At 38.4% G+C, this 1,153,433-nt stretch overlaps 1 protein-coding gene across 1 annotated transcript; it reads right to left on the reverse strand.

Annotated features, from left to right (window-relative positions):
• Positions 1-93,799: 93,799 nt before the first annotated feature.
• Positions 93,800-835,927, reverse strand: CNTN5 (contactin 5). Its single transcript, XM_075140101.1, has 25 exons — positions 834,040-835,927; positions 635,562-635,701; positions 529,694-529,823; positions 427,348-427,566; positions 353,458-353,581; positions 348,001-348,176; positions 298,104-298,199; positions 277,163-277,366; positions 255,079-255,181; positions 239,767-239,948; positions 232,585-232,721; positions 230,495-230,624; positions 226,958-227,108; positions 167,758-167,885; positions 166,637-166,812; positions 148,983-149,103; positions 134,127-134,285; positions 133,553-133,702; positions 121,700-121,770; positions 118,300-118,534; positions 106,186-106,295; positions 97,673-97,859; positions 97,104-97,216; positions 95,533-95,701; positions 93,800-93,903 (listed from the first exon to the last, which is right to left on the reverse strand). Exons 3-25 carry the CDS (start codon positions 529,749-529,751, stop codon positions 93,800-93,802), a joined length of 3,303 nt encoding a protein of 1,100 aa, XP_074996202.1. The 5' UTR covers positions 529,752-529,823; positions 635,562-635,701; positions 834,040-835,927.
• Positions 835,928-1,153,433: the final 317,506 nt, after the last annotated feature.

Genomic DNA, 1,153,433 nt, shown 5'->3' on the forward strand with positions numbered 1-1,153,433 from the left:
AAACTGGGGAGAAGCCTAGACGTACTAAAAAACGTCTTTCTTGAAAACTAACAGTATGCTAGAAGAGGGTGGACTGCACTGAATGACAACTCATTTAGACACCTAAGTAGGTAGAAGCACCAGTTCCTTAAGTAGAAGGCTCTAGTAAATGAGTTAGTCTGATGTTATCACTATCTGTGAAGAGATGAATGAAAAGTGAGATACTTTTTTTTCTGAACCCTGGGGAGCTTTGTCCTGTTTTATCCACGTCTATGTTTGTTATTCTAAGCTTATCTTAAAATCTTACATGTTAATGAGGTCAGATCAATTATTGTAGATTTCTCCTTCATCTTAAATGTAAACCCTGAACTATAATTTCCAATCAATGGCCCTACTCTGACTCTAGAGAATGCCTGGGTCATATTCTTATCACAGTCCTATCAGCTAGGTTGCCTGGGAAGAGGAAAGGAAAGGTGTGTATTGGTACTGCTTATTGCAGTGCACATCCCTACTCTTCACTGAGGAGATGGCTATACCTGCAGTCCTCAACGTCATGGCTCTACCTAGCTCTGTTAGATGCTGTTAATTCAGCAGTTAATGCAGACAAGGACCATGAGTGTCCCTTATCTAGAGGGGAATATTTTAGAATAAAGACTCTGCCAACTTCCTTGTTATTTCTTCTGCCTAATGTACACAATTATGGGAAAATTACTTACGGAGCTGTGTGGCATTGCTCTGTCTTCTGAAAACTGCTGCTTTCCCTTGAGAGAGTGTGGGATTATAGGCAAAAGAATGCAACAACACTGATGCTTGTAAGTCCACTTGAACTGCTCAAGGGTACAAGATTAGCTCTGTACCTATATAGCACAGAAAATATTAATAGCATAGAAAACCCCACTTAAGCAAGTATTTACAGAGTTATTTGAATTTGTTTTAGCTTCTCTAAAGATCTTGTTGTATCTAAGTTTCCCATTGGTTTATTCATGGGAATTGTCAAGATTCCCAGTAACTTGCTAGGATAAATGCTATTAAAAGTTTTCAGTTTCTCCTTATTAAATTAAGATTCTAGATGCTAAGTTTATATTGGCTAGCAGTGATAAATTCAAAAAAAAATAAAAATAAATAAAAATGAACCAGGAAAGTAAGTCTAAGTTTCATAATTCCTTGTATGTATAAACTGAAAGTGATACTACTCTCTCTGTCTGGAATACAATCTCTGTGTTGTTAAATGATTGTTAAATGATATAGCTGCCAATGCATTCTGTTTGTTTTGTTGTTTTGTTTTTTTTTACTGCAAGTTAACATTGTCAGAGGAGGAGAGTAGCTAGCCAAAATCATAGTTTAGAAGTCAAACCATGTAATTTAGTATGTACAGATCATATTATCCTGAGATATCGGTCTCTGTGCACAGTCTACTCACATGTGCATTCCTATCAGTGTTTCAGACTGTAATCAATAATAACAGATCAATAATATTTCTTGAAAAAACTGTAGTCTTTTTAGTACATGGGCAAGCTCCAAGTGGTTTGGAGAAGCTTCAAACAGCAAAGTTCAAAGCTGAAATTAAAAATCATGTTTAGTAACTCTTACGCTGTGTTTCATTAAGCCTCCTGGGTACTTCTCTGTGGAATCTGAATATTCCCTAACTGGCTGTGGTTCTGCCTTCTGGTATGCTCAAAATAGCATTTACCTGAAGAAGTAGGTGCCTAAAACCACGTGAGTGACAGACGCTTAGACAAGCAGCTCCCAAGTCCCATATGGGATTGATACAGTCTACATGAAGCAGTAGATGTGACAGCTTAAAAAGCACAGCAGGGTAATGAGGACTGCCCGTTTCATTTATATATCTTAGTAGCTAAAGCATTTGCCTACAGAGTGGGAGAACTAGATGTTAGGTACTTACAGTCTTGATTCACAGTGCCCATCTCTAGAAGGGTGAAACTTCAGACAATGCCTTGCCTCACATTTCTTCTTGACAGCTTTAGGGAGCTCCACTCAGCATGAAAAGCCTTTGGATCACTCTCTTGTGTCTGTGTACTATACTGAAGTACCCCCATGCTTTAGTTTTCCCTCTGGAAGCAAAGCATCTGAGAGGTAGTAGGTGTAACATCTTAACTGAGATTTGATTCACGTATTCTTTGCTGGGATTCTGTTATAGCCTATTATCTGTATTATCCTGTAAGTAACTTAGATACTTTATTTACTGTAGTTTATTGGATATAAGTAAGTAAACAATGGGACTCTAAAAATCATCATCAAGATGGAAAGCAAGAAACTCAGTTTTAACATCGGTATCCAAAATTATTCTTTCACATCCAGAATCTGGTTCCGTAAGTGGATGCTGTCCTTACTAGCCTTGTCACTTGTATCACTTTGAACATGAAAGAAGAAAAAGGCTATAGGCAGATGTAAGCAAATTTTGGTCCTGCCCTTAATCAACTGGCTGCAAGTTTGCACGAGGTAAGAACGGGGTGATTACGTGGTTCTAGATGAGCTAAAAGGCAGGTTATATTCAGCTCAGCTCTGTGCTAACACCATTGCACAATGTTTGGGTCACAGTGGATTTCTCTGGTTACTGCGGACTGTATAGACCTTGAGAGACAAGAATAACAGAAGATACCTGAAGGAAGCTCAGTCACTTTGGAACATCATGGTAGAAGGGATGCCACAGAAAGCTTAACAAGAGGGGGAAAGTGGACAGACATCTCTGCTGTCTTCATCGTGTGTCCCTCCACTGTATGTAAACAGACAGAGAGCAATTGCAGCCATACTGTGTAGGGGTAACAGACATCAGGAGATGGCAACTGGTAGAGGATCACGCATAAAGTCTTTGCTATGCTTCTTGGTTTTCAGGAGCAAAACCAAATCTACGAATACAGGGCAGGGGGATGGCATAATTTTCTCCAGCTAGTATGTATGATTCATAATATGATTTGCAGGTACGTAAGATCTTTAAAGGAAAGGTCTTTATTAATTTCTGACTAATCTTCATACCTCACTATTTGTAAATTTGAGGTAGTAATTGTAACCTGCATTCTGTTTAACTCAATGGAAAAAGGGACTATTTTATCCTTGCTATGTCTGTCAGTAAGATACGACACAAAAGTCAGTAGGGCCAAGAGCTCCTGGGTATATCACATTAGTTGCCATTCACTGAAAGATTTAAGTCCTCAGCATTCAGTACTCTAAAACATAATTTGCATTTAGATTGGCTCAGCAGATAACTGGAAAAAAGAGATCAGGAAGTCTTTTTACGGTGCAGTGTCATGTAGTTTTTCCTGGGAGCGTTAAGATCTGCTAGGTCCACCCTTGCAGAACAAGTGTGAGAAACAAGCTGACTCCAGTGACAACTCTCGATAGTGGGCACTTGTAACAAGCAGGGTAGGGCCATTGCTAGTACTTCCCTGTGCGGAGAGAATACAGTTGAAATGCCCATCCAAAGGGCAAGTCTTACTAGCTCTTGGCAGTCAAAGCAGTGAAAGCATTTTGCCAAGTAAAAGGCTGGACTCAGTTCCAAAAGATAAATCTGGACTTGGCCAGTTTAAACACTGTGATAGAAATGTTAAGGATGACACATGAACTACCGGTTTACCAAAAGTGATCTCTCCCCTGAAAACTAACTTTAGTTACAGAGAAGTTTACTTAGGAAGTAATGTAATTCAAGATGCCATTTTGAAGTAAATCTTTAAATATTTTTTTCATTGATCTAAATATGTGTTTATGGAGGTAGATAAACTAGAAACTAAATCAATAATTTGCTTACCTGAATGCCTTTCTAACTCTCTACGTTACCTAAAGCTGTGCTTTTGTGCATGTGTGGAAGTGCCTAGGCCTTGATAGGGCTAAGTAGTTTTGGGTTTATGAGTTCTGCTTGAATCCAGGAAAAAGGTATTCTTTATGGCATATAAGGATAGAATCATTTCTGTGCCTAGTGATTAAAGCCTACAAGGATGTGTTCTGGTTCCTTCCTTTGCTAAAAACTAGTCAAGCAATTTATGTGAAAGCCATTGAGTAGTAGTCCTAGGGTGAAAGACACAGACTATGACTCTGGGTGTCTAGGGTCAGGTTTAAAACAAAATACATGCAGTGAAATATATTTTTCTTCTTACAGGTAGGGAAACTGAGACAGATTAATGGGCCAGAAGCAAGTTACTTCCATAAACTTGTCTACACTTGGAAGTTTACTAAAATGCCTATCATAGAATAGCAGTGTCCCCTTGAGGATTTACAGCAAAATGATCGCACTAGAATAAATTAGGGATAACTATTTCAGTAAATCTCAAAATGCATAAAAGATATATAGTGCAACATTAAACTCCCCAAAACTATTTCAGCTAAACATATTCTTATTCTTTCTTTATATGGGAACTCAGTTTTTAGCATTTTTTTCCATTTACTGTATAATTGATAACTGCTGTGACGTGGGTTTTTCCCTTCTTCCTCTGAAATATGTGAGTTACATTATAATTTCCAAAATATTGAAATGTTTACTGCCAAAAGTAGGAAAGTGCTTCTTGTTTTAGTATAAAACCAAATCAAATAGTAAGCGAAGTCTGTTTTTCATGGCTTCATCTATGAATGCACAATAGATCTTCATGTGAACAAGGGAAATGTGCACTTTCTTTGAACTCTATCCTCTTCTCATCAGTGTTTCATTTTTTGTTCAATTCATAATGTTTTCATTACATTAAGGGAACAACAGGGTAGCCCTCCTGTAGTTAGTGGAATAGCTATGTTTCCTTGTACTATAATCTACAGGGTAACTTGGTTTTTTTGAGTTAAAGTCCTGTTGGTTTTGCATTTCTTTAAAAAAAACCTACACATTTTTTTGTTGTAACTGCTTTTTCTTAGTAACAGTTTCATAGAGTGTATAACCAGAAATGTATTCATAGTCATGTCAAATATATTACAAATATATTTAAAAATAAACAAGTCACACATCTAAAAAACTATTAAATTAGACTATTATAGCTGATGGTTAATTCTTCATGTAACTGATAAAGACTCAGAATGGAAAGCAGTGTGAAAGCATTGAAATTAAGTTTGCTATGATGTAAAACAATCCAAATTTCATTTTTCATATCAGTAACTTAAAATGGAGCATTACTCAATGATAAACCCATATTTGGGAGGAGAGGGAGAGAAGATACCTCTTTAAATGTCCTCAATCTGTTGTACACATGGCCCACAAAATTATCTGGTATAGCTCAGAGCCATGGGAAATTAAGTTGCGATTGAAGTTGCTGCTAGTCTCTGTTGCTATTCAATGTAGAGTCGCTTGCATGTGGTCCTTGTCTAGCATTGTAATTATGCAAATGATACTGACTGAAGACAGCTACCTTAGAGAGCAGATGCTCCTAATCTGGAATTCTAAAATTAAATTAGATGTTGATAAAGATTATGTATTTTGTTGCTCTTTCCTCCTAGTATTGGAAAAGGAATATTGTGTAATTTGTCTATTGTAATGACTCTCCCTTCCTCCTCTTCCCCATGTTTTTAATACAGTATGTTTTCCTGTAAAAATATAGAAATTTAAGGCTAGAGAGGATCAAAGGGAGCATGCAGTATAAATTTCCTCTCCAAGGCCCAATAAAGTGTACCTAAACCATCCCTGAGAAAGAACTCAACTGCCTATTAGTATTCTCAGTAAGGATATATTCTTAGTTTCTTCAGATAGTATCTTCTGGTGTTTCACCACTCTGTCGAAAAGCTTCTCCAACCTTAATCTTTGCTGTCAATAGTATTTCTGCTTTTTCTTCGCCCTTAGACATGAAGAACAGTTGGTATTTTTCCGACATTTTTACCATGTCTCCTCCATCTCCCTTTCTGGATCAAACAATCTCACTGCCTTTTTTCTTTTTTCAAAAACTCATCTTCTTTTTAAAAACTCTTGCTCTCTTTTTAAAAAATCAGAATTCTCTCTAGTTTCTTGCTAGACATGGAGTTCCTAAACCAGACACAGAATTTCCTGTGAGGACTCACCAAAGCCGAATTTGTAGGATTAGTTATCATTCCGATTATTGCATCCTAGAAGGAGATGGCTCTTTGGAAGGACATCACTATATAAACCATAGTAACCCTAGCCCATTTCTGTTCCCACCATCTAGCTAAATATTTCTCATTATGTATTTTGTGTATTCTGTGTTTTATTTTCTCACAATTGCACGTTATTTTGTTCTTCTATTTGGTCCAAACCCTGTAAGATGAAGCTAGTTATCTTACTGATTTGTCAAAATAATTTTAAATTCTGATCCTTTCACCAACAGTATTTTCTATTTCATCATGACTGGTTTTGATAAATGAAAATTGGAATTTGGAAAGATCTCTTTGGGAGTTGTGCAATGTTCTCCCAGCATGACAGGGGGCTACTGAAAACTACTTGTTTGAAAATGAGTTTTTCCGACTGCTTGTATACCCCTCTGATGCTAAGACTCATTAGCCTTGTGCTTTAGGATGCCAGGGCAGGCCAACATTTAAAAATTATGCTAATGTCAAAGTTTATTGCACCTTGTTATTTATTAGGCCACTTATTCTGTCAAAAGAGGAAACTGAACAGGCTGAGTATCTTCCGCGCTTGACAAGTCCATGCCAGTGGTTTAGTATTCCATCTTCTAGCTATTTTCACTTTCTCAGCATCTTTTGTTTTTCAGTAATGTCCTCACTATTCCCTTTGTCTTCCTGTTACTTCTTACTTCTAAAACTTTTTAATATAACCCTTTATGCCACATTCCATCCCCTCACATTTTAGCTTTTATCGATATGTCCTTGGTCTCTTATGTTCATCCAGGCTTTCAGTTTTTGTACGATTCATTCTTCACTGTTTCAAGTTACTGAAGAGCTCTCAATGCAGCCGTAATGGTCTCTGCTACTCCCACTATCTGTCTTTTGCTGTGGAATAGTTTGGTTTACAAAATAATCTTTCAGTAATCCTACCTGTACTCCTTTCTTCATCAAATTCTTTCAGAAAATTACTTTACTTACCATCTCCCTGTTTGCTGAAATCTGCTTTTCTGAAGACTCTTGCTCTATTCAACTACTTTTGCAATCTTTGTTTCATTAGAATAATAACATTTGTCCTTTAATGATCACCCCCTAAAGATAATTCTTTATTCTTTCCCAGGAGTCAGAACCGTATTTAAAAGAAATACTGCTATGAAGGAAAAGACTACTCTCTAAAATAAAACTTGTCCTTTATATGTTCAAAGGACTTAACAGATTTATCATCCAGTTTACGAAAATAATCCACATTTTTAATACCCTTTTAAGCAAAAGATATTTCTATTAAATTTGTGGGTGAAACTAAGGTGCAAGGTTCTGCAGGTGTATTGAGAACTGGTCTGTAGTTCTAATGAAGAAGTGGCCTGGGGAAAAAAAGGCCTGAAAAAAGTTATTTATTCAATAAATATAAGTGCAATATTCTACACTTATGTGCAAATACAGGATAAGGAGCAACTGTTTAAATAGAAGTTTTGTATAAATCTTGAGGTTATAGCAGATTCACAAGCTGAACTTGAATTAACAATGTTATATCGTTGCAAAAAGGCACATTTTGTAGCAACTCCGTTATAACAATAAGCTCTGGGTTGGACTACTTTGTCCTCTTCTCAGGTATGGTGTTTCAAGAAGGATGTGGACTAGGTGGAGAGGGATAAGCAGGGAGCAGTGATAATGATCAGAGATCTAGGAAACAAGAGGAAATGTTGAAAGAAGGTAGCGTGTGTTGTATAAAGAGAGACTATTGAGGGATGATACAAGACTACTTCAAAGAGGAGGGAGTATCTGTTTGACATGTTCCGTTTAGATATACCAAAAGTAATTGGTTTAAATTGCAGCACGAGAGATTCAGGTTAGACTAGGAAAAATGGCTAGTGATAAGGATACTTAAATGTTGGAATAGTCTCATTTATTCTTAAAAGCTATAAATAATAGAGCACTTGCATTTTTTCGTAGAAAATTGTCTAGTCCATCTTGGTCCCTAAGTAATATCAATTGTGTGTAAAGTAGAAAATCTCTCAAGGTTCTCCCTATCTCCTGTTTTTCAGGCTATGATATCTCTGGATTACATCATCTCTCTGAATTGTCCCATTTTCCCTTCTACTGATAGCTCCTAGCCATGAGGAATTTATCAGATTCCCTGAGAACTGAAAACATAATTGAAATCCTAACATTTGTGTTGTAAGGCTGTGAAGTCTTGGCCATCCACATTTTTATCTATCTTTTCAAAGAGTAAGCTTAATTAGGGCTAATTGAAAGCCTATTGAAAAAAAGGGAAGTTCTGAGTGTTTTCAGTGGGCTTTGAATCTAATCATTTTAGTTTTGTTAAACATCTGTTACTTTGGTCTTGTCATTCTAACACCAAATACTCATTGTCCAAAGATGACTTAGTTTGGCATTTTTTGATGAAATCACTGGGTTACTGGAATAAAAAGTGTATTTTCCCCACATATTAAGATTTTTTCAATATTTCTTTCAAGCATTTAAGTTTCTCTTGAGAAAATACCTCAGACTCTTTCATCCAAGTATTTAAGTTGCTGTAGATGAAGAATTTCTGTGGCTTGAAACTCTGTAAGGGCGGTTGGTTGCTGTGGCAGAGAGAGGTTTTCACTGATTTCCCAAAGTGAGCGTTTAACCTTGTGTATCTAGAACAAACGAGTATGTTTCCTCTTCCTACACCCTTGCCGCTTCAAAGAGAGGTCTTACTCAGTGTGCTTGAAGAAAATGCTGTTTGTTTTTTCTCACTCAGTTTCTGCATCTCAATCTGATGCAAAGGAGAGGGAACCCTGATTTGGAAGAAATCCTGGTGAGCTTTGAGTTGTGTTCATGGCTCATGAGAAGAGTGGTAGGATTTCATGCAGCCAGGGAGTTTCACAATAGGAAATTATGTCTGTCCTTTCAAGAAAACAATTTGAAATATTACCATTATCTATGTATTTAAAAGGTTGGGAAAATGTAACTGAACCCTTCCCTATTGTGCATGTATCTAGCAGTAAAGTTTTTTAATAGTTTTAATAATTTAATTTTTTATTCTGTACATTTGCAAGCTTGTAGTGTAATTACTAGTGTGTCTTTGACTTACACAACACAAATACTTTTAACGGCTCTTTTATCCTAGGCTTATGTATGCAAATCTCTCAGAAGCTACTGTGTAATAAGTCCAGATGTCTCTTGTGAGGATCAGACAGTTTTAGAGGCTCTATTTTGAAAGCAGGACTGCTGTGCTTTGATAATATCTGTCATGCAGGATATTAGAAAAAAGCAGAGTGACTGTAGTAGGTAGTCAGCCTACACAGACACAGCTGTGCCTTATGAACGCTGTGAGAAAGTAAGGTACCATTCTGAAATAGAGCTGAGGCAAGTGACTTAAATGACTTCTTCAAGGTCTTATTGGAAGCCTGTGACAGAGCATGGAGCTAACTCACATCTTTGGAGTTCAGGTTTAGAGCTACAGCTTCACAATTGTGATTTTCTCTTGTTCTGATGGGCAGTTCAGTAAAGTTAGTGATTGTGTGAACATGATTCTGTGTTAAGAGATTAGTATTAGGGATAAATTGTACAATTCTCACTCATCTGCTTAAATAAACTGATGTAATTCCCTTTTAATGGAGAACAGGTTCTATTTTATGAAAAACATGATTGCATAAAGCAAATGAAAAGAACCATAATCATACAGTATTGTGATAACAGAAACATGGAAAACCAGTTTGAGGTCTGAGTGAAACAGTAATGCCCATGATGAAACAACATCCTCCAAGCAGTAGCAGAATCTTCCAACCACATAATTTAGATCTTCTCAAAAAAAAGGGTAGCCTTATGGCTTCAGATTGTTGAGGCAGAGAGACAGGACAGAGTCCAAACAGAACCAGAGATGGACATACGTCAAAGGAACAATATTTCTTATCCAAAAATCAAGAGGAAATGTGCCAATCTGCAGTGCTTCTGCCAACAGGCTGTCTTCCTCACTTAGTCCAAAGAGAAGGCCTGTCTGTGGGTTCTAACAGTAAGGAGATGCCCTGGTCTTGGTCTCTGGTGCTATGTGATGTAGAACAGAAAATGTTGATTGGGAATTTTGTAGGCAGAAGTAGGTCACATCATCTACCTATTTAACAGGAAAGTCATTAAAGGTAAGTTACTTCATGTTGGAAATCTTTCCTCCCCTCCCACAAACAGCTGGTTTTGTTATACTTAAACATCTTTGCCTGAGGTGTGATCTCTATCATGCCATAGGTTTTGTTAGGATTCACTCTCTGGATTGGAGGCCTTAAGTGTGGGGGAGCAGAGTGCTGAGTCAGCAGTATCGTCACACACCTCCAGATCTCTTGCTTTCTAGCTATTACCTTTCTCATCTTATCCCACTTCTTCATATATCCCTGCCCTCTCTACTATTAATTTCATTTCACAATTAGATCTTTAGCTTTGGTGGATATTTTTTTTTCCATGTGGATTTGTGCCTTAACAGTGGTTTAATTCACATCTAGAATATTTGGAGTGATGGTAGTAGATCTTCAACTCTCCTTAGGCAAACTAAACAACATAGACTTCTGTTTCCATATCTGTTTATGTCACTTGCCTATAATCTCTTTATTTTCACTTCTCCCATTTAACGTTAGCTGTTTCAGTCAAGGATTGTCTCCTTGTTGCGAATGTGCGTGGGATGTTTATTACAAGAGAATGGTTGTAAGTGCTACAACAATACAAGCAAACAACAACCCTGGATCTAACTCATCTGCTTTATCGTATATTTACAAAACAACTCATTCTCTTGGAATTGGTTTAATCATGCTAGTGTTCATCCCATGAAGGATAAATTTTGTGCTGATTCAAACTGCAACTAGCGTTTAAAATTCAGAAATGCCTACTTGTGTTCTGGTTAGCATTTTCTATAAAAATTCTGAAGAGTAAGTGGACACAAATGTCCCCATACCACTTTTCTAAAGCTTTCATACTGAAGAAAAAACCTCGGACTTCCCTGGGGTAAAGCGAGCAACTGAGCGATTAAAGTATTCATCCTATATGAAGTTTACAGACTGCCTTTCAGAATGCTTCATGCATCACGTGTTAAATACAAGAAAAAAAATGCTGCAGTGGCCCTGAAAGCAACGTACAGAACACGACGGAGCGCAGGTCAAAATCAGATCCCCTTGTGCGGGATGTCTGGAGCTGTGTGTGTGCTGCGGGGTCGTAACAGCTTCAGGAAGATGGGAGAGTTGCGTTAGGGAGAGAGGGGTTTAAAAGTTTAAAGCTCTTTTAAGTTGAGGAGGGCTCGGAAGTCTGGATACCCTTTTTTCAGAAAATACTCTGTCAGTTTGAACTGACATTGCCTAAGAAATGCAAAAAAAAATTTAGTCTTATTTTCTTTTATGAAAGGACTAGTTTTACTGTATCGGTACAGCGCTTGATTTGGTCTGTATCTGTTACAGAAGTTACACTACACAAGCACAGCTGATGTGGCACCTAAGCTGAACCGCAGCTGGCTGCACAGAAGGCCGGAGTTCAGTGCTCTCCCCTGCCCACAGCTGCATGATTCTGCCCTTTCCTTTGCCCTCGCCTTTGTCTGACCCCAGGGGATCAGGGAAGACACACTAGCACAGAAGTAACTCTACAGAAATGTTACCAGTGCCAGGAAACAGGGGGAAGTGAAATAAAGTTGGACTACTCTAATGCATTAGCCTTGCTGAACCATCGATCTGTGTTGTTAAAAAACACATGACTGATTATTTCCATAAGGGTTAGCACAAAAACAGCTATAGGCTGCTTTGCCATGCCAACTGATAGTCTGGGTATGTGCAGAAGCTAAACCAGAGTGCCGCGGGAAATTTTACGGAAAGAAACTTCAGCACTAATTTAGGCAAGAGTTTCGAAGACTGCGTTATAGGATTTGTACGTCAAAATACTGGGTTGGGCGTCTTCTAGTTTAGGACCATGGGGAACTTCACTGGTAAAATGTAGGTGCTTCCTGCATTAAGGATCATCTAAGCTTTTAGATTAGGTTTCCTAAAATGGCATATATAGGTACCTAAATTTTTATCCTGCTACTTGCAGTTTCTAGGGTAGTGAGCTCTCCTTTCATTGTAGGTGACAACACACACAATCGTTTGCCCTAATTTTTCAGGCAGTTTTAGAAAAGCTTACTTAAAATGTCTTCATGGTTTTAATGTTTGTAATTCACTTGATGTGTCCTAAACCCATGTGATTTAGGTCAGATACTATATTGCTTTTTGTTGTTTTTAAAAAAAACATGGAAAAGATGACAAATACATACCATGTTGAAAAAAGAATAGATTACATGGAAAAGTAAAGTCAAGTTGGTTTTGGCGTCTGTTATGTAAAAAATAATGCTTTAGTAAAAACTGTATGCTGCTTTTGAAGAATCATGTGATTTTTATAACTTTGGGGAGTTTGCTGCTTCTTTGCCATAACAATCAGGCATAACTATAAAAAATCGCTGTGCCTGAAACTAGTTTTAGTACCATTGCTATTTTGACAGTTATCTGTGAAATTCAGGGGGGAAAAACAACTCTGTTAAATTAGATTCAGTGTTTCAGGTAGTCCCTTTCTTAAAGCTGTTGGCATTTTCTCACTTCCTTAAATTAAATGAGATGGTAGTTCTGAAAGTGAATCAGCTTGGCCAGCATGTATCAAACCAGTGATCACCAGTAGAAAAATGTAGCACGTGAATACAGACAACAGTTCACACTAATTGGAAAGAAAATCATTATTTTTTGACACAAGGAAATATAAAAGATGACCCTTGGGCAAGATAAACTAGGAACATGACTGCTTCTACTGCTGCATTAAGGAAGCTTGTTGGTTTGAGCGTTACATATATCAACTGCAATGATGTGTTATTTCTTTTGGTATGAATGCAAAACCATAACATCTGAAGCTGCTTAGCTATAGCTAAATTCAAGCTTGTTTTTTGTTTTTCTGGTGTTTTGCTTTGGTTTGGTTTGGTTTTTTAAATTTATTACAGGCTGGAATCTCCAGTTTCTGATTGATTTATTTTTAATTTTACATTAAAACCCCTGCAATTTCATGTTAATTAATTTGAACATATATTCTCTGGCTTATTCAGAGAAAGTTTATGAATAAGTAATAGCTTACATTGAGGAGAAAATTTTTCTTTGTCTACTAGTAAGAATTCTCTGGTTTTTATAATAAGAAATTACAGTATTTATTTTTTTTTATGGACATTTATAAATGTTTTGTAATATTACCTACAAGAAGAACTACAGTAATGTAGTGAATGTCACACCTTCTTGGGATGTTAACAATGTGATTTTTCCATGGAGGTATACACCAACTACCAGAAAAATACATGTTTTTCCCGTTTTCTGAAAAATATCAGGTGATTCAGGAAAAAGGGGCCACCACAATAAAGAAAGAAGCTTTCTTAGTGTACTGCTCTTGTGATCTTTACCATGGAAAACCAAAAAGTTAGAACCATAAAATTAAAGCACACCATAAAACAAAACCCTATGTCTAACATCATGTCTTTCAGATGTCTTCACTAACAGATTTTTGTAGCTCTAGAAAATAAGCAGTACGGGATAGCAAATAAGCTTTACGCAGATTTTCATTTCATGTGTCTCCATTCTGAAAGCTCTGCTGATTCAGCTACCAAACCTGTAATATGCTACAGTAATTGTATATAAAATTGCTGCTGTGCTGGCATGATTTTGCTGCTTTTGGTTTACATGCTTAATATTTTCTGTTTTCTTTGGTATCCCAATGCTATGTTTAATATAAAGAAGTATTCCTACACGTGGAGAAACAGAGTCCAAGTAGAGTTCTGTGCATGCTTACAGACCTGAAGTACCGCTGCCAGTTTGGTCACACTCTCCGTCCTTGAACCTCTGTGTACTCAGTGTCTGCGTGGGCTATTTGCCTTATATTGTCATCACACTGAGCCTGGCTGCTTTTGACTGTCCCTTGCTGCCACCTCATGCTGGGCGTTTTATATCTTTAATCGTCACTTACGCAGTCTTATCTGCTTGCTGTCTTATGAGGTAAACAGTCTTGGGCCTCACCACTTACATGGGAGGCTGCCAAGAAGTCTGACTCATTTAAGAAATATAAGACTTTTTAGCTTGTTGTTTATGGCCTCTATTACTGTAATATCTTCAGACTTTCCAGTTTTTATTTCCAATTTATGTATTTCCCCTCAACAAGCAAGGAGTGGAGATTCTTCATGTGCTTTGTTCCTCTGCCTCCTTGGCATGGTAGAGGGAAATGTTGGTGGATCAAAGTAGGATGGTTTGAATTTCCTCTTGAAGTAGATGGTGACTGCATTCTCTGCTGAAAGTGTTAGAATTATGAGCCTCATGGTAAGAAACCTTTATTATTCATTCCTGAGAAATAGGATCTCATTGATTCATCTGAATGCACCCTCTTAGGGGACACAACCTTTACACAAAGTTATTTGGCATCTTGGGTGATTTTAAGTTTTCGCCTTGTATTGCGTTTTGTTTTATTAGATACATTTTACATCAAAATTAAGTATCTTCTGCAGTCCAGCTCCCAAAGGATTTGGATGCACAGCTGTATAAAAGTGCCCTGACAGCCGTCCAATGTCCAAAGTTCATCCCACATCTCCCAACACCCCCTGCAGAGTTGGGCAGCCATGTGAATCTAAGGCCTCCAGCTCCAATTATTCTTGCCACATGTCCCTAGTGACTGCTTCCCCTCCTCCTTACATATAGTCAAAGCAAGAGCCTGGTGTCCACTTCCCTTACATCCCCTGACCTTTGAGCTGACGGGAAGACATACCTCTCCTCTCACGCCAAAGCACTCTGAAGGCTGATAGGAAGCTCAAGTCCTGTAATTGCAAAGCCAGGAAGGATGACCCTGACTGCCAAGAGGACCACAGACACCAGTAGGCAGTCTGTGAAGAAAGTTAGCGTGTTGTTAGAGGAGTAAGCTATGAGACATTTGGAACAAAATGCAGATGTGATCTAAATGGGAGTAGCTTGATCTTTTCCATTCAGATGTAGGTGAAAGAAGGGGTGTCATCCAGCTGGAGGCTGTGCTGGATTTCTAGCAGGAAGTGATGGTCTGATTTCCCTGAGAACATGCTTTGTGGGTAGATACCTGTCCCTTCCCTGTATTCCTGTACACCCAGGTTATGATAAAATCTCTATCCAAGACTAGGCACTTGTGAGGATCCAAACTGCCAAGGAAGGCAGATGCCTGCTGGCAGAACTGGTACATCCTGGGATTAAAGCATTTACATCAACAATATTAACAACTCAATTGCATCCTGAGGTGCGTCAGGTGATTTGGCAGGACTCAGCACCTCTCTGGCCCCACAGCTTGAAAAAAGAATTATGTCCCTGGTTTGGTGATTGAAAACTCAGGAGCTGGATAGGTGCCAGTCTCCAACAGGGACACAAAGTGCCTGCTTGCTTTATTCTCAAGTTTCAGTCATTCTCCCTCTCTATAGTAAGATGCTGGAGGAAAAGCAACGAGAAAATGGATCTTTGGTCAAATTCTTGTATCTATCCCTAGCTTAGTCACTGCTATACCCAGCATACTGATTGCTGTGAATGCCTTTCAAAAACCTATACATGCCCTATCCATTACATGGAGTGAATTAGACACCCAACTTAGAATAGTTGCTGCCATTTTAAGAGTAAAGTCCCTTGAAGCTGAAGTTGTATCCATGACAGGCCTTGCACTCTTTATACCTCCCTTTTCATCCCTCTGGAAATTGTCCTTAACTCATTTTTTTCTTGGAGGTTCATGGTTCCTAGTCTCCCTCCTGAAGTTGTTTGACTGAAAATTAAGAACCAGTGAAATGCAATGTAAGCCTGTCTATGAATTTCCAAACCCCTCTGTTCTTCTACCTTTAGGCTGTTTTCCTCAAAAATTTTACTTATATCTGAAAATCTTAATGGTAGTCCAGTTGTTTGTTCCCTTCTCAGATTAGAACTTCTTCTCTTCCCCTCAACACAAACACAGGCAGACACACACATGCACCCTCCCAGAAGAGCTTTACTCCATGAAGTCCTCTGCCTGCACTGGTTTGAACTCCTGCTTTTATGGCAATTACTCAGATCCTCTCAAGCAATCTCATATTCTTCAGGTTTAACAAAGCAGGTCTGAATAACAGGTCTGTTATTCTTTTACTAACCATGGGGTAAAGGACAGCTGTAAATGCCTCATCACATTTTCCAACCACTGACGTGAGACACCAATGCACAATTCCAGTTGGCAAGATCTGCCAGCAGATAAGAGGACATAAATCAGTGCGTATTGCCATTATTTCCCTAATGTATCATTGCCTGAAACCTGAGTGGGAGGGAGTCAGGGTATCAATATTAGCTACTGTTTTCAGCAATAGGAGGCTAGGATAAGCTCATCAATTTAGTGCTTTAAATGATATTTTAATTTATAAATCAAAAGTGTATTTGGCGCATACACTGAAGAGACTAGAGCCAAATAACCTGTCCTTATAATTGTCCTTGCAATTGTTCCTAGTGATTGTGCAGCCTTCTTTAGTACTTCATTTTTCCATGATGCAAACGTCAGTGCCTTAACTGCCCTGAGACCTGGGCACCTTCACCCATAGTTGCAGTCCGTTGGTCTAGGAGCTCCTCTTAAGCTCATGGCTGGGCAGCCAGTTCTTGCCTGAGTTGTGTTGTGGTCTTGTCTCCTGAGCAGATTCAGACCTATGTTTGACGTTTGTCTCCAGTGCTGTCTTCTTTGTGGACTTCAGACCTACCTTTTAGTCTTGTCTCCACTCTGGTGCTGTCTCTGCTGCTTCTGACTGGGCTGTCTGGATGGACCATGCTGTTTGTGAGACTGCTATGCAGGCGCAGCAGGACTATGCCCTGGTTGGTAAGGACACTGACCGTACTATGGTCACCCTTGGCTCCTGCTTATCTTCTCTCATGGGGCTGCCTGTTCTTGCTGCTGCCTGCCAGTGAGGGGTGGCTGCAGCTCATCCTTTGGCATCGTGGTCACCAGACCAGACGTGAGGGAAGCATAGCCAGTGTGGGCAGGAGAGTGGGACAGTCTCGCTCACATGCAGGAGTTAAGCTGCATTGGATGTGAGGTGAGCTTACGCCTGAGAGATCTTTCTCCCACTGCAATCACTTTTCTAGGGTTTAGCTTCAGAAAACCATTTCATCCAGTGCTTTGAACTTCAGGTCTCTTGTCACTTGAAGTGACTGAAAATCCATATTGAGTTTCCTGTGCTGGTGATTTAAGGACACAGTGTAGGCATGCCTTTGAAAATGTTGGCAAGTGTTTAGGTGGAGTTTGGAGGTGACCTTAAGTGTGTCCCTCATTTAGTCAGATCACCCTGAGAGAAAAGCCTGATTGATTTTTTTTTTTTTTGTACTTTTTCTCCCCCTCTTTTCACCTCTTCCCCAAAGTCAGGCATGTATACATTTGAGAGCCATTTGACTTTTTTCTATTTTTTTTTTTCTCTGTCATTGTTATAGTTTTCTTTTCATTAGATCAGTATCACTCTGCTCATTTGACTGGGAATTTCCCCCAGGAGCGTGCCTTGCCAAAAGTAGTATTATTTCATGACAGATTTACATGAGAACAAGTTTTTCAGGTTCTTGGTGATAAACTGTATGGAAATATGTAGATTGGAAAACTGCACTTTTCTGTAGAAAACTCAGCAACGTCACAAACTTTTCTTTTTTTTTTTATATAGCTACTTTTACCTCACCAAATAATTGCCAGCCAGCAGTGCAACCAAGGACTGTGGCCAGCATATAGTTGTTATGGTTCCAGAGCCTTTTATCTCCCCGGAGGGGCCCTGCACATCTGATATTAAATGGTTGTTTAAATTACTAGTATGGTGAGAACTTGAAATATTTTGTTGTTTCTCTTCCAAAAAATAGATGGGGAGTGGGGGGGGAAACCCAACAGTTTTATCGACTTAAGGAAGGTTTGCAACTTGAATTCTGTTCTTCCCCAAAATAATACTTTGCGTGTGGGAATTCATGTTTAGTACCATTGCTTAAAGTGTGAATGATCCTGAATATGTGCTTCTGTCAGGGTGGCTTGTCATGCAGTAGAAGATGAATGCCACAGAGAAGTAGGTCATATTACAATTTCTGTGTTTTAGATGGCTAAAGAAGGGATACGATGAATACCTTCTTCCATGGCTAAACCCTGTCCCAGGGCCTAGTAGACAACATCCTTGGATACGGAGAGCACATATATCACTTTACTAGCGAAGTCCCTCCTCTGTCCTCAGTCTGAGCTTGTGGAAACTGCAGTGGAAGGTCTGTCATTCACCCTTAGAAACGAAAACTCTGTAACCTGAGGAAGCAGTTAATTAGGGCACAGTTGTGGCTGACTCTGCTGAGTCTGTAGCTTGAGACTCCAAACAGACTGTATAAAGTTGCACAAGCACCATTAGTAGAACTATAAGCTGAAATCAAGGCATTTAACTGAATATCCACATTTGAAAAGCCCAGCTGGTGTAATTGAGCATGTAGTTAGGCAAACAGATTTGGGTGTACACCTTTTAAAATCATCCAGTAAGGCTGCACTTTTAGCACTTGTTCCCATTTGTGCTAACTTGTAGGAATCGGGGAATTAAACATTATCATATTTATTCAATTTAGATTTTCAAGTGATTTTGAAGAACCACATCTGAAACTCACAAGGTTTTACTGAAGAACTGTATCATTTAAGAAAATATCATTTAACTGTATCATTAAGAAACCACATTATGATGTGGTTTTAATCAGCCAATATGTAAAACCAGTTTTAACCTGATGTATAAATCATGTCACAATTTAATTAAAGAACATGTAAGTAAATGGTTAATATTGCTGAAATAAACATTTTGCTTGCTAAAATGAAATCTTTCAGCCATTGACTTCTGTGCAGATTTTGTCCCCTGCTTTGTAAGTGTATTCTAGATAAAGTTTTAATGTGCCTATGCATTTAACTTCTAAATGTCTTTTTTGCAGTAGCTCAATGTATGCACAATAAATGAGTACAAGTTTGAAAGTATAGCTCTTAACAAAATAAATGTCGCATATGACATTTTACTTAAATACTATGGATCTGATACTTATGTTGAAAACACTACAATTTATACTCAAATATTTATTAAGCTTCTCAAACATACACTCCTCCAATTTGAGCGAACTACTGTTTGTGATAGAAATGCTCGTCTTTTCATTTTGTATTCACATAACTCAGTCCTAAAATGCCCTCTTCTGGTCACAGTCAGCAGGCATGCAGCAAAGCAAAAGTGTTTTAAGGTTGGGAAAACTGATGTGATAGTGTAAGTTACATCATCCAGCACAGTTTCTGGATTTTGAAGGAATTCCTTACTAAAGTTATTTAAAGTTTATGACTGTGTAATATGGCACAATTTAAAAGGGAAAAAATTAACTAGTGCTAGTTAGACTTAGATGTTTCTAAAGAAAAAACATATTTTCTTGTACTGGAATTAAAACACTTCTGGTTGACATCATCTCTTTTTTCCCCACTCCAGGACACAAACAACATTATGTTACTGAAGCTAATAGGTGTGCTGGGAAAAAATGACAAGTTCTACCATATTGATATTCTAAAATCATGGAGCAAGGAGAAGCCAAATGTGTAACATAAAATTGTAGTTAGGGGAGAGTAAAGAGTTTCACCACTAGTGTTCGCTGCTCTGTCAGAGTTGCCTTCTGTCCTATTTAGCTGCCTGCCGGGTTAAAGCACACCACCTTCCCTCACCCAATCTGATTATAATGTGTAAGTAGAAGGGGGAGATCTAAATTGCTTTGTGTTGTACTGATGGAGTAACGGGCCCAGAGAGTGAAAGATGTTAATGCGATCAGGTCACTGTGAGATAGACAGTTTCTGGAGTACGCACACAGTGATGGTATACTGCGTAGTAGTGTGAAAAGACATCACCATGAAAATCTTTCTGAACTTTTTTTAAGCCTTAAACATAGAAAGTCATTAATATATTTGAAGTGTAAAATATTACGGCTTTTATTTTCTTAGAGCCTTTCTGTTTAAAATATATGAACACGTATATACATGAATCTTTTCCTTGATAGTCTTACAGATAATCAGGACAAGGTTATAACTTTCCATGTTAAAGAGAATATTGGCACAGGCTAAAGATACTTTGGTAATTCTTACCATTAGAGTAAGAGCCTGCTTCTTTTAAGACAACACAAAATTATTCAAAAAATAAACGTTATATTTGGAAATTTCCCATTTCTGTTGTTCACACCAGCAACCATGGCTCTGGGAAAGCGTGGACACTTTTTAGCAGTACTGCGACCAGACAAACTTGTAGTATCATCAGATTTTTAAAATATTGCCTTTAGGTACATTTCTGGTTCATGGAAGTGTGTTTGTGTGATGACTTCATCTGACTTTTTATATGTCAATTTTGTAAGCCTCACTGATGTTTGTAGAACTATAACTGGTCTTTGTACTGCAATGTAGCACCAATTTAGTTTCAACTTCTGACTGTGGCAGTGTCAAGTAAGTCTCTTAGTGTTTTGTTTTGGGAATTTTTTTGTCACAACGGTACCCATCTTTGAGGATGGTGACACGGTGGTCGCGATGACAGAAACCACATCTTTTAGGTCCCTTAATGACATGGTGAAAATCATGGATCTAAAAGAACTAATAGATAGCTGTATCGGTAGTATTCCATTCTCACATGAAGTTGTCCACCAGTTGAGTCTCATTTCCAGCATACCAATTCTAGTGATTTATTCCAGTCTCATGCGCTCCATTGTATGCTCTTAATATGTGGTTATTATCTGGTTATAGGCATTTTTGGAGGGATAAATTCTGTTGTTCAAATTTGACAGCATCTATAAACACTGGAACTTAAGAGACTTAAGTTATAGTTCTGTTACTGTGGACAACTAATAACACAAATTTCTGTACACAGGTGTAAACACTGGCCTTGTCTGAATCTCCAGAGCTTTCAGGATCCAAACTATTGATTGGCTACCACACTTTGTATTTTCTTGAAAGAATATGTACTTCTCTTATGGTTCAATTTGAAGGAAATCAATAGGGCTAAAACTTCAGGAGTGCTAAAATACTACTTTGTGAAGTTGAGAAGAGAGGAATACTAATGTGGCATTTTCAGAATGGTTAAAAAATGGCTGGGGGGAGGCACTTAACTTTTGCCATTTAGGCAGAAGCTGTTTAGAAGCCGTAGAAAACGGAGTACAAAGTCTTTCTCTTGTTAATAAATTTCCTATTTTAATGCACAAAAAATGACTGATATGTTAATAATGTTTTGGAAAATTTGCTGGTTTTTGCATAGCTGTAAGTCAGCAATAAGTGTGGAAATATGGAAAATTAGGAAAATGTACAGCAGATGGTGTATGCTGATCTTCTTTCTATGAAATATTTCCTCCAATTTATCCACTTTAATGTATGCAAAATAAGAAAATACTCAATGTAGCATGACACCACTTCTCTTGTGGAAGGATATCTTACAACACTGATTCCAATAATGAACCTGATGGAAACATGTCCTATATATTACGTACCACTATTCTTTTGTTTCTTAGTTGCTAATGCTTTGCTGAGAGAGATTAAGCTGAAATTCATGCTGTCATTGTTATACAGTTTATTTAATAGCACAAATAGCTTCTTTGCTTCTGTCACAAGGCAAAAAGCAAAGAAGCTCATTTCCGCCACTTGTGACTTTCTAAAATTAATAAGGACTGTCCTTTGTGACAACAAATTTGACATGACTATGCCTTTATCATAGCATCACATAATTACAGACTGTCGTAGAACACTACTGGGAACAGTCTGAATCGGTCTTGTTTGCTCTCCCCCAATCGGGTATTTATACACACTGATAAGATTCCCTTGAGCCTTCTCTTCTCCAGGCTGAACAGTCCCAGCTCTCTCAGCCTCTCCTCGTACAACAGGTGCTCCAAGCCCTTAATCACCTTTGCTAGACTCTCTCCGGTATGTCCATGTCTCTCTCGTACTGGGGAGCACAGCGCTGGACACAGCACTCCAGACATGTCTCTCCTGCTGAGCAGTGGGGAAGGATCATCTCCCTCAACCTGCTGCAATGCTCTTCGTAATGCAGCCCAGGAGGCTGTTGGTGTCTTTGCCATGAGGGCACGTTGCTGGCTCATGGTCAACGTGCTGTCCACAGGATCCCCAGGTCTTTTTCTTCCAAGCTGCTTTCCAGCTGGTCAGCCCTGGTGCCTGGGGTTATTCCTCCCCAGGGGAGGACTTGGCATTTCCCTGTGTTGAACTTCAGCAAGGTTCCTTTCAGCACACTTCTCCAGCTTTTTGCGGTCCCCCTGAATGGCAGCACACACATCTAGTCTATCAGTCACTCCTCACAGTTTTGTATCATCTGCAAATGTGCTGAGGCTGCATTCTGTCTCATCATCCGGGTCACCAATGAAGATATTAGACAGTATTGGCCCCAGTATTGACCCCTGGGCCACACCAGTAGTGATTACCCTCCAGCTGGACTTCATCCTGCTGATCACAACTCTGTGAGTCCAGCAGTTCAGCCTGTCCACTTATCTAGTCTACTTCATCAGTTTGCCAATTTATCTTTAGTCCTAGATCATGCCAGCCGTGGAATAACAACCTCTAGGAAGTTGTGTTACTTTTATAGTGTGGTTTCTAAGTTTTCTCAATGATACCGTCATTGGCTGGGGACTCCTTCTTGTTCCTGAAACATAAGCAGAAGAATCTCATACTGCTTTTCTCTTTTTTTTTTTTGTATTTATTCAAGACTGTTCACAGCCTGAGTTCATCAAATAAATTCTACTTCTGGTAACCTGCATTTTAAAGAAGATGAATAATGAGCCCATTCTAGAAAACTGATGTCCTGCAGGAGTAGCTTTGCTGTGGGGAATAGAGGGACATTCTCCATCCTCATTACCACGACTTGCTGCAGCATGACCAGTCCAGGTAAACTGACAGAGGAACTACCCTGTGCTTGTACACCCTTTACCACTATTTAGATGGCTTTGGGACCTCTTCTGTATTTCAATAACAGGTTTTGCTAAAATACTGCCCTGTTGGTAAGTCATCAGGAGATATTTTACTATGGAGACATGCCTTACTCTGACACATAAAATCCCTGTGATGGCAACAGCCTCTTGTGCAGCACAGCCCGTAGCTGTTGTCCTTTTTAACTCTCTTTATATGGGTTGTCTTTAAGTGAAAGTTCTCATATTAGTGTCTGCCACATGGACTTGTTTTGCAAATTCCTGTCCTTTTTTGAAAAGATCTGTTAATATTTTCAACAATTCTTTGCATATTTGAACTTTAAAAACCAAGGACTCTAAAGTTAGGAAATCGTCCTTATTATTTCAGAAGTAGTGTTTGTCTCTGTAAAGGCAAACCCACTTTTTTTCCTTGAATGGATTTCATCTATTACTGGCAGCTGATTTCTTCTTTGAATGGTCTTCCGTTTTTTTTTTTTTTTATATATAATCTATATGCTTTTTGCTTTATACATTGGAATCCTGCCTCATCCTTAAGTGGCACATTTAATAACAAGTTTGTGGTGTTTTTTCTTTTTTTTAATCAGAATTAGTTCTCTTCCCTTGGATTCTTCAGTGGAGGTCTAAAAGCAATAGATAGTTCTTCCATTGCATCTGTCTTTTTGCAAGTTTGGAGACCTAGACATCTAATTTTCAACTTGATTTATAAGCTATGCAGCTGGTAGTGAATTTATGGACATTGCCTCTTTTAGACAATGTATTCTTGGATTCATCTTGCAAAGTTCTCAATTTCAGAAACAGTGCTTTTTTTCAAGATCCTTCATGTTGCAAAGAAAGTTAACACTTTCCTCCCAAAGCAAGATGTTTAGGAAGAAATTAATCCTGTACTTTCAGTGAAAGTACCAGTGATCAATACTTTGATATGTTGTTTTGCTTTTTGTTTTTTTTTCTGCACTTTTCCACTCAATTCTTATGCCTGAGGAAAGACCTTATTATTTGAAAGTTCTCTGACTTTTTTTTTTTCAGGCCTATTATCAGTACTGAGTTTGTATTCCTCAAAATTAACTTTTTCATTGGGTTTTTCTTTGATGAAGTCAAGATTTTGTTTGTTTTCTTGATCTACAACCTCATTTTTATTTACCGACTTGCTAAGAAAAGGCTGGGCTTAATGCTGGCCTAAAATTCTCTCTAGTTCCCGTCTCTTCCTCGGTGTTTGGGGAGACCAGTGTTGATGTTTTCTTCTCTCTGATGCTGGAATATCTGCCATAAATCTGTTGGTAGATTAGTGGATATTCCCCTGACAGTTAGAGAAGAGCATCTCTTTCGCCCCCTTCCCCCCGCCCGAAACAGCAAGTTATTGTTTCCAAAAACTTCAGAACATAAAATAAATCAGTGAAACAAGATTTTTTTTTTCAATATAAAAACGTCAGATAAATCCCAGTAGAACTGGAGCAAATGAAGGGATTAACTGTTAGGGATTAGCTATTTGCTAATTAGCTGTTAATAAGTGATAAATTTTCTCTGCCAGCATATATATCATCCGCTTTGATAGTTTAGGGAGCACACTGGAACAAGTTATTCAACCTGAACGATGTCATTGCTGAATAGTACTTGTATTGCAGCTGAGCTAGTTGAAGATTTTCAGGTGTAATTCTTTTCATTGAACAATGTACCCAGGTCTTACAAACATTAAAATTTTTAGTCAGAAGTAAAAATTTTGAAATCTCTTGGGGGAAAAAAAAAACCCAAAACCAAAACATCCCACAAAAAAACCAAAAACCAAAAAAACCCCAAAACCACCTGACCAAACTAAAGTGGGGAGAACTATAATTGTAATGATTTTATTATTTTATTTTTTTCTTCTTTTCATTGAAATATACCTGTTGCATAACATGCTGTATTGATGATCTCTGCATCTCAATCTTTGAAATAATTAAGAATGTATCAGGTCTCTCTCCTATATAATTGAAAGAGCTGGTAGGAAAGTTGCTATTATAATGATTAAGAATTATGGAAATACAGCTCAAGAACAAGCTTGCTTCTTAATTTAAAATTAAATTTGTGCATTTCAAACATATTTGGGAGCATTTTCAATACATTGAGACTAAAACAACTTACACAAAGAGTGGATTGCACTCTGGGGGATCTAGCCATTAAATCAGTGCTCAGTATTGTGGGAGAGGATGGATGGAAGTGGAAGTTGATTGCTTACTCAACCAAAGTTCTTCTGGTGGTAATGTCCTCCTGGTACAGGGCAAATTATCTTTTAAAAGAAGTAAATTAAAAGCTATGGTATGCTTTTATATGCATCCTCTTAGGATGCAGAATTAATCATTTCAAATAATTTTGCCTAAGTTCAAATGGTAAATATTGTAGGGACTGTCAATACAGGGCGCTGTATCAGTTATGGAATAACTTGAATGAAACTAAGTACTACAGTCTGTTTTTTTAAAAGTTCGGACCAATTCAGGGAGAACTGTAAGCACATACACTGACTTGGCTCCTGGTTGACCCACCTTTCTACAATCTCCAGTTCTTCCTGCACGTGAGGAAAGCAAGGAAGGAAGTTTCACTCGTGGGCTCTGTGTACACCATGGACATGTTGATCAATGCAGCTAATAATGAGATACCCAATAAACCTATTTTGTCACTACTGACATTAATTTCCTAGTCCAAGGTTCATATTTTTCCCTTCTCATATGAGTTTTGGCAGAAATTTTTCCATCTAACAGCATATAAGTTTATAAATTAAAAATTCCTCAGTCCTAGTCTGCTGTTTTGCTCTGAGCAACAGGGCAGTCAAATAAACAGGCAAAGCACTGGAAAACTGACAGACATGAGATTCATAAGGGCAAGTTTAAGTGCTCATCTAAAACCAGTTTGAAAGCATCATTAATCATGCTGGGCGCTGAGCCAGTATAAGCAGCTAGTTACAGTTGTATTACTCATTTTAACAGAAAAGATGAACTTTTCTCTGCTTTCCTCTGCATGGTTCTTTGCACTGAAAGTACATCCAGCCTCAGCTAGAGGTCTTCCTTAGTAGGTTAGAAAAAGGAGACAGCAAGAGGCTTTAAAATGATAAAATGAACATATTTCAGTTGTTCCACCCCCGCCCCCTCATAATCTTCGGTTTGCAAAGGTATTCTTTTATTAGAAATATATCCCTTGCTTCAGTTGTAAAACTAATGGCAAGTCCTTCTTCTGCTAAGGAATACTCTTCACACTATGCAACAGGCAAAACAGGCAAAAGAAAACCAAAGTAGATCTCCAGATTATCCATTCCTCTTCAGCAGGTTACTGAAAGGACACACTGCCTCACCAAAACTAAATTTAGAAGCATTTCTGCAGACCACTTGCATTGTCTCCTCATGTTAATTTATCAACACTTTAAAGATCTCACCAATCAGAATTACACTGAACACTTACAAAATAAAATTGCCAATAGAAACTCTTTGTGTGGTCTTATTGTTTCTCCCTTGCTCACTATAGAACTGGGGAGCAATAGTTTTTTCCAGCTATAATTTATTGCAGTCATCTGGGGACTAATTTATGCTAACCAAGTCCTTTGAAGATGAAAAATGCAATTCTTCAATTTTATGGATGTAGATTTCAGCTTTATGGATGTAAGTTTAGAGGCCTTCACTTCTCAAGGACTTGCACATCACAAAATTCAGGAAGGATATACTTTGGCCTTTACCTAAACGCTTGTTTTATGCTATATTCATTAAAAGTAAAGATTATTTTTGAAGACTTGTATTTCAGTGCGTAAATTTAAATAAACTTGGGATTAAACCTGGAATTCTAGGAGGACCATGTATGTCATCTTCATTTCTATTGGTTCTGAGTCTTGCTATTGCATGCTTCTTTATTTAGTTCTTCAAGTACAGACAAGAAAAAAAGTATTCAGATTTGGTCTTGAAATAAATACATTATGATCCCAATAAGAAAGGCACTCAGGCTCTGTAAGGTGTCATTTAAAAAGCTATTTATTAGAGTTAACACTGCAAGAAGAGAATAACATAGGTAATCTTATGTCCCTTTAGATGCTTGAAACCCCAAGTTTGGGGTTTCGAATGGGCCTCCAGGCCCTGCGTAGCGCGCCGTGCAGACCCCATCCATAGAAGAGATTATTCCCTTTTGGTCCTTTGAGCTACTCCTTGTTTTCTTACAAGGAAACAACTTTATTTATCATTTCTACTGTCAGACCGGAGGGATGTTCGCATGAGAACTTGTTGCTGCACAGTTAGATAAAAGCAAGACCAGGCAGGTGGTGTAATTGCCGGTACGGAGCGGGCGCTGCCTGCAGGCTCCTCTGTTAAAATCAGCCAGTTGTGTTTGTCCTGCAGCCAAAAATTGTGCAGCGCAGGCCTGAAGGCTGTGCTGGTCGTGCGTGTACGTGACCGTGCCATGCACAATGTTCGAGCAGTCAGGACGACTACACCACTCCGTAATGATATTTTACTAAGTAAGTTATGTTTTAAATTTGAGTAAGGATGTGTTGATACCTCTGAACTTCAAGAGGCTTTTATTTTTCTCTGTTTCAGGGATAATAGGATAAATCAGGTTCCAAATGGGAAACCCCAGGGAAGCTGCTTGAATTCCTTATTAAGTCCACAAGCAATTTGTTAGGTAAATAAACCGTAAGTGTTCTTAAATCATTTATGCAAATACAAGGTGATTTGTAAAGTTAAAGACTGCTAATAAATTGGTATCACAGAACTGGTAAAACACACAAGTATGACCAACTTTGGTCTAACTCCCGTGACATGAATGCAATTTACTTTACATTTCAAAAGCAAAAGAGAAAGAACCAGGCAGAGAAAGCAACTAAAATGAAATAAATGAAATATAGTTAGAATTGATTATTGAATTTTCATTTTTTCCGGCTTTTAAAATTGCAGCAATGGGGGCTCCTTCTTCGCCCTCCAATAACAAAACATCGGAAGTAAAATTGTAGTAATTAATGAAAAACAGTGGGTATGAACATATAATGGAGAGTTAATGGAATATTTAGGAAATAAGGAGGAGAATGCAAAAGTAGTGGTGCAATGAACACTTCCCATTTCAGAAAGAGTGTGGGCTGAACACTGTGAAGATGCACTTTAATTATGCAAAGTACATTTCATTAGTTGTTTCTTCTCTAATAAAAACACATACCAGTGTGCATATCTATCTGTCTAAAATCACAGTTTATCTTAGGATGAGACCCTCTCACCGGGCCTTCTAGTACTGTGAGTTTCCCCCTAAATTCTGTGAATTCTTATATAAAATTTATTGAATGCACAAGATGTTGTTCTTTATTGTATAGAAATAATTCATATCATGTTCTCTCTCTCCATCATTTCACTCGTGCAGAAGAAAGAGGTCTGGGGGGGGCTATTAATGCTTTGTTGTTTTCCACACTACTCACTGTAAGTAAATTACATTCACTTGTTATGTATTCTGCATAGAATTCTGTATTGTGCTCTGTAAACCCAAAAGAAGACCACTTGTGACTAGTCCAAACACTTGATGTGGACATGGTGAACATTTCTTTATTTTCTCTTCCCTTTATTCTGTATATAGCACATAAGCAAATAACTGTTTTTCCTTTTCATTTCTGTAGTATTTGAGCACTGATCAATACAAAATAATCTTTCTAAAAGCTCTATATACTGAAAATAGGACTGGATAGTTCTTCATTTTTTTTCCCATAGCAAATTGCTAAACTGTATTGTAATGAAGCTACACTACAGTGTGAGAAAACACATCAAAATGAAACTGTGCATGCCTGATAGAGCTTTTTCCTGGGTAGAAGACAGAATAATAAACCTTTCATAACTGATACTAGTGATTTTGCTGAATACTTTCTAGCATGCATGAGGCTAAAATCTGGTTGAAAACAGAGTAAACACCTACAAAGAACGGAATATATTAGAATATAGTAGTCTTCTATGCTCATACTTGGCTTTATGGGAAAAAGAATTGACAACATGTTCAAGATCAAATATGAAATAAAGGAATGAAAAAAGCGTAAGCTCACAATATATTTAGACTTTAAATGTGTATAATCTGAAGTATTTTTTTCCTCTTTACTTACATTTAGGAAAAAAATAATTCATCTTCAATTGGTCTTGATCTGAATTTCTATGTTTGTGTTGAGAGACAGCATCAAAAACCCATTAATCCAGCCAGTTCTAATCATAATATTTGGAAGACTTCAATGATAGCACTGTAGAGATTCACCTCAGCCAGCTTTAAATAGAAGAAATGGTGTTTAAAGAAATAGAAAGATGGTGTTTAAATCTGAGCTTGTCACCCTAGTTGCCTTTGCAGTCAGTGGAAACCAATAGGTGCCTCCAGAGAATGTCTCATCTGGTCTATCGAGACCAGAGAGAGGTGTCTTACATTGTGAATCATCCTCTGGAAGTGCCTGTTTCTTTCTGTGGCCCACAGAAGAGCCTGCAGCTACTAGTTGAGATGTAAACCTCCAAGTTAGAGTGAATGGATCTTTCCATGTTGCCTATCACTGCAGGAGTATGATGTTGAAGCTTTCTGTGGAGTTCACAAGCTATTTAGAAATCAAAGAGTTGTGGACACAATGACAGAGTTTGGGTTTTTAGTAGATACAGAAGGGGAAGGAGAAAAACAGAGCTTTCTGCCTCCTGTATCCACCTTCCTTCCCAATTGTACAGGACTGAAGCGTATTAGTCATAGAGATTCCCTCCTGAACAAATCATCTCCCTTATTTCAGTGGTCAAGAAGGAGATAAAAGTGGAAACTTTGATCTTTTATACCCTGTAAGCAGCTGGCAGCCTCAGGAGGCAGTCTTTGTCTCCAACATGATATTTGGTAAAGTTTGATGTGGGTAATACATACTGCCTACAATATGAACCAGTAAGAATTTTTTATATATATGTAATATAGATACATATATTACATTAAAAACCTATTTTAAACTTTAACATTAACATCTTGGTGTGTGGAATTTTAAATTCTTTTATGCAGAACAAGAAAATATTATATTTCTGTCAAAAGTATCACAAATAAAACTGGATGTGTGAGAAAATTTAATGAGGAAAATCTCCAAATATAGTTTCGCCTGGCTAATTTTGTATTTTGGAATTGTTTGTTAGGTTATATAAATACTCTGGCCAGGATAGCTTCAGGTCTGTATGTAGGAAAGAATAGTTCAACATTTCTGACCTTGTTTACTATTTATGTGATAAAGCTAGAAGTAGAAATAGTTTCCAAAGGTAAAATGCTTTGGTGTATATTCTGCGTTTAAGATTCTATTTATAAATAGCATATAAAAGATTGATAGATATATAATGATTGTTTTAATTCATGGTACCATGATGTTGGCGAGGCCATCTGTTTAACAGTTGCCTTTAAACCTCCAAATATCAGTGTCATACCTGTCCATAAAATTGTGTTGCCCATGATTAGCAACCCTTCTGAACCATTTTCAAATGGAGCTCTATGTACAGCTTCCTTGTTAACAGCAGAATACCAGTGTAACAAACTCATGCTAACTAATAAATAAATTCCTTCAGATTAAATTCTGGATTAGCAATGCTGAAAAGCTTAAAGTTATGGTGAACTTAATGAACTGCAAAGAGAAAAATCTGCGTACTCCATTAACTACTTTCAGAACAGAATTCTTCCCAAAACACCAGAAGTAACATGGGCACAAAGAAAGCTCTAATGTCCTTAGATTACTTTTGTGTTTTTTTGTGCTGTTAAAGTCACTCTGCCTGAAATTTCCAGCACTTTAGTATTATCCAATACCTATCACAGAAGGTGATTTGGCTTTACCTGCGTCCAATCTTCTCATGTTTCTGTCTTCTTTGAATTTTAGAATGAGGTGGAGGAGTCTGGGAAAATTCTGTATTTATTAGATTTATATCTACAAATTTTCTCAGATACTTTCTTTCAGAGGCTTTTAGGCACCTGTCTATTCTTCTGGAAGATTTTCAGCTTTCAAATCTATATGCTAAGAGCAAAAATAAAATTTGAATTAAAGATATGGAATTTGGTCTTTAAGTTGAAGATTTTTTGAAGCAAAACTGTTATTAACTATTGAGATTTAATGTAACTTCCTTGATGATGTCCCCATATGCTTGCATGTTACAGCCAAAATAAGTAAATTCACTTAGTTCTCATGTTCCTTATCTTCTAAGGTTATGTTGAGTTTTGATTTGAAGAAGTCCTCGTTAGACTTTTGTGTTTCAATTTTGTTTTGGGATGGTCTACTATTTTTGTTCCTTGCTTGCATGTTGGTTAAGCTGTTACTTCCAAGAGCTATTTTATTAGCCACAGTTACCTCTTCTGTGCTCCTCCTATGGAGCAACACAATGCTGTTGTTGTGTCTAAGTAGGATTTTTCTTAAAATTGAGTGGCAATGTCAAGCAGGAAAGATGTGTTCTTGACACCACTTGACATTGTGTTGAACCATTTGCTTAACCCTGGGCTTAGTTCGAGTGTGCGATCCTAACTGGGTGTAAGATCTAAAGTCTTAATGTTGTTAATTATTTATTGGCATATTATCATATTTCACTGTGTTCTGCAATGAATTACAATGAAGGCAATGGCATACATATTGTCAAAATTTAATAAGTTTATGGTAAGAGCTTTTTGCTGTTTGCTTCACTCTTTGGTAATTATGCTTAGGATTGATTTCTGGTAAGCGTATGGTCTTCTGGGTAGGAACACTAGCTGCTATTTCAGCTCCTGCAGCTTTGACCTGACTTTTTTTTTTATTTCTGTAAGATAAAATGTCAGTACACTTCATCAGTCAAACTCATTGTTAATGTTTATTACATTATCACTGTTTGGTTTGCTTTTAATTGTTTTTTTTTTTTAAATTAAATGGTATATTATTCATTACTGAGTCAAACTTTCTTCCTTCAAATTTATTGAAAAATATGGTTTTTAAGAGGGGTTTTGTCATACTTAATATATGCAGTGACCATGTTTTCATCTGCAAATATCCTTTGTGTTAGGTTTGCAATTATGCTGTCACTTTGTATTATGCTGGTTATTCTAGTGTCATGTTTGTGCAATTCATTTATGATTTTTAGCTTTTTTTATAACTGTAGTCTTTCCAAAACTTGTTAAGAGTTCTTCAATGCTACTGTTTTTATTCTTTTTTATCTGAGTTGAAGAAAGCTTTTCAAGGTTTTGGTGAAAAGAGTTTTTGAGCCATGACTTAAGCTTGTTTTTTGATGCATTCTTATATCACATTGTTTTTATAGCTTTTTCATTTCCCTATTATTTCTCAAAATTAAGTTAAAAAGAAAAAAAAAACAGATGCTTGACAAGTTTCTGTCTTCTCTTATTTATGCAAGTTTTAGATCTTTATGTTGGGAACCCTATTACAATTGTTGTAATCTATGATAACGTCATGCAGAAAATAATCCATATCATGTTAACGGTGATTTCTTTGAATTCAAATGCTGTAGCTCTCTGAATTATGCTTTAGTTTTTTGAAAATTACTTTTGCTTTATGTCAGCTTTCTATTATAGTGGAAAATTTATTTTTCTTGAGTTAGGTTTTTAATCATATTGCACATAAATTAATATCACCTCCAGATGTTCTGAGGGCCAGATTTAAGTTTCCTTTGAGTGTCTAGAGCATTATTGCTTTTCTTGAGACTCCTGGTTATTTTGGGGTGAACGTGTGGGAAGAATGCTCTTTCAACTGTAAGCCTGATGCCAGCCACAATTTCATTAGTGCTCTACTATTTTGATTTTGAAAATGTGTGTCCATTTTTCCTTCTCTTTATATTTATATATCTTGTCAAAAGTCCCTCATTGCTGGCCTTAATGTTCTTGGGAATTTTGTCAGTCCAAGTTTGTAGGCAATTATAGGATTAACCTTTGATCTCAAATTCGTGTCATCTCTTACTGTATAACATTGTAAAATTACTGTTTTCATGTAGTGTGTTTAAAACCTGGCTCAGAGCAATTGCTGTTAATTGACGTTTGGTCTATCAGCAAATTTTTCTGCTTTAGAAGTCATAATTAATGCTACTTGCTTTGAGTGCTAATCCTCTGGCCTCCTTGAATATTTTATGACTCTGTTTTTATTCTTAAATTGCTTTTTGTCTGCTCCTGGCCATTGACATGTGCTTATTACAGTGATTTAAAATTACATCCATCCAATTCTTTTAGCAGCAGCATTGTATTGTTGCAGCTAGGGTTGCTGTTCCAGAGATCTACTCTCACAGTTTGTTACACCTTCATAAAGAGCTTTTTGGAGCTCTGGCATTCCAATCAGCAATGCTTGCCAAGAAGAGTAGGTTGCTTGGTATGCATTATTTTTAAGGGGTACCTTAAAAATTATATTTCTGTAACTTCATTTTTATTTTTTTTTACATATAGCGTGTAGCACAACTCCAATTTGGATGGTCAATGCATTATTTTTAACTTTACCTTAAGATCTGTTCAGCCCTATCATGAGATAGGACTCCTATAGGCAGAACTTAAAGTGTTGTTAGGATTCTCACCAGAGTACGTCCAGAGAAGAAATGCACTATTATATTTTGAATTCTTTTTGAAAGGTCATGACAATTTTTTCTTTTCTTATTTCTACTCTTTACTGTCTTGTAATTTTGTTTGTGTTTTACATCTTAAACTCTCAAAGTCAGTGCCCACTGCAGCTGCACAGCCTTTTCAGCTCCCCAGCCCTGCTGCCAGCTAGGTACCTGTTTGTTATCTAGCTCAACTGCTCTAACGTTCATGCTGTTATCCACCAAGTAGTGGGGTCGTGACTTCTTTGCTTCAGACTTGTCCCATACATTCTCAGAATTCCCTATTGCTGGAATTCCTACTACACTGAGAAAAAAAATTAATTGCAAAAATAAGTGATGGTTCTGGTTTTCTACGGTATTACAGAGCAACTGGGGGGATTGAATGCCAATCTATATCTGTTAGCCCTCATATGTGACTAGTTAAATGATGAACATTACAAGTCCATAATTTTTTGTAACACGGTGAAGAAGTATGGCTGATCGTGGTCATCAAATCACCTGAGCCAACACACCAACTCAGACATTTCTCTTACCAGTATCATCTGAAGTGATTATCTCACTTAACAGGGAAAGGCTGTAAAGACAGAAATTGATAGAAAACTGAAGACGTTCTATATAAATAAGTACTTTAGATATCAGATATCTTGAATTTTCTGTAAAAATGAAATTGTTTGTTTATAGTGAGTGTCTTAAAGTTACCTACTATTCCATACTAAATTTCATACTGGAGGCCTGGAAAATTTTTAAACAAATTCTTCCCAAACCGTGCTGCAGCAAAGGTCTATCTTCTGACACAATTTTATAATAAAGTGGGTGTTAATAATTTTACAATACTTTTTCACTGTTGACCAAACTGAATATTTGGATACTCTTTCTAATTAATATTCCTCAACTAGCATATTTAAGAAGGATTAAAAGCACAAATAACTTGTCAAATACAGTGAGTTATAAAGACTTTAACTTCCATTCTGATATAAGTTGCACCTCTTCTAGTCCCTAATGATGTCATATTTATGCATTTTGTGACAAGCTCTATGAGAAAAAAATGATGAGTATGTTTAAATGAAGTGCAGATGAAAAGATCAACAGAAAGGTTTTGAATAATCAAATTGAAATATAATATGTAACATTTTGTCCAACTTTAATGTCCCATTTTGCCTGCTGGATCTGCATGCTAAGCACAGTAATCTGGGACAGGCCTCTCTTTAACGTATGAGTGGAAGTGTACATCTTAAATTTGTTAATTTAATTGGATTTACCACTTTTTAATGTTTGAGTGGTAGCAAAGTCATACCCTGACACTTTGAAAATAATGTAAAATGGGAGTTTAATAAAGGCTTTTTCCTCTTGGCCACCAGCCTTTATAGGAACCCTGTTTCTCAAGTGTTTTCGATTTTGCTTGTTCATGTCTCAGATTAGACAACCCCAATGGTGAAACAGAAATAAAAATGTCAACATTTTAAAAGCCTGAGTCCTTATGAGATACATAGGTTTATATTTTGTGGTGCTAAAATGTTCAGACCAGCCAGGTAGTTTTATTGCTCTCTTTTTGGGGACAAATAAATCAATAAGGAGAGCACTTATAAAAGCACTTCAAAGCAGGTAAGATCATAAAAAAGTGGATAGCTAGTTTTAGCATTTTATTTATTTTACGATAACTTTTAATGGTTTCTGTTGGTTTAAGTTGTTTTGAAAAACACCCATTTCACTCATTTCCCTCTTTGTTATTTTAGTTTAGTGACCTGATCATATGAAGAATGGAAATAAGAACTACCAATTTAACAATTTTAAGAAGAAATATGACTCAGAAAGACTAAGCATGTAGCATTTGCATGTGCACACAAACAAAAAGAAATAAAAGAAGAGAACCTTGTGAAGGAGAGAGCCCTCCATCTATTTTATAATAAATTATATCTTTCCTGAAAAACTTTGCAATCTGCAGCAATTAGATGGGTTAATCACTTCTGATCTAGGGGCATCTACTGACATGATTAATTTGACTGTGTATTAGCAGTGCTAGAAAATGCACCATGAATAAAGTATATACATTCTGAGCGGTGTTGACTTAGGCTGTTTACCATTTTAATCCATTAGTAGTTGGTTTTCCTAATTATCTTGTGCATTATATTAAATACTCTAATTACTTGCTGAAATAGCTAGCTGAACTTTACTTCATAAATTCTAATATATGCAGTGTCCAATGTATATAACTATCTTGAAGACTTAATTGTATATTTCTAGAGAAGTAGAAGTGGATATTGTATTTAAATATGGAAAGAGTAATAATAATTTGTGTGTGTTCCAAACAAATCTTCTTGCTTATGAAAAGATAGGACAGTTGTGGTGTGAGGAGCCATAACTTAGTGTGTTGCAAACCTGCTTCTTCTAGGTAGGCTCCTCAAATCTATCCATGCTGTAAGAGTTTTGAGAAGATTCTCTGTGCTGTGTCATGTCTTTCTAGTTATTTTGTATTCGATGTCAAGAAGACAAGTCTGATGTTACAGTAGAAGTCTTCATGACAAGGCAAATTAAAAAGACAGCTCTCATCAGAGATTCTTGTAGAGACCCAAGGTCCTCATCAGTTCACAGGTTTTGAAAGCTTTGTTTAAGTAGTGACTGACCTGAATCCTTTTCTCTGTTCAGCAGACTCTGATACCCTTGAAGAAACAAATTCTGACAACTAAATTGTCAAGACATAGGACAGTAGTCTCTAACAGTCAGATTTCTTGCACGGTATCCCAATTACCATTAACAAAAATAGAGATTCAGTTTGCGTAGTTGTTTTTTAACACTAAAAGAAGATCTTCATTGCAGGTGAAACAGGAATAGTTCATACAAAATACCACAATTCACTGGTACTTGTGGAATCATAGAATCATAGAATAGGTTGGAAAAGACCTCTAAGATCATCAAGTCCAACCGTCAACCCAACACCACCATGCCCACTACACCATGTCCCTAAGCGCCTCATCTACACGTCTTTTAAATACTTCCAGGGATGGTGACTCAACCACTTCCCTGGGCAGCCTGTTCCAAGGCCTGACCACTCTTTGAGTAAAGAAATTTCTCCTAATGTCCAGCCTAAACCTCCCTTGGCGCAACCTGAGGCCATTTCCTCTCGTCCTATCGCTAGTTACTTGGCAGAAGAGACCAACACCACCTCGCTACAACCTCCTTTCAGGTAGTTGTAGAGCGCGATGAGGTCTCCCCTCAACCTCCTCTTCTCCAGGCTAAACAACCCCAGTTCCCTCAGCCGCTCCTCATAAGGCTTGTGCTCCAGGCCCTGCACCAGCTTCGTTGCCCTCCTCTGGACACGCTCCAGCACCTCCATGTCCTTCTTGTAGTGAGGGGCCCAAAACTGAACACAGTATTCGAGGTGCGGCCTCACCAGTGCCGAGTACAGGGGCACGATCACCTCCCTACTCCTGCTGGCCACACTATTTCTAATACAGGCCAGGATGCCATTGGCCTTCTTGGCCACCTGGGCACACTGCCGGCTCATGTTCAGCCGGCTGTCAACCAGCACCCCTAGGTCCTTTTCCTCCGGGCAGCTTTCCAGCCACTCTTCCCCAAGCCTGTAGCGTTGCCTGGGGTTGTTGTGGCCGAAGTGCAGGACCCGGCACTTGGCCTTGTTGAACCTCATACAGTTGGCCTCGGCCCATTGATCCAGCCTTGTAGTTAAAGAACTTTAGTATTCACTGCCAACAACTGAACAGCAGAACATAGACCTTCAAAAGCTCTTTCCTTTCAAAAATCTGTGTTCTTTCTCAAAGGCAGATAAGCCTCAAGATATCTGTAAGCATAGCCTACAGACAGAGTCAATTCCTAAAATTTGACTTGCTATGAACTTACTGCTTGCTGTATGGTTGAAGAAACATATAGATCTCATTTAGCAGTATAATACTCAAAGACAAGACTGAGGACCATCAAGATTCACTAAGAACTAATTTGGTCCTGATTAGTGTAAATATCCTGAGATGGAGTAAATCAGCAAATTCATAGAAATAATTGTTCAGGATCTGATCTTCCTCCTTTTAGCTTTGCCATTATGCTATGACCTAATTATTTTTTGGTTTGTGTCCTAGTGGATGGGATAACTTAATGGTACCTTGCTTGGACATAATGTTATTCATACAGAAGTCCAGATTCCTCCTAGTTATTTTGATTAAGTTAGCAAAAACTGTAAAGAGCAAATCATTGTTCTCACTCTGCAGTCATGTTCCATTAAAGGTTAAGGGAATCAGAACCCATGGAATGATTACTACCAAGATATTTACTCTCACGATGCATATACCTGCAGTGCATACTTCCACAACAAACCAGAAATAGAAGTGACCTTTTTATTAGTGTTGCCAGGGGTAACATTTCAAAACACTCACAGCAGGAACCTAAATGATCACATACTGCATTATTGGGGAATTCAAATATTATGGTCCAACTCCCTACAACATGAAGTTAGTCTTTATCGAATGAATCAGTTTCCTCTTTCTTTTTTAAAACTCTCTCTCTCCTTTTGCCTAGCAGTCTGCCAAGTTCTGAACACTAAAAATTACTATACCCTTTGCTGAAAATGTTTTTTCCTGCCTTTCCAATATTAATCAGAATGAATAGTTCATCCTAATTTAGCCTTAGTTAGCCTTATTTTCCTATGTTTAATTGGATAACACTCACTGTTTCATTCGATATTACAGCCTTCAAACCTGCATTAAACTGTGGTTTAGAAATTCCTTCAGGATGAGTTCTGATGGCATAAAAATCGGATTGTCCAAATATCTTTGCCCTGTACTTTAGATTTGTGTGTCCTAGGAAGAGTGCCGATGTGTGCCAGAGCTGTTTGCCAGTATGTGTTGCCCTGTATTTGAAGTAAACATGTTTTTTGGCTAGCTTATAAACAACTATTTTCAAAAATAAGAATATACTCACTGTTCTAAGATTATACAAGGTTTGTATCTATAGTCTTGCTTCTTGCATGTATAGAATGACGATAAACAAGCATGAAGAAACTGTAAAAGTCAATCTGATTGATTGCCTTCTGTATTGGACTGATCTTTTGAACCTCACTTTCCTCCATTAAAAAAGGAGAATATCAATAGTTAAGGAAAGAAGGTACAGGCAATGCTCCCATAAATGTTGCAAACTGTTCCCACCTGCTTTACATGCCTCCCTTTTTTTAGACTGAGTTGAATGGGATCACAACTGGTATATTTAAAAGAAAATTGTGATCAGGGATTTGATTAGCAAGAGAGTTGTGTTTCTGAGGATTTTTTTCCCAGAAAAAAGAAGCCTTTACATGATACATAGACCTTTTCTGGAAAACAGATGTGGGGCCTAGAGAGGTAACCCGGGAAAAAAACAAAGTAGATGTGAATAGCTGCCTCAAGATCATGCCTGTGTTGCCTGTAGAGGTGCAAACCAGCTCTTCTTCTGTCCCTAAATCTGGTCTTCCCAGTTTTGGTAGCCTGTTGCCGCATTCTGAGACAGAACTGAATTTATATGATGGATAAATGGCACTGGTGAGATTTGTTTGGGCTTGAGAACTGAGATCCCTTGTGAGTAATAATCAATTGTACATAGAAGTGTGAGTGCAGGGCCTCATCATTATTATTCCAGTGATCTTTGTGTTTCCTAGTTATGTAGTCAGGAGTGATTTATTTCAAAATAATTGCTGAAAATGTTCTATAGAATTTGGATAAACAAAACCCATCTTGTGCTCTACCACAAAATTTTCCATTCCCTTTCAATTTAACATTTCAAATAGTTTTTGAAGTGTGACAGTTAGTTTTTAATATATATATAATCCATGTTTTAATAAAATTGTGTTTACCAATACTGTAAGTATTCTGCTAATTTTTTAAAGCAGGATAGCACATACGAAGTCAAATACTTTCTAAATGTCTATTATGTTCTACAAAACTATGTTTATGAACCAACCTTGTAATTGCACGTAAGGATGAAATCAGTTTTGGTTGAGAAGTTCTTTCTTCCATAAAATCATGCTGACAGGCATTAGAGATATCTTTGTCCTTCAGCTGGATTCTAAATCTGATTTCCATCAAGTTGCTAGGCTTGGCAGAGGAATAACTGGTCTTTGACTACTTAGGCCATCCTGTTCACCTTCTTCTGTTAGCAGTTTCTTCATTAACATCAGAGATTGTATTTTGTTTGGTTTTGTTTTTTTTTTTAACTTTCCAAGAATTCATTGGTTTAATAAAACACAATATTTTTGATAATTAACAGTCACTGTCTAGATATCTCCTTGAACAATTATGGCAAATAATATTTTAGGCAAATAACATTATATTAGGCAAATAACACAAAACAGCTGATTAAAAAGGGGCTATTCCTAATGTATGTGTTTAACAATCTTCTTGGTTAGCATCCGTTGAATCTGAATATTCTTTCTGTGTTATTATTTACTATTTTCTTATTTCCATGGAGAATCATAGAATCATAGAATGGCGTAACTTAACACCAAATTGTTAATGAAATACAAAACACCCCTAAAATAAAAAAGTAAGTCTTATCTTGGATTGTCGTTTGGCTTATCTAAGCGTTTTTATTTTACTTTATAATGAGCTTTAATCTCATCTGATGTTTCAAATAAATAGTAGAATAGCATAAAGTAGCTGTTATCACGATAGAAATGCAAACTTGAGAGTGTGATAAGAAATGTATGGTAATTATTATGCTACAGTAACATAAACTTGAATTTTAGGATTCTTTTTTTTATCATTCTTAGGTGATATCCTGATTAAACAGCAAGTATTAGTGAAATAGCTCCATTGGTTTAATGAATCTTCATAAATATGAAGTAAGGCCTGTACCAAGTTGACATCTTTTATACTTAGCTGACATTTTGTGTTAGGAATGAAAGAAATCACTTTTTTAAATCTCCGTAGATAAATGGCAGTGAAAGGGAATGAGAAACGGACATAATTTCTTTTGCTTCACTCTGTCCTCGTTTTGGCTGGGATAGAGTTAAGTTTCTTCCTAGTGCTGTGTTTTGGATTTAGAATGAGAAGAATGTTGATAGCACACTGATGTTTTTAGTTGTTGCTAAGTACCCTGCTAGTCAAGGACATTCAGCTTCCATGCTCTGCCAAGTGCACAAGAGGCTGGGAGGGAGCATAGCGGGACAGCTGGCCCAACTGGCCAACGGGGTATTCCATACCATGTGACATCCTGCTCAGTATATGAATGGTAGGCGTGTCGCTGTTTATTGGGCATTGCTCGGCAGGTGGAGAGCAATTGCATTGTGCATCGCTCATTTTGTATATTCTATCATTATATTATTGTTGTTGTTGTTGCTGTTGTTGTTGTTGTTATTATTATTATTATTACTATTATTATTATTATTATTATTATTTTCCCTTCCTTTTCTGTTCTATTAAACTGTCTTTATCTCAACCCATGAGTTTTCTCACTTTTACCCTTCTGATTCTCTCCCCGTCCCACTGAGGGGGGGGGCTGTGTGGTATTTGGCTGCCTGCTGGGTTAAACCATGCCACACTTTTAATCTGACAAGTAACATGTTCTGGCAGCTTCCTCAAGGATGTACTTGAAGCAAGAAAAGTTTACATTGTATCAGGTGCTGTGCATAAAAAAAAGTTGACCAAATTCCTTTTAGCTTTATAGCTATACTTTTCTCCTTGTAAAGAAAACAAACCAATTTTAATTGTGTGCATTAGCATGTCTCTATTCTTATTATATTTTATATTTCTAATGGATTGTCATATTTATCACTTCATTGAAAGGTCGAGATCATTGCTTAAAATAGAAAGGGAACCTGAATGACTGATTCAGGCATCCAGTGCTGAACAGGCTTCTGCTAGATAGAGATTTTACAGTGTTTGCTTAAATCTATCTATGGTAGCTGAGATGGAGCATGCCCAATCAACGTTGCCTAGCCTTTACCAAATCAGAAGAGAATTAAGATATATTCCTCAGTTTTCCTGATGTCCTTCTTTTTCTTGGGCATCGGCTGCAGCAGGAATTTATAAGAGAAACCCTTTGGAAAGAATGGGATTGCATTTTATAAATTGCAAAAGTGAGGATGCAGTGGGGACGTACTGTATTTCCTCAGAGACGGTGGCTGCTCTTTGGGAGAGGTCTTGGTTCGATGCTCTAAGAAGCCCAGTGTCCTGCACAGACCTTAGGCCTGTGGCACAGGTATTCAGTCTGCAGCCCCGTTTGTTGCATGGACCTAGCATGTATGTCATAGCCTTGTCTCTAGGTCTTTCTCTGGCCCGGTCTGCTGCTTTTTCTCACTGGATTTTCGGGATGAACCCTGGAGCACATCTAGTGCTTGACCATGTCTGAAGTGCGCTGCATTGATGAAGAAACTTCTTATTATCACCATGTGGCCCTGCTCAGGTCTGGTGGGACTGTGTCGTGGTCAGTGAGAGCACAGCTCTGACCCTCAGATCCTGGGTTGCTCTCCTTCACGGAGCAGCCCTGCTCTTGCTTTCCTGTGCCACCACCATCCACCAAATCCGTATCTGGGGGACAGACATCTGACACCACGGCTAGCACTTCGGCAATATAAAGCACTTTTAACAGAGCTCTGTTAGTCTACGGCATTAGTGCATAAAGGAACGTTATAAGACATAAAAAGAAAATGGATATTCCATGGAAAGGCAGTGTCCTTCATAGCTGAGATTCAAAACAGAAAAGAAATTGTGTGGATATCTTTGATATTTGATTACTGATATATTTGATTTCCACAGTTAGGTGTGGTTGTCCATGCCACTGCGTTGGCTGATAATGGTTATGTTCTCTCCCCGCATACAAAAGAAACCCACTGAAGAGATCTAGGTGTTGGTGTAATTATCATTATTTTCTTATTTCTAGCACAGCAGTGGTGTCTAGAATCCCTCGTTGGGGACACAAACATAAAGTTCTAGGCACAGACATGGAAATGCTCCCTGTATCAAAGTGTTTATCATCTGTATACAGAAGGTACAGAAGTGTCCAATGTATAAGCAATGAAAGCTGCTTCCTCACGGTCACCTCAGATTAAAGTCAGATGAAAAATCTACAGAATTCGTTAAAGTTGTGCTTTATCTGCTGGGCCATGTTGCTTCCCTTGGAAAAGTATAGTACGACAACAGTGTGGGAAACAAGAAAATTAAGTTATTCAGCTAATGGATACTTTAGAAGTATTTGAAATACATTAGTGACAGAATTGGGTTTAAAAACATCAGTTTCTGTTTTACGTGCAGCATTTGCACAATCAGTGCTTGACTGCCTGGATAATTAAAGAAGTCTTAATGGTACCAATTAAGAAGTGAGAATGTGATTTATTGCCCTTTGTTACTTTCCAGGTCAGAGGAGATGCAATAGGAAAATACATATCCAGTAATCTAAAGACAGTTTAAACTGAAATAGTTCTTTGCAATTTAGGCATTTAATTAAAAGCTTTAAAGTTTAATTAAAAAGTTAAATCATTTGTCTATTTCTGTGAAAAAACCCAGTGCTTTTGTGTTTGGATCAATTATATAACATAAAGCACAGTGAGATAAGTATACTATTTTCTTCAGTCTGAAGTTATAGCATTTTTCATGCATAACAGCTCAACACATAAAAATGTATTCAGGGTACTAGAAGCAAATAGATATATTGTTCTATTAAGCATAACGTGAGAGTAAGTTTTAATCTAAAGGATATTTTTTCTTTATTTTTCGGGATGGGACAAAGACAAAAAGCCTTTTTTAACACAGTGAAAATAATGAAGAGGAAAAACTAAGTCTTTTCTACTTTAAACTTTCAAAATAACAACTATTTGCATTTATATAATGGTAATAAACATTCAGCCAAACATCAGAGAAGAATACTAAAGAATGAGATGTCAATGGGAATTGTTCAATTCGCAGTGTTTCTGGGGTCATATTTTAAACAATATTAAGTAGTAGGATTTAATATTCAGAAATATGTGATTTCATCTCATAACTTACTCCTACCTTTTCAAAAGGACTGGCAAATAGAGTAACAGACTTGTGAATGTTTCAGAAATTCAAAAATGCTCAGAACAAATACAGTTGGGAGTAGAGGTAAATAAATTGTGGCTAGAAGTAAATAAATGTCTACTCAACACTCCCCTTTGAAAATAACAGGACCTGCTAGATATTATTAAAAATAATTATGTTCTTTAGGCATATAAATAAGAATGAAGTTCTTATAAACTTTTTTTTTCTGTGTCAATGAGGAACTGTTCATTTTGATAAATACCCTTGCTGATGCCACCTGGTCTTGGAGATTGGACTCTTAACCTAAGCAGTGTAGATAAGAAGTCCGATAGAGTGCCTAGTCATAGAAACTGTCTATGCTAGGGACCGCTCCTGGCAGGCAACATGGACGTGACTGATCCAGATTTAGTTCCTTCTACTCTATGTAATGCTCCAGTACTATCCCATCAGGATCTTGCAAGAAAAATTCTGGAATGCTGTCCTAAAGATTTACGTCTGATTCCTGCTGTTTCCACAGTCTTTTCTACATGATATTAGAAGTTACTTCATTCACTTCTTTCTCTACTTGCATTCTTTATTTTCTGGCTTCCCAGCTAGAGTACCTTAGAACTATTTGAAAAAACTGTCATACCCGAAAGTAGACAACTGTTCCTTGAGCATCTTAAACTCAGTCTAATGTGTTTTTTGCTAATAGATGAGGCGTGTGATAAAGTTCCCAAAGTAGGGCCTTCTTCATTTGTCTATGCCAAGTTTCTCCATTTATAAAATAAGATTATTCCCTTTTACCCTCTTCAAAAGACATTATGAAAATTGTAGTTTTATTAATAAAGTACTCTATGTAGTATCATTAAGAACTGTAGAAGCATTTGAAAATAAATAAGTTTTTTTTCAGAGCAAGGCTACAGTAATATGGCAAGGCCGTATATATACACAAATTATTCAAGATCAATTCATTAAGTAATCACTGATAAAGGTTGGGAGAAAAAAAGTGATGTGTAGAAGTTGGTGCCAAAATGATGCATGTACATAAATTGGCTGAATTAGGACTGCTAACAACGACATTGTGGCATATCCTAATTTTTAAATAAAGGTTGTTAACCATTATAACATTTACAAATGTAGTTTTGAGAACATAAAAAATATGTGCCTCCTACTTTTGCTGGAGAGTAGCACAGGTATTTTTCCATGGACTTGTTATTTTTTGCATCGCTCAGGCTCAGTGTAGAAGAATCATATAAATTGCTTTGAGTGTGCATACCTCAACTTGTAGAATATAATTATTAGGCTGTACTTCAAAAGAATGATAGTCCTATACTAGTGAAAATAAAGAGTAGAGTAATCAATGCCAATGATGACGTTTATATGGAAAAGAATAGAATCTACTCAGATATAGTTGACTGTGAAATGCCATGAATAGATTGTGAAATGTATATTGTAGGTGCTGTGACAATAGTTCTCTTATCTGAAGGTAGTTGTAAAAATCTGAAACAAGTCTTAGTATGTGTAAACTATAAGAATGAGATTGGATTTATATAGCAGTTCAAGAGTGTGTACATTTTATAGATGTTATAACAGAAACATGTATGAGGTAAAAATGAATCACCTGCTTAATTTTATCTACTGTCAACATCAAGATTAAAGTGTTGTTTTAAAATATTCATGTTCCCTGTGACTAAATGACTGGAGTTATGTTTTATATATGCCTAATCCTAATTTCTCTGCCTTTTTCAGGCAGGTTAATTATATTCATGGACCTTTGTCTCATTATTCACTTGGAAGGCCTTGATTATGCATTACACATCAGCATTCATAACTCAACATCCAAGATAAGCATTGTACTCAAATGTGAGATGACATTATTAAGTCTTAAAGCTCTGAAAATATATGTGAATCATAGTATAAGGGTTTTCTTAGTTAGAAATAATTTATCCAGTGTCGAGGTAGACTTTGTGTTCTATTGCATAGTTCAAAAATTGTTTTGCATAAAGAGTGCTCATGGCAGAGCTGATAATGAAAACAATGCTGGGGATATAAATATACAGATTATTTTCCTAGGAGTTAAATTTAAAAGGACCTTTCTCAATTTATCACTTAACAATAACCCAAGCTAAATGTGTTTGGACACAATCACGTAGAGCATTCTACAGGTTCAACACTTTCTTTTTCTGCATGGCATTCCACAGACTTTGGTATACACAAATTTAGTCCAGGGAAGTTGAGAGTTCCATTCTGTGAGATAATAGCTAGACAAAAAAATGACCATGCCTGGATCTCTGTGTAGAAAATAGGCTGCCAGTTTTCCCATTCCATATAACAGTTTATGGACTTGTCAGGCTATATGCTAAGTGCTGGGGAAAAAAAAAGCTGGCATGCAATAAGCAACTCACTGAACTTCTGGCTACCAGATTGGACACAATAATTTCTTTACTGTCATCATCTGTGTGAAATTTTGCTGATGTTTCATCATTTCTGTTGATCTCATGTCTTTATGTTCAGACAGTAGTATGGATATATTTCTCCAGTTTCTCCTCTAAAGAGCAGAAGCCTTGAACTCTGCTGCTGCACTGAAAGAAGTCAGAAATATGTGGATATTGGCACTTTAATTTATTTATTCCAGGGTTGGCCCTAGAATAGTTTACCTACTATTCAATATTATATTGATTGCTCCGAAGTTAAAATTGCTCATTTAACTTTAACCATGGAATTCAAGATTAGCTTTGTAACGGGTATCCCTTTATTGGATGTAAACAGCAAGTAATTAATATAAGACTGTTGTACTAATGCTGTCATATTGTGGGCCTACTTGGTGAGTAGCCCAGACTAAAACACTCCAAATCCGAGACATATCTAATCTGACCGTGTAGCATTTTTCTCTTGCTTATTATCTTCTGTCACATCTTCATCACTTGCTTTTAAGGGCTGATTACTTTACCCATATGCGAAGTACCTTCAAATTCCAACATTACCTGTATTTTCAATTAATGTGATGATACATTCTGATGAACCTGTAACTGGATGTTTCCATGTCTGCAATGCTACAGGTGTCTTGTGTGGACCTTCATTAGTCCTTTGATGGCAAAAGAACTCCTGCTCAGTGGCCTGTTGTTTATCTGCTGATCAAGTTACTTGGTTTAACCCAGCAGGCAGCCAAACACCATACAGCCGCTTGCTCACTCCCCCGCCCTGCAGTAGGATGGGGGAGAGAGTCAGGAAAAAAAGTAAAATTCGTGGATTGAGATAAAGAGGGTTTAATAGATCAGAAAAGGAAGGGAAAAATAATAATAATAATAATGATGATGATGGAATATACAAAATGAGTGATGCACAATGCAATTGCTTACCACCCACCGACCAATGCCCAGCCAGTCCCCTAGCGGCGATCGCTGCTCCCAGGCCAACCCCCCAACTTATATACTGAGCATGACATCATATGGTATGGAATACCCCATTGGCCAGTTGAGTCAGCTGTCCTGGCTATGCTCCCTCCCAGCTTCTTGTGCACCTGGCAGAGCATGGGAAGCTGAAAAGTCCTTAACCATAGACTACTTAGCAACAACTAAAAACATCAGTGTGTTAACATTCTTCACATACTAAATCCAAAACACAGCACTATATCAGCTACTAGGAAGAAAATTGACTCTATCCCAGCCAAAACCAGGACACTCGGGTACATCATTTTTTCCACTGCACAGTCACAATAGCTAGGCTGCTTTTCTAGCAGGACTGCTACTGCTGTTGTCTGCAACTGAGACTCAGGCTTTTAACTGATGAAAGCAATAGACATTGCACTTGGTCTAGAAGTAGATGCCAAAGAGAGAGAAACACCTAAGTTAGGCAGACTGGATTACCTCCTACTGGTTTTCAGAAAAATCTTTAAATTCTATGCATTATCAGTAAAGCTATTTTCAGTAGACTGCATTGCCCTGCTGGGGCAAAGCTATTAAAATTTTCATTTAAAAAAGTACCTAAGTTAGAATGAAAGCCATACAAATGCTCTTTTTCTAACCAAATCCAATATATAAAATCATTATTAGCATATAGTAGAGTAGCATATCTTCCTATTAAAACAGAAATAAGAAATAACTTCCTTTTGGAAAGATAAGCTCCAGGGTTTACATGCATCTTGTGAATTGTTTTTTGTTGTTGTTGGTATTTGCTTTTTTCTGCATTGTGACTCTCAGTTAGAATAAATATATGTTTTGCATGCTGTGTTCTTGATTGCGCACTCAGCTTCCTAATAATAGACGGTATACCAGGATAATAACGGTAATGTACCAACACTCTAACACATTCTGTGTAGGTGCAATTAACCATCTACGCAGATGGGCTATCAAATTGCTGTTCTTCATGACTGTTGTATAATCAGATATCTTATAGGCTAACATAGCCTTAGCTCAGGTTAACAGTGACAAAGCAATCTTCTTAGCCATTGGGTCTCATAACAACGTTTGGGCATGGGGAGCAAACAGTAAAACGGGTTGTGTTATTAAGGGCTAGAACAGCATGAAAGGAAGAATACAGTGGGTTTCAGGGAATTGTAGGACAAATTATGGGAAGTTCTTTTGTGCATTCAACACTTAGGATGCCTCCAGGAGGCGACAAGATAGACAAAGGATGGTAGGATGGGTAAGAGCAGAGAAGAGAAACGTGCCTTTGTCCTTGCTGATATTAGTGTTCCCAGTAACTGGCCTATCTCCTTCATATTTCATAGGATGAAATAGATGATTAAATTGCATGAAATTTCTCCTATCTTGGGTTCAAACAGACATTCACATAAAGAATATGTGCCATTTGTAATGGTTCTTGCCTTTATGTTGTTGGTTGTGCAAGTTTTTTTGCTGTATTTTTGATGGCCATTTTTGAAAGCTGATGCATATAGTCATCATCAGTCTGTTAAACTGTATTTTGAAATAAATAGAAGAAAACATGAAGGGAATAAGTTCAAAAGACTTTTTCTTTTTGAATTTTGAATTTATAACTTTTCCCGCATAAAAATTTGGTGACAGGGAAATGAAGGTAAGGTTTAAGAATTTATTGGCAAACATAAATAAAACAGCAAAGAGTCTGCTAACAGACTGAGTAGAGCATTCAGCACTAAGCTTAACTGGTAAATTAGTGACAGCAGCAGCAGAAAGTTGCTGCTTTGTGCCACAATGAACTGAAGTATTAGGTATCTTTAATATGTGTACCACTTCTTAAGTACATCTGGTGTAGAGACAGAAAGTTCTGTAATGGATAGCTTTCTCATAATCAGGTTATGTTCCCTCCCATCTTGTGCACCTAGCTCAGTCAGTAGGCATGGACGCTGTCCTTGGACTAGGAGGGCACTTAGCAACAACTGAAAACATCAGTGTGTTATCAACATTCTCCTCATACTAAATCCAAAACACAGCACTAGGAAGAAATTTAACCCTATCCCAGCCGAAACCAGGACATCAAGAATTCAGTAATTGCTTAATAAAGAAAATTTTGTTACGGATTTACCTGTGAAATTACAATACTGTTATGTGCTGGAGTTAGAATACCAGATTAGAGGGATCATTTCTTTAATTCAGCATACTACTGCTTCTGCTCTCTGAGAAGGCCTACACATCTTTGTTACATCTGTAAATCATTTAATAAATCTTATGGCTTCTTTTTACCCTCAAGAATATGCGTGAATTTTTTATATCAAGTTCAACCTCAAACACTCTATACAGATGTTACATAGTTACTTCAAGCTGAAATGTGTTCTCATATCCCTGAGGTATAGAGTGAAAAAGTCAGAATCTGCAGATCTCTTTCTTTTCTAGAGAGAACTTCTCACCACCACCTTCCTGGACTTTGTGTCCATGAATAAGGTCAGTTGATGCTAGAGTGTTAGCAGAATACATTTAACAGGAAGTGTCCTGATGGATTTCATCGTCTTTTTTTATTCAAAAGTTGTGACTCAGTGAGCTTCTTGTGACTGTGTCTGTAGTAGCTATTTTAACCTCAGTTTTTCCTTTTTAATTAAAATAATGAAAAAGAATCATAAATAATACTTTAAATAAGAGTTTTAAAATATGTGTGTATATATATATTATAATACTTTACTAATAATTCTAATCAAGAATACACTGGGATTTCAATTCAATGGAAATATATGTCACCCTTCAGTATTACTTCTCTGTTTTCAGTAATACCAGATACAGAGTTACAGCAGCCTTTGTCAGACAGGAGAGAACAGAAATGCGGTATTGTATCCTGACCCCAAAATAGACCTTAATATTGCTTTAATATTAATAAAAGTAAATAGCATTGTGAATACTTTTGCTCAGATATTCCTAGAAAACCCCAATAAGGCTTAATGTGGTTTAACCCCAGTAGGTAGCTAACCCCCACACAGCCACTTGCTCACACTCCCCCACTGAGAGAATCGGAAGGGCAAAAGGGAGAAACTTGTGAGATGAGATAAAGACAGTTTAATAGGGAAAGCAAAAGCCACGCACGCAAGCAAAGCAAAACAAGGAATTCACTCACTACTTCCCATCGGCAGGCAGGTGTTCAGCCATCTCCAGGAAAGCAGGGCTCCATCACGTGTAACGGTGACTTGGGAAGACAAACGTCATCACTCCGAACGTCCCCCCTTCCTTCTTCTTCCCCCAGCTTTATGTGCTGAGCATGACGTCATATGGTATGGAATATCCCTTTGGTCAGTTGGGGTCAGCTGTCCCAGCTGTGTCACCTCCCAACTCTTTGTGCACCCCCAGCCTACTCGCTGGTGGGGTGGGGTGAGGAGCAGAAAAGGCCTTGACTCTGTGTAAGCACTGCTCAGCAGGAACGAAAACATCCCTGTGTTATCAACACTGTTTCCAGCACAAATCCAAAACAGAGCCCCATGCGAATTGCTATGAAGAATATTAACTCCATCCCAACCAAAACCAGTACAATTCTGTATGTGAAAAATAGCAAAATACCTTCTCCTCGTCTCAGGCCATAGCTTGCTGTCTTTCTTTCCTGATGCTATTCTTTGTAACATACAGATGATGGATGCCTTCTGCCGTAGTGCTGCTAAAAGGTCAGGCAGTGCCTCATGGCCTCCTTGAGGGGCCTGGTCAGTCAGGGGTTGGTAGTCTTTGCTAGATGTAGATAAAATGTTAAGCCTGTAGTATATACTGTGCTTTGTACTTTTAAGTTCTTCTGGGGAGGAAGCTGTGTTCACCTGGGGTGTACGTACAACTCTCAGAATAAGCAGCCATATTAGTTAGGTTTCTTAATGACGGTATAGGTTGTAATCACTACATATAAAATGGCCTCAAAACTTTTGCTCTTCCTGAAAAAACACATTTCTGCACCCTGTTCTGGAATGACTTCTTCCTTTTCCTTCCTGATTTCCCTGAAAATGATAAGGATTCCCTTTCAAATTACCTGGAGGGGGAAAAAAAAAGGATTGTCTATTACAACAGTTAACAGCCTAGTTCCCAGGGAAACCTATGATTGTGTTTCTGACAGGTGCTGAGCTTCTCTTTGCATGTTTATAATGTGATGATTGGTGTGGAGAATTGTGTTCATAATGGTTGATTCACTGTTTATATTTATAATTTTTTTACAAAATTCAGCAGTCATTCTAGGAAAGCATCATTGTTAAAAAAAGTATTTAAGTGCCTGATAAACATTAAATTATACCTTTGCCTCTTTAAGTTCTTGAAGGAAAAGTTAAAATGTACTTGATAACCTATAAATAAATATGTGGGAAAAAAAGAAAAAGATTTCTGTCAGTGGTAGTCTCTTTAATCTGTAAACCAGAATTGTTACAAAATCCCACAGCTGGAAGCTAGGTAGAGACAATTCCTGACTTGAAATGAGTAAGGATGATTAATCATTGAAACACCTAGGGATGAGGGAGTACTCTGTCACTTGTAGTCTTCAGATCATTATTGGATAACTTTCTAAAGCAAAAGCTTGAGTTTAGCTGAAAACTCTGGGCTTGATGCAAGAAATTCAGTAGTGGTCAGGCTATTTTGTATTTTCCTTTTTTCCTTAATTTTATGAATTTAAAGGATGTAATCAAAGCTAAATGGGTGCTAAGTATCTTTTTTGGGGGGTATGGAAGGAGCTAAGCATAAATGTTTGAGTAGTTCTTCTGAATAAAGTCTTGTTCTTCTGGTATGGACAAATAATTGTCTTTATACTGTTGTACAGTTGTCAAGATAACCTTTTGAATTGTATATTGATGCTGACACTACTGTCACCAGTACTCTAATGAATTTTCCTTTTGACTTTATTAGCTGTGCTGTTTTGCTTCTCAGACACAGGGACTGTAGCTGTAGCTAGTTTTATTACAAAAGAGCCAAGCTCAGGCATGATTCAGTAAAGCTTAGCATAGTCTTTCCACCTTTCACTAAGTTGTTTACTCCTTTCAATATTTTTTCATTTGTTTTTAAATTATATATTGAACACAATTTATAAAGATCCATCAGACAGCTAGAAACTCATGCTGGCTACTTCCCATTATTATTTTTTTTATTTCTCAGTGCTCTGTACCTTTGATTTGCATCAGAGCAACTGTGTTGTTTTTCTCCTCCTTTCAACACAGGATTTCTCTGTGGATAATGTGTCCACATTGGAAGTCTCTGATATTCTTTGCAAGCTGTTAACAGGATCTGCAAAGTTTGGGTGTTCTTATCCTTTGTGCCAGTGGCACTTGTTTCAAAGTCAGGGATATTTGCTCTTCATTTATTACAAGCACAGAATTTTTTTTTATAAGCCAGGTTTGGAAGGGGAGAATACATCTACACTGCAGTGGTCTCATGATCAAATTGAATAGTGGGGAGAAAAGAAGTAACTGAAGTTACTAAGAAATAATCATAGAAAAGAGAGAGACAGGAATCTGAGAAAAAAAAGAAAATAAATGAGACACTGACAGCAAAATCTGATAGTAAACGAGACACCTGGAAATGGAAGAGACCTATCAATACCATATTATTTCATTCCCCTGCTTGTAATGTGATATTTTTCTGAATATATAACCTAACATCCTCTCCAATATAATTTTAAACATAAAATTATGCTTCCACCTTTTACTGAAAATATTTGTACATTATGCCCTAAACATAGGAGTCATTTTTGCCATTTAATGATCTGATCATTTAATGATTAATGATGTTTATAAACCATTTCATAACAGGATTCATAGCGGAGTGTTTCTTGCTTGCAATCATTCTGTAGTAATTCTTCTCACAGAACCTCCATCTTTATGTCAACATGAAGCCAAAGGCAAAACAAAAAGATATCTGTGAAAGCTGCTCTGAACTAGGTGTGGTCCAGTAAGTTACATGTTTTGAATTGAGCTCTACTTTTGCATATGTCTGCCTGTTCCTCTGTAAAATGTGGTAACAGTATTGTCTGAGCTCATAAAGTGAACACTGATACACGAAAGACTCTTACATGCTCAGATGTAGCAATAATGAGAGCCAGATAAACGGGTAGGCTCTGATTGTATGGGCTTGTGCGCTTGTATAGAGTCAGAGGATGCACGGTGTGTTAGTGACTTCAATGGGATGCGCCTGAGTGCGCGGCTGCCTTTGGACATCAGCTTTGAACCCATCATAGTGACAGTTCGACAAGCTGCTTTGGATAATCTCTGTAGATAGTCAGCCATTGCAGGGCTTTTTCCTTTTTCAGCTGGTTGCATTTACCGTGAAAGTTACTAAATATATTAAAAATATGAACTTGAGAGTTTAAAACAAATTGTAACTTTTCTATCCTTTTTATATCAGTTTATTGCAAACTTGAATAATGAATTCATTGACAATTTAATTTTATACAAGCTTCTAAATATCTGAATGTTGATGCTTCAGGTATGGCCTTTTGTTTGTGATATTCATAAAGTTACAGTTCTGCAGAAAGTCAGACTTTAATTGCTAAACAACGTGAAAGTACCATTTTAAAGGATATTTTAGAAGTACAGAGGACAAGTTTACATAAAAATGTTGCTTATAAAGTGAATTGTTGCAACTCTACTTGAAAGGAAGTTGTTTGGGGGAAAAAAAAGCCAGTACTTCGATCATACTGATGATTTAATGTTTACTGTCTCCTATCCTACTTTTCTAGTACTAAAACTAGAAAATAATTTTAGTTTGACTTATAGCAACCAGTTCCATTCTAAGGGTATTTGTGTGTTGCTACCCTGAACATCACTATATGAAGGACAGAACAGAAAGACTTTCCCTTGACGTAAAAAGTGATTTCCCTTTGCTGAAAGACACGTTGTTTGAGTAGTCCCAGATCACGTTCAGAGACTGTTTGCAACATTACATATTATTCTATAATAATTTTGGTGGAAGATTCATGATAAATATTCCCAAGTCACTTAAAATTATTTGAAAGTGTGTTATACTTGATTTGCCTATGAACAGTGAAAAGCATTTCTTGAAACTGGGAATATTCAGGTTCAGTGTTAGGAATTCATTACTCATATATGAGCCAAGGAACCAGCCTAAGTTTAAGGGAGTGAGCACTAGCATGGCCCATTTATTTCAGCTGTAGTAACTCTTAAACTAAGGGCAAAGTTCTACTAACATGAATTAGCTTCTATTAGGAAGCTACACTATACATTACTGATGCTCTGATTTTACCTGAATGTCAGACATCAGATCTTCACCTCCTTTTCACCTTTAACTTCTTCTTTTGTTATTTAATCACAAATCATTCATTCGTTTCCTTGCAGAGAAAATCCTATTATCTTTCACTTGAATTGTAATTTTAACAAATGGTTAGTGAAGTCTGAAACTAAGGTATTGTTTTTGGAAGAAGAGTCACAGAGTGGGGTTCATACCACTAAGCTCAACACAAACATTTAGACATCTAAAGTCTAAACATCTGTATCTGAATTAGTTGTCAAGACATTCCTTATATTGAAAAGAAGAATATAAGCATCTTTAAAGAGACAAACCACCTGGCTAATTTTATTCATCTACTGTAGCAGGAGATCATATCCTCCTTTTTTTTCTCCATTGACTGTAAGGGGAGTCTAGAAAATTCTCATAGCTTTAAATGTCTACAATATGGAAGTACAAAGTTTGGTGACATGAATTTTGATCGTTGTATCTGAGAAATGTTACTTTCAGATGCGTATAGTTTCTTACAGATAGGGTTTTAAAATCAGATCTTTATAGATGATAATATTGTTTGATAGTGTTTTGTAACCAAAGAAAATGATGAATATTCTTCAGTTGCTTGCTATTTTATTAAATATTGTGGTATTTTGGGTTAAATAGTATCTCCTCACCTAAATATTGTTCTAGTTTTTAGCTATGCCTTTGCTAATTTTTCGGAGTAATGAGAATCAAAAGCTTAGGAGGGCAAATTAGGAAAATGCATAAACATTATTTTTAAGAATAAACAGAAAGAAGAGGACATATTCTGTTCAATATCTTCATCAATGATCTGGACGAGGGGATCGAGTGCTCCCTCAGTAAGTTTGCAGACGACACCAAGTTGGGCGGGAGTGTTGATCTGCTGGAGGGTAGGAAGGCTCTGCAGAGGGACCTGGACAGGCTGGATCGATGGGCCGAGGCCAACTGTATGAGGTTCAACAAGGCCAAGTGCCGGGTCCTGCACTTTGGCCACAACAACCCCAGGCAACGCTACAGGCTTGGGGAAGAGTGGCTGGAAAGCTGCCCAGAGGAAAAGGACCTGGGGGTGCTGGTTGACAGCCGGCTGAACATGAGCCGGCAGTGTGCCCAGGTGGCCAAGAAGGCCAACGGCATCCTGGCCTGTATCAGAACTAGTGTGGCCAGCAGGAGTAGGGAGGTGATCGTGCCCCTGTACTCGGCACTGGTGAGGCCGCACCTCGAATACTGTGTTCAGTTCTGGGCCCCTCACTACAAGAAGGACATGGAGGTGCTGGAGCGTGTCCAGAGGAGGGCAACGAAGCTGGTGCAGGGCCTGGAGCACAAGCCTTATGAGGAGCGGCTGAGGGAACTGGGGTTGTTTAGCCTGGAGAAGAGGAGGCTGAGGGGAGACCTCATCGCACTCTACAACTACCTGAAAGGAGGTTGTAGCGAGGCGGGTGTTGGTCTCTTCTGCCAAGTAACTAGCGATAGGACAAGAGGAAATGGCCTCAAGTTGCGCCAGGGGAGGTTTAGATTGAACATTAGGAGAAATTTCTTTACTGAAAGAGTGGTCAGGCCTTGGAACAGGCTGCCCAGGGAAGTGGTTGAGTCACCATCCCTGGAGGTATTTAAAAGACGTGTAGATGAGGCCCTTAGGGACATGGTGTAGTGGGCATGGTGGTGTTGGGTTGACGGTTGGACACGATGATCTTAGAGGTCTTTTCCAACCTGTATGATTCTATGATTCTATGATTCTATGATTCTATAGTGTCTCAGCGGGCAGGTTACTGAGCCAGTGACAGTGAGTTAACTATTAGCTAAACACCTCGATATAGATTCAGGATTTTAAGCTGAAGCATAGGAAATGTTGGCTTACATTCTTCAACCAAGATGTAGTAATTTTGAAATGTAATAGAAATTTTTGTAGCACAGTAAATATTTCAAAACAGGTTTTGAGTCGCTAGAATTAGGTGCATGACTCATTAAGAACAAAAAAAGTTACTGCTCAATTGCTATACCAGATCAGTCTAGGTGTTCCTCAGAATAACTATACCAGGTGTCCATGGCATGGTGCTGGGAGCGAGGGGCTGCAGGGGCCTCTGTGAGGAGAGCTGGTTCCATCTGGCTCCAACAGCCCCACTGCAGGACACAGCGGGGCCCCTCAGCCAAGGTGGTGGTGCCTCGGGGAAAATGTATATAAGAAAGGGCAAAACACTGCATGGCAGTATGAGGGGCGAGAAAAAATGGGAGAGAAACAACTCTGCAGACACCAAGATCAGTGAAGAAGGAGAGGGTGAAGGTGCTCCAGGTGCCAGAGCAGAGATTCCCCTGCAGCTTGTGGTGAAGGCCATGGTGGCACAGATATCCACACTGCAGCCCCTGGAGGACCCCATGCTGGAGCAGGGGAAAAGTATGAAGAGGATGGAGCGGCAGAGAGGAGCTATTATGGACTGACCATAACCCCCCATTCCCCATCCCTCTGTGCTGCTCGGGGGAGGGGGGGTTGAGGAGACAGGAGTGAAGGAGTAAAGTTGAGCCTGGGAAAAAGAAGTGGGGAAAGGTGTTTTAATTTCATCTTTGTTTCTCACTACCCAAATCTATTTTAATTGGCAATAAATAACATTAATTTTTCCCAAGTTGAGTGTGTTTTGCCTGTGTTGGTAGCTGATAAGCAATCCCGTGTCTTTATCTCCACCCCTGAGCTTTTTCATCCCACTTCGTCCCCCTGTCCTTTGAGGAGGGGAAGTGAGTCAGCAGCTGGGTGGACGTTTGGCCCTTAGCCAAGATTAACCCACCACAGAGGAGACATGACTATCTCTTTGAATATGATATAACAATTAAACAGGAGAGATTTTGTGGATGAACCCAAGGAAGCAATCTGTTTGATGCAAGGTTCATGTTGTATTCTGGGCATAGGAGACACAGAACCTGTGCTAAGGTTTGAGCATGTTCAAAATTCTGCAAGAGGAAAGAACAATATTGATTGTGACAAAACAGAAGATTACTTCTCTTGTTATGTCAAAAGATGAGATACTGGATAGGAAGACGTTGCTAACAAAAACGGAGGAAAAGATACAACCCTGAAAAAGCCAAAGTATAAAATTGCACTGAATTTAACAGAAAAGAACAGACTCTGATGAAAATAATGCCATGCTGTGAACGAGATTGTTTGCTTAAAACAGCTGAAACAACTTATTTGTATCACAGGATTTGTTGAGCGTGAGCAGCAGTTCTGACCAGTCCTGGCTGCCCTCTAAACTATTGATACTACCTTATTTTTGTCAGTCTACCACAGAAGGTTCATTTCAAATTGTTTCCCCATCCTTCACAATGTCTTTTTCCTCCATTGATTTGAGATCAATTTGGCACTTGGTCTGCTGATTCTTACAAGGCCAAATCTATGGCAAAAAACAATTTAATTATCTCTTTCTAATCAGTGAACTGGCAGGAGGTTGTTCAACTTGTCTTCTCATTTCTGTTAGTCATCCATCTTTACTTTCCAAAGGACTGGTGTAAGCCTCTTGAGACACCTAGTCTCAAATCAGTCAATATACTGCATCATTGCTTTCTTAAATCTACCATACACTCTGTACCTATCAACAAGATTGATAGGGCATGAGCATGGTAGTTTTGGACTTTGGCTGTTCTTGAGGGCTATAAATAAAGGAAGCAACAACCTATTATGTTCACATCTTCTGTGTGTAAATACAAAGAAGCAGAAAAAACCAAGTGTCTACAATGCAAATGCATATATCTATTTCTATGTGTGGGTGGAAAGATGACTATGCAGTGACTTCATTTGTAAGACCTAGATATTTACCCTGTGGGCTGCAGCAGATTAGATTGTCTTCTATTTAAAGATAAGCATTTGAAAACATGGGCTTACTCTTTGCCCTACTGTGAATTTTCTAGGTGATCTTAGTTAAATAACTCTTGGTCCAAATTCTTGGGTATAAATAGCTAAATAGAAGGCTGACTTTGAGATGTATTTGTTGCTCCCAAATTCAGTGGGAGATTTGATAATATAAATGAAGACTACTTAAATGATGCCTAAATATGCATATGGGTGTCAGTTTTAAATTATTAGCTTTACATCTCTGTGCTTCGCTTTTGTTAGCTGAAAAATGACATAATAATAATAATAATAATACAATATAAACATGAGGCTTGTTTTCAGTAATATTTCTAAACTGCTTTGAATCATATAGAACAGATACGTAAAAATAGATAAACAGGGAGCCATATCCTACAAATCATACTGATCCCTTTGCCCTGGTACTGGTTACCACCCTGGTCCCTGTCCCACTGGCCTCGTCCTGGTTATCCCACCTACTTGGTCATGATTACCTTTTCTAGAACAGACTGTTGAGCAAAAAATGGAGTAGCACTGGAATAGGCCTGACCAACTTTATTGCTCTGAAACATAGCTGGCTATCATTCTAAGAGCAATTTTGGATTTTGTAATTTTAGGATATTAATCGGTTTACCTCCATGAAAACTCATAAGAGGACTGTGAACAATGAAGTGACCCAAAGTGTGTAATACATCCACAAAATAAGTCTGATGTTCCAATCACTTAAGTGGAACCATAATATACATCCACATGACTTTCTGATGAAAAGCATATTTTAAAGTTTTTATTAAAGCAAAAATATCTGCTGCAGTTCTTCAGGCCAAATGGCAATGTTATTTTAGGAAGCTACTGTCTGGTAACTGGCCTTGTTGACTTAAAAGACAGCTCCCAGCCTCATCACCACTTGGTTCTTAATGACACTCTTACTCTGCTTTCTCACACATAGTTGATTTCCCAGGAACAATTAAGTAATTATTTTAATACTCTGTACTATCCCTTCTGTGCTGTGGTAATGGACAACAGGCTTCCCCTTTCTCCTCAGTGTATGGGTTTGTGTCTCGCATATTATGCAGTCCAACAAGTAAGGAACTACGGATAGATTTGACTGTGAAAATAAGATCCAGGATCTCTCCCTGGGATCATCAAGGTTTCAGACTCTCGTCTTTAAAACTCAGTATGTTCCCATATGTTCCCACAGGTTCCTACACAGTTGCCATTGAATTATGGCAACTCAAGTGCTCCTATTCATGTAGTCTTTAAAATAGCTTTCTGGTCTTTGCCTCCTTGCTCAACAATATCTCCTCTCTGCTTTGCCACCTGTTTTGTAGGTCCCCTATACAGTAGGAATTGTCCATCAGACTTTCCTTCAGATCTCCTATTTCATTGCAAGTCAGAGCTTGAGATCCTTGCCTCAAATGCCATGAGAAAAACCAACATCAGTTTGGCTTTGTGGAAGAGTAAAAGTGACATGATCAGTGACAACAAACCATTAAGGCCTAATTTATCTGTGAAGCTCTAGGATTCCTGGCAGGAAGCCATCTCATGCACTGCCTTCAGTGGAGATGTAGCAGGCATAAATTTGGTACTCCAGGAGCACTTTTGTGTTTGGGATGCTAAAATAGTAACGTTTCCAGTATGAGTTCTTAAGGTCTACTAAGCACCATAATTGAACCACCCTAGTTTGACAATTAGGCTCAGTAAACTATTAAAACAGTAAAACTATTATTTAAAGATAGTGAAAAAAATAATGATATCTTAGATTTCATGCAGTAATATAGCTATGCTTACAATGAACTTCAAAAGCATTGCAAATAATGAGCTACTACACCCTCTTATTTCTGGGCAATGAAACCAAGATAAATGTATTAATTTTCATTGCCAGTGCCTCCAAACTCAAGCATAGACAAATTATCTTTAAATCTCTCTCCAAGTACATTCTGGATACTCTAATTTTTTTACAGTATGATTGATTCATAACTTTCAAGCAATAAAATATAAAATGAACTCTTTCTGAAGGAGTCGTCTGACAGACCGAACTGCAGCAGATTATGAGCCAGCAGATGTGGGCTCACAGGCAGGTCTGCATCAAACAGTTCTTATATTCTTGCTTTTGTGTCCTCGTTTGAAGCTAGATTCACAGGGAGACAACAGGTGTCATTCCTAATTAATCATGTTGATTTACTTAGAAGAAGGAGATTGTTCAGAAAGATGATTAACCACATTGACAAGATCAGTACAAAAAGCCCTCTTGCTATACAGAGAAATCTCTCTGAGCTGTCATAATATGTGGCCAAATTGTGAAATTTACTTGTTTTGATGGTACAGCGGATGTTTGCATGACCTGCATATTGGCATACTTTACTGATTTTCTCTCATATATTGCAAAAATCTGTGAAAGTCTGCATTGACCTATTGGCTATCTCACAGCATCAAACCTGTTGGGGGGGCCTTCAACAAGGATCTGGATTAGGAAAATGAACTTCTGTTGAAAACACAAAGTTAACTTCAAAAACATGGTTAACACACAAACAGATTTGAGGAGCTGCTGATACACTTAAGCATGTCATATATAGTAGTACACTGTGGCAGACATGATGTAATCCTGCTGCCTGAAAGCTACATATTTTTCATATCTTTTTCACAACATAATTTCTCACACCATGCATCATTTTTTAATGTAAAGGAAGTGTCATCACATGTTTCACATGTAAAGCCTGCAACAATACAAAGACTTGTCATTCAGCAGCAACGTGAGTCTTTTTATGCCCAGACATTATAAGGCAAAGTTCATTCTGGGGTGCCCTTATCCATAGTCTGCATGCCTGTGATTTTCCAGGTCTCTAATTCTTATTTGCGGTGGTTAACTGTCAATTAAGAATTAAGAAGGCTTAATTTTCAGTATATTTGTGAACAAAACTTTTTTTTAATTTATGTATTTTGGACTCATAAGAAAGGAAGCCTAGTACCATGTGCACATTTAATAAGTCTCTGTTTAAGTAAGTGGCTATAACTTGATCATCTCCAAGTGTGTTGCTACTTTGGAGTAATTTATACTTAAAAATTCAGGAATAGCAACTCCTATGTCTCATTCTTGCATTTATGTGACTTTTAACATTTCTTTTTAACTCTAGAAGGCAAAGAGAAAGTAAAAAAAAAAAAAATTGCCATTTATTCTTTATAGGTCTTGCCATAAAAACTTTAGCTTTTTATAGTGGAAGAGTATTTGTTGATATTGTTGGATTGTTCAAGTTTGAGATCTATGATTACTTTTCTGATGGAAATATAGATTGTAGTCCAGGGCATGCAATAGTATAAATTAATTTAAGTTTATATTCAGTATGTATTAAAGCTTTTATTCAATATGTATTAAAGCTTTGGCTGCTCTACTATTGAAAGTCACAATTTTAGCTTAAAATCCAATTATTGCTAAGGAATTTTTTCCTTAAGTAACAAGTTTTAATTGCGGTAAACTTATGCTGTGATATTTCTATTTTAATAGAAACTTATTTTGGAAAATACCACATTGGTATGGTTTTCCTATTCTGGGATGCATTCTATCACGTGGCAGATGACTCAGTGAGGTTTGTGGAGTCTTATAAGACATACCCAAATACTTAGACTTCTCAGGAATGTGGTGAACTGACCTAGTTGTAACTGGAATCCTAGTAAACCCAGCTTGTTTGCAAATGTTAAACTAATGTGAACCCTGACATTTTCATATCATGTACTTTCATTTCATCTGGAAAAGCCTGTGAGTGATGTGTTCAGTCTGAAGGCTGTTCTCTGGTATACAAAGATTTTATCACGGTCAGGAAGAGAAAATATTACTTTCTCACTTTTAATTTCAACAGCAGGAGAATTTTATACAAGAGATACAGTGTGCATAGCTGTAAGGCATACTTCATTATTCCTTCTATACTTACATTTCTCCCTCTACCCCAATTAAAAATGCAGGGCCTGCCAGTGCGCACATTCCTTTGTGAGCACCTGTGCCTTTCACAGCATCACAGAAAAGACTCTGTGCTCCCTAGAACTTAGCAGAAAACAACTAGCTCTCTGCAGAAAACAACCGTCTTGCGTCATCGTTTCATTATATCCTGATGCAACAGGAAAAGAATCAAAATTTTCCTCTCGAGTTTTGGCTTTTGCAAAACTAAGTAGTTGGGTAATGCCCACACAGATGGTGGTATTTCTTGGCAAAGCGCAGTCTGCATATCTGTGAGGATGTCAGAGTTGTGAGAGCTGAGTATTGCATTTTATTTGGAAATCTGTGGGCTGATTCCCCATATATTTGTCTGTGTGGCTCTTGGAAAATAGCTTGTTCTGGAAGACCGTGCTTTTCTCGTAGTGATTTTTCTTTTGGAAAAGTTGTTTTGCAGTTGATGCAAATGTATATCAATGTATATCACTGAAACTGAGATGCCTGCCTGGATGTATGTCTGGATGTGGCACATGAAAGGTTTTATTTGTACTTGCATATTTTTGTGAAGTGGAGAATATGGATGGAGGTCTCATGGAAAAACCTGTTACAATCTTCACACTCTGTTCAGTGGGGTAGAGAAGCTGTTCCTTTTATGTGTCAGGAGGCAGAGGAGCTTGGAGGCACTAGTGCCTGTGGAGAATACCAGAGATCACTTTTTCCTCTTTTGCAAACAAGTTTGAAGAAAAAGCGTGCTTCCCTGAAATGTAATCTCTTCCAGTCCCTGAGGCGATAGAGGTTTGCTGCACCTTCATATGGGTTGCTGTCTAAAGAGTACAGTATTATTTTAAACATAAAGAAGCTGATTTTTGTTTGTTTAGTTTTCAAAACACTGAAACAAATTCACCTTAGTGTTAACAGACTAGAGTAGGCAAAGCTCCAGGCATTTTCATCAAGGCTGTATTTAGCTTCGTGGAAAATTCTCAAAAATTGTTCAGAGGAACACAGCGGGTGTGTAGTACTTATCTCTCACTGGCACTGGCTTTCCCTGGCTTTACTCAGAAAGTCATCTTTCTTGTCTGAAAGTAGCCCTCAGAAAACTTCATGTATGAAGTGTGAGTGTGGTATATTGTGATCGTGGTATATTCCTTTCTCTTTTCTGAATGCCCATCAGCTGTTTTGGGCCATAAAGTGTAACTCTTGTTAGAACTACTTCAAAATGAATGGCAATTATTTTTCATCAAACATGTAAGAAATACTAAGACATACATACCAGCATGGGGGTAAAGAGAGAGGAAAGGTTGGCTAGTAAAGTATTCTAAGTTGACCAGTCATGAGCGGGACCTCACAAATGGAGGCGAGTATTAGCAAAGCTACAATGCTACAAAACGTGATTGGAATTAGGGCATCAGCCTCACTGACAACTTCCCATGATTTACATTTCAAAGAACTTCAGCTTTTCAGTTCTCTATTCAGAGTATGTAACTATCAGCAGACAGCACTTATTTATAACATGTAAATGGGCTTTCTATAGAAAATAGGAAAAATGAGGTTTAAAGTCAGGTGCAGAAGAGATTATGGGAACTACTTTAAATCAGTGTAATAGGTGGGATGGAGCCTAATCTAACCAAACTTAATAAAAAGAAAGCTGAGGGCAAGGGTATGACGACCCTATTCTGATTTTAAGCACCTCCTGCAGCGCTGTCATCAGTCATTCCCATCTACTGTGGGAGTCAGTGCTCAGTGGCTATTGCAGTCACTCACAACATAGCAAAATTGTGGTTCAAACAAATTAGGCTCTTATTAGCCGCAACGCTAATAGTCTTTGCGGGAAAATGATGAAAATTCTGCTCTTCATCAGTGAATTTGCTGCACTTAATGGAAAAAAAAATCATCCTCTCTCCCTCCCTGGCAATATTCTGGTCCTGAACTTGCAGAACTCCACTCCCCCGTGCCGTTCTTTCTGGGATGTAATGAGTCTTTGGCTCTTCTGAAGAGCTGAGTCACTCGAATAACACTGATGGATTCATGGCGTCTACTTTATGTGTTTAGCTGTATATATTTAACTTTGGAACATAATCATTCTGTACAGGCTCCTCTAGAGATTGTTCAGAATTAGAGTCCTTTTCTGTGTCCTGATCGAGCACATATAAGAAAATTGAGGGAAAACATTCAACCTCAGTGATACTAAGGTGCTTTGGAGTGTGTGCCCTCTTAGCAGAATTTTCAAACTTGTAAAACTGGAGTCCTAATCACAGAATGTTTATGTCAAAAACCGAGCTATATCTAACTTTAAATGTTTGATTTTCAATGAAAATTGCAATTTTTTTTTTTTTCACTTGCACTGGTTTTGTACTGGTATAACAGCACTGTGGTGGGTTGATCTTGGCTGGCCGCTAGGTAGGTGCCCGCCACGCTGCTCTATCACTCCCTCTCCTCAACAGCACAGGGGGAGAGAATATGATGGAAAAGCTCTGGGGTTGAGATAAGGACAGGAAGATCACTTACCAATTACAGTTGTGGGCAAAACACACTTGACTTTGGGGAAATTAATTTAATTTATTGTCAATTAATAATAGAGTAGGATAGTGAGAAATAAAACAAAACTAAAAGCAGCTTCCCCCCACCCACCTACATCTTCCCAGGCTCAACTTCACTCCTGACTCTTCTACCTCCTCCTCCTGAGCGGCACAGGGGGATGGGGGTTGGGAGTTCTGGTCAGTTCATAATGCTTCGTCTCTGCTGCTCCTTCTGACTTGCGGAAACCGGACTCCACAATCTATGAGATTGTAAAGTAGGTATGTTTATTCAGCGCTGGGCAGCACGGGGGGTAGTCCCACCAAAGTTGTGCGCACCTCAACGCGGCACTTACCATAAATATATACAGTAAAATATTACATATTCGTAGAGTTTTGTATTATGCCTATACATATGCATGACCTGTCCCCGCTTTGTATTCAAATGAGTTCCAAGAAGTCATTTCCATAGACCCCTCCTATATGCGCTTGCGCATTGCCTCCTAGTGGTGGTCGTCGGGGGTCGTGGGGATGAAGGCTGATAGTTCCTCTTCGTCACCGCTAGTAACCTTTTGTTCTTGCTCAGGCTCAGTTGTCGTCTTACTTTTGTCCATACCGCAGGGTCAGTTTTAGCTGGCTTCTTGAGACAAGTTTTTAGTCTTTATCAGGAATTGTCCTTGTGAGGCGCCTCAGTTAATTTACACCATCGCTAAGTTGGCCTTATCCGGCTGAGCCGGCCTTGTGAGGAACAAAGTATCAAGCCCCTACCTACTGATTCAATCTTCTACCTACTATTAATCATTCAACTACTAAAATTCCTTAATCCCTTCTCTCACTTCCTCCTCACGCTCTTCCCCTACTCCAGCATGGGGTCCCTACAACAGGACACAGTCCTTCATGAACTTCTCCAATGTGGTTCCTTCCCACAGGCTGCAGTTCTTCAAGAACTGCTCCAGTGTGGGTCCTTTCCGTGGGGTGCAGTCCTTCAGGAACAGACTGCTCCTGCATGGACTCCTCTCTGTGGGCCACAGTTCCTGCCAGAAAAATTGCTCCAGAGTGGGCTTTCCATGGGCTGCAGCTTCCTTCAGGGCATCTCCACCTGCTCCATTGTGGGGTCCTCCACAGGCTGCAGGTGGATATCTGCTCCACCATGGACCTCCATGGGCTGCAGGGGGACAGCCTGTCTCACCATGGTCTTCACCATGAGCTGCAGGGGAATCTCTGCTCTGGCGCCTGGAGCACCTCCTCCCCTCCTTCTTCACTGACCTTAGTGTCTGCAGGGCTGTTTCTCTCACATATTCTCACTCCTCTCTCACAGCTGCTGCACATCATTTTTTTACCCTTTCTTAAATATGTTATCACAGAAGCACCACCAGCGTGGCTGATGGGCTCAGCTTTGGGTGGTGACGGGTCCGGCTTGGAGCTGGCTGGAACTGTCTCTGTCTGACATGGGGGCAGCTCCGCGTGTCTTCTCACAGAGGCCACCCCTGAAGACCCCTGACAGCAAAATCTTGCCACATAAACCCAATACACAGCACTTACTTTCATACAATTTAATCAGGTCAGAAACAAAGATACAGAAGATGAGAAACAAGTCATAAATATTTTTATGATAAAGCTCCCAATTTTTAACCTCCATTAAACCCTTGACATTTTATTTTGTAAAATTGTTTTATGATTGCTAATGTCTTTAATGGCTATTTGCCATTTTTCTGGAGTCTGACTTGTCCAAATTTATTTCCCTGTCCATAACTTTAACTGCTAGTTACTTAGAGCAAATGCTGTGAAACATAGAAGGTGATTTTATAGATCCACTGTGCAGTTTGTGAACGTGATTGGCCTGGTTACGACTGAGAAGTAGGAAATTGCTCTCCTGATGTAAAGTGTTATCAAATGATGATTTACAAGTTGTGTGAATATACATTTTTATTTAATTTTCTAATGATAATCATGAATGATCAAGGGAAACCTTGATTCATTTTACAAGTGCACAAATGTTAAGTGGGTGAGAAATGTTCAGAAAATGTGTTTAAGGGACATACATAAATTATAAACAAAAGGATTAAAATTATATGGGGGTGATATCACTATATTTGTTGCTGGGCTTTACTTAGTGGGTGATTTATTTCTCAAATGCTGTAGTGCCTATATGCTTATGCATGGGGAAAAATGGGGAGAGAAGAGGTACTCAGATGAATTAATTAGAGGTACTGTATTCATCTTCACTGGTGATTCAAATCAGTCTGGGAATGCCTGTTTGAGATGAATGCTCAGGTCACGTTATTGTGAGCTTTCTAACCTGCCAGGTGCGTGCATTTTGTTCTGGCACTGATAATTAAAATAGACTGCAACCTCTGAAATTCTGGCTACAGAAACAAGCTACTGTAAGATAAGCTATTGAGTAGATACAGCTATTAGACGTTGACTCCTATGCATGGTTTTATCGCATAGAACCGTATGACCTATGGTAACATAACTCCCTTTTATTTATGCACAAGCTATCTGGCAGCTCATATTCGGCAGCAGAGCTCATGTGAGTAATTCTCACTCAGTGGCTAATGTCCTGTAAGTTTCCAGCTTAGCTGATGTCATAGTAATGTCCTCATACAACCACAGTAATTTCTTTGTATAGCCAAATCAATGTTTCTTCTCCAGCCTCCTTTAGGTTCAATTACCTCTTTCTCTCTTCACAGTGACATTGTTGTGTCCTTCGTTTACATCTTCTATTTTTGTCCCACACTACACATGTACATGCCCCCTCTCTCCCTTTCTAAAAAAATCTTTTTTCATTATTGCATCATTAATTGTGTCTGGTAATAGTTCATACTCTTCTAGGATGTTGAGCATACAACACTTTCCAGAAGAGAACGCAGAACAATACAGTAAGAAACTCAAATCTGAAAGAAACAGGAAAATAGTTAATCTTAACTGGCTGTTTTGGGGTTATTCTCCAGTGAACTCCACCCTGCCTGTAACCCTCACCCAGGCTGTAGTATCCATTCATTAGAGAATCTGTCATGCTGAGTCCTCATTAAGATAATTTTTTAATAGGATTTTTTCTGGAACAGTGTTGCTGAGTATCTCACTTGCAGTGGAGTTATGCTTGCTGCCCTGATGATCTGACCAAAAATCATGTCTCTGATGTTAAAAGTAAACAAGAAGTTGCTTTCCAAATTACATGAGAGAGACAGGGAAGGGATAAAGTGCCTGGTAGACTTCTCTGACAACTTGAGTGTCTAGGGCAGACAGTACATGCTGGGATTACCATTAGCAGACGAACCCAAACCCAGACTGATGAGTTTACTCACCTTTTCCAGGTGTCTGAAAAACTTAGAAAAAAAAATTGGGTGTGTGATCATCTTATCTGCCACAATTACTAAAGGTTTCCTGAGCAAGAACAGATTGGAGTTCTATGGTCACACAACGTGGGGAGCTGAGCATAAATGTGATGGGTCTAAAGTTTCTACGTGTTATATCTCTCTCCAGATTCCAGTAGGAGCTATGACAATATGCTATGAGTATACGTAGAATCACGAGTGTAAAATCATTTAATCTCTGCTCAAGTCTATATTTTGCCCCTACCGGAGATAAAGACGGATAGGAGTTCATGTATTTACAATTCTGTGCAGTACAATATGCCATATAAAACAGCATGTTTCTTAAATGTTTCCTCATATTTGCTTGTTCTGGGCCTGAGATTTACATGAAGTTTTGGGTACAGTGTGGTTGACTGGTAATTCTTAATTTCTGCTTTAAGCATAATTATGTTGGGTACTCTGTTAAAAGTGTGACAGTCTTGTATTCCAGTTTCCACCTCTCCTATCCTTGCCTTTTTCTTTTTCTTTTTCTTTTTCTTTTTCTTTTTCTTTTTCTTTTTCTTTTTCTTTTTCTTTTTCTTTTTCTTTTTCTTTTTCTTTTTCTTTTTCTTTTTCTTTTTCTTTTTCTTTTTCTTTTTCTTTTTCTTTTTCTTTTCTTTTTTCTTTTCCTTTTCCTTTTCCTTTTCCTTTTCCTTTTTTTTTTCTTCACCATGTATGTGGTGTTGTATGTTATTATGTATGTTATTATGTTTCTGTTGTGGGGTTTTGAGTAACAACTGTGTCTGTAGCCGCCCCCGAGACTCGCCGCTCCGCCCGCCCCGATGAGGCACCACTGCTTGCCCTCCCTCTTTTCTTGTTCCTGAGGGTTGATCTCTGGACAGTATTCCTGAATAGTTGTTTAACCCTAAACAAGGCCTGAACCACATTCAGGAGACATAGCAATATGAACATGCTTGTTTGAACATCCCAAGGATATTCAAAATTCTCAGGGAATATTGTAGACATCTTTGTGAAGAGGATAGAAGAAAAAGGAGTTTCTGACGATATGGAAGGGAAGATGAACAAGTGGGAGAGAGTGTCCCATCCCGTCTCCCCCTTAAATTCATTCTCCGAGGAGGAACAAGTGCAATTACCAATAATTTCTAAGAGGTGGTTCCCGAGGTACAGAAATGACGGCAGTGCCGAGTACAGATACCAGATTAGACTTACGACCAATGATTTTATCACCTCATAAAACAGCAACAAAATGATAATCTTGGCCCAGTTCCGACTGATGATAAACAGCACAAAAGGGAACACATACTGCAAGCAAGGTATTACATGACCCAACATTGAGAGCCAGCCCCACAACTTTGACAGCCAATACATCAACATTGTGACCAATCAATATAATGGATGCTTATAACAATTTTGCCTTAACACACTTTGATCAGATCTATCGTTATCTCAACCCTTTGAGCCCCACGTTGGGCGCCAAAAAGGACTGTCGTGATTTAACCTGGCAGGCAGCCAAAATACCACGCAGCCGCTCGCTCACTCCCCCCGCCCCCCCAGCGGGACACGGAGAGAATCGGAAGGGTAAGAGTGAGAAAAACTCGTGGGTTGAGATAAAGACAGTTTAATAGAACAGAAAAGGGAAAATAATGATAATAAATAATGATAGAATATACAAAATGAGTGATGCACAATGCAATTGCTCACCACCCGCGCTGACCGATAACCAAGTAGCGATCGGTACTTCCTGGATCACGCCTACCATTTATATACTGAGCATGACGTCACATGGTATGGAATACCCCATTGGCCAGCTGGGCTGGCTGTCCTGATTATGTTCCCTCCCATCTTGTGTACCTAGCTCAGTCAGTAGGCACGGGAGCTGTCCTTGGACTAGGAGAGCACTTAGCAACAACTGAAAACATCGGTGTGTTATCAAAATTCTTCTCATACTAAATCCAAAACACAGCACTAGGAAGAAATTTAACCCTATCCCAGCCGAAACCAAGACAATGGGTAATAATTGTGTAAATGCTGTGTTAAAAAATCTTATGAAAAAACATTGCTGCATATAATGGCCTTTGACATCTGAACAACAACTGATTAAATCTGTGATGTAGAACTAAGGTTAAAGATTCAATTATTTTACCCATGAATAACTGAAGCATTCATGTGATAGTTATTAATTAGAACTGAACCTAGACCTTCAGTTAAAAAATGGCAGGTTCAAATATTAGAATAAAAAAGCCAACTTATCTGTAAGATGGTAACCCACGGGGATCACACTTTCAAAGGACACACACCAGGACTTCACAAACATCAATGTATTAAAAGGACATCCTGGCTTTAAATATGAAACAACAGCTTTTCGCTCGTGTGTGTGTGTGTGTATAAAAGTCTCTTTTCACTGTCACATATTTATCTTTGTCTAGCTGATCTGTTTCAATTCTTCGGTGTTTCAACTGCATAAGGCTGTACCCTGTATGCATGTCTACATGGCAGATGCTTTTTTTGATACTTTCTTCCAGAGCCTACTAAGTCAATGTCTTTCATTTCACACTCCTGTGTGCTAGCTAGTCCCCCTGGACGCTTCTGCATGCCCTTTTGACTTTATTTTAGGACTTACTCTTTCAGCTCTTGTTTCATCTTTTTCCGCTCCCCAGAGAGGCTTGGTTTCTTTTCTCTCTCTCAGTATCTTTGTACTCATCAGCTCTAGTCCCTGTGGCACTTGCTACATCTGATAAGGCATTATTTCCATGGAGCTGTTATATGGGATTTGGAAATGTATCATCACAAAGCACAGTAATGAAGCTGAATGTTTAATGCTCTTTACACTGACAGCAGTTGGCTTCATGTTGTTTTCTACAAAATTAAACAACAAAATATTGTCATAGAAAACAGGAAAATACAGCAGAGGACTATCAGAATAACACAGAACCAGCTGAATTTTAGATCTGTATTCCTGGTGTTGGAAAGATTAATTGAAAGGTGATTATAGGTAATTATATATGTTGTTCATATGTGTGGGAATTAGATCTTCTCTCTTTAATTATGAGTACAATAACAGCCTAGTGACATATCTGTTTTCCCTGTTTTCCCTTACATATCCACTTAAATACCTCTTCAAAACTTATACAGCATGGACCAACTATTGCCCCCACAGCCTTGCAAATGAAACACACTACATTTCATCATATTTCTGTATTGACTGTTTTCCAGACCTTTGTACTGTGGACTGGCTCTAGTCCTTTGTCTTAAATTGTGAGAACAATCTTACAGTCTACCTGAAACCCATAAAAACCCGAAAAGTTGTCAGACTGTAGTTGAAAATGATCCCAATTGACACTGAGCATGCTTGCTTGGAAAAGGGAAGGGCTTTGGTTCATCCTGAATAGAGAAGAACCTGACTCTAATTCAATGGGATGTAGCAAATAATAGTTCGTTGTGCCTCTTGAAATAGCCACATAACCAGGAGTGAGAGTTCTGGAAGCCTGATGACATACCCTTAGACTCCTAAATAGGGTGGTCTGGGTTGTCATGCTGGTGGCTAATTTCTGTGGGTTATAGTGCACGTATTATGCATGAGATATAGATGATCTGGATCTGAAGATATGACACCTCACCGTTATCTAAATATATATGACTATCTTCCAGGTGGAATCTCCTTAATTTAGCTTTATATACATTTTAAATTATTTTTCTAGGACAGAGACCACTTGGTCAATAATTGCTGGGTGACCTTTCTAACCTTAATTTTAGGCACTATTTTGTTGCTGTCATTTTGTAAGGAAACAGTTTTTCTATGATGAAGGGTGGAAATGCATAAGTTCAAATACATAGGCAGATTTTGTCTCTAATCCTTCTTGAGTAAACTCTTTGCTAGAATTTTTCACATCTAAAGATAGGTGCAATAATGCCTCCAAAATAGGGACATTTCAATGGTTGTTTAAAATGATCAAATATTTAACATTTTATTTAATATCAATAATTAAACATTTAAGACCTCCTTATTAGTATTTATTTGTCTGTAATATTTTCACATTTTCAAATTATTATTTATAAATATCTACAGTCTGTGTGTAGAAGCAATATGTTTAATCTCTTATCCTCTGTAAGAAGACTACTTTAAAAGAAGAATTGCTTTTTTATAGGTGTAAATATGAGAAATGATGTCAACAGGTAGCAGTTTAGAGTATGCAGTGTCACTAATAGGGTTCACAGGATTCATTAAAAATGTTATGCCTTGAATGTGATTTTAACTCCAGTAAAATTAAAGCCTCTGGCGTGATATTCTGCAGCTGTTTAACAATATTCAGCAAGACTATAAAAGTTTAAGATTGTAAAGAAAAGAGAATGTTATGCCAATAACTGATTTTTATATTTGTTAGCTGAAAAAAAAATCTTTTGGGGCCTGTGCAGAATTCATTTTTTACCTTCCTTAATGAAATGAGAGATTGAAGTGAGTTTTTTTGATGAAAAATAATTCTGTTTAATCTTTCCCCAACTCCACAGATATTAATTTAAAAACTGATTTTCAAACTCCTGTAATGAAAAAGTGAATTATTATATTTAAAAAGTGCTGAAATTAAACGTCTTCATTCTTTGTTGTATATGTCTATTTTGCTGAATGTGTGAAGTTTTTGTAGGTCTGTGGTTTAACCCCAGTAGACAGGTAAGACCCCCACAGCCACTCACTCACTTTGCCCCAGTGGGATGGGGGAAGGGGAAAAGTGAGAAATTTGTGGGTTGAGATAAAAACAGTTTAATAGGTAAAGCAAAAGCCGCACACACAAGCAGAGCAAAACAAGGAATTCATTCACTATTTCCCATCGGCAGGCAGGTGTTCAGCCATCTCCAGGAAAGCAGGGCTCCATCACGTGTAACGGTGACTTGGGAAGACAAACGCCATCACTCCGAACGTCCCCCCTTCTCCTTTTTCCTCCAGCTTTTATTGCTGAGCCGGACGTCATATGATATTGTGCTGGTCTGGGCAAGGATAGAGTTAATTTTCTTATAGTGTGTAGTATGGAGCTACGTTTTGGATTTGTGCTGGAAACAGTGTTGATAACACAGAGATGTTTTCGTTACTGCTGAGCAGTGCTTACACAGAGTCAAGGCACCCACCAGCGAGTAGGCTGGGGGTGCACAAGGAGTTGGGAGGTGACACAGCTGGGACCTAGAATCATAGAATCATAAATGGTTTGGGTTGGAAGGGACTTAAAGATCATCTAGTTCCACCCCCCCTGCCATGAGCAGGGACACCATCCCTGTGTTATCAACAGTTTTCAGCAGAAAGCCAAAACATAGCACTATACAAGTTGCTATGAAGAAATTTAACTCCGTTCCAGCCCAAACCAGTACAGTAGGCACAACAACCATTTTTCACTACGCTCAAGACTTTGTGACTGTCCTCACGTTTGTGCCTTTCTCCAATCCGAACCTTGTGCAGGGTATGCAAAGCACTTAAAAACAGTTTGTTTCATTGGATCTGTGCCCTGTCACTTTGTTCCTAGAAGTTTCAGCAATAGAAGTGACTGATAGAATAGACCAGAATGCAGTTCTTTTCCACTGTTGCATACTAGGGTGGCTGTTGATTAGAAGGCCGTGGGCTGGCCAGTCTTAACTTAAACACAGTGTATGTGGTGTAATGGGACAGGTGACTGCTGGTCAGCCCCTCCCAGCTCTTTCAATGGTGCAATTCAAGTGTGTGGCATCTTCTGTGCCTGTGACACTCTAGAATTTATCTAGCAATCTGTGTGCTATCACGTTCCTTGTCAGTGATAATAAAACCTGTCTTGCCTATAGAGGATTTCCTAATGAAGCATGGAAGGCAATACAAGCAAAGCCTCTGTGCATTGGTGATCATTCAATAAATCACAATCATAAAAGGCGAGGAGATAGCTCGATTTAAACATAGAGAATTCAAGACTTTTATTCTGCTGTCATTAATGCAGTAATTCCATGTGCACGCAAAGGTCCCATGATGTTTCATGCTGTTAATTTCATGCTAACATTTAATGAATAATGGAATAGTATTGTACAAAACAGTGTAAATTGTGACAATGTCAGGCAAATTGCTTCAGGCTGATCTGGTTTACACACGGCAAACTTAATGAAATGCTTTTTTCCCCCCATCCTTAAACTTCATATATTTATGCATAGATAGATTATTCCTCATATTGTGCTTTTTGTGATATTTTAGTGGGGTTTTTTTTGCGTTGTTTCCCTCACTCCAACCTACTTCATAGAAATATCTCAGAACAAACTGTAAATATGGAGGTACGTGCATAATGCTCCTCCTGATGTCTTATGTACGGAGGCAGAGGTCTTATAATTCCTGGCAGGATTTATAAAACTTAAGCAAACCCATTTCCAACACATAAGCTGAGGACTAGTTATGTCATTCCTATCTTTCAGTGAAATTGGAAGTATTTTCCAAAGTCTGATGGAGTATTCTGCACAGTGCAAGCAAAACATAGTGTAGGGATGCTACAAACAATCATTTTCCTTTCTGACAGTTCCATAGTAGTCTGCTCTGATAGATGTGCAGGCTTTTTTTTTCTTTAGACTTTCATGCCCATTAAAAGTGAAGGGGAAGGATTACTAATTGCACTAAAATATGATGAAAAGACTTTAAGAACAGCAATTTCATTTAGTTTTTATATGAAAAATAAATTGAAGTCCCAAATGAATAGAGCAAGATTGATCCTGACAGGAGATTGTTTCTGGAGAGTACTTCTCACAAGTGCATTTTGGATCCCAAAACTTCCTCCTTACATTTTTCCAGAAAGGCAAATAATAATGGAGGAATTTTGTATATGCTGTATATTTTCCGTTGTTACTCAAACTCTTGTTTCAGGAAACCTGTTCAGGACTCCAACGTAGCGTTAGCAGAAATTGAGAACTTGCAGTGTGAATAAAGGTCTCAGGATTTGGCCCATGGTCTGAAAGAAACCTTGTAGCTTTGTGTACTTTAGCTGAAGGAAATCTTTCTAAGAACCCAGCTTACCTTTGGGTATATTGACACCATTTAGCTACTAGGTTGTCTTGGGCCTGCTGCAAAATTTTCTTTGTAGAGCTTAGGAAAGGACAGAGGGATTTAGAGAGAAAATGAGTAGTACAGGCTGCTTTGTATCAGCTTCAGTGCATTTTTGTATGCTGTACAGTGTAGGAGAAGAGCAATGGATGTAATCTTTGCTTGTGACAACTCTTTCCTGAAACAAAATGACTAGGAGACACCAGTGCACTGTGGACACTCACCCTGCTGGGTTTAGTTTATCCACATGGTTTGTCTGGGCTCTTGTTCTCCCTGGCAGATGCAGGCAGCCACTTTTTCAAGAGGGAAATTCTCCTCTGCAGTGATTTCTGTGAGCCATTATGAACCATGCTTTTACCTAGTTTACTCATCAGAACAAATGCTTATAGGAGCTACTTTGAGGGGTAATCCTCACTGCCTGTTGGGATGCCAAGTCCCAAGGAAAAGATGTAAAGGATCCAGAGAAGAGATTTCACGTCTTCTAATTTACTTCAAGACTTCCAGCCTGCTAGGAGCGGAAAGAAAAGGACATTGTCTGAACATTCTTTAAAATGTGTTTTCTGTCTTGAGGCATAACTTTTCTGCTTAACAACAGTGGGACATGTAGGAGGTTTGACTCTCTTTCCCACTGATGTATGGCTGGCAAGCTCATCCTTCAAAGGCTTAGTTTTCATGTTAGTCTGGGCTGCCTTTTGAATGTGTGCTGATTTGCAAAACTTGTCTAGGTGAAATGCTTTCTTTAACAAAAAGGAAACTGTATTCCCTAGCAATGGCCTAACACGTAGCAGTGTTTGCAGCTGATCATATTTGTAGAAAAGGTTGAGAACTCTTTGAGAATATTCTCATACATTTTCTGTAAGAGACAGATGAGAAAATTTGGTACTTAAATAAAACGCAAGCTGTTTAAACTCCTTTGAGATTATGCCACCTACCCCTCACCCCTGAGCTTCTGTATGCTCACACATAGATGTATATTTTGCTCATTTATTTAGATCTAATGTTACTTTTTTGCAGACTTATCTCTTGCAGAGCAGTATTCTAGTTCTGATAACACTTGAAATAAATGAAGGCTGTTCCCTTAGCAACTGCCAGCTGAATAACCTTAAAATGCAAGTGGGAATAAATAGAGTAACTGATATTTGTTGATTGTCTGAAGTTTGTGAAATATTCCTTTTCATAAATCTAGTAAATGGGCTTCTGCTGAATAAAGGGTGCATTTTAAAATGATCTGTTATTATTCTGATGTGCTGTGTAATTTGTTTACTTGGATTGGGGTGTCCTGCCACTTTGCAGCTGGGTATACTGAGAAAAATTCTGAAAGCCAATTTAATTTTTTCTCCCATTTATTTGTGATTTATGTTTGTTTTTTAAACAGCTCCTTATACCTGAAACCATTCACTTTAGAGATAACTGCTTATATTACACTTATATGCTAGCTTCATTCTCTTTCCTCACTTTCTATTAATTTACATGAAAATGGTATTTACATTACTTGGAGGCCAGATCCAAAAGAAAATACCTCCACCTTTTGAAGCACGGCAATGTGAACTCTTATTTGATTTCCAAACTCTTTGGACATGTAATGAATCTTAGTCTATTGTTTGCACAAAGTCCTTGTAAAATGAAACCTTGTTTTTCGTTTTTCTTTGACACTTGCGTAATAAAAATAAATAATTATGAAACAGTTCGGTTTAGTGGGGCGGTTTCCTCTGACTCCCAGACTGCTGGTCAGGTGGATGTTGCTTGCCTTTCTGCCTCCTGGAAGGGCAACCAAGTCTTTCTGTTGCTGTGTTCTAGTTAAACATGGCCAAGGCAATCATTGGCATGTTTATTCCTCTGTCAAATAACCCTGCTAAATTCCGACTGGAGGAAGAAATATGATCAAAACATCATGACGCGATACAATAACTGCCACTAATTAATTTTTAATATTAAACAATTTTTACAAAATAGGTGTGAGCTACAAAATGCTTGAAAAACCTTACAGATGGAACTTCTTGGGGAATCTTTTTTGGGTAGCTGAAAGACTGCTGAAAGGACAACGGTGGTACTATTGTGCTATAAAACTAATGCCAGTAGTTATTATACATCAGTATGTTGCATTCCCTGGGAATAGAATACGAGGAAAAATATGGTAAGCTGACACTTTAGAGTGATAAAAGTTGGTATATACCAAGCTGCTCTGAGTTTATTCTTGTGAAAACAGGTAAGAAATGTGCAATTAGAACTGAGATGATGAGGCTACCTGTGCTCTAGTTCTTGTAAAATTTCAATCGCTGTTTCAAAAAATTCTCAGAGGATGTCTGTCATGAACAACGAGCTCTGCTTTTATAGCAGAAAGGGTTTTTTGGGATTGTGTTTTTTTTTTCCTCCTGAGAAATAAAGCTGTTCACTACTATTTTTCCTCAGAAGTGTTGGATGACTTTTTTAATATAAATATATACAGGTACACAGTGGACCCAGGTGTTCAATCATCTTGAAAATAAAGACCAAAAGCATTAAAGTGAACCTGAGATTCTAGGGATACCTAGTATAAAAGTGTAAGAACAGTTCAGGTGTGTTCGCCAAAGGGTTGAGGGTTTCATGCCTATGTATATTGCTTCATTTCAGTCTAGGTGGAATATTACAAAGCCAGGACCTGGAGGAGACAGAGGCTCCCAGCCAGCTTAGAATGGAAATTGCTGTGTGAGAGTCTATCTCCTGGCAAAGAAAGCTAATACTCTGATGGGTCCAGATTACCTTAAGTGATATTAAATTGGGAGTTTCACAACAATAAGTACTAGTATTATGTTGCTGGTAGGTCTGAGTTACATGACATGAATGTAAGCAAAAGCTGTTTTATAGAAACAGACGTAAGAGTTAATTTCTTGTACTCTGAAAAATCTTTATCTTAATTAGGCTGCAGAACTCACTCCCAGTTAGAATAATTTTTAGTTATTAAATGAAAAAGCAGAAAACATTCATCTGTTTGAATGACAAAATTTAAAAGCAGAGTAATACTCTCTTTAGTAAAGCGTTGCTGCTGAATACCAACTGTACTGTGTCCATAACAATCATCTGCACTACTGATCATTAACTTCACAATGAGTAACAGTGCTGATTTATTTAATGAACCTGCAGGTAATTGTTGTTTCCTTTACTAATTACATCAGGGAAATGAGACCTGTTAGCACTGAAATGGCTTGAAATGCTTAAGCAAACCTTTCTGAAGGGTAAAATGTCTGGCTATTTTTCTCTTACTTTCTGCCCTAATATAAGTTTTTTATTATTCCCCTGCTGTTCTAATTAGTGAGAAACCTCTTTTTCATCCCTCAAATAGTGAACCTTGGGCATATCATATCCTTTAGTATTCTGGGAAATTCCCCCACATAATTAGAACATACTGCTTCTAATAACTAGAACACTTCTACTGTGTTTACAAGGTAAAGTTGTATAGGAAAACGTTTAAAGTCAGTCTTAAATGCTGAAATTGTTGAAGCTATATTTTCAAAAGCTTGGCCTAGTGCAGTACAGCTCTGCTGTTCCTGCTGGTGAGGCAGGTCTGTGGTGAGACCTGCTGGGCTTCTCTCTCACCTCAGAGCTCTGCACATGGAAATAGGGCTCTTGCAACTTTTCTTGGCTTGCAGAGATTACAGGTTATCATAATAGATGAGAATACCATGTCCACTTAATCTTAACTTTCTGAGAAGAACAGGTCATAATGTTTGATCCAGAATTTCCTGCGCAGAAACCTTAACTTCTGGCTGTACCTGAGTACTTACTGGTAGGCTCCTAAGCAAGCTTCTTCTCTCTGGTGGACAGTCCATGAGACAGCAATGGTTCTAGTGTTTATTCTTGCTGCTAGAAATGTATATCTTGCTCATAATCTGATTTTGTTTAACTTCAGCTTCCAACCACTGAATCTTTTTATGCTCTTGCCTGTTTTATTGAACAACACAAATTGCATTTCCTCTCAGGTCCCCTAGTACTTAACCTGCTAAAGTGCCAATGAGGATACAACCAATTTTTACCTCATCCTTGTTTAGGCATAACTTGCTATGAGGATGGGCTCTTCTGTTATAGTGCCTACACCAAAAATTCATTAGGTCAAAGAGAGGTGACCTAATTGCCAGGGAGCAGGAATGACTGTGAGTTGAAATGCTTAGATTATCTGGGGTATCGGTTTCAGTTCCTGCAATCTCAAATACTTGATTTAATTGATTGTTGATTATTGGCAGGACCTAACATCAGGACTTAATTCTTCCTGCCTGAGCTGTTAGCATTGAGAGTTATGCAACAATAGCTTAATTCCTTTGTAAAAATGAGTCATGGATAGTACGCTTTATGCAGAGGGGCTTTTTCAGCAAATGCCAGCCTGTCCTGCCTAGATGATCAGAAGGGAAAAAAGTCCTTGCAAAATTACATCTCCTCACGATTTGAATTTGTTAACTTCCCAAAGATGAGGAAGTTCACAAGAAAAGGGTGGAAATACAAGAATCAGAATGTGTGTTTGAGGGTAGGGAAAATCAATAGAAGAAATTTCCAGAAGGTCTCTAAGTTCAGTTACCATCCATATCAGGGCAAATGGCAGGATCCTACTTTCTGGGGAAGCGTCTCATGATAAAGTCTGTATTCCCTGATATCATTGTGCTGTAGCTCGAAAGCCAAACAACAAAAAAATGTCCAAGCACTTATTTTACAACTGTGAAATACCTGACAGCAGAGAGGAGAGTAGAAGTCATCTTCCCAAGGCAGAGTTTAATTATGCAGGAGGGTATTCTGCCACATAATGAGGGCCACATCTTGAAAAAAGAGCACTGACCACAAAGGTCTTAGCAACCTGCGGTTGGTATTATAATTGAAACAGAGCAAGCTTCTTTTCCACATTAGTGATAACTTTGATGTGAAAGGACAGAACGATCTTAACGTTCTCTTGCAATTTATAAAGATTTTAAGTTGAATGAACAGGGCATCTGTTAGTCTTTTCATTTGTCCCCTCTTGTCTTTCCAGGCTCTGAAAAAACAATCATTTTAATTGAGTTGTTGGCTCTCACAGCTCCTTCTTCTAACCCAAGCGAACACTTTCACCTTGCCTTGGTCTAAAACTGCTACATTTTGCCAATGATTTTCTTAAGGACTATAATACATCTCTTCATTTCATTATATCAGGTGTCTGGAATGCAATTTAACTTTAAAATAGGATCATTATTGAATCTAGTTTACTTTGAGCTGTGAATTGACCTAACTGTAAGTTTTAAAGAGTTATGTTTTCAAAAAAACTTATCTTTGTACTAAATTGAACTAAAATATTTTTAACTTGAAAAGAAAAGTAATTGCAGCAGAAATGAAATAAAAGATTTGAATAAGCATAAAGCTATGGAATTAAAAAATTGAAAATATATCTGACTGCACATCTAAATTAAACAGCATGAGACTGGCGTGACTCATTTCAAGGCATCTAAGATCTAATGAGCATCAGGTTCTGAGGTGAATATTAACAACTCAGCAATACCTGTGGGAATGAATAAATGTACATTATACTTTTAATCTAAAACTCTCAACTGTATTACAAATAAATACTTCCTCTTTTGAAAAAGTGATACACAAAAAATTATATATATTTTTAAGTAGACCATTATTTAATCAGTCAATATTGTCTCTGAGATTCCTAAGAATAGATTGTGATCCTGATATCTTAGAGTCTTACAAGGTAAAATACCTGTCTTTTACACAGACTATGCTAGTTCCTGGATAAGATGCTATTTTCTGCCCCATTTTCATGACAGAATTCTGGAGGAATGGTTTTATATTGTGCTGTGACTACCTGGAAATATTTCCTTCCCCCATCCTCTGCCCTTGTGTGTGTTTTTGTGGAGAATATTACTATAACAGTTCCGCCTTATATGGAAACAGCTGAGGGTAAGCTCGTCTGACTCTCTCAACATGGACCTGGTCACTTCTCTCAAGGGGAAGACATAAGTTCTAAATCATCGAAATGATACTCATTTAGAAATAGAGAGCTATACCAACCAAGGACATCCCAGCATGAATTTCTCATAATCTTTCATAAAATTACAATCTCATGTGCTTTATACAGTAAATATAATTTCTACACTCCATACCTTCTCCATGTGCCACCAGAATTTGATGTTACAGGAAGCCTTATGTTCAAAGAAGAGGTGGAAAGTTAAAAAAGGCTGGGAAATAAATCCCTGTGCGTTGAATATCCAGGCTTCTGCCTTAAGCAGAATCATTTTTTTCTCATCATCACAGGTAACTCCCTTCCCTCTCTTAAACCTCCCAGCAATAAAACAAAACAAGAGAGCTTGAATAATTAGGAAAGAAGAGGAATCTTTTTTTTTTTTTAAATGGAAATGAACTTTACCCTGATATGTAAAACCAGAAAATTTCCTCTTGAACAGATTTTAAATGCTAGAAACCTGTTTCCTGTTACCTATGTATCAGAAGGTTTTTGCACCCAATATATACTTAGATATATACTTGTGAACTTCCTCATCATATATACTTAGAATCTTTGTAAGGTCAGTGTGAAAGATGCTCTAAGTATAAGACAGATAATTTAAAGTTTTCTTCTGCATGAAAAATCATCTCTGCCTAAAATGGGTTCGTTGTTACTTAGAATTGGGCCTTACTTGAAAACTTTACAGAGCTCACTGACATTTCCTTTAAAGTAGAACTATTTTTCAAGTTAATAACACAATGCAGTGATACACAAATCACAGCTTATTTTACATATCTTTTTGAATATTTCACTTTTCCAGCAGAATTGCCTCTCTATACCTGGAGTGCACTTATAATAGGTATTCTTATAAATGATGCTGAGTATATTGCCTTATAAATTTTGTCACATTCAGCAAAATCATTAATATTTTACAAGGATTATACCATTAAAAACATACTTTCATGGAATGAAAAGGTTATGAAAATGAAATGTCACACACTATGATTTTGCCTTAAAGAGCCTAATCGTTTACACAGCACTCTAGAATGGTAGTATAAAAGAGAACAATCTTTCTTTTTGATAGGTTTCATTCAGGAGCCGGAGTTTCACATTTCGTGCAGCATGTTATGTATGGAAATCACTTGGAAAAGGTCACCATCTATCCTAGTCACTTCTTGCTTAATTAGGCACTGTAATATCATGCATTAAGCAATGCTGTTTTAAAGGAATTCAAGGAGACATAAGAAACCCTAATGACAATGTCAACTGATATTTATTTAGGTACATCAGACACGTGCACAGCCTGCATGTGTGCTTGACAATGAATGCGAATTTTATATGCAACCACTACATCACAGAAAAAGGAGTTTTAAACTCCTACTTCTTTGCTGGTGTAATATATGGGGGAACCCTTGGCCTGAAACACAGACTCTACAAAACTGAATGGAAAACTTGTTTTAGCTAGATATGTCCAGATCTTAACTGAAAAATACAATGGCAAATATGCCCACTTTGAACTTGAGTACCAGAGAGAAGCATCAGTCTGAAGGTGTGAGACATTATTACTGAGTATTGGAGCAGAAAAATTATTTCAGCTTAATGTTTCAGTCGATGAGTGCTATAAAAGCTACAGGTTCATACAAGTTAAGGACAAAAGAGGCCACAAGTATTTTAGACTCTATTCTGTAACTTCACTTTGGAAAATTTCTTTGACCTGAAACATGCCAAATTATTCAGAAAACTACACAGAATACTTTTAGAAAGCCTGAAGAGAAGGGGTCTTCTTTTTTTGCAGTGGAAAATTATATTTCTTTGAATTTTGGACATTAAGAATTTTTATTCTTTGCTTTGCTTTTATTGTCTTTTCAGTCTGTTGGGTTTTATACATAACTGTATGGGCTTCACACTGTCGGCTTTCTGTGATGTTGCAATACAGTTTATTTATTTTTTTAATATAATTTCAAATGTTTCCTGGTATGGGAAGGCCACTTTGGAAGACAGTTTTATGACTCATTGATTTCATTGTCTGAATGATTATTCTGGTATGTAGTCTTTTTCATGGCTTTGCCCTTAGTGTACTGACTTTTCCCTTTAAGGTAACTATCTCACTGGTGGATTCTTCCACTCTCCAGGTATAATTAACTCTTTTCCATCTCTGCTTCTGCTGAGTTCCTTACAAGCCAAAAGGTATCATTTAGGTACATGAGTAAAACTGTAGAATCAATTTTAAACTTAAACCTGGCCCATTTTTTTTTGTAGTTTCAGCTCTTTAAAATATACTAACATCTCAAATGTAGTGAATGCCTTTGTGCATATATGGAGAGGTTTTTTTATTCAGTTGTGGCTTCTCACTGTTTTGGACAATTTTATAAATGTTGGCTAAGTGAGGAACAGTGTAACACATCTCTCTTTTGCATGTCTGCATAATGTAAACACGAATGTAGGTTGCACATGGACCATTCTGAGATATTCAATGGACAGTCAGGGAAGCTGCTGTTCAAGCAACACATCTGAAGCTATGTTCCAGGGTTCTGATGAAGGTAAAACCTTCTAAGATATTTATCCTTAATTATGAAAATGGAACCCTTAAAAACAAGTTCAGTATTCACAAGCCTTTGAAGCCCACCTCTACAGTGTGCTTTAAGGTGGGGTGGGCATTTTTATTCCCAAAGCAGGTCATGCAAGGCTATGCAGGAGCTATACAGCTAAAATGGAAGCAGCTGCTCCTCAGCAGTTGCTCAGGTTAGTACTGTTATTGAGGGTCACAATGAAGGTCAGGGTTGTGTCTTCAGTCAGTTCAGAGTTACTGCTGGGTGAAGAAGTCTTCACCCTTCAGGCATGGAAGAGGTCATGAGCAGAGGGAGCCTTTTATTGACATCTCCTTCTTACGATCAACAGTTTAGAGTGAGATGGACAGGCAACAAGGGCAGAAGAGCTGGCAGGCAGGATCCCATAGGAATCCTGTGTGTCCTCCATTAATATTTAATAATGGAAGAATGGCCAAGAAACATTTCAAATCCACCAGATAGATAGGAAATTTAAGTTAATTCCTTCTTTGCTGGAACTTTTTTTTTTCAGTTAGTATTATGCAGTTTCTGAGATTTAAAATTATGTGCTTTGGAAGAGTGTTTTTTTTTTTAAGTTTCTTTTATTATACTTTCCTGCATTCATTTCTCACTCTTGTTTCCACCATATTTGTGATCAGTGAGATCCCAGTTTCCTATCTGGGTTCCTTGAATTGACAATTTGCATTTATATTTAGGTGCTGCTGTGGAGATGGCCCAGTTTTTGAAAACACTGAATGCAGTGTTTTTATTTCCATAGGGTGCTTCCTGGGAATGATAGCTCAGTGCCTGTCCTTAGGAGCTCAAGGAACAGGTCAAACACTTTTTTTTTTTTTAATCTTTCTGCATCTATGCTAGCTTGAGAGGCTATTTCTCTCCTTCCTGGTTTCCATTGTGCCTCGCTGGAAGCTGTGCCTCCTTTAAATTTATAGAATAAGTTTAATATATGAGTTGCTTGTTTTTCCTAATCAGTTAATGCAAGATTTTCATATTAACTTGCACAATTTAAATAGAATTTATTTGCAACTCAACTCTTTTGGACTGAAGCGAACCCGTACATATGCAAGACGGAAGAAACACTCGATGCAGCTCTATTGATGTCTGAGATGGTGACCCAAGATCCTGCAGTAGAGGAGGAGCTTTGCCCACAGTTCAGTCAATTCTGTGACAGGCACGGCAGCCTCCTGCAAAGCCTCCCAGATTTATTTTGTATCTGAAGGGGATTTTGTCTGATATTGAACAAGCTAATATCTTAAAAATACGGACCAACAGACTAAAGCACAATCCTAACTGGAACTGAAACTAAGGAACTAAAAAGAGTAGCTGAATTGCCCATTTTTCAAATGTAGATATTCTGTGTAGTAGCATTTCAAATTACCTCAAGTATAAACAAAATATCATCCATTTTTTTAATGCAGGGGATCATCTGATGTATTTAGTTTCTGGACGTTTCTACAGCCCAGTTAGTTGAAGTATATAATGGCTCTAAAAAATTCCAGAGTAGAGCACACAGCCTCCAAAGTCACTAGGTTGCTTAAGTGAGACAGCAACAGCTTTACTGAGGCTATTTAGCTCAGCTATAATACTTGAAGCATCTGGGACCACTGAATATAAATTTGGGATTTTTTAATGGAATAAGCCAAACATACGTTTTATGTGAAAACATCCGCAACAGTTTGAAAAATATGATTCATTTTCTTATAAACAGAAATGTAAAAGTTTAAAATGGAAATGTCAGTCATCAGATCTAGAAAGATGTCGTCCTATTTAAATAAGCTGCAAGTCCAATGCAAAGCACACCAAAACTTGCATGAATCCTTAAAAAGCGCTAGTGAGAGCTGAATACCAAATAGCTTCTCAGGAGGTATGTTATGCTAATCTCTATGGCAATCAGTTATTTATCATTCTTGCAGACATGTATTTTCCATTTACGCTAACAGGGTGGTTGATTGGATTTTGTTCATTAAATAGTCAGAGTCAAAACTGGTCTTATAAACTGCTGTTCAAGTTAATTAGTGAGTATGTGTGTAAACTAAGTTTAAAAATTATAACCTACATCAATCGAGCATCTTTTCTATATGTTGTGGTTTAACCCCAGCTGGCAACTAAGCCCCACACAGCCGCTCGCTCACTCCCCCACAGTGGGATGGGGGAGAGAATCAGAAGGGTAAAAGTGAGAAAACTCGTGGGTTGAGATAAAGGCAGTGTAATAGGGAAAGCAAAAGCTGCGCACGCAAGCAAAGCAAAACAAGGAATTAATTCCCTACTTCCCATCGGCAGGCAGGTGTTCAGCCATCTCCAGGAAAGCAGGGCTCCATCACGCGTAACGGTGACTTGGGAAGACAAACGCCATCACTCTGAACGTCCCCCCTTCCTTCTTCTTCCCCCAGCTTTATGTGCTGAGCATGATGTCATATGGTATGGAATATCCCTTTGGACAGTTGGGGTCAGCTGTCCCGGCTATGTCCCCTCCCAACTCCTTGTGCACCCCCAGCCTCCTCGCTGGTGGGGTGGGGTGAGGAGCAGAAAAGGCCTTGACTCTGTGTAAGCACTGCTCAGCAGTAACAAAAACATCCCTGTGTTATCAACACTGTTTCCAGCACAAATCCAAAACACAGCCCCATACTAGCTACTATGAAGAAAATTAACTCTATCCCAGCCAAACCCACCACGCTACATTATACCAAAATCATTCCACTTAGTGTATTCAGCATAAAAGAGAAAGTAAAAATGCTGCATTTTCATTTCCCCCATTCTCTGATGGTCTGGCAGTAAATGCGATGTTGTTATTTATAAAAGAGTAAGAACAGATATTTGCTTTTGCTCTGCTGTCTTACCTAAAACTCTCCCAGGCTTTGTGTTTAGCTTAAGAGACAGAGCAGGGATAGGAAGATCCTTAGTAGAGTTTTGTGTTCGTTCTTTTACAGTCTTTAGTTGATTAGTCATTAACAGGTAACAAAGATGGCCTGCAAGCACTACCATGAGGTCACAACCAAACAGTAATAATTAAAACAATAACAATAAGGATTTAAAGGCAATCAGTGGTGGAAATGCTGGACTTTGATTCTGGACATCCAGTTTCAGCTCCTACCTTTTATGTCCATGTGGGAGGTGCGGTTTCATTATCCTGCGTTCACAAGTTTCCTATGCACGTTTGTGAGTGTCCCTTTGTAAAACAGAGGCAGACATGTTTTTTCTTCTGTCTACCACAAATGATTTAAAGATTCAGCTGAGGATTTCACAGATCTCAAATGCCTTTTCTTTCTGACTTGTATCATGTGTCTGGGAGTAGACTTGATTGGGAATAGAGGGTATTCTGAAATAGCATCTTTTCAATATTGGAGTTTTTTGTGTGAATAGTTCAAAATTCATTGGAGAGATAAAGTAGAATCTTTAACGTTGAATGTAAAGCACATGGGTTCCACAGTTTCCAAACAGAAAGATGAGGTTTGGGAGTCAGTCTTTCAAAGACCTTTTTAGTGCTTTGACCATTGCACAGGGGAGAGCAACAGGAAAGTTGGGGTGCGATAGCTTCTTATCCATTGCCCACTTGTCTCCAAAAGGAGTCCTAGTCCTTTTAGCCTCTCCCCAGGTTCTAGATGATACCCTTGATCATTTTAGTTGTCTTTCTCTTTGCTATCTCTGTTATGTCCTTTTTGAGCTGTGGAGACCTCAAGTGCACACAAGTACCAGTACTGTGATAAAACCGAAGTTTTGTTTTGCAGAAAAGTGTTGTTTCATCTTGCTCTCAATAACCTTCCTGATGATACCCAACTTTTACTGCATTCTAGCAACTGGTATATGGTGAACCATGAGTTTCTGACTCCTTTTGAGATTATACCGAGTCCCCTTTCCTGAGTTTCACTTGTCAGTTCCACACTCAGCATGATGTAACCACAGTTTAGATTTTTGTCACCTCACATTTATTGGCATTGAAACATATTTGCCACCTTTTTCCTCCCTCACTCTGTTTTGTGCAGTCCTTCTGGAGTGCTTCAGCATTATCTGGTATTTAATTACCTGAAAGGGCTTACTATCATAATTTTGAGATTTAGGTGTCCAAAGGAGATACAAGATGGCCAGACGTCTGTCACCTTACTTCTGAGCTCTGTAAAATTGGCAGCATCAACCACAAAACAGACAGAAGGCTTGTTGCTCCCTTTTCCTGGCTGGCACTCCTCTATAGCATCTTGCCAAGAGCCTTGTAAAAAGTTGTTATGGCACTACAGATCCTACTCTACTGAAATTCAACAAATTAAGGTGGGGGTGCAGGGGAACGGACCTCCCACCCTCCCCATCATCTGGATGGAGAGGGTTATGTGAGGCACAGTTTCATTTTGGGTTTGGCTTGTTTGCTGGTCTATATAAGAAGACCTTCTGGCTTTGGGGGCTTTTTCCTCCATATTTTTCTCATGTTTCTTAGATGTTTACAGTATTTTAACATCTGTACTCTTTGACTAGAAGTAAGAAAGAGTTCAGCAGCCATTTAAGAACAGAAATGCTTCACCACCTTACTGTAGGTAAATATTTTCTTGGTGGAAGGAAGAGTTAATACTTGTGGGAGTAGCTATGCCTTGTGCAAACAGAGTATTTTTGCCAATATGCTATCACACCAAGGTTTAAGGTGCTGCAGATCTATTGTGCTGAAGGACTTTCAGTGTCCTAGCTCTTAGTAAATCAGAAACTTTCAAGAAATGTTTGGGTCTAATAACAAATGATCCAAAAAGAAAGACTCTACCATTCTGCAAAGCAAACTTGCAGAGATCCAGCAATATTCAAGCCATTTATGATCTAGAAACTAATGAAATTTTTGCCACTGTAAGCCTGTTTCTCATGCTACAATAATACATTCAGTCAGCAACCTGCCAGCTTTATTTCCTGCATTTAATGGCCAAAGCTTTTGTGAAGAGCATTAAAGACTGATATTTTCTTTTGTGGGTACTCTGGGTACTAAAATGTCTTTTTATGAGAAATTTGTAGTGATGAAATTCCTTTCACGTCCCATTCAAAAGCTGTGGGATTAGCTTCTATTCCCTGAGAAAGTCAAAAAGTGTTGACAGGTAGCACCCCAACACAGTGGAAACCTAGCTTAATTTTTTGGGTAGTCTAGTGCAATCATTCTCAGATGGGAAAAATGCTTCCTCTCCTGTATGTTTGGAAGGGTAAAGGCTTACCCTTTCAGAGGGCTTGTTGGATGGCAAACACTGCTAGGTCAAGAGGCTGGGTGAACTCCAGGTCATCCTCGTGGGGAACTGTGCCCATGGATTTCCTCCTCCTTTTGTCTCTCCTCGCCCCCCACTCGGTACACACATGCACCCTTTTGCACTTTGTCGCAGGACAGGGCAGGGGGAGGAAGAAGGGGCTGCCCAGGGACTTTTAGGGCAGGGTGAAGTGCTACTTTTTTATCTCTGTAATGCAGAGGGGGGCAGGAGAGACACTCAGTGTACCCTGGATTATTTCTTTTTTCCTAATAGAACTTAAAATAAATGTAGTATAACCAGAAAACATCAACAATTACCTTTTGAGTCTTCTCCATGTTAGAAAAGAACTAACACCAGGCTTACGCATTACCTCCACTGATCATCTGACAGCCAATGTGTTATAAATTCACGGTCACAGCATTCTTTTTTTTCACTTAAAGCACACGTGAAAATTCTTAATTTGAACAAACATACATATAAAATGTTGTCATCACCTAGAATGACTCTCTTCAAAGTAATGATAGATTTGGATGTATATATTACTCAAAAATAAGGGATTGAATTATACAAAACTAAGCAATTGAATGGAGGCTTCTTTTCTAAATCAGCCAGTTGCTCCACATGGTGAAGTTTTAAAGGAATATCAGAAGGACTACCCTGTTTTACTATCCTGTCTTAAAAAGTTCCTTTTGTAGAATATAAGAGATGGTGTCATTATGAAATGGAAATGCTTGTGCAGCCAGGCATCAGACCAATGCAGCTCAGAGTAAAATTGTACTTGCCAAAGCTTTGACCCAGATATGTTTCACATAATTCCAGTATCTCTTTATTGACATGTTTTCTGTTACTGAAAGGAAATTGATGCATTTTCCCATCTTACTTTCTGTACAAAAATCAAAATATGCTGAATACCTTTATTTGTGGTTAACTCATATAGCACCTGCCTTTGCTATTCATCTTGATAACTGTACCTTTGAGAAAGACTCTCTTATGTTTTTATTCTATATTTTTTTAAAATTGATGAGTTTGAGCTTAAAAGTGGGGAAAAAAACCCATACCAAAAAGGAGGGTATTTTTCTTTAGCCAGACATATCTATTTCATCATAGTAAAAGACGAACCAAGATGTGTCACAGATTTCTTTATCAGTTTCTTCTGATGACTAGGTAGGTTTCTTATACAAGCTGGGGTGCTTAGTTAATAGTCCGACAGCAGAAAAGGAGCACAAAAAGGAAGAATAGCTATGCATCTAAACACCTGTGCCAGTTTGCTTAAGCAGCTGACCCCTCTAATAAGTAATGTGAATACTGAAATTGCTAATGTACAATTTTCCATAGATTTTTCTTCTAGGCTTGTGAGTCTTTAATATATATATACACTATCTTTATTTTGTTTAAAGTATTAAAAAGATGTACCACAATAAAGGCCAAGTCAGTGCTCAGGTCTGTCTTTACCAGAATTGAGAGAAAAGTCTTAGAGCAAACTCAGGGCCTGTATTTTGGGAAACAGCCTGGGTGTAGGCATGGTAATAGCCTGAGGCCAACTAACCTATTGTAATAAAATGCTGTTCATTTTCTCTTATCCCTGACATTGTTTTGCTCAAAACCATAGGAAGTAATTAAGATGGAAATGTCTTTCATCTTCAGATGAACTGGGATGATGGCCACAAAAGGGCGAGAGTGGTTGCAGTTTGGTACAAGTTCTGATAGGATATGGATTTTCAATACGCACAGTTCTCCGTGTCAGCAAAAACAGGTCATTACAGTTTTCTGTGACGTTCATAACTAATTTAATGGAAGTCCTGATATAATATGCTATTTAAGCCATACCCATTTTGTAATTGAAGTCTCAGCTCAAATGGTGACTGTGGCAATCTGTTTTTATTTCCAAAATGGGCTTTTTGACTTCGTACTGCATTGCAAAGTCATTTACCCCTATAAATATGCATTTCATAAAGAAGCGATTGGGGATTATTAAAAACTGAAATAAAACTATGAAAAAAGAAAAATATTTGCTATAATTGGGTCATCCATTTTTACATTTTTTCCTCCAAAAGGGGATGTATATTTTTGAAAGCTTTTTTGTTGTGATTTAATACACAGTATTTCGAGTATAAGGCAAAGCAACTAAACTTTTAAATTGAACATGAATGGCCATGCTGTGCTTTTGTGCCTGCATGGTCATGGGGTATCGGTGACACCTGAAAGAACGTTATACATGCCAGAGGGGTCCCAGAAACTATATAGAGGATTGCCCTTGGTGGCTTCCTTATAAAGCACTTCTTTTCATGATTCTTTTTTTAAAATGCAGCGAGCTTTTATCTCTGAAGCTAATCTGCAGACTTATTTTGCAATTTTTGTAAGGTATAGTTTCATGTTAAAAGTTCTAGCCTTCTTTCATCTTTCAGTTATTTAATTATAAAAGTAATATCTACCCAGGGAAACCAACACATATATGAAATTAGAAAGATGCCAAAAAATTATTTGATTCTAATGGCTGCATTGTCCACATTCACTATTGCAGATTCATCATTTTCTTCTTGAAAGTCATGTAATTCAAAGGCTGTTGCTGTTGGAATCCAAAATGTTTGTGTCACCCTGTCCTTTAAGAATACAATTCAGGAGTTGACAGGAGATAAGATAAAAGTCAATAAAAAGAGAATTATTTATTAAAAAGGTCTAATGTTACAAGAACAGTACACAGGAACTATTATATTACTGTGTCTTCCACATCATATATACCATTATATATAGCATATATACAGATTGTATACAATATATCTAACATTTTGATATGGGCCATGACAGTACCTTTCTTTTGGTCTGCAAAACAAAGTTTCTTTCTAATTATTTTTTTCCAAACAGGTCTTGTGGCATTATACAAAAATACAGTCTCCTCAGTGATGCTAGACTGCACTATTACAATCTTTTACATGAAAAAGGAAAGTCCTCTCCATTGCAACTAAAAAATAATATGTCATGATAAGGAAACATCTTCTTCTACAAAGTAACAAATAGGTAATACATAAGTACTTAAACATTTAAAACATGTTATTAATATATTTATGTTATGTTATTAAAACATTATTAGTATATTTAAGATGCAAAATACGTAGTCTGTTCATGTTGAATATAAAACATACCCCTTTTTGTCCCTGCAATACAACTACATTACCTGATGGTATGTTCAGTATTTCTATCTGTATCTTGACACTAGAGATTGAGATATAACTAGATGCAGCTCTATCTCCTTATCAGACTTTCATTCTTCTTATAAAGCATAGCCATTTATTGTATTCAGAAAGTTGTTTGATCAAAACGCCACCAGCAGTGACTGTAGCCTTTCTGAATACTCTGAAATAAACTGCATTGGCAAGCAGCTGTATAAAAAATAGAGGAAATTATGCTTAACTAATTTATAAAATAGCCATTTTGCTTTTTGGTTCATCACTTTATTCTTGTTTATTTTAACCTTTTTAAAAACGATGGTTTACTAATACAAGTTCTTTGCACAGTAGCAATGCTGCTGTTTTACAAATGACAGCAGGTAGTTATTTTCTATGAGTTTGCTCTATCAGCAAGGTATATGCCACCTTCCTTTCTTTGATCTCAAAGGCTTTTACAGAAGCAAAGATATAGAAGGCCTCCTTCTGTCTGTAGCTACAGTCTATGCTCGTCTAGCTATCCTGCCTTTGTTTTCCTAGCAACATAGTGACTAAGTAAATTTAAAATCTATTTTTTAGAAAATTATTTAAAATATTAGTGGGTAATAAAGATTTTAGTTGAACCCCTCTGAAAAATTTTACCGATAAAATATTCAAAAGAAAAAAAATTAGTCATCAGGCAGCTTTTTACCTATCAAGCATCTGATCTGTGTTGTGCTTTCTTGGCTTCTATTTTAAAGCTGCTAAGGGCGGGCACAGTTAGAGTGTACTAGCTAAATGCCAAGTATTATTTTGCTAGTGAGCAGAACCCATCAACCAAAATAGATTTGCATCAAAAATTTTAGAGGGATGGACAGCTAGAAGAACTATGCTATTAAGAGTTGCCTGTTAAACTCTTTTGACTTGATTTTTCCTGAGCAAGGGAATGTTCATCTTGGATGAGATCCCTAGACACAAGGTGGTAAAACGCTCTCCCTCATAACACCGTGCACACCGTAATTGTACAAACACGCACACCATATACACTGGGAATCATTTTGATTTAGGGGCCAATGTGCAGAAAGGCTTTCCAATGTAGAAAAATTGTCCAAATTGTCTATTGAGTGAAAAATTGTTTGGTACAGCAAAAAGTGGGTATTAAAACTGATAACACAGTCCTACAAGAATAATCTTGTGAGCTACAGAAATAGAGCCAATTAGCTAAATAACTGGAATGATGCTCAGTATCACTTATCCAAGTATTTTTTTTCCGACACAGCATTCTCCAAAATATATCCTACTGGAGTCTGTATATATGTGAATGATTATATTCCAAAAAATGTTAATATTCTCTCCATAATATGCTTTCATATATACTTTAACTTGATTACCAAATATATAAAGCACTGAATGTTACTAAAAAATGGACCCAGAGGAAAAAAAAGTTACAACTGAGAAGTCGTTGGAAAAAATAGGTTTATCTCCTTGCATTGCTTTATTTGTTCACTTAGCAGCCTAATGTATGTCATGTTTAAATGCCCAGTGGAGTTTTCATTGTCATATGCATTAGGAATTGATTTTTTATTTGCTATTGAAAATCAATATTTGATTCATTTGACATTAAATTGTATGGTATTTGATGAAAAACAAACTTGTTTCCTTTAAGTTTGTGTTTAATCATTTTCCGTTTACCTTGCAATAAAATAAATGGCTTCTTTTCTGCTCCATTTTGCCACTTTGAGTGTGCTGTCTGGTATTGACAATTCTTTTTGCTAATTAAATACATATGCATACATTTTCAGAACAAATTCTCTGTACTTTTGCAGTGGGCTGTATATCTAAACTATATTTTTCTCTCTTGTCAGTTGGAACAGCCAGCCATAGCCATAGGGGATGCAAGAAAAGTATTTGACAATGTTGTATCAAAATTTGTTCTATATTTAAAAAAAATTTTTTTTCCAAACCAAACAGATGTACTGTACTAGACACCACTGTTTAAACACCTAATGATACATGACTGGGGTCACCAAAATTAAACATATTAAAAAAGTAAAATACATTTGACAGAAATTACGTTTCCTTACAAAAGTTTATTACATACAATCTGCATATTTTTGGGTCAAGAAGTGTCCCCTCCCCAGAGGACTTTTACAAAAAATGAAGAGGAAAAAAACCTGATGAATTATTAACTGTGTCTCCAACACTCCTCTAAGTGCACCACAGGCATTTCTATGGATCTTTAAGCATTAGCGTGGATTTCCAGTTTCTCCACAGACATAAAACTCCATCCCTTGGTGTCATCAAGCTAAAGCAAACAAATAACAACAACAACAAAGTCTGCAGTCTTCACCATGAGGTTGAAGGAACCACCAGTGCCAAAAGCAATGTTACAGAGGACGAGGAAGTGGACAACACATGTAAGGTGGATTGAGCACTTGTTACTTTCCCTCCTGAAATGAAAAGCAAAGTAATTAAGGAACAAATGATGCAAACAGTTCTCAATACACTTCGGTACTAGATTTTGCCCAAAACTTGTATTCTACTACACTCAGCAAAAGCCTAACTTTTAGGCAATGGATTACTTTGTGAGAACTGCAATCATAAAATAGGGTCCCTACACAGACATGAGGAAATTGGTGATTTTATGACGATATCCACAGAAACTCACATGCTGAATCCTCATATTCAGTCTGCAAATGAATATTCCAAATTCCAAAAGGGTATGTGTTTTTATGCCTTAATCCCCAAAAAGAATTAAGCTGCAGAAGATGCCCTGAATCACAATCACAAATGTTCTTCCTGAAACAAGGAATGAAAGCTAGCCCTTGATCTTGTTGTTTGTCCAAAGGAAAAAGTGGTCTTTTGCCCAGTAGCCCAGTGATGGTTTTAGATCACAGCAGTCCCTTAAAAAGCCTTGCCAAAGGGAAATATGCTATGGCTGGCAGTGGCAACAGATCACAGGATAGGAAGGGAACCAGACTGAGTTTCTTTGGACCACAGTTGTCCTAAGTAGAACTGATCTGTGGTAATAAAAAATACCAGGTTAGAGAGAATGAAAGGTTTTGTGGCCTAGAGTTATGACTGAAAAGATACATGAAACAAATATTCCATGGAGTAGAGGTTGGTGTCTTCTGCATTCTGATGACAGCACTGTAGTTTGTGACTAGATTAGAGCTGAAATTTTAGGTCTAGATTGAAGTTTCAGGCTCACATCTTTTGAATAATACTCCTTAAGGACTAAAAAGCAATGTTGTGTTTAGGCAAAAGACAATGTTATTTTCTGGTTGTTCTTGCCACTAATCCTTCCATCCCTTTCTTACCTGTGTAATATTGATACTTTAAATTCTTTCAACCTATTGCAGTAACTGAGGAAATAGAAGCTAGACATCATAATTTACTTCATGATAATACATTAATACTGTAATACGATAATAATTTAATGAAGTAATATCTACTCAAGGGAGCCAATGGAACCTACAGAGAAATTCAGCTTATTCTAAAGCAGGCACATATACAGGGTTCAGCTACCTAAATGCATGCCATTTTAGCTGTGTTAGATAGTACCTCTGGCTGGTGGTCCAGAATGATGTGCATATCCTCTAAGTCCCCCATCATATCTGCCAGCTCTGTGCAAATGTTTGGGATACCTTAGGACATCTCAGATGTCCTTATGTGCCTATATCTAAATATTTAAATTCAGAAGATTGGCTGAATTGCTGTCTAAGCTCCACTGTTGGTCTGTATGGATTACATCTCAGCTGACTATAATGCTATTTGAGACACCTAGTGCACATGTAGACATCTACAGCTCAGTTAGGTTCTCAAATGTTAACTTAGAAAGGGAGATGTTTCCTGTAAATCCTCTGTTTTGTTCATCAGTCCCACATGGATGCCTCAGATACTCTTGAGCATCTCAAATGGCACTAGATACCTTTATTTCAGCATAGAACGAAGACTCCAGTTAATGATTTTATCTAATAGCTAGAGAATTGTGAGAACATTTTTTTCAGATAGAGAATAATAAGAGTTAATGAGCACTGCTATAATCACCACTCTTCCAAATATAAGTGTAACCTTACCTGAAAAAGATGGAACTCTGATCTGGGGACTTGCAGTCCCATCCCCTCCTTCACTGACTGCACAGACCTCAATGATGTAGACACCAACATCAGGAAGAAGTACCACCGCAGAGGTTTTCTGTGTTTCTATAACTTGACTGTTGCTCTGGCCTTCTTGCCTAAATAATACCTATGGTCAATAAAGTAGATAGTGGTTATAGTGGTCATTCAAGTCATATACCAGACATTTTGTGTAACTAATGCAGTCACTGAAATATTAACTGTTTCATGCTTTCATTAAGGAATTCTTGATGTTACATTTGAACAGTCATCTGTTTTTACTCTCCCCTTCCCCCAATAGCTTCAAAACATTAATAGCAAAGTATATTAGCAATTAATGAATGTTAAAGGACATTGATTACGATCCAGAGAGAAGATATAGCATTTGCCCGGTCCAGCATTAGATGTTACACAATTTTTTCCCCAAACTTTCTTCTAAATGCATTTTGGGTTCCATTTGATTCAAATTCTTACCCCCAAATTCATGTAGATATTCAAATTTTTGGCTCAAGAACCCAACTTCAAATGTAAAGAAAATGCCCTAAATAATGTCCTTAGTGTGTTTACATTAGCTGGCTTAATCAACTGAGAATAGCTCAGATTTGTCCCTGCATCTCCTGTGAAACTCAGTACAAGCTTATGGCGCATGGGAGGAAAGCAAGTAAGTACATAGCTGTCTTTTCTGTGTAAGTTTCTGTTCCCAGACAAAATTGAAAAGGTTAGAGAGGTATAAAAAAGCAAAGCAGTCAACTGAACTTTTTCAGAATCTCAGCTATTCTGATAAAGTTTAGAGCAGTTTCTGGTTTATTTGAAACATTTTACACTTTCTTGGTGATAATTCCTGATGTATCAGAGGGAATATCAGATTGTAGTTTATAGAAATGGTCATCTATAGGAATGATATATGTGTCAAAAAAACCCCAACCACACCTCTGTAAAAACATTGAAATAATTCTGTTTTGATTTAAAAGATTGCAGTGAATTCCACTGCTTTTTATGACTGGTTATTTAAGAGTTAATCTGGATTTTACACTTTAAAACTTCAAAACTTCAAATGCCAGATGTTACTGTCACTGATTGTTGAACATCACCAACATGATCACAAAACAAACCAAAGTATTTGTGTTTCTGCTCCATAAAAATAGTAATTCTAATGTCATTTTAAGAGGCTTCATTCTTCTGCATTTCTCTAAATCCTACTGCAAACACAGTTAAATTGAAGTCTTAGTAGGAATTTCATTGCAGGCTGGTCTTATTAATAGCCACTTCTGAGTCAGATATGATGAACTGATCCCCTCAGATAGAGCTTACTCATTTTATAATCAGTAGTTGAAAATCACAACACAGAAAATATTGGGACATTTTGCTCTTTTCAATATTATTTATTGCTTTTCATGGTGAAAACTGATTGCAGATAGTCTGTATAGCGTATTTTACCTACACAGAAAAACAAGAAAGGGAAAAAAGCCAACAGGGAAGAGGAATAGTCATTTGGAAAAGAGAAAGGTGAGCAAGGAAGGGGAAGCACTGACCTTGTATCCCATTACATCAGATTCATTAGCTAGAGGTCTAACTGGCTCCCACCCAAGAGACACATGAGAGCCGTCCTGTATCCATATAATATTGCTTGGTGCTTGGCTGGGAGCTGAGGAGAAAAAATAACATCATGTACATAAATACAGTTTATAGCTAGTTTCTTTAAAATCAAAAGAAAAGTATTTCAATCTTTTATTACATTTATAACTGTTGTGTTAGCAGGCTCCCAACACTACCTGGAATTTTAAAAGATTTTTTTTTCACCAGAATTGTCATTTAATAGATTGTGGTGTATTTACTCAGCCTACCCCATAAACTCCACAGAGGTTCTGAACTTGAATTCTTTTCTGTCCCTTCTTTGTCAAAAATGCCTTGTTTTCTGAGAAGATAACCTTTGTTATGAATGCAAAGTCATATGAATTCATGTTTAAATATCAAAGCAAAACCATGAATCAAAACTATACGTGATTCCTGATTATTATACACTCTTATTAAATGAAAACCCAAGAAGGCAGAGGTTGCTCCCTGACTTCTCCCTTTGAGCAAAGGTACTGAGATCACTTACGGGACTTCTTGGTTGCTGCACGCACAGCAGTGCTAGGTGGTCCATACCCTGCAGCGTTGTACGCCCTCACCGTTAGGTGATATAATGTGTTTCCTTCTAACCCTGTCAGGAGGATGGATGACTCATTTCCCTCAGTTTTGACCTTTGCTGCTGCTTCTTCCTGCTCCATGTCCTTCCAGTAACCAACCTGCCAACAAGCAACCAAGTGAAGGATTAATATAGGCATCTGGGAAGCTCATGCTTCCAGATGCACATACTTGTTATCCTGTGGAGGGTCTTTTTGCCACTTCTGCCTTTTGTCTGATCATCAAGCCCTTTTAAACACGTGGGATTTGCAGCCTAACCTCAGAGCCAAGCAATGCTCACTTCTCCAAAATGGCGAGACTCAGAATATCACAGTATTACTTGAAGCACTTTGAATTACTGTGTACTGGCATGAGAAAATGTAACTACAAGATGGAAGAGCAGAGGATGAACATGGGCAGGAAGTCAAAAGTACTTCAGAGAATTCGAGGAGAGCTCATCCTCTGGTGGGTCATCAGAATATCTACCTTCACCCTGGAAAGCTCTGACCACATCAGTTAAGAATTGTTGTGAGCAATATTCCCTTCCTGGCCCTGTGCAACTCAGAGCCATGAGATTTCTTGGCAGTGTAATGAATAGGAAATGACAGAACACCAAAGAAAATCTTTCATTCACCTGAAAAATCTTATCTGAAGAAAAAGAAGGAAGTGGATTCCATTTTAGTTCTTGGATATAAACAGATTTTTGGTAAATGTAAATGCAGTTTGGATAGTATGTTTATGCCCTTCCTTTTCAGACATAAAAACCCTAAATGATCTTTGGTGGTTCTTAGTCCCTACTTCTGGTATCTGCAACTGAGTTTATCATATATAATCTCAATAAAGTTATAGAGCTGAGCTAGGAATTTGACTAGTATCTTTCCTCAGGGACCAGGTATTTGCAGGGCATAATTGGAAAAAAGCAGTACCCGCTCTTTTAAATGTATCTAGGTGACCTACACAAGTAATCTCATGGGACCCTATTTTCCCTAACAGGAGATGTCACTAATGTGCCATTCAAAGACCTATATACAGCTTACTGTTATTCATGCTGAGACCTACTTGCATTTATTCCACATTTTGACCTTTTCTGTGAAGTTGGTTATTTCATAATAAGTTATTCATATTATATCCGGATAACTTCTCCTCTGAGAAAAAGGTCATGGACAATACAGCACTCTTGTGCATGTATCCCAGAAAATGGCGAACCAAAAAAACCAAGGGGTTCATAGGAAAATAAGACCAATGAGTACAATGCTGACCTTTTATAATTGCACTAGGACTGCCATTTAAAAAAAATAAATCTAGAAAGACCTGGCTGCAAAAGATACATTTGAGGTCATATCTTCACTTGAGTAAAGTGGCTCTGTTAACTTTGATTATATCACTTTGTGCCAACTCCAAGTCTATTCTTTCAATTGTAAAATTCATGTAAATATCTTTTTTGTGTGCCTGCATTATCTCATGTTAAAATGCTGTTGCTTTAATTCTTAGGTTAATTACAGCTCAGATAGCAAATCTAGCTGTAGTCACCACTTGTTGAAATAAGTGTGATTCACTGAGGTATTTTGCTAGCTGAATGCTTGACCAACCCTGTTGGTATCTGAACTAACATCTAGTCACATCTTTCTTGGAAAGAAAAAAGAATCCACAACCATTTATTCACACCCTAGGATTGAACCTCCAATGCTTATTATCTCTTGGGCAGTCAGATTCCCTTCATTTTACTTGCAATGTATCTTTACAAACTCGACACTACAGTGATGAGAGCCACATAGTATTAAGCACTGTACGAACAAGTAGTGAGAGGCAGCACATGTCCTCGAGACCCTATCATCTAGTTAGTGAAGTCTGCTGAGGATCCAACAGGAAAATGGTCAGAAAGGAAAAGTGACTTGCCCAAGGTTACGCAGGTGGACAGTAGCAGCGGTGGAAATGCAACTGAAGTAGTGAAATCCTGGTTCTAGAAAGCCAGAAGCAAAAATATAACTAGCTCAATAGGTCTCATTGTGGTAGTTTATGCACAGGGCACACCACGTCTCGTGTGAATGCAATACACAAGACAGTAGATAGCCCCCAGCTTTTGCACTGAAGCTTTTTCTTAGTATAAAGAAGTTGTGAAAACCTGATTTTCCAAATATTGGTGTTAGGACTATGTAGATATTAAAACCTGATGAGTGTGGAGGAAAGTTGGGAGCATAACTCAGCCCTTTTGATATTTTTCATGTGTTTCGAAATGCTCTCCACCACTGCTTATATGGCATTATCAATTTGGATACTAATTATATTTTGCACATGTTGGGTCTGCAAAAATAACTCGGCATGTTCCCTACCAGTTCTGCTGCACCACATGACAAAGGTGTTCTCCCTTGGCAAAGGAGTATTCTTGCGGAATTAATATACTGTATTAAGCAGCAAAAGCATGAACTGCAATTTGGCAGTGCTTCTATTTCAGTTTCTCCTGTACTTCAAAGCCCTTAAGTGTTTTGTCCCTGCTTTTAAAATTCCCCTTAAAGTTTTGCCATGTGAGTTTGGACTTTGATCTCAAAATACATTTTTCTCTTTCTTTCTTAATGCACACATCCATTTGCTGATGGCCAAATGAACTAAAGGAAAAAATGGTTATAAAAAAAGAGAACTCCAATGATTGTTGACTGAGGTCAGTGGTGGGGGAACTTACATCAATTTGTACTGAAATGAAGATACTGCTGATGTTTAAAAGTGCTGGACATATTTCTTAAAACAGAGGGTTTGTTTATTTACACTTCTATGTGTCTGGGTTTTTTAAAAATCTTGCTATTTTCTGTAATCTTAATTTATACTGCTCAGAAGGGATTTACCACACTTAGAGTAGGTTTTCATTAATGATAACTTTGAACATTGATATAGTATGAAGCATAAATCACAAAAGAGTGGCCTATATTTTAAAAATAAAAGAAAAAGTGGGGAGAAAAAGCATTTGGGCTGTTTAATGCATTATTGTTTGTGAGGTTTTAAGCTTTTGCTTGGCTTTCTGTTGTTTTTCATCTGATTCCTAGAAATCCATCTCTTTGAGCTGGACAGAAAGCAATAATGCTATTTAAACAACTGAATAGAGGAGATGCAGGAACATACAAGCTGCTTTGTCCTGATCGTGGGTTAAGCAATCATGCAAAGTAAACCGTCACATTAAAAATATGTTTCCATCTAAAATTTTTCTATCTGTAATACTTACAGACTACTTCCTTAAAGTTTCATGTTAAAAGGTATCTTAAATAATATTACTCTTTTTCCCAAATTGGTTTCTAGGGTATGCATAATAGCACCTTGGTATAAATTCATGGATCTAGTTGCAGGACCTCTTCTCTAAATTCAGTAAAGTCAGAGTTATTGTCTGGATACTCTTTCTGTTGACCACAGAGAATTAAAGCTACAAATCAGGCATTTCAAGTAAGAGCCTAAATTAGGTAGGACAAATTGAAGTGGACAAACACACAAACTTTCCTGCGTTCTCTGATTGAGTCTGTACCAGCATCAGCAGTACTGACATAACTGAAAATGAACTTGAAGAAATATCAGAGTACAGAAATTGCCTGGGGAGAAAGAGCAGTGAGCTGAAAGAACTGCTGCTAGCCCTAAAAAAATGATTCAGATTTCATAAAAACTGTTTTAATTATCATTATCAGAAAATCTATCAGCTCCTTGAACTGACACACTGCAGTCATGCAAATGTTAGCGCTGGCACAACTGCAACGGTAGAACCAAGCACTTAGGACAGGAGAAGAGGTGCTTTTTGTATCATCTGCTGCTGCTTTTTGTACCATCTCTTGTATCATCTCAAGATACTCATGTGACTGTCCTTCAGAAGAAGATGAGAGGTTCCTGCAAAAAGGTGGATCAACCTCTGTCCCTTCCCTCTCACCAAAACAATTGCTGACCGAAAAGAAGAAAAAAAACACTGTTCAGTACTCCTAGGTTCTGCGGTCTTCTCTGGAGTAGCTTGCATCCTCCACCTCTTTTCTCAGGTACTCTCTTCTCCCACATAGTCCTGCATGCACATGGGACGAAGACTGATATTGTACCTCAACCTTGAGGACTATCATAATGTATCGAGTCATGTTTTCTTATGAAAAATCAATAATTGCCTAGGTTTCTGATTTTAGGTAATAGAAAGCTAGTAATCTTGTAACAAACTATTCATGATACAGACATTGCAAAGGGTATGGCTCTCTTGAGGCCCTCAGAGAGGTCTAGAGTGTGGTCCATACCTTAAGGACTTGAAAAACAGTAGTACTGTTGTGCTATAAAATCCTGCTTATAGTCTTCAGGATTTTAAAGGTGTTTGAATTAGCATACGAGTAACTTTGTAGGCAAAATTGACTCATATAAAACTATTCAACTGCTAATTTTGTGTTTGAGAAAATTCATTCATTCCAAAAGTGAAGTCTGGTAAATCGGTATTCAGGCTAATGAAGCACCAATTCCTCTTTTTTCTGTCTTGCTTTACCAGCCTCTGGTAGAAACCTCCATACATTCTTTCTACATTGCTTCAAGGTATACTTCACTAAATTAAAAAAAAAAACCACCTTCCAGTACCTTGTAGACGTAATTTTCTCTTCCACTGTAAAAACAGATAAAGTACATCCAAGAAACAGCAAGAACTCTTGAATATTTCTCTTTCAAAAGACAGAATATGACATAAACAAGTTATTATGTCAAGTAATCCTCTCTGAAAATGGCATTCAATGGCAATCTTGAATCTATTTTTTATACTTTTTTTTGGTTGCAAGTTGATCTTTTGATTAGGTTAGTCAAGCTCCTATCCCTTGGGGGAATTCCAATGAAAAAGACATGAGCTTTGTGATCTATACTTAAGTATGAGCCTTGGCTTTCTGGAAAATAAAAAAGAACAAAAAAAAATCTGTTATTCCAGCCAGTAATCCTTTCCCTTTCCTTTCCCTACCAGTAGTGAGTGACAAAGAAAATACTGCCTAGGGCTAAAACAGATTTTATAACCTTCAGGTTGTGGATTCTAAACAATAAGTGTGAACCACACACTGTATTGTTCTGCAATTCTGACAAAGTTTTCAAGCTACTTCTACTTTATTAGAGTGTAGCTGATATATATTTAGTAAGGTCGGGCGGACAGCTGACAAATCTGTACTGAAGTCAGGAATAGTATGTGCTTTGGAAGATGCAAATGAGTACAGCAAACCTTGCATAAAACTCATGTGACATAACAGTTAACACTGTCTTTCAGGGATGACATTGGACAAGTTACTTTGCCTTTCATTACTCCTTAGTACAAAGTGCAAACAGGGCTGGAGTGAAACAGGGTCACTGCAAACTTGTCCATATGTAGTAAATATTCTGTCACTTTTGTTGATTAGAGCCCAAACATAAAAAAATAGCCCCTCCTTTTATGATGCTGTTACTAAAAGGCCAGGAAATGTGAAGACCATGTAAGTGGTTGTCAGTGCTGCGGTGACCACAGGCAGAATACAAACTGAGACATGAAAACAGAGTGGCTAGTCAGATTATTTTCCATTCAATTTGAATTGAAGGCAACATTTTACTTGTGGTACACAGTAATTCTACATTAGGAAAAAATTGTTAAAAAAAAAGATCAATCATTCATCTTTTTATGAAAGTCACTGGGTCACTGGATTTCCGTACATTATCCATTTACTATTTGTGGATTAAGGGACTACTACAGGCTATGTTCTGTACTGTACTACATATGATAAAACTTTCAAAAAGTTTTTAAATAAAATAGTGTTCACAGAAGCTGAAGAAAGTGAATCATATGGAAAGCATAAAGCTGCTCCACACTTTTTTTTGGGGGGAGGGAGTTTAGCTGCAATATCGTGCTATACAGAGTCCTTCTTTTTTGCATTGAGGGGATGCTTTAAAGAGAAACTGTCAGGATGTTAGCAAAATTGGGCTGATAGTGTGGACTTAGTGTTCCTAAGTGAATACTGTAATGCACTGACTCACTATACTGATCCTATAAGTTATTATTTCCTTTTTGATGAAATCCTTCTCAAAAATGGAACTGAAAAGATCTAGTAATACCGTCCTCAGACTGCATTCTGTCCTGTTGAATCATGCAGGAGAGCAGCATTTACTCTTCTGTTTATTGAGTAAGGGCTGCTCTGATCATAATTCTTCCTGGGAATGGGGACAGAAAAGAGCAAACTACTCCATGAAAGATTGGTCTGTCAGAAAGCAGGCAGAGAAATTCTGGCTAAATGAACAAAGAGGGAAAAGGTGTGTGTAGGGGTGGGGGAGGCAGAGAAAAAAAGCACCTTCTTCTCCCCAGGTAAAAGTACCTCAGAAGGCTTCTCTAAGTCCCTCATGGGATGAGGTAGAAAGGAGCAGTGAAGTATTTTTATTTTTGTATTTCATTTTTTCATTCTGTCAACTGCAGGTCCCTGGCTTGAAATATTTACCCTTTAATCTTCACACCAGAATCCTAAAATTGGTGTACAGCACAGTGAGGAGCCAAATTATTAATAAGGTTCAATATTAATTGTATTAACAACAATTTCCAGATTCATTTCTAAGAAGTCCATGAGAGAAGCAGAACAGGTGAGTATTACAGTTGGGGTCAGAGTATGTTGAACTTTGGGGTCTAAACACTTTCCAAGACAGGAAGACCACCTCTGATATGAAAAGACCCCACTGTCCTACCTGTAACAGCCACCTGGGACACATCTGTAGAGCTAAGGGAAATGTTATGTGACAAGCAGGTAAATGCAAAATACATTCAAGTTATGAAAGAATAAGTTTCTAGAGAAATAATTTTCACTTTTAGAAAGAAAATCTATTTTTTATTTTAAAAATATGTAAAACAAAGTTATTAGAACATTTTGAGAATCAATGTGATCAATGGAATGAGGATAAGAGTAAAAATAGTAGGTGTAATTTAAAAGACATCAAGGTATCTGAGAGGGTGTAACAAAACAGCCACCTTTCTGAAGAGAAACAGACAGGGTGCAGCGAGTAAGTTATTTCAGAGGATAGAAGACTGGCCTGGAAATTGAAGACAAATGTTAGTAGCAAGTGGAACAGGGATAGCATTTGCAAGGTGAATATCATCTTTATCAGATAGATACAGTTTTGTTCTCTTTATATATAGCAATTGTAAAGGTAAAACGGTTAGATATCACTTTTGCTGCATGAAGCAAGCCATGTGCAAAGACGTAAAAACATGTTTAATGTAAGGAAGAAGTGGGGATAAAGTACAAGAGAGTTTGCAGAGTTCAGCATGGAGATGTGTATGGGAAAGAGACCTGGACAAATGAGAGCCCTGAGGGGACACATCATGGTCACAGCCTGCTTGGACTACACTGGAGAGCAATACAGGAGTATCTAAGCATCAAGCAGCTACAGAAAATCAGGTAAAAAAATACTAACTGACTGTGTCTAAGCTGTGGGGTAAACATGCTGTCCTGGTGAAGACCATCCAGTCTGAGGCTGTGCTGGAGAGTGTGGTGGCTCTGGTGCTGCTTGGGCATCTACGTTTCCTTCCTAAGGCCATCAGTGATGATCACCAGCACCCAAGTCTTGTCCAGACATGTTGCCAGGGAAACACTCTGTGCTAGTAGGTCACAAGATGTCTGTAGACATCCATATCATTGGTATCTGCCTCAGATCTACATGTTTACCCTCTTTTCATTGTTACTGTAGAGAATCAGGAAAGCGTCAACACTCTCCAAAGGACTAAAGAAGGTCAAATAACCTGCACCCCAAAATCAGTAAATTGAGTGTAGCTGAGCTATTTCATGAGGAGCAGCATAGCCTGAACCATAAGGTCAGGATGGGTCGTGGTGGCCCCAAAGGATAGGTTTAGTTCTAGATCTGATCAGTTCCTGGAGGTTTGGATTGTAAACTGGATCCAAAGCTACAACTGGATCCAAAAGTGCGAGAAGGTCCGTTGCCAGGGCCAGTTCTCTTTCCCAAGTCAGGAAGGGCTGTCTCTTAGCAGAGCTTTATTTGTGGACGGTGCGGCTGCTGCTTCCCCTCCTGACATCCAACCTTTTATGATCTGCCCAGCAGATGTCCCCCGGCCACTGTGGGATGAGAGCACATGGATGGCAGAGGCTCTTTCCTTTCTCTGTGTTGATTGCTCTCAGTAAATAACAAGTTTGAACTGGTCACTTAGAGCTGGAAACAGTCAATACCTAATCTTCCCCAGCCTGTGAAAGAGGCATGCTGGGTCACTTGCAGTTCTTTCAGCTCTTTTTGAAGTGTCAAAGAGATGTTATAAGAACTGGTTTTGAACAGTTTTCAAGCACAAATAAATAAAAGATGTTCTGGTGCTGCAGCTGTGACCGTTGTTCTACAGCTAGTCATATGTATGCTAAACCGAGCATAATTTCTATTGAAGTTTCTCTACTGCACATGTTAACAGAATGCAACACTAGCAAAAGCAACGAGACTTCTCATTATGATATTCTGTGTTCATACCTCAAATCCCTGTGGTCTTCCTAGACTTTCTTTAATATGTTTCCACGCAACAAGAATCTCTGATACAGACAAACTCGTAGCTTTGACATCGATGGGAGCAGCAGTAGGTTCTGTATTAAGAAAAATTGAAACAATAAACCTCCACTGTAACAGCTTGTATTTGTCAAAAACACTCCATTTGAAACTGTCATTTACTTCCTTTATTCTACCTTAATACTCACAAGAAGGTACGACACTTATGGGGAACATGAAAAACTGAACAAGATGAAGAGATTATTATTGTTGTGTTTCTTTATTTGTGTCATGCTACATCAATATCTCATCACTGATGATAGGCACAGCAAACTGTGACAGAATCTCTTGTCTTTTTTAAAAAAAAAACTTTAATAGTTGTAAATGCCCCCCCCTCCACACACCCCTTTCATAGCCCTTGATCAGCCTGACTTCAGCAGCAAATGGAGCCTTCATTCTCTTCCTGGCTTTTTAGTGCCATTCTGTCAGCTCAGGATGAGAGATACTTTGCCAAGGTGCTCAGTCAGCCCTGCTCTGGGGTTATACCGAGTAAGAAGTGATACCCAGAGCTGTGGTGAAATGCTACGTAAAAGAAATTTTTAGGACTATGTTATTAGGTCCTTGAAGTCACAGGCAGCAGTGTTTGGGGCATGCCGTCTTCCCTCTGCTGTGAAGCATTTACTGTTTTAGGCCTGGGATGCACACTTTTCTAAAGAAGGCATCAAGACGTAGGATTTGTCCCTGATTACTTATGTGTTGTTACCGTTGGCCCTATGTCCGTGCTTCTATTTCCATGCTATTCATAGGACACTCTGCAGTCCTGACCTCCTGGTTATCTGGAGCAGAGGACCCTCCCTGCCCTCCAACCAGGGCAGGTGTCCTTCAGTGCTGCTGGGGTATGGCCAGGGTGCACACTGGAGGCTTGGGGCTGCAGGATGCTTTACATATCACACCCGCCCCACAGTGTTGCCACAGGCATGTTTTACCTTGCACTTTCATATCATTGGACACTTTACAGAGGTCCAACTTCTTCTGGTGATTGGGAAGTAATCTGGATAAATGTACACAGAAATCTGCCATGACAGGCTGTTGAGCATACCACCGATTTGTATTACCAGTTAGTGCGTTGCCAGTGAAGAGCGTCCAAAAATTGTCACATATCAAACCGAGACATGAGTTAAGGAATCTTTTGGATCTTTTGCTTTATTACCTAAATGTTACTGAGAATTTGCTTTAGACAGGCTGTGGAGACAAGCCTTGAACACAGACCGCGAAGCACACAGTGACATTTCTCCACCATTCTGGTGTAGGTCACTTGCTCAGCAAAAACATGAATTCACATTCCCCTGCAGTCGCAGAGCCTGTGATTTCTTCCTTGGCCTAACGTTCCTCATTACATTTCTAATGTGTTGACCTGCTCTCGAAGGGCCGGCAGAGGTCCTGGCTTTTATGTTATAGGGAGGCACAACAAGGAGTGCCTAAAAAATATTTTTTTGGGGCTCATTTAACAGGGTTACAGAAAAGGAGTTTCCTTATGGAACAACCGGTGTTAAAGTGATACATTTTTCTCAGTGATCAAACTGCTTTAGTAAGATGCCTAATACCAGTCTTAACTCATTAGCTACCCTCCTGTCTCTGATCATATTGCAGGCATTGTTCTGGCACTGCTGCCAGAACTTTTTCTGTGACATGGCTTGTACAAATTTTTCATCCATTTTGATGTCAGATTTTTAATGTTTGCAGCTCTTTTTGATCTTCTTTTTATTTACTTCTAAAGAAAAGAAGCATTTCTGATGTGATGTAAAATGGTGTTCACCAACAATGAGTATTATTAGTAAGTGTAAAATATACATGGAACTTTTTCGGTAACAAAGAATAAAAAAAAAATCTCCAGGAATAAGTGAAATGATTTCTGAATTCAATACAGAAAGAATTGCTATGAAGAAATATATTCCTCATAATATGATTTCCTCTTCAATAGTTACACCCTGCTTTCTATTTTATGTACTACTAAGATTTGTGTGGCAAAAGCTATTTTCTAGTTTTTGCATTATTGAAGCAATTACCTTGTTGTCAGAAAAGATTGCAGTGGGATAAATAATTTGAGATGTACACAAAATGTTGGTTGGCAGCCTTTACACTTTCTATAAATGTAGAAATCATTTCCTCTTCATTCACTAAGGGTGGTTTATGTATTGCTCAGAATAGAAACACAGAGTATTTTCTGATATTTTTAAAAATGGTTTTCAACAAATGGAGTAGAAATAGTTTTGATTTTTTTATGTGAAGAAAATGCATTTTTTACATATTCAGAAATTATTCATTGCAGTTTCAATGATATTAGACATTGAGAATATAAGTGTTCAGCAAAAGAGCAGAAATTATATATTTAGGAATTAGGTATATTATGACTGTCTGAAAGTTTATAGAGACTAAATAGCATTTTTTATTGATTTAGATAAGATGAGGGCCATATAATTTCTGATCATATAATACAGACCATGGTTCACTCCAGTGTCATGCTTTATTCTGTGTGTCTAAAACTAATGATAAGTTTGACAGGTTCATTAGGTTTTTCTAAAATGGTCACTGATGTTATAATCATATTCTTTTCTTAATATCTTGGCACTATGCTAAACCTATTGGTGTCTGCCTGAGGTCATACTGATTGAAAAATAAAAGGCCAACGTCTTTAATGGTCCTCTTAATGTACCCTGATTGAGTTAAAGATGCAGCACGGCAAGTTCTCAAAAGGCTGTGTGCAATGTCCATGAAACATTGTCTTTCCATGTGCTGCAATCACACTTTAAGGAAACGTGTTCAATCGGTAGGTCTTTGGGATGGTTATAATAAAGCAGGACAAGGAATTACACTAATTGCATTGATCTGATGTTCAGAGAGGGAATCCTGAATTTTGATACTGCCAAGTGAGAGAAAAAAGAGTTAGTTACTAGCCCTCATTGTGTTCTCTCTATTTATGACCGTAAACTGATTTTCTGAAATATTCATCCTTAAAGATTTCCACATGATCTAACTTAGAAAACAAGTTCGAGACCCTATTCATGTTTATGTTGTTTTAACTCTCCTGTGGAACAGAGCCTCAGTCAGGACTCCTCGTTCAATCACTTAATATCCATTCACTTCACATTTTGACTCCAGAAAGGATTTTTACACACTTCCCTAATTCAAAATCTGATTTCTCATTTGAAGCTAAGAACCTCAGCCTGGATAATTGCATTATGACTCCAGGCAGTTCCACATAGTTGAGATTTTGGGACTTCAGCCAGGACCCATGACCGCGATAATTCCTTTCTGTGGAAAAATCCACAAAAGAGATCTATCAGAAGGAAAATCACGAGAAGTCATCCCTCTTGTGTCAACTTGTAGGTGAAGAAAGTGGTAGCATTTGCTCCCTTGCTGGAAATAGCCACAGGGCGTATCTTCCAAATCAGGGGCCTCTAGTGAACTGTTTCCATTCCTGAGAAAAGCCAAGAGACATCATGCTCAGCTCCACCTCTCAGCCTGTTTGATGTGTGTCCCTGGTTTGGGGACTCCACCAGATCTGCGGTGATATGGCTGCCTACGGGATAAGATTATCTCCAGAATCTTGCTAGAAAGGGAAAAGTTGTCTGATTTCCAAAACACCAAAAATGAGATGATTGATTGTTTCCTGGACAGGCCCTTGGATTTCTCACTTTTACTCAAGTCCTTTTTATTTTCACCTTCTCTCTGACCAGTGTCTTTGCAGAGGACTTTAAATCAGAGAAAAATTAGAAGGGTGAGGAAATGAGCTAGCAGTGAAGCAGTGATCAGGCCTGCAGTGCTGACCTCTGCCCTGGACCTCTTTTATTTAGTGGTGAAACATCCTTACTTGTCAGGTAGAGCTTCTGAAGCCTACTCCTGTAATGCTGCTCTCCTGCACACTTGCTCATGGTATACATCCTGCTGCGGCTCTCCCTTCTCCATGGAATAACCAGGATTTATTACACAGTGGAGTGTCACGTGGGAATAAGGAGCTGCCTTATTCCACGAAGGCTTTACCTACACGTTACCTACACATGGCTCGCTCACCTTGGCACGCGAGTAGAAGTTGGACAAGCAGACTGATAAAATTCAGGCTTTGTTAGATTAAAAGTTCAGCCATCTTCATGAGCATAAATGGTTCATTTCCACCAAGTGACGTGGCAGCCAGAGTTATCCCCAGCACGTGAATAGGGGATGTGCCTATTATATTTATTGCACACCTGACTTCCCGTGGGGGCTAGTGGCATTAATCAAAGGAATGCTTAATAAACTTACATGTCAGGATTGTGATTTTGTTCTTTAAAAAATCAGCGGACACAGCTCTAGCTGAACTTTTACAGGATCTAATCCAGATGGATCAGCTGGCAGAAACAGGAAATAATCCACTGTAGTTTACAGCTAATATGCCGATTTATTAATTTTCAGGTTCACCTAAACATCAAGGAGCTCAGCTTTAACTATGAAATGAACCACAGGACTTCATGAATGTAAGATTTTAATTAAAGACATGGAGGCTGTATTTAAAAGTGTGTAATTGCATGTTCTTTCCTCTAAATGAAAAGGAAAAGGTAATTTATTTGTTTGTTTAAATAAGGGCTCAGGGTGAAAAGCGAGAGGAGATGGGCCTAACCAGAACAATCCTTCACTCTGCAGTGTCCTGATTAATATCACATCATCCACTAGCTGGCCTGATGCAAAACTTCTCAAAGTTATGAAGGAACAAAATTGCAAAGGACCTTTGCCTTTCAGATAACTGAGAGCTTCGGTTCTCCATGGGCTCAATGAATTAGTACACATCCATACAAAGCAAGAACAAAACCTCTGTGCACTATCATTACATCTTGTATGTATTACAGAAGTGCATCTGGGGTCCCTCAGGAGGTTTTAAACAGCAAGACGGAGAGTCTTCAGGTTTTACCTTGTACTGCTCAGGGCTCTCTTTTTCATATCTAGAAGTTTTTAGTAGTATTCAACTACGCTGTTTATCAAAATTATAGAACTTTCAATTTTTGTGAAGATAATTTCATCAGGTGCCTGAAGGACAAGATAGATGCTGAAACTAACAGAACTGATTCTGTATCTCCCATTGTGGCAATCATTAAAAAAAAAACTTTATAAAAGACCTTACTCATCTTGAAACCAGTTGGGTTCCCTCTTTCTCCCAGAAGCTTATTTCCTATTTCCTCTTATATTCTCACCTATTTCTATATTACATGTATTCCAATTCGTATTTATTCTTGTACTGATAGGCTGTGTCTACACTTGTAAACTAATCGGGGATGGGGAGACAAGGCAGCAGCCTGAGCATGGACATACCATTGTCCATAGCATGAAATAGTTAGCATGATCCGTGGTGAAGTATTGACTCTGGCCAATTAGTGCTGCCCCTAAATATGCCCAGGAATACGCTGGTGCCTGGGATGGTTCCCAGGAGGTGTATGGATGCAGCCACAGTCTGCAGAGTGACAGTATTCAAGTGTACAGCTGTGAACTCTTTTTGGACAGTTGGCTTCAAGGATAAAGAATGGCTGGCTTGTTTTATTTGCTAAAAAAAAAGATGTAGCATCATTGTCCTTTACCTTTAAAATCTCTTCACCATCCCTAATAATTTCCCTGATTTGCAGACAGCATCTTATCCAAACTCAGCCTTTTTTTACTAGGACAAAAGAAGGAAGCTCTTCCAGTTTCAACTCATTTCCTGATGATCCTGTTAGTCCTTTGAACCTGTATCCTCTTGAGCATGAGCACCCAGAACTGTAGATAAGATTTTAGCAAAGCTTTTTGATAGTTTTATTAGAATGATGCCCTGATACAAATTAAAACATTTGAGTTTTTCTTGTGGGTAGGTTCTAGCTATTAGGTTCTCATTTTGTAATGGCCTGGTTTGTTACTATTCCTTAAGTACGTGACCTAGCACTTGTATGTTATTCATGTTCCTTTTCCTCTAGTCCTCTAATTCATATTTTTCCTATGTATTTTTCAGATCCTTCCCTGTATTGACAGTGCATCCTGAAGTTGTAATAACAACAATATCATAACCAGCTCTTCTATTAGCATCATGAATACAAAATATATATGATCTAAGATAGATCCTTAAGAAATTCTGCCAGTAGCCTTCCAAGCCTTTCGCAAGTCTGGTGGTAAAGGTATTTTTTTTCTGCACTTATAAAGAAATATTCTTATTTTTTTCTTGATAGATTAACTAAAATCTATTTTTGCAAGCTGTTATTTGTTTTCATTATTTTGGGATGGAACAGATCTTGCCCCAGGTCCTTAGGAATATAAAGGGCACTAGCTCTCACCACGGCAGTCATGAATAGAAAAACAGACTAAATTTCATTTATGGTACATTTGAACAGCAAATTCTGCATTGCTCAAATTGGAAAGGGTTGAATTTCTGAGCACTTGACAATACCAGAAGTTTTCACTACAGATGTAAAAATTTGCAGACTTTCACATTCTTATTAGCTATCCTGTCTATATTATCTTATTTATTAAAAATAAATCATAGAGTATTTCATTACTGTTGGTCCATTCCTTGATTATCTTTAATATCAATGCCTTATTTACTTCACATTTTTTTCCTGCTTTATATACTTTCCTAACTTTTAAAAAATCTTTTTTCACCTTAATTTTTTGCAATACTTGTGTTATTCTTATCCTTTTCATTATTTGGATTTTATTATGTATGCTTTTAACTTATTCTGAATATCTTTTAGTGGGTATATCTCTAGATCCCCAGATGTAATGTACTGTCTTAGAAATGTACCATTTCTTACAGTATAAACTTCAGGTAGTTTTTACACTTTTGGCTCAGAGACATTCCAAAACACTTTCATTTCTAGTCTCAACTGTTAATTCCAACTTATTAAATATTTTCCTGCTATTTAATGATGACTTGTTCCACTGTTATTTGTTATGATCAGCTTTTCTACAGTGGCTTATTTATTCATCAGAACAAGACTATATTACCATTATTTCTTCTCTGTTAGTCAGTACTGGATAAAGAATCTGCTAATTATCACAGCCGGAACACAAGGTCATTAGTTGTATTTATTATCCAAACTACTCTGAGCAGCTAAATTCTCTCATATATAACAGTGTCCTGTAATATTTGTCTAAAATTAGAAAGGTCTTTCTCAGCATCCAAATTTATCAGGGCCATCAGCAACTGACCTCTAGTTTGACTCCCAGTTTCTTTAATTGCCCTTTTCTGAAATGACATGAAACCCAAGGATATTCTGTTTTATCCAAACGCTGGTTTTGTGTTTCCTGATATGTTATCACATCATCAGCATGTTATGACATCCAACCATTTTTACTTTTATTTTGCCTTTCCTATGTAGCTCATGCTCTGTCTAGTCATGCTTGCTAAAGCAAGCCTACCTGGCCATCACTCTTATCAGTACAACCTTTTCCATCTTCTTGCAATTATAACTTTGCGCTCTTGTATTTCCTTCTCCATTGCTATACTTCTGATTTTCCCAGTTTTCCTCTTCCAGTGAATTAAAACCACACATAGAGATTGCATATGATTTCCCTGATACTGAAAGCTTGTATTAGTAGTCTTGGCATTCTTAGCCCCTCAGTATTTAAGTGGAATGTAGTCATCAAGAAAAATCTTCAAAGAATATATAAATGTTAAAAAACCCAGTGCTTAACACTGCTTTTGTTCATTGTTTTATTTCCAATATCTCGTGCCTTTTCAATTTTTATTCTCTATGGATCAAAATCATCTGTGCCTGCACTGAAGTTCAGTGCTTTGTTTCAGTATATTCTAGCATGAATCTGATACCATTATTTTCCTGGCAGAAAGTACAGTCAGAAGATTTATCCCTGCTCTGTTCATGCGCAGGCCTGCACATTGCAACCTTTCTTCTGGCAGGCAGCCTACCTTGCTGTGCTCTCCATGTGCGCTGGTGTCTCTTTCTCTTGTTAAAGGGTTCCTTTAGGAAAGGTTCAGGCCTGTCTTTCCCTCGTGCTAGAACATGTCTATTGTGTCCTTCTGGTCTGCCTTCTTGTTGAAGATAATTGTGCATCTTTTTTTCTATCCTGCATCTTCTGTGTATCATCCTTATTTCCTCTTCAGAACTGGTCCCTGGCTCTCATCATCTCTTTTACTTCACTAAAACATCTGACCTCTCTTTTCCTTCTTCTCTCCTTGATTGTTTGCTTTCTTCCTTTCCTAAGGTCTCCAGGAAAGACTCCTCTTTCAAACTTCTCTACTGCATTAAGCCATCTTTTCCAGAGGGTCACTTGTGCTTTTTTTCCTCCTGGGTTATCCAGCTAGTTTTGTACAACCTTTTTATCTGCTTCTCCATTCTATTCTTTATTCCTCCATTACATTCATCTGCATCTTTAGCTCCTGGATAGTCTTTCCCATGAGCTGTATCCTGGTGATGTTTCCTATGAAGTCAAAAGGCCAATGAAGGAGAAGAAATGTCTTAAAACATCTATAACCAGTCAGGCTTTTCCCCCCCCTTCAACTTTGGGTTATCACCATCATTGATCCCTCAGTAACCATTGGTATCATGTTATCTTCTAAATATCTGACTTAGAGATAGAGATAAAAGGATTAGCCTCTCTATTTACTTATGAAAAAGCACTCAGTGTTTTGCTTGTGTTTTTCTGAGATTCTTTACTCACTGGAAGGTCATTTTTTTAAGCCTGCTGCCTCAGTCAGAGAAACTTTATGTAATCAGAGGGCAGTCAGTTGTGCTCACGGAGGGGAACATCTTACTCAACACCACCTGCCAAGCTGCTTGCCTAGGCACAACTCAGAGCCACCACAAACGGGCTCTGAGTGTAGAACAGAGAGCACACAATATGCAGTTACCGTCATACAGAAAAGAGAGATGCATTCATTCTTAATAAATGAGAAATTTCTTCCTTGTTGTCCTGTTTCAGCTGGGATAGAGTTAAATTTCTTCATAGTGCTGTGTTTTGGATTTAGTATGAGAAGAATGTTGATAACACACTGATGTTTTTAGTTGTTGCTAAGTACCCTGCTAGTCAAGGACATTCAGCTTAAGAAAACAAAACAAAACAAAAAAAAACATTGGGAGGGAGCACAGCCAGGACAGCTGGCCCAGCTGATCAATGGGGTATTCCATACCATGTGATGTCATGCTCAGTATATGAATGGTAGGTGTGTTCCAGAAAGTAGCAATCGCTACTTGATTATCGGTCAGCGTGGATGGTGAGCAATTGCATTGTGCATCACTCATTTTGTATATTCTATCATTGTCATTATTATTTTTCCTTTTCTGTTCTATTAAACTGTCTTTATCTCAACCCACGAGTTTTTCTCACTCTTACCCTTCCGATTCTCCCCCCGTCCCACTGCGGGGGGGAGGGGGGGAGGGGTGAGCGAGCGGCTGCGTGGTATTTGGCTGCCTGCCAGGTTAAACCACGACACTTGTCCAGAATCTGTCCTATGCAAATTCTTGGTTTTTTCCTGTGTGCTTAGCAGAGGCAACAGGTTTTAGACTTCCTTAGACAAATTTGTTATGCCAGTAAACAATTGTAGCTCCATCTGTAGATGTGGGGAATCTTTTACTATATAACATAAAGTTTCCTTAACTTTTAATAATTTTATCCTAGGCCTTTATTTTAGATGTTTGCAGAGCAGTGAATTGAGTGTGTGATGAAAAGCAACTAAGATAAGGGTTTGTTGGATCAGCCCTACGACCATAATATATTGTACTGTCAATCTTTATTTAATATCTCCTCTTCAACAGAAATCCTTGAGAAAATGTGTCTTTAGTTGTTTAGCTCCTTAAATGTGAAAGTCCATGCTTCTTTCAAAACCAGTTCCCCCTTTTTCATAGCAAGCTGAAATGTCTATTGTCCTCAGTCTCCATATTGCCCAGAACTTAGCTGTAATAAACGGTTTCATTATTCCTTTAAATTTTCAGTATATCACCCAGGGTCATTTTAGAGAAAAGCTTTTTATAAATTAATTTTGCCCTGTATTGTCACAGCATCCCATATTTTTTCCTTAAATATAAGCCTTATAAAGTATTTAGCCCCATAGAATTCCTCTTACCAAAGGAAAGTCTAATGCACAGAGACATACAGAGACTGAATTAGCAAAGCTATGATGGGCAGGTACTTTCAAGTAACTGAATTATAATCAGAAAAGTTGGTTTCTAGAGATAGTCTCTGGGAGCATAGAGAGAAAGTTAATTTTAATAATTCTATTAAGATAATTTGTAAAGTTTGTATTTTAAAAGAAATGTTAGAAATATTGATTTATATATTACTGATTATTCCATTTCCAGTCTTACCCGAATAAGCAAAGGACTACTTATTACAATTCAGCATTCAGCTTTCATTAGAATAGCTTTTGCTATTTAAAAAAAAAAAATCCATTAAGGTTTTGCCTCCCTTCCCTTGAAAACTCTATTTTTATTGAACTTTCTGATTAGCGTATGAAATTGTTAAATAATAAAAACATCACCATCCGTCTCACAGTATCATTTTCCATTGAAGAACAGAGAAGTCAACTGTAAAAATGTCCAAGTTGTACTGGGCAATTTTCACATTTTAAAATGTAATTGTTTTTATAATAATATGAATACTTGGTAATGCTGATCCAAACAGTGGAACACAAACAAATTACTGGAACTGCTTTTAGCAAAAACAGCTTTCCCAACCTCTGTAATTACTGTGGGAGAATAGTAGTAGATAATCTGTGCTACATCATGGCTCCAAAATTATACATTTATTGTGGGCTACTATGGAATAACATTTAATGTTTTCCAACTTCACGTGAAATACCATTATCTTCACACTACATTTTTGTAGAGATAGTATGAAATTCCTCCCATCTGTACTAGGACGGTACTTATTTTATTCTCTTAACAGGAGACAGGGATAACTCAAAGATAGTCTAGTAAAGAAGAACTGAAGTACATGACTTCCCGTAATCGAACTGCTCAAAATATTCCTGTGGATAACATTTATTTATCTTTTGTGTGTATGGAAATTTCTATACACTGGCTCCTGTCTATACAGAACTTCTTTTACTAGTACAAATTAGTCTTTTTTTTTTTTCCCCCACAAAATACTGTTGAGAGTTGTATCAAGTTGACAGAAATTTTCAAGAAATATTTTTCATTGTTCTTCTGAATTATTCCTATAATTCATATTGAATATTTGGACATTAACATAAATCCATTTATACTAATGAACTAAAAAAGAGAGAAAACAATAGAAAAAATGTAATAAAATTACGTTCTGTGCACTTTTAGTATACATTAACCAGGAAATGAACATTCATAAGTGAATTTATTTAGTCTTTGAGCTGTTGTCTGATTAACCCATCAAAAAAAGTATCATGAACCTCAGAAACATTAAAAAATATCAGCCTTTCTTTACTCATTGTTAGAGCAGCCCAGCTTAAAGTTAAGACTACAGATTTCATTTAGGGATGAACCTTCATTAAAAGAGATTTTTTTTGGTTAGGACTGATGTGGCTTGAAGTCTATTCCTAAACTTTGTCACTTGCTTTCTGGGTAACCTTGGCAAGTTAGATCACCTCCTTCTTAGTCTGGAGAAGAGGAGGCTGAGGGGAGACCTCATCGCGCTCTGCAACTACCTGAAGGGAGGTTGTAGCGAGGTGGGTGTTGGTCTCTTCTCCCAAGTAACAAGAGATGGGACAAGAGGAAATGGCCTCAAGTTGCGCCAAGGGAGGTTTAGATTGGACATTAGGAGAAATTTCTTTACTGAAAGAGTGATCAGGCCTTGGAACAGGCTGCCCAGGGAAGTGGTTGAGTCACCATCCCTGGAAGTATTTAAAAGACGTGTAGATGAGGCGCTTAGGGACATGGTGTAGTGGGCATGGTGTGTTGGGTTGACGATTGGACACGATGATCTTAGAGGTCTTTTCCAACCTTAATGATTCTATGATTCTATGATTCTATGATTCTCTGTAAAAGATGTTTAATGTTACTTAGCACTTCTGCAAAGAATTTTGAAATTTGAGATTGAAAAAGCATGGTATAATAGGACACATTACATAAAAATAGCTTAATATAGTTCATAATATACAAGTTAACTTCATGTTGAACTGACCTCCTTCAGCTGAACATATGACCACAATAGGGCTAAAGGGACCATCTCCTTTATTGTTGTAAACTCCAACTTTCACCTCAAAAGGAGTCAGAGGTGGCACACTTTCATCTCTGTAGATAAACTTTGAAGCATCTGAAGATGTCACCATTTTTTCCTTCCAGCCACGTGTTCCATTGGGTCTGAAGGCTACAATATATCCAAATCCTTCTCCATTCTGAAACTCTTCTGACACTGGCTAAAAAATAAAGTTCAGGTAATGATCAGACGTGGGTTTACTAATTTAGAAAGCAGTCACTCAGTGGCTGATCATAATCTGGCTGCTTGTGTGTGAGGGTGATCCCTTACAGTTGCCCTATAGGATTTTAGTTATCATGCCTGGGAACATATAGGGACAATTGCTTCTGAAGAGGAACCTTGTAAGAGAATTTCTTCACCTAATCACCATAACTAGGTCACTGTCCTAGGATTAAATAAGCTCCTGGGTTCAGAAAGATGTTTTCTTCTATATCTCCCAATTTGTGGTTAATGCTTTAACCAGTGGTCTATTAGTGGAATAGCCCCTTCCAGTGACATTTTTAAAAAGATAGAGCAACATATTGTTGCGGGCTCCTAAAATATGATGTGAGTGACACTTACTGCAGTGGGACTTTCTTAGGTTTTAGGTGCCAACCTGTCTAATTTCTGTATCCAAATGGGGGGTCAAGTCTTAGGGATTTAAGTCTAGGGTTCAATTTGAGACTTCGGATATAATGTTCTAACTCTCAAATTGAGTCTTGGTGAAAAAAAAATCTCATTTGCTTTTCTCTTCTCAGAGGATCTGTGAAATTAGCCACTTAAATTGGGACACATCTGCCATAAGCAGGCAGTCAGCAAAGGGATTTATCTGTTGAGAGGCTGAGCACTGCAAAAGCTAAACCTTACATGTCCAGCTCAAGGAATGGAATTTTTCATGCTAATTTACTGCCTACATTTCTTCTAAAGTTAATGGACTAGTTTAGGAATCAGGTTATGTTTAACAGCTGTCAGTGTATTAGGCCTATGGGAAATGCCAAAAAAAAGGGTGTCTAAACTCCTTCTCTTGAAGTGCCCACCCTAGATCCACAGCTAATGAACATGTGAATCAGAGCAGGGGCACAGGGGACACCAAATCCTCTCCCCTCCACATTGCAAGTGCATATCTCATCACCAGGCATCTCACTTGCAGACACCATTTCCTACCCATCCTTCTGAAGCTGTGCACTGCGCATCAAAGAAAAAAAGTCATGACTCCAAAGGCAGAGGAGGCAAAAACAAGACAGACTTTGTAATCTAGTGGTCTGAGTTAGAAATGAGGAGCTTTGCATCTCTTTGCAATGCTTATGGAGTTGGTAGTAGACAGTCACCATAAAAAAAGCCAGAAATACAAGAGAAGTAGCAGAACCCTTGGATTTCACTACAAAGGCTAAATACACAGTCTGTGAATTAAAGTTTTGTGAATAAAATTTTGTTTGAACCTGCTGAGCATAATTCAGGAGCCTAGGTACGTTAGTCTTTTCCTGAATTCCCAGACACCCATATACCATCTCAGTATCTCTTCAGACTTCAGAGGTTTCAACTTTGTTGAACTCCTATTGCCTGTGTAAGTCCAATAAGACTTTTCTGGATCCTGCAAAAGCACAGACTGACTACGCTGGAGCTATGCTAACTTACACTGTGGTTGTGCCTTATGGAAATGCAGTGGCTACACCAGACAGCACAGTAGTCTGTAGTGAGTTGTTGGAGTGTTATCCAATGTGTTAGGATTAGTTCTTTAGCAGAAATTTCAACACTTACTTTAATTGCATGTTTTTGTGTGTTTTGTTCTATCTTTTTACCATTTCTTGAAGAGACAATGACTATAATTAGAAATGGTAGCAAACTTTCAAACAATTAAAAAATGTAAATATGCCCACTTCACAATTTATATTCGACACAAAGGAAATGCCATGTTGTTTTTTGTAATCTTAATTTGATTACACCAGCTTAAGAGGTATGTGAAACAATAGTGTGCTGAAAGTATTAACATCAGGAAGAACAGCACTAGGTGTTGATGGAAACAACAAGTTAATCAGAAACAAAGGGGAAGGATCGACACCTTCTGCCTTAATGGCAGTTTGCACTCCTTAGCTATACGTGAAGAAGCATCAGCTGTCTTTTGTGGAAAAAAAGTCAATGTATATTGAAAGTTATGTGATGGCAATTGCTAATTCTTAACTGTCTGTTGTATCTGTACTGCAGGATGGGACACCCATGGGTCTCTGGTTTCTTTTGGAAGAAAACTTTGACCCTTGACAGAGAGGGAGGTATAACACGCTCCAGTAGTCCCCCACTCCAGTCACCTGGGGAACATTATAAACACACTTAATATGAATACTACATACTAATATATCATATTAGGGACTGGGATTAGGCCAGTTTACATCAGATACAGTTCTAACCACCTGATGTTTTTGTTTGGGATTCAGCAAATTCTCTCCCAATAGGAGAGATGCTGCTGGTTAAGTTATAGACTATAAAGCAAACTGAAATCAGCTCTGTCTCAGCTGTCTCAGATAGCTGGTGTCAGAGAAGGCAGACACGCCAACAGAAGACAGCCTTTTCAAATGTCCTGAAATTTGCATTTTAAGCAGTTAGTCAGAATTCTGTGTGTCTCTTACCATCTGAATCTCTCCTCAAGTTGACTAAGCTAAAACTTTTTTCATTAAAACCCCATGTCTTTATTAGATGGAATTTTTCTTGGTTTTATATATATATGTGTGTGTGTGTATATTTTCTGAATCTGAAACTCTTCATGATGAATCTACAAGTTTTGAAAACTCTTCAAGAAAAGTCTCTGTTCTACTGTGTTATTTATGATTAGCAGAGAAAGCAACTCCCACTCCTCCAGTTGCCCACTGGCACGGTCATACATCTGTGTGGCATCTTGCATCACAAATATCTTCTCAAAATAAAGGTCTATTTCAGGTCTTTAGTTTTATATTTTTATGAAATACTTAAACAAAAATAATTCTTTCTTAATTTAAGATTAAAAAAAGTTACAAGGTTTTCCTTTTTTTCCCTTAGCTATTATTTCACCTCATGTAGCATTTACATAAGATCCAGAAAAGTCAAATCAACCCAAGCAGTGATCAGGAAGAAAAGACTGACGAATTAGGACAACTTTAGAGCTGCTGCTAGGTAGGTTAGGTTCACCATAAAGCCCTCTACTCAAACCACATGAAAATGCACATTACTTTGAAACTTTAGAACATATTTAAAGAACAGTATTTTGTGATCATGTCTTGCCAAGATTTGCTGTAAGGAAACCCCAATACAGTACTCTTTACTTTGCCCTCAAAGAAGTAAACATGAAACAAAACCTTTAATAAGAAAAGTCCCTTACCTCCCATGCTATTACTAATTCATGTCGCCTTCCACTTCTGCCACTTACATTAGCTGGGGGTGTCTTTGGAACTGTGAGCAAAAAGGAAAAAAAAGAAAAATCAAACCAGAATGTCTAAGTTATTGAAGTTTTCCCCATAGTAATAAATTGCTGCAGAAGACATGAGGCTGTTAAATCAGAACAGAAATAACAAACATAGCACTCTGTGGTAAAGAAAATTTGCTCAAGTTTCATTTCAGAGAATTCCGCAGTCAAGCTGGTAAACTCAAACAAAGCATAAGATGAGAAGAAAAATAATATTGGAATAAAAAGCTGCTTTAGCACTATGTCTTCTGCAGATTAGTCAAAATTTCAATGTAGAGATCATCTAAGAGATAAAACAGGAATTATCTTGTTAACATTTGTATTTTTCAAATAGACAACTCAAAATAAAATGACACATTTCAGACTTCGGGTAAAATCTTAGGACGTAAATAACATGTCTCTACTATTTCCTAGATGGTTAGTGATTTAGAATGTTTTAGTTCTTGTAAATCTATTCTTGTATGCTTTACCAGGGAGCCAATTTTCAGAAATTTTAAAGTAACCATCCTTGAACACCCCTTATCATTTCTTGCAAAATGCTGGAAGCAGTACTACCCACAGTTCTTTAAAAATTGAGACCACCATTATGGCTTTAAAAGCACATACGAGCCACAGATGCAATTCTTTAAAAGGAATTATAACTATCATCATCAGTGTGAATTGGTGTGCTGGTTTTGGCTGGGATAGAGTTAACTTCTTCACAGTAGCTAGTATGGGGCTGTGTTTTGGATTTGTGCTGGAAGCAGTGTTGATAACACAGGGATGTTTTCGTTACTGCTGAGCAGTGCTTACACAGAGTCAAGGCCTTTTCTGCTCCTCACCCCACCCCACCAGCGAGTAGGCTGGGGGTGCACAAGGAGTTGGGAGGTGACACAGCTGGGACAGCTGACCCCAACTGACCAAAGGGATATTCCATACCATATGACATCATGCTCAGCACATAAAGCTGGGGGAAGACGAAGGAAGGGGGAACGTTCGGAGTGATGGGAAGCAGGGAATGTTTTACTTTGCTTGTACATGCGGGTTTTGCTTTACCTATTAAACTGTCTTTATCTCAACCCACGAGTTTTCTCACTTTTACTCTTCTGATTCTCTCCCCCATCCCATTGGTGGGGGAGGGAGTGAACGAGCGGCTGTGTGGGGCTTAGTTGCCGGCTGGGGTTAAACCACAACAGTTGGGTTGTCATCTTTTGTAAAACTTCAGAAATCTTAATTGTTCCATTGGAATTGTATAATTTTTAAATCTTACTTAGTACCTCTAATGAAGCTCCTAAAATGACTAATGTCTTGAGTTTATTTACTGTGAGCAGGTAATGCTTGCATTCTTTATTTGATTAAATATGTCCCAAGATATAAACTTGCTCTTTTCTTTCTTACCGCAGTACATAGGTCATTGGTAGAAATGTACTGTGAGGCATTAACTGTTAAGGCCTTATGGCATGCTGTTTAGCTTATTTATTGAGTAGCACTGTACTTTTGAACTATACAAAGAAAAATACATCTAAGTAAATGTACACAGTCCTCTCTATTTCCTGTGTTGATCATTAACAGCTTAAGTTCAATGAAACTGCAGTTCTTACTAGATCCTGGAAGTTCACATAAAATTTCAGCATTCATTTGTGTAGTGTCTTTTTGAACTCTAAACTCCTCTTTAAAGAACATAAGCCCAATTCTGTTTTTTTCTCATAAATGATGCAAACCCACAAAGCTTATGAATTGCTTCTGATTTATACTGTCATAAACGAGGTAAGAGTCCTTTTATCTGTGGTTCTTACCAGACAGATAGGGGAGATTTCTAATGTGTGAAACATCCCTCTCCAATAAATCTGGGTTCATCTGGCAAACATGATACCTTCAACTTTTTCCTTTCTTCCTTCCTTCCTTCTTTCCTTCCTTCCTTCGTTCGTTCGTTCGTTCGTTCGTTCGTTCCTTCCTTCCTTCCTCCCCCCTACACACATGCTAAATGATATCTTTCATAGTTACTCTCTGCTGAAAGCACTTGACTTCTGCATAATCAGATGATCGAATTGCTTTACAGCTTAACTTTAGCTGGTGGGAAACCAGGTATCCAGGCCAAGCTTGTAGTCCAGGCTCCTTCTCCAATGAATGCAGAGCTTTGGGGTGGTTCATCCCATCCAAAGATAAATGTCTAAACAATGGGGAGGATTGTTTAGACTCTACTGCCTGGAGACAGGAACCAGTTTAAACTAAGACCTAACCTTTACATGGCAAAAAGTTACTAAAATTTTCCTTTCAGAAACAGAATTATACAATACTGAATGGTGAGGAATTTCCCTCTGGTTAAAAAAAAAAAAAAAAAAGAATAAAAACAATCAGTGTGTAACACTGGGATGAATGTTCTGCAGTGAAAAGATGCAGATGAATAATCATCTGCCAGTTAATTAACATGCAAAAATTATGATGCCATCTCTAATGGAGCATATTTAAACCTTGTTTAGCACCCATTTTTCTCTTGCCTTTCTAAGATATTTTTTGGTTAAGTTATAAAGATAAATGAAGTTTTTATGTAAGTGCCACGTTAGTGACGAGAGAGTATGCTGTACTCCTTTGAAGCATACAACATGATGGACTTATTTAACCAGCAATGTCCTCTTTTGAGAGTTTTCTTGTTAACAGCTTTGCAGACTGAAGCCCTATTTAAATGAATAAATGTTAAAAGAATAAAACTGTCAAAACAATGAATTTCTTTTGCACCAAACTAAAATGTACATTCACACAGTGAAACTCTCTCAAATGAATAACCATTAAAAGAATAATTGTGTCAAAGGAATAAATTTCCTTTGCACTGCACCAAAGCAGAGCATACACAGTTAGAGGAGGGCATTTTGAAATGGGTAACTGTTAAGTGAAGAAAACTATTAAAATAAAACATTTTTTTGCCAGGCACCGAGGTTATATATTAGCAACCCTTTCAGCAGCATCACCTTTTTATCAGTGTTATATCTGAATTTACTCACTCATAGCCTAAGTTTATTGCTATGCAATTAGTGACTTCCCAATCTTTAAGTTGTTAATTCTTGGCAGTGACACTCATGGAGATGCACTTGCACCAAATACGCAAGTGTGATGACTAAACCTGGCTTCCAGACACAGGATCCATGTGCCTGGGGGACAAGGGCATTGGGACCTTTTTTCTTTAGTGTTTATCAAAGCTGAGAAATTCAGTATTGTTTCTTCCAAAAAATACACCCCAACCAGTAGCAAAGAGCTCTTTGCTGTGTAATACGTCTCATTTAACAAGAAGATGAGAGAATGTCACCTACTGGAAAATGAATCACTCCTTGGCTTAACACTAGTCCTTAGGATCATAAAATGTGACTATGCTTAGCTTGATCATAAGTCTGTAATTCTGATCAAAGCCTTCTCATTAGCCCCTTTGCCAGCTACCTATTCTCACTTGTCTCCTGGTTTATTCTTAGACATAAGCTCTTTGGGATCAAGTCAACTCTTCCTTTCTTTTGTTTCTCCAGCCACTGGTAAGGTTGGGAGTTAAAAGCCAGGTCTCTCCATCGTTCTGGTAATGTGAACAACAAATAGTACTTGTCGTGGTTTAACCTGGCAGCAGCCAAATACCACGCAGCCGCTCGCTCACCCCCCCCGCCGGGTGGGATGGGGGAGAGAATCAGAAGGGTAAAAGTGAGAAAAACTCGTGGGTTGAGATAAAGACAGTTTAATAGGGAAAGCAAAAGCCGCGCATGCAAGCAAAGCAAAACAAGGAATTCATTCACCACTTCCCATCGGCAGGCAGGTGTTCAGCCATCGCCAGGAAAGCAGGGCTCCATCATGCGTAACGGTTACTTGGGAAGACACACGCCATCACTCCGAGCGCCCCCCTCCTTCTTCTTCACCCAGCCTTATATGCTGAGCATGACGTCATATGGTATGGAATAGCCTATTGGCCAGCTGGGCCAGCCGCCCTGGCCACACTCCCTCCCAGCCCCCTGCACATCTGGCAGGACATGGGAAGATGAAAAGTCCTTGACTAGCGTAAACAATACCTAGCAACAACCAAAACATCAGCGTGTCATCAACATTATTCTCACACTACATCCAAAACACAGCACTATACCAGTTAATAGGAAGAAAATCAACTCCATCCCAGCCAAAACCAGGACAGTACTAAAAAACTGAAAGACATGATGACTAGATGTGGGTCACAGTAAATAATGGGTGTATGATGACACACGTTGATGTTGAAACCTCCACTTAAGGCAAACAAACAGAAATCTTGAAAAGACTTTTCCAGGAATTTGATTTGAACAGAAACAGCAGGATTTGTTTCTTATTGTTTTCCATTTTCATGGAAGTACTGTGATATGCTGAAAATGAAAATGAAATTAAACACTATTAAAAGTCATCTCCCCTAAACCAAACAAAAAAACCTTTAACATTTTCTCTAAGAGCAGGCTCGAAGAACGTAGCCCTCAGCAGCCCTATGAAGCATTTGACAATATGCTTAAAATATAAATGAAGAAAAGGTGATATGGAAAGGTAAAGCTTATACATGAAGCCACGGCCAACTATTTAATAATTCGAGTGTATCTTTTAATTACAAGCTAAATATGCATGAAAAGCAGTGGTTTTTGTTTAGGACAAAATGTATGCACAGAACTGATGTTGCTGAGGGCTTTGTGTATGGGAGCAGTGGTTAGAAAGTGCTGAAAAGTGCCGACAATGCCACCTATATATTTTAAATCTGTATTTAAATGTTAAGTTTGGAGAGCCTTTGGAAGTGGTAGGTAATACCATCGCTATGAAACCATGAACATTTGGGGTAGATGTTAACTTTCCTTCCAGAGTTCCACTGTGTCCAACATTTTGAAAACTGCTCTGTGCTTTAGGGTGCTTAAGTAAGGTTTTTGGTTCAGAGTTTTAACAATTCTTCTCTCTTCACTCTGCATGTCTGACGGATTTCCTGTTTTTTTTAAATGAAAACTCTGGATTCTGGTAGACTGTAAAGATGAGCCCATTCAGAGATTTTGGTTACTCACTTTTGGGTAAAATATAGAAAATTATTAAATATTTCATTTTGACATTATAATAAATGAAACATAGCCATTTGTATTTTAAAAAGAGGTATAATTTGAATTTTACTTCAGTTTTATTTGAAAATAGAAAAAATAAAACTGGAAAGACAAATAGGAGAGAATATTTTGTTTTGACTTGACAGACATTTTAAATTTTTATCCAAAATTATTATTTTACTTCTAATTTGCTAAAGAAAATAAAGAAAATCTACATTCTGTTTAAAATCAGTTTTATTTTCCCTATTTTTACTTCAGTGAGTGAACTGAAAAAATCTTTTAAACTGCTCTAGCTCTAGATCCCTTTCCTTAGAGAAAGGAAAATAAAATGTTACATTGAACCTGGAAAAACTGAAAACACTTGAAAAACTGTTCATCCTCTTTTTAACATTCCAATCTTGTAAAGAAATTTTAAAAAAATATTATTGAATGAATAATTAGTAATTTTAAAGCGTTTCTGTTTTGTCTTTTTTTTCAAGGAAATGTCGAGTGGCTTTTTCCAATTCTGTGTGCTTTGTTTATTACGAAGAGAAATGACAGATTCTTAATTTTGTGGTGTGTCTTAATTTTGTGAAGAACAAAAGTATTTAGCAGCCAAGATTATAATTGATTATAATATTGCTCTAGAAACAGGTAGCTGGATTTAGTCCCTATTCTTCAGTTTTGCAATCTGAATAGGTGAGATAAAGGGAAGACAAAGAGAAGCAAGAGACTTACTAACATCCGGTTTTTAGAGTAAGAAATGCTAACACGAGCTGCCCCAAATTTACAGAGAGCTTTCTGATAAGTAATTGAGTCCGGATTTCCCAAATCTCAATTCTATACTTTAATCACAAGGTCTTTCTTACTCTGCTTGAATCTTGTATCCATGAAGATATTTTCCACATGGATGTTTTTTGTATAAATTCTGAAACTTCTTATCAAATAAAGCAAAATGAAACAAAATGTTGATATTGTTACACTTTTTGGGGAGATGAATTATTAAGCTTGCCTTTAGTCCTTAAGAAAATGTTTGTTCAAGGTAAAGTTGCATTTATTTATTTATTTTAGAGCTTTTTATATCTTTTACGATACAGATGTAGTTTGAAAACCAACTGTTCTTAGCTGTGAAAAGGTATGGGTGGGGGGAAAGAGTTTGTCACCAGACCGGCAGAACTTCCTAATGTGAGGACCAAAGCAACAACACATTCAGCACTTTTTTCTTCTCAGTTGTTTTCCTTTATCTACCTATCCATCTATCTATCATTCTACCTATCTACCTATCTATATCTCCTGCAGTACACATCTGGGAAACAGAGGGATGTTAAATGAAAACCCTTTCACTGTGTCAAAGGCCAGCCCTCAAGTTCTCGCCCTCCCAGGAAAAAATTTCACATCTCATCTGTTCAGGAATGAAATGTAAAATGTGCCAGCATCTCAGAGCGGATGATACACTGCATTCAACTATTGGAAAACAAGGATGCCCCAAGTGTTCTCAGGATCTGCATTGCTGTTCTCGTTTCCTCTGTATTTTTATTATTCGTAATTTAGTAGGACATAGAATTTACTATTCACTGATAATAGCGTCATGCGTGGCTGCGGGACTCAGCGTGAATAGCCTCCAAATCACCACATATAGGACTGAAGCCTCAAATGCTGTGGCATATATGCCAGAGAACCATTTCCTTAGCTTTCCTGTTATGTTTTTTAGTAGCACACACATTTGGATTCTTTGTCAATATATACTGCATATTAGTTTGAGCCTGCAATATGTGTTAGTAGCCTATTTGTTCTAAATATACTCATGCAGTCAATGATTACCGTCTACTTTCTCTTCTCCTTTTGTTTTTCCCTATGGAAAAGCACATTTTCTACAAAGGCTTTAGTAGTCCAGGTAATCATCTCCAAATATCACAGGTACAGCATTTTATTCATTTTTTCTAGAGCAAAAATAGTTATGAAAATGGGAAAAGCTGAAAGTTCTTTTATACGGGTCACAAACAAAACACCACCCCAACAACAAAAAAAAAAAAAAAGAAAACAAAGTCAGTCTAAAACAGGTAACTTTTTTCCTGGGACAGAGGCATTTCTTGTTATGCTATGAAGAAATTCTAGCTGAGAATAAGGACGACTTAATGGAAAATAAGGAGTTATTAAAAGTAAAGCCTGTGTACAATCTGCTACTAATAGAGTGCATTACATTGTTACCTCATAAAATCAAGTTTGCATGCATGATTAGCAGGTTAAACTTTGATTCTACTCAATTTCTCTCTCCCCATGTTTCCCCATGAATAGATAATGTAATTGATGCTTTGCCCCCAGGCTTCAAATGCTCGACTGCCTTAGTGGAATGCCAAACATGTTTAAATTCACGTTATTGGCTCTTTTCACCTTGTGGACCTGTAAAATATGTATCAAGGCTAGAACTGACAGAAATGCAGCAGCTGGCTATAAGTTAGATGTGCCAGAAAATTGCGGTATTATCCATTCTGATGAAAGTCGCTATGAAAAACCGTCATGTTAACTAAATATGAACTAAGTAACAAGATTAGGGTTTAATTAGAAAATTGAAGCAAGTGAAACCTGTTTATTATTCTGTTGATTTCCTTACACCATCCCAAGTATTGCTTCCATGGGTATTTTTAGATAATAGACTAATATAAAATGTTGTTACTATCTTGGGGAAGAGGTGATAAAATAAGTGAGGTGTGGGGAGAGAAAAAGGCTTTAGTCTCCAGTCAAATTAACTTGTGCTATTAAATTACAGATGCCGATTTCCATTTAAGTATAAAATAATGGAAGCAGAATCACACATTTGCTGCCTCTGTGGGTTGTCCACACAGCTATCATTCAAGTCTTGTGGACCTCAACTCTCATCTGATCATGAGCCACAGTCACCTTCTCTGCTGGGAGACTGATATTTCGGGAGTTTTACCCAGTGCAGGGGCAGCCTGCCTGTTTTCACCTGTGGGGCACATCTAACACCACTGCAAATAGCCTGGTTACTCTGCCTGGGTCATGAGTAGAGAGGCTGATGCCATGTTCTTTCTGAAATATAATGTCCTTTCACATATATGTCTTTTAAGAATTGAGATCTGTCATATTAGAACTGGAACCCATGTGGATTTTACCTTGTTTTTACCTTGAAGCTTTCAGATAAAAAATTAGTAATAGAGAGATTAAAGAATAGATCACTGGGTAATACACTGAGATAGATGTTAATATGCTGATTTGGAAAACCATCTATGAAACCCAATGAAAACTATTACTAGCTTTCCTGTCTCTTTGAATTTGGCGTCTGAAAACCATACCAAGGGTGATAATTCACACGGTCACTGAAAGAGCTGTGTCAGAGGACAGAGCTAAACAGGCTCTGGACTTCAGGAATATCTGGAGACCAGGAAAAAATGGCTGCCTGAGTGAAGCAGATCATGAAGTCTCTGGCATTTCAAGAGTGCCACAGAAATTATAAGCAGCGTGCTATTTTGCAAAGAATTATATGTGTAACAGGTTTTTTTTGCTTGATTGTTTATTTGTTTAAAGCAGAGTCCGTTGTGTTATTGTTCCGACAACTCTGCAGGTTCTAACAAATTGGGAAGTTATATCTTATTGTAACTCCTCTCTTCTCACTCCCACTATAGAATAAAAAAAAGAGACTGCATCTGTCTTTTTTTATTTAGAAAAAACACATAAACCCCAAAACCGTTCACAACTGAAACAGAAACCAAACATTGTCTTCAAGAAAGGTCTTTGGAAATGGAGACAATGACAACAGACTTCTGCTGTACCATGCCGTGTTAAGCAGGCACACCAAATAAATTCAGCTTCAATTTCTCTGAAGGCTGTTAAGTTGTTTTACTGGCACCTGTCTGGATTTCACTGTCATGCTACAAAACACTCCCTTCTAACACGACATTTGTGCAGCTGTAACTCTGGTAGCAAAAAGGTATTCCTACCTGGGAAGCTGAAAGTGCAAGTAAACATATAGTGTGGCCTTTTTCCTATTTGAACTAATATGTTACTGATTTATCATTCAAGACGACGTGCATTATTATCAACTACAGCACTGTTTATCAGGAGAAGCCCCATGTACTGGAGTACAGATCATTGCTACTTGAATTAAAGAGACTGTTCCTTCCGATAGCAGCAATAGTGGAGTATTACCCAGAAATGAATACCAATCACAGGTGAAAATACGCCGTACACTGCATGCTTTGTCTGTCCCATAATTTTTTTTTCCTCATCATTACTGTGATTTATCAATTCATTTTTACGGAGGTAAAATTGCAATGATTGCCCAAAGGAATATTGAAAATGGATGTGCATGAAGACGACTTGCACTAGAGTTGTAGGAATATATTTTAGTAAATACAGCCCTTGTTTGGTAAATACTGGGAAACAAGAAGGAGGAACCTAAAAAACACAACAGCTAGATGAAATCTAACATTTTAAAAGTTCAGTTTGTGAGAAAAAGATTCTCCCACAGCTTAAATATATCTGGTCGATTGAAATCCTGAACCATCCTTTCAAAAACAGAGAATATATACATAAATCTGAAAGAACATAATCCCAGGGGTGCAATCTATTACAGGATAAACTTTTTCCAGACTGTTTGTGTCCTCTCTGATATCTACAACTTGAATAAATAGAGAAGTCATTCAAACATTTGGGTCCAGCAGAATTTTCACTGCCAATGAAATATGGTACAAAATCAAGGAAAGAATAATGGTGGTGAAATAAGTTTTTTTTGAAAATCATTTGAGATCAAAGTAGCTCATGTTTTTTTATTTCATTTTCCTTTCCTCCTTTTCTTAATGGAAAAAAGTATGTAGCATCTGAAGTTTCTGATATAAAGTTATCAAGTTTCACATTGTGGGGATCTTGCAGGAGATGAGGGGAGAGTTGGAAAGGAAGCATCCTTCCACATGCGTGAAGGGGAATCAAATCACTTCAATGCAGTTCTGTGATTGCACGCTGAAATTTAATATCAGCTAGCAACTACACAGTTATTTAAAGCAGAAAAAAAATACGTATGTGTTATTACAACTGAAGATAGGCTTGTTAGACTTCATCTGAAATAGTGCATCCAATTTTGGGTGCCACAATGAGAAAGACATTGATCAACTAGAGCAAGTTCAGGGGAGGCCACTGGGATGGTGGGGCTGGAGCACTTGCCTTGTGAGGAGAATCTGGGGGAGCTGGGCTTGTTCAGCCTGGAGCAGAGATGGCTTTGGGGACCTAACAGCAGCCCCCAGTGCCTACGGGGAGGTTTCTGAGGAGACAGACATGGGCTCTTCATAGTGGTGCAGGGTGGGAGGGCAAGAGACAGTGGTCATAAGCTGAAATAGGGGGAGCTCTGACTGGATGTATTGAAAGAAATATCACGGTGAGGTTAGTTAACTGCTGGCACAGGTTGCCCAGAGAGGATATGCGATCTCCCTTCTTGGAGGTTTCGAAAACTCAACTGGACAAAACTCTGAGCAACCTGCCCTGAAGTCAGTTTACCCAGCTTTGAGCAGGAGACTGGACTAGAGACCTCCCGAGATCCCCTCCAGCCCCAACTATTCAGTTGCTTCTGTGGTTCTGTCTAAGAAAATCAGCTTGAATGTTCTGCTGTAAATGTTTGTGGGTGGCATATACACAGACTGGTGAACTATGGACCTAAGGCACAAGATTAACATATCTTGAAAGATAAGAATTTTATTTCAGAATGAGAGAGGTGGACACATTTTGGCATTGCCACTCGTAATTCTTACAATTTCCCTTAATGAGAAGACAGAGTGCAACAGAACTGCTGTATTCATCCAGAGTATTTGCAACTACAAAATCAGTTACACTTTCAAATTCAAGTGGAATCTTTGAATTTGGCACTATTCTATTCTGTATGATTAAGAAACTACTTACAAATTATTCAGCTGAAGAAACATGAAAACAAAATCAAAACTCTCTAGGCCTCCTAAACAACGAAGAACGAAGAATAATCTGAAAGTGTTCTGAGATGCAGTTCTCTTCTAAGGCTGTGTTCAAACCCTATCTCTATCTCTTTCTGCCGCTTAAAACATGTCTCTCTACCTGCTAGGGATTTTTCTCAGATTCCCAATCCTTCTTTATCTCCCTTCATTCTGGCAATGATTCCAAACTTTGTGAGACCACTGCAATTTTCAAGAGACCCAAATAGGATATACAGCCTTTTTCCTAGGTTGCACAGTATCATCCCAGTCAGAAATATAATGAAATTTCTTTAAATGCACCAACAGTTCATGGTAGAGTGTGCATGACAAAGAAAGACTCAGAGCACAAGATATTTCAAATTAAGCAGCTTCCCATGGCTTCCCTATCTTGCTGAAAAAATTCCTCTGCACTTTCAAAGAGAGACGTTACGAAGAATAAGGGTGAAAAGGCTGCTTGGGAGCAGTTGTGTGAAGAGACTGAGAAGCACCCTACAATCGAAGAGCAGTAGAAGTCTGCCAGAGGGCAGGCAGCAATGGCTTGTAGGATGAAGAGTAAGGCAGCCCAGATGGAATAAGACAGCAGGGAATGGGTTTATTTGAAATTTCTGTAAATTAAACCATATTCCTGTAACTAAAAAAAGACTGGCTCCCCATTACAAAGAATATCACCCTAGAACAGTGATGACTGAACACACAGATGTGTACCAGGGAGAAGGGAACAGTTCTATTATTATATTAAGATAGTTCTTGTTTCTGGTAGTCCTGAAAAATTAACCTTTTTATCCTCTTCTTACCTGCTTCGTTGGTTCTGATCACTCGTGATGGTGCACTTGGGTCTCCGGTCCCAATTTTGTTGGTTGCTACAACTCTGAACTCATACTCCACCCAAGGGTTCAGTTCAACAGCCATAGCAGACTCCATGTCACCACTTATCACATCTGGAACTGCAGGCAGTAAAGAAATGTGTAGGTCACTCAGAAATCTGAAGCTCACATGCAGTGTCTCAATGGCAAGTGGACTTTGTGATACAATACGGCCATTAGGAATGACAGACATCAAGGATCTAATATGTCAGAAATCACAGCTAGGTTTTTGGCACTGTGGTACTCCTGAAAAGACACAGATTGAAGGATATAGGGGAGAGCTTTCTGCTTTTTCACAGATGCAAGATGACAGGTGTCTTTGTGTTGTCCTTTCAGAGCTGCTGCTAAGTAATGTGAAAGGAATGAAAAAAGAAAAAGAAAATCAGTGCTTTTAATTTATCATTGTTCTCTTAAGAGTGTCTGTTCCTGCAGTTGCTGGTGGTTATTATTGTGATGAGAAGGAGTTTTGAACAGTCTACTTGTGCTCTTTGAAAGTTTTTCTCACCTGTTTTTACGGTCTGCCAGCCAAGAGAAAATGGACTGCGTGCTTGCAGGTTGTAGAGGGAGATAGGGCTGTGATTGTCTGCCCCAGGACTCCAGGAGAGTGTTGCTGTGATGTCTGTAATTTCCTCCACTATTACAACCCCTGGGGGACCAGGAGGACCTAGAAATAAAGTGGAATAATCAAACAGACCACACCATCATCAGGGATGAGCAGCAATAATACAGGAGACGCGTTCTGTAGGGACCCGGTGGAGTTCAATATCCATGAAATACAAGGGTTAAAATGCACACTACTACATCACGGAGATACCTCATTTCCATGATTTCTGCTGGTAAATTGTGATTGTTTCTACTATTTAAATGCTGCATGGGTAAGTATCAATTAACTTGTCAGAGTGACAGCGGAAGAACTAGAAATAGAAACAGATTTAAAAAAAGAAATCCTCTGTTATAATTGTTCTGAACCTAAAATTAAAGGAAAAAAAGAGCAACTTTAAGAAGTATCCAGGCTAGATGAGACTTGTCAGCAGGAAAGACAAACAGTGATCAAAAGGAAGCACAGATGCATGTGCTTCTTGAAGAACAATAATATTACTAATAACTGAACCAAGAATGCAGCATTCATTCTTTTTCTCAAATTCACTCATTCAGGGAAACCGCCTGGATTACTATCCTGCTGGAAGTCCATTAACTGTATGATTGAAAGCTATTAAAAACAAAACCCAAACCCAAATATTTTGAAGGCTGATAATTACTATGGTTCCATAAAAAACAAACAAAAACCCCACAACTTCTCACTTGAGAAATGAAAGGATTATTTATTCCACTTAGCTGCACCAAATGAGAATAGGCTAATCACCGTTTGTACAGGCCATGCGCCTGATCCAATAAGTGAGGTCTCTGGTAGTAAACATGACTGCAAAGAAAAATGTGGCTGTAACGTCCCACTCCCACACCCAATTTTCTTCTTTAATCTTTCCTGCTATTGATATTACTGGTGTTTGAAAACATTGTCCATTTGCACTTGCCAAACTAAATTGGAGGCAAGGTTCTCCTGTTTCAGGATCCTCTTCCACAGTTGCTGTAAGCAGATGTTTAGGGGAAAATGTGCATCTCTGTCAGGGGTAAATGCAGAATGAACATCTCTTTTGTGGTTTCTTATACTAAAAGCTTATATAAGTCCTGAAGAACAGGACTTAATACTTCTGTAAAATATTAATATTATTAATAGCTATAATTATTTATGACAAATCTGGATTTTCTTGGCATCCAAGACCCTTCTGATTCTTTTCCATCCTCCTGTTGTTGAAGGCTGAAGTTTTGCTTCTGCTCGTCCACAGGTGGAAGACTGTGAAATTGGAAATGCACTACTGGACACTTTCTTCCAAAATGAAACTGCAGGAAGGGTGATGATGGAAACAACTTTATTAATAAAAAGCAGTTGCTGCTACACTTTTGCAGGAGCCCAATGCTGTTTGCATGTATCATGAGCCGTAGTGGAGCAGGTCCTTTGGATACCTCCATTCCCATGAGCTGTGGTGAGTGGTGCGGTCCCACTTGCTAAACTGTCAGAGCTCAGCATTTGCAGACCAGGGTGGCAAACACTCGGGTCTGGTGCCTGCCTTTGAAGTGGAAGTTGTAGCCAGGATTTCTGCATTACTGAGCTCAGCCTTATTATATTTTAGTGCTATTTCATGCAATCAAATATTTTGCTGGCCAGAATCCTTAGTCCATGAGTAGAAACAAATTTATCTGAATATCAAAGGCTAAAAAAAGCCATTAACTGAAATACTTTTAGTTGCTGGGATTTTTTGTCATTTGCAGCTGCAAACAGCTTTATATTTCCTCTGATATGCCTTCAACAAAAGCATGTTTACATGAACTATGACAACAGTATGATCAGAGTTTTGTAATAGTTGGGCTCAAAAGCTTCAGAGTGAAAGAGATTGAATCCCTTAAATGAGAAAGCAATTTACACTAGTCACTTGCCTCTGTTTGCTTGGCAGTGATCTACAAGCAACTAACTGACATTAAAATGTTGGAAATATATGGCGTTTAGAAATAATAGCAACAAAAAAAGACAAATTAGTGTTTCAAATTCAAGCGATTCAATTCAGTAAAGTTTGGTATTATGGATGTATGACGGAAGTCCTCTTCACAGGAGCCTATGGTACAGCTCTGGGCTATAGGAAGGACAAGGTTTTCCACTTCCTTGGGTGGTGAGCAGCTTCAGTGCTGGGAGTCCCTCCTCTTCCCTTGCTCTGTCTGCTCAGCAGGCTTGACTTCGCTGTTGTCAGCGCCTTTCATCAAGTCACAAACAGTGCTGGGATAAGATGGTGCCCCCCCTTGGACACCTGTGACTCTTGGCCTTCTGGAGTCCCATCTTCATTTGCAGTTGAAAGGTCTTCCTTTTCTTCCTGGGAGAAAACATGGCAGAAGGATGTGTCCTCTGCACTCCTGCCTTTCTGCCAAGTGTTTGCTGTTCTTTGATGGGAAGCACCAGGTCAGGCTTTCGTCTCAGAATAGCAAGTCCTGGGGCTAATTTAATAATAGGGTGATCTTCAATCTCCATCATCTATTGTTTCAGGCTATCTGTTGATGTAGGAAAATATTAGTGAAATTTTTATTTGTAGCCATGAGGGAAAGTTTAAAGGAAAGCTGGGATCTTGATACAATCGTATGCTTTTACTGGGTTGGAGCCCTAGGCCCAGAATTATATCATGGTCCCAAGCACAAACAAAATTAAAGGGAAATATTTTAGTACTTTTCCTCTATGACAATATTTCTCCCGTGCACACCAAATGTTGTTAAAGAGTTTCTAGCCACTATATTATAGGCAAAAGAACAAGTGTCTTGCTTATATAAGAATATGTAAAATATATTTATGCAGATGTCTCCTGCTAAATTCTCAATATATTTTGTTGTCGGAGTTCTCTCGTGTTTTTTAAACCTTTTAAATGCATTCCTAGTCATGACAATGTGTCATTATGCTTTCTGAGATGTGTGCTCTTACACAGTCTGCAGGATGACTGCTAAAAAGCATTTCCATTTCCAACAGCAGGCATTCTTGAAAGCGGATTAATAAAGGACAAAAGCCTCAGTGATGACAAATGTATGACAGTTAGCCAGGACCTGAGTGCTATGCAGATGTCACTCATTTTTGTAGAAATCTCATTAAATTTTATGCTTGGATGGAATCATTCATGGTGTCAGCTGGATGTCTAATGCAGAGAAGCTTTTCTCCCAAGGGCTGTGTTATTGTTCAGGATCTCTAAAACAATTTTTAAGTTGAGAATAGCCAATTGAGGAAAAAATGCACGGTCTGCTCAAATGCTTCTCTGGAAACTATACAGAAAATGACTGGTCATAAATGCACTACAGTGCAGTCGACCTTCATAGAGAAGACATTTGGGGCTGCGATAGGCTCTTATGTGGCTCTAGGAGCACTGGAAACCCAGCGTCAAGGATATTAGTCAGTTATCTTCTTTCAGAGCAATTCCATAGATTGATACTTCATTTCAGGACATGCATGACTGCATTTTGGCAAACTTGTTTTATGTGTCTTTTTATTGTTGGAATGATCATCCTGAGAGGTCCTTTAGATTACTTGCCATGGTACAATGTTAATGTGAGAGTTCTTGAAAGACTATTACCAATAATAGCTGTAGCCATTCAGTGAGGCAGTGCCCTTTCCCTGTACCCCAGAATGCGTGCTGATTTACTCCACTGCAGCCTGATCAGGATAATTCTTACTTTTACCAAACAACTAAGAAACCTGATATGTAGCGGTTCATGAACACAGATTTCTTGACCTGAAAATTTTGCTTTCTGAACAACACGGTGTACTGGCTTGTCATCAAGAATATGAGAGGTCAAGAAAAAGAGGAAAAGAGGGAGGCAGTAACTATATCATGATGGAAAAGGTGCTTGAGAAAACAGGAGCTTGACTGTTTCTTGTAGTGTAAGTCCCTTTTGCTGTGCCCACCTACGGCCGATGAAGTGTTTGCACGTGGTGGGGCACAAGAGGATGGAGAGATTTCGACATATAGTGAACGCAATAGCTACCATAGCTTTAGTGGATACATCCCTATCCCCATTCCCTCCACATGTCGTGTACCCAAGTGGTTTCTATAAGGTAGTTACATAAGGGCCCTGGGCAGATGGAAAAGTTATACCCCAACCAGCAGCAGGACAGATAAGGAGGTTAGACTCAGAGTTGGAAGGTAAGAAAGAGAAGACATTGATGTTCCAGCCTGAATAATCTTAACTCGTTTCAGGGATGAGGGTCAGGAGAAATCCCTGGTGTCCCGCCTGAGAAGGCCTTTGGTGGTACATATGTAATTTTGTGCTCCTTTGTCCTGTTGACTTCTCTGCTTTGTACAAACCTAAAAATAGGGGATTTGGGCAAGACAACCTTGAGAGCTGCTGAGCATTGTGAGCTTGGGTGCCAGGCTACAGTCCAGAACCTCTGAGCTGGATTTTTGTGTAGTGGTAGTTGTGACAACACAAAATGTATGGACAGTGCAGGGAACATGAAATGAAAATTCACCTTAGGAGGAAAAGCACCAGTAACTTATGAATTGCATTGTGAATGCCATAACTAGCAGAATAGAATAAGAAACTGAGTTTTAGACATGCCTCTTTCATAGTGGGCATGGTAGTGTTGGGTTGACGGTTGGACCCGATGATCTTAGAGGTCTTTTCCAACCTTAATGATTCTATGATTCTATGATTCTACTGACTACCTTTACCCCTTAGTAGGGCATCACTTGTCAGCTGTCCAAATTCTGGTCCACGCTGCCTCCTTCACTCTCTGCAATCACATTGTGGGCACCAGCACTCCCAGAACTGCATGGGTCTCTTTCAGGCACTGAGTTCATGAACATCACCACATCTGATTTGTATTTTTGTACTTGTTTCTAGGCACTTTTTTGACTGAAGTTATACATATGAGTTAAGTTGACATTTGTAAGAAAGTTTCTTAGGCAGAACAAAGGGTCTTTTTTAAACTCTTAAAAAAAACCTTTTTAAAGATATGAATTTCTTTCCCTTTCACACCACTGAAGATATTTTAACAAAGGTCCTGTTACAAGATCAGATTACTGGAAGTGTTTTGGTCTGGAATCTGTGGGTTAGAAGGCTGATGCTCCATCTACAGTAATATACTATCTTCTAATATTGTAAATGTTTCAGCTACATTGATATACCGAAAAGGGCCAAAGCACAGATCTGAACTCTAGCACTGATCTTATGCGCTATTATGTTGTCAGCCAGTCCCTATCATAATTTCAACCCTGTGCAATTATGACTTTCCTATCCAATGCCTTGGCACAATTAATGGATTACCACGGGCAAGGGCAGATCCCAACAGGCAGTTTGTTGTGTCCATCCTGTTTTGAGAGGGGAGAGGGACCAGGAATGTAGCTGTGTGGATGGCAACTGTGCTGTACCCATTGGCCTCAGGGAGCAGTTTACTATTATGGACATATTCTGTGAGTCCAATTAATGGGGTCTGTGCTTAGGGCATCTTCCTGGCCTTTGCTACAGCTCAAATGTAATTTCAAGGACCAGCAAGAATCTGCTGACCTTGTTTACGTTCCATTTAATAATGTTGTGTCTGATGGCCTTTAAACCCAAGTGCTTGTCTTTAAATTTTATTGGCAATATCACAACTGAAAGAAGCAGTGTGGTCAACCGGCAGTTCCTGCATTATATTTGCTCCAGGTCAGTGGAGTTCAGAGGGAACATTACTTCTCCAAAAATATACTGTAAGAGTGGATTTCTTGCTTAGATTGGTAGTTTTGCCAGTCTACAAGATGAATAGCTTTAACCTCTTTTTTATTTTTAGACCACAAAATGTGTATTCTTAAGCCACAGTTTGTAGTCACAAAGGCTTTCATCCCTTCACACTACAGGATTGCTCTCTGCTCCATTTCAAGATCTTACAGCTTCCAGGTAGCTGTTTGATCTTAAAGCTCATTTTACTTACAGTAGGCATGCACAGTGCATTTGGTTAGCTTTCAGTGCACAGTCTTACAATACATGTTATACATTGTAGAAGAAAGCTGATTTTCATCTTATTTTTAAGGAATCTTCCTGCCATGAATGTTGCACTAATATTTGTATAGTTCAAAGGATTTTAATTAGTTTTGTATATGCTAATAAGTTTCCAAAGGTGTACAGCATTGACACAGAGAATTAGGAAGACTGGACATTATTTTTTTCTTCCTTTAGAAAAGCACAATGTCCATTGACATCCATAACAACAGAAAACACATTTTGAGTAGAAGGGTGAAAAGGATATTAAAAATAAACAACAGTGAACAAACTATTATTAAAACACCCAGAAAATATCTGGCATCTAAATCTACTAAAATCCTTAAGTGTAGACCAATGAGATAGTACTGGAAACAAATTAACTGTATTAACGCTTAGAGAGCACAGGTCTATTTGTAACAGAACTGAGACCAATAAATTATTGCCCTTTGAGTCTCTCCTAAAACAGATTTTATAATATATATGTAATATATAAAATATTTTTATATAAATATATAAAAAATTAAAACTATTAGATGTGCTGAAACAATCTTTTACGTGATCATTGATGAATACAAGGAAACACGCAGAAATATTTTCTCTGCATTTTATTTATTTGACCTCTTTTTGTTACAGAAGATGGCACTTTTTGTTAGTTAGCACCTCAAATTAGAAAAATGAGCAAACTTGCCTGGCTACTGCATTACTGTAGTTCCCTTCCAATGGTCTTTTTCTTTGCTGAGCTCTCCCAAACTTAATTACCTCGTCGTGTCAATCTTTGCTACAGGTTACAGTTTACACTGTTTACATTGCAGGAAGTCAAACATTGAATAGATCATTTTGGGAGTAGTACCCTTTGCTCCTTTGCAAAACCAGAGATCAGGCTGCACGATATCTAGAACAAGGAAGTGGAGCAATCTGAAAGAAAGTTTGGTGATTTGGAGATGCGCTGGCTGCTCCGTACTGTTGTAAGGCAGTGTGTAATGCAGCATCCAGCATCTGTCTGAGTAGTTTGCAATCAATGCTACTTACTCTTTTGGGTATAACTTATTGTAAACCAGCTTTGCAAGAGTAATTTGCAAATAGGACTTAAGTGACGGAATTTATGTGACAACTTAAAGTTACTGAACCCAGTAATTTATTATGATAAAAAGCTTTCATTTATTAAGTAAATATTAAAATACTGGAGACTTGGTACCATTGATTAGGCACTGAAGCTTTCACAGATGTAAGAAAATCCTTTAACTTCACAACCTTGTATTCCTAACTCAGTCATGATGATCCTACAAAGAAATGTGATGCAAGAAAGGGATAACTGTGAAAAATAACCTACAGTCACAGATAGTGACACCTGTTTGTGGTGTCACTATCATGCCTAACAATATAGAGGTTTATGTGGGAAAAATCACTCACTCAGTTCTAAATGTCTGATGGACTGTCCCCATCCACATCAGATAATAGTATCATGGTAAATTTTGCAGTGATCCTCTAATTTGCAAGAAACTCCCTGGTGTTCTTGGAAACTGCTGCTGCACCAGGAATATCACTCACCTTGGTGCAGGCAAAAGGGATCTCTACTCTTAACAGACTATAGGGAGCCTTGTGCTGATCTTTGTGAAAGCATGTTAGACTTCTGTGTGACATCCCCGACTCCCACTGTTTTGCTTTGCTGAACTATACAGATGCTTTTCTAAGCCAACCCTCCAAACTTGCAGGAGAAAGAGCAAGGAATATACTGGTTTTGGTAGGGGATTTTTTACTCAAGCTTTTCTTTATTGCAGCCTATGGCAAAGCGATGCTTCAAATGAGTTCATTAGAAACTGTGTTTCAAGAGCAAAGGGATACTTTTTGCCAAAAGTGAATGTAAGAAGTAGCCTTCTGCTCTTAGCTATGGGTTCTGCTGGTGTTCTTCAAAACCTCCCTGCCTCAGTAACAGATTTTGTACTGATGAATTAAATAAACACAAAGTGAAAAACACTGTTGACCTTTTTTAATGTAGTTGATTGGACCAACGTAATGTAATAAAGGTTAGCCCTTTCACGGTGTCAACCTTTTTAATGACAGAAGTATTTGGTGTTTTAAATGTCTCTACAGTGAAACACGGTGGAAGTACAGGATCATGAAGATATCCTTTGTAATGAAAATATAAATGCACAGATTGCTTCAAATTTCTACAGCATAATAGGGAAATAAGAATATAATAAGCCCTTTTTGGAAGACAGGCTTTAAAAACCAAATTCACTTACCAAGCAGGCCTTGTCTTGAGGAAACCTGACACACTGCTGGCTACAAGATCACCTGAGACATCTGTGAGATGCAAGTCTCCTGACTGGTACTTGGGTGTTTGGTAACCATGTTTGTGATCATATCATTAGTGTCAGAACATGACATGCATATTTATCCTGTATTAGAGCCTTCTGCTTTGGTAATCACTTCTTTGTGGAAAATCAGTAGACAGCTCGACTACTGATGTGCCAATGATAGATGGAAAACCAGCCAAGCCGAAACATTCTGCTATTCTGCTTCTCTGCTACTACTTAATATTCAGTGAAAGTTGAAGATCTGGGTGGATAAATAAAGGCTGGTAGCCAGACAAAGCACGTGACATAGGAAAACTATTCTTGGACTGATGTGAAGAACAGGATTGACATTCATAAAAATCATAAATCACTTTTGCTTCTTAAGTGGCTGATGACTTTATATGCTGGGGCAAACATTCGTTGACTGTGTAGTAAATATCTATATTCTCCAGTGAACATCCTTGTTTGCATGGCAAACAGCTATTCTGCACATATTTTCCTTGGGAGAGCAAACAACACAAGGCATAAATGAAGGAAATCAGGCAATAACTTAGGTGTCATTGGAATGTAAGTCCATAGCTGTGATTTTTGTTGTATTCATTCACTCCACTAAAATTATTTCTTTGACCATCACATACATAATTCCTGTTATGGGATTCTTCTGAAGTAGCACATTTGTGCAGGCCTGTGTCCTGGTTTTGGCTGGGATAAAGTTAAATTTCTTCCTAGTGCTGTGTTTTGGATTTAGTATGAGAAGAATGTTGATACACAGTGATGTTTTCAGTTGCTGCTAAGTACCCTGCTAGTCAAGGACAGCTCCTATGCCCTACCAAGCACAGGCGGGAGGGACCATAGCCAGGACAGCTCTCCCAGCTGGCCAATGGGGTATTCCATACCATGTGATGTCATGTTCAGTATATGAATGGTAGGCATGTTCCAGGAAGTAGCAATTGCTACTTGGTTATTGGTCAGCATGGGTGGTGAGCAATTGCATTGTGCATCACTCATTTTGTATATTTTATCATTATCATAATTATTATTATTATTATTATTAATTTATTTTTTCCCTTTTCTGTTCTATTAAACTGTCTTTATATCAACCCATGAGTTTTTCTCACTCTTAGCATTCTGATTTTCTCTGCGTCCCACTGGGGGTGGGAGGGGGGTGAGCGAGTGGCTGTGTGGTATTTGGCTGCCTGCCAGGTTAAACCATGACAGCCTGGTGCCAGAATAGTTACTACCCTATGTGAAAAGCTGTTTTCTCTTCTGGATGTCCTTGAGCTGTATCAACCTGCCCTATATGCCTTCTTCTGCTGCCACCATCTTCCAGAAAATCTTGCAGCGGTATTTAAGGCTTTATCACTATCTGCCTCATTGCCCTGCTGCAGGGCAAACCTGGTGCAGAGGGTGCATGCCTGTTATTTAGCTTTTCCCTTTCCCAATACACACTTCAATGTATTGGCTTAAGCTGTTGACAATGGTTCCCCTCAGGACTATGTTCATTTTCTGGGCAGTAGTCAACTCAATGAAAGAAGCAAGTATTTGTGTTGTTGGATGTGCCCTAAATTGTGCCCTACACAGTCAGGCTTTCATTTGTTTGACTTCTGTGTTTGTCCTGGTTTCGGCTGGGATAGGGTTTAATTTCTTCCTAGTGCTGTGTTTTGGATTTAGTATGAGGAGAATGTTGATAACACACTGATGTTTTCAGTTGTTGCTAAGTGCCCTCCTAGTCCAAGGACAGCTCCCATGCCTACTGACTGAGCTAGGTAACAAGGTGGGAGGGAACATAATCAGGACAGCCAGCCCAGCTGGCCAACAGGGTATTCCATACCATGTGACGTCATGCTCAGTATATGAATGGAAGGCGTCATCCAGGAAGTAGCAATCGCTACTTGATTATCGGTCAGTGCAGATGGTGAGCAATTGCATTGTGCATCACTCATTTTGTATATTCTATCATTATTATTATTATTTTCTCTTTTCTGTTCTATTAAACTGTCTTTATCTCAGCCCATGAGTTTTTCTCACTCTCACCCTTCTGATTCTCTCCCCATCCCACCGGGGAGGGGGAGTGAGCGAGCGGCTGTGTGGAGTTTGGCTGCCTGCCAAGTTAAACCACGACAGTGTTCCTGGCTACTCTGCCTCAGAAAGGGGTTTGAACACATCTTGATCCCACCTAATCTACTGTCTGCACGTATGGCATGGTCTTGAGGAGAGGCAAGTATGATTTTGAGGCTGGGTCTGAGGCAGCTAAAAAGAAATATCCTACCTCGTAGGTGAGCGCTGCAGTTACTGAACTAAGCTGCACATGGTTGGCATTGCCTTTTCTGCCTTAAATCAATCCTGGCCTTTGAGCTGAATCCTCTCTCTCATCCTCCCCATACTCAGAGAGAAAAGGACCTCTCTGGGGACTGCCACAGAGTTAAAGTGTCTACAGTGGATGGTGGATCTTAGATGGATAAATAAAAGATCATGACTTATTTCTTCAGGTACCTAACCATAAGGACAACTTGTGATGATGAATTGCAGAGAATTTTGTAGAACCTTATTTTGGAAAGGAAATGCTTTTGCAAGTTAGGTAGTAGCCTACCTGAATATAAACAAATTATGTCAGGTACATCAGGACAACAGTCCTCTGAAGGTCACTGTTGACTAGCATGAGACTACTGAAATAATTCTCATTCATAATTCATTCCAAGACTAAAATGCAAGACACTTAAGTTGGAAAGCTAATGTACTGCCTGACAGGTCCAGCTGCCAGCAGAACATCTCTTCCTAATGAAATCCGCATTATTAATATCATTAGAAAAATTAAACAGAAAGGGAAAAATTAATAACTTGGGCTGGAAAAACAGCATTTCAATACACATAATTTAATCACATTTTCAAAGCACTTAGAAAAGTATTTAAGTTTTTTTTTGAGTAGTTGGTGCTGATGGAATTTGAATCTTGGTTTTGTCCAAACATGGTCTACAATATCTTTTCATATATAGTTTTGAAGTGTTCCTGGAAGAGGTTCACTAGATAACAATCATTATGGAAATAACATTAGACAGGTATTTCACTGCAACTTACATAAAATCAAGAACTGTGAAGTAGTGAACTTGAAAATGGTTTGAAAATGGTTTTAAAAAAATCTATAAACCATTGTAGAAAGTTGCAGAACAGAATCTTGCTGCTGTGTTAATTTCTTTTGTTGTTCAGACACACACATATACGTATATAGTCAATTCACAAATCTTCTTACACCATTAATTACCTCCTTGTAAGTAATTAGACTCAAAAGAATTGAGATTTATTTGGCACTATTAATTCTCTGTTCTTCAGATTGTCTTTCATTGGTGACATTTTTGAAATTTAACTTCTACTGTATAATGCAGGGCAAAGAAGAACAAGGGTTAAAATAATGACACAATTAGTTCCCTGGGCTATATTCAAGGGATCTTCCAATAGAGCAACTAGCAAGTATGGTTTCAAAAAAGATAAATATTGTTTCGGGATGCTCCATGCCTTCTCCACAATAAATGATACTGACATATTGCAATTGCCTGAAAATGCAGCGGTGAATGTCTGTTGAAGATCAGCATGTTAGTTATGAGCAGTAGGAGTCTGCAAAGAGTTTGTTTCTCTTTCCTTCATCTGAAGAGGCTGCAGCAAGGTATAGTTGTCTTCCAAGTCCCTTGTAATAAAGTTCTAGAAAACTGTCCTTTGACTTAAAAATAATTCACCAGTTGAATACACAATTCAGTATAAATTTAGGCAGTTTGCTAATAGCAATAATTCTGTTATTCATGAATATCTAAAGGAGGGAGAATTAGATTATTTTAATACAATTTATTCTGTATGTCCAATTTATGCCCTGTAGAAATAGTGTAAACAGAATGATTTTTGAGTAAAAATTACAATGATATATTAAAAATACCAGATGAATCTTACAATATAACTAATGATTGAAATGCTGTTGTATGCTGGTACAATATTATCAGCATTCAAGACTTGCGTTTTCTGCAGAGGCAAAGGGAGAGAGAGTAAGGTCAAGACAAGGATGTGCTGGAACTTTGCTCATATCAGTACTTCTAAGAATTCATAATAAAGCTTCTGCTGTACCAGTTTGACCATGGGCTGTAACATTTAAAACACAAGGATGTTCTGTAATATGAGTAAAATTAAATTATTTAACTGAGAAACTATACTGGAAATAAAGAGTAATATAGCTTTGGATTTCAGACTTTACTGCATAGTGGCAATGGGTTTTCTTCATAGATGATGACTTCCTCTGTCAGGTGGAATTCTTCAGAGTTTACTGAAATATTTATTGAAATATCTGCTGCTGCAGGTCTCTTCTCCTAAGCAATGTCCGGTATCTCCAAAAGCTAAACCTAAAAAAGTTTGAAAGGTGCTGCAATCTGGGATCATCAGACAGTGTCAGATTGCAGACCACTGAGTGCACTCTATAAACTGAGATAGGTGGAGAAAAAAGAATTAGAGATACTGAAATGAAAATTAAATGCCTGTAACAGTATAGGGAGAGATAAATTAGATTCTCCTAAATATTTTGGATTTTTGAAATGCTGAGGTCTATAGAAGAGTAATCATTAACAACTTTGTACTGAATGTGCTTTAAACATTTTCTGCAATACAAAAAATAAACCATCCTACATTTTTTGGTGAAAGCAATACTGACACTGTAGGATGTTATTGCCCTCATTTGCGTAAGTTTTACATATATCTCAAGGAAATTAACTACTTCAGCAAACCAAACATATCCTATAATTTCATGAAAACTGAATTTTACATCAGGACAAAAGCAGTCACACAGTATAAAGCATTTTGTGAAAGCGATGCAAACATTTCTTACTGTAACTTATAATTATCCAATCATAGAAACAAGAAAAGGAGAACATTGTAAGCAAAGTATATTTGAATTTAAATCCCATTATAAAGCAGTAATAGTTTTCATTTCATCAGCAAGGTGGCATGGGAATGAGACACCCACATACATACATTCTGATACTGCTTACAATACCCTTTTTTTTCATCTCGAACCTCTTCCTCAGAGAAGCATTTATTTTCTACATCAAATTCAATAAACTCATTTACATAACTGCTATTCTTAAAAAAATAATTTTGTAGCCGGTCTGCAGTATCCTAGATAGTAGTAAGCTAAGAGATTTTTTGTCACTTAGTAAGTTCAATGGCATTGAAGTTGAGATTGCCTTGCCTATCCATAGAGCCTCCAGCTCCTGTCTGAGAGAGAGGTAAAGGTAACACATAAGGTCTTGCGTAACCCACAAGAATGACTCAGATTTCATAAGGCAGCTAAAATGGCATTATACGTGTTGAGGCAACTGAATACCACCATCCCAATAGTGCCATAGCTCATAGAAATGATGGTCCTCAAAGTGACTTTATGGAAATATTTAACAGCTACTTTCATCAAAATCTGAATAGCCCTGCAGTCAGCCAGAAACATTCTTTACCATTTAAAACATATATTTGTCCTAAAAGTGATGGATATGAACATATCAAATCTAAAGAAGTGGTGGAATGTGGTAGAATAAGTATTTTTGAAAGATTATAATCTCTAAATAGCTTTGATTTTTTTTTTATCTGGAGTTTTTCAAATACTAATAAAATATCTACCTTGATTTATTCCTTCAAAAATTGTATAATCCACAGTGAGGCTACCCAGCTGTGCTACCTAGCAGGGATCCATCTATTTTGACATAGCAGCACCCACTGGTTGCCAGAAAGTGGACTGTAAGTCCTCACCTCCCATCAGCCGCTGAACACGCATGTGCGTGCACACATAGAGAAGTAGTGTAGAATGCAGAAATACTCTGCTTAATGGAATGCACATGTAGTGCTAATGCCCTGCTGTAAGCTAATTGGTGTCGTGATAGAATCTGGGATCCTGCAGGACAATGATTCTGTGTTCCTGTGCATGATCAGGAACATTGAATGACAGGTAAAGCAACTCAACAGGTTACAGGACTGGGCCTAAAAATGCAGTAAAAATTTGGTGGTCACAATTCCATGCGAGAAAAACAAATTCCTGTCATATTAGGGGGCTTTTGGTTCATTGTTCATAGCTATTATTTTACAAAATGCGGCATGGTCCCTCCTCATAGGAAGGAAATGAATATTCCTAAACCATCACACCTGAGAGAATGGCTTGGCCATAAGATAAAATTAAAGCATCATATAAAAAAGCACAGAACCCATCATACCTGCCTTAGACAGGTCTGTCTACCTTTTAACTAATCTGGAATACCTTTTGGGCTATTACCTCTCTTAAGACTGAACGCCCATTAACCAACTGTCTTCATTGCCATGTCTGCAGATCAGTTTATCGTGAAACTGCTTTCAAAGACAAGTAGGTTAATCACAAATATTTTCAATAGTATAAAATCTGAAGAATAATGCATAGCACAGCTGTCCCTAAAGCCCACACATTTAAATTCCCTGGTACAATAATTTCTGGTGATTGTGTTTTCAGGTGGCACCATGAGCGTACTCACCCCTAACAAGCAGCTCTGTCTCATCTGACACGGTGTCTGCTGCGGTCTGAACCCTGCAGCCATATCTCCCGGCGTGCATCAGCAGGATGTTCCTGATCATTAAATCTGCAGAGGACGCTTGCTGAAACAGGGAGGAAGTGCCAGTTTAAAATTCAGTAAATCTGTGTTCAAAGTAGTTCACGAGGGTGTTTTGTACAGTGTGAGAAACTCATGATTGCAGCTTTCATCTTACAACATTTATGTGCCCTAATACCCTCTTTTGAGGATTACCAGAACACTGCATTTATACAATTATTAATAGGGATTAAAGAAGAGGATTTCAGGTTTTTAATAACTTTGGCTTTGCTTAAAGCACACTGTGCATATTTGCCTGCTCAAAGAAAATGATTCCAAACTAGCACAAAGAAATTCATTAGGGAGATGAACGGAAATATTTTGGATGCAATCCTTGGTATTAAAAAAGTCCTCTTAGAAATTAAAGGCTCTTTCTTCTTCTTCCTCTTCCTCTTCTATACAGTGCAGTGACATTTGGAGTATGTGTCTCTATCATAATGAAATTAAGATAACTTAAAAGATAATGTTGATTGATTTTTATTGACATAGGGGAAATTAATACTAAATATAATTGAGGAAATATGAACAGATTCTCATTTTTACTGTTGAAAACTGTATATATTTAAATCTGAAACATGCAATCCCTGGATGTGTGCACACAGAGAACGAGTTCAAATTTTTATTTTTTAATATTCTAGCCAACAGTAATTACAATGTCCCAAAATTATGAGCAGAAAAGAGAAAATTTGAAAGTAGAACAGCCTTTTGGAGGATAAATGGCTTTTGCTAAGAATCTCTGTATTATTTCATAAATTCAAGCGATAATATTAGATTTTGCATGTACAAAATCATTCTTGTATCTAAAACTTACTGGAGTCAATAAATGTTGCTCCATCAGATTTAGTGAGCCCAAGTCTATAGATACTATTGTTTTAATATAGTCACTACTCAGGGAAAGAACAGATAAGTGCGAACAAAAGTCACCCTGACCACATGGTGTAGCAATTGCAGTTTACTTTCTCAATTCTATGTCCTAAAAATGCTTGCAACTTTTGATTTAATGTAAGCACCAACAATTTTAGCAAATTACTGTAAGTATTTTTGTTCATTTCAGAGCATTTTTTTCCTCTTAAGAGTCAAATGGAAATAATTTTAACATAACCCAAGATTGACAAAAGGTCCTGCAAATATCTCTAAACATCCTTATCATTGCTATTTTGTACTATATGTGAACCTAACGTTAAGTTTTTTCAATATTAATGTGGAGTTTGTATAACATTGTATTATAGGTTACATATAATTAATAATTTGGATATAATTTTGTGATATATAATATATAATTATTACACTTATACAATCTATAATATATAATACATCATTTTAATAATTACACAAGCAATAATCTAGAATTTCTAATATATAATAATATAACATATTGTTTTATTATATAAACCACTATTATATTATTCTACTATTCACTGTTATATTAAGTTTATATAATCTATTTATATCTATTTATTTATATCTATTTATTTATATCTAAGTTTATATAATACTATATCTATATAAAATATATCATGTATAAATTTGATACAATAATATAATATGAGATAATGTAATGTAATATATATAAAATACAATATGCTATATAACATATTATATATTTATTATATTAAATTATGTTTTCCATATACCATGTATTGTATATTATATACTACATATTATTAATAATTGATTGTTATATAGTTAATATAATAGAATAGAATAGAATATATATTACTGTATATTATATATTATATACAAGTGTTTATATGCACTTCCTCAGTGTTTCACCTTAAGAAATATTTATTGGGTATAGGCATTTCCTGTCTCAGATTTTATTTACTTTGTTAACCAAGCAAAGATTGACAGTCTTTCCTTGAATGACATGTTTCCTGAGTCATAATATTCCTGTGCAGTGCTTCTAATTTGAGTTGTTTTGATCCTGAATGACTAGAATTGTACCCTGCATTCAAAATAAAGTCTTACTAGGGGTGTACATGTTGCTACTTCTCTAGCTGGGCTGGAAATATGTCACTGACTCCACCTAGATTCATATTTGCCTGTTTTTTTGGCACATGCTTATTCTGTGCTCAGGTAGTTGCACTCAGATCTTTATCCTTCTCAATCATTTGCAAGTTATGAGCTCCCGCTTTATAACCAGTAGTCCATATGTGCATGACCTTGTGCTTTGAAGTATTTCTTGTCTGTTCCCATGTGTTATTTTCATCATCTGCTGTATTGGTAATATGTCCAAATTTGTACCATACAATTGCCATTTATCTTTTATGCCAAGGTCATTAAAGACAAGATGAAATAGGATTGGTTCCAAGATCCAATCTTCTATAATTTAGTTTTTTCATTCTAGGCAGAAGAATTCCTTTTCAGCACATCTTGGCACACCTTCTTCAGCCAATCTTCTCTTTATTTGCATTTTTGGAACAGAACTTGTCATAATATTCTATGTGGCACCAAGGCAAAATCTTTACCAAAGCATATTCACATGCAAAGACGAAAAAGAGAGGTGGGACATCAAGGTTGCCACTGTGACCAAAGTGAATGTGGGCAGGATCTATAGCTTAATAACCCTGTAGATCTATGAGTGTGAATATAATGGTAGTGTTTTGTCTTCTGAAGTGACCTTGTTAATGATGTTGCTGGAGGGAAGATACTCAGACCAGTTAGGCCATAATGCAATTCCTATATCCTTGCTCTGGCATATCAGAAATCACAGCAACAGAAAAGAATATCTGAGCACTCTGCAGCTCTAAATGCAAAAGAAGAGCTCACACTCCTACCAGGAGTCAACTTCAGGATACAAATTTTTTAAGTTGTCTAGGACAGCAGCATTTATTAGCCATTGAAACATGGGTTGCTCAAGATGATTAGTGATTCTGGTACAAAGCCTTAACTGTTAGAAGGATAAAACCAGAATCAGTCCACATTTGTCCTCTCTTGAGGGTAATTTACATTTAATGTGTGTTTTGTTGTTAAGTGGAAGGAAAAACATGATGAATAGCAACTGTCTGGTTTCATTGCTCAGGAGCTGTTAAAGATCTTGGCTGTCACTATAACTTCCAGAGGGTTCATGACTGTGTGAATCCTAATATTCTTATCAGGAAAAATATATGTATTTCATCTGCACACCTGTGTAACTGGGCAGACAAGCAGCAATTGAAAGAATCATTGCTCTAAGAGGAGAGCTGTGCAGTACAATAGATCCCCATGAAACACTTACATTTATTACAGCATAACAGGATGTGCAGCCAGCATTGATCAGGATGTGTAAGTGGAAAGAAATTAAACTCCTGTGTTTAATACAGATGGATATGCTCAGACATTAGATTGTTGATCATGGGAAATAATGAGACATTTTTGCTTCCATTTAGATAAGTAGGAGCTATGTTTGACCAGGACCTCTAAAAAATACCGTATTATTTGCTGTTCAGTGGTATTTATAAAGTGGTCTGTATGAATTTTACAGGCTCTTCCAAGTCTTGGAAGACAGATTATTTTGTTGATCAGTTTATTCTGTAATAGAATCATAGAATCATAGAATCATTAACGTTGGAAAAGACCTCTAAGATCACCGAGTCCAACCATCAACCCAACACCACCATGCCCTCTACACCATGTCCCTAAGTGCCTCATCTACACGTCTTTTAAATACCTCCAGGGATGGTGACTCCACCACTACCCTGGGCAGCCTGTTCCAAGGCCTGACCACTCTTTCAGTAAAGAAATTTCTCCTAATGTCCAATCTAAACCTCCCTTGGCGCAACTTGAGGCCATTTCCTCTTGTCCCATCGCTTGTTACTTGGCAGAAGAGACCAACACCCACCTCGCTACAACCTCCTTTCAGGTAGTTGTAGAGCACCATGAGGTCTCCCCTCAGCCTCCTCTTCTCCAGGCTAAACGACCCCACTTCCCTCAGCCGCTCCTCATAGGGCTTGTTCTCCAGACCCTTCACCAGCTTCGTTGCCCTTCTCTGGACATGCTCCAACACCTCCATGTCTTTCTTATAGTGAGGGGCCCAAAACTGAACACAGTATTTGAGGTGCGGCCTCACCAGTGCCGAGTACAGCATGAACACTTTATTGAGTATAAGCATTTCCTGTCTCAGATTTTATTTACTTTGTTAACCAAGCAAAGATCACGATCAGGATCACTTCCCTACTCGTCCTGGCCACACTATTTCTGATACAGGCCAGGATGCCATTGGCCTTCTTGGCCACCTGGGCACACTGCCAGCTGTCAACCAGCACCCCCAGGTCCTTTTCCTCTGGGCAGCTTTCCAGCCACTCTTCCCCAAGCCTGTAGCGTTGCCTGGGGTTGTTGTGGCTGAAGTGCAGGACCCAGCACTTGGCCTTGTTGAACCTCATACAGTTGGCCTCAGCCCATCGATCCAGCCTGTCCAGGTCCCTCTGCAGAGCCTTCCTACCCTCGAGCAGATCAATGCTCCCGCCCAACTTGGTGTCATCTGCAAACTTACTGAGGGAGCACTCAATCCCCTCATCCAGATCATTGATAAAGATATTGAACAGGACTGGCCCCAAAACTGAGCCCTGGGGAACACTGCTCGTGACCAGTCGCCAACTGGATTTAACTCCGTTCACCACAACTCTCTGGGCTCAGCCGTCCAGCCAGTTTTTTACGCAGCGAAGAGTACACCTGCCTAAGCCGTAAGCTGCCAGCTTCTCTAGGAGAATGCTGTGGGAGACAGTGTCAAAGGCTTTACTGAAGTCCAGGTAGACCACATCCACAGCCTTTCCCTCACCTACTAGGTGGGTCACCTGGTCATAGAAGGAGATCAGGTTGGTCAAGCAGGACCTGCCTTCCATGAACCTGTGCTGGCTGGGCCTGATCCCCTGGTTGTCCCGGACATGGCTCGTGAGCGCCCTCAAAACGAACCGCTCCATAGTCTTCCCTAGCACTGAGGTCAGGCTGACCAGCCTGTAGTTCCCCAGATCCTCCTTCCGGCCCTTCTTGTAGATGGGCGTCACATTGGCAAGCCTCCAGTTGTCCGGGACCTCCCCTGTTAACCAGGACTGCTGGTAAATGATGGAGAGTGGCTCGGCAAGCTCCTCCGCTAGCTCCCTCAGTACCCTCGGGTGGATGCCATCCGGGCCCATAGACTTGTGAGCGTCCAGGTGGCGTAGCAGGTCGTTAACTGCTTCCTCCTGGATTATGGGGGGTTTATCCTGCTCACCGTCCCTGTCTTCCAGCTCAGGGGGCTGCGTACCCTGAGGATAACTGGTCTGACTATTAAAGACTGAGGCAAAGAAGGCATTAAGTACCTCAGCCTTTTCCTCATCCTTGGTGGCAATGTTCCTCTCCGCATCCAATAAAGGATGGAGATTCTCCTTGGTTCTCTTTTTGTCATTAATATATTTGTAAAAACATTTTTTGTTGTCTCTCACGACAGCAGCCAGGTTGAGTTCTAGGCGGGCTTTTGCCTTTCTAATTTCCTCTCTGCACGACCTAACGAGATCCCTGTACTCTTCTTGAGTTGCCTGCCCCTTCTTCCAAAAGTGTTAAACTCTCATTTTTTTCCTGAGTCCCAGCAAGAGCTCCCTGTTCAGCCAGGCCGGTCGTCTTCCCCGCCCATTCTTCTTATGGCACATGGGGACAGCCTGCTCCTGCGCCTTTAAGACTTCCTTCTTGAAAAACATCCAGCCTTTGTGGACCCCTTTGCCCTTCAGGACTGTCTCCCAAAGGACTCTCTCAACCTGAGCAGTGTCCTGAGCAGGCCAAAGTCTGCCCTCCGGAAGTCCATAGTAGCAGTTTTGCTGGCCCCCCTCCTTACTTCACCAAGAATCAAGAAATCTATCATTTCATGGTCGCTAAGCCCAAGACGGCCTCTGACCACCACATTTTTGGGCCCCTCACTACAAGAAGGACATGGAGGTGCTGGAGCGTGTCCAGAGAAGGGCAACGAAGCTGGTGAAGGGCCTGGAGCACAAGTCTTATGAGGAGCGGCTGAGGGAACTGGGGTTGTTTAGCCTGGAGAAGAGGAGGCTGAGGGGAGACCTCATCGCGCTCTACAACTGCCTGAAAGAAGGTTGTAGTGAGGTGAGTGTTGGTCTCTTCTGCCAAGTAACTAGCGATAGGACAAGAGGAAATGGCCTCAAGTTGCACCAAGGGAGGTTTAGATTGAACATTAGGAGAAATTTCTTTACTGAAAGAGTGGTCAGGCCTTGGAACAGGCTGCCCAGGGAAGTGGTGGAGTCACCATCCCTGGAGGTATTTAAAAGACGTGTAGATGAGGCACTTAGGGACATGGTGTAGAGGGCATGGTGGTGTTGGGTTGACGGTTGGACACGATGATCTTAGAGGTCTTTTCCAACCTGTATGATTCTATGATTCTATGATTCTATGATTTCCCACCAGTCCTTCTCTGTTTGTAAACAGCAGGTCAAGTGAGGTCAACCTCCCCTGGTAGACTCACTTACCAGCTGTGCGAGGAAGTTATCTTCCACACACTCCAGGAACCTCCTCGACTCTTTCCTCTCTGCCGTGTTGTATTTTCAGCAGACATCTGGAAAGTTGAAGTCCCCCACGAGAACAAGGTCTAGCGATTGTGAGACTTCTGCCAGGCTCTTGTAGAATGCTTCATCTAATGAGAGGTTCAAGGTCACGACAGGGTCTGGGGGAGTCAAACTGATGTGCTGGCCTTCCAAGTCTCTTTGCTGGGTAAAAAACTGGCTGGATGGCCAAGATCAGAGAGTTGTGGTGAATGGAGTTAAATCCAGTTGGTGGCTGGTCATGAACAGCGTTCCCCAGGGCTCAGTTTTGGGGCTGGTCTTGTTCAATATCTTTATCGATAATCTGGATGAGGGGATTGAGTGCTCCCTCAGTAAGTTTGCAGATGACACCAAGTTGGGTGGGAGCATTGATCTGCTGGAGGGTAGGAATGCTCTGCAGAGGGACCTGGACAGGCTGGATCGATGGGCTGAGGCCAACTGTATGAGGTTCAACAAGGCCAAGTGCCGGGTCCTGCACTTGGATCAGAACAACGCCAGGCAACGCTACAGGCTTGGGGAAGAGTGGCTGGAAAGCTGCCCAGAGGAAAAGGTCCTGGGGGTGCTGGTTGACAGCCGGCTAAATATGAGCTGCCAGTGTGCCCAGGTGGCCAAGAAGGCCAATAGCACCCTGGCCTGTATCTGAAACAGTATGTCCAGGAGGAGTAGGGAAGTGATCACGCTCCTCTACTTGGCACTGGTGAGGCCGCACCTCGAATACTGTGTTCAGTTTTGGGCCCCTCACTACAAGGAAGACATTGAGGAGTGTCTCCAAAGAAGAACAATGAAGCTGATGAAGGATCTAGAGCACAAGTCCTATGAGGAGTGGCTGAGGGAACTGGGACTGTTTAGCCTGGAGAAGAGGAGGCTGAGGGGAGACCTTATCATGCTCTACAACTACCTGAAAGGAGGTTGTAGCGAGGTGGGTATTAGTCTCTTCTCCCAAGTAACTAGCGATAGGACGAGAGGAAATGGCCTCAAGTTGTGCCAAGGGAGGTTTAGACTGGACATTAGGAGAAATTTCATTACTGAAAGAGTGATCAGGCCTTGGAACAGGCTGCCCAGGGAAGTGGCAGAGTCAACATCCCTGGAAGTATTTAAAAGACGTGTAGATGAGGCCCTTAGGGACATGGTTTAGTGGGCATGGTTTAGTGTTGGGTTGATGGTTGGACTCGGTGATCTTAGAGGTCTTTTCCAACCTTAATGATTCTATGATTCTATGAAAATCTCCACACCATGTCATTGCAGCTGCTGCTTAAATTTGAGCAATTACAATCCAGTTTAAAAAAAATGCTAAGCAGGAATACAGCAGAAGCTCCATTAAGAAAAGTATCTAAGGTCAGAAACTTTGGCTTCTGCTTTTAGTCTTCTCTCAATGGAAAAAGACATAATGCGTTAGCAAAAGCAGAGACATACCCTCCCTTTTGGGGAAGAAAAAAACTGGGTGACATGGATGCAAACAGTGTAGAAAGTTCTCTCATCTAGACTAACATGAATTAGAACAGCCTGCTGTATCAGCAGCCATGTGGTCCCAATATTATTCAAAGCTGAAATTAGTGGTATTTAAATTTCTTTTTCTAAATCTAAATTTCGACTTTATTAAGTGTATGTTTTTAAAAACTGCTTTTGATTCCACTAATTTTATGCTCTTCTGTGACAGGACATATTTTGTCATAAGTGCACTATTTCAAAGTAGCATTTTGTTAGAAAAATCTATATTCCTTGGTGTTCTGAATATTATATATTGCCCATTTAGCCAAGTATCAAAAGTATTTATATTTGTTCAGTATAAGCTTTTACTGTGTGGAATATATCTTGTACTTGACTGAAGCTAAGGCTTAAAAAAACCCAAACCAAAACAGATAGGTTTAACAGCCAACTTCTAATGATTTTAAGGAAAGCTAAATGTAACCTTCAAGGCCAGCATCAGCTATGGACCTACTGTAACACCGAACACACTCCTGGTCCTCATTAAGCAGTGAATAAATAATAATACAGCTATCAGTGCTATCTGTCATGACTAATGGTTCTCTCTAGGACAACAAGTTATTGTATAATTCATATTATGCTCCCGAGTATCCCATTCATCAGGTCCTGGGCAGCTCCAGTGCTGAGTGCTGTGTCAATCTATTGTTCTTTCTGCTCCAGCGTGGCATGTTATCTGAGGTCATAGTTGTGTCTGCAATGTAGCTAATTAGCTTTACCTGTATTGCTTGAAATAATTTTTCACAAGAATTGGAGTCACCTATAGATAGCATTTGCTTTTGATATGGAGATAATGCCCCAAACTCAAAAAGGCTCCCAGGAGCATGTAATATGCATACTTTGCTCAATGAGAATCACCTTGTTGGATTTGCCTTTTGCACCTATTACCCTACTGCTGGGGATTTGAAGAAGTAAAAAAAAAAAGGCCAACTTGCAGAGAACTTACTGTTGGTGAATTAATACTTCTTCAGGTATCCCACATCCCCACAAAGAGGAAGTTGTATGTGGATTTTTTCCTTTCCATTTCATAAATCCTAAGAGGTTGTGAGTTGCTTTGCAGTAAAGGAACTTTTACGTGTGGTTCTTCATGTGAAGAGAATTACACTTCATGTGAGAGCAAGTTCATTATCTTGAGCCAGTTGCTAGGAAACCTCCCTGTTAATCTGTCCATTCATTTGCAGAGTTTTTATCTCTAAACCAAGGTGCTTCATTCAGTATCCAACCTTTTCTTTTGAAGGCTTTGCACAAGAACAATCTATAATCTGCCTACATTTGAAATGGAGCTCACAGTTACACTGTAGAGCACTTTTTTAACATCTAGTAAGTCTCTTGTTTACTTCCCCCTACCTCTTCCATGGAAGAATTAACGTTGGTTTGATTATTACACAGTTTATCACATACGTTCAAACTACAGAATCATATGTGAAAAATATATATGAAACCTAGGAACCTTAAATCATTCTCTTGTCATCAATCCTACTTTTCATTTTATCTGTTACTAATGCTGCTCATTTTCCACATTGATCGTCATACTTCCCTTCCACACTCCAACTGCAGTTCTGTGAACGTAGCTCTGATTTATCTTGGAAAGAGGGACAAAAAGGCGAGGAAGTTCAAAATACTGGGTAGTCAATAGAGATGATGTGGCAGCTCGCCGCTCTCAGCTTCTGCACTGCAAAGTTCTGGGGTCTAGAAAGGCTGCCTATTATTGTACCGAGGATTCAGGTTGGGAACTCAGCCCGGACAACATGCAGTGAAAATTGTCTCTCTGCTTGGGAAGAATATGTCTAAAAAGGGTAGTGAGACTATTATAAATGATCATGACTCAACAAAAGCTGAAAACAATGGGAAAAAAGAGTGACTGCCATTGCAGGAAAACTTTTATGATGAAAGCCTAAGGGGTGTTTGAGTCATTTCCTTACTATGCCTACAGGGGTTTACTGAGGCTTGCTGGCTGTCATCTAAATCTGTTGGCAGTGAGAGGTGAAGATGCTTTCCTACAAAGTGGTTTCTATACAGAAGAGAATTCTTTTTGTAAAAGCATTGAAAAAACCTTGAAAAGTACCTAAACATTTTGTAAGGTCATATTCTGGAAAAACTGAGAACAGTAAAACAATGGTCTATAATTAAATGGGACTGAGATTTGATCCTAAACAAGCATGACCTGTGTTGTTAATGCTATCTTATTCAGCTTAAATGATTATTTAAAATATTTGGATGTTTTTACAGATAACACACAAGTTAGGTGAATTCCTGACTCATACATTATTTGATTTAGCAAAATAACCTTTATTAATGAAATTCAGTCAGATTAAATCGAAAAATTATTTGAATCTTTATTGTTTGACATATTTGATTAGCAATGAAGTTTATTTTTGGTGAATTTATCTGAACCAAACTAATAACCTCAAGGCAATGTTAGCTTTGTACCATCAACAGTAAGTGAAAAATAGCAATACAATAAAGTTCTTTTAAATTATGCTGTCAATTTATATGTGCATTATGATGGATTGTTGGCTTCAAGCCAACTTCTGTTCATAATACATTTAGGACAATTTAAGTGCCATTTCATGCAAATTCTCAGGTTTGCACACATCAACCACTTGCCTGTTTACTGCTTATAATGTTTACAAACTGCAAATATTTAATCTGTTAAAAAGCAGCAGATTTCTCTGTTGATATAGTGATAACAGAAAATTATATTCTGAGTTCTGCCTTTTAATCATATAAGCACATTTGGAACAAAGAAGATGAAATTATTGTTACTGGTTTTGTCATGATTAATGGTATGTGGTAGTATATTAATGGTAGTATAGTAGTATCCAGGCCGATACAGGTTGACTGAGGGATACCCGATAGTACACAAGTTGCATTTTCCCCATCTATAAGAAGTAAAAAAGATGGTTTTCAAAGTTTTCAGGTCTGTGGATCCATAAGAATTATTCAAGGGAGGTGTGGACCCTTCCAGTGGCAGTATTTTTGAGCAGTTTGCATAAAGCAAGCAAGAATAATGAAAACAGTTGTTTTGGGTGAGCACTGGGTTGGCAGCAGATGCCAGAGAGCGTTGGGGTGTTGGGAATGGATAGGGAGAACTTTAAAGTGCAGCTTGAATTGCTGCAAATGAGTTTGATTCATTTTATTGAGAGAAGGCAGAGGAAGAGATGAAGTTAAATGAGTATCAGATATCAGGTAGTATGTCATGTACTGGGGTAGTTTTGTGAAATCGGGGGTTAAAGAAAACACAGGAAAAGTATTGAAAATGGGAAGGAATGAGAAAAAAGATGGGATACGAAATGGCAAGCTTCGGGACAGAGAGGCCCACTACACTCATGTTGCTAAATTAATGGTCTGTATCTGAGTTGTTATTATCAGGAGAAAAAAGGAGGAAAAGACTGAATAATATAGAGTACCTGTGCTCCTGTTTAAAGATGCAGAAAGAGGGAAAAAGCGAGCATGGAGCTACACATATGATTTGCATGGGAGGGCGGTAATAGTGATGGATGAAGGTGACAGAAATGAAAGCAAAACCCGTCTGGGACAAGTGTATCATTTTGAGAAGACATTAAAACAGGAAGCATGAAGAGCAGACACGTGATTGGGATTTCATTAGTGTGCTGCATGAAGAATATTGTGATAGCCTCACATGAACAGAGATTATTAGCAGGGTCCATAGATGATAGCCCACATCAACTCTAGCAAAGAAAGCTACCTAGGTGAGAAATAAAAAAAGGCAATGAGGAGAGAGAGAGAAAAGGAAAATGGAAAACTCTTCCTGATGGCCAGCCTCCTCTTGAGGCTCTCTCCAGTGCAGTAGATAGCGATGAAGAAGATGGTGATGAGGATTATTTTTTGCCTTTATTTTCCCTAGAGTTGTAACCTTCTCTTTGGGACCTACTCAAACTTCTTATATGTTAATGTTGATTGGAATATGTTAATTAAGAGCATTTGTTGCACAGTGATTGATTGTTAAGCTTCTGAACACATATATTGTTGGATAATATTTATTAAGTATTTACATGACCATTATCTACTTTGCTGCACACTGTGGTTTGGTTTACAAAACAAGAGACAAAGAAAGGGGGCAGGAGGGAGGGGTGAGTTTCAGGCCTGTGGGAGCTTCTTCCCATGAGACCCCACCATAACAACATGAATGGGGTTTGCAGGTGCAAGGCCATGAGAACAAAACCAGGAGATCAGCAGTGCAAGGGAGAAATACTGCCAGGAAGGCTCTGGAAAGCACTGCCACAACAGCTCAGGAGAAAGGTTGCAGAGCTGCAAGTGAAAAATAGAGAGCAGAGCTGCAAACGGAAGGCCTTAGTGTTAGGAAGGCTGGTATTCATCAGGTGTTCAAACAATCAGCTGTGCTGTTATAACCCAGATTAAGACTGTGCCAAGCAGTTAAGTGATCCATCAGTGGCAAGTAAACAGGGGAAAGAACGGACTCTCATGAAATATCTCTTATTTACCCGAAGGTTTTTCTCTTTAGAATATTTCTTGTAAACAAAGGAAGGTACAAAACACCTTAATAGAATAAACCAGTGTAAAAATTATCTGTATTTCATGACTTTTTTAGTACAATCTTTTTTTTATAGTAATTGGTATTCAGAAATGTTAAGAGACATTTTCCAAAATGCTCAGTTACCTCCCTCCTCCAAAGTAAAATTAAATAGAGGAGATGTTACTTATCAATCTCCTTTACTCTCTATCCATAGCCAAAGGCACAAGCACTTGGGCACACCAGTTTATGTACTTGTTTGATTCTAGGAAATGTTCGGAGAGTCCTGTTCTAACGCAGCATGCAGGTATGTCTACAAATTCAATCAGTTCACTGGGACCGTTTACATCCTGGAAGCAACACATAATAAAGCGCATTATTAGACCGTGGTCTTCACTGTGTTCAGATTTTTGTTTGTAGTTACCAGTCATAAATCACACATTTCAAAGTTTTTTAACCAGAAATCCTTCTTCCATTTTGTACCCTTACTAGTTTACAAGAAACTTGTGTTACCAAAAGAAAAGATAATTTTTTATTTTGAAACTGCTTCTGATCACTCAAGTATTTAACTGCTGTAGCATGACAAATGGGCAAAACCTGGTAATGAGCACAGGGCTGAAATATCTGGAGATTTGAGTTGACAGTAATGGTTGTGTTCATCCTCTCCCATCAGCAGGAAAATATTGCAACACATAGTGAAACAAGTTGATAGCAAAGAGGTTGATATAGCAGCGTTACCCTGAACAGAAATTCTCTGTGCATAGAGCACAGGTCTACAAGACTTTTGACAACTATTGCTGTTTTCCTCAGTGTGGGGAGGGAGGGAGAGTGTTAAATAAGACCTCTATTTAATTAGCCTTGTTTGGTTTTATGTCCAATAAAGAGGAAAGACATTATTATTAACAGCCTGCTGTTTTAATTGATTCCATGTGGTGTAGAACTTAGTGCTGCCTGTTTAAAAAATGCTTAGGAAATTCTGATCTTAACTTCTAAAATATGATTAAAGTACTACAACAAAATAAGGAGAGACTGAAAATGTACGGAAAGGTGCAAAGATATGCTGTTTCACAGATTCTAAGTTATCAGATTGAAGTCTCCAGTGCTAGACAGTAGTTAATGTATTATCCGGTCTGTATCGACTGGCCTTTTCTAAGTGAAACAGTAGATTTCAATTCACTTCCATGTGAACAAATGACCACTGTAAAATATAAAATGACAAGTTGTGCTTATTGCTTCCCATGGTGGCAGTTTTAGTTAAGATCAAAGACCAAGAAGATATTGAGACTAAATCACTTTCCTGAGTCTGAAAGGTACTCATGCAGGTCAAGGTGAGGGACACTGAGAGCAACGCTGCTGCTTACCAGTCTGTGGATAACCACAATAAATCATTTTGCTTGGCTACCATAAAAACCAGTATCGGCTTTCAAACACAGAGTTGGAATGCAAATAGCTGGATGAAAATCTACTTGCAAAATCAGATCTTTAGCTAGAAAAGGGATACCTCCAGGATAAAATCAAGGTCAGTAGAGATATAGAAAAGAAAATTCTGAATAGAATTTTGAAAAGTACTTCTGGATTTGGCACAAAGGACAGAAAATCAAAGTTACTCTAATAAAAGCAAGCAGGTCTGTGCTCAAGTGCTCACTGGTGTTGCTAGAAGAAAATCTTGGCAATTCAGACTTCCATGCAAAATTGTTTCTATTAATTACAGAGATTACCCCTCACAGACCCTAAAATGTTATCCAGTCTTTCGATAGACAAAGTAAAACTTTTCTAACTGTCCTGGTTTCGGCTGGGATAGAGTTAAATTTCTTCCTAGTGCTGTGTTTTGGATTTAGTATGAGAAAAATGTTGATAACACACTGATGTTTTTAGTTGTTGCTAAGTACCCTGCTAGTCAAGGACTTTTCAGCTTCCCATGCTCTGCCAGGTGCACAAGAAGCTGGGAGGGAGCACAGCCAGGACAGCTACCCCAACTGGCCAACAGGGTATTCCATACCATATGACGTCATGCTCAGTTTATAAATAAGAGGTGTGGTTCAGGAAGTAGCGATTGCTGTTTGGGCATTGCTTGGCAAGTGGTGACCAATTGCATTGTGCATCACTCATTTTGTATATTCTTCTATTATTATTATTATTATTATTATTATTATTATTATTATTATTATTATTATTATTATTATTTTCCCTTCCTTTTCTATTCTATTAAACTGTCTTTATCTGAATCCACGAATTTTACTTTTTTTTTTCCGATTCTCTCCCCTATCCCACTGTGGGGGGCGGAAGGAGTGAGCGAGCGGCTGTGTGGTGTTTGGCTGCCTGCCGGGTTAAACCACAACACTAACACCAAAAGATTCTGGGTATATGTAACCCTTTACGTTATTGTACCAAGTGTACTGTGGAGCTATGCATACACAACATCTGCGATGTTTTCCTTTCCTAGAGTGCAGTCTGCAGCTGTCACTCCAGTGGAGTTCGGTCTCTTTTCCTTAACATTCCCTTCATGCACAGCTTTGTTCAACTTGACACCTTTACCACACTTACCTTCTTGCCAGGCAAGTCTCTGAAGTACCTAAATTGCTATAGGTACTAAATCCTTGATAGCTCAGTAAATAACAGCAAAACCATGTTCAATTTATATAAAAATTAGTTCTCAGTATGAAAAATGATAACACTTATTTTTTTGGTACAAAAGCTACAGATATAATTTAAAAACAAACAAAGCAATATGTATTATTAAAAGCAGCTTTTCTTTTTCCTTTTAATTGTAATTGCTAGGGAGTATGCAATTTTAGCAAGTGGAAATTTATTTACAGCCCAAATAAATGTTACTTTGGTGATAGCTTTTACAACATTGCATTAAGCATCAGAATGCTCATCACACTTAACACCTGGGTCTGCCACAGTGAAAGTATGAGCAATGCAACCAGTGGTGGGAGGTTGACAGTAGTTTTGTTATTTTTAGCCCCCTTCCAGTGATCCAAGCCTACCTTTTCATTCTTTCTTTAGAGTGAAAACCAGAAAAGAAATGTCTTGACATTTAAATGAGTTAGGAATGCAAGTAAATGTAGCATGGCCTGACCATCTCTAGTGTGAGCAATTTTGTAAAGGCAAATGAAGATAGTCCAGTCTAAAAATATCAGGGTCTGATGCTTCATTTTGGTATTTCTTTAATTTGCATAGTATTTCACTATTTCAACACTGGTTTAACAGCGACAAGGTAGGATCTAATTTTGTAATATTTCACAAAATATGCAATGCCTTCTTTTCAGCCTGATTTTATTTTTTGATCAGCTAAGTTTGCTGTTTGTAAAAAAGTATGGTTTAGGGAAAAAAAAATTACTTGTGTGCCTCTGAAGAGAAAGATGCCAGATTTTTACTTAATAAACAACATTTTTTTTTTAATCCTCTTAGTCATTTAGACATTGAGCATTGACTCCTTTATGAGTGATTAATTCTATTTTCACTTAGTAAAGTAGCAGTGACTCTTTAGCAACACAGTGAGAAGGAAGTCATAAACTCATACTAAAGTAGCTTGTTAAATCTACTAAGTTTTACCAAAATTTTAGTCATGTCAGGACAATAAAAGGAATGAGTATTTTCAGTGAATTTTGCATGAATATTTGTCTGAAAATATGTCATCTACCAGGTTCTCATTTTGAATGAGCCTTACTTCTATCAAATTGAGGACTTTCTTTCGCAGAAATGAAATTAATGAAGAATTCTTGTTGAAAGAGCTACAAAATCCGGTTTTCATTAAACAAATGAAATTACATTAAATTAGCTTCACTTGGATAGGAGAAATGACTTTGGAAATTTCCTAGCCTGAGGACTTTTCCCAGTGATTAAAAATTCCCTTCAGCACAGAAGATGCTGAAACGCACTGTAGGAACCATGTAACACATTTTAGATTTCAAATTTTTGGAAATGACTTGAAGTTAAATTGTAATCATAGGATGTTTTCTTGAATCAAAGAATGTTTTAATCATGAAGTTAAAAAAAAAGAATGATAGTTTTTCTTCCTATATATTTAGTCCTGGATTTTGAGTATTGGACTTCCTCAGATGAAGATAAGTATGCTAAGAACCTTCACACTAAGATATACCTTACTAATGTTTTTCAATTAAAAAGCTTATTGAAGTAAAACCAAATTAAAAAAAAAAAACACACCACAAAGTGACTTCCATAAAGGCAAGCAGAATAATAAATTGATTGCAGCTGACAAGATTTTTAATGCAAAGTTAACTTCGCTACATTGTACTCAAATTACATACATTAACGTTTAAAATTTCCTGACCTTTGTGAGCTTCATTTTTCTCTGTTAACATAACATGGGCATTTGATTTACATTTCAATAGTGGGAAGATTGAGTTAAATGACTGTAGATTCTATTTCCAAACTTGTTCACATTAAGAGTTTTCTTTCTACTAAGAAAAGTTCAAACCATTTTACATGGGACACGTTTTAATTACTTTATCATACTGTTTGATCATATTAAATTGTTTTTGAATAGAAGGGTAATATTTGAAATTGGTATGCATATTTTTTCCATATGATTCTTATTGACTTAAATAACGATTGCACAGCTAGAACCTACCTCATGCAAAGGAGTTGGAAAATAAAGTATACTCCTTGCTATTCAGATATTAAAATATATGCTAGGCAAGTAAAAGCATTAGGAGGTGGGGGCATTCCAACAGCTATGTTATCTGTGAGAAAGACATCAGTGTTTATAGCAGCATCCTTTCTATATTAAAATCAGCAGAAGAATGTAAGGAGGATTTGATTCAAATTGCTTTCTGTTCCCTCACAAAGATCATCAGATGCCTCACTAATAATAGGATGTTTGAGTTTACATTTAATATCTTCTTGATTAAAACTACTTGAAGTAATTCTAGTGACCTGCAGTTTACATCTCCTCTAGCTAACATTTTTTTTCCAACATTAGTGAAACCAGTTATGTCTCAATTTGGTCAGAATTTGGTAAATGGGAGACATGTAAAAGCATGCAAATTTCTATCAGTTCACAGAACACAGATGACAAATGCATGGTCACTTACTGCCTTGATGCTTTCAAAGTGTCCACCTTCTTTTTCAAAGTCAATTGGCTGCCCATTGAGTGTCCAATAGAAAGTGACATCTAGTGTACTGTCATGAAGGGCTTTGCAACTGAGGACAATGCTTTCTCCAACCGTTAACTCTATCTTCTTGGGAGTCAGCTCTATTCTTGTAGGTTCTTGAAATATAGAAGGATTAGGAACATTTAGATGGAAGTCTAGTTATAGTGCAAGGCCAAAATAATATGATTGAGTTCTGTTTAGTCTACTCAGAGCTTACATTTACTGTTTGAAACTGTAAATGTTTCAAATAGTCAAATACTGAAATATATTTATAATGCACACTAAGACATGACAGTGATAAACAAAAGGTACAGCCGGTTTCATGGAAGAAACAAGGCAGGATCCTAAACAACAATCAATAGAACTTCTGAGAGGGATTAATTAATTAATTTTATTAGTCTTGGAAAAAGGTATTTTTTTTTTTTTTTAAGGCTGCAGCACCTGGAATCTTGTGATTGCATTAAAATCTCAGTTTTGTCACTTAAAATAAAAAAGGATGTTTTCAGGCATACTAAATATAGGAAGAAGCTTGAAAAAAAGAAGTCAAAAGACTTGAACACCTGAAAACAAAAACCATGATCATATAAGAATTCAGCTGAAAAGTGACAAAAATGGGGTTTAGAAATTAATTGCAACTCAGTGATTTGATTATTATTACTGTTCTAAGGAACTATTTTTCCTTAGATTTTATGTTGATACAATTATTAATTTAATCATAAGCTTTTTTCCCATGCAGAAAGAGGTAGGGCTAAGTGAGTTCCCAAAGCTAAAATATGTTAAAAGGGATATTGATTCTTTTACTTATAGAATTATTTATAATATGAGTGATTTAATATATATACTAATTCTTCTGACATATATCTACAATATAACAGCTGGAGTATGCAATCTGATGCAGGAATATGATGCTTGACCAGATGGAGGTTAGCCCCCCTAGCTTGTTGGAAATGCTTTTTTATTCTGCCTGTACAATGCTGGTGTGTGGTTGGCTGGGGATTTTAAGCAATAATGAAATATTAGTAAAGAGAAATCATCATTATCACCAAAGTATTTTTTCATACCTTTAACAGATACTGACGCAATGATCTCCGCAGATCCAAATACATTTACACCTTGGCATAAGTACCGACCTTCATCAGACTTGGAAGCATTCAGGATTCGCAGGCTCCCATGTGGAAGAATAGTTATCCTGAAAAGGATAAATACATAAATATATAAATATATCTCCTGTCCTAGCAACCAAATTCCATGATGATATCTTTTAGAGCTAATAAATAGGATTAAGGACTGCTGCCTCTGTAGCAAAGGATGATGAAGATGATAATTGAATTCTCTTCTGTTTCAAAAAGGTTGTAATAAACCCATTTTACTCCTTCTCCTTCCTTAATTCAAAAAGTTTCAGGGAGGCATCAGTGGATTAGTATCCTTTGACACTTATCAGCGGTGAATTTTAATGAACCTTCTGTAAAAAGTAAAAAAGATGATTCTTCATAATTTGTCTTTAAAGTTTCACTGCTATACTATTGTCAAATCACATTTCAATATCAAGTACAGGCTATTCCATTTAGAAAAAACTCAAATCTGGGAGAATGGGAAGTAAAATGTAAAAGAGGACTAGAAAAAATATAAAATTAATTTATATCAAAATGTGGTCAAAATATGATTTATGACATCACTACACAGTGTAGCATGGGGACGTAAATAATCTCTGCTTTTTTGTAGCTCAGCTTTTATTATTTTTTCCTTGAGTCTCGTATGATTGCAGCTCCACTACATCTCTAGGTAAGTAACCCCACTGAAACATACTCGTGAGAAATGTTGTTCAACCATTTAAATTTAGGAGTTTCAAATTTTGGCTTTGCTTACACAGTATTAATCAAAGTCCGTGAAGCTACATAGAGGTGAAAATTAAGACGTTTTTGCTGTTCTAAAATGACGAAGCCCCTGAATTTATTATATGTTAAAGCTGCAGCCCTGGAAGAGCAGTAAATAATCATTGCTGCTTTCCTGACAGAGAAGAACTAGAAGCCTAAATGGAACTCTTAGATGCTATTTAAGCCAAGTCCCGCTTGCAGATGTTGCATATCCTTTCCCAGGTTGGATGGTGGTTATGGCTCTCTCAAAGGACATGGGAGATATAGGTTGGAAGCCTTCCAGCAGGCATGAACACTGGAAACAGATAATCCTCAGCAAGTGCTTGCAGGTATCTCGTAGAAGTGGAGGAGGAGGTGAAGGAGTGTTTCCTTCTCCTGTATTGTGAAAGTAAGGTAAGACCTCTCTCTGTGTTAGAGAAAGAGTCTAAGTAGGTGGGTGGCTCTTCCCCAGCGATGGTTGGATTTCTATATATACCTCTCCAGAGAGGGCTTTCTATCTGTTAATGTGGTAACTAGCACTCCTTCTGCTGGGAGTCCCCTACTGAGGCTATGATCAGAAATCATGAGGGTACAATGTTGTGGTTTACTCTTGAGAAGTATTTAACCAGGAGTAAGGTGCTTTGATCATCCTGATTAACAGGTTTGGGTTGGGCTCTCAGCAGCCAAAAAAGGGAAGGAATTTGCTTTCTAGGTTGGATGTGTTAAAATGCAAAGCTGAATTCCCTTTGATTTAAATTAGGAGTGATTTACCAAAGGTTTAAGATTCAATAATGTGCTCAAACTAAATCACTAATATGAGACTGCATATCTTTTTTTTTTTTTCTGGAAAAAGAATAATACCCCCTATTCTCTGACTCTGTTTGTGAAAAATGGTGTTTTATTATCTAAGGTTTATAAACATTGTGGTGGAGAAAACAGAATTTCATTCCAGTGAAAAATGTACTTCTATTCACTTCAGATTGAAACCACTCACTGCTCTCAGCAGAGAGAGAAAAAAATAATAACTTCAAAAGTGAATGGGGCAGAGGAAGGACATGTCAACTCTCAAATTCCCTAGTGCAATCTGACGAGGTATGTCCCATCTTGCTCTAAACAAATATGTATCAGTATTTGAGTCATATAATTTGTCTAAAGGTAATTTTATAGAAAACATAATTATATTAAGCAAATGCCTCTGTATCAGAATTTTGAGGTTTTGGTTTTTTTTCCAACAAATAAGAAAGCGTGAAATTTTGTTATAATATGTCACACCTTTGAAGAAACAATCTGCTTTAAGAACTGACAGGGATGTAAGCTTCCTTCCTTTCCTCTTGGTGTAAGTTTTGTTTTCCTATGAGATGCTCTGTGATCAATGCTCTGAGGACATCGTATCATTATTATGACAATAGCCTTTGTAGAACAGTAATAGTTTTCATCAATATACTGTCAGCATCAGACAAAAGAAAGGACACTCCTACAGTGTTTACAAATTATAAAAGCTTATACGCAACGTAAGTCCTGATATAAAACTGTTTTTCATTCTGAGCTCAAAGGAAAAGAAAGTTAGATGCATATGGAAGATTATCTAATGAATCTTATACATATTATCAGCTACGTTTCTATTTAGCTAAAAGCTCTTGCTATCCATGAGGAAAAGAGTAATTGCTCAATCAAAGGAATTGCAAACACATTTGCCAGTGAATTATTTGGCTCAGAAATTAATACTTTCCTTAAAATGCCTAGCATTCATCTGTTCTCCCTTTTTTGTGTTTGGGAAAAAAGCCAGAGGCTGGTTATGATGGAAACTGAAATGCTTTATTTATTCACATAACACTTGCTGCACACAGCAGGAACATAGACTTCTCCTCCCTCCCTGCCAGTATCTCTCAGTCACGGAGAGACCACCTGCATAGTATGTCTACATATTTTAGTAAGAAAATACCATAGTAAAAGGTTTTTTAACTTCATAAATAAAAGGGAAGCAAAGAGAGAAGAAATGGGGTTGGGGTAGAGTTAAGGATAATTCAGGGAATTAAGGGGATAATAAGGGATCATAAGGGAAAAATTATTAATTTATTAGAAACTGAGGGAAAGATGATGATAGATGAACGGATAGAGAAAGGATGGATGAGAGATCAAGGTGGTAGTTTGGAGATTATTGTATTTAAGTATAAGAAAAACTCATTGTAATCACATAAAGGCGATAGATGTTGTCCATCCAAGGACTCTGAAAAATTGTCACATGAGCTTAGTGTCTCTGTAGAAAAGAGTTTTCATCATGGAGAAAAAGAGCATTAATGTCTTGGAGTCAATAAGCATGTTGGTTTAAGATCAATAGCAACAAAGATTTTAGCAGGAATTATTAAGGAAGAATAATCAAGATGTGACAGCAAACGGACAGGAGATAAAATTCAACATGATTTAACTAAAGTACACTGAATGAGACTAAATTGTTATAATATTTAATAAGAAGAAACATTTTCTAGGGAAAATAAATACAGATTTGATCTTTCATGGGTTTCAAGCATGATTTTCATGCTGAAATTCACATGACTGGTTAAACAGGTTTAATACAGAAATTTAAGATGGTTAAGAAACTGGTTGAACAGAAGAAAAAAATTAACTTTTTTGAAACAGAAATAGTTCTTTGTACTATTATCTTATTTTTCATAATGACCAGGATACAAAAAGAAGGTTGCTAGAAATTTGATGAAATAAACAGTTCATTGACACAGCAAGATCAGCATATCAAACAGGAGGGCTTTGATGACTCTGAGCACCAAACTCATAGAAAAGTAGTGAATGTGGATGTGAACTAACAGTACTGTGCAGCAAAGGCAAATGCAACCCTACAATATATCAGATACCAACCTGCAGCTCGTTATGGAAGTATTAATACATAAGGTGCTGAAGAAATACAATATGGAATATAGGACAATTTTGATCATCAGTATTCAGAAAGATTAATTCTAATAGAGCTGGCACTTAAGAGGATCATCAGGATGACCAGGGAGGAAAGAAAGTCTTTTGTTCTAGAGGCTGTTTGTAAAATGAAAGCTAAAGTGTCTGCATGTGAGATGAGTTTCAATTTTACATGTTAATTCATGGATCTCGTCAGTAGTTACTGGAACAGTTTAGATGTCTCATTCACATTGTAGATATCTACACTCAGATATCTCAACCTGGAACTGAATCTCACCCTCAAATCTTGATTTAGTTCCCCAGAGATAAGTGCCTGTTATGACCTGACATCATTTGAGGGACAAAATCCCAGCTGCTGTTCACATGAAGAGCGTCACTTGGAAATTAATTTCCCCATTGTCCCCACTTGCTGTGGCTTTGGTTTGTAAAATGAAGCAGTCTGAGCACAAGAACTTCAGCTGATACTAAACTGGGAGAGATGCTTGATGAGTGCATTGTTCTTCAGCTGCAAATATGCATCCAGTCTATGGAATGGGACTAGAACTATTCCAAAGAGAAACTCAGAATTAGGCAGTATGGACAGTGTCATCTTTTTGCTGCTCCTATTGATCCGTACTACCTGCTTATATAGAAATAGCCATAAGGTATCCAAGACACCTACACAGGGCTGACAAATGTAACACAAGACCTATGAGAGAACTTAACTGTTTACAGAACAAACACAGACGTTTACAGCAAGTGTCAGTGTGTCTTTTTGAAGTCTAGGTGTGAGTCAGGATGACACTGTAGGACTCTCAAAGGGCAGCAGGAGTTTGTGTGGGGGTAGCTGACTCAAGCCCATAGTGTAATGTTAGAGACAGTCTAAAGAATTAAGGGATATAAAGTCTGCTAATGGTGGTGGTGGTGAGCACCAAGTGTGATGCTGGTCTTTGAACTTAAACATCTGCTTTCTCATAAATCAATTAACCACAAGCTTCACTGCATACTGTATGCCCATGAACCTAAAAAACCCAACAAATTAATAATGAAAAGACCTAAATTGAAATTGAATGTGAATTTCTAAGTGTATTTGGTATCTGCGTGTATATATTTTCCCACTATGATTTTATCTGAAATAGTGCAGCTGTTGGATGCCCAGCTTGCAGTGCCTGTGGTTTTCTTCTCTAGAATATCAGCAAGTTTGAAAATACATATTAGTAGCATTTCTATAATGTCAATTTTGCTAATGGCAGCATAACCCAGTAAACCAGAAGCATGAATGAGAGTGTAAATTTTCTTCTTTAAGGCTTCAGGATTGGACTTAGATTGACATTGGAAAGCTGCAAAATACTTAGTAATCACAGTTTTTGGACAATATTTCCAAGTTATTATTTTCACTACGTAAAAATATTTGCAATCTATTCAAAGCTATTGTTCAGCAGTAACAATTAAGATTGGAAACATTCTTATTACATTTGTTTAGACAAAAATTCATTAGCTCGCACAGATCAGTCATTTCATCAATTTTGTTCTTTTACCAATAAAGTATGTACCAGGGAGAGTGAGATCCCTGATAAAGAATGTGCTGTTTTATCTAGAAGGATGAAAGTTCATACTTTGAACTTTCTGCTGATGTGAACAGAAAGGTCTTCTCTGAGACCAAGTGTCTGTTGAGATGCTGATGGATGGAAATTAGCCTCATAGGAAATGCTGGATCTTTGCTTGTAGATGGTGCCTTCTCTTAATCAGTGTTGACTGACAGGTAAGGAAAAGTGCTGGTGGAGATGAACAGGGTGGAAGATCCCAACAAATGTGAGGTTCCTTTAGGCTCCATGGGATTTAGAGGAGAGGACTGAGTAGAATACGATATTTAAGAGTTGCTCATATGGGGAGTTTGGCAGGATTTTAAGGAAGTATCCTTTATTTTACAGTATTTTGATTAAAAAGTAGCAAGCTTTTTCCTTCCTGCTGTTTCATGCACAGAGAATTTCTGACAGTGGCCGTAATCTTTGACCTTATTTTGAGGGGAAGGATAAAGAAGTAGGAAGTACAGTCATCATTGTTTTGGTATAAAAAAGGGAGGTCTTCTGCCTGCCATGTTGTTGTGATTATTTTCCCTTTGATTAATTCTTAAGGATAAATGAAGTGTATTAGTAGTCCAGATACTTTTACTGCTCCACTGTCTTATTATATTAATATCTGGTACCACCCACCATGGAAGTTCTCAGGTATTATTTACAGCCAGTAGAGGACATACTGGTTTAGATGGTGGAAATTCTTAGCTCTCTTTATCACCAGGGACAGTTTTACCTTGACCCACTAGGGCCAGGATGTGCATTTGTTCTTCCTATTATGTAAAATCAGTGAGCAGAGACTTCCATCAAGATTAAGGTAATGAGAAGGGGAAACTGATTTTCATTCTGTTGCATCATTCATAGCGAATTCTCACAAACAGATGTCTTGATGCTGTGGCTAGAAATTAAAAATTCTGCGACGGACACTGGAGTCTGGATGCTGATGGAGCTGAGCAGTTGAGGCAGCAAAAGTTACAATTGCTACACAACCTTCGGGATTTTACTGAGGACTTGTAGCAGAGATCTTAATAGAAATGAATGCCAGACAGCTTACACTTGGAGCTTTATGTTCTTTAAATAACAATGACAGAGTAAGAAAAAATAGAAGTCAATTGTGTGGCCATTTTTGGTGGGGAGGAAGAATTAGCAATGAGTACTTTGGTTGGGCTATACACACTTTTATCTTTCTCTGTTTTCAATTCATATTTTTAATAAAGTCAGTTTTGATAGGACTTTAGAAAAATAATCACAGCAATCAGGAAGCATTACAGTTAGTTAAAAGCTTTGTAAACTTTAACACCTAGTAACTGGGTAAAAGAAAAGTGTAAGTTATTGGAGTGGTTAAAAATATTTCCCCTGCTTTTCTCATTGGGGTCTATAACTAGGTGTATGAAATTGGTTTGTGTGCATGTTGGAAATAAGAACTTTAAAGATGCAAACGGAGAGAAACTGCACTAACTCATTTAGCCTGTGGCCACTCACAGTGTTCTGATCTGAGCAATCTGTCATTTCACATTATCTTGGGTATAGGATTTGTCAGTACAAGGAATCGGGACAAGTATTGGTAAATAGTTGAAACCTTTATTTCTCCTTGATTGTCTGTGGTCTCTCTCATTTCCCCTTGCTTTCTCTTGTTCCTTCATAATAGATGTACAAGCCTCTAACTCTCACAGAAAATGGATATGAGTTATTGTTATAGTAAAGTCACTTAAGTAAGCAGAATGCCATCTACTTTATATACATTTTTTGTATTATCACCCTAGACAGAGTCCTTTTTTTAAAATGTTGTTGACCTAATTAGAAACAAGACTATGTTTGGCCCAGTCTCTTGGCAAAACACAAAATTCTTTGGATTTTCTTCACTTCAGATTTTCGAACATTTATAATGGTGCAATTCCTGCGTGTGATATCTCAGGTCATCGGAATATGTTAAGATTTATCATTAATGCACTGCAAACTACTTCCAGCTCTATTTAAGCTAATCTATGCAAACTGTCTTAGGGCAGTTTTTTTCAAAGGAGCCACAACCAGGCCTCTCATTTTGTCCTTGCTGTTTGCTGCACAGTAACATTTGTGCATGAAAATACACAGCTCTCACTGGTGCAAATGGTGCCCACACATGTAAATATAATTTCAAGTGACACTAAAAGTCAGTTTTTGCTAACAAATGTAGCTTCTTTTCTACGCACAGGGAATAAATATGATTTCTGCAGTGTTGCTGAGCAGCAAAGGCTGGAAACTACCGATATTTCAGAATTAACATGGTCTCTTGGAGTGCTTTTTTCTTTGTACGAGTAGGCTGGTCATTATTGGTTTTAACAGTGCTTTGTATTAATGACTTTATTCAGACTATACTTAAGCACATAGTTTGCTTTAAAGACTCCGTTAATAACATTAATGTCAATGATGATATAAAGGATCTAAAATTTAAGCATCTGCTAAGGTATTAAACTGAATCAGAGCCTAACTGTAAATGGAATAGAGATTCAAATCAATAATCTATTACCTACAGAAATTAAACAAACAAGAAGACTTTAAAATTATTTTAGATTTTCACTGGAACACTCAAGTAAGAGAGATCAGTTGGTACATTTTGAAAATTTAACATCACTTTGCTAATTGGTACTTTGCCATTCTGCTCAAATATTTTGTCCCAAAATGTGTTTGGTCTTGTGTAAAGAAGAAAAACTGGAAGAATTCCTCAGAAGATATCTCAGGGTAAGTGTCCTGGAGGGTAGGAAAGGCCATTTAAGGTCTTTTCTACTCTGCATTTTAGTCCAAAAGTTCTTTTAAAAGCTTTTATAAAATATATTTGGTTTAGGACAATATATCTCTAAACAAGCTGAAATGACTCTAAAATGATTAAAATATACTTTTATATTTTTTACAATCCATATTGTACTCGATCCATTTAAAATTGAAATCTATTTTAAGATTTTAATATTTTTAATAATTAAATTTATTTCCTCTTTTTTACACACTATTTCAATGTCAGAAATATTCTGCTACTTAGAAAAGGTTCCTACATTTCAAGCAGAAGACTTTTATCGCAATAATTTTTTCCATGTTCCTAAGTGACAGCAATGAATTATTAACTTAGTCTATTTTCCTCAGAAGCTTTAGAAATAATAAAGTGCTTGTAGGACTTCATAATTCCCTCAGGAAAAGAAAAATACATGGGAATACTTTAGTTACTTTAAGATATTTCCATGTTTACTTATTAGCTAGAAAAGCAACTTTAGTACTTGAAGGCAGACTTGGTATGTAAGAGGTAAAATTCAAATAGACCAGGTGCTCAAGGGGGCAGATCTTTAGCCAGTGTAAAATGACATAATTTCATTCAACTACATGGATCTATTTTGATTGATACTAGGTGAAGACACAGCTCAAAACAGTCAAACTATGTATGCTTGAAGTGTTAACATTAACTTCAGCAATATAATATGAACAGCAGAAACTTTAATTTCATTGAAATGAGATTCTTGTAAATTTAAGACTGTTAATTAGATGTTTACATGGGAAGTTTTCATATGCTCAGGGCAGCAGTCACCTAGCTAAAGCATTATTATTGTAAGCTCTGTAATGAAGTCCAGTCAGATGGAACCTGCTTTCCAACGTTGATTCATGTTCTATAGCAACACTACTAGAATATTAACTGCAAGTGGTATTTCCATGTAACATAGTAATGAACTTTAATCTTTTCCACCTCTCTGAAAAATTATTTTGTTAGAGATACTGTTAGTGCTTTCACGTGAATAGAGGAGTTGGTAGATGAGGACAATTGACCACTTTTGCATTAGACCCCTGCTCTCAGAACAAAAAAAAAAAAAAGAGAAGAAAACAATGTAGTTTGTAATAAATTAATATGCATTGTTTAAGACCACCCTGATGGATCTGTTTTCTGCTTTTTAGTGCTCTCTCCCTTGCATACATAGACAGTCAGTTATTTAAGTGTCACTGGGAGCTGAATGCCATAATTCCAAGCAAGATGGCAAGGTACCAGCAGCCAAAGTAGCTGCCAACTGCTTGCAAGGGAGGCTGACAGCTGAGAGTCAAATCAGCAAGAGGACTGTGAATCTGTCCAAATTAGCCAGCATGGAGGTCTGAAAAGGATTCAGGCTTAAATACATGCTTTCTATGTCCCATTGATATAACGCATCAAAGAAACCCAAAAATATGCATTTTCTTGTCTGTCATTTCTAGAAATAGATGCTAGAAGGAGATGAATCTGCTCACAGTATGTGAGGGCTGAGATCATTGTAATGATCTACTGATACATGCTGTTAGTGTATCGTTCTGTTAATTTCTTACTGAATGTCTTTGAATTTGAGTGCGTTTTGCAAAACTCTGGTTTCAACCATCTCATATGTGTAATCTTAGTGTAGTTCAAAGATGGGACAGATGAAGGTGGTAACAGCTGCCACACCCTCAAGATCAAACTGACTCTGTTGTCAACTGGAGAAACTCTAATTATATTTGTATCATACGGTAGGTACTACTAGATCCTGAAAGAATGAAGACTGATTGCTTTCATCAATCCCCTGCCTCTGGAAGAGTGTGCAAAGTCTGCACTTACTGCATGTTTGCCCAGATAGAAACTCTTTGAGGGTTACTGCATTAGAACGATGAACATTTTGCTTAGATCAAGAGCTACAAGTTCTTCGTTCGTTGTTTAGAAATTTCTTTATAAGATGCAATGGTCCACAGATCTGCTGACCTTCTAACCACTTTTGTTGTGAAATGGCCCCTATTTTCTCCCCTTCTAATAACTGAAAGGTCTCAGTTGGAGTACAGCCTAGTTTGACACACTGTTTTTATGAAAGATACAGATCTAGAGGGGATAGAGTAAAGAGAGAGAGTAAAAGAGTTTTTTAGCACAAAATGACTTCTGAAAATGGGAAAGGAATAATTTGATCATGTTAGGTTTAGATTATTTTAGCTGTTGAAATAAATTTCCTGAGATGTTTGTGGAATTGTCAACATTGAGAAGCTTGGTAGACTATATGTAACAAAAACGGCATAGATTAGTATAGCGATATAAATGATAGAATAGTATAATTGGTCCTGCTTTGTAGTAAGAGGTCCCTGCCAGCTCTCTGGTTATTCAAATCAGAGATCACCATGCTGTGAGCAATAAGGGGCAGTCCTTACTTGTTTTCTCAGTTCTGCAATAATTCTGAGTTTACCCTTGGAAACTCCAGCACTTCTTTTTTCTACCATCTTAATTGACAGTTAGATCCAGCGGGAAAGATCTAAATAATCTGTCACTACGTCCAGAAAGAAAAAAAAGGATAGAGGCAAAAAGCTGTCTCATGGCTCCATTTTCACTCCAGACTACTTCACACCTTTAGTCAGGAACTTCTAAGTGGAGAAATCTCTGTGATAGAACAAACTTCACAAAAAAAGTGAGAAGTGGATGTGCACACCTGACAAGCAAGCTTCCCTCTCTAGTCCCATGATGCTGCCCTAGTCTAAGTCTGTGATATAGTGACCTTAGCTATAGATTTCTACATCGTTTGCAACCAAACACTTCCTGAACACACCCCAACAAGTGGTTTGCTTAAAAGTCAGTGCCCCTTGTGAACAAGAGGTTGTTTATTAAGATATTGGTGTAAGCTGAGGATTCAGAAACCTCCATTATGAATAGCGGTGCAGGCTAACGGCTGTACTGTTTCTGCAGCACATACAAAATTGTCACAGGAACATTTGATCTGTAAGACAGCTTTTCTAGAATACTACCTTGTTTCTTATCATTGACAATTCTTTCTAATTATGTTTCTCTTTTGATAGTAAACCCATAGGTTAATGATTATGCTGACAGGGTCTTGCAATGTTTAAACTTTTACGAGGAGTTAGAAAAATGTATCTAACTAAACTGTAAAGCTGACTGAGCTACATCAGCTTTCTTACATTTTGTGAAAGAACCAGTCTGACCTGTGGATGCAGACATCTTGCAGGAAGGAGAGACAATCAGTTCCGTGGAGATGCAGTTTAAAAACATTGGCTCAGCTCATTCTAGACTGTAGGAATTGTAAATGGGATTTTGACCATAATGGACTAGGATCTTATTGACACCAGTTTTCAGGTCAGTTGAGTTAATTTTGTGTTCTGGAAGAGAATCCGGTACTATGGCTGGAAAACTAGGTAAAACAAGATTTTTTTTTTTTTCTGGTGTCACAAGGTGAAATAGTCTTTTAACTGGGAAAAGGCAGTTAAAGAGACACGTGTTCCCTTCAGAGAACTGTATTGCCACTAATACTAAGGGTGAAAAGGGTACAAAGTTCTTACTGACAAACAATCTATTGGTTAGGGTTGTTTGAACCTTAAAAGCTTTAGTTTACTTTGGAATACCTTACACTTTAGCCACTACTCAAAAGATTTTTATTACAAGTTGTAATAACAGTTCAGTAGGAGGTGCTTCTCTTTAAAACTGACATATCTATCTACAGCTGTATCACTATGCATGAAAGAGAACAGATGGAATTACCCCGGTGACATAAATTATGTGCAATAGAGCATAAGAGACAATAATAATGATAGAAGGAAAAAAATTCAGTGACTGTATCTGTGCTACTCTGCCAGGCTGCTCCCAAAGACGGTTCTTGTTTTAGACTGGGGTGCCCCATCATGCAGAATGAGATTGTCATACAGGTCTTTGGGAGAAACATTCTATGTGAAAAATAGGGTGCCCTCAGGCTCAGCCCATTTTGCTTTATGTACAAACCATCCATGCACAGCCTCTACCTCCTGTCTCTCAATGTCTGTATTGCTTTTGCAATGATGGCAAGTTGTGATAGTCACACACTCTGGAGAGGACTAGGGAGCCAGCAAGAACCAGTGAGAAGCACTTAGGGACAAGATGCAATTGCTAATGTGATGCTGGATGCCCACATCATTTCAAGGATTTGTATTGCTCTTGCATTGCTCTTGCTGCTGCCAGCCACAAGCTCTCTAATGGATGCGATGTAGTGTCCCTGAGCTCATATTTATTTATCATGGTAAGTCTGGGTACACATCATTACATCCCACTGGTGAGACCATATACTCCCAGATGATATAGATGATCAGTTGTGGATTGCTAATTTCAAGATATAAACTGTCATGGTTGAGGTGCCACACTACCACGTTGGAGAGGATCCCATATTGGTCTAGAGGCAGCAGTAAATTGTTCTGTGGTATCAGCTGTGTCACACCTACAGACTGGTGGCACAGCAGCTGTGTGATCATTCTAAGGTCTCTGCTGCTGTAATTGTAATGGAAAACTCTAATGCCGAAAACTGGCTTTGGTTTGCTATTTGAGAGAGTCTCAAAGCAGCCTTGGGGCATTCATGTGGCACACGGCTCCAAGACTTCCTGGCTCTCTTCACACCAATAAAAAAAAAAAGCCTCAATAAATATACATCTTCTCTCACCAGCACTGAAACAAGAACATGATACTTCTTCAGTGACATAATCTTCCCTATTTTCCTAAATTTTATTTGCTTTCTTCAACCTTTTTTTTCTCCTCAATCTTTCTTCCCTAAATCTCTTTTCCTGTACAAAACAGCATGCTATGGCCTTCTTAACTGTTGCCCCACCTCTCTTTTTCCCTAACCTTACCTATGAAGTATATTATCAATGACATTGGCATGGAGCTAGGAACATAGACTATAGAAAATAGGATGAAAAAGTTACTGTGTCGCTGGGGATAACCCACTGCCAGATATGCAGTTGTGTCATATAATTATACAGATAGACTAATCACAAAAACCTATTTTATAAGTTTACATAACTGTAGCAAGCTTCCTTCTCAGGATGGCAGAGAGGAGTACTGAATCAACAGAGACCTCTCTGTTCACTATATAACCACAGCTCACTTTTGCACACAGAATTATTTTCTATAGCCATTCAAAATTACTTTGTAATGACTTTACTTGTATAGTCTGAATCTATTAGACCAGGTGACTACTTCCCAGGGACCTGGCAAGACTAAACTAAGTATCTAAAGCCAGTAGTGTGAATATATCCTTAAAGCAGATAGTGACAGATGGTATCAGTTTTGCCTGTCATTTTGTAGTCACTATGTCGGTATGTCTCTTTCACTGTCTTCTAAGGTCTGGGAACAGACACAGTCGGGGATCAGAGGCGATGAAAAGAAAGCTTTTTTTCCTAGGGATACAGAGAGGACTACATACAGAGTTACTTGAAACCTGATGAAAGATTGCTGAACTAAGAGCAAACCTGAACGGAAGGATGAGCCTTCCAAGGACAGAGTGGATGGGGATAATCTGTTTACAGCTTCACTTTTCTGTTATCAAGTTTGCTTAATTTAAAAAATGTTCCTTGATTTTATTGGACTTCTAAGAAAACATAGCTCCTGTGCTTCAAAGATTTTTGGTGCTTTAGGGATGCTCACTTTGATGAAAAGTTGCAGACAAATCCTTAAAACTCTGGTTGACTCATGCTCCTGTCACACCTATGTGCATTCCTGCTGAACCAAGATTACACTTGTAACCTCATCCATCATTTTTTCCCTAATTTTTGAGTGTTTGAACTTGGAACCTTTGCAGTGCTCTTCACATAGTTGCTTGGATATGTTTATAGCATTATTTATGAACTGCACAAAAGTAGAAGAATGTAAACAAAGAAAGCAAATGATCTTTCTTTTAATTCAAGATTTCATAGCTTCTTCCAGGGACAATCAGCAAAAGCAAAGACCTTTTTTGTAAGATGATTTTATTTACTGCTTTTATTGAAAGTGGAAACCTAAGCTGCAATTAGAAGCAGGGATGCAGAAAGGAACACATTAAGATGGAGTCTTTGCTACAAGGATCAAGTGAAAATGTCCCTTTGAGAATGGGATGTAGTTTAGAACCTGAGAAAAAAGGGGGGATTGACCTTGATAAAGCTTAACATGTGATACCCAGAAATATCTGTATATTCCAGGTGCTGCTTGACAGGTTCCAAGATCAAATATGGACTTTTATTTATGGACATTTATAAAGCACTCTAACCTCTGGGCTTATCTTTATTGTGGAGGTATTTGGATTTATAACTGCAAATATTGAATCTAATGAGATTCCTACTCAAATACAAACTGTTAATATGAATTGAGAGATATTTGAGCTAAAGCAAATTAGCTCAATTCAGCATTTTTTTATAACTCAGTAACATTACCTTTTTGAAGTCCTCTACCACTAATCTTCTACAGCTATCCCTCATACTCAAAAAAGCGGCCTTTCAATACTTAAAGGGGGCTTATAAGAAAAATGGGGACAGACTTTTTATTTTAATACGGCTTGTAGTGATAGGACAAGGGGTAATAGTTTTAAACTAAAAGAGGATAGATTCAGACTAGATATAAGGAAATTTTTTACAATGAGGGAGGTGAAACACTGGAACAGGTTACCCAGAGATGTGGTAGATGCCCCACCCCTGGAAACATTCAAGGTCAGGTTGGTTGGGGCTCTGAGCAACCTGATTTAGTTGAAGATAGAATCATAGAATCATTTAGGTTGGAAAAGACCTTTAAGATCATCGAGTCCAATGGTAAACAATAGTTGGATGATGTCCCTGTTCATTGCAGGGGGGTTGGACTAGATGACCTTTAAAGGTCCCTTCCAACCCAAACCATTCTATGATTCTATGATTCTATGAAAATAGGAATAATTAGTGGAAAATAAGAAAAGACACTTAATTTAATGAAAATGTAAAGGGCCATGGGTTTTGTCTCACACAAAAGGAGACGCAACAAATGCAGAATCAATGCTCAGCAATTTGAGTGTAGCTACTTTTGTAATCCAAGCAGGGAAGACACGTTCTATGTCTATAGTCTGTAGCAGAACAAATGGACAGCCTGCCTCTTCAGTTGTTCAGCAGTGACACAAGCAGTAGATAAATCATTTTGTTAATCAGATGGACCTACTGCTAAACATGAAATAAGTATGGATTTGCAGTAATTATCCTTGCAAAGGGGACATAAATTATCACTGTACTTGTGTGAAGAGTTTGGGACCTCTGAGTCGTTTATGAACCATTGACTGCTCTTTCACAGATTACTATTTCTACCTAATTGGCATTTGCATCTAAAAGCTTTTCTTGGTCAGGCTGGAATTAGTTGTATTTATAATTTGTCTCTCCACATTTGATATTTATTTAATCAAAAAACTAGCAATTGTCTAAATTACTAAGCATGTCTTACCTCAAGGCTTGATGACTGTTAAACAAAGGAATTCATTGAGAGGGAGATTATTGCCATCCTTGCAAAGATATGCAAATAGCAGTGAAGGCACAAGAAAACTTTCTTATTACTTTCTAAGCAGTTTATTGCAAGGACCAGGCACTTTCATGAGTTTTGCATGGGGAGGACAGCAGATATTAGAAATAATGGAGAAGAACAATTTGGGATGGAGAAGGTGACAGAGATTTGTCTGCATCCTGTGCTTCCTCAGGAGGAATTCCAGCTCTTTTCTGAACTACTGTAAAATTTGGGCACTGTGATTCAAAAGTCACAATCAGGTTGTCAACTAAGAAGAGTATGAATGGCTAAGTAGTGTTGAAATTGTCAAAGAATAAAGTACTACACACTGAAGCCCTTAGGCAATGTTATAACAAAAAAAAAAAACAAAACACAAAGGGTGAGGTGAAAGGTTCGTGTTCACTTTGACTATAAAAGAACCTTATAGCTGCAAGCTAATATCACATCTTCTACAATTATTTTCATCTCAAAGTGAGAATGTTTATGTTGTTGATATTATACATCATTATAAACTCAAAGCCCAAAGTTCACCAGAAAGCAAGTTTTTTTGAATCAAGATATAGGTTTAATCCCATCAGACATTTTTCTGATCTCGTTTCACATCTGACAGTTTGAAGATACAGTGTTTGAGATCTTGATCAGGCTCAGCTATGCTTTAATTCTTATAATTGTGTGATCACTCGAGTGTTTTATTTCCTCTTCTTTTTTAGGTTGGCTTTAATGCAATTCTATTTTTTCCTTTTAAAGATGAAATCATCTAACTCTAAGAATACTTACAGAAGGCTAGTCTTTCCTGGAACACACATTAATGACAAACCTTTGCTTCTGCTTTGCCTATAGAAATCTAACCAGGCTGTAGGCAGCACAGAAGCCTAACAGACCACTGGAGACATTCATTTCCATGTTCGTCTTTTGGGGTAGATACATTGTGAAGGAAATTTTTGGCTGATGCTCTGCCTGAATTTCAAACTCAATCAGAATTCAGTAGCCCACTACTTGCTTGTTCGTTATCACAAGAAAAATGTAGACCAACAAGAAATTCTTGGATGCAACATGGCCTTGCACCATATTCTTAGCTGTGACGGTACAAGTGTGTGTTTAAAATATGAATTATACTGGTTTTCTTTCCATGTGTGTGACAATTTGCATGACAGAAAAAGAGACAATATTCTAGGATAATATTAATATTCTGGTACTGGATAATTAAGGTTTAGATGATATTCAAGTATTGTAGAGATAGTATTCTCGTAGCTAACTCCATAGGATTAGCCACGGTTGTGGAAGGTTCAAATTTGCTACAGGATGTTATTTTTTTTCCCCCCAGATTTCCAGAATTCCATTGGTTTTGAAAAAATTTTGAGCATATTTCAAGCTGAATATGTCAAAAAACAGTTTTAATATTCAACTTTCTACATAACTAAACATATAAAAAATGTAAAATATCTATGTTCTGGAACACTCTAAGACCTAAAGTACAGTTTGTGCATTCAGTCAAAGTACTCACTGTGAGAACAACATGAATGGAAAAGAATAAAGTTTGTGATCAAAGATAGGGACTGTAAAAATTAATTTGATAGGTTTTATCTGACCAAGCTTTATAGCAAATCACAAAATCGACTTACAAATAAATAATGCCAAACATCACCTCCTCCCCTTTATAACTTATTTTACAGATCAATATTCCTATGTACGGAAATTTGTTTGAATAATTCATAGCTGCTTGAACAGAAATGTTTAAGTGTTATTGGAGTATTATTTTCATGTTCAAAAGGTTGCCTATTGGGCAAAAATCACCATCTTCATCAGAAAATATCAAATATTAGAAATTTAAAAGGATTCCATTTAGATTAAGTCTGTGTTCATCGAGATTTACAGATTGAGTCTTGTTTCATACAAGGCAATATGCCTTTCTCTGAGTACTTTATTACAGAATTACCATTTTCATCTTTGTAAATGCCCAATGAATTAATCACTATGTCTAAACAATTAATATCTTGGCAATTAAATAATGACTTGCATTTCACTGTATGTTACACTAGTTCTTGGTCTTCATGTTGGGACACTAGCCATGAGATTTCATTTCATTTGATTTAATTAGTAGGAAACTGTTAAAATGAAATTCACAAATGCAGAAATTCAATTTAAAGGTTCATATGCCTGACTGAAGACAGCTAAGACATAGATAACTGCACTTGAAAACAGATCTGCTTAAAATGGAAACAGGGGGAATTGCTAAAAATACCTCACAAAGCAGGGGTATATTTAATCCAAATTTACTATTTTCAGCTCTGGAACTTACAGAGGAACTGTGTATTTTTTTTAACAGATGAAACAACTGTTTCTAATTCCTAGTGTCACTGGAGCTTACTCTGTCATTCCACAATCACTCTGGATAATTTTCCACCATAATTTTGAACGAGATGAAGAATGGGCATTTCCATCCAATTAGCCAAAACTCAATATTAAGAGTTTATAACAGTCCTATGTTTTTATTGGCTTTCCAATGGCATGGGAGGACAGACTACTTAATTCACACAAAGTTTACTGAGACTTCAATTTTTTTTTTTAAACAATTCTGAATCAGCAGGTTGCTTTTGTGCTGGCTTCAGTGTTTTCTTACATAGCCTTCACGTGTTTGATTTCAGAACAAGCAATATAAAAATGGATTTACTTTCTTGTAAGTCACAGCCACAGGAGGAGCTTCTGCAAAGCCACAAAATTTCACCAGTGTAGGGGACAATGCTTCCACAGTGTAGGCTCTATCACTTTCCTGTGCATTTGACAGACCTTCTAATCTTAACAGAATAGGTTTGAACTCTCTGCATATAAGGAGTGAAATTACTCATGTATCACAGCACAGACATTTGGATATATACATGTATTATTTAAAATCGATATGTTAACATAAAACAAAAAATATTTAATTTTAACATACTAATAGAATTTTTCCCTAATGCATGCTTTTCAGATTTGATGTAAGATTAAGAGGGAAGTCTTCTCAATAATAGCTGAAATATCTTAATTCATGAATGTAATAACTACTTCCAATTTTTCTTTTATCTACCTGTCTTTGACACAGACACTTTCTCAGTTTCAAACTGGTAAAACACTGACAGTTAAACCACTGGCATAACATCACTTTTTCATCACTACAACAACAAGTTCAATATTATAGTTCTGTTATAAGAGAGCTTGATATGCAAGACGTCTGCAAGATGTACAATGAAGATGCAGTCAAAATGAAGCACTGTGGGTAGCACAGTGGTAACACATTTACCTGAATGCTATAGACTGCTCTGTGGCTCTCTCTGGAACTGGACAATCTATGAATATAAAAATCTAATTCTGTGTTGTTGTCATAGACACTTGATTACTTTTGATATTACAGAAAACTCTGCTTCCTGCCCCCATAGAATTTCTTTTTTAATTTCTAACTAAGAGAATTCCTTAACGTTACTTGTAGGAGGAAATGTAAAATATTTCCCCTTTGACCTTGCCCATTCTCTCAACGCTGATACCATTACACCTATAGTTCAACCAGACCACATGCATGGCATCCTGCTTCCATTTAATCGTCTTGATATTAGAACTTGAACTCAGTGCATATGCCCTGGAAAAACTACTGATGGAAAAACATGATCTTCGTGTTCTTTATTGTCTTTCTATCAAATAGATAGCCCTGTGAATGTAGCTCAAATATTTTTTGTAATCCATCATGTGGTAACTATGGCAGCACCTGGTTCTATTTAACCATGGCTTCTTGTAATAACTATTAATCTTAAACAATTCAACAGCTGATCAACATGCAGAGACCCATGAATTTGGAAAACAAAAAAGACAAAACTCTTGTAGTAGCTGGCTGTAGATTTAGAACATCTGAAGAAAGTAATCCCAAAACTTTATTTGATTTTCAACTGTATTCGTTGCTAACAAAAGATAGTTCTTTTTGTTTCCCTTGCCTTATTTCTATTCTTAAACCTTCATTGTGCAGCAGCTCTGGATTAAGAATTCAGTCATGCAATAACTAAGAATGTCCCACAATACTTTCATAAGTAGCTGTTAAAAATATATTGGTTTTTCTTAGTTTTCTTTTAATTAGTGTGTTATAGTAACATAAAAAGCCATCCATTTTCTCATTTAAACAAACAAAACCTTATGCACGTGATTATAAAAAGAAGGAAGATAGAGATGGGGTTTACTGTCATTTCTAGTTTTAAATATTTGTGATTAATGCACATATATGAGGTGTCTTCATATAAATAGAAATAAATTTCTACATTTATTAAACATATATTTTATCTCTATAAAGCATGGAAGCATTTTGATTCCAAAGCAGCTGTCTAGTTCAAGCTCAAAATAAGAGGAAAAGAAAAAGTTGCCTCCAGCATTCCAATGTCTTCAGTGCACAGATGAATAAGAGCTGTAACTGTACTATTGCATACGAAATAAAAAAATGCCACTGTAAGAAACTGATGAAGCCTACGCTCAAACACAAAACTAGAAGTGTCATCTTCATCTATTATTTTGAATAAAAAGAAGTAATGTTCAAAGACTAAGCAACCTAATTCAAATTTCCAACAGTGGTATATAGATGATTTTGCCAGATCCAGCTGAGTAAACTGAATAAACTGTTTCTATAAAGTTAACTCAGTAACAGAGAAATCTGTGGGTACAGAACAGTGTATTTGTAACTGCACAGATAATGGTGACAAATAAGTCACATACTGAAATCAAATAAATCACGAGCAGTAATGAACAAAGGACTAAATCTTATAGAACATTAAGGAACATATTGAACAAAGTGGATGAGATGCCATTATGTTAGAAACAATTGAACTAAACCCAAACAAATGACCGTGAACCCAAAAGGTCAAAGCTAATAACAACATGCTATGAAAAGAAAAGGTGCAGAAACATCAGGAAAAGGTACCTATCACTTCTAGATTGGATCTTTACAAAACATTCATTAGCAAATGTGAGTTGTTCTCTTTCTTTTCCTCACTTTCTGTAATTTCTAAATCTAGACATGTATTTAAGTATCACAGAGCTCTTAAAAAAGAGAATCTTTCTCAAAATTTGACAATTAATGAAAACTATTATTATTCATTATCAAAAACCAAGACCCAAAGCTGGGTATGTGATTATTTATTTATGTCTATAAAATACACAAGATTACCTATATTATTGTTTGTTCTGAAGTCCAAGAAATTAGAACATGTATATTACATTCCTCCTGATATATAAAGTTAAATCCCACCTTGCTGGAGTTGGCTGGATTTTTTCTAATAGCCACGTAAAAAAAAGGGGGGGAAAAAAAAAGTAAAAGGAAAAGGAAAAAAAAAAGGAAAAACAAAAAAGAAAGAAGAAAAAAGAAAAAAAAAACCTTCATGTGCAGATTTCCATACATTTCTCAGTGAAGATAAACTGCCCTGAGTGTGGCTGGATTTAGACAAGACTGGGCAATGTCAGTGACAGCCTTACTTGGAAATCCAAGGCTGCCTTTGGTCCTTCATCAGCTTTCAACAATTTATCTCCTCTTGAAGTTTTGGGAACTCATGTTCCCATCTCAGTGGTGCAGGTTGTCCACACTTTTTCAACACCACACAGGTGGCAGGGACCCAGAAAAAGCATGAGAATATTACACACAGCCAGCAATGGCTTGCTTTTCCCTTGCTGCCACCTGAATTCAAGGGAATTATCATGCAGAAGACAGGTGGCCCAAAAATCCCGTGAACCAGCAAGTAATGGCTACATTCACGGAACAGCAAATACCGTAATAATCCTATGATACTTCACGTTATTTTTTGTTTTATAAGTTACTTTTATTAGTTTACCTTTTGCATTTTTCTTGTCTCCATTAATAAAAGGTGATAGAAGAAATCTAAAACCTGAAGTCCAGGTGTTATTTGTTCTGTACTTAATGGGAATGACCTGTCAACTAACTTAATGTCAATGACCTGTCATCACCTGTGCAAGCTGGTGATGATGTATCATTTGAAAACCACTCCCTTAAAACTAACACTAGTATTCTTAAACTTTAATATGGAAAAAAAAAAAAAAGTACAACTTAGCCACGTTTGAGTGCAGCTTTGTGTTTTCATGTCCTAACACAGCAGCAGGACAGCTGGGACAGCAGTGGAGTATATCCGGAAGATGAAGGAGAGAAGCCTCAGTCAAATTTGTGTTTTTCTCCTGACTGCTTTCTTGTTTGCCTCCCTTCCCCTTTTGAAACTTATTTCATGTTTGACTGTCAGGGAAGGGGTGCAACTGTTCCTCTGAATTCACGCGTACTGCCTTTTTAAACACAAAGGGCAGGTTGAAAAACATTTCAGAAGGGAAAGAAATGGACAGTTTGAAGTCCAGGAAGGAGTGGTGGGCTGAAATGAAGAATTTTTCAGCAAGCCAAAGACTACTCACAGGTAGCTAGACAGACAGATGGGCAGATTGGCATTTATACTGTGCTATAGGTACCTGTAAACATGAAGAAGGAAAAAAAGATTGGGGCCCTCTATGAGAAGTTTGAGAACAGCTATCCAAACTTGGTACTCATTCAAGCAAGTAATATGACTGCCTCAGTGCTGGCATATCTTGAAGCTTTCTCTGACTTCTAACACTAAAAAAGATAAAGAGAAAACACACTGTGTTATTACCTCCCTCACCAGTCAGTGATGTTTGCATGAATGTTGCACCATCTAGGTGTGAATCCTCACCTAAAAAAAAAAAAAATTAAATATTTTGTACTATTCTAAAACCCTGACTTGGACTTTCTGCCCCTTGCCATCCCCAAAAAAGAAAAGATTGCATAAAACACTAAATTCAGCTCTTTTTCTTTTCACAGTGTGCTTACATGTTACAGAAGTCTGTAACTTTGTCAGAGCTATCTTTATACCATGTTGCTAGAAACAGCACATGCTGTACAAAAGCAAACTGGGAAGAACTTCATTTCTTAACTTGAGACTTGGGGGAAATACCTTCTTTTGGTGAGTTCCACTGAGTTTACGGAGTCTTTTCCCATGACAAATCAACGAAACATGAAAAAGAGCATAGCCTCAGGCTCCAGAAAAACATGTCAGAATCTCAGCCTGTAAAATTTTGAAGTTATTTTTGAGCTGTATACATAGAATATAACCTAATAGGGGGAAAAAAAAAAAAGTAGTTTCAACCTAACTTATTTGCAGTAACTTTAAAAAGTACCATCTACATTTGGGCTAGGATTAGAGGTAGATAATATTTATTTAAGGTAAGATTTTTGAAAAAAAAAGAATCTTATGAAATAATTAAACACTCCTCACAGAAAAACCTGAATAATCCACACAATTTGGCACTATCAGTAATAACAATGGGAGTATGATACCCCTAGTACTCATATACCTCTCAGTCCAATTGACAAGGGAAAGATTACTTCTCTTCTAATATGTCTAAATCCTTGATGAACAGCAGATAATATCACAAGAAGTTCAATGCTGTTTGACTGTAAATAGTTCCTTGTTATTCCAGTCAGAAGGGTTGAAGGAGGGGGGCTCGGCACATACGGGATAATGCTGCTGACTCCATTGCTTTAAGGAGATAGAAACTGGTAGATGAGACCACAGGCCCGTCTAGAGCAATAGTTCATCTCTAATGGCAGTGTTCAATAAATGCTTCAGAAGAAAAGCAAAGAAATCTATCACAGTCTATTTCTAAGCTCTTTTAAAAGTTAATAAATATAATATGTTCTTACAATTCAGATATTATAATTCAATTAAATGTTTAATCCTTCGCTGAATCCTGTCAAAACCTTAGTTTCTGTGATAGTCTATTATGATAAACTCTACAGTGAGAATATCTCGAATGGAACTACCATAATTTACCACAGATGACAATGGGCATGATTATGAACTGCTCTTTCAACACTAAAGATAACTATACCAGACTGCATTCTGAACACAGCTGAACAGCTTGGACCGGAACATTTTGACTCCACTTTTGTACATACAACCAGAATTAGAAAAAGAATGCTGACTCTGTAGGAATCTCAAGAATTACATTGCCAGTAAATTCATCTATATCTGTTTATCTAGACACATTTGTATGCGTGGGTATATTTTTTATAAAATTACCTTTTGAATAAAAGAGAAATCAAATCGTTCAGTGTTTTTGGTAACAAATCAAAGGCAAGGACAATAGCCAGGTGGTCATGCTTATAGTTCTCTTAATCCTTTCTTGAATGACAGTTTAGTGCACATTCATTGTTGGCAAGACATTTCATGCAGAGAAAATCTACATCCCAACATAGCCAACTGGACAGCTGAAGTGAAAAATGATAGACGTTCAGCTAAACGTTTAATGACTTCATGAGTACCTACTTATTTAATTCAGTCAAGTAATCTTTGCCCAGCATCTTTCAAGTCAAAATCATTGCAGAAGTCTGCCTGGGTTTTAACTTTGCTACAATATAGTAATGTCCATGTGAGGAAAACAAGTAGATCATCCAGGATTTTAAGGAAAAAAGGTGAGAGCTAAAGTGTCTAAAAAGATAGCTCCAATTTAGATGCTGCAAACATATGCCCAACATCAATCCTGATTTTCTGAGATGACAGAGTTAAACAGCTAGGCTTCCCATACTACCATGTCAACAATTTTTTAGCCAATATTTTATGTCAACCCATTAAGAACCCAATAATACCTCACTTCATATTATAAAGGGTGGGAGAGGGAATGGGGAAAAAAAAACCCGACCAAACCCAAAATGTTTTACCTTAGTCTCTCAGATTGATGCTTTGGCTTACACAGTAAGAAATCCTACCCTACCAAATCAGTGGAGACAGCTTTGGTCGGCAACCAAAAGAGCCTACAAGAAGTACAGTGACCCACAGATAGCCAATAAAAAATACTAGCTAGGGAATTTTATTAGAAAGCTGTCAAAGTCTTGGCACCTAACTCAGGTCTATGTTATTACTTTTCATATTCAGCAAAATACTAGAAGTTAAAAAAGTTGAATTAAAAAAAAAAAGAATTTTCATATAAATTCATATGAAAACTTTTTTTCTTTAAGGTTAGGTACAAAACCAGAAGGTGTCTCTTTAACAATTAGTTTCGTAAACTCACCCAACAAGCAAAGTTTTTGTTCTAATCCTGCTTGACCCTAATGGTGTTCATATTTCTGATACCTCTATAAGTGCAAGTCTCCAGAAAAAAAAAAAGAGTTGGTCGGCTCTGTAGTCTTCCCTGGAAGTCAAGGGAGAGAAGAAATAATAGATATTAACACTGTAGCCTCAATTCTGGCATTCTTAGCTAGTGAAATTTTGTTCTATATTCTGTGAAAAAAAGTTGTTTAGGACTGTTGAATCAATATCTCAACAGCCGATGTGTTTCATCGTTTCATCATGTCAGACTCAACATTAAGTGTGTGAAGAGGACCTCTCAGCTTCTCTGTAGGTTCCAGAGCCTCTATTTCATGCTGAAGCTTGATTTATAGATCTTCAGTGTGGGGCAGCTCAGAAACAGTATCTCCAAGTAAATTCTACCCACACTCAGAAGGGACTAATGAGATTTCTTTAGCTCAGTCAATCTAGGTTTTTGAGATTGTTTCCTTCGGCTTGGTTGCTTAGATTCTTATAGTTACTTATATTCCTATCAGTGAGGCACAAAACCTATACTCCCAGTATGAACTTCAGGGCTATGGTAACTCAGCTCCATAGTTTTTGAAAGGTCTGGACCAAGGCAAACACAGCTTCATCTGTCTGTTATGTAGATGAACCCTTGCTTTTGTTTCGTTTGGCCCTGTTAAACACAGGACATGAGTGTTTCAGGTCTTCTGAAACTCTCAGCCTGAGTGTGCTGGCTAGCATCTATTTTTTAGTTCTACACAAACCTTCTTTTGAGACCCTTCTACTGAGCTTGGTTCCTTTATGACTGTTTTTTTCCCTTTATCACCAATATTTTATTCTGAGATCATTTTTTATTTGCTTATCTAATTGCTTCCCTTGTTTCATTTAACTATGGTTATGACTTAGGCTTTCAAATATAACCTAATGGATTCTATTAAATAAAACAAAATCTTTTATTATGCATTGTTCATTTTGACCCCACTGTCTGCAGTACACTGCTTCGTTTTTTAATCTCTAAGATTCACATTCCTGTTAAGTGATGTAGCAAAAATCAGTGAAGAATATAGTAATTATCTTCATTTGAATGCGTACATTAATGACTGACAATTTATTCTTGTTCAGTAGTAGTAAATGAGTATAGCTGACATTAAAACACTGCATTATTGCATTAAATCTGTGATTTTTCACAGAAACTCATTATGTTCCTGTGTATTCCACCTAGAAGGTTTAGATTTATTATTTATGAATTTGATTCCTCCTTCAGCATAAAATATTAAGAGTAGTTCTATAAGCCACTGAGGGAAAAAATTAATTTTCATCCAAGATGTATACAACAGTAAAAAAAAAAAAAGAAAAGTAAAATAAAACTTGGCAAAATCTACTTTTTGCTTTGAGGGCTGAAAACCTTCCTTATTTCTCAGCAAGAACTTTAAAAAGAAACATATTTAGTTAGTTTTATCTAGCCACTAAATTATTAAATTGCTAAAACAGACTGATAGCTAAAAGCAGCATTTTTCAAGGTTTCTCTGTTCTCTCACTTCCATTATCAAGGTCATGAGTGGATTTTGCTTCTGTTTGTCATGCTTCAGAAACACAGCAATTGCCTGATGAATAAAATCAGAAGAATGATAGGTGCATGGAGTCGGACCATCGGAAAGACGTATGTACTTCATTTAGTAAGGATATCATCTACTCCCAAGGCTCAGATGACTGCAATGGAATTTGTCTTTGATCCAAAGTAAAGAATTGAGAGGACTTAAAAGCAGCATGCTTCAGTGCTGTCTTGCTGTCTGAAACTGCCACTCTTCCACATTCACACTAATTGACAAAGATTGTGCAATATTTGACTAGCGTCTCCTTTCCAGTCTACAAAGAAGAGAATTGAACAACACTTTCAGTTAAATACCTCCTGGTAAAAAGTAAGGCACATTATGGGAAAAGAAGCTCCGACTCCTTCGTAGTCTGTGCTATGTGTCTAGCGGCTCCATTTTTGCTTTATCAAAATTAATTCATCTGCTCACTGAGGTACAAAGGGGCAAACCTTGTAAAAGGATTAACATAATCATATTCAAATGGAACTCAATTATGGACTTTGGCATTTACAACTGAGTAAGTTCAAGGAAAACAAAAGTGAACAGTTAAGACTGGAGATAGCAGCACTACGTAGTATCTTCCACTTCTGTCAGTATCGGTTTACATTCGCCTCACTGGCTGCATCAGCTTAACAGGTAGTGAAGAACCAGTGAAGGCTTTGAACCTCCGGTTATTTCTTAGACTAATTCTTTTAACTAGTCTCAGTGCCAGCCTGATGCCCATTGTGCCCATGTAGGCAGCCTGAGCTCACTCCGCCCCTGTGACACCAAGCTATTCCACTCTGTGGCAAAATCAGTGTCACATATTGTCATGCACCGTCGGTAGGTTCCGTGCCAGTTGCTACAGTTCTTGAAACAAACACCACTACTGCATGTGCAAACAGTTTTGAAAGTAATTGTACATCTTTGCCTTTGCATGGAAGGGCTCAAAGTAGAAGACACTTAAGAGGTCCCGCCTGATCTCGCCCTCCTTTTCACATGCCTACAGTTCTGCGGATTCGTAGGGTACCACACCGACATCTCCTTATCTGCACTGTGTCAGAGGGCTATTGATCTAAACAGTATCAATTATGTCAAAAGTAATTATGCACTTATGTAATTACGCAAGGACAGATGCAAGAAAAAAGTTGCAATTAGAAATAAGCTTGTAATAATCTCTATCTATCATTATAACAGATTTATTAGTATATATTGGCATTATTAGTATACATTTTGCCATACCAAGACTAACCCTCTCTAGTCACAGAAATCAGTGGCTTAATTACCCTTAATATACTTAGAAGGCCGAGATTTCACTTTTTATAACACATTTGATTGCTCGTTGCCTAAAACTTCCTTTCAGGAACATTTAAATAAAGGGTTTATAGGACTATAATTTCAATTATAGTCATAAAATACTGAGACAAGATGGGTCTGAGAAAATACCTAATGCCAAAATCTGTTATGAACTCTCTTCAGAAGAATAAATTAATAAGAATTTTTATTTTCATTGTATCACCTCTCATAATGCATTTCAAAAAGACAGAAACAAGCTGTTTTATCTAGAGCTCCTCAACTGCTGTCAGGTAATTTTGAAAGTGATAAAATATGACATTAATGTGATTAATGCATGCATTTTGTAAACAAAACAATTAAAAATAAAGCTGAGTATTAGTTAAAATTCATAGTAATTGCAAACCTTCATTAACACTGCACAGCTGCGGACATTAGATAAAAGTCTTAAGAACTGCTTGCTTTTCAATCAAGCCCCTGCTATTGAATGTTTTGTAAATAGTAATGTATTATCAACTCGCAGGATAGTTCCTAATGTCCTTAAATCACTTAAAATTTTAATCTAGGCTGTTTTCCTTAGTTTGTTTTTCTGTTAAATGTAAGAACAGCAGAGGTGCTGGCTGTTGAGAAGTGTTATATTTCAACGGCGAAAGAGAAATCTGAAACGGTTATGATTCCTAAGAAAACTGATAACATCAAAACAGAAGCAATTGTGTTGCCACACTACTTTAGCATAATGAAAACTGGCAGAGCAGCATCTGTTGTGTTTTAGAGCCTGAGTGGAGATATTTCCCTGCTACCTCTGATTGATACTGGAGATCCATCACTCAGTACAGAGGCTGAGCATGGCTAATGTATTTTACTGGTATCTTATTCCACCCTTATTTGACAAGGGGTAAGGCAAACACAGCGACATATGAACACAGTACAAAACTTGAAAGTATGCTTTGTGGTTTTTAAGAGTTTGTGTTCATTTGTCTGTCTTGTCTTTTTTTTTTTTTTTAATTTCCCTAAGAGGGCATGATTATTTAAGGAAAAGAAAATAGGACAATTAAATAATTTTGAATGGATAGTTTAGCCCTAATCTGTTAGTATCACCCCACCAGTGTATGGTGTTATCTCCTACATCATACGACAAGGTACAGCTTCACATGTCCCTCCATTCTCATTTGGACAGCAGTCATCTGTAGCACTATGTTACAACCCTTAAAGAGTATCTAGGAGTCTGCTAGAGAAGTTGGAAGTACAAGCATTTCCCAGTCTTGAACAAAACAAGTCTGAATTTGGATAGTACTGCTGCTGCAGAATGCAGACATCCTCCAAAATGATGGTTAATTCTTTACTTACTTCTGAATTTTGCTAACTCTTTTTGGACTCACAGGATATTTAGGTAGAGAAAGACAAGAGTGGTGATTTTACTTTGACAGGTCACACTTATGAGAATGACACTGTAGGACTGCATAAATTTTATGTTTCTACATTATACTGTAAAAAGAGAAATAATTTTTTGAAATAATTCAGAAAAAAAAAATCACGTGAATGAAGAGCTAGGGAAAGCATTATAGATTGAAAAACTTCCATCTACTTGGTTATTTTAAATGACTTGTTTCATAAATCTTTTTGGGGCAAGTAAATGCTAGGTCCCAAAGGGCTTCATAACCTAGAAGGGAAAGGGATTAAAAGTGCAAATAGCAGGAAGCTACAGACAAACAAATTAAAATTAGAAGAATACATTTCAAACTGTAAAAGGGATTAGTTGCTGGAAGAAAATCCCCAAAAATACCAAGGGAAGAGCTGGTTCACCATCTTTTTGTGTATTTGCATTAAATCTATGTTCCTTTCTAAAAGAAGACATCTTGTAGTCAAACATGCTATTTGGCAGGGAATTAGGAGGATCTGAGGTGTAAAGCAATTAAGACTAGATTATCTAGCTGCCCATTACAGTTCCAACCTCTATAAAACTAAGAAATATTCAGTTACTGTGTTATTTTTGGCTCTTCTCGCTAGCATTGACAAAGGAGCATATGCTTGGCTGCTGTTAGATGTTACACTGCATCCAGCAACACACTTCATGACAGAAGAAACTTAAGACCATTTAGTCTTAAGGGGTCATCATTCCAACTATGCAGCTTCTTGTTTGAAACGGATCATCCCCTGGAAGTGATATGAAGCATGTGAAAGACAAGTTGCTTCTTTCACGTTTCCATGAATGCGGAAGATCCCTCTTGTCTGTCTATTGCCACTGGATTTACGATACAGAACACATCGAGCTATTGTAGAACCTGTCCTGAGGTAGCAGAAATTATAATTCCTTGGATCTGATAGTTGCTATCTACCTGTATAGGAAATAGCTCCTTTGATATATTACAAAGTAGAGTACAGCAAGATTTGTTCGATGTTTTGAATTACCAGAAAAGCAGATCTGGCCTGAGCTGGTAAAAGCTCTTTGTTCTGTTTCTCTTTGCAGTAAATCATAATACAATACTCAACATAGTAACTATATTTAATGTCAGCATGTTTTGCCTTCTTTCATAAATGTATAGTACACTAAAATTTGCTGAATATGCTAATTTGGTCTGTCTAATATTTGGTTATATAGAAAAACCAAATACATCTAATAAAAAAATACAAAAAGAAAATAGTGTTTGATAACTAACACAGCCATTTCACAACAACACAACAACAACAACATCAACAACAAATCAGAAGGCTAAACTCAGCCTTACGCTGGTTTGGAGTGAGGTAACTGAAGACATTGGAGCTGTACTTATACCAGCCCTGGACATGGACATTAATGTCTGATACTACATGATAAAGCATTTGCAGGTTTTCTGACTGATAGAAGGATAATACAGTTGTGCCTATTCCTGTTTCTTACAGACATTGTGGAAGGTTCTTATATTTAGGTAGTGAGAACATATACAACATTTAAAGGAAAGGCAAGATACATTCAGGTATTCATGGAACATATTTCGTTCTCATCTCATTCTCATTTCGTTCTCAACTGTTTATCTACTGACTGAAACAAAAATGTGTACAGGCAGGAGATGTTTCAGCTATTTAACTGAATGTGGCCTTGCTACCTACGTTTTCTTTGCCTTTCAAAGGGAATTTAACAGTTTATGAGTAAAATAAGATAAAAAGAAAAGACCCTAACCTTGTTGACCATCCAAGCCAACAAGAAGTTAATATATGTTATTGCAAGTTACTGACATTTAGAAAAAAAACAAACGCCTTTAAAAAGTACTATGTTTACTTGGCAAGAAGGATTCCATTGGTAAGAACCAGTTGGCAGCATTTCTGTTTTGTTCAACAAGGAACCTTAAGCTATGGAGAAATTGATAGTTTTCAGGATATACATGTCCTCTATCTCTATTTAATATACATAGTTTGATTGGATCCAGTGTCTGGTAGTATCCATCATGTGCTATATATACCTTTTCTAAGAGTATGTATCACTGCTATCTTGGGCACAAATCATCACTGATACAAGAGGAAAAGCAGAAAGTAAAAAGCAGGAAGGGAAATCTAGAATGTATAGCATGCACTGTGTTCTCAGTTGTTGGCTTGAAAACAACTTTAGAAGATGAGGAAGATACTAGCAACACTAAGAGGAAGAAGGCACTAAAAATTTCTATTCTTTTAAGGTAAAAAACTTATAATCAAAGTGAAACTCTATTTGTACACAGAACTTTAGATAAATTCTGATTTTTTAAATAAAGTAAAATTAACCTATGCATTAAAATACTATTTTAATTTAATTGTAGGCAACATACCGATAGGAGAAAGTTAGTAGATCACTGTGGTATTCTCTCTTTTGAGGTATGACTTCTATTGGTGACAGCAGTATGACCAGTATTGATATGATATAATTTTTTTGGGGGGGAAAGACATAGAAACAATGAAAGCTTCCAACATTTATGGTACAGTTTCCATTTAGCATGATGTTTATCAGAACATGAGTTTGAATCACATTTTATCTATAACTGTAATCAGATTTGTTTGCTGATGATACCAAACTGAGTGGGGAAGTAGACACTTCGGAAGGGAGAGCCACTCTGCAGGAAGACCTGGATAGGCTGGAAGAGTGGGCTAACAAGAACCTTATGAAGTTCAGCAAGGACAAGCGTAAGGTCTCACACCTGGGAAAACATAATCCAGGAGCGCAGCACAGGCTGGGACCTACCCGTCTGGGGAGCAGCTCTATGGAAAGGGACCTGCGGGTCCTGGTGGACAACAAGCTCAATATGAGCGAACAATGTGCTGCTGCGGCAAAGAAAGCCAACAGGACGCTGGGTTCCATCAACAAGGGTGTCACCAGCAGAGATAAAGAAGTCATTATCCCACTCTACTCAGCGCTTCTCAGGTCACACCTGGAATACTGTGTTCAGTTTTGGTCCCCGCTATGCGAAAAGGGTGTGGACGGGCTGGAGGGGGTCCAAAGAAGCTGCACAAAGATGATCAAAGGACTGGGAAGCCTGTCATACGAGGAAAGGCTGAGAGAATGGGGTTTGTTCAGCCTTGAGAAAAGAAGGCTTAGGGGAGACCTTATCACCATGTTCCAGTATTCAAAAGGTGGCTACAAAGAAGATGGAGACTCCCTTTTTATAAGGAGTCACATGGAAAAAATGAGGCGTAATGGGTACAAGTTACTCCTGGGGAGATTCCGATTGGACACAGGAGGAAAATTTGTCACTATGAGAACAATCAGCCATTGGAATAATCTCCCCAGGGAAGTGGTGGATTCCCCGACATTGGACACTTCTAAGATTCAGCTGGACAGGGTGCTGGGCCATCTTATCTAGACCGTGTTTTTGCCATGAAAGGTTGGACCAGATGATCCTTGAGGTCCCTTCCAACCTGGTATTCTATGATTCTATGATAGATTTTATTTTAAAGTTAATTGGGATCAGTACTCTTTTAAAGCAGTTGGTGCATACTCTCACTTTTTTGCAAGCACCGAGAGCTACTGAACAGTCTATTGCCTTTATGCGTATTTGCATCCATGCCATTTGCGACAATACAAGTACTTATCTGAAAAGGTAAAATTTTCTCTTGAGCATACATGATGGGCCATGATAGGTTCAGATGACACTGAGCACTCCACCTCCTCTGTCACAGAACTGTGCCATTCAGGAGCAAAGTATTTTTCTTGACACTTGAAAACATTTTTTTGCAGAGATTATTAAGATATCTGTACACTGTAAGAAAGGAAGAGGCAAGGTTCGCAGATATATGTGGCTTCTCTCAGTATAAGCTGAAGTGAAGCATCAAATGCATGAAGATTAGTGCAGTTTTCCATGTTTGTAAGAGTAAGAACTGCCTGCAGGCTCGTCACACACGGGAAATCCCCCGTCAGTCAAAGGAACCAGAGGAGATAATGAACCATGAGAAAACCATCCGGGCAAAACTTAAGACTTAACTTGCTCACTTGCCCTGAGAAATGTGCTGAAGGGGCACAAGTGTGCTGCTCTGGAACATGCTGTGCAATGGCCTTTTACAAGCAGGTGAGAAGACAAACAAGAAATTTTGGTCATGTTATTTCCAGGAGAGGAAATAGAGAAAAAGATAATCAGGAAAAAAAAGCATCAACTTGTAACCATAACAAAATTACACTTGGAAGGCAATGCCAGTGGTTTGCCAACAATATAAAAAATAGAAAATGTAAGGATTATTGCCTCAAGAATGCTGCTACTTAGAATTCCCAATTTTGTTTTCTAATAAAGTTGTTGTAATAATTCGTAACAGTCCAGGGCCCACAAGCTACAGAAGGAAATTGTGTCCTTTGTAGAAGATAAATGAGTGTACAGATTTTGGGCTAATACATCACAAAGCTCTCCATTTCCTCAGTATCCCACATGATTTCAGGATAGACAATTTTTAAATCAGCTCAGATATAATTTTTTTTCTGCAACAGTTTAAAAAAATAATTAGAAACAGACTCATCTTATAGTTCAGGAAAATGGGAACTTTCTGCCACATATTCTGATATAAGGTTGCACTAGAAACACTTGAATCACTTGAAAATAAATACCTGTAAGTTGAAAATAAATACTTTTAATTTTTTTTTTTAATTAAAGTAATGAAAAATACAAAGATTCAATAGTTTTTATCTGGCTCAAAACACTATAATGCCGTAGTCTTTTTAATCATATTTTGTCCAATACAAAATAAAACTAATCTGTCCTGTGCTAGGTGGCTGTAACTTCTTGTTTGTACTACATGTAGGGACATAACAAAATTCTGCAAATATGATCTCAAGACTAATGTTTATATTGATGATGCTCCCTCCCAAATTCATTTTATTCCATTTTGGCAATATGAAGCCATACTTCTTTCCCCCAAAATATTTGCTATTAATTTTATTATTTATTGAAAAGTAATTTTCAAAAGTACATCAAAGTACTGTGATGACCTGGTCTGATTCAGTGTTTACTCCACTTTGATCAGGAGTGACTAGAACTAGTGACCTTCCAGGGTCCCTTCCAAGGTGAATGATGCTCTGATTTTATGAGTGATTAATCCTGAAAGCCTCTACAGAGTAAATTAGAAACATTATTCCCATCTCACTAGTCAAGATGAGGAATCCCAAGAGTTAAGTGACTTAAGGTAATAGCAGTCCTTGTCAAAGTCAGGTTTTAGTCCCCAAAGTTCCTCTCTGTTCTGATCTCTACTGAACTGAAGCTTTGGAATATGATATGTATTGAACAAAAAGCAATGATAAAAGACCCTTGCAAGGTCAAGGTTCCAAAACAATATCTAAAAATATTCAGAGAGACATGGAAACACAGCAAGTTGACATCTGTCCCTTGCTGGAGTTCTGTTCCTAAATTTAGGTTGACTTTCTGTGGCAGAATACCTGAAAGTAGAAGAAAGGTACATACCTCCTCCCCTCCCTTATGAGATTATCAAACAATCTCAGTGATTCTTGCCATACGAAGATGCTTTCTGCCTGGCACAGGGCATTTCAGCAATACCTAATCTAGTGTATATTTGTTTTATTAACCTTTTTTTTTGTTTCAGTTTAAGAGCTGTTCTCTATGATCAGTGTAAAATAAACCATGAGGACACATAACGGGACATGGGCTTGCCTGAAATAGGTAGTTATTCTGTATCTGCAGTGTATTGCTCGTTCAACTACACAGAAAAAAAGGAAAAAAGAAATCTTGATGGTATTTACCAAAAACAGTACGTGCATCTCCTCTATTATAATAGCAAGAAATAAAAGCCCATAATTAGATGCATAGAATAACTTAAGTATATATAAAATTAAAATATGCATAGATTAATATGCCTATTTATTATACATATTATTGTATAAATATGTTAAAGTTTATAAATATATATATAGTATAGTGTAAATATAGTACATATATAAATAATATATATCCCATAATAAATATGCACCTCAGTATTTGCCCCAGAGCATACAGAAAACATTCTTTGTTATTAACATACATTCATTGCAGGTATTTCATGTTGTAATACACATGGATGAGGATTTCTTATCTCTTAAATTTTTTAATGCAAATACTTTTGCTTCCTGTATTCCTGTATATACCATGTAAGAGGAGATTCTCTGTAGTTTAAGGGTTAAGCTCCTTGCGAGACAGTTTTGTGGCACTTCTAATTAGTTCTATATTTTTTGGTCGTTCTCCTGAATGTGGTTGACAGAGGTACCAGATGATTTCTGCTATGTGCTCCTTCAGTAACTGTCGAAGTCAGTGATCTTACAGAGACTTTATCCTCATTACTCCAAATGGGGGTCACATTACTGTTTTTCTATCCTAAAGATCAGTACTGTACAGCTCAACATCTTAGAAATACTTCTATCCTATTCTAATTAGAAAATTGAGGAAATCGAACATATTGAGCCTGAATCTGGTATCATAAGAGGGAACTTGAAGATAATTGGGAGAAGGTAGCAGTGCCACCAAAATATTCTCATTTTAACAAATGCCAATAAAAATCAAAGATATTATTAGCCTAAAGATATTTTTTCTTTAAAGTCCAGCAGCCTATAATTCTTTGTTGATGAACTTGGCTCAGTACCTAGAAGAAAAACAATCTCCAAATTACAATAAACATATTCTGAACCCTTAAATAAACATATTTACACTCTGTTTTAGTTTATAGCTATTCAATCCCCACTTAACTATGGTTGTGCACATTTTTAGCACAATTTTATCTTGTGGTTATATGCAGTTCTTAACATTAACAGAAGGAAGGCATTATAAAAAAAAATCAAGCTAAAACAACAACAAAATCCATTAATTCCATACTAAGGCATGTCTCCATATCCAAAGGAGAAGTTGAGTATGATTGAAAGCAGTGTAATAGCTGGATTGGAGTCAGGAAATTTATATCAGTGCCAAATCAATTACAGGTTGCAGGTGTCCAGAATTAATTAAAATAAATTGCTATAAATCAGGCGTTAGCTATCTGCCATGAGTGAAGAAAAGCAGAAAAGAAAGTAAAAATAAAAAAGTATTTTGTTTATGATGAAATGTTGAAAAATATCAGAAAATAAATCTCAGAAAGAAATTTGTACATCATTTGGCAGTGTTTTCATTCTAAAATCTAAAATCTGTTTGAAGGTCTCTTCTCAAACTACATGAAAGTGTGCTTAATTTTTATAAAGGGATTTATACCAAATGACTTTGTTGTATTTGATGTTTGTACTTTCTGTGTTTAAGATTAGAAATAATACTGCTAACAGACACTAAAATAACCTGAATTCTGTATTGTACAGACAGAAGCTTCAGTGCAGGTAAGTAAATATTGATTTACACTTGCAAGTACATAGAATAAAAATTTTATATGAACAAATACTTAAGCATCCTAAATGTTAGAAACTGTATATATAATATACTATGTGATACTATGTAAATATGTATGAACATTTTTCAATATTTTTCTTTTTTGTAATTAAAAATTGTTAATTTGTGAAATCATATCAAACAGTTCAAAGGTCAGAAAAATTGCTGTCCTATAAAAATTCCATAGAAGTCCAATAATGAAAACAATGTGGTGTGTTTTCCTAAATCTTAGAAAAAGGATTGGACAAAGTCAACTTCTACATCCACAAAGTTCCAAGGAGAATGAAGTTGCAACACACATGACACAAGTCACAGCAATGTTGTTTTCACTGTAATGGGAGACTTTCCAAATTAAAAATGTTGGTGAAATATATCAGTTTCCAGTGGTTCAGAGATCTGTTTGAACATCCAATACATCAGAGCCTTGCTTCTTCCTTTCTCTGAAGCTAAATTAAAACTTAAACTGTAACTAAAAAAAGATAAAAGAAGAGCAGATAAAATTCCAGGAAGACGGAAGAGAAAAAGAGAGAAAAAGCAGAACTCCAGACAAGTGTACACACTCTGCTAAAAATACAGTGGGATGAAGAATGTTGTATTAGGGAGTAAATAAATCTGATTCTGTAAGCTTGCAGCCTTGAAAATGAAGGTCTGTTTGAGTAATTGGGGCAGGAAAGTCACTATAATTCGGAATGCCTTTCAAATAGAAAGATCTTAGGTCTGTGCCCAAGACTCTATGTGGATTTATTCTCACAGAAAACTGCATTTGGTGGTGAGGTCTTGAAGACGGGATTTGTCCTATCTCAGCTACCTAAGAGTGTTGGGTCTTGTCTAAACTATGTGTCTGATTCTCTCTCCCTATGGTGAGCAGACAGAAACAAACATATCAGGGGACAATTCACATCACTAGTCTTGGATGGGTATTTTGGGCTGAGTGCAGCACTCTGACCAGCTCTTGCTTTACTGCTTACCAAAAGACCAAATGACAGGCTTAGAAAAGGAACCCATCTTCTGGATTGCTAAAGCCTGCTGTGACTCAAACCCTCAGTCTCTGCTGAGAAAAGGAAAGTAAAACCTGTTTTGCCCAAAGTGGATTGTGAGGTAACACAATAGTCAAGAGACATGGCAGTCCCTGCTGACAAGGTCACACCTGCAGGAGTCGTGGTGACCATTAAGCTCATGAGGTTCCTGCTCAATATAGCTGTTCCTCCACGGACACTCTCCTGCAGTGTGGGCAGAGACTGAGGGGGATGCAATCAAGAAGCTGCTGCTGCTGAATTCTTGCGTAAAACACATGAAGACACTTAAGTCTTTATGATAGGGCCACATGAATGAAAAGCTTGGCTGACAGTGGATATCAAAATGAATCCAGTGCACTTTTTGGTTTTCATAGACTTTTGGTTCTGATTCTTGCTAATATTTAAACCAGGAAATGGGAAAAGTATGTATGTATACACACACACAAACACACGCATTTTTATATTTATCAGATATTTTGGTTCTGATCCTTACTAGTATTTAAATCAGGAAATGGAAAAAAGTGTGTGTATGTATATATATATAAACATATAATAAGTATAAGTTTATATATAATATACCTAGCATTTTTGATTAAAAAAATTGTTGTGCTGTATTTTAGTCTTGATTATACATTACTCAGATGGGTAATCGTAAATTTTTACTTCATAGTAAAAACTATTTTTTTTTTTACATCCTCTGATATGTGGTGAAATGTGGTTTTTTAGTTGATAGTGTTTATGAATGCAAAAGGGACACCTACTAGACAGGGCATTTATTCCAAGATAACTGAAATGGAGAAAAACAAAAGAATTTGGTGGAGAGGAGAGGAGGGAAATTTGTGTTGTGCACAGGAGCAGAGGGTGAGAGAAAAAGACACTGGAGTCAAGGAAAATGAGGTGACACTAGCTACAACACCCCCAATGCTCACGAAAGCATCTTAAAAACACAGTGTGGAAACTTGATGTGTTTCTGAACTGCATGCAGGGATGGCTCAGGTCTGTAAACTCCCTCTGGCTTTTCCTGTGTGATACATTATACATGCAGTCCCATCCACCTGACAGAAGTGTCAATAAATTTAGTTACCTATGTTATCTTGAAGAGGAGAAGGGGTGAGAAGAACACATTGTAAAAAGACAGCTACTGAAAGCAGTGATTCTAGTCAAGAAGCTATTAGCAACGAACCTCTTTAGTTACCTGTGCTACACAAATCAAGAGCCCAGCTTTTGACCTGGCTTTTCAAGTAACTTAACCAAAAACACATACACTTGTAAAACAAGAGGATGATAGCTGAGAATGTGAGAAATCTGTAAAAGAGATGAGGAAGGGAAGACTAACAACTCAACATTATAAAACGCCAGCTAGTAGACAGTCTCACTGAATCGGTTTAGTGGAGACACAAAATACTAGAAACCTTGTGACCGGGAACATGACTCTGGCCAATTTGGGGGTTTGTGTACTGTAAAACATCTGTGAGTTTCATTTGCTTCTAGGTTTCTGGTTTGAAAAAGGAAACGTTATATGAGTCAGTCCTGGGTACCACACAGTCTGAGTTACAGCCTCATTTTTCTGCTAGCTTGTTTCACACAGCTCCCATTCACACACCATCTGTTTCTCAGGGCATAATTTGGCCTCAGATCTCGTCCACCAAATCAAAGCTTCTTATTGTTTTTTAGAAGCAACACACACAGAGGCGGATAGATAATAAACCTGCATTGTAGTTACAACCTGCGCCTGAAGATTTTTAATAAAATGTTGCAGACTAAAATGACTGTTCTCATATATCACCCTTAATGTGGTAAATGGCTCCCATGACCCTTTGCCTGTCTATAAATCACAAACTATGAAGATTTACCAGGGCGATTAGATCAGTCAGTGGACGTTTAATTAAGTGCACAGTTTTTCAAGCTGCTATTTATAAATAAGCAGAAGTAATCTTTCTCCTGTAGTAGAAAATTAAAGTCTAGATGAAGGTTTACAAATTAGATTAAGATATACTTTTTCTGGATTATACGAAGAAATGCACTTACATTATCTCACTGAAAAAGCGCATCTCCAATCCTGCTCTCTTTTATGGACAGTGTTTAGCATTTAAAGAGGATCTGGTGAGAGCTTCAGCATGTGTCAGAGAAAATATTTCTATTGTTTTCATGTGTCATATTGAATATCAATCTCACTAATACCACTAATAATACTTCAAAGTCTTTTTTTATGCTGTGTTTGTGTCTCATGACAAGCAACGTGTCCTGGGAGAAACTGCCAGTGCCAACTTTTCTACACAGAAAACATAAGCTTTTCATCTTGACTTCTGGAATTTAAATAATGAATTGCATTTCTTCCACAAAGAATGAAACCTGCTTACATAGCATCATTCTTTGTACCAACTTGCATCTTCATCTAGGAACTGCATGTGCTTCAGCGGTGCCTAGCACAATGGACGCTAAGACAACATTCATATCAAGTGTGTTATTTGCATGTTTTTGGTAGCTGAATTGTTACAACAAAAAATTTTTCTTGGGAAAGAACAAATGCAATTTTATTTGTTCCTTTCCATTCAATTTTCTGCCTTTGTTTGGATTATGAAATAGCCTTTTGTGAAATTGTTGATCTCAATTCAGATGTTAGTAGACGAAGTTAAAGGACTATATATAGATCAGTCAGGTTATGTTCTGATACCTTTTGACTAAAAATTAATGAACACATGAAATGACAATCAAGGTGGCTGTTCAACATTTGTGATCCTCTGATTCTACCTGAATTCAATTTTTCACCTCCTTTGATCTTTTTCTCTCGACTTTGAATAATTTGCATTCATTGAAATATAACATTTTTTTTCTCTATAGACCTGCAATAGAAATCCCCTGGGACAGTTTTAAATGCTAAAAATAATCAGCTTGGATAATATTCAGTCAGACATTTCAGTTTCTTCGTCATGTTTTGGGCTCAGCCTGTGAATCTTTTAATGCGAAACTGATATTTCCTACAAAATGAAAAAGGTGTCAGTATGCAGTGCTTTAACAGTTTCTTGTTTTGGCCTTCTCTGATGGCAGTTCTTTGCTCACGGTCAGTTTACTGCTAAGAATGTGACAAGAGCAGCAGCTTGTAATTTGTCAAGACTCCTTGAGACTTCTTTTAGTTGCTTCAGTAAGTTTAATGCCTATCCACAGAGTCCCTTGTGTAGAATCTTTCCTATTGATCAAAATCCTCCGCTTGCTAAGTGCAAAATCTAACTTAACAGTACATGGATAATAATGCCGCAAAGCAATCTACCGCAGAGCTCCACGGAGTGCTGTTAAGAACCTGGGGCATCGATACGCATTTTTTCAATCACCCTGCTATGAGAATGATAGCAGCTGCAGAGAAATTTCTAAGTTTCCAGAATTAAAAGCATGGCAGGTGTTTCTTTTTTCCTAGCGAGGTTTCAACATTATACTAAAGAACATTAAGCCACAACATAGAAGTTCCTGTCCTCAACATTTAAGGAAAAAGGAAACTGCTTCTGAAGCCCAGAATCAAGAGCTTTAAAGCAGAGTATATTTTCTATAGTTTGTGTTCACTGAAGAGCCACTTCTTTTGTTGGATGAGCTATTCTTGATCAATCTCAACATTCTTTTACTTTTTCTTGAATTTTTTGCTTGAAATGTGTATTGTGGAAATGTGAATGCAAACTTTGCTCTTTGCAATATTACCAGTGAAATGCTTCAGTTGCTTCCATAAGTAAATTGTTAATTTTGTACTATAGTGAAGGCTCAGCTAGTTCAATAGATGCTGGCAATTTTGTCATCAAATATTGCCTTTTTCAGATGCTTTTAAGGCACAATTAATTATATAGTTTTGATACTTTCCTCTGCCTTAGGAAAGTATCTGCCTGATTTGCTTTTGGCTTCCGCATAAAAGTTAAGCAGAATTGTAATGTAATTATCTGTGCCCAGAGTATCCTCCCCTTCAAATCCTTCTCCTGTCTACCCTCCAGTCGTTCTCTTACCCAAGCACTTTCCAGGTGGGGCTGATGGGGCAGTCTGTCTGTCTGCAGCCTCCTTGCTGTAGTAAGGCCTGACCCTTCGTTACTGTGCTCACAACATAGTGCAGACTGGTACTTTAAGAACTACTGGGGAGCCCCAAACAAAGAGAAATGTAATTGTCAATGTTATGTTCTGTTAATGCTTAAGTACTGAAAATATTAGACATGACTTTAAAAATAATAAACTTCTCAGAGCTCATTTCTTTCAGTTTGATCAATTAAGGAAGTCTGTAAGTCTGAAACAGTTGCAGGAAGAATCAGATCTGGTTTTGGGCAGACATCTTCGAAGTATTAGCAAACAAGCAAATGCCTCCTAAAATCATGTCACAGCTGGAGACTATAGTGTGGATCGAATAATACATACTAATTATGGTTAATGCAGTTATTCCTGAACATGATAGACAACTGACACTTTTTTCAACATTTTTTTTCGCTGTCTTGATCATTCTGGATACAGGACCTGGGAGCAAAGGCAGAAGCTCAGTGACTTGATTACAGATGAAACCTTGGGAAGCTACTCACTGGACAGGAGCTGAATGTAGAGAAAACTGATTTTTATTAAGTCAAAGGTGCAAAAATTATAAGGAATTTGTATCTCAAGCAAAGGAAAAAATTTACTTGTGGGAAAGGGCTCTGGATAAATAAACAGTTTGAAAATTATCACAGAAATTGGAAAAGAGGCTATGATGGAGGGAAAAGAAAATATACAGAAAGGTAAACTACTTTTTGCTACACACTGAAAACCAAATGATGTATTGCATAGGGAATTAAAGCAGGGAGAAAGAACAGCTGTTTGGGTCATTTGAAAGGAAGACAAAATCAAGTCTCTAAACTACAGTACTTTCTCACTTAATGTCCTTAAATTCATGTTGAAGGGAATGAATCAAAGTATAAAAACGAGTGTAACTCTGAATAAAAAAGCCTTCGGCGTATAGGAGATAATACCCAAAGTTATTCTTTGGCTTTCTCAGCTGACCTCACATCACTGAGAAGTTAACCATATGTACTACTAAGGAACATGCCTGGCTCTGAAGTGAAACATATTGTCCATGGAAAGAAAAGTAACTGGAGACTGGTCCTGTGAAAATGAAATCAGATGATACATCGAGGTAAACAGAAACACCTTTTTTGTGTATTTGCAAAACTGATGAGCTGAAAAGGGGAATAGGACTTCCTCTCTGCAGTAACCTGGAGAGGAGCTACCAGCAAGATAGAGCTACCTATTGCTAGGCCATTTGTGCAATCAAGCATTCTGAGACCAAACGGATGACAGGGTGAGAATATGGTGCCACAAGTTCAAGACTTTTGAATATAGGCAATATGCTTTTTATGTATTCACAAAACTGTGTGAATGGTAGTACAGTAAATGCCACATAACTGTCATAAAAAAAAAGGGCCGCAATAATTCCCATGTGTGAGTTTAATTTCAGTGACTTGGTAGAAGTCTTTTTTTTTTAATTTTATGTCTTATTTCCTAAAATGATACTCCATTCCTGAAAGCAAACTATCTACATTTAAAAAAGCCCACAAAAATCAATACACACTCACAAGCAAAAAGTAACAGACAGATAGGGGTTAAATTAAAATGGCCTAATTACAGAATTAAAAGTTAAAAAATTGAGGATATGATCTACAAATGAACAGTGTTCCCAGCTTTATTATCTGACCTATGTACGGTCAGTTTTATTACACAGTTCTCTACACGCTGAGGTCCTGTCGGAAGTGTCTGAATTAGTTCATTTCATTATTATGTTTATGAAGTGACAATTTTTTCATTAATATTATAGGGCAAATTACATTCAACAGAACAGGAAACCCCTTGCTAAGGAATAAATGAATTTTAGTAAATAAGGATTCATTTACTGCTGTAGTTGCAGGTATATCTCTTTACAGGAGTTTGTATTAGACACAAGGGATTCTCTTCGATACAAAATCTGGATTATACTTTCTGGTATATGCTTTTATCTGAGTGTCACATGAAAGTGCAGTTGAGCCATAATGCAGAAGTCAAACATCAAGCAGGAATCACATCTTAAAGGAAAAAGCACATGTGCTTAAATTCAACAGTCTGAATTGCATGAGTCTTTTAAGCTGACATGAGAGTTTAGAAACCGCTGTGTATTAATGGAATATCAAAGACGATGTACGATATCCCTGAGTGGGTATTCAGTGGACAACAAAGAACTATTGTATGGGCCTTGATCCTGAAAAGGGGCACAGAATGAAAACCCCAAACAAAACACAACTACAATAATACTCTGTGCCCTGCATGCGAAAGTGAGGAAGTGTTGAAAAACCGATTCAAGACAAAATGAATCACCCCTAAGGGGAATATGGTATTAAAAACTTCAACTGATATACCTTCCTGAATGCTGCATATAGATCTTGAAGTAGTAGGAATTTTAAGTCCCTACAAATACTACTTTTCATCTGGAGGATATTCAGTACAGAGATATGGTGCCGTTTATGGCTAATTGCCATTAAAATCAAGAACTCACAGTGAAAAACAGCATCTCTGTTGTCATATAACCCAGGCAATGTAAACACAGAGGGTCTTTTAATTCCCTTGTTTTTACCTAGAAAAAAATGTAATAAGTATTATAATTCCCATTACAAGGTTGTCAGAGCAAAATTAGTGCATGGTGTGCTCCAAGACACGGATTGTTCAGACCTTACTGACGCATGAAATCAGAATGAGGAGAAATGCTAGAACGAGGAGATAGGCTGAGAAAGATTGGTCTGCAGCTACAGAGATGTAAGTCATAAAGTCTGAACTGTTTAGCATAATTTCTCCTGAATCCACTTAAGGTTTAAGGTAAATTAAGGGTACATTAATGTTAATAATTTTTTTAGCTTTATTTATTGGAAAGTTTGCTTAAAATATAAGCGATGTCAGTTTCTGAGTTGTAAAAGATTCTGTGTATCTCTGTGTTAAATAGCACGCTATTTTCAATACACTTGTTAGCAGCTTACAAACACATGGCTTTGGCACCTTGTTTTACTTTTCTATGAGAATGTAGGTTGCCTGTCTTTTGTAAAGAAAATTAGAGTTATCCATTACAGATTCTAAAATAAGACTTTTAACATCTAAATTATGTTTATTATTTAGATTGTTAAAACAATGACAATAGGGTTTGTGCTGCAGAGAAAATAAAGTCCTTCAAAGAAATACCCTGTTTTCTTCAGTTCAATGCCTTTAAGATCCAGAAATGCTATTCATCAAAAGGTAAACTTTATGCAGAAAGAAAAATTTTAGGATGGAGGAGAACAACCAGACCCACACCTCAACTACAAGTGAGTCACTGATTATTAAACCATATATGAAGAAAGAAATCCAGGGTGATGCATGTCACTGTTGTTGCAGTGCAGGGTTTCGAGTCTTCATGTCCTACAATCGTTTGGCTCTTCCATCAGCCTGTTGTAGAGCAGCCACTACTCTGCACAAACCTTAGCCCAAGTCCATATGCTGCCTGATGCAGATTCAAGCTTCAGGTCAAACATTTACCAAAGGTGGTAAACCCTCTCAGCGCTGAGCTATTGCTCACTTTACAGTAAAGGGATTTCTTTCCTCTCTTCCCTGATGAAAGAATTACTTAGTTTAGCTTGGATTTATAATATGGGGTAATTATAAAAGGTCTTTTTTTTTTTTTTTTTAAACTTATCCTTTCTCTAGAATTATGAGGTGGACATGAAATGAAGTGATCAGGAAAGTGCTAAGAAAAAAGTAAGTTGAGAGTATGTTCCAGCCCAGAAGAGAAAAATACAAACCGACAATGAACAAATGAGCTATAGAACAAATACCATTCCCAAAGCACAGCAAGTGGGAACTAGCTGTTATTGCTATGGTTCCCATCTTCTTTCTGGCATCTTCCGGTGGCTTGCCATTGGTGATGAGCATTGTCTTCTGGACACTTTTTCTTCTATCAGCTAACAGGAGGCTTCTGTTGGCTGTTTTCTGTTAGGGGCAGTCTGTGCTTTCTGTTTTCAGCTGACTGCTGTCAAGAAGTGACCCGAGCACCTCTTCAGCTGGTGCTTGAGGGGCAGCTGTGTAACTGTCAGGCTGGAGTGCCACTAGCAGAGACCTGGCAGTTGTTAGTGCAGCAATGCATGCAGACTGTGAGACATCAGTGAGGACAGACAGGAGATTGACGGGGTTGTCTCAGAGACCCTGAAGAGACAAAAGCCCAAGCTATGTGAAACAAGAAATGAGGGTCAGCTGGAGACTACACTCAAAGGAACAGTAGATGGAAACTCTCAAGATGGGGGAAACTGGAAAAGCGTGACTTCAGGCATCAGAAGTCTTCCTATATCTTGACCTGTAGATCATTTACACCTGTAGATCTGCAGCTTCAGGACAGGCATAGTGCCCTGGGAGTAGTTATGCGCTCAGGATCTTTAGTAAAGTTCTAAATCTATAAAGAATAACTCTATGCACAAATACAGACTCAGCATGACTAGATAAAAGCAGGCCTGCAGTTGACACCAAGCTGAATACAGGTCACCAACGTGTCCTTTCAGTAAAGATGGTCAACCACCTTCTGAGTAGTAAAAATGCAGCTGGCAGGTTGAGAGAAGCAATTCTTCCCCTCTATTTGGCACTTTTTCTTTTGGGATTGTATCTGGGGCACCGAGTATAAGGAGGACATTGACATACTGGAGTGAGTCCAGAAGAGAGCCACAGAGATGGTCATGGGGTGGAAGCACATGTCATATGACTAGAGGCTGAGAAATGTTTTTTGTTTCAGCCTGGAGAAAAGAAGGCTAAGGGTAGATCTTTTTTTCTGTCTATATCCACCTATTGGAGAGTATCAGGAAGACAGAGATGGGCTTGAAGATGCATAGAATAAGAGGTAACAAATTAGAATATCTGACTAAATATAAGGAACAAAAATACCGTGAAGGTGTCCAAATACTGGAACAAGTTGACCAGAGAGGTTGTAGAATCTCCATCCATGGAGATATTTGAGACTGGACTGGACAAAGTCCTGAGAAACCTGATGCAGTTAGTCCTGTTTTGAATGGAGTGTTGGACTAGATGGTTTCTAGAAATCCTGTTCAATCTCAGTTATTCTATAACAGTCATGCTTTCCAGGAGCACTGCAATGTAACAGAACAATAAAAAATAGAAGAAAGGAAAGGAAAATAAAGAAAAGATCAATGAAAAAAAAAGTGATATTTTGTTTATAATAAGTCTTTACTAACTAGCTCCTCATGGATACACATTTTACTTTGGACAGATGACTGTGAAAGACTTGGATTTGGCATTGTTAGTAAAGGATATAAAGATCCATTCACAGCAAAGAGGTACCAGAGATGTAGAAAGGAAGTTTTAAAAAATTGTTGATAAAAAAAGAGTAAAAAAAAAAAGGTGTTTCAAAGTTGTGTGTTACTATATCAGGAAAATAGAAGTTGTCAATGAGTCAAAGAAACTTGTGGATGTTCGTTCCTGTACATAGAGGGATAAAGAATTATCAAGATAAGCTGACATTATTTGTAGAATTGTTTGGGCTTTTTCTAGTCTGGAACCTATTTTTGCATTTTTTGGTGGGGGGAGAACTGTCTTTTAATTTTTACTAGACAAGAAGCTTTAAGGAAAGACTCATTACTTTTTGGATTATGATAACTTTTCAGCCAAGCTGCAGAAAACCTTTTCAGTTCTAAACTCAAAAACATGAAGAGTTAATGTTCCGTGGGTGAAAGGGTTTCTTTAAAAAACCAAATATATATTATCACTAAGTATATGTCTAGTAGTGACGAACTACACCAGAGGATGTTCTTGGGGTTATGTAGCTACTGTACGCATTGAACAGTAAAGAAAATTTTGAAGAAGAAAGGGAAGATAATATGAAATAGCAAAAATACAATGATAAAAATATAAGATTAATAAACAGTCACTAAACAGTCAAAAAGTCTAAAAGAGATTCCTTTGAATAGTGGTAGTTGTTCTTGCCAAACAATCAGTAATGCATAGATCCGAGAATGTTGAAAGAGGTTGTTCGTACAAGAATAACAAAAAAGGAGAAGTGAAAGGTCTTTCTGCTCTATGGTTTGAGAACTTTGTAAAACTGAAAGGCTTATGGAAGCTACATCAAACACTTAGCAGCTTCAGAAGGTGCATTTGCTGATCCCTGCATAATCATACTTCTATCATACCATATCACCTTTTTATATTGGTACAATACCATATCACAATTTCCAACAATATTAGACTATGTAATGAGGGGATTTTATGCATTGTGACCTTAAGTCACACATATGAAAATAACATACTTTTCTCATAGGTCTTCCCAAGTTTTTAACTAGAAACTGTAAATTTTTAATCCTTTAAGGATGTTTCAATGGCTTTGCACAGTTAATTTAATGACACTGTCGTAAAATTTAAATTATACATTTCCCAGCTTTAGGCTGATTATGTCTGCTGTGAACATAGGCAAAGAGATAATAACCAATGAGCATAATACAAAAAGCATATTAGTGACTGTGTACAGAGACGACAGTCTATGGCGGCAGGGGAAGAAAAAAAGTATAGTATTATATTAGGTCCAGTGAAGTGCTACAGATATTAATGTTGGTGCTAGATTTACTTAATATTTTTTAAATAATCTGATAAAAATGGCATATTAATTAACTTGGAAGCTATTACTTGTTAAAGTTTAAAAACAGAAACTACAGAAATAATTTTTAAAAAGGATTTAGAAAGAGGAAAGCAGAAGGGAAGGGCGAGGTTGAGGAATGCTCGTTGAAAGTCTTCACAAATATCAAACGCCTCCATTGTTTGCTCTTACTACAATGTTTTCTCTTTTTTCAAGGCTAGCCTACTAAACAGAAGTCTTGGTACATTTTTAACCTTCCTGTGTGTATTTGACTTATGATTCTTTTCCCTCTGACTCTTTTCATTTAGTTGTTATAAGGACAGTAGGTTTTACAGCCCCTGAAAAGAAAATGAGAAATACAGGAATCTCAGGTATGTATGTAGAAAATCTGCTTCCATGGAAGTCACTAACACCAGAGTAATCTGATTTTCACTGGTGCTAGTAATTTGCCCTTGCAAAATTGGTGTTATACACAACTAGATCATATTAGAAACAGTTTCTTTCAGAGTGGTAAATGGGTTTACAATTTACAAGCAATGATGGAAGATTCATGTTGCTGCTTTTCATAAATATTTTGAAATTCTTGCATCCTTTCTATCCTTTATTAAGGAGAAACATTTAATTTAAAGTTCTTTTAAATTAACCCCTTGCCCAAGGGAGAACATGAGATTGATGGTGTTAGACAAGGAATGTAACTCGTAATCAGTAATAATGTGATACTGATTTGTGATACTAATTGCCGTATTACTTAAATAAAGGAATACCTTGGCTTTCCTTATAGATATGGTATAAAAATTGGTATAAAATTTTCATGAGGAAATATGATGTCTATTTTTGTGAAGCAAATCTGAATCTTGACAACTGCAAAGACTGATGTTCTACATTACTTGAAAATATGCAAAAGTGCAAACATGACAGATATCCCTTGTTCTGACCTAAGGTGTCTTTTTTGCTGGGTAAGATGTAGTTTCATTGCCATGCTTAGAAATACACCATTGAGACTGCTGATTGGATAGTAAGTTTATGGTCATTTACGTATTGAAATCTGTTCATAGAGTTAGATAGAGGCCTGAAAATCATTGATCTTGACAGAGTAATTTTTTTTTTATCATGACAATGTGGATTAATTTTAGCTTGTTTTTTTCTAGACTAATATCATTCTTTTTTATTATTAATCCCATTAAGAAGCCAATTTCCACCATACTTTTTTTCTAGATATCAAATCACTTATTTAAGCTTTCGTATACAATTTAATTTTCTGCAAAGCATATCTAACTTTTTAAAAATATGCATAGACTTATTCTTCTTCTCTGGGAGCAATTAGCGTATAATACTGACAGTCCGTAGATTTTCAAGACTGACAGACTGGAGGATGTCAGAATATAATGTGAGAGAAGATGCCAAATACATCACAAATTCCCTTTAAATTTTGAAATTTAATAATAAATTTCATAATATAGCTACAAAAATCACGAAATCTTGATGCAATAGGTGATAATCTGTTGAAAAGCCACCCTAACTAATTTAGATTTATGACAGAGAAGGTGGCTTTCTAGTGCAAAATTAATTTTAGCAGCCCATGTGTAGATGATCCTTGTAGTCTCCACACAGATCATGGATGCTGACTAGTAGATCTAACAAAACATTGAGCATCACTTAAAATGTAGTTTAGCTCTTTATGGTGCTATAAATTTAAAGATACACTCAGAGTATATGCTCGTATTTAGGAGTTCGACAAGATTTCTCAATCCAAACAATCCGAGTTCATTTCACAGATTTCCCACAATGCCTTGGGAATTTCTTCTTTAACATTCTGTTTCTTCCAAATTTAAAAATAGACTTGGTGCCTACAGACTTTAAAAATTTTATTGCTATGTTGTAACATGGCACTGAGCAACAGTAATTATCATTTATCATGTCATTATTTCAGTGTGACTAATTCAGTGATAATGCCCAGAGATTCTGGCTGAGGTAAGACTCTCATGTGCTGCACAACTTAAACAGTGATTATTTCTCTATCAGGAAAATAAATAGGCATACTCCTTCCATATATTGAAGCCAGCTATCACACAACTGTTTCCATCTTATTAAATGCTGTTAGCCTTTAAAACATGGTGGCAGCACGCAGACAGGCTAGCAGGAATGGCTTTTGGCATGCACAAACTCTTAAGATGCCTAAGAACTACTTGGGGACAGCTACTTGATGCAGGCTAAAATCCAGCCAGGGACTAACTGCCTAATAGCATAGCTGATTGCTTCCCACCGCAATCCCAGGCAACATTACAAGGCAGCTTTTAATTTACTTGTGTAGGTAAATCATCTGCCCTAACTGGTGTGCAGCATATATAGGAAGGAAAATGTGAGACTTGCGTTGTGTGCTGTCCTGGACACACCTCTGCTGTGAGCACCCGTCTTGGACCATGGCCAGTCGCTCCAATCCTTCCTGGGCTGCTCTGGCACACGCATGTCTGCATCTGTGTGAGCAGCTGACAAGGGAAATGGTCTAGCAAAAAAGTACCCCAGGTGAAATAAAGGGTCTATTTTTCACCTGAATCAGATCTCTAAATCTTTTCATTGTAAAGCAAGAGGCCTGAGACGAGGGAAGGAAATTTCAGCAATTTAACTTTGTCACTGAAACGAGACTTGACTGCACCCGTAGCTACAGAAAAGCGAATCTCTTGCCTAAGGTCCACAAAGCAGGAAACATTTCGGGCATGATGGGTACTGGACTGTTTCTTTAATCATGTTCTCTGTAAGAGAACATGAGTAAAGAGTAAGAGTTGTTTAGGAGTGTGGCCAAAATCATTGTGTTGTCAAAACTTTTGTTGTGTAATACAATCAATTAGTAAAACAGTGCTGCTTTTGAACAAAGGTCCTTTTTGTGAAGGGATGATCTTGCCATTTGTTTTTACTATTTAGTCAAGGTTATAATTGTTTCCCTTTTCTACTTTATAACCAGATCTCTAATTCCCATTATGAGCCTGCCACAGCCAAATTAGACCATGATTTATGCAAAAATTGAAAAGAAGTGACTTGCAGAACTCTCTTGGGAAGATAAGAGTTTCTGTCCTGAGGTTTCTCTTTCTTAATGTCCTCAGCATTTTCTCTCTTCACTACTTTTTGATCGTTAAAGTGCCACTTGGGAATCTGGGGATCAGCTGGTGGCATGAAATGAAGTGTTTAAATTCCCAAGAATTTTAGATAAAGTTTCTGTTAAGCACAAATTATGCTGAAAGTCATAGTCTGAAGAGCTTTAAGCAAAGAAAAACCTTTAGGCGATGGATGACTTGTCATATTCTGCCTGTGTGGTGCACAAACAGGCAGCCATTTATAACAACAGCAGAGAAATGAATCATAGTTAGAATCAGAATTCATGAAATGTTTGCTCAGCTGATAATTAATTGAGTTGTGTAAGCAGATATTCAAGGCATATACAGCAGATCAAATATCTTGTGGTTGTTAACAACTTAAAAAGGCTGAGCTCTTCAGCTTTTTCTTTTCAGTAGGGTTATGGGATATATATATGGGATACTTACAGTTCAGTAACTGAGGAAAAAATCAAGAAATGCAATTGTATGGAAATACTAAAAAGCAAGGTCATACAGGGTGGGACTCAGCTCCCTAAATATTAGTTACTAGTCTGTAGGTGCCTGAAGAGGTCCAAAACATCCACATGTGCTTGATAGATACTACAGAGTAACTATGTGAGTCTTGCACTCTGCTGACAAAGCAGCTGGAGACCGGGGGGGTATTGCAGGGAACTGCATATCTGTCTTTACACAATTAAATCCTATTTGAATTGAAAATTGGTAAGATATGGGGGAACACTTCTTCAGACATCAACCCAATGAGTGAAGAACAGAATGTTTTTCTAAAATAATGTATAGTTCAATGCACTGTTACCTAAACATACACTTCTGTGTTAGAATCAAGCATTATTTCCCTAAAAAGAGGGACTGTGAGTGCCTAAATAGCTGTATAGCAATATATGAAGTACTGTATTAAGGACAAATAATAGAAAGTATTGTCCTGAATACTATTCCTGAGAAGAAAGACTCGGATGTTTCAGTTCAGAGAAGTAATTTAGGATCTCGTAGATAACAATTTCCTTGAATATAACCACAAAATTCATTTGGTAGCCTGTGGGAAATGCTATTTGTTAAAGTAATTGCAACTCATGAGTGGCCATTTTCTTTGGATGTTTAACTGGGGTCACAAAGTAAAACCTTCAAACTGCTAAATAATCTGCTCCTATTGTTGGATTAATTCTGAAGATCTTTCTTTATTATGAGGAAAAAAAATTTTGGTGTTTTCACCAAAAAGTGGAAGGGTAGTAGACTGAGCTACTATGCTGTCTGTATAGCTGATCACACAGGTGCAGAAAAGCTTGTGCCAGATACAAGTTGAGCCTGGTGCAACTTAGGAATCAACAGACAAACTGAAAATTACAGTTCAGATTCATTTTCCATCCATTTTACATATATACTTTCTTTTGCCTTCACAGTGCACAGTTTTCAGTTTAAACAAACGTTACATACCACAGTTAAATGGAACTGAAATTCTTTTGGAAAGCTACCGCCATGATTATGAAGAAAATATAGAATATGTACCTCCATTACATGCAAATACATGTTCATATTTAAAAACATAACACAACACGTACTTACCAAAACACTTTATAAAATTGAATACAAATTTTCCCTGCAAACTCAAATAACTTCTTTTTCTTGTTTCTGCTCTGAAACACCCTTCTTTTTCTTTTTTCATTTGATTTTTTTTTCATAGCAATTGAGCTATAAAACCATTAAAATAGGAACTTACAATGGAAACACTGACAGATCCTTAAATATAGTAGAGTGAAAACTGTAATAAGAACCTGTCGAAACTGAAAATGAAGGAGTCTGAGAGACCAGAAGACTATAAAAACATGTCCATTTCTAAGTTTTTGAATGATGATATTTTTAGATTTAAGTGCTCTATGTGTTTCCACTAATTGCATAGCAAAGTGTGGATGAAATATCTAGGCACACAGGACAAATACTTCTGTAGTTCAAAGATTTCAGTATGAACCTGAAGGTAGGTAAAAGGCAATAGTCTCAGACTTCCCTGTGTCTCTGTCCAGCAACACTGTAGCAATCCTATATTAGAATTTAATGTCCCCATACAGATCTCTTTTTTTCTCTTTCTTTTCTCTGATTTCTTTCACAGCTGTTGAATGTTAGAGAAGCATAACTGAAAGAATACAAAATGATGCAAACTTAGGTAAAGGCAAAATTTCAGCACCCTCAATTCACTCCCTCGTGTATTATGTTACACACAGCTTGAACACTTTGTCCCCTCCAGTGGATTTATTCTTCATTTAGTACCTATAGACAATGATTCTCATTCAATGGGTACTGTTTAGTGTTTTCCTGTTCTTCATAGGTCAATGTGTGGCTTGAAATTTTATATCGACATGACTATGAAGACAGAATTTCCTTCTTAATATTTCTCCATCTTTTTAATGCCTGATAGCTTTGCAAATATTCATGTCTCTCTGTTTTCAGCATCCACTAATTTTATTTGTGATATTTAAAGACTGACTGTCAGAGCACTTGCTATTAATATCCAGTACTTTGTTGTTCAATGTACAGCTTCTACAGGCTTTTCTACAGCTGCAAATCAGTTCCAATGATCTCAGGGGAGGCACACAGTAAATAAAGTACATGTCAAGCAGACAGTAACTTTGCTACATGGCAATACACAGTGGGCAGGTTTTGTATGAGTAAGTGACACCTCCATTCTATGAATTTTGGTGGCCAAGCAGGTCTGGGGCAGATCTGAATGGAGAATTTCATGTGTCATGGAAGAAGCATTGACACTAATTCATTGTTTGGCCAAATTTATTATAGATCTGAGCCTCCCAGCTGATCAACACACTGATCAACAGATACACACATTGATGGGAGGGAGTAAGCAGACAGAGCCAGACTCTTCTCAGTGGTGCCCAGTGACAGGACAAGAGGCAATGCGCACAAATTAAAATATAGGCAATTCCATTTAAATATAAGAATATCTTTCTTTTTTACTGTAGGAGTGATTAACTGGAATAGGAACAAGTTTCCCAGATAGGCTGCGTGTCTCCATCCTTGGAGATACTCAAAACCTGACTGGACATATCTTTGAGCAACCTGGTCTAGCTGACCCTGCTCTGATCAGGGGGGTTGGTCCAGATGATATCCAGAGGTCCCTGCCACTCTCAGCTGTTCTGTGATTCCTTGATATCATTCAGAGAAAATAGAATAAGAAGTTTTTACCTGTTTGCAATCAATAAAAAATCCACCATGATGTCTACTGCAGGAATAGGCATGTTGAAGTTTGTGTCCTGGTCAAACCCAGGCCAGGCTATTGCATTCAAACTATCTAAAATTCCCTCTGCTGCTTAAGCTGCCAAAAGTTTTCTTCACCTTATCTCCAGAACTCCTTCAAACAGAAGTGGAATGTAGGAAACTAATTGCTCCATAGGAAAATTGGCTGAATTGAAGTGGCAGGTGGAGTATTGTTGCCATTTATTTTCCTCACAGAAATGCTTAATAAATTTAGGTCCTCAGGCAAAATTAACCTTGGACCTAGGTGGATGAAGATGAGCAATTATACAATGGCCACAGAGAGACTGGCACTGTTGTTTGGCTCATGGTGATCTGTTGTGAATCTGACCTTCAGAGACTGTTAATGTTTTTCTGCAAAACTTGTTTTGTCATGTGAAGGAGAAAGCTTAGACTGTGCCATACGAAAGAGGAGCAGTCAATAAACACAGAACTATATTACCAATACATACATATATGTTTAGACATCACTGTATTTAGATTTTTTTTAGATTAATTATTAATCTGCACACAAATTGAGATATACAAGAAACATTGATAAAATAAACATTATTATTCGAGACGCTTCAAAAGGAAAAGGAACAAAAGCAAAATAAAGCAGCACAAAATTGGCACTATGAAAATCCTGCTTCCTCAGTTACCCATTTGTTGGTTAAATTGTGCTATTTTTTTATTTCTTGGTGGTCTGAATGGAGAAGAAAAAACAGGGACTGAATAGAACTCTGCACTGTTAGAGTGCTTTTGAATTATTTTATTTTAACTATAATTAATGGATATGTAATGGAAATAATAAGCTAGAAAATTCAATATAAGTTTAATGAGAAGAATATTTTAGATGTAGGAGAAAGAACAAAAACAGATGAACAACAACTTATAATGCTTTTTAATACCTATGACTCCTCAAGCATATCTGTTTAAACATCAGCTGTAGTCACTACTGCAGGGCAATCTAGACAAGAAAGGTAGATGACTTTAAGAAAGTGATGAAACAGAGATTACAGCTCATGGAGTAATGGCTCACAAAAATTTGTGCAGTAGTAAATCATTAGGAAATACCTGTAATTTACAGAAGCTTGAACACAGGAACTGAAAGAATTTATAAAAAGTGTTTGTCTAGAATTTAAGCATTCACTTTATTAGCATTCACTTTATTGATTTATATTGATGTAACTGGCAGCAGATTCCAGTCTATTCTACTGTGTATTATAAAGTTTACTGTCTACATAAAATAATGTTATTAAATATCACTTTTGTTGCTTTCTTTTAGCTTGATATATACGTTTTAAAAAATGCTTAACTAGAAACAGGCTCCTGACTAGCTTTCTGATCTGAATAGTTTGGGTCTGGATCTTGTTTAGAAGCTGATGCTAAAATAGTAAATGAGGGTTTGATTACAGATTAGGAAGTATCTAACTGGAATATTTCAGAAACTTCACAAAACTGTTTGTTGATCACCGTACTCTTGCCCAAGGGCCCAATGCTTCCTGTTTAGGACCTAAATCAAAGTTCCAGACAAACATTTTATTACAGATCGAAGCATAAACTTATTTTTTCAGACTTGGATCCCAATATAATCCACTTTTCTATAAAAACAAAACTACATATGAACTAAAAGATTCAAAAGTTCTTTACAAAATTCTTATGGACTAAAAAAATCAATGTTCAAATCAATAAGCAGAGTACACATTATCACAGGCTGCCATAAATAACACACAGTCATCTATGAGCCTATGAGACAATAGAGTCCAGAGACAAGTGGTTAGTAAAGATAGTTAACAATTTTAATTATTGTGAGATGACTAATGAAAATATGCAGCTTAAATGTGTTTCTCTGCCTATGCAACTCCCATTGCTGTTGTGCTCAGGTGTGTTCCCGTTCCAAAATAGAAGTATAACAATAGCTTTTTTTTCCCCTCCTCTTAACTTTTAGGTGAAAATGCTGATGAACTTATGTTTGTTTGAACGTATTAATGACTCACTGAGGTACTGATATATGAAAGAGATTTGAATTTTACATGTAGTTCCTTTCAAATGCTGATAGAGATCATTAGATGTCCTGTATCAGTAAGCTTCACAAACTACACCTTGTTCTTTGGAAGTTTTAACCTTCTGCATAGTAGATCTCCAATACCATATATTTTATTTTACTAAAATGTGGCTTTTGCAGCAGGTCTTGATCTTTACATCTGGTTAATAGAATGAATTGTGAATACTTTGGAATCTTAAATAAATATGTTTCTATAGGAGTAATTTCATCACATTTAAAACATTTATGAGATTGTAACACTCAGAATGATACTTTTTGTCAGCAAATAGTTGTGAATATCCCACTTTTTTTGCTCTTATAGACTTGCCACTCATTCAGAACCCAGTTTAAAAGAGCTGTTATATCATACAGATGCTTTCCAAGTGGAATCAACTGATCTGACTGCTCAGAATAATGGTTGCTCACCAGGGAGAGCAAACCTATCATAGACAGACTGGGAATATGAAGACCTTGAGTTAGACAATTCGTTCATAGGTAAAAACAGACCGAGAGATGGAGCTCATGAAGATTATTTCCACAGTTATGTTGCCAAGTGAGTGGCTTTAGCCTTTTGAATGAATCTGAAACATTTGAGGCTTTCAGACTGTGTTAAATTCCAGGAGCTAGAGTCAAGGTCTGACTGCAGTGAGAACTGTACCCAGCCACGAGTCCCACAGGAACAAACTCAGCCTTCTGCTCAGTTACAAATGGAAACGTCACTTGAGGTGTTTCTGTCAACCAGCTTTTGGTTGTATGGAGAAACACGTAAAGAGGCAACACAGCTTGGAAGAGGTGGACTAGATGATAACAGACACACTAGTCAAGTGGAATTTCTTCTCTGTAGAGGGAAAGGTCTCTTTTGTATTGAGACTTTTCTAATAGGTGTGGCTAAATAGAGTGAATTCCTTTTCTGGGCTAGCAGACAGTAAAAATAAAATACAACGTGCACTTTGTACAAGTACTCTAGAAGAGGAATAAGCTGTAGTAGAAAAGAAAAATATATTCTGCTGTTTTATCCTTGCTCTTCCTTATTATTTAATCAGAATGCTTTTTTTTTTTTTTGAATCTTTGATGGTTTAACATTCTACGCAAACTCATCACATGACAGTTCCTAATTGTTTTTTGCTGGGATTTTTACCAACACTCTATGATGAAAGCCCATTTTTAAAGTATATAGATGTGCTCATCATGTCAGATTATTCCTTTTTAAAATGTTTTATAGAGTTCTCTTCCAATGATTCCTTCTCATAGTGCCCAAAACGTGGAAACATACACACTACCTCAATTGATTTACACTTCCTTTCCCAAAATAACGATAGGCTTCCTCATCTCCTCTTCAAACTGACTCTGTTATTGTTGTTTAAAGCATACTGTATGTAGAGGCAGAACTGAATTCCCTTGCAACTGATATTCCCCTCACCCCCACCCCTCTGTAAACAGTCAATGCAGGGGAACTGCTCTGAATGACACAAGATACTCCCTGAACAGCTGACTAAAAATCAAGTTGAACACAACCCAAGTCTTTCAAAGATTTGAAATAGTTCAACCAGATTTTTATCTTCCATGTTTCATCATTTCCTGTTCCAGCCTCTGTCAAAATAAGCAAGTATCAAAAGCTGCAAATACCAAAAATGTAGCTCCAGATCTTATTTTATGAGATTTTAACTTCAGAGTTAGGTTATGTTTGGACAGACATCAAGTAATTACCAAAATGCTTTACTGCCCTTGGATTAAAATGTGATTTACATGTGGTGATCAGAGAACCCATAGTGATTTTTGTGGAGATTAGAGGAAAAGGTCATGTGGTGAAAACAGTTAACTGTGTAGCTACAGCATAGAGGCATCAGTCTCAAAATATTTGATGTTATCAGCATCTTTGTAATATCGTTCTATCTTGTCAATATGTACTATACAACTAATACCTGTTAGTAAAATGTTGTATATAATGCTATTTTGCTCTGCCCGGCTCCAAGAGCCAATACGGCATGAAAAGTTACCCATTTTTCCTTCTCAGAACAAAACAAATGACATGAGATGAAAATAAAACTCACCTGAATGAAATGGCTTTTGCAGTTAACAAAGACAGATGTGCTCTACTACTTTCATCAGTATTGCACAAATGAACAAAAAGCCCTTGCTTTTATCTTTTTGACTAATGCCACACAAGTCAGTTTAAGAGGTTCATTCACATACATTACCAAAAAGAAGATAAGACTGCTCTGTGCACTTAAAGACCATGTGCAGGATGGCAAAACTATTCTAGTGTATAGACATGCAATCTTGTAAAGTGCAATTACAGCTGGCATTTAACCTGCAGTGCTTAAACTATGTTTAATGTACAGAGCTGGACAGAACTTATTTAATCAAACATATTCTGTTAAACAGATGTGCTGCTGAGTACAGAAATTACTTGTTTAATTAAATCCTATAATTGAATCGTATTTTTCTTCTCTGAATAATTTTAAATCTATTCTTAGACAGACTTCCATTGTGATCAAGCTGCAAATCTGCCTTATTAAAATTATTTCAAATGAATAAGCACATTTGATATTTTATGTGATCTTGACTACTTCAGCCTCTATGCTTTTAATACTCTCATACACTAAATTTGTAGTATCGCTACAGTGTAACTGAAGCTTTTTTGAAACAAGTGACAGAAAATAGAGAAAAAAACAAAATAATAACTTATTTTCATCTGTCTGCATCTCCAAACAATTTTAAGAATTTTTGTTTCAATATTGTGGAAACAATAAAGTCACTACTGTCAGACAAATCAGCTTGACAAAAAAATTGTGCCATATCCATGCTAACATATACATGTTCTTGTCACTTGCTGTATTGTCATATCATATCACAGAATCAAACATGCAAACACAATATTTAGTTTACCGAACAGGCTTCTGACCTCTTACTCTCTCTTAATGCTTTGTCTCCTTTCTTCCAAGTGATAGTTGGCTTTGGAGAGGCTTGTGGCTTGCACTCAATGACAACTTCTTGGCCCTTGGTAATAATTATTGTTTTCCTCATCTGATTTAGTGGGAAAGTGGGAGCTGAAGCTGTTAAAAATAAGTACATTAACTCTACAGAGAACAATCATAGCTTCCTGTTTCATTACATTCTAATAGAAGATTAGAATAATAGATTCAGTTTTGGAGATAGAATCTCCATTTTTGGCTTGGAAATTATTATACCACAGATTAGATGGAATTTAACAAAATATTTGAAATCAGCAGCCAAGACTAGATGGCAGGTCTATAACTTAATCCACTTATGAATTAGTGAGATGTCCTTCACATCAGCATACTAAAATAAGATTGCTTGTGAAATCCAACAGCTTTAGAAATTAAATACTACAGTTGATTTAGCTGTACCTTTTCCAAAATTTTTGGAATTCATAGATAACTTGTTAGAAGTAACTAGTTAAAAATGAAAAGAAGATTAAATTCCACAACTATCCAAAATGCACTCTCTAGAGTTAATTCTCACAAAATTTCCTGCCTGACCAACCTGATCTCCTTCTATGACCAGGTGATCCACCTCGTGGATGAGGAAAAGGCTGTGGATGTTGTCTACCTGGACTTCAGTAAGGCCTTTGACACTGTCTCCCACAGCATTCTCCTAGAGAAGCTGGCGGCTCACGGCCTAGACAGGTACACTCTTTGCCGGGTAAAAAACTGGCTGGATGGCCAAGCCCAGAGAGTTGTGGTGAACGGAGTTAAATCCAGTGGGCGGCCGGTCACGAGCGGTGTTCCCCAGGGCTCAGTACTGGGGCCGGTCCTGTTCAATATCTTTATCAATGATCTGGATGAGGGGATCGAGTGCTCCCTCAGTAAGTTTGCAGATGACACCAAGTTGGGTGGGAGTGTGGATCTGCTCGAGGGTAGGAAGGCTCTGCAGAGGGACCTGGACAGGCTGGATTGATGGGCCGAGGACAACTGTATGAGGTTCAACTTCAGCCACAACAACCCCAGGCAACGCTACAGGCTTGGGGAAGAGTGGCTGGAAAGCTGCCCAGAGGAAAAGGACCTGGGGGTGCTGGTTGACAGCTGGCTGAACATGAGCCAGCAGTGTGCCCAGGTGGCCAAGAAGGCCAATGGCATCCTGGCCTGTATTAGGAATAGTGTGGCCAGCAGGAGCAGGGAGGTGATCGTGCCCCTGTACTCGGCACTGGTGAGGCCGCACCTCGAATCCTTGTGTTCAGTTTTGGGCCCCTCACTACAAGAAGGACATGGAGGTGCTGGAGCGTGTCCAGAGAAGGGCAACGAAGCTGGTGAAGGGCCTGGAGCACAAGTCTTATGAGGAGCGGCTGAGGGAACTGGGGTTGTTTAGCCTGGAGCAGAGGAGGCTGAGGGGAGACCTCATCGCGCTCTACAACTACCTGAAAGGAGGTTGTAGTGAGGTGGGTGTTGGTCTCTTCTGCCAAGTAACTAGCGATAGGGCGAGAGGAAATGGCCTCAAGTTGCGCCAAGGGAGGTTTAGATTGGACATTAGGAGAAATTTCATTACTGAAAGAGTGATCAGGCCTTGGAACAGGCTGCCCAGGGAAGTGGTGGAGTCACCATCCCTGGAAGTATTTAAAAGACGTGTAGATGAGGCCCTTAGGGACATGGTTTAGTGGACATGGTGTGTTGGGTTGACGGTTGGACATGATGATCTTAGAGGTCTTTTCCAACCTTAATGATTCTATGATTCTATGAAAAAGTATTACTGTTAGAGAAATTTTATTGCTTTCCCTTTTTATAGTTGTCTGAACACTGGGAATTGAAAAGTAAGAACTTCTTAATAGAAGATATTTAACCATGTCTTGTTCTTAGTATTTCATTTTTCAGGAAGTCCCATTGATTACAATACATCAGCTAAGGTAATAAATGTATCACAAAGTGACACTAATTACTGTAATTTCACACCAAGAAAGGGCAGTTGTTCTCAAGTAATCTCATTTGTTTGTGTTTTTCTTAAACTAGTTTTGCAAAACCAAAGCCCCCGCTGCAACTATCTCAGCTACACATATAGGAACGTATTACACTCCATTGCCTCAAATATGTAGGAATTTCCTACCATTATTTTGAGTAATTTTCATACCAGAGCTATTTATATGGACATCTTATTCTGTTCTTTTCCCTTTAATAATCCAGAAAATTAAACACAACTGTTTCTTTAATGCAACATTATGGTTAAAATTTAACATAATTTAAAATGAAAGGCTGATTTTACTGCAGCAACATATAATGGCCATTTCCGATATTAGAGAACATCAAAGAAAGTATACAACTACCTGATATAATAAGTATACCTATTTTATAATAGATATGAAAAACAAAGCAAGAGAACATTGTAACCAACAGGGATCTCTTTGCTGACTGAATCACAAATGACAAAGGAAAGTGATGGAAAGACAGCAACCACTGACTGTGGGTTTTAATTTATGGCTAGACAGAAATATGTTGAAGAGCTATCAGTGAAATTCTAATGTTGGCCAGCTAGGAAATAGTGGAAATGTACTTAGATAGGTTATTCTTCAGAAGACCAAATCTTAGCTCAAATGTGGTATATTATTTCAGTAACTTCAGCTTTATTATTCATTTGACTGGGAGTTTACAAGAATGATTCCCAGGTGCAGGTTTTGAAATTTGCAAGGTTTGAGCAGTGCAGAGACATCCAATCACTGATATGGCCATTGAATTACTTTGACAGACACCTGTCTTCCAACTATGCCATACTCTAATAAAGATCATGAGAGTCTTACAAGTCTGTCTCACTCAACCCTGTGGAAGTCCTCTTATCACTATTGTCCCATTGTGTGTTACCACAGTTTGCTTTAAGGAAAACTAGAGTGTTGGAAAGACACGATTCAAGTTTTTGTTCATTAAGTCCCCACTTCAACTTTTGAATAATGAATTTTTTATTATATTTCTGGGTAACATAATGTAGAGTATTTGCTTTACTATGGGATTATATTAGCTCAAGTATGTAATTGCCACTATTCAATCAGTTCTGGTGACTTCATAGGAAATTTTTACACTTTTAAAACATGCTTAATTACCTTTCAATAATGGCCTTGGTAGAAATAATAATTTAATTTTAACAGAGACTAAAATCTATTTACTTTCTCTAAGTTTCTTTTCCTGCACTTAATTTTAAAGGAGTAAAAAATATTTTTCCATGTATTTGAACTGAAATAGCCTTATATCAGAAATAGTCACAAAATGTAACTGAGTCAGTAATTTATGAAAGAAAATTTTCAGTTAACAGAAGGACCTGTGCTCTCTCAGACAAAAAGGACACACTCACACATAAATAACAAGAAGAAAAAGGGACCCACTTTTATCTGCTCTGCTAAGTTTGGACTGGCAGAAGCTGTTCCTTATCATAACAGACCAAGAACAATGTAATTATCAAAGGGAAAAAAAGGAACAGTCTATTCTTTTTTTATAATACTCACCTAAAATCTTCAGTTCAGCACTGGCATAAATGGTGCCATACTTATTTTCTGCTAAGCACTGATACATTCCAGCATCTGAGAGATTCACACTGTGGATCATCAGAACACCATTAACCATCTCAATCCTGCTCTGTAATGGAATTAAAAAAAAAAAAATCTATAAAAGCAAACAGGCACTGGAAATTTGCTGTGCTATTAGCTTAAGGCAAAGGGACAAAAGACATTATTAAGCTAAAATAATACCGAGCAGCAAATTTCCTTGGGTTTACTTTTTTCTTGTTATATAAGGAATGACAAGAATAAAGCAGATGGGGAGGGCAGAAGAAACTCCAAAATTATTTAAAGGAAAATATTTTTCAGTGCAAGTTCACTATCTTCAAGGCTTACTTTTGTCTGTTTGCTTGTTTGTCTGCTATTACCCTTACATGATTTTTAAAAGCAGTTCATCCTGGGAACTTTAATGAGTCAAGAAGCCAGTTGTGGGTATAACATACCTGATGACCCTCACATCTCTAGCAAATGTTTGGTTTCGGTCAGGGTGTTATTTTCATAAAAGTAGATATAAAAGATTTCTTGCATGAGTAAGAGTGAAAGGGTCTAATTGCTGTCATCATTAGTGCAGATTTTTTATTTGAAAGGTCCACTAGTAGAAAATAATTACCATAGCTGGAAGAGAAAGGGTATTAATAGCTGTTTATGGAAATGTGTACTTCATGGAGCTGTAAAATGAATAATTTAAACTGTTATAAGACATCTCTAAGTTTCATTATTACAGTTGTTGTAGGTTTAATTAAAAATTGATAAAGAACGGAGTATTTAGGAATGCAGAGGAAACTGTGATAAAAGTTCTCTCTGTTGTAAACCCCCAGTTTAAACTGAAATTTAATTTGAAATTTCAGAGCCTGATGCAACTAATGGTTTGGAAAATCAGAAAACCAAAAAGATATTTAAATTGCTTCAATTTCAGGACTAATAGCTCCATCTAAAAAGGCAGAAATGGATAAAGTAAAGGCATATAACCTTATTTTCAATGCCTCACAGCTTCAAAAGTAAACTGTGTTTATGTTTCCTTTCTCATTGTTTGCATAATTGGATGATGTTCACAGATAGAAGCGACATTCACTGAAAAGAAAGACATTACATCTTTTATATTCATAAATCCATTCTGTGAATTCACTTACAAATGGAGACATTTTCTCCCAGAATTGAACAGCTTTATTTTAATCTGGAAAAATGCATGAAATAAATTTACAAATCTTTTCTTTACTCTAAATAATTTGAGACCATAAAAATGGAAAGGTGCTAGGCAAAACCCACATGATGTGGGCTGACGTGTTGAAGATTCAGTGAGAGAAACAGAACAAAGTGAAATAAAAGGCAGGCCATGCCATGAGTGGTCTTTTAAAAGGAAGAGAATTTTATCTAGCTCTAATTCTGAAATATATCAGGTGAGTGTAGTTAAGGACTTTACATTCTAGGATTCTTACATGGAGCATTTTAATGGCCTTGATAATGAGTTCTGTTACTTGCAGAGAATTAATGGAGTTGAAAACTGATGAAAATATAATAGTCATTGTGCCTCTTACATTAGCCTGCTAGTTTTTTGAAGGGTATGATTATGTATAAACAAAATATGGTAAATAGCGTAACATAACATAACATTGGGGGAAATATGAAGGAATCTGATTCAGCAAATACAGCACTTCTCTGAGTTGTTACTATCTTTTTATACAGGGAAAAAAAGTTACAAATAGCATAAAACCACTATGTAAAAGAAAAAATAATTAAACATACTGAAGATTTCTTAGATGTACATTATAGTACAATGGCAGATGCTGTGCAGACACAGCTCAGAAGGTCCCATCTGTCAAATATTTCTGAACTATAGAGAATTACTGATGAATGCAATTTTACATTGCTTGAGATTGTTCGGAGGGAACATGCATAGAAAACCTGTCTGTACACTAACACTTAAGAAACTAACACAGAAAACAGTATTTCTGAAGTACTTTTCAGTACTTTCTTTAACTGACTTTATCTGAATGAAAGGAGGAACATGCAACATACTGGTGACTCCTCGTCTATTGTACCTGTGGCCAGAGAGGAACTCCATTTTTCAACCAACGATATGTGGGCCTTGGCTTTCCAGTGGCTTTACATTCCCATCGGAGCTGATCTCCACTGTCTAATTGGGTATCATTAAGTTTCTCCACCCAATGTGGGTAGGCTGCAAGAAAAAAATACCATGCTATATACAAAGCGTATAAACTGGTAAGTCTCTATATGTAAAGACCCAATCAAATAAAGAGCTTAAATTATGGCCTTTACAAAGCTTAACTTACTCTCAGGAAGAAGCGCCTTTAAACAAACAACTAAAACCAAAAGAGAAAGTAATAAAATTAACAAAACTCCATAACTTTATAAGAAATGCTGTAATGGCACCAGGCAGTGAGTAGTATCATGACCAGGAATAGAAATCTGCCTGATTTAATAAAGTCCAATGGATTAAATTACAGTACTATATATTAATGCATTCATTGTTACTGAATTTAAGAACATTTGCTTGCTAGTCACAATAGAATATTTAGTAACTTTACAAGACCTAAGCTATTTAAATTTTGGTAAGGAGGTCATCAGAGACTCTGTTTCATGTAGCTTTCTCAGTTTACTAGGAAATCATGATTTATTCAGCTAGGAATGACTGGGCATTTGATAAGGTATTTGAATATATTTTTGTTAAAGTGTCTTGGGTTTAATTCATATTTCAAGGGAGAAAATGCTTTTAATGTTTTTAAGCACAGAACCCATGAGATTTCCAGCATTCATCAGGAACATAAATTACATGGTAAGTCAATGTTAAAACAGTCTTTTTTTAAAGGTAGACAGTTGTTCGGTGTATATGTGATCATTCGTACTTACATTTCATGTAATAATCTGTTAAAAAGCAGGGAACATTTTTTTGCAGAGAAGCAGATCTTTAATGCAGCAGTCAATCAGATAGTTATTTGTAGGATCTTATAATTTGGAAAACTTTGTATGACTCGGTGAGGAATTGAGCATTCATATGCAGAAATAAAAACGTATGTTTAAAAGCCAGCTTTTGGGTTTTCATACTGTAGCCATATCAATTTGTGTAGCAAAGAGGATGGTAGATGAAATTAATTAACTTAATGATATTAAATGTTGTTTGTTTGGGGTTTTTTTAAATAGTAGAGAATAAGTAGCTAAAATGCCTTCATTGCTAAAGGAATGTAAAATTCTTCTGCTTGGTATGAATAGAAATCCAGATCTGTCACAACAGAGTCTCTGCTTCAAACATCGGATAATTGATAACGTACTTAAACATGGGGAACCGAGTTTAAAAATAAATCTTTGAATTAGCTGGCGTTTGACAGGTCACTAATCAAAGACGTGAGAAGATATGAAAAGGCATGACAGGTGACTAACTGCTCCTAGCTTACATCTTGTGCATGGATGATAAAGAAAGTGAACGAGGTGTCTATCATTCCTAAGCAGAGAATAGTCTGCTTCAGAGTCCCTGACCAGATAGTTGGCAGAAGCTGGAAACATATCAGGAAAAGAATCACTCTTTTCCCTTTTAGTAGAGGAAAATAGAGATAAGATTGACCCAACCTCACTCCCAAACCCAAGACCAAAAACCTCTGCTCTTCTTATTACAGTCAAGGCAATGCATGACATGCTCCCTATGTGCTCCTCTGCGCTGAATCATTTGATTCTTAAGTTATATCAAAGGGTCCCATTAAATCCTCAGAAGCAGTTTGCGGGAATCCCTGCTCACTTGTTGTCTACTAATTGTCCTAAAAATATAAATTGATTGCATTGTACAGTTGATGTTGTTGTTTTCTTTTTGAGTGTTTTGGTATGCACAAAGGAAGCACGCTGAGAAGCAGCTGTTTCCTTTGAAAATGAGTACACTAATATGATTTTGGAAGATGTGACAGTTAAATGTGTAACTAAAAATTCATAAAAGTTAGCCAGTGGTGCCATAAAATCATGCAGTTTCAAAGAGGCACTAAACTGTTCCTATTTGTATTTCATCCTTTTTATTATTCTGCTTTTCTGAAAATTGTACTGTATGACCCAAAGCATATCTAGTCTCATTTTTCTACGTTGAATTTGATCTCATCATGAACCAGAGCGTTCAGAATTAGAGTGTGCACCTGTTTACACTGAAATAAAACTGTCTCCCCAACCTAGCTGCAGAGGTGTCTCAGTACGCAAGTGCCATTCCCTACCTTCTCTCTGTGGCTGTCTTGATAGCATGGTCATGGCACAGGTTTTCCTCTGTAACCACAAACTTGCAAATTGCAGTGGTATGATCAATTGGTATTACAACCTTTTTTCATTAGTTGGGGTATTTCTACCCTAAATTTTCTCCTCATAGCCTAAATGGCCTTTGTATTCATAATTTTCAAGCTGTTGAACTCGCCATCAGCCAAGGCAATGACTCAGGTTCCCACCCCTTCGAGAACAAGGTAGCAAACCAACAGGGAGATGTAACAGGAATAGAGCTAAATGCATGCTTGAGAGAAATATTTACATCACTTTTTCCCTTCCTTTCCTCTCTGTGTGTACTCCTTACTTTGCCACAGAGAGGCAATGACCCTCTCAGATCATTAGCAAGGGTCACTCTCCGTAATATCATAACACTTGTTCTTAAACCCTGTCAATAATTTAAAAAATGAAACGTTTAACTGGATATACAACCTTTGACTCAATGTATTATTTTCTTTTTTTTAACAAAAATGTGTTAACATCATCCTGATGTACATGCGGGCAAAGAAAACTTCATGCCATAATTGCACTTAATTTTAATTAGAAAATATAAATTCTAAGAAGCATTTAAACAGATTTCAAAAGTAACAGGTTCTTTTTTCTTTTTATAAATGCAACATTCATCTTGGGGGAAAATGGGTGTTTGCCTGGTCTTTATCTGTCCAGTGAAGAGTTTTGGGGTGAATGTAAGAATAGAAGGACATGTTTTATTATTCAGTAGTCTTTATGGATATTGTGCCATAGTTTATACAGTGCTCCTGAGATTTTAAAATCACTGTCCAATCTCTGATTTATTTTATGCTGCATTTCTGCACTTGCTTATTCAAGGATGTTAAAATGCAAGCTTACAGGCCAGTTTTTATACTCTCTGTGCAAAATGAAATTCAGATGCAGAAAACTCAGCCTACTTTCTCAAATTATTAAACAACATCTTGACTGAAAGGAAATTAAGGACAAAATTTTGCACAGACAAATGACTTTGGTTAGTGTCCTAAAATGTGAATGAGAACAGAGTTTGGGGTGAATAAAATTCATTTTCTGGACACGAGGCCAATTGGGAAGTATACAGTAGGAGAAGAATAGGTAGCTATCACAGTGAGAAAATAAGATAGCAAATTTCAACTGAAGCTGCAATTCTGACTACAAAAATCTCTTCCTGTCTAGCCAGTTTTACTACATGTATCTGGGGATAACCTGTAGTGGCAGCAGTGAATTTTCTTCCATTCAGTTTTTATAAGTTATTAAAATTTTTTTTTTTTTTTTAAATCAGGATGGTCCGTTACACTGCATTACAGAAAGTTCCTGCCCTCAGCTGCTTGTTCCACTCCAAACCTCCCCTCCTGCTGTGGCAGCAGTGCTGCTCGTGGGGCATTGCTGTGAGCAGGATCAGGGAACTGATCCAGCCGAAAGAAAAATGGCCCAGAAAGCATTTTTGTGGTCTGGTTCACACCACCACCCTCTGCTGAACTGACACTAGTGAGTAGGTAAAACAGAAGCAAACCTAAGAGGTTCAGAGTAAGAAAGGAGCAGGAATTACAATAAACAGCGCTTACCATTGGGAAGATGTTGCTAGTCAGCATTTGTGGAAGAACTGTGATTACAAAAGGTTAGTGGCCAATTTCTCCACCCAAATTTTAATTTTGTGTTGTATTCTGTTAATGAATTTGAGCTTGAATAAAATTTCATGGAAACTTATAGGATGAGCAGATCACTTGGCGAAAAATCACACCTCTCAAAATAGGTTGCAATGCATATGAGGATGTCTTGTATTATCAAAATTTTATTTTTATTGCCTTTGACACGTTTACAGCTGAATTTCCACTAAGTGCTGAGACTACAACAATCTGAAATAGTCAGCATCCAAAATACTGCTTTCTGAACAACATCCGAAGTGTCAGCTGCATCAGATGGTCATTGGATTGCAGTACCAGGTAAAAAATGAAAAATCACTAGTTTGTGATTAAATGTGACCAGACAGGCAGACTGGGCGTCCTGGGCTTTCTCCAAAATACTCTGTGGTGACCCAGATCAATGCAACTGATGAAATGAGGAACGTTCAAACAGATAGCGAGTGAGTTCCTACAGAGATATGCAAATTGTGAGACTGCAGTATGACACAGCCGGTACTACAGCCTGCTCTGAAATTTTACAGGAAACCCCTGGTAAAAGAATGGTGGCCTACATCTAAATTTCTGAGCCAAAATATTTGTTTTCTCCTGGAGGAATAAGATGTCAGTGAAAAGACAATGAGCTTAAAGGTAAATAATTCATGTTGACTGTTGTTATGAATAAGAGGTACAGCAGTAAATGCTGTTTCAAGTAATGCCCCAAATCCTGCCATATCAGCTGTCAGCGAAGGAAATTGAGAATTTTGTAAAGAAACATTTGGCTACACTTTGCGCTGTTAAAAACCGTCTTACCCAAACCCTCTTATATCCCTGGAAAGGGTTGACAAGGTTTGTAGGCCAATGAGACACTAATGCTGTCTTCAAGAGCACTGAAGGCTGCGAAAGGCTCACTGGGGAGTACTTCATCTCGAGGTCAAGAAAAGGCACTTGTAGGGGGCTAGTAACAGTTTGTGTTTCTTGTTCTGCTGTACTGGAGGTCACTGCTGGTCTCCTCCATCTGGAAGCCCTCTGTTACCTGCTCTGACCCCGCTCCCTGCTAATGCAGATAGGTGAAACTCTGACTCAGATCTGGTTTTGACTTATCAGTAAGGTCTAACGTATAATAATAGACTTAAAAGAAACTTAATGATATACCAGTCTTACTTATCTGTTAATCAGAGGAATGAGACAATCTGAAGTGGACCTCCTTTCTACAATGTTAAAGAAGTTGTTCTAATATTATTGCAAAAAAATGCCAATTAGCACAAATGGTGCACTATCCATAAAGGCAGTGACTGTAAAACATATAATTTTGACAACGGTGGAGAACTAAAAATTCATATTTCTATCTGCACAGAGTAGAACAAAATGTTTTCTATGGACTCCTAGATTTGAGTACCATCTTTGTTTCTGTTCAAAACAAAAACATGTCCAGGCTAATGAGAGAGGCAAAGTTGTGTAGAACACTAGATCGCGCTTGCTGTGATTTTATGCTACAGGTCTGCAGGGTACTCTTGAGGAAATAATTTCATTTTCCAGCATCTTAGTTTCTCTCTTGAAAAGCACCTTTTATATTCCTTTAACTCTGAAAGAGGGAGGCAGAGATAATTGTAACTCCTTTATAAGGTGATGTGGTATCTTGTAGTTTCACAGCTCTAGAAACAGCCAGTAAGTGCATAAGCTGGGGTGCACCTTATAACTCAAATTAAATTTTTTTGAATTTCACACATTTTAAGAAATGTTGTTGAAAAAGACCAGGCATGCTGCTGAACGCCCCTGGCCCCCAAGTCCCTAGCAGGAGCTGCTATACTTTCATGGAGGTAATTGACAGTAAGAATTTGTAATACCAGAGAAGTATCGCTGGGATATTGGCATAGTAGGAGACATCAAGTAGTTCCTGGGCTTTGGCTGCTGTTTTCAGTAAAAGCCTTATAAAACCTTTGCTGCAAGTGCAGTATGGATGGCATGTCCAAAATGAAAGGTGCAAACTACCACCTTTGCCATCACATATTTTTTCCAGCATATACCAAAAAAATTGAAAACAAAAACCTGCCCTTGGCTCTAGATGGATGAGAACGAAAGGCAAGGAGAGAAGCATCATCCAGAGATGTGCTGATACTCACCAAAAACAACGGAGCTAAGATAAAGACATTGGAAAGCTGGAGGAGACAGGAAAATTGATTATGGACCTGGAAATATTGACATATGTGGAAAATAAATTAAATATATGATGCCAGTCTACGGTTATTTGATGAAAGTGTGTAACAAAGACAGAGAATTGTGTAGAGTTAGTAATGGGGACAAAGCACTAGGAGCCATGGCTGAAATCAGGAGAAGAAAAATAAAATTGATTAACAGGAGAGACTCCTTCTTAAAGATATCTATTAGCCTGAGGACCTGTCTAAAGTGCAGCAGTTGGAATTCCACTGACTGCGATATTTGAAGACTGAAAACAATTCAGAGTCTGAAAGATCTGTTGCATGATGTCCTGCAGCAGACCTTTCCTGCTAAGTATTTAAGTTTGTAGGATTCATGGAATGATAGCAAGTGATGTAGCCTTAATTGACAAGAAGTAGGTGGGACTTAGGCATACATTCAATCTAAGGAAAACTTTGACTTGTAAATATTCAGAGCATGTCTTATATAAGCTTTTGTTTCTAGCCTTTAGGATGCAGCAACAATATTACATAAAATTCATGGGTTTTACTAAATATTTTTAATTTCCTGTTGTGTTTTTTCTTTTCAATGGGATGCATGATTCAATTTTTTTATGCTCACTCAAAAAGCTTAGAAAGACCAATCCTTGAGAGAAAATGTTCAGCACTTTCTGAAAATCCGAACCTTCAGAAATTGTGCATGCCTAGATTGAGATTTTTTTACAAAAAGAGAAGCACTTCTCCAGCTCTGATTCCTGTACAATGAATTTGACAAAACTCAGCACCCAAGCATGGCAAGGGTGAAACATTAATAAAACTGTGATAAAAACCCTAAAATATTTCTAATATTGTTTTCTGACAGATACATCACGCTTGGGTTGCATGCCATATATCATATTATTATATATCATATCAGGAGAAAAAAACCAGACTTTTAAAATTGTAGCGATACCCTTTTAAAAACCCCAAAACCCCCGTAAACATCAATTATGAAATTGTATTTAAGCCAGTTCGTTGAGGAAGTCAACTTTATTTCTATTTCAGACTTTAATGCATTACTAAGGAATAAAAATATACAGCTTAATTCAATACTAATTGTATTTCAGAAGAAAAACATTTCATTTCTACTGGACCTTAGCATCCTTCATATGTGGTTAAAGCCTTAAGTGCGGACAAAGCATTGCTGGATAATACTGTGTGCAGTTACACTTACTGTACACTTGTAGTTGTCCTCTGAAGACATTTCTTCCACGAGAGTTTTCAGCCTTACATTCGTACATCCCTGCATCCTCTAGCTGCACATTAGGTATTTCAAGAACAGCTTGGGATTTTCTCAGGCGGGCTTTACTTGGATTATGACCATTAACTTTCCTCCAAGAGATTGTTGGAACAGGGCTGAAATATTTAGTAAAATTACTGTTAGTACTCTTCCACTATTGAGAATATAGATTCTGTTATCTGGTAGTTTAAACACTTAATAATCTAAGTAGCAATAAAATATAACCACAATTAACATTCATATAATGCTTGATATACCTCACTTTCTGTAGGGAATCCTTAATAAATGGTTTGTTACGTGGAATGTGTCTCTTTCACCCACAAGGGAGGCCAAGTTTTTATTGAGATCAAGTAAATCACTTGAAATACTCTCTCTAGAGCTTCTTTAGCACTCTATGCTTTAATCCTGGACACTTTCACTCAGTAGGTAAAAGAAGATAATGACTTCAAAACCTGGATGAATTTAGCAAATTCCAACACATCCCAATTTTCCTGCGATGAAACTGCAGTTCAGGAGATCAGTAAGTGATATGTCCATCTAGGAGGGGGATTTCAGTACCACTGTATCTTGAATAAATTAAGTTGACCAACGTTTTGGAGACCTTTTCTGTTGCAATATTCTTTAAGTTACAAAACTGGTTGTGCAAGAAATATTTATTAATGGCCCTACCACTTCTGACTCACAGCACTACATGACTGCTCACAGGAGTGGAAGGGCTTTTCACTGTAGCTTGCTATTCCACACAGTGCGGAAACTGTCATTTACATTCATGGTGAGGGAAGAAATAGATTAGATAGTGTTTGGACTCATTCAATTTTCTTTTTAGCCCAAACACTCATCAGTCGTTGTGCACCCACTGGGCTTTTTGGTACAGACATACATTTGTCTAAATATGGCAGTTGATGCTTAGGGGGGAAGAAAAGAAAAAAGAGAAAGAGAACTATAGTTATAAAATGTTTGATTGTGAGCTGAAAACTAAACTGCTTCAGGTATTCAAAAAGAATCTTGGAGGACATCATAAAAGAAAATGTAACAGTTACATGCTGATACTTTTTCAAAAAATATTTTGTATTGATTTGAATTGCTTTCAAGTCTGAACTTTGATATAAACACAGTTGGATCGTGTGGTAGTTTAGATGGGGAAAAGTACTTCATAGCACAGATTCAAATTCAAAGCTTCTATTAACTTCTGCCATCATTTGCTAACTTCCAATTGCTGTAACTATATGAAGTTGCATTAAAAAAACCACATTTCCCTCAGTATTTCAGGGTGTCCAATTTGAGACACAACAAATACAGACATGGCAACCAACCACGGGTAAAGCTGTAGCTATTCTTCAGCCAGTTAAAATCAGGCTGTGAGTTACTGCAGTTGTACTCAAACTTCCAGGCAAGATGCTCCAAATTCTAGTACTTTATAGAGATTCAGAATATTCCCAGACTTGTAGTTGGAGGTCAGAAGGTTTCTCTAATCTTATCTCCTGAATGTCACAAATCACTGAATTTCACTGAGCCTATTAACATAATTACCTTCACAAAGTTTGTTTCTTGGCCAACATATAGTCCCATATGGAATGGTATCCACTATTTGTCTGAATATATCAGAAAGAGACAATCATCGTTTCCCTTATCAGTTTGCTGCACTGATTACTTAACCTGACAAAAGATACTTTATTCTGAGCGTGTGTGGATTCATCTCTGAGACATAGTCCCTACAATACCTTTCTATTCTTTATCACTGTCCCCCACGGAAGAAATACATGTATGGAAATCAAATCACCTTTTTTTTTCCCTTACTAAACAAAACAGACTGATCTCTTTTTCTTCAGCACTCCAATCATGTATATGTTTTTTTTTTTAATAGATGGTTGTGGATCATATGATGGGTGTGGATCATAAGAGTTCTTTTTTTTTCCCATAGAAGCTTGATACCCTGCTCATTATTAATCTTAAATTACTTTCTTGCTGACTGATTTCAAAAGTTGGTGTCCTGTAGGTTTGGTTTGAGGACTCTTCTGTGTGGCTTGTATGGGTCCAATTGATAAAGTTTGCTTCCTATTAGAAGTTATTTTACATACTTGTCAATTAGAAGATTAAAAGAACTTCCCATTCTTATCTGACACAAGTACTTCAACCTGTTCAATTCTAAATACAAACAAACAGGATTTTCTGTCTCTGATGCACTAATAAACCTTACAGTCTTTAGCGCTACCACTTATGATATTCCTTTCACATCCTTAGCTACATATTTTAATTTGCTATACTTTGATATAACTATTTGTATATGTTAGAAGTAGTACAAATAATGATATTAGTTTCTTTTTTTTCCCCATTTGTTAGCTCTGATATTTTATTTCTAATTGCACACTTCACTTTGATATTCAAATTTATACTCTTTCTTGAGTGACTTTCTGGAGATTTTGTAACTCTCTTGTTGTTTTGGGTTCAGCTTTAAGTGTAAACTCCTTATATGCTTGTCCTCTTTCTATATGGAATACAATTACGTCATGATTGCTGGCTGCAAAACAACCACTGTGGCTAGGCAAGTGTTTCATTAATCATTATTGATCACAACACAGGTCCACAGTAGGAATACTTTATGTTGTTACAGTGCAATACTACTTAGCAACTGCTGTTTTATGAATGAGATAGGTGTACAGGTACACTTTCTTTGGCACCATAAGGGTGCCATGCTTGTTGCCCATTATTGCTTATTTGCCCTTCAGCCCTACTTCCAGTAAAATCAGTGAAAAGATGCTTTTGCTCTATTGTCATGGAAGAAAGCTGGTTCTGCTGAATAGAACGGATTGATTGATAAGTGGAATTTTTTCATCAGTATATTTCTGAGAAACAATGAAGATATTATAAACCGTGAAAGTTGTCTCATTTAGCTGCTATGAGATTACTCTGAAATTCATGCATTTAGAAAATTTCCTTTAAATCACATGTAACTAATTTTTTTGAAATTTGTTTTTGTGTATGCTACAGAAAGTAAACGTGTATAACATGGCAAATACAGAGGAAACATGTTGTTCTCTGGGTCATTAGGAAACTTATTTTAAAAAACCTCACTTTTTTCTTCATCATTATGAGGTAGTAAGTGGAGTTTTTCAAGGAGATAAAATTACTTTAGCTGCGTAGATTTAATGATTTCAAAGGAAAGTACTCCCAAACTGCAAATCACTATTCACAGACAACTTGTAGTTCTGTTTAATGAAGCTTCTTATTTTCCTTGCGTAACTTACAAGTGAGGTATGAATTTTACATCTGAAGTAAAAATATATCTATACCTATTTCTCCTCTGTGACCTGTGTGAAAATGAAATGAAAGAATGAAATATATGAGTGAGGATGTGAAAGAATGAAATTGTGTGACTGTTTTAGAAAACTCATAAAATCCACCATAAAAGCTAACTAACATATGCACATATTGTTCATGTTCTCAAGTGATCCACAGCTTTTTAAAAAATAGAGCAACAGCAGAAGTATCTCTAACATTAATATGAGTTTAATGTAATATACATAATTGTTAAATCTTATAATCATTATAATCCATTTTTATTTTGGTCTCAGCAGACATGTATGGGAATACAGTTTCATTGTTTATTATAATCCTGTTCACATTCAACTCCTATGAGTAACTTCATTCAAGTTTCAATTGAGTCCAAAGATAAGATTTCTCCTTACTTTTGGAAATAATCTGTTGAATACTACCGGTAAATCTTAGCACCACTGAGAAAAAACATCCTACTCGATTTCAGAAATACCATCATTAAACTTCTCATTCATCTGAGCTGAAATAAAAGTTCTAAGAGGTCACTGGTGACTGTGGTAGACATTACTGTGGGTTTATTCATTTTGAATTTGAAGAAAATATGAGTTATAGTTTTACATTTACATCTAGAAGAGATTATAAGAGTCAATTTTCAGCAGTATATTATTCGGACAAGTGCTCTTGAATTTGTTGAGAATTCTTCACGAGTTTTATTGGAAATAAAAAAGTTTTGAAAAAAATATTGGAAACAATTTAATACTTTTTTTTTTTTGCAATTTTATCTGAAAAATAATTTAATTAGATCTATAAAGCATATGTTTATTTCTGAAAAGGGGTAAGGTGGAAATGAGCGTAATGTCTGAATTTTAAAATGACTTTTCCATGGATCTGAGCTCTTATTTTTTCAGCAATATCTTAAATAAGAACGCATAGGTTACTTTTTCTCTTTTTGGTTGGTACAAATTGATGTGCTCTTTTGCAATACTTTACCTTCTACTGTAATTTCAATTCCTCTCCACACTATTTCTCTTTACCATGCCTCACTGTTCTGAGCTGTGCCTTCGAACCCACAGGTTCACATCATAATATGTCTTGAAAACCTCTGCATGCCTGTGCGTTTGAGACTAGAAAAAATCTTTCTCCTTATACCCTCCAGCCTTGTAACTATGTTAAATATTTTCTAAATATTACAGGATAATTATGTAGGATTAAAATGTTGAGGAGTATCATGAAATTCTCTCCATCAGATACTTTGCAGAAATACCCATCAACAATTCACACGATTCTACCTTTAGAATGTCCTATATAAATCTATTCTGGTCAGATGCAGAGATTTAGGGGAAAAGATAATAAGTTTTCTTTTCATTTGGTTATTAAAAGTTAGTTAGTACTCATGAAATATAACAGCTGTGAGTACTGGTGATTTAAGAATAGAAATATAATAGAAGGGAATGATGATGAGTTTGAAGCCTGTGTGCAGGAACAAGTCCAGGTCTGCAAGTCACATCAACACACATCCATGACTGTACTAAAAAGGTCTGATGCATGTATCAGTGTTGTATACTGATGTGGATGCACTTTCCCACAACCGCTGGCTTGTTCTTTATGGCACAGAGCAAGGACAGCATGTCTTTGCTTGGCTGCATGTCCAGCTCCATGTCATTTTCTTCACACTTCAAGTCCTAACATGTTAGAGCATCTCTAACATCTGAAATAGTGCTATGGAAAATGATTCACTATCTCTAATGATTCATTATTCATATTGGATTATACTCCAGAGGCTTTTCTCTACTCATTGATCAGAGCCTAAACTGTGAGCTCAGACTTCATCCTTAATGGTTCAATAGCTGAAGTTAGATAACATAACTGACACTTCTGGTGATTTCAAAGATTTTTCCAAATTCTTAAGTTCGAGTTAATTGTGAACTCAAGAGTCATCTGATTAAGATGTAATCAAACAAGAGAACAGAATATCCAGAATAGGCGAGGTATTGGTTTCACAACTAGTGAGTAAAGGGGAAAAGCTATTGTGCAACTTTTTGTTTCTCCATTTAAAAGTTAGATAATGGTACTTACTCTTAATGAAATCACAACAGCACAGCTAGATGATGAAAAAATTAATAGAAAAGAGCTGAACATCTCCTCCTGTGAATTCAGTGTTGGACACATTGTAAAATTCCATATTATATTTTTGTTATCATAGTATAGCAGATGCTATATTGTGGGATGGAGGAGGTGTTGAGCTACTACAACTGCTAAATAAGGACAGAAGTAAGCTCTGTTTTTTCCTCAGCCATCCAGTGACCTTTTCTTTCAAGAGTCTGTATCATACCCTACCTCAGCTTGCTGGCTGGGGGCACTCTGAAATAAGTCGACATTCTTCCAAAAAGTATTAAAGACATAACAACAGATAAATTGCCACCAGCCTGTGACTTGATCAAGGCTGTTAAGAAGAGAATTTGAAGCAACTTGAAAAGCAAAATACATATATGACATCTGCTGTGTTAGTATGGGGGATAATACATGAAGAATCCACAAGTTTAAGTTAGAGGAAACAAATGCTTTGAAGCAGAAAATTTGCCTGAAAAGGTGACATGTTTTTGGCAGGTGTTCATACGGATTCTCAGAGCCACAGTATACTACAACAGCACTGTGTTTACTTGCCCTGTGTAAAGCTATTTTATAACGGGACTTTCTCTTATGTCATTTTTTTCTGTTCCAAACTTTGTCCAGGCAGAACTTCTGTAGCTGGCACATTAATCCAGGATTTCCTAACTCTGCTCTACAGATATGGCCAGCGTGTGTGCACAGATCAGTTCCAGAAGACTAGTTACAATGAGTCCAGGACTTCCAGAAACAACAGGTCTACTGCCAGTCATGATGCAAATGAGCACCACATGTAAATACGGTCTGTCTGGGGTGCACAAGATGGTTTTGAACCTGCTGATCAGCTACAGAGTTTGAAGATAGTGAGCGTGACTATTTCTGGAAGTGCTGGATTTAAGGCTCTTGTACCACACAGTATTATATGCATTTATTTCTTTGTGCGAAATCCTGAAGAGAAATACAACAACGGTAACTCTGAAGACCTACTATTGACAATTGCCAGAATTTGTTTCCTTCTGATCTTCTCAACAGAAAGAAAGCCTACATACGTGCTTCTGGGTAGTAAGTTTGGAATGCAAAAAAATGCTCCTCCATCTTTAAACCTATCGCAAAGCTGTGTAAATTACGGAACAGAGTTTTTAGTAGCATTTACAAGTTTTCTTTGATGGCAGTGAGAGAGAAAGGGAAGGGATTGGTAATATTGCTTCTTCAAGAATGACGTTCTACTGATGGGGACTTGCAGTTTGGTGGTTTTTTCCCCCAGTTTCCCTATGCCATATGGTAAAAGCAATTAACTGTAAATTTTTAGATGTAAGTATGAAGCAATTAACCAGAGTGAGGCGGAATGAGCCCTGGGAGTGCTACTTGAGATTTACCAAAGAATCTTTATTACATTACTATGAATGATCGCAATATTTATAACAGCATTATAAAGTCTATGCAAGAACAAGTCCACTTAAAGGAAGGCAGAAATCAATCCAGCCTGAAAAATAGGAACAAAATCCAATCCTGGTCTAACACCTTATGACATAAATTCTTATTCAGTATGAGCTAAAAATGAACTTTAGATTGATGAAAGTCTTAGAAAGATTTATTTGACATAAATAATATATGCTATCAAAGGAAAAAAATCCTGGATCTATTCCTGTCTATATAAACAAACTCAGCTTGAAGATGCCATGTTCACGTTTAAAAAGGTTCCTTCCTCTCATCACAAGTTTATCTCCAGGGGAAAGGATATCCCTACTTATAATACTGACAAATGCTGTTCTACTGAGAGCGATCAGTTCCCTCTTGGTATTGTTTTATTATCAGTAAACTTTAACAGTATCTTCCACAGATTCCAGGTTTAACATCTGATAGAATTAACAAAATCTTTTTCCTAAAGTGAGAAGTGGTGTGATGGAAGAACATGATTTTTTGTCCCATGGGACTTAGAAACATATATTTCTATACCAGTTTTTGTCTCTATCCTGCAGTTTGATTTTGGGCAAATCATTCCATTTTAATACCCTATGCCATGGTTTCCCTGTTTTAAAAAGAGAAAACATCCATTTTATGTCTCTGTGACCTGTAGATGAAAAATAGAATATCATGATAAGAATTGTTTTTGAGGGTGAAGGCAAATTACTACCTGTGGACTTCTACACTTGCTTAATACTCGAAGATTCTGAGGTCCTAGCACTCCTTGTTCCCCTAGTAATTCTTTTATATGTAGGAAAAACACTGAATATTTGAATCCCTAGTTCCAACAAGGAGTTGGATGTATAGCATTTAGAATGATTTGCTCCATTTAATGCAAGCCAGGGATCTTGGCATGTCGTTAAATTGTGAATACCATAATACATTTCTTGGCATGTCGTTAAATTGTGAATACCATAATACATTTAAAAGACAAGTCAAAATTAGCTTCCTCTTTGCCTGCAAATTGTATATTAAATCTGGTTAGAATTCCTCAAACCTCCAACCTTCATTTATCAACACAGTGATTCATCATGTCCTTTCATACTTTGTTTTGACCAGCAGTTCCTGTGTAGGGGATAAAAATGTATGTGCTACTGTCACAGGATTCAGTGGAAATAAGGGTTGTTAATGTGCTCTGAATGTCCTTGGTATAGAATCAGGTTATCTGTAATATCAAAGGTGTTTCTGTGTGTCACCATTATTGTGGGAATAGGCAAGAACTGTTTTGTGTTCATGGAAAAGTACAAGGAAGCTTAATTATTTCCGAAAGACTATACCTAGAAAGGAGCAGCTGCTGGGGCTGAATGGCCATTCCATAAGCTATGTCCTTTGACTGCCACCACACTGCGAAGATCTGCTGACATATCCCAAAGATATGGCCAACTGAACTGTCATACTTGGCCCTAAAAACAGTGGAGCCTGTTTTATATCACAGATGTTAGTATCATTTTATACTCATGTTATATTCCAATGTTTATACCCAATAATACTCAGCTGCTGCTTGCCACCTTGACCCCTCACTCATCTCAATGCCCCTGGGATGCAGTGTAGTGCAGGTAAAAGAGGTTAACTTTAAGTTTGTTTTAAACTGTGATCAGTGCATTAGGTTTGCTACTCTTTAGGACAATACCAGGGCTGGAGTGAGAGGTGGATTCATGGATTTGTATTAAGAAGATTTATGTCAGAAAAGAATTTGATCTCAGTATAGAAATCCTCATGAGACCTTTTTTGACACTGGATTAGTGGGAAGGAGTCAGGTTATGGGAAAGTCTTGTCTGCTTCTTTTGACAGTTTATACCAGGAGATGCCTCCTGCCAGGTCTGAAGCCAGGAAGAATCTTGCTGTCTACAGCCAACATTAAATATAACAGTTCTGAAACATTCTGGCCCAGTATAAAATAGGTAATATTGGATTTGCCAAGATCAGCCAACAAAAGAATAAAAGTCAGGGATAAAGATATGGAAGACCTGGGGCATAGTTTTAACTGGTGGACTGAAAGGAAAAGCCATATTTTACAAATCTGAAGAGCAGAGAGGATCAAGTTTTGTCCTTTGCAGTTAAGAAACAATATGGTGCAATGCTGGAAACTTCTATTCACCCATGCTGAGGGACCAGATGGATAACTGCATGTGTTAGAGAAGTGTGCAACCTGGATCTGTGACTCATTACAGGATTATTGTTTGTGAATTTTGTGTTCCTGGCAAAAATCACATATAGCTAAAGTTCAGAGAAAGAAAAGAAAGGAACCAGGTACTATAAAACCTTTGACCAAAGATGCACTTCTTGGGTGCCTTTAACCTTTCTTTTCTGAAATTACTCTCTTCCTCATTACATTGTTTGCCAAACACTGACCAGACCTCACAGAAATATCCTTTTAACATGTGGACTTGCAAAGCCTATTACACCTGCAAAAAGATTTGCAATATCTAGAAGCCTTCTTTATAGCCATTACCCTATGTCATTGTCTTAATGAGCAACACCAACAAAAATAACTTCTTCAGATACGTCGTGCAATTCTCCACAGTTAGTGTTAAATGCCCTTCACCGGATCATAAAGATTTTTTGTATCACCACCCTGACCTTTGCTTAGATATCATATTCACTTATACAAACACTTTTTGCTTTTATTTCTGCATACTGAAAAATCTTCAGTAAGTTCTCTCTACATGTACATAGTCTGCAATCAAAATATTGATAGTGACATAAAATAAATAATAGCATTTTAAATAAAAGCTTGAAGAACAATTAGAAATATCTATTAAAAGAAAATCAGGTCAAGGAGATAAAATAAAATCCTATATTCCATGGATTTAAAACTTTGAGATATTTATTAGTCAGAATTGATTCAGAGTTCATTGTTTCAATAGAACATTTTAGAATGTTTCCTAGATAACAAGTCACTAAATTTCATTCACTTATGTGAGTTAAATATATGTAACTTCACCTTATTTTTATTTGATTTTATTTTATGTAGAAAGCAAGATTTTAAAATGGACTATCAGCTGAGTTCTTGCAAGCCATATTACAGTTGGGATGAATGTTTATGACTGAGCTATAAATCTCTTCAAAACAAAGTTTACAATAGAATTATTAAAGCAACATTAAATATAACAGCATGAACAATGCTTCTATCATAACAGCCTCATCATAATTCAGTAATGAAAGGAAGTTAATATCTCTATTTTATTCTTATCTTTAACTAAGAATATTTCACAATAAAAACATAGTCTTGACATTACTAAGATGATGTAAACTAGCATTTAAAAAGAATATTGATATACTGTGTAGATGTTACTATAGTACAGAAATAGCACAAGCGTCAAAGAGTCCTCAAAAATATAGAAAAACAAGCATATGCGTTGTAAGAAAAATTGTCTGTCGGCACTGTTCTCTGTTGATTCTTTTGATTAAAATCTCTATGTGTTGATCTATGTGGTTAAAAAATAACCATAGTGAAAAAAAAGATGCATAAAACTTATTTTTTTCAGCAAAACAATCCTTTTAGCAGTCTGCATAGCTCAGGGATCTTATTTTAAAAGCAAAGATTGTAAACTTTGGTAACCTACAAGTACAGCAATAACCCACATCCTCTAGTTTGTTCTAATGAGAAATAAAACATGATTACTCACTCAAAATTGGCTGTTGGCACTATCATAATACAAACTGTATTTTTTTTTTTCTGGCGGGAGCCAGAAAACCAATGAAGTATGATGTTTATATGGAGAATAAAATAGAAACTGCCGTACAGCGTGATGCACAACCGAAAATGCAGTGAGGAAAAGGCTGAAGTGTGAGGGTCAGGTAGAGTGTGTGCATTATACACAACTTGACATTAAAAAATCTGTGTGAAAGAGGGGGTGTAGAAGAGTAATTTGAAGGGAAAAAAAGAAGTCAACCTAGAGTTATATGCCAGGAAAAAAAAAAAAAAAAGAAAAAAAAAAGAAAAAAAAGAGCAATATATTTCTGACACTTCATTTTTCTTGCTTTCCTCTGAGGGCAAGGGTCTGTGCTCATTGAGGAGGGTTGTAACTTACAGCTTTTCATGTGAGCTTGGACAAATCAGTCCTATATCATTGTTCGAATTATGAAAACCATTTTGAAATGAAACCATACATATGAAAACCCATATATTTCCATCTACACCTGCTTTTATGTCCCATATTAAAATAATAGTATTAAAATAACTTGTGAGATAACTATACTCCAAATTCAGGAAGTGTTAAAGAACGCTCCGGTGGCAGTCACTGAAAGTGAATATGAATGTGTCACATGGTGGGGACAGAACTTAAAGTCCTTTTACCTATCAGCACCATTACTTTCATATCTTTTTAATAGGGAGCTAAATGAAGACATCAGAATTCTTCCTTTTAAAAAAGTACATGAAAAAAGAAATGAAAGAATTAACCATTTGCCTCCAGATGTTCTTGGAAACAAAGTCAGTAATATTTGAGAGAAAATGCAAATGGCAACCTGCTGTGGCAGAAGGCAATGCCCGAGAAATTGCTTTTCTAGAGCAGGAAAAGCCAGGAATGCTGTGATCTGTGCAAGAGTGCCAGCTGGGAAAATCATGGCTTCTTCACCAGAACTTACCCAAAGAACAAGGTCATGATCCGTCTTCCTGATTTACATAATAAACTTAAGTTCTGACATTGAAATGGTGGATTGGCATTGAAATCTTGTTAGAAAACCAGGGTTATCTGGACTACAAACAACCACCTCATTACCAATAAGCTCATATATTCGTTTTACAAAAAATTAGCTTGTCTTTTTAAATAACAGACGACACAAGCAGTGAAAATTGTATTACTCAAAAGCAAATATTAACATACTGATGGTTAGATTTATTTTTTTTAATGTAGATGTTTTGAATTCTTCCATTCAGTAAGCTTTAAAGGAGATTTTTTTCTTTTTTAAATTATTATTTTATTATTTTAACAATGCTTAATGTAAATCTTAATCAGGATTTAGCAATTATGTAAATAAAAAAGATGTAGTTCTGTTCTTATGAAAAGTTCAAAAAATAAAAGATGTTAATACTTTGTTATTGCCAGTGGTTTTTTTAATGATTCTTTTTTAAAAAAAAAGATCCTCTGTCTTGTTAGGAAACAAACAAAAATCCAAGTGTTCCTAATAAAAATGACATAATTAAATGGGTGGCAGAAAACATATCTGTATGCTATAGATGCCGCTATATATGGAACATAGATGTAATCAAAACACAGGTTGTTGTGTGGATGTGGCAGTGAATATGGCTATAAACACAACCTTTCAACAAAAGCGGGCCAGCATAAATATCCAACACAAATCACAAAACATTAGTAGCTGTAAATGCACACTGATATATAGTACAGTAAATTTTATTTGACTCCTCTGTCTGCCATGTCTTATGTTATACCTCAGAAGTAAATCATGGATACATGCAGTGATTTCTTAGCCAATGACTGATGCTCATTATGAGCAGCATTATCTAATACAAATAACATCATTTTGAGGTATTTCACTCCTGCATTACTTTGAATCCTTTAGCAACAACAAGGTCTATTTATAAGTGGCATCAGTAACATAATGTTTTCACTTGTAACTGGACCAGCTACATATTGCTTGGGTCAGAATAAAATCCTTCTCAGAGAATTTCTGTCTGTCAAGCAATTCAGACATTTGATTTTAGACTGGAGACAAAAGCTGCACAGCTTTTGTCCAATTTATTTAATTCCTACAGCCATAGTGACTGACAGTTCTAAATAAATACTATTAATAAATCATTAATCTGTAACTAAAGACTAGTCTCTTTCTAGAATATTTGCCAAATGCCTACTTCAGGAAATCTCACTGGAACATCTGTCATTCTCACAATTACAGCAGAGAGAGAAGAGCAAGTGTTTCAGACAGCTAAATTAAAGCATGAGAAAAACAGCAGCACATTGGTTTTGAGACTGTAATAACTTCTGTGTTATTTAGAATAAGAATTCAAAACACCAAATCTCAAAATGCTAAATAAAGAAGGAACAAATTAGTTGCTGATTCAGTTTGGTAATGGGGATCCATGGCAGTGCAACAAGAAAAGAGCCTTACAAGCTATCAGGAATAAGAGATGGGGACAAAAAATGAAAACGATGAAAATGAATAGGAAATCTGATGCATTTCTACCTCCCACCTCAGCCTCCAGGTTTCAAATGAGGCCTGAAATGTCATTCATGTAATTATTACCATATCAGGTTAAAAGCAATTTCAACTCAACTGATTTGATTGTGCATTAATGGCTGCGAAAAGAAGATAAGGAATGTGCATGGTAAAAATAGCTGCCTATTACAATAGCAGCAAATGGGGTCAACTTATTAGATAATCTTAAATTCCTTGATGGTTCAGGTGTTTTTGGTTTTTTGTTTATTAAAGGTTAATGCCAAATATGAATGTGGAAATAAGCTAACTGAAGCCTTTCCTGTAAACCTTCACCTTCCTTATGTGGCTGTTTGAATAATGACTGACTCTTTTTGAGAGGTTACTAAATCTCAGGGTGCTGATGATGGAAGGTATCAGTAGCTGCATTTCTTGCCTGTCCGTGATGGTTGCAAAGGACAACACGTGGCATACCTCCTCGTCGCCAGAAAGTGACAGTTGACTTGTAATCTGTCAGCAACAGCAATTTAATTCCAGCAAAATGAAGAAAGCAGAAACTAACATGTTGGTTACTGCTTCAGCCATAGCCAAGAGTCTAAAAGGACCTTGTTGCCAACTATTAACCTGGCAGAAAATTGGTTAGTGTTGCTGACAGGAGAGAGCCTGTAGCCACCAGCCTCTGCAGGACAGCTCTTTTCTTCCTATATTTCAGCATTTCAGAGAATGTCTCCATTTATTGCTTTTCTGTCCTCTCTCATGTACCTGTTTCCTTATCTTTACTATATAAAACATAAGACTTGTGTTTTACCCTACAGAAGTTCTTCCCTCACATTTGCTTTCTAAACTACTGCTTACATTTATGTTGGGAATGAATTTGCAAAAGCCACTGTCACTGTCTAATGGCTCCCTGTATGTGGGCTATGGTCTCCCACATTTTGTTTGGACTGGTTTGGCTATGTCCTGTTTGTCTTTCAACTTCACTGGGACTAAATAGATACAATTAAAATACTTTGTCAGAATTTCTCTGTAATTATTTATGAATACTTGCTGCTGACCTGCTCACTGAGAGTATCTGGATGTTGGTCAAGCAGGAAAAACAGGCAAGAAGGGAAGCAAGTTTAAGACATATCTTATCCAACCAGTAAATAGGGACTGTTAAGAGAAAAATCTGAACAAAAAAATCCAGTGACCAGTGACACATAAAGGTCAAAATTACTATTAAAACATATAAAAGTCCTCTCAGGTAGTAGAGACAGGCTTTGAAAAGTAGCTCTGGAAAACCAGACCTGCCAAGCAAGCTGGAGTGGTGATCCTCAGGAAAATAGACTATTGTCTTAAAACTCCTTTCCTTTTATGTTTTGTTCCTACTCAAGTAAATAAGTAAGAAGAATTGGTATGGAAGATACAGTACTCCTCAGACTAATTGATTTGTGAAGTCCCTCCACAGGAGTTACAAAGAAATATCCTTCCACTATTTCTTAATCAAAGCCAGACTGTAAGGAACCTGTATGTGCCTTGATAAGCTATGAACTAGAAAACCAAGCAGGATATATGATATTGAGCAGCATGACTTCGGGGGGTCAACAATAATAATAGTAACTGCCACAACAAAATTGAAATGTTATCAATTTCATCCTATATTCTGTAATCTGAATAGGGTATAGAAGTAATTTCACTTCTTATTTAATTTGTATGAAATAGCAAAGAGGTATTTCTAAAACCTTTCTTTCCCTAAACTCATTTACCAATAAACATATAAAAACCCCCTTGACATGAATACTAAACACCTGTTCTCTAGTAGTGCTATTAGGTCAGGTAGAAACTAGAGAATTGGCACTGACACAAAGTGCGTTAGGACATGTTTAAAACATTATGCTCTTAGCTTCATATATAAATTATGCATTTGGGGTAAAAAAAAGCTACTAATCTTGTTTATTCTCTAACTATGATATTTTGGCAGAATAAAGCCTAATTTACTGATTTATAGTATCACAGTAAATAAATAGGTGAGTCTGGTAATATTTTCAATAAAAAATTTTTCTTTTTTTTGTTTACAAGAACATTACTTTTTATTTTGACAGAGAGTCTTTTAACTTGAATGAATTACTGTCCACAGAAATGGCTGAGCAGGGAATTCATAATTGGCTACTTAGTCAATTGGTTACTTCGAGTGTGCAGTAAGGACTGTCTGTGAAAATGAAATCCAGCAAAATAATGAAACCACAAATTAGGCATGTCACATCTTAATAAACAATGATGTCTAATTATGGAAGAATCTGTACTTACTTGCCAAGTGCAAAACACTCCATCTTAACAGTGGTTCCCCTTGCAGCTGTAACTGTGTAAGGAAAATGGACTTCAATTTTTGGTTCATATTCCCCCATCACACCTGGAAAATAAGGAATGTTTAAAATATGAATTATCATCAGGTTTTTTTAAGATTATCACAGAAAAACCCTGTGGCTTGCTTTTTGAACCTGCCCAGCAGTAAAGCTAGTAATTGATGGAGATAGCCTCGTTTGATCTGATATGCTGTGCTCAGGTCCAGTACGTATGCTAAAATGCTCTTCAGGGTTTCCAGCAGCACAACAGTGAGCTTAAGAAAAAGGATGTATTTTCTCAAACAGGGGTTAATATTTACATTTTGAAAGACTAAAGCAGGTAATCAGTTTTAGAAAGGTGAGAATTTTCGTAGGCCAAAGCTTTGTTTATCAATGCAGTGACAATTATGACAAATAAATCAACATATCATGCTGTGTTCGACTGAGGACTTTCTAAGCTCAGCAAGAATAACTCAAATGATGTAAAAGCATTTGTGCATGCAGATACAAACAAAGATGCAGACACATACATAGATCAGTAATTTCATTTTCAGTGATCCTTTTAATTTGGGAGATGATTAATTTTATCAGGACAACACGCTTAGTACTGTAAGATACAACTAGAAAAACATTCAGGAATGTGAAAAATATAAACACTGAAATCAGAGTTATCTGGAATTTGCTGTGGAGTTACTGACAGCTTTGGAGAATCGCAAGAGTTTAGGAAATGAGAAATGAGCAGGGAAGGGAGACAGGTTTTATAAGGTGAGGTGAGAGGTTTGTATTTGATGCGACTTAGAGGAAATGTCGTAATCAGAATGGCAGGAGAACAATATGACTCTAACAGCTGCGTTCAGTTAGACAGAAGATGGGCTACTGGGGTAAACAATACTCAGGAACTAAAAGCTATATTAAACAAAGTAAGAATTGTTCAGATTTTTAGATGAGGAAAACTGAATAAAATCTGACTTGTGGACACAGTAGCAACAAGACAAGTCTAGTCTAAATCTATAAAGATCCATCAAGAGTCTCCAAAGAATTTTAAAACAAGTAAATAAGAACAAGAGAGGAAAAGAAAGGAGAGAAAAGAGGTATCTTATGCAAGACAGAGAAAAGAAAGGAGCATAAGGAGGAACATGGAAGTAGAGGAATATGAGATTGCAGCTGAGAGAAGACCAGCTGGCAGAGAGAGAAGGAAAAGCAACCCACAACCTATTAGAGCAAAAAAAATATATAAGGCTGAAATGGTAAAACATATACTTCTAGCCCTTCAAATGTTCCTCATGGGACTCAGGAGTTTCCAGTAGGGCTGTGCTCTCTTCCTCCTGTTGTCCCACAGTTTCCTGCAGCTTGGTTCTGAGAGGAAGTTTAAACATATATGCATTTAAACATGTTTTTGGGGGCTTAAGTTTGGTTAGAAAATTTAAATGTGTTTGATATGTGAATCAAATAACAGAAGTAGAAAGCATAAAATGCTTTTAATTCAAACAATGTAATCCCATAAATAATGTGGCTTTATAAGTAGCAGTAGATTTCTTTTTAAAAAACATAATCATGCAGGTATTAAATGTACTAGCAATTGTGACCTATTTTCCTCAAAAACATGACTAAATCAATGTTTTGACATTGCTTTATGAACTTGTGGAGAAAAACTGCCCCTTGTATGAAAAAGCAAATTCTGAACTAGTTCTGTCATTAAAGCTTAAAAGGTATTTTTTTGTAGAAAAAAAAAAAATTAACCTTTGTCCTGGGTATTAAAATAAAGTCAGGGCATCAACCAAATTGTAATCAATTAAAATTTTTCCCAGCCTAGACTGAAATCATTCCTAGTCTAATCTGTCATATAAAACATATTCCCACTGGCTTGTACTATGTCAATAAATTTCATAATTTAATTACATTCCTTGTGACTTCTTTTACTGTTTTCTGGCTTTTTGTTGTGATTATGAATACCAGTTCATCTGATTCATCTCAGTTGAGTCATTTATGATTTTATAAGATATCTGTCATATCCCCTTTTAGCTGTCTTTTACAGACTGAAAAATTCCAGACTATTAATCCTTCCTTACAGTGAATCTTTAATAAACTTGTGATCATTCCTAGTGCCCATGTTGCACCATTTCAAATTCCACTCTATCATTTTGAGATGGGAAGATGAGAACCGCACAGCAATATTGAAGCTGTAGATCTTTCTATCACAGGTTTTTTCTTGGGGTTTTTTTTTTTGGCTCTGTTTGTTCCTTATTGTTTTCCTCATGATTCAGTTCCATTTGCCTTTTTGCAGTTAAGCTGATGTTCATCCATAATGGCACCCTAATCTCTTTACTGATAATATCTAATAAAGGTATTATATTTTTTTGGTTTAGGTATTATATAAATTTGTACTGGGTGACATTATTTATTACCTATCCTTAATAATTTTTTATCAACAAGCTTTTCTACCTCCATGTTCATTTCCTTTCCAGATGGTTTATATGTTGAATTGTGAAGTCCCAGAAAAGTATTCTGTGGCTTCACTGGCAATCTCCCAGTTCTCCAAACTGATGAGATACTCCTACAACAGGTGGATTTTTTTTTTATCTGTTGTTAATTCAAAATGGTGCTGTCCTTCAACTCCTCTCAGAATTTAATTTCTTTGACAGCCTTTGACGAGTGACCCTGTCAAGAGCTGTTTGAAATGAAAGTACACAGTGTTACCTTGACCATTCCTACTCAGACTCTTCAGGAAAGTTGTACGCAGATTGAAGCATGACTTCCCTCTTTAAAAGCTGTGCTCATGATATGTGACTGTATGATAAAGTGATAAATACAATCCTACTAATTGTACTTTTCTATGCATTTTCTATCAAAACACTTGACACAGAAGTCAGACTTACTGGTCTGTAGTTCTTCAGATGTTCCTAGGAGTCCCTTTTTTAAAAAAAACCACCTTTTCTACTTACACTCCTTCTAGGCCTGAGGCCCGGTGAAGGAAAATGGTACATAATGCTTCCTTCCATATATGAGTTTGGCCTTGGGGATTTGTTAGTAATTGTAATGTCAATATTTCTTTGTCATGGTTTAACCTGGCAGGCAGCCAAATACCATGCAGCCACTCACTCACTCCCCCCACCCCCAGCGGGACGGGGAGAGAATCGGAAGGGTAAGAGTGAGAAAAACTCGTGGGCTGAGATAAAGACAGTTTAATAAAACAGGGGGAAAAAAAAGGGAAAATAATAATGATAATGATAAAATATACAAAATGAGTGATGCACAATGCAATTGCTCACCACCCGCGCTGACCGATAACCGATAACCAAGTAGCGATCGGTACTTCCTGGATCACGCCTACCCTTCATATACTGAGCATGACGTCACATGGTATGGAATACCCCATTAGCCAGCTGGGCTGGCTGTCCTGATTATGTTCCCTCCCATCTCATGTACCTAGCTCAGTCAGTAGGCACAGGAGCTGTCCTTGGACTAGGAGGGCACTTAGCAACAACTGAAAACATCAGTGTGTTATCAACATTCTTCTCATACTAAATCCGAAACACAGCACTAGGAAGAAATTTAACCCTATCCCAGCCGAAACCAGGACAGTATCCACCCCTTATTCCATACCATTTACGTCGTGCTTAGGTCTCACATCTTTTTTTAATACATTTCAATTAACCACCACTATCTTTCTTTATATATACACACATATATATATATGCACGCACAGATATCATTCCCTCGGTCTATGGACTATCCCTCTAAAATGTCCACTGAGTTCATTTAGTCCATGACTTTGGGCTCCATCTGTTATAACAGTCTTTCAGGGCCGAAGAGATGGTGTGCGGTGTTGGGCCGTTGCATCCTGAAGCTAGTTCTCATTTCGGTACTGCTGCGCTCGTCCAGTTCTATCATCGTTGCACTTTGCTCGGTTTCATCGGAGTTAGTTCATTCTTCACTAATCTGGGTGATTTTCACTGATATACCACTGCTATATCATAGAAATAATGATATACAATATCATGTAACAGTTGACATCAAAATTCAGTTCATTGGCTATTTTCACCCAAAATCAAATCCCCTTGAGGTACACACCGGACCTCCCCATCCTTTCGCATCACCCACCAAGTGAACCCAGGTCCTTGAGCAAAAGCAATCCCACGGATGGGTTTTCCCTTGCCAGAGGCAGGATTAACCCAGACTGTCTTCCCCAGCATATTTCTCATATGCACGACAGGGACTTTATCTCCATCTACAGTACGTAAGAGTCCTGATTGGGCAGGGCCAGCTCGATTGGCCGATCCCCTGGTATTGACTAACCAGGTGGCCTTTGCTAAATGTGTGTCCCAATGCTTGAATGTCCCACCACCCATTGCTCTCAGCGTAGTCTTTAGCAGTCCATTGTATCGTTCGATTTTCCCGGAGGCTGGTGCATGGTAGGGGATGTGATAGACCCACTCAATGCCATGCTCTTTGGCCCAGGTGTCTATGAGGGCGTTTCGGAAGTGAGTCCTGTTGTCTGACTCAATTCTTTCTGGGGTGCCATGTCGCCACAGGACTTGCTTTTCAAGGCCCAGGATGGTGTTCTGGGCGGTGGCATGGGGCACAGGGTATGTTTCCAGCCAGCCGGTGGTTGCTTCCACCATGGTGAGCACATAGCGCTTGCCGTGGCGGGTTTGTGGGAGTGTGATATAATCAATCTGCCAGGCCTCCCCATATTTATACTTCAACCATCGTCCTCCATACCAAAGAGGCTTTACTCGCTTGGCTTGTTTGATTGCAGCGCACGTTTCACATTCGTGGATAACCTGTGCAATAGTGTCCATGGTTAAGTCCACCCCTCGATCACGAGCCCATCTATATGTTGCATCTCTTCCTTGATGGCCTGACGCGTCATGGGCCCACCGAGCTATAAATAATTCACCCTTCTGTTGCCAGTCCAGATCCACCTGAGCCACTTCAATCTTAGCAGCCTGGTCCACCTGCTGGTTGTTTTGATGTTCTTCAGTGGCCCGACTCTTGGGTACGTGAGCATCTACGTGACGTACTTTTACAACCAGGTTCTCTACCCGGGCAGCAATATCTTGCCACAATGCAGCAGCCCAGATGGGTTTACCTCTGCGCTGCCAGTTGTTCTGCTTCCACTGCTGCAGCCACCCCCACAGGGCATTCGCCACCATCCATGAGTCAGTATAGAGATAAAGTACTGGCCATTTTTCTCGTTCAGCAATGTCCAAGGCCAGCTGGATGGCTTTCACCTCTGCAAACTGGCTCGATTCACCTTCTCCTTCAGCAGTTTCTGCAACTTGGCGTATAGGACTCCATACAGCAGCTTTCCATCTCCGATGTTTTCCCACAAGGCGACAGGACCCATCCGTGAACAGGGCATATTGCTTCTCGTTTTCTGGTAGTTTATTATACAGTGGGGCTTCTTCAGCACGTGTCACCTCCTCCTCTGTGGATATGTCAAAATCTTTGCCTTCTGGCCAGTTTGTGATCACCTCCAAGATTCCTGGGCGACTGGGGTTTCCTATTCGGGCCCGTTGTGTGATCAGTGCGACCCACTTACTCCACGTAGCATCGGTTGCATGATGTGTAGAGGGGACCCTTCCTTTGAACATCCAGCCCAGCACCGGCAGTCGGGGTGCCAGGAGGAGCTGTGCTTCAGTACCAACCACTTCCGAAGCAGCTTGAACCCCTTCATATGCTGCCAATATCTCCTTCTCAGTTGGAGTGTAGCGGGCCTCGGATCCTCTGTATCCCTGACTCCAGAACCCTAAGGGTCTGTCGTGGTTTAACCTGGCAGGCAGCCAAATACCACGCAGCCACTCACTCACTCCCCCTGCCCCCCCAGTGGGACGGGGAGAGAATCGGAAGGGTAAGAGTGAGAAAAACTCGTGGGTTGAGATAAAGACAGTTTAATAGAACAGAAAAGGGAGAATAATGATAATAAATAATGATAGAATATACAAAATGAGTGATGTACAATGCAATTGCTCACCACCCGCGCTGACCGATAACCAAGTAGCGATCGGCCCTTCCTGGATCACGCCTACCCTTCATATACTGAGCATGACGTCACATGGTATGGAATACCCCATTGGCCAGCTGGGCTGGCTGTCCTGATTATGTTCCCTCCCATCTCGTGTACCTAGCTCAGTCAGTAGGCATGGGAGCTGTCCTTGGACTAGGAGGGCACTTAGCAACAACTGAAAACATCAGTGTGTTATCAACATTCTTCTCATACTAAATCCAAAACACAGCACTAGGAAGAAATTTAACCCTATCCCAGCCGAAACCAGGACAGGGTCGACCTCGAGTCTCCCCTGGTGCTTTCTGCCAGAGGCTCCAGGTAGGACCATTTTCCCCGGCTGCGGTGTAGAGCACATTCTTCACATCTTGTCCTGCCCGGACTGGCCCAAGGGCTACTGCATGAACTATCTCCTGTTTAATTTGTTCAAAGGCTTGTCGTTGCTCAGGGCCCCATCTGAAGTCGTTCTTCTTCCTGGTCACTTGATAGAGAGGGCTTACGATCTGACTGTAATTTGGAATATGCATTCTCCAAAAGCCCACAACGTCTAAGAAAGCTTGTGTTTCCTTTTTGTTAGTTGGTGGGGACATGGCTGTTATTTTGTTGATCACATCTGTTGGGATCTGACGACGTCCATCTTGCCATTTTATTCCTAAAAACTGGATCTCCTGTGCAGGTCCCTTGACCTTACTTTGTTTTATGGCAAAACCAGATTTCAGAAGGATTTGAATTATTTTCTTCCCTTTCTCAAAAACTTCTTCTGCTGTGTTGCCCCATACGATGATGTCATCAATGTACTGCAGGTGTTCTGGAGCCTCACCCTGTTCCAGTGCGGTGTGGATCAGTCCATGGCAAATGGTAGGGCTGTGTTTCCACCCCTGGGGCAGTCGGTTCCAGGTGTACTGGACGCCCCTCCAAGTGAAAGTAAACTGTGGCCTGCACTCTGCCGCCAAAGGGATGATGAAGAACGCATTAGCAATGTCAATGGTGGCGTACCACTTGGCTGCCTTCGACTCCAGTTCGTATTGAAGTCCTAGCATGTCCGGCACGGCAGCACTCAGTGGCGGCGTGACTTCGTTCAGGCCACGATAGTCTACTGTTAGTCTCCACTCTCCATTAGACTTTCGCACTGGCCATATGGGACTGTTAAAGGGTGAGCGAGTCTTGCTGATCACTCCTTGGCTCTCCAGTCGACGAATCAGCTCATGGATGGGGATCAGAGAGTCTCGGTTGGTGCGGTATTGCCGCCGGTGCACTGTTGTGGTAGCGATTGGTACTTGTTGTTCTTCAACCCTCAGCAACCCCACAACAGAAGGGTCCTCCGAGAGACCAGGCAAGGTAGACAGCTGTTTAATTTCCTCCGTTTCCAGGGCAGCTATACCAAAAGCCCACCGATACCCTTTTGGGTCCTTAAAATACCCTCTCCTGAGGTAGTCTATGCCAAGGATGCACGGAGCCTCTGGGCCAGTCACAATGGGGTGCTTCTGCCACTCATTCCCGGTCAGGCTCACTTCGGCCTCCAATACAGTTAACTCTTGGGATCCCCCTGTCACTCCAGAAATACAAATGGGTTCTGCCCCTTTATAGCTTGATGGCATTAGGGTGCACTGTGCACCGGTGTCTACGAGAGCCTTATACTCCTGTGGGTCTGATGTGCCAGGCCATCGAATCCACACAGTCCAGTAAACCCGGTTGTCCCTTTCCTCCACCTGGCTGGAGGCAGGGCCCCTCTAGTTCTGGTCATAGTATCCATCTCTCACTTCTTGCAAACGTGAGTCAAGAATTTCTTCATTGCAATTACAATCCAAAGTAAGATCAGCCCTTCTACTCTGTCTGGGGAACTGTTCACTGGAAACTGGACCGTCGTGAGACAGGTTTTTCCTGACAACTGGAGCAGCATTTTTCCTGGGAGAACCCCCTTGTGTGATTGTTTTTCCTTGCAACTCACGTACACGTGCCTCTAGGATGAAGGTAGGTTTTCCATCCCACTGCCTCATGCCCTCTCCGTGGTCACGCAGGTAAAACCACAGGGTGCCCCGTGGTGTGTACTTTCTATATCCTCTCTCTTGAGGAGAAAAACGCTGACTCCTAATGGCTGAGATACTGGTCCATACAGGTGGAGAATAGGACATACCCTCTTTGAGTTGCTGGACCTCCCGGGATAGTTTCTCCACAGCCGAGACAAGGGAAGAGGAGATAGTTTCTTCAAAATCCTGAAGTCTGCTAACCACCTCATCCACCGTTGGTGCTTCTTCCTCTTTCCAGCACAGTACTGCCAACGAACTGGCATACGATGCTGGTGCGCTCCGTACCAACTTCCGCCACATGGGTCGGGTGCCCTGGACGTCATCTGGATCTTTGGGTGTTCGGCCGTCGTCCAGGTCACTATAAACCACGTCCGGCACGCCTAGTTCTCTCAGGTACTGGACACCTCTCTCCATAGTGGTCCATTTGCCTAGGCAATATATAACATCTTCCTTGAAGGGATACCTTTCCTTTACGCCTGACAGCAGTCGCCTCCAGAGGCTGAGGACCTGTGTCCCTTTTCCGATTGTTTTGTCAATACCTGCTTCCCTAGCAAGGGATCCCAGCTGTTTGGCCTCCTTCCCCTCTAATTCCAGGCTACTGGCCCCATTATCCCAGCATCGGAGCAGCCAGGTAACAATATGCTCGCCTGGACGACGGCCGAAATCTTTCCGCATATCTCGCAACTCATTCAGGGATAAGGATCGGGTGGTTTCCGTCTCATTTATGAGTTCTTCCTCTTCCTCCTCCCCTCCTCGTGATGTCCCTGCTTTTCCATCATCCTTTTCTACACGACCTGACTTCCGCTTCAAAGATTTCTTCTTCTGTACAGGGGCGACGGATACCAGAGACGGTTGGTCCTCTGGTTCAGCTGTAGTACCCGTCGCGAGGGTTTGGGTAGCTGCAGTGCCTGTCGCGGGGGTTGGAGTATTTGTAGTGACTGTTGCCGGGGTTTGAGTGGCTGCAGTGCTTGTCGCACTGGTTGGAGTAACTGCAGTGACTGTTGGCGGAGTTTAAGTAGCTGCAGTGCCTGTTGCGGGGGTTGGAGTAACTGTAGTGACTGTTGCCGGGGTCTGAGTAGCCATAGTGGTTGTTGTGGGGGTTGAAGTAGCCACGGTGGTTGTCGTGCGGGTTGAAGTAGCTACAGTGCCTGTTGTGGGGGTTTGAGTAGTCACTGTATCTGTTGCTGGGATTGATCTCTGGACAGTATTCCTGAATAGTTGTTTAACTCTAAACAAGGCCTGAACCACATTCAGGAGACATAGCAATATGATCATGCTTGTTTGAACATCCCAAGGATATTCAAAATTCTCAGGGAATATTGTGGACGTCTTCATGAAGAGGATAGAAGAAAAAGGAGTTTCTGAAGATATGGAGGGGAAGGTGAACAAGTGGGAGAAAGTGTTCCATCCTGTCTCCCCCCTAAATTCATCTTCTGAGGTGAAGACGTAAGAAGTGTAATTATTAATAGTTTCCAAAAGATAGCTCCCAAAGAACAGGAATGATGGCAGTGCTGAGTACAGGCTCGTGACCAATAATTTTATCATAACATAAAGCCAGGTCACACAGTATAGCAAAGCAATGACCTTAATCCATTTCCCAGAGATGACCAACCCCACATACAAACTGATAATCAGCAGTATAGACAGCCAGTAAGGTGCTATATACCACAACTGCAAGAACAGATCCAAAAACTCTGAGAGCAAATAAATCAACATTGTGAACATCAAGTACTAAACTGATATAATGAATGCTTATAACAAATTTGTTTTAACCCGTTCGGGTCAGATGTGTCGTTATCTCAACCCTTCGAGCCCCACGTTGGGCGCCAAAAAGGACTGTCGTGGTTTAACCTGGCAGGCAGCCAAATACCACGCAGCCGCTCACTCACTCTCCCCACCCCCAGCGGGACGGGGAGAGAATCGGAAGGGTAAGAGTGAGAAAAACTCGTGGGCTGAGATAAAGACAGTTTAATAGAACAGGGGAAAAAAAAAGGGAAAATAATAATGATAATGATAAAATATACAAAATGAGTGATGCACAATGCAATTGCTCACCACCCGCACTGACCGATAACCAAGTAGCGATCGGCCCTTCCTGGATCACGCCTACCCTTCATATACTGAGCATGACGTCACATGGTATGGAATACCCCATTAGCCAGCTGGGCTGGCTGTCCTGATTATGTTCCCTCCCATCTCGCGTACCTAGCTCAGTCAGTAGGCACGGGAGCTGTCCTTGGACTAGGAGGGCACCTAGCAACAACTGAAAACATCAGTGTGTTATCAACATTCTTCTCATACTAAATCCAAAACACAGCACTAGGAAGAAATTTAACCCTATCCCAGCCGAAACCAGGACATTTTTCTAAAATTTCTTCTACTGAAACTTCAAATAAGAGAACTTCAGCCTTGATAGGAGATCCTCCCTACGTTCCCTTGTAGTGAACACTACTGAAAATAGTTCATTTAGGTTTTATGGTACAGTCTTATACTCCTGAGGTGTTCCTTTTGAATCTCTGGCATCTGTTGACTGTGCAGACTCGCTGACAGGTTTTGTGATTCAATGAATTTAAAAAAGCTTTTTTTTTCCCTTTTGTGTAAGATTTTGTTCCTGAAAATCATTGTGTTGAATTGTCATATACTATCAAACATTTGCCTTTTTTAGCCCTAAAAAGAATGCAACTTAAAACAGGTTTAAATTATTCTTGCCTTTAAAATAACACAGTACTTATGAACATATCTAGGGGACGATATTATCTTTCAGATCTTATGTTTTTAACCTACATCAACTCCCTTTAATAGGTGCAATCTGTACAAGTATTGAATGCTTTTTGTGAGTCATGCCATCATGTCATATTCCTAATGAAACGCTGATCTACTAATGCTTTATATCACGTCCTGCTCTTCTGGGTTATTGTTGCACTAGCAAGTGACATGCCTGCAGCAACTGGCAGAAAAATGTGGAAAAATTACTGAGCAATTGCTTGGTGTCCCTATGAAAATTAGGAAACAAAAGTCTACTATTGAAGAGGGATATTTTTCATCCTTATTATTTATGATCTTTGAGACCAAGGAGGCCACTACAGTTGCATAGACATCAAGGGAATTATCGAGGCCTTACCTTTCCACTTTACACTATAATTGCATTGCTATGGCTGTTGTACCTCCAGGCTCTTTATCTTTTCCAGTTTCTGTTTTGGTCAATATGAGTCAGTAATAGTAAAACAACTACCATCTGCATTTTCATCAAGACTTCTGTTCATTTGTATCAGGTGCTAAAAGGAACCTGAACTTTTAAGAAGTATCGAGGCCTTGAGTTATGTGCATTAGAATTAATCTCTCTCAGACTTATATACATGAATCTCTTTCAGAGGTTTGGTTAAGGCTATAAAAAATTCTCTCAGTCATTTTTTATTTCCAGTTATCAAACATGAAATATAACAATAAATAAAATTGATCAGCACAGAATAAAAACATAATATATGATTTTCAAGTGGCTAACAAATCACAGAGCACACGTGGTCTGAGCGCTACAGAGGAACGGGAAACCGTTCTCAATGCTCCCATGCTCTGCCTTCCCATGAAAATACTTCTTTTCGCACAATGTTCCCAGAGACAACCCCCATGATTGAGTCTTCCTTAGGCTAGCTAGTTAGTTAGTTTACCACACTCCCTACTTCGCAAGCCGGGCTTTTCAGCTGAGTTCAGATCTGGGTATGAAAGTGCTGAATTTTTGATTGGTATGAAACACACTGCTTCAAAATAAATCTAATTTACCAGATCTTGAAATTTAGTCCGGGATTAAAAAAGGGGTTAAAAGCCAAACTTTCCTGTTTGTTTAAGTAAATCTTACCCCTGGGCTTTATTCTAAAACAAGTCATCCCACCTTACATTTCCCAGTCTCTGGGTCTCTGCCCTTTCAGTGTGTATGAGGAGAGCTCTCCACATTTCTGTCCAGCCAGGGTCTTCCCTGGGTGAAGTTGAAGTTGAACTGAGATGAAACACAAATAACCCTTCTGTTATATCTCTGATTACTGAAAAAGGCACTGATTCAAATGACTGAACATATCCCAGGACTAACCCCAGCTTGACCTTGTTAGAATTAATGGCTTGTTAGTCACACAGGCAGAAATCGACCTCAATATTTATAAAAGAGATGATTTCTCTATTCCCTCCTTCAGGTATTTTTTTACAACAATGCAATTATCACAGAACAATTATTACATATTCTCCAGCTCAGGTAAGGAAAATCTTAAAATCAGGTTTAATATTAATAAGTGATGTAATTTAATAAGTTGTTCCTCTGACTTGGCTGCAAAGCTGTGACTTGAGTTCAAATCTCCGCTACCCAAAGTGTCCTATGAATCCTTAGCTATATTGTTGTCTGCGTTTTAGTTTTCCATCAAAAAATAGAGATGTCACAGTTCACTAAATCACAATAATGTGATAAACACTGATTGTGAAGTGCTCACATACAACAGGAATAGATGTAATAGAATTTCAAACATTTACAGATATTACTACAGCTAAAACTGTTTACATTATCCCCTGTGGGACATTTAATGGAAATGGGGAATGGAATAAAGTAGCAAGATCAGTTTCTGATTGTCAGTCCTTTCAGCTAAGCACAACTGAAAGAGCTACAGACAGGATATCAGTCATTATCACTTTGAAAAGGATTGCTCTACCTCTTCATTTAGCCTGCCACTCCATGACTTTTACAACCTCAAATGAAGAGTGTAGAAAAATTGTGACTTTGACTGTATCCACACAAGAACATTTTTTGCCTTCATCGGAAAAAAAAAAAGAATCAGACTGCTGAGAAATCATGACACATCATCTTACTCCAGCTATGTGGAGGCTAATGCTTCTGATCCATTAGACTTCCAGATATTAACTACCCTCTCGAATCTCCCAGAACATAAGCTTCCATGATGGCTCCTTAAATCCTTTCAGCTAAAATGATTTGGGTTTGTTTCAAACTGTTTAAGTAATAGCTCTTTAACATACTTCAGAAACTAATTTTGAATGGAACAGGGAATACCTGAGTAAGTGGCTGACAAGCTTTTAAGATATTAGCTAGAAAAGAATATAAGATTCCTGGCTAAACATCATCAGAATGCTAGGGAGAAAATGAAAACCAAAGATTTCCTATACTCAGGAGAAAGATTAGGCACAGATTTATACTTGCCATTATTTTATTAGCAAAAGATACAACCCCCATAGTTTAGTGATTAAGAGTGTTTGCCTGAGAGCTTTGGGTGAAGTCCTTGATCTTAATCAGATGGTGTAGAATGTTAATCCGGTTCTCTTACAGCCTGGATAGTGCTCTAATCACAAAATTATGGACAATTCTTATTGGTTTGGATGTGCCTCTCAATTTCTGGGAAACCTCCTGAGGAGTGATGAACTTGCCCTGCTGCATAAGAATTTTCTAATAATCTTACAGATAAGAAATTGTGTTTCCTACCACATTTTAATTATGATCTGTTGTATGAATATGTATCCAAACCCAAGAAAATTTTGACTAAGAAACTATGGCAGGAAAGTTCATGTATAATTTCTTCTCCTGTCAATAATCTGTGATGCAAGCTAGGATCGTCTGTTGGGTGGGTCTTTTTGTGATGAATGAATAATTGGCATTTTCCCTGAAGATCTGCAACATTAAATGTCCCCAAATATTTGTTTGGAAGAGCGAGCCCTGAATACAAACATTTACAATGACATTAAATTCACAGCGTAAATTGAATTAATTCAAATATAATGATACCCACTATTACATCCTGACTGCAGCAGAAATTTTCAATGCATTGGGAAGAATTTATTGACTCACCTGCCATTAATCTTATTTTAAATGGAAGGACCAGTTCCTGCTTTAAGTCTCTAAAAATTTACTGTGGGAATGGTTGTTTTATGATAACTGTTCACAATATTCTTTCCACTTAGAGATCTCTTAGCCAAGTTTTGAGCTATAAATTTATCCTTTGAGAAGCCCTAAAGATGCTCATTTGAAATTGCATTCTGCAATGCACTGAACACTAAAGTACCAACAATGTTTTCATATGTTATTCAGAGAGCAAATCCTATCACATAACACTGTATGGAAAGAAGTCTTTACTAGAATCTATCCTAATATCAAAGAAAATGTAGTAATTCAGTTTCTGGGAAAAAATATCTTAATGAATACAGCACAAGAAGGGAACAAATTCTTCTTTAGTTCACAACTAAGAGATAAGATGTTCATGTATTTCTAATTATGGAGGTATAAATGTAGATGAAGGTCACATTTAACCAAAACAAAGTGTTTAACTAAAGCTTAAACAAACCTTTCCTTTTCCCACTTTAAAACCTGTCTTTGTATTATATTCCATTTCACTAGTCCAGCAGTTACTCTCTGAACTCTGTCTAGAAAGCTCTTTCTAGAAATATTCTTATCTTGAAATATTTTTAAAATTAGTTGTTTATAACTAATAAAATTATACCTAATAACTAAAAGCTTTCTACCTCTCTTAAAGAGTGAATATAACTAAAAGCACTTCATTTTCATTTCTACGTGGGTGTGTTATGACTGAAGTAAAGGGAACTGGGGCCAGACCCTAAGGACACAAAATGAGGTAAGCTCAGAATAAGCAATGAGGGGAGCAGTGGTATTTTCTCCAGTTCTTCAAACGAGAGGCCAAAAGTTCTAGTCTACAGTTTGGGCTGCAGAGATCTCTGTTTACCTGTGTTTGAAAACACCAAGCAGTAACTATAAGTAAGATTGCTGTCTCTCTCTATGTAGAGGTGTATTTACTGAGTCATAACCTAGACTTCAATCCATCAAATTTCTCAAATATATGTAATTTAGCATCTAAGTTCTTCGGCTAAACCCAGCACATCTGGCATTGGATGAAACCAAACTTCACCCTTTGGACATTCAGAGATGAGTGAGGGCATCTGAATGGCTTGTATACAACATTTCAGTACAAAGATTTGTGCATATATAGTTGTATGGAAACATGATAATGTGAACATTTTCACGGACTATGTATATAGATAATACGCAGCCATACACACCAAGAAAAATCAGGATTCCACTACACTAGACAACACGCCGTCTTGTTGAGAGACCTAAGAATATGAGTCAACAAAATACCAAAAGAACTATCATTGCTTTTTTTGTTCCATTTTGGTTTTACAGGGGAGGAGATTGTGCTGAACCTGGCACAAGAAATCTGTGGCAGATTTCTTTTAGGCGTCACTGGCCAAAGTTTATTGTTCCTCCTTTCCAACTGCCTGCTGTTCATCCAGGTCAGACTCACAAAAGCTATTCAGGAACCTGGAAAATATTATTTAATCTAAATGATGAGGAGGAGGATCTAATTTTCACAGGGTTTCTAATTATCTTCCTGATGGCATGTTCACAGTTCTCGAAGAACCTAATTTCTCCTATAGTAAATGACATCATAATTGTTTGTACTTTAAATATGACCTTAAGCTCCATTTTTCTTGCAACCTGCACTGTTATTTTACAGGATGAAAATAAAATATCCCCTTTCCAGTTAGTTACCAAAAGTGTCAAAATTGTTGCAGTGTCCAGAGAGGAATTTTTCATTTGGTTCTGATCAATTAGGACACAAAGTAGTGTTGCTCTAATATTCATTGTTATCTAATTAACTGGAAAGCGTTTCCTAAATGGGAAATGTTTTTCAGTTGAGACTCCTCATATAACCATACAAATACAAGTACCTATTATTTCCTCAATAAGAAAGATCAAACTAATACTAACATTTCTCATCCATTAGCAACAGCTATTGAAATACGCATTGTTTTACACCCAACAGCAACAAATCATCCTTATTATAAACTTACTGCAGTCCTAACCTCAAGCAAAATTCCTGCTGTTCACAATCAAATTTCACTATGTTGAGAAGAACATCAAATCAACAAGTCATTCTTATTTGAACATTATGCTATATTCCATGATTGCAAAGCAAGCAGTCACTTGTGAATTTGTACCTAAGAACCTGAGACAGTAAGATACATAACATTAGGTATGACCATTCTTAATAATCTGAAACCATTCGCAACGATAAAGGTTATTTTTGTTATCAATTTGCACAAATTTTCATTTAGTCACCATTAATTAAAATATTACCAACACACTTCTGTCTGAAATCTTAATAGCTACAGTTCGATGCAACATCATTCCTAATCCTGAGTTGAATTTAAAGGAACATTTTTTCTCCAGTTCATTTATTTTATGCTTTGTATACTCTGTATATGGATCGGTTAACTCTTTCCTTTGTGTAACAGTTTAATAAATCATCAGGAGGAGAAGCAAAACAAGAAAACATGAGTGCAGAAGATGTGCAAGATGATACATGTCTAGAATCTTAAATTACCTTAGCTAATTAAAAAAAGCAACAACTTCTTTTCCAGCAGATAGTGTTTCTATAAACTAGTGGGAAAACTTAGCAATTAAAACTGCTTGAAAGAGGCTATCTTAACGGAGCTCAGAGTAAACTAAACTCAAAACAAATTGTTTCACAGTGTGAGAGGAGTTCTTCTACATTGAATCCTGGAACCTAATCTTTTCCAAACCTTTCCCAGTTTTCCTCCTGAAATACTCAGCCCTTTTATATTGTCAAAAGAGCATTCCAGGATGTTTTCTCTGTACTTTTTGTAGGCTAAATCTTTTACAAATAGTGTCTTTGAACTTTTGTGTGCTGTTTGATAGTGCACTTGAGCCATGCTACAATCCCTATAAAACACTCTGTAAAGGGTTATTATATAGGAGCCCTCCATAAAACTTCCTACTTATAGATTTTCACTGAGAATTTTAGGTGGAAAGACCACTGGTGCTGACTGTAACAGATTTTCTAAATGGAAAGAAACATTACTATTTCGGGGGGAAAAACAAAAAAAAAGCAAAACCAACACCCACCCCCCTCCCCGTCCTATTGTATATATGTTCTCTTTTCTTTTTAAATTAAAATAAGATTACAGTGGGTTTTTTTAATCCTGACTTTCATCCTATTATTTTTTACAACCTTGCAGTGGGATCTAGGCACAAAAGCCAGAATGAAACAGACAAAAAGTGTTTCTTCAAAATACCTGTAACCCATGAAGGATGTATTTTTACTAGAGAAAAGTGGAGATTATGGGAAGTCTTTTATTTTCAGTTTCATAATGACCCATCATTAAAATATCTCACTACAGTTTTAGGGGAGAAACAACATGTTTACTACAGGAGTAATGGCTGTCCAGGGACATAGCTATTTTATCAGCCTTCCCCCGGAGCAGATCTTGCGTACTTTGATGTCTCTGACAGTGTTATCAGTCTTTGTATACTGCTAGAGATCAAATTTGATTTTGCCCAGACAGTTTGGCTCTGCTTGAAAAAGGTCAAACTAGGATTATTTCAGGTTTGAGTTCTGTCCTGGAGCACTAGGACAAGTTCCCACAGTTTCCACCCAGTCTTGCATTGTTTTTATGGACTTGCACAATTCAAATATGAGATGTGACTGGACACTTAAAAATGTAGGTTAATGATCTTGCAATATAACCCACACGAAAGAGACAGCCTACAAGGTCAGAAACACCAGAAAACCTGGCAAGATTAAGTCACAGCTGGATAAGTATTTTCAACCCCCAGTACAATCTAGGTATGCTTTGTGTCTTCTAGAATTCAGCTCCATATGAATAAACACATTAGAAGACAAAACTAGTAATGTAAGTAGCAAAAAAAAACCCCAAAACTGTGATCATAAACATTAGGGTTAATCTTTAAGCAAATATTTTTAATGCTAATTATCAGTTAATTAAGCACTATCAGCATTCTTCAGTGATGGAAATAGTCTATGTCTGTGAAACTGTTGATTTTGTTCTATCTTTATTTTTATGTATTATTTATTACCTTACTATCCTATACTGGCCCTTTTTATTGCTTAATTTCCACCATCGAGAAAATTATTATGGCTTCTTCCAAACTTTTCTTAATTTTAAGAAAGACATCTTTAGATAACCCAGTGATGTTCAAACAGCATAACCCAGAGTTCAACCTGAATAAGCACATGCAGAACACATTCCATCATGGAAAAGTAGAAATGAACTTCCTTAATACCTTGCTAACTATACGTTTTATCATTATGTGAGACTATTAATCACATAGAATTAATCAATAGAATTAGGACAGACAAGAATCAGTTCACAGAACTATGATCACATGGAAAGAAAATTTGAAGGTCAAGTTTTGAATTCAGTTACATGAGAATATGTCTGGTCAGACACATCGACCTCTGTTGAGGTATAAACTAATTTGCTTTAATGGAACAAAGTAGAAACATCAGTATCCTCTGATGTCTGAAATTGTACAGGTTCTCTTTTCTTCTGGAAATTTCACTGTAGCAAAGCCATTAAACAGTATCTACACAGAGATAAAATGAAGATTTACTTAATTGTCTCCTGTACAGTAATAATGTTAAAGTTAACATCTTTTCAAGATAAATAAAAAAGATAAAAAAGGAAGAAAAACTGGAATGAAAATGTGTGAACTTGAAATAACCACTTTATGCTATCAAGCATCAAATGTTTTATACTCCCTAGGTTTCTATTTCCTAAATTTGAAGAGGCTTTCTGTTGTTTTTATTAGTCAAGATAATTTACTGCTCCAAATCAGCACCCAAGCCTGCAAAGATCCGTTTTAACAACCCTGTTTATTATTGGTAAACCGTTATTAAATAACTCCTCAAAGTTTCTAAAGCATTATAAAGGCAGTTAATGAAATGGTGCACAATTTTTCTTTCCTGTTAAAAATTTTTATCTCCTCAGATAGAATTTTAGAGTGTTTTTATAACCCAGCTTGAAGTGAAATTGAATTGTATGAAATGACTGATTGTCAAGGACATCTGAACAAACGAGGTATTCATTTTATTCAGAATCCATTGAAGGATTTCTTGATGTTTTTATTTAATTTGCTTAATATCAAGGAGCTAAGTTCCCCTTTGAGACACATCACGAAAGAAATAAAAGATTAATAAAAGCCCAGGAAGTTCCTACATTCTTGCAGAGTTTGACAGAAAGCCTTAATGTTATTGAATTTCTTCTACATAGACAAAGAGACCAATGTTGTCATAGGAGTGTTTTTTGTCACAAGCTGTCCAGTCCCCTGGGTACAGGTACTGTTTATACATCAAAATCCGAGAAAGATGATAGAATATTTTTGAGTTAATGATACATATGTCCAGAGAATACAGACTATATAAATTGTTCTATTGATATAGTGCCAGTTGTAAAAGCTGTTTAAAACCATAAGCTCTTCCTGTTGTTTCTGACAAGTGTGCTGACTGAGTAGGATAATGTCAGTTGTGATGCCAAACACCAGAACTCAGAAAGCTGTATGATTTTTAAACTTAAGCGAATATTTGAAAAGTTGAAAGTGATTCAATTCATTTTATAATCAAAAAGCTTAAAAAGGCATATTCAAAATCATATAACAGAACTCAGCAACATAGTGTCAAGTTAATTTTCAGGTACTTAGATGTTTTAATGCCATTCTTAATTTCTCACTTCCTTATTAGAGTCCATCCTCAGTTGTTTGTTTCTCCACAAATTACTCTAATTTTCTTTAGCTCTAATGAGCACCTCTTTTCAGCATCTATATTATCCCATATTTTGGAGTCTTCACTCTTTAATATTTGTCAATGGACAAGTCAATATAACCTAAAGCAATTTCTATCAAAAAGAAAAAGTACAGTACCATTAATGGAATATTTTAATTGTGAACCCAGATAGTTTTTAAAAGGTCCATATTACTGCATCCTGTGGAGGAGGTAGAACAAAGCAGATGTCCTAAATAATAAATATGATTTAGCAACCAGAATTTTCCTGAATATTTTTTCAAAGTAGGTTTATGGAGATTGCAACGTTAGGTAGAAAGTCTGGGTCTCTTCACTGAGAAACTTGCTCAGTCATATAGAAAAGCAAGCAATTTACTAAGAAATACTAAAGAACTCCACTAAAATAAACGGGCTTTTCAGAAATCCCAACAGATAAAAATGAAGGCATGGAAACCTGGTAGAAATTCATGCCTGTGAAAAAATGAATTGGGAAATTGTTGAGGAGCAGTTCATCTATGTGCAAATGCCTCCCCAATACTCCAGCACAGTTCAGAAGTTTGGATTATCACAGTTGTATGTCAGCCAGCCATGAAACACAAATTTGCTTGAGGCTGGTATACACTACCCACCTGACATTTAAGAAAATCTGCGCAGTTTTTCTTCACAGATTTTGTTTCTTAGCTCAGTGATGTAGACTGCTGCATTTATCTTTATTTACTCTCTCAATTTCTTATACTGTATTGGGTGCCTATATACTGTTAGTACAATATGGACAATTAATCTGTTGAATTTCTGCACAAAACTGGAACCCAATAAAAGCATGAAGAAATGTCATAAAGAAACAATAGAGCAAGATATGAATAATAAATATGACAATAAAATTCTATCATTTTTTCTCTATATCTAATTCAAACAGATTAAAAAGACAGTCAATATTTGGGGTTTTTAATTTTCAAAGGTTGATATTGAAAAGATCAGGTCTGCTATGTTAATTCAATAAAACTAAATACCTGCAATGCAATAATTAACATAGGTACTAACCCAGCAAAAGAAAATAGGAAATGATACAGTAACACATGCAGCTTTTTGTTGCAGAGGCTGTATGCTGTGCAGACAGAAATTTCAACTTGTTACGATGAATAAACATTAACTTAATTCCATTCTAATCTGTGAATGCATTTTTTACTTACTCTGTTAAACTATGTCATCTGTGTTTAAGACCAGCTTTTGTAATGCTTCTACAACACAGGACTAGTCAGTTCTAGAAAAAGCTATAAGCAAGACAAAAGCCTCAGAATCTCTTTCTCTCTCTCTCTTTCTCTCTCTCTGATTTATCTAAGTATGGATTCACATATGCTGAATTGCTGAAATGTATTTCTGAAGAACTAGAAAGCATCATTACATGTGGAATATCTTGGAAAAAAGGAAAATATATGCACTTATAGAATCATTAAATATTATTCTCAAAAATAACATTATTTTGACAGAAAACAAAACAAAAAGCAATTATAATGTAATAAATATGAATCTTTTTTGCTGCAAAAGAGCAAATAACACAGTTGTCTCTATAGGCAGATATTCCAACAGAATCAGAGTTACATATCATTTATATTGAAATGTCATACTACTCCACAAGAAATATTATTGGAAAGTGTTTTCTTTTGATTTTTGGGAAAAAGTCCTAAGCCACTTTTTGATAATAAGATTTAGGTAATTATTTACAGAAAAATACTGCAGTTATATGCCTTGATGAAATTCAAAACTACCTACGTAACTAACTATCATTGCAATCAAAGCTATTGTAGTGTTCGTGGTGGTACTTAATCAGTGCATTGAATTGGAGCCTGGAAGTGTTACAGCTCTTTAGTACAGCAACAGGTAAAGTTTTAAGCAATAGGACGTCTGTTCAGTTGTTTAACCATGTGTGCCTTGTGTAATCTGCGATGCACGAATGCATATCTCCTGGCACCCTGCTGCTGGTCTGTATGCCCTATGTGATATTTGCCAGTCCCCTGTGGATGTCTCAGATGCCTGAGGGTATCTCAGTGTGGCAGTGGCCAGTTGCATTGAGGCAACTGAATTAAGCCCTAAAGAAACAGACATTACTGAGAAAGGAGATTTGCTGCTTTCTGTCAGTGACAGAGCACCAGAATAGCAAGAAGGAGTAACTGTTCTAAACAAAATACATCAGGAGGTGTCAGATTGCACCTCAGCCTTCGGAGGTCTAAATATTCTCACAACTGTGTGATGTTTTAAAAGAAGCTGTCTCCTTGAATAACTTTCCTTTGGTGATTGCCGAAGTAAATGCATGCATATATTGAAAAACAATAAAATCATGGTTCTTAAATTAACTAGAGTATTTTTGGCTTAGTATTTTTGCTTCCATGTGGTGCCCAGAAATAATGCCTTTCTTACCATCGTTTCTCAGTGTCAGAGGTGTAGGAGGACTCAAAACTCTGGCATTTGTCACTGTGTTTTTTACCAGGCATATATAGCTGCCAACATCAGATGTTTGCACCTTGGAGATGTAGAGATTGCCTGTCTCCTGAGAGATGAAGCGTCTGCTATCTTCTGCCACAAAAGATGGGAATTCATTAAATACCCAGCTATAGATGATCTCTGAAAGAAAATAGAAGAAATAAGAGAAGGCAATTATGGAAACGATATTGTGCAATGTTAATGGTTACACTCAATAAATGTTCATTACCTTTATTTAAATAATCTAGAAAAAAAGAAAAGCTGAATGCTTTTAAACTTTTTGGTTTTTTGTTTGTTTTAGAACTGAAGAGAAGAATTTTTTTCTCTCCTTGGAATTTTGGAAACAACATAAGCACTGAATGCACTGGACAGATTTAGTTCAAGAAAATGAATTAAATTATTCAACAGGCCCAAAAATCACCTATAAAATATTAGATAATTCCCTTTTCTAATCTTTCAGGTCAAGCCAGAAATAATATATACAGCATTCTTTTCTCTACTTGTTCAAAATTTCAGTGAACTATTATAGCAAGATGCATCCTACAGAGCTAGGGATGACTTTACCATTTGTGTGTATAAACAGTTTTTAATTCTGAACATCTGTTTTTAAAATCAACAGATCCTAGTAACTGTTCAACCTACCTTGCAGGTAGTATTACCACACTACACTTCTACCTCCTTCTACATCTGCTTCACTGAAGAATCTCAGAACCCTTCCTATATGCAGCTTAAATCCCTATGATCAATGAATAATTCCTCAAACCAAAGCTACCAATTGCTTTGCCTCATAATCTGATGGATCAAAGACTAATCAAAGTGATTTTTAAAAAAGGTAATTAAAGCCAGTGCCTTGGTTCACATTTTTATCCCACAAATCACTATGTTCACCTGAAAAGTATATACTTTTCCCTTTATAATCATAATAATTGGTTGAGAAAAAAGATTATTTCCTATTATTCTGTATGAGATTATATATTCTGTATGAGATTATATCATGACTTATTAAAAACTTAGATGCATTAATGTCTCTGCATTAGAAGTTTCAGTAAAGAAAATGAGATTCCGATTTAGCAGGGAACTCCTTGCAGAGAATTATTCATGTGGAGTTCCACCAACTGAGACTTTAAAGCCTTAACTTTATGTATACTTTTTTTACATGTTGTTCTCCTTTCAATCCTATCTTCCACTGCTTCATTTTGTCTTCACACTTTAAAAAAATATTCTTCACTACTTAAACTGGCACATTAACTGTAAGACAATTTCTTCTATAATCTTCCCCCATGACAGACTTTAAATAACTGACTCCAAAATCAGAAAAGCCAAAGCTAGTTCAGGTATATAAAATCTCTGCTACTGCTCCAAGATGCAAACTGCTCCATTAGTATAGCAAGTTCCAGGTTTTTAGACTCAAATTTCTTAGGTGACTACTCTCAGCTTCAGCAGCATATGAAGACAGTAATTGCACGTATGTCAGTCTGGTTCTCTCATACTTTTATCCCCACTACAGTCAAAATGTTTTCTTGACAAAGTTAGCTGGGACAGAGGGGTGAGAAGAAATGCATCAAAATTCAAATTTTTCTGTGTGCTTTTCTGCTAATGATGGGAGAGGAACTGTGTAGCTCTTCATGGTACAAGAAGTGTGAAACACATTAGCATCCTACCTAAATATATGCCACAGCCAGGTGTGCAATTTGAATTGAACTGTATAGAAGGCATTAGAAATTCCAACTGATCTGTCCTTTCTATCCCTGTGTTGTACCATTCCCTGACACGGTAGTCAGAAAGGAACGGAAAAACTTAATGACTAGTTTTTTAACCAATATAAGCCAACAGTGCAAGCAGTGATGTAGAGATGCAGGATGTTCTGGATTAATTTTGAAGAAGTTCTGTATAGTTTTGAAGTCAGATGAAAATTTTGTTATGAAAAAGCAATGGTATTAGTACAAAAATGCTATTTTAAAGGACTGAAGAGAATATACCTGTCAGTAGGGGAAGAATTCTCCAAAACAGGGAATTAAGCTGCACATATTGATGTTTTGCTTGAAACCTTTTTCAGATCTAATTGTAATTCTGAGTGGTTACACAGGACCCTGAGGAGTTCAGGACTTACAGAGGGCTCTCCGAGCGTTCAAAATTTCCCTCCTCTTCTGTTATGTTTCAGGCAAAATACTAATTAGCCCAAAATATTTCCCTCTGAAAATTTCATTGCCACATTTTGCTGTGATATCTTATCTGGCAGAAATGATTCATGGCAGCATAAAATTCTACGAAGTGATGATGAACATACAAGTTCAAGGAAAATGCATAGGCTTTAATTGAAGACACCTGTTACCAATTCAAATGGAAAGCAATCAGTCTTACTAATTGCTCTGGCTTAAAAGTAGTTGAAACCAAATGTAAAGTAGTCATCATTGTGGCTTCATTGGTGGTTCATGTAGAATAGAATTTTCCCCATTTGTACCCTAAAAACACACACAGTTAATTCTAAGTTAATTAGAACTACTCCTAAGGAACGGATTTCAGGCAATAAATATTGGTGCCTCTAAGGAAATAGAGTACTTAGTCTTTGTTGGTGCTGAATTTGGGGGGGATACTGTCATTTTGTCACCTTTTAAATGATTTTTGCTGTTAAAAATGGAGTGATGGATGAATGGGTACTGGGGTCGGGTACTGAGAAAAAAGTAACAGAACTTCTGCCAAATCTAAAACTCAAATCATTTATGCTATTGAGCTGCAGTTAATGCTTTTATTTGTGCATACTTACAGCATCTGTATTCCAGCCAGGAGCCCGAACTCCAAAGCACAGACAAAAGTGCTAACAGTTTACTTCTTGGTCATTGTCAGCCTATTGACGTTGAAGGAATTACTCCCATTTTTCATTTCTAAAAAGCAAAACCCTGGGAATACACTTTCAAATACCTAAAGACTTTACACCTGAATGCTCAGATCTGGAATTGATCTGGAATTCTGAACCTTCTTTGAAGGTGAAAAGCCCCTTACACACTTTATGAAGTTTCTTTCCTATTAGACCTGGTTAATGATCTCAGCAGATTCTTAAATATAATTTTGAGGGCTATGTCCATAGAGTATGCATAGGCTTCAGTGGAAATATCTCAGGGAAACTCTGCAATTTCCAATGCATGCTATGCAGAACAGTCAGAAACAACCACAGCTGGCTTGGGATCTGGGGACCCAACAGTTTTTAGCTGACAGAAATAGATGAATGATCTTGCAGAAGTGCTTTTACAAAAGGGTGTTAAGAGAATGACTGCAATTATGGGAAAATGGGTGTACCTTGACACTGATCCATTGTACAAAGGTCTCACACTTCTAAATTTGCAGCCATGGTAGAGGATGAAACACGCATTGGTGTTCATATTCTGGGGCTCTGAATGTTCCCAGTTTGTATGCCAGCAAAATTAAAATTTAGGGTTTTTAAATCACAGAATTGCATATGAAGGCTGTCCAAGTACAAAACCTGGGGTTTTGTTTTCTTTTGTTTTGTTTTTTTTTCTTCTTGCAGTATCATGTATAAAAGAATACTCAAATGATTGCAATCACGTATAAAAATAACTAATAAAGAGAGCATGATGGAGAATCGACATTTAAAGCATTGCTGTCTATCTATAGACAAGGCTGTCATCTATAGTACATGCACAGTAAAATATTTTAAAACAATAGTGAATATAGTTACATGCCACAAGTCCCACAGCAGTTCAGCACAGGAGCACATGTAAACTACAAGAAAAGAGGTTTACGTTTAAATATTATCTGAAATCCCACTCATAGAAAATGGTAAAGTGCTGAGTGAACTTTTTGAATTTCAGAACAAGAAGCCTAAGACCAAACAGATGACACTAGGCCTATTTGTACACAGCTCACTGCAGTTGTTAGTGAACTTCAGGCCTGTATTTTCCTATAATGGTTTAGGTTAAAAGATTTTAGAACCAGTGTCATTTGGCTAAGCACAAAGGACAAGTGTCATTGTATTAACTTTTTAGTAGGATACTAAACTCCAGAGATGCATCTCAAGCCTGACAGGTAAATAATGATGAGCTTCAAGAGATTTTAAAGGTAAAAGTCAGTGTGCCACCAAAATCTAAATAAACCAAGCTACAGCTGTAAAATCAGGAAGCCTAGATATAAGCATTCTGAAGTCATCTCCTTTTGAGAAAAGACTGAGCAAATGGTTTCTCCATGCTGTACTCAGTTTGCTTTCAACAGGGAAAAGAGTTTAAGTGAAAATAGGAAACTGTGAATACTGCAGTATACAGAAGTTCAGAGTATTTTTACAGAATATATTCTGAGCTTATTTTTTATTTTTATGCCCATCTTTTTTATTTTTAATGTGACACCTATGCCAAAACCACAAAGATGATGCAAAGCCCTTCCTGGAAATTACAGTTGACTGTCAACACAAAATAAACTTTTACGTAGCTATTATTCATCAACACAAACGGAAACAGAGAGTAAAAAGACAGAGAAATTATGAATTATAGAGGCAGTTGTAAATTGACATTCTCCTATGGCTTGGGCTGGAGAACTATTCTGCTGGTAAGTTCTGTTATATGCAAAGTCTTGGTGTGAAAATTATTTAAGTCATTTTGGTAATGCAAAATCGGTATTTCCTTTTATGAATGACCAGCCTTGTTTACAGAAAAATGTCTCTAAGCAGTTTTGTATCTGTTTTCTGAAGGTCATTTGGAAAGCCTTCCAAATGTCCGATTTGTTTCTGTGTTTTATTAAGTACTTTTTAATGGGCTATGTAGGTGAATATCTGGGTCACTTGGTGATAAAGTAGTGAGAAGAGAGCATCTATCTCCTGCCAAAAGGAATTTATGGTGTGAAATTTTGTTTACTGTAATTTCTTAAATGATCTTTGTAGATCTATTTTCTCCGTTTCACAATACTAATTCCTAAACTATCACAACACGACGTACTTCCCATAATGGATGAAGCTAGAATACTGACATATCAGCATTTATGTTAGTGCTGTATTGTGCTTTTGGAGATATCATTCTGATGCAGAAAATGTCAGTACTATGGTAATGCAAAAGTCTTTCTGTCATCATGGATCAGTAAGAAATAACCCTTTAAGTATTGGAACGAGAGCTGTGCTGGAGGCATTCAGATAACACCACATATTCACTCCTGTGTGTGTTAGTGCCTGAAGATTTGCTTCAAGGCTTTTCTCCTGAGAAATTGCTTGTTTCATCCTTTTAACATGCAGTTTCTGGACAGCCTTGTCATTAGTCCTGTCAGCTAAGTGGTATATCGGGTGGCAAGTGAAGATGTAACAAGAAAGTCGCCATTCAGACTCCACAAAGGCCACCTAAAACCTAAATGTACAGTCCATACAATGTTTAAATATTGCATCTTCAAGGGCAAAGCATGCAAACACGCACCCCATAATTGCACTTCTGTGGAGTTACAGTGTTTGTACAAGAAATAAGTCTGTTTTGTGTCTTCTTTCTGTGATGCAGTGGGAGATATAGTACTTCATCTCCTGCAGTATCCTGTTGGGAAAATATGTTTCTCTTCATCTATTTAGGATTTCCTCTGATTACCCCAATTCCACAAGATGGCAGTACTTGATGAATAAATGGGACTGATGTCTGATGGCAGCCAAAATCTGAGATAATCTGGGAGTTTTAGCAACTCTGGAGGAGTTGCTGCTCCTTTTTTTTTTTTAATTGATAAAAAAAGCAGCAAAAAGTGCACTCAAGATTACAGGCTGAATTTACTATACATACCTATAAACCATGAAATTTGCATGGTGGCTTTGCTTTACCATTCAGAAATATTTCATTTAAACAAAATAAAGTATCAGGAAAAATATATGCCTAAATCTCCCCTGATAAAAATAGGAAACTTTATTTTATCTCAAGCCCAGTTTTAACCTTTATCATTACACTTGCTGTTTGGATATTCTGTGTACCAACCACAGAATAAGCGTGCAATATGCAGCACTCTCTAACAGTGGGGAACATTTCATATTCAGAAGGGGGAAGGCTTCTTTTTAGCAAAGATGAGTGATAACAACAGGTTGTTCCTCCAGCCTCCCACCAGAACCAGAAAAATAATGGTGCATTTCTTTGTGCTGCTGTGGCTTATTATCAGTGCTCATTAATCCTCCAAGAAAATATTTAATCAAGGTAATTTATTTGTTGCATTGTAATGCACCCACATACAGCACACAGATATTGTTGACTTATCAGCTAGCAATGAAATTGCTTCTTTTCTGATCTGGGTGGTCTGTATCTACTGCTTGCTTACCTGAAACACAATTCTACCTATCACATATTTGTCTTTGTTCAGATTTAATTACAGTGACAAATCTTCAGATATTTTCTTTCTTATAACTATTCACACAGCCACTAACTATAACTATGGTAGAAAAGGTAAGTGTACTGTCAGGACTGACCTTGTATTGCAGGATACAAATATTATATTCTCATTACCAGTGTACATAGCCAATATAGTCTCATTTGTACTTTTGACATGTATGAAATGTAGCCAGTCATTGAAATGTGTAAAGACCAATGAAATCTTTTTCTCATACATATGCTCTTTAAAGAGACCACATAGCATACAACAAAAATATGGCTTCTAGGAAAGGATGCTAGATTATTATGTGTATTTGATTGTCATTGGCATGATTTTCATATTAAAAAAAAAAAATCTTTTCCAGAAAGAATCAAAATATTGTGATCAAAAGGAACTCAAGAACACATGTCCTTCAGGCTCTTCTTTAGCCCTCAGACAAGATCAGATACTATCAGTCCAGTCTTTAAAAATGTCCAGGGAGTTAAATTCCTAAATTTAGATCTTCAGAATAACCTATTTCATTGATCAGTTAATAACGAGACAATTTTCCTTAATATTTGTGTATATTTCCTTTTTTTTGTAATACCATTTATTACTTATTCAACTTACCATATTGAAAGTATTGAAAACACTTTACTGATGACCCATATTAAACTTTTACAGCTACAATGGAAGACCATTATCCTCGTCTGTATCAGGCTTCTGTTCTTGAGGCTAGATCAACCAAATCTCTTCAACTTTTCCTTAAAAGTCATGGTTTTGAACCCTCTACTTAGTTTTATTGTTGTCATCTCTATTGCTTTTCTACATCTTATAATGTAGGACCCAAAACTGGACATGGTATTCTATTTGAGACGTTAACACTACTGATAATTGGAATAAGTGTTTCACGTACTCTATAGGTATCAGTTTTCTTAGTATGTCTTAGAATTGAAGTATGCAATTTTCTGTTCTACTAAGTATTCCATTTTCTGTAATAGCAGTATTTTTCTAAGGAAGAAGGCTGTTTAATCACTTATTTCTATTTATTCTACCTGTAAATTTGATCCTTGGTAAGTTTAGTGCATTTTGCTGAATTTTGCATTATTAATTGCAAGCCATTTCTCCAATGTACTGATCCTTTTGGATTCTTATTCTGTGCTCTGCACAGCATTCACAAATGCTAAATATGCCTTTCTTTCCACTAGGCCACCCACACTTTCAAAGAAAAAAAATTAAATTTTATATGATTTGTTCTTGACAAATCTGTATTGGCTCTTTCTTAACACTCATTATCATCTTATTGCCTAAAAATTCAGTGTTTAATATTATGTCACAGTAACTTTGCAGAACTCAAACTCAGCCTGATTATGGGCCCTCCTTTATTAAAAAAAAAAAAACACACACAAAATGACATTTGATTTTCTTGACATGTTTTGAAATAATTTTTGAGATACCATATTCTCAGTAACCTTTTCATGTAAAGGAATATTTAGACATGCTATTATTTCAGAATTTAAGGCCATTTTATCAATATATATTGTTGTCTTATGTAAGTAAAGAAAATGTGAAAATAACGTAAATCTATGGAAAAAAAGCTGATGGTGGAAACAAATTTGTGGTTAGGACCGAAAGAAGTTTTTTAAGGAAGAAAAACACTGGGAAGAGAAAACTCTGATCACAAGGCAGACGAACTACAAATAGGAAGTTTTAAAAATCTTTTGAAAGCAAATAAAATAATTCTAACAGCTCTACTATTGATACTCATCTATGTTTTTTAACATACCAAGTAATGCAGATGTCACTGTATAATGCTATTTTCTGTGAAAAGCAGAAAAAAAGTGGATGGTAAAAAGCAATAAAGTTGAAGTCTAAATAAGTAATACTTCATTCAGAATTTAAGCATTAGCATTGCAGCTCTTTTAATCAATACTATTGACTTTATAGAACTATTGAAACATCTATGGCCAGCAGGTGTAGGGAGGTGATCGTGCCCCTGTACTCGGCACTGGTGAGGCTGCACCTCAAATACTGTGTTCAGTTCTGGGCCCCTCACTACAAGAAGGACATGGAGGTGCTGGAGCGTGTCCAGAGAAGGGCAAGGAAGCTGGTGAAGGGCCTGGAGCACAAGTCCTATGAGGAGCGGCTGAGGGAACTGGGGTTGTTTAGCCTGGAGAAGAGGAGACTGAGGGGAGACCTCATCGCGCTCTACAACTACCTGAAAGGAGGTTGTAGCGAGGTGGGTGTTGGTCTCTTCTCCCAAGTAACAAGTGACAGGGTAAGAGGAAACGGCCTCAAGTTGTGCCAAGGGAGGTTTAGACTGGATATTAGGAAAATTTTCTTTACTGAAAGAGTGGTTAACATTGGAACAGGCTGCCCAGGGAAGTGGTTGAGTCACCATCCCTGGAGGTAGAATCATAGAATCATACAGGTTGGAAAAGACCTCTAAGATCATCGTGTCCAACCGTCAACCCAACACACCATGCCCACTACACCATGTCCCTAAGGGCCTCATCTACACGTCTTTTAAATACCTCCAGGGATGGTGACTGGAGGTATTTAGAAGACGTGTAGATGTGGTGCTTAGGGACTTGGACTTGATGATCTTGAGGGTATTCTCCAACATAAATTATTCTATGATTCTATGATTAGTAATTTCCAAAGACAAGAATCAGAGATATTTTTGTTCCAACATTAGAAAGGGTAATCAGGAAGATCCACATCATTATAAGTTCATCAGCTTCAATCTTAGATGAAATAATTCAGTGACTAATATGAGACTTGATTAATATCCAATTTAAAAAGTGAGATATAATTAACAATATTGCAAGAAAATAAATCTAGTGAAACTAACTCAGTATATTTTTATTGTTCTTTTTATTGACAATGATAGCAAAGTTTCTGTAATATACCTAGAAATCATATTTTATAAAAGCACATGCTGATTAACAAGAATTGGAATAACTTCAAAACTAACTTTTTGTGCATTGAAAGGATTAAAAACAGACTGCAAAGCATGATCAAAAGGATCAGTTCTGGAATTCTTTGTCCTCTGTTGCTGAACATTTTAACAGTTAAAAACAAACTTATGCAGTTGTAATCACTGATCTACAGGAAATATAAAACTTGGCAGTTACAAATGTGCAAGGCAAGTCACTGGTAAACTCTAATTTGGATAGCTTATTATTATTAGAACCTTTTTTTATGATGGAAATGTGTTGAATGTATAGTAACACAAGTTGATTATTTCTTAATAACCTGAATGAACAAGAATTCTGTGGTAATGACTAACTATTGTACTCGTATGAAAAGTGTGGCATTGGAAAATAACAAGGATATTGTTTAATGCTCAGGAAAACACATCACTGTATAGAATATTTATATACAGAAATTGTTTTCTCTGGCAAAACATTCAACAGAATTTAAAATAATTTTTTTTTCCTCCTTTTTTCTTTTTCACACTTTAAATCTCCCTTGTTCTCTGATCATGCTATGATACTTGATTTTCTCTACATTTTAATGGCACTGGTGTGATAATTACTCTGGCACAGTCTGCTTCTTCTTAGCTAAGTCTGCTGCAGGGGTGAGCACAATGAAAAGTCATACTTCAGATTAGTGTTACCTGCAGTGAACCCCAGAATCCTGCACTCAAGTGGGCTGCTGCATTACATGGAAATTTCATTTTATGACTACTGCAACGACACCAATAGATGAATGCATTTTGAAGGCATAACTAGGACATTCATCAAAACAAAAAAAACCCAAAATAATGACAGGATGATGATAATCCAGATTTGTGGAGTATCACTGTGTCAAGTGCAAGAGTGACATTATCTCTTTTTCAGCTGAGAGATGCAAAATCTCTGTATCCCTAGCGTTCCTCTACTCATCATTTAGCAACAGAAGCTCTGTTAAGCAAATTCTGCTATTTGGCTAAAAATACTTACTAGTATTCCAGTTATCAGAGTATCAGTCTCTCAAGGAGTTTATAAGTATGTTTCAGTTTGGCTTTTTGTACTTCTAAGAAAGAAAACAACTTAAATTTGTCACTTTACCGCTCATTCACCTTGATTCCTAATGCCAGGAAAGATTAATAATAGCGCAAAGATTTATTTAACAAGATTTAATTTCAGGCTTCTGGGTGTAGAAATGAAAATAAAAGGTTACTATAGTTCTAGTTTATAGTTCAAAAGAGCCTTTTCTAACATATATTTTCTAAATACTTTTCTAACAACCTTCACCACTCTTTACATGCAGTTGTTGTCATAGGAATTGTATTGGCAAAAACTGAGTATTTGGAGTCCTAGAGTCGCCTTTGTATGGCTGCACATATTGAACTTAAGATACACCCCACTGCCTCTCTGTTTTTTATTCTCTTGGTGTTAGGTGTTTTAATATAAATTTAAAGGCTTTTGCTGGGTCTATCTGCAGGTCAGTGTTTGGTGAATTCCACCATGGCCATGGCACGATATGATTGATGAATCTTCCTTGGGCCTGCTCCTTTGCTCCTATGGTATTTATTATCCTGAGATCTCAAATCAAGGGCAGTACCATTATCATCACTTTTACATGGGAAAACTGGAAGAAAGTGACTTCCCAGCAGTCATGAATCAGGCCATAGTCAAAGTGAAATCTCCATTAATATATAATTCTTTTCATTTTTAATATGCTTTCCTCTCCTCATCAGCTCTTTGTACATCTACAAGAAATGTCAAAACACATAAAAAAAAGTTATAGTCAATGAATCCTTAGCAACTGTGTAGATGAACATCAGAGGTGGGTAGCTACCCCCTCATCCTCCCTCTGAATTTGATTTTCAAATGTTAAAAAAAAAATTAGCAGTATAAATCACATAATCCCCCAGATGCTCAAGCTTTACTGCTTAGGTCCTTCTTGGTATATTTTCTAGCCTTAAATGTAGCAAGGAATGGATCCTCCATTACATCTTTCTGAACACAATGGAACACGTGAACATATGTTTCAGAGAATAACATAAAACCAAATTTATAGTCCCCAAAAGACAATTTTTAAGTGTTAAGAATGACAGTGACAGATTATTTTTTTCACCTTAATTAAAAAATAACTCAAAGTGCAGATGAAGAGGAAGACACGTGTCACATTAGCAAACTGCCCTAGAATGCTGATAATGCTGTTCAACCATGTTGTACAAATAAATCCCTACAAATAACTTCAGCAACAATCAATCATTTAAAATTTAACAATGTAGAAACTGTAACTCTTACCCGTTTCTACATACAGACAATAAACTGCTGAGTCCCTGTGCACATTGTTCTGCACTACTGGAAATCCAGTGAACTGCTTCCATCCATCTTTTGCTTGTCACATAATTATTATTTAGAGATAATACATAGCCTTCTGTTGTCTTCCTTTCAGCCTAGGTCAGTGTCCCATGATTATAATCTCTCCTCAACCCCTTAGCAATAGCATATATACATATCACATGGAAAAAGAAGATATTTGTCCAACACTCCCTAATTTTTTTTCTAAAAGAAATATCATTACTAAAGTAATGCAAACAACAGGCAATTCTGCTCCCTCCTGTGCTGCGTACGTGCATAGTTTTCAGAAGACTAATTATGTTTTTCAAAGCCTTTTTCCTTTTAGGGATGAAGCTTGATGTTGTAAAGTCACAAGATCTGGACTGTAAATCAGTGCAATTTTAGTCTATTCTTGAAATTTTCTCTCTCGATCATCCTCTGTTATCCTCTGTAAAATGGATAGTCCTCCTTCCTTCCATGTTGCATTTGGCAGATCTGAAAATAAACTCTTCAGGATTGAAACTATATGGAAGTTTGCTAAACTCCTAAAGGACCTTGTGGTACTGCAGGAAAAGGCAAACTGAGACAAACCCTTCATCAGTATTATCTATATCCTTCTTTCCATTCTCCCTTCTTCTTTCTGAATTTTTATCCCTGTAGTCTCTGAAAGACTTTCTTAATTATTGAAAGAGGAAAATACCATGAAAATTAACGCTTCAATAAACCAACAAATGAAGTGAAATTTTCCAGTTACAGATTCTCTGCTCTAGGGTAATAACATCAACGCAACAGGAATTGTATTAGCTGTGTAATGAAGTCATCAACAATGATTTTAACAATATTGGAACATAGCATGAGAACACGGGAGACAGAAGTGAGCAATGAAATTATCAGAATTAAGTGTGGTATTAATTATTACATTGTTAAAAAGATGGCGTGATCAAAAAGAAGTCACTTTTCCACTGTTATTGCTCTGGAAAACTTCTTTTGTTGTCAGAAGTTAAACGATGCACATGTGCTGCTGCACAGGGTTTAGATTTGGCTGTAATCATTCAGATTTTTGTCTGAACTCTATGATATTATGCTTATATCTATTCAGTCATTTTCTCCTTGAAAAATCCAAGCAATTGCCTTTAATGTATTTACTGTTAAGTTATAACTACCTTGATGCCAGTTACAATTGTATTGGGTAGGAAAAAAGAACATAAATACACCCAGATATATATTTCAAAACAGTTTCTAGTTTCACCTTAGGAAAAGAAAAATGAAAACTAGATATCCCAACTAGAATTGTTTTCATATCACTTCATTTATTTGGAACAATCTTCCTGAACTGATTAAATAAGGCTATATGAAAATTTATGTCTCATTAAGCATTGTATCACCTCAAATGGTTGTATGTTCACTTTCATATCGTACTTACAAAATAAGGGATAACTGACTTTATTATATAGGGAAACTTGTTAATGGCATCTTATAAAACTCAGATCGTTCAGTCCAAAGTTTTCTCCTTCTCAATCAAGACTGACCTCCTAACATCTTCAGTAGTCATCTCTACCAGAATCACCGTTGAATTCATTTAATCATGCCTAGTTTGGGAAGACTTGCATTTTCTGAAAACTCCATTGTTTTCATCCTTTTTTCAATCCTTTAAGATTTCCCCACAATGGTAATGAAGAGAAAAGGCTAGACTCCAGACCCTTAGAAATGAATCATTTCTCATCTCGTCCTCCTTCTTATGTTTCCTCTTGTTTCAGCTGTCTGATCAACATCGTATTTCTGGCTTCTTCTCCTCAGTTACATTGATTAACACGTGCACTCTCACTCTATTCTTTTCCTTGATATGAAGTGGAGAGGTAATTGGGATTAATCAGGAATTTTCTATTTTAATGGCTTTCTGACATTTAACTAACTAACTGACATATTTGTAAAATGGTATTGTACCAGACACCAGCTTAGTAAAACATCAGAACTAAATAGTGAATAGATCCTAATAGGAAGGTTATTATGAGAGGGTCAATTTTGTGAGAGCCCTGTACCTCTGTGACTGTAACTGCTGTGTGTTACTGCAATCTTAAATCTATTAATGTTGGGCTTCTGCTATTTTAGTAGATATATAGCTTGTGCCACAGAAAAAGCTTTTGCAACACCGTTTCCTACTTTAATTTGTACATTTACAATGCTAGTTGCAGAAATGTGGTTGTGATACCATGAACATACATTTCTGTTAAACCTTGCAGGGCAATGCTGTCTTGTTTAATCACTAGACTGAGGGGTTCCTGATAGTTATGTCTAATTTGTTGGGACATCTCAGTAACAGTAACTTGTCTCTAAGGAAGAGGAGCTTGCCCACTACAGAAACTTTTCATCATTATTGTCCCATTTGTCAAGCTGTAGAGAAATAGCCAGATACGGCTGGTGCCTGAAAGGCAATGGAGCACAAGCCTGAGGGCCAACATACTCAATGCATTTTTTAAATTAATTAATCTCCCATGCTTCCTCCCTCTTCTCTTGGCATCTCCTTTCACTTTGATTCTCCTGAACTGGCAGCTGGGGTAATATTTGTTGACAATAGTGTGGCTGTGAAACTACAGCACATGTCCCTTAAGCAGAGCCCTGTCAGGGCTGCCCTTCATCCAACGTTGCACGCTGCCTTAATTGGCCAAGGTCAACCAGCTTTCTCTCACTAAATTTTCATAGTCCCTGAGGGGAAGAACAGCTCCAGTGAGTGACCCAGTGGGTCTGGGGACATTAAACTTTCAGTTTCTAGTGTAGCTTAGCATATTTTTTGAAAGAATTATTAATGTCTTTAAGGGGATGGGGATGATTTATCAACAGTGATAACATTTGAAAAAAATTTTTTAAAAAAATACCAAATTACAAGTTCCTTGGGAGAATTTACTACAGTTGGACAAGTAATGCATTTCTGCTCATTTATTACTTTTCCAATTATTGGGGCGGGAGGGGGGGGGAAGAGAAAACCTAGACCTCTATGTCAAGGAAGTTTAAATCGATAATAATTATTTATCTATATGCTTACTATAAACACATTGCCTAGAATTTGGGGCACATGCAGATCATTAAAATGTAATTAAAATCTAATAACAACACATTGCCAACAGACTGGGAGTAACTCTTCATTGGCAAACATAGCTTGTTACAATGCTACCTTACAGAAAATTCTACAATTCCCAAACTCTTAAATTTCATATCCTCAGATGCATGCCTTCAACAAGATTGAGGGAGGAAACCCTATAAAGTGCTCTAGGGAAGTCAGCAGCAAAATTACTGGTCATGTATTGAGTAATGAAAAGACCATAGAAGAAAAAAAAAACGGAGAAATTAATTGTGTTTGTTCATTCCATAATGAAAACTACAGACATAGTCATCAATCAGTTGCACAGACGAAGAATACAGATTCCTATATTGAGCCATGTCAAGGGCCATGGACATTCACTTTAATGATAACACACACAGGAATTAGCATTACTAGACAAGAAAGTTTCAAAAGCAGTCTAGTAAAAGTGATAAAGTAGGGGATGCAAGAGGAAAACATCTTTATGATTCTTCCAGGGAAAAATGTGGGTGAAGAGATGAGATGACCCTATGGAATTAACCCAGAATTAGGACAGGAATATAGACGTTAAAGGATTGTGAACCTGTTTTCTAACTCTTTTTTTTTCTTCCATTATCGAAAAGCAAAGTTCAAGCTTTGTTAACATACAGTTAAAGTCAAATAAACAGAAAAATATAGGAAAGCCTAAGAGGGAAGTGCAGGAACCCTTCAACTCATGATAGTTAACTCATTCAGTTGATACATGTGGCTCTCAAAACAGTGTTTTTAAAACATTTTATATGTACATTATGATCATTTATATGTTATGGACATGTAAAGAAGTGATAGAGAAGTTGTGCCATCTTGTCTTCTATATATGACATATTAAGGGTTTATTAAAGAAACTTTTCTGTCCTGTACAATTAGCAATCATTTTCTAATACTGCTACTTCAGTGGCCTGTTTCTGTTATTCAGCGTCATGCTCCCACAATGAATTAAAATGAGTGAAGAACAAACTATGGCATGCAATTACGAGAGAATCAAAACAGAGTTGAGATGGGTGTCCTGTATGTCTTCATACAGATTCCCTTACTACAGGTCAACAGTTCGTTAAGTCTAGGGCACATATTTAGCTTCCATTTTAACATTAATATAAGTCTTAAGGAAAAAAAAAACCCAACCCCCAAACTTCAGTGTTCCTCTAAGTCTCACTTTTGCTAGTAGAAGGAGAAGGATCAGGGTATTGGACAGTTCTCAGCAAGCTTAGCAGTTAGGAGGATATGATAATTATGCCCAGTGAATGTCAAATGTTCTATTTGCCATCACCAGTTTCATACATATTCACCTCTACAAACTACTAATAGAAGGTACTGACTGATGAATAAGTTCTGCATAGCTTAAGGGAGAGTCATGGTTGGAGGCATAACCTGTCCAGCTGTTGTTTTGGGAATACTGCAAGTGGCCAGTGCTTTGACAGGAACCGGCAAAACAGTCCTCCTTGTTCTCAAGGTGAGAGGAGAAATGTGACTTTCATCTACACATTGGTCTCTCCTGGAAGCAAATAATATAGCTTTCTATAGGTTGATTTGAAAGATCAGATTTGAAAAAATATATCATAGAAAGAAACTGGATGTTACTTTACTGTTTAATACATACAGAACTATATTGGTATCAGAAATCATGGTCAGGAAGAAATCTCACCTGTAGTGACAGGTTAACATGATGAAGTAGTATCCAGTCATGTCTAAAGAGAGATGGAGATTCAGAGATCTAAGTTCATGCAGGCTTCCTATGATTTTGAAGAAACCGGTAATGGCTAGATCCAGATAAATACACAAGTTCTGTAATGCCACTGTTAGGTGCCTGGATCCTGGGACTGAATCCACAGCCTTAAGATAACCTTGTGACCTTCATATATATAAAGTTAGACATCTGTGAATTGCATTCATAAAAGCCAGCTTAGTAAACAGAGAGACAGAGAGTATATGGATGCCTTCAAAACAGAACTCGTCGTGTCCTGCATGCAGGTACCAGAGCCAATTGCCTGTAAACAAACTAATGAGCATACTGAGGGTAGTCCAGCCCAAATGTAACAATCTTGTTATCATAACTAATTTGCCTGGAGAAGTCTACTCCTAACAATTCTGTACCTGAATGAGGTCATTTAGAGCCTGCCTCATTATTTCTACATATAATTTGTGCAGTGTGGGCCTAACCAGGGGAGTTCTGACTAGAGAGCTATTGCACTTCAGTTGTATTTAGTTTCCTAGTTGTAGCGGAGCTGCAGTCCAAAGCTGCAGTTTTAATGCAAACGCAGCTTTTAGATTCCTTTTGCAGACCCTGAGCAGTGAGAATTGATTGCTTTGTGTTTACTTCCAAAGTACTTTTCCGTCTATGTCCAAAGTACACAGAAACAGGAGCACAGAACAACTCAAAAAAAATTATTTGACGTGACTTTCTCCAGCTAATATGAGGACCAGGACAGCTGTGTAGGAAATAGAAGAACAGGCCAAAACCTCCTGGACCTTGGTAGAAAGAGTTTTGTTTTAGTAGCTTGCCAGTTTAGCAATACACTATGAAGGCATAAGAAGATGCATGGGAAGGACTATGATCCCCATAGCACTGGCATTAATCATCTTTGGTGAAGCATTTCTCACGAAAACTACAGTTTTATAACACTAAAGGGGAGGCATAAAAGATGCAGCCTATAACACAGTTTCCAAACTGGGTAAGATCAGCTTTGTCCGTTAGAAAGAGATAAAAAAAAGTAATAGTTTAACATCTGTACAGATGTTACATGCTGTGGAAAGATTATGTAGCAGGGCTCCCTCCAGACAGCAGCATCCCTCTGAGGCGGGAGGGAGCACGCATCTGCCTTCCCTGTGCACGTCAGCGCTGTTCTCATTCTGACAATGGGAATCGTCGTTCTCTATTAAGCTCATAGTGAAAGCTTTGAATAACAGCCTTAAAAAGCTCAGCTGAAAGTATTAATTCTGAGTGAAACATGTAAATCTGGTTGAAATCTTCCATTCATTTTTAATCTCGCTATGGTAAACCTTGTCATTAAGATGATTAAATGATAAAACCCTATATTTACTTCCTTTAGAATATCACAATGAAAAGTCATAATCTGTTTATGGAAGAAAGCTGTAGAGGCCTTTTAAAATGGAGACATCAAACAAAGCTTGTTATTTAAGCAGTTGGTAATTAATGAACCTCTCACTTAGCAAGGGTACCTAAGAGTTTACTGTCTAGGTGTGCTGGGTTTGGCTGGGATAGAGTTAATTTTCTTCACAGTAGCTAGTATGGGGCTGTGTTTTGGATTTGTGCTGAAAACAGTGTTGATAACACAGGGATGTTTTTGTTACTGCTGAGCAGTGCTTACACAGAGTCAAGACCTTTTCTGCTTCCCACCCCACCCCACCAGCGAGTAGGCTGAGGGTGCACAAGAAGCTGGGAGGGGACACAGCCGGGACAGCTGACCCCAACTGACCAAAGGGGTCTTCCATACCATATGACGTCATGCTCAGCATATAAAGCTGGGGGAAGAAGAAGGAAGGGGGGGACATTAGGAGTGATGGCGTTTGTCTTCCCAAGTAACCGTTACGCGTGATGGAGCCCTGCTTTCCTGGAGATGGCTGAACACCTGCCTGCCGATGGGAAGTAGGGAATGAATTCCTTGTTTTGCTTTGCTTGCATGCGTGGCTTTTGCTTTCCCTATTAAACTGTCTTTATCTCAACCCACGAGTTTTCTCACTTTTACCCTTCCGATTCTCTCCCCCATCCCATCAGTGGGGGAGTGAGCGAGTGGCTGTGTGAGGCTTAGTTGTCAGCTGGGGTTAAACCACGACATTAGGAAACCCATCTTGGAGAAAAAACTAATGGGTGTGAGGAAGAATCAAACATTATGTTTATGGAAGAAAAAAAAAAAGGATATAATGTTATGTTTATGGATGATCAAGTTATCCACGATTAATATATTTCATAAGGGACAACTTAAGGATTTGCAACAAAAAAAGTATTAGTGGAAAAGCTTCTAGAGTAGACACATTAAAATGATACAGGATTCCCAATGAAGTCAGAGGCAGCATTTTTTTGGAGTGATGGTCCAGGAAAAGTGGGAGGTGAGAATCTTGATGGCTGTTTGTCACAAGGAATCTGCACAAAATCTTTTTTGTTGAATGTATTTTCCTTCACCATACTGAAAGAGGGGATAGTGTCTCTCCCAAAAAACTCCCTCATTTTGCTGTTCAGATATTTCTCAGCAAAGATGACAATAATTTAACAAACTCATTTATTAAAACCAAGACATAATTGTCTATCTGAATCTGCACTGCAAATATTCTGAATATATTTCAGGTGCGCTTTTTTTTTTCTTGTTTCCTCTGTAAAATATTTGGACAAAAATCTAATGAAAACCTAGATGAATAATCTATACATATCACAAGTTTGTGTTTGTTTGTTTGTTTATTGCATTACCTCTTGATAATATATCACAGCATTAATAAACAGAAATCAAGTCTGTATACATATGAAACATGTTTTCTGATTAAATTCTTGTCAAAAGAAATTAGTGTAGTATTTTTTCAGTCAGTGGTGCTTTTTGAAGACTTTCAGATTTTTCTAGAATTGTGTTCTGTAAGAGTGGAATGTAGGTATTTTTCAATCAAAAGTATTTACTTTATCTTCCATTTGAAAACATGTTAATAAACCTGTATCTCTTTTAATATAGTGTTCTTTCACTAAGTCATCTTACTTTTCCCACAATGATATTGTTATTTTCTAAAAGGGCTCAATCCTGAAATTCTTAGGCAAATTTATAAGTAGTTATTGACTTTAGAGATTGAGGAATGGGATTCTGTTGAAGGACGAATTGCTTACGAGGTTGTGGAGAATCATTAGGTTTGATATTGTATCATGGATTTATCTCCTGGGATAAGAAAGTGGAAATTATTTCTAAAGGTGCTGATCAATGTGAATAAATCTGTCTAAACATAAGTTTAAAAGCATAATTTTAGGGAAAAATTTATAAAGAGTTTGATGACATATAAGGTGCATTTTGTGGAATGACAGCTGTTACAAGGCATATGACTACTTCAGTATCGATGCCCATCTATCCTTACACTCTAAGTTTGTTTGGGGAAATCAAATTCAGCTATGGTGTTGAAACCATCTCTCACTTTTTCTGCCTACATCTTTTCCCTCCCAGTTTACTTATCATAATCAAGACTTAACATCATGCACTCAATTCCATCACATAGACACAGTAGTGTCAACCTCAGAAATAGATTATAAAGGCAACCATAACAAGAGAATGTACTCAGAAAAGAAAAAAGCATAGAGACTGCCAGAAGATAACAAGCATTAATTACGTTGATAATTATAATACAGTAATAACAATCATTCCGGAATAAATAGAAACTGAACACATTTTTCTAACAGAAACTCAGAGGAGATTTTCTTTTCTGCATCTCTTCCCCCTGAAATGTGACTTTTTCCAGGGCTCAGATTTGGATGAAGAAAAAATCCCCTCAGTACACACCTCATTTCCCAAAGCCGAAAAGGATAGGCTATACTGCATCTATTGAAAAACAAGATATTCTGTCTAGCATCGTGTCTCCGGGTGTTACATGGTATGCAAATATAAAGATGTACTTAGCTATCCGCAGACATTGCAGGAGTGCCATTTGAAAAGCAAAAAATGTAACCTCTCTGGAATATCTACACTTTCATTTGGGAATCCACAGGCATGTCATGAGATTTATGATATTTCCGACTTCTCGCAATAGATGCAGTTGTACTGGAAACTAAGCTATACAGCAAGAGGAAGCAACCAAAATCATGGCTGTACTATTGAAAACAAAAGACAAGTTGTATTCAATAACTGTATCTTGACACTGACATTTGGAACAATTTCTGAAGGCTTCTAAACTTTAAAAGAAATCTTCTGTGACCTCAAGGCAGCATATTCACCACTGGTGGCACGGAGACTATTGTTGTTGCATTCAAGTTTTATACTGGGAATAAGGCAATCTTGTGACAGAAATTCTGCTGCTATTCAGTGGCATTTGCAGTATATGAGCTTTAATTACTCCTTTGGTACTGCAAAAACTGTCAGCAGAAGGCTGGGTATTTCATTTTTGAAGTTCCGCAATCAATACACTTTGCATCTAAAATACTGAGCCTCCAATCATGAGCATACTGTAAAGGACCAGTGTGCAAACAAGCCTACTGTACCTGGTGAATGAAGTGGAGGGGAGCACATCAGAACAACTCCTTGACCTTCACGTACAGAGACAGCACTTCTTGTCCGACCGCTAAAATTCCCAAGATCTATCAAAAGAACAGAGCATTTTAGTTACATACCAAAGATTTTAAATTTTGTGGCTACTGTAACTTACATTTTATTTCCTCTTGTAAAGCTGACACTTCCTTTTTGCATATCTTGATCTATAACAGGAGGGTCTTTAAAAAGATATCTATTTCCATTACAAAATATTCCATGTTGCATCAGCACTTTATTACACTTTTTAGTGCACTTGGATACAGTATCAAAGGAAAAGCAGCAGAAAATATATATACCATTTACAAAAACATTTAATAGTGCTTTTATTTCTTTTTGCCATGTTCTGTTTGGTTTTTTTCACCAATAGAAGTGATTCATGCACAGTGAAAAAAAGACGTAAAAGTGGAGAGAACATCTTGGCTAACATCCAGACCGATGATGTTGCTAACGTCATCTGGACAGTGCATGGCACATTGTGATGAGAAGAAAGGAAAATCAGCTGGTTTGATTCTAAAACCAAATCTGGTCTATAGCACATTTACTGTTTTTAAATACTTTCCTTCTGATTTCTCTGGTGTTATAAACACAATCCAGTTGTGAGTAAATATATTTTCCCTCCACAATTTTCCCTCCAGCAGGGGAAAAAGGAACATTTCACTTTTTGTTCAAAACCTTTTGAATGAGGCTGTAAGGTGCTACGAACAGTTCATTGTGTTTATTTAAAGCCTCTCAACCAGAAGATCCAATTACTCCATTTACCACAGGGAACACTGGACCTGGATTCACATTTGAGGTGGATAGCTATGCTCTAACATGCGTATCTGTAGCAGAACAGACGTGACAGCTCAGTTCTGACATCAGCCTTCATCCATTCCTCAGTGCCAGCGACGCCATCTAAAGCCTCTATTCACTCAGGGTTTTTCTAGAGACATTTCTCTCCGACGTGGATCAGGGGGACGAGAGCTGCAATAAGGGTACCCAAAGATATCTTTGAAAAGGACACTGAAGCTTCAGCAGGCACTAAATGAGGATCTGAAATATGAACAGATGGGGCCAGTGGGAGCATCTCTCATCGACATTCAATGACCTATAGCTGTACCTGTTCGTTTCTGCCTACAGACCAAGGTGCTGGTATGAGCCAGACAGCACTGAACAGGTTGAATAGCTTGAGTAGAATTAATACTTTCTTAACTGCACTCAGCTGACAGCTCTCTGTCAGATGCTGAAGCTCCACATCTTGCTCCCTGCCTAGTAGTGCATAAAACCAAGGTTCAATGACTTTCAAAAGTAATGTGAGTTGATCTTGGATGGATTTCATAACGGGTTTAGGTGCACTTTTTTAAGTAGAAAGAGACTTATAAGCTTTCCAAATGCTTTTTCACATTTCTAAAATATGTCTTGGGCATAGGCAGAAGCCTAAAATTTAAATGTATCTAAATTTGCACTGTCTTTAGCCAAAATAAATCAGTGTTCTCATTTCAACAATAGATATCATGTTTGAACAGAGAAAAGGTGGATGGGCTTCAGTAGAATTTTAACAAATAATAGAGCAATATTCCCAAATTATAGAAAATTTTCTTAGGCAGTAGTTAATGGAATATTATATTGCATTTTAAAATAAACCTACCATGTGTTATAATACAATCTGGTGTAATTTCACTTAAAGGTGTCACCTAATGAATGTCACCTGATAGTATATTCTGCAGCAATGTAATTATTATTATTTTATGTCTTACTTATTTTAAGTAGCAGGCTGGTATATCCCTGCATAATCAGTTATTTTGGATGGGAGAACAACTTGTAATGAAAAGTTTTCTTAGTTAGGAATGTCTGGATTTCACTTGCATGCAACTTTGGGTCTGCAGCTTTATGAATCTTTGTGTTAAGTCCTGTATTTTTCTAAATGGAAGCTGATAGATCAACCAATATTGTCTGCAGTCTATTAAGAAACCAATGCTTAGCTTTCATTTTAATGCACAATTTAGGAATACAATCATCTTGTTTAGTGCATTATTGCTGAGTCCTTCTGAAAACAGTGTGTGTCCTTAAGGATTTTTTTCAAGGTTAATTTTTCAGACAAGAATGACACTGAATTTCCATAAAATTGTTCTTGTAGCCTTCCTTCTCAAGAAAATATGATGAATCTTCTCTGTATGGGTGTCCTAAAACAGGCAGTTTAGCTTACTACTAAAATGCCTTCAAAGCTCCAGACTGTATGCACGAACAAACCTCAGTGAATTTAAAATGTGGACAGAACTTGAACTGTGTGCCATGGGTTCAACATGTTTTGAGAAGATGTTCTGAAACCAGAATAGCTGCTCTGTGAGAAATACATAGGCCATTTCTCTGTGTATTGGAATAAATGTTATCATAGCAGTACTTCCTTACCCAGCATTTGGAGGGAAAAACCAACCTATGTTGCAGTCATCAGAAAAAGAGCTTTAATACTACTGACTGCCTGAAACCCATACTGTAAGTCTGCTATATGCATTATAATTTTTTTTTTTTGAAAACATTTGGATCAGGGAATCAAATAGCTGAATAAATGAAAATATTCTAAGTTCAATAGTAAAAATACATGCCAGTGTGAGGAGAGATTCTCTGCAATTTATATAGAGAGCAGGACAAGGAAGCAATATTTTCTACTTCTAAAAAAAGTTTCTGAGATTTGTTTTCACAAACTGTTTCTGTAATTTCTTGTAAGCCTGAAAATAAGTAATCAGAATTTTCAGAAATGTTTTTATTTTTTAAAAAATTAAGAAATTCAGTATTTGATTTGAATTCCAAACTAAATTTGAAATATTGAATTATTTTTAAAAAAATCTTTAATTTTGGAAAATATTTTTTATTTCCTTGAAAAAACTTATAATTTACATCTCTCTCCTGGAGGATAAAATATTTTAATTTTAATGTAGAGTCCTGTGTCTCCTAGGGTTATATGTTTTCATCCTTGACATTAAGTTTTTACTCTCTGTGATACACAACCTGGAAGCCGGTCAACACAAAATAAGAGAAATTTGTGACATCTAAATTGTAACCTCTCTAAGTAGAAGTAAATGTTTTATAATTTTTGCTATTTTTTTCCTCAGGTGAATAAATGCTATTTTCCAATTAGCTATAGCAACCTCAATATTTTTTTTTTCAATTTCCTGTTTTGTATGTGCACTGTGATGGACAAATATTCTTTTTTTTCTCCAAATAAAAACCAAGGATCTTCTTTCTTAGTTAAAAATAAAAGTACTATTTGTTTCTATTTGTTCAAACTAATTTATTTCAAACTAAAGAAGGAAGGTAACAAAAAGCTTTGAAATTTCAGCTCTTTTTGGCTATCTGTTAGTTCTGAATTGGATTTCTTGTTAGCATATAGTGAAAAAAAGGATTAACAGGTACAAAAGCAGGGATTTAGCTGTAAAACAAATAAATGTAGGAAAGTTTAAAAAGAAGGAAAGGTGAACGATCATGCTTGCAGTTCCCCCACATTAAAATAATAAGTCCAACATGGAAGAATCAAATGAAAGGGAAATTTAATTAATTTCCTGCAAATCTCAGCCATTTCATATCTAGCCATACTGAAAAAAGAAGACAGACAGCTACTAAAAAAGTACTCAAAACACTATCATTTTACTTTAAAAACTCTAAAAAAAAAGATAATAAAAGAAAGGGTGGACAGAATACAGCTCTAGAGGTGGGGACTGTAACCTCTCACACAGCAGTGCTGGCCATTGGTTCAGTATTCTTGCTGCAGTACAAACTCATAACATGTGTGACATGTCAGACAGCCCCACACAGAATGAGTCTATCCTTCATGTTGTGATGATGTATATGGTTGATGAATAAGAAAATGCTTTTTTGTGCTCCATATGTGTTCATCTTATGCCCTGAAAGATTAGATTTATTTACCCTTATCTCAGTGCTAGCAGTAAAGATGGTAACCTATTATATTATTTTCAAAGCAGTTGCTGGGGTTTTAGCTACATGACTTCCATACTCTTTAACATAAGGCACAGCCTTGATCACTTTGAAAATGTATAGTTAAGTGTCACCATTTCTAATGTAAACATAGTATTAGCAATATATATGTAAAACATGCAAAGAACATTTAGGATGGAGTTGTGGGGCAGGAGTAGCACAATTGTCTTTATTGCTAAAAAAATATTCAACAAATATTATACAGGGTCACTAGAGAACAACCTGTGACACAGGAGTGGTCTCCACTATGAAAGGGAAATCATAGAGAAATTCCAGAGCTAGTGAAGACGCAAGACATTAAATCCGATGGGTTTGGTGCAATGTTTCTGGATGTCCTACTTATACTTCAGGAGTAATTAGCTCAGTGTAGTACTCGATCTTTGACAGAAGTTATAAACTTGGGAAAAGCATTCAGATCTCTGATTCAAAGCAGCTGTCAGGTAGTATCGCTGTCCCCGCAGTGGCTATCCCCATTCTTCTGAAAGGAACTGAAGTATGGGTTTCTCTCAGCACACATATGTACGTATTGATGTGCATTGTGGAAGAATGACACTCACCACCACAAGAGTATCAGTTTAAATAAGACCCAAAAGAAAACAAAACACTTCTGCAGAAGGTGAAAGGAGTAATGGAAAATAAATGAGAAAAATCTCAAGGCAGTCAAAGCAACAGAAAAGCTTTGCAGGACTAGCAACAAAATAAACAACTAAATAAAGGGGGAAATACTCTGCCATTGATAGAAGGACTTGTACAAAAGTTGGAGCAGTTTTTACCGCTTAATAGCCTTCCAATTTGCCTTCACTGTAGTTTGCCTTTTAGGCATGCATAGGAGCGATCATTCATTCTCTGTGTTCATCAGTTGGTTGCAGCTGATGGGGGCAACAGTGAAGGGGCAGGTTTTCGTGACCCAGACAACAGTCCACTGATGATTGCTATGAAATTAGGATCAAATTAAAAATGAAAAACAGATCTTATTTTTATTTTAGGCAATTACTGCTTGGTAACCTAGCATGGAAGCTGTGGAAGTCTCTGTTGTTCATTATCAGTGACTTAAACCAGTCCACTTTTAAAGTAGAAATTAGACTAGTGCAGAACATCTTCTGCCAGCCCAATTCTGTGAGTTTAAACAATTTTATGTGCAAATTTATTGTGGAGTTTAAAATGGACATCATATGATATGTATTAAAATGTTTAGAGACGTATGCTGAAGATATCTAAAGTATAAAGCAGGCGATATTCTTTCTAATAAGGTAAAAATAGCTCTACACAAGGTAAAATTCTTCTGGCAGGCCAAGGACAAACTTATTCATTGCATTGTCACTACAGAGAGGGCAGCCTTCCTTTCCTTGTATTTGAAAGACAGGACTAAGAAATAGACCTTGAGCTGGAATTATAGTTCATTAAAAAAGGTAAGATTTACAGGGAAAATAATTCCATTAAAAGCATGTTTTTCAAAATTCCGTTATAACCTAAATCAAAAACATGGTTTGACTGTACACTCTAAACAATGGGAAATATAAATGTTGTGTTTAATAGCCCATGAACACAGGCTATAGAAGAATGAAAGGTAGGTATTAAAAATAAATGACATGTATGATTGTATAGGGAACTTTTAAGTTGGATGAATTAAATACAATACTCGCCGAATATCAAGAGGTCCAAAGAAATTAATAGATCATTTTGTATCGACATACACCTATTTTCTAGAAATGCCAGATTAAATAGGCAGAGTCATATTATCAGAGTCACTCATTGGACCTAAGAGTAACTTTTAATACCAAAGACATTAACCAGAAAAGGTGTGAAAGGAAGCTCAGACAAAAAGATTTCTGCCATGACAGAAACATCATCTCACCGTATTTAATGGGAAAAACATACATCCTGAACTTTTAAAAATCACATTGCCATATGACTTTTAGGTGACAAAATAAGGGCAAGACCCAAGTACTTAAGAATGTATCATGCTCATTGTCGTTGCTGCTGTTATTATTTATTACCAGAAAGCTTTTGAATCCTTCATGGATCATCAGTCTGACATGACCTGGAAAAGATATTTTTTCTCAAAGAAGTTACTATGCAAGTATATAACAAGACACAACAGAAAGAGAGACAGTACAGAGAAACAATGATATATTTTAAGCCTGTATGCCAGCCACCCTGTGTCTCTGTACATCTGCAGACCCACTGAAGAGTTTTAAGGAAAGAGGAGGTTATACAGATGTTTTCAGGGAGTGCCAACAAAAGATGACGAGGAGCACAGGAGAAAGCTTAAAAACTCCTGTCTGAAAATGTAAAAGATGAAGAAAAGAAGACACAAGATACTGTATTTTCTTATATTTAGATCAACATCTTCCAGAATCTTTGTCAGATACTACAATGCAGTTTTTTTCTCAGAAAAAAAAAAAAAAGTCATTAAGGAATCTTTGAACAATGGTGGTCCTTGAGCGTGTTCCTGTAAAAAGAAAAGAATTGTCTTTCTACCATGCTGTCAGTATGAACCGTAATGTATACACTATTGATTCATTAGCCCTGAACTAAATTTTCACTAGAGGAGTAGTTAACTAAAGGAACATTGTTTTTTCTGTCCTTAATGACATATTTTTATTTATATCATTTTTATATATTATAACAATTCAAAAATACCTGGTCCACTGCAGTCAGTAATTGTCCATCTTCATCCAGCTGTCTATGTCTAGCTGTTTTATTTTGTAAGTAGATGTCCTGGTTTCAGCTGGGATAGAGTTAAATTTTTTCCTAGTGCTGTGTTTTGGATTTAGTATGAGAAGAATGTTGATAACACACTGATGGTTTTAGTTGTGGCTAAGCAGTCCATAGTCAAGGACTTTTCAGCCTCCCATGCTCTGCCAGGTGCACAAGAAGGTGGGAGGAAGCATAGCCAGGACAACTAACCCAACTGGCCAATGGTATTCCATACCATACGATGTCATGATCAGTATATAAATAGGGGGCGTGGTCCAGGAAGTAGCGATCGTTTTTTGCGTATTGGTGGTCGGGTGGTGGGCAATTGCATTGTGCATTACTTATTTTGTATATTCTATCACAATTATTATTATTATTATTGTTGCTGTTGTTGTTGTTATTATTATTATTTTCCCTTCCTTTTCTGTTCTATTAAAATGTCTTATCTCAATCCACAAATTTTACTTTTCTTTTTTCCAATTCTCTCCCTGTCCTACTGCGGGGGGGGTACGGGGGGGGAGGGACTGAGTGAGCGGCTGTGTGGTGTTTGGCTGCCTGCCGGGTTAAACCACAACAATAAAGAACATTTTTTTGTATTTTCTACATTTCCTATCACAGAGAAGTCACGAATCCATAAATGGATGGCTAATACATGCTACCATAATACAATTTATTATAGTAATAATGAACTATTCTGGTGAAGATAAGAAATATATAGAACTAATTCCTAAAATGATTTAGTTTCTTGTATGAAATATAGTATAACTTTTTTTTTCCTTTTTCATTTCCTTCACAAATTAGATTATTATTTATAATTAATCAATTATTATTAATTAGAAAATCAGAACTTTTTAAAAAAGGTAAAAAATAGAAAAGGGAATACTACTTTTCAATTAAAATATTCACTACCTGTGATCCTACATAGATTTTATAAAAAATGTAAATTGATATGCTTCTTCCACAGTTTTCTCTTGACCAGCTACTCATTTTTTTATGTAATCTAACCGTTCATGGAAGGGTACCCCAGGAGTCTTATGTATATTGGGAACTTTGAAGAAGTCTTTTATTTTGTTACACTTAGTTTCAATAGCATCAATGAATACCATCAGTATCATCAATAAAGCTTAATTCTTCCCAGAGCCTTGAAGTTCAAGAAAGTGAATTTGTAGATACCAAAATCTCCCTGAACTTCAGTAGGATTTCTGCACTCATAAATCCTGAAGTACTGGATCAAAGTGAATTAGAAGAAGAAATATTTACATGCAGAATAAAATAACAAGATTATGTTGAAAATTATAGAGCTGCTATATGATTCAGCTTGCCATGTTAATTGCATGATATCTGGGATGTTTGCGGTTACAGTTGTTGATGGTTATGATTAATTAACTACAATCATTCTGTGTCTGTCAGGTTTCATCTATTCTCACACGAATTATTTCAGCATGCTTCTCAGCTGTCTTTCATATCTGCATACTGCAATAGGAAGGCAAAACACAGAACCAAGTGGAAATATTATAGTTAAGACTTTTTCATCCTTTCATTCCATTCATGATCTGTCATTTAGGAGCAACAGCTAAAACCAAACAAATAAACAACCAACCTAAAGTAACAAATGAAAGGAAAGATTTTCAAATATAGTTGCCAACATTTAATCACCAAAAAAAAGTGGGTCAATAAATGGTACTATTTCCAGAGCTTCTGAGCAAATAGATTTTCATTTGAGTAATACATGCAATGTATTTTTTTGTAAACACATTGTTTTACATAATGTTATCTGCATCTTGAGAAACACATATTTCTATTTGCATCCTTTTTAATACACCTTCCTAGCACTGAGTGGTATACTAACCTGTATAAATTCTGCATACATGATACTTTCTTACTTTTTTCCTTTGTGCTTATAAGTGCTTCTTCCCTTTTTCTTGTTTGCTCTTTTAGTCACTTTTTTTCAGTTAAATTAACTCCAAACATTCAAGGATATATTGCAAACACCATCTCATTTGTTGTAACATTCTTCAACTAGATGTGACTTTTCCTTCCTTTAATTAGTGACTAAAGATAGCAATGCCAGTTAGGATTTTGCATGTAAGTACAGAATGTCTAGCACAGTACAGTTGATGTCATATAGAATTGACAGTGACTAATCTCCTCCCTGTAGTTTATTGGAAAATCGCTATATAGGTGTAGTGGTTCATAGGAGGCTGATCTGTAACAGTGTTAGTAATACAGAGAAAAAAACTTTCTGACCACTCTGTGTGAACAAGTCATTAAGGATAAGATATTCTGTATTTCATTGAGCTAATTCATATCAGAGAGTAAAACATTGCTTATATGTATTTAATACTTTTATTTCATGGGTTTTGGTCCCAGAGATAACATAATGGCTTCAATTCCAAATGTACAAGACAATGTTGCAAACCTTTAGCCTCAAGGATCCTTTCTCCTACATCTCTTAAGTTCCAAATCTGGTTTTGCCAAAGCTGGAATTTATCAGAAGAAAGGGTATAAAACAGTTAAGAAGTGAAATTATTCTCATCGGGGAAAGGAGGCAAAGGAAGTAAGCTTTCCCAGGTTCAGAAGAAATGGTGCTGGGCTCACCTAAATTAAAATCTTTACAACTTCCACAGCTCCTGCATTCAAGGCTATCTTGCTTCTTTTATACCACACTGACAGAATCCCACTGTATTTCCATGACTTGTTTCATCTGACCTAGTTTAGATCTCTAATTTAAGAAGAGATTAATCCTACCCAAGAATTGATTATTTCTCTTTACTGACTACAAAGGGGACCTAGATTTACAAATTCAGGCAAAGACTCTTTAACTTTATGGATATTTTTATTCAGTGGAATAAATCCAGCAAAGGTAGTAGAGACAAAGACTGCAGAAAATAAAAGAAAAGCCTGCCCTACCAGGGTACCTGTTCTGAGGATAACAATGTAGAGATGTTTGATAATGTTTTGATTGTTATTCTTTTTTTCCTGACTAAATTATATTTTGCATAAATGGAATTTTTTTTTTCAGAATTGCATGTTATACGTGTGTGAACTAGGACAAATATAAGATCTGAGAACTGCTGTTCAGATCTAAGGCTTGGAGAATGGCATGGCTGTCCAGATTCCAGTAACAGCTGGAGGCTTGCAGACACCATTTCCGTGAGGTATGACATATCCAATTCTGACTCCACTCTAGACAAGTCATTTCACAGTGCTGACTTTTCACTAGACTAATGTGTATAAATGTCTCCATACTTCACTTCTGGTCTGTCATAAAGAAAAGAAGAAGGTCATAATCTCCCAGAAATTATTTATTTGCTCTTCTTTAAGAGTTGTGGTGCCCAATATGACCTACAAGTCAATTGTGACAAGATAACTAAGTGCTTGGACACATCCAGGGAGTAAATCTGGAAGACCTTGGTCTTAGTTGAATAGCTCAAGTGGAAACGAAGACCTTACAAACACAAAGTGTTTGCTAGGTAGCAGCTGGTTGTTACATATGATGCCAGGTAATGTTTTTAATAAGGCAGTTTGTACTGGAGCATGTTATTCTGCTTAATATCAAGGTGATACGAGTCACTGCAAATCACAGTTTAGGATATGAGCATGTAATTGAACAAGTAAGAGTCATCGAAGATAAATAAATTGTCACCAGTCAACTGAGCTACTATAAATTACTGTCTATGTACTTTAACCTTTTCAATCTGTAACCTAGAACACATCAATTAAAAGCCCTGTGAAGGTGGTTTGACCATTCATTTAATGATCTAATGTGTGGCCAATGAATGGCACACTATTTATTTATTTGTCATATCAGTAAAGTTAAACCTTCGTAGAAGGTTTCATAATTTCATGAGATCTTGGCTAAAGCTGTTTCATATGCTCTCTAAAGGGCATTTACTTCTGCCACCTCTCTCTTTGTATTCTAATGTTATTCTTTTATGCCACTTATTTTCTAATTCTGCCACATGCTAGTGTCAGAGAGCTTGTTTAGCATGCAGTATCTCCTCTCCTCTCCTCTCCTCTCTCTTTTTTCTCGATACTATTATGCTTCTTATCAAAATTATATCCTACCTAAGATATCTATATAAGAAACTGAATTAACACACAGATACATCAGTAGTACTATGCAGGCTGCCATGCAGTGACAAGGTTGCCCAAAGAAGTAATCACAGGCTTTGTTTTAAGAATGTACATCAGGCAGCAATCCCTCAGTAGTTCATCTGATCATTTAAACTCCTTTATCATTTGTCACAATTATATATTATTGCTCGTTGATCAATAGAAATAAAAATAAAACATGTTTCATGAACTAACTCAGTTAGATGCTCCACAATATGGATTGATTTCTTTAAGCAATCTAATAATTGCTTCTCTTTTTAACTGACCTTCCTAGGGCAAAGCAAATTACCGCCAAGAATGTCCCAGCTATAATAGTGGCACAGACTTCTGTTACTGAAACTGTGCACAATCAAAGCTGTGAAGGCTGGTGGTTTGGAAGTTATGGGTAATTGGGTAGTATTACTAATGCAGCAGGGAAGAATAGCAGGACAGCTTCTCTTCTCATATGGACTGCTGACCATATAACATATGAGAGAGAATCAAATGTTAGACCATGCTGTCTAAGCCTGCAGCCATACCTAACCATAGTAGTATGCAATCCTTTAAAAAAAAAAAAGTCCTGAAAGGCAGATATTTCCATTTAAGTCAACTGAACTTGCTCACAGGACAGGTTTGGGTGTCCTACCAAAGAACTATACTTCCTCCTACATTACTACTAATGAATTACACGGCACTTGTAAGTCTTAAAGCCGTGATTGACCATTGATCACAGGCTTACATTTAGACAAAGATTTGCCACAAGAAAACCCTGGGCTCTGTGATGCAGGTATTGAGTAGTGTGGGCAAAATCAACCCCTGAGTTAAAAAAAATAAATTTCAGGCTGGAAAAGTTTTGAGCACTGAATACATGAATTCTCCATGTAATAGGAAAACTTCTGTTAGAGGAACCAGACCTGTTAGGAACTGCCCTTGTAGTAAGCTACCATAAAGCAGTTGCAACAGTTTTCAGAGAGTCACACATGAAGAGGACATGAGGGAAAAATGTTAAAAAGAAGTCTAGCCATTTCAAACATATGATGTGCATTTGGTAGAGCAGACTAAATAATACATAATATGTTTTTACCAGCAAGAAGAGAATCCAAGCTTCTGTAGTGAATATGCTGTATGAAAGAATTGAAAATCCACTTCAGAAAAAGAAAAGTATCAATGTGTTGAAAATAGTATCTAGATTTTATACTGAAGTGGACCAAATAATTAAAGACTGTGAAATGAAGACTATGAAGATGGCTGGTCAGATTTTATTACTATTAAATGATGCAAAAAATTATTTGGATATTAATGAATATCAAAGGAAAAATCAGAAAAAAATGTACAGATGAAGTACTTACAGAAAAAGTTTCTGCAGCAATATTGCCAGATGATCACCAAATGGCTTAGAACAAGCAGATCAGTAACCTCAGTGGTGCTGAGGATTGTTCCCAAATGTAAGGTATTAATTTACAAAGGACCTGACACAGCTGAAGAACCTTACTAACAAAAAATAATAGGTGAAATTCTACATATATTTCAGGAGGAATATCTTATTCATACCTGTCGGGTTCTACATGGTTAACATTATATATTACAAAAGTAGTTTGTTTTCCCCCGCTCCAGTGAGAGTTATTGTTGTTTTTACCAAAAAGGGCTGAGTTTTTGCTGTCTGAAAATCAGGCCCTTTGAAAATCTCTCTGTCACGTAAGTGTGATATGTTGTTCTGATGCCATACCTGTAAAAACAGGTTGACAAATCTGAAAGGCTTTAGAGAAAAGTTATGAGATTAATTTGCATTACAGAAAACATCTTACAGTGGTAAATGCCTAAGTCTAAGAAAAAAAAATTCTGATGAAGTTAAAAGGTGAGAAAAGGAAAAAGACTTTTCCATCATTTCCTTTTCTTAAAAGAAAATATCTGAGCTTCTGAATCAATCTCTCAGTAAGTCTAGCTGATCCTACAAATAAACATTATGTGATTAAGTTGAATCCTAGAAATGATCACTTTGAACTCAGTGGGTATACTCAACTGATTTAAATATGTGCATAAATGTTTGTATACATTGGAATATGATTTTTAATGTAGATTTCATGCATAAATTGTTTATACAAAAAATAATAGCAAACTAAGAGATATCTTAGAAAAGATAAAGAAGAAAAAATAGTGAAGATTTTTCAGTGATGTGTGGGAAAGAATAGAAAAATGATACCAGATTATTGCAGTGTTATCACTTTAATAATGATTGAAGAAATCTCATTTGAAGGACTGACGTTTAAGGAGATGGTACCTAAATACCTGAGGAGAATTGCATCCATGCTATCAATGTAATTTAATATAAACTATTTTGTTTAATTCATTGTAACCTATTTTACATGTTTCGTACTCTAAGGAGATAAAATGGGATTTTTATCAGCGTAATTGCAAATTATTGACAAGAACAACTACAGTGGTAGCATACATTCATTTTATCCAAGTCAATTACTACTAAATATTACATGTTTCCAGTTAACAATACAAGCATGGATTGTAGGTTAAAATTAACTGTGATTAAGCTCATACTCATGTTAGAGTATTTACACTTCCTGATTCATATAAAGTCATATCATAAATGTCTATGGCCTACCAAATATGAATCAAATGTAAGTAAATCTAAAATGAATGGTAGTGTGACTAAATAATAGTGACTAGTTATTGAGGAGATTCATGTGTGATTATACTTTAAGGTAACAGTATAAGGTTGATGCTGAGAAAGCCTTTTTTAATTGATCTTTATGCAAATTATTTTGAATGTAATAAAACAACATTTCAAATTGTTATCCCTATTATTCAGGATTTTTTTTTTGCTTGAAACATAAATGAGTTCTTTCCTTCTAACACGTCACCACAAAAGCAATATTTGTGTGCTGGATTTTATTCTCGGTGTGGGGTTCTGTTGCCTGATAGCTACATCTGAGCCAGTCATCCTAATCTGCCTTTAAAGACAATGCAAAGAAATAGACATTTCAAAGGCCTGATTCATTTGACCTATTTTAGATGTCAACTTGACATGAATGAGTTGCATCCTAGTAGTGCAATAGATTAAGTAGGGAATCTAAACAATTAGATCAGTTGCAGCTGCCTGTAGTGTAGATATCTGACATTGAAGGAGAATGAATAAAGTGCATTTAGAGGCACTTTACTATTTCCTTGATCTTCAGATTGTTTTCTCAATATCATTATTTTGTCTACAATGCCCTGATAAAACTGAATAGAAGACGGCAAAGGATTCCTCTGATACATGTAAGAAAAGTAATAAAAGGTAAGTATAAAATCCCTTAACTGTGTTGGCCGTTCATTAGTAAAAGTTGAAGCAACAGTTTTTTACTCTTATCAGTACAGCAGTGGACTAACTAATTTTTTAAAAGGTACACAGGAGATTAGGATACAAGTTTAGTACTTTTACAAGCAATTTCCAAATAAAGGCAAATTCAGCCTTTAACCTCATAGACTTTCTTATTGTGGCACTAATTGTATTGTAAGATACTGTTCCAGAAGGACAAAGTTGATTGATAGCTTTAAATTTAAAACAACTTGGGTATAGACATTTAATTTTACACCTAATGTGTTTCTTATTGTTCTGCAGTATAGAAAATCTAAAAGTTACATGTATTAAAGAATTTTACATTGGCTTTTAAAAGAACTTTACAACGTGGTGAACTCCATCTTTTGGTTACCTATTTGGTGATTAATGTACATATGCAGGAAAAACTCCAGCTCAGTCTGCTGAGCCTGAGTGATACTTAGACAACCTAATCTTCTGTGTCTTGGGAAGACACTTATTGGAGAAAAAAGGGTGGCAGAAATGCCACCATCATAGTGCTGCATTAAATGTCCAGCTTTAGATGACTAGCAGACTGAATCCAGCATGCAGAAAAGCAGCTAGCATTTCATATTTATTGCTTGTAATTTCAGTGGGAACAAAGGCTTTCAAAATAATGAGGAAGGAACGGAAGTGCCTTTGTTATGCATCTACTTTACTGCATTGACTTTTATAAAGAGTGTAGGAAACTATTTCCCTCTCTAGAAACACCTGTAATGTCAGAGAAGCAATGCCTTTGGGTAGGTATTGATTTTAAGTAGACAACACAAAAGAGGATTGCTACCATGTAAACCTGCTCCTCAGCCTCACAAATGCAGCTTGAGTATTTCTGCCTGTTAAATACTTCCTTTGAAATGACACCATTATTTAAACACTTCCAAGTTATTTGAGTGCTTCTTAGTTCTTTTAAGTCAGAGTTGAAAAGGAACTTAATAGATACATATGTTGGGATATATGTACAAAGGCTGGAAAAGCTTCCTAATTAAAAGTGGAAGGAGGATCGATATTTTTTTCTTGTAACACTAATTTCTAATGTACAAATAGTGGGAGTGATGGAAGAAACGAACAAGTCATAAACTCTCAAAATAATTTTTCATAGTCATGCTCTATTGAATTGCAATTCTATCAGTAATTTTTTGCACATATCCTAGAAAATTTAAATACCCTCGTATATTTCAGTGTCAATAATCAAATTACACAAACAGCAGCTGTTGATACATACCTATCATAAATAAATAAATAATGCAAAATCTATTGCATGTGAAAGATCTCATTTGTGTTTCATCACTTCACTTAACTCAACTATCTTCTTATTTAATACATGAGGTTGCACTGCAGTATTGTTTATGTTCCCGATGTCTTGTTAGGCAGTATTAAATCTCTACTCCTTCGAAGACACTCTTATTACTGGGCCTTTAGAAAGAAACAGTTTTGCTCCCCTGTCTGCACTTGTCCTCTTTTAAAATAATAGGTGAATGGGACTATGATATAATCAATATGATAAAGAAAATCCAAACTGTTGAACAAATACTTACACATTTGCCAAGTAAAGCAGTAAAACAGTGATTTCTGACCAACAGTCCTGAAATCCTCAGTGGGTCATAAAGAGATGTTACAGAAATATGTAGCTGGTCAATAGAAGCCTATTGCTTCTAGAAGGATTTGAATTAAATGTTTGAGGCTGAAGATGCAAGGTGGTCTATAACAACCTCTGAGACATGGCACAAATTAATGCTCTGAAGTTTGGAAATAACTATTATAGAAAAAAACCAAACAGATTCAAGAGGTCAAAGGCAAAGGAAGTAGATACAATGTAAAATAATGTGACAATGGAAAATAATGTAATACAGTGACCTCTTATCAGAGAACAGAAATCAGTTCTTTCAAAAAGTTTAGTTTGAAAATGATTAATCTTATTACAACATAAATAAGGTTAAGTCCATCAGCAGAGCACACAGAACACATTCACTGAAAATAAAACTACACCCATTTATGCCAAAAATCTATTTTTTTGTTCATTAGTTTGACATTACTTTTGTTTATGCCAGCTTTGATTTAGGTCCATTGTTTTCTAGTTAACTTAATGGTTGTGTTCTTGGTCATTGGGATCACTGGAAACATAAATTAAATTCCAGATTTATTTTCTCTACAGTTTTTCTTAAGTGTCATTTTTTCTTCTTATATTACTGCAGTGAAATTCTCCAGAAGACTTGTGACCCTTTCCTGAAGCATTTTGTAGGCAAAGACAATGATTGGTCAGTCTTTTTAGATCTTACAGACACTGCCTTTCAGTAGAGCTGGCATAGGTGTTCATGGCACAGTGCCTGTAGAGGAGGCAAGTCCAACATATCAGCCATGAAGGGGATGCAAATTCTGTTTGCCTCTAGCAGACTGCTCAATAGCTGTTTGGCAAAATAGCTGTTGTCCTGCCTTTTTCTTATATAATGTGAAATGTGATCTCCAGAATCATTAACTTTATGTAAGAAAAGAAAAAAAAAAAAAAAAGAAAAAAAGAAGAAAGTGTTTAAATGTTTAATTAGATTTTGGTTAAAGGCAAGTGTCTATTGCTCAGCTAGCCTCATCCTAAGCATCCACCTTAACGTATCTCAGGTATGAAAAGTCTCAGTGAAGGTTCACAGATCTTACTGTGTCGTTGTTTTTTATCTTCATGTGTAAATAAGAAAAAGCAAAAAAGTGATGCGTTCAAGGATATACATATGTATGTTTTGAGGATATATTCTAAGGTTGTTTTGCACTGAGAGTCTACATAGTCAATTATATCAACAACGAGAAAATGCACACAGTTTTTGCAAGCATTCTGAGAAGAGCTCTGGTACACTTGCAGTGCATAAGTGGTCAGGACACATCTTTACTATGGAATGATGGCTTGTCATTCAGAAAGCACAGAGCCAAACAACCTTTCAGGAGCTGTCATTCAGACAGATTCTGAAACTGGGTTCTTTCTCATTTGGTTATGCAATATGAATATTTTCATGTGGCAGCAGATTCCAGCAAGCTTTCACAAGAATCTTAAAAATGTAAGCTTTCTACAGATGAATTCTAGCTCATATATGGCCTCAAATTGCTTAGGTAGATGTGGAAGGTCAGCCTTAGTATGTCTTCAGATCTGAGAGAAAGGTTTCAAGTATGGCTCACAACACTAAAAACTGGCAGAACCATATAGGACATTCCTCTTCTCTCCAGAAGGAAGACCAGGACGTCCTCTCTAGGTGCAACTCACAACCTTATGGTTAACATACAAATGTAAATTTGACATGCAGTTTAACTACACTGGACTAAAATAATTTCCATTTTCTCCATACTGTCTCTTACAGTAAAGAAATTTGCCTACACTTTCTGTATGTGTGATTTTTCCACAAGGTATGCCTATTCTTACTGATTGAATCACAGAAACACTATCAAAAGGGGGACATTTGCAATTCCTTTGCTATTCTTACCATTAAGTAACTTGTGAAAGAACAAATGCAATAGACAAATACTGTTTATTAGGTTCCCCTGTATGTTCTCATATCCCCCAAACCTTGTCTGTGGCATTAATCTGTTCTTTCATAAGTGAAGGATGGCATGTGCAGGAGGAGATAGATCTGAATCTTATGATCCAGACAATATGTAGCAATGATGGTCAGGTGCTAAGCAGGGGAGAACATGTGCTCCCTAGATGACAGACATCAAGGTTCAGAAGGAGAAAGTCAGGAGGAATCTGACTGCTTTTTGTTTGAGCCTGGGTGTCCTTCAATATCTCCACTGGTAAGCAGAGCGTTTGTGCCAGATCCACGGATGGAGTGGCGGAGCTGCTTTCATCTTTTGTCCCCCTACAAGGAATTGTGGCTGATGGAGCCAGAGCTTTCATTGTAATTTGACCTTCAAATGCCACAGAGCCACACAATCAGATGATGCAAGTCCCAGTTTGTAGCTGTTTCTTTCCTCTTGCATCATATAAGCTTATAAATCCGTCTTTCATTTTTTCGGGACACATGTAAAACCACTATTTTAAAATTAAAGCTGATATTTCTTGAGGATACTTTATGTCTTCTACCCATTAACTATACATTCAGCCGAATTCTGTGAACGTCAAGAGACAGCTTGTCATTTAGATACTCTGTCATATCAACAAGCTCACAGTACTGGGGGAAAAATCTCTTACTGTTCTCATGTTTTATTTTGACTTTTTCCCCTAAACAAATATCAGTTGCTGAAATTCCTAAACTAACAGTAAAACTCCCTTCGTAATAAGTTCAAAAATCTAAAGCTAGATGTTTAATATTCTATTTTATGTTCTTCCTACAGTGGCTCAAGTCATCCTTAAAAGAATTTTCTATATTTAAATCAATGCAAAGAATTATTTTTTTTTTCTTCCAGTTTGTCTGTGTAATCCAAATTGGTGTCAAAGGGCTTTCTGTCAGTCCTGTCTCTCAGAACATGGAAATACATGTCTTTGCTTGCCTTCTGAATAAACTGAAAATACTGCTCTTCATAGCCCTACCCTGCAATAAATTTCACTTAAGTGCAACAGTAGAAACACGTGGTGCTTATTGCAATACCAAAGTCAAAGTTATTTAACTGATGGAGGGACATATAGAAGCTAGAAGTCAGAGAAATCATAGAATCAGAGGATAATTCAGAGTGGAGGGGACTTCAGGAGGTTGCTGGTCCAATCACCTGTTTAAGCAAGGTCATCCAGAGGGTTGGACTAGGTTGCTTGGGAGTTTCATCTTGTTGGGTCTTGAAAATCTCCAAGGATGGACACTGCACAATCTCTCTGGGGAACCTGTGCTACTGCCTAGCTGTCCTCATGGGGAAAATGTTTCTCCTTGTAACTCCCACCCCAGCTTGTGCCTATTTTCTCTTTTCCTCCTGGCAGTCACCACTTTGAAAAGTCTGGATCCATCTCCATGTTAACCTTCCTATAGGCACTGAGGAGATGCTGTTAGATCCCATGAAGCTGTCTCTGCTCCAGGATGAACAAATCCAGCTCCCCCAGCCCCTCCTTACAGGGCAAGTGCTCCAGTCCCCACCACCCTGGTGAACCCCCTCTGAACTCTCTCTAGTTTATCAACATTTTTTCTCTACTAGTGGGCCTGAAACTGGGCGCAGTATCAATTCCTCATCTCATGGAATAAATGGATCTCATCAGCAGGGACTGTTTTCTGCTAAGTGCCCAAGTCCTTAATTTTAATCTCTTAAACTTTACCCTATTACCGCTGCACTTACTTAAAGAACTTTTAAAATAATTTGAAATTATTATTAAAATAATTGAAATAGAAGTACTTCCTTGCCTCAATATTTATAAAGAGACTGCAATTTAGGTACTGGGACAGTCAGTCAGAATCTCTTAGTGCTAAAAGCATGAGCCTCTACAACTTGAGTAAATGGGCACCCTTTAAAGTTGAGAAATATAAGGATCTCAGGGGACAGCTGTGACATTCAACGCACTCTGGTGACAAGTTTCATTTCTATCAGACGAATTATCTAACATAGTCACTATGTGGTCCCTGTTAGAGGCAGGAAGACACTATTTATCTTTGTAAGTTTAGATTTTCTCTCATTTACATCAGCGAGGATTTTATCAATATTATCTCCTCAGAAATCAAGCTTTGAGTAGTCCATTTATTTTGTTGTCATATTTTTGTCTAAATCCTTTCTGGACATTCAACTCTTTCTACTGAATTAGTACCAAGAAATTAAAAACCCCAGGTACAGTAATACCAGAATGACACAGGCCCTCCACATGGACTGTCTTTCTAAAAAGGTTCTGACAGTTCCATAGGTAATTACATTGTCCTTCATGTACCAGGTCTCTATGAGCTGATTCTCTCTTATACTTTGTGCCACTGAAATAAGTGGAGTTATGCAAATATAACCCTGCATGCAGATCAGTTTCCTTATGCCTTTGTTATCTAAATAGCCAAAGCCTAGAGGCACATATGGTTAACATGGGATATAAATATTTTCCAACAGCCTAATGCTGTGTAAAACACAGTGTATAAGATAGATAAAAATGTATTTAATTAAAAGTGCTGGTGATAAAGAAAATAAACTACAATTATTAATCTGTTGAAACTGTAGATGAAAGGGATCAAATTAATCCCTTATATCATTCCATTAAATTCACAGAGTATCACAAAGGGTAAATTTAGCAATTGTATATTCAGCTGAGAAGTGAATGATATCTAATTTATCACTTTGTGACTCTGCTTTTGTACCAGAATCAGTATTACTGAAGAGCAGCAAGAGAGTATAAAACACCCATTTGTGAATGATGCATATATATGCAACCCTTGTAAGAGGAAAAATATTTTCAGAGAATAATAATTCACCAAAAAATACCTTCTGGGTTTCAGATCCGAGTGCCAGCCAGACAAGTTACTGTGAAGGGACTTAGCTGATCATCAGTATCTGAAGTCTGTTCCGAGTTAGCTACTGTTCTTAAACACATGTAAAATAACCTTACTTTTTACAGCATGCAATGTACAGGAACAAGTAGGCCTACAACATACACAGGCTTTGTGCAGGGGGCTTAAAAGGTTTTCTATGGGCATCCTGGCTGGAGAGCAGTTCTGCTTTTTCCATTGGGTAGAAGTATACTGACAAGAAGATCATGAGTCATTTTGTGAAATAACTTGTTTGTGTATTCAAACACTCTCTCACCAAAAACAATGTTTAAAATATGTAGGTATGTAAAGGTATGCAATCAGCATTAGCACTACAGAGGAAAACAGCTCAGGAGCTGCTGCTCTGCAGTATGCACCTGTGAGACACAGCAGCTCCAGATTTTGACCTCCCTCAGAGGCTGAAAATGAAGAAGAGCTTTACTTTGTACAGAGGCATGGCTCCAGCTTCTCTCTGCACATGGCAGCACCTTCCATACCTGCATACTCTACTTACAGAAATAATATACCACCAACCAGTATCGTCCATCCACCTCGGAAAGAGGAATTATACCCACATTTTTCCCTGGCTTTGACCACTATATGTGTGTGTACAATTCTCAGAGGGAGCTCAAGCATTTCCATCTTTTATTGTTTCATCCTCATAGAATAGAAAAATGGCAGCTTATGCTGCAGCCAGATCTTTTGCATTGTTTTTCTGTTTGAAGTACAGTGAGTGTGGATAGCCAAATTTGAGACATGGGTAGCCAGCCTACTATTCATAGCAAATTAATTTGAATTCAGACTGTTGGAACTGAAGTCTGACTTTGGCCAAGAAACTTTTCCTTTCTCTTCCATAAAACTGTCATAGAACAGTTTAGGTTGGAAGGGACCTCTGGAGATCATTACAACCCTCTGCTAAAGGCAAGACTAGCTTTGATCAGGCTGCCCTGTCTGATCAAGTTTTGAATCTCTCCAAGGAACCTCTCTGCCAGAAAAGTAGAGTTAGCTACCTCCCTCTTGGGGCCAGACAATTTAGGACTAAAATACAGGGAAAATAAAAATATATTATTAATAATTTTGGTTGCATTAATGGCCACTTACTTCATGTCTAAATGTCTGAATTTTTTTTACATGGCACGGTAAGTACAATGATTGTCACAGAGAATAAATCAGGTATCTCATATGTAGTTGACTGGAGAAGAGAAAAAGCGCGAAAGTAAATTACAGAGATCCCATGAGTAAAAAAATGGTATGTCAAAGTCAAACAGCTAATCAGACTACATACCCTAAGGTATACCAATAAATCAAGTTGTCATGAGTGTTCCTAATGAAGGACCATTTGTGAAAGTTTTACCTTTACTGTCTTCAGCTAGTATTCAGCAAGTGAATAACCTCCATGTTGCTCCCAACAGAAAGTGCAAGAGAGACAAAAATATAGAATGCAATTTTAAACATCTCTAGATACATTAAGAAATGATAAATACAGAAATGACCATTGCAATCGTCTACTGTAACTCCTGTGTAACACGAACTACAGGATTTCTCTAAATTAACTGCTGTTTAAGACAGACATCTCTTCCAAGAAAAAAAAAAAAGAAATTGCACTAATTTCCTAGTTAAGTTCTTCCAGTAGTTATTTTTTCTCCCTGTGAAGTTGCAGTTTATTCCCAATAAAAAAATTTAGCTTTAAGTTTCAAATGCTGAATTTTGTTACTACTTCACCTGTTAGAGTGCAGAGGTCACTGTAATTGTATTTTTATTGCCTAGGTATCAGTGCATCAGTAGCCTTCCATATTTTTAGAAAAAAAATCTTGTTTTCTACTCAATCCTCCAAATCCTCTCCCATTCATCAACATCCTTTTTAACTTGCAGACTGCAGAAGGTAGAATAGAGAGAGAGGGTAGGCCCCAGAAGTGACGGGGTGGAGAGGAACACCAGGAATCTTCATACTGTCATATGGAAAGAATAACATATTGATTTTTGACTAAAAGAGCTCCAATAAAATGGAGCCTGGAATAACTCAAAATAGCCATTCCCTTAGATGAGAAGTGCCATGGTCAAGGAGAGGCACATTGACATCAGGGGCTGATCCATAGGGTAATGTGAACCATGAAGGAACAACAAAGAACATCACCCCAGGAAACCTTGTACCACATCCTAAAGCTAATGAGTGCCAATAATATAAGATCTCTTTCATCCTATTAGACAAAGGAGCTCAAAAGTCCTGATCCTGCTATGACTCAGATGGGAAATCCTACAGCTAGACAGAGAAAAGAAAATAAACTGCTGCTGAAAACTTCCAATCAATTTTTTCTTGTGACCATTTTTTTTTTTTTAATCCAGAGGCCCTCTATGTGAGCAATTGAACTCCATGGGAAGATCTGTGTTCTGGTCACAGCATATCTGTCAACTTCATGCAAGGTGGCAGAAGCTATGTGTCAGTCCAGTTCCTTGGTAATTTCTATAGTTTTCCAGCAGACTTAAGAAAAGCAGTTGTGATGACAGGCACAGAGTAAGCAGATTGCTGTATAGCAGGAATAGGTGAATTTTTCTTGATACTGCTCTTACAGGAATAGAAAGAAGAATTTGCATCCATTAACTCCTGGGACATTTTTAATATTATTCTCATTAAAATCTTCATAAGAATTGCAGCTATTTAACTCATCTAGCTGAACTGGCAGGAGACAGTCTACTAAATTCAACATTTTCTATCTGTTCTTAAGTCTAGATTCTAAAAGAGTCAACGGCTCATTTTCTGACAGTAAAAGAAGTTTGTGGTCAAATTTGTGTAGAAGGAACCAGTCCCTTGGAAGTTCAGAGTAACCTCAAGATGCAATCGCAAACAATTTCTTATGAGTTTTGCTTGTGAATTTCTTGAGGAGGACAAATCATTTAAGTTCACAAAAACAAATCTGGAGGCTAACAGTAGGCAATGACTGTTACAAGACTTTGCACATTCTGTGGTTCAAATCTCCCTCACGTTACACGGTCTTCTACCAAAAGATCTTGATGTGCTTCTCAGCCTGGGAATCTGCCCCTATTATCTGGCTCAACTGCTGCTTTATAAAACCTTTATAAAACATGGTCCAATGGACAGAGCAGGACAGTCAACAGCATAAAGAGATGGCAAATAAACCAGTCCTATATAGAGTGGCATTAAGTACAAAAGTCTGGGAATAATGATTGACTCAGAAGTTTAAAATCTATACATATATGTAGACATATATATATGTACATGTGTGTGTCTATATGCATATTTATCAGCTAGATAAATATAAAGCATATGATTGTATATTAAGTACACATGTATGCATATATATGGCTTTTGTGACATTTAATTAGTTGATTAGCGACAATTTCAACAGGGAGACTGTTCACACTAATCTGAGCTCACACTTTGAGATCCAGGCCTACTTGCATACAATATGATGTAGAAAAGAAAGGCAGTAAATTGCCAATTTTAGGCTATCTAATAAATTATAGCAGAGCTGAAAAAGTTGTGTTACACCATTGCACAAATATCTGTTACAGGTAGTCTGAAAAATCCAAGTTCAGACTCCGAGGAGCTGCAGGGAAGAGAATAAAATTATACATATGCTATGGCTACTACAGAGACGTGAATTATCAGCTGCTTGCGTTCCTTTAAGGAAGAATTTGTGAGATATGGAGCTCAAGATCAGGGAAAAAAAACCTCACTGGTATAAACCCAGGAAACATTAAGTTGTGCAAATTCATGCAAATGGAATGAGGGTTCACACTGCTTATGACTAGCAGAGCTTTCTTTCTCATGATAGTTATGACAACAACGCATAGCAGTTCAGGATGAAAGGAAAATTATTGCAAAATACATTAAGAGACTGCCTAGTGTTACTTTAATGCTCCCAATACTGCTATATTTATTTAATACTTGGGGAAAAGCGCAGTATGAACTGAAATTGCTTGAAGGAATGAACAGCTGAAAAGTATATAAGAATAGTGCTTTTGTTGTTAATTGGAGTTATTAGAAACATTTTTGCCTCAAGCTTCCTTTAATATTTTCTGGTGCTTCTGAATATGAAGGGAAAGAGAGATAGAAGAGGTGGGAAAGAATTGTAATGTGGTGAAGAAATGATGTAACTTTTTCTCTCTAGTCATATTTGCAAGGGTATGTGGAAGAAGTCTGCTTCTTTAAGGGTATCTTAGGACCTTTTTCAATGCAAAAAGGGATAATAAGAAAAGGAGTAAGCCATAAACAAAACACAGGGCAGTGATAAGAACCAAACCTGGTCAGTCACACTAATTGATGAGGGCAAGTGAGATTTATTCCAGCAAGGTTATCTGATGGGGGACGTTGTCAACTGGGAAACTAAAGAAAAAGGGGGAAACCAAAACCAACAACATCTACAGAGACACAGACCTGACCAAACAAATGTGGAGACAGTGACAGGAAACAAACCTCACCAGTTACACTAATTGATGGGCTATCAAGAAACCACAGGCATCACTTCCAGGAAGATCAACCTGGATTTTGCAACTGATAAGATTGTAAACCATGGGGACCCAGACAGGGAGGGGTGCAGGAATGAATAGAACTGTACAAACCCATGGGGAGTGTGCAGGGGAACGGGGAACAAGGAGGAACAAAGAGGAAGTAGACAGAAAAGGGTATAAAAGAGGTTGGTCACACATAAAATGGGGCTGGCCAGTATGCTTGTCTGGATGAGCCCTGTGCCTGATCACTGCAGTCTCTCCTATCTTCTTATAGCTTCTTATCAAACTTTTTCTTAATTATCATCTCTCTGCGTAATCTCACTCTCTCTCTCATGCATATGTGTGCTGCAAGGACTAAGCGCCAGCTACTGATGAGACCTCTGTGTGTGTGAGTGAAAACTGGTGACAGCTACTGGAGCCAGTGGGGTCTTTAACTTCCAGCCACTGGGGCAGCAATGGTGTTTGTTCCCAAAAACAGCTACTGGGGGGACTGGGGCGAGTGAGGTGAGTGAGCGGCTCTGTGCCGGCAGCTGGAGCGGGACCGTGGGTCCTAGGTGCCAGCTGCTGGGGGGGCAAGTGTCTGTATCTTCCTCACACCTGGTGTGTGTGGGATGCGCATGTGTATTCACTAGCAAAATTAAAGTTGGGTCCAGACTGGGGGTATCAGGCAGGTAGGGGGTCCGTCCTGGTTCGCTCACGGGGACATGCAAATGTGCAGTGCCTGAGGGATGAGTGTATGAGTGCTGCATGTTTGCCAGCGAGAATCAAGCTGGGCCATAGTAGGGGACCCATGAAGTGGGAAAGGGGGCCTGCGATCTGGGCAGGGGTGGCGGGTGGACAGAGGCCATGCTGGTGCTTAAGGGATCTGAAAATGTGAGTGTGCTTGTGAACCTGGAGAATGTCGTGTGTGTGACTGCACTAGTGAACTTGTATCTCTACCAGCTGAAGAGGAGGAGGAGACTTGCCTGTCTGTATTTGCTTTATGTGAGTCTTGTGTGTAGGTGCTGTTGAAGGCAGGGCCTTGTCTGTGGCAACCTGTGTGACCAGCTGTGTCCGTGACCTGTGTGTGTCTGGGCACCAGGCTGGCCCCCAGCAGCTGGGCAGGAAGGTCCTGGGCTGGAGCGGCTGGAGGAGGTGGCCACATTCTTAACATCTCTTAACAATATTCTTTTCTCTATTCCTACTCTTGATGCCAAAAATACGAATAGGATTGCAATTTTGCAAAGCTTTCAACTCCTGGGAATGAGATGTTAGGTAATAGTTTGAGCAGAAGTCATGTAGATTAAAACTTGGGACAGCACTAATATGAGCACAACACTCTTTTAAATGTGCCTTAGCTTTGCAAATATAGAAAAAGAAGCCAGAATAATCAAGGAAGAAGTCACTTCTCTTACTTGTGTTTGCTATGGCTACAATGCGGAATGCTGGGTATCATATCACTAACAGGCTAGTTCAAACAGCTCAGAGTTCGCACACATTGCAAATCATGTTCAAGGTGATGGATAAATATTGGTCAGTACTTTCCACTGAGCTATTTGCTCCCACAGTCTACAGCATAGAAACACTTGGATGTGGGGCACTTTGCACAAACTCTGTATGTAAGCCGAGGAATGTGACCTCCTATTAGAAGCCTCTGCTCACTCTGCAGATGTTTGCTGCTTGCTAGGTCAATTCAACCATTTTTCCATATTTTCTCTAAAGCCCACACAAATTCCACTCCCCATTACATTGCCTATCTTCACATTTTGGCTTTATGTCCATTTCTGTTGAGTTTTTTTCAAAACATTCCATAGTGTTCTAGTGACCCAGAATATCTATCACTTAAAGCACTAATCCCTAACCTTTGCATGCTGTCTTCCTGAGATTTTTATTGCCCTATTATCTCTTAGCTTTAATTTGTTTTGTAAATCTTTCGGTTGTTAACCACGTTGTTAACCCAATATCTGTTGGAGGGACAATGTGGCAGCGCATAAGCAATCCGAGAGGTTCCTGGAATGCGTCAACGATAACTTCCTTCTCCAAGTGGTACAGGAGCTAACAAGGAGAGGTGCTATGCTGGACCTTGTTCTCACCAACAAGGAGGGGCTGGTGGGGAATGTGAAGCTCAAGGACAGCCTTGGCTGCAGTGACCATGAAATGGTGGAGTTCGAGATCCTTAGGGCACCGAGGAGAGCGTGCAGCAAGCTCACTACCCTGGACTTCAGGAGAGCAGACTTTGGCCTCTGCAGGGATCTGCTTGGTAGAGTGCCATGGGACAAAACCCTGGAGGGAATAGGGGCCCAAGAAAGCTGGTTAATATTCAAGGATCACCTCCTCCAATCTCAGGAGCAATGCTTTCTGGGCTGCAAGCGCACATTGCCGGCTCATGCCCTATTTTTCATCCACCAATCAGTTTTACTGATGATACCAAACTGGCAGGCACTGTTGACTCTCTCAATGGACAAGATAGGTTGGAGTATTGGGCAATCATCAATGGTGTGAAATTTATCAAGGCCAAATGCCAGATTCTGCATGTGGGATGCAGTAATGCCAGGCACAAGTATAAATTGGGAGAGCAGCCCTGCAGAAAGGGATCCAGGGGTGCTGGTTGACAGCAGGCTCAATATAAGTCAGCAGTGTGCCCTGGCAGCCAAGAGGGCAAACTGCATCCTGGGGTGCATCAAACACAGTATAACCAGCCGGTCAAAAGAGGTGATTATGACACTGTATTCAGCGTTGGTGCGGCCTCACCTTAAATACTGTATGCAGTTCTGGGCCCCACAATTTAAGAAGGATGTGAAGGTCCTTAAATGCATCCAGAGGAGGGCAACAAAGCTGGTGAAAGGGCTGGAAGGTATGTCCTATGAGGAGCAGCTAAGGACTTTGGGTTTGTCTAGTTTGGAGAAAAGGAGGCTGCAGGATGACCTCATTGCTCTCTACAGCTTCCTGAGGAGGGGAAGTGGAGAAGGAGGTGCTGATCTCTTCTCCCTGGGATCCAGTGACAGGATGTGGGGGAATGGCTCAAAGCTGCACCAGGGGAGGTTCAGACTGGTCATTAGGAAACATTTCTTTACCAAGAGGGTAGTTAAACACTGGAGCAGGGTTCCTAGAGAGGTGGTCGATGCCCCATGCCTGTCAGTGTTAAGAAGCATTTGGACAATGCCCTTAATAACTTGCTTTAACTTTTGGTCAGGCAGTTGGACTAGGTGATCGTTGTAGGTCCCTTCCAACTGAAATAGTCTAGTCTATTCTATTCTATTCTATTCTATTCTACTCTACTCTACTCTACTCTACTCTACTCTACTCTACTTTATTCTACTTTATTCTATTCTATTCTCCTGTGATGGGTGGGACTTCATTCCCCCAGTCCCTGCTTTGAGAGTCAGGGACTCAAGAGATGTGAGAAGAGCAACTGACAGTGAAAAACCAAGGCAAAAAAGTTGTTGAGTACCTCAGCGTCCTCCTTGTCAATTGTCACCAGATCCCCTGTCTCATTTATCATGTTTACACAGTATCTCAAACAATTGGCCCTCAGTTTGCTGTGTCTGGCCTCTTCATTATTACAGAAAAGGTAGTAGTGTAAAATAATATTCTCCCGTCTCCCCCAGATCTAGAACATGCTAGAATTTGGGAACACTTACATAAGTAGTAATCAGTTTTCTGCTTATACTTCAGTTATAAATGCTACAGACCTTCGGTGTCTTACTCAAAGTTCTTGTGGGTAACAATCACTGGAAATCTAGATGACAGTTAAGAAGCTGTCCTAGGTTCTACTTTAGCACTATTTTCTTTAACAATGTGTATACAGAAGATAGAAAAACAACCTAGCAAGAAGCTTATCATGAATATCCTGAAAGTGCCAGATAAGACCAAACACACTGTTTCAAAGAGGAACCTATTTTTTTGCCAGTCTTACATTCCTCCAGGCAACTCCAGCTTCTGCACTTAATTTTAAAATGTTTCCACTATTTTTCTTTAAATAAAATATATTGCAGTGCAATCTACTTATTGAGTCTGAGATTACCACAGTTCTTTCACACCTTCAACCCCTTTTTGTCTTAATATGCATTCTTGAGATGAGAATAATGAGGTAACATCCACAAGAGTTTCCATGAAAAAGGAAAAGAAAAACATAATTTATGTAAACTAGAAGTGTTCTACTTTTACCAAGTAAACTATGCAAAGAACCTGCATAAAAGTAAATAGAAGTTTTATAAATCAAACCTTAAGTGCCAAAATGCATTCCCATTTCCAGCAGTAATTTAAAGAGTTGAAGCAGAAACATCGTTTTTGCAGCCATTATAATTCAAACACTGAAACTTGTAAACCTTTTATTATAGCCCTTTTTCAAAATGCCTATGCTTAATTTAAGAAAGGTATTTCTACTTCTGGTAATTTGTGCTATCAGAGAGGTACAAACAGTGAATGTAATGTTACTCCGTATAGGTACTTTACTTGTAGGCTATGTCTACAAAATATAGAAAAAATGCTATTTTTGTAATTACTTCAAACTTAATTTCAGGTGTCACATCATGTAAGTCTTTCCCAGCCTGAGTGTTTATCCACAAACTGATGTGCACCTCAGATAACTTATATGAAGTCAGTGAATGAGACCCTCCTAATGGCAAAACAATCCATGGATACAAATTCCAGATTGCATGTCCCATAGATGTGATAACGCAGATCACATTGAGATGTGACATGCTCACTAATGATTTAGTTTGGGAACCAAGTCTCAAGATGTCACCTGTTGGCTTCCATCTTCAAAATCAATGTCACTGGTTTCAGCTGTCTCCTTCGCACAGAGACAATGATTATTATCACTTAAGAGAGTGAAATGTCTTTAATATACAAATTACCTGTGTTTAAATCTCTGCCTATTTATTTATTTTTACTAGAGTATTCTCAGGAATTTGTGTCAGCAAATGACTTAAATGAAAAAAAAAAATCAAATTAAGAGAATATGGATGTACAGGTAACCATAGTGAGAAGATATTTGGAAAAAGTTTTTCAAAAATCCACGTCACTGATGGAAAAAAGTCTCTGTAATATCTGTTTTCCCCTTCTTGAGTTTACAACAATTTTTTTTTCAGTTCAGGATCAAAGACTGATACTCACTGGTTTATAAGAAAGCACTTTCCAGCTACTTTGCGACGTTGTTATAGTATTGGCCCATGTGTGCCAATATCGTGGTGCTCACAATGAGCAATATATAAAAACCTCATATGAGTTTGCAGCTCACAAATAGTTAATTCCCCAAAAGGTGACCCAATTTGTCAAACAAAATGACTGCCTGATTGAACTAACTCCAGTATAAATATTTCATCCCAGTATTAAGGTAGATTTGAGCAAAACCAGAAGCAGAATCCTCTGGAATCTAAAACATTTACAAAATGAAGACTTATCTTCCAGCATACTGCAGCACTGACCTAGTTTGCATGCATTTTCATAGCAACAACAGACATATCATTAGTCTTTGCTTAGAAGATATCAATCATAATTACAATCTGGAAACAGTATCTGCTAAAGTGGGTGAAAGCATTGTAAGACCATTAATAGTGAAAGCATGGAGCTATATGACAGAGATAATTTACAGATTTTTCAGCTGCTAAATCACAGCTTTTAGAAAGCTTTTGGTTTGCGTTTTTTACATCAGTGACTGATTCACTTACCTTGACTGTTTTTCATAAACTGAGATGAGAATAAACAAGAATATATATGCAATGTACTAGAAAACCCATCATATTTCAGGATACTCAATAACTTTAAAATAAAAAAAAAAATGAAGCCCTGACTCACTAAAGTAGACTGCTGAACACTGTCTTCATTACAATGCATTGTCACAGAGTGCTAGGCTCTAAATTAATAAAGTCTGAGGACAAGAATTCTTTGCAACTGATCTAGAAAGGCTGGCTAATTAGAAATAGAAACCATTATGTATTTTACTGATCTCCAAACATTTTTGTAGGAAGTGAAAGGACTGCAAAGCAAGCTTATTAGATAGGGTTGCGACCAATTTATTGGATGTACAAAACAACTGATGTGAGGATTCATTATTATTTTCAAATAGAATGTCTCCTAAAAAGATGAGATGAGCAATTTTAGGCACTGGTATTTGTCTAAATGTATTACCTAGAAAAACACATGTACTCTCCAAAAAATAATCTGTCTGGTAGGGATCTCTCCATCTTTCTCTGTATACCATGTAATTTCTTTACACGAACACTATGTTAGTTTAGAAGATAATATATGACTGCTTTGAAAATGAATGATAGGAGACCTACAGGAAAGACAGGGAGGGACTCTTTATCAGGGAATGTAGTAATAGGACGAGGGGTAATGGTTTTAAACTGAAAGAGGGTAGATTTAGATTAGATATTACAAAGAAATTCTTTACTGTGAGGGTGGTGAGACACTGGAACAAGTTGCCCAGAGAAGTTGTGGGTGCCCCCTCCTGGAAGTGTTCAAAGCCAGGTTGGATGAGGCTTTGAGCAACCTGATCTAGTGGAAGGTGTCCCTGACCATGGCAGGGGGGGTGGACTAGATGATCTTTAATGTCCCTTCCAACTCAAACTGTTCTATGATCCTATGCGATGATTGTATCAAGTCTTTAAAATACGCAATTTTCATTATTCTTATTACCTCAATTCATAGAATCATAGAATATCTCGAGTTGGAAGGTACCCATAAGGATCATTGAGTCCAACTCCCAGGATTTATTTTATTTAAATTTATTTCAGTAAACATTTTTTTTTAAATCAGGTAAGGTACCTGTGATGCTATGAAAGTAAACATTTTAATTTAATTCCCTTTCCTTCAAGTTTGAAAAAATTTTACACATGCTTTAGATCTATGTCACTTTAAAATACTCAGTTGAGTTTGCTCCCAAATAATGTGGAAATAATTTTATATGCTAATTTACTGTCTGTCTTAAAAGGTCTTTGTAAAGCATGTTTCTTTTCATGTTATTGATCTGATACAAAGTTCATTTAGAGCAGTCAGAGAATCCACAGATTTTAGGTCTGGATAGTTTTTCCATTGTCTCTTCCATTTCTAGTCTCTTTACTCTACCCTCTTTTATGTAAATATTTTCCCCGGGGAAAAATATGTATATGTGTTACGGTCACACATTTAGGAACGTATATGAAATAACAGCAAATAAAGGTAAGCTTCTGGGCTGCGAGTAAGTCTCACTTTAGGTCTAGGTGACTAGGCAGAATGTGCATGCCTTTGTCATCGGTAGGTACACTGAACAAGGATGATTTATTGGCTGTGCATCAGGTAGTTTAAGGAGAAGCTGTATGGAAGAGCTTGGGATGGAAGAAAGGGAGGAAGTTTAGACAAAATAGCACTGCAATAGTGGCAGTTTCACTACAACTTCATCTGTGGCCTTACCTTCCTCATCAGATTATTTTCTAATAACTCCACTTCAATAATTGAATAACAATAACAGAATATTAAAGACTTAGTGACATAGTTTTCAGAAAAAAATAGTAAGATCATTATAATGGCATTTCACTCTCGGTATTGTAAGTGTTTTGTAATTTTGCAAATTTATCAGTATAGAAATATTTTGTAAAAACAGCCTTATGCATAAAAATAGTCATTTAGACTTTTTGTTTCAGCAATGCTGAGTCAAGTTTTACCATGTCTAAGCCCATATTACATATACATATGAATTGCACATATTTTCAGTATAATACAAAGCCAAACTTGAAGTACTCAAAATGCTGTGGTAAAAATTGTTTTACTTCACTATGATAGGATTTTCTTAACCAAGGTATACAAAACAATTTGACATTATTAAAAAAAACATATTTCATTGACTCCAAAACATATTGCTTTGGAATTTTATTGTGAAAGAAATAATAAAAAAGATCAAATTTGTATTAAAAAAAATTGAAGTGTTTAAATTGCCTGTGGAACTAGTATCCCGGTTTTTAAACATCCTTTGTTCACATAGTACACACCTCTGTACCTTTCAGAGAACTTTGACCAAAATACGCAGCAAAGATCTTTATCCTGAATGCAATCCCAGTGACTTAAAGTGAACTGCTGGCGATTGTGTTTTGCAGGATAAAGTACTTAAAGGATTGGCTCCTCTGTTGAGGTTGCCACAAGGCAATCTCGAATTGAGAATACTTAGTGTCTTTTGTTCAGCTAGCTATGATTTTCTCATCAATATTCCAGGTCAACTTTTACATTCACTGGCAGATCTTATCTATGATGCTTCCACTTTTTTTAGCAGATATGATTTTAATGAGCTAAGAATAGTTTTAAGAGTTAATTAAAAATTAAAAGAGGTGTCACTTCCCAATATCACTTTAGTACACATTATATAAACAGCAGTGAAAAGAAGAAAAATCTTAAAAGAGTTCTTATCCATATTTGCAGTTTGTCATGGCTAGTGATGATCATAAATTAAGATTTTCTGTATGTCTTATTCTCCAGTTTAGATGGAGCAATAGCCTTTCATTTGTAAACTGTAAAGAAACATAGTAGGCAAGGGCAGGAAATGGAGAAGACTAGCACAGTAAAACGGCAGTGGAATTCAGAGGACATGACTGAATAAAAGCTGTCTTAAAAACTCAAAATCTTGCATTCACCAACCAAAACACAGGCCACAGTTAATCGCTGTTATATTAATGAGGAGTGAGGGACATGGTTACCTCATAGTAAAGAAAATGTTGATAAATGGCAAGTATTTAAGTAGAAATGCCTTTCCAGGCAGAAATTTATCCAAAGAGCACCTGTTTCATTATAATGTGTTCTGCAGTAATGATTTAATAATTTAAAAGAGAAAGTACCAGCTACTGAATTATCAGTAGAACTTCCTACTCAACGTACTGTAACAGTTTGCCATTCAAAGCCTTGACCCACTTTGCTTACAAGAGCTAATGGAGTAGCAATTTAAGTTATTTAGGCTGAAGATATATAGAATTTTTCTAATTAAAAAAAATTCATTCTGCCAATGGGTATTTGTACTGTCAAGAAATCCATCCATTATTATAAACACAACATGTAGCAACTACTGTGATTAAGATGGCCAACACTTTCCATTAGAAGATCCTGTTTCAGTTACTCCCAGTTATAGTTAAAAAACCCCTAAATGTTCATTTACTCTCTTAAGGATGCAGAAGGTTATGGATGGAAAAAGCATGCTATAGAAGGTATTGAATAAGGACAGGGAAGGAAAATGAGCTTAGGAGCCTGGAAGTGGGAAATATGAGATAGAGGAACTGCAGGCAATGAAACAAAATGAGCACATGGAGACTAAAAGAGAGCTAGAAAGATGTTACCATCCTTTTTTGTCAAACAGATGTTTTCAGTAAGTAAGGAAACCACAAATGGGATCAGCGGCCTAATCGATAGTAGGAGAGAGATCAGAAACCAGATGCAGGATTGAGATATGACTGATACAAAGGCTGAGAAAACGATTGGTCAGAGTGATGAATAGGAAAGTGATCGGTTCTGGCTCTGCTAAGCACTTGAGAAAAGCAGCTTCTCCTGAGCTCACATACAGCTCCCCAAATTACTGGATATTTTACATTAATCTCTCATGTCTTAGTTTTCCATTTATAAAAAGGAGATAGTAATAACTACTCACTTCACAGGGACATTGTAAAAATAAATGTATTAATGTTCATGAAGCACTTGGATACTGTAATGATGAGCACCATAAAAAGCTTCTGAGGAAATTAATTTTGTCTTCAGAGTAGGTTTTGAATAGTCTGAATTAATGAAGGTGGGGGCCTGTGCACTGAACAATAGAAAATAGAACACTGTTCAGTAAGTGAGCAGTAATTTTTCTGTGACCTGAAAGAGTCTAGGGGGTCTAATGTAAAAAAAAAAAAAAAGTGATTGTGTGACAAATCTATATTGTAGGTCTCTTGCATGTAAGGTAGAATTCAGTTTGCATAGACAACGAGAAATCCCTCATCCTGTAGCTTGGATGTTTGACCTTGCAACTCTAATAAAATTCAGTGTAATATTTAATGTGTAGTTAGACACACAGTATATAAGTTTCTGACTTAATGCATTGTCTTTTAATTAGTGTGGTGTATGGAGTGGGTAGGTGGGTGGGCTCAGGATTTACATATTTATAGAATCCTGAGGGCATTTTTGCATATTTCCATGCTTGATGAGATATAGGGCTGAAACCTAATTAAAGGTTTTGTTTTGGTTTTTTTATTGTTTAGTTTTGTGTGTGTGTTTGTATATGGAGACAGGTTACAATGTGTTTTACAGAGAGCGTTTGCTCCTTTTTATATTTGTACCATGTTCTATGAAAACAGCTTCTGATATCTGACTTTTAAAACCGGTACAGAAGAAATTATGAACTACTGGGTCCTGGTGTGCAGATGTAACACATCTACCCAATCTCACTGAATTTAAGACTATCATGTTTGGGGACTTGACATTATCATCACATGGTGGTCATCAGAGGATGCTTTTGATGTTATCATTGACACTGGTGAGAAATTATTCTTGAAGCTTGTTTTGATTTTATCCTCAAAATAATTATAAGAAATGTTCTGCAAAATAACAGGGATATTACCATGTTCATGACTCTGAGTGCAAAACATTACAAATAAAATGTATAATTATTACACTTGAGAATAGAACTTCTATGTTGACAATACTTTCCATCTTTGTAGCATTAGGTAAGTTAATTAATTTTATCATTGTGCTCTGAACACTAGTGAAAATATCAAGAAGAACAAAGGACAAATTGGCCCTGGAACTGTACAGTGTTCTGAATTTATATCACTGATGTACTAAACTTTATTTATAGAACTCATGGATGTTGTAGGAGCCTCAGCTTTTATCTACTAGTACATTTTAAGTGTGGATTTACTGTTACCATTCTTGTCTTCTCCCATCCTCAAACTGAACGCATATCTTTCTGTTTCTGGTATCTCATGCTTCATATGGAATCAGCTGTATATAAGCTATTCTGTCCTTATAGAAAGAAAAAGACCAAAGAAAGGGGTCATATGCAGATTACCTTTAATTCTATCCCATCATCTTTTCTTATTAATTTTTATTAAGCTAGCTAAAAATCTTATCTGTATTTCTTTTCATTTCCTTTGTAAGTATAACTCAGCTTGACTTCTGCTAATTCTCACTTTATCCATATGTTTCACAACCTTCCAGATGTTGTTTTCTTTGATGATCAATCTCCTTCATTCATTGCAGGCTTTTCTTAAACTTAATACCTCCTCTGCAGTGTTATTAACTCAGCTAGAATTGAACTCTTTCCTAGTAGTTTTCCTCCCTGAGTTCCAAAAGTATTATCAAAAGTGACTCCACTGCTTTGATATGCAATGCTGTTCCTGAGCAGATCAGTTTAAATGCCCTGTCCAGTTCTCTCTTCCCTCCCAGCTGCTCTCTCCCTTGTGCTATCACAAGTACCTGTGCACCTGCATTTATGAATGGAAGAATAACCTGTCAGACAAGTTTATTTCTCAACCAGATCAGGAGCCTGATCTGCTTCTCAGGAAAGCCACAATACAGCTGTGCCAGGACAATGGGGGGAGCATAGTGAGGGCAGGAATACCATGGTAGCACTACAAATGCCATGCAAGAAGTTTCAAGTAAACCTACACCTTTAATTTGAAAGAAGGTAGAATACTGCTCACCACAATCTGCAACACCTGGAAGGCTGTAAGTAGAGAGATGACATGATAATTGCCAAAAGTCAATCTGAGTTAGAACTTGCAAAGGAAATCTAGAAACTGTTGCCTGGTCTTGGCACAGAATTCTCCTTCAGCCTTTTAAAATTTCTCCTATTTAGAAATGCTACTCTTAATTATTGTCATCTATTTTTAAATGCCAAGACTAATGGTTCATTAGCATGACAGATTAGATTGTGAAAGACAGGTAAGTAGGTTATAGGCAGGTTAAACACCAGCCTTCCAGTCCTGCAGAGAAATGCACAATGCTAAAATGAGAAGTCAGTAGATGTACTATGCATCTTTAAATGATTGTTGTAATTACATTTCAAACTGCGTCTCCCTACATGACTGATTTCTATCAATGCTTCCACAGAACACAAAATATAAAATGTATTGTTTAAAGTACATTTTCAGAGTTAAAGACTGAGCAGAACTTAAACCTCAGAATACTTTTGTCCTGGTTTCGGCTGGGATAGAGTTAAATCTCTTCCTAGTGCTGTGTTTTGGATATAGTATGAGAAGAATGTTGATAACACACCGATAACACACTGATGTTTTGAGTTGTTGCTAAGTGCCCTGTCAAGGACAGCTTCCATGCTCTACCAAACGCAGAGACTGGGAGGAGGGAGCACAGCCAGGACAGCTGGCCCAGCTGGCCAACAGGGTATTCCATACCATGTGACGTCATGCTCAGTATATGAATGGTAGGCGTGATCCAGGAAGTACCGATCGCTACTTGGTTATCGGTCAGCACGGGTGGTGAGCAATTGCATTGTGCATCACTCATTTTGTATATTCTATCATCATTATTTTCCCTTTTCTGTTCTATTAAACTGTCTTTATCTCAACCCACAAATTTTTCTCACTCTTACCCTTCCGATTCTCTCCCCGTCGCAGTGGGGAAGGGGGGCTGTGTGGTATTTGGCTGCCTGCCAAGTTAAACCACGAAACTTTTTTGGCATCAAGACTTATGTAGCAATAAATGAACTTGACAAGATTCAGGAGACAGTCCTGAAGGGCAAAGCGGTCCAGGAAGGCTGGACGTTCTTCAAGAAGGAAGTCTTAAAGGCGCAGGAGCGGGCTGTCCCTGTGTGCCGTAAGAAGAACGGGCAGGGAAGACGACCGGCCTGGCTGAACGGGGAGCTCTGGCTGGGACTCAGGGAAAAAAGGAGAGTTTATCACCTTTGGAAGAAGGGGCAGGCAACTCAAGAAGAGTACAGGGATCTCGTTAGGTCGTGCAGAGTGGAAATTAGAAAGGCAAAAGCCCGGCTAGAAGTCAACCTGGCCACTGTCGTGAGAGACAACAAAACATGCTTTTCTAAGTATGTTAATGACAAAAGGAGAGCCAAGGAGAATCTCCATCCTTTATTGGATACAGGGGGGAACGTTGCCACTAAGGACGAGGATAAGGCTGAGGTACTTAATGCCGTCTTTGCTTCAGTCTTTAATAATCAGAGCAGTTATCCTCAGGGTACTCAGCCCCTGAGCTGGAAGACAGGGACGGCGAGCAGGATAAACCCCCCGTAATCCAAGAGGAAGAAGTTAATGACCTGCTACACCACCTGGACGTTCACAAGTCTATGGGGCCGGATGGGATCCACCCAAGGGTACTAAGGGAGCTGGCGGAGGAGCTTGCTGAGCCACTCTCCATCATTTACCAGCAGTCCTGGTTAACTGGGGAGGTCCCGGACGACTGGAGGCTTGCCAATGTGACACCCATCTACAAGAAGGGCCAGAAGGAGGATCCGGGGAACTACAGGCCGGTCAGCCTGACCTCGGTGCCAGGGAAGATTATGGAGCGGTTCGTTTTGAGGGTGCTCACGAGGCATGTGCAGGACAAACAGGGGATCAGGCCCAGCCAGCATGGGTTCATGGAAGGCAGGTCCTGCTTGACCAACCTGATCTCCTTCTATGACCGGGTGACCCACCTAGTGGATGAGGGAAAGGCTGTGGATGTGGTGTACCTGGACTTCAGTAAAGCCTTTGACACTGTCTCCCATGGCATTCTCCTAGAGAAGCTGGCGGCTCATGGCCTAGACAAGTACACTCTTCGCTGGGTAAAAAACTGGCTGGATGGCCCAGCCCAGAGAGTTGTGGTGAATGGAGTTAAATACAGTTGGCGGCCGGTCACGAGTGGTGTTCCCCAGGGCTCAGTTTTGGGGCCAATCCTGTTCAATATCTTTATCGATGATCTGGATGAGGGGATCGAGTGCTCCCTCAGTAAGTTTGCAGATGACACCAAGTTGGGTGGGAGTGTTGATCTGCTAGAGGGTAGGAAGGCTCTGCAGAGGGACCTGGACAGGCTGGATCGATGGACTGAGGCCAACTGTATGAGGTTCAACAAGGCCAAGTGCACTTTGGCCAAAACAACTCCATGCAACAGTACCAGCTTGGGGAAGAGTGGCTGGAAAGCTGCCCGGAGGAAAAGGACCTGGGGGTGCTGATTGACAGCCGGCTGACCATGAGCCGGCAGTGTGCCCAGGTGGCCAAGAAGGCCAATGGCATCCTGGCCTGTATCAGAAATAGTGTGGCCAGCAGGAGCAGGGAGGTGATCGTGCCCCTGTACTCGGCACTGGTGAGGCCACACCTCGAATACTGTGTTCAGTTTTGGGCCCCTCACTACAAGAAGGACATGGAGGTGCTGGAGCGTGTCCAGAGAAGGGCAAGGAAGCTGGTGAAGGGTCTGGAGCACAAGTTTTATGAGGAGTGGCTGAGGGAACTGGGGTTGTTAGCCTGGAGAAGAGGAGGCTGAGGGGAGACCTCATGGCGCTCTACAACTACCTGAAAGGAGGTTGTAGTGAGGTGGGTGTTGGTCTCTTCTCCCAAGTAACTAGCGATAGGATGAGAGGAAATGGCCTCAAGTTGCACCAAGGGAGGTTTAGATTGGACATTAGGAAAAATTTCTTTATGAAAGAGTGGTCAGACCTTGGAACAGGCTGCCCAGGGAAGTAGTTGAGTCACCATCCCTGGAAATATTTAAAAGATGTGTAGATGAGGCGCTTAAGGACATGGTTTAGTGGACATGGTGGTGTTGGATTGACGGTTGGACTTGATGATCTTAGAGGTCTCTTCCAACCTGTATGATTCTATGATTCTATGATCCTAAGATTTATAAATCTCAGTTTCCATTTGCATACTTTGAAATAATCATAACTTTTTTAGTTTTTGATGGATATGGGATCAATGAGGTTGAAGTTATGCCTATGTGCAATTCAAATGGAATGAGATAATAAATTTTGCTCAGTGGAGTACATCCAGAATTGATACCCTTTTCTGAAGCTAGTAACTTATAATGAGAATCAAATTTGCACTGTATTGATGTATAATCCCTAATTAGGGATCTGACCTCAACTTTTCAAGCTGCCTTCATTCTAATATTACCATGCAAAAGAATAAATGCTTCTGGGTTGCTGCTTTAGAGCTTCGTGAGTTTTGTCTCTCAGCTTTGTCAAAATGCCCCTCTCAGGCTGAGGTAATGTGTGACTTCACCACAGAAAAGTCAAATGGATTAAGTGAAGGAATGAGTTAGTTGCTTGTAAGGACACATACAGAGTAACTGGCTTCTTTCAGGAGAACAAGGAAAGTCTAACATTTTTGCTTTACAGAATATCTCTGGAACACAGTGCTAGTTAGTACAGTCTTCTCATGTTCCTGAGTGTCACCCTACAGAAAGACTTCATGTGTAGCTGGGATTCTTCAGACTTAATCTCCTATCTTAAGATGTCTATCCCAAGTATTTTATAACTGAAACATCAAGATGAAGACCGAGAGTTAAGGAAGGATGGACAAAGACTAGACCAAAATTTGAGTAGCTTTGTTTAGTGCTTTTTAGCATTAAAATTTTTCATAATTTTCTTCACATAGTAAAAGTCATAAAATTACATTATTTCATACAACTATGGCATGTCTGATTCATATATGAAAGATGCAGTGTATGCATTTCCCCTAGTATGCTGAAGACTCTTGATTCAAGATACTCAGACTTTGTCCATACTAGTATAGTGAAAAGTATCAAGAAACACTCTCCTGCACTGGACTTTCATCACAGACACTGTCACAGTGTTAGAAGCATCCACGGGATTCTTTGGTGGGACCACAGCCTTCTTCAAGACAGTTCTTGTCACATTTTGGGTATTAGCAGGAGTGACTAGGGGCCATTCCCAAAAGACAGTTTAGAAGTACTCTGTGTCTTGAAAGATAAGAGTTTAGAAGTATGGGTGTGGACCTTTCCATATGATTTGTTCTCAGTGCTAGGGGATGTTTAATTTACTGCCATAGACACAGAACCCCTTTTAGAACTGACAAGATACTGATTCAAGGCAGCAGAGAGAAGACAAAAAGAGAATTTCCCCAGCGTCCTCTTGTCTTCAAGGAAAGAAAGCATTTGCTTTTGTAGATAGGAAAGAATTGGGTTTCCTCTGCTCTTTAAAGTGATCTAAAACAGGGGCAAGGCAGTTGGTCTTTAAATGCCGATGTAGCAATGGAAAAATAGAAACTTACTGCCATTCTCAGACAGCTTCAAAAGCAGAACTAAAGGGACAGAAGCACACAGAGCAAGTCTACCAGAGCTCTTAGCTGGTCTTATGCTATTATAGGCAAGTCACTGTAGATAGGGTCAGGAGACTATTTTGAAGACATGCTGCATGCTTTGTGTGGAAGGGGAGTTCCAGAAGACAAGGTGTGTATTTTTTTCCCTGAAGCTTTCCGTGGTTATCACTCCTGAATACAGTTGAGCTCCCACAAGGTTTACTGTCTGGCAATAGTAATTAATGTTCTGTTGGGAAATTTGAACAATGGATAAATATTAATTCATTTTGACATTCTTGTCAGAAAGAGTGGATGCTGTCTTCACAGTTTTAAGTGACCTCTCAAGTGCTGATTTTATTTAATTCTCCAGACTTGCTTTCGGACTTGGATGAAAGATTCACCTATGTAAAGCAAGGTCAAAAGGCAGATTTTCATCAAAGATTCACCATCACCACAATGATGGACCCAGATCTATCTTTTCCAACAGGAAAGCTTCTTTGAAAAGAGCTGGATAAAAAGAGTTGTAATGAGTTCTGCTATTTTTAAGGCATGAATTTTATTATTCTAGGCTATTTATTCACTTTAAGAAAGAAAGGATCAAGAAATGAATGGCAGAAGACTTAATTAAACCTATTATGTGTCTGTCATGATGACATTACGGTAACAAATCTCTACAGACTGTTTCAACTCTTGCTTTAGAAATTCTCATGTTTAACAACAACAAAGAGTTTAAGCATGTGCTTAATTTTAAGCACATACATCATCCCATCAACTTCAAAAAGATCACGCAAATATTTTAAGATTAAATACTTTTTTAGACAAGGGCCAAAGTTCTTAGCATCTTGCACCATTGAACTTAGTTGTATAAGCTGAATGTTTCTATAAACAACAAAGTAAATATCACTACAGGTAAAATTCAAATAACTTGGTTTCCCAAAGCTGAAATTAAACAAAAAGTTCTAATTTGACTCAAATCTTCATATTTTCACCATTTTTATATGAAAAAATACATATCTCTCAGTTTAAAATTCTGATTCTCTTAACACAAGAAAGAGCTAGATTTGCAGAATTGTAAAGTAGGTATATGCAAGTGGTTTGAACATTTATGTGGAAAACTGTGGCCTGGGGGTTTGCTCTGAGTCCTACAGTCACTGAAGACCTTAGCCTTGAAATCTCGTTTTGTAAGAAAGATGTCACAATCTTTCCTTGTGAAATTGCCCTACCTTGCACAAATAAATAATGGAAGAGAGAGGAAGCAGAGTCTCCACATCTGAACTAGAAGTCAGATCCCTTCCTTCAGTAAGATAACACAATTTCCTCAGTCTTCATTTAGCTGAAACCCTTTGTGACACAAATTCATATTAATCTCAGGTTCGCTGAATTATATTCTTCAATTAATAAAATATTTATGAATAAAATGCAACCAGTACTATTTACAATTAACTTTTTCTGTCATGTACACCTGGTCTGCAAGTATATCTTAAGCATGTATTTCCTAAAAACAGCAACTTGAAATTATGCAGAAAAATCCAAAGGTTTTATAGTGCAAGTCACTACTGTAGACGTAGCTATTCTTAACCAACAGAGTAATATTTTTCACATTGCTGTGATGGTTTCAGAGCAAAGCAATGCGCAACTTAGGTGGTATTACAGGTCATCAGGCACATTTTTAAAAATGGAAGTATGACTAGTTGCATTCTGATTTCTTTTCCCAGTTCAGCTTGTTATCATCTGTCTTTTATAGTGTTTAAGCTGTTTAGCTTTGTATGGTTTAGAAGAAATTGTTGATATTGTAATGCCATGAAACATTTTGTTACATTGCATATTCTGGAATTAACATGAGAAATCAAGGTTTTTCTCACGTCTAGAGGGTTGTAATTAAATCAACTCTTTACAAATTAACACTAGGAAATTATGAAGTAAACGCAAAAAGTTGTCCAGGGAGCATGATGGCAAGAAAGAAAACATGGATCATTAAGCTCATTTCTCAGGACATGAACTTGCTAACAGGCTGTCAGAAGTGTGCCATGATGGAATGGGCAGTACACAGGCTGTCTCCCCAGAAAACTATCGATTTATATGTCTGCATCATGGCTGACTTCTTATTCTGTACATCACTGGACAGTCGTGGTAGCTCATCAATTGGAAAAGGACATTTAAATGGTATCTAATCAATACCCTTCTCTGTAGATTAAATGAGAAAATAGATTCAATAAAAGAAAAGGAAAATGATACAAAGAAGCCACTGACAATCAGATTAATAAAACTGCAGTGAGGAGTTCCATAAATGACAGGTGAGAAGTTATTTCCCTCTACCACTTCTCTATATTTTTTAGCCCAGGCTGTAAATATCACAGAGATGGTAGGCTTGTGAAAGGTTGAATAATCCACAGATAGAGAAAAGCAATTTTGTTTTGTGACCTAATGGAATACAGAGATTGTACATGTGGCAAAGGTAAGCACAAAATACATCCACTGTTGTAGCCAAAGTTGTAGCACACTGTTCCAAAGAGAGGCTGTGGAACCTAGCACAAAAATATGCAGCTGTTGTGCAGCAAGGCAGGTAGATTTAGTCAATTTGGAATCTCTCTAGTTTTTTCAATTTCCCATCAGATTCAAGTCACTTATTCTTTTTTAGCTCATGTACAGATGCTGAAAGTAGCCAACATTGAGAAATTAATATTAAAGTTTAATTTTTAAATCCTCCCTTTAGGTTACAGAAACTTCTAACAACAGAAATGAGAGGAGATAAGAGACCAAACTAAAACCTTCTAACAATGGATGTGTGCTTAGTGTGTAAGTTACTTCATAAAACTTTTACACTTTCTTATTAAGTTTCATATCCTCAAAACACTTCTGATGTTGCTCACTTCTTTAAAATTACTAGGTGTTCGACAAAGTTAGGTTTCTGCTTGTAGCAACTATAAGTTTAGGACGAGAAGAAATGGCCTCAAGTTGCGCCAAGGGAGGTTTAGATTGGACATTAGGAAAAACTTTTTTACTGAAAAAGTGGTCAGGCCTTGGAACAGGCTGCCCAGGGAAGTGGTTGAGTCACAATTGCTGGAAGTATTTAAAAGATGTGTAGGTGAGGAGCTTAAGGACATGGTTTAGTGGGCATGGTGGTGTTGAGTTGATGGCTGGACTTGATGATCTTAGAGGTCTTTTCCAACCTTAATGATTCTATGATTCTAAGTTTCCTATGGTTTCTTTATTTGGCTGATGCTTTTGCCTTCATATATACACATTTTTTCTTAATGCAGTAAAAACTTAAGCTAGAATAACTATGTTTCCCTTTTCTATTTCCATTGACTGCAGAATCTTTAAAGATGTGTTTGGGACTTGAATAACTCTTCCATAGAGCTAGCCACACCCAGAACTACAGAATTCATTAACGTTAAGATGGGCTAAAGGAATTCAGTAATTATTCCTCTAATGCTCTTACATTTTAATGAGCTGATTAGAATCTTGTTAAGAAAACAATATACTTCATATATGAACTATTCCTTGTGATTGTGAAGTATAAATGACATTTGAAGCTGTAGCAAACTGATAGCTTTTTATCTTTTTAGCAACCTGCTATGAGCAAACTTATGAAATGTGACTTTAAATATATTGTTTTTGTGATCAAGAATTCTGATTTGCTTGACATTTTGTCAGTGTTATCTTTGGGCTTTTTCCCCCCAACTTTTCTGCATAAAATTCTATTGAAGACAAAAGAAATTCCTGGCAAATATTTGCTTTTATTGAAAAATAACTTTCTCCTTAATTTCTGTTACAGCATGGGGCTTTTTCTCTTTTTTTTTTTCCTTACTTTCTTAGAATAGCATAAAAACAGCATGACGTTAGGCATGAGAGATCATAGGAAATGCAAAGAAGAGAAAAAAAGAGGAGAACTTTTTCTGTGTTTAAATCATCATAAATATTTGCTATGATAGTTGAAAATTTCAAGCAGACCTTTAACTGCATATAACTGGTCTTTCAACTTCGCTCCAGTGATACAGGAGGCTATTTCAAATGTTATCTCTCTAAATAATAGAGAGATATATATATAAATATACATATAAAATAATGTTCATTTAATATCTCTTTCTCTTTCAAATCCAAAGACAGCGTATAAGCATTTCAAAGTCCTATTTTAATTATGCACACATATGCAAATAATATAGTACATAAACATTTATATAAACTGGTAATGCATCACCAGTGCTGAACTACATGATAATAAACGAGGCAACTGGGCTTTTAGCCATGCAATTGTAAGAAAACTAAGAGCCAATGCAATAAACATCCTCTCCTTTTTCAAGTTTTGTGATATTTTGCATAGGCATATTACAGCACATGCTTTTCCCTGTAAGACAGTGTCAAAGACCTTGTCTAATGGTCCCTGTTGTTTCCTTTTGAGCTATATGCCATTTGTCTCTAATTAGAACAGATCTTCAAGTTGCAAAGATGTAACTATTTTCTGCAGCAGTACAAACCATGTGTCCTAGTTTCGGCTGGGATAGGGTTAAATTTCTTCCTAGTGCTGTGTTTTTGGATTTAGTATGAGGAGAATGTTGATAACACACTGATGTTTTCAGTTGTTGCTAAGTGCCCTCCTAGTCCAAGGACAGCTCCCGTGCCTACTGACTGAGCTAGGTACACGAGATGGGAGGGAACATAATCAGGACAGCCAGCCCAGCTGGCCAATGGGGTATTCCATACCATGTGACGTCATGCTCAGTATATGAACGGTAGGCGTGATCCAGGAAGTAGCGATCGCTACTTGGTTATCGGTCAGCGCGGGTGGTGAGCAATTGCATTGTGCATCACTCATTTTGTATATTCTATCATTATTTATTATCATTATTCTCCCTTTTCTGTTTTATTAAACTGTCTTTATCTCAACCCATGAGTTTTTCTCACTCTTACCCTTCCGATTCTCTCCCCGTCCCACTGGGGGGGTGGGGGGAGTGAGTGAGCGGCTGCGTGGTATTTGGCTGCCTGTCAGGTTAAACCACGACACCATGCATTCAAGCAAGTCCATGAACTTAATTTTTAAAATCTTTCTGTGAAAGTGGTAAGTTTCTAAGCTTCTGGAATCCATGGCTTTCAGTGAAAAAAGGGAAACTGAATGCCATTATGTGTAGCTCTGTATCTCATAATCAGAAATGCCTTGGTTTATCCTTGGGATTACAAATTACCCTTCAAACCATTAGAACCCAGTAAAATTACAGCACAACAATTACTTTAATTACTTTAAGGTTAGGACCTTTCCTTACAAAAATCTTTTTCAATGCTTTACTTTCTGTTTTACTGAAAATAATTGCAGACATGCAAGCCTACTGTTAACAAGCACTACTATAAAATGTTCTACTTCAACTATACTGAAATTTTATCTCACAGTATTTCATCACAAGCATGACATTTTTAAATTTCTTATATTTAGTTCAGGGTAATGTAAGCTAATTTTAGTCTAGTCCATCTCTACCTATCTATAATAATGCTTTAGAGCTCAATGCTAATTACTCAATGAACATAGTCTAAACTAAAGACCGTTTAATTGTATATTACTTCACCCAAGGTTGTTTTCAGGTAAGTAATGAATTTAAATGCAAGAAAAAGAGTTATTAATCAATGAGATGTTATATATTACTTGGTTAAAATATCTTAATATGGAGAATTTCCTAATTTATTTCAGAAAGATTGTGATTATACTAAAGTTTTTCTAGATATGAAGTAAGAGGTCTCAAAAATATTATGTTTTAAATCATAAAACCATCCTTCATGCTGTAAAGTAAAGATCTTCCCTTTAAGCATGTGAAAAGAACGTTTCAGTTTCTTAAAGGAAACAAAGAGTATTAGCACTTTGGGAACCAGTGTAAACTTTTGTTGTAGTTTAACCCGACAGGCAGCCAAACACCACACAGCTGCTCACTCATTCCCCTTTCCCCCCACAGTGGGATGAGGGAGAGAATCGAAAAAAAAAATAAAATTTGTGGATTGAGATAAAGACAGTTTAATAGATCAGAAAAGGAAGGGAATAATAATAATGATGATGATGATAGAATATGCAAAATAAGTGACGCACAATGCAATTGCTCACCACCCGCTGACCAATGCCCAGCCAGTCTCCGAGCAGCAATCGCTGCTCCCTGGGCAACTCCTAGTTTATATACTGAGCATGATGACATATGGTATGGAATATCCCGATGGTCAATTCGGTTAGCTGTCCTGGCTATCCTCCCTCCCAGATTCTCATGCACCTGGCAGAGCATGGGAAGCTGAAAAGTCCTTCACTATGTAAGCACTATGCAGCAACAACTAAAACATCAGCGTGTTATCAACATTCTTCTCATACTAAATCCAAAACACAGCACTATACCAGCTACTAGGAAGAAAATTAACTCTATCCGAGACAAAACCAGGACAACTTTATATCACCCAAGATATCAGGATGAAAGTATTCCATTCTTTGCTTCAAGAAAATTTTTCTGAACCTTCTGGTCAAATTCAAGACAGTGTCTTAGAATTTTAAAGCTGAAATCACAATGAAAATCTTTATTTTAAATTTACTTTGGATCTGAATTACTAAAACATTTCTGTAATATAAGATTCTGATAGGTTGTTATGAGTTCCAGTATGGTGACAACAATTTATACTGTGAGTTGCTGCATGATGCAAATATTGTTTCAATAGGAATACATCAGCCATTTAAGATCAGGGATTTGAAGAAGCATTAAATCAAGAGCGGAAGAGAGAGTGTCATGCTACAAAGAAGTTGAACTACAAATACACATTGAACTTGAAATCAGTCTTGCAAAGGGGTTGCTCACGAACTTCTAAAAGAATTTCAACCAGTTATGACTCTCTATTCTTTTTTAAAGATTTCTGTGTGCTTATAACAGCCTGTTCTCTCTCGCAAGTTCTGCAGCATGGTTTGCTACACTTCAGCACTTCCAGCTAGCATTCCTCCATTAGCCTTGACTGAGAAACTTTCATTACAATTCCCAGGTAAATACTTTAATGAACAGAAATCACATTCAAGCCATTGCAGTATAAAAACTTTGATATCTACAAAAACAGGTGTGCAAGCTAATAGTAATTTAAAAATCCAATAAAAATAAACCCACCAAACCCAACTTCTTCTTCCTTATTTTTTTTTTTTTTTTTTTTACAACCTCATCTAAATTTGTTTTATTGGAGGAGATAATATTGTAACTAGAAGTACATGGGGTCCTGAATGAACTGTGGATGTAGCTACTGAAACTCGTAGGCCTTCTGTTGTTTGAGCTCCAGCTCTCACTTTCTCCATATTTTTTTTCAGCTGGAGGTCAAATGGCCACCTGTTAGCCATGCTCCTGAAATGGGAACAGAAATCTGAGGTTCAGAGCCCTGGAACTATCTATATTTACCAGTTGTCAGGTTCTCTAACCAGGTGATTTGTTTTATGATAGTTTTCCTGTCTAAAAGATAAAATTTTTAGCAGAATTTTCTCAGAGCTACATTTAAGATTGAGGTCCAATAATACTGTGATAAGACCACTGTTGCAATGTTTAGAGTTTTAAATGTACTGCCCTGGCATGAGGAAACTGACAAATGTCAGTATTGCTCCCAGCTCAGAAGTAGGTGGATAGTGCCATGATCTTGCTAACAAATTCCTTGACAGGATCTGCAGCAGATAAGACTAAAGCTATAGATTTGAGAGGTCTGACTTTACCAGGGAGGGGGGGATTAAGGGAGAATCTCAGGCATCACACTATCTCTGCTGAGTTAGTGGACATGCAGGTAGGCAACTTGTCCTTAACCCCACTGTTTTCCAGTTGTGGTTATATGAAGATCTGCCTCATGTTTCATGGTAATGTCCTATTTTCAGCAGGATTTGAGAAATTAGGATGGAGTTCTTTTTTCATCCCTGCCTCTTAAAAACCCCTCAAGGTAGGATTTACCTAGATAAAACACTAAAATGATGTTGGTTGCCTTCCTGTAAAGTGCTGAAGGGAAGTCAGGGTTGGAGGTGGGAATATCTGAAATTCTGGGCCTGTTTTTCCTGATAGTATGTTTGAAAGAGAGCATGCTATAGATAGACCATAACATTTACTTGGGATCATGAATTGTTGATAGCTTCTGGGAAGTATATTGTAGTGAATGATTTCAAAAGTTTCAGTTTCCATTAACAACTACAAAAAAAAAATCTCAGTCTCAAAATGTATGAATGTATGCATGATATGTATGCATAAACATGGACAAAAAACCATGCATATTTTTATATATATATACATACAAAACTATGCTCACACACATAGTTATAGGTGCAGACTATCCTACAGATATATAGGCAGTTTATCTCACTCCATTCCTAAGTTTACAGTTCTTTCTCTCCTGCTCAGATAGTGTGGCAAAATGATACATGTTTCAGGAAACTAGCAATGAGTGAAATATATCGTTGCAGAGTAAGTACGTCATTAACAGATAGCATTTGGAATCATGTACTAGAGTTATTTTCCCTGATAGTTGGTTCTATTTTCAAGGTTAAAAGTCCACAGAAAACCACTCTTTCCCACTAAGCATTTTATTTCTAATTTTGAGATTGTAGCCCAACAAAGTCAGTGGACAGTGGAACTTGTGTAATGTATTCAAATTACAACTTAAAGCCTTATCAAGCAATGTAAAGATCTGATTTATCCATGTTAAAAAAATTGTTACTCACATGCAAACTGAAGAACAGCCTCTCTGCTTAAAATACTGCCAAACATGTTGGTGGTTAAACACTGATATTGTCCAGAATCCTTCATTTCACTGGGATTGTTGATGATCAAACTTCCTTCTATTAAACTGTAGCGATAATCACTTTCAATATCGATTTCAGTTCCATTTCGAAGCCATCTTAGGAAAAAAGAAAGAAACTACTTGAGCATTTTATGGCCAAAGGAAGGCATCAAGCTTGGTGTACAGAACCTGACAGCCCCAGTTGTTACAAGGGTGACAGCCACTCCAAGATACCCTGTGCAGCAACCCATTACTTTGGTAAAGCTTTGGATGGAGACATTCCACAACACGTGCCTGACAAAAGGTAAGTTTTTTTCTGAAAAAAACACAAGTAAAAACAGATCTTCAACATCTGAAGAGAAAGCATATTCTTTGTTTTACGTATGCGGAATCAAATTAGTAACCTCTTTTTTTTTTCTTTTTTTTCCCCCCCAAAATACTATCATCCACAAAGGTTTCAGAATTGAAACCTGTATAGCACCCTTTACGTCAAAAATAGGACTTTTACCGTCCTTATGATAATCAAAGTTTGAATTCATGTTCTACCATTAAAGCCTTAGGCCCAGATGAGCTTAGAGTTAGCAGAGCTGAGTCTGCACCGCGTGAGAGCAAGGAACCTTTCTTTTCCATTCTTTTAGCATTTGATCTTCTGGGCCCAAGAAATAGAAAAACCTGATTTAAATACAGAAAGCAGGAGAGCAAAACCTGTGAAGAGGAGGGAGGTAGATTGATGTATGCAGGTTGTTGTGAAACAAAAGATGTTGACAATGGACAAAGGCAAAATATTATCAGCTGGATCAGTATACACAAAATTCAGAGAAGACTGGGACTGAGACTGAATTAGCTGGCAGCTGGTCAAGGGTAATGCCTGGCAGCTACCAGGTAAATGGAAACTAAGATCAAATGAGGAGTTGGCAGAGGGAATGTTAAGTTTGGGAGGTGTTTGGGAGTGAAATGAGAAGCCTGAACAAAGTAAAGACAGGGATGGGAGTTAAGATAAGGTGGAAAAAGCCAGGCTGTAAGACACATGTTAGAAAGTTATCACACCTAAGCCAAAGCATTGAATAATTCCCGAATGAACACTTCTTCTTCTGTGGTTTCAGAAGTAACCTAAAAGTCTCATAATTTTTCTGTTGTGTGAGTGGGTTTTGGGGTTGGTTCTTTTTTCCCCTGGATATTCTCTGTCAAAAAGCCTCACTCCTCTCATTCATCTCCAAAGACTGAAACAACAAACCCTGCAATAGTCCACTGGCTGCAAGAGAAAAGATTTTGTGTGGTAGATTAATAGACTCCAACACTCTGGAATAACCTCGGGGGTGGGGTGTGTGTGCAGTGTCTCAATTAGAGAATAATCCACATAAGAATTTTTAGATTTGCTTTTGTGTTAAACTGTGTAGAACATGAAATTTTTAAAAGAATGCAAAGAAGAGATAAGCAGTGTAAACAGGTATGATGCACAGATATTTCCTTCATTGCTAGTTTGCAGTCATTCTGCAATTTCAAAGTTGCCTCAGGAAATTGCCAGGCACTTCCAAGCTTTGCCGGAGCTCAGCAAAGACTGCAAGAACTTGGCAACATCTAGACTCCAGAGGCAACTTTAATGAAGCAAAATGATTATCAGTTCACTCTATCTTGTTAACATTCATGGTGAGTGAGGTACAGACAGCAGAATTAAGCCGAAGTAGCTCTGAATTTTTCTTAATCCAAAGGTCAGAATTGCCAGAATTAAGATGAACTATGAAACTATTATTTGCCCCTTTTTTTCATGATTGGACTTTTGATCACAGAGGACTCCTGCTTCATTTAATGTAAGAATGAAACAGTGTTCACAATATCTTTATATTGCAAAGGATATTAGGGAAATGTCTGTAGGATTCACTACATTTTTAAAGAGATTCATACATAGCAGAGCTAAAAAGAAGAGGAACTTTTCATCTTGAACAATTTATTAATGTTTAAGATTTTGAATGAAATCATAATGAAAGTTAACTTTTACATATATGTATATTCATATATATATATAAGTGAAATGAAAATGCAAAAATTAATTGATCCAGAAATGCTGGGAGATTTAGAAAAGGAAAAAGTCAAAATTACATATTTTGGTATTTCCAAATGGGAACTGACACAAAATTCAGTTTGCTTTAATTAGCTTTCTTCACTTAGTTTCATTTTCAGTTAAATTCAATGCAAAAATATGTTTTTGTAATGCTACCCCAAAACTTTGGATCTTGATGGCTGCCTGCCTGTATATCTTGGGGTCCATCCTGAATGATTGTATTCCCCTCATATAATCCAAGCACATTAGAGGAAAAGCAACACTGAATTGTGTGACATGTTTTGCTCTAGGTACCCTGACTGATCTGGGAGGACAGAAACCCAAATATAATACTTAAAAGGTAACGAGCTGATAGGGAAAATCAGCTACATTTTTTCTTGCAGACAAGTCACAGATAACGTTTCAAAATATTCTAATTTGGCTTAAGCAGACAGAAAGTAATTTTAAAAAATTTTTTTCAACTGCCTTTTCTATCAGTAAATGATACTGACAAAAAATTTCTAACCAGCTTATATGTGCCCTAAGTAAAATAGGAAACACAGTGTTTCACAAGCAGTGAAAGAGGCGTAGTGAAGTGGCATCTCAGGGAATTCTATGCCTGCCTTTAACTCAGTAACACCTGTGAGATCCCGCAGGAAGCTTGTGAATGTCTGTATTTCTTATCGAAGGTGTCTTAGTTATGTTCTTCATTGTATGGGTCCTGACTTGTGACACTAGTTTCTGCGAATCAGAAACGCTGAGCAAATGGAATCAGTTTATCTCAGGGAGTTATTCCCTAAATCAATGCATCTAGATACCTTAATGACCAGAACTCAAGAAATTAAAAATTGTTATTTCAGGGTAGAGCTTGAACAAGGGAGAAAAAGCTCTTTGCAAGGAAGAAGAAAATCTGAAATGATGTGAGCATTCTCCATTCTGTTAAAATGAAGTAATGTCCTAGCAAAAAAGAGAATTTGTAAACAGGTTATAAACACCGTGTCATAAATTATACAGACTACGGAAATGAATTAAAATGGCAGAGACAACTTAATTTTGGAATTTTTGAGTGCTTTAAATGTTCTTTTAATGTAGCTTTTAAAAAAAAAAAAAAAAGTTGTTCTGTGGTTTGATTTTGGCTGAAAATAATTCTTAGCAGCATGGGTCTCACAGCCCATGTAAATAAAGATCTCTATTGTCCAGTACTTGTAAATAATAGGACAGGGTCTCTGGTGATATGGAAATATCCCTTTTCCTCACTATTTCATATGCAAAGGTTGGGCAGTGACATACAACAAACCTTTGCCTATCATCTATAGCCTTTTTTAAGGCTAAATTCCCTCTGCACCTGCCCTGGAGAACAATATATTCCTCACAAAGTAATTTGTATCTTTTTTCCCTTCTCCTGAATGGTAGTGTGTATTGCATATGCTGTACAGACAAGTGGCAGCAACAGAAGGAGGAGAAGTTAAACTGTGCTGTTAGAATTAGGCCTTTCGGGTCAAAGCTTTCATTGCATGAACAGCAGTCAGGAAAGTTTGTTTACAAGGCTACTGACACCTATTAAGCTCTGGAGAACTGAAGGAATGGATATCACAAAATCATAAACCAGCCCAGGTTGGAAGGGACCTTGAAAGATCATTTGGTCCAATCTTTCATGGGAGAGGGAGCCCTGATGAGATTATCTAGCACCTTATTCAATTGCATCTTGAAAACCTCCAGTGATGGGGACTCTGCCACACCCCTGAGGAGGTTGTTCCAGTGAATGATTGTTCTCACAGTGAAAAATTTCTTTCTTATATTGAGATAAAAACTCTCTTGTATGAAACCTCTCTTGTTGCCCCTTGCCTTCTCCATGTGGCTCCTTGTGAAGAAAGAGCCTCTATCCTCTTTGTAGCCACCCTTTAAGGTATGCTGACAGTCTGTATTTGTTGACTGCATACCACTGGGAAAATGCAAAAAACGGTTGGACCAAGAAAGAAAGGAGATGACAGGTTCTCCAAAGAAAAAATCTCCACAAGAATAATGAGGTTGTCTGGGAAGGCTGAACATAGGATTCCCCTCTTTTGGTGGGAATTTGTGCCTTTTCCCCATGGTCACATGCTATGTTTAATGGACTGATAGCACTTTAACAGTGTGTGGAACTAATACACATATTTTTTTATCAACAAAGCAACAAATATTTAATAGAAATTACACAAGGAATATCAATAAGGAAGAATGCAACATAGCTTTCATCCCACACGGTGAGGAGTTCATGCAATTCCAGTTTGAAGAATTTCTGGCCACTCATTCCTAATCCTATGTTAAATGTTTTAGTTATGCCTGTGCTGTTTGGGAAGGTTGTGCCATGCATCAGATCCATTTAATGGCCCACATCTGTTGCGAAGAGGCAGATTTAGTGCTGCTGTGATGGAGGTATCTAAAGATGGTACTGCCTCTGAATTTCTTCCAGCCGTAGAAATGCAAGTTTTGTGATTCAAATAAGTCTAAGGACAATTCATCCAGAATGCTAAAGAATCCATAAGTGAAATAAGTGTAACAGGTAAAAAATAAAATGCAGAATTGATGATTGTCACCTATGACAAAACACAAGGATAAGAGTCCTTATGTTCCCTTTGTAAGTGAAGAATGACTCTATGACAAAAGATAAAGGGTATATGGGAAAAATAATCAACCATATGTTCCCCTAGCCTTTCTACATCACTTGTAATTTGTATAAAATATGAGCAAAGTCAGATAAAGCAAATGGATAACATACTGTTCCCACTTGTAAGTGGGTACCATTAACAAACTGAACTCTCAGACTCACAGGTGTGTCATAACAGATCTGTATAGTAGGTATCTGTGGCATAATAGTCTGTATGGAAAAATAGGCAACAGACAATTGCAAGGTTGCAAAGGAATAAAATGATGGACTTGTGAGTGAAAAGACACCAGATTTGGCTCAGCCATGTATTGCATAGCCATGTCCTTTAATGTATCTGTTCTTTACTGCTTTCCCTACAAAATGGGACTGTATTTCACAGCTTTATAGATGTTTAGAAAAAAAATCAATTAAAGATTTTGATCTTGTCACCTGTTACAGACACAAGTCAAAAAACTGGACAAAAGGAGTCCCTCCACATGGATAGATATGATACACAGAGAACATAATTTGAAACTTCACATATCGTTTTGCCTTTATTCACTACCACTTATGCGTCTTGTTTATTCACAATCATAAAAAGCATTCAAACACAAAAGCCATTTGTGTCACAGAGCTGTTTCTGTTTTGTTGTTCTCCAAAGCACACTGACTCTCAGAGTGGGATTGCAGTGGCTAATATTCTGAAAACTAAAAAAAAATTTCTAAAACAGGTACCTGTATGTGGGAGTAGGATTTCCACGAGCTTGACAATTCAGAGATACTTTCTTCTCCTCAGAATCAGTTGGAAAAATCACATCATCTGGCTCTTGAACAAACACCGGCCCATAATCAACACTTTCTGTGGAAATAGAAGTGCTATAGTTTAGGAAGTCTGAAAAAATGTAAGTGTATTATAGATTTATAAAGTGAGATTAAATTACACAAAATTATGTTTGTTTTCCAGAGGTTCATATCACATTAATTCAGATGTTATATTAACAAGCAATAGTTGAAAAAAAAAAGATAAGGAAGAAATACTACTAAGTTAACAATAAAATATATAGTATGATTTAAATGTTCATCATGCCTTAAAATGGCTTTCTCATCAGACATATTTTGGCCTGCAGTCTAAAGAGCAGCTCGAGAGAATTAAGCCAGCAAGAGGCGTTAACTCTGCTTATAGAGAGCAAGGTAAACAAAAATTTTCCTGCTGCTTGCAGCAACTTATCTCACAAAGAACTAAGACAGAGTTTTCCCCTTTATGTCAAGGAGTTGCTAAGAAAAATCACTTGTAAAATTAATGGCAGCAACCGGTGGCTACTATTAAATAATATATAGCAAAATCTGACATTTCATTTTCCTCCACTGACTTCTCTAATTTTGGTATGTATCTGTATCTTCATATGAATTTAGATTTCTGAACAAGAAAAGCCAAATAGATCCATAGATACATCCGTGACTCCAATTCATTCATATTGTGAAGAGGGAAGTGTAACCTTTAGAAAAGTAAAAGGTTCCTGATCACGTAGGTCTGAATAACTAAAATGCTTACTGTGCACTAGAAGACTGTGGAATTTTAATCAACTCAGACTTGCTCCAAACTCTTGAATGATTTAGTCCCATAATACCCTTCCAATTTAGAGTACTAGCCTAATGATTTGGGTGAGGGGAGATAGTTCCAATGTCCTATTACTTGTAAAGAAACATATGGGAGCAGGGTTTTCTCTGTCAGTTTTATCATTTCATATGTTCATGTCATAAAAGTCCTCCAACTGGAACTGAGGACAGCATGACACCTTAAGCAGTTTACAAGCTCCTGATATATTTGTCATATCAATACCAGCTTGAAGTAAGAAAGGTGCACCTGAAGACTTTGGGTTTAGGTCATTGACTTATAAAAATTATTTACTGCATTGTTCTACCAAGTCCACACAACTTCAACCACAGTTTTGGGAACTGTAATCTTTTTCATTACTGCTAATAGTTTCAGAAAGTTTGGGTGGACAGGAAAAGGCGCATGGGACTACGAGTCTTGGCACAGAGAAGAAAGTCTTGAAGTCTGAAAAAGGATGGGAAACATGGGAGACATAGGTCATAGTATGCTAGTTCTGAGATGCAAATTTCCATGTCCTTAAATTCTGTGACATTCTGGGTTTCTCAATTCTATTGTTATCATATGTTGAAAAGACCACATGAAAACCCATTATGCTATTCAACCTTCCTTTTTAGTGACTATACAATTATTACACACTTAGTTTTTTGTCTTTTTACACTGTTATTCAAATGCAGATTTTGAAAATACCTTTATTTTCAGGTATGTATGCTTCTACTGAAATAGATTCAGATAATTACCCTGTCACTTTGTAAAGGCAACAAATAAGAGCAGTAGCAATTACTGGTTTCTGTTTTGCATCATTTTCAAGTTTATTAGTCCTTTTTGTAGGACTGTGTAAAGGAGTGTGGATTGCTGTTCTGCATATTTACATTACCTCCATGCTTAGGTACATTACTTCAGTTGAGTGTATTGGCAGAAATATATTTTCTGGGACAGATATCTGCATTATTTAAAAAAACCCAACCACAATAAGTGATTTCCAATATGTGCTTGTATTATTGAAGTTAAAATAACTCCAGTACTAAGTTTTGAGCACTACAGCTGAGGCTGCCACAGGGGCAATGAAATCAGCTGACAAAACTTATTTTAAGAACGGAAAATGTGGGTACAAAAACATTGTATGGATTGTTTCTTATAATTTGGTTACCTGCTTTTTACATTGTACAAGAGAAAATACTAATGAATGTAGGCGTAAATAATCAGAGATCTCATCAAGCTAGAATCTAGAAAAAACAAGAATTAATTACTGAATGCAAAACTAAATCATGGGTTTAGATTTAGGTGTTATTCCATATAGATTAGTAGGTATATGAATAGGGAGTATATTAATGAAGATTAATGATTTTATCTTCTCCCTAAGAGTGACTCTGTAGATAAAACATAATATCACAGTCTAGGATTGCTGGAAAGAAAATAAAAAGATGCAATGCTAGGTAGGTACTGGTGTCACTAGCACTAGAAAGGAGTTCTTTCTACCTGTACTGTTTGCAACAGTAATACTGAAATATTGTGTTGCACTTTCCTTTTGGAAAAATAGCCTGAACTCTTTAGGTAGAGGCTGGTATTCTTAATGATAGTGGCTAAATGGATACTTGTGCTATGTGGAATAGGAAGAACAGGGTTTACTTCTGCCTGTGGTGAAGACAAAGGTAAAAGAGAAAGTTCAGTGCATGCAAGTCATGTTCCTAAAAGATGAAAAGAGGTAGTTAGCTGCTTATCTGCATTTCAGATGGAGTGTGGAGTACTGGCAGAGATTATTTGGAGACTCAGAAGCAAAATAATAATGAATGAGAATGTTCATCAGCTGATAGCTAAATTGACTAAATGAATTCTTCGTTAGATCATCTGGACTTCAACGGAATAATTGGAGAAAAAGGTCTATTCTGAAGAGACCAAAGCACTTGCTGAAAAGACAAGACTATATGTTTATAAATTATTAGGCTTAATAAAGGGGTGATTAAATAAAATGCACTGGGGTGTAATATGTGATATGCTAGAAATCATAACAGCTCACCTAATGATACTACCTTCATTTAAACTCCAGTGACAGACTTGAAACTGAAGATCTTAAGTGTTCTATGCCTCATAGAATCATAGAATCATTAAGGTTGGAAAAGACCTCTAAGATCATCGAGTCCAACCGTCAACCCAACACTACCATACCCACTACACCATGTCCCTAAGCACCTCATCTACACGTCTTTTAAATACTTCCAGGGATGGTGACTCAACCACTTCCCTGGGCAGCCTGTTCCAAGGCCTGACCACTCTCTTAGTAAAGAAATTTCTCCTAATATCCAATCTAAACCTCCCTTGGCGCAACTTGAGGCCATTTCCTCTTGTCCTATCGCTGGTTACTTGGGAGAAGAGACCAACACCCACCTCACTACAACCTCCTTTCAGGTAGTTGTAGAGCGCGATGAGGTCTCCCGTCAGCCTCCTCTGCTCCAGGCTAAACAGCTCCAGTTCCCTCAACCACTCCTCATAAGACTTGTGCTCCAGGCCCTTCACCAGCTTCCTTGCCCTTCTCTGGACACGCTCCAGCACCTCCATGTCCTTCTTGTAGTGAGGGGCCCAAAACTGAACACAGGATTCGAGGTGTGGCCTCACCAGTGCCGAGTACAGGGGCACGATCACCTCCCTGCTCCTGCTGGCCACACTATTTCTGATACAGGCCAGGATGCAATTGGCCTTCTTGGCCACCTGGGCATGCTGCTGGCTCACATTCAGCCGGCTGTCAACCAGCACCCCCAGGTCCTTTTCCTCCGGACAGCCTTCCAGCCTGTAGCGTTGCCTGGGGTTGTTGAGGCCGAAGTGCAGGACCCGGCACTTGGCCTTGTTGAACCTCATACAATTGGCCTCAGCCCATCGATCCAGCCTGTCCAGGTCCCTCTGCAGAGCTTTCCTTCCCCCGAGTCTCCTCTCTTTATTTCAAAAGCAATGAAGGAAATGCACTGCAGGGGCAAATATTTCATATAAATATTTAAAAAATAATATTTTAAAACTATTTTTTCAAATGAAAACACAGGCTGGCTTATAATTAAAGGGAAAACTTTTAATTTTCTTACACATAAAGCTAATAAAAGCTCAAATAAAATGAAGTCTTGCGAAGGTTTCAGTAGTTTATCAGTGATGGGCACATAGTTTAGCTAGCACTTAACATCCTGTTAGAGGTAATGGAAAGACCTGGACTCTTCGAAAATTGACCTGGAATACCACTAGAAGCTTACTGTATTCTCTCTTCTATGTAGGGACTTTAAAGCTACATTGAAACTGTGGGACTTAAGAACATTTCCCAGAAGCAAGCACACACTATGCTAATGTTGCTGTTTCATGTGGGATGAGACTCAAGGATACAGACCTCATTTGCCTTCCCCTAATGCATATAATGGAGGTAAAGCCAGGTTGCGAGAGATGCAGAGAGTCATAGTGTGGGGCTGCAGATCTGCAAGACTAGTCAGTCATGGAGCCGGGACTGACGAGTAAATAGGACTGAATGGTGACTCCACAGTCTGAAATCACTGAAACTGAGCAATGTGACAGCGGGCTCTCCGTGTCTGCCACTTTCCCCATGGGCCTGAGTTATGAGTTTTGTCCATCCCACTGCGTTTGAACAAGGCTGAGGAGCGACAGCCCTTTTTCCCCAGGCAGCCGAGGGCTGGGCCTTCCCTCAGCTCTGGAACCCCTGGTGATGTGGTGGCCGTGTCACAGCGGGCAGAACGTTGGTGGTGGCCCTGTCACAGGGGGTTGCTGGCACGGCCGCCCGGGATGGCTAGAGGAAGGGCTGCGCGGTGAGCCGGCCCAGACTGGAGACGAGCAGGCGGGTGAGCGAGGGCTGAGGCGAGAGGGCGGGGAGGAGGGCAGGGAGGAGAGGGCAGGGCTGCTGGGCCCGGGCAGGGAGGCAGGGCTTGCCCGTGGCGCGACAGATGGCGGCTGCTCCTCCTTTGTCTTCCAGAGCCGGAGGCTCACACGAGGACAGGACCAGACCATGGCGCTCTCCCCTCCTCGGCCACACAGCCAGAGGGATTTGCTCTCTTCTACAAGGACGCTGACACCAAGTTAAGGCATCAAGAGTCTCGCAGAGCCCTGGGCAGGGGTTGCCCACGGTGAGCCAGGGTGGCTGCTCCCTTGGTTTTTATCCTGCCTTTTGCAGCCACCGGCCCAGACAGGGACAGGACCAGACCCTGGCGCACTCCCCTCCTCGGCCATAGAGACAGAGAGATTCGCTCCCTTCTCCAAGGACACCAAGTTAAGGCATCAAGAGTGTGGCACAGCCCTGGGCACGGGTTGCCCTTGGTAAGCCAAGGTGGCTGCTCCCTTTGTTATCCTGCCTTTTGCAGCTACAGGCCCAGACAGGGACAGGACCAGACCATGGCGCACTCCCCTCCTCGGCCACACAGCCAGAGAGATTCGCTTCCTTCTCCAAGGACACTAAGTTAAGGCATCATTAGTTTGGCACAGCCCTGGGCAGGGGTTACCCATGGTGAGCCAGGGTGGCTGCTCCCTTTGTTTGTTATCCTGCCTTTTGCAGCCGCCGGCCCACACAGAAACAGGACCAGACCATGGCGCACTCCCTTCCTCGGCCACACAGCCAGAGAGATTCGCTACCTTCTCCAAGGACGCTGACACCAAGTTAAGGCATCAAGAGTCTCGCAGAGCTCTGGGCACGGGTTGCCCGTGGGAAGCCAAGGTGGCTGCTCCCTTTGTTATCCTGCCTTTTGCAGCTACAGGCCCAGACAGGGACAGGACCAGACCATGGCGCACTCCCCTCCTTGGCCACACAGCCAGAGAGATTTGCTCCCGTCTACAAGGACACCAAGTTAAGGCATCAAGAGTCTCGCAGAGCCCTGGGCACGGGTTGCCCGTGGGAAGCCAAGGTGGCTGCTCCCTTTGTTTGTTATCCTGCCTTTTGCAGCTACAGGCCCAGACAGAGACAGGACCAGACCATGGCGCACTCCCGGCCCCTCTCTCCGCAGCCACGCGGACCGAGATTTCTGCTGCAGCTTTCGACAAAGCCATTGACCTCCAGACAAGCAAGCACACACAGCCCCAGTCTGCACCGCGCCATGGTCCCACAGGCAGCTGGAGGCTCCCCACAGCCGTGGACAAGGGGAGCTCCGCGCCACCCGCCCTCTCCCTCTGAAACTCACCTTGAAATACAATTTTCTGGTTCATGAACCATTGACTGGTTCTTCTGCTTTGTGTGGTCTTTTGGGGGAAACCTCCTGGGCCTCTTCCTTATTGTCCTATTGCGCTATGTGCTCACCATGGTGGAAGCAACCACCGGATGGTTGGAAACATATCCCATGCCCCATGCCACCGCCCAGAACACCATCCTGGGCCTTGAAAAGCAAGTCTTATGGTGACATGGCACCCCAGAAAGAGTTGAATCAGACAACGGGACTCATTTCCGAAACACCCTCATAGACACCTGGGCCAAAGAGCATGGCATTGAGGGCGTATATCACATCCCCTACCATGCACCAGCCTCTGGGAAAATCGAACGATACAACGGACTGCTAAAGACTGCGCTGAGAACAATGGGTGGTGGGACATTCAAGCATTGGGATACACATTTAGCAAAAGCCACCCGGTTAGTCAACACCAGGGGATCTCTCAATCGAGCAGGCCCTGCCCGATCAAAACTTCTGCGTACTGTAGATGAAGTCCCTGTCGTGCACATAAAAAATATGCTGGGGAAGACAGTCTGGGTTACTCCTGCCTCGGGCAAGGGAAAACCCATTCGTGGGATTGCTTTTGCTCAAGGACCTGGGTGCACTTGGTGGGTAATACGAAAGGATGGGGAACTCCAATGTGTACCTCAAGGGGATTTGATTTTGGGTGAAAATAGCCAATCAACTGAACTGTATGATGTTAATTGTTATATGATATTGTATATCATCATTTCTATGGTTGCTATCAATGGTATTGCAGTAAAAATCACCCGGATGAGTGAAGAATGAACTCCGATGAAACCGAGCAAAGTGCAACGATGATAGAACCGGACGAGCGCAGCGATAATGGAATCGGAACTGGCTTCAGGATGCAACAATGCAACACCACACACCACCTCTCCCGCCTTGAAAGACTGTTATGAGAGATGGAGCCCAAAGTCATGGACTAAATGAACTCAGTGGACATTTGAGAGGGATGGCCCGTAGACTAAGGGAATGATATCTGTGTGTATATATATCAAAAGACAAGAAAGGTGGTGGTGATTAACTGGAATGTATGAGAAAATGTGAGACCCAGGCATGATGTAGATGGTATAGAATAAGGGGTGGATACTGTCCTGGCTTCGGCTGGGATAGAGTTAAATTTCTTCCCAGTGCTGTGTTTTGGATTTAGTATGAGGAGAATGTTGATAACACACTGATGGTTTTAGTTGTTGCTAAGTACCCTGCTAGTCAAGGATTCACTGCATGCTCTGCCAAGTGCACAAGAGGCTGGCAGGGAGCATAGTCGCAACAGCTGGCCCAGCTGCCAACGGGGTATTCCATACCATGTGTCGTCATGCCCAGTATATGAATGGTAGGCATTCCAGGAAGTGGATCGCTGGTTTTGTTTTTTTTTTCTCTGGGGCATTGTTCGGTGGGTGGTGAGCAATGGCATTGTGCATCACTCGTTTTATACATTCTATCATTATTATTATTATTATTATTATTATTATTATTATTACATTATTATTTCCCCTCCCTTTTCTGTTCTATTAAACTGTCTTTATCTCAACCCACAAGTTTTTCTCACACTTACCCTTCTCTCCCCGTCCCACTGGGGGCGGGGGGAGTGAGCGAGCGGCTGTGTGGTGTTTGGCTGCCTGCCGGCTTAAACCACGACACTGAGCAATGTGAATAGTCACACTAAATTTATATAATTAATCCATTTTCCTAGAACAAATTTAAAAAAACCAACTGTGTATGTGCATGGCACTCGTAATACAGAGATTTCTAACATTGCGGGATAAAAGTTTGCACTTTCAGGAAAATGTTTAATAGAATTTTGGCTGTCTTTTACCATCTTACCAACTTATCAGCTGTTATTTTAAGTAACAACTACTTATTAGCAGTTCTCAACATTTTCATATCAAAGGAACCATAATCTTAATTTGTAATTTAAAGCATTCATTTCCGTGGTAAATGACTTGTTGATATCCAGCATTCAGATAAATGGCTTCAAATTTCTCCTGGAAATTCTCTAATCACCAGACTGCTTCACAATTTTCAATTTGTCAAAATTGATTCTTGACTAACACCATGTCTTCTTCACCCTTTATTCTCTCGGAAGCAGACATGCCCGCTGAGAGAATAACGTGCAGACTAGAACCTGAAGTGCTTGGAGAAAACATGGATCTAATGATCAGGATGGGATTTAACCAGCCTTCTGAGGAATATGTCATTCTCATCTACCACTGCTTTTAGGGACTGGAGATTTTAAGGAGGTGGCAAAGAAGTTCAACAGTTGAAAAGCAGACATGGGTTAAAAGTTCACTTTTCAACAACTTTGGTGTCCTTGCCAACCTTGGTGCATGACTTGATTCAGCGATTCCAAGCTCTATCTTTGTTAATAATAGCAGCGAATGCTTAGGAGAGCTTGACGTCATTCTGTTTGAGGATTCCCAGTCCAAAGTGGGTGACCACATGAATTCCACCTCATTACAACTGGGAATTTCTTAACTTCTCTTTTCAGAGTATTGCGTCCCTTATTAAACACGTATTTAGTCACCATCAAAAATCTAGATGCAATTTCTTCAGCGTACAGCATAACTGCACATTGATTAATATTTACAGAGATTGTTCATGTGTCCTTTTACAAACTAGACTGGAGGACTGCTCAATTACGCTCAAGAAAGCCAACACCAGGATGAATAACCTCTGGTTATTAGTCCCAGGCCCAATCAACTGCATTAGTCTGCGCTTTCTGATGAGAGTCTTCCTTGAAGAATGAAACTCTGGGTCTTACCACAGTTGGGTCATGAGCAGTTGTAGCAGTATGTTCTTTGAGACCTTACGCTAGTCTCACGAGTAACCAAGGTGAGGGTTACATTTTTAGATGACACTAGATGTGGATGATTGCCGAGGAAAAAGAGAAAAAAAGGGCCGGCTTGTTAAATCCACTTGAGCAGCTTTACACATATGAACTACTCTACAGAAGCAAATAGGCTTATGTATGTGTTCAAATTTTTACAGGATTAGAAACACTAACCATTTGAGAACCATATAGCAGAAGAGTTCACAAGCTAAAATGACCACTCGCCCCCTATATCTACAGTACATACACTCCAAGCAGCGTTACTGCAGTACATTACCTACTGGGGCAGGTCCACCTTGGCCGCCTGCCAGGCGCCCACCAGCCGCTCACTCACTCCCCCAGGGGAGAAAATAGGATGAAAAAGCTCCTGGGTCGAGATAAAGACAGGGAGGTCCCTTACAAGTTACTGTCATGGGCAAAACAGGCTCAACTTGGGAGAACTTATTTCCAGTTAAAATAGACTCGGGTAGTGAGAAACAAAGACAAAAATTAAAGCAACACCTTCCCCCCACCCCACCACCTTTTTCCAGGCTCAACCTCCTCCCCCCTGACTCCTCCCGGCCATAGAGCTGATGTGTGTGACACAGGATCTACGGGAGGTCTCTGAAGTGGCTTCTTGGGATCAGGCCAGACACCCCAGGGTGTCTGAAATGCACTGGAGACCTAACTTCAAGCACAAGAATTAATCTGTACAGGGTGTTCAGTTCCTAACAACAGATAAATACCCAGTGCCATTTGGGAGGGCGGGGGGTGCCTGAGACCCCCAGGCAGAGCAGACCGGGACACCAGACCAGGACGGTGCTTCGCACCAGCCCTGCCCTGTCCTGGTGGAGCGGCTACGGCCGGGTGAGGCTCCTCGCAGCACCTGCAGTGACGCCGCGGAGCCTGTTTCCAGACACCTGAACCCTGCTCTCTGCAGCCAGGTGGGAGCTGGCTGTCCATGCACGGACCCGGCGGACTTCTGGGTGTTACACCCGGGATTAAAATAAGCACTGAGTGCATTTTCCCCAGGTCCCGTGTCCTATCTGCCAGTTTCATGTATATCCATAGGATGTTGGGCTGTGAGACAGCCCAAGTGGCGCTAGGTCAGTATGGTAAACACCTGAATTGCTCCCCGGTGTTTAGACACCACATTTATTTGTCTGCGCCCTCATGCTGAGCTCCACCTCGCTCTGCCCCAGCCCTGGCAGCAAGGAGGAGGCGCAGGGGAGGTGGGGTGGGGCAGGATGGTGAGGGACTGTAAGGTGACCGCAGACTCAGGTCAAGAGGCTGTCCCCACACAGACAGCGGTGACAGCGGGCTCTCCGTGTCTGCCACTTTCCCCATGGGCCTGAGTTATGAGTTTTGTCCATCCCACTGCGTTTGAACAAGGCTGAGGAGCGACAGCCCTTTTTCCCCAGGCAGCCGAGGGCTGGGCCTTCCCTCAGCTCTGGAACCCCTGGTGATGTGGTGGCCGTGTCACAGCGGGCAGAACGTTGGTGGTGGCCCTGTCACAGGGGGTTGCTGGCACGGCCGCCCGGGACGGCTAGAGGAAGGGCTGCGCGGTGAGCCGGCCCAGACTGGAGGCGAGCAGGCGGGTGAGCGAGGGCTGAGGCGAGAGGGCGGGGAGGAGGGCAGGGAGGAGAGGGCAGGGCTGCTGGGCCCGGGCAGGGAGGCAGGGCTTGCCCGTGGCGCGACAGATGGCGGCTGCTCCTCCTTTGTCTTCCAGAGCCGGAGGCTCACACGAGGACAGGACCAGACCATGGCGCTCTCCCCTCCTCGGCCACACAGCCAGAGGGATTTGCTCTCTTCTACAAGGACGCTGACACCAAGTTAAGGCATCAAGAGTCTCGCAGAGCCCTGGGCAGGGGTTGCCCGTGGGAAGCCAAGGTGGCTGCTCCCTTTGTTATCCTGCCTTTTGCAGCTACAGGCCCAGACAGGGACAGGACCAGACCATGGCGCACTCCCCTCCTTGGCCACACAGCCAGAGAGATTTGCTCCCGTCTACAAGGACACCAAGTTAAGGCATCAAGAGTCTCGCAGAGCCCTGGGCACGGGTTGCCCGTGGGAAGCCAAGGTGGCTGCTCCCTTTGTTTGTTATCCTGCCTTTTGCAGCTACAGGCCCAGACAGAGACAGGACCAGACCATGGCGCACTCCCGGCCCCTCTCTCCGCAGCCACGCGGACCGAGATTTCTGCTGCAGCTTTCGACAAAGCCATTGACCTCCAGACAAGCAAGCACACACAGCCCCAGTCTGCACCGCGCCATGGTCCCACAGGCAGATGGAGGCTCCCCACAGCCGTGGACAAGGGGAGCTCCGCGCCACCCGCCCTCTCCCTCTGAAACTCACCTTGAAATACAATTTTCTGGTTCATGAACCATTGACTGGTTCTTCTGCTTTGTGTGGTCTTTTGGGGGAAACCTCCTGGGCCTCTTCCTTATTGTCCTATTGCGCTATGTGCTCACCATGGTGGAAGCAACCACCGGATGGTTGGAAACATATCCCATGCCCCATGCCACCGCCCAGAACACCATCCTGGGCCTTGAAAAGCAAGTCTTATGGTGACGTGGCACCCCAGAAAGAGTTGAATCAGACAACGGGACTCATTTCCGAAACACCCTCATAGACACCTGGGCCAAAGAGCATGGCATTGAGGGCGTATATCACATCCCCTACCATGCACCAGCCTCTGGGAAAATCGAACGATACAACGGACTGCTAAAGACTGCGCTGAGAACAATGGGTGGTGGGACATTCAAGCATTGGGATACACATTTAGCAAAAGCCACCCGGTTAGTCAACACCAGGGGATCTCTCAATCGAGCAGGCCCTGCCCGATCAAAACTTCTGCGTACTGTAGATGAAGTCCCTGTCGTGCACATAAAAAATATGCTGGGGAAGACAGTCTGGGTTACTCCTGCCTCGGGCAAGGGAAAACCCATTCGTGGGATTGCTTTTGCTCAAGGACCTGGGTGCACTTGGTGGGTAATACGAAAGGATGGGGAACTCCAATGTGTACCTCAAGGGGATTTGATTTTGGGTGAAAATAGCCAATCAACTGAACTGTATGATGTTAATTGTTATATGATATTGTATATCATCATTTCTATGGTTGCTATCAATGGTATTGCAGTAAAAATCACCCGGATGAGTGAAGAATGAACTCCGATGAAACCGAGCAAAGTGCAACGATGATAGAACCGGACGAGCGCAGCGATAATGGAATCGGAACTGGCTTCAGGATGCAACAATGCAACACCACACACCACCTCTCCCGCCTTGAAAGACTGTTATGAGAGATGGAGCCCAAAGTCATGGACTAAATGAACTCAGTGGACATTTGAGAGGGATGGCCCGTAGACTAAGGGAATGATATCTGTGTGTATATATATCAAAAGACAAGAAAGGTGGTGGTGATTAACTGGAATGTATGAGAAAATGTGAGACCCAGGCATGATGTAGATGGTATAGAATAAGGGGTGGATACTGTCCTGGCTTCGGCTGGGATAGAGTTAAATTTCTTCCCAGTGCTGTGTTTTGGATTTAGTATGAGGAGAATGTTGATAACACACTGATGGTTTTAGTTGTTGCTAAGTACCCTGCTAGTCAAGGATTCACTGCATGCTCTGCCAAGTGCACAAGAGGCTGGCAGGGAGCATAGTCGCAACAGCTGGCCCAGCTGCCAACGGGGTATTCCATACCATGTGTCGTCATGCCCAGTATATGAATGGTAGGCATTCCAGGAAGTGGATCGCTGGTTTTGTTTTTTTTTTCTCTGGGGCATTGTTCGGTGGGTGGTGAGCAATGGCATTGTGCATCACTCGTTTTATACATTCTATCATTATTATTATTATTATTATTATTATTATTATTATTATTACATTATTATTTCCCCTCCCTTTTCTGTTCTATTAAACTGTCTTTATCTCAACCCACAAGTTTTTCTCACACTTACCCTTCTCTCCCCGTCCCACTGGGGGCGGGGGGAGTGAGCGAGCGGCTGTGTGGTGTTTGGCTGCCTGCCGGCTTAAACCACGACACTGAGCAATGTGAATAGTCACACTAAATTTATATAATTAATCCATTTTCCTAGAACAAATTTAAAAAAACCAACTGTGTATGTGCATGGCACTCGTAATACAGAGATTTCTAACATTGCGGGATAAAAGTTTGCACTTTCAGGAAAATGTTTAATAGAATTTTGGCTGTCTTTTACCATCTTACCAACTTATCAGCTGTTATTTTAAGTAACAACTACTTATTAGCAGTTCTCAACATTTTCATATCAAAGGAACCATAATCTTAATTTGTAATTTAAAGCATTCATTTCCGTGGTAAATGACTCGTTGATATCCAGCATTCAGATAAATGGCTTCAAATTTCTCCTGGAAATTCTCTAATCACCAGACTGCTTCACAATTTTCAATTTGTCAAAATTGATTCTTGACTAACACCATGTCTTCTTCACCCTTTATTCTCTCGGAAGCAGACATGCCCGCTGAGAGAATAACGTGCAGACTAGAACCTGAAGTGCTTGGAGAAAACATGGATCTAATGATCAGGATGGGATTTAACCAGCCTTCTGAGGAATATGTCATTCTCATCTACCACTGCTTTTAGGGACTGGAGATTTTAAGGAGGTGGCAAAGAAGTTCAACAGTTGAAAAGCAGACATGGGTTAAAAGTTCACTTTTCAACAACTTTGGTGTCCTTGCCAACCTTGGTGCATGACTTGATTCAGCGATTCCAAGCTCTATCTTTGTTAATAATAGCAGCGAATGCTTAGGAGAGCTTGACGTCATTCTGTTTGAGGATTCCCAGTCCAAAGTGGGTGACCACATGAATTCCACCTCATTACAACTGGGAATTTCTTAACTTCTCTTTTCAGAGTATTGCGTCCCTTATTAAACACGTATTTAGTCACCATCAAAAATCTAGATGCAATTTCTTCAGCGTACAGCATAACTGCACATTGATTAATATTTACAGAGATTGTTCATGTGTCCTTTTACAAACTAGACTGGAGGACTGCTCAATTACGCTCAAGAAAGCCAACACCAGGATGAATAACCTCTGGTTATTAGTCCCAGGCCCAATCAACTGCATTAGTCTGCGCTTTCTGATGAGAGTCTTCCTTGAAGAATGAAACTCTGGGTCTTACCACAGTTGGGTCATGAGCAGTTGTAGCAGTATGTTCTTTGAGACCTTACGCTAGTCTCACGAGTAACCAAGGTGAGGGTTACATTTTTAGATGACACTAGATGTGGATGATTGCCGAGGAAAAAGAGAAAAAAAGGGCCGGCTTGTTAAATCCACTTGAGCAGCTTTACACATATGAACTACTCTACAGAAGCAAATAGGCTTATGTATGTGTTCAAATTTTTACAGGATTAGAAACACTAACCATTTGAGAACCATATAGCAGAAGAGTTCACAAGCTAAAATGACCACTCGCCCCCTATATCTACAGTACATACACTCCAAGCAGCGTTACTGCAGTACATTACCTACTGGGGCAGGTCCACCTTGGCCGCCTGCCAGGCGCCCACCAGCCGCTCACTCACTCCCCCAGGGGAGAAAATAGGATGAAAAAGCTCCTGGGTCGAGATAAAGACAGGGAGGTCCCTTACAAGTTACTGTCATGGGCAAAACAGGCTCAACTTGGGAGAACTTATTTCCAGTTAAAATAGACTCGGGTAGTGAGAAACAAAGACAAAAATTAAAGCAACACCTTCCCCCCACCCCACCACCTTTTTCCAGGCTCAACCTCCTCCCCCCTGACTCCTCCCGGCCATAGAGCTGATGTGTGTGACACAGGATCTACGGGAGGTCTCTGAAGTGGCTTCTTGGGATCAGGCCAGACACCCCAGGGTGTCTGAAATGCACTGGAGACCTAACTTCAAGCACAAGAATTAATCTGTACAGGGTGTTCAGTTCCTAACAACAGATAAATACCCAGTGCCATTTGGGAGTGCGGGGGGTGCCTGAGACCCCCAGGCAGAGCAGACCGGGACACCAGACCAGGACGGTGCTTCGCACCAGCCCTGCCCTGTCCTGGTGGAGCGGCTACGGCCGGGTGAGGCTCCTCGCAGCACCTGCAGTGACGCCGCGGAGCCTGTTTCCAGACACCTGAACCCTGCTCTCTGCAGCCAGGTGGGAGCTGGCTGTCCATGCACGGACCCGGCGGACTTCTGGGTGTTACACCCGGGATTAAAATAAGCACTGAGTGCATTTTCCCCAGGTCCCGTGTCCTATCTGCCAGTTTCATGTATATCCATAGGATGTTGGGCTGTGAGACAGCCCAAGTGGCGCTAGGTCAGTATGGTAAACACCTGAATTGCTCCCCGGTGTTTAGACACCACATTTATTTGTCTGCGCCCTCATGCTGAGCTCCACCTCGCTCTGCCCCAGCCCTGGCAGCAAGGAGGAGGCGCAGGGGAGGTGGGGTGGGGCAGGATGGTGAGGGACTGTAAGGTGACCGCAGACTCAGGTCAAGAGGCTGTCCCCACACAGACAGCGGTGACAGCGGGCTCTCCGTGTCTGCCACTTTCCCCATGGGCCTGAGTTATGAGTTTTGTCCATCCCACTGCGTTTGAACAAGGCTGAGGAGCGACAGCCCTTTTTCCCCAGGCAGCCGAGGGCTGGGCCTTCCCTCAGCTCTGGAACCCCTGGTGATGTGGTGGCCGTGTCACAGCGGGCAGAACGTTGGTGGTGGCCCTGTCACAGGGGGTTGCTGGCACGGCCGCCCGGGACGGCTAGAGGAAGGGCTGCGCGGTGAGCCGGCCCAGACTGGAGGCGAGCAGGCGGGTGAGCGAGGGCTGAGGCGAGAGGGCGGGGAGGAGGGCAGGGAGGAGAGGGCAGGGCTGCTGGGCCCGGGCAGGGAGGCAGGGCTTGCCCGTGGCGCGACAGATGGCGGCTGCTCCTCCTTTGTCTTCCAGAGCCGGAGGCTCACACGAGGACAGGACCAGACCATGGCGCTCTCCCCTCCTCGGCCACACAGCCAGAGGGATTTGCTCTCTTCTACAAGGACGCTGACACCAAGTTAAGGCATCAAGAGTCTCGCAGAGCCCTGGGCAGGGGTTGCCCACGGTGAGCCAGGGTGGCTGCTCCCTTGGTTTTTATCCTGCCTTTTGCAGCCACCGGCCCAGACAGGGACAGGACCAGACCCTGGCGCACTCCCCTCCTCGGCCATAGAGACAGAGAGATTCGCTCCCTTCTCCAAGGACACCAAGTTAAGGCATCAAGAGTGTGGCACAGCCCTGGGCACGGGTTGCCCTTGGTAAGCCAAGGTGGCTGCTCCCTTTGTTATCCTGCCTTTTGCAGCTACAGGCCCAGACAGGGACAGGACCAGACCATGGCGCACTCCCCTCCTCGGCCACACAGCCAGAGAGATTCGCTTCCTTCTCCAAGGACACTAAGTTAAGGCATCATTAGTTTGGCACAGCCCTGGGCAGGGGTTACCCATGGTGAGCCAGGGTGGCTGCTCCCTTTGTTATCCTGCCTTTTGCAGCCGCCGGCCCACACAGAGACAGGACCAGACCATGGCGCACTCCCTTCCTCGGCCACAAAGCCAGAGAGATTCGCTACCTTCTCCAAGGACGCTGACACCAAGTTAAGGCATCAAGAGTCTCGCAGAGCTCTGGGCACGGGTTGCCCGTGGGAAGCCAAGGTGGCTGCTCCCTTTGTTATCCTGCCTTTTGCAGCTACAGGCCCAGACAGGGACAGGACCAGACCATGGCGCACTCCCCTCCTTGGCCACACAGCCAGAGAGATTTGCTCCCGTCTACAAGGACACCAAGTTAAGGCATCAAGAGTCTCGCAGAGCCCTGGGCACGGGTTGCCCGTGGGAAGCCAAGGTGGCTGCTCCCTTTGTTTGTTATCCTGCCTTTTGCAGCTACAGGCCCAGACAGAGACAGGACCAGACCATGGCGCACTCCCGGCCCCTCTCTCCGCAGCCACGCGGACCGAGATTTCTGCTGCAGCTTTCGACAAAGCCATTGACCTCCAGACAAGCAAGCACACACAGCCCCAGTCTGCACCGCGCCATGGTCCCACAGGCAGCTGGAGGCTCCCCACAGCCGTGGACAAGGGGAGCTCCGCGCCACCCGCCCTCTCCCTCTGAAACTCACCTTGAAATACAATTTTCTGGTTCATGAACCATTGACTGGTTCTTCTGCTTTGTGTGGTCTTTTGGGGGAAACCTCCTGGGCCTCTTCCTTATTGTCCTATTGCGCTATGTGCTCACCATGGTGGAAGCAACCACCGGATGGTTGGAAACATATCCCATGCCCCATGCCACCGCCCAGAACACCATCCTGGGCCTTGAAAAGCAAGTCTTATGGTGACGTGGCACCCCAGAAAGAGTTGAATCAGACAACGGGACTCATTTCCGAAACACCCTCATAGACACCTGGGCCAAAGAGCATGGCATTGAGGGCGTATATCACATCCCCTACCATGCACCAGCCTCTGGGAAAATCGAACGATACAACGGACTGCTAAAGACTGCGCTGAGAACAATGGGTGGTGGGACATTCAAGCATTGGGATACACATTTAGCAAAAGCCACCCGGTTAGTCAACACCAGGGGATCTCTCAATCGAGCAGGCCCTGCCCGATCAAAACTTCTGCGTACTGTAGATGAAGTCCCTGTCGTGCACATAAAAAATATGCTGGGGAAGACAGTCTGGGTTACTCCTGCCTCGGGCAAGGGAAAACCCATTCGTGGGATTGCTTTTGCTCAAGGACCTGGGTGCACTTGGTGGGTAATACGAAAGGATGGGGAACTCCAATGTGTACCTCAAGGGGATTTGATTTTGGGTGAAAATAGCCAATCAACTGAACTGTATGATGTTAATTGTTATATGATATTGTATATCATCATTTCTATGGTTGCTATCAATGGTATTGCAGTAAAAATCACCCGGATGAGTGAAGAATGAACTCCGATGAAACCGAGCAAAGTGCAACGATGATAGAACCGGACGAGCGCAGCGATAATGGAATCGGAACTGGCTTCAGGATGCAACAATGCAACACCACACACCACCTCTCCCGCCTTGAAAGACTGTTATGAGAGATGGAGCCCAAAGTCATGGACTAAATGAACTCAGTGGACATTTGAGAGGGATGGCCCGTAGACTAAGGGAATGATATCTGTGTGTATATATATCAAAAGACAAGAAAGGTGGTGGTGATTAACTGGAATGTATGAGAAAATGTGAGACCCAGGCATGATGTAGATGGTATAGAATAAGGGGTGGATACTGTCTTGGCTTCGGCTGGGATAGAGTTAAATTTCTTCCCAGTGCTGTGTTTTGGATTTAGTATGAGGAGAATGTTGATAACACACTGATGGTTTTAGTTATTGCTAAGTACCCTGCTAGTCAAGGATTCACTGCATGCTCTGCCAAGTGCACAAGAGGCTGGCAGGGAGCATAGTCGCAACAGCTGGCCCAGCTGCCAACGGGGTATTCCATACCATGTGTCGTCATGCCCAGTATATGAATGGTAGGCATTCCAGGAAGTGGATCGCTGGTTTTTTTTTTTTTTCTCTGGGGCATTGTTCGGTGGGTGGTGAGCAATGGCATTGTGCATCACTCGTTTTATACATTCTATCATTATTATTATTATTATTATTATTATTATTATTATTATTATTATTATTATTATTACATTATTATTTCCCCTCCCTTTTCTGTTCTATTAAACTGTCTTTATCTCAACCCACAAGTTTTTCTCACACTTACCCTTCTCTCCCCGTCCCACTGGGGGCGGGGGGAGTGAGCGAGCGGCTGTGTGGTGTTTGGCTGCCTGCCGGCTTAAACCACGACACTGAGCAATGTGAATAGTCACACTAAATTTATATAATTAATCCATTTTCCTAGAACAAATTTAAAAAAACCAACTGTGTATGTGCATGGCACTCGTAATACAGAGATTTCTAACATTGCGGGATAAAAGTTTGCACTTTCAGGAAAATGTTTAATAGAATTTTGGCTGTCTTTTACCATCTTACCAACTTATCAGCTGTTATTTTAAGTAACAACTACTTATTAGCAGTTCTCAACATTTTCATATCAAAGGAACCATAATCTTAATTTGTAATTTAAAGCATTCATTTCCGTGGTAAATGACTTGTTGATATCCAGCATTCAGATAAATGGCTTCAAATTTCTCCTGGAAATTCTCTAATCACCAGACTGCTTCACAATTTTCAATTTGTCAGAATTGATTCTTGACTAACACCATGTCTTCTTCACCCTTTATTCTCTCGGAAGCAGACATGCCCGCTGAGAGAATAACGTGCAGACTAGAACCTGAAGTGCTTGGAGAAAACATGGATCTAATGATCAGGATGGGATTTAACCAGCCTTCTGAGGAATATGTCATTCTCATCTACCACTGCTTTTAGGGACTGGAGATTTTAAGGAGGTGGCAAAGAAGTTCAACAGTTGAAAAGCAGACATGGGTTAAAAGTTCACTTTTCAACAACTTTGGTGTCCTTGCCAACCTTGGTGCATGACTTGATTCAGCGATTCCAAGCTCTATCTTTGTTAATAATAGCAGCGAATGCTTAGGAGAGCTTGACGTCATTCTGTTTGAGGATTCCCAGTCCAAAGTGGGTGACCACATGAATTCCACCTCATTACAACTGGGAATTTCTTAACTTCTCTTTTCAGAGTATTGCGTCCCTTATTAAACACGTATTTAGTCACCATCAAAAATCTAGATGCAATTTCTTCAGCGTACAGCATAACTGCACATTGATTAATATTTACAGAGATTGTTCATGTGTCCTTTTACAAACTAGACTGGAGGACTGCTCAATTACGCTCAAGAAAGCCAACACCAGGATGAATAACCTCTGGTTATTAGTCCCAGGCCCAATCAACTGCATTAGTCTGCGCTTTCTGATGAGAGTCTTCCTTGAAGAATGAAACTCTGGGTCTTACCACAGTTGGGTCATGAGCAGTTGTAGCAGTATGTTCTTTGAGACCTTACGCTAGTCTCACGAGTAACCAAGGTGAGGGTTACATTTTTAGATGACACTAGATGTGGATGATTGCCGAGGAAAAAGAGAAAAAAAGGGCCGGCTTGTTAAATCCACTTGAGCAGCTTTACACATATGAACTACTCTACAGAAGCAAATAGGCTTATGTATGTGTTCAAATTTTTACAGGATTAGAAACACTAACCATTTGAGAACCATATAGCAGAAGAGTTCACAAGCTAAAATGACCACTCGCCCCCTATATCTACAGTACATACACTCCAAGCAGCGTTACTGCAGTACATTACCTACTGGGGCAGGTCCACCTTGGCCGCCTGCCAGGCGCCCACCAGCCGCTCACTCACTCCCCCAGGGGAGAAAATAGGATGAAAAAGCTCCTGGGTCGAGATAAAGACAGGGAGGTCCCTTACAAGTTACTGTCATGGGCAAAACAGGCTCAACTTGGGAGAACTTATTTCCAGTTAAAATAGACTCGGGTAGTGAGAAACAAAGACAAAAATTAAAGCAACACCTTCCCCCCACCCCACCACCTTTTTCCAGGCTCAACCTCCTCCCCCCTGACTCCTCCCGGCCATAGAGCTGATGTGTGTGACACAGGATCTACGGGAGGTCTCTGAAGTGGCTTCTTGGGATCAGGCCAGACACCCCAGGGTGTCTGAAATGCACTGGAGACCTAACTTCAAGCACAAGAATTAATCTGTACAGGGTGTTCAGTTCCTAACAACAGATAAATACCCAGTGCCATTTGGGAGTGCGGGGGGTGCCTGAGACCCCCAGGCAGAGCAGACCGGGACACCAGACCAGGACGGTGCTTCGCACCAGCCCTGCCCTGTCCTGGTGGAGCGGCTACGGCCGGGTGAGGCTCCTCGCAGCACCTGCAGTGACGCTGCGGAGCCTGTTTCCAGACACCTGAACCCTGCTCTCTGCAGCCAGGTGGGAGCTGGCTGTCCATGCACGGACCCGGCGGACTTCTGGGTGTTACACCCGGGATTAAAATAAGCACTGAGTGCATTTTCCCCAGGTCCCGTGTCCTATCTGCCAGTTTCATGTATATCCATAGGATGTTGGGCTGTGAGACAGCCCAAGTGGCGCTAGGTCAGTATGGTAAACACCTGAATTGCTCCCCGGTGTTTAGACACCACATTTATTTGTCTGCGCCCTCATGCTGAGCTCCACCTCGCTCTGCCCCAGCCCTGGCAGCAAGGAGGAGGCGCAGGGGAGGTGGGGTGGGGCAGGATGGTGAGGGACTGTAAGGTGACCGCAGACTCAGGTCAAGAGGCTGTCCCCACACAGACAGCGGTGACAGCGGGCTCTCCGTGTCTGCCACTTTCCCCATGGGCCTGAGTTATGAGTTTTGTCCATCCCACTGCGTTTGAACAAGGCTGAGGAGCGACAGCCCTTTTTCCCCAGGCAGCCGAGGGCTGGGCCTTCCCTCAGCTCTGGAACCCCTGGTGATGTGGTGGCCGTGTCACAGCGGGCAGAACGTTGGTGGTGGCCCTGTCACAGGGGGTTGCTGGCACGGCCGCCCGGGACGGCTAGAGGAAGGGCTGCGCGGTGAGCCGGCCCAGACTGGAGGCGAGCAGGCGGGTGAGCGAGGGCTGAGGCGAGAGGGCGGGGAGGAGGGCAGGGAGGAGAGGGCAGGGCTGCTGGGCCCGGGCAGGGAGGCAGGGCTTGCCCGTGGCGCGACAGATGGCGGCTGCTCCTCCTTTGTCTTCCAGAGCCGGAGGCTCACACGAGGACAGGACCAGACCATGGCGCTCTCCCCTCCTCGGCCACACAGCCAGAGGGATTTGCTCTCTTCTACAAGGACGCTGACACCAAGTTAAGGCATCAAGAGTCTCGCAGAGCCCTGGGCAGGGGTTGCCCACGGTGAGCCAGGGTGGCTGCTCCCTTGGTTTTTATCCTGCCTTTTGCAGCCACCGGCCCAGACAGGGACAGGACCAGACCCTGGCGCGCTCCCCTCCTCGGCCATAGAGACAGAGAGATTCGCTCCCTTCTCCAAGGACACCAAGTTAAGGCATCAAGAGTGTGGCACAGCCCTGGGCACAGGTTGCCCTTGGTAAGCCAAGGTGGCTGCTCCCTTTGTTATCCTGCCTTTTGCAGCTACAGGCCCAGACAGGGACAGGACCTGACCATGGCGCACTCCCCTCCTCGGCCACACAGCCAGAGAGATTCGCTTCCTTCTCCAAGGACACTAAGTTAAGGCATCATTAGTTTGGCACAGCCCTGGGCAGGGGTTACCCATGGTGAGCCAGGGTGGCTGCTCCCTTTGTTTGTTATCCTGCCTTTTGCAGCTACAGGCCCAGACAGAGACAGGACCAGACCATGGCGCACTCCCGGCCCCTCTCTCCGCAGCCACGCGGACCGAGATTTCTGCTGCAGCTTTCGACAAAGCCATTGACCTCCAGACAAGCAAGCACACACAGCCCCAGTCTGCACCGCGCCATGGTCCCACAGGCAGCTGGAGGCTCCCCACAGCCGTGGACAAGGGGAGCTCCGCGCCACCCGCCCTCTCCCTCTGAAACTCACCTTGAAATACAATTTTCTGGTTCATGAACCATTGACTGGTTCTTCTGCTTTGTGTGGTCTTTTGGGGGAAACCTCCTGGGCCTCTTCCTTATTGTCCTATTGCGCTATGTGCTCACCATGGTGGAAGCAACCACCGGATGGTTGGAAACATATCCCATGCCCCATGCCACTGCCCAGAACACCATCCTGGGCCTTGAAAAGCAAGTCTTATGGTGACGTGGCACCCCAGAAAGAGTTGAATCAGACAACGGGACTCATTTCCGAAACACCCTCATAGACACCTGGGCCAAAGAGCATGGCATTGAGGGCGTATATCACATCCCCTACCATGCACCAGCCTCTGGGAAAATCGAACGATACAACGGACTGCTAAAGACTGCGCTGAGAACAATGGGTGGTGGGACATTCAAGCATTGGGATACACATTTAGCAAAAGCCACCCGGTTAGTCAACACCAGGGGATCTCTCAATCGAGCAGGCCCTGCCCGATCAAAACTTCTGCGTACTGTAGATGAAGTCCCTGTCGTGCACATAAAAAATATGCTGGGGAAGACAGTCTGGGTTACTCCTGCCTCGGGCAAGGGAAAACCCATTCGTGGGATTGCTTTTGCTCAAGGACCTGGGTGCACTTGGTGGGTAATACGAAAGGACGGGGAAGTCCAATGTGTACCTCAAGGGGATTTGATTTTGGGTGAAAATAGCCAATCAACTGAACTGTATGATGTTAATTGTTATATGATATTGTATATCATCATTTCTATGGTTGCTATCAATGGTATTGCAGTAAAAATCACCCGGATTAGTGAAGAATGAACTCCGATGAAACTGAGCAAAGTGCAACGATGATAGAACCGGACGAGCGCAGCGATAATGGAATCGGAACTGGCTTCAGGATGCAACAATGCAACACCACACACCACCTCTCCCGCCTTGAAAGACTGTTATGAGAGATGGAGCCCAAAGTCATGGACTAAATGAACTCAGTGGACATTTGAGAGGGATGGCCCGTAGACTAAGGGAATGATATCTGTGTGTATATATATCAAAAGACAAGAAAGGTGGTGGTGATTAACTGGAATGTATGAGAAAATGTGAGACCCAGGCATGATGTAGATGGTATAGAATAAGGGGTGGATACTGTCCTGGCTTCGGCTGGGATAGAGTTAAATTTCTTCCCAGTGCTGTGTTTTGGATTTAGTATGAGGAGAATGTTGATAACACACTGATGGTTTTAGTTGTTGCTAAGTACCCTGCTAGTCAAGGATTCACTGCATGCTCTGCCAAGTGCACAAGAGGCTGGCAGGGAGCATAGTCGCAACAGCTGGCCCAGCTGCCAACGGGGTATTCCATACCATGTGTCGTCATGCCCAGTATATGAATGGTAGGCATTCCAGGAAGTGGATCGCTGGTTTTGTTTTTTTTTTCTCTGGGGCATTGTTCGGTGGGTGGTGAGCAATGGCATTGTGCATCACTCGTTTTATACATTCTATCATTATTATTATTATTATTATTATTATTATTATTATTATTATTATTACATTATTATTTCCCCTCCCTTTTCTGTTCTATTAAACTGTCTTTATCTCAACCCACAAGTTTTTCTCACACTTACCCTTCTCTCCCCGTCCCACTGGGGGCGGGGGGAGTGAGCGAGCGGCTGTGTGGTGTTTGGCTGCCTGCCGGCTTAAACCACGACACTGAGCAATGTGAATAGTCACACTAAATTTATATAATTAATCCATTTTCCTAGAACAAATTTAAAAAAACCAACTGTGTATGTGCATGGCACTCGTAATACAGAGATTTCTAACATTGCGGGATAAAAGTTTGCACTTTCAGGAAAATGTTTAATAGAATTTTGGCTGTCTTTTACCATCTTACCAACTTATCAGCTGTTATTTTAAGTAACAACTACTTATTAGCAGTTCTCAACATTTTCATATCAAAGGAACCATAATCTTAATTTGTAATTTAAAGCATTCATTTCCGTGGTAAATGACTTGTTGATATCCAGCATTCAGATAAATGGCTTCAAATTTCTCCTGGAAATTCTCTAATCACCAGACTGCTTCACAATTTTCAATTTGTCAAAATTGATTCTTGACTAACACCATGTCTTCTTCACCCTTTATTCTCTCGGAAGCAGACATGCCCGCTGAGAGAATAACGTGCAGACTAGAACCTGAAGTGCTTGGAGAAAACATGGATCTAATGATCAGGATGGGATTTAACCAGCCTTCTGAGGAATATGTCATTCTCATCTACCACTGCTTTTAGGGACTGGAGATTTTAAGGAGGTGGCAAAGAAGTTCAACAGTTGAAAAGCAGACATGGGTTAAAAGTTCACTTTTCAACAACTTTGGTGTCCTTGCCAACCTTGGTGCATGACTTGATTCAGCGATTCCAAGCTCTATCTTTGTTAATAATAGCAGCGAATGCTTAGGAGAGCTTGACGTCATTCTGTTTGAGGATTCCCAGTCCAAAGTGGGTGACCACATGAATTCCACCTCATTACAACTGGGAATTTCTTAACTTCTCTTTTCAGAGTATTGCGTCCCTTATTAAACACGTATTTAGTCACCATCAAAAATCTAGATGCAATTTCTTCAGCGTACAGCATAACTGCACATTGATTAATATTTACAGAGATTGTTCATGTGTCCTTTTACAAACTAGACTGGAGGACTGCTCAATTACGCTCAAGAAAGCCAACACCAGGATGAATAACCTCTGGTTATTAGTCCCAGGCCCAATCAACTGCATTAGTCTGCGCTTTCTGATGAGAGTCTTCCTTGAAGAATGAAACTCTGGGTCTTACCACAGTTGGGTCATGAGCAGTTGTAGCAGTATGTTCTTTGAGACCTTACGCTAGTCTCACGAGTAACCAAGGTGAGGGTTACATTTTTAGATGACACTAGATGTGGATGATTGCCGAGGAAAAAGAGAAAAAAAGGGCCGGCTTGTTAAATCCACTTGAGCAGCTTTACACATATGAACTACTCTACAGAAGCAAATAGGCTTATGTATGTGTTCAAATTTTTACAGGATTAGAAACACTAACCATTTGAGAACCATATAGCAGAAGAGTTCACAAGCTAAAATGACCACTCGCCCCCTATATCTACAGTACATACACTCCAAGCAGCGTTACTGCAGTACATTACCTACTGGGGCAGGTCCACCTTGGCCGCCTGCCAGGCGCCCACCAGCCGCTCACTCACTCCCCCAGGGGAGAAAATAGGATGAAAAAGCTCCTGGGTCGAGATAAAGACAGGGAGGTCCCTTACAAGTTACTGTCATGGGCAAAACAGGCTCAACTTGGGAGAACTTATTTCCAGTTAAAATAGACTCGGGTAGTGAGAAACAAAGACAAAAATTAAAGCAACACCTTCCCCCCACCCCACCACCTTTTTCCAGGCTCAACCTCCTCCCCCCTGACTCCTCCCGGCCATAGAGCTGATGTGTGTGACACAGGATCTACGGGAGGTCTCTGAAGTGGCTTCTTGGGATCAGGCCAGACACCCCAGGGTGTCTGAAATGCACTGGAGACCTAACTTCAAGCACAAGAATTAATCTGTACAGGGTGTTCAGTTCCTAACAACAGATAAATACCCAGTGCCATTTGGGAGGGCGGGGGGTGCCTGAGACCCCCAGGCAGAGCAGACCGGGACACCAGACCAGGACGGTGCTTCGCACCAGCCCTGCCCTGTCCTGGTGGAGCGGCTACGGGCCGGGTGAGGCTCCTCGCAGCACCTGCAGTGACGCTGCGGAGCCTGTTTCCAGACACCTGAACCCTGCTCTCTGCAGCCAGGTGGGAGCTGGCTGTCCATGCACGGACCCGGCGGACTTCTGGGTGTTACACCCGGGATTAAAATAAGCACTGAGTGCATTTTCCCCAGGTCCCGTGTCCTATCTGCCAGTTTCATGTATATCCATAGGATGTTGGGCTGTGAGACAGCCCAAGTGGCGCTAGGTCAGTATGGTAAACACCTGAATTGCTCCCCGGTGTTTAGACACCACATTTATTTGTCTGCGCCCTCATGCTGAGCTCCACCTCGCTCTGCCCCAGCCCTGGCAGCAAGGAGGAGGCGCAGGGGAGGTGGGGTGGGGCAGGATGGTGAGGGACTGTAAGGTGACCGCAGACTCAGGTCAAGAGGCTGTCCCCACACAGACAGCGGTGACAGCGGGCTCTCCGTGTCTGCCACTTTCCCCATGGGCCTGAGTTATGAGTTTTGTCCATCCCACTGCGTTTGAACAAGGCTGAGGAGCGACAGCCCTTTTTCCCCAGGCAGCCGAGGGCTGGGCCTTCCCTCAGCTCTGGAACCCCTGGTGATGTGGTGGCCGTGTCACAGCGGGCAGAACGTTGGTGGTGGCCCTGTCACAGGGGGTTGCTGGCACGGCCGCCCGGGACGGCTAGAGGAAGGGCTGCGCGGTGAGCCGGCCCAGACTGGAGGCGAGCAGGCGGGTGAGCGAGGGCTGAGGCGAGAGGGCGGGGAGGAGGGCAGGGAGGAGAGGGCAGGGCTGCTGGGCCCGGGCAGGGAGGCAGGGCTTGCCCGTGGCGCGACAGATGGCGGCTGCTCCTCCTTTGTCTTCCAGAGCCGGAGGCTCACACGAGGACAGGACCAGACCATGGCGCTCTCCCCTCCTCGGCCACACAGCCAGAGGGATTTGCTCTCTTCTACAAGGACGCTGACACCAAGTTAAGGCATCAAGAGTCTCGCAGAGCCCTGGGCAGGGGTTGCCCACGGTGAGCCAGGGTGGCTGCTCCCTTGGTTTTTATCCTGCCTTTTGCAGCCACCGGCCCAGACAGGGACAGGACCAGACCCTGGCGCGCTCCCCTCCTCGGCCATAGAGACAGAGAGATTCGCTCCCTTCTCCAAGGACACCAAGTTAAGGCATCAAGAGTGTGGCACAGCCCTGGGCACGGGTTGCCCTTGGTAAGCCAAGGTGGCTGCTCCCTTTGTTATCCTGCCTTTTGCAGCTACAGGCCCAGACAGGGACAGGACCAGACCCTGGCGCACTCCCCTCCTCGGCCACACAGGCAGAGAGATTCGCTTCCTTCTCCAAGGACACTAAGTTAAGGCATCATTAGTTTGGCACAGCCCTGGGCAGGGGTTACCCATGGTGAGCCAGGGTGGCTGCTCCCTTTGTTTGTTATCCTGCCTTTTGCAGCCGCCGGCCCACACAGAGACAGGACCAGACCATGGCGCACTCCCTTCCTCGGCCACAAAGCCAGAGAGATTCGCTACCTTCTCCAAGGACGCTGACACCAAGTTAAGGCATCAAGAGTCTCGCAGAGCCCTGGGCACGGGTTGCCCGTGGGAAGCCAAGGTGGCTGCTCCCTTTGTTATCCTGCCTTTTGCAGCCACTGGCCCAGACAGGGACAGGACCAGACCCTGGCGCACTCCCCTCCTTGGCCACACAGCCAGAGAGATTTGCTCCCGTCTACAAGGACACCAAGTTAAGGCATCAAGAGTCTCGCAGAGCCCTGGGCACGGGTTGCCCGTGGGAAGCCAAGGTGGCTGCTCCCTTTGTTTGTTATCCTGCCTTTTGCAGCTACAGGCCCAGACAGAGACAGGACCAGACCATGGCGCACTCCCGGCTCCTCTCTCCGCAGCCACGCGGACCGAGATTTCTGCTGCAGCTTTCGACAAAGCCATTGACCTCCAGACAAGCAAGCACACACAGCCCCAGTCTGCACCGCGCCATGGTCCCACAGGCAGCTGGAGGCTCCCCACAGCCGTGGACAAGGGGAGCTCCGCGCCACCCGCCCTCTCCCTCTGAAACTCACCTTGAAATACAATTTTCTGGTTCATGAACCATTGACTGGTTCTTCTGCTTTGTGTGGTCTTTTGGGGGAAACCTCCTGGGCCTCTTCCTTATTGTCCTATTGCGCTATGTGCTCACCATGGTGGAAGCAACCACCGGATGGTTGGAAACATATCCCATGCCCCATGCCACCGCCCAGAACACCATCCTGGGCCTTGAAAAGCAAGTCTTATGGTGACGTGGCACCCCAGAAAGAGTTGAATCAGACAACGGGACTCATTTCCGAAACACCCTCATAGACACCTGGGCCAAAGAGCATGGCATTGAGGGCGTATATCACATCCCCTACCATGCACCAGCCTCTGGGAAAATCGAACGATACAACGGACTGCTAAAGACTGCGCTGAGAACAATGGGTGGTGGGACATTCAAGCATTGGGATACACATTTAGCAAAAGCCACCCGGTTAGTCAACACCAGGGGATCTCTCAATCGAGCAGGCCCTGCCCGATCAAAACTTCTGCGTACTGTAGATGAAGTCCCTGTCGTGCACATAAAAAATATGCTGGGGAAGACAGTCTGGGTTACTCCTGCCTCGGGCAAGGGAAAACCCATTCGTGGGATTGCTTTTGCTCAAGGACCTGGGTGCACTTGGTGGGTAATACGAAAGGATGGGGAACTCCAATGTGTACCTCAAGGGGATTTGATTTTGGGTGAAAATAGCCAATCAACTGAACTGTATGATGTTAATTGTTATATGATATTGTATATCATCATTTCTATGGTTGCTATCAATGGTATTGCAGTAAAAATCACCCGGATGAGTGAAGAATGAACTCCGATGAAACTGAGCAAAGTGCAACGATGATAGAACCGGACGAGCGCAGCGATAATGGAATCGGAACTGGCTTCAGGATGCAACAATGCAACACCACACACCACCTCTCCCGCCTTGAAAGACTGTTATGAGAGATGGAGCCCAAAGTCATGGACTAAATGAACTCAGTGGACATTTGAGAGGGATGGCCCGTAGACTAAGGGAATGATATCTGTGTGTATATATATCAAAAGACAAGAAAGGTGGTGGTGATTAACTGGAATGTATGAGAAAATGTGAGACCCAGGCATGATGTAGATGGTATAGAATAAGGGGTGGATACTGTCCTGGCTTCGGCTGGGATAGAGTTAAATTTCTTCCCAGTGCTGTGTTTTGGATTTAGTATGAGGAGAATGTTGATAACACACTGATGGTTTTAGTTGTTGCTAAGTACCCTGCTAGTCAAGGATTCACTGCATGCTCTGCCAAGTGCACAAGAGGCTGGCAGGGAGCATAGCCGCAACAGCTGGCCCAGCTGCCAACGGGGTATTCCATACCATGTGTCGTCATGCCCAGTATATGAATGGTAGGCATTCCAGGAAGTGGATCGCTGGGTTTTTTTTTTCCTCTGGGGCATTGTTCGGCGGGTGGTGAGCAATGGCATTGTGCATCACTCGTTTTATACATTCTATCATTATTATTATTATTATTATTATTACTATTGCTATTATTATTATTATTATTATTATTATTATTATTACTATTGCTATTATTATTATTATTATTATTATTTTTATTACATTATTATTTCCCCTCCCTTTTCTGTTCTATTAAACTGTCTTTATCTCAACTCACAAGTTTTTCTCACACTTACCCTTCTCTCCCCGTCCCACTGGGGGCGGGGGGAGTGAGCGAGCGGCTGTGTGGTGTTTGGCTGCCTGCCGGCTTAAACCACGACACTGAGCAATGTGAATAGTCACACTAAATTTATATAATTAATCCATTTTCCTAGAACAAATTTAAAAAAACCAACTGTGTATGTGCATGGCACTCGTAATACAGAGATTTCTAACATTGCGGGATAAAAGTTTGCACTTTCAGGAAAATGTTTAATAGAATTTTGGCTGTCTTTTACCATCTTACCAACTTATCAGCTGTTATTTTAAGTAACAACTACTTATTAGCAGTTCTCAACATTTTCATATCAAAGGAACCATAATCTTAATTTGTAATTTAAAGCATTCATTTCCGTGGTAAATGACTTGTTGATATCCAGCATTCAGATAAATGGCTTCAAATTTCTCCTGGAAATTCTCTAATCACCAGACTGCTTCACAATTTTCAATTTGTCAAAATTGATTCTTGACTAACACCATGTCTTCTTCACCCTTTATTCTCTCGGAAGCAGACATGCCCGCTGAGAGAATAACGTGCAGACTAGAACCTGAAGTGCTTGGAGAAAACATGGATCTAATGATCAGGATGGGATTTAACCAGCCTTCTGAGGAATATGTCATTCTCATCTACCACTGCTTTTAGGGACTGGAGATTTTAAGGAGGTGGCAAAGAAGTTCAACAGTTGAAAAGCAGACATGGGTTAAAAGTTCACTTTTCAACAACTTTGGTGTCCTTGCCAACCTTGGTGCATGACTTGATTCAGCGATTCCAAGCTCTATCTTTGTTAATAATAGCAGCGAATGCTTAGGAGAGCTTGACGTCATTCTGTTTGAGGATTCCCAGTCCAAAGTGGGTGACCACATGAATTCCACCTCATTACAACTGGGAATTTCTTAACTTCTCTTTTCAGAGTATTGCGTCCCTTATTAAACACGTATTTAGTCACCATCAAAAATCTAGATGCAATTTCTTCAGCGTACAGCATAACTGCACATTGATTAATATTTACAGAGATTGTTCATGTGTCCTTTTACAAACTAGACTGGAGGACTGCTCAATTACGCTCAAGAAAGCCAACACCAGGATGAATAACCTCTGGTTATTAGTCCCAGGCCCAATCAACTGCATTAGTCTGCGCTTTCTGATGAGAGTCTTCCTTGAAGAATGAAACTCTGGGTCTTACCACAGTTGGGTCATGAGCAGTTGTAGCAGTATGTTCTTTGAGACCTTACGCTAGTCTCACGAGTAACCAAGGTGAGGGTTACATTTTTAGATGACACTAGATGTGGATGATTGCCGAGGAAAAAGAGAAAAAAAGGGCCGGCTTGTTAAATCCACTTGAGCAGCTTTACACATATGAACTACTCTACAGAAGCAAATAGGCTTATGTATGTGTTCAAATTTTTACAGGATTAGAAACACTAACCATTTGAGAACCATATAGCAGAAGAGTTCACAAGCTAAAATGACCACTCGCCCCCTATATCTACAGTACATACACTCCAAGCAGCGTTACTGCAGTACATTACCTACTGGGGCAGGTCCACCTTGGCCGCCTGCCAGGCGCCCACCAGCCGCTCACTCACTCCCCCAGGGGAGAAAATAGGATGAAAAAGCTCCTGGGTCGAGATAAAGACAGGGAGGTCCCTTACAAGTTACTGTCATGGGCAAAACAGGCTCAACTTGGGAGAACTTATTTCCAGTTAAAATAGACTCGGGTAGTGAGAAACAAAGACAAAAATTAAAGCAACACCTTCCCCCCACCCCACCACCTTTTTCCAGGCTCAACCTCCTCCCCCCTGACTCCTCCCGGCCATAGAGCTGATGTGTGTGACACAGGATCTACGGGAGGTCTCTGAAGTGGCTTCTTGGGATCAGGCCAGACACCCCAGGGTGTCTGAAATGCACTGGAGACCTAACTTCAAGCACAAGAATTAATCTGTACAGGGTGTTCAGTTCCTAACAACAGATAAATACCCAGTGCCATTTGGGAGGGCGGGGGGTGCCTGAGACCCCCAGGCAGAGCAGACCGGGACACCAGACCAGGACGGTGCTTCGCACCAGCCCTGCCCTGTCCTGGTGGAGCGGCTACGGGCCGGGTGAGGCTCCTCGCAGCACCTGCAGTGACGCTGCGGAGCCTGTTTCCAGACACCTGAACCCTGCTCTCTGCAGCCAGGTGGGAGCTGGCTGTCCATGCACGGACCCGGCGGACTTCTGGGTGTTACACCCGGGATTAAAATAAGCACTGAGTGCATTTTCCCCAGGTCCCGTGTCCTATCTGCCAGTTTCATGTATATCCATAGGATGTTGGGCTGTGAGACAGCCCAAGTGGCGCTAGGTCAGTATGGTAAACACCTGAATTGCTCCCCGGTGTTTAGACACCACATTTATTTGTCTGCGCCCTCATGCTGAGCTCCACCTCGCTCTGCCCCAGCCCTGGCAGCAAGGAGGAGGCGCAGGGGAGGTGGGGTGGGGCAGGATGGTGAGGGACTGTAAGGTGACCGCAGACTCAGGTCAAGAGGCTGTCCCCACACAGACAGCGGTGACAGCGGGCTCTCCGTGTCTGCCACTTTCCCCATGGGCCTGAGTTATGAGTTTTGTCCATCCCACTGCGTTTGAACAAGGCTGAGGAGCGACAGCCCTTTTTCCCCAGGCAGCCGAGGGCTGGGCCTTCCCTCAGCTCTGGAACCCCTGGTGATGTGGTGGCCGTGTCACAGCGGGCAGAACGTTGGTGGTGGCCCTGTCACAGGGGGTTGCTGGCACGGCCGCCCGGGACGGCTAGAGGAAGGGCTGCGCGGTGAGCCGGCCCAGACTGGAGGCGAGCAGGCGGGTGAGCGAGGGCTGAGGCGAGAGGGCGGGGAGGAGGGCAGGGAGGAGAGGGCAGGGCTGCTGGGCCCGGGCAGGGAGGCAGGGCTTGCCCGTGGCGCGACAGATGGCGGCTGCTCCTCCTTTGTCTTCCAGAGCCGGAGGCTCACACGAGGACAGGACCAGACCATGGCGCTCTCCCCTCCTCGGCCACACAGCCAGAGGGATTTGCTCTCTTCTACAAGGACGCTGACACCAAGTTAAGGCATCAAGAGTCTCGCAGAGCCCTGGGCAGGGGTTGCCCACGGTGAGCCAGGGTGGCTGCTCCCTTGGTTTTTATCCTGCCTTTTGCAGCCACCGGCCCAGACAGGGACAGGACCAGACCCTGGCGCGCTCCCCTCCTCGGCCATAGAGACAGAGAGATTCGCTCCCTTCTCCAAGGACACCAAGTTAAGGCATCAAGAGTGTGGCACAGCCCTGGGCACGGGTTGCCCTTGGTAAGCCAAGGTGGCTGCTCCCTTTGTTATCCTGCCTTTTGCAGCTACAGGCCCAGACAGGGACAGGACCAGACCCTGGCGCACTCCCCTCCTCGGCCACACAGCCAGAGAGATTCGCTTCCTTCTCCAAGGACACTAAGTTAAGGCATCATTAGTTTGGCACAGCCCTGGGCAGGGGTTACCCATGGTGAGCCAGGGTGGCTGCTCCCTTTGTTTGTTATCCTGCCTTTTGCAGCCGCCGGCCCACACAGAGACAGGACCAGACCATGGCGCACTCCCTTCCTCGGCCACAAAGCCAGAGAGATTCGCTACCTTCTCCAAGGACGCTGACACCAAGTTAAGGCATCAAGAGTCTCGCAGAGCCCTGGGCACGGGTTGCCCGTGGGAAGCCAAGGTGGCTGCTCCCTTTGTTATCCTGCCTTTTGCAGCCACTGGCCCAGACAGGGACAGGACCAGACCCTGGCGCACTCCCCTCCTCGGCCACACAGGCAGAGAGATTCGCTTCCTTCTCCAAGGACACTAAGTTAAGGCATCATTAGTTTGGCACAGCCCTGGGCAGGGGTTACCCATGGTGAGCCAGGGTGGCTGCTCCCTTTGTTTGTTATCCTGCCTTTTGCAGCTACAGGCCCAGACAGAGACAGGACCAGACCATGGCGCACTCCCGGCCCCTCTCTCCGCAGCCACGCGGACCGAGATTTCTGCTGCAGCTTTCGACAAAGCCATTGACCTCCAGACAAGCAAGCACACACAGCCCCAGTCTGCACCGCGCCATGGTCCCACAGGCAGCTGGAGGCTCCCCACAGCCGTGGACAAGGGGAGCTCCGCGCCACCCGCCCTCTCCCTCTGAAACTCACCTTGAAATACAATTTTCTGGTTCATGAACCATTGACTGGTTCTTCTGCTTTGTGTGGTCTTTTGGGGGAAACCTCCTGGGCCTCTTCCTTATTGTCCTATTGCGCTATGTGCTCACCATGGTGGAAGCAACCACCGGATGGTTGGAAACATATCCCATGCCCCATGCCACCGCCCAGAACACCATCCTGGGCCTTGAAAAGCAAGTCTTATGGTGACGTGGCACCCCAGAAAGAGTTGAATCAGACAACGGGACTCATTTCCGAAACACCCTCATAGACACCTGGGCCAAAGAGCATGGCATTGAGGGCGTATATCACATCCCCTACCATGCACCAGCCTCTGGGAAAATCGAACGATACAACGGACTGCTAAAGACTGCGCTGAGAACAATGGGTGGTGGGACATTCAAGCATTGGGATACACATTTAGCAAAAGCCACCCGGTTAGTCAACACCAGGGGATCTCTCAATCGAGCAGGCCCTGCCCGATCAAAACTTCTGCGTACTGTAGATGAAGTCCCTGTCGTGCACATAAAAAATATGCTGGGGAAGACAGTCTGGGTTACTCCTGCCTCGGGCAAGGGAAAACCCATTCGTGGGATTGCTTTTGCTCAAGGACCTGGGTGCACTTGGTGGGTAATACGAAAGGACGGGGAAGTCCAATGTGTACCTCAAGGGGATTTGATTTTGGGTGAAAATAGCCAATCAACTGAACTGTATGATGTTAATTGTTATATGATATTGTATATCATCATTTCTATGGTTGCTATCAATGGTATTGCAGTAAAAATCACCCGGATTAGTGAAGAATGAACTCCGATGAAACCGAGCAAAGTGCAACGATGATAGAACCGGACGAGCGCAGCGATAATGGAATCGGAACTGGCTTCAGGATGCAACAATGCAACACCACACACCACCTCTCCCGCCTTGAAAGACTGTTATGAGAGATGGAGCCCAAAGTCATGGACTAAATGAACTCAGTGGACATTTGAGAGGGATGGCCCGTAGACTAAGGGAATGATATCTGTGTGTATATATATCAAAAGACAAGAAAGGTGGTGGTGATTAACTGGAATGTATGAGAAAATGTGAGACCCAGGCATGATGTAGATGGTATAGAATAAGGGGTGGATACTGTCCTGGCTTCGGCTGGGATAGAGTTAAATTTCTTCCCAGTGCTGTGTTTTGGATTTAGTATGAGGAGAATGTTGATAACACACTGATGGTTTTAGTTGTTGCTAAGTACCCTGCTAGTCAAGGATTCACTGCATGCTCTGCCAAGTGCACAAGAGGCTGGCAGGGAGCATAGTCGCAACAGCTGGCCCAGCTGCCAACGGGGTATTCCATACCATGTGTCGTCATGCCCAGTATATGAATGGTAGGCATTCCAGGAAGTGGATCGCTGGTTTTGTTTTTTTTTTCTCTGGGGCATTGTTCGGTGGGTGGTGAGCAATGGCATTGTGCATCACTCGTTTTATACATTCTATCATTATTATTATTATTATTATTATTATTATTATTATTATTATTATTATTATTATTACATTATTATTTCCCCTCCCTTTTCTGTTCTATTAAACTGTCTTTATCTCAACCCACAAGTTTTTCTCACACTTACCCTTCTCTCCCCGTCCCACTGGGGGCGGGGGGAGTGAGCGAGCGGCTGTGTGGTGTTTGGCTGCCTGCCGGCTTAAACCACGACACTGAGCAATGTGAATAGTCACACTAAATTTATATAATTAATCCATTTTCCTAGAACAAATTTAAAAAAACCAACTGTGTATGTGCATGGCACTCGTAATACAGAGATTTCTAACATTGCGGGATAAAAGTTTGCACTTTCAGGAAAATGTTTAATAGAATTTTGGCTGTCTTTTACCATCTTACCAACTTATCAGCTGTTATTTTAAGTAACAACTACTTATTAGCAGTTCTCAACATTTTCATATCAAAGGAACCATAATCTTAATTTGTAATTTAAAGCATTCATTTCCGTGGTAAATGACTTGTTGATATCCAGCATTCAGATAAATGGCTTCAAATTTCTCCTGGAAATTCTCTAATCACCAGACTGCTTCACAATTTTCAATTTGTCAAAATTGATTCTTGACTAACACCATGTCTTCTTCACCCTTTATTCTCTCGGAAGCAGACATGCCCGCTGAGAGAATAACGTGCAGACTAGAACCTGAAGTGCTTGGAGAAAACATGGATCTAATGATCAGGATGGGATTTAACCAGCCTTCTGAGGAATATGTCATTCTCATCTACCACTGCTTTTAGGGACTGGAGATTTTAAGGAGGTGGCAAAGAAGTTCAACAGTTGAAAAGCAGACATGGGTTAAAAGTTCACTTTTCAACAACTTTGGTGTCCTTGCCAACCTTGGTGCATGACTTGATTCAGCGATTCCAAGCTCTATCTTTGTTAATAATAGCAGCGAATGCTTAGGAGAGCTTGACGTCATTCTGTTTGAGGATTCCCAGTCCAAAGTGGGTGACCACATGAATTCCACCTCATTACAACTGGGAATTTCTTAACTTCTCTTTTCAGAGTATTGCGTCCCTTATTAAACACGTATTTAGTCACCATCAAAAATCTAGATGCAATTTCTTCAGCGTACAGCATAACTGCACATTGATTAATATTTACAGAGATTGTTCATGTGTCCTTTTACAAACTAGACTGGAGGACTGCTCAATTACGCTCAAGAAAGCCAACACCAGGATGAATAACCTCTGGTTATTAGTCCCAGGCCCAATCAACTGCATTAGTCTGCGCTTTCTGATGAGAGTCTTCCTTGAAGAATGAAACTCTGGGTCTTACCACAGTTGGGTCATGAGCAGTTGTAGCAGTATGTTCTTTGAGACCTTACGCTAGTCTCACGAGTAACCAAGGTGAGGGTTACATTTTTAGATGACACTAGATGTGGATGATTGCCGAGGAAAAAGAGAAAAAAAGGGCCGGCTTGTTAAATCCACTTGAGCAGCTTTACACATATGAACTACTCTACAGAAGCAAATAGGCTTATGTATGTGTTCAAATTTTTACAGGATTAGAAACACTAACCATTTGAGAACCATATAGCAGAAGAGTTCACAAGCTAAAATGACCACTCGCCCCCTATATCTACAGTACATACACTCCAAGCAGCGTTACTGCAGTACATTACCTACTGGGGCAGGTCCACCTTGGCCGCCTGCCAGGCGCCCACCAGCCGCTCACTCACTCCCCCAGGGGAGAAAATAGGATGAAAAAGCTCCTGGGTCGAGATAAAGACAGGGAGGTCCCTTACAAGTTACTGTCATGGGCAAAACAGGCTCAACTTGGGAGAACTTATTTCCAGTTAAAATAGACTCGGGTAGTGAGAAACAAAGACAAAAATTAAAGCAACACCTTCCCCCCACCCCACCACCTTTTTCCAGGCTCAACCTCCTCCCCCCTGACTCCTCCCGGCCATAGAGCTGATGTGTGTGACACAGGATCTACGGGAGGTCTCTGAAGTGGCTTCTTGGGATCAGGCCAGACACCCCAGGGTGTCTGAAATGCACTGGAGACCTAACTTCAAGCACAAGAATTAATCTGTACAGGGTGTTCAGTTCCTAACAACAGATAAATACCCAGTGCCATTTGGGAGGGCGGGGGGTGCCTGAGACCCCCAGGCAGAGCAGACCGGGACACCAGACCAGGACGGTGCTTCGCACCAGCCCTGCCCTGTCCTGGTGGAGCGGCTACGGGCCGGGTGAGGCTCCTCGCAGCACCTGCAGTGACGCTGCGGAGCCTGTTTCCAGACACCTGAACCCTGCTCTCTGCAGCCAGGTGGGAGCTGGCTGTCCATGCACGGACCCGGCGGACTTCTGGGTGTTACACCCGGGATTAAAATAAGCACTGAGTGCATTTTCCCCAGGTCCCGTGTCCTATCTGCCAGTTTCATGTATATCCATAGGATGTTGGGCTGTGAGACAGCCCAAGTGGCGCTAGGTCAGTATGGTAAACACCTGAATTGCTCCCCGGTGTTTAGACACCACATTTATTTGTCTGCGCCCTCATGCTGAGCTCCACCTCGCTCTGCCCCAGCCCTGGCAGCAAGGAGGAGGCGCAGGGGAGGTGGGGTGGGGCAGGATGGTGAGGGACTGTAAGGTGACCGCAGACTCAGGTCAAGAGGCTGTCCCCACACAGACAGCGGTGACAGCGGGCTCTCCGTGTCTGCCACTTTCCCCATGGGCCTGAGTTATGAGTTTTGTCCATCCCACTGCGTTTGAACAAGGCTGAGGAGCGACAGCCCTTTTTCCCCAGGCAGCCGAGGGCTGGGCCTTCCCTCAGCTCTGGAACCCCTGGTGATGTGGTGGCCGTGTCACAGCGGGCAGAACGTTGGTGGTGGCCCTGTCACAGGGGGTTGCTGGCACGGCCGCCCGGGACGGCTAGAGGAAGGGCTGCGCGGTGAGCCGGCCCAGACTGGAGGCGAGCAGGCGGGTGAGCGAGGGCTGAGGCGAGAGGGCGGGGAGGAGGGCAGGGAGGAGAGGGCAGGGCTGCTGGGCCCGGGCAGGGAGGCAGGGCTTGCCCGTGGCGCGACAGATGGCGGCTGCTCCTCCTTTGTCTTCCAGAGCCGGAGGCTCACACGAGGACAGGACCAGACCATGGCGCTCTCCCCTCCTCGGCCACACAGCCAGAGGGATTTGCTCTCTTCTACAAGGACGCTGACACCAAGTTAAGGCATCAAGAGTCTCGCAGAGCCCTGGGCAGGGGTTGCCCACGGTGAGCCAGGGTGGCTGCTCCCTTGGTTTTTATCCTGCCTTTTGCAGCCACCGGCCCAGACAGGGACAGGACCAGACCCTGGCGCGCTCCCCTCCTCGGCCATAGAGACAGAGAGATTCGCTCCCTTCTCCAAGGACACCAAGTTAAGGCATCAAGAGTGTGGCACAGCCCTGGGCACGGGTTGCCCTTGGTAAGCCAAGGTGGCTGCTCCCTTTGTTATCCTGCCTTTTGCAGCTACAGGCCCAGACAGGGACAGGACCAGACCCTGGCGCACTCCCCTCCTCGGCCACACAGGCAGAGAGATTCGCTTCCTTCTCCAAGGACACTAAGTTAAGGCATCATTAGTTTGGCACAGCCCTGGGCAGGGGTTACCCATGGTGAGCCAGGGTGGCTGCTCCCTTTGTTTGTTATCCTGCCTTTTGCAGCCGCCGGCCCACACAGAGACAGGACCAGACCATGGCGCACTCCCTTCCTCGGCCACAAAGCCAGAGAGATTCGCTACCTTCTCCAAGGACGCTGACACCAAGTTAAGGCATCAAGAGTCTCGCAGAGCCCTGGGCACGGGTTGCCCGTGGGAAGCCAAGGTGGCTGCTCCCTTTGTTATCCTGCCTTTTGCAGCCACTGGCCCAGACAGGGACAGGACCAGACCCTGGCGCACTCCCCTCCTTGGCCACACAGCCAGAGAGATTTGCTCCCGTCTACAAGGACACCAAGTTAAGGCATCAAGAGTCTCGCAGAGCCCTGGGCACGGGTTGCCCGTGGGAAGCCAAGGTGGCTGCTCCCTTTGTTTGTTATCCTGCCTTTTGCAGCTACAGGCCCAGACAGAGACAGGACCAGACCATGGCGCACTCCCGGCTCCTCTCTCCGCAGCCACGCGGACCGAGATTTCTGCTGCAGCTTTCGACAAAGCCATTGACCTCCAGACAAGCAAGCACACACAGCCCCAGTCTGCACCGCGCCATGGTCCCACAGGCAGCTGGAGGCTCCCCACAGCCGTGGACAAGGGGAGCTCCGCGCCACCCGCCCTCTCCCTCTGAAACTCACCTTGAAATACAATTTTCTGGTTCATGAACCATTGACTGGTTCTTCTGCTTTGTGTGGTCTTTTGGGGGAAACCTCCTGGGCCTCTTCCTTATTGTCCTATTGCGCTATGTGCTCACCATGGTGGAAGCAACCACCGGATGGTTGGAAACATATCCCATGCCCCATGCCACCGCCCAGAACACCATCCTGGGCCTTGAAAAGCAAGTCTTATGGTGACGTGGCACCCCAGAAAGAGTTGAATCAGACAACGGGACTCATTTCCGAAACACCCTCATAGACACCTGGGCCAAAGAGCATGGCATTGAGGGCGTATATCACATCCCCTACCATGCACCAGCCTCTGGGAAAATCGAACGATACAACGGACTGCTAAAGACTGCGCTGAGAACAATGGGTGGTGGGACATTCAAGCATTGGGATACACATTTAGCAAAAGCCACCCGGTTAGTCAACACCAGGGGATCTCTCAATCGAGCAGGCCCTGCCCGATCAAAACTTCTGCGTACTGTAGATGAAGTCCCTGTCGTGCACATAAAAAATATGCTGGGGAAGACAGTCTGGGTTACTCCTGCCTCGGGCAAGGGAAAACCCATTCGTGGGATTGCTTTTGCTCAAGGACCTGGGTGCACTTGGTGGGTAATACGAAAGGATGGGGAACTCCAATGTGTACCTCAAGGGGATTTGATTTTGGGTGAAAATAGCCAATCAACTGAACTGTATGATGTTAATTGTTATATGATATTGTATATCATCATTTCTATGGTTGCTATCAATGGTATTGCAGTAAAAATCACCCGGATGAGTGAAGAATGAACTCCGATGAAACCGAGCAAAGTGCAACGATGATAGAACCGGACGAGCGCAGCGATAATGGAATCGGAACTGGCTTCAGGATGCAACAATGCAACACCACACACCACCTCTCCCGCCTTGAAAGACTGTTATGAGAGATGGAGCCCAAAGTCATGGACTAAATGAACTCAGTGGACATTTGAGAGGGATGGCCCGTAGACTAAGGGAATGATATCTGTGTGTATATATATCAAAAGACAAGAAAGGTGGTGGTGATTAACTGGAATGTATGAGAAAATGTGAGACCCAGGCATGATGTAGATGGTATAGAATAAGGGGTGGATACTGTCCTGGCTTCGGCTGGGATAGAGTTAAATTTCTTCCCAGTGCTGTGTTTTGGATTTAGTATGAGGAGAATGTTGATAACACACTGATGGTTTTAGTTGTTGCTAAGTACCCTGCTAGTCAAGGATTCACTGCATGCTCTGCCAAGTGCACAAGAGGCTGGCAGGGAGCATAGCCGCAACAGCTGGCCCAGCTGCCAACGGGGTATTCCATACCATGTGTCGTCATGCCCAGTATATGAATGGTAGGCATTCCAGGAAGTGGATCGCTGGGTTTTTTTTTTCCTCTGGGGCATTGTTCGGTGGGTGGTGAGCAATGGCATTGTGCATCACTCGTTTTATACATTCTATCATTATTATTATTATTATTATTATTATTATTATTATTATTATTATTATTATTACTATTGCTATTATTATTATTATTATTATTATTTTTATTACATTATTATTTCCCCTCCCTTTTCTGTTCTATTAAACTGTCTTTATCTCAACCCACAAGTTTTTCTCACACTTACCCTTCTCTCCCCGTCCCACTGGGGGCGGGGGGAGTGAGCGAGCGGCTGTGTGGTGTTTGGCTGCCTGCCGGCTTAAACCACGACACTGAGCAATGTGAATAGTCACACTAAATTTATATAATTAATCCATTTTCCTAGAACAAATTTAAAAAAACCAACTGTGTATGTGCATGGCACTCGTAATACAGAGATTTCTAACATTGCGGGATAAAAGTTTGCACTTTCAGGAAAATGTTTAATAGAATTTTGGCTGTCTTTTACCATCTTACCAACTTATCAGCTGTTATTTTAAGTAACAACTACTTATTAGCAGTTCTCAACATTTTCATATCAAAGGAACCATAATCTTAATTTGTAATTTAAAGCATTCATTTCCGTGGTAAATGACTTGTTGATATCCAGCATTCAGATAAATGGCTTCAAATTTCTCCTGGAAATTCTCTAATCACCAGACTGCTTCACAATTTTCAATTTGTCAAAATTGATTCTTGACTAACACCATGTCTTCTTCACCCTTTATTCTCTCGGAAGCAGACATGCCCGCTGAGAGAATAACGTGCAGACTAGAACCTGAAGTGCTTGGAGAAAACATGGATCTAATGATCAGGATGGGATTTAACCAGCCTTCTGAGGAATATGTCATTCTCATCTACCACTGCTTTTAGGGACTGGAGATTTTAAGGAGGTGGCAAAGAAGTTCAACAGTTGAAAAGCAGACATGGGTTAAAAGTTCACTTTTCAACAACTTTGGTGTCCTTGCCAACCTTGGTGCATGACTTGATTCAGCGATTCCAAGCTCTATCTTTGTTAATAATAGCAGCGAATGCTTAGGAGAGCTTGACGTCATTCTGTTTGAGGATTCCCAGTCCAAAGTGGGTGACCACATGAATTCCACCTCATTACAACTGGGAATTTCTTAACTTCTCTTTTCAGAGTATTGCGTCCCTTATTAAACACGTATTTAGTCACCATCAAAAATCTAGATGCAATTTCTTCAGCGTACAGCATAACTGCACATTGATTAATATTTACAGAGATTGTTCATGTGTCCTTTTACAAACTAGACTGGAGGACTGCTCAATTACGCTCAAGAAAGCCAACACCAGGATGAATAACCTCTGGTTATTAGTCCCAGGCCCAATCAACTGCATTAGTCTGCGCTTTCTGATGAGAGTCTTCCTTGAAGAATGAAACTCTGGGTCTTACCACAGTTGGGTCATGAGCAGTTGTAGCAGTATGTTCTTTGAGACCTTACGCTAGTCTCACGAGTAACCAAGGTGAGGGTTACATTTTTAGATGACACTAGATGTGGATGATTGCCGAGGAAAAAGAGAAAAAAAGGGCCGGCTTGTTAAATCCACTTGAGCAGCTTTACACATATGAACTACTCTACAGAAGCAAATAGGCTTATGTATGTGTTCAAATTTTTACAGGATTAGAAACACTAACCATTTGAGAACCATATAGCAGAAGAGTTCACAAGCTAAAATGACCACTCGCCCCCTATATCTACAGTACATACACTCCAAGCAGCGTTACTGCAGTACATTACCTACTGGGGCAGGTCCACCTTGGCCGCCTGCCAGGCGCCCACCAGCCGCTCACTCACTCCCCCAGGGGAGAAAATAGGATGAAAAAGCTCCTGGGTCGAGATAAAGACAGGGAGGTCCCTTACAAGTTACTGTCATGGGCAAAACAGGCTCAACTTGGGAGAACTTATTTCCAGTTAAAATAGACTCGGGTAGTGAGAAACAAAGACAAAAATTAAAGCAACACCTTCCCCCCACCCCACCACCTTTTTCCAGGCTCAACCTCCTCCCCCCTGACTCCTCCCGGCCATAGAGCTGATGTGTGTGACACAGGATCTACGGGAGGTCTCTGAAGTGGCTTCTTGGGATCAGGCCAGACACCCCAGGGTGTCTGAAATGCACTGGAGACCTAACTTCAAGCACAAGAATTAATCTGTACAGGGTGTTCAGTTCCTAACAACAGATAAATACCCAGTGCCATTTGGGAGGGCGGGGGGTGCCTGAGACCCCCAGGCAGAGCAGACCGGGACACCAGACCAGGACGGTGCTTCGCACCAGCCCTGCCCTGTCCTGGTGGAGCGGCTACGGGCCGGGTGAGGCTCCTCGCAGCACCTGCAGTGACGCTGCGGAGCCTGTTTCCAGACACCTGAACCCTGCTCTCTGCAGCCAGGTGGGAGCTGGCTGTCCATGCACGGACCCGGCGGACTTCTGGGTGTTACACCCGGGATTAAAATAAGCACTGAGTGCATTTTCCCCAGGTCCCGTGTCCTATCTGCCAGTTTCATGTATATCCATAGGATGTTGGGCTGTGAGACAGCCCAAGTGGCGCTAGGTCAGTATGGTAAACACCTGAATTGCTCCCCGGTGTTTAGACACCACATTTATTTGTCTGCGCCCTCATGCTGAGCTCCACCTCGCTCTGCCCCAGCCCTGGCAGCAAGGAGGAGGCGCAGGGGAGGTGGGGTGGGGCAGGATGGTGAGGGACTGTAAGGTGACCGCAGACTCAGGTCAAGAGGCTGTCCCCACACAGACAGCGGTGACAGCGGGCTCTCCGTGTCTGCCACTTTCCCCATGGGCCTGAGTTATGAGTTTTGTCCATCCCACTGCGTTTGAACAAGGCTGAGGAGCGACAGCCCTTTTTCCCCAGGCAGCCGAGGGCTGGGCCTTCCCTCAGCTCTGGAACCCCTGGTGATGTGGTGGCCGTGTCACAGCGGGCAGAACGTTGGTGGTGGCCCTGTCACAGGGGGTTGCTGGCACGGCCGCCCGGGACGGCTAGAGGAAGGGCTGCGCGGTGAGCCGGCCCAGACTGGAGGCGAGCAGGCGGGTGAGCGAGGGCTGAGGCGAGAGGGCGGGGAGGAGGGCAGGGAGGAGAGGGCAGGGCTGCTGGGCCCGGGCAGGGAGGCAGGGCTTGCCCGTGGCGCGACAGATGGCGGCTGCTCCTCCTTTGTCTTCCAGAGCCGGAGGCTCACACAAGGACAGGACCAGACCATGGCGCTCTCCCCTCCTCGGCCACACAGCCAGAGGGATTTGCTCTCTTCTACAAGGACGCTGACACCAAGTTAAGGTATCAAGAGTCTCGCAGAGCCCTGGGCAGGGGTTGCCCACGGTGAGCCAGGGTGGCTGCTCCCTTGGTTTTTATCCTGCCTTTTGCAGCCACCGGCCCAGACAGGGACAGGACCAGACCCTGGCGCACTCCCTTCCTCGGCCATAGAGACAGAGAGATTCGCTCCCTTCTCCAAGGACACCAAGTTAAGGCATCAAGAGTGTGGCACAGCCCTGGGCACAGGTTGCCCTTGGTAAGCCAAGGTGGCTGCTCCCTTTGTTATCCTGCCTTTTGCAGCTACAGGCCCAGACAGGGACAGGACCTGACCATGGCGCACTCCCCTCCTCGGCCACACAGGCAGAGAGATTCGCTTCCTTCTCCAAGGACACTAAGTTAAGGCATCATTAGTTTGGCACAGCCCTGGGCAGGGGTTACCCATGGTGAGCCAGGGTGGCTGCTCCCTTTGTTTGTTATCCTGCCTTTTGCAGCTACAGGCCCAGACAGAGACAGGACCAGACCATGGCGCACTCCCGGCCCCTCTCTCCGCAGCCACGCGGACCGAGATTTCTGCTGCAGCTTTCGACAAAGCCATTGACCTCCAGACAAGCAAGCACACACAGCCCCAGTCTGCACCGCGCCATGGTCCCACAGGCAGCTGGAGGCTCCCCACAGCCGTGGACAAGGGGAGCTCCGCGCCACCCGCCCTCTCCCTCTGAAACTCACCTTGAAATACAATTTTCTGGTTCATGAACCATTGACTGGTTCTTCTGCTTTGTGTGGTCTTTTGGGGGAAACCTCCTGGGCCTCTTCCTTATTGTCCTATTGCGCTATGTGCTCACCATGGTGGAAGCAACCACCGGATGGTTGGAAACATATCCCATGCCCCATGCCACCGCCCAGAACACCATCCTGGGCCTTGAAAAGCAAGTCTTATGGTGACGTGGCACCCCAGAAAGAGTTGAATCAGACAACGGGACTCATTTCCGAAACACCCTCATAGACACCTGGGCCAAAGAGCATGGCATTGAGGGCGTATATCACATCCCCTACCATGCACCAGCCTCTGGGAAAATCGAACGATACAACGGACTGCTAAAGACTGCGCTGAGAACAATGGGTGGTGGGACATTCAAGCATTGGGATACACATTTAGCAAAAGCCACCCGGTTAGTCAACACCAGGGGATCTCTCAATCGAGCAGGCCCTGCCCGATCAAAACTTCTGCGTACTGTAGATGAAGTCCCTGTCGTGCACATAAAAAATATGCTGGGGAAGACAGTCTGGGTTACTCCTGCCTCGGGCAAGGGAAAACCCATTCGTGGGATTGCTTTTGCTCAAGGACCTGGGTGCACTTGGTGGGTAATACGAAAGGACGGGGAAGTCCAATGTGTACCTCAAGGGGATTTGATTTTGGGTGAAAATAGCCAATCAACTGAACTGTATGATGTTAATTGTTATATGATATTGTATATCATCATTTCTATGGTTGCTATCAATGGTATTGCAGTAAAAATCACCCGGATTAGTGAAGAATGAACTCCGATGAAACCGAGCAAAGTGCAACGATGATAGAACCGGACGAGCGCAGCGATAATGGAATCGGAACTGGCTTCAGGATGCAACAATGCAACACCACACACCACCTCTCCCGCCTTGAAAGACTGTTATGAGAGATGGAGCCCAAAGTCATGGACTAAATGAACTCAGTGGACATTTGAGAGGGATGGCCCGTAGACTAAGGGAATGATATCTGTGTGTATATATATCAAAAGACAAGAAAGGTGGTGGTGATTAACTGGAATGTATGAGAAAATGTGAGACCCAGGCATGATGTAGATGGTATAGAATAAGGGGTGGATACTGTCCTGGCTTCGGCTGGGATAGAGTTAAATTTCTTCCCAGTGCTGTGTTTTGGATTTAGTATGAGGAGAATGTTGATAACACACTGATGGTTTTAGTTGTTGCTAAGTACCCTGCTAGTCAAGGATTCACTGCATGCTCTGCCAAGTGCACAAGAGGCTGGCAGGGAGCATAGTCGCAACAGCTGGCCCAGCTGCCAACGGGGTATTCCATACCATGTGTCGTCATGCCCAGTATATGAATGGTAGGCATTCCAGGAAGTGGATCGCTGGTTTTGTTTTTTTTTTCTCTGGGGCATTGTTCGGTGGGTGGTGAGCAATGGCATTGTGCATCACTCGTTTTATACATTCTATCATTATTATTATTATTATTATTATTATTATTATTATTATTATTATTATTATTATTACATTATTATTTCCCCTCCCTTTTCTGTTCTATTAAACTGTCTTTATCTCAACCCACAAGTTTTTCTCACACTTACCCTTCTCTCCCCGTCCCACTGGGGGCGGGGGGAGTGAGCGAGCGGCTGTGTGGTGTTTGGCTGCCTGCCGGCTTAAACCACGACACTGAGCAATGTGAATAGTCACACTAAATTTATATAATTAATCCATTTTCCTAGAACAAATTTAAAAAAACCAACTGTGTATGTGCATGGCACTCGTAATACAGAGATTTCTAACATTGCGGGATAAAAGTTTGCACTTTCAGGAAAATGTTTAATAGAATTTTGGCTGTCTTTTACCATCTTACCAACTTATCAGCTGTTATTTTAAGTAACAACTACTTATTAGCAGTTCTCAACATTTTCATATCAAAGGAACCATAATCTTAATTTGTAATTTAAAGCATTCATTTCCGTGGTAAATGACTTGTTGATATCCAGCATTCAGATAAATGGCTTCAAATTTCTCCTGGAAATTCTCTAATCACCAGACTGCTTCACAATTTTCAATTTGTCAAAATTGATTCTTGACTAACACCATGTCTTCTTCACCCTTTATTCTCTCGGAAGCAGACATGCCCGCTGAGAGAATAACGTGCAGACTAGAACCTGAAGTGCTTGGAGAAAACATGGATCTAATGATCAGGATGGGATTTAACCAGCCTTCTGAGGAATATGTCATTCTCATCTACCACTGCTTTTAGGGACTGGAGATTTTAAGGAGGTGGCAAAGAAGTTCAACAGTTGAAAAGCAGACATGGGTTAAAAGTTCACTTTTCAACAACTTTGGTGTCCTTGCCAACCTTGGTGCATGACTTGATTCAGCGATTCCAAGCTCTATCTTTGTTAATAATAGCAGCGAATGCTTAGGAGAGCTTGACGTCATTCTGTTTGAGGATTCCCAGTCCAAAGTGGGTGACCACATGAATTCCACCTCATTACAACTGGGAATTTCTTAACTTCTCTTTTCAGAGTATTGCGTCCCTTATTAAACACGTATTTAGTCACCATCAAAAATCTAGATGCAATTTCTTCAGCGTACAGCATAACTGCACATTGATTAATATTTACAGAGATTGTTCATGTGTCCTTTTACAAACTAGACTGGAGGACTGCTCAATTACGCTCAAGAAAGCCAACACCAGGATGAATAACCTCTGGTTATTAGTCCCAGGCCCAATCAACTGCATTAGTCTGCGCTTTCTGATGAGAGTCTTCCTTGAAGAATGAAACTCTGGGTCTTACCACAGTTGGGTCATGAGCAGTTGTAGCAGTATGTTCTTTGAGACCTTACGCTAGTCTCACGAGTAACCAAGGTGAGGGTTACATTTTTAGATGACACTAGATGTGGATGATTGCCGAGGAAAAAGAGAAAAAAAGGGCCGGCTTGTTAAATCCACTTGAGCAGCTTTACACATATGAACTACTCTACAGAAGCAAATAGGCTTATGTATGTGTTCAAATTTTTACAGGATTAGAAACACTAACCATTTGAGAACCATATAGCAGAAGAGTTCACAAGCTAAAATGACCACTCGCCCCCTATATCTACAGTACATACACTCCAAGCAGCGTTACTGCAGTACATTACCTACTGGGGCAGGTCCACCTTGGCCGCCTGCCAGGCGCCCACCAGCCGCTCACTCACTCCCCCAGGGGAGAAAATAGGATGAAAAAGCTCCTGGGTCGAGATAAAGACAGGGAGGTCCCTTACAAGTTACTGTCATGGGCAAAACAGGCTCAACTTGGGAGAACTTATTTCCAGTTAAAATAGACTCGGGTAGTGAGAAACAAAGACAAAAATTAAAGCAACACCTTCCCCCCACCCCACCACCTTTTTCCAGGCTCAACCTCCTCCCCCCTGACTCCTCCCGGCCATAGAGCTGATGTGTGTGACACAGGATCTACGGGAGGTCTCTGAAGTGGCTTCTTGGGATCAGGCCAGACACCCCAGGGTGTCTGAAATGCACTGGAGACCTAACTTCAAGCACAAGAATTAATCTGTACAGGGTGTTCAGTTCCTAACAACAGATAAATACCCAGTGCCATTTGGGAGGGCGGGGGGTGCCTGAGACCCCCAGGCAGAGCAGACCGGGACACCAGACCAGGACGGTGCTTCGCACCAGCCCTGCCCTGTCCTGGTGGAGCGGCTACGGGCCGGGTGAGGCTCCTCGCAGCACCTGCAGTGACGCTGCGGAGCCTGTTTCCAGACACCTGAACCCTGCTCTCTGCAGCCAGGTGGGAGCTGGCTGTCCATGCACGGACCCGGCGGACTTCTGGGTGTTACACCCGGGATTAAAATAAGCACTGAGTGCATTTTCCCCAGGTCCCGTGTCCTATCTGCCAGTTTCATGTATATCCATAGGATGTTGGGCTGTGAGACAGCCCAAGTGGCGCTAGGTCAGTATGGTAAACACCTGAATTGCTCCCCGGTGTTTAGACACCACATTTATTTGTCTGCGCCCTCATGCTGAGCTCCACCTCGCTCTGCCCCAGCCCTGGCAGCAAGGAGGAGGCGCAGGGGAGGTGGGGTGGGGCAGGATGGTGAGGGACTGTAAGGTGACCGCAGACTCAGGTCAAGAGGCTGTCCCCACACAGACAGCGGTGACAGCGGGCTCTCCATGTCTGCCACTTTCCCCATGGGCCTGAGTTATGAGTTTTGTCCATCCCACTGCGTTTGAACAAGGCTGAGGAGCGACAGCCCTTTTTCCCCAGGCAGCCGAGGGCTGGGCCTTCCCTCAGCTCTGGAACCCCTGGTGATGTGGTGGCCGTGTCACAGCGGGCAGAACGTTGGTGGTGGCCCTGTCACAGGGGGTTGCTGGCACGGCCGCCCGGGACGGCTAGAGGAAGGGCTGCGCGGTGAGCCGGCCCAGACTGGAGGCGAGCAGGCGGGTGAGCGAGGGCTGAGGCGAGAGGGCGGGGAGGAGGGCAGGGAGGAGAGGGCAGGGCTGCTGGGCCCGGGCAGGGAGGCAGGGCTTGCCCGTGGCGCGACAGATGGCGGCTGCTCCTCCTTTGTCTTCCAGAGCCGGAGGCTCACACGAGGACAGGACCAGACCATGGCGCTCTCCCCTCCTCGGCCACACAGCCAGAGGGATTTGCTCTCTTCTACAAGGACGCTGACACCAAGTTAAGGCATCAAGAGTCTCGCAGAGCCCTGGGCAGGGGTTGCCCACGGTGAGCCAGGGTGGCTGCTCCCTTGGTTTTTATCCTGCCTTTTGCAGCCACCGGCCCAGACAGGGACAGGACCAGACCCTGGCGCGCTCCCCTCCTCGGCCATAGAGACAGAGAGATTCGCTCCCTTCTCCAAGGACACCAAGTTAAGGCATCAAGAGTGTGGCACAGCCCTGGGCACGGGTTGCCCTTGGTAAGCCAAGGTGGCTGCTCCCTTTGTTATCCTGCCTTTTGCAGCTACAGGCCCAGACAGGGACAGGACCAGACCCTGGCGCACTCCCCTCCTCGGCCACACAGGCAGAGAGATTCGCTTCCTTCTCCAAGGACACTAAGTTAAGGCATCATTAGTTTGGCACAGCCCTGGGCAGGGGTTACCCATGGTGAGCCAGGGTGGCTGCTCCCTTTGTTTGTTATCCTGCCTTTTGCAGCCGCCGGCCCACACAGAGACAGGACCAGACCATGGCGCACTCCCTTCCTCGGCCACAAAGCCAGAGAGATTCGCTACCTTCTCCAAGGACGCTGACACCAAGTTAAGGCATCAAGAGTCTCGCAGAGCCCTGGGCACGGGTTGCCCGTGGGAAGCCAAGGTGGCTGCTCCCTTTGTTATCCTGCCTTTTGCAGCCACTGGCCCAGACAGGGACAGGACCAGACCCTGGCGCACTCCCCTCCTTGGCCACACAGCCAGAGAGATTTGCTCCCGTCTACAAGGACACCAAGTTAAGGCATCAAGAGTCTCGCAGAGCCCTGGGCACGGGTTGCCCGTGGGAAGCCAAGGTGGCTGCTCCCTTTGTTTGTTATCCTGCCTTTTGCAGCTACAGGCCCAGACAGAGACAGGACCAGACCATGGCGCACTCCCGGCTCCTCTCTCCGCAGCCACGCGGACCGAGATTTCTGCTGCAGCTTTCGACAAAGCCATTGACCTCCAGACAAGCAAGCACACACAGCCCCAGTCTGCACCGCGCCATGGTCCCACAGGCAGCTGGAGGCTCCCCACAGCCGTGGACAAGGGGAGCTCCGCGCCACCCGCCCTCTCCCTCTGAAACTCACCTTGAAATACAATTTTCTGGTTCATGAACCATTGACTGGTTCTTCTGCTTTGTGTGGTCTTTTGGGGGAAACCTCCTGGGCCTCTTCCTTATTGTCCTATTGCGCTATGTGCTCACCATGGTGGAAGCAACCACCGGATGGTTGGAAACATATCCCATGCCCCATGCCACCGCCCAGAACACCATCCTGGGCCTTGAAAAGCAAGTCTTATGGTGACGTGGCACCCCAGAAAGAGTTGAATCAGACAACGGGACTCATTTCCGAAACACCCTCATAGACACCTGGGCCAAAGAGCATGGCATTGAGGGCGTATATCACATCCCCTACCATGCACCAGCCTCTGGGAAAATCGAACGATACAACGGACTGCTAAAGACTGCGCTGAGAACAATGGGTGGTGGGACATTCAAGCATTGGGATACACATTTAGCAAAAGCCACCCGGTTAGTCAACACCAGGGGATCTCTCAATCGAGCAGGCCCTGCCCGATCAAAACTTCTGCGTACTGTAGATGAAGTCCCTGTCGTGCACATAAAAAATATGCTGGGGAAGACAGTCTGGGTTACTCCTGCCTCGGGCAAGGGAAAACCCATTCGTGGGATTGCTTTTGCTCAAGGACCTGGGTGCACTTGGTGGGTAATACGAAAGGATGGGGAACTCCAATGTGTACCTCAAGGGGATTTGATTTTGGGTGAAAATAGCCAATCAACTGAACTGTATGATGTTAATTGTTATATGATATTGTATATCATCATTTCTATGGTTGCTATCAATGGTATTGCAGTAAAAATCACCCGGATGAGTGAAGAATGAACTCCGATGAAACCGAGCAAAGTGCAACGATGATAGAACCGGACGAGCGCAGCGATAATGGAATCGGAACTGGCTTCAGGATGCAACAATGCAACACCACACACCACCTCTCCCGCCTTGAAAGACTGTTATGAGAGATGGAGCCCAAAGTCATGGACTAAATGAACTCAGTGGACATTTGAGAGGGATGGCCCGTAGACTAAGGGAATGATATCTGTGTGTATATATATCAAAAGACAAGAAAGGTGGTGGTGATTAACTGGAATGTATGAGAAAATGTGAGACCCAGGCATGATGTAGATGGTATAGAATAAGGGGTGGATACTGTCCTGGCTTCGGCTGGGATAGAGTTAAATTTCTTCCCAGTGCTGTGTTTTGGATTTAGTATGAGGAGAATGTTGATAACACACTGATGGTTTTAGTTGTTGCTAAGTACCCTGCTAGTCAAGGATTCACTGCATGCTCTGCCAAGTGCACAAGAGGCTGGCAGGGAGCATAGCCGCAACAGCTGGCCCAGCTGCCAACGGGGTATTCCATACCATGTGTCGTCATGCCCAGTATATGAATGGTAGGCATTCCAGGAAGTGGATCGCTGGGTTTTTTTTTTCCTCTGGGGCATTGTTCGGCGGGTGGTGAGCAATGGCATTGTGCATCACTCGTTTTATACATTCTATCATTATTATTATTATTATTATTATTATTATTATTATTATTATTATTATTATTATTATTACTATTGCTATTATTATTATTATTATTATTATTTTTATTACATTATTATTTCCCCTCCCTTTTCTGTTCTATTAAACTGTCTTTATCTCAACCCACAAGTTTTTCTCACACTTACCCTTCTCTCCCCGTCCCACTGGGGGCGGGGGGAGTGAGCGAGCGGCTGTGTGGTGTTTGGCTGCCTGCCGGCTTAAACCACGACACTGAGCAATGTGAATAGTCACACTAAATTTATATAATTAATCCATTTTCCTAGAACAAATTTAAAAAAACCAACTGTGTATGTGCATGGCACTCGTAATACAGAGATTTCTAACATTGCGGGATAAAAGTTTGCACTTTCAGGAAAATGTTTAATAGAATTTTGGCTGTCTTTTACCATCTTACCAACTTATCAGCTGTTATTTTAAGTAACAACTACTTATTAGCAGTTCTCAACATTTTCATATCAAAGGAACCATAATCTTAATTTGTAATTTAAAGCATTCATTTCCGTGGTAAATGACTTGTTGATATCCAGCATTCAGATAAATGGCTTCAAATTTCTCCTGGAAATTCTCTAATCACCAGACTGCTTCACAATTTTCAATTTGTCAAAATTGATTCTTGACTAACACCATGTCTTCTTCACCCTTTATTCTCTCGGAAGCAGACATGCCCGCTGAGAGAATAACGTGCAGACTAGAACCTGAAGTGCTTGGAGAAAACATGGATCTAATGATCAGGATGGGATTTAACCAGCCTTCTGAGGAATATGTCATTCTCATCTACCACTGCTTTTAGGGACTGGAGATTTTAAGGAGGTGGCAAAGAAGTTCAACAGTTGAAAAGCAGACATGGGTTAAAAGTTCACTTTTCAACAACTTTGGTGTCCTTGCCAACCTTGGTGCATGACTTGATTCAGCGATTCCAAGCTCTATCTTTGTTAATAATAGCAGCGAATGCTTAGGAGAGCTTGACGTCATTCTGTTTGAGGATTCCCAGTCCAAAGTGGGTGACCACATGAATTCCACCTCATTACAACTGGGAATTTCTTAACTTCTCTTTTCAGAGTATTGCGTCCCTTATTAAACACGTATTTAGTCACCATCAAAAATCTAGATGCAATTTCTTCAGCGTACAGCATAACTGCACATTGATTAATATTTACAGAGATTGTTCATGTGTCCTTTTACAAACTAGACTGGAGGACTGCTCAATTACGCTCAAGAAAGCCAACACCAGGATGAATAACCTCTGGTTATTAGTCCCAGGCCCAATCAACTGCATTAGTCTGCGCTTTCTGATGAGAGTCTTCCTTGAAGAATGAAACTCTGGGTCTTACCACAGTTGGGTCATGAGCAGTTGTAGCAGTATGTTCTTTGAGACCTTACGCTAGTCTCACGAGTAACCAAGGTGAGGGTTACATTTTTAGATGACACTAGATGTGGATGATTGCCGAGGAAAAAGAGAAAAAAAGGGCCGGCTTGTTAAATCCACTTGAGCAGCTTTACACATATGAACTACTCTACAGAAGCAAATAGGCTTATGTATGTGTTCAAATTTTTACAGGATTAGAAACACTAACCATTTGAGAACCATATAGCAGAAGAGTTCACAAGCTAAAATGACCACTCGCCCCCTATATCTACAGTACATACACTCCAAGCAGCGTTACTGCAGTACATTACCTACTGGGGCAGGTCCACCTTGGCCGCCTGCCAGGCGCCCACCAGCCGCTCACTCACTCCCCCAGGGGAGAAAATAGGATGAAAAAGCTCCTGGGTCGAGATAAAGACAGGGAGGTCCCTTACAAGTTACTGTCATGGGCAAAACAGGCTCAACTTGGGAGAACTTATTTCCAGTTAAAATAGACTCGGGTAGTGAGAAACAAAGACAAAAATTAAAGCAACACCTTCCCCCCACCCCACCACCTTTTTCCAGGCTCAACCTCCTCCCCCCTGACTCCTCCCGGCCATAGAGCTGATGTGTGTGACACAGGATCTACGGGAGGTCTCTGAAGTGGCTTCTTGGGATCAGGCCAGACACCCCAGGGTGTCTGAAATGCACTGGAGACCTAACTTCAAGCACAAGAATTAATCTGTACAGGGTGTTCAGTTCCTAACAACAGATAAATACCCAGTGCCATTTGGGAGGGCGGGGGGTGCCTGAGACCCCCAGGCAGAGCAGACCGGGACACCAGACCAGGACGGTGCTTCGCACCAGCCCTGCCCTGTCCTGGTGGAGCGGCTACGGGCCGGGTGAGGCTCCTCGCAGCACCTGCAGTGACGCTGCGGAGCCTGTTTCCAGACACCTGAACCCTGCTCTCTGCAGCCAGGTGGGAGCTGGCTGTCCATGCACGGACCCGGCGGACTTCTGGGTGTTACACCCGGGATTAAAATAAGCACTGAGTGCATTTTCCCCAGGTCCCGTGTCCTATCTGCCAGTTTCATGTATATCCATAGGATGTTGGGCTGTGAGACAGCCCAAGTGGCGCTAGGTCAGTATGGTAAACACCTGAATTGCTCCCCGGTGTTTAGACACCACATTTATTTGTCTGCGCCCTCATGCTGAGCTCCACCTCGCTCTGCCCCAGCCCTGGCAGCAAGGAGGAGGCGCAGGGGAGGTGGGGTGGGGCAGGATGGTGAGGGACTGTAAGGTGACCGCAGACTCAGGTCAAGAGGCTGTCCCCACACAGACAGCGGTGACAGCGGGCTCTCCGTGTCTGCCACTTTCCCCATGGGCCTGAGTTATGAGTTTTGTCCATCCCACTGCGTTTGAACAAGGCTGAGGAGCGACAGCCCTTTTTCCCCAGGCAGCCGAGGGCTGGGCCTTCCCTCAGCTCTGGAACCCCTGGTGATGTGGTGGCCGTGTCACAGCGGGCAGAACGTTGGTGGTGGCCCTGTCACAGGGGGTTGCTGGCACGGCCGCCCGGGACGGCTAGAGGAAGGGCTGCGCGGTGAGCCGGCCCAGACTGGAGGCGAGCAGGCGGGTGAGCGAGGGCTGAGGCGAGAGGGCGGGGAGGAGGGCAGGGAGGAGAGGGCAGGGCTGCTGGGCCCGGGCAGGGAGGCAGGGCTTGCCCGTGGCGCGACAGATGGCGGCTGCTCCTCCTTTGTCTTCCAGAGCCGGAGGCTCACACGAGGACAGGACCAGACCATGGCGCTCTCCCCTCCTCGGCCACACAGCCAGAGGGATTTGCTCTCTTCTACAAGGACGCTGACACCAAGTTAAGGCATCAAGAGTCTCGCAGAGCCCTGGGCAGGGGTTGCCCACGGTGAGCCAGGGTGGCTGCTCCCTTGGTTTTTATCCTGCCTTTTGCAGCCACCGGCCCAGACAGGGACAGGACCAGACCCTGGCGCGCTCCCCTCCTCGGCCATAGAGACAGAGAGATTCGCTCCCTTCTCCAAGGACACCAAGTTAAGGCATCAAGAGTGTGGCACAGCCCTGGGCACGGGTTGCCCTTGGTAAGCCAAGGTGGCTGCTCCCTTTGTTATCCTGCCTTTTGCAGCTACAGGCCCAGACAGGGACAGGACCAGACCCTGGCGCACTCCTCTCCTCGGCCACACAGCCAGAGAGATTCGCTTCCTTCTCCAAGGACACTAAGTTAAGGCATCATTAGTTTGGCACAGCCCTGGGCAGGGGTTACCCATGGTGAGCCAGGGTGGCTGCTCCCTTTGTTTGTTATCCTGCCTTTTGCAGCCGCCGGCCCACACAGAGACAGGACCAGACCATGGCGCACTCCCTTCCTCGGCCACAAAGCCAGAGAGATTCGCTACCTTCTCCAAGGACGCTGACACCAAGTTAAGGCATCAAGAGTCTCGCAGAGCCCTGGGCACGGGTTGCCCGTGGGAAGCCAAGGTGGCTGCTCCCTTTGTTATCCTGCCTTTTGCAGCCACTGGCCCAGACAGGGACAGGACCAGACCCTGGCGCACTCCCCTCCTTGGCCACACAGCCAGAGAGATTTGCTCCCGTCTACAAGGACACCAAGTTAAGGCATCAAGAGTCTCGCAGAGCCCTGGGCACGGGTTGCCCGTGGGAAGCCAAGGTGGCTGCTCCCTTTGTTTGTTATCCTGCCTTTTGCAGCTACAGGCCCAGACAGAGACAGGACCAGACCATGGCGCACTCCCGGCTCCTCTCTCCGCAGCCACGCGGACCGAGATTTCTGCTGCAGCTTTCGACAAAGCCATTGACCTCCAGACAAGCAAGCACACACAGCCCCAGTCTGCACCGCGCCATGGTCCCACAGGCAGCTGGAGGCTCCCCACAGCCGTGGACAAGGGGAGCTCCGCGCCACCCGCCCTCTCCCTCTGAAACTCACCTTGAAATACAATTTTCTGGTTCATGAACCATTGACTGGTTCTTCTGCTTTGTGTGGTCTTTTGGGGGAAACCTCCTGGGCCTCTTCCTTATTGTCCTATTGCGCTATGTGCTCACCATGGTGGAAGCAACCACCGGATGGTTGGAAACATATCCCATGCCCCATGCCACCGCCCAGAACACCATCCTGGGCCTTGAAAAGCAAGTCTTATGGTGACGTGGCACCCCAGAAAGAGTTGAATCAGACAACGGGACTCATTTCCGAAACACCCTCATAGACACCTGGGCCAAAGAGCATGGCATTGAGGGCGTATATCACATCCCCTACCATGCACCAGCCTCTGGGAAAATCGAACGATACAACGGACTGCTAAAGACTGCGCTGAGAACAATGGGTGGTGGGACATTCAAGCATTGGGATACACATTTAGCAAAAGCCACCCGGTTAGTCAACACCAGGGGATCTCTCAATCGAGCAGGCCCTGCCCGATCAAAACTTCTGCGTACTGTAGATGAAGTCCCTGTCGTGCACATAAAAAATATGCTGGGGAAGACAGTCTGGGTTACTCCTGCCTCGGGCAAGGGAAAACCCATTCGTGGGATTGCTTTTGCTCAAGGACCTGGGTGCACTTGGTGGGTAATACGAAAGGACGGGGAAGTCCAATGTGTACCTCAAGGGGATTTGATTTTGGGTGAAAATAGCCAATCAACTGAACTGTATGATGTTAATTGTTATATGATATTGTATATCATCATTTCTATGGTTGCTATCAATGGTATTGCAGTAAAAATCACCCGGATTAGTGAAGAATGAACTCCGATGAAACCGAGCAAAGTGCAACGATGATAGAACCGGACGAGCGCAGCGATAATGGAATCGGAACTGGCTTCAGGATGCAACAATGCAACACCACACACCACCTCTCCCGCCTTGAAAGACTGTTATGAGAGATGGAGCCCAAAGTCATGGACTAAATGAACTCAGTGGACATTTGAGAGGGATGGCCCGTAGACTAAGGGAATGATATCTGTGTGTATATATATCAAAAGACAAGAAAGGTGGTGGTGATTAACTGGAATGTATGAGAAAATGTGAGACCCAGGCATGATGTAGATGGTATAGAATAAGGGGTGGATACTGTCCTGGCTTCGGCTGGGATAGAGTTAAATTTCTTCCCAGTGCTGTGTTTTGGATTTAGTATGAGGAGAATGTTGATAACACACTGATGGTTTTAGTTGTTGCTAAGTACCCTGCTAGTCAAGGATTCACTGCATGCTCTGCCAAGTGCACAAGAGGCTGGCAGGGAGCATAGTCGCAACAGCTGGCCCAGCTGCCAACGGGGTATTCCATACCATGTGTCGTCATGCCCAGTATATGAATGGTAGGCATTCCAGGAAGTGGATCGCTGGTTTTGTTTTTTTTTTCTCTGGGGCATTGTTCGGTGGGTGGTGAGCAATGGCATTGTGCATCACTCGTTTTATACATTCTATCATTATTATTATTATTATTATTATTATTATTATTATTATTATTATTATTATTACATTATTATTTCCCCTCCCTTTTCTGTTCTATTAAACTGTCTTTATCTCAACCCACAAGTTTTTCTCACACTTACCCTTCTCTCCCCGTCCCACTGGGGGCGGGGGGAGTGAGCGAGCGGCTGTGTGGTGTTTGGCTGCCTGCCGGCTTAAACCACGACACTGAGCAATGTGAATAGTCACACTAAATTTATATAATTAATCCATTTTCCTAGAACAAATTTAAAAAAACCAACTGTGTATGTGCATGGCACTCGTAATACAGAGATTTCTAACATTGCGGGATAAAAGTTTGCACTTTCAGGAAAATGTTTAATAGAATTTTGGCTGTCTTTTACCATCTTACCAACTTATCAGCTGTTATTTTAAGTAACAACTACTTATTAGCAGTTCTCAACATTTTCATATCAAAGGAACCATAATCTTAATTTGTAATTTAAAGCATTCATTTCCGTGGTAAATGACTTGTTGATATCCAGCATTCAGATAAATGGCTTCAAATTTCTCCTGGAAATTCTCTAATCACCAGACTGCTTCACAATTTTCAATTTGTCAAAATTGATTCTTGACTAACACCATGTCTTCTTCACCCTTTATTCTCTCGGAAGCAGACATGCCCGCTGAGAGAATAACGTGCAGACTAGAACCTGAAGTGCTTGGAGAAAACATGGATCTAATGATCAGGATGGGATTTAACCAGCCTTCTGAGGAATATGTCATTCTCATCTACCACTGCTTTTAGGGACTGGAGATTTTAAGGAGGTGGCAAAGAAGTTCAACAGTTGAAAAGCAGACATGGGTTAAAAGTTCACTTTTCAACAACTTTGGTGTCCTTGCCAACCTTGGTGCATGACTTGATTCAGCGATTCCAAGCTCTATCTTTGTTAATAATAGCAGCGAATGCTTAGGAGAGCTTGACGTCATTCTGTTTGAGGATTCCCAGTCCAAAGTGGGTGACCACATGAATTCCACCTCATTACAACTGGGAATTTCTTAACTTCTCTTTTCAGAGTATTGCGTCCCTTATTAAACACGTATTTAGTCACCATCAAAAATCTAGATGCAATTTCTTCAGCGTACAGCATAACTGCACATTGATTAATATTTACAGAGATTGTTCATGTGTCCTTTTACAAACTAGACTGGAGGACTGCTCAATTACGCTCAAGAAAGCCAACACCAGGATGAATAACCTCTGGTTATTAGTCCCAGGCCCAATCAACTGCATTAGTCTGCGCTTTCTGATGAGAGTCTTCCTTGAAGAATGAAACTCTGGGTCTTACCACAGTTGGGTCATGAGCAGTTGTAGCAGTATGTTCTTTGAGACCTTACGCTAGTCTCACGAGTAACCAAGGTGAGGGTTACATTTTTAGATGACACTAGATGTGGATGATTGCCGAGGAAAAAGAGAAAAAAAGGGCCGGCTTGTTAAATCCACTTGAGCAGCTTTACACATATGAACTACTCTACAGAAGCAAATAGGCTTATGTATGTGTTCAAATTTTTACAGGATTAGAAACACTAACCATTTGAGAACCATATAGCAGAAGAGTTCACAAGCTAAAATGACCACTCGCCCCCTATATCTACAGTACATACACTCCAAGCAGCGTTACTGCAGTACATTACCTACTGGGGCAGGTCCACCTTGGCCGCCTGCCAGGCGCCCACCAGCCGCTCACTCACTCCCCCAGGGGAGAAAATAGGATGAAAAAGCTCCTGGGTCGAGATAAAGACAGGGAGGTCCCTTACAAGTTACTGTCATGGGCAAAACAGGCTCAACTTGGGAGAACTTATTTCCAGTTAAAATAGACTCGGGTAGTGAGAAACAAAGACAAAAATTAAAGCAACACCTTCCCCCCACCCCACCACCTTTTTCCAGGCTCAACCTCCTCCCCCCTGACTCCTCCCGGCCATAGAGCTGATGTGTGTGACACAGGATCTACGGGAGGTCTCTGAAGTGGCTTCTTGGGATCAGGCCAGACACCCCAGGGTGTCTGAAATGCACTGGAGACCTAACTTCAAGCACAAGAATTAATCTGTACAGGGTGTTCAGTTCCTAACAACAGATAAATACCCAGTGCCATTTGGGAGGGCGGGGGGTGCCTGAGACCCCCAGGCAGAGCAGACCGGGACACCAGACCAGGACGGTGCTTCGCACCAGCCCTGCCCTGTCCTGGTGGAGCGGCTACGGGCCGGGTGAGGCTCCTCGCAGCACCTGCAGTGACGCTGCGGAGCCTGTTTCCAGACACCTGAACCCTGCTCTCTGCAGCCAGGTGGGAGCTGGCTGTCCATGCACGGACCCGGCGGACTTCTGGGTGTTACACCCGGGATTAAAATAAGCACTGAGTGCATTTTCCCCAGGTCCCGTGTCCTATCTGCCAGTTTCATGTATATCCATAGGATGTTGGGCTGTGAGACAGCCCAAGTGGCGCTAGGTCAGTATGGTAAACACCTGAATTGCTCCCCGGTGTTTAGACACCACATTTATTTGTCTGCGCCCTCATGCTGAGCTCCACCTCGCTCTGCCCCAGCCCTGGCAGCAAGGAGGAGGCGCAGGGGAGGTGGGGTGGGGCAGGATGGTGAGGGACTGTAAGGTGACCGCAGACTCAGGTCAAGAGGCTGTCCCCACACAGACAGCGGTGACAGCGGGCTCTCCGTGTCTGCCACTTTCCCCATGGGCCTGAGTTATGAGTTTTGTCCATCCCACTGCGTTTGAACAAGGCTGAGGAGCGACAGCCCTTTTTCCCCAGGCAGCCGAGGGCTGGGCCTTCCCTCAGCTCTGGAACCCCTGGTGATGTGGTGGCCGTGTCACAGCGGGCAGAACGTTGGTGGTGGCCCTGTCACAGGGGGTTGCTGGCACGGCCGCCCGGGACGGCTAGAGGAAGGGCTGCGCGGTGAGCCGGCCCAGACTGGAGGCGAGCAGGCGGGTGAGCGAGGGCTGAGGCGAGAGGGCGGGGAGGAGGGCAGGGAGGAGAGGGCAGGGCTGCTGGGCCCGGGCAGGGAGGCAGGGCTTGCCCGTGGCGCGACAGATGGCGGCTGCTCCTCCTTTGTCTTCCAGAGCCGGAGGCTCACACGAGGACAGGACCAGACCATGGCGCTCTCCCCTCCTCGGCCACACAGCCAGAGGGATTTGCTCTCTTCTACAAGGACGCTGACACCAAGTTAAGGCATCAAGAGTCTCGCAGAGCCCTGGGCAGGGGTTGCCCACGGTGAGCCAGGGTGGCTGCTCCCTTGGTTTTTATCCTGCCTTTTGCAGCCACCGGCCCAGACAGGGACAGGACCAGACCCTGGCGCGCTCCCCTCCTCGGCCATAGAGACAGAGAGATTCGCTCCCTTCTCCAAGGACACCAAGTTAAGGCATCAAGAGTGTGGCACAGCCCTGGGCACGGGTTGCCCTTGGTAAGCCAAGGTGGCTGCTCCCTTTGTTATCCTGCCTTTTGCAGCTACAGGCCCAGACAGGGACAGGACCAGACCCTGGCGCACTCCCCTCCTCGGCCACACAGCCAGAGAGATTCGCTTCCTTCTCCAAGGACACTAAGTTAAGGCATCATTAGTTTGGCACAGCCCTGGGCAGGGGTTACCCATGGTGAGCCAGGGTGGCTGCTCCCTTTGTTTGTTATCCTGCCTTTTGCAGCCGCCGGCCCACACAGAGACAGGACCAGACCATGGCGCACTCCCTTCCTCGGCCACAAAGCCAGAGAGATTCGCTACCTTCTCCAAGGACGCTGACACCAAGTTAAGGCATCAAGAGTCTCGCAGAGCCCTGGGCACGGGTTGCCCGTGGGAAGCCAAGGTGGCTGCTCCCTTTGTTATCCTGCCTTTTGCAGCCACTGGCCCAGACAGGGACAGGACCAGACCCTGGCGCACTCCCCTCCTTGGCCACACAGCCAGAGAGATTTGCTCCCGTCTACAAGGACACCAAGTTAAGGCATCAAGAGTCTCGCAGAGCCCTGGGCACGGGTTGCCCGTGGGAAGCCAAGGTGGCTGCTCCCTTTGTTTGTTATCCTGCCTTTTGCAGCTACAGGCCCAGACAGAGACAGGACCAGACCATGGCGCACTCCCGGCTCCTCTCTCCGCAGCCACGCGGACCGAGATTTCTGCTGCAGCTTTCGACAAAGCCATTGACCTCCAGACAAGCAAGCACACACAGCCCCAGTCTGCACCGCGCCATGGTCCCACAGGCAGCTGGAGGCTCCCCACAGCCGTGGACAAGGGGAGCTCCGCGCCACCCGCCCTCTCCCTCTGAAACTCACCTTGAAATACAATTTTCTGGTTCATGAACCATTGACTGGTTCTTCTGCTTTGTGTGGTCTTTTGGGGGAAACCTCCTGGGCCTCTTCCTTATTGTCCTATTGCGCTATGTGCTCACCATGGTGGAAGCAACCACCGGATGGTTGGAAACATATCCCATGCCCCATGCCACCGCCCAGAACACCATCCTGGGCCTTGAAAAGCAAGTCTTATGGTGACGTGGCACCCCAGAAAGAGTTGAATCAGACAACGGGACTCATTTCCGAAACACCCTCATAGACACCTGGGCCAAAGAGCATGGCATTGAGGGCGTATATCACATCCCCTACCATGCACCAGCCTCTGGGAAAATCGAACGATACAACGGACTGCTAAAGACTGCGCTGAGAACAATGGGTGGTGGGACATTCAAGCATTGGGATACACATTTAGCAAAAGCCACCCGGTTAGTCAACACCAGGGGATCTCTCAATCGAGCAGGCCCTGCCCGATCAAAACTTCTGCGTACTGTAGATGAAGTCCCTGTCGTGCACATAAAAAATATGCTGGGGAAGACAGTCTGGGTTACTCCTGCCTCGGGCAAGGGAAAACCCATTCGTGGGATTGCTTTTGCTCAAGGACCTGGGTGCACTTGGTGGGTAATACGAAAGGATGGGGAACTCCAATGTGTACCTCAAGGGGATTTGATTTTGGGTGAAAATAGCCAATCAACTGAACTGTATGATGTTAATTGTTATATGATATTGTATATCATCATTTCTATGGTTGCTATCAATGGTATTGCAGTAAAAATCACCCGGATGAGTGAAGAATGAACTCCGATGAAACCGAGCAAAGTGCAACGATGATAGAACCGGACGAGCGCAGCGATAATGGAATCGGAACTGGCTTCAGGATGCAACAATGCAACACCACACACCACCTCTCCCGCCTTGAAAGACTGTTATGAGAGATGGAGCCCAAAGTCATGGACTAAATGAACTCAGTGGACATTTGAGAGGGATGGCCCGTAGACTAAGGGAATGATATCTGTGTGTATATATATCAAAAGACAAGAAAGGTGGTGGTGATTAACTGGAATGTATGAGAAAATGTGAGACCCAGGCATGATGTAGATGGTATAGAATAAGGGGTGGATACTGTCCTGGCTTCGGCTGGGATAGAGTTAAATTTCTTCCCAGTGCTGTGTTTTGGATTTAGTATGAGGAGAATGTTGATAACACACTGATGGTTTTAGTTGTTGCTAAGTACCCTGCTAGTCAAGGATTCACTGCATGCTCTGCCAAGTGCACAAGAGGCTGGCAGGGAGCATAGTCGCAACAGCTGGCCCAGCTGCCAACGGGGTATTCCATACCATGTGTCGTCATGCCCAGTATATGAATGGTAGGCATTCCAGGAAGTGGATCGCTGGTTTTGTTTTTTTTTTCTCTGGGGCATTGTTCGGTGGGTGGTGAGCAATGGCATTGTGCATCACTCGTTTTATACATTCTATCATTATTATTATTATTATTATTATTATTATTATTATTATTATTATTACATTATTATTTCCCCTCCCTTTTCTGTTCTATTAAACTGTCTTTATCTCAACCCACAAGTTTTTCTCACACTTACCCTTCTCTCCCCGTCCCACTGGGGGCGGGGGGAGTGAGCGAGCGGCTGTGTGGTGTTTGGCTGCCTGCCGGCTTAAACCACGACACTGAGCAATGTGAATAGTCACACTAAATTTATATAATTAATCCATTTTCCTAGAACAAATTTAAAAAAACCAACTGTGTATGTGCATGGCACTCGTAATACAGAGATTTCTAACATTGCGGGATAAAAGTTTGCACTTTCAGGAAAATGTTTAATAGAATTTTGGCTGTCTTTTACCATCTTACCAACTTATCAGCTGTTATTTTAAGTAACAACTACTTATTAGCAGTTCTCAACATTTTCATATCAAAGGAACCATAATCTTAATTTGTAATTTAAAGCATTCATTTCCGTGGTAAATGACTTGTTGATATCCAGCATTCAGATAAATGGCTTCAAATTTCTCCTGGAAATTCTCTAATCACCAGACTGCTTCACAATTTTCAATTTGTCAAAATTGATTCTTGACTAACACCATGTCTTCTTCACCCTTTATTCTCTCGGAAGCAGACATGCCCGCTGAGAGAATAACGTGCAGACTAGAACCTGAAGTGCTTGGAGAAAACATGGATCTAATGATCAGGATGGGATTTAACCAGCCTTCTGAGGAATATGTCATTCTCATCTACCACTGCTTTTAGGGACTGGAGATTTTAAGGAGGTGGCAAAGAAGTTCAACAGTTGAAAAGCAGACATGGGTTAAAAGTTCACTTTTCAACAACTTTGGTGTCCTTGCCAACCTTGGTGCATGACTTGATTCAGCGATTCCAAGCTCTATCTTTGTTAATAATAGCAGCGAATGCTTAGGAGAGCTTGACGTCATTCTGTTTGAGGATTCCCAGTCCAAAGTGGGTGACCACATGAATTCCACCTCATTACAACTGGGAATTTCTTAACTTCTCTTTTCAGAGTATTGCGTCCCTTATTAAACACGTATTTAGTCACCATCAAAAATCTAGATGCAATTTCTTCAGCGTACAGCATAACTGCACATTGATTAATATTTACAGAGATTGTTCATGTGTCCTTTTACAAACTAGACTGGAGGACTGCTCAATTACGCTCAAGAAAGCCAACACCAGGATGAATAACCTCTGGTTGTTAGTCCCAGGCCCAATCAACTGCATTAGTCTGCGCTTTCTGATGAGAGTCTTCCTTGAAGAATGAAACTCTGGGTCTTACCACAGTTGGGTCATGAGCAGTTGTAGCAGTATGTTCTTTGAGACCTTACGCTAGTCTCACGAGTAACCAAGGTGAGGGTTACATTTTTAGATGACACTAGATGTGGATGATTGCCGAGGAAAAAGAGAAAAAAAGGGCCGGCTTGTTAAATCCACTTGAGCAGCTTTACACATATGAACTACTCTACAGAAGCAAATAGGCTTATGTATGTGTTCAAATTTTTACAGGATTAGAAACACTAACCATTTGAGAACCATATAGCAGAAGAGTTCACAAGCTAAAATGACCACTCGCCCCCTATATCTACAGTACATACACTCCAAGCAGCGTTACTGCAGTACATTACCTACTGGGGCAGGTCCACCTTGGCCGCCTGCCAGGCGCCCACCAGCCGCTCACTCACTCCCCCAGGGGAGAAAATAGGATGAAAAAGCTCCTGGGTCGAGATAAAGACAGGGAGGTCCCTTACAAGTTACTGTCATGGGCAAAACAGGCTCAACTTGGGAGAACTTATTTCCAGTTAAAATAGACTCGGGTAGTGAGAAACAAAGACAAAAATTAAAGCAACACCTTCCCCCCACCCCACCACCTTTTTCCAGGCTCAACCTCCTCCCCCCTGACTCCTCCCGGCCATAGAGCTGATGTGTGTGACACAGGATCTACGGGAGGTCTCTGAAGTGGCTTCTTGGGATCAGGCCAGACACCCCAGGGTGTCTGAAATGCACTGGAGACCTAACTTCAAGCACAAGAATTAATCTGTACAGGGTGTTCAGTTCCTAACAACAGATAAATACCCAGTGCCATTTAGGAGGGCGGGGGTGCCTGAGACCCCCAGGCAGAGCAGACCGGGACACCAGACCAGGACGGTGCTTCGCACCAGCCCTGCCCTGTCCTGGTGGAGCGGCTACGGCCGGGTGAGGCTCCTCGCAGCACCTGCAGTGACGCTGCGGAGCCTGTTTCCAGACACCTGAACCCTGCTCTCTGCAGCCAGGTGGGAGCTGGCTGTCCATGCACGGACCCGGCGGACTTCTGGGTGTTACACCCGGGATTAAAATAAGCACTGAGTGCATTTTCCCCAGGTCCCGTGTCCTATCTGCCAGTTTCATGTATATCCATAGGATGTTGGGCTGTGAGACAGCCCAAGTGGCGCCAGGTCAGTATGGTAAACACCTGAATTGCTCCCCGGTGTTTAGACACCACATTTATTTGTCTGCGCCCTCATGCTGAGCTCCACCTCGCTCTGCCCCAGCCCTGGCAGCAAGGAGGAGGCGCAGGGGAGGTGGGGTGGGGCAGGATGGTGAGGGACTGTAAGGTGACCGCAGACTCAGGTCAAGAGGCTGTCCCCACACAGACAGCGGTGACAGCGGGCTCTCCATGTCTGCCACTTTCCCCATGGGCCTGAGTTATGAGTTTTGTCCATCCCACTGCGTTTGAACAAGGCTGAGGAGCGACAGCCCTTTTTCCCCAGGCAGCCGAGGGCTGGGCCTTCCCTCAGCTCTGGAACCCCTGGTGATGTGGTGGCCGTGTCACAGCGGGCAGAACGTTGGTGGTGGCCCTGTCACAGGGGGTTGCTGGCACGGCCGCCCGGGACGGCTAGAGGAAGGGCTGCGCGGTGAGCCGGCCCAGACTGGAGGCGAGCAGGCGGGTGAGCGAGGGCTGAGGCGAGAGGGCGGGGAGGAGGGCAGGGAGGAGAGGGCAGGGCTGCTGGGCCCGGGCAGGGAGGCAGGGCTTGCCCGTGGCGCGACAGATGGCGGCTGCTCCTCCTTTGTCTTCCAGAGCCGGAGGCTCACACGAGGACAGGACCAGACCATGGCGCTCTCCCCTCCTCGGCCACACAGCCAGAGGGATTTGCTCTCTTCTACAAGCACACTAAGTTAAGGCATCATTAGTTTGGCACAGCCCTGGGCAGGGGTTACCCATGGTGAGCCAGGGTGGCTGCTCCCTTTGTTTGTTATCCTGCCTTTTGCAGCCACCGGCCCAGACAGGGACAGGACCAGACCCTGGCGCACTCCCCTCCTCGGCCACACAGCCAGAGAGATTCGCTACCTTCTCCAAGGACGCTGACACCAAGTTAAGGCATCAAGATTCTCACAGAACCCTGGGCACGGGTTGCCCGTGGGAATCCAAGGTGGCTGCTCCCTTTGTTATCCTGCCTTTTGCAGCTACAGGCCCAGACAGGGACAGGACCAGACCATGGCGCACTCCCCTCCTTGGCCACACAGCCAGAGAGATTTGCTCCCGTCTACAAGGACACCAAGTTAAGGCATCAAGAGTCTCGCAGAGCTCTGGGCACGGGTTGCCCGTGGGAAGCCAGGGTGGCTGCTCCCTTTGTTTGTTATCCTGCCTTTTGCAGCTACAGGCCCAGACAGAGACAGGACCAGACCATGGCGCACTCCCGGCCCCTCTCTCCGCAGCCACGCGGACCGAGATTTCTGCTGCAGCTTTCGACAAAGCCATTGACCTCCGGACAAGGAAGCACACACAGCCCCATTCTGCACCGCACCATGGTCCCACAGGCAGCTGGAGGCTCCCCACAGCCGTGGACAAGGGGAGCTCCGCGCCACCCGCCCTCTCCCTCTGAAACTCACCTTGAAATACAATTTTCTGGTTCATGAACCATTGACTGGTTCTTCTGCTTTGTGTGGTCTTTTGGGGGAAACCTCCTGGGCCTCTTCCTTATTGTCCTTATTGTCTCATTATATTTAATTTATATATCTTTGTATATGTGCATATATATACACATTTTTACACACATGTATTTTTTCTGATCCCTTCAGGGGTCCAAAAGCATCAGGTTTTTTTGCACCCATGTTTTAACTGACAGTGACCCATACTTTTAAACAGGACAGTCCTGTTTTAGCGTGCACCAGAGGATTTGAACTCCACACCTTATTTTGTCTTTCTGAGTTAAGCAAGAGCATAAAAAGAGATGAATCTTTAAGATACATATTAAGCATATGTGTGTTTCACTTTACTATTTTATTTTCTCAAGGAAAATATTTCTTTTTCTCACACAGGCTTTTATTAAAACAACCAGTTTTCTGTATCTTATTTAAGTGCTATGAGACTGGTGATTTATTATAGAGTGGCACATATATCTTGGGATTACAGTTATGCATTGCAATCAAGCAATGTAACAGCTAGTTTGTGGTCCCTTTACAAATTTTAAGTTGCCATTTTCAGTCTAGGCAATTAAAAGCACTAAGCACTCTCATTAGGATTTGCTATTTAAACTGGTATTGCCCAGAAAAGCAAGGATATGGAAAACATTCTAAATATTAGTAAAATCCCTTTTTAAAAATTATTTAATATTCTTGAGAGCAGTACTCGAATATTCTTTGAATTCCAAGGTTCTCCTTGCAGCACACTTGCACTTACAAAATACTGGAGTATATGAGTTCTTAGTAACAAGTATTTAAATCCTCATGGGAATGGAAACTGGAATCTGTGTATCCTGCACCTCAGACAGTAGCCGAAATGTGGTTTCTTTCTCTTAAATACAGAGACACTTTAATTCTCTCCCTCAATTACTGATGAAAAAAAATCAGATGTTCTTTTGTTCTTCTTGCTGAGCAATGCAAATACCGACTGCAGATGAGAATTAAGTTTCCTGTACTTTCTGTTCTGTAGTAACTGAAATGGTGTCATTCCTCAACACTCAGCTTTCTTGCCACCATCCTTGATATAATTCCAGGTCAATAAATACACCATGAAAAAGAATGAATTCCTGGAACCGTGGGAACACAGAGGTGGACAGGAAGGAAATATGACCCTGTTCAAAGACCTGCATTGAGAAGCTGCATTGGCAATACTACCTTTAGCATCTGATAATCCTGTGTGCTGTACTTTTAAAGAATAAAAGAAATAAGATTATTTCAAATATTTTCTTAAATTATATTTTTAAAATATAATTGTCTGCAAAGGAGAAGGTGTAGCAAGTTCTACACTGCACTGGTCACTTGCATCAAATGTCATTAGTGTAGTTTGACCACTGTCTGCAATGTTACAGTACCATTCAAGCTATATGACTGGCATAGTCTTCTTGGTGCCATCTTCTCCGTCTGAGGTACTGGTGGGAGGAAACAGCTCTTTTCACTCTTGTTATTTTTCACCCAGTAGACAAAGTATCTCAGGGGATATGCTCAGGCAGCATGTGAATATGGGGGAAGAAGGTATTCCTTCAGGTCTTCTCCCCTTCGTCTGCTCATATCCCTTTAGAAGCACTTTTTTACTGCAGGTGATACTGGTGGATGACTTTGCTAATCCCTCTGAAGGTGGACTAGAGGGATCTTCAGACAAACCACTTGTTTTCAGCTGTGTTATTCTGGCACATTGACAAAATTTGTCCAAATGGCAGTTGGAAAAAGGGTGATGGCAGTTCTCCTTTGAAAGCAGAGTAACTCAGCAAAATTTAAAAAACACAAGTTTTTACAGGACCGGTAAAACAATGTTTTCTTGTCTCACTACTTTTTTTTTTCCCCATTTTTCAAAGGCCTGTTGAACCCATGTGGAGATGGAGGAATTTTCTAAAGAAAAACTACAAGATACTGTAAAGTGATAGCACTTCTAAAGCAGCCTAAAAGGAGGGGTCACTAACAGATCTTCCATCCTAAAATACACACTGGACTCTGCATACAGACCCTACCCAGAAAATAACTACTTGACATAACATGGACCAAACCATATCCCAATGATCTGCCAGTCCTGGGTATTAAAATGTTCAGGATACATTAGGAAAGTTGTGGGAGTTGCTGATAAGGCTATATATGTTGTTGAAATGTGCATATAATCAGAATTTATTAAAATAATACAAAGGTGTTTCATTTCAAATTGGTTCTACAAAGTGAAAGACACTTTTTGGTAAAGGTGGATCAGGTTTTAGTGCTACTTATTATCAAACTCGCTTTTGAATTTCTTTCTTTCCTGGTTTGTTTTCAGTTTGTGCTTGTTGTATGCACTTGAGGTGATAACTCTAAAGGATATTCAGATTAACCTTTGTTACCATGGAAGCAAACGGTTTAACCTATTTAGTATCTTCAGAAAATATTTTAGATCTATGATCACTCTGCTTTCAAGGAAAACATATCGCTTTCTTTCACTAAAAGTTAGAAACCCTCTTTTTTCAGCTTAAACACTGAAAAATGTGTTAACTTCAGTGTTAATACTGATTTTGCAAGTAGGTTCTATAATATAAACTTTCACTTAACACCTAAGAAATAAATAATGACTATCTATTTTAATATCCCTATAATCTGTCAAAATATAAAAATTTCCTATAATATGATGAAAAAAAAGCCCACTAATTCATCACAGCAAAATATGTTCCAATGATTAAATCTATGTGTAACAGATTTTAACATTAACAAAGGTAGCTGCAATTTACAATAATTATTTTGCGTATATAGAAGCAGACACATATATATATGTATGTATAACACATGTATTTGTAAAATACATTTAATCTTAAAACTACGTATCAGTTAACTTAAAAGTCAAGAAACCTTGAGGAGACTTTCTTTTTGACTGGTAAGTTCAGGCAGATACACGTGCCCTGAGGTATGTACGTTGATTCTAGTATGCTGCATGCTGGAACAGTGCACAGTACACGCATGATTGAGTTTACACTTCAAAGGAGATAAAATTATTTTCTCATATTTTCAGATTTATCTTTTCTGAAGCGGATATGTTTATTTGCTTATTAGGCAAGATAAGACAAGTTTTTCCTGTTGCTTGAAAATGCCTTGTCTGTTCTGTGGCTTGAAACAAACATGTCTGTTCTAAATTTAGTTTATACTATCTAAACTGTATGCCACCTTAATCAATATTGCCCAATATTTTTTAGCAATGAAAAAATTTTTAGTAGTTTGTGTCTTTATTTCAAACTTGTAAATGCTGAATCTAGCAAATCGTGTGGAATCAGGAATTCTCATTCAATAAAAATTAGATTCAGATCTTGCACATCTTGAGGTTCATTGATTCAAACACTTTCGGTTGTGAACTGGACCCTGTTCTTCATTTTCTTCTAAAAGATATCAAACCAAAGATGGAAGGATAAAAAGAGCCTTTATTCAAAGTTAAGTTCAATTACCTTTACCGCAGCATTTCCAAAAGTTTTTTGAACAGTAAAAAAGTATAAGAGCTTGCAGTTCTATGATTCTTCAAGAGTATTTAATGAATAATTCACACTTTCTATGCACATTTTTTAGTCGTGACTTTACACATTGATATGTAGGTTGAAGAGAAGGACTGTATTGCCTTAACTGCATGTTTATGCTAAGTAATTCCATATAGTTTAAATTGAGCAGTGAGCTACAGCACAGTTCTTTTAATTTGAGATATCCAGAAACACATGCTGAATTGAGAGTGCAAATTAAATGGCATAAAGTCAGTATAAAAGGACCTTTATTAGAAGCCATAGCAGGCCTCTGAGCATGTCTGTTGGGAAATCAACTAAGAAGTCGCGTGAGAACCTGTGTACTTAGGCAGTTAATAAAAGTATTTTGTTTTTTTCTTAGGGCAAACCTGGCTCCTGAACATATGCCATATATTAGATGTTTGAATTATGCAAGTTCTCAATTGTAATAACATAAAATATGTTCCCCCCCCGCCTTAATAACATCCTCTCACTTGTAGCAGTGGTCACTCACAACACACACTGTAGCATTTCCTCATTTAGGAGGCCCTGGCTAATAAACACAACCACTTAATTCTATCATGTATCACATACCAGTTGTAGGAAGGTAACTAAAATATTTTTCCTTCAAGACCCCTAAAAACTGAAAAAAAAAAAAGCCTTGAGGTCAAATCAAAATCAAGAAATTTACTAATTTGAGTAAGTGGAATGCCAACTGATTGAGATAGTGAACCTATTTCTGGTTTCTAAATATCACAGATATTATGTCAAACATAAAGTTATTAACAGAACTGAGAGAGGTTTAGAAAATCAGTTGCATTCAGCTGCCATAGAAGATGTGTTCTTGTTCTCTTAGATGATGCAGTTTATTCTACCTGGTCTCCTGCCCCAGAGTCCTCAATCCTGCTACACCAGAAGTATGCCGGTCTTTTCCAAGTCCTCTTTCATACCTGTGCTTGTGCCATGCAGGTGTTTCAGATAATCAAGAGCTTTTAAAATATTGCTCAGGTGCTTCAGATTTACCTGTTTCTACAACTATCTACACAGCTGGCTGTACAACGTCCTGTAAGTGGCGGAGTAACTCCCCTAGGACTGTTTTATGCAGTCCTTGCAAGAAAGAGTTGAAGTCCATCTTTTCTGAGTCAAGTGCTCTGTTCATTGGGGCTTATGAGTTATGGCCCTTTTAAAATTTTGTCTCCAGTTAGCGATTCTTCACTTCTTGCTGCAAAATAGAAGCAGCTCAACTGCAGAGTTGGAATATGGCCCCTATGTTTGAGAAGATTCGTGGTTGCTGATCTATATCAGGTATGATCTCAGCATACCTCCTGGAAATGCCAAGGATTTAGGTGGTGGAATGCTTTCCAGGTACTTTCCAGGGGGAAAAAAAGACTTTACTGAGAGGAGCAGTAATCCTGTAATCACAGTCATTATATTGCATGAATGCGAGGTATTAATCATGTTTCTTTCCTGTTACTTCCTTAGACTATTATGTTTAAATATCCTCTAACCTCTTCCTCCCTCCCTCTTCTTCCTTCCTCCTTTTCTTTCTGTTTTTCTTTTTACCTTTCTTTGAATGTAATTCAGATAAATAAAGAAATGGTATCAGAAATGTGACTTCTTTAAATGTAACCAAATATGAGAAAATGTGTATCGTTACTATGAATTATTGCATTTAAAAGTAGGTGACACCATATCGCACCAGTATGTCTATCCATGCATGCACATGTGTGCACATGTGTGCATGCATGACAGAGTTGACTACACAGAGTAGGTAATTTAGAGAAAAAGTAGTTTTATAAGACTTACTATTCATGTTTAATTTACATTACTATCATTCACAATTAAATTAGAAAAATTCCAAAGAGAAAAAATATATATAAAAGAGGGACTGACATTTTACTACTGGATGAAATTGTGCTGTAATGGAATTTCAAAGCACTAGTTTGCTATTTTCATGTAGCAAAAAATGTATAAAACTATTCTGCATAGGAATCTTTAAGAAAGAATGTTTTAACTGGTGACTTTAAGGCTAATCTGAAGAATCTAAAGGGAAAGAGGCCTGTTTCTACTTTGTGATGTTCAATACAATTCAAAATTATGTCTGAGAAATACTGAAGTAAGCTGATAAAAATGTACTGCTTTTGAAAAATGTTTCAAAGATTCAGAGAGGGAAACTAGACTTACCATCATGTTTGAAGGCCTCTGAAAAGTGGTAGAGGTTTGTTGGGGAGTGATAATGTTGTGCAGCTCCTCTCCAGCCTGATGAAGATACACTTCCTAATGAAGGACTGCTTAATCGTGGTCTGTTCTTTGAATTAAATGAGGCTACAGATGAACTACCAGATTTGATTCTTAAGATAGCAGCATATGAAGTGGGGAGACCAGGAACAGCTTCCGAATATTCTGAAAAAAAACCAAGAAGTGAACACTGAATAAAGATAAAATCTATCACTTTTCAAAAGATTATTTAGTTATGCAGTAGAAAAGTAGAAAAGTTTTATCTGTAAAAGGAGTGTCAGAGACACCCCAGACTCCACGACGGACTCAGCTTCTAGACAGAAATGGGTAGCAGCATAGAGCTCTAAGACAGAAAATTCCCCTGCAGTTTCAACACATAAAAATCAGATGGTTATTAAATTTCTTACTTATGGTAACATGAGTTTTCAGTATTTTTGATTCTATTTCTATGACCCTAAGTTGCTAGTAGAAAAGTGTATGCCAAGCCACCACCTTTCTTTCACAGCCTTATGTTACTTTGAATGTGCAGTGCAGAAACATCGGCTGAAGCTAAATATGCTCCACATTTCAACACTACTCTGCAAATCCAGTGGGCTAGCTAAAAAGCCCAAGAGCCCATATATGCACAAATATCTCTCCCAAAAACATGCGCATGCCAAAGTCACCTCCTTTTCTGTCTCTGCAACTTCCCTTTTTTTCCTTTTCTGCCTGTACTTAAAATTTCAGTGTCTACAAATAAAGAATAGTGCCCAAGTTTTTGGTCCCTGTATAATGCCAAATATAAGAGAAATAAATAAATTATATTATTATAATAGATTAAAAATATCACTCAGGAGCTGCTGGAAAAAAGCAAGCAGAATTATTGAAATCAATAGTCCCTAACGTGCAACAGCTTCAAGGAGGTGAGAAGAACATTTAAAAGTATGTTCATATAGATGAGCAAAGGGACTCAGACTGCGTATCAAGTGCCTATGGAGGAACTGATTTTTTTGGGGACAGTGGAAGTGGCTAGCAGGAAAAAAGATCATTATTCTGTCATATCCTCTGATGATAAATATTTATAAATTAGACATTCTTCACATTGGCATGACATGAACAATAAAAAACTATGAGTGTTCAAAAGCTTTGAATAGCAGCACACTCAATTGAAATAAAATCTCTTTAAAATACTAGGTCACGGCCTTGCTGGAGAGCTTTTGGAAAAATATTCTAAGCATAAATATAGTTTGAACTATTTTATATTTCAAATGGTTTAAGATTAGAGAAATATGCATTTTACTTTATGAAGATTGTGACAGAGAACACTTAGAGTATTTCAGGTTTTGGAAAAGGTCATTTCAGTACAGTATTTATTGTCTCTGATCAGATGATAAAAATGCACCTCTTCTGCCTTTTAGAAGAAGCTGGAATTCAGCAAAAGCAGATAACCAGTATTTTAAAATTATCATTTTCATCTATGCGAACTCTAAATACACAGATTATTTGATGATGCTGTATCTCATTTAAAATTTGGATTTAAATACAATTTTTGGCAATCAGATAGGAAAGGCACAAATACGGAGAGCTCTGCTTTAATTTGTTTTTCATCCTGGTCTCACAAACGATCTACTTTGTAATGTGCATCATGCTGTTTTGTATATCATAAACATAATATCACCCTTCCTGGCCCACAAAGAGAGGGGAAATAAAACATCATCATGATACGTTAAAATGTAGTATGAAGATATATCTTATAGGACCTCTTGAAACATTATCATTGGAATATAAATGAGATTTCACAAAAGATATCTTTGATTGTCTTTCACCACGTTCCTTCAACATTTTGCAATATTGATGTATTTTAGTTCTTTTAAAGTAAAATTTTTCCATAGGGGGAAAGTAAAGTAAAATCTTTCCAGTTTCAGGGGAATATTGAAAAAAAAATCTTTAAAAATTCATATTAAAATCTATCCCATTAAAATAACTTATTTTCATTCTGATTGTCCTGAGGTCAGAATCTCAAGGTCATTGAGATTTCTTGAAGAAATGTTTATATTTTTAACTTATTTTGGTCTCACCAAATGCTAATTTATCTTATGAACAAAAATATTTTTAGCCTTACGAATATAAATTATTTCAGATAAATGAGCTACAGTAGAAATGTGCATGGTTAAACTTATCACATTATATGCTTAATGCAGAATGGACAGCTTCCTCGTGAGCAGAGAAGGAAGACACTCCCTGGGGAATATGGATACAGGAAAGGGCTAAGGCTCTCTCTAACACAGTCTGGATCAGAGGATGGAAATGCTTGGTGGTGAACGTAGCAGTCCTGTGGCAGGAGAGCTAATTAGCTGGGCACTGTGGAGCTCCTCAGATCCTCACAGCTCAGATCCTCCGATAATCCCAGGGTTGCTGATACCCTCCATGGAAATGCCACAGGAAATCTGGAAATGGGCAGGTTGGGACACAGTCCTGTTTTTCTCACGTGGAGCTGGGATGTGGCCAGATTGTAGTTGGTAACAAGGATGCAAGGCACCACGCAAAGGATTCTTGCTTTGAAAAGACACCACTTCTCTCTGTCTTTTAAATATACACATACCCTTCTGCTTCTAACCCAAGGTGAACAAATGATCTGTAATCTACATGAGATGGACAAGGAAGCAGGAAGAAAATGCTAAATTAAAAAGTGTGGTGTTACAGAACTATTCCTGTGTATATTTTTATACATAAGTAAATTATTATATAATTCTAGCAGTGATACGTATTCTGTTTTACAGGATCCATTTCTACAGGGTTTTTTGGGAAAAAAAAAAAAGTGGAAACAGTGGTGATTACTGTTGGGAAGACATTCCTCCAGTGTGCACACAGATGTAGAAGAAATACACACTGGAAGGAATTTTACTTTATAATAAAAAAAATGCAGACCTGCCTTTGGTCCAAACTTTACAACACAGCATAATAAACCTTAATAAGATTTCCAAAGAAAACATGATTGCAATCACATATATAAGGAATATAGTGTTCCTTGAGCATTTTCTGCAAATACAGGCACTTTTCTATTTTCAGCATGGTGTTTTAGCTCTATGCTATTTGCCCTATGGCAAAGGACATGGATTTGGGAAAACTTTATGTCAGTACTTTTTCAGCAAATAGTAAATACTTCATGTGACTGAAATACGGTATTATTAGGCTGTTAAATGTACTATATGCCATACATATGTCAGTAGTAAAACTCTAATATCTGAAGACCTTTTAAACTATGTAGTCCATTTGTTGACAACAGAAGATAGTTGATGATCCTGAGTATATCAGCTGTTCTAGCTTGAGGAGATTCAAATAATTATTCTTTTGTCATTTCATTAGGAAAATTATGAAACAGTCTTCCTTGATGGGGAGACAGAAAGGCTTCCTGTGCAAGCTAGAGAGCCTGAGCTGTGTATTGCTTCTTTTGCAAAGAAATGGAGGTTAGCAATCAGAAATTAAATACTAATAATCCTGATTCTTAGACAGACCATTTAATACAGCTTCTGTGTTCCTATTGCCCTGTATTGTCAGCTTGGAAAGTGGGTGGAGCAAGCACACAACTCTTCATGTTTCTACATAAACGTACTATATTATAATTCTTCCTTTTATTTTCAATATTAAATTTTTCAGCTCAATGACACACTGAGAACAAAATGCAGCCAGGCCTCTGCTACTCTAGCGAGTCTGCCACTTAGCTCTTCTCCTTGCTGTGTCTCTCATTCTCTGCCATCTCCACCTGCTTCCATAAAAGTCTCTCAGATGATCTTGCTCACAGGAGAGGAACATCCTTCTACTGGGTTCTGCCAGATCTCTCATCCAGCAAACAATTTAAGACAAATAAGCAGCCTTCCTCCCTGCTGCCGAGGCACACAAGAGAAACAAAAAGTAGTACGCATATATAAAGCTATAAACAAACACATCAAAAACCGTATCCTCCATTACACTTAATTCATTTACCACCAGGCTGAATTGCAGATTATACACACATGGGAGAGCAAAATAACCATTAAACCTTTCAAAATTGTACTATGAAATACTTTTTCTTTTTACTCTTTTTAATTGGAAGAGCATGCCAACTTATGAGACGAGGCATACTACAGTTCCTAGTAAGCTTGAGCTAGTTAGTACTCTTGACCTAATTAGTTTGGGATCAGCCTTTATGTCATTAGGGCAAGTGCCTGGAACAGCTTCCAGGCAGAGGAACGCATCCAGAGGGGAAGGAGGTTTGAGGAGGTGCAGGAGCCAGACAAACGTGGAGGGCTAACAGTAAGTGGGACTGGAAAAAGAAGAAAGTACATTAATGAGACTCGGTCCAGGCTGCCTAAGTTTTGCCAACATATCATGTTGCTAAACAAAAGTAAATAGAAGCCATACTGAAATCTCCAGTGGTATGCAGCCTCCCTTTCTGCAGAAGTTTGAATCAAAGTGCAATTTTTATTAATGTAACAGTTCTCATTTTTAGGCTATGACACTCCTGTTTCTTTGCATACGTAACACAAGCTACTCCAGTAAAGAGGATTCAACAACCCTGAAATAGTTTTGACAACTTCTTTGTGCTGAAATAGTATGTGTAGACAGCTTGGTGAAATGAACTTGTTCTGTGCTGCCTCATCAAGTCAAGACTGTAATTCTTTTCCCACTTAAAAAGAAAAAAATTTTTAAATTCTTTGTTATTTAGTTGAATGGGGAACACTTGTTCTGCAGTGGTAAATCCAGGGTTTGAAAGAACAAAAGAATCAACATGATCTCAGATGGCATGAATGCAAAGTATCATGGGTAGAAAGAGAAGGAAAGGATACAAAAGTCACTCTACATGGTGAAAAGGTCCTGCAGTAATGGCAGTATTACGCAAGCTGGTTTCTGACCTTTCATGGTATAATTGATTTGTTTGGCTGGGATTAGTGATCAATGTGAAATTTGACCCTGACTCTGGTTGCTCTGTCATGCTCATGGGGATGCTGTATCTGAGTAAAGTTTCTCTTGTAAGACATAACTGGAAATGGTTAATAAATTATACATAAGCAAATATTTCTTGTTTTGTTTACTGAAAGTCTGTAGCCTGTGATCATTACTGACAACTAGAGCAGAAATCACGCTTACCTGAAAACAAAACCTACTTCCTAATCTGAACATTCGCCTCCAGAGATTTAGACTTCTGAACTGCCTCGTTGCAGTGGCTTAATTAGAATATATTTTTTATTGGAGTACTATATACAATAAAATTATTCCTTTAATTTGGTTTGGATTAGATTTCTGAGATTTGGGAGAATAAATTTGTTTTCCATTATTTAAGTACATAGTTAAACTGCTGGAGAGTAGATGTTACTCTCTAATGTGTTTTTTTAGCTTTACCAGTCTACCCTTAAGATCCTTGAGAAATTCCATCCAAGACCTATGGGTAGCTCTCAAAACTCTGCTGCACTTGAGCTTCACAATGAAATTATGTTTTCCCTAACCTCATTCTTAGGAATAACCTAAGTATTTGGGATGAAACATGCAAAGGTTTTTCAGCTGCAAGCAGACACAGATAAGGAATATATGGCCCAAATGGTAAAGATATTAAGCAACTAGAAACCAGACACAATAAAATCAGCAGCTTGGATTAGCCTTCATAGTTCTTTGCACTAAAACTATTAGATTTATAGTCATTTTAACAACAATATGACAGTTTTAAGATAGACTATATTTTTTTATTCCAAGTGCACATTTTCTTAAATGTGATTTCCAACAGCAAACTATGATTTGAATTAGTTTTGGTAACTTTTTAATGAATCTGTGTCAACTCATTAAATTATTCATGCATCTTTTATTATTTCCAGCACATGCCGCTTTTCAGCCTTTCTTTGGTCACATTTAACACAATGAGGAAAAACAGCACCACAGGTAATAGAGAAACTGCCTTCTACTGATTACTAAGTTTTTTTTCTGTTAGAAAAAGCCAAAATATGAATTTCAAGATCATTTGAAAGAAGTTTACTTCTATAATTTGTAATAGCTATGTCAGGTTAAATTCGACTTCATTTCATGTGTGCTGTGGGAGAACTAAGCTGACTCTGAGAGAAAGGGTATCTTTTCCCACAGGTTGGCATATACTTATACACGTTCCTTAGGTACAGTCCATGGGTACAAATATACATCGCAAATACTGTCCTGTTATATTTTCTCTGACAGACTTGTTTCAAAAGGCACAACATATGTCAACATAGCTCCAACAATGGTACTATGTAATTTGACCAAAATACATTCTTTCTTCAAACAGAGAAAGATGACAAGGCAAATTCACTGAATCTATCCCCAAAACTTCTTTGAAAACTGTCTTTGTAGTGTTTGAAATCTATGGAGGGTAAAGGATTCTGACTCTTGGGGTGATGTTTTGTTTTCCTTCATTCCTTTTTTTTTTAAAGTGACTCCTGGTCAGTTACTAACTCATTGACATTTCTCAACTATCTAATTAAAATGTAGTCTATCTTATAATACTTGCAAATGTGACCTTCATTTGTGTATTTTCGCTAGATAGCGTGTTTAATCAAATGTCACTAAGAATGCTAACCCATTTTTTTCATTGTAACTTTTAATTACATTGTTTCAGTGGAAGTGTTCAGTCTTCTAAGCTTATGAAAATATGTGCTTTCATTCTGTAAAATGGATTGTATCACTGTTGCTCCTCAATTTTTTAAACAGAAATATATTTTCTGTCTTGTTCTGTGCACACACATCAGTTTCCTTTTAGACTGTTCAACGACATATTGCTTGACAATAACCTGAGAGAGAGATGCAAGAATAGTAGCAAACTGTGTTGATAAGGTGTCTACCCAGGGCATCTCCTTATGAGAACTAGGATTACTACTAAAACATAGCAAAATGTCAATAAATTATGTTTTTCTGATGAAATGATATTAACTGCAACAAAAAAACCCCAAACAAACCCAAACAGAACAAAATTAAGAAAAAAGTGGAAGCCAGCAGATTTTCTCGAGAACTGGTTAGTGTATCTGATCCTCCCCTGCACACTTCTCACTGTGTGTCATTTAGTTTATGTGTCAGAGATTTCATTTTAAAGATGCTATTATAACCCAATTATTACTCAAAGCAACAGCCAATGCAACAACATATGCAGACAATCATCAAAACCAAACCAAAACAAACAAAAAGACTGAAACCTGTACTGGGAACCTCATTTTAAACATCTGGAGTCTGGATGTCTACATGTGAGCTAGTGAGGCTGGGTTCACTTTACAGGTAGTGAAAAGGAAAAGGAACATGGCATGTGATGTGATGGACGTGCTCAGTAACTGGCTACTTTTTGCCACAGACTTTAGAAGGAAAGTGAGTAGCTGAGATGTCAACATTTCAACTTGTTCAGGTGCCCATTGTCTTAGTCCTCTCATGATAAATCAGTCAAGCTTCATTTGTGTCTCTTCCGCTCAAAATGTCCAGTTGTTCTGCGGAGGAGCGAAGATCAAGAGATTTGAATTGTTTTCCAAAGCAGCAGTGGGGGATGATTTAGAGGCTGGAAGTTCTCAAGGAAAATACGCTGGTGGTCTTCATCAACCTTTCTCACCACAGATTTGATAATATAAGAAAGGGAGAAAATTAATCTATTTAGAATGGTCTTTCCTTGTGGGAAAAAAAAATATTTTTGCCAGGACTTTGGCCAAAATAAGTAACCTTTCAATCCAAAAATTGTTCTGTTGAACTTTTCAGTATTCCAGTGTTCAAGGAAGATACACAATAATTTAATCTAAAAATCCAAAATAGCCTCTCACTTTATAGAATTTGCTTTTCTCTTAGAAATCTGATCATACAAGGCAGCAAATTTGAGAGCATAGAATACTATGGACAGATATAGGAAAAAAAAAATTAGGGATGTATTTTGTTTTCTTTTAAAGTAACAAAGGGAAAGTGCTTTGAAGACTTAAAGCATTGACTGAAAGATAGTAAAGAGTATTTCCAGCAGCTATTAGCAAATGAATCAGCATCTTTGGAATATTATACTTTTAGAGCTAATTTAAATGTCATGAATTTTTATGAGGAATTATTTTGAATAATATAAATATGCTTTTGTAGAGTTAGTCATTGTTTCCCTTCCTACTGAAAAACCAATCTATTTTCCATCCTACTTCCACTTCATACTCATAATGCAGCAAATAGATGACTTAATATACGCCCAATTATTCCCACTTTGCATCCAACATACAACATCCACAAGATCAAGCAAAATATACTTTAAAATAGAACACTTTCAGCTACAGAATTCTTACAACTGCAGTAACAAAAATAATAAAAGTAATAATATATACCAATTATGGAAGAACATTCGACCAAACTGAAGTAATTTTAAATTGAGAAAAGTGTTTTGAGATTATTGTCATATTATTTCTATCAAAACACTTAATACTTTCTCTTTCAAAACATGCTAATATAATAATATAGCTATAATAATATAGCATAAGCTTCAAGCACAGTGATTATGTTCAGTAAGTGCTTTGCACCTTTTTCAAATTCACTGAAGTCATGTAATGAAAAGTGCTTTTCAGATGTAAAAAATATAAAACTCTTCTTTGAAAACTCTTCTCATGAACTTATTGAAGGAAAATTTAACTCCAAATAATATCAACAAAACTTTATAATTTAGCATATTCCATCTAGCTCACTATTACTTCTGTTTTGTGCACTCTTTAAGACCACAGATGTGTCTAACACTTTACCAATGTGTGGAATTTTTCTGCCTGCTTGTCTTATAAAAAGGAGTTTTAGGTCAGCTTTGGCTGAAAAATAACACTTAGAGCAGACAGTGTAGATAGCTGAGGGCATTGCTACTCTCATGCAACCCAAGAAAGAGAATATAGAAATTCGCTGCTTCTACATATCTTGTAATCTTTGACCTGAAGGAGTAGTGCTACTTACTAGGTGTAATTTGTAGGCATATATGAAGAAGTGCCCTAAGACTCCTAAGTGGTCTTTGTTTGATATACTTTAGATATACTTCATTGTCCTACTTCTTCAGGTACATTTCATACAATATTTTTCAGCTCAAACGTGACGTGTTCTCTAGCAGGAAAGTATGGAGCATTACTAATGCGAGATCCATAGATTAGCCTACACTGCATCCTTTTAATTGAAATCTTAACTTATTTTCCTTGTGGCTGATGATCATCAGAGTGAGTTGTCAATTCTGAATGTGAAGGGAGAACCAAGTACCAAAGGTCAACTATTTCAGCACAAATCAATTAAAGTAATTAGATGGATAGAAATCCTTATTTGTAGCCCTTCCTTCCTACAACAATATGCATATCCATGTTAGGTGGATAATAATAGATCAATCCACAGCGAAGGAGAAATTTGTAATTGACATTGTTAATATAAAATGCTTGATTAAATTATTAATACCATCATGAAAACTGAAGCAGTCAAAATCTTAATAATCAGCATGTAAAGGAAGCTACCTGATTTTCTTGGCAATGGAAATGTGTTTACATTTGTAAAACCATGTTTTTTTAAGAGATCAAATAGCTACTTGGCCAGAAAAACATAATCTAGGATGTTGCTCACTTTTCAGAAAGGTTTTGAAACACATCCTGAACTAACTTGAAAATACCAGTTTCTCTGCTGCTGCTCATACAAAGCTTTGGTATTGCCTTAAAACTACCAGATGTCACTTTCAAAAGCCACATTTGTGCTTCCTCCTATGTCCTTCAAACAAGGAATTAGCTGCCTATAAACATCTTTGTTGCTATCTTATTGCATTCCTCCAAAATTACACCTGAAAACTTGCTTTTTTGGTGATGCCAGTGCATCCAGAGTTGTTACTGCTTCATATTTTCTCGTGTGCTCATCAGACTTCTGCTTTGGTCTGTTTTACACAGTAACCTTGCTAGGACTATGTCTCTTTGCTTGCACTTCTACCTGTCAGTAAAACAGGACCCCATGCAACCATGGATCATATCCCAGCAGAAGCAGCACTGACTCCAGACTGGTGTCCCATGGTGTCGCTGGGGCAGCGACTGGGCCTGAAATGGGGCCCTGGGCCGTGGACAGGGTGGGGGAAAACCACAGGGTTGCTCAAGCCTAGCAGAGCCCCCAGGGCCCCAACAGCAGCCTCCCTTCCCAGCAAGGAGCGCCTCATGCCCTGCAGAGACCTCAGCAAGGACCTGCTGTGGAGTGGTTTAGTTGCTGTGGGTCGGCACAGGGCTATTTTAAGGGACAAAGAGCCAGAGCAGGGACAGGGACTGATACAGGGACATGGCACAAGAGGCTTGGGTCTGGGGGGGGGGATTCAGGCCACCCATGAGGAGTCCTGCCAGGCTGGGGGGGAGGATTGGGAAGCTGGGTCCAAGCCTGAGCCATGACTCCTGTGGTTTATATGTTACAAACAGAAGCACAGTTCAGCCTATGATCTTCACCATTAAAATGCAGATTTACTAACAAAATATTGAAAACGAAAAATGTTATTAGAGTATATATATATGAATGAAAACTGTGTTCATCTGAAAAGAAAGGAGGCTACTGCTTCAGGCAGAGCTTTCATCAAGGCATACGCACACTTTACTATTCAAACAGCTTCCCTGTCTTCAAACCTACATGGACGGAAGAAACTGAAAGTTAAGAGAAATTAGCCACTTATTTAAGAGAAACTGTTGGAAATAATTTTAAGAGCATATTATTACTTTTTATACATCTTTTCATCTTTCAATGAAAGAATCAGTGGCATTTTTATCAAAGAATGGAAGTACCAGGAACCATAAAGTCATAAGGGTTTCCTGAAGTAATGAAAGACGAATATAGCTTTCTGAGAAGAGACCATGTATTAATAAGACAGAAAAACTAGAATTTGACAGGTTTATGTAATCTACAAATCAAGATTAGTTTGGAGAGGTAACAGCTGTACAGTGTATGACTTGTTTAAAGAATTTTGCAAAATTTCCTTTTTTTATAAAGGAATGTCAACAGTTTGGAAACTGTGCAAGTAAACAGAGATCAAATTAACATTCAATGCAATGAGTACAAGAGCAAGAAATTCTAACATTGCTTAATTAAAACAATAAAATACTCCACTAAAAGTTTGTCAATTAACGTTTAGTTGTTGAGAAGGATCGATTTTACTTTGACATAGGAATTTGTGCATAAGCTTTTGATTAGCACAGAGACATTTATGATTCACAGCTAAAGTAAAGCTTTCTTTAAATTGCAAAGTTAATTAAAGGTTACCTACGATAATGTAAATTTTTCTGTTCCCTGTGGTACACATTCTTACATATTATCCCAATTATGTGTGTGTGTGTGTCCAGTGGAAGCAGACAGTCTTTCATCCCCTTTAAAATATCTATCTCCTGGTTCACAGCATTTATTTATTTTTGAGGCAGCTAATGTATTCTTCCCTACCCTTGAGTCCTTCTCTAGTTCTCTGTGGTTCGCTTTAGTGTTCACTAAATATTTTACAGTGCACTCTTCGCCTTGGCTTGCATCTTTGAGACCTTTATGTGGCTTAGTCTTCCCTTGGGAATCCTATGAATTAATCACTGGATGTATTGTCAGTGTAAACAGCTATTGCTAGCAATTAAACAATCCACACACATAGAGTGAAATTCATTCTGGTGCTCTGGATAAATACACTGGCAGAGCACTTCTTAAGCATTTTTGAGTATTTCAAGTGGCACATAGGTCTACAGACTGTTAAGGGGGGTAAGATTTTAGGTTGCTTCTGAAGTGTTATCAAAAATAAAAAGCAAATTAAAAAAAACCCAAAACTTGTTATGATGGACATTATTCCACCGCCCTTCTGCATGGAAACAACAGTTCTATGAAAAGATACATGCCAAAGCTTGTCTCTTGTCTTCTTTGTCTGAGATGTACTAATAGAGGAATACACAAACCTTTCAAACCATCCAAAATTCTTCCAGTCTTGGCAATGAAATAAATTAGAGTGCACTCTGCAGGGATTTGTATTCACATAGGGTAAATCCATAAAACACATCTGCACGCTATTTTCCTAAATTGCAAATAACTTTGTTGTACTAAACCCTTAATATTCCACAGTCTTTTCAGGCGATTCTTAATTCTTCTCCTCTGTGTTCATAGGGGTTGTTTTTAATCACAGGATCTGGTGCCTGCTTGTGTGCATTTCCAACCATAAGCCTATTCTGATGGTGAGCCTGGCACCCTCAATGAAATATTTGCAAATTCAAAGGAAAGCCATTAAAAGGATGCAGCCATTGAGACAGACTAGCAGCTCCTTGAAGGACACAGACTTGAGCTATTCATACAGTTCTTTATAATGGAAAAAAGAGAAGCTGTACAGCTGATCTCCAACAAAGTGCAAATTATTTAAAAATAATAATAGGAATACTGAGATAATTCCCTAACACAACTGTTTTGTAACCCAGACAAAGCAAAAAGTGCAGTTTAACAAGGAGCTACCTAGTGGTTTACTAAACTTTAGAAAGATGATGATTTTAATTTTCAAGTTCAGCAATAGATTTTATGGATTTGGGGAAAAAAAATCAAATTATCAAAGTTTATGTCACTTAGAACTTCAGCAAACTAGTCCTAAATAGTGCTTCCATCAAATGCTTGTAGAAGCTACAGTCTGAAAAGACCTAACTTTGGCAAATGATGCCATATAAAGGTGAAAAAAAGGACTTTTAAGTTATGACAAGATGAAATATTAAGGCAATATTTATGGTTCTGTTTGCATGCAGAGAGATAACTTTTGAAGTTTGGTTAATTACTACAGGTAAGAAAGAGCAGAAAATTGACTATAAACTCAAAATAATATTTTAAAATATTTGATAAGATTTTTAAAGGAATATAGATGTCCAGGATTTAGTCCCGTTTTCAAAAAATTATTTAAGCACACAGAATCTCATCTTAAAGTGCTGCTGTATATAGTGGGGTTGAGACTCAGGGGATTTCTCCATCCTGTCCCCTGGAGCCAGGGTGCTGTTGTCCTATGACACCAGGTCCAGGCACTAGCAAGGCTGAGCATTTATCCCCAGTACAGACAAACACACATATACAAACTACACAGTCAACGCTGGACTGTTGATCAGTAGATCAACACAAACAGGGTAGTGCCTTTACGGGCAGCACCTACACACCAGCAGAACAGATGTTACCCTCACCTAGCAAAACAGTTTGGAATAGGGTTTAATGGGAAGGCAAGACAGAATGAGACAAGCAGGGACAGTGCACGGCAAGATGAGTGTATCAACCAGCAGTTTATCTGTACCCAGCTGCTCCTTTTAGCACAGAATCACAGAATGGTTGAAGTTTGAAGGTCTGGAGGTCATCTAGTCCAACCCCTATGCTACAGCAGGGCCACCTAGAGCTAGTTGCTCAGGACCATGTCCAGATGGCTTTTCAATGTCTCCAAGGAGGGAGACTGGGGAACCTGTCCTTGGTCACCCTCACAGTAAAAAAGTGTTTCCTGATGTTCAGAAGGAACCTTCTGTGTTTCAGTTTGCGCCCATTGCCTCTGGTCCTGCCACTGGGCACCACTGAAGAGAGCCTGGTTCTGTCCTCTTTGCACCCTCCCATCAGGTATTTATGGACATTGGTAAGATCCCCCTGAACCTTCCCTTCTCCAGGCTGAACAGTCCCAGCCCTCTCAGCCTTCCTTATAAGAGAGATGCTTCAGTTCTTTCACCATCTTTGCGGCCCTTCATAGGCCCTTCTCTCCAACATGTCCATATCTCTCTCGTACTGGGGAGCCCAGAACTGGACACAGTTCTCCAGCTGTGGCCTCACCAGTGCTGAGCAGAGGGGAAGGATCGCCTCCCTCCACCTGCTGGCAATGCTTTGCCTAGTGCAGCCCAGGATACCATTGGCCTTCTTTGTGGTAAGGGCCCATTGCTGGCTCACGTTCAACCTGGTGTCCACCAGGACCCCCCAGGTCCTTTTCTTCCACGCTGCTTTCTAGCTGGGTGCCCCCCCAGCATATAGAGTAATGGTAACTTAATTGAAAGTCTACATTTCTCAGATCTTCTGAGAATTCAGTAAGAACATGGAGATAGATATTAAACACATGTATACAGAATGCTTTGCTGTCAAAGACCACAAGCATCAGTGTTTTGTGTAATGGAATTTAACATAGGGCAGAAAGGATTTTTTCACTGTGGTAGTAATATTAATTAAGATTAGAAGCTTAATTAGCTGCTTAATTAATATTAGCTGCTTTTCAGCTGGATGGCCCCCAACATATACTGATGCCTGGGGTTGTTCCTCCCCGAGTGCAGGACTTTGCACTTCCCTTTGTTGAGGTTCCTGTCAGCCCATTTCTCCAGCCTGTCGAGGTCCCTCTGCATGGCAAGATGACCCTCTGGCATTACCAGCCACTCCTCCTGGTTTTGTGTCATCTGCAAACTTGCTGACGGTACACTCTGCCCCATCATCCAGATCATTAAAGAAGATATAAAACAGGACTGGAACCAGTATTGATTGGAACAGTAAAACACTGCTGTTTACTGGCCTCCAACTAAACTCTGTGCTGCTGATCACCACCCTCTGGGCCCAGCTATTCAGCCAGTTTTCAACCCACCTCACTGTCTGTTTATCCAGACCATGCATCAACAGCTTCTCTAGGAGGATCTTATGGGACACAGTGTCAAAGTATTTCTGAAATCCAGACAGACAATAGCCACTGCTCTTTTCTCATCTACCAGCCATGATCCCTGGCATAATCTCTTGTCCTCTCTATTTTCCCAGGTTTGTTCCTCTGCAACCTATCTCCATCCCTTCCTTTCTCTGCATTTGGCCCTTCTCAGAAACACCTTGTAACAGCTATATCTCCAATCCTGCTCAAATATCCCATAGGTTTGCTCTTTCCCATGAGACCCATGATCTTGTTTTGCTCCTTATCAGTTACAGTGTTCTGGCTGAGCCTCTCCATGGATACACCTGAGAGGTTCCTTCAGTGGCCCATCAGTCAGTGACTTGAGACCTTGGGTCTTTGATGTTCCTTCTGTTATCTCCTCTTCATTAAGGTTTGTGTATCTAGGTGTTTAATTTTATACTTTTCCTGCCTCTTGTCCTAGTGTTTTCAAGATAGACCAGATAGCCTTACATTCCACGTGTCATTACAGCTGATGTAAGTGCAGTGTATTTCCATGGAAAGCATCTGAGAGTAATAGCCCAAACAATGTTCTTCTGTTTTCTCTTTTTGGATGGGTTTCTTTTCTTCATTCACTATAGTGGGGCCTAGGGAGACCAGGCTTCTTAAATGTAGCCTTTGGGAATATTACCTTTATTCTCAGTGAAAGTCAATGGCACGTATGTACCTCAGTCAGGTTTAGAAGTTGGACTTAGATAAGCCTCAGGCTATTTGTAATCATTTAACTTTCCAATAACTTTCAGAAAACTGAAGGATCCATTTTATAGGTGTCATAAACGTCAATAGCAAATAGGTGCCATATATTTATGGTAATTTATCATTATTATTGTTATTAAAAATATATATATTGACAGTATAAAGAGGTTAGCCTCTCTGAGCAAACTGGACAAGGTATTGTATAGATTTCCAGTGACTGAGAATAATAGTTAACAGGTGAGAAGGCAAATATTAAATAAATTACACAAAAAAGTTGGCAGATTATAACTGCTTTGCATATTACACATAAAAGTTAAAGCTCTCAGCATTACAAGTAGAACTCACAATTTTATCCTACAGAGTGTTTGAACGAGGATGGAGGTCTGAAGTTTCAAATAAAGACTCACAGTCAAAATGATTTGACAATTAATATCATAATGCAGCCCAACAAAATGCCCTGTCACATCATCCCATCCAGCAGTAGGCAGTCACACGCCTCTTTGTAGACTAGTCAACGACATTAGAGCCCCAAAGAAATTATCCCGAGTGCTTTGCCTAGCCTTTTCATAAAGTCATTGGGAAGAATTCCTATTAGGAATTAAAAAGAAGAAATCCATGATATGATAATTATAAAGTTAGAACCAAAGCATGTTTTCTTATTACTAACAGCAACAAGTCTAAAGAGAAAATTATACTAGCAAGCAACGCTATTATAAATTTGCACACAGGATTCTAATAAAATGTGTAAATTCATTAAAGCTATCTATGTGGGAAACAAATAATTTGCAAGCATTGGCACTGTAACAGATGTAATGGGATTACAGTTGGAACCAGCACTGAAACACCATCACAAACTTAGTCCCCATATGTACATCAAGTGAATAAGCAATGAAAATGTAAAATACAGCAGAGAAAAATCAGCACAATTGATTTTAGAAGTCACCACAAAGGACTTTTCTAAGGCAATCAGAAACATCTATTACATTTCAAAGTAGCATTAGTTTGCCAAGCACTTAGGGGAGTACACATGGGCAGCAATAAGAAAAGACTTGTCATGTCTTGAATTGTTTTTGCTTTATTGCTGACTTCCATTTCAAAAAGTAGTTGCCATTTTATAGACATGGAATATAGCAGGAATTTTTAAGTAAGGAGGATTTTGGAATCAATTACGGCTATTTAAAATGTAGATACTTTTCCAGGAGAATTTATAATAGTTCTTTTTGCTACAATGTAATTTAGTGCTTTCATATAAGTACATTTTTAAGTATGAATAGCACAGAACAGAAAGACTTATTCTAAATCATCTAGTTGGTATATAGAACTTCACTGTAAACACAGTTAGTGTGACTGTTTTGAAGCCTGAGGTTATAGCTTTCATTTCAAAAACCTCACTACAAAGAAAAGATACTGAATCAATAAGCCTTGTCATTTCAAGGGAATTTGCATTCTGTGGGTTTTATGTTCCCATCTATGGTTTTGCATTACTAAATGATGATGAACGTCAATCATTATAATAGAGAAAATATCTTTGCTTACCTGAAATTTCCCTTACTTTGAAATAATAAAGCCCATAGAACTGTTATTCTGGGAGGTTTCAGCCAGTGTAGCACAGAGTCAGACAAGACCTATCAGTCGCCAGTATGAAAGGCATATTTTGGGATACACTTCCAGGTACATGGCTTCCAGACCCAAAATATTTCTACCCAGTTTTGATGGAAAATAGCTTGAGGGAAAAAGGCTACAATATCTACTGTATGTAGAAATGGGAAATTCAGCTTTGCAATAACATATGAAAATCTTTTTATGTCAGTGCTCATCTCAATTTGTCTCCAAAGCAGGTTGGATTTGTGGACCTCATTAGTCAAGAAAGTCAACTTCATGTAATTCTATTTCATTCGCCTTCCGACCGGAGTCCACAGATCTATGACGATGGAGCTTCCACCGTACTGCACACACTGGTCACCTAGGGCACCATTCTGAAACTTTGGCCTCCTAATTTTAGCAAGAAAAACCTATATTTCTATTACATAGTTCTTGCATGGGCGTACTTTAGAACTGGTGTTGTCTTCAGACAGAGATTTCTGGTTTGAGACCTTTGAACATTTACACAGCCCATAGATAAATTTCAGAATTGTCACCATCGCTCTGTGTATTCAGATTTCAAAATTTTGCAAACTCTCCTAGAGCAAGGTTTTCACTCAAAGGTCAAGCAATGTTTTAAATTACTAAGTTGGCTTGTGTAAGGCATACAGAGACTTCCTAGGCACACTTTAAAATTTTTACTTTTGTTCGAAGGAAGTTTACTTTTTTGATAGTTACTATTTTAATATTTGATTCTTAAACTCTATGTGAGCTGCTGGCCCTCCTATACTACAGGGAAATACCATAAAGGCACATCTGGAAGGATTAGAGTATATTTTTGGCCTGGTCTCTTTTGTATTAATTTCACATCCCTTCTGTATAAAGGGGCAGAGTTAGGTCCTGAGGATTGTCTCCCTACAGCCTTCCATGAGGATGAACAACAAAAACATTGAAATTTTATTATTCGTTTACATTTTTATAATCTCCTCTAGAGGGAGCGAACTTGAGCAGAGAAATGGCTCTAAAAATATTTTAGAGCATGCAGCCCTCCCATTGCTCCCAAGGCTGAACTTTTTTATCTCCCTTCTAATTTAGCACCAACAGTCTCTCTCAAAGGAGGAAGGGTCTTCCCAAAAGCTCTGATCCTTGTTGCTGTATGAGATCTGTGTGGATCAGATATTTCTATGCTTCTGCTTTTAGCTGTCAGTATGGAATAAAAATTGAGTTTCTGAAAGCTATAGCAAGTGACAGCAGGGAAGGGCTGTGTCTTTCAAATGTCTTTTGAGAACAACTGATGTTGGATTTCTCCATTCTCCATTCTTTGTCTTCTGACAGTGAGTTTCTGGGAAGTAGAAAGTTAGTGAGAATAAACTTTGTGGGCTGATGTTGTGAGCAGCAGAATCAAGGAGGCTCATCCATTTCATGTGCTGTTTAATGAGGTTTACATTTACCCAACTTTTGCAATCTCCATTACTTCTTCAAAGGAAAAAGCAAGAAGGCCCTCTGAAATTGAAAATTTTTCTTGACTCTGCCTAAGCTCTGAGGTTTGAAAATTCAGCTTTTTAAAAAGGGAGAGTTTCTTGCATTTATGTTCATTATTAGCCAGTGGAGCCACATTTGAAGGCAAATTCTCTGCAGAAAGTGTGGAATTTTAAACTACAGTATTACTTTCTTTTTTTTATCCACATACATTCTCCATAGATGACTGACACCTAACAGAACCAGGAAAAGAAAGAGAATAAATAAACATAGGAGAGAAACTGTCAAATTTCAGGTTATGGAAGATACATAGACTTAAGCAGAAAATGAAAGTGAGTCAGTTGTGTCTCTTCCCTCTGCTCTTCATGATCCCTTTGTTCCTGGCAATGGGGTAGAGCAGAAGAGAATATGGAAGGTGCAAAGAGAATCACAAAGTCTGATATAGTGAAACCAGAGAAGTTAAAAGAATCACAGTGTTTTGCTGATAGTAGCAATAAGCATTAAAATCTGCCTGGTTCCATTTGGAATTTTGCTATCACTTGTAACAACAGAAACAGGAAAAAATGCAGAGTCACCAGCATAATATTCCTGGAGCTAGTAAACGATAATATAGACAAGATTGCAGCCAGACCAAAAATAAAGGTGAGATGAAGAATTATAAAAAGGATCAAAACTCTACACCAGCAGGTACACTGCATGGTATTTGGTCAAAACACCTGTTTTTTTCTGGAATTAGAACTGCCCATTACATTATTGACAAGCACTCACTAACACAGCTAAAACAAATATCAGCTGCTGCTATTACTTTAACCTCTAGAAAAAGATGGTTCAGACTAAAAAAATAGCACCAACTCTCTTGTGCTTAGTCATTTAAAACATTGCTTGACCTTTGAGTGAAAACCTTGCTTTAGGAGAGTTTGCAAAATTTTGAAATCTGAATACACAGAGCGATGGTGACAATTCTGAAATTTACCTATGGGCTGTGTAAATGTTCAAAGGTCTCAAAACAGAAATCTCTGTCTGTTTGGAAGACAACACCAATTCTTCTGTATAAAGATTGCAGAAGAAAAGAAAGGTTTCTTACTTATGTACTTATGTACTTATGGTATGTTTGTAGTAAGATATTCCATCACTTTCTTAGGCAATTCTCTTTGCAAAGATTTCTGCACCAGGTTATTTATACAGTTACTCTGAGATAGCTGTGATTATGGCCACCACGTGGCTACTGGGTTGATTGAGAACACAAATGACCAGCGATGACCTTTACAATCTCTGGGAACTTACTTCTGTAGAGCCTATAGATTAAAACTCTGTTCATCTCTTCACTTCTTGCCCAGCTGTGTCCTTTCCCCACACCCAATCACTCTCTGTGAAACCCTGTGGCAGGGGGGTGGAACTAGATGATCTTTAAAGGTCCCTCCCAACCCAAACCATTCTATGCTTCTAGAAGCAGAAGATAGTCAAAGAAGATTCAAGGATTCTTAATCAAATGGGCAGATTCCAAAGAAAAATCACACAGGGCACTTTTGACTGTCTCAGACTTTCAGAAGAACCAATAATCAGTGTTAATTTTGCTGGAGATTTTGGCATATATACTAGTTTCTTCTAGAGACTACACCGATCCCAGACAAAAACTGAAGGCCAGGATGACATGGAAGGAGTCCGTAGAAAGCCATCCCATTTTTATCAGAAGTTATTTGAAGGCATCATTAATTGCTCTGAAATTACAAGCTTTTGAGTTCATTAATACCAGCTGATAGCTCTTGGGAAAAACTTTCTGCCAAAAGGACAACATAACTAAAATCCTTACACTGTTAGTGTCAGTTTATTCTAGCTTAATTTTCCATAGCTACAGGAGAAGAGATTTTTTTTTTTACTGTTCAAATGCAATCAGAGATTGTCTTCCACAATTATGCTGTAGGTCTTCAGTTCTATCCGTAGTAATCCGCATTGCTCATGGTTTAGTAAGTTATGTGTTTGTCAGTAGTACCGATGCTTGTGAAGAGTAACAGCCCAATAGATCACAGGACATGGTTTTTCATTTCCTCTGCACTGTTCCTGCAAGTCAGGTTTTAGATGCTGTAAAGAGAATGTTAAGAACTTGCTGTGGCAATAAAGTTTCAAGCTTGGAAAGATAAAATAAAAAAAAAATAGTTTGAAGTAAATAAATCTTAAAACTTTCCCTTTCAGGGTATCAATTTTAGCAGGTAGGTCTGTCATCATGTAAGGAGCTGTTCATAAAAAACTGAGGTCAACTTTTCTGTAGAAAATGTTCCTAAGAAAGGATATAACAGATTCCATCTAGAAGAAAAAGGTTTCCTTTTATATCATATAACTCAGCTTTCCACTAAAAGTTCACCTGTTTTTACTGTTTTTTTTTTGATTTCTTTAAAAGTATTGTTCTATCAGAAAATATTTATTTATCAAAGTGAAAAAAGATTGCAAGAACATATCAATTTGGACAGATGTTTTACTGAAATAACTTCTTAAATACTGATATAATCAGAGAGTGGAAAGCATCCTAGAATACCCAGAAGCTTAGCTATATGCGGCATTCATATAAGATGTGGGAGATACATATTCATGCCCCTGTTCTTTTCAATTTTCAGATAAATATTTACCAAGCATAAAAGAAAGACTGATTCTAGAAGTCAACAGTGAGAGCACTCCCTTGTGCTGTAAAAGTCACTGGTTAAAGGCCCTGCTCCAATTTGCATTTTGTTATTTACAGAGGTGGAAGAGGTAATGGGAACATCAAGACTACTGAGAGTCCACTTGTAAACTACCCTGGTGTTTAGAAAACTCACCTGTGATTGGGAAGATTGAGAATCAGACTCCGGAAAAGCATAAATTCAATCTAAGCGAGACAACCTTGATAAGCATTTTAAACACTAAGTAACCGAATACTACCAAGGCGGACTTCCCGCTTGGTTTTGTTCTCAGATTGCTTTTCATAGACATAGTCAGGCAGTACATGTCCTCATCTTAATATCAAAGAAATGCTAAGAAATGCTTAATTCTATTCGTTCTAAAATGAGGATGTCTAAAAGCATTTATTCCGCTCAGACCTTTATTTTAAGATGAAAATAATAATAACAATATAAATAGAGAGTAATCCATTGCACTCAACAGCATTTATTTATACCGAGGAAAAATATATTTCTTCTAGATTTTGTGACTTTCAATTATTTCATTTAGTAAACTTTTAATCTGTTTTAACAGTATTGTTACTAGTAATTTATATTAGAAAGACTATACTCCAAGTTTAGCTCCAGTGTAGACCATATACTCCAGTCTGCCTATATAAAAAAATTAATGAGGAAAATTCACTGAAACGCCAGGTAAAAACTCTGTGAATTACTTTTTTCCCTCCTCACAGAAGATCAGTAAAACTACTTGGAAAGACTGATGTCTATTTATAAGAAATAGACATAAAGGAAAATAAATGAAAGAGTGAACAGAAAATTGAGCTGACTGTTCAAACTCCAGTGTTTTACTTGTAAATGCTTTCTTCTCTGGGTACCACAGTAAAAAGAGTAATAAAAATATCCAGAGACAGAAGAAGCTGGACCGACTGCTGAAGACCACACCTGTACTGCCTGTTGGTGAGTGCCTTGTGAAAGATATGATTCCATATTCAATATTTTGAAACTAATAACCAGGATTAAAGCTGTCAAAGAGATTTTTAAAGGCTTGTAGGACATGGCATGCTACTGCTGTTTATACATTTGCAGACCCTCCCCATCCCACATATCATCAAAATATATATGTGTATGATTTAATATAGTACACATTTTATAAATGTTAAGACCAAGAGAAATCTTGATCACTCTCTGGCCTGACTTCCTATATAATTTCCATCAAAGATCTTCATTGAATGAGTCCTACTTAAGCTCCTGAACATCATACAAAACAAAACCAAAACATACTCAAAAGTTTTCATTGTTTTCATCTTACTGTTCAACTTTTACATATTTCTACGGTTTCAGCTCCCAACAAGTAATCCTCATTACGGATATTTCTAGTAAACTAAAATGACCATCCACTACTGGAAAATTTTCCAATGTAGCTGTATAGAGATAATATTCAAGCATTTTTTATACTTTACTTTAGAACAAAATTTTGTTGTTTTTTTTTTTAATTTATTATTCTCAAATAAGAATGTTATGCAGATAAGAGGTTTTTTATAAACATTTTCTTTGATAACACAAATTTCCCTTAAAAATTTCTTCATATTCACATTTCAAAAGCATTTTTAATCGAAAAAATATTGAAAGAATGCATAGTGTACTAATTTAAAACTACTATATGGGTACATATAATTGTGAGAAAGCAAGACAGGTCTGCAATCTCTTCCAATTTGGTCTTTGCTATGAGTTTGTGATTGTGCCCAATGCAGAAAGGCTCACAAACTAATTTGTTCACTCTCAAAGAGCCCAAAGCAGTCTTTTGTTGCACGTTTGCAATAACTGGTGAAATTGGGGTTCCTGAAAGTGGACGTTTATTTGAGAATATACACTCCATGAATGGGGGGTCGTGAAGGGATTGCTTCAGGCTAACTGAGAGAAGGTGTAGCAAGGTGCAAAAACTAAGCCAGAAAACCTTTAGAAAAAGTATGGTGCAGCTGGTGCCTGACTGAAGTAGCAGACGATAAGATAATAATGGTCTGAACAAGATTTTGAAGTAGAAAGATTGTTTGGATTTTTTTGTTTTTTTTTTTTTTTTTGTTTTTTAATATATATTCTTTGACTCAAGAAGGATATCAGAGTGTATTTACAGTGTTCTTAATTTAAGTGCAAGTCATTCCTATGTATGTTAGAATGTATGTATGTATTATAGAACACAGTGCAGAACTAACTGAAGATAATGCTAGAGGCAAGAATCTGAAGGACTGGCTTTGGTTAATGTTTTGTCTTTGGTTAAGCACTAAGAGGTATTCCATCTGTGTTTTGTACAGCAAAAGGATATGCTCTATGTAGAGAGACAACAGTCAACAGCAGGGAACGGCATCCCCAGAGAGAATGCTGAGGGGCAAACTAGAACAAGAAAAACATGCATTTCCCTTGCCTCCATCTTCCTCTTAGTTTTCTTCTGCACCTGTCTGGCAGTGACTGACTGGCCTAGCAGTCATTCGCATTCACTGGTGCAGGTAATGGGCTGCAAGCTCCCCAAACTCCACAGAAATGCCTGAACTCTGCTGATTTACACAGGCAAAGTTTTTTTGTTTGGTTTTTTTTTCATGTCACCCTACTCATTAAGCTAGGAACTTCATGATTCTCATGGACGTCAAATTTTTACAACAGCAAAATCAATGAAAAATGAAGCAATAGGAAAAGGTAATCACGGAGTCAACCATTTTTAAAACATAGAAGCCTCATTTTTTGCCACTTTTGTCCCCCCAGGTGATGGATCTCACGTATGCACACACAAACAACTCCTCCACACACTTCTCCCACACAGAGACAAACAGACCACCATAAAAAAATCCCTTCTTTCTGCAGGCTGGGAAGTCTATTATTGTTCTTTCTGATTTTGACTACTTTGTAAGTGTCCACATAATGAGCATACAGAAAGTTTCTGAAAGAACCTAGGATGCCACAAAAACCTGACCTAATACAGTCTAATATACTGGCATGGGTTCTCTGTTACCTATTCTGTTTCTGTGTCTCAAAAGTCGTGCATATACAATGATTTGTGTTATTTTCTGGACACAAAATGATACGCTGCCCTCAGCCTGTGCAGCCTAACCTCTCTGAGGAGGGAGCACGATACTTCCAACAGTGATGGCTCTCGTGTTCACTGTCATGTTATAAACTTAGGAAAAGCCAAATGCAGTGAACCAGGCTGAATGCTAGTTCATCTGAACCAGCTCTTCTATCCACATTGAAATGTGAATTTCTGTGTTGTAATCCTTCCTGAAGGAGGAAGAGAAGGAGGTAAGATAACTCCCGGCTCTGTGTGCCAGCTTGCAATACGGAGCAGTTGTCTATCGGTGGGTTTACGTCATGCTTGGTTTTCAGGTCATGATTCAGGTGGTCTGTCTCCATGTTAGAAATTATTTCTCTTTTATAACAGTATCCTTCATATTGAAAGATCCTATAACATTTCTGACAAATGCAATGAAAAATCTTGCTTCAAAAATGCTGAACGGAGATTGTCTCTGAAGTGGACTGTGACGACAGCCGAGCAGCATAAACCAGGACTAATGTCAAAATGTTAGGGCAGGAAGAAAAAGATGTATTGGTTCTTTGCGTAAGCATAGTTCTCTGTATCGGAAACATTGCACAGAGACGGGCAACCTTCCAGAGACTGGCTTTTCATCCCTGAAAGAAAATTCCTCATGTAAATTTGACAAAGGCTGGCATTTCAGAGAAGAAGCTTTCCATAAAAAAATAACCTTTCATAACTATTTTCAGAGCACTTGATTATGCCAAAAAGAATATTTTGGCTAGACAGGCAAGTAAAGAGATATGGAAGTTTAAAATATGATGATTTTAAAATTATTACAGCTGTTCATCAGGTGATAGTTTGCTCCCTGACAATTTAAAATTGATCAGTGCTTATTTTAAGAAGAAAAATATATCTGCAAGAAATCTATCAAGAAAACATTTTGAGAGCCTGTATTTTGCTTGCAAGTCCATTTTATGTGAAAAATTTTTCATTAATTTTACAGTGAATAAAAATGCAAAACCAGATAAATTTAGATATAGGGACTACTCGAAACCTACTCTCAAGTCTAACACTGTTCTCTTTTTGTGACACTAAGTCCCTCGACATACTTCTACCTCAATCTACAAAACAAAACAATGTTTTTTTTAGGATCTTTGCCTATGTGCTTACACCGAAAATATCAAAAGAGGTTTAGTCAGAGGATTAAGTAAATAAATCTTACTAATTTCCATGGTCAAGTGGCAACTACACTTCTTTGGACGCCAATAAACACACCACTCCATACAATTTCTGTTTAACAAACTCTTGATAAATTGCATGCAAGCAGACTGGATATTCAACACTGCAGAGCTTTGTTTCTCATTCAAGGCAAATTCTGATATTTGATGCAGACAAAAATCCAAAAATGTAATTTACTTCAAAGAAAGATGTATTATTCTTTAATAACTCCTGTAGAGTAGTGTCTTCTTACTGTGTGACTAGCTTGTGTTCAAACTCTTACTGTACTTTTTGACTAAGAATCTGTAAAATAAATATTCCATAAGTGTGAAATATTGCATGTATTTGTGGGTTCTTCATGGGCCACTACTGCTGCACTAGGTTTACAAGATTTTCCAGCAGGTAAAATGGAGAAAGTTGGATTGGTCTTCATGAAATCTGGCTGCACTCGATGTCATATTTAACATCTAATATTACAGGTAGGTATAGAAATTTATCCTAGGTCACTACTAAACTCAATTTAGTGAGATCAGAGAAATTCCAGTTGAAGACCAGATAACAGATACAGGACATTACCAGCAGAAGAAACAAAACTTGAGCTGTCTAGGTCAGTCCTAAAGTTCATGGGCTAAAGGAAAAAAGGTTTGAGATTTTTTTGTCTGAAGTCTGATGTGCTGTAAAGGGCATTAACAATCTGCCATGTTGTATGTATTAAAAGTAGACATGTAATTAGAATGAGACTATGTTTTCATTCTTCAAGCTTCTGTTTTTTAATTATTTTATCTTCTTTTAGAATATACAGTTTTTAAAACAGATTTTAAAAACTTTTAAATCTTTTTCATTCAAACCTACACTGAGATCATTATGAGTAATTATTTTATAATCACATTTCACTGAAAACTGTAGACCTGACAGAAATTCCTGGTTATTAAAGGAAGGAGTGGCATACTGTACATCATCTGTAGTTAGTGCTCAGCAAATACTTTATTTGAACAACACAACTTCTGTTTTTGGCTTGGAAAACCTCTGCAAGCAAAGATTGATTTCCTTATGTTTATTTTTCAGGTTTTGTGTTTTATGGATATGATTAAGAGAAGGCTATTTTTTACATTCAGTCTTGGGGTTTGGGAGGTTCAGTGAGATGCTTAAGCTGGGACTGACCAGGTGAGTCATGCATACATGTTTCTTTTCCCTGGCTGGATCCAGGAATAGATGATTTCAGAAGTTTGTCAGTGCTGCATGGAGCTAGAATTCTGCTTTCTGGACTATTCAGCATGTAGCATTTTGACTTTTACTCTGGGCAAATTTCTAGGCTAGTAACAGACACTTAACTCTTCACCAGATGGGCACAGCAAAAGACAGTGTTAGTGCAGCTTGTAAATCTCCACCTTTTGGAAATTACACGGTTAGATTTTCATCATACAAAATTCTTTTTTCATTAAGAGCATATTTAATAATAAGCCAATGGACAAACAGAGATTCATACGATTCCTTCTCATGTACTGATTGTATTATCTGCAAGAAGTTATGACAAAAGCACAGAGGAGAAAATAAGCAGCTTTATGAGAAGAACTAATTAATTTTCATTTCTTATAGATTTGTATCTTGTGTTTGATTGGTGTTGACACATAAACTCTGACTGCCTGTTGATGCAGGTGTGTCCTCTACTCTCTCATAAATATGACCTCAGATCCCAACACTTTTTTTCTGTCGGTACATGTTTGCAGCCCTTCTTGAAATTCTGCCTGTGCATCTACTATCATAGATCTTGGAGGAACTCAGTGGTCTTTGAGACTTCTCTTTCTCTGTCCAACCTGGCAGAAATCAGTCAATTGGTGAATGTGCTATTAAGGAAAGAGCTAAAATGATGATAAATTAAATCACCAAATGATAAAAAAAGAAATTGTGACAAAATGATTTCTTTGCTTTGTTCCTTAGGGGGCCATGCCTTAAATCCACACACTATTTTACTTCCAGCAGGGGCACATTGGAGTTTTACAACACCTAACTCTAGAAGAGGTAACTATACTTTTAAAAAAGAAGGAAAAAAACTATGATTATGAACTTGTTAAAGGTGGGGTTTTTTAATTTTAAAAATCTGCTTTAAAATCTGTTTTAAAAGGACTCTTTCCCCTGCTTACACCACTTAAAGTTTTTGTATTACTTTGTTATGACATGTATGAGGTGAGTAAAAATCTTATTAGACCGTCTGAATAATCCAAGTACAAAACAATTTGCATAAATTGAACAAATTCAAAATTGACAGCAAGCAGATAAAATGAGAAATGATATATTCTTGTGAAGGTCATATGCTCAGTAGTAACACAGAAATTTAGGTATCTTTATTAAATTGCCTGCTGTAAATTATAGAAATAAAACAGAATAAAGATCAGAGAGAGGCCTCAAGAGACCTTATCATCCAATCATATGCTTGATATGTTTGTATTACCTACCACTTATATAACACATGAGCTACAGCACAATATTGTTTTAAGGTAAAATAAGCAATCTGGAATAAAAGCTTTAACCTTACAGCTATTTAAATAAAACAACACAAAATAACATCTGTCTTGCCTATCCACTCTCTTTATATAACAAGAGCTCCGCTTTGTAAAATTATGCCAGAAATACAGCAAATTTTCAATGTAAATTTCCAGAGTTCACCTCTCTAATCATCCTCCTGAAGAAGAGGTGCCCCAGGTGTCTAAAAAAGTGTCACCCATTTCATCGCACTGATATGCCAGTTGGTTTTGGGTTTTGGTTTTGTTTTTTGTTTTGTTTTGGTTTGTATTTTTTTTGGGGGGAAGCTAATTATAATTATATTTATTAAATCATGATCCTTGCCTTGGAAGGAATTTGCAATACAATGAAAGGTTTATACCTCAATATGGGATGATCTGTGGAAAGAAGTACAGAGGGGTAGAAAGGATTTCTGTGATGTTATAGTGCTTGGACTTCAGAAAATGAGGATTACTGATACATCAGCAGGCGTAAAGATAACTTCTAATATAACCCATAAGCCCCTGAGGAAATGAGTAAAAAGGGGTATATCTCCTTTAAAAAGGAGTAAATGTCCCTTGTGTGGGATATCTGAATGAAGGCATCTTGCAGAAGACAAAAGGACTTCAGAGAGAAGAGAAAAAAGACACCAACAGCATAGATGTCTCACCTGTGAAAACACGAAAATTGTCCTTACTAGTATTCACAAGCCTGAACCTCCTATGTTTGGGAAAAATTTCTTATGGATTTCACTTTTAGGAAGAAGGGTGCAATGAATCTACTTTCCTTCAGTGATGGCAGTATTAGATTGTGGTGGGCAGAGGAAAGGAGGAGAGCATTGTCATCATCATTGCTCAAATGCAGACCTAAGACCGTAGGAGTTTAGGCTGCACATTTTATACAGTGAAGAAGTAATAATTTCAGGTTCTCTCCTGTGTACATATTCTCTCCTGTGTGTAGGACAGGTGAAATGAAGAGTGTAAGAAGAATGAGTTTTTCAAGACTACTTAGAGCAGAATGTTCAAGGAATCCAGGATGACACTTCAATATTTCATTTAGATAATAAGTATTACGCATTGATTCTTGTCACATTTTAAAAACCAAAAGGGTCTTTTGAAGTAACCACAAAAGTCATTATCATCATAATTGCACTGAAAAGTTTGAGTATTTCTTGTATTATATATTATGCAAGCTATGTACCCTGAGGCTGTGCAAATGCATTTATAAAATAGTTATTGTTTCCTATTATTTTATTACGATTGGAACGTAGAGATCCATGACCGTTCTCAGGAATTCTGTGTTTTATAAGAAGCTCACTGCTTACTTTTACTTGTGAGTTATGTAGTATGTAGGCAAAAACAGTCTCCAAAAGTCTAGAACATCTCATTAAATCTCTAACTGCGTAGAATAAGAGTGTTTGCTGCTCTGAGGTGTGATTCAGTGATGAATAGTGTAGAAATTTCTAGAGGAATGCAGTTCAGAAAGTGCATCCCCCCCCAGCTCCTGTGATTTTCAAAAGATCTCTTTGCGAGTAACCAACCTATCTGGATTTTTAGTGCTAATAAAGGAAACTGGACAAGAGAAGTGAGAATGTCATTAAACCTGAGCTCACACAGTATGTGAGATCCAACTTTATTACTTCATGCAGTTTTTTTTTCATTACAGTATTTTTTTCAACTACTGTGAATTGCAAAACAAATGTAGTAATTTTGTACTTTAGAGGAAGTAACAGTAGCAACTACATTTTTAAGTCATGTAATTTTTTTCAAGGTTTTTTGTTTAAAATCCTTTTATTTTTTCAAAAGTAAACTTGCCCTGAGACAGCCTTTTTTATTAGGCTAATGTCATCCCAATTATTTAAAATGTTACACTGACTACAACTGTGACTAAGTATTTATTCAGATGCCTATTACCAGTACTTATGGGCATCAATAACCTACTGTCTAAAATTTTATTCAGTCAACAAATATCCTTCTATATTTAAAGCTAGTAACTTTAAGTATGCGTGTATAGAAGGTGTTGATTCTTTGAAATTACCCTTATAGCTGGCCTTCAATTTTTCAATATCATTTTTTATTGAATAATGAAGTATTTTATTGAATAACTCAAGTATCTATGTCATATTAAATTAGTATCACTATGTGCTGCAGTCTCTTAACGTTATGCATGAAATAACATTTCTGATTTACAAAGACACAGTAACCTGGACTGCTTAATAAAAAAGAAAAGAGGCTTAACTCCAAACATACCGCTTTCTTACCTAAGCATGCAACCCCTTTTTCGTCAAACTCTAGACATTTGGCAAGATGGATAAACCTTACTAGACTAATTTTAGAGATTAAGCAGCATAAATGGTCTTTGAAATATTCATCACTTCTCCATATTCAATGAATTGAATATCCAGGGACCTCAAGGAGACCAGAGGCCACTGCTAGTGCCAAATATTCATACTTTTAGTGGCTATTGAATGAAAAGCTTGAGAAAGGAGCAAAACCAATACTAATCCAACAACCAAGCAAGAAATAACACAGATCTACCAGTAAGAAACAAAACTGGTTTCAAAGTTTTTAAGATTAGTCACACTGCATTAAAGCCTTCCTTCTTTAGTTTTCCTTTTTTTGGGGGGAAAGATGTTAGCTCAATATTACTAAACTATTTAAGTATGGTCAAGAAACAACATAAAAGACTACAACCTCACTTACTGGAGGAACTAAAAAGAAGAAAGTACAATAAGCTTCAGAGTGGTATTGTACTTTTTCTTAAGAATTGCCCACTGCTACTATAAAAACATTGTCCTTGGTGTCCTAGCTTTGCCTTGTAGAAATTTTCATGGCTTTTTTTCCAATTTTCAGGACTAACAGTTTCTGTAAAAAAGTGTTTAAATGCCCTCTATGATCAGCATTGAATACTGGAAAAATGACTAGGTTTTATGGCTAATTCTAGGGACAGGAAAATCCATTAGTCCGTCTCTGCTTCAGCTTCATCATTTGTAATACTGGGATAATCTTCAAATTTTTCACAAGAAAATGTTTTAACCTCCATTAGACTCCAAGGAAAAACAAATAAAATATGTCTTCCACATTTAGAATAAATGTATGCTTAATCCTTGTACCAAATATCACTAACAGACCAATGTCGCTTAGTCTGGTTTGGGTTCTGCTGAGACCAGTTTAAACACTGAGTGAAATACAATCTTTTGATTTCAACTATAAATACAGCAGTTCTTAAATATTTGTTTCTCCATTTTTAGCTTCACAAATCTTTAAGGTAAACTGACAGACTACACTAAATGAGGTGCTAAGGGTGCCATCTATATCACAGGTGGGATTTTTTAATGTTTTTGACCCAATGTGTGTATTCTTAGAATAGAATAGAATAGAATAGAATAGAATAGAATAGAATAGAATAGAATAGGACTAGACTATTTCAGTTGGAAGGGACCTACAAAGATCATCCAGTCCAACTGCCTGACCACTTCAGGGCTGACCAAAAGTTAAAGCATGTTATTAAGGGCATTGTCCAAATGCCTCTTAAACACTGACAGGCATCGAGCATTGACCACCTCTCTAGGAAGCTTGTTCCAGTGTTTGACCATCCTCTTGGTAAAGAAATGCTTCCTAATGTCCAGTCTGAACCTCCTCTGGCGCAGCTTTGAACCATTCCCCTGTGTCCTATCACTGGATCCCAGGGAGAAGAGATCAGCACCTCCTTCTCCACTTCGCCTCCTCAGGAAGCTGTAGAGAGCAATGAGGTCGCCCCTCAGCCTCCTTTTCTCCAAACTAGACAAGCCCAAAGTCCTTAGCCACTCCTCATAGGACATGCCTTCCAGCCCTTTCACCAGTTTTGTTGCCCTCCTCTGGACACATTCAAGGACCTTCACTCCAGCCACTCCTCTCCCAATTTATACTTGTGCCCAGCATTACTCCGTCCTAGGTTCAGAATCTGGCATTTGTACTTGTTAAATTTCATCCCATTAATCTGGAAGGCATCTTGTCCCTCAAGAGAGTCAACAGCACCTCCCAGTTCGGTATCATCAGCAAACTTGCTAATGGTGCATTGAACTCCTGTATCCAGATCATTGATAAATGTATTGAATAGAACTGGCCCTAGAATTGAACCCTGAGGAACACCGCTGGTGACCGGTCGCCAGCCAAATGTAGTCCCATTCACTACAACACTTTGAGCTCTGCCCTTCAGCCAGTTCTTCACCCAGTGCACCGTGAATGCCCTCATCCCGCAGTGGGACAACTTGTCCAAAAGGAAGCTGTGAGAGCTGTATCAAAAGCCTTTCTAAAATCCAGAAAAACTACATCCACCGCCTTTCCTTCATCCACTAAGTGGGTGACCTTAACATAGAAGGATATCAAATTAGTTAAACAGGACTTTCCCTTTGTGAACCCATGTTCCGTATTCCATGGATATCAAAGAGTTATAGTGGATTTTGTTGTGGAAGTATGCTTACTTTCATTGCACCAGCTTTAAAGACCTGATCAGCAAAATTATTATAGGCATTAGAATAACTTATGGCCTATGGGAAGAGTCTGGCCTTGTCCTACAGTAGGATGTTTTCCTCTCACAAAGAAATTGTAGAACTCTGCTCCAGTAAACTATAGTCATGCTCAGCCATCTGTCCCTGTGGTGTTGAGTTTGGGGGTCCAAACAGGAAAATTAAAATTAAAATCTTGGGAGTTCAAGGGATAATGATTTACACCCTTAGACGTCCTAAAGCAGGTGTGCAGCCTGCTGTTGAAGTTAATTACCAACCATTATCAGTGAAGCTGGCATATTGCCATTTTTCTAAAAGTAATTTTTTCTCCTAGTGTAAGCTGAAAATACTCTTCCTTTTCATTTTAGCCTTCCTCCCATTTATGTAAGTATGTCCCAGATTTCACCTTCAAATTAATCACCTTCAAATAACAATAAACTCTAGATAATTACCAGTTCAGAAAGCATTTAGAAACACCAAATGGGGCAAAAAAAACCCAGTACCCTACAGCTTAATTCATTTACTCATCATCAGTGAGTATGATGAACTGAATGGGTAACTAAAATATTCAATTTAAGTATTGCTATTTGTAAAGTCTGTTAACAATTTTGCATACATATGTATACATGAAATGTAGCAATAATATTCAGAAATCAATATTTAGATTTGTTTAGTTTTTTGTTCCAGGCCCTGTTACTGTGACAGTGTAACTAGCTGGCATACCACAGTTTGAACAGAAATATGATATTTCCAGATCAGAAATGTGCTATCACACAGTGCACAGTGGACGGATTTGGGATTTTCTATGGCATCATGGCAGATCTGGTACTAATAAATCTTGTCCCACTTACACAAATATCAGAGAAATGTACAAAACTCTGAAATTTCACCATGAAAAAATTTCAGGGAGGAAGAAAAAAAAAAATGTCACTGAAACATGGTTACACCATAAGGCTTTCTTACAGTCATGGTCAGAAAACAGATAGCTAAAATTAGCTGATCAACTGAAAAATCTAATAGCTAATTAGCTATTTTAATTTTAAATCCATTAAAGGACTCCAAAAGGGGAAGTGAAAAACTCTTTTGCATTACCATTTTCTTTGATCAAAATTCTACCCTCAAATGCATCTTCCTGTCTCTGTTTACTTTTGAGGGAACTGTAAATGGTGGGAATTATAGATAAGTGTGGAATACAGAAAACTGCATTTCATGATAAACAGTGCATCCCCTGTAATATTAAAAACACTTGATCTGACAACACATCACTCCTATAGTAAAAAAGTAATAGGATGGGATTCACACAACCAGATGCAGGTGCCTACATTAAACAAGTCATTCAGAGGCATTTTATAGTGAGTGAAGAAAAATAAATACATCTCGGGTGAAGAGCATAATTAATCTCCCACCAAAGTGGATGAATTCTATTCTTAAAGTGCCTTTCTTTCCCAATATTATGAGCGGAATGGAAGGTGATTAGTCCAGAAGTGGAAACCTAAGGATGGGTAAAATATATCCCACATAATATATCTAGTTCTGAAGTCAGAAGAAAAACATGACTTCAGTCTTTTTTTTTAAAACATGAATTGTGCTTAAAAATGGTATCTAAGCTAAGATTCTGTTTATCATGATTTTGTAAAATATTTTGATTTCTTCATTCTTTGTAAACTAGCATCAGATTATGTATAATTTAATAAAGGGATTCTTGCCAGTGACAAGTTTATGGAGTTCTGATTATATGATTTTAGCCATGATAGTAAAAGGAAACCGGTTCTGTAGTTGCCTCTCCATCAGATTTAAAAATGCTTTAAAGCATTTTTGGTATCCATCAGACCAGACCATTTTAGAGAAAAATATGTTCTCATTTTTTTTATGTTTCCAGAGAAAATAGCATTAGGATGGTAATATAAACCAGTAATAACTGATACAATGCATATTAATAATAGAAAAATTTAAAAATAGTGTTGGGATAACTTGTTAAGATACTCTTGGTGAACTTTATGTTCTTTTTAAAAACAAAGGGAAAGCTTAGTGGGTAATGCAAATTTTATTAAAGCCAATGGAACAGCAAGACTAATATAATACTACAACATTTTTTCAGGTCCTGAAAGACCAAGAAAAATCTACATAGAAAAATATTTAAAGATGGTCTTTGGGGGTTCAGAAATGTCTATAGCATAATACTTTCAAAATATAGTTCCCTGAAGCACACAGCAGAACTTATTTCTTCATCAGTACTAAATATATAAACCATGTTACTTCATACTACTCTGATTAATGTATATGTAATATACATAAAGCCAAATAATGTCTTCAATGTTCATAACAAAATACAGAGTGTACGGGTATGTGGAAGTTGAGAAGATCTGCTTCATTAGGGTCATCCGATAAAGGATCTTTGCAATGCAGAAGGGGATAATATGTAAAGGGGGAGGCAATGAACAAGAGTTTCACAGTGCTGCTGGGTGGAAGGGCGAGACACAGTGGACAGTGGACGTAAATTGGTGAGACAGAAGTTCAGACTGGATATAGGGAGAAACTTTTTCCAGCAGTGACATCGGTTGCCCAAAAATGCTGTGCAGTCTCTGTCCTTGGAGGTTGTCAAGACCTGACTGGGTAAAATGTCCTGAGTAACCTGGTTTGTCCCTATAGCTGACCCTGCTGTGAGCAGTAGGTTGGACTGGAGACCTCCTGAGATCCCTTCCAGCCTGAATGATTCTGTGATTCTGTGATGATATTTAACTCTCTGTTGTTTGCAGCATCAGTCATGCTTTTAACCAGAGAAGCACCATACTGGCTTACTCTTCTCATTCATTTACAACCACTGATGAAATTACATATGGACATTCCTTGTGCAGTCATTCCAACCTTTTTTTCAAATCATCAAGTTGATTAAAGGTGTTGGAGAAAATAATGATTCTACTTTGTATGGGGATTTTTTGGGGGTTTTGGTTTTGTTTTTTCCTAATGATTTTTTTAAAAAATATAGTCTGTTATTTCTGCTGGCATGTCCAAAGTTGACCCTCACTGAGATCAGTAGGAAATTCTTTCATGATCTCAAAGAGTAGGATCAAGTATGAAATTGTTTATGATACAACAATAACTTGTAAAAGCAGCTGTTTGGATTCACTGACTTTGAATATTCATTTTCTTCTCCTCAACTAAAGCATAACATTTAAAGCTGTATGTAGCCGACAGTACTTTCACTAATGGTGACCACACAGGTTTTGCTACTGCTGTGAGAAAAGACAGCAGAGTACCAGGACAAGCAGGTGAGTGAACAAAAATACAGGTGCATGCTTTGTCACCTCAGCTTTTATTAAAATAACATAGCATTGGACATTTTAATCCCAGGATGGGAGAACAACTGGCACAGCAGATCAACAGCGGGAATAATGCAGGTGTGAGTTCTGTGGACTCAGCTTTTTGAACAGCGTTAGTGGTTAACAGGCTGACACGGAAAGGACAACAGATAACATGATTACAGAAAATACTGCATTACCTTTTATTATGTGGTGACGTAAAGAAACGCACAGAGCTGGTGGCATGCTTTAATAAAAATTTTTAGGCAGGCAGTATTTTGGGGTTGAAGAGAAGCCAAAGCTACCTGTGAATATGATGAATAATTTCAAATTTCCGGGCTTTCTGATTCAGATTCAAGTCCGGAAATTGATCCTCCTATTTGGCGAGACAGCCTAAACATGAGGCCCATATTGTTCTCGGGACTGGTTCCCTCAGGTTTTCTGGTCAATTCTTCTCTAGCTAATTAATTGAGAATTCTTCAGGCAGAGGAGAGAATACAAGAGAGCTTCATGATAATGGCATTAATGTGGAAATGCAGGAGTCGAGATTCTTTTCAGTACCTAGTTAAATACAAAGATTTGGTTGTGTAGCTCAGTTTCTCACTTATTCAGGGAATGCTGAGATTATTTGTGTTTTCTCACATTCACATAATGTTCTTCATAGAAATTAACAGTTTAAGAGCAAAATTTAGCACTCCTTTATTCTCTCTGCAAGCTCCCTGCTGATGGACAGTCTACAGACTATTTTTCTGTACAGATCTGAGTGGTAATTTCCGAGCATGCTGTAGGTGGTTTGGGGGTCTAAACCTACCATTCTTTCTGCTTGCTTGTTGTAAGCCTTCAGGTTCCTTTAGTACACCAAATCCTCTTTCCTCTATCTCCAGCTAAAGCCAGATGATCTGTATTTTGAAAGTCCAAAGTAAAACTGTTACCTGAAAGTGGTTTATAAGGCATTAGAAAGATACTGTGGGTAAAAACATTTTGCTGCTGAAGAAAAAGTCTTTGAATTGATCACTTTCATTCCAAAGATTTTCCACAGGCAATAGTATCCCCTTTTATATCTGACTCTGCTTGCTTGACAATTAAACAGTATATATTTAGAATTATAATTGTTCTGCAAATTGCTTAGTTTGGTTAAGCTGCCTTATATGTAATTTGAAGCAAATGAATGCAATAAATTGAAGGAAGTGCTAGAAGTCTTCACATTTTTCATGCAAATTAAGGCAGTCAATGTATGAAAAGACCCTTAATAATTAAAACTCTTCAAATTTAAAACTTTTAAACCTTTTTTTTCCCTGCTTCCAACAGTGGTTAACACTGAATTGATACTAAAAACAAAATTTATGACGCTCTGCGGGTAGAGTGATGTCAAACCAGAGGAAGGATTTCCGTGGTCAGCTCTCAGTAACCAAACAGCCAAAAGACATTAGAGAAGAAAACAAAATTACCTTTATGTGCAGATAAACACTGTCATTAAAGACAGTTAAACTTAAGATTAAGAATGTGTTTAGTCACAATATCAGTCTAGCTCTTTATGCAAATATCACCACATGCACCTAACTAGTTGGGGGTGCCCAACTACTTTGCTGTGATCTGTTCAGTCTGAAACCTAACACTGGTCAGAGACCTGACAGCTCTTAACATCACCATGGATTATTTCAGTTTTTAAATACCCAAAAGTAATCAAATATAAATTTGATGGATATAGTATGGATAAATGGAGAGGGCTGGCTAGCTGACTGGGGGGGACATAAAATCCATATTCCGTAGTAATTTGTATAAAAATTATAAAGTTGTGGTTTCACTTATCTATGACCAGATCCGAAGACCCTGTGTAGTTGTCATTCTTTATTACATTAGGCAGTTGTTCTGCTCTTCTGCTGGCTATGGGTGATAAAGTCCTTGCAGGAGTTATTTGTTCTGAATTTGTAAAATGCCCAGCATAACAGGCTCCTAGGCACTGCTATATTATTGACAAACAAACACAGTATTATAACCCTTCTGGTATTTTATGTCAGTGAATGCATAGAGTGGATGGCTTTTGCTGTTTTTTGGTTTCCTTATTCCTATTGCCTAAGAGAAATTAAACTCTCAAAGCAGCACTTCTCTAGGGGATTAATGTACTTCTTAGGTAAAGCATTTGACCTCAGGACTTACAGCATATTTCTTATTCTCGTTTGTGTGTCTCTGGAGGGTGTTCAGCAGTTACCCAGCTGTATGGTGTCTGATTTGTCTTGATGCATTTTGCCTCTTTCTGTGATATACGTTGAAGCATTAACAGCAATTTGTGACTGATAATGGGATATATTTCATATGAAGGTTTGCAAAAGATAAGCAACAATAAATCCAAACAATGCCCTCAGACTGTGATGGACTTGTAATGTAAAAATAAAATAGTGTTTAAGAAAATTTAAAAATGGACCACTACTGTTATACAGAATACAGTGTATCAGGGAGCACACATTATGAAATTGCAACTTGAAAATTGTATCAGTCACATTTGCAATATATGGCACAATCAGCTGCTTTTTTTTGACTAAGGCATATGTAATGCATAAGCAAGTGTCATTTTCCAACAGATTTTTCTTTATGTCCATCATTTTTTATATTTAAACTGTACCCTTGAAATTATGCTGCTGCATGTATACATAATCATCAACTGGCACTAAATTTTTAAACATGCATTTATTTTTCTGCTCTCTTGCAATAATCTCATTCTTATCTCTATAATTTTAAACCCTTAAACCAAATTTATTTTAACATAATTAGACCTGAAGGAGACATAGACCTGAAGGACAATTGGAAATTCTGAAAGCAGAAGCATTCGGACTACATTTTCTGTCAGTCTGCACATTTGGATGAGAGAGATTTTTAAAGGAAAATTGTGCATAAATATGATGGTTTGAAGAAGCTGTTTATACAGCCTATGTTTTTTATGTAAAGTTATGAATTCACTATATAGTCCTTAACAAAACTCCAGATTACGCTTGGAGCATCTAGCCCCTCTCCTTCTCCACTGTCTCCCTACCTCCTTCCAGCACCAAAATTCCAAGAAGCACACACCAACGCTAAAAGGTTAACGAAGATGCCACTGAAATGTAGCTGTTCTAAAACACAGGCTTTGCTCATTAGAAAGGATTGAGCAATCAGGCTGTAAATCACCAGAACAGCAGTTTTATCTGTCAAGAGACTGTGAGCACCGAACAGGGACTTTTCAGGCGTTCACCTGACAGAAAGCCTGGAAAGTTGTGAAAGGGCAGGGACTGTGCCCATCAATCCCACCAGTCAGCTGGAGCTGCCTCTACCAGACGGCTATGAGACAAACGCTGCTTGTCTGAATGCAGATAGACCTGGACGCACTCCCATGGGAATGAAGAGTTAGATTAAGGAGCAGCGCATTAGGAAAATAATAAACATGCTAATTTCTTGTACTTCCTTTAAGGAAAGCATCATCACATTTAGCAATTCTGTGCAAAGCCTATTTGCTTGCAGCTGTACACTTTTAACTCTTCTGATGGCCTGTTAAACCAAAGGCGTCTTTTAAGTGAGGTTCTGAGAAAAAAGTCTGCTTGGTCTTTACTGTGAATCCAAGGCATTAGTGCAGCGATTGTATTGCGGGCTACAGAGAATTAAGCAGAAATTCTGCCTTGTAAAAGTATGGGACATGAACTGCAGCATCAGTTGCCTTTCCAGACTCGAGAGACTTGGAACTCTGAGATTCAGTGTCTGGATCTTCTGCTAATAGTCTACTGATCAGATGGAAAGTGTTTTATCTTAGGATGTAATTAGTAAAATGACAATGCTAAGGCAATTTCTAGGCCAACTAAGCTTACTCGAACTACTCCAGATTTAAAAAGTTTCACTGTAAAACGGAATTTAGCCCTTAATGTATGACTAATGGTATGAATCTAAATTAATGCAGGTTTTCTCACTTAAGTTTTTACTTGAAATGATAAAAAATGAATAAAGTTAATATAATCATATTCTTCTATCAATCCTTCCAGGATATATCATTTAACAAGTTCTGTCTTCATTACATTCTGTGCTTTATAGATTTTCAGGTATATCAGAACAAAGAAAAGGACCCGAGAAAAAATCTCTTGCCCATAAAAAGAAATGTAAACTAGTTTTGAATGCACATCATGCTTTTTCATCTTTGACAGCAGCAGTATTTCAGAAGATACCAGATACGAGGTATTTATGGCAGGTGCATTACTACTTAGAAACTAATCTCACACACATGGCTGTTAACGTGAAATATGGATTTTAATAATCCAGCTTGGTGAGATATGTGAGCCTGCCTGGTGGGGATGTGATTAGCCACAGTCTGCAAGATTAATTGAGATACACAGCGCAAGATTACATTTAGTCAACTCCAAGCCAGTCTGATTATGCAAGAGACCACTTATTAAGGCTGTATCTTTACAGATATAAAAACAGATAAATCACAAACTCTACTGTGACAGGAGAGTCAGAATGGAGACTGTTTAAGTCAGTGAGGCCAATGATCATCAAAGTAAAATATCAGGATATTTTGTAGCAGGAAAAATAAACCACCAAAACAAAAAAAAAATCCCATGTAGTTCAAACCGAGCACAAAACATATAAGGAATGAGATTTAAAATTCCTTCCATCATCATTATTTTAAATTGATGGTATGAAATTTAGTTTTTGTTTAAACATGGTAATACTCATTCAGGAGAGTACTGTTTTTAAATGGTAATTTTCTTTTTAGTTTACAGCGGAGTCTGAAATTGCACCAAGATCAGAACTATGTGAGATACCAGCTTGAAGGATTAGATAACTTCAGAATCGCACTATCAGGAAAACTTTAAGTAGTTTCAATCCATTATTCTTCCATAATGAGTATATCTTCCAACCCTCCGCATTTGTAGTACAGAAGCATAAAGTACAGGGTGGCACTTGCAGAAACCAGTGCATCCTGGGTTCAATGCCTTTCTCCACAGACTATCAGTAGTTTGGATAATTTACCTACTCGGTCCTTGCCTCAGTTTTCCTGTCTGTGAACTCATTAGTAGCTGACAGAGATACTGAAGAGTATTCAGATACTATTGTTTTACTTTTAAAGCCATATGAGTACCAAATGGGGAGAGTACTTGCAGAGAAAATTCATTCTTACATTTGGTAATAACTTCAGCGGACCGAAATCCTGAGCAAAACACAATCATTCATGTAAAAGCATAGATTTCCTTTACATGCCATTAATTCTTCTAATCAGTGCATGGGCTGCTAGCTGCAAAACTAGTAACTTTTGGAGTAATCTAACAGATATTTTTGCTCATGCTCTCAGCGAGCAGAGATTAGTCAGTCTTCTGAATTAGAGATGAAGTAAACACACACAATAAGAAATGCCAGAATAAGGCATTGTGAATTGTACTTCATTCGTTTACTTTGACAGGTATGGTTTAGCTTAAATTATTCATGGGAATACTTTGCACTTACTAGTAAATCTCATATCTTATACGTAAAAATACTCAGCTTTTAGTAATGTGAACATCAGCCAGTAACTTTGCTACTAAAGGATTTTCTGAATGAGAAAAAACTTCTATGTGTGTATGTACACGTCCCATGTGTTACAGCAGTAACATGCGGAGTAAACAGGCACTGAACTCACTTTTACTCCAGTTCACCAACCACATCATGCCAACCTTAGATTTAGCAATCCTCTACAGTGCCACAGTCTGATATTCAGGTCTTCAGGATACTTTCTCCTCACTTCAGGTCACTAAATAAGCTGATATAAGCAAAACAGGAGAAGTGATAACCACAGATAACACTGGGGAAAGGATGAAGGAGAATGATCAAATTTCAGATCTTGTCATTTGATTTCCAGCTGATGACTGGCCATCAGGAGGAAAAAGCAGAACCCTGAAACACCCAGAAACAGTTGTACACCAACCCATAGTGCAGAAGGGCATCCCAGTCAAATGGCACTAGACTATGCCAGTTTTGGTAAGGTTTTAATGTTCACAATATATTAAGTTATAGAATCATAGAATATCTCAAGTTGGAAGGGACCCATAAGGATCATCGAGTCCAACTCCAAGTCCTTCAGGGATTCTGTTACTGCCATAGATTTTTCCAGTAAAAACATTTATTAATTTGTGTGATGTACAGGAAGTTGCACTGTTCAGACAAAAAGAAGCTTGATAATCTACTAGAAATGGATATTATCGTTGGTTTTTGATGCAATTGAGAAAAAAAAATGCGCGCAGTAGAATCAGGGTAGAAACTTTAATATTACTACCACGGTGAAAAAATCCTTTCTGCCCTATGTTAAATTCCATTACACAAAACACTGATGCTTTTGGTCTTTGATAGCAAAGCATTCTGTATACATGTGTTTATTCTAGGACTAAGTTTTAATATCTGTATGTTCTTACTGAACTCTCAGAAGATCTGAGAAATGTAGACTTTCAATTAAGATACCGTTACCCTATATGCTGAGGGGCACCCAGCTGGAAAGCAGCGTGGAAGAAAAGGACCTGGGGGGTCCTGGTGGACACCAGGTTGAACATGAGCCAGCAACGGGCCCTTACCACAAAGAAGGCCAATGGTATCCTGGGCTGCGCTAGGATGCTAGCTGCATTGCCAGCATGTGGAGGGAGGCGATCCTTCCCCTCCGCTCAGCACTGGTGAGACTACAGCTGGAGAACTGTGTCCAGTTCTGGGCTCCCCAGTACGAGAGAGACATGGCTATATTGGAAAGAATTCTACAAAGTGCCATGAAGATGATGAAAGGTCTGGGGCATCTCTCCTATGAGGAAAGGCTGAGAGAGCTGGGACTGTTTAGCCTGGAGAAAAGAAAGTTCAGGGGGATCCCATCAATGTCTATAAACACCTGAAGGGAGGGTGCAAAGGGGACAGAGCCAGGCTCTCTTCAGCGGTGCCCAGTGACAGGACCAGAGGCAATGGGCACAAACTGAAACACAGGAGGTTCCTTCTGAACATCAGGAAACACTTTTTTACCGAGGGTGACTGAGCAGTGGCATAGGTTGCCCAGAGACATTGTAGAGTCTCCATCCTTGGAGATATTCAAAAGCCTCTTGGACATGGTCCTGGGCAACCAGCTCTAGATGTCCATGCTGTAGCAGGGGAGTTGGACCAGATGACCTCCAGAGGTCCCTTCCAACCTCAACTCTTCTGTGATTCTGTGAAGGTCTTACTGTTACTTGAAGAAAGTGACAGTATGAGTATGAATCCTTTAATCAAAGTAATAGCTGCTGTACAGATGAGGTAGATTCTAACATTCCATGCAAGTGTTTGCTTTTGGCTTCTATTAAAAAGGTCAGACAAAGTAATTTTGTCAAATGCATCTTTGCTTTACATTGGAGGACAGGATTCTCGGAAACATCTCAGTAACTTAGGAGTAAAAGTTTCATGGACAGATAATTAACACTTTTTTTTTTTTCTTTTCATATATCACCACAATTCTTTAAAGCTATGAAAAACACTTAAATAGTGATGCCTGTAACAAAGCCACTATCTTTGAAACTATCTGAATGTAGAACCAGTTTACAAAATAAAAGTAAGCCTATGTAAATACACCCACTATGTGATTTGAATAATGAAGGTGATATGTTGCCCATGAAGTAATATCCTTGGGAGTATGGTGGGGGTGCCTTCCCAATTATGGCTTTTGGTACTGCTGACATAAGAACTGTGCATAAAATAATGCAAAAAAAATGATGAAACAGTGGCAAAGTGTCTGGTTTATTTCCCTCTCATGTCTAAATCAAATCTTTTCTCCCACCCATTCCTTTTAAAGCGGTGTAAGAGTCCAAGTTCTAGTCTCTCTTTTCTTTAAGATAAAAGTTATATTTGATGACAGAAAAAAAAATCCTTTCAACTATATAATATACAAAAGTGTACGTTCACAAGAACATACATGTAAACACAGATTTATTTTAAATTTTAGAGAAGGCATACTGGAAATAACGAAGACGATTATTTAAAATAAAGATACTTCAGGTTTTAATATGCTTTGAAAAAAGAGTGCTTCATTTATTGAATGCTTTGAGATATCTTTATTTTGATACCCTAAGCATTCTTTATAGTACATTGACAGTAACTCTGAACAAGGTACACAGAGTTCATAATGCAATTACATCTAAGTTATGCTTTCTCTTATGTGTAATTACAATTTAATTCATAGAGCCAAATGCTTAATTACATGATGAAGATGAATTACATATATTAAATATAATAGGTCTGATTTCTGAACAATAAACAGTGAAATTAGAAAAGGAAGAAGTTATTCATTCTATTAATAATAAAAGGGGAAGAATAAGTAAGACTTCCTTTTTATTAACTTTGTTTTGTTTTATTGCTAGAATAGGTTTTGACTTCATCTTGTATGGAGGAGCTTTCTTTTCTGCTTGACCATTTGATTTTTACGGTATGCTTAAAAATACCACTAAAGGAGAACCCAATTACTTCCTCTTTCATTTAGCAAAGGTGAAAAATCGCATCCATTTGACCCATCCCTTTAGTTTTGATTTGAATTTTGGACTTGAGAATTAACTATATTCGGTGTTTGAGAAATCTGGTTTTTTCTTTAGCAGTTCATTAGAGGTAGTGTTTTTTCCCTCAGAAGACATACTGCATTGTTAATAACAGAAGAATAACATTTCTACTAAGCACTTTTTAATGCACTTCTTAATGTCATATGCAATTTTTAATGTACATATTCTAGCAAAACAATAAATCCATATCAAATAATATTAAAACATGCCTCATGTAGAGTGGAATCATTCTTAAAGATTTTTCAGAACAGCCTTGTGTCTTGCACTTTTTATTAGCAATAGGTACACTGAAACTATAAAATAGTTACGACTCTTCAGATGTTATTTAGACAGCTATGTAAAGAATTAACGCACAACTGGTCAGGGCTAGATTTCTGTGAGTGATGGCATGTATAAAAACAGTAATAGATTGTATCATAACTTCATATGATCTAAGCAGTTTGTTGCTTGTATTTTTTCTTGTCAGAGAATTACATAAAATGAACTATCGGTACATAATTTCTGTAGTAAGGGCTTGTCAGCATGCATATGCTGTACTTCTTTGTACTATACAGGTACAATAATGTTTGTAGAGCCCCCTTTACATTGTCAACAACATATGGAGTTACATCAAAGGAAGATGGTTAGAAAATCAGAAAAAAAAGGCTAGAAGGGACCTCTATGATCCATCTAGGCTAGTCTCCCACGCCTGCAGCAAGTTCAACCGCTTCTAACCATTCCTGACAGTGTTTGTCACCAATATATATTCCACAATGTCCCACAGCAATTTTTCCAATGTTTAAGTATCCATATAAAATTAAAAAAAAATTCCTTAATATCTATCCTAAATCTCTTCTATTGCAATTTATTCTTCCTATTTCTTATGTTATTCTCAGTGGACATTTTGTTTGATTTCTTCTTTGCAATTACCTTTTATTTACTTACAAAGAAAAAAACAGCCAAACCCAACTGCTCTATCCTTCATTCTTAAAGTTTTATCTGCTTTAGAATAAGCAATCCAAATAAGCAATCTTTCTACCATTCTCCATATACCTGCTTGCTTGTTTGTTTCTGCTATTGCGGTTTTCTGATCCTTTTTCAGCTGAGCATGTCGCAATACTCCAGGCTGAGCCCTTACCCTGGAAACAAAGGTTTAGCTCCCACCTAGCAAAGAGGGTTAGTGTTCATACATGGCAGCGTAAGGTCTATCTGCTTCCGCATCTATGACTGCAGTTAAGTCTGGGTTTTGATCCTTCTAGTTCTTTCTGAAGGACTACTGCGCCTACATGTGCATCTACTTTACTAAAGGAATGGCCACACTGGGACAGGACAAAGGTCCATTTAACCCAGTAACTCCAACAGTGGCCATAAATGGATGCCTAGGGATGAGCAAAATTGAGGCAAGCGTACGTGCTGTTTCATTCCCACTCCCAACCTCATTATTTTCAGATTGTGTTAGTTACTCGCTGTCTCCTGAAACCTCTCCTTTTTCATTTGAATGAAAAAAGATATTAAATATTTAAGATTTTACAGAGCAATCTGTTGTTGTCTTTCTTGTCTTCTGAATTGTAGACTACCATTTTCTTTGTCCCTTCTCTTAATGCTTATATACATATCGAATTACTTCTTTTTACACTTGTTATTCCTTGCTAGTTGTTTCTGATTTTATGCCGTATTCTTACTGATTCTACCCATGTATACATTTTTATACTTATTCTAATGTACTATGCCCATTTTCACATTCTGCACACTTTCTTTTTGTGTTTGAGGTCAATGATGAAAAGCTCATGGACCAGCAAGTTGGTTTTTACTGCACATCCTATTATTTCTCTGCATAAGAATAATGTTGTTTTTGTGGATTTGCTTCACTACTTTAGTCCTTCAGAATTTCTTCCGATAAGATCTGGACTCTGGATTTATTGAAGGATGCCATAGTGAAGTTCAGTGTCATTACTTTGTTGTTCTTTCCCCTTTTTTTCATAATAATAATGAACTTACCCAATTCCTGATCACCTTACCCAAGCTGCCTTCTACCCTCACACTCTCCACAAATTCCTCTCTGTGATTACAAAGTCTAGAAGCATTCTCCCTCTGACTGCTTTCTTCACAACAAAATTCAGGAAGTTGCTGTAAAGATTTCACAGGTTTAAAAGAATTTAATTTCTACAGGTTTCTCATCAGATGTTCCCCATTGCCACTAAGTCTCCTGCTTCTAACAGCCCTACTAACTAGTCACAAAACCCCCTTATTAAGCTTCCTGGTAGGTATCTCTAATAAAAGTCCATCATGACCAAATGTTTACTTATATCTATTTTATTACTGATAAAGTCTTTCAACAGATACATTTTCCTGTGCACTGTATAAACCTAAGAATATCAACGTGCATATTTCACATGTAGGGCAAAACTTCCTCTCTTTTCTCTCTACATATCTCTACTGAAAAAAAAAATTAATCTGTATCAATATTACTGCCATGAGCATTATCACAAGTCTCTGTCATGCCAATAATGTCACAAGTTAAGCGTGTAACATTACCATATTAAGACTCTCGGCTTCTGTTTATTCTCCATATTTACAGCAGATGCACACATATACGCACACATGCGCACACAGACAGCTTCTTCCAAAATTGCTGCTTCCTTGTCACACGTGTGTGTCCACTGGCTGAAATTTCCTTGAAATGATGGGAATTTTGGAACTTTCTGGATTAGGTCAAAGAGGGGAAAGGATTTGAATTAAAAGTAACAAGCTATAGAAAATTATTACACTGCAGGTATTTCATTTGAAATATGCCTGGCTCCTGAGGAGTCAATGAATTTATAATGCTTGCTTCAGGTGCTTCTTATAGCACAAAATAATAAGGGAGGAAAGGAAGTGTGGTCTTACACACCAGTGAAAATGTAAAGATTAATAAAAAGCCCCTACATAGATTCAATGCAGGTTTGGATGAAAAAGAGAAAGAGTAATAGATTAATAAGGATGTTCTGCACATAACTGGAACAGACAAGACTTAGAAATGAAATAGATTTAACTCACGTGCCTATGTTGTTTGTGAAACAAATCTACAAAAGGCAAAAATCAAAGTTACTGCACATATAATAGTTGGTCTCTGGCTAATGCAACTTTAATAAGGAAGCTAAATTAAATTTAAAAGAGAAAGAAAAATATACAGGTCACTTCACTAGAGTTTGATTCCCTGCTGGTTGCTGATATAGGTTATAATTTCAGCAATCAAGAACCTGCCACTGTACTCTGTCAGAACCATCACAATTTTTTATGAAAATGCATATATTTATTTACTAGTAATGGAACATAGAGAAAAGAAAAAAACAAGGTGGGAGGAAATTTTGCTTTAGATGTCCCAGGTGTGCTGCAGTCCTGCAACCATCAACTCAGTCAGCTGTGGTTCCAGCCCAGCGGCAATGCCTGCTGAATACAGCAGTACCCACTTGGTGCTGACTCCTGCTAAAGGGAGAGGCATCACTGCTGTGATGAAGTCGTTTCATTCTGCTGGGTATTGCTCATCTAAACTTGAGGATTAATGGCTCGATGGATATTGTGCAACAGGAAGGACAGAGAGATTTTGCACATTCTGGGCTAATGGTGTTCTCGGGGACGTGCACTGCAGGGAGCTGTGAGTGCCTTTACATTCAGCAGACCTTGGTTCAGCCTCACAGAGAAATCGATAGATCTGGCTGGGACCAAAGAAGAAAAGAAGGACAACTGACTTTCCCTCAAGAGAAAGAAATTTTCTGGACTCCACAAATGATGACTTTGAGGTGCCATAGAGGAGATATACAAGAGAGGAAAGCTGCATGTCTCCATCCAGGGGACAGATTTGGGGATTTCTATGGATATGTTCCTATTTCCTCAAAGAAAGGAGCTTCACAGAGAAGTGAAGTAGACTATAAAGTCTACTTTATAAAATTTTTAAAGAGGCTACATTAACTCCATTTAAAGAAAGACTAATGCACAGTTAAGAGGTATCCTACTTATTATAAATGAGATAATTTGGGAGATAATTATTTGCCTAGGCTGCTTGACAGCAACCTGTTGGAATGGTTTCATGATGGTAGTACTTTGCATAAAATATGTCTGTTTCCTATGGATAACTTTCACTTAAAAAAAAGGGGGTTTTTGGTTTGGTTTGGTTTGGTTTTGGCTTTGGTTTTTTTGGTAGGGAGGGAAAAAAAAGGGAAAGAACAACGTTCAACCAAAAAATAATTTTCATTATTCACTGAAAAAATGAGTTTCTGAAAAGTATCCATGTTCATGGACAAAGCAAGGTGATTATCTTGTGATCTAATTATAAATAAGTTTTTTTAAGTAACTGCAGGACTTTCTGTTGAAGTTTTGAGCACCCTGCAATGTACACTACTATTATCTGTAATACAACCATTTTTTCATTCACAGTTTGAGTGAACATGTGGATTTTATCACGATACTGGAAATCCATTTGTTGCAAAAAATCTGTTATAAATGTAGGTGGTAACATGAGAAACTACACAGGTAAAAGTCACAGGGGCACACTGCTTCAGTTGCAAAATACAGAGACACCTAAATTAAAGGGAAAAAAAAAAAAGTGGCTTCCAATTTGAGGAACAAAACTGGTAAAAGTGCCTGAAAGTCCAGGGCAACAAATCATCATCAATATGATAGAGTGGCCCAGGTAGGACAAGGGGGAATGGTTTTAAACTAAAGGAGGGTAGATTCTGACTAGATATAAGGAAAAAGTTTTTTACAATGAGGGTGGTGAAACACTGGCACAGGTTTGCCCAGAGAAGCTGTGGATGCCCCATCCCTGGAAACATTCAAGGCCAGGTTGGACGGGGCTCTGAGCAACCTGATCTAGTGGAAGATGTCCCTGCCCATGGCAGGGGGGTTGGACTAGATGACCTTTAAAGGTCCCTTTCAACCCGAACCATTCTATGATCCTGTGATTCTACATTCTCAGAGAAATTCTCCAAGTATTGTGTGAAAAAAGATATTTAGAAGGCTTTCAGTAATGTCACAGTTACATGGCTCTAGTAATTATATATCTTATTAGTTAATTGAAATAACCACTAGTCAAGTTTGAAAATCTGTTTTGTGTGTTACGTTTTCAATCATTCACCAAGTATTTGATAGCACAGTGCTTCTTTTTAGAAAATAAGACAATTATTTAGCTATTTCTTACATTGATGAAAGAGATATAGACACATGGATCAAATATCTTGTAAGGTAAATTTTCCATTCATCCAATTTCTTAGATAATTTCAGTATAGACACAGATGAAGAGACAATGTGTACCTGCGTACATATACCGTGAACAATCATTTACCTGATGGCTCCTAATCCAAATGGCAGATCTTACAAACAGTGTGGCCTATCCTAACATAAATCGCTGCAGCACCAAAGGTTAATATGAAACTATTTTTATAATTTAAACAAATAGAATTCATTGCTAGCCTGTATAATATTATTTATGAACTTTTTTCTTTTGGTACAGAAACAGTAAGTCCATTTTATTTCTTCTTTACTTTGAAAAAGGAAAAAAAAAAAGCTGTATCTGAAAAAGGACAATATTGCAGACATGAAATATGGTTTTAAGTAAAAATGTAAAATGAAGAAATTTGTGAAGATTATGTGATGAATGTATAGCACAGTTGTTGTACTTTGCAAGGCCTGTGAACTTGTCAGGTTTTGTCTAAACTTGTCTTGGCCTGGCTAAAGCTTTGTTTTAGTTGACTGAGCTGCAACAGATAAAGAAAGGAGGAATTTTTAATTAATTTGTATTACTTTTCCTTGTCTTTAATGAAGTATGTGATATATCATATACCATGTTTTTAATATAGATAGCAAATAACAGTTGCCCTGTGTAGAATTAAATATTCATGACCCTAGCATAGTGGTGTAGAATAGAAGAGTACAGATACCGTATGGTAGCAGAGGCCTCAAAAGTGTGGATAGAGGATGGAATGCAGAGCAATGCTGGTGTGGGGTGATAAGAAAAGGGACACAGGATGACATTGGAGACCCCAGACATGTAAACAATTATTTATACTCCGTTAAAGAAATGCAGAAATGAGAAATAGGCAAAACCAGTTTTAGGTGTAACAAAGACAGCAAAAAGCAAGTATCCAGCAGATACTCCGTATTTAAAAATGTGGATGTGACCTGCAGTTGAAGATTAACAAAGATCAAGGTCTAAAAGCAGGGCAGAAAACATAAAAAAAAAGATTAGTCTCAGGCGGACCTTAGGCTGGAGAAACAGACTATCTGCATCACGCTCCTTCTGGGCAAGACACTCGGACTGACACCGGGAACCGCGGGGCCCGGAGGGGCCAGGGAAGGGTGGGCACAGCAGCAGAGAATGGGGTAAATAGTAGGAACAGTTGTGTAAGCATTTCCACCGTCTCACTATTGAGACCTTTTCTGCGACAACATTCTTTACTATATCTTTTGTTTCTCTCTTTTTCCACAACCATGGAACTAATAATTTTTTTTTATTAGATTGTTCAAATTTCAGTTATATTAACAATAAATTCTTGATTTTACATATAAGGTGTGTTTCCTTTTGTCTTCCAGATTTTGAGTGCCATACTAGATTTTAATAGATGAAATGCTGTAACGGGATATTAGTAAGGTGCTTAGAATAATGTGATTAGCACATGACAGTGTGTCCTGGCTAAAAAATTCTTTATGTTTCAGTAACAGATGCATTGTTTATGGTAACTTGTATTTAAGAATTTCCAATAGCTACTCAGCTGGGTAATATTTCTGAGCAGTGCAAACATGAACAACCCACACTGCTTTAAGCAATTCTTTGTTGTTGGTGGTGTACAATATGTTTAAAATAATCTCTGCTTTCATAAAATAATAATAATTTTAAAAGGAACAATGTAATACTACCAAAAAGAAACACATATTCAAAGTCTTCATTGTATGACATTTTATAGAGGCTTTTGTAATGCAATTATATATCACAGGTACACTGATGGTTGAGGCACGGAAAGAAGATCTGTCACAGAGATGTGTGATTCTTCTTAGGCAAACACTAGAGTCTGAATATAGCTGGAGAATGTAACTGCACCCATACTATTAATTTTCCATATGTGTACAAATTCACCTGTTTTAGCTAGTATCTAATCTTGTCTAGTGTCTTCAAGCCTTTTGTCTTACTGTTATTTTCAACTTTATTTCCCTTGCATATCAACTTTCTCCCTACAGGCAGTGCTTTTGTCTGTTATATCAGTATATTGGACCATCGCATTAGCCTCTATACACATTACCTGGCTTACTTCAACCTTGAAAATTGGAAAAGAGTGTTTGTCTTAAATCCCAAATTTTGAGTTCTTTTGGACAAAGTTCAGGAAAACATATAGTACTGTAAATTACGGGGACATCAAGCTTAAGAGTGGAAAATAATCTGCTACAATGGAACATTGTATTGTAAGGTTTTTTTTCAGCTTGAAAGATTCTAGGATATAGTAGGATTTAATGCAGAGTGTCTCTGCTACTTGGAATCAATATTTTTAGGAAGGTAATTTTATTTTAGGAAAGAAAATTATTTTTTATTACAAAGATAATTGTAACTAGGGAGTGTCTGTGGCGCAATCGGTTAATGCGTTCGGCTGTTAACCTGAAAGGTTGGTGGTTCGAGCCCACCCAGGGACGGGTGCTCCCCTTTCCTCTGTCCATGGCAGGGGGGTTGGAACTAGATGATCTTTAAGGTCCCTTCCAACCCAAACCATTCTATGAATTGGAGGTCCTGGACGACTGGAGGCTCGCCAATGTGACTCCCATCTACAAGAAGGGCCGGAGGGAGGATCCGGGGAACTACAGACCGGTCAGCCTGACCTCGGTGCCGGGGAAGATCATGGAGCGGTTCATTTTGAGGGCGCTCACGAGCCATGTCCGGGACAACCAGGGGATCAGGCCCAGCCAGCACGGGTTCATGGAAGGCAGGTCCTGCTTGACCAACCTGATCTCCTTCTATGACCAGGTGACCCGCCTAGTGGATGAGGGAAAGGCAGTGGATGTGGTCTACTTGGACTTCAGTAAGGCCTTTGACACTGTCTCCCACAGCATTCTCCTAGAGAAGCTGGCGGCTCACGGCCTAGACAGGTACACTCTTCGCTGGGTAAAAAACTGGCTGGACGGCCGAGCCCAGAGAGTTGTGGTGAACGGAGTTAAATCCAGTTGGCGGCCGGTCACGAGCGGTGTTCCCCAGGGCTCAGTACTGGGGCCGGTCCTGTTCAATATCTTCATCAATGATCTGGATGAGGGGATCGAGTGCTCCCTCAGTAAGTTTGCAGACGACACCAAGTTGGGCGGGAGTGTTGATCTGCTGGAGGGTAGGAAGGCTCTGCAGAGGGACCTGGACAGGCTGGATCGATGGGCCAAGGCCAACTGTATGAGGTTCAACAAGGCCAAGTGCCGGGTCCTGCACTTCGGCCACAACAACCCCAGGCAACGCTACAGGCTTGGGGAAGAGTGGCTGGAAAGCTGCCCAGAGGAAAAGGACCTGGGGGTGCTGGTTGACAGCCGGCTGAACATGAGCTGTCAGTGTGCTCAGGTGGCCAAGAAGGCCAACAGCATCCTGGCCTGTATCAGAAATAGTGTGGCCAGCAGGAGCAGGGAGGTGATCGTGCCCCTGTACTCGGCACTGGTGAGGCCGCACCTCGAATACTGTGTTCAGTTTTGGGCCCCTCACTACAAGAAAGACATGGAGGTGCTGGAGCGTGTCCAGAGGAGGGCAACAAAGCTGGTGAAGGGCCTGGAGCACAAGTCTTATGAGGAGCGGCTGAGGGAACTGGGGTTGTTTAGCCTGGAGAAGAGGAGGCTGAGGGGAGACCTCATCGCGCTCTACAACTACCTGAAAGGAGGTTGTAGCGAGGTGGGTGTTGGTCTCTTCTGCCAAGTAACTAGCGATAGGACGAGAGGAAATGGCCTCAAGTTGCGCCAAGGGAGGTTTAGATTGAACATTAGGAGAAATTTCTTTACTGAAAGAGTGGTCAGGCCTTGGAACAGGCTGCCCAGGGAAGTGGTGGAGTCACCATCCCTGGAGGTATTTAAAAGACGTGTAGATGAGGCCCTTAGGGACATGGTTTAGTGGGCATGGTGGTGTTGGGTTGATGGTTGGACACGATGATCTTAGAGGTCTTTTCCAACCTGTATGATTCTATGATTCTATGATTCTATGATTCTATGATTCATTAATCAAACATTGTTTTGTACTGAAAATATAATGGAAATGTTAATAGTACTTAGAGAGAGAGGGAGAATAATTTACAGAACCAAAACTGATACATATATATATATGTGAGCAGAGATTTCTTAATATAGAGGACTGGCTAGGCAAATAAGATATATGTGCAAACATTAATTAATGAGCTATATGTCCTCAGTGAACACTTTCTGCAAAACAACTGAAAACTTAGTGCTGTCAATTAATTCTAGTTTAGATTGATGAGCAAGTTAAGTGTTAAATGCTCATTCAGTATTACATATGAAAGAGAATCTAAAAAGCATTTAATAGTCCTAATGACACATGATTTGGGAGTTTGTTTTTATTACCATTTTCAGTTAATTACTTACAGCAATTACAAGCTACAGCTTTGTAACAAAAATATGGACATCCTTAACCACTTTCATTTTTGGTCTAATTTTTTCCATATCAACAAAATATTCTTTTTGACATTAGGCATACTGTATTTAGCTAGATTTTTCAAAAGTGATAGAAATAGCACCACCTGAAGAATAAAAGGAATATGTACCGTAATTATGTACTGTAATTATATATCTAGAAATAGCTTTAAGAAGTAATGAATGCACCCAGTCTGAGTTCATTGTCAAGTGACACATTTTTTCAGTAGCCTGCCATGAGCACCAATCCATTACATTCTTACTCTGCACTTTTTACAAGCTTTATACTGAAATGGATTTCCCAGTGAGATTCATATCTATCTGAGTGCTATTCATACTGTTATTCACTGTAAATATCTCCAGCAGCCCTATTAACTTTAATGCATTAGCTCTTCTTCTATTTATTGCAACTTAATGAACGCATAATAATTTTAGTTTAGGACACCATTAGCAGGATAGATTTTCCAAGCTCCTGTAGCTCAGCAGATGTACTATCATAAATTACCACAAAGCTACGTGCGTTTTTTATGATGGTCATAAGACAAAATTATTAGAAAACCATTATTCTATTCTCCTGCAGACTTGGCATTCAGAAAGGCTACAGGATTAGTAAAAGCATCATGTCAGTGTGGTATAATCAGCGTATGTTCCACAAGGAACCAGAATTTAAGCAGAAATGAGGACATAAAACCAGGTCCTACAGCATTCTTTGAGGTAGGGCAAGAAGAGAAGAATCCAGAGGATATGCTATCAAACACCAGAGAGCTGCTCGTATCTGACAATTGGGACTATTAATTTACATTCTATTCATAACAGGAGTTCTTTCCCTTCCCTATTATTTGGAACAACACTCAATAAAAATGAACCATATCTTTGAGGGCTTGTTGAGGGCCTACATGAGCAAATCAAATATATTTGTGTCATTCACTTTATATCTATAAAGATAAAGCAATGAAACAGAGATGGCTGAGTGGATTTCAGGGAAATTTTCATGTATAAAATGTTTTCTGAATCCCTCCCACACTTGAAAGCAATGCTTGAACCCTTGGAGAACAGTTTAAGTAGCCCTAATATGCAGTTGGGTAATTCATGGAAATCCTACATATAAAGTGTTAGTATGACAAACAAATCAGCTTGCTTTGATCTAATTTTAGACTATTAAAAATACTAACCCAGCTGCAAGATCCAGATTACAATCCTACAGACATCAAAATAAATTAAAACAGAGATACCCAAGAAAGACCGTCACTTCCTAGTGCGAAATGAATGGTGAGCATTGGATGACTATTTATGGCTTAACAACTTGTGCTATATTTGGAAGAACAAACATAAATGAAATGAAAAAATAGTATTAGTTTTACATATTCATCAAAGTAAAAATAGCTATCTGGAGCTGAAGCTCAGTTATACCCAAGAAAGATTTCTGGAGTTGCATAGTGACGCACTGAAGAAGTAAGATAACCTTACAGACCAGAGAGAAAAATGCAACATTTTCCACAAGAAAGTTGAATTCTGTCAGTAAACTGACCAATCTTATTTAATCTTTCAGAGTGTTTTGGCTCTTTCATTGACCTGTTTGAAATACCTTGCAAGATAAAGCCAAATCTAAAGTCTTCAAGTTTTCATATTTTTCCGTGCTTCCTTTTTCTCTACGTGGTCAATAAGAAATGTTTCTTAGAATTCCCTGTTATAGCTCAATGTCCACACAACATTTATGATCTGGAATGCTTGCCTTAGGCATGGTTCTTGAACCATGCTATTTTATGTGCATATAAAACCTTGCAATGTCTGAAATAAGCTCAATTATTTAAAGATTTTGGTAGCTATCATTATATCAAAATATCCTGAAAATATTCATTTTTTCTAAATTGCTGGTGCAGGACTGAAATATGCAAACTTCTCTGGAGATCCTGGGACATGTCAGCTTGATGTGCTACAGGTGGCAGAGCAGCCAGCCTGCCTGCCATCAAACAGATGTTTCTTTTGCATTACTGCTTCTTGCAATAAACTGTGATTGATAGAACAAGCATGTAACTGTAAGGAGTCACATTTACTTGATATTATTATGTTTTGTCATAGGATAAATGTATACATTTAATATACTCTTACACCCTGCTCCAAAATGTATCCTTCACAAGCAAAGCAAAGTTTAGCTTCTTTCCTGTTAGCTGGATGAAGCTTTTCTGGATCAGGAATTCCTCACCTCCATGGGACCATGAACTAACAGTTCAGTACTACATGTTTTTCTCTAGAAATCACAGGGAGAGACACAAGGACATATCATACCTTCTATTCTCAAACAGAAATCAGAAAGGCTATGGAAATCACTACATTCAGTTCTGACTAAAAGTTCACATGTATGAGCAGTTATTTTAAGTCTCTTTGACTTGCATTTTGCATTGAACACAGTATGTTAGCAGCTGGAAACTCTTGCACGTGACTCATATAAACGAGACATACATATTTCATGTTACGTTTAGTGAGATATGCCAAGCTGCACGGAGTAAATTTCCGAGAACCATCTTTCAGGGCAGATAGCTTTGCACTGCATGTCATCAGCTCTTCTTTGTAGGGCATACAATGATGGTAATGACATCATCACAGGTGTGCTAAATCAGGGGTGAGGCATCTTGGAAGTGTGTTTTTATAAATAACATTTTCTCAAGGGAACAGTACATTCCAAACATGCCAAACATGGGTTAAACTTATTTTACTTCGTAATAAAGGTAAAGCTAAGCATTGGAACACTTAAAATTCTTTATAATTTGCTGGGCACGGACTTCCCCTTGGTTTTATTTATCTAGCTTTCTCTGTGTTTATATATGCATATATGTATATATATATCTGCACTCTCATGTGTATGTGCACATTGTGTGGAACATGTGGAACCTCAGCAATTACACTATCTAATCAACGTCTTTCTGGTAACTAAGAAAAGATTAGAGAAACCTTTAATTCTGTTTATTTACTTAATTCCATTGGATTTGAAAACATAATGGGATAATTTTTCAATTTAGTTCAGTATGTTTTATGCATAAGTAATAAACATTAAATCAAATTATTCTTGTTTATACCTTAAAAATAATATTCTGGGTGAACTAACAACATAAAGATTTATTAATATTCTGGGTGAACTAACAACATAAAGATTTATTGTTTTTGACTATGTCTTCTGGAAGGAATTTCTTTCTTTAATTAAGTTGTAACCTTTCTTTTAAACAGGAATTTCTGGAGTTACATGAGACCTTGCTGTATTACTGCCTTTCCATATTATTCATTATGCAGACATTTTGGTGTGTATATTAATACTATTGTATCTGCCTGAGTAACAGTTACACACAAGTTAAATCATCAGTCCCGAATTCACACCCCCTAATTAAGTTAATGTTAAAAAGTTCATTCCATCTTTCGAATTACTTCAGTGTTCCTGGTTTTAGTGTCAGTGTATAGGTCAGTATGCAACCTTAGCCAGACATACATGTACTCTGGATCTGAAAGGATCACTAGCACAACTAGTGCGGAGTCACTGCTGAGTCCATAGGAATGATCTTGAGCATTCGCAGAGAGTCCAGGTCTCAAAATGGTAAGCTGATATCCTGTGCTTCCCAGCACCCCTCCAAAACTGAGAAGACCAGGGGAGAAGCAAGAAAGGAAGGAGGATGGGTATTCCTCAGCTAGCACTGAGCAGTAAGATGAGTGAGATTTCACGTAAGCATGTGATGGCCAAGCTTTTGTTTGGAAAATAAAATTGATTGCGGGACAGGGCTAAGGGAGAAGATATCTGTAATCTGTAACTGTAATTCAGATGAATACAATATTTTTGCATCACAGAAAACCCCATTTCTGAAGCTGATCAAATAATAATAATAATTAAAAAACAAAACCAAAAACCAACAGAAAGAGAGCAAGAAACTTAACTCTTTTCCTATCACTTCTTCTGTCAGCATTTTTTTTAAACAAATGCTGAAAAGATAAGTTGTTGGTCTACTGGGGGCTGATGGGGTCCATCTGTCAGAGAAGATGGACAGGGAAGAGCATCTTCGGTCATAGGCTTGCCAAGCTGGTGAAGAGGGCTTTAAACTAAAGTTGCTGGGGGAGGGGAACCTCAATCCATCCTGCTCCTCCCAGTTTGATGCCAGGGCCAGCAATAGATGCCCAGAGCCTGAAGAAGGATCTCGGGTCAGCAGGAGAGCACCTGAAGAGCAGCACAAAGGAATCCCAGCCAGTAAGACAGCTTCATCAGGGGCCCAACTTAAATATGTATATGCAAACGCACGTAGCATGGGGAATAAACAAGAGGAGTTAGAAACGTGTGCACACCTGCATGGCTACGATCTTATTGGCATCACGGAGATGTGGTGGGATGGCTCCTATGATTGGGGTGTTGGGATGGAAGGATACAGGCTCCTTAGGAAGGACAGACAGGGGAGATGAGGAGGGGGTTTCGCCCTCTGTGTCAATAACCAGCTGGAGTGCATGGAGCTCCACCTGGGGATGGATGAGGAGCCGACTGAGAGCTTATGGGTCAGGATTAAAGGGAGGGCACCCGACTATGGGTCAGGATTAAAGGTGACATTATGGTGGGGGTCTGCTACAGGCCACCTGACCAGGAAGACCGAGAGGATGAGGCCCTCTATAGACAGATAGGAGCAACCTCATGTTCACAAGCCCTGGTCCTCATGGGCGCCTTCAACCACCCCGATATCTGTTGGAGGGACAACATGGCAGGGCATAAGCAATCAGAGAGGTTCCTGAAATGCATCAATGATAATTTCCTTCTCCAAGTGGTAGAGGAGCCAAAGAGGAGAGGTGCTGTGCTGGACCGTGTTCTCACCAACAAGAAGGGACTGGTGGAGAATGTGAAGCTCAAGGGCAGCCTTGGCTGCAGTGACCATGAAATGGTGGAGTTCAAGACCCTTAGGGCACCGAGGAGGGCGCACAGCGAGCTCACTACCCTGGACTTCAGGAGAGTGAACTTTGGCCTCTTCAGGGATCTGCTTGGTAGAGTGCCATGGGACAAAGCCCTGGAGGGAATAGGGGCCCAAGAAAGCTGGTTAATATTCAAGGATCACCTCCTCCAAGCTCAGGAGCGATGCATCCCAACAAAGAGGAAGTCAAGCAAAAACGCCAGAAGGCCTGTATGGATGAACAAGGAGCTCCTGGACAAACTCAAACACAAAAAGGAAGCCTACAGAGGGTGGAAGCAAGAACAGGTAGCCTGGGAGGAATACAGAGAAATTGTCCAAGCAGCCAGGCATCAGGTTAGGAAAGCTAAAGCCCTGGTAGAATTAAATCTGGCCAGGGACAGCAAGGGCAACGTGAAAAGCTTCTATAGGTACGTCAGGATTAAAAGGAAGACGAGGGAAAATGCGGGCCCTCTCCAGAATGAAACAGGAGACCTGGTTACCCGGCATACGGAGAAGGTGGAGGTACTCAATGATCTTTTTGCCTCGGTCTTCACCAGCAAGTGCTCGAGCTTCACTGCCCAAGCCGCAGAAAGCAAAGGGGGGGACTGGGAGAATGAAGAGCAGCCTGCTGTAGGAGAAGATCAGGTTTGAGACCATCTAAGGAACGTGAAGGTGCACAGGTCCATGGGATCCAATGAGATCCATCTGCGGGTCCTGAGGGAACTGGCGGATGAAGTTGCTAAGCCACCATCCATCGTATTTGAAAAGTCATGGCAGTCCGGTGAAGTTCCCACTTCATAAAAGTGAGAGTAAACATAATCCCCATTTTTAAAAAAGGAAAAAAGGAAGACCTGGGGAACTACAGGCCAGTCAGTCTCACCTCTGTGCCTGGGAAGATCATGGAACAGATCCTCCTGGAAGCTATGCTCAGGCACATGGAGGACAGGGAGGTGATTCGAGACCGCCAGCATGGCTTCACCAAGGGCAAGTAGTGGCCTTCTATGATGGAGTGACTACATCAGTGGACATGGAAAGGGCTACTGGTGTCGCCTATCTGGACTCTGTAAGGCCTTTGACACGATCCCCACAACATCCTTCTCTCTAAACTGGAGAGGTATGGATTTGATGGGTGGGTTGTCCCGTGGGTGAGGAATTGGTTGGATAGACGCATCCAGAGGGTAGTGGTCAACGGCTCAATGTCCAGATGGCGGTCGGTGACAAGTGGTGTCCCGCAGGAGTCCATATTGGGACCGGTACTGTTTAATATCTTCATCAATGACATAGGCAGGGATCGAGTGCACCCTTAGCAAGTTTGCAGATGACACCAAGCTGAGTGGTACAGTCGACACGTATGAGGGACAGGATGCCATCCAGAGGGACCTGGACAAGCTCGAGAAGCGGGCCCGTCTGAACGTCATGAGGTTCAACAAAGGCAAGTGTAAGGTCCTACACCTGGGTTGGGTGGGTTCCCAGGTGTTATTCATAATACTATCACAGATGTAATTCTCGATTTAGCACCCCTTCTCTCATTACTCTTGGTTTCCTTTGTAGGCAATAGAGAGAGGCAGGCATCCTTGTATTGGCATCCTACTTCTATGTAATATTTCCGCTGACGTCTCCTTTAGGGATGTAGATGTGTTACCTACAAAGATTGACCAGAATTCACTGTCCCTGTGTACTAAATACATATTATTCTGCACAAATGAAGAACTAGGTTATGACTCCATGTAAGAGAACATCAGAGTATGTAAATGTCCTTAAGTCCCCAAGATAAGTCAATTTCCTGAAGAAGCTTCTGTTATTGAATAAATACTCATTTCTCTAAATGACAGCATAAATACTGCTGTCCAACTTGATGGTGACCTAGCAAACTGCACATGACTGCTTCCCTCCAGGGAAGGTGTTCTGCTGAAAGAGGCAGAATAACTCAGGCAACAGAAGTGCAGAAGCAACTGAAGAACAAGATGCTTACAATCAAATGCTGCATTGGGGCCCAAAGTAGCTTGACATAAGCCTTGACTAATGATTTATTTCAGCCCTTCAGCATGCAGGTGTATCTGTTCTATCATCTAGAGGACATGCAAATCACTAACACATGCAAAGAAGGAGCTGATGTTACAAGATAATGGTAATGTGCACCTGGTGATTTAGAAGACAAATCAAGAACAGTAGGCTACATTAATTATTATAAAACCCATTTGACTCTAGAAATCAGGAGGCTTGCTGTATATAACACAATACTTTAGTGCTTATATTTTGATATCTTACCAAAGATTTGAATCTAAATACAAACAAAAATCCCCACACTAAGGTTTATAAGCAATCCCAGATATTCGTAATTTATGACGGGTTTATGCACAATTGTCAAGATAATTTTGCTGGAACAGAGAAACAGGATGATGTCAACAGACAGTGGCTGACTACTTGCCTTCTCTTTCTTTGAGTTAGCATTTCAGATTTGGAAACGTCTAACCTACTTACAGCAAAATAAATTACTGATAGTACTTAATGTTTTCATCCTTTCACTCTAAGATTAATTACTTTGCAGCCACTTTACAGAATTTTAGTTTGCTTTTCTTTGTATGAGAGTGTATTCACATACAAAGAGGAATGAGGGATTGAGACTAGGAAATTGCTTTCATTTTCCTCCTACCACTGAATAACCTGTCTTCTCAATATCAGGCTAAAAGGTCAATATCTAATTTAGGATCCTGCTTCTATAATCCTTAGGATGAGTAACTCTTGACTTCAGGCAAGATGGCTTTGTGATTTAATGCTTTTTTAATGTGAGAAAAAGCTGAGGAATTTGGCCTACGCTTAAAAGCAGTCATTGAAAAATGCACAGTGTGGATTATTATTTTTTTTTTTTCCCCCTAGACATCTATTTGCTGCAAATTCCTGCAAAACTCTTGGGGCAGTTGCCACAGCTTTGACAAACCTCTCTGAGCTAGTGCTTTTCAAGTTGCTGTGTTTGAATATATCAGTAGTCTAAAAAAAAGGGATTAAAGAATGAGTTTGATCATTCTGGATTATCCACACTGCTTAACTGCCCACAGTTTAAATGCTCTGGGCACACAACTTTTAACTTCATACCCTACCTCTGTTTTGGGCAACCCAACTCTCTCTCAACAAATCTGATGGTGGAAGAGCTAGCCTTAACCATTTTTCCCTTTGGCCAGCTGACCATTTGCTGCCATTTGTCCTCCCAGCCTGGAATTGATCTCTGATACACTTCTATTTAACATTTTAGACATAGCCTTTGAGCCCACTTCTCTGGAATAGGACCCACAGCCCATTAAGTCTCAGATTGTTCTTGTCTGAAAAGGTTCCATTAGATATCACAGAAAAGCCATAATCTCTCTGTCCTTTAGTCCTTTCACAAGTGTGAGACCTACCAGGTTCCCACAGTTTCAGTGCTGTGGGCACACAAGTTTCACGTTCATTCACGTAAAATGTACATTTAGCTTTGTAAAAAGGAGAAAATAAATAATTTATTCTTTCTTTAGCAAAAGATGGGTATCCAAACAAAACAATAAAACCATCTGTATATATCTGTATTTTCCCCCCAATTTCTTCTTACAGTCTTGAGAATTTGGGGGGTGTAGGTCAGACCATTCCTTGGAATTTCAGGGTATTCTGTTGCACATGGCTTTTCTTTCAACTCAAGGTATACTCATCTCATTCCTGCAATCAAGTTTGGTTTTTATCATAAGTGGCACTTCTGTTAAGATGAACCTCTCTTTAGCAAACAGAACCCTTCCATTGCTTTTCTTTGCTATTTTTTCTCCATCTCACTGAATGCTAGTGAAATTATATATATGTATATTTTATATAGGTATAACTGAGAACCAGCAACTTGAAAACCATGCTTTTTCTGAGGGATTTTCCACCCCGGACCTCTCTCTTTTTTCACCCAGAAAGTTTTTCCCAGTTCATGTTGCTTTCTTAGCTTAACTGTTGTTTGGCCACAGGCCAGTCCGTCAGGTTAATGGCTGATACTGTTTGTTCTGCAGCTTCATCTAGACAAGCAGATTGATTTCTGTTAGAGAATTTGTCAGTTTGTGATGGACTTAGTTAATACTCCTTGAGGCATTCAGTAATATAGTGATTTAGGAGTTAACTAGCATTCTTCAGTGATACACAGACAGATGCCCCAAATTGTTCCAGCAGCTATAATAAAATATAAAATTCCCTGATTGTAGGAATGGAATGTGAAGCATTTACTACTGTATCATACGTGCCTGTTACTTAAAAGAGTCTGTCTTACTACAGCATGCATTTCAAGTTCACAAATTCTGCTTTACAGAGTCTTCCTTTATTTCCTCCTTATGGTTAATAAGCTACACATTCTGTCACAACAGTACAAATACATACCGAACAAATATTTAAAAAATTTCAAACATTCTAACTGCCCTACAAAAGACGAATTTATTATACCTAATATACAGAAAGTTACTATTTCCATTTTAATATACAAAGCAGAGCAAAAAAGGAGGATGAAAACTATAGCAAGAGACTGCTCAATGACATTTTAATGTATACAGGCATGCAGCGATCTGAACTGTGGCTGAAAAGCAGTGTTTGCTAGGCACTCCTATGCCATTGGCCTTTAAGAAAGAAGGATGTCTTTTGATCTCTTTCTAGCTCTGTCTCTGACTTTGTGTGACCTTTGGCAAGTCATATTAGTTGGGTGTGCAGCATCCATAAAAATTAGTAAACTATTGCTTTACTTGTTCTCTTGAGGTTTGTGAGGCTTAATTAGTGAATTTTATAAATCTTTTCTAGACTCACAAATGCAAAGTGCTATAAGGACAAAGTTTTATTGTCACTATTCCTTTGAGAAATGAGTTTCTTAGAGCTGTGGGAGATAATTAGTCACATTTTGCAGGCTGTGCTGCAGCTAAAACCACCATTAAAGTAATCTCTTACATAATATGAACAATACTTGTTCTCACAAGTTTGGCAAAATGAGATGTGGGTTCTGGGTTTGTGACTTGGCCTTTTCCTTCACTTCCACAATTGGAAAACTGTTAGGATGTTAGGATTTGTTCCATTTCCTTTTGTTTTTAAATGGTGATAAATTTTCACTTCACTTCTAGAAAACTGCTCATATTGAGTGTTTAAGAATTATGTTTTGCCTAAAAATTCTGCTTTATTAAGGATCACATTCCCCAGTTCCTTGCAATTGTTCACAATTGTAGCCATATAGTCATCCTTCTCGAAATACTTGGAATAGCCACAAACTTTTTGCTAAGAAATCTTGTAATTTAAATAAAATAATTGTCTATGGGTTTTCTTGTACAGGCTGTGACCGATGGCATTAAGCCTACCACAGGCTGCCTCTCAGCTGGCCATTTGCAAATGGACTGATTCTGGTTTTGAGCAGCCAGTGTCACCTTTCTTCATTATTTGGAAGAAGAGCACATCAACTGTCTGAGAGTCAGCCTTGTTTAGTGGAATTACAGTAGCCTGATTCCCTTTGTGACATTAGTAAAGGTATTAAGGCACTTCTAAAAAGTTTATCTTATGGGTCAGATTTTTTAAAGTATATGCATGAAGGTAGACATACACTTCTCTCATGTTTGTATTCTCCTGATGTCTCTATCTCCTTTACCAAACTTTGTGAATTTTCTTTCTTAATGTTTATCTGAGTTGCATGATAGTATCTTTTTTTCAGACAGATCCACTTAGTCAGAGAAAACCATCAGGTTATAGACAAAACTAGATATACCTTCCCGCCACTTATTTTGTCCTTTAACTGTTTTTAAAAACAATATGACCAAAATATTCCAAAACTTGCTTGTCAGTCTGGATTCTACTGTGTTTTTTTCTGAATGGTTGTCCAGGCAGTTTAAATATTTCACTGCATCTAAGATCTGTGCTTTGGGGAACTCCACTAATTGCTCACAAAAAATCCTTATCCATGTGATCGTTCTCATTTAGCAGCAACCTCAGTCATAGTACCCGTGTTCTTCTCCCATTTCATTATCACACACAGACTTTCAGCAGGTACAATTTCTTAGGTAACTCGACGAAAATGCTTACGCCACCCATAAACTGTGCCAAGCCTCGTCTTTTAACTAGCCAGTCCTTCCTAGGCAAGGAGTACTATTTCTGTTGCTGTTCCAGCCACGTGACTTCACCAAATTTCTGTTATGCCAGCTAAGTCGTATATGTGATCATAATCATAATATAAGATGCTGCTGTTTACATTTCTTGCATTAATAAATATTTATATAAGATGTTCATCAATTTGATTTACTACTCGCTTTCTTCTCCCTCCTTTCATTATGGTATCAATAATCCTCTCACCTTTGGTTCACAGACCTTCTGCCAGGTTGATTAAAAAGTTAATAATAATGCTATGACCTAACTTAATGTTCTCAGTTAGCAAGTCAGCATGGAAAGGCTGTCTGTTTTTATTCTTCTTCATGAGGCAGCTATCACTTGGCCAGCTCGTGGAACTTCATCCTGCGGTGTAGGAAGCCACTATCTGGAAATACCACCAACACAGCGAGGCCTTAACCTCCAGGATATCTCTGTCCCTTCCAGAGCCTTGACCTTCAGCTAGGAAAACTGACAATAATGCTATCTCTGTCTTAAGGATCCAACTCTAGCAGTACCTGTAGTACCTCTGTAAATGAGAATCATGGAGTAGTGGCCTGTATGAAAGATAGGCCACAGCATACTTTCAGTAACAGCTTGAATGTGGCCTCCTTATTCTTGCTGTGCCTTACAGACTAGCAAGCAGAGCAACTTGGCATCCGTAGAGTTCACTATTATTGCTCATCAAAAGATCTGGACATCCTGAAGAGTCTGGCCGTGAGATAAAGAGTCTATATCTAGGGCCTTACTGATTTGGGAAAACGTGCCATGGACTTACAAAAGTGTATCCTGACAAAAGAAACCATGACAGCAAGAATTTCCTCTCACTTTCTTTCAGTAGTCCAAACCATAGTCAGGAGACATAACTTGAAATTTTTATTAAATCTTTAACGCTCCTAAGAAAGTTCATAAAAAAGAAGGGCAAGTGCAAGACCATCTAAATGATGCTGGTATGGTAACCCCCAAAACAAGCCAAACTTATGTTGGCAGCATAAAGCTTTTCAGCAGTTCTGTTGTACTGAAGAGAGTTTGCTTTCCTCCTGATATTTATAGAGCATTATGCACAAAACCTCCAGATCCTGCAAGGTGCCAACAGGGCTCAATCCCCTCTATAGTCCATTCAACATTTACCTGCCGTCACATACCGAATATTCAGAAGGTGTGCTCTCAAGTGAAGCAACATATAAAAGGAAACATTTATACTCATTATATGTAATCACAATACCAGTACCATGACAGATAGGATGTGGAAATTAATTTTGACTTGCAGAGAACATCCACTACAGAGATTCACGTATTGCAACATGTTCTCTCTCAAAAATAAATATGCTTCATATTTTTATAATAATAATAAATGCCCATTTGTGCAGTGAAAACAGTATTCTAATCAGTCAGTGGAAACCAAAGTTTAACACGTGTTGTGCTTCATTCCTGCAGTCAGTCTTACTAGATCACTCCCAGCAAGAATCCCTACAGTGAGTCATAGCTATAGATTATTTAAAATCTTTTTTTTTCCCTTCAGTAACATGGTTCTTTGAATATTAAGATTTGAAAATCTTTCTCTTGATGCTAGCAAAAAGCTTGACAAATATTAACATCAAAAATCTTTCTGAAGATAGAACAAAAATAATGAACTATGCCATCTAATTTATATACAGAGTTTATATTCTTCAGAGTAGAATAGTGTTTATCGAATCTAGCTGGTTTACATATGTAACCACAGGAAGAATGGTCTCAACATGCTGCACAGAACAAAGGGGCTATTACTATTATAGAGAGAAATACTGTGGACCTATGCAAAAAAGTGTGTTCCTATCATTTTGCTTTCCTATTTTACTAAATATTCATTCATGCATCTCATCCTGGTGAGAGAAAAGAAGAGGGAAGCAATTTGAGATATGCTCATCCATTTCCTGCATAATCTTCTTTTCCTTGTTCTCTGCATGCAAACAGTATTAAATTCCACATGAACAAGGATCCACGGAGAAACAACTTAAGCTATAGATATAACATAGTGCTCACCTGTGTTTGGAAATGCCTCAGTCAAAAAGTGGCAGCACAATTGTTTGTACATTTTGTGCTGATAGATGATATAGGACTGTTGTGGTTTAACCCCAGCCAGCAAATAAACCCCATGCAGCCACTCGCTCACACCCCCCCACTCCCCGGTGGGATGGGGAAGAGAATCGGGAGGGCACAAGTAGGAAAACTCCCGGGTTGAGATAAAAAAAGTTTAATAATTGAAATAAAATGAAGTAGAACAGTAATAGTAACAATGAGAACAACAACAATAACAGAATATACAAAGCAGGCAATGCACAGTGCAACTGCTCACCGACGGCCGACCGCGTGTCATGAACAAGGCGAGCCCCCCCACACCCCTGGTTTTTATACTGAGCATGATGTCACATGATATAGAATACCTCACTGGCCAGCTGGGTCAACCACCCTGGCTGTGCTCCCCACCCCGGCTCCAGCTTGCCCTGCATGTGGCAGGGCATGGGAAGCCAAAAAGAGAAACCAAAAGTCTCCTCGGTGCAAGCACCACCCAGCAACAACCAAGCATCAATGGGCCATCAACGCTTCTCAACGGAACCAAACCCAAAACACAGCACCGCCCCCAAACCACTGGGAAGAAAGTTAACTCTGTCCCAGCCGGAACCAGGACAGTTACTGGCATGCTGAAGAGTGGTATTTTGATAAGCCTGCCCAGGCTGAACTAGACAGCTCTTTATGTGGATAACCTTCTAAACGGGAAGCAACATAGTACGTCCTTTCTCCCCATTTGCTTTATAATTGTTATCAACTCCTGACAATTCCAATTTACCTTTCAGCATTGTAAGACAAAAGTTAATTTTATACTTTTCTAGTTTGGTTTTTTTTTTCCCAAATCTGATTTTTTTCAGCACTACGTTACTCTAAAGCAATAAGATAGTAAGTCTATTGCTTTCTTCTTCTTCATCATGATGTTTCTCTTAACTTGATAATGTTAAATGTCAGCAGCAGGTGCTCTTTGAATCACAGAATCATAGAACCTAGAATCATTAAGGTTGGAAAAGACCTCTAAGATCATCGAGTCCAACCGTCGACCCAACACCACCATGCCCACTAAACCATGTTCCTAAGCACCACATCTACTCGTGTTTTAAATACTTCCAGGGATGGTGACTCAACCACTTCCCTGGGCAGCCTGTTCCAAGGCCTGACCACTCTTTCAGTAAAGAAATTTTTCCTAATGTCCAATCTAAACCTCCCTTGGTGCAACTTGAGGCCATTTCCTCTCGTCCTATCGCTTGTCACTTGGGAGAAGAGACTTACACCCACCTCGCTACAACCTCCTTTCAGGTAGTTGTAGAGCGCGATGAGGTCTCCCCTCAGCCTCCTTTTCTCCAGGCTAAACAACCCCAGTTCCCTCAGCCACTCCTCATAAGACTTGCGCTCTAGACCCTTCAGCAGCTTCGTTGCCCTTCTCTGGACATGCTCCAGCACCTCCATGTCCTTCTTGTAGTGAGGGGCCCAAAACTGAACACAGGATTCGAGGTGCAGCCTCACCAGTGCCGAGTACGGGGGCACGATCACCTCCCTGCTCCTGCTGACCACACTATTTCTGATACAGGCCAGGATAGTATTGGCTTTCTTGGCCACCTGGGCACACTGCCGGCTCATGTTCAGCCGGCTGTCAACGAGCACCCCCAGGTCCTTTTCCAACAGGCAGCTTTCCAGCCACTCTTCCCCAAGCCTGTAGCGTTGCCTGGGGTTGTTGTGGCCAAAGTGCAGGACCTGGCACTTGACCTTGTTGAACCTCATACAATTGGCCTCAGCCCATCGATCCAGCCTGTCCAGGTCCCTCTGCAGAGCCTTCCTACCCTCCAGCAGATCAACACTCCCGCCCAGCTTGGTGTCATCTGCACACTTACTGAGGGAGCACTCGATCCCCTCATCCAGATCATTGATAAAGATATTGAACAAGACCGGCCCCAGTACTGAGCTCTGGGGAACACCGCTCGTGACTGGCCGCCAACTGGATTTAACTCCGTTCACCACAACTCTCTGGGCTCGGCCGTCCAGCCAGTTTTTTACCCAGCGAAGAGTACACCTGTGTAAGCCGTGAGCTGCCAGCTTCTCTAGGAGAATGCTGTGGGAGACAGTGTCAAAGGCTTTACTGAAGTCCAGGTAGACCACATCCACAGCCTTTCCCTCATCCACTAGGTGGGTCACCTGGTCATAGAAGGAGATCAGGTTGGTCAAGCAGGATCTGCCTTCCATGAACCCGTGCTGGCTGAGCCTGATCCCCTGGTTGTCCTGCACATGCCTTGTGAGCGCCCTCAAGACGAACCGCTCCATAATCTTCCCCGGCACCGAGGTCAGGCTGACCGGTCTGTAGTTCCCTGGATCCTCCTTCTGGCCCTTCTTATAGATGGGCGTCACATTGGCAAGCATCCAGTCATCTGGTACCTCCCCAGTTAACCAGGACTGCTGGTAAATGATGGAGAGTGGCTTGGCAAGCTCCTCCGCCAGCTCCCTTAGTACCCTTGGGTGGATCCCATCCGGCCCCATAGACTTGTGAGCATCCAGGTGGCATAGCAGGTCGTTAACTGCTTCTTCTTGGGTTATGGGGGGGTTTATCCTGCTCGCCGTCCCTGTCTTCCAGCTCAGGGGGCTGAATATCCTGAGGATAACTGCTCTGACTATTAAAGACTGAGGCAAAGACGGCATTAAGTACCTCAGCCTTATCCTCGTCCTTGGTGGCAATGTTCCCCCCCGCATCCAATAAAGGATGGAGATTCTCCTTGGCTCTCTTTTTGTCATTGATATATTTGTAAAAACATTTTTTGTTGTCTCTTATGACAGTGGCCAGATTGAGTTCTAGCTGGGCCTTTGCCTTTCTAATTCAGTGCTAGTCAGTTTGACTAATGTTTTACAATTCAGGCGTGGCTTTTGAAAATATTGCTGAATACTGTTTGCCTGTCTAAACTAATGAATATGTTATGGTTATTTGCCATCATCGTCAATACAGTTAATGTTAAGAATTAATGCAGGCAGTTTATAGGTTTCCAATTACTTTTCTTCTGTGGGAAAACTCCAATCAAAATAGTGCTGAAAACACTGTGGCAAGCCTGCTACACAGCACCTCTCACAGTGTTGCCCTCACTGTTGTAATTGTCGGGCAACATTTATTCCCAAATATTCAAAAGCTTGTAGCTGTAAGAGACTTTCTGTTGGCTCCATACACCTGCTACTGATAGTCATTGATAGTCATTTTGACTTTCATTAGTTAGGCTTTCATTGTAGTAGTTGACTAAAAACATTAACAAATCAGAACTGAAATGCTGCACAGCAACTTACCAATTTTGAAAAACATACTCCTGGAAAGGTCTTTCAAATTTTTTTTCTTTTTTTTTTCTTTTTTTTTTTTACCCTAAGATGAAACAGAAACAGACGTGGCCATTGCTACATGCAGGGTATGTAGACAGGGCAGATCTGTTTTCAGTTCTCCGATCCATTTTATTCAAAGAGATATTGCGAACAAATGTACCTCATCTTCAGGGAAGCATCACAGCTGCTAGACTATAGGATAAATATCTTAGGATTGATATCCCACAGTTTCTCCTGATGAAGGTTTTATATTTTGGCTAAACGTGATTACACTGGGGCGTGAGATGGAGATATTCCAGACTGAACACTACTGAGAAGATTACTTGCCAAGTTGTGTGAAACTTGAAATCAAATGTATTAAATTTGTCTCCACATATCATTCAAAGCTTTAACAGTGTTTCACTTGCTATTTTGTTATTCTCTGGCTTGTACATTTTAAATTTGATTTTCATTCTGATCTATATTTTTCATCGCAAAACCTTGTAACTGTTTATGAACTGAAATTGTCATTTCCTCTCCCAATAAACCTGGTTGCGAGGAAGGAAGCCTTAATCTCTTTGGAATAGGTTTTTGTGCTGTTAAGCACAATAGAATAATAAAATATAGTTGTAATAATTTATTTAGATTAAATAGCACTAAAGATTTTCCAGAAATTTCTGTACAAACTGCAAGGAAACTAACATTTAAGATGATGCCCTGAACTTTATGAAAGGAACGGGGAGATACTGCTCAAAAAAAAAAAGCTATAAAAGCCAGCTGAAAGAGCGCAAAATCCTTTAACATAAGAAATAAGAAATTCCAGACAGAGGAATGGGCCCTTATTCTCAGTGTAAGAGATTCACTGGTGCATTTGGATATAGGTATCTGGCTCTGGCTCAGGATGGAGCCATAAACTGTCCTCTGCAGAGCAGTGCTGAATCATCTCTCTCTTCTAAAATGAGACAATAAGCAAGAAATAGTTTCCTGTCTTTTATTCATTAGGAAAGATTCAAACTTCTTTTTGTACTTTGAGGGCACAAGAATTCCTATCACCTCTGACAGGGCTGCTCTAAATAGTGTGATGAAAACATTCAAGATGAAGCTATCTCAATCTCTGCTGCTAAAGATGCTCCACTGCCACGGTATATTCCATTATCCCAGGAATGATAGGGAAAGACTTCCTTGCTTAGTCACTGAGGATCACTCTGGGAAGGGAGGAGACCAGAGAAAAATTCAATTCTAGTCTATCTTATAACAATTTTAATTACTACAGTTTTAATTTCCCTGCTTCGTGTCAGGCTGGCATTGTATCTATGTGGGAGGCAAGTCCTGAACTTTTCCAGCTCAGGCTTCACAGGCCAGGGAATACCTCCCTGCGGAGTCTTTATGGAGCTGTGATGTGAGCGAGTCATTTCACTGCTCCGTTTCACAATGTGGATCATTGAGCGCACAAACGTAGGCACTAGGGTAATATCTAATAGAAAGTATATGCACCCAAAGTCTAAGTATTCAGAACTTTAGGCAAAGACCGACCTGGAATTTTGAGTTTTTTTTTTTTTAATTGGGTAGCCACAAACTATTATGAAATGAACCCTGAAGTACTTCACATTCCTTCCTCTGTTTTGAAAAACCTCACAAATTTTAATTGTATGAAGATATGCGCTGTCCACACTGGAATAAACAAAAAAAAAAGCAAAGCAATTGCTTTTAGCTGCAAAAATTCCAGCTCCTTGCAATATATTGCCCAGATCAAAAATCAATAGTGAAAAATGGACTCAGCAAAAACAAATTAACTGTGCAAGTGACTTGGACTTGCTCTGCAAATTTTTCTTCTGCTGTTTTTAACCCTTTAAGATATCAGATGACTGCTACATAAGGAAAGAGGTGCAGTTTTATGATTTGTTTGTTTATGATGTTTTAGCACAATTTGTTAGCACAGCTTTCAGGGTGACTCTCAACATAAAGTTTTCCAGGTACATTCCGATTACTATGGTAAAAGGTGCTTTCTATTCAAAGACGGATTAAAGAATATATGGAACTTGTAGGACTTGTTTCAAATATCAACAAAGAAAAATCACATTTGATCACTCAGGCATATATTCCTTACTGGTATATAGATATGAAATTTACATTTTGGTGTATTTTATCTACTCTTTCTTCTTTCTTTTTTTTTCGTGAAGTACTTCAGGTGCTTTTGTTCTGCAGTTTACTAAATGATGGCTGTGTTCCAAATAGACTTAGGAAAGTGATCAAACCAATATATCATAATACAATTTTCTAAGACTGACTGATTCAAATAGGCTGCTGACTAAGACTGCCAGAAAACAATGAATGTTCAAGATTACTCAGAATGTTAATGTGAATTTTGCCTTCTGTCCCCTTAGCGTTAATTAAAATTAGAACAGACTCTTTCATCCTCTTTATCATTACAGCTTAAACAGCTTCTGACTGACATCTCAGCTGACTTATTTTCCTTCCTAACTTTTACACATATGCCAGCCTGGCCACAAATCTAGACGGTAATTTTTCCTTACGTTATTTGCAAGTCTAATCAGTATTGATGAATAGAAGGAACCGAGAATTCCCTCTACTTCCAAGGACAACCTTTTCCTTTATTCATTCCTTATGCACTGGAGAACTTAGACCTTTGTGAAAAGTGAAGAGTAGATGTATATATCACCTAAATGGTTATAGAAGTAATAGCAACTGAGGATAAAAATAAAAGTATTAGTTTTGATGTTAAAAACATATGGTAAATTGATAATACCGTTAACTAGGCAGCACTAAGTGCTCTCTGTTACTTCAAGATATATTTAGAATACAAACATTATATTCTATAATGTATTTCCTTTCCAAAATCTGTTCCTCAGCAGAATCATGTCATGTACCTGTTATCACTTCTATGATGGAATTCAGCCAAGATGTAACATGCTAGAAGGATTCCATACACCATTTAATTCCCAGTTAATGACTAGAAATACAGCTGAGAGGGAGGTTACCCATCAGCATTTGCCTTTGATTCTGAGGACTTTTCTAGACAAGTCCCAGTGCAGATTGCAGCTTCCAGGACTTTTTTAAGAAATGTTCTTGAACTATAGCCTTTGCAGTGATTCCAGTCATGAATTTTCATAGTGCAATACACTATGAAAACAGGCCATTTAATTCCAAATATTGTGTTGGTGTTGTCTTTTTCTTTAAGAGAGAACAGGCCAAGAGTTATAAGAATATGTCTTTAGTTCTTATGTTCCCTCTCTCTCTCCTGCCTGCTCTCTCTTACCATCTCCCCAAATGCCAGGACAACTCTTAAAGTGAAACCAGTAAATTGCCTGTTCTTTGATACAGCTTTATAACAAAACCTAAGGCTTTAATACTTTTTGAATCATAGTAAAAGGTGTACGTAGGACAAGCCTTTCATTCATTTTACATTGGCCACTGGAAAATAAAAAGTCATTTGCTGATTAGATGGGCTGGGAACAAAGTAGTGGTGACAATGTGAATTAATAAATGTTGAGGCATATGGCTCCAGAAAAGCTCATTTATATCACAAGAATAACATGGCAAGATCTTCATAGATCTTCCTCTCTTTATTTTATGCTGTGGGATGATTAATAGATTAGGTGTGTTTGTGTGTTTGTGTTCTCTGACGTCTGGGATTCCCAACATAAACAAATGCCTCCCTGCTTCAGTATCACCACAACATTTATTATTTTTCCAAAAGTAGAAACATGTAGAAAGAGCAAAAATAATTTTTAATTTAAATTCTTCATCCTTTCTTAAGGTTATTTCTCCCTTTTCACATTCTCTAGTAAAACAAAAGTTCTTTCTGTAAAATAAAACAAAACACACAAAAAAAGAGAAAACTTGTTTCAGGTATTCATTTGAGATATTTTTTCATCTGTAGCTTTTGTACTTCTAAAGCCTTAGTACAAATGACAGCAGTTAAGCGGAATCTTCAAGCCCCTAAGTAACAGCTTGAGAGAAACAGCAAAACTGGCTTTCACAGAAGTTATGCACATATTCCTTCAATTAGCAGTGAGATACTTATACTTATCAAGGACATTGTCATTTGTAGAGCTTCCCTGCCTCCTCATCTGTTTTCACAGCTACACTGAATGCATTTGAAACTGAAGAATGATCAAAATCTAAACAGCTGTCAGTTTGCAGAGTCTCCAGCCTCTGCATATGTGCTGCCACTCTGCCAAGGCCATGCCTAAATGCCAGTTATAACAAGGAGGACATGCATATTGTGTTATATTAGTTGCTACTAATTTTCCCAATTATTGTGGCTAGCACTATTAATTCTTCCATCAGAATGAACAAATTGGACAGGACAAAGCAATGGAAAAATATCTGTCTAATTATAAACACCCTCTAAACAACACCTTCATCAGGACTAATCATGCCCTTATCATCATTGCTACATATTCAAAATCCCAACTGAGGAAAAAACCTATCTTTTCCTTACAATTAGTGCCTTATTGTTTACTTGCTCACACCAATTTTAAGCTCTGCAAACTCTGAGATTTTTTTTTGTCTCTCAGTGTTCAGAACCTGAGTTTGAAATTGGCAGCTCCCTATATGTACAAATTCCTCCCAGAAATTTTCAAGAATAAGAACAGCTAGGGCCCAAAATCACAGGAAAAAATCCAGAAAATACATATTCATGTTATTCATATGACTGAGGTACCTAGTACACCTAAGAGTTGTCTTCTCAATAGTTTCTTTTTGTAATGTACCACTCCTAGCCTGTAAGGTACTTCTGTAACATACCACCCCTCGCGTACCTACCTCTAGCAATGTAACTTACAGCTCAGGTGTGGCAGCTGCATCTAAAGTTTCCCATTACTCTTTCTTGATCATATTTGCCTTTCCCCCCTCTTTCTAGACATTCTGATCATCTGCCAATGTCTTCCAACCTGAGACCATTTTAATACTAGCTTGATGCTTGGAAATGAATGCAACAGAAATGAAGGTTGTACGGCTAAAAGAAAAGAACAACAGATCCAGAGATAGAACCAATATAGAAGTATGTACATCTGTTGTATTAAAGTGAAAAAAAACCCAAAACCCACTGAGGAAAAGAAAATGGTGAAAAATTCAGTTGAGAACCATGTAGTCCTCAGGTCTCTTTGTCTTATACAATGATTCCTGATTTTTGAAGTGAAAAGCCAGAGTAATCATGACATGGATGAGAATTAAAATACTGATTATATAAATACATTAAAAAGGGAAACTGGGCATCTAAAGTGACTAAGACAGTTACAGGGATATATTTTGCTGGCTTGTAGGTATATCAGCATGCACTGAAAAGATGAAACTCATGATAGTTTCTTAATCCTTAAAAAGACAAAGATAAACATAGAGACTTCCTTTCAAGTATTTTATTGCATATATAAATCTATGTTACCAGTAGTTTTAATTAAATGTAATTCCTCTCTCTGTCTCCATCACTTTCAGGACTGAGGCTAAGGAGAGAATTGTTGTCACTTTTCATACAAATATAGATAATATAATTAGTTTCCTGAAACAAACAAACAAAATGGCCTGTGTATATTTACTTTCTGCCTAAATCCCTCCAAAGCAGTTTCAAGTAGTGATATTCAATGCTGTACTGTTGCAATTGCTATTTGTCCATACTGGTCTTTACATGTAGACTACAGGATTTTAGCCTACCTTCTGGTAGGAGGCTCTTATCAATTAATATCTGGAGAACAAGAGAAACCTGACCAGGATTTGACTCCATACTCTTATCTTTTTACAGTTTTTTGTCAGAAAACAGATTTTCAAACAGTTTAGCCAGTAAGGTTAAACTAGCTTGTTAAATGAGCTAAGACTAGGATAGTAAGTAGAATTCCATTCTTCTTATAATATGGTTTCATAAATTTTGTGGAGGATGCTGTAATCCAAAGATAGCATTAGAAATACTTAGGTAGATACTGAAATTTGATGTACATGTGAAGAGCTGCTACATTTCAGCAGTGAATTAAGTTACTTCTGAGTACTTTTCATACAGGCATGCTGAGTATCTAAGCACATTTAGGACCCTCCATCATGAAATGCCCTATATAAATGTAAATCTATACTAATATCTACACAGTATCAAAGTTATTCCATAAACTGCAAAGTGGCATGTGAAGTAAAGTAAGAAATTAATCATTGTGTATCACAAGGCTACTTGCATACAAGTAGTTTATGACAAATATTTTACATAATACGCTTCATCCAAGAAAGAAAGAGTAAATTTGATACATAAACAGAGACACATATTTGCCCATACTGCAAAGAGTAACACTGAAACACAGGTATATTGGAAATAACTGACTGGAGAAGCAAACTATCTTCCAGCCCCATTTCATTCATAGATGAAATGTCTTATTAATTTAACACGAGATAAGGAGCACAATACTATGGAATAGCCTAGCCTTGTTTTGTAAGTAAGTCTCCAGTTGAATTTCAAGCAGTTAATTTGGGGGGTGGTAAAGGGAAGCAAAACCAACAGAAACACTATTTTTTTGATTTGTGCACGCAGAGAGAATTTTTCAAATGGACCTTCTGGAACCAACCAAGTCTGGTCCTACCATCCAGATTCACCCCACCTGACTTCAGCCACCTGACACACTTTAGAAATATAATAACTACAGTTTCTCTTTCAAGTCAGGGGCAAGAAGAAAACCCTTTAGAGAGAAACATTACTTACTGAGGTCTAATCCAAGGCAACCAAACCTGATCCTTCATATCAAAATCTTCATATGGCTACACTCACAGGATTTGTACTAGATTTTTCAGGGGGAGGCAGGAAAGGGAAGTGATGCCCAGTTGATGCCCAGCTGTAAAAGTGTGATGACAACTCACCACCAAGGAACTGGATTGGGCATGTCAAGACATGACCCATGACATGGGTCACGGTCTTTCCCAGTTGGTTTCCTCCTGCATCTGTGGATTTAGCCTAGATAAAAGCCCTTCTCCCCTGTGGCACAATACCAGTCCCATGTGGTAGACCAAGCAGAGGACATAAACTTGTACTGCCCATTAGCCACATGCAGCCCAACAGTAAGTTTTGTTCAGCTGTGAACTGGCTTTCAGAGAGACAAATAACTCTGTAAATGCTAAACAACCTAATAAATTGTAATAGTTGACCACATCTTTTATCTATAGGCTTTAGAAAAACACAACTACAGTATTAAAATGTCAAGATGTTTGTTGTTATTAACAAGGCCAAAAATAGATCTTTTACGAATGTGAAAAATGAGGGCAGCAGAATTTAATACGATCTCTGATGACCTAAAAAAAGCCCATTTACAGTTCTTTTGCTGTGTACTAGAACAAGCCAAAATAAAGCTAATTTATCTCCAAATCAGCAAATTGCTTTTTAGTAAATGGCCCACGAGGGGGCAATAGAAACATTAGGGAATCTTTGACATGGTAAATAATTAAGAGACTGGTCAAAACCTTGATAGAAAGTCCCCATTGCCTGCAAATTACAAGACCTCAAGGGCACTCCTGCAGAAAAGGAAATGTACAGTAACACAGGAAATGACTCAAGTGCCAAGTCCAACACAATAGCATTAAATATTAAATATATTCCCAAAGGACTGGAACTTTACATCAGGATCTAATTTATGCCTTGTATCATGGGAACTTATACATGTTAATGGTTCAAGTGATAAATTCAAATAAAAAACCCAACAGTGTAATAATCTACAAAAGGAAGTACATTAATAGGTCATGTATATAGTAAGAGCCTCTTAAATTGACCAATTAAGTCATAAAAGACAAAAATAGGTACCATAATTAAGTATTCTATAAGCAAATGTCTAACAAATACTCAACATTTTCCCTTCATTTGATGAAATTTTAAAGACAATAGGCCCATACTGAAATATTTTTATTTCACTGAGCTACAGTAACTCCTGAGCAAGAGTGATTTAGATTCCCAAAGCACTATGATGATTTTCACCAAAACCACCTTTGCTTTTAATAATCCAGGACCTGTGCTGCTCTCACTCAGTCAATAATATCTCCCTCCCAACTGCAACAGCAAAGTCAAGTACCCAGTCCTCCATATAAAAAGCCAATATTGTTCCCCTGAGCTCTACTTATTTTTATTGGGGATTATCTAGATTTGAAATTAATCATAAACACAAAATCAATGAAAATCATGTCATAAAAAATGTGGTAACATACATTAGGCAAGAACAAAAACAGATTTTCAGAATGTCAGTTACCTTACATTGTAAATGCAAAATAATATTTTTAGTTATTCTAAAAATCAAATAAATAGAACAGAGTATAAGCAGTCCCACTAGGTTAGCCTATATCAAAATGGAACCTCAAAATAATCTTCTTACTGCACCCATTCCAGCCAATGATCCTTTTCCTTTTTTTTCTCATTTCCTTAACCATTGCACTCATGTTACAGCTTTTTGCACCAACAAACAGCTTAATGTAAATTATGAATAAAGCCATTAATTAACAGACATTCCACTAGTCTTATATCTTGAGACAGCACAACATATTTACACCTACACAAGGCAGACAGAGGCTGAAAAGTATTCATACATTTATGTCTGCTGGTACATTGCAACCCTGCTAATATTTAAGGTTTGAGCAGCTGCTAATCTCCACTTTATACCAAGGTGCATGGCGATCTTCTTGTGTGAACAAGTATTGCTCTGTGACTAATTTAAAATTAGAGACTCTTTGACCACTTGTAACTAAGCCATGCTTGAAAATTGGTCACAAATTGTGAAAAACTATTATTCTCAGCAGGCCTTGACTTATTAAAGAGGTAGAGATGAGCATATTTGTGTCTTGTCCTAATTCTTTTCAGATAGTGACAGTGTGCTTGGCACTATACAAAACTTAGAGCTGAAAAGAACCCTGTTAAGAGGCATATAAAATCCAGATATGGAGGGGCATCCCTTACATGTGCTGGCTAATCTTATCACAAATTCAGGGTGCAGTTTGATGAACAAACATTATGATTTTAGGGGAAAAGCAAGGTGCTATGTTAGAGAAATCAATAATGTAACAATGCCCCTTTGGTTAACTGGAATTGATGGACTTAACAGAAATATTTAGCAGGAGCACTTAGAAATAGGAACCAAAGCATCAGAACAGGAAAAACAGTTTGAAGCACAGGAAAAATGATGATGAGTATAAAAATAGAATGAGGAGAAAGCAGTAATGTAGACTGTTATGCACATTGCTTGAAGAAAGTAAACCAGGAGCTTCATTTTTCCTTAACTAAGTCCAAAAGTATCAAAATGACCTGAAAACTTAAATTTTCAAACTAATTTTGGACAATAATCTCATATGACTTTCAGAGAAAAAAAGGACTTATAAGCAAGTACAAGAATATCCCTCTGACTCTCTCAATCTCTCCCTGCTGTTGCAGGACTTTCTAATCAAAACATTATACAGTGCTCACAAAGCAACATCATTTACAGACTGCAAGCAAATTTGAATCTAATTGTGCAAGGGAGATGAGATCTATCGGTATGTGTTTGCACATCTGTGTGTGACACGCAGCGGCTTCTAAATTACCTATATCATGTAGTCTTGCATCTGGTATGGAATAATGCCAGGCAACAGGACAGACTGGGGTCAACTGGTTGGAAAGCAACTTGGCAGAAAAGGATCTTGAAGTCCTGGTGGGTGACAAATTGACCATGAGCCAGCAACGTGCCCTCGTGGCAAAGGCGGCCAACAGCCTCCTAGGCTGCATTAGGTAGAGCATTGCCAGCAGGTCGAGGGAGGTGCTCGGCACTGCTCACCCCTGCTCAGCACTGGTGAGAAACACCTGGAAGACTGTGTCCAGTTCTGGGCTCCCCCGTAGAAGAGAGACAGGAACAGACAGAAGTGAGTCCAGAGAAGGGCCACGGAGGTGATTAAGGGCTTTGAGCATCTTTTTGATGAGGAGAGGCTGAGAGAGCTGGGACTGCTCAATTTGGAGAAGAGAAGTTCAAAAGGAAACCTTATTGCTATCCACAACCCCCTGATCAGAAAAGATGAAGCCAGACTTCTCAAAGGTGCCTAGTGATAGGAGGAGAGGCAACAGACACAAATTGGAACATAAGAAATTTGTATTGGATAAAAAGAAAAAAAAATTATCATGAGAGTGGTCATATACTGGAACATGTTTCCCAGGGAAGTCGTGGGATGTCTGGTTTTGGAAGCCTTCCAGACTCTAACGGACATAGCCCTGACTGAGCATCTTGATATAATTACCCCTGCTTTGAGAAGACGGGTGGACTAGGTTACCTCTGGAGGTCCCTTCCAACCTGAATTGCTCTATGATTCTACTGTTTTCTTCTGACTCTGCATTTTCACTGGCAAGCCTTTTTAAAAATTTAAAAGAAACCAACCAACCAGAAAACAACATGTGCTGTAATAAGAAAAAAATACTTTATGGCAAAATAACTAAACATTTTTGGCACATTTGGTATTGTTACCTGGGCTAATGGTGTCTGTATTCAAATAATTAAACCACAGAAAAACATATAGCACATACGGGCCATACTTTTAAAACAGCCCTTCTTTGTGCTGGCCGTTTTCCAGGTGGTCACAGCTCTTCATATACAGACGTGCATTTAGCAGCCACCCATCACAATCACCTAATGAGGGGAACCCGTTGCTGCAAAATTGTGTTTTGGAAATGATGAAAAATAGAAGAGGAAACCTGGTTAGAACAGGTCTGAATTTTGACTCCATAGCCCTCTCTCTACATTTTTCTAAGAAATCATGCAATGTCAAGGAGCTAATAAGGACTTTTTTCAGTCGATGTCATTTACAATTGATCAGCATTTGGTAACACACTCTTCTGTGCGCTCTCTGATTACATTCAGTGGGTTTACACTGAGACTTAAACAATAGTATCTTCTCATCCTGGGGAGATTCCTTTGGCAATAGATCTAGAAAATGCCAGTCTGTAAGATGAAACTTCACACGGTCTTCTGCTACTGTGTCAAAATATGGGAAAACTTTGAATATTTATTATGAATGATAGCACTGATATAATAGTTATGATAGTGCCTTATGTAGTTTTTCGTACACTCTAAGAGAAAAGAACACTTATAGCAGAAGTGGAACTCAAAGCAAACTTATTATTTATTTATCTAGGTTCCTAAGAAAAAATTACTTGCACCATCAAGAACATTCATTTTAGCAGTACTTTTATAGTCTGCTGAGGGCATTACAGTCAATCATCTGACTACAGTCCAGAATATATTCTTCTTTTTATATAAGCGCTGTCAAAGAAAGCTTTTAAACCTACTGTTGTGGGGGTTTTTTAAAGAACAATCAGGAATTATCAAGTAGAGAGGAGATTAATTAAAAATCCAAGCTGTCTTTATGACTGGGAATAATGTATTAATTAAAGGCCAAACCATCTGCATTTCCTTGGCAGCAAGAGATTATTATGTCAGGGTGTTATGACACTGTATAACAATGTCACAATACTGATACTTCCATCTCTTTTTGATGGGTGATCATATCATTACGAAGGATGTGAAACATAACATCACACTAAATCAGCCACATAAATCTGTGTATCTCCTGATAACTTTGTGACACCATTTGTGCTGCAAAAGCTGTCTTGCTGAAGGTATAATGGGTCCATTACAAGGGAGACAGCTCAATTCTTATTTTCATGTATTTGAAAATCTTGCATGTCTGTGAAACACGGAGATAAAATATTTTATTTGAAACTTACCAAAATTAGAAAACATACATACACAAAATATACCACAAAACTCCCAAGAAAAACAAACTAAATCATATGCACATAAATACACATATACACACATACAAATTCTAGCTAAAAATCATTAATGAAAAGTATACCTAAAAGATACAGAAGAAATGGAAATGCATTTTTTTTTATAAAATAGGCTGCAGAAAAAAAATGTCTAAATTATAAACATTTGTATTCTGTGATTAATATTGTTAATCTATAGATACAGAATTTATTTCCTTTCCTGTTCCTCTTGCTAAAAAAGGTCCAAAGCATCAAAATGTATTTTTACGATGTCTTCAGGAAAAGTCCAAGAACAATGTAGATACCTGTGTAAATTGAATTTTTTTCTTCTTTCTGAACTCTGCTGAACAAGTAGAAAATAAATGTAAATGAGGAAGGAAAGCAGCCAGAGTTCCTCTGGGTTCCACTGGGAATGTAAAGAACATACTGCTGGTGATATTTCTGCTGTTGTATTTAGTGCCAACAAATCTCCAAAGAATTTTTGTTTCACAACAGCAAACTGTTGCAAACCTCAGTTAATACACTCCGCATAATAGCACTTCTAAATTCATACAAGGTTCCTTTCTGCCTCCTCAAGCTAAGCACCTAGAGACCCCAAAGCAAGACAGGAAAAAATAACCACTGCATACATTAGAAAATATGTAACTACAAAGCCTTAGTCTGTAGAATTACTAAGCTTTTTAGTATTATACTTTACTGTAAGTACAAGGTATTTTACAAGCATTGAAGCCAACAAGTCAAATGGGTAGACTAATGTAATGGCTAATACAGCAGTATTAGGAAGCATGTTTTGTCTAATAATGAGATGGTAAGGAAATGTATGAAAAAAGAAGACAGAAGAAGTGAGAAGGAGAGAAGGAAATGGTAAAAAGTTGCTACACCTAATCTATCACATATGTAAAGGTCAACTAACAAAAAGAAAAAAGGTTTTCTCACTTTTCTTGGCAGAAGTAATGCCTCTCTATCTAGCAAACAATGTCCAACATCTGCTGACTTCTCTGAGAGCAGAGAAAGACCCAGAGAAAGAAATTAATATCCACAGAAGAAGAAGACATGAGGCATAAGGAAGATTAAACCATAGAATCAGAGAATCATAGAATAGTTTGGATTGGAAGGGACCTTTAAAGGTCATCTAGTCCAACCCCCCTACCATGGGCAGGGATATCTTCAACTAGATCAGGTTGCTCAGAGCCTCGTCCAACCTGATCTTGAACGTTTCCGGGGATGGGGCACCTACAGCTTCTCTGGGCAACCTGTGCCAGTGTTTCACCACCCTCATTGTTAAAAATTTCTTTCTTACATTCCAGTGTAAATCTACCCTCTTTCAGTTTAAAATCGTTCCCCCTTGTCCTGTTGCAAGAGACCCTGCTGAAAAGTTGTCACCATCTTTCTTATAAGCCTCCTTTAAGTACTGAAAGGCTGCAATAAGGTCTCCCCAAAGCCTTCTCTTCTCCAGGCTGAACAGTCCCAGCTCTCTCAGCCTTTCTGCATAGGAGAGATACTCCACTTCATGGCCCTTCATTGGACTCCCTTCAATATGTCCATGACTCTCTTGTACTGTGGAGTCCAGAACTGGACACAGCATTCCAGGTGTGGTCTCACCAGTACTGGCAATGCTTTGCCTAGTGCAGTCCAGGATACCATTGGGGTTCTTTGCGGCAAGGGTCCATTGCTGGCTTATGTTCAACCTGGTGTCCAGTAGGACCCGCAGGTCCTTTTCTGCCAAGCTGGTAGGTGGCCCCCAGAACATCTTGGTGCCTGGGGTTGTTCCTCCCTAGTTGCAGGACTTTGCATTTCTCCTCGTTGAATTTCATGAGGTTCCTGTCAACCCATTTCTCCAGCCTGTCGAGGTCCCTCTAGATGGCAGCATGCCTTCTGATGTATGAGCCACTCCTGGTTTTGTGTCAACAGCAAACTTGCTAAGGGTACGCTATCCTATCATCCAAACCATTAGTGAAGATGTAAAACAGGACTGGACCCAGTCTTGTCCCCTGGGGTACACTGCTCGTTACTGGCCTCCAACTAGACGTTGCATTGCTGATCACCATCCTCTGAGCCTGGCCATTCAGCCAGTTTTCAATCCATCTGACCGTCTGCTCCTCCAACCCATACATCAATAGCTTCCCTAAGAGGATCTTATGGGAACCGTGTAGAAAGACTCACTGAATTCAAGGTAAACAATATCCACTCCTTTCCCCTCATCTGCCAGGCCAGTAGAAGGTTCATAAGATTTCATCATTGAAGGTTATCAGGTTGTTCAAGCATGATTTCCCCATGGTGAATCCACGCTGACTACTCCTGATCACCTTCATGTCCTTCATGTGCCTGGAAATGGTTTCCAGGATTAGTTGTTCTATTCCTATTTCCTTTTTTTTTTTAAATTCCAAATGACACAAGTGAAATATTCCCATTGTTTTGTCTGGAAAATAAATGACACCTGAGGAGAATACTATTTATCTAAGCCTTGACAATGAAAAAAAACAGAAGTATCAGTGCATTAAATATGCATTGCTAGGCACTTGCAGGTACAAAAAGTTGTGCTAATATAAGTATTATGAGACTCTCTTACTGGAATAGATGGCAAAACCTAGAAAAGTGCTCTCAGGGTTTTAACACTTCCATCACATGAGAAAGTTCATATTTTGTAAGTAAGAATTGTCTGATATTGAGTAACTGTTTCTGAATGTCTCATTTTATGTAGAACAAGACTGAGAGACCCATGAAAAGGAGAGGTATGAAAAAAAGTATGCACTGTAAGAACTACACTGCACTGTAAGAACACTAGTAAGAAAGATTAATAAGGGTTTGGGGCCAGGAAACACACAAATGTGCACACATGAAATGAAATCATGGAATCAGGAAATAGATCATCCTCTATGAATTAATTTAAACTGAAGTCAAAGTAAGAAATACTTATAGCCAGCTTGGCAGTTGCTAGTTCTACCTACATAGCAGACGTACAGTTTCACAAGGTACCTGCAAAACATCTTTTAGAAATTAAATCTCTATGGATAATGAAAAAATGGAAGAGTTTTGGTGTGCCTTAAACTTATCAAGACCCTTTTATTTGGAAAGGCTGTTTTCACAATAGACAGGTGGTTGGAATATAGGAAATTTAATATCCTATATATGAGGTCAAATTATGGTTACCTCGTAGGTTAGTGACACAGCTTGGAAACAATCAATTGGTCAAAATAGGCACTAACTAGGCTTTCAGCCTGGATCCTAAAATAATATCTCAGGAGTGTTATTCTTAGCTTTGTTGATGATACACAGAGGATAGACTCCTAATTTATTGTGTGTGAATTGGATGCCTAGTATAGGTAGTAAAAATATGTCCACTTATTTCCAAAACTCTTAAATAGAAGGATGATATACAGAGCAAATATATGTACACCAGTTTTATGAAGCAACAAATATTTTAGCAGATCTGCATTCTTTTTTTAGATAAAATAATGCTTTTAAAAATTAAATCTCAAAAACCTAATTGTTTTTCATCTTAATTAGAAAGCAAATAAAAAAAATCCTATAGACCTCAAGATCATTTCTGAATAGGGCTTCTGTTTGGAAGATAGATTGATTTTATTTGGTAGTCTACAGTTAAACATAGAAGAGGTGCAGTTTTACAAGGTACCTCCAAAACATCTTTTAGAAATGAAATCTCTGTATCTCCACAGATGAGATAATTAGAATTTTGTAGTTGGATGATTAACTGAGAATACACTATTCTAAATCTTTCTTCAGTGTTTTGAAAAATCTACATTTCCACATGATCTATTTGGATTTTTACACTTGTATCTATTACGAATTCAGGCAAGTACCAAAGGACTTACTCTCCAGTCATTCTCTATGGCTTTAATTTCATTAAAGCAAATTCATTGCAAGCTACTTTACTGTTAAGACAGCAGGGTGTTGTAAATTTTATTTTAACTGTTTGGAATGTATGATCCAACAAAATTAACAGAAAAAAAAAAAAACCCTCCTGCTGTTGTGGATGTAGTGCTATTAGGTTTACTTGCTGAATCTCACTTGCCGGGGGGGGGGGGGGAAGTAAATTAGTCAGAGTTTTAAAAACCTCAGGAAAAGGCAACAGAAATTAGATTTGAGCAGTGACTGGGCACAAATCTATCATGAAGATGAATGATCTTACAGAAATCTGCACTAATGCATTTGTACAAGAGAGACGGATTTGATTTAATCATCTTGCAAAAAAAGAACACTGTATAACTGACATGTCTGACTTATGAGACTCAACTCACTCTATCACCAATAGAAAGAAAGCGAGCCATTTTCATGAGGCTACTCAGCTTATCCAAGTTCTGATGGTTTAACCTGGCAGGCAGCCAAACCCCACGCAGCCGCTCGCTCACTCCCCCCCTCCCCGGTGAGATGGGGAGAGAATTGGAAGGGTAACAGTGAGAAAAACTCATGGGTTGAGGTAAAGACAGTTTAATAGAACAGAAGAAAATTATAATAATAATAATGATAATGATAAAATATACAAAATGAGTGATGCACAATGCAAGTGCTCACCACCCGTGCTGACCGATAACGAAGTAACAATTGCTACTTCCTGGATCACGCCTACCATTCATATACCGAGCATGACGTCACATGGTATGGAATACCTCGTTGGCCAGCTGGGCCAGCTGTCCTGGCTGCGCGCCCTCCTCCCAGCCTCTGCATTTGGTAGAGCATGGAAGCTGTCCTTGACAGGGCACTTAGCAACAACTGAAAACATCAGTGTGTTATCAACATTCTTCTCATACTAAATCCAAAACACAGCACTAGGAAGAAATTTAACTCTATCCCAGCCGAAACCAGGACAAGACTCTATTTAAGGACCAATATCTATTTAACAACTGTTTGGCTTTTTTTTCTTTTTAATTCTTTCTTTTTAAGGGGCAAGAGGGGTACCTGAAATTCGTATTCCTGCAAAACGAAGATCAAATAATAGTTGGTAGTACATGCTGGTACAAGGATGCTCTTGCTTCTACATCATTTAAGAGGAAAACATCACTGGCTGGCCCCACTTGTGAATTACAGGGATGCTCTTTGGGCCTGGTTGAGGGAATACAGAGATTAGAACAGTTGATTTGACTAACACCTTTTGCAGTTGCAGGAGCCTCAGGTCAAAATTCTCTAGCTTGTTTTAAAAGTCCAGATAAAACCATTTCTGTTTATTTTATCTTACATTTATTAATCTGTGACATTTAAAAGTTTCCTAAGAAGCTCATGGAGATATCTTGAAACAGGCTATACCAACGTCTCTAGTAGCACAATGTCTCATTTTCTGACTCTTCCCAGCACATAATATTTTAACACAGACCCTGAAATTTCGTTTCTAACTTCAGTTTGAAGCAAGAATGAAGACAATATAGACTTGCTGCCAGGAAAATGGGGTGTAGCATGTGAGGGACATGCAGAAACAGCTCTACTGGCAAATCCTGAAAGTTGCATGGTGGAGAATTTTTTTTAAAAAACAAATTATTTCGTAATGTGACAAGGGGGTCCCTGCATTTTCTTTATGAACTAAAATATAAAGCAATTGTGTAGGTCAAGCACAAAACTGATTAAATAGCATATGCACATAAATCAATAAATCCCATTAAAACCAATCCCTATTTGCATTTTGGCCTGTTTGACACCATTAAGATGAAGCTACTAATCTATTAATTCCATCAATATCTAATACTCTGAGATTAGAAATAAGAGGGACTAATTGTGAACTAATTAACAGAAATCTTTGCCTGCTGGCATAATAATATTTTGTTAATCTAAAATTTGACTTACAATCTTGCTATATTATTACATCAAGAACATAGGGGCTTGTTTATCTTAGCTAGCGTATGGCCTTGAGTATTAATCATCTCTACGTGTGTGATTCTTGAAATTCATAATAAAAGCTTAAAAGCAAAGTTAACTATTTAGCCACTTGCAATTTAAATACAGGATGGAGGAAAAGTGCTACTAGTATCACGTCTCACCCGATACAAGAAAAAAACAACTTCCACGCTAACAAAAACATCTCTGCAAGGAATAAAACACGTTCTCTGGGTTCAACTGCAAGAACTTTTTAAAATTCTGTCCAACACTGTACTTGCAATGCAAACCCAACCAGTTCATGGAATACAGACTCTCAAAGACATAACAGTCCTTCCACAGCATTGTAGTAGCCTGGGCAGACAACGTAACATGCTGCATATACAGTTTCACAACCAGAGCAAAGACAAGTTTCAAGGCTCCCAACCTATTGGAGCTATTTTTTTTTTTTGTTGGTTACTTTTACATAAATTAAGCCAAATACTAGACAAATTTACTTCAAAATGAATTATGAGGATATTGTGATCAGAGCCCTGGAAAGCAGTTTTGATGAATTTCTCTGCAGATACATTAAAATTCTTTGTGGATTTAGAAACAGGACATAGATCTATTTTTAATCCTTTACTTTTATTTTGTGCCACAAAATCTTCATTAATAGCATGCTGGGACTAGAACTAGCTCTTTTATTTTATAATTTCTCATTTCTCAAACATCAAGAAAATACCACTAACACTGTGATTAATTCTGTCTTTAGTAAGACTTATCTCCCTTGAGCCAGTCTGATAAATTACTTACATCTTTATATATTTTACATAGATGAATAATATCTCTATTTGATACCTCCAAATATTGTAGGAATTAAGAGCTTTTTAGAATATTCTGCAGCACTGCCTACACTGTTGAATGAAATAAGATGGGGCTTCCCCTAACCAGCTGTTGTAGAAGGAAAACTGATGGATGTGTTTAAGAAAAAGAGGGAAAGGAGAAATTTATTTAACAGTTCACAAGAACAGATATAATAAAAATGTTCCAGGAAGACTCAGGTCGGAAATGAGAAGCCTGTCTCTCTATTTGGAATTTAATTAGTATTTAAAAATGAACTTTTTCACTGACATGAATAATGTAAAAATGAGGATAATTAAGAAAAGTTCATTACAGGACTCTATAATTTATGACAAAATATACTTTATCAAAGTGGAAACTATTTTATTGGAACGCAATAATATCCTTTTTAAAGTATTGCTAAGAATTAGAAATATTTTTAATCACAACTTTCTTAAGTCAGAAAATACTTCATTTAATCATTGTTAAAGTATTTTGCTTGTTATAAAAATCCTTATCACAGGTATTTTAAAACCTTAGCAGCAAATATAAGAACAGCTGACCAGAAGAAATCTAAAAGTAAAAAAGACCTTGTGAGTTACTTGGAAAGGCTATTGAACTGAACAAACATTTTTTTCATATATCACACATAATTAGAAGGCTAAATTTTTGTTTTAGATATCCTACTTAATTTTTCTTAATTTTTTTTTTAATTATTATTTTAAAGGAATTTATCCTCCCTTATTGCTATAGAAAATGCTTTAAAAATCCAAGCAGTTGTAATAATTGAGAGGAGCAATACAAGTTACAACAAAAATGCTATTATTAGCTCTGTGGATTTCTTTCACTGTCTGGAGAACTGAAGTTGTGACAGGTATAGCAAAACTCCACAAACCTTAAAAACGCTGCTAAGAAAAGGTAATCTGGCATGTCCACTATACTGTCAGATTGCACTACAGTACACAGTAACCCTCTGTGTACTGAAAGATCTGACATTGTTTCTTGTTCATTTCACTATGGGCATTCCTGTTCGAGTTCCCTAATTTGTTCATTATTTAAGTCCATTACTACTTGTTGATAAAGTTTATATATTCACAGACTGTATCTTGCACTCTCTAATAAATTATTGTAACTCAGTTGAAGAATTAATTCATATATATATTTAGAATGTCCAAGAGAGAGTATTGTGACATTTAGAACAATGTTCTTTTATATCTAAATATCTGAGCTCACATGTAACAGAAGTGAATTTGTCTTTCAGATTATCAGTACCTGACATGTTCCCACAAAGCTTAAAAAGTTTCTAAAAGTGAGGTTTTGAAATACAAAGAGCAAAAGGAACTAAACAAGAATAAATGTATTGGCAGCATTAATGGCAAGACAGTTGGTTCTAGGTCATTTGTTTCACATGACAGAAATAATAGCTAATGGATATGTAAAAGTACTACGTTAACTTTTCGTATTTCTGCACATCCAGGTTTTTTTCTATAGTTCTAAGGCACTAAAATGTCGTAAAATCCATTTTTCCTGAATGAGTCAGATGATCTTCACCACTCTCTTTTGTGAAGCTTTACTGGATTACCAATTTACAACTGAGTTCACTGGTCAAGTTTTTAAATTCTTGATATGTTAAAATAGAGAAGTTATTATACTCCATCCACAAGGGTTTGTGTGGTGTTTCTGCAAGTCACAAATCAGAGTGAAAAAAAAAATTTTCTAAAATTCTGCAGCATTTCAATATTTTATTGAATAATAACACTGTTAATTGAAAAGAGTCTTCCGGATTATGTAAAATCATCAGAATTATTGATTTGTAAATGCCATAGAACTGTACTATAGAGACAAAAGGAAAAATTATGAGAATGTAACTTTTTATTCCCTATACCCCTTTTCCTTTTTAACCCCAGTTTTATTGACTTTTTTAAAGTTTTCCAAGCTTTCACTTAAGTGAAGGAATTTGACAAATCATCATTAAAATGATGATTTCTACTATCTTCAGTTTAGCTTAATTCTCACACTCATGGACTTAACTATCGTTCATGTAACCTCTATTATGAGTGTTAAATGTATTAAAGTGATAAATCCAACACAGCAGATGAGCTATTAAGAAGTGTTAAGAACTGCCCAGCAAATGGAAAATACAAATTCTATCTAAAATGACAACCAAACAACAAGTATTCAGTGAAGAATATACTACAAACAGCAAAATATGCTACTTTGAACAATAATTATGTTAGACAAAATGTAATGATTCTGCTATATTATAGAAAGCAAACTAAAGGCACAGATGTAAACTCTACAGAAATGTAATGTTTCCTGGAGTCCCAGGTGAGTACGGTCACCAAATCAGAGTACAGTACATACCATCAAGGTGGGTTTATGTATGTGCAGATGTAATCTTTTCAATTCTTCCCTTCTGCCTATCTGTGACATAAGTAGATTTAGAATGGATTGTCACAAACCTCATTTTATAGTATCTTAGCAGAAATTAGCTATGAGGCAAAAGGTACTCATTTCTGTACTCTACCGTTTCAGTATGTTTTTTATTGTTGTATATTTTGCATTCTAAAATCTTGTGAGAGGTTTTCCACTTTTAACTTTTTGAGCAGGTTAGTGCTTCAATGGCAAAAGAACAACAGTTGGAGAGTGAGAGAAGAGTATTCACACCACTTACTTTAGTCATCTAGCTCAAACACCTAATTTAAGAGTAGTTTCCACAGGGCTTAGAGAAAAGCAGCATCTCCAGAGAGGGATTCAGAACTGCTAAGTTACACTGGTGCTCATGTCAGGAGATATTTATGAATATACTCTTCTTTTTCTTCTGAAATCTGCTGACTCTGTGATCCATTGTTCTTTTTTAATCACTTTAAAAATCAATGCTAAATTTCAGTGATGCCGCATCCTCTTGCAGATGATGAGACTATATTCTTTCCTTATCTGACTCGCTTAAATTGCAGGCTCAGTGACAATGCCTGTCTTCACATTTCTTCCTGGACAAGACGAGAATGCTATCATTCACAGTGTTATAAGGAGTTTAAACACTATCACTTGCAATTCTGTGCTGAGCAAAGATGATACTGTTAATGGCTGTGTGGTGAGCCATAGCAAACCACCTACAGCTTTCTGCTGAGCTAAATTGACACTACCTATAGTGCCATGACTAAAACACTCCTTTTCACAGTTGCACACCGCGTTAAGGGCAAACACTAGAACCACAGGCCATGGTGCCCTCACCACAGGGCTCACACCCCAGTGGACATCAACAGTACGTGAACTGTTTAACCACTGAGCTCATGAGCTACATTAGTTGTAGTGGTGCTAAGTTAAAAAAAAATTAAAAACTACAGAAACACCTCACTCCCCCAACACAGAACCACAAAGAATCCCAACCAAAATCAACTCTGGTGGAGTATTTAACAAAATGCTAAATAAAGCCTTTCTACCTGAATACCCACCATTAAGCTTAATAAATCCAATGAAGTAAACTAAAGCCACTACTGAAAGTGGCCTCAGTACATAGCACAGCTAGCCATGCTGAATAAAAGCCAAAATTGCAGGATATTTTCTTCAGTATTATCAGCATTTTCACACTACTGCACTTAATAGGGAAAAACCTACCTATCAAAGCAGTCCACTGAGCAAAGCAGTTACCAGTCACGGTGCTGTACGGAGCTCAATAAACTCTGCCTCCTACAGTCTTAGCACTGAACAATATATGCACATTTCATACTTTTTGACAGAAGAGATATTTATTTTTCACACTTTATTTTCATTCTCTTTAGGATAGAGATTTAGTTACACTACAGTTAAGAAATTGCTGTCTTGAAACTGCTAGCAGCAATTTACACAAAGAGAGCTATAGAGCAGACAAGTGCATTTTTAAGTTTCGAACAGCAAGAGGTTCACTCATAGCTACCTATGTTCATGTGCTCACACACATATGAAGTGTATTTATTCATTATTTGATAGAATATGTGACCTCTCCACATCAGCCAGCTTGCCTCCGATGTGGAGAAACTGACAGATTTTATTCTTACATAATTTATTAATTTTTGCAAATATAAACCTGGTTCTCAACACAGGAGTTCATGCCTACTTTTTTGGGGTGGCTCCAAAAAGAAGCAGTGTTTTCAAATCGTAGTAAAACCATTTGATCAAAACATGATCAACTGATAAACAAACAAACAGAGAAACAAAATCCCACCAGCTTTTTTAGCACATGAAGACTTCTTCAGATATGATATACGCAACAAACATTAACTTTATATTGGGCAAGATTGCTTTGAGTTTAACCTATTGCCACTATTCAGATGAGCAAGTCTGAAAGAAAAAGATAGTTAACACCTAGGGAGCAGAGGTTAATATTTGCAAGGAGACAGGTTATTTCGTCGCTACATCTAACAGGTAATTATCATATATAGAGAAGCTATGGACTTAAGCTATGGGAGGAAAATCATATCATTGCAGAAAGTTTACAACCTTAATAAGGACATGACTTTTCATTCCAACACAGCAATGAGTTTAGCTCCCTGGATCATTTCTGAAGGTGTTTTATACACATTCTGGTTTTTTTTTCCCAAAAGTTAAATGACTACTTCCATCTTCTATTATCTAAATTTATTCAGCCCATGGTAGCAATTTGATTTCTCCCATATAGTTTTTGTGATGTTATTTGCTATAACAACGTTTTGCATTTGAATGAGCAGGGAGGTTTCATTTACCCCAAATGTATGGTCTGCGGTTTGTCAGTTCAATCTATTGTCACCAAGTATATTTGACCATACTAAGTAAAAACTGAAGAGATCCCCATACACGCTTGGCAGTATACCACCTGAAGAGTCCTGACTGGAAAGTTTAACCAAAGAAAAGTAAAGTCTAGAAGTCTCAAGGATACAGGGAACTTTTCCAATAATATGCTTGCTACCTAATGTTGGAATTGAGCAGTGAGAAATACATACATAAAAACTCCTACAGCTGTATTTTTTCTAAGATCTTGACATACAGTGTAGTATTTTTTCTCAGCCATTTAGGGCAAAAATTATCAGCAATCAGAAGAAAGAAGGTTTTTCATACCGCTATATTGTATTTCTATAGGTAGGAGAAAACCTGTAAACTAAATTCTATGAGGAGGTTTGAGCTTGGCATTTCTTAGGGTTAAAAGCACTAGGTGTTATTGCTTGAAATAGGATCTGGACATGAAGCAACAATCTGGTTGTTCTTCTAACTTGCTCATCTGGTTGTATGACAGTAAAGCCAGAAAGATTCATGAACACATCTAGCCTGATAATTTGATAGCACATTGAGAAACTTCTCACCAGCCCTGTGGAAGAGAGCAATAGAGAGCTTGCTATCCTCTCAATGAACCCCTGAGGGGTAAAAAAAAAAAGAAAAAAAAAAAAGAAAAAAAAAGAACATAGAGATTAATGCAATCCAGAATTATTCAGAAGACAACCTAATATCATTCTGTTCCAACACAGGCGCACACACACACACACATTCACTCACATCCTCCATAGAATTTCTATTAGAAACTTGATAAATCATTTAATTTTTAAAGATATTTAATTTTGCTTTCCAACTTGAAGCATTGTCATATCCGCCAGCTTTCCTAGTAGAGCTGTTCCAATATTGTTTTAACCTCATTACTAGAAAACTGCATCTAATTTCAAAGCTGAATTTGTCATCATTTCAAAGGTTTCACTGTCTTTTTATTGCATTCCTACTAGGAAAGGCCAGGCCAATGCTTAAGAAACATTGTTCTAGCCTCTAATGACTTTTTGAAATGAAGTTAATGACTTATTTTATTATGTATTTGTTATACTGTTAGTTCTGCATTGAAACTAGAAATTATTCTGCGTTATGAGCTAACTATTCCTTGTACATGTCTGGCACTAGAAGAAAGGGAAAACAGGCTCAGTTGCTTGATGACACCCAGTGTTACTGTTTTTATTACTTCTGATCATGAGAACTGGTCATCTAGAAGCATATTTTGGGAAAATGGTGGTCACTTCATAGAATGGATTACTTTTGCCGGCAAACCTATTACAAATATTCCCACTAAAACCTTATCACTGTTGCAATGTGTTGCACAACTGCTGAATTCCCAGTAGTATGGATGAAAGCAGCAGAGGTTCCTGGGGAGGAGGACTTCTGGTGAAGTGTCACTGCAGTAGTTAGAAAAGTAAAAGACATGCAATGTCTGAGGAAAGTACTAAGAACTACTTTGAACATCTTGCTAGCCGACAGTGGGAAACAGGCTTTATGAATTAAACCAGTGGGCCCTGAGCGCTGCCTTTAGTTGACAGATGCCATCTTTCACTGTGCTGCATAGAGCTGAAAGGCTGTCCTCCACGGTCCTGTTCAGCTGAACTTTGGGCTGAAGGTAAGCATTTTCCACGGTAGCCGAGAGACAGGTTTGGCAGTTTGTTCTAGTGATTATGCTAAGTTAGTCTTTACACAGACTCTGTAACTTTGCTTACGGTGGCTACAAATTTTAACATTACTTTGGGGTGAAAAAAAGCAACATTTATCAAATGGAACAGACTGACTGTCTGTTACTGACTGTAACCAAAGTGCTCTATTAAATATTAACTGGGAAAGCCTTTTTTAGTGACAGGAGAAAGATGTATTGCCTTGCACGCATATGGTACCTTACTGGAGGTGCTGGGTGTAAGGATAAAGTTCCTGAGTATGAACAGGAGCAAATAATGCAATTCACCACTTACTGTTATTCCTAAAGACACTCAAAGTCAGGAAGCTGCTTGGGGGTCAGGAATCTTCTCCTGACACCCCATGGCAGGAGCATTTTCCCTAACGTGGCTGACTCTGCTGAGCCATCCCACAGCCAGGATGAGGAGACAAACTGATGAAGTAACATTCATGGTCTACCCATAGTCTGGGCACTTCTTACTGACATTTGAAACTGTTCACTTCTCCTCAGTCAAAGCTTTCATTGCTATTTTGAGATAGTTTTTTAGGTATAGTGTATACACTACCTTAGCACAAAAGATTTTTTATTCATATCTGCCATTGTTACAAGTATTTAATATCTGTTCAGAAATATGCTTTCTCTCTATGTTCTTTAATCACCCCAAAACTTGAAAGAGGTCTAACTTCATATGCTTAATGTTAGAAATTAGTCTGTTTTAGTGCAGAATTCCGGAAAGTAATTCAGATTCAGATGGGCTTAGCTACCTTTTACAGGTGGCTGTCTCTGTCCATTGACTATATAGGGAAGGAGAGCAATTATTCCCTAACTTAGGCATTTCAGTTTAAACATTCAAGTTAAATGAGATGAATCTGGGCCTGCACGGTTTTGTCCAGGTCTTTATGACAGCTTCTTAACAGCAGACTTCTCCCCACTAGCAGGACTTTAAAAAGATGCTTATTTTCCTCCTAGTGCATTATCTTTCTATTAGCCCATAAAAGTAAACAAGCAGTCTGAAATCTCTAAGAAATAAAAAATAAAAAATCAGGTAAAACATCAAGCAAAACAGAATGACTCATTCCTTATTGTACTCTGATATAAATGTTAGGTTATATGAGTGCTACAGGTGTTGGGCATCCTTAGCTTCAAATGATGGAGTTCTGAAGTTAAGAGAGATTTAGTCTTCAATATTTTAACCACAAAGATGGAGAGGGATGAACAAACACTTTAATCTAAACCACTATAAACTGGTAATGCTGATCGACATTTTAACTCCAGGTCAAGATGAGACTCCAGGAGTACAACATCAGGACTGAACCCCAACAGCATGTCATCTCCAATATCATTCCAAAAATATGAAGTAGTAGAGCCATTTTCCTATTGCATAATCTCGAAATCAATAGATATTTCTGTATAAACTGTCAGACAGAAAGGTAAAATCATTATCTTAACACAAAAACATTGCTTCATTATATTTTTGTATAATCCTATCAGTAAAAAACATGATTTACTATCATATCTAATGATAAAAATACTTTAAGTGATAGAATAGTGATAGAAAATATTTTAAAAGCATCAGGTTGCAATAGGCTGACTCTAAACAGTTTGCCACATTAAGACTTACCCACCAAATAAGAGGAAACACAAAAATGAGGATAGATGTGCAGTTTAAGGTTTCTCCAGATTGACAGTAACAGTAGAATGACTGGAATCTATTTTTCAGTGGGTACCACAAAATTTTTCTAGAGAAAGATGACTTGTCATCCCCGTTCCAGACTGGTGCCAATCTAAATACTGGTTTGCTAGACAATTGTTTGTATGATTGATAAGAGCTTGTTAGGAGGTAGGAACTTTTTAATGAACAAACCTAAGTGTACTAAACTGAGAAAGTATAGTTAGGTAGGTAAACAAAATATGTTATAGTATGCTAATGAGATCAATGGATGCATTACTACTGTTATGTCATGAAATATCAATCATTACTTTAGTTCTTGTATACATGACAATGTTTTTGTTCTGATTCTAATTATTGCTCACATTTACTATGGTCTCAGCACTGAAAAGGCCTAGCACTTCCATGCTAAAAACGAGGCGTCACATTTGGTACAAATTGAAGCATCACATATCAATATATAAGCATACCATTACATAGCTCCAACCAGGTATAAAAACCTGAATAGTTAATTCCATAAATTCTTAAAAATAGAAAACACATGCACACACTATGCAAACAAGCAGAAGGGTTTCTCATAAAAAAATTTCCTATGTGCATACTCAAATTGACTCTTTTCATGACCACAATTTTTCCAGTTTTTAACACTCCTGATTGCTTAACATTAAACGCACTTCAGGATTCTGGCAGCAGAAAATAATTTTTACCTTTCCATTCTTCTTTTGAATTAAGAATTATACAAAGTGCAACATTCAGCAGATAAGTGCTTTCCTTCCCAATTCAATTAAGCACTGAATCCAGGAGTGAGAATGTGGGTAGCAGGCTACCTTGGATTTCAGCACTGCCACAAATCGTTCTCCTTTTGCTTTGCACTGTCCGCAAACGCAGTATTTCAGGATGGGCAATAGAAAGGTTAAGTTTGTTCTGAGTTTTCCATTTTACTTGGAAGGCTGAGAACATGAATGTCCCCAGGAACTAGTACTTATCTAGAGCTCTGTCTTTTATGTTCAGCTATCAAAGGTGACAAAGTTGCATGGTATTTGCTATATTGTCACCAGTGTGGGGCTGGGGGGAGGCGGGGAAGGTGGGTAATTGTAGAGGTTTATCAATGATAAACACTGGTCATTCATGTGTTCATCATTCATTTGGCAGAGAAGCATCCTTTCACATACTGTCCGCTCTGATGTAGGAAGGACATTGTCTAAAAAGGGGAAGAATAAAAACATGAAATAGTCCTGGCACTCAGAGTGGTATGCATATTTTATATGGTTTGGTTAATGAGTTTATGAACCTTAGGCTATGAATTTTAATCCTGGCAGTGGCTGCTGGAATGCTGAAAGTCACATATTGAGCAGGTTTGAGATGCATTTTGGAAGCTGATAAGTGCAGATGATAGAGACAATTCCTAAAGCCTCCAAGTATCCAGATGGAGAGGGATGGACATAATAAAAGACAGGAAGCACCTCAGATCACTGCCAACTGTAGGTCAAAAGTAGACAGGACACTTGTGTTTGTTCCACATATGCTTTCTTACTTAAGAGCATTTTATGTAAGTGTCCATTCATATTATATTCTAGCAAGCAACTGTTCAGAAAAAGTCATGCTGTTTTTAATTTTGAGCACCATACTGAGGGATACAGAGAAAAAATCACTATTTAGGGAGTCTTTGCTTGGTAGTGAGAATGTGAAAAGAAATGAACGGTACATAGAGGTGAGGTTTAAGGACAAGTGTTTACCCACTTGGCGCTATGAGCAGTGAGCACCGGGTCTCAGAGGTACTGCCTCTATCTTGCGAAGCCTTGCTACTTTCACTATACCCAAAATTTTATTGTTGCCATGAATTATAAAGTGTTACAGAGAAAATGAGTCTCGCTTTGACCCAATTAACATGCAGCAGGTAATAACACAGAAGAAATAGATAAATGGGCAGGGGAACAAAAAGGTATAAGGGATATATATTAGATTAAAATGGAATCAGAATTCTATAAATGCCATTCACTCTATTATGTAATCTTTAGCATATATTTAAACTTTGAAACATCTTGTCACAGGCAGCAATAATTATTAAAAAGAATGACAGGAGCCCTGCTCTCCAGCTGGCTTTTGTCAAGTGTCTTGCATCTGCAAATAAAAGCCACAGTCTTACTTTTTCTACTAACCATGAGCTGATAATCTGATGTGATTTTGTTCTGTTTTAAAAATATTTCTCCTCTTCCTGAAACACAAAGAGACATACCTGTTTGTCTCACCCAAGGTTAGGGAGTGCTGTTTTAAAACAACACCTTTCAGCAATATTCAATTCCAGCTTCTCTGAGAAATCACTGCAAGAAAACCTTAGCAACTCTAGACAAAGAAAAGGTTCTTTGCTTAGCTGGTACTAGTGTGAACCAAAAATAAATAGCCTTTACTATACACATAAAAGCAGACTGCAAAGTGATTATGGGGAACCAGGACAGTAAACCCCCTGAAACATACCCCCAGTCCCATTGTACTTAGGACAGTGCAGTCCAAATCATAAGGTCATGATTACACATGAGGAACACACAGATGACCAAATCATCCAGAAGACAAAATTGCTGATGCCATACCCTGTATCATTCTATGGTTTTCCACTGAAAAATCACAATTACACCTGTTAAAATGTCCTGAATATATAATTTGTAACTATATTTATATATATAAGCTCTCAAGCAAGTTACAAATTACCAATGGATTACATTCTGATGAATTTGATTTAAATTTAAGCTGGCCAGCTCTGAATTTACTTCAGGTATTATTGTAACAGAATCAGATACGAAAGGCTCCTCTGAATTTCAGATTAAGAGTTCCCCCTTGGTAATTTGTTCCTTTACAGCTTGAGGTCTTTCCCTACAGGAAAGCCTCATAGGAAGAAGCAAAAAAAAAACCAAAACCAAAAAATAAGTATTTTTTCTGACTGTCAGTTCAGAAGTGAGGCAGACCCTAGGTCTAAAATGATAGCTTAATTCTTCTTCAACTCCAATTTGGCTTGAAGGACAATAATATGCCATAAGAAAAGAAGCAACATATTACCGATCTTGAGACCTTCTGTGTATCTGTTAATTATCAATATTTCATAAACATAAAGTTTCTGAGAAGGTAAGTGTATAACTGTGAGCTGTTGTCCCAGACAACCTTTTGCTTACACTAAAATAATTAAACTTGAGTAAGAGACATAATTCAGTCCTCAGTCTTGTATTCAGAAAATAATACATTTTTCTCCACGCAAAAATTATTTTCTACATAGCTTAAGCACACTTGCATACATTCATGCATAAAGAAAACCCAAAATACCAGGGTCAGCTTTAAGATTAAAATAATATAAAAATAGAGTTGACACAAACTAGAGAGGTCATCTATTCTCTTCTTAGATGATTTCTCTCACCACTGCAAAATCAATACAACGATGTAGTACTCTCTTCCAAACACTGGCTGCTGATAAGAGTCATCCCATGATCTGATGATTTAATGGATAAGTACTGAATTTTAACACAGCCCAAACCAACAGGAATTGAATGAACTTTATCTTACTGAAGCAGCATCAATATCTATTGCTCTATCGTTAAGAACAGTGCATTCAAACATCTAACTTACTAGGCTACCTTGCATTGAATCAGGTGTAGGAACTATTTGCAGGTGTAAACATGTTCTAGTGAGTGCTGTAACATAAAAGCAGCTTCAAATGCAGAATGTTGTAATCAAATGTGAAAAGTATGGAGACAGTAAATTACCAGTTACACTGACAAGCTAATTAAAATATCTTTGAACCCAGTTTTGTTATCTTTGGTTAATAACAGCTCTTATAGCATTAAAATGTCTAATGAATGATTACTATTAATTAAATCATTAAAAAATTATCTTTTTGTATGAGAAAAATATATGTGTTATCACATTGTATTCAACAGCATGTGAAAACAAGTATGCAGTTAAAAATTATTTCTTACAGGAGTCTAAATCTACTCCAGCAATATGGAATAAACCTTTAAGAATCCTAAAGAATCACAATCAGAATGAAAGATAAAGAGAGGAATGCTTTAGAAACCATCAGAGTAGCAAACCATAAGTGGCAAATTAACAGGCGAGAGTCACTTAGTTTTAAACATGGCGCTGAATGACTGGCATGAGTTTTCAGGTTATGTTATTTAAATAAAATACTTCTGTAAATACTGACTTTCAGTTTAAATTCCAAAGTAGTTACGTATTTTAATGCTATATTAGAATTAGCCACTGCTAATGCTCTAAAGCCTTTGCAAGATGTTGGTTTAATATACGTACCTAAGCAATGGCTGTGAAAAAAAGCTGAAACTCATTCCTGCAATTTTAGTATACAGAATTGCCAGCATATGAAATGTGCCTCAGAAATTTTGCAATGTTATTGAGTTGTACAGAGTTAGATAATTCTATTTGGAGCAAACTCTACTACTTAAAGGTGTTTTGTTTAACAGCAATTAAGGGTAAGGAGATTTTAGCTATGTGAAGCCAACTGCAGGCTCAGGTACCTTAATTTCACTGTGTAATACCTTCTGCCAGATGTTGACTTTTAACTCTTAAAGTTTGCAAGGTAGAAGATATAATTCTTAAGAATAAATTCTAGATTTGAATTTCTGAAATGCTTCTGAATTTTGCATCAATGTTCTTGGAAATTGTAACAATAAAAATGTAATTTTCAACTTCAAAAAAATTAAAATTACATTAATAGATGGTCGTTGTAAGACACTACTTCTAGAATCGCCAAAATACAAATGTTACCAAGATTGATAATGTGCCTGACAGTACAAGACAAAAAATAAAAGTATTCCCTGTCCAAAAGTAATGGACTTAGATAATATAAGATAATGAAGCTACATGAGGAAAACCAGATTAGTCCAGACTGTTTCACGTATGCATCCAAAGCATATATGCTGATATCCACAGGCACTTTCCTTTATTAAATTCCTGTGTCCAATATCACAGTACTATAACAAATTAAAATATTTTATTTCATTGACTTTTACTAAATTTCATCTTGAGATGACACAAAACCAATAAGCTTTGGAAGAATTTGAGAAAAGAGTAGTTTATTAACTGTTAAGAGGCAATATAAGGGGTAACATTAACAAAATGGGGCAGCCAAAAAAGATCAATTAGAGACAATATGCTATCAAATTACAAAAATTCTCATATAAGAAGCCTAAATGATTATTGACTAACTCATTTTATTACTTGCAAAGGTAAAGACAACTAAGCTAATGCCAAGAGAAAGACCTGTAAAAGAAATACACTTACTACACAGACGAAAATCATAATGATCAATAAAACATATACAGAATTAAGAAAAAACAAAACAACCTAATAACTACTTTCCAAAACGAGAACACGATCCCAAAGTGAAACATTCTGCAGCAGTTAGTCTTTAGTTCAGCACCATACTAATCAATAATTTTCCAATTTTTTTTTCTTTTTTTTAACAATAAAGTTGCCATTGTCTTTTTAAATGAGATAGGTAGCTGTCCTCTCTATTAAAAGTTATTCAGATTTATGTACAAATTAAAGGCAGATGGACAGCACTTGTAAATCTCTTAATATAAATTTTTACAATTTCACCACTTAGGCAAATAGTTTTAATAATGATGTTGATATTCTCTGTTGATATTCTACATCTTCCTATTTCTGTTTGCAGTTAAGAGCTTTGAAACAATAAGCAGAGTTTTCTTGGTTTTGTTTTGATTTACCTGAAAGACAGCCAGTGAGTGACAGAAACAGAAACAGTTTCCATGACAACCACATCATTGGTCGCAAAGGTCTTCAGTCCCTCTTTGTGCAGTTGTTAGCAACGCTGACGTTTCTTCATTAAAGCTTAGCCTAGTGAGACAAAGACAAACCTCTGTTAGGAAAATTAAAAGTATCTTGCAATAATATGATAGACAATTCAAAAGACAAAGCTGGTCTTAATGCAATTAAAAATCTAGTTCCAAAGAACCCTGTGTGCACAAGGGCAGGTAGCCTGACAGATACTCAGAGGGATCTCATTCCAGTAGTTACTTGTGTTAGTAGCTGAAATGTCTGTGGCAGTGCTTTGGATATATATACGTGGATATCACCCTAAAGCTGTATGTGTATTGAAGCTTTGGTTTTCCAAAAAGCCAAACTTAGATGGAAGATAGTACACATATCTTTCACAGCAAACGTATTCAAAGCATATAGCTTGGCACGTGTTCTTCTTTTCCTGAAAGCAATATGTTGATATTTGGTATAAAACATTTGCAAAAGCCCAAAGACAAATAATAATTTGCCCTAGGAAAATTCAGGCTACTTGCAGATTGGGTTGAAATAGATTCCAGTTTCTTCCAGTTTACGCATTGTGTAAAGAATCTACCGATACTTTTGAAACAGCCACCATTTATACAGAACAGATTATTCACACTTATCTCCCTTCACTACTCCTCAGATTTTTATTTCCTATCTGTCCCACAACTCACACATATGTCATGGCACACTATGTCTTTGATCACTGTGTTCTTAAAGATAGCACTTTATCAATATCAGTAACATCTGAACTTAAAGATTTTGTGATCAAATGACTGAAAACTCAGTCCAAAATATGAGACATTTCAACTGGTTATGTACAGACATGAGTGCACTTCTGGTCTTTGCCCTGAAAAACATCAAGCTGCTCATTTCCTACACTTAATTAGTCGTATCTGTATAGGAAGCCTTTGAGATCCTCTTCTTGGAGCCCAAGGAATCTTCAACCCCTATAGGTTATGATGCAGAACTACAAGAGCAATCCCACAGGGCAGAACAATGAGACAAAGGAGAATTTGGCTTTGTTCCCCTATCAAACCCCTTTTGGGGACGATATGACTGCTTCAGGTTGTAGTCACCTTAGTTACATGCCACAGTTGCTGTTTTGGGGATCTATTCTGTTTGTTAGAACGTTCACAGTAAGAAAGCAGAGGCAAAGCTCAACACAGTTGCAAAAAAAAAAAAAAGAAAAAAAAATCATAATGTAAGAGTACGTTCCTGCTGGATTATTCCATTTCAAGTGCTCTCTGAGCATCTCTAGTTGTAACCTATTTTGACAGTCTTTCCCTCAAACAAATGGACAAACCTGTATGCATACACATATAGAGAGACACACACAGTGTGAGCACAAGATGACAGCATCTGTTTTGGTGCTGGTAGTTATTCCTGCAACAATCTAAAGGCTTGTCAACTTTCCTTTATACAGCACAGCAGGTACAGCTTTCAACACAGATAAAAATTCCCAATTAGGATTGCACTTCCTTCCAGGTAACTCAGATCAGGCAAATGCAATATCGGGTGTACACCTTAATATGAGCGTCTCTGAAAGTGAACATAACAATCTGGTAGTCAAGTGACTTTACACACAGTGCCTGCAGCTCATCTAAACCTCCACAGGAAACCTCTTCAATTAATTATTAATGTCAGCTGCCTTTGTTTTTCACTTCAGTGATAATCTGCTTTTCAGTCACTGTGTTCCTTTGGTTAGTGAATTATCTCGTTCAGCATTCTTTGCTGGTCAGGCCTTTGGGAAATAAGTATTTTCATTAATATTTAATTTTTTCTCTTATGACCATATCTGTTGAAGAGGGTAGAGCACAGCTTCCCCCCTCCCTCAACTTTATCACTCTTTCTTCTTTCTTTTTTCCTCACTTCTCTTCAGCTGCTTTATAAAAGTGCAACACAGAAATTATGTTAACTTGGTGATTTCTCTGTTGTATAAACAGGGAAAAATATACCAAAGTTTCCAGCATTAAAGTGTGAGACTGTTGTCGTTATTGTTGTTGTTGTTATTATCATTATTATCATTAGGTATTATTGTGCCTATTGGATCAGGCTGTTAAAAAATAATATTAAAGGTTGTGGTTGGTAGAGCAGAAACAGGATGAGGAATAACTGGAGCCAAGTAATGGGAACATCATAATAAAAGATGAACTTATTTCTCTTTGCATTCTTGAAACACGACGATTTTAAACTCTCTGGGAAAAAGATATATTTTTAATGAAAGTTTCATTAAAGACAACAGAGTTATGACAACTTCTGCCAGATAAGGAGCCTATAGCTAAATAGCTATAACAACTTCTAAGTGACAACTCTTAACGATGGCCTACATAACCTGACCCTATCAATGTAAAACAAACTTCAGTCCTGTTACACAGGCATATTAAAATGTAAAAGCAGAGCACAATGACAGGGAGATGCTCTGAATTAAGTCATGAATGTTGGACACTGACCTTCCTATTAGGGTATTTGTTGTATGAATATGTTGGCTTATGTCAGTAGGGGAATTACTAGCAAAACAAGCAAGGGGAAAGTATGTCACTGTATACCTTTTTAAAAATCTACCTAGAAATCTTGATTATTATCATAATGAAAAGATCTTGCATCTTTACTTACTTTTTTCTATATTTCTTGTTTCTTCAGGGATACCTGGCAAAAACTTTACTGGCCATACAGACAAATGGAATGCATAGCAACATGGTAGGGTTATCGTACATCTAAGAATTGAAGAGTACAGTTCTTACAGCCTGACAAAGACATTGATATTGCATAAATGGGGCTACACATGACATGTGGGATAATCACAAAGGTGCTTTCTATGAAATAATACAGCCAAGAGCATGAAAATGGTATATTTAATAAATAAAGGCATATAGTCAAAGTTCTGCTCTATATTTAACGAACGTATGTACTCTCGGCTTTACTATCAATGGCTGTCATCTGATCTTTTGGATGACTAGGCTCTCACTTTCAGAGAGTCTTGGGTGACTGAAGAATTCCTTTATGCTTATAACAAAAAGACAAAAGCTGCACTAAATCCATTAAGAAGAGCATCTTCTTAAACACAAAAGAGTGTTCTTGCTTTAAAAACAGTTAATGAATATTCTCCTAGATCTTGTCAGAAAGTTCTCGTTCTTAAAACTGGCTCATTTTTAAAGTAGCTTAAGGGCATATATACAAGCAGTATTCACTTGTTCTTGATTTGAAAATCTTGTTAATTTTCTGGATTTTTTTTCCAGCCCTGACTATCTTCATCCCAGAATGAGGTATCTTTTAAAACAAGCATTTACATTTTTTATCCTAAGAATATAAAACAGAATATACAGTCACTTACTATTGCAAAAGAATACAGCTAAAGATGCAGCTCAAAAGGACTTTAGAATCATAGAATCATAGAATCATTAAGGTTGGAAAAGCCCTCTAAGATCATCGAGTCCAACCATCAACTCAACACCACCATGCCCACTAAACCATGTCCCTAAGCGCCTCATCTACACGTCTTTTAAATACTTCCAGGGATGGTGACTCAACCACTTCCCTGGGCAGCCTGTTCCAAGGCCTGACCACTCTTTCAGTAATGAAATTTCTCCTAATGTCCAATCTAAACCTCCCCTGGTGCAACTTGGCAACAACAAAATCATTTCAGCTGAACAGTGTCTATTTTTTTTTCCCTAAATATAAATTTGGACCTCACAAAAATCCAACTGGCTTGTTTGGAACAGCTTGTTGGCTTCATTGGTAATTCAGTGCAAGAAAAGAAAATGAAGTTGTCCAGAATATACTATGTTCTATAGATTTCTTTTGCATAATAGCATGATTTGGCAAAGCTCTACAGTCTAGTTTTTAAAAGTCAGGATGGAATGTCTACCCTTTGTTGAGGTTTTTTCCTGTCCTGTTCTCATTCTAGTTTCTTCACAAAATATGCAGATTCAGTGAGGTGGGTTTTTTTTTTTATACAGAGGATATGAATTTTCCCTGATGGCAGTTTGTAAAAATCAGTGATCTAAAACAAAGTTGATGTATATAATGTGCAGCAGGTAATTTATATAACAAATTTAACTTCTTGTTCTGCACAAAGATTTAGCAGATGCAGTTTTCAATTTCCGCATGGTACTATCCATGCTTCTTTGTTTTCCCCAGAATTTCTGCCAAATTGCTTTGCAATTTGTTTTAATTCTGTGTGCTGATTGTAGACAATGTATTAAAACATTCACTATTCAGTGTGTTTTAATGAATTGTTTTGGCTAGTAGTGACAGGGTGTATATTGTCTCATGGTTCTGACTCCCAAAAGAATTTTTGAATACTTGGAGCATGAGTACTTATGCAATATTGTCAACACTAATGTGCAAGAGGCTCGAACTAGATTCAGTAAAACTTTGGTCTTTTGAATAATAATAGCACCTACTATCATTAATGTTTGTTTTCTGGCATTTAGGATAAATTTATATGCAACTGCAAAGATTTGTTCTTTTTTAATTAAAATAGTTAAGAAGAGAAGCTTTTAGCATAGATACTGTGATACTGATATCAAAGTGCTTTCTTCCATTATCACTACCTCATTTCCCTTTTCCATCATATGCATATTTATCTGTTTATCTCTACTAGCATGAAAGGGATGATTACTTAAATCCACATCCTCTCTCAAAGCAGTGTAACACAAGTTTTTGTCTCTACAGTGACTATACTGCTCAGAGGAAAGGATGTGACTTGTCACAAAAAAAAAGTTCTCTCTTTAATATTTCTTTCTCCTACATCAATAGATATTAGAGGAAAGCTCAAGTCACTGGCACTCCAAATTATTTAATATTCCCTTTCCTTTATAAAAAGGAACATGTTCACAGGTAATGAAGAAATAACACCAGTGATAAGCAATTCTGATGTTCTACATGGACTTGGAACAGCAGGAACTGAAAAGAGTAAGAAATTAAGCTATCGCCATCCATGTCTGAATGGAAAGAAAAAAAATAGCATATCCTATGAAGAACAGATATACTTACATGGTTTTAGATAGTATTTTTAGGAAATATTTTTCTTCACATTTAGCAGGTGGAGGATGTTGGCCTAAGGTGCAACTAAACTGCTAATAAGATTCCTCATGGTGGCAAACTTATGAAATCAATAAGTGCAACGAGCTAAGTATCACTGACTAGGCTTTCTATAAAGGGCTCGTTATACTCTTAGAAAAAGACAGAGGTCTAACTGAGGCTCCAGTTTAAAGCACCGAAATAAAGCCTTCTAATCAACACTGAAGTCTCTGTCCCTTCCTGCACAACCTTTACTTCAATCGGGGCTTGGAAGACATGAATCGAATTGCCGCAGTCAGCAGTTCAGCCTCTCTTCCTTGCTCCCGTGAGTATCAGGCCTGGTCATGCTCAGTCCATGGAGAATTAGAGGCTTTAGAAAAGCAAAGGCTCAGATCTTACAAAGTTCATCATGAACAGAGGAGATAGCCTGGCTGGAAATTTTTAAAAACAGCTTGCCTGTTGAGAGTTCCCTGATGATATATTTACATATAAAGTTAACTACTAGACCATGATTATGACAGACACTGGTTATACAGAATATAAATAACCTCTACTGAGTTCATGTTCCTGCTTGCTTTCAATAAAGAATTAATTTGCTCAGCCCAAAGTCTTTTTGACAATACTATTTACAAAATGGTTTAAATTTAATAAAAACATATTAAGTTAATATTTGATAAAAGTCATACCATAGACACTTTTACAATGAAATGTCAGTGGAATTTGTTATAGGACAAATGAAAGTGAAATGATATTAAGCCAATGTAAACAGCAAGGCATCTTGTAGGATTGATTATCAACCCAAGGGAAGATCATTTATTTTCAAGGTTTAATAACAGTTCAACCTATTGTAAAGAAAATTTAATAAAGCACAAGTTTTAGCAGTTTCATAAAACAATTTCTGAGTTGTTTTATGAACACTTAATTTACTGCTAACAATATTAAAAGTTTATTTTGCAGTGGAACCTTTCGTTGTCAGGTTCCTCCTGGCAAGCAACCAGGACTTTCAATATCTAAATTAATATTTTATAAGGTTTTTTTTATTCATGATGTTAATATAGCTTTCAAAGAGACTAGTCAAGTTCTAGGAAGAAGCATAGAATGCTACTGTACAAAAGAAGCAAACTGGCTATTTTTGAAATGTGGATCAATCACGATTTCTATATTGGTGAATGAACATCTGAACTACTGCTCTGAAAAACAAAACAAAATATTTGATTGCAAATGCTGAACAAGAATCTCAAAATGCCTACGAGTCCAAGAGGTTCTGCATTATTCAAATGAACTAAACCTTTTTTGAAAACTGCACAGTACCCATACAATAAGAAATTAATATTGTATTAAACATTGATTATTTTCTACTATTTGAATATATTTGCACATACATATTTAAAAAAAGAGCTTTTAAATGTAAGATGCAGAATGTCTCCTTTTCCAACACATGTATATCAAGCTGGTGATGAAAGCAAGGAAATGATAACATTTCAGCCAATTGACTGCATTTTCATTGTGTTTGATACTATTTTTTTACCAAATCAACCATTAAGAAGTATAGTGGAGATTAACAAAATCATTTGACCAAGAAGGCTGGTTTAATGCTGAATTATTTCAGGGATCATTCACTGTTAGTTGCTAGAGGAGCTAGATCCTCTTTGGGATTCTTACTGCAAATCAGACACAAAGTGTCATCAGCGTGCTCAGGGAAAGGAGAAGATGGCAGAAATAGTTCTCAGCTTCTCTAAACTAGCAATAGTGAGGTGCTGCTATTTGGCTACGTTCACTTGAATACAGCCTCAAAAAATTGGGGTACTGCTCAGGCAAGTCAAGTATATATGTTTAGGTACTGGGTGTTTAGAAGGGGTACAACCACAGACCCCTGTGCTGCTCCCAGGCACTGAGGTAGCTCCAACATGCTGCTCCCACTATAAGGCATGGACATGTTCTCTGGTGAATAAATACCTATTGGATGGGGCCTTCTGAGAAGGAAAATAGTGGAATTAATTCTGTTTTTTTTCCCCCCATCCATTTGTCAAACAGACTGACAGTTTCTAAAATTCAACTTACATTTCAGAGAACAAGCAGCTGCTGAGAACGAAGCAGTTTAAAAAGCCTTGCTGCTCTTGCTTAGGTATGTGAATGAGCACTGCAACACAGACCGACCTCATCAGCGTGATTTTCCAGTTTCTCAGAGCCTGGACTGGAAGTAACATAGATTTGCTCACAATTACCACAGTTAAGCTCTCTGGTTTCTTGTATGAACTTTATGAACAGTTATTTCTTAAAGTCCCAGAAGCCCTTATGAAGCTCTCCTCAATTTTTTTGTAGTTGTGTCAATATTAATCACATGTAAGTAGTAGGAAATAAAAAATAAAGAGGAAAATTATATATAATTTGACACTTCGGAAATTAGGTATATAAGCTCTCTTGTTAGTAAATTAAGAGAAATAGACAACCTGAAGGAAAATTCATTCAAACCATTTTTGACAGCTATTTTGGAGTGAGATGAACAACCTTATTCTTTTTGCTAACTGTGATGGAAACCTGATTGCAGCAGAAGCCTAGACAGCTACCCTAAATTATTCAATTAACTTTCAGATGGCTAAAACTGAGTGAGAGCAGTCTTCATTTGTTTGTTTAGCCTGTATGAAAGTTTCCACAAGACCTGAAAAATTGAACCCGTCATTTATCTCCTATCCCAGTGGTCTTGCAATAAAACCACCCTTCCTCTATGATGTACATTCCTTGGTATGTTGCTTTAATTATTCAGGAAATATATTCAAGCACTTTTATTAAGTCTTAGAGATGCCCTCAGAGAACTTGAGAAGTTCAAGGAGGAACAGCTATAGAATTGTGGGTCATGTAATGGCCTGCCTTCAGCCTGCATTATTTGTATTAGACTTGATTTATTTGCAACCAAAAATTGCAGGAAAAAAGGTATATTCTTATGCTACTTTTTTCAGGCCCACTTATTTATTTCCAAATTCCTCTGGGAGATCGTAAGATGTGCCAGAGTAATCACATCTGGAAATTGTCTTTTCTCTGCCAAGCAGGGGGACTAAGGACAACGATAGGACCAGCATGACACTGCTGGTTTTTTGTGTTTCAGCTGTACTCGATAGATCTTCCTCTAACATATAAGAGGAGCAGCTCATCTTGGCCTCTCTTCTGAAGCAGCCAACTAGTGCCAAGAGCGAAGATGACTGCAGTTAAATAGATATCCTTGAGTGCTACTTGCATCTGGTATTATATCAGCCAGTATAAATAAGCATAGCTTAAGCCTTCCACTTAATGCAACTGCCAGACTAATGATATTATGCATTTTAATAACACAAAATAGCATCACCACCCAGCTCTCTATAAGAATATAAACCCCTGCAGATGGTGTGTATATCACGCTCTGAAGTAGTGGCCACAATCTCTCTGTGGACCTGTAAATTCAGTTCATTTCTGTGCTCACTTCCAGAGAAATCAGCTGTGGCATAACAGGGTGCATTGTGCACCCAGGTGTTCAATACTAACATGAAAAGGATCAATAAATTTTCTGTGCCTAAGATGTGAGATCCTATTCATTTTATAAAGCAGGTGCAGGGCAGGCTCCCAAAAGTGTGTTAAGGAAAAGACCCTTCAATACCCTGCTTACCTTCTGCATATGGGCCTTAAATGATGCTGTCAGCCTGTCAGAAGGGCGTTCGTACAAAAAGGACGTAGGCTACATGGAGTGAGTGGAGAAGGCTCTTTCATGCATAGAGAGGATGGGAGATACAAAGAGAGGTTTGTGTGTAAGAAGTTGTATGGGAACGATCCGTCAGTGCATATATATTACAGGTCTGCCTCAAAGTCAGTCCACAAACTAGAAAAATGACAGTACTATATAGAAAACTTGTCTCGACGTCTCATTTGTGAGGTCTAGGTCAATACCTGTGTTAGTCATTGTGGCAGATTTCACATTAGTTGAGCCCTCAGGTTTAGGTAACGAGACCAATTTTAGTCAATTATTTTATTTTAATATAATATATAATCAAATAAACACTAAATTTTAGCTAAAAACATCCATCTAATCATAGAATCATAGAATCACTTAGGTTGGAAAAGGTCTTTAAGATCATCAAGTCCAACTGTAAACCTAACACTGCCAAGTCCACCACTATAACCATGTCCCTAAGCGCCTCATCTACACGTCTTTTAAATACCTCCAGGGATAATGATTCAACCATTTCCCTGAGCAGCCTGTTCTAAGCAAAACACTATTCTGCTTTTCAAGTATCAATGTCTTTCTGTAATTTTTATGCTGTTATTTGAGAAAGAATAAAGCACATGTTCTCCAAGTTAAGGTGATCTATGATAAGGGCACATCACTGTTTTACAAGGATTTTGCATAAGCACGGAGGTTTTATTGCTTATGTATTCGGATGAGAGGATTCTCCGCAAACATGAAAAAGGTCAAAAGGGTTACATCTTCAATTCAAGATATGATAAAAGTTTCCTAAGCTTAAGAGACAAGTCACTTTAGACACTTTTGGAAACAAGTCTTAACACTGAGTGTATTTTACAAATATATACCTAATTCAATCTCAAGCTACTCATATGAAAAAGAAAAAAGGAATAAAATATTTTGTGTTTTATTTAAATGGTTGGACTAGACTATCTCATTACAATTAACAGTCGTCATATCTCAGGATAGCAAAGAATTTATTTAATATACAGTAAAAAGACATTATCTTTGGAACTTAGCTGTTAGAGCTATAGATAAAGATGTAGAATTTGAAAATGCATTTGTAAAAACAAAATTAGTTTGGGGAAGATACTTAAAACACTCAGTTGTTCTGAAACAGTTATGGTGGTTTAAATGTTAATACTTTTGTTCTTAGCTATTTTCCACTTGAAACACTGCAATACATTTTTAAACTGCCATACTGAAGAATATTAATGATGCAACAAATTGACTGATGCTACAGAGATGTATCTGGTTTTTTTATGAGCATATTTAATTGCACATGTTTCTTAAGTTTCTAATTACAACCAGTACTAAAAGTGTCTAGATGCTTAAAGATGCATTTTTATATTTAAACATATCTCATTATTACTACTTATATGGCAGATAGTTCACTAAGATATACCGGGAGTATATTAAAGTGGATTAGAAATCTCATTATTAAAACACAAGCTTGTCTGAATAGAAAGCAAAAAAAATAAAGTACTCTAAATGGAATAAACACCTCTTCATTTTCTTTCACAAATCTTGTTTTATTATGAACTAAATGTCAGAGACATAAAGCCATAACTGGTGGCATGATCCCATCAGGGAGGTTTGTATCTGTTATCATACTGTATTTAACGTTATTTTTCCAAAGATTTTAAATAAAGCCAGTGAACTTCACTTAGGGCTCAAATTTCAACCAAATATGGTTTAGCCTATCTGGGGTTGGATTGTTTATTTTTAAAGAGTAAGATATGACTGCAGTCAAATAACATCTCTTCCTGTGTTTTAACTCAGTATTAAGGCAGACACCAATTATGAAATTGTGCTGTCAGGCCACCCCTCTAAGGGCAGCCACACACTTCATGTTTTCAGTGGCAAATTGAATTTGACATTTAATTTGAAGCCCAGGATACCATAATGTAAAACCTTCTGCAGTATTAGTGATAAAGCAGGAGGGCAGACATCCTGGCTGTCTCTTTTAAATCATCCTCTCCATATTACTACTGCCTTCATTATTTTCTATGGGGATTTTTTTCCTGATCTTTAAAGGAAAATTCCAGTAAATGTTTAGAATCACAGTAGCTCACAACTAGCACATTTCAGGTTCCTTTATACATTCAAATAAATGATCTACTATAAATTTCATCCATATATGCTATCCAGACACCCTGTCATTCCGAGTTTAGATCAATCCTTAGATAGCATAACTCGTAGCAGCTGGTTGTGCTGAAACTTTCTCATTTGTTTATTCTTTGGAAGATAATTTAATTTTATGTTGCACAAGAAAGTGTGCTAATAGTGGTTGCAAGCCTTTTATTGATTGAAGATTCATTTCTTGCAGAGATTTCTGTGTAAAATGGCAGCCCTTCCTTTAATGCACTTCAGAGTAAAGTATTGGAATGTAGTATTTTCGAGAAGCAGCTAGAATTCCCCCTTGCTTGATAGAATAGACAGGTTTAGGGTCAGAAATTAAGAGTGCAATAACCTGAAAGTGCAGATGCTGGTTTGGTGCACGTGCAAATTGAATCTAGCCAGGATACTGGGTTAACCATCACATTGGAGGTTACCATTGCATGCCAAAAAAAAAAAAAATTAGGACAGTTGCTTGTCACTGTAAGCTGTCATAATACAACAGCCATGAATTAATCTGTGAAATGTGGACTAGCTCCGAATCAGGCCCAGAGGCTCCAGCTGTAGAGTACTACATTAACAAATGACAGGCCTCTGCGCTATTCGGTATTCGTACACAAATATAATCCAGGCCAAATAGTAGCATATTTCTGTGGAATCACCCAGCCCCCACAACACATTCATATCTAATTCAGCATAATGTTAATTTTGCATAAACTGGCACGATCTAATCTGCTTGAAAGTCTGCAAAGACCAAGTTATTTCCCATTTTTTTTCCTAGCCTTCCTGCATTCTGTGTCAAGTGGCTGAAGTGTTTTTAGTATAATTTTTGTATTGTCGGCATCCTAAAATGGAGTTTACAGCTTTAGCACTCCCTACAGAGCACCCACATTTCCTTCCCAAGAAGTTGTCACAGTTCTGTCAGGAAAACTGGAAGGATGTCTCCTGACTTCTTTCTCATTCATTGGTTTTTATTTCTGAAAAATTTTCTGAAATAATTTCTTATAGTTTCTGAAATAATAGTTTCTGAAATAATTTCTTAAAAGTTTTTCTGCGGAGAGGACATCCTCCTGAACTAAAAGTCATGAGTCTCTTACTGGTTTCCGGAGTGCAATGTCATTGATTGTGTTGACAGTACTTATTTCCATTGATCTCCCCCAGTTCTTTTCATGTCTATCAGAACTTGTCTTGCAAGAATTTGTCACTTTTCTTTAGCTTGTGAGTTCAAACTGGTTGTAGATTGTGTTCAATGACAGAGGACAATTTCTTTTTTATTTCTTTTCTCTATTGCCATTAATGAAGGCAGAGAATTCATAATTTAGAAGCAAGAACACAAACTATACTTAGCTTAAAGTTTTCAGCATGGCATTTTCTTTGCTGTATAAGATGTTTCACTTTTTGGCAAATTCATGTTGTCTATAAAATGCAAACTAAGAACAACAATTCAGCAAAATGCAACAAAACATAATGAAGGAACTATGTATCTTTTGCTGATAGTGTGCTGAAATTCTACTACTGCATCAGGCAAAAATCAGCCTGGGGCTACTGGATGTTCTGGTACACACTGGACAAGTGCTGGGAAATCCTATTAATTACCCAGAGAAGGCTCTATCAGGACAGAGTTTTCAGTCACTTGTTTGACAGGGAGTGAAGCATCAGGCCCATCACTGCGCCTACTTAAGATGATTTTTTGTGTTTCTGGAAGATATGTGGAATGATGCCTGCTTTTATTAAAAGTTTAGTCATTCCCTTCCAAGAGACAGAAACCTCTCGGGACAGTCCCCATTAGTGGTTATAAAGGAACCACAGTGGAATTGAGGTAGGAGTTGAATGTGCTTCTCTTCCCTCCCTGATAATTAGTTGGAATCATAAGTGGTTTACAATTCAATTTCTAACCCCTGCTGCCAAACAAGATAGCAGGATGGCTAATAGAGAGAGTGACACTTATATCTGAAAATGAATGCTGTCTCAGGGTGCCTTGTCACCTTTCTGCTCTTCACTAGAGGTTTCATGCAAAGCAGCAAAGGGAGAGAAGATGCCAAGAGGACACAGGGTTATGTAAAATAAGCTCTTAAAAATAGTCTGGTAATGTCTTTTGTTAAATGTGATGTTATGCTTTCTATTCTTCTTATCTTGGGTGTTCCCTTAGATTCTAGTTATGTTCGTTTATCCACAAAAATTAACATTGTCTATCTGTACAGCTTACTATTGTGACAGGTCCCATCATAAAAATATCTGATCAATTGGAAGAGAAAGTAATCCCTGGCACATTTTTTTTCTTTCCTATTTTCCACATTATGTTGAAATATTCTTAAATTATTAAAAAATAAAAGAATGAGGGTATTATTAGATATGATTATGTAGATTACTGCTTAAAATGGAGAGGCAGGTATTGTCTGTGCTTTGAACATCATTGTAAGTGTGAGTAGTGTATTACTTGCAGTCTTTCTATTTGTATTTATGGGACTTCTTGGCCTCACAAGGTTACCTATTTAAGGCCCAAAGCTTTATATTAATTAAAGTAATAAATAAATTAAATAATGTAATAATTTAATTAAATAAATACATTAATCTGATTTGAAATTAATTTCAATTAATCTGATTTGAAATTAAACTGATTTTATAAATTGAACCAGATTTAAACAAGGACAAAGGGACATTAGAAATATGATAATCCCTCATAGTTTAATTATACAGGTAAGCAGTCGTGTTAGCTTGGCCTAATTCCAGTAAATTGAAAGAGAAAGTTTCTAATTGTAGATCTTTCACTTCAGCACTGAAAGTATATAACAAAAGTTAATCTCCCAGCTAAGGAAAATACAAAGCTAAAACACATGAGGGAGTTCAAACCAAACGGGTGGGAAACATCTCATTTATATCACTATTTAAAATTTTCCGTAAAGATGACTTCATAATGCATCCAGAAGAAAAAAAAAATTCCTTAATTTGAAAATACTGCCATTGGTTTTACCACACCTCCATTTACATCTTATTAGTATTTCAGAAAAATTAGCTCGTGGAAGTACAGTTAAAAATAATTTCAGTTTCAACTTCACACTTAGATGTGTGGATATCTTCTGACAACTTATTCACTAAGAAGGCAGACATTAAGAAACCAAACTAGGCTACATTCAGTCAAAGGGCTTATAACTGTTATGCAGACATAAAAAAAGAAAACTAGTTAATACAAATATTACAGCTGACAGTGGAGATTATAATCTGTTTTGAGCTTATTTTCATAAATTATAGGGCGGAGAATGTTTCCTGAACCACAGAAAACTCATGACCTTCAGAAAAGACATGGCACACTGATATTGTGAGGAATTAAATTATGATATAATTAATCCATTTAATAAAATAATTAATTTCCTCTATATATTCTTTGTTCCCAAACAAATCGACGTCAGGGGGAGTTGGGTAACAGTTTATATAGTAAGAGCAGGCAGCAGCTGATGAGAAATGTAGAGCCTGGTTTCTCAGCTTCCCTGAGGAGGCAGAAGATGGTCTTTCCTTCACATCCATCCACTTTGTGTCAACAGAAATCAGTCTGATTATTCTGTTACACTGGGGACAGAGGGAAGGAATTACCCTTCCAATAGTTTGAGGACTTGTTAAATGTAGTGAAGGTGCCACGGTTTTAAGCAGGATCATCCAACACGTTCAGTGTTGCAAAAGGTGTGGGGAATAAGGAAAACAAAACATCTTTATGATCTGAATTCAGTGAAGTGGAAACATTATGCAGTAAAAGTAATCAAAAGACCAGAGGAGAACCTTTTCTTATGTGTAAACTTCAGATTTGAATTAGCTGTTTTACTTTCATTCTTTTTTATTTTAATTTACCGATTTTCCTCAGCTGTTCTTTTACAATGTAAGTTGTATGTCATCATCAATGACTGAGGTGAATGATTAAAGACAGATCATGGCATTGTGCCCCCAAATAACTTCTGTTTTCATAGCACAAGCAGATTAAATATTACAGGATAACTACAAATCCAAAAATAAATCTGCTGTGTCTCCCATTCCTATACACACTGCTGTAGCACATTTTACCCCCAGCTGTCCTTGTTCATTGGCCTCTACAGGCCAATCTTTGCCCTTGCCTATTTGCATGTAATATACTAGAAATTTAATGCAGTACGAGTTGCCTCACTGTTTAGTATCTCTGCTTTTTTTCCTTCCACAAAGAAAACACAAAATTTGGAGAAATCCTTTTTTCTCTTGTGAACACTAGATTTTTATCATTCCCCATCACCTTGAAGAGTCTTCAGGAAGAACTACAATCCAAAAAGACAGAAAGAAATGAAAAAAGAAAAATAAAACAGTCACAGCTCTTTTCTATGGGTATTTTTATCAGAGTCTTTCTCTCAGATGATCAAGGACAGGACTGAAAATTCCCTCCAGCACACCATTCCCTGCTGCTGCTTCAGCCACTTTCCCTGGCTACTGCCCACTAACAGCAACTCCAAACAGCCACTGGCAACAACGGCTTCCAAGCTGACAAAATCAATTTTCGTTTTGAACAATATTTATAAAAACAATAATGTCTTTTTTTAAACTTTGTCCATCAAACAAAAGGAGACATTATTTTCATTGTTCATACAATTATAAGGTGTAGTTCTTTTGACAATACAACAGGAAATGTAAACATACTATTTCAGATATACAACCTAGTGACACAATTATTACAAATGCCTGATGTGCCATTTTTTACAGCTTAGTTTATACAGTGGTTTAAAATCAGGTGAGAATAAATTAATAAAATCCACAGACCACCAGAGTTGTTTACCACCAGGCTCTCTCTCCTACAGGCATTGCAATGTTTGTTACATTCCCCTGCATGCCCCTACGCCTCATGAAGACAAAACGCCGTGGTTCTTCCACCCTTCACCATCATTTATCCCTTCAGCTTTCCTAATGCAATAGCCATTAGGCCCAGGTTTGTGGCTAAGACATGCACCACTAAGTCCGGTCACAACAGGACCAGTTGGCTGGGTCTGACCAAGTTGGAAGGCTAAAGAAAATGCTTCAGAGCCTCTCTAAGTCAGTTAAGAAGTGAACATTTGTACACACATGTACATACAAATGTACATATATACATTCATTTAAACCTTACTTTATTGTCTTACACACTGACAAATTTAACTTGGCAAGACTTTTATCAAACCTAAACATTTCAGTTTAATGACTAGATGTCCATCTAATATGATCTTTATAAAAATATTTTGTTCCATAAATTTAAAAAAGCAAAATTTTTGGTATTTTTACTTTTACCATTTTTACCTAAAGAGTAAAGATAGCAAAACTGTTGGGTTATTTTTTTCAAAATTAGAAGGCTTTTATGGAAAATAAAGCTATTGATATTACTTTTTGTGTGGTATACCAAGAACAGTTTTGACACACCAAGAATAGTTCTGAGACTTAAATCTCATTTTTGAAGTTAAATACATTACTTTTAATTTCTCAAAATTCTATGATACAAAGACTTTCTGGCAATTGTTGCATGGTCTTTTAAAAAAAGAATGACTGTACTAAAAAGCAGTATTGGTATTTAAGGCAACATAGTCTACATATTAATTTGAGGAAAATATACAAAACAGTAAAAATATTTAGTTTGTTTATTAAAGAAGAGATAGTATTATGTGCAAGTAAAAATATTTCTTCTTCCATGTGTCGGATTACTCATACATTTTACTTTTTTACAGACAAACTTGTTGCATAGCTACATAAACTTAAAATATTGGAAAGATTAAGACAAGCTTAGAGATAAAGGATATATTTGAGTACTTAGCTGTACATCAGAGCTTTGGCATATGGAATTGAAAAGTAAGCAGTAGGTAATTCAGGAAGGGTTTGGTATGAAAACACAACTATAAGAAGCAAGAAAACAAGAAATATGTCACTATAAAAGAAGACACTTAAAACACAATTACTTGACTTTGAATGTTATGTACCTTTAATAAAGGTTCAACTGGGCAGTCATGACCTTCAGTAAGTAAATTTGTCTGTCTACCTGTTTAGCCTTTTCAAAAATGAGTGAGACAGAATGAGATAAAGAGATGGTATGATTCATCTTTCTCCTTTCTACAAAAGACAGTCCATAGAAAGTCACTGGACATGTTTATCACTCTCTGGGTATACTCCATAGGACAGCTGTAAACTCGAGTTATCATTAAGTTTCAAACACTATTGTTATTTTCCACCTTGTTTGCAAGGTAGAGATCGTTCCATGAAATACATCAATATAGCTGGTCTTATTTTTCAATTTTAAAAATAAAGACAGCTGTTCAAACACAGATTTTCTCTGAGGCCACAATTTTTTGTTGTTGGAGTTACTGGAAATATAGATGGATTATAAAAAGGTTTGCTTAGTACTAAATTAAGTGAAATGCAGACGGAGAAATTGAACTTATACAAACAAAAAAAAAGTCTTAGAATCATTTCTTCTTCAGCTAGTACAAACTTGTGTGTGCAAATATATATTTCTTCCTTTTAAAATAAAATGTTAGTTTAGCTCGGTAACTTGCTGAGAGAAATTAATCCAAGATAATTCAAGTTAAAGTTGCTCATTTAAGAGCATCCACAAAGCAGTATAAAGTAGTTCAAACCAACTAGTTTAAAAATCAATTTAATTAACTCAGTGAAATGTACAAAGCAGCTCTAAAAATTAGTGAAATCAAGGACATAGTCACCAATTAAATTTAGGCTGTATATGTGGCCACTTGAACACATCATGGTGAGGTTTCATGATCAGTGTGATGATCATCAGAGTTTTGAATATTAGCACTCAAACTCACAGAATTAACATTTAATGTTTTATGGTGTTTAGTTTTGCCGGAAGCTGAACTGGGCTTGTTCTTCCTATCATAAAACATGAAAAGACCGTGACTACTTAGTTAACTTCTAATTATTTATTTATCTGTTAGTCTTTAGCTTTTTAGATTCATCCTTCTAAAGAGTGACAATAAAGTTACTGGAGTTGTTATAAAGAAGGGTTAAAATAAGGTGTTAAAATAGAACAAATTATGACCTAAATAACTTCACTAAACAAGTGAAGTTCCAGTAAAAATCATACAAAGACTTCTTTGTGGTAGAGAAAAAAGAAGCAATCATAAAAACAAATGACAGGAAAGATGAAATATTTTACTGGGTGCCAGGTCGAAACCCTGCTCCTTCTTTGTTGCACATCAGATAATTTACTTATTCATGAATTAACTGTCATAATAATCTTGAAGTACATATTGTATTGATTATCTTCATTAACACACAATGGTGCCAAACTGCCCTTAAAACATGTATGCGAGAGACAGCTAATTTTTTGCTAACTTTCTTAACTACCTGCTCACACCACCATGTCTGAACAATGCCTTTTCTATTAAGAATACGAAGGCCTTTCTTTTTATTGGGTCAAAACAAAGTCTTGCTTAAAAATATTCCAGCCTTTTTTAAAAATTATTATTATTTTTATTTTCTAGAATATGCTATTCCTTAGATGGGTTTCTAACTTTTCTACTTCTTTCCTACAAGCCCTAAGATTTTCTCCATTTTACCAAATATTCAAGCTTTATTTTTGCTCTCAATAGGGAGTGTTATAGACAAGCAATAAGCCTTACTGGTTTTCTCGCTGCTCTGGCCAGTTCTCCTCATTCTTAACCAGAAGCAAGTCTCATCTGGGCACCTCCTCTTTTCCACTATCTATAATAAGCTCTTTCTTAATTATTAGAAAAACTGATACCTGTTACTAATTGCAGCATCACAAGCTCCTACTTTGAAAAGCATTTAATAAACTATGTATCTCAACATGAACAGCTAAAGAGAAACAAAAATAAATGAGCCATTAAAATGAAATCATAATGTTGTCCTATCTTCTGTTCTTATTAGTACATTAACGATTCTTCTTCCTAATTAAGAGCAGCCGTGGAGTGTTAGAGACAGATTTTGTAATCCACACCACTCTTGTCTTGGATTTTTTCCCTCTGCTAATCCTTCAGCAATTAGAAGTAGAGAGAGATGAAAATCACATTAAATCAGAAAAGCATGAGAAACTGAAGAGAATCTGAAAAGGCTGTGTTAAAATAAAATAAAGCACCTTTAAATGTTATTTTTGCCTACAGTTTTATATAGCCTTTTATAACTAAAAAGCGGAAGGAGACCAGTTGCAAACATAGCTTCTGGAAGGAAACAAAATCAAACTGAATCTTGAGCTATTCTGTCCACCACTGTTGAGTCACAGACAACAAGAGTTTTCGTAACTGCTGTACATACACAATACTGTCTGTGAATAGATACTTCTCCTACACACCTCCCACTGCAGGGCTTCAAACACCCACAGCAGCAGCCGGCAGGAGTTGTGCGTGTACCCTGGGAAACCTTCGGACACCACCACATTAACTACCTTCAGCAGAACTGCAGATGATTCTGTCTTTGGTTCACACAATCCCAGAAGAGGGCTGATTTTTAACTTGAGAACATCCTCTATGTGCAGGGCTCTACCTCAGATGGACATCATACTATATTTTATATTAGAGGGACAAGAAAAATAATTTGTTTCCTGCACTATGGCATCAATATTCTGGATTTTACAATCCAGTTGTGAGAACAAACCCTGAGCAACCCCCTATGTAAATGGACCCCACTAGCATAATTAGCATTGCAGAAGTGTACTCAGCAATATCTTACAGGATTATATTTTAACTGAACATCTCTAATACATCTTCACTCACGAGACACATTCTTTTCTCTTTGAAGAATCAAAAATAGATGTATGGATTTTCTTCAAGGTATACATACATTTCTCTGATAACACGTTTGAGAAGCTGCAGTCCAACGTCAATTTATGGGGAAGTTAAAAACTACTGAAAATCATGACATGAAATGAAAAATATTGCTCAGCAGCCTTAAAGAGGGAACAGTAGCAAAAACTAGAGAGACTTGCATCTTCAGTCTAGTAGGAGATATGAAGCATAGATCCAGAATCTAAGCATGCTGTTTAATCCTTAATTGATGTATTCATCTTCTGAAATCAGGTTACCAGATGAAGATAATTTGCAAATGCCAAAATGTCTATTGCAATTAGAAAAGCTAGCTGACTGTTACCAGAACTAGCTATTTACTTTTATCATAACTTGGTACAGATAACACACTGGAAAATATTTCTTGGAAAGCCGTCTTAAATTGAGAACTTTCCAAATGGAAAGCAAAATTCCTTATTTTTGCAGTTATGATTGTGTTAATGCATGTGACACACTAATCTTGGTTTTGTTTTTGTTTTTTTTTTTTACCCAAGATTAAATAGATAAATCCAAATCTCATTATATTACTTTATTGAAGATCTACTCAAAAGGACTATTAAATAAATAAGAATAAGATATATGACAAATTATAACTACCTCCAACTTGTAATAGGCCCCTGCCACGAGTTGATATTTGATCTGTGAATGAACAATAGAGGAGGTGGGAAACTAGATCTGTCAACATCTCAGTCTGAGAAAAATAAGCTGTTATATTAGGGCTTTCTGGAGGAATTTAGTTGCCTTCATTCTGCTGATTATTAAGAGAGAGAACTAAACAGCCATCTTTATAACTTACAGAAATTAAGTAGCTCTTCAACGAAGCAGGATTAACTTTTCATGTACTAACATTTGTCTGCAGAGAGATGCAAGAAGACTGAGATAAATTTCTTTTCCCTCCCTAAGAAAATGTAAAAAAATTATTAGCACTTTATAGGAGATGGTCTTTTCATTTTCGTAATCAATTTGAATACTGTATCCTAAACAAGCAAAGTTGCAGGCATGAAAGTGTCATTCAAAAATAATGATGGTAACAAAAAAAGGTGTAAAAAGTTCATAGTGCATTTTCATGAACTTTTTTGATCAATCAAGGAAGGTTTAGTCACTTAATATTGTCATCATTGTATACAGATTTGAATGGCAGAATTCACATACATGAATCTTTTTGTATCTTCAAATGGAGAGACTCCATTTTTTCAAGGTAAAATGTATTAAAAGGGTTAAAAATTACATTTAAAGAAATAAGTGCATGTAGTAAAGCTCTAGGAAAAATGAATGTACAGGACAACATTCTGCACACAGGAGAATCCATGCACCCAGTGAAGTAAAAGAGGTACAAGATAGGATATGCTCTAACAAACACTTTTTCTAAGGAGTGGATTATATTGTCAAAGAAGAACAAGACAAACGCTATTTACAGCTTAGAAAGCAAAGTCAAACCATGGAGTAGTCAGTTTTGATAAAAAATACATCTTTTCATTTAAAGATACTTTAACTAATATCAGTAGATTCTTTGAATATTAAAAATAAGTGACAGATTACAAAAATAGAATATGCAAATTATAGGATTTCTAAACTAAAATTCTAGATTTCCTTGGAGGGTGCTGTAGTATTTTCATTAGTAAGTAAAGAGATAAAGAGTTTATTTGAATGACAGTGCAAATAGGATTTTTCTAGTAGAGTTATTTTCGAGCCAGTAAGGAGTTGAGCAACACACCAATGAAATTGCTATCAGCAATAGGAAATACACAGATTATGATGGTGGAAGAAGAGCTGCAATACTTGGAGCAGTACAGTTTTCTCCAATCTCAGAAAACATATTGCCAGAACTGCCTTTTTACGATAGAATGTGAGGGATTTATAAAGACATTTGCGAAACCACTTTTTTATGGATACACCTGACATGGATATATTACTGACAACTAGCAAAACAACAGAAAGCAAAACAAATGTTTGTAAAACTATCCAAAAAATAAAACAAACAAAATCAACAAGCTGAATGTTTTTTATGAAAGCTTGTACAGTACAAACAGCCAAAACCCACTGGAGTTTAAAGCAAGGGACATCAAATAGTCTGCTACAGTTAATAGTCACCAGGAAAAGGGATTAATATTTTTACATTTAGGTCAATGGTGTTTTCATATTACTTTTCCTTAAAGAAAATTAGTTCTCAGTTACTGAAAGTTTGAAAAAACTTTAAACAATTAAAACATTTCAGAATGTCAATGTTGGAGGTTATTGAAACTAATGAAATAGTTATTATAAAAGTTTGGGACTTTTTATTAATCTTCTGTCAATTTGTGTATTATTACATTTTACTACATTCACAGTAAAGTTCCCACATGTCTAACATTTAAGAATCAGCAGTTGTGTTGTCTCTATTGTTAGGAAGTCAACTGCCAAGATTAAAAATGTGTCTAAAAAAGTGTCATCATCTATTTTGTTCCATTTCTAAATATTGTAAAACAGAACCATGTTAGAATAATGTTTCCTGGAAAGGCAAGATGAGATAGTAGAAGCAGCAGAACAGATTATGAACTGGAGTTTCTGACAGGCATGAAGGTATATGTTTGATAATAACCAAACTTTCCTCATGTATTAGTTCATTCTTTTTTCTTGTCAACAACACATGTTCAGTTCTCCAATATATGTGACCTATGCATGCTTTGCAAGGGCTATGGTTTTTATTATCAGTATTATTTGAGATGTGGAGATCGCCAGAGAGTGGTAAATAGTTGTTTTGTTGTTGCTGAGAGTTAAATGATAAGGAAAATAAATATTTCTTTCATATTACTAATATAAATACTCCTTGCCAACAACTGTCAGCAGCAAATCTTTGATAACGTGGGCTACCAAAGGAGAGTCCGACAGTGCAGAACTTCCTTTTGGATTGACTGTCAACTAAAAAGATCAGTTGAACAGAAAACTAAAGTTAGCCTTTTGAATTTATTTGCAAACTAGTAATAATTTTAAAAAAGGGTTTGGAGTCAAATGAAATATTTTGCTGCTGTATTCTAAATCAGATTTTGTTTTTATTTTAAGTGGTTACTAAAATTATATTAACTTTTTGATATAAAGCTAATTACAGGAAGACATTTCATTTATGTTCCTTCACAATTTTTTTATGTTGCACAAAAGTCATATTGTTCCCTGAGAAAGGAGTGAATTTAAAATTTCAGCTACACTGATATCAAATACATTTCAAGCAATAAAATAAATTGTCTGAATCATAAGTTTTATGTCATTAAAGATTATCTCAACTATAGGCAGAGGTGATGCTTCACAGCCCTGGAAACATGACATTTAAGTACTGCAGCCATGCAAGCAATTGGAATCACAGAAAGCTGTAGGGTGCAATTAACAAACACTTTATGTTAGAACAATGAGCAAGATGCCTGGTAGTATATCAGAAGATTGACCAATGTCTACAGAAGCCCTGTATTATATGAATGTGGAATAGCAATTTTTCAAACATGGCATTGCAAGGTACATAACATGCACTAAATGGATTGCAGTCCATGATTAGGGTTTGCATGTGCATTGAGCAAAAGAATAACATGATTACCTAATTTGTAACACAGAATAAGAGATGCCACTTAATAAAAGAACATAGGATGGATGCCTATAAGGATTATATGATGCAAAGAGTACAAAGACGAATCTTAATTTGAGACCACGGACTCAAACTGCTACAAGGTGAGATCCCACTGTGTGCTACCTATCACCTGAGTAGAGAATTTAATTTGCTGTTGTATTGTATCACCCTGAAAAAAAGGAACTGTGGAGTCAACCTCTGAGTCTAGAAAAGTCTGAGTGAATTCGGCCTGAAAGAAGTGGAATTTGAAAGACTCTGGATGAATCAGGGGCAGCTAGGTGCTGAGTAGCTGTGTCTCTAAATGCCAGTGCTGGGCACTCAAGGCAGCAGTCCAAGCCGCAGTTTAATTACATGCTTGCCCTTCCACAAAACTGTCACCAGCATTATTTGAAGTCGTGAATAGTCAGTCTCTATATAATTGACTTTAGGGTCTCTATAATAAAAAAGTCATCAGCTATTGTCTCTGGAACTTTTAAGTTCCTAAGTATCACCTTATATTGATTTTTATTTATTTATTTAATTTTATGTTTGGGGCTTTCTTTAAGATAGACACAAATGTATTTGGGGAAGGTTTGTGACATTGGCTGAGATTTTACACATGTTCTGCTCCATACAGACCTTAAAAATCTTCTGAACTACTTTGTATGCCTTGGGGAAAGGCTGAAATGTAATATAATTACAATCTTCACCCTTTCCTTTTTCTTTTTTCTTGCCAAGGATGATGTATCAGCTTTTCAAGTGGAAGATGCATTCTGATACATAGCAGCATTACACTTGTATTTTTCAGATGACATCAAAAGAGTGATTGTGATAGCAGAAAAAACAGCTCTGCAGAGTAATGGAAATATAATGATACAGAAGTATTTGAATCCTTGGAAGTTATGGGTGGAAAAAGTATACTACTGCTTTTTAAGTTTCCACTGGAAACTCTCCGATGGGTGAGCTGCACATAGTATCCCTTTGGGCAGGCATTCAGATTAAACTATAACGTGGTTTGACTCTGAGAGGAATAAAGGGGGAAAATATTGAAAGACATCACTGAAAGTTTAGTATTGCTTTTAGAGTACTGAATTTAATTTGAAGAGAAACCTTGATCATTATCTTATGACCAACCAGACAGGCTGCAAATAAATGGTAATTTTTTTTAATTTATTTTGCCCTATAGATGGTCTCGGAGTTCCAGTATAATCTCCTGAATTCTCAGTTTAATATATGGCTAGTAATATTGTCTAAAAAACTAGCTGATGCTTCTTTAATTCTCCATCTATTTTCTAGAACTCTAGATGGTTGAACTTGAAAACCAGGTAGGTGTTGCCTTTCCATATATAGTCATCAAGTCCTCTCCTTTTTCCATTTGGAAAAAGAACAATGTGCATTCACTTTAAATAGAGTGAGGTATTTGCCCATTTCTAGAATTACATGTTCTAATATCTTCCATTTCAAGTTTCAAAAAGAAGAAAACCATGAACTAATACATCTCTAGGTATGCATATTTTCCATTTCTGGTTTCAAAAAGAAGAGAACATTCCAAATTATAAAGAATCCAGAAAAAAGCTGTTGTTCTTGACATTTCCTATATATGCAGAAAGTTCAGACAAAGGTGTAATGAAAAAGTAAAGAAGCTGGCAAGTCAAAAGTCAAAATATAAAAGACCTAAATGTCATAGAGTCTGATTTTCAGGTCTTTTGTCTAATGCAACTTTAAAAGCTTAAAGCAATGGTGCTTTCAGATTAAAAACTTATCTTTCTATAGAGAAAGACTTCTATGGTGCTTTCTGAAGGCCGTAGGAAAAAGTCACAATGAATTAATGAAGAAACTAATTATACTAAAAAAAATTATTACTTTTGTCTTAATATTTTAAAACTTGAATTACTTCTCTAATGGATGGCTGTATAATAATTTCGTATTTGCACTGCGATCCAGTGATACAGACTAGCAGATTCAAACACTGGTAGTGGCATAATGTTACAGCAAGAACTTCATAACAAGGTTTGATCTTGAGTAAACACCCCTATGTCAAAGCAGCCATCCAGTCTGAACTCTGTGGTGGTGCTGATCAATCTTTTTGCCTTACTACTATTTTAGGGCTTGTATGAGAGTGTCTAGCTGGAAACATGCCTTTAAATTGCTATAATCTTTGTAACACTTCAAACAATTACCTTCTTTGAACTATTCCTCTTTGGTTACGCTAATCATTTTTTTGCTGTATGGTTTCCTTTTTCTACCTTTCCATTTTTCTGCATGTATCAAAGAAATACGCAGATCTTTATGTGGTGTTCAAAACACTCCGCTTCTGTCTAGAGTGTAAGACTTTCACAGATACAATTGATCTATTTCTAAAATGAGATGCAGCATTGTACTAACTTTCCTCAAATTGTATGAAATTGCATTCTTTACTTGTAATTTGCTGTCCAAAATGAGACCTCCCAATGGAATTGCTTAGATCAGACAGAAGTCAAAAAATAGACATGACAGACTTCTTCCTGTAGTTTTTGATTACCTCTACAATTTATGGAGTTATCAATTCTCAGCTGCTCTTCTGCAATAGCTCAGAGAAGGCTGGAGGTGAGACGGGGCAGAAGAACGGAGGTCAGCACTAATGTCAGGCTGTGCAGAGACACCCTCCTTTTCTGAAGAATTGCTAGTGGGTAACACCGAAAGCTGTTACAGCAAAAAGGCGTGGAAATAGCTAACATGAGGAAATTCCAGTGAGCAGGAAATAGTGAGGATTTCCTCATGCTTCTTTTTTCAGGCTTTTACACAGTAAAATCCAAACAGCAACATGCGGAGTCATCCAGTTCTGTTAATTGCTTTTCCCTGAAACTGTCCATTGGCACAGATTTGAAATTTCCGTATCTAAGCAGTAAAGATCAGATCCGGTCTTCATTATTCACCCATCAGACCGTGGTGGGAAGCAAATTACTCTGAGTCCTCTAGAACTTTTTTGAGTTTTATAAGTAGTAATATTGTAGGTCTGCTTTAAAAACAAACTGTACTTGTCTCAGCAAAGGGTTTTGGAAGTGCCACGAGGAACGCTTTCACTCTCGTCACTGAGACATGGAAAGTCATTTGGAAAGTTCTGTAAGTGACTCACATGGCTTAATAAGAACAATGATAAGAACAATGCCTAAATTAAACTGTCAGTGCTGTATCCAAGAGGTTTTTCTGAGTTGCACATGGGTAACAAGCAGCCTTACAAAATGAGAGCAGAAATGCCTTTCTTCTACATGGCAGCAGACGGTGAACAACATTCCTTCTGACTGGCATTGGTCCAAATATTATTAATTGCTTCCAGAGAATAACTTCATGCTTGTGATAGATACAATGTACAAAACCTACTTTGCAGATTATGATTTTGGGAGGGAGAAGGGTACTGGGGTAAAAGTTGGCCAAACACCACCTACAGAAACTCGGTATTTGCTTTCCCTCCTGTTTCTGGAGCTGTGAATCTCTTTTTAAGCATGTACACAATGAACCCCTCCGATTTCTATTGATATCCAGTCCCCAAATCTTGTCACTTTATCTTGTACATGGAAAAAAATCTTAGATAGTTATACTACACTGCCAATTTTGACACAACCCTTTTTTGTCTCTTAAGAGGAATTGAGGGTATAATCACACATGATGCTTGATATTTCTTCCTGAGTCAGTACTGAATAATCTATCAAACATGAAGTGAAACTTGCTACCACAGGAAATCACTAAAACCAACATTTTACAGTCAAAACTGAAAATGTGGTTTTTACAGACACACGCACAGAGGCACACACATATTAATCTGAGCTGATTGATGCTTTTAAGCTAGAGACCATAAACTTTTCACCTTCACCTCCCCAAACTTATCGCCCCCTAATACGCTGTTTATATAGTTACTAAAGTAGTTTTACTGAGCCATTTTCAGTTACTCGTTGCCTGTCTGCTCCATTTCTTTATCCATGTTGGGTAGGAATTTTTGCAATGGCCTTAAGGAGTCAGATACATGTCTGGTATCAACACTTCATAGGGATGAGTGGGTAATATTTGAGATTGCTCTGTCAATCGTGTACTTGGGTGACTGCCTGTTAGATGCAAAATTGTGGACAGAAAAAACAGATTATCCTTTTCAAAAGTTACTATATAGTGATAACAGTAAAAGTTGCCTGAGGAGTCATTTTAAATGTTAGACTTCCACACCAGAAACGTATGAAAGGTTCAATTCTCAACTTTTTATAGTCTTGAGTACCTGGATTTTCTATGCCTTGCAGATCTCCAAATCCTTGAATTCAGCATGGACAAGTACATAAACCATACCCCGCAAAATAAACCCCATCTTTTTTCAAGTTTTTTTTTACTTGTCATCAAGCAAAAGCAATACTATTTTTGAGCAAAACAACTGTGTAAAACAGCTCACTGCAACTTCTGCACATCCATAAACTTCTGTTTTAAGCACTAAACTATCGGCCTCTTCTGAAACCTACTCTTTCTCCAAGTGACTTCATGGTATTAGATCCTAGGACTCAAGATATGAAGAATGTTAGTTTATATTGAATCAATTTCTTCTTTCAATTAAGCGAAAGGGTAAACAGCTCAAAATATACACCATCATGACTAGCTGTTTTATGCAAATGGCTATGCTTAAGAGCTAAAAATACTTAATCTTCAGTTGCACTTTACCATCTGGTGCAACAGAAATGCAAAAAGAGAAGGAAATTCCTTTCCTTGCTTTTGTTAATCTATATGTTTACTGCCTCTTCCACTAAGTCAGTCGTAGGTACTGACCTCATGGAATTAACTGCCATGGAAAATGAGTTAATGCCATATATATATATCAAGTCCTTGTAATAGAAAAGCTAAAGAGTAAACCATTGAAACATTTCCAAGAACAGAGAATAATTAACCAAACCTTAGAACAGTTAAACTATGCTGTTATTGCTTTCATGTCTAAAGATAAAAGAACTGTTTCTTTTTCACATCCATCTCCTGCAGACTTCAGTTTTCTTTTTACAAGCTGAAATGAAAGTTGACAGTGCTAAATTTACAAGTACACTAATATATGCATATCACTGCTGTTCTAAACATGACTCTGGCCCTTAAATATTTTTAGGTTTTCAAGAAGTTGAAAATTTTCCTACTAATCAAAAATAATTTATGGAAGGAACCCAATGTGTATTTTAGTGATGAACGAACAGAATTCAACTGGGACATGAAAGAACTTTGTTTTTTTTCCAAAGTATCTTCCTGAAAATTGAAGTGATTTTCTTTCATAAAAGATCAGCTGATAGTCAATCTCATCAAAACATTTGATTACTAATACGGAACAATCACCCACAGCAATTTTCATAATAAGCACCTGAAAGAAAATAAAAATTAACATTTCCAGTTACCTGAAAGAAGCAGATAGTCTGTATCTATTTAATAACTGTCTAAAAGAAATAAAATACAATACAAAATGCATGTTATATGCATTGTTTTAGGATTTTTATTCTTGCCCTGTGGGAATGGGACATTACTGTTAGGATTACAAAGATAACATCAAACAGTTTCTGGAACCAAGTACCTGTCAAAAAAGAACTGCCCACCTACCTGCCAGCTGGTTATTTAAATACTTAAAATTAATTCTCTTGCCTTACTGTTACAGAACACTTGCTTCAGAGAATAAATCTTTCCTTAAATATAAATGACAACTTTAGGAAATAAAGTATACATTCTCCTTAAAGAAGATTCAGGATTTCTTTGAGCCACAAACCTAGGACATCAGCATTATAAGAGAGAACATGAGGAAATATGTATGTTCTTTCCCAACCACAACCCTTTTCAACTAGTCACCTGAGAAAATGTTAGAACTAAGAATCACAAAACTGCTAATTAAGAAATTTGGGTCTATTACTACAGGATTTTCAGGGCTGAAGTGCATACTAAGAGAAAGTTTGGTTCATGGAACACAAAAGTTTTATACTGTGCATATGAACAAAATCTTCAGATTATCTAACAGGCATTCTCCAAACAAGAATAGAACAAAGCATTGTTCACTATTACAAATGAAGCAATACTTAAGGTGAGTATTTCTGTCTGTTAGACCATGAATACCTCGGAAAGATGTATTTTACAGGATTAGATCTGAGAACTTTGTAATAAACTTTTTAAAATACAGTTATAACTGAAAGTCAAAAATGTATCTTCCTTTTATTGCAAGATAAGAAAACCTGGCTAGAGCTACTAATGTGTGGTAAATTGATCCTCAGGTAGTACAGGTTATTCTTTAAAACATAATCTAAGATGCTTCTCAGCTATTAAATTCCTGCAAGAATGGGAAAAAACATCACCTTGCTTTCAGATAAATACAAATATAAATACTATTAGAATAAAAGAAAATAAGATTATAGCACCTGATAACAAAGACATGCTTTGTAGTGCTTTGTGGTGAAATTACTTTTTTCTCAATGTAGTTGAAAATGTGATTATTATTATTAAACCTAATACATCTAAGATATTACTACCATGCGAAACTAAAAGTGTCCATTGTCTAAGAACTTCCTTGAGATCTGTGCTAGAAGCATAAACTAAGGAATTGTGTCTTGGGTAGAGACCTGTTAAACAACAGTCTAGAAACAGAGCATCACTTCTTCTACATGAAATATGACTATACGATGGATAGGAGATTAGTCTATGCATGCCAAGCAGAAAAGTAGCATGAACTTACAGCTTCTAGAGTCAATTCATGAGTTTGTGTTTATCTAAATGTACCTATAGGTTTATTATAAGTGGGATTACAGATGACACCTACCAGTTAGTATCAGGTAGGTGTTTCTGTTTTACTGGTAGTATAGCTAGCCACATAAAACAGCGTGGCTTGCTCTGGGGAGTTTATATTATTACGTAGGAAACCTATGAATGAGCTCACAGCTCTGCAGGTTATTGTACTGGTATTGTATTTATTGTATTGTATTGGTCTAGTTTTATTGTATTTAAAGTTTTCATTTCAAAAATTGCAATCTCACTACAGCTGTGGGAGAAACGTGTACAAAACTGTGCAATATCTTTATGAAACACATCACAGCTAGGAAATAGTTCTGGAAATTGTCATCTTAGTTCCCTGAGTCACTATCTCCAGATCCTAAACACAGAAGTATAAACGTGAAAACTGTTAATATTTTTCTCTTCTAGTCTATCTGACAGACATACTATATAACATAAAATAATCCTAAAGTCCCTCCTTAGATAGGCAGTGCCACATAACTCTCTTCATATCCAGATGTTAAAGCTTGCCCCTTTTGCCACAGGCTTTTTTTGTAATGCACACCATATTATGCTATCAATATAAACATGTGTCACACAGAAAAGTTTATTTGTGGAGGCAGAACCTCAGAAGAGGAGGAAACATAAGACAAAATCAATGCCAAAACAAAATCAATAAACCAAATTAGATCTACAGTATTGTTCATCCTATTCCTGTTTGTATTTTATTTACCAAGCCCTCAGTATTTTTTTACTGTAAATTAAGTTTTTGCAATTCCTCCAGTGTTCCACATGCAGTGTTACAGAAACGAGATCTAACTGTAAAACTCAGAGGGTACACAAGTCTTGCTTCTTCACTTATGGAAAAAAAAAAAAAAAAGAATATGAAAGTAAATAAGTATTAAATAGTTACAACATATAAACTGAAAGTAATTAATAGTCTGTAACTTGTGGGAATGTGTTTATCCTAGCAAGGATTTACCAAGGGTGTGTCAAAAGGGGAATATTCTGATATCCTGCTGAGATGAGCCACTGTGGCACACGTGCTTCCATGAACGCGGTGACTTTGCACTCATGACACTACAGAAAGTCTTGTGCTATGGATTGGGACTAAATGTCTTTGAATTTAGCTCATGTGAACTTGATGGATTGCTGCTTAAAATAATGGTCACGCAATGCATTGCAATTCTTAAAATGGTAGCCACATGGGCTCAGCAGCAATATTCAAAGTGATGGGTACCCATATTTAAGAATGGTACTTGTACTGGGTTTACGTGGCAAGGTTTTGGTAGCGGGGGAGACTGCAGGGGTGGCTTCTGTGAGAAGATGCCAGATGTTGTCTCCATATTGAACTGAGGAAGTTCCAGACAGCTCCAAGATGGACCTGTCACTGGCCAAAGCTGAGCCCATCAGTGTCACTGGCGGTGCCTCTGTGATAACATATTTAGGAAAGGGTAAAAAAATGCTGTGCAGCAGCATCTGGGAGAGAGGAGTGAAAGCACGTGAGAGAAACCGCCCTGCAGACAGCAAGGTCACTGAAGGAGGAGGAGGAGGAGGTGCTCCAGGCGCTGGAGCAGAGATTCCCCTGCAGGCTGTGGTGAAGACCATAAGGACACAGGTTGTCCCCCCTGCAGCCCATGGCAGTCCACAGCGGAGCAGATATCCACCTGCAGCCCATTCACCAGAGCAGGTGGATATTCTCTGAAGGAAGCTGTGACCCCATGGAAAGCCCGCACAGGAGCAGGCTCCTGGCAGGACCTGTGGTCCCATGGAGAGAAGCCCACGTTGGCACGTTTGCTGCCAGGACTTGTGACTCTGGGGGGGATCCATGCTGGAGAGTCTGTTCCTGAAGGACTGTACTCCATGGAAAGGACCCATGCTGGAGCAGTTCGTGAAGAACTGCAGCCTGTGGGAAGGACTCACACTGGAGAAGTCATGGAATACTGTCTCCCATGGGAGGGACCCCACGCTGGAGCAGGGGAAGAACATGAGGAGGAAGGAGCAGCAGAGACAACGTGTGATAAACTGACTGCAATCCTATTCCCTGTCCCCCTGCGCCACTTGGGGAAGGAGGAGATAAAAGAATCAGGAGCAAGGTTGAGCCCGGGAAGAAGGGAGGGGTGGGGGGAAGGTGTTTTTAGATTTGTCCTTATTTCTTATTATCCTACTTTCCTATTAATTGGCAATAAATGAAATTAATTTTCCCCAAGCCAAGTCTGTCTTGCCCATGACGGTAATTGGTGAGTGATCTCCCTGTCCTTATCTCGACCCACGAGCTTTGCATTTTGTTTTTTCCCCCTCATCTTGTTGAGGTGGGGGAGTGATAGAGCAGCTTGGTGGGCACCTGGTGGCCAGCCAAGGTCAACCCACCACACTGGAAAATGAAGTGTATATGAAAATAAGGATGGATCCTAAGGAAAAAAAAATTGCTCCTCCATTAAGGTTACAACAGTGCTTTTCCTATGAATGATGATTGCTTTAATTAAGAAATAAGTAAGTAAATAAATAAATCCAAGTATGGATGAAGAATGAAGTCTTGTACTTTTGTATCACCCAAAAGTTTTGCTCAGTTTCTCGTCTCAAAGAGTAATGAACAGCAGAAGGTTAAGGAGGGTTTAAGAGCAGGGCATGGAAAGAGTGGTCCAAAACCTGCTGTGAACAATTAAGGTAATGTTGGTCTTTTGCAAGCAACAAACAGTACCAATGTTTCTAAGCATCAGACTAGACGACTAAGAAGAATCCCAAAAATCACTTAACTTGAACATGGCACAGGTGAAAAACAGAATTAAGAACAAAATGTATCAGAAGAAGTAGGAGCATATTCAAACTTAAAGAAAAGTAATTAGTCACCTCCACTGATCTCTGGAGTAAGTGCTCTTAAGAGCGTGTTCCTGCAGCGTTAGCGGATCCTTTCCAGATGTACTTTTCTAGCTATGCTTATTCAATGCTGTGGACATCCCTAGTATCAATGGCAACTCCCATATTTTGATTTTAAAATATATATAAGATTTCACTACCACAAAATCCACTTGTTTTAATGTGCAGGAAGTGTACCTGTCTAGAACAAAAGAAATATGTGCTTGTCTTCTGATGTACCAAAATAACATGAGAGAAAAGAAAGCATTAGTTCACAAACATGAATCACCAGTACTTCTGGCATGACATTTCAGGCTAAAATTAATTTTATCAAAAAAAAAAAAACCAATCACTCAAACTCCCCCACATCTCAGGTCTGTGTTGAAATAGGCATCTAGAGACAGCTCAGCTCATGTTTTCAGGCTAATCCCTCCCAAAAGTGATACGGAGTTTTAGCTTACTTTTCACAGTCAGCTTTAGCTTGCAAACACACTTTGCTAATGTAGCTGAAATAGCCTTCACATATATGCGGCAAGTACTTTAAAATAACAATGCATGTGTGAAGCTTGAAAAGTGTTACAGTATAGTGGCTACGTGGAGAAGAAAATAAACTTGTTAGCTGTCACTCTAATGTGAGCTGTTCCCTACTTCAAGTGATGTGCTTGAGGCCACAACGAGCCAAATTTATCCTCAGGAGAATGATAAGCATTTGTTTCACTACAATAAATCAATCCCAAAGCCAATTAAATATACTGGTATGAATTTGTCATACTATCTGCTTGGTCTGCTTACTATCTGCAAAGTTTTCAGCAATTCTGCCACTAGATTACCAGGACCTGATTTTCAGAGAGAAGTCAGACCCAACTTCTCTTGTGTATGTGCATGTATGTTTGTACATTTACTTGAAGTGTAGCTATCGCACCAAGAAGTCTACAAGTTGTCATCTGCTCTTAGAACCCTTCCTTGACAGTTAACATCTTTTTTACATGAGCGTGCACCTCAATATTGTGTGCACGCATGTGTGTGTGTCCCAAATGTCAGTCAGTTTGGAAATCATGCTTAAGGTAATTTTTTCATCAAATTCTATCCCGATTAGGTATAAAAAACCTTTGAGATCTATTCACGTTCACCGGTTCGTTTTACTATCACTGTTACTCTTTCTTCAGAGCTCTGTCATTCACATCTCAAAGGCTCAAAAGCTATACAGCTGTGTCGAATGTTACAGGAGTTTTCTCCAGACTTAACAATATGGTCAGCTTCAGTCCCACATCCATTTGTAATCTTAATGATCTTAATCCCAAATGAAAGCACTGGAACTGCATAACTATCAGCAGAGTAATGACATGTCTCTGTCTGCCCTTAGAGAGAAGGAAAATTATCCCTGAGGCCAACTCATTGCAAGCTTTATACATCTCCTCTTTTGAAGTTATCATCCAATTCATTTATACTAGATCTGTCAATTAACTGTTAGTTCCCTCACTGATTGTGCCTATATCCATGTCCAATGATATCACTAAACATTGCCTCCCTTTTCTTTAGAAAGTGTGGCTCTGTTTCTTTGGGAAAAATATGTTCTCTGAACTGAGACATGATAAAATATCTTCCTTTAGGAAAAAAAATTGCATATATTTGTTCTTTCTGCTCTTACCACTTAACCCATATTTATTTTCTTCCAAAGTAAGAATTCTGAACACAGTTCATTTTTCTTCTATCTCTACCTTTTTTGAAAAGTATGCCTACTGCCACCTCCATAATATTGCCACACTCAGTCCCTATTTTCACCATTACTTTGTTGGCATTCTTATTGTTTCCTACTCTAGTGCTGCAGTCACTGCATTATTTATGATTTCCATGTATCCCTACTTCAGGGAACAACAAAGTGATACAGTCTGATTATCATTCTACTCCAAGCAGTATCAACCTCTTGAAAGAAATGAGGCAAAAGTAAAGGAAATAAATACCTTTGGAACAGGTAAATGACAACTAAAGAGGAATATATTAAATAACAAATAATTTAAAAATTGTAGATAAAAGTCTTGAGTTAATAAACTGACTGTTTATTATTATTGTTGACAGAGTATAATATGCAAGCTAAATATCATGAAAATGAGATTTCAGAATGTCATCTGACTCCATTGCTTTTTAAAAGACATTTGAAAATTACAACTTTCTTCATTTAGGTATAAGACACTCACTCCATTTCTCTTCTTATGTTTATATTCATGACTATCTGAGGTAAACCAATTTAGGGAAGATTTCAGTAAAATGGGTTTCAACATAATCTTTAAGAGCCCTGAATGAAGTCATTCTTTTAGGAAGGTACTTAGGAAGCCAGAGAGGTTGCCCTTAAGCATATTTAAAGAGTATCCAAGCAGCAAAGAAATATTTCAGTCCAGTTTGAAGGAGGTATGTCATTTTTCCATTTCTATCAATTTATAAATTTATATTTAAGTGATAGAATTATTCTATTGACTACCTGGATTAGCTATAGTCTAGCAAAGAGCAGATGCTATTCAAAATGCCTTCTTCAGACATCCTGTTGAGACAGCGTATCCTGCATGTCAAGGTTTCATTGAAGGTCAGGGTCCTGCAGAAGGCACAGTCCCAGGATCGTTCAAAGCACAGTCACCCAGAGCTAACCGAAAGGAAATATCAAGCAGAGAGGTATGTCTGAATTCTCATTTTGTTCTGATATTTAGGCATGACACTCAAGATTATGCCTCTGTCCATGCAAATTTAGGATGCTGAATACTTTCCTGATGAAAGAATCCTAAGTAGAAACCCCTCAAAACTTCACTCTGTTTAGGAGCATCAAGGTGTGGAAGTGTCTGGGTTTTACATTTATTGTTAAAACATCAGCAGAGGAAATGGGTTATTCTTTCCTGTCTCTGTTCAACTTTGAAAACTCAATACTGTGTTTCCCAGTTTCCAGTTCCTAAAATGCCAGAACACAAAATAGCACACATGATTCTCATTCCTCACGCTGAAGCCAGTTTTGAAATACAAAATTATCAGACTGGGCAGAAAGAAAAAAGTGAAAGAATTTGATCTCTTCCATCATTGGCAAGCTTGCATTGCAGTTACTGGTCTATGAATTGTTTATGGGTTGAACTCAATGGATGTTTAACACAAAAATGTTCTAGTAATCTGCAGTGCAGAAATGGGGAACAAAGTCTCACTGCCAAAAGATGTAACAGGAGAAGCTCCTGTTCAGCTCTGCATTTAATGGCAGAAGGGGAGCACACCAAGATGCTATCAGAGTAATGACCAGTTCTAAGCTGCGATGACAGACAGTTGTCTGAGGAGAAAGGAAGAGAGCTGCAGCTTAAAAAGAAAACAAAAAAGGTCCATACATTTAGCAGATATCACTATGGTCTTGAAGGCTGTTTTGAACTAGATTGTGGCCATGAGCTTCGGAATGTTTGGTGGATACATAGCAACCAGGTCTTTTACAATTTTTTAGGTCACAACAATCAGTTCTTAGATCATTTTCTATAGAAACTGAAAGGTAAATGCTAAAGGAGCAGCAAAGTCCAATATGTGATGCCTTTTCATTTCAAATAAGCTTTCCGACCTGCTCTTGAATTTAAGCACCTAAATTGTTGTTTAAATCCCATAAGCCCCACACAGGCACTACAGCAGGCAGTCTGTTCTTACACTACAGCTCATTCTGCTTTTTCTCTCCTCTCCCAGATTATATAGCTAAAACAGACCTTTCTAAGGATAAACTTGTTTTTATGAATTTACTGATAGCAATCCAAATATTTCTATAATTTTTTTTTAAATCTTTACACCTTTTCACAAAAGCAATGATGCAAACTGAGTTCTTTTTTCTAGCATTCCTTACAGAAAACAGTTATGTTGTATGCATTCTATCTAACATTTAATATGGTAGAACATGAATTTCACATCGTACTACCATGAAAATGCAAACTGTTTCAGTGCTGCTTTCTTAAGAGTATATTTCTAAATAGTCATTTAAAGCCAATTTAATTTTTTTAACACTTTCCTTTTGGAAATAAAACTATAGGTAGCTACTCTTTGTGAAAATTCAGCAAGATTTTGTTCTATTACCTTTTGTAAAAACTAAACCATGTCAGTTTGTATTCAAATTTAGTCCAACTGACAAAGTTTTTGTGCTTTGAATAATTGGATATTGGAATATTTTTGGATAGGGGGAGGGTTTTTTTCCTTTGTTTTGTTTTGTTTTGTTTTTGTGAAGAAATGCAATTTCACTCTATACTATAAACTCTAGTGTCGTGGTTTAATCTGGCAGGCAGCCAAATACCACGCAGCCGCTCGCTCACTCCCCCCGCCCTGCCAGTGGGACGGGGAGAGAATTGGAAGGGTAAGAGTGAGAAAAACTTGTGGGTTGAGATAAAGACAGTTTAATAGAACAGAAGAGGGAAAATAATAATAATAATAATGATAGAATATACAAAATGAGTGATACACAATGCAATTGCTCACCACCCGCGCTGACCGATAACCAAGTCGCGATCGGTACTTCCTGGATCACGCCTACCCTTCATATACTGAGCATGACGTCACATGGTATGGAATACCCCATGAGCCAGCTGGGCTGGCTGTCCTGATTATGTTCCCTCCCATCTTGTGCACCTAGCTCAGTCAGTAGGCACGGGAGCTGTCCTTGGACTAGGAGGGCACTTAGCAACAACTGAAAACATCAGTGTGTTATCAACATTCTCCTCATACTAAATCCAAAACACAGCACTAGGAAGAAGTTTAACCCTATCCCAGCTGAAACCAGGACATCTAGTAAATGGCTTGGAACTAGAAAAAGTTTCATGTTATCCTAATAAACCAAGTTTTAGATGTGATAAGATTTTTAGCTCATTCATTTTCTTATAAAAGCAGACTTATTTTTATCTTAACAGGATTGGTATGGGTTTGCTACCCAGTCTCATTTACTGCTTTGATTTTTTGCCCCCAAGTCTTGTTTTTCCTACCTGCTTCAGCCTCATGCAAGGCTCAGTCATTCTCAAAGGATCTATCCTGTGACTTACTGATCTTAGTTTTCCCTTTTGCCCTGAATTCCTTGAATTGAATCACTATGTTCTCCCTTTGTAGAGACAGAAGGCTGTGTGGCCCACACTAAGAAATCAGAAGAGAAAGGTGAGCCTATTATATAAAAAGGATTCTTACTCCTTCTGTGGGACTAGTTGCTAACATGTTTCTTTCTGTCCTCCGAGCTTTACTGAGTTTTTGCTAGCTCTGGAAATCTGTCCTTCAACAGTCATTGCTCAAAAACTATGGCTCTTCCCTGTCGCCTATTTTGGAATGCTACCTTACAAAGCCGTCTTTCTCATGGTAAAGTTAATCTCTGGAGACAAGAATAAATTTGTACACTGGATGATGTAGCAACAGCCAAGTGCTGCAGTTGCTCAGTGATACAGGAAGGAGCGCTCTGCATGGGAGCCAAATCCAGCCAAGAGCCTCATCACTGCATCTCCATCTGCAAGTGTGTGAAAAATCCTGGTGAAGGAATGAAGGCTCAACTTGGCCATAGCAGAGCAGAAGCTGGACAGCTACACGGTGCCATAACCCAGTGAGATAAGAAAATTTATCACTATAGTTCAGAGCAGTCCCTCCCATGCACCAATATTTTGCTTCTCCCAGTCTCTGCCTATATTTTCCTTCAACCTTTTCTGTTATTTTCAGTTCCCCTTTCTTTTCACACTTTTTCCTCTACCCTTCAGTCTTTCCCAGCTCTTTTCCCCTAACTCTTGCCTTAGGGTACCATCTATTATCCTAAAATATCATCTATTATCCTATTACCTAAAAAGGCTTCTTCAGCTTTGCTATGCTGTGTTTATAGTCAGCTGATATCCAGACACATCAAGCCTATAAATGTTTCCCTTACCATTTTTCAAGTTCAATCTCCAAACAGCACTAATTAATATACCATACTCCTTATTATCACAAAAATGTTTGCTTCCTTAGTCGTACTGGAGTTATACTTTATGGAAAATACACCTACTTCCACTTACACAAGCGTCCGTTGTTGTTTGTTTACTCATCAAGTTGCCAAAACTGTTTGTGGATGCCTTGCTAGAAGGTTCATAATGTACTGTTGCATATCCAAAGTCAATATTGTCACTGACACTATTTCATTAGCAAGTTCTTCTAAGATGATAATTTGATTTGATTAATTACAAAGGCTGAGAATTTTAGGAACCCCCTGGTGAGCAGTAGCAGTCAATGGGAATCACAGTGACTGGCAATGAGGGGAGGAGACCTCCCAGGAGACAATACTTGTTATCAAGTCTGTTGGTAATAACCACTGCTAGTAATGTTAAAACAAATAGTTCCTGGATAATTTCAATTCCTTGCATTTCTTCTCAGTATTTGTAAAAAGCTTCCAGTTTATGTCTTGTTAGAATAAAGAGGTGTTTACTTTTCCATTAAATTTCACTCAGACTGGTCTGGCAAGTACCGGGAATGCCAGTCCTGGAGGACTGAAGAAAAGGATCACTAGGTCACTCTTGGAGTTTCAGGTATTTCATCAAGGCTGTCAGGATAAACAGGGAGACCTTCCATCAGAGTGAAGCCACAAAGATGAGAAAGTTGATTCAGAGTATTTCTTCTGTTTTGGGAAATATTACTAAGATAGACACCTATCAAGCTTTGATGAATAAAATTGCTTGGTCAGAGATTTGAATGCTAGTAAAAGACATTAAAATGTCATCCACACATATCTTTGAAAAAAAAAAAAAATCTCATTAACCTTCTTTAAAAATCAAATATCTTGCCCTTGATGCAATTATAAAATAACTAGAACAAGTATTAATAAAAAAGGAAATTTTCCACTAAAGTGAAGATGTACCCTGTGGTCAGTCTAAGGACAGTACACAGCAGGAGCTAGTCCTTTTCTTTCAAAGGATGATAGAGGCTTCATCTGATGTCAAAGGAAGAGTCTTTCTATTAAAATAGCTTGACTATAATGTCCAGTGATATTCTTTTCCTAATCCTTCCATTTGTATGAATCTGTTAACTAATATAAAGCTTGCAGTATGCACTGAATGCAAGACTAGCTGTTCTCAGTTAAACCCAAGATGTCAACAAGACAATATCTATTCAAATTGGAAGGAGTTACTTATTTAAAAAAAAATTCAGAAATTGTCCCAAATGTCATGATTCCCCTCAATCTCACCTTAAAAATTTGATTCAGATTTATACTGACTAGGTTACAGCTTTAGAGTCTCCAGTACAAAAATGTGAAAGGCATGGCGCAATGTATCGAGAGTCCCACCCCAAAAAATAACAGGCTTTACAATATTCATCTTAAAGTTCTGCAGAAAGATCACAAGTTCTCCACTTTGGTTTTCTGTGTTCGGTGTTACCAGGAGGCTAGAATGCTTAATAATAAGCAGAATATCTAGATCTATGTCAGCTGCTGTTTGTGTATTGATTTAAAACAGAGTTTTAGATAAAACCTATTTCCATAATCTAATTTTGAGGTGACAGAAGCAGATGAGATTCAGTGATTAAAACTGCAAGATAATACCTGCTTTAAAGGTACAACTTCACTTACTCATGCAGAATGTCAATTCCTAAATGAACACTTAAAGAAACAGACCTGAATGTCATCTGGCAAAATCAAGAAAACCATCTGCTCTGTGTGTAGCAAGTGTCTCAAAAAGTACCTGAAGCTTATTTTCTGGAAATGACTAGGTATTACTATCCCTATACTATCTATTAATTTTTGGAAAGGACTAGGTATCATTATTGCAATTAAATTTCCTTTTCCTTTTCAAGCTTGAGGTTACTTTTTTTTCATTTATGTGTCTCCCTCTAGTTTATTACAGAAAACAAATGACTGTCATTCCATGCATCATGTCTCAATACTGAAAAAATATTCACTCCTGATCCACAGTACAATCTGTTGCTCGCAATTTTAACAAGCAGACACTAATGTTTGTTGCTTTATCTCACATTGTTGCTCATACTTAGGACAAATGCCTGACAGTTAGACATCTACTCTGTATCTTTTTTTTCAGAATGCTCCTCAAACTTCTTAAACAATGATTACTACTGAAAACATGACAACAGTTAGGTTGAAGTTAGTAGGTTCAACCTACTGACTCTTAAGTCATAGCAGTATGAATATAGACAGTTACTCCCCTCCACAAAAAAATAAATCCAATAAATCCAAGTTTTCCAATAGCTAGCTTTGTACCAAATTATGCTTTTGTAGTAGTAACTTTTAGAAGAGTGATGGGTAGAAATTAATTTCAGTAAACTCTGATTTTCCTCTGTCCTCCTTGGTATATTAAGACTAGTTCTCTAGAATGTCAGGTATTTTGGTTATTAAAGCGTCTTGCTTTCTGACTCCTGTCTTTCTTAATAAACTGTCAAGTCATCTGTTCTGCCCATGGTCATGATTTACTAACCATAACTGATGGTGATATTTTATGACATGCATTTGCCTAATTTGGATGCCATTTCCATGTAGTAATTTTACCAGTGTGAACCTTATGCTATTGGTAGGCCAACAAAGATTTTGTAGTTTTAAATCAATTTTTTAAATCCATTTGAAAAATCTGTATTTCATTAAAAAAAACCAAACAACAAACAACCGTCTCCTGTAACTGTACACAAGAATATTCAGGCTGAGTTTTTCCACTAAAGAATCTGTGCAGCCACATTGCATAAACTCCCTGAAAAGAAAGCCTGTATCAAGTCTATGGGAACTAAGACTGTAGGTGAAGCCTCTTGACTCTTGAACACTAATTTTAGTTGTAAACAACAGCAAGCAAGCTCTCACATTGCAGTAGACATTTTTAATATCATTATTTTTCCTGTAGCAGTTCACAAATCATAAAAAGTATGACGTGATAATAAAATCTGTTCTTATATTCTTTCAAATAACTTAAAATGTTTTGTTTCTCTCTTGACGTGTAAGATTTGATAAAATTTACTTATACTCTTATTATAATTGGAGGCATACTTCTCTACATTTAATTTATATTCTATAAGTTAGTTTTAGGGTTTTTTTTTAGTTTAGTAAGTTAGTTTTAGGCAATACTAAGTTAAATGCATGAAAGAGAGACACAACAGTTCTTTCCTATGGGTCAAACACCATGTATGAACCAGAGACTGTCACTATGAGAACTATAAATCAATGACATGCATCATCACTTCAAATGAACTGTGGAATCCAATAAAATAAGTGTGCAGATTCCACATACTTGGAAGTGGGCACAAAAAATTTTGTAATTTCTCATGATTTCATGCAATGGCTTTGTCATTATTATATAATTTTTTGGCACTTCTGAAATTGAAAATCTAATACGTAAATAGACTAAAGCTTAAAATAGCTTAGTAGGAGGGGAAAATGACTTAGGAGGACTGAGGATTAAGCCTGACTATTGCTTGGACCATGAAGTTCTATTTCAGTGGTAGAAGTACCGTCACAGCCTGTCACACTTAGCCAAGATGCAGAACCTATGCAAAGGTATAGGAAAGGACGTAAGGTAAAATCAAAGAGCTCTGCTAAATGTCCTTTTGTAGGGGCGGTTTAGCATATTCCTGCCTCGATGTGAATGTCCTGCCTAACACCAGAAAATTTCAGCCTTGTAAGAGAGAACTGCATGTCCTGGTCTAGCAAAACCACACAAACCCCATCTTTTCATTAGCAGTTCAAATTAATGCAAACTGAAAATGCTAGAACATGTTATCTTTTCATCACCTCCCCCACAGGGGCAGTAAACTTTGCTAGGAAAAAGGCAGGAGAGATGGAGATACATGTGTCACATCAGCCTAGCAAAATTCACTAGAGGATGTGTATCAAAATCCAAAGCATTCTGTATTGAAGGGGTGGCCAGCACTGATAAGGAGGAGGAAGGGAAATAATTTTTTAATCTGCTCAGCAAAGATGGCAAAGAATGTACACTGTTTTCTGAATGACCAAGATACAGACCAATGTGTTAGTACATCTGAAAAAACAAAACAAAAGTCTCTTTGGAGGCTGAGAAATTATTACCTGTTACTTTCCCAAAAGATATTTCCCACAGAAAACATTGCATGCATATAGGTACTGTCTATTCTGGCACCGCTCCTGAAATGCAAAATGCAAGATCCCTGCATATGTGTTTATGCACAATGTTTTCAATAATTTAAGATTAATAACCATTTCCACGATTCATCAATTTAGGCATTCATCATGTAATTTTCCCTAATATTGATGTAATTCTGAGGTTACAGAATTAAAACAATTTCCATGTATTCCATAAGCACCTGTTTCTTTTCTATTAACTTGGTCATACTGCAAGTTAGTTATAATTCCTAGATTTTTTTTCCTCATAAAATGAAACGCATAGTTCATGTCTTCTTTTATCATCTTTGTAGAGAAATATGTAGACTGCTCAATTTTGCCAAAGAAATCTTAGAATAGAAGCTTCAGATGAAATCCTGGCTGTATTGAAGTCAAATGCAAAAGCCAAATTTGGTCCTTAACTTCTGGTACATATGTTTTTCATCTGAGGTTACCAGATAATCAAATACCTTATAAATCTTCCTCTTCAAAAACAGTAAGCCTACTGAATGTTTCTGCTTTGATAGGAAACAAGGCTAACACATTTTGTCAAAATTATTGCAACAAGAAGAATAGTTATTGATAATACTAGAACATCATAATTATATGGTATTATCTTGAAGCTACCCTTTTACAAAAGATTGAGAGGATATTACTAACATTAATGTGAAAGACTTTTGGAATAAACAACCTATAAAAATACACTAGAATGTTTAAAGAACGTGACACATTACACATAGACATGAGATGAAGAATAAACAGAGATTCAAACCAGAAGTAATTAATTCAGTACACTAAAATAATGCATTATTTCACACATCAGAATTGAAACACTTGCCTTGGAAAAATAAGAAAAGTTTTACAGTATCATTAACTATGAAAAGAACCTACGTTTTGCCTGGGATGGCATTTATGGTGGTTATTCTCCAAAGTCCCTAAGGATAAGCATATCTTTTGTTTTAATACAAACTGTTTATTTATTTAGCTTTGGAATTCCATGTGATTTTAAAATTCATTTCATAAGTTGTATGAAAGTCACACATTTGTTTCAAAAGTCTCAAAAAATTGTTGCTTGGTTAATCTCAAGTAACTGAAATTATACAAGTTTTGGAAATAAATTAGAACAGAGAGGTTTGACTAAATGTAAACAGAGAGATGATTTTGGCAGGGGAATAATTAAACTTGAAAAATTGTCTTTTTTTTCTGGAAATTTTGCATTCAGCACTAGAGCCAAAATCCTGCCTAAGGCCTCACCTCTCAGAGGATCAGAGGTCTGCCCAAATCAACACAGTCCGTATAGTTCATAGATCAGCATAAGCATCCTGATGTGAGGATTTTTTTCCTTCCGCCAACGGCTAGAATATAGGTTATAAATTGCGGAAATTCTGTTTTTCAAGTCAGGATACAGAAACTTCAGGAAAATAATGACAGTTCACTATCTAGACTAGTAAATGATTTCACTATTATAGTACTCAGTGGAATAAAGAAACAGAAATTGAAAATGTTGCATTGTCACACCTTAGACCAAGAACTTGATTTAGGGCACACCACGTACAGGCACCCTAACAGATTGCTTCGGTAATCTCAGTTGTCTCCCTGTTCTGACCAAAACCAGCCATCCTTATCAAACTCTAACGGTAGATAAGAGCTAATATGAAAGTAAGAATAGTTTATGAAAACAAAAAACAAACAAACAAACAAAATCTCTTTCATCAGAATATTCAAGTGATGGTTCTTGGTCTTCCAATTTTCTCTGTATTCCTCCATGGAAAAACATAAAAGGACAGGATTACAAGCAGAGTTGATATGGTCAGTTTTAAGGATAGCAACTGGCTCTATTCTTGAGAGATGATCTTTATCACAATGTTAAATTAAATGTGTCATTCTAAGTCTCTTGAAACCCATGCTAAGAAACATGACAGAAAAGGTTTCAGGTAAAATAAATTCCAACAATTCTATGCATAAGGGAATAATTTGGTAATGTAATAATCTTCTTTTCTCTTTAGACTTAATGTCCAAAGATAATTGTGATATTTAAAATGCATTTTTAATATTGACATTTAACATTAACTACAAACATTTTTTATTTTAAATATATATATACACCAAATACAACAGTTCAAAAGTCATAAGGCTAGGTGTATTCGTGCTTTCTGAATTTATTTTGCCTGTATCAGATTATTTAAAGCCTTTAGTGGGTACCTTTCCTTAGAGGATTTTTCTCCTTGGTAGAACTTTTTTACCTAGCTGTTCTTTAAATAGTTCTTGAGAAAACCATTTCAATTTAATTTCCATTTTCACTTAAATAATTATACCTTCTGTGTAGAAAGCATGATGCATGAGAGTGAAAAAGAATTCTAGTCAAGTCCCTCAGTATTACAGAGAAGTACACTGTAGTATCACTTTCCTGCACTTGACAGGTCCAATTCTCAAATGAGATCTTTTGCTCACACTATTCTTATTGGAAAGACTTGCCATTCCTTAATGGCTAAGGACCACTGCATTTCTTGTGTTGTTTTACAGGATGTATCCTTTTTTATTTTATTTTCTTATATTTTATTTTTTATTTGAGGCATAGTTAAATATTTCTTCCTCTGGTAAGTGCTCTTTGTACCTATTCCTTTCCTGAACATAAACACCCACTCCTACGTAGTACTGCACACAAAGTTTTAACAGTATCTGACAACACTGCATTAACATTTCATCATTGCTACTGAAAATATTTTGCTTAATACATAAAATCATACTGGTCTCTTTCTCAGCCACATCAGATAGGTAGCCCAGAGCCAGTCACGTAACACAGATAATTTCCTCTTTGGTTTCCAAGAACTGAGTTCCAAATTTGTAAGATCATTTGCTTCTTTTTACTAATTCCCTTGAGTGTTCCCTCTTTCCTGAAATTAGGTAATATTAGGAACTTGAAAGTCTATGTAATTTAGTCAAACAAAATTGTCCCTGGTATTTTAGCACAACTTGAATTTCAACTATCATTCACAAAACTTAGGGCATAAATAGTTCATGAGAGCTTCTACTGTGTGTAAAATGTGTTGCAGATCCCTCTGACTTTACTAGCCAATACTACAAAGACTGCTTTTCAGTTCAACTTAGAGCAGTTTGTGGTTTTTAAACCAGTAGAGATCCTATTTCAAAAATCAGAACATTGAAACAAGTGCGACTTTTGTACTTCTTAGACAAAAAAAAAAAAAAAACAATGAACAAACTTCAGTGATCTCTGACTCAACTTAGTCTATGAATAGCCAATATTCAAATCTTGCATTATGTAACTCAAATTTCCAACTATTTGCTTCAGAGGACCAAGGCTTCAGAAGAGATATTAACAAAAATAAGGGGTATGGGTATGAAAGACTTTAAACAGACTAAAGGTCACGGTGAACAATTCTATGATCATCTCAGGAGCAAGACATTAGATAAATAAATCTTATTACTGAAATTCATTCTTTACAGAATTTTCTCACTATGAAAATATAAGATAAGGCTAATACAAGTCCTCATTAAATAATGGATTTACTATGTTTGTACTCTTTAGATTTACGGTGCTCAAGGAATTGGCTGGCTCAGAAGACCGTCAGTAATTTTTTCGAATTGCAATGAACAGATTAATACAGAATGCTCACTTCTGACTTTAAACTAAGACAGACAGATGGATGTCAACCGACATACCTCCTCATCTGTTGCAAGTCAAACTTTGCCAGAAATAAGGAGATAAGACAGCAGAGAGCAAAACCAATATAGTTTATTAGAAAGCTGTAAAAGTATTCCTCACGTTGAGTATAAATCATAGAAATATTATTTTGCAATAGTAGGTTGGCTCAAAGTGCTGCAATGACTGAAATAAAGATAAAAGCATAAATAAACAAAAAGCTGTTCCACATAAAATCACTGATAACACATGGTTCGTAGTTAGCAACTACAAACATAGGAGTTCTCAGTGGTAATTTAACAATATATTTCAAACCAATTAAATAATTATATTTCGGACTTTTCACCCCATTTGTTACTTTAATTATGATATACCTTTAAATTAAAAATAGCAATCAAAAGAAATGGTTCTAAAACATTAACAATGAAACATTTAGGAATACTTGTAGGAGCCTGTCAGTCTTACTAGAAAGAATCTATTTTTTAAAAATACAGACTAAAAATGGTAAAAATCCCAAAATATCAAAAATCCTACAAAGCTTTAGATTAATGTGCTGTATAGGTAAAATTAATAAAAAGAATGCAAATAAAATTGCTTCAGGAGGTCTGTTGAAATCCAGATAATGTATACTGATACTCTAGAGTTCAGGTTAAAGATTAAAAATCATGAAAGTGCAGGAAAAAAATAAAGCCAGTAGTGTATGATTCACTGAGCATAAGATTTACATTAGTGAAATAAGTGATTAAGCCCTAAAAACCAAACCAAAACAACTTCAATTATTTAGATGCAAAATACATGCCTTTTGTCTAAAGTAAGGTTTCAGTAACTTTTATCTCTTTAGAAAGCATACTAACGTGAAAGCTGTGGTGTTACATGAATAAAAACAAACAAAAAAAAAGCATGGCCAAAGACAACGAGGTTAATAAACAACACTAATATTTCTGAAAAGCCAAGTTTCCCTCCTATTTGAAGCCCAGAAAATAGGCCGATATTCTGAGTTAGTCTGCAATACCACACAATTTAAACATAGTTATCGATATAAACTCCAGAATATATATTGACTACTCCTTACTTGTCCAGGCAAAAATTAAACTTCAGAGAGTGCCATTTTAGAGGCATCTCACAGTAAAGACAGGAAGACATTTTTTTGTTTGTGAAAAAAAAAAAAGGTTAATTTTTACCCTAGTAGTACACAACTTAAAACCAGAGGGCAACTAGAAGGATAACTCACAGAAATTAATACACTTCTGACGAAGAGCAATTAAAAACCACACCCCACTATTTTCCATGGGGAACATAAAGAAGTTTTAAGAATGCTTCCACTGGATCAGGTTGCCCAAAGAAGTTGTGGATGCCCCATCCCTGGAAGTGTTCAAGGCCAGGTTGGATGGGGCTTTGAGCAATCTGGTCTAGCGGAAGGTGTCCCTGTCCATGGCAGGGGGGTTGGAACTAGATGATCTTTAAAGGCCCCTTCCAACCGAAACCATTTTATGATTCTATGATTCTGTTTTCAGAATTCAGCATTTTCAGACTTCACGAGCACCTGCTACATTCATTTAATGCAGGATGTTGCAGTTTGGGAGGAATTTTATACATTGAAAACAAGAAAGTTAAACAGTATGTTCTAAGTTGAGTTTTATGGCTAATAATGATAGTTAAATTCACAAAACCTCAGAGCTGCCTTTGTATTAAGATGACTACTCAACAATTTTAGTTGTAATATTAATATCTAATTCTCTTTTCACATATTTTTTATGTGGTTTTGGATAGGAAAACTTAAGGTTGTATTCCTCAGGTGTTAATTTATCCCAGGCCTATGCAACAGGGAAAAAAAAGTCCCTGGTCATAAAGAACAAGCATCCTGAACAAACAACTTTCCAACTTGTAATCAAATAAAGATATTTAAAGCTAAAATGAATAAAGCAGCTTACAAATTATCCAAAAAACATACAACAGGGAAAATTCCTGCTCTAGTAGCAAGGACTGAAAGAATAACTGATGTATTTGTCTGCCACACCTATAATCTTTGTCATTCTAAAGAAGAAAGACGAGTTAAAGGTCTCCACACCATCAGACAACTCATCAAAGTACTTAAAATTGTTGAAAGGATGCTTCATGTTAATTCAACAGAGGCACTGTTTAGCTAATTCAGTTCCATATTGCAAAAAGTCTCTGTACAGAACAAACACCTTAGACTTGGCATGATTCCTAAGGCAGTCTGGTTTTCTGCACTATTCCGAGACCATTCCTATTGCAGCCATTCTGTATCGATTGCCATAGATCATTTCTCATCCTTAAGTAAGTTCATTTTCATTGCTGGTACATTAGGTGCTGTTTCAACCTCAATCTGAATTGCTGTTTAATAAGATAAATAATCATAAGAAGTAATTATCCAACATTTAAGCTGATTTGTAGCTGTAGCTGTGAGGCTGCAAGATTATCAAGAATATTATGTACACATTTCTGTTCCTTTGTCTTCTATCTGAGAGAACAAATGGTTTTAAGTTGTCTAAACTTGGACTAAGAGACAGGAAATTGCAAAATTTCTCACATAGTATTAAATTTAAATACTCCATTTATCCTCAAGAAAGCTCTTCAGTATTTCTTGTTCAGTTCTCTCATCAGTCTACTAATATCTATTTACATTGTGTTAAGATCTAAAGATTCTGATCAAAGTATCAAAGAGCTGATTGAATCCCTAGAGCTGGTTACCCTGCCTCAATACAGCATCAATTGCACCTGCATCACTTTTGACAAGCATTTGTCTAATCTGTTGTTAATCTCTGTCTCTAGTAATAGAAACTTTGCAACTGCCTCATGCAATTTGCTCAATCTGCAATTAGAAACTTTTCCTTAATGGACTATCTACATCTTTATCTCTGCAACCTGAGCTGCAACTTCTTGTCTCATCTGCTTTGCATATGGAGAAAATGGTGTTTACTTGTCTGTGCTCTTCATGTTTTGGAAGGCTTTTATGTCCCACATGAGTTCTATCTTCTTCAGGTAAACAGCCTTAAGTAGGTTAATCTATTTTCACAGATAAATTCACCAGGCCTCTGATTGTTCTCATTGCTTTTCTCTGGACTCTCCAAGAGCTGTACCTATTTCTTAATCTGTCACACATGAAACATTAGAGTTGTTTTCAACTGAGACCTACTATTATAGAGTTTAGCAAAAAGATTATTTAAAATGTTTTTCTATATGCCTGCCCTGTCCTAAACCTTCTGGTTGTACATCCCAGGATAGTGCTGTTTTGACAGTAATATGACATTTACGTTTCATTTTCACCTTGTGATCTCTTGAGTTCTTTCTAGGCAGCTCCTACCAAAGCAGTTACTCCTAAACCTGTGAATTTATTGTTCTTATGTAAAATAGTATTTTAAGTTTATACATGTCAATTTATAGCTTTTTCTTCCCTAAGTGATTGCTCCAGTTTGTCAGGATAATTTCAAATTCTGCATTTTCCAATATGCTGTGGTCCCAGTGAGGTAGATGTGATCTGAAATTTAATATGGAGCTTTCTTTTCTATCATTAGACCCTTAATAAAAACAGCAACTAGGAATAGGCCTAGAATAAGCATTTTGGGGTTCAACAAAATAGACAATGCACTTTTCCTACCTAACTAGTGACTACTGGCAGCTATTCTTTGAGTGTACTTCTCTAGCTAATTTTGCATTCACCACCTAGTCCTATGCAGATCTTTTTTAGATTCCTTTGAGAAAGCCGAAACCTAAGCAGAAAATCAAAATCTGTACTATATACTCCCTCTCTATCCAGGGAACACCTAATCACATTGTATAAAGATTATAAAATCTACAGTTAGATTTGCATGACAAAATTTGTTCTTCACTGATCCCACTGGCAGCCATTTATCTCCTTACCTGTCAGGGTCCTAAAAAAAGTGATTATTTATTCCAGAGTATTTTCTTGTCATGAAGATTTACTTTTTCTAATTCCTTTCTCCATACAATGTTGCCTTTATCCCAAAGATTTTACAACCTAGGTAAGTCTAGGGGTTTCTTTACTTTAAATGTATTGACAAATAAAGTAGCACTTAACCTTCAGTCTATTGGTCTATATGAAATTTGAGGCTATCCAAGAATCTAAATTGTGACAAGATTAGGCAGAAGGTTCTTTTTCAGACTGAAATCTCATCAAAGGGTATGAAGGTAAAGACTAATGATCAATTCTCAGTGTGGAAAAAAGGCAGCAGTGGCATTCCCCAGAGTTGAAAATGCCCAGCAGGTTCAAATAGCAATTAGAAAAAATCATGAACATCTCCAGGAACAGATATTAAAATGTGTCTTTACAGATGTATGCTTTAATACCTCTAAAGCAATGACTATGGATGCTGGAGCAGAGAAAAGAACTACAGAAAGTACTACTACATAGGACTACACAAAATGGACAGGCTCCTGTGCTCTTCCCAGAGAGCATCTTCTGTTGCCACCGATAGAGAGAGGGTGAACCATTGGTCTGAATCAGCAAACTACTTCCATATTTTTAGGATAAAATCATTCCATAGATAATTACAAAAAGATGTACAAGAAGAAAATAAATCCTAACAACATAAGATGATGGCCACATTACCACTCAGCAGCAAGCTCTTGGGGCTAAGATAGTTCACTGAAGATATTTGCTCCATACTCAGAAGTCTAAAGGGAAAACAAACATTGGCTAACAGAAACAGTGTAAAGAACAGAACCAAGAACATCATAAAGCTATCATAGAAACACATGATTTTCCCACATCTAAGATTCATTCTGGAACTGTAGTCCCTTTAACTCAAAAAGAATACAGTATATTTGGAAATGGTCCAAAGAAAAACAGCAAGGATAGTATGGAAAAACTTCTGTATGAGCAATGACTAAGTAAGCTAGAAATATTCAATCTGGAAAAGAGATGGCTGAGGGAAGATTGCTGTAGAAAATAACAAGGCCATGAAGAGGCATTATATATCTCTTTCAAAATATAAGTCAGAAGTTATGAAATGTAACCAGCAGGAGCCAGGTCAAACAGCAAATAAAGGATAGTGTTTTTACCAGGCAGTGTGCGTATGTTTGCCAGAGGATGTTGCGGATGTTAGAAGTTTATATGAGACAAGGGAAAAACTGGAGTAGTGCAGGGAATTGAGATCTACAGAGAGTTGCTAAACATGTAAGAATTTCCTGAGATAAATGTGATTTCTGAGCTGAAAGTGATTGGTGGCTAAAAGATTTTAAGGAAAAATATCTATCTGCCTTGTCCCAGCTCTTCTCTAGGCATGCACTTCAGTCAATGTTAGGGACAATGTACAGAGGAATATTTTCACGACCCAACATGCTTGGTCTTTTGCTCACTTCAATAACATCCTGAACCACTGCTATAAAGCCAAGCTAAGGAAGTGTCTGCTGTTGAAGAAACATAAAATCATTTATTGGATTATTAGATTTTGCCAAATACTGCATTTAGTGTTTTTTTTTAAACTTACTAAAGAAGAAAAGTTCTTTACAATTATTGACTCAAAGAATAAAAAGACTTCTATTACATGCAAATGCAAGTCTGTGATGAAACAAATCTAACTAACTTAAAGTTCTAGTAATTAGCTTTTTTCGCCCAACAGCCTTTGATACTACTCATAGTAATATAATGTGCCATAACACTATCGCACCTATTGAAAAACTGTCCAAGACTAAAGATCACTGTTAGTAAGAAATCATGCTACCATTGCAGCATGGAGATCTTCAATATCACTATACTCTGTGTTCATGAAATACTGCTGGAGGAAAGAGCCTCCTGGAGCAACAACCAGACAATAACTTTGTTTTTTAAGTGTGCATCTGTTTTTCAGCACAGTTACACAATGTTGTTTCCCTGCTTTCTAAATTTCTAGCAAGGCTTCAGACTTGCCTGAAAGACAGTTGGCATCTATGCAAGCTAGACAAAGTGGGAGGTAATAAAGATTGACAGGGGGAATTGTCTAAGGTTTTGGATAAGTCTACAAGAGCTGTCTCAATTAAGGGAGTTTGTTAGCTTCTTAACAAAGGGTTCACTACTGGAGGCCCTAAGTAGATCACATACCACTACTGCTACTTTTCAGATTTACCGTTTACCATGGAAAGAAGTGTTTTTTCATTTGATGCTGACCATTGGATTATGTCTACCGTGCTGGAGGAAAATTCCTGCACAGGAATACTCTGGTATATTAAGGAGAATTCAGAAGTTACATTAGTGCAGGAGGCATTAAAATGAAGCAGACTCTTCATCATTTTGTACTCCCCAAAAGCGTTGGCTGAATGTTGAACTTCATCTCAATACCTAGTTTTGTACAAACTCAGATCGCACTTCCTCCCATCAGACTCTGGGTCAGCTCTGCTTCAGCTATCTGTGAGGTTAACAGACATCACCTACTTGAGAGATCTGTATCTCAATGGGAAGCTGAATTAGAGTCCTGAAGAGATATTTTAGTTTCCAAAAATATCTCCCAACCAAACCATGTTAAACAACATCCTTTTAAAGAACTAAAAATTGCCTCCTTTGGAGTTCAAAGGTTTAGACATTCAACTGGGATTGGTGAGAGCTATTTCAAGGCTGTTTTATCAAATGTTATTCTAGGAGGCATAGTAGGTTTCTTTCTTTCATGCTTTTACTGCTCCAGCAGTATCATTCTGGTTCTATCGTTACGTGTCTGGTAAAAGCCAGAAGAGAACTCTAACAAAGAATGGAAGTTCAACAGAATAAATTTTTTTTGCTGACAACCAATTTTGGTGAAAAAAATCCTGACCTGTGGAATTTGATGCTGATATGAAATATACTTCCTAACACCATTATGCATCATGAATAGCAGAGTCTCCAAATTTTGGCCTATACTGCAGAATTTAGCTTAATAAGCTGCGCTATACTCTACATAAGGATGTAGTTAATCAATGGCTCTGTTCAGGCACATGCAAAGTCGAAAATTTTTCCCAGCTGTAGATTTATGTGCACAGGAGAACATCTCTGGCCATGCTGGACTCTGAGGAGATAAAAGTAGAACTCCTCTGTCAGAGCAGCATTTGCTTCAACTACCCTTCCCATCCCACCTTCATCTTCTCAGTCTCAGAGGCAGAAGCACACGAGCCATGGGGTTCTGTCAACATCTCATCCTTGGGATAAGAAAAGTGACTGAGGAGAAATCTTAACCAGTTCTATCTCAATATAATTCTTAACAGAAAAAGACAATGAGATATTTTATTCTGTTTAATAGAACTAGACTGGTCTTTAAAAATATCATTCCCTGCTTCTTTTTATGTTCAATTAAAAAAAAAATGTTCAAAGTTTTTCCAGTATCACTCTGGTATGTATCCTATTTTATGCAAATATATAATAAATCCTTTAATCTTTCTCATTAATTGAGTTATTTTCAGCACGCCTATGTTCTCTGCTGTTCATATCCAATTTTACCACATACTCCAAATGAGAATAAAAAGAACATATTTCAGGTTTTTACTGAAGCTAAATATTTGCACAAAAGAAGGTGGGAAGTATTTAAAAGTTCAATGATTCTATCGAGATAACAGCAAGTGTCACGATTATGCAGTATTTCAAACAAAACCAGGAAATACTGATTTACAAACAAGTGCGTTGAAGGTATTGAATTGCATACAAAATTTTCTGCCCTAAACCCATAGTAATTTGCATCTATCATTCTCACTCTTTGTTTTAGCTGGCTGACCCTTAGAACACAGAGTCTAAAGACAACAGCAAATTTGTAATTAACCTAGATTTATTACATATTTATGAGTTCATAAAGCTCAGCACTTTGAAAATAAGAATTCTCTTCCATTTACATTTCTTTTCATATTTCTGAGATTTTATTGCTGTCAGCTATGGCTAACCATCTTGTATTAGGAAACAGTCAGGACTTAGAATAAGATGTCAAGCATTAACCTTTTTACCTAATAAAACATCAGTACAGCTCAATTGCTCATGGCATTGTCCTCAGTCATTTAATTCACTTTCTATCTGCACTCAAGAGAAAGGATAGCAACATTTTCTGCCACTCTGACTATCAAGTAATTCACCTCAGTCTGTGAGGGATTAAGAGGTGAGGCAGTTTCATGTCTTAAGTTTTCAATCTCTTTCTATGAATAAGTGCTGACAATACAGTTTTCACATACTCATTTTCATCTCATGATCAAAGCTGCATTTCTATTGGTTAAGAAAAATGCATCGCTACACACACCATCTCAAGCTTAAGTTCTTAATAATCAAAAAGAAAAAGAAAAAACAGGAGCACAATTTACAGTCATATTGCCAATATAGTAGGCCCTTAAGTCAAAGTCTTCTCAAAAACTGTACAGCCTCTGATTAATATTCCAGCAGAACTCCCACAGAAACATTGCCCTGGCTGCGCTGGGCACTATTCAGGCACACACAGTCCTGTTCCAAAGAGCTTACAGTTTAATTTAAAGCAAGAAAATTTAACAGCAACAAGAGAGACCAATGGAGACAAATAAATTAAGCTCAGGCAGCTATTAAAGACAAGGTAAAAAATAGGATCGAGGCATGGAGTAATTTCTTCCTTAGGAGGTTAATAAAGAAAATTTGCTTCTGTCTCATGGAAGCACCTATAAATATCCATTTCTCCTTTTATTTTTCTAAAATCTTTATGTTTTCCTCTTCTAAATGACAGAGCCATGTACACACTGTGATGGTCTTATAATAGTGGTTCATCTACTTGAATGAAAAGTGACTAACACTAACTGCCTTGAAGGAGCAGCAAAAAACCTCTTATAGCAGCCACCTCTGTGTCCTGTGCATTCAGCCACACTTAGTGTTTACCAGCAACAATTTTCTTTCAGTTACATGCAGAGCTTTGGTGAACCTATCTCATTTCTACACCATTAACTTCCAAACATTTTTTCTTCCCACTGCCACTCATCATGATCTCTTCTGTGTTTTTCTGTCAAATCCAATAGCTTCTCCAGCAGTCTTGCTCTGTCTATCTCAGAACAAACCCAGCCCTTGTTTCTTCTAAAGAGCCTTTCTCTCATTCACATCTATCTTTCTGAGTAGTCTGGGCGGTACCTTGGAAATTGCCCACCATCATTATTCTATGTTCACCCCAAAAGTATGAAGCATCCCATGACCCCAGGTGTGGCAGGCAGAGCCAATTTAACTGGGTTACTTAAAGGAGCAAGGCACAATGCTTCACTTGCCCAGGCAGCAGTATTATTATGCCAAACACCAAGCAGTTCATGGTTGGCAGTGCTCTGAAGCATGAGGCTTTATCTCCTGTAAATAGGATTAGCAAATGAAAATATGTATTTTAGTTTCATACAGCAGGATTATCATCAAACCAATGCATTTCTGTGATGTTCCTTTTAGCTCTATTTTCAGATGAGTACTAAGACAGCCTTTGTTAACCTCTCCTGTGAAAAAAATGCACATATTCTAACATGTTTAACATGTTAGATTGCAGATTTAGACTATAAATTTTAGATCATCTCTTTAGTAAAAATAATAGAAAAATCTCAGTCATAAATTTTCCTATTAGAAGAGAAAAAGTTGTGTCGTAGAATCACTACATGTAACAAAGCAGCTTAATGCATCAAATATATAGCCACTCATTACACCATTTGAAATATTGTGTCTCCAGTTTTAAGGTATCCATTTGTCCTGGTTTCGGCTGGGATAGAGTTAAATTTCTTCCTAGAGCTGTGTTTTGGATTTAGTATGAGACGAATGTTGATAACGCACTGATGTTTTCAGTTGTTGCTAAGTACCCTGCTAGTCAAGGACAGCTCCTATGCTCTACCGACCGAGCTAGGCGCACAAGCTGGGAGGGCACATAATCAGGACAGCCGGCCCAGCTGACCAACGGGGTATTCCATACTATGTGACGTCATGCTCAGTATATGAATGGTAGGCGTGATCCAGGAAGTACCGATCGCTACTTGGTTATTGGTCAGCACGGGTGGTGAGCAATTGCATTGTGCATCACTCATTTTGTATATTTTATCATTATCATTATTATTTTCCCTTTTCTGTTCTATTAAACTGTCTTTATCTCAGTCCACGAGTTTTTCTCACTCTTACCCTTCTGATTCTCTCCCCGTCCCACTGGGGGGGGGGTGGGGAGTGAACTGCGCAGTATTTGGCTGCCTGCCAAGTTAAACGACGACACCCTTTAATATATGCACATTTTTAAAAACAAAAGGAAATGCTAGTGCACAAGTTTTTCTTCATGACTCTCCCAAAAGCAGATTCTGATAGTTAAATATTTTTGAGAAATGACTGAAAATGGTAAATCACCTGCTCGTGTTAATTCAATGCCAGTTCAAGAACACTGTAGTTGTCATCTGAAGCTTCATGGTATGTCTCCAAACAGGCTCATGAACATTTATCATGCAGTCTCATATTGAAGCAACATAAGAAAAACTTCCCTGAACTGTTTCCATATTTACTATAAGTCCATCCTCATTACAAATTACTCAGTTTTATTTGCAATTTAAAATGTAATGTAATACACTTACGCACAAAAAACCTAACCCTCTGAACTTTCACTGAACAGCAAAAGTAAATTTACCAGCCTACGCATGGATTATCTGAGTTGATTCTACATGATGGTTGAAATATCCAGAGACTTACTTTCCACAGAATGGATGGCATTTACTGTCTGTGGGACACACTTCCTCTTAAATATATGAGGGAAGTAACAGCACAGAAAGAATTTGTGTTTCCCTCTACAGCAGTCAGAAATAAAGACATCAGGTTACACAGAATGTAAATCTCTCATTTGTATTTCATTATTTACTTTAAAACTAATACAAAGACTATCCTTTAAAATGCATACATTTTATGTACCACATAATGCAACAGTTTCTTCTCCATAACCAATTAACATGAATCACCCTGCTGATTTTTCTCCATTGATAAAATTTAGTTACGTACATCTGGATAGCAAAATAACTTCTTGTTATCTACAGAAATCATAAATATTTGTAGCCATGAAGAAAAATATTCAAATATTTTAAAGGAACAGGGTGCTCCCCTGCCTGCTTCAATATTGTTATAAAAGGAAGAAAAAATATTGCATGTAAGTAGCTTCTGATCTTTCCTCATCATTTGTAAAACAAAAGCAAAACATGCCTTTTCCATACAACTGAGGGATACAATGCTGAAATTGTCAGCTAATAGGCTAGACAATTGTTGCCTTTATTGCAGACAATGTCGGATTGACAGAACAACTAGAAAGGTGTATACTAGAATAATAAATGGCATTTTAAGCTGTATCGCTGTCCAATTATTAACCAGGTGAAAGCAATTTCCAATACTGACCAACACTAGGATCTAAAGACCCAGGGCAAAAATCCAAGCTACTAAATTCATTGGTTTAAACAATTAACAGACACAGGGGAAGGAAAATAATAATAATTAAAAAAAAAGAAATAGAGTTCCAAACTGATGCAGACATTCACAAAGGGAAACTATTTTCAAAGCTTGCAATTAGAAAATTCTCTGTTCAAGGACTGACACAATAACAACCTTCTTTTGGAGGAAAAAATAATAAATAGACATGGGCTTTAGCATATTTAACAGCCATCTAATTTCACATAATCACATCATTTGAAATATCACTACAAACAAAGAAGAAGTAAAATACATGCAAATTCTCTTTATTAATTCTCCCTTCTAAAATATCTGTTCTGGTCTCTACCCTCCTCCCCCTTCTTTCTTCACCCTAGCAATGATTTCTGCCTCTCACAGACTTGATTGCTCTGATGACCTCAATCAAAAGGCAATTATCCAGTGAGGATGAAAGGTAATTATTCCCATCAAGGAGAGATTGAATGCACCTGAATAGACAGCTGCAGTTCTCCCAGAGATTACATTATTACTATAGAAATTGCCTCCATTAATTTGTGATGCATGTCAAATTTATGATAAAAAGTTGATTTGTTTGCAGGACAACTATTTTTCCCATTTCACTTAACACTCACTCTAAGGCAAAAGCAACAGTCAGTTGTAAGTTACTTTAGTATATATGTGACAACTGTCAGCAGGCAACCATCTGCTCAGGAGTGAATATGACATAAAACCAGGAAAGGGAATTGAAGCTCTAGATAGATGTACCTTACATAACTCTCAGACAGAGCCAAAAGCATGGATACTTCGGGCCAAGCTTGTCAAAATTCTGGTGTAGGGACAAAAGCATAGGGACGATAAACACTAGTAAAAGAAAAATGGTAAGGCTCAGCAAGAAAGTAAGTTTACTCAACCTATTTACCTTCAACAGCAGATAGGAAAATGTTTAATTTTATAAGAGAAAGACTATCAAATCTGTAAGTTATTATGAAAGCTTTGTAATTCAATATTTACAACAATGTCCTATTTTTAAAAGAGGCTGACAACCTATCTGCTCTCAGATTGCTGAAGACTTGTAAATCTTACGTCTTAAATGCTGAGCCTTTTCTGGAAATTCTGGGTGAGGACTGTAATCACTGTAATCACTCCACATGCTAAAATTCTCCCTTCCTTAGGCAGAGTTATATGATTGAGAAATGGGATTTCTAACATAAAAATTCAAATTTCAGTAGATTTGGATATACGTCTGTAGGTAATCTAGAAGTGATCAGATGCTTCAGAATTGCAGTGGGTAAAAGTGGTCCCCCTTAGGGCTGGTGTTTGCCCTGAATTAAAAGGGACCATTCCCCTTAGCAACGCTTACCTTCTAAAAGGCGTAAAGCATAGAAGGCTGAATAAGAATGCATTTTAGTCACTTACTGCTGAACTGTAAGGAATTCTAATGGACAATCAGCCAATAAACACGTTGTTACATTTTATTAGAGGTTATTTTTCTGCATAGGCTACATCTGTAAATTTTGCATTTTAATGCAGATAAAATATGTAAAACTTACCATTCTAATGCTAATAAATCGTCATAAATCTCAGCAGAAAGGTCATACAATGTAGTGTTAATTAGGTACGTACATAGCATATTTAATTTAGAAACAGGAAATTTTCTATTGTAATCTTACATCCCTTCATTCTTGGAAGTATACTATCTAGTGCCATTGACTTATTAATCTTAAATTTATCATTTTTTTCTATAATCTTCTTCTGGGACACTAGAGTCCCCAAAACCGTTTGCATTCTTATTATCTCAAAAGTGTATCACACAACACTCTCTATTTTAAAGTGTAGTCCAAAAGAACCAAATACTTTTCTCAGCATCTTCAACTTTTCACCGTCATGTCCATCTTCTCTCTGTAGTTCACTGAAATATGAGAGGGGAAGGGAGAGGAGAAGGGAGTAAAGTGTGGGGGGGGGGAAAAAAAAGGAAGGGGGCAGGTATTTGCCCTGCCTATTTCAAAATTCTTTTTTTACTTTCCAAAGTAAAAGACACAGCTGAATTTCCAGCCTCCAAATGACAACTGTTCAGTTCAACTGGTTTTGCTCTTACAACACGTTTTTCTGCTTTCTTTTTTTTGTTCTTTTTATGTTACAGAAAGTTTAAAGTACAGTCAAAGTTCACTTTCTTAAGCCTCTTTCACCACTGACTAAACATACAAGTCCTGGTTTGGTTTGACTTCTTTTTTACCACTGCTTAGAGCTGTGTGGTGGTCTCTATCCTGAAACTCTCAATGATCAATGTCAGTTCATACATAAAATAATTTTTCTTTTTCCATGAAGAGAATAGCAGAAATATACTGTAGAGTTTGGAATCTCTACTGACCAGTGCTTTATTGAATTTGTGTGCATCAGATATGGATAAAAGAAAACACAAACTGTATTTTTCTTCCAGGAGAACTTTTGATACATATATGACTTCTATTCAAATTATCTTTAGATTCATAATTACTGTGGTTAAACCTAGCTTTTGCAAGTTGCTAAATAACCTTCAGCCCATACATTTTTAAAAGATTGTCAGTTTCTGATTTAATTATGGTCAATTGCTTCTAGATATTGTGATACACTACATAAAGATACTACATAAAGATCCTAAGAATTCAGGCATGTTTTTCTGTACCTTAACTAGATGCCAGACAGGCTCCTGGAAAACACTTTTCTCTTTGGTCTTGACCCATGTAACACAAGCTCCTCACCAGGGTCATGCAATTTTTGTGCGCAAAAATTCTCCAGTCCCTTTTGGGTATTTCAGAGAACATGAGGGAACTGAGCACTTAAGGAGGACCAAGTGGGCAGGTTTCTGGATTTGCCTTATTCTTCAGTGAAGAACATGTTATTGTTGGGTTATCTTAAGATCATTCTTATCTCAAGCTAGGTTAAAGAAAAATGCAAATGAAGTTATTCAAAACATTGAAAATAGTTGACACAGTTACAAAAAAAAAGACGGAAGTGGCATTTAATCTACTTGAACTATGATTAAATCAAAAATGCCTTTATCTAGCAGGTGTGATGTGGACTTCTCTGGCATCTGTGGATTTTATTTTTCTCCATGCCTTGTACCCCAGGTTTTGTCCCTGAAAAAAAATCTTGTCTTGGTAAGAAAGAGTTGGTTTTAGAATTAATTTCCATTTTGGAGCCCTCCAGTGGGTCTAGATAGATTTAATCTGTTTTTCTAAAATGAGTTTACTTCTCCTTCGTTACAGTAATAGTCTGACCACCCATTTGAATCAAAATAAACTTTCTCTCACTTCCTTAGAAATGCAAATTGTGTCTTAGACCAGATCAGTTCTTACACCTGACAGACAAATTACCCATTCCTTGACTCAGTGAAGGTATAAACTTCCCCTATCTCTTTCTTTTTAGGTGACTCAGGGTGACTTTTTACATTACACATATTGCACATACTGCAGCAGAACTCAGGCCCTTGGCTGATAGTCGCGATACAACTGTTTCTTCCCTCTCCCTTCCTGACATCATATCTAAGTGAGACCCAAGGTGACCTGAAGAGAAGCCTTTATTTTGGGTTGGGTAGAGAGGTCCTTTTCCAAACAATCTGCTGGTTGAACTTACTCACCTGTGAAAAAATTATTATTAAATCTGATGGAAAGGAGACAACAGTGTCTGTCTGGGAGGGAGTGGAAAATGAATGGAACGATTCTTCATGGCAGCAGCCTGCTATTAGTTGGACTATGCACAGTGATTACACCCACAGCACAAATGCTGTTGTGTGGGGTTCCTTCTCCATGGAATCTTGCGTGCCTATATTGATGAATGTAGTGGAAACAAATACCTAAATGGGATATATGGTTCATTACTGGTTCTTCACAAAGACACTGACACGAGTGTAATTAGCCTTTCTGGCATGACAATGGGCCTGGGAATATCAAACCCCAGCCCCAACATCCCTCCTAGGAGGATGTTATAACACATAGCCTTTTTATTCAAATCCCTACTAAGCTCTTGCAGTTTGCCAGTGAGGAGCTCCTCTTTCCTTATCGCGCTTAAGCACTGAGGCAAGCTACTTTGCAATCAGAAGAGTAATAGGAATAGCTGCTGCAGCAAATAACCCCTTTGAGAAACAGTGCAGTTAGAGGTTATCAATTTCGAGCAAACAGACAAATTGTGCCCTGGGCCTCCGGATATATCTGCTACTGCATCCAGTACTGCATTGATTCACAAAGTTGAATATTCAGTTTGTTGCTGCAGAACAGTAATCAAGGTGTCTTGGGTAATCTAAACAACTGAATTAGTCATGGTCATCCTCTACTAATTATGGTTATGGATGAACTGCTTTTGATTCGCCAATAACTTTATTAATAAGTCCAGAGTACAACACGCTTCATGCAGAGACTAGCTTAAGGGTAAATCAGAATAAGGTGACTTACAGGAAAGAGTACATTACCTGGTAGCACCAAACATATCCATTTTATATTGCCAAGAACTGCTGATAAGAAAATTTTATGGCATGCTGTGATATACAGCTTTAAATTATGGAGTTACTACTCACACTATATATGCCTTACAAGAGATTTATCTGCATGTTTAAAGGTTTATACAATTAAATATCCCTTTAAAGAACTATACAAAATGTAGACTACTTTAAAAGATATACATCTAGAAATTATAAAAGCCCATAAATCATTTAAAATGACAACATGTTCAGATAAAATGAAGCAAAAATTAATAATAAATCACACTATCAGCAGACAAAGCCCAAATTACCATTTTAAGAGTTCTGGTTTCATTTCTAATCACTACAAACTAAGCAGAGATAAATAGAAAGAAAAAAAAAAAAAAGAGGAGGAAAACATGACAGCAGGTAAGCTCTGTTCAATTTGTAGAAGTTAATAAGAGAAATGTGAACTTTCTACCATGTTTTGTATATTAACACATATGTTCTTTTGGGACTGTAATGTGAGACTTAAAATACATGATGCTGCTCCATATTCATTGCTTTTCTAATAATAAACAGTGATGAATGACTGCAAATATCTATTGCAGAAGTGGATGAGAGATGGATATAATGAACACACCAAGGGGGTATATTTTAAAGCCAGTATATGATTGTAGTATGCACAAAACCAATTATATAAGTAATGCCCACATCACTCATGCTCTGTTTTGCAGATCAGCACACATTTTAAAGTTCCCAGTAATGAGAACTTTGCTGATTGTTACCCAGGGAGGGGATTTCAAGCAGACCTTTTTGAAAAAAACAAAAGACCAACCAACATATTTTTATAGCTTTATTTCTGGTATTAGAAAATGATGGCCTTTATGAAATTATGGAGGAGTACAATACAAAAAGCACACTTCTTAGAAATATATTAATTCCTTGCTAGGGAGACCATCTGTAGCAGGAGATTAATCTTCAAATTCAGTCTCTCTCAGCTTAACTCTGAAGAGGCTAATACAGACAGTGAGTGCTAAATGGAAGGAGGGAGTCAGAGTTTGACTACCAGACATAATTCACTGGTTTATAGCGATCATGGTTTATACTAATCTGTTTTTATTTGCTCTGAAGCCAGCTAGGAAAGCTAGTGAAGCCTGGGTTTAGCTGCAGAGCAGCCCACAGACCACCTGACCATGGCCTGGCAAGCTCCTCTCTTGCCCCATCTTCCTCATCTATGTGGTCCTCTGCCTGTCTCCAAATATCTGCTAAACCCGGTATACAAAGTAAATATTTTACCAAACACTATTAAAAAAATGGTGTAACTTCAGAGTTGTGTGGTAATTCAAAAAAAGCATATTTAATGCACACTTTATGTATTCAGAATGACTTATAGAGTTTGTGCCCTCTCCAGTTGCATGAATCCTGCTATTGATGTGACTCTTTGCAACCTCATTCCTTGTGCTAACCTCGGAGAAAACACACCTGAAAGTTAGCTATTTTCTGCAAGGTTAGTGTGCTAAAATGCCTCAGGAAAAGGGCTGAGGAGTTGAAAGGGAGGTGGCAGGACTGCATACAAGCAGGGAAGGAGGAGGGATGGCAGGTAGCCCAAAACTGAGCTTAGGCTGCAGGGGAACCCCAGGCTCCAGTGCCACATTTCTGCAGGGGAGATGACACAGTGTCCTGGTTTCGGCTGGGATAGAGTTAATTTTCTTCACGGTAGCTGGTATAGTGCTGTGTTTTGGATTTAGGATGAGAATAATGTTGATAACACATTGATGTTTTAGTTGTTGCTAAGTAGTGCTTACATAATCAAGGAATTTTCAGCTTCCCATGCTCTGCCAGGTGCATCCCCTCGTAGCATCCCTACAGTACCAATGCAGGTTAAGAGAAAGCATATTCTGTGCTCGGCCTATCACCATATGTACCAGTTTGTTCACCATATGATGTATTGAACGGAATGTAGAATATCCACATTCCACCTAAATTTCTCCCAGTAAAGGATTTGGATTTTTTTTTTCTCTGCTTAGATTTTTCACTAAATTTTGATGAACATCAATGTTGAATATTTTTTTCAAATTTCTCTGGAGTTGGCTAAAGAGTTCTGCTGTTACTGGGATGGAAGAGGAAGAATGTCCTCACAGACAAATGATAAAATGCATAAACCTTATCTCCTGTTGAAACTCTCTAAATGCTATCAAGGCTCAACATTCCTTTTGTCTTTCTACATATATTCATATGTACTCTACGTTACTGTCACACCTTTCCACCCTATAATGAAGTTTGTTTGTGGTTCCCACCCTTCAATTACATTTGGGAAGATAAACATGAGACTGCGTCAAAGAAAACAAACACCCTCTATCTGCACTAAGCCTGCTTATCATAAACAGGAATGCATTGAGATAACAGAGAAAAGGACTCTGTTAAGTGAATCATTTAAATGTTATATATTCAGAGAAGGCAAATGTGGAGGACTTCAAGACCCAAAGGATTTCTCCTGGCTTGGCGAGACAGAGTAAGGACCAACAGTATGCTTACACTGAACTGGGTACTTTTACCCTCCTCCTCTCTATTTTCCCAAACCTGTTCCTCCCCATCCACTTTGATCCCCCCCTTTCCCCACCTTTAGCCCTTCCCCTTCCCTATAGGTTTCATTATTTCCACAATCCCCTTAAAACTTCCCATAACAAGATTTACACAATCCTACAAACCTCTCAAATATCCTGTAGTAAGTTTGCTCTTACCCCTGAGACCCACGATGATCTTGTTTCCTCCCTTTTATCAGTTATGAAGCTCTGGCTGAAGCTCTCCAAGGCTATGGTCCACTGATCCTTTCAGTGTTCTGCAAGCTCTGGCCTTTGGTATTGTTTCTGTTACATCCTAGTCACTTAACTTTCTGTATCTAGATGTTTAACTTATTACTTCTCCTGATTCTTATTATTGTTTTTTAAATTGAATTGCCATTAACCAGATGTCATCACAATCCAGATGTCCTTACATTTCAGGTGTCCACATACCTTTTACCATATACTGAGTCCTTTGTTCATCACACCAATGAATATTATCAATCTTTCCTTGCTTTCACCCCTCTGTTATTGTATTGGTTTATTAACTGTAAAGAAGAACAACAATTTTATTTTCTTTTTTTCCTTCAGCTGTGAAGTACATGGTATAGTGGAGTCCTGGTCCATGACTGCTACTGCCACTGCCTCACCAAGATAAATAAGAAAAAAAACAGTATTAAAGGACATGTCTATAGAGAATAGTTGAACTTCCCTCTGCAGCCTTGGCCTTTGGCTGCTGATGCCTCTCTCTAGTAATCTGCTGCCCTAATTCATTGCATCACTTCAATTTCCTGTATTAAGGCCTCTCAAGGTAGAGACCCTATCTTTCTCTATCTGGTGTGGGAGGGTTAATCTCCACTACGAAGCAAATAATAAAACCCAACAATTAGGAAAATGTCATTTTCCTTTTTCTGGCAGGACCATACGTCACATCTTAGAAAAATGTCAGGGTTTCCCCAGGCCACAGTGTTGTTCTTGATGTTGTTTGTATTGCACAGTAAAGCACATAGACTCAGAGTTTAATGATTTTACGTTTTCTAGCAGAATGCAAAAAATATTATCCTTAATGGTGATGTAAAAAGAAAAAAAAAAAGCCTGAGTTTTCAACATGACACAGAATTCTGATTTTCTATGTAAAGATAGTATTTCGTCATCAGTACAAAAAGTTCATAGTATAATAAAAAAAAACCCCAACAGAACCAGAATACTTGATTCCAAGTTCTATAAGGCAATCTCTTTACTTCTCTTACTTACATTAAAGTTGAGTCATTCTGAATAACAAGCGAAGCCTGAGGAGTATGGATGTCTCCTGCTCTTTTAGTGACATGCCCTCAAGGAGTTATGCCTCATCATTCCTCACTAGGCAAAATCTTTGAGGGTTTTCAAGGACAGCTCTAAAGAGAGCTTGTTGCAATATTCTAGCCCACAGGCACAGAGCAGTATGGGCAGGTTTGTGTCCATTATCATCTTTGAATATTTCAGAAATTAAAATGGCTATATAAATGTGATGTCTGAACTATTTCACTATGAGGCATTACTAGTCTACACTTTGATGTTATTGAATTTTACCAGAAACATCATCTCTAAGTGGAACAAGGGAAAAATCGCCTGTATTCTTAAATAGAATTTGATGCAGAAAGAATATCTTAAGTTTCTGTAGCAACTGTAGAGGTGGAAAAGAGGAAGGGCAATCCAAATCAAGATGAAAAATGGGAAGAATAATAGACAAGGAAACCTATTGGATGCTGTTACGAGGCATACATAATTCTGAAAAGGAAACTTATTCAGAAGGTGCTCTAATCTGCAGGATGTAATTTCTGAAGTTGTTTTGGGGTTGTTATTTATTCCATGGCACTAGATTACAAATTCAGTGAACGGAGTTTACAGAAAGTTACGTATCATCAATTATTTATAAAGTCAGATGTATCTTCATCGTTTAATTACAATACAAAGTTTTTATTTCTTTCTAACTTTCTTTAAGTTGCTTTAAATAATTTAGATCTTTGGGTGTTCATAGATGGGGGATGTTCATTCTGGGGAATGTGATGCCTAACAACTAGACTCGCTTAAAAAGATTTTTCTTTAAGCATTTATGAGATTTTTGAGGAAAGCAAACAAGCAAGCAAGCAAGGAAGCAAGCAAGCAAACAAATAAATCCCCTCTGTTCCCAGGTCCAGTTGAATATGACCAAATTAAAGAAATCCAAATAAAATAAAGTAAAATAGAAATTCACAACAAAACCAAAGTCACCTCAAAGTATTATTTACTATTTACTTGGTTTTTACAGAACTAAAAATTAGAACCAAATTAAGTAAATAAAATTAATAAAATAGTATAGGAAGTAATGAGACCTTAAAATTGGAAAATGAAAAAACCTTTCTTAAATATTGAAAATTAATTTTTAGATAATTTTAATCATTTTCAGCTTTTTTGGCAGATCTTTATTGACACCACTCCTTTCTAATACAGTAAAATTATCCTGAATGTTCCACTTGGACATTATGCTACATAGAGAAATAATTATGCAATTGAAATTATTCATTTAAAACATACTATTTCAGTTGTCCTCTCTTTCAGCATAGCAGCCTGCTTAGATGGAAGTGATGCAAACACCTGTTTATATAATCTAATTATCATCAGATTGTTCAAATGTTATACCTATAGAATCTCTCAGGGATATACTTGCTAACTTGAATTTTGAAATGCCCATCTTAAGAAACAGGTTTAGGAAAAGGATGTGAGGTAGAACAAAAAAAGACAAACCACCAAACCCATCGATGATATATTTCAGATACATGCTGAAAGGTGTGAGAGAGAAAGTTATTTCTGTCTACCTTACTGCAAGGAGAACATAATTCAGAACTTCTTTTCCCATTTCTTTATTTTATAGTGCATTGAGAGTTAACACTGACTCAGCATACGATTGTAAATACCTTCAGCCATTTACACTACATACAAAAACTTCTGTCTTCCATTACACATAGTAAAGTGGCAATTTCAAGTAAAGAAGACATGCAGGAGAATAACCAACTCAGCTTTCTGAGGACTTTTGAGGATTATTTTTTTTTCTCCCTGAATAGTTTGCAAACTCAGAGAACGTTGAGGTACTGTGCAAAATCAATGTAACACAGTCTCTTCATGTGAACCCTCTATCTAGTAGTGGAAAAAAACAACTCTCATAAGACACCAGTTGTTCAAAACATTCACTGGGTAATTCTACAGTTTTAAGCAGTTTGGTTAACCATCAAATACTTAACCAAATGCAACTCTGAACCTAAATAAAATCCACCTTTCTGAAAATTCTGCAGTGTTCAAAATATACCCTGATACAAATTAAATGTAACATTGTATTGAAATTTTTATTAATGGGTGTTAGCTCTCGCCAAGACTTAAGATTGATTTTACAGTTTTTGTAAGTATTATGAAATACTTATAATTATAAGGATTCTTATTTTGTAAAAATAATTGTCCAAAGTAACAAACCTGCTATTTGCCTTTTCTCATGATTTTCATGTTTCCCTGCCATAACTGGCTGCAGGCTTTTCCTCACCTGCTAAATTATCGAGTGAAAGCTTTGCTCAGAGCCCTTTTGAAATTAAAAATAATCAATTGAACTTGACTCACTAGGGGTTAAACAGCACTATAACAACTACTTCTGAAATTAAACTGTAGTTTGATTTCAGAAGTAATCAGACTTTTGAGCTGGATTAAGGAACGGCACTGTTCTTACAAATGTGTTTTTATTAATTAAGAAATCATTAAGGAATTGTTAGATGAAATCCTGCATCATGAGTGGCAAAAAGTCATTTCAGTTTCTAATCATAATCTGTTTAAACTCCTAGGGGCAAAAAGTAGGTTTTGGTTTATATTTTCTTGCATTTTAACATCATTGAGGAACATTCCATTTCTACAAACTTCTTTTTAGATATGTCCTGTTTCTGATCTTTCAGATGTTTCCAGGGGAAAATTAATTTAATTGAATGAAGGATGGCCATGTTTAATGATTATTATTACTAAATTTATCCTTCTGAAGTACTTTAGATTTCATGAGCTTTTTTAAAGGACTAGAGAAAATTGCTACTGAATTGGACACATAATTCAACAAGTTTTTATGACTACAGACAGAAAATAAGTAGTAAAAGTTAAGGAAATTCCAGAGTAGATCTGCCCAACTTACCAAGGTTCTTATAGGATGATTATCCAGTGGTATCTGACTATTTAAAAGTATATGAAGATCCGCAGTGTATCTTTGGAAATATTATTTAATCTACATTAGTCACAGAGCTAGCCAAAATGCTAAAATACTTAGCAAAATGTTGAAGCAAAAGAACTTTTTTTTTTCTTTTTTTTGACAATCTCTTTTAGCTGAAATGGTGTTTTTCATTAAAAACATAATCTATTACAAATATTTTGACAACATATTGAAACAGTTATGGTTGCTTCCTGTACAAAGAAAGAGAAGCTAGAATTTAAACCTGGCTAAGGTTAAACCACGACAGCCAGATTTGTTGAGATCACTCTCACCACTTTCACTGAGGTGCAATATATAACTTAGTCTCTACACATATCCAATTTTATCTAACAAATTTTCTGCTAGCACATGGAAGATGCTCTTTATCTCCCCTATTCTTTATACAGTTTTATAAAGTATTTGGTCATTACTATTTATGAATACATTCATCGTTAATTGTTCTGCAGACCTTCTGAACTAAACTTCCCATCTGTTGACTGGAATTTGCAGTGATGTGTTATCCTTTTCAGTTCTACATTTCTGTGATTTAAGACTTCCTGGTTTAAAATCAAATACTATCCTCATACTTAAAGGACAGGCTGGCCTAAGCCCATCAGAACAAAAATAGGAAAAGTGATAGATAATGCTGAAGTGTAAAGAGAATGTTGTTGGTGAAATCAAACTAAAATAATAGTATTTAGTGATGGTATTTCAGCTTGTGTCTTGCTCATACCAAACTCATCACAACTTTGAAGCTAGAAAATCAGCAAAATTTAGCCTGTTTCCCAGTCATTCTATAAACACAGGCTGTGCACAAACACATATCACCACGTCTTGCAATCATCACCACCTCTTCAGGTAATATCATTCAGCTTCTGTCCAAATGACAGAATAATCCAATATTCCGCAGGAAAAAAAAACAAAACAAAACATAATAAAAACCCTCCACACTATTAAGGGATACTTTTTCTCTCTTTTTCCACTTAAATACAAGGTTATGACATTAAATGCTTCATAAGCCTTTCATTTCTGCATAAATGGGTGCCTAAATATCTTTTCAGATTTACCTCTAAATACCCCCACCCCTAACTTCAGGGATCCTTTGATGTTTGGCAATCCAAGTGTTGTCTATGTTCAAGGAGCTAAACTCAGCTTCCGTTTCTGGATTTCCTGTGAACATCTAGGTCAAAGTGGTCTCAACAACGAAAAGATTTGAAGCAGCATCCTCAGTGCTGTGAGACTCTACTAATGCAGTCTTCCTTACTTGCACTCAGTAAAACTCTTTGTTTCCTTATCAGCTCTGCCAAAATAGTTGACCACACTCGAAATACTTGCCTACTAAGAAAGGTGCACAGCAATCAGATCATTAACCCTTTGCCACTGTCTCTTTAATTCTCCTTAAAATGCTGCAAAAGTATAAGCTTCCAGAGCATCTTATAATTCAAACTAAAGTTGGTCTCGAGAGGCAGAAGGACATGTTTCCCTACATCCTGGCTCTAAACTCAGCCAGAACAAGCTCAGCCCTCTGGTGCAGATCACCTCTGTGCGTCTAGCACACTGTGCAGGGAAAGGTTTCAGCCTCAGCATGAACGATCTCCACCCTAATTTTGTCAGCTTTAAGGATACAAGTTATAAAAGCAATCCTGTTATTAACTGTAAAACAGGGTTTGATGTGTAGGCCTGTATTTTAACAATGCTTTGCAAGAAGTTCTGGACAAGTGCTCAGCAGAGAACGTTTTGCTTGGTATCACCTATGAAATCATTGCACCAATTCTTTCTTGCATTACATCTGAAATTTACTTTGGTAAGATTGTTTACAATGTAGTAATATCTCCAGGCGCATTTGGAGTTTTCCAAGAAATAAGTAAGATGCTCGCATTTAATCATTACCTATTCACCTCAAAGATGCAGTACCTCTGCTGAAATAGAGATTTTAATAAATCTAGCAATGTCAGAAAAAAAACCCTCCACCCTTTTGAGAGTAAGAAGGACAGACCATCTCAGTTTAATATACGTATAATTTTTTTTCAGCCATGGGAACTGAAAGAATGACTAGAAAATCCTATTATCTAGCAATATTCTGTTAACTTGGTAGAATAAAGCCAAGTTCTCCCTTGTTCTTTTAATACTGTTTCCTGAAGAATGAATTTAAGCATTTAACTTTTTCATGTAAGGAATTAACATATATGATAAAGGATCAGGGCCAGCACCTGGGAACTGTGGTATTTATGCAGGTCTCCAGGGTCTCCAGAATCATACTTACCACTCCTGGAGATACATCCTTGTTGCCAAGAAATCCTCTGAAAAAGCCTGCCTGAGTAAAATTAGTGTTTTAAAACAACCTGAATTAAATATTTGAGCAGTTACAGAGAATTAAAATAATATTTGAAGAAATTATTGTTTCACAAGTGTACAACATTAAACACAGTGCTCTTGAAGCACTCTTTTTTTCTTTGAGAAAGCCTCCCATTCAGTGATTACCTAGTTTGGGAAACTGTAATTTCCTATAATTATTTCATTGCCATCAGTGCACTGACTGTCACTTTCACATTAGCAGTGTTACATGCTCTTATAAAGGGTCACCATTACCAATTACAGTCCAGGCTGGACAGACTGACATGGCAATAACAGGATGGAAAGGTTACTTCTTAAACATATTAGCCATGACACACAGCACTATCTAACTCAAATGAAATTTGACAGTTTTTGGTGTGCAATTCCTTCAGTTTTAAAAATGGACTAATGATCTAATTAATTCATACTGCTGAGAAACATCATATTTCAAGAATGACCACTCTTTAATGATTTTATATCCTAACACTTCCATAAATGTGCCGCACCTCGAATACTGTGTTCAGTTTTGGGCCCCTCACTACAAGAAGGACATGGAGGTGCTGGAACGTGTCCAGAGGAGGGCAACGAAGCTGGTGAAGGGCCTGGAGCACAAGTCTTATGAGGAGCGGCTGAGGGAACTGGGGTTGTTTAGCCTGGAGAAGAGGAGGCTGAGGGGAGACCTCATCGCGCTCTACAACTACCTGAAAGGAGGTTGTAGCGAGGTGGGTGTTGGTCTCTTCTGCCAAGTAACTAGCGATAGGACGAGAGGAAATGGCCTCAAGTTGCACCAAGGGAGGTTTAGATTGAACATTAGGAAAAATTTCTTTACTGAAAGAGTGGTCAGGCCTTGGAACAGGCTGCCCAGGGAAGTGGTGGAGTCACCATCCCTGGAGGTATTTAAAAGACGTGTAGATGAGGCCCTTAGGGACATGGTGTAGTGGGCATGGTGGTGTTGGGTTGACGGTTGGACTCGATGATCTTAAAGGTCTTTTCCAACCTGTATGATTCTATGATTCTATGTTTTAAGAAATCTCTTAAGAAAAAATCAAAAAATGATCAGTGCATTTTAAACCTATGGGACTGAACCAGTAACCTGCGAGCAGAGTACTTTAGGTATGCTTACATATGAACTGCTTCCCTTTTGGAAAATGTCCCATTGAATGCTTTCTACCAGCTCTGGAAATGATGTGTCAAAAGATGTTACTGCAGATGTTTCCATGTGAGAGGAACTCAGGAAAGAAGTAGAGGGAGAGGCACATCTCCTCCCAAACTGCCTGTCAGTCTTGTTCAAGAGCAGATCCAGAAACTAAAATTTATCCCCTTTGGCAGCAGAGGCTGAAACATTTTTAAAATAAGGTTTTCCATGAAAAAATATTCCATAAAGTGTCATAGCACTGGTGACAAAATAAGGATACACCCACGCAGAAAGCTTCAGGTCGAATTTTTCCCTTTCGGATTCTGTTTTCACAGGAGGATGACATAAACATGTTACAATTTTTTGAGCAGGACCTTTCTAGTGTCTCGTTTATGTAGCACTCAGCAGTAAGCAGAGCATTGTCATTACTTTGCAGATTATTAATTCAATTTCTGCAGATTCTCCCGTGAGAATCTCCTGTAGATTCTCCACAGTCATCTACACCTATGAAGTCATGTACAATGACACTATGCTGACTTCTGTTCTTTTCAGAATCTTATAAATGGATTATTATTTCTGAATTGGAAACCTGAGTACAGGGTACTACTTGTATGAATAACATTAAGATGTAAGGGCAATATGTAGACATACCCAGGCTGGCAAAAAAATATAAAAAATCAACTGACGGGAAGCAGGGAATAAAATATTTCCACCTAATGAAAAGGAAATTTTTACCTGTACAGTTTGCAATAAATTTTCCAACATTTATATCTTGATCAACGTTAAATATCATGTTAGTTACTGAGATACCAAAGAATAATGTTACTCTTGGCTAGAGGAAAAGGCAAAAGTACACTTCCAGTTACAACTGACATAATATTAAGAGAAAATCCTAGGAAGGAGCCATGAAAAAGGCATTTCAGATAGCAGAAGTTATCTATGGAGAGACTCTGTATAGTTTGTTCAGGCATACAAATTTCATTAAATAATTGTGGTATCAAAGAGATCAGAAACATCTGAAAGATTTAAAATAATTGAATTTGGTTCCCAAAAGCTAGATGAAAAATTCACCTTTCTTGAATTATGAAGAAATATTTGCCATAACAGTTATAAAGTAAGGAGACTAATGAACAAAAGTAATCATGATGCGCAGTTTTAAATCAGCAGTTTTAAGAGTTAGCCAAGGAGCAATCTGCTGATGTGCTGTTTCAAGCCTTGAAACGCTAGAAAGTCCAGGGCCATGGAACAAAGTTGATGCTTTGGCAATAAAAAGAAAAAGTTTCATCTGGATTAACCAAGTAATTACCAATCTATCAACCGCATGCCAATCTGTTGAAAAATAACAGGTAGGACTCAATTAATAAAGAAGGACAAGGCCGTGTTAACTGGCATGAATTATACAAAAGCGCTGATAGTGTACTTAATAATTAAAGGAAGGCAATTAATCCAAATCAGCATGGATTTATGGAAAATAGATCTTAACTTAAATATCTTGGAAGGATCTTTCTTTTTTTATGCAGTTATAAATGACTGATAAAAACAATACTGCTGATACAGTATGCTTAGATTTTAAAAAGGCATTCCTTTTGATACCACAGCTATTCAAATTAAATTGTTCTCATTTCTTATTCAAAATGTAAAGTATCCTGAACACTGAAAACAATGAAACACTGATTAGTTGATAATGTGAGTAAAAAGAAGAATTGTCTATTACTAGGATGGTTGTCTACTGAGGTCCCAGGTATCTAGTCGTACCTAATACCTATTTCACATAATCTAAAAATTACCTTAAAAAACCTCTACTCCTAACGAATAAGATTTGTAAATGACACAATAATCAGACCACTAATCCTGGATTGCCTGATGAGTCAGAAAAAAAAGCTACAACCCCCCCAGTTTGTTTTTCAACGTCACTAAAGGCAAAATAGCGTTGCTAAGTACTAAGACCATGAGCCATATTTCTAGGATGAAAGACTCTGAATAACTTCAAAATCAAATCACTACAAGCCAATGTCACAGGCAAAATAATAATAATAATAATAATAAAAAGCTCCGGTGGGTAAAATAATAAATATTGTGTATATATGTCAGTTCTCTTACACAACTCCTACTTGAATACTGTGTTTATAATTCACAGAGGATGCCGAGGAACTGGAAAGGGTTCAGAGAAGCGCTATTATTGATTTAAAAGTGTGGAAATTATGAGTTATGCCTTCTAGTGAAAAATTCAAGTCCTTATATTAATGGAAATGTTAAATGGCCTGTCCAGGAGTAAACTACATTTAGAATACAGAATAGCCAATGGAGCATTTTATATATTAACAGTATGATGTCACAAAATCAAAGCCTGAAAATTAAAGCTGGAAATTTTTAGGCTGAAATAAGTACACATTTAATACCCTAAGAGATTAAACACCGGATGAATTTTACCACAAGCTTTTGCAGTATCTTTGTCAAAAAATGTGTTTTGTTTTAAAACTTGGTTTTTTTGTTTGTTTGCTATAGTTTTAGAGATTTTATAAAGTCTATTGCCTTATTTAGAGAGATGAGACTAGGTAGCTGAAATAGTTCCTTTGGTGTTACTTAAGAATACAAACTCTATTACTTAAATGTAGTTCTTATTGATCATTTCTCTGAAACAGTAAAAGGTGCACACCTTATAAGAGTAGAATAGTCTCCCTGATGATATTCTACGGAATACAGATATTTAGGGGGTAAACAGAACAACTTATCTGCAGTTACCATTCAAGTTGTTTTCAGTTTACTTTCTTATCAAAATTACATCTGTTCTTACAATCTTGTTCATTGCACTGAGAGAAAGAAAAAATCTTACAAATTCTGCTTAACTATAATAAATTCTACTAATCAAACTCCACAACTGATTGGCTTGAGGTTTTGCTAAGGCTGCTGATCAATAAGCATCAGGAAGATGTGCAAGCTTAAGAAATTCCAAGCATCACTTAAGAGCTATTTTTCAATTTTCCCTTTTTACAGATCTAAGTTCAAAAAACTGTAGAGTACACACACATATGCTGGAATGTATTCTGTATTTTTTTTCTAAATATTATGGATTCTCAAAAGCATCACTATTGCGAAAATACAGAGATCCAAAAAACTTACATGTTTGGAAACATATTGTATATAGCCAGTGTCTTCCATTCATCCGATGTACCAATAAGCTTTGTCTGAAATCCTGCTCTACCAGGAAGACAGTTACTTGCATCAGACATATATTTCAGGATCCGGTTCATAATATGTGTCTGTCATCTCCAAAAATCTCTAACAAAACCTCACAGACTTCTACTTACAATGTTTGAATTGTCTGCGTTTACAGGAGACATTAAATTGGCACTTACTTACACTAATAAATTATAATAATAATTGTATGGAACAGTTCAAGATCAGTTTTGAGTATATCTTAAGAGAAAGCTACAGAAACGTTCTCAGCAGGCTGAACCTTGTTGACCTGATTTCTACTCTCATAACCCTTTAAGGGCCAGTATATTTTACTGATACCATCCCCTGAGCCACACTCATTAAAATTCTTTGTATCCATTCATATCTGCACTGCAGGACCATCTCTGAAAAGCTGTATTTTCATCTTCACAAAATAGGTAAAATTATTCATAAAGTTGTAAAGGAATTACTTTGCAACTACCCATATTTATATTATATTTTCACTTAGCCAGTTGAGATCATTGGCCCAGTGACAGGAATGCACATATTTCTGCATGAAAAAAAGAAACAACATGCTAATGAAATGTGGTGGAATATATCTCTTCATGTCCTCATGTTAGATGGGAAGAATTCAAGGCCAGTGACACTCTTTTGGAATTATGGATGTGGATACTTTGGATTGGAAAAAAAAGGGATGTTCTTTCATATCACATTTGAAAATTCTGAAGTACACTGAAGTTATGAATTATAAGCATTTTAACATTTATTGTACTTTATCTAATTATTATGAACTACAAAGCTATTTAAAATCTGAATGTTTTTATACGTTTGCCTTTGGGACTAAACTCTAAAGTTCTAATTCAGGAAAAAATATTTCTATGACTTTTTTTTCCCCCCCTTAAAACCAGAGTTATTCATGACATAAATCAGAAAAGTACTAATTCCTATTATTTCATCTGTGAAAAATTAATATATTACCTTCAAAAGGAATGATTTTTTTTTTCTTTGAAGCTAAATTTTACCAAATACTAAGGAGTAGCATGACAGTTGGGTAATGTTGTACCTTTGTTTTGTTCCATCTCTGGATGGAACATTTTACCCTAACTAGATATGGTTTCCATATAGGAGTATCAAAGTGAAACGTAAATGAAGTCTAGAGAATCTAATGATTTCTTCTGGCCCTTAATTCAGCCAAACTCTGCAAATGGTTCCCTTGGTATTTTTTGAATCAGGAGAAAATAATAGGCTTTGAATTCATATGTGCAAGGGTGAATCAGTACTTGCTGAAATACATTTAATTTCTCTATTAATGATCAGACAGAAATACTGTTCCTCTTCCCAATATTTCCTTGGCAATGTATCTAGATCTCTTCAAGGCTATATAATGTCCAGCCACACCTTTACTTCCAAGTGATCAAGCCACCATCACCACAGCACCAATGCTGCTTATTCTGTAATGCATTACAATTTAAATGAAGTTTACTATCAATGCCAGTTCAGCTTATATGAAACATTTGACTTCTATTGTCTTATAGAAGTAATGGTAGGTCCAAGGCAATCAATATAGGGCTCTTTGGCTCTGCATCCCAGGAAATAAACCTCAAATATGTAATCCTCCAAAATGCACAAAATATCTCTAGCCGTCCTTTATAACTGAGAGGACCATCAATTTCTCAACTATTTCAGGCCAATCCTGACAAAGTATTGGTGCAATCCCTCTCTCTCTCTCTCTGAATTCATCAAAATAAAAAAAGAATGATGTAAAGGCTTTAGATCATGTCTTCGAAGTATAACTGCTTTTCTGTTTATTTGATATCATGGAATAACCTTCACCTTCAACCGCTCTCCTACTTTTGTTGACTGAATTCTGCTAACCCCAGGTGGCACATGAATGATGAAGTAAATTAAATGTGACATGTCTATTGACTGAGTCATTTAAAGACAAAAAGCAAGCACCACGGATTTCCTAAATGTTATTTTTGTAAGAAAAAAATCCATCTTTATTTTTCTAACAAATAGAATTCTATTCAAAGCAAATTATTTCCTCTTATGATAATTGGAATTACAATATAGGTGGCTTATGTGCCACTTAGTATTAAAGTGGTTGATTACTTTGAATAAACACTCCTTTGTTGCAGTTGCTCATAGTGTTTGACCACTCAGGCCATAATTTTACGTTTGTGATGTTGCTATGTCCTTTTGTTGTTTTTCTGAAGTTTATCCTAAGTAATTTATGAGGCATTATTGCTGAAATTAAAAGAAAAGATTGTTCTGCTTGTGCTAAAACCCAAGCTGTTACAGTCATAAAAATCAGACATAGTAGCACATCTATCTCATGTATCTGGGACTTCAGTTTTGAGAAGTGTGTTATTCAGATGCCATAGGTGCTCCTTGCTCATTCTTCTGAAAACATCTATAAACTTTACCTGTTATAAATCTCGGCATTGTCAGTCCACACATGGTCAGATCTGTTAGGTCTCAGCAGCTAAATGCTCTGGGGACTCAGCATGTTTCACTTAACACAGCCTATATCCGCTACCCATACTGAATCTTGTCTTTGTGGAGAAAGCAAGATTTTTTTCTCCAAACACTTTCAGGGCTAAGGACCATAATGGAACTTGGCACAAAACTGTATTTTTCTGTAGTCAGTAAGAAAGGAAAGAAGAAACAACTTTCTGAAATATGGAAAGAACAGGAAAAAGAGAAAGAAACAGAGGATGGAGCAAAGGGGCAAACACGAGTAGCAGAAAGAGGAAAAAGAAAACATTTCTCGTGGCCTGTCAAAACTTCCTGAAAACCAGAATGAATTACAAAGCTTCCCTAGAGGTAAGCACAAAACAAATGACTGCTTTCCAGTGTCTATCACTTACATGCATCCCTTGGTAAAGTACTTTTGAAAAACCCAGTCTGAAGATGAAAATTAACAGGAAATTAACAGATAACAGGAAATTTCTGCAAAAAAAAAAAAAGTCAGATAAAATCTCCAATTAATTAAAAACAACACCCTCCGCCCTTCTCCAGCCTCTGTCCCCTGCCAATCAAATAAAAATGCATCACAAGCATGTCAGGCTGTAAAGAAAAAACTGAAAAGGTAGAACGTGCCAGACTATATGTAACCTGAAATCACCCTGGCATATGTAGCCGTTCTGACACAATTTTTAGTTACATGATCACATAGTATTTCCCACAGGATCCTTACCTTATTTAGGTACCGTGTACTGGAAATAGACAGGATTATATGTTTCAGACAGCTGCAGTTCAATTTGCAGTGGTCCTAAGTGTTGACAGTCAAAACTGAAATTAGTGGGAGGTCTGCTCTGAATTAAAGTTCCATGAAAGTGCTAAGAAAACTGAAAAAAAGGCAGCCTCTTAGCTTCTTCAGTAAGGCATAAAAACTGGTTAGCACTTTTGGAGATGCTGCCTATCATTTGTGACCAAGTTCCCTAGTAAAGTGGGGATAATATAACGTCACCTCAGAAAACCACTGTAAGGATAAATTCACTGACACACTGGAAGAGTGAAAATATTCTGAATGAGGACTCCAGAGTCAAGCTCTTATGAAAACTAATAATTCTGTGTTTGTTAAAGATTTGCTTGGTATAGAACAGACAGAACTAGATAGGACTGGTATAGAACAGGTAGGACTAGATAAGACTTCACAAATAATGAAAATAAATAATAATTTTTTTTTAAGAAAAACACCAAATGCCTGTATTTCAGCATTACACAGAAATGACTGCAGTCTACCAACCTGGACACAGACATAAGCAATTTCGTTAGCCGCCTTCTGTTTATATGATACATGATCACTACCCTTTTAGAGCGAAGCACAGTAGTAATCTCCTCCATAGATACAATGTTGACTGGTCAGGTACTAGAGGACAGTATCATAGAATCACAGAATCATACAATGGTTTGGGTTGGAAGGGACCTTTAAAGATTGTCTAATCCAACCCCCCTTGCCATGAGCAGGGACATCTTTCCCTAGATCAGTTTGCTGATCAAGCCCTGTCCAACCTGACCTTGAACACTTCCAGGGATGGGTCATCCACAACTTCTCTGGGCAACCTGTTCCAGAGTCTCACCATAGTAAAGAATTTCTTCCTTATGTCCAATCTAAATCTGCCGTCTTTCAGTTTCAAACTGTTACCACTTGTCCTGTTACTACAGACCCTGGTAAAAAGTCTCCATCTTTCTTTTAGGCTCCCTTTAAGTATTGAAAGGCCACAATAAGGTATCCCCAAAGCCTTCTCTTCTCCAGGCTAAACAACCCCAACTCTCTCAGCCTGTCTTCATAGGAGAGGTGTTCCAGCCCTCTGATCATTTTTGTGGTCCTCCTCTGGACCTGCTCTAATACATCCATGTCTTTCTCGTGCTGGGGACCCCAGAACAGGTTGCAGTACTACAGGTGGGGCCTCACGAGGGTAAAGTAGAAGGGCAGAATCACCTCCCTCGACCTGCTGGCCACACTTCTTCTTATGCAGCCCAGGACACAACTGGCTTTCCAGGCTGCAAGCACACATGTCCAATTTTACGTCTACCAATATCCCCAAGTCATAGAATCATAGAATCATAGAATCATACAGGTTGGAAAAGACCTCTAAGATCATCAAGTCCAACCGTCAACCCAACACACCATGTCCACTAAACCATGTCCCTAAGTGCCTCATCTACACGTCTTTTAAATACTTCCAGGGATGGGGACTCAACCACTTCCCTGGGCAGCCTGTTCCAAGGCCTGACCACTCTTTCAGTAAAGAAATTTCTCCTAATGTCCAATCTAAACCTCCCTTGGCGCAACTTGAGGCCATTTCCTCTTGTCCTATTGCTTGTTATTTGGGAGAAGAGACCAACACCCACCTCGCTACAACCTCCTTTCAGGTAGTTGTAGAGTGCGATGAGGTCTCCCCTCAGCCTCCTCTTCTCCAGACTAAACAACCCCAGTTCCCTCAGCCGCTCCTCATAAGACTTATGCTCCAGGCCCTTCACCAGCTTCGTTGCCCTCCTCTGGAGTCCTTCTCCACAGAGCTGCCTCAATTCATTCATCACCCAGTCTGTATTGATACTGGTGATTTCCCTGATCCAGCTGCAGGACCTTGCAAATGGCCTTGTTGAACTCCATAAGGTTCATATGGATCCACTTCTCAAGCCTGTCAAGGTCCCTCTGGATGGCATCCCTTCGCTGAAGTGTATCAATTGCACCACTCAGCTTGGTGTCATCTGCAAACTTGCTGAAGGTGCAATTAATCCCACAGTCTATGTCGTTAATAAAGATATTGAACAGTATCAGTCCCAACATGGATCCCTAAGGGACACCACTTGTTACTGATCTCCACTTGGACATTGAGCCATTGACTGTAACTCTTTGGACGTGGCCATCCAGCCCATTCCTTATCCATCGAACAGTCCATCCTTCAAACCCATATCTCTCCAATTTGGCTACAAGGATGTTGTGGGGGACCACGTATCAGCCAAATTCCTCAGGACCCTGGGGTGCATCTCATTGGGTCCCATGGACTTGTGTATGTTCAGGTTCCTCAGATGGTCTAGAACTTTTTCTTCTCCTATGATGGGTGGGACTTCATTCCCCCATTCCCTGCCTTGAGGTTCAGGGACTCAAAAGAGGCGGGAAGAGAAATTGCTGAGGAAAAGAAAAAAGTGAAGTACCTCAGCCTTCTCCATATCTCCATATCAGTTGTCACCAAATACCCTGTCTCATTCATTGGGGGGTGTGGGGGGGTGTGTGGGGGTGTGTACAATTTATTTTGTCTTCCTTTCTAACTAACGTAACTGTAGATGCTCTTTTTACTATTCCTTATTTCTCTCAGTTTAGCTCCAGCTGTGCCTTAGCTTTTCTGATCCTGTCCCTACACTTCTGGGCAGTATCCTTATGTTCTTCCCAGGATGCATGTCCCTGCTTCCACTCCATATGCATTTCCCTCCTGTGTTCCAGTCTGACCAAGAGGTTCTTTCTGGGCCGTGCTGGTGTCCTGCCTTATCATCCTTATAGTCTGAGCAGAGTCAGCCTTCCAGAGTGTGTATTGTTTGGAACAGTGTGGCATTATCAACAATAGACATTTTTTGTTTGCCTTTGGAACTAAGCCCTGAAGTTCTAATTTAGGGGGAAAAAAAATTAAAAAAATCAATGTACCAAACTGCTGTGTCAGCACCAAGTACTAGCTCAGATACAGAGATAAAAGCATTAAAACACAAAACTGCTATTTATAATCTTGCACAAGCACAATCATTCATTGACACTAATATGAAATTGAAATGTCTGTGTTTTGTTTCTGGGGAAATGAGCATTGTTTTCAACTTATATGTGTCCTAAATACAAAATAAATCATCCATTTTTACAACAAAGCCAGCAAGAACTCCAGAGAAGCTAAAACTTAGGCTGTTTTTCAGCACCATTTATGCCAAGGAGATCTATGCAAATACAAATACAGAGAAATCTTCTCTAGTTTTGTTTAGCATAGGCAATAAAATAGACATCAGACTGATTTGAAAGGTGTACCACAGTTTTTAAATTGTTTCACAGTACATCTAATGCATGGGCTGCAGGGTGTCTATTCTATAAGTCATAACATATGTCTGTTTATCTTTGCCTATACATAGGAAGGGCAGCACTGACTTCAAATAAAGTAAAACCTCCTGTAAACTCCTGAACATTAAAATCCATTGTTCAACTCCTCAAATTAATTTTGCCTACTTGATATCTGAGAAAGATGAAAAAAATGCTAAAAATTCCTCCAGGCTTCTGCCATTTTTGGCCCAACAAGGAAAAAAAATTTCGTCTCAAGCCTAAAACTGTCAGACTTTTAGCACTTCTAAAAACACCTAAAAGTACAGTAGAGGGAAGGAGGATGGGGTAGTGACAATGAGCTTTGTAAAGTTTTTGGCAAGCATTATAATGAAGAAGGAAGGTAAGTGTACAGAGCCAGTATCTTTCCTCTGTCTCCATCTGGTAACTGAGGCAGAGAGACTCCATGCTATGAAGTGGCCTCCCCTTCATTTTCACATGATTTTCTCTTCTTTTGCACGCCCTTCTGTATCTGTAATTTCGTCATTTCCACCATCTGTTAAAGTGGGCAGAATGGTGATAATGGCTGATCAGCAACTTTCCTCTGGCTTCCAGGCAGATATTGCTTGTACAGACAAAACAAGTTCAAATATTTTTTCAAGCAATGACAATTAATTTGGCTAGCTGTTTATTTCAGCTGAATACTTAACACAATATGCATTTTTTAAAATAATTTGTGGGATTTTTAAATGATTATTCAGATTTTAACACTATAGATCATTATGTACTCCATTTTTGTATCAAGGTAACAAAAACTTTGAAAAGTATATTAGAATTCTAAACACTGCATTAATGTATTTATGCTTTATAAACACACATTAAAGACTGTTTATTCAAGTTCCATCAGTGAAAGAGAATTTTCAAATAAATGAGAAGTTGTGTCCCTTCAGCAAAGTTCTATACAGAAGATACCCTACTTTCAAACTACATTTATATTATCTGTATATTGATGTAGTTCCATTAACTTCCATGGATTTCTCTGAAATTTTCGCCTTTTCAGAGAAAAGGAGAATGAAGCTCAGAGTCTAGCCAAAAAAAGCAAGTAAGTGACAATCATCTAGGAAAAGGTTCCAGAGACTGCAACTTCACACTTTTTCATTCAAGACAATGTCAAAAATCCCACTGGCAGGACACTAAAGAAATGTCAAGGGAGAGGGAGGAACCAACCATTTCTTCCTGCTTCAACAGATTTAGTAAATTATATGTTTATTTGCACACATACACAGTCTTGCTCTGTAACCAGACCTAAATATTTGCAAGCACCCCTTGACTTGCTTTGTGCATACCTTTCAAATTTTTGCTTTTTGAAGAGTCAATTTGAGAGTCAAAATTGGAAACTTCTCAATACAAGGTAAGATTTATTTAATTGCACAGATATTATACTTTGAACTGGAATTTGTTTTCATATTTTCGGGATTTGTGAAGAATTGAGGTAGAAAGGACAGGACTAGCAAAGGAATCTACTGTCTATGCATTCATCTAATCACAAATTTTAAGTAAATGGCAGGAGAAATAAACTACAAACCTGAAAGCTCAAATTGCAAGCTATATGTTACCTAATTTTCAACAGATATATTTGCTATGAAGAGTGAAAGTGTTCTCTAAGCTTTGGCAAAGTGATCAAGTTGTCTTGCAAATCTACAGGACTTAATAAAAATTTAGGGCATTCATTGTCTATCAAAGTTAAGCTTACTTTCCTACATGTCATAATTTCAGATTATGTCATTCTGGAAGTTATGTACTTCTCTGAAAACATCTTATGCCATTCTGCAGTGTTTCTATGGTGCTTCAAAGATCATATTTAATTTAAAATAACACAAACACAGCCATTTGTTTAAATAGTAATTTTAATATAAGCACTATAAATCCATTTACTAGGCCAATTATTAAACATTCTAAATTCAGATGGCATTTGATACCACTTCTACTGACTGACTCAGTAGGTGTTCTGCTATTTAAAAGATTAAGAAAACATAATTCAGGTCATTTATCTTCCTAAAGTGGTTATGTATTGTGATTAAATCCTTAGAACACATTTCTGAACTAGATGATTTACTTTTGTCAAATAATTTTAAAATGCTTCCTACATAAGGCCTCAAACATTTTAACACCCTTGATTTTCTTCATTATTTTTTCAAATAGTGAATATATTAAGTCTTCCTCCGAATGGTATCTGTCAATATCACAATATGATAGCATTCAAACATTTGTAAGCTGCAAATGCAGAACATCTGCTATTTTGTCACTTAGCAACAATTTTGCCCTTCCCCCCACCCCTCTATTATTATGCAAAACGTATTCAGGGCAAGAAATGCTTAGAGAAAAATTGTTCCTGCAGTGAGATATTTTGACATAAAAATCTTTTTTCATCAAAGACGAAAAGCACCTTGTCATTCATTTCTAATTACAGCCTCCATTCTGTCAGTACAGAAAGATGCCAACTCCCCATGGTGATGTCATACATTGACATTTACAAAACTACATTGGACTTTGTCTACTCTTGATGTTTGCCAAGATCAGTCAGTGTCAGCACTGACACACACACTGATAAAGGGAATTTATAATTACGAGCGTTAATTGTGTTTAAAGTCAAGAAAAGGGCATTATGCTTTCTGATATCAATAGTTGCTGAATCATCTTCTAAAACAATGGAAAAAGCTTCTTTTCATATTCCTATTCTGAGATGCTAAGATGTTAAACTGCAATGACAACAGAGGTTTCACACTCCAAGAATCAATTTGAAAAGATGTAAACTTATTAAAGATTAAAATGAACTATTTAGTGTTCTGCAATTAGTGTTAACATCCAGGCTAAAACTACCAGCGGGGAAATAGCTGAACGGAAGTGGTAACCATGTGAGAATGCAAAGCCTTTGAGAAATTCTAATCCTGGCCAAAACAGCATTAGACAGTCTAATTCAAACTACAGACGCACTCATATTAGCATAAATCAGGAGAAGAGATAAATAAATCCCCCTCATTAGTTCTACTTAACATAGTGGCTCATTAATTTTCTGAAAGTAACAGAAAATACTTGTAATTGTATGAGTATAAGCTAGAAGTTTATTTTACATCTTATTAGGAATTATTTACAGCTGTCAAGATAACCACAACGCAAGAATTTCAGAGCTTTTGACATAATTATCCAATAGGCGTTTTTGGTAATTTCAAGATGCCGTGATTTAGAAGTCCAGTTATGAAATTATTATAGGGTCTTCAAGTTATTAAGGAACTCAGCACAGATATGAAACATTACTGAGTTACCTATGGTCCATAATATTTCCATAGAATCATAGAATCATATAGAATAATACCAGGTTGGAAGGGACCTCAAGGATCATCTGGTCCAATCTTTCCTGGCAAAAGCACAGTCTAGATAAGATGCCCCAGCACCCTGTCCAGCTGAATCTTGAAAAGTGTCCAATGTTGGGGAAATCACCACTTCCCTGGGGAGATTATTCCAGTGGTGATTGTTCTCATTGTGAAAAATTTTCCTCTTGTGCCCATTTGGAATCTCTCCAGGAGATTTTGCCTTCTTTAATGTCAGGGAAGAAACTTTTCTCAAGGAGAGCATGATATACTATATTGCTTCTAATACCTTGCTCTGAACTAAGAATTGGATTTTCTTTTTCTTGAGCTAAGACTATTCTTAGTCTCTTTTTAGCTATGTAGGCTCCTTCTTAGAGAAAACCGCCCTTGGGAAAACCTGTGCCTAAAGGTTATGAAAGCATAACCTTGAAAGAAAAATAAAAGTGGGGCAAAATCAAATGCCTATTGAAGGATCACATTTTTAAGGGACAGTCCCTATGCATTATTATTCTACTTTCTATCTAAATATTCTTGCTCCAACAAGAAAATCAAAATGAAATGCACAAAATGTATTGAGTCTGTTGGATGTATTGAATCATGGATGATGATCTCTATGGGAATGGCACTAAACAAGTCTCATTTTAATACACAGATATATAAAAGAAATACCTGGGGTTTATATATATATATATATGGAAAATACTCTGCATATGTCTGACATTATATATACCTCACTTACAAGATGGATATCAGACTCTGTGAGATGCTTATAATATAACATGTAATCACCCTGAAGCAATAGATTGGTTACTACTGCTAACTTGTATGTGGGGGACAACTGCATGTAATCCCAGGGTCTTTTTTTTTTTTTTTTTTAATTAATTAGTATTCTGCAGTTTTATTACATTAGTTTCACAAATGATCCCTTTGGCAAGGATTCAAGGTGAATCCACCCTCCCAGTGCACATGTGAATCTGCAGTGCAGGAGGGTGTCCTTGTCGAACAGTCACCTCTAGGGAGGTAGACAGTGGGTTGAGATACTGGTTATCAGTAGACTCCTGCTGTGAATCTCTTCTTTTGAAATTCACTGCAATGCTCTCATGCCTACTGTTGGTACTCCGGTGCTTTGAAGCTGTCCAGTTGGCAGCTTCAGCAAAGCAAGTATTGTTGATAGCTGCAGGGGACCCAATGTAGACATCTATTTATCAATAATTAAAATATATGCAGCAGAATATTTGCTACTGTAGTCACCTTAGGTTGTATCCTTATTATAGAGGTTAAATGCTACAAAACAAAGAGAATATAATTAGAGTGAAAATAAAGTTTTATTATCTCACAACACTGATTTTGGTTTGTTAGTGTAAATGCAGCATCTTGATTTTTCTAATCTTTGCAAACAAGCAACTCAACTGAGTTACAAGATATTTCATTTTAAAAATAAACACAATTATCACCTTAATTAAAATCTTACACTACCCGAAGACTTCTATTCAACCAATGCTAACCAATTGGAAAGCTATATTAAATAGACTTCTTTCATTTTTAAACTTCTAACAAATGCCGATAAGGCACTAAATACTAGAACTTCTTAAATAAAAGTATCATGATTTTTTAGTTAGTGTTCTTTAAAAGAAGACTCCCAGAAGAGATGCATATTGCATCTCTACCTCAGCTGTGGAGAGAAATGCCCAGAAATAGATATCAATTTTACTTCTCACTCAAAATAATCAATAATGGCCATGAATTCTAGGGTAGACAGTCTCTTGTTGCAGGGGTTACAAAGTTGGTCAGCACTGATTATATTACAGGAAATGGAAACACATCAACTAGAACTAATGTAGGACAGTGAATTCCCTTTCCACCTCCATAAATTGAAACGTGGTAAGTTCTACCTTTGAAACTCTTCTAAGATGAACGATAAATCATGGTACAGATTATTCTAGGAAGTGAAATAAGGGTATGGATTACTCTAGGAAGGGAAAGGGACTGGAGGAACAATTCCTAAGAACTAACCTTTCTTGTGAACTCAGGCGTATATTTTGTTTTCTGAACTAAAACAATAACCAGTGTAACTTAAAAACATGACTCATATCCAGACTTTTCATAGCATCAAAGCTCTGAAGCCACACCCTTGTACGTGTCACATAAGAAGAAAACAGCCACACCTCTGGCAGTTTCTGGCCAAAAGCAAGGCTCTTTAAGGGTTACTTTAGCTAACGCAATCATGGTAAAGAGAACTTTGTTCTTCATCTAGTAGATAGGGCATTCAAATAGCCTGTGGAAATGTCAAATTTTGCCCCAAATGTTAGGGTCCTGAAGGAGGCACCGTTGCATTTCATCAGAACATAAGTTGTGTTATTGATCCACATTTGTCTTCTGGATTGGACAACACCCAGATCCTGAGTGAGTTTTGAGGTGTAGAGGAGTGGAGAGGCAAAGTAGCAGTGGTGCGTTTGTCTAAAATTAGAATGCTAGAGAAAAAAAGGAAACATTAACTAAAAAACCTAAATGAAATTAGCTCCATGATTAAGTGGAAGTTCAGTGGGAAGGTGAACTGGGCCTACTTTCCTCAGCTGTGCTTGTATCATACTTTAGGTGCCTGAACTTTTATGGGCTTCATACATAAACTTCTGCTCTGTTAAATATGATATAGTTGATTCCATAAAAATTCTGAAAGCATTTCCATTTGGCAAGATCTTTCCAAAGCTCGTGGTAAAACTTCACTGAGAGATTAGCATTACCAGGAATCTTCATAGCTTCTAAGGACAGAATAATAAGTTGTCTTTTTGAATTTATTCTATAGTGAGAATTGGCTCGTTCTTTTTAATAAAATTCAAGTGTCATTTTTTTCAAAGAAATATTGAAAGAAAATTTGTGAACAATTTCTTTACAGGGTGTAGTATAAGAAATGATTTTAAAAAATCTTTCAGAAACCAACAGAAATTAAGAGTGTGGAATGCAAGCTCTTACTCTCTTTTCCTCACCATGATTTCATCTTCTGCTGAAATTTAACCAATACAAATAAAAATCTAATGTTGTTTTACAAAGGTTATTTGGCAATCATTTCCACAGAATTGCCATTGTTTTACTCTGATGTATATAAAACAGAATTTAGGCCACAGTGAGATGAAGTGAAGATACTTTCCACAAATCCAGGTAGACGTTAAAGTTTCTACAGGGAAAAGACTGTTAAAACTAAATAAAGATTATAAGCATTTGCTTTTTTCAAATGCTGTCAAATTAAAAGCTTTTACATAATTCTGCTAATATAGAAAACTCTGGACACATTACTTGCTCTTCAGTGCTCTTAGTGACATTAATCTATTATAATTTTAGTTTATATTTCAAAACAATTATATTAGATAAACCTTAATTAATGTTTTATTCATTTTTAATAGGCAATTTTAGACATAAGGAGGTTGACATTAGACACATACAGTTATTCTGAAGTCAGCTGCAGTGTTTTAAAGGTGCTGTAAGTCTGTAACTGCTAAAAAACTTTGTTTTTTTAAAACAATAACAATAAATTCCGCAAACTGAAAGCTGTGTGAATGTACAAACATTCTGTTTCAATTTAGTAAAGCCAGTAGAGTTGACCATCTGTCTATTATGTTTCTTTTATAACTAAAATTAAAAGCCCCCTTTGAAAAGATAAGGATTTAAATTTCAAAAATGTACATAGGTAGCTGTATGATCAACTGTATTTGAGTTTTTGTTGGGTCCAAACCTCCGAATCCCTTGTCAAACACGCTATCTACACTTACTAAACAAAGTGTGTACTAAATCAAGTTCAGGATTTTTTTTTTATTATTCAAAAGAAAACATTGGCTAGATATTTATTACTCTATTCTTGAGCTACATCCAATTAGTTTTACAATGTATGGCATGTTTCAGTACTTGACAGAAAAGTAAATTGCCGTCAAAGAAATAAAAAATAAATAAAATGTTCTCTCACATCTCAAAGCACAAATGACATTAAATACCAATTCCATTCAAGAGTAAATACACTTGATTAGCACAATGACTTAAAGGAATGATTTGTTTCACAAGATGCAGTAAATCTGCCATTTATTCAAATATTGGTAATCACTCTAGTTGAATTGCATAAAGACCATGGAAATTAGAGGAAAGATAAACAAATGCAAATTGGTTATCACAAGGTAAATACGCTATAATGAATTCTCTATCCTATGTAAGCAGCATCATCCCCAGCAGCCTACTTTGTTCTTAAACCAGTGAATATATATACATAGATGCTTAAGACTGACTTTAAGTCAAAACATTTACAGAACAGACTTCTAAGCTTCTCCTGTGTGGCTGTAAGAGATCCTTTAGCACCCGAATCAATATGCACTGTTTCTTATTTCTTGACTATGGTGTTAGGATTTCCCCCACACTCACTTTCAGCAGATTCAGAGCCCTCCAACAAACCTGCCTGCACCCTGCAGCCCAGTGACTTTCTAGGCTCTTCTCTCCCTTGCAGGGTAGAAACAGAAGTCTGGTACAGAAGCAGCAGAAGACAGTAACAGGTAAATGGGATTGCTCCCATGCGGGGTGCCCACGTGCCCCCCTTGCCATACATAACAGTAGCTGGGAGAATGGCAATGGGACTGCGTGCCATGTGAATGGATTACCCAGCACAGTCCGAGAGCCTCTTTGCCCAAATGCTGACAACCCTAGAGAGGAAGATGCCAATGACTGCTAGATTAAATGGTAAACAGGGAATTACCAAGAGATTTTGGAAACAAGGAAATGAGCTTGAAAGGAAGTACAAAAAGACCATGGCAGTTTGAGAATGGCAGAGTTGCTCCACTGTCATTGTGATCTCTGCCTAGGGCTGGCTGAGCATCCTCACTGTCAGGAGCCACAGGGAGCCTCATGCAGCCAGGGTACCGGCAGTGCAGGTTGCAATGCAAGACCCACACCGGGTGTGCACCCATGGGGGCTGTCTCAGCAGTGGGTGGGCTGGTAGAGTGCAGGCAAAGCCAGAGCACATGGGAAATGTGCAAGTGTGTGCAATTCACACTTCTGGGGATTAGTTATAAAAGGCTGTTTAGAAATTTAAAGGGGTTTCTTACAATTTTATGTATGTCTAGCATTGTAGTTTATCTTTTGTATTGTTGATATTGATCCTGAATATATGGTTCATTGATTGCTGGTTAATTATGTTTCATTAATAAATCAATAAACCACTTGGAACTAGATTTGATTTAAATCATCATGAGTTGAGCAGTTTTTTCTGTCCAACACTGTTATAGATAGACTTTATGCTCAAAGAATGTGTCTTCGAACAAGCTCTAAACATATGGCAGAGAAGGAACATCCAGGAGCCAGAAAAGTGAACATATTTCATAACCAAAGCTTTCAATGGTGGACTGAATTGTGGGAAGAGAATGAAGGGTGTTGAAATCAGGATATTGCAATAGAAGTGACAAATATAACTGTATTAGTAGATATGGGTCAGAAGGTGACTACAGTCTTGACCATATATATATAGTCCCTTAAAGTAGATGAAGGCTCTAACAGTTAAATAAGATTCAGATTAGGCCAGTTGATTGAGGTATGTCAGTTGGGAATAACTGCTCTTTGAAGAAAAGCCAAATGATGACAAGATGCTTTTATAATAAGAACTGTGAAGTTCTGTTTTGCTAACCACAGGATGTAATTTCCTCAACACTTCATAATAAAAGACTTACATGATAAGCATTGAATGGATAATACAAACAGCACATACTCCGAAGAAAACTATTTCACGCTAAACACAGGTTATATTTACTAAGGTTTACAGAGTTACAACATAAAATCCTGCTATACATTCTCTGCATACCCCATTTTACAAGATCTTAACAAGGTGACTTCTGCAACATGACACTGTAGAGTGTTGCCAAATGAAGTTCAACATGTAATACCGGGCTAATTCATCCCAGCTAGGCATCCCAGGTTCCTTTTATTGACAGACACCCTGAGGATGATTTAGATGCTGGTTGAACTGAATTATGTTCTGTTATTTCGTTCCACTGATAACAAGAGACTCAACAATGAGGTTTAAAGCCAACATGCCTTAGGCCTGCAGTAAAGTCTATGAAAGAAGAGTGACTCCGTTTTTTAATTTATCTTTTTAAAAATTAGTATCTGGGACTAGCTGTTTCATGAATGGCAAGTTTTGTATAAGCAAAGTTAAAGATAAATAAAGAAATCATGCTCTCTAATTCATGCATGCATTTCTAACCTTGTACCACTGAAATTGAAAAATGCACACTCATTTGTGAAAAGTGTATTTTAACTATATACAACTTACAATGTATATGTTACAAATAGGCACTACTGCATATGCATCTGTTAATTCAGTTGCTAAGATCAGTACAGTTGCATTTATTTTAATGTGCAAGTTCCAGATTCTCGTTTAACTGAACATTCATTTGTCTGGAAGACTGAATTTATGTGGGCACTAATTTGTTATGGAAAATGAATGCAGTATGCAAGAAAAACACACATTTCTTCTTCATCAGCCAAATTATTTTTAAATTTAGCAACATGACTAATTACTTATGTATGACAATTACCACATTTTCAAATAGAGCCATTTTATAGTTACTTATACTGAAGTCTTAAGAATTATTAAGATTTTATTTGGTTTTACCATGAAAATCTATAAAGAAAAAAAATTATATTGATAGATTTCATACAAGCATAAAAATATTAAAGAAAAGCATTTGGGTTTAAAATGGAGTCATTCTTCATCCCCAGTTGAATTATTACTCTCTTGCTATGTTCACAAACAAGTCTCTTGTACAAATTATGATCTACGTATTGGAGTTTTAATAATGCTGATGACTTGGTAGAAACTCAGTAGGATAATGGTATATGTTCATTTTCCTTTCTTCGAAAGGGAAAATAAAAATAAGTAATAAACCCAATGTTTAAAAATCTCTCATTCTTCTGCTGCTCAATTATATATTCCATAGGAAAAGCAAAGGCAGAAGTGGAAATTCAAGCCTAGTTCCTAATAATCCAATCTAATTCTCACACAATCCCTCATGTTTCCTGTATCACCTAGATGATTATTTAGTCAGCAGTTACACTACCACCATCCATGCTATGGATTTTACTGAACTGTTAAAAACAGAGAAGCAGACAATGTTGGCCCCTTGGAGTTGTTCAGCTATATCATCTGTCTCACTAGGCTTTTTTTTTTTTTAAGTTGATGCAGTTTTATTCAATGAATACTTTTGGTTGTCCTGTTTCTATTTATTTTTTGTGCTCTGGTCTCCACATCATTCGAGTGAGTTAAAAGGTTGCAATGTGTGGCATGCCTTCTATTTGCTAAATGGTTTGGGAGATTATTTGACTAGCACAGCTGTCCATCTTTTTTCACTTTATCTTCACATAGTGTTTATACTGCGTCATTTGTTTCACTATTGACATGATGTTGTCAGTCATTCTACAAGCTCTGTTGGGTTTGTCTTCAAAGAATGAATTGTTCATTTATCAACTGACACTGCTTTAATCAGATCCTCTTCTGAGGGTTTTCTGCCACCCTCCCTTTCCTACTCTATTCCAAAATCCTAAAATGTATTTTAGCTATGAAGGGGAAATTCTAATTGTAACTGCTTAGCAGTGGTAACGTGTGACTGAGGAATGATCTGGCATGGAGGGCAAGAAGGCCCAACTGCAAGAAGGGGTTAAATTGCCAGGAAGCAGAAATGCCAGAGACTCCTTGCAAGGGAGTGAAGTTTCCTTTGGTGCTGAGATAAGAAACAGCCTCAGCATTGTCTTGTAGCCATCCTGGAATGGGAGCGCTCAGGGGCCCAAGCTCAGGGGCCACCTTTGGGCAGCAGAGTTGGGCTGGTGGATGGACCCCCGGCCATGTTGAGGTGCCCCATGCAACCACTCTCGGGATTGATGCTGCCACAAGGGTATACAAGGAATCTGCTTGTGACACATCTTTGCAGACTCCATGTAGAACTGCTTATTGCAGTTGGACTCTGCTCAATGCATTGTTCATTAATTTTTTTTTATATTTAAGCACAAACGTGTGTTTAGTTCACCTCGAGGGATACCATAAAAATTCCCTAACAGCTATCAAACTGATTAGTCACTGTAGAGTTTTAATGAGTTTTGTTTGATTGTTTGCTTGTTGGTTGGTTGATTTTTTCTTTCTTTTTTTTTGTAGTCTATTTGATACAGAAACACAAGAAGGGATATACTACACCTTCAAGATCTAGTTCCATGCTACCTCACATTTTCTGGCTTTCCATGAATCCGTATCTCCACTTAGTTCCTATACTATTAAGTTTGAATTAATTTGTGCTTTTTTAGTGAAAGTTAATATGCTCTCTCCAAATTCCTTATAGTAGCAATAGATATTTTGTCTTTGAAAAGAATGCATATATAGAATTTTTATAGGAGTCTACTTCCCAGACAGACTGCATGCTGTTCTTCAAATTTCTATAAATTTCATGGACTCATGCAACCCTTGGCACTACTGGAAGCCTGCTGTTAACTTCAGTGGAATTTGAACTAGGTTTTTAGTTGATTGTTTTGTAGACTTTCTAGATCTTTATAATATGAAATCTACTGTGATTCAGATTTTTCAGCTATATTGCCTGTTATTCTACCTTTCCTTTTATTCCAACAGTTTGAATCAAAGATTCTTCATAAGTATTTTATCAGCTAGGTCACTGAACTGGGATAGTTAGGTCAGTTGATTTTTCAAATGAAAGAGAAAGAGAGAAAGTGAAAGATTGTAGTTTTTAACTACACTGTAATGAGAAAAGCATAGCACTACTTTACTATATTACTTACATCTTGAGTTCCTTCTCAGCAATAGCTCTGGATTTCCAGTGAACAGTATTATTCACAGGACATAGTAAACTGATTTTCATATAACTGCATGTGCTAGCTAGGACTTTAACCTGCAGAAGCCAGTGGAAACATGTTTCTGACTCTGAACGACAGAGAATAGCTTTTGTACTTCCACAGTTTCTGTACAGGGATTATTGTCCTGATCAAGGGACTAAGTTCCTTTCCCACCCCTCCCCAAAGATAGCGACATTTCATTTGTGTATGACTTACAGAGTAAAAGAGATTTTTAATGAAAAAAAAAAAGCATTTTATTTTTATTTTATGACTTGTTGCATTTATCTTAATAAATACTATGAATTACTCTTCACCAAGTCTGTGGATTAAGCAATTCCTGCCTAGGGTAAAAACGTAATATTCAGTGTTGGGCAAATTGAACCAAATAAATAATGTTGAATGTCTCTACCCCAAATATCAACCTAGCTTTCATTTTTAAACTCAAGAAGGCAATAAAGTCCTGTCTTTTTCCTAATCTATGGATAGTAAAACAGAAACCTATTTGAAAATTTGCATTACAAAAATAGTTAACTAAAATCTATGGATCAAAAGATACTGAAAACTGAGTAATTCTCCTTAAGTATATGTTAATTATCAAAAACACATTTAATATAAAAAAAAGAGCAATTACTGATTTTATAAATTATCTTGAATAGAAACACATATAAATTCTTGAGGGGTGGGATGAGTACGGATACATCAAAGTACTGCAGATACAAATGAAATGCTCAGAGGGTAGCCTTGAAACTGAGCTCAGAGACCATTTACTGAAGTCTGTGTAGTCAATTTTATCTTTACTAAAAGCTCCAGAATAACTATCAGCAAAAATGAAGATTTGCCTAAAGAAGAATGAGCTATATCCACCACATTTATATCTTTAGCAACTCCTTCACTCCTTTCTCTACAGGGAAGTAAGTAAGGAAGCCTGGGGGTTAGGAATGTATTTTCCCACACTGCAGAGTCCAGTCTATTATGCTACTATAGATACATTCAGTTTATATACAGAAATTGAGATGTCCCCCCACCTTTCTTTTCCTAAATTTGAAAATAAAAAGATTTCTTTCACTTTGAACAAATAAAACAATTATTTAGCTCACATTCACTACAGAAAACTAAGCAAAGTTTTCTCTCAAGCAAAGTTTGAAGTGAGTTTTGCCAAGGAATTGCAGACATTTGCAGGGCCATTCTGTTCCCTTTCTACTTACAGTTAGGTGTCTTGAAACTTTGTATGTTTGCACAAATCAAGGCTTAAACAAGGTTTTTAGTTTAAACTAACTCACTTAGGGTGAAGGATTTTCAGTATCTAATTCTGGAAATTGAATTTTGCTGCATAAAACATCTCAAGCTCTAACTAGTATTACTGTTACGACATTTAGATGCTGTGCTTTACTTGCTAGAAATAGTCGTTTACCTAAATTTATTTTTATATTGCCTAGTGCTCATAAACAATTCAAGTATAAGTTCTATAAAAGATTCCTTGCACTTTAAATTGGTTAACATATCACTTTTATTCGGTTACTGTATTAAAAAAGTTATGCTGATTTTTTTTTCCTTTTCCATTCATGAAAGAGCTTTCTTGAAGGACAGTGGCTTTGACAGTCTGACAAAAATGAGGACAGAATCTTTATCAAAAGCCTTGTTTTACAGCATTCAAGAATACCTCTTCCTCTACTGCACACAGCCAAACAAAAACCTCCTTGAAATCCAGAACATATTCATCCCACTCGATAACATTTGTATCAAGACTATTCTTCAATATATATGCTTCCTTCCACATTTTATTATTTAGTAAAGAAATCAGTTATTTCTTTCACCAGTAATGTTGAGACTGTGTGGTCATAATGGTTTTATTCATCTATCTAGGTGTTAACGCTTTATCACATAATTATGTCAGACTATTCTGAGTGGTAACTAATTTACTTGTTTTTTCTTAAATGAAGACAGACTCCAAATCTCACTTGCCATTTAAAATACATAAATCATTAAATGTAACATATGAACTGGGATGATATTTAAAGGAATACTCAATTACAGTATGTTTGAGGCAACAGGATTAAAATTAGATTTTACGTTTAGTGTTTCAAATAATAACTTAAATCCCAAATTTCCTATTAATATTTTAGGAAAGCTGCAGCCCTCTTTCACTTTACATTAATAATTTATTGAAAAGTTTTGGGAGTGAAAGAAGAGAAACACTGAAAAAGCTACTTGTTTCTCCTCTATTCTGCTACAATAAATGGTCATCTACAATTTTGAGCTATTAAATCATAGAGACTATGCACTTTATTTTAACAGAAAAGAGGCAGTCCATGCTTTCAAGGTTTCTTAAAAATAAAAAAAAAAAACACCCAGAAAAGAGTGTCAAAAGAAGTGCAGTCACTTATTCACAAGATCCATTGGCTATAACTCTTGTGTCTATATAGACACACTGTTCTCCCTTTCTGGCTAGAAATAAACCTGAGAGAAATCACCCTATAAATACTTTCCATTGTCAGATATTTGCATTAGGATGATACACATTTTTTCTTCTGCATGTACATCCTTTCCTCTCTTTCCTCTCGAGGACTAGCAGTGAGCAGCCCACACACATATATCCTTTAGTATCTAAAAGCAGGAAAGCACAACCCCACCATGTGCAATGATCAAACAGGGGATAAAGCCATGAACTAACAGGAAAAGCTGTGCAACAACAACAAAAAAATATATATACACTAATACCTAAATCTAATAAGAGACAAAAGGTATAAAACCAAAACATATCTATAATTATGAGCGTCAAAGGGAAAAAAAAAGGTAATAAACTTGGGAGTGATGTGTAAAACTGTGTCTTCCTTTTGCCAAATCATTCATAGAATGTTAATTTCTACCAATTTCTTAAGGAGTTCCTCAGTATGTTCACTGTCTTGAAAGTTGCTGCTCTGATGACTGCCATGTTCTTGGTCTGAGGACAAGGCTGGTTTCCTGGGAAAGCAGAGGTGTGCACGAGCACCTGGTGTCAACCAGCGTGAGTGGAGCAGCCCCATTCCGCTATTTCATTTCGCAATAGGAACTGGGACAGTTCCTGCCCATTTTAAAACAAGTACACAGGGATGTCTTTCACTTCAGTTAGAAGTTGTTCTTTCTTTTTGCTCTCTCTCTCTCGAATGAAGAATGTGATATTTACAAGAAATTTGTCGCTGTGCAAATATCACCAAAAGCTGCAACTGAAAAATTCCCCTACAGAATCAAATTAGATCATTGTGGTTCTTACCTTATCTCTTATCTCCTTCTGATGTTTCTGAATTCAGGAATTTTTAAGAGGAATTACATAAGATCCTCTTTTTAAAGAAATTTTGCATCCCTTTGGATGCATGTGTCTGAAGGCCAAATTCTGCTTTTGGTACATCAGCAAGAGTCTGATTCATGCTACTGTAAATTAAAGTTGGTCTCAAATCAGAAAAAATGCCAATTCAGCCATGTTTCTGAATCTTGTCTTATGAAGATAAAGAATGTCTTATTTCCCACTTCTCTGAGAATTTCAAGATCTAGAATACTGCATCTGGTTTTGGGCCACTCAGTACAGGACAGACAGCGACCAACTGGAGGGAGTACAGGGGAGGCCACCAAGATGGTGGGGGCTGGAGCACTTGCTCCATGAGGAGAGTCTGGGGGAGCTGGGCTTGTACAGCCTGGAGCAGAGACGGCTTTGAGGGGACCTAACAGCAGCCCCCAGTGCCTACGGGGAGACAGAGTCAGGCTTTTCAGAGCAGTGCAAGTTGGGAAGATGAGAGACAACAGGTATAAATTGATATGAGAGAGGTTCAGCCTGAATATAAGAAGTTTTTTCGCCATAAGGAGAGTCAGGCAGTGGCACAGGCTGAGAGAGGTTGTACAGTCTCCATCCTTGGACAATTTCAGGATACAACTGGGTGAAGAACTAAGCAGCCTGGTCTGACTTCAGGGCAAGAGATTGGATTGGAGACTGCCCAAGGTCCTTTTTCTATCTGAACACCACGATTTTACGAACTTTGCTTTTTATACAGAGCTACTTTATTTTACCAGATTTGGCAGTTATCTAGTTTATTTCATGCGATAGAAAATCCACGCAAACATCAGTTACAAGAAGGGATTTTACAGTTGCACAATCAATAAACCTGAAGTCTATACTTTCAAAAAGCCCCCATGCAATCCCATAAAAAGACATGAAAACCACAATGAGAGCTAATTATCTGTGACTGCCAAATTCATTAACATTAACTAATAAGACTGTTGACTTCTAAAATTGCTTGTGTCAGGTGGCAATGACAAACTTGATAAAGACAGTACTTGCAAAACGTCATTAAATATTTTGCAGCTCATTTCTATCACTACCAAATATTAGATTAAGACAATAACAATGTTCACAAGAATTTGAAAGAATTACTTACAAAACTTCTTTAAAAACCCCACTGCATTTGTTATTAAAAGGATGAAAATAGCTTTCATTCTGAGGACTTTAGATAGGAAAAATACTCCTGCTATAAAAAATAAATACCAATAATTAGTATAATGACAACAAATAATACTGAGCTTTGGTTATTCTCATCCTGTCAAAGCAGAAGTAATTAATTATTTTTTCCCCCGAAACTGCTGATAAAGGAGTTGTGCTGCATATTAGGGATGTTTAATGCTTATTTTCAGAGTGCCTGTGTTATACTATGTAATGTTTTAATTTTTGTGTGAGGCTATGGATTTTCTACTATTTTCTTAAAAGCACTGCAAAACCCAGAAATATATCCCATTTGCCAAGACCTCTTCTCTAGTTTACAGTCCAGAAAAGTAATCTTTTAAAGAAGTGTTTTATTTTGCTATTTGTAGCCTAGAAACCTTCTAAAAAAATCCACGTTATGCAAACAAAACTAATTTTAAGTCTTGCGGATATTTGCAAGACTTGAGATATGAATGTGGATTCAGGTTTGCAAACATGAGACAAAATCAAAGTGTATTGACAGCCTCTTTATCTCCTTCTAGTCATGTAAAAGGCAGCATGGTATAAGCATCTTTATGGCATTTTAGCATATTTTTTTACAAGTCTAGGGAGATAAAACAAAACAACAATTATAAACATATGTTTTACAAATACTTCTGAAAACTTGAAATGTATATGAATGTAATACAGATACATGCATACCTATATGAAGCTAGTTATTCTGAAATGTTGTGCCTGTATAAACTGTATAATGAAAAACCAACACGAGACTTAAGCTCTCTCAATGGCTTTTTATTATAATTTCAGTCCATCGGTGTTATGTACTGAAAAAAAATCATAAAAAATATGGGCATCTTCCAAAACTACCTCTAGCTCAGGGATTTCTACAGCTGACTATCACCCAAATATCTGAATTCCATATAAAATGGTAATAGTTATACAATATCTGAAAAGACATGGTCAATGAGCTGTCTTCAAGATTCAGGTCTTGTCACTTTGAACATTTGCATTCACTACTCACAAAGTACATATGGCTAACAATGTAAGACTTTTCCTGCTCATTTCTTAGGAAAGGATGGGTGGCTGTGCACTATCTTCCCCAACATCCATCTGCCTGCATCTATCCCCACCATGAATGAGTGCCTGCCTTGTGGCTAATCTCAGCCTGGCTGCTAGGAGACAGTGGTACAATGGACACAGCTGGACATGCCATGGCTAGGTTGGAGACTGGACTTTCGTATGCACTATGTGGAAAGTAGGCATATTTGGTCTTTATGAACATTTTAGAGCTGTTTTTAACAAACACTGGAGCCTGCTTGGACCTTAATGGCTTGACAGGCTTGACCCATTACTGCTTTTCTGAAGAGCATGGTGCCTCCCCAAAATCAGACAAGAAGTGGGGGTGAGGCCCTACCCCGCTTAGTTGTGCAAAAGTAGCTAATCATTCAGCAGTGGCAAGTGGCACCTGCAGTGGAGTGACTCTGCATGAAGTTCACTTCTGTTCACATTGTGATTTCTGATGCTGTATCAGTGCAGGGATCTTCCCTGCTTCAAAAATTAAAGCATGCTTTGTAGCTTAGTGCAATAGCAAAGCCAATCTGATAGCAAGCTGCCACAGAAAGTGGAAGTCCTGCTGCCTTGAAATTTCCCTCACACCTAGTACACTGGTTTAGCCACAAAACAAAATGAAGTGAAACAAAACAAAAAAAAACTTTTCCACAATTATGCATTGGCTACATGATCAGTAGATCTGCTACAGGGAAGACAGGGTAGCAAGGAGAGAACTGAACCACATGTTTTGCAGTGATTTGTCATTGGTTAGGCTTCGTTGTAATGTCAGACTGAGCCTAAGTAACTATCTTAGGATAAAATCTTTTCTTCTTTATAAAGAATGGCTTCTTGTAGGGAGAGAGATTTATAGAAGGTCTGAAACCTGAATACATGCAATTACTTAAAATAGTATTTCTATTTTCCCCATTCTGCTATAACAGAAGGCAGTGAACCATTATTAATGTTACACATTAGATTCTCATTAGTCTGTAGTGAACTGTAAACATATATATCACAATTTAATCCATCAAGTTATGTACTCCGTATTAATGAAAATGATACTAATATTTGAATACCTCAGGACGATAGTCTAACAGGACTTCAGACATTAATCTGAAGACTTTCAAAAAAATTTTATATTAACATCAAGTTTTAATTTTATAGCATTTTAACCTTCGCAAACCTATACAGCAGAAAAATACAAGAGTTCATCATAAAATTAAAATTAAGCAATTTGGTATAACATAAAATTGAAGTCTTAAAGTAAATAGGTTCAAGGTCTAAACCCTCTGATGTTCTAGTTATTTCTATTGCAAATGCATATTTGCAGGAAAGACGGGAATGACTATAGCCATTTCAGGCCTTGAAAACAAGAATATTCTCAGAATATAAGCATGCCCACTGGCAACAAGATACCAGGCATACAAGTCTAAAACCTTTTAAACCTTCCTTTTAAAGTTAGTGTGATGTAATTAACCCTACTACCTGTGATAACTCTCGTGATTCCCTAGCCTATGTTGCTCTCCCCATCTAGAGAAGGAAGTTGTTATTCATGTGAGATGATTCAGCTGCTAGCAAAGCAGCTGCTGAACTGCCATACTTTACATCCTCCAGGCAAAACTCTTTATGTAGTATTTAAATTTGAGCCCTTCATGTGTGAAACAGACTCCACAAGAAACCTTTTCTGATTAGAGCGTTTACATCTCAAATAGATTTGATGGCATTTTCCACCTCGAGTATTTCTAGTTCTATAATCTGTAATCAAGGGAAAGTTATGCAGGTGACTTACATGCTCAACGCAAGCTTGAACATCAGTCCTAAGTTAGAAAACAAAGACTTATACATGGAAAGCCTAATTGAATCATTGGTGTATAGTAAGTAACCTTCGGCAATACTCTTAACCTGAATTTTGCATTGATACGGAACAAGTGTGATGTATCTAGCACTTCTATAGGAACGTAAATGTAGTTAAAAAAAAAAAAATATTTCAAATCTTTTTCAAACACCCAAGATTAGGAATCAGTTTGAATAAACAGTAAACATTTAAAATTTTAAATCCCTCTAGCTCTTCAAAATTAGGTAGAAGTAACTTGCAAGAACAAGGTAACTCAAAAGCAGAACTCCCAGGAAGAGTCTCTTTTACAAAATTATTTTGTTCTGATTGGAATAGAGAAACACTGAATATTCAAGTAGCCAATGGGCAGATTTCTATATATTTATTTAATTAAACTCATTAATTAAATGCAGGCTCATTTTTTCATGGCAAAAATCACATAGTCTATCTGATTTCAAGCTTCCTGGTTCTCAGAAAATTATGTTAAAGCTAGAGATACAAACAACTAGGGTAAAATCTAAAGTGATCAATGTCTGGGTCCGAATGCAACTACATGCACAGGTGGTGAGACCTTCTCCTTTGCACTTTTCTAAGCTCATGCACCCCCCAAAAAACCACAATTCCCAGGAAAAAGCTACATTCATCACCTTCAGAGCCACAGCTATTTCTCTTTTAGCATGGATAGAGTTAGTGTGGATAGCTTTAGCTGACTATATTCTGAAAAAACAACCTTATTAAGATTGGGGGAACTATCCCCACAGAACGAGAACTGGCAGAAGGCCAGAGTCTGCAAGGAAAATTCAAAACCAGCTGCAGCAGAGCAGCAACCCAGATCTAAAGTAGCAATTTTCAAAATAATCGAATCATTACTTAACACATGAAGTACTCAATAATACAATATATTATTTTATTTGCCCTGAATACATTATAATAACCATTAAAATTGAATTCGGTAAACACTTTTTTTCACCCATAGTTTTGAGTGAGTAGAATTTCTGGCAGCTACCCAAACAGGTCACCACGAACAGGATAATGTGGCAATCTGTTATCATTAGCTCTGTTGGAAAGGCTCTGAAGACACTAGAGAGAATTAAATGACCTGGAAAACTCAGTCTATGGAAAAGTCTATTGTACTCATCTCCGTTATTTCCACCTCTACGCATCACTGGAACAGTGGAACAACATGATTTGCAGTGGTGACAAAGATAAAGGTCATTTTTCTGTTTCTCTTTTATCCAGCACAAGCCATTTAAGGATTGTTAAACTCCACACATACAGAAAATAACTAATTCATGTCAGGTCCTTCCACTCTCTCAGTACGTTAATCTATTGAAATCTTAACCTTTGGAAAACAATGCAGAGTTGTATTTTTGAAAATCACTGCTAGTTTTGTTCCTGCCCATCACTGTTACAACTGTCAGAATTTCAGATCACCTAAAATAACAATATACAAAACCCCTATATAGTTTATTTTAGCAACTGTTTTTCCTAACTGGTGCAATTTTTTCCAGCAAAATTTGAAAGAAAGAGAAGTTCTAAAAAGATCTATTAAATGTAATCACTATGCCAAGGTCCACACGGTAAAGATAGATACTATAAAAAGACTGACATAGCCTATTCAAAAACATGCCTCAGAGAGATTTCTTTTGTTTGTGTAAGCTTTACCACCGTTGTTCTACATTTATCTGAGTGATTAACTTAAAATGAAGAATCAGACTTTGACATGCACCAGCTATTCTGATTCAACAGTTTTGTATGTAAGCCTTATTCCTGGGAAATCCAACAAAAGATAAGTCCACAGAAATGAAAAAACAGAAACAGAAGAATTAGCAGAATCTTACGCAAAAAAAATGGGGATCTTGTGCATTTTGGGAAAGGAGGGATGAAAGTACTCCTAGACCTCAGAGTAGTCAGGGGAGCTGAGTGTTTTCCCTAAATCTGTTTTATTTCACACTGTGTACTTCCTGAGAAGTTGAGGGCGTAAAGTACCAAAGATATTGTTTTGAGGGCATATTCTTCACCAGTAAATAAGCAGCTCCTGCTTAGGCATAAAATTGTGCCAAATCATCTTCCTTCTTTATAGCAGTGGAACAAACACGGTGTGATTTGTCTTTCACTGGCAATTTATGTTATTTTTTTCCATAGGAATTTCTATAAGTGAACACTTTAACATTTATTAGGAATGAACCGCAGGGATTTAAGAAACAGACACAAGATGCAGTTCTGCTCTATTGCAACAGAGGATGAAGTTAACATCATGCACAAAGGCTGGCAGGCCAGAAGTTAGTTCTGTCACCTGATATTATAGATTTATGTAGAAAGAATATCTACATAAATGATCCTGGCATATTTGTCAAAATTGGACTATCAAAAGCCTCCAGCCTAAAGACTAACTGAATTCTGACACAGTATACATAATTATTCAGCCTATAAATAGTTATTATTTTGAGAAACAGAAATCTGCGGGAAATTAAATTTTCAAACAAAATTATGGCTTAAAGTTATCTTTGCTGTTCTTTGGCAAGAAAGATAAGAGAGAGTGATTCTTCATTTATAGTTTGGGAAAAAACTCTTCCCTCTTCTCTACTCCTACCACCTCTTGCTCCTCAAGGACATTAAAGACACCTCTTAGATGCCAGAATGCCAGCTTTGCATGCACTCAGAGCCAAAATGCTTTTTATATAAAGAATATCCTTCAATAAATCTGCTACTCTAATAAGGTTTGTACAGAGAAAACAAGTTAAAATTCACCTGCCAATCTTTCCTATGCTTTTAGTGGTTGCAATACATTGTCAAGAGCAGGAAAATGAGTTAAACTGTGTTATATTTAAAATGACACTGTGAATCTACTCATATCAAGTTCATCAGTTCTAATTCAGTTATGTCTGTTTGGAGGTCACTGTCTGTCTCATTCATTACAATGGCTTTCTAGTTTTCTGGTATGATTCTCAATTAGTTGCGTAGGCAGGTAAAACATCTGACATCCAACAATGAACTACGTGCTTCCAAACATGTTTGCACAGCCCCACATTACACTTTAGCAAGCTCTTTATCTTGACCTACTAATAAGCCATAGTTTGAGGTTGAGAATAAAGACTCAACTCAAAAATTAATTACAGGTGTTCTGAACTACATGATCATAAGTCATTCAGCTATTAAATGATGAAGCACAACAGTTAACAGATAACCGCAGACATTTACTCCATCTTATTTCCATCTGTGGCTGTATTCATGATAAATTTAAAGTGAATATCCATCGTTCATCTGGATAATGAATACCAGATTCAAATGACTCATACCTACCGCTGCTATATCGCACTGGTTTGTATCACAATAGGCTTTTAATGAGCACACCACTTTTGACATTACTGCTTCATTAATACAGTTTTGTATTTATTCGAATAGTGTAATAAAACATGCACTGAGTTACACAAACCACTTAATACTAGTTGGGAACAAACTCTGACTGCCTAACAGGGTGCATTATCCTTGACCTTTAGGTTTAGCTTCACGACAACTTGCCTGTGATTTCAGATTCCTGTAACAAACCCGCCATATTCTAGAACTAGACCAAGCCACACTGAAATACCTGGAAGGTTAGAAGTGCAATACAGACTTTGTTTCTAAATCTTGTCTACAGAGTTTTCCAGAACTAATCAGATGCTATTAAACATGAGACAAATTACTTTTAAGAAGTTATTCAGTGCACCCAGGTTAAGAGTATACTGCAGTGGTTATTTTAAAACATTTACAAGGAGTGGTAAACACTTTCAAGACAGAACTTTCTACAAAGCCACGGTGAGAAACATAACAATATTATCCAGAAAACTGGATTTCTTTTTTTAACCTATATTCCATTTGTAAGCTTATTCAGGTTAAATTGCTGGTGAAAGCTTCTGTGTTTGATTTTAATTTTATAAACAAATAAATGCAAGCAATAAAGCTCATAAACATATTCCAAAAGCAGGTTAGTTTAAATATCCACTACCTCAACTCTCCTATTGGTTGTACAGAAGTTGTCCTTCAAAACAGAAGTGATCTCCACTGAATAGTTCTTGTATGAGAGAAAACCAATGATGCTCAGGGGCTGAACTGAATCAAAATGTATTAGGACTCCTTTTTGGTAATCTGTAGAACAGAAAAAAAAAATTATATGTATTTGTAGAGCTGTATGTGAAGCCTTAGATCACTCAAACTTTCTTCTATGAGGAGAACCGTTCATTTGACTCTAATGTTTCATTCCTTGTATGTTGCATGACATGGCAACGTTGGTTGGCTGTATGAATTACATCTGAGACACCTTTCTTTTTTCAGAGTGGATACAGGATTCAAAAGTGCTTTGTTTTATGCTGTTAGGGGAAAAAATGGTGTTTCTTACAACAACAAAAAAAGAAACAGGAATGAAGAGTTCTTTTTTATCTGCTACCCTACAAAGAAAGGATAGTACTGAGAAGAACGGAAAAGTTACAAATTTACAAGTGCCCTTTGTGTTTATGTATATTCATCTATAATGGAAGGAATATAAAATAATTTCTGTTGTTTTAATTTAAACCACGTCATGAGCATTTTTCTAAAGATGCTTTCTCATATTATTTTTTTTAAAGTGACCTTTTCCAGATAACATGCAATCACAACTTCATTGATTACTTCATTTTCAAATTACTCATTTGAAATTATACTGAAGGCATGTGTCACCATGTGGCTTATGATCCTAAAAACTACAGCATAAGACTTCCTTAAAATAATTATTGTTTGAACCAGAGTCTCTTCTACTTAGATATCTAATCATTAAGTTAAAATGGCAACAATAGAGAAATGACAACACTTTCAGTAAATTTGAACAATTGTTAGCATCCTCAATTAGAAAAGCAAAAAAACCCCAACCAACCAACCACCACTGTTGTGATGTTATGTGAGCTTTTGGATTAACTTCCACGTGAAGGCTGAAAAGCAGTCTTTTTCCTGCAGAAGTCTTTATTAACTAAACAGTAAACACAGATATATCATCTTAAAGCTTTTTTCCCAGTTTTTCTTGTACCCAACCTGAGTTATGTTTTCAGATGCTTCTTCCCTTGACTTAATCCTGATTAAAGGAGTCACAAGAATGTCTTCCTGTTCCAAATTATTCTCTACTTAAGATATTTTCCTGGGAATCAGTCAGCAGCTGGGAACTACATCTATTAAATAATTTTGGGCCTAGTCAAAAATAAACAAACAAACAAATAAAAGCCAATTAACTGTCCTAGTCAGACCTGTCTATGTCATTACCAGGAAACATATTAGATGTCTAAAGTTCTTCTACCAAAGGCACTGTGATAGAACTAACTACCAATTTCATAGCTAACGTACTTGAGAATTATGAAAATTTTTTCCTCACTGTATTGGCCTTGAAGTTTGAATTGAAAAATTCACCTAGACCTTGCCTTTAGAAAGGCACTGAATTCAGGGATTGGAGAGTAGTTTTGACTTGTATTGCGTATTTTTTAAAAAAAAAAAAAATCAGTACAAGGGAAGAATTCTAATGCTGTTCTCATTAACTTTTTGTAGACCAGCCTAGTGGATAAGAATTTACCTAAGTGATGTTACAGCTTAATCCTGTACTGCTTGAATAATTCAAAGCTGCATCTGCAGTTCAGCAACCATTTAGATTTGTGAGGCAGAGGAAGGCAAACTGCTCACTTTTCTGTTAGAGCTGTCTCACCTTGTAGAAACAGTGAAATTTTATAAAGATTATGAAGAGAAAGATTACAGAAACCCAGTAATGAAGACACCAAATTGAAAGAGAGAGAATTAGATCTCACTTCCCATTCCCTTACAGTATTTGTATTTTTTTAATAACTAATGATAATTGTCTATGTAAGTATCCATGTGAGTAAGCTTACAAATACACTCTTCTCCTGGTCTAGTTGTTACCCAAATCACTGAGTCGTAAAAATTCATGATCTAATAAACCCTCAAAATTATATTTCATATGGCACATCTTTGGCACCTTTAGTAAGGAACGTCATCCCTCCCTCCTGTATTTTAAACACCTGTTTGTTAGCAACCATTTAGAGACATAACCTGAAAGGGGTGAACCATTACTCATCTCTGAGTGGAACAGCTTCAGCTCCCACCTCTGCACTTCCACACAACCACTATTTATTTCCTTTGACTAAAATATGAGATTCTCCAATCGCCACCTGGATATTGCACACCTCAGCCATGAAGCATCTCATTTACCTAAAAGGTAGAAAAGGCACCAGATACTTCTCTGAATGGAATGGATTCTGTAGCCCAATGAATAAGATATTGCCACTGCTATTAACAGGCCACGGTCTTTGTACTAACTTTGCAAGGCCTCAAGACTGGGGCTTGTCAGGTTTACTTTGTCTGAACTTGTTTTACCTAGCTAAACTTTGTTGTAGCCGGTAGAGCTGTAACAGCAGAAATGACGAGGTAACGAGGCCCATTTCATTTTGCGTTAGCTTATCCTTCTATGGTACAATTTTCATACAGGTAGTAGTAACAAGTAGTTACTCTGTCTATAATTTAATATTTATGACTCTTACATAACGACATAGCACAGGGGAATATAGTCGTGGTATGACAAAAGAGACCTTGAAAGTGGGGACACAGGATGCAGTGTAGAGAGGGGCAGCACACAATGACAAGAGAAAGGACACAGGCTGATGATGGAGACCCAATGGCTATAAACAACCCACTAATGGTCAGCTAAGGAGGTGCAGATGTGGCAACAGAGAACAAAGAACATGTATCTAACATATGTAAAGTGCGCCATAAATAGTAAATCCAGATGAAGCATGCACTTGAAAACCAGTGAACAAATAGCACGTTGTGAGCATGTTGGCAAACATATAAAAATGTCCCTATGTGAGTTTTAGATGAGGAGGAATAAATCATCCACATGTCCCAGTGAAGGACTCAGGATGATGACAACTAGCTGCACCCTCTCCCCAGACTGAAGCCAACCTTTGGATCCAGAAAGTGTTGGAAAATCAAGCTTAACATCATAAAAGTGGTAAATATCAGGAGTGTGTGTATGGAAATTTCAACTTCTTCTGCAATAGTATTATTTTCTTTATTTTCTGTTTCTTTCTTTTTTCCATAATAATAAGAACTGAAATAATAAGAATTCTTCAAGTAGACAGTTAGGATTTAAATTATACTAACAATAAATTATTGAATTTACATATAAGCTGTGTTTCTTTTTTGGCCATAAAAATATCTTGAGCATAAAAATTCCACTTCCTCGCATCACCTTTTGGAACTAATTCCTAGATGTTATTAAGCTGATCAATCATTTGCCTGCAGGGTTTACAGCCACACCTGGGAAAGGAAGACATTGCCCTTAAGAATCATGTCATCCTGTGGTGTTTCTCATATATATACATATATATGTTGAGGGTTTTTTTTTGTAGTGGAAATTAGAAACAAAGATAGAAATTGTCTATTGAAATAATGCCAAATCACTCATCTTAGGTATGATTTGCACTTAACTTTTCTGTTTCCTTAAGTTTCTTTCTCTTGCATAAGTTACAGAGGTATATATCCGTGATCTGTTTGAGAGTGTGTGTGTACAATATAAGCCATTACTGTGTGTTCATACATATCCATATACCTATATATTAATACTTTTTATTTTTAGACTGATTTAACGTGAAGTAACAGGAATAATTCATCTGGGTTTTTTACTACTAATGGTCACAGATTTCATTTTTTAAAACATGTTTTGTTTTTAAAATAAAAATAAATCTGTATTATGTTCTGCTTTGAACTGAATGTCAAAAAAATAATTGTGCAAAAAGGCTGCACAATAACATGGAAGTACGATGCATTAAAAGGAAAAGAACCACAATTTATTCAAACTTCTTATTAGATACAAACACCTGCAGATCACTGAATTCCACAGAAGGTAGGCTAGCCATTAGGTTTCAGTAACTGGAAGAAACAATAAATCACAGCTTTTACTTTTACAGCCCATTACACCCAAAGGTCTAAAACCTTTCTGTGGTTATTTGCAAGCCTCAGAGTACTCCAGCTGCAGAGTCTTACACTTTTCAACGTTCTGTGACTAATAGATGCTATACTATAGAGTGAACAGGAAATTAGAGTAGAAGAAAGGTGTAAAATCAGTATCCACAGAAAGGCTCTGCAGGAAGGCTGTGAAGAATAGCTCACCATAGGGCTATGCAGTCTCCCAGTGAACCTCAGACAAGACAGATTACATTCTCATTAATGACCATTTAAGAATCAGTGAATTTTTATATGTTAGAAAGAGGAAGTAGTGATAAAGTTATTAAATATTGTGGAAGGGCAAAGTAGGAGAGGGAAATAGAGAGGTAGTAGGTTTGAGGAGATATTTGATTGAGACCTGCTGTAGTCAGATAGAAAAAATAGCTTGAGAGATGTATAGATCTTTTTCCCGCTTTTGACCTCTCACAGTAAAGTTATGCCCTTTTAAAGTTTCATTCTGTGTAGAAGTGCAATATCCTTCCTGTTTCCTTAAAATATCCTGGCAATTGACTTGCCCTTCTGCATCTATTAAACAAATCTACTGCTTCTGATGCAGCACGGTTCAGAAAAATAGTTACCTTTTGCTCACCTGCCTATTCAATAATTCCACTTCTTGAAGTGGCTAAATCAGATCATCCTCCCACTTCATTTAGCCTCTTTCCTATTATGTCAAATGGGCCCACAATTCCTAGCTAATTTGAAAACATGTCAGGGCAACATCAGCTGTATGGAAGAAAGAAGCTTCTCTAAGAAATGTAATGCCTCCCACATTGAACTGGAGGAAACTCCAGGCATCTTTAGTCAGTTGAAGCAGGTCTCGCTATCTGTGTCTATACTATAGGCAAGAGGTTCCTGCTGTGCAGCGAGGCTACCTGGTGACTGCAAGGCAGACAGCACCATCCTCAGCAAATAGTTTCCATTAAAATCAAAGACAATTTTGTTCCTAAATGTCTTCTGGGAGGCCTTGTACTGTAGGTTGCACTGAAGAATATGCTTGCTATAAAAAAAAAAAGTATTATTTCCACTGTGTATGTCTGTTTCAAAACCGCTTTCGAATTCTTAGTGCAATGTTTTCCATTTAGCATCTTTTTCTTCTGCTTTTCGGATTCAATCTATTTCTGGTACTGTACAGTCTTCACAGTTGAAGATTAAAAGGGAATATAAGAAGAGACAGAGAGGGTAGGTATAATATACCAGGAAATCGTAAAGGCAAGAAATTGCTCCTCAGGCTTGTTATCAAGTGTACTGGTCATTACACAGGTAATTTACACATTTCAGCCCAAGCCTTTTAAAAGACAAGATAATTTAAAATAGAGCTTAAACACTTACAACTACTCCATGAGTTAATAATTTCTCCCATCTCAATTATCCTTTAATTTCTGCTTTGAATTTTTCCATATATGAATCAAAGATACAACACATACCTTAACAGAACATAAGCAAGGATTTGTACTGATTTATTTTGAAGTGTGGAAGCACTTCTGTACTTGTGTGATGGGCAATAGTTTGGTCAGCTCAAGGGAAGCTGAGTCTAATTCTGAACTTAAATGAAGAAGAAAATTATTCCAGTTAGAAACTAAAAGCCAAATCCTGCAGTGGTAAGAAATTGTTATTTACAGGCACAAGGCAAGCAGACACAAGGGAATGATATATACCACATAGTGAGTGGCAGGTTATGATCCTCAGAGTGATTTTTAGCCTGTTCACTGCAGTTAATAGGCTCAACCTATAGGAAAATTTTACAAAGTTTGTGAATCTAAGAATTTCTTTCAAATATATGCATATTCTCTGGAGCTCAATAATTTAAAAAAATTAATTTCTTCATAAATTTTTAGTCTGGCAGACAGAGGTGGAGAGTGTTATTCAAGTCTATAAATATATAGCAACATGTCCATCTTTAAATTTAAAGGATGTCTTGATATTCACAAATACTTTTGTACTGACTACTGACATACACCTTCCTTCCACAAGCTTTAGAAACAGTAGGCATGATCCCAGAATAGTCCTTCTCCCCTCCCTGCATTATAATAACAATAATAATGGTGACTGTAATAGCTGTAACTAGCACTGGTGTTGTCTGCAGTGTATCACGATTTTTTCACAAGAGAAGTAAATGTCCATTTTCCAGAAAGAAAAACATGGAGAGATGGACTGGCAAGTGAAAGGTCACCAGTGGCCAATGCCCATAAAGATGAAGGTTATAACGAGCATTTCCAGTAAAACGTAGTATTCAGTAATGGAAGAACCCAATTGCTTAGATGCAGATTTTGATGGAGCAAAATTCTATGGCAGGAGATAATTCCTAGCCTTATACATGAAACTTTGAGGATGCACACTCAGCTCCAAAAGATCATTTGCCCAGTGGGCAAATGTTTGTAGGTGGTGTAATATTTAACTTCCGTTTCCTGTTTCTCTAGCATCAGCAGAGAAGCCTGTAAAGGGTGAATAACACATGCTGTGTGCTTTAGTTTGGGATTTTACTCTAAATCATAACTAATACTATAACTTTGTGATGTGAGTAGCCAAAAAGGTAGCCTGGTTAGAAAAGGGAAAACTACTAACAAAAGAAAATGGCTGCCAGTCTGGGAGCTGTGAGCCTGGGAACTAGGCCTTGGGACCAGAAACATCCTTGAAAAGTGCAGCTGGCCTCTTTGAACTACAGGTGGGGTACTTGGAAACAGGTGACAACCTGAGATACCATCAGTAAGCGCAAAACCCAAGAAACTGTAACACAACTTACTGTCTGAAAAAGTGGAAGCAGTCTAGGAAAATAAAATTGGGCTGAAAGAACAGAAACATCATCACCTACTGGCTGTTCCAGGTGAAGAACAGACATTAACAGCATCTACTGGCTACTCAAAGTGGTGGTGTCCTATGCCATCTTATGTCTCTACGATGTAAAAAGGACTTAAAAAAAGAACTCTCTCTCTGAGAACTTCCCATGTTCTACATTCTTTTACTTTCCTAAACAAGTTGAATTCCGCACAAACTTTCTACGAGATCTTGGACTTTCATTGGGGATGCCTGGCTGACTCCAGACTCCATGACGTGGATAATTTTTGAAGTGAGACTCCATCTGTTACCTTTGGGTAACCTCTTTGGGCCCACTTTTGGGGTTGGTTCAGTTTGTCCTCCCACCTCTGGGATGGTTTGGCCCTTTCTGAAATCTGTCTAATTCACTTGACATCGGTATTATATATCCATATAAGTCATCTATTCTAAGTGTATCTTCTGTTATATTGGTGACAAATTTGTAGTAACCTGTAACAGTTTTTGTTTGTTATTATATTGATTGTTGCTATACGATTGATTGCTATTATTGACTGCTGCCATACTATTGATTGATACTATATTATTGACTGCTGATAGTAATTTGTAATAGCTGGATATACATACCTTCACTTTATTAATCATAGGTATACTTGCTAGTGGTGATTTTTGTATTAGTATTCTTGCTAGTGCTGATTTGTATGGTATTTGTGATTACCTGTAATAAAGCAGAGAAATTTAGACGATAAAAGCCTCCATCTCCTTGTGTATTAAGGAATCCTACAAACCTACAGTAGTGATCTCTATACACCCACAGGCTGGGTAACCCTTTAGGTCGTGACACTTTGCTACTGAGTTTAGTGTCACATTTTTTTCACACATATTGTCTTGTCATAGTGTAATCTCCCCTAAGTGCCCTGTCATGCACGTAGGCTTGCTCCAATGCAGTAAAACATAGGTACGTTGATGGGTGTTGCTGAGGCTCACAAAAATCAAATTAGGCAGGTGACAGATTCAAAAATAAACTTTACTTAAACCAAAATTGTTTAGCAGAAAACTAACTAGAAATGAGGCTCATCAAAATCGTTCAACACTCTGACAACATCAGTAAACCACAGGTTCAGGATGGTGTATGAGGAATTAAAACTGCACAGACGGCTTTAGAAATGAGGATCCAAAATGTGCACAATCACTCACCTATATAAGATGAGGACTCTCAACCTCAAGGACTTTCCTTGGGAGGCGTCCCAACCCAAGGGGAGAGTCCCCAGCTGCAGACCCGCTGCCCCGAGGAGAACCAGTTCAACTTGCCCTCCGGCAGGGCTCCATTTATACCCTAGTGGAATCTGACCTGTGGTCAATTCTAATTGGCTGAGGGCCTTAACTTTCTTCCTCCTCGCCCAAGATGTATACGTGACATCCAAGGTGTGTACGTGACGGTTGGCACTCGCCACCATAAAGTCGTGAAAGTAAGGGCGTGAAAAGTGAGGATGCTGAGGTCCTGATGCCCCCGGTCCTTTATCAGGGCAAGTGCACCTGCCACAATGGGAGAAGGAAACTGTGAGCAAGTTCATTGGCCAAAGCTGTTATCAAACTCCACTCCTGGATCTTCAGGTTCACAGGCAGGGACGTGTTGCTGCACCTTTCTACCAGACGTGATGTTTCTGCTGGCACTGCTGCTGCTGTCACTGTCAGTAAAATAATACCTTTTGGAAACCAGCACACTGTCATTGCTGGTTGCCAGTGCAAGTAATCATCTCATGATGAACTCCTCTGAGTTCAACTTCTGTTACATCTGTTTGCTCGGCTTCTTTTTAATTGTGGCAAAGTACTTACTTTCGAGTCTAATTAACGGGATGCTTTCTTTCACCTTTGTAACCACAGATGATTTTTCACAGATGTATGTCACTTTCTAGGAGGAAAGACAGGATTATGACTAATTCATTTTTTGTTTTGACTCATAAGGTACCCAATAATGTGGATCAGTGTGCAGCGAAGACTGACTGAATCTTGTTTCTCAGAAGTCCTGGCAAATAGACACAGTCTAGCAAACTGAGTCTAAGTTTCAGCTGGGTTATTTCCATCTGGTCTTGTTTGTAACACTTCCAGTACGTGTAACTTAATAATACTAACATGGCTGAGTAGATGTCTCATTCTATAACACAAGGAATCCTAAAAAGTTTTATAAACAGACCTTGTGAAGGCTATTATTTTCTATTTGCAGATAGGGAAACCAAGGAACAGTATTTTTCAAGGCAACATTAAAAAAAAAAATGCTTGAAATCACCTGGGGTTTTAAGATGTTAACTTTGAAACACTTTAACACTATCCTGATTTTTGAATATGTCGAGCACCTGCAGCTCTCACTGCCTTTAACTGCTGTTGTCTGTGTTGAGCGTCTCTCAGAACAAAACTCCGTGGTAGGTAACAAAATGAAGACACCCAAACTTTGTGCAGATGCTTGTAAATTTGGACCTCCTAAGTGATTTGCACAAAGTCAAACAGTGAGTCACTGTCTAAACAGTAAAAGAAATTAAATCTCCTGCCTGTCGCTGTACTTTACTTTGGAAACATGCTGCTTTTCAGATAGCAGAGTTCCTTCAATTAGAGGAGAGTGGTTTATTAAAGCTGCAAGGAAAATAGTATTACTTCATAAGTCACTACAAGAGAATAGGTAAGGCAGGAGTACCTGTAACTAAAAAACAGTAAGGACAAAAGGTAACTGAACTGTTCTCTAATCCAGACAAAGGTACTGAGGTGTAACATCATGGTAGCTGCAGAGTGAAGAGGGCTCAGCTGCTAAATTGTGGTCACTGTGGCTTTGCTATGTCATTCAGAGCATTTTCTACTCAAGCTATGGTAAGAGTAAGTTACACTGGGAATTGACACATAGATGCCACAGTTCTGTGCAAATTAAATGCACGTGGAGTAAATAAGATAAAAATCAGAGATAATTTTAGGGCCAGTCATATAAAAATTTAAGGAAGGTCAGCAGAGTACGTTTCTTTGTTTATGAATTGGATGTTCAGGGGGCAGATATGTTCTTTGAAATGCTTTAAACATAGTAAAATTCCTTTCTAAAAAAATATCAGTTTAGTTAAAGCTATGCTGAAATTGTGATAGACAAAGTGTGCTGGTTTGGACCAGATCCCAGGTTTAGAACTATTAAAGGATGAATACCGAAGACATTCATTTGTATTAAAAATGTCACTGCAACACATATGAATGTCTACACACAGACGTTCCTTTCGTTGCCTCCTTAATGGGAGCCTAGCTGACTGGGCTAGTGACTGAAGCCCCCTCCATCACCCTGAGACCATTAAGTGCCCACAGTTGTCTGCTTGCTCCCCTTCCCATGTCACCCTGTGCTTCAAATCCCAGTTAGGTTGCAGCTAGTGCAACTTCTGTCCCAGAAAGCCCATTAGATCTTTCTTTCTTCTCATTCCTGGTGTTCTGAATATCTTCCTTTCTGCGTTCCGTCCCTTCCTCCATTTCTCCTTCCCTTGCTTCTCTCCATCAACCTTACAAGTTCACCTCTGATAGAGGCTAAAGTAAAATGGGGGGGAATATTGATACGTCTGGAAGGAATTTTTTATAGATTCAGAAGAAGGTGCCTGGCTCAGCTAAGCATATGCCAGCATCCTTGTGTGCTTTTCATGCTTTATCCTTTTTTTTTTTTTTTTTAAATCTGTCAGTGGTTTCCAAACCAATAATGCTCCTCCTATTAGTGCTGGAACACTCTTGAATATTCAGACTTGCTTTGATACGTTATTGAAAAAGTCATCATGTTACTAGTGCATGGAGAAATATTACCAAGTAAAAAGATCTCTCCAACTCATCTTGTGACACAAGTCATAACAATATTTATAATATTAATCTGCTAACAACATACAAACCACTCAGGGAACTACAGGTCGGTCAACCTCACCTCTATCTCTGGGAAGGTAATGGAACAGCTAATCCTGGAAACCATTTCCAGGCTCATGAAGGATAAGAAAATCATCAGTCAGCATAGCTTCACCAAAGGGAGGTCCAGCTTGACAAAATTCTACGATTAAATGACTGGCCTGGTAGAGGCAGGGAGAGCAGTGAATATTTTCTACCTGGACTTCAGTAACACCTTTGACGCTGTCTGCTGTAAGATCCTCACAGACAAGCTGTTGATGTATGGGCTGGATGAGCAGACACTGAAGCAGATTGAAAACTGGCTGAATGGCTGGGCCCAGAGGGTGGTGATCAGTGGTGCAATGCCTAGCTGGAGGCCAGAAACTGGCGGTGTACTCCAGGGGTCAATACTGTGTCCAGTCTGTTTTAACACTTTCATTAATGATTTGTATAATGGGGCAGAGTGTACTCTCAGCAAGTTTGCAGATGACACAATACCAGGAGGAGTGGCTGATATGTCAGAGGGTCATGCTGCCATCCAGAGGGACCTCGACAGGCTGGAGAAATGGGCTGATAGGAACCTCGTAAAGTTCAACAAGGGGAAGTGCAAAGTCCTGCACCTGGGGAGGAACAACACCAGGCACCAACATATGCTGGGGACCGCCCAGCTGGAAAGCAGCTCGGCAGAAAAGGACATGGAGGTCCTGGTGGACACCAGGTTGAACATAAGCCAGCAATGGGCCTTTACCACAAAGCAGGCTTATGGTATCCTGGGCTGCATTAGGCAAAGTATTGCCTGCAGGTGGAGGGAGGTGATCCTTTCCCTCTCCTCAGCCCTGGTGAGGCCACATCTGTGTCCAGTTGTGGGCTCCCCAGTAAAGAGACATGGACATACTGGAGAGAGTCCAGAGAAATGCCATGAACATGATGAAGGGACTTTCCTCCTATGAGGAAAGGCTGAGAGAGCTGGGACTATTTAGCCTAGAAAAGAGAAGAGAAGACTTAGGAGGGATCTTACTAATGTATAAAAATACCTGAAGAGAGGATGCAGAGAGGATGGAGCCAGGCTCTTTTCAGGAGTGCCCTGTGCCAGGACCAGAGGCAATGGGCACAAAATGAAACACATGAAGTTCCCTCTGAACATCAGGAAACACTTTTTTTACTGTGCGGGTGACTGAGCACTGGAACAGGTTGCCTAGAGAGGTTGTAGAGTCTTCCACCTTGCAGATATTCAAAAGCCGTCTATACACGGTCCTGGACAACCAGGTCTAGGTAGCCCAGATGTCCCTACCAATCTCAACCGTTCTGTAATTCTGTGATTATTTATTTAGAAGTAGTCCATGCATCATTATTTTCTCCAAATCTATACATTCACAAAATCAAAACTAATAGCAAAGTACTTCTTTCAGTTTTGAACCAATACCTGTGTTACCAGACAAAAAAAGAAAGGGAGATTAAATTGCCCAGTTTTGTACTGTAGTCTAAAACAGGCTATCCATACCACCTATCCTTAAGAACATCAGTGTCGCGGTTTAACCCTAGTAGGCAGCTAAGCTCCACAGAGCTGCTCGCTCACTCCCCTCCCAGTGGGATGGGGGAGAGAATCGGAAGGGTAAAAGTGAGAAAACTCATGGGTTTAGATAAACACAGTGTAATAGGTAAAGTAAAAGCTGCACACGCTTCTTTTTGCTACTTCCCATCAGCAGGCCATCTCATTTGCTACTTCAGCCATTTCCAGGAGAGCAGGGCTCCATCCCACATAATCATAGAATCATACAGGTTGGAAAAGACCTCTAAGATCATCGTGTCCAACCATCAACCCAACACACCATGTCCACTAAACCATGTCCCTAAGGGCCTCATCTACACGTCTTTTAAATACCTCCAGGGATGGGGACTCCACCACTTCCCTGGGCAGCCTATTCCAAGGCCTGACCACTCCTTCAGTAATGAAATTTCTCCTCATGTCCAATCTAAACCTCCCTTGGCGCAACTTGAGACCATTTCCTCTTGTCCTATCGCCAGTTACTTGGCAGAAGAGACCAACACCCACCTCGCTACAACCTCCTTTCAGGTAGTTGTAGAGCGCGATGAGGTCTCCCCTCAGCCTCCTCTGCTCCAGGCTAAACAACCCCAGTTCCCTCAGCCGCTCCTCATAAGGCTTGTGCTCCAGGCCCTTCACCAGCTTCGTTGCCCTCCTCTGGACACGCTCCAGCACCTCCATGTCCTTCTTGTAGTGAGGGGCCCAAAACTGAACACAGGATTCGAGGTGCGGCCTCACCAGTGCCGAGTACAGGGGCACGATCACCTCCCTAGTCCTGCTGGCCACACTATTCCTAATACAGGCCAGGATGCCGTTGGCCTTCTTGGCCACCTGGGCACACTGCCGGCTCATGTTCAGCCGGTTGTCAGCCAGCACCCCCAGGTCCTTTTCCTCCGGGCAGCTTTCCAGCCACTCTTCCCCAAGCCTGTAGCGTTGCTTGGGGTTGTTGTGGCCGAAGTGCAGGACCCGGCACTTAGCCTTGTTGAACCTCATACAGTTGGCCTCGGCCCATCGATCCAGCCTGTCCAGGTCCTTCTGCAGAGCATTCCTACCCTCCAGCAGATCAACACTCCCGCCCAACTTGGTGTCGTCTGCAAACTTACTGAGGGAGCACTCGATGCCCTCATCCAGATCATTGATAAAGATATTGAACAAGAGTGGCCCCAGTACTGAGCCCTGGGGAACACCGCTCGTGACCGGCCGCCAACTGGATTTAACTCCGTTCACCACAACTGTCTGGGCTCGGCCGTCCAGCCAGTTTTTTACCCAGCGAAGAGTGTACCTGTCTAGGCCGTGAGCCGCCAGCTTCTCTAGGAGAATGCTGTGGGAGACAGTGTCAAAGGCTTTACTGAAGTCCATGGTTATGTTACTTGGAAAGATAAACGTCATAGCTCTGAACATCCCACCCTTCCTCCTTATTCCTCCAGCTTTTATTGCTGAGCATGATGTCATATGGTATCAGATATCCCTTTGGTCAGCTGGGGTCAGCTGTCCCGGCTGTGTCCCCTCCCAACTCCTTGTGCACCCCCAGCCTACTCACTGGTGGGGTGGTGTGAGGAGCAGAAAAGGCCTTGACTCTGTGTAAGCACTGCTCAGCAATAATGAAAACATCCCTATGTTATCAACACTGTTTTCAGCATAAATCCAAAATATTGCACCATACCAGCTAGTATGAAGAAAATTAACTCTATCTTAACCCAAAACCAGCACATTCAGTTAGCCTAATTGTTTTTTCAAGCTTCCCTATAGTTAACAAAGGCAAAGTAGGGAGTAATTTACATTAGGAACCAGTTCAGCACAGTAGGACGAGATCAGTATATCAAAGAGTTAGTTGAGTTCCCTACATGAATATGAGTAGCTACATATGGCCCATGGGGTTTCCTATGGAGTAGGTTAGTCTGTACAGAACATCCCTACCACACACTTGTGCTTTGAAGCTCTCCAAAGGACCAACTGTTGACCAGCTCTCCATTGGGGGCTGGAGAGCCTTTGCTGCACTCCTGGAGTGGACTTTCCCATTTTATGTCCTTAAAAAGAAATCTGTTTTATATATATCAAAACCGCACTGTAAACCAAATACAGACACAGGGAAGAAGGATGGTCAGGGTATTTACATCAAAAGTGCACTAGTGCTTTGAATCAAAATGCTGATGCGTTCCCTTTTCCCTCCCTTTCTCTTCCCTTTGTTTTTCTGTTTCGCCTCCCATTTTACCCTTCCCCCCTCCTCTCCTCAACAGGGGACCTCTCAAGATTGACTGACATTTCCCAAGGAAGAGAATTATCTCCTGAGTAGCTGAGCTGCTAACATGGAACACTGTATCATGCTTAACAATTATCATCAATATTTATAACACTTTTATGTACAACAAGTTGAGTCACATTAGCAGACAGGAATGAAACCTACATAGATTTGTGAAGCAGCAGCAGCAGGTCATCTGCTTAAAATTCGAGTTGCATCCCTCTGGAAAGGAATTGCCTCTTTAACCAGTTTCTCCTTTTTGAATGACAGACTTACTGGCTTTTTAAAATGTCATCCTGTTACTCTGGATATACGAAGACAAAATTTTCCAAATTTTGATTTTGACTTTGATAAGGAAGGAGAATGGAGAAATAAGTTAGATTTGGTTTTGAATATGCTTGAGGGGGAGCTAACATTTAATGTATTTGATTATTGGACTATTTTCTAGTTAAGTTTGCCATGAGAACATTGAAGAAAATACTGTAGAAAGAAAAGACTTACAATTGTATGAAAGGACTCTTAAAGATGCAGCAATTAATACATTTATGTAAGTAATATTAATATTTGCAGCATATTAATTTCAGCGTGTTAAACTAGGATGCACCTGCCCCTAGACAAAATTGCCAGAAACCACTTTAGCAAATTAGTATTCCTTATACGCATACTTGTCCTTAACTTTTTAAAAGATATTGATCCCTCATTTGCATAGGATGCATGCATAGGATGAGCTTACATCTCTCTTTCTCCTATACACATGAAGAAACAATTTGTTGTGAAAAATTAAAATAATTTGAATTTATATTGACAACACGTAATAACAGTTACAAAGTGAGCAGATATAGGAGTCTGTTTAGGTGTGTGCTCATGAAGGTAAAAGACTAAGAAAATACCTATAGTTATTTCTCAACTGAAAATTAGTAATAGTAAAAAAAAAGGAAAAAGCTATAATAAAGGATTTTCTGTAAAGGTCTTTCTACAAACCCCAGAATAACCATTAATCACCAGAAAAATGAACCTGTTCTTGAGAACACATTTCATCTAAACAAATTGTTCCACCTAGCCATGACTTTTTGTATTAATGAGTATTTTTCTAAAATCACTATTATTTAAATAAACTTGCTATTTATTATCACAAACAAAAAATATAGTATTATATGAATTTTCATTACTGCAACAACCAGTACATAAACCACAGTAGAAGGTAGCTAACAATAGCTGTGGGTTGAGTCAATGAATGATCCTGTGTTCACAAAGGGATGACTTTTTCCTTGTCTTAAGAAAACATTTTAGTTATGGATTTTAGCAAATAACAACAATTTAATATGTACATATGAAGTTAAATGGAAGCAGTTAAGAATTTCAAATACATTCTAAAAGGGGAATTGATTTTGATATTCCTTTAAAAGCAATCTAAATTTTGTACTAGTCTCTTCTATTAACCCTGCCTGAATTAAGATTAGACTGGAGTTGAAGCAGTATAAGGACTGTCTTTGGATGGAACACAACACAAAGTAGAGCTAATACTTGGATGAAAACATGATTTCTTGAAATTACCCCCATAAATCTATATTAATATTACTGTGACCTTTGTAATGTATGAAGAATTGCTTTTTTCTCTACTTACTGTACTTGTATAAATGGAACTAACTGGAATTTGGGTATCATCCATATTCAGCATTGGATAAGTACTGTGATCCAACTGAAAAACTACCAGATTTGAAGCATGTATCTTGTTTTGTCCAAGTCAGTTCTAATTTGAAAGCAGACTTGTTTTGCTTTGTCACATATATTGATCATCTCTCACTCCGTCAGTTGCCATATGAAATTCTCTGAATTCATAACACTTCTCATTCCTTAGATGCATTGTGGGGAGAGATCTTAAAATACATATAGTAGCATAAAATTCTTTCTTGTTTTAAATTTGAAATATGCACCATATATCCATTTTCTGTTTTATTCTCTTTCAGAATGTCCTGAGATTATTTGATTTTTAAGTAATAGTTTTCTTAATTAATGGCAGAATACTAAGAATGCAAGATGAAATTTTATATGGCTGTACATTTTGAATAAAATATCTTTATATTTAGACAGGTAATCTTAACATTGCATTCAATTTGTTACTTCTCATGCATTTATTTCTTCAGCTGTTTTTGAAAGTCAAAAGGAAAGAAAAAGAAGTTAAAATCTCTCAAACCCTGACCTTCAATCACAGCCAATCAAGGTAAACACTCAATTCCTCTTTTCTGACTTTAACCAAGTTGAAGGGTGGTTTGTAATACGTGCTTCATGCTTTTTCAACTCAGTCTCAAAACACTTCAGAAAAAAGGGGTAAGTCTTCAAAAATTCATTTTCCAGTTAGCCAAAACAAACAGACTTGGTTATTTTTATGGGAGGTTTTAGAAATGAATATACATTTAAAGATGGTGACAGCATTATATCCTGACAGGTTATCACCTTTCAGCTCCAATGAGGAAACTGGTCGTATGATCATTTTTAGTCACTAAATGGAAATACACTTAATTAGAGCAGGCTCAATGTATATATGCTGACAGTTATCTGGAATATAAATTTTGAGGTTTAAGTCCATGGAAAACATAAAACTTCAGTAGAAAATCACTTCTGAGTTTCAGGAATTTGTAGTAATATTAACTAAGCTCAGTTTTTCAATTAGGTGAAATCTTAATAACCTGTAATACTTATTTTCTTCAATTTTCTTGAAACTTTGCAAAACTTTGCCTATGGCAGTGAATGTGCCAGTTTTTAAGTCAAAGGAATTTGCAAAGACAAAGAAAATGCAAGTAAAAGTAGAAAGTAGCAGTGTTTAAAATTGGCAACTGTGAAAACCTAAATATAGACCCAGTGCATTTCTATAGTAATGCTAAAACTTTATAGCAAAACAGGTATATTTCTTGCACACTGTTATATAGACATCTATCTATTTATTCATACACCTATCCTCTCTTCCTCTTTCTCTATATGTCTTCTAAGACTCTGAACCAGTATTCATTGCCTAATAAAATGAATGTACTGTAAAAGTTTTTGTGGAGTCAGCTAATGAACAGATTCCTAAGGAATTTTAATTTGTTTTAATATTTTCAGAAATAACTTAAAATTCCACTGCAATATGTGTTTTCAGACAAAAACACCGTTGAGGAAAAGCTTGAGGATATTCTTATAAACTGAATAATGATAATGCAAAACAATGTAATGAAAATGGGACTTAAGAAATATTTTAAACAAAACCATTCTACTAAATTCTGAAACAAAGACATTTCAGTGTAATACCTAAGAAAGCTAAGCCAAGCAAAGCTGAAATTTGAAATGCAAATGATGAGCTTTGGACATCAAAGCCTTTGGGGTAAGAATTACACCTTAAATTTCCTTTCTGTCAAGGAGGCCCTGTGTGAGCTAGGGCAAATCAAGACAGGCCTGACATCTACAGACCTGTCATCTCCAGCTAGAGTACTGAAACAGAAAGTGCAAAACTCGCATGTGATGCTGGTATCTAGTCTCTTCAGACTTCAAGACCTATTGTATTAATATCTAGTGATTTTTGTTAATTCCTAAATGGGAGCTGAACAGCTTTGAGAAGCTGAAGTTAGTCCTTATTTGAAAAGGAGATTGGCATAGATGATCTCCCTTCCAACCTAATTTTTCATATGACTCTGTAATAAACATCCCCTTTGTGTTTTTTTTCCCTATTTGTGTTTTTTCCCTTACTTTGAGCAACAAGTTTGCTGAGCCAACAGCTGTCTTTTATTGGGTTTCTTAGAGTGTATAATACACAAGCCATAATTCATAACCTAATCCCATAATATATATAATCACAAAATCAGGAGGGTATATAACTATAATGTTATTAAATTACTTGAAATCAGTTTTTGTCTTTAGAACTTGACTATACATCAGACTTCCACAAGAAATTAATATATTTCTTCTAAAAATTATGCTAGCTATGTTAAATGATACCTTAAGGTGCACGTAGCTAAGAGCTTCCTAAAAGTCAGCAGACATCTTTGCACCCAGCCATTCATATTGGCATGTTTAGGGAACAAGTGCTGTAGCATTCCAAGATACGTGAGGAAAAATTGTTCTTGAGTTTCAGGTAACTCGTTCTTCTGCTCTCTCAGATATGCATGCTTTGGGCAACAGCTCTAAACATCATTTGCATGTTTTAATTTATGTTACACCACACTGAAGTGAATAGAGGAATATCAACAATTGCTGGTCCTTGAATGATAAAGCACAGGCCAGCTGAAATTGGTGTGTTTGTTTAAAAATTATTCTGATTGGGATTACCAAAAATTAATTCCAAATGGGGTCAGGGAATGCAACTGAAAAAATCAATTCTTAAAAATACTTTCTTAAATTTTTAAATTCAGGAAAAATAGAAGGACATCAGCTTGCATATACAGTTAGTATATGGAATGTTAGTGACACTGATTCGAGTTTGAATGTTGTCTATAAAAACAGTAATTAAATTTAGAGCACATATCTCCAGTATATCTGTGCACTTCATTTTGTTTTTAATGTATGTGGAAAGATTCCTCTTGCTTGTGATGAAAAATATGATAGTGTGACATTTTCTTTAATTACAAACTCTGATGTGTTTAATAGCACAAATTTGGCCTCCAACTTGACAGTTCTGTCTCTTAGAATCAATGGTTAGACTCGAGGGCACCAGCTTGGTCATCAAGATCAATATTAGAAAAAATATAACTTGTCAAGACCTCTTGGCCCCATATTGATTCAAGTAGGGTACTGCAGAGAATTTAATAATGATGTTACAGCTGTTGGCCAACAAACAGAAGCTTCTTTCATTGATTTCAGTAGAGGCAGATGAATAACACAAAAACACGATTACCCTAGGCACTGTAGTAAGACTGGTTACAGAGCTTCCAAAGTATGCATTTGGGAGGTGTGGTGATTGCATGGAAGAACTTTCAGGCAGACTAAACTAGATTCACGTTTGAAAGAATGCAAATTGCTGAAACGGACTCAAGAGAAGGATTTTTACATTCCCTTAAAAAAGTATGCCTCATTTTGCCAACCTGGGCAAAACCCCCTAGTTTTTCTAAAACTACATAAAGCGTTTTTTGGTGTGAAGGTGGTTGTCTCCCACATTTTTATCCCAATGTAACGTAATTTAAAAAAAGAAGATACTTTAAAAAAGACCCTCATTTTTCTCAGTAACCCTGTCTGTGTTCTGTCTCTTGCAATGCCTCCTCCTCAAATTGAAAATGTCAGGTATCATTCCAATACTGTATTTTTAAACAAATAAACCCCTGTCATTTACTCCTACTCACTGGGAAATTTAAACTATCGTTTCTGAACCTTTTGCAAATAACGAAAGGTTTTACAGAGTCTAGGAAGGTCTGAGCTCTTCATTTACCTTTAGTGCTTAGAAAGAAATTTCCCCATGGGTCAGAGAGCACTTCAAAGAAAACAGAAATGCCTCTTAGGATCTTTTTTTTTTTAATTTATTGTTTAGGTTTTTTATTATAATAGTTTAAGAGGAATTAGTTAACATCAGCAGTGAGTAGTTAAAGAGGATCCTCTTTAGCTCACTGAAGGAAACAGGAAAAACCCTGCATCTTGGTGTATCACTCTGTTATTTTCACAGATAACGTTTTCCTCCAGTTTCACTTTCCTTATACTATGACAAATAGAACTTTTTAAAGGCTTGGAAATACTTTGCTAATATTTTTAAATTATTAGTATGTATAATACTTTAATTTAGCAATTGTAATAATTGAAAATAGAAGCATACACTGTGCTATAAAATAATGGAAAATAATTATATTTGCTGAAGGCCTGCTATGACACATGAAAAATTCTGCACCAAAAGAGAGATAAGGACAGGAGCAGAGGAAAAAACCCAGAGTTCTCCTAGCTTTTTTTTTCCCTAGAGACAAAATCCTTCCATCTCAGAAACTGATTCTGTGCAACCAAGTTTTCTCTTGTTTTAAAGAGACAGAGAGACAGCCACCCACATATTCATATCAGTGGCCTTGCAGGTGGAAATGTAGTGTTACTAGTTCCCACCTACTAAATCTGTTCTCCATCCCCTTAGAAAAGCAGAACAGCTCTAAGGAGATGCATTTCCCCTCATCTCCTCCAGAGACGAAAATATTGAGAGCAGCAGAAGTTAAGGCCCAGAGGGGCAGAGAAAGACACATTGTATAGCCCTGTCAGTCCCTACATGCAGACTGCAATCAGCAGAAGAAAGTTCCTGCAAGCCCTCCAGTGCTCTAATCACTAGAATATGGACTGGGACCAACGCTGAAACATGCTCACAGGGAGCCTTTACTCTTGCAGTGCTTATGCTCTTGCCAAGAGTTTATGTTTAGGAGCAACCTCAATACACTTTCAACGCCATGCTGAAGTTAGTTTTGGCTTGTCTATTTTTTATTATGTCAGTTGTTTATTATGCTGACAAGGTATGGGAATACAGCTGTATGGCTGATGACTGTTTAGATTATTCTAGCGTTTGCTTTGTTTAATAACCCAATATTCATTTACTGGAACTGAGAGTCCTATGTGTTATAAACAGCAATTTATGTTTAATTTAGCCACAAAGAATTGAGATACCACTGGGATACCTGGTTCAACATAGCTTAATCTTACTGAAAAAAACTCTTTTACATAATGAAAGGACAAAATATAAGAATGCGTCTTTCACTCTGCTCCTTTCAGTTGCACCTGAAAAAAGCAGCAGCGTTTTCCAGCCAACTACTGAATCTGACGCTTAAAGGTCCCTGATGAATCAATTATCTTCTAGTGGAATTTACTTCTCGCTTTGCTACAAGCGACTGCCAATTCAAGGTCTTCCCTTACCTCTCTCTACCTTCCATGTCTATTACTCTTTTAAGTCGTATTATTATTGCCTCATGTACCTGGAGGGTGAAACAGCAATGAGGCCTTCATTATACTTAGCATTATCCAATCCAGTAAGGATGGTGTTCGATGAAGAACTTATTCTATAGCAGTGCTGGCCTAAACAGCACTGCACTCCCCTTCACCTTCCCCCGCCGCAGCCCTTGGATGCTCATCCCAGGCTCTGTTTTGATCACCTGGATACTGCCAGTGCAGGTACTGTGCAAACTGGAGATCAGCCCTGGCTAAAAAAAAGCCTATCGACATTCCTGCCAAGTATGGAATGACATTCTGCCATTCTTCTTACCACTGACTGTATAAATTCTGGGATAAGGTAAAGAAAACAGGGGATAAAATACTACCCCGACCCTCTTTTCTGTTAGACAACATGAATAGGAACATGCAGATTATGTTCTGATCTTGCTTGATAGACCTTTTTCCCGTCTGCAGCTTAAAACCAAAGTTAACATCCCTCTTGTTAATTCCCATTATCCCACACATTTTTCAAGGTAAGTGGTAAAGTCTTGCCACTTGGACGCTAGTCACCATGTCTTCTCTGTTAGTCAGCTGTCTGTTTTCTGGATAATACCTGGGAGTCAGGTGCATCCAACTTTTCCCATCAGCTCTCACCTTTCTTCTGTAACCCAGTTTTCTCTTTACCCAACAAGTTAGCCTCTCTGCCTGTTACATCATTCTGTTAGTTATGACAAAGAAGAACAAGTTAGACGTGGATTTTCAGTCAGAAATGCAGATATCATTTCAGCATCAAGAAAGAAGAGACAAAGCAGAAGGAATTAACAAGAACAAAAAATTATTAAGGACCAAGGAACAAGTCTAGAGAGAAAACATTTGGAAACATGTGAATCTTGATTTTTCTTTCACAACTTGTGGTCTCTCACTTATTACTTACAGCATGTGGCAGATTAATGAGAAGTCATGTGATTTAAATACTGTGCCTACATTACAACTAATGTATCGGGCAGAAGTAGTAATAATCAAAAAATACTCAAGGACCATAAATGTTCAGGAGTAATTCATTTGGTATGTTATGGAAGAAGCTAAAACTAGGAGGAAGAGATGAAATTAAGAAAAGAAAAATGCACATTAAATATTAGGGAAGACATTTTTCCAAGCATTAAATATTTTCATTATGGAATAATCAGTACCTACCGGGAAGTTAAAGATGCTGTTTCTTTGAAGCATTTACATTTTCCTGGGAATAGGTGTAAAGCAATATAGATAATTATGGTACAGTCATGGGTCAATCAATCAAAAAACTGAAGAAATTAAATACTTTTTTATTCTAGTGACCTTGACCATGACATTCTGAATGTTGCAGACACCAGGAAGAAAACTAGAAGATATTTTACAAATGTATCAGCTAATATGTGCTAATAAACATGTTCTGAAATACTGCTTAATATTAATAGGTCAGGATCAACATCAGAAAATCCCAGAGAAAGCTAATATAGTTTTAATCACCATTACTTTTGTAATGGGTACTAATTAGTCTTCAAAATGGTCAGTTATTTGTTAGCAAAAGCCATCTGTATCCCATTAAATACCATTTCACTGCAACCAATAAAAGCCCACAGATTTTGTACTGACCTGGCAGTCTGGAGCTGTTTAGTTTTGGCTGAGCTGATTTTACCTTGTTTTAACTATGACAACAACTTTCTAGTAGTCAGGTTACTATTGTCTGATTTCTTCAATTGTGAAGATCACATACCATAAAGCTATAACAAACCCGTGTAGTGAATGAATAACAAACATTAGCCCAGGGAAACATAACAACATTGATGTTAATCAATGCTGGGGAAGCCTATTATGTAACTTCAGTAGGTAATGGCTGAAAACAGCCAAACTTAAGATAGAAATAAATGAAAGGAGATCAAGCCAAGCAATCTATGTTGAAAGAACATATATAAAAAAAAAATCTAAGTGGAATCAAAACAGTGTAGAAAGATGTTCTCATCAGTATCATGCTCCTTTAGATGGAAATTCAAGATGCTGATGAGCTGTTATAAGTTCCTTTTCGAGGAAGATGTCAAACTTTGGATGCAGAGAAAAATTGGAAGGTGAACATTATACCAGAGAAAGAGGATAGGTACTGGGAAGTTTCTGTGTATCAGCCTTAACTATACTATTAATTACAAGTGTTTATCATTGCAAGTGAACAAATAATAATACCTGTTTCTCTATTATGATTAGATCGTTAAAACTTTAGATAGATTAACAAAAAACTCTTATCTGCATATATAAGGAGTGGTCCCTTTTCACCTGTATCAATGTTTTGATTGTAACATATTTGCTAAACATGTAATTTTTCTTGTGAAGACATGGGACTGATTTCTACCTCATGTCACACCTATATAAAGAACTCTGAATCCAAAACTCATGGGACCGAGAAAGTCTATCACAATTTAAAAGGACACCATTTGTCATGTGTGTCAGTACATACTTTTAGCTCCCACAGGTGCTAAGCAAAAAGCAGGAGCTTACTAAAACATTCTTTTAAAATATAGCCTGGTTCCTAGAGCTTTTAAACAAAACTGTTTACTTTAATAGCTTGTCACCTACGAAAAATATAGGTAACATGTCAACCTCTGTTTTGATTTCCTTACCTCAGAAATAGATACAACCTTTTACATGTTATAATTGGAGACAGCAAATCAGTACTGAAATCAACATGTATGATTATTACATTTTCTGAATAGTTACTGGTTTTTGCATGTCTGTTTTTATTATTTTTATGTTGGAACCTTTCTTACATGTATTCAGTGGCACTCATATCCACCATTTTTCCATCTCTGATGATCCTTTACATGTCCCTTTGCATCCAGTAAATATTTTATCATCGTTCCTTTAAAAGGACACAAAATACTAGCACGGTTATTTTAATTAATGATATGGTGGTCTCTCTTTTTACTGGAGCGTAGAATTGTAATCTGTTATGGTTTAACCCTGGTAGGCAGGTAAGCCCCACACAGCCGCTCGCTCACTCCCCCCTGGTGGGATGGGGGAGAGAATCAGAAGAGTAAAAGTGAGAAAACTCGTGGGTTGAGATAAAGACAGTTTAATAGGGAAAGCAAAAGCCGCACACGCAAGCAAAGCAAAACAAGGAATTCATTCACCACTTCCCATCAGCAGGCAGGTGTTCAGCCATCTCCAGGAAAGCAGGGCTCCATCATGCATAATGGTTACTTGGGAAGACAAATGCCATCAGTCTGAATGTCCCCCCCTTCCTCCTTCTTCCCCCAGCTTTATATGCTGAGCATGACGTCATATGGTATGGAATATCCCTTTGGTCAGTTGGGGTCAGCTGTCCCGGCTGTGTCCTCTCCCAGCTTCTTGTGCACCCTCAGCCTACTCGCTGGTGGGTTGGGGTGAGGAGCAGAAAAGGCCTTGACTCTGTGTAAGCACTGCTCAGCAGGAACGAAAACATCCCTGTGTTGTCAACACTGTTTTGGTCACAAATCCCAAACATAGTACCATATGAGCTACTATAAGGAAAATTATTCTATCCCAGCCCAAACCAGCACATAATCAAATAAAATTCAGGAGTTTGGTTACACTGAATTTCATGTAAAAATTCCAGGCTTTTGATATTTGGACTTTCAGTTCCACAAAGGAACAGCTATACAGGATGAGACCAAAGCTCTATCTAGCCCAGTAAACTCAATAATACAGACTTAGAAATAAGGCAAACCTATTGTGAAATCTTCGCAGCTTCCAGGAATCTCTGATGCAGAGATCTTTCATCAGAATTTGTCCTTAAAATTTGCTATGTATGAAAGGCCAAAATATACATAAATATTTTTATAATATTATCCATAATAAGGGATGAATGTCTGAAGACAGAGTGGAAATCATTACTTGCCTAAAAATAGATCTTCTGCATTATATCTTCAATATTTTGCACCTCAAGACCACATAATAGCATGTGAAGATGTCATTTGAATGATAGCAATTGCCTGAATATTAGCATTAACACTGAACCCATTTGCACAATCACAGCCCAATTCAGCGTATATCCACTGCTATTTATCTCCATTCTGTAGTTTCACCTGCCTTTTCCTTAGTATGAATAAATCATTAGAACAGATGGCAAAAGCTTACCAATAAAAGGCACTGTCATTCTCAATATAAGCCCACCATACTCAGTCAACATATATTTTCTAAAGCAAAAAGAGCACTTCTATGTTTTGGGAGTGTATTCTGTTAAAATTCCTGATCATATTATTTTAACAATTAACCTAAAAGGGTTCACTCATTCCATAGAACTAGATCCTTTCACTACAATCTTTAGTTAATTACAGATGGCTTGTTCTGATTATGTTCACTTCTTTGAAGGCTATGCACACACAAACCGCACACATACAATTTCATATCCTGTGGTGAGAGAACAGAATTCATTGTAAAGCAGCCAGATCTTGAAGATGAAACGTTATTGAAATGCAGCGAGACTATTAGTCAAAGATCTTACTGATGTACAATTGCTTATGAATGTGTTTAGCTGCAGCTCAGACTGGTAATCTTGCAATTGTTAAAACTTCCTGTCAGAATAGCAAAGTCAAGAGAGAACTAAGGTATTTTCTGCGATCTTTTCTTTCTGTAAGTAATATGAATGGTGTAGCTTCACCATTGATCTAAGTAATAATGATATAAGTTTTTTCACCAAATTTTCTTACTAGTACTCACACTGTAACCACCCATATAGTATAAAAATGTAGATATAAAAAGTGAATAAATATAAGGCAGCATAAACACAAATAAAGCTTGAAATACATCTCTGAACGGTCAGATTTCATTTCCATCCTTTGCATCCTTTATGATTACTGTTTCTCTCAGATTGTGTTAAGACACTAGCCTGGAGAATGTATTTTTGTTTTAGAATCAATTTTCTGTTTACATTTAAGTCCTCCTATGCCCCATTCAAGACACCAGCTGAATATCATCCAGAAATCATAGCGTGTTAGTGAAGCAGTACATACTGACCTTGTTTTATACTGATGGGCACCCTGCACAATAATGCATTTTTCTACAATACTAACAGACAACTTATAAGTCAAAACTATAATAATAGCCCATGAGTAAAAAGGCCTGGGCACGTACCCTTAATCCTACTTGCCATAAAGAGAAAGGAATAAAAAATTTGCATAGCTTAATTTCAAGGTTTTTTTAGATCTGGTGTAGTGTGAATTTATGCAGAGGTGAAACATTTGAGCTTGTGATTTGCTGATTAATACAGTCTAAAAAAAATCAGTGCACCCATTGAGGGTTAACCATTCTGGGACCTCACAACCTAGATTATAATGAAATGGGCATTATTTCATTTTCTTCAAGTGACATATTTCTGAAATTTGTCAACTGCATAAACAAATTTTGACTAGGCTTAATGTCATTACTGAAAAAAGATAATCTTTCTGATAAGTTAAAAATGTTTTAATGGAACTTTTATAAGGCTTTTGAAGTAAATTTAGTGAAGATCAAAGTGAGAGATTTGACAGTTCTAGAGCTCACACTGAAAAAAAGATTCCTAACCAGCATGTTGTATTAATCACAGACTGAGGCACTATGTTTCCACAGCCCCCAGTATTATGATTCTACTAACTGAAATGATAGTGATACACTTATAGGAGCCAAAAACATATAACAAAGAAGATAAGTATCCCCTATGCAGAGAAAACACTGATAAGGAAAACATCTTAGCAAAACAGAGTATAAAACCGGAAAGTTCTTTTATTAATACATTAAATTGGCAGTTGTTATTTATTACATCCACAGATGTTCTGCCACTTTATTAATTTGCAGTTCAAAACCTTTTAAAGTATCTGAGTGTTATAGAAAGTTTCATCTTAAAACCAGTAAGGACCATTAAATTATAAAGTCTGACCTCTTCTATAATACAGGCACTGTAATTTAACCCAGTTACTCTTGCAGTGAATGTAATGGCTTGTATTGTTATGAAGCAAGACTTTCCTTCAAGAGGTGAAAAATCTATCACTCCCAATATCTGATCAATTATTAAACTATTATGCCATATTTCTGACTAGAATTACTCTGGATTTAAATTCCAGATATTGGCTCTCATTACACCTTTCTTCGCTAAATTAAAGAGTCTTTCGGTATTCATTATTTTCTCTCCATGAAAGCATGACTCTAGGAAATGTTGAAAAATGTGCTTGGCTAAATTGCACTAAGACTTTTAATACACTATAAATGTGGTTTAATGATAGTATAATCTTGCACAAAATGCTTATGAGTGCTGAACAATTACTTGCAGATATCCAACCAGTTAATTACCCATAATCGTTTGGCTCATTCACTTACATAGCAATACTTGTGTTTTAAGCAGAAATATCAAAAGACAAAAGATTAAATCTGCTTCTTCTAACCATTCAAATATCCACCTTTACCTGTGTAGAAGATTTTGGGATGGAATTCTATGAACATAAAAAATAAGGATTTACAAAGTGCAGAATCTGGAAGCAGGTGAAAAAAATACAAGAAAATTTCATAAGGTCTAAGTGAAATTAAGCAGTGTAATGAATATGCGTTGACATCAAAACATCTTTGATATTAATCATTTTTGTTGTCATCAGAAGACGAGTTAGAGGACTGTATCTATGCTTAAAAATTGATTAAATGAGTAGCTGAAACAATGTGAGCCTAAATACCATATAAAATACTCTGAATTTTATTTCAAATACTCAGATTCACACAGAAGAAAAGAACTACTGCAGAGGATTTTCAGTATAAGTTTCAGCTGACCACAGACTATTTTTCTGATGTCCTATAGCAAGTCATAAACTAGCTTTGAGTGTGAGCATCACATGTCCTGAGGTGAATCTCTTAGCATGGTTTTCTTACTAGAAGATGCATATATATGATCATAGTTCATGAGTGTGTCTGTGTGTTTCTGTGTGTGGCTCTGTTTAATTCATATTCATATGCCTGTTTCCTCTCCCCCTCATCCCATAGTCAATATCTACCAAAAAAACCAGGTAAGTAGAAATCTCAATGTTACTAAGAACTCACAAATTTTGTCAAAATCAGAATTCCTTAGGCGAAAAGAGGAGAGAGACTTTGTCAGTGAACCTAATGAGAGACCCTATGGACGAAATGTGTAGTGTGAGCTTTTTCTTGACTGGGCTTCAACTAATCCAATGCAATGATGTTACAAATCTTTCAGCAGCAAGAAGAGTTGTCAGCCTCAGTTAGCGCCTTGATAGACATGCATAAGTTTGCACAGGACTCAAATCTGTGGGAAAATAGACTTCATTGATTCTGCTGCTCAAAAAATAGCTACTTTTTCCTTGGAATTCCTTTTCACTCCTGGTCTGAGTTTATATTCTTAGGGATTGGTTACGTGGAGACAGCACTAGTTATGCTAGCATCAGGTTCACTGGTTGAACTCCTTTACACTTTAGCCACTACATTCTAGACTGAGAGTGGCTTTTTCAGCATTTTTTTCTTTTTTTTTTCCCAAGGCAGCAAAAACTAAGACAGCAAAGAGATTATGCAGTGTGCAGTGTCTGGGTACTATAGCTGTTGAGCTAGGAATCTCCTTTCAGTCCTACTGTCCGTAGTGATCATACAAGCAGTTACACTGTGGAACACAGTGTTTTAGCCCAGGTTTGTGTTGCAAAGATGTGGCTGTTGGTTCCTGATTCAGTCTGACATAGACCTATGTGGCATAAGGGCTTTATCTCATACCTGCTGCACTTCAAGAGTTTGAATTAAACTCTCGTACTCACCTTGGAGAAAAATATGATAAAACATTGTTGTACGGCAGAGTAAAGAATTATTGATTACGAAATTTAGATGAATAAGGATGCTTTCATTACAGTTTGCTTATATGCTTCTTGTTGTTGTTGCTGGCTTTTAACCTGACTCTGCACAATTGAAATTGATCATCTTATTTAAACAGCTTGAGAGTTTGAGCCCAGGTAAGGTTCTCCAGAAAAAAAATGGTGCTCATCTCTACAAATGACTACTGACTATTAGAAGTTATAAAATTCTATTGTCTAGCTAACATGCAGGCTAAACCTTCGTGTACTGAATTATTCATAACCAAACAGTATTCTCTGGAATGGTTTCATGTTTACAAACCAGACATTTTAGAATTAGTCCAAATCAGCAACCACATTTCCGTGTGCTACACATAATGAGACAAAATTGATGGTAGACTTTGATTAAGAGACTCCAAACTGACTGTGAATATCAGAAATGATTTGTTCAGCTGATTGGAGGAAGAAAGCCAATGGCTTCAAGCACTTTCATCCGACTAGTCAGAAAATGACTACCAAGATCACGGAAACAAACTGCTGTTGAACTCACTCCTTGGGCCAGGAAAAGATGTTCAGCAAAAAAATAACTAAAGCAGTGGCACTCACTTCCTTTTTTTTTTTCAGACTTTTGTTATTTTGCTTTATAAACTTTGGTAAGAATGTGGTTTTTATCATTTGTTTCATGTAAGGCTCTCATTGGTACTTCCAACTGATCAATATTTTTGTTTCTCAAGCAGTCCAACAGCCATACTTCAAAATCAACTGTCTTTTTTTTTTTTAAATCATTACTTTTTGAATGGAAACATACTGTTGTTCACTGAAGTAAATACCGGAGTGCAATTTCCTATCCAGAAGAGAGCATAAAAATGGAATATAAAGATTGCCTATTATGCTGAGCCATATTTTGTCATTATTTCTTTGTATATCAATTCCTGTCTGTCCATTTCCTGCCTTTCACTTTTACATTTTAAAGTTATGTGTAGAATATGATTATATATTATATATGTTACCCATAAAAAGCCACACAACTTTCCTGTTTTGAATGGTTATATTAATAGTCTTTTTCCATATGTGTGAAAAGATTGCATAAAAGCTTTTTTCATTTCACTACATAAACACAAATATATGCAAAACCATAATACAGAGCACAACCCTTTCCATTAGTTTGGTTCTTCTGTATATAAAAACATAGAACTTATCCAGCTTTTGAATCCAAATAAAGATGTAGATTCATCATAGACACAATTCACAACAGTAATGTAAGCAACTTATTTAAAAGTGGTCATAGACAGTTAAAAAGGAGAGGGAAAAGTTAAATTAAATAGGTTTCAGTAGATTTCTCTTTTTGTAATCATATCTGACTGATGTAGAAAGTTCACTGACAAAAAGTGAGGGCAGAGAGAAAATTTCACACATGATGAAATACATGGTTTGATGAACAGGTTCAAAGAAAGCATTTCATATAGTATGAATATATAAGAAACAAAGCAAGGAAGTTTATGAGGAAAGAACAGTCCTGACTGATGAAGGAGAAAGTAGCTTTAGGATTGGTAGGAGGAATGTAAAAGGAAGCCACAAATCTGCTGGTTATAATGATCTGGATATAAAACCAATACATTTAAGTATGAAGACAAGCAGTTGTGAACTTCTATGGGGTTTTTTGTGGTTTTTTGTTGGTTTTTTTCTTTTTTCCCCCTTTTTTGGGGGGGGCAGTGGTGTAGTCATGAATCCTTTCAGAGCATGCTTTGCCTGCTTTTGAAATGAAAAATGGAGATGCCTGTTTCTACCAATGAATGTCTACTGTGTTTTTAGGGATAAAATTGTGTAACAGCATCAAGAAAATAACTAACAGGAAAAACCTTTCAAACAGTGCTGTGAGTATGTTTCACGTTCTCCTTTGTATTTGGAATCTCGGATAAAAGAGGTTTTTCTTTTTTTCAGCCAGTACCCTATCAGCAGGATATCCAGACTCTGTGCGTTACCTAGATGTCATAAAAGTACCCACTGCCATGAAAGTATCTGACATCATACATACAAAAATACATAGATCAAAACACTGGGAGATTAGCATACACATTAATGAAATTTCAATAAAAGTCCAAAGATGAAAAGTAATGATTTCATTAGTAGAATACAATTAACTTCCCCCACCCCACCCCGCCATCATAAAAGTCCTTCTGTAATGGAAATCCATTTCAGAAACACTGTCAAAGGGGCCCTCCTCTATATCAGTCTCTTGTCTTCTCTTACTGGTTACCTTTTCTATGCTGGTTACCTTTTCTATTTCTACTTTTATAGAAAGTAATGTTGTGGTCATTTGGTTTTTTGCTTTTTCAAATCACAGACTATGTTACATAATTTTTCATCATTATTTTGCTTGTTTCTGTATCTATTAAAGTGCATCTTTGCACTCCATTTCATTAAAAATCTAGTTTTTAAAAGTATATAGAACTGAAAAAAGGAGGCAGTAATCACAGATTTTCTTTTTCTGGTAGGAGTTTATTTCCATGAAGGCTTTTGCTTTTCAGTTTGCTTGTGTTTCTCTCAAGTCCTTCCATCTAGCTTATGCCTGCTCTGAGCTTCCAGCCAAGCTGTTATCCATTATTCATTAAGTCATCCTTCCTATGCCAAATTTTTTTTTTTTCAATTAGACCACATCTCCATGACTTAAATAAATGAGAGTTATATTGATAGCATATTACCCAATGCAAAAACACTGTCAGTGCAAAATGAAATTGGGAGGGTTTCCCTGGAAGAATGTTAAGTTATAAGAGGAAGTTTTATATGTAAAGAATAAACTTTTCAAAGATAAGCTTCTAACTCTTAGTAAAATATCAGCAGCTCTTAATTGTTCAACATTGCTCCGTTAATACCTCTGAAAGGACTTTTCATGAGTTTGTTTCAATTCTTCTTAAAAAGAGACAGACATTTTTACACCTCAGAAAAGCAGCTGCAGAAGTAATACTATGTTGGACTTGTCATGGCTTTTGATCTTAAGGTTACCACATAATGCAAGGTATTTTTGTTAACATGGATTTCTTATACACAAAATGTTAATCTATGCTTCACTTTAATTTGTGAATGCCATTTGATATTAGTTTGTTTTTATTTTTATTACTTGATTTACTATATTAGTTCTGAATAATGAATTTTTTTTATCAAGAACAATGAATAATGTAAACTACAATATTTCAATATACAAAGTATGTCATAATCATTTTCCAAACAGGGATACATAGTTTTTATGTGCACTTTCATCCATCAACACCTACAAAAGGGATTTTGTTCAACTCTATGGAAATACAAGAGAACCATATACTTAACTATATGAAAAATTGCACTGAAATAAACAGCCTACTTGTGCTTAAGGATATTTAAATTCAATTCATTTCAATTAAACTGAATTGAAATAAGGCAGAACACAATTATGAAACCTCCTAGATATGTCAAGTCATTTCCTCTCTGTTTTTATTCAGTTGTTTGCTTGTTTAGGTCTTTAAAACTCTTAGGCAGCCACAGACAAAAAGCCCATTTTGGGTAACAAGAAATATAAAGTGTAAAAACAGGTATCTTGACTTGAAATAAAGATTCCTGATGAAAGTAAGTTTCCTGCATATATAAAAATGTTTCGTTTAAAGGTTAGCTTTGATATTAACTGAGATTTTAACTTGCTGCATGTGTGCTTTATAGTGTCACATCATTGTATTTTCATGAAAGATGGAGATTCCTACTTCAGAAGAGTCAATAGATTTGAGGTTAAGATACTGAGACTAATACGGTGAATGTGGATTGCCATAATTTATGGTATTGGCTGTAAGTCCAGGCAGCAATAAGTAATTTTTTTTTTCAGTTTGGGGAAAAAAAAAAAACACAAAAAACAAGGTTTGTTTTCATGCAGAAGAAAAATGAATGACAAAAGCTCATCATTTTAATGAAATTGAAGTTTTGACTTCTAACCAGGAATAGAATGACATACTGTGATTCATAATGACCGATGAGAGACTGAGATGTGCTTCAAAATTAGACCAGAGGCCATATATCATGAATATAGAATTTTTGAGCATTTTTGGCAAGTTCAAGTAAATGAATAAACATAAAAGGTCCTGGCATAAACTGGCATTAATTAGCAGAGCACCAATGAGTTTAATAATATTTTTCTGATTTAACCCATCTGAAGACCTGGCCAAGGGTTTTGTACATGTTACAAGTACACTGAAGTGCTTTGTTCAATTTCTTTATTTTAGCATATTTCCTTAAGATTACGGTCATCACAAAGAATTGGGAATTTATTCAATTTCATCCTGAATTGCAATTAGGAGGCATTATTACATGCTAGCCATTCACAAAATCATATCTTCAAAGATGTAATTTTAACATGAAAATGTAAAAATGAAAGAAATGCTCAATTCTGTTACCACAGGTATGACCACAGCACTTTGAAGCACTGACATATACTTCCATAAATCCAGAATTAAAGGTTCAGAAATTTACTCCATTTATTAACTAATAAGTTGGTATTTCAAACATAGATCTTCTATAATTATTACATACTCTATCCTTTATATACTACTGAACTCTTTTACTATATAATATGTGCAGAGCTATTCTATTATATTGAGGTGAAACTTTTATCTGCTAAATGGGAAGGAGGTATTAAAAAGAGCCAATGTTTCAGTTACTTAATGGAAACTAATTTTTTAATAAGCTTGCTATGTATATTGGGAAGGTATGTAGAAGATAAAGTCATCATAAGGACAGTTTTTGGGAAGGGGAGTATCTCCTCTCAGCATGCCCCAGGTCGGTTCAGCTAAACATAGTCAAAACTGAACTTCTGAGATTTCTTCCAGAACCTTCTCTATTTTCAGGTACTGTTGTCCTCCTTGCCATTAAAATACAGATACTGCAAAAACACAAGGCTGGGGGAAACCTTAAAGTTCATCTAGTGTCTTATCCTATCCATAATTTCTATTTCGTTTATTTTCATCTTACTTTAAATATCAAGCATTTACCCACTGCAGTGTTCTAAATCTGCTCTTTAGTCTCTTGTCCCCTGAAAGCAATGCATTTCTTTCTTGTTCCAAGTCCCTACTCACTTTGACATGTCTGTCTTTACAAAAGGTATCTCATTTTTCCAACTTTGCTTCCTTTTATATTAGCACATAATAATATCAACTTTGCTTTCTGTTATATTAGCATATAATAGTAACAGACAATAACAGCACAGATATTAACACTTTCAAAACACATGCAAGAAGTTAAGTACTATAATATCACCAAAGATGTAAGGAAAGAACTCAAGTAGAGGTAAGAGCAATCAGTCATGGATTTTCACATCACTGGAAGATGTAAAATACTACATTTGTGAAGATAGCACAAGAATGTGGAAGAATAAAACAGACTTTCTAGTTCCACTCTACCATTGAGTATAACTTTGAGAACCAATTTGTCAACTTTTGTTTAAAACAGTTCCATGCTGATTCTGCTACAGTGAACTTTTCCTTTGAATTGATCTACACTATTGCAGTCTTCCTTTATATCCCCTTTCATTTCTTGTCATAGAAAACTGATAGTTATCATGACTTTAACAGAAGATATGCAGCCTAATCCACTGCAGACTGAAGTTTGTTAAACACTTTTCTTTGCCTAAAATGAGCTGGATTATGGCAGTATTGGTTTTCAAATAAAAATATTTGTGAAGGATTCAGAAACGTCAGGCTGAACACCGGACAGCCCCATATCATTTGTTCAATACATTCCATTATTGGTTATAGTTTCTGTTCTGTTTCCAGTTATTTGTCAGCTTTTGAAATGTTGAAATTAAGAAAGGAAAGTCATAATTTACTGGATTCTATACGATGCCTTCAAGTTCTGTCCTCAAAAAGATACTTCAGCTTTTCAGCCTTGCACAGTTCAAAAGTCTGCATGACTGAGAAAGAAAACCTCTCTCCGTAAGAAACGCTACAGATCATTGCTCTCTGTTTCGAAGTGCCTGTTTCAATAAAAAGAATTTGAAAAATTATATCAACTAGTAATTCAGGCACACTGCTTGTTATCAGACCCCCTTGTTATGGTAATGAATGCTCTTCTCAAACACTGATCAACTTCCTCCTTCCGGACCTGCTCTTAGATCCTGCTCATAAGGAGAGCTTGTGGATCATCACCATTTAGGGCTTATTAGAAAATCCACTTGAGCCCCTCGAGTTGAAGGATTCTCCTTATTAATCTTTGACTAATTTTGACCCCCAAAATTTGTCCGTTTTCTACGGTCTATGTATTGTAGACTCTAGGGTGGGTGTTAGTAGCCATCATGGAGATGATCATGTCTCTCTTTTTCCTCTGGGAAGGAAGATATTCATATATTAAAGTTCCACCATATAGACATATGTAAAAATAATACGTAAATCTCTCTACAGTAATATTCTGTTGGTTTTGCAGGTTTCAAATCAGTCCCATTTGTAACTAGCAACTTGTTCCTAAACTTCAGCTGAGAATAGAATAAAATAAAATGTTACCTCAAGTATCTCTAAAACTCTTCAGTGCCTGGCATTTTTTTTTTCTTCCCAATTAATTGAAAAGCCTATGTATGATTTAAAAGGTTTTCTAGCTGGTCCACACAACTGGCTATAAAACAAAAATATGTAATTTCAGACTGCTGAATCTAGCCAGTGAAGCTTGGCAATGTCTTGCTAACCTCATCCTGAAGTAATCACAGACAGAAAGAGAAATTCTAATTATTTTTAAGCAAAAATCACTTTCTTATCTACCCTGAAATACATTGATCTCTATCTAACTACCTATCTGTATGACCTATATGTATTTAGTTATTCTATTGTAGAGATCAGATATTCTAAACACATACCTTATGATTTAATTAACAAATCAGTGAGCACTGTAAAGCTGACCTTCACCACTTCATATGCAAAGAATTCTCTTTTTATAATTGCCCTTTTTAAACACACAATATGAGTCTATGTTATTAATCTGCAGAAGATATAAAGAACCTGTCAACTTGGGAAGGCCAGGGAAAACAGGAAAAAACAAGGCGCCTCACTACAGATCCTTTTGAAACTCCCAGGGCTTGGTCTCCAGACAGGCCATACTGTGAACACTGTTCGGTTATCAGTGCTGATGAATCGAAGAGTATGAATGTGTGATACAAGATACAACTTTTTGCCACTGATTACAGAAATTGATTTGCTGCAAATATGTTAGCTTGCAATTTTTTGCAATTTTGAACTCAGATTATTCATTGTTATTTCAACATCAATAGACACATAAGAGAAAGAAGACAGACTGTAGAGACAGACTGTAATAGGAGAGCTAGCCAGATCTCTGTGGCAGAACTGCTGAGATACCAGGTAGAGATCTAGAGGATATAAACAACGTGGAAACGACAGAAATGAAACAGTGATGGACTTAGGGTAATTTCAATTCCTCGAATGAGGTCAGAGTCAAAGAAGCAGCTTCTGCATCAAGCTGGAGAGCATCAGGTTTCTGAAGATTCTTTGAAAAAAGTAAAATTTTCAGGCAATTGAAATGTAGCTGGTAAACACAGTTTAGACTCACATCATTAGAAGACTCCTGATTATGTGAGAGAGATGGCTGATATACTGAACCAGTTTATATGGAAAAATAAACCTGAGGCCATGACAGTAGGATCTGAACTGTACAAAGTATTGATTATTCCAAAGTTAATCATTTATATAGGATTAATATAGTGACTCTAAGTGCTTTGTGTCTCTGAAACTTTGAGGAAGCAGGGAGGGAAAGTATCCAGGGGAAGATAGATCCAGTAGTCCTACCCACAGACAAATTATACCAAAAAATACTTATATATGAAGGTAAGAATTGAAAGCCATGCATGTCTCACTGTTATTACTTATTTTTGAAGAGCCTAAGAGAAGTCTAAGAAAAAATAAATCACAATAGGTAACTATTATCTGTGTTGCACACATGAAGGTTTGTTTATAACTCTGAGAATCATAGTATGTAAGCATTCATTTCTGATTTAGAATATCTGCTCTGCTGTGACACTGGCACCTGCACGATATTTACGGAAATAAACACAAGAGAATGCATCTTCCCTTCCTCTCACACAGTAGGGGTAGGCAAAGCAGAAAAAATCAAGCAGAACATTATTTAGAGAGACTAAGGCAGATGTCTGGATTTTCAAACTATTTTAGTGTACTGGAATACTACAGTGAAAGCAATAGCAACACAGAGAAAAAAAAATAGAAAAAATGATACATCAGTAGTTTCACCATCCAAGAAAAATAGTCTCATTCAAGAAAGCAAGCTCCTCCTACCATGATAAAAAAGCTGACAAGTCTGTCCTGGTTTTAGTTCCATTTTGAAGTACTTTATTTCATTGCATTTTTTTTTTTATGTGGAAGTTATGTGTCATATGCAGACCTAATGTCTTTGTTATCACTCAAAGTATGTTGAGAAATTCAAAATTAAAAGAATCCATTTTACCAGTTACATTGACAATAAAGTAGACAAAACTGCAAAGTCGACTGTAGTTTAGCTTACTTAAGGAAAATACCCCAAAAGGTTCTAGCAAATTTGGATTAGATCTGAGTTTTAAGAATGCTCACATGTCCTTTTAGTCCCCACTGGGTATCTAGAGAAAAGATGCAAATCAGAAAGAAAAACTCAGATTGTGAGTGAGGTACTGGCCAGCTACTGAAAGTTTATGACTTTGTATAGTGTCCCATAGTTGAAAGTTTATGGCTTTGCTTTAGAGTGACAGCTTGGGTAAGCATCTCCATTTTTCAGTAGTCCTGCTTATTAAAAAGATGGAAAGTAAAACCAAGTATCTTATTTCTCTTCTTTGTCTGGTCTCCTTAGCTAATACTTGAGCAAGTAATCACTATTGCTATGGATGCACATGATAGCTATGACCAACAGGATGCTGATTTTGGGTAGGAGTTGCCATATATTTTGTTACAGTAGGGAAAAGCAAAACTGAAAGCTGACTGAACACTCATTAAAACCTCATAAATAGATAGAGATGGGGAGATGGATAGAAAGAAAGGTAGTTTCGAATACTTTTTGATTCTAGACAGGGTTAGATCATGTTTTGAATGAAAGGGAAAAGGTGGCTTTTACATTATAACTAAACAGTATCTCCCATAACTGTTTCAATTTAACATATTCTTAATTTGCTGTATCACATGGTATATCAACTATTTCCTACTGAACCTGGCGGTGTTCTTGGAAAAGGAGAAGTGATACAGGTCAGAGAAATGAGAGGATATAACGCTGTTACATTTCTGTCATTCAGTTTTATAACAAGCCTCATGAGACAGTACTTCTGTCAGCAAATCCCGTCAAAATAAGACTCCTGAATAAATAACATGAAGTCTGTTCTGTGACATCTTGCCCAGGAAGAAATAAAATTCCCAATAAATTTAATTTACTCTTTGATTGTCTTGTACAGTCATGATATCCAGATGACCATGCAGATTGTCACTGCATTGGCAAAAGTTAAAAACAATACTTGTAAAACTTAAACTCAAAACTCTCTCATAAAGAAAACTGCAGGCAATTGGATAAGGTCATTAGCCTGTTAAATAAATCAGAAAACGATATTCTTTGTTAAGGTCAATCGACTAAACGGTTGGCAGTAAAAAATACACTGTTTCAAATTTATTTTCCCTCAAGTTTATTACATTCATCGTAACTAAAATAATAAGTTATAAAAACAGATCTGTTCAGACTTGGAGTTTATACTTCTTACCATAAAATATGTATTTCATGACTCACCTAAAGAGCCACAGAACTCACATAACTTCATAGAAATTAGGCTAATATACATCACTCTTTCATAAATTGTGTATTTCAGAGTACCCATGACAGTTAAGGTTTAAAGCCAACACCTGGTGCTGCACCACAACCCACATGGGGATCAGGGTTGTCCCACCGCCCCAGGGCCTAAGTAACCAAACCTGACCCCTCCCAGACAAACGTTTGTCTCACCTGTGTTTGAAGTCTGTTATTCTGCCTTGCTTCAGTCTTGCCCTCGCTAGACCAACCTGAGTTTTATCTGCCTTCACTGGATTTAAGTGCGTTCGTGCCAAGGTGTTGGCAGCAGGGGGCTGCTGGGGCAGGCTCCGTGAGGAGAGGCCGGTGCTGCCCCGTGCTGGACACAGCTGGTTTCAGCTGGTTTCAGCTGGTTTCAGCCGGCTCCAACAGACCCACCACAGGACACAGCTGAGCCCATCAGCCAAGATTGGGGTGCCTCTGGGAAAATATAATTTAAAAAGGGCAAAAACGCCACACAGCGGTGTGAGGAGGAAATGAGGGGAAAAAAAAAAAAAAAAAAAGAAGAAGAAGAGATGGTGTGATCCTGCAGACACCCCGGCCAGTGAAGACGGAGGAGAGGAGGTGCTCCAGGCGCCGGAGCAGAGATTCCCCTGCAGCCTGTGGGGAGGACAGCGGTGGAGCAGATACCCTCACTGCAGCCTGCGGAGAACCCCACACCAGAGCAAGTGGATATTTCCTGAAGGAACTGCAGCCCGTAGAGGAGCAGGGGAAAAGTGTGAGGAGAAGGAACGGTTACGGACTGACTGCAACCCCCATTCCGCTTCCCCCGTGCTGCTCGGGGCAGGGAGGTCGAGAGTCAGAGATGAAGGAGTGTCTTCGAGCCTGGGAAAAGGGGGTGAGGGTGGGGGGCAGGTGTTGCATTAATTGTCTTTGATTCTCACAATCCAAATCTATTTTAATTGGCAATAAATTAAATTTTGTCCAAGTCTAGACTGTTTTTCCCATGATGGTAATTGATAGGGGATTTCCCTGCCTTTATCTCAACCCACGAGTTTTTCTATCTTATTTCCTCCCCCCCGTCCCGTCGAGGAGGGGGAGTGAGAGAGTGGCTGGGGGGGGGAAGGGGGGGGGTGTCTGGCAGCTTGCCAAGGGCCACTGCCCACACTATAAAAAGATCAGAAAAGTGGGGGAGAAAAAAAAGAATCCCAAACCCCACAAGAAAAAATACTGCTTGATGCCTGGATTATGTCTTCATAATATATAGTTTGACAATTAAGCACATTTCAGGGAGAGCTTATGAGAAGAAATATATGGTTTCATTCTGTGCCTCACTGATAATGTTGATTTGTAAAGGTAGACTATGACTTCTGCTACATCTCCATCATTCCATAGTCCTGATACTATACTACTATTGCAAATCCATTGGTGCTGAAGGGACCAGCATACATAATATGGCCTTTATCTGTGAGGAAAGACTTGCTGAGAAAGTTACTTGGTTGTTCAAAACTATACAGTTTTGGAGCTGCTAATTTTTTGAAGGAAAGTGAGCAAATTTTGTATGGAAATCAAGGATTTTAGTGACTACGTAACTGTCCATACCTTTCTTACACAAAATCAACTTTCACAGCAGAACTGGCCTTTGGAAGGGCAAAAACATCATTCACATTAAATGTAGATACTGGGTTTTGAAAACGAAAAAATAATTATAAACTGCATTTTCTTTCCTTTTTTTCCCCCAAAATAAAGGCTTATGCTTGAGGGGTTTTCCTGTATATATATATATAAACTTTTTTAATACCAAACATCATCTAGGAGCCCAGGAGCCAAGCTTTTATTCCCAAGCCATCATAGCCAAGTTTCACAAGAGAATGCATTTGCACAATTTCAAAAAGAATGTTGTCAGAAATCGAAGCCTATGTAAGAATAAAACAAACTGCCCTTGTGAGAGGTTCTATTCTAGATGCACAGGTCAATTTTGACCTATAATTTCCATTTGTGCCAGTGCAGGATTCAGAGTTGTATTGGTTCTAATGGTTTCTGTAGGAAATGGCTTTAGGTTACAAAAATTGGTGTTCAAATTTTCTTTGTTTGGGGCTTTTATTTTATTTTATTTTTCAGATCAGTATTTTATTCCAGTCTATTTAGGATTTCAAACTGTGTACATCACTGTAATCATCTGAACCTGGTCCCCAAAGCCAAAAGTGCTTGCAGTCTCCTCAATCATTATCATTAAGGCATAGCTGTGAAACTACCAAAGCTTTGTTTTAATGAGCTACATTTCTTGTTCTAACAAAGCTCAGTCACAATTCTCATCTCAATCTTGTTAAAGCAGAAGAAACACAGTGCTGCTGAAGACTTTTATTTTCTCTTTTACTCCCTACTTTGTTCCCTATTACAAGTTTGTAAGGGCAAAATGCATTTTTTTAAATTTTACTGCATTGCAACATAAGGCCCAGTGACACTTACTCTGCAATCAGAAGCCAGGGCTGTATGCTCAGTTAGAATGAACTGGTGTAACTCTAGTAGCTTCACTGGACTGGTATAATTTCATAACAGATACGAAACCTCAGCGACAGCCACTAAGTTAGAAAACACAGTCGAGTCCAGCCAAAGCATCACTGACTTGTTTTCCCTTAAAAAACTGCAGATTGGAAACAAGTATTTTAGGTTAAAAAGGATTATTTTAATATAGCAATTTCCCTGAATGCAACTCATTAGACACACACAATTTATAATGACAATATCAAAATGTCTTCAATAAAGAAATAATATAGACCACCACAGTGAATTAATGCACTTGAATAAGAAATGTGCTGCTGCCTGCTGCACAGAACAATGGTTGGATTTGGCTGTAAGTGTCAGATCAAATCTCAGCTAGTAAAAGCGTTCACTTTTCTGATATGAACAGAGCAGACAAAGAAACTTTCTTGGAGAAGATACTTACCCCAAGGATAAATGGAGCTAGAGATTAAGACATTGAGGAGCGGGATACCACTGAGCAGATGCTAGGTGATGGCAGGACTTAGGGATGCTTATGGCAGAAATGCCTACTGCCAGCTGCAACCACCCTAATCACTGTGAGATAAGGTGCTAGAAACATGGGAAAATGTAAACAGGGGTAATCAGGAGTGAGAGAGAGAAATGGTTGGCTGTGGTTGGCTATATTGAAATAGGTGTTTAGGAATGACTGTCAGATTTAGAGCAGCAAGAAATGATTGAAAGTCACTGAGAATTTTCAAAAATATTTTAAACGGACAAAGGTCTGGATTCTTGGAATCACTGTGACAGAAGGATTTAGAAAATGATCTTTCACTGAATTATGAAGGTCTGTAATAGGACGTACTACCAATGACTGTATCATTTCTCAGGGCATATCTTCCAAATCTCATCTCTAATATAAAACAAGTCTGCTTATACTGGAATTTGTTTTGACAGTTCAACTATTCCTGCTTCCATTTACACTTCAATTTAAGGTCAAAATCCTTTTTTGATTTATCTCTTATGAATAGCCACACATAAATCACTCAGTAAAACACTGAAGATGCATCTTTAGGCCAAGGTTTGCATCACTGAATTTTGCTGAGGAACTTGAGACCAGAAGTGGACCCTGGGTGTTCTATGGACCATGAGCATCTGTGGGAGTGAAGACACATCCATCAGGGGACTCCCTCAGTTGATTCCCACTACACAATTCCATGAAGATACACCTTTTTTTCCATTCATTTGCAGTGTAACATTGGGCTTATTTGTGAGTCTGCAGAGAAAGAGGGGTGCCATTGCACTGTGCTGCCACTAGCTAGGTGAATCCCACTGTGAGACAGCACCTACATGCAGTGTTCCTGTCCCAGATCCTTTCAGCTTCAATTCAGTAATCAGAAGTATCTATTTGAGATTTCCTACAGTGCCTGAAAGTTCTCCACTGTGCTGACACGTTCCGTTCTGCACCTCTGATGGTGGAATTCAGGTCTAGCTTTAGGTGTCCATATGTAAGCATCGGCATGTACAGTAGATGTCTGGGTCTCTAATACCAGGCAGCATAACTTTGAGAGTGATTTAGCTCCTCTGCAAACAGGTGCCAGCACCGGTCAGCCAAGTGCTTAGGCATTGTTGCCTTGGGAATGTTTCTACTGCTCAACCTTGGGCACCTGGTTTCATCTGAGACTCTCTAGTGAATCCCAGCAGGCCTCTAGACACCTCTCCCAAGCAGGCATTTGGATGCAACTCCCTGCATCAGATCTGCCAGCCCCACAGATGTCTGCAGTGGATATCTGGGTAGCCTGGGTGTGTCAAATGACAGTAGACACATCTGCATGGGCAGTCATGCTCTAGATTTGCATTATTTGTAACACAGGTTAAACACATAAAGCACAGTTGGAGGTCACAGTTTAGGTATCTTGATCATTAACCAAATCCCAGTCCTGGATCTAGGCACATCAGAAGCCAAGTAAGCCTGAAGTCCAATTAATGTCAACGGGAAAAGAAAATAAAGAATAAAGAGCAGGTATAAATTAAATCTTCAACTAGTCCTTCCTTTGAGGAAGGTGTCTATAATCAAATACATACTATATAGCCCAAACTGAGTAGATACAGCACTTTTAGATATTTTTCAGGAGGTGTCAGCAGGTCTAATTTTGAAAGGGCAGGTCAGACTGTAATGGTACAGCTAAGCTTTTATTTCCTCCATAAGAAGGTTAATACAGTTTTAAAAGGTAAGAAAAGAAAGAACATGCTGTAACCTTTTATCCTTGTCTTTAATCTGACACTAACAAAAACCGAGGAAATGCAGCCTGCCACCTCCTCTCACATCACCACACACTGCTGTGTGCCTGGAGTTCCCAGAAAGCGGTATCAGTTGCAGACACATGCAGATGGGTGGACAGATGCTCCCAGGGGACAGACATACACACCAGTCCCCTCACACTGCACAGGAAATAAGAATTTAACTCTCAGGAGAGCAGTGACATGGAAAGAAGGAAAAAAAGGTTGCTCTCCCGTGATTTAAATATCCATTGATACTGTCAATGCTGTTAACGGTCCAGCTATTGGGACTGAAGTCTTCGTTGTGCCCAAAAAATCCTACTTAGGGCAACTGCAGAGTTCTGCTGCTCCAGTAGTAATATTGCCAACATGATCCCGCCTGTATCTCCTCAGGAAAATTATCCCATCTGCGTGGTGACATAGGAGATAAGCACGTTTCTCCTATGGAGACATCACTGCTGGGCTGGGGATGGGGAGAGAATACCTGGTGGGTGGGAGAAAGAAGCTACTTTTCATTGGCAAAATGATTGTTTCTGTAGGCCATTTGGTATATATCGGGACTAGAATTTCCGTCAGGATGAAGCTATCGAATACTAAAGAGAAAAAAATAAAAGGCTCTTCAAATGGTTTAAGGCTGGGAAAAGCTTGCTATGTTTGAAGGAGCTCCCTTTAAGTCAAACTATACTGCTGATTACGGCAGGGGTCCTGGGATGGAGTAGCATGGTTTTATGGGGTTTGAAGGCAGGCATGATTTGCAGGCAAAGCAGCAAGGGGAGATCTAACTCACAGATAATTACTGCTTTTATAGTTTTTTCCCCCAGTTGAGTGCTTTTAAAAAAAATAGTGCCACAAATTTCAATGATTATTTTACACAAATTCTAACCTTATTAAACCTTTAGTTAAATGACAATTAGAAGACTGTATACAGTAATGCAACCTGCTGACTGGACTCCTGCCCTGACAGCCCACACCTGGAAATAAAAAAGCAGACAGAGATACTGCTAGGCACATGGGGAAGTATTAGCAGATACATTTCTAGCCAAAAAACATGAAGCTGTCTCCCACCATGCTTATTAGCATGTTCTCTAGTTCTTGCCTGTCAGAGAACAGTGGCTTTTTATTGCTGTCTACTGGACCTGGGCATATCTGTGTTTAAAAATATAACTACAGGCTGATAATACTGAGAGAAATAAAAACAAAGCAAAGATTCAATTAGGAGACTCCAGGAATATTTAGGAAACCTTACTATGTAGTATTTATTTGGCCTGCTTAACCTTCATTCTTTTACATAAATGCTAGCTAAAATATAGAAAACTCATGAATATGTAGGAAGGATTCATAAAATTATTCTAAGAAAAAATAGTTTCAGCAACTATCTTCCTGTGACTTGTCTGTACTTGCTCAGTAGGATAACGGAAAACAAAAGTCCATCTTACCCAAGCTTTTGACAATTTCATTCTTCTGCTTAGAAAGATCCCAGCTGACTGACAGTACAGGATTTGTGAAATATTTGAAATGCCATAGTTCTTACCAACTCAGGCACTAAAAAGAAGCACTTTTACAGTATGAACAAAATTAGAGCTAAGAAATTTTCTTTTTAATTTCTATAATCATCTTGAGTATTGTAAAAATCAGAAAGAGCAAATAAAATCGTCAGACTTAAGCTTTCATTTTTCTAGAATTCCAAATGAGGATATGAAGTCAATGCCAATCAGGCAAACGGGATGAGGTAACTGCTTAGAGAGAGCAAATAATTTACTACAGTAGCTGAGAAGGTTTCCATTTTTAAAAGCCTAGAAGTTTAACACACCAGTCTTAATGTTGAAAAATGTGGCTGATTCCTTTTATCAAAGCATAATACATATTTTATATCCCTGCCAATTGTAACTAGACCATATACCATACATACTGGCCATTCCCGGTCACATTCTTGTGATTGCACATACTTGAAGAAGGATAAACATAGACATAAGCAATGCCATGAAAACAGAAGTATTAAGTTCTGTTTTTTTCAGTAATACAATCTGTGTGAAAAAGACACATTTTCTCCAGCAGTCCCTAATAAACTGACTGCAGTGTATTTCAGCAGGTAAACAATATGTCACAAGTTCTCAGCTACAAGAAAGAATTTATTGAAATTTCAGAGACATAAAAAATACTTTTTATTCTTATTACGATATTTTCTCATTCCACTATCTGCATGTAACAGTTTTAAAAACTAACTTCATTACAGACAGAGATAGAAGCAAATTAAAGGATATATAACTGATAGCAAAAAGACAACTCCAGTCTGGCAGAGCTTCCAGTCTCAGGTCTGAGGCTACTGCCAATGAGGCTCAAACTTTACAGAGCTTCTGGTACCCTTTCTGTCAGATTTGTTCTTCTGTATAAGTCCTTCTATTTGTTTCCACATCCAGAAGCAGTCAGAGCCAAGACTAGACGTACCACAGTGTCATCTGTCTCCCTGTGCCACTACCTTGAAAGGTTTTTGCAGATACATGTAGATTTTAGAAAATTACAGGTGTTATTTATTTGTCAGTATTGGGTTTACATGGCAATGTTTTGGTAGTGAGGGGGCTGCAGGGATGGCCTCTCTGAGGTTCCAGCCAGCTCCAGCGGTCCCACCACTGGCCAAAGCTGAGCCCATCAGTGACACTGGTAGTGCCTCTGCGATAACATATTTAAGAAAGGGTAAAAACCACTGCACAACAGCTGTGAGAAAGAGGAGTGAGAAAATGTGAGAGAAACAGCCCTGAAGACACCAAGGTTGGTGAAGAAGGATGAGGAGGAGGTGCTCCAGGCGCGGGTGCAGAGACTCCCCTGCAGCCAGTGGAGGAGACGATGGGGAAGCCATTTGTACCCCTGCAGCCCATGGAGGACCGCATCAGAGACCACTGAGAAAATACCACCATGGGAAGTATCACTCTTACACGTGCTGTTTCTTACATTGCAGTTCTGAACATTTACTGGCTACTGCTGGAGACAGCGTACAGACTTACATGGACCTTAGGTGTAGCAGAGTGTTCACTTTTGACCTTATTCTGCTAAGGAAAGTGAGTTCTCAGAAGTCTTAGAAGTCTTAGTGTTTTCAGAAGTCTTAGACCTCAAACAGAAGTGATAAGGTAAAGGTAGAAATTTCCATGCAAGTTTCTTTGGGATGCACTGTGTAGAAGGTTTGGGGAAAAGATTTTTGGCTTTAAGAACTGCTAAAATAGTTATCTGCAAGTAAATTAGATCTGATTTCTGAAAGATGCCATTTAAATAATTTTTAAACTGTTTAAGTAAGCGGTAACTCTGAAGTGCTCGACACCCTTAACAGACTCTGATATCCACTATCAGAACTAAAAACGCTCAGTACAGGCTCAATCCAGAAATAAAAACACTTATTTGAAACATTTCTTATACCAGAATATAGTAAGGACTTTTTATATGACTCTCTAGGTTTTAATAGATGGACATTAGAGACCTTAATGTAGCAGAATATTATAATAAAACAAGATGGGTACTAATATAAATGTACATTAACTCATTTGCTAATGATCAACATCAGCCATAGGGAAAGCTGCCAGCGGTTTCATGTCCTTTCATCAAAAGGGAGACAGAGCCTATTTAAATGTTTTAATTGTTGGGAAAGAAATGGATTTGCTTTTATCCAATCAATATTGCTTTGACCAAGAATCAATTAAACTGACAAGGCTTCTCTTACTGAAGTAAGTAGGGGCTTTAATTAAATTCCATTCTATAGTTTAAGCTAGGCATAGGAAGAGAAGGAGCATGTAAAGGCTACCTTTTATTTGCTGTGTATATTTGTGGCATGGTTTTAGGAGCAAATGATAAATTAAACTGCAGATACATTAACATTTTACTTTATATCATACTATACAACAAAAGAAAATCACAGGTATATACTGGTCGCATCTATTACAATATGTATTTCTATTTTGAATTAGCACAAAGTGGAATGCTCTGCATGATCTTTTATATTACAGTGACACAGTATGTAAAAGGGCAACCTTCTCCTATTTCCTCAGAAACCATCATTAGTACTAAACAGACTCTCTTTGCCTATTTCTTTAGAAGATCACTGCACAAAAATGAGACACTGCAGAATAACAATGGGTTCCATTTAATTGGTGCAACCCTTCCCCCTGCCTATCAGCAGCACAACTCAATATTCACTCTGAGGCAAAGGAGTTATTAAAGCATTTCAAGTGATATTTTCAAAGGGAATTTTCCTTTTTTCTTATTACCTCTTCAAATCTGAATCACTGGGTGAGAAGGGAGGCCAAGGGGATGAAAAAAAAAACCTTAATTCGTAGGAAATTATTGAAAATGATGTCATGAAATCAAACAGTACTTTGGTGTAAAAAATCTTCAGAAGAGAAAATACATTTTAAGCAAAGGACCTAGAATACAAAGTCTTTCTGCAAATGGTAACACCCCAGATCACTTAGCCTGGAGCTTCTATCATTTCAGTCTCCTGATGTGGTGCTATTCCAGTTTATTTTCCTCAGGCTGCTTTGCTCACTAAGGCAAGTAATTAGAGTAGCAAATAATAGAGCCAGAGTCCCAAATTAACTTTCAGTATTATCATCTTGTTGCTAGTGGCTAAGACAATGCTAACATTGGTAAATCTATACACCTTCCTGCTAAACAGCTATTAAAATAAATGATTTAGTAAAAATCATCTTCAGCTTCCTTGTTCTAAAATATGCCCTTTTTGTGCAAACTAAATAGCACGCTAAGTGATTAGCAGGTTCCTTTGGTTAAATAGTCTTCTTAATTGCTCAGTGGTTCAGTCCTGTGTTTCACCTACAGCATCTCTTATGTCATTAAGCGTCTCCAACTTGTGGCATGGTGGCAAGTTTTCTTTGACATTAATAGTTTTCAAAGATTAGCTGGTTATTCTTAATGTGCTGGGCACATTAGCAAAAAATAAGATCCTTTTTGACTTAAAGTGTATTTTCTTTTTTCCTCAGAGTGTGATGGAAATTACAATTCTCAAGAACTAGTTCAGTGTTTTCCTGTGTAAGAGATTTTTCTGCTACTGAATAGATTTTTTCAAAATCAAGACATAATTCATTGGTTGGATAAAAAAACCCATATATATGTGTACATTATATTTAATGTTTTATATGATATCACTTTATACAATATACTATTTCATATATGCAAATGATTTAAACTGAACCAAAAATGTTATCAACATGATCTTTAATTTCAGTTTCATAGTTGAGTTGAAACTTTCACTTTTTATTCTGCTTTACAGCATCTACAAATTCTGAAATGTTGAAATTTCCTACAGAGTAATTACATTTACTGAACATCTTTAAGTGATTGCAACAGCTGTGGGTAATTGTTCAAATTATGGCTGGTATTTATGGCCAAGGTATAATCCTTCTATACTTTCAAAACAACAAATAATCTTCTGGAAAAATATAAAGACAAAAAAAAAAACACCCTGCAAAAATAGACTTCATGCTTACCTCAGCTCTGTTCACAAAGTTATAGCAATGTAACACCCATAGTACTGGGTACAGTATTCATGCTGTATGGTAATGCTAAACTTATGTAATTCCCTTTCAAAATTAGTTTTAAATTTGGGTACACTCCTGATTTTTTACCATGGCTATGAAAATAAAAGGTTTTCTTGTGCCTCAGCAGTTTTGATACAGGTTTTCATGAAATTTGCAAATACTGAGCTTCTCAATGTATTTCTGTAACTGTCTGAATGTGATATAAGAGTAAAGCTGATATCACCTACTTCTTCTAATCGGTGGAGAAGTTCAAACTGCTACTAAATCACAGTGGTGTAAGCAACCATACTCCACAAAATGTTCGTGAACTGCTACATAGACCCCATTGAGCTATTGACTTTCTTATGAAGAGTTAAATACTTTGTCATTAATCATAATGGCCATGGCATGGGTTTTAAACCCAGAAGAAATCATTACATGAAGTAGTCTGTAATATATTTCCAGAGGAATGATCTGTCATGCCCTAAGCAGATTTGGTCAAATTCTGCTCAAACTCTGAATATCTAGTTTTGAATTGATAACTTGCCAGTTACTTCTCCAAGCAGTGAATAATAGCCACGATGAAGCACTTCTTTCTATCTACAGCGCCTTTGTGCTGACAGCAAGGTAGCAGCTTCTTTGGCACCTTTTGAAAGATTTTCTCATTTTATGAATGATTTGCTGTACACCGATCATAAGCTGTTTTGGAAAACATGGCATTTTAGGATTTATGCAGAACTGAACTTCTTTTTAGTACCCTTATTAATCTTCCCAGGAGTGCACAAACACAACAGAATGTCTGTTGTAATAGCAGCCTAGTGTCTTTCCATTTTCTAGCCTATTTTCTAATAATGGACTAAAAGGAAGCATTGATGAGTATGTATCATATAGCTCATACTAGAGAAGATAATATTTTTTAACGGAAATGCTGAATTATTTAATCTTAAATGTTGTATAAAGACAACTCTATTCCAACAAGACTGCAACAAAGTGCTTAAAAAATACTGAAGAAGCTGCTTTCCACATTTTTGGAATTTTTTTTTCTTTTTGAAGGAAATTGTTTTGAGCATATAGTTATCTCTTTAAGAATTAAAAATTGAATGAAGAAGTAAATCTTTTAATTTCACTATTTTGATCATCTTGTCAAATATGCTTTTCATAATTTTGTTTTATAGGAAAGGTAAAAATTGCATTTAAGTGTTATTTCAGAACAAACCATTTCAGAACTGTAGCTATTTTCACATAATTAACAACCCGTGTTCCAACATTTCTCTCTTCCTTTAACATTATAGAAAATTGCTTCCTTCCTACAGCAATTTGTACTTATGTTGAATAATAAAAAATTTTGAAAGTCTTATGATATTTTGTAACAGCTGAATAAACATTCTCTTTTTCCCTCAAAGAAGTCAGTAAAATGTCAGTATCATGCAAAAGGAAATTTCTTTGGTTTCCTGATATGCAAAGTTCATAAGAGAATCATCATCTTTTACTACCTCCCTCTCCAGCAACAACCTGCAATATCCAGTTTACAGTCTTTAGGCTCCTGTGTTAAAGGGCAGGTTTTTCCTACCACAGCCATAATACAGTTGTATGGACAGTTCTGGGTTCTGGTTTTCAGAGTAGTTTTCCTTCCAGACTCTTCCTTTGAAAACGAGGAAATGAGCAACCAATGAAGTCAGCTCCACCAACGGTAGCTAGTTTTTAAATGGGTCAGGGCCACTGTCAGGACAGGATCAGTACAAATGAGCATAGATTTTTTCTTTCTTCTTACATCTATTTAATAACACCAGTTCTACAAAGAACTTTGCAAGGAATCATAGAATCATAGAATGGTTTGAGTTGGAAGGGACCTTTAAAGGTCATCTAGTCCAACCGCCCTACAATGAGCAGGGACATCTTTTACTAGATCGGGTTGCTCAGAGCCCCATCCAAAGGAAAAAACCCTGTTTGGCTAGTACATGCTCTGTGACATTGCATTTAATTAACATCATGTTACACTTATTTTGGAGCAGTCATAATTTATTTTAGTAATTAGAGAATCAAGATTTCATGCTTTTATTTGACTGCTACTTTCATTTCAATAACTCATATTTAAATACGTTGTCAACCATATTAGACAGAGCTAGCCAGGGAGATGGTAAACATGCTGTCATTATGGCATGGATGATATCACAAACTTTACAAAGGTTAGATGGGCCAAGGCATTGCTCTCCTCATGCATGACAGAGATCTCAGAGAACTGGGGAATTGTGAAGGTTGGATTACCTGTCGTGCAACCTGGACTATCAGGCAGTGATGCATGGAAATACATGCCTTTGCAAAAATTACCCATTACATATGTGCTTTTCTGTCTAACTCGGCCCACTAGAGATTGGTGCACAGTCTTACCACATGCAGACATTTTTCAAGCATAGACCTAGCAGTGAAGAAGCATTCTTATTAAAAAAGCCTATTCCCACTTGATGGGAGCACTGTCTAAAGCAGGTCACCACTCATTCATACTTTCTGAATTCTATTCCCCAGATTATGAATCGTTTTGTCATGACTTAATTATTTTGATAGATGTCTATAAAGCTTCTAGAACAATAAGCATATTTAACAGGGCCGAAGAAAACATCAGCATTCTTTCTGAGAAGGGAGGCCGTGGAATCAACCTAAATACTTTCAGATTCAAGGTTAACTAAGACCACAGAGTGCTGCTTCAGCACAGTTGATGGCTTGCATCTTTTGGACATGGGAAAAAAATCAGGATTTAAGTGTTACATGAAATTTAGCTGGTGAACCACTTATACCCTTTTTGAGGGTTTTTTTTTTTAGGATTTGAAGACTCTGTTTTTTTGGCTTTCTGTATTAAACACTTGGTGTATTTGTCAGTGCTTCCTGTCTAGCAGTAGAATTTTCTGTCATAAAGTAACTGATACCGGGAGAGAATCTGTATCTACATTCTGTAGATACAGCCTTTTTTAACCAGTTTATAGGGTATAATTGCTGGGGTTAGCAAAGTTACCCACAGATCTTCAGTTAGGAAAAGAGTGTTGCAGCATACCATATTCAAATTAAAATAACAATCTAACACACAAAAAAACCCCTCTATTCTTTTTCCCTCTAACATCAGCTAGAACATAATCTGCTCACGCCATTGCTCCCCATTCAAGCACCAATTTCACATAGACCAAATCTTAATTTTCCCCTTTTTCTCAGATACCATATGACATATGATTTTCCCCATCATTAGCATTGAGTTTGATAGCTTACTAGATTGCATCATGATGTTCTTTTAATTGGATGGTTACGTATGTGCCTCAGGCAAGTTACTATGCTAACATCTGATGATTTAGCAAACTGATCTGATTTTATTTATTTATTTTACTTCTGGCTGAAACATTTTCTAGTTTCAGTGTTCAAAGTGTAATGCCTTTGTGAAAGCAGTCTAGATTCAGAACTTCTGGGTATTTGCATTAGTGGTAGTGAGGGATGCCTTGAGTCATGGGAAAACAATATGAGTTTTTTGAATGTACATGCTTAACTGTTGTGCTAGGTCCCTAACTTTAAAAAGCCCAGCTTAAATATTTATGACATGTTATTGTTAATTTTGAATTGAGTAATGACTGATTATCTTTTATAGAGAAATCTGCAAGATCTGCAGTCAGGTTTCTATGCTGAGTTGCAGGGTTGTAGATGTTGGTTCAGCTCTCCTGGGCCAAGGGGTTCAAAGTACACTAAAATTTTTCAAATGAGAATTTAATTGAAATTATAACCAAGATGTGGGGGATAGTTCGCATGGGGTTAATGCAGTTAGAAAATAGTGATTTAGGATGATGGGTTCAGAGCTTATAATAAATAATAATTTTCTGGATTTATGTGGCATTTGCTTGTAAACTCTACAGGTCTCCACATCCAGACTGTGCATGTACAACTTGTATTGAATGTGGTTTTTTACCTTTCAGCTCTCAAGACATAGGATACTCCAAAACAAGTCTGCTGTTGGGCTTTTTTTTACCCCTGGCCCCTTAAGGAACAAATTTCCACAGTAAAGTCTGAAGGCAATACAATGGGTATAGATGTATAAAGAGACCTAATATCATGCCACAATGAGAAAAAAGTTATTGTGTCCACATTTCAAATTGTGACATGAACGTTCTGTAAACACATTTTTTGACATAAGCAGAAATTTTCAGTAATATCAGCCAAAAATGAATCTATAACCTTTTGACTAGAAGAAAAACTCCACTAACTCAGTCCCTGTGAGGATAAAAATTGCTGGATTAATAATATTAAGTGTTGTTTGATTTGAATGAATAATTATTTTGTGCCAATATATTACCGCTTACATAGACATTTCACCTATGCTCTTCTTTATTTCATTTGATTATAATTCTTTCCCCATAGACAAACCTGTCTATGAGGCAAATACGCTTGACTGATTAGTAGCGAATATTTAGATAAGGTACCAATGGTTGGAAGGCAACTGCAATATTCAGCAATTATATGTACAATACACCATGTCCCAGTGGGATTCCTGCTGAGAAAGTGCTTTGCATTGTGTAGAAACAATCAAGGACAGAAAAGAGCCACAAATATTCACGTTAGGCAGTTTAATATTGGAGACTATTTCACAGGATAAGTTTAAAATAATAGATAACAGTGGAGTAAGAACTCTGGGAAGAACCTGAGACAGCTATTTCCTGAGAAACAGAGACCTGCAATTAATGGCATCTGTTACTTCTGCTCTACTGGTTCCATATTGTTTCCTCTCCCCAGACCTGAAGGAGAAAAATAAAGCCTTTCTAGCCAGAATGGAAACAAACTCTTTAGCTTAAGTCAATAATAGAAATCCTGCTTATTCCAAGTTCAGGTTACTTGGCCCTCTGATATAGCATAACAAAACATTAAGTAGCACATTTTCAAAGAAAAACCTTGTATCTGGGCCATGCAGTGTGAAGCATCAAGGAAATGACAGATTTTAGCCACCTAAATTAGAGAGAAAATTAATCCCTTGAAAAGGGCTTGTCTGGACTCTATTATTGCCGTTATGAAAGGCACATTTAGTGAAAGAAATAAATTGGTTATTACTCATACATTAGTGATCAGCACAGACTCAACGTAAAACACAGTTGTTAAACAGAAAACAAGTTCTGCAGAGGGTATTGGGTTGATGACCCCATTACAGCTAATGACCTTGAACACCATTCAGAGTTAGTTTAACGCTCCAAAACCTGTCAGGCACTGCTCTGTTTTTTAGTTAATTAACTCTCAACACTCTTATATGCCATAGTGTAAAAGATAAGAATAAAAATCTCAAGACTGCTTAAATTGAAACAGTTTTCATTTATTTCAATATCTCTTATGGACACTGGATTTAGAAATCTCAGCTAAGATATTTGAAATATCCATGTGAAATGGAATATTTAATTTTATGATGACACATAGAATTCACTTTGAGGGCACAGTGATTACTTACAGTTCAATAAATATCCCAGCATCTCTGTATGATTAAGGTATGGTTATGACCTGGTTTTGGCTGGGATAGAGTTAATTTTCTTTCTAGTAGCTGGTATAGTGCTGTGTTTTGGATTTAGGATGAGAATAATGTTGATAACACACTGATGTTTTCGTTACTGCTGAGCAGCGCTTACACAGAGTCAAGGCCTTTTCTGCTCCTCACACCACCCCACCAGTGAGTAGGCTGGGGGTGCACAAGGAGTTGGGAGGGGACACAGCAGGGACAGCTGACCCCAACTCACCAAAGCGATATTCCATATGATGTCATGCTCAGTATATAAACTAGGGGAAAAGCTGGCTGGGGGTCTGCTGCTTGAGAACTGGCTGAGCATTGGTCAGTGAGTGGTGAGCAATTACATTGTGCATCACTTGTTTTGTATATTCTTTTATCATTATTATTTTCCCTTTCTTTTCTCTCCTACTAAATTGTCTTTATCTAAACCCATGAGTTTTACCTTTTTTTCTGATTCTTTTCCCCATCCCACTAGGGGGGAGTGAGCGAATGGCTGTGTAGTGTTTAGCTGCCTGCTGGGTTAAACCACAACAGGTTAACTGTGAACATTTCTCCTTGTTTGCTTGTAAATTCTTTTCTGTCTACCATCTATTTATTCTTTCTAAAGTTCTGTCTTCTCTGCAGTTTCAGCTAAAAGTTTTGCTCGAGAGTGCCCTTAATCTGGTTCCCGAACACACGCCAAAAAGCTAGCTTTAATTCCATAATAGCTGCAATTTATGTTAACTTGACTATCTTGGGAGCTGGGCTGAATCTTTAGTGCTGCAGTGAAAGGCAGAAGCTGAAATTACAATTCCTGGGGTGCCGAACCTAATAATTTTGTTCTGCTCATTCAGCCAAGTTCTACTCATGCAACCTGACTACATAGTGGAGCTGGCCAAGTAGCAGCCTAGATCTGGCCCGGGGGATGAGTTAACCTATGTCCCTGAAACAGAACAGCAAAACTTGCAGGTTGGAAGTGGAAGAAGAGATCCATCAGAATTCCTACCCTGTTGAAATTGCTCCCAAGGAAGAAGAAAAAGAAAGCAAGAGAAGAGATAGGATGTGATAGGAGTGTGTCGTGGTTTAACCTGGCAGGCAGCCAAATACCGCGCAGCCGCTCACTCACTCCTTCCCCCCCAAGTGGGATGGGGAGAGAATCGGAAGGGTAAGAGTGAGAAAAACTCGTGGGTTGAGATAAAGACAGTTTAATAAAACAGAAAAGGGAAAATAATAATAATAATGATAGAATATACAAAATGAGTGATGCACAATGCAATTGCTCACCACCCGCCGTGACTGATAACCAAGTAGCGATCGCTATTTCCTGGAACACGCCTACTATTCATATACTGAGCATGACGTCACATGGTATGGAATACCCCATGAGCCAGCTGGGCTGGCTGTCCTGACTATGTTCCCTCCCATCTTGTGTACCTAGCTCAGTCAGTAGGCACGGGAGCTGTCCTTGGACTAGGAGTGTACTTAGCAACAACTGAAAACATCAATGTGTTATCATCATTCTTCTCATACTAAATCCAAAACACAGCACTAGGAAGAAATTTAACTCTATCCCAGCCGAAACCAAGACAGAGTGTCACAGAGCATGTGGCAGTACTGGAATCTCCACACGCCACTGGAGAATTGTAGTGCTATTGTCCTTGTGTGATTAAAAATAGGGGGACAAATTGTAGCGGGGCGGAGAGAGGAAGAAAGAAAGTGCTGAGATAGTCTACTTAATCAAGGACTAGTGCAAGGTGCTGAAAGCCATTTGCTTCTTGTACACATTGTAACAAGGATTGCATAAAGGCATACAAAGCCAGTAGACAGATGGGTGGACTGAAGTAACTGTGGTCAATACTAAACTTTTCATAGCATCACAAAGCATTAGACTTCATCACCATTATGTTCATCTCTAAATGGAAAGTTGTGTTGCTTTAAATCAGCACAATTGCCCCAATCCCAATTGTATAGATACTTACTGGTATAAGCAGGCTAACAGAAATATTACTTACAGGAAGATTCTGTAATAAACACTCTTCTGTCAAATACATGTAAGTGCATGTTAAGGATTTTACCATTAGGAAGAGGGCCAAAGGGTGGGAACTGGTCTGGCTGGGACAAGATTGTGGAGAGCATATATTAATGGGCTTACTTTTTGCGTAGAGATATTGGGGGAACTTAAGGCCAGATGGGGGCCTGGTATGAGGGGCCAGGGACATAAAGAAATAAAGGAAATGTAATGTGAACATAAGGGACATTAGAGTGCAGAAATGGAGGGGTAGGATGAAGGGATAAGGAACACTGATAGAATGAACATAGTTATAGGAAGAAGGATTTAATGGAGCTGTATAGTTCATCCTCCACTCAATAACATTCAGTAACTCTTAAGTCGTCCACCATGACTTTGTCTGGATTACAGTTTAGCTATACCATGGATGAAGAGGGCAGCCAACATCAATCCTTGCAGGGTTTATTAGCTGACATGTGAATAATGCGTGATGCCAGATGAACACAGTCATGTCACTTTCCAAGGCCAAAAGTTAATCTAGAGAGCATAGGTTTGCATGGAATTGATTTGGTTTTTTGTTTTGCTGATGCTTGATGGCAGTGATATATTCATATGCTTGAATATCTTCTCATACTCCGTTATGAACATTTTTCCTTTCATAGGGCTATCTCAGACTCCCTTGCCCAAAAAATGGAGCACAGATTATCTAGTATACTGCAGTGCATTTTTCTTACTCTGAAGTAGCCAGCTTGGAAAAAACATCCCTCAAAAATCCTAAAATTGGCCAACACTAATAGACAGCTGTGTTTTACAGTGTAGTCAAACTCTTTCAGTTTTAAATATGAGCTGCTTAAATAAGAGGAATTTAGCTGTAATTTACTCCCACAGCATGACACAGCCTTTTAAAATCTTTATTGTCATCTTCCACCAATGCCACAACTTGCATTACTTGTAAATGGGGCTTTTCCAAATTGAAAGAAGTAGTATTAAAAATAGCCATTTTGCCAGTTCAGGCAGGTCCCCTCTCAAGACCCCACCACTAGACATATCCCTGTATTACTTGCATACAGTTAACATACAGTACATACACTTGCATACAGTACAAAGGCCAGAATTCTTCTGTATTACTCTTGACAGTAATCCTTTTTAAACTGGTATGAGTGAGCTAGGAACTTAGGCTGCAGCCATATTATTCTTATCTCTAAGCAAAGACATATTAACTACCTAGGCAGTAAACACAAATGAGCAGAAAGTTCAAGCTTCATCTTATTCAAAGCAAATTATTAGTTCCACATTTTCTGTGAAATTTTGATGATGACAGTGAAGTACTGTCACAGATAAGTATCATGTAGTGATGCTAGTTTGTACTGAGTCAACCTAAAGGAATACCGTCAATCTAAAAGTCCCTATTCTGTGTTATTTTTTTAAAGTATTCTATTGTTACATGCAACTTCTTATATTGCTAGTATTGCATGAGATTGGAAAAGAAAAAATTCCCTATTCAGCTTTGCTGCAGACTGTACAAACTCCTTTTATTATATAGTGTTTGTCAGTGCTGTCTTCTGTCTGTGGTTTTCTCTATTGTTTGTGTGGCTCTTTAAAAAGACGGAGAAACACATGAAAATGAAACACCAAAAACTGTATGAGCTATCTGTCTGCTTATGATTCCTGACTCTATTAGAGCTTGCATCTCATAGAAGTCAGCCTGAAGTCTGGCATCATTTCCATGGACTGTTTGTGCATTTTGTATTAGGTTACTGGGTAAAACAAGAGCTGATGTTGAGACCAATGTTTTGGTCTGCTGTCTGCTAGCTGGCTGCCTTAACCATTTAGCTAAAGAGTCAAGTTTCCAGCTGTTTGTCCTCCTTTTGTCCTCCAGCGTCTTCTGTTGTCTCTCACACAGAGGTTCAGATTGAAGAAAAGATGAAGGAGGTGCCTAAGCCTAGGAGTAGTAAGCTTCCAGAAGCTATTTTACCTTTCAGGTTAAGAAAAGCCTTAAGTCTCAAGTCTCCTATTTAGAGATTTTATCTTTGGACTTTAAGCAAAAAGTATACAGTGGTATCAATGCCGCCTCCTTTTCTGGTACTTTTAAATAAAAATGATGGTGATACTGTATCAGGTAGTGAACTTAATTATGCCAGTATGAGATAGGCATGTAAAACCTATCAAAGACATTTACATAAAGGCCTTGTAACAAATACTGCATCCGTCAAAGGACTTAAAATCTGAGATATTTGTGAATGAGCTTTGAAGGAAATATGTGCAGAATAGTTAACTTGACAGATTCTTGGATAACTACAGTAGCAGAACTTTAAGTACCTATGCAAATGCTATAGCAGAAATGGATGAGCTACAGAGTCTCAGATAGTTAAATCTTCTGTGGATTTTTTGTCTTGGACTCAATTGACAAAATCTTAAACAAATACCACATTGTACTTCATATTTTTCTCGAAGTCTCAGACTTAACTCTATGTCTGTATTGAAAACTTAGTTCTTGTGAGCTTTTTGATTAGCTTTGGCTGGGTAGGTATATTCCTGGACTAAATTTATAGCTCTGTTACTGTGTTTGGACTGCTTTCACCCATTCTTCGTGGTCAGGTGTTCTGGCATTATAGGAAAATATATATCTGTGTAGATGTCACAGGCTATCTAAGCTGTACATTTGTCCTCAAGGTTTTAAGAATCAATTTAGACTTAATTATACTGGATTTGATTATCCTGGTCGTAATACATAAACTACTTAGTGTGATTGTTCCAAGTGGATAAGAGAGAAGGACGGATAAGATCTTTCTGTGAATGTAAAAAAAAAAAATCTTTTCTGGATCCGTTACCAAGGTGGTTCTGCAACCTTCTCAGAGCCGTTAATGAAGAGGTGTGAGTCCAACCTATTTGTATGGTCAAAGCTCAGAAAACAGTTTTGGTCAACTGTTGAGGTAGTCCATTGCAACTGAGAGTTCATCTTCAACGAATAAGACAATCTGCCACGCTCAACTAGACCAGAGTTTTGGAACAGAAACAGAACTTTGATGTTAACTCTGTAAAATCAGGAATTACAGGCAGAGCAACAAGGGACTGTCAGCTTCTGATTGATTGATGGCCAGATTCTCCCTACAGACTTCTGGTTCATATATTTTAGACAAATAATATTTTGAGCATTTGAATGTATGGACGCAAGTAAAATCCCTTGTCAGACGTGGGATATAAATAAAGGCAACTTCAGTAGTTCTAATGAATGCCAATTCATATCATTAGAATCTTATCCTAACATGCCATGAGGAGCTGTGCGATGGGAACTTCGGTTGGAAAAAGTGTTAAGGTGAATGTTGCCATTGCTACATGTTGCCGTTGAACAATGGTGACAACTGGAGTACAAAGTTCCTGAATAGATCTCCAGGGTGACACAATAATAAAAATGTGGATGAGCAAATGTCCCCACTGTATTCATCTAGATCCCTAGGAGAAGTCTCTTTTTTTCTTCCTCGCTAAGACCTTAGTGCACGTCTGTCCCCTGGTCTTCTCCAGGGTTACCCTGTGGCTGCCTAGGCAGTTTCTCTGTGCTCGCTCTGCATTTTCACTGTGCTCTTTTCTTCTTCTTGCACATCTCACCTTGCACTTGAGAAGTCCCCCAAGCCACTTATGAATTTCTAAATGCTTTCAGGGAAGGAGCAATACCTGCCTGCTTCAGTTGGGTTTCATTTGACCCTGGTAGCAGACTGCCTTCCTCTCCACAGACCACCCTCTCTTAATAGAACAAAATAGGGCACACATTAACGAACAAACAAATAAATCACTCACTGTAAACTACTAGAGTGGCTGGTCAGTGTTTATTCCCCCACTCAAAGAGCAAGAATATGCCCTCTGCAAATAAGCTGCTGGCAGTAAGGGAACTCTCTATTTGCTACCTTAGAAAGACAGTGACAAAATCAGAGACCTTCAAAGGCTGAACTGCTAATCTCTAGTCTTTCAAAAAGGAGATACTTGTCCCCACAAATCTATAATTTCCCCAGCATTAGAGAATCATTGTTTTAAGAGAGTTTTCTACTCTACAGATTTTTTGCAAAACAGCATTTTGGGCTAAGTGTCACTAATTTTCCTCCCTCCCTCCTCTTTGTCTCTACAGTCTCTCTGCCAACCCTTGACATTTACACATCCAAGTAATGAATTTTCTCCTTTTTTTCTAAAACTGTGATGATTTTCTTACCTTTCAAATGACAAAATTTAGGAACAAATCGTCTCCTCTTTGAATTTCTCTGCCTTTATCCATTTGCAGTAAAAGGTTATTTAAGTGTATGTCTTTCACTGTATTACTTAATGCCAGAGCCATTATTATTTCCTTCCCTTTCAGCTGATGCACGTACACATATTCAGTTAAAAATCAATTGTGTGCCACATCCACAAACATACCCTCAGTCTTATTTCCTCTCCTTTATATTTTCCACTCTTTGCTTGGATAGTTAAACATCCATTAGTACCACTCAGGACATCTCAACTTTTTTTAAAAAGTTCCATCATTTCACAGTCCAATTGCCATCTGTGGCAAGATGACCTCCTACATAACGTTCATAGAGCTATTTATCCTACAAAGCTATAACCTCAGTCTATAATGTCCCTTCGCTCTTAATTTCATAAATAGATTTTGATAGCTGTCTCAAGTGCAACTCCAAGTGCGTTTTCTTTGAAAATGATTTTAAAAGTTAATAGTTTTTGAATAAATTATAAGTGTTAGCAGATTTGGAATCCACATATCTATGCCTATGTTTATTCATGTACGAGAAGCCGACACTTGCCACAAGGAGTATTAAAATACAATGCTGAATCTAAATGTCATTAAAGTTTGGTAAGAATGGGTTTTGTTTGGTAAGATCTGGGTTTTGTAAGCAGCTATGATTTGTTAAACCAAAGACAGATATTAACATCTGCTCTGTTCCTGGTGATGAAACAGTACTTATTGAATAAGAATAGTAGAATTACAGCTGAATTCCTGCTCCCTGCAGTGAATTTATGTTCCATATGCAGCTATAATGCAAGGCAAACACATTCAGCTAATTGCTGGTGTGTCATAAATGCAAGAGGACAGGTAAAACTAGAGTCTATAACCATTTTTGGTGACAACTGACAAGACTTAGGCCTGCTGTGAGGTTGGCATTTTTTTGTTAAATACTTTTTATTGTAGTTCATCTTCAAAAATATGATTCCTTCTTACCTTTTAATGTGGATAGCCCAGGTTTAGTTGTCAAAGTAGATTTCATTTAAGCCCATATTTTTGCATTCTGTGAATGACTCTTATTTATTTATATAGGTTTTCTGCTGAATATCATATGTTTATATATAGGCACTTCATGATTCCTGAATTCCTACGGCTATGACATCTATGACTCCTATGAATTCCAGAACTTACCTGTCCTTAAACAGCTGCTCATATATCCCAAATTTAGCTGTGTTATATAGCTCATCTCCATTTCAAGTGTGTACTCTTTATCTCCTCTCCCCAGGAAAGTACTTTACATTTTTATATGCCTACCTTTCTCCTTTTTCTGGTGCAATGACATTCATATGCTTTTCCTCTTAAATTTAAATTTAAACTTCTCCTTACTTCTTCTGTTTGTCTTAATAATCATAATTGACTCATACCTGGTTCTCATGTACCTAAAGTGTTTTTGTCTTGCCTGGCATGTGGCAATACAAGCAACTGAGTTTCTCTTACTATATCTGGCTTTGAAGGTAATAAATAGAATACACAGAAAAATTTCTTTAGGTAGAACTTCCTGTCACTTTTTTTTTTGTTGCTTTTTCATCTAAGTGTGTTCTAATCTTTATTCTCTGTGTTCAGTTCAAAACTTAAAAGGTTCTTGATAAATTAAGTAGCAGCATAATTAATTACCTTTCTTTGTTTCCTTGCTTTATTGAGTCCATATAGGTGGTAACAATTGTAAGTTCTAGTAGGGCAAACATCTTACCAATGTTTATATATTTACGTGAACATCCTTCTAATTTATGTGAATGAATTATTTAGAAATTGTTATTAAAAATGTAGATACCAAAAATCTGATTCCATACACTATCAAAGCCCATTTTCTGTCTTTTAACATGTTTTCTCTTGGTTCCTGCAGTTAGTCCCCTGAAGGTGAATAACAGTCCTTGGTACAGCTCTGATTTCAATTAAAATGACCTGTTCTTTCTCCAGTGAATAGACCTGCTGTTGTCACTGAAAGTACTGCATGATTTTTCTTTGAATAATCTTTCAAAAATGTGCATAATTCCTTTTACTTCAGTTGCACCCCAGGAGGGAATTGGGCACCTCTAGAGGTACTCTCCAGTTAAGGAGGCAGAACTGGAATTCTCTCCTATTGATTATAGAGTCCAAAGGAACTGCACTTCTAACTTAAAGATCTCTGTGAATATCTTAAAGCTGATAGCTGAGCAGGATGAATCTCAAGCCAAAGTCCAAAACCAGACATTGCTCACAAGCTGAATTCAGACAGTGCTCACAGCTAAGTCTCTGCTGAAGAGCAGATGTCTTTGGATGTATTCATGCGGAGGAAAGAAATAAAGAATATGAAAACTTGGACTTTCCTCCCTCCTCCGCCCAGTAAATCCATACTCTCATAACTCATTATTGTCTGTTATTTGTTCATAGTTTAACTGCCAGACTAGCCATAAACTATACTGAGAGAAAGGCTGTAAATTTTCAGCTCAAGTGCTTAACCCTAAAGACATCAGAGAAATCTAAGCACTACATATATGGCATTGTGTATTAAGGTGCTTAATATCTGACTAAACCGTCAGATTTCCAACTAGCATTTAGTTTCAGAAACTTCTGCTTTTGTTTCAGGCCAGAAGAAGATGACCACCTGTGCCTGAAGTCCTATTTAATTGTTTCAAACTAGACTGGCTGATGTAGTAAAAATATTACCTCCTTCTGCAAACATTGTTCTATGTATGTGCTGAGACCACCATGGTTACAGCAAAGCACTGCTGAAGTGCTACAACTTTAATTTGATTTCCTTTGCTTTTTCACCTTCAACATGTACAAGATCAAGTTAAGAGCAATGGACAAGTTCATGTTTGGTGTGCCTTTTGACTTTCCTTCTGATTGCCTGGTTTTCTTCCGAGAAGCAAGAAAAAACCATTGTATTAGATTTCTATAGGTAAGGTGATCATTGATTAATTTATCAGCAAGTATATATGCCAATATTTCCAAGTAACACTGTTTTTCCTAGTTTTACAGTATCAATACTTTTACGTATGAGAAAATACTTTTGGCTCTATTAGCCAAAAAATTCAATATTGATTCCTAAAGGAATAAATTCTGCACTGTGGTATCTGCCTGTCCTCCTTTGAACATATCAGGAATACCCCAGTTTACAGGGGTAAAAATCTACAATCAATGTATCATTTTACTCAAATGAAAAGAGATTTTCTTCCCATTAAATTGCATTGTTTATTATTTTTATTATCACTGATGTTGTTATTTTAAAATTCTTTTCTGAAATTGTAAAAAAATCAATAATTGAACAAACGCTGTGATTTTGTTTAGTGTTAGATATGTTCAGTTTACATTTAGAACATATAGATATGTTCCAGTTCCTCTAGGAAACAGAAAAGAAGCAGTTTACAGCTGCAGTCAAAGCAAATATTATCTACGATTTATTATTTCTATGGCTCACCAAACAAGCACAATAAAAGATTTAATAATTTAACATTCAGCAAAATTCTTACCTCTTTGCCTAATTATGGCTGGGTTCTCTCTATCTCTCTCACATCCTTAATTTTATGAAGCTCAACCAGTTCCAGAGACAGTTATTCCTCAGTTACTGTGTTCTGAGTAAGAAGAATCCTGTGCAATCTCAGGAAATAGTGTCTGTCAACCATTTACATTTCTGGAAATAGCCACAGGTTCTTTGACAGTAGGTAAAGCAAAGATTCCTTTAAAAATCACAAGATTCTAGATGCAGTCAGTGCATCAGTGGAGATTAGAAAACCTGTATATTTGGGACATCAAATTGAAAAAAAACATAAGTTGTATTATTTAAAAAAAAAAACCAACTTATTTCTCTTACTCCTCTATCCCCAAAGACTTCCACTCTTCTCTTCTGAAGTCCAGAACAGCCAGGATACAAGACAAATAAATTTTGTGCTGAAAGGATTGCTGTTGAACACATCTTTAACAAATTCCCTTCATTTTAATAATTTTGCAACATTGGTAGTTATTACATAGTAAAATTACGAGTCTGGAAAAAATGCAAAGCAAGGCTTCTGTTTTTTTTGTTTGTAATAGCTTTTTAATTACTAGAGACTGGACTTTTCCCAGTAGTCCAGAAAAAATAAATTAAAACTAATAAAAAAGAGAGGAGGAGAGATTGAGCCTATACTTTGAAGCATAAAATATCCTTGTAGCTTCCTAAAATTCTGAATTTGAAACAAGATTAGAGGGAGACTCCCATGACTGACTACTTTTACATACTGCCAAGGCTGGAATCTTTCCTCAATGTGTAGTTAATGGAGCATTTTATTCTTTTCCGAAAATTAAAAAAAAAACCACCAAACTTATAAAATTTCACAAAGAAAAATGTTTCCACATGTTATCAACATATTTTCAAGCAGTGAGATGTTCATTAAAAAAATAGAAATGTCTGCCTAAAAAAGTGTTTTGCAGACAGAGAGTAAAACTGATTATAGACTCTGAGATAGGAAATGGGGCATCATTCATTATTACTTTGTAGGGAGAATTTCAGTCCTGTCAGCAAAAATAACTGCTTTTAGAAATATTCTTTTTCTAAATAGAAAACTTCCTGAAGATAGTACCTTTTTCAATTTTTAAAAAATGTGTTACTACGTTAGTTTCCTTGTGTAATAGACATGTTACACTAGAAGCACAAAATTACATCATTTTCTTTGGAGAAAAATATTCCCTTTTTCTGAAAAATGTATTTATTTGTTTTCATTCAATAAGCTATTTTCTGCCTACTGATCCTTCAGAAGTAAGAAGACAATGCAAAGTACCCCAAATTAAGTATAATGTATCTCTTAAAAATGTAAAAGGCATAAGGTAATGGTTTTAAACTAAAAGAGGGTAGATTCAGACTAGATATAAGGAAGAAAACTGTTCTATTATCTCCTTGAATGAGACCTAAAATAATATGGTCAGACTCACTCGAGTACATGAACAGGTTTCTTTTCTTTGTTAGACATCAACAATGTAGATGTCTCCATTGGTTAAGATGAAATCCTACATTATGTTATTAATAAAAAGACTTACTGGACAAGTTATACCTATGCTATGATTTTGAAATGATGATAGAGGTAAGTGGTGGAAAGGTTGAGTTTAGACAAACCTCTGTCATGGATCTATTTCCACTCTGGTAAACATTTCTTCCCTGTTCCATAACACTTTAGGGTAAGTAGAGACTATGTGTTGCCTGTTAGAGGCAAGACTAACAACTGAAAGTGAGTCCTGGCTTTATTTCTTCATATTTGCACAACTCAGTGACTGATAGAAGAAACATAGTTTTGAATGTGCCTATCAGCCAAAGTGTCCACTTCTTTAAATGAAAGGAGAACCTTTCTGTTGCCTGGTATTTCTAACTGAGATATTGTACAAGGCACTGAAATACATAGTTGTTAAGGAAACAGACAGTGCCCTTCTGATGCAACAAATTGCAAAATAGATGGTCTAGTGCTTGACAAAAAAGTTATTTTGTCATGCCTTACTAGTGGATAGTTCTTGTATGAAATACAAGCAAGATCATTTCTGTATATCCCTCTGATGTCATAAAGCATGTCATAAGCTCCATCACACACATCACACACACTCCTTGCTGTTAATGGTGGTGGCACTTCTGAAAGAAAGTGGGTGGATAATGTCATGAGGATTTCTTACTAATGCAGAATTCCTTGCTAGCCTTTGCTGTAGCCTGGGGACACCAGTGATGGATGCAGTTTAGAACAGGTCTGTCTTTGCTCTAATAATAAATATGAAAACAGTACTCTACAAGACTGGCTCAATGTGAGTTCAAAGATAACTTTATTCACTGGATACTCATTCCACACTACACTGAAGTCACAAATTGGGCTGTGGCATGTGTTATGTACCAAATTTGCCAGTTGTGCAATCTGGATTTACACAAGCCCCTCCTGCCCCATTTTTGCAATGACTAAAATGAGAGCTGGAGACAGTCTATATTACTGTTTTAAATGCTCTCATCAGAAACTTGCCAAGGTCTTAAAAAATTACTGACAAATTAATCCTGGCTCACGTTTTCATTGGTTTTGTTTGAAATATGAATTGCTCTTATGACTGGGTACTGCCTATGTTGTTAAGGTGATGTAAATATGTTAGTGTATGTAATTGTTACTTGAATTCTTATACTCCAGCACAAACAGAAAAACAAACTTTGTTCTTCTGTTACTTTCCTGTAATATAAACTTTAAATAAATAAATAACAGTAAAGAAAAACAAAACAAAACAAAACAAAACAAAACAAAACCAGAAGCATATGCAGCTGCAATTGTCTTAAATTCCCCAGGTTTCCTGTTGGTACTATGTTGTTTATAATGATTTGTGGCACTTGTGGATAATACTACGTAATGGATATTGCTCTCTCTTACTTAAAACAAAATCAGAAGCTGGGTTTTCTTCATAAGCAAAATATCTCTTGGGCCCATACTGTAGACTGAATAATACCAGATACACTAAAGCATTAGAACCATATCATTGTTATTTGTGAATCACAGAATAACTCTGTTTAAGAGACTTCTATGTCTAAAACCATTCATTCCTTAATTCTGTAGGCCACAAAACATTGTGCATCACAACCATTTTTGGGAAAATATTCTGCAACCAAAAAATTAAGCTGGAAGTTGCTTTGCCGTGATGTTTTCCTTTTGGAAGTTAGGGTCCTCTGGAGCAAAAGTCATATGTGTATTAGGCCAGTGTTCAGCAAAAATGAGATCATTAGTGTGTTGCTGAGTTTTTTTCCCAAGGCAATACTAGTGTTAATTATAGTTTCTGTTTATGAATTAGAAGAAATTATGTTTAGAAATCAGAAGAAATCATAATTCACTGCACCAGAGGAACGGTCATTAACTGTTGAAGTGTCAGATTGGGGTTTGGGTCATCCTTCTTTATATACAATCCATTTAATCAAGTTTTGCCAAAACCAAGACTGCAAAAGCCTTAATAACACAGAGTAAAAATACATGTAAAACAGCCAAATTCAAAGATCATAGGGAAGCCCAAGATGATGAGACTTAAATACTGGGAAGTAAAAAAAAAAAAAAGTCACCATCATAAGTATTACATTACTAAGAATTATTATCTTCTGTCATGTATTAAACATTTCAGTTCCATGAACCATAGGATGCAGAGAAGTATAAGTCTTTGACTTAGCTATACACTTGGCCTCATTTTATGTCAATGTAAACCAAATGCAATATTGAAATTTTCTGATCTGAAATGAGAATAATTTTTATTGTACCAGATAAAATTCTAAACACATTAAGGAAAATTTGGAAAAATATAAAATTTTCTACCTTCTGGAGATTTTCAGCGAAACCCAATATTAATTTCAGAATTATTACTGGTCAAGTCAATAGCAAAACTTCTTGACTGAACAGAGAATTGGTCTAATATAAAAAAAAAATTTAAAATCCCCTCTGTAATGATAAGTCTTTCCCTTCCCTTCCCTTCCCTTCCCTTCCCTTCCCTTCCCTTCCCTTCCCTTCCCTTCCCTTCCCTTCCCTTCCCATTCCTTTCTTCTTTTCTTTCTTTCCTTCTTTCTTTCTTTCTTTCTTTCTTTCAGAGGGATAATATTTATAATCAGCACAGTACAGGTAAAGTACAATGATCAATCAAAATGCTTGATATCTTTGCTGGGATTTATATTTCTTTAGTTTATATACCTCTAGTGATACATTCCATCTTTATTTCAAAGTCTAAAATAAGTCAGATGACTTGCCTCCTGGTACTACTCTCATTTTCTTCAGCTTTCCAAAAAAAGAGTCTAGATGAACTCAGATTTCTACACTCCCAATGTCTAAAATTAGGTGAGATAAATGATGAAGCATCTGAGAAGATCTTGCCAGTTTAGAGATGTCTAGATGACAGAATATTATATATTACATAATCCTATTAAAAAATGTGTTCAAGTCCTCAAAATGTTAATTTAATTTCCGTCTTTAATCATGTCAGACAACATCATCACTGTCAAAATCAATTTGGAAAACTCACTAGTAGGCTTTTCATGGCTTCCTGAACATGAGTCTGACTCTTCATAGAGAGTTCAGAAAGCCCACCAGCATTTGGAAGCCATTGAGAGGATGAATTTACTCTCCAGTACACTTTTGGTGATCTTCAGGGGTGAGACCAGCAAAAGTCCTGGAAATCGTCAGATGTTACACACTCTGTGTATTCCTTTTCTGTTTACTCTAGTTTTCCAAGAGTGGTCTTTGAGGTCTTTGGCCAAGTCCACAGCATCAAGCTGAGTGAGCCAGAAGGGACAGATACCAATGTCATAACTCCCACGCCTAGCAAAAACACTATTAGAGCTGGCAGTGCTGGCTTATCTATCCATTTTCCAGCTAGTGGTTGTATTTATAGTGACACTTTCACTCCTCAGCATGGCACGGAATAGCCACAAGGAATATATCTATATTAGTGAAACATTAGTGTGAGGCTACATCCTCATATACTGGTTCCCATACATTCGTACTGTTTCTGAGCATTCTCCTGAGACAATTTTGGCCTGTGACAATTAGCGCTCTACAAGATAATGCCCAGTCCCAAGGCCCATTCCTGATACTGTACTGGAGGAAAGAGAGTTAGGTCAGAGGTGCTAGTGGCAATGTGCTTTGGCCATTATATTTATTAGGCTAGGAATAACCCAGAACTCTTTGGTAGTAGAACTAAAATGTTAATTTTAATTAGCACTAAACCTGAAATTGTTAAATTCGGCTAAAAGAACCAAGAAGAGATGGATATTGTGATTTGAGGTAGAAGAATAATCCAGTAACTTTGACAAATACTCAGAAAATATTAACAATAGAAAATACATCACATGTAAATGTATTATACATGATGCTGCAGTATATTTTCAACAGGAGCACCCAAGTATCCATATTCTCCAAACATATCCAGATGGATTTGCAGAGTATTGCATGAGCAAAAATAAAATTATTCTGAAAAGTTAACCAAAACCTGTATTTTAAATTATGTAACGTTTTTTTTTCAGTTGATGCTTGTTTATTTTCCATTTACTTGGAGTTCTCCAATTCACAAAACTGACATTTGGTTCACACAGTAATATTTTTTGTACTTTACGAGAAATCAATTAAATTATGATTTAGACTTTGCAGGGAGTTAATGGATAGCAATTTAAAGAACTGTTGCTGTGCTTCAAGTAACATCAAGTATCTTATTCTGCCTACATAATTTTTGTGTTCCTACTGCTTAAGCAGCTATTAGGAAGTGCTCCCGACACTGTCTTATGCTGTGTATCTGCAGAATTCCACCCCATTGCTTCTGATCCAGATGTTTTATAGTGGTTACTGTAGCATTTAAGACACAAGATAAGGCCATTACACAAAGGTGGTGTAGCTGCATTTGATTAGAAAAAAAAATAAACCCAAGACAACAGATTCTAAACTGAAAAGCTATGAAAATCAGAATAAAAAAAAAAAAGTAAATTTGCTATGGAAACTTAGGAACCACATTCAGTCAAACTCAGTCTGGAATAATTGGCTATCTGAAGGTATTCAATATGCTAAAAGCAGCTGTGATCTAAATGGATGTGTAAGCTACACGGAAAAAAATGCTTATGATTAGACGCAAGTAGTAAAAGAGTGCAATAAGCAGCACTTCCCATGCAGCAGGGCAGGGATACTGAAGTGGTTTAGCTGCAAAGCACTGCTTTGGTGACTCAAAGCAGCCATAAACCTCACATATGGATTCATCAGCATGAACATACCAGGGAATCTGACCTTTTTGAATATGAAGCTGTTGCACATTACAGTCTATTTGCTATTTAAACTTATTTGTGAGAAATTTAAGCATTTAGTGATTTGCACTTTTCTTCAGTTGAATTGGTATTGGCTTTATTTTGATCTACTGCAACAAATGTATAGCAGGAACAGAGCAAAGGCACCTGATGCCTTGTTTGCTTAATATAAATGCAAACCCAACATGAGAAACAATAGTCCACTTACACCTCAGCACATTTAAGAGTACAGCATAAAGTAGGTGATTCATTTTTCTCATGAAGAAATTTGTCCCTATCTCATGGCTGGTAATGTGAACACTCCAGAGAGACTATGAAGGGAGAGACCTTGATTAGATGCCTATTTGGCGTTTCTTCCACTGCTACATGATTGCTGTTGTCCACTTTGCAAGTCTATTTCTATCAGCACTGCACATGGTCATTATTATTTTTCCATAGAGTTATAGTCAACTGCTAGCTTACTTTCACCTTTCGCCTGCAAAAATCTAAATCCTGATATTTAGCTTCTCTAGCTGTAACAAAAATATATACATTATATATACGAAGATTCTGGTTTATGATCCTTTAAAAATTAAATGTGCTCTTTAAAACGGCATCTAGTGTATGGACATGAGCACTGACTTTGCTTTGCCATGCCTGGGCACAGGTAAGCAGAAAGTATGAGACCAAAACCAAGTCTGCCGAATCCTAGTTAGTAATGCAAGTGGAAATGGGGAGTCCATGATCAGAAACTATCCTTGGTTTCCATATAACAACACATACAAGTGACACCATGATTCACAGCTCACCCCCTCCTTGTCTGGAGTAAATATAAACATTTACCGCATTGGAAACATGAATTTATCTAAGATGTACCAATAGAAAAGCCTTTCAAGAATTCTTGATTGTCTCTAAATGTTTAGATTTGTACTCTGTTGTTCTGAGTAATAATTATTTAACTTCTCTGTAAAAAAGAGGACCTTTTACTAATAGGCATCACACTGCATGCTGACATTTCAGGAGGCTGCTATATTAGTTCTATCATTTAGAGCCATGAATTATTGATTCACCTACATTATTCTCCTTCAAACTACTGAGCTACTCACCATTGTACTGATGCAAATAGCTAATAAATAAGCAGAATGTAAAATGACTTTATTCAGCTTTACAAGAATATCATAAAGTTTTAGTAGAGTCTGTACTTTAACTAGTGCTAGCCAAGGTAGTAAATTTTGTTTGCAGCTTTCAGGCTTTATGCATCAGTTTGCCATCTTCAAATTAGTTTCAGCTTCATATTTCATGGAGATTATACATTCCTTTGAGAGGTAAAAATGCTGCTGTTCTTCCAGCAGTTCTTTACCACCTTTGCGTTCTCAAACCTCAATGTGCTGCTCCAGGGAGCAGAGGTGTCCTTCACCTTCCTTTATTTACTACAGGATGTAATTCTTTCCTAAATTACATTTGTGTGAATCAGGAAATGGCAATATGCGGAGTTGCGCCATGGAGAGAAGTATGGGGTGCTGTTTATTTTCCAAGAAAGCATTTGTTATTAAGATGAATAGCTTATATTGACAAAGTGAGATAATAATAGACATTCTAAAGCACAGCCCCTGACGTTAGCTTTTAAAGGCATGTATCGTCTGCTGTAAAGGCTGGGAACATTATACAGAGTATTCCAGGTATTCCACAAATGCTGTAGAATATTCTGTTACAATAGCTTCGAAATACAGATAACCTGAAAAACTGATTGTAAAGCATCCTGCTACACTGGGGATTTTTTTATTGAAAACCTCAAAAGAGGTTTTGGTGAGCTCATCCTGTTTGTTTTTGTTTACTGGGCATAGAAATTTTAAATTTTTCTTTTGCTGCAGGAACTATAATAGATTGACTACTGAGATACTGATGCAGTGTGTGCAATACAAAGATAATCACAAGAATAGAAGGCAGTATTGGAATATTACCCTGTTGTCCAACCTCGCACAGGAAAACATAGCAAAAGCAGTGATTAGTTACACCTGGACCATTTTCTCTGAAGGTAGTCATTATGCTACAGCACACATTTAAGACATTTTTTGATGAGAAAGAAAGTGTTTTTCTGTCTCTTTAGATCTTCCATATACTTTTTTTCATTTGACAAGTTTTGAATTTTCTCTTAAACAAACTAGATATTTTACTAAGAATGATCTCTGTCAAATATTTTTTTTTCAGTATAAAATAAAAAAAAATCCCAACCCTCTGTGGTTTTATGGGAAATTAGTTTTTATGGAAAAATTAAAAATCAAAAATCATCACTTGCTTATTTTAATACATGAAAACAAAATTACTGTAGAGATCATGATCAGATCTTTTATCTCCTGGAAATGTTAAGGTTCTTAAACAGAAGCCATCTAGCTGAGTTGCTGAAAACCAAATGAGTACAGATATACCTGCTCGATAATTTGGAAACATCTGCATGGAAACACCTACAAAACGTTCAAAAATTCTTTGTTCTACCTTCTGGGAAAGTGTGTCCCCCACAGAATTCAGCTCAGCAATGCTTGGCACTACGGGGACGTCAGGTCCAGGAGAGGAAAGAGCACGCAGAGATGGCTATGGGACTCCCAAGAGCATGCGGATCCAGCATCATTTTGCCTCTCATTTTGCCTTTCATTGGGGTATGGCAGTCCAGAAGTGACAGAGCTGACGTGGGCAAATTTACCCAAAGTGGGTTTTATAGCTTAGGCTGCAGTCCTTGTGGGTGGCTATCATACCTGAAATAGTCACTTTAGAGCAAGCTCAAGTGTATCTACAGTATACTCTAGCCATTTCTGTGACTGCAGTGCTGAAGTACTTTTATTTTTATCCATTGCACCAAGTTTTTATGCTTCGCTCATAACTGGCAGGGAAAAAAAATTACCTCATCCATAGTTGTTAGGTGCCCTAATTACTTACTTCAAAGGACATGATCCTTCCGGAAAACTTTTAGAATAGCTTTAAAAGCTCTCAACAGCTTACAGCTGAAAGCCAAATGTATAGGTTATAATTCATTTACACTTTGTAAAACTATGTAACTCCTCAACAGGTTCCACAAATCATTTCAGTATGGTGTGATCTCACTTAAACCTCATAAGAAATACAATCTAAAATCTTTCAAGTAGGAAATTCTGTTTTTTTTTTTCATTTGGCATAATTCCAGCTTGTAACTTCTCTTGTTCAAGTCTTGATCATTAGCCAGCTTTCCAGAGAGCACTCCACATACTCCACCTGTTCCATATCTAAGGACCAAATCTAGCTTTAGTGTTTTATCTGTCTTCAATTTTTTCTGTTACAAACTCGTTCGTTCAGACTGTAACATTCTGGTTTTTTGGGTGCACTGTAACAACCAGCCAGCAGTAGGTATGTGTATAGAGAGAGAGATTTAAGTTCCTAATTACAGACAGAGGAAATGTATGAAGAATATTTATTGAATGCTATTTTTATCGAAGAGATTTATAGGATCCCTTTCTACTAAGCATTATGGTAGTCATTAATTATATGAGAAAGTGTTATTTTTTGCATAGGATCCTTTGTGCTCAACTTCCTAATGCTTGAGCACTGCAGTTTTCAACCTTAATGTAGTTTCAGGGTAATACACAGAAAGAAACTTGTATAATACAGTAGATTGAACCAATATTATGTGTCATTGTTTTCTCACCTAGTTTCTTTTGGAATATTATTGATTTTTAGTGATTTTGTGTGTACCAGTGCAACTATGAAGCTAAGCAAGGCTATATAAGAGAGACATCTTATTGGTTTTAACCCTCCACTATATTTTCATCCCTGTCTTTCTTTTCATCCTGTTTTAAAAATGGCCATCCTTTGTGACAGTATTTCTTATCATTCTCTTTTTTTTTTTTCTTTTTTTTTTTTTTTCCAATGAAGGTTACTCAAACTGAGATGGGTGTCAGTTAAACAAAAATTAATTCATGTAAATATGGATACATATCAGATGTTTGTTTTGTAACAAACAAAAAAGCAAATTATATTTACAGTAGTGAAGGCAGATCAGTTCCCTGTCTGTCTCTCCATCACCACCCCAGCAAATCCTCTGTGTTTGTGGGTTCTATTTTTCTGTGGGAAGGTCTACATATTCACTTATGGCAGTGATTACCAAGAAATCTGGACCACTTTAGAGAACCTTTAGGTAAACAGTATGGAGTGCACTGAGCTAAAGCCATTTCCAGTTAGGGTTAGGGAGAAATATGGGGTTTCATGATTTGCTCCGTTGTCATTAAAGTGTCTCTATTTGCATTTGGACAATTTTCACCTACATAGCACAGTACATTTTGAAAAATGGAGTAGAAGACATTTGGCTATAAACCTACTACGTGTTCATGCTTTGTAAATACTGAGCAATACTCACAAAAAGTGTACATGAGAAAGGAGGGTGCATATTATATAAATTAATTTAGCCCCAAGGTACAGTGTTCATGCTTGTGAACAGTTTAGACATGTTATATAGAAAACTTACTGCACAATAAAAGTAACACAAGGTTTTTCTCAAATGTTTAGGTACTGTTACATGGTATTTATCCTACTGCTGAGATATAAAAAATAATTCTGAAGATCTTCGAGTACAATATGTGGATTTTTTCCCTTTTTTTAAATTTTTCTCAGAAGAAAAGGAAAAAAAAAAAAGCTAATACCTTCTTCAATTCTGCACTTTCTGCACTTCTGAAAAAAAAGCCACTACGTATGTATAGAGCATTGTGAGCCTCATTGAGTAATTTCCTTTTTATTTTTAATTCTCATAATTTGCCTGCATTTCATAAGGTGCTGTGAATTTGAGCCAGTAAAGAACTCAATCACATGCTTTGCTTTGAACACATGCAGTCTTCTGCATATACTGCCTTTGAGATATATTTTAAAATTACTTCCACGGAGAGTGAGTGCAAACTTATCTAGTCGGTGCATGCGTTGTCACTTTGTACGGGCAAAGAGAGAGCAAAGAGCAGTGCCACCAGTGGCTCCACGGCTGGGACAGGCTGTCAGTCCCCAGAGGAGCCAGGCACCCGGTTCTCTGCCAGAAGCGTCAAAGTCATCATTTTAACAAATTAAATAAAAATAATCATAGAATCATAGAATCATTAAGGTTGGAAAAGACCTCTAAGATCATCAAGTCCAACCGTCAACCCAACACCACCATGCCCACTACACCATGTCCCTAAGGGCCTCATCTACACGTCTTTTAAATACCTCCAGGGATGGTGACTCAACCACTTCCCTGGGCAGCCTGTTCCAAGGCCTGACCACTCTTTCAGTAAAGAAATTTCTCCTAATGTCCAATCTAAACCTCCCTTGGCACAACTTGAGGCCATTTCCTCTCGTCCTATCGCTAGTTACTTGGGAGAAGAGACCAACACCCACCTCGCTACAACCTCCTTTCAGGTAGTTGTAGAGCGCCATGAGGTCTCCCCTCAGCCTCCTCTTCTCCAGGCTAAACAACCCCAGTTCCCTCAGCCGCTCCTCATAAGGCTTGTGCTCCAGGCCCTTCACCAGCTTCGTTGCCCTCCTCTGGACACGCTCCAGCACCTCAGTGTCTTTCTTGGAGTGAGGGGCCCAAAACTGAACACAGGATTCGAGGTGCGGCCTCACCAGTGCCGAGTACAGGGGCACGATCACCTCCCTGCTCCTGCTGGCCACACTATTTCTGATACAGGCCAGGATACCATTGGCCTTCTTGGCCACCTGGGCACACTGCCAGCTCATGTTCAGCCGGCTGTCAACCAGCACCCCCAGGTCCTTTTCCTCTGGGCAGCTTTCCAGCCACTCTTCCCCAAGCCTGTAGCGTTGCCTGGGGTTGTTGTGGCCAAAGTGCAGGACCCAGCACAAATGGTTTTTTGCCATATGAATAAGCAGAATTTATGTTTTACAACATTAGAACCAAATATCTCTGACCACAATGATTCCACAATACAGCTTAGTACAACTAAAATATTCTGAAAAGAGAAAAATGCTCACAATATCATGTAAAATACTGAAATACATACAGAAAACATATCCAAATTTTGAAAGTACCCTTTCCTTTTAGAAGAGTTTAATCAAGAAGTGGATATATGCTTCTTCTGCAGTTCAAAAATTTTCAAAGAACAGGAACTATAGCTCAAAAACAGTGCTGGATTTGAGCATATGAGACAAGACAAATTATTCCATACAAATACTTAAATAAAATGTACAGACCAACCCAAAAGATAGGCTACCCTAAATTTAGGCCATGATTACTGAAGTACACAATGGGCTTAAAATACAACTTGATTTTTTTATGATGGGAAAAGCATTAAGCCAAAGTAGGAGGGTGATATTACATCATACTTATTTGAAATGACAAGCCTAAGGCAAATATACAAATGTATGACAAAGTTTTATAACTAATAGATTGCATTTCTTAGACTTCTGAAGTATGATTCAGTTTAATAGACAAAGTATTTTGAATAACTTCTATGTGGAAATACACTTTAATTACTTCCTGAATTTATCATATACTCACCTGGAAGTGAAATACTTGATATGAGTCAGATTGTGTATAACAGGACTTCAAATAGGTGTTTCAAATCTGCATACAGGCCTTCACTAAAAATAGTCCTTGGTGGAAATAGTGTCATCTTTACCGTTTTCACTAATGAATGAAAAATCTAGCAATATTCCCTCTATAAAGTAATGAGAATGCAACATTTAATTATTTTTGCTATACATGATAAGCAGGACATTTGAAGGCATATTGTGATATTTTCTTTGTAAGTTTAGAGGTGGTTGGACTTTTTTTTTCTATTTTTTTAAGTTCAGTTACTCGTCTGTCCCTAAAAACATGTTTTGCATACATTTTAGCCACTGTTTCTCAATGTTGGATCACAAAAGCCTTTCTAGAACTGTCTGCAACACAGTTCATGAGGTTCTTATGTGATTTGCTCAAGACTTTTTACAAATAATGAGGTCTTAGTGATTTATTAACCATCTTCAGATAGCAAGTCATATGTTTACAGGGAAAACTGCTCAAATCCAATAGTCCTTTCTTGCTTTAAAATACCAAGAGTGTTGACCCAATGTCATCTCATTGACTTCAGTGGGGTCATAATCACAGCAGAAGCCAACACCTCCTATAACAATTCACAAAGAAGCAAGGACTTAAGTGAACTGAGGATCATTTTGAAACACTGTAATTCCTTATGGGAGAAGAGATGCTTTTCAGAATAGCACTTTGTTGGTATACAGTTGGCACCAGAACATGAGTTCTGCTTTTGTTAACACAGCACTGATGAAGAAGAATATAAGAGTTATGGGGTAGCAACTAAGTCCTTTCAGAAAATGAGGATAAAAACAACAAAAACAAGCAAGAAAACCCCAGCATTTCATTGAAATAGTATATCCCAGAGGTGAAAAGATGCTGAGTTTGAACCAGTATTTTATTCATGTTGGACTGGAAGTGTTCTTCTTCCCCCCTGCCCCCCCACCACTGGCAACCTGTTTGGTGGAATCATGTTTTAAAGAGTATTTAATAATAATTTCTAAAATAATAATTAGTACACTCCGTGCTGAAGGTTAATCCTTTGGGTATTAATTTGGCTTTACCACAAAGCAGACAGAGTGTCTGTATTCATCTCACTGCACTTAACATATTACCAAAATTAAGCTCTCTATAGGCAAAAAACCCCTTTATTTCAAAACAGTGAACCTTAGCTGATGCAAAAGGAAATAGAGTGTTTATTGCAACTGCTTCAGTACACAGCACAAGAATGTGCATTTAATACTTAAAGAAAGTGAATCATCTGAATCACTTGAAAAGTACAGGCTTTCCAGTTCTGCTGTTTATTTATACATGCCATATATTCTGCAAATTTCTGTTGGCATACAGAAAGCTCAGTTTCATATTAAAATAACCACTAATAATCAGTTTTTTAAAAATTGCAATCAAATATCCTGTTAAAGCATAAATCTTTATACAGCATATTAAATTTCAAAAAAGCTATCTACTTAACTAAATAAAAACATTTTCTCAACTGTAATTAAGATCATTCTTTACTTTAAAAAGTAACTGAACTTTAAAAAGACCATTCCTATTATTAAAAATAATAAAAAAAAGAACTAGCCACACCCACTAAAACAAAGTTATTTTTAGTCATGAATTTAGCAATGCAGAACATTGTCCATGTTTAAATGTGTTTTAACACGTTGCTCACTGCAAAAGTAAGGATTTATATAGCCATATGCTACAATGCTTTATTACAAAGTGTTAACATATACAGAGTGATCAAAGTCATGTTACTTTCCTCAGACTCACTGGAAACATTGCTTGAAATCACCATGAAATACTGAATGAAAAGCTAAAAAATGTCAGTGTTTATATAGAAAACTATTATGTGACAAACAGGCTCATTTTGTCATAACCTATGATTAAGCATTCACAGGCTTGCGAGGCTTTTCATCAACATGTCCACAACAAGACTGATACAAAACGATAAATAAATATACGAGATGCTATGCTGATATCATGATCAGTTACCTGTGTTAACGTGGTCACTTGGAATACAGTCAAATGCTAGACTTGTCCCAGCTCCTTCTTAGCAGATAGTGTTCCCATTAGCAATCCAGTACAGCAGAAGGACAGTGACAGCTTAGCTGGGTAAAATTCAGTATCTATGATACAATTATTGCGCTACTGATTACTTCAGACTTCGGCGAGTTAATCCTTGGGGTATTAATTTACTGCTCTGACTATACAAAACAGATTCTAGTGCTTTACCCCTTTGAGGGCTGTCACTGTAATTATTCCATATGGCGCCACCAGTAAGGTTTTCCTGTACACCTTTCCCAGTAAACAGATTTTAGGATATTTTCAAGTCAGTCAGCTAACAAAAAAGAACTTTATGCTGCTTTAGAGCACTGCAAAATACAGCAATCCACTTTTGAGAAGAATTTCATGATTTCAAAGTCTTTCAATTAGGAAATTAGTTTCCTTATTTCAAAAAGTCTTTCTGAAAGAAAGTTCTAAAATATTATTCTGATCAAACAGAATTCTGGTTTTATATATACTGGTATAGGTACAGATTTATCAACATGTATTATGAAGAAAAAGAAAATTTAAAACATTTTGTTCAAAAATATTGAACCAGGCTATCTCAACAAGTTCCAATATTATTTTTTGAAACTAAAATTGAAAAAAAAAAAAAAATCCCTCTTTGATAAATAAAGTGTACTGATTTCACCACAGTTTTATATCCTAGTGTCAAAGTTTTTCATAACAATTGATATCTACTTGGATTTAGTTGCAAATTTAAAAGTAAAAAATACTATCAGTCAGGAGTAAAAACAATCAACATGAGAAATTCAGTCTCCAAAGCTGGAAACTCCAAGGCAATGATGATACCTACTGACTATGTAGTTAACCTTGAATTTGACACATTAATTCTATTTTCTTCTCTGTTACAGTGTCTTAATTCAGTGCAACATTTCTTTGTGTGTAAGGGGAAAGTGAAGAACAGAGAAGAAACACTTTGAAGAGGTTTTTGTCAAGATCTTTCCTGAGAGAGTCCTAAATGAGCTAATTAAGCTTGGGAGATAGGGCAGTATTGTCAAGGATTAAAGGCTGTCTAGGAGCAAAACTTCAAAGTCTGCAATTGAACAACCATTTTTCCCTACAATAAAGGTCAACAGTACGCATCTTTAAGTCTCAGGAAGAGTATATTAATTTATCTTATTTATATTGTCTTAAAAGAGAGCTAAGAAGCAAAATTTTGCAATGAGACAGCATTAGTTTTTGGGAGGACTGGTAAAGATTTCACATCTCCACAAAACTGGCAAATAGGCAAACTAAATGTTTCAGACTAAATGTTAAACTGAAGAAATTGACCTGAGCATCATTTTAGAAAAGGCAGTTAAGATCTCTTTGCAATTTATAAAAATTAACAATAAAAAACGCCTAAATAAGATGTTTGGAAAATAATAAGATAATGAGCAATCTGGAGCATATGCTAATGCCTCCATATGAATCAATGCTGCAGACTCATTTGGTTACGTCTCCTGAAGTAGCCGTAAGACACTCTTCTTACAGAAGAAAGAGAGGAATGCAGAGAAGAGCAATGAGGCTGACTGAAGGCATGGAGTTCTTGCACAAGAATGACCATCATGATAAGAACTGTGATAATATAGAGTACGTACATTGTAATTTCTTTAAAAAAGAGTATATAATTATAATTATTATTACATTGCTTGAATTACACAGCTGTACTTATTACTGTTATTACCACTGAATGGAGTTTGTGAAAGTTACTTTATGATTATATATATATATATATACACACATAAGCCTGGATGGAATTTCACAGCTTCTTGTCTGACCACTTTGAAAGATTTGTGCTGCTTTCTTTTCAGGCTGCAAACTAGCTCCGTCAGGTTTACCCACTGCTGACAAGCTTTTGATAATACTGCTTATTTGTTCTTTGTGGCTCATCTGAGCTGTTCCTTCCTTTTACACATCAGAACATTGTTGTGTAGATGAATGCAAGCAGCCCCTTTGATCTGTGGGCATTTTTTAAAGCAGTAAAAGAATGCATAGCAGCAAATTAATGTGTTAACTAGTAATTTCTTTTTTGAATTTTTCTTCTTTAAAAGCAAAGCAGTGCTTTACAGAAATAACCTCTCCCGATTTTTGTTTTTAATTACAATTTACAGATGTACCTTAACATTGTCATTGTGTGTTTCCAAAAGCATTGGACTGTTATTTAAAAAAAAGTCATGAATATACCTGCAAAGTAATTTGTTCTTGCCATTGTTTGCAGTGTTTCAAAGTGGCATTTATTTAACCAAACATAGCTATCTACATGTCTGCATCTAAGCTAGTCATTTTTGTATCCCTTTGTAGTCAAGGAAGAGAAAAAGATACTATCATCCCAAAGAAGACATCCAAATTCCATCAAATGCATCCAGCTATAAAAGCAGCTGTTTCTCTCCCTTGACTATAAAGGGAATCTGATTAGCAATGTCTGCTTGGCTCAGACATTGATGTCTACACTGCACGTGTCTAAGACGAGGTGAGATAAATCCCTGGATTCTGCTTTCCTTTCACCTCTGGGCTCTTTCATTAGAGTATCATTTCAATACATCTCCTGTACCTCTGGGAAGATTCCAAAGCCTTGGTATTCCTCCCAGAATTTCATATTCCTGGCATCTCAAGCACTGGTTTAAGAATCTGCTAAAAAGCAACTTTGACCTTAAGGAATCAAAAATAATTCCCTCTCAATATTCATTGAAGAAAATGAATGCCATATCCAAATTCTGACCTCTTACGTGATAGAAACAATACAGGGCTGCCTGGTCAACCATGCGCTCTCTCTTACAAGACATTGAGGTGGAGCTTTAGTAATCACAAAAAACATTTTCATGCCTGAGTGACATATTACTTTGTTGCATTTGCCCTTCAAGTCCTTTGAAAGAAAAGAGAAAGTTCTCAATGCCTTCAAGCTATGATTGGAATCAGAATTTATAATGCTTAGGGCATGGTGAATTTAAGCAAAATTTGATGCACAATTTAAAAGCAAAATGATAATTAAAAGTATGTGATTATTCCATTCAAGGGATTTAATCTTAAAATACACTAAATACACATAAATACACTACTGTATGTCAGTCATCTACCTAGCTGCAAACACAATTAACTGTTGGATCAGTAATTTTCAAACTGCCAGTTTAAAATAAGTGAATGCACTATTTAGACAAAACAAGCTGAACATTCCTCAAGTATTTTAATGTGATACATTGCAAATTGAAGCAGACTTTATATTCTGAAGCAAAATAAGGCCAAAGTCAAATACTGTTGTGCTAGATGCACAAGGTCTATGTATGCCACCAATTACATGTCTACAGAACACCAATTACATGCCACAGGCCATTTGCTTTACTTAAGGGGACTGAAGAGAGGGATACAACCAGAAAGGCAATTAATTCATTACTGTAGTTTAGAAACTTTACTTCAATCCACTCAGTACTTAGGTTCTAATTTTCTGGTTTTGCATGCAGAAATTGAAGCCTCAACAAGTATTAATATAATTTTTATTATAGATAGGTGTGAATGCGATCTGTAGCTTAAGTACATTCAGTAACACTCAGGAACACTGTATATTCCAAAGCTTGTGAGGTTCTCAGATGAGAAAACAGACAAGTGCAAAAATTACTATTAGTTTCACAGGAAAACAAATCTCCAGATTCACAATTTGGCAAATTCCAATATCTAATATGTGACATTAGCTGCAGGAAGGAGCATAAGAAAAATTATCAGACTACATTGGTCTGTTCCTCAGTGGGTATATTCTTGATCTCTGCAAAAGATTGCCTTAAACCTTGAAATATAGAACTTAATATACATTCCAAAGTTGTGATAATTATGATAATTCTGTTAGATACTTTTATATCTATGCAATTACTCACCTCTCTTTTGAATTGTCTTCAATTGGTGGTCTCGATACTCAAAAGCAGTGTGTTTCAGTTTTACATGTTTCACAAATGATTAAAAACCCCACCAATTTACCGAGCGACTTTCAGTGACTGAATACTGTAATTTAATTGAAAATATTGTCATATGTAATGAGATAGGAAAACAAACTCTCATCTTTCTGTTTCAGTCCATAAATACACTAACATCATGTCCACCCTTGTCTTCTAATGCCAACTGTTTTTGTGAAAGACAGTCCGCTCTTCCTCATTTTCATCTCCATTCCTCCATTACTCTCTACCCCACTCTTTATTCATATAATGGCTTTGATGATTTTTTTGACTACAGCTGTACCAAGAGTAGACTCTTCCTTACCTTAAATTCAATTCTCCAAATTTACTTGCAGACGCAAAGCAATGAGCCAACCTCTTTTGAGGGATCTCATGTGCTCATGTTCAACACAGAATAATAGATGGGACTGAATGATAAAAACAGAGTAGAATTGATTAAATTCCTAAAAGCTAGTTTTCATTCAGGGCATGCTGTCTTCCTCCATGCCTTCTCCATTATGACAGTTTATTCTTACATATTTTCAATTTTGAAACATTCTACAGTGGTAGCCACTTATTTCAATGAGATTCAACAATATATCATCCGAGTGACTTATGATTATATACATAGAACTGTAGGGAAGGAAAAAAAAATAAACTGAATGTTACTTCTCTTGGCAACTTCATTATTATAACCATTTATTGACCTGACTCCAATAATAATAAATAAACTTTCACATTGGAGAGAATATACTTCCTTCCAATGTGAACAAAGTAGTCTTACATTCACACTCCAAAAGTTTTAAACATTTCCTGGTTTTAAATCCGTAGAAGAAATGAATATAAGGCTGATCCTTTGAGAATGGGAATACATTATCTTTACTACAAGGCACTAACAAACTTTGATTCATATAGGACAACCCTTTCGTAATAAATGAGTCAACTGCTGTTGTGTCTTGTCATGTTCACTGCAATCACTTGGCCCTTTTAATACCGCAACAAGAGAAATGTACTTGTGCTGGTTTTAGCTGGGATAGAGTTAATTTTGTTCATAGTAGCTAGTATGGGGCTATGTTTGGGATTTGTGCTGGAAACAGTGTTGGTAAATATAGAGATGTTTTCATTATGGCTGAGAAGTGCTTATACAGAGTCAAAGCCTTCTCAGTTTCTCATGCTCTACCGACTGAGAAGGCTGGAGATACACGAGAAGCTGGGAGGGGGCACAGCCAGGACAACTGACCCGAACTGGCCAATGGGATATTCCATACCATATGACATCATGCTCAGTATATAACCTAGGGGAAAGCTGGCTGGGGGGCCACTGCTCAGGGACTGGCTGGGCATCGGTCCGCGGGTGGTGAGCAATTGGTTTTGTTCTTTTTCATTTGCATCACTTGTCTTTCTTGGGTTTTATTTCTCTCTCTTTTTGTTATCTTTCTTTTCATTACATAGTAGTAGTAGTAGTAGTAGTAGTAGTAGTAGTATATTATTTTATTTCAATTATTAAACTGTTCTTATCTCAACCCATAAGTGTTCCCATTTTTACTCTTCCGATTTTCTCTCCCCCATCCCACTGGGGGGGAGTGAGCAAGCAGCTGTGTGGTGCTTAGCTACCTGCTGGGTTAAATCACAACAGTACTACACTAGAATGTCTTGATATTGACAAAAAAAATTACTTGGCCAGAACTGAACAACTATGTCTGTTTTAAAAAGGATTTTCAGGACAATTTGAACTACATGCATGTCCTGGAACAGATTATTACTCACACCAGGGTGACCTGTTTTTAACTGGTTCGATGGGGTCTAAGCATGCTTCCCATCAGAATGCCAGGCACAGGCTGTCCAAATGTGCATCAGCTTACTACAGTGAGTGGATTAAAAACAGCAAGGATGGAAGAATGGTCAAGAAGGAGAGTGGAAAGAATATGAAAAACATTTATAAGAATTCCAGCATAATTTACCTATATGCAAAATCTGAAACACTTCTGAAGATCCAAAATGTTTTAGGCAATTTCTTTTGAAATAAAAACTAATAATAATGTAAATACAGATTTCAGGCCTAAGGGCAACAGAATCACAGACATACATGCACAGCATGTGGGGGAAATATTGGAACTTTGGGAAAAAAAGGAAATGCACTTTTATAGGTTCTTGATACTACTGTGATTTAAAAAATTGCTCATGACAAATATTTTAAAATGTGTTACTTAATTGATAGCAAAGAAAAAGTGTACAAAATGCTTTTCTCCTGTTCAATCTTCAATACCCAACTTAATCTTCAATGCATGTCCATTCTGGACATATTTACTGGACAGCATGTACAATGCATGTAGGTACTGCTATGGATGACTGTGAAGTGTGTGTACAGATAGTTTCTGTTATACTGTTTTTGTCACTTTTCCCAAGATCACTTTATACAGATTGCTTGTGTCTATCTATTTATATATAACTTTTACAGGTTACTTTTGCCAATAGAGTGTCATTCATCTCAATTACTGCAAGGTCTCTATTCCTCATCTCATGCAAAAAAATAGTGCAGAAAACTTCAGTAGGATGATTTGCTGATGGTTATAGTGACAAGAAGAGTTTAACGAAAGAAAGTTATTTCAGTGCCCAACCTGGAATGGGGTACAGTATGTCCCTACTAAGATACTGTGCTTGTATCTCATGCTGGCCATGAGCCAGCTCAGATACAGAAACTGCATGACTATGTTAGTGAAATGCTAACTCCCAGATAATATACCCTGACTCTCCTCGGGAATTAACAGCTCAGGTCTGGTGGCCTAACTAGCATCATCACATAGCATTTTGTTAGCTTGAGACGTTGGTAGATTACATCCACATTTCTCCTTAATCGACCGTATTATTAGTAATTTCTGGTTCCTAAGTCTATGGAAAGTACTGCTTCAGCTTGATGGGTAAACTGGGTGATCTCAACCAAAACTAAAGTAAATCAACAAAGAAAAAAGATCTCTTCTGCAGTGTTTCTTTTGCTTTACAGTGGAGTCATGTTTTAGCTTCCTTAGTAAAGCCTGTGCTTCCTAGCCCAAGTGTTTCTGCCATCTATAGTACAACTGAATTGGGGACGCCAGTTCCGATTTTGCCAATAGGGCTCCTTTTCAAGGGGCAAAGTGCTGAGAAGGAATTAATTTCCACCCTTCCCTCATCTTTCTTTCACAAAAAAAGGCAAATGAAACACAGTGGTAGAGGTGATTTGTTCATTAGAGTTTAGCAGAACATTTCTGCAGCTTGAAAACAAATTCCTCTTTCCACTGTTTGATGTGCCTTCCACAAGGCCAGGGAGGTGGGGACAGCTTTTACCTCTAACAGCTTAAATGAGATCAAAAGGAGCAAACTAGCAGTTGAAAAATTGAAAATTTGCTAGAGAAGAGAAAGGAAAGAGCTGCTTCTTGAATTCCCAGTTACATCAATGCCCTGCAGGAATTAATTTGGGTGGTTGTGTTGCCTGTGTCTTTGAGACTTTCTCTCCCTCCGCAACATGACTTCTCTTGACAATATTGCAACACGCACATGCATTAACTTACTGTCAGCATGCTTTACTTTTTCCCCTCCAAAACCATCTAGATTCTGCAATAGCAAAACCTCTAAAAGCTTTGAAGACCAGTTCTTCTCTGAAAAGTAACTCCAGCAAAAAACATCTCAGTATTCCACCCTTGTCCCTTGATGATACACCCATCATCTCTGCTCTATTTACAAGCAAAATAACCTCTCTCTCAAAAAAAAAACCCCAACATTCCCTAAAAATTTACTTGATATGAAGCAGGATTTGTACATGGCTAGGTGTCTATAATCCTACAGTACTATATTGCCATCTTTTTCAGGTTGTGCTCTCACTCAGAGGTGTTCTGTTTTCTCACTGCAGCTAGGAATTTAGATTTTGCAGTACTGGATCAGATAGAAGAGTCATCAAGCTTAATACCCTTCCTTCAACAGCATGGAGTAGTAAATACTCTAGAAAGTGAAAAAACTCCTGACTTTGATACGGGATGATGTGACATTAGAGCTCTCATCCTGAGCTGATATAACTAGAAATCAGCAGAAATCTGGAAGTATGACATTATAAATTCTTCCTGAAACTCTTGTAGAGAATTTTGATAATACCACATATTCTTTTGTTCAGTGTCAGTCCCTTTTTGAGACTTGTAAAAATTACTTGCCTTCAAAGGCTGCAGTTTTCAAAGAATTATTATCCATGTTTTATTGAGAAAGCACATTAGCTGTCTGTTCCAGGCACCTTTTTTTAAAAAAAATATTGACTACAATGATTAAAGTACACTAAAAGCATTTGTAGATTATATGAGCTATAAGGGTGTATAAGCACTCTGTAGGACAGGATAGGATTTCAACATGATTTTGATAAATTGAAGAAATGGCTCAAAAACAAGAAGACAAAATTCAATAAAGAAAAATGCAAAGCACTGCTGTTAGAAAGGAGAAAAAAAATGCACAGATACAAAGTGAAGAATAACTGGTTAGCAGTGATATGATACAAAAGGTTGTGGGAGTTGTGATGGATCTTAAATTGAATATGAGTCAGTAATGCCCCAGTTACAGAAAATGCCCCTAGTTACAGAAAAAAAGCAACTCAATATCTGGTTTGTCGTAACAGAAATTACTTACATAATAAGGCAGAGAGATAATAATGCAAATTCTAGTTGACTCTTGTGAGGGCCCAGATTTAGGACTATTTTAGATTGTGGGGACACCACACTTCAGTAAAGATGTAAAAAATGGAAAGAAGGACAGAGAAAAACAAGCAGGTTAAAACAAGGCTTAGATAAATGTGTCTAGTAGAAAAGCTTGAAGAAACTGAATTTTTTTAAAGAAAAGGTTCAAGAAGACAAAAAGATAATCTTCCAACTTATAAAATACTGTCAAGCAAGGGACAATGAAAAAGAATTCTTCATTTTACCCTGGGGGGAGCATCTATTTAAGAAAATGTTGCTTACATTTTCAGCAAAGATTAACAATTAGTGTACGGGAGAAAATTCTACGGTTACTTGAGTGCTTGAACAGGACTCTTACATACATCTTACAAAATCTCTTAGAGATGTTTAAGATGTGAATAAATGTTGAAATTATGCATTCCTTCCTTATTTGATTAAGACAGCCAATATATATAAAGACATGATAACAATAAACAGGTAAATTTTAGCAAGCTGGAAATTATTGCATATATTTTTGATATATCTGTATGTAAGATATATGCCTATATCTTATTAGCATGAGCTCTGTGGAGCCAAAAGCAAATTGCAAAAAACACTCCCTCAAAGATGACTAATTCCATTCAAAGCAATCACGATAGTAGTATCAGCTTCTGGTAATACCAGCAGTACTTCTCCAGATACATGAAATCTTCAGACTCCTACCTTACTTGACTTTCGCTGCAAGCAAGGCTTCACTGACAGGATCTCATCAGGTGGACTCTATTAGTCACTATATTTTATTATTTTGTCTTATGCTAATATAAAGAGGCCTTCATCAGTGAGCAATTATTTTCTATGTTCACTAGGGACAGGACAAGAATAAATGAGCTTAACAGAGAAGATTAGGTTTGATATTAGGAAAGTACGTATAATTATACAGATAGTTAAATGCTGGAGGCAGTGACCCAGGGAAGCCATGGAATCTCCTTTCCATTTGAGCAAAGGGAGGAAAAGTCAGGCCCTGGATGGTGAAGTTTATGAGGATTGCACGCATTTGTCGTACGCCCACACCTTTGTTTCCATGAATAGTCTACAAATCATAGAATCATAGGACCAGAGAAAAATAGGGCTGGCAGGTAGCTGAAAAAATTGTTTATTTCATAGCAGAATAAACTATAGTTGTACTTTTTCTATCATTAGTTTATCTAAACTGCTCTTAAAAACCTCCAGCAGTGGGGATCCTGCAACCTCCTTAGGCAAGCTATTCTTGTGTTCGTACTCTTAAGCCAGCATACGTACAAACCCCTACAGAAACAGACTCTACGACAATATCCAAAGCCAAGTGAAGCAAAACAGAGACAGAGATTGGGGAAAATATTGCTATCAGCAACTTCTGATGTTATTTTTTGATGCAATTGATACTTTGGAATTGTTACTGATAGCAGAAATTATTGGCATATTTTCCTCAATCCTTGTTTTACTAAATCACAAATCCCACACAAGGGAATAATTTAATCAGCATAAAACTGTAGGAACCTAATTTACAGTCTGATCAAACTCATTACTACAGACAGGACTCATAGGGAGCAGGCAGACTGTCCAGGCTGTGAATATAAGATTGGCCAGTATCTGGTAACCTGCAAACCAAGCCTTCTAAAAGAAACACAGAAATGTAACTTTCTGCAAGAATGCACAATTTTTAAAAGCTTACTATATTTTTCCGATTCTGTTGCCACTTGAGAGCAATGAACTCCCATTAGTGGGAGATGAAACAAAAAATAACACTAAGAAAGATATATGAACAGAAATCCATTTGTTTTTAAAATATGCTAAGTTAGCTAAATATAATTTATGTTACACAAGTGACAAAAATAAGTGTCTGTAGCATATGGATATGGTCATTTGTGTTGGTGTTTGCTTTTTTGTGCTGATGATAAAAAACATACATCTGCTTGAAACAGATGCACTGTAATATTGCCTTTAACTAAATTCTGTAGTGTATGTCTGTGGATGGAAGGGCCAATAAGCAAAACTGCCCCTTTTCAGATTTCATAGCATCAAGGGAATTTTCTTTCCGGAGTGTGAATTTTTTGAATACGTAGTGTAAAGCGCAATGCTGTGACTGACATATTGATTTTACAAGTAACTTAATTGATAAAGAGTATTAATACCATATGTGCTAATACAACAAGCATTAATAACAAGTTTTCCTCAATAATTTTTTCAAGTAAAATTGTATCCTACAAAGCTGAATGTTTACTGCACACATACATAACTGCATTTTAATAATCTCATTGTAATTGACTTTCAGTTCAGTGAACAAAATAAAAAAAAAAAAAACACCACAATATTTAACTACTAAAAAGAAGAATCAGTCTTACATATCCAGTGATTTCTTTCTTTCTTTCCTTCTTCCTCAACCTACAGCCAGATGGATTGAAGTGGGGAAAAGAAACAAAGCCAGGAAATATTTCTCAGGTTATTGTGAAACGACCTCAAATTGCTTTTACACTAATATTCCAGCACAGTCATGCAAACATTAATTGTACATAAACATGATGCATCTTTCAAAACTATATGGTAGCCAGAGACAACATTCTTACTGAAGTTTATTAGTCACCAACAGCACTTTCAAGTTCTGGCACCAACTCATTCTAGTAAAAGCCCTAGATGTTATTAAAAAAATCAGAACTTTTTTTAATAGATTATTTTTATTGGCTTATATTAAAAATGTATTTTTTTCCTAATCCACATTAATGCTGAATCCATTGCTACCATTTTTTGGCAGCTCAGAAAATCTCAATTGCAACAAGAGTTGTTTTAATTATTTGAAAGACAAAAGAGAATTATTGTTTTTTTCTACCCTATTTGCTAGTGTCTTCGTTACATGTAGCTAATAGCTAAGGTATTGTTATCTATTACACCAAAAAATACTTAAGAATTATTTATACTTCCTAGAAGCTGTAGACGAAGATCCCAATATACTAAATCCTGAACACACACACACACACAGGGTACGCTGCTGGCCAGTATGACTACTAATGCCATCATATTCACAGGAAGAGAAATATACAACCATCTTTTCTCAGACCAAAAAGAGAACATGTGCTGCGAAGCACAAATGCTCCTGCTGAATGGATGCATGACTGCCCATAGTTTGCTCTGGGAGTGTATACATCATATACTCTTTCAGACCCAGCGACACTGGACGAGATTTTCAGAGGCCTGGTCTGGCCTCTGGATCTGCACCAATCCTACATGTTGAACCCTGTAAAGTCCACATATTGGCTTCTCTAATCCATGAGTGTCTGGAGAAGGAGACGATTTAACACCCATAAACTTCCTAGTGCCTAAATAAATTGATGGATCTGTGTGCTGGTTTTGGCTGGGATAGAGTTAATTTTCTTCACAGTAGCTAGTATGGTGCTATGTTTTGTATTTGTGCTGGAAACAGTGTTGATAACACAGGGATGTTTTCGTTACTGCTGAGCAGTGCTTACACAGAGTCAAGGCCGTTTCTGCTCCTCACCCCAACCCACCAGCGAGTAGGCTGGGAAGACACAAGGCGTTGGGAGGGGACACAACTGGGACAGCTGACCCCAAGGGATATTCCATAGGGATATTCCATACCATATGACGTCATGCTCAGCATATAAAGCTGGGGGAAGAAGGAGGAAGGGGGGGACGTTCGGAGTAATGGTGTTTGTCTTCCCAAGTCACTGTTACACGTGATGGAGCCCTGCTTTCCTGGAGATGGCTGAACACCTGCCTGCTGATGGGAAGTAGGGAATGAATTCCTTGTTTTGCTTTGCTTGTGTGCGCGGCTTTTGCTTTACCTATTAAACTGTCTTTATCTCAACCCACGAGTTTTCTCACTTTTACTCTTCCGATTCTCTCCCCCACCCCATTGGTGGGGGAGTGAGCGAGCAGCTGTGTGGAGCTTAGTTGCTGGCTGGGGTTAAATCATGACAATCTGAATATAAAATAGGATATAATGAACATAGTACACACATACGTATGAAAAAAAAAAGGAGAAAGAAACAAGTACTCCTGGATTTTCTCTGTTTTGCAAAACTGAGTCTTCTGCAAAAACTTTAACAGTTAGATGTTTTATTTTCAGGTATCAATAATTCAGGTTTGCTTTAATGAAGTCTTCTAGAACCCATACAAATACCTAAAGTTTGATTCTATGCATTTAATTTTGCTCCTTCTCCTCCAAAAGGAACAATTGATAAAGATGTCCAAGACTTTAAGAACAGAGAGAATAGTGTAAGTTGACCCAGTGTTTACAAGGCCATTACATTTCACACAAATACGTCTTTATGAGGTCTAAAGAAATTAAAATGCCTTAGAAGTCTTAGATAGTGAGATGATTGGATGATATAAATCTAGATGATCTTAGTAGGCAATTTTTAACTTAAACAGTGTAGACAAAGATCAACTTCAATACTCTGGGCATGTCTAACAAAATACAGCAAACAAGCATCCAAGAGGCATGCTTTTCTGTCTGACTACCAAATACTCATTCATCCTTTGCTATATCCTTAAACTGTAGGTGAGAATGTTTTCTATTATTTTGGAAGAAAGAGGATATAAGAAATAGAAGACACAGTGAATTTTGCATCTTTTAAAAAAATAGGTAAGCAAACAATCAGAAAACTCTTTCCTGAAGATTTGAAGGATGTGTTTGGCTGTATTAAAATAAAGTTGAAAGAGCACAGTAATATCATTATAGGTAATCTGTTCTCTCCCTAGCCCCTGGAGGCAGAGGATGAAGAAGAAACTCAGAAAATCATACATTTCAAGGCCAGAAGGCAATCCAAACCAGCATACTGAAAAAATGCGATGTGAAATTTATTATAGCTTTTCTTCTTAAATAAATAAATATCCAAAATTCTTCTTTAGAATCTCCACATATTCTAAATGTCATAGTTATTCTGGGGTAGATGAAAGTAACTAGCTGAAAGGAAAGCAATATAATTTAGTTTGCTTTAGATTGCTTTTTATTTATGAGGAACCAGCTATCACTTTCTGACATATGTAAATATTTATTTAAAAGCAAAGCACTCTGAAAAAAGATGTTAGCTAAGGACATTTTCTCAAAAAGAAAAACTAGCAACCCTCCTTCAAAAATGTATAATTCAGTTATAAAAGGAAAAATACTAATATGCAGGGTTTAGGTATTTGTTCATCTATGCTATGAACTGCCAATAGAATACATTAATTCATTCAGGTTGTAGTCTTGTTTTTCCTTAATTTAAAAAAATTTCTTAGCGATAGATTACAGAAGTAATAAAGATCACTAAAACATTAATTTCTGCCATGAATTATTAATGTTACAACTTTTAAGGACAGGTTAAAAGTCATCAAGGGCCTCCATAATTTATTAATGAACAAGATTAATGGTCAGAGTCTTTATGTCACTGATATGAGAAATTTGGACTGACACTATATTTTTAGACTTGATAGTGAACTCATGACAACAAAAGATTTAAATGGAGATTTATTTGAAATACATGTGAATACATTATCTATCTCCTGTGTGTAAAAGATAATTCTGAAAACAAAGACCATGTTGAGTCAGTTACAGAATGTTTTAGTTGAAGTGCTACTAAAAGGGATGCACGCACTTGGGGCAATCAAGGAACTGCAGACAAAACGAATATTATGATCATAAATGTTTTTGGAATGCAAATCTAAATAAATGGTGATTTATAACCACAATAGCAACTGCAATTTTGATCATGTGATAGACACACTCATGTCTGAGGTGTGAACTTTTCCAGCAAAGATGAGATCGCGGCCAGTAGCTAGGAGACTACTATCTTTGACTTCAGTTTAAGCGCATATCTGATGACAGCATACTAGTTTATTCATGTTGTCATTAAAAAAGTGAGATTTTGAGTGAGGAATCCATTTCCAGCAGAAATCATACACAAAAATTTTGGCTAAAGGACTCATTAGGACTGACTCTCAGTAATCTCTGAATGTGCAGTTGTAAGTTTTGGGGCAGTAGAAACAGTTAAAGAAATTCCTGATCCTGATTCCCTCTCTCTTCTCCACCTTTTCTAGGGGGCGGGGAGGAGAGGGAAGGGGGCTTGTTAACCTTGGATTCATTCAGGGTTAGTGTATATAGAACATCTCTAGTTGGCAACATAACTGCATTGAAATGATTGCTCGTGCGAAGGTGAGTGAGCACACATGTGGTGAGTGTATAGGAATGCCAAAGCTTTCCCATCAGGGATAATGCAGTGGGTAACCACGCTCTCCATTTCTAATTTGACTGGCTTTGAATATCTTACTTTCCTGTTCCAATATATATAATATAATTTTATAATTCAGTCCTTTGGAAGGGCTTTTTAATGCGTTTTTCTCTTTTTAATAACTTTAACAGATCTGAATACTTAAGCCACTGAATTTCACTTAATACCAGGAGTTATGAGTATGGCCCCAAGTTTTGTTGTCTGATTGCTTCATGTTCTCTCTCTGGAAGGTTACTTTTTTCTCATGTCTGCACTTTCTAGCTGTATTCTAGACTACAGTTATTAAAATTCACTTACAGGCAAGCTCTTTCAGAAATATTAGCCTACAATTGGTGTAGGCTATTGAACATTTTTTAAATCCATATTTGTTGCTCCAGGATACTGGTTAACTGTTTCATGAATTGATTCCAGTGTGGGACAATATTTCAATGAACAAAGTATTGTTGCCAAGCCCTATTTAGTTCTGAATATGAATTCATGGACCTCAAATGTCTGGAGTTGATTAAGAGATAACCTACAAGGCTGGCAGACTGCCCTGTATCATATAGATGACTTTTCTACTTGCCGCATGCCATTCCCTGGTATAGCTGCTTCCACATCTAGAACTAAATTGTCCCTTCTGCTTCCCATTTCTATCTTTGCATTTGCAGTTACTTTTAATATAACAAACGTGATAGTGATGAACAACAGAACTGTTTGAATAAGTACCCACCTATGAATGTCAACACCTGGACGAAAAATAAGTGAAATGAAGGCTACTGTCTTGAATGCCCCATCCATCAAAAATAAACAGTGGCATACAGAAAAGTTTCTGTCCTATCTTTTATAGAATATGTTTCTCTTATTAAGTTGAATGTATCTCATGTTACGCTGCATAGAAATCACTAATATCAAGGATTTTGTTAGGTAAAATGAAAACTATGGAATTTTAGTGTTTCCTTCTTAATTTCAATGAATTATCTTAAATAGAGACATTCAAATCAATTGATCTATTAAACTTATGTTTGCGCTAATTGGCCTCACAGGCTGCGTGGTGGGACAGGTCATGCAGACATCTGCATTTAACTCAGTTTTAAAGTTTGCTTTGACATTTACTTTTATGCTTCAGGTGCTGTGATTAAATAGAAATGATGAATGAGTGCTGTAAATGACTACTCAATTGTCTGGGGTACAATGTTACCACTTCTCCGGCATGACCTCTAACTAATTTCCTCTATCACTTTCTCTCCTGATTTATTCAGATTAGTCATTTCTGACCCCCAGATATTTCTAAATCCCCACATTTTTCTCTCTGTTCAGCTATTGCTCCCTCCCCACAGGGATTCCATTCACTTTTTTAATCAGCCGATGTAATTGTGAAAGGTGTTAGAGTTCCTTCAAACATTAGATACTGAGGTATTGCCTGTTTCAGTTGCTGTGGGACAAACTTATACCAACTTATCCTAGACATACCCAGGCTAGATGTCTACACCAGAGCTACTCAGTTGGGCTTCCCTTATATCGAGAGAGGGAAATAATCACTTTTGGACAATATTTGTCTTATTCTAGACTGAGATGAATTATGATCTACAAATGCTTATTTGGGATAAGTGACCATCAGGGGAACAAAACATTATTAGACTGGGTATAGATGTTAAACCTTCAGTGAATAGATCTGATGTATATGTTTATTTCTGGTCAGATAATAAGATAATCTTACTCTTTCCAGATTCTCAGAGATACAAAATACTGGTAATTGTATGGGCTGGATGGATTTCATATGAATTTAGTTCCCCTTAAAAAGGGAAAAGGAAGGCAAGACAATAATATCAAAGTGATTAAGATTCTGTTGTTCATTGCCAAAGAAAGGAAATTGTCAAGAGCTTCATTGGCAGGTAAGTACAGAGCTATTGTACAGTCTTCCTGGCTTTCTTAGTTTCTTTTTGGTAGAACTAAAATTGATTTGATTTTAATTCCACTTATACATCCAAGCCAGATGACCAAGTTATGTCTACACTGTTCATATTATTGCACTGAAAATGGCACTATTTAGGGATGCCCTGAGTCTAAAGTTGTCCATATTGTGGACAAGCTGAGCATGTTTGGTCTTCCAGCCAATGTGAACTCATCCTGAACTCTTGCTGCTAAACCCACCTGATTTTGTGACTCACAGTATCCTAACACTCCAATGAGTAACTTCATATGCCTTCAGGAGAGGACCTCGCTTTTCCCATCTCTATGACATCAAAACTACAGAAAAGAAAACACATTTGATCCTTGGGAACATTTTATATTCCATCTGAAACCGAGTTTTTCCCTCTGCTAATTGTAACAGGGCCATCCCAGAAACAGTTCGCATATGTTCCCATGTCCAGGCAGCAAAGGTGAGGGCTGCAAACGTATGGGGGGCTGCTCCAATCGGCACTGAAAATGTAGCCAGACAGTTAGGACTTTTTATGAAGAAAAAAGTCAAGGAATCTAAACCACAAACACTTAGACAGTCACTTTGTAAAGAAGTGAGGAAGCCTTCCTGTCTACAACTGGGAGAGGCTCAGGAAAGTTTAAAGAAAAGGCTGCGGAGGTGAATAAAATGAATAAACAGGATTCAATGACTGTATAATCATCACTGAAGAGATTCTTTATTATGCCACTCTCTACTTTTCCTCTTTCAGAAAATGAGTGATTCTTTCTTCATTTGCAATGGAATTTATCTTCTGATTTATGGTAATAAAACTAGAGCTCTTGATGGAGTATTTAAAATCCTTGAATAACTCATTATGACATTTCTTTTTACTTTTTATTTCCTAAATAATCTTCACAATTGACTGTAATTTGAGTCCAAGAATTGATTTTGAGTCATTAACTTCCATTGTGCAATCAGTAAACACTTTAGATTCTGTTTAAGGTGTGCATACACTCTTAACAATGACTTCTGGAAGACAAACATGGAAAAGACGATTTTAAATGGTGCTCTGAATGACTGCATTATTAGCATGTACAGTAAATTTCTTAAAAGTCTTCGGTATTAAACAATATTTAATTTCCTATGGTATCGCCAATTTTTTTTCCTTCTACTGTGTTCTGCTGATTCTATGAAGATCATTTTTGCTATCACAATTTTAAAATCATTCCAGATAAAAGGGACATTATCAATGGATTAAACAGATTGACATATTGCTTGGACATTTACGTTTGACAGTGTGATTTATTTATTTATCACATTTGACGGTTGAACTTATTTTATGAAATCAATATGTTATTTTGTGTTTCCTGACTACTTGGGACTCAGAGCTCTGGTAGAGACAACTATTCTATATTTCTGTATTCTGGACAGAAGTCTTCTACTCAGCCATCAACTTTGTTTTGAGACAGGACTGACTTCTATTCCATATCTCTTAGTATTCAGAAGAAGCTGATCTTCAATAAGAAACCTGTCATTAACAAGGAAAAATGTCTTTGAGGAATATGACCAATTCCAAATTAATTCAAAACACTTTGGTTACACAGTAGATTATATGGGGCAAAGACAGTTGCCTTTGTCAAGATTATTTTGTCCTATGAGCAACAACGTAGTCAAATTTAACCAGAATTATAATTTCATTTTGAGGCACATACATTGCTTAGGAGACCTGAATACCACAAACTTCATTTAGGCATTGTATTTCCAGACTGGCAAAATCTGGAAGCTCTACAAAGATGCTGTAATCCAAGCACCAGATATCCAGCATGTGTTTAGGACAGATGGTTAGTAGGGAGGCTAAAATAGTTGATTAAATAGGCAACAATATTAAAATAATTACAAATATAGCTTTTAGGGAAATATCTACATATTGATATTCTGTTTAGATTATTGCATTTATCTACATAGTCGTTGGCCAAAGCTGCTGATATGACCCAGTTTTGCACTTACATCCTTCCAGCTGGATATTGTTACTAATACATTCTTAATCCGATTCGTAATCCATGGTAAATGGTTAGAATTAAATTCTCTGATAAATGTAAAGGTCTTATTTGAGTTTCATGAAGCGTGTTTGTCTTCTTATATAAAAAGGTTAATGTGAATAAGAGATCTGTATACTGTGAGGGAAATGGTGCAGAACCTTTGTTGGATTTCTGTTTGAATAAATCCATTCCCAGTTCTCAGCACTGTAAACAGGTTTTTAGTGCAAAGTACTTGTATAGTTCTGCCAACCTATCCTAAGTACAGTTTAGGACTTTTGCTCCTTCTGTCTATAGGGGAGCTGAATGACTTTGATATAAAATCAGTAGAAGATTAAAATTTTTGTTCATTTTTTAAAGTGTTGTGGCTCATTGTTACTTGGAACAGCCTAAATCTCTACTGATACTAATTTTGGCGCCGCTTTCAGTGGTCAAACATCAGCACTCTGGTGGGAATAAAACACCAAAAGGGAGGTGTTTGGTTGGCATTTCTCCCTGCTAGGGATCAAACTAGAAAGGAGATTAGAAAACCTCTGATCAGAGCAACATTTTGGATCTGTCTTACTTCCCCCTTCCTCCCTGCTTCAGCAAAAGAGTTAAATGGTGGTCAAAAATGTGGATAAGCAATGCTAAGTATTTCTTTATATATCATGCCTGTGCTTAGTATTTCCTGTCAGATAGAAGTGATCAAATGTCATCTTTCCTCCAACTGCTAATGCATGTCTAGTTGTTACCCGATGTAAACTATGCATGCTTTTGAGGGCCGTTAGACCTATGAAAACTTTGCAGAAATTTCCTATTCATTTCATCCTTATCTACCTCCTCCTTAAGTTTATGTAAGTCATTGATATTTGGCTGGTGCTTTATTTTTACAGGCAATGAGAATCTGGGTGACAGTGTTTTCTGTTTCCTGATGCAACAATATGTACAGCTGTGCACCATCAGCATATGGCAGGCATTTAAGCCTGTAACATTTTATAATATTGCTGGCTGGTTTAGCACATATGTTGAACAGGGAAGAGGAAAAGATCTATCCTTTTGAACCTGTAGGGAAAAAAAAGGCTTCTCATTATTGACAGTGCTGTCACACCTGAGATTTATCTAAGAGAAAGGAGTATAATCGTGGGTGATTTGTTCTTTCAATTCCTACTGAATATTTGAGATAACGTTGCGGTATCCCATGGAACACATTGTTACAAACAATGAGTAGATACACGAGGAACAGCATGGATGCCTTTGCTCTGTCTTTGGCTAGGAAGAGAGAATCTCTCAGGAAGAATGGTTCTATCTCTCTGGCAAACATTACATATAAAACCTGATTCTGAATGTGGGAAAGTGGCATAAGGCAAATGCTGCACGAGATAAGTAGCAAGTATTGTCAAGACACTTAGTTAGGCACGACCAAAGATGAAAGTAGAAGAATACCTAAGCATCACCTCCAGTGAGTGTCTGTGCTGGCACTCAGAGCATACTAAAATATCTTTTAAGTGCAGTGTCTGCTAATCTATTTTCAGTTTCTTGAAAAACTGCAGGCATTCTCAAAAAAATTACAATCCAAACCAAAACAACCCTCTGCCCCCAACAAAAAGAACAAATCTTCCCTAGTTATGCATTTGTCATTCAGCAGCCTCATTTTATTAGTGATGTCACAGCCACTTGACTGTCTCTGGAGGACCTTAAAATATATTTTATTTTACGCAAAACATGAATCCCCCAAAGTCAACAACAGAACAAAATACTAAATTCCTCCTTTTGATATGTGTCAGCTACACTGTTTCATACCTGTAACCAAGTGTTTGCTGATCCCATGATGTAACTTGCTTGAATAATAATGAGATAATGGAGGACAGTGGAGCAACTATTAAGCAACTTTACAACTTTTCTGGTAATATTACAGCATAACAATGCAATAATTTTATTCTACATCTAATGGACTCTTTGAACAGTTCACCTTGTTTTCTTCCATCTCCAGGAGCCCAGAGAGACACCCAGAATTATCTTCCTTACGTTCCTGAGACATTATGCTGTCTCGCCTTGCAGAGATGAGCCTCACCTGAGGCTCATAAGAACAATGCCTTGTTGAGAGGCTCACTGTACAAAGGTGACCGTGTGTCTCTCTACAGCTCTTTCTCTACAACCCTTCACAAAACAGAATATTCATGTCAGGCTAACGAAAAGGCCATCAACTTGAATTAGAAATTTTTTACACATTTCATTATGCAGTTTCATCACCAGAAATTAAAAGATAACAGCTTTGCAATATTAAGGAGAAATAACAGCTACAGTGCTGCCAGTGGCCACTGGATGAAAGGGTATGGCCAAAACCCGAACCTTGCTGGTCCTGAAAGACATAAGAATCAAACTGAAAGGTGTGAAAAAATTAACTAGGAATTATTTTTAGAAGCTGCAGTTGGACATCGTGATTTGTATATTTGTCTGATAATTGCATCTCATACCAAGGTCTAGAAAAATTACGGCAATACAAAGTATGATCTTAAAATTGCAGCTGTACAAGGTATCATTTCAAAGGCGTTTAACATCTGTACGTATGCAGCTGTGATCATAAGCCTAAAGTTCTGCCTGAGATAGGTGGCAGGACAGAAATAAATGTGCAATTCACAGTACTGAATTATAATGCAGTTGTAAAAAGAGAAGTGCTAACGTTGCTATATTCTGTTTCCTTGAAATAACTCTGAAAGTCAATTCATTTGAGGAACACAACTTGTCCTGGCTAGCTAGTTAGGCCTGCAGAATTCAAGGTGCTAGAAAAAACATTCCTCATGCACCGTTTCTATTTAACCTATTAAGCGGAGATGTGCTCAGGTTTTGATGTGACATCTCGAGGCTTACAAAGGACAGAAAGCAGCACAGTTACAGAGGGACGAATGCCACAAATTGCTGCCATATCACTGGAATCAGATCCCAGTGTTTTTGATCTCCTGCTCTTTTTGCTTTTGATGGCAATTAGCTAACTGTGGCATTAACCTTTATAATAATAATTATTATTTTTAATTTGGATGCTTGGGGAAGGTAAAAAATAAAAATCATCGATTAGCTAAAAGACACTAACTTCCATTTCTTGTGCCAAGCACAACCAAGATGTAAAGGTATATATAAGAAATAGAAAGTGGTGCTGGCATTGCATCCTTGTTTTGCTACTACGTATTTATATAAACTATTTTCTGGCACATCAATAAGTCATTCCCTTTTTTGAATTCACTGAAGTCTAGAACTTCCAAACCATGGTGAAGAACAGGACACAAAATTCACATTAATTTCAGAGCAAGTAATGGGGACTATTTTTAAAACAATTTTGAAGACTGCAACTTGTGCCTCCACCTCTGACAGGCCACAGCTTTGAAATAAAAGTAGATTTCAGGTCAGGCATAAGACACAATGCACACCATTTATCCAGGTTTTTATATGATTTTGGAGAACAATAATTGGACCTGTGAGCTCAAAATAAAATGCTTGCATTTCAAACAATGAGTTAGATGACATGAAATGGGAGCAGGGACCTGTTTCATGTCAGTGATCTTTCATGTTTATTCAGAGAAGTTGCTGCTGCTTGCGTTTTGTCCTTTTTACTTTTGCTCCTATGCATACTGCTTTGTGGCTATAGAAACAGCAAAGAAAACTAGTCTGTTACTTTGAAACCTATTGTTCAGATGTTTTCATCTTTTTTTTCTATTTTTTTTCTCCTCCTTGATGTTACTTCTTAGCTTATTTCTCTGGTCTGCTCATTTCTCCGGTCTGAAGCTGTGAAGGTGGGCAGTAGAGGGCTTTTTATTGTTATTATTTTAGTGCAATATTATTTTAAGGAAGACAAAAAAACCGCCTTCTTCAATTATGCTTTAAATTTCTAGAATGGCCAAGTCAGATGGTGAAAATCTGCTTTCTCATCTGAGTCCATGAGCAAGCATAGTCCCCTGCTCACAGCTAATGGAAGGAGAGAGGGGAAGGAGAGAGGGGAAGAACAGATGGGGTGTAGGAGAGAGGGGGAGCCAAAGCTGTGCCACAGTGCAGCATGCCAAGCAGCAATTTGGTCTGCTCCATGAACTGCTAATTAGCAAACAATTAAAACAACAATATACACAGTGGTGTCAATAATCTCACAGTTATGGGAATTATCCCATGATCTAGTAAGATTAAATGAGAATTTTGCTGTTAACTATTTTATCCTCTTTGAAGAAAATGTTCTTATGTTATTGTTTTGTTCAGTAAATCTTTCAAGATGTTGCTTTTATTGTTTTGTGCTTAGATAGAAGTGTAAGTGTACACATCACTTTACAAAACATGCTGAATGACTAATACCTGTCTCAAAGAATTTGCAATGGAAATAAAAGATATATCAAGAACAACCTCAGATGAGGTAATGTAAGGGGGAAAAAAAGAAAAAAAAAGAGAGAAGCAGGATGGTTAGGCAAAGAAGAGGACTTTAATTAAGTATTTGCTAATAAGTTCTTGTAGAGTATCATCAGCAACGTTGTATAAAGACATTGCTGAGGCAGAAGCGGTCATATCTACATTGGGAGCTCTGCTGCACTGTAGGGATGCTGTGAAGAGCAGCGCACGTGGCTAAGGGGGCAGATGGGTGCCTGCGTTTATCTCACACCTTTCCCCTTGCCCAGTCTCACAAGAAAAAATGGGGGAAGACATTTCTGAAATGAAATATAGCCTCCAGACAGCACAGCTGTGCTGTGCCATTGCCACGCACGTCAATTCCTTAACCATTAATTGCAGCTCTGAAATAGCTGGGGCAAGGCTTCCCAACAGCCCTGCCCTGACAACTGTCCCCAGACACAAATCCCTATGGCTCCTGCCAGAAATTCCCCCTATGATTCTGGAAGCTCCAAGATTTGTGGTTTCCTCAGAGCACCTGGATTTTCTGCTGTGTAAATGAGAACTTGGATCTATTTTGAACCTCTGTTTCTGGTGGCTTCGAAGTTTACCTCCACATGGCAAGAAATGCAATATGCTCTAGAGCCAACTGCTCTGGAGTTGCTACCACAGCAGCCATGGGACATTCCCACTGGCAGACACATTTTCATACTTCAGGTACTCATAAGAAGGACTAGGTTGAGGCTTTCAATATTTTGGTCTCACACTTGGTTGGAGGACTTCCTCTGGTTCTGCAGACCCAGAGCTTCCAGGCATTCCGGCACCAGACCTTTTCAAGCAATCATATCTACTTCTCATTGAATGCTTGTCAAGTTTACACTTATCCAAGCTTACAAAATACTTATCAGGATATCAAAAATACTAAAGTACCATCAGTTTTGCACAAAAACTGATAGATAAAAGAAAAATAAGATCTTGCTCAATTCCTGCTGAGCCAGTATAAATACTCTTTTAAACACCCATTAGTTTCCAACTACTTAGGCCCAGTTAATCAATTTATCAATAAAACAGAAGTGTAGACGTTGCTTTCAGTGAAAATAGAAGTACCTGTTTATGTTATATTTTATATCGCAATAGTTATATAAATTTAGGTTTTAAAAAAAGTTGTCTGCGTTTTTAACTGAAAGACCCAAGATGAAAAAGAAACAGACTTTCTGCTTATTTTTATGTGGGTGATATTTTATGTCAGGTGTGATTATTGCTATGTAGATGTACCACGTTTTGGCTCCACTTTAAACTGTCTGGGAAGGGGGAGAGAGAGGAATTACATCCCCAGCTCCATTTAGTCCTTCTGGATTTTAATATAAATGTTGAAATAGATACTAATCCATCCCAAAACCATTTATTCAATATGAAACACATCTACTTGTGTGAGTTAGGCAGCAACTTTGTGTTTTAATTGAATACACAGAGAAGTCTTCTGGGGCAGCATTACTGCTCTGCAGTACCTGTTTAGCAAAGCAGGACAGCTTGCTTTGAGCGTTCTGGAACTGGGTCTCTGTGCTAACTGTAACAGGAAATTATGGGATTTGATTAGAATTAAATGTTAATTACTCAATAATATTGAAAAAAAAATAATCTGTAGTACTTAAACTTGTTAGTTATGTAAAAGTCATAAAGGAGGTCTACTTATTAAGAGATTTAATTAAGCAAACATGTCTTCATGCCAAAGTCAGCTTTCCAGTCTTATGGAACAATAGTCCAATGATTCTGCTGGCTGTACTTAGCTTGTTTGTTGTTCAGTTTTAAGACTCTATTCAGTAAAGAAGTCAAGAATGTGCCTAAGCACCAAAGAGATTTAATCTAACTCATTAAGGCTTAAATTTAGGTGCATACTAAATATCCTGCCAAAGCAAGAACTAAATGGTGTAACCAGTGTGATGTTTAACAGCTGTGGGTACAATTCAGCCTTAATTTTAAGCAGTTCCTTAAATCTTATATACATCAAATTGGACAAAAGATCTCCAATAAGATGTCCAAATATAAGGCCTTAAATCTTATATACATCAAATTGGACAAAAGATGTCCAAAAGATGTCCAAATATAAGGCCTTTGACACGGTCCCCAACCACATCCTTCTCTCTAAATTGGAGAGATATGGATTTGATGGGTGGACTGTTTGGTGAATGAGGAACTGGTTGGGTGGTCATATCCAGAGGGCAGTGGTCAATGGCTTAATGTCCGGATGGAGATCAGTGATGAGTGATGTCCCTCAGGGGTCCCTACTGAGATCACTACTGTTTAGTATCTTCATCAATGACATAGTGGGGTCGAGTGCACCCTCAGCAAGTTTGCAGATGACACCAAGCTGAGTGGTGCGGTTGACATGCATGAGGGACAGGATGCCATCCAGAGAGACCTGGACAAGCTTGAGAAGTGGACCCATGTGAACCTCATGAGGTTCAACAAGGGCAAGTGCAGGGTGCTGCACCGGGGTCGGGGCAACCCCCAGTATCAATACAGGCTGGGGGATGAAGGGATTGAGAGCAGCCCTGCCGAGAAGGACTTGGGGGTACTGGTGGATGAAAAGCTGGAAATGAGCCGACAATGTGTGCTCACAGCCCAGAAGGCCAACAGTAACCTGGACTGCATCAAAAGCAGCGTGGCCAGCAGGTCGAGGGAGGTGATTCTGCCCCTCTGCTCTGCTCTGGTGAGACCCCCAGTACTGCGTCCAGCACTGGAGCCCTCAGCACAAGAAAGACATGGACCTGTTGGACTGGGTCCAGAGGAGGGCCACAAAAATGATCAGGGGGATGGAACGCCTCTCCTATGAAGAAAGGCTAAGAGAGTTGGGGTTGTTCAGCCTGGAGAAGAGAAGGCTTCGGGGAGACCTTATTGCAGCCTTTCAATACTTAAAGAGGGCTTATAAGAAAGATGGCGACAAACTTTTTAGTAGGGCCTGTAGCGATAGGACAAGGGGTAATAGTTTTAAATTAAAAGAGGGTAGGTTTAGACTAGATAAAAGGAAGAAATTTTTTATGATGGGGGTGGTGAAACACTGGAACAGGTTGCCCAGAGAGGTGGTAGATGCCCCATCCCTGGAAACATTCAAGGTCAGGCTGAACGGGGCTCTGAACAACCTGATCTATTTGAAGATGTCCCTGCCCATGGCAGGGGGGTTGGACTAGATGACCTTTAAAGGTCCCTTTCAACTACATTGGGTTTGCGTGGCAAGGTTTTGGTAGCAGGCGAGCTACAGGGGGTGGCTTCTGCGAGAAGCTGCTAGAAGCTTCCCCTATGTCCAATAAAGCCAATGCCAGGTGGCTCCAAGACAGACCCGCTGCTGGCCAAGGCTGAGCCCATCAGCAATGGTGGTAATGCCTCTGTGATAACATATTTAAAAAGGGGAAAAAGTTGCCGCACAACAGCAACTGCAGCCGGAGAGAGGAGTGAGAACATGTCAGAAAAACAACTCTGCAGACACCAAGGTCAGTGAAGAAGGAGGGTGAGGAGGTGCTCCAGGCACCGGAGCTGAGATTCCCCTGCAGCACATGGTGAAGACCATGGTGAGGCAGGCTGTCCCCCTGCAGCCCATGGAGGTTAACAGTGGAGCAGATATCCACCTGCAGCCCATGGACAACCCCATGCCAGATCAGGTGGATGCTCGAAGGAGGCTGTGACCCCATGGGAAGCTCATGCTGGAGCAGGATCTTGGCAGGACCTGTGACCCTGTGGAGAGAGGGGCCCACGCTGGAGCAGGTTTGCTGGCAGGACTTGTGACCCTGTGGGGGACCCACGGTGGAGCAGTCTGTTCCTGAAGGACTGCACCCTGTGGAAAGGACCCATGCTTCTCCCATGAAGGAGCAGTTCGTGAAGAACTGCAGCCCATTGGAAGGAGTCACGTTGGAGAAGTTCATGGAGGACTGTCTCCCATGGGAGGGACCCTACGCTGGAGCAGGGGAAGAGTGTGAGGAGTCCTCCCCCTGAGAAGGAAGGAGTGGCAGAGACAATGTGTGACGAACTGACCACAACTCCCATTCCTTATCCCCCTGCACTGCTGGTGGGGAGGAGGTAAAGAATTCAGGAGTGAAGTTAAACCCAGCAATAAGGGAGGAGTGGGGGGAAGGTGTTTTAAGATTTAGTTTTTATTTCTCATTATCCTACTCTGATTTGATTGGTAATAAATTAAATTAATTTTCCTCAAGTCAAGTCTGTTCTGACCGTGACGGTGATCTCTGCCTGTCCTCATCTCGACCCACAAGCCTTTCATTATATTTTCTCTCCCCTGTCCAGCTGAGGAGGGGAGTGATAGAATGGCTTTGGTGGGCACCTGGCATCCAGTCAGGGTCAACTCACCACACCAACTCAAACTATTCTATGGTTCTGTGATTCTATGATTCTATCCAATTAAGAAACTTATATGGCTTCACCACTGTAGTATCTGGGCACCTCATAATCCCTAATATATCTCTGAAAGAATAGCGTTAATTCCATTGTAGAACTAAGACACAGTGAGACTGAAGTGAGATTAAACACGTCTTGCTCAGTTGGAAGAAGTCATACTCCAGCATTACATGCCAAACATCCTTGTAGAGCTTTTTATAAGAATTAGGAGCTGAGAGAGATATTCACAAAAACCATTAAGCAAGTCAGCATGAACGGTTAAGGAGAGAATGACATTCACTGATTATGTACTGAAACTCAGTTTCCGAGAAGACAATGCCACCATTGCCTTGACATTGTACATAAATGGACCAAATTCAGCAGCTTTGAGACACTGTCAGAATACCTGACAGTGGCTGAGGGACTGTCACGGGAGACTGGATTCAAATCAGGGAGCTTTGAGTTCAGACGAGGGTAGGGATTTGAATTTCAATGAACTCCAGTGAGAATATAATCATATGGTTAAAGGCATGAAGAAGATATACCTATTCCCCTTTCCTTCAGAAACTCACATCTACAAAGTAAGGTCTCATCAGGAATAGGGAAGGACTAATATTTAACACACAGGACCTACCAGCTTTATGGAGACGATTTTTGTGGCTGTCGGCATCAGCCACAATAGAGGAACCTGAAGACCTCACTGGTAGAGGTAACACGCAGACAGAAGTGCCAGTCTTGGACAACTCGGGGGTTAGACAACTGCAGAGCTTTTTGAATATAAAAGGTTGACTCGAAATTGTGCTTTATTACTCTAGCCTTGAGCGACCTTGCACAGATCTCCCAGTTCTCAGATTGCTAGCCAAGTCCCTGGATGTTTTTGGGGGTTTAAACAGAGACATAAGAATTCCCACACCGACTCAGAGCCAAGCTCAATCTAACCTACTACCACATGTCAAGTACAGACTTTAAAGAAAGTTTCCAGAAATCCCAGTATGAATAGAAACTGTTTATTTAGCAAAACCTTGTGCCATTCAACAATTGTTCCAAAATTTTTTATTAGCATGATGTAAAGCAGCTACTGGGTTTAAAAAAGCAAATCAAGCTTGGATGCTTTTTTTGGGAAGGATAGATTTTGATCATGCTCAGTATTATTTGCTTGATAGACTGTCTGAACAAGGAAAAAATAAATACTTAGATGACAGTGAAGATTAGTAAAAAGTATTGATCCTGATCAGCCAGATCAAAGAGAAAAATAAGCTATTCTGAAAACTGAGTTATCTAAACTCTAAACTATTTTATACTGTAAGTATAAAGGGACATGGTTTAGTGGGCATGATGGTGTTGAGTTGATGGTTGGACTTGATGATCTGAGAGGTCTTTTCCAACCTTTATGATTCTATGATTCTAATGTCATGGGCCATCCATTTTTCATTAACACTTGTAACAGCCCAGTTTGGAGAAAATGTTTCATACATACAGGCACAGTGAATTGAAAGAGCAAATTAAAGAAATAGATCAGGTCCCAGAGTAAATTATGGTATCAGGATTGATTTCAATGAAGTCAATCATATTTACGCATATACTTCAATGCTTTGCCGAATTGAGGGTTAAAGAAACACACTGCAGGATAAATAATGGATACAACTAGTTATAATACTACATAAAATAAGAAAATCAAATTTAACACAAATACTCTGATTCAACTAAGATGTCAAATATTCCAAATCTAAAATATAGCTCTGCATTCCTAGATAGCTCCCTGAATACCTTGAGGCCAAGTTACGTTCAGCTTCATGAAGATTTATCAAAAAAAAAAAAAAGAAAAGTTTATCACTGTGTGAGCGGAAGACCTTAATTTCTGCTGTATAGGTATTTGAAAGTCCAAAGTTAACTTTTCTTTGCAAATTACACCTGTTGATTTTTGCTAAAAAAAATCCAGTACTGCATGGCTGTTACAGAAAGCCAGCACTGAGGAGCTACAGGAATTGTTCAGATAACATTATCTAAAATATCTCAGATGGATCCTGACACAGAATCTTGACACCTGCAACATGAAAATTCAGATTTGATCATCAAGGACCCAACCTCAAATTAACAAAACAGTGCAAAATTCTCTTTATGAGCAAAATACAAAGAAACAATAAACACTTAAAAAATCACCCCCAAACAAACAAATAACCAGCAACCCCACCCCACCCCCCCCAACCTTTAGGAAAAAAAAGACAGTAAGGAAAGTCTACTGTGAAAAGACCTCTCTAAAGATGAGATCAGTAGCACCTTGTTTAGCTTCTGTCTGATATTTCTTCTTTATTACAAATTTTCTATAATCCTTTTCCCATGCAAAGGCATATGCCTTTCTAGTCATAAATGAGCAGTGTCTATTTGTGTGAAATTGAAGTATGTTAAATATTACTAGTATTAAGAATGATTTTAGGTAATCTACAGACATTAACCCATTGAAGAGAGCTTCAGCTGCCAAAATGAGATTACAATAAAAAGTTACTGTAGGAATTTTAATCTTGAAAATAGCAGGTTGTCAGGAATGAAAAGAGGAAATGGAAATATTGATTTTTGCTGAGAGGTCTATTAAAAAAGGAGAGTATTACAATTCTAGTTTATATTTCCATACAAAAAATTACCACTTGGGGAGACTAAATATGACAAAGCTATTAAATAATAAAACTACTAGACGAGAAATATTCCTTAGAGAGTTTCACCATAAAAAACAATACCAGAAGTTGGATTTGTGCATTTCTTTCATCAGTAATGCTCTTCTATTTCAGAAATGGAAGCATATTCTATCTGGCTTGTATACAATAGCAGAAAAAACAAACATTACTAATGCCCATGATTTTGTCTCTGAAGTTAAGCCAAACCACATCACATGCTCAGTGTAGACAACGCTACCTGTATACTACAAGATTCTGCATTTGTGGCTTAATCAGAAAAACTGACTTAATGCTGCCCAAATTTATATCCAACAAACGTTTTCAGTTCTGCTTCTGTTATTTTCAAGATGACAATCCTTATACCTGTTTATTTTCCTTGACTGGTTAAAATACGTTAGGTGAATGAACATTCTGTTGTTTCAGTAGATAGTAACCGCATTTGAGGTACTTTTTTTTAAATACCTCTTTTCATAATTCTATGATACGAGGAATGTGTTTGCTTCAGCTTTTAAATAAATGAATGTGACATTTCTTACTTCCTTACTCTTGCATGTTATTGATGCTGAGGATTTATATCAGCTACTGGTACCCTTACATCTTTCAATTGTGCAGCCATTTTCTCTGGTTTCTCTCCAGGATAGCCTCTCACTCACCTGCAAACTGACTACTTCTACAAGACTAGTCTGTCTTAGTCTAGTCCTGACATTCTGTCTTGTTAGGGTTCATTTTTCTAGTGAGTTCCTTTTGTTTTTCAGATCATACACTACATTGTTGAGCTACTTGGAAATATGCTCCAGTATCAAGGAAAAACATTGCCTAAATGCCTTTATACCCAGTGGTCAAGTTGCTCTATCATTTCTGCCTTATTACCTGCAGTCAGAATAATTGAAACACAATGTTGACATCTGCCTTTTTGTGCAGATGTTGGTGCATTATAGGGATTTTTATGTTTTCTTCTATAAATTTCATAGATTTTTCCTCTTACTTTCACGTGTGAAATATACCAGAAAATACTTTGATTATTTGAATTAATATTTGCTATGAACCTTTAACTCTCAGGAAATTAATAATATCATATGAATTCTTTCTTTCTCAACTACACTCATGCCTTATTTTTTCATTAAGAATATTCACACACACACACAAATCAGTATAATGCTGCTGATCATAAATCATACATCATAAATACTGACAATGGGATAAAAAAACGTATGACATCTGGAACTCAGTACCACTGGAACTATTGAGTATGATAATTAAAAAATCCCCTTGCAGAAAGACTAAATATAGCAAAAATATAACATCATGCTTATAAAATTTACATATAAATACATGTGTGTGTGTGCATAAACTATGATGTTTAATAAACTCTCCTGATCTTTACTTTCACTTATTGAACTAAAAATGAAAATCTGTATGCAAGGTTAGTTGAACACAGCTTAGTTAAGTGAATCTTTTCAAAATACTATACTGTTTTAGATATTTTTCTCTGAAGATCTCAGTAGCATGTCTCCAAGATAGGGATTGATATTCACATCTTAAAGGTGGAAAGAGTGAAGATCAGAAAGGTTAAAAACCTGTCTGAGGTAGTAGAGTTGGTTGATAGCAAACCTGGGATTGGAAACTATAGAACATAGTTGCCATCTCTGTACACCATTTTCTGCTGGAAGACAGCTTCCTACAGGAAAAAAACCTCATCCCGCTGCCCCCCCCCCAACCAAAACCATCAACACCCCTCCAGACTCCTACAAATCTCAAGATATTTTTTTTCTGCTCCTAGACTTGATTCATCTTAAGTCTATAACAATGAACAAATGAAGGAGTTTATAAAACAAGTATGAATCTTAGCCCAGAACTTGAAATGAACTGATAAATAAATAATAACAAATATTTATGTGAAACTTCAATTAAGAATAAGAAACTGCTGTGAAGCTAGACTTAAAAAAAAAGAGGGAAACAGATGAAATGTAATTAGGAGACCTCTCTACTTGCTCTAAGACAGAGAAAAGACAGAAAAATTGCTGAAGGAAAGAACTGCATCCAGAAAGGAGTCTGAATAAAATGCTGAGGATGAAGAAAGTAAGTATGTAATGAAGCAGTACAAAGAGCAGAAAAAAACGAAAAAGTTCTGGTGAATTCCAGTTTCCTCATAGGACCTAAATGAAATATTTTGAAGCCCCCACCCTATTCACCATGGGGAGTTTTAACAGGAACTCTGTACTGAAGGAGTAGCACATCCACACCTGTGGCTTACGAGGGTACCATAGCCATCTCCAGGAGAAATTGTTGGACCCGGAAAACGTGGGCTCGTACTGACCTCTAGTGACTATTAATAGTGTCCTCCAGTGACTGTAGCCCAAAGGGTACGTGTCCCTATTACACACTTCACCTTCAAGGACTGACCTTGGTTACTTGGTCATGCTGTTGTCATGCGTGTGATATTTTCCTGTATTACAGATATCAAAATGGCTGGAAACGGATGCTACAGGTATTGCCATTAGAATATTTTATGCTGTATCTTGTAATCTTCTAGATTCTCTTCTCCCACGCCTGAAGCGACAGGGTGAATACTCCAAGACCTTTGCTTGCAAGTGCTGTGGAGAGGGAAAAATCATGGTGCCTCTGAACAGTGCCACATGCTCTGCAGGCTGCAGCATCAGTATTCAAACCTGTAGCTAAACTATACAGCCGTAGAGTTTAACATACTAAGTAAAGAATTCCTTGCAACAAAGGAGGTAGCATGGTTGAATACAGAGTGCTAGTGTTTATACTGATGCTCATTCAGTCCTTTCAATTATGGTGATGAAAACACTTTTCTAGTTCAGTCTTATTCCAAAAAGATATTTATCTTGTGCTACTCTACTTTATCACTTTTTCCATGCTTCTCACATTGCAGCTTTGCCACATCTGTCAGAATCCTATTCGGATTTCCTGACATTTTCCATCATTATGTAATGAAATCACTTCACTTTTAATGGGGGTGTGATGAAAAATTGCACAGGAAATTAATCTAACTAATGTATTAGTTTTAACACTAGAACCTAAGCCATATTTGAAGGACATGTAGATTCAGAGATACCTGGTTTTGTATCATCATTGAAATATTTTAATAATTTGATAAGCAATTTTAGCATATAATCATATCAAAGGGAAAAAATGTACTAGTACATGCATTTATGCCATGTCACTTCCAAGAAGTCCTGCAATATAGATGGTGAAGAGTAAAACAGCATCTTTTCAAGGCATGCTGAGTAAGTAGCTATCACTATATAATATCACTACTTAGAAGTGTACTACAGGTAAGAATAATGCTTTTCTGAACTAATCTGAGATAATCATTCCTGTGATTATCTGATAGATATCACTCCTGTCATTGTTTGATTAATATATTACTGTAAATTCTGAACATTCAGATGGATTGCCATGGTAAATAATTTAAAGGACTTATTCAGATTTCACATGTACATCTTCGTTTTAAAAAATCAATGTAAAATGAAAGTAGGCAAGGTTTTACCAAATACTTGTAATTCTTGTTGCTTCTTCTTTGTCAGGAAACACTGACAGAACAGTGCCTTTTACTTTATTTGACTTTTCATATATGAAATCAGCAAGAAATATAAAATTGAGTAGAATACAAAACATTTTTACTCTTACCATAAAATTTTTGAATTTTAAAACATAAATTTGAATTATACCAGTGTCTTGATTCTGTATAGTCATCTCTAAGTGATCTTTTAAGTGATCCTTCTCTTATCTATTTCTGTATATCCATCATAGTACCGTATTTTATTCACTATACACGTAAGATGATATATACATATATATATCTATACACATTCTTTTTCAGGAAGAGAAATACTGAATCACAGAAACAGAGCAGGAAAGCCAGAATGTATTGTGGGATGAAAAATTCGATTATACTAAGATGCATTAAGTCTGGATATTTGTCAAATTTTTTAATGTGTTTTAAAAATATTTTTATATGCTTTAGTTATTATAATCTATGTTAGATGTGGATCATAAAAAGCTTATGGTGATAAAGCTACCAATTAATATATAGCAGTGCTCAAAATCAACATGGTGATTATCATAGCAGAGAATTCTATACATAACATAAGGAAAATTAGACTGCAATCAGTGTTTTGAGGAAACCATTTATGAGAGCCCTTTACCTGCGTACTTAGACCTAGCAATTGGCACACTTTGTATGTAAATCATTCACCTTATTGTACCTCTCTTCAAGACATCCTTACTACAAGAGGCAACCAGTCTCTTCCAGGACCTATTACCATCTGCAGGACCAGGAGACGTAAAAGGCAGCTCAAGTCGACGGGATCTGCCTGTGAGCTCAAAACCTTAGAGCTTAATGGTTTACCTAAGATTATATCATACATCTAAATGAGTAAGTTTTCTGATTCATGAGGAGCAGTCCTTAGTAATCTCCTTTTTGGAAAAGGAGGGCCCTACAGTGGGAATATTGGACTAGAAATTAAAAGACATAGGTGTTCAGTTTTCCCATCTGCCAGTTTTCTTGTATGACCTCAGATAAGATATGACGTAAGATAATGGTGTATTTCATCTGACCAGATGTAGAAATCCTTCCCTTACGTGGTGGTGCATTTCCCCCCTTCCCCTGGGCCACTCTATGATCTCAGGAACTCCTGAGCTATTGTGTAACGAGTTGGGCAGTTGAGCGTCCCTTGACTGTACCAGGCATTCTTGCATGGCTAAGGTGGGGAGCAGCACTGATCACACCAGGAACACCAGCTACCTGATCAAGGTAGGCAACAAGAGCAGGGGATAATTCATCATCTCTGACAGCCCTGAAGCATTCCCTACCTGGGTCACAGCTCACGTGAAACGATACCATTGTCACTGTGAAACAATACCGTAATTACTCTCCCGGACCACACCGGACAGTGGCCAGGATGGAAATTTACTGATGACTAAAGCCAATCATCTTGCAAACCTATAAACAGCAGCCCCAAGTGAGACCTTTTGAGTTCTCCTGGACCGCAGTGGGCTGTGCCCAGAGTATCCCTCTGAGTGGGACGCCTCTCAGAGTTCGCAAGCTCTCAAGTTTGTGATATTCGGAGGACCGCCGGGAACGGGGCTAAAACACTCCTCAGCTGAGACACTCCTCGGGGCTCAACCCTTCACCCATTGAGAAATGGCAAGACATTTAATGTGAGTATTTCACAGACTCGAGGGGAATTTTTAACTGGTATCTTCATCTAGCTATAGGCCTTTGTCTTTCATGAATTTATCTAGCTATGGGCCCTTGTGTGTGAATAGATCTATATTGTGTGTGTATGTGTATTGATTTAGATAACTAACAATAAGCATAATCTATAATCTAGTAATTGTAGTAAACTTGATTAACTTGCAGTATAATTGCTGCTAGACATTTTAAATTGCTGCTAAACACATATAAACCCTTAGGCACAAACCATTGACCAGGTCTGAGACTAGGGGTAGATACAGCCGCACCTAGACTCCTCTCTGAGAAGGAGTTTATAAAGCAAGGGGGCTACTCTGAACCTTGTGACTCAACAGGAGGGTCACCTTATCCTTTTTATATTAGACACAAACCGTTGTCCAAGTCTGAGACTAAGATTGGATCCAGCCAGGTCTTCTCTGAACCTCATGACTCAATGTGAGGGTCTTTCTTACCCTTTTATCTTCAATCTCTGCACAAATCATTCCAACATAATTCTGACATGATTTTCCTTGTGTATACTTAATCCATGTAATGAGTAATAGGGTGAACCTTGCCATCAAATTCTGTTAAGTCACGCTTTTACAAATTCCTATTAAAATCACTTTTGCTGATGATTCTTTAAGGGGCCTCAAAACCACTCATTCACGACACCTTAGCCTTGGACTACAGTCAATAAAGGTGAATAGGCGCTTTTAGTAAGCAATTAATCTCATTCTAATGTAGAATGTTAAATATGGGTGTCTGAATCATGCCTTTCACATATCTATAATCAGTTTCTTTCTATCAGGAGTGAAAATAGCCAGTAGTAACAACCTTGATATGTATACCTACATTATAGGTATAGAGAGGTAAGACATTAAGTCTGTTTTAAGATTTTCTTTTGTTTTGTTTTTCAGTGAAATGGGATGATAATATTCCCCTCCTGCTTTTCTTTGTCCTGTACAATTTATCTACGCAAAACTGCCATTTGACATGTATGGTCACAGCATCCCACACAAGGTAATACTAACATTGACTGGTATCTCAGAAATTACTGCAAGACAGGTAAATATTTAGGTCTGCTCAGTGTCCCATATTATATAAAAGTAAAACATAGAAACGCAAGTTTGAAAATAATTCAAACACCATTTTGTTCACTACTTATTTTAGCCTGTGTTTTCTAAAACATAAGAGTGATTTTCAAAAGGCCTAGGTTGTGATATAAAGTATTATTTCACCATTTTTACACTGGGAAAGACAAATTATGTAGATTATATTTAACAATATTAAGCTCAAAGTTTTGTTTACTTTGACATTAATAATTAGGAAGCTATGCCTGTAAAATTATTTTGTGTATTTATTTTACATAAATTATATCATGTAATAATTTGTGCTAAAATTAACATATGATTACCTTAGTGTTTAAGATACACTTTTATTGTGTCTATAACGCAAAGTCTCATAAAGATTGCATTTAGAATGAAAAATAAATATTATTATTACTAATGCCAGTGGTCAGAAATCCTTATTAGGAATGGGGAAAGGGTGAACCAGGAAGACATCTCTACAACTTTTCATACAGAGATCTTTAATGGAAGAAGAAATAAAGCAGAGGCTTTCAAGTCATTCAAACATGGAACTGATATGTCTTCCACTTTGCTCAGGCTCATTTTTAAAAAATAACAGCCAGGCATTGCTTTTAACACACTGGAGAAAAGTCCTGCGTTATAATATTATAATATAATTATAAATAAAAACAGATGATTGTGAAAAATATAGTTACATGACCATACTATAAGCAACAAATCTAAGTGGGAGGCTAGAGACCCAGATCCTCTCCAAAGAAATGGCAGCGAGTCATGGGCAAAATTACTTAGGGTCTTTAAAGAGATGCCTTATTACTTTGCCTTCTCATTAATATTTATCTTACGTAATTGGAACTTAAGTTCTCCAGGGCAGGGAGTAATATTAATTCACTGTGAATATTCTGATAGAACAGGATCCCGATCTCCATTAGTACATCTCAGTGCTATGTGAGTATACATAACATTGTAGACAGAGAGATATGTCATTTGAATACTTTGCATATATTATGAACTTATATTAAAAAAAAAAGTCTTAAAGAGTTCTCTGATGGCTATGCTTCTTTGATTCAACCCCAAATTTCTCCAATTATCCTCACAGAGAAATTGGTCCTTTATGACCTTTCACTTGATATTACTGATACCCAAAAACCCAAGAGTACTTATGATACAAAACTTACAGAAAGCTTCTTATAGAATACAAAGAAATAAATCCTCCTTTTTATGAAATTCTCCATCTTCTTCTGCTTTTTAAGCCTCCTAACTTTAAGAACTTCATTCTTGTCCTGATCAATAAATCGATCAATCTAAACTGCAGTCCTTCACTGGGCCTACGTAAGAAATCAAAATTCAGCCAGTTATTTGATGCTTTCCTTCTCAGTCGTCACTGTCTCCAGATAAATTATCACCTCAGTTACCAAGATTCAATCTGTTTTACTTCACCTGCTTTCTTCATTTATCCATTAATGTAAAATCACTATCTCATCTATGAATATGAATAATCATAATTGTTAAGTGCAGACGATATGCCACACAGTTAATTCTTAATCAGTATTATTGTACCCATTATTGTATGTTTAACAAAACCTCGGAGCCAGCAACCACTGTAAGAGAGAATCAGAGCTATTTCAGTTATAGGTTTCAGTCAAGATTCAGGTACGATTGCACAGTTTCATGTTATTAGAACTCTTTGATTTTAATAAACATTATAAATTATGTTTACAGTTTTTCTCAAATTTAGAATTATTGAATAACTAAAAAGGAAACTTTTAACAATAAACAACATATTATAGGCCTTAGGATGTAGAATCTTTGCTTATTGTATTTCAGCTGTATCTTCAGCCTCCTTATTTCACTAACTCCCTAACCTGCTGAGTTAGGATTGTTTTATTTGTCCAGCTTCTTCCCAAACCAGGCTAGAATGAGTGTATGTTTTTAGGTTTTAAATTCTTGGGATGATTTACTGAGTCTAATAAACCCTTTTCAGTTGGCCATCAACTCACTCACTTTTGCTCAGAACTTTTCTTTCTGCACTTAAAATTGTGATTCAAAACAACTGAAAGAGCTGCTAGGACTTCCCAGGGTCTTGAGTTCCCCCTTGTCTCTACAGCTAATCGAATCTGGATTATTATGAAGTACACTTCTCTCTTAGATCCACTTGATAGGTGCCTGTTTACATCCTTCTCCAAACTAAGGTTTTTTTAACTTCTCTAAGTTTTAGTCTCCTGAGTTACTGAGCTAACTATGTTAAGTACTAACCCAAATCAATATGAAGCTCGTAGGAGTTATGGATCATTGTTAACTTATGATCTCAAACTGAAACCGATCTAAAAAAAACGGTTTTGGCAGCAATGAACTGTGCTCTATACTGTCATAATCCTTTTTGCACGTACAAAATTATAGTCAGAGAATTGCTGGGCAGATACTTCTGTTGGCCATTAAGAATGTTCTTACAAATAACTGTCCTTCGTGTATCCCAAGATAATATGAGTGACTTCAGCACTTGTAATCAACGGGAGATAAGGAGCTCTCATCCTGAATTAAATGTCAAAGAACAGGAACCCATCTCTCTCCCACAACCAGATGACTACGGTACATTTTAGATGACTAGTATTTTCAATGAAGCCCATCTGGAAAGATAAATATATGTGGAAGCAATTCACTATTTCCATCTAGTGTATTTTATCATCTTTTTTAGTACTAACCTGCTGGTTTATATTTCTGATTTGATGATTCCATCAGGGGAACTGGAGGTGCTTGTTACTTGGAAGGAAATTAGGGCAAGCAAAAACCTTTTAGTCCTTCAGGTTTTATATTATTTAAATTCATTATTTGGGGCTCTTTATTCTTCATTGCATGATTAAACATATCTGCATAAAAGATTGGTTACTTTTTTCCTACAGAGACAGATTTCTTTCCAATGGAGTCCCAGCTTCATGTGTTTGCTTGAATCCAATGTGTGGATTAATCCTAAAGAAAGGGAATTCCAGAAAAATTCTAAAGCAAAGGCTTTGAAGACCTATTTAATTCTATAACAAGTATTTTTAAAACCCCAAATCTGATGTTAAATTAAATCCATAGTTTGTGCTTTTTGCTTATTTGCAACTACTAAGTTTTCACAGAATTGAATGCAACAACAGCATGTTTTTATGTATATTACATGTAATGATGTAAAAATATAAAAATTAAACTTTTCATTGCATTTTTTCATGAATACTGTGTATTTTAACAAAATGGACACCATGTGATAAAGAGAAGTTTGTGGAAACTGGATACTTAATTCCCATTTTACATTTAAGCAAAATACAGCCTAGTGCTATAGGAATGAAAGTAGGGTTTTGTTGTTGTTTTCTCTCCTATCAAATTTTTAAGGGAACTAATACCCAAGATAATTTTTACTCATGCTCTGAATTTTGTTATTCTTACTTCCAAAAGAGTTCCAGGCTTAAATTTTAGTAAAAAACCTGGAGGGTTTCATTCTTGCAATGCTGATGTATCTTGAGAAACTCAAATTACTGCAATCTTAGTTGGGAGTATTTTATATCTACCACTGTCATCTAGCTAGTAAGGAACAAAAATCTAAAATGACAGACCTACTGAATTCAATCTTAATCCCAAATCATAGTCAAGTAAGGAACACAAGCATGTGCTAAACTGTTATCATGTGGACAATTCCCCTGAAGTCAGTGAGACATATATGTTAAAATTTAGATATGTACTAAAATATCTTGTTAAATGAGGGCTTATACATGTGGGGTTTTTTTAGTGCATTGAAAAGTTTTAACACTTTACCAATATATCACCTCACAATACAATCTTCCTGATGTAATTAATGGAGAAAACAAATCTGCTGTCATAAGTTTTAATATATTCCATGATAGGCTTGCAAGTATTGAAGCAAATTATGCATGGTTCGTCTTTGGAAAGTGCTAGGGCTGACCAAGGGAAATTTAATTTAAAACATACATTAATATACTAAATTATCCTTGAACTCTAACTGCAATACTTTTAAGAATGCCTTTAGAGTTTCATTAGCAGTAAGCAGACAGGCATAGTTGCAGGAAAGAAAACTTGAATAATTCTACTGAATACGTGAGGAGTTAGTTTCCATTTGCAACTATCTACGGTACAGAAAATGGAGCCTCTCAAAATCCTGTTTTCTCCTTTCAGTTTCACACACAGCCCTGAGGAATATTCAGCCAATCCAAATATGTAAGCTAGTTAAATGCTGCTGGCTCAAAACATGACGATGTGAGCAATAAAGTGGGCACAATGATGTCCAAGCCAGCTGTGTAATTGTATGTTTGTACAATACCTTACACTTAATATAAACTCCAAAAGTACTTGAAATCAGCTCAGGTTTTAAAATATATCTGGGATATAAGGAATGTATATCAAGTTAAAGAATTGTATATATTTTCCAGTTTACTTAGTAGTTAATATAAATATCACCATCTACTGGCAGAAGAAAATATGTAGCGGTGTTCACAAGTTTGTAGGATCAATAAAGTTAAAGACACAAATGGATTCCAGCTTACACTGCTCTTAAAAATCTGCAGAAATACCATTAACAACTTTGCTGCCTGGCAACGTCCATGTATTTTTCCCAAGTTGCTACACGGAGCTAGAGGTGGCTTGCTGAGCAGCTTCACACACTTCAGTAGAATTACCCTGTGTGATCAAGATGCTGATCCTCATTTAAGAAGAAGAATCTTAATTTGATTTTACAGTAAGCTATTTCATACTCACTATGCTCTCTGATCCATATGAAAAGAATGACATTTTTTTGTCGTGGTTTATTTTTATAGTGATAGTGGTTGCAAAGAGTTCCTCATATTAGTGCTAACTTTTATTATTTTCTGTTTTTTTCACAGGTAAGTATATCTCTAACTTTGATGTGGAAATATTGCTGAGAAAGGGATTCTCCTATTTTCTCAAATGTGAGGCTAGTTTGCTTGGCAATAGAAATAGGGGTAAAATGTTAAAAGAGGGAATAGCCTGGGTTTTTATTTGCCTTTTTGTATCTGAGTCGTTAATATGCTCCTTTGTATTTTGAGGCTTTTTCTGTAGTCCTGAAGGCTAAACTTTTAGTAATTTTGATAAAAGCTTAGAGTTTCTTGTTCTCAGTTGCCTTCAGGAACTGAAGCTTTAAGTAAAACATTAAATAGCACAAGACTTGCCGTGAAACTGTGAGAGTTTGCAAGACTGAGATTGCAGAAATCAAATCTTGACCTGATTTGAGCTGAGACAAGTGAAATAGTTGTGAATGGAAAGATATTAAGAGAAAAAGAAATAGCAGGATATTATCACAGTTTGGATAACAGGAGATGAGAAAGAAACAAGGGAAAAACTAAAATTGAGAACCTAGCAACAAGGGAATGGAAATACTGTATGTGGAAAACTGAGATAGTGGAGTAGGTTTTAGAGGAAAGATCAATAACCTGGGAGACATAAAATTGTCCTCTCTGGAAGGAAAACCAGGGAGGGCAATGTCATGAAACTCAGGAAAAAGGATGGTGTTGAAGTAAAAGTATTGATGGGCCCAGAAAGACTGGGAAGAGTAAAGATAAGGTAGAGGATTAGAAATTTGGCCAGATTCCACAGATCACTGCAGATTTGAGCAAAATTCCTCTAAACAGAGGAAACAGCTGAGAAGGCATATTTGAAATAATGTAGGAGCAAGACAATAATGCAGCTTATTAATGCATTATTACAGACTGGGGTCTTCCAACTGTTTTAATACCACAAACTAATCACTTCATACTAGAAGACATCCTGGCAAAGAGTAGGAACTGGTGTTGATGACTCTTGCCACCATGCTGCTGATCATATAGCACTACTGGAAGATAGGTGGCTCAGCAAAATCTCCGTTTTAGATGGAGCTAATTATGAAGGAGATTTGAGGTGGTATCTTTAAGGACAGTAACACAAGCGGTAGTTCTTTGCACTGTGGGTACAAGAAATTGCATGGTGTGTAGATAGTAGGTAAGGTATGAGCTGAAAGTAAAAGCTTTCAGAAAGACATACAAAAAGATGTCAGCAGTTCAGAAGGGCTGAGGGAATGAGAAATAACAAGGTTTTTCTTTTTATGCCATTAATCACCCTTAAATTGCAAGGCCACTTTTCCGCAGATTTGAACCTTACCTTTAATGCTTTCAAACACAGAGCACACAGTCTATGTTCAGGGAAGATAAGCAGAGCCAGATGCTTGCACTTGGAATTTGTCTTAAGGTGATGTCTTAAGGCATTGGTACAGAGTAGATTTCTGCCGCTCTAAGACCTCACTTATTTTTCTATGCTTTTGGATATACATTGTCCTCTTCTACTTTCCCCTTCTCCCCCCCTCATTCTTTCAGTAACCATCTCTATTTTTGCTTCTTTAGCCAGAGGAGCACTTTGGAACAACATCAGAGCTTGTAACAGATTTTTCCTGACAACTGCATTAGTACTAAATGGTCCAAGATCAGGATGTCTAATAGGACTGACAAATTCATCACTAGTCTTTTTGGCAAAGAGGTCAGAAGATGATTTCACAACACTCAATAAAAATATACAAAAATAACTACCCTATCTAGAAAAGAAAAAAAACCCCACATTTTGTTCTTTCAAACAAATCCTCTGTTCTATATTACACAAACTTTGAAGATAATAATTTTTCTATCAATTAGTTACTGATACTGTCTAATGTTATTTACAAAACTTTCTTTGAGAAAATAAGAATCTGAAAAGACTCATCACAATCCCAGCACAATGCCTAAGGTAATTGGCAAATAAAATATCATTCCTTACAAAGCAGGGTGGGGGAAAAGAATTCAGCGTCTCATGCATTAAAAGCCACCTTTTCCATGTTTCAGAAAAGGATTATTGGATGTAGAAGTCAGAAAAAAGGACCACTAGAATCTGAATTCTTACTTTTCCAAGCGATATATTGAAAACATCGTAAGAAACCACTGATATGTTCAGGGCACAGTTCTGCATAATCCCACCAGACTCCCAAGGCCTTACTCTGACTCCTTAAGGATAAGCCCTTCTTTCTGTAGCACATGAATCACAACCCCCAGCACATTTACATACTACCCCTGTGTCGTGGTTTAACCCCAGCCGGCCACTGAGCACCACACAGCCGCTCGCTCACCCCCCCGCCAGGTGGGATGGGGGAGAGAATCAGAAGGGTAAAAGTGAGAAAAACTCGTGGGCTGAGATAAAGACAGTTTAATAGGGAAAGCAAAAGCCGCGCACGCAAGCAAAGCAAAACAAGGCATTCATTCACCACTTCCCATCGGCAGGCAGGTGTTCAGCTATCACCCGGAAAGCAGGGCTCTATCACGCGTAACGGTTACTTGGGAAGACAAACGCCATCACTCCGAACGCCCCCCCCTCCTTCTTCTTCACCCAGCCTTTTATGCTGAGCATGATGTCATATGGTATGGAATAGCCTATTGGCCAGCTGGGCCAGCCGCCCTGGCCACACTCCCTCCCAGCCCCCTGCATATCTGGCAGGGCATGGGAAGATGAAAAGTCCTTGACTAGCGTAAACAATACCTAGCAACAACCAAAACATCAGCGTGTCATCAACATTATTCTCACACTACATCCAAAACACAGCACTATACCAGTTAATAGGAAGAAAATCAACTCCATCCCAGCCAAAACCAGGACACCCTGACAACAGGTAATAAGTTACTATATCTAGCTCACCGATTAGGACTGAAGTACAGAAGTGATGCACATTGCTTTGAATTCACATTGTAACCCATGATCCTATATGTGTCTATACCCTATGTCCTGCCCCATGCTCTCCTTGAAATCTGGAATGAATCAACTCATTTTCCAGCCAGAGAAACCCAGGCACAGAGGAGAGAGATTCACACCTGAATTTTGCCTTGACAGTAGGTTTGGACATAACTTGTGTAAGCTATTTGGCTTTAAGAAATTGATCCAAACCAAGGTAGTTTAGACATTTAGCTATCTGACTTTATAGGTCAGTAATATAGACAGGAATATCTCAGACTGTCACCCTAGAATCCTTCTATAGAGAGTGGAGACAAATAGACATTTTTCAATTCAATTCATCTGAACTATTAAAGATTGCTAAGTCATGATGAGAGGAATCGTGTCCCAGAAGTGGCTGTTTCTCTTCCCTGACTATAAAAAGTCACTATGCTGCCTAGCTCAGACAAATACATCCATATTAAGGAAGGATGTTTCAAGTTAGGTGAGATTAATCTCACACATGGAGGTTAAAGATTAGCTTTAAAAGTATATAAGTGGTCTACAATGTAGACAGGCATCATAGTGTGATTTTCCAATATATTTAGATGCTTTGGTGCTTTTGAAAACCTTTTGAAACTGGCTGCCTATCAGCAATCTTCAGTACTTACATACTTCTACCAAGTCTCCCTGTGGAAATTCCTCATGGAAGTGACAGAAAAGTCAAATGAAGCTGATTATCCATAGAACCAAAGCAAAGGAAAACAAACCCTATCATCACACACACAAAGACGAAGCGCTTCCAATCCTATCCATACCACAAGATGCTCAGCACCTGTTAAGATCAAATGGTTCTCCAAAAATCTAAAAACTGGGGGTTTCTTTCTGATTACAATCCTCTCTAAGGCAAACTGAGAAATGAGCAAGAAGTTTTCCCATGAACATTTTTTGTGCCTACAATTTCCCAATCCTAAAAATAACCAAAAACAGTCCCACAAAATCTGGGAAAAGTGGGACAAAGGTAATATTATGTATTTCATATGATAACATACTTATATTTTCTAATATAGCACAGAAATGCCAATAAACAAAAAACACATCTACTTTAGTTGAAAAATAAATAGATTATGTATTCTAAACAATATGTTTCAGGTGATAAAAAAATAGCTTACAAGCACATATCAATACCTATTTGAATAGCAGCATACAAGTGCTATATAATCAGCTACAAACATGTTCTTCTAGCAATTATAATACTTTTTTTTTCTTTGTTTGGTTTGGTTTGGTTTGGTTGTAAAGACTGAAACCTTTTGTTATCTTACCGGGAAAATATCCAACACCTTGAAAACCAGGAAATTATTTCTGCAGTGTTACAGAAAGACATTTTTTTCTTTAGTACATCTAGCAAACAAGCAAATAGATATGTCAGGCGGCTACCCTGCACATTTTCTAATGCTGGATTCTCTGGAAGGTCCTTAGATGCTGTAGACTTTCAGACTCCTTTGCCAATGTTAATCAACCAATATGATGATTGGAAGACACAGTAAAGGACTATTCTAGATGTCTCTATTGACCATAACACACAGTCATAATCATTTCACTCATAGTACAATGCCATTTTAAATATGTTTTGTACTACTTAAAGTTCAAAATAAATTTGTAAATGTGACACTGTTCTGTTCATTCTTCCAACTGCAGTCATGTAAATTAATCATACAGTGTGTAATGGAAAATATTAGCTAATGTCCAAAAATTGACTGCTTGACATTACTGTCAGCTGCGTGTCATTAATATTCTTATTAAGTGCTATGAAAGGTTGGCTGAATGGGCATTAATGGCCTTTAAAGATGCAGATGAAAAAAATGGCTGCTTGTACACAGTTCTTCCAACAGAAAACATGTATTTATACAGCTGAAAGACTGTAATTTATCTGCAAGGGAGAGTAAGGGTTATCAAAAGGAACACACCACTGTTACATTGGGGGATATGACATGACATTTTCTATATTTTTTAAGGTGAGTTACATCTATAAAACTTGTGATAGGAAGAAATGGCTTTACTGCCATTAGCACATGCATTCATGCACACACACTTGGATTCTATAAATTCTTAAGATCAGAGTTTCAACATTTGACACCATTTTCTGTAAAAGCTTAGCTATTTCTGTCAGATTCTCCCAACACTTGTGGGCTTTGCAGGTTATGACTCTTGCACACTGTTAAAAAGCTCCTCTGTTATATAAAGAATAGAGGTTTTGATGATTAATTACCAGTAGTCACCTGCTGTATTACTATCTGGATGAGAGCATTAACATGGCAATCATCACTGCAGTCTTCTGAGTAAAATAACCATAAAATGCATGAAATCAGACATGCACAGAGTGAATCACCAGTAGAAACGTATGTCTATTGGCTCTGTGAGGCATATGATCAAAAGAATGATCTAGATAGAGCCACCAACTCAGCAGAGCATGAAAGCCGGAAAAGTGAAAAAGCCAGATGCGCACAGAGCTAAGAATGACAAAGGAGCTAAACCTGCAGAGACAAAAGGCCAAATTATAACATTCTCATAAAGGTGTAACCGTCTGTCAATCAGGGTTTACTGAGACTGCTTCAAAGACTCTAAAAACCCAACCAACGAAAAATGGTCAAAATGAGCTAATGTCTTAATTGCTGTGGGGATCGAGGCTAAAGCTACAGTAATTGCAGAGAAAGCTAAGAAACCACCTTTGTAGCTACAAGAAATTTGTGCAATCTTTTTGTTGAGTTCCAAGATGCCTAACAACTGAATACTGAAATATGGCCCTTAGGCTATAGAAATGGGTTCTCTTGGCTGATGCATTTCTCTCCAGCTGAGTTGCAAACTTTAAACTTTGTCCTTTCTTGTGCATCGTTACATTTTCAGCCATATTTTGCACATGGGACAAAAGTAGCAGATAATCACAGCCACTCTGTTGAAAAGTGAGTTCATATTATGAGCAAAGTCTTGTGCTGTGACTGCCAGGATTTGACAACGTGGGCAGAGCAAGAGGAGGGAGAGCCGAGCCCAAGGAGCTTCTGTCTGTAGGACCCGCTCATTATACACCTCTTCTTTTGACAGGAGGGGTCAAAGCATTAGCTTTTTTAGAGGGAAATTTCAGCATCGGGGTGGATGAATAGTGTTTAAAAGGCACAGAAAACATTTATTTTGCTAATTCACAGAACTAAGACAGTCATCACAGAAAACACCATTTTTTTATGCTGCAAAGGCAAATTTTTTAGAATGAACAAAGTATATTTTTACCTCTGTTCAAAAATATGCTGGTGCAGTTGGGGTTTTTTTCTCTTTTTCCACAAGACCTTGCTTCATTCAACAGATGGGATGGATAGGACATAGGGAATGACCAGCTCTTCACTTTTTCTATATATATATCCTCTTATGCTCATCACTCACTGTATGACCTTTACCTTACATACCATGCGTCATCCAAACTATGCACTGAGCTCTGAATAAATATTTGCTTCCTAAGTCTTATACTACAGCCATGCAATCTCTGACTGTCTCAAAAGGCTGGCAAGTTATCTTGTCTATCATTACATCTCCCCTATGAAAAAAACCCCACTTTTTTCATCATTACTTTATGCTTGGGGGGCCAGAGACAAGGAAGCTTGGCAGGAGTCATGAGAGGAAACAGTGGCGAGGCCAGAATTGCAAAGAAGGAACAGGAAATATTTTTCCTGTTTTATGAAATGTCAAAAATGTTTTCATTGCTTCACTGAAATTTTTTTAGTGCTTTCTCAAAATTAATCTGGGGTGTGAGTGAGGAAGAGATTTTGGGAGTGAGAGAGAGGAGAGAATATTAGAAATATTGAAGCTTCATGACTAACCCCACTTTAGATATAGAGGGATCAAGTTTAACTCCTGGCATCTTCTAAGCTTCCAAATAAGAAATAGTTAAATGTGTTAAGTAACAATTAAGTATTCACCTATGGTGTGGAAGAACCAAGTTAAAGACACTGTGTTCCCATGGTCTGCTATTTCCTTTCATGTCTCTTGTGGACATCCATCTTGTACCTGAGAAAACTTCTTCTCAAAAGCTGCACTGAAGCCTACTCATTACAAAAAGTTTCATCCTAAGAAAACAATTTCACAAAAGGTTCGCAGCAAACCCTGCTTGTGACGAGTACCTCATGGAGCTGTTCATCTATTCACACAGCCCTGCCAGAGGTGTTGAGCAGAAGAGCTCAACTGGCAATAGAAATATCTTGAACAAAGACACTTTGCATGGGACAGTACATAAAATATTCAACAGTGATTCAAGTGGAATGATTAGACTGCTTCGTGGTTGCCTGTGAAGTTGTAATAATTGTGACTGGTGTGAATTGAGGAGGACACAACAGATCCAGATTAGATACAGGCAGTAGCACCATGTGAAGGATGTCAAATATTGCTTCAGCCTACGCATCTGAAACCAGAATCGTTCCAGAATTGTCCCAGCTACATGTGGCTTCAGGACCCAGTTCAGGATTCAGGTATTTTCTTCTGCCTTTGAGGAAAATAGGTACACTTCGATGTCTTTATATATTCCCACCTGGTTAATAGACATTCTGTATCTTACTTTCAGCTTTTGTAGAGAGGGCATTTATAGAATTGTTTCTGTTTAATAGTAGTTTAAGATTAACAAAAAAGCAACTTTTAGATTTGGTGTGCAGGGTATAAGAAAAAAAATCTCACTGAACAGCAAGACTAAATAGCAAGACTTGTATTCACAGTTTTGACAGCAAATCTATGCTGAACACTGTCTGAGGAAAACAGATTGGGTAGGTCTTGTTCAACTCTTCTTCTTATGTCCAGATCCCCAGCTGCTTACACAGGTTTGAGTTTTCAGCAAAGTTTAATTGACATTTAATTGAATTCTTGGGAGGTTTGCATCTCCTAAGATTACAGAATTCATCCACAAAGTACTAAGGCAAGACACATGCTTAATTTTTAAATCTAGCTATCTTCGCAAAGCAGTCCACTGATAACTGGATTTAAGCTCATGCTTAAAATTAAGTATATGTTGAAATGACCCATATGAGAATTATACTATAAAGCACTGTCTGAAAGCATGACAAGCAATTACAAATTAGTGGATAATTCTTGCACAACCATTTTCTTGGTTTCTGAGTGACTTAGGGCAAAGTCCCAGTGTGGTATCATTGAAGAAAGTATTCAGTGAAAATTATTCTTTTACCATGATAATCTAATATATTTTTGCAATTTAGACATTTCCCTGCAAACAGATATCTGTATGTTGATCCTACAATCATTTTTTAGAGAAATCACCGTCTATCAGTCCATAATACATACATACACATATACATAAGTATATATATATATACATAAATATAGAGATATATAAACTTCCATTTTAGCACATTAAAACAATATAGCATAAACAGACACTGCCCAAGCATCCATCCATAGGGGCCAACTCACAATTTCTCTGTCTCCATAGCAAAGTGTTAGTACCAGAAGCCAAGGTATGTCTAATCCACTGAGAAACGAAAGCTAGATCCTAGCTTTAGTAGAGGCAGAGGACCATCATTCCCTTTCTCAGTGGAGACAACAAAGCAGAAAGCATAGTACTTCAGAAATTAATCAAGCTCTATATGAACAAAAGGATCTAGGACAGTTTCCTAGTTATAAGGTTTACAATAGAACAAGACCCAGATTTACATTGTCTTTAGCCATTTTGTCACAGAAATTAAAAAAAGAGGTTTGGGAGGCTGGAGACACAAGTACAAAAAGTGATGCAAAGCACATGCTCTCACCACTTATATTCATGATTACTTTAAAGGGACAAAGCATTTGTTTTCAGAAAAGAGTAGGTTTTGGGTTTCTTTTGTTTTGTTCCCTGCCCCTTCCCCCCCACACCTCCTCTCCCATTTTACATTTTTGCCTTGGATACAGGTGGGATGAGCAGGAAGTTTTGGGATTTTCTGAATAAACTTGCTTTTACAAGAGAAAAATATTTTTTCTGGCCAAACTAGCATTGTTGATAGAACTAAGCTTAAATACTGACTTCCAGACAGTCATGTTTCTGTTTTATGTCAGTCTCTTGAACCCAGTGACTGGGATGTTATCACATCGGCAACTCCAAGTTCAGATAATTAGATAATTAGATAATTCAGATAATTAGAACTGAGAGAGTATGTGGAAAAATATAAGAGTATATTTTAAAATGCATTTTGATTTTACAGGGTTCATACCCTTTGGACTTTGTGTTCTATAGCTATTCAGGCATTTAAAGTTTATATGGACACATGTTAACAGAAAGACAGTGCTCATCTCCAAATCTCAAGGAGTGAATGAGAAAAATTTCAACTTGCATAGTCAGTCATATGGCTGAAAGCTGACACTTTGTTAGCTTCCATATGCCATTGATTTTGCTCTCTTATGGACTGTCTTCTAACTAATTAATATATTTATCTAACTGATTTACAGAGACCTTTGATTGCAAGCATTTATTTATGTGCTTAGAGAACAGCACATAAATAGTTCTGTCACAATAAATTGGACTTAACACAAACCTAGAATTAAACATAAAGTGTTCACAGAATCAAAATAGAATAATTTTCCCATGACACTTATTTATGAGAATAAAATAACAGAAATTGTAAATTAAGATTATTTTCATTAAAAATATTTGAACCAAAATAGTGGTAGATTTTTGTCTACAAACAACTCAATGGAGAACTTAAATTGTAATTTTGAATTATTTTGAAGACGTACTGGTCTGTTTGCAGCTAGCATGGTACTAATGAAAATTCTAATTATAAGGAAAAATTATGCAGAACTTATTTTTCAGTCTTATCAGAATACATCATAAAAACTTACACATACAAACATGTAGCACAAAATGTATTTAGTGCTTTGGAAAACAATTATGAATACAAATTTTCTTATAGAAGTTTTTAATTAAAACACCTTCATTTCTTCATAAAGCTTTTGGGAAAAAAAAAACCAACAAAAATGGTCATAAACCTTTAAAGTCAAAATAAAGTTTTCAGAGCAAGTAAAAAACTCAAAGTTGAATTCTGGAATTCGACCTTTTTTCTCAACTTGGAAAACTTTCATGGAGGGAAAATTCTGAAAAAGGTACAAATTTCCAGAGATGTGAAATTATGTGAGCTGATATAAACTGCAGCATTGTTTATTTCCCAAATCAAATCCTGCAGGTGGATTATTGATTCATTAGTTTTACCATAGGCAGTGGTTCTTGTATCTCAACATTCTCCTCATACTAAATCCAAAACACAGCACTAGGAAGAAATTTAACCCTATCCCAGCCGAAACCAGGACAAGGATAAAAATGAAGATAGTTAATTTCAATCAAAAAGGCTACAGTTGTGAGTGGATATACATTTTTCTAGCAATTCTGACTGTCAGTTTTAGCAAAGGAAAGAAAGGAATAAGCAAGCTTATGCTCTGCCAAACGCACAACTGTAGCAAAGAAAAGAGCATGTACAAGTATATATATGTGCATATTTGGATGGATGCATCTCAGAGCTTTGGCTTTTACATAGCTAGCCTGAAGCACTTTAATGGAACACAACTTTCACTTCCTAAAGTTCAAGAGGCTTTAAAGGTTTCTTAAATTAGGCAGCCAAAATCATTAATCTTCTTAGAAAATCTTGGCAAAACACTGAATTCATATTGACACAAGGACTAGGAGGTAGCAGACTCAATTAATGAAACCATTTCTCTCCTTTGATGGCTTTGCTCTTTCTCTCTGAAATCACCAGGGTAACACTGACTTTATCGCAAGTGCAGAGAAAGAGCTAATGTTTTAGGATGGGAACAAACAGGTATTGATAAAATAAGTACAGAGTCAAGCCTGAACCCAAACATGAACTCAGCCTGCTTTCCAGATTCAGGTAAGCTGAAGTCCTGCTCCTGAACCTAATGTTCAATGCTTATTGCTCGAGGCAGAGGTTAGCCCATTTGCAGCATCACTGCAGACCCAGACCCAGCTGACAGTGGAAGAGGTTAATGTCCTCACCTGCTCATAGCCATCCCTTCGCTAAGATAGGAGTGGTTCACTAAAAGAAGCAAGGTCTTACAAAGGAGTGTGATATCAATTAGCTGGGAGGAGACTGTGTGGCACTGCTCTGAATTTAAATACCTTGAAGACACAGCAGACAGCTTGCTTATTAATGGTACTGTTAATTACCTTATGGAGAAGGAAATCAGTGATTATAATGTACCTGTTATTCATCAGATATTACAATGCCTTGTGCCAAAATGCCCACAAATAAAATAAAAGGTCCTTTTCAACATTTACTTTGTTGCCTATAAGAAATGATTGGACAGGACAAGTACAAATTGGTTTCCACAGACACGTTCAGGACATTTTTTCACTCACAATACAGCTGATTCTCACACCTATTTACAGAGAAACTGCACTCTGCAAATAATCCCAGCAGGACAAGAAAGCTCCTATTTACCCAGCAAAAGAAAGAATGGCCATATTTGACCGGTTTTATAGAATCATAGAATCATAAAGGTTGGAAAAGACCTCTAAGATCATCGAGTCCAACCGTCAACCCAACACCACCATGCCCACTACACCATGTCCCTAAGGGCCTCATCTACACATCTTTTAAATACCTCCAGGGATGGTGACTCAACCACTTCCCTGGGCAGCCTGTTCCAAGGCCTGACCACTCTTTCAGTAAAGAAATTTCTCCTAATGTCCAATCTAAGCCTCCCTTGGTGCAACTTGAGGCCATTTCCTCTTGTCCTATCACCAGTTACCTGGGAGAAGAGACCAACACCCACCTCACTACAACCTCCTTTCAGGTAGTTGTAGAGCGCGATAAGGTCTCCCCTCAGCCTCCTCTTCTCCAGGCTAAACAACCCCAGTTCCCTCAGCCACTCCTCATAAGACTTGTGCTCCAGGCCCTTCACCAGCTTCGTTGCCCTTCTCTGGACACGCTCCAGCACCTCCATGTCCTTCTTGTAGTGAGGGGCCCAGAACTGAACACAGTATTCGAGGTGCGGCCTCACCAGTGCCGAGTACAGGGGCACGATCACCTCCCTGCTCCTGCTGGCCACACTATTTCTAATACAGGCCAGGATGCCGTTGGCCTTCTTGGCCACCTGGGCACACTGCCGGCTCATGTTCAGCCGGCTGTCAACCAGCACCCCTAGGTCCTTTTCCTCTGGGCAGCTTTCCAGCCTGTAGCATTGCCTGGGGTTGTTGTGGCTGAAGTGCAGTACCCGGCACTTGGCCTTGTTGAACTTCATACAATTGGCCTCATCCCATCGATCCAGCCTGTCCAGATCCCTCTTTACATCACCAGTTTTATGGTTTATAACCTTCATAGCATTTTGCTTTCACACCGTACCTTACTACTTCAAACAGAACCTGAACAAACGCTTAAGCTCTGAGATTCAGTAAGGTTTCTATCCTATTTGATATGCTACATCATTAAAACATTAAATCAGGTAGACTGTCCCCTAATGGGTATATTCTCAAGACATATTTTCTTCAAAAGTTCCTTGTCTTCAGCTTTTGAGCCGTCCTAATGATTGAAGCATTTTTAAAGTAAATAAAGAGATGCAACACATACCTTGCCACAATGGGGCATATTTTGTATATTGTACCTGTCTAATCCAAATAATTAGATGGGAGAATAAATAAATTTAATGGGAGAAGAAGAATATTGAAAAATATTGAAAAGATAATTGAAACAACTTCTTTATTGCTAGAAAGATGTCTCATCTGCATGGTTGTCCTGAGCCACACTTCCCTAGTTTTTCTTTGTTTATCTGTTGCTTCAGTTTACCAAAGTATCCCCCCCCAAATGCTGAGAACAAAAAAAACCATAGCCATTTTAAAAGCTGATTAAAATGTACAGCCAATGAAGATAGAGTTAAGCTTGATTCACTGCCTTTCTCCTGGTTATATCTATATAAACTAAAAGAGTAGCACTCAGTGAGTAGCAACTCTGCCACGTTAAGCTTAACTATGAGTGATTATGTTTTTCAAACTCAAAGGCTTTATAAAGGTTTAGCAACCTGGATGAGGACTGTTCATTATTATTAAGCTAGGCATGGATTTTCTGGGTTGGTATGTGGGTTTTCTCCCTCTCCCTAGCAGGTCCTGGAAAACACAGAGTGCTAGTGGGCAGCACAGCCATGAACTCTACCTCTTCTCTGCCTTCTACTGGTAATGTAATACATCACTGTGTACCTGTACGAATTAACAGATGCTGAATTAGCTACCAGAGAGTTTCCTTTAATGAAATAAAATGTCATATTTTAATGAACTAAAATAAATAAAAATCAAGATAAAGGTGACAGAATTCAAAGACAGGCATTGTCAAACTCTCATTGCAATCTCTATGTGTAATCAAAAAGTCCCTTCATCTACATCTCAAGCATATGGAAACTAATACTCATAACTACAACATTCAAATAAAGAGGTCTAATATTTGATTCAGAGTTCTGTGAAATTTTCTTGTTCTTTTTTTACACATGTTCTCATGCTTTCAAAAACAAACTTGAATATCTGAGGTTGCTCAGATGTAATTTGTTCCTGATATGTATTTAAGCTTCATCTCCATATTCATTAGATGATTGTGACATAAAAGATTTTCAGCACCTCAGAGAATTAAGCTATACACTTAGGCATGGGTCTGATACCAAATATTAGATAATCAATGAGGAAAATGTAGGCCTCTGTTTTTATGTATAACTGTATCTATACTGTCATATATATAATGTATTTGTGAGCATGTGTAGGTATTTGTGTATGTAAATAGTCAGCTTCTCCACCTGCAAAGTGGGGATAATTATTCTTTCTTTACAAGTATCATGAGGTTTAGCTTAATAATTTCTGGCAATTGGTGTGAGATACTCTTAATGAATAACTACATATGGTAAGTGGTAAGGTTAATTATTCCACTATGACAGAAATCAATCACTATTAAATCCTTTCTAGCTAGATAATGAGGCACTCTTAAATTTTTTGATTTGGCTAAACTGACTTGACAGAGTCACATTGCTACCGTATGTTGGAAACCCAGGAGACTCTTGTGGAGATTACAGTGTAACTCACAGAAAGTCCCTGTGCAAGCTCCAAAGGACTGAAAAAGACTATAAAATAAACTATGCCAATTTTTAATTTATTTTTTTGGTATGTTTCCATTTGAATCAGTAGTGTTACTTTATAAAATTATTTAATATCCTAACCATGGCATAGAATAAACGCATGGCTTTCCTCATGAAGTGCTGTTGTGATGTTAAAAATAATTATTTCAGTGCTAGCTTGAAATAACAAAAAAAAAAGGTGATTTTATAACCCCAACCTTTATACTTGACTATAACAGTATTTCTTCCATTGGAATGATTAAGATTCAGAACTTGTTGATTTTTTTTTGAGTCCATTATTCATCGCATTTTTCTTTGATATTTAAGTAGGCATGTAAGGAAGGATATGTAAGTTGATATGTGAGGAAGATTAGCAAATGAAGAGTGATTTGTAAGGCAAAAAAACTTATATATACTTGAATGTTTACAATTCTCCTACACAAGCAATACACTAGTTTTCTTTTATTCAAAATTCAATTTACTGATTCTACCACTCTCTGGTAATGACATGAAACATGCAACAGTATTGAGTGGTGTTCATGGACGGCTGGATAAGCAAGCCGCTTCCAAGGGTGGAACATAAACTTTCATAAAATGGGAAGTTCAAGCTTTCACATCATTAGTGGAGTTTTAGACCATATGCTGCCAAGCTCAAAGGTAGCCAGGCTGAGATTTCTGTGTCAAACTCATTATCGTTCAAAATAAATGTAGTCTCATGCCTTCTGCAAACAGGAGATGAAAGTCTCGGCTTTCAGTCAAGGTCTGGTTTGTTCATAATTAGGATCTATAACAGTGCGGAATATTGTCTTTTTTAAAAAAACATCTTTTTTCTCTATTGAATCAAGGATCTTTCAAGTTTCTCTCTCATTCTTGACATTTTATTGCCAGCAGTTACATGTGTACAGCAGTTCTAACAGTAAGGAGTAACCTCACTAGAAAGTGGTTGTTTTTATCTGATTTGCCATTATGCAGTGTTCAAATTTTTCCCTGCATGCTTTCAGCATAAAATAGTCACAAATTCATGAAAAATTTAGGTTTGCACTGTTGGTTGAATGTTTTTATAGGAAAATGGCCTAGGAAATGGAGAAGGATAGCCCGCTTCGAGAACTGGGCATTTTTTCCTCCCCAGCTCTTCTGTTGCTTCCTACTCTATCACTTGTTTTTCCTGTTTATTGCCTCTGATCCTCCCTACCTTTCCTTGTATTTGTTTTCTCTCTTGTTTTATTAATCGCAATATATTAACTTCACAACTAAGGTCAGTTCCATCTCAACAGGCCAGAGACAAACCTAACTCTGCAAACAGTGTTCCCCATAGGAACTATAAGCAGTTTGCAAGGCTGTGAATGTTTGTGTACAGAACTGAACAGCCAAATATTTCTTTCCGATAAACTCTGAGAGTTTTCTTTTTTCTTAGCATGTTTGTCCTAATTAAGGCTGCCATCCTTAGCAGTGTAAGTCATCATCAATCAGCAGAAACAGGAAATTCGTCATACTATGACTAAGTGGACTATCATAATCTTCTCAGGATTTTATCAAACAATTTTACTGTTTTGATATTTAAGAAGTGATATCTTTAGCCCCAAAATTTTATAGAGCACTCTAAACTATATTAAAAAAACTGATTTAATGAGACATAAGCTTCTATGTATCTGAGCCATCAATGAAAATAAGTCTTAGAAGCCTAAGTAGTTCAGTACTACAAGATTTGAATGATAGATAACTAAGTAACTTTATATTCTGGGTCTCACCATTCTTTCACAGGAAGCCTGGGACAGAGAATTGAACTTGGCCTTCACAGTCCCAGTAAAGGATCTGATGCCACTTGCTGGACATCTTCTAACTAAACATTTCTTTAATCCAGTTCAGACCATGCCCACTATTTGTGAAGAACCTCAAGTTCATGCATAAGCAAATTCTGTGCTAACCATGTACAGACCACCTCCTTGTGCTTAGCAAAGTCTGCGTAATTCAGTGTCACAAGAGGTTATTAAATATGTTGGCTTTTTTTTTTTTTTAAAGGGATGGCTGTGAATAATTTAATTTGTGAATATAAACAGAGGTGAGTGTTTGTAAAGGCTATGTTTAGCCAAAGCTAGATAATCTCCTCAAGCTCTTACTGTAATCAATGGAGAGAAGCTCCTCCGGAGGATGTCAGAATAGGCACTTTTCTCTGTGCTAACTCCAGAAGATGCCAAGGAAAATTAGGTTTGCAAGGACAGAATAAATCTCATGAACAATTAAGACTAACTCTACGGTGAACTCTAAAATGCCAAGACAAAGTCCTTGTGTGTGTCTATTACTTAACTAGTGCAGTAGCAGAATGCCAAACAGGGCTGGGTAGATAAAGTTATAGCTATACTGCAAAACAAATTACAGTGTCTAAAGCTAAAATTCAACTTGATGTGAAGCCTTCCAGGATACGATGCCTTCACATTTTTTAGATGCAGTGTCTCTGGAAGTTAGAGAGTAGTTTCTGCCTAAAAATCATATATATTACATATCATGATGTTCTTATTTCAAGAAGGGTTTTTTTTTTCCTTGGAGAATTCAACACCCAAATAAGTTAGTGTTATCTCAGGAAATTACCATTTTCACCATGTGCGTTTCCTACCTCTTGCTAGTCCTAAGCAATCAGACCTCCTGACAGAAACCCAAGCTGAAAAGTAAAAGAAACAAAAGATTTTGATTTGGTGCTTGCTGGATAGAGAATCCTCCATTGCAAATGCAATATGTAAGGCAAAATTAATTATATTAGGCTGTTAGTATACTTCAGTTTAATAACTGAAGCAGAAAAAGATATTTTTTAGAAAATAACCAGAAAAACTTAGCAGAGAAGGAGATGGGCTGCGTGAGTATGAATTCAGTGAAGAAGTGAATTGCAAAGTGAAGTCTTTGCAAAAAGAGGGAGACGTGATCTTCGATAACTCCTGGAAACAGGACAATCCCTGCTTACACGGGCAGTGCTGTCCAGCGGAGGTGGAGTTGTAGCATGGTACTGGTGCAGTAAACAATAGTGGCACACACTGCTCCCTGCCGAGCCGCCCTCCAGCACCCCAGCCCATGGCCCCACTGACGCCACAGCAGATGAGACACTGCCAGCACAACTGCAAGGGCTGATGTCAGGAACCATAGTCGAAGTGCCATAAGCATGGCTGGAGGTGCTGATTTGACTGTGATAGCGGTTTCTTCAGTTCCTGGTTCGCAGTCAGGTTCCTTGGATGGAAAAAACTGGCTAAGCAGAGGTTGTCCTGGATTCTAGGAATCTGGAGTCCTGCACACTGGCTTGCAAGAGTGAGGAAGGTGTGACTTGTTGGCCGAATCAGATAATAACAGTAAATCCTCTCTAGCAGTGAGAGGACTGGTAATCTGTCTGCTAAAAGTTGTCTCTGATACCCCAGACCTAATAATTTAGATTCATATAATAATTTTGGTTGAAAGGGACCTCTGGAGATCACCTGATCCAACCCTTCCACTCAGAGAAGGGCCAGCCTCAAAGTTTGAGCAGGTTTCTCAGTGTTACAACCACTTGAGTGTAGAATATCTCCAATGATAGAGATTCTGCAACTTTTCTAAGGAACCTGTTCCAATGCTCAACCACCCACACTATGAACAGTATTTTCCTTTACATCTGGTCAGAATTTGTCTTGTTGCAACATGCGCCCATTGCCTCTCACTCTTTTGCTGTCATGTCTGAAAAGAGCTTCTGTCATGTCTATAGCCACCATTAGGAGGCTGAAGACAGTAACCTCATCACCTCCTCGTAGCCTTCTCTAAGCTGAACAAAATCCTATTATCTCATTTTTTCATCATATGCTGAATGTTGGCTTTCCAATGGAGGGGAAATCTTTTATGCAGAATCTTCCTAAACTTCATCTAGAATTCGTTCCATATATGGACCAGCTCTAGAATAGATCTGTACACAATCCCTTTCTTCAAGAGTCTCATCTCAGTCATCCATACTTTGTATACAAGAAGTATATCTGCTTCAAGAACTACCTTTTCATTCAAGTTATAAAACAAACAACTCTCTTGCTTCTTAACCAAAAGTAACCTGAGAAGTTGCAAACTATAGTAATTACAACCCTTCCGCTACACAGATAAAGATTTCAGAAATTTTCTTTTACATTTTGAAACTGTTGTACAAAACCCCACTGTGTGAATAGTAAAACAAAGGTAAAATAAGCAAGGTTTTACTTAATGTAAACATGTAGTGATTCTTAATGTATTGTTTCCAAAAGTAGTTATTCTAGGTGTGCCTAGGTGTAGCAGACAGCTTGATATATAGGATTTGGATATTTCTGGAGGACAAATAAGTAGTGAGGAGGGTGACCATTTTGCCAGCATACTTCATTTTGTTTACATGTTTTACATCAACCTTTAACATCAACTTCATAACTTTTGAAGCTGATCCAGTCAAGATAAAGTTAATCAGTTTTCTCCAAAAATCTCAGCTTTCTAGGCAGTTGTACAGTGAGTGCCTTTAAAGATAGAACATTAGGGAGAAAGATTGTTCGCTGTTATCTGTCACAGTGTCTCTTAAAAGCTTTGATCTAAAAGGCCTTTGCTTTTATGGTTAAGAAAAAAAAAAAGTTTGCAATGAAATGGTACCATTTGATGATCTCTGACACATAAATGTCGTTTCATAGAGGCTTTGTATAGAAAACACAAATACTTTAAAATGCCACCTCTAACTGGCTTCTGAAAGAGCACATATTTCAGGTTTGAAGAACAAAATTGTTTTTCCACATATAAACATTCATTTAGGTCCCACTCCCACACAGCACTGACTCCTCCAATAAAGAGTATGACTCACATCATTGCTGGTGAAGGATACTGACTTTTCTTTCCTGTACTAAACATCAGACAGGCATCAGAACTACAAAGTTATTAACAAAGATATATCTCAAACTAGTATCCACTGACCCCAGAATAGCTTCAGTTCAGTAGTTACTGAGCTCTCCACATCCTTTCTGGGTGCAAGACTAGTTTTTACTGTTATAATAAACCCACTGATGTCATTTACTACCTCAAAAGACACATTTTAAGTCACCTATATTGTCTCATCTAAAACCTGTATTTATCAGTTAAATGCAAATCAGGCAAAAAATACCAAATCTCTTCTTTCTTAGGTAACTTCTTATTCCTCTTCTCTTTCATATTTTCTGAGACAAGTGTATTTATAGTGCTAATACTCTTCACTCCCTGAATCACAGATATGTCCTTCCCTTTCCCACACTATTCTACTTACTGGTTTTTCAAGCAGACACCTAGTCTTTAGCCTACCCCCAAAAGACCAGGATGCTGAGACACCTCTTTCTATTCTCCTAACAGCTTGACTCATATCCTCTGATTTACTCTACTATCACTCTGTCACAAACACTTCTGTAATGATCTCACACGTAATCAATCAGGAAACAGTGCGTATCAAAGCATTTCTTTGTTTGTAAGGTACCAATACTGATGAATAAATATTTAGTTGTAAGTTTTCAGGCAATTTTTCAGAGGGGGGAAGATATGTAGTTACATGTAGTAGCTTAACCATATTTCCAATAAAAACATTCCTAGAACAGTGCATTTGTCCTACAAACAAGTGAATTCATGCATGTGTCAGTGCTACTGCTCTCACAGGCAGCCAGATCTGTATTTATAGTGCTAAAAAGGAAAAACATGTACAATCATTTCCAGGCATGTAGAAACCCAGTCACAGGTGCTTTGAGAACTAGGAGTGCCACAGCTGTTAGTTTGTCAGGGGTAAGGTCTGTTAATGAAACTGAATTGCTGGCTTATGGCAAATGAGCATGTGAATAAACTGACTGTGGTACATCAGTGGCTGAAAACCAACAATAAGACAGAAAAAATGTTAGATATAAAACACTGACCTGGGGGACTCAGATGGAGAGTTACGTCTAATTAAAGTAAGTAGAGTCAAACACAAAATTCAAACAACATCTGTTAGGAAACAAAGTAACTGAAAAAGCATTTATTATTACACAGAATTTTAGGAATATTTCACTTCAGGCAGGTTAACTGTGTTTGTCACATAACTCTCAGGCAATTTTTCCATGCTTTGATAATAGCAAGGCATCTATGGGATACTTAAATACAGAATGCCTTGAAACAAAGTCATTTAAGCCCTTCCTGGAGAGCCAGCTGTGGTTATTCTTGTGTTTTTAGCAGAGAAGCTCAGATCAGAATAGGAAAAAGTCATATTTCCCCTGAATCCTGCTGCCTCTCTTCTTTCACTAAAAGTTGTTTCATCTAAAATGGGAAAAGGACTACAGTATCATAGCATATCCAGCTGAGAGAATGATAAAGTTCAAGTCACGCTTTGAAAGTCCCATGTTGGGGGTAGGAAATTCACTGTTCAGGTTTTCATTCTGCTTTCTTTTACAATCTTTTTTTTCCTCCTCACAGGTACATTGATGCAAACTCCTGCAAGTCAGTCTTATAGCATGTAAGTAGCTGATTCACTGAGGCACAGTGGAGTCTCTCCATTGACTTCAACAAGCTTCCAAACAAGTAAGAAACTTCCTCTTTGTGACAGTTTCCTCCTTTTAGGTATGCAAAAACAATATAGAAGAGAGAGGGAAGAGGCAGGGAACGTGTGATGGTTTCCATCTGGAGTCTTCTCATTGCATTATTTATATTAATTCTTAAAAAATAAAATGAGTAATATTCCTCTCCTTTCTTTCTCTGTGATTGATGTTCAAGAACATTGCAGAAGCATATTTAACAACATTGAGTTATTAGATTTGCTTATACAAATCTAAATGATGGTAAGTGCTTATATCTTAATCAACTCTTCATCCCTGGTTACATAACTAGGAAGTACCAGATGACTGTGCTTGCTTTGTTACAGGAAATCTCAATAAAAATAATGTGGAGTTCACACAGTGAATAATTAGATTAGCCTGAATAAAAGAACATCTGCAAGCAAAAAAAAAAAAAAAAAAAAAGTGAAGAAAGCTTAAGTAATCTTAATTTTTGTTAATAGGACACTAACATGTTATATTTTATATATATATATATATAAAACTGTTTGTGTGATCTTTGTAGCAGTTAATTTCCTTCCAAAAAGACTAGAACTTTTCTCTTCTTATTTCTATTAATCAGGACACATTCTTTTTTTTTTTCCCCTGTGTTAACCATGGAGTTAGTCTCATATCTGTTCAATATTATATGCACAAAAATAAAAAGAACACTTGAGAAGAAAATCTTAAAAGCAAAATTGTTTAGAGGTATCATTTACTGAACAAAGGAGAACAAAGGACTGAATTACTTATAAGTTTTTGTTTTATAATGGAGGGGGTTGTTTGTTTTTAATGCAGTTTGAGGAGATTTTGGTCACATTTCTTTATCTTCTTTTTACAAAATTGCAAAGTCTTTTTGATTGCCCAACAATAGTCTTCTCATCTGGCATTATTAAAACAGTGTTTCACATTAAATTTTTCTCAGCAGTCTTTTCTCTCTTCTAGTTTGAAAAGATATCTGGAGAGAAAGTTTGAATATTTTTGTATAATCCACTTTATAAATATCCTAAGTCTCAGTATCATAGGACCTGGAGGAAATCTAGACTTTAGTGATGTTACTACTTCAGGAATGTTTTTTGCTTATCATTTCCCTTTTTTCATTTAATGGACAAAAATATATGATGTGTTCTTTATTACTGAATATCCTAAGACAACTGACTGAAACCTGACTGAAAACTGCCAAAAAGCTAAATTAACTTGTTCATTATGGCAACAATATATTATCCCTAAACATATATATTTTCAACTCTTATCTCTTCAAATTAATGGTTATTTCTCTGAAGTTTAAAAGCAGGAACTAAGGGTTTGATTCAAAGCCTTGGATTTTTCATTTATTTCATAGTCTTTGGACTAGAAACCAGTTGAATTAACAAGTGCCATGTCTACTACACACAGATATCATGTTAGCTTAAAGCAAAGCTAGACAATACATATGCATTTTGGTCTAGATACTCTGGTAACTCTCTTAGGGATGAGAGGGCACAGAGCACACAGGGTGAGGTGGTGCGGAGTGCTAGGCAAAATGCCTGACCTCATGCCATGCACATCAAAATTTCTGCATGACTCGGAGGTATAAGACGCAGCCAGCACACTGCACAAAGTCAAAGGCATGAGCAGCTGTGAGAGGAGTTTCTACATGCAAGAAACATGGAGTATGTGGCATTTATGATTCAGTTACTCTGCATTACTTAAATAATTAACTCAATTAACTGAAACGTCACCAAATAAATACAAACCAGGAGTTAAGATACTACCTGAATGTATCTAGAGGTGGAGAAAATAGGAACCATGTTCCTACACAGCAATTAACCCATGGCATGATTTCTTTCAGCCATGACATGTCTTTTCTGCACTGGAAGATCTGGAGAATATTCAGGACAGGAGTTGTCTCTGTTGACTTTTCCTCTGAATAAGAAATCACTTGTAAGAGAGCTACAAACTCCTTGTAAGTTCTCCCTTTAGTTATAAGTTATACATGATGAGAGATTTGCAGAGGGTGAAAAAAATCTGCTAAGTCAATCTGATGTAGCAAGAATGCAGTGAAATTCATAGACTACAAAACTTCAAGGTTAGTTTTCATCCCAACTCTCTGTAAAATTCTAAAATTTTAATTATTTTTTCTAGAAATTATAATTCTGAATAAATTTGCTTCAAAAGAAGTAAAGCATTTCATTAAGATACCTTTAATAATTTCATAGTTTTCTCAATCAAAATAAATAAATTGTTCTACTAGGTTTCATTTTAAATCAGCTGTAATATTAAGCTACATTTTGAGTGTCACACTGCTAAGAGAAATGTCTCTACTGGTGTTTCTGATATCCCTACTTTTCATCTTCTCTAATATATCCACAGTTGTATTTCTGATGAGATGGTATTGAAGCTGTATTTCTATCAGAGGGAGACCTACAACATGTTGCTGAGAGACACACAATTTCTGCTGGCCATATGGGATAAAAGAAAACAACAGCAAAAAATTATGAAAACACCCCGAAACTGCAAGTGGCTCACAGTTTTCATAAAGCAAAGCACTGATAAGAAAATTCAGTTTTAAAATTTTTGATGTTCCAAAACTGAATACTTTGCACCAGTTAAAAAACGTGAAATGTTCTCGGGTTCAACTCATCAGCATATGACATTTGTATTTTTCTCAGACTTGTTTCCTCATTAACAATTTGATTTTGAGAAAACTGCAGCTTCCTTTGGGTAAACAAACACACGCACAAAAAAATATGTTTGTGATATTTGATTCCTAGCTAGTTACCTTGGTAGCATTTTACATCTATTTTGTGTTAACTAGCACAGACTGGCAGAGGAGTATACAACAATCTAGCTCTATTAATAAGAACATAAATTTTAGTAGGAATGCCAAGGAGCAAGCTTCATTTCTACAACAAGCACAAGCTTCATTTCTACAACAGGCTATTATATTATGGAAATGTGTTTTCTAGCTGTTGTGCCTGTCTAGACAGCTATCAGCAGCTTGTATTCGTTATGAAAGCCTGCAGCTGGTCCATGCAAAGTTTGCTGTTTTGCAGCCCATCTGCTCAGAAGAAGAGATCTGTAGCACTGCCCAGTTTGGAGTAACGCTCTCTTATCATTGTAGTGGCAGTTTCTAAATAGAACTCTGAAATAACGATGGTTACTTTTTACTGTTAGATCCCAGTAAATTAACTCCTGTCTGGGCAGATGGCTATCTGGCTGGTGAAACCAGGGACAACTGAGAATCAAGTGAACTGGGCTGGGGAGTAGCATCCTTTCATTTCTGTGGCTTGCTTGATCCCTGTAGTCCCACCGAAACTGTGATGCTGAATGTTCTCAGGAGATGAGAAGGTGGCAATGAAGCTAAGTAAAGTGTGAACAAACGGACGTGTTAAATGCAGGAGACAAAAATAGAAGCCCATGTTTGGAACTGTGTGCACTATACACAGCTAATCTGCTATGACATTTCCAGGATTTCCTGAGCAAGAACTGAACTTGATTTTAACTTTAGCCAAAATTTTAGTAAACAAGTCCAACACACTCTCTTTAGCAGTAGTCAATAGCTGTGTCATTAGTAAAAGTTCAAGAAAACCCACATCTATACTGTCCTTATTTTTTACTGATAGTAGTAGAATTATTTTCCATTATCTACTTATCATTTAATATTCTGAAGGGAAAAATTTGAGTGCAGCTCATTTAGATTAATTCTCTTCTGATATAAAGTGGTTAAGGAGCCACTTTCTGAGTGACCAAAATGAGCAAACTGATTTATATTGTTTTAGGTTTAGCTTGTTGTCTTGGGATCCCAACTTACCCTTATTGATATCAATTACTACTGACTTAAAAAGGAACTGGGAAAGATTATTGAATTTTTATGACAGATGTCAGTAATGAAAATATTCTCCTTTTTAGGTACAGGTTCAGCAATGGGGCTCTGCAGTGGACCACCTGTTTTTATTCAAAATAAATAAATGCTGCTGACCTGAGATACTAAGATGCCGATAGAACCAGCAGGAATGGTGTAATATTGATCAGGGAGACTGATTAGTGTCTCTTAGCAGCATATATGAGTCCTTTGCATGGATTATTCTTGGCTACTTCATGTGCCACTGTGGCTTGTTCCTTTGTTCTGTCTCTTGCCTGCTTAGCTATGATTTCTGGCACCTGCTGTTCTGCTTTTGCCTGTTGTCATTTGGTTTTTGCTATAAACCTCTCATGCTTCTGATGACATTCTCTACACAGATTCTTAGCCTGGGAGAGCTCTTAAACTCCTCTGTCTCATGACATGTGTATCCATGTCTCCACCTCTGGTTCTAGCCCCATTATAACCATTGTGCATGTTTCTAGTATGATGAACCTGACACAAACAGGTTATGGTGTACAATGATAAATCGGGAGAAGAAAGCAGACAAAGCAAGAGATTTCAAATCCAGAAATATACTATATACTAATAATTGGTTTTTTTTAATGCTTTTAAACTCAAAATTCCTGACATTTTAAAATGGAAAAAAACTCATAAAGTATTACTATATTGTGATTAATATAGACCTTAAAGTAAGGTATCATTAAATTCTGTCTTAGATTAACCCAGTTTGCATGGAAAATATGTATATTGTTCTCCTAAGGATTGTATCATTAGAACAGATGGTCTATCTACATGGCATAGAACTTGACCTGCGTAAACTCTGCTCCCACATGTGGTATTCCTGGGGCCTGTTAATGTAACTGGTTTTTTGTATGTGTATGTTTTCAAAGTGTCTGAGAAACAGCAAAGGCTGAGTTGTGACCCACAAAAACATTGCTTCTCTAGCATGATGCTAAATATATGTTTCATGCTCTGGGACAGGATAGAAGGTTATGCAAAAATATATGAAAATATGAGGGCAGTGTGAGTAGTGTTGAATCACGTTGGAAGATCAATGCATGGAGCATGGCTAAGAACTGAAACATATGGAATAGTTCTTTAGAAAAGAATAAAGTGGTAGTCAGCAAATCATAGTAAAACCAGAACAGGGAACATGGCTAGCCTTCTTTCTACTCCTTTGAATGATATGCATTGCAGGAAATTAGGAAAAAAACAAACCCTCCTCTCTTCTAGTAAAGGAATTTATGTTCTTTCTGGCCTTTGCTGTTCTGTGGAAAAGAAGGAAAAGAAGAGAAGGCATATCAAAGACTTTCCCATGATTTACATGCCCTAGACAGGCAGGATCTGACCTTTAATTTGGCTAGATGTGCATTGATTAGGACTGAATCTCATTAAGACACAATCTATTGGGGGTGATGCAAAAGAAAATATAATATTGATTAAAAAATAAAATAATCCTCCTCTCTCTCTCCCTCCTGACTGCCTTGTTCATAATTAGCCTTCCCATCTAGCTTTCCTCCTACATGTTATGTAGCTGTCAGTCTGACAGGAAGCAAGATCATAAGAATGCAATTAGAAATTTCAATTAGCAGTGAAGCACAGACAAGGGATGGGGGAACCTGCATCATGCCCAGTATGTGGTTTGACTGAAGCTTGATTGCAGTAATGTGAGTTAAAGATTTTTAATTCAGTATAAAAATATGACTGCTATTATGATTATGATACAGTTTGAGAATTGCATCACCTTTTTCTTATGCAGGAAGACCATGAGAACCAGCTGATACACAGCAGCACAAATAGGGTCATTTTTCCCCTAAAATATAAGACTGAAAGGGCTACTTCCATCCACTGTGAGAATACTTTATAGAGAAAGCCTTAAAAGGCAAACTTGGCCAACACTGGCTCTCTGTTAAAGCTGTGGAAAGGAATTGAATCAGAAAGGATAACATCCCCCTCCCTCTCTCTTCAAGATCTTTTAGAAAGGGTGTTCAGTACCATGATAAAGGATCAGATGGTAATGAGACAATATCAGGATCTTCCCAAGCAAAGCCAGGCTTTTTAAAAAGTGACTGCAGCACTGACACAGTGTTTGAATCAAAAGGACTTTTTTTTTATTTTAACAACAGAGAAGCAGTTCAAATTCTATTTTATCAGGAAGTATTTGAAATTATTTATTCAGTGGTATGGGGAGACAAGATGCAAGTTGTTAGCAGTTTATATGGGTCCAGGGAAAGACTGGTTCTATGAGTTTGGATTAGCTTTGCTCAAATTTTATTTGAGACTATCAGCATCTGTTCTAGGATTTACAAGATTGTAGTTCTAATTTAAGTTCTAATTTAACAATTATCATGATGTTTATTCTGATTGTTACTTAATTGTAGGTAAATTCCATGGGAAGGGCTCTTTACAGAAATAAAAAAGCAAATTTGGTATATTAGCAAGGTAATTTTCTTTCTGAGAGAAAAATGTATTTGAGCTGACCTATTAAAAACATGACTGATTTAGTGTTTGGGCTCTTCACAATGATCGCTCACTGAGTAATGAGCACACAAAGCCACAGTAAGCATCTTCAGCTGGCGCGTATCACCATAGCACCACTGAGTTCACTGAAGTGATGCTCTTCTGCTCTCTGCCAAAATCTGGGTCAAGCTGAAAGTTCAATAAGCTTTATTTCTAATGACCATTAAATAGATTGCTGTGTTTCCATGTTTGTAACCCAGGGTTTCAAAGGAGTTGTTCAGTGTTATGTGGTCCTCCTAAAAGACTTGAAGCAAAGCCAACAGCTCACCTTCAGCTCAGTAAAAGAGAAGAAGCAACTTGCTTTTGTCTGAGAAAAAATGATACTGGAGGCAGATAAGAGCTAAAATGATGGAGTCTGGGAGAGGAAATATGAATTTCAGAGCTTCTGCTGGGGCTTACACATTGCTGCAGACCATGTTTGGTCTTGTGAAAACAGAAGAAAAACTCCGTCCTCGTAAAGAGCTTTCAGACATGTAGTTTTTTCTTCCCATCTTGGGAAGCAGAAGACCAGAAGAAAAGAAAAAAAAAAAGGAGAAAAAAAAAACCCTGAGCAGACAGAAAAACAATTGATGTAGTGAAGTTAAAGAAAGCTTTTCTTTGCATTTAGCAATGATGATGTTTGCTGTCCGACCATTTGTCCAAATGGCAATGGACAAAATCACACAGCAGCAGCTACACGACATGCCGAGTGGGAATAGTGTGTGGGGAGTAGGGATGCCACTATAGTTCATCATCTGAACAAGGGAATCTGCCCCAGAAACCTGAAGTTTGAATGAGTGGGAGCTCTCTCTCATCTGGACAACATCGTGGTGATGTTACCATGTTTTTGAAATCAAAATATATCTGGACCCAGAGTGAAGCCGTGCAGTCCCTGTTTGCAATCATGCATCAGAGCTCTGAAATCCTCTCAGTCAAATCCCTCATCAGGAAAAGATTCAATACTTATGTTGTCAATGCTTTTTAACATGGTAGGGGCTTCTGGTGCCACGAAAGTTAAAATGCAAATTAAAAAAAAAAAAAAAGAAAGAGTTCTTTTAAAAAATGCATGTCTTCTGTCTTGCATTTTAAGAGAAGAGCCTTCCTCCTAGGATTTCTGCTCCTGTGTTGTGCTGCAGACCGCTTCTTCAGACCTAGTCATTTAGAAGAGATAATAGCTCTGTATCTGAGGATACTACTCCCAGCACTTTGCTGTTACTTTAGTCAAAATTATTGGGTTTTCCTTAAAACCATAGTAAGAGAGACAACAGCAAGGATGTCCTTTGAGGGGCAGATAATAAAATCCACTGTCAAATTCACTTGAAAAATTTCCTAAAGATTATTCTATGCTCCACTTAAAATGTTGTTAGCATGTCATTAGAAGATAATTTTTACCTTTGAGGTTAGTGGATAACCATCTTTATGGAAATTAGCAAAGAAAAAAAAAATCTTACAATTTTTTTCTTCCTACCCTCACTTAGATCTAGAAAAAATGGGACACCAACATCAGCAGGTAGGAACAGAGTGTAGTACACAGCATTGCAACTACTTTCTGGAAAAGTCCAACAGAAAAAGATCTGTAAGATCTGAGAAAAGAAAAATGTGGATGAATGTACGTTTACTGATGAAGATCTAATTAACAAAATAATTATTTGGTTTGTGTGCAAACAATGACACAAATCCTGAAAAAATCATATGGAAAAAGAAAAGTAAACTTCTGTATGTCAGAGTTTAGTGTTGAGGGTGAGAGTTAAAAAAAAAGTAGAAGTTCTCTTTCTCTTGAGAAGAATAAGCATTAAATTTAGTAAGCAGAAACATTACCCTAAAGAGAGACTGGAAACCTGAAAATTAATTACAAATCAAACACAAACCAATACCTTATGTTAGATTTTTTTTTTTAAAGCAAAAGCTGAAAAAAAGAACCCCAGCATCAAAGAAAGGAGAAAAATGCTGATCTTAACACACGTTAAGATATTTTTGAATGCTCACATTCACAGTTTGCAGGAGCCATCAAAACAGGAAAGTCCTCCCTCTCTCTTTTTGTCTTGGTGTTTTTTTTTGTGGGGTTTATTTTGTTTGTTTGGGGTTTGTTTGTTTGTTTGTTTGTTTGTTTTTTACAAGGAGTTTACAAGGTTTACATGGAGTTAATAATTTATTGTATGTAGTAATTTTGGATCAAATGTATGTTTCCATATTTGGAAATGCTTATGGGTTTGGAGCCATGCTCACATTTTACCAAAGAGCTTCAGGGAAAGATACCCAATATGAGATTTAGATAGTTAAATTATTTCAAGAAAGTGTGTGTTAGTCAAATCATTTGATCTCTGGTGCAATCTACAGTTATAAATATAGACATATATCTATATCCATAGCAACATATGAATGAAAATGTGAATTTGGTATTTCTGGCACTAGCTTGGGTTTACTTAGGAGATCACTTACAGACTTAATTATTGTCTCTAGTGATTTGTCAGCTTTTCAAACCTTTTAATTTAAAGTTTTTTAGGTGCCAGTGTCCTTAGTGGCTGGACTGGAATGGCAATAGCAGCAGCGCCTACTTTTGTAGGACTGATGTACTGCACCTCTGTGATTCCTTGGACACATCCTCTTCTACTGACCAGCAATATTTTCTGACTGCATTTCAGTATTTTCACCTTTGACTGTTGGCCTTATTATCTGGAGCAACAGCAACCAGAGAATGCAGTGAACAGGGATGGCAAGGTGGGACCGACTGTTGGAGCAGGAGAGAAGGTAAAATGCCCAGAGATTGCATAGGACTGCCATGCAATCAACCAACACCAGTTGCTGCCACACTGGCAGTGTCACACCAGGGGCAACTTTGCAGGGCCAGTTTGAATGACGGCTTCTGGCACATCCTCCATGTTCCCAATGCCTGGTGCAACTCCCTGAGTCTGGGGAAAAAGCAGCCTCACCCGTGGGAGATAGGCTCTGATTGAAACACTGAGTCACCAGCTGAAGGAGCTGTAGGAAGAGGTGAGCAGACTTCACACCATCAAGAAGGGATTGTCATGGGATCAACGAGTCCTTTAGCAGAACCTGAACCCAACATTGTGTGGAAGGGGGGGCAGGTAGAAACTGAACCTGAACAAGTGGAGGATGCAGAATGCCAGGAAGGGGAAAGCCAAAAGCTTGCAAGTTTGGTGACAGGAGGAAAGCTCTTTCCCCACTTTGCAGCTGTGCATTTACAGAGCAGATTTAATGCCCTGATGAAAGGTGAGGAGAAACAAGTTTTCTCACAGCATAGCAGGAAGGCATCTGAGCTTTGACTTGGGTTTGGACCAGGTAATCTCCAAAAGTCTCTTCTAACCTAAATTGTTGTATTATTCTATTCAATGATTCTATGGTATTAGTATCTTTGAAATTTCAGAACTGCAGTCACAAATCAGTATCTAGGATCATTTGCAGGAAGGCTAGTGAATCTTGTGAGCTGGATTTACTGACTGTGGTAGAGTCAACAGCCCTGGAAGCACTGGGCTTAATGTTTCCATACTGCATTGTCCACTTTTCCTCTACCACATGACATCATCCTCAAAACTGAATTCTCCAATCTCATTTTCTGATGTTGCAGGATGCATCTCACCACTCCAACAATTGTGTTACATCCTGCTCCCATTTTCTGATTGAGAAATATAGACTGGTTGGGTTATTACAGTACTGTGAGTTTGGAGCAATCACAACGCTACTTTTAATTTCCGTTTTTAAATGTTTTGTACAACACCAGTAATACTTCGCAAACAATGTTCTGAATCTTCTTTCATTCTGTGCCTTAAAAGTAGTGGAATTACTGAAATTATCTGTATAGGTTGTATATCATAGCCTCAATCCTTGATGTTCATTCAGAATCCATGAAGAACATCTAATAAGGAAGAAATTTTTCTACCTTTCATTTTGCAGCTGCCTGTGGAATGGGACAATTTTTAGAATATTTTAAACCAATCTGGGTATTACATTAAACAGTAACTATGTACCCATAATCCAAAATTGGGTTTTGTTTATTCCCATACTCCAGATTCCCTCCTAGGAGGTACAGTATCTCTGGTCTTTTCCCATCACATGTTAGACATCGGATAACCCTGGAGAACTTCTTTGTATTACCAGAAAATGAGAAGGAAAATAAAGCCATGTGGTCTATAGGATTTGGGGTTCACCAGCTGGTTTATGAATCATCTGTTCTGGCAATGGCATCAACCCATCTTGTTTGATGCTGTAACAATTTATACCTGTTCAAATCCACAGTCTTTAGAGAAGTTAATCCTCATTTAATATGACAAGAATTCAGAATGTATGTCAAATCAATCAACTCTATTTTAAGGAACTGAAACTTCTATTTTGACTTCGTTGTTCCTATTTATTCCATTCATCTAATGGAATTTATTTATTAATCTAATGGCTATTATATATGTAATTTGTAACTACTAAAAGATACACATTATATTTTGAATACTGTTTTGTACGCCAGCATAACATGAATTGTGTGTACAAATAAGCCACAAATGAAAATAAACAAGAATGGTGTAATGAATTAAATTATTTTTTTCGTTTTGAATTTTTCAGTTAAAGTGTTACATTTGCACAAAATATTTTCATTTCTCATAAGCTATATTTTCCAACAAAATACTATTTAATTGTAGAATTTCAATCAACTACAGTAATAAAATTTTGAAGATTTATTTTTCTTAACTTTTTCTAAAAATTGAAATATTTGGGCCTAATTTTTGCCTGAAATGGACACTTTATATACCTTCACTGAATACATATCCCTGCCACTGAAATCAGGCCATTTGTATGATAAACAACATATTTGCATGGAAATGAACAGATTTTTATTCAAAGCAGTACATTTTTGCTAATTCCAATAGCTTTTATTCAAACCCAATTATTTTTCAAAACCAATGCACTTTAATTTATATCCAGATGTTTTTTATCACATTCTTTGTTTCACAGTCTGATACATTCAAATAAACTAGCAGGTATTATTTATAGAAACAAATGAATTTGCACTAAAACCACTGAAAGTTAATTTAAATTTATGTAGTTTCTTTTAGCCAATTATGTAAATTAAAAATAAGTTGAATTTTTATATATCTTAAAGTAGAGTTACATTAATATCTTATTCTCAGAAGACATTTGGTCATTTTTAATGACTCCATATTTACTGGTTGTAACAGTCACATTTATAGTGCTCACAAACATACACCTGAGGGTTGGGTGGGAAACCAAAAAAAAGCAGAAGAAACAAATGAAAAAAGGATAATTTAGTTTTTGTTCTCTTTTCATTTCAGAATTGTAAGTTATCTTGAAATTGCCTATTAAAATAAGCAGGTAATAAGCATGATTCAGCTCACACTGAGGCAGAAAAGGGACTTTTCCAAGCAACTACTACGTTACTGGGAGTAGTGTGAGTGTGTTTTTCCTAAATCATAAACTAATCGTATAAGATAATGCAGGTACAAAGGGTCTTCAGAAGATCTCGAGTCCAACTTCCTGCTCAGGGCAGGGTCTCCCATGAGATCTGACCAGGTTGTTCTGGGCTTTGTCCAGTCAGGTTTTGAAAAACCTGCAAGAACAGAGACTGCACAACCTCTCTGAGCAATCTGTGCCACTGCCTGACTGCCCTCTTGGGGAAAAGGTTCTCCTCATAGGTTCAGTATGCATCTCAAATTTCTATTTATGTCCATTATCTTTCGTCCTCCTGCCCTGCACAGCTGAGAAGAGCCCAGCTTCATCTCCACAATGACCTCTGCTTAGTCACTAGCAGGTGCTGTTATGTCTCTCCTGAGGCGTCTGCTCCAGGCTGAACAAACCCAACTCCTGCAGCCTCTCCTCACAGGGCAAGTGCTCCAGCCCCTGCAATTTTGGCTTGATTTTCTGCTGTCACTCTCCTAGCTAAGTCTGCAAGAAGCTCACCCACTTTCTGTATTGCACAGCTCCAGATGCAAAGCTGGAACACTGAATAGACGTGTATTCTACAAGCAAAAATTTTAAACAAACCAAAATTATATCAAGAGCTTTCTGGGCAAGAGATGAGGAAGATTTAGAAAAAAGCCTGTATTTATTGGCTGGAGGATTTAGATAAATAAAAGAAACGCTTATACTCATCTCATTCAGTTCATTTACTCAGATTCTCTGATTGACATATAGACTAACATTTGACTACTCATGGATAATTCATTGTTCAACACAATAATTTTTTGATTTCTGTGCTTGTTTTGACATTGCCGAGTATATGCTTGTCTTTCCTCAGCTTTAATATGATCATCTGCTCTTTCTTCCTCTTTCTGACCTCCCCCTTCATCCTGTTTGATGTGTTCCCCTGACCATTTGTCTTTGCGCTACAGCACAGCAGGATCCTGCTCCTGTCCTCCCTCCCTGCAGGCCCATCTCCTCACCTTCTGTAAATCCCATACCTACTCTGACAATATCTCCTTAATCTTCAGATTTTTGACATTTGTTCTGCAGCCAGTCTCACATTACATTCTCTGCAACACCTCTTTTGTAGTTATATTTGTACAACTGGTCTGAACCCCTGCTATTATTTTTGCCAGTGACATTTTTAATCTTCAGTTATTTTCCTCTACTGCATTTAGCTGAAGACCAGGAGGGTAATACAGAATCAATCTCTACTCCTTTGCACACCTTTGTAAGATTATTACTAGCATCTCTACTGCTAAGCCAAGGAACTGCCATTGTATGACTTCCTCCTTGTATTTCAAATTATACAGGTGTATACTTTGCATCCAAGCATTGTAATCTTTCTAAGATTTAGATTTTTTTTTTTGTCCAAAAATTATCTGTTCTTAGTCCTTATCATTTATAGTTTTCCTATTTTTGGTCCTGTAAGCAGTTGGACTAGCTGATCATTGTAGGTTCCTTCCAACTGAACTATTCTATTCTATTCTATTCTATTCTATTCTATTCTATTCTATTCTATTGTTAACACCTTCTAGCTACCTCCTTCAGACTGTGAAAATGAGAATTTGTTCATATTTCTGACCAGTTAGTTATGTGCTGGTCACAACTATCTTTCCAACCTGTTCTGGTATCCTCCTCTTCCACCTCTGCATTTTAAGTTTATGTGTCAATAGTATGCTGTCAATATAATTACATTCCTGAAGCTCATTGCATACTTACTTTTTATATGAAAACAGAACTCCTAAAAAGTAGTAGAAATATTAAAGTGAAATTTTAAACACATTCCACACTTGTGTACATTAGTCTCATAGGGATATCTCAATTAAAGTGGACAAGATTACAGAATTACTTAGTTTCTGCAGATTTTTAAAATACTTTCATATTAGTCTGCTTTTATTAACCAATTCACCAAATGATAATTCAAATGTAGATTTCCAGGTTGTTCTGACAATTCCCTGTATGGATATTATAATGACAGTGATGATGAACAATATTTTAAACATGTGTGGCTACGGTGAAGACATTATTCTTTACAATTATTATCTATGTCTTGAGCCTGCAAACACTTCAGCATGGCAGTAGCTTTCCCCATCTGAGTAGTCTGATTTTACTCAAAGGAACTATTCATGTGAGTGATATTGCCAGGTTTCAGAGCCAGAAAGCAATTATAGCATCACCTGACCTCTTGCTTTACACAAGCCAAAGAACTTCACCCAAAGGTGTTCATATCAAGCAGATACTTTCTCTGTGGGTGGGGAGGCTTAGAATGCTAGGTACCAATGCTACTTGGTTACTTTTACTCCATCTATCCTATTTTTCTCTCTAACCCCCAAAACTTGCAAATTAGATCAAATGCTTTGGAGATTATGTGAAACTTGGACTGGACCTACCTTAGCATCCTAGTTTCGATCAGGAAGCAATTTTGACACAAATCTCTTGATTGTTCTAATTTATCTGGATTTGGTTTGCATTGCATAGTGGCCTTAGAGTATACAAACTGGATTTTTTAAATGAAACTAAATTAGGAGTTAAACTCTAGGAGTGCACCTGAGGCACTGCAGCCAGTAGCTGGTACTCAGTTCACAGGACTGCACTACATCTAGTCCAAAGCCAGAATGGCTATAGTGTAGACACCGGGTCATCAGCACAATTAGTTTTATAGTAGCAGCAATAGCTGCTATTATTGAAATATGCTGCTTGCTACTGAAGACAGTCTTGCACTACTTAAGTGAGGCAGACTCTGAAAAAACACAGTACACAAAAAAATTGTACTTTATTTCTTATTTATTAAGTTTCAGTTTCCAGCTAGTAGGTTCTGTTAGTTTTCTGGGTTTTGGTTGTTTTTTTTTTTTTTGCTAGGTAGAAAGGCCTTCTCTTCTAGAGCCATTGTGTGATATTTAGCATACCCACATTTGTTTAAAAAGGAATTAAATTCCTCAGTGCACTTTTTATTGTCATTCCTACTTTTAAAAATATTTCTAAATTAGATTGACTCTGTCATCTACTGCAGAATTTCACCAATATTATACGATGACCTTCCCTGATATACTGGAGATCAAGAGTGAATCCTGGAATTATTTTTATATATGGAAAAAGGCAGAAATTGAGGGCAGATTTTCTGGAGTTAAAAGAAAGTTCTGTGATTCACTGTGTTATCTTATTCTCATTCCAATTCTTTAACATAATCACAAACAGAGCCACTTTATATTTTCAGGAAAACAGGGAGGTAATTAATTTAAGATCAAATATTTCAAAGTTTAAGTAATCTGAAAAAGGAAATTAAAATGTTATACAGGTTGAGTTCCTTTAAGAATGCTTTTTTACCATTAACACTCATATAGATAAAATTCTTGTCTGCTTTCAGAAATAGCTGCAGTTCTCTATCAATAAAACTATTTTAATAAACAACTACAGTTCAAGAAAGATGTCAGTTAATCAGACTTGGGTATACTGTCAACAGCCATAAGAGATAGGTTAGTTGTCCATAATAAAATTTACGAAAAACCAAGAATTTTAATTCATTGCAATTGCTAAAAGCATTTTTAATCCATGGAAGTGTAGGCAGTTCTAAGATTTATAGTCATAAATGTGCCAAATGCATGTAGTTCTGTCTGAATTACATTTTACAGGCACTTATCTGTGGTTGTAAGACATATGTCAAAAGGACTGCCACATAAAAAGTGCCATTGTACAATAGTTTCATCTTTACTTCCTTGTTGATAATTCATAATAATTGTCAGTAGTGCTAGAGCCTACAGTCACACAGCTTTAATATTCCGAATCATGACCATGAAGACATACTCATGAGGAAAAAAAAAAGAAAAAAAAATCATGTTTAAAATTCCTTCAGTGCAAGCTAAAATTTTAGAAATAAAAACTTGTCTGCTGAAAATGCCATTAAAGAATATAGATATAGAGTCTAATATGGGAAGAGAAAAATATAATAAAGTGAGACTTTACCAGAATGAGAAGGAGCAATTTAATAACTAGGCTTTTGCCACACTTGCTCAGAGATTTTCTCCCTCTTTTGTTTTCAATTCCATTCATGAAAACTTATAACTGAAAATGTGTAATAAAGGTTAAAGTTGACATAATCCATGACAGCAACATAATTTTACATAGTGAAGGGAATTGTGTTCACTGGGGAATGACAGAAAATGGAGAGAACTGTAACAACCGACAAATTTTAACTGGATATGTTTTTGTGTTTTTGCTAAAGGGCAAGGATTCAAAAAGTACTTGCATTTAGTTAAGAACATCTCCTTTGCTTTGTAACAGATATCCCTGATCAAGGAGAAGTATAATAATCAGGGGGGAATCAGGAATCACAGGGGGAAAAGGATTCTCACGTATGAGTTGGCAGGGCTCATCGAGAGGGCTTTAAACTAGGTTCGAAGGGGGAAGGGGATAAAACCAGGCTCACTAGAGAAGAGCCTAGGGGCAGCATGCCAACGTCGGGGGAGAAATCGGCAGCCCAGCTCAAGTGCATCTACACCAATGCACACAGCATGGGCGGCAAACAGGAGGAGCTGGAAGCCATTGTGCAGCAGGGTAGGTATGACTTAGTTGCCATCACGGAAACATGGTGGGATGAGTCGCACGATTGGAGTGCTGCAATGGATGGCTATAAGCTCTTCAGAAGGGACAGGCGAGGAAGGAGGGGCGGTGGAGTAGCCCTGTATGTTAGGGAGTGCTTCGACTGTCTAGAGCTCAATGATAGTGATGATGAGGTCGAGTGCTTGTGGGTAAGGATGAGGGGGAAGGCCAACAAGGCAGATACCCTGCTGGGAGTCTGTTATAGACCGCCTAGCCAGGATGAGGAGGCAGATGAAATATTCTGCAAGAGGCTGGCAGAAGTCTCATAGTCGCTAGCCCTTGTTCTTCTGGGGGACTTCAACTTTCTGGATGTCTGCTGGAAATACCACATGGCAGAGAGAAAACAGTCGAGGAGTGTGGAAGATAACTTCCTGGCACAGCTGGTAAGCAAGCCTCCCAGGGGAAGTGCCTCGCTTGACCTGCTGTTCACAAACAGAGAAGGACTGGTGGGAGATGTGGTGGTCAGAGGCCGGCTTGGGCTTAGCGACCATGAAATGATAGAATTCTCAATACTTGGTGAAGTAAGGAGAGGGGTCAGCAAAACTGCTACCATGGACTTCCGGAAGGCGGACTTTGGCCTGCTCAGGACACTGATCAAGAGGGTCCCTTGGAAGATAGTCCTGAAGGGCAAAGGGGTCCAGGAAGGCTGGACGTTCTTCAAGAAGGAAGTCTTAAAGGTGCAGGAGCAGGCTGTCCCCATGTGCCGTAAGAAGAACAGGCGGGGAAGACGACCGGCCTGGCTGAACGGGGAGCTCTGGCTGGGACTCAGGGAAAAAAGGAGAGTTTACCACCTTTGGAAGAAGGGGCAGGCAACTCAAGAAGAGTACAGGGATCTCATTAGGTCGTGCAGAGTAGAAATTAGAAAGGCAAAAGTCCAGCTAGAACTCAACCTGGCCACTGTCGTGAGAGACAACAAAAAATGTTTTTACAAGTGTATTAATGACAAAAGGAGAGCCAAGGAGAATCTCCATCCTTTATTGGATGCGGGGGGGAATGCCACCAAGGACGAGGATAAGACTGAGGTACTTAATGCCTTCTTTGCCTCAGTCTTTAGTCGTCAGAGCAGTTATCCTCAGGGTACTCAGCCCCCTGAGCTGGAAGACAGGGAAGGCGAGCAGGATAAACCCCCCATAATCCAAGAGGAAGCAGTTAACAACCTGCTACGCCACCTGGATGCTCACAAGTCTATGGGGCCGGATGGGATCCACCCGAGGGTACTGAGGGAGCTGGCGGAGGAGCTTGCCAAGCCACTCTCCATCATTTACCAGCAGTCCTGGTTAACTGGGGAGGTCCCGGACGACTAGAGACTTGCCAATGTGACGCCCATCTACAAGAAGGGCCGGAAGGAGGATCCAGGGAACTAGAGGCCGGTCAGCCTGACCTCGGTGCCGGGGAAGATTATGGAGCAGTTTGTTTTGAGGGTGCTCATAAGCCATGTGTGGGACAACCAGGGGATCAGGCCCAGCCAGCACAGGTTCATGGAAGGCAGGTCCTGCTTGACCAACCTGATCTCCTTCTATGACCAGGTGACCGGCCTAGTGGATGAGGGAAAGGCTGTGGATGTGGTCTACCTAGACTTCAGTAAAGCCTTTGACACTGTCTCCCACAGCATTCTCCTAGAGAAGCTGGTGGCTCATGGCCTAGACAGGTACACTCTTTGCTGAGTAAAATCTGGCTGGACGGCCGGGCCCAGAGAGTTGTGATGAACGGAGTTAAATCCAGTTGGCAGCCAGTCACGAGCGGTGTTCCCCAGGGCTCAGTACTGGGGCCAGTCCTGTTCAATATCTTTATCAACAATCTGGACGAGGGGATCGAGTGCTCCCTCAGTAAGTTTGCAGACAACACCAAGTTGGGCAGGAGCGTTGGACTGCTCGAGGGTAGGAAGGCCCTGCAGAAGGACCTGGACAGGCTGGATCGATGGGCTGAGGCCAATTGTATGAGGTTCAACAAGGCCAAGTGCCGGGTCCTGCACTTCGGCCACAACAACCCCAGGCAACGCTACAGGCTTGGGGAAGAGTGGCTGGAAAGCTGCCAGGAGGAAAAGGACCTGGGGGTGCTGGTTGACAGCCGGCTGAACATGAGCTGTCAGTGTGCTCAGGTGGCCAAGAAGGCCAACGACATCCTGGCCTGTATCAGAAATAGTGTGGCCAGCAGGAGCAGGGAGGTGATCATGTCCCTGTACTCGGCACTGGTGAGGCCGCACCTCGAATCCTGTGTTCAGTTTTGGGCCCCTCACTACAAGAAGGACATTGAGATGCTGGAGCGTGTCCAGAGAAGGGCAACGAAGCTGGTGAAGGGCCTGGAGCACAAGTCTTATGAGGAGCGGCTGCGGGAACTGGGGTTGTTTAGCCTGGAGAAAAGGAAGCTGAGGGGAGACCTCATGGCGCTCTACAACTACCTGAAAGGAGGTTGTAGCGAGGTGGGTGTTGGTCTCTCCTGCCAAGTAACAAGCCATAGGACGAGAGGAAATGGCCTCAAGTTGCGCCAAGGGAGGTTTAGATTGGACATTAGGAAAAATTTCTTTATTGAAAGAAAGCCTTGGAACAGGCTGCCCAGGGAAGTGGTTGAGTCACCATCCCTGGAGGTATTTAAAAGATGTGTAGACGAGGCGCTTAGGGACATGGTTTAGTGGGCATGGTGGTGTTGGGTTGACGATTGGACTCGATGATCTTAGAGGTGTCTTCCAACCTGTATGATTCTATGATTCTATGATTCTATGATCACTGGACTATCTATAAATGATCTCATACAAAGCACACTGTTTTTTTAGAAAGTATCTTGAATTTTTACCTCATCTTCTACATTTCCTAACTGTCCTGTATTTAATGTCTAAGAGAAGAAGCTCTTATTAGTAGAGATTTCTAATATGGAATTCAAGTTGTGTCAAACTGTTTAGCCCCTCCTAAATTCTTTTTATTTTTTGAGGTTGGTTTTATTTTGACAAACGGGGAGAATAACTGGCCAGCTTATTGCAATTCACAGTCAAATTCTGGTTTTTCTCTGATTTCAAATCCAAACCAAATATTCAAATGCTTTTCTTCTCACTGTAGAGTAACAAAACACAAGTGATAGTGTACTCCAAGCCCAAAATATATAGTGCTGGCTATAAAACTGCTGATACTCATGCTCAGGGCTCCTGAGTGTGAAACAAAAGGAAATTACAAGGAGCTCTGTAACTGCCTAGGCAGCACTCAATTCTTACCTGCAACATCTGTAAAAAAAAAATTATTATTGGATCTCTGGAATAGAGGAAAATACATACAAGAGAGAACTTTCTCCTGAGAATGCAAAGAAAATACTACTACAAAATACACAAAAGACAAAGGTTTATAAGAGTAAAGATCTGTATTAAAGGATAAAAGACTTCCTGAGCTTCTAAAATGCACAGCTGGTTGCACTGCATCTGTGCATGTGGAACAGATCTTTGTTTTCATTTATAAGGTACCTGTGTTATTATCAAGTAGCTGTAATCATGATATTACAGCTAAATTTGTCCTTAAAAATATTATCAGGGATGAGGAAACTCTGCTCTTTTGTGTCTTTTATGTGCTCACCAACTCAGTGGATATACTTTGCTATCTCATAATAATGTATAAAGTTATTACTGATGTATTCTATAGCACCAAGAAACTGTTAAGGTAACAGATCCTGTAGGATTTTCACAGCTATGGTATAAATGTAAGAATTGTTTAGGGGTAAATGAATAAATTCAAATCTATGTTATAAATCAGAAAAAACTTTCTCAGTGTTTTTAGTTTTGCTCTCAAATACAGATGGTTGAAAAATTCTCGGTAGAACAGCTTTGTCTCCAAATGTAGTTTTGTTAAAAATGAAATTGAATAATGTTGATTTTGATAAAATTTTAATCTGAGGAAAAGTTAAAAAGAAACATTTAAGCTTTACTGGTTTGTTCTTAAAATACTGAACAACTTCGGTATGTTAACTGTTAGATTTCATTTTTATTGTTTTGCTGCATTTCAACCTCTACAGCACTGTATTACTTTTTTGGTGGTTGCATGTATAAAATATTATACAGATTACATAAATACCAGAATGTGCTCTGATACTAAACCAGAATGCTTGACTTTATTGAAACACAAAAAAATTAAAAGTTCCCTATTTTAAAGACATTGTGGAAAAATCTGCCTTCATTTTGCTGAGGAACTTTATCTCATATCAAAATGTCACATTTTTCCATGAAATTAAATATTCAAACATCACTAATCTTGGTAGAGCTTACAGAAAACTCATATGGGTTCACAGCATGACTTCTATGATTCTTTTAAATGTAAAAAAATGTAAAGGATTTGACAAAGTGACACATTGTGTTGCACTTGAACAAAGTGACATGCTTTTAAGATATTAATAAGTGAGATTACATGCATACTGGAGAAAAGCATAAGCATATGAGGAAGGATAAGGGCCCAAGGAAAACACCATCACCAGTGGCTTAAAACAACTGGCCAAGAGGATGCTTATTTTAAGCAATTCTTGGAGCTTTTTCCCTTCTTGGTGAAGACAAATACATTGGCTTAGAAAATGGAGGTGAACTAGTAGGTAGCAGCAGCATAACTTACTAGTCACGGTACTGCTTTTGCATTGCCCTCTGCATTACAAATCACAAATCCTCAGTCACTGTTTGAGAGAAATTTTAAAAGCCTCCTATAAATTAGGTTACATATGGGAGAAAATCCATATTCATGAATGCCTACCAGCTGTTACACTGCATTAGGTGTGCTCCTGGAGCACAAGTTTAGTTCATCCAAGAGGAACCCAGTTCATGTTCTCCAAGCCTGCTCTGGGGTGTGAACTAAAGCAAAGTTCGTGGGGACGATAAGGAGATGCACTTCAAAAGTGCACTCGATTTGAATGAAAATGCTGCTGTAGGCACATTCCCCACCACTCGGTTAGATACAAACCACACTGAGAAAGCTCAGCAATAATTTGCAAAGAAGTTAAAGGTATGGCCATGTTTTTTGTCTCTCAGCATGTGCATAGCTTATAGAAAAGGTGAGTTAGATGTTACCAGAAGAAAAAACATCAGCTTTTCTGCATAAGTAACACTGGGCTCTGGGCATATAAAAATCTTACAAAAATCTTTCTATACCTCTCTCTGCTTGCTGAATCATTTACTGGTGGAATAAATGTTTCTGAGAGCAAAACAACAGAATTGAGCATGGTGAGATAAGGCACAGCAATGACAGAATCTCTATCAGCAATTGATGGAGCACTGAATTGGCTGAATTCCCACAATTCTGGGATTTTAGGAATAGCCATGAGGTGCATCCGTCATACACCACACTGAGATGAGCGTTTGCTCCATTTCTTGTCGTATATAAACCAGATAGGTTTGGAATAAAGAAAAGTTTTAGATCTATATAAAGAAAAGTTTTAGCAGGTATATAAAATATTAGTAAGCTTGGTTGTATTAAATAAAAAATAATTAGCAGTATCCATTTTCCTCACGGCAGATCTTAATCTTTTTTTATTGTTCTTATGATGCCTGACTTATGAAGACTTCAATAGTCCAGCTGATAATTTAGTATATATTTTTCTTCCAGTTGTATTAACAGTTAGTGAAAAGTTGCTGATCATTCATTGAAAATTTGTATCACAGGAGATGGGTAGTTATATCGTGATTTTTTTCTAGTCTGAAAAGAATGTATATTAACATTTTTAAACATGCACATTAATTCAAGCATGTTGTAGAAATATTTTTTCTCCAAGGCTGCACCATCTGGCAAAGACAACGAAAACCTTCATTTTTTTATTATAGATATACATGCATACATGTAATAAAAATATGTAACTATATACATATGCATATTTCAGAGATTGCTCAACTGCCATAACGAAGGAAGGATTTTCAAGAAAGTTTAGGGGAAACTTAAAACAAATCTCTTCAGTTTATTCATGTGTTACTGGAGATGCTGTTCAGAATGTGAATTATTCATAACCCAGAACTGTCAGAAGTTAACTTTAAATACCTGACGGGATATCTAGTCAAAGCAGATAGTTTTGGGGTGTTCACATTTCAGCATGACAATACCAAGAATCATATTTTTGAACAGTAAGTTGCCTATGATGCTAAATTTGGTGTAGAAAAATATGGAAGTGTTTTTCATAAAGAAAAGTTATAGAATAACAGGGGAAAAGTAGTGCTTCTGTCACTTTCGCAGATAAAAGATCATGAAGACATATGTAGAAAGGGAATTTTTGGGTGAGACTTCATAGTTAGATAGGCAGGATGATATATCAAAAGATCATTATGCCATTTTAACATTAATATCTCTATATAGTAATATACAAATCCCAGATAATCCTACTATGGTCAACTATTTTATTACTCTTGGAATTGAAAATTTCCCTTCACTATTTGTTTCCTGAAAAATACTTATTAATTATGAAAAAAACCCAAACTTTGTAATGAGGCATTAATAAATTGCCTTGAAAAATGAATTTTAAAAAACCTAACTGTCCAAGAAGCATATTTTTATGATTTTATTGATAATACTGTGTTTTCTTGGTTCAGATTTTTTTTTTTGTTTCAAAACTCATGTTTAGTAAAGCACATTCTAAAAGATTAAGTTATGACTAATCATTTCAGGCTGGCACTCAAATGGTTTCTTTAATCCTCACCATTTTCAGAGGATAAGCATTATTTTTTCCTAGTTCAATACAGGTTTTAACTTTATAGGGACCATCACCTCAAAGGATAAATTACAGTGGAGTGAGATTAGCATACAGCAAAGCTCTTCTCCCAGAGGCATTACAACGTAAACTGCTATGGTAGAAGGAGCTAAAAGACAGAAGGAATGGTCTGTTTTGCAGATGATGAAGGCATGGAAGGGAAAGGAGGTTTTAGATACTTTTTAAAAAGAAGGAGAGAAGGATGCCTGGGGTATTTAATATGCAGAGTGTTGCAAGTCTGCCCTCTGAGGATGGCAGTATGCATTCAGCACAGAAATGAGAGAATCAGCTCAAGGTAGTGGTGGATTAGGAAAGACACAATGGAAATCCTTGCCTCCCCTACCAAAGTCTCCTGATGAGGTCTAAAAGGGAGTTTAGCTCACTGCCAGTTATTTCCTAATCTTAATATCCATGCTTGCACTTCCTAATTATTCCAATTTCTGTTTAAGACGACTATATGGTAAAAATGTGTCATGCTACCCATTTCTTTGAGCTTATTTGTCCATGGTCATCTAAGGATTGTGAAAATTTCTGTCTTTTTGGTAAAAATCTTAGCTTCCCTTCCTTCTCAATTTGTATAACCAACAGATTTGCTTTATTCAGGTCAATAGAGTTATTATAATTTACATCAATGAGTATTTAAATCTAAAAATCTTTTAACAAGCACTTCGCACAGGTAATGTGGATATTCATCTCACCTAACTGTATGCATCTAACCTTATTCATGTATATCTATGCAGGTCACCCTAGGGTCCCTTTATAGAGAACAGAAAAAAACAGACACTTTTAGGACACAATTCAGCTAATTTGGTTTCAATATCTACCTTAAGGTGAGATTGATGATGCTCTAGAAATACATATAAGGGAGGTGTAGGGTGACTAGACTAGATGAATATATCCATATTGTACATGTCTTATTTAATTAGACTTTTTTTTCTCTATATAATAAAAATGTTTGGTATTTGTATAGCAAGGAATGTATTGGGTCTTTGTAAAAAGACAAAACCACACAGTTTATCTCTTTCTTACAAGTGTTAGACAAAACAGAAGTACTATGGTGAGCAATCAATGCCACTTTGAAACAAAGTAGGCCAACTCAAAGTTTTGAGTCCCTGTGTTTTATCACTTGAGCTTTATACTTTGATCTCATGTAATAAAGGGTCAGAGTTAAATGACCTTTTAATTCAGGACTTGTCTTTCCCTCAGTTTTCTATTGCTTTATTATCACAGGTAGCATTTGTAAATGTAATGCACATGGATTCTGTTGTGCTAAACCTTAGAAAGACTTCTGTTTTCTTATATGGTATGGAGAAAAGAATGTATTTAGTTTTTATATTGCTTACTTCTGCTTATGCAGAAGTTCACTCCCAGATCTCAGTGTTTGTGCCAGGTGTAACCAAAATCTACTATTTTTACCTACAGCTCCCTTTGTTAGAGAAGAGCCTATGATTTGTTCCAGAACCTATTCCTTAAGAAAGATTGCTTCTGTGAAAAATAAAATAGCTTTTTCTGCCTAGAGATAGTGCAGAAGTAAACCTACTATCCTGTTTCTGACTGCAATAGATTATGTTCTATTATCATTTACAACAGTGTAAACCCTGAGCTATCTGAGAAGAATGGAGTGAAACTATATGGAATTCCTGAAAAGAAAAAAAAAGAAAAAAGGAAAGATTTCATCTTTCTGAGGCACAGATGGAATATTCAGCTATATTTGTCCTGCTTTGGGTAGCCATGCCTCTGTTTGGGCTTAAGTTTACCAAAGCGGTCTGGGTCAGTCATGTTCATGCCATAATGCCAAGCATTAGCATCTTTCCTTTTTCATTTGTATTATACCTTGCTTCAAAAGCAATGAACACCAATTACTTAGTAGTAACACACAAATTCTTACTTCACCACAGCAGAATTCTAACACATATCTTATCTGAATAATTTCCTCTATCATGCCACCTCTGGAAGAGATGTTTTCTGTCTCCTACCCTCGTGTGAACTCTGAACTGGCCAAGCATGATACTTCCTGTTGCTTTTGAGTTTAACAAAGGTCTGTGATTATAAGATTTGATATAGATGCACCAGCAGGAGATGACCAAGCAATTCCTTGGCCTTGGTATAGGGGATCAAGGACTTTACTTGCTCCTTCAGACAAACCATGGTGGAAAGAAAAGTAGCCATGACTGTACCTTTCATATTCACCATGAAGTTGCCAAGCAGAAAAGGAGTCTGTAATTAGAAAGGACTAGTACTCTATCATAACATTGGCCTGAGGGACCATCATGACTTTTCCTGTGGCCGCCGGTGTTTTTCTTGTCTCAAAGAATTACTGAAGCTGCAGATGTCATGTGCTTGTCCTAGGTCAATGCTTGAGTGGGATTCATAGAATCATAGAATGGTTTGGATTGGAAGGGACCTTAAAGATCACCTAGTTCCAACCACCCTGTCATGGTGGGGTTGCAACCATCTTACCTAGAACCACCTAAAAGCTTCCAGTCTAACCTTGTTCCTTAGGTTTCTAGTCTAATTAATGGGAAGGAAGAGGCAACATCCAAAAGTAAACTGTTATGCCTCTCTCAGAACTTGAGGCCTTGAGGTAGCATGGGAGAAATGGCATTAAGACGCTTTATGACCATTTTCCTTTTTTTACTGCCTGGCTCAACATCACGCTGATGGCTTTTGCTCCAGTTTTTCTGCACTAATCATGCCTGTTGGCTTACTTGATACTCAAGACACAGTATGAGCCCCTACAACGTGTACAGGGTAGATGAGCTTTAGCCTGAGCTAATACAAGATTTTAAACTTATTCTTTCGAGTTCTAAGAATCTGTTATTTACCTATTCAAGTCTGAATCAACCATTGTGTTTTAAGAGATTAATATTATCAGTGAAAAATTTTAGTAACTAGAGTACATTCAAATGCAGTAATGGTGATTTAAGACATCATTCCTGATTCATATATGACATCGGCTAATTGATTCTGAAATAACCATAACATTGTGGTAAGAAGAATCTATACTATCTGGTTCAAGTTATGAATTATCAACTGAATATTAACCAAGGTAAAAGATGTCCCTTTCTACTGTGTCATAAATGCAGTCCATATTGTTGCTCCTGGTGCTAATCTTTCTGAAACATTAGACAAAAGTACAGGTAAAATGATGATTTTATTATACCAGTCATTTGCACTTCTGTTAGAAACTCTACTAGTGTCACCTCCAAGACCTTTCTACCTATAACAGATTAATGATGTTCAAATTACCTGCCTTATACCTTCTTATTTCAATTTAACTCTCATTACTTATGCCTGTTGGAACAACTAATTATACTGGGTTTTTGTTGACCAGCCAAACACAGAATTTCACTCTTAGTTTGGATCGGTGCTAGACAATACTTACAAATATTTCCCCCTGAGATGTGTAACAAAGACTGTCAGACTTTATAATTTATCACTGAATGGATGAACTTACCGGTGTAATTCAAAGAAGTCTACAAAGGCAGCATTTTCAAATTTGTTTGACTTTATTGTAAGAATGAAACTAAATGATAAAAAGCATCAAAAGGATCATTTTTCAGAAGTATAAAGTAACAGTAAATAATAGATTACAAGAGAGTACATTGTTGCTATTGACTGGCTTTGATTGCCACCTTTGTAAGTTCATGCACCAAGAAAACAATTATTTTGCAGAATTCTTACTGGAGCAATAGTACATTAAAAGCATAATTGAAGTTATATCACCATCTTATTGCTCTACAACATTGAATCCCATCCCAGTACAGGGTACCCTTTAGTGTGCCATGTCTAAATAATGATAAAATATTAAAGACTGTATTACCGTTGCAGTTGCTAGTATAAAAAAAAAATAAATAAATAATAATTACACACCATAAATGAAATATGATGGGTTAAAATCTGTATGTGTTACTTCCATACAAAGTAATTTAATTTCTCTGCAGTCATATGCATGAACTTCAGCAGATTTAGCTGACAAGAAAGAGTTTTTGTTTTTCTTTTATTCAATTAATTGAATTTTGTGTATGTTATGTTATAAATTTCTTCAGTAGTGCCTTTACCTAGTTGCTCTTTCTTATTCATTAAATACAGATGCAGATAATTTTGCTGACTAATTGTCAGCAAAATTTATTTTAACTGTCTTCAGTAGAGCTTTGTTGGTTTTCATCAAATAAAGACCTACCCATAAAACGAGACAGTTGCGTTGTAACACAAAGTACTTATCTTGAGCCAGCAACTTAAAATAATTTTTAAAGCAATCTGGTGTCCTAGCACTGTAAAACCAAATCTGATAGTGGGTATAATAGCAGTATTTTATATAAGAGTAACTTGGTCCATTGTATCTCTTCTGTGATGGATAAACAGAGGCTTACTGATAATTCTTAAATGTTCAAAATTTACCATGAGTTCAAGACATGATTTTAAAATAGTATTTTTTCTTAGCATGGACTGCATATAAAATATGTCAGTTGAGAGAGGAGTCTGAATTCAAAAGGCTGGATAAAAAGAAAGAATAGAGATCATTAGGACAGAACTATCTGAGAAACAGAAAATACCACAAATGAGCACAATGGTCTGAGGTTTCGATGAAAGGTCAAAGCCAGGAGGCATCAGTCACTTAGATACTTTCAAATAATATACTAAAAGAGTGACCTGGAAAAACAGAACCTAGTCTGACATGCATAAGCCTAAAAAATATCCTGGTGTGGAAAAAAAATGAAGGTTAAACACATTGAATTCTCAAATCCCAGATCCCGAAGAGGATACATTACACCCATTAGCATTTCAGATGTACTCCTTTTTCAAACATCTTTTGTAAAATTAGCTTACCTATGAAACAAATCAACAAAATCTTTTCACATTTATATTGTCATATACCGGTGACATTATGCTGCTGAATGCACACTAGCTGTTCTTTTAAATGGGATTAAGGAGTGCTCAAAAGAAAAGTCTCATTTTAATTTGGATGTGATTCATATGACCTTGTTGCACAAGATTTCTCATATATTTTTGGAAAAAATGACAGTTGCATTTTGCTGTGTACTCAGTCAGGAAAATCACATCACATGCTTAATATATGTCAGCAAAGAAACTTATTTATTTATTTTAGGGATATGTCAAGGTTGTTTTTTTTCCCATGGCCTTGCACCATTCACTTCTGTTGAAAATGAGGATAAACAAGACCTTGGGATATATTTCCTTCTACACACAAATGATTAGGAGTCTAAATTCCATTTTCAAGAATGAAAAGAGACTTTTACAGATTATGGTAAGGTAACAAATAACTGCACCTCAGCTACTTAGTGTTGCTTTCCGTGTGCCTTTCCTTGTCCTACAGCACCCCATAGAATACGTGATGTAATGTGACATAGCTTACCTTAATAAAGGAACAATGACACTGAGCTTTTAATGGGCAATACTAATCATATTTCCAGGAAATTTACTGTGGAACACATGGTGTATAGTGACTACTTACTGTCTGGTAACTACTGATTTCTCAAAACTCTTGGGTTCCTAAATGCCCATATCCTACAGCCTTTCTAAAGGACCTACAGTAAAATTTGTAAATGCAAGACTAGATTTATTTTTTCTTTTTAAACAGATCAGGAAGTTAAAAGCCCAGCTCCTCCTTACTTCAATGGAAGTATGAAAAAGTTATTGCAACAAAAGGAAATCAAAACAACAGACTCCAATTAATCATTAATGCACCAAGGGGCTGTTGGGAGCGGTCTTAAACTGGTAAAAAACAACCCTTCTGTTATTGCAGGGTAGATGTGAGTGTAGTATTAGATTTAAAGAGTTTGGGATACTGCTATGTCAAACAGGTGTAGAGGGGGATGGAAAGAAATACATTCTGGGGATGGCTAAGTACACACTAGAGCTTGTCTCCTGTAGGAAGCTATCACTGGATTTTAAGAAATTTAGGAGAAACAGTCCAAAAGGCTTTATGTGTTCAGCACACACAATATAGATACATCCATTTTGAATAATAATCAAGACTCATGCTCTGGACCCTGCTCATGATTCTAATTCTCCTGTATTGGCCCCATGCAGTCCTTCCAGCTACTGAACCTCAGCTTGAAGAAACAAAGCTATGCAAGTGATAAGTGAGTATTTCTACAAATTACTTTAGGATCCTATTAACATCTTTACTGTCTTGGTAAATCTGGTCCTTAGAAACCTGAAAGTCATTTAACTGTTTCGGTGGGCTTCTTATAACTGGAGTTGATGATAGTTATGGCATATAGGGCTTGAGTTAAATAGCCTCTGATGATATATACCTGTATTCAAGGATCTAAATAACAGCTCTTTGTTGAGGGGAACAAAGACAAATATCTTTACATCTTGAACTTCAAACATTCAGACATGTAGATTACTTCTGGGGGAAAACAAACAAACAAAAATTCCTCCTTCTGAAAAGGTTGTATGTGTCCATATTGACTTTTATACTAGTTTAGCTCTGAGATAGTGTTTTGGTCTAGTTTAATAGCAAGCTTGTGCATCTCTAACAAGGAAAGACTTTAGCGCTGTGTATCTTTTGTACTCTCTCTGCATGTTGCAAGTGAACATAGCAGATGCAACGGACTAAAATATCTGTGCTTTGAACATAAAAAAAAATGCTATAAAGCCCAGTGAAAGGATGAGAGGCAATGGGCACAAATTGAAATACAACAAATTCCATTTAAACCTAAAAAACCACCTTTTTTACTAAGATCAAACAGTGGTCAAACACTGAAATAGGTTCCCTAGAGGGGCTGCGGAGTCTTCATCCTTGGAGACATTCAAAACCCAACTGGACACAGCCTGAGCAACCTGCTGTAGGTGACCCTGCTCTGAACAGGGAGCTGGACCAGGCCATCTCCAGAGATGCCTTCCCAGCTCAACCGCTCTGTGGTTCTGTGGTTCTGTGAAGTAGTCACACATAATCTTACCTTAGCTTTTTCCTGCCTCAGTGCAACAGCATATAGTTTGGCATTGATACAGCCAGCTGAACATGAGCTGGCAGTGTGTCCAGGTGGTTAAGAAGGCCGACGGCATCCTGGCCTGTATCAGAAATAGTGTGGCCAGCAGGAGCAGGGAGGTGATCATGTCCCTGTACTCAGCACTGGTGAGGCTGCACCTCGAATACTGTGTTCAGTTTTGGGCCCCTCACTCCAAGAAGGACATTGAGGTGCTGGAGCGTGTCCAGAACAGAGCCTGTTCCAGGGCAAGGAAGCTGGTGAAGGGCCTGGAGCACAAGTCTTATGAGGAGCAGCTGAGGGAACTGGGGTTGTTTAGTCTGGAGAAGAGGAGGCTGAGGGGAGACCTTATCGCGCTCTACAACTACCTGAAAGGAGGTTGTAGTGAGGTGGGTGTTGGTCTCTTCTCCCAGGTAACTGGTGATAGGACAAGAGGAAATGGCCTCAAGTTGCGCCAAGGGAGGTTTAGGTTGGACATTAGGAGAAATTTCTTTACTGAAAGAGTGGTCAGGCCTTGGAACAGGCTGCCCAGGGAAGTGGTTGAGTCCCCATCCCTGGAAGTATTTAAAAGACGTGTAGATGAGGCACTTAGGGACATGGTGTAGTGGGCATGGTGGTGTTGGGTTGATGGTTGGACTCGATGATCTTGGAGATCTTTTCCAACCTTAATGATTCTATGATTCTATGATAGGAGTATAGCGTGCACGAAATTTTGAGGGACAAGGAGCTGGTAGAAGAGATGAATGGTTTTTCTGGAAAATCTCTAGGATAAACCAGTCAAGCAGACTGAAAGCAACATACAAGAGAAGTGAGCAGTGCTGTGTGGAAGTGCATGTAAACTATAAAGGCAACATCCCAAACATTTGCACCCATGCTATCAATGTTTGGCAATTCGGAGGCACCTTTAAATGTAATATTGTCATAGAAAGTTCAGTAATGAAGACTTGTGTTTTGGTACTGAAGACTCCAATAAGCACTAGAAGGTATCACCACATAAAGAGATGGACAAATACTATGAAGTTTGATGTGGCATTCTAAAATGTTTAAAGAAAGCACTTGCACTTCTTCAAAAAGGAAAAGCATACTCTGTATCCATTACAGTTTTCATGTTCAAATACAAGAGGAGCTTGCAAGTGATTTCAAGAAATTCCTAAATAAATAATCAGTGAGGATTCTTACCACATTGCAACACAGAATGAGAGTAGAAGTGGAAACGGTAAGAAAATCTTGAACAAACCAACTCAGTGAATATTGAGAAATGTCAAAAGGGAGGCATCATCAATGAGAGCAATGCAACTGCATCTAACTGAAACGTGACGCAAGAAAATATTAAAATGGAAACTGTTTTAAAACCAGTAGGTCTTTAAACCCTAATACTGAAACTGAAAGGTGAAAATCTGAGGGCAGCAAGAGCTCCAACTCTGAAATTGAAACTGAAAAGAGACAACCCAGAGGCAACATTCATTCAAACCCTGATGATCAGACTGAAAGAATAGAGCCCGAGGGCAAAAAACATTCAGACCCTGGTAGCAAATTTGAAAGGAGAGAGCTTTAGGGCAGGAATTACTCAGGCCTTAACAATGAGCTGGGATGGACAGATCTCCAGGACAGCCCCCACTCTGGTCCTGGGACTGGCAAGGTGAGGAGTTAGCAGGGGGACTGTGTGCATCCTACAGCCTCTGATAATGAGCCTCATTGAACCTCTGTTATTCTAGCCATTACCAAATACTGAATTTAAATGAATGCATTGCACTGCATACTAAACAGTCTGGAATTTGGAGTAAGGCAAAAAACAGGAGAGGCAACACAGCTAGTCCAAGAATGATGCTACAGCCTTCAGTGTGCAAATCCAAGCGATCACTTTACATTAACAAAACTGACTGGTCAAAGAGCTTGCCTAATGTGAGATATGTCTAATCAAATGGCATTATCTTTTTTCAGGATATTCAAGCTTTGCAGTAAAACTTAACATAAGTGATTTTCTCTACAGAGTACATAGGCTATATACTGCATTTGCTTTGTTTTGTCTTACTAGTATATGTTATGTAGTGATTGTAGTGCTCTTTAATTTTAAGGAAAAAATGGAATAAAGAGGGAAAGATGGAAAAGAGTTTTGTAAAGCTGTTGTTTTGCAAAGGGAAAAAATATTTCTTAGTAAATCTTTGCAAGTGCTCTTCCTTTCTAAAAAGTAATGCACTTCGAAACCTATGAATGAAACCGTCAGGATCATACCCAGACTGCCTAAGTTAGATATCCTGGTATCTAAAAGAGAGATGTTTCTTCCCGTTGCAAAATCCTGACTTCCTAGGTCAGGATCCTAAAATTCATACGTAAGGCAGTTGAGTGAAAGAAGCACCCCAGAGATCTTCAGAGGGCAGGTCAGAACACCGACAGTGGTCAACTGCTCTGAAGACTCAGTTTAAGAAAGGAGATTTTGGAGTTGTGCTCCCTGGACATCATCTGTGTTCAGCCAATCAGCATCTAATGTCATAAACACCCACTAATAGCTACTGATAACCAAAGCATAAGCTCTGGAATAAACCTAAAGAACTACAAAATGGAACAGTATCTCTTTACATGCATAATTACTTTCACTGCATGTATCCTTCTATTACATACTGAATCAGGTTTCATTTTTTTGTTGTTTTTTTCTTTCCTTTCTTAAAAAATATCTTCAATTAGAAGCATGTCCATTTTTCAGAGGCCAACTACTTTTAAGCTATACAGGGGTTTGTCATAATATTTCAAACATTTCAAGCGTATGCTGAATGTGCTATTTCTTCATAGGAAGTAATAAGCTTTCAAACCTGTATTCTCATCATTCTCAAACTATTTTAGGTTTTAATTTAGAAATGGGATGACTTATAGATTCTTCCCATGTCCACAGATTCTCTTTCTTCCTTTAATGAGGTAGCAGTTGATGCCTCTTACTGGGAATGTCTGACTGTTCTCCTTCATAGCAATTCCTATGTATTCAAGAATTATGGAAGTAATCATGCTCTGAAGGAATATGTCCCACTGCAGCTAGTGATATGATTCTCAGATTTCCAATTTACATGTTTTAAATTAATGACTGTTTACTCTGCTGTATAATAAAAAGAGTAGTTATCACTGGAGCTAATTCATTACATAGTACTTTATTTCTGAGATTCACAGGACACAAAGTAAGCAATTACAATAAGCATGTATCTGTCAAGATATAAGGAAATGTTTAGATTCCCTAAACCAGTTTTTGAAAAGACACTTATCACCATGCCATTTAAAAGACTTTAAAAGAATGTATTTCTCATCTGAAACTGATTAGAAAAAAAGTAAACTGGGAGAAACTGAGGAAAGGAGTTTAAAGCACCAACAGTCTAATTTTTAATATAATATGGATTTAATTCACTAGTAGTTTCATTTATAACATTTGTTCAGCACTGCCTTCAGCATTTAAGGAAAGAACAGACTGAATGATGTTGCCAGCTCTCAAACATAGCACTCAATAAATATCCTTGAACATACATTTCATCACTTTTACTTCTTAGTATATGAAAAATTTGAGTATCTTTATCCTTCAGAAAAGTTAAGATCTGGTCTTTAATCTTTGGAGTCTTACCAGGTTAGTTTTAAGCAGAACAGCCAAGGCAAATAACCTACCAGAGGAAAAAATCCATCTAGAAAGGGAACTATCATCTGCCTGGTGTTTTTTTCAGCTTGCAGTGCTGTCTCAGATTTAAGGGGAGGGGGATAACAGAAACATTGCGTTTCTGAACTGAAACATTGTTCAGAAACATTGAGCTAAGCATTTGAAATAGAAAAAGATTCTCAGCTGAAGATGACTATAATTGCCTAGATGATACACAGATACTACTTTAAATTACAAAACTTAAATATGGGCAAAGAAGAGACTTCCCTCAAATGTTACCTGCTTTGTTGTTTTATTTTTATCATCATTTGCAATGATTAAAAATACATAAATACTACAGCTAGAGTATAGGATGAGGTATTAGAGCTTTTAAAGGGAAACTACTACTATTGAACAACTGGTAGTATTAATTTAATTCATGTGTGTATGGTTGCAACGTTGAAAGAGAAACACAAGTGGAGAGCATTGTCCACGGGTGAAGAGTTGTGAATTACAAAGCTGTCGGTTTTGTCTCAAAATTGTTGGTAGTGTTCACCTTTACAGTACTTAGGTCCTTATTGAAGTCAGTGGAGTTGGGCTTTGCTGCACAGTTTGCAATGGAAGAACAAGAAGGGTTTTAGTATTGTTAGGAGGCTTTTTGCAGAGTATATATGTATTTTCATATGGATTTCCTTAATTGCTTTTCTTAATTGCTATTCTCAATTTAAATTAAGTTAGACTCCAGAACTCACAGTGTTTTATCAGGAAAAAGAAATGAATTAATTAATTCCGAAATGTACATGTATTTCTCTCTTACAGCATTCTGTACTGCTGAACTCCCAGAAATATTTATCTATTAAGATACTAAGTATCATCATTTTTATATGTTTGATGTAAGTTATGTGACCATCTCTTTTCCTCTTTTTAAAGGCAAATAATGAATGTGCTATATAAAGTGAACATTTTGAAAGGCAGATTATACTGCAGTCTTAAAACTTTCAGTAACTAAAAAGCCACTGGTATATTATGGAAGTATTAAAAATAGCTGGTTATTACATAACAACAGAAAAGATGTTTCTGAGTATGAGCAACTTTCTTCTCTCTCTTTTATAAAAGAATTTGATCTAATAAAAAACTTCAAAGCTTTAACATTACTGTTTGAGAAATCTTATGCTTATTCCTTTAGTCAACAAATCAAAATAATAAGAGAATGCTCAAATCCTTTATTGTCATGCAAAATATTTTCAGGAGACAATAACTTATTTTTCAGTTCAAAGTCTGAGAAAATATAATTGAAATTGTGATTTAAGTCTTTGAAGAAATAAGAGATGTCCTAAAGTTGCACAATTAATGTCCAGTGGCCAACGCTATGCTAGATTAAACATCAATATGAAATTCTGAATCAAGGAATCACATTAATGGAAGACTTAATCAAGATGTTATCTCACACACTGAATTAGGGTTTTGGCCAAATATCAGACCCATAGTCATGATTCTGAAATTCAGCTTGTCTAGCTAAATATATTCGACTTCAACAGAAATTACACATGTGGAACTCATCTCAGCATCTGGTCCTTGTTGTAGTTTAGGTCATCTTCCATTCAGTCTATGAACCAGTATAAACAGTTTGACATCTTAAGAAGTACAGGTTGTAGCTGGGCATTGACTGTAAAATCCTTTGGCAAAACGAAAGACTTGAAGAGAGTTATTTTGAAAATGACTTTACATGCACAATTTTATTATGCTTCTAAATTAAAGATATGCCCACTCATTCCTTTGTCATTCATGAGCCTGCCATTGTAAGCAAAAATAAAAAGAGTATTTTTTTTTATATTTATATGTATGTTAAAACACTATGTGCATATAAAAGTATACACATACACACTTACTCAAACTTGTACAGAACTTCTTCCTAAAAACACCTTTTTAAAAATCTAAATCTAAAATTTTAAATACAATGCTGATTTAGTTCTATCGGATATGACAAGTAAATTGCAAACCAACAGCTGTTATTTGAAGACTTAAAGGTGATATTTTCTTTTCCTTAACTTTTTTATTTACATTTAAGTAACAAATCCCTGGGTAGTTATTAATAAAACCTAAAGAAAATATTTTTAAACTAAAAAAAATGTTTTTGCTTCATTTAATAAGATGTGAAATCTTTCATTTGCCTTTTGTTTGCTTATGGGGGTAGTTTCTCTGCAAACATCTCAGAACACATGAGATTTCAGTTAGGAAGATTTACAGTGTTGAAGTATTCAATTGAAAATGTTAAATACAAAATCAAATACAATAGGACAGAAAAAAATGAAAAAGCCATAGTTTTTTTTTTAACAGGTCATTTTTCAAATAGTGAATTCAACTCTTTAGAGTCAATACAGAAATCCATGTAATAAAATTTCAAAACAAATATGGTGCACAACATATTGAAAAAGGTTTACCGCTTTTAACAAGAACATTCTCTTCTTTTGTCAAACACTTCTCTGCTGCTTTTGAGAAAATAGATCTGTACACAAACCACTGCACTGCCTCAACAAACAAAGCAACGCTCAGCATGAATTCATGAATAGAAAGCAGCGTTAGTACCAACATTCACAATGCAGCACATGCTAACATTCAGCATTAATATTTTGAATGAGAGCCTAATGAACTCATCAGGAGTGTTTCCACTGAGTTCAGTGAGCTGCAGATCGAGCCCATGGTGTCCATCTTAGTGTGCTTCTCACTAGGCTTTGCATCAGGCATGACTGAGAAAGCAGGTGATGTGGCTGTACCTGCATTTGAACATGACCAGCTCGGGCTCAGTAATGCAAATCTGAGTATGACTTTCCTCTAGCTGTAGTCACTGGAGATTTGAAGGATGAACAACTGTCATGTCTGTTTCACAGGCAGTGAGGCTAAGGCTCACAGGCTCTCCAAACTCCCACAGCCAGTGCCTTGTAGACTCCATCTCTCCTTGGTCTGTGTAGTGTGTTCCTTCTTCCCCTGCTACAGCGTTTCCACTGTAAAATTAACAAATTAATCTGAAATTTAAAAAATCCTCTCTTTGAGGATACAAGGAATGGCCACAAAACTACTGAAAAGTGTTTAATTATTGTGACCTTACAGCAAAGCATCTCATGTATTTTTCTTTGTCAGCAAAACCTCCTTGGAAATCAGGATAAAGAGTTTGAAGAAACCTGTGCAATCACTTTCCACAGATCTGCTGTACAAGTATAAATTCCACTCTTAATTGTTTAATAATTAAAGTAAATTATGAGGTCTCTCTGAAGGTGGGATCAAACAAGTGGGCTGATGGAAATGGCTACAAAGTAGATAGAGATGCTGGGATTTACCATGTGTATATAAAGTGTTAAAGGGAAGCACCAACAGAAAAAAGTAGATGAACATAAGACACCTAGAATGGACTGCATTCCTTTGAAAATTATTATAGGTGTTGTGAGATATCAAAACTGATGTAGTAATTTCCTACATTTAGTTAAGTAAATATTTCCCAGATCCTTGCCAGCTTAACTGACCATTAATTTTCCTTCAGTATCTTCCTGTCTGTACTTTTAGAACTAAAATTTAGATGAAGGACACATGCTGGGACACAGCATCCCCTCTCATGCTGTAGATTAAGTTAAATACTGTAATAAAGATGTAACAAATTAAGTAAGATTTTCAGAATTGTATTGTTTTATGCTGTATCAGCTAATCCTGTTTAAAACATAAAGCGGAAACACATCAATCTGCCACTGAAGGAAGACAAAGGGAGCTGCTGGTAGCTTAGCCTTTCTGAAAGCTAGTCCACTTATATTTGGTATCTGAATTTGGTTTTTGGAACCTAGCTATACATTCTCACCAAATATCCTTAGATCTTCCAGAATTCTCATTTTTCTTTGGTAAAGGAATACCAAGTAAAATCAATTAAAAAATACATGCCTCCCAACTCCTCCAAGAATTTATACAATTTACCTTAATGTTACCATATGATTTATAACAAACTAGGACTAGCTGGACTACCTAGAGACTTGGGTGATGGATCTCAATGCTGAAGGTACAGCTCAGAAACCACCTACCTAACACAAGGACATATACTAAGAAGCCTTCTGTCACTCCTCAGGCCTCTTGCCTTTTCTCATATCTCTCTGACAGCATCTTTATTAAAGAGTATCACCACCTACTTTCCTTCCCTGTCCAAGTTCTTCCTTCCCCCCGCCCCAACATTTCACTATGCACATGCAGATTTTTGATAGCTAGCATAAAGAAGGCGGCCTTTAACCTTGATTCAAGGGTAGGGCTGTTATAATTTTCCCTCCTTCTTCCATGAAAGATAATGTCAGTCATTTCTGAGCAAAAGTCCAAGGGGAACGTTCTCACACTGCTGCAAAGAAAGACTAGAGCATCTGAATCAAATAGTATTACTTAAAGAATAACAGTGAGTGTACCTCATCTTTAAAGTCATTTATTGCTACTGTTACTCTTGTTGAGCATCCTTCTCCTTAATCCAAAACTAGAAGTTTTTTATTTGCAGTCCAATTCAGCTACTGTGGAATCAGTGCATAGTGAATGTACCCAGCACCTCATAAAAATAATATAGCATTCAGCAAGATGTGCTGTTTTATGTCAGTCCAACTTCTGGCAGTGTTTCCATTGACTTACAGGATTATTTTTTTAGCATTCAGCAATGGCAGAGGAAGTGCGAATTAAATGGAAAAACCTAAGGAATGCTCAACTTCTCTTGAAACATTCTTGTGTGTGTGGAAATAAAGATTTGCATGCATTCATATTCGATAGAAATGACTGGGCAGAGAATAATATCTCTACATGAATTTTAAAGCCTTTCGACACCCACATTTCTAACAGTTTTAGTACAATTGTTTTGTAGATAATTGGCTATGTTTAACTCTTACTAGAACATCTGCTTCATAATGCTCAATCTTGACATTAGAAAATTAATTAAAATATATTAAATTCATAATACTCCATCATTCTGTGTAATGCAACATTTAGTGCCAAAGAGCAGCTATTGAATGACACTTCCGGTGAATGGAGCCAGAATGTCTGGTCATTAGATGATAGCAGCAATATTTTAGGTAGTAAACAGATGTCAAATGAATTCATCAATACCAATAAAAATCTGCTTAACAGGATCTAAAGCCAATCTTTTAAAGCATCAGTAATTTAATTATGCTTTTCATACACAAAGAACAAACTTATATTTTTTACTTGGAATGACCTTTGTTTTAGATTGCTACAACAACAAAGCAAGGAAGGAAGGAAAACATTCAGGAAAGTCTCCAAAACCGGCACAGTTCCTCCTTCCCTTGTGATGGGCTGCAGACACATTGGCCACAATCTTCTGGACCAGCACTACACAGAAAACAATATTGTTACGATGACATCCAGTACAAACATACACAACCCATTTCCCTGTTGGTAGTACTCATAAATTAGAAGATTGGATGGAATGAACTAGTATATATCTACAACTGAAGAAACATAATGTCATTAGACTACTCTGTCACGTTCTCCATGTTGTTGCTTTTTTCACTCTCATCCTTCCTGTTTAAATAATATCTTTCCAGAAATGAAAATAAAATGAAAGCTCATGGGCTTGTTTGAATCTGCATAGCACGGTTCCAGACGCTTTGCTTTATCTTTGGCACATAGTAATAATCAGGGAAAATGGAGCCCTGAATTTGGAAGCCCTATTTTCTACAAAGAATGCAGAGTCCTGGATTACACATAAAACAAGAATTCAACGGAATTAAGCACTGTGTAGTCTGATATACCATATACACTTCCCTTGTACTTCTGTTGTAAAAAAATATCATCTAATCTTTTTGTCTTTTCACAGTGATTCTCGTAACATATTTTGGTTTTTGACTATGGTGCCTTTCCTCGACATGCTTTCGGATGCAGAATCCTACGAAAGGAACACATTTAACACCTCTGTATAAATTAAATCTTCTATAAATGCTGAAAAAGACCCACTACTCATTTTCTCTGGATTTTTTTGTAATTTTCTCTGGATTATCCTACAGACATTCTTTTCCATACAGTACATAAGATTTAATTTTTGGGGCCACAGAAAGCTCTGGGGTTCTTTGTTAAACACATTTCCTCTTCCGTCATCTCCCATCATCCAGTTCTTCACTATTTTCTATGAAAAATCAGTATCGAGTGAAAAATACTTGTTGGTAGCAAATGTTTCTTCAGAAAAAAAGGAGTTTTTCTGCAGGAACAGTTGTAATTTGATTAATTTATATCCTTAAAAAAAAAAAAAGTAAGTTTTTTTCTTTACATTTGTATTTAAAAAAATTAATTAAAACCCAAACCAGCCTGTCTTGACTGACTTGAGACATATGAATTTTTAGTTTAGATCACTAGTGACTATTCAAAGTGCAGCCTTTTATACATATATAAAAAGGTAAGAATGCTCAAGGGTAAGAATGTAGTTTTGATATTTCAGATTTCCCTTTCATCTCTACTAATTATTTTATTTCCTGTTAGTCTTTTCATAGCTACCCAGAGGTGGCAACTTGGGAACAGATAAACCGCTGCACCCCAATTAAGGGGGGCCAAATATTACCTCACGGTCTTGGCTGGCTAGTTTAAAAAGCTAGTATTCAGGCAGCATGGAGCTCTGGCTATTTTTCTTCTCCCCATGCTTTTTGAGGTGATTTGTAATCTTCGAGGAAAAATATCTACACAGTGACCAATTTTGCATTATCCTTTCACAGAACACGGGAGGGCTTTTCCCTTGACCCCCCAATACTCTCAATGTGAATAGTCAGAAATTTGTCCAGAGAAAATTATACAGATATTTTCTTTCTCTCTTTTCTTTTTCCTTCTTCTCTCTGGATTCACTTGGTATTCTCTTGCTGTATAATAGGCTGACCTACTTTTTTCCATTTAACATACTTTTAATAGTTTCATCATGTATAGTCAAATAATTCTTGATGTCAAGTCTATCAGCATTGCTTTTCATCAATGTAAAATTCTTTTTGGCTCTTCTATAATAATACTTCTTCTGCCTTCTTCTTGTCTACAACTCTTCAGACTATTTAAATATTACCTGCATGATCCAGTTTATAATTTATATTTGCTATAATATCGTTAAGCCAGATAATGTATTCTCTATCAATTTGAACTTCCTGGCGTAGTTAGTGTTTATCGAGTAATTCTGAACAAATTGCCCAGTGTGTAAGGGGGATAGACTGTCACTAAAAGGCGATGCTTCTAGCTGTAGTTTTCCAGCTATGATTGTGCTACCTACAATTACGCTTTACAACAGGGTGTAGACAGGCTGGCTAGGGACGAGGTGATCTGCAAGAGGCTAAGTTGTTAGAGGACAGAACTGCCGTTTTTCACATCTTTCTTATTAAAATGAATGGAGCAGGAATTGCAGGTAAACTGAATCAAACGGGGTGAGACCACAGAGACTTAAGGTTCAGGATGAGTGCTTGGATCCACTGCTGGCTGTTTCATTATTTTCTATTTAGCAGATGTGGTCCTGGCAGCAGAACTGAGGACTCCTTCCCAGTGATTCAATTATTAGCAGCAATGAAGCTTCCTCTAGCATGTGCTCTGTCTCCGTCCAGCAGCGAGCATCTAATTCCTTTCTGCACAATCAGGGAGCGCTAACCATGCTATAACAACGTACCTGTGCGTTTGCATCCCCCCCTGACTCCTCACGAAACTGAACCCATGACTCAGACTTGGGGAATGGCTTTAAACACGGAGATAGTCCAGTAATGAAATTCATCCTCTTGCATTTTAACAGAATGAGTGTTATACTTTAATTTTAAAAACATACCTCTCTAAAAAAGTGGTTCAGTGATATGTATTGTGAATGACCGGATCAAATTCTGGTGCCCCCAGTGGGATATAGGGCTTGTCCCTGTCACAATTTTTGCCTTTGGCATGCTCCAGGCAACTGCACGCTGAACGTACAGATTTTAATTGGCTTCTTGCTGGTGCCTAACTCTCCTCCTACTCTACAGAGTGAGTCTAAGTGCTAGAAAAGGTTTCTAGATCCTATTCTGGAAGTTGAAAGTGCTGATAGCGATATATGATACCTTTAATAAACTTATTAATTAGTCCATTCTTCCATAGGTTCATGTTCCAATGTAGATAACATACAGCATGCTAGGAAAAATAATAAAATAAAAAGAGACCCAGTGTGCTACTTCATCATACTCATAGCCTGGACTTTCCCTGCAGTAATTATCCTCTGAATTTTCAAACCAATTTTTAATTTTCACCTATATTTTCAGTAAAAGCAAACACTTAAAAAGTAGCAAACATGCTATGGTCTCCTATTTTTCATTCCTGTTGATTTGCAAAATGACCATGATGGGAGGGTGAAGGATTCGTTAACTAAACTAGCAATCACATTTTAGTGACTGTGTCTGCGGCCAACATCTGGCACTCTGGTACTGACTGAGGCTTGCATAGTTTTTCATATTCCCAGTAGCCTTTTGAATATTAAGAGCTGATGTTTTGACACATTGTCTTCCTCCTGCAGCTGGGTCCAGACTTGCTGACATTTGCAAATGGACAAAGTGCCCGCAGTTTTCACATGCTCCACATGCATTGTAATTACTACAGTAACTCTGCACAGCTCTTGTTGACATGTAGATGTTGGCCTTAACTATTGAGAGCTTATGCACAATGATTCAAAATACTCCCTAGTACACATCATCAAAATTCATTGCTGCATGCAGGAGGGGTGTGCATGGCTGTGAACATGAGCGCGTGTGTGTAAATAAATCCCTTCCCAGCCCCTGTAGTGATGTAGTGGCCCTGTAGCTGATAGTGTGAAGCAAGAAATCCAATCATACCTCACTTAACATGCATAACTAAAAATGTTATTATTGGTCATAAAATTATCCAGCCCTTTTAAAAATCAAATCTATGAACTATGTGACTGTATTCCTCAGGCTGACTTCACGCTGAGTGAGGAACTGCTCTCTTTAATTTGTTTTAATTTTGCCTGAATTATGCTGGCCTCATTTAGATATGAGAAAAGGTCGAGGCAAAAAGTGCCTAATTTTCATTGCAAGGTGTCTGCAAATTTGCACCCAGACAGACTTCTGCCATTCCTGTGACTGCGCAGAGCTTTCACATACACTGTATGGCATTTCCCAAGTCAAAGCACCACAACAACAATACCTGTTTTCCAAACGTGTCCTTGTGCTGGTTTTGGCTGGGATAGAGTTAATTTTCTTCACTAGTATGGGACTATGTTTTGGATTTGTGCTGGAAACAGTGTTGATAACACAGAGATGTTTTAGTTCCTGCTGAGCAGTGCTTACGCAGAGTCAAGGCCTTTTCTGCTCCTCACCCCACCCCACCAGCGAGGAGGCTGGGGGTGCACAAGAAGATGGGAGGGGACACAGCTGGGACAGCTGACCCCAACTGACCAAAGGGATGTCCCACACCCTATGATGTCTTGCTCAGCATATAAAGCTGGGAGAAGAAAAAGGAAAGGGGGAATATTCGGAGTGATGGCGTTTGTCTTCCCAAGTCATCGTTACATGTGATGGAGCCCTGCTTTCCTGGAGATGGCTGAACACCTGCCTGCCAATGGGAAGGAGTGAATGAATTCCTTGTTTTGCTCTGCTTGTGTGTGCAGGTTTTGCTTTACCTATTAAACTGTCTTTATCTCATCTCACAAGTTTTCTCACTTTTACCCTTCCGATTCTCTCCCCCATCCCACTAGGGGGGAACGAGCGAGCGGCTGTGTGGGGCTTAGTTACTGGCTGGGGTTAAACCACAACAGTCCTAAAATGAAATGTCACCACTTTGATGAAGAGCTTCTGTAGCAAAACAGCGTGTGTGACCAAAAGGCAACAGACCACTGTTTATACAAAAAATGAGCATAATAAAATAAAATGACGCTGAACAGTAAAATTCCATGTTATTTAAAAAAAAAAAAAATCCCCGTTAAAGCCACATTATCTTTTAAAACCTTGAGCATATACAGATTCATCATCTTGACAAATGAGGTAGATGAGTGTTAACAAAGATCATCACTATTTACTGTGCTGTGAACTCCGCTCATAAAACTTCAGTTCCAAGGGGAAAACTCACTCACAGCCCCACAGTGGACACGCTGCAAACCACGGAGGTTTCAATGGCAAGGCATGCGGACTCTGTCCAAAGCTTCTTCCTCTGGCTGGAGGGATATTTTGTGTCCACTAAAATGAATTCTTTCCCCCCAAATTCAGCACCTTGGCAATATGAGCCCTGACATGACTTACTTCAATTTTCCCAGAAATATTCCCTGAACATTAACTTCTATAAATGTATTTCTGGATGCAAGTCCTTTAGGATGTCTGCACAAACTAGTTTATTTGTATTTGGAGAGTGGAAAAAAATGCTGTATTTGTGAATTTCCCCATGCTGCTAGTAAACTAGACAAGCTTAATAGTGCAGTAAAAAACATATTAATCAAAAGTTCAAGTCAGATTTTTACACACTAGTAGCAGAGGTTACAAATAACACAAACAAAATCCCAATTGAGATTGAATGCTCGAAAACTGACTGCTTCCTAGCTGCTCAGCCTCCCTTACTGAGGACAGTAAGACATATCTCAGAAATCACGGGCGACAGTCACAGTTCAAAGTCTTTTGAATTTTACTCACAATTCTGATAAAACCATCAGCTTTCCCTGTGCACTCATACATACATACATTTGAAATTACTGTTTGGGATACAAATGCATTGGGCTTGGCCATCTTGGATACTTAAAGATCATTTTCTCCCCTCCTTGGTTCACATCCCATCTAGTACAGGCTCTGCAAATTGCCCAAATGTTGCAAATTGCTATTGCAAAAGATGGGCACCTTATCTGTTACGAAAAACTGTTACCTTTTTTTCTTAGTCAGCCACGAACATTAAATATCATACAAGAAATCTGCTTATTCTGAAAGCTCATGGATTTTATTACCTTGGCAACAAAGTGATCTGTTCAAACTGCTTTTTGCTGCCAGTTTGAGAGGTCTCTGTGTCACAGGAAAAGCCATAAAGAGCGGATGAATAGGTAACTGACCTGATCACAAAGCCCCGTGCTTGCATCAGTTTTCACAGATGGGAGGATGGACATATTGTGAAAATGAGGTCCCTGGTTGCTCAGAACCAGGGGTAGTTAATAGATGAACTGGATTAAAAATAGATTTTCAGTTTTGTGACAATCAGTAATAAAGTCCCAGTTGGGAATGGAATTTTATTTTCAATATATCAAGAGAATATTTTTAATCTGGAGAAGAAAAACAATGGGAAAGAAACAAAATATTTGAACAAAATAAAATGTTTATTTTTTCACATCAATCTTTGGATTTTCATTAACAAATAAGCATCCAAATAATGTCATCAGATCTCGTCATAAATAAAAAAAAATATCAAATCACTTCATATGGAAGCTCCTGTAACTCTCCTTTTTTTCTCAGATGATTGTGGTGTTTGTTTTTTCCCAAACAAGAAAAAAAATAGTGACAGTGATACATACATCTAATGTTTCAGTGCTCTCGTATTGGTGTGTATCACTGACAGGTGAAAAGCCTCCCACCCCAGCACGAGGATGAGATGGAGCCTGTTTCCCACACGCCAGAGCCCGTATCCCTGCCCAGACAAAGCCTCTCGTCACTCAAGAGCACACTTCCAGGAAACTTCTCCTACTCAAATGGCAAGGGACTTGCAGCACAGTCTTTAAAATGTTGAAGGCAGCAGGCTCTACTGAAAAATACAACCAAAGCTTGATCTTTCTCTGGAAAACAACCATACACAAATAGCACAGTGGGGATCCATATTAATCATTGTGCAGTGGCTTTTGTACCAAACACAACAGGTGAGGTGATATTTTTGTGGGTTTTCTGTCAACACTGCAAATTCAGTATGAAATATGAAAATTCGGCAAGGCTCTCTCCTAAGTATGATCTTGATTAATAATAAAGAGTTGGAGGGGAAAACTGCCCTGAGTTACAGCTCAGGAGCCTCGTTCTGGGCTGCAGTAATATAGCTAATTCATCGAAATGGGCACAGTGAGGAAACCTGTAGACATTTTTTTGAGTGGTGTACCAGGCAGAAAATAATATTATTCACCAGCCTCACACAGCACTGGTTGCATCTTCATCTATTCTCCAGAAAAAAAAAATATAAATGTGAATGTGATTTTCTGAATATTTTATGCTGTTGAAAGTGAACTACATCTGACTGAATCAAACAGCTTGTTTAAAATTAGTTTACGATGTATTTATCAGATAGTCAATATTTTTGTGATTTTGAAAATAAGAAAGAAAAATGTGATAGAAAAGAAGTATTCGGGTTTACAAGACATAAACCACAAAAGTGAAGAGATTTTCAAGGTTAAGGAGTATGTTTTTTGAATGTTTTGGATAGAAATACAAAATTGTTATAATTCCAAAAGTACTATTCCATGGCATGAAGTAAAGATTAGTATTTCCTTCTTAAAAGTACTTGTCCAGGACTTCACCTAAGATTAACTACATTGCAGTCAAGGTTGTTTAAGTGTATGTTCAGTTCAAGATTGTGTATGAAGTCGCTCAGAACATGCATACATGGGTCCTGAAGTCAAAACTGCAATCACTGCTGGTTTTCAGCATGCTCAACACATAAGCTTTGTCTGCTCTGTGGGCAAGGTCTGGGTTTTCTCTTCCCCAGACCATCAATATTTATAAGAAAAAGGCAGTAAATTTGACTAAGAGGGATATTTTTTAGTTTTTCTTGCCCTGAATATACAAAGGAATGAGAATAAGTCACCACCTGAGATTTAAATGTATGAGACACTTGTCTCCAATAGGACCTCATATGGAGGTCTAACTAATCAGTTAGTCATTGAGCTACATTAAACTGCTTTCTACCAGCTCCCCCTCCTGTCTGTTTTTTTTTAACTGTTTTTTTTTCCAACAGTTTCTACATTTTCATACCCTCCTTTTTAACACTATTTTTAGGTCTTCTTCCATCTCCTGCAGCCTTTGCCAGTCAGAAGCAGTTACGGGAGCCTACCTTTGCTCACAGCTCAGCTTTCTTGCCCAGATTGTAGCTGTAACCTGGCACCGTGCAAGAATTGATTGGTCACTCAGATCAAAACATTAAATATTTAAAGTGGCACCACACCATTCATAAAGTGAAACATAAAGTGTTTGTTTACTCTCTGCTAATTATTTTAGTCCAAGCAGGCAGACTCAACTGTCTACATTATTAATTAAACCTCTAAAAATGAGCTAAGGACAGGAAATGTTCTCCTCTGCTGGTAACAGTGCTAAAGAATAAGCCATAGCTCTCATTAGCCATATGATAACATGAAAACCTTTTTCTCTGAACTGTGCCAATACAAAGCTAAACAAATCATATAGTCCATATTTCTAAATGGTTTGGATAGAAGTTTACTAGTCATGAAACCTCAGATCTTAACCATCTGTAGGAGGTATAACTAGTGTTACTAATTTACTGTTGTTTGAGGCTATCTGTGGACTCAAGTAGCAAAGACTCTAAAATAGTGTGCTTTAAAACAGATTAGTTTGAAGGTTATCTTAAAGGAAAATGGAAGCTTTCCCCATGCAATAGCAATATATAATAACCCACATACAACTTCTACCAGTGATCTATTTCTTTACAACTATATATTTGCTATAAGAACATCATATAAATACTCACCATTGGGCTTTGTGATCAGGAACACTGTACAGTGATGGAAACTACAACAAAAATGCACATTCATGCTGAAAAGAACTGTGTGAAAACCTCTAAGAGTTATATGTTTTGATATCAAGTTCAATAGTTTCATTGCACAACCTGAAGCAATGCAAGATTCCTGAGCTGGGATTGTCGATGATGACCTGAAACTCTGTTCTGTTCTGTCAAAAGTTTCACACAGTGGTCGAATGCTGATTTGCAGTTTAGGACCAGAAACAGTCAAAATTCTCATTTTTGTTAGACACAGGGGGACAGATCCAAAGGGAATGGAAAAGACTAGTTATAGCATGCAAAGAGGTGGGATAGATGTAAGCGCACACGTCTGTGAACTGCAACTTTTGAGTGTTGCAGAATATAAAGCCTACCACTCTGTTGTGTGTCTCCACAGGACTCTGGAGCCTAATTATAGAGCTGTATGAAAAAGTTCTGCTTGTCAGCAGAACCGGCAGGGGGAAAAAATCCACATTTTTGCACATTCATAAAAGAATAAAATATTTAGGCAGAAAATCATCATTGCTGCAGATGGACACTTAGAGAACAAAAATGGGTAATTTTTGTGTAGCTCGCTTGTCGCTAGCATAGCCAGAATACATTTGGTAGCAGATTTAATATTCAGTCTAGAATTCCTCAGTCACTGTCAGTACCAAAATATGCTTCATAGGGTAGTAGGGATTAAGGGTTGCATGTAAATTCAAGGTGGGGGAGCCATCCTAAAATGAGCAGGCAGGACTCCACCAAATTTAGTGTTGCTGCACTTGCTTAAGCCAGCGTGAAATTTGGCTCTGGATGGTTTTGAGTCTTTCTGAGTAAGGATTAGCCACAAAAGCCTGATCACGATTGCAACAAGGCAAAATGTGACGATATATCTATACCACGGCAATGAGGAAAGAGAACTAGAAGAAGCATAGGAGATACGCACAAACTGTTACAGAAAACAGCAGTCAGCAGTTCCTTGTGGCCAACGGACTTCAACTGCCTGCTTTCATTATATTTAAGGACACACTCTTTAAATGCATGCTTTGGGTGAGAAGAAATATGCCCATAAAAAGCTACTCCATACCCAGAACATGTCATAAGGATCACTAAGGTATCTTTAGGAGAAATGTAACTTGACAGGATGGTAGGCACAATACCTCTGATTCCCAGCGGTGTTCAGATGACAGCCTCTACCCAGTATATCAAAAAAACTCGATAACCCAGATCAGTGCTCTGTCTGTGTGTCGTGTGACCCTCCATATTCCCATCAGAGGGAATATGCCCATTTACAGGTGCAGGTCCGTGACGCAGAAGAGGAATAATTTATGTGGACTCTTCCCTTCTTCCCCTCACTTAGTATTGAGCAGAGAAAGGGGGATTCATCACTGCACAATCCCCACCATTTCTGTACTTCCCAGCCTGTGTTTACAGCGTCTCAGTGGAAAGCCTGGCTCCTAAACTCAAGCTGTAGTGACCTACACTTTCAGCTTTGGACAAGTGTTTTTCTCTTAAGCTTGTTAAATGCGGTGTGAATTTTACGTGAAAGTGCTTTTTTCTTATTTCTTTTTCTTTCTTTTCCCTCAACATCATCTAATTTGGCAGTCCTTGGAGTGCTAGAGAGTCTCTTTAATGCCTCTCAAGCCACAAGGACTCCGACTTTACTGCATTAACAAAATACATTTATTTGCTGCCTTTATACATGGCAATGGGAGTGATGAAGGGTTGTGTTCTCAATACTTCCCTCATCTCCTTCTTCTTTGTCTGACATTGGCAATAAAATCCAAATTACAGAAAAGGCAAATCAAGCATAAAAATTATGAAAACTAATTTCATGCCAGCCAACATGTGGGAAAATCTCAGGTGATAAGGAAATCAAAGGAAAATAAGACTGCATTAGGGAAAAAAAATATAACTGAAGTCACAAAATCCAATCATATTTTTTATACACTAGTAACTAATAAATTAAAAATAAAAATTAGTAGAAAGCAACAAAAAACTCCTGTGATAGGACCTTCTGTCCATAGTCTGCCGAAGTTTCTATTGACTGAACTGTTGGACTGTTTTCTTAAACAAGGAAAAAGGATTTCTTCCTATATCTCTGAGACATCTTAAAATCTGTCATATGGTATAAAGAAGTAAAACAACTCTATGTCCAGTGTGCTTGATCCTGGAAGTTAGTTTTGTTTGGTTTAATTTTTCTTTTCAAGTTAATGGATGGAGTTTTTCTCAGTCACTTCAAAGAACAAGATTAGGTAAACCTTTGTATTTGGTTTGCTCTGCTACCTTATCACAATACTACAATAAACCCAGAAATAATAACAAAAAGTCCAAAATCACTGTCTTGTATATAACTGTTCACAGTCTGTTTCTTCCACTGACAAAATATTCCAGATCTTATTATACCACCTACAGGTAGTTTTTAGAGAAATACTTGGGATCCCCTAAGCTGTTTAGTTACACTCCTGTAGGTTGCAAAAAGCAAGCATGTCCATTATGTTTTTTGGGGAGGTTTCTTATAACCCACATTCTTTTGACTTTAAACCAGTCCCCACAAAACAGCCTGATATCTTTTTGGAAATCTTAGATAACACATGAAACTACACACGATTGTTGAAATAGACAATATTTTTAGGAAATATTAAAATTGTTCAACTGATCATACTGTCTTATATGCCAGCTTTTTTTTGATACAGAACGTCACACATGAAGTCGTCCAATCATTTTCTGTTGAAGCAAAATAACAAAAAACTATGAGGTCTCTTTTTCTTTCATACTTGATTCTCGTTTACAGATCCTATAATCCTATATAATCATGCACACATTGTTTATATTTTCAACATATTTTTGTAAACTTTGAAAGAAATCCTTAGTGAATTCCTTTACATTGCCTTTAAACTGAAGTCATGCTGTTCCAAAAAGAACAATTTTGCAAAGCTTGATAGAGAATGAATCTTGATAGTAACTTATGGATATTTAATGAAAACTTGCAGAGATAACAGAAATTTTGCACAAGTAACTTCTGGTGGTAAATGACCTTTTATAATCTTTAGTACTCCCATACACTTAATGCTTCTCAACTTGCTCAACCTTTCTTATTTATTTCCTAGAAAAGGGCTTTGCTTTTTGCAGGGCTTGATCAACCAGTCTAACTGTCTTGCTTCTACTTTGCAGAAAACATTCAAGAATTTAATCCAAATTCAACTGAATTATGCTACTTTGATGCTGCATATTTTCTCCTGCTGTTGATTAACATGCCCCTTTTGCAAACCTCCTCCTACCTGATGCCTTCAGTAATGTCTCAATTCATTGCTGATGACATTCAAATTTCCTCCAGAGATGCCTTGTGAAGTCACAAACAGAGGATTATGCCCATCAGTGAATGACTCAGGCACAAAGTGATTGATAAGGCAAATACTTAGGTGTTAGCAATCAGTCAGTTGTGATATGCAAGGGGGGGGAACAAGACTGCAGACATTTCAGCTATATATCATGTTTTCTAAATTATCTCTTTGTGTGCCAGTGGTCCTCTTAATAAATTATCCTCCCTTGTTATCTGATCTGTTCTATGTTTTCAATTATGCCTCTTCTCAAAACCATGTAACAGTCAGTCTTTCTCAGCCTGAAGCTATTTCAATGTCCAATCTGCATGCCCAAAGTCCAGACAGAGGAAATACCACACAACTGTTTTTGAGTTGAGAAGCTGTGCACACACACATCAAAGAGATGTTATGGCATCAGAGAAGTCACAGCATTATTCTCAGATTCCCTGAGCTGAGTTTTGTGTAAGCAATAATACATGACACTGCATATGTTGCAGTGGAGTAAGAACATTTTGAGCATCTTGCATAGCATGAGACTGAGAAATCAAGAGCTTGTATCACCTCAGATGTGCAGAAGTCAAAAACCAAACAAAGAATAAGGCCATGGCACAGGAGTGAGTAGATTGTTTGGTTTCTTTAACTCATGATTTTTGGATTGAAGAAAACAAATTAAAAGTTTTAATAAGGAGAACTTATCTTCTAGTAGAATTTCATGTGAAAGTCCATATACTTGCTTTTAATAAGATTTGAAGTGCATGAGATTTTGGAAAGCTGAAGAATGAATTAATTTAGAAGAGAGGTCTAAAAGGTACGCATTTCAGAACTAATTGTGGACTGCTGGTACAGTCTTCAGACAAATTTGCAAGACATTTTATAGCACATATGTGTGATCATTACACACGTCATAGTGTTGCAGATCATATCTCATTTTTTTTCTGCTGTGGGAGGTGATCTTGAAGAAATCTGTACATGATCATGGTAGCATGGCTGTGAAACACAGATGTCTTCCCTTAGATGTAAGCTTTTCAGAGGTCACAGATAACACCAAAAAGGGAAGAGCTCTTGAGTTAAGCCATACGTTCTTTGATTCAGGGATCATTTGTGTTTACAGCTTCTAGTACAATGCAATCTTGATTTATGGTTATAGTGCCTAGTTGCTACGATGACGATAATAATGATAAGGTTTATAATGGAGTCAGAGGACTTTGCTAATAAAACAACAAATCTTCTATGGCAATCAGAGTTCTAATCTAAATACTGTTTAGTATGGACTTGTGATGTGAATTAGACAGTTGGGGAAACTGCATTTTAAAGTGGCATCTGCATTTTTGTAAATATATGTAAATAGATGTACCTACAAGTTATGCCATAATAGAAAAATCTACACTTTATATATGCAATTGGTGAACTGTACATCGAAGTAACTTAAATAGTAGGTACAGAACTATACCTGATTTTTTTTTCAGCTTTGAAAGTGTGTATAGATACGAAGTTTAATAACATTAATTTGGTCTAGAAGGTGGGCTGTATAAGTATAATATTCCAGGCAGTGAATGCTTGTGGAAAATAAATCAGTAAGCATAGAAAAAACAAACTGAATTGAATTTTAATTTGTCTCTATGTCCAGAACTTCAAATGATTGTTAAGAACACAACCATGTTTTTGTGTGCTAGGCATACTGAAATTCCTATACAGGAACAAGACAGCTCATGAAATTTTCAGTATTTTCTATTCCATCCATTTCAGAATCTGTCCACCTTGTCCCCCTTCCAAGCCATCACAAGAATAAATGTAAAGATAAATGAATAATCCTGATTACATCACAGTAATGAACATGACAAAGCTGAATGACTCTGCCAGACCAACAGTACTGAATGTCATGAAAGTGTTCCAGCATGTCCAGAATCATTTTTCTGAGTGACTATAATACTTAGCTTTTGGAAAATGTTCTCTGTGAGAACCATCTCATAAGAAGAGGTAAAATATATACGGTGACTTTGTTGACTCATTTTCCTGCGGTTTTGTTCATTACACTCCAGGTCTATGTGGAGACCTGCAAATAACTGAGAGTAGATAGCATATGAAAGTCTGTGGAGTAAGCTAATAGGGATAACTGGTCATCTTTCAGAAAAGATAACTTATGTATACTTAAACAGGTAATAATTAATTACTTTTTCCAAAAGTAAATTTCTGTTAAGCTCCTTTCCAATTACTACTTAGTTTTGAGAGCACATTTTGGAGGAGATTATTGCAACGATATATATCTTCTGGATATATCTTTTTATGGCTAAGCAAGAATTACAACTCTCCAAGTTTAGTGTCAAAATGTCTTCTCAAAATAGTATTATGAGGAGGTTATGTTGTCAGATTAGCTGCTTCTGATACTATGATCACAAAGTCTTTTTCATTTACCTGTGTAGCTACTGCTCTTGGTTGAATGCATTGCTATAGCAGTTGGTTACAACCTATCGCAGGAATGTAACAGTCACAGGGCAATGCCCCTCACATACTTAATGAAGACCATAAAACCAATAAAAATAAAATGGGGTTTATGAATTCTTGCAAAGTGATGCTATTTGGTAAGGGAAGACACCCAAAAGACTAAGCTGATACTATGTCTTGATCAATTACAAAGCCAAACATTTAGTCTTGATCAGAATGATTTTCAGGCTAGTAGTCCCGTTGGGTATATAGTAAATCTTAAACTTCTGGCTATTAAAAACTGAGCATTTCTCAGTCACAAGCAGGCTGAAGCCACACTCCCTGTATGTTGAACGGAAAGCTGTCATCCTTTACCCCTCCCAGTAACTGCGATGAACTACCTTCAATGTTTGTCTGCTTTTAATTCCAGCAGCAGAAGGTTATCCAAAGATATCATCATGTTTTAATACCATATATTGGTATAATAAAATCTTTAAGAGCATACTGAAAAAGCAACCTCCCAAAAGAGTTTTCCGATGGATGGAAAGAGTTTGATGCATTTTCTATTTCTAGGTATGGGAAAGGAGAAGAGTTATCAATTTTTCCCAAGACTGTAAGTTTGGTCCTGAAGGACATGTAAAGAGGTGAACTATGGTGTTGGTAACTACTACATGACAGCATGAATTACTCTGTCATTCTGACATAACCTCATGGCTCTATAAGATTAGGAACTAATCTGAGTGGATGACTACACAGAGTAAGCATGGACATGTGTGATCAAGAACACCAGCTGTAACATGGTAATTCTAATGTTTTATTACATTCACAGCATACAGAATCTGACATCATATTCCCCTGTTGTACATCCACTTGCAACACCTAAAGCTTGATTTGTGGCCTTTTTGAAGTACAGTGAGAAATCACCCTGAACTCCCTTTTAGAAAGCAGCATATAAGCAAAGATCATATTTTCTCATGATTCGTACACTTTGGGATATTTTCATAAATAAGCCAAGAAATTAATTATAAAACCAAACAGATTACATTTCCTTCCACTAACCAGAAAATGTTATTATTGCTTCCATTCCGGCTTGCAAAGACACAGAATCATTACTTTAATATATAGTATGTGTGTGTGTATAAACACAGATATACGTACATATACACACATTATGAGGCTTTGAAATCTTAAATTTAAGTAAAATAAGAATGTATTTATCTTACCAAGTTTTAACAATTTTATAATTTTTTAAAAGGCACTGACTCTAACGTAGTGTTATTGATCAGAATTGCTCAGAAGATAAAACTGTAGGGACTCCATCACTTCCAGAGAGAGTATTTTTCCCTTGTGAAGTGCTAACAAGTTGATAATACAGGGTGTAACAGACCCTGAAAAAAGCATCAGAGAAGCTACGCACAGAAGGAGGAAAATAAATTCTGTGAAATACCTACCAATATAATATTAGCAAGCAAATGTCTATTTGACATCGATTCCCAGGAATTAAGAATGCAGTATAAACTGTGGCAGATTTCAGTTTAGTATTTTAGAGTACAAGAAATTGTTCAAATGATTGAGGTGGTTCTGCACGAGAAAGTGCAACACAGAAGTGGTTAGGGAGAGCATATGGAGGGAGCAGCCCAGCAGTGGCAAATTATGCAGTGAATTCAGAGGAACCAAAATCTGTGTTGCAGGCTACATGCAGAAAGACAAAATCTTTCAGAAGAACCATTTTTTTCAATGCCATTGAACCAACTATCTCAGATGGCTCAATGCCAGCCCCTTGGCATGTATATTCTTAATATATAGTTTCCTGTGATGCCTTTAGTAAAGATTTGCATTAATTACTTAAAATAAATATTGCTATCATTAACCTAATCAGAAAACTTTCAGTGTGCTGAATTTGTTCAGTGGGACAGATTTTTCTGTATTGCTAGCAAATCAGATTTACTCTTTTTGAACATCCAGCTTTATAACAAGCAAGAAAGAAAACTGGATCTCAGACTGTCACTTAAAGCATCATACTTTTAACCTCCTCCTTTCATCCAGAGCTCTTTACCTTTACTGACACCCTCTGGTCCCTATCTCTAAGTCAGGTTTGAATTCATTCCAGCACTCCTTCCAAAATTTACTTTCCAAATCAATATTTTGTGGAGCATAGAACTGGACATTTTCTGAAACCCCCATAAATCATATCACTGATTCCCCAATAGTTTACCATGTCAGCCACTTATGCAGAGGACTCAAGCAAATTTGCCAGTCATGACTTTCCTGTATTGAATCTGTGCTGACAGTCCTCTAAGTTATTAATTTCTTAAAGTTGCCCTTTATTATTTCCTAACAGCAAAGTTTTTAATCATGCCTTTTATCTTGGCTGCTAAGATATTTTTCAAGATCTGTTTTCGAAGCTGCTTTCTTCCAAGTTCTCAGCTATAATTCAGCCAGTCAGAGTTTTTGTATTTTGTGTTTTCATTCTTCGTACATCTGCCCTCATTACAAAATGAAATTAAGATCCCTTCCCCTGACATTTTAACCTAGAATGCAAAGTATGACCTTCAGCTTCATATTGACCAACAAAACTAAAATCTACACTCTTAATTTCCAGACCATCCGTAGCTATCTTCACACTTTTATGTCACGGTCTGCTAGTTCTGACTTTTTGTATGGGCATTTGCTTTGTAAATGTATGAATCAGAAGACCTGCATGTTGAATAGCACACTTTTAAAACTATTTAGCTGTTATCACCTTCAAGAACGCTTAACACTTCATCCTCCTTCCTTTATATATTTGTTGTCTTCCAAGACTTTTGTCTTCTTAACCACATCTCTTAATCATTCACATAGTTAAAAGTATATTGCCACAGAGGGCCACTGTATGTGAAATATTCCGCAGTTTAACTATAGTTCACATCTCAGTTTTCTGTCTTCCTTTTAGTATACCTCACAGTAGTAAACAAGTATCTTCCCTCCCAACAAGATAGATATTGAAAGGGTTTTGGTTTTGGGGGTTTTTTTACTTGAAACTTTGCAGATAAATGCTATAGTAATTAAAGACAATTTATAAAAATATATTTGTACAAATTCTAATAGATACTTTGATAGCATTTTAAGGTAATGGCCCAATTATTGTTAATTCTTTTGATATCCACTGTAATAATATTAATCACGATGAACTGATCTTGCGTTAATATTGATTGCCATAAAGTACTTCTGAAGGAGTTCTATTATAACTCAGCAAGAATTAATTGCACTTTTATTAATTGGAAAATATCATCCAAATTTTAATTATCAGGAATCCCCCTTAGCTTTTGGCTAACAGTGAGCATGTAATTTATTTGTAGTTTCAAACTTTAGGGTCTCATCCAAAGCTTACCAAAGACTAGGGGGATGCTATAACTCTTTAGAAAAATTTGGCATCAGGTCCTTCATTAAAAAACATTACTGAAAATGTGTGATTCAAGGAAAGTATTACTTTTTAAATTAAAAAAAAATGAACAAACTTTGCAAAAACGTTATGTTAAATTTCTGAAATATTGCAACACATAGAAAACTTTAGTCCTAAGCAGTCACATTACACTATCTTGTGTAACTTCTGTTTTCTGAAGTTTCTGTGTTCAACAGGAATGAAACTAAACATCTGAAGTACAGAATCAGTAATGGATGCCGGTTTTTTCTTCTGAGATAAAAATCTTAAAAACACAGTTTCATGCTCTGTGTTACAGAAGTAACTCTCAGTTCATCTTCTAGCCAGCTCATAGACATTCCACATAGTCTTACCCACTGTCCTTACATCAGAGAGGAAAAATCAGTGCATCTTTAAGTAAGTCCATCTCCTCTGCCTATCAGCAAAGGAGAACAGTCCAGGCATTGTACTTTTCTAATTCAGGAGATAATTGTTTATCCCAAAGCCAAGTACCATTCTGAACTTCATAACAACACAACTTTTAGTGCATCACTACAAATTCAATACGCTAGGTTATTTTCTGTTTCACCCTCAAGCATTAGCACAGTAGCTCTCCCAAACATAAAAAATTAGCACATTAAAGCAGGCATTCTTTCTCTGGAGTATGTATTTGTTCTAAACCCCTCACATCTCTCTTCACAACTCATTCACTGCAATAGTTCGCTAGCTATTTAAATGACAGGAAGCATATAGTAGATCACAGTAATTTCTGCTTCAACTTTTCTGCTCAATTATGAAAACAATTTCAACGTAAGATTCAAAACAAAAAGCAAACCACATAAACCTGCAGTAGGAGCCCAAAAATGGGATCTCTCACCATTGCTGGCTTCACAGCAGACTGCTCACAGAGATGTCGCGATGATTATTGCAACAAATAATCTGCACACACTCCAAAGTCTAACCGGGGAAATCAGTGCCTGGATGGGCAAATGGCAAAGACACTTACCGCTGCTGTGGCACCGTCTCTCTCTCGCCCTGACTCTCAGTCTTTCTCTCCCATCCTCCTGACAGCCTCAAATATAGCAGTCCCTTATGGTGCTGAGCCTGTGGGGAGCAGAGGATTGCAGAGTTGGGTTTTTTTCCTTTTTTTTTTTTTTTTTTTTTTTAAACCATCCAGAGGTAGTTCTCCAGACCCGACCTCCTCTCCTCCTCGCCTCGCTCACTGATGAAGAGACCCAGGTGAAGGCATCCGCGTCGGCAGCTCCCGCGAGCCCCTCCCGGCCCCGCCGTGCCCCCTCCCCGGCGGGGGGACCGAGGCACCTCCCCCGGCTGGTCCCGGGGGGGCGGCGGAGGCTTTGCCCGCCCCTGGCTGGACGTGTGTGTATGTATATATGATGTGTATGTGTGTTTATGTGTGTGCCATCTCACACTGCAGCCCGCGGCTCGTCCCTATCCCTAAACGCCCAAGGACCCCCCCTCCTTTCCTCCTCCTCCTCCTCGCCGCTTTCCTCCCTGATTTTCTCCTCTTCTCTACTCCTCTGCCCCGGAGCGTGAAGGCAAGAGGGCGAGTTGGCGACCGCTCTCCCCTGATCTGCTACTCCTCTCTAACCCAAGCCACCAGCTTTTCCCAGAAACCACTTTCTGCCCCCATCCTCTCCTTCTCACCTCCTTCCCCAGCCCCCTTCCAGGTACATTTTTTTTTTTTAGATTTTTTTTTTAAATGTATTTTATTCTCCTCCAGCGGTGATGACCCTCCCTCGCCTCCGCGCCCTGCAGCCGGGCGCCGGGAGCCGCGGCTGCTGCTCGCACCGCACCGCACCGGACCGCACCCGGTCGATCTCCGCCTTTACACCACGGCTGCTGTAACTGGAAAAACACCCGGGGCAGCAAGACCGAGGCCGGCAGCTATATCGCCGCGGCTCCGGCGGTCCCTTCTCTCTCTACTCCCTTCCCCATCATCCATCCGCTTTTAGTTGCAGACCGCTTCAACAGATCGCAGCGCCCCGCCTCGCCCCATCTCCGGCGGTGCGCCCCGCGCTGCTGCGCTCTCCTTCCCGCGCCTCCCTGCCTCCGCGCCGGCACTGCGCCGGCACTGCGCGGGCCGCGCAGCCGCGCCCCTCCGTAGCACCGCCCCCGCGGCCGCTGCGCGCCTGGCCCCGCGCAGGGGGCGCGGAGCCCGTGGCAGGGCTGGCGGCGCTGCCCGCTGCGGCCGCCGCTCATTCAAATTCTCCTTTTTCGTGTTCCTCGGCCGCGTCGTACTTATCCGTGTATGTAGCGCGCTCCCGCTCTGTGCCTTTAATGGCTACCCTCAGGATCGAGGCTGATTTTAATCCTTCTTTCCCTTTCTTTTTTTTTTTTTTCCCTATGGCAATGACAACTTTCTGCTTTAACATCTAATACTTCTCTGCCCTTCTATACTTTTCTTTGCTTGCCTTTTTTTTTTTTTTTGCCTTCCGCAAGTAATTAGGTCTCTTTTTTTAATTTATGCATTAACTGAGTAACTGTTGTCTAGTTCCTATTCTCCGAGATTTTTCTCTGCTTCGGTGACTCCATTTCAATGGTTTATGCTTTCTGAACCTGTGTGGTGTACAAATATATGTGTGTGTGCATTTTTCTTTACTAATTTGTCTTTCCATTTGTGTTTGTTTATTTTTTCTTATCCCAGGTATTTTCTGATTAATTTTTAGAAATTGTCCTGTATTTGTTTTAGATTCATGGGGGAGAGGAATTGTTTAATTTTGGAATTTGCTGGGGGTTCTTATACAACTCTAGTCTTAAATCTTGGCAATACTAATATGAGTTTTTTCTCTGTGTCTTTTGCTTGTCTTTTATATTGAAGCCTCTAGCAAGATAAGTTATCAGTGATGAGTGACACAGTTTTATACACTTTTGTGGTCTTGTATACTATATGGAAGTCTGTCAGAGGATTTACAGCTCAACGTCATGTTGAATGAATTCTGTCCGCTAATATCACTGAGGATGAGCTAAAAAAACCCACCCACTTTCAATTCCCTTTTTCATTATTCTAAGATTGTAAATTTCTGTTTCTTCATCACCATCTACCACTGTCTTAACTATCATAGTGAAAGAGTGAAAATGAACCCATCATTAGAAATGGACTTTTTCTGCATACGCTGTCCCATACAAACACAGAAGAAAAATTGTCTCCACAACTGTGGATGGGTCTCTAGGCATATTTCTGTCGGGCAAGTAATGTTGCAACTTGACATATCAAAGCTTCTCTTCATTGACTCAATTTGCAGAAAATTATAATCTGGTCATTATTTCCAGTGTTACTAGGTTACAAGACAGCATTTAATCAGAAGCCAGGAATAGTGACTGCATTAGTTCTGATCTTATGAATAACTTACTAGGCTCCATTTCTCAATATTTCCAAAGTAAAAGTTAAAGCCAGAAGCATTTTTGCTAATAAATGTGGTTTTTTTACATACTATAGTTATTTATGACAATAGTGAGGAATTACTTGTGAAAAGGTGACTTTAATTGGTTACTTGTTTTTACAGGTAGAGATGGAATTAAAAGAAATACAGGGGTTTTTTTAGGTTGTAAAGACTGGACTTTATGGCCTTTATGTTCCCTTGTGAAGTTTATAGATCAGGGTTATTTTTAAAAACTACTATAAGACACACATGCCATACCCATTGGGCTACATTATTTTTGCTTTTAGCTCACTTTTTACTTAGAGTTCCTGTCAAGGTACACATTTATTTTGAATGGCAACTTTTTATGTTTGCTTCCTTCTTTTTAACTTCACATCAGCAATATTTCTACAAGGACGTATTTTTACGTTTTCCTTTAATATAATCAGGAATGGACTGTATGTGTATGAGTACCAGTTTTATCTTTGAAAGCAAAGTGGCACACAGCTTTTAAACAGGTTAAAATTTCATTTGATTGTGCTCATCGTTTGCAAGGTCAGTTCTGGTTTTACTCCATCACTGTAAGTTCATGAGCTCTTTTATGGCATATATGTTCGATGTTTAATGCATAGACAGTGAATTATATTCACCCCTTTTTTACAGTATTATTGTTGCTATAGACTTTAAGTCAACCTACCTGCATTTTGCATATCTGATCTAGTTGTCTAAGCATCTCCACATAAATGCCTTAATCTCTCTATCTCAGTGTCCCCAGTGGGCAAGCAAACAGATGCAGCACATCTGCAGTCTGAGTTGTTTCTGAGCTCTTCTCTTATTTGTTTTGTACATCTTTCCTTTTCATTCAGTCTGTCTTCTTTTAAGCAGAGCATAATGTATTCTTTTTCTTTGCCATATGGAGAGCTATCTGAGCAATGCCATTATTATTGGGATATTTCACTGTTCTTTCTTAACCAATTGCAGAATAGAAGTAAAAGATAGGGAGTGAATTTTGAAAAAAATAATTGGCTGCACAAATTTCTCCCCCACATCTGTATCTGCAACAGCACTAGGGGTGTAGGTTTAGAGTAGCATGAGAGCTTCTCTCTCTCTTCTCATCCCCATTTATAATGAGAAGTTCCTTCAGGTACCTGGAGGACAGTATTTGACAAATACTAGTTTTTGAAAGGTATGCATTGGCCCTGTTCTAGTACATAACTGTATAATTTTAGTGGCAACCACTATATTTTGTCCTCCTCTAGAACATCTGGATAGACTCATTCAGTTCCTCATGGCTGCATGAGTTATAAGAAAGTTTTGTAGGGGGATAAGCAGAATTATGTGTAAATGTGACACATAATTCTTCAGGCCTTCGGCAAACAGCAGAAGATTCAGAGCCTACCAAGCGAGCTTTCAGTTATAGCAGATAATTAACAAACTGGAGACGTTAGCAATGGGAAGAAGTTGCTGCATAAAATAATCAAAAAAAGACCACCCTCCAGGGACTTGAGCTTCCTAAATTTTCAGAAGTGCAGACAGATGACAGCTGGTCCAACATAAAGACTGGGAGAAAGTTAACCTGTTTGAAAAACTTTTAAAGTAGCAGAATGAAGCATGTTCTGTATCACAGCTGTACATCATGCCACAATGGTCTTTTTGATTCTGCAAGAGAAACCTGTAAACTAAATGTATTGTTTTATTGAACCATGGTCTAAGTAAGAGAGGATGACAGATCTGTACTGCAGTTAGTCAAACACCTTAAGGATGGTGAGGCCAATCTGTTCCTTGGTGGACAACCCCGGTGTAAACTTCCACTGCTGCCTGGTGGAAGAGTAAATAGGCTGGGTACTACATATTTTGATACATCCAGGTATAGGCAGTATGTTACTACCAAAACAATGGTCGTCAAAGAGCAAACTAGCAATGCTGTGGTATTCAGTTCCCAGCAGAAGCCACAGCCACTGAGAACGCCATAGGGAAGAAGTGACATGTGAATATCTTAGCCTTATACCAATCCCATTTATACACTGATTCTCCACTGAGTGTTACTGGCTTTGTGAGGAACTAGTCCAAAGGAAACCAGAGGAACAGGTTCTTAATGACCAGTTTCCTGGCTACTGGCAGAATAAACTGACCATCAGAGAGCGTTCCTTTTACTTGTCTGTGTGTGCTTTGTGCAAGTGCAATATAGTTTTGTAGTTTCAGAGGCAGAATAAAGATCAGAAGGGATTTGCAGATTCATATTCTCTCCTGGCTTTCCTAACCTTGTGAGAGACATACCTGGAACATCTGTTATGAGATACAATGCATTGCTTTTGATGCTGTGATACAACTGTACTAGTTGGTATGCTGGGAAAAGCAAAACCATAATTTTCCTCATTCCTTCCAGCTTGATCTTCACCATATGCACAGGAAGGATCTAGTGTCCCCCGAAGACTGATTTTACCTTCTACAAACATGGAGCAAAGCTTCTACTGTACATGGGAGCAAAATGCACAAAGGGGTAAAGAGTGGAGAAAGAACAGATCTGTTTACCACTGCAGCCATCCCATGGTAACATGAGCTGTTCAGATAGAGAACTAGTTAGGGGATGTGGTGAGTCATAATCCTCACAGTAGAGAAAAACAAAAATGGAAATGAGAGGTTCTCTCAGCACCACAGAATTTTAGAAGAACAACCCTCAATTATAGCTGAATGTTCCAACAGCAAAGAAAACTGGATAGTAACAAAGACAAATCCCAGAATCTTCCTAATCCACATCTCAAAAGAGTCAAGAGCAGGAAGGATGAAAAGACTGCCCTTCATCAATTACAGAACGGTCAGAGTCCATGACTTTTGAATGCAGACAGAGGTAGATACTAAATTTAGGTTCTTAATTCATATTTCAATAGCTAAATATAAGTGGCCTGATTTTTTCAAAGTTGTTGAACAATTCCAGATTCCTCTGATTTTTGTTGGTACTTAAGAAAAAAACAGACTCTTTTGTTTAAGTATCTAACAACGGTACTCTGAATTCTGTGCTTATAGACCAGGGCATTACAGTCAACTTTGTAAAATATTTGAAGACACCATTGTGCCTCCCAAAGATGGAGAATGCTGCAAAAGAAAAAAAATGTTCCCATGTCTTCCTGTTAATGAAGCAAATGAGGAGCAGAATTCCAAAGGCCCTAAGTGTGCAGTAACAAATGCTTTTTTTTTTTCTTCACCCTCCTGCCCCACCCCAAATTCAACAGAAATACACTAAAAGAGGAGGCTTGATGTGGGAAGCATCCTTGTCACTAAAACCCTTCTTAGGTGTATAGTACACCTGTAATTACACTAGCAGTGAATTAAGCCTTTCATTACTTTTAAATAATGACCCTTCAGTCCTAGGTGATTTTCCTGTTGAGGAAAATAACAAAAATCTGGAACTTACAACATAAGCAATTTATGTAACACACAGTTATATGCCATTATTGTTTGTTCCAGAAGATTTGAGGCTCTGTGAAGGAAGTACTAGGAAGACAACGTTCCTGTAGTTTTCAGACCCCCATTGCCTTTTGGAACAGTCACTTGACCATTTCAGGGTCACACAAAGAAAAATGGGAAATCTGGAACACAATGTACAAGACAATGCAATAAATAATGTAGTACGTAAGTAAAGCTGGATAAAGTTATCCCCAAAAAACCTAAATGATACTATTAGAAAGTCCTTATTTGGTGAAGTGTGTATAACTGAATTTGTGAACTCTCATTTGAAAATAAAAAGGCAAGCAAACCAAATAACTCCTTTTCCAAATGCCATTATGAAAACAGAAAAAGGGAGGAAGGAAGGAGGAGGGAAGACTATATCTATAAATCACTTCCTTGAGTCTGAGAAGATCCTGATTATTCTCAGATTATTCTGTTAATCTCAGAGTCTCCCAGAAGAGTTGGCAATTCTACTTTGTTGAGTTGCCTACCATCATGTTACCCCATAAAAGAAAGAATTTGGCTGAGAATGTCTGAAACTGAAGGAGTTTGTAGTAGCTGCAATTAAAATAGCACAAATCAACATTCCCTACTTTACCTACCTGCCTGCCCAAGGGGATTAGATTCAACATTTGATTTTTCCCTTTGATGTTTTATTTTTTATATGACAGTTTCCTAGGAATGGCAAATTTGGAACACCCTATATGACAATAATACAAAAGAAAGCTAGAATGAGGTTATTTCTTCAAGTACAACAGGAACAGCTTGCTTGACTCCAGTATTAACATGCTGAGTACCTGATAAATCTAGATATGTAAATATGGCATTAATTTAATAAAATAAATTGATTTAATCTAATAAATTTTATTGATGGTGACTTGGCAGGTGAAAGCACAAATGAAGATGACTTTGAAAGCTTTAAATGTTTTCTAAGGAAAGTACAATTATCTGATGATCTTTCATCTTAAGAACCAAAAACTAAATAAATTGAACTCAGGTTATAAGATATCATTTATAAAATATACACATAGATTTCAGTGTAACCCACAGAACATTAATTATAGCACTTATTTCACAGCTGTTCTATGAAAGCTCAAATAAAATGTGTCTACAATTAAAACTGAATATATACTGACTTCATTAACTTAACAGCTGCACCAATAACCAATACCAAGGAACATACCCTACTTTGTTAATGTCTTGATACCATCTGCAACAATCAAAACTATTGGGTTTTAAAGTGGATGATGTCTTACTAGTATTGTGATCACAGCTACCACAATATGCTTACACATGCTACTAAAGCGAATTGATCTATTTCAAGGGAACTTCAAGGGTTATGTGCTGCAAGACAATTTCCTAAACACAACTGTCTTTGCCAGAAAGTCAGAAACCGAAATTCCTGGTGGCTTCTTTCCAATTCTCATGTGCTGAGATATGAATTTCTCATGTGTCCAAACAAAAATTCAACTTCGGAGCAAAAATGAGGGAGGAGACTGAATTAACGTAGGAAACTTTTATGCTTGTCGTGATTTAACACCAGCCAGCAACTAAGCCCCACACAGCCACTCGCTCGTTCCTCCCCGAGTGGGATGGGGGAGAGAATTGGAAGGATAAAAGTGAGAAAACTCATAGGCTGAGATAAAAACAATTTAATAGGTAAAGCAAAAGCCACGCACACAAGCAAAGCAAAACAAAGAATTCATTCACTACTTCCCTTCAGGTGTTCAGCCATCTCCGGGAAAGCAGGGCTCCATCCCGTGTAACGGTGAGTGGGGAAGACAAACACCATCACTCCAAACATCCCCCCCTTTCCTTCTTCTTCCCCCAGCTTTATATGCTGAGCATGACACCATATGGTATGGAATATCCCCTTGGTCCTTCCACACTCTTCTTGTCTTTGGGCACAATTTATGACTTGTGTAGCTTCCACAGCTCTAATTCCTGTGTTCCATATGTTCCTCTTCCCAGAGTCCATTTCCTTGTTTATTAATTATAGTCTTCCCCATCTTCAACCTTCTTACACTGCCTCTCTCAGGTTCCTTGTCCCAGTCTGCTCCTTTCCTCAACCGTTGTCTCTTGCCATCTGTTTTTTTTTCTTGCCTCAGATGTTGTGATGCTTTTTTCGTATTTCCCGCACATCCATGTCACTTAAGCACCACGAAAGAAATACCTTAAAGCTCTAGGAAAATAATGTATTAGTTAACAGGTTCACATCCCGTAGCCCACATTAACTGGCACTGAAATTCAGGAAGAGTCTTCCTTGGTCTTTGTAATTGTGGTCTGGACCGTACTCAGTCACTCTCCAGGTGTGAAACTTGCTCAGATAAGTCAAAGCTCTGAGTTGGAAGGCAGAAACTGTGAGGAATGTGTCTGTCAAACCTTTAGGACTTTCCAAGTTACTGTGAAGGGATATTTTTCAGGCGTTTCCAGCATGGAAAAATGCAGTTTTATCACTGGGGTAGTATCAGACACACCTCTGGCTTAAAAACAAATTCTGCTAAAAGGTCAAGCTCTTGCTCTAAAATGTTCTTAAAGTAACTGCTGAATTTGTTACAATTTAACAGCAGTGAAACAGAGTATTTTTCTGTTACTTTTTATTCAGAAATGTCTGAATCATTTTTGATGAAACATTTGTAAAAAATTTAAAATAAATCATCTGCCTGTCAGACACCCAGTGGAGAGAATTTCAATCCAAATGTAAAATTTTGGCAAAGTTAAAAGGAGCTTCAGTCAGAATCTTCTAATGAGAAGTATCAAGCAAAAATAACTCCAAAGACACTACCAGCTCCATCTATAATAAAATCTTTCTGTATAAAATTATCAGCTGTATTGTTAGTAATGAAAGTGAATATTAAGCATGTCTGTTTTCCTTTCAAAGTGTTAACATAAAGGATGTAAGGGCTTTTAAAAAGTTGTCTTGTGTTAGTCTTCTTTGTAAAAGATGTGACAGACTGGATAACAGTTTAATTATTTCATGCACAGCCGTATATGTTCCTTCAACAAGGAATGGCCACCCAGCTGGACAGATAGCTGCTTTGCTGCTTGTCCCTGGAGGCTAGAGGCTGAGTTAGGTGGCATCCTCCAAAGAGAATTGCAGGTCTCCAGGAGCAGTCAAACTGCTGGGGGAGAGGAAATTGTGCAAAGTGTCATTTGTCTCTCCAAGTCAAATGAGGAGGGACGGACAGACAGACAGAGACAGCTAGCATGGAAACTGCAGTGTGGTAGAGGCTTCTGAGAGCAAGCTCACATCAGGGCCTCAGGGGCGGAGAAACCAGCTTTTATAGCCAGTGTGGGATTTGTTGTTGAAAAGGTAGCACTCTGCAAGGACATAACAGGAAATGGGGAGGGTTTTTTTGTTGTTTGTTCTTTTTTTAATCTTGTTCTCAGCTTTTATTATTTTAAATAAGGCTATTTTCTAGTTTATGTTTCAATAAAAAACAGCTTTTGAGCTTCAGGGTACATTGGTGCTTTTGAAGGGTCTCTTGCTGTAAGGAATTGTGGAGACAGATCCACCTCAGCGCTCTGGCTTAAGGTTCCACCTCAGAAGATTTACTTAAAAAAAAAAAAAGAAGATAACCTTTACTCCCTACTGAACTACTTCTGAATGATTAGGCAAAGGATGTGTAAGTATTTAATAGGATTTCAGTTGTTGTGAAAAAATAGTCAATTAGTGTAAATCACCTTTACTATAGGAAAGATTGGAAATGGTGTTATAAAATTAACTAAAATCTGTTCTATAGAATTTGTATTAGCATAGGATTAAGGTTTTGACAAATACCTTTCTGGTTTTAATTGAACAGACTGATAGCAAAACTGTTTATGTGTGAAAGACATTTTGGCAGATGTATAGCCAAGTACCACTTAGTGAAATTTAAAGAGCGATGACAACATATAAGAATTTTTTTAGCATACCAATAACATAATTTAAAAGCAGAAGCAATTTGTTAAGAAGTAAATTGCATACTCTGCATGTGCAGTAAAAATGTTTTGTGCCCCTCAAAAGGTTTTATTATCTTTGGGAGAGTATACATGCTAATTGAATAATAAACTTAAAGCATTTTTCAAAGCATTCTGGTGTATTGTCTGCATAACAGATTCAAAACACTGATAGACTAATCCTGCTCATATTAGGTACATAATGTATGTTACATAAATGCCATAATTATGTTTTTAGTGTACTTGATAGATTTTAACATGCACTTTAAATGTCATGATACTATGAGAAGCAGCTGGAAAAAAATGCCATCTTGCTGCTTCGTATTTATGTCCCCGTCAGGGACTTCCATAGAGGTTTTGAAAGTCTGAAGGAGTGTTAACTGCCACTGTTGCCGTCTCAGGATGGTGTGGGAATATCTTTCTACCTGACACATCCTCCTCCTCCACCAGTGCCAATTATAACAGAGGTGGTCTCCAGGGATTACTGACAATTCCCTTGATGATGTGTAAGAGCTGCCATTGCCCACTTAGAATGACTCTGCAACGCTGACAATGACTAAAAGGTGTGTGTCTTGGCTGTTAAGTGTACTTAATAACAGTATGCCATTTTGTGTCCTTTCTTGTATCTTGAGAAGAGCCATATTTTCTCCGTACATCCGTTCATGACAACTTTCTGAGTGTCAATGTGACTGAAGGTTCGTGGTTCCAACAGCAGGTCCACATTGTCCATTTATATTTGCGTATGTGTAACAGGAGCAGCGAAATGTATAGGATTGCTAATTGTGTTTGCTGTGTGCATGCCAGGAATTAAATGACATTGATCAGGATTATTAAGGTGCCAATAAAAAGCAAACCTGTGGTAGACAGTGAGGAATTAGTCACACTTAAAACTTTTAGTTCTTTTTTAAACAACAGTGCTGAATCTAGTTTGATTATATTATGAAATCAATCATAATAAATGCAGTCTGGAATATAATATCACTAGTGATTCAAATGGGGAGAGGCTTGACTTTAGGCATTTTCACTGGGTTTTGCAAAGTACCTAAAACTTTTATGGGTGATTTCCTCCAGAACCTGCAAAGGAGAATATTAACAGTTCTGAAAAGAAGAGTATTAATATTTCTGAAATCGTGTAAGGTATTGTGGAAATTAGCTGAGTACACAGCCATGGCTGATGCATCTATCAAGGATCTTATCAGAATTTTCTTAGAGTCAAAGATAACTAACATTAATTTTACTGCCTTTTAAACAAGGACTCTAATTCTCTTACAAATCAGTTGGTAAAATTCAGGTATGTTGTCAAACATTTATACTTGCTGTATGGGAAAAGGGGTACTTCATTGTGTATTGATATCCTTATATCAGCATTGGTCACGACAACATGGTCTTAAGAGGATTAAAACAAGAAGAACTGCAGGTTTCCAGGATAGCTTTAATTCTCCAAATTCCATGAACCACCTCCTCCAATTTCTCTAGTTTTATGCAAGGAGGAAGCTGAAATTACACTCAAACTGCTGCACATTTCAAGTCCCTATAAAATCTCAGTGACTGATCAGTCGTATCTCTAATGGTTTGTAGTTAAAGCACTGAACCAGTTTTCATGAGATCTGGATTCAATTTCTTGCCCTGCTATAAACCCCTTGGATGGCCCTCGACCAGTGATTTGGTTTTTCAGTTTTTCATACTTACTTTTCCTAACTTTATCAGAATACAGAGTATATTTTCTGAGCTGGAAGACTATGTAGTAATAATTCCTATTATGTATTCATAGGAGTGTTTAATGTAGCAGTCTGATTTTGGGTATTAGTTAGGGATAGGGTCTCTAGATGTCTGTTTCATGGTGAGTTGCAGATTTCTTTGTTAATTGATACCTAGGATTAATGCTTTAACTCTGGAAATAACTATGCAATTAATGTAATAAAATAAACTGATCAGAATATGTTTGTTTTGAATTCTATTTCTACACATGAATGTTAATTAAAATTCATTGCTGCTGATAATAATATTATTAACATGTATACAGTGTACAGTTAAGAGAAACAGAAGTAGAGGCAATTAGTGGAATTAGGTGTTTTTTCTACTGAGAAAGAATATCCCAAGTGGTAATTGCTTATATTCATACATTCTCTGCAGATATTACTAATAGCATCATTAAATCAATATAACACCACTTTAGAAACTCTAAGTAGATTTAGTGATTGGGGACTTGATAGGGAGTCCACTATTTATTTTTTTAAATTGTGTATGACTGTCGATAGAGTTGGGCATTTTTTGGTGGCAGTCACGACCTGACTTTGTGTTTTGCATCACAGAAAGTAAATTAATGTATGTAGAAGTCTGTGGCTGCCAAGTTATTGCTTCTCAGGTGCTTTTGAAGCATTCGTTGTCTTATTAAGTGACGACTGTGTAAGTATGTATGTTCCTGTAAATGTTCTCACCTGTTTTCTCAGAAATTTAATTTTAGCACCACTTGAATTATTGTGCACATTTATTTTACCGTGTTTGGTATCTTGGCTGGGTGCTAGAAACTCTGGAAAGAATAGGAAAGTGGAGGAAGAAACTTTTCTTTTTCCCAGAAGATCAAGTAAAGCCAACAATAAATGAAATTAATTTTATAGCCCTTCTTTGCCCCTTCTGTATTGGGGAAGGAGTGAAGGACTTTGGCAGCTGTGAATGCTCCTAAGGTGCCTTGGTTTCACCTTGTTGCATATATTGGGGGAGCAGCCAGTGGGACAGCCACAGTCCTGTCCCTCCAGAATACACTGCAATCACACCAAAATCCCTGGAAATCCCAGTCTTTCTCTTCTCTTTTAGTGATATCCCAACTACAATTTTACAAGGATTAATTCTCCTGACACTTCTGTGAGACAGATATAGTATATAAGTTTACAGAGGGAAATGCCATGACAGGAGAGTTAAAAGGTTTCCCCAGAGGTGTTACAAACTGTGTGAGGCAATTTACAATTTAGCAAGCCTGACTGCCAAACCCTGTACTTAGACCACAAGTCCACAAGACTCCTTGAAATTTAGCTGCTTATTTTTAATAACGTAAATAGTGTGTTATTATTGCAATGAAGTTGAATTATTTTTGTTATCATCTTGTGGGCAGAAAGATGTGGGAGATATGTGCTGTATAAAACCTTCTATGGATAATCTGGAGTAAAAATCAATGCTGGAAAAATTAGGTGTATGTGATTAAGGAAGCTAAGCATGTCATTATATCATGTGAATGGTCACCTTGTACCGATAGAGCAAGCTGACTGATTAAAGTTAATGTTAGGCAGGGACTATGCTAACACAAAGAGGAAACTAGAATTAATATTGAAATTACTGAAATTTATATATTATCAATATGACTTTATATGCCTGAGTGTTGTACTCCTGGAAGGACAATGGAAGATGCTGACAAGTCTTTACATTTAAATTTAAAAGGTGACACTTACCTGGCCAGCATGCTTTTAGGACAGTTAACTGTTACAGAGGTTGATGGTGGTTAGAGAAGTGTCTGCCAATATTGGGACTTTCAGAAGATGCTGTTCTGTATGTTTACGCCATAAAAGAGTTTTGCGGGGTATCCAGCTGTCATTGGTAAAATAAGATTAAAAAACAACAACAAAACTTGTAGGGAATGGAAGAGAGCATCATACATAAACAACATGAAGTGAACTGAAATAGGGTTTAAACTGCAGACAGCGAATGTGGTGCCAGACAGAAAAATGTGGAAAATGAGGGTAAAAAAATCTCTAAATTTTACATGCAATGTACAGCCTCTCAGCTCTTTCCCCTTTTCACCTCCTCAGATGCCATCGCTATGACTTACTGTCAATGAATGCCTTGGAAATCCTGTCAATGCCATTTCAAAAATCTGCTAGCAAGGGAAGAATGGCTTAGGCACATGCATCCTTTCAGGAGCTAATTCCCTTCCCAGAGGTCAGTGCATGGCTTAACTGTTCAATAATCCTTACCTCTACAACCAGGAAAGTGAAAACTAACCTGGGGATTCGAACAGGAATGCTCAGCTTCGACTGAGGCACAAGGCTTGGCTGGAGTCTCATAATGACAAAAAGTTTGTAGCAAAACCAATTCCTCATGGAACAGAGTGTCTGAGAACATGAGAAAATACAGCAGAAATGGTCCTTTATACATGACCCACAGAGAGTGTATTGCACAGAGCATCTCGAGGAGCAATAAATGTACTAACCGGATCTGGAAGATTAAATCTCCCTCTGTATAGACTATTCTCTTGGGGAACCTGGATATACTTTGCCCAAAGGCTTCCTTTCCCCAATTCCTTTGTGAGGAGAGGGTTAGTCATGATATAGCCTGTAATTCTCAGGTTTGGGATAGTGCCTGTGTGATACCTGCTGTCGGTGGCCTGCAGACAAACTATGTTGAGGGATACCTACTGTCACTCTCATTCACATTGACCTATAGTTTATTTTATTGCTGGTCCCACTGATTAGTAACACAAACCACATGGCATTTCTGGAGGACATTTCAATTAAATCACATTAACTCACTACTGAACATACAAATATTATGAAATCATAAGGCATTAGGTATCCTGATTTTTAACTTACAAGAAAGTTTAAACACTGTATTTAAAGTCACCTTGGAGTTAATTTAAAGATAAACCAAACATACCAGATTAAAAAAAAAAAAAAACCCTCACTAATCTATTACTACTTACTATACCTTATGGAGAGCAGGGCTGAAAATAATTACTGCCTGTCTAAAATGTGCCTCCTAAAGAAAGAATACAACATTTAAAATGAAATAATTGTATTCTTAAAGTGGAACCTGCAGAAAAAAATGTAGGCTACTGAAATATTTTTACTACTTTTGAAGGATAATTATGTAATTGTATAATTAATGTTACATTTCCAACAGGCAAGGTAGTAGCTATACATGGAAAAGTCTAAAATATGTTACTTTTATGTTCTACATAGCTGTAACCTGTTCTGATATCTGAAAACATTATGGTGTAATAAAATGTGGCATTTTACAATATCTATTGTTAATTTTTTTTTTAAAATATACAAAGAATAATAAAGAACACAGATGTGAACAAAATCAAATCATAAATCTCATTTGTTATATCATGTATCTACGCCTACTTTCTTTCTGATTTTAATACACTGTGAATAAAGAAGTAAGAACATTTTACTTACACTCTTGTACCATCAATGTTGTTGTATTAATATATTTAAAGACTGTATTTGGATGACAATGCATCTCTGTTCTCATCAGTCTCATTCCTACCGCCATAGGTCTATCACATAAATGATGGGATATGGGCAAACAGATGAATTGTAACTGGGTGCATCAGATTGCCCCAGGGCTGCCAACTGTAGGATGGGGACAGTGGTTTATATTAGTTCAGTAAGTTGGGAGTGTATACAGTATGCTGGCGCTAAGCCTGCTTCCTTGGCAAGTGTGATCCAAGCACCCTGTCATGTATAGAGTGTTCTGGGAATATGCTGTCAGTACTGCCATATTTCTCAATCACAGGGAAATATCCATATTCTCCAAAATGCACAACTGTGTGTGGAAGTTAACATTTTTGCAAGAATATATCTGATGCCAATGAATTACTAGATGGCAAGCCATGTATGCATTATTTATGGTACAAAGAAAGATGAATGAGTGGGAAAAAAAATAGAGTAAAAATATGAAAGCTGAATACCAGGGAAAGTACGCTGATTAAAAATGAAGAATCTGTACTCTCCCAGTCCTCCAAAGGCAGACAGTACACAGGCACATTGCTAATCTCTTGTCTGCTTGTACAGGCATTGGGTGTCTAACTGTCTGCCAAAAATTATTTACCATGTAAACAATTAAAAAAAAAACCAACATGCTTTGTTTCCAGCATTTTGTGTTCATTTTCTTTTCCACAGTTTACTTCTCTAATCTACTCCTTGCCACTGCTTTGGTTTTCTATATAGTTTCCCTGCTCCATGAAAATACAAAGCCTTCTAAAACAGACATTCCTTTCCCTTGCTTTCATTTCCAGAGAATATAAATCCTTCTTCCATCTACTGTCACATCATTGAACAGTCCTTGTACGCTATGGTGTGATCAAAACTGGATGGTAGTTGGCTTTCCCAGACCAACCTCTATTCTTGTCCCTTTCTTCTGTGTATTGGTGCCATCTGCCTGGCACCTGGAGCTCAGCATTGGGGACAGCTCCTGAATCACATCCATGTTCCTGACACTGACTCATTTTGTGATCTTCAGAGATGACAGAACAATGTCAAAATTGTTCTTTCAATAAATAATTCAAGCATTCAGACTGAAATTCAAGCACTCATGGACCTGCTGAAAAATACCACATACACTATTCCACCAAAAAATGGGAAAGTGCTGTATTTGATTAAAGTAACAGAGCCAATTTTGTATTAGAGTCTTGGTAAGTATTGCCAGTCTTAGTTCCCATCCTCCAGCTGCTGTGAGTAGGAAGTTGCCTCTGTTCTTAGGACAGTCCTTTTAACATATTTCTTTATGCCTAGGTTTTTCCATCTGCAAAATGAATTTACCTATCCTGCAGGGCTATGAAATTTAATTACTACATAAAAATAGTAGATGTAAGTTTTTATACAAGGAGGAAACATTCTTATCCTCATCCTCATCCCCATCTCCATCCCCATCATTATGCTTGTCCTCAACCTCATTCATATGATTATTATTCATGCCTTCTTTCTGTTATACTGTGCAATGATATTACTTTTTCCCTCCTTTGAATTTACATCCTTTTTTTCCCCTAGCCCAGTCTGCTTCTGCACACAGCTTCCTTCCTTTGTTGTCTATGTGAGAGTTGCAATAACCTCTTCTGTAACAAGTTATCTTGTCATCTTGTCTCTTGCTATAAAGCATTTTGAGAGGCTTTGTATGAAAGATGCTGTATGAAAATGAATTGCACTTTACTGTTTTAGTCTGAAGCAGGTGTTGCACTATGGGTTGATTCCCCTCCTCTCTCCCTTCTAGACTTAGCTTGTCATCTTTTTAAACAGATTTTACATTTGTGTTGTTTTTTTTAAATGTTATTTATCAATTCAGCACAGAAAACAACTTGGATTAGCAATTTTCAAAACCATCCTTTTTAGTAAGGTCCTACTCTCATAAAGTAAAAAAAAAACTGAACTAAATCAGAACCCCGAGAATAATGGACCTGCAGAATCCAGTTGCCTCAACAAAGATCTCACAACAAGCCCGTGAGTCATAGAATCACAGAATCATAGAATCATTAAGGTTGGAAAAGACTTCTAAGATCATCGAGTCCAACCGTCAACCCAACACCACCATACTCACTACACCATGTCCCTAAGCGCCACATCTACACGTCTTTTAAATACTTCCAGGGATGGGGACTCCACCACTTCCCTGGGCAGCCTGTTCCAAGGCCTGACCACTCTTTCAGTAAAGAAATTGTTCCTAATGTCCAATCTAAACCTCCCTTGGCACAACTTGAGGCCATTTCCTCTCGTCCTATCGCTAGTTACTTGGGAGAAGAGACCAACACCCACCTCGCTATAACCTCCTTTCAGGTAGTTGTAGAGCATGATGAGGTCTCCCCTCAGCCTCCTCTTCTCCAGGCTAAACAACCCCAGTTCCCTCAGCCACTCCTCATAAAACCTGTGCTCCAGACCCTTCACCAGCTTCCTTGCCCTCCTCTGGACACGCTCCAACACGTCCATGTCTTCTTTCTTGTAGTGAGGGGCCCAAAACTGAACACAGGATTCAAGGTGCGGCTTCACCAGTGCCGAGTACAGGGACATGATCACCTCCCTACTCCTGCTGGCCACACTATTTCTGATAAGGCCAGGATGCCATTGGACTTCTTGGCCACCTGGGCACACTGCCGGCTCATGTTCAGCCGGCTGTCAACCAGCACCCCCAGGTCCTTTTCCTCCTGGCAGCTTTCCAGCCACTCTTCCCCAAGCCTGTAGCGTTGCCTAGGGTTGTTGTGGCCAAAGTGCAGGACCCGGCACTTGGCCTTGTTGAACCTCATACAATTGGCCTCGGCCCATCGATCCAGCCTGTCCAGCTCCCTCTGCAGAGCCTTCCTACCCTCCAGCAGATCAACACTCCCACCCAACTTGGTGTCATCTGTAAACTTACTGAGGGAGCACTCAATCCCCTCGTCCAGATCATCGATAAAGATATTGAACAGGACTGGCCCCAGTACTGAGCCCTGGGGAACACAATTGAAAAGACACACATGAAAAAGACCAGATTAGGGAAAGTCCCTAACACAGGACCATTCTCTTTGGTACATAGATCTCTACAGTTTGTTTTTTATATTTTCAGCTCTGAGACTTTATGTCAACTGGTGACAGATTCTGTCATGTATTAAATAAACTGATGATTTGTTCCTCTCTCTAGTTTTATGTTTATGAGGCAGTGATGGTGTCAGAATCTTCCATGGGTCCACCTGAGTAAGCAAATGAATATGAGTACAGGGACCTCTGTATATGATTTTATGACTCTAAAGCTCTGTGCTGGCCAAGGCAAAATGAATAGGAATGCTTCAGTCAAGTGCCCACAGCACCATTGCTGCTCATCAATGGACAGCCTCTGGCTCTTCAAGTCACCCAACCAAAAAGGTCTGAGAGGACATTGCTCACCCCTCTATTCACATCAGTAGGTTGGATTCTGACATACGGAAGTATAAGGTTTGAAGCTCATATGGTGATTACTCAGACTAAACTTGCTGCATGGATGAAAGACTGTAATCTGAAGACAGTAAAGTGTGACTTCACTGAAGTAAATATGAGTTTTACCGCTGACTTCAGTGGAGACCGTACTTCACCCCTGTTTATTAGTGCTTTCAGGAGTAAAAGTATTCACAAAATAAAGAGGAATCCTGTACAAACAACATCCAACAAACAGTTCTGCATGAGCTGATTCTTTCAATCAGAACAAGCCGCCCTCACTTGCAGATCAGTGGAAAAGAGGCAACACTGGAAAAACCAGTAGGAATCTCTGCCTTTTGAGAGATTAAGAACAAGACAAACAAGTACATTCCAGAGAACCTATCCTGGTTTCAGCCGGGATAGAGTTACTTTTCTTCCTAGGTAGTTGCTATAGTGCTGTGTTTTGGATTTAGTATGAGAATAATGTTGATAACACACTGATGGTTTTGTTGTTGCTAAGTAGTGCTTACATAGTCAAGGACTTTCCGGCTTCTCACACTCTGCCAGTGAGAAGCTGGGAGGGAGCGTAGATAGGACAGCTGACCCAAACTGGCCAAAGGGATATTCCATACCATATGATGTCATGCTCAGTATATAAACTGGGGGGAGTTGTCTGGGGGGGTGGGGACTGCCGCTCAGGAACTGGCTGAGCATTGGTCGTCAGGTGGTGAGCAATTGCATTGTGCATCCCTTATTTTGTATATTCTTTTATCATTATTATTACTATTATTTTCCCTTCCTTTTCTGTCCTATTAAACTGTCTTTATCTCAACCCATGAATTTCACTTTTTTTTTTTCTGATTCTCTCTCCCCCATCCCACTGTGGGGGTGAGGAGTGAGCAAGTGGCTGTGTGGTGTTTAGCTGTCTGCCGGGTTAAACCACAACAACCCTTTTTGGCGCCCAATGTGGGGCATGAAGGGTTAAGATAACGACAGATCTGACCAGAGCGTGTTAAAACGAATTTGTTGTAAACATTCATTGTATTAGTTTAGTAGTCGCTGGTCACAATGTTCATTTATTTGCTTTCAGAGTTGTTGGATCTATTCTTGGAGTTGTGTTATGTAACACCTTACTTGCCGTATATGATGTTTATCAGTATTTATGTGCGGTTTATCACCTCTGGGAGGTGGATTAAGGTTATCACTTTGCTGTACTTATAACACTGGCTTATGATATGATAAAATTATTGGTTGTGAGATCAATCTGGTATTTGTAATCAGCATTGCTGACACCTCTGTACTTCGGGAGCTATCTCTTGGAAATTATTAATAATTACACTTTTTACTTTTTCTCCTTGGAGATCTAACCTATGGGGGAGACACCTTCCTCCATCTTTCCCTTCTCCTTCAGGCTAATTACAATAGCTCTTGAGAATTTTGAATATCCTTGGGATGTTCAAACCTGCATGTTCCTATTGCTATGTCTCCTGAATATGGTTCAGGTCTTGTTTAGGGTTAAAAAACTAATTAAGAATACCATCCAGATATCTACCCCTGTGACAGACACCGTGGCTACTCAAATGCCGGCAACAGACACTGCGGTTACTCCAACCTCGGCAACAGGCACTGTGGCTTATCAGACCTTGGCAACAGGGACTGCAGCTGAATCAGAGAACTAACCCATGCCGGTATCAGTTGCCCCTATACACAAGAAGAAATAAAAAAAAATCATCTTGTTTATTAAGGGATGAAGATGAACCAGGGCCATCATGAGAGCAGGAGGGTGAAGAGGCAGAACCCATAAATGAGGTGGTAACCACCTGATCCCTATCCCTGAATGAGCGGCGAGATATGCGAAAAGACTTCAGTCGTCATCCAGGCGAGCGCATTGTCACCTGGCTGCTCTGATGCTGGGATAATGGGGCCAGTAACCTGGAATTAGAGGGTAGGGAAGCCAAGCAGCTGGGATCCCTTTCTAGGGAAGAGGGCATTGACAAAGTGATTAGAAAAAGTGCACAAGCCCTCAGCCTCTGGAGGCGACTCCTGTCAGGTGTGAAGGAAATGTATCCCTTCAAGGAAGATGTTATATGTCACCCAGGCAAGTGGACCACCATGGAGAGAAGTATCCAGTACCTGAGGGAATTAGCCGTGCTGGAGGTGATTTATGATGACCTGAACAATGACCAGTTATCCAAAGATCCAGATGGAATCAGGTGCACACGACTCGTGTGGCAGAAGTTTGTATGGAGTGAACCATCATCGCATGCAAACTCATTGGCAGTAATGACCTGGAAAGATGGAGAGGAACAAACGGTGGATGAATTCACTGGCCAACTCCTGCAATACAAAGAAAGTCTTTCTTCCTCCCTATGGGCCTGTGTTTCGGCTGTGGAGAAACTGTCTGAAAAACTGTCCCGGGAGATCCAGCAATTCAAAGAGGCTATGTCCTACTCCCTACCTGTACGGACCTATCTCAGCCATTAGGAGTAAGCGTCCTTCTGCTCAAAAGAGAGATTATAGAGGGTACACACCATGGGCCACCCTGTGGGTTTACCTATGTGACTAAGGAAAGGACATGAGGAAGTGGGATGGAAAATCTACTTTGATCCTAGAGGCATGGGTATGTGAGTTGCAAAGAAAAACAATCACAAAAAGGGGTTCTTCCAGGAAAACTGCTCCTCTAGTTTCCAGTGAGCATTTCCCCAGACAGACTAGAAGGGCTGATTTTCCTTCCAATCTTAATAAAGGGACTGATTTACAAGAAGTGAGTAATGAATACGACGACCAGGACTAGAGGAGCCCTGCTTCCAGCTAGGTGGAGGAAAGGGACAGCCAGGTTTACTGGACTGTATGGATTCGATGTCCTGGCACATCAGACCCACAGGAGTATAAGGCTCTTGTAGACACCGGTGCACAGTGTACCCTGATGCCACCAAGCTATAAAGGGGCAGAACCCATCTGTATTTCTGGAGTGACAGGGGGATCCCAAGAGTTAACTGGATTGCAGGCCGAAGTGAGCCTAACCGGGAATGAGTGGCAGAAGCACCCCATTGTGACTGGCCCAGAGGCTCCATGCATCCTTGGCATAGACTACCTCAGGAGAGGGTATTTCAAGGACCCAAAAGGGTACCAGTGGGCTTTTGGTATAGCTGCCCTGGAGATGGAGGAAATTAAACAGCTGTCTACCTTGCCTGGTCTCTCAGAGGACCCTTCTGTTGTGGGCTTGCTGAGGGTTGAAGAACAGCAGGTACCAATCGCTACCACAACGGTGCACCGGTGGCAATATCGCACCAACCGAGACTCCCCGATTCCCATCCATTAGCTAATTCATTGACTGGAGAGCCAAGGAGTGATCAGCAAGACTCGCTCACCCTTTAACAGTCCCATATGGCCAGTGCAAAAGTCTAATGGAGAGTGGAGACTAACAGTAGACTATCGTGGCCTGAACGAAGTCACGCCACCACTGAGTGCTGCCATGCCGGACATGCTAGAACTTCAATATGAACTGGAGTCAAAGCAACCAAGTGGTACGCCACCACTTTGATATTGCTAATGTGTTCTTCTCAATCCCTTTGGCGGCAGAGTGCCGGCCACAGTTTGCTTTCACTTGGAGGGGCGTCCAGTACACCTGGAACCGACTGCCCCAGGGGTGGAAACACAGCCCTACCATTTGCCATGGACTGATCCACACCGCACTGGAACAGGGTGAGGCTCCAGAACACCTGCAATACATTGACGACATCATCGTATGGGGCAACACAGCAGAAGTTGTTTTTGTGAAAGGGAAGAAAATAATTCAAATCCTTCTGAAGCCTGGTTTTGCCATAAAACAAAAAAAGGTCAAGAGACCTGCACAGGACATCCATTTTTTAGGAAAAAAAATGGCAAGATGGATGTCGTCAGATGCCAATGGATGTAATCAACAAAGTAACAGCCATGTCCCCACCAACTAGCAAAAAGGAAACACAAGCTTTCTTAGGTGTTGTGGGTTTTTGGAGAATGCATATTCCAAGGACAGGACAAGATGTAAAGAATGTGCTCTACACCGCAGCCGGGGAGAATGGCCCTACCTGGAGCCTCTGGCAGAAAGCACCAGGGGAGACTCGAGGTCGACCCTTAGGGTTCTGGAGTCGGGGATACAGAGGATCCGAGGCCTGCTACACTCCAACTGAGAAGGAGATATTGGCAGCATATGAAGGGGTTCGAGCTGCTTCGGAAGTGGTTGGTACTGAAGCACAGCTCCTCCTGGCACCCCGACTGCCGGTGCTGGGCTGGATGTTCAAAGGGAGGGTCCCCTCTACACATCATGCAACCGATGCTACGTGGAGTAACTGGGTCGCACTGATCACACAATGGGCCCGAATAGGAAACCCCAGTCGCCCAGGAATCTTGGAGGTGATCATGAACTGGCCAGAGGCAAAGATTTTGGAATATTCCCAGAGGAGGAGGTGACGCATGCTGAAGAGGCCCTACTGTATAATAAACTACCAGAAAACGAGAAGCAATATGCCCTGTTCACTGATGGGTCCTGTCGCCTTGTGGGAAAACATCGGAGATGGAAAGCTGCTGTATGGAGTCCTATACGCCAAGTTGCAGAAACTGCTGAAGGAAAAGGTGAATTGAGCCAGTTTGCAGAGGTAAAAGCCATCCAGCTGGCCTTGGACATTGCTGAACGAGAAAAATGGCCAGTACTTTACCTCTATACTGACTCATGGATGGTGGCAAATGCCCTGTGAGGGTGGTTGCAGCAGTGGAAGCAGAACAACTGGCAGCGCAGAGGTAAACCCATCTGGGCTGCTGCATTGTGGCAAGATATTGCTGCCCGGGTAGAGAACCTGGTTGTAAAAGTACGTCACGTAGATGCTCACGTACCCAAGAGTCGGGCCAGGGAAGAACATCAAAACAACCAGCAGGTGGATTGAAGTGGCCCAGGTGGATTTGGACTGGCAACGTAAGGGTGAATTATTTATTGCTCAGTGGGCCCATGACACTTCAGGCCATCAAGGAAGAGATGCAACATATAGATGGGCTCGTGATCGAGGGGTGGACTTGACCATGGACGCTATTGCACAGGTTATCCATGAATGTGAAACATGCGCTGCAATCAACTAAGCCAATGGAGTAAAGCCTCTTTGGTATGGGGGACGATGGTTGAAATATAAATATGGGGAAGCCTGGCAGATTGATTATATCACACTCCCACAAACCCACCACAGCAAGCGCTATGTGCTCACCATGGTGGAAGCAACCACCGGATGGTTAGAAACACATCCCGTGCCCCATGTCACCGCCCGGAACACCATCCTGGGCCTTGAAAAGCAAGTCTTATGGCGACACGGCACTCCAGAAAGAATTGAGTCAGACAACGGGACTCATCTCCGAAACACCCTCATAGACACCTGGGCCAAAGAGCATGGCATTGAGGGCGTATATCACATCCCCTACCATGCACCAACCTCTGGGAAAATCGAACAATACAACGGACTGCTAAAGACTACGCTGAGAGCAATGGGTGGTGGGACATTCAAGCATTGGGATACACATTTAGCAAAAGCCACCAGGTTAGTCAACACCAGGGGATCTTTCAATCGAGCTGGCCCTGCCCAGTCAAAACTCTGACGTACTGTAGATGGAGATAAAGTCCCTGTTGTGGACATAAGAAATATGCTGGGGAAGACAGTCTAGGTTACTCCTGCCTCGGGCAAGGGAAAACCCATTCGTTGGATTGCTTTTGCTCAAGGACCTGGGTGCAAAATGATGGGGAAGTCCGGTGTGTACTTCAAGGGGATTTGATTTTGGGTGAAAATAGCCAATGAACTGAACTGTATGATGTTAATTGTTATATGATATTGTATATCATTATTTCTATGGTTGCTATCAATGGTATAGCAGTAAAAATCACCCGGATTAATGAAGAATGAACTCCAATGAAACCGAGCAAAGTGCAATGATGATAGAACTGGACGAGCACAGCGATAATAGAGTCAGAACTGGCTTCAGGATGCAACAGTCCAACACCACACACCACCTCTCCCGCCTTGAAAGACTGTTATGAGAGATGGAGCCCAAAGTCATGGACTAAATGGACTCAGTGGACATTTGAGAGGGATGGCCCGTAGACTAAGGGAATGATATCTGTGTGTATATATATCAAAAGACAAGAAAGGTGGTGGTGATTAACTGGAATGTATTAGAAAATGTGAGACCCAGGCATGATGTAGATGGTATAGAATAAGGGGTGGATACTGTCCTGGCTTCAGTTGGGATAGAGTTAAATTTTTCCTAGTGCTGTGTTTTGGATTTAGTATGAGGAGAATGTTGATAACACAACCATGTTTTCAGTTGTTGCTAAGTACCCTGCTAGTCAAGGACATTCAACTTCCATGCTCTACCAAGCTCACAAGCGGCTGGGAGGGAGCATAGCCAGGATGGCTGGCCCAGCTGGCCAACGGGGTATTCCATACCATGTGATGTCATGCTCAGTATATGAATGGTAGGCATGTTGCAGGAAGTAGCGATCGCTACTTGGTTATTGGTCCGCGCGGGTGGTGAGCAATTGCATTGTGCATCACTCATTTTGTATATTCTAACATTATAGGGTTTTTTTTCCCCTTCCTTTTCTATTCCATTAAACTGTCTTTGTCTCAACCCACAAGTTTTTCTCACTCTTACCCTTCTGATTCTCTCCCTGTCCCACTGAGGGGGACGGAGAATGAGCGAGCAGTTGTGTGGTGTTAGGCTGCCTGCCTGGTTAAACCACAACATGGGTTTTGTCCAGTCAGGTTTTGAAAAACCTGCAAGAACAGAGACTGCACAACCTCTCTGAGCAATCTGTGCCACTGCCTGACTGCCCTCTTGGGGAAAAAGTTCTCCTCATAGGTTCAGTATGCATCTCAAATTTCTATTTATGTCTATTATCTTTCATCCTCCTGTCCTGCACAGCTGAGAAGAGCCCAGCTTCATCTCCACAATGACCTCTGCTTAGTCACTAGCAGGTGCTGTTATGTCTCTCCTGAGGCGTCTGCTCCAGGCTGAACAAACCCAACTCCTGCAGCCTCTCCTCACAGGGCAAGTGCTCCAGCCCCTGCAATTCTGGCTTGATTTTCTGCTGTCACTCTCCTAGCTAAGTCTGCAAGAATCTCACCCACTTTCCGTATTGCACAGCTCCAGATGCAAAGCTGGAACACTGGATAGATGTGTCTTCTACAAGCAACAATTTTAAACAAGCCAAAATTATATCAAGAGCTTTCTGGGCAAGAGATAGAAAAAAGCCTCTATTTATTGGCTGGAGAATTTAGATAAATAAAAGAAACACTTATACTCACCTCATTCAGCTCATTTACTCAGATTCTCTGATTGACATATAGACTAACATTTGACTACACATGGATAATTGCCCTAAAGGACTGTTATGACAGATGGAGCCCAAAGTCATGGACTAAATGAACTCAGTGGACATTTGAGAGGGATGGCCCATAGACTAATGGAATGATATCTGTGTGTATATATCAAAAGACAAGAAAGGTGGTGGTGATTAATTGGAATGTATTGGATAGTGTGAGACCTGGACATGATGTAGAAGGTATAGAATAAGGGGTGGATACTGTCCTGGTTTCAGCTGGGATAGAGTTCATTTTCTTCCTAGTAGCTGGTATAGTGCTGTGTTTTGGATTTAGTATGAGAATAATGTTGATAACACACTGATGGTTTTGTTGTTGCTAAGTAATGTTGGCCTAGTCAAGGACTTTTCAGCTTCTCATGTGCTGCCAGCAAGAAGCTGGGAAGGAGCACAGCCAGGACAGCTGACCCAACCTGGCCAAAGATGCGGGTGGTCATATGATGTCATGCTCAGTATATAAACTGGGGGGAGTTGGCAGGGGTGGGGACTGCTGCTTGGGAACTGGCTGGGCATTGGTCGTCAGGTGGTGAGCAATTGCATTGTGCATCACCTATATTGTATATTCTTTTGTCATTATAATTATTATTAATATTATTATTTTCCCTTCCCTTTTTGTCTTATTAAACTGCCTTTATCTCAACCCATGTATTTTACTTTTTTTTTCTGATTCTCTCCCCCATCCCACTGTGGGGGTGGGGAATGAGCAAATGGCTGTGTGGTGCTTAGCTGTCTTCCGCATTAAAAAATCCCATTTCTTGCCACTTATTTCTTACTTAGAATCATAATACACTGTAATAATATGATTTGTTACCATGTTAAATAATTGTGCAATCACAAATATAGGATTATGACTTTAGGTAGGGGATGTGATGATTAACTCTTATAGTAATCTAATATACAGACATGAGGCAACATGTACTAACAGATCTCTGCAAAACCATGCAAGGTACCAATTGTCAAAGAAAGCCACCATGGGGTTTACTTCTCTCTTTGAAATTATTGTGAATGCTTTTTCTTTATTTTTGTATTTCTGGATATTTGGTAAGGTTGCAGTCTCCAGAATGACAGGGACCCTTGAAAATAGCATTTACTGGGTAACTACCACATGGGTAGTTTGCCCATCATTACCCATGATATTTTGGTGGCACTCATTCTTTCATAGGAAGAATACGGTGTTGTGTGTGTTACAGACTTTTTTCCTGTTGGCAACGGTCTGCTCTTGCCAAAGATTATCTTTTTTCCTTCCGGACTCCACTCTGTATAGTCTTTACTGGTCTACTTATTTTAGTTGGTCTTTGATTACTCACAAATATAAGTATAGAGAGGGATCTATTCCAATAAATTCTCCAAATTTGGGTTTTCAGTTAGATCTTACATCTCCTTAGGCTCTCTACATAGAGGATAGAGAGTGAGAAATTCCACAAAATAACAAAATGTCCTGGACAATTCCATCTTTTTTCAGTAATTTTACAGAGAGATTATGGACATCTTCTACCACTCTCTTCTGAGGCAAAATGCGCTTTTTACAAAGTTCATATACAGAGGAAAGCAAGAATAAATCTATCACCACTGTGAGGCACTCATAATATCAGACTTAGACTTCTAAATTTAAACTTGTGAAAGTGGTACCTCTTGGGTACCTCATCTCTTCTAAAACCCTGAAAAGAAAGTATCTGTTACTGGATTGGAAAGGACAGGGGTAATTTAGCTGTCCATCTTTTGATTTCAGTTGATAGGTCACCATAGTAAGGGGAAGCTTCTGGAATGAGTCTTGTCCTTTCTCCCTTTTGTTTCCCACCAATGAGAGAAAATCTTCCATTCCTTCGACAACAAAAGTGTTTCCTCTGAGGAAAAGTGTTTTTTAGGCTCAACACATCAAAACAGTTTAAATTAGGTCTCTGGACAAGCTGCAATTCCGTGTCTCAGCTGGGACTGATCTTGCTACTTATCTAAAGCCCTTAAATCATTACAGAACTGTTTAACATGGTTTGTCTGAAAGACTGCTGATTTCAGCACCTGTGGCTGTTGCCAAGGATTTTGTCCCACTGTTTACAAGTAAAAGATTCTGGGTAACCTAGATTTGAACAGTTTTCCTCATTTTTCCCCGACTTCAGTTGCAAAGAATTTGTATAGCACTTCCAGGAAAGAGCTCTGGCTTTCTAGAAGACATAATATTACTTCAAGTTTCATTCATGTAGCAGTAAGGTATCCAGCATTATAGGGGTAAAGAGCAACAGGTCTTACCATTTGCTCAATGGTCAAAGGTATGAAAGGGGTTGAAGGTCACTGACAGCTCTATTGTACCTGTTAGGGAGATAAACCATGTAGTTATTACTAGGATCATTCTGCATCTTCTCAGATTAAGGCACTCAATGCAGCTTTTAGGGAATTATTTGGAAAATTGAAAGGGTAACAACTCCCCCACTGTTCCAAATAAAAGAGAACTATGGAAGAAACAAAACTTATGGTGAATTATCTGAAATATAGTGAAAGCACGTGCTGCTTTAAAATGATATGAGGAAACAACAGAAGAGACAGAATGCATGACAGATCTATAGGTACATGGATGTGTGCTTGATGTCTTTCCAACAGTTGCATGTCCATATGAGAAAACTTGGATCCATTATAAATATGAGCTAGACTCTCACATGTTGGTATCATTCTTCCTCAGGAATAGGCTGTACAAGGGTGTGTACATTTGGCACATTTGTTTGCTCAGTTTGGCTTTATTAAATTTTTTGGTGAAAAATCAGCAGTATTCTTCAGGAGGGATTTTTGGGAGAAGGATTGCTCACTGTCCTAATGAGTGTGAGAATAACAGAGTACAAAAAACCAAATAAATAAACAAATAAATAGAGCACAAAGACCACTATGTTAACCCTAATCAGGTAGGTGGAGTTGGTTGTTAATGGTGCAGTTATTAACCTGAGACACATAACATTTTGGTTCAGTTTGTCACTGAACTACATTCTTTTATTTGACCCCCTACTTTCAGTGGAAGACAAAGACAGTCATGGGTACAAAAGCTGGCTCAAAACAGGAATCTTTTAATCAATAGTCTGTTAGAACATTTTGCTTTTTTTTCCCCACTTGGCCAAGGAATATCATTATGTGTTCTCAAATTACCCTGTTTTATTACAAAAATATATGTTTGAATTTCTGATGATAGCCCTTGGGCACAACATGTATATTTTCTGTGCAGGTTTGTCAGAAGGACTTCTTTTTAAGAAGTTACTATCATCAGCAAAGAAAGTAGAGGAAGAAAATGAGTCTATATCTCCTTCATCTATTTTAAGAAACACAATTGCAAAATGAAGATCAGAAGGCCCAGTCCTACAAGGTACTGAATACCTGAAGCATCTGTTCCAGCTAAGGGATGCATACCCAGAAATTATTCTGCATTCATATCTTTGAATCACTGAGGATCTGAAAAGGATGGTTTTCATTCTGATCAGTAGACGAAGGAAGCATATTTACAGAACCAAAAAATCACAGATTGAGGCTAGAAAGCATCTCTGAAGATCATCTAGTCCAATCCCCTGCTCAGAGCACGGTCTTCTAGTGCAAGCTGCCCAGGGCTATGTCCAGTTGGATTTTGAAAACGTCCAATGATGAAGACTTCATCAACAGACAACATCTCTGGGAACCTGTTCTATTGTTTGACCACCCTCACAGTAAAACAGTGTTTGTTTGCGTGTTTGTTTTGTTTGCTTTTCTTTTTTTCCTTTTATGAAGAGTACTAAATGAAAGCCTTAATATTGCAATTTAATATCAACATTTGGACCAAAGATGAGAGATATGATTCAGAAGCAAAAACTTTTTTTTTGTGTGTGTGCATTCACTGCCCGTATTTATGGCACCAGTTATAAATTTGTGATGGTACTTTCCAGGAGTACATAAAGAATACATAAGAAACTGGGGCTCCAGGAGTGCCATGTCAGTAGTTGCACTCTTGTCCCTTCCTCCCATAATGTGATTTTCACAGAAAGGAAAATTCAGGCATGTAGGTCAGATGGGTGCTGATCGTATCTTGTATCTCTATGTTTTCGGGACAAGCAGACACTTCAGTCTACACCTGCAGGTCAGTTTAGAAGTGGCCAAAGGGAGCACTGACAGTTCTGGAGGCATTTCACAGGAGCAGAGGACTGCAGGTGCTGGCTTGTCCTTGCTGTGGCAGATGCCTTGGTGCTGAGTAAGACTCCAGAGGTCACTTATAGTTTGCCCTCAAAATATGAGTTGTTAGAAAATTGTTTCACCTGCAATCTAAGCCATTTTCAGAAAGATTTATGTTCTACATCAACTCTTTACAGCATGGCTTCTTTTGTTAGAAAAGCTTAAAGCACTAAAAGTACATTTGGTTCATTTAGTTTTCTCTTTCAGATTTAAAACAGAGAAAAACCTTCTTGCTTTACAGTGCAGCCCTTTTTGCCTCATTTTGATGTTGTTGTTTTTTTTTTTGGTTGGTTGGTTGGATTTTTTTGGCTAGTTTCAATCTGACAGATTTCAACATTAGCACAAAAAGCAAGCAAAGAAAACTTACAGGCTGGAGAAAAGTGTGAAGAAACAATTGTTCTAGCATTCTTCTCTTTCACCTCAACAGTTCTTTAAAATCCATACCTGCATATATGCTTATGTATATGCATAAGTATAATATATATGTATATAGATAAGCATATGTATAATATATAGGAAAGTCAAATTCTGATATTGGAGAATTTATTCTGGAAGGTTTCATTTTTCATGAAAACTTTATGAAGTCTGTAGGTCATCCCACTGCACACTACTCAAAGTTCTGAAATTTCAGAATCTTCCAGACGATGGAAAATCCCTTACCTACTCGTGTTTTACTTGATAGCATAGTGTCAGATGTTCTTTAGCACCCCCAGCATTACAGAACATGTGAAATTTTAACATCTCTATGTGCCAAATGAATAAGGGCAGAGACTTTAATTAAGATATGCTTTGATTTATCCTGTTAAAAAGACAAAATTACATACACACAAAATATCTCAGAAGGTGTATGAATATAAAGGAGACTAATGCAGATAGGTGGATCAGTCCAACAGCCAAACCATGAGTCTGTGGGTCTTCTAGTTTGAAGGGAGATCAGGTACAAAAGATTCACAGACAGTCATGGTTCCACAAAACATTATTCTAGGACTATTCTCAGTGAAACTGTTTGTTTTTCAACCAGCCAAACATAATCTGTAATATTTGATTTATTTTTTAATCTGAGTTAAAAATCAGGTATTAAATAATTTCAGGTCTCTTCCAGTCTCTGATGTGGAGTGGAGAATTTGGGGTTCTAATGTGTAATAAAGTGGGGACAAAGTCAAAGATATAGGGTAGAGGCAGAACCAGATGTATTATGAACAGGAGAATAGGGAAAGAGAAACTTGATGCAATGGTCCAAAACAGAGAATTCAGAGAATTGCTGACAGTCATAGCATGAGAGAATGAAACCATGGCACAAAAAATAGGAAAACCCCCTCATATTTTCTGATGAGACAACCATATTTAAAATATTCAGTGCCTGGAGAAAATGATCAAGATTTCTTTCCTTTCTCCCCATGCTTCTCCCCCAGACTGATAATGGCCATAAAGAAGCTCTTGGATAAAGCTGAACTGAGCAGTCAAAAAACAGTTATTTGAAATGTTCAGAATCTGGAAGTTTACTCTCTTTCCCAACTTTACACAGAAACTAGCCTTAGGAGACATTTGGAAAATAGCCCTGCAACTTTGTCATGGCGTTTTTTTCTGCAGCTGAACTTCATTATCAGATAGAAACATCCTTTCCCTACGAGTTCTTGTCAAGGCCATGATGTCACCTGCAGTGACTGCGGCATTATTGCAAACATCAGTGGAACGTGAAATGTGTGGTCTTAAGGGTGTATGCTTATGAATACAGGCATGGCTGTTCTGAACATATGCTGTATATCCAAAGGACATCTCTGATTAATATCTCCCAGGTGATAATTGTATAAAGGACCCTCTGCTCTGAAAGGAACAGCTCCATCACTGAAGCTAAAGAATATAGAATGCTGTTAATGATACTTTATGCTGACATAGCACCTTTGTTCTAAAGATATCAGGCATTGTACTAACGTTAATGAGCTTTTCTGAGCATCCATGCTTGGAAAACTTCTAGTCAAGAAGCTAACAGAGAAAGAAGTTTAACAAGATTCCTCTAGCTGGCAAATTGTCCAGCAGGTTTTGCATCCTCTTCCCCTTGCAGAATGGGCAGAGGCTTTTACTGAGAGGTTTTCAGACTACCTCTCTGTTTTTAGCTTTCTGAAATCATGCTTTTCAGGTACCTGGTAATGTTCATGTCTGCTACTCTAAAAGACATAAGAATATTTCCCAAGAAAGGTATATACCGAAAAATGACAATGGAGCTTTAGATAGATTTTTCACACACTGCCTGAATAAATCAATACTGTACCAGGCCTGAGTCTGTGACCAAGACATCATGGAAAACTCTCCATGAGATGTCAGAAAATTATAGTGAGTTTGAAAAGAATGATGAGACATGGACATTGTTGCCCACTTCACTTGCTCACAGGAATGGATGTTAAAAAGAGACGTATGTCCCTTTTACAGTATGACTGAAATATTCTGTAAACTCAGTGTTATCAGCAGTCATATTACAAATTTTGTGATATGATTTCTTTTTCTAGGTACAGTTCGTGTAGTTGTATGCTTACTTAAAATTATCAATATTCTTTTAAAAAAGGAAAAGCCTGATAATGTGACTCAAATGCATGTTATAATCTCAGCATTCATGATGGGAGAGCATAAAAATCCAATCTATATTACCATCTTAGTTTTTAACCTCTATTGTTCTGAGAGGATGTTGGCTTTAGGTGATGAATATAGCATTGCTGCAGAGATATGTAGAGATAAAATGAGACCTTTGGAGATATAATCTAATCCCCTACTCCCTTTCTGCAAAGCATCCCTTTCTAACATAGGATGTAGGACTGATCCTTGATCTGGTGTAGGAAATGCCATGTCCCTGCAGTGTTGGCTGCAGAGAATACTCCACAAGGGCACCAGGAAAGACAGAGAAAGAGAAGACTTTCTCTTTTCCTTCCTTCCTTCCTGCCTTCCTCCTCCCACTCTACCCCCTTCCTCTTCCATTTTCAGACAGTGACTTAAATTGATCGCTGGGGTGAAAGTTTAGCTAGCTGTTTGGGTTTCGTTTATTTAATGATCACTACCGCACACTCGGCTCTGGCTTTGCCCTGTTCAACTCCTCAGCCCACTCCTGATTTCTGTAGCTCTCTGCTGTTCCCTACCCCCTGCAGCTCTGTTACAGCCAGGCCAAAAGCTCCATTTTCAACCCAGCACAAACCAGTTGTGTCTAAGGGGAGCAGAACTACCTAAATTTGTGCTACTGCTATATTCTTTTCAGAGAGCTGTCAGTAGCTGAGATAGCTTGTCTGTATCTGTGATTTCTACCTATAGTGATTACCTTAGGAATGAGGCTAAACAGATAAGCTTAATTTTTTCCCTAGACTTATATGACTTCCTTTTTTCCAATGGGTGCTTGGGGCTTTCAGGAATTCCTTTAGTCTCATTCTTGGTACAGGATTGGTTTCGCTCAATGTTCAGAAAATGAAATGAAAAAACCCAAACCAACCCACCCACCCCCACTCTCAAACCCAACCACCCATCTGTCCTGGTTTCGGCTGGGATAGGGTTAAATTTCTTCCTAGTGCTGTGTTTTGGATTTAGTATGAGGAGAATGTTGATAACACACTGATGTTTTCAGTTGTTGCTAAGTGCCCTCCTAGTCCAAGCTCCCGTGCCTACTGACTGAGCTAGGTACACAAGATGGGAGGGAGCATAATCAGGACAGCCAGCCCAGCTGGCCAATGGGGTATTCCATACCATGTGACGTCATGCTCAGTATATGAAGGGTAGGCGTGATCCAGGAAGTACCGATCGCGACTTGGTTATCGGTCAGCGCGGGTGGTGAGCAATTGCATTGTGCATCACTCATTTTGTATATTTTATCATTATCATTATCATTATTATTTTTCCCTTTTTTCCCCTGTTCTATTAAACTGTCTTTATCTCAACCCACGAGTTTTTCTCACTCTTACCTTTCCGATTCTCTCCCCGTCCCGCTGGGGGTGGGGGGAGTGAGTGAGCGGCTGCGTGGTATTTGGCTGCCTGCCAGGTTAAACCACGACACCATCCTTTTGTAATATTTTCAGACTTGGAGGCTTAGAACATGGAGAAACCATAGGGCATTTGAAAAAGACAGGCTTGCCTTACATTTACAGGCATCTAGGTGCTTGCGCTGTTAAGTTAGGATGTGGAAACCCTGTGTTCAAGTCCTTCTCTGTTTTGAAGCAGGCTGGCTACCTGTGTCTCCCATGTTACAGGCGATGCTTGGATCATAGGACAGTGTTTGTCCTCCTTCTTCCCTCCTCACTTATCTGCAATTCTCTATCCTCCCCCTCCCCTGCACATTACCCTTCTGCACAATGGTCAAATATCTGATGTCTGTAGTGATTTCAGATGTAGGGAAAAACATACATATCTAGTTCTGATATAGATTTTTTTTGTACCTTGCTCTTGTGGTCACTGCTTGTTAAGGTGGTTTACATGCCAAAATTTTTGAGACTTTACCATTTTCTTTTTTTTTTTTTTCTGTTAGGTAATATTGAAGAAATTCACAAAGGCTTTCTGTGAATTCTTCATCAAAAATTGCACAGAAATTTTCCTCTGTTTATTTTTAGGATTGACAGGTTTGAACTGCTCAACAGGATATAATTTTGTGGACCTTTGTCTTATCTTCCAGACAGGGTATCCCTGGTAGATGCTGAAGTTTTGAGGTTTACTATTATTAGCTGCATTCTTTTTCTCCTTGCAATATTTCAACCTTGGAAGTTCTCAGACAGAGTCTTTCAAGACAGAAAAAAAGCTCATTCAGTGTTTAAAATATAAATAAAGTAACAGACATTTTCTACATAGTCTTTTAAAGAAAACAACTATTAAATTATCCTGTGACTTTCTTCCAAGGCCTCAGTTAAACTGTCAAACTCTTTTTAGGCTTTCTATCATCCTTTTTCAACTCAATGCTTTTTGTGTGTGAAAGGAAGAGATGATCAACATTTTAGAAAAAAAAAAAAGCCTTTGAGAGTACAATGCAAACCTATTTGGGTGATAGCAGGATCTCAAATTGTAACCTTGCCAGAGTCCACTATTTGAAAGTCTCTAGTTTTCAGTGACAAACACCAAGTTCTGCTGTCTCGGAGATTTCTGGGTAACAACACCTGCATAGAGCTACATCAAACATTGCTCCACTTGTGAAACTTTTTTCCCAGGTGCTACCCAGATTGCAGAAAGGAATGTGACTGTTTCTGCAATTTATTAAAACTTCTGCACCATCAACTGTGTTGATACTGTAAGTTTATTACACAGTTTTGCTAAGAAATTCGCTCTTCTGTGGAATCCTTGTATGTTTCCATCTTGCTCTCTTGGGGTTGGCTAATGTTCTTTTTAGGTCTGAGTTCTGCAGAGAGGTAGCTGGAGCTGAAGTCCCATAATTCAGGAGAAAGGGGGAAAAGGGTGTGGATGGGGGCTGGGAGCCGGGACTGCAATGGGAGAGTCCAGAATAACACCTGAGCTGAGGTGGGTGCCGTAACCCTTGTTTTACCAGGATACAAAACCTACTTCATCTGGGAGTCTAGTCCTCACTGTCTTTAAAAAGTAAAAGTGGATACTTTCCAAAGAATATTGGGAAGACAAAAGTACTATGGGTGTAAATATACTTTTATTTTCCTTATAATATTAATCATAGAGTATGTCTAAGAAAGTTTTATCTTAGAGTATAGAAACACACTAAAGCAGGTGGAAAGAAAAACAGCAGGAAAATTTCAAGTTGGTTAAGGAAATCCATCCTGGTAAAAATAGAACAAGAATTTTAGAGTTGAAGAAAAAATCTAGTGAAAATCAGAGATTTGGCAACAACAACAACAACAAAATTACAAATATGTGTCTATGTCAGAAGGACTGTTCAAATCAGGGAAAAAAAAGATAAAAAACTTGAAAAGGTAAAAATGTTGCAAATTTTCAAGGAGACATTACCTTTGTTTCAAATTTTTCTTCCATTTTTATATAAAGCAAAAAATATTTGAAAAAATGGAATGTTTTGTTTTGGTTTGACCTGAATGATTTACTACTTCAAAGCATGTTTTTATGGACCTGCCTGTGCAGAGCACAGATTCACAACTCAGTACTGTGGATTGTACTTCAAAACCAGGTCTACACTGGAATTTCACAAGACTTGCTCAAACAATACAGACCAAATTGAGAAGGACTTTAAAAAAACCACAGCAATAGGCAGGATGACCTTTGGGAACATGCAGTTCATTTTCTGTCAGTAATTCAGATACTCAGGATACCTTGTTCAGGATACTGAGATGTAGCAGAAAAGCTGTAAAACCTGCTTACACCCTAATGAGGGCTTTGGCAGAATGTGGTACTATAGCAATAATTTTTTTTTTTTTCCAAACAGATCTGAATGTTAATTAACTTTCAGTGCTTTATGGTTCATAAATTTTTCTCCTGCAAGTGCTATTCATGTGTTCACTCTTACAGACCTGAATAAGCTGAAGTTGGCATAAAAATGGATTTTCATGTGCCACGTTAAGCATATAGACCAGTGTTTACAATATGAGGGTATTACCAGCTGCACTCGCCAAAGTGACTGACCAAAGTCAATCAGAGTTCACAGCTGGAAACTACAAACTCAGTCCCAACCCTGGTACTGGCTTCAGATTAGAAGTAGTTGGGGTTTCTTTGTGCTTGGTCTCGGGTTTACCTCAGACATAGTCCTGAGCTTCCTAGAACCAGAAAAAAAGTAGAAAAAGAAACCGGTAAGAAAGCAATCAGAACATTGCTGTCAAATCAACATTAATTTTATTAATAGGGTCATTCCCTTACTACTTCCAAATATTGAATTACAAAAATCAAAGCTTAGATGCACTTTTCATCTGAAAGTTTCAGAGTTCTGTGCCAATAAGTTCAACATTAAATTAAATTTATCCCTTTTTTACAGATTGTTTTTATAAGAGCTATTTATTTTTATGTCAAAATTACCTTTTGGGTACATTGCAAAATTTAAAGACAGCTATAGTCATATAAAAATTAAAAGTCATTAACTGTAAACTACCTATGAAGCTGCCCTCACCAAGCTACCTACTGAATAACAATTTGTCATGCAGCAGTATTGTGCTGCCCTATTTTCTCCTTTTCTAAGTAAGGCTTGGATAATTTCATCTGTCTTTTAACTTTTGTCAGCTACAAAGGAAGCCAGCATTTAGCACTTTTGGGGCTACTCTTAATGCACCATGGTTTTCTTTCATAACGAGTCAGGCTAAAGTTTTGTCCAACTGAAATTATTTAACAGACCTCAAAACTAAAGCTCAAATGCTATTGTGAATTTGCTGACACTTCAACACAGCAACTGCAGGCGGTCTGTCCAAATCGACCACTTTAATCCCATTACATCTAATGACTTCTTATTAAGAAATTAAAAGGAAAAGTCTCTTGTTCTAGACAGAAGGCTCTGAAATATGCTTCAGTATTAAATATGTATGTATACATACTATGTATATATTGCATAAATGTGTATGTATATGTGTATGTATGTGTATGTATGTATATGTGTATGTGTATATATATGTATATATGTATGCATACACATATAGGAAAGTGAAATCAAGAAACTTGAAAATATGAAGTACATCACACAAATACAACCAAAGTGTATTTCATTAATGACTGACTTTCAGTCTTAGAAAATAAAGTCAGAAATATATAACATCTGTAAGGTCTTTCTTTCACTTTCTCTGTTTTAAAGGTCTCTGAATGATGGAAAATGGTAACTGTTGTGTTGGTTGCTACTGTCCCTTCAGTTGCCCATTTAAATTCCGTAATATTATACCTGTCTGGACTTGCTATCTGAAATAAGAATATCTGTATTCTGCTTTGCCTCTTATTGCTTTCCAGTATTCTGGTAGAGCTGAGAATTCTCAGTTGACAAGTCCCATTGTGCTCAGTTCCACATAAGCCTCCGGTAAGACACATATCTCCCCCCCTAAAAGTTCATAGACTAAATGATAAACTGACAAAAAAAAAAAGTTGAATAAAATATCTTCTGAGTTCTACGGATAGGGAGAAAGGTTAGCAGAAGGAAATGTGTCTTGCTCCTCAGTGCACACAGAGCCGAATCAAGAACTGACTTTAGATCTCCTGTTTTCCTAGTGCCATCACTACAAGACCTTCAGTCTTACCTTTGATTTAACTTTCTTTTATACTTTCTCCATGCACCTGCTGTTCAATATCAGGGGTTCAGATTCTACAGAATGACAAGGTGAGCCTACAAATGTGCAAGGGTGTAGATGTAACCAAGATAATTAACATGGAGAGGCATGCTCAGCATATTTTCACTTTTTTTCTTCACAGATAATGACTTTCTTGCCTTTGTATTTAAGAAGTACCATGTAGTATTCCTACTGCAATTAATTGATGAGTACATTCTCCCCCCCAGAGTTTCTTCTTTGCCTAGAAACCTGCCACTATGAAATGTAAATATGTATATTCAAAATAAGGAAAAGAATAAAGAGACAGAGAAAAGGGGGGGAAAGAGAGGAACTAGCTGATGTGTGTTAGTTACAGTATTTGTATTCTGAATTTATTCTTCTAACCTCTCTTGAAATCCTAGAGAAATTCAGTACTTCAGTTAAAACTGACCTTAGGCAGTTTCAACTCACATGATGATTATTTGCTCAGAAGTTCACTAAAGGTCTATTTGACTGTGGCAGTACTACAGGAGGTCATATTTTTCCAAAGATGAACTGTTCCTGAACAATTTTTGCAATTTATTGGTCAGAAATAAGCTCTCCATCAATATCAACCACATACCTTCTTTTTTTTTCACATATTTTTCTTGAATTGTTCTCAGTTGGTTTTTTCATCACTATTTCTTGAAGATTTTACAAGAAAATGTCACATTTTTCTCAATAATAGAGTTCTCCATACCCTCTGTTACAGTACAGCAAAACTGTGATAGATTATAATATCTTACGACATTCTCAGATTTTCAGTTTTACAATGTGAAGATCTGGGACCAAGCAGAGCAACAGGTAATTACTGTTTTCAAAGTATCTGGAAAATTTAAGTAGTTTATAGGTCCATTGTGCTGGAACCTGAACATGTATTTGGTAAGTTTCTGATTTAGTTGCAGTTTGAAAACGTGAGATAATCATCCAAAGAATGAAACTATGCAAGAATTATTTTTTTTTTAAAAAAACAAAGAAGAATTAAATTCTGTAGCACCTTTTTGGCAAAAGCTGAGAGATTGTTCTGATCAGACATATCTGATCCCACAAAAAGTACTTCCCTCTTTGTTTTGTTTGTCAAGAATGTAAAATGATACAGAAGTATGAAAGCTGTTGCAATATAAGCATCGGTAAGTTGAAATCTAAAGGGTTTTCATAGCTAGCCTTGTAAGACTACTCCATTGAGCGTGAACAGATACTCTGAGTCATGCTATTGTGACAAAAATAAACATATTTCCTGTAGAATATTCTTTTTTTTTTGGGGGGGGAGTGTCATTCTCATGTTATAATAAAGTCTTTATTCTTCAAAATTCTCTGTGACAAAGTCCCAGATCCAGAAACCCTGGAAATCCAATCTCTGTATCACAAGCAAAACAGTGTTTTTGGTGGGCTGCTGGGGAATTAGACAGGAAATAAAACCTAAATTCTACTGGTACTTTGCCTAAAGAGAACTGTTCCTGTGAAATATTTCGAATTTTAAGAACCACTGGCTGGTTAAAAAGTGTTTCATTATAATTTTTCCAACCAACCCTGCTACGTAGGGATGTTTTATGTGAAAATAAGTGAAAACTAAATAAAAGCTTCTTACCTTAAAGGAACTAATGAAACAAAGGAATGTCCAGAAAAAGTAATATCCATTTTTCTAACACCCTGATGCAACACTCTCTCAAAACCTGTACAGTTATTATTTGCTCTACTTTTAGCATCATTATAGAAAGTACATTTAAAGAATTATAAGCAAACATGTTTGGAAGGATTTTTTAGTAATCAGTCACAATCATAGAGGTTTCCATAGGAAAAACTATATTAAACTAGACTTTCAGCTATGTATTCAAAAATTTTGCCCTGGTGGAATTTATTCTTTATTCCAGAAAGTTTAGAGCAAGGGAGACACAAGATCCATAGAGCAAGAGTATTGGAGATGTTTCCTTTAAAAATGTATTAAGACAAATAAGTGAGACAAATATGTGAAGTAATACATTGTTAAAGAAATGGAAAGTGCCCTATATTGCAGTGCAGAAATGAGGAAATATCCAACAAAATAGAAAAATTCAAAATGAAACAATTTTTTTTCCTCACCTAAGACATGACTGTGGAGCTCATTACCACAGGATATCAACAGGACAAGAGATTAGTGAGATTCAAAAGAAGGCGAGGAATGTACGTGAACTAGAAGAGGAATTATATCAGTAATTAACGTTTTTGAAAGGAACAGAAACCTAATTCTTCAGGAGTTAAATTTGAGCTGGAGTTAGAAAGAAGACCTTTCCTGGTGGCGATTAGCCTGTAATTGTCTATTACAGGGTTTTTCTGAAATTGCTCAGTGTCGTAGCAAGCTAATGGACAACATAAAACCACAGAGCTTATCCAGAATGGTGTCTGGTGTTATCATATTTGAACGACTCCAATTTTTCCTGATTCTTGCCAGTTACCACTATGTGGTTGAAATTGTGATGTGTAAATAATTTACAGGCAGTAAGATTTTGGGGTTTATTGCTACAAAACTCTTTGGATTGTAGAAATTATTCTTCCTCGTAATTTTTGGCTGGATTAAGAAAGGGGAAAAAAAAGATACCTGACTAAGTGCAATGCTTCTTTCTTCTTCATCATCAGAAAGAACAAATAGAAACATTTGTACCACTTTTGCTAACCTACCTGCAGTTTTTTATACCTGCATCCTGTCCTCTTGTATTTTTTGTCTTCCTTGAATTGAAGAGACCAACACTCTTCAATCTCTCCCTGCAGAAGCTGTAATGCCTCTCTCACATTCCTCTGTTTGCAGTAGAATGGTATAACAGAAAATGCTAGTCATCACAGATCATTCTTTTGTGTAATTGGAATGCAATATTTTTTGTATTCTTTCCTATCCCTATTCCTTACTAATGTAGTGTTTTGTTTGTCTTTCAGCTGCTGCTGAAAGCTAGGTTTGCAAAATGGTAAAAAGCATAGTCTGTGGGATGAGCTGTGGAAAAGGACAGTGAGTAAGATCTGGATTTTAAAAAAAGATTTTAACAGAACAGATAAAAAGTTCTTTGGTATATGCTACCACAAAGAGTTTACACATGTGTTTAAGGTTGTCCCTTCAATGGTATAAATTAGAGACAAATGCCAGATTCTGCATGTGGAATGGTGTAATCTTGGATGTACATATGGACTGGGGGACAAGAGGCTGGTGTGTAGTCCTGCAGAGAGAAATGTGGGGGTTTTGGTTGATGGTAAGCTCAATATGAGTTAACAATGTGCCCTGGGAGCCAAAAGGACCAGCCATATCCTGAGGTGCATTAAGCACAGTATAGCTAACCAGTGAAAAGAAGTGATTGCCCCACTATATTCAGCATTAGTGCGGCCTCACCTCAAGTACTGTGTGCAGTTTTGCACTACACAATACAAGCATATAAAAATATTAGGATGTGTCCAAAAGAGGGCAAGGAAGATAGTGAAGGGACTAGAGGGCATGGCTTATGAGGAGTGGCTGAGGATACAAAATTTGTTCAGCTTAGAGAAGAGGAGACTGAGTGGTCACCTCATTGCTGTCTACAGATTCCTCATGAGGGGGGGAGGAGAGGGAGGTGCAGATCCCTTCTCTCTGGTGTCTGGTGAAAGGATTGAGGGGATGGCTTAAAGCTGTGTCAGGGGATGTTCAGATAGGATATTATGAAAAAGTTCTTCATTGAGAGGGTGGTCTAGCACTGGAACAAGCTCCCCAGGGAAGTAGTCCATGGCCCCACACCTGTTGGTGTTCAAGAAGTATTTGGATAATGCTCTTAGATAGGTGGTTTAATTTTTAGATTGCCCTGTGTAGAGTCAGGATTTAAACTTGATGGTCCTCATGGGTCCCTTCTGACTCTGGATATTTTGTGGTTCTATGATTCTATGATATGATGAAGTGTTTTCTGAACTAAATTCACTAGGATGAAAGCTGAATAGAAAAAAGACCGGAAAGAGTGGTGCCTAAATGCATAACTTATCCATAACGTATCTAACATGTTTAAGACATTTATCAAACCCTCTCCATTCATGATAAAGAGGGAGACTTAAATGTATGTATTTGAACCCCATTGAGAGTAATTAGCAATCTTGTATCAAACTTCACCTCCTGTTCCTTCTTGCAAATAACATCTGTTATTCATGAAGTAAGTTTTATAAAAGTCATTGCTTTCAGATAGTAGCAGCATAAATTCATCTGTTCTTCTTCAGGCTCCATTTCATGCTTTACTTAATAAGAATAGCACAGCATTTTTTTTTCCCTGAATTCCACGTAATTCTTTCTTCTGCAGCAAAGATCAATCAATTGGCATTAGATTACTCTTCATACCGATACCATATCATTCTGTAAAAAAATCAGCTTTGAACAAGGCCATAAGTCATCTTGTTCAATTAGTTTCATAGAGATAATGGTTAATGAGATCAGGAAATGCTTGTGCAAAGGAATAGCTCCAGGGAGCTATTCATTTGAACAGACTAAGGGGCATATCTAGGGCTATTGCGTACTCCTTTTAAGGCCACTTCTTCTTTCTTTTTGAAGATGGAAACGTGCTTTGCTTTGAAATCTGTTAAGACAAATGTCTTTCAGAGGCTGTGGACTTGATCAAGAAAGGCAGGAAATCCTTACATATTTTTTTTTGTATTTTGTTGCGTGAATTGCAGTTATTACAAGCCCTGACTGATTTAATTTACAATATTTTTCCTACACTTCAGAGTACTCTCTACATTCAAAAGATATTTGTGTGCTTAGTAGGCTCATAGAATAATTCAGGCTGGAAGGGATCTTAGGAGGTCTCTGGTCCAATCTCCTGCTCACAGCAGGGTCTGCTATGGGGTTGGACCAGTTTGTATCCAGTCATGTCTTGAAAACCTCAAAGGATGGAGACTGCAATACCTCTCTCGGCAATCTGTGCCATCGCTTGACACTCCTCATGGGGAACAAGCTTCACTGTATAGTCAGTCTGAACCTCTCATGTTTATACTTGTGTCCTGGTTTCGGCTGGGATAGGGTTAAATTTCCTCCTAGTGCTGTGTTTTGGATTTAGTATGAGGAGAATGTTGACAACACACTGATGTTTTCAGTTGTTGCTAAGTGCCCTCCTAGTCCAAGGACAGCTCCCGTGCCTACTGACTGAGCTAGGTAGACGAGATGGGAGGGAATATAATCAGGACAGCCAGCCCAGCTGGCTGATGGGGTATTCCATACCATGTGACGTCATGCTCAGGATATGAATGGTAGGCATGATCCAGGAAGTACCGATCGCGACTTGGTTATCGGTCAGCGCGGGTGGTGAGCAATTGCATTGTGCATCACTCATTTTGTATATTTTATCATTATCATTATTATTTTCCCTTTTTTTCTGTTCTATTAAACTGTCTTTATCTCAGCCCACGAGTTTTTCTCACTCTTACCCTTCTGATTCTCTCCCCGTCCCGCTGAGGAGGGGGGCGAGTGAGTGAGCGGCTGCATGGTATTTGGCTGCCTGCCAGGTTAAACCACAACAACTTGTGTCCATTGTCTTTTATGAAGAGCATGGATCCAACTTCTTGGTTACTTATCGTAGGTACTGGGGGCTGCTGTTACGTCCCCTGAAGCAGTCCTGCTGCTGGCTGACCAAGCCCAGCTCCTCCAGCCTCTCCTCACAGAAAAAGTGCTCCAGCCCCCACAACAGTGGTCTCCCCTGAACTCCCTCCACTTTATCAATGTCTTTCCTATACAGGGGATCCGAAACAGTATCCAGCTGTGGTCTAACGTGCTAAGTTAAGGGCTTATTACCACACAGGAGAAGAGACTAGTGGTTTGATTTCAGTAACAATGCAACAGCGCTACTTACCACCTTACTCAGATACTTGTGTATCTGAGGATTAGTTTGGTTTATAGATAATCATGCTGCATCATTACATCATGGCCTGTTCTGCTGGTCTGTTTTCCATCCCGAATATACTGTGTGCTGGTTTTGGCTGGGATAGAGTTAATTTTGTTCGTAGTAGCTAGTATGGGGCGATGTTTTGGATTTGTGTTGAAAACAGTGTTGATAATATAGAGATTATATGGCTGAGAAGTGCTTACACAGAGTCAAGACCTTCTCAGCTTCTCATGCTCTACTGACTGAGAAGACTGGAGATACACAAGAAGCAGGGAGGGGGCACAGCCAGGACAACTGATCCAAACTGGCCAATGGGATATTCCATACCATATGACATCATGCTCAATATATAACCTAGGGGAAAGCTGGCCGGGGGGGGGCGCTGCTCAGGGACTGGCTGGGCATCGGTCCGCAGGTGGTGAGCAATTGGTTTTGTTCTTTTTCATTTGCATCACTTGTCTGTCTTGGGTTTTATTTCTCTCTCTTTTTGTTATCTTTCTTTTCATTACTTCTTCTTCTTCTTCTTCTTCTTCCATTTTATTTCAACTGTTCTTATCTCAACCCGTAAGTGTTCTCATTTATACTCTTCCGATTCTCTCCTCCATCCCACTGAGGGGGGGAGTGAGTGAGCGGCTGGGTGGTGTTTAACACCTGCCGGCTTAAACCACAACATACTGGTACCAGACCTTCATAGCCTTTTAAAAAAAAAAACAAACACAACTTTGAAATATTTAATTTATATCTCTGCCATAATCCACCTGATGCTTATCTAAGGTGCTTTAAAAATTCTGTTTTACATAAATAAGTGGAGACATAGCAATACAGTTATGGTTAGTATTTTCCAGAGAGGCTAGCATATCTACCTTCAGCAGGACTAGGGCTGTAAAGTCCTTGTCATATATTGAAAATTTTCCAAGCTATTTCCTTACTGTTTCTCTCTCTTCCCTCCCCACCCTTTTTTAGCATATCAAAGTCCATTTATTTGGAAATTAATTATAATTGTCAGAAGGAATATCTATTTGCCACCACCTGTTAAAGTTCATGAAACAGAATTTTAAAGAAAGGGAGTATTCTCTTCTTAAGGGAAAATTACATAACTATATTCACTATGGGCTAAATTTTGCTTTCCATTGGATCTTTATGTTACAATTAGCTGGATACTGGAAGGTATCATGACTTGGCGGCAGTCATTGTCTGCGCAGAATATGATTTTACCTGTAGAAATGCATGAAGAAAAAATATAGTTTTAACCATCTAGTGTTTCCTGAAGTTATCTAGTCCTCATTGTTGAATTTCATGCTTACTTTAAGGTACCCCACAAAAGTAATCAGTGAGATTGACATAAAACAAATGTAAGTTCATGAAAGGCACTTGAATGTCAAGATTCACAACATTTTGTAATTTTTGTTAAGAAATTGTTAAGAAATATTAATTTTTAATCTATGGTATAAAAATAAAAGTTTTAAAAGCTTTTTTTTTTTTTTGCTTTTTAGCAAACTAGGAGAAATAATTAGCAGATATAGTAAGAAAAGGAAAGATCTTCTTACCTGCAGGAATATGTGAAATGTAAACAATTGAACTGTGGGTTCAATTTCTCTTTGCATTATTCTCTTTGCATTCTCATTTTTACATTAACATTAATCTAATGGTTTGCTTTTGATTTAGCATTCAGTATGAGAATTGCTACCATGGTCAGAAAAACTCTGCAAGGGTTTTATTTAAATTCTGAAAAGGGTAATTTGCAGTAAGGAAAAAAATTGGCAATTATAATAATTTGACAAATAATATGTATATACATTTTTTCTTCAAAACAAATGCATTTAATCTACTTTTTGTTTATTAAATAATCTACAGAGCACATTCCATTTTTTTTGAAATAAACACTAAAAAAGATGTGTATTTACTCTTTAGTAGGTTCAAAAATAAACCAACAAATTTGTTTTTTGAGACAATTACTTTTGTCCATGTTTTTTAAATACTTTTAAATACTAGGTTTCTCTTTAGGAAAAAAAAAAATCCATATAATCCAAATGGTCAACAAATTTATATTGAATGTAGCATTTTAGAATCAGCATTTTTACATGTTGTTTACTATTCTTTTAATATCCACATGGCACCTAAAATCAGTACTTTGAATCTTTGCCCATAATAGAAGATAATAAAGAGAACCTGAGCCTCCACTTGTTTTGTCATGCTTTGTGGTGTAGTCAAGTTAGACTAATGCAAGACTAATGCAAACATTCATTTTGGCTCTGCTGTGCTGCCTGTCCAGGCAGGTAGAATACAAAGCAGTTGAGAAGTGTTTGAACTGATCTTATCATGACAGCTGTTTAGGAGTGCAAGTTACACTGGTGACATCAGTTATAATACATGCAGAATAATCACAAAAACTATTGCAAAACATTTACCAAACATGCACAGCAAATGTTAGTCCCTTTAAAACACCTGAAAACTTAAAGCGATACTAGTCTGTTAGGTGATAGTCATAAATATAATTCTATGCTTCCACAATAATTTGCTTCTTATGCTTAACACAGGAAGCAGTAGTCTGCAAATCAAGAAAGTTGGGTCTTTTAAAACCTTTGACATCCCAAAATAAATATCATTATTTTAAAACTCAAGTTAGACATCAGGACACTGATAACTATTTTTAGAGCCCAGCATACATGGTTTATGTTCAGCTTAACTGGTGAACCTTACAACTCCTGAAATTGCTGTGCCATATACTGTTACAACTTTAAAGACAACTAAATATTCTAAGATCTTCCTGGCTTGTTGCTGTTAAAAAATGAACAACACACTTCTCTTAATGAAATCCATATCCTTATATTGTTTTTGTTAATTAAGTACTAAAAAAGAAGAACTGCATCTAATTTAGATGGCTGCTAATCACAAGGATTCTTCCACTTACATAATGAAAACTTTTAGAATACGTGTGATGGCTTTCCCTTCATTAACAAAAAAGAAAACTCTGAAATTTTCCCCTACCCATGCAACTTTAAACCTGCTTTCATGACTGATCTGCTAGGCATAATTGTTCCAAAATAGGAATTATTGCAGAGATTTTTCCCAATTAACTACTTGCAATTAAAGATTTTGCTGTTTCTGTTCAGAAAGACAGAACAGTTTCTGTTCAGAAAGACAGGTTTTGATTAGAAAGGTGTTAAAGATAGTTCACTCTGGAATTTGTAAAATGTTGCTAGTATGTTATTCATATGTTATCATTTCTTCAACTTTGTTTACGTCTCCATAGATTTCCCAAAATAATTATATTTTATTTAATTTCTATATTCCCATTAAAACAAAACTTTTAGATTTCACAAATTACAATGCATCCTGATGCTGTGATAACACCTACCTTTTTCGTGATTTTTTTCTGCTTTTTAACAGTCTCCATACCTTCTGGTCTTCATTGGTAGAATTTGTGTTCAATTAAAAACCAATGCGTTTCAAAATTGATCAACATATTTCGGTTGTGATATTTTTCAGTGAAACGTTTTCTCAAGAGGCAAACCCCTGCCACCTTTCCAATGTAGTCAATTTTGAAAAGAGATTAAGGAATAACAATCTGATTTTATGTTATTAACTAATGTCCTATTCCTAAATTCTTAAGTCCCAAATATTGAAAGAAAAAAGAATTAAAAAAAGATTAGTGGAAAGAAAAGAGTAGTCTTGAATTATTTATTTCAAATATTATTACTGAACAAAACCCCTTTGTGATAGCTCAAGTGAATCAAATTTTTGTAACTACCAACCTTGTAAAAATCTTATCTTTTTTGGCTTGGGAAAATTCATATCATCATTGGCCAAAAGCTTTGGTCAATAGACAATTTTTTTGGAGACCAAGCTCACTGAAGACCCTCCCAAGTCTCTGCTCAATTTTTCATTGACGACCTCCCAGAATCCCAGATGGCTGTGGATAGTATGATTCATATTTTAATTAGTTGAGCACCATGAAGACGACACCAAGCTGGGCGGGAGTGTTGGTCTGCTGGAGAGTAGGAAGGCTCTGCAGGGGGACCTGGACAGGCTGGATCGATGGGCCGAGGCCAACTGTATGAGGTTCACCAAGGCCAAGTGCCGGGTCCTGCACTTTGGTCACAACAACCCCAGGCAACGCTCCAGGCTTGGGGAAGAGTGGCTGGAAAGCTGCCCAGAGGAAAAGGACCTGGGGGTGCTGATTGACAGCCGGCTGAACATGAGCCAGCAGTGTGCCCAGGTGGCCAAGAAGACCAATGGCATCCTGGCCTGTATCAGAAATAGTGTGGCCAGCAGGACTAGGGAGGTGATTGTGCCCCTGTACTCGGCACTGGTGAGGCCGCACCTTGAATCCTGTGTTCAGTTTTGGGCCCCTCACTGCAAGGAGGACATGGAGGTGCTGGAGCGTGTCCATAGGAGGGCAACGAAGCTGGTGAAGGGCCTGGAGCACAAGCCTTATGAGGAGCAGCTGCGGGAACTGGGGTTGTTTAACCTGGAGAAGAGGAGGCTGAGGGGAGACCTCATCGCGCTCTACAACTACCTGAAAGGAGGTTGTAGCGAGGTGGGTGTTGGTCTCTTCTCCCAAGTAACTAGCGATAGGACAAGAGGAAATGGTCTCAAGTTGCACCAAGGGAGGTTTAGATTGAACATTAGGAGAAATTTCTTTACTGAAAGAGTGGTCAGGCCTTGGAACAGGCTGCCCAGGGAAGTGGTTGAGTCCCCATCCCTGGAAGTATTTAAAAGACGTGTAGATGAGGCGCTTAGGGACATGGTGTAGTGGGCATGGTGGTGTTGGATTGACGGTTGGACTCGATGATCTTAGAGGTCTTTTCCAACCTTAATGATTCTATGATTCTATGATTCTTAATTTTAAGTATCTTTATAAGATACTTAAGTAATCTTAAGTATCTTATAAAGATAAGTAAGTAATCTTATAAGATGATTAAGTAATCTTTATAAGATGAGTCTCTACATGAAATAGCTATTGTAAAAATTTTTATCAGTGCAGTTCTTCACAAGCTGGAATAATGCTTTTACTGTGCACTGATGGCCTGATCCCATACTTCCAGTTGGGTCCTATGCATCTCTCTTTTTGGTTGGATGCTCCTATATAAGCACCACAGCTAACCCAGCTTGCTGTTGGCTGTGCTCTGTCTTTCCTACATAGAACATTTTCTGCCTTTCTTTACTAAGAGCCGTCGTTTGAGAATTTGTGTTCCAGTCATAGCAAGCTTGTATGCATAACAGTGTTACTTCACAGGTAACTTTCTATACCAGAACAAGCAATTCCTGGCATGATTTTTTGTGGGAAGGTTTTTCCTAGCTGAAAAGCACCCCTCTTTCTCTTTGTGATATTTCATAACACGGAATAAATAGAGCAAGTCAAAATTCTTGAATCACACAATGCAAAGTATATCCAGATACTAAATGGGAGTTGTAAGCAATGGAAGTAGTTACAATAAAAATTTTTGTATACAATCAGAACGAAATTCTTTAACTGAGATAAACATCTTCCAAAATTATTATAATCTGCTTAGCATCAAGAGCAACTGCTTATCTGAATCAGTCTGGCTAGTTGCTTATATGGTTATATTCCCCTGGCTAGACCATCCTTTTATGCCAGAATACTCTGATAGTTATTGCTGAATCATATCTCACCATGGTAAATTCTGAAATGTGATAAAAATGAAGACTTAATGTAGAATTTCCAAGACTGACACTAGATGTAGGCATCTTACCAAATGTGATATCTTTTATAACACAGTTGGAAGCCCTTCCTGGAAATGGAAAATATCCACCCTCTGGATTTAGAAGAGTTCCATGTTATATAAAGGCCTTTTGTAAAGAGCACTATCTTTAAATAATTACTGCATCTCTTTGGATGCTTAAAACTTTTATGATATGGAAACTGATGCATAGAATTACTGCAGAATAAAAAATGGAATGTACATTGGAACTTTATGTGTCCTAATACTGACAGGAAAAGTGTCAAATAAAAAGCAAAGCAGAGCTAATACAAAGCAGACAAAAGAGACAGTGCTTGTAATTATTTGAAAAACTTCAGAGGCTTAATTCATGATTTTACAGGTTCACAAAATACATCTTTATGTGTAAACTGACAGATTGACACACTGAACAAAATCCTGAGATTGAAAAAAAGGTACAAAAAAGAAACAGAAATGCAACAATGGAACATCAAAACTTCTTAATACTGTGGAAAATCAAATGCCATGCAGAGGCAGGTGTAGATTTATTGCCATATATTGAAACACAAGGTCATAAATATTATGTGTATATACAGAGTTCAGGTATTTGCTTTAAGAAAATACTTCCAGTGTGCCAGTGTATCAGTTTAATGTGTACGATTTACAATGTTGGAGTGGGAGCATGTGCACATGAATTCATCTGGAATATATTGCACAACTGGATAGCCCTAAATTTGAAATTTAGTGCATCTCCAGTTGTTACAGAAAGTCACTGCCAGTGCCACTCAGCAATTACCAGGAAAGCCATGTGTAAAAACTGGCTTGAAGTGTTCCTTTATCACATTCATTTCAGGATGTAACTTGCTCTGAAGATTCCAGAAATTTGCCAAAGTAAGCATTATCAGCTGAGATCACAAACACTCATGCTGATAGACAGACAGCAATTTCAGGAAGTGAGAGAGACAGAAAAGAATGTTAATCCAGTAATTCATATAATAAAGTTAAATAGCAATAGGTCTTTTCCCATAGATCTCAGCAATAGACCTACCGGAAAAAAAAACCACAAAAAATTCCTTGTTTTGCTTTGCTTGCACGCGCGGCTTTTGCTTTCCCTATTAAACTGTCTTTATCTCAACCCAGGAGTTTTCTCACTTTTAGTCTTCTGATTCTCTCCCCCATCCCACCAGAGGGGAACGAGCGAGCAGCTGGGTGGTGCCCAGTTGCTGGCTGGGGTTAAACCACAACAAGGACTAATCCTAAGTCCATGTCTCACATCCAAATTCTCACATCTTCCCTCCATCTCCTTTCTAAAACAAGCATTTTAACTCCTAGAATCTCCTGCATAATAAGCATTAGTTTCTCACTAGTGTAACAAAAAGGCTGATAGCTAAGGCATTCAGCTCAGAGTTGGAAGAACATCCCTTCAGGAAGGGAAGGAGCATGAAATTGGACTTCTGATCTCCTGATGTGTCCCGTGGTGTTGTTTTGGAGTGGGTGGAGGGAGAGGAGGAAGAAGACATAGTGTGACCATCGTTATTATTAGTGCTTATACACACGAAGGCCAACTGGGCAACAGTTTTGAAAATCTGCTGAGGCAAAGACATGCAGAAGTTGTTCTAAGGATTTAGGCAGCTATAAGCACATCCAGTAAGAGAAATGTGGATACTGCAAGTTTCATATGCAGATTCCATGCCTTTTAGTATCTAAATATGCCTGTCTCAAGAATCTAATCCTTATATTTGATCTGATGAAGCAGAAAGTCTGGGACTGAGCACAGAACTGGGATCACATATATCAAGCTTAGTGCTTTCCCCATTGAATCATTCTTCTTTTTCTTTTCCAGGCTTATTCAAGTTTGAAAGTTTTCCTCTACAGCGCCTCTGGGGTATGCTTTGTTTTGCAATTCACAACTCTGCTTTTGAAGTAAATACCAATAAGCCTCACACAAAGCATATAAAACCTTTGCCTGGCAGCATGTACACCAGCTTTGTTGCTCTCCTGTACTGCTCTGTCTACATTTACTAACCTTCACCCACTACTTCTAGAGATGTGAGGTTGGTTTGATCTTCATCTGCATTCAATCTGTTCTCATTCTTAGCAGACCAGGAATCATTGAGGGATGCCAGCTATTGTATGCCTTTTGTGAAAGGGACACATGACTACTGAAGATTAAACCAAACTTGTTTAAAATGATTAAACACTTTTTCACGTGGTCCTGTGACTAAATCTGTGGATGGGACTTTGCATATATATCTCAAAGATTTGAAACTTTATTTTGTTATCTTTTTTTACAAGGCAAAAGAGTGAATCTGTTTAACATTTTATAATTACTATAATTTACTTTGAGACACTCTGTCATTTTACCCTTTGGTTGCTTAATGATTCATTTAAAATTTTAAGTGAAATTATTCCTTTTTACTGTTTCATATACAGACCCAAAACAAAAGGATGAAGAGGTGGCTTCTCTTTATCAAGCTCTTTTTCCTTCGTACCTTTCTTTTTCTAGTGATTGATCATTTTTTTGCCATCAGACACTCCTCTGATTAATTGCTTTGACCTGTCTCCTTCTACTGTTTATAATATTTGCATAAAAAAACCCAAACACTAAAATCACAATTAAGGGAAAAAAAGGTTTCTAAGGCTATCTTGTTTTTTCTTGCATACACAGAAGGTAACATAAAATGATGAGTTGCTTTGTGTTAGTGTTTCATAACAGTCTGCAACATTTGTTGTTATTTTTAAATAAATTCTTTAAATAATCACTTGCTTGAGGAAACACATAATAAGAAAAATAGTATATAAAAGCTAAGACAGTATAGCACATTAAAGAAGTGAAAAACTTATTGTATAACCTGCCCATTTCATACTCTGCTGTTATTCTCCAGAGAGAATTCTCTGTTACTGTTTTCTATTTTACTATAAGAAGATTATACGGGGATTCAGGATACAGACTTCTTCAGTGTCTTTGTTATTTTCCCTCTGGGGTTGTCACTCACATCAATATTTTTAAATCATTGCAGACATGATATTTGTTTATAAGTATATTTGGATATGTATGCATGGATATGTGTTTATATGCAGAGAGACAATCTCGAGAAGTATAGATATTAGAGATTGAAGAAAACATAAAAGTTAAAATGATATGTTCTTTCTGTTTTAATCTCACAAAGACATTCTTAAATGATGAATGGTTAAAATTCTTCCTAAAAGTCATCCTGCTTACAGTTACCTCCTTGCTGACTGCAGGAAGTCCCATCCTCAGCAGGCTAAATTGGCATCTCTCCATCAGTAGCCATAGAGCTAAACCAGAGGACAATCTGTCCCTGTACAAGCATAAATCATATAAGCACCAATTTTTCATTGTCTTGAACCCAGTGTAGTACATAGCATGTAGGGGAGCAATGATAAAGAATGAATGAAACTCTTATTGAAATCCTAATGGCCAATGTTTGCAGATAGAAATGAGTGCTCCAGTGCATGGTTCTCCAGAATTCGGTTCAAATTAAATAGAAACAGAGAAGAGTCAAAATATACAGAACTGTAAAATAAAATGAATAAAAACCCCACAAAATAATAAGATTTTATCTCCAGGAATTTGTCTGTAGACAATACTTTGGACCAATTTACCCGAAAAAGTTAGTACCTGCTTGCATTCCTACCATATATCTGGGGCTCTCTTTAGTGCCTGAAAAAATCTTTAACCTCACTGATAAGGACTCTACTAAAAAGCCTTACTGTGTTATGAATTGTATGTGTGAGTTCATGGGGTTACAGAATTCAGAAATGTTTTAAAGAAATGGTGGACTAGTGTTTTTATTATGAGCCTCTGTGTCTAACTAGGCATTTATATTACTAACTACCTTTGTTTCCAGAAATATCTTATCGAAAGAAGGATAAGCTCATAATCTTGAGAACTGATTTGAAAAGAAACCAGGAGAAATTTTAGCTTCAGGTGGCTTTTGACTCCACACCAAATGCCAAATGTACATCTTGGTTGAGTTTCATATTGAATCAAAACAAAAATAAAAAATTCCTCCCCCATGGAAAACAACAATGTTGATGACCAGAACAAATCTGAATCAGTCTATGAGTTAAGTTTTGTACGCTTAAGTTTTTGTTGACTTTTTTGGTTTTTTTTTTGTTTTTTGTTAAGTTTTTGTCCGCTACCATGGACTTCTGAAGGGCAGACTTTGGCCTGCTCAGGACACTGGTCGAGAGGGTCCCTTGGGAGACAGTCCTGAAGGGCAAAGCGGTCCAGAAAGGCTGGACGTTCTTCAAGAAGGAAGTCTTAAAGGCGCAGGAGTGGGCTGTCCCCATGTGTCGCAAGAAGAACGGGCGGGGAAGACGACCGGCCTGGCTGAACGGGGAGCTCTGGCTGGGACTCAGGGAAAAAAGGGAGAGTTTATCACCTTTGGAAGAAGGGGCAGGCAACTCAAGAAGAGTACAGGGATCGCGTTAGGTCACGCAGAGAGGAAATTAGAAAGGCCAAGGTCCAGCTAGAACTCAACCTGGCCACTGTCGTGAGAGACAACAAAAAATGTTTTTACAAGTATATTAATGACAAAAGGAGAGCCAAGGAGAATCTCCATCCTCTATTGGATGCGGGGGGGAATGTTGCCACCAAGGACGAGGATAAGGCTGAGGTACTCAACGCCTTCTTTGTCTCAGTCTTTAATAGTCAGAGCAGTTATCCTCAGGGTACTCAGCCCCCTGAGCTGGAAGACAGGGACAGCGAGCAGGATAAAACCCCATAATCCAAGAGGAAGCAGTTAATGACCTGCTACGCCACCTGGACGTTCACGAGTCTATGGGGCCAGATGGGATCCACCCGAGGGTACTGAGGGAGCTGGCGGAGGAGCTTGCCGAGCCACTCTCCATCATTTACCAGCAGTCCTGGTTACAGAGGAGGTCCCGGATGACTAGAGGCTTGCCAATGTGACGCCCATCTACAAGAAGGGCTGGAAGGAGGATCCGGGGAACTAGAGGCCGGTCAGCCTGACCTCGGTGCCGGGGAAGATTATGGAGCGGTTTGTTTTGAGGGCGCTCAGGAGCCATGTGCGGGACAACCAGGGGATCAGGCCCAGCCAAGCACGGGTTCATGGAAGGCAGGTCCTGCTTTGACCAACCAGATCTCCTCCTATGAGCAGGTGACCTGCCTCGTGGATGAGGGAAAGGCAGTGGATGTGGTCTACCTGGACTTCAGTAAAGCCTTTGACGCTGTCTCCCACAGCATTCTCCTAGAGAAGCTGGCGGCTCACGGCCTAGACAGGTGCACTCTTCGTTGGGTAAAAAACTGGCTGGACGGCCGAGCCCAGAGAGTTGTGGTGAACGGAGTTAAATCCAGTTGGCGGCCGGTCACGAGCGGTGTTCCCCAGGGCTCAGTACTGGGGCCGGTCCTGTTCAATATCTTTATCAATGATCTGGACAAGGGCATCGAGTGCTCCCTCAGTAAGTTTGCAGAAGACACCAAGCTGGGCGGGAGTGTTGATCTGCTGGAGGGTAGGAAGGCTCTGCAGAGGGACCTGGACAGGCTGGATCGATGGGCCGAGGCCAACTGTATGAGGTTCAACAAGGCCAAGTGCCGGGTCCTGCACTTTGGTCACAACAACCCCAGGCATGCTACAGGCTTGGGAAAGAGTGGCTGGAAAGCTGCCCAGAGGAAAAGGACCTAGGGGTGTTGGTTGACAGCCGGCTGAACATGAGCTGGCAGTGTGCTCAGGTGGCCGAGAAGGCCAATGGCATCCTGGCCTGTATCAGAAATAGTGTGGCCAGCAGGAGCAGGGAGGTGATTGTGCCCCTGTACTCGACACTGGTGAGGCCGCACCTTGAATACTGTGTTCAGTTTTGGGCCCCTCACTGCAAGAAGGACATGGAGGTGCTGGAGCGTGTCCAGAGAAGGGTAGTGAAGCTGGTGAAGGGCCTGGAGCACAAGTCTTATGAGGAGCGGCTGAGGGAACTGGGGTTGTTTAGCCTGGAGAAGAGGAGGTTGAGGGGAGACCTCATGGCGCTCTACAACTACCTGAAAGGAGGCTGTAGTGAGGTGGGGGTTGGTCTCTCCTGCCAAGTAACAAGTGATAGGACAAGAGGAAATGACCTCAAGTTGCACCAAGGGAGGTTTAGATTGGACATTAGGAGAAATTTCTTTACTGAAAGAGTGGTCAGGCCTTGGAACAGGCTGCCCAGGGAAGTGGTGGAGTCCCCATCCCTGGAAGTATTTAAAAGACGTGTAGATGGGGCGCTTAGGGACATGGTTTAGAGGGCATGGTGGTGTTGGGTTGACGGTTGGACTCGATGATCTTAGAGGTCTTTTCCAACCTTAATGTTTCTATGATTCTATGATTCTAAAGCTGCACTTGTAAAGCTCTATTTGAAGCTCTGGAATATTATTATAACTAAGACTTCAGAACATCTTTTTCATTACATTCAGAGCTTATATTGTGTAACTTATTTGCATTTGAGATAAAAAGAGATGCATATTTTGTATGTTGAAATTAGATTTATACAAGCATAAGCTCATTCCCATTTAAAATACTACTAACTCCAATTCCAGTTATGAAACACTAAATTGTTTTTTAAGTGGGATCCAGATCTCTTAATAGACTTTCAATATTAATCCTCTAATGCTTTTTGTTGCTTTACTTTCTAGAGTTTATGATAGAACAGATGAACTAGAAAAGTCTGAATTAGATTTACACTAGAATTTAGGGTTAAGAACTTGTTCTCATTTCAGCTGGGATAGAGTTAATTTTCTTCATAGTAGTTGGTATAGTGCTATGTTTTGGATTTAGGATGAGAATAATGTTGATAACACACTGATGTTTTAGTTGTTGCTAAGTAGTGTATACATAATCAAGGAATTTTCAGCTTCCCATGCTCTGCCAGGTGCACAAGAAGCTGGGAGGGAGCATAGCCAGGATAGCTAAGCCAGCTGACCGATGGGGTATTCCATATCATATGACATCATGCTCAGCATATAAAGCTGGGGGAAGAAGAAGGAAGGGGGACGTTCGGAGTGATGGCGTTTGTCTTCCCACGTAACAGTTACGCATGATGGAGCCCTGCTTTCCTGGAGATGGCTGGACACCTGCCTGCCGATGGGAAGTAGGGAATGAATTCCTTGTTTTGCTTTGCTTGCGTGCGTGGCTTTTGCTTTACCTATTAAACCTCACTTTTACCCTTCTGATTCTCTCCCCCATCCCATTGGTGGGGGAGTGAGCAAGCGCCTGTGTGATGTTTAGTTACTGGCTGGGGTTAAACCACGACAGTACTAGAAATACCTGGCATGAGATTTGCAGTTTAGATTTAATAGTGTTAAAATTGTGGCTGTAATTTTAGCCATGTTTTTCCAAAAATCCTAGACATTCCTATAGTGTGGATGAGCTTGTAAGTCTTAGGCTATCTTTAATATTAGAATTCTCAATATCAAACTATCTTTGAAAGTTTTCAGTGTGGTAATATTCAGAAGATAGCTGTATTCACACGTTCTTGTTGAATTGAACAATAATAGGAACTTGTTGCATTGAACAAGAACATTTCACATTTTGGAATCTTATCTTTGACAGGGCAATCAAAATTACAAATAAACCACCAGAAACTTAAATTCTGGCCTTGGTTTATGCTGTAATGGCAGACACAGGAATGTCTGAGGAGTTCAGTGGCAACCATATTAGGTAATGTGCCAGTGCCATGCTACATGGTGTAAATGGCAAGGAGGCAAGAGAAAAAATTCCCCTTACTCGACACATCCTGCAATCCTGTGCTGGTATTAACCACACACTTTTAGGAATGTGAATAACCAATTTTAAGAAAGTAAACTAAATACCATTAAACTCAAGAAAGGAGAGATCTTAAGGTCTGAAACCACCCTACATTCTAATAATAATTAAAAGAAAAAGACTCACACACATGGATCTGTTTGTATAAGTTTTCCCTCAGGTGTATATGGCTCAGTAGGGTGTGGATATAGTTCTTTTCTGAGAGAAAAATCTCTGAACTCTCTAAGCTTTCTAGGTTCTTCAGGATACTAGTAAACTTTCTCTGATTCACAAAGCTTCTCCTTATACAGCCCTTGACTCACAGATTAGAATGGAGTAATCTGTGTTGTTTCTTGGAATCATCTGAGATCTGCTTTGATCTGCTATTGCTGCAGCAGCTCCTTGTTGCCAGGACACAAGCTAGCTAGTTTCAAACTGTGCTGAATATATAAAAAATGCTGTAGTAATGTACGTATGTACCTGCAAGTCATTACACTCAATCACTTTTTTGCACTGTGTCTCCTCCATGGTACAAAACCTCTTGCCCTGTTTCTAGAGCAGCATGAAATCTTCTATGGATCAGACACCAAGGATCTCAGGAGACTGGCACATATAATACACAAAAAAAGGTACAGTAAATACCTCCAAATGTGAGTGGTTAAGCATAAACATACCTAGGAAAGACAACAGATTAAACTGGAGATTAAGTAGTTACTCTTTGTTTTGTAACTCTCAGAAAAAGGGATGTTTATTTGAAGTTTGACTGTATCTTTGGAAGGGGAGTCTATAAAAGCACATGTGGAGACATTAAAGTATATTTGCATTTGTTTAGGAAAAAGGCATCTGGTTTGCCTGAAGAACAGGAATCTGCCCTATATGGAAGTCTTTCAGAAGTCTGTGATATTTTTAAGAGTACAATCCCTACAACGAAAAGGCTGAGCCTAAACTTGCCTAGACTAAGAAAACTGGGATTTTACTTTAGTTACTAGCTCTATCTTCCCCTATATGTCTTTCATAGCAAAGCTTCTTCTGAGAATATCAGTACCTAGTTCAGTGGTGGGTCCAGGATGGGTACTTTGATATAGCACTATGAGAAAGTATAGAAAAATATTATCGGTCCTTTGTCTTTTCCTTTCTCTCTTTCCTGCTTGCCTACACCTCCTGTCTTTTCTCTCTGACAATAATGTGAAGAGCATAATATTTCTTGAGGAAGTGGAAGGCTGTTTTTCCACCTGGTCCATGCTTTGCCCATATGTTTGGGAGCAACATGCTTCTTGTCTTGTCCCTTGAGTGCTACCCTGCAAAGATGGGGTGGGAACATACAAAGAAGGATGTAGGGAAACATCTGTAACAACAACATTTTCTCTCCTTGGGGGAGCCTAGGCTCACTTTCAGTGCCAAGGCAGGCTTTTAAAAGTTTATACGTCAGGTCATTTTCCTGAAAGTTCTTTGCATGCATGGGAGTGGTGAGTAAAATGGTCAGAACAATGATGGGAAGGTCTGGGAAATCAGTAGAGAAAAGGGAGGGAGAAACTAAAATGTTTGAGAATGTCTGTCCTAGAACTTTTCATTATCCCCTTCTCACTCATCTTTTGCTATATTTTTAAATGAATGATTGTATGTATCCTTTGGGTAGAAACAGATACCAACGAGCATGAGATTAGACAGAGAAAGACATTCAAAGAATATTTCATGGATTGTCAGTTAGAATCAGTGAGCACTGAACTAAGTATCAAAGACTGTCTAATTTGTAAATCTGAACTGTACAAACTGGTCTTAAGGGGAGAGAGTGAAATTCATTTGACAATTCACTTGACATAGAGACAGTTGAAAAGGCGACAGGACCTTTTTGTATTTCTAACAGATATAATTCACTGATACATAGAAAGCACTCTACACTAAAGTCAAATAACAAATCCTATCAAGAAAAATACCAAAAATATCCTAAACTCAGTCAGAGTTGATGAATATTTTTTTAATTTCTTGATGATTTGTACAAGATATAAATAGCATTTAAGATTTTATTTTTGAAGAAAGCAAGTAATTGAAAGTGATACTTGATTAGGAAAAAAGAAATCTAAGATCTAGATCCTTCCAAAGATCTAGTTTAAAGACCATTCATCTGAGTTTTAGATATGTGAAAACCACCAGAAGGATTTATTATTGCAACAATGACTGATAAAGATCTTCCCAGTAGAAAGGATAACAAGTAAATGGCAGAAGACAGATGTGCTGTTCTTCAACGGATCACATCAAGCTATCATTTAATGATGTTTAGTATGTTCTGTATGTTCCTTTTTATGACATATGAAGTTTTTTTCCAATGTTAAAATGCTGTTTCCAATACCTTCCATTCTTAGCTGGTCTGAGAGCTACTTGTTATAATACGATGATTCTACGTATTCTACATGATTCTATGAGATGTTTTTACTGCCTTTAGCAGAATGATTTTCTCTTAGTTTTGAAAAACTCTTCTTAGGTGGTAGCTGCTACTGAAGTAGCATGACAAAGTGATGTGCAATGAAAAGCAGACTCATGTACTGAACAAAAAGTTCTGTTATCAACTAATGAAGCCTTGCATCCTATGGATTTGTATCTCATGGTTGATTGCCTTTATAAATGAATGAAATTAAAGCTGCCATTGGAATTCACATGTTCTCAGGTATCAGAGAATGGTGGGGCAGGGGGGAAGGCAATAGCTTTATAATCGTCAGCAGTGTTGAAGGGTAAGAGTCCGTATCTTTTTTGACAGTAGAAATTACACATGACAGAAAAACCTCATTCCTCAGAGAACGAGGAATAGGTTCTCTCATTTCTAATAAGGTGTGAAGTCTACCTGAATCTTTCTCCAAAGCTAGGTCATTCGTAATAGAGCTTTCCTGTATTCATTCTCCAATGTCTTATATATTGTGCTCGTGCAAGATCCTTTCTTTCCATGGAGACATTCTTATTTGGGTACCCATTTTCATGAGCTTTGTAGGCACACAACACATTTAAACATTGACTCAGCTGAAATTGTCAATGGGTTAAAAAATTGTTAAGAACTTACAGACGTACAGATATACATACAGAAATAGCACGACCATATGACCCTTATTCCCACAGGAATCAAAATTACAAAATAATTGTGTTTGTAAATGAAATAACAGCCATCTATGGAAGATACAGGATCATATGTGTTAGGAATGAATATGCATGTTGATTGTGGTAGTATCTATTAACTAGTTTTGTTAAAATAGAGATTATGTGATTCTGCTTTTACTTGGGCCATTCATGCTATTCATGGACTAAATAATACATGTATTTTGGTAACCACCCTAATACACAGTATGTTGCAAAGCAACAAATGTACCTAAGTTTACATATCCAACATCTCAAATTAATTGTCATAACAGAAGCCTGGAAAATGATGTAAAAATATATGACAAGTAAACATATTCTTTGGTGGATTTGCAACAATTCCCTAAGCACTTTTATTTCTTCATTAGGGCTGAATATAGAAATTCCCTTGGTGTAGTTGCATTAAAACATCTTTACACTTTAATGATGATTATTTTTTGCACAGAATTTGAAATCCCCTAGTATGAAGGAAGATCTAGGTTGTCCTGAGTCAGCTATATAACTTGTGCTTTTTGGCCTTTCTTTATTAATAAAAGGCCTCTGGCATATTTTCTGTGCTGAAGAATATAAGAAAGAAAATAAATACACTGAAGAGTAAAGGACAGGCACTTGTTTTGTTCTTTGCAGAACCGTTGCATTCCTAAAACTAAAAGTTATTTTCTTACAAGGTCTTTGCAGTCTCCATTAATCATTTCTTTAGCTAAATCTGCCTGTTAGCATATTTCTGGCTGCCATAGCATGCTCCTAGCAGTTTCTTTAAGGAGCCCATACATTTGTTTTTGACAGAGGTTGGCCTTAAGACAAAATCATCCATATAAATCAATAACCATCATGCAACAATTGTTGACTAAACCAATGTCTTCTCCTTCAGAACAAAAATCCAGTGGGAATATTGTATAATTTTAAATTTACTTTTATATCAAGACTCATCTATGTAATCCTGCTCTGTCTCTCTCCACCTTGTGGTTGTTTTGTATCGTTGCAGTCGATTATTTCAGGGCACAACCTGAACATTATTGTTTTTTCTTATGCATAAATCAAATACTTAAGAATGTTATCCTTTCCCATTCAGTCATCTATCTGCTAGCTAATATAGCTGAAATTTATATCTGCCATCTTACTTTTAATGGAATAACTTTTTCTGTCTTGTTCAGGAAAAGACAAGCTGTTGATTACCACATGCTTTGAGCTTTCTATAACATGTCAGATATAGTTTCTTTGCGATGCTTTGCCTTGAGACCTCAGGTAAGAGCACCTTAAAAACACGACGGATTATCAGAAAGCAGCCTTCACTGGATTTTCTGTAAATTAATTTATTTAATATTTAAAAAGAGGGGAAAAATATCTGATTCTGCAATCAAATCGAAAAGACTATTCCCTCTCCCCTTTTTCCAAAGTTCAAATTGGAATAGATCAACAAAAGGCCAGTTCTGACTATTGCTGTGCTTAATTTTAAAGCTAAGTGCCTAGTGACAGCACAGATTTAGGTGTTTTGGCTACCTCTGTAGTTCACAGGTAACTCATGCTGTGAGTTAGTCATCTGAATGCTAGGGAAGCCAACAGGTTCATCACCTAGATCACAGCTGGCACTGAAAACAGCAGTATGTCCTTAATCCCACCTGCAAGTGCAAGTGCTACATCTTTGGCTGGAAGCAGAACTTTGTCTACAACTGGATTCACACTTATTTCTGGACTGTCTTTTGTGTTTAAATCACAAATATTCCCCCCCTCCTCCCACTGAAAAGATATAAAAAATTCAAGATTGCTCATTTTATTCAGTTTATGAGTAATTAGCTGAAAAGAGTTGGAAGCCCAGCATCTGTCATTCACAAGACTCTTTTCAGTTCTGAGGGATGAAGCAGAAATCATCTCATTCCATGTGGTTAAAATGTTTTCTTGTTTTGACTTATAAACTGGAAACTGGAACGTCACTCTAAAGCCTAGTAGTTAAAGGCTTTGGGAAGGAAAAGAGAGACCTGGAGGCCCTTCATTAATCTAATCAATACTGAATATTAAAGTATTCACAAAGTGGAGCACCTGATCATTTTTGTCTCCCCGATGAGTGCATCAACCATTATAATCACACTCATTCTGTCTTCTGTGCCAAATGAATGTTCATCGATCCCATGTAAAGTAGAATGATTTTAGCTTAAGAAAAGAAATGCAAAAGCACTTCTTTCCCTAGATTCCACCTCAGTGTGGTGATTAGGGCACCCCCATAGGAAGTATATATTCCAGGACCAGAACAGCCCACACAGGTGCAAGTTTTTTCCATGTGTTCCTAGATAAAAACAGATCAAGGAAGGGATAGGGGATTTTTCCAGCTTTACTTTTTGTGGAAATAAACTATGTTGAGTATGCTCTGAGAAACCCAGCAGAAACTAGCCCTGTTGGTGGCATAGGTAGAGATTTAGGTTATGAACTGGGACATGACTAAAGCATGAATTAGGCTGCTCAGGCTTACCATGATTCAGCTCAGGTGGGCGGTTGGTTTTTAGAGGTAAACATCTTCTGAGCATTTACAGTAACAAATAGCCAACTATTTCAACATTTTTTGTATGCTGTCTATTAAACAAGATACTTACTTAATCAATACATTTTTTTTCCTTGATTAGAATTTCCTGTACTTCTTCCTATGTCTGTAAATTGGGGCTGTTTTTCTTCCCAAATAAAAGCTTCACAAAGCTATCAGTTGTGCAGGGTTTCTAGCAGGTGAGTCATTAATTATTCATTTTGATGAGTGTGACCACTGCTGTGAGACAGCCCCAGGAAGATTTCCAAAGGACCATTTGGTAATAAATATTCAACAATTTGTAATGTTTAGTTCTGATTTGTGTCCCAGTACCCGTCAATGGCTGGACGTGTCCACTGTCCATGCATAATATTTCCTTTCACCATCATTTAATGACATCAGAATCATGCATTGCACCATCTTGAAACAGAAAATTAACAGATTTTTAAAGTCACCTTGTCAACTCTAAGACTACACTTCAGTCTTGTAAGTCCATAAACTCTCTTTAAATGCTTATTAAAGCTTATAAATGATGCTTTTATTTCAGTGGAGCTGCTCTCATTTACAGTGTAAGGTGATTTCGTTCATTATTTGCAAGTGGAAGTGAGGCAGAATGGAAAGATGTGTGGACAAATGACAGTGGCAGCAGGCAGCATACTCTTAAAGGGATAAGAATGATAGTTGGGAGGTATTTCCAACCCTAACCACACAGTGAGTAATCAAACAAGATAGATTTAAAATCTAGTATGTGTTTTTTGTTTCTTATCAGGCAAATTCATACAATTTTTGTCAAGATGATTTTGCATATTTTTTTCTAAGTAATAGAAACATGAAAATCATACTTATACCAAATATATGTGAGGATATGAATCATCAAAACTTTTTAACAAGTGTTTTCATCTGTCATTTTTATGTGTTCAAATCAACCCATGATTCCCGAGAAAGAGTTGAAAACATTGACAATGCCTTTCTCATTTTAAACCACAGAGGAATTAAACTTTTGACTGGCAGGTGCTTCTTCAATTAATGCCCATACTGATGACATAGTAATACCAAAGTGCAAGGTTGAATGAGTTTGGCATCAGGAAGGTCATGGAGAAGAATATGAAACTCAGTATGAGGTTGTAGTTACTACAAACCTTGATAGAAATCAGTGAACTTAATTTTTTCCTTCAACCTTCTTTATTTCTCCTTCTTATAATGTGATAGAAAAAAAAACCAAGTCTCTTCAAATGAGATTGACAGGCATAAGGAGCAGGAAAGAGTGAGGATAAGGAAATAGGTGTCAAAGTTGACAGTATAAGGAGCAATAATAAAATTACCTTGGATGTCTCTGATACTGAGATTATGAATAGTTATGCTCTCATTTACACTTTCAGTAGCACCACTAATGTTAATAGCATGATGCACCCAACTGTGAAAACAACATAAACTGGAGTAAAAGAGATTCCTTATATTAAACATTTAAAATTTGTCAAATTTGAAAAGTAATTATTAGATCTCCAAAATTTGTATGGGATAAAACATTCACATTGATAAACAAATTAATTAGCTTGACTATTTATAATTTTTAAAAATGAGCCTTCCTGCTACCTAAAGTTTCACAATGAATGAAGTAATCCAGTAAATAAAAAATATTGGATTGCTAGTCACAGAGACTGGATTGATTTTACTTAACTTTAACCCTCTGAAAGTTAAGCATCTTGTCTAGGCTAGTTGACAAGACTCCATCTATAGCCCATGCAGGGAGAGAGACATCCCCCAAAAGTAATTCATCGACTGCTAAGATTCTGTCTGAGATAGATAGGACAAGATGTCCTCAGGATGTACCTGTCTCTTTCCCCTGACAGTAGAGATGATGACTCAAAGATGCCTAATGTGATGCCAAAGAAGATGCCTAAGAAGGGATTATAGCCTTCTATAACACTCATTAACTCTGTCCAGTGTGGGCTGCATCTCAACTGCATGATCCAGTCAGTGTATGAGCAGGGAGCTGTGCTAAACTCTCCTATATCCATTCTCCCTTTTATACAGGGCTTCACATGGCCCTAAAAATTCTTCATAAAATGTTTTTATTACCCCCCAAAATATGCAGCAAATAGAACTACAATAATGGAAATACATTTTGCCATGTGTCAGAGGACAGGGTGCTAAAGAGACATGCATAGAGTCTGTTAGCTGACTATGGTGGCTGAAGTTACATACTTTAGAACTGCTCATTAGTGTGCCTTTAGTCTGAGAAACCATATCCTAGTGATAAATGGTATTTCTCACAGCTCTGCTCTGACATGCTGCTATCTCTATTCTATTCATTTAATGTTCTTGAAATCTTTCCATTTATCTAGTAGAGTTACTCAAAATGGAGATCTGGTACCTCCTGAAACAATATAACTCTTGACGTGAAATAAATAAGAAGGGAATTAAAAGGTGGTCCACATCAAGTTTTTCAAGGTATTTTAAAGGTTTTAAAGGCGTTAGCTAACCAAGTAGCTGAGGCAGAGATTTATTCAAATAACAGAAGAAACTGTAAATAAATGAAGAAAAATAGGTAGTTAGGTAGTTTTAATAAAAAAGACAAGTTGTCTTCTATCAAACCGTCCAAATACAGTTTGTTGGGTTTTTTTTTCTGATTTTTAATATTTAATAACATCACATTAAAGTTATAACAAGTCTTAATTACTAGAACTATTTATGTCCTTGTAGAAAGAAAATTGATCATGCAACCATCACAGAGCCAGGAATCAAAAAATAAGATCCTGAAGAATAAGTATCTCTGGCATTACATTAATACAAAGATATAAGGTAAAAGACTTGTGGATACCTGGAATTGAAGGACACCTGGCTTATAAGCATATCTGTTTAACAGCTATGCAAAATAAACAAACAAACAAACAAACAAAACCCCCACAAGACAGAGGAAAAATAATAAAATAAATATCTGGATACAGAAACTTTAACAAATGGGAAATAACAGAGACAATACCAAAGGCCAGAGCTCGCAGATCACTGAAGGGACCACTTGGAGAGCTTAGAAATTGGCAACAGGGAGGAAACAAGATCATCATGGGTCTCATAGGAAAGATAAAAATTGTGGGATATTCAAAGGGAATTATGGAAATGTGAAACTTTTTATGCGAGGCTTAGGGGAGGGTCTGAAGGTGGGGAAAGGGAAAGATCAAAGTGGATGGGAAAATCTGTCCAATCTTCCAGTGGGGAAAATGGAAAGGAGGGAATAAAAGAGGCCAGTCCCATGTAAGCAGGCTCTTGGTCCATATGTCCATCTGGTTGTGGTGGGTTGACCTTGGCTGGACGCCAGGTGCCCACCAAAGCCACTCTATCACTCGTCCTCCTCAGCTGGACAGGGGAGAAAAAATATAATGAAAAGCTCGTGGGTCAAGATAAGGACAGGGAGAGATCACTCACCAATTACTATCACAGGCAAAACAGACTCAACTCAGGGAAATTAATTTATTACCAATCAAATCAGAGTAGGGTAATGAGAAGTAAAACCAAATCTTAAAACACCTTCCCCCCTCCCCTTCATTTTTCCCAAGCTTAACTTCACTCCTGATTTTCTCTACTTCCTCCCTGCCAGCGGCAAAAGGGCACGGGGAATGGGGGTTGAGGTCAGTTCATCACACGTTGTCTCTGCTGCTCCTTTCTCCTCAGGGGGAGGACTCCTCACACTCTTCCCCTGCTCCAGTGTGGGGTCCCTCCCACGGGAGACAGTCCTCCATGAACTTCTCCAAAGTGAGTCCTTCCCATGGGCTGCAGTTCTTCACAAACTGCTCCAGCGTGGGTCCCTTCCATGGGATGCAGTGCTTCAGGAACAGACTGCTCCAGCGTGGGTCCCCCACAGGGTCACAAGTCCTGCCAGCAAACCTGCTCCAGCGTGGGCTCCTCTCTCCATGGGGCCACAGGTCCTGCCAAGAGCCTGCTCCAGCACAGGCTTCCCACAGGGTCACAGCCTCCAGAGGGACAGCGTGCTTCACCATGATCTTCACCACAGGCTGCAGGGGAATCTCTGCTCTGGCACCTGGAGCACCTCCTCCCCCTCCTTCTTCACTGACCTTGGTGTCTGCAGAGTTGTTTCTCTCACATATTCTTACTCCTCTCCCCGGCTGCTGTTCTGCAATGTTTGTTTCTTTTTTTTTTTTTCCTTTTTAAATACCTTATCCCAGAGGTGCTACCACTGTCACTGATGGTCTCAGCCTTGGCCAGTGCCAGGTCTGTCTTGGAGCCGGCTGGCATTGGCTCTATCAGACATAGGGGAAGCTTCTAGCAGCTTGTCACAGAAGCCACCTCTGTAGCCCCTCGTTACCAAAACCTTGCCATGCAAACCCAATACACTGGTCAAGCCATGCACCTAGTTGCTGCAGTCTGTCGTGTCTCGTTAAACTGTTCCTGACTCTTCTCTGTGTGACGTTGCTCTCTATCATGTGTGATTTGCTAATGAACCTCAAACAGGACTAGCCCACGAGCTGGAGACTGAATCTGACCAAACCCAAGGTTGGGGCTGTGTCTAGGTGTTTATTTTGGACATGCCTACAGAGCCAGGGCTCAAGGGACCCGCAGATATGCCTCTGCCCATGGGTTGGGAGAGTGAAGGTACCTGTGTGTTTGTGAGCGAGCTCTAATCCTGATCACCTGAGGAGGAGACACAGGATCAGCCCTCAGTGCTGTTCACAGTGATGAAAGTGCTGCTAGTGCATTTATGGGTGCCAGTAAAGTCACTGCTCTCTCTCTTCGTTGATCTGTATGGCTGGATACATGTCTGCGCATGTGTTATACAGGTGCTTGTGCATTGTCTGTGCATCTGCATCTTTACAATACATGCTTAGCCTTGGTGCTGGGAGCATGTATGCTTGGGAGCAAACAGACTAGAGAGGAGAAATCCCCTGGGTCTTCAAGTCCTCCAGATTTGACTTCCCTTAACAATTAGAAAACTGAATGTCATTTAAATGCAATGTTCAGAGCATTCAATGGTTTGTGAAAGATATTATGTACTCTGGTGGTTAAAGTTATACAAAAATTTACATGTGGATTTTTAAATCTAAACTCAGATTTTTTAAAAATCTTGATTTGGGAATGTTGATTATAGACATATACTTAAAACAGTTAATATTAAGGTAAGTTAGATGTATTCATATTACGTACTCAAAGAAGCAGACAAAATCTGGGAGACATTGGTGATTAAAAAACACATGGAAAACAGGTGAATTCCCTAAAGAATGAGGAAGGACAGACATGGTATCTATTTTTAAAAAGGGGTAAGAGGGAAGACCTAAGTCCATCAGCCTCAATACCAGAAACATTCTGGAACAGCTTGTTAATTAGTTTGGAGGCACCCTGCAGATAAGGTGATAGGGAACAGCTGACATGGATTTGTCAAGAAAAAAAAAGTCATATCAAATCAATCCAAGTTCTTCCTGTGGCAGCGTAATTGCCTAGTGGACAAGGGAGAAGCTATAGATTTGATATATCTTGACATTAGTAAGCATTTTCACACAGCCCCATTTGGCACTGTCGTAAACGAACTAGAGAGGAGCACAGTCTAGCAGTAATTGTCACATAGAGGGTGCACAATGGTTTGAAAAGCTAAACTCAGTCACTACCCAACGGAGACCATCAAATCTGAAGGATTTTCCAGTAAAATTAACCAACATAATTAACAACAATATAATATCAATTACTAAATGAGTAGCAAAAGCCAGTACCAGTATAATTAATTGATTGAATAATTAATTAATTGATAGCACAAGGAAGGCTTTCTAGGGAGATAGCACAAGGAAGGCTTTCTGTTGAATCCTTGTCATTGGAGGCATTTAAGAGTGAGTTAGACTAGTGTATGCTGGGGGTAGGCTTTTGTAAGTTTGATGGATAGATGTGACTAGACAGATGTTTGATGCTCCCTTTGGCTTTATGATCTCTTCAGTACTTTCTTTCTCCTTGGCTCTGTCACAGCTTCTGACATTACTTTAGGGTGGTCGCTTGTTTGTTTCTTACCTCAAGCCTTACTGCATCTTATAAAATCCTTAACATCTTTCACAGTATCTGAAATAGAAGCACTGCTTGGCACAGTTTAGAAAGGTTTTGGAATGAAATCACTGTATAAGCACAAAGTTTTCTCATTATGTGTCAAATAAGAAGTTATTTGTGCTATAATTTGCTAGCGATAGCTAGAAGTTAAAGAGTTATCAGGCTGCCTATTGTGTGTGTGCATATATAGATGTATTAAACAGAAAGATTGTATATAATTTCCTTTAATTATATCTTTGCCTATTAAAAGCCAACTGAATGCATTTTGTACCACATGATCGATGGTGTTAAATCACTTGCACTTCATTGCTGAAAATTTATTTTTGAGATTCAGTACTTGAGGCTATAATAGATTTCCTAATTGTAAATCTCAAAATTATGTTCTGCCTAAATTACAGTGTAACTTGCAGCAGAACATGCTTTGTATCCAAATATAGGGTTTCATGTTTTGTGTGAACTAGAAAAGCATTTTGTTGAAGATGGTTTTGCATAAACTTGCATTTGTTTTACTGTATTCAGTGTGTTTATAGAATAATCTATATTTATGTAACATCTTTCTTTCCCACTACACACACACATGAACACACTGAAAGAACTTTTAAATTGTAAAGTCAAATATTTCAATTCAAGAAACCACAGAATGCTGAAATTCTGTGGGTTGGGGTTTTTTTTGTTTATTTGTGGGTTTGGGTTTTTTTGGTGCTTTTTTTTTTTTTTTTTAAGCCATCTGCTAGGTGAACATCATCAGGCAGTGTTTGATTACACAGTCTCATAATATTCTTTGTGTTTATAGGCTCTGCTCTTGAGTGTGGTCTTGGAGTTGCTCTGAGCTGACAGATAGACTTGGCAAACCACATGCAAACTGTAGAGAAAGATTTGTTTCCTTGTAATGAAAAGGAAAGCAAATGATGTCTGTAACTAATGGCAGCTAAAATGCTCTCAAAGAAACTTTCATTTCCTCCCTTTACCAATAGACACTAACCTCAAAAAAGAAAACTGCAGTGTGAAAGCTCAGAGGAATCTACTAGGAAGCTTCGAGTATGGCACTTATTCAGACACATTCCTCACGCGTGCTGACATGGCTTCTTCTAAGCAGCTTCCCACCCAGCGTGCAGACACCCAGAATCATTTCACCTAACATAAGTGGTGAGTTTCTCCCTATAGTTAGGGAAGGTTCTCAATGTAACCTGTCAAAATAGCTATGTAGAGGCTTTCAGAGGCACCCTGCTTCTTCTGGCCTACATCTGAGCTACCCCATGGTTCTGGGTTTTCTTCTGCAGACGAAGGTAGGAGAAGGAAGGGATGCGAGATGAAAGTATCCTGGATCTTATCTCAGAATTGAGTTAAAAATAAGGCATTTTGACATTATCTGTAGTTAGCTCATAAAACAACTCTCAGTACTGTAACTCAGAATGAGTCACTTCTCAAACTTCTCACTAGTGATAGTTGATGGATCAGGGTGAACTTGATGAAAAAGATGAAAATATGCTTTTCAAGGAAACAATTTCCAGCCATTTTAAAATGCTGCCATTGACCCCATTTGAACTTCTAGAGGTGCAAAGTGGTTTTCAGTTAAGTGCAACCCGTCCTCAAAGTGTTCAAATGGCCTTAAAATTAAAGTGTTTAAGTAACATAGGTCTGTAATTAAGTAAAAACAGTTTTATAGGCAGGAGCATGAACAACACTTGCATCCTTGGACCATAAGCCTTCTTAGCACAATTACTCCATTTCTAAGTCTAATATGTGTAAGCATAGCATAGGGAATCCAGGTTAGTAGAACCTAGTATAAAATCAATATTATGTGATAGATATTTGTCCTTCAAATAGCTTCAAGTCTTCCCACTCACCTAGAAACTTTGTTCCCTTTTCTTTGAATTTCCTCTCTTGCCTTTCTAATTAACAGGATTCCTATTTGCCCCCAAACAGTATGATCTTCAGTTGGCTTCTTTATCAGTCTGTGCCTTGGTTCATACTCTTCATGGAAAACAGTCTCTGCATGGGTTAGCCACCATTAACATCTGAGCTTCTGGTGTGTGATATGGCCTTTGGTTCAAATCCTGTCTGGCTTCCTAAACCAAAGCCAATGCTTATGCAGACGTTTCTGTCTTGCACAAAAATGCTAAGGCCTGGAAACCCATATAAGAGTGAAAATCGGAGACTTATTCCCATCTGTGTTTTCCCAGTCTGGGTAGCCAAAGAACTGACCCATATAACAAAAATAACTTTAAGCCCAGCATTTTCAGTTCTAAGGGATGGACATTCTCTGACCAAAAAAAAAAAAAAAAATCTTTATTCAAAAATCTCTGTCTAGTTGAATACTCAGTCTTGCTGAAATACCTAGAAAGCCACACAGTCTCACGAAGGGTTAAGTTGAGCTCAGTGAGGACACAGTGAGGAGACCACTGGAAATTTCATATCTCAGATAGGTGTCATCAAGAGATTCAGGATCAGCTATATATAAAACAGAAACTACACAGTTGTACTGCTGTTATTCTTGCTTTACAGAATTATTTACATTCAATTTGTTACCTCTGCTTAAGCTCTGATTCATCTCACCTATGTTTATGTACCTAACAGAGGTACTTAAGTTGGAAGCATAAGCATACTTAACAGTTGAGGAGAGAGAAAGGCATCTCCACAGGTGCTCTTAATTCAGAATTAAGATGGTCTCAACCCCCAATAGAGATGCTTGTCTGTCCTCTGACAACAGCCAGTGCCTACAGCAATCATGCTCCCAAATTAGGTCCTTTAGTTAATTGGGTCAATCAGGATCCATCTGGGACATTGTCTTAAATTAGAATAAGCATTGCTGCTCTCTCCCTTTAAGTGGTGGTGTTTTTTTTTTATAGTACCTGAACAATCAAATCTTATACTTGATTGGTTTTTGCTCCATGCTACAATCTAATACAATAACACAGGGTAAGCAAATAGCTAGTTGATATTATGCTGTGATCCTGGCAGACTTTCTAAGCCAATTAGGGTCAACGTAGATCAGTTTTACACCTGCAGGGAGTAGTCATAGCCATACACTAAATGATTCAGAGAAGCAGCAGAGAGTAGCAGGTACAATAGGACTGACTGCCTTGGGTCTTTGTATTAATTTAAAAAATACAGTGGAGGAAAATTCATGAATGAGTTTGTAAGACTTTAGCTTCCTGGCCTGTGCAGAAACTCTGGTTCCAACTTGTAATATCCCTAGTGGCAATAGCTACCCAGAAGGTGTCATCTTATGTGCTGGACAGCTGTACATCTGCAAATGCTGACTGTACTTAATATATTGGCAGGGACTGTGGGAATGGAGGCCAGAACTTATGCACATGGTTGTTAAATTCCTAAGCTGAACCCTCCAGCAAATATTGTAAACGTATCTTCAACACAGCAGGAACAATTCTACATGAGCATTATGCTTCTTTTCCAGGAGGAATGTTGACACTAATTCTTATAAAAAAGGAATGAGCACAGGGAGTCTGTTGACAACAGTGTAGCTGAAATGGGTAAATGAATGAGATCCTATTGCTACAGGAAGGAGAAGTCAGACAGTAATGATGTGACAGTAAGCACCAATCACGAGATATCTGGAAAGACAAAGAACAAGGGTTAAATCACAGATGTGGCAATTCAGCTTCCTTTTTTATACATTACATATCAGGCGTCATGCTCAAATACCAGAGAGAGAACAAGCTGTACAAGGAGGCATGCAGGTGACCTCTATACACCCAAATGCTGTATGTATACATTTTTAAAGGATGAACTGAAGTTCTGTTACATAGCACAAAAAAGGTTGAATTTGTTGGACTCAAACAAAATATCTGTAATGCATTGCCTCCTTAGTCTTTTTCCTGCATCTGTAAAATAGGAATAATAATCTCACCCTGTTGCCCACTATCTGTGCAGTAAGATTCCAATTCAGAGATTTTAAGGCCAGAGGTTCAAAGCGTTCATCATATCTGATATGCTTGGATGCACAAGATTTCATTCATTATTCCTGTATTTACCCTAATAATTGGCATTTGAATAAACAGAGCCTCTTTTGTAAAAGGTCTGAGCTTTTTTGGAAGGCTATAGGACATGGAGACTATCTTCTCTGATAGCTTTTGATTAAAAATATATGTCTCGTTTCCAGCTTGAATCGATCTATCTTCAGCCACTGTTTGTTGAGATGTGTTTCTTTCCTAGTCTGTAAATCTCGCAGGGATAGCACAGTGGGCCTTGAACTCAGTACCACTAGATATCCATGTAATAAGAGCAAGAATAGTTCTTCATTTTACTCAGCTACAGTAATAATATTTGATGTGGGGAAACGTGGGGGAAGGGTTTGATCTAAAGGCATTTGAGTTACCAGCAGTTCTCCTCAGCCTGCCTTAAATGTATTAATGTTCCCTCTTTCAGTTGGTAAAGGGGAAAATAATGATAAGTGTCACATTACAGGGCAATTTGAGCCTGTTCATTGTAAGCACATGGGAGATATTTTCTCAGCAGTGCTAGCACCAGAACATAATGCAAGTGCAAGAGCAACAAATCACTCCAATAACCCAATGGTCAAATAAATTAATTCAGATAAAGAATAAGAAAGCCCAACAGTTTTAATTTCTTTTTATCCTTTCAAACATAAAAATTACATTTAAAGGCAGAATCATTACACACACTGTGCTTTTCACCTGATAAAGAAACAAATCTCTGCTAACATTTTTTAACTCTTCCTTTGCTATAGTTGAACCAGTTTATGTTTATTCTGCTTCCTGATGGTTTGTTGAGAATCAAATGATAAGGTAGACTTACAGCTCCAGCCCGGTGCATTGGAACATGGGTATGTTGACAAAAGTGGATTAATGTCTGTGTTCAGCACAATACCTCTGTGCTATGTGAAGACACATGCTTTAAAAGAAAAAAAAACAAAACTAAAACGCTGCAGCAGCTTTTAAAGCATGCTCTTCTGTTAATTCTGCTAGGCTACTTTGTGAAAGGAGGAACAGGACTAGAATATGGCATTATTTGCATGAGTAAATATCCCTCTAAAGGTAGGAAAACTGAAATTTATTGACCTCCAGGTTGATCTCTCTGGTCCTATATTGCTGGATGGTAGCTGCTGAGAGGAAAGGAGAGGAACCTTTTTACTTCCTTATACAGAAGAACAGAGATAAGTGATGCCACACAGTCCTTTTTGGTGCCCAATGTGGGGCATGAGGAATTTGAGATAAGGAGAGTAATTGGGAGAGGTAACGGGCAAAACATGGACTGAACATTGCTAGAGAGCAAGGAGCGGAATGATTGTGGAGAATTTATGTTCTAATTGTGGTGAAGGGATGAGGGGTGGATTGTGTGTAAATTGTTCACTTTTGTTCGGTGTTGTGATGATGTTATTTTGATTTTGGTGTGGGAAATTCTTTTTGTTGATGTAAGAAGATTTTGTGAAGATTGTGTGATGAATGTATTTTTATGATAATTCTTAAATATGTGATTCAAAGAGGCGTGGGGTGGAATGTATTGGGCTTGCGTGGCAACGTTTTGGTAGCAGGGGGGCTACAGGGGTGATTTCTGTGAGAAGCTGCTAGAAGCTTCCCCTAAGTCCAATGCCAGCAAGACGGACCCGCTGCTAACCAAGGCCGAGCCCATCAGCGACAGTGGTAACGCCTCTGTGAGAACATATTTAAGAAAGGGGAAAAAAAACCGTGCAACTGCAGCCAGAGAGAGGAGTGAGAATATGTGAGAGAAACAACTTTGCAGACACCAAGGTCAGTGAAGAAGGAGGGGGAGGAGGTGCTCCAGGTTCCAGAGCAGAGATTTCCCTGCAGCCCGTGGATGTTAACGGCGGAGCAGATATTCACATGCAGTCTGTGAAGGACCCCAGCCTGGAGCAGGGGGATGCCCGAAGGAGGCTGTGACTCCATGGGAAGCCTGTGCTGGAGCAGGCTCCAGGCAGGACCTGTGGCCCCATGGAAAGAGGAGCCCACGTTGGAGCAGGTTTGCTGACAGGACTTGTGACCCCATGGGGTGACCTGCACTGGAGCAGTCTGTTCCTGAAGGACTGCACCCTGTGGAAGGGACCCATACTGGTCTGTCTTGGGGAACAAATGCATCTCTGATGACGACTGAGTCATGTCACATGGCTGCAGAAGACAGAGTCCACAGAGCTGAGTTTTTCCAAGAATTCCAAGAAGCGTCTGAGAATTAAGGAATAGTGAGTCATTTTAGCTATAGAATGGTTTTAATTGACCTTTGGTTTTGGAGGCAGGTTATCTATATTGAGTACTTCGTCTGTCACGGTCAAAAGGCATAATATTTTACATTTTCTATTTCCACTTTCAGATGTTTTCGGCATTTCTATGTGTTTTCTTTTCTTTTGCTATAAGAATCTTTTTACAAAAGCTAAAACTCTCAGAATAGGTATAAAGATGTTTATAGACAACTGAATTTGGAGTAATTGCTGTTTTTCAGAAAAGCCTGGAATTGTTTTTCAGTATTATTTCAAGCTTTAATATTTAAAAAAAAAGTCATTACAAGACAGATTAATAATCTTTATTTATTGATCAGTGTTTGAAAATGTGGAAAATCAAAGTTAAGGTTTTAGAAAACAAGAGCTCTCAGCAAACTGCATAAAAACAGCTCAGCAGCTTGTACAACATGCTTGCTGACATGTCTAAAATACCAAGGAACTACTTTTTTGTCAAAATAAAAATAAATAACATCCTTTTGGAAAAGGAAACAAATGTCTAAAAAGTAAAAAATAAATTTGAAATCAAACACTTAAAGGCCTGCTCAATTTAACATATGACTTTTAATAATCCAGATATTTTCTTATTGACTAGTAAAATTCAATGGTTTTAATAGCATTTTCTTTAAGTGTTTACTGCCTTGTAACTGTAACTGTAACCCTTTATCTTTTTGCTTGTCATTCTTGCATGTGCAGTGATAAAGCATTATCTGAGAGTGTGGCGACTCTACTTTTGTGACCATTTGTGGTGGCAGACTTGTATTCCAGAGAGGTACAAGAGGTACAAGAGTGCAAATGGTTTAGATCTAGTCATTCATTCACACTACACTTTGCAGTAAAGAGTTTCCATCTATTTCCTAAATTATAAGTCTATTCCCCGTAAGGTCAAAACCATCCCCTTTGAACTTATCAAAAACCTTCCTCTCTTTCTTGAGATTAAATTGCCAAGGATTTATTTTGTGAACTGCTGGAGTGGAGTACTCTAACACTCTCTGTATACTGTCTGTTAGTTGTCTGTCTTTAATGAACCCAGGATGATCTCTGTTTATAAAAATGAAGTTACGTTTTATGAAACCCATTATTTAGAACTGTAGTAAGGATTTATAGATCTGTGTTTAATAGTGAAATAGATCTGCAGGATTAACATACCATCCAGACTTTTCCAGGTGTAGCCAATAATGTGATAACAGAAATAAGAGGCTCTCCCCCATTTGACAGTCCATTAAATGTATCAGTATCATTATTAGTAGTGTTAAAATTGTGATTTTGATCACAGTCTTTATTCACTGTACTAGGAGCTACACAGATATACATTTAAAAATCCTATACTACAGTTAGATTACAAATTAAGCTAATATCTATTAGGTAACCAGTATCAGTAAGTTAATATCCATCAATTTAGTAGTTAACGCAGTGAACCGCACATATCATAAACCTGACATATTCACAGACAAAGCTGTGCTAAGGCTTCAGAGGATTACCCCAAGCTGAAACATTTTCATCATTTCTGAAATTGTCTCTTTTCTGCTTTTTCCTCCTCCCTTTTTCTTTCCTTAATACACACCCCAAAGTTGCATTATGTTAAACTCCTTGATTTTCAAAAATTAAATCAGAATGAACCTTTTAAACGGGAGTGTGACAAACTGGCAAATGCAAGGCTCCCCAAGGAGAAAGAGGCTGGACCATCAATATGGGAGAGGTAAAATTTTTCTTTAACTCCCTCTTCTATGTCATAATTAATTGCTCCGAAAATTCAAGTTTGGAATAAAAGAGGATGTTAAGGATCTGACACTGCTCAAAGTGTCAGTGAGAATGTGGCAGATTAAGTTACAAAGCAACAGAGGCAAGTGGTCATGGCCAAAACATGATGTTGCTGAGCTGAATGGAACTTGCCAGGGACATATGTACATGCAAAATGTTGTGTTTCCTGGTATTTTTACACATTTAGAATCTTTGAGGAATTAGCAAGTCATCTTTGCAGCATGTAACAGTAAATCTCTGCTGTCACATTAACTGAATCAAGGACCAAAATTGAGATAGGTGTATACCATTAAAATGGTTGGAAAGATTTTTTTTTAGTATATCAAAATAAGATTGATTGGGCCTTGAGGCTCTACACCCAGAGAAATTCAGGAAGTCCGTTCTGTCATTGAAAGATTTACTTGAGAAGTACTAAATTAGGCACTGTGATTGCACTAATTGTGTAGTGGTCATGTAAGGACATAAGACTGGAGTGAACATCTGGAAATTATAAAATCCAGTCCCTTGTTGCCACACATAACCCATACAGTATTTTACACTGGTCACAAACTCAGAAGATCTGACTCTCTGACTCTATATTCTATTCTAAGAAAGTAGAATTAGTCTTGAACTCCTCAGTTACAGACTCTCCAACAGGGGAAAATATCCAGAGAAAGGAGAAATACTTATCCCATAACCTCCTTCTACATAAATCCTGGTACAAGTGGCATGAAGGAAAAGGCATATTAGAAATGATGAGGAAGAGTATTCATAAAATAATTGTTCTTATAGTCATTTGATTGTAGGAAGGGCATTTTCATCCAATATACATTAGACTCCAAGGGTTGCCTAAAGTAGGATTGAAATAAGACTCAGAGATCTAATTAGTGACTTTGCAAGTAATTGTCTTTCCTTAAACACTGACTCATGTACATAATAGTGTTCTCATTTTCCCCACTGACAATGTTCCAGTTCTCCATTTTGTATGATAATATAAATGCTTATGGCCCTCTTGGAACTGTTTCAACTATGTTTTACCTATGAGTTAAAAAGAGATTGTGGAAACAGAACTTTCTTACAATTTTTCTAGTCTTAGGAAATCTTATGCAGCTAGTGATGTCACTCCCATGGAGAAGAAAAGATTACATTTATTTTACTGGCTTCTGAAGCATGTGGGGAAAAGAATCACTGGAATAAAAAACAAAACACGTTTTTGGGGATTAATAAATAATACAAGCTACAAGGAATCTGCAGCTGCTCTTAAAGTGGGTGATTTTTTGCAGTAATTCCCTATGTTCTCTTTTACATACAAAATTGAGATAAAACCCTGAAATTCAGCAGGTATATAGTAAAGATGATGCATTGAACTCTGATTTTGTTTCTATTCATATTATTCCCTATTCACGGTCTTTTCAAGGTTTAATGTCCTTTACATTTTTGGACTTTCAATCATCTATGATTCTGCCCCTTAATTTATTTTCTCTTTGTTCTTCAATTTATTTTTTCCCATGAGTATTTCCAAGATGTTTTGTCAATTAAAATAGAATAAGAAAGGAAGACCTGCCTAACTTACATAGTTTTATATGAATGCCCTATGCCATGGGTTTTGAAATTGGACAAGTGGTTGTCTTACATTTAAAGTACAATTGCATTTACTGAACTGTTTGCCTCATTAAAGGAATCACAGTATTGCTGTATAGAATTCTTGATTCTATACCATCTTCTGATTTATTTTATGTTTCTCCTGGTTTGCATTCCACTGAGTAATATTAAATAATTGCTAGTTAAATGCAAAGGTGTCTTTCAAGAAACAATGGTACTTAGTTATATGTTGTCTTCTAAAAAGTTGGCATTTAGGAAATGCCACTCTAATAAAACACAGTTCAATACACCTAGCACTATGACAAATAATCGACCCAAACAATCACTCCAGGGTTGGTGTGGTGGTTCTTTTTGTTTGGTTGGTTTGGTTTGGTTTGGTTTTTTGTTTGTTTGTTTGTTTTTGTTGGTTTGTTTTTTAATATTTATTGCAAAGTTCTTAGTAATTTTGGACACTTTCTGACTAGGAGATAGATGATGGTAACAGGAAGTGAGGAGGCAGTGGGGAGACTCCTGAGGACTGAAAGAAAGCAAATGTCGCTGCTGTATTCAGGAAGAGCTAGAAAGACCATCTAGGGAACTACATTCACAGGAATGTGGTTGGGAGAAGCCAGCATGGATTTTTGAAGGGAAAATCATAACCCACCAGTCTGGAACGCTTCCAGTCTGGAAGGCTTCTACAATGAGATGATTTGCTTAGTGGAGAGCAGTAGATGTTTATGTTGACTTTTGTAAGACTTTCACACTGCCTCACATCATATCCTTATGAAAAAAGTGATGAAGAATGTACTAGATGATGAGTGAACAGTGAGGTGGATTGAAAACTGGCTGAACTGTTGGCTCAAAGAGCTGTGATGAGACACACAAAGTCCAGCCGGTGGCCAGTTACTAGTGGTTTGGCCCAAGGGTCAATATTGTGGCCAATACCATTTAAAATCTTCACTGATGACCTGGACGATAGGACAGAATGCACCCTCAGCATGTTTGCAGATGATAAAACTGGGAGGAGTGGCTGATACACCAGAGAGTTGTGTTGATATTCATAGGGACCTTGACAAGTTGGAGAAACGGGCAGACAGGAACCTCATGAAGTTCAGCAAAGGGAAATGCCAAGTGCTTTGGGGAGCAGTAATCCCAGGCACCAGGACAGCTTGACCCCAACCAAGTTGCTGAAAAGCAACTTAGCAAGAAAGGGCCTGGGAGACCTGGTGAACACCAAACTGACCGTGAGCCAGCAATGTGCTCCTGCAGCAAAAAAGGCCAACAGGCTTCTGGGCTGCACTAGACAGAGTGTTGCCAGCAGGTTGAGGGAGGTGATCCTTCCCCTCTGCTTAGCCCTGGTGAGACAGATCTGGAGTGCTGTGTCCAGTGCTGGGCTACCTAGTACAAAAGAGACATGGACATACTGGAGAGAGTCCAGCAAAGGGACCAGAAGGTAATTAAGAGCTTGGGCCATCTGTCATATGAGGAGAGGCTGAGAGAGTTGGGATCGTTCAGCTGGAGAAGGGAAAGCTCAGAGGGATTTTATCAATGTATTTAAATTCTTTTTGGGGGGAGTAAAGAAGATAGAGCCAGACTCTTCTCAGTGGTGCCCCGTGACAGGACAAGAGGCGATGGACACAAACTGAAAAATAGGAAATTCCATTTAAATATAAGGAAAACATTTTTTCCAGTGAGGTTGGTCATACACTGGACTAGGTTTTCCAGAGTGTCCCAGGCTGTGGAGTCTTCAATCATGGAGAAATTTAAAACCTGATCAGATATGACCCTGAGCAACCTTCTGTGGGTCATTCTGCCTGAGCAGGATGGTTGGACTAGATGATCTCCAGAGATGCCTGCCAACCTCAGTGATTCTGTGATTGTGTGACAAACTGATTAAGGCTGAGAAATTTCCATCAAATCAGTTACTGTTCACATGTTTTTGCCAAGCGTTGAAATTTTCCTCTGAAAAACATAATAATCTCTAATATTGACCCCAGCCCAGAAAAAGCTGTGTTTAAGGCACTATTCCTTGATGTAGAAACTGCATGTTTAGCTTTCCTGCAGAATGTGAGTCATTTAAAATACCTAAGAGATATTTAGATCTCAGGTGCCTCTTAAGCTTGTTCTTTGAAACCAGTGGCAAATTCTGAATCGTAACTGTAATTATATGTTTAACAAACTACCACAGAGAAAAATTCCTTTAAAAAGCCTGATACAGTGTATCCAGTGGTCAGAGATTTAGTCAAAACTCCCAGATTATATCTTCATCTTTCTCCCTGGTTATGATTTTGGGAAATCTTCCTCCTCTGTTTTTTTCATTTAAAAAATGAATTAATACTTGCTTTATTCACTAAGGTATTGTCAGGCTTAATAACTATGTGTTAAAGGCTTTGTTTGAAAGTGCTATATAAAACCAAATCTCTTTGTACAAACTATTATTTTATAAGAATACACAGATTTGTATCCTTTGGGATCACCCTTTGTAGATATTAGTATGAGGTTCCATTTGAGAGTCCTAAAACAGTAACACCCCCCACAAAACTAAAACATCCTTTCTCCTCTCCCCTTAAGAAAAAACCTTTACCTAATTAGAAAAAAACCCACAGGATTGATTCATTATATATGTCATAGGATTTTTGTTTATATGCTTCAGATATAACAGTAACCTTTTATAAAACGGTTGCTTTTGGTTTGTATTTTCAGTTACCCAAGCATAAGCATACACATAGACATGTGTCCACTTACAAGAGGCCAGTTTGTAAACCTCTGCTTTGACTTCAGTTTGATAAAAAATGTTTTAATAAAAATTACCTTTTCAATTAAAATGCTAATTTCTCTTCAAGATGAGAAGCTTCAAAAGGGTTGCCTACGGAGTCAGAGCAGTTTGCCTTTAAACTGCAACATTATAAGTACCATAGAAGGCTTTGGATTCTTGCTGGGTATTAAATCTTCTAATATATCATCATTTATTTAACACTACTTGAAAAGAGCAGGCATTGTAGAAAAAGATATTAATTGTTCCTCCTTTCTTTTAGGTTCTATATTTCAAGCAGAACTAAGTTTGACAATGAAAAAAAAAAAAAGCACCAATAAAAGCTCTCTTATAAATAAGCACAGTATAATAAACAGTAAGTTTTTGAGACGGTTAGTATGAACACTACCAACTCAAAAGTGCAGAGTAACTGCTAGTGTTAACAGGTAGTGGTATGGATTTGTATGCTGTAAGAGAGTTAAAAAAAAGATTAGCCTTGAATGGCACACTCATTCCTCATTCCATAAATACAAATGTATTTTATAGTATAAATATAATAGAAAAGCAATTCATATAAAGGTAATATAAAATTGGTTTATTATTGCCAAAATAGTCATGCCACGAAAAACTCTTAATCTGAATGCAACTGATTATACATATGATCTTAGTGTCAACAACGATATATGAGAGAAGACCATATCACTTTACCTGAACCATTATACTCATAAACTTCTAAGACAGAGATTTCTGTAAGCTACAGGATTTTCAATGTAACTCCAAAGGCTGGTCAGGGACTCAGGGACTATGCAGTTCTGCAATAAGAAAGCCACATGTGAAAGTTTTGGGTAGATAGCTTAGTAGGACTTTCTGCTTAACTCCTCTTTAAGAGCTATCCCAAAACGATAGACCTCTGATGATTGTTTAACACAGTGCAGCTACTAAAAGATTTTTTTAAATAAAATTATGTTAATTGCTTTTCCCTTTCTTAGTTATCTTTTGCTTTCAAATTCCAAGCCTTATCTCCTTTAGTTATATGACAACTCATCTCCAGTATATTTTAAACAAACCTTTGATCTTGTTGTCTTTCCTATAATTAATCTATCCATGTGTCTGTTTAATTTAAATAAATAATAACAGTAGGTTTTTGCTTTTTTCCCCCCTACAGAACCTTATTTTGCCAGCATGTTCTCTTATTATACCTTGATATTTTGTTTCCTGAACAGTTTCCCCTGGATTATTGGCCTGGATTCTACAAGCCCTTTTCCTGTATTCTTGTCATGGCTGATGGACATGTGAAAATCAAGCTGCAATCCATTCAATCCATTTGTACTATAGATGTCTCTCCAGTTTCATAACTGTGCAGGGAGTAATTTAATAAAATCTGGCAGATTTGGGGGTGATTAAAAAAAAAAGGTCTTTGTAGCACATCAGTTCAGCTCAAGGGTAATTCATGAATGTTTAGTAAATATCATTACTTTAGTGATGAACTTCCAGCTCACTTCTGATTACATTCCACACTATTGCACACTCACACTGTTGCAAATGTGGAAATCTCTAATTAAATTGATGGTGCTATTGCAGCAAAACTGTTGATGGAGAAAAAAAACAGTGCAGTAGTTGAAATTGAGGTCTATGTAGTAGAAAAGGCATCCAACACCTTCAGCTTTTCTCCAACCAGGTACCACTTTGCACATGGTGCTGTTTATAGGCTAACATACCTTCTCAATCAAGACTAAACAGTAGAAGTTACATTGATAACTGACTTTCAAATACTCTGCAGTACTGCAAATGTCAGACAGCAATTGCCATTTACTTCAGGTGGGGATAGTTTTCTCAGTGTATTTGGTAAGTGGTACCTCCAGGTCAGAAGAAAAGACGAGATAGATCAGTGGGCTAAGTAGCTACTATTCATCCACTTTTGTAGTTATAATCACACTCCTGGTTTCCCCCTATCAATTCTTGGTTTCATTTTTGCTAAGACATACTTTTTTGAATCTTACTTTGCTCTGTGTTACCATTTGTCTGGTTGTTGCATTCAATAAAACTTGTCTTTTTAATAATTTAAGCATCAATTAATTATACGCTATTTTTCCCTAATTCCTCTACTGTTTTTATTTTGTCCTCTAGGAAAAAAATATGTATATATATTGACAGATCTCTACGATTTTTAACTTGAGAAGATAAAATACATAAATGTATAACTAAGAGCAATAGCTATGATTTTTTTTATTATTATTTTTTACTTGTAAAACCAACCCTAATTTTCCTACAGTCTTCAGACACTAAATAAAAGCTAGAAAGATGTCATATGAAACATTAACACTGACTTGCAAACCATACATTAATGACACTCTCATTACACCCTGAAGAGGGTGTTGGATTGGGTAAGCTAAAGCAATACTGAAGAAGTATTGATATAACAGCATAAATAAGAGCATACTGACAAGCAATAGAAAATTAAAATATAGAGCCTTTAGCCTCAACAAGCATTTCACTTCTCTTCTTGAGAGGTACTACTAATCTCTGTTAGTAATGAAATAGAACAGAGCCTTCTATTCATAGGTACAGAACAGCTGTCCATTATTAAGGATGGGGAAAGAATGGCACAGAGAGAAAAAAGGACAACAATTTTTCGTCTGGGAAGTTGAGTAGTTTAAGAGAGCTCAGAATTTGTAGTGCTCAGCTCAGACTGCAAACTACTAGAAATAGATTACACTGGCCATGTTCAGGCACTTGAACATTAAGCAGCTGGGCAAGAGCTGTCTTCTTTTGCTATCATGTTGAATACATCATCAACCCAGAAGCATACACACTTCAGCAAAGTTAATTATCTTTCAGTGACTAAAGTAGCATGACCATTGCTTGTTTATCGAGTTACATATGAGGCACCCAAACTAGGTCCAAACTGAAAAACATGCAGTTTTGAATTCTTTTGATTCCTGTTCATGTTTTCAGACAGTAAAACCTGTATATAGGAGGTGCTGCTTTTTTTTTTTTTAAAAAAAAGTGAAAGGGACTCAACCTTGTCCATATAAATCACCTTGTAAATATTCATCTCAAACTTCTATGCCAAAATGGAATCCAAAATTCAGAGCCAAGCAAGTTCCATGAAGCATCATTGCTCTCGCAGAATGATTAATTCACCACTGTGTGTGTAATTTAGGCAGAGGGTAAACTATTTGTCTTCTATAGCACCTTTTCATTCCTGGCAGCATATTCTTACATCTTGACCCATCATACATTTACATGCTATTTTCTTCTCATCTGCTTCACATCTGCCTTCTCTGCTTTAATCCCAACAGTTCCATTCTAGTGCTCCTGTGATTGCCAAAGCACACATGTAAATCCTGCTGTAAAACTCCATGTTCCAGTAGGTGCCGGCCGCCCTCCATGGAAGGATGGCAGCTATTCACAAACTGAAGGACTGAATTTTTTTCTGTCTGAAGTAAAAAGCTACAGTCTTTAAAGACTGGAAGAAACATAGCCAGTTTATTACTCTAGACAGAATGATTTGCGAGTGCTGTCAGCCTAGTGATGTTCTGCTGTCTTATGTGCCCTGCATCCTCTTGGCATTGCATTTAAATAAATGAATACAACCATTAATGGATTACCTGCTTCAGCCAGGTGAGGCTACAAGTGTATAACAAAGAAAAATAGGTGAAAAGAAAACATAGGTGAAGCTAATGAAAAAATACAAGTGAATAAGTCTTTGGTCGACTGTTACATTGACTTTACCTGCTTCTGGCTCTGGGAAGATTCTCTAGTCCCTTCAGATACTTTTCTGCGCAAAAAAGTGGAAGAGCTAAGTCTTGGAAAAATACAGAGGCAGTACCTGGAGTGGTATCCTGAAGCTGTTCTCTTTCTGCTGCTGGGGGGTTTGGTGAGTCCTAGGCATTGGAACAGGATGTTCTATAAGAGGCAGAAATCTGGCTGGAAAAATGTGGAGAGGGGAGTAATTTTCTGTACCATTAGGGAGCCTTATGCTCTGGAGTTCAGCCCATCAAATCACAGCAGGAAAATTGCCTGACAGACCTTCCAAGCCTTGCTTACCTGTGCCTGCACTGATTTTATTGGTATTCAAGCCCTAGTGCTAGGATATAGAGAGACAAACTAGTCTCCTTGACGTCACACAGAACAAAAACCTCTTAGAAAAGGGTCTCTGATTCAATATTCAGCTCCTGCCAGTGCAGGAGCCTTGGCTGGCCCATGTTGTGGTTCACTTTTGTGTCTTTATAGCAACGGTCAGAGCTGCTAGTGGTCAGTGGACCACAACAGTTTCACTGCAGCATTGCTGTTAATAGTGCAGGAAGAAGTGTGTGGACCTTTGCAAAAGAAGGCCTTCTAGTCATTGCTGAAATGTCCAAGGACACTGAATGCAAAGATGTATATTAAACAGACTTATCTGATGAAATCTCCAGAATTTCTGAAACAGAATATTTAACATGGGATTGTATTATTTCCCAGATTTGAAATGATAAGTAGTGCTCCAGAACTTCTGCATGAGCTGACACATCTGTATGAGCTTTGTTTCCTTGACCCGGTGCCTCCAATGTGAGCGGGGAAGCCAGCAGTCATGCAGGAAGGGGTTACCCTCCTTCCCTGGAAACTGGCCACCTTTCATTGTCACAAGTATGTGCTAATCATTTTGACCTTGGAAAATCAACTGTCTGCTGGCAGTGCTGGAGGACTGTCATGCTCTGCTGAGAATGGTTTACCCACCCTTTGCAGGCGTGAAGAATATGTCAGGAATAATGTTTTTGTCAGGGAGAAGGGAGGGCCAGCAGCTCCCTGTGGGCCAGGGGCTCCCCGGGATGACAGGGCCTGGCAACCAGAGGGCACCTGGAGCAGCCACAGCCCTGGGCGTCGGGCACCTCCCTGGGGCCAAGGATGGGCTGAGGCTGGGCCAGGACATTGGCCTGTGGTTGGGCCCAGCTCAGTGGGGCCCATGGCTGGGCAGGGCAGGGCTGTGGGGAGCTGGAGACCAACATCCCGTAGTGTGGCTTGGGCAGGGACTGGGCTGAAGTACAGTCCTGGGCCATGGGCAGAGTAGGGGGAGGCCCAGGGGAGGCCAGGCAGGGCCATTGGTGCCCTCAGGGTTTTGATAATTTTGGTTTGCAGAGAGTGAGATTTCCAAACTGAGCTAGAGCCTTTGGTGTCACGCCTGGGCTGTCTACACCATCCTGCCCTTGAAGAAGCAGTTTATTTATCAATCATTTTTGGTTTGAACAGGTAGTAGACCCATTTTTTGGATGATGTGAAAAACACATCATCACAATGTTTTGAGAAGATCTAGCATGCACATGTTCCACTTGGTCCCTGTTCCTTTCCAAGGTTGTACTGTAATCATTGGTTTTCCACCTTATATGGAGGAATCCTTCCTCTTTTTGTCTGATATGGCTTATAACTATATGGAGGGCCCCAGTGAGTACTCTTTATCCTCTCACCAGCTGCAGGGTGATGGTGGGGTGCTTATTTGGACAGCTGAAAGAAGGATGAAGTTGCATCCAAAATAACTTTCATTATAAAACAGGACACAATATTTTAATGTAACAGTTCAGTGAAAAAATGCTAGCTTTTTATATCCAATATATATCGTTCAAAATATCTTGTGTTTCAAGAACTTTCCCTAAGCCCACAACAAGGCAGAACTCAGCCTGAACTCCTGGTGACTCTTTCTGGAGCCTGTGTGTCTGGGGACCCTAAAGTCATCTGGGGAAGTTGACATTCATAAGCAGGATTTCTCAAGATAAAATAAAGACTTCATGGACAAAAACTGAATTAAAAATGAAATCACATGTATTAGAACCTGTATTTTTGGTCAGCTCTATATGTAAATAGAATATATGTGTCTGTGATCTTTAGTGCTCTATAAAGGTGAAGTATGTGATCCACCAGAAAGTGTCTTACACATTCATGGACTTCTTTACCAATTCATACAGCTGGAAAGAGTTCCCCAAAATCACATGGATCTATGGCCAAGGGAGGCCTGGAAAGTAAGAAGTGCTTGAACACATTACACATATAGTAGTTTCAATGAATGACTGATTACTAGTGCACACACCGTTTATTGGACTATGAAATACCAAGGAATATCTTTCAGTGATGGCTTATAGAGTGGTAAAGTAGCGTTCCACATGCTTTTTAATATACCTGGGGCGAAGGGTCTGCTAATCCATATGGAGTATATTGTGCCCGATTAGTTTTATGGAGTGTGTTGTGTAAGGGTTGATTTATTTGCTGAATAAAATATCAACTTACATGTAACTCTGTGTGCTTTCTACTTTGGGGACATGCAGTGCCATTTAATTGGCTTGCGTAGATAGCTTGCTGTTTTTTGATACTTTAATAAAACCTTCTGGTATAGCTGTCTCTTCACATTTCCTTACAATTAAGTGGATAACAATATGGTCAACAACAAGTGCTTAAGAAGCACAGAACTTTATTAAACTTACATTTATAATGCAAGGAAAAAATTAGGAACAATGAAGTCAGACTGTTCAATGTTAAAAAGAAGTAAATAAGCCTTTAAACTAAATTTTGAAGTTTAACTTGCAGAAGTGAAATAAATGAAAAAAAGGAAAAACAGACAACTTAATCAGTTGTGATATTCATGGCCATCAGCATCCCTTGTATTTTGTTTTCTCTTTCACCCTCTCTTAAGCATTTTCAGGACCTCATGTCACTAACTCTAGGCTGATACAAAAGTATTAGTAGAAATACACCCAGTTAGTCTGGAAATGGCCCCGTTAGAGCATCTCTGTATGTTTGATTTTACTGGCCATACCAGAAGAAGATAAATGCTGAATCTCTAGCTCATCATCCAAGGAGTCAGTTTTACCGTTACACAGTATTTAAATATATTTTTACCTAAAAGCAAATCCAGTGTTTACCAAAAAACACTTTTTCAGCATTGGGACTAAGTTACAAAAGAGAGAAAACAATGAAATGCCTTATTAAGATTAAGCCCAAACCTGCAGCCATTTGTATTTTCATTGTAGGTATTTCAGTCCTAACTTAAAATGAATTCCCTCTTATTTTTATTTTTTTCAGTGGGTGCTTTCTTCTCCTTCTTTATCCTTCTTCTGGTGCTTCATAAGAGACTGAGTAAAAGCTATGATCTTTGCTATACTAGAACATCCCTCCCTTATTTTACACTAGGTGTTGTTTCTTTGCAATGGGACATTGCATAGTCCTCCAGGGGTGTACCATGGTACTTCTGAGGCTTATATCACTTCTTCCTATCCCTTTTTTCAAGTTCTTTGATTAATTTAGTTCTGCTATAAATATTAATTAACACCTTCTTGGGTCCTGGTTTCTTCTTTTTTTTATAGACTTCTGAAGACATAGGAACATAAGAATGGCTGTAACAGATTGAAGGTCCACTTAGCCCAATAGCTGCTTTTCATAATTGGCCAATAACACATAACACGTCCTAGAGAAAAGTATGAAAAGGATAAGCAAACAGCAGTGCTCCCTTCTTCTTCTCCCCTCTCCTCCCAAACACCAGGTAATATGTTACTTATGGACTATCTGAACTAGCAATGACATCTTTATTCTTAATTGCCGTTGATGAAAGTTGCTTCCCGGAAGTTCATAAAACCTTCTGCATCTTATTCTGAGATCAGTAAATGCATAGTCATCATATTAGATGCTTCTCATTTTTTTCTCTTGGAACATTATGTACAGGCTAACTACTTCAGAAACATAATACGATGTAATATCACAATTAATTAAATTAGGAATGGGTTGGTTAGATTTAGCAAAAATCGCTTCTGCCTCCCTCACTGCATTTCATTTTTTTAGTTTTATGAGGATAGTATGTACATGTGTAGATCCACTTTTCTCATACAGTAGTAGACTTCTAACTGCATTAGGAGCAGAGTCATTAGTCCTTGTGAGCTTTGTCAATGGAGCACTGAAACAATGACAACGAAGTGAGATATATAATATATCTGAGGCATACTCAACTCACACAAAATCTGAGTTGTCCTCTAAATTTTACTGTATTTTCTGCTGGAGCTATATGCAGTCAGAATGACCGTGTGAAATCTGTTGTTCTGTGGGTTCCCTTTTGTGCTCCTGTGTGTGTTTTTGAGGAGTTTTAAGAACAAAATACCAGTAATAAAAATGGAAAAGAAACAAAACTTCAGCTTATTTTTAAGCATGCTTAAATCTACATGAAGGACAGCGTAGAGAGTCTTCAATGGAAGATGGGGGCAGTCCATCTAACTCCAGAAAGGGAGAAGACAGGCAGGCAACTCAAGGCAGGCAGGCAACTCAAGAACAGTACAGGGATCTCATTAGGTCATGCAGAGTAGAAATTAGAAAGGCAAAAACCCAGCTAGAACTCAACCTGGCCACTGTCATGAGAGACAACAAAAAATGCTTTTACAAGTGTATTCATGACAAAAGAAGAGCCAAGGAGAATCTCCATCCTCTATTGGATGCGGGGGGGAACGTTGCTGCCAAGGACGAGGATAAGGCTGAGGTACTCAACACCTTCTTTGTCTCAGTCTTTAATAGTCAGAGCAGTTATCCTCAGGGTACTCAGCCCCCTGAGCTGGAAGACAGGGACGGTGAGCAGGATAAATCCCCCATAATCCAAGAGGAAGAAGTTAATGACCTGCTACGCCACCTGGACGTTCACAAGTCTATGGGGCCGGATGGGATCCATCTGAGGGTACTGAGGGAGCTGGCGGAGGAGCTTACTGAGCCGCTCTCCATCATTTACCAGCAGTCCTCGTTAACAGGGGAGGTCCCGGATGACTGCAGGCTCGCCAATGTGACGCCCATCTACAAGAAGGGCCGGAAGGAGGATCCGGGGAAATAGAGGCCGGTCAGCCTGACCTCGGTACCAGGGAAGATCATGGAGCGGTTTGTTTTGAGGGCGATCACGAGCCATGTGCGGGACAACCAGGGGATCAGGCCCAGCCAGCACGGGTTCATGGAAGGCAGGTCCTGCTTGACCAACCTGATCTCCTTCTATGACCAGGTGACCGGCCTAGTGGATGAGGGAAAGGGCGTGGATGTGGTCTACCTGGACTTCAGTAAAGCCTTTGACACTGTCTCCCACACCATTCTCCTAGAGAAACTGGCGGCTCACAGCTTAGGCAGGTGTACTCTTTGCTGGGTAAAAAAATGGCTGGACAGCCAAGCCCAGAGAGTTGTGGTCAACGGAGTTAAATCCAGGTGGCAACCAGTCATGAATGGTGTTCCCCAGGGCTCAGTTTTGGGGCCAGTCTTGTTCAATATCTTTATCAATGATCTGGATGAGGGGATCGAGTGCTCCCTCAGTAAGTTTGCAGATGACACCAAGTTGGGTGGGAGTGTTGATCTGCTGGAGGGTAGGAAGGCTCTGCAGAGGGACCTGGACAGCCTGGATCCATGGGCTGAGGCCAACTGCATGAGGTTCACCAAGGCCAAGTGCTGGGTCCTGCACTTTGGCCACAACAACCCCAGGCAACGCTACAGGCTTGGGGAAGAGTGGCTGGAAAGCTGCCCAGAGGAAAAGGACCTGGGGGTGCTGGTTGACAGCCGGCTGAACATGAGCCGGCAGTGTGCTCAGGTGGCCAAGAAGGCCAACGGCATCCTGGCCTGTATCAGAAATAGTGTGGCCAGCAGGACTAGGGAGGTGATCGTGCCCCTGTACTCGGCACTGGTGAGGCCGCACCTCGAATCCTGTGTTCAGTTTTGGGCCCCTCACTCCAAGAAGGACGTGGAGGTGCTGGAGCGTGTCCAGAGAAAGGCAATGAAGCTGGTGAAGGGTCTGGAGCACAAGTCTTATAAGGAGCGTCTGAGGGAACTGGGGTTGTTTAGTCTGGAGAAGAGGAGGTTGAGGGGAGACCTCATGGTGCTCTACAACTACCTGAAAGGAGGTTGTAGTGAGGTGGGTTTTGGTCTCTTCTCCCAAGTAACTAGCGATAGGATGAGAGGAAATGGCCTCAAGTTGCGCCAAGGGAGGTTTAGGCTGGACATCAGGAGAAATTTCTTTACTGTAAGGGTGGTCAGGCCTTGGAACAGGCTGCCCAGGGAAGTGGTGGAGTCACCAACTCTGGAAGTATTTAAAAGACGTGTAGATGAGGCCCTTAGGGACATGGTGTAGTGGGTATGGTGGTGTTGGGTTGATGGTTGGACTGGATGATCTTAGAGGTCTTTTCCAACCTTAATGATTCTATGATTCTATTCTATGATTCTAAGACAGAGAAGGCTTTTCTATAACCCATTTTCCTAATTCGACTGAGAATCTCAAGATAGAAAAAAACCATAGTTGTCCAAAATTAGAATCATCAGGACATGTTATCATCCTTTCTGCTTCCAGACTCAAGGTTGAAGAGAGGAGGAGCCAATTAACATATCTCACTTCCATTTCTACACTTCTCTTCAGTTCTTATCCCATGAAACACTAGCTGCAGCCTTTTAGGATAATGGTTTCTTTACAGTTTTTTTGTTCCTGTTGAGAATATTATAAAGACATCAATATGATGACATAAAATACATGTACGTTATATGAAACATTACAGCCCCAGGAGAAAATTAAGTTTTTTGAGTATTACAGAAAAAATGTGTACCTATTTAACTAATGTTTTGCTTTAGATATATTTTAGTAGGAAAAATACTTTTGCTCTTTATACTTTAATTTTTATACTTCCCTTTTAAATCAGAAGAAATTTAGATTTTTTTTTCCCTCCTTGTGATACAAACCTTATTTTTCATTTAGAAGTGCAGAAAAAACTTAGTAAAAGGTAATCTTTTTTCATTCCTTGAAATGCCTTGTGAAATGGATTTTCTTTTTTTCTTCAGCAGCTATGCTGTGACAGTAGATTCTGTAAATCAAAGGGTTACAGAAGCTATTAAATAAACTTCAATATTTCTCACTTTGCAAGCCCTGGTCTCATCTTCCACGCGCAGCTCCAGAGCCTGCGAAGACTTCATATTACACACTCTGCACCTCTGAGAAAACACTACTTGAATGTCTCTTCAAAAGCACCATATGATCCAAGTTCTCTCTGTTCTCCTCCATCCTCTTTTCTGTGGAACACCCTTCTTACATTGAAATTAATCTGGAACCTGGTAAGGAAATTACGGCCTATACTATCTGTTTTTTAATTTCTACATAGAATATCTAATTCAAAACAATATAGAGTGATGAGAGAAGGACTACTAAAATAAAATAATCCAAATTAATTTTTTGATAAAATCTTATTGTTAAGAATAATACAACCATGTAAAGTGAACCAAAAGTGACCAAATAGTTGAATTCAATGTAAAAGGCAATCGAATTTTTGAATGCATTAAAGCTGAAACAATCTTGTTCCTCAGGAAAAGTCAAACAAATATGAAGAAAATAGACTTGTAGAAAGAAGAAAAAGAACAATGAATGCAGGTTAAAGTTCTTACGTAAAACAATTAAGAAAAGGTGCTAAGTATTCTTAATAATGGGTGGATCAGAAGTGAGATTTAATAACAAAGAAAACATTTAATGACTTTTAGAAGGATTTTCTACTGTACAATGTAGACTAAGAAAGGAAATTCACTCTCACAACAAAGCAAAATTTCATTCTATAATTTAACTACTTCCTGGTAATAATTTTTAATTTTACCTTAAATTTAAGGCCACATTTTCATAAGTTCCCATCCAGAACTGATTTGAAACACAAAGTTTAGTGAGGCAAATCACAGTCATTCTGGTTGCAAAAGCTATCTTCTGACATGCTTATCCAAGCACTCTACCTTTCTTAAAGAGAAAGTGATAAGAGCAGTCATTGTTTGGAAAGCAACAGCGATGAACCTACTCTGTCATGATATTTTTTTGAAATATGAAAAATGTGGATTGATTTTTTTGGCAAAAGCCAAAGTGAGCAGTGTGTAGAACTAACAAGGAAAATTAGTTCAATTGCTTTTATTGTAGCTATACTAAATTCTATATTAAATTTGCCCTCGAGTTAGCCACCAATCTAGAAAACTTGTATCATAGGAATATTCACAGCAACCTGAAAGATTATGCAAATGTTAATGTGTTTTGCTGTATCATAAAAATAGTCACATCGAGGACATCACAAGTTTTTGAAGATAGGTCCCAAAGTTCAGCAAATTTGTTTGTTTAAGGGTTAGAAAAATTTAAAACTTCTTAATTCATATTGGCAAAAATAATACCCTAGATTATAATAAACTGTGGCTCCCCAATCATTGAATCTGTCAGAAACAAATACCTCATTTACTAAAAAACATGTTTCTGATTATTCCAAATTTTTCAGAGATTCAACACAAATCCATTGAAAAAATATAAATAAGTAGGAGAATGGATCACAAACATTTGATGTCCCAGATGACTATTCTAACCACTAGAATTGGGGCAATCTTTAGTTGGATTCTTGGGATAGTCTTTTCTTCTTTTTCTTCAGTACAAGGTACTCCTTCCTACCCCACAGACATTTAGAATTTTTTTTTTTTAAATTGCATTCCCCCCTTTAAGATTTTATACAGTTATATTCCTTTCAACAATATTTCAACTTTTTCATTAATATTTCAATATTTAAGCGTATTTTTGGGGGTAAGGTGGATCAGTGTCTACAACAATGGAAAAGGATCACCTTTATCAGCGTATCCCTACTGCAACAGTCAAGACTGTTGTTAAAAATGCTGTTTAACATTCCTTTTGGAAGGAGACTGAATATGTGTCTCTTAATCCTGACAAAGTGCCTGAATAACAAGAATTTATTTTATTTTCTAGCACATCTTACACTTTTCTATTTGATTTCAAAGAATATTTGTTTAACTTAAAATTATTTTTTTATTGTGTTATTTGTGGGGAGTTCAGCTTCCACAGAAAAACAAATAAACAAAAAATGATTCCTAGAGTCCTATTTAGGGTATTTCTGCTGTGTGTGTGTGTGTGTGTGTGTGTGTGTGTGTGTGTGTGCATGTGCACAAATATGAAAACAGATAAACAAACACACCTATTTTTTGTAAATACCAGGAACTCTAAGATACTTTAATTGTAAGACATTGGATTACCAGGTTGGAAGTAGCTAGAATATTTCAGGCAGCCAGTTAGGCTATCAAAAAGAAGTACAGAAAAAGAAAGCAAAATAAATTCTAATTGAATTATGCATAAAAAGATATGAGTTTGATTTTGAAATTCTTTGTATCTTGTAGAGAGGCAAGTGTGTGTTCTCTTGTACCCAAACACACCATTAACAAGAAAAAACACATTATGAGAAAAAGACTGTGTGTAACTAAAAAGGAGCTGTACATTTTTCTAAGACATAGAAGCAGAAAAAAAGTGTGAAACATTTTATTAGGCTTGAAAGTATTTTAATTAATGAAGATTTTATTTAAAGATATAGTATTTCTTCACAGCATTTCTCTGATAGGTTATTCTCAGTCTGTTTCTCATCTTTGAATAAAACTCTATGTTCTCTTTCCTGATAACTTGCTCTGAAGCAGGCAATGTGATAATATCCACTGCTTATAGTATCTTCCTGAATTAGGAGAGAGAGAAAAGATTTCCTCTTCTTAGTCTGGTCTCCATGGTTAGAAAATCAAACTGTAACTTCATAACTCTTCTTAAAACTGGAACAATCCACCATGCTAAAATTCAAGATGTTAACCATTTGTTTAACACATCAAATCTATGAAATGTGGGTTTTCGATATATCCTGAGCACTCAGCTGGAATTTCAGGTTTGTATACAGACTTTGTGCATGGGGTTGTATGACCACTATGAACCATCTTCCCTATTTAGCTAAAAAATGTTTTGATCTGTACTGTCCTGCCTTCATGCAGTGGCAATAAAATAATCTCAGGTAAAGGAGAAATTAAATGAAATTAAGCACATTGGAAGGATTCATTTGATCCCATCCATATCTCCCTTTCTAGTTTGGTCAGTGGAATAAGCACTTCTAGCTCATGATTTCATCCTAAAGTAGACGGCTAAAATAGGTCAGATGAATCATACTCTGAAAAGAGCTGCTATTTTTCCATTGGTTATAAAGGGACCCTAGAGGGAAAATCATAGATAAGGACGCTTCTGTGGTAGATTTCTAATGTTACATGAGACGAATCCAACCCATGATATATCTCCTAACAAGCAGCACTGACAGCAAGTATGACTGCAAAAACTTGTCACATTTTCAAAGGAAGGGACACAGAGAACTGAATTTGAAGGAAAATTACTGATCAGTTAACGGTTGTAATCAAGATGTAAAGTACCAATGTTTGTCATGGATCAGTTTCAGCATAAGTCAAGGATAAAGTTATACCTCATTAGTTGAATTTGTTGCAAATAAAAAGCAGGACAAGCCAAAATGCTGAGTATTCAGCAGTTCAAATCCATATGTTTGATTTTGATTCACAGTCCTTCTCATAAGATCCCTTGTGAGCTATAGTGCAGGACCAATCAACACAAACTCTATCAGTTTGTATGAATAAACACAAGTGTTGCTACTCGCAACTTTAGCACTTTGATTTTCATAGTTAAAAAAAGAAGAAAATTAATGTCACTTCAGTAGATTTTAAATAGAACATTATGGAACTTCAGTAAATCACTTCTATTGAAATTACAGACAGAACAGTATAACAGATGCAGAGTGACTGATACTTGCAAAAGTAAAGCTATTGCTAAACATTATCTGAAATAGTTTCACTAAGCCAATGTAGAGGAACTAGTACATTAAACTCCAATAAACTACTGTAGTGGAGCATTACTAATTTGCTGCCTCTGTGCAAATGAGTTGAACAAGTAGCTATACTTGAAAGATGAATAAGAATCAACAACATCTGCAGCATTAGGGATAAGATATTAGGCCTGAAGTAGTTGGGAGAAATTAGTAATAACAAGGAGCTAGGAAGAATATCAATAAAATTGTTGGATTCTTAAAGAAGAAACAGTGACCTCAGCTGTGACCTGTTGCTCAATCAGTTAGTTTGCTAAGTGGGGAGCTTAGCAAGAGAATGAACCAAAATCAGAGCTCCAAAGCCATTTTTTTTTTCCAAGCTAAGCTTGTCCTTGACACTGACGATTACCATTTCTCTTTTTGTCTTCCATCTTATTTGCTTCTGAGTGGTTCTTCTATAACAACAACAGCCTCCAGAGTATAAAGGCTTACACTACAATTAAGTGAAAAGATAATGGTCTTTGTGCATTTTTGCTAACAAAAGAATCAAGCAAGTTATAGCAAAATACAGGTACATAAATGAGCCTTTTGAGCAAAGCACTGGTCTGTAAGGCAAGCTGGTTTGCAATAGTTTAAGGAAAACAGTCCTACTGTATCAAAGACATTGAAAACTGACTTTTGTAAGTGAACAGAAAATGCCCACCGATCATAGTGTTTTCAATACCCTGAATATTAGACAACTACAAATATTGACGTGTAGAATCACAGAATGGCTGAGGTTGACAGGCACCTCTGGAGATCATCTAGTCCAACCGGCCTGCTCAAGCACAGGGTCACCTACAGCAGGTTGCTCGGGACCATGTCCAATCAGGTTTTCATTGTCTCCAAGGATAGAGACACCACAGCCTCTCTGGGAAACCTGATCCATCACCCTCTCAGGAAAAAGAAGCTTTTCCTTACATTTAAATGCAAATTCCTGTGTTTCAGTTTGTGCCCATTGCCTCTGGTCCTGTCTTTGTGCACCACCGAGACATGTCTGATTCTGTCTTCTTTACTCCCCGCTGCCATCAAGTATTTATACATAATGCTAAGAACCCCCTGAGCCTTTTCTTCTCCAGGCTGAACAGTCCCATCTCTCTCAGCCTCTCCTTGTGTGACAGATATTCCAAGCCCTTAGTCACCTTTGTGGCCCTGTGCTAGACTTGCTTCAGTAAGTCCATTTCTGCCTTGCACTGGTCAGCCCAGCGCTGGACACAGCACTCCAGATGTTTCTCACCAGGGCTGAGTAAAGCACTGGGGCAGGGGAGGTTCACATCCCTCGACCTTCTGGCAACACTCTGCCTAAGGCAGCCCTGGAGGCTGTTGGCCGCCTTTGCTGCAAGAGCACATTGCTGCCTGATGGTCAGTTTGCTGGCAGCCCCGAACCTCAGGTCCTTCCTTGCCAAGCTGCTTTCCAGCTGGTTGACCCCAGCCTGTCCTGGTGTTTGGAATTGTCCTTCCTCTGATGCATTTCCCTTTGCTGAATTTAATAAGGCTCCTGTCTGCCCATTTCTCTAGCCTGTGGAGGCTCGTGTGAATGTCAGCACAATGTTCTGGTATACCAGCCACTCCTCACAATTTTGTATGATCTGCAAATGTGCTGAGGGTGCACTCTGTCCCATCATCCAGGCCATCAATGAAGATGTCAAACAGTACTGGCCACAATATCGGCCCTTGGGGCAAACCACCAGTGACTGGCCTCCAGCTGGACTTCGTGTCTCTGATCACAACCCTCTACGCCAACAGTTCAGCCAGCTTTTAACCCTTAGCTGCCCAAACTACTGACAATCCTTTACTGTCCAATCAATTATTGTCCATTGTCCGCACTTCATCATTTTGTCTATGAAAATGTTATGGAAGACTAACTAAAGGCATTGCTCTCCACTGACCTGGTCATTTCATCATAGAAGGCTGTCAGGTTGGTTGAATATAATTTCTGCTTTATAAATCCATGCCAACTATTCCTAATCACCTTCTTGTCCTTAGTATGTTTGGGAAAGATTTCTAAAATTACATGCTCTATCACCTTCCCAGTGTAACGTTATATAGAGCTTTCTATATAGATCTTTTAAAAAAATGGCTGTATTGGAAAGATGGTAAATCTTCCTATATGAAAAATCTTAATTTTTGTGCCGTACCCATACCTAATATTTGGCTTGTGCATAAATTTTTTCAAGATAGAAACTTAAAGTTAAAACAATACCTGGATCAATCAAAAAAAGAACCTGCATTCAGCCAAATTGTTTAGGAACAAATCAAAACAAAAACACACGGGACTTGAAGGTAAATAATAATTAAGCAGCATCCCAATGAAAGCAAAACTGAAGAAACAGATAGGCTTTTCACAAAATCATGAGTGTCATACTACCCCACAACAACAACAAGACAGAAGGGAGTCAAGTGCAGGTCAAATGGTATCCAGTATAAAATATTTTTTTCTTAGCAGATGAACTGGAGGGTAAAGAGTAAAAGAGTAAAATCTATCTGACCTAAGGCATAGATACTGAACATACATTTCTTATAACAGCAGCTGAAATGAGATGAGGAAAACATCATTATGAATGCTTAAATGTATCCAGAAACAGGCCAGAAACCAGGAAACTGTGCTGTCCAGGTCAATAAACTCCCTGCTTTTACAGTGCAGAGTATCTGTAGATTTAAAACAATCCCCTTGTATTGAGTTTACGTGGCAAGGTTTTGGTAGCCAGGGGGCTGCAGGGGTGGCTTCTGTGAGAAGAGGCCAGGGACTGCCCTGTGCAGGACACAGCCACTTTCAGATGGCTCCAAAACAGACCCACTGCTTGCCAAAGTTGAGCACATCTGCTATGGTGGTGGTCCCTCTGTGATAATATATTTAAGAAAGGGTAAAAAATGTTATGCAGCTGCTGAAAACAACATTGCAGATCCAAAGGTCAGTGAAGAAGGAGGGGAGGAGCCAGAGCAGGTGCCAGAGCAGAGATTCCCCTGCAGCCTGTGGAGAAGACCATGGTGATGAAGTTGTCCTATTGCAGCCCATGGTTGACCATGTCAGAGCAGATATCCACACTGCAGCCCATGGAGGACCCCACAACAGAGCAGGTGGACATGCCTTCCATATTCTCAGTAGCCTTAACTAAATGAGTAAATAGAAGCGGAATAAAATGATAGTGGAGAATCACAGAATCACAGTGTCACTGAATGTTTGAGGTTGGAAAGGACCTGTGGAGGTCCTTCAGTCCAACCCCTGTGCTCAAGCAGAGTAACCTACAGCAGGTTGCCCAGGACTGTGTCCAGACAACTTTTGAATACCTTCAAGTATGGAGACTCCACAACCTCTGTGGGCAACCCGTTCCAGTGTTCAGTCACCCTCACACTAAAAACAACAAAAAAAGATTCCTGATGAAGGAAGATAAAGACAACAAAGGGTGAAAATTCTGATACTTCTGAGTCATGCCAAACTTTTGCACCAGGAAAAAAGCACGTCTTGAACCAGAAATACTCAGAGAACTTGAACTGTTCTGCTATCATATAAATCACACTTGTTTCCAATGTATTCAACATTGGAAAAAGCCAGCTGAGCCAATATGGAAACTGCCTTGCAAATGTTCAAGTTGGAATCACAATACAGAAGCATAACATGTTTCTTAGGCTGTACCACAAGCACAGAACATTGTTAATTATCTTATCTTGAGGGACAGGATCTGACCTTTTTATGCCCTTTGTAATTTAGATGTGCATAATTTAAAATGGGAATCATTATTCTCTGCAGTTGAAAATAGATAATTGTGCCTTCAAAGAAATATGTTCTCAGGGAACTTTCTCAGGTTTATATATGCAGGGTCAAGAGATGTGTATTTTCTTCAGATATAAAATAGACCACAGAAACACACTTGGTTCAGATGCCCTTGTGCTTTTTAACTTGTAGAGTGCCTTCAGCCTGGGGAATCAAAGCACTTAGATTGTACAAGTTGTATCCATGTTTAAATTGAAACAATAATTCCAGTATTCCATAGAAAATTTATTTACTTTTACAGTCAACAGCCCATTATTTGTTTACTTAACAATTATAGAACATTTTTTCCTAGAAGCTATTCACTTAATTTTGAATACGACCCTTGGTGGGAAGTTCTGCAGCTTCTTTCTTTTCCAACATGTGTCCCTGACAACAGTCCTTAAAATAGTACTTCAGTGTCCTTAAGTTCTGTGTTAAGATCAGTCACTTACCTACTCCCGTTACAGATAAAAATGGATTATATTTAAGAACTCAAAACAAAATGTGGTTGTTGTTGTGGTGGGTTTTTTTGTTTGTTTGTGTTTTTTTTTTCTGACTCTTTATCAGTGCCTTAGGAGCTCTGCCTCAAAGGCTTTAAGAACAGAACAAACAGAAATGTACTATTTCTGCAATATAGGAGAGGACAAAATCTTAATGTCCGTATTTTGCATACTTAATCAGCTGTATGTATTCTTGCACAAATCATTCCTAGTGAATTGTCTAGAGAGGCTATTAGACCAATCTCCTGTGGTAGGTTCCATCCAAACTCAAAATGGCACAGGGCCAGCATACAGATAATTTAGTTAAGATAAGCAATAGGTACAGAAAGAAATTTCAAAACGGAATTTAATTCCACAAGAGATCCCACAATTTGTGAGCAGGTATAGTTCAATTTGAACAAAACAAATCTCAACTTTCTGTAACTTGCACACTCACTTATGATAGTGCCAAATGGTAATAGCACGTTTTTTCTTTTCTTACATGAATGATCACACTCACCCTTCATGAGTGTAAGGGTCTTCCCAAGGCTAAAGGCCATCTTCTTTGATCGAGAACAGAATCCATGGCAGAGTGTAGGCTACAGAGGCAGTAAAACTTTAATCCCACATGACTATTTTATATGCTGAAGAAAAACAGACTAAACATCAAGAGTAAGCACAAGAAATTTCTCTTTCTTTGAGTGTGTTAAAATTTGAACTTAGACCCACAGGAAGCTTTGAAAAAAGGAAAGTATCCTGAAAAATGTCAGCTCTAACTTCCTGGGTTTTGTCACTTAACAGTTGGACAATCATTTAAACTTACTCTGCAGCTTGTTTTCATTGGGGGGGATGACAAACAAACAAAAAAACCCAGAAAATTAATTCATTTTCATGCTAAACCTGAGTTTTGAGTAACCTGCTCTAGGTGACTTTGCTTTGAGCAGGGAATTGGACTAGACATTCTCCAGACGTGCTTTCAAACCTCAACTATTCTGTGACTGTGTGGTTAAGTGATTCTGTGAAATAGCACAGTCTTTGTAAGACTTCTGGTAAAGTCTCAAAGGAGAAAATTCTAATGTTAAAAGAAGTAGATATATTTCTGCATAATTTGTCCCTTTTTCCAGTGAGTAAGGCATGTATTTGTCTTTAAATCCTAGATCAGTTGGAACAAAAGAGTTACAAAAATTTGGATCTAAAATTTTCATGAATCCATAGGGAAAAAAACCCCATAGCTCACAGTATTACGAGTGAGCTTATGAAATCTTTTAGGTAGTGAGTGTTTGTGTCATATGTACCATCTTTTTCCAACTTTCAATTTAAATCGACTGTCAAGTCATCCCAAGAAACCAGAAATATACTTGCCCTTCTGAATAATTCAACAAAAATATTGCCAAAAGACAAATTGTCACAGAAGTGTGAAAGGCTGGATAAGTTTAAAAGACAAAAAAACCCCACCAAAATCCAACCCCTCCTCCCACATGTAATCCACCTCCAGGACAGACAAAAACAGACAGGTGGATGACAGTTAAGCGGGTAATGACAGGACAAGAAGATTAAAATTTTCTCCATATTAGTCAGGATTTGGCTTGCTTTTAAGTTTAAACTTATGCAGCTAAATTTAATCTGATTTTCAGATGTAGTAAGTGCTGCAGCTTCATTAACTTCAATATGGATGCTCAGCCTCCTACAAGAGTAAGGTCACCTTTCATTAGGTGCTTAAGTATGCGTTTCATGGCCTGACTTATAGAGGTGCTACACACCCATAACATCCACTGAACTCTGAGGAATTTCAACACCTGTGAAAAATAGGATGTTAATGTCTACTTCTAAGCATGAAACTTTGTGATTGATTCTTATGAAAGAAGTTACTAACAGAGTTACGGAAGAACAGAGTTGATTGTATGCAATAACAGCACGTCTAGAAAATTTTGTATTCTCATTATACTGTGAAAACAAGAAACAATAATGTTTAAGATCATTCTTCATTTCAAGTGACATTAAATTTCTCTGATTCGTCATACTTCCTCCAAGAAACTTTGTGAAGTTTTTATTTTTCTTATATTTTCAACCTAGCGTAACATACTGAAGAAATATTGAAATAAAGTGTTACTCAGTTTGGACTTAAAAGACTATTCATACCTGCGCAAGTTACCAAAGTTCATAAACTGCACTGAAGAGTTGACAAAGAAGTTTCTATCACTCAGTGAAGCTGATGGCAGATCACAGATATTGGTGATGTAATATATATATATATAAAGAATATTATATATTAATGTACTGATATTACTGGCTTCACAGGTACTAGTGATGGCTTGAGTAAAAAATACTTTATCAATTTTGAAGACTATTCTGTTTTGAATAGCTTTCAACTAAAGACTTGTCCTGGTTTCAGCTGGGATAGAGTTAAATTTCTTCCTAGTGCTGTATTTTGGATTTAATATGAGAAGAATGTTGATAACACACTGATGTTTTTAGTTGTTGCTAAGTAGCCGATAGTCAAGGACTTTTCAGCTCCTCATGCTCTGCCAGGTGCACAAGAAGCTGTGAGGCATCATAGCCAGGATGGCTAACCCAACTGACCAACCACACCATATGACATCATGCTCAGTATATCAATAGGAGGCGTGGTCCAGGAAGTAATGATTGCTGTTTGGGTATTGCTCGGTGGGTGGTGAGCAATTGCATTGTGCATCATTCATTTTGTATATTCTATCATTATTGTTGTTGTTGTTGTTGTTACTATTATTATTATTATTATTATTATTATCATTTTCCCTTCCTTTTCTGTTCTATTAAACTGTCTTTATCTCAATCCACGAATTTTACTTTTTTTTTAATTCTCTCCCCCATCCCACAACGGGGAGAGGGAGGGAGGGAGTGAGCGTCTGTGTGGTGTTTGGCTGCCTCCCGGGTTAAACGATAACAGTAATTTTTGGCACCCAACATGGGGCATGAAGGATTGAGATAACGACAGATCTGACCCGAGCAGGTTAAAACAAATTTGTTATAAGCCTTCATTATATCAGTTTAGTAGTCGCTGGTCATAATGTTGGTTTATTTGCTCTCAGAGTTGTTGGATCTGTTCTTGGAGTTGTGGTATGTAAAACCTTACTGGTTGTATATACTGTTTCTCAGTATTTATGTGCTGTTTATCACCTCTGGGAGATGGATTAAGGTCATTGTTTTGCTACACTGTGTAACACTGGCTTATGGTATGATAAACTTATTGGTCAGGAGACTGCACTCAGCACTGCCATCATCCCTGTGCTTTGGGAGCTGTCTCTCGGAAACTATTAATAATTACACTTTTTACCTCTTCTCCTTGGAGAGCCAATTTACAGGGGAGACAGCTTCTTTCGCCTTCCCCTTCTCCTCCAGGCTGATTACAATAGCTCTTGAGGATTTTTAATATCCTTGGGATGTTCAAACCAGCATGTTCCTATTGCTATGTCTCCTGAATGTGTTTCAGGCCTTGTTTAAGATTAAACTATTTAAGAATACCACACAGAGATCTCCTCCGAGGCTGGATAGTTATGAGTGGCAGGGTGTGTGGGATAGTAGGGGCAAGTGCCTAGGACAAGACTTCAAACTTTCTCTAATAGGAAGGACTTGATTTGAAGTGAAGGAGATCTGTCCTAGTACACTGAGTGGGAAATAAACTGATAACAAAAGGAGAGAGACTGACTGTGGAGAACCATTTTACCATTTGTGATCATGTACTGCCATGCTGTGTCTCTAAATATAGTTATGATAGGATAGGATGATCTTTGTGGTTCTGTGTATTTCATGTGGACCATTAAAAATACTTGTACCTAAGTTGGCAGAAAAAAATTATAATATAAAAAGTTGAAAATTTATTACAGTCTTAATTATGGACTGTTATAGGAGTTCACTGAGTTTTGAGTACGCATCATAAAGAACTTATCATACCTATAATATTGTAAATTATCACAGAATAGATCCTGTTAAAAGGGAAAATAGCAGATCAGTTTTAAATTGCATTTTATCTTCAGATGGGACTCACTTCAGACTAAGAAACTTATATATCAGTGTCAACATATATGAGTAGGAGTGTAACTTCCCATTATGGGGCCGGATGGGATCCATCTAAGGGTACTGAGGGAGCTGGCGGAGGAGCTTGCCGAGCCGCTCTTCATCATTTACCAGCAGTCCTGGTTAACTGGGGAGGTCCTGGACGACTGGAGGCTCGTCAATGTGACGCCCATCTATAAGAAGGGCCGGAAGGAGAATCCGGGGAACTAGAGGCCGGTCAGCCTGACCTCGGTGCCGGGGAAGATTATGGAGCGGTTTGTTTTGAGGGCGCTCAGGATCCATGTGCGGGACAACCAGGGGATCAGGCCCAGCCAGCACGGGTTCATGGAAGGCAGGTCCTGCTTGACCAACCTGATCTCCTTCTATGACCAGGTAACCCGCCTCGTGGATGAGGGAAAGGCTGTGGATGTGGTCTACCTGGACTTCAGTAAAGCCTTTGACACTGTCTCCCACAGCATTCTCCTAGAGAAGCTGGCGGCTCATGGCTTAGACAGGTACACTCTTCGTTGGGTAAAAAACTGGCTGGACGGCCGAGCCCAGAGAGTTGTGGTGAACGGAGTTAAATCCAGTTGGCAGCCGGTCACGAGCGGTGTTCCCCAGAGCTCAATACTGGGGCCAGTTCTGTCTAATATCTTTATCAATGATCTGGATGAGGGGATCGAGTGCTCCCTCAGTAAGTTTGCAGACGACACCAAGTTGGGTGGGAGTGTTGATCTGCTTGAGGGTAGGAAGGCTCTGCAGAGGGACCTGGACAGCCTGGATCCATGGGCTGAGGCCAATTGTATGAGATTCAACAAGGCCAAGTGCCGGGTCCTGCACTTTGGTCACAACAACCCCAGGCAACGCTACAGGCTTGGGGAAGAGTGGCTGGAAAGCTGCCCAGAGGAAAAGAACCTAGGGGTGCTGGTTGACAGCCGGCTGAACATGAGCCGGCAGTGTGCTCAGGTGGCCAAGAAGGCCAACAGCATCCTGGCCTGTATTAGAAATAGTGTGGCCAGCAGGAGTAGGGAGGTGATCGTGCCCCTGTACTCGGCACTAGTGAGGCCGCACCTCGAATCCTGTGTTCAGTTTTGGGCCCCTCATTACAAGAAGGACATGGAGGTGCTGGAGCGTGTCCAGAGAAGGGCAACAAAGCTGGTGAAGGGCCTGGAGCACAAGTCTTATGAGGAGTGGCTGAGGGAACTGGGGTTGTTTAGCCTGGAGAAGAGGAGGCTGAGGGGAGACCTCATCGCGCTCTACAACTACCTGAAAGGAGGTTATAGCGAGGTGGGTGTTGGTCTCTTCTGCCAAGTAACTAGCAATAGGATGAGAGGAAATGGCCTCAAGTTGCGCCAAGGGAGGTTTAGATTGGACATTAGGAGAAATTTCTTTACTGAAAGAGTGGTCAGGCTTTGGAACAGGCTGCCCAGGGAAGTGGTTGAGTCCCCATCCCTGGAAGTATTTAAAAGATGTGTAGATGAGGCGCTTAGGGACATGGTGTAGTGGGCATGGTGTGTTGGGTTGGTGGTTGGACACAATGATCTTAGAGGTCTTTTCCAACCTTAACGATTCTATGATTCTATGATTCTATGATTACGTAGGCAGTGGAGATGTAGCTAATTCTAAGCTGGAGCTAGAATGGAGCTATGGAGTGATTTAGCTCATGCTAAAGCACATTGTTAGGAATTAACCCATTTGTTAACATATGTGTCCAATGCCATTTGAGACGCCATAGGAGATTCAAGAAATCTGCAAAGGAATGGTAAATATGACACAAGACATTTGGAAGGTCTGTGCAATTTCAGACCACAGGCCGAAGGCTAGATAAGATACCCCACAGAAATTAAAATGGCTCTAGATGCCATTTTCAGGCAACTGAAACAAGATTTTTCCAGGAGAGGATTCAGTTACCTAGCCATAGGTATCTAACATATAAGGTATAATTTCTGCACCATATCTGCTAGTCCTGAGCAGATGTTTCAGATACCATGGGGTGTTTCCCATGCCGTCACTCAACCTATTCACAGGTAACTAATTTTTCTCCCCAGTACATGGTCAGCTGAATAGCCATGAAGGCACCAGTGACTATATTAACTAAATATTTTTTGGCCATAGACATCTAGATTTTATTATCTTCATCTGAAAATGGGTCATGCCTCCTTTTCTGGAAATTGTTCAAATTCACTGACATAGGTAAAAAACAACAGAGATTTTAAAGAAAAAAGTTAAACAGAGACTAATCTTTATGAGAAGATTTCCACTGTAACAATATAAACACACAACTTATCATTAAATGTCTCTTCTTATTGCTTACAAGTAATATAAATACAATTCCTAATAGAAGTTCTGCCAAGTTCTAATCATTTTACACTAATACTAAAGACCATTAACAGTTCCTGTGATATAAAGATGCACACTCTGCCAGTATTGTGTTAAACACAATATTATGTTCAATACCATTTTTTCCCCAAGGGAGACCATGTTTTCCCCAAGTGAGCTTAACTTTGCTATAGAAATTTATTCCCAGAACTGATCAGCAATAGTCTTGAAAATAGTCATCTTACTACTTTGCAATGGTAAGTCAGAAGCTGCACCATTATTTTACTCTCAAGCCTGCAATGCTGTCTTACTCAGTTATTTAGTCATGCATTTAGCATTTGTCATTGATGTTTACTTTTAAAGAAACAGAATATTTTTTAGAGAAAAGCTATTCAAGACAATGAAGTTCTGCAGTGATCAATGCCCAGAACACTCAGCTTTCCTAAGCAGAGTAATAAATAGTCATAAGCAGAGAGCTTGCATGCAATAGCATTTATTTCATTAGATATGCAGTACTTATTGCATGCACTTTTACAAATACATTTTAGCATTGGCATAATTCCGCGGTAATTTATGTGTGACTCTTAGCAAGACTACTTCTTTATGATAGAGTTTCCAAGAAAATACTCTAATGTTTTCTTGTAATTCCTGAAATGGCTTATGGCTTCCTATTCCAGTAGAGTATAGAATTGGGAATCTTTATTTAGACAAATTATTTATCTTTCTTTAATGGCCTTTATAGGAAATGGATGCTAGAAAGCAAATAACTTCAGGAAAGCAATGTTCTTCTTGATATATATCATAGCAGACAGACAAAGAACAGAAATCCACGAAAAGTTCTTTCTTAATGTGCTCTTTCCCCCAGTTATTGGGTTTTGCTCTTTTTTTTTTTTTTTTTTTTTTTAATATGTATATAATTTGGACTAAGGCAAAAACTTAAGAAGATGACATTTGGAACAATGTGACTTACCAAAACTTAATAGTTGTCAGCAGTAAATAGTTTGTAGGAAAAATAACTTCTTAATGTAGATATACAAACACCATGGTTGTCAGGATCCATAGGCAATCAGAGGAAGGTTAAATACTGTCATCTCTTCTAAAAATAGGTGACTTGTAAAACACTTGTAAAAACACTTGTAAAACAGCTAGAGTAACAGCTCCATTAGATACCAACTGAAAAGATTTTGTATAACAGCTGTCTTCAGAAGGGAACTGAAAATATCCTCATGATGTACAGGGCAATAGTGAACATACACAGAAAACTTTAATTTATATGGTACCAAGCACCACTGAGATTATTTGTATCTATCAGACTCTCACAGGCACAAATGAATTCCAGTCTTGAATGTTCCATGGTTTCTTATGTTGCAACCTTACAAGAGACAAGTTCTTATTTCTGCAAACTAACAGGCTATGAATACAAAAATAAGGAGATGAAACAAAGAAATGCAAGGAAGTGAATGTGGATATATGTGTGGAGTAGGGAAAACAGCCTAAATGTTAACAAAATAAATATTAACACCATTTGTTCATAAACTGAGCGAAATAGTCATAGTTTATGAAAGGACTTGAAGTAGAAGAATGGTTTTTAACAAGCTTGTTTTTATAGTGTTTCTTTACAGCATCGTTTGGGAAGTATCTCCAAAATCCAGTGAGCAGGACAGGAGGTGCTGCACAAATCAGTGGTAGATTCTGCCTCCAAGGGCACATGCTGTGCAATAATTGTTGACAGAAAGCATAGCCCTATAAAGGAAGGCTGTATCTGGTGAATGCTTGGTACTTAGGAAATTCACAGCCAGATAAAAAGAAGGATACATGCTAGATAAAAAGTAGGATACATGCCAAAGATGTATCCAAAGTAGGATACACGCTGTTTGTAGCATTAATAGTAGGGTTGCTAAATGATGGACTTTTAACCACCTCATATCCAAATCGTCAGAGCAGTTAAGCACCTCAACGCTAATCTTCATGTACATCATCTTCATGTCCAAAGTGACTTTTTTCTTTACATTTCCAATTAAAAAGTATATCTGCTATAATTAAATTTACAGGCTGTGTGCTGTGGCTGTCTCAAATTTTCCTGTACTACTTCTTTCAGGTAGGAAAAAGACATGCTAATTTCTTATATTAATACTATCTCTTTGTGTTTTCTTCTTATGGAAAGGGGTGAAAGACACCTTTCTAGCTTGTGTAGAACTTTACATTTCCATTGAAACCACATTACTTTCTCCGTTTAATAATCTCAGAAAAAAAACCCACAAATATAACCAGTCTTGATTTTAGAAGAGCTTGATCTAAATCTAAACTTTAGACCTTTGGTTCATGTATAGTCTGCACATTCCCAGATATTTAAGATCTAACTGAGCTTGACTGGAACAGGATTCAGATAATAGACACTCTGATTGGGGCTGGAGGTGGTCTATCTGAAATTTTAAATCCAAGAGTTAGGCCTGCTACTTGCACACAATCAAAAACTGATCTAAGTGGGAAGACATTACTGTGGTTTAATTAAGGGGGAAAAAAACCATAAAAAATAAATCTATGAATCTCACTCAGGTGTAAAATTATTTTTAAGAAGACAAAGTTTATTCACTATGTACCTGTCACATTAGAATCTTTTATCTGATATTTCTATTGCTTGCACTATTCTATTAAGAACATAATATTTCAGAATATTCCTTTGATGTTGACAAGACATTGAAAAATTTTATCGTTACTTTTTAATGATCAATGTTGCATTTAAAACTTACAGCATATTGTATTAGTCAAGTTTACTAGTCTTATAGCCTAGATTTGCTTAGGGTAGGAAGTTATTTATCCTGTCCATAAAGGGAAAAAGTTGTAATATTCTTCATTGAAAAAGTTGGCATCTCTTCTTCAAGGTAGACAGCTTAAATTAGTTGTCCAAACCTTCTGTATATTAGAGTAAAAATTGTGTGTCTTAGTGCAATTCTGTACAGTTTATTGTGAAGTAAATTCCTCTACTTGTGATATACATTTTAAAAAATTATGAATAATTTTCAGTTAGTTTAAAAATAAATTACTTATTTTTAAGAAAGTATATATCTCTGAATATTTTCCAGAAATTCCTGACCTTAAAGAACTCAAACTTTTGTCTACCTATTTTGGACAGCAGTTTCATCTCCTTGAATAACAGTTCCATCCATAAAAGAGAAATTGCAATGCCTTCTGAAACTTCAAACATATCCACTCATACATAGCCAAAGTCTCCCACTCAAAACTTTGAACAAACAGTCCTGTGATGAATTTCCCTCCTTGGTTTATAAGAAACAGAAAAAATTTGGATTAAGTCTACTTAGGAGATATATTTTATATATGCCAATGCCATAGTAAAGTGCCCTTAATAATAGAAGAAGACAGAAAGATTTCACACTGTAGCTATTTTTAGTGTAATGTTGCTCATTTATCACAGAAGTCCTCAGAAAATATTTTCTGTAAATGTTTCAGTCCTCTCCATTGAGGAAACTCAGAACCAAGCATCAGTTTTTATATGACTTCTCAAGGCTTCTGTTCAATAACAGTAATCCCGAAGTGAAAAAATAAAAAGAGAAGAAAAAGAGACCAGATTTGGAAACACCATTGGTCAAGCAATTTACTTATTTCATTAATTACAATGAAAAATGAAAATGTGTTTTCTTTATTTGTCTTATGAATTTTGAACTTTTGTAGTGCATTTCATTCCCATTTTAAAATGGTTATCAGGATGGATTTATGGAAAAGGTGAGGCTAGGCACACAGTATCTAAAGCTAAAAAACCTGTGTTGAAAGGGCATATTAAACATTTTTACTGAATTCAAGTTCATCATTCTTCAAAATACCCTAATACTGAATAATCTGTTACAGTGAATGATTCCAACTTGAATGATATTTGTAGAAAATTATTGTATTTTAGTTTACCACCATCTAGTTCTACTTATTTTGCTTCCACAGCGTATAATGGATTTGTGCTATAGATGGAGGAAATTCAAAATAAAAGTTTGATGTCAGGCTTGAAATGATTCTTAGTTTATACATGATAGAGAATAAAAGGAGTTGTTTCCACATAGAAAATTCACTATTTGCCTAAATTCTGGCATCATCAGGTCAAATTCAATGACTTTTTCTGGCTTTTTAATAATTGAAACAAAATTCAAAATCTAGTTAGTGCTATATATACATGAATACTAGGAGCAACAACTCTTAGAGGTTTTGCTTTTCCTTCCTTCCTGTTTCTTCATGGCTTAAGAAAAAAATCTCCTCTACAATGGGGTCCAAAATGTTATTTGAATTCTGTGCGTCTTCTAAGTTCGGTGTATTTTTAACAACACCACCTTTCTGTAATGTCAGTGTTCATGTTGACTGAATCTTAGTTTGAATCTTAAGTGGCACCAGTGGCAGAATTTTTTCTATTTCAATGTGTTTAAGAAGACTTCAGAATCCAAGAAAATGTCTTTAAAATATTGTAAAGTTAAAGACTCAGATTAAGTTTTTACAATTTGCATTATTTTTTTCTTGGTAAGGTTTTCATAATTTCATTACAAGTCAAGAGACATTACCTGTGACATTGAAAAACATCTAACATAAAGTCTGGAAGTTTATAAACAGACATATACTTAATCTCTTCTGTGTTTTTTCTGTATGTACTAGTTTCAATGTACAAGAAAATGCAGGCGGACAACATCTATGAAGGAGGGGCTGTCAGAAATGCTTAAATTCTTTCTGATTTCAGTGAAGTCCCAGGCTTCATTTAGGAGTATTTATGACAATGCAAACCTGAAAGTTTGAAGTTTTGAGGACAATGAATCTGCAATTGGATTACTCTGACCCTTCCTTTCAGAAAGAGCATTAAATATACAACAGGAAGTCCAAAAACTGAGTGTGCTGCCTTATGGAGTTGCTCTCTAACTTTCCAAATCTAACTTTTAAAATATAAATAATATTTGACATTTTTTTCATTTTAATGGAAAGATCTTTAAAATATCCCCAAACAAAATACTTAGTGCAATTCCAGATGAAAAATATATTTGGTTACTGAATTCTAACTTCCCTAAGGAAGCCTTAACAACAATATGAACAGAAAACAAATAGATTTGATTTTTCACACAGTTGTACCATTAGGTGACCAGAGAAACGGAGGAGAACATAGATTTTGAGAATGCTGTTGTTGCCTAAGAGAAGTATTTCAGCCACAGAGGAGATGAAGAAAGCAGAGTCATTTATAAATACTATGACAATGACAGAGAACATGAATGCTTGATGAACTGTTTAAAAATGGAATTCGTACAAAAGTTAAAGATTATTTCTAAGTAGCCTCCTAAATAAATAACCTGGTTGTCAGAAATGTTTAACATCCAGAAAGTTTCATTGATTTTAATCGTTCTTTTCAAAAACCACATGGGGGGTGGATTTTTTCAAAAATCACCATGACTATCTGAACCCTTATTTATTGTGCATTCCTGTATTTATCTTTTCATCATTTTCTTAATTCAGCTCCCTGTAAGACTCTGCCTTCATTAAGAATATTTATACGGTCATTTACAAAAACTTTTTTTTTATTATTTTAAGATTTATTTTTAATTGCTATGTTGTACTGATATAACTATTTGCACTATATATGTGTCTTTATTTGGCACCTACAAAACCGGTTGCTGCTTTAAATCAGAGAGTTAACTAATTTTAGGACTTTTTTTTGTGTGTGTGAAAAGGCAGAATAGCTGATAAAATCAGGTAAACCAAAAAAATGGACAAAGATAATGTAAGCTATTAACTGCAAAGAAGTGGAGTGTTGCCGTTTTCTTAGGAGACTGGAGCTCTCATCAGGGACCTCATGGCAGTACAAAGTTTCAAAATGAGAGTGTGTAAGATTCATCTCATCTAACTATAGACACTGAAATAAAATAGATCATATCCAGAAAGTGTCTACTTTATTCATTCATTTTAAGGGAATCTAAGATGTATTGCTCAAATACATATGCCTGCATAGATCATACCAATTTTGTAGGTGTTGTTTTATTTCAGTATTTCTTTACTGTTGCTATATTCTAGTAGTGAAATAAATACAGTTTAGAAAAAAAAATTAAAAAAACATCATAGGTTTTGCTTTTCATACTCTTCACAGTTTCCAGGAGTTCCAAACACAACTTAAATGGCTGAAGAAACTTCATTTTTGGAGAGATGCTATAAATATAGAACACTTTCTACAAGTGGAATGGAACGTGATACCATTCAAAGACGTGCAGATGCCAGACATTTTACTTGGAAGGATACTCACAAAGACACAGACAGAAGCTGAAGATATTGCTAGTCCTGGAACTATGCCATTTTCTTTGAGAATGCTTCTTGTATTTCCTTGCCACCCAGATTGCACCTTTTCCTTCAATAGGAAATATGATTGTTGGCTGCCTTCCCAAGTTCCCTCAGTGCCCTTCCTACTCATTTTAATGTTAGCAAGTGCTATTCTTAATAATATATTCCCTTTGTCAGGACTGAAACAGCTTAATTTCTCTCCTGATGTCCCTCTGCATATTCCATTGAAGTTAACCATGGACATGAAAACTCACAAATATGATACCTGACCATGACATCTTACATATTAACTATTGCATGAAGTCATTGAAGTTCCAAAGGCTAGTGAACAGTATTATTTCCATGCAGTATTAAATGAAATCTAAGCATGATTCTGTTTTATCTTTGTCATATTCTGTTACAAGTACAACATTTGCATTTGCAATGCCTACTTTGAAAACACTCTCATCTGAGGGCCTGTTGTAAGTTTTAGTGAAGACACGGATGTACTTTTTTTTATTGATCTGGTCTCTGACATCAAAAGGATCCTTCCTAAGTATTTACACAGCTTTAACCACTGGAGTTTTGAAATGCCTTAGAATCAGTAACATATTTTTAAATTTTCATATATCCTCCAAGATAGAAAAAAGATTTTTCTATAATTCACATTTATTTAGAAGGTTGTCAAAACAGAACATAAATAGGTTACAAAATTTGCATTAGATCTGTAAAGTCTCAGTTTGAATTAGGAACTGAATCCCAGGGTAACGTTCAGTTGCTTAAATTTAAACACTTGCTACCATCTGAATTATCTGATTATAGCAGAGATATCTGCAAGGGCCCAGAAGATATGACAGAAGACCTGCTGGAGACCTGCAACCTTTTGAACGGGCTGTAGAAAATAAAGAAGATGTCCGAATGCATCTGGAAAGGCACAAAGCTTCTCAGGTTTAGGCAACTGAGTCAATTGGGAACCTATTCTTTTTACTCAGGCTTGAAGTTTCTGTGTTTAGACAACTCAATCAAGCACATAGTACCTTAAGTTACTGATGAGGACTATATTCCCTGGACAGTCTTTCCAACTCTAACTCTTAAGTGGTACAAAGAAGGTACAAATAAGTTCCAAAATTATGCAGCACTAGAATTTCTCATACCACACTAAGATATACAATCAGTGACCTTGAAAAAGGAAAACTATTTAACATAACAAGGGAGACTGGGCAGCCTTGGATGTTAGATACTGGCACTATATATCAGAAGACAATGAACAAGCTGAGAAAGATTTTTATGTTTTATTCTTTTCCCAAAACTTGAAAATGATCACTAGCTAAGCCCTAGTGCCAAACCAGGATTATAAAGGAAGAGTAGCTTTTTGTAATGAGGAAAACTCAAGAAGTGAATATGTCAGTTTGGACTATCTTGTGATGTTGTGTAAAAATGACAAACCTGACAATGTCACAATACAAATTGTTGAAAACCAGATGTGATTCATTTAAACTATTGACACCTTAAATCCACTAAGGTTTCTAAGAATTAGTTGAAGGAAAGGTTAATAATTAGATCTCTTAGTTTTTAAGAACTTTAGCAATGGACAGATACAAACATAACAGCTGTCTTCTCATCCAGTTTTGGTGTTAGAGGTCCCAGGAAGCTGAAATCAACCCATACTGAAAGCATTTTTCTTCTAATGGAAAATGGTTGAAGAGACAATTTTACTGGACTAATCCAAATTTGAAATTACAGAAGTTTCTATACTTTGTTGTTTTGGTGGTTTAAATACTTAAAACCATATGCAACTGACTTTATTCTTATGTTGAGAAGTGGCCTGGTGGCAATACTGTATGGTTTCCTGATTCTCTAGTGGGAACAATAAAGCCAAAAGCCTTAGGTTTTTGTTTCTTCTCTCCAAGTGTTTGAATGTGTGAAGCCAGTTTAGAGTAAGATATCCTAAGGATGACAGCAACTGCTTTTAGTCACTGCAGATCATCGGAAAACCCTAAAATTGCATCATGTAGGATTGTTGCAAATGAGTGGTTTAGAGGCCACTCAAAGAATCACTGTTGACGGTATTAGCAGAAAGTGATTTTAATAGAAATTTATAAAAGCACGACTTAGCAGAATTTGATGGCAAGGTTCACTCTATACTTACTATACCGATGAAGCATGCAAAGGAAAAGAGTGTAGGAAACTGAGAAATCCTTGGCTAATGTAAACACTATTTAGCAACAACTAAAACATCAGCGTGTTATCAATATTATTCTCTTACTAAATCCAAAACACAGCACTATTCCAGGTATTAGCAAGAAAATTACCTCTATCCCAGCTGAAGCCAGGGTATCGTGTTAGAACTGAGTTGGGATGATTTATACAGAGGCCGAGAATGAAAAGGTTAAGGGAGACCTTCCCGTTGAGTCACAAGGTTCAGAGTAGACCTGGCTGGGCCTACCCCTAGTCCCAGACTTGGTCAATGGTATACATCTAAAGATTATGTGTTTAGCAGCAGTCTAAGGTTCATTTACAATCTTAAGATAAATCATAAGATTTTAGGAGACTAAATTTGCTAGCAGTACTTTCATCAACACACACACACATGGATGCAAAGATGGATAAATATACAAAGATATACCTGTTAAAAATCCCCCTCGAGTTCTGTGAAATACTTGGTATTTCTCAACGGGCGAAGGGTTGATCCTCGAGGAGCATTGCAGCCCAGGTCCTGTGCCAGCCAGCGACAGTCCTCTGAGTATCGCAAACTCAAGAGTTTGCAAACTCTGAGGAGCATTTCACTCAGAAGGAGATGCTGGGCGCAACCCGCTGCGGTCCAGGAGAGCTCAAAGGGTCTCACTTAGGACCACCACTTATATGTGCGCAAGATGATTTACTTTAATCATCTGTAAATTTCCATCCTGGTCACAGTCCAATGCGGTAGTAACTAAAATTCTGAAGGTTTCGGTGTTGTTACAACTGAGCTACAACTCAGATAAGATGGAGCCTGGGACAGGCAGTGGGAGTACATTCCCAGCCTTAGCCATGCAGAGTTTCTGATATGGTCAAGGAGCGCTCAACCGTCAGACTCAGTACACCAAGGCTGAGGTTTCATGGGAATTTCTGAGATCAATAAGTGGGACAGGAGAAGGGCGGGGGAGGGGCGGGGATGCACCACCACAAGGTACACCTGAGTTGTGATGCAGTGTTTTTATTTCCCTGGAGTAAAAATGACTGGAATCAAACTGCAACAGGAGAAAAAGTTTTGGACTGAAGAAAGGGAGTCAGCAAAAATGGTAGTTATTCTTACAGAGACAATAGGCTTATCATTTTTATGGTATAAGCATTGCCCTCTCTCTTAATTTTATATTTTGTTTCTTTCTTTTCTTCCTTTTATTTTTGTTTTTTTTTCTTTGCAACCCCATGTTTAGGAAGCTTGCTGTTTTAGAAAGTATGCCAGACCCCATGAAAGGGATGAAAAAAGCTATGAAATATGAGACTGAGGTCCTCAAAACAAATAAAACCCATCAAATGAAGCAAAGTGAGCTAATCCAAGTGACCTTTCTTTTAAGTGTAGACTTTGTGAAAGCAATCCCTTCTTTGGACACTTCAGAGTGTGTTACTGAAATACAATACACATCAATGAACACATCATATTTTTAGCTGATGCACAATACAGCTTTGTGCTAGCTTAGTGGAATTTAAGGATGAAGTGTAGATTTCACCCATGATCTTGTTACGTGGTAGGCTTCCATTGTGCTTTCTGTTGCAAATCCAGGTGCTGATTTTACTATTAAATGCTCCATATTCTAACATAAGTATTTGTCTCGTTTTGTCTTTGTATTTTAACAAAAGAGTTAGTTGAGATCCTAAGACTGTCAGTCCCTTAATTTTCATAAGGAGATTTGTTTATTTCTTTATGGTCTACATCATGGCGGAATTTAGGTTGAGGTAGTGGCAAAAATAGAACCACCGAGTGGCATAAATTTTAGATTTTTATTTACTAAACAGCATACACATAGCAGGTGGATAACTTTCTATTTCAAGTTTTCTATCCTGTGACACACTCATTCACTATGTACAGAATACACTCACACCAATCGAGGTCCCTGCCCCTCTGGTCCAGCTCTGATCAGCACCATAAACTCAGGAGTACAAGATACTTTATTTGAACTGGTCAATATGCCTGAGTCCTGGAAGGCTTACACACGTAGTGGTTCCACCTTGGGTTCAGCCTTTCACATGGTGTTGGATGCCCATGGATTTGTTCCCATGGAGGGGCTAATATTTTCACTATTTATTGATTTCTGACTTAGATGGTTGGTAAAAGCTGACAATGGTCTCACTGGCCACATCATGTAAGCTAATTGCTTTGCCTTTCTCCATAACTAAAGCCAGGTAGCTGTTTTCACCCAGTTTACTATCACAGTTTAGTCTCCTGCCCCAAATGTATTATAAGTTAAAGTTATTTAGAGTTCACCTATGCTTGTGTCTTTCCCTGCATACACCTAAACTGTTAGCAGGGCAGATGCAGTCTGAGCATTTGAGAAAACTTCCCCCATAGCAATCATCTGTGTTTAGTTTGTTTTTCTGGCACTGCTAGAGGTAGGGGTAGAGTTGGGCAGATGTGGTTAGAGTCTCACTCACCTGAGCAATATTTTCAGTCAGGCTTTACTCCACAGCATGGTAACATATAGAGGAAAACTTGGTTGTAGCTGGACTTTTCCCTCCACATCATCCAAGAGGGAACTCCATACCAGCTCATCATTTATTAGATGAGAATATCTGAGTGTATTTGGATGTCTAAATTCAGGTTTTTTAGTTTAAATGTCAAACTTGAGTTTCAGGCACTAAGAGCAGATCACAAGAATCACATCCCAAATGAAAAACACAACAGCATTTCAATGAAGGGTGCTGACTTCTGACTAGCCAACTAGAATCCTTCCAAAAGGAAATTATAACACCTTAAGAATTTAGTACAGAAAATTTGACAGATGGTCAATATTTTTGTATTTTCACACATCTAACATTCATTCCTAGGAACTCAAAAAGACCAGGCAACCCTGTCAGCATGATATCACTGGCAGAGTAATCTTTACTTATGGATGAGAAATTTCTTCAGTGTAATATGCAGAACCATCTTTTGCTCTCATTCTTAGGAATACCTTTATCTTTGTTCTTTCCACAACAAAGCTGTTAATCATTTGCCAGTGCAAGGGGAATTCTGTGGTTTAATTACACATTGTTTTCCCTGTGCTGTTTTTAGCATTATATAGCTGACTACCTTGCTTTCATATAAGATGATTATTTCACTTTCTCACTAACACTAGGGAAAATCAGTAACAGAGAGCAGGAAAAGAACAGAGCATGTATTAGGAACAGAAACAGAGTCACTGAAGGAGAACTGAAATTTTTAAATACTGTGACTCTCTTATGATCTCGTGACCATTATATTATTTGAAATATTGAAACTAAAAGCCACAGCATACGTATCAGTATTATTAAAGTTAATATTGAAACACACCTGAAAACATTTCAGAAAATGTAATAATGACCTAATGCTTTCCCAAAACCTCTATGTATTTAATGGCGATCTTTATGTACATAATAGTTTTCATATGTTCTAGAAATATAGGATCCTTGTGCATGCAAAGAGAGTAATTATAAGTAATATACTTGTACATGTGTGACAATCACATTTTTTCTTGGAGTCATGGGCTATGCTTGGGCTTATAACTTTCAGAATTCATAAACAGAAGTTGTACTCAGTCTGATAATTCACTGATGATATCAGTAGGGTAGCAGATTGTTCAAAAAGGCAGAACTGAAAATCTTTGCTAATAGTTTCCTGAAAAAGCATGGATGTCACACTGTGTGTAATCATATGCTAACTATGAAGATAGAACTATTTAATAACTATTTAATAACAACTATCCCATCACTTCCATTATTGTTTCTTTTGAGTGCAGTCCTTAATATATTGCTTTTAATGAATCAGGCTTGATGCAGGTGTTTTTGAAAATCCAGATGTTTCTGTACTCCTTGGGAAAGGTGAAGAGGCATATACAAAAGGCGGAGAGCTTATTTTGGAGTCTCATTTGATATTGAGTATAATAAGCCTCTTGGGATACTGATAGGGATACAAGATTTCATCCTCTGTCATTAGGCTCTGAAGATATTCAGATTAATATCCATGGACAAAGTGATGCTTTTTCTTTTTTTTCTTTTTTTTTTTTTTTTTTTTTAAAACAGGGATGTGATTGGACTTATTAGTGTCCCCTCACTTTCTAAATAAATTTAGATTAACATCCAGTTCATCCAGTAGGTCAATATCTTCTAATCAGTTTTTCCATAAAACTTTACTGTAATGTGAGCTTTCTGTGTTACTAGCATCATAAACATCACCAGTATTGAGTCATTTCCTTGTTTACACATGTATGAAATATTGCATTGAGCTCTCTTAAGAGCCACTGATTACTGTTATTACATTTGGTGATGATTTGCAATAAAAAAATGGTTAGAGGGTGTTCATTTGAGCACCTTGCTAATACATTATACCCTCTTCAGTCCTATAAGAGTACCTCTGAAGTACTCTAGGATCAATCAAGTACTCCAGAACAGGCCTTCAAAACTGTTTGTAAATATACTCTTCAAAATATTGCCTTCTGTAAATAAACTGGGAGGAATATGCAGCTTGATTCCAGCCTTGTAACAGGAACTTGCATGAGAAAGGAAATAAGATAGGGACCGTATACAAAACTAATTACTTACTTTGTGGCATGTCCCAGATAATTCATTTAACTAATTGGCTTGGAAGATGGCCTGTTTCTTTTGATTTTCATGTTAAAATAAATTTATTTTATGCAGGAGAAGGTGCCAATACCCTACATATTAAAATAAAGGATCATTGTGGTTGGAAGGAGATGACCTGGGTCATCTCTAGTCCAACCCGCCTGCCCAAAACTGCATCAGGTCGAGCTGTTTGCTCAGCGCCATGTCCAGTGAGGTTTTGAATATCACTAGGGATGGAGACTTCACAACATCTCTGGGCAACCTGTTCATAATCAAAAAGTTTTTCTTATGTTTAAATGCAATTTCCAACCTTAATATATTATACTATATTACTACACCTAGTACTATATATATATTCCTTCTATTACTATTTTACTTTACATATTACTATAACTATGTTGATGTGCACCACTTAACCACTATGGAAAACAGAATTAATGAGATGTTATTCTGGCAGTTTCAGTGATGAGATTTTGAGCCTGATGGAAGCATAAGATCTCCACTGTTACTATTGCATATTAGTTAAATAAAATAAAAGCTGTGAATGCTCTCTCTGTATATGCAATTAGCCCTTAGTTGGAAACATCCAGAAGGGCTTATTTCAACGCCTGAATTTGGATTCTCAGTGAATAACATAAAGCTGACTCTTCTTTAAAATGCATACATTAAATATATAAATCTAAAGATATATCTCTATATGCAACACAAAGAGAATCAATCACCATGGAATAATGAAAATCTGTTTGAGTTTTGTAGTAAAAACTCATACCAGAAACCAAAACAGACATCAAAATTATTTTTGATTTCTTAAGAAGGCTGATTGCCCAACAAATTCCCTTCCAAACAACTGGACTGAGTCGTCCATCTCTTCAGTAATAGTAGGCACATATTTTATTCTTCCAAAATGTAGCTGAAGTTTAACTTTACCTTTCTATTAAGTAATACTTTACAGATGCTAAATTAGAATTGCATGTTGAGAAAATACATTTGATGTCCTTATAAATGTCAAATGAATTCTTTATGATCAGTGTTATTATAATGAATACCAAACAATTCCATTATAATTAGTGCTATTACAATGAATACCAAAGGAATTCATGATAATTAGCAGCAATAGGCTGAATAAGAAATGAGCTCAAAATAAGAGATTGGAGAAGTCTCTTGAAAAGAAGCTTTAAACTTCCTGTGATTTAGTACAATTTTATGGTTATTTAATAGTGAAAGGACAACAACATTGCAAATGCTGTCTTCAAAGCAATAAGATCTGTTTCACACAGGCAATCTCAAGAGATGTGACTTTGCATTGGACAGATTTTCAGTGATTTTTCCGGGAGAGGACATAGACAGATGACAAGAGGGATTCTTCTTGTGTCTCCATGGCCTCACCCTGTCCCACACTACAGTCAAGTGGAAAGGGTATATATGTTAAAATCTTTATAGCTGCTTGGAGGAATAAGGAAACAAGGGGATATGTGTTAGAGTGCTCTGTTTAAAGCATGTTGTCTTTAGGTAGTGCGCATCACGAGTTGTTTAATTAGACTTGTATGAGAGGGTAACATATAGCACTTGGAGGTACTAAAGTCAGTGTGTTGTCAACCCTATATAATGCAGCACTACTCATGCAAAAAAAACTGAGGTAATGGCTGCCAGTCTGACCAAGTAAATGAAGCTTTCATTTTCCTACAATTTTCAGATATTCCCCTTTGCTTCCATGGATTTCATTTTCCTGAGAGAGAACTGAAAATTCTTTCCATGTTGCCATTAGTTTAGCTACAGCAAAGAAAATAATTGTGTGATTGTTCTGTATAGTTAAGACTGTTATTCATTAGCTGTAGTTATTATTTTATAAAATTATTGATTTCCATGATACCTATGGCTAAAATGGCACATTCTTATAGATCCTGGAGATAATTAAACTCCCATACAAACCAGTGCTTATTCATCCAATGCTTGTTTGTTCCACATATTTCTGTTATGGTTCTTCAGTCTATGCAACTGCTATGCTTTGTTCAACCAACAGTAACAAAAGTTATAAAAGAAACAAATTAGTGTGTCTTTCATTTTATGAAACAAGAAGAGATTTCAGAAACAAGGATGGAGAATGCAAAGACAAATGAATTACAGCTGGATTGCTTTTTCTAAAGAAAACCCGTGTATCTGCATTTATATTTGTATCTTCATTATCCCAGATGGATTTTCTGAGAATTGATGTACGAACAAAACTTAGAAATGTACTCAGAATTTTCCTTCCTCACTCACACTTTTATTTGAAATCTTTCATTCTTAAAGGAATTCAGCTAAATAAAAAACATCACAAAACATTTATAAGATGTAATTTACAAGATTACATGAGCCCTATAAATGGCCCCTTGATTAAGATCTTAATTGAGGTAGCATACCACAACCCTCCTGGCAGTATAAAATGAGGGAAAATGTCATGTGCAAAGTGAGCTGAGTAGACAAGACCTTTAGATTGACTTTTATGAAACAGAAGGCTTAATCTGCACTGTGACATGTCTTAACAATTCCCAGGAGTTTCATCACATGAGTCCAAAGGCCTAATTTTCCCTCTGAAGGAGAATATGTCATCTCTGCCAAAAGAGAAAAACAAAAGGCACTGAAATATTGGTAGGACAAGAAATTGTCTTCTTTGTGTAAAAGTCATTTACCACAGCCCTTGTATTTTTAGCTTGTGCCAGAGTAGGAACAGAGCAGAATCTAACTAGTAAAAAAACAAACCAAAACAAAAAACACAAAACCCCTCAACCTAAAAACCAAAACAAGAGCTATGAGGCATTTGACTAACCTGAGGCGTATTTACATCATTTTGGGAGGAAATAGAGGATTGATAATAGCTTTTGATAAAATTGATAAGTCTGAAATTGTACCCTAAGCTTTTATGGAGTTTTAAAGAAGGTCTCAGGATTTTTGGAATGTAGAATTAAAGCTAGAATTAAACACTGCTTCATGATTGTCTCTTTGTAAGATAACTCACAGGAACATTTGAAGTCAATGTTGAAGAAAGCTGAAGTAACTTACATATTTTGATGTGGAAGTATTTTGGTGCACACGGAGGAGAACATATTGCAAACTTTTAGCTAATGGGATAGGAGTAGCTGTATGTGGGAGGTGAAATATTCTAAAATAAGAATGATTGGAAATGTTCTTATATCTTGGGAAAATTATAATTCTTAAATGTACGTAATAACAAAATTGCTAAATGCTAGTAGCTCTGAAGCAAGGGAATGGCTTTAATAGTAGACCTGTGCCTCCTGTTTTCTGGTTAACTTCTGTATTTCTGCTGCTCTTGCCAAATATAAAAACATGGTACATGGTCTTTTTGTTCCTACTGTTTTCCTTGATAAGTGAAAAGGGGCTTAGAGGTACATGATGTTTCCTTCCTCTTTCCTCAGTCAACTGAATTTCTCTATATATCCAGACAAGCGTAATTATCAAAACATGTGGGATCAGTATGGGTCTTGGATCCCAGGAAGGGATTGTTTAATGATTAGTTTATCCAGCTCTGTGCTTCCTTTTACTGAAACTTCCACCATGGGATGACAGCTTCCTAGGGCAGACTCAGTCTGAGGAAGAAAGAATCGCCTGCCCTCATAGACCCCCTGAAACTGTACCATAATTCTTGACACTTTTTTCATGATAGTACCATGAATTACTCAAAGGATAAAGCCCAGACATTGAAATCTTCTCTACTAGCCACTAACTGCCATCCCAGTAGAAATAAGATGGTTTTACTTCTCCTAGTACTGCTTTGAAAAAAACAAAACAAAACAAAACACCCCAGAAAATTCATACTGGCATAACAGTATCAGATCATGAATTAGGTGATTCAAACTTTCAATATAAATAATGTATTGATTCAGAATAATCCTGATGTTTTATTGTTCCATTTCCTAAGCCCTGTGGGGATCACAGACTCTACACTGCATACAATGCCATCTAGCCTTATTCTGATTATATTTTTACACTTTCTAGTAAGTATCTTGATGGTCAAAAAATCATTTTCTCCTCAGTAGGACATTTATTTTCTGAAGAGAATTCCTGTCTGAGATAACAATTATTATTTATTTATTAAAACAACTCCCACATAAAAAAAACCCCAACTTTACAGTAACAGAAACAATGAAAATGCCTATCAACACTAAAACCTAATAAGCTTAATCTTCACAAAAAAAGAAATTTCTCCTTCAGATTTTGAAGAATGGTTGACTTGAGAACAAATGATATATATTTCTTCTTGGATCAAATCACATTCATAAAAGTAATGACTTAGGCACCGATCTCAGAATCTGCACTTTTAAGTGTGTCAAAATCCTGGTAGATTCTTCTTTTATCCGTGTGTAGACAGCTCATGACAAAAAGATTGGAAAGAATTTATCCAGTAATTACAATTCTCATTGGCACAAAATCTTCAGTCTGATAGGGATATTTCCCAGTTCCAGTGCAGTGGTTTCATTATCTATTGTTTACTCAAAAAGTCTTTCACTTAGGTGAATAGTTTCAGCTGGAAAGGAAAAAAAAAAAGGGGCGGGAGGGAATTTTTAAAGGTCAAGACTTCAAAAGTTTTCAAAACAAAGTGTTATAGTTTTCTGTTTCAAAATCTATTTAATTTCAGCTAAATTATTTCTTGTTGATTAAACAGAGCTTTGAGAAAAGTTGAATGAAACATTCATGCAGGCCAATGCAAGTGTGAAGTTTCTTATTATATGAAGAAAAGCTGAAGAATATGCTTCCTATATGTCCAGACTGTTAGTGATAAGTGTGTTTGAATACTTTTAAAGGATGTTCAAGAAAAGAGAGGAATAAGAATAAAAAGTAAGCCAACAAGGAGGTGGGTCACAATCTGTGTTAATTTGTGTGGTTTTAGGCTGTCTGACCTAAAGTATGCACCAATGAATATGGTTATCTTTGCAGAATTCTCATTATAGCAAAACAGTCAAAATAAAAAAAAAAGTAATACTGTGTGTAAGTAAAGTTTCAATTTAAAAAAAAAGCTAATCACCTTATCTGCTTGTGTATTATGAGGTACCCATGTCTCCTTGCTTTGCACTAGAGTTTCAGGGTCTTTTTAGGCCATGTTATAGATAAATTAGTTTGATTCTGAGCTCCAAATAAGTTAACTAAGTGACCTCCCAACTACAGCACAGAAAGAAGAATAATTTGCTTCAGGTCTGTGCAAACTGAATGGAACTGATCTGGGATAATATGGTAATATAGATGAGGTACAGCTCCCTACAGAGTGCAGGATATCTCAGAAGTTCATAGGACTGTTAGTATCACTGTAATTGGACTAATAATAAATAGTCGTTGCATTTTGATTAGACTGTAAAGACTTTTGCTAGATTAACATTAAATTCTTGCCTTCATAGAATCACAAAATGACAGAAATGTAGAGGTTAAAAAGGACCTCTGGAGATCATCTAGCCCAGCCCCTGCGAACACGAGATTTCTTCCAGTTGTCTGAAGAAAATGTCATCTAATTCTTCTTCCTGATCATGTGAGCTGTAGCAGAAACCCACCATGGTGTGGCCATGTTATGCTAGTCATAACCCATAAAATCTGTTTTGGCTCCAAATCCATCCCTAGGCAGAGCTCCATGCTTCCATGCACGCAAACATCTAATTCCTCCTGATTGTTCCTATGCTCTGTGCATTAGCACAAGCACACAGACACTTCAGAGAGGTACTCAGTCATGTACTTTTCACACCATCATGCTGTCCTTTTGGCATTTTCATATTTGTACATACATTTGAGATATTGGTTTCTTTCTGCCTTGTTTCATTGATTACAAGTTCTTTCTTGTCCACATTACCCAACATCCTTTGCTTTCCAACTCAGGTCACCACTTCCTCACTTGATTGTGGATGATAATCTCCCTCCTCCACTGTTCCTAGTTGTGGGAGTAGGGATAAGAGCAATAGTGGATGGTTCTGACTTTGTACCATTGAACAAACCTTGGGCAAACGCTGAGGCCTTCCTGGCACCGAAACCGTGAGAACAGCAAGAAGGGAATGAATACTGCTGATCCCGAAACCGAAATGGAAACAGTGAGGCAGGTGGCCGAAACCCCCGTGATTGATGCCTTGGAAACAAAGTAATTCAAAAAGACTGGCTGCTTGTCATGAGATGCAGAAATTGTAACAAGGGCTAAACACAGAGACAGTATTGTAGCACGTAGATAACAAGTGAATAGTAGTATATAAGCTGTGCGGATTGGCAAGACCTAGTTTAAAGCTTTCTTCACCAGTTTGGCCTCCCATTTTGCAAAGAAGCTTTTGCCGCACTTGATCAAGTGGATCTTGTCACTGCCTAACAGTCCTCAGTCCTCAAAGAAGGTCCTATGGTTGTAAGAACCAATCCTTGGTTTTGACACCAGCTGCACCACCAGTGTTGATCCTCAGGATCCATCTATTCCACCTCAAGCCCCTTACCCTCACCAACATGATTGAGGAAAAAAACACATGGGCCCCCAAGCCTTTGACCTTCTCCCTGGGAGCCATGTAATCACACTTGATATGCTGCAAGTCTCCTCTGAAAGTGTCTTGGATAGATCTTCCCATGTGTGTTCCTTTTCTCATATTACAAGATTTTGAATGTAATGAACAAATAGCAGGGTCTAGAGTTAGTTGCTGATGTGTAAGCACATCAGTCTGCCACAGTCTGAGATCGTTTGGGTGTTCTACCTGGCCTCTGAATGCTACTGAAGAAGGACTTGTGTTTCCCATAGATTCTGTCTGTCGCATCTGTCAGCTCTATATGTCAAATCTGCCAGCCTGCTCAAGATATTTCAGACACCCTGGAGTGCCAAAAATGGCATTCCAGTCATGAATGTTTAGGAAATTAATCAGTCCCCAGGCCCCTGAATAGCTCTCTTGTCTCCGTTGATGGTAGGGACTAGATTCAGTTGCTTAAATATGGCATCAAGTGACATTCTGGATGCTCCATGCTGACCTCCATCTGCCAGCCATAAAGGGCACAGGTCCCATATGTTCTGGGGCATATCTGCCAGTCCCATTAGGGCATTTCAGATACGTGCAGTCATCTCAGATGATACTAGGCAAATTAATAGATCCCTAGATCTCCACTGCCTATACTGGGAATCAAGACACTCAGCACACAAACACATTTTAATTTACATTTCTGAACCTGGACCTGAATCCCGTTCCCCTGGTGTGTGTGAGATGGATACGGTGTTCACATCCACAGTGTGAGGAACTGGATATCTTTCATATCAAAGTGGACACAATATGAATGCACACGATCTATTTGAGGTAGCATTTGCTTTGAACAGTGTAGATGCTGTCCAAGACACACTCATTGGCTTAGTAAGCAGTGCTCAAGTCCTAACACAAAGATAATACAGACATATATACTAAACTGAGTGGGAACTGTGCCAGAATTTCACCTCAGAGGGAATGTACTAATCTTCCGAAAAGTATGTGCTTTTTTCGGATTGCAGCCAAAAGAATAGAACTGAGCTTGTAATGTGTGACAGAGTTTTATATAGTTACACCTGTCAGAACTGTATGTAATAAATGGATTAGTTCGCTAATATCACAAGGGGAATTTTTAAGTAGAGCAGAAGAATGCACTAGTTTTTTTATCTAGTACTAAACAAATGTCTATACCTCTGAGTATTGGGTCTGGCTGGGATGAGGTTAACTTATTTCATAACAGCCCGAACGGTGCTGTGCTTTGGATTTGTAACTAAAACAGTGTAAAGAACTCATCAGTGTTTTGGTTATTGCTGAATAGTGCTTGCACAGCATCAAGGCTTTTTTTTTCCTCACTCTGCCCTGCCTCCCCCTCCCCCCTGATGGGTAGGCTGGGGGTGGGAAAAAAATTGCAAGGAGACACAGCCAGGACAGCTGACCTGAACTGACCAAAGGGATATCCCATACCATATGACACTGAGACCAGCAATAAAAACTCCAGGAAAGGAAGAGGCATGGGGGACATTTGTGGTTATGGTGTTTGCTTTCCCAAGCAACTGTCACATGTGCTGAGGCCCTGCTTGCCAGAAAATGGCTGGATATCTGCCTGCTGATGGGAAATAGTAAATTAATTCCTTATTTTGCTTTGCTTGCGCACACAGCTTTTGCTTCGCCTATTAAACTGTCTTTATCTCGATCCATGAGTTTTCTTGCCTTTGTTCCATTTTCTCCCTGTCCTTCAGGAGAGGGGAGCAAGCAAGTGGCTGTGTGGGTGCTTGGCTGCTGGCTGGGGTCAACCCACTACATTCTGAGACTCCTTGCCATAATCCTATCCTTAGTTTGACTTTTATCATGAACAGCAATTTTAGTTTATTTTAGTCTGTTCTCCACAGAAAGAAAGTGATTTTACAGAAAAAAGCATACACTAACATGACTTTAGCTGAGCAGCTGGCAAGAAATATTTAATACTGTTCTGTATTTTCTTAGCTTAATTATGATTTCACAGCCAGCTTTTATTGCACCAGTCTTAAACTCAGAAAAGTCAGCTTGGTAAAAGCAAACATACAGCTCTTTCTAGTAGCTATTTCCCTCCATGCAAACATTTCCCCCATGACATCTCTTGGAATTGTGAAAATTGCTCACATGGTCTATCTTTGCACCTCTGTAGTCATAACACTAGCGATGACACTTTCAGTGTAAATCAGTAACTGAATTAGTTTGAGAAGTGTGGGATCAGCTGCAGAAGCATGTAGGGAAAATAGTCCAATTCTCTTTTCATTCCCTTCAGTCCCTCATCTTCTCAGGATGGATTCCAAATATGAACACTGAGAGCTGCTGAATTCCTGCCAGCTGGAGCATAGCAGAAGACAATATTTGCAAAGTGTGAAAAGAAACCAGTGAAAGGCAGTCCAGATATCGGTGGGAGTGGGGATGGCGGGGATGGGGGGAGAAAAAAAAATAAATTGTCACTTCAGGCACAGATATGGCACTACAAAATCTTTTTCCGAGCTGAGCTAAATACACTTTTAAAGATGACGTGTAGCTGTGAAAACAATTCGTAGGTCAAAAAGTCTTTCTTATTGGAATGAGTTTTGAAATGAGCCTAGTTCAATTCATTAGCCTCATGTCACATTTAAGCTGTCACAAATCCTTCCATCAGATAGGAAATTAGTTTACCCACTGGTGAACGAGAGAGATGAAACATAGATATCGTATAACTAGAAGCTGGACTCTGCAGAAAAACTGACAAGATTGCTTGATAAAGTAGATGAACTTCTCTAGGGGTTTGTAAATCCTTCATTCAATCCGTGCCCCTGAACAGGAGCAGATGCACTGTTCTGACATGAAACAAAATTTCAGAGGTTTAGTGCCTGAATGGGAGATCAGGCCTCAGTACATTTCAAGCCCAATGAAGCTCCATCACTAATCATCTCCCCTCTAGAATACTTTGACATTGGCAACGACGAGAAAGAAAAATATTCCCCGAAGTCTGGTTAGCATAACAGACATAACAAACAACTGATGTAATGGAGGACCACCCAGAAAATAATTAGTAAATTGCTATGATGGAATTTTGAAGCATAAATCAGCATATAGTAGAAAGGTAAAAAAAAATTGTTACTTAAATGTTGACTTTGCATCATAATTACCACACAGTAATAGGTACTAAAAGCATGAACATGTTGAAGATACTGATTTTCAATGACAATTGCAATTTCAATTAATAGCTGTTCAATTGCTAGAGCTAATAACACAGTTAAGGGCCTTAAATATAAACCAGTTGTTGGTGAGTAGAAAGCTGACACACATCTGCTGATCTGTGGTAACTTATTATGTAGATGTAACTCAGCCCAAAGCAAATACAATGTAATTCAAGTTAACATAGCCACTAATGGAAAAGGAATACTCTAAATTCAATTATCTTGTATTTGCCATAAGCTAGGAGCACAACCATGGAAATTCATTACAGATTAGTTAATGTGTGCTTTTACTTAGGATAACTTGTTCATGTTCCCCAGCCTTAAGTTGCATTTGTGACATAGTGTTCAGACCTTATTTATAGGCAAGGTACTTCCTTTTTTCTTTATTTTCTTTCTTTTTTCTTCTTTCTTTCTTCTTCTTCTTTCTTTTTTCTTTCGTTTAAAGTAATATAAAACCAAGTCAAAACAGTATGATGTTAATCATATATATTAAAAATATTTAAACTTTAAAGATAACCTCAGTATTGAATTTCTGACTTTATCAGAAATTACTGCTTTTTCTTCTTTCTGTTTATGCAATCATCTTGAATAATTGGGGTATTTTTTGGTGAAAATCAAAATAAATATTCAAATTATTTGGCATAACTGCCAGTATGGTCTTCTGGTGAGAACAATAAGATCGTCAATAATACAAGCAAAATATTTTTAATATGCCCAGCCTAATGTGGTCTAATGTGCCTTATGCACACAACCATTAGAAATGATCCCTCCCATCATAAAAGAAGATCAGGTTCGAGAGCACCTCAGGAACCTGAACATACATAATTCCATGGGACCAGATCAGGTGCGTGCCAGGGTCCTGAGGGAATTGGCTGATGTAGTTGCCAAGCCAGTCTCCATCATATTTCAAAAGCCATGGCAGTCAGGTGAAGTCCCCAGTGACTGGAGAAAAGAGAATATTGCATCCATTTTTAAAAAGGGTGAAAAGAAAGACCCTGGGAACTACTGACCTCTCAGCTTCAACTCAGTGCCTGTTAAGATCACGAAACAAATCCTCCTGGAAGACATGTTAAAACATATGGAAGACAGGGACATGGTTAAAGACAGCCAACATGGCTCCACCAAAGGCAAATTGTGCCTGACTAATCTAGTGGTTTTTTTCAATGGAGTGTCTACATCAGTGGACAAGGGAAGAGCTATGGATGTCATCTATCTAGACTTCTGTAAGGCCTTTGATATGGTCCCCCATGACATTCTTGCCTCTAAATTGGACATATATGAGTTTGATGGATGGACTGTTGGATGGATAAGGAATTGTCTGGATGGCCGTGTCCGAAGAGTTACAATCAATGGCTCAATGACCAAGTGGAAACCAGTAACGAGTGGTGTCCCTGGAGTACTCTGTCCAGCTCTGGGGACCACAGCACAAGAAAGACATGGACCTGTTGGAGCTGGTCCAGAGGAGGGTCAGGCAAATGATCAGAGGCCTGGAACACCTCTCCCATGAAGAAAAGCTGAGAGAGCTGGGGCTATGCAGACTGGAGAAGAGAAGGCTCTGGGGAGACCTTATTGTGGCCTTTCAATACTTAAAGGGGACTTGTAAGAAAGATGGAGAGAGACTTTTTACCAAGGTCTGTAGTGATGGGACAAAGGGCACTGGTTTAAAACTGAAAGAAAGTAGATTTAGGTTGGATATAAGGAAAAAATATTTTACAATGAGGGTGATGAGACACTGGAACAGGTTGCCTAGAGAAGTTGTGGATGCCCCATCATTGGAAGAATTCAAGGTGAGCTTGGACAGGCCTTTGAGCAACCTGACCTAATAAAAGATGTCCCTGTCCATGGCAGGGGCAGGGGTGGACTAGATGATCTTTAAAGGTCTATGATTCTATGAATCTACCATTGTATGGTTTTATGACTTTATGAAATTATCACAAATGGCTACTTTTTGGTTTCTTATAAAGTTTTGGCAAACTTGAAATATTTTTTTGAGAAACACAACTTGCACTGATAAATCTCACCAGTTTACAAGGCTATTTTCAAGACTGGCAGCTCTCTGAAAAAGTCAAGGCGGTATGAAAGGATGTAAAATTTTTAAAACTAATGAGATGGGTTTTTTGGTGTTTGGTGGTAGATTAACAGATGACTGGTGAAAGAATGCAGATACTTAGTGTCCTGATTTCGGCTAGGATAGAGTTAATTTTCTTCCTAGTAGCTGTGTTTTGGATTTAGTATGAGAATAATGTTGATAACACACTGATGTTTTAGTTGTTGCTAAGTAGTGCTTACACTAAATCAAGGACTTTTCAGCTTCTCATGCTCTACTGACTGAGAAGGCTGGAGATGCACAAGAAGCTGGGAGGGGGCACAGCGAGGACAGCTGACCCAAACTGGCCAACGGGATATTCCATACCATATGATGCCATGTTCAGTATATAAACTAGGGGACAGCTATGATGTCATGTTCAGTATATAAACTAGGGGACAGCTATGATGTCATGTTCAGTATATAAACTAGGGGACAGCTGGCTGGGAGGCTGCTGCTCGCGGACTGGCTGGGCATCGATCAGCGGGTGGTGAGCAATTGCATCATGCCTCACTTGTTTTGTATATTCTATTATTGTTATTATTATTATTATTATTATTATTATTATTACTACTACTACTACTACTACTACTACTACTACTACTACTACTACTACTACTACTACTACTACTATTATTATTACTATTTTATTTTATTTCAATTATTAAACTGTTCGTATCTCATTCCACAAGTTTTCTCACTTTTATCCTTCCGATTCTCTCCCCCATCCCACTGGCGGAGGGGAGTGAGCAAGCGGCTATGTGGTGCTCACTTGCCAGCTGGGGTTAAAACACGACGCTTAGTAAGAATTAATGTGTTTGCATTTCAGCAAAAAGAAAGTAGAGAAAGTTAGAAAGTTGAGGAAGGATAGTGCTATAATAAAAATAACACCTACAACAGATGTTCTGGAATTGAATTGTCCAGGATTTCAGATTTTTTAAAAATTATTTTTATTATATTTTTATATGAGATATTGAAACAGAACAAGGGAGATACATTGGAAATGTAGAAAAAGAAAAGAATATGTGAAATAAAAGATATAAAAGGGTATCAAGTATGTTTTTTTCAGCTGTCTTGAAATAGTAATTTTCTCTTTCTCATTTACACATATCTAAAGGAAATTTTGAGATGGGTGAATGAGTTTGTAAGAAGCCAATGTGACTCTTTGTACAGATAAAAAATGAAACAAAATCACAGACAATCAGGTAAATTAGAATATGATTTCTTGTTGAATGGATCTTTTTGAAACACGTTAGATGAAAACCTTTTCAGTTCTTCCAAAGTTTGCCTACATAATTCAGTAAAGTATATTATATCTCCCTACAAAAATGTCTTCACTGGTAACTTTAAAGATAACTGTAACCACACTCTATTGCTTGTGTTTAGAAAACTCAAAGTGCCAAAAGAAAAATGCTCCAATACCATGAGAATGAGTACCAAAAGAAAAATCCTCAAATATGATGAGGGTGATTACACTTAAAAACCTGTGTTAAACAGGAAGAAAACTTATTCTATGATACACAGAAAATATTCACATATAAAAGCCTGCTTTTGCAGAATGAGTGCATGTTGAAAGAACAGATATTCAACTGATCATGCCTTTACAACATAATCTTTGGTGACAAAATAGTCCCCAATAGGCAGAAGGATGGATTTTATCCCCTGAAGTTCAGAGGTTTTTTTTAACTCCGACATTACCTGTTGAATTAACCTGGTTAAGACAGAAATCTTCTGGGAAGTAATACTGATTACTGTTTTTTAAAATTTATATTTATCCAATGATAAAATATACAATAAATACAAATGACTAACCCTTGATTAATACTGTAGTATGTTTATAAGTCCAACACTTGAAAAACAGGGTGGAGTATAAGACTTAAGCAAACTTAAAATGTTCTAGTCGTAAGTCTAGTTGTAGTCTGTTCCCCATCTTCTGGGAATCAAGTATGATAATGTACAGGCTATTGGATGACGTCTGGAGATCATGAGAGACTGAAATTGTTTCTAGAATGAGAAAACTAAATGACATTGATTGTCAAAATGTATCTTTACAGTTGGGATTATGTAATGAGGAACAGATTTTTTGGCTAGTCTGTTCTCCAATATAGAATCATAGAATCATAGAATGGTTTGGGTTGAAAAGGACCTTTAAAGGTCGTCTAGTCCAAACCCCCTGCCATGGGCAGGGACATCTTCAATGAGATCAGGTTGCTCAGAGCCCCGTCCAACCTGACCTTGAATGTTTCCAGGGATGAGGTATCTACCACCTCTCCAGGCAACCTGTGCCAGTGTTTCACCACCCTCATATAAAAAATTTCTTCCTTATATCTAGTCTAAATCTACCCTCTTTTAGTTTAAAACCATTCCCCCTTGTCCTGTCGCAATAGGCCCTGCTAAAAAGTCTGTCCCCATCTTTCTTATAAGTTCCCTTTAAGTACTGAAAGGCTGCAATAAGATCTTCCCAAAGCCTTCTCTTCTCCAGGCTAAACAACCCCAACTCTCTCAGCCTGTCTTCATAGGGGAGGTTTTCCACCCCCCTGATCATTTTCATGGTCCTCCTCTGGACCCGCCCCAACAGGTCCATGTCTGTCTTGTGCTGAGGGCTCCAGAGCTGTACTCCAGGTGGGGTCCCACCAGAGCAGAGTAGAAGGGCAGAATCACCTCCCTTGACCTCCTGGCCATGCTTCTTTTGATGCAGCCCAGGTTACAGTTGGCTTTCTGGGCTGCGAGCGCACATTGCCAGGTCATGTCCAGCTTTTCATCCACCAGTATCCCCAAGTCCTTCTTGGCAGGTCTGCTCTCAATCCCTTCATCCCCCAGCCTGTACTGATACTGGGGGTTACCCCAACCTGTATGGTATCAGACCTCTCTGAGTTAAATCCTGTCAGAAGTTCAAAATCTATGGTTAATTTACCTTAAAAAAAATATTCTTTCCTGATTTAAAATTATGGAGAATCACCACAACTCTTGATAAAGTATTTAAATAGTCAATTATCTTAACTTTTTAAATAATGGGTGTCTTATTTCACTTTGAAGTTAGCTGCAATTTCTTGTCATTTGACTGTAATGTATCGTTAGGTTCTAAATTTAAGAGCTTTTTATTAGCAAGTGTCTGTTTCTTTCTCTATTAGCAAGTGTAGACACTCATAGACCATAACATTCATAACCATTTCTTTGATAATATAATAGACTGAACTACCTGACTCTTTCATTGGAATGCATATTTTATAATCGTACATGTATTTTGGTTCTACTGTGAGCTTTCTTCAATTTTTCAGTAACCTTCAAAGATGGGTGCCAGAACTGGCTACAGATTTCAAGAGTGTTACAGTAGGACCAAATGAAGAAAAAATATAGTGTCTAAAGATACTCAGTGTTTACCTCTTTGCATATCCCAATGCCATATTAGTCCTGTTGTTCAAAATATCCACATGAAATATCATGTCCGAATAGTTATTTACTAACTGTGATACTTTAGAGCCCTCCCCATACCTCCTCCATTCCCTAGGTATCTGTTCCTCAAAATCTTATAGCTTTGGCCTACATACTTGGTTGTGTATGTCTATGTTAGTCTGTAACAAAACATGCATCTTTTTGTTTACAGGCCGACTACCACCTTATGACGGATTCAGACCTGACTTTTCTGTTAACTTGCTTTTCCTCCAATCTTGATGCCATCTGAAAACTTCATCAGCACCTATTTATTGTTGTCTTTTGAGCCATTGATAAAAATATTAACCCAGAAGGAACCAAGAAGGTGTTCTCTTCAGGACTTTACTACGGATAACTTATTGTTGATTCCCAGTTACATTTTCATTTCAGAAAGTATCCCTTTTTTAGTGAATAATTTTATTCAGATTGTCTTAATAGTAACAAAAAATTCAGTGTAACAAAAAATTTCCTAAAATTTATAGTTATGAAACAAGCACACATAAAAACACATTTTAAAAAACTTGTATTTCGTGACAACTAAGCTAATTAGTGGCAACCCTGAACCACATCAATTTCAGTCATTAATTGCACCCAGTTTGGTATATGACACACAGTTCCACAGTAGAATTATTGCAGGTTCAGGTCTAAAAATATTGCTTTTTGTCATTTGTTTTCATTACTTTTACACTGTTTCTATTGCAGATTTGTGCAATACATATGTATGTTGCAAGTGAACAAAGACTGTGGAGCAAGGACACAAGGACTATAAAACACATAGATTAAATGAAATGTGTCCATGAGTTCTGAAAGAAGTACCAACAGGAAATATCAACAGTGCTGTCAGATACATGTAATATCCTCAGCCAATCCTGTTTCTCAAAACTGTAAAGTAGTGGGAATCATGGATTACTGATATTTTAGTTACAGAAATTGATCATGAGGCTAAAGTATCCTGGAACAGCAATATTTAGGCAAGCTTAATTTCACAGTTCCAGGCTTACAATGTTTCTGTACAGGAGAATTGTCCATATGTTGTTTTGATGAAATCCTTTCTCAAAGATTAGGGACATAAACAGGCATAGGTCAATAGCCAAAGTTCTGTCATAATTTAAAAGGCTTAATGAGAGCTTGAGAAACAGAGCAGGAATGGAAGGAAGGAAGGAAGGAAGGAAGGAAGGAAGGAAGGCAGGCAGGCAGGCAGGCTTTTCATAGATTAAGAAATATTTTGAATTCTCCTGGCAAACGTGCACAACTTCAGCTTTCAGTAACCTGGTCTCTGAGAATTTCTGAATTTCTGAAGATAGTATTTCACAGCCTTTGATGAATTTTCTTCCATGAGTTTGTCCAGGCTGCCTTTGAAAGTGCACAGTTTTTTAGCATGTACAGTCTCCTTCAACAGGAAATACCATCTCAGTTATTCTTTGAAAAGATCTCCTCCATTTTGTACCTGTCTAATAGTTTCATTTTATGCATCCCATTTCTCATAGTAGAAAAGAAGTTAGACAATTGTTTCTCCTTCATCTTTTCCATGCCGCTCATAATTTTACAGACTACTATCATGTTATTTTTCCTTTTTTTGTTTTGAGTCTAATAAATCCCTTATTATACGAAATATGTTCTCTGTCTTTGATTGTCTTTGTCACTCTTCTTTGAAGCTTTTAAAGTATTAACGTATCTTTTCTGTGCTGGAGGGGCATGGTTTCCATGCAGTTATCAGAACTGGTGCACCATGGATTTCTGTAATGTCAGAATGATGTTCTCTTCCTAATTTCCTAATTTTTTCCTAAATATTCTGAATATTTGATTTGCCTTTTTCGCTGCTGAGGTGACGTTTGCATTGAACCCTTTCTCATAACCACAATGTTTCCTGTATAAGTGGAAACAGTCACTTCAAATCTCCTGACTACGTATGTGAAAAAAGAATTCTTTATCCTACACATATTATGTTAACTGTATGTACTTTTTCTTTCATTGTCCATAGATTGCTTAGGAATCACAATGTCCTCACAATGTTCTCACAAAGTTCTGCAACCTTTTGCAACTGGCTTTTCTCTTTGCCATCCAGAAAACTTTCTCATGGCACTAGTCACTCTGTTTCCAACTGCTGACATTGATCTGAAAAAGAATAGATATCACGTAGTGCAATCCTCCAGTGTGATTGCCTATCCTTTGACCTTTCCTTTTTCCTGCGGAAACAAACAAACAAACAAACAGACAAATTTTTTTTTTATTACTTATTTCAGGACAAAGAGAAATAAAATGGAAATAAAGACACTTGTTAATTTATCTGCAACTCCTACCTGTCCCCATATGTACATACTCCCTATAATCCCACTGATTTCTGTACACCAGGCTCTTTCTCCAAACATATCCTTCTGAAAATGTGATGGTTTGTTAAAATATGGATGTGATTCAACTCAGGAATACTTTTTGCAGTAAGCGAAATTTGTCCTTTGCCTATCAACTCCCACATATTTCTTTTCAGTAAGCCATGTTTAGACTTCACCAGTAACAGCTACATTTTGCTTAAAGCAAAACTAGTATCAGCTGCCTTAAACCTCTTAATTTTTTCACATTTTTAAGAAACCATCAGAAAAGCTATTACTGTTTCATATATGCTCACTAGCCCACTTACTCTGAAAGTAGTGAAATTACTTGATTCTCTCTGTTCAGTATTCCTGTTTATAACAAACCAAAAGTTTAATTAGAAAGAGGAAAGTGATCTCTCACAGTTACAAGTTAGGAGTCGAGGCTCATAGGTAACTCAATTCCATTGAGATAATTGTAAAATAGTTTCTTAAAAGGGTGGACCTGCCTCAGTCTCTAAGATTAATGATGAAAGACAAACAATTCCAGTATTCTGAAGTTAAGAAAGGACAATATTTCTCCTATGAGATTGAAAACAAAAATAAAAATCTTTGAGTCTAAAAAAGGGGAAAGGTAGTACTTCCAAAACAAATTATTTTATTCAATGGCCAATAAAATTTGGTTTCAAATTTCTCCTTTACTTGTACATACCAGAATGTAATTCTCCAAAAAGAGAAACCTAACTATCATGATAGTCACAGCTCATGATAGTCTTCAGTCTCTCTTCAACATGGATGAAATGCCATTTTGCACTTGACAGTGTAATATTCTTCTGAGCTGGTGATAGAAGGCAGATTTGCCCTCTGATTCCTTCATGTGGAAGTCCTTAAGTGATGGCTTCTCCCAGTCTCTCAGAAGTATTCTGTAACTTTTTATGTGAAATGCATCGACCGCTTCAGGAGGGATCAAGAAGGTATCTCACCAGTCCCTGCAAGAATGCCATATACAGGGGCAATTTAAGTTTAATTAGAAAGGAGTTTAAACAGCCTCAGGCAGATGATGATTGAGCCTTTTCTCCCCACATACTTTGCAAATGAACTGATCATACCCCCTTCTTGTTCTGTATAGGCTGAAGCAATCTAAATGCACACTGACTGCATCAGGCACAGCAAGTGAGATAGAAAGGAAAATAACTACAAGTGTGTCCCAATCTTAGCGCTAAATCAAAACCTCAGCTAAATCAAAACTTTAGTTAAAAAATAATAATGAAAAAGAAAGGTCTTATTTCAAAGAATAAGGCTTTTTCTGATTACTGAAAATATAGAAATTCTGGACAAATTCATTTCCGACTATAATTCATTACATATTTTCCCACTAGTTTGACAACTATCTGTGGGCAGACATTGAGAACAAATCTGTGATTTATTTGATGTAGGTTGTTTATATGAAAATCTGTAAATCTGTGAAAAGCCCATGACCTAATCACCATAACAATTGTGATTAATCAAGTTGTGGTTGATCAGTTAAGAGATATGTCTTATTTCTAAATTGTTTATGGACTAAATGCAGTATATGTCCTATTGAAGTATCTTGGAATGTTTACACATTGCTGTGTATACAAACTCCAAGTCATACTGTTAGGGGTAGAACATTATTCCTCATGTTAGATAACTTGTGATTGTACCTACAAGAGTCTGAAGCAACGTACGATGTGAACATTCACTATCATATTTATTCAAGGAATGACATTGGCTCAAGAGGATCGAATTCTCCTTAAGCTTCCCGTTGTACAATGGACCCCAACAAATTATGGTAAAAAGATAGCCCAGTGTCTCTGTTTGCCATGCATGGACTATGATATTAAATTTCTTTGTCTTCTATTGCTGAAAACAATGCAAAAGTACAAAGAGTTGTAGTCCTAGTGTTCCAATTAATATAATACAATTAATTTACTGAAACCTGCTATCTGCTGTCAGGTCTTCACGGAAAAATAAAGTGAGACAACTGAGCTTTGTGCAGCAATTAACAGGTTTTCAGAATAGTAATGTGAGAATTAGTTGCTACTTTTCACATTCAGCCTTTTTTTGCTATTTCTTGCTGCCTGAGAGACTTGTGAATGGAAAAACAAGCGGGCTGAACTGCTTCTGTATTCCTCAGGACTGTGGAAAACAAAACAAACAAAAAAAAACCCAAATGACTTCATGTCCCTTTAGGATGACTTAGTAGTAGTAATGCCAAGGACATTTCTGTATCAGTTTAAAAGTAGAGTAAATGAGAGGTGAGTTGGGTTTACAGGTGAAATTCTACTCTAAATGACTCAAAGTGGGACAGGAGGGTGGTGATTAACTCAGTGGTGCTGGAATTTCTCCTGCAGACTCTAAAACCTTTCCAGAGTATCAGTTAGTAGCAACATTAAGATATAGAAATGTAGTTTGTCTTGCTATAAAGTTTTACTGGTTCTTGTCTACAACAACTTATGTTTGTATCTTTGAATGACAGATATTTTAACTTGCCATTTTATGAAAAAATGTGAATTCCCAAGGTTTCCGTTTGGGAGTTCCAACAGATCACAGCATCTCACAAGATGGTACATGTTTCTAAACATGTACAGAAGAAATGTAACAAAAGAAATGCAGGATCACTTAAAAAAGAAAAACCTAGGGAGGTTTTCAATAGAATAAAGGGAAAAATCTAGCATCAGGGAACATAATGCAGAATGATGATACTGTTTAGAATTCTCTACATGTGATGGAAATCACTACATGTGATGGAAATCACTACATGTGATGATATGTATTGCAGAGGGGAAACACTTTCTAAAATCTTCCTTGGATTTTTTTTTTTTGTCCTTGAGGTTGCCAGTTTCTTTTTTTGTGTGTATCCTTAGCCCACAATGATGAGACTTTGATTCCATTTTGTGCTATAGGTTGTTGCACCATGTGCAAATAAAGATTTAGTAATAATAGTAATAACTGAAAGGTAGGAGTATGTAGCAACATAATTGCTGCTACCCTTCCATTAATAGTTGTTCTTCAGGCTTCTTCAGAGAGGAAATTTCACTTGATGAGTACAGAAAAGGAAGTTATCACAGACCAATAGGTTACTTTGTGTCGTGGTTTAATCTGGCAGGCAGCCAAATACCATGCAGCTGCTCACTCACTCCCCCTGCCCCCCCAGTGGGACGGGGAGAGAATCGGAAGGGTAGGAGTGAGAAAAACTCGTGAGTTGAGATAAAGACAGTTTAATAGAACAGAAAAGGGAAAATAATAATAATAAATAATGATAGAATATACAAAATGAGTGATGCACAATGCAATTGCTCACCACCCGCGCTGACCAATAACCAAGTAGCGATCGGTACTTCCTGGATCATGCCTACCATTCATATACTGAGCATGACGTCACATGGTATGGAATACCCCATTAGCCAGCTGGGCTGGCTGTCCTGATTATATTCCTTCCCATCTCGTGTACCTAGCTCAGTCAGTAGGCACGGGAGCTGTCCTTGGACTAGGAGGGCACTTAGCAACAACTGAAAACATCAGTGTGTTATCAACATTCTCCTCATACTAAATCCAAAACACAGCACTGGGAAGAAATTTAACCCTATCCCAGCCGAAACCGGGACACTTTGCAACATTTAGGAAGTTTTGTGTCTGTATGAGGCGGTATTGCTTTATATCATCCCCTTCCAACTGATGCCACTGCCTGACATCAGAAATTTACAAGATGGGGATTATCCACAGAGAGACTACCACTGAAAGGAATAACATGGGAGAAGAACTCTCTCATTCTTTATTGGCTGCAAAAGCAATATTTTATCTATTCTTTTTGTCCTATTTTTACTACTAGAAATCCCAGTAAAATAGCAGGGGGTCATTCACAACTGAAGTAATTAACATGCTGCCAGCGCTGATGAACAAAGTCTGATAGAAAGCACACACAATCCTGGAAGAAGCAGTGCAGGAGTCCCTTTTAGCTCATGGCAATTCAGTATAAAAACAACAAAAAAAAGGAATTTAAATGGAGGATTTAGTAGAAAATAAAATATCTCAATTAATAATAATTAATAATTGAAAGAATAGTCAATAAAGTATTTGAGTATTTGCATATTTAAGATTTATAACTTCTAACTAAATTTGTTGTGGCTTCTTTGATACACAGTAAATTATAAACAAAAACTATCTGGAAACTGGAACACAAGTAGACACAACCAGTCAAAATATGTTTCTATTTGGAAAAATGATTTTGTTAGAGTTCCACAGTGCAGAGACTTGATGTATTCTGCATAAAACATGTGCCAATCTAAAAGTTTGTTGTTTTTTTTTAAAGTAGAAGTTGTTTTTTCTCCCAGCATAGGCCTTAATTTAGGAATCAAATTCTCTCTTACTTTTTTTTGTGTCATCCCCCAATGTGTAGGTTCTGCAGGCGAAACATGGTCTCTGGGAGCAACCAGGCAACTTTATTGCCTGTTGTTTACACACTGCATGGGACTGGAAACGCAGCTCTGCCGAGGGAGTATACTCCAGCTCACTAATCCTAGAAATGCTGACTCTGAGTGCTGCTCTGAAAAAGACGGCAATAAAAGATTCATTTTTCTCGCTCAAGGACACTGAGAACAGAAGGGACCAGCACTCCCTTTTGAAGGGACCATCTGGACCTGTGCTCTGCTTGTACAGACTGCAGATTTTTTTCCAGAAACTGGATTAATATATGTTTCTCAGAGAACTAATCTGTTTTTAAAGACTCCAAACAATAGCAAGTCCATAGCTGCTTCTGGCAGTTGTTCCAATGGTTAATTAGCTTCACCAATGCATCTTACTGCATCTTATTTCAAGGCTGAATAAGTCTAACTTCAGTTCCCAGGCACTGGACGTCCTTAGCCTTCATCTGCAACTCTCTATTCTATCAAATAACATTTCTATGGTTAAGTATCTATGCAGCATGATCAAGTGACTTCATTTTCTCTTCATTAAACTAGTAGATTGAATTCCATAAGCATCCCACTTCAAGGATTAGTTTCTAGTACATCTGGGTCATTTCTGGAGTCCTCTGAATTCTCTTCATTAAATTCATATCTTCCATGAAGTGCAGACCTTGAACAGCATGAAGAATTCTTCAAATTCTTATGAATGCTGTGTACAGAGGTGATCTGATTCCCTTCTTCATATTCCTTTGTGCATCCAGTGACAATATTCACCAAACGTTATACTGAGCTTCCACATTGACATTTTTCTCTCTGATAATAGTTAAGTTTTTTCTCAAGTCGCTGCTTTCCAGGAAAAAATCTCTCATTCTGCTGCTGAAGTCTGCACCGCTTCCCATCTGTAACAACTTGCACTGTCAATGTTGTACTGAAACTCATTTTGCTGAATTATGACCTTGTACTTAGGACATTTGGAACATTGTGTAACAACACCCTCTTCTTGTTGTTTAGTGCTTCCATTGATCTATACAACATACTAGCAAAGATCTTACATGATCATCTAAACACACACAATATGATTATTGATTAAAACATTGAGTAGTATCAGATCCTGAAGAATTCTCAGTGCTCGCAGTTGTCACAAACCCTAGCACTGATTTCTTCCCCTTTACACTTCATTTGCTAGCTTTGAATACATCAGGTTTTGCCTAACTAAAGCATATGACCAACTGATTATATACATTCCATGCCTTCACAGAATAAGGTATTATATAATGTCATGTCAAAGACTTTGAAATATTTGAAGTGTGTAATTGCTTTTATCAAGTTGTTTTATCACCTGATCGAAGAGTATCACAACATTTTCATGCTTTGGTTATATTTTCTAACAAAACACGGCAACTGTATTTTTGTACTAATTTCTGTTGGCACATTGCATGTGCCCTGAATATAAATATTTAATGAAGAAAGAAAACCAATGAAATTTCTAAAATTATGTTAAGGGTTCTAGCTTAAATAGGGTTTTTAGGACCCAGATCCCGCAGGATCTAATAAGAAGAGGAGAATGATTAAATTACTCTCCTCTCTTCAAAATGAAATAGATGGAGACCTTTAAAGACAAAAAAGTCAGAAAGCATCAGTGATGTAATTATCCAGGAAACAGCACCGTATTTGATGAAACACAGTATTCTTTTTCTGTAATGATTGTATTGATAGTGTATGAAGAGCAGTCTATAAGATGTATTTTCTAAAAAAAAAATCTTTTGTTTCAACATCTATAAATGATGCTGAGTATTTTCATTGTCTTTTACTGTGTGGTCTGCATTTTCTCATTCACATGACATTGACTCACCAGATCTTCATTTTGTCCTCACCCATTGTACTGGTTTTGGCTGGGATAGAGTTAGTTGTCTTCATAGTAGCTTGTATGGTGCTATGTTTGGATTTATAGAAAGCAGTGTTAATAACACAGAGATGTTTTAAGTATTGCTGAGCAGTGTTTACACAGCATTAATGTCTTCTCTGCTCCTTACAGCACCCCACCAGCGAGGAGGCTGGGGGTGCACAAGGAGTTGGGAGGGGACACAGCCGGCACAGCTGACCCCAACTGACCAAAGGGATGTCCCATACCATATGATGTCATGCTCAGCAGTAAAACTGGAGGCAAGGAGGAGGAAGAGGGGGGCATTTGGAGTGATGGCATTTGTCTTCCCAAGTCACCGTTACACGTGATGGAGCCCTGCTTTCCTGGAGATGGCTGAACACCTGCCTGCCGATGGGAAGTAGGGAATGAATTCCTTGTTTTGCTTTGTTTGCGCATGCAGCTATTAAACTGTCTTTATCTCAACCCACGAGTTTTCTCACTTTTACCCTTCCAATTCTCTCCCCCATCCCACCGGGGGGGGGGAGTGAGCAGCTGGGTGGTGCTTAGCTGCCCACCAGGGTTAAACCACGACACTCATGCCAGTAGTTTGCTACAGCAGCTCTGGTTTTCTGGCTAAAGTACTTCAAAATGTTTTTTTAGAAAGTTTTTTGCTTTCTTGACATTATTTTACCTCTTTTAAGTTCCAGTTGCTATTGCTGTGTTCTTGAAAGGCATGTATGTCTTTTCCTCTGGTGTCTGGAAGTACTGACAAGATGATGAATATGAGCAGCTGTACACATCAAAACTGTAGCTGTGCAAATTCAATGAAGGCATTTTGGCACTGTATATAGTGCATTTCTAAAAACACTATCCTCCAAAGCAGCTCTGTGACTTTAAGCATACTGTTAAAACTTTATACATGCAAACACTATTACAAACACTTGTTTTCTGTATGGACATATTTGTTCTAATGGCAACAATGACCATGATTTAAGTAATTTCTTGTTTTCCTTTCTGAGGAAGATGCATAAGCCTTCTCACTCCCATTATTTTGTATGAATCTTTCTTCATTCGTAACCAACTATTTGAAGGTGACAGGTGATGAAGATAACATGTTGAAGCAATTAAGGTAATTTCTATCTTTCTCCAAGGCTTTTCACACATTGGAAATGCACAAGCAGAAGTTAACAGAGATTTCATAAGGCTTTTTATTCTCTAAACCACATAGATCTATGCATGTATATACAGCTTTTATTCTAAGAGTCAGACTGTAGCTTTTGGGTGACCTGCCATCACACCCTGTCTGATCCTGTGCCATTCATCTTTTCATAGAGTTTCATCTTTATCTCCTGGGTCCATTTTAGCAGAGAGATGAATTGTGTTCATCATCTCCCACAGCATTGACAATGCTGTTTCTGCATCCGTATACCAGAATGACATTGAAACCTGCAAATTCTGTTAGTATGCTTTGCTACTGATTTTTCTGCTCCAGATTTATTTCCTACTAGCATTTTAAAACTGTACCTACCTGCTGGCATGCCAGATGTGATGAGGTACTTTCTTTGTCTTTTCCCATAACATGTGCCAATATACATTTTTGGCATTAAATACAATTTCTTTTTTATGAAATCAGTTAATTGTTCTTCATCCAACAATTTGTTAGTGAGGAGTATTTTTTTTCTTACACAGCATTAGGAGAATTTGAACTATGAATTTGAAGAGATTTTCATGCATTTCACCTGCAATCAACCTGATTATTCAATCAATGAGTTCAGTGAATTAACCAGCAATGACTTCACTTCTCATTTGCTTTCTTGTTATTATTTTTTCTGTCCATGCAATAGGAATGCTATGTGAGAGTAATGATTTCAGCACCCAAGAGGAAGAACTGTGTGCTCTCATGACTTTGGGAGTTAAGTGAGGAGATTGTTGGATCTCACAGATTAAAGAATTTGAAGAACAGTGACCATGTGGCATCTTACAACTGACTATTCTGCAACATCCTCCCTGCAACACAAGCACAAAAGTAAGCATTATTTTAAAAACTCTCAGATAAATTCTGGAAAAATACAAATGGTCATATGATTAAATGGTCAAATTTGTGGAAAAGGGACCAGAAATATGTAATAGTTTGAGCACTTAATAACTGAGAACAAGACTATACCTTTAATCATTCTGTTGTGAGATATATAATAAAGCCAAAAATATAACCAAACATCTGGTAAAAAACAATTGTCAAAGACAATTTTTGTTTGACTTGATGGAAAACATGCATCCAGGCAGAAATATTACTATTCTAGGAGCATTTTAAAAGAGTATTATTGCAGGATACCAAACAATCTAACAATAAATAAAAAATGAAAATGCTTTGACCACAAAATAGTCATTTAAAAACTCCATAGGAAAACAGAGCTGGATAAACAAGAAATCAAGGCTGGTTTGATTAAACTAATCGCCAAAGTTGCAACTGGTTTGTGAAACAACTGCAGCAATTCCACTCTCCCCACTCTGCTCTCCATCCTTGCTACCACAGATCCTGGAGATGTGATGACTGAGCTGATTTTTACAGTGTTTCCTCTTGTCCTTTCCCACTATGTTTCTTCCTCTCTTTCTCCCAGTCATCAGGTAGCCTTTAATTCAGTATTCTTTGCTCTGCTCTAATGACTTGTTTTTCCCACACATTCCCACCCCCCTTCCTTCCCCAAATTCTATGACATTAGATGAACCAGCATTACCACACTTCAAGTATGTAATTTTGAGCTACATGAAGATGCAAAATTTGAAGAGATTTAGGAGACAAACCCAAAGCAACAAAACATGAGGTATTGTAATGGTGAATTAGTAAAGAATGGATGATTAACTTAGACACTGTACAAAGTTGTTTCATTCATATGAAGAATTAAAAGAACACAACAACATGAGGAAATAACATGCCCCATTTTGGAAAAAGGAAACACAACGGGCATGACAGTGTGGTATCTCCTTCCTTATTACAGCCTATCAAATGTAATATTTAATATATACATATTGCCTTTTATGAAGAGAGTATAGTGAGAGAAAATCAGTTTTGTTTAGGAAAAATAGGTCAATTATATAATAGAGTTACGGTGGAAAAAGCTCCATCTATACATTTAATTTTTTACAGATTTTAAGAAAGCACATGAACAGCCTGCATGTGCTACAGGATGTGAGATAGCCTCTAAACTATAATGCAAGTATGTGAAGTACTTCCTGAAATTGTTATGATGGTGCCATGTTGCATTTACATTCAGAAAGTCTAATATGAACAGAGTAAAACTTCTGCTGATTATGACTTCAGTATAGAATCATAGAATCATAGAATTATTAAGGTTGAAAAAGACCTCTAAGATCATCGAGTCCAACCATCAACCCAACATCACCATACCCACTACACCATGTCCCTAAGCATCTCATCTACACGTCTTTTAAATACTTCCAGGGATGGGGACTCAACCACTTCCCTGGGCAGCCTGTTCCAAGGCCTGACCACTCTTGCAGTAAAGAAATTTCTCCTAATGTCCAATCTAAACCTTCCTTGGCACAACTTGAGGCCATTTCCTCTCATCCTATCGCTAGTTACTTGGCAGAAGAGACCAACACCCACCTCGCTACAACCTCCTTTCAGGTAGTTGTAGAGCGCCATGAAGTCTCTCCTCAGTCTCCTCTTCTCTAGGCTAAACAACCCCAGTTCCCTCAACCGCTCCTCATAAGACTTGTGCTCCAGGCCCTTCACTGGCTTTGTTGCCCTTCTCTGGACATGCTCCAGCACCTCCATGTCCTTCTTGTAGTGAGGGGCCCAAAACTGAACACAGGATTCGAGGTGCAGCCTCACCAGTGCCGAGTACAGGGGCACGATCACTTCCCTGCTCCTGCTGGCCACACATTATTTCTGATACAGGCCAGGATGCCGTTGGCCTTCTTGGCCACCTGGGCACACTGCCGGCTCATGTTCAGCCGGCTGTTGACCAGCACCCCCACGTCCTTTTCCTCCGGGCAGCTTTCCAGCCACTCTTCCCCAAGCCTGGAGCGTTGCATGGGGTTATTGTGGTCGAAGTGCAGGACCCGGCACTTGGCCTTGTTGAACCTCATACAATTGGCCTCGGCCCATCGATCCAGCCTGTCCAGGTCCCTCTGCAGAGCCTTCCTACCCTCCAGCAGATCAACACTCCCACCCAGCTTGGTGTCGTCTGAAAACTTACTGAGCGAGCACTCGATCCCCTCATCCAGATCATTGATAAAGATATTGAACAGGACTGGCCCCACTACTGAGCCCTGGGGAACACCGCTCGTGACCGGCCGCCAACTGGATTTAACTCCGTTCACCACAACTCTCTGGGCTCGGCCGTCCAGCCAGTTTTTTACCCAGCGAAGAGTGTACCTGTCTAGGCCGTGAGCCGCCAGCTTCTCTAGGAGAATGCCATGGGAGACAGCATCAAAGGCCTTACTGAAGTCCAGGTAGACCACATCCACTGCCTTTCCCTCATCCACGAGGCGGGTCACCTGGTCATAGAAGGAGTTCAGGTTGGTCAAGCAGGACCTGCCTTCCATGAACCCGTGCTGGCTGGGCCTGATCCCCTGGTTGTCCCGCACATGGCTCGTGAGCACCCTCAAAACAAACCGCTCCATGATCTTCCCCGGCACCAATGCCAGGCTGACTGGCCTGTAGTTCCCCGGATCCTCCTTCCGGCCCTTCTTGTAGATGGGCGTCACATTAGCAAGCCTCCAGTCATCCCGGACCTCCCCTGTTAACCAGGACTGCTGGTAAATGATGGAGAGTGGCTTGGCAAGCTCCTCCGCCAGCTCCCTCAGTACCCTCGGGTGGATCCCATCTGGCCCCATAGACTTGTGAGCATCCAGGTGGCGTAGCAGGTCATTAACTTCTTCCTCTTGGATTATGGGGGGTTTATCCTGCTCGTCGTCCTTGTCTTCCAGCTCAGGGGGCTGAGTACCCTGAGGATAACTGCTCTGACTATTAAAGACTGAGGTAAAGAAGGCATTAAGTACCTCAGCCTTATCCTCATCCTTGGTGACAACGTTCCCCCCCGCATCCAATAGAGAATGGAGATTTTCCTTGGCTCTCCTTCTCTCATTAACAAACTTATAAAAGCATTTTTTGTTGTCTCTCACGACAGTGGCCAGGTTGAGTTCTAGCTGGGCTTTTGCCTTTCTAATTTCCTCTCTGCACGACCTAACAAGTTCCCTGTACTCTTCCTGAGTTGCCTGCCCCTTCTTCCAAAGGTGATAAACTCTCCTTTTTTTTCCTGAGTCCCAACAAGAGCTCCCCATTCAGCCAGGCCGGTTGTCTTCCCCACCTGTTCTTCTTACGGACATGGGGACAGCCCGCTCCTGCGCCTTTAAGACTTCCTTCTTGAAGAACGTCCAGCCTTCCTGGACCCCTTTGCCCTTCAGGACTGCCTCCCAAGGGACCCTCTCGACCAGTGTCCTGAGCAGGCCAAAGTCCGCCCGCCGGAAGTCCATAGTAGCGGTTTTGCTGACCACCCTCCTTACTTCACCAAGTATCGAGAATTCTATCATTTCATGGTCGCTAAGCCCAAGCCGACCTCTGACCACCACATCTCCCACCAGTCCTTCTCTGTTCGTGAACAGCAGGTCAAGCGAGGCACCTCCCCTAGTGGGCTCGCTTACCAGCTGCGTCAGGAAGTTATCTTCCACACACTCCAGGAACCTCCTCAACTGTTTCCTCTCTGCCGTGTGGTATTTCCAGCAGACGTCCGGAAAGTTGAAGTCCCCGAGAAGAACAAGGGCTAGTGACTGTGAGACTTCTGCCAGCCTCTGGTAGAATATTTCATCTGCCTCCTTGTCCTGGCTAGGTGGTCTATAACAGACTCCCAGCAGGATATCTGCCTTGTTGGCCTTCCCCCTCATCCTTACCCACAAGCACTCGACCTCGTCATCACTATCATTGAGCTCTAGACAGTCGAAGCACTCCCTGACATACAGGGTTACCCCACCGCCTCTCCTTCCTCGCTTGTCCCTTCTGAAGAGCTTATAGCCATCCATTGCAGCACTCTAATTGTGAGACTCATCCCACCATGTTTCCGTGATGGCGACTAAGTCATAGCTACCCCGCTGCACAATGGCTTCCAGCTCCTCCTGTTTGCCACCCATGCTGCGTGCATTGGTGTAGATGCACTTGAACTGGGCTGCCGATTTCTCCCCCGACATTGGCGTGCCACCCCTAGGCTCTTCTCTAGTGAACCTGGTTTTATTCCCTTCCCCCTTCGAACCTAGTTTAAAGCCCTCTTGATGAGCCCCGCCAACTCATACATGAGAATCTTTTCCCCCTGTGAGACAGCTGAACTCCGTCCGTCGCCAGCAGGCCCGGTGCCGTGTAACCTACCCCTGGTCAAAGAAGCCAAAATTCTGCTGATGGCACCAGCCCCTGAGCCACGTGTTTATCCGATGAGTTTTCCTGTTCCCTTCACTATTCCTCCCCGCCACTAAAGGGATTGAGGAAAACACTACCTATTCTCCCGATCCTTCCACCAGTTGCCCCAGTGCCCTGAAGTCCCTTTTGATCCCTTCGGGACTTCTCTCTGCAACCTCCTCACTGCCAGCCTGTATAACCAGTAGCGGATAGTAATCGGAGGCCTGCACAAGACTAGGGAGCTTCCTAGTAATGTCCTCACCCGGGCCCCAGGGAGGCAGCGGACTTCCCTGTGGGATGGGTCTGGCTGGCAAATTGGGCCCTCCGTGCCCCTCAGAAGGGAATCACCTAGGACAATTACCCTCCTTTTTTTCTTAGCAGAGGCCGTCGTAATGCATGGGGCTGACTGCCTCGCCTCGGGCAACCCCCTGGATGGGCCTTCATCTGCGTCTTCATTTGCCTGGCCCTCAAGATCCAGGGCCCCGTATCTGTTCCGCAAGGGGAACTGGGAAGGTTGAGGTGAGGGAGGCCAGGCGGGGGTTCGCCTGGTGCCCCGAGCAGGGACCTGTGTCCATTCCCCCCTGTCGCCTGGGTCCCCTCCTTCTGCCTGGTGGCAAGAGAGCAGGGGTTCCTCTGCTTCTTGTGGAGCCTCCATGTGCTGCCCTTGCCTCAGGGATGGCAGGGTGCGGCTCCACCAATCTATCTATCTCCCTCTCGCACTCCCTGATGCTCCTTAACCTCTCCACTTCCTCCTTCAGCTCTGCCACCAGGCTGAGCAGATCATCCACCTGGTCGCAGCGCACACAGGCGTTGTCTCTGCTGCCCTCCTGTACAAGGGACATGCTCAGGCACTCCCTGCAGCCGGAGACCTGGACAGATGTGTGTTTGTGTAGGGACTCGGTCTGGATCGCCACGTTTCTTCCGGCGATGGCTTTCGGCCGAGTGGATACCATGGCCAGGTCCTGGAAGGGCGACGACCACAAGTTGAGCTAGCCTCTGGAGCCTGGAGTGGGGCTGCGCCCTGCGCGCACGAACTGCCGTGCAAACTGATGCGCCACGGCCTTCTGACGCGCCACGGCCTTCTGACGCGCCACGTTCCCTGAGGGCTGCTCTTGTATCTGAGGGGGGTTTGGCCGCCGTCCCTCCTGTCCCCGCCCGCGCTGAGTCAGAGCTGCCGCTCGTCAGGAGCTCGCTCCTCCGGCTCAGGGGAGGGGGGCTGGGGCACCCTCTCGCTCCGTGCGCTTTTGCCTTCGCGGTTTTTGCCGTGGTTTTGCCACTTCAGGAAGGGTCCCCCGGCGCGATCCTCCACTCCGGAGCCCTTCGCCTCGGTGGCTAAAGACAGATTAAAGACAGAAAATTAATTATCCACAGGACTACTGATGTGAGTAAGGAAAAAGAAATATTTTGATGTAGTGGCGTTTTGACTTTTTACTGAAAGAACTGAGCATAGAGGTATAAAGATGGTCAGAGAAATGGAAAAAGGAACAGGTAAGATTGCGCTCAAAACGCATCATGAGAAACCCAGATATATGACAAACATATTTGGTCAGCAAGCAGATCTGAATGTAGTTCTAGACTCAGTTTGAATACCCAGAAGCAATCTCTGACCAACTTCAAGAAGGAATTGGAGACTTGGGCAGAGAGAGAACAAAGTGACGTTAAGGGTATGGAGAGCGTCCATCTATATTAGACAGCAACTTGGCATGTCTAAAAAAAATTCACAATGGTGAACAATGGCATCTGGTGAAAATTGAGACAGTGGCAAAAAAAAGGAGAGAGACTCTTTCTTGTTATTTTGAAGGAGTCAGGAAATTAATATTAAAAGGTTATAACATTTACTTCTGCCTAATGCAAAAACAAGCTGGCAGTGCATAAAAATGCTGGCTTTTCTTCTGCAGGGATTCCTCAGTGAGAAGGCTGAGATTTAGGTCTATATTTCAGGTCATTATAGTCCTTATTTCTTATATAAATGTGAGGTCTGGGATCTTATTACTGAAAAGTGAGATAGACAACCAAATACTTCTGACAATGAAGTACTATGACACATTATAGGACCAGGAAAAGGAAAACAAGATCTAATAAGGATTCATGAGAAGTTTACAAACATCCAAATAAAATAAACACGGTGATATCTCAACAATATCCGTAGGTAGAACATATGATGATAGTGAAAAGGGTAGACTAATTATTTGTCTTTTGAAGGAAAAAGAAGAAAAAAGAAAGAAGCATAATAAGAAAACTCTAAAAATTCTTAATGTGAAATCTTAACAAGAGAAAGAACAATCTTGACAGAATGGGTTGAATAAAACTGCTAGAGTAGCTAAGGGTTTAAAGAGGCAGGGGAGCAATAGTTGCAGTACTTCATGAGGCAGGTGATGTACAGGGTGAATTGCTTTATTTATTCACCCATGTAATATGACGAAAGAATCCAGATCTTCAGATATCCAAGAAGTCTTAAAAACTTTCTGCAGGCTTGAACAGGGGTGGATCACCTGTTCTAGATATTGTTGCTTTGCTTGTGTAACTAATTCTTTGAATTATTTGTTCCAAGTAATAGATCCCTCATTCATGTGTTCACTAATTTTAGTCAAAAGTAGAGGCTTCTGGTTCTACACACTTCCTGCTTGCCTGGCCCATGCACTGCTCCCTGGAATTTATTTGGGTTGTAAATTACATGACTCTGGTGGTGTTATAATGAATCCATCATATTAAGTTGCCATTTCTCTTTTTCTTCTGTAAAAATTCCAAGGAAGGTTTGTCAGCACTTCACTGATTCCCCCTCAATGTCAATATGGCGCTCAGTTTTCTGCTTCTGGGCTGCTGCCTAGGCTTTACTGAAGACAGAATACTGAAGAAAATGATGTTAAGATTATTCAGCATTGATAAGTATACTTTCAATTAAGATAAACACTGACCAGCCACAAAAGCTACAGGGCAAATTCTGAAAGTTACATAGAGCTCGGAGGAAGGAGACAACTTATTTACAAGGAAGAGATCAGAGGCTCAGGTTGCTTTGATTACATCTTGCTTTATTCTACAGATCTTTTCTTAAAAGTTAATGATACAAATTCTGGAGGCTGCATTTCTTGTATAGTTATACGTGAAATTCTGTTTTGTATTAATCATTCATATTTAACAAATTTCTTTTTAAAATATACATTATAGATCTGCAAAACGAGCTGTAATGTAAACCTTAATTGTTATTCTGATTATTTCTTTTATCACTAAGCATATATATGAAGATTCCCTTCCAGCCCGTTAACATGCTATTAACCTGTCATTAAAACAGCATACATCTGATTTTCCTTGTCATTCTTATAATTAATGTAGCCATTTCTGATTTTTTATTTTTTTACTGATTATATAAAGAATGTTTTGCATGATACAGAAATTGGTTTTGTGTATGATTTTGTGTATAAGCATTGACAGACGTCAGGAGATTATATGCCCGATGAAGAGCATTGCTTTTTCCTTCATCTGTTATCATAAGCTTGTATTGTTGAAATGTCTCATAACAAAAAATGGGGACAAAACATACCATATGTTTATTCCTTTTTAATTAAAAGAAGGGAATGCTGTCAATTTATACAATATGATCCTTATTAGTCCTGGAAGTCTACATTTATCTGGCCAAGTTTATTACCCTTAAGGGTTTTCTCTCCTAATTGGTAAGATGAGGTCTTCTGTGTATTGAACTTTGAAAACTCTCTTTAACTACTGTGGCACTGGGAATAAAGCCTGTCATTCAGTTGTAAGGACCTGTAATCTTCTGCTCGTAAACTGCCATCTGGTCCCATGTACAACATCAGCCTAACGAGGCTTCCTCTCCGGTGGAGAGGGTGGGGGCCACTCCGGCTAGCATTTTCTGCATGCATGTCATTCTGAGGCAGAGGGTTAGTACAAAGCTCTTATACCATTGAAGTTCCCCTCTTCTATTAATATCATTTCATCAAAAAAAGAACAGAAGAAGAAGAAAATAAGCTTTAACTGCCACCTAATCACGAGGATCTCAATTACTTAGTTTTCAGTCATGCCTAGTCATTTTCCATTCAATACTTCAGGTAAATTGACTGCAGTAACTTCCAGAGACCCTGTTCAGGAACCACAGCTGCATTTTACCAGGCAGTAAGAAGACAACTAGCTACGAAGACAGTTCTTTCAACAAAGTGCTGGGACTCTATAAACATTTTTATGTAGCACAGTGTTGTGCCATGTAAGAAATTCTCAATTCGCCTTTGAGCTAGCTGAGAAAGATACAGCAACACTGGTCTGTGGTTCCCAAAATCACAGTAACAATATTAACACATAGGCATTCAGAGGCTAACTATTGAGCCTCTAATCAGAACTACTTAGGCAAGGTGCAGCTCTGCAGAAAGCTGCTTGTTCCAGAGCTGGCTTCTTTTGTTCAGTTACTGCTAGGGTAGCTCCACTTATACCTTATATAAACAGATCCAAAATGACACAGGTGCAGCCTTGACATTTTTTAACAATGTAAATCTAACAGACTATCAATCAGCTTTGTTGTGCATTTTAAGATTTATGCATAGCAAGAAATCATAGTAATTTAATATTTTTCAAGAAAAAGTACAGGGAAAGTCTTAAAGAAAGTTGAAACTAGAGGCGAGTGGGAGAGAGGTTGCCACTTAATGCATTTTTGACACTTTTCTAAACTCAATTCCAATGAATTTTCAAGTGCTCTTTTTGGCAAGAAGTTTGAGAAGAACTTGTTTATCCTTAATCTTGAAGCTTACTGTACCAAAATGAGGCACAATTTTGTTTTCAAATCCACATGTGTAGAAGTTAGAGTGTTTTGTGATTATCCAAAGAATTGACTTTTCTTGTTAGGTTCATATTTTCAGTAAATGTCTTTGCAGTTTTCCCAAAATAAAATAACTTACAACAGTGGAAAATGTTATTCTTAAAGTTTTCCCATATGGTTAGTAGAAAAAACACTAAATTTGTATTATCTGTAAAATTTATCACATCAATATTTACCTCCTTTTCCAGATCATTTACTGAGGATTCTATAACATCTCTCAAATGACCTACGTCAGCGACTATGGTATCCTACCAAAAGCCTTTGCCTGCTGTGAAAGTTAGGCATAAACTTCTATTCTTTATTTCTTTTTTAGCCACTCACTGACCTACACAACACCTTTCTTCATAGTGGTTCACAGTTCTTTAGGAGCCTCTGGTGAAAGTCTGAAAGAATATCTTGTTAAAAGCTACTGAAAAATCCAAGTACTGTTTTGACTATCTACACGCTTATCATCTGTTTCAAAAGCTGTTAATATTATTTCCCTCCAGGAGAAAAAACATCTTATCAATTTCATGTCAGACATTCTTGCTGTTCTTGTCTATACTATTTTGAAGGGAGTATTAGCAAGCCAGTACATGAGTCAAAACAGAGAAGGAGGAAGCCAAAATTAAATCATCAGCCACAATGACATTTATAAGTGCACTAAGCTATTTATGATAGCCTGTTCTCACAGATCTTGTTGTGCCTAGTTTATCCAATATTTCCTTTTGTTTTTTTTTTAAAGGAGGTCTTAATCTTGAAAAGCATGGCTGAGAGGCAGTAAGACCTCTGGGTAGAGAGAAGTGGCATAAAACTACTACAGAGTAAGAAGCATGTGAAGAAATTAACCTGTGAGCAAAGAATCAATATGGAACTGTGATGTAGCAGGAGACAGAGTGGAAGTGGATAGAGGCAATTTGTCAAATTGACTTTCTCCCATACACAGTTCACCCTTTATGGATAAACAGGATCATCCGATATAAGTACCAGGTAAGCTTAATCACAAACAGTGTGTGACTTAATATGATTTCTCTATTAGAAGCTCAAATCAGGTTTTAAAGAAAAACTTGGGCACAAACCTGTGTGGCATGAAAGAGAGAAAGACATTATTTGGTTAGGCTAAAAGGCAGCAAAGAATCAGAGTGCAGGAATAGTCACAAATTACTGAAGTCTCCAAGGTGGGAGAGAATAGAGATGAAATGGAAACGTTGGGAGTGGTTGAAAGAACTGGAAAAGTGGATGAGTCCTGGAAAGTGATAGTGAAGGTTGCAACTTGATGGAGAAAACTTGAGACTGGTATGCCTAATCAGAAGGGATCTGCATGCCAAGAAGAGGACAACAAAGGAATGGCAGAGAAGAGAAACAAACTTCAGAGAAAATGAAAGAAAATGTGTCTGAGAAAGGTGTGAGATCACCTAAGTCCATAGAAAATCTGGAACAGGTTTAGTTGTTCTTCATTTCCAAGTTTATAGTTTACCAGTTAGATCACTATGCAACCTCACTTTAACTAGTGTCCACACAAAAAAATACCTTCCAAACAGAATAGGTCTCAAGGAGTAGTAGTTGGGATAGGACCTGTCCTGAGGCTGTGCGTAAAATTGGCTGACAGATTTTCTCTGACTCATGCACACATATAAATCTTTACTCAGACATTGTAACCTAGTAGGTTACAACACACACAGGAAACCAAAGTCAAATGAAACAGAGTCTCTCCAGCTGTGTATTTTCCACCCCTTTCATCAGAGATGTCTATCTCAAAATAACAATAAACAAAGGAAAAGAGCTCATGTGCAGAAATGGGCAATTTCAATGGACAGTTTATTAGTCTCATTTGCTAGTTAATTATCATGTTCCTCCTCTTACGATCTTCACACCTCTGTTAATTGAGTAGCTTTTTGTTAGCTGTGGAACAGATAATATATCCCATTACTTCTTTGTATTTTAAAAAAAAGTGCATATAGTATTTGTCCCTCATTTCTCATTGGAATCTTTATAGTGACTCTTCAGGTCCATTAAATACAAAATTAAACTATTAATTGGGAAGTATTCAAAGGAATTAGTAAGCTCACCATTCTTTCAGGGACATTCTGTATGCTTCAAGGTACCATTATAGTATGCTTATTATTGTAGCATTGGTCAGATGACAACATTTCCCAAGACAGCACTGCTATTTTTATATCAGACTTCGGCAGTTTCTAGTTAGTTCTTTAGTTCCCCTAGAAATAAAGATTTCTTCCATTTCAGTTTTACACTATTGGCAACAGCAACTGGAGAAGAGAGTAAATCCATTAACGCAGCATTGTGCTTTATAGTCATCAGAGTGACTTTGTCTTCAGACTTGATGCTAAAGTTGAGGGCGTGAAGTCTAAATGTACTGCAAATACAAAACACTTAATTGCTAAGGGACTAGAAAATAATTTTCTATTGACTGAGACATCACACATTGTTAACCCAAACACCAGACAAAGAGGGAAATTATACAGAGCCTTTGCCTGGTACAGCAAAGTAAAAGGGACCAAGGATCCATAAAATGTGGGAAAATCACAAAGCAAATATTTTGTCCTACAGTAATTACTCTGTAATTCCACTGAAATAACCACTAACAGCATAATTAATACCATATTGATATCCTGGTGTTTCAGGAGAGAGAGAAAGAGAGACAGGAAGAGAGAGAAAGAGAAGGAGAGAAAGGAAGGGAAGGAGGAAGAAAGTATGGGAGGGAGGGAGGGAGCAGAGAAGGAAGGGAAAGAAAGAAACCAGCTTGATTATAGAATTACCCAGAACTAAATAGTTTTCCAAAACGATAAAATCTTTTGCTGTTATTCTTTTAAGTGAATTTGTTTGAAAATCTTTAGCTGTGTGTAAGGAGAATCTGCCAGCAGGATATACTCAGTTTAAATGCATATAACAATTACATACTGGCTAACACACACAGAAGATACAAAGACTCAGGTAGCATCCTCAAGTGTTTCAAATGGACACCTGACCATTAGCTTTACTAAAACTACATGAATTTACACCACCTGAGTATCCAGTTCACTGAGCTGGAGTAGAAAACTTAATTCAGCAATGTGTAATCTTCCATTTTTTTGCCATCAGTGTGATAATATCTCCACATGAAGTCCGTTCAGGTGATAAGAAATCTTTTATCTGTATATCCATGGCATGTTTTTTGCAGGGAATTAAAAAAAAACCCAAACCCCCAAATCAAACCAAAGGCTATTTTATAATAAAAATTAATAAATCAAGAGGAATTTATCAATCCTCATAATGCAGAACTCTATTCCTGGTTTGCTTTCCAGTGGTCATGAAACTAAGCAACAGTAAGACATCTCTGTATAATTCTCTGCAGTATCTCAGTTTGGCCTGCTCTGTCTGTTAGAGTAGAATACTTTAGTTAAGTCTGCTGTGGCTTAGAGACATGAACAACATAAACTACTGAGGTGTTTAGAAGATATAGCTTCTTTACATTCTAAACTGTCATTTGCATTTCACAACTCCAGAGATGGAAATTAAAGACTTTTAATTTGGGGAGTGATTTTTATGGTGTTCATAGATTTCAGTGTAACTCTCTGTGGATGTAACATAAGTACAGCAATTTTCAGGATTGGGACAGAACTGATTTTTAAATTATAATACACTCAAACTCAAAGAAATGTTAAGAGCTAATAGTGTCTCTACCTTATTGCAAATTCTGCCTATGGTAGATGATGATATAATATAGAACATGCAGTAATTGTCTTCTCCAGATGGGAAGTCCTATGAAAAATAGTTTTATTTGTATTCATCAGTAATACATCTGCTTCCAGACACATTTGTTTCAAAGACTTTCATGTTCACATCATTAATTTCAATCCATGGTGGAATGCCTAAATGAAAATAAAAAGACTCTTGTCAAAATTATGACTATAAAAATTATTATATACAATTGTGTGTCAAAGTTTGGCGGCTTTTATATTTGGTCTCCAACTTCTCAACAAAGCAGATAGAATTAGGACATCTGTCTTCTAGAAGAAGCTTTGATATAAATAGGTGTGTGACGCTTAATGGCTTTCTGGAGGGAGATTCTCAAACATTAGACAGAAAAAAGAGGAAAAAATATTTGCTTCATTTGTAAAATGAAATAATAATTTTTTACCAGTCTTAGAATACTTGCTGGTATTCCTTGTAAGTAAAAACATTTATTGCTCTTCATGATTGTTTTCACAATTGTAAAAAAACTGATGTAAAATTTCTGTTAAGTTTCACTCATTCTTTGGGAATATATTGTTTTATGATATTTCCTTGAGAATTTTCATCTGTCAAGCTTGTGGTCTTTTTTCCAAAAATTCCAAAATTGCTGGAATAAGAAGCTGTTGAGACAATATAGGAGTATTAGAGACACAGGTTCTCTCTTCCTGTGCAGATGAGTGTTGCAGCAGTGATGATGAATCCAGATGTTTAACAGACCTATTCCGAAGTGAGTCATATGACATCTTTCATGTAAGATCTAATCAGGAAAAAAAAAAAAAAGAAAGTGTACAAGCCTAATATTTTTCTTAAAATTGATTTTGTTTTTTGAAGCAGACACTGAAATTGTTACCCTGCGCTTATGAAAATAAGAATAAAGGGAAATAAATGGTTGTATGCAAGGCAATTATGGTGCTGGATTTTCTGAAAAGCTATACAAAGCACTAGATACTTTCAGACCTATACAAATTAATGAATTAATAACAAGTACTGTACTCAGCATGTAAGGATGTAGAGTCATGCTTTGGTGCAAAGTTATAAGCTGGGAAAATTTCTGTTACAGTGCTGAACAATGGGTCATATGTCATCATTAATACCTTCCAGATTACTATGAATATAGGAAGAATAAACTCACATAGAATCATAGAATAGTTTAGGTTGGAAAAGACCTTCAAGATCATTAAGTCCAACCATTAACCTAGCACTGCTAAGTCCACCACTAAACCATGTCCCTAAGCACCACATCTACATGTCTTTTAAATACTTCCAGGGATGGGGACTCAACCACTTCCCTGGGCAGCCTGTTCCAATGCTTGACAACGCTTTCAGTGAAGAAATTTTTCCTAATGTCCAGTCTAAACCTCCCCTGGCGCAACTTGAGGCCATTTCCTCTTGTCCTATCGCTTGTTACTTGGCAGAAGAGACCAACACCCACCTCGCTACAACCTCCTTTCAGGTAGTTGTAGAGAGTGATGAAGTCTCTCCTCAGTCTCCTCTTCTCTAGGCTAAACAACCCCAGTTCCCTCAACCGCTCCTCATAAGACTTGTGCTCTAGACCCTTCACCAGCTTCATTGCCCTTCTCTGGACATGCTCCAGCACCTCCATGTCCTTCTTGTAGTGAGGGGCCCAAAACTGAACACAGGATTCGAGGTGCAGCCTCACCAGTGCCGAGTACAGGGGCACAATCACCTCCTTACTCCTGCTGGCCAGACTATTTCTGATACAGGCCAGGATGCCGTTGGCCTTCTTGGCCACCTGGGCACACTGCCGGCTCATGTTCAGCCGGCTGTTGACCAGCACCCCCACGTCCTTTTCCTCCGGGCAGCTTTCCAGCCACTCTTCCCCAAGCCTGGAGCGTTGCCTGGGGTTGTTGTGGCCAAAATGCAGGACCCGGCACTTGGCCTTGTTGAATATCATACAATTGGCTTCGGCCCATCGATCCAGCCTGTCCAGGTCCCTCTGCAGAGCCTTCTTTCTTACCCTTAAGCAAATCAACACTCCCGCCCAACTTGGTGTTGTCTGCAAACTTACTGAGGGAGCACTCGATCCCCTCATCCAGATCATTGATAAAGATATTGAGCAAGACCGGCCCCAGTACTGAGCCCTGGGGAACACCACTTGTGACCGACCACCAACTGGATTTAACTCCATTCACCATAACTCTTTCGGCCCAGCCATCCAGCCAGTTTTTTACTCAGCAAAGAGTACACCCGTCCAAGCCATGAGCAGCCAGTTTCTCCAGGAGAATGCTGTGGGAAACAGTGTCAAAGGCTTTACTAAAGCCTAGGTAGACCACATCCACAGCCTTTCCCTCATCCTCTAAGTGGGTCACCTTGTCAAAGAAGGAGATCAGGTTAGTCAAGCAGGACCTGCCTTTCATAAACCTATGCTGAGAGTGCCTGATCACCTGGTTGTCCTGTACGTGTCACTTGATGGCACTCAAGATGATCTGCTCCATGACCTTCGCTGGCACCGAGGTCAGACTGACAGTCCTGTACTTCCCCAGATCCTCCCTGGATATGTTGTGATGGGACCCTGAGTCAGCAGCAGAGCTTTGAGACAGAAGTTTCTAGACCTTCTCTTTATTCCCCAAGAAGACAGAAAGTGTTTTAAATACACACACCTCAAAAAAACCAAAACCAAACAAACAGATTTTATTTGAACATAAACCACAAATACTTGAAAATAAGTGAACGAAAATTTGCCTTTTGCCACTGTCGTTGAAGGTAAGTTCTTGCTTCTGTTTTAAATACACCCATTTCAGAAAAATACCAAACCAGATTTTATTTGAGCATAAACCACAAATAATTGAAAATAAGTGAATGAAAATTCCCCTTTGGCCACCATGTCCTTGAAGGCATGTTCTTGCTTCTGGCCTTTTTCTGTAATTGACCAAGATTATGGAGTATCAGAAACATTTTCTCTGGTTACCTCTGGTCCTCAGGAAGCGCTGCCTGTTGCCTTTGTGGTCTGGCTGTCTGCTGCCTCATCTTCAGCCAGTCTCTAGGTCTCCCTGCATGAAGTTCAGGCTCGTGCCTGTATCCTGTGCCTTTCTTTTCATCTTTGTCTGTAATGTCCTGTAGACTATAGGCAACGTCCTTTCCAATTTCTTCTGTGTCTCACTGTGTGTACCGTAGTCTACCTCCCCTCTTTTAGAGTTTCCATTGATTTGGTTAGTTCTTACAGAAAAATAACAGGTAACTATCCTGAATAAATAATACAAATAATCTAGCTAAATAAAAACAAAACAAAACAAAACAAAACAAAATTCCAGGCTTGGTAATCTTTTTTTCCAACTGTGCCTATGTGCAGGCTGCAAGAATTTGTTCTCCATCTACCCTGCCACATTATCTTTTTTTTCAGAAATCTCCAGACTGAATGGCTAGAGGACAACAGGGAAACTGCAGTATCGTTTGTATACTAAACTGTGCATGCAGCTTTGTTTATTATGGCACATGTATACCTCCACTACAAGAATCTCAATAGATGTTTTTTATTTCCAAATATCAAACGAAATATTTGTTTGCAATTATTTTCTTTATGAATTTCTGAAAGGAGCTCTTTCTCTTAGGCTTTTACTTCCAACATTTAAGAGATATTTAAGATAACTGGTTCTAGCCTCATGTGTCTGACATTCTCAGTAGATGATCCTTGAGTAGACAAGACCTTTTCTTCTGGTCTCTGACAGAGCCTGTGGAAGACAGAGCCTGTCTTTGGTAACCTTATGACTAGTGAGGCTGGTACAAGGCTGAAACTCTGGATTTCTTGTGTGGGAAACAATAGATGTGTCTGATTAAATGGCTAATGCTCTAACAGAGTTGTTGTAGTGAATTTTCTGCAGGCAAAACATTTTAAACTGCCACGCCAAGATTCACTCAAATATGTCTGTCAGTGCACAGGGTCATGACATTTGCACCAGTTCACATTGATTATTTGGAGCTTTATCTTGGATTTGATTGTTTTGACTGTCTAGGTTCCTAGAGGCCAAACAACGTGTGTTATAAAAAATGGCAATTTAAGGAGTTTAATTTAGAAACCAAGAGGGAAAGTATGCCAGGCTAGGAAAAATAAATCTATCAACCAAAATTAATTCTTATGGATTAGAAAGTACTATCCTTAAATAATTGTACTTCTTGAAATGAATTGTTAGTTCCGGTGCCTAAGTATTTGCATTATTTATGTACTTATTTCAGGTGCATTTCTTCCAAAAGTGGAAGTGTCCTGTTTAATGCTTCCTTACAAAATTAGTGTTTCAGATGGAAACATGCTGAAGGTTCAGTTCTGATATTGGCAACACAGCTTTTTTCCTCATAATATTTCAGCATTTACCCTTAGCTGTGCAGTACAGAATTTTAAATCATTACATGTGGCAACAAATGACCTAGATGTATTCAGATCTTTGAAGGATATACATGAAATTGTTCTATACCGGTATATAATTACCACCTGTACATGAAGATATGTGGAAGACAATTTTCATGACCATTTGGAAATCCCTATCTTCTCTACTCAAAATCTGGAACTCAAATACAGTGTCTTAAATAGACCCAAATGACGGAGTTGTTTGTGTCAGGTTAGCTTGCTTAACTTATGGAACACTGTGCCTGAAAAAAACAGACACATACCTTTTAATACCTTTGCTGCTAAAGAAAGCAAACAAAAAAAGACCTTGGCGAAATTTCTTTACATTAAAAGTAGGAGTTCATGGAGGTAGACATGAAAGCGTATTTTGCTTAATCATTTTTGACTCAGTCCTAGAGTGGAAAGTTAATATTATCAGTTAAATTTGCACTGTACAGAATTAAAACAACATATCTGGATATGAACTAAACACTTCTCTGAATTACTTAAGTCTGTAAGTTATTGGGTTGTGAATCTCCTGAGTTCATATACATTTCTGTTCAAGTCAGGTGCAAAGAAAGAGGTGTCTTATAGTATATATACTGTAGAGATAGGAATCAAAAAAAGCATTTATAAAATATTCCCTGCTGTTGTTCTAGAAACTTTGTGAAGTCTTATGTTGATTGTCTTCATCTACCTTCTTTATTTTTTTTTTAGTGAACTCTTCTGCCATCAGAATTCTGCAGAACAAGTTGGGTGAGGGCTCTGTGTTCAGTGTCTCGCAAGATCACAACAGTTGCAAAGAGATATTGGGAGATTAAATATGGCAGGAAATAAACATGGCTATGTCACAAAACATTACTGTTAACAAACACCCATACTAAAACTTTTCATTTTTGCAAGATAAAAAGCAAATAATCATGTGGAAATGCCAATGAGTACTGCGTTAGGGTGGCATATTTTCATCTCTAAACATAAAGCATGATCATTATTTCTACAATTCTGCTGGTTTCAGTGAAGATTTTGCTCACTTCAATTGATTTTAATGCATTTTCAGACTAAAGAAATATGTTATTTTTGCCAAAACACGGTACTCAGTGGGACTCACTTCTAGCTCCTACACTGCTCCAAGAGTATATCCCAACTTTGTGCTGAAAGAAGCATTCCTAAGGACAAACCCACAGTTTGCTTCCCATGATCAATCTGGTCTTAGGGCAGCAGCTCAGGCAGCAATTGTCTTGATGAGTGAATATAATGTTTTCCTAGGAACAACATGAAAAATAAATGAGAGTCCTATTCTGAGACAGTCAACTGAGAATAATTTCTAAAAATGACATATTTTTCTGTGTAGGCTTTTACCATGACAAAACTTTTAAATCATTTGATCCAAACCTGAGATACAATACATTTGAATTTCCTTATCACCATTTTTATTCAAATATTTCCCAGAAAGAGTTAGTAAATGTAATTGACTAGTTCTTGTATGGGTGTACAACAGGCTCCTTTTTATTTGTATTTCTTAAATTCTGTCTTCTAAATAATATCCATATCAAATATCTTCCATTTTAAGATGATAAAGTGGAAAGTAATATATTTTTTAAGTAAGCCTGTGACTGACTTTACAGAGGAGCATTCTTCACTTTCACCATTTCAAAGAAGGTACTACAGTGTTTTACATAAAGGCAAGAAACTGAACAGTATAAGGAATGATAAAAGCAAGGGAAAAATAGGGTTCATTGCATTTTAGACCACATCAGCTGTGGTTTTTCATCACTTTTCAGGAAAAGGGTTAGTATGTCTGCATTTTTTCATCAGAAATTCAAGCAGTTCACTCAACCCTTTTGTTCAGTTTCAAAGAGATTGCATAAGTGTGAATGCTTTCTTCAATGTTTTCTCCTTCTCTCTTCTTCCCCCCTTCCCCCCTCCCCCCCCCCCTTATATTTGATTGGCTTATTATCCATTTCTATCCTGCCATGGCACATTTACTTCATAGAAGCTCACCAGTTTTTGGTGCAGTCATGGAGGTCCAAAGATTTGTTCTTCTCCACTAACACTCCATTTGTTGTATAGAGTAAAGTGAGGACAGTTACCAACATGAGGCTTGATATAATTTACTTTGGGAATTGTGTCTTTCTACTCAAATTGTTGTTCTTATTTGGTGTTTCACTATAATTTATACTATTTTTTTCTTACTTCCTGTAAAAAAATATGCATCTATGTGTGTCTTACCAGCCTCACTTTGGATCTTGGATAGAAAGAAATACTTCCGGTTTAAAAAAAAATGGTGAGACCTGAAAAAGTATTTAGAGGCATTTAATTTTATCTTACTGATATAATCTGGGAGGTGAAAGGGACACAGTGCTGTACGCAACAAAAATTTATCAAGTTTATATTTATCTCCCATGTTACTGTTATTTGCAATATTGTTGTTGGTGATGGTTGTTCATTTGGGGCATTTCAGCTTTAGGAGTAGATGATCTAAAAATAAATTGTCTCAAGGAGCCCCAAGGAGCTTGTTGGGCAACAGGTTTGCCCTTGGGCTCATTTACTCTTTTCACCCTTCCCCACTGCCATTTTTTTTTAATGCTTCTCTTGTTTCCTTCACCAGACTCCTTTCTATTTATCAGATTTCTGTGAGAAGAATATGTTCAGTTCAATGATTCTTTTGTCCTATTTCATAGAATCATAGAATCATAGAATCATACAGGTTGGAAAAGACCTCTAAGATCATCGTGTCCAACCGTCAACCCAACACCACCATGCCCACTACACCATGTCCCTAAGGGCCTCATCTACACGTCTTTTAAATACCTCCAGGGATGGTGACTCCACCACTTCCCTGGGCAGCCTGTTCCAAGGCCTGACCACTCTTTCAGTAAAAAAATTTTTCCTAATGTTCAATCTAAACCTCCCTTGGCACAACTTGAGGCCATTTCCTCTTGTCCTATCGCTAGTTACTTGGGAGAAGAGACCAACACCCACCTCGCTACACCCTCCTTTCAGGTAGTTGTAGAGTGCGATGAGGTCTCCCCTCAGCCTCCTCTTCTCCAGGCTAAACAACCCCAGTTCCCTCAGCCGCTCCTCATAAGACTTGTGCTCCAGGCCCTTCACCAGCTTCGTTGCCCTCCTCTGGACGCGCTCCAGCACCTCCATGTCCTTCTTGTAGTGAGGGGCCCAAAACTGAACACAGTATTCGAGGTGCGGCCTCACCAGTGCCGAGTACAGGGGCACGATCACCTCCCTATTCCTGCTGGCCACACTATTTCTGATACAGGCCAGGATGCCGTTGGCCTTCTTGGCCACCTGAGCACACTGCCGGCTCATGTTCAGCCGGCTGTCAACCAGTACCCCCAGGTCCTTTTCCTCTGGGCAGCTTTCCAGCCACTCTTCCCCAAGCCTGTAGCGTTGCCTGGGGTTGTTGTGGCCGAAGTGCAGGACCCGGCACTTGGCCTTGTTGAATCTCATACAATTGGCCTCGGCCCATCGATCCAGCCTGTCCAGGTCCCTCTGCAGAGCCTTCCTACCCTCCAGCAGATCAACACTCCCGCCCAACTTGGTGTCGTCTGCAAACTTACTGAGGGAGCACTCGATCCCCTCGTCCAGATCATTGATGAAGATATTGAACAGGACCGGCCCCAAAACTGAGCCCTGGGGAACACCGCTCGTGACCGGCCGCCAACTGGATTTAACTCCGTTCACCACAACTCTCTGGGCTCGGCCGTCCAGCCAGTTTTTTACCCAGCGAAGAGTGTACCTGTCTAGGCCGTGAGCCGCCAGCTTCTCTAGGAGAATGCTGTGGGAGACAGTGTCAAAGGCCTTACTGAAGTCCAAGTAGACCACATCCACTGCCTTTCCCTCATCCACTAGGCGGGTCACCTGGTCATAGAAGGAGATCAGGTTGGTCAAGCAGGACCTGCCTTCCATGAACCCGTGCTGGCTGGGCCTGATCCCCTGGTTGTCCCGGACATGGCTCGTGAGCACCCTCAAAACCAACCGCTCCATGATCTTCCCCGGCACCGAGGTCAGGCTGACCGGCCTGTAGTTCCCCGGATCCTCCTTCCGGCCCTTCTTGTAGATGGGAGTCACATTGGCGAGCCTCCAGTCGTCCGGGACTTCCCCAGTTAACCAGGACTGCTGGTAAATGATGGAGAGCGGCTCGGCAAGCTCCTCCGCCAGCTCCCTCAGAACCCTCGGGTGGATCCCATCCGGCCCCATAGACTTGTGAACATCCAGGTGGCATAGCAGGTCATGAACTTCATCCTCTTGAATTATGGGGGGTTTATCCTGCTTGTCGTCCCTGTCTTCCAGCTCAGGGGGCTGAGTACCCTGAGGATAACCATTCTGACTACTAAAGACTGAGGCAAAGAAGGCGTTGAGTACCTCAGCCTTTTCCTCATCCTTGGTGGCAACGTTCCCCCCCGCATCCAATAGAGGATGGAGATTCTCCTTGGCTCTCCTTTTGTCATTAACATACTTATAAAAGCATTTTTTGTTGTCTCTCACGACAGTGGCCAGGTTGAGTTCTAGCTGGGCTTTTGCCTTTCTAATTTCCTCTCTGCACGACCTAACGCGATCCCTGTACTCTTCCTGAGTTGCCTGACCCTTCCTCCACAAGTGATAAACTCTCCTTTTTTCCCTGAGTCCCAGCCAGAGCTCCCCGTTCAGCCAGGCCGGTCGCCTTCCCCGCCCGTACTTCTTGCGGCACATGGGGACAGCCCGCTCCTGCGCCTTTAAGACTTCCTTCTTGAAGAACGTCCAGCCTTCCTGGACCCCTTTGCCCTTCAGGACCGTCTCCCAAGGGATCCTCTCGACCAGTGTCCTGAGCAGGCCAAAGTCCGCCCGCCGGAAGTCCATGGTAGCGGTTTTGCTGGCCCCCCTCTTTACTTCACCAAGTATCGAAAATTCTACCATTTCATGGTCGCTAAGCCCAAGCCGGCCTCCGACCACCACATCTCCCACCAGCCCTTCTCTGTTCGTGAACAGCAGGTCAAGCGAGGCATCTCCCCTGGTGGGCTCGCTTACCAGCTGCGTCAGGAAGTTATCCTCCACACACTCCAGGAACCTCCTCGACTGTTTCCTCTCTGCCGTGTGGTATTTCCAGCAGACATCCGGAAAGTTGAAGTCCCCCACGAGAACAAGGGCTAGCGACTGGGAGACTTCTGCCAGCCTCTGGTAGAATATTTCATCTGCCTCCTCTTCCTGGCCAGGTGGTCTATAACAGACCCCCAGCAGGATATCTGCCTTGTTGGCCTTCCCCCTCATCCTTACCCACAAGCACTCGACCTCGTCATCACTATCATTGAGCTCTAGACAGTCGAAGCATTCCCTAACATACAGGGCTACTCCACCGCCTCTCCTTCCTCGCCTGTTCCTTCTGAAAAGCTTATAGCCGTCCATTGCAGCACTCCAATCGTGCGACTCATCCCACCACGTTTCCGTGATGGCGACTAAGTCATAGCTACCCCGCTGCACAATGGCTTCCAGCTCCTCCTGTTTGCCGCCCATGCTGCGTGCATTGGTATAGATGCACTTGAGCTGGGCTGCCGATTTCTCCCCCGACAATGGCGTGCGGACCCTAGGCTCTTCTCTAGAGAGCCTGGTTTTATCCCCGTCCCCCTTCGAATCTAGTTTAAAGCCCTCTCGATGAGCCCGGCCAACTCACACGCGAGAATCCTTTTCCCCCTGCGAGACAGCTGAACTCCGTCCGTCGCCAGCAGGCCCGGTGCCATGTAAACCTCCCCGTGGTCAAAGAAGCCAAAATTCTGTTGATGGCACCAGCCCCTGAGCCACGTGTTGATCCGATGAGTTTTCCTGTTCCTTTCGGTGTTCCGCCCCGCCACTAAAGGGATCGAGGAAAAAACTACCTGTGCTCCCGATCCTCCCACCAGTCGCCCCAGCGCCCTGAAGTCCCTTTTGATCCCTTCGGGACTTCTCCCTGCAACCTCCTCACTGCCAGCCTGTATAACCAGTAGCGGGTAGTAATCGGAGGCCTGCACGAGACTAGGGAGTTTCCTAGTAATGTCCTTCACCCGGGCCCCAGGGAGGCAGCAGACTTCCCTGTGGGATGGGTCCGGCCGACAAATTGGGCCCTCGGTCCCCCTCAGAAGGGAATCACCAATGACAATTACCCTCCTTTTTTTCTTAGCGGAGGCAGTCGTAATTTGTGGGGCTGGTTGCCTCTCCTCGGGCAACCCCCTGGATGGGCCTTCATCTTCGTCCTCGTTTGTCTGGCCCTCAAGTTCCAGAGCCCTGTATCTGTTGTGTAGGGGCAGCTGGGAAGGTTGAGGCGAGGAAGGCCGGCCGGGGGTTCGCCTGGCGCCCCGAGCAGGGACCTGTGTCCATTCCCCTCCGTCGCCTGGGTCTCCTCCTTCTGCCTGGTGGCAAGAGGGCAGGGGTTCCTCCGCTTCTTGCGGAGCCTCCGTGTGCTGCCCTCGCCTCAGGGATGGCAGGGTACGGCTCCACCAATCTATCTCTCTCTCGCACTCCCTGATGCTCCTTAGCCTCTCCACTTCCTCCTTCAGCTCTGCCACCAGGCTGAGCAGATCATCCACCTGGTCGCAACGCACGCAGGCGTCGTCTCTGCTGCCCTCCTGTACCAGGGACAGCCTCAGGCACTCCCTGCAGCCGGAGGCCTGGACAGATGTGTGTTTGCGTAGGGGCTCCGTCTGGGTCGCCACGTTTCTTCTGGCGACGGCTTTCGGCCGAGTGGATACCATGGCCAGGTCCTTTTCTGGGAGGGCAACGACCACGAGCTGAGCTGGCGATTGAAATCACGAGCTGTGATTTCACAGAATCACAGAATCATTATGTTGGAAGGGACCTCTTGAGATTGTTTACACCAGGGTCACCTACAGCAGATTAACCAGGACCAGTCAAGTTTAAAATATTTAATGAATAGAGACTTCACAATCTCCTTGGGTAACCTGTACCAGTGTTTGAGCACCTTCACATGAAAAAAAGTGTTTTCTTGTGTTCAGATGGAATTTCCTGGTTTTTAATGTGCACCCATTGCCTCTTGTCCTGTGAATGGGTGCTGCTGAAAGAGTCTGTCTTCTTTACATCTCCCATCAGATACTTACACATATGGATGAGAACCTTCCTGAACCTTCTCTTCTCAAGGCTGAACATTCTCAACTCTCTCAGCTCTCTTATCTGTCATCACATGACAGATGTTCCAGTCCCTTAATAATCACGTGCTAGACTTGCTCTAGGATCACCTCCCTAGACTTGCTGACAATGCTCTGCCTAATGCAGTCCAGGAGACTGTTCGCCTTCTTTGCCGCAAGAACACATTGCTGGCTTCTGGTGAGCTTGTTGTCCACCAGGATTCCCAGGTCCTTCTCTGCCAACCCGTTTTCCAGCTGGTAAATCCCAGCCTGTCCTGTTGCTTGGAGGTTGGACTAGATGACCTTTAATGGTCCCTTCCAATCCAACCTATTCTATGATTCTATGATTTATTCCTCCCCAGGGGCTGGACTTCGCATTTCCCCTTGTTGAACTTCATTTATCTCTGCCTGTTTCTCCAGCCTGTGCACCCATCTGGTCTATAAATCAGGCCTCCTGGTTTTGTATCTTCTGTGAACTTGCCAAGGGTGCACTCCATCGCATCATACAGGTCATTAAGGAAGATGTTAAACTGTATTGGCTGCAGTATTGACCTCTGGGGTACACCACGAGTGACTGGCCTCCAGCTGGACTTTGTGCCACTGATACAGGATTTTGTGTTACAGATTTCGGTTGTCTATGTCAATTTTCTGGTGTGCTTTATAACCTTCCAATAGCAATTTCTTTATTGATAGTATGTATTCTAATCTGTAATGCCTGTTTAACTAGCTAGCATTTGATCTTTCTCCTATAATACATGAGGTCTTCTATTATAATGGTTTCAGTTAAAGAATAACAGGGTACTATTTTCCCAGATGTTTGCCAAATACCATGCAAATCCCCCATGAAATGAGTTATTTTTTTAGGTTGCCTCAAGACAGATATGGACCAGCTAAAGAAAATCTGGAGCTTAGCAAGAATATTAAGATGTTTAGAGGACATAATAAGGTTGAAAAATTTAGGGCCATTTAATCTAGACAGACGACAGTGAAGAAAGACATAGTTGCAGTCTTCAAATTCATAAAAAACATCTGCAAACATGAAAGGAATGAGTTATTCTTCATTTCTGTTCTTTCTGGTGTGAGTATGTCCTGGTTTCAGCTCGGATAGGGTTAAATTTCTTCCCAGTGCTGTGTTTTGGATTCAGTACAAGGAGAATGTTGATAACACACTGATGTTTTCAGTTGTTGCTAAGTGCCCTCCTAGTCCAAGGACAGCTCCCATGCCTACTGACTGAGCTAGGTGCACAAGATGGGAGGGAACATAATCAGGACAGCCAGCCCAGCTGGCTAATGGGGTATTCCATACCATATGACGTCATGCTCAGTATATGAATGGTAGGCGTGATCCAGGAAGTACCGATCGCTACTTGTTATCGGTCGGCGCGGGTGATGAGCAATTGCATTGTGTATCACTCATTTTGTATATTCTATCATTATTATTATTATTTTCCCTTTTCTGTTCTATTAAACTGTCTTTACCTCAACCCACAAGTTTTTCTCACTCCTACCCTTCCGATTCTCTCCCCGTCCCACTGGGGGGCGCGGGGGGAGTGAGTGAGCGGCTGCATGGTATTTGGCTGCCTGCCAGATTAAACCACGACAGTCCTTTTTGGCGCCCAACGTGGGGCACGACAGGGACTTTATCTCCATCTACAGTACGTAAGAGTCTTGATTGGGCAGGGCCAGCTCGATTAACAGATCCCCTAGTGTTGACTAACCAGGTGGCTTTTGCTAAATGTGTATCCCAATGCTTGAATGTCCCACCACCCATTGCTCTCAGCGTAGTCTTTAGCAGTCCATTGTATCGTTCGATTTTCCCGGAGGTTGGTGCATGGTAGGGGATGTGATATACCCACTCAATGCCATGCTCTTTGCCCCAGGTGTCTATGAGGGTGTCCAGGGTGCCCAGATCCATCTGGGCCACTTCAATCTTAGCAGCCTGGTCCACCTGCTGGTTATTTTGATGTTCTCCAGTGGCCCGACTCTTGGGTACGTGAGCATCTACGTGACGTACTTTTACAACCAGATTCTCTACTCGGGCAGCAATATCTTGCCACAACGCGGCAGCCCAGATGGGTTTACCTCTGCGCTGCCAGTTGTTCTGCTTCCACTGCTGCAACCACCCCCACAGGGCATTTGCCACCATCCATGAGTCAGTATAGAGATAAAGTACTGGCCATTTTTCTTGTTCAGCAATGTCCAAGGCCAGCTGGATGGCTTTCACCTCTGCAAACTGACTCGATTCACCTTCTCCTTCAGTAGTTTCTGCAACTGGGCGTATAGGACTCCATACAGCAGCTTTCCACCTCCGATGCTTTCCCACAAGGCGACAGGACCCATCAGTGAACAGGGCATATTGCTTCTCAATTTCTGGTAGTTTGTTATATGGTGAGGCCCCTTCAGCACATATTACCTCCTCCTCTGTGAATATGTCAAAATCTTTGCCTTCTGGCCAGTTCGTGATCACCTCCAAGATTCCTGGGCGACTGGGGTTTCCTATTCGGGCCCGTTGTGTGATCAGTGCGACCCACTTACTCCACGTAGCATTAGTTGCATGATGTGTAGAGGGGACGCTCCCTTTGAACATCCAACCCAGCACCGGCAGTCGGGGTGCCAGGAGGAGTTGTGCTTCAGTACCAACCACTTCCGAAGCAGCTCGAACCCCTTCATATGCTGCCAATATCTCCTTCTCAGTTGGAGTGTAGCGGGCCTCGGATCCTCTGTATCCCCGACTCCAGAACCCTAAGGGTCGACCTCGAGTCTCCCCTGGTGCTTTCTGCCAGAGGCTCCAGGTAGGGCCATTCTCCCCGGCTGTGGTGTAGAGCACATTCTTCACATCTTGTCCTGCCCAGACTGGCCCAAGGGCTACTGCATGAACTATCTCCTGTTTAATTTGTTCAAAGGCTTGTTGTTGCTCAGGGCCCCATTTGAAATCATTCTTCTTCCGAGTCACTTGATAGAGGGGGCTTACAATCAGGCTGTAATCTGGAATATGCATTCTCCAAAAGCCCACAACGCCTAAGAAATCTTGTGTTTCCTTTTTACTAGTTGGTGGGGACATGGCTGTTATTTTGTTGATCACATCCATTGGGATCTGACGACGTCCATCTTGCCATTTTATTCCTAAAAACTGGATCCCCTGTGCAGGTCCCTTGACCTTACTTTGTTTTATGGCAAAACCGGCCTTCAGAAGGATTTGAATTATTCTCTCCCCTTTCTCAAAAACTTCTTCTGCTGTGCTGCCCCACACAATGATGTCATCAATGTACTGCAGATGTTCCGGAGCCTCACCCTGTTCCAGTATGGTGTGGATCAGTCCATGGCAAACGGTAGGGCTGTGTTTCCACCCCTGGGGCAGTCGGTTCCAGGTGTACTGAACGCCCCTCCAAGTGAAACCAAACTGTGGCCGGCCCTCTGCCGCCAAAGGGATTGAGAAGAACGTATTAGCAATGTCAATTGTGGCGTACCACTTGGCTGCCTTTGACTCCAGTTCGTATTGAAGTTCTACCATGTCCGGCACGGCAGCACTCAGTGGCGGTGTGACTTCGTTCAGGCCACGGTAGTCTACTGTTAGTCTCCACTCTCCATTGGACTTTCGCACTGGCCATATGGGACTGTTAAAGGGTGAGCGAGTCTTGCTGATCACTCCTTGGCTCTCCAGTCGATGAATCAGCTCATGGATGGGGATGAGGGAATCTCGGTTGGTGCGGTATTGCCTCTCACTCCTACCCTTCCGATTCTCTCCCTGTCCCACTGGGGGGCGGGGGAGGTGAACGAGCGGCTGCGTGGTATTTGGCTGCCTGCCAGATTAAACCACGACAGAGTACAATGTGAAGTCATATATTAAAAGAAATTAATACTGGACTTAAGGGAAAACTTTCTAATGGTTATAATAGGGGACAACTGGAGCAGATATTGCAGTCTTTAGAATTTAGGGCTTCAGAACAGGTTAGGAAAATATTTTAGGGGAATAACCTAGATATTTGGGGCAGAGACACTCTCCTGAGGACTGATTTGACTTTAATTCCTATGATTATGACTGTTTCCATTCCATTTGTTGCTCGTGGGTTATCACCTCTTTTAATTTTTGAGAATCTAAGTGTCAAGGGTAGTCTTAGAAACTATAAAATGACTGGAAAGTTAGAGCAAAAACCAGCAGAGCCTGTTTTAAAGTAAACCAGCAGTTATGACAGACTTGGCTTAATATGTCCAAAATCAACATTATTCAGCCTAGTAGCTGAACATTTGGTATAAACAGAAATTTATATCCATCTCCCAATCAGAACAGGAAAAAAAGACTAAAAAGTATAGTTCACAAATTTACCTGAGCTGCTGCTTTTTTACTGCTAAGCATAATTCTGCCTTAGATAATCACCTTTTAACATTCCGAAAACAGGCTGCACAGAGAACTCAGATTTTAGTACGTAGTAAAAAAAAACCAGAAATCAGATACATGTTGAAATGGCAGTGTAGTGACAGAATGTAGACTGTAGCAGTAAGGAACTCCAATTACAGTATGTAAGGTCAGAAAAAATGTTCTTCTCATATTAAATAAGACTTGAGGAGTATTCAAATAATCTTAGATTTTAGAAAAATCAATAGAAAAATTAATTTCCATGACAAACAGATAAATAAGAGAAATGAGCATAATGAAAACACTGCTAGGACTGCAAGCTATTTACTAATAGCAAACAAATCTGAAATTGAGATAAATAAGTTATCTGTCTACTCTTCATGCTACAGTTTTATTCCTGGAGTCTTTTCTCAGAGAAATCATATTTTTATACATGACAGTTCAGGGAATACATTTCTACTGGGTACAAGTTTGTTTCAGATGTCTTCCTTTTCAGAAAAAACAAAAACAAAAAGGCTAAAAGTTGATTTTAAATAAATATACAAAACCACTTACATGATACAAAGTTAATAAGACAGACAAACAAAACATTTTTTTTTAATATCAGTCCAGTTGTAACCATCTTTCCCCTTTGTCACTGAGGATGTGTTTTTATCTGCTCCTTTTGTTCTGTCTCTGACACCCGTCTGTTTTTCACATCAAGTCCAAATTGCAATATTTGTCTGACCTTCTTGAATCTGCATATCTTTGCTATATGTATGACATTTCTTTGTGCCCCTAGCTCCTTGACATGTGTTTCTCTTACTCTGGTCTTCACACCTTCCGACCTCACAATTCAGTACCTGAAAGTCTCTGCCTGTATTCAAAACACAGTAATTTAAAGGTTCAAGCACATAGGTAAGTTATTGTAAAGTAACAAGTGACCACTCAGCTTGTGAGCTGCCGTGGTTCTCCTTTTGTATGCTCTTACCTTTTGCAACTATCAGGTAATTCACTCAGCTTTGCCCACAGTGGAAAACTGTTAATCTATGGTAAGTGACTTTACGTCTCCTGGGGTTAAGAATGGATGTACAGTGAGTTACTGTGCTTTCACTGATGGCTGTTAACTTTCTATTAACACTTAACGAGAATGTGTGTGTGTGTTCCATTCCAAAGAATGTCACTGGGATCAAAATGGATGAATATTTTCCTCCCATTTTTGGTGGCAGGAAAATTAAAAGAGAAAAATGGTGACAAGATTCCTAATTCTGAACTCAGACTTCTATGACAGCCCCCAGTGACATCCAAAATATTGCTCATGTTTGGAATTGTGCTTTTGACCTTTCATGCTAATCAAAAGTTTCTTTCTTCCAAGTCTTTCCTTTAAGTTTATAATCTTTATAGTCTGATTATAATTTTATAATCTGCTATAATCTATGGTGGTATGATAAATGTTAGCATTTTTAGTTCCATTCTACACTAATTTAGATCTTCTAGTTTCATTAAATATGATGAAAGTTTTGCCAGTTGCCAAAACAGTAAAAGGACCTCTCTTGGTTGTAAACTTTGAGCACCAGATGCTTTTCATCCATGAATATCTGTAGGAATGTATGCAGAAGGAATGCAGAGTAGGATAGAATTGAGAAGTAAGATTTTTGTACATAGTTTACATCAATATAAATATTAGCTCAGAAATGCAAAACTTTGTAATTAGGCTCACAGACTTTTTAACTTGCTTTTTATGAGAAAAACTCTACTCCCTTCCTAAGGAGGGCAAAATGAAAACTAGGCTTTCTCTACTTGATATTGAACACTTTGTAAGCTTGTTTATAATTTAAGTTGCTTCAAGTAAGCATGTATTCTTTAAGGTACACAACAAGACAATTTTAAAACATATTTTAAGATTGTTAGTCTAGCTCAAGTTGTTGGTCTTAAGAGCTATCTGGAAGTCAGTAAGTGTGATGGTATATTCCCTTTATACTTTAATTCTATGAGTGCATGAAACACTTGCAATTTGCTAGCTTCTAATACTCCACATCTGTTATTCTTCCCCATAGCCTCATTATCTTTACTTTGAAATTTTACTCAAGGGGTGACATGATAAATTTGGAAAGCTAATTCAGTGAGTATTCTTAGGTTATTAACTCCAAGACCTACTCAGGATTAGTTAACCTTTTTGTTTAACACTTTTCATTAAATGATGCAGTGTTAACTTTAACACCGTTGATTTAAATAAGTGGCCTGTATACAGTGGATGTGATTTTGCACTTGTCACAAGGCATAAAACATTACATTCAAATAGTAAAGGGGATAAATTCTTTCCTTAGAGCAGGGTCTCTTACAAAGATGGATTCTATTCATATAAGGTCATATTCTTCCAAGGAATCTGTGTAAAGTTTCCAGGGATTTGGTGCCAGTGCCCCAGCTGAAAATTATGTTAGAATCTTCTGAGTTCACAGGCTGTATTTTATTTGACTCAGATGTATGTCTCCTGGATATACATCTTATATTTGACTTACATCATATTGATCGGAGTCTACAGAAGACAACCTCCTCCTGGCCATCAGTCTTTTCTGTTTATTACTGTGCTATTCATTAACACGAGCAGTTGACAACATAACTAGCACTTCAGGAAATCCTTTTCTTTCACATAATGCTTTTGTGAAGATTTTTGCCCAGAGCAGTCTGCCTTCTTTCCATCTTACTTTTGCCGATAACTCAAGCTGTCTTTCCTGCCTGACTCCTACTTCAGCATTGTTGTTTTCTTGCATTCTGGGTACCAGGCTGATGTAGTGCCAAAAGCTCAAGAGAGAAAGGCCTCCTGCTCTTGCTGATGGTGACTTGTTGCAGAAGATCATGGTTTCTGAAAAAAAAAAAAAAGAAATCGCAAGAGAGACAGGATGTGCAGCCCTGGCATAGAGTCAGAACAATCACTCTAGGAATGGATTAATTTTCAATTAATTTAGTGACAAAACTGTGAGGATGTGAACATGTAGAAAGCTAGCTTTCAAGACCTCAACCTTCCACAAAATTTTGCAGGTTGTTAGTGACATTTAAGAAGAAACAGCCTCTCAAATTCTGTTGCTTGAATTTGAAACAGAGAGATGAATTATTTTGAAAAGGAGAGAAAGTGTTTTTTAATGTGAGGTTTTGGTTTGTTTTTTATTTTATTTTATTTTTCTCTATACTTGATTTCAGGACTGATTTTTATCATCTTTGCTAATACTCATGAAAGTAATTGACCCTCCACTGGATTTAACCATAGCTACAGTCCACTTACAATCCAGTAGGGATTCATTAAATGTTTTGTTAGACACATTTGATGAAATATGTAAACAGTTTTGGAAGGAGATCTTGGAATCCAGTTCTGTATTTCTGCTGTTCTCTCCCCCTCCTTCTTCACTCACATATTAAGTCAGGCTTGCTCTTTCTTACATTTGACCTATGAATCTTTAACACTTTCTACAAAATATCACAGTTGGAGCGAGAGAAATACATCTTCTCCTTAATTCTACATCTGTTATTAAACATACATACAGATTTGAATTGCAGTTAGCTACTTGGCAGATGGGGAGGGAGGTGAGTTGAAATCCTCACAGAGAGAAGACGAACCCAGGTCTCTCATATTCAGAGTGAGGGTGATACTGTTAAATTAAAAATGTAGGTATGTTTTCCTTCCCTAGCCACGCCAGTGTTTTCAAAGAGAAGCACAATCCTTATTTCCATTTCTGAAAGAAAGATTCAGATATCTAATTAGACAGTGTGTTTCAGAGCTGCAAATTCCAAGCAAAGATGTCAGGTGACTTTCCACAGCCTGAAGTTTGATTTTAAGCGTCAGGGAAAGCTGGGATCTAATACACATCTTTGTCATCAGCATTCTTTATTTGTTACTTTGATGATCTATGTCTTCCACTCAGCACACTGGCTATTATGAAATTTTATTCTGTCCCTTAACATCCCCCTGGCCTCATGTAAAGCATAGGGAGTCTAGTCACCTAACTCAGAATTCCATCCCAGGAGATCAGGAGCCTTTAAGTAAGGCATTGCAATATCCAAATCCTTCAGTGAATCTATCTCTAAGTTAATTGCTCAAGATACCAGGGTAAATTTAGAGCAGAACAGATAATTAAACTCTGATTCTGAATTCCAGGCTTGCAAACTGTCATGCTTGCTGTCCCTTGCAAATAGTCCACCAGCTGAAGCAGTCAAAGATGCAAAATATAGTAGAAGCAGAGAGAAGGTAGGTGGGAATTATGGTCAGAAATATCACTTCAGAAAGGCTTTTAAAGTGAGTCTTGTAGTGAGCAGGCAAGCAAGCAACTTCATCTGACTGCTATCCCCCCCTTTCATTTTATCTTGAACTGTAGGAGATACTTCTTCCTCTCTGCCCTGGAAAGAAAAAGTCTGATTGCTGGCCAGTCCAGCAGCTATTCACAGCTGCTCCTGTGTTACTGCTTAACTGTCTGTGGTGCAGTCTACATAGCCAGATCTACTACTCCCGCAGGGCTGGTAGCAGAAACCATTCGGGGGGGGTGGGCTAGTGCAAACCCAAGATTGGAGGCTAGAAATCACCAGAATAATGAGGGAGACCATTATTTTTACTGAGGGAATCTAATGAAGGAAAGAAATAATCACCCATAAAGAGGAAAGCAACCAGAAACCAAAACTCTGAGAACTAGGCTTCCTTTTACACAACGCTTATTACTCTTAGGCAAAAGGGAAAGGGTACTCTGGGAGATCAAAAGGAGAAAAGGCAAGGTATGATTTCTCTCTACAAAAATGAGGGATTAATCATTACCAGTGGAACTTTTTAATGTAAATATATACACTAACAAATAATTACCAGATTAAATATATGCGTCATACATAGAGCAAGATATTCTCTATAGCTTTCCTCTAATAATTCAAAGAACTGGACATAGCTCTAAAATGTTATCTAAATGTTATCTAAAATCCAGGTTACATTTTGGTTAGAGATTTAAGGATATTTGGCTAAATCTTCGTACTCCTCATGATCATGAAAGTGGTACATAAACACTTTTGGAGATCAGCACCTCAATTTCTCATGTTCTCTCTGAATCTCAGGCTTGTAGAGTGAGAAGTAGGGCACTGTTTCCACTTGGTACTGTTGATAATAAGGTGATTTTAGAATGTAAGTTGTTCACATCCTGGAGTCTTTTGAGGCCCTTCTAAGCAATAATTCATCTTGTCCTAAAGTAAACTTCTAAAATGAATCAGGGGATTAATATCCCAAACTTGTTTACTTTTTTTTCTGTTAACTGTAAAGGGAGTTCAGGGTGACCGGGTGTAAACTGGTCACATCTTCATAAGAATCCCATCCTCAGTGTTTAGGAGTCTCAATTATTACTATTTTAAGATTTCAAAGGAGATATTATTAATCAGATTATATTAATGACCTGTTCATAATCAATAATAGTATTTAATGCTAAATAAGTGCCTTAGACAATGATCCAGCCTAGAGATGGATGGACACATGCATTATCTGCACAATACAAGTCATAAAAACAAACAATAATTTCCACATCAAAGTTAAGATTCATAACTTAGCTCTATTTGTTCAAGAAGTAGAGCATTTACTTTCATAATCTATGGAAGTCACCATGTAAATATGTCACAGAACCACACAATCACAGAGCTGCTGATGTGGGAAGGCACCTCTGGAGATCTTCTAGTTCAACTCTGCTGCTCAAGCAGTGCCAGCTAGAGTATATCCAAATACAACCATGTCCTGTTGGGTTCTATATATCTCCAAGGATGAAGACTCCACAATCTCCCTGGGCAACCTGTTCCAGTGTTTGACCAACCTCACAGTAAAAGTGTTTTTTGTATGTCTAAGTGGAATTTCCTGCATTTCCTGTACATACATTGTGTCTTCCTGTATAGAGTATGCTTTTTTCTGCTGTATTGAAGTTACCTCTAATAATATAAATCTATTCTCCATCAAAATATTTAAAGACCATTAGTGAGTTGCATAAACTAAATAGACTAGCCTTACTGTCTTATTGCAAAGAAAGTGGACGTCTGTAAGGCCTTTGATACAGTCCCCCAGAATATTCTCACCTCTAAGTTGGAGAAGTACAGGTTTGATGGAGGGGCTGTTAAATGGATAAGGAATTAGTGGGATGGCCGCACTCAAAGAGTTACAGTCAATGGCTCAGTGTCCAAATGGAAACCAATAATGAGTGGTGTCCCTCAAGGGTCCATACAGGGACCAATACTATTTAGTATCTTCATCAATGACACAGACAGTAGGATTAAGTGCACCCTCAGCAAGTCTGCAGATACCAAGCTGAGTGGTGCAGTTGATTTGCTAGAGGGAAGGGATGCCATCCAGAGGGACTTGACAGGCTTGAGGAGTAGGTCCATGTGAAACTCATGAGGTTCAACAAGGCCAAGTGCAAGGTCCTCCACCTGGGTCAGGACAATCTTCAATATCAGTACAGACTCGGGGATGAATAGATTTAGAGCAGACCTGCAGAGAAAGACTTGGGGATACTGGTGGGAGAAAAATTGGACATGAGCTGGCAATGTGCACTTGCAGCCCAGAAGGCCAACAATATCCTGGGCTGCATAAAAAAACGCATGGCCAGCAGGTAAAGGAAGCTAATTCTCCCCTCCTACTCTGCTCTGGTGAGGCTCCACCTGGAGTGCTGCATCCAGTTCTGGGGTCCCCAGTACAAGACATGGACCTGTTAAAGCAGGTCCAGGGGAGGCCCACAAAAATGATCAGAGGGCTGGAACTCCTCTCCTATGAAGAAAGGCTGAGAGATCTCAGTCTGTTCATCCTGGAGAAGAGAAGACTCTGGGGAGATCTTGTTGCAGCTTTTCAATACTCAAAGGGGGCCTAAAAGAAAGATGGAGAACTGATTGCTCAGAGAAGTTGTGGCTGTCCAATACCTGCAAGTGTAAGAAAGGTAGAGAGAGGTTTTTTGCTAAGGCCTGTAGTAATAAGACAAGGGACAATGATTTTAGAGAGAGTAGATTTAGATTTGAGCAACCTGATCTAGTGAAAGATGTCCCTGCCATGGTTGGGGGATTGGACTACATGATCTTTAAATGTCCCTTCCAACACAAACCGTTCTATTTTTCTATGAATCTATGAAAATTTTTCAGACCTCAAGTCACTCTTACAGATTTATCCTGATTACTTTCATATTTATCAATATCCTGCTAAGAAAAACTTACATCAGAACTGTATTATCTCCAAGTTTTATTGGCTTATTAAATGGTGTAAGTCCAAGGTTTACAGGATAGTCAATAAAAATAGCACCATTACGTGTTTCTTCTGTTTACTTTTACAAAAGTATCAGATAATAAGTTTTAGTCCAGTTATTATGCATTACACTGGTTTTACATTTTAAGCAGTTAAAATCAGTATCTTCTGGGACTAAGTCAAAATAATCAATTACAGAAATTGATTGTATCAACGTAGTGAATTTGAAAACTTAGCGGTTAAGGACAAAACTGTTCTTATAAAACTGTTGTTAGGCATTAATTTTGCATAATTCTTCACTGATGAAACATTTTCAATATCTTGCCTGGAATGCACATGATGTTAAAAAGCATAGAGATAGCTTTACTCTTTATAAAACTTAACTCTTTATAAAACTTTACTCTTTAATCTTTTACTCTTTATAAAACATTGCCACAATTTTTCATTCTTGCCAATCTCTGCAACGTAAAAGTTTCCCGAAATGCTTAAAGAAAACTACATTGATAACAGACTCAAAGCATCACAGAATGGTTGAGGCTGGAAGGGGCCTCCGGAGTTAATCTGGTCCAGCCCCCCTCCTACAGCAAAATCATGTAGAGCCAGTTGTCCAGGACCATGTCCAGACAGCTTTTGAATATCTTCAAGGTGGGAGTCCTCCCTGGGCAACCTGTTTCAGTGCTTAGTCACCCTCAGAGTAAAAAAATATTTCCTGATGTTCAGAGGGAATCTCCTGTGTTTCAGTCTGTGCCCATTGCCTCTGGTCCTGGCATTGGGCACCACTGAAAAGAGCCTGATTCTGACCTCTTTACAACCTCCCTACAGGTATTTATAGACATGATAAGATCCCCCTGAGCCTTCTTTTCTCCAGATTGAACAGTCCCAGCTCTCTCAGCCTTTCCACATGAGAGATGCTCCAGTCTCTTTTCTTTGTGGCATTTTGCTGGACTCTCTCCAGTATGTCCATCTCTCTCTTGAACTGAGTTACTTAGAACTGTACACAGCACTCCAGGTGTGGCCTCACCAGTGCTGAGTAGAGAAGAAGGATCACCTCCCTCTACCTGCTATCAGTAGTTTGCCTAATACACCCCAGGATACCACTAGTCGTCTTTGCGGCTAGGGCATGTTGCTGGCTCATGTTCACCTTGGTGTCTACCCAGACCCCCAGGTCCTTTTCTGCCAAGCTGCTTTCCAGCTGGGTGGTCACCAGCATATGTTGATGCCTGGTGTTGTTCCTCCCCAAGTGCAGGACTTTGCATTTCCCCTTGTTGAACTTTTTGAGGTTCCTGACATCCCATTTCTCCAGCCTTTTGTCATCCCTCTGGGTGGCAGCATGACCTTCTGGCATATCAACCACTCCTTCCAGTTTTGTGTCACCTGCAATCATGTATGTGCATAGATATGTGCTGCATTTCTAGTTCCTTTAATGATATTTTAGTATTTCTCGAGCACAGTTATTTAGGTCTTCTGATTAAAAAGATACTGTATTTCTTGTCTGTATCATGAATAAAAAGTTTATAATTTTATAGCTCCTGCAACTTTTTTTTATTTGCCCTTCATACTTTAAGTAGCTGTGTTCCATTTTCCTGTTCCCTGTTAACCAGAGATTTTTCATGGATGCGCTTTTTTTACTTTTATATTGCCTGTGTTCTCTAACTTATTTTTTTTATATTTATTTAAATGAAGTAATTAATTTCCATTGCAAATGTGAAGAAGGGAGACATTGTTTAACTGCTACTTTCACTTCCTCTTTTGACCCAGATTTTTTAATAAAAGTTCTTTAGGTGCCTGAAGAATTGGGAATTGTAGGCAATTAGAAAAAAACATAATAAATCATTCTTAAACATTGCCTAATCATTCATAGATTTCATTAATTTTTTTTTTCTTCCCACTGAGTTTTGTTCATGACTGTTTTTGGCTTAGGAGATAAATCCTTTTAATGTGTTACAGCCCTGATCCTCAAAGGCTTTTGGATTCTTAGCTGTGACTGAAATAATGGGATTTATTTGCTTTGGAAGCACAGCTGAAAAAAAACCTTGTGTTTATATCTTGCTGGTTAGGATATTCTGCTTGGATGTAGGAAACCAAATTAATCCATGAGCACTTGCAATCGACTTGTCTTTAACACAATGAAGTTTCTTAGAGAATCGTCCTATGCTGTTTATACTTTTTTTTTCCAAAACACCTATTACAAATGTCTGCTTCATTGCTTTTTAAAAAATCTGTATTAGTCACTGTTTTTTTTTTAAACTTGCTAATATTTTTTTAATGTTCTCTGAGATTTCCAATCTATCACATGGCAGGGATATGTCACTTTTAGAGTGATTCTGTGCAGAGATGCAGTTGGTGGTTTATATTTAACATGCCTCATTACCATCTTATTTGCTTCTCTTTTGAGGGACAAAGAAAGGCTGAGCTACTCCGCTGGCAGCCCTTTGAAGACTTCTGTTCAACACTTCCTTCCTGAGCTCACACAGCACAGCAAGACTTTTACTCCTTTAGAAGAGGTGCATAATATACCTGGTGAAACAGGCTTGTTTCATTGACTGTGAATAAGGGAAAAGTGGCCTGTCCCTGCCACCTGTAGGACTGAGGATGTTCAAGATGTTTCACTATAGGCTTATAAACACTAAATCTTGCCAGGCAAGTCTGATTGCTTTTTGATGTTATTACAAAGCTAGCAAATGATCTTACTCTCAACATTAATTAAAATCAACTTGGAAAATTACTCTGTCATATTGACAAGATCTAACTACAGGGCTGTAAAATAGAGTAATGATGAATAACAGTGTATCCAGTTTTGATGAGACATGGTCCTTGTTTGATCGCGTTCTGTTTTAACATTTTCATTAATAACCTTAGGTGGAGCCTTGGCCTTACTGAAGTGAATGACAGAAGTTACTCACTTCAACAGGCTAGGGTGTGCAATAAAATGGTACGTTAATGAAAGTCCCATCTGATATTACACTCAGCTTCAAAGAACGCTGGGGACAGAAAATACATCGAAAAAAAACCCTATTGCAGACAATAAAAACAGGAGGCAGGAAATAAAATTAGTTTTGATTTGAAAATATATTGTCTAATTAGTGTGTGAATAGAAAAAAATCCCAAAGTGTAAAATCCCCTATTCGAGGTGCGGGGAAAAAAAAGAAAGTAAAAGAAAAAGAGAAGACCCTCCAGAAAAGTACTAAAGCTGGCAGAAAGACCTTAGGGTAATATTTAAAAATATGTTTGCATTTTATATGTGAAACATCTGAAATCTTGCATAACACAAAGCTGACATTATTTAGTTAACAGTTATTTTAATAATTTCCACACACATACAGATGAACACCTGACATTGTTTATGGGGTGAAAAGTTGCTGTTTGTATTTCGTATTTGTATTCCTAAACTGCAACTGAACAGAGATAAAAGATACACTCTAGAAGAGCCAAGGCCTTATTCCAGAGTCTAAGAAACATATTAATTTGTATCATTAAGGAAAACATGTAAAGTGTGCTTAAGAGAAAAACTGAGAATAGACATTTTTCTATATCTGAATGAGTCATGAACAAAAAATATTCACATACGTCACTAGAAATGTTAACACATATTTTCCCTTCTTTTAATTTAGAATATGCAAATTCTATAAGAAAAACAAGTATCAGCAGCATGTTAATACCAGCAACATCTGGACATAACCAGAAAAGAAATCTGGATTGTTAAACAAGAACTGTATTGATTTACCTAATCAATGCTCTTCACTAATTGATAACATTGTTAAGTAGATTAAAGATTTGTTGGAAGATATTTGTCTGGTAAATATATTTATATTGGCTTGCCCTCACATCCCTCCACTACTTCGTCCTATGTCATGTCATGTCATTATTAAAGCATGAAGGCCACAGTTTTATTGGTAAGGACTGAAGTCAAAGAAACAACAAAAACTTCTTTTTCTGAAGAGACAAATTCTACAGGTATCTTTCATGGGAATAGTTATTATAATATATAACATGTATACTGTGCTTCTTGTCCACACATATCAGAGATACTTACAAAGAAAGAAAAGTGGTAAAAGAAAAAAATCCTGAAAAGCTCAAAAGATCTGCTAGAGAGGTTTTATGAGCAAACAGAATATTTGCAATGGCCAAAGTAGAATACTTTCAATCCCTCTTTGTATGAATTCAGTGTATTTGGAGTGAATATATAAAATCCAGTCAAAAGCACATATTGGTCTGACAAATAAACCTAGCTGAAAATCAGTGTTCTAGCTTGTAGGAAACTTGAGGTAGGTTTGTCCTGTCAAATAATTTGGCTTCTGAGTTAAGACTCGAGCCCTGACCCCTTAATCTTCCACACTGCATAAATGTTAATCTGTTTCTAAACTTTCTTTTGGAGCACTATCAATCAATTCCTCATGATGCAAAATCCATCTGTTATTAAAAAGAGATTTTTCTATAGAGATTTTTTTCAATGGAAAGAGTGGATGAAGGCTGCACTCAACTAGGTTTTTTTCTGCTCTCTAACATCCTCTAACATTACCTGGTGAGCACTAATTCTTAACGATTAACACAACTTCATGTGTCATGCCTTGGGGCAAGCAATACACAACCTAAGTTTCATGCTATAAAAACCTCTCCCTAGTGGGACTAAACACAGGTTTCTCATTATTTCAGAGAGACACATAGGGGGAAAAAGTTTGGGGGGGCACATGACACAGATCCAGGGCCAAATGTTATGTGGCTGTGGCCCATCTGCCCTGAAGGCATCTGGCTCTATGTGGTGTGTGTGTGAACCACTGCCTCTCTTCACTAAGGATCAAAGTCCACTGTGTGTCATAGATGCATTTAGCTATGTAGATATGTATTTTGTTCATTGGAAAGTTTGATCCAAATCACGCCAAACCCTAAGATGCTGGAATTTCAAGTAAACCACAGTTGACAGTGAAAACTGCTTGTGCGTACAGTAGAAGTACACTCACATGAACACCAAAGCTAGTGGCAAGATGTGCTACTGTCTATGGCATGGTGCCAGACACAGCATCTCTTCTTGCAATGGATTCATAAAAAGTCCTTTGAAGCCAAGATTTTTCAAATGCATACATAGGACCCAGAGGATTAAAACCACTCATGCATACAAGTTCACAAGACGGATTTAACAGCTGAGATGAAAGGCCTCTAAAGATGTTAAGATTTTAATAACCTGGAACACTGAATAGCTTCGAAGCCCACACATTGATCCTGTAAATTTCTGATATGTGCCATACTCAGTATGTACTGCTGAATCTTATTCTTCCTTCTACTTGGATTGATATGATACTAAAGAATGAAGTTTCAATGTAGCTGGAATAGGTTACACGTCCAGTTCAAAAGCAAGTATCTTTAAAGTTTTGGATATTGTTTAAACAACAACAATAATAATAATAATAATAATAATAATAATAATAATAATAATAATAATAATAATAATGAGCCGTATGCCTAATCACTGGGTTGCACTAATCACCAGTCAAAAGAATCTAAAATGTTTAACAGAATATTACACTTGCGAGAGATGTAAGGGCACAGCATTCATAAGTGTGTATGTATAAGTGTTAGAATTTACTTTAAAGAACTGATGGGAGCACTAGATTATTTTTGTTTCCCCTCACTGTGTTTATGGACAGGAAATTTGCTGAAAAAGTTAAAGAAACACAGCAGGTGAGAGGCTGAAAAAGTCTTTGGTTACTATAGCTTTCATAGTTAGGGTAAATACTTTTGTATTTACAGTAACAAAATCTGAGCTGGGACCACATTACAATCTCATGCTCTGTGCTGGTTTTGTCTGGGATAGAGTTAATTTTCTTCACAGTAGCTAGTATGGATTTGTGCTGGAAACAGTGTTGACACAGGGATGTTTTCATTATTGCTGAGCAGTGCTTACACAGAGTCAAGGCCTTTTCTGCTTCTCATCCCACCCCACCAGCAAGTAGGCTGGGGGTGCACAAGGAGTTGGGAGGGGACACAGCCAGCACAGCTGACCCCAACTGACCAAAGGGATATTCCATACCATATGACGTCATGCTCAACTTATAAAGCTGGGAGAAGAAGGAAGGGGGGGACGTTCGGAGTGATGGTGTTTGTCTTCCCAAGTAACTGTTACGCGTGATGGAGCCCTGCTTTCCTGGAGATGGCTGAACACCTGCCTGCCGATGGGAATCATAGAATCATAGAATCATACAGGTTGGAAAAGACCTCTAAGATCATCATGTCCAACCGTCAACCCAACACACCATGCCCACTACACCATGTCCCTAAGGGCCTCATCTACACGTCTTTTAAATACCTCCAGGGATGGGGACTCCACCACTTCCCTGGGCAGCCTGTTCCAAGGCCTGACCACTCTTTCAGTAAAGAAGTTTCTCCTAATGTTCAATCTAAACCTCCCTTGGTGCAACTTGAGGCCATTTCCTCTCATCCTATCGCTAGTTACTTGGCAGAAGAGACCAACACCCACCTCGCTACAACCTCCTTTCAGGTAGTTGTAGAGCGCGATGAGGTCTCCCCTCAGCCTCCTCTTCTCCAGGCTAAACAACCCCAGTTCCCTCAGCCGCTCCTCATAAGGCTTGTGCTCCAGGCCCTTCACCAGCTTCGTTGCCCTCCTCTGGACACGCTCCAGCACCTCCATGTCCTTCTTGTAGTGAGGGGCCCAAAACTGAACACAGGATTCGAGGTGCGGCCTCACCAGTGCCGAGTACAGGGGCACGATCACTTCCCTACTCCTGCTGGCCACACTATTCCTGATACAGGCCAGGATGCCATTGGTCTTCTTGGCCACCTGGGCACACTGCTGGCTCATGTTCAGCCGGCTGCCAATCAGCACCCCCAGGTCCTTTTCCTCTGGGCAGCTTTCCAGCCACTCTTCCCCAAGCCTGTAGCGTTGCCTGGGGTTGCTGTGGCCGAAGTGCAGGACCCGGCACTTGGCCTTGGTGAACCTCATACAGTTGGCCTCGGCCCATCGATCCAGCCTGTCCAGGTCCCTCTGCAGAGCCTTCCTACCCTCCAGCAGATCAACACTCCCACCCAACTTGGTGTCGTCTGCAAACTTACTGAGGCAGCACTCGATCCCCTCGTCCAGATCATTGATGAAGATATTGAACAGGACCGGCCCCAGTATTGAGCCCTGGGGAACACCAGTCGTGACCGGCCGCCAACTGGATTTAACTCCGTTCACCACAACTCTCTGGGCTCGGCCATCCAGCCAGTTTTTTACCCAGCGAAGAGTGTACCTGTCTAGGCCGTGAGCCGCCAACTTCTCTAGGAGAATGTCATGGGAGACAGCGTCAAAGGCCTTACTGAAGTCCAAGTAGACCACATCCACTGCCTTTCCCTCATCCACTAGGCGGGTCACCTGGTCATAGAAGGAGTTCAGGTTGGTCAAGCAGGACCTGCCTTCCATGAACCCGTGCTGGCTGGGCCTGATCCCCTGGTTGTCCCGCACATGGCTCGTGAGCACCCTCAAAACCAACCGCTCCATGATCTTCCCCGGCACCGAGGTCAGGCTGACCCATCTGTAGTGCCCCGGATCCTCCCTCCGGCCCTTCTTGTAGATGGGAGTCACATTGGCGAGCCTCCAGTCATCCCGGATCTCCCCAGTTAACCAGGACTGCTGGTAAATGATGGAGAGCGGCTCGGCAAGCTCCTCCGCCAGCTCCCTCAGTACCCTCGGATGGATCCCATCCGGCCCCATAGACTTGTGAACGTCCAGGTGGCGTAGCAGGTCATTAACTTCATCCTCTTGAATTATGGGGGGTTTATCCTGCTCGTCGTCCTTGTCTTCCAGCTCAGGGGGCTGAGTACCCTGAGGATAACCACTCTGACTACTAAAGACTGAGGCAAAGAAGGCGTTGAGTACCTCAGCCTTTTCCTCGTCCTTGGTGGCAACGTTCCCCCCCGCATCCAATAGAGGATGCGGATTCTCCTTGGCTCTCCTTTTGTCATTAACATACTTATAAAAGCATTTTTTGTTGTCTCTCATGACAGTGGCCAGGTTGAGTTCTAGCTGGGCTTTTGCCTTTCTAATTTCCTCTCTGCACGACCTAACGCGATCCCTGTACTCTTCCTGAGTTGCCTGCCCCTTCTTCCACAAGTGATAAACTCTCCTTTTTTCCCTGAGTCCCAGCCAGAGCTCCCTGTTCAGCCAGGCCGGTCGCCTTCCCCGCCCGTTCTTCTTGCGGCACATGGGGACAGCCCGCTCCTGCGCCTTTAAGACTTCCTTCTTGAAGAACGTCCAGCCTTCCTGGACCCCTTTGCCCTTCAGGACTGTCTCCCAAGGGACCCTCTCGACCAGTGTCCTGAGCAGGCCAAAGTCCGCCCGCCGGAAGTCCATGGTAGCAGTTTTACTGGCCCCCCTCTTTACTTCACCAAGTATCGAAAATTCTACCATTTCATGGTCGCTAAGCCCAAGCCGACCTCTGACCACCACATCTCCCACCAGCCCTTCTCTGTTCGTGAACAGCAGGTCAAGCGAGGCATCTCCCCTGGTAGGCTCGCTTACCAGCTGCGTCAGGAAGTTATCTTCCACACACTCCAGGAACCTCCTTGACTGTTTCCTCTCTGCCGTGTGGTATTTCCAGCAGACATCCGGAAAGTTGAAGTCCCCCACGAGAACAAGGGCTAGTGACTGTGAGACTCCTGCCAGCCTCTGGTAGAATATTTCATCTGCCTCCTTGTCCTGGCTAGGTGGTCTATAACAGACTCCCAGCAAGATATCTGCCTTGTTGGCCTTCCCCCTCATCCTTACCCACAAGCATTCGACCTCGTCATCACTACCATCGAGCTCTAGACAGTCGAAGCATTCCCTAACATACAGGGCTACTCCACCGCCTCTCCTTCCTCGCCTGTCCCTTCTGAAGAGCTTATAGCCATCCATTGCAGCACTCCAATCGTGCGACTCATCCCACCATGTTTCCGTGATGGCGACTAAGTCATAGCTACCCCACTGCACAATGGCTTCCAGCTCCTCCTGTTTGCCGCCCATGCTGCGTGCATTGGTATACATGCACTTGAGCTGGGCTGCCGATTTCTCCCCCAACAATGGCGTGCGGTCCCTAGGCTCTTCTCTAGAGAGCCTGGTTTTATCCCCGTCCCCTTCGAATCTAGTTTAAAGCCCTCTCGATGAGCCCGGCCAACTCACACGCGAGGGAAGTAGGGAATGAATTCCTTGTTTTGCTTTGCTTCTGTGCATGGCTTTTGCTTTCCCTATTAAACTGTCTTTATCTCAACCCCGGAGTTTTCTCACTTTTACTCTTCCGATTCTCTGCCCCATCCCATTGGTGGGAGAGTGAGCGAGCGGCTGTGTGGGGCTTAGTTGCTGGCTGGGGTTAAACTATGACATGCTCCAAAATCGGGTATTCTTTTTATCACAAGGGAGAAAAACCTTGAAACTTGATCCTTATTAAATGCAATAGTACAAAGTTGTGAGGTATGAATTGCCCCATCTCTCTTTGTAAGAAACAAACAGTGATGTCTGATACACAAATAGAGTTGGAAAAAAGTACTACTGCCTCTTCCATCCAGTAAAACCACTGAGAAAGAGACTAGTCTGGAGAAGAGCAGCAAACTAACTCACTTAGTAAGTCCTACAGTTTGTTGTTGCTAGATAAACATTTAGCATTTTGAAATAAAAACAAATTGTGTACATTTACATCAAATTTTGATGAAAATGGAAGTAGATTATTTGCCCACAGGATAAATTCTCCTTTCACAGTTCTCCCTTCTGGTTCTCCAGCTCAAGAAAGGGAGCAGGAGAATGCTTTTACAGCTTTCAGCATTTTGTAGCTCATAATGGCAATGAGATAAATTCCACCACATATTCTCCCATTATTCCCTTTTCCCACTAATTCTCTTTTCTGAAATGATTATCTTGAAATACCAACCCATTCCTCTATTCAGATTCAACAGTAATATTCCTCTGTGTGGCAGATGCACCAACCCATTTTACTTGATGGGCACAAACCATACTGAGGCACAGAAAGCTATAACACAGTTGTAGCTAAAGCAATGTTTAATGCACTTCCTTCCATAAGACCCTGTCACCTATTAGCGACTTTGCTCTTTCTACAGGAAAGACCTCATACACCACACTGATGAACAGCAACACAAAATCCTGGGACAGATAGGAAGAGCAGACACTGCACACAGATTTTGCGCTGAGAACGTCAGCTGTAATATGGGATTTTAAAGGTCAAATGGAGAAACATGTAAAATTGGTGGGCTCAACATTGGCTTAACTCTCCTCTTGCTGAAGGAAACGATAAAAGTTTTTGTAGGCAATGTTAATCCCCTGTAGAGCAGAGACTTTCAGCCATGAATTTCATCCTATGGAATAAATGTAGCTTTTTTTTCAAAGTGGATCTCTCCTAATTTACATTAACGGAGATTCTCTCCCCTCAAATGTTGCAAGATAAGAATGTTTTCCACTACGCATGATGTCTATTAAGTTTCTCTCAGAAGCCTTAGCTTATGTGTGCCATGCACAGTGTAAACTCAGAGGTAACTAACAATAAAAGGAAGATAAAATGAATGTTGTCCATCCTTTTTCCCTTTAGAAGGAAAGAAAACAGAACCGTGCTTTGTTCATGAAAGCCCAGCATTCGCAACTCAGCAGTCAGTCTTTGATTTGGAGCTGGTTTGCACCAGGGGTGCCATGACACTGATTTTTTATGGGGAAAAAATGAGGATAACAAGGCATTTAATAAGATTAAGTGATTTAGAGATACATTTGCTAAGCATAGTTTAAAAACATCAGACATATTCTTTTTCTCTCTTTCCCTCCCTTTTCATCTCCTACACAGGAAAAGAGAAACAGACTTCTGAATTGCTGCGATGTTTTTTTTTTCTCTCTCCAAACCTTATATACTTATTTAAATAATAACAAAAAATCTTTTGCAAGTAGTTGACATATTTGTCACTACAATCATAAAAGCACATTAAACAAGAGATAGAGAGAAACAATGAAATGGTGAACAATTCTTTAATGACAATTAAGAATTACAAATACAGAAAAAAACCACAATCAAGTTGGTCCTGAGATAATTAGAATTAATGGCACCTAGTTGTCTACAGAAGTGTTTCCAGCACCCTATGACTAATTCTTTCCCCCTCTGCATCCACCCCCATCCTCTTATTCTCAGCTGCCTTCTGTGTCTCCATACTCAAAATACTTGTTGTTTTCTCAGATCTCCTGTTTATTTTCCTGGGTCAGCATCGTGGTTTAACCCTAGCCAGCAACCACACAGCCGCTTGCTCATGTCCCCTCCTCCGGTAGGATGAGGGATAGAATCGGGAAGGCAAAAGTGGGAAAACTCATGGGTTGAGATAAAAACAGTTTAACAATTGAAATAAAACATAGTAGAACAGTAGTAATAATAATAACAACAACAACAATAATAGAATATACAAAGCAGGCGATGCACAATGCAACTGCTCACCACCCACCGACTGATGCCCAGGCCATCCCTGAGCCGCGAATCCCCCTTCCCTGACCATGCCTCCTAGTTTATATACTGAGCATGATGTCATATGGTATAGAATACCCCATTGGCCAGTTGACTTAGCTGTCCTGGCTATGCTCCCTCCCAGCTTCTCCTGCACCCGCAGAGCACGGGAAGCTGAAAAGTCCTTGACCTGTTTAAGAACTACTTAACAACAACTAAAGCATCAATTTGCCATCAACATTCCTTTCATACCAAACCCAAAACACAGCCACACCAGCTACTAGAAAGAGAATTAACTCTACCCCAGCCGAAACCAGGACAGTCAGAGGCAGCATATGCTCTGGCTGATTTAAAGGTTCACAGTGAGTGAATTGGTCAGGTGGCTGTTAACTCTTGGAGGAGGTGAGGAGATAAGTTACAACTGCTTTTCTCCCTTTATGGGGTAGTAATGATTGAAGAACTGACAATCTCTTACTAACAGTATTCATGAAACCTGAAGAAATTTTGTCTCTTTAAGACCTCATCTGTTATTTTCAATGTACTTGAAAGCTGGTTGATGATTTCAGCACTATTAGAGAAGGACTGAGAGATACAGTGTGATCATATAAAACTTGTTGCCTTAGAAAAACATGCTAAAGGATACAAAGATAGCTTATTTCTGGCTTCATATGGCTTAATGTTGCTTCCAGAAGGATTTAACCTTTAACAATAATTCAACTCCAAGATTCCCACTGTAAGAATGTGTTAAAGACCTTTATAGAAACTGAATTTTAGTGATTTCTGCTCATAGAACATCCTTGAAATAATTTATTTTCAGGGTTTTTTTCAGTTGGATTCACAGATAAACTCAGAAGATCGAAATAAGAATGTTCACTCCTGAAGAACATTGCTTTATTTTTTCATTGCAAATATGAATTAAAATGTAGGAAATTAAAAGCAGAAACATGGAGGGAATTGTCTGTGAAACATGGTTCAGAGAAATTATATTGTTTCAAGACAGATTTTTAGTCCTGAAACAACAGATGCTCCTTCCAACATCTGGAATCCCCACACTCCCCTGTGCCAGTAGACAACGTTGTAGCTTGCTACCTATGATGGAAAGAGCCTAAAACTTGGAAGAAACTGTGTTAATCATTAAGGAAGCTCTGAGATCTATTGGGAAAAAAATCTGGTGAACACAGATGTATGAAGCTGATGGTTTCCATTCTGAGGATACTCAGCCAGTCTAACCTGGCTCAGGCACAAACTTGGAATTTTTAAGACAAGGCAAAAAAAGGAATGGCTTTTTTTGTCTACAAACTGGAATGAAATAACATTCTAGCTTCAAAGGAATAAAAAATTGCATTTTAATTTTGAGATTTCTTGCAGAAAATTGGTTGAAATAACTGTTCTGAAACGTGTGGAATTCAAAATTTGCTTATCCCCCATTTTTCCGTAGTGAGAGTTATCACAGATATATACACAGACTCACAGAATCACAGAATGGTTGAGGTTGGAAAGAATGTCTGGAGTTAATCTGGTCCAACCCCACTGCTATAGCAGGGCCACCTGGAGCCTGTGGACCAGGACCATGTCCAGACAGCTTTTTAATATCTTCAAGGTGGGAGACTCCACAACCTCCCTGGAACACCTGTTCCGGTGCTCAGTCACCCTCACAAAAAAAGTGTTTCCTGATGTTCAGAGGGAACCTCCTGTGTTTGAGTTTGTGCCCATTACCTCTGGCCCTGGCATTGGGCACCACTAAAGCAAGTCTGGCTCCATCTTCTTTCCACTCTCTCTTCAGGTATTTAAACACATTGATGAGAACTCCCCTAAGCCTTTTCATCTAAACAGTCCCAGCTCTCTCAGCCTTTCCTCGTAGGAGGAAAGTCCCTTCGTCATCTCTGTGGCCCTTTGTATGACTCTCTGCAGTATGTCCATGTCTTTCTTCTACTGGGTTGCTCAGAACTGTACACAGCACACCAGGGCTCAGGGGAAGGATCACCTCCCTCGACCTGCTGGCAGTAGTTTGCCTAATGCAGTCCAGGATACTACTAGTCTTCTTTGCGGCAAGGGTACATTGCTGGCTCATGTTCAACTTAGTGTCCACCCCGACCCCAGATCTTTTTCTGTAAGGATGCTTTCCAGCTGGGGGTTCCCTAGCACATGTTGGTGCCTGGGATTGTTCCTCCTCAAGTGCAGGACTTTGCACTTCGCCTTGTTGAACTTCTTGAGGTTCCTGACATCCCATTTCTCCAGCTTGTCAACGTCCCTCTGGATGGCAGCACGATCCTCCCGTGTATCAGTCACTTCTCCCAGTTTGGTGTCATCTACAAACTTGCTGAGGGTACACACTTCATAATCCAGACGATTAGTGAAAATGTTGAACAGGACTGGACCCATTATAGACCCCTGGGGTACACCGCTAATTAATGGCCTCCAACTACACTTTGCGCTGCTGATCACCACTCTCTGGGCCTGGCCATTCAGTCAGTTTTCAATCCACCTCAGTGTCTGCTCATACAACCCATACATAACAGCTTGTCTCTGATGATCTCATAGGAGACAGTGTCAAAGACCTTCCTAAAGTCCAGATAGACACTATCCACTGCTCTTCCCTCATCTACCAGGCCAGTCATTTCATTGTAGAAGTTTGTTAAGGTGGTCAAGCATGACTTTGCCTTGGTGAATCGATTCTGGCTACTACTGATTATTTTATTGTCCTTACTGTGCCTAGAAACTGTTCCCAGCATTAGCGGCTCCATCACCTTCCTGGAGACCGAGGTGAGGCTGACCAGCTTGTAGTTCCCTGGGTCCTCCTTAATGCCCTTCTTGAAGACAGGAGTGACATTTACTTTCCTGCAGTCTTTGGGCACTTCTCCCAGTTGCCATGAGCGATCAAAGATTACTGAGAGTGACCTCACAATGATATCAGCCAGCTTCCTCAGCACTCATGGTTGCACTCCCCCTGAAAAATAAGACACTAGATCTAGTGACAACTGACATGGAGAAGGTTGAGGTACTCAACCTTCTGTCTCAGTTACTACTGACAATTTCTCTTCCTATATCTCTTAAGTCCCTGAACCACAAGGCAAGGACTAGGGGAATGAAGTCCCTCCATCATAGGAGAAATTCAGGTTCAAGACCATCTGTGAATGATCTCGAACAGAGGTCCATGGGACCCAACGGGATGCAACCAAGGCTTTTGAGGGAACTGTCAGATGTACTTGCTAAGCCACTCTCCATCATATTTGAAAATCCATGGCAATCAGGCAAAGTCCCTGGTGACTGGGGAAAAGGGAATATCACACCCATTTTTAAAAAGGGTAAAAAGGAGGACCCTGGGAACTACCAACCAGTGAGACTCACTTTCATGCCTAGTAACATCATGGAACAGATTCTTCTGGAACATATGCCAAAACGCATGGAAGACAGGGAGGTGATTAGAGACAGCCAACATGGTTTCACCAAAGTCAAATTGCACCTGAGTAATTTAGTGGCCTTCCATGATGGAGTGACTGCATCAGTGGACACCAAGATGACACCAAGGTGAGTGATGTGGTTGATTCACTAGAGGGAAGGGATGCCATCCAGAGGGACCTTAACAGGCTTGAGGAGTGGGCCCATGCAAACCTCATAAAGTACAACAAGGCCAAGTGCAAGGTCCCACTCCTGGGTCAGGGCAATCCCCATTATCAGTACAGACTGGATGATGAATGGATTGAAAACAGCCCTGTGGAGAAGGACTTGGGGATACTGGTGGACAAAAAAAAATGGTATTTGCCAGCAACATGCACTTGCAGCCCAGAAAGCCAATCGTATCTTGGGCTGCATAAAAAGTTGTGGCCAGAGGTTGAGGGAGGTGATTCTCTCCCTTTACTCTGCTCTTGTGAGACACCACCCCTAGTGCTGCATCCAGTTTTGGGGTCCCCAGTACAAGAAAGACATAGACCTTTTAAAGTGGGTTGAGAGAGAGGCCACGAAAATGATCAGAGGACTGGAACATCTCTCCTATGAAGAAAGGCTGAGAGAGTTCGGACTGTTTAACCTAGAGAAGAGAAGGCTCTGGGGAGACCTTGTTGTGGCCTTTCAATACTTAAAGGGGGCTTAAAAGAAAGATGGAGAACTGATTGCCCTGGGAAATTGTGAATACCCCATCTCCAGAAGTGTTCAAGGTACCAGATTGGATGAGGCTTTGAGCAACCTGACGCAGTGAAAGATGTCCCAGTCCAGAACAAGGGGGTTGGACTAGAAGTTCTTTAAAAGGTCACTTCCAACCCAAACCATTCTATGACTCTATGATCCCATCAGCACCCATCAATTTCTGTGTGTCCAGTTTGCTTAAGTACTCCCTGACTTGATCCTCTTCCACCAAGGTTAGATCTTCTTTACTTTAGCCTTTCCCCCTGGTATCTGGGACCTGGGATTCCCAAAGGCTAGTCTTGCTAAGAAAGACTGAAACAAAGGTGGCATTCAGTGTTTTAGCCTTTTCCAAGCCCTGTATAACCAGGTCCCCAGTCTCTTTGAGCAATGTGTCCATATTTTCCCTAGTCTTCCTTTTGTTGCCTAGTACTTATAAGAATCCCTTCATGTTTTCTTTGACATCCCTGGACAGACTCAATTCCATTTGGGCTTTAGCTTTCCTAACTTCATCCCTGGATGATTGGTCAATGTTTCTGTATTCTGCCCAGGTTATCTGTCCTTGCTTCCGCCCTCTGTATGCTTTATGTTTTATTTTGGCCAGGAACTTGTTCATCCATGCAGGCCTCCTGACACTTTTGCCTGACTTCATGCTCATTAGGCTGGAACTCTCCTGAGCCTGGAGAAGGTGATCCTTGAATATTAACCAGCTTTCTTGGGTCCCTCTTCCATCCAGGACCTTATCCCATGGGACTCTTCCAAGCAGAACTTTGAAGAGGTCAAAGTCTGCTCTCTTGAAGTCCAGGGTTGTGAGCTTGCTTTTAACCCTCCTTCCTGCCTTCATGATTCTGAACACCACCATCTCATGGTCACTGCAGCCAAGGCTGCCTTTGGCTTTCACATCCCCAACAAAGCCTTCCTTGTTGGTGTGTATGAAGTCCAGCAGAGCACAGCCCCTTGTTGGGTCCTCTATCACTTGGAGGAGGAAGTTGTTGATGGATTCCAGGAACCTCCTGGATTGCTTATGTATTGTTATTGTCCCTCCAGCAGATATCAGAGTGGTTGAAGTCCCTCATGAGGATGAGGGTCTGTGAATGTAAGGCTGCTCCTATCTGTCTGTAGAGGGCCTGATCCATTTGTTCTTCCTGGTCAGGTGGCCTGGTCAGGTAACATTATAATGTTACCCTTACCTGTCTTCTCTTTAATCCTCACCCATAAGCTGTTTGTTGGCTCCTCATCCATCCCCAGACAGAGCTCCATGCACTCCAGCTGCTCTGTCACATAAAAGGCAACTCCCCCTCCTCATCTTCCTTTCCTATCCTTCCCAACGAACCTGTATCCCTCCATTGCAACACTGCAGTCATGGGAGCCATCCCACAACATCTCCATGACCCCAACAAGATCGTAGCCCTGCAACTGCACACATATCTCTTAACTTATCGTGTTTATTCCCCACACTGCATGTATTGGTGTACAGGCACTTTAGAGAAGCACCCCAGCATGTTGAGTTGCTGGAGGGGGTTTGGCAAATTTCTCCATAATGCTTCCTTGTAGACACTTCCTTGATGACATGCAAGTGCTGGAGGTGACCTCACTTAAGCCCCATTTTGTTGGTTTTGTGATTCCTTCCTGCCATATCTCCCCATACCCTTTGCTCAGTGACCCCATCACATTACTCCATGCTCTTTGCTCATCTTGGTATAAGAAAGAACTTATTTTACAGTGAGAACAATCATTCACTGGAATAACCTTCATAGGAATGTGGTAGAGTCCCCATCACTAGAGATTTTCAAGATGCAATTGGACAGGATGGTAGGTAATCTCATCTAGGCTCCCTTTTCCAAGAAAGGTTGGACCAGATGATCCTTCAGGGTGCCTTACAACCTGGGCTGTTCTATGATTCTATGATCCTGTCTGTCATTCTCTCACAGGACTGCTGGTTACTCTCTCTCTCCCCCGTTACCCTCTCCCTCCACCTCCTAATGAGGTCAGACATCCTATTGGCAAAAATAGCTTTGCCCTGCTTGGAGAGGTGGATCCCACCTCTCCCAAACAGATGCTGACCTGCAGATAGGATCCCATGATCATAGAATCTAAAACCCTGTTACCAACACCAGTTGTCCAACCACACATGAGTGCAGTCCAGCCTCACAGCGGTATATTTTCAGTAGGGGCTATCTGACTCCAGGGATGGTCTGGGGATGTCTCATAAACCAAATTAAGTCTTTCTCATCGATGTTTGTGAGGTTTCTAAGAACTTCATTTGGTTAATTTTTCTGATTAGAAGAAGATTTCAATTGGTTTGTACTATAATAAGGAGGGAAGGCTTAAAATCACAAAGCAAAAATTTCAAAACTTGCGCATTTTGCACTCTGAAAAGGTTAATAAGATTAGGACTGGCAGTTGATATTTCAAGAGTTGAAGTAAATACACAAAATATGCAGATCCAAACCTTAATTCATTTGCTTATCTGCCACATTTGGAACTATCATTGAGTTATATAACATTTCTTAAAATTAAAACATTTCTAAAACCTATAAAGCAGCTTGCACTGCTGAGTATATTGTTCTTTATAAACTGTCTTCAGAAAAACCAACCATATGGATCTGGATCTTACAATATCTTTTACTGAGCCAGGCTGTCTTTAAAAAAGAACTAGAACAATAACAACAACAAGAAATGTTTTCAGTATTTTAAATGTTTTGACCTAAAAGCATTTAGCATGGATTTATCCAATGTATTATAAACCAGAAAAGCATTGAGTTGATCCCGTTGCCTTAGAGTTCTGGTTATATTTTGCAAGCACATTTTTAACATTTTTGTTATAAGTGCACACCTAGGAGATTAAGAGTTAAAAGGAAGAAAACCTGTTGGATTACCTCTAAGTTACTGTCATTTTTTAAATTAAAAAGTTAATTGCTGTCAATAAAATGAAGTCTCCGTGTCTGTTACTGACTGAAAAACATAACACTTGCTTTTAGAAGGTCTGCTTTCATTGCAAGAATAAAGAACAAAACTGCTGATTATTCAACTGACAGTGTTTTTACGTATCTGAAAAGGTGTTAATTGAAAACATGTTAGATTGATTTAGAAACATGGGGCTTGATTACCAAGTAAAATTATGGATAATTAAGCAAGTATTTTACATTCAAGTTGAAATGTAGTTTCTCTGCAGTGAAATAGGAACTTGGCTAGTGGTTGGAGTGAGGCAGGATTTCACCCTTATGTGTTCAACTACTATCAAAATGATTTACACAGGAAGTGCCAAATGCTGAGTACCTTTGTGATGTCTTTATAGAAATCCACCTCCCAAGTATTACTTTTTACAGCATATAGCCTAAAAATAAACAGCAAAATTGCTGTATCACCATACCTATCTAAAAAGTAGGTACCAGCTTGGGGATTTTTACCCTCTGCTTCTATTAATTGATTTTCTCTCAACTTGTTTTATGCTTATGCTTATATCCAGATTTGTAAAGATCTTTTTGCTGAACTTGAAACTCAAAGCTACTTCCTTCCTTATGTGTCTTCTTTGGTGTGTCTTGCAGAGGATTGCAGTGTGCTTTGTGATCCAGCACAGCTCTGCATCATGTCTTACAGAAGATGAAACTTAAGGAAACTTAGTTGAGATCCCTGATACTGTTTTGGAGAGCTATCACCAAGATAAAGATGAAGGAGATGCAGATATACCTGCATATTCCTTTTAAATAGAGTCATAGGCCTTACTTTGCAGAGCCTGGTACCTAATATGTATCAGCTATAGTGGAAATAAATGTGGGTCTGCAGTAACTAATGTTTCATATAAGGAGTTACAGATTGCATAAAAGCTGAGTTATGCATCTTGAATTTGTCTGAAAACAAACATTGTCTCTATTTCAGTCACAGAGAGAACTGAGCAATGATAAGCCCTCATCTCATCAAAATTCATTTTCTGTCTCTCTTGCTGTGGAGCCTCCACTGCCATCTGGTATATTTTATTTTCTTCCTCTTCAGATGTGTATCCTTAAGAGCCAGCTGCTATACAGCCCTCAATCTCTCAACGCCTTTCTCCAATAGTTCCACACTTGAGTTACACCAGCTATTCTGTTCACTGCTGGGGAGTTTTTAACTTACATGGGCTCACAGAGCCCAGTATCACAAGTTGTGACCTTGGATGAAATGATAGGTTTTTAAACCTAGTATTATTCAAGCTAAACATGAGCCAGGTGAGTGGGCAAAAGTCTAGACTCAGGTATTTATAAAAGAGTTGATTGGACTTCATTTAAGTTTTTCAGAATCCACCTCTTATTAGTTCTGCGTGAATGCTGGAATGATCCTTGCAGATTTTCCAAAAAGTCATTTTGGACCCTAATTGTTCTACATCAACTATTAATGGATGTTCAGTGCTTGGAAGGATTGCTAAGAACTAGATTATCAATTACAGTATCAAATGAACTTCAACTGATTTACCATGCAAATGGAAAATGAAATGTTGTCTAAAAGTAACTTCTTTGGCGCTTGGTTTGGGCTTGTTGTCTTTCTCCCTCCTCCTCCATACACATACATTTTACAGCAGTGATAGTAGCAGAAGCAGTTCCAGTCTGGATACCAGATGTCATCTATACACTGATGACACTACGTAATAGGCTTGGCCCAGCACCTCAGGAAATTGGATCACCTTTGCAAGCTGACTTTGTGGTATTTCAGAAGTGCTTGATGAGTAATAAATTAGTGCTAAACTTTGAGGATAAGTTATAAAATTCACCTTTAATTCCAAATTAAGAACATTAGTGGCTCAGTTGCTGTTAGGTAGTGCATATATTAATGATTTTATTTTTTTCCTTTCGAGCTATTCAATTTCTTTAAATACCCTGTTATTTGCCCATCTAAATTACTTTTTACCTGGCCTGAAGTAAAGAATTTCAACATGGTCTTCTGAAATTGTATCTGAATACATTATCTCTCAGGAACAACTGTCACTGTCCTTCATGTAACCACTAAAAACTGATTTCCTGAGCAAATTCAAATAAAAAACTCCAGATCTAGAAATCACATGTTGATTCACAGAGAGAATATGCTTACTGTCTGAAACCTATTACAGCGGTTACAAGACTTTTTAAGCTAATGCCCATTGCACACCAAGAACAGTTTTGCAGTCTTAACTGTGACATGGCTGGACCATTTGTATTTTCCTTTATATGGTGATGTGTGAAACGCCTTACAAGGGCCCTTATCTGTGGCACAGGTCTGCAGGATTTCTGTTTTGCCCTGCTTCATTTTCAGTGCAGTACATGCACAGCTTCCTGGCTTCTGCTTTAGAACTTCATATATCAGGTTGGGTGAGGGCAAGTTTCTAATGGCTATTCCTTTTGTGCTAAAATAGTTTCGAGTCATTTTGCTGGACATGTTAGTTAAAACTGGTTTTGTTGACACTGATATATCTTTCCATCTTATAATATATCTTAATGACTTGCATATGTTCAGGTCAAAAATATTCTCAGTTCACGGGGTTTTTTTTAATGAAGTAGTGGTAAAATTCCAGGAAGTTTATTAATGCTTATACATTTTCTGCATAATGTAAGTAACACAAAGGATTCTAACCGATAGAATTCTATAAAATAAAAGTATTAAAGTAAAGAAAGCACACAGTTTCCTATTTTATTTTTTTTTATTGGTAGGCATTTTCTCTGACTGCCTGTTGATTTCAATCATATTGCATTCACTAAACATTTTTTTAATGACATTTGTGACATTAAAGTTCTCCATTGAATACTGAATTTGGTGGTTACAATTACACTACCCAGGCAGGGAATGTTTCCATACTTAATACAAAATTCCTTGTGACTAATGTTTTCATTATTTCTATTGTTATTTTAAAGAAATCATAATTTTCTTACAACAGTATGAACAGTATTAGCTTCAGTAATGATGAAAGGAGAGAAGTATCAGAAAAAGCAGGAAAAAAAAAGAAAGGCAGAAAAATATAAAAACAAGGAGGATGCCAAAGTATCTACTGTGTGAATAGTGGGACAGTGAAAGCAAGACAAAATCTATGTACTGGTATGAACAAATCTTGTTCAGAGGGATTTACTATCACATTTACAATCCCAATCTTGTCTGCTTTCATGAGAGTTACAACAGAAGAATGAAAACTAAAAGGAATTATGATCAAAAGTAAAACTGATCATTCTGCATATAAGTCTGTAGAGGAAAAGGGAAATAATAATTAAATTGAAATAATAATAACCTACAAATTCCTTAGTGGAATTACTCCTTAGTCATAGTCCTGCTGTAGAGAATATAGCAATACAGAATATGTCTGCATTAGCAAGTAATGTAGAAAGAACAGATAAGTAGGTCATGCAGTTGGTGGAAAGGTCCCATTATATCCAGTCAAAGGCATGTAGGTCAGACTAGATTTAGTCTGTTCCATTGGACCAACCATATGTGTTATGTATTCAGTTCAAAGCTTTCTGAAGGAAAGTTATTTCACAAACTAAATTGTCCTCTGATGACCTTCTTAAGAAGTCTCACCCTGTCCTTTCAAACATTTCATGCAGAAGAGGATTTCGTATCATTGTCCCTGACAATATTGCCAGACAAGGACTCACATCTGAAAGCTTTATTTATGTTCCTGTCTGTTGCATTTCTGATCACATTGAAATGTGTATTGCTTAACCCATCTCTGTTCTGGGTTTCAGCAATGTTCAATCAGAGACCTCAATAACCTGGCCTATACACCCAAAAAACATGTATAGCAAACTGATATAGTTACCCGAACTAGAAAATGGAGCATGAGCTCCTGAGATTACTGATGCCCACTGTGACGAGGATGAACCAAGGAATTGTGTTTGGATGTGCCTCTTTGGAGGATGCAGAGGAGACCTGCAATTACGCAGGAGAGGACCACCTCTGGCTTCAAACTGTAAAAGATGGATGCCTGCAGTACCATTCCACAAGGCCAGTTGTTGTCTCTGGTCCTCAAGAACATCATTTTCACCTTCTTGAATGGTCTGCACAGTTTTTGTATTCAGCAGCAAGCATGTGGTTAGCAACCTCCTGATATTGTCACTGGGTTACTCTTCCTGAGAAACTTTTGGTGCTTTCATGCTAGGTACAGTGGTGGTTTTTCCTGGACCCACGTTGTACTTTGCTGGATTTTCTGTATGTGCAGAGCAGACCTTACTATAAAGAAATACAATGCTAGGAATGCATTATTAAAAAATACAATAATAGGAATAATAGTGAATATAATCATAGTATTATTATGTCACCTCAATAAGAAGTGACAGCAATAAAGATACGATAGATAAAGGAAGGAGAAGACAGAGAAGGAGCTGCAGAGTTGCAAAGAGTTTAGGACTGACGATAAGCACCAGGCATAAAGGTGCATATGTCTTCTTTTCTATAGCACAGGAAGCACTTCTGGGTGGCACAAGAACTCGATGGTCCAAGAGCTCTCTTTTGGCACAAATATGGTAGGTATGTACAGGAGGAGGTTGAGAATTGCATTGAGTATTGGACCAACATGTGGTGACTGGAGAAAGAAACACTACTTCTCTGAAACTACCTGATAAAGTGGGAAAGACCTTTTATAAGCTGAGGTAGCAGGATATTGGCTCCTCTCCGAAAAGCAAATGAAACATCAGTAGATACCGTTGGTGCATATTCAAGAAAAAATAAAACATTTCTTGAACAAACTTCTTGAATGTAGATCTGACTCCAAAAAAACAGTTAAGAGCTGGTGTTTTATTGAAAGGGGTTTGGGATTCCTTCATACCAGCCTGTGTAAGTCTTGTGCTGGTCAATACTGCAGAAACAATGATTACAATATCAGTAACATATGTTTTACATTTTTATGTTTCTTTTTTTCTTTTCTTGACTAAAACTGTTCTGAAATGACTCTGTAGAAAATTATAGGAGGGTCCTGAACCCTAAACCCTCGGGGGTCTTCTTTAGACAGTCAATGAGCTCAGGACAACTATAAACAGTAATACAATGCCCCTAGTAGATCAATCATTTTCTAGACTCACCCAATCCCTCAGTTTCATATATGTTTCTAAGATAGCCATAGCCTTAGTTCAAAGCTCATTCTTTTGGGAATATTGAAAAGTTGTATACAGTTATCAAATACTACTAATTAGGGAGGCATCCACGGTAGGTTTGGTGTTATGGAAAGCACATTAAATGTCTCATCTAGCTGAATTAACTTTTGTGTTCGGTTTACAGTTTCCTTATGAGGGAGGAGGGGTTTTTCTTTATTTTTAAGAAAAGGAATGAAAAGGATTCACCACCAATTATGAAGGTTATTCTGTCTGTCCTTTTAGTTAGCTGCCTGGAGAGTGCTGAGGAATAACACAGGAGTATTTCTAGGCAATTCCTAGTATTTGAGGCAATCCTCTAATAGCTGTGACAGAAGATTATCTGGATGCAAGTTCTTAGTCAGAATAGATTTTCTGTCTATCAAATGAGATCCAAACCAGTTCTTTCAACAATCATTAATTCTCATAGCATTCAGGCTTTCAAAAATAGTTCACCAAGCACTGAATAAAAAGTTTTTTATAAGACTGACCAGGATTGTACCAGCTCTAAAGCTTTTATCAGTAATTAAACAGACACATACAGGATGAAGGTTCCCATGAGTGATTAGGTTATGATTTTCTTCCCCCCCCACACACCTTTTTCTTTTCTTTTTCTTTTTCTTTTTTTCTCTTTTATGGGTAAATACAATGCTTCAGTATGACAAGTAAATTGCTGGGCATGTCAAATTTTGTTACCTTGACGACTGCAGCCACTTACTTTATAACCTTTTGTTTCTGCTGTTGCACCACTCAACTTCATCCAGCAACTGTCACTAAAATAGTTTTCCTTTGTCAGTGCTCAGATCATATCATTCCATGGCTCTGTAGCTCCCTGCATTGCTGTCTTATCTTCTTTTGAATCAAAGCTATATGTTTTATCTCAACTGACAGGGCCTTTTAGAAACCTGCTTACATTTCAATTTTAGATAATAATTAGGTCTCTGATTCAAATTTACTTTTCTCTGGGTCACCTTTCCTGGACATAGTTATTGTGAAGTTTTCATCTTATGATGAGCTCTGTCCCAAATAGCTGGGAGATGGAAACACATAGTGTATCTTTACTATGTGTTCTACCCTGTGCTTTACCATGTGAAGCAGAAGAAACTCCAGGAGTTGAGACAGAGAACCCACACTACAGCTGTGTAGTTATTTATTTTGCCAATACCCTGGCTAACAAAAATACTGAAAATAAAATATTTGGGTCAAGTCAAACTTAATTTTTTCTTATTGTAACAGCAACAAGAAAGAGAGACATTTCTTTCTGGTACAAACAACATTTTTGATTGAAACACAGTATGTGGTTTCTTTTTATTATTATTATTTTTAATTGGAGTACAATTTCTTCAGAAATCCATTTCAAAAGAAATAATCACTATGTTGAAAATAGACATTTTACTTTTCAATCCTTTCTTTTTTTTTCTGGCTAAAACATTGCAACAGTCAACAGGAATTTGCATGTAGTCACATTTTTCATTGAAATAGTTAAAACCAAATCCAATGAGTCCATTTGGTAGTCTCAATCTGTATAACATTTTTGCCTAAGGTTCTAACTGTGCATGTAAATCTTCCTGCTAGTAATGATACATAACACCCCCCTGCAACAAGGAGTACTGTTCCAGCTCCTAAGACTAGTGCGATTTAACTTGCACTTAAAATAGACCTGTGTTTTACAGGTCCAAGTGAGCTCAGGCACTGTGCTTATGTTCATTTACCCCTCTCTCAGCTTGGATTTTTCTTTATACTGAACCAATCTCTTGGGTCTCTTGTACCACCCCCCAGTATCTCACATCCTTTTATGCTACTTTGTCTTGAAGAATGACTAAAGTTCCTTCTTGTATAAACTGGTATTGAGTATTTCACAAAACAACAGTCTAACCTACAGGCTTCCAGACATCTTCTGAATTCCTTTTCCGAGGCTTTTTTGAGTACATCTGTCAGGGACCTTTGCTATTTGCCTTCACATGCTCTTTTAAAAGGGGAAAAAAAAACCCCATAAGTTATTTTCATTGGTGAGATAGCAAGACATTTGACAAAATTTTCCCATGTTACAAATAGATAAGCAAAGAATCATTAAAATAATCTTGGGATTAGACATTTTGGAAGCAATATCTAATCTTAGAAAGTAAATTACAAAGGAATCCAAGATGACACATATGAATTGATTTTCATACAGTGATATCAGCGTGGGAATTTAGCCAAGTGATAATATCAGAAGTCAGTTTACAACTTTAAAAAATACTTTTCTTGATAGTAACACACTTGAGGCTTAGGATTTAAGTGAGGTGAGCCAGGCAGATGTAAGAGGGTTTTCTGTTGCTCTTTAGAAGTTTTTTCTTTTTTCACTTTTTACAGTGTGGAACAATTCCAGAAGAAGGTTCAAAATCAAATGAATCTGATAGTTGTTCCCTACAGCATTTGAAGTAATAAAACAAATTATGGAAGAACAAGCAAAAACAACTGGGAGAAGATTATGGAAAAAAAAAAACACAAAAAGACTTCTCACATTTCCAGATAAAGAAATTGTTACCATATTAACTTAGAACTTAACTAAGGCCAAGGATGGTTTCTTCTGGACCAAGCTGTTGTCCCTCAAGCGGGGTTCGTTACCCGGTGTGCAATAAGCCAATCTCACACAGAGCTGACATGATACTTGTTTATTTCATGTCTGCGCAGAGATGGGTGTTAGGTGGTAACTCCACAAAGCTGACACACTAAGATACAAAATAAATTCTTATTTATGCCTAAAAATTGGATAATTACCACCCATTTTACAAACTGATTGACTATTATAATTTTCTAATTATAATTTTGCTTTGTCATTCTCAACCTTAACTACACATGCTCAGTGAGTAAGGGGATTAATGTGGTAGGGGGAGATCTCAGCAATGGAGGTGTGTTTTTCATATTATATTCAAGATAGGTCAATCTAGGACATGTTCTTAGAGGAACTTGGACCGATTTTTACAATTTGAAAGACATTTCCTTTGTCTTAAGTTCAAGTTTACTAGTTCATGACCATCCATTCCTTTTGTGTCCTAAAAATCAATTTATCAAAATACTATGTTATAACGATTCCCATAGCATCTTAATTAAACATTTACAAGATTCAGCAGCTTCTTTATATAATCATACTACCAAGCCATGCCAGTAAGTCACTATTCTAGCTGCTCACCCCCGATGCCTGCTGGAAATTATTGCCACCAGTGATCTGTCAGCAGCTTAGTTCACATGTACACCTTGTAATATGCTTCAGGCAAGAACAGTCAGACAAGCTGGAGCCACCATTATACACTGTTTAGGGAAACCTGGCTGATTTTTGCCTGAAGCAAATGAAAGACACTTGCTATTCTCCTGGAAATAATGAACTGGAAGAACTTCCATTGGCACATCTGTGCCAACTGGGAAAACATTTGTCCAGTGTTGGATAGAGCTTGATTCTGCTTCTTTTGCTCTGACCAATAATACCATATTACGCAAATATTGTCACGGATAGCACTGTGACTTTAGACATTTGCTTGATAACACAGTCACCTTTATGTAACTGTTATTCTGCGAACAATCCCAAGGGTGTCAGTTATTGGAAACCTATCCCCTTCAGTACTAAGGTCAAAATTATTAATCATAAGCAAAATGAAAAAAATTAAATCTGGGGAACTTTCAAATATTAGGGAGGTAGTATGCTTCCGAAAATACATACAAATTATTATTTTACTAGATTTTCACTTTCACTGACAGTGTATGTGTTATAGGTTAAACAGATGAATGCAGAAAGCCTTCAGACCCTTCACAGATGAAAGCCCTGCATTCTTCAGTTTATGGCAGGGCAAAGAATAATGTATATTACAGGCCTGTTCAGTGCATTTAACTAAAATTTCTGGAATTTTAAGTACATTCCTGGTTTTTTAAATAGAAAGGCATAGTCTGGCTTTTCTTTAGTGTTATAATTAAATCAAATGATATTCAGGGGCATGGACATGAGACAGACAATGAAACAGAGTAAATAATCAAAGGCCTGACTGAACAGAAATTTTTAGGATCATAGAGTAATTCCTGTTGGAAGAGATCTCAGGGGGTCTCAAGTCCAATTTCCTGCTCACAGCAGGGTCACCCAGGTGATCAGACCAGGTTGCTCAGGGTTTCATTCAGTCAGCACTTGAAAATCTCCAAGGATGGAGACTGCACAACCCCTCTGGGCCACCTGTGCCACTGTCTAACTGCCCTCATGGGGAAAAAAAAATAATCCTTATATCCAGTCTGAACCTTTCTTGTTTAAACTTGTGCCTGTTGTCTCTCTGGTGCCCTGCACAGCTGTGAAGAGCCCGATTGCCTCCTCAGTGACCTCCCCACAGGCACTGGGAGCTGCTGTTAGGTCCCCCCAAAGCCGTCTCTGCTCCAGGCTGACTGACCCTAGCTCCTCCAGCCTCTCCTCACAGGGCAAGTATTCCAGTCCCTGCCACCTCAGTGGCCTCTCCTGAAATCTCTCCAGCTTATCGGTGTCTTTCCTGTAGTGGAGGGTTGCACACTCTGGAGCCAGAAGAGCTCAGGCCAGCTCTGTGTGCGTGACCGAGATGGTCAGTACCTGCAGCCGGAGTGGGGCTTTGGCCCTTGGGTCTTGTATGCCCAGGTGCCATCAACAGGAGTCCAGGGGCAGCTACTGGGCAGACTGGCTGTCTGAGCCCAGCTGCTGGAGGCATTCACACTGTGTATACATATATATATATCTACAGATATAGATATACATACACATTCTCACTAGTGAACCTCCATCCTGCTCAACCAGAGAAGGGAGCAGGTTGAGGCTTTTGGTGCTGCTTGTGGTTTTGTGAGTATTCTTGTCTGTCTGTGATCAGGGCGGGCAGCTGGGTATATATGCATATGGGTATACATGTATGCATGTATGTACATATATATATGGTGTATACCTGTGGTCTGTGTGTGTGGCTACTGGGAATACATGCTCGGCTTCACTAGTGGTTGCACCTAAGGGCATGGAGCTGGAGCACTTCACCTCTCTCAGGCTGTTGGATCCAGCCTGACTTCCCTTAATATTAGACTTTGAAAAAACTTCTTAGGAGAAGTGATGAACACTGTTTGCATTATTGAGAACATATTACAAGGAACCATCTTGTTATATCAGGAAGGTGATTTGATAACATAATCAGCCATTACATAAAGCCACAATAATTATGTTTTGGGCAGTAAGGTTCATTTGTCATTGTGATTTTTATTTCCAAATTTTTGTTTTTAGAAGAGCAAGAAGATTGGCCTGATCAAAGAAAAATTATGCATCAGTTCATAAGTTGATATAAATCAACAAAGCTCTCTTAAAACCATACATATATTAGATAACATTGTATTTCAATGGCATTTGTAATAATGTGATCTTTGATCAGACACAGGAGGATGGAGTTATGAGGATAAGAAAATATGCTATGATTTGGTAGGTGAACAAGTGGATTACATTTCTCTCCTGGTTTCTAATTTTAAATAATTGAAAGGGTGCTCAGAGCATTGCAATTGCTGATTTTTACATATTCTGTCTCCCAAAGAATAGATCTAAAAATATATACACTAAGAAAAGAATACAAGCTTACTAAATTCCATGCCTTCTAATTTCTTCATGTTCACTCTACCATGAAGACAGTAAAAGGGATTCTTTCAATGCATGCTTTTAATAGTGGAATGTGTTCTGGCATGTGATGTGCATTTCGGCAACAATGAAACTAAAGCTGCAATAGATTAAATTGTACCCCCAAATCAAATACTACTAACCTAATTAACAAGTTGAATTAAGAACCATCAAGTATTCATCAAGAAGATTTTCCTTTTCATTAATCTCTCTAATCACGTAATCCTCAGAGTACCAACCAAGTTGCTTGGTCACATCAAATATTATGAGGATAATTAAACTAAACCGAGAACTGAAATTCTTTTTAGTATTCACTCATTCCAAAGTGATAAAACCTAGTAGTACCACTGTTTCACAGTAAAAGAATTTCTGAATTTCTTACTAAATCTTATGGGCCACAAACTGGATGTGTCAAAAATTCAATTTTCTCCACTATTTGGCAGAGGCATTAGGACCTCCCAGCTGATAGATATGGGCTTTGCCTGGGCAATAAGACTATTCATGTTCTCTAGTAGCTAAGGAATGTCTTACTGCCTGCGCAAGATGCAATCTCTTTCCTTGTTATAAATTGCAATTATATTGGATATTTATATTCAGACTTATATGTGTTCAATCTGTCTTTCATTCTCGGTCCCAGCAATCATATGTGAGTTTCCAGGTTCCATAGGTTGCATGAAAAAGGTTTCTTTAGCCTCCTTCTAGGAACCAGAAATTTTTTTCATACATATTCATCTGTGCACTCAAGAAAACCAATATACATATAAAATTTATGAGACAAATCAGAAGCTAATGAAAGAAAATCAAATCCTACAATGAGACCCTTCTTTTCTAGAATCCCAAAGGACCTGGACATCAGTGAAAACCTGCAAGGTTTCCTGCTTTATTGTGTCAGCTCTGTTTCCAAATATAAGATTTATTGGCTCATCCATTTCCATGAGGGCATCCCTGCTATAAGACATACTAGTTACGTTACATAAAATAACTACAATTCCGGTCACCTGAACATTTTCATTCAGGCCTTACATCAGATGAACATCTTCTTCAGGGTCACAGCTTCATCATTTTAGATACACGTGAATCCATTTGAAGTCAAAATTGTGTGTATTTCATTGTATTTAATTGCACAGATAGAGCTTGTCCTATATGTCTAAATGTAAACATTTCCATGCAATTCTAAGGTTAAAAAAAAAAAAGTCAAGACCTCAGTTTGGAAAGCTACTCTGAATAGTCCTTTGAAAGCCATATCATAAGTTTTACTATTCTAGTCTCTCTAAATCATAGAAGGACAATTTATCAGACAGAACACTGCATAATTTATGGCAGTAACACATCTCTAGGCACTCAGTGAAAGAAATCTGTGTCTGCATTGGGTCTGGCTGAGATGGGAGTTAATTTTCCCCATAGCAGCCCTCATAGTGCTGTGCTTTGTATTGGTAACTAGAAAGGTGTTGATAATACATCAGTATTTTGGCTGCTGCTGAGCAGTGATCGCACAGCATCAAGGCTGTCTCTCCAACATTTCCCGCCCTCACCAGTAGGCTTCGGGTGGGCAAGATCTTGGGAGGGGACATAGACAAGACAGATGATCCAAAGTGACCAAAGGAATATTCCATATCATATGACATCCGCTCAGCAATAAAAGCTAAGAGAAAGGAGGAGGAAGTGGGGGCATTCGTTATTTACAACGTTTGTCTTCCGGAGCAACTACTATGTGTACTGAAGTCCTGCTTCCTGGGAAGTGGCTGGACATCGCCTGCTGATGGGAAGTAGAGAATAAATCTTTTGTTTTCCTTTGCTTCCGTGTGTGGCCTTTGCTTTTGTTTTATTAAACTGCCTTTATCTTGAACCACAAGGGTGTTGTTTTTTTCTTTCTTTCCCATCTTATTTTCTCCACCTCCCCGTCCTGTTGAGGAGGGAGTGATAGAGCAGCTTGGTGGTACCTGGCATCAACCCACCACAGTGTCTCACTTTTGAAGGACTTTCTTCTCATCCTAGATGTACCTAGCAGATGCAGAGCATGTTTTGCAGTGTGTTTGTGTCTCAGTAACTGGCCTTGAGTGGGTGATGACTGCGATCTAAATTCAACATCTTTAAAAGTTGTTTTGGAGAGGTGATTTGAAATGCAACTTACTTTAGCCCTTTACTCTGGTAACACTGGCCTATACTTCTGAGTACCTCAAAATCAAACAATGGTCATTTTCAAGATGTTTCCCCATATCTTACCATTCCCATATCTTTTCTTTATGTTTTTCATCTACTTCTTGAGTCTTTCCTTTTCTTTTTGCCTTTTCTCTCTTGTTTAAAGTTGTGGCAGGTAGGGGATGACAGTACTCTTCTAACTGCTATGGTCAAGGGATTATTGTCTGAGTAATCAACTATATATTAATCTAAATATAAAGGAACAAAAAGGAATCCTCACATCAATGCCTTGGTTTTGCCAGCTGTTCCAGAATAGCCAGACTCAGACCATGTATTTTCAGGTTTTACTTTGAAAAATGAATTTAAGATAGACCAATCTCTGTGGACAGTGAAAATATATGAAATGTCTCGTAAAATATGTAAGTAAAAAAAAAATATCAGATTTATGTTTAAGGGAATAACACTGAAGATTGTCTATTCCTTTATTTAGTTGTCTAAAAAATTGACACAAAAGCTGTCTGTCAGTGATGTCATGCTCAAATCAATATTATGTAAGAAATAGGTTTGCATATCTTTTTCTAATATCACTTCCACTTCATTATAACAACACTGTACTCCATACACAATATTCCTGCAGCATTAAGAAATCTAATCCTTAGGTCTTGTGTTCAGCAACCTCCAAGATCTTCAGTAATGTTCTCTTAAAGTAACTATTAGCACAGTAATATATTAATTTAAATATAATTTGCATTTTATTATCTAAATATTAAATGAAAGGCATATTTGTATTTTTCACAGTTGTGGCTTCATTTTCGATTCTGTATGTCAAGGAATTCTTTTCCAGTTACCTTGTATGTAAATTATAATAAATTTTGTAGTTATATGTCTAAAAATGTGTCCAGATAAGACATGGGAATAAACATTATAAGGAATGTTTAAATTTGTAACACACTTTAAAAATTCATTAAAGGTCTAATAAAAGCTTTGGGTCTGATACTTTCATGTATATCAGTGTATCTTCCTTTTCTAAGTGGAACAAGGTGGATGTGAACTAACTAGGATATTGTGTTGAATATTGTCTCTTTCATGTGTACACTAAGCCTCGAACTTCTATCCTGGATAATCTAATCATTTCTATGTGTTACCTTCCTCTGGGCCACTGCAGAGGGTAAAAGTGTTTATCAATTTATCCTGGATGACTGAGAACTTTTAACGTCCTTTGACTCATTTTCTAATCTCTCCATATGAACTGACTGTTCTTACCTGTGGCTACAACGCAGTTTCCTGTTCACGAATGTTTTCAAGACCTACTTATTATTGCAGGGGAAAAAAGAAATTGTAGATGGAAGTGTGTATGTATATAATAATCAAAACATATATATGTTTATGTATATGTGTATGTATATAAAAGTATTTTGTAACCAGAGCTTTAATTTGCACCCAAATCAGAAATATCAGTCATCTGAGTTTGGTTCACCTTTTACTTCTCCCTTGACCATAGATCAAAGGAATTAGAAATGGAGATCTATCAGTTCATGTGCTTCAAACCCTGGGGACAAACACAGGATTGTTGCCTACACTGTATCTTATGTGCTACCTATTCTCATTATAAATGTCTCAAGTGACAGAGTTTGAACATTTCCGTCGGGAATTTGTTACATAATTTGAAATCTATCACTGACAAGTAGTTTTCCTCAAATATAGTATTTTTCCTGTCTTTCATATCAGCCGTTATTCCTGGTAATGACACATAGTACTCTTCCAGATCACTCTTATTATCTCTAACTATTCATATCCTTAAAAAAAATGTACTTTCTACTAAGTGGGCTATGTTATTTCACTTTCTGAATTTCCCATTTCTGCAAATCTTTTCTATTTCTTGCCTTTTAATGTAGACTTTGTTCACATAAGCATGAGTGAACAATTACACCAATTGAAGAAAATTGAGAAATTATACAATTCAATGCAACTGTAACTGTAGGTTTGGATATATTTTTCTTGCAATTCTTGCCCCAAGTTTAACACAAGTCCTTATGTGAATAAACAATGTGAATTAGATATTGTAGATACTAGAAACTCCGCAAAAATATCTTCTATAACTCCTGCTTGGTATCAGTCTTGCTACTCTAGTCATTATGACTCTCTCTGCTGTTGACATCTCTTTACAATGCGTTATCTTCCTAAATAACGTTTTAATCTCTTCTCAGCATTCAGCTCCCTCTGAAAAAAATAAGATCATAATTAAAAAATCTCCAGTGGTCATAAATATGATTTTATAGCTTTATCTGTGTAGTTTCTCTAATTTTAGTTAATTTTGACTTGGTTTAGGGAGACAATTTCTTTATTCTTGTGGGTTATATGTTGCTAAATACTATATTGTTGCTAAGCATATGTTCAATAAACTAATCTCCTGTAGCCCTTAAGCCCAGGCAATATGTGGTTATCATGTTAGTGAGAAGCCACAGGTTTTGTATTAATTTAACAATACAGGTCTCAGAAATTGCTGATCCCTGTCTGGACTTGTCTAGTCTTGAATTTATTCTAGAATATTTTATCTGAAATAACAAATTGTCTAACTGCAAGGTGATTAACGTGTGACTTGTCTTAGTATTAATGTAGCTTTTTGCACTTGCAAAGTTTTAACCTAAAACTTATACAAGCTATGATAATGATCTAGCAAACAAAGTGTTTATTGGTAACTAACTGTGTGGACCAAGAGGGGAAAAAGCATTAGCACCAGACCATTTGAAAACTTAAAAAAGCACCAACAGCACCCAAAGAAAAAGAACGCCTGACCTTCAACATCATACTACTCCCAGTGAAGGACTTGGGATTTTGACAAGCTTTCATAACAACAGATAGGAAGGGTGAACACAAGAGAAAGGAGCTGATCCTCAAAAATTTATACATATCTTTTTCAACTGCATTCTAATAACAGTTAGAAGTAATTGTTGTGTTGTTTTGGTTTGTTTTTTTTTTTTCTCTAAATGTTACTATCATAAATGGACCCTAAGAAGGGCTATTTTTTGTGTCTTAATTAGACCATTAAGCCATTCATTAGTCAAATAAATTGTAATTCTTCGTTCTGCATATGAGATGCTCCCTTTTTTTCAGGTGTTTAATTTTTTTTCCCCAAACTTTTAAATATAACACATTATAAAATAGTTATGACTGATGAGGTTTCATCATAAGCACAGTAATATTTTGAGCTGAACATTCCAGAATTGTATTTTGTTGTTGGATATCCACCTTGAAACAACCTGGAACCTATTTTTAGAAATCTTGACCTTCCCTAAGTCTTTTTAAAACAAAGTCAAAGAGAGGCCAGGGACCACTGTTTGAAGATAGAAGTCTAAAATCTGTGATATTGATCTTTGGTGGTAATTTCTGAAAATATGACCAACTGCTTTTCTAGCTTTTTTTTTTTTTTGACATTAATTTTGTCACTTTACCAGAGCCTGAAGTGACATAAGGCAAACATCAGTTTTTCACCATGTTTGGAGGATGAGATCGTCATAGTGGGCTCCAAACCTCCTAAGAAATATAGGGAAAAAAAGGATTTTTCATCCTAACCATGAGAGAGAGGTTGACTAAGATAATAAGCGAAAGTAACAGTACTGGAACATCATCATGCTGCTCTTGCTGCTTCTGCCTCTCTCCCTTGCCTGCCATAGTGACAGCTGCATAGACCCAGCTCTTGCCTCATTAACAGCAGCCTCTGAAACCCTGGGTTTTCAGGACTCTGGCATAAATAAACTAGGCAGCAGGCTTGTGGCTGTTTTCCTGCCCTTGATTATATGCTGTTCTCCACATCTGCTTACTTTTCTTGTGCCAATGGAGAGCTCTGGATATTTCTCATATGCTTCCCTTCCCCACTCCCTGCCCCATATTTGGCAGTTTCTGAATTCTTCCTGACTTTTCTGTAAAGATTGTAACTTGAAGCACCCTACAGTGCTTATCAAACTTCCTGAATTCATCAATATTCATCAAGTCTCCAGGTGACTGCAGCTCTTTCCCGGTCTCAACTTTCACTCTGTCTCTCTATCTGTGCACTGCTTTTATCTGTGTTTCCATCTCTGTGAAATATTGTCCTCCTGTCCCTTCTTTAATAATTCTATAGCCTGATAAATAACTTTATCAATACTCTCAGGATGAAACCATACCAAGCTATGCAATCAATACATGCTTCCATACAAATAGGCAGAGATTCCTTCTTCTTATGATATTATTACAGATGGGTTGTCCCTTTATATAAGGTAAGAAGACAGCTGTGTTCTACTTTCCTCCTTTGTAAGCATCTCTTTATAACCTTGTCTTCTGAATTGGCAAGTCACAATTCTGAGAGAAGAATTAAACAAGTGATTGCAGAGCACAAATGAAAAGGTTTTATAACTTAAAATAAAGAAAACATGTCTTTCCTACCTCTTGAATGCCACCTTCTTAGATTTCTCTGACTACATGAAAAACATGTGGCCCTAGCATGCTTTCCAACTCCTGAATGTGGTTGTCCATCTTGGCCACATGTTAGGATGAGATCTATATGTAGATTATTTCTCTCCTTGTTCCTCCCTGCCCCTGTTTCTATCTTCTAAAAGAAAAAAATGGGAATGAGGATGGGGAAGTGGTGGGCTACAGTGTGCTTCAGGAAAACTCCCAGTCTGAGCAATTAGAAGAATATAATGAAAAGTACATGCTAAAATATAGCCTCTCTCAATCACTTGGACTGCAACCTGAGGCACATGGTATTGGCTTGTGACTGTCCTCATTCATCCCCGTGTTACTGTTACACTGAAAGTAAATGTTAGGGCACGTTTTTGTTACCATTACTATTTATCCTTCTTACTTTTATTAAGAAGATGAACTAAGCTAAAAAGAAACAGTAGTTGAGAAGCAGAGATTTTTGGGCCATGAGTCCCTATGAAACTACATCCTTGTTTCACCTAATTCAGCGCTTTGGACCAAGTAGTGTGGGTGGTTTTTGTGTGGGTAATATAGGAAATGGCTATCAGGAGTTAGGAGAGAGACTTTTATTAGTAACTGCAAAGATGGCTTGTGCAATCCTTGCTCCAGAAGTATTATGAAAAGAGGCAAAGTCAGGCTGATATACCTTGCTCTGCACATGGACCAGAGCTGCTTTACCCGTCACCTGCATCCTCCAAATAAATAAAGGAATCATAGAATCATAGAATTATTTAGGTTGGAAAAGAACTTTAAGATCATCGAATCCAACTGTTAACCTAACACTGGCAAGTCCGCCATTAAACCATGTCCCTAAGCACCACATCTACACGTCTTTTAAATACCTCCAGGGATGGTGACTCAACCACTTCCCTGGGTGGTCTGTTCCAATGTTTGATAACCCGTTCGGTGAAGAAATTTTTCCTAATATCCAATCTAAACCTCCCCTGGCGCAACTTGAGGCCATTTCCTCTCATCCTATCGCTTGTTACTTGGGAGAAGAGACCAATATCCACTTCGCTACAACCTCACGTAATTGTAGAGAGTGATAAGCTCTCCCCTGAGCCTCCTTTTCTCCAGACTAAACAACCCCAGTTCCTTCAGCCGCTCCTCATAGGACTTGCTCTCTAGACCCTTCACCAGCTTCGTTGCTCTTCTAAAGACACATGTCTAAGGACATATCTGAGAAGGGCTGAGTCTTCTTACACTCTCCTTCAGAAAAAAGCTACAGACCTGAAGCATGTTTATCCTTTGAAGTATTTCAGAAAATAGTCACCGTATTAGAATTCTGTAATAGGAAGCTTAAAAAAAAAATATCAAAAATCCCATTTCCCTCTCCCAGGCAAATAGGAAAGGCAAACTTCCCAGAGTCTGGCTATTTAATTTGTTTTCTTTCTGTTAACAGTTAAGTTTTAAATATTTTTGTAGTTACTGAACTAAGGCTGCTAATAGCCATTCACTGTTGGCAAGTTTAAATTACTACTGCTTATGGTCATAAATAAAGTCAAATGATCATATTTCATTGCCATCTCCTGTTGTGATTTTGTTATCCTTGTGAAAAGTAATCATTAGCACAATAAATCTGTGCAATCTAATTTATGAATGACCCATAGCACAGGGTCATAAAATCTAAAGATGCCAAAGCTTATTTCTCCATCAGGATTGTTTCCAGTTGCACATGTTTTCAGGCATTTATTTTTAAACTTTAATTTTATAAAATAACAGAACATTCACCGTACTGTCTCAGAAATATTCTGTATAACATGGTATATTTTATGCTCAGGAACATTAACATTTATGCAATCTATACTTTCTGTTTATTCATGTAAAGTACAGAGATAGTACAGGAAGCATTTGGTCTCACTTGCTATACACAGTATTATTTTGGAAATATTTGATGAGATGTCCTGGGAAAGGAGTACTATGATGAAACAATAAAGCAGATGGATACTTTTCAGAAAGGGGGAGATGTTATTTTACTTTTCAATAAAAGTTGATGATAGACTTACTGCCTAAAGAGCTAGTTAAATTTGAATCATAATGTTATTATTTTGTTGTTAAGAAGTTGTGTTTTCCTCCTTAATTTGAAAATCTGAAGAGATCAGGAGAATTTTAGTAGAACTGGTCATTGGTTTATTGTCTTTAATAAAAAAGCAATTTTATTTCTCAGAATGTTATTTCCTAAATATAGCAACATCATTATAATGAAATATTTACAATATTTTCTTTTTTTCCCTCTCAAGCAGTTGAAGAGAAGGGAAAAACTAAAAACAATTAAAAAAAAATCCTTTATTTTCTTTTTACAGAAAAACAGTTTTGTTGAAAAACACTTTCCGATGGTTCTGCCTTGAATGTTCCTAAAATCTAAGTAAAACATTTTTTATTAGCTAATTATTCCCAAGACAAATATGTACACAATTAGGATTAAAACTTGGCATTTTCAAGTTTACATCTTTAATTTTATTACTGTATTGCAATGCTATTGGAATCACATATACTATTAATTCAAAAATGAGAAGAAGAAAACATTCACTTCTATACTGGGTCCTTAAAAGTCAATATAGCTTTTTCATGATGGACAAAGCAGGAAATATCTACTTTAATAATAATGTTATAAATCAACTGTTGCAATCAGAATATTTAGAAAGAGCTGCAGTACCACCAAAATTGTTCAGATTGCTTGATAGTATTTTAGTTTCCATAAGCTTTTAGCCTGCTGTTGTCTTTACATTTACTAGTTTGAATACATTCATTTTCAGCTGGTTTAAATTGGATACTTAAATTAATGCGTTGTCAATTTGCTCTTATGGCAGAATAAAATTAAAGTAGGAAACATAGATGTGGCGTAACGATAATATAGTTTTAAAGATGTGCATATATGCCAAAAATACACATTGTCACTAGCCAAGTAAACTCAATGACACTCACAAAATAGTATTGGTGAAGGCTATTAGCAAGATGTTCTCTTTAAATGTTAAATTGTTCAGAAAGAAGTTATATTATTGAATTTAACTGGCTGAATGTACATGTATTACTTTTGCAAGTACTTTAGATAAGGCAAATACAAGAACAAAATATAATAGTATCAATTAGCATTGCCACATGCTCAAGCACTTGCTTCCTTGATATTTGAGTTTAATGTTCTTGGGATAAAAACTGGAGAATCCTAGAACACCAATATAATGTTTAAACATTAATTTAATTTTACTGGAAAGAAATCAGTAGGCAAGCAGCAAGAAGTCCAAAATTTAAAGTGTCACATTTTTGTTTCCAGGAAGCATTACGGTTTTGTAATAGCTTATCTGATGACCTCTCGCTCATACCAAATAGCTCTGTGCACAGCCACTGGTAGCCATGCTTAGGTATCAGTTATCACTACTTGTCTGCTCTGAACTGTTGCTCTTCATTACTGAATTGCTACCTCACAATGAACCATTGAAGTTATACAGTAAGGAGGAGGGGTTTTTGCAAGAAACCCCTTCCTTCTTTTAAAATCTCAATGGGTTATTGACAGCACATAGTAAGAACTACTTGGATTTTATACTTGTTTTTAAATTTGGTGTCCTGGTTTCAGCTGGGATGGAGTTGATTTTCTTTTTATTAACTGGTATAGTGCTGTGTTTTGGATGTAGTGTGGGAATAGTGTTGGTGACACATTGGTGTTTTAGTTGTTGCTAAGTAATGTTTACGCTGGTCAAGGACTTTTCATCTTCCTGTGTCCTGCCAGGTGCGCAGGGGGCTGGGAGGGAGCATGGCCGGGACGGCTGGCCCGGCTGGCCCAGTTGGCCAATGGGCTATTCCATACCAGGTGACATCATGATCAGCATATAAAGCTGGGTGAAGAAGAAGGAGGGGGGGACGTTCGGAGTGATGGCGTTTGTCTTCCCAAGTAACCGTTACGCGTGATGGAGCCCTGCTTTCCTGGAGATGGCTGAACACCTGCCTGCCGATGGGAAGCAGTGAATGAATTCCTTGTTTTGCTTTGCTTGTGTGCGCGACTTTTGCTTTATCTATTAAACTGTCTTTATCTCAACCCACGAGTTTTCTCACTTTTACCCTTCTGATTCTCTCCCCCATCCCTTTGTGGGGGGAGGGAGTGAGCGGCTGTGTGGTGCTCAGTGGTCGGCTGGGGTTAAACTACAACATTTGGGCTTTCCAAATTTTCTCTTTAGCAGCATTGCAGAGCTATTCAAGTATCTGATAACTGTAAGATTTTAGGTTGCTATTCAACTTCTCAACTATAAGGTTAATATTCAACTTTTTTTGAGTTACAGACCATTTATAGTAGAAAACTTTATGTGCCTGTTCCTTTATGTTCGAGAGCATAAGCACTTTCCTATGTCTATTGTATGTGCGGGGCACATTGTGCCTGTTTGCGTTAACAGAGAAAAAACAGCCTACCTAGCTGAATTCAGTGACAACAAAGCTGTTAACACTGTGGTGCCAAAGCCCTGGAGTAGGAGGGACAAAACGAGCTGAGGTCTTGGCACTTCCTCTGGCTTGGTTGTGCCCCAATGTACATAATTGGCAAGTGCTGAAGGTGTCCTTTTGCATATATCTTGGGGGTTAGGCAACCTGGTATCACCTTTTCAAATCCAGTCCCAATTTTGCTACAAAAGTAAAAAAGGATTAAAAAAGCTAACCCAAAGAGTTCGAACTTGTATCTTCAAATCCAGCTCTGAATTACTCCATTTCTGGAGTGTCCTGCTTGAGAACTGTTAAAAGGCTTTAGGGTTTCGGGGACAGGTTGAGTGACTGCTTTGCACTTTTGGAGCGAACATACTTTGGAGTCGCAGTTCTGGCACGAGCAGTGCAATAAAGATCTTGTGTTGTCTTGGATCAATAAGTCTGTGGACAAAACAAAACCCTGGCAGCATGCTTTCACGTAGTAGCTCAATACCCACCTATCCTTATAAACAGAGAGTGAAACATACTGTCTAACTGCTGTGGCATGTTTTTGTTTAGTAACTCAACTACACATCTTATTATTTTTCTTTTCCTGTTTAGGCGGTAGAGCTGACAATGTACTGTCTCTGTGGTTTGAAAGCCGTTTATGTTTGAATGCCACAGTGCACTGCGCACTCTTTTTCAAATTCAAATTTGCTTGAGTTAATTCATTTAACTACAAAGAATCATCTTCCTCTGGAGATTAGTGGAAGAGGTCACTTCTTTCACATCAGACATTTTAATCATTGTGATCGAGATTGTCTCCAGTGCTGGCTGCTGAGAAAGTGTCATTTTCCTATCTTTAAGTCTTTGTTACTTTATGAGGATTATATTGTCACCGTCTTTTTATTGCTAGGTTTTGGTTTTTTTTTTTTCATCTTGAAGAAAATCACTGATTTGGGGTGGGGATGTGTGTGTCTGTGGTTCTTCACAGAATATTACATATAAGCAGTTACTTCCATACACTGAAGTAGAGAAGTTATACTACAATACCTAACAAGAAAAGATATATGTTTCTAAATGTAGTGAAGTTGGAGTAATTTTCTTGTCATTTTGAAATTGTAGACAAATCAGTCTAAACATTTTCTACCAACTGAGGCAGAAAAAAACATAAATTTTGAATGAACTACTGATGTGATATGAATAACAAGAATCGGTGATGCTGGAAGACATATTTCTTACTACAGATATTGAAAATCTCAATACAAAGTTGAAAACTGATAACGCTCTTCAAGTTTATTTTTTATTTCTTATTCTCCCATGAGAAAAATATTTTTAGCAGGTGTACTTATAGTGCTAGATCAATATTACATATGAACATGAAATCAAATATTTAATCATGTATGATGCCCAAACCATACATAAAACTTCTCATTGTATTTGTTCAACATAGATACATTCACATCAGAACAAGCATGAGATGGTCTACAAAGATGAGTAACACAAGTGGGATCCTATTTTATGACAAAATTATAGTGGGTTTATTTGAAGCACTATGCTAGAGTGCTATAATAGCATGAGCTGGCATTTCTAAATGACACAACTGTCCTGGTTTCGGCTGGGATAGGGTTAAATTTCTTCCTAGTGCTGTGTTTTGGATTTAGTATGAGGAGAATGTTGATAACACACTGATGTTTTCAGTTGTTGTTAAGTGCCCTCCTAGTCCAAGGACAGCTCCCATGCCTACTGACTGAGCTAGGTACACAAGATGGGAGGGAACATAATCAGGACAGCCAGCCCAGCTGGCTATGGCTAATACCATATGACGTCATGCTCAGTATATAAACGGTAGGCGTGATCCAGGAAGTACCGATTGCTACTTGGTTATCGGTCAGCGCGGGTGGTGAGCAATTGCATTTTGTATATTAATTTTGTATATTCTATCATTATTATTATTATTTTCCCTTTTCTGTTCTATTAAACTGTCTTTATCTCAACCCACGAGTTTTTCTCACTCTTACCCTTCCGATTCTCTCCCCGTCCCGCTGGGGGTGGGGGGAGTGAGTGAGTGGCTGCATGGTATTTGGCTGCCTGTCAGATTAAACCACGACAACAACCTATGTGGTTTCCAGTAGCATTGTAGTCATTTTAGTCAGATCTGGAAGAAGCAGAATAATTACCATGGGTATTGTTCTATACTGTGTGTCTTCTGGCCCCAGAGCTAATTGGTTTGATGGAAGTCCAGGGATCTGCACTGCACTGCAATTTGTGATGTGGGCAGGTCCCAGAAGGATCTGGCTTGTTTGTTCTAGCAAAACAGAGGTCAAGAGGGATATGATTGTTTGCTATAAATATATGAGGGAGATAAAAGCCAAAGAAGGAAAAAAAATCAAAACTGCTTAAGCTAAAGGACAATGTTGGCACAAAAACAAGCTTGTTTAAATATCCTTGAATGAATTTAGGCTCAAAATCAGAACAGGTTTTCCAGCCGGAAGTAAGGTCCAGAATAGCTTTCCGACAGCTGTAAGTAGGCATAGAGAATATTAACTAGTGTTAAGATGGAGTGCAACCCATTTATGAAAGAGATTGTTTTATGCAGTTACCTGAAACAGCAGAAAGAACATAAGCTCTAGAGGACTTCTCCAGTTCTCATATCACCGCCTCCTCAGCCTCCCAAATGACGGGTTGGGTCATCAAACCGCATTCACCAAACCTAACCTTCAGCATCTAACAGAATCCGGTCCTTGTAGCTCATTGCGCTACAGCGGAGAGAAGCAGTGATGTGCAGAAAGCTGTCCCATTCACTAAAAATTTGAATTGTCCTGAGTAAGTACTATCTCTCTTTGCTTTTCATCTATAAAGCATAGCAAGAATGTACGCTTAAATTAAGTACCTAAATTCAGTGGGATTAAGGTTGGCTGTTACCATCTCCTATCAGACTGACCATTACTATCACATTTCCCCTTTTTTCTCCAGCTCTTAGTTATTTTTTGATATATGTTTAGACTACACAGTCTCATTAAGAATTTGTCATGGCTTCAAGCCTTACTGCAATAAAGACTCATTAATAACTAAATAATGGTAATGCACATAGTGAATTTTTAATCATTAAGGAAAGTGGTATTTAACCTGTAAATAATGGTTTCATGCTTTTTTTAAGCTCAGTATATTTTTCCTCATGTGATGCCTTGTGGAATAACTTAAAACCAATATTTAAGATGATGTCAATATAATCCTATTTCAATAATAAACATAAAAGATAACTTTCATGAAGACTAAGTAGTCCTTAGGGTACAACACACAGTACTGGAAGCATGACAAACATTTTAACATAGCTATATTACCATAGCTGAAATGAAAATTTTTAGGACCAAAGAACCTGATGCAGCAGCAATTACCTTTGCAAGACTGTAGCTGATTCTGCCCAAACTCAAAGCAAGACTTTGCAACCTGGGTCAGATATATAGGAAATAACTAAAGATGGAAGAACTGTTAGATAAGGAAACATTTCTGACTGTGAACCTTTAGTCTCCAATTAAACTTTTAAGAGGAAAATTTTAAGCCAGCATAGCATTAAATTTAATAAAAGAAAAATGTCAACATTTACCGGACTCATGTGCACAGCTGCTTTACTTGGTGTCCCTCTACAGTCTGTGTTCCTCTCTAGAAATGCCACTTACGAAGGCTCCAGCTTCTTTGGACAGTGGCCCCTGGGGAGGAGAGTCACAAAATCCTCCCCACTGAAACTCTGAGCATCAGTAAAGCTACTTTTCAGCTTTGCTGCATTTCAGTTCTTTCTATGAGGAACTTACTAGCACTGCAGGATTTGGCTGCAGTGTTTGCCTTCGCTGAGCAGTACTCCCACTGAAGCCACTCTGAATTTGTCCTACAATACCATGAAGGCTTGTTTCCTAATTCAAAACATAGAGATACATTTGCTTTTGAGTTACCACGCTACTCCTCCCAGCTAGTCAAGGACACCGTGATACCACCATGGAAAGAGCACAGTGGGAATACAGTGGCACTGCTGAGGTGTTTACAGCAGCTGAGGAGCTGGGGTATATGCAGATCTGTATTTCCATATCTGGATTGTGATCAGATACAATCAAATATCTCGGACTTTTTAAACTGCTCTAAGAGGAATGCCAATGCTAGTCTGACTCTGCCCAGAATCAGGCCCATGGGGATATGTCTCAAGTGGGAAAATATATTAGGACTTCACATCATACACTCTGAGTTTCTTATTAATCTCTTTAACCATAATAATACAGTATTTCTGGCCATGCTCCAGTAACATTGGTAATAGCTATAGGTGAAGATTTCCCCAGCCTCCCCCAAGACAGACTCATTTCCTTATTGCTGCAGAATGAAAAGTTTGTAAAACCTCTGGGAGAAAAAAAAGTCTTGTTTTATCCAAGTGAATCTTCCATCTGAATGAACATACGGTACACTTTTAAAACAATAATTAGCCTGCCATCAAGCAGGAAGAAAAGAACAGGCTCAGAGTATCAGTGCTTTAAGAAACAGAAACAACACATTTTGAAATTGACTTTGCAGGTCTCCAAAATATGAAATGCAATTAACCGGTGAGAATTTGAGCTTAATATATTATTAAACCTTGAAGATGAAAATTAATTATTTCTATCAAGATTAATTTGAATCTAGGGGAAAAAGAAGGTGAGCTATAATCTGACAAATTCAAATAAATTGCTCTTCTTCATATACTTTTGCAAATCGCTGTGAAGACTTTCTTGCCTTCATTACCTGTGCAGGTCAAATACATTGGTAACTATTCAAATGTATCAGTTTTTTTCAGAAAAATACCTATATTGGCATGTGTGATACGATCTCAATATAAAGAGAACATGTTGTAGAGTCACAGAATAGTAAACTGAGGCACTAAAGTGTTCATTAATTTCCTGCTTTTACAAACCAAATCCAAGGTGGCAGAAGAAATCTAGGTATCTTTCATCATTATAAATGCTGTTTTCAAGGCAGCTGAGCATAAAGGCTGAGCTTTGCCTTCTACCACTGGAAGGCAGAAGACCAAATTCTTCCAGGACTCATTTTTTACTGTGGTTGCTAGCTTTGGGATACAATATCCAAGCTTTGTTCTACATTTCTTTTGCTTTTGTCTCCCTCTGTCACCTATTAACATGGGTTAACTAATCTACTTTTTCATATAAATTCTTTCTGAAGATACACACAACATATTTACAGAAGTATAAAGTCTCACAGATATTCATATAAATTTGTAGCAAAATTTAGCCTTTGTCTTCTGTTTTTTAATCTGCACACATCAGCTATGAAAGTGTAGTGGAATATTTTTATCTTCATTATATAAAAAATAATACTGACCCAAAGTTATATGTTCATAGGCATACAGTCCATTTTTGTAGGGAAGCCAGAGTGCTTCATTCCTCTTCAACTGCTCTACTCACCACTCTGCCTCAAAGGAACAGCAACACATCTCAGATTTTTTTTGAACTCTTTTTTCTAAAGTGTCCACTCAAATTATTTTCATTTTATGGCACTTAAGTTCTTACTAATTTTTACAGTCCCTCCACGGAAAGACATAAGATTTAAATTAGGCATCCTCTTTCATTCATCTTACTTTCATCTCCATATTACCTTTGGGGTAGGAAAGAAATACAATCAGTTTCCATGAGTGATCCCTTTAGCTCTCAGAATATTTGAGACGGCATGTGCTAAAGCTAGCTGGAAGACAAGATCTTGGGAGTAAAAAGCCAACCTTTTATGTCCAGGCATTGATTATGAGCCACATTCAAAGCCACTTCTGTAATTACAGCAGTATTTGAGTATCTGAGTCTGAGATGAACACAATCTTTAGATATCTTAAGGTATGTACATGAGTCAAAAAGATTAGAAAGTCTACACTTTTGAGCTTTTATAATGGATAAGCCCTTACTGATCTGTCTTAAAAGAAGGGGAAAAAGAGTGTTCTTAATTTAGCATGGAAAATGAAATGGTCCTGGGCATGGACTGTTTGTTGTTTAACAAATCTTTAAGATCTTGTCCAGACTACACTGTTCATTACAGATTACTGGGCCACTGAGCGTAACGGTACATATTCCATGAAAAAAATCTAAGTTAGTTTTAGGTTAATATTATGTTTCATTATGTCATGGAGGGAACAGAGCACCAAACAACATGACAATGAGAAGTTCAATTGTAAGTAAAAGTGAAGTAAAATGAGCAAATGATGGATAAGCTGTGTCAGCAAAAGATTTTCATACATTCCTGCCCAAACACATACACGTGATTAAAGGAGACATGCTCCAATTAGCACTCCAGTGAGTTGGTGCAGTCAAACCAAGGGGACTGCCAGACTCCCTCCAGGCTTGGACTCCCTCCAACCAGTCTTCATGTCAGGCTCTTGGATGACAAGAACACAACACTGCCCCAACATCTTCCTATCGGCAATAGCTACAAGGCATCCACTGAGAAAGATTAAGAGAAGAAATCTCTGCATATTTCATAGCTGAGAGTTATCAAAGGCTCTGTAATGAACCTGTTACTCCCTTGCAGAGCACTGCTCCCAGGTAGCCCATTGGCAGTAGTCTTCAGAGCACTGCTTCCTTGCTTCTCCCTACACTTGAGGATATGGATGACAACCTTCCTTATAGAGGAACTCTTATTGGTCACATGGTATAACCTTATCAGGGGAACCACACCTGAATTTCTTGAGAGCTTCAGAGAGCTTGGTTTGAACATTCACTTTTCTTTCTCTTTGTAGAAGGCAATAAAGAAAACCAAGTAATGGACAAGCAAAAAGCTAGCAGATACTAAGGATCTCGTCATCTATCATAGGTCATTGTTCATTCAGTAATCTGATCCCAGGTCTTCATTCCACTATTCTTCCACTACCACCATACTTGCTGGAGTTTCCCATAGGGAGGAAAAGAGCATGAGAAAAAGAGTCTCAATCAAATCCATTCTCTGTGTTCCTTCAGAGAGGCTTTAATCTCATTTGCACCCAGTTTTGGTTTAACATGGACCCAGAATTTTAATGACTAATTAATTGCTTTTTTCTGAACAGACATTTATTCACATTAACAGGCTTGTACTGTGTGAACTACAGGCTTTTATGGTGCAAGCTATTATCATAGCTGCAGGATGCTGAAAGGGAGATCCCACATTGCTAATACGCATTTGTTGACAAGGCAGAAATAGACAACTTGCATGATAGACACAATAAATTTTACTTCCCTGATGCACTGCAATACAAGGTGAAGGGTGGACAATTCTATCTTCTCTGCAAGGGTGGTGTACCCAGATAAGGAAATGGAAGTCAAAATCAAGCTTATAGCTGCACAGCACAGACCAAAGTATCTGCTGCAGAATATCTCTCCTGAGCATTGATTTCATCCCAACAAAATTTAAGTATGTAAGAAGGTGCCTAAATTAGGAATGCAATCCTATAAGGCTACGTTATGGTAAGAGAAAGATCCTGCTGGAGGCTTGTATATGTGTGAACGGGGTTTAATTGCTTTGATTTAGCAGCAAAGGGAGCATAAAGTGACTACACTCTTCATTTAGGTGTTTCTTTTAAGAACATAAATGTGAGTGGGATGAATGTGAGACTGGGTTTACAGAGTATCTGGGTAGGAGTTTCAGTTGTTAAAGGTTCTTTATGTTTTGTTTTCTTTTTCTTACTAGCGTAGAAAAGATTTCTATGAATCTGCATTTTCAGTATGGTGGAATATTTTGTCTTTCACTATTTAAAATGTTGTAGTTTTGAATGGAAAACAATAATAAAGTTAAAAATCATACACATACTACAGTTATGTTAATTAGTTAATTCTAAGACACGCTGACTTATCCAATACCTCTTTGCTGTGAGACCATCCCTGGCAGAAGGCTTAACTAAGGAGAGGAAATCGTATGCTTTTGTAAGATCAGAATTTACAGGCTGGTAAAACATCACAGCTACAGTCTAAGTAAGTGTAAAAATGAACCTTGTCTTCTATTCGGTGTTTTCCCTCCTTTGAAATCCAACAGCTGATTGATGGGTTTTTTTTCTTTTTTTTTTTTTAATGACACAAATTAATTCTAACTGACTATACAAAAAATTGAAAAAGACAAGACTAAAATGGTATTATTCTGAGTCCACTATCAAGAGTTGTAAGTGTAAATAAGTTGAAACACCATTACTTTACCTTCCTCCAGCCCTTTTGGAATCCTTGGTAAAATTTTTATAGACTGCTATAACACCTGAATCATATACCACCTTAAAATTATTATTCTTAAGCTGTACTGGTGTCCCTGTTTTTTAACATCAAGCGTCAGATTTTCAACTGCCAAAGCTGGATTGGCAGGGTAATTATGGGAGATACAAAATTCTATATACAAATAGTAAATAAAGAGTGCTCATTTGCTTGGCACATTTCTATAATGCCAGAGAAAATTTTCATTTGAACTGTTTGAGACTTCAGATCATGAAATGAGTGACACTGAATATACCCATGACAAATGTATATTGACAGTACCTTTCCGAACTTCGAAACACATTCAAACAAAATGGAAAATATTGAAGTGCATTTAAGAAAATGTATCAGAAATTTCTTCACTACTCTGTACACCATCTTTGATGTTTAGAAAGACCAGCTTCTGCTTTTACCATTACTGCACAGATGGTTTTGATGGGCTAGAGAGGTATTTTCCTTGCTGTTTGCACACAGGAGTCTCATGGTAGAAACGTGTGTGAAGTAGCTTCTGACCATTAACTGTGTTTCTGGGAATATGGTGTCTCTGTTGTCAGCCTGTTCACTTAATAGTGAGGAAGCAGGTAGCGGTGATGCTATTTGTTTGTAAATGAGCTGTGCAGTTTTCTCCAGATTTTGTGTTCAAAATGGAAGTGTAAAGGTTAGGCATATTTGTTTTAAAAGTTTGGCTCTCTCTTGCTTATTCTCATACACAGATGTATCTGTATTTTGGGCAAGTACCATGAGGATATGGAGCAGTGAATTGTCACAACATCCCAAGGGACCATAGGGTATATTTCTCCTCAGAATCTTATACAGACTTCTTCTTTTGACTGCAGACAGTGACTGAAGAAGTAATTTCTGACACTTCCATAAAAGTTTCAGAATATTTCTCTCAGAGACAATTATCTCTGCTTCTCATAACTGAGGGAGGGTCTCTACCTTCAGCTCTCTTTCAGGATCTCACTTTCTTTGTCAAATTGTTCTATGTGTTCAAAAGCAACTCAACAGCAACATTGATGTTTCCAAGAGTTGGCATTTTTAATAGGAATAGCTCTGATTTTAGGCATGCAAGGAAGGGAGGCTTTTTTTTTCATTTCTCACTATTGTGCAGCAGAATTGTACAGAAATACAAAATCATGCTAAGAAAGGGAAAGACCGGTAAACTATCCTGAACAGAAAGGTGTGCAGTTAAACTAAGTCAGAAAATATGTTCCTCCCAAGGGAAAAATGTAGAGTTATTGGAGAAAAAGTTTAATATATAGATTCTCAAATGCCCTTGTAGGGCGTTGGATTTTCGGAAGAATAGATGCCTCCTTATCTTTTTCCCTTTGTAGACCAGGCTTGAAAGTCACTTTGTACTGTCCATTGTGAGTTGTGTTTTCCCCTTTGGAAAGGTGAAGCAGCGCATCCAGAGATTCCATAGCCACAGTGTATCAGATGAGGAGTGAGTCTAATAAAGGAATGTCAGAGAGAAAATCATGGGAGAACAATGCACCTGAGCTATAAAATGTTTCAGGATTATAATATTTTTTTGTTTTTGAGATGCTTTTAGAAGTTTGAAATGGGATTAATTTTATCCAATGTATATATAAGCAGTGTAATTCTACATCTGAGCCAACCATATGCTGCCTTTAATTGAATAATGGAGAAAAACAGGTATTTCTCGGGTGCAGTTCATCTCTTTCTATGGTAGATGTCTAAAATTTATTAAAAGGGAAGCCAAAGGTAGTTAGCTTCGATGAACACATCTATGCTACAAACTTCTAAAGCTAAGTGAGATGAATCCCATCTTACATTTTTGGAAACTTTGTTTTCCTAAGTTTTTTAAGAAAAAAGACCGTTTTCAAGAATGTATTTTGGTTTAGTCAAAATTCTAATTTCAGTCAAAAAAAGTTTTGGTGGAGAACAGTGGACCAGTTCTACACGGCATATGAAATCTATACTAAAAGACTGTTTTATATACATTTGTGGGTTTTGATTAGTTGATATTGGAATAGAAAGAAGCTCACTTTAAAATGTACTGACTCAGAGCCTGTAAAATTAAGTTGTAGAAAGAACTTTTTTGGGGCAACAAAGTCAGCAGATACGACAGAGAACAAACATTTGGAGCTCACCTGTGGCACAAGAATTTGGTATTTTTATAGTCACAGACAAGAAGAGAGTTCTGCTTTGTAATTGATCAAAACCCACTGAAGACAAGAGACTTTCCCTCTTTTATATAGCTTTGGCATGGTATGTATAAGGTACTTGTATATGGTATGTATACACACTACTTTTAAGATATAATCAACTATGTACGCATCAAATACTTTAACTTCTACTATGTACATCTTACACATGACAGGTGTCCTTCCATAATGCAAAAAGTAATATTATTAATACTGGAAAATTATAGCTAATATACCACATATCTTTAGATCATTTTGAATACCAAAAACATGATAATAATTGCAAATACAAATTCATTATGTTGGCCAAAGTTTGACTTTAATATCTTATATAGAAATGTTCCATTAAAAATAGTTTTTATCTTTTTTTTTCCTTTAATTGGTAGATAGAAAAATGCCATTTTATACAGCTTGACTTATCCTTATAAAAGGTTAGTGCAATTGGCTTGTTTCTATTGATCATAATTTACAAGATATAAAAACAGGCAATAATCTTATTACCCCAGATTACCAGAAGGGTTTTTAAAAATATTTTTATAAATATTGCTTTTCCACAACAGGAATATATTTAAACACCATTCTGCTTTAGGGCTGTGAATTACACTGAAAAACAGATTTCTGTCATTAAGAGAGTTATTCCAGTTTGGTGCACTTCATTGCTCCAGCATTCATTATCAATCCATATTTACTGTCAGGAGGTTAGCCAATATCATCATCTTACATTTGGATGTGTTCTTCAATTTTAAACTGAGGGTAGATGTTTGATAGCTTCTTCCAAGTTACCTGTAGGATTGCAAAAATAATAATAGGCAGGATTAAAATAACATAATATATAGCATAATATTCAAGGAGAAAAATACTTTATTTTGATTCAGGGTTTTGACAATGATTCAAAGAGCGAAAGGAAGTGCAATTAAACAAACTAAAATTAAGGTTGCACATTAAAGAAGTGAGATCCAGCAGACAGACAGAAAGATTTCAAAATATAATGCTGAAACCCCCATGTTAATTACTGAACAGACTAGAGACAGCATCAGAAAACACAGCCATAGTGCTGAACTGCTAAATGTAAAAACCACATATTTTTAACAGAACAATTTAAAATTGAAATTCCCTGGATCTATTGTTTTGGGGGATATTTTGTTTGTTTATTGACATCCTCTGAGGTAAGATATCCTATATTATGGAGTTGTTCCATATGCAGCATAATACTGTCTGACATAAACACTCACTGTGAAGCTAACTATATGCCATTTAGAATCATAGAATAGAATCATAGAATAGTTTGGGTTGGAAGGGACATTTGAAGGTCATCTAGTCTAACCTCCCTGCCATGGACAGGGACATCTTCAACGAGATCAGGTTGCTCAGAGCCCCGTCCAACCTGACCTTGAATGTCTCCAGGGATGGGGCATCTACCACCTCTCCGGGCAACCTGTTCCAGCATTTCACCACCCTCATCATAAAAGATTTCTTCCTTATATCTACCCTCTTTCAGTTTAAAACCATTCTCCCTTGTCCTGTCACAACAGGCCCTGCTAAAAATTTGCCGCCATCTTTCTTATAAGCCCCCTTTAAGTACTGAAAAGCTGCAATAAGGTCTTCCCGAAGCCTTCTCTTCTTGAGGCTGAATAACCCCAACTCTCTCAGCCTTTCTTCATAGGAGAGGCGTTCCATCCCCTGATCATTTTCGTGGCTCTCCTCTGGACCCGCCCCAACAGGTCCATGTCTTTCCTGTGCTGAGGGCTCCAGAGCTGGATCCAGTACTGCAGGTGGGGTCCCACCAGAGCGGAGTAGAGGGGCAGAATCACCTCCCTCGACCTGCTGGCCACGCTGCTTTTAATGCAGCCCAGGATACAGTTGGCCTTCTGGGCTGCAAGTGCACATCGTTGGCTCATGTCCAGCTTTTCATCCACCATTACCCCCAAGTCCTTCTTGGCAGGGCTCTCAATCCCTTCATCCCCCAGTCTGTATTGATGCCAGGGGTTGCCCCAACCCAGGTGCAGGACCTTGCGCTTGTCCTGTTGAACCTCATGAGGTTCACTCGGGCCCACTTCTCAAGCTTGTCCAGGTCCTTCTGGATAGCATCCCATCCCTCAGGCATGTCAACCACATCATTCAGCTTGGTGTCATCTGCAAACTTACTGAGCGTGCACTTGATCCCACGGTCTATGTCATTGATGAAGATATTAAAGAGTACTGGTCCCAATACAGATCCCTGCGGGACACCACTCGCTACCAGCCTCCATCTGGACATTGAACCATTGACCACTAGCTTCTGGATGCATCCATACAACCAATTCCTCATCCACAGGACAGTCCACCCATCAAATCCATACCTCTCCAGTTTAGAAGGAAGGATGTTGTGGGGGACCATGTCAAAGACCTTACAGAGATCTAGATAGTCTACATTGGTAGCCCTTCCCATGTCCACTGATGTAGTCGCTCCATCATAGAAGGCCATGAAGTTGGTCAGGCAGGACTTGCCCTTGGTGAAGCCATGCTGGCTGTGTTGAATCACCTCCCTGTCCTCCATGTGCCTCAGCATAGCTTCTAGGAGGATCTGTTCCATGATCTTCCCAGGCACAGAAGTGAGACTGACTGGCCTGTAGCTCCTCGGATCTTCCTTTTTTCCCTTTTTAAAAATGAGGGTAATGTTTCCCCTTTTCCAGTCAGCGGGAGCGTCACCGGACTGCCACGACTTCTCAAATACGATGGATGGTGGCTTAGCAACTTCATCCGCCAGTTCCTTCAGGACCTGTGAGTGGATCTCATTGGGTCCCATGGACTTGTGCACCTTCAGGTTCCTTAGATGGTCTCGAACCTGATCTTCTCCTACAGTGGGCGGCTCCTCGTTCTCCCAGTCCCCGCCTTTGCCTTCTGTGACTTGGGCAGTGAGGCTCGAGCACTTGCCAGTGAAGACTGAGGCAAAAAAATCATTGAGTACCTCCGCCTTCTCCATATCCTGGGAACCAGGTCTCCCATTTTCCCACATTTTCCCTAGTCTTCCTTTTATCCCCAACGTGCCTGGAGAAGCTTTTCTTGTTGCCCTTGATGTACCTGGCCAGATTTAATTCTATCAGGGCTTTAGCTTTCCTAACCTGATGCCTGGCTGCTCGGACAATTTCTCTATATTCCTCCCAGGCTACCTGTCCTTGTTTCCACTCTCTGTAGGCTTCCTTTTTGTGTTTGAGTGTGTCCAGGAGCTCCTTTTTCATCCATGCAGGCCTCCTGACTTCCTCTTTGTTAGGATGCATCGCTCCTGAGCTTGGAGGAGGTGATCTTTGAATATTAACCAGCTTTCTTGGGCCCCTCTTCCCTCCAGGCTTTTATCCCATGGCACTCTACCAAGCAGATCCCTGAAGAGGCCAAAGTCCACTCTCCTGAAGTCCAGGGTAGTGAGCTTGCTGTGCGCCCTCCTTGGTGCCCTAAGGGTTTTGAACACTATTTCATGGTCACTGCAGCCAAGGCTGCCCTTGAGCTTCACGTTCTCCACTCCTTGTTGGTGGGAACAAGGTCCAGCATAGCACCTCTCCTCATTGGCTCCTGTACCACTTGGAGAAGCAAGTTATCATCGACACATTCCAGGAACCTCTTGGATTGCTTATGCCCTGCGTGTTGTCCCTCCAAAAGATATCAGGGTGGTTGAAGTCCCCCATGAGGACCAGGGCTTGTGAACGTGAGGCTGTTCTTATCTGTCTATAGAGGGCCTCATCCGCTCAATCTTCCTGATCGGGTGGCCTGTAGCAGACCCCCCCCGTAATGTCACCTGTCACTGCCCTCCCTTTAATCCTGACCCATAAGCTCTCAGTCGGCTCCTCATCCATCCCCAGGTGGAGCTCCATGCACTCCAGCTGGTCATTGACATAGAGGCTGACACCCCCTCCTCATCTCCCCTGCCTGTCCTTCCTAAAGAGCCTGTATCTTTCCGTTCAAACACCCCAATCATAGCAGCCATCCCACCACGTCTCCGTGATGCCAGTAAGATCGTAGCCCTGCAGGCGTGTGCATGTCTCTCACTCCTCTTGTTTATTCCCCATGCTACGTGCGTTTGCATATATATATTTAAGTTGGGCCCCCGATGAAGCTGTCTTACTAGCTGGGGTTCCTTTGTGCCACTCTTCAGGTGCCCTCCTGCTGACCCGTGATCCTTCTCCAGGCTCTGGGCATCTATTGCTGGCCCTGGCATCAAACTGGTTGCAGTGGGGTGGATTGAGGTTCCCCTCCCCCAGCAACTTTAGTTTTAAGCCCTCATTTACTGTGTCTCAGTTCTCTGCCCCTGGACAGATCAAACTGTGAATGTCCCAGTTCCCTATTCACAAGGGACAGTCTTTCTGCAAAGCTGTGGTGGTTGTCTATGGTCCTTTTGTGTTTTGCTGTGTAGATTTTCTACAAATCCTCTTGAACACTAAAAATAGTTTACCACACTTTTTAAAAAATTGGAGCTAAATTAAATGGTGTGTAGTTTCCCACTGTGCTCATGTTTTTTTTCTCTCTACGTAATGGTAGTACACTGGCTATTTGCAGGTATAAGGGCCCTTTCTGCCACTCAGTGAGATTTTAAAGCTGTCACCTACTGTCAGAGATTCTGCAATTTCAGTTCTCATCTCATGCTGTTGTTATTCAGTCCTGTTCTGCAAAGATTTTAAAAGTGTATAACCTTAACATCTTTGTTATAATCTTCATAATATACATGTTTGCATTTATAAAACAGTTTTACTATTTGCCATTTTCATGAAACTTTTGCTATTGATTGAAAATAAGAGTCCAATTTAGGTCCCATTAAAGTAAATGTCAAAAAACTTATTGATTTTAACAATGCAGAAGTGGAACCCTAAATACCTCATTTCTTCTTAAGTCGCAGTAAGGCTGCCCTTGTAACCTGGACTAAAAACTTGTGATTCAACTAATCTTTTTTTCAATGTCTACTTCTATCTTAAATCATCTTAATTTCCTTTATAGTCAGTAGAGAGGTATAGGCATTCATAGCTCACAGCAATGACCTAATTTAGACACTGCTTCAGAAGAATGAATTTCACTTGAGAAGTGTCAGGCTTTTTGTTCACCATCTGTTCACTAGGGCAATCTATGAGATTAGGTGAGATACAGGCATCGATGCTATAGACCCTCACAGTCAATTTAATTGTCTAAATAGGTATGTAGTGTCAAATGGGATGTCCCAAGGTATTCACCTGGTCCCCAGCTGCCAGTCCAGAATGGTGCAAATCTCCTTTACTTTGTCATATGTCAGCACCTTACAAATGTCTCAACTACTCTGTGATGTCTCAGGGGCCCTAGATGGCTCCGTTAGGTAACTGAATCATACTCCTGCTCTCACGTCTTTCAGATAAGATAACTATCTCCTACAGGGTGGGCTTCAGCTCCATGTTAAGATACCTAGGTGTCTACATGTAGATGTCTATATGTAAAGCAGTCTAAACTGCAGCCATCAGTTGGATGCTGGGATCAAGTTGATATAACTCTACAAAGGCTGGAGGTGGTGGTTCCGCTCACCTTGAAGTAGACATTTGGGCTCAAATCAATTGCTTCAGCATACGCACCTAGTGCAAGTTGAGATTCCTTAGGGAATCTTGCTTGACCTTCAGAAGCTGGTCCAGAAATGCCTGGTCTCTTTCAGGTCCTGTACCCCACCTGCCACCCTTGTGCAGGTTTACTGGATAGTCTGTCAAGTCCACGCTGTCCTCACTGGAAGGCAATGTAGTGAAGCTGCTCTTCCATGAATTCTTTTCCTGGAAGAAAATGTTTGAATTCCACTCTAATTTGTGCGCTCAAAATTAGTTCTGATACCAATTTTTTGTTTCTGATGCTTAAGTCTATGCTCTGTCATTTAATGGCCTGCCCATTTACTACATCTTTTCTTCCTTTTAATGTTTATATTACTCTGCTCAGTGCAGTCAGATTAATGCAGGATTTTTGAATATTTTTAGCTTGTTTTCTAGCTGAGCTATATTTCATTTTCCAGGCATATTTTTTGTTACCCTCAGAAGTGAGGTCTCAAACAGCAGATAAATGCCAGATTTTTGTCCATGTTACACATAAGGACCATGTTTATCTAGCAGCCTCTAATTTACTGCAGCTTGTTGTTCTTCAAAACAAAGTACCAACCTCAGCAACAATGTTGTTTTATCTTCTAGGGCACTTTTCCTAATCATGTTATGAGCATGAGGTGACTGAGATGTAGTCACCTCGTTCAGTAGCACCACAATCACAGCCTAAGTTTCGTCAGTGGGTATATCTATGTCACCTGCAGTTTTACACCATTATAGTGTTTTTGTTAGAACTGAAGTATAAACTATATGAAAGGAAGGCATGGTCTTACCAAGATGAAAAAAATATACCAGAATGCAAGATTCCTGTTCTGATTCTTTTCTCACACTATTGTAAAACAGGTTTCACACCAGTATCACCTCATCGTAGAGTTAGAATCAAGCCTTATAACTCCTTTTTCAAAAACGACTGATCACGTATGACCTTACCTGGTACCAGGTCATTGACTCACAGCTTGGCAGTAGGCAGACATTTGCTGTCAAGCAGAGCTATTCTCAGCTGACTCTGAATCAACATATTGCCTCCATCATACTAAATTGCTTGCAAATCTCAAAACAGACTTGTAGGAAAAAAAATTTCTAAAGCTTGTTGAAAATCAACTAGGACAACTAGCTCTAAACAGAGAGCTTTGGATTGATGCACAGTTTGTTTTCTGACTGAAGTTTCTCCAGAACAGTGTGTTCCCCACTGTGCAAATTTATTACTCGCAGCCTTTGGGATTTGTTTGTTTCCCTTGCAGTTTATGCTGCTGGCTTTACTTCAGCTATGCCATCTGTTGTTCTTCTTTCCTCTTTCTTAGTATTTCTTTTTCTCTGTGTCCTCCACTCCAAGCTACATTAACTGCTGTGTGCCTCAAAGGGTACTTGGGATCTGTTAGGTGTACTGTGCAACACTGTCAACTTTCAGTGTTGGAGAACCCTGAGTTCCTTCTCATGTCCTCCAAAAAGTATGAAACTGCTTTAAAATATGGATTATTTTTAGCCTTCTGGAAGGTTTTTTCATATACATTTGGTTCTTGCACCTCCATTGCAAAATGTGCATATGTTTCTTCTTTCTCACCCAAGGTCAAATTTTCCTATCTCAGTATTGATAACTCTTGCAAAAGAAGGAGTCTTGTCATAGTTTGCATTTTTTTTTTTAGTCCTTAGATCCTGAAATAATCTAAATGCAAGAGAATTCTCAGCTTTTATTTTAAAACATATTTCCTGATCCTTTGTTTGAAGAGATATCATGAAAATCCTGCCACAAATACACTCAGAATGAACATGGGCTAGAAGACTGGAACGCTGAATCAAAAACTGACACACAACTATTTCTTAACTCTCACAATTTTTAAAGAAATCACGTAACTGAATAATTTTTAAAATATGATTGAGTTTTTTCATGTGTGCATTCCCTTGCCTCTGTGCTTTAAGGAGAAGAAAAATCTTTCTTGGATAAGTGTTCTTAGGTGAAAACATTGAGGGAAAGTTGGAGTAGGACTGAATGATGTCAATCTTTTGAGTCTGAATTGACATTGCAATATGCATATTCTATATCTAGTCTGAAATATCTTGCTTTTTAAAAGAAGCCACAGTCATTTTAAACATTTGTGAGTGCATGGGGTGCTGGAACACTGTGTTAGCCCAGCCACATAGTTATGTGCATTTACACTCTACTGTTTGGATTCTTGTGTGTGCTTTGTAGCTTATATCCCCTGTGCACAGCTTTATTTACCTCTGTGCAGTAGCTAGGGTCGTGTCATGAATCATGGTTTAGGTAAGAGGGAGAACACACAGAGCTGCTTTAATAAGGAGACAGTGAATGGAGGAGTACTTATTTTGTACATAGTTACATAATAATAAATTTATGTCACAACTAACTACTCTGTAAAATTATAGAGTATCACATTTGGTTGTTTTCTTGCTCATAATTTTGTGTTGAAACCCCAGTATTTGTGAGAGAACTCTTAACACAAAAAACCTCACCCATTCATTCTTCTACTTCATAGAGTGGCACAAATAGCAACCAATAAATTGCAAAATATTTGCCATGTGGGCAGCAACAGAAGTGATATGAAAGGACATAACATGGACTTTATGTTATTTCCAGTGCCTTTTACTGTCATGTGGGTTGCTTTTAATGGTTGTTTGATTGTTTTTTATTGTAGAGAAGGAGGCTGGTGCTCTTGAAATAGCATTTTTCAGATGTTACAAAACATATACGTTGAAATGAGTTCCCTCTGCAGAAGAGGAGGGTGAGTGCATTAATGCAAGTATTAAAAAACTTGACCAGATTACCAAGTCAAACTAGTTACACTGACTGTATAATGTAATCTGTGCTACACTGTAAATTATTATCTTCTATCTTTGGAAAATGGCAAGAAGTCGATAAAGCCCTCTGAGGAATTTGCCATCCCTCTGCCTATCCATCTGTCCTACCTTCTCTGGCTTTTGGAGAAACAGCTGTCTTTAAACATTATACAGTAATTCTATGCCAAAAGAATGCATGCATTACCGAAGATAGTATTGTCATCCTAAAGGTGATTAATTTTTTAACAGGTTTTAAGAGATGTATTCATTTATTCAATAAGCATGAACTGTGGAATGTAGATTACTTCCTATTGTATCCGTTGTTAAGTAGCTGATACATCCCAATAGAAAGCAAAATATTTATCCCACAGTTTCTGTTAGTGTCACACAAAATTATTTACAACATTCATAATGAAGAGAGAATAGTAATGTTGCACTGTTTTGAGCAAATGCAAACAGTGAATAAACTTCAAGGCTCAACATTTTATTCCAATAAGAAAATTAAATTTGCAAAGTGAAACAACAATCCTGTTACCATGCTATACTACATATTTACCACTATTACCATATACCACTATTTACATACTGCTGTTATTGAATCAGTGTTTTTCAGCTGTGTGGTTTAACAAGTAACAGGAGCTGTGAAATACTGAAAGGAGAAGAGTAGAGAATTACTCAGAATATGATACATTCAGTCATTTGGATGGGATTTATCCTGTTTAAGGGTGCAAGTTGGCTGTCTAACTGTAGTTAGTTGGGGTTTTTACACAAAGTCAAGGGTACTTCCCACTACAGCTTCCATCCACTACTAGAGAATAACATGAATCTCCCATAGACCTTGTATCATATTTATGAGCCTCATGCAGATGTCTTAGGTACCTTAGAGCACCTTAAATGCCAATACAGAACTATCTTCATGCTTATGAATGTTGATCTAGATGACTACAGTGTAGGTGTCTGCACTTGAGCTAGTCATTCTATTTTACTATTCATAAAAAAAAAAAAGACAAAAAAAAATTAGGGTATGATTTGTATTGCTATGCTGTGTGTGTGGTGAACTGCCCGCTAAAATGCTTATTGCTCTTTGCTGTACAAGGAGCTTAGGAGCTTAGTGCTAAGCTCAAGTATAGATTTACATGTGGTCAGATGAATCCCCGGGTTTTTTACTAATAAATGAAAAGTGCCTATTGAAAATATTAAGGCACTGGCAATCTGGATCCTCTTCTTGATTAAAAAGGTAACTCAGAGAAACTCTAATCTCAGAAAGCATTAGCTTCCTTGTCACTCTTAAGCAGGAGCAGATCAATCCAATTACTAGATTAGTATGAAAAGGTGTGATAATGTTCACTTATATTATTTACTGGGGCCTCACTTCATCCAAGTGGTTAGTGCACTTGGATCCCTGAAGTGTGCTGTTATTCCTTTTGAAAGAAAGTTAGCGGGCAGCAGACAAGAGAGTAGTAAATTACCTTAATCTCCTTTTAATTACAAATGTGCAGTTCCTGCAGACAGGCTTTGAACTGAGTGGATTTTAATAGTAGAACAGCACAATCCTGGCTTGCACGTTTCAAATTAAAAGTTAAAATTCCCCTTGCTTGGGCAAGCCGTGCTGTTCTTTTTCCAGTAAAAAGTCAGTTTTCACTACAGTTTTTCCTTCTTATCTCTGGATATCCCACCTTATTGTTCAGTGGGACCCTTTCTTGGCAGTATAATGGTTCTTACTAATAGTGAACACTTAGGTAATATTTTACTTTTTGAAGCACTTACTGACCGTACTGATTTTGACTGGGATAAAGTTAAATTTATTCATAGTACCTGATATGGAGCTATGTTTTGGATTTGTGCTGAAAACAGTGTTGATAACACAGAGATGTTTTAGCTATTGCTGAGCAGGGCTTACACAGAGTCAAGGCCTTTTCTGCTCCTCTCCCCACTCCACCAGCGAGCAGGCTGGGGGTGCACAAGAAGTTGGGAGGGGACACAGCCGGGACAGCTGAGCCCAACTGACCAAAGGGATATTCCATACCATATGACGTCATGCTCAGCAATAAAACTGAGGGGGTGGAGGTTGGCAGGGGCTGCAATTGCTCAGGAACTGGCTGGGCATTGGTCGACTGGTGGTGAGCAATTGTTTTCTTTTGCATCTTTCTTTTTTCTTATGTTTTATCTCCCCCCCCCCACCTTGTTGTCTTTTTTTTCCTTCCATTTTTTAAAAATTATTAACTGTCTTTATCTCAACCCACAAGTTTTCTCACTTTTACCCTCCCAATTCTCCCCCCCATCCTGCTGGGGGGAAGTGAGCAAGCGGCTGTGGGGGGGTTAGGTGTGTACTGGAGTTAAACCACAACAGCGACCCTAAGTTATTGATTGGTTTAAAATAAGCATATTCACAGCAGGCACTCCAATAAAGTCTCTAATTTGGAACAGGGCATAGGTTTGGATTGATATGCTAGTCTGTTCAGATTACAAGTATCTCTGGAATAGAACCATGTTTTATGTGGTACTGAACACATATAAACCAAATTGATAACAGCAGTCTAATGTGTTCAGATTTGCCACTTGGCTATCAGGCTTACCAGTATAACTAGTTAACGACTGCCTGTCCTGGTTTCGGCTAGGATAAGGTTAAATTTCTTCCTAGTGCTGTGTTTTGGATTTAGTATGAGGAGAATGTTGATAACACACTGATGTTTTCAGTTGTTGCTAAGTGCCCTCCTAGTCCAAGGACAGCTCCTGTGCCTACTGACTGAGCTAGGTGCACAAGATGGGAGGGAACATAATCAGGACAGCCAGCCCAGCTGGCTAATGGGGTATTCCATACCATGTGACGTCATGCTCAGTATATGAATGGTAGGCGTGATCCAGGAAGTACCGATCGCTACTTGGTTATCGGTCAGCGCGGGTGGTGAGCAATTGCATTGTGCATCACTCATTTTGTATATTCTGTCATTATTATTATTATTATTTTCCCTTTTCTGTTCTATTAAACTGTCTTTACCTCAACCCACGAGTTTTTCTCACTCCTACCCTTCCGATTCTCTCCCCGTCCCACTGGGGGGGCAGGGGGAGTGAGCGAGCGGCTGCGTGGTATTTGGCTGCCTGCCAGATTAAACCACGACACTGCCTTTTGATGATTATTTACTATGCTGGCCAGAAAGTTTCAATATGATATTTTCAGCGAGATTAGACCAATTCACTGGGGTGGGGGTCGGTGTGGATGGGGAAGTAATAATAACAAAAAAAAAATCTGAAGAATGAAGAACCAGGGACATTTCAGAAAGATCTCTATTGAAATTCCAGGTAGCTTCCTGACAATACCTAGTTTGATTTTCTGCTGCATGTTTTCAGCAGCCTCAACGTAAAGAGCTTTAAGAGGCTTTAGGATAATATATCTGGTAGCTGCTTTAGCCTACATATGTTATTAAATGACTTTTCAGGATGTCAGCCGGCTGCTTTCCAGTTTGGTTGTGTCAAAATACACCAGTTCAGCAATTCATCCAAATTACCCCTTTATTGAAGAGGGCATCAATAAAACTTTATGTTGTTAATTCAGCCATTTTTTCTCAAAAGCTACACTGAACTAAAAGGGATAAAATAATTAGATGTAAATTAATGTCCATATTTATTTATAGTTAATTAGAATACTTCCTTTTATGTCCCTAGTTTGATACTGACACCATGCTCTTTTAAAGGTATTTTAAAATGCTGTTTTCTTTAAAAATGCTGGAAATCTATTCAAACCCTTCATTATAATCTACCAGATCTTTATTTTTTATTTACTCATATCTTAATTGTAAGAGTGGCTGGTGCTTTTCCATTTTACTTATCTTTGATGTCCATTCCATTCCAATATAAAAGTATTGATTACTGGAGGTGTTTGCAAAACATAGAACGAAGGGAGTTTGTAAAAGCCCTGTAAAAGTTGCAGTTTGTGACTTTAGATATTAATTAAATAACAACATTCATTTTGTACATAAGACAAGAAAGAGCTCTGGGAAACTGTAAATCCAAACAACTGAAAATGCATGCCATGTCTGTCATTTTTATTGGCAGTCTACCCCTTTTTTCTGGAATTTTCAGATTACCAGTAACCTGTCCAGCCAGGCTGCTGGACACCACAAATCAAATGGCTGCTGGGCATGTGCAGATCTATTTTACATTGTACGACCAAGAGAGGGGTGAGACCTAGCCATAGTCTGTGCAGTTGATTTATGCATGTACCACAAGAGTAACATGATTTTAATCACAGATCCAAATAATCCCAGAGAGGAATATAGGGCACTGCACCACAGAAGTAATTTTCTGCTTTTTGATTTTTAAATGTTAGCAGGTATGGAAACGTTTTACCAATAAGTCAAGGGAAGGATAGGCTGTCCCTTTTGTCCCCAAGAATCAAGAAGTCATTCAGTCCAGTCTCAGTAGTCTAGAAAATGAATAATGATCTCAAACAAATATTTCTGTTTTTTTCCTATGCAAATATTTCAGGCATTTATATCATTGTTATTAATTATATTTTTTACAATAAAAGCGATGTTGCTACATGTTTTCAAAAAATATGAAAGGTTATGTTCTTTATATGTTCTTTATCATGCCCAATTAATGAATGATTGGATGAATAAATGAATGAATAGTGAAGAGGCAAAAAGGTAAAAAAACCAAAAAAGGTAAATAACATCACCATTATAGTGATGTGTTTATGAAGCCACTACATTTTAGGATGTACAAAAAATGCTCATCTCACTTATAATATCAAAATATCCATAGTATCAAAAAAGTGTAAAGAAGCTTATTTATGAGAATAAGGTTTGCCTATTTAACTTAGATAATATTGATAAAAGGCTCCATTAGATACTGAGGGGTTTTTTTCTTTTTTAAACTGTGTACCTGGTCTGACAATATTCAAAAGGGGTAAATAGGATGATTAAGCTAGTTTTTTTGACAGTGATGGCACTGTGACAAGGAATTCTGTCTGTGAAGATTAAAATGGCAATCAACATGGTTTTATGGACAATGTACCTTGTCAAACAAATGTGATGTCTTTTTACATGATAAGTTTAGTTGATCACTGCAGTTGATCACTGCATTGACATAATACAGTTAAACTACTATAAAGCAGTTGTCCCTGTTTTTCTTTAAATTCTGTTGAAAATACTGCTATGTAAAATCAGCAAAGCTTAAATATAAGCTATGAAAAATGTTTCAGAAAGTAATTACAAATGAAGTATCATCGTACAACAGGATGCATAACCAGATGCCTCTGAAAAGTTAGTTTTTGCTTTTCAACTTCTTCATTAATGATCTGGTCAAATTTGCTGATAATGGATAATTAGTGAGTGATATGTAATGGAGAAAGACCAACTCTACTAAATTATATTGCTTAAGAAAATTATTTTTCTCTGGACAGCATATGTTTTAACAGAGCCAAATGAAAGGCCATACATCAAGGAACAAAATATGTAGGTCACACTTGCAGGATGGGAAATGGTGTCCTGGTGTTCAGTGACATTGAAGGACTTGGAGGGAACAATAGCTAATTAAGTGAACATGAGTTCCCTGGGCAACACTATAGTTAAGTAGGTGAACATGTTTTTGACATGCATAAGTAGAAAAATATTAAATAGAAGTGAGGAGGTTGTATTTGTGTACAGCACTTGAGAGACTTTTACTAGCATACTTGCATGCATTTTTTTTGACTATCTTTAAAAGGGATATCGAAATATTAAAAAATAGTATAGAAAAAATTACAAGGGCAACTCAAAATTTGGGAAACTAGCAAAGTATACCCAAGATAAGATTATGAAGTCATTGTCTACAAGCTCATACATGGAAAAAAAACCAATTCTGATAGGAGACGGACCTTTAACACACTAGAGTAGACAGTAATTGGAAAATACATTAATTCAGAATACAATCAAGAATCGGATCTTTAAATTATAGATTCAAATAATTATTTAGGTTAGAAAGGACCTCTAGAGGTCATCTAGTCTAATCTCCTGCTCAAAACAGTACTAACCTTAAAGTTAGATCACTTTGATCAAGGCCTTGTCTACTCAAATTTGAAAGTCCCTGAGGAATGAAGATTTCACAGCCTTGTTAAGCAGCCTGTTCCAGTCCTTACCCACTCATTCTGAGATTTTTTTCTTATATCCAAGTGAAATTTACTGCAGCTTATAGCCATAGCTTCCCATCTTTTGACTGTCTACCTCTGAGTGGAGTCTGGCTCTGTCTTCTTTTTTATTTCCCTTAGATTTTAAACCAGTTTTTAGGTAGATACTTAACAGTACCATTACTGAAAATTAAATGTGGTTTGGTGATAAGAAAATCCCTCTATTTTGGGAGTGATTTGGGTGGGGTTTCCAAGAGATGTAGGGTCACACACATTGTGATCCTGATGCAGGAATTGCTGGATGATATCCTATGATTCCTACAACTTAATTTAGTTAAATTAAGTTTTAATTTACTGTAAAAGTTCCTGTCAGACATTAAACTCATGATGCTATGAAGTCAATGAATTGCAAAAATACTCTGGTGTGGTAATTAACAGCACTAAACTGTTTCTGGATAGCAAGGGAATAAAGTCCTTCCCTGTCCTATTAGTGACGCTCATCATATTTTCCCAACAGTGTTGATCTGGTAGGTTCATTATTGGTTTGGACTCTTATTCTTAGTAGTCTTGGAAATGGTATTTACTGTCTTATGGAGATTAAATAATAGGCTGAAGTTAATACTCAGAGCATAAATTTGGGATTCTCCTTACCTGCATTTACATATCTATAGAATAGACATTCATACCTTTGCTAGTCACTGAAGACACCCTTTTTAATCACTGAAGAGAAAAAAGAATTTCTAGTGAAAAAAGCAATCACAATCCAGGAGTTCAGATAGGTAGTATTAATTGTGCACTGATCATGGAAAGGACTATAGCTGAATGATTTAGAAATTGATATGGTACACTGTAAGCATCTAAAGTTGGGTGAGATGAGTCCCACGCTTAAAGCTGTGTCAGGAGAAGTTCAAACTGGATATTAAGAAAAAGTTCTTCACTGAGATCTTGGTCAACCACTGGAACAAGTTCCTCAGGGAAGTGGTCATGGCCTCAAGCCTTTTGCTTTCAAGAAGCATTTGGACAATGCTCTTAGATATATGGTTTAACTTTTAGGTTGCCCTGTGTGGAGTTCAGAGTTAGACTTGATAACCCTCATGAGTCCCTTCCAACTCAGGATATTCTATGATTCTATGAATCTTTTCTTTCATGATCCCAAAGTTTGGATAGATTAATGTGTCAGCTGTTATTTATATTTCATGGCTCATGGTGACATTTTGAATATAGAATCTGTTAGTGCATGTGCAGAAAAATAGTATTTCTTCAGATTTGTGATCATGTTTTTTATGCGCATGCTGGTAATTATCACTTTGAATATTTCAGAATCTATTTAAAGACAGAATCAATACTTTCATTTATTTGATACCTTTTCTCAAATATTGATTTAGTTTTACTAGGGTTTAGTGGAAGATCAACTTTTGCTTCAAATGTCTACCTTAAGTTACAATGCCCTTTAGTTCCTAGAATAATCTTTTAAAACTTATATGCTTCTGAGATTAAAGCTGAAGTCTTCATTGGTCACTTGAGAATTGAAAGAGGTAGTGGATTTTGGTTTTGTTCTTTGTTTTGATTAATATTTGTTGAGGTTTTTCTTGTTTAAAAAGTGGCTGCCACATAAATAATCTATTTCATGGACCTAAAAACTAATATTTACATTTACAGTCTGCAATTAAATGACTCTTTTCAAATAACCTGTATGATTTACAGATCAATAACTGACCCATGTATCTCTTTCACAGCATGAAGGAAAATAATACAGAGTATTAAAGAAAGATAGGGTCTATAAAGTTGTAGTTCAATCAACATACAAACTCATGGAAGTAATAAGTACATATTTACATTTAAGGACTCATTTTATGTGACTATTTAGGTGATTTACAAGGAATATCCTTTAAAACTAATATAGCTATGGATTATGTATCATATATAGAACTAACTGTGAACATTCCTCAAAATCTAGTAAGTGCACTTAGTAACCTGAAATTTTAATAGACAATGGTTTAAAACAATGATTTTTAATAAATATTTAGACCTTTGTGTAATTAAACTTTCACTGTTTTCATTGTACAATGTATACGTCTATGCTTATACTGTATACAAGTAGTATACAGATATAATAGCACCATTGTTAAGTTTCATCTCAAATATACAAAAAGAAATATTAAATGCCTGGCTTTAACCCTCAAAATTTATAAAAGCTTATAGTTAAACAACTGACCTTCTCTTCTCTGGACATGTTTAATACACTTTTTCTTTAGCTTTTTAGTTTCTTAGAAGCAGTAAGCTAAAACTGATGTTGCTAACTGAATTAAAAAGAGTATTAATACTAACTTGCAACTCTTGCCTTGAGTTCCAACAGAAGACAATCATGAATTAGCAATTATTTCTGTGGAAAGTACCCTATTGCAGCTTCTAGCTGCTTTCCTGTTTCCAACATATGGCAACTGGTTCTTGTTTTCTGTCTCCCTTTGCTTATTACAGCCTCCCTGTGTATTTCCATATCCTCTGATTCTGGTGCATCCTCTCATGGTATCTATTTCATGTGCTCTCTTCTCTCATTCTCTCCCCTGAACTTTGAGACAGAGAATGTGGCTTTGCTAATCTGGGAGTTGAGAGGGAGCATGTGCCTCTCCAGGCAGAATAATCAAAACCTTTGTGTATCCTTGGTAACTCAGAGCTAAATATCAACAGTGCGGGAGTTCTGCCATGCTGTCTCACCACCTACCCACAGGACTGTGTCTACAGATAGCAGGTATAGTTTCAGGAGTTTTGCATGCTACATAATCGAGTCCTGGGTAGACCATGGAAAGAATCTTTTGGGACTGTGATTAATTATATTTCTGTTGTAGTTACTGCAGCTTATACTTGTGAGATATAACTTAAATGTTGAATTCACATCTTTTTACTGAGAGGTATTAAAAAAGCAGATGACCAAAATATCTGTCTGGTATTATTCACATATGTCCATCAAAGGGACATACACCCTTCAAAACTTTTCACTCTTCTTAAACTCTACCTGATTTTATGTAGAATTTGTGGTTAAAACAAGTAGAAGTGTACAGTTGCTTCTGCAAGTATGTCAGTGCATGGCTTTTTTTTTCATTTTCATGGATAACTTCACAATTAAACAGCTTTGGTGAATACTATTAGACAGACCAGAATGGTCACCAGTCAGCCCTGCATAACATCTTATATGCTGTATAGTCATGAATTGTAATCTGTACATTGAATTTGTAACGTTGCCAATTAATTTGTGGTGATAATAAGGATGATTTTGCCAGCTGGAAGCAAAGTTATTCCCTATTCCCTATCCTCCCTACCACCACCATGTCCCTCCAGCCTGTATCATGAGATCTTTATCATCTCAAAGTGATGTTAGAAATAAGCAGATGGGACATTATTTTAATATCTTATCTGAAGGATAACATCTCCCGGTAGTGCAACTGCCCTCCTAACATTGGACCTCGACATCAACACACTGCAGAAACCCACTCCCTTGCTGTGTGCCCTCGTTAGGGGTCTTTTGTTCACTACCTCCTTATGCACAGTTTCATCATGACAACTAAAACTGACATTTCAAAAACTAAGAGGATTTTACATTACAGGACCCCTCTTGTCATTCTTCATTTCCTTGAAGTCAGCTTTCAAACTCATTTTGCTGTATTTTCATCGTGTGATCATGCAGCACACCAGTGCAGAAGGTCTCTTCCTTCCTGCCAGCAAGGGGCAACCAGAGTAACACTCAGGGCCAGAGAATTATTCTTGCACAGGATACAGAAATGTCTTTTATTAATTGGGGCTAACAAAGCCTATACCAAACAACTAGTTTAACACGGGCAGAGGGAGGAGCTAAACAAAAAATTACTAATATTCTCATACAAAATGTTCTACACCATTGCAACAACGATGCAAAGATGCAACAATGTAGAGAAGATGCAGAAGAAACCTAACTGACTAAATTGGTTGGCACAAAAGACCTACAACTATAAACAGAAGATTCTCTTGCGGGTCATGCCTGGTTAAAAAAAATAAAGTCAGAACTCAATAGACAAAAAGTGATCTGCTGAAACTCAGGTACAGTTAATGGAAAATATAGTAATGGATTAGATTACTCCATCCATCACCTCTTAAACAGGTTGTTAAAAGGGCAGTTAGATGTGAGCAGAACATGGAGAAAATTTTGGAAAAATGCTTCTGAGAAGAGGAAGGTTGTTAGGTTTCTGCTTTTCTCCATAGATTCTGTCTTTATGTCTATCATTTAAAGACTACCGTGACCAAAGTTTGGTGCTCTAGCAGGACTAAAAATGGGCAGCATATTGTAGTGCTGCACTAATTGAAGCTGTATTGAGAGTGTGAGATCCACTCTGCGCTTGCTCCGCTTGTGAATTCTTTTCTGTTCTTCCCCTCCTTCCTCGCTAGGAAAAAAAAAAAACATAATCTGATTCTTTAACCAGCAGCACAGGATTAGATAGATTCTGTCTCGCTATAGGAAGAAACAAGCCCTGGCAAGCCCAAGCAGAGTAGGAACCAAAGTCCAAAAGCAAAATCTGTTGTCAGCCTCTCGTCAGACCCCGATACCCTGAGGATATAAACAAAAACCTATATGTCCTTTTATGTCCTCTATATTTCCTGTTGCTTCTCTCTTTCTCTTTGAGTTTGCCTTTGATTGTCTTTTCAAAATAGGAAAAGTGACTCAAAACAAAATAGCAGAACTACCACTTTCTCACCTGCTGCAATGGACTGCTTGACAGAATAAGAAAGTGTAACCAAAATCCACAGCCTGAAAAAGAAATTTTGGTAGTTTTTGATTGATTGTTCTTCACAGCCATCTGATCTCAACATATTCAGTGCTGCCTTCTGATTATTTTCTTTTTGTCTAACACATGTTCATTCACTCTGTAATTTTCCAAGTATTTTCATAGATTTACAACAGTGCTTGCCATGTGAACCATGCAATTTATGATCTCCTCAGAAATCTGAACCTTGTCTGTTTAATGCTGTACTAAAACAGGATCACATTTGTGTCTGCTTATTTCTGTGATAATCAGATTACCACAAACGGTATTCCACAAGAGAAGTCCCTGATCAAAAAGAATTTATGCCTACTTTCCTTTATGACACCAACGTACTGGCCAGGGTGTGAAGAGAAGAGAGAGTTAAGGGTGTGCTTTCTTCCTACCCATTGCACAGCTGGGAGCATTTCTCAGTAAGATTTGTCCTTGCCCTTTACATACCTGTGAAAGAAGCAGTCTGTTGGAAAACAGCTCCCTTAGGAATGACCTAACACTTCCAAGGCATGTTTTTTCGTATTGATACATGTACTGGGGTTTTTCCAGGTTATTTATAAAAATGGTCAGGCAAATATAATCAGTCCCTGAAACACTTTACCAGCGATCTTCTTGCTTAAAAATTTCTGGTTAAAAAAATAATTTTGATGTATGATAAGTGTGACTCTAAATATACACCATTTAACCAAAATGTTTTGTGGTCCCAAACCAAATGTCCCACAGAATTCCCACTACTGTGTGTAAACACTATTACCTTTTCCAAGCAATCTTTAGTGTCTTTTAAAAAACAAGCAGAAGAAAGTGGTAGATAAATCTAGTTTGACACAATCAATTTTACATATGTTGATTACCATTAATTATTCTATTTTCATTTAATCCTTTAGTAGTCAAGTCCAAGTCATCTATTGACCTCAGAATTAATGCTGGGCTAAAAAACTCTAATTATCCAGGTAACACACCTTTGTTTTCTTCTAATTTAATAGAACATACTCAGTGTTTCCCCTTTTCATTCAGAGTTTCACGATGGCAAGATTTTTTTCTATTTAAAGTTTAAGTGCTTGGACATGCATAATTAGTGGAGATGCTTGGATTTCATTTAAAGAAAAACTTTCGGGTCTTTCAATGGACCAGTACTCAACTATGGATTTTCAAATGCATCCCAAAATCTCAAAAAGGCAAACAAGCAGCAAAGAAAACTAGTAAGTATTTATTTATTTATATATAGAGAGATACATATTATAATATGTATTGCAAATAAATAGTAAATATATATTATAAATATATTTTCATATATATTATATAAGTGTGCGTATGTATATTTTTTAAAGACTTGTCATTAAAAAAAAAAGAATTACTGATCCTGCCATGTAGTACTATGAAATAAAAATCAAGACCTTATATAACACGTCCTTCTCCTCTCTTCATCTTCTGTTTTTAAAATCATGCATTTTTTAGTTGCTGCTACTAATCCATGTGTCCCTTCTATTGCTTTCTTCACTGATTGCCTGAGCAGAGACCGTGGAAGATAATCTGGAATTGTTTATCTCTGTCTCACTCTACACATCTCTTCTAACAGCTCTTTTAACAATTCTGATTTGTCCTCATTTACATGAAAAACAGATAAGTTTTGGAAACAATTGTTTGAAAAAACAGTGTCATTACATATGCCTATGCACAACTCTCCTTTTGCCTCTGTACTGTTTGCCTCAAAAGGGTCGTCTTTCCCTCAGACTGTTCTTCCTCATTTTAGATTGCTCCTTAGGTTCTTTCTGAACCTAATTTCATTTTTTTCCTCAACATTTTGCTGTTTCATGCTGCTTTTCCACTCTGAAGTTTTTTAAACCGAGTCAATTTGGCAGCAATCTGCTTTACCCTTCAATAACTACTACATTTATAAATAGTGAACTTCCAAGTCAGCATGAGGAGAAGAACTTCTCCCTGATTTACTAATTATGCCGCTTTCAATGGTATTTTATTTCTCCAACAGTGACATCATCTTGAAATGCAGGAGTGCTGGCAGCTTAAAGGAGCTGTGTTTTGTGAAGAGATTCCATTTTATATATAAATTTCCAAGCCTGAAAAAACCTCAGGTGGATTTACAATTCATTCAAATTTCTTTTTCCACCATCCTTGGTTGGTAATATATTCTTCAAAGCAATTTATATGCAAATATTTATTTGAGGAAAGGAGAGAGTGAGTGAGGTAAACAGGCAAGCTATACCACATGCATTACAGTATATTTTTTAAAAAGCAAAAGTTTTCCTTTCAGCTACAACAGTGGGAAGATGGAGCAGCAGCAATGGCTTTGGTGTAGGACGTGTTGCTCTGTTTCCACATTGCTGTGTTAGAGAACAAACCAGAGGCCATGTAGCACTTTTGGCCAGGTGAGCTGTAGTACATTTGTACATTTGTACAGGTTCTCAAACCAACTTTGGTCAAGTAAAGTCCACGTGGCAGCTGTGGTGGCCTGCCTGGACCACATAGTCCCTACAGACTGCATAGTCCCTTATGTAGTAAGGTTTGGGGTTAGCCCATACAACCTGTGCTTAGTGCCTGAGCTAGTTTTGATCTAGCTTCCCATTGCTGCAATCACACTTCTGATTATAGTAGGCTTATCGCTATTCATTGCCATGGTAAAAGGTAAAATGCTGAACAGATTTCTTAAAGCAGTAGGATAAAGGGGAAGAAACACTGCTAAGGTTTGAGTGTCAGGAGCAATATGGGAAAGAGATGAGAGCCAGGCTTTGAAATACAAAAATACACACACATATCTATCTATCTATCTATCTACTTATCTATCTATCTATCTATATGTATCATATGTGTGCACATATAATCAAAATATGCAATTCTGTATACTGAAAGGAGCTGTGATTAAGGAATGAAGCAGAAGAAGCACTGAGCAAGTTTCTCATGAAAAACCAAAACCAATCAAAATAATAAAAATCAGAGTCCAAATTATGGTCGACTTTGAGAACTACATAAATACAGTATGCACTCAGCTTTGCATGTACTGTTGCTGAATCTGAAGAAAACAGCGATGACTCCTTTCCTCATTCTCACTGGGAATGGTTAACAAATGAAAGCAGTCATTTTAGAATAGGCAGGAACACCTGTAACTTACAGTTTCAAGAGGATCTTTTCCATCTGAGAATTCCTAAGTCTGGATTTTTTTGTTGTTTTTCTACTTACTTGCCAAAACATACCACATGCCACATGATGTGATGTTGAAAAAGAAAACATAATTTCTGAGTCCACTTCTGACTTCAAAAGAATAATAAAAGAAAATAGTGTCAGTCATCAGTCAGCTTCCTGGACTGAAGCCTTTTGGGCTGACATTTTTAATTCTACATCCATAAATAAAAAACTGAGCCTGATCCTTACTTTTGAACTATAGGTATAAATGGTGAACAAATTAATAACAGTAAGCTGTTCTCAAGTCTCTGTAATGTGATCATTAAGCCCTCTCTCCTAAGATTTCCACCTGACACCATTCCCTCTAGTCCCTTGAAAACGTAGCTGAGAGATCTTATTTCTCATTCTCAGAAAATCCTTACATTGCATTTTTATTTTTGCAGTATTTCTTTGAAACATTTTTTGTGTACATCTGAAGCATCTTTCCTTTTGCAGCTTAAAAGTTTGTCATTGCTTTCATTGTCATGGTTTTGTATGATTATTTGAATTATTGTACATTGGAGGGTGAATAATTGCATTTGAGATACTTACTGTCTAAAGATTTTCAAAGGCAACAAGAACCCTGCAAATTTAATACACTGTTTCAAAACAGGAAAACCATCCAAGCACTGAATAAATTTTTAAAAACCCTGAAAGGATGGTTTAGGACTAGTTTGGCTTTAATTTTAAATTCAGGGCCAGATTTCACCATTGACAAGATGGAGACCTAATGTGGGAATACAAATAAGCCAGTGATATTGTAGGCCTGTTCTCGTTGGCTGTCAGAGTTTTGCTTTTTGTCTGCATGGAAGTAAGATTGAAGAGAATTGGTTTCGAAGGTAAGAAACATAAGTCTATGCAATTGAAATGACTGTTTGAATTTTTGAACAGGGTATTCAAAAAAAGGTAACATTTCTTTTATTAGCTACAATTCATTATTTTGTGAATTATTTTATGAACACCGTATGTTTATGCTTCCACATGGAAATAGATCTTTTCATAGGTTATGGATTACATTTGATTTTACAATTTTAAGGGTAAATGCCAAAATTAAACTTGGTGGAAATTAAGGGGTCTATTGGGTTTGCACGGCCAGGTTTTGGTAGTGGGGAGTCTACAGGGGTGGCTTCTGTGAGAAGCTGCTAGAAGCTTCCCTTACGTCCGACAGAGCCAATGCCAGCTGGCTCCAAGACAGACCTGCTGCTGGCCAACGCCGAACCCATCAGCGATGGTGGTAGTGCCTCTGTGATAACATATTTAAGAAGGGGAAAAAGTTGCTGTGCAATGGGGCAGCTGGAGAAAGGAGTGAGAATAGGTTAAAGCAACAACTCTGCAGACACCAAGGTCAGTGAAGAAGGAGGGGGAGGAGGTGCTCCAGGCACCAGAGCAGAAGACCATGGTGAGACAGGCTGTCCCCCTGCAGCCCATGGAGGTTAACGGTGAGGAGTCCTCCCCCTGAGGAGGAAGGAGCGGCAGAAACAACGTGTGGTGAACTGACCGCAACTCTCATTCCCTGTCCCCCTGTGCCACTGGCAGGGGAGGAGGTAAAGAAAATCGGGAATGAAGTTGGCCTGGGAAGAATGGAGGGGTGAGGGGAAGGTGTTTTTAAGATTTGGTTTCATTTCTCATTACCCTATTCTGATTTGATTGGTAATAAATTAAACTAATTTCTCCAAGTTGAGTCTATTTTGCCCGTTACAGTAATTGGCGAATGATCTCTCCCTGTCTTTATCTCGACCCACGAGCCTTTCATTATATTTTCTCTCCCCTGTCCAGTTGAGGAGAGGAGTGATAGAGCGGCTTTGGTGGGTACCTGGTGTCCAGCCAGGGTCAACCTATCTCAAGGGCACCGAACTCATACAAGGTCACCTCTTTCACTGGCTTTTTTTGTAAAATGACAACTTTTAAACATTCATTGTGCCTTTCATGTGTAGGAGGAAGCAGAACTTTGCAAATCTTAGATGGACAAAGCGGTTTGAGCTAGGCAAATAGAGATCAGCTTAAGTTGCCCAAACTGCCTAGCCTGCCTGGCCTTCAGCTGCCAGCCTGGAAGGCTTAACCATGTCTCCTCACTTTCCTGGGGGAGTTGCCACCTCTGTGCAGATGTCCCAGATAACATAGGGTGTCTGAAATACCTCCTGCTGCCTATCTTTGAGAACAGGAATTAAGTCCATGTATTTAGTGAGATGAATCAAGGTCTACTGAATGTCTTATCTCCATTGACTTTAACAGGAGGTTGCACACATGCACATGTAGGCAACCACTGCTTCAAAAGCAGAGCTTTGATCCATATTGTAGAGTTGTGTGTTAACCCCTGGCTCTTGAAACAACCTCTGCTCCCCAGAGCAAATTCTGTCTCCTGCGAGTCCTACCATCTTCGATCGTTTCCATAAGTGGTTCCTCCTCCTCCATCTGTCCTCTTTGCACTAATAGTTTGCTGAAGAAGTTTTTACTTCTTGTATCTGTAGCAGCTCAGAAAAAAAACAGGCACATTTTGCCAGATACCTGACACTTTATCACACATCTCTATGATAAAGGTTTTGACCACATCTGGCAGTTCAGTATATGTGGGCACATTTCTGCAGTGATTAAGCAAATTCAGTTCCAATCAAGCTTAAGCAGAAGAAAGCGGTAGGCATGCAACTCCTGCTCTGTTCTTCAGTTAAATATGCAAAGGGTGCATCTCAATTTCTGTGATTAATACCCACTAAAATGAATCACACAAAGTTAGTGGAACAGATTTTTTTTTTTTTTTAAATAATTATGTCTTATATGTTTTACCCTTATCTTCTCCTTTTTAAGTAAACAAAACATTTTAGACAAAAAAAAAAAAAATCACGAAAAACTAAGACTCTTTCAACCAAATGACAGAAGTTGCAGACCAAAACCCATATACCTAAAAGCATGTTTAATTGCAAATGTAAATATCAAAATTGCTGTTTGCAGATGGAAATACCCAAATGTAAACGTTAAAAGGTTTGTCAGATGAATTGTTCTAAATGCACCAATAAGCTCATTAGGTGAATCAGAAACTTTCACTTTGCCATCAGTCTTTATTAGTTGCAGTTGAGTTCTGGTGTTGAATCACAGTAGATGAATTCAGCTCACGTCACAGGTATTTACATGCCTGAGCACTTCATCATGTAGCTAGATTAATCTACTTGCAAAAATTTAAAAGTATGCCTAGAAGAGAGGTTACAAAAATAAAGAGGTTACAAAAATAAAAACCTTTTTACATCATGCACTGTAAACACAAATAAATTCCTTTACAACCTAATGCAGACTTCAAACTATTGTAATATTTTCTAGCCATCTTTTTCTAATAAACATGTAAGTATGAGATAACTAATTACAAGAAATGCAATCAGCAACCCTTTCCAAAATCATCCTTCTTTAGGACAGAAAAAAAATGTAGAATAACATTTGGGACAGAAGGAGAGAGTTTGCAGTGGGCTGCTTTAGGAAGGAAGTGCAAACACATAGACCTGTCATTCTGTTGCTGTACTGGAAGTTAAACCCACATAAGTTACTGTGACGCATTGGCTGACCCGGAGTTTTACATATTTATTTCCTGAAGTCATTGTTTCTATTCAATAATTACTCCCAGTACCTGAAAACAAATGTCACCTTCACTGGACACAGAAACAACTATCACCTTCATTGGTCTTTCCTCAGGTTTACAGCCGCCTTAGCACTGACCAGGCTGCTTCTGTTCTGGTTTAAGGTTAATGAGATCTCCACATAACAGTCTTGCATTAGAACCCCCACACTGTTGTGAAGTAGTAGAGGAGACTGATTACTACAAATTAAATATTAAAGGTGGATTTTCTTGATTGACTTAATATGAAATAAGTTTTCAATGCATTATTCATTCAGCGTGAAAGTTTGGTGATGATATATTATTTTCACTTTTAGGCAGTCAATCCAGGGCACACAAAAGGCCTGTTGCTATTATGAGTTAGCTTTATTGGCACATGAATATCACAGCTAGAGAAACGATGACTTATGTAATTTTGAGGATAGTATTAAGCTATTAGCTATTTCTTTATAATGAGCTGCACAGCTACAACTTACATTAGATCTCACCAATGAAATTGTTGGCTAATGCATGAATGGAAGACCTCCAAGTAAAGGGCACAACAACTGAAATCCCGGTCCAGAAGAGGAACAGGAGATCTACATGAAACTTCAGCGAGGTTAAGATTTCATCTGGCCAGCTTTCTCCAAATCTACCACTGTCTTTTTAATGAGATGGAAAATAAGTTCCTAAACAGGTGTATTATTAACAGACAGTGACAGTTTTTTCAAAAACTGATAAATGTTAATGACTTCTGATAAAATTCCTTTCTGAATAATTGTAAGCTGTCCTCACACATTTAAATTAACCTTTTTTATTCATACTGTCATTTTTATCGTTTTTGTCAACAACTGTCTTACAGTATTGTCATGCATAGTTAAAGAGTTATGTCATGTCCTCTATCCGCATTATGAGTGCAATGACTCTTCCTGCCTCTCAGCTGTCTGTCCATTCCCTTTAGCATCTGTGCAAGTGAAGATGCAGTTTCCCATCAGCTGATGCAGTAAGGAGGTAAATCTAGCCAATTTTTTACTTCCAACAACAATCAATTAATACAAGCTCAAGAAAGAAGAATTTATAGCAAGAATCTCCTGTATATAAATATCTCTTTTTTGGGCAAACAAGTAATTTCTGGTAGTGCATTTTATCAAACATGAGTGTCACCTGCAACTGGTCTAAATCCATATTTGGAGCAAAGCAACAAACAGATGATCAACTGAATAATATCACAGGTGATGTGGCTCTCTCTAGTATGTATGTCTTCAATCTGTTAACAAAATGCAGCATTTTACAAGAGCGCTTAGTACTTTCAAAGGTGTGAGAAAACTGAGCAAGTGTTTCAGCCTCTGATGTCATCAGTGAGGTCAGTGACATTCAGGCTAGCAGTCCACTGAAGACAGTGACTACATTTGCAACAGTTCTGTTATCAGCAGAACAATGATAAGGTTTGTAGGCAAAAAGTTGGAAAGTTAGGGAAATATGAAGGATATCTACAGGAAGTGAAACCTGAACGTAGGTGACATAATGACATATATAAGCAAAACCACCTGAGATCCATTTAAAGTAGTAAAATTGAAATATACTATTGCAAACATACTCCAGAAAACTGGAGTTATTTTACAGCTCTTTGGTCTTGACTTCTACTCTGGTATTCATAATGTTTCATAAGTATTGCTTGAACGTGTTTGTGCAAAAACCTGCTTTCTTGTGATTCTGACCAGTGCACTGAAAGTCTGTTTTAGCAACTGTCGTGAATGAGTGGTTCTGAGGCTGCTTAAAGAATCACTGGCAAAGGTATCAGCAAAAGTGATTTTAATAGAAATTTATAAAAGCGCGACTTAACAGAATTCGATGGCAAGGTTCACTCTATTTCTTATTACATGGATTAAGCATACACAGGGAAAATCATGTCAGAATTGTGTTGGAATGATTTATAGAAAGACCAAAGACAAAAGGGTAAGGAAGACCCTCCCATTGAGTCACGAGGTTCAGAGTAGACCCCCTTGCTCCCTAAACTCCTTCTCAGAGACGAGTCTAGGTGTGGCTGGATCTACCTCTAATCTCAGACCTGGGCAACGGTTTATGCCTAAGGGATTATATGTGTTTAGCAGCAATTTAAAGTTCATTCACAATTTTGAGGCAGATCATAAGATTCTAACAACACTTAATCATTAACCAATTTGGCAGTTACAAAGTGAGGTAGTCAAGTTTACTAGAACTATTAAAGCAATTTAACTACAGATTTTGCTTATCATTGATTATCTAAATCAATACACACACACACACACAAAAGATTAGATCAATGCATATATATATATATGGTACCAAGGCTAAATAAGTTTATAAACACCTAAAACTATATGAATTTATAAAGGTATGTTTGTTAAAAATTCCCCTTGAGTCTCGTGAAATACTCACGTTAAATGCCTTGGCATTTCTCAACAGGCAAAAGGTTGAGCCCTGAGGAGTGTCTCGGCCGAGGAGACAGGTCTTCAACCCAGGTCCCAGTGGTCCTCTGAACATCACAAACTCGAGAGTTTGCAAACTCAGAGAGGCGTCCCTCTCAGAAGGAGACTCTGGATACAGCCCTCTGTGGTCCAGGAGAGCTCAAAGGGTCTCGGTAAGGACCACTGTTTATAGGTTTGTCAGATGATTGTCTTTAGTCATCCGTGACAATTCCCAGGATTTTGACAACAATGGTGCTGTTCCACTCGAGTTACAACTCAGATAGGGGTGTCAGGGAATGATGGATTATCCCCAACTTTGTCCCCCACCTGGGTTAGGTAACGAAAGTTCTGGTACGGTCAGTGCTGTTCCTCACTTCGGCCATGCAAGAGTTCTGAGAATAGTCAGGGGATGCTTCACTGCCCAACTCATTAAAGGAGGTCCAAAGTTTGTCAGGAGTTCCTGAGGTCATAGAGTGACCCTGGGAAAAAAGGCGGGGAAGGAATGTACCACAACAGCAACTCTCCCCCCACCCCTCACCCCCAACTCTTCCCTGCTCTACCAGACTTTAAAACATGTTGAAAATTAGTTTGGCACAATCTTCTAAAATATCAGATGTCTGAGGTGGAGAAAACACTGACAAACACATTTCTATTGTTTCCTAAACCATACTGGGAGAACAAAAAAACCCAGAAATTTGTTATTCAAAGTAGACCATAGTATGGTCCATGGGTTTTACTTTGGTTTTGTTTTGTTTCTCTATTGTTTTGGATGTTGGGTTTGGTTTGTTGTTGTTTTTGTTTTGAACTGTTCTATAGCATGGATTGGGAAAAGGCAGACGATGTAACAACTATAAGGCACAACTAAAGAAGCGGATGCATGGCATCTTTTCTGTTACTGATGTACCTGCCCCTAAATACTGCTGTATTTAATGCTTGCTAGAGATGGAAGCTAAATCAAATGTTCATCTTCCTCTGCAAAAAAAAAAAAAAAAAAAAAAAAAGATATCATCAGCTATATATTTTGGCTCAGAGCAAAATAAAACTTTCAAAATAATATTATTTGCTGTTTTATTTACTAGCAGACCTAAAATTGATCACATTGGTGATAGTCTGTGGAAACCTCATAAGCATTCTGTAATGATACCTCAGCTAGCTCCAATACAGCTATGTTAGCACGGGACAGTGCTCAGATGAATAAGCTGCAAAACAAGGATGATTAAGAAGACACAGTGTTCCAGCCTTCTGGCTCTGCAGCTTCCAGAACGTGTGCTGTAGCTCTGCACACCACATACATGTACTAGAAAAACAAAACCAGCCTTTTCTGTTGAAGCCAGCTGATATTTGTGCATTGGCTGCAATGGACTAAATGAGAAATGAACAAGAGGAATCTGCAAAGATCAAGAAGTGAAACAGGTGCTAGGTGAATATATCTGTATCTGTATATTTCATTAGAATGTTTCATCAAATTTTACTCGACCAACTAAACACACTAAGAAATTTTTCTCTTAATCATGTATAGAGTAGTATCTCTATGCATTGTATTTTTTAATATTAATGAATTCAATTTCTTTTCAAAATGCAAAGTTGTATAAATTCATGGTGGAAAAAAATTATTGTAATTCTTATGCAGTAACCTTCCATGTAGGGATCTTAGCATGTACTAACTACTGATTTAACCTCAGAAGAATTCTGTCAAGTACTAAGTAGAGAGAAGACAAGTGACTTAGAATCATAGAATCATACAGGTTGGAAAAGACCTCTAAGATCATCGTGTCCAACCGTCAACCCAACACACCGTGTCCACTAAACCATGTCCCTAAGCGCCTCATCTACACATCTTTTAAATACTTCCAGGGATGGGGACTCAACCACTTCCCTGGGCAGCCTGTTCCAAGGCCTGAACACTCTTTCAGTAAAGAAATTTCTCCTAATGTCCAGTCTAAACCTCCCTTGGCGCAACTTGAGGCCATTTCCTCTTGTCCTATCACTTGTTACTTGGCAGAAGAGACCAACACCCACCTCACTACAACCTCCTTTCAGGTAGTTGTAGAGCGCGATGAGGTCTCCCCTCAGCCTCCTCTTCTCCAGGCTAAACAACCCCAGTTTCCTCAGCCGCTCCTCGTAAGACTTATGCTCCAGGCCCTTGTTCAAGTTCGTACAGAAATAGAAAGCCAAGAATTGAAATCCAGGAATAAAATTCATGGGGCAGTCTCACAGATCTAATTGATGTAGAAACTTGGCCTTTACTCTTCAAAACAGGTTTACTTCTGTGGTTGACAGGAAGAATTATTGATTTCACCTATTTACTCCTTGCTAGTAATGAAAAACATCAGATTTTAAAATTCTTCTCTATTCAAATTGATGGAATAGTAAAATCAAGAGGTAAGTGGACCGTGTATTGGTTTTACATGACAAGGTGTTGGTAGCAGAGTGGGGATTGCAGGGGTGGCTTCTGTGAGAAGACGCCAGGAGCTGCCGCCAAGTTGGACAGAGCCAGTGCCAGCAGACTCCAAGATGGACCCGCTGCTGCCCAAAGCTAAGCCCATCAGTGATGTTGGAAGTGCCTCTGCGATAACATATTTAAGAAAGGGTAAAAACCACTAAGCAACAGCTGTGAGAGAGAGAAGTGGGAAAAATATAAGAGACACAACTCTGCAGACACCAAGGTCAGAGTAGAAGGAGGGGGAGGAGGTGCTCTAGGCACTGCAACAGATTCCTCAGCAGCCCATGGTGAAGACCATGGTGAAGCAGGTTTTCCCCCTGCAGCCCATGGAAGACCACAGTGGCACAGATATCCACCCTGCAGCCCATGGAGGACCCCACACCAGAGCAGGTGGACATGCCCCGAAGGAAGTTCCGGCCCATGGAAAGTGCATACAGGAGCAGGTTCCTGGCAGGATCTTGCGACCTGTGGAAAGAAGCCCATGCTGGAGCAGGTTTCTGGTAGAAGCTGTGGCTTGTGGGGGACCCATGCTGGAGCAGTCTCTTCCTGAAGGACTGCACCCTGTGCAAAGGACCCATGCTGGAGCAGTTTGTGAAGGGCTGTATACCATGGATGGGACCCCACGCTGGAGCAGGGGAAGAGTGTGAGGAGGAAGGAGCAGCAGAGACAAAGCATAATGAACTGAGTGCAACCCCCATTCCCCATCCCCCGTGCTGCCTAGGGAGGGGCAGGGAAGTAGAAGAGTTATGAATGAAGTTCAGCCTGGGAAGAAGGGAGGGGTGAAGGGAAGGTGTTTTTAATTTTATTCTTATTTCCAACTATCCTACTCTGTTATTAATTGGCAAGAAATTAAATACATTTCCCCAAAGTCAAGTCTGTTTTGCCCACGATAGTAACTGGTGAGTGATCTCCCTGTCTTTACCTTGACCCATGAGTTCTTTCATCTTAAATTCTCCCTCTGCTCCACTGAGGAGGGGGAGTGATAGAGTGGCTTGGTGGGCACCTGGCAGCCAGCTAAGTTTATGTCTGCTCCTGTATGAAGGCCTTCAAACAGATATGAAGTTCCTCTCTGGATCTTGCAGACTTTGACTGAGATCAGGCATATTTCTTCCTGGATTTCATTCCTTTGGGATAAAGTGACTCATAAGTGAAATTACATGATAACAACGATGGAGGATGAAAAAAAAAATCTTTCCCAGCTGTAAACGCTGCTGCTTAAGCTCAGCTGTTTCTTCATTACACATTAATGTGAGCATTTTTGACTATCTCTTTGACAGGTAAATTGTGGCATTATCTGTGATTTCAAGTGTAGTGTATGATCTTGAAATGATCAGCTTACAGTGTTATTATAGATGCTGCTTTTTGGATTTTTCTTGTCTCTGGGCTTTGGTCAAATACCAGTGCAGGAATTTGACTGATATAAGCCAGAACCACACAGCTGTTGACATTTTATGAAGATCAGATCTCTATTGATCATGGCAAATTACACACTTTTTTTATGAAGCCCAGAACTGGAAATAACAGATCAGTTGCATGTCAAGGTTGAAATAACTGGCAGAGACCTGAGCTGGAACACTTGTCTACATCTTCTCAGAGTAGAAAGAAATCTGTTCACCCCACTGTACAAACTTTCTTGGACCTAGATGCACCACAAAAACAGTGCACAAAGAATTGTTGAAGATGAGCAGTGAGCAAAGAAAACTCATCCTGTGTTTGTCTGGCAAGCTTTCCCCTAAGAAAATTAAAGCTATGTTAGGCCATAATGAATTTATTACCCCAACAAGCACCCTGAAAACCAACAAAGAGGTGTAGCAAGTATTTTTCTTCTGTCTTATAGTAACTTCTGAATGGCTCCTGGAACATTGCTCATCACACCGTTCTCCAGGTTGTGCCTAAAATTTGCATCCAGCCTGTACTGATAGTCTCAAAGACAGATGTGCAAATATTTCTCATTTACTCTGCTTGGAATGAAAATTAGAAAAAAAATTATCATAGTTCAGAAACGGATCATTGATGCAATAGCAGTGAGCCCAGTGGAAACTCCAAATTATCATATAATATACTGAATGCCAGATTAGAGGTAGCTTAAAATTAATCTAAGTTAGACTAACTCTTACTTTCACTTATGCTGCCTTAAAATTGTTTACATTTACTTCTGTGTTAACGAGATCAGACTAATGAAAGCTAAGATAAACCTGGAAAGTGAACATAAGAGAGTGGTGTTTAATTAGATATGCTGTTCATCTGCAGGAGAAAAAAAAGCACAAGAATGCAATGGAACATGGCAAGAAGCAATTTTGTCAGTGGGATGGTTTCATCAGATAACTGACAATCCTGAGGATAGATGACTTGGTGCAGCCATTTCTGAGATCATTAACTCTTCCCTGAATGTCATATGCACCACAGCTTCTATGAAGATTCATTTAAAAAGACATTATTATTATTACTATTACATAAAATGTAGGAATAATTTCTACTTTACAAGAGTACCTCATGCTAGGAACTTCACAGAAATGGAACAGAGTCAGTCTCTGCCCTGAGAACCTACAAACTGCATGTAACTGCTGATGCTCAACTGATGAGACAAGCAGTTTGCATGATGCAGTAGAAACATGAGATTCAGTGGATGATGATATAGACAAAGTAATAGTCTAGGAAAATTATCTGTGAAGGAGTCCTCTTCATAAATAGAAGAAAGAAAAGCTGCAGCTGATAGGACCAGACTATGATCTATCAAGCAGAAAGATGATAACAAACTGGAAATTTTAATCTCTTTATGCAGCTATTCTTTTATAAGCACACAGCCAGGCTATAAAGACAAGCAAGGGGTCAAAGATGATGTTCAAGACATAGTTTGGGTAGTGATATTCTCCACAGTGGTTGAGAAAAGGAATTACTATCAAGAGCTTGCCTAAGCAGGACTCTCATTTCGCTACCTCATTTCATCAGACAGCAGGTTTCTAGACATTGTAATCTAAATAAGTTTTAAAAAGGGAAAGCGAGATGGTTATGAGTTATCACTCATCACTCCACTCAATGTATTTGCATGCAGAAGAGTAACTATTAATTTATTCAGGGTTTATCCAACTCCATTTATGTGTTTCTCTGAAAAGTACATTTTCAATTTTCTATGGAAGGATTTTAGGGTGGTTTAGGGCATTTGGATGTTTTTTGTGCTGTTATTGATAAGAATTGCATGAGTACTGCAATTTACCTATAAGTACCTATCGTGTAGATCAGAACTTTTTAAACCATGCTTGTGAATTAAAAGAAAGTAAGTAAATCACAAATTATTTTGGTTTATATGCTACAGAAACTTTCCAGACTTATGCAAAGGTCTTTTCAGACAGCAGATCTCCACCAGAATTTTTCAAAATTCAAAACTGCTCTACCAGTTTCCTAGAAAAAAACTTTCAGTAAATAAGTCCTCTGAAGAAAGACTATTTTGTTTTCAGAAAGCCAATTTGTTTCAAGATCATTCAAGGCCATCTAATGAATGACCATCCAAAAGAGTAGAGAATTGGTTTCACATTATGAATTCTGTGTCAAGAAGGAAAAATCTCTCTTTTATGAATAAAATTAAGAGTTATGTAATCAAAGAAAAACTTTTATTGTTCCCTAGTACACAGCAGGTACTTCAATCAACTCATGAAGAAAGAATAGTGTACTGTTTGCTTCAGGTAACTGTGGACAGGTTTCTTATTTATCTTCAAGTACTAAACAGAAAAAATGTTAAAAATCCAAGGTTTTATGCAAGTTTAACACTTTTTTAAAAAGTTTATCTATGAAACAATTAAAATGGCAATTCTCTTCAAAATCATGCAAAGGTAACAGATTCTTCCTTGCTGTACACAGCAAGGTTAGTTTATATCAATATCATTGGAAGAGTTGGGATTGAAATAATAATAAGAAAGAAATCACGAATAAATAAACACAGAAAATCTCATTGAAATGGTCTTGCAAGTTATAAGATGAGCTATCTTTCTAAGGAAATTCTCATCTTTGCTTAGGCTCATTCCCAGCAAAGACATTTCCTCACATTTATTTTGATGAAATGTCAATATTGAGATCTGACTTTGTTGCCACAGTCAATGGCATGAAATAGTTCCTGACCTAGGACAATGGGTCCTTTGTCTAGGCTAAAGTATCCAAATACCATAGAAGTATAACTAGTAGTTATTGACCTTAACAGTATCTATTGATAACAATAAGTAAAAAGAAGGAACTGTCTCTATTAGTAGCAATGTTGAGAGAAGAGTAAAATGCAAGACCTCTTTTTAAAATGTTTGTCAGATCCCTAAAAAAATGGATATTGAGCTGAGTGCTTCTGTGAAAAGTGCTAGGAGAAGGGGCATAGCAAAACCACTCTTTACATGTAAATGCTGAATGGGATGTAAGACAAATGTAAAGAAGAAAACAGGGTATTTTAATTATGCCTATTAAACTAATGCATGTAAGGGTTATTAGAATTTAATTCCTTTTATTTCAGTCTTTTCCACTTTTTTTGAATTTTATTTTATAAGGGTAAAACTTACCCATTTTTAGCTGCTGAAAAAGTTGTCAGATTGACCTAAAGAAAAATAGTGTACTGCTTTCTTCTTTGGCCATTTTAAAAAACCATGTTGTTGCTACGTAGATAAACAAAATGGAAAATGTGTCCACTAGTTGTCTCTCCAAATACTACCCCAGTGCATCATAAAGAAAGAGCTCTGTAGCACCACTGACTAGTTGCTACGCTTTTATGAGGCTGCAAGTATAATCTACCCGTGACACAGTGAAAGCAAATCTCTCTAGTACTCAGCAACCACAATGACATTACTAAGACAATGGGGTGAAATCTATTTCTAGAGTAGTATGTTCAAGTTTAGGTAGAAACGTGAATATCTGCAGTGAATTAACTGCATAGTCCATGGAAATCAAATTAATGCCAACAATGGAGTCTAGAAGGTGATTTTCAATCTATAAAATAGAAAGATAACTTGTGCTCAATTCATGAGCTCCCAAGCACGAGTGTCCAGTGCTGATTTGGTTGATATTCAAGACATCTTTTTGGCGAATTTGACTTATGAGCTTCAGCTTCCAGCTGAGAGAGAGGCTTCAGCTTTCCAGCTAAAGACAAAACATATCAGTGCATTCTATTAGTTGTTGAGCTGGATCATTTTCTAAACTCTAGTGAGTATATTAGAGGCCATAATTCAAGTATTTATTTCAGACACCCAAAGGAATTTGATCTCCATGTAATGTTCCAGAAGGTACAGGTCTTCCAACAGGTCCAGTATCCTATTCTGGGTCTACATACTAGCCCCATGTAGATGTCTTGGATACCTTAGGAAAATGAAATAAATAAATACCTATGCCTCTGAACTCTGCTCTTGATGTCCATTGGCTATGATGGCAGTTTATGTACCTTAGTCACAATTAAGCACTTTTTAATGAACAATAAATCTAAGTGTCTTAATCTTGAATGGAATACCGGTCCAATTTCAATCTGGTAATCTCAGGTTGAATCCCACCTGGTATTTCCTAGCAGTGAAGTCACACCACTGATATGTAAATTTTGCTGTATTATTAGCTAGTACATATTGGCCTGGTCCTAATTATCTGAATAAGATGACCTTTCACAGCTAGAAAACTCCGAAGAAGGATATTTATTTTAATCCAATTAGTTCACTCTTTCTGTTTTTGCTTTCTGAACAATTTTCAGGGCTTCATGTTCCATCTCTATCCTATTTATCTTTTGTGAAAAACAGAACATGTCTTACAAGCCAATTGTCTCTCCATATTTCTTTTGTTTGTTTGTTTTGTAAGAGTTTTCAGTCTTTCTGGATGGTGAATGCCTCTCTGCCTTCCAAATGGATGCCCCAAAGCTGCTTCCTGAGCTTGATTGCTCTCTGGTTTGCTCTTCACCTTTACTGTCACTGCTTCACATCTGCCTCCAAAAATAATTTGATACAGACTTCACTCATGTCTCTCATTGGACTCTTGCTATCTGTTCTTTCAGATAGCTGCTGCTCCATAGTAAATATTCCTTTCCAGTCATTCTAAAAGTAATAATAGCTATGATTTATATATTTATGTATTAATAAATACAAAAGTTCTCCTAGAGACTCTGACACAGCTTTGTAACAAAATAAATAGGATGATCTGACAATAAAGAGCTGAACTGAAAAAATGTTCTCTGAAATAAAGTTGGAGACTTATTCATAGAGACTCTGTTTCAAAGAACCTCACTCCACCTTTATCAAACTGAGTAAAGGTGGGCAACCAGCCTTTCTATAGTGAGAGCAGAAATAAGGTCAGGAGAATTGAGCTGAGTGCTGTGGGAAGGTAGCCATTATCCTGCACATTTGCCGTCAAGTCGTTTCATTAAAATTTGCTCCTTACTCCTGGTGTTCTAACTCAACAGGGAAATACTTTGCAGTTTATTAGACTCCTGTTTGTCCTGAGAGACACAGGATATCGCAGGGCTTGTCTGTTTAATGCAGTATCAACATTTCCTCTTGGGACAAGATACCATTTTCACTCCCTCAAGTGAGCAGCATTTGAAATCAGTTCTGATTAGTGCTCTCCCTATTTCATCCAGGTTCAATTAGTGGAGGATATTGAAGCTGTGAATTACCTGTCATCCAAAGCTTCCTGGTATGTTTACAAAAGCAAATGGACTATATTGTAAGAGTATTGTATATGAAAATGGAGCTATTTATTAATATATTTTCACAACACCCTAGTGCAAGCATTAGCTAGGGAATAAAACCCTATGGTTATTTCTCCTTGCAGTATATGCTTTGATTTCCATCCCATCAATACTACCACCCATTTAAAAAGTCCAAAATGCTACAAGAATACAGAATATTTTCACTGCAGCTTCAGGAGTATTTCACTGCAGAAAAAATACTTTAAGCTTATGGGGGAAGAGGAATTTTAAGTTGTCTAGTGGATTTCTTACCAGATGGTCTGTTTCACTATCTGACTCTCCATGTAGTATCTAACTCACCATGGAAGAAAGGAAATTACATCATGTTTTCAAAGATGTCTGAAATGCTGTGAAATGGATGGCAATTTAAGGCTAGATTTTGCCTACAGGCAAGGAGCGGGGGAATAAGGCTACCTTTAAAACGTCATTTGTGTGGTTGCACGAGGTCCCATTTGAATGCTGTGTAGCCAGTGTTTGTGATCAGACAAGGCAGGAAAAAAAGTGATAAATGGGTAGAGTAATTTGGGCAGGAAGAAGTTGAGCATTTGGGAGAGGGTACATGCTTTGATTTTTCTGTCTACCTTTCTATCTCAATAGAGTAAATTGGACTTTTTTTGATTTCTTGGAGCTATTAATGGGACATGACTGTAATTCATTGTCCTGGTTTTGGCTGGGATGGAGTTGATTTTCTTCCTATTAACTGGTATAGTGCTGTGTTTTGGATGTAGTGTGAGAATAATGTTGATGACACGCTGATGTTTTGGTTGTTGCTAGGTATTGTTTACGCTAGTCAAGGACTTTTCATCTTCCCATGCCCTGCCAGATGTGCAGGGGGCTGGGAGGGAGCGTGGCCAGGGCGGCTGGCCCAGCTGGCCAATAGGCTATTCCATACCATATGACGTCATGCTCAGCATATAAAGCTGGGTGAAGAAGAAGGGGGGGGGGGGGGCCGTTCGGAGTGATGGCGTGTGTCTTCCCAAGTAACCGTTACGCGTGATGGAGCCCTGCTTTCCTGGCGATGGCTGAACACCTGCCTGCCGATGGGAAGTGGTGAATGAATTCCTTGTTTTGCTTTGCTTGCATGTGCGGCTTTTGCTTTCCCTATTAAACTGTCTTTATCTCAACCCACGAGTTTTTCTCACTTTTACCCTTCTGATTCTTTCCCCCATCCCACCCGGCGGGGGGGGTGAGCGAGCGGTTGCGTGGTATTTGGCTGCTGCCAGGTTAAACCACGACATTCATTTAAGTTACATTTAATGCCTGAAACTGCTCCTTAAATATCTGAAACTGACTGCTGTATTTGTTAACATTCTCTATAATTGATGTCCCAAAATATTCAGTATTAAAATAAAAAACGTTAGCATAAATTACTACCCACTGCCGTTCTGAGCATCTACTCATGTGCATGTAGAGTATAGAGTGATTCATATTTGCCTCTGTAGCAAAAGACATAAGATACCTCATTATTGACTGTGGAGTAAAAAAATCACACCTTGGTATTTGTCACCATGTAGCTGCAACACCATGTATGCCCATCTTGAATTTTATAATATCTTTTAAGTAGGCCCATGACCATAATGTTATGCTACTCTACTCTGCTTCAAGAGGGAATGATAAGACAGCAGATTTTTTTTTAAGCATTTAGGTACCTAAAGATGCAAATTAGTACCTACTGATATTTCAAAACCATGCAGACGCCTAAATGTCATTGATTCTTGTGGGGAATTGATGCTTAGGTTCCTCAAAATTGTAGTAGGATCCTACTTGCATTCTTAAGCACCTAAAGACCTTTGAAAGTCTGGCCTAAGGTCTCTAAAATTACATTGATTATTGGCTAATGCTGTGTAGTGGTGTGAATATTCCAGGTGCATACAATTTTTTGATGGTATGGATTTATTTTCTTTGCACTTATGCATCACTAATAATACTGAAGGATAAAGACGTGCAACAAGATATCTTCAGTGGGAAAAATACATTCCCCTAGAGTATTCTGTATGCTAATTACATCTACAGTGTTTTATTAGTTGCAATATATTCAAGTTAAATTATTCTTTACTAATGTAGATTTCTAAATGAAATCATTTGATTACTGCTTGTGTGATTATTTTTAACTCACATTTTCAAGTAAAGGGAGAAAGATACTGTAACAATCTAGCTGTTAACTATAGTAATGACTGATTTTGAGAAAGTTATTGCTATTATGAACCATATCCTGTGATTTATAGCAGCGATAATGTATTTTTTTTAAGTTGGAAGATAGAGCACAGTTGAGTAACTACACTGGAAAATCAATTGCTCCCCAATGATGAATGAAAATTCTCACCAATCAGAACACAGAATTCAGTCAGGAAGGTAATAATAATTGGAGTTTGCTAGCTCATCCAGTGCCTCTAAGCCTACAGACAATGTGGAATTTTGGCTTCTTTCAGTGTTTTTGCCTTATGAGAGCTAAAAGAAGATTAAGCCCTAAGCAGTAGCTCCAAAGAATTCCTTATTAACACTTTCTTGATTCATGTGGTATTTGCTCACATAATAAGCTGCTGAAAAATTCTGTCCTAACTTTGAGTATATATCTACAAAAGTACATAGAGCATGAAATGAGGTTGTTGCATGTCGGTCTCTTCTCCCAAGTAACAAGCAATAGGACAAGAGGAAATGGCCTCAAGTTGCGCCAAGGGAGGTTTAGATTGGACGCTAGGAAAAATTTCTTCACTGAAAAGGTTACCAAGCATTAGAACAGGCTGCCCAAGGAAGTGGTTGAGTCACCATCCCTGAAGATATTTAAAAGACGTGTGAATGTGTCACTTAGGGACATTGTTTAGTGGTGGACTTGGCAGTGCTAGGTTAGTGGTTGGGCTCGATGATCTTAAAGGTCTTTTCAAACCTAAATGATTCTATGATTCTATGATTCTATGATATTTGATTACTTTGCTACATCCATTCGGGACTTTACTAGAAACAAGCACTAGATTTGCAAACCAGTGTTCTGTACTTTAATGGTAATTCATTACTTCAGTTAAAAATTTTTTTGGGGGGAGAAAGCAGATATTAAAAATTGCTTTACAACAAATTTGGCAAGCAATACGTAACTCTCAAAGAAGTATTCTCCTAGCATAGTATTCAAGTTGTATGTACTCTTTAAAATTGCATTAAGCTTAATAAGGTGGTTTTTGAAATATCGTACATATTTTTGTGTGCTTTTATGTGCTTATGTGATCTCTGTAGTGATTAAGTAAATGCTTAAAGATAACAAAGGGAATGATTCAAAATATTTTCATTATTTAATGACATTAAATTCAGTGACCTTCTCTTTGTTTAGGGTAAAGTTGAAGCTTTGTGTTCCTTACCTATTAGAAAGGCAGATGGGAGATTCAAGTTCTATTGTACACATGAATCCTTCTGGTTGTTTAAATTGATATTATTAAATTGATATTATTAAATTGATATGCAATGCAACGTGGAAATGTTATGTAAGTAATATGAATACTTGCAAATGACATTATGGCTTGTCATTATGAATATTATTTTCATATCATCTGCATAAATATGAGTTGCAATGTTCATCAAGATTCCTGCAGTGCACTGAAGAGTTATCTGACTTTTGTAAAAAATCTTAAATCTGTTGTATGTTTTACTATAAATTAAAAAAGAAGCTGAAAAAACAGACATTTGAGTGCTCTTTTTTCGCTTGAATACTTACTAGCAAAAAATATTTTTCAATAAAATGAATAAGCATGACACAAAAAAATTGAATATAAGTTGTGTGAAACAAGACAAAAAAGAAAGTTGTTTAAAACTGCAATGAATTGTAAATGAAAGACACTGTAAAAATAATTACTACTTTGAATTTTGAAGCAACAAATTATTCTGCACAGACATCTCCCTTTCCTATGAGTCTTTACTGGAATGCAAGTTCCATATCTGAAAAGGCTACTGCAGGACAGCTTTCTTTTTTTTTTTTTTTTTTTTTTTTTTTTTGCTAATACATGTTTCATCATTCACAGCAAATTACCTTCTGGATTTGTTGAAGCTCAAATGCAAACTACATCATTTGGCTGTTCATCTGTCCCATTGTGAACTATTCACATGGTCTTGACTACAGAACCACATCTGTAGGATATTTGAAATAGTTTACTTTTTCTCTTTGCTCTTAAAGACTTCCGATCTTTCTAATAAGTTATTCCATATACAGTATCAGCGGTTGGTAATAGGAGACTATGTGAAGCAGCTGTTCTTGTTGCCTGTGCTATTGGAATGTCATTGTATTTTGTGTTTGATCGAGAACTCATCTTCTTTTCCTGAAATTCTTTGATTTGGAGGCATAGCTCCTATCATGGTATTCTAATAGTACTAGAAATATTAGCCAGTGCATAACAAATGCTGTTATATATAATCTACTTGACATGAAGCAACTGATGCCTCTTGGTTTGGGCCAAATTGATTATTAATCTGTCCACACGTCTACGTATAATACTTGCAGTTACACACTTCTTCATTTTAAAGCAATAACATTTCCAGCTGTAATCTTCATATGCAGTATACATTACTCAGGTTAATAGGACCTTTAATAATCAAAGATTATTGTAAAATGTGATCACTGGTGATAACAAGGGAGTGCACACTGGGGAAAGATCATACATGAGGAAAACAGTTTTAGCTTAAGGTTGAAACTGTTTTGTTAAATGTGTGTAAAAGAGCACATGGGTTTTCTCTACTGTGTAATTACCCTAACTGCTAGCAGTCATTTAGGTTAGCAGCAAAGTATTCTTGCTTATATATTTCTGTGGTTAAAGCTGTCTGCCACTTGTAGTTGTGTGTCAGCTACCTTCTCTAAGCCAAAAGAGCAGGTTCAATTTCATTGAACTCAGGCCATTCATTCATGAAATGCAAACAAATCCTTTTAAAACAATAACTACTCACATGCTTACCATCTCTGTGTCAGTGACTAATTGATGTGAATCCTGTATCACACATTTACAGAAGAAAATGTGATTATAAAATGACATCTACTATACAATAATAATAATAATAATGACATAGACCACTTTTTTTTTTTTCCTGAAATCCATGTGAAACCATATGTTGTTCTGTTGAAACATAACATTATTTAAAAATTGTTCCCAGTGCCATCTAAATCCTGGCTTCTCTTCCAGTGCACTCTGGTCACCTTCAGTTACTGATCCAGAGTATTTAGGTGTTTAATGTTTCATTGACTTTTAGTTCTAAATTCTCATTATCGTACTACCTTCCACATACTTTTCTGTTGTGACATTACTAATTAAATTGCAGGAATGTAAATAACCTTTTCAAGAATAACTGAGAAAAGAAGAAGTGGAAGAAAAAAACCCATTAGCATCAACATTTTATATGAGGCTGGATTTTGATAGATGGATTGTGTTTAAATTTGATAAAGTCGTCTGTATTTGATAGAGTTATTGTGTATTAAGTATACGACAGAACACTTCATGGCTAAAAGAAAATCAATATTACTCAGCAAAAAAAAAAAGCAAGAAAGACTGTTTCCAGGGCTAAACTTCTTTTTGGGCTCATACATTTCTAAAATGTAAATTACATTTGTGGTGAAACTGAAAATCTTTCTGAGAAAAGTTATTTTAACATTTAATTTTCCTTTCTTTCAGCTTGGACCAACAGTGCTGCCCTTGGACCTACACCTCCAAGAGTCAATGTGTTCTCTGTAATCTTAAAAAAAACACAGTGGAGTTTTTGGTGGAGGTAGGTAGTTATTATTTTAATTTAATTAATGTTTCCAACCTTAATATGGATAAGTCTGTCTGACAGCATGTAAAAACATCCAGAACTGTTTGGTTTCCTTTCACTGCTTTAGTCTAGCAAGAAGCTATTGCAAGTTATGATAGTATATAACTTCAGAATGTACAGATTAATGATGAGTAAGATCTGGCTTTAAGACCCTAAGACATTATTGGAGCTTTTCTCTTCTTCAACTTCTGAAATTTTGAAATCCATTCTAGCGACATTTTTTGCATCCTTTATTTTTTGTTGTTAAAAAAGCTGTTGACAGAATATGAGAGTTTAGATGGTAAAACTTATAACAGATTAATTTCACATGAAATCTAAAACAGGTAAAAAACTTAAATGTCACACTGCCTTTTGGAGAAATAAATAAATAATAACTACTGTTTATTTTCAAAGCAACCAAGGAGAGGAACCAAATTTTCTTGTAGCACGACACAAACAAAATTATGGACATTTTCCTTAGGGACATGTTGTACCTCAGGATAAGCTTTGGCAACTTTGGCAAGAAGATTTGGCAAGGAGAAGCTTTAAGCTTCTTCTTCTAAAAGAACACCAGAAGGACAATACTGTTGGAAAGTAAAAATTTGTGACTTTCCCAAGCTATGAAAATCAGAATATAGTCCAAAATGATAACTGATGTCAGGGTGTGGAACACAGACCTTTCCACCTTTGCTTGGGAGCTGCATTAAGCTCAGGCCCTTGCCCTTGTGTCTCGCTGGAGCTGCATATGTGCGTATGTGTTAAATGCCCTATGAAAGAGTGGGCGCTGTACCGGGAACCGGTTTATGTTCTGCGGATACATGAGTTGCAAAGCTCAGAGCTTCCTGGGCCCTAATTCAAAATTCAGTGGCAATGCTACAGTTTCTCTAGTCTGTTCCTGTGTCATTTTGGTCTCTTTTATGCCTCTATCTTTCATTACCTGCTTCATACTGAGAGTTCAAAGTAATTAACACTTTCAGCCCTCCAGAAAGTTAAGGACATTGAACTGTTCATTGAGAATCATACAGTATGGTTGTCTTTGACAGAAGAGATTAACTTATTCTTGCTTTAAAAGAAACTGACAGTGAACCTTTTAATCCCAGCTCATTTCAATATCTTCAACAATTACAGCAGAAGTTGACAGTAAGCTGAATTTCATTCAGCTGCAACCAATTTATTTAAAAGAGCAGACCATATGAATAAGCCTAATTTTTCTCATGTTAATAATCTAACATGTCTCTCTGCAACATATTACATTGTTCAAATTCATAAGTCCCATTTCACAAAGAAGTTGTATAGTCTTTTTGCATCTAAGCACAGCTGGAATCTAACTAGGAAAAGCAGATCATATGGTCACCTGTAACAGCCAGTTTTAGGTTAAATAGATATTTAAATTTGACTAAATACTTGTAGTGTCACTTAGCTTTCTTCTAAGTTATTGCATTGAATTCCTAGGCTACTAAAGATAAGCAGATATGATTATTTAAATTATCTAGGACTCCAGAAATATTTCAAGAACAGACAACTGTAATTTCTGAACTCCCATTTTGGCTTTTATTTTTATTTTTATTAAGTTCTAAAGTAAATAGATATACTTTCATGTTGGTCCATTCTGAGCGACTCAAAGATAACTTACCCATATGAAAAAAACTGACCTTTATGAACTAAACTCCTGCTCACAGATAAGAATAGTAATTCTACCAAACACTATGAATACATTAATTTTGTCCATTATGGAAAATGTAAATAATAATAATTTTAAAAGTCCCATGTAAATTGGGTGCCCCATTTCTCAGACATTTTTGTACCCCTCGTCTTAAAAACAATACTGATGTTTTGATGTACCATGGAAAAGCGTTAAAAGTTATATTTACCTGCTTTTGGAGATCCTAGATATATCTTTTAAAGATTCAGAATAAATGTTTAGCCTAATCAAACATTTGATCAAAATACATAAATCCAGTTTGTCAGGAAAAAAAAACCTATTAGATAGATAAGTGGTTCAAACTTCTCTTTTTGCTATTAAAGAAATTCCATTCAGTGTCTTTTTTAAAATGTAAGGATTAATTAAAAAATAAAAATTTAAAAACTTACATTGTTAAAAGGAAACGGAAAGATAAACTTACAAGAGAAAACATTCAAATATTTTGTATAAAACATACTTATGCCATTCCAGAGAAAAAAACTGTTGAATATTCAGAGGGAATTGTAAATTTAAAGCTTACAGTAAACTGAAAATCTTTATGGGAATGAAGGAAATTATGCTTAATGGTATGAGAAAACATTTTTAAACAAAAGAAGTATTGTATTACATTGGATAACAGTAATGTTTGCCGGGAAAAAGTTGACACAAAATTGGTTTTAAGAACACACAGATTCCCTTATTATTATATCTTTCAAGGTTATATACTCATAAGAAACAATTATCATATCATTACCCTTGTACTATAAAACTAATTTTCTATTTCAACACTGATGTGAACATTCTTAGTTGATTGAAAGGGATGGAGGAAATCCATGCATAATTTTCTTTAATGGGTTGAGTCTAGGGAGAGTCTACCTCTCATAAAAAATAATAAGGGCTGAAATGAAGGCACACAGACGACTTCAAGTTTTCAGTGTTGATCCATGCTGTGACTAACACCATACAACCATGCTGACGAGATCAGTCATAGTATAATTTAAATGTTTTAACATATTTCAACTATTTCAGTATAGGTACATAAGAAAAAAAAATTGTTTTTGTTTTATGATATTTAATACTCTTCTGCTTCCCCCTCCCTGCCCAAATGCATTGACTTGCAAAGAATAACTCTTTTACCTGTTTTTTTTACTAGAGAATGGATTCAGAAAAAGTTGGTTTGAGGGAAACCCTTTATGAGCATCTATTACAGTAGGAATTATGTAGACCTTAGCCACTTTGAGGAAATCATAATTAAATGGGATGAATGTATAAAAGAACTGCAGACTTTTGAAGAGTGTTGAATTCACAGGAAGAACATTATGATGGTCACCAGCACAGCTCACAGCTGCCAGCCTGGATGAATCCACAGCACCAGGTGACGCACTGGTGTTCCTTATAGGGTGAATGGGGTGAGTTAGGTACTTCAGAGAGGGATTTAAAAAAATATCATGTTAAACAGGAATAAAGAGAAAAGGCTGACAAGTGTTTCTTATGTCCCACTGTCATGGTTTAACCCCAGCCGGCAACTAAGCACCACACAGCCGCTCTATCACTCTAAAAGTAAGAAAACTTGTGGGTTAAGACAAAGAAAGTTTAATAGGTAAAGCAAAAGCCGCACATGCAAGCAAAGCAAAACAAGGAATTCATTCACTACTTCCCATCGGTAAGCAGGTGTTCAACCATCTCCAGGAAAGCAGGGCTCCACCACACGTAATGCTTACTTGGGAAGACAAACACCATAACTCTGAATGTCTCCCCCTTCCTTCTTCTTCCCCCAGCTTTATATGCTGAGCATGACATCATATGGTGTGGAATACCCCTTTGGCCATTTGGGTTAGCTGTCCTGGCTGTGCTCCCTCCCAGCTTCTTGTGCACCTGGCAGAGCATGGGAAGCTGAAAAGTCCTTGACTAGAGTAAACAGAACTAAACCATCAGTGTGTTATCAACATTATTCTCATACTAAATCCAAAACACAGCACTATACCAACTACTATGAAGAAAATTAACTCTAACCTAGCCAGGACCAGGACAGTATCCACCCCTTATTCCATACCATTTACATCATGCTTAGGTCCTACACTACCTAATACATTCTCATTACCAGCCCCCCCCTTCCCATCCTTTGATATAATACAGATATATGTGAATGAAGGATCTGCGTTTCCATGCTTTTCACTAAGAAATGTTTGTGTATTTTCTGCAGTAACTGCTTCCCATACTCAGTTGCAGTCATTAGATCAGCCAATTAATCCCAGATTTTTCCATTTAAGTGAAATTGCTGATTACTGAACTAAAGAGTCAAGTTGTCTTTGGCACTTCATCAACCTTTAGGAATTCCATAATCAGTGATTAGTTTTGATAGAAGGGCTCAGTGTATCCAAAATAGTCTTTAGATGTAGCCCTGTGAGTAAGGTACTCTCCAGAGAGGTAAAAGAACATTTTGGTCAGTTCAACAAAGGAACATTGCATCTAACTAGGAATTAGTATAGAAAGAGGAAACACCTTAAAGGAAAATGGAAGGTGTTACACAAGAGGAACGCCTACCTTATGGACTACATCAAAGGACTTAGCATGAAATTGGTTTTGTGTTGCTCATCCATGTCATGACTAAAGCTGTCCATGTCAGCTAATAAAATATTGAGTACCTGTGGGACTTCATTGTAAAACAAAATGCAACAAAACAGAATGCAAGCTTAGGTACCTATTTCATTATACAGTAACTGAAGAAGATTTTGAAGACAAATATTTTGTCGGTTGGACTCGATGATATTGGAGGTCTTTTCCAACCTAAATGATTCTATGATTCTATAATTTTACTCAGTCACTGAAGGAATTTTGGAAAACGGGCCGATGATGATTTGTCCAAAGTTGCATGGAATATTTTTGAAAGCACAGGGAACAGAACATCTGAGCACCTTACACCGCCTTCCTCTGCTCACTATTGGCCTGGCAATGAGGTGAGCTCCTCTGCTCAGGAGCAACTTGATGCCAGATCTTGTCTCTCTTGTAAGTCTCCTCAGTCCTATGGGTTTGCACAAACCATTACGGAGCCCAGTGAATAATGACTATTCAGTTATTTGTTTAAAGTTAACCCAAACAAATAAAATGGTATATTTTTTCAGTTTAAAAAAAAAAAGATGTAGATGATTGATAAGATTTTCCTTTTTTCCCCACACTTAGAATTGTAATTCAGCAACATTTCAAAAACGAACTATCAGAACACAATACTGCAAAAGTTGCTCATTATTCAAATTCATTTGGAATTTTTCAAATTGATCATTTTGGAATTTTTAAATAGTCTCCTTTTTTAGATTAATTTAAGTCATTTTGGTTGACCTGAGACTGTATTGTTCAGTAAATAAGCTACTCTCCAGAAACATCTTGCTCAGCTCTTTGCCAGCTGCACCCTCTTGAAGTTTCAAGCAGCTCCCTGTTTTCTGTCATTGTGAAGTGAAGAAAGGGGAAATGAAAGGAAAAGAGATGACAAATTTATCATAATTTCTTGTGTATAGTTGATCATTGTCAAAAATAACCTCTTGTCTGAAAAAGCAATGAGGTTAATCAGGTGCCTTCTAAAACCTCTGCTGTTGCTTTACCCATGACTTCTTTTCTCACTCTCACAGGTGCCACCGCTGCTGCCCTCACCACCATCTGTAGTGAAGAAATGACAGTCATACCAAAGCCCATGGCAGAAGCATTGGCATGAAATGAGGTAGCAACAGGAGAAATTGCAGTGTCAAGAAGCAAGAGTGACAACTGACAACAGAAATAGCACTTGTATGCAGCTTATACACTGGAAAATATGGTTAAATCCTAAAAGATTCCTCTGCAATTACATTTCACTTATCTTTTCATTAGCGTCGCTTAGTGATGTTTTGAGACTTTTAAAAAAATAGCAGTTGCCAATATAAAACCTTTGCCTACTGGAAACATTTGATGGGAAAATACTGGACTGCACTCTTCATCTAAATGTAGTCTAGCCCACGTATCTTCTGAATGTTTTCATTCCAAACAGCTGGCGCTATTTAGTCTGACAAATGAAACACTTCAGACAGTTTCTCAATTGTTATAATTAAAAACAGGAAACAGCAAGGTAAATAAAGTAATCATGGGATCAATAAAGCATTATTATTTTAATGACAATCTCAAAAGCCCAGATCATAAAGTGCTAGGTTTCAAAGTGCAGGAAATCTTAGCAAGCACACAGTGGTCTCTGATGGAGCTCTTGAGCAAAGACTGAGCAAAAATGAAGTGTCTTGCTGAAATTCAGCTCTTTGTCTCTGAACATAACAAAATAGATTTCTGGGGAATTGCCATAAATGAAGATGCTTCAATAAAGTGGGAGGGGTGGAAGATCAGGTAGGAATCATGACTGAAAGCGAAGATAGGGGACAAAACTTGATATTAACAAAGGGAGAGGTAGCTCCAGTGACAAAAAATATCAAATACCAAAGAATTCTACATGAGGTGTGTGGAGTTAAAGCTTGTGAGGGGAAATAGAAAGCTGAAGCCACCTTCAGTCATATTGTGCTCTCCTTGAAAAACAAGGAGCCTACCAGATCAAGAGAGGCTTCCCTAGTGTTAGATGCAACAAATGAATATCTCAGTGAAATGAGTACAGGCTGTGACAGAAAGCCTGTCATGGCTGAAGGAATGTTTCCTTTCAGCACTTTCTCTTTCACGGATCTTACGGAGCATCCTCTAGCATCCACAGTTTTCTCTCCAGTCACTACCTCTTTGTGCATTTTCCTACACTTTAGCCTTCCTATCCCTGTGACTTAGCCAGATGAACCAAAAGCATTAGTGACACTCCATTTGCCTATTAAACAATATGATGAATAGTGTGAATTTTTGTGTATTTGTTAACATAGGTGTGTACTTTTCTGTCATCCATTAATGTTCCAGTAGAAACTGTCTTATTGTGTCAGCTTTTCTATGGTCTTTGGGAATAAATTTCTAAAAGTGTTTAAGTCTTAAATCTCTGACCATTATGAGCTCTACATATTTGGCAACCTTTACATGTTACGTCTTGAAACTGATTGCCAAAGTGTTTACCTCATGAGAGCCAATAATTTCACTGTGTTTTGGAGAAGTACCTTGGCAACTGAGAGATTTATAAGAACTTTGAAGCATTTGCTTTACTGATACTGATGACCTCTAGATGAAGTAACAGCAGGCTTATATTTTTACAAAAAATGTGTAACAGTAAATGCATTCTGCAGTATCTGATAAATGTTGAATATTTTTCTCGGGGATTATTATTTCCTTTTAATTTCTTTCAGAACAGTCAAATGAGGTCAGATTCTTTAAAAACTATGTTAATAACCCCAGGAAGATTTTTGTGAAAATTTCAAGCATTGTGAAGGAAGTGCATCTTAAAAAAAGCTAGCAGGAATTGTAATCAATACGTGTCTGGAGTTATCTCTTAAGTTCTCAGTTTGTGGGTTTAAAATACAAATATGCTTAATGTTGAAATTAACTTACAAAGCAGGAAGATCAAAGGCCATCCAATGTCTTTGTGGTTGTGCTAGTGAACAGAGAATAGTTCAGAAGAGAGAACAGAGCAGAAGCAGGATTTGCAAAAAACTTTGTGAAAAAAAAATGCTGTCATAATAGACTCAAGCTAAAAGATAGGAGTGAAGGTAGACTAGGGCAAGAAACAGCAGAGAATAAGCAAATCATTTAAGTGGAAGCATCAGTCTGCACAAATGGTAAGCTTGAAAGGGAGAGATGGGAAGGTCTGAAGCACCAGTCCTGAAGAATGTACAGAGTAAAGCTGGCTGAGGAGGAGATGCTGATTATCAGAGGGTTTGCAGATGTTCCAAAATCAGATTCTCTAGATGACAGAGAACTTCCTAAGGAACTTGTTTTCTGGCAAGACTTTGTCAAAAGGCAAAAGCTCAAGAATACCTTTAATGGTGTGTCAGAGCAGCGATTAATAAACATAAAGTGTATGTTAATTGCTCATTCATTGTCTACATTATTCATACCTGTTTTCATTTCATGATATTGCCAACTTGGAATCACGCCTTTGAACCAAGAGGTGTCATACATTAGAGGTTCTCATCATTCTAGCTGTGTAAGGTTTGCTCTTACATATTTTTGGTGAAAAAAGGATACTGCTCTTGCTGTTCCAACAATATCTTAAATTCCTTCAGCTTCATCATTCACAGAAACTGTTTTCTTGCACTTCCTTTTGGAAGCTGTCATATAAATTTTGTTCAGTCATGTCAAACATCTATTGCTGTCCTGCTAGATGTGGCAGTAATGCTTGTAACAAAAGGTCTCTGAAGAACTTTTATTTCTTTGAGTATGTTGTGAGATTTATAAAGCTATTTATCAAATGTGTGATTATTGAGTGAAAGCTCCATTGTAGCACTACTGAAATACTTGAAACAATATTCTTGCACATTTTTAAGTCACTACCATAATATAATGAAATAAATATCCCAACCATGATCAAATATTTGTAAGAAAAATTTACAGAATTTTTAGCAGTACAAAAATTATGTATACATTTTATCCAAATTCTTCCCTCTATTACATGGCTACAGATCCAATGACTTTGCCATTGTATTATTAAAGTAGAGCAGGCCATTTGTGTTTGTCAAAAATGTTCTTTAATGAGTAAGAATTTCACGGGTAATTTGGGAAATGTCAAAAAATTGAGGTATATGTCTTTTCCAGAGGATTTTCTACTAATGCATCATCTGCAGCAGTAAGCTGAGATTCCTCCACTTTCTAAACCTGTAATTCATAGCATGAGTTTCTGTTAAAGTGGTAAGAACTCTCATAAGCAGGTATTTTTTTGCTTCTGATCATCTATATATCATCAGAGTTTTATTGTTCTTTGATATCCTTTTTTTTTTCCTGAGACGACTCTATCAGTGATTAGATACATTTAATAATTGTTTCATATGTTTATATTTTTAAAGAATTAATTACATAGACAGAAAGGTGCAGCACTGCACAATAGAAACAGGTAAACTTTCCTAAAAAGAGAAACATTGATCCTATTCTTGGTATCAAGAAAAATAGTAACACATATGGAGACAGCAAGAACATATGAAATTCAATTATATTACCAGAAAAGACCAGTGATCTTTCTAACATGGCAGTTTGTCTCTGACAATAGTCTGTAGATGATGCTTAAAAAGAACATTTTAAACCCTCTGTAAAGCACCTAATTGAGCAATGCCAAGTTATAAAGAAAAAAGTCTTCTGGCCTCGGAGTGTTGACCAGCTTGAAGTGCTTACGCATTAGAATTGGCAGACTTCATTGTAATTTCCTGTGCGTTGTATACATCTGTATTAGAGTCAAACTGAGTTAGGATTCATCAAAAGTGGAAGTACATTCAAATGTTGGTGACACCTCAAAGTCAAATCAGAACTATTTACTACATTCAATGTTTTCCCCAAACAATTCAGTGCACAAAACTCTAACATGTCATATTTTGCCATGTATTTTGCTGATAGAAAAAAGATTTACTCAAAAATATCAAAGTAATTGTAAACAGTGTGTTGAGTTAGTCACTGCACATGGGCATTTGAATTCTGTGTTGAATTGGAACTAGAGGCAAGAAAGCCTCACTTTTCTAACAACTCTTCTTACATCATGTGGGAACCTGTGTTATCCTCTTCCTGTCATGGAATCTTTCTCCACTTTTGACAGTCCAGGTAAGCAAGGACTGAATGCATTAGTTTTACCAGCTAAAGTGCAAGTAGATTTCTCTGAGGATGTGACTCAGGACTCAATGAGGACAGTGTAAAAAAACTGTCATATCAAAACTCTTCAGTTTTATCTATCTGACACTCTGTGTGTGTGTAAATAATGTAGCAAAATTCAAAATGAGACAGTATAAACAGAATAAGATTATTTTTATCATACAAAGTACCAAATTTTCACTCACTGTTTCATATTCACATGCAAAAAAATGAAACATGTATGTTCTAATATTGTGATCATTATTACATGTGATAGAATAGAGGACAAGCAATGTTGCCTCTTGATTCCTCTTCATATCTTCTAGGCTAATCTTGAGTGGCATTGCTCTTTGCAGCCTTTACATGCTCTTGACAAAGAAGGCACATAGCCATGCTGAGCTGTATCGCATTGAGATTGCCCCACATCTGTGCTGTGGACTTAGCTCTTGTGTGGTCTTGTTACCATCAACACTCTGCTCAATTCCTTGTTGTTATCCACGGACGGCTGCTCTCAATCCCTTTCAATGGCTGCACGTACACCACTTGTTTAAACCCTGCTGTGACATTTCTTCTGGTGTTTTTATACACACACACTCTGATTCATACCCCATACAAACTTGTGTATTGACTATACTGTATATTTCCTTTACAAATCTCTACATAAAAGCTTCAGCTTGGAGAATGGAAGGTGAGGAACAAAAACGAACTGCATTTTAGCAGTTCAGCAGCTGTCCCTGCATTATTTATGCTTAATGTTGGGGCCACAGGTTAATGGGAAGAAGTTAATCAATGCCTTTACAGATACTAGAAGAACCATTCCTGTGAAGTATCACTTTAGTTTTGTATTACAACTGCCAGACTGAAACCCAGGGACTGCAACTTTCTTCTTTATTACAGTGTGTTTCATCTCTTTGCTACTAAGAAAGTGAAAGGACTTTTTTAAAAAAAAAAATTTGCAAAGTTGGTCTTCTCAAACAGAGCACAAGATGATGTCATGTCAAAATGTCCAAGGAAAGAGGAATAAGTTGATGACCAGGGATCTATTTCTAAGGCATTAGATGACTTAACTCAGACTTTATCTTTGTCTATTAAAAAGTGTAAATATATCTAATACAAGAGTATGTTAGACAGTCTCTGGGTGTTTTTAATAAGGTTTGTTACTCATATTAAAACTAGAAATGGCCTTATCTTCATCAGAATGCTGCTAATTCAAGTAAGTCCATACCTTTTTCTGTAGGGAAGCTCTTTGCTATCAAAAGTTACTTGAACCCTAAGCAGAAAACAGATGTTTCCTTGCTTTATTCTATATACCTGAGCTTAATAAATCAAAGTAGGAGGAAATCCTCCAGTTGATACTTAGAATTTTTTTTCCTTTGGATTGTATGAGCAGCAGATCACATTCTGTTTTGATGTCTATTGTGCAGCCACCTCTGACATAAACAGAGCACAAATTTTAGGCCACATAAATTTAAAAAATATAAACTGAAATATAAGCAATGGAAAATAATAAAAAAAAAGATGATGAAGTTCATTTATGTTTCCCTAAAGCTTTTGTAAAAATCTCCATGAAAATGAAAAATTTTTGTCTGAAAAATTAATGTCTGAAAGCATAAATTTCTCTTCAGCAGAGTATATCATGGCAGATGCTATCATCTACTTAAAATAGAACTGTACCTGAAATGTTTTTGTTGGACTATAATGCCTTGTAATGCAAAATTTTACACACCTCATTAATTTCACAGTGCATATAACCTAAGAAAGAAATAAGGATTGCAGGCCTTTGTTGGAGATCTCAATAGTTTTGAACGATTTTGACCAGTGAATTAGTACTACAATTTTGGATTGACAGATGTTCAGCGTCTGAAATACTATCAGACAAAGTCTGAAAAGACTTAAAAATTGTGTAATTTTTTCACTGCCACATGTTTTAACTTCCTTCTCTTCTAATATTAAGGAGAACCCAGAATCTACTTCAAGGTAAAGGATTAGCAGTTCACATAGGAAACTTGGGAATTTCTCATTTTAGGTGCTGGACAGTATAGAAAATGGGGATCTATTTTTCTCATCCTGTTGCTGGCCTTTCTCTAACATCCTGCTTTTGTTTGTAGGAAATGACACCAAATGAAATACAGGCAATAGTACAAAAATCATTAAAGTTATTATTTATATTTAAAAAAAAAGTTGTTAAAATGATCTTACTTATACAAATAAGGCCTAATTACTGCCAGTAAAAGATCCAAGTTCTAATATATATAGTATCTTGGAGTAATGTCAGGATGTGTAATTCCAAATATTTCAGCACTCTAGCAACCAACATTAAATCTTTAGCGTCTCTTTCAAAACCCACTACCTGCAATTAAGCCAAGTTTCAGGAACCAGAGACATTATATTTGGTGTTTGCAAACTGGGTAAAACAGTCTATCTGATAAATAGAGACGTCAGTTTTGCTTTAGTAAAGGAAGCCTAAGCTGTGGATTAGGTCACGATACCATATTATTAAGGGAGAGATGAGTTAGTTGAGTGTAGGAAAACAATGACCCAGAACAGAAGCTGAACCACAGCAAAGGTATTTCTTTTTATTTATAAAAACTGCAATTAATCCTTTGCCATAGTTTTATGTAGAAAACTCTTCTTTTTGGGGGACAATTCTTCTTTAGAAATGAATTGGGCAGAATTCTGGGCAGGTGATACAGGTAACCAGAACATATAGAACTTCTTATCAGCAAAAGCACAATGTAAACAAAATATAGCCTTGAAATCCTCACTCAGGACATCTGACAAATACTTTACAAGAGGCAACATGTGGACGAAAAAGCCGGGCTTTGTTTATTCATTGCCTTGTATCATCTATTCCAAATTGATTGAGATATTCCCAGACGGGAGGTACTCTAATGTTCTGAAGAGGTTGGTCATCTTCTCTTACCCATTCCCAGCACCACTGCAGGGGAACAGGAGATAAGAATTCTGCTCCTACCTCCTCAATTTGACCTTACTAGTGTGAAGGCCTGAAATATCTGAAGAAGGATAACTTTACCTATACATTCTTTCCAGTCACCCGTCAACTCTCAAAAATTTTTGATATAGGGGAAAGGATGATAGAAAGAAGAATTTCTCATGAGTGCAGTACAAAAAAGTAGACAATCTTCAAAGGTTATTCTCATTCTGTTTAAAATATTGGCATGACCAAGGCTTTAATTTGTAACTAAATTTATCTGAAAGAATAGTGTGAATGGCTTCTATCCAACTCAGCCCATCAAATTTTTCTTGGCCTGTAATGAGCAGGGTCATCCTTTATGGACTTTTTAATGCTAATAAACTATCTAACACTATTGTTAACTAAAGTATTGATTTTAACTGAATATCCAGTTAACTGAAGAATAATGAACCAAATTCATTCAAATAATAAAGTAATACCTGTCAATTCATTGTAGAAACATTAAGAGATGGTGGGAGGACAAAGTCCTTCGATTTATGGGCTCTGAGTAACCTTTGTAGCTACTAAGAGTTGGACAGCATTCTTGTTACGGAACTGTTTTTCCTTAACCCGTCTGCTTTCCTGCTTTTCAGTGAAAAAATGAAAGGTGGTTGACTAGGATATGTCTTGTTTACAGTAAGTATCCAACTATAATCACCTTACCAAAGTTGGGTGGGTATACTCCATTCTGAGGTCTATCAGGACGTTATTCTTCCTTATAAATCACAGGGAATAAAAGAGTGTTCTAATCTAACATTTACACTCTATACATTTAATGTGGACTTTTTACATTAATTAGCGGGGAAGGAAAGTACTGAGATAAGAACTGAATTCACTGTGGATTGTGCTTGCCTACGGTGAACTCAGTGAGCACATTCATCCTTGAGATCAAAAGAGAGCCAAAAGGTGAATTTTTTAAAAGGGCTATATAAATTAAAACCCTCAGATTTAAAACGAAAGAACATTCTGTTCCTCAATTAGTTTAGATCAAATCTTTCCAACTCTCTCAGCCTTTCTTCATAGGAGAAGCGTTCCATCCCCCTGATCATTTTTGTGGCCTTCCTCTGGACCCGCTCCAACAGGTCCATTTCTTTCTTGTGTTGAGGTCTCCAGAGCTGGATGCAGTACTGCAGGTGGGGTCTCACCAGAGCAGAGTAGAGGGGCAGAATCACCTCCCTTGACCTGCTGGCCACACTTCTTTTGATGCAGCCCAGGATATGCTTGGCCTTCTGGGCTGCAAGTGCACACTACCGGCTCATGTCCAGCTTTTCATCCACCATTACCCCCAAGTCCTTCTTGGCAGGGCTGCTCTCAATCCCTTCATCCCCCAGCCTGTATTGATACTGGGGGTTGCCCCAACCCATGTGCAGGACCTTACACTTGGTTTTGTTGAACCTCATGAGGTTCACATGGGCCCACTTCTCAAGCTTGTCCAGGTCCCTCTGGATGGCATCCCGTCCCTCAGGCATGTTGACAGCACCAATAGATTGGGAAAAAGAATTGTTCATGGGGAGCCTGATGTTCCAGCAAAACCCCAGTGTTGGATGTAACTCCAACACTTGTTGTAATATAGCACAGCAAAAGGAAGCCAAGTCTTGTCACAGAGTATTCATTAGAAAAATTAGTTTGTTTACTGTTTGGTAAAACATTTGGGGTTTTTTGTTTGTTTGTTTGCTTGTTTCCAATAGAAAAGATGGAGTAGATACTGCAAATACTAGAGTGTCATCATCAAAGGAAACATAACATCAACTCAGTCTAATAAGTAGAGGTGAAATGAGAAAACAATCCTGGGTTTTCTGTTGTTTCAGTAGCTTCCAAAGTGCTAGCTAAGGAGATTTGATTAGGATAGTACCAGTTAATATAGTCAAAATATTGCTGAGATACATTTTTGAAGTTAAATACAACTTAGTTTAGAGATTTATCCAGAATGAGAACAGAAGAAATAGCAATTTTTCAGCATTATTTTCCATCTAGGCTCCCATATATAGCAGATCACTTTACAGTCACACAAGGAAATGCAACGTGTTTGTAACTGTGACTCTGCCACCTTTGTCACTTTATTCCTCTTAGAAGTTTACTATATTAAGTGTTTCTACGATAAGCATCATCATAATTTTTTACTTGTCTCTCAGAAATCTAACAATAGTTGGACAGAAAGGAAAGGCAGAAAGCTCCTGAAAGTCAACTTCCCTGAAAACCAGGTATTGTGTACTGAATAAAACAGTCTCTGTTTTATTCATTCTGTTGTGCTGCCATCAAGAAAGTCATTCACCATCTCCCCTGTTTCTTCAGCTCTTCAACTTTTCCTGAAGATAAGAAAGGACAAAGAGCCTTCCACAAACATAAGTAGCAGAAAAGAGGTACCACTTTAGGCATTATTTTTAAATCACTGTATCCCTACAGCATCATAATTTCTTTATTTCCTTAAATTTTGCATGCAGCTCATTCCACACATCTGCCTCGAAGTGAGAGCAGCTGAGGCAGATTTTTGTATGAAGTGGCAATTCTCTTCCCTTTGCAATCACATGGAGCTGCATGAGTTTAATAGATGTTGAACAGGGACCTGCTGAATGGTTCAGATTTAAGTCTCATATTCCCAAACATGGGCAGCCTGCCAGCCTGTTGTATGGGTATTTCCCTTATTAACAACAAAGCAGAAACTGCACCTTTGCTATGTGTTTGGCTAGAGATGTTCTGTTTTGCACATGAACCATAAAAGAGATTACAAATTTAAAGTTTTAAATATAATTTTAACTGAATGTTTTCAGAGTTTTATTACATCTTTGCCTTTTTTTTCCATGAAAGTAAAAAAAAATCTGTGTTTAATTTCCCAGGATGAGGTACCATATTTTTGATCTGACACATTCAGTTGTACCAGTAATATTATGTTCTGCTATGTCAACAGAGTAATGAAACATGACTGAAGTAACCAGACACAGCAATGAAATAGGCTACAAAATGTAACAAATTGGAGTTTTCGAAACAAAAAGAGAAAAAAAAAGGTTCTATATTTTTGAAATTATAATACAGTTTCTTACTTGAACATCAGTTAAAATAAATGAAAATAATTTCTTCACTTTAAACATACGTTATATACTGGAGTCATGGGAATTTTCCATGCTTGACCTGGACTTGTAATTGCTATGACTATGTTACTTCATGCTGAAAGCACTTTTTAATTTGACACTTTACATTTCAGAATCTTATTGTACTTTACAAATACTAAACAATATGATACTGCTCTGAATAAATGCATACACATATGTGCATGTGTGTATGTATGTATACACACACAAATGCGCACACACACACAAAAAGGCAAGGTATGGAAGGCTAAAATGTATCTCTAAGGCCAGGCCTACACTGTTCCTCATGACTAACACAATTAATTCAGAAGTGTCTAGTGAAATTTCAGTCATACTGATGAAGTGTATTTTCATACATGTAGTTTATTCTGACTCTGAGGAATCATTTTATTTTACCAACAAACAGCACAATTTTGCCATGAGTGTTCTCTGATACACTGCAGTAATTTTCCATATGAGGAAGTGTTCCTAATTCTAATTAGAACTTCTAAGCTTGAAGTCATGACTTGTCTAGATAGTGATGCGTGAAGATAGAAACCTAGGTAAACACCATGGTTTAACAAGTCTTGACTGTATAAATCATATATATAACATTAAAAAAAAAAAATATACTCTGCCCTCAAACTGAGATCCTCAAAATCCCTGTGACAGCATTAGCTGATATTTTTTAGCTCAGACTTGGCATTCTGCTGCCTTTTCTTCAGCACAAACTAAAGGCGCACGATGGTTATTTATGCTTAGAATATGAATACAATACAAAAATCGTTCAGGGCACTGAACTCAGAGAAAGTCACATCCAAAAGTAGAGTCAAACATCAATATGTTTTTTATTGGATATTAATTTGGATTTGGAGATTATTTCCATATATTTTGTTTTCAAAAGGCAAGCATTTGCTTATCAAAGCTTGAAAAATAAATCTTAAATCCAGAATCTTGAACATTATGACATGGTTATTGGGTTGTTTTGTGGTTTGGGGTTTTTTTTGGGGGGTGTGGTGTGGTTGTTTTGGGGATATTTTTTAGTTTTTTTTTTTAGTTTAGTTTTGTTTGTTCGTTTGTTTCTCCTCAGGACTAATAATATCTTCTACCTGCTAAAATTTTCTATATGCATTGTATGTAGAAAATTGCTTCCTTTAAACCCTGCAGTTTCCAAAGTTTCATGCAGCACACAGGGATGGTACAGACACATACCAAGAGTTTAGACTTCAGAAGATGATAAGCAACAGACCACTACCCTGTGTTTTGAGAAAAAGAGGAGTGCATGTTGTGAACTTAAGTGGCATGTCATGAAAGTGAAAGCACAGTGTAGTGGCCTTTAATATGTAATGACCTGAATACTGTTGGTCATAGGCTGTTGTTATGAACCACAGTCAGTACAAAGATTGGCCAGCTGTGAGTTCCTCTTTAATCATGGTGTTCTGGATGCCATGTGATCTGTTGGTATGGTTTTACAGACCATCAGCAATCCATGGATTGACAACAGTCTGGGAATCAATGTTATATTTTCCGTTTCTCCTGCTAGGATTTTCTATCTTGCTACTTGGTGAAACTGTCAATTTCTGCAACTGGAAAAAAGCAGCAGGTTGCTTGTTACCCTTCCTGCCTATTAACCAAAAATTTGGAAAAATATCGTTCACTTTGATAACTTACACAACTTTTGAAGGCCTTTTCAGACTTTAAGCAGGGCTAAACAGTAAAGTTTCTTCCTCCTGTAAAATTCCCACATGGATCATTACTTTCTGCCTACCCCAATTTCCAATTCACTTTCAGATGTATGAGTCACTGTTGAGCTGAATATGTATTTTATTTTAAGTCCCAGTATTGCATCAAAATGATATCAACAGAAACTGCATCCTTCACTTTCTGCCTTATATTTTCTGTGCATCGTTGTGCCCTGGTTATTTATGCTAAGAATATGAATATTATAGTATGGTGCAGTACGTAACATAGCTTATACTGAACAGCGCTTATATGAACAGCGCTTCTGTTTCACTCCAGAGATGTATGTCTGTGATCAGTGAAAAGAAGAAGTTCTGTAACATGAAAGCATCTAAAAATAGCTAATTGTTTTAGAGGGACAGGAACATATCATTTAAATTGGATATACCTCAAAAAGCATAACAGTACAGTGTGCAGAATGGTATAGAAGAAGTTTGTATGGTGGTTTTGTCACTGCACTTTACTTAAAAATTGTTCTGGTGACTCATATGAAAGTGCTTATGACACAAATGATTTGAGTATCATGTGTTATGATTCAGTCACAGGCTGAGCAGGTGCAAAGTCTACAGATACTTTGTAACTAGGTTCTTCATCTTTATAGGTATTGGGAGTTCCAAAATATGGTTTTTTAAAAATGCTTAATATTATTTTATTTTGTTGCAATTCTTAGCAACAGAAAACTAAAAAGTGTTGCTTGATTTCTATAAACCCAATCCTGTACTCCTTATATGACTCAGAATGTTTGTATGAAAAGAAAAACTACAAAGTGATTATCAAAATAATGTTTTATTTTTAAATAAAAAGCTGATTCTGATCTTTATAGATTTTTTCTTTTCATCTTTCATGATGGACACTTAACTGTATCAAAAACAAACAAACAAAAACAACCCAAAGAAAAACAATATCTATTTTAAGGTTTAAGAGTTTTTGAGCTGCAGAGATTCCTTTTTGAGCCTTCATATCAACATCTTAGTAAGACACAAAGACAGAGAGAACCAAATGCCTACATATTCCTAAACTCCTACTATCTATAGTAGGATCCTATATTTCATTCTCTTGATGCATCATGGACACTAATGCAGTCATCTATCATGTATGATGCATCAAATACCATGTTCCAGAAATGAAGTATGGAGATATTGGCACTGTGTAGCAGCAAGAGGAGTATATAATCTAGTCAGCTCTGATCATACGATATGAGACCCCAGTTGCCTGACCTACCAAACCATTAATAATTGATAGACCATGAGTTGGGAAACTGAATCATGTGTCTCTGCTTATCACTCTTACAGGTACTGCCACTTACCGCAAAACTCCTGGGTTGTGGTAGGAAAAATGCACATGTGAAAGGGAGCAAGAGGACATGAAAGCACTCTACAGAGGTGGAGATGTGACAGACAACCAGGCTGTACTCCTGTTGTGATTATGCTACCTAGCTATTATATAGTATGCTGCCTGATATTATAACCTACATAATCGACAAATTTTTGTGAGGAGGCATAGCATAATACCTAGTTGTGGCACCATGTGTGGAGATTTGGTACATTGTCTTTGAAATTATTATCAACTGGTGTTAATATACAGCCTGCACTTAATCTTTTGCTATTTAATAATAAGAAGGTGTTCTGTGAGGGAGGTATATTACCTATTACTCTTTTTTTAGATGATTTTGTCTTGTCTTCTAAAGAAGACTAGAGACATTTTTTTTTTTTAACCATACCTAGACATACTTTCTAAGTTAAGTCAACAGGTATTACTACCAAAGCTATGCTGATGAAGTAAAACTTAACTCCTTTGAATGATTATCCTGTTTAAAATATACTTCTTCCTGCTAGGTAGCAAGTCTAAAAATCACTTTTTTTTTTTTTTAAATAAAACAGGTTTTCAGTAATTTGATATCTAAAGATTTCATTACGTCTGATTTTGGTTTTGGTTTTTCTTTTCCTTTCCAGATGATAACAGATAAGCAACCAGGTTTTCTGTATATATTTTTGTCCTGTAGAGGTTTATGAAAAGAACAGAAGAGGATATATTACTTTTTTACTTAAGGAGTTGACTGGGAAGGATGATATCTATGGTTTTGTACGTTCTGTTACTCTACTGACCAAGTGCTCTTAACACGCTTGAATGCTTTTGTGCACAATGATCCATACTGAATAGGTGGGGTAGTGGGTGATGTGCGATCTATTCAGATCCAGTAGACTTTTTTTAATCTGTTTTAAAGGACATATCCAAACTGTACTACTGTCTTGGAAACTTCGCCCCCTGCCACCCCCATAAAAATACAAACCAAGTCATTCAAGTGGAAAATATCAATTTGTCCTTTTGTGTCTGATGAAGAACTCAGAAGATAATTAGGATGGTCACTAAAGTAAAATTTGCTTTTGGGTTTCTATTTAATTATTTATTGAGAAATCTGCTCTAAATAGCTTTGGAACTCATTTATCTGTTATTTCCTACTTCTGTTTTCTCATGAAATAGGTAATATAGAGAACAGTTTGATGCACTCTTCCTCCCTTCCACCCCACCTTTTTTGTACGTCATTGAGCTTTTATACACAACATAATGAAAAAAAACCAAGTAGTCACGCACTGGTGTTGATGGATGACAGTGATTTAAGACCTGGTTCCACTTCTTCACACATTTTAACACAGCATTTATTCACATAAGCAATGACTTTGAGATCGGTAAGAAGGCAGACTCTGTCGCAGTCATCATAGCTCTCAAAACAATAGGTTCACTCTTTCTCAAAAGCAAAACATCACCAGTCAACTTAATTAACAGTGGAAAAACATAGTTCATTTAAATTATTCATTTGGATAAAAACTGAAATGATAGAGGATCAGAAAGGGTTGTCTGATACTTATGACGGTGAAATTAATGTTAGAATTTCTCTTGCTTTGGAGTGTTTCTGTTTAACACTCCTTGTGAACAATGTGTGACATCCCCTGATGATCTACATCTAGCAGAAAAATACAAATACCCAAATTAATATAATAGCCATGGAAAGAAAAGGGTAACATTAACCAAAGTAGGTCATATGCAAGATAATTCATTTTTTAAAATGATCTACCCTCTGTTTTAGGGTGTTGACAAGTACTTGCCTCAGGAAGAGGGACACCTAGGAGTAAAATAATATGGAGCTGTGATGGCCTATATAAGAAAATGCACAATTTCAATTATCTCCATGTGTCACAGCGTGTCAAATTCAGCAGCCACAGCCTGTTGGACATTAGCTATGTGTCAAGGGGGGTGAAACCAGAGAACCCGCTCTTGCAGAGATCCTCCTTCCTTTGTAAGCAGCCACAGAAGTCCAATGAGCCTTAAATATCTGGTACCATCATGAGATTCTAGATACATCCTAAATACATCAGTGCTCAAATGGACAGCTTGATCTCAATCAAAAACTCTGTAGAGTAGCTCCAAAGACTCTTTTCTCTCTTTTTCACTTCCCCCCTGCCAAATTACATCAACGTGTATTAAAAAGGTTGGATGCTTAAGTTATTTTAAAATGGTAGATAGATGTTACTAACAAACCCATGTATTCAGATAGTGGCACAAGATTATTATTTTCCCACTAGAACAAAAAAAGATGGCAATTTTAAGTGCCTACCTCACCTACCTACATTAGGAGTCAGTCACCTCCTACAGTCAATGTTGAGAAATGGACATATCTGATGTGATGAAATCACCTTTTGGAGATCACTGTATATCCCTTAGGAGAATGCCCATAATGTAGGTGCCCTTACTCAGGTGTATAAAGTTAGATGAAACTTTTAATTCACTCTACGTTATACAGGGAGCATAGACATTGATCTTAGGGTACATAAAATTACCTGTTGAGCCCAGCATCTTCCCCTATTTTTCCTTCCACTGTCCCCAGTTTAAATGTGCGTTGATAATAAAAGGGATGGCTTATCCAGCACAAGGGTATTCAGAGCTTTCATTCAAAATATGCTTGTCATTTATTTTTCTTATTTGGCCATGGAGTATTATTTGTGTGGGTCTAGTCTCCTATAAAAGCTGTTGCAATTCCTTTTTTTTTTTTTTTTGTTGCCTGTTTTTCTCAGTTTCATGTTGTTTTCCTTCTTGCAGCATCCTTTCTTTCTTTTCCCTGGGCGCTCTTCCATTCCCTCCAGGGTTACCATAGAAATACGCAGTCACAAATTTCTGAGCAGAGAAACTCAGGCTGAAGCAATAAAATGAAATGTCAGGAAGAACTATTTTGCATAGGTCACAAAACAAATTGTACATTTGGGTAATTATTAATTATGTGATATTTTTACAGAATTTGGGCATAGCTGTAAGAACTTTTAAAGTTGTGCTTTTAGTTTGTACTCCACTATTTGCATTAATAGCATTGGCAATAAATACACTGATTTGAAGTGTATCAGCTTGGCAAGTCCTTTTATCTTCTGCCTACAGTATTCATTTTAAACAGCTACAAAAATAAAACTTGGCACTTTCCAAAACAAGAATACAAACAAAGCTAAATATTCTACGTACAGTATATATCTAAGTGTGACACACTTTTTTGGCTACATGTTGATAATTGTGAATAAGCAAGGCAGAAGAGTTCCCCTCATATAAGACATCTAGAATTAACGGGCTGTCCTTGGTCTAGATATTAGGATATAAAATTTAACAGGGGGGAAAAAAAACATTTTTTTTTTTTTAATGCTGTTTACTGCTAGATGTGAGGGCATTAAGAATACATTTTGTCACTAGATATATAGCTAGTTAAACTATTCATTGCAAAGCCATTTATAAATCTGGCCTGATTCTTCATATGATGTACAGTGAACTGACCTCAGTTTATGTAAAACGTATTTGATGTGCAACAGTACTACGGTAACAGTTTGAAGTGGCAATTTTCAGACTTGTAGTTATTGGCTGATTGTTCAATTTGAGTGTTCATTCTTCACTTGTTGTCTCATTGGTCACCTATTGTTTTTGCTTGTAATTACTTGTTTGGAACTATTAAAATAATAGAATGATTGATATGACCCTATAAATAGCACTAAGTAAAATATCATTAATTTGTTGTTAAGATATATACATACTAATTCTATGCAGAAAAAATGTCTGAGGCAAATTTTTCTATTTCAACATTTATTGTTCTAGTTAATGGAAAAAATAATGTAATTATTTATGCAGGAAAGAAAATGTTGTCCTAAAAAAACCTTAACTGGATGTTAATTTTGAATACTTTTAGGGCCAATTTCTGGATCTTGAAAATTTTACTGGATAATGTTAAATACTTTAGAAGACAACATCTGAAGGCATCTTTTGTCTTTTTAAAAGTTCAATACAAATATAAACATATTGTTTCTTACAGTGCAGTTGGTAAAAGCCTTTGAGTTAGTATTCATATTTAAATATAAAGAATCTTGGGAGAAGAAGAAAAAAGGTAAGGTATAACTGTTCACAACTGAAATTAGAATGAAATTTAGGTTAATTTAACCCTTCCAAGTTGACAACAAAATAACTGCATATGGAATTGGGATAAAAAGAGTGAACTCTTAAAAGTTTTAAATATAAATAAATGCTTGTGTCAGTTACTCTTGTATCATTTGTTTCCCTTTTTAACATTAATTTCTCTAAATTTTGCAAAATTCAAAACAAAATATTGTTTTCACACAAAGATTTCCAAAATGGCCAATAAAAAAATTGAAATGCAATTTTTCAAAAGTTTCAAAACTGTAAAGAATACTTTGACTTAAGAGAGTAATGATCACTAACACAGTTTCTAGAAAAATTTCAGTTTCAACAAGTTAGAATATTTCAATTAAACATAAAAAAATTATGAACAAAATTGTGTTAAGGTACCCAATAATTTTCAGTGCTTCACCTCAGTGCTCAGTGTGTCTCAAAACTGACACTTCAAAACTGAAGTTCAGTTTTGGGCCCCTCACTACAAGAAAGACATGGAGGTGCTGGAGCGTGTCCAGAGAAGGGCAACGAAGCTGGTGAAGGGCCTGGAGCACAAGTCTTATGAGGAGCAGCTGAGGGAACTGGGGTTGTTTAGCCTGGAGAAGAGGAGGCTGAGGGGAGACCTCATCGCGCTCTACAACTACCTGAAAGGAGGTTGTAGCGAGGTGGGTGTCGGTCTCTTCTGCCAAGTAACTAGTGATAGGACGAGAGGAAATGGCCTCAGGTTGCACCAAGGGAATTTAGATTGGATATTAGGAGAAATTTCTTTACTGAAAGAGTGGTCAGGCCTTGGAACAGGCTGCCCAGGGAAGTGGTGGAGTCCCCATCCCTGGAAGTATTTAAAAGAAGTGTAGATGTGGTGCTTAGGGACATGGTTTAGTGGGCATGGTGGTGTTGGGTTGATGGTTGGACTCAACGGTCTTAGAGGTCTTTTCCAACCTTGGTGATTCTATGATTCTATGAAGGACTCAAAATTAGAAGTCAAAGTGCTGTTTGGTTCCACGTTGTATAAGAAGTCCTTCCTTTATTTGTTTTTCGCCAAAAAAAAAGTAGGAGGAATGGAAAACTTGAATTGAATGTTCATAAATATTCATGCATATTCAGTATTCATGTTTATCTCTTAATATTAGACTTGCTTCATGGAATTGTACCATAAAAGTAAAGGGTACCTTTACCTTCAAAGGGTAAAATAGAAGTCCTCATATTTTAAAGCTGATCTACAAAAAACCTACCAGAGTTAGGGGAAGAGTCGTAGCCCTTAATGAAACAGTCAAGTCATATCGGCTTGTGTCTGCTGGTCACTAAGTGTTATAGATCCCTTTGGTGGCTTAGATGATATATGATAATTTGTCAAAATTAAATAATTTGTTCACAAAACCACAGGAAGCAGAAGGGGAAGAGAGTCTGTGATAAACCCTGTCACCCCCTGCCCTTCTCACACATTGGATCAAAGACTCCTGACTCATGTTTACCTAAGCTGCTTTTTACAGACACTTTGAGATGTATTTTCTGCCAATATCTTTTGCAAATTATTCCAAAGTTTGACTGTACTTACTGGTAAGAAGTTTTACCTTAATGATTAAACTAAGGGCTGTGGTAGATTTGCCTTGGCAGACAAAATCAGATAGATGAAGCTGTTAAAGCGCTGAAGTGTTTGTCTCTTCCTCTGTCCATTAATGCAGGGATGCCTGATACCACAAGTGATCAGCCTCTGACTTATCACAGTGTTCAGTCCAATATATTAAGGTAAATGAAAACTAGATACCTGATTTTAATCTTCTGCCACAAGCCTGTCAGGTCCTAAATATCTTTTGCTGCAATATAAGTCTATTGCTTCTTATCCTATCTTCAGTGAGCATGGGGAGCAATTTATTTATTTCTGTTATGCCACTTCTTCTTACGTATTTGAAGACTAAGAAGGATGCAAAGTTTTAAAGTGTAGATTTGTCTGACTGCCCACAAGGAATTGTGTGTCAATACATCAAGAAAAAGCTGGGAAGAAGAAAATGTGGGATTAAGGCAAGCCATAGGGCCACTGAGCCCTCCGGGAAGGTCAGGTATGGAGTGTTCTGCCAGCGATGAAGGGGGAGTTTCATGTCTCATGTCGTTTGTGAAGTGCACTGTGAGGCAAATGAGATAGGTGGCTGGCCTTTTTTTGTGAAAATCAGTCTTTGGGTTAGACAATTTTAGCATAGCTGGTGGAGTTTTCCTCACACGGTTATCATGAGCCCCTTTAATACAATGCCAGATTGCATGATTTGACTTAGGGATACAGCACTTCTTGAATGCGTCATCCTGGTGCCAGGTGTTTGAATGCTCTGGAGATTCAGAGATATCTTTACTGAGCGCTTATATTATGCCTAACTAGGATACAAGAGAGGATGGAACATTTATCTAAGGCAGAGAAGAGTGCACTGAGAAAAGCTAGAAAGAGACAAGCCTGAGGATAAGGGATGCATCAATGTTTGTTTAGACATCATTCCTTAAAAATAAAACTACTGAGAAAGAAAGAAGAAAATGATGACAATATATCAGAAACACACAGCTAAATTAGTAAAGGGAAATCAGTATAAACGTCCATGCCATTAACCTGCCACACAGCTTCTCGCCAGCATGGCTGCAGTACAAGGCCATACCAGAGATCTGGGAGGATCTCTTTCACCATTAAACATAGCTTTTGCCACCTCATAATTTTAATTTCTCTGCACAGACCTTGTCTTACTGTTAATCAGAATGTACTGTTTACTGAGCTCTCTCAATTTTCTAGAGTGTTAAGGAAAAGTTTGTTTCAAGTTAGCTTCATGGGCATAAAAGTTATTGAAAGGTGTTCACTTGAGAATATCAGCTTGAGCAATAAGTGTTGTTTAACTATATTTCACTGGAGGCCTGTTCAAGCAGAAGCAGTGAGGGGGCAGTGTCTGGGAATTTATAAATTCAGAAAAATATATCCTCTTTTGGTAACTACACTGATATCAGTCATGAATACATACATTCTGCCTTTTAGTTATTGCTGTAAAGTAGGGATGGAACTAAATTTATTGTATTTTACAAACGTTTGTTGTTTTGTTCACTGTGCAACCAGATAGGATGGTGTGCAATGTTACAAAGGATCATCATAAATATATGGAAGACATTGCAGTCTTTCTGGTTAGAAGATGTGTGTGACTGCAGGGAATAGCAGAAATTCAGAGCCTCAATCATAAGGAAACAAATGGCAGATATGGGAGTCCAGCCCTCAGATGAAATGCAGGTTACAAACCCATCACAACCAACTACCAGAGAAGTCAAGAACTGATAAGACCATTGATATAAAAAAAGTTGTCTTACAATTACTTCCTTAAACTAAGGAGGTGATATGATGGCTTCCCGTTGTCAACCCATTTGCAAGGATACATGCTTAACCTGGAGGCTGCAATGGAAGAAAGGTTCTTCAGGATTTCAGCAAGCCACCGTAACAGCTCATCAGAACTACATGCCTTCTTCAAGCAATGGGAAACAGACTAGACCAGGACAGCCTACATCAGTCACTGAGGATATGTTGTTAAGGCTGCAAGTGAACTCCCAGGCTGCTAAGGAGGCCCTGGCTTGGGGTAAGTGATTGAGCAGGAGGTGGAAATCTGCTGGACAGGACGCCAGAAGTTGCTGAACATAACAAGTACCAGTGTGGGAAGTCAGCAAAAGTTAGAGTTGTGAGGGATGGCTGAATCTCACAGGTGGTTAAGTGGGAGGTTTGTGAGAAACTGTCAAACTCCACAGATAATTGGAGGAGTATTGGAAACCTTTGGGGAAGTACAACATTATAAGGCCAACAGCACCCAGGTAACCATCAGTAATACCATATAATGCCAAGATTGCCTAGGTAACGGCATCAGAAATAATATTTGGGTATGGATGAAACAGAACTAGGAGCAGTTGGGAAAAAGAAGTTATGGGTTGAGTTGTTCACCTGGGGGGAAACTGGAAGGGGAAAGGGAGATACAAGGGTGGTGAAAAGGAAGGCCAACAAAGGGGAAAGGCATGCTTGAGGTGTGGAAATGCTGTGAGGGCAGTGTATCTAGGTGCTTGAGGGGGGCCCTGCACTTGCTTGCAGCAGCTGGAGCAGAACAGGGAATCAAACCCTCTGGTCTGACCCTGAAGCAAGGACTGGTCCTGCGCCCATGGTCAGTGGGTCTAGGGTGGGCACAGGATGGGTGTTTTCCCTCTCCAGTAAGGGAACACATAGATGGATGGATCAAGCATCCTGGTATCACTGTGTCAATGCCTATTCCAGGCCTCTTGGCATTGGCAGCCACCCACATTTCATAATGCAAGTGGGTTTTTTTTCTTACATGGCTTCAAAACCCATCATCCCTTGATTTCAAGTCATCATCAGCACACAGACTTCTCATTTGCAAGCACCTGATATTTGATCTCAGTTTGCTCTTTGATCTGTGTCTTTCACTAGTCTATCTCATTCATTAGGATGGCAATGAGATGCTGTGGGAACCCTTTCTAAGTGACATGTTTTGTCCCCAGAGTTCTCTTGAATGATGCTCTTCAGTTCACCCTCATGCTCTGTATTCCCAAGCCACTTGTATGGTACCAGCTTATCAGCTGTGCCTCTGCTCTGGCATGAACCAGATTCTTTCGCCTCTTGGAGCTGCCCTTTTGAGACTCTGCAAAAAATCTGTGAAAGAGAACGAGCTATTGAAAAAAGTCCTTTATAAAACAAAACAAAACAAAACACAACACAAAATACCCAAAACAAAGAAGGGAGAGAAAGCGTGAAAACACAGAAGACCAATATACATGTTATTATCCCACCTGAGCTTCAGGCTGTACTTGTAAGTTTATTCAGAAACACCAAGTCCTGAACCTTATCCTTCAAGGAGAGAGGGTGGAAAAGCAACTACACATCCAAGCTATGTCTGAATTTGTCTCATTGTAATCATCACCGAAAATTCCCTGCTGAAGTTCACAGATTGTCATTTTATCATCTTCAGAGGAACCCTGACCTCCCACAAGCCCTAAATTGGTCACTCCCCAATTTTTCAGCAGATGAGTCAGCAGCAGTCTTCCAACAGGGTTTTTACTATATTGTCCAATAATATTCAGCAGCAGAATTACAGTCATTACCTGATTTCTGCATAGGCAAGTCAGGCTCCAGAACAATTAAAACTGTAATATTCTATATAAAAAACTACAACGCACTCTTCAAGCTAACAGATTTTTATACACTATTCATACTGAAATTCAAACTGAATTTCACTGAAATTCAAACAAAGAAACCCAATCCTACTTCCTCAGAAAAAGATAGCTCACTTCACATCAGATGGATTTTATCTGTAAAGAAACATGAAAGTTTCACACAGCAAAGAAAATTATACCGTGATAAGGGGGGGAATGAGTCAAATTAAACAATTCTCCATGCAGACACCGGAAGAGACCTTGCAGAACTATTGTAGTTATAGCACAGCCCTGCTAGACTACCCCCCTGCTTAGCTGGACACTCCCTCGGCTGCTCTATTTGAGTCTTGCTGCTCTACACGCACGTGTTCCTGTGCTTCCTTTGTTCTGGGACGTTCCCTGCCATATTCACAGCACATATGCTTTTGTTATCTCATTACAGAAATATTATTACGTGGACTAGGTGGCATCATCCCACAGAACGGGTACTGATGCCTATCTCACCCCTCCATCTTATAACTACATCATATTTTGCGGGTACTCCAGGCTTGTGGGGGTGAAAAGCAAATAAGTAGAGAGGGCTATCAAGGATTTTTAGGTACCTTTTCCTCTTTTTCACTTCAGTTAATGAATGAGACTTACAGATCTATATAAAATCGTATGCATACCCCAAAATATACATTTCCCTGCCTCAGCGCACACATCATGTAACTGTTGCGAACACTATAACTTGAAGCTTCTTAGAAGGTCTTTTCTCCTGTAAGTGGTTTCTGGAGCTAGAGTTTCTGTTTTTCTCAATCGTGTGTTGCTATTTTCTCATTTCCTCAGCAATGGTCATACAGACCTCTATGATACTAAACATGTATTCCCCCCCACCCCTCCCACCAACACCCTTGTGCTTCGCCTAGAGGGCCGTGGTTTTAAGTTTGGTAGTAACAGTCCAAGAAATTGTTTTGTTCTCCCTTTTTGAGAATATTTCACTCACTTGCTCTAGTCCTCTACAAAGAATTTACAAATCAAAGAAATCAAGCTGATATCCAGCCTCCCCTCACTTCAGTCATCCCACAAGCGTTCCCCAGGCCTGCCTGGTCTGGATTTATTCACTGGTTAATAGACCTTCTCAAATACCTTTTACTAACGCAGTTTTATAGATGGCTTTCCCTTGTTTCCTGATGTAAAAAGCATGCAGTGGGTAATAAAACAGAGTCAAAAAAGGCTCTAAATTATCCAAGACTTCCTCAAGAGACAAGCAGATATGGCACAGAACCTAGGGAAAACCAATGCCCTTCTAAAGCAGTAGTTGCAAGCCAAGCAAGTCTGCCTTAAGGGGCAATAAATGTTTGTGTAAAGACAACTGAATTTAATTTTTAACCTGTAGTGCCAATGGTGCCTAGAGAGTACTCCAGTCCACCAGATCCTCCAGTAAATGAGGCACTGAGGATGGGATTAATATGCCAAAATGCAGGTATCTTGTGCCATTTTAAATGCTATGGGGGATAACCAGCAGCCTCCAGCTGCTTTCTCTTAGAGTTCAAGTCTCTCATAGATCTTCTAGTCCCAGACACTTATCTTTGATATCTTTGTATGCTTCAGGTGGTACTAGGCAATTCCAAAGCAGATGATTCCCACACTTAGTGACTGGTAAACTAATTTGCCAACTAGGCTCTACAACCTGTAACGGCTAATCATCATTGACTACATTGGCAGCTTAGAAAACCAGCTCACGTGTGGCATCTACAAATAGACTCTTAAAATATGATGATTTAGTTTTGAACTGAAAGAAAAATCAAACTGGTCCAAAACTGGAATTCATAGCTTGTATATAGACAAATTTCTTCATTTTTTCTCAGGAACTAAAACAATCTTCTCTTTTAACACAGAGGAAATAGCAGAAAACTTCAGAAGCTGGTATGTTTTTTGGTTTGGAACTCACTAATTGCTCTCCAGGCTTGGTTTTTTTCACGTCATCTATCAGAAGTCCTCATTAAATGATGAAGGATGGAAGACTAGAAAGAAATGGTGGGCACCTACTAGCAGCATAAAAAATCAGTCCAGTAGAAAATCTGACTATGAAACAGAAAATAGTATCATGACACACATTAGGTTGAAGTTTTCTTTCCAATGTAGGTTTTTATTGTGCTTTACTAAATATAATGTAGACAAAGCTGAGGGAATTACAACAATCATCTGATTTTTCTGCTGTCCTGCTCCCCTAGAGTCCATTACCTTACCTCTCAGGCAGGCATAGAAGGAAATATATTTTTTGGTGAGCGCTTGCCTTTAATATTACTTTATTTTATTAACTTTGTATCTGGTAAGATAACAGAGCCCATAAATTCATTTTTAAGAAGGTATTTTTAAACGGAAACACAAATTGCACACTTGTTTTGTGTTACTATACCCCAAACGGCACTTTCAGAGAGCTCAGTATTAAGTCAGAGTTAAAAAAAAAAAAAAATGGAAAAAACCCAAATGAGTGTTTGGAGAGGGTGAGGAAGAAAGAGACATGTTTCACTGAAGATTTTAGCATACTCCAGCTTTTACAGCTTTTTTATTATCATTGCAGTGTAACAAATCTCAGAGCTTTCAAAACATCACTCAAATGGCTAATTTCTGCACAAAGTGCGATCTGAAATGGAGTGAATGCCTGTTATGTTTATTGGGAAATTTCAAAAGGAGAAATAAAATGTTTTTTTTCTTTATAATTAATACATTAAAATGCAGTTTATACTCTTTTTGCTTGAGAAATTCACACAATAATGTTTAACAAAGGCCTGTTTCTTCTCATAACTATGGAAACCTATTGATTTTAATGCTCAGACAGCAATAGATTCATTTATTTAGGTTCTTCTTCCCCAGAGGAATAACAGATGTGTGGAGACATTAAAAATACACTATTTTTCTGCTGAAGAGAAACTTTTAACTCTTTATTCACAAATACACACATACACATCCATGTGAAAGATAAAAAGACTGTCATACTCCCAGGAATCTGAGTTTTATCATTAGTCTATCAATGTCAAGATATGAGAGTTTAAATCTTTATCAAAAAAGTCTCATATAGTAGTTTTGGGCTTTTTTCTTTCATTAAAAAATTCGTTTGCACCTTTTGCAACACCAGAAGGGATAACAAAATCGTTTCCTTATGTCTAAACCAGCGAGATTCTATTCTGACTGGCAGGGTTCAACTCCAGGGATGGGGAAATCATTTGCTCTCTGTAGTCTCACTTAGTAGGTGCTAACAAGGGCGGCTACAAAAAAAGATAAATCCTTGTGGTGTGTGTTTGTTTGTTTGTTTGTTTGTTTTTCTTGACTGCTCATGTTCACACCTGCCCACCAGAACTCTTTTTTTCCCTCTAAGTCATCTGTCTCACTATATCTCAATGGGAAGAAATTAATAATGCTGTATTTTATGCAAATGTAACTTGATCTTAATTAACATGTGCAGCACAACATTTTTACCTTATATTTCTAGGTATAGTTAAGTAGGGCGAGTGTTCAAAAGGCTTTCAAACAGATTAGATACCATATATTTTGAAGAGTTTATATACTGAAACTTGTCCATACAATTACATTGTACCCTAAAAGAAAAACCCAAAGGTGAATGTTTCTGATTTTTTTTCCCTGTACTTTCCCAGTGTAAGTGTTGATTTTCATATGGAAGGGCCAGAAGTTCAAGTGGGGAAAGAAAAGGTTAGGTAGGGAAAGAGTCTTGAGACACTGAAGCATTCAGAAAGCAGGAGGTTAAACAGGGGCAGTCTGTTTTAGGCAACTGCCTATTCATCTCATTCCTTATGGTGCAGGGAGTTGGAGGAAGTGTAGATATGGATTCTAATAGTGCTGGGAAAAAGGGAATTTTATGTAACACAGAGCCAGAAACTTTTACAGCATACTAAACCACCCCTGCTGCAGCTTGAGCTGCAACTTGAATGCAGTTAGCAACGGTGTTCTGGGAAGGCTTCTTCTTTTGCCTAACCAGATGTGATATGGCATTCATAAAGTAGTGTGCCTACCATTATTTTAAGGCTACTTATTGACAAACATTCAGCCAATGATAATTCAGGGTCTGATAACTAGATAGTCTTGATAGATATTCTGTAGTATACATAGCAGAACATGTTAAATGGATTTGGTATTTACCAAATGCATAGGCAGTAATATTGTAAAATATTCTTGATTTCTAGTAACAGTGCAGGTTCTCACATTCCCACACATTAATATAATAACGCTTATCTCAACCACATTCATCTCTTTGCTTAGGATTGCTAGCAGTATATGCCAGATTTTTACTGAAATATAAATACTGGATGGAGGTTAGCTATTCAATGCCACTTCCATTGGTGTTAGTAGGAGCATTTGTTGAAAGTCTCAGATATGCTTATTATTTTTACTTTTGTAGCACAATTAATTAACATTATCAATTTTTTTATAACTTTGGGAATTGCACATACACACATTGACACAGAGAAATGCATACATGAAGAAAGATAATGAATAAGGGCGAAACACACTCTCGCAGTCAGGCTTCCAGATGAAGAATGAGTAAATGTTTGCTCTGGCACTAACCAGCCTTTAGTTCTGCAACTCAGGTTGTCTGAGCCACATGTCCAGTCAGCAACATGTCATGCCAGCACAAGAAAGACCTGTTGGAAAGGGTCCAGAGAAGGGCCACAAAAATGATCAGGGGGATGGAATGCCTCTCCTATGAGGAAAGGCTGAGAGAGTTGGGGTTGTTCAGTCTGGAGAAGAGAAGGCTTTGGGGACACCTTATTGCAGCCTTTCTGTACTTAAAGGGGGCTTACAAGAAAGATGGCGACAAACTTTTTAGCAGGGCCTGTTGCGGCAGGACAAGGGAGAATGGTTTTAAACTAAAAGAGGGTAGATTTAGACTAGATATAAGGAAGAAATTTTTTACAATGAGGGTGGTGAAAGACCGGCACAGGTTACCCAGAGAGGTGGTAGATGCCCCATCCCTGGAAACATTCAAGGTCAGGTTGGATGGGGCTCTGAGCAACCTGATCTCGTTGAAGATGTCCCTGCCCATGGCAGGGGGGTTGGACTAGATGACCTTTAAAGTCCCTTCCAATCCAAACTATTCTATGATTCTATGATCTATGTAGCCTGTCACACAAGATCACTAGCCATAGGTTTGCAGGTGTTATGTGCAATGTTGTTGGCCATAACCATACAGATAACAGTTATGTTTTTTAAATTATTTTGCTTTCAGCCTTCCATGTGTACACCTCATTATTAGATGCCTCCTGAAAAAGAGTTTTTTCAGCACAAAAATGTTGTGCAACAAACCTGAGGCAGTGTGAGTAAATAATTTTCCAACTGGTAGCAACTTTCCTTGGTGATTTTATAGCACACCTCAATTGGATGCTGTTGCCACTGCTTGCTGTGCAATATATCGGATTATATTCCGATGAATTGGTGTATCATGAAGAAGTCTTGGAGCCACCAAAAGTCACATGTGGTGTGTTCTCATAACTATGCTAAATATTGAATGATATGAGTATTTTTTTTATATGAACTGCTTGTTCAAATTCCAGTTTTGAATTAACCTCATTTTCAGAAATAACTTCTTCCTGCATTGCATATGTTTCTGAACTTCTATTCAATGTCATGGCTATTCTACCAATTATTTCAAATAGGTAATTAATTTCAGGACCAACTCATTTACTGAGCTTGAACTCCTAGTAGGAAAAGTAGAAGTGAAAGATGATCTTCCCCCGCTCCATGATCTTCCCCGGCACCGAGGTCAGGCTGACCAGCCTGTAGTTCCCCGGATCCTCCTTCCGGCCCTTCTTATAGATCGGCGTCACATTGGCGAGCCTCCAGTCGTCCGGGACCTCCCCAGTTAACCAGGACTGCTGGAGATGACTGCTGCTAAATGATGGAGAGTGGCTCGGCAAGCTCCTCCTCCAGCTCCCTCAGTACCCTCGGGTGGATCCCATCCGGCCCCATAGACTTGTGATCATTCAGGTGGCATAGCAGGTCATTAACTTCATCCTCTTGAATTATGGGGGGTTTATCCTGCTCGTCGTCCTTGTCTTCCAGCTCAGGGGGCTGAGTACCCTGAGGATAACCACTCTGACTACTAAAGACTGAGGCAAAGAAGGCGTTGAGTACCTCAGCCTTTTCCTCGTCCTTGGTGGCAATGTTCCCCCCCGCATCCAATAGAGGATGGAGATTCTCCGTGGCTCTCCTTTTGTCATTAACATACTTATAAAAGCATTTTTTGTTGTCTCACGACAGTGGCCAGGTTGAGTTCTAGCCGGGCTTTTGCCTTTCTAATTTCCTCTCTGCACGACCTAACGCGATCCCTGTATTCTTCCTGAGTTGCCTGCCCCTTCTTCCACAAGTGATAAACTCTCCTTTTTTTCCTGAGTCCCAGCCAGAGCTCCCCGTTCAGCCAGGCCGGTCGCCTTCCCTGCCCATTCTTCTTGCGGCACATGGGGACAGCCCGCTCCTGCGCCTTTAAGACTTCCTTCTTGAAGAACGTCCAGCCTTCCTGGACCCCTTTGCACTTCAGGACTGTCTCCCAAGGGACCCTCTCGACCAGTGTCCTGAGCAGGCCAAAATCCGCCCACCGGAAGTCCATGGTAGCGGTTTTGCTGGCCCCCCTCCTTACTTCACGGAGTTAAATTCAGTTGGCGGCCGGTCACGAGCGGTGTTCCCCAGGGCTCAGTACTGGGGCCAGTCCTGTTCAATATCTTCATCAATGATCTGGACGAGGGGATCGAGTGCTCCCTCAGTAAGCTTGCAGACGACACCAAGTTGGGCGGGAGTGTTGATCTGGTCGAGGGTAGGAAGGCTCTGCAGAGGGACCTGGACAGGCTGGATCGATTGGCTGAGGCCAACTGTATGAGGTTCAACAAGGCCAAGTGCCGGGTCCTGCACTTCGGCCACAACAACCCCAGGCAACGCTCCAGGCTTGGGGAAGAGTGGCTGGAAAGCTGCCCAGAGGAAAAGGACCTGGGGGTGCTGGTCGACAGCTGGCTGAACATGAGCCAGCAGTGCGCTCAGGTGGCCAAGAAGGCCAACGGCATCCTGGCCTGTATCAGAAATAGTGTGGCCAGCAGGAGTAAGGAGGTGATCGTGCCCCTGTATTCGGCCCTGGTGAGGCCGCACCTCGAATCCTGTGTTCAGTTTTTGGCCCCTCACTACAAGAAGGACATGGAGGTGCTGGAGCGTGTCCAGAGGAGGACAACGAAGCTGGTGAAGGGCCTGGAGCACAAGCCTTATGAGGAGCAGCTGAGGGAACTGGGGTTGTTTAGCCTGGAGAAGAGGAGGCTGAGGGGAGACCTCATCGCGCTCTACAACTACCTGAAAGGAGGTTGTAGCGAGGTGGGTGTTGGTCTCTTCTGCCAAGTAACTAGCGATAGGACAAGAGGAAATGGCCTCAAGTTGCGCCAAGGGAGGTTTAGATTGAACATTAGGAGAAATTTCTTTACTGAAAGAGTGTTCAGGCCTTGGAACAGGCTGCCCAGGGAAGTGGTGGAGTTACCATCCCTGGAGGTATTTAAAAGACGTGTAGATGAGGCCCTTAGGGACATGGTGTAGTGGGCATGGTGGTGTTGGGTTGACGGTTGGACACGATGATCTTAGAGGTCTTTTCCAACCTGTATGATTCTATGATTCTATGATTCTATGATTCACCAAGTATCAAGAATTCTACCATTTCACGGTCGCTAAGCCCAAGCCGGCCTCCGACCACCGCATCTCCCACCAGTCCTTCTCTGTTCGTGAACAGCAGGTCAAGCGAGGCATCTCCCCTGGTGGGCTCGCTTACCAGCTGCGTCAGGAAGTTATCCTCCACACACTCCAGGAACCACCTCGACTGTTTCCTCTCTGCCGTGTGGTATTTCCAGCAGACATCCGGAAAGTTGAAGTCCCCCACGAGAACAAGGGCTAGCGACTGGGAGACTAGGTCTTTTCCAACCTGTATGATTCTATGATTCTATGATTCTATGTGTAAACTTGAAATACTCAGAGAAAAGAAATATGGTGATGGGTTTAAATATTTTGATTTAGGTTAGATAGATGACTGATAGATGTAGTGCTGTCAGAGTTTTAGCCTGAGTTATAGACTTTTGAGTTACAAGCTCTGTATTTGATAATTGTTTTGCAGATACTTGTGACCAGACTATTTGGAAGTAGATAGAATCACAGAATCATAGAATCATTTAGGTTGGAAAAGACCTCTAAGATCATCAAGTCCAACCACTAACCCAGCACTGCCAAGTCCACCACTAAACCATGTCCCTAAGCGTCACATCTACATGTCTTTTAAATACTTCCAGGGATGGTGACTCAACCACTTCCCTGGGCAGCCTGTTCCAAGGTCTGACCACTCTTTCAGTAAAGAAATTTCTCCTAATGTCCAATCTAAACCTCCCCTGGCACAAATTGAGACCATTTCCTCTCATCCTATCGCTAGTTACTTGGCAGAAGAGACCAACACCCACCTCGCTACAACCTCCTTTCAGGTAGTTGTAGAGCGCGATGAGGTCTCCCCTCAGCCTCCTCTTCTCCAGGCTAAACAACCCCAGTTCCCTCAGCTGCTCCTCATAAGGCTTGTGCTCCAGGCCCTTCACCAGCTTTGTTGCCCTTCTCTGGACACGCTCCAGCACCTCCATGTCCTTCTTGTAGTGAGGGGCCAAAAACTGAACACAGTATTTAGGTGCGGCCTCACCAGTGCCGAGTACAGGGGCACGATCACTTCCTTAGTGCTGCTGGCCACACTATTTCTGACACAAGCCAGGATGCCATTGGCCTTCTTGGCCACCTGAGCACACTGCCGGCTCATGTTCAGCCAGCTGTCAACCAGCACCCCCAGGTCCTTTTCCTCTGGGCAGCTTTCCAGCCACTCTTCCCCAAGCCTGGAGCGTTGCCTGGGGTTGTTGTGGCCGAAGTGCAGGACCCGGCACTTGGCCTTGTTGAACCTCATACAGTTGGCCTCAGCCCATCGATCTAGCCTGTCCAGGTCCCTCTGCAGAGCCTTCCTACCCTCGACCAGATCAACACTCCTGCCCAACGTGGTGTCGTCTGCAAACTTACTGAGGGAGCACTCGATCCCCTCGTCCAGATCATTGATAAAGATATTGAACAGGACCGGCCCCAGTACTGAGCCCTGGGGAACCGCTCATGACCGGCTGCCAACTGAATTTAACTCCATTCACCACAACTCTCTGGGCTCAACCGTCCAGCCAGTTTTTTACGCAGCGAAGAGTGTACCTGTCTAAACTGTGAGCCACCAGCTTCTCTAGGAGAATGCTGTGGGAAACTGAAACTGAATGAAATCGAACATAGGCAATTTGCTATACTTTATAACTGAATTATAAACATTGTATGGAATCAGGAAGCCATGCATATACAATTTATATGAAGAACTAATAAGGGAACTCATCCTTTCACTTCATCTAGAACTGAAAATCAAGTATACACAAGAGAGGAGAGGAAAAATATTTCCTTTATTGAACCTATGTGGTGTAACTTTTCACTTTGACATTTTTACATGCCATCTATTGTGTCCCTTATGCCCATCCTTTCTTCATCTAACCTAGCCCAGTTACATTTATTCACAGCTTGAAAAAAAAAGGACTTTTATATCATTAATTAATTAATATAATCTCAGAATATGACACATTCTTTTACCCAATTGTATAGGACTTTACCACCTTTAACTACTATGTGTTGGCATTAAAGAGTGTTTAAAGTTGTGAGCTAAGATCAGTAACTCCCTGTAGCAGGAAGTACTGTACAGAAACATTAGGGCAGTCCAGGTATCTATCCCACATGGGGAAGCAGGATGCTCAGACTTGTAAGACCTACTGGTGAAGTCCATAGACCTTTTGGACTTAACATGCAAAAATTCATATAAATTTAAATGTGACAGTGTGTCTGTCATCAATCTATCTGATAGGAGATTGCCTGGTTTGGAGTGATGTAATTAGTTTTCACCCTTTACCTATCCTAAAGAGCCAAATGACTTAAATAGACAATACAAACCAGTATGGGAGAGGGAAGAGGGCGGTAGATGTCATCTCAGACCTCTACAGCAAGTAATTGACAGGGCAACAGTACACCTCAGACCTCCTGTCTGCCCGGTCAATGCCCTTTCCTTTATAATATGTTGCTTTCTCTGTAGACAAGAAAAAATGACAGGTAATTCTGAAAAAACACTTCCAGAAATGACAGCATTTTCTGTTGCATTCTCATGTTTAAAATGATCTGAGATACTATTTATTGATATAAGGAGAGTCACCGGGTTATGTGAGGGTTAACATATAATGGCTTCAGAAAGAAGATGAACTATGGCCTTTTCTTTCACACTAATGTAAGACTAGGTTTTTGTACCAACAACTACAATCTTTGCTTATATTTATATTGGGCAAGATTTGTGCTGAACTCAGTATACAACAGATTTTTAATAATGGTCAGAGAACTGGGACTTTGTACATATACATTTTTGTAAATAAATCGATTGCTCTTACCTCCATGACACAAATTTTCTACCTGAACAGAAGTCCCTAATTTCAGTTTAAGTTGTCAGCAAGGAGTGCAACAACATGATCAAAGAAAGTCCTTAAAATCCTTCTTTTAAGAAAAACTTCTAGTGAAAAATGTGTAAAATGTAAAGCAATAATGCAGTCAATTGAAATTTTGCTGAAGTAAATGAAAAAATATCTTTAGACTGGGTCTGACATTATTTTATGAGGAAATATCTTGAAAGTAAACTTGATGAACAAGAAAATTTGAAAATGACACTTCTTTGTAAGACAAAAATATACTGAAATCTCACTTAAAAGATGCAGTGGCAAAAAAAAATCAGTTTACTTTAATGGGTCACAAAACATGCAGAAATTTATTAACTCATCTCAGCATGTAACATATAACATGATTTATTAAGGTTCACCTGTGTAGTTACATTTTTCACTTTTACTAGACCTTGCATCTTGCATTCTAAGATGTTATGGGGAATCCTATGTCAACACAGTATTGATAAAATGTTTTTTTTACTCCTTTGCATCTGAGAGCAATAAAATAGATGCATGAAAATGTTTTGCTGTTTCTTCATAGCGAAGAAAAGCCTGGAATAATTGTTAGCATTACGGTGTTTACAAATAAGTTACGGTCCACAGTTAAGTGAAACTGAGCATTTAAAATCCTTTTTTTTCCTTAATTAATAATAACTGAATTCTAAGCTGACACAGCTTACATTAGATAAATTAATTTAAAACATTGCTTTGTAGTATTCACAAAAAAATATATTTTTTATTATATGAAATGTGTCATTTGGCTGACCTAGAGACTAAATTTCTTTGCTTACCTACTAATCAAGGGCAGCAGGAAAACTGAAAGTGCAAGATCCCCAGCACAGCCCAACCGAGATGGCTAAGTTTTGCTCTGTGTTTTCCTTGGGAAACATTGTGGTTATTTCCCAGGGACACTTTGAATTCTCAGCCTCTCCACCGAGGCAATTCATGGGTGCAAGTATCAACTTCAATTACACCAGAGAGATCGGTATAACATATGATCCTTTTACAGTCAAAAAAATTTCTGTGTTGACCTCATGAGAGTACAGAAAATCCTGACTGTCAGAAAATTCAGGTTAGGTTTAAATTCTACAGAAATGTTTTAAAGGGTATTCTTGTTCATTAAATAGAAAGTGAACGTTTCCATGCTTGATGTTTAAATATAGTTTCTTTCTAAGACTAGTTGTGTAGGTTCCAGATCTACTATTCTATCATCTATGATGTAAGGTATGCCAAGCCAAGTCCTAGTGGGACAGTAAGAATCAGAGTTTCTTACTCTCTTACTATCCGTACTGCTTGACTGAAATTTCTGATGAAATTGACTGGCTTTCCTTTTCTTAAAAAAAAAAAAAGAAAAAAAAATGAATACAGAAAACAAATTTTTAGTATTGAAAAAAGTTCTGGATTACAAAGATGACAATAGGATTTAACAGTGTTATACAGTCACAATAATCTAGTTTGATATAGAAGATGGTAAGAAAGTCTTCAAAAGCTTTACAAGGTTATATCATTTAGAGAGGATTGATACTGGCCATGAAGAGAAAACAAAACTAACAAAAAATTCACAGTGGCAGATTAAAAGCAAAGACTAAATCTGAGAATAACTCTATGAATGAGTTCAATTAGTTACCTTAGAGTCAAGCAGTTTTAAGAAAATTTGAACTGTCCCTTAATAACTACATCTGGTTTAGCTCTATTAAAATTATTCGCTGATGAGTAAGGTTTTGATTACAAGCATATAGACCATAGTTTTGATTAAAAATTGATTGTGCTGGATCTCTGCTACATAATGTGCCATGTATTAACTATTCCATTTGAGATTTGCTTATATAGTCTGGGTGAATCAAATTGTCCATCACAATTTTATGTATATTTGCACGCTATCTTCTGTCACAGATCTTTATTATTTTCTAGAACTTTCCTCCGTTCATTGGCAAAATTAAACATGCATCTAACAATGTGTGCTCATATGTTACCAATAAACTAAAAACTGTTTACATGTATAAACATAATCAAGAAGTCTTATTAGCCCTTTACAGATTCGCTATGTTTTGTAAAGAAGGCCCAGTGGCTTATTTATTTATGTATTCTTTATATAAAATGGTGTTGATTCTGTGTTATTTAATCTTAGCCATGTGAGAAGTGTAAGTTCCAGACCTTTTTTTCTTTTCTTTTTTTTTTTCCTTAACAAGAAAAGAACCATAGTGAAATATTTTTGACCTCCAGTGTGAATCTTAGACAAAAAAAATGTTTTTCTTTGTAGTTGTCAGTACTTTTGGATTCAATGGCATTTAGCATACCAGCAAAAAAATTACTTTTCTTTACATATATACATAAATTTGATAAATTAAACCTTTCTTTTTTTTGTTATTTACTAAATTCAGATTTCTGTAAGACTATATTCTCAGTGGTTCTTATCTGAATTCATTAGAACAAGAGGTAGGTCTAGTACCTGTGCATTAAAAAAACACAGAACATCCATCCACCTTGCCCTTTTTACCCTTCATATACAACATCAACATTTTTCAGATTACCTAAACCAAAGAGAGAAACTACATCTGGAATCCTACCGTCAGTCCTCACAGTGGACTTAATCATGCAAGACTCAAAACACTGACCCATCACTGGGGATATGAGTTCTTCTATGAAAGTAGGGTTTGCTAATTAATTATTTCAAGAAAAAAAATGAAAAAAATGTAGAAGAAAAATATAGACTAGTGCACTCTATTTTCACTTTCAGAAAGCTTTTAGGCTGTGTTCACTAGTCTGTGGTTCATGGACAATCGCTTTAGTGCTGCTTGTGGATATTAAAAAGTTAAAGAGCAGACTAACAGAGAGAACACATTGTGTTGTTGTTTGCAGTGTGTTACTTTCAGATGCTCTTGAGCAAAGTTTGGAGATCAAAGTCTGCTGGTACATTATTTCTGGTTTGTCTTAGCTTTCACAGTAATTTCTGAGTAAAGAAGTGCCTTTGCAAAAATTTTTCTCTTCATTCTGGCTAGGGCTGAGCTAGGGCTGAGCTACTTCTAAACAGGTTATGATATTGTTTTCACATATGGCTTTCCACTTCTTCAAGCAACTGATCCGCTTGTCATATAAAGTCATAAAATAGAGTGGCTGAGTTGTCCTATCAGTTAACGATCTGGTACTTGATGATGTTGCAGAAGGACAAAAATATTCTTTAATATAATGTCCTCGTGTTCTATTTCAGATACTTACTGAGCACATTTTGAAACCTCTTTCTAATAGTTTCAATTTAATTAGCCTCCTATGGGCTTAATTTTTCTTTGCCCATTTAAACACTGTATTATAAGCACATTTGTAAATCACATTGTTCTTAGGCCAAAACATTTCATTTGATGAATGATTGCTTATATACTGTAACAATTACCCCAGCAAATTAATGTCTTTGAATAAGGATGGCATTACTGATGCTTTAGTTCTTCAAATTCCTGCATTTATGCTCCAGTTAAACAGGAACTGTCACTGCATTGTACTAATAACAAATTAACTCCTACACCATGGAGAAATAACAACCTATCAATGTTATTCTTCCCCTATAAATTAGCTCCAAAACAAATTATCTTCCTGGATATCTTGTTAGTATAAGAGTTATTTTGTTAAGATTTTAGGGAAGAAAAGAAGTGTAAAGAAAAGGGAAATGATAACACTGATCCTAACTCTATGGCACTGCCACTCCCTGAGGCAAAAATGCATAAGGTCAGAGCTGCATTTTGCTTTAGAGTCTTCAAAATCTGCATTTCATTCATGCTTGCACAATTACTGCAGATGTGAAGAACTCTTTTTGGCCAGAACAGGATTACCAGGATGAGCATATAACCTTCTGTAAGTCTGATTTACGTTAGGGAACTTTATATTTTCCATAAGGGCAGTTATGGGGACTATGTCACCATAGTAAATCCTGTAAGAATTACAATTGATAATGTTCCCTGGCTCCAGGGCAGATGGCGAGGCAAGCTTTTGAGAAACATGTCATACATCAGTGAAAAGTGGTTAAAGAAGGAATATATACCTCTGCATTCTTTGTACTCTTAAAAAGGAGAGATGCTTGGATAAATAATTCAGCATTTTTAGTTAGCACAGGTGGACCACTAGGATCCAAACCTAGTCTAAAATCTGCATTTTTCCAAATTCCAAAGGTATTCAGACTAGGGGGTCTGTTTGAAGGTGCATGTCTATTAATTAAGATGCGTATTAAAGTTTGCAAACCCCCCAGCATCTCAATGAAACAGAGTGCAACTTTTTTTATTAAATACTTCTTTTTAATCACATAGTGTAATCATTAGCCTGGCTTAAGATTTCTGTGGTTCTGATTGATTGGTTTTATTATTTCTTTTTTTACAGGGATGTGATTCTTGTATAGAGAAGTTGCATGCATACACTCAGGCTCCTTAAGACTTTATGGACCTGACCCAGAATTTTGAAGATACTAGACATCATTCTGAAAAGAATTAAAGTAAAGGGTGGAATGGAAATAATCTCTGGGAAAAACAGTCTTCCTGGGTGCTCCTGTCACATTCTACAAGTTGCTCATAATAGATGTTAACAAGGTGAGAGCTACTGAAAGAGGGAATGGGAAATACAATATTAAGGATGACCCCAAACAAACAAACAAACAAAAAGGGTTCTTTATGTGGAAATATTTGTCTACCTCGTGGCAATAACTTCTGAAAATAAAAGCACCTTAGGCTTAGGACTGAGCAAAGCAGAGCAGAGACACAAAAGGCAGACACAATATTATTAATTAGTGTGCTTAATTGGTCACCATTTTAAAGGATATAAAGCATTACAGAATTTGGCCTTCTGTTCTATAATAGATCACAGATATCCTCTTGTTTAAAATGCTGAGAGCACCATGATACAGTTTGCATATTAACAGTTCAGAATTGTATATTAGTGGGCTGAATACCCAAGTTGCCATACTTGTCTACTGCGTATATCAATTTAAAGTTATAAAATTAAGATTACATAATCCTTATTTTTGCAGCTCACTAACAGATTTGCTTTCAAGTGATGTTTGTGCTACAATGCATCTTTACACAGAAAATAGTAAAAACCATTTCAGTAAAATTCCTTCTCTAGGCCACCCATGAAAAATAGCTTTAATTATAACTTTTAGTCTTACCAATCAACATTTTTAATTAACTTTTAGATCTCTGTACTTAATTTATGTGGTGCAAATTAAAGCATCTGTTAAAAGATTTCTGTTTATTCACTGCGTTTATCTATTTGTGTCATTTGTATGCTTGTGTAACTTGTGTTCCATAATAGCCCATGTCATTTAATCTCACAAGTGCAAGAAAATCAAGCAAAGACCAAACAGGGTAAACGGAATAACTTGCTAGAAAAGTGCACGGTAAAGACATAGTAATCAAATTCAATTGGAGGGGAAAAAAAAAAAAGGCAAGTATATACATAAAAAAATTGAAATAAAACAGCATTTATAGATAACATTAAGTGGTTTTTATCCACTTAGTCCAATCCTGGTGAAAGCATACTACAAGTTCAATCCTCCGCTGATGCAAGTGAATTAGATTGATCTATGCTAGTTGAGTTTCTGACACTGGAATTTTAGAGGAGCCGATGAGAGGCTGAGAAGCATTCAGAGCATGGGTCTTCACTTATCCTAAGGCACAGCTTATGGGAAGATTCTCAGTGCCATCTTGACAGAAGGGA

This window comes from Calonectris borealis, chromosome 1 (genome assembly GCF_964195595.1).
Source record: "Calonectris borealis chromosome 1, bCalBor7.hap1.2, whole genome shotgun sequence".
Taxonomy (NCBI): domain Eukaryota; kingdom Metazoa; phylum Chordata; class Aves; order Procellariiformes; family Procellariidae; genus Calonectris; species Calonectris borealis.

Bases quoted from the DNA above. Each gene is read 5' to 3' on its own strand.
- CNTN5 (XM_075140101.1), bottom strand. From the start codon at position 529,751: ATGATGTGGTTGTCATGGAAACTGTTTCTGTTTCTGTCACTCACTGGC. The intron at 348,177-353,457 runs GTACCTGTTTTA...TTTTTTCCTAAG, and splicing joins AATCCTACTCCCACATACAG to ATGGCTTCGAAATGGAACTG. The intron at 106,296-118,299 runs GTCAGTTCAACA...TTCTTAATACAG, and splicing joins CATATGTTCAGCTGAAGGAG to AACCTACTGCTGCTCCCATC.